The sequence below is a fragment of the Elephas maximus genome, chromosome 27, assembly GCF_024166365.1.
Source record: "Elephas maximus indicus isolate mEleMax1 chromosome 27, mEleMax1 primary haplotype, whole genome shotgun sequence".
Classification (NCBI taxonomy): domain Eukaryota; kingdom Metazoa; phylum Chordata; class Mammalia; order Proboscidea; family Elephantidae; genus Elephas; species Elephas maximus.
This window is the reverse complement of record NC_064845.1, coordinates 9,581,544-10,734,976: the sequence shown is the minus strand read 5'-3', so window position 1 is coordinate 10,734,976 and position 1,153,433 is coordinate 9,581,544. Positions and strand designations below refer to the sequence as shown.

Sequence of the window (1,153,433 nt, the reverse complement as noted above, 5' to 3'; positions counted from 1 at the left end):
GGTTTTAATAGGCTTCAGGTCTTAGAAAACTTCATTAGAATGCCCCACATGCCTTGGTTGAACTATCTCCTAGGACTGAGACACTCCTGAATGGGTGCATTGTGGTTTGTTTTTCACAACCTCTCAGCTGAGCTATTTGCAGTGTTTTGAACAGCGACAGTGGCTGTTAAGCAGGTATCATGGATTGAATTATGTCCCCCCAAAAATGTGTGTATAAACTTGGTTAGGCCATGATTCCCAGTATCGTATGGTTGTCCTCCATTGTGTGACTGTAATTTTATGTTGAGAGGATTAGGGTGGGGTTGTAACACCACCCTTACTTAGGTCACCTCCCTGATCCAATGTAAAAGAAGTTTCCCTGGGGTGTGGCCTGCACCACCTCTTATCTCTCAAGAGATAAAAGGAAAGGAAGCAATCAGAGAGTTGGGGACCTCATACCACCAAGAAAGGAGCACCAGGAGCAGAGCACGTCCTTTGGACATGGAGTCCCTGCACCTGAGAAGCTCCTCGACCAGGGAAAGATTGATGGCAAGGACCTTCCTCCAGAGCAGACAGAGAGAGAAAGGCTTTCCATGGAGCTGATGCCCTGAATTTAGACTTGTAACCTAATAGACTGTGAGAAAATAAATTTCTTTGTTAAAGCCATCCACTTGTGGTATTTCTGTTATAGCAGGACTAGATGACTAAGACAGCAGGCCTATGTCGGCCTGTCCTTATTCCCTCTCTCCCTGACTGGAATTAGCTAGAGCCATTAATTTAAAAAGGAACCCTGGTCGCGTAATAGTTAAGAACTCTGGTTCTAACCGAACAGCCGGCAGTTCAAACCCACCTGGGGCTTCATGGGAGAAAAAACCTGACGATCTCTTCCAATAAAGATTAAACCAAACCAAACCCATTGCCACTGGGTCAATTCTGACTCATAGCGACCCTATAGGACAGAGTAGAACTTCCCCATAGATTTTCCAAGGAGCACCTGGTGGATTTGAACTGCCGACCTTTTTGATTAGCAGCCATAGTTCTTCTTCTTCTTCTTTTTTAATAATTTTTGTTGTGCTTTAAGTGAAAGTTTATAAATCAAGTCAGTCTCTCACACAAAAACCCATATACACCTTGCTACACACTCTCCCCCTAATGAGACAGCCTGCTCTCTCCCTCCGCTCTCTTTTTGTGTCCTTTTCACCAGCTTCTAACCCCCTCCACCCTCTCATCTCCCCTCCAGGCAGGAGATGCCAACATAGACTCAAGTGTCCACCTGATCCAAGAAGCTCACTCCTCACCAGCATCCCTCTCCAACCCATTGTCCAGTCCAATCCATGTCTGAAGAGCTGGCTTTGGGAATGCTTCCTGTCCTGGGCCAACAGAAGGTCTGGGGGCCATGACCACCGGGGTCCTTCTAATCTCAGTCAGACCATTAAGTCTGGTCTTATAAGAATTTGGGGTCTGCCTCCCACTGCTCACCTGCTCCCTCAGGGGTTCTCTGTTGTGTTCCTTGTCAGGGCAGTCATCGGTTGTAGCCGAGCACCATCTAGTTCTTCCGGTCTCAGGATGATATAGTCACTGGTTCATGTGGCCCTTTCTGTCTCTTGGGCTCGTAATTACCTTGTGTCCTTGGTGTTCATCATTCTCCTTTGATCCAGGTGAGTTGAGACCAATTGATGCATCTTAGATGGCTGCTTGCTAGCGTTTAAGACCCCAGACACCACTCTTCAAAGTGGGATGCAGAATGATTTGTTAATAGATTTTATCATGCCAATTGACTTAGATGTCCCCTGAAACCATGGTCCCCAGACCCCTGCCCCTGCTACGCTGGCCTTCGAAGCATTCAGTTTATTCAGGAAACTTCTTTCCTTTTGGTTTAGTCCAATTGTGCCGACCTCCCCTGTACTGTGTGCTGTCTTTCCCTTCACCTAAAGTACTTCTTATCTACTATCTAATTAGTGAGTACCCCTCTCCCACTCTCCCTCCATCCCCCCTCTGGTAACCACAAAAGAATGTTTTCTTCTCAGTTTAAACTATTTCTCAAGTTCTTATAATAGTGGTCTTATGCAATATTTGTCCTTTTGCAACTGACTAATTTCTCTCAGCATAATGCCTTCCAGGTTCCTCCATGTTATGAAATGTTTCACAGATTCCCCACTGTTCTTTATCAATGCGTAGTATTCCATTGTGTGAATATAACATAATTTATCCATTCATCCATTGATGGGCACCTTGGTTGCTTCCATGTTTTTACTATTGTACACAGTGCTGCAATAAACATGGGTGTGCATATATCTGTTCGTGTAAAGGCTCTTATTTCTCTAGGATATATTCCAAGGAGTGGGATTGCTGGATCGTATGGTAGTCCTATTTCTAGCTTTTTAAGGAAGTGCCAAATCGATTTCCAAAGTGGTTGTACCATTTTACATTCCCACCAGCAGTGCAGAAGTGTTCCAATCTCTCCACAGCCTCTCCAACATTTATTATTTTGTGTTTTTTGGATTAATGCCAGGCTTGTTGGAATGAGATGAAATCTCATTGTAGTTTTGATGTGCATTAGGGGGAGAGTAATTGGGAGTGTGTAGCAAGGTGTATATGGGTTTTTGTGTGAGAGACTGACTTGATTTATAAACTTTCACTTAAAGCACAATAAAAATTATTAAAAAAAAAAAGAAGAACTATGGCTGCTAATCAAAAAGGTCGGCTCTCTCCATTTAGGGTGATATTGGCTGTTGGCTTTGTATAAATGCCCTTTATTATGTTGAGAAATTTTCCTTCTATTCCTATTTTGCTGAGAGTTTTTATCATGAATGAGTGTTGAACTTTGTCAAATGCCTTTTCTGCATCAATTGATAAAATCATGTGATTCTTGTCTTTTATTTATGTGGTGGATTACATTAATTGTTTTTCTAATGTTGAACCGTCCCTGCATACCTGGTATGAATCCCACTTGGTCATGGTGAATTATTTTTTTGATATGTTGTTGAATTCTATTGGCTAGAATTTTGTTGAGGATTTTTGCATCTATATTCATGAGGGATATAGGTCTATAATTTTCTTTTCTTGTGGTGTCTTTACCTGGTTTTGGCATCAGGGATATGGTGGCATCATAGAATGAATTTGGTAGTATTCCATCCTTTTCTATGCTCTGAAATACCTTTAGTAGTAGTGGTGTTAACTCTTCTCTGAAGTTTTTGTAGAGCTCTGCAGTGAAGCCGTCCGGACCAGGGCTTTTTTTTGTTGGGAGTTTTTTGATTACGTTTTCGATCTCTTCTTTTATTATGGGTCTATTTAGTTGTTCTACCTCTGTTTGTGTTCGTTTAGGTAGGTAGTATGTTCGTAGGAATTCATCCATTTCTTCTAGGTTTTCAAATTTGTTTGAGTATAGTTTTTCATAGTAATCTGATATGATTCTTTTAATTTCAGTTGGGTCTGTTGTAATATCGCCCATCTCATTTCTTATTCGGGTTATTTGCTTCCTCTCCTGTTTTTCTTTAGTCAGTTTGGCCAATGGTTTATCAATTTTGTTGAGTTTTTTAAAAAAACAGCTTTTGGTCTTGTTAATTCTTTCAATTGTTTTTCTGTTTTCTATTTCATTTAGTTCAGCTCTAATTTTTATTATTTGTTTTCTTCTGGTGCCTACCGGTTTCTTTTGTTGCTCTCTTTCTATTTTTTCAAGTTGTAGGGATAGTTCTTTGATTTTCGCCCTTTCTTTTTGGATGTGTGCATTTATTGATATAAATTGGCCTCTGTACACCCCTTTTGCTGTGTCCCAAAGGTTCTGATAGGAAGTGTTTTCATTCTCATTGGATTGTATGAATTTCTTTATTCCATCCTTAATATCTTATATAATCCAGTCTTTTTTGAGCAGGATATTGTTCAGTTTCTAAGTGTTTGATTTCTTTTCCCTGCTTTTCCTGTTATGGAGTTCCACTTTTACGGCCTTATGGTCAGAGAAGATGCTTCGTAATATTTCAGTGTTTTGGATTCTGCTAAGGCTTGCTTTATGACCTAATATGTGGTCTATTCTAGAGAATGTTCCATGTGTACTAGAAAAGAAAGTATAGTTGGTTCTGTTGGGTGGAGTGTTCTGTATATGTCTACGAGGTCAAGTTGGTTGATTGTGGCATTTAGATCTTCTGTGTCTTTATCGAGCTTCTTTATTGAGCTCTGGATGTCCTGTCCTTCACCGAAAGTGGTGTGTTGAAGTCTCCTACTATTATTGTGGAGCTGTCTATCTCACTTTTCAATGCTGATAGAGTTTGTTTTATGTATCTTGCAGCCCTGTCATTGGGTGCATAAATATTTAATATGGTTATATCTTCTTGGTGTATTACCCCTTTAATCATTATATAGTGTCCTTCCTTATCCTTTCTGATGGATTTAACTTTAAGGTCTATTTTGTCAGAAATTAATATTGCCACTCTTGCTCTTTTTTGATTGCTGTTTGCTTGATATATCTTTTTCCATCCTTTGAGTTTTAGTTTGTTTGTGTCTCTAAGTCTAAGGTGTGTCTCTTGTAGGCAGCATATGGACAGATCTTGTTTTTTAATCCATTCTGCCACTCTGTCTCTTTATTGGTGCATTTAGTCCATTTACATTCAGGGTAATTATGGATAGGTATGAATTTAGTGCTATCATTTTGATGTCTTTTGTTGTGTGTTGACAGCTTCTTTTTCCCACTTGATTTTATGTGCTGAGTAGATTTCCTTTATATATTATCCTTTCCTCATATTTGTTGTTGTTGATTTTGTTTCTGTTGAGTCTGTATTTTTCTCTTGTATTTTATTTTGAGGAGTAGGATAGTTTTTCTCGTTTGTGCTTACCTTATTATTTACCCTTATTTTTCTAAATTTATAACTAACTTTTATTTCTTTGTATCACCGTATCTTCCTTTACATATGGAAGGTGTATGATTACATTCCTTAGTCCGTCTTTATTATTTTAATGTTGTCTTCTTTTATGTAATAACATCACCATTACCGTGTTGGGCTTTTTTTTTTTTTTTTTTTAATCTTGCTTTTTTTGGATTTCTCTGTCTGGGTTGACTTTTGGTTGCTCTGCCCAGTGTTCTAGTCTTGGGTTGATACCTGATATTATTGATTTTCTAACCAAAGAACTCCCTTTAGTATTTCTTGTAGTTTTGGTTTGGTTTTTATGAATTCCCTCAACTTGTGTTTATCTGGAAATGTCTTAATTTCACCTTCATATTTAAGAGACAGTTTTGATGGATATATGATTCTTGGCAGGCAATTTTTTTCCTTCAGTTTTTTAAATATATCATCCCATTGCCTTCTTGCGTGCATGGTTTCTGCTGAGTAGTCCGAGCTTAGTCTTATTGGCTCTCCCTTGTAGGTGACTTTTCTTTTATCCCTCGCTGCTCTTATAATTGTCTCATTATCTTTGGTTTTGGCAAGCTTGATTATAATATGTCTTGGTGACTTTCTTTTAAGATCTACCTTATGTGGAGTTCGATGAGCATCTTGGATAGATATCTTCTCATCTTTCACAATATCAGGGAAGTTTTCTGCCAACAAATCCTCAACAATTTTCTCTGTGTTTTCTGTTATCCTTCCCTGTTCTGGTACTCCAATCACTCACAGGTTATTTCTCTTGATAGAGTCCCACATGATTTTTAAGGTTTCTTCATTTTTTTTTAATTCTTTTATCTGATTTCTCTTCAAATATATTAGTGCCAAGTGATTTATCTTTGAGTTCAGAAGTTCTAGCTTCTACTTGCTCAATTCTGCTCCTCTGACTTTCTATTGAGTTATCTAATTCTGTAATTTTATTGTTAATCTTCTGAATTTCTGATTGCTGTCTGTCTGTGGATTTTTCCAGCTTATTAAACTTTTCATTATGTTCCTGAATAATCTTTCTGATTTCTTCAGTTGCTTTATCCATGTGTTCCTTGGCTTGTTCTGCATATTGCCTCATTTCCTTCCTGATGTCTTGAAGGGTTCTGTATATTAAACTTTTGTATTCTGCATCTGGTAATTCTAGGAATGCAGTTTCGTCTAAAAGATCCCTGGATTCTTTGTTTTGAGAGCCTGTTGAGGTGATCATGGTCTGTTTCTTTATGTGACTTGATGTTGACTGTTGTCTCCGAGCCATCTATAAGTTAGTGTATTAGTTTATGCTTGCTTACTGTGTCGTGGCTGCTTGCTTTGTTTTGTTTTGCTATACCCCTACGGGCTGGTTGAGTGAGCTAGCTTATTTTCACCTTTGGGGCTCTGGTGTCCTGTCCCTAGCTGGCTAGAGCTGTTATCAGGTATATCCGTCTAGGAGTCCATTCAGTTTTCTTGTATGAATTCAGCTCAGGTTTCCAGGTAGCTGATCATCAAGTGTGTGGTACAGGCTCTGTCCTACAGTCTTAGAGGGGCAGGGGTGATTGGTGTATATACCCGTATCTGATTGCAGCAGGAGGCATACTCTGAACAAGGCAGGGGGCTGAGAACTGACCCCCAAGTGTCTCTGAGGAAAACACGTCTCTGTTCCCTAGAGCGTGCTGGTGGGTGAGATCTGCAGAGGGACCATGGGCACCCAAAGATTTTGTTGTAAGGACTGGGAGGTACCAGTTATCCCTGGGCCCCTGTTGCAGGTGGCTGGGCGACCCAAGTGGAGCCACCAGTCCTTAGGTCCCTGTTGTGGGTATGTGAGGACCTGGTTTAATAAGCAAAGCAATGTCAAACATCAAACACCGGCCTCTCCACTGCACCACTGAAATGGTTGGAGTTTGCCAACAAGGGCCTATTCTCACGAAATAGGTCTATGCAGAAGGGAAAGGTGCTCAAGGTCCACGGACGGTTTACACCTGGACAGGAGCCGCTTCTCTCCTGAGCTCCCCCCCATTAATGGAGCTAGCAAATTATCTTTTCCCCCCAGTTGGAAATTTTTTCCTTCCCCAAGGCTGGAAGGACGGCTCCAGGTGCTCACCAGGGTCTATCTCAGGCCTAGGGATTCAGCCGCTGAAGCTGGCTTGGGGGTGTGGGGGTGGGGGGTCGTGGTAAAATATATGCAAGTACTTAGCTTTTGCCAAGAGCGCCCTTCTGCTCAGGTTCCGGAGGTGTGAGTGGGCTGTGTGGCTGCTGCTTCTCCCTGAGGAAATTGCAGCCGAACGCTAGGACCAGCCCGCCGCCACCGCTGCAGCCACTCTGGGAATGGTGCCTGAGGGCTCCCCGCGATTCAAGTCCCGCAACTCCTCTCCGCTTCTGAATGGTTTCTTCCTTCCCCTGCCCCTCAGTTCATTGTCTAAGCTTGCCTTTTACACTCAGGGCTCCCACCTTGTCACAAATATACTTGTTTCATGTGTTTTTTCGGGTCTTTGTTGTAAGGAGGGCTTGACGGAAGCGTCGGTCTAATCCGCCATCTTGGCTCTGCCTCCAGCAGCCGTAGTTCTTAACCACTACGCCACCAGGGTTTCCCCCATGAAGATTACAGCCTAGAAAACCCTATGGAGCAGTTCTCCTCTGTCCTGTAGAGTCACTGTGAGTCGAAATCAACTCAATGGCATACAACAATGCAACATTATCAAAATGGCAGGTGTGGAAAATCAGGTAATGATAATGTTGGTGTAGCTTGTAATTTGATAACCACCCAAGATTACATTGAAAACATATTTTTCAGGTGGCAACCCTGCAAGTCTGTCATTCCAAACCCTCCCTCCCCTGGGAATCAGTGGGACATGGCCCACCAATGGGTAAAAAAGCATCAATCCATTTTCTCTTCCTAGCACTCTAGTTGGAGCCAAAGGTATGAGGTTATAATTCTAATTTAGTCATGTTGCCTCCATAAGTAAACTCTTTAGGACTGTATCTTGGAAAGGATGGGAAAAGTAATATGTAGGTGGTCCTTGAGTCTCTGTGTATGTCTGCTTTATGTATTCTTCCTGGAAGAGCTGAGAGATTTTAATCAATAATTGGGAATTAAATAGAAACATCATCTAATAAACATGATATGTGCTGTCACTGTTGACTCAAATGTAATGAACGGAATAATAATGGTTGCGTACAGAGCTCTATCATATGCTCGTTCTGTATGACTGTTGCAAGATGCCTCCCTAAGTATGGATGCCACAAGCCAGCCAACAGCACTCCAGTTAATCAGGTTTTCTGCTGCTTTCAGACTCTCATAGGAATTTCAACTTTTTCAATTAGTTGAGTCATAAAAACGAAATCAGATCCTAAAGGGTTTTATAGAAGTGTATGCAGTGGCGGAGACTGAAGGAAGGGGAGAGGAGGAGAAAAGGAGAACACAGAAGAGGGAAAGAAATAAAAACCTAGTGCTGTTCCCCCATTGTACAAGTACCTCTGAATTAGAGGAGCCCTGGTGGTTCAGTGGTTAAGAGCTATGGCTGCTAACCAAAAGGTTAGCAGTTCGAATCCACCAGCCGCTCCTAGGAAACCCTATTGTGGCAGTTCTACTAGGGTTGCTATAAATCGACTCAACGGCAACAGGTTTCTGAATTAGAAACCGTCTGTTTACCACCCTTCCTTCCCCCATGCAAAGATAAATTAACTTCTGCTTTACATAACACTGGCACACTTCTCATGAAGGAGCCCTGGTGGTGCAATGGTTAAGAGCTTGGCTGCTAACTGAAAGGTTGTCGTTTCAAACCCACCAGTAGCTTCCTGGGAGAAAAGACCAGGTGATCTGCTCTGGTAAAGATTACAGACTAGGAAACCCTATGGGGAAGTTCTACCCTGTCCACTACGGCGACTGTGAGTGAGAATTGACTTGATGGCAGTGGGTTTTTGGTTTTTGGTATATGTAGTATATTCTTTTTAGTATATTTAAGCAGACATTTCTTTATAACATTCAGCATTCCAATGTCTAATTAAAATCTAATTACAATGTAGGCTAATATATAAATAAAGCCAAATTGATGTATTTACCACATAAATGGACTAAATAATACTAGTTAGAACAAACTGATGGACAACCCAATGTGTTGTGATTTGCTCCGAAAGTCTCACCTGGGGGGAGTGTACGGAGGAAATCCCTCTTTGGCAGTAGAAATTAGACTTGTGTCAAATTATATGGGATGGCATGTCAACTTGATTACCCATGGCCTTGAACAAGATCAGTTAAGTTCTCAGAAACGTATTTCTCCTTCCTTGTTGATATGGTCAGGGTATGGTGAGAATTAATATGAATCATTCAAGTTAAAGCAGTTCGTGAACTATAAGGTACTACTGGATCCTTGCTGCTTAAAGTGTGATCCATGGACTAAGGAGAATTGGCACCACCTGGGAGCTTGTGAGAAATGCAGATTCTTGGGCCCAGCCCTGGGCCTACTGAGTCAGAATTTGAGTTTTAACAGGATCAGAGGTGATTCATATGTGTGTTAGAATAAGAAAATTACATCACTATGTAAATATTCACTTTGATTATCGTTATATGTTATAGTAAATGTTTGAATGACCTGAAGTATCTGAATATCATCTTTAGTGAGCAGAGATTAATGGCAAGCAAACAAGCCCCTTCCAAGATGGGGGAGAAAAAAGCCTGAGCCAAAAACAAAGCAAAAAATAAAATAAATAAATGAACAAAAATCAAGAAAAGATACTTAAATATCTCTCAAAGATATGTCCTAGGATACGGACACAGTAGATCTAAACACGTCTGCTTTTTATTTTAACCTTTCTGTAGCATGAACATTGCTGATTAGTATGATACCCATTTAATTTCACAAGTCTCAAAGGTTTGGTTATATTACTGTTATAATAGTAAAGAAGAAAGTACATTTCTCGATGTATAAAGAGACTTTCATCTGCAAGTGCGGAGATACAAAGATATTCTTTCATTATACTCAATAAGCAGAAGATTTAAGCCTTAATCCTTGTAAATTCTGGTAATTCATACCTTATATTTTGCTTTCTTTTTATTGCAAAGCAGCAGCATCTTATTCTGGTGCAGTATGATTGAAGGGTCGTGGAAAATTTCAATTCCAAACAGAAATAGATGCTGAAGTTCTGATTCACTTTTCAGAGGAGACTTTGTTGATTTAGAGGAAAGAAATATGGAGAAAATGATCTTTGATCGAGTTTATTAATTGAGACGTTTCAGGGAAACATAACCTGTTTACTTATCACGTCACTACGACACCTACTACTTATTAACTGAAATTCTGTTTTTTAGCAAGCCTTAGGAGTTAGAAATGTATAACAGCAATGCACCATCTGAAGTATAGTTTGAAAGTCACCTGGTTAACAAAAGAATAGCAGAGCTTGTCATTTTTAATTGCTGATTTAGATAAGCCGTTTTTTAATCCAGACCTAAAGCTGACGTGTGACTCACATTCTATAACTATGAAACCAAAGTAAATTACAGACTCACCAGCCATCAAGTTCATATCTTTATGGGAAAAAAGGGCACACACACCCAAAATCCTTTGAGATCTAAAACAACTGGTTTAAATGAAGTCTACAGTATGACTAAACATTTCTTGAGTTCTTTCAGAGTTTTGAATATCCTGTTTGTATCCTATTTATGAACTTTCTATACATCGTGTGATAGATAATGCTATCCTGTTTGAAAATGGTATTTCTTTTGTTAGGTTAATAAGGCCGTAATGGAGAAGGGTGGGTCCTAAACCTTATCCCTTAGGAGTGGTGTCTTATAAAGAGGAGAACAGGCACAGAAAGACACACACACACACAAGGGAAAGACCCCATGTGACAACACAGGCAGACACATCTGCAAACCCAGGAATGTCAAGGATTGCTAGGATAAAAGCTTGATGAGACAAAGAAGGACTTCCCTGAGGAGCTGATGACCTGAATTTGTCTTTCTAGCCTCCTAAACTGTGAGAAAATTAATTTGTGTTCTTTAAAGCTACCCGCCTTTTTTTTTTTTTTTTAATGGAGGCACCAGGAAACTAAGATACGTGGACTAGTCAGTTCTCTCACTCTTGTTCTGCCGCAAACACTCTGCCGTCCGCAAGAGCCATTAGGAATGATTTCAGCTGCAAGTAGTGGAACAGTGACTTAAACAAAAGGACATTTAATTATCTGGCAAATCACAGGAAGTTTGAAGGTAGGCAGTTTGGTTGGTCCAGTGGCTCAGTGATGTCATTAAAGGTCCAGGCTCTAACACTCCCTTCTGCCGTTGTTAGTGTTTTGGGGATGTTTTCTTTGGTTAGTCACAAAATGGCTGTCCCATTTTTGAGCATTGTATCTTCATGATAGGAATCCTAGCAGGAAGGGTGTCAGCAGATGGAGGAAAGGCCCTCTCCGTACTTTTTTAGAGAGGAAATTCTTCTGATTGTCTGATGGTCCTCTGACTGGTTATTGCTCTTCTTATCTGCGAGGGAGGGAAGGAAAGTGAATGTCTGGCTTTTGGGGTCTTAGGAATGACTGGTGACTGGGTCACTGACAATGTCTGACACCATCCAACGGAGCAAATAAATGGACTTCAGATGCTTCATATGTATTGTCCAATTTGGCATATATTCTGTATCAGTGCTTCTAATATTTTAATGTAAAAAATGTACATATTAATTATTTGGCGATCTGGTTAAACAAAGATTATAATTCAGTAGGTCTGGAGCAGGGCCTGAGAATATGCATTTCCAATAAGCTCCCAAGTCATGGCAATGCTGCTGTTCCCTAGGCTACACTTTGAGTACTAATGTTTGGTATCATGCCTGGCCCATCATCTCTCTCTTTTTTTCTTTTCTTTTTGGTGTCTGGGCAATCGTGCCTACGTGTAATCTCATCCTTTAATTTTTTTTTTTTCTGTCATTTTCTGTCTACATCTCAAGTTGTTCTTTATTTTATTTTCTTACTTGGGTCCATAGTCACTTTTAATGAGATAATACATATAAGGAGTTTTGCACAAACAAATGTTAGTTGAAAACCACTTTATCCTCTTTTTTACCCTTGTTTCATTTATTAAAGATTGCCTAGTTCCTCATATCTCCCTCTAAAAATTCTATTTTGAGGGAAATATAAATTTCTAAATGTGGCAGTGACATCTTTTTGCCCAGGAGCAGAAAAAAACTCTTTGTTGTCCTGTAAAAACAAATCATAATACAGAATGACTTGTTACTTACCTAGTCTAATATCAATGGAAAGGGTGAGAATATATTTAACCAATTATCGCAGCATTCCCCATCCAGATGTACATTTGTTAATTAAACCTGCTTTTCCTTAACTGTAGGGCTCACAGGAAATAAAGCACTATTTCTCAGGCAATGTCATTGTTTTTCTGTTTTGTTTAATTATAAGAGTATAATAGCATTGTTTATAAGTATGATGTATTGTCAATTTGCAGAATTTCAGTTATACTGAAAGCTAAGTAGGCTTTTTATGGACTCATCTAGGCACCATTTATAACCATGATTTTATTGAAAAATACATTTTGACATCTAGTTAACCAGCTTACACACACACTGCCTTCCCATTGGTCAAAGACAACTTATACTCTGTCCCATACCAATGCCCATAAAGCTTATACCAATGTCCCATAAAGCTTTCTGCCATGATGGAAGTACTTTATATCTGCACTCTGCTACTAGCCATTTATGGCTACTGAGGCTTTAGAACAATGTTAGTGCTACCGAAGAACTGATTTTTAAAAAATTTTACTTAATTTGTATTTAAATTTAACTAGTCACTATGGGTAACCCCAGTTGGCACTGGGGTTAGCCATTACTGACTAGTGGCTGGTCGTATTAGACAGACATCTCTAGAAGCACTAAAAGGTTGTTAGTTTTATTTGACCCTCCTTAAGGACTGACACCTGCCGCCTGTCTGTCAGCTTGTCGTACCGTGGTGCCTTGGTTGCTCATGTGAGGTTGGAAGCTGTGCCACTGGTATTTCAAATACCAGCAGGGCCACCCATGGTGGATGGATTTCAGCAGAGCTTCCAGACTGAGACAGACCAGGAAGAAAGGCCTGGTGATATACTTTAAAAAATTAGCCACTGAAAATCTTAATGATCACAACAGAATATTGCCCAACTCACTTTGCTTTGGACACGCCATCAGGAGGGATCAGTCACTGGAGGAGAATATCATGTTAGTTAAGCAGAGGGCCAGTGAAGGTGAGGGAGTCCCTCAGTGAGATAGGGTGGCACAATGGCTGCAATGATTACTCCAGCATGCAAACGATCATGAGGCTGACGCAGGACCAGGCAGCGTTTTATTCTCTTATACACACTGTCACCATTAGTCAGGGTCGACTTGATGACACCTGTCTATCCATTCATCCATCTGCCCATCCATCCATCTAACAACTGGTTCAGAAAGTCCATCCTCTCCTTGTATGTAAGTATTATCTAGGAGTCCACTTTACTTTTTAGAAATGGAATTGTGCAGTATAAATGAGAATGAATGAGTTAATTTTAGATGTATATAAGAAAATGCATAGTGAATATGTTGGCTTCAGAAAGATAAAGATGTTAATTGAAATTCATGTGACAGGAAAAATCAGAAGAATAGGAGATTGCAATAATATTTGACTAGTAATTCTCCTTTTGGACCTTATTGGACTTCAGGGTTTGATGCCCATCTGAGTGAAAGATGTTCTCATTTTACTAATAGACTCATTATCTAATTCTTCATGTCTGTGTCATGGATTATCGACCTGACTTTTCATTACTGTCATTAATTCACTCATTTCTTATGCATACTACACTAGCTTTCAAAAGAAATTGGAGATGATTCATTCATTTCATGACTTGGCTTAATCAAGTATCTGTCTGGTGCTGTAAAGCACCTTGAATATGGCCTTTTACACAGTAAACAATGCTCAGCTGTAAAGAACCTCACAGTGTTTATATCTTAACATCACACCTGTCCTCATCTTCTTTTTCTGACCCTTTGTTCCCATTTGATCAGATTTTATCATGTTGTTTACTTTCCTGATCTTGTTATATGGTTTCCCAAGCTATCTTAAGTCGGAATCGACTCAATGGCAACGGGTTTGGGTCTTCTTTTTTTTTGGTTTTAAGTTCTTTTGGAATAAGGAGGGGGTAAAACTTCACCGTTATAAGTAAATAAATATATTTGAAAATAAATGCTTGATAGAGTTTATCTGGGGGATGAAAAAGTATGTATTTATAATCTTCTGGAATGGATTTTCGGCATATGTATCAAAAATAATTTAAAACGTGCATAATTAGACCTAGCAATTTCACTTCTATTTTTCCTAAGAAGATAATCAAGTAATTGAGAAAGATACAGGTAAAAGCATGGGCATTATATTTTTATTGATAATAACTGTGTATAAAGTTTTCTAAATATCAACTATTTGCCATTGTCATGTTGGATAAGTAACTGTGCATCCAAAAATTGAATATTATTAGTTATTAAAATGACACCATTGATTTATATTTATTTACACTGAGAAATGCCAGTAGTATCTTAATAAAAAAGCTGGTTACAAAATAGTAGTCTGTGTAGAATAATCTTTTTCAGTTCAAAATAGAGTGTGTTTATATTTGTGTATTAGATATATGGCAACCTTGAACAGCGGTTATCTCTGACTGATGGAATTAAGCGGGATTTCAAATTCCTTTCTGATTTATTTTTCTCTTAAGCATTTATTAGCAATGGTTATATACAGGGCTAGTCTTTAGCTAGTATGTTCTTTTATAGCCACACAAGTGGCTAAAATATTGTAATCTTTCATAGTCTTTGAAAAATAGCCAATATTCTTAGGCCTTCCTCAGCAAGCCCAACCCATTTCTGCTGCCCCGAGTGCTTAGCACCCTCCTCCCAGATCTCCAGTATCTCCCTATGACTTATTTAGCAACTAAAGTAATCCACGCCACAAAGACCTTTGAGAACTTTCTCTAGTTTTGACCTCTGTCTGCTAACTGCTTGGCGCCCATGAAGCGTTAGTTGAGAAATAGTTTGAAAACCATCCCTATCTACGTATACCTCTCATAGTACAAAAATAAGGCTTTTTTTTTTTTTTTTTTGGAAACAAAAGCAAACATAATACAGCTCATCAGCTCCAGAGGGAGGCTGTGTTGCAAGCTGAAGCCTGCCTAGCTCTTCGACAATTGAGTAAAGAGAGGTTTAAGATGAAATCCTAGCTTTACTTTAGTCCATTTCAGCCAAAAGATAAGCCAGACGAAATGTATCACAGATCGAAGAGAGTCAGAATAAGACAGGCTAGAGTTTTCCCAGCATCTGCAGAGTTGGCCTTTACAGAGTAGAGATTTAATGTTATTTTTGAACTAGTTTGAAATTCCAAAACATCACCAACACCTTTATTTAAATATAGGTACAATAGCTCCTCACTCTTCTAAATCATCCACCTTATAATTTAATCTTTGGGGGAGAAAAGCAAAAACTGGGAAGGAAGGATAGAAGACTTGTGTGCAGTCACAGGTGGGGTTGTGAGTCTAAAGTTGGCAGTTGTAGGAACACAAAGTCAGGATGCCACTCCAAGGAGATCGCTCAGCCGCTCTGGGTGGACCTCTTGTTTTAGGCTAAATTCTAATAAGCCTCGCTGCATGGTTTTGCTACTCACCCAGATTTAAAGCAGGCAGGACTCCCAGGCAGCCAGGCAGAACATCTATGGCCATACCAATTATTGCTTGGGCAGCGCCTTGTGGTGCCAGTTATTTATTTTGATGACTACAATTTCACACCCGGAAATATCCAAAAAGAAGCTGGGCAAAGGAAGGAAGCAGTGACATCAAATCTTATGGTACCCAATTCACTCACTTTTATATGATGATGATGATATATATACATATATATATATATATTTTGCTTTAGATCGTGTGTGTGTGAACTTTCTAATAACAAGAAGAATAAATGACGTCTAAGTAATGAAGTAGATTAAAAAAACAAAACTGTTAAAAACTAATGGAAAAACTCAGGCAAAGTTGCCCATGGCCACAGCGTGCTTCAGAAGATCCAACTTATAGTCAGAACTTGGACACTATCAACTTATGTGATCTTGGCCAAGTCATTTTGCCTTGCCATTATTGCTCTCATTTATGAAAGAAAGAGTTGACTAGGTCAGTGGTTCTCACGCTGTACTGTGCATCAAAATTACTTGGAGGACTTGTTCAAACCCAGGTTACTGGGCCTTACGGCCAGACTTTGTGCTTCAGTAAGTCTGGGTTCAGACCAAGGAATATAAGCTCTAAAAAGTTCCTAGGTGATGGTGGTATTTCTGGTCTTTGGGACCACACTTCATAAACCAATGGATGGGTGATCTCTACAGCGCCTACTAACTTTAACAGTTGTTTCAGTGTGTTCCCTGGACCAGCAGCACCAGCTCTTGGGCAAGTGGACCTACTGAATCAGAAACTGGGGGTGGGCCTCGGCAATCTGTGTTTTAGCAAGTCCTTCAGGCAATTTTAACGCATACTCAAGTTTGGGAACCGCTGATGTAATGAAAGTCAAATCCCACAACTCATAATCTTCTCCCTTAAAGCATGGCTGTATTATTACACACTAACTTGAGTTATAGACAATGACCCTAAATAATGAAAATGGGTTAAATTTTAGAAAGTATTCCTCTCAAATGAATAAAACATTTTTAAAAAAGGTGCTGTGTTATTTCTATTGTATTGGATTGGAGGTAACAGGACCTGGCTCCAACAGGAAAATTTATAAGCTCATATAACTTGAAGTCCAGTTGGATGATAGATTCAGGGATAATTGGCCACTCAATAATACCTTTAAGGACAAAGAACTTCCCACCTTGAGGCTCTGCCGAATTAGTGCTGGTTTCCCTCATGGTTCCAAGAGGATGGCTGATGACCTGTTAGAGTACTTAATTTCTTATTCATTTCCAGCAGGAAAAGGGGGAGGGATAAGCAGTCTTTCCCAAGCATGGCATGTAACACTTTCCCCCAGTCTGACTGTATCTCTTATGTCACTTTCCTTTGCCTAGAATGCTATCAGCAGAATGCATGCACTGATTGGCTGAGAGAAATCAGGATCTACCCTGTATGTGGGGATGGAGTGTCCATTCTGAGTCACATGGGGGAGTGGTAGATACCTGAAACAACTGAGTTTCATATTATAAAGGAAGAAAGTATGGAATTGATGCTGGGTAGGCAAACAGCAGGGTCCACTTTAGGTTTATAAATAAATTGGATTTTCTGGAGATTTCACTCTGTTGGGACCTATTATTCCTTTATAGGGTATGCGTACACAGACACACACACTCTCGTTCTTACAAAATATAAAGCAAAAAAGTCATTATATAAAAATGAATGGATTGTACTTTCTTTCCAGTAAATATTATGAGTTGAAATGTATTTATTTGACCAATATTGCACCTTCATTACTGTGAGCCTAGGATCATGATGCCAGTGGGATCATACTCACGTGCATACACACACAGTCTAAGTTTGGGTTCCCCCAAAAGTGGATCCTGAGACAAGCATTTGTGTGCAAGCAGTATTTACCAGGTGGGGGGGCGGGATTTGCAATCTGACGGGAACGCAAAATAATTACAGCAAAGTAAAGACAGCCCATGCGTGAGTTATTAAGCAAATTGCCATTAGAGGCATTTGGAGTGAGGAGACACTGAAAAATATGTAAAAGATGATGCCTCAGCAGTATCCCACCTGGGGTGGGAGCTGGGGAGTTTATACATCAACTCTCACCATTTATTTGTTGACGACTTGTTCCGAGGAGTGTTAATTCCCTGGCACTTCTTGTTGCTGTGTGCACAGGCAGAGGGACCCTCTGAGATTCTGGAAAGGAAAAAACATCCTTGGCAGTTGTAAGAGCATACCGACATGGTGGGATATAGGTGGGACACTCTTATAAACATGCATGCGTGTATTCATATGACATACATGTATATTTGTGATATATATGTGTGTGTGTATGATACCAAACCAAAAACCAAACCTGTTGCTGTTAGGTCAATCCTGACTTATAGTGATCCTACAGGACAGAGTAGAATTGCCCCATAGGGTTTCCAAGGAGTGGCTGGTGGATTTGAACTGCCAACCTTTTGGTTAGCAGCCGTAGCTCGCTGTAGCTCTTAACCACTGCGGCACCATGGCTTCGTGTGTATGATAGTTACTATTATAATGCCCATTTTGAAAAGGAGGAAACTGAGGCACAGAGAAGTTAAGTAACTTGCCAACTGTTGCACAGCTAGAAATTGGCACAATGGAAACGCAACTTCGGGTTACTGATGCTCGGATCCTGGCTCTTAACCACCATACTGTTGAAGTTAAGGTGGTTTTATTTTTGCCCTGAGAAACTGTTCCATGACATTGGATATTGGAAGAGACCTTGTTACCACTCTTTTCCCTTTCTTGTATGTCACCCTAGGCCTCAGGGCCCATGTCACACTGTCCTCTGGGACAGGCCAACCTATACAGAATCCAGGTCTTTGATGGCCTCATGTTTACATTGAATTAGAATTTTCATTAGTTGATAACCTTTAAAGGACAGCATCTCTTTGAGCCGATGCAACCAGGAAATTAATTTCAAATGGTTGCAGTACTGTGTCACCGAGGCCATGGTGGCCTAACAAAGGTTAGCCAATGCCAACTGTGGCTCTCAGCGTGACTTGCCTTGCACAGCAAACATGTAAAAATTCAGAGACCCAGTCAAGCACATGCTGTTTATTTCAGCTTTAATGTATATTCTCCTATGAACAAGCCAGGCATCTGGGAGCATCTGCCTTGTTTTACCATTGTATATTTTTTGTTTGACACTTGGATATTGCCTTTAGTATTGTTGTCTAATACAGTTCATTATCTTAAAGTGTATAATTTCCTGCATTCTGACAGCATATTTGGCACCATACGATATGTAGGAAAGGCAGCCCCATTCTGCATACTGGCACTTGTTGTCTTTCAGCTTCATTCGGGTGTACTGGGAGCAACCACTGCTAAGCAAGAAGGGGCATGGATGGGTTCCATGAATGGAGCTGGAGGGATCCTGTGTCTTGTCTTTTAAGTACCTTTACCGACATTCTACTTGAACATCACAGAAGTCTTATAAAGATCTCTTCCCTCTCCAGTATCTATCTCATCCTCCTTTGTCCTCATCCTCCCCTCTTGTTCCTCACCGTGATTATCCTTAGCGTGTAGAGGGAGTAATTCAGAGTGGGCTCTGGATCCTAACATCTTATGTTCAAATCCAAACTGCATCACTTATTTGTTTTATATGTATATCAAGGTACATGTGCTGGAGCCCTGGTGGTACAGTGGTTAAGGGCTCAGGCTACTAATGAGTATTGGAAACACTATAAGCAGGTCTACTTTCCTGTAAGGTTTCTATGAGTCAGAAGCAACTTGACAGCAAAGGGTTGGTGCTGGAACTGGCTTGCACTGGCTTATTAGAGTGATTTTATATGTGTCTTTTCAAATTTAATGTTCAACGATGTCATGTTAGTAGCTTGAGATTGGCTATGGTAGGAATATTTATACCTTGGAAACTGGCAAATGGTACAAATCTGGACCTTTTTCTTTTCATGGAGTGCCATCTTACCAGCATATCACTGGGTATAACACATGTCCCAGTTAATTGTATAAAGCGTGTTCCTCTTAATTGTACAGCTTGATGAATTTTTACTTCTGCATACACTGCTACCCAGGTCAAGACAGAATATTTCCCAAATTGTTCCCTCGTGCCTTTTCCTGGTCAAAACTATTGCCATCCCGAGGTAGCTATTATTTTAATTTCTATGATCATATTCTTGAACTTTATGTAATGGAATCATCAACATGGCATTTTTTGAATCTGCTTTTGTTCGAGAGTAAATCTACAAGAGTCATGAATATTTCTGTATACATCTATGCTTCTCTTTCTCTCTTGCTATAGAGCTCTACTGTCCAATATGTTATAAGGTGGCCCATGGCTACATGTGGTCGTGGAATGGCTAGTATGATGGAAAAATTGAATTTTTAATTGAATTGAGATGTGCTGTAGCTTGTAAAATCCACACTAGATATTGAAGAGTTTTTATGTAAAAAAGAATGTAAAATATCCTAGTGTTTTTATATTAACCACATTAAAGTGATAATATTTTGGATATATTGTCTTAAAACATATTATTAAAAATAGTTTCACCTTGTATTAATTTCTAAGAGCTGCCTCAGAGTTTACCGCAAGCTGGATGGCTTAAAACAATAGAAATTTATTCTCTCACAGCTCTGGAGGCTGGAAGTCCGAACTTAAGGTGTCGGCAGGGTTGGTTCCCTCTAGAAGCTGTGAGGGAGAATCGCTTCTGTGCCTGTCTCCTGTCTTTTGGTGGCTGCTCAGAATCCTTGCCATTCATGCTTGTGTATACATCATTCCAGTCGCCGTCTCCGTCTTCAATGGCATTCCCCTCTGTGCCTCTATGCCTTCTCCTTTTCTGTTTCCTTTGTATGACACTCGTCCCTGGATTTAGGAATCCGCACTAATCCAGCATACCATCTTCAGATCCTTACCTTAATTATACTTGCAAACCAAAACCAAACCGGTTGCCATCTTGTTGGTTCTGACTCACGGTGGCCCCGTGTGTTGCAGAGTAGAACTGCAGTCTGTAGGGTTTTCAAGGCTGTGACCTTTCAGAAGCAGATCACTGGGTCTTTCTTCTGAGGTGCCCCTGGGTGGGTTTGAACCACCAGCCTTTCAGTTAATGGTCGAATGCTTAACTGTTTACACCCCCAATTGGCCTTGTTCTAAACAAACTCACATTCCAAGGATCCAGGTGGACACATCTTTCTGCCTAGTAATCTTATGGGATACAGTAGAACTTTCTAGGAGCGGCTAATAGATTTGAACTGCTGGCCTTTTGGTTAGCAGCCAAATGCTTAACCACTGTGCCACCAGGGCTCCCAAGGTAGCTATTAGAAGTTTAATATTACATGTGTGGCTTTCATTATATTTCTATTAAATAGTGCTGCTCTATAATATACCATCATATAACTATACCTTAATTAGTTTTAAATGAGTACCTACTCATCAGTTTTTTAAAGAGTTCTCAGTTGCCATTTCTTCAACTATTCCCTCTCTCCTTTCATTCTTGAGCTCCACTCACATGCTTGCTAATACCTTTCAGTGCCCCCACATGTTTCTTTTTCTCTTTCTTTTACTTTCGTTTTTTTTTTTCTCTCCATGCTATTTCCTGCAGACCTATCATCCAGTTTAATAAGCTTCTCTTCAGTTGCTTCTAATTTGCAGGTAAAGTCATTTATTGATTTCTTAATTCCAGTTATTTGACTTTCCATGTTTAGAATTTATTTGGCACTCTTCTATAGATTCCACTTCTCTACTGAAATTTTGTCCTTATATCAGTTTTCTTCCTATGTTAATCAGTTAATTTATTGCTCATGTCTCGGTCTTCTGTGAATCCATTTCTGTTGTGCTTTTATTTTTCTTGAGGTCCTTTTGTACCATTGGTGATGGTTTATTGAATGCTTGGCATCATGTTTGAAACACTGTAGAGGCTCAGGATGATGTTATCCTCCACCTAAGTGATACTTTTGATAGGTGGCAAACGGATGTCAACTTATTCTAGCCAGCAGCTCAGCAAACTCAAAGCTAGGGTGCAGTTTTTATGATTCATCTGCTTTTTGTTTCAAACCCTCATATCTTGTAGTCCTTTGGGCATTATACCTTAGAACCTGAGGATTTACTCGAGCCTCTTTCCTTTGGAAATTTTTAAATTCAAGTTTTAAATTTCCCAGTACCATATGACTACTAATAACTCTTCTGTGCTTTTCAGTCCCTTTTTACTTCTTAGAATTTTGTCCAGCACCACTTACTCAGTAAATACCTTAAAGGGAAATCTTACAATGAGAGTAGAGATCACTTCTCTGTTTCTCTTCTCTTTAGACATTTGGTCCCTCAACTTCTTGCTAATTTGGCAGCTCTGAATTGCATTTTTGTCTCTGCAGCACCATGAGATTGTCAAAAGCTCTGTTGGCTTCTCTGCCATTTAGTGCCTGCCATCTGCTGGGCTTATTAGCTTCTCATTTTCCACTAAGAATTGGCAAATGGCTCAAGGGGAAAAGCAGTGTGCAGAAAGTTGGGCTCAGCTCAAGGAGCTTTTTTTTTTTTTTTTTGCGTTACCTTGGCCTCTGAAGTTTTGGCTTCCTTGGTAGTCCTACTACTTCAAACAGATGTTTTGTTTTGTTTTATCTGCCTTTTCTAGTTGTTCTCACTAGGAGTTTTGTTATTCTTCAGCCTACTTCGTTGTAATCAGAAGCAGGCATTGCACCTTAGTATTTTAAGCAGAATTCAGAAAGACAGAGTTTTCTTAAACTTTAATTCGAGTCACAGGGAGCATATCCTATTTTTTCCCTCACCCAACCCCCTAAATTCTATGATTAGAAATATAAATGATAGGCCCCACTCCTGCCTCGAGCCATAGGTCCAGCAATGACTATTAATAGAATACAGTGTCATAGAAACAAATCTCCAACCCAAGCTTTATGAGAAACTGAACCTGTGTTCTAAGTTAAGCCGGTCATTTTTCTTGGCTCTCGGATGCATTCATTTATACCCAGGCTTCCCTTTCTAGCTGGGTTCAATGACCCAAGTTGGGCCATAGAGTCCTTAACCTAGCTCTAACTATTATCTCTAATCTTAACTGGTCAAATACCTTGTCACTAATCTCAACTTTATTGTCTGATAGTAACACGTTATTGTTGTTAGTTGCTGTCTAAACCCGTTGCCGACAAGTAGATTCCAACTCATAGCAACACAATAGGACAGTGTAGAACTGCCCCACAGGGTTTCCAAGGAGCGCTTGATGGATTTGAACTGCTGACCTTTGGCTAGCAGCTGTATCTTTCGGCCACTACGCCACCAGGGTTTCCAGTTGCTGTCTAACCAGCTCCAACTCGTGGTGACCCCGTGTACAATAGAAGGAAATACTCCCAGTCCCATGCCATCCTCATGATCGCTGGTACGTTTGAGTTCATTGTTGCCTTCCAGTCAGAGGGACTCATCTTCCAGCAGTGTGTGGACAATATTCGGTTGTGATCTATAGGGTTTTATTTGGCTAATTTTCAGAAGAAGATCAACAGACCTTTTCTTCCTAGTCTATATTAATCTGGAAGTTCTGCTGAAACCTGTCCACCATGGGTGACCCAGGTGGTATGTGAAATACCCATGGCATAGCTTCCAACATCACAGCAACATACAAGTTACCACACAGTACACCAAGGTCTAGCAAACTGACAGATGGAATGTTACTATCCCATCCCCAAATCTTCTCTCCTTTTGCAGCACCAACTGGACAGATTAAGACATACATTTTTAACTTATCACAGGATTCTCCCAATATTGTTCTATTAACTGGTGTAGTCTAGATTCAGAACTACCTTTTCTGCCGTTGGCAAGTTTGGGCCAATAGAGTAAGCTTTTGAAAGGTGCATTTCATACTGTTTTGCAGGTGGCAAATAAGTTTCAGCCTATGTGCCAACTCAAATCCATTGAAAGTAGCTACCTCGTGTGCTGAAAGAGTGCCGTGGCTGATGGGTTATGTCTGTCTTCAATATGGAAAAGACTATATGTACTATACTCGTGTGAAATTTTAGATGTGAAATGTTCCTTTCATATCCCATTTAATAAAAGGAGGAGGAAAAAAGTTATGTTGACTATCTGTTATGTGTTAGGTGTTTCTATGTATATTTCACCCCACTGCTTTCAGGTGGAAGCCCTGGTGGCTCAATGGTTAAGAGCTACGGCGAGCTATGGCTGCTAACCAAAAGGTCAGCAGTTCAAATCTACCAGCCATTCCTTGGAAACCCCATGGGGTAGCTCTACTCTGTCCTCTAGGGTCGATATGAGTTGGAATCAACTCCATGGCAACAGGTTTGGTTTTATAGTTTTGGGCTTTCGGGTTATGAAATATCCAAGGGTGTTTGATACCTTAGCAGCAGAAGAATTTAATTATGATATATTCTACTCAGCATGTACCCTAAAAAGAATTTATAGCAAATGAATATTTATATTACTATTGTCAATTTACATAAATCCTGCTGATTTTCAGTCATGCATAAATGCTTTTTATACCCAAATGTTAAGTTCATTGAGGCATAATTTACATATGGTATGTGCCCATATATTAAGTACGCAATTTTGACAAATGAATATGCACGTTACCCCATCTCTGTCAAGATGAAGAGCATTCCCATCACACCAGAAAGTTTCCTTATACCCCTTCCCAGTGAAGTCCCTGCCGAAACAAACACTGATCTTATTTCCATGATAGATTAGTTTTGTGTATTCTAGAATTTTATATGAATAGAATTATATAGTATGTGCTATTTAGTGTCTGGATTCTTTCTCTCAAAATGTCATTGAGATTCCTTCGTGTTGTATATACCCAGCACTGGGTACTATGTATATACAACATGAAGGAATCTCAATGACATTTTGAGAGAAAGAATCCAGACACTAAATAGCAGTAGTTTATTCCATTTTATTACTAAGTATTCCACTGTATGGCTATACTATTGCTTGTTATTCCCCTTTATTGGGTGTCTGGGCTTTTCCAGATTTGGGCTATTATGAAGCTTCTCTAAAAATTTGTGTATAGGTCTTTATTGTGAGTTCTTATTTCTCTTGAATAAGTATCTAAGGGTGGAATTCCTGGGTTATTGAAATGTATATTTAACTTTTTAAGAAATGCCTATGCTGATAATACACTATATCTTGAAGTCTGTTTTGTCTATTATTTATGTAAACTAATTTTTTTTTTTTTAATATCCATACAGTGATTGCATGGTGTGTCTTTTTCCTTTTAGTTTGAACTTGTCAATGTGATTATATTTAAAGGGTGTTTCTTATAAACACCATGTACTTAGGTCTTGTGTTTTAATCCACTCTGACAATCTCTGTTTTTTGGATAGGGGTATTTAGGCCATTTAAATTCAATCTAAGCATTCGTATGTTTGGGTTTACCATCTTAATATTTGCGTTATACTTGTCCCATTTGATTTTTATTACTTTCCTGCTCTTTGGCTGAATCTAGTAACTTTTAGTACTCCATTTTATCTTCTTTACTCACCTTTTAGTTATCCCCCCCCCCCCATTGTTCTCTTTTTAGTGGATGTTCTAGAGAAAGGGTCAGCAAACAGAGGCCTGGGGGCCAAATTTGACCGTGTTTTTGAAATTAAGTTTTATTGAAGCACAGCCATGTCCATTCATTTACATATATTTACGGCTGCTTTTACACTACAGTAGAAGAATTGAATAGTTGCAACAGAGGCTACATGGCCTGCAAAGCCTAAAATACTTATTACTTGGTCTTTTACAAAAAACGGTTTGCCAATTGCTGCTCTAAAGATATTAAAAAAAAGAAAAAAAAAAGCACCTTTTACTTATCACAGTCTACCTTCAAAAAACAAACCACTATTCCACAAAATATATAAAGCCTTATAATAACATATGTCCAATTACCATGGTATCCTTCTCTTTGTACTCTTGTTGCCACATATTATACTTCAGTATATGTTATAAAGCTTTCAATACATTTTTAATAGTTTTACATTAGTCTAATGTAGTGAAAGCCCATAGTCTGTTTAAAAATTAAAAGCTAAAAGTCTTTTTAATCTAGTAATGCAAATTTACTGGTGATGAATTCTTTCAGCTTTTGTCTGTTTGAAAATGTTTTAATTTTTCCTTCATTTTGAAGATAGCTTCACTGGATGTAGAATTCTAAGTTGATAGTTTTTTTTTTTTTTCTCTAATGAGAAGCCAGCCATTACTTTTATCTCTGTTTCCTGTCTTTACTTCTCTGGCTGCTTTCTAGATTTTCGTTAATCTTGGTTTTCATCAAAGTATGATATGCCTTGGTGTGATTTACTTAGATGTAGCCTGCTTACGGCTCACTGAGGTCTTTGGATCTGTGGGTTCATTGCTTTCATTAATTTTGGAAAATTATCAGTATCTTTTCAAATACTTCTTCTGCCCCTTACTCTCTCTTTTCTCCTTCTGGGATTCCATTCATAGATCTTAAACATTTTGATATTGTCCTGCAGATCTTATGTACTCCATTTTTTTTTTTCCAATTCCTATTTCTCCTTGTATTTCGGTTTGGATAATTCCTGTTGACCAGTCTTCAAATTCACAAACCTTTTTTCTTCTACTGTGTCCAGTCTGTTGCTAATGCCATGAAATTATTTTTTTAGGTTTTTTATTATATTTTTTGTTTGTAACGTTTACATAGGCTTTTTTTTTTTTTGTAGTTTTCATGTCTCTTCTTAAATTCATCATCTGCTCAAGCATGTTGTCTGTTTATCTATGTACTTTTACATCAGTGTCTTAATCATCTAGGGCTGCTATAACAGAAATACCACAGGTGGGTGGCTTTAACAAAGAGAAGATTATTCTCTCACAGTCTGGTAGGCTAGAAGTCCGAATTCAGGGCACTGGCTCCAGGGGAAGGCTTTCTCCATCTGTCAGCTCTGGAGGAAGGTCCTTGTAATTGGTCTTCTCTTGGTCTGGGAGCATCTCAGCACAGGAATCTCAGGTCCAAAGGAAGCGCTGTGCTCTTGCTGCTTCTTTCTTCGTGATATGTGGTCCCCAACTCTCTGCTTACTTCCCTTTCCTTTTATCTCTTGATAGATAAAAGATGGTGCAGACCATACCCCAGGGAAACTCCCTGTATATTGGATGAGGGATATGACTTGGTAAAGCTGCTACAATACCATCCCAATCCTCTTTAACATAAAATTACAATCACAAAATGGAGGACAACCACAAAATACGGGGAATCATGGCCTAACCAAGTTAATACACACATTTTTTGGGGGGGACATAATTCAATCCATGACAGTAAGTATTATAGTTGTTTCCATAGTTAGTTCCTATTCGATAATTCTAACATATATGGCATCTCATGGTGTGGTTCTGTTGATTGTTTTCTATTTATGATGGTCACATTTTCTAGCTTTTTCATGGATCTCATAATTTTTTATTGAATTCTGAATGTTGTCTATAACAGAAAAAATAGAAACTGCAGAAAGTAGTATTTATACCCAGAAAAAAGTCATACTTACTTTCTTGGGCTGTATAGTGCATATGTGTGCATGTGTGAGATGGGTAGGGTGATAAGTCAGTCTAGTCTGTAGTTGAGCTGTGTCTGAGCTTTGTTGTTCAATATGGATTTGACTCAGTTCTTCTGTCCTACTCTCAGACTTTAGCAGTCCCTGTGTCTCTACTTGGTGAAGAGAGTCTCTGTTTTGTGTTCCTCTCCCAGTAAGTTATGCCTCTCAAACCTGAACTGGTTGTGGGGGATTTCTCAGTTCTCTCAGCTACTCTTAGACTTTAGCAGGCCCCCACGTTTCTGCACCTGAAGTAATTCTCTGTTAGCTCTCTTGCCTCTCCTCCAGCAGTGGATAGCTACTACCTGGTACTCAGTGTAAAGTCCAGCATCCCTGTGGGTTTTTTTTTTTTTTTATCCCCTACTCACAGCCTCAGACTAAATAAGTACTGGTGGGCGTTTGCCCAGCAAGGGGCTGTCCTGCTCCAGTAATAGAATGCTGCTGTGCTGGGTGTTAGGTACAACTTGACTGAGTATTCATCGCACTTCTACTGCTCTGACCTAAAACTTCACAACTGGTCTGTCCTCTGGCCCTGCCCTGGTCTTTCTCATGAATATTTATGAAGGCCTATGGAAAATATTTAACAGAGAGGTGAAGACTCCCTTTCATCTGGGGCTCCCAGGCTAAACTATGATCGTGCCAGTCCACAGGTGGCCTTAAAATATGTTCAAAGTTTAACAGTTTTCTTTTTAGTTGCGTTTAGGGCGGCTTCTTTTTATCCCATTATTCTGCTAAGGAAGAAGGCAGACATGATTCTCTTCTCTAAGAGAGACTTGTTGCATTTTGAATTTTAGTAGACATGATTATCTTCTCGAAGAGAAAGACTTGTTGAATTTTAGTTTAATAGTTTTTTTTTTTTATTTTTTGTGAGTGTGGAAGGCTGCAACCTTAACTCTCTTATGGGCTTTGAAAATAACCTTGATTTTTGTATATTATCTGGCTTCTTATTTTGTTAAAGTGGGAGCACATTTATCTTGTGATTTTCTGTTTTCAACAGAAGTGGAAGTTGATGGTGCTTTTTATGTCTGTACCTCAGAAGCTCAGAGTAAAGTCCTTTGGAAGTTAATCGAGGCAACCATTATCATCTTCATTTGGACAATAAGTGAAATCAGATTCACAGGGCAGTATAGGTCAAGACCTAGATTCTTTTCCCTGTGTCCTTTCTCTTGTCCTCACCACTTGTGCACTGCGTAGCCAGTTACAGGCCATAGCTCATCTGAACCTATCACCTTGTAGCCCTGACAGGACAACTGAATTGTGTGAGGTAGTGGAGAAGCAGGAACAAAGGTTGCTGATAGAAAAGCTGCCCTACTCTTGAGGAGAGAAGGACTATTTTCATAGTCCCAGCCTTGGATATAATATTGGCTTTTGTTCATGAGGTGTTTTCCACTGTCTCACCCGTGGCATTTAGCTGGAACAACTTTAAAGAGTGGAATGGATGAGTTAGAGCCTCATTGCAATTTGAGCATGTGGTTCTAGAATTGCCAAAGCTGGCTGTTGAGACCATTATATTTTATGAGAACAACGATGCAGGGTCACTAAAGGAACTTCATGTTTTCGCTGATACTTGACTTAAATGCTTGGTTTACACAGAATAATATAGCTCCTTGCCATAAGAATATAGATGCTGATATAATTTCCATACCATTGCATTTTTTTGCACCTAAGTTTAGAATCACATTATAATAGCAAATGTCTTGAAATATTCTTGTACTGAGCTTCCTGTTGTTTGTCCAGCCAGTGACATATTTGTTCAGTTGCACACATAATTTTACAAAATTACATTTGCTTTTAGTCTTGACTTAAAAGGCCTGGTCACACTGAAAGAAGAATTTTGTCAAGCACAGCAATAGCAGTTGGTTAGTAGAAACCACAAATGATGGCTGGCAATATAACTTTTGATATACTGAATAGAATCTTATTAGTGTATGCAGGACTATCCTTGGTAGTCCTCAAAGCCACGTTAAGGTCACTGGACAAAGATCTGATGGTGTTCTATATAGAAGCTGTGGCCTGAACTGTTTTTCAGGGCATCAAATTAGGAGTCATCCTTAAGAAGATAAAAATGAGTTTATGTAGAAGAGAGATTCTGGAGGCTTACATGGAGGGTAGATATCACAGCTTGCTTTCTTTGCTCACATGATCAGTTTGTGGCCATAGATAGGAGACGCAAGTATAACTGAGTTGCTCTGAGGTTTCGAGGGCTTCAACTTGTGGTCAGCTCTCAGTACTGCATACTAGAGCATAGCCCCTATCCCTAAACCCTTTGTTCCTCTCTGTGCTGATTTGTATATATCAGTGGGGGCTGAATTTTAAAAGAAACCAACGGATGGATCATAAAAGAAACATGATAGAACTGGATCTTAAAAAAAAAAAAAAAAAGGTGGTTTAAAGAAGGGGAAGAAATTCAGTCAGTAAGAATGAACCACAAAATTTCCCACCCCATCCCCCAAATAATTAAATCCTAAATTGATCAGCTGTCACCTTGTATTACTTTTGGTGACTTCATATGAACTGAAACTTTACAGAATGGGGAAGGTATGAGCTTATTTTATTTAGAGATCATGTTTTCCTGATTTAAAGACAAAACTGTAGCTTATTTCCAGCCAACGTAGCAATTTCCAGCCTCTTTTCCTAATATTCCCTAAATTAAAAATCTCTATTATTTCAGTACTAAAAATCCTATACCCATTACCATCAAGTCAATTCCGACTCATAGTGACCCTAAATATAGGGAATAAATTAAAACTAATGGAAGCTTCAACTGTGTACTACTGTCTGTTACGTTAATCCTTATTTTTTAGTTATACTTGGGAAGTTACTCTCAGAAATGGACCAAGTGTAGAATAACTAGCTTTCTTTTTATTTTTAAGGTGCCAAAACCAAACCCATTGCCACTGAGCCAATTCCAACTCATAGTGACCCTACAGGACAGAGTAGAACTGCTCCATAGGGCTTCCAAGGAGCTGCTGGTAGATTCCAACTGCTGACCTCTTAGCAACTGTAGCTTTTAACCACTATGCCACTTCAGTCTTGGCAGAGTTGGAATCACCCCTCAAACTCTGAAAAAATCCCCAAGGCAGGGTTGACCACAAATTTATTTACATCAGAATCACAGAATCCAGGTGATTGATTCCAAGGTGCAGCATGAAGGTGGAACAATTGCTCTCTCCCTAATCCCTAAAGCAGTAGTGCTAAAAGTGTGATCCTCAGGCCAACTACATTAAGGCCATCTGGGAACTGGTTAGAAATGCATATTGCTTGGCTGAATTCAGCTGACCAAATCAGAAAGTCTGGGGATAGGGCCCAGGGATATGTGTTTTGACAAACCCTCCAGTTGATTCTGATGTACAAGTTTGAGAACCCCTGCTCCTAGAGAAAACTAGATCCGAATTCATTGGCAGTGCTTCCGTGATTTCAACTTTTCTCTAACCTTGTGAGTTCCGATATTTTGTGTTCCTCCGTAGGTCCCCTGAGCTAATCGTCACATTTCGTCTCTGTCTCAGAACTTCTTCCTGGCTATTCCTTCCAATATGTTTAGATGTTTGAAAGAAAAGACTCAAGATGAGGTTGTGGCACACTCAGAGGAAGCTTGGTGGTCTGGGTAAAAAAAAAAAAGAAAACTCTGGGTAGCTTCCAAGAAATAGGGTGGCATCACTTTTGTGAAGTCACCATAGTTCATGAATCTTGCCCTCTGTCTTCACAGTTTAGAAATCCAAACGTGTTATTTTCTCAGAATTAAAGCGATCCAAGGATACTGTCAATTCATTCCTTTAAAATGAGTGCTTGAAAAGACCACATATACATGTCCTCTGGTTAGTAGATTCTCTCTGCAGGAAAACGACACAGGCCTCTTATTTGTAACCAGAAGGTAGAAAGCATGGAATCAGAATCATTTAGCTTTATAATGCCAAATAAATATTTAATGAGATCAGACCATGATGATCAGAGATGACAAAGGACCAGCCTATTTTCAAGAGTGGCTTTTGGAAAGCCTTGGGTCAAAGTGCCCTTAAGGTTTGCTTTCCCCTGCCTTGCAAAGATTCAGGCGGTCACTGCTAACATTTGTTTCACTAACTCATTCTTTTTTTTAGTTCTGTAATTCCGTGTGAACAATCTTCCTTTGGATTAATAAATGGATTCCTGAGATGGAGCTAAAGCTTCGGCTCTAGCTTTAGTCAGTACTTACTCATCTGGGTACCAGAGTCTCTTTAAGGTGAGTTTGAAAATCTCTGTGGAAATGAAACCCTGGTGGCAAAGTGGTTGAGAGCTATGGTTGCTAACCAAACGGTTGGCAATTTGAATCCACCAGGGCCTCCTTGGAAACTCTATGGGGCAGTTCTACTCTGTGCTATAGGGCCAATGAGTTGGAATCAACTCGACAGTGACAGGTTTAGTTTTCTGGTTATCTAGTCCAAAATCTTGAGTATCTAATTACTACATTTTTTTATTAACAGATTTATTGAGGATAATTAACATAATACACGCCATACATATTCAAAGTATAAAATTTGGTAAGTTTTAGGGTATGTATACTTCTAAGAAACCCATCATTACAATCAAAATAGTGAACACATATTCATTAAAAACTCCCCCAAATTTTCTGGTGTTACTGGGTAATCCCTACCTCCCTTTTGCTCATCACCTGACAACCACTGATGAGCTTTCTGTTACCTGGTTTATACATGTTCTAAAATTTTATACAAATGGAATCATATAGTATCTACTGTTTTTTGACGGGCTTCTTTCACCAAGAAAAATTATTTTTTGAGTTATCCATGTTGCATCTATTAATAGCTCATTTATTTTTACTGATGAGCACTATTCCATTGTATGGGTATACCGTAATTTGTTTATCACTTCATTTGTGAATGGCCATTTGGGTTGTCTCCAGTTTTTGACTGTTACAAACAATGCTGCTATGACATTCATGTGCAAGTTTCTGTATGGACACATGCTTTCATTTCTCTTGTGTGAAGACATAGAGGAGGAATGGCTGAGTAATATGGTAGATGTATATTTAAATTTTAAAGAAACTACCAACTGTTTTTCCAAAGTGATTATACCATTTCACATTCTTCCTAACAAGGTGAGCATTCCAATTCCTCCACTTCCTTATTCATAGTCATTTGGAAGAGCCAGTCCTCTTAATGTTTGTCATTTCAAATAGATGTACGATACATGGTTTTGAGTACTGTAGCTTTATAATAAGTCATGAGATAGGTAATATAAGCCATCAAATTTTATTCTTCTTTTTCAGCATTTAGAGGGAGAGTAGAAATTGATATGAAAAGGTAAAAACAGTTCTGATTTTCTGTCTTTTTTTTAAAATCTAAAATAGCAGTCCTAAAAATGTGCTATAGACATCTACGGGTTCCTGGGTCCTTTGTGGGGGTTCAAAAGGTCAAAAGTATTTTGATAACAATACCCAGATGCTTTTTGGCTTTTTTACTTTTATTGTGTGCAGTGGATTTTCCCAGAGGCTACATGATAAGTGTTGGTGTAGTTTCTCTGACAGCTGATAGAATATGCGCTTATACATACCATTTTAAAAATATCTTGGTTATAATTTCAGAGGTAGTAGATATCAATGCATGCAAGCATCCACATATGCTGAAGTGCTTTAGGATTCTCAATAATTTTTAAAAATGTAAAATTTTCTGAGACCTAAACCTGGAGAAAAGTGAAAGCAAGAAAAACGATATAATAAAATGTGGAAAAATTATAGAACTTGAGACAAAGAAAGCAAATATTTTAAAGTAGAAGAAAAGGAATACCTTGAAGCTTCAAAGTTTACTGTATATTTTCCTTCAGACTGGGAAGGGAAGGTGATAGGACAATATAAACTCATTTCTACATGCTGTTAATCTCCCTAGAGGTGTGGCTTTTATTCTGATGTTGGGAAAACTCTGACTTCTATAATGCTAGACTTGCTGTCTCATTGCTTTATCCCAAGGTCATATTTAACCTGCAGCCTTTTTCCAGTGTGCCTGGTCAAACGGGGCATTTTTTCAGAATTTATGAGGAAGCTGTCACCACATGGCTTGTTCCCAACATGAAAAGATCACTGCAGAGACTGAGAGAAGCTGTGGTTTGCGATTGAAGCCCACTTCTCTAAGAGCTTCAATGACTGCCGGCATTCTGCCACCCCAGGAAGACTTCAGTGTTAACAGAAAAGAAGCAGAGACAATAAAGAGAATACAGTGGTTTCCATTTTTCTGTGCCTGTTGTATGTATTATTTGTTAATATGTAGATGGTTTAACATGAATAAAGAGAGGGTTTCTAGAGAAAGTAATCAAAATTTGTAATCTCTGGTTTGGTTTCTTGAATAGTGATGTGGTTAGTGGAAATCCAAAATTAAAATTTGCTGCTTCTAATTCGTACTTTGGCTCTAACATGCTACCTCACTAAGTTTGTGACACGATTGGGATTTATAAAGTCAATGGTGGGGTATAAGTGGTGTCAAAATTTGGCATAATTCTGCTAACACAAATCATTGTAATTAATTCTTTGTTAAATAATGTTAGTTAACGTTTTTTTTTGTGTGTGTGCCACATCAGTTTCTTCTGCTATGTATAATAACTCTTTTAGTTTTAGAAATCTTCCCAAATCCTCAAAAAGTTAACCAGAATTACCATTAAAAAAATCTGTTGCCGTTGAGTCAATTCCAACTCATAGTGACCCTATAGGACAGAGTAGAACTGCCCCATAGAGTTTCCAAGGGGAGCCTGGTAGATTTGAACTGCCAACCTTTTGGTTAGCAGCCATAGCTCTTAACCACTATGTCACCAGTGTTTCCTAGAATTATCATATGGCCCAGAAATTCAACTCCTAGGTATATACCTAGAAAACTTGAATGCAGGGACTCAAACAGATACTTATACACCAATGTTCATTTTAGCTTTATTCACAGTAGCTAAAAGGTGGAAACAGCTCAAGTGTCCATCAAGAGATGAATGGATAAAGAAAGTGTGGTATATCCATACAATGGAATATTATTCTGCCATAAAGAGACATGAAGTTATGACACATGACAAACTGAATGAACAGATGAACAGTGGCCAGGCCATACATATACAAATAGAACTCTGATCCACCGTCTGCAACGTCCAGCCCAGGGAGTCAAACCACTGCCTGTAATGACCAGTTCAAGAAGCCAAACAACAATCTCTGTAACACTAGGCCCCAAATGGCCAGGGCTTGATTAATAACTGACAGCTTCTTCATTTTTATCCCTGCTTCCAATTTAGGACCAACCAGAGAAAACAAATAGGCTTCACTAACCAATCACATGAAGGAGCCTTTGTGGTGCAACATTTAAACACTCAGCTGTTAAACAAAAGGTTGGTGGTTCAGACCCACCCAGTGGCTCTGCAGGACAGAGACCTGGCAATTTGCCTCCTTGAAGATTATAGCCACAGAAACCCTATGTGGCAGTTCTACTCTGTCACATGAGGTCACCATGAGTCGAAATCAACTCAATGGCACCTAACAACAGCAACAAACTGATCACATAAAACGCACTGCTTCTAGGCAGCCCACTTCCAGCTTCCTTGTGCCAACAGCTTCCAATCAGAGCATACCCGAAACCTTCCCTTTCTTCCATTATAAAGCTTTCCCACTCTCCTGCCTGCCTTTGAGTCTCTGCCAAACAAAAGTGAAGGTGGCTGACTCCCTTACGATAGCAAACTGTGAATAAATACTCTTTGTTCTTACTTAGATATTCTATATCTGTGCTATGACATGGATGAACCTTAAAAATATTATGCTAAGTGAAATAAGTCAGACACGAAAGAATATTGTATGATCCCACTTATATGAAATATCTAGAATAAGAAATGCATAGAGATGAAAGTTTATTAGTTCTTTCTTAAGGAGTACTGATAAAGGAAGTGGTGGTTCAGTGGTAGAATACTCGTCTTCCATGCAGGAGACTCAGGTTCGATTCCCAGCCAAGGTACCGTATGTGACGCCATCACTTATCCGTCAGTGGAGAACTGCGTGTTGCTTTGATGCTGCGCAGTTTTCAGGGAAGCTTTCGGACTAAGACAGACTAGGAAGAAAGGCCTGGCAATCTACTTCAGAAGATCAGCCAATGAAAAAACTAGGAATCACTACAGTCTGATTTCATTGTGCATGGGGTTGCCATGAGTTGGGCCTGACTGGAAGGGAGAACTGAGTGTCTCTTAGGGGTGATGAAAACCTTCTGAAAATAGTTTTGATGGTTGCACAAAACGGTGAATGCAAGTATATAATGTCACTCAATTATACACTTAAAAATAATTAAACTGGCAAATGTCTTATATGGTATTAAAAAAAAAAAAAATCCATTGCAATGGAGTCAATTCCAACTCCTAGTGGCCCTAAAGGACACAGTAGAACTGTCCCATAGGGTTTCCAAGGAGTGGCTGGTAGACTCGAATACCTGCCCACAATTAAAAAAAAAGCTCCCTAGAGTATAAGTCTAAAATATAAAACATTTAGGTAAGTGAAATTAAGTCATATTTTTTTGAGATCATAATTGACAGTTTTTCATGCTCCTTTGTAGGCTTCTAGCTTATTTTTACTCCATCGGTTGCAATGTTCATTCTTCTTCGTGTTTTATATCTACAATGTATTTTTTTCCTCCTGAGGTTAATTTTAGGTATTCAAATTAAAACAACCGAATGAGAATTTTAAAAGGCTTCCTTCAAAATAAATTAACCATACATAAAATATAATTTTGGGTTGTATATATTTATATAGATGTTTGATTTGGTTATAGTACAATAATATGATATTAAATCTCACTATTTTACAGAAAAATATATTCCTTTGTTCAGAGGTTAATTTTAAGCATTCAGATTTAAATGCCTACCTGGACCGTTCCCAAGTGTTCTTTAAAATATATTAAACAAATGCTTATAAATCTTCAAATTACTTTAATTCTACCATAACATAGAGATTTATAGTAAATAAGTGAGAGATAGGGGAGTATGAGAGAATATTTAGGATTTTGAGAGGTAAGATTTAAGGTGGCGATGTTAAGTACTTTTTTTCATTTCTACTAAGGTGTAATACTGATACAGAGTAGCCTACTGGACAATGCCATCAGCCGGTGCTGAGTATTCGTACGTCATCAGTGGCGAAACCATGGCCTTCTCTATTCTAGATGCAATGGCCACTTTGTTTATTCAGGAAACATTTTTGAACTACTTTCTATATGCATGATTATCTTATTAAGATAATTGTATTTTCCTGTTCTGTGCCCAGACCACAACTACAATTAGAGTTTTACAGAAGCTTTGAATCTGTGGGAATGACTTTAAAGTTATACTCTCAGACAAATTGCTTTTTGAGTATTAATATGTGTTTACATAGGTTTTTTTTTCCTTCATGAGATTATCTGATTAGCATACGGGGCTTGGAAATACATTTTTTTCCCATGAAATACAATAAATTGGCTGTATGTTCTTACTTAGTTTTACAAAATAAACAAAATTGCCGAATTTTGTAGAAGTTAACATTTTTTTTATTTTTCTCAAACTAACAAACACTATACACAAGACTTTATCAATATATAGCAAAGCAAAAAAATTTGTTGTGGTTGCCATTACTATCATTGTTATATACCAAAACAAACCAAACCCAGTGTCGTCGAGTCAATTCCGACTCATAGCGACCCTATAGGACAGAGTAGAATTGCCCCATAGAGTTTCCAAGGAGCACCTGGCAGATTTCAACTTCCGACCCTTTGGTTAGCAGCCCTAACACTTTAACCACTACCCCACCAGGGTTTCCCATTGTTATATAGAACAGACTTATTCTTGGAGAAGAAATTGAGGGATAAGAAGTAAAGGAAAAAATAAACTAACATGTTAAGATACATGGGACTTAAATTTGAAGTTTCTGACCCTGGTGACGGAGTAGTTAAGTGCTGCTAATCAAAATCTCGGCAGTTCGAACGCCCCTTGGAAACTCTATGGGGCAGTTCTACTCTGTCCTACTCTGCTATGAATCAGAATCAACTCGATGGCAGTGGGTTTGGTTTTTTGTTTTTTGAACCGTGTTTTGAGGGTACTATGATCAACAGTGCAGTGGGCTTCCTTGATTTGGGTCTAATTTCATGTTTTTCCTGTGGCTAAAGTTGTCCAATTCTTATCTTCAGTGCATAGAAACAAAGTCCAGAGGTAACCTGATGTAAGAATACGTAACTTTTTAGACAGCTTTTGGGGGAATAAGTACAGGCACCTCCTGGGATTGCCATTCTCAGGGACGGTCTTTCCAAGTTACACCTGTCTGAGGCTGTTGTTATTATTAGCTGCCTTGGGTGGATTCAGACTTAGGGCCCCCCCCCATGCACAAGGAAAGACTGGCTGTCCTGCCCAACCGCCATGATTGGTTACTGATCAGGCCATTGTGATCCATAGGGTTTTCATTGGCTGATTTTTGGCAGTAGATCACCAGGCCTTTCTAGCTAGTCTTCTCTCAGCCTGGAAGCTCTACTGAAACCTGTTCAGCATTATAGCAGCATGCAAGCCTCCACCAAAAGATGGAAGGTGACAGTGCATGAAGTGCAGTGGCTGGGAATAGAACTCTGGTCTCCCTCATGGAAGGCGAGAATTCTACTACGTGAACTACCAATGCCTCATCGCCTGAGGCTAGTCATCCTAAAAATCTTCTCTCAAAGCCTGGGCCAGTTTTTTGTTGATTAGCTGTCACCATTATAAAGGAGGAATTCCTAAAGAAAACAAGTTTGAGGGTCAGCTTCAGGTACATTGCCCTCCTCCATAAGGGACAGTAACATTATGGGGCTGGAGCGAGGAGGCTGGGATGGGAGCATGTGCACTTAGGAGACTGGAGACCAGGGTCCCAGTAACAGAGCAGAAGGCTTTCCCACCCTCCCTGGGCCCCCACTTCACGGGCTAAACTCACCAACAATATACCTCTGAGCTTTCAGCATCCCACGAGCTAGTCAGCATCCTTTCTCCTTTTCAGGAAATTATTACAGTGCTAAAATCTTCAGTAAATACTTGCAGAATAGATCTTGAATGAAATTATAAATTATTTTATGCAGAAAGGGAAGTCCTTCGTGAACTTTTCTACTTTATTGTGAGTTTAAAATAATTTCGAGCCGGACACTTTGGATTCTGACCAACGTCGGTCAGTTACAGGGGCATAGTTCAGGGTCACTGGTGTAGAATCGGGCATATCAGAAGGATGTTCTTGTCAGAAAGTGGATCAAGACAGCCAGTTTAAAGACGAGCCAGGCGGGGCAGGGTGAACAGATGTTAGAATCAAAGAAAGAGATTGCAAGACGAAAACAAAAGCTGTTCTCAGCTTTGTTGTTTGAATTTCCTAGTGTTGTCTTGAAGTAGGGTTTGCAACTGTGTTCTGAAACCCTGGGGTTTGGGGAGAGCTTTGGGGCCAACTCTGCATGCGTGTGTGTCTGTGTGTGTGTGTGTGTCAGCGGAAGCCAGTGATGTGCTGGACCTACCTCATACTGGCTAGTGAGAGCTGGTTGCTTGTGTATATCTTTTCCCAAATCCAAGTTCAGAGACCTCACGATAGTGGCTTTTGAAATTGCCTGTGGTGGGACTGTTCACACCAGAAATCTCCAAATGCTTCCAATCATAGCTACACCCTTCAGTGGAGAGCCAGTTGTTAACCACGTACCAGCACACCACTGGATCAAGTTTTAGGCAACCCAGCAGTCAAAGGTTACGTTTCATAACAGAAAGTGGCAAAAGTACCTTGGTATATGAATGAGCTATTTTTTATTGATTATTATGGAGTTTGTCAATATCTCATGAGAAATGTGTCTGCCATCAGCCATTCTAAGTGACATTAAAACAAGAGAGCTCCCTTTTAGAAGCTTATAAACTCATTCAGATGAATGTTTGTCAAAGAACTAAAGGACTAATGATACAAAAGTAAGAAGATGTAGATATTTGTTTCTTGACCAATTTCATGTGAGTTTTGTTTAGCTCGGTGCTTCTCAACTTTCAGTGTGTATATAGATCAACTAAAACTGAAAAAAAAAAAACCAAACCCATTGAGGTTGAGTCAATCCTGACTCATAGCGACCCTATAGGATAGAGTAGAACTGCCCTGTTGGGTTTCCAGGGAGGGGCTGGTGGATTCCAACTGCCGACCTTTTGGTTAGCAGCCTGTGCTCTCAACCACTGTGCCGCCAGAGCTCCGTAGGTCATCGAGGGGTCTGTTAAACGCAGATTCTGATTTAGGAGGTCTGGGGTTAGCCTGAGAGTCTGCATTTCTCACAGGTTCCTAAGTGATGCTGATGTGGCTGGTCTATGGACCATATTTTGACTAGAAAGATTTAGCTATCAATGGCAATTAGGGAAAAGCAAATAAATGAAAAGTCCACAAATGCATTAAAAAAAAAAATCTAGTTTCTAAGAAAGTCAAAATTATATGTTTTATCTTTGAGGTTCTTTGAACGGGCTGTTGCACTTTTTTTTTTTTTTTTGCAGATGTTTGTTGAGTTCATATAATACAGTAAAAGACTAAATGAGCTGGAAACATTAGAGATCCCAATTATACAATTCACTGACTACCCATAAGCCTGAACAAAGCGAAACATTCTATGTGCTTTACTCATTTAACTTCATTTAAACCCTTCTTGGCATCTGAGTTGCAGTAATGTGATAACTCTTGTGTAGCAATTAACAAACTGTGGTGATTGTGAACACTTCTGGATTTTGTCATGTCGAATGGGAGCAGGCTCCAGGCATTTAATTTTTACTTTAATTTTCTGGGGTTGATGTGCCTTAATAGATGATATTATATGTAGATAATGACAGCCCTGGTGGCTCAGTGGTAGCCAGGGGTTAAGAGCTATGGCTGCTAACCGGAAGGTCAGCAGTTCAAATCCACCAGCCACTCCTTGGAAACCCTGTGGGGCAGTTCTATTCAGTCCTATAGGGTCTCTATGAGTTGGAATCGACTGGACAGCAGTAGGTTTGGTTTCATATACATACATATACATATATACACATATACACATATGTATATATATATTTTTTCTCCGTTTGCATTTACCACAGAAATCAAAATTTCCGCACGTGAGTTATGGCTTCATCTTTCTAGCAGACGTTTAGGTTCAGAAGTCATTTCTAATGGATGCCTTTCAAGGAGTTTCCTTCTTTGTACTCTCTTCATTAAAAAACACTTTGACTCTTCAAGAAGAGAATCACAGGGTACCCACACAAATGCACACCCAGCACTTCTGTGAAGCTTTCAAAAGCTGAGCGTTCTCCATTGCCTGAAGCCATGTAAGCACAAGCATATTGACAGGCGAATTGAGAGCATCTTCTGCACAATACAGTATCCAGTGCCAACAATACGGTATATTGTGTCTGTTCCAGGGCCTTAGAATTAACTGTGTGGCTGGAAGAAGGCTTGGGGAAGAGAATAAAGCTTCTTTTCCAAACCAGGAGGATGGAGGCTATGGTACCCAGAGTAATAGAATGACTTCCTTTGCTTTATACAAGTGAGTATAGCAGTGTTCTGCAAAGATTAAGGTTATCCCTTCACAGTGAACCAATTGTAGGAACACAGTGGTGTTGTTGACTGTGTGGGTGCGACCAGAGCATGAATTTAAGAATAGTGATCCTGTAAAGCAGCTTGACCTTACACTGCAAATGGGTTGGATCTGGTGAACTCTCAAAGCAAGTATCCTTTTATTACGGCAAAATAGGGGCCTCTGCTGCAAGCTTTGTGTCCTTTTTGATCCCTTATGGCTACAATTTTGCTGCTCAGCATTTCACCGTTTTTCATCATGATATGCTAAAACCATTAGGGTGTTGTTACTGTTTTTTAACATCACTCTTGTTTTCTTGTCAGGATGAATTATTGGCCTGTGGAGCCCTGGCGGTGTAGTGGTTAAGAGCTTAGCTGCTAACCAAAAGGTCGGCAGTTCGAATCCACCAGCGTTCCTTGGAAACCTCATGGGGCAGTTCTTCTCTGTCCTATAAGGTTGCCATGAGTTGGAATCTACTCGACAGCAATGGGTTTGGGTTTTTTTTTTTTTTTTAATGCATAATCACAAGAATTTTGAGCAGAGTAATTTCCAAAGCATGTATAAAGAAGCCACAAAAATATTCCTTAAGAAAGTGTAGCAAGCAGGAAGGAAGGAAAAGAGGGGCAGGGGAGAGAAGGAGGGAAAAAAGGAAGGAAGGGAAGAATGGAGAGACAGTTCAGAGAAAGAAAACTGCAATGGTGTTACATACAGTGTGAGAGGGATCCACAGAAGGATCCGGTCAAGTCTGGGCTCTCATATCCCATCGTTATATTAAACATTGCCATTTCATTGGTGCTTCCCCGAGAGGAAGTTCAGCTTTGTGACTTCGTGAGTAATCAGCCTCATAGATCAGACACCACTTCAAGATGTATGTTGAGTTTGCCCAAGCATCCTATGCTTGCACTTGCTTCAAGTTCAGACTGGTTTAAAAAAAAAAAAACAAGTGTAAATTTTACAGAAACAAAGGAAATCAATTGATTCCAGAAAACCTCTAGGGATTGTCCAGCTTAGAGCCAGATTGTTTTCCACATAACTGAGACATCATTTTACCACAAATCACTCTAATGGCTCTCATGGTAAATTTTAGCTCAGCAACCTCTTTTGTAATAGCTTTGAGCATCAACTTTGCTATATTACTGGAAAATTGAAATAATTACTGTTAGTAAGCATAGATAAAAAATAAACATACTTTGCCTTGGTATTTATGAATGTGCCATTGGGAACTTAAAGGTTAGTAAATAAATCAGAACAATGTTTGGGGATTGTATGGTTAGAACATTGGTTTATGCGAAGCTACCTGAGGCTGTGTTTTTGTTTTTTTTTTTTAGTTTTTAGTTGTGCTTTAAGTGAAAGTTTGTGGTTGTATCTTAAGTGGTAAGTGGCTCTTCCTGCGTCCAGGACAAGAAAATAATTGAGCATGAACACTTCGTTTAACGGTTTAGATGGCTAGTTGGGGCAAAACCTCAGTATACAGAAGCCTGTTTGTCGTAGTCACCTAGTGCTGCTACAACAGAGATACCACAAGTGGGTGGCTTTAACAAAGAGAAGTTTATTCTCTCACAGCCTAGGAGGCTGGCTAGAAGTCTGAATTCAGGGTGCCAGCTCCAGGGGAAGACTTCTTCTCTGTCGACTCTGGAGGAAGGTCCATGTCATCAATCTTCCCCTGCTCTAGGAGCTTCTCAGAGCAGGAAACCTGGGTCCAAAGGACATGTGCTCCTGGCTCTACTTTCTTGGTGGTATGAGGTCCCCCATATTCCTCTGCTTCCTACTCTCTAGTATAAGAATCTATTCAAGTCACAATGAAATCTTTACAATTTATAATTTCTCATACAATTTCTTTCTGTCTTATGATAGAAAAAAGAGTCAATTTTTACCTCTTATTACCCACATTTTCAAGAGAACACAAATAAGGGTAAATGAGCTTTGTTTACTTACCAACGATAGCAAAATATGTCAACCTTTTAGTTTCAGTTCTAAGAAAGTGTTACACTCAGCTTGAGTCCCTCTGCTGGCTGTGAGCAAAGGAATAAAAAAAAAAAAAAAAAACACTAGTGCCGCAAAGGAATAGACCCTTGGAAAAAAACTTTTTTTTTTTTTTACACTCAGCTTGAGTCCCTCTGCTGGCTGTGAGCAAAGGAATAGACCTCTGCTAGCCCCCAGTAATTGACGGCAGTGGGTTAGTCCCCAGTGTCATTCAGGCCCACCGTAATAGCCAAAGGCAATTTTTAAAAGATAAACTTTTTGTTTTAGAATGTGCTTAAATTTACAGAAAAGTTGTGAATACGCCTTATGCCCAACGTCCTTTACTGTTAACGTCTTACATTGGTATGCTAAGTCTGTCACAGCTAATTAACCAATATGAATGCATTATTATTAATTAAAGTCCATAGTTTATTCATATTTCCTTTGCTTTTGCCTAATGTGCTTTTTTCTGGTCCAAGATCCCATTCAGGATATTCCATTATATTTGGTAGTCATGCATCTTTAGCCTCCTCTGGCCTCTGACTGTTTCTGAGACTTTCCTTGTTTTTGATGGTCTTGACAGTTTTGAGGAATACTGGTCAGGTGTTTTGTAGAATGTCCCTCAGTTGGCGTTTGTCTGATGTTTTTCTCCTGATCGAACTGAGATTACCATATGTGTTTTTGGGAGGAAGACATAGATGTAAAGTGTTTTCATGAAGAAGACATCGTTTCAAGGGTATTCACTAACAATGTGACATTTCGCCAGTGATGTTATCCCCAACATCGTGGCTGAGGTTGTGTTTCTCAGGCTTCTCTACTCTGAGTCGTTCTTTTTCCCCTTTTTTATAGGCTGCTCTTTGGAAAGAAGTCACTATGTACTGGGTTAATATAGGCTGCTCTTTGGAACGAAGTCACTATGTACAGCCCATATTCAGGAGTGGAGAGGCACGCTCACTTCCTTGAGGGCAGATTATCTACATAAATTATTTGAAATTCTTCTCCACAGGAGATGTGTCTATTCGCGCCCCCCCTTTTATTTGCTTATTCAATCATGCATTTATGTCAGTGTGAACTCATGTCATTGACTTTATACTTCGGGTTATAATCCAATACTACATCATTAATTTTGTTGCTCAATTGTTTTATGCTTTTCTATAGTCCTGCGGTGGTGGGTACGTGAATCTAGAAATGTGATAAAATTGCATAGAACTGAACACACACACACGACTACACGTATAACTAGGGAAATCTGAATAAGATCCAGAGATCGTGTCAATGTCAATATCCTGGTTGCAATATTATAGGACAGTTTTTGAGATGCAATTATTGGGGAGAACTGATAAAGGGAACGAGAGGCCTCTTTAGTTATTTTTTATAAACACATGTGAATCTACAATTATCTCAAAGTAAAATTTAAAAAAATGAAAAAATGCCAACCCTGATTTTTGAGGAAATGTGCTATGCAGAATCTTATTCTTAAAATACTTCATTGATGGTTTTCTAGATTTTTAAAAAATTGTTGGAAAAATCAAGGTGTAATATGCTATATACATTAAGATACCATTAATGTTGAAATAAAAAAAAATTCATGTATTGTGTGTAGAGATGTAAGTTGGGAAAGTATCCAGATATAAGTGAGAATGATACATACCAGCTTTGGTACAGTTCCTACTTTTTAAGGAAAGCCAGCGAGAAGGGAAATAGGTGTTATTCCAATCATGCTTATTAGGACTACATATATGAAACATTTTGCTTTTTAAAAGTTATTTTACTTTAAAAACAAATTTCATCCCATTTATACTACATGAAACAATGGCATTGAAAAAGTATTTTAGATAGGATTATGTGAAGCATCTTGGGGGGTATAACATTTTCCTTTATTATAATGGCAGTAGGTTAGTTAAAAGAAAATTAATTCTAAAGAAATGTAAAACTAAGGAACTTGAATCAGTACCTCATTTACCAGGTATATTTAACTTCCTAGCAGAATCTGAGGCAAATTTAGGTTAAACAAAACAACCCACAAAACAGTACAGCTGGGATGAAAAGCAAACAAATGTGGGAAAGAAAGAGATTAAGAGGCAACCATGTATCTGTAAAAAGTAATTACTTTTATTGAGCACTGTATTTGGATCTGAGTTTCTAGATGGCTAAGCTAAAAATCAGTTGGATTGCATAGTTTTTATCTGTTTCTAAAATGAGATTGGGGTTACTGCGTTGGTTGGTACAATTTATCCTTGAATCTTAACTCATGTGGGTTCACAGCATACAAGGTAGGAGTTTCAGCTCAGAACATGCCCTTTATTTTTCTCCCTAAATCATACTTAACCTGCTCCAAACTATCCCCTGCCTTCCTGGTTGGAAATTCAATCTCAGCTGTTTTGGGGGTTCCCTTCCAGCCTATACATTATTTTAAATCTTCTGGTCTCTTAGGAAACCCTCGTGGCACAGTGGTTAATAGCTATGGCTGCTAACCAAAAAGGTTGGCCAGTTCAAATCCACTAGGTGCTCCTTGGAAACTCTATGGGGCAGTTGTACTCTGTCCTATAGGGTCGCTTTGAGTCAGAATTGACTCAATGGCAGTGGGCAGTGGGCTGGTCTTAGGCGCTAGAAAACCTGGGAAGGGACTAGGTGTTTTGTCAATGACGTCCACTAGATTTATCGTAGGGGTCTCCTCCTTTAGAACTTGATAGCCATCAGCATTTGTATCCTGAGTCTTACCGCTTATTGTCCTCAATAGTCTGCAGCTCACAGTCCACACCCACACCTTCCAATGACAGTCCTTTGTGCAAGGGGACACTTGCCCTTTGTCATGACTTTCACCCAGATACACGCTCAAACTGCCTGTCCAGCTGAGCCGCTTCTACCTCCATCATTTACAGCATCTCCTTTATGTCCTTTTCTGCAAGCAAAACCTCACATTAATGGCCTTGGTGATTCTTTCTTTTCTGGAGTGAGAATAAAGAAAGGATATTCTAGCAACCTTTTTTTCCCCCTTAACACAATTACAAAATTAATTTACCAACCCAACCCAAGCAAAGTTTAAAAGAGTGAGGAAAGAACACTGATATGGATGCTATCTGAAATTCTCCACGGTACTAGTACACCTAGTTACAGTTCCGTTAAAAGGAGACAGCTAGTATTGCAGTGGTCCATGGTAAACAAATCCCAAACTTAAATGTGTATCTTGAAATGAAGGATTACTTGAGGGCAGCCAAATGGATTGATTTTAACTTGGTGGTATTAAAAAATGTAAAAAAAAAGAAAAGGAAGAAAAAAAAGATTTTTCTTTCCATATGTAGGAGGAAAGACAAGCTAGGAGAAAGCATGTCCATTAATAAGGGAAAGAAAGACTAGATTAATTTAATTCTGAAGTAGATGTATGAGAGTACTTTAGAAGAAAAATGAGGACACTCGGTATTGGCAGCTGGAAAGTGATAAAGAGCAAACTACAAGAGTGGAGGGAAAAAAATCAACTAGAAAAGGGCATAGCCATGACATTGAAACTCTGATTTTCAACTTGGGGTGGGAGAAAATAAATTCATTGTAATCTGATTTTCTTGAATAATGATATTTCTCTTTGCAATAAGGAGAGCGTAGGCATGAGTTTAAAGGCAAGCATGTTTCACAGAAGGCTTCCTTTGGACAGAATGGGAGACCTCTAATAAGGTTGTCCACCCCCCGTTGCCAGTTTTTCATATTGTGGTGACTTGTGCGTTGCCATGATGCCGAAAGCTATGCCCCCAGTATTTCAAATACCAGCAGAGTCACCCATGGTGGACAGGTTTCAGTGGAGCTTCCAGACTAAGACAGACTAGGAAGAAAGGTCCTTGATCTACTTCCGAAAATCAGCCAATGAAAGCCTTATGCATCACAGCAGAATATTGTCTGATATAATGTTGGAACGTGAGCCCCGTAGGCTAAAAGACATTCACATACACAGTGGCCACAATAATGAACTTGAGCATACCAACAATCACAAAGATGGTGCAGGATCAGGCCGTGTTTCATTCTGTTATACGTAAGGTTTCCATGAGTCAGAGCTGATTCATCGGAACTAACAACAAACAATAAGGTTGTGCTCTTGCCTTGGTAGAACCTCATTCCTTTTTCCAGAAAACAGGTAGGACAAGCTCAATCCCAAAGGAGGGTAACTTCACATTTACCAAACAATATCATAAAAATGAATCTTCTGCATGTCCATATATGGCCAAGTTAACACAAACGTTTCAACAAAATTGTTTTGTGATTGGATTTGTCTGCCAAGGGGAAAAAAACATCAGTTTAGGGCATGTGCTATAATCTGTGACAGGGCTGGCAAATCTTTACATGGCCAGATAATATATACTTCAGGGTTTTTGCAGGCCGTACAGTCTCTGTCTTAACAACTCTGCTGTAGTATCATGAAAGCAGCCATAAACAGTACATAGGCAAATAAGTGTGGCTACTGTCCAGTAAAGCTTTATTGACAAAAACAAATGTCTGCTGAATTTTGCCTGTGGGCCATAGTTTGGCGATAACTGGTCTACAATATGTTGGAGGCTGGGATATTAACCAAAACCCGCTCCTGTCAAGTCAATTCCAACTCATAGTGACCCTATAGGACAGAGTAGAACTGTCTCATAGAGTTTCCAAGGAGCACCTTGAAGATTCAAACTGCCGAGCTTTTGGTTAGCAGCCATAGCACTTAACCACTACGCCACCAGAGTTTCCGTTGGGATATTAGCCCATTGTTATTTTTCTAGAAGCAATTCTACCAGGGATGCTAAGATAATAACATAGGTTAAGAAATTTAAAAGGAAACCCTGGCGGCATAGTGGTTAAGTGCTATGGCTGCTAACCAAAGGGTGGGCAGTTCAAATCCACCAGGTGCTCCTCGGAAACTCTATGGGACAGTTCTACTCTGTCCTATAGGGTCACTATGAGTCGGGATCGGCTCGATGGCAGTGGTTTTTTTTTTAAGCTGGTGAATGAATTAGTTAACAAAAAAGGATAGTTGTTGATCTATTTACAAGCATACTTCTAAATAAGTACAGTTCTTCGAGATTACAAATACTTTCTTTTAAAACAAAATTCTTGTACTTAACGGTATGTACTTTTTCTACTATGTAGAGAGCATGCATTTTTTAGTAATAGTGTATTAAAAATAACACCTCTTACATTTATTTCTTTTCCCTTTCTGCCCTCAAATTCTACAGTGTATTTATTCATTTTTCCTTTTCATAAAAGATCTTTTAAATTCATTAAAAGACTCAATGGAAATTGAATTGGAAAGTGAGGAAATGAAATAGACTCAAAAGTAGAACTAAGAAATTCAACAGAGAAGAGTTAGAATGAGGAACTGTCTAAGGGTCAAAACTTAAAATGATTAGATTTATTCATGCATATATGCATGATTTATTAAAGCTGTACTGTGTGCTAGGTTTTGTGTCAGGTATAAAATATATAAAGAAAACGAAGTACAAAAATAAGTCAGGATTCTCTACCCTGACAGGGAACATGAACAAAATTGCCTTGCCTTTAGGTGAAACTGATAGTTTTAAAGCAACATTTCAAAAAGTTAGTTTCTCTTTATATAATGCTGGGCATTCAGCTATTGGCATAGGGAGCTTAGCCTAAAAGAACTTAACCAAACTCCAGTTTTCAGGAAGTAGCTGAGTAATGCACGTCTTTCCCAATTACTGAGAAATCTTATTGGTGGGTGTTATAATAAAGCCCTGAAACTCTTCCTCTCTCCCCAGTGCCTCCTCTTTTAATAGGTGACAGCATTCAGGTTCTGCTTCAGTTCAGTCCTACACTCAGTCTTGTTAACTCTAGACTTTTTTTTTTTTCTCTGCTGAAACAAAAATAGTGGGATTCAAGGCCAAAGAAAATTAGCTTGTCTCTGATAGTTTTCTTTTTTTTTTTTAATGGGGGTAATTGTGTAGTCAGTGGATTCTATTTGACATGTTGGAAAATCTTAATAAGTGTGAGGACTCCAAATCTACCCATTTTTCTCTTTTAAATGATTTTCAGGAGGCAGAAAATGATACTGTGGAAGGATTACGCCAGCCGTTTGACTTGGGAATATTGGACATGACTTAGAAAAATAATAAAAATGTCACACTTAATATTTCAGCTTTTTCATTACCAAGGAATGGATTAAATTGATGAGTTCACATACCTCTGATGTGAAAACCAGGAGTAAAGTGGCCATGAGGATTGGGTGAAAGTGAGGTATGATACAGGAATGTGGAATGGAAGAGAGGTCTGAGAGGATGTATGGGCCAAGGATGGGTGTTAAGGATGGGTGTTAGTGTGCATAATGCTCTATAATTATTTATTTTTTTAAAATCATGGTGTCACATTTAACAAGACAATGGGGTTTGTTTCTAAATTCCAAGGAACCACTTTGTACCTCAGAGACAAGGAAGAAGGAGCGAATCTCATTTTAGGTTCACATCTGTCCGTTTTGATCCTGACTGAGGTGAGCATGATCCCATCCCAGTATTCTGTCTTGATCATTGATCTCTGCAGTCTTGTTCGGTGTTGCTTCTTCTTATAACAAGACCTGTGCAGGCCCAGAACTCTGCCAGTAACTTTCATTTTCTTCTGGGTTGCAGAGAATAGTTACATGGTTATGTTCTCCAGTGTACTTTGGGGTTACAGGCAACTTATTAAGCCTGTCCAAAATCCTTCCCCATCTCATCTGAAGTATGAAGATGCACGGGCCATCATTAAAATGTCAAGTGCAAAAAACTTGCTCACATAGGAAATCTGGGAGACTGTTGAAGGCCATTTCCTAGACTCATCAGCTGGCCATTTTTGTTCTACTGCTTTGTCAGTAATTTTGTCTTTGCACTTAGGAGTGGAATTCTATAGTCATAACTGCTTCATTGAGCTCTACTTGGTCTTAAACCTATAGGAGGTTTCTGGATTCTCTATACTACCTGTACAACATTCTTGTTCTTGGAATTTGGGGATTTGATTCAGCCAGTGGGGAGGGTCTGCAGGTTTTAGAGAAGAGGGTCGTTTTGTGGGTGTAGGGTTTGGTTGACCATTACATCACTTTTTAGCTTCCCCATTGACTCACTAATACCAGGAATAAAGCACTAATAGGTTAAACATTAGGGAAAGGTTGACAGAGTAATTTGGACCAATTCGCCTGCTGAGAACAACCAACATGCTAGGTCAAATATTTACAAAAATTCTTAAAAGCATCAAAGAACTACCAATATAGTACGAAAACACCCCAAATCTTGGAAAAGACAAAGACTCAGATTAGCCCAGCACATAAAGGTTCTTTTAAACTAAGGGTATTTTTTAATCCAGAAAAACAGCTGTAAAACTAAATTGTGTTTGATCAGTCTTATGAAGTCAGCAGGAGCCCTGGTGGTGCAGTGGTTAAGAACTCAGGCTGCTAACCAAAAGGCTGGCAGTTTGAATCCACCTGCTGCTCCTTGGAAGCCCTATGGGGCAGTTCTACTCCTATAGGATTGCAGTGAGTTGAAATCAACTCAATGGCAGGAGGTTGCTTGGTTTTAGCAGGTTAGTAGGGATTGAAAGTCAATGCCTGTGGCCCATCAAGGATGGAGACACCTATAAAACCACTTCACTTGAAGCAGGGACCCCAAAGTCTTTACTCATAGGGTATGGGTGAACCTTGGAAATAGACTTATAGCCTGTCTTAACATTATTCAGGTGGTCCAGAGCATCTCAGTTGATTAAAATGGTTTCAGACTGGTAACATCTTGCAAAACCAAAACAGAACAAACACAAATTTTAAAAATTGGAGAAAGTTCTCATCATCTTAGACCTCAAATAATTCCTACAAATATTTTTTTATATTAAAATGCCAGGACAAAGTAAACAGTAATAAGGGACTCCAAGGAAAAAGAAACCATAAATAATAACCAGCAGAAACCAGAGAGAATGCAAAAGTTTTGCAAAGACTTTAGATGTTGAAAAATCAGGCTCTGATTGCCTATATATTCAAAGAAACAAAAGTTATAAATAAAACGGGAAACTGGAACTGGAGAAAATAAAAGACTTGAATAGGCACCAAATAAGAATCTGACACCTGGACAATGCAATAACTGAAATAATTCAGTGGGCATGTTTTAAGTCAGATTGGGCATAGTTGAAAAGAAAAATAGGAAATAAAAAAGATTATTCAGGAAAAACCTAAGTAGATTGCCGCGTGGAAGGCAAGATGATAGAAAATACAGATGAGAGACTGAAAGGCAGAGAGAATAGAGTGAGACGGTCTGTCCTACTTCTATTTAGAGTCCCAGACATAAGAGTGAAGTTTATGTAATGAAGCTGTATTATATAGCCTCAAAATATATACAGTGTATTTGACAAAAAGTAGAAATACTCAATTTTACTTGGCAACGTTTTCCAAAGGTTCTGTATGAATTTGCACTCCCAACCCAGTATATGAGAGATTCCGCTGCTCCATAACCTCTCTGAAACATGGAATCTGCCAACCTTATCATTTTAGTCAAAATGATAGATTTCTGGTGGTATCTCATTTTGGTTTTAATTTACATGTCCTGAGCATCTCTTCATTTATTTTCTGCGCATGGCTCTGTTAATCACCTGTTTAAGTCTTTACCTTTTTTCTTTTGGATAGTTTGCTTTTTGTTTATTAATTTGTAAGCCTATTTTATATATCATGGTGGATATGAGCTTTATGCCTTTTGTATGTGGGGCAAAACATCTTACTCTGTGGCCTGACTTTTTCCCATGTCTGTCAATTCTTTCAATGGATAGAAATTTGAAATTATAATGTAGTTATGTTTGTCAGGATTTTCCTTTATGGCTCTTATTTTTTGAGTATTTTTAAGAAATATTTGCCACTCAGATGTTATAAGAATATTAATCTCTATTAACTTCTAAAGCTTTATAGTTTTCTTTCTCACATCTAGGTTTATAATGCACTTGGAATTGATTTTTTTGTGTCTGGTCAAAGATAAGGATTCAAGTACATTTTTTTCCCAGTTGGACATTCAGTTGTCCTAACACCATTTGTTGAAAGAATGTGGTACCTCCACCGCTCTGAGGGCCTATATATTTGTCATAACTGAGTGACATTTTACTGATCACACTAGGATAGGTTTTGAATATGTCTAATACTGGGGTGCCTGATAATTATCATTTAAATCTTCTACCTTTTTTGTTAGAAATCTACTGAATTCCTCACTTCTTCAAATTTTAGGTGCTACTGCAATGTTCTATATTTTAAATGTATATAAATGTATGATTGTTGCCAGTATATAAAATATAACTTTAATAACTCCGTTATATCCCTTAGTCTAGTAAAATCTGTTATTTGTACAGAGCCTTTAGAAAATGTTATCAAGTAAAATCAAGAATACCTTCCCTTCTGAAGCATCTGTTCTCTCTATACAGTGCTAACTGTATAGCATGTGTATCAGAACGTGCCCACGTACAAGCATCATTTCTCATGATAGCCAAAATAGAAACTGACCGAAGTATCTACCAATGGTAACGTGGATAAATAAAATGTGTTAAGTTCATACAGTGGAATACAACACAGCAATGAATGTTGTTGCTGTTAGGCGCTGTTGAGTATAGCATCATCCTGACAATCGTTGTTATGCTTAAGCCCATCGTTGCAGCCATTATGTCAGTCCATCTCATTGAGGGTCTTCCTCTTTTTCACTGATCCTCTACTTTACTAAGCATGATATCCTTCTCCAGGGACTGATCCCTCCTGACAACATGTCTGACGTATGTGAGATGTAGTCTTACCATCCTTGCTTCTAAGGAGCATTCTCGTCGTACTTCTTCCAAGACAGTTTTGTTCATTCTTTTGGCAGTCTATGATGTTCAATATTCTTCTCCAACACCGCAGTTCAAAGGCGTCAATTCCTCTTTGGTCTTCTTTATTCATCGTCCAGCTTTCACATGCATAAGAGGTGATTGAAAACACCATGCATAGGTGCGTTTGGGTCAGGCGAACCTTAGTCGTCAGTGTGACATCTTTGTTTTTCAACACTTTAAAGCAATGAATAAGAACAAAAAATAGAGCGAGAGGCAACAATGTAATGAACAAATGTTGAATAAAGGAAGCTGAACACAAAGAATACATACAGTGTGACTGTATGTAATTTTTTTAAACCAAAACACTGAATTATATTTTTAGTATGCATTTATAAGTGGTAAAATATATGAAACTTTAAGACTTGAATATCATTAAATTCAGGTAAAATATTTTCTCTAAGGGAGCCAGAGGAGAATAGAACCAAGAGGGATGTATAAGAGCTGCTGGCAATGTTATGTTATTTTGAGTAGCATGTGATTTTAGGATTATTTCCCTTAAAAATTATCCATTATTGTTTTATACATTATCCACTTTTTGTATTTGCTATATTTCACACCTAAAAACCCAGTGCCCACAAAAAGATTGTTAAAGCACAATAGGAAAAATAATTACATTGATTTATGTAGCAAAATATTATCCATTAAGAATAAACTTTATTATGTATTTATAAACATGTTAATATAATATTGAGGTAAATTCCTGGAAACAAAGCTGCTGGATTAAAATTTCAAATTAAAAATGTTGATACCTCACCCACTGCTGTCGAGTCGATTCCGACTCATAGTGACCCTATAAGACAGAGTAGAACTGCCCAATAGAGTTTCCAAGGAGCGCCTGGTGTATTTGAACTGCTGACCTCTTGGTTAGCAGTTGTAGCACTTAACCACTGTGCCACCAGGGTTTCCAAAAATGTTGATAGATATTGTTAAATGCTTTCAATGTTTTTACATTTTCTATTCCTACCAAAAGCATAGGAGTTCCTTTCTCTCCAAATGTTTACAAAAAATTTTAAATCTTTGCATTTTATTACAGTGTCACAAACAGAATGCTTTAAATTTGAATTCCTTTAGTTATTATGAAAAATCGAATATCTTTTTATGTATTTATTGGCCATTTAAAAAAAAATTTATTTCTGACATTGTCTCTTCATATATGTGTTCATTTTTTTCTATCTTTTTGCTTTCCTATATTTTATTAAGGTTATAAAAACTCTTGGTACATTTTGAAAATTAGACTTATGATTTTTAAATACTTTTCTCAGATTCTTAATTGTTTTTGACTTAATTATGATTTTTTTATCATACAGGTTCTTTTTTCTATTCTTCATTTCTTTTCCTTATTTCTTAATTCTTCTCTTTAAACTACCTGGAGTTGTATCATATTTTGAAAAGACTTTCCATCCTCTGTGGAGGATGGTCCTAATATTTTCTTTTTCCTATACTTCTAGTCATATTTAAACTCCTGTTACTTTAGTTGTTTCATGTTTGTCTTATAATTTCCATATACTTTTGTTTTTCCCAGAATTTCTAGTTGCTTTTGTTTTTTGTTGTTAACGAAAAAAGAGTTAGTATACTCTCGAGTTTATCTGGAGTCTCAGTTGTATTTTCTGTTCTTGAACTCCTTGTTTCCTAAGAGTCATTGCTTCAAAAACACTTTGTTCTGCTTCATTCAGGACTAGGTGTCCTCTAGGCCTGCTCTATAGCTGTCATCTTGAGAATTTTCTTTACTGTCCCCCTGGGTTATACCCCTGTTTCTTGAAGCTGTATCCTTTTTCTTTGTATGAGGTAAATTTCTTGAGTTCTTATATGTTTAAAACAGATTTTGTTCTGATATCACATTTATTGATAGTTTTGTATAGAATTCTAGGATTCAAATACTATGTCTTGCCACTTTGAAGGCATTTCTCCATTTTCTTCTGGCATGAAGAAAGTCAGATGGAAAATTCTGGTGTGTGTCTGATTCTTTCATAGGCAACTTTTTCATTTCCTTGGATTTTTTTTTTTTTCTTTATAGACATTTTTAGGGTTTCCTCGTTACCCTTGAAGTTACAAGCTAATGAGAGTTTCTCCAAGTCTAGGGCATTTTTATTCACTCTTAGAACTTTTTAGGCCCTTAAAACCTGTAAATACATTTCCTTTTACACCTGAGGGAAATATTCTTTATTTTTGTGACAATTCTTCCTCACCTCCCTTTTGCTATTCTTGCTTGAATAGCTTCCTAGTGGCTTAGTACTGGGCCTCCTGATTGTTTCTCTGTGTCTCATATATTGTCTCCCATGTATTTTACCTTTTGAGGATAGTAGTTAAGAGCAAGGATTCTGTACTAGACTCTATTTTGAATCTGCAATGTGCCTATTTCTATGCCTTAACGCACTAGGTGGCTGTTTTCTTACCTGTAAATTGGAAATAACAATAGAATCTACCTCATAGATGTGGCGTGAGAATTAAATGAGATAATATTATTATATATTATATAATATAATAAATAGATAACATGGTTATAATAGTGCCTGGTATTCAACAACATTAGCTATTATCATTTCTGCTTTTCTGACATAGCTATTTGATTTTATCTTCTTGCCACTCTATTGAAATTTTTTTTAATCTTGAAAGACTCTTTCATATCCAGTGACATTTGTTTTATTTTCTGCTTCAATTTCTTTTTTTTTTTTTAATGTATAATATCTTCTCAAATCTGTATACTGACTGCTTTTTTTTCTTAAGTTATCTTTAATTTCCTCTATGATCTTTTTACTTAGAAATTGGTTTGGTCTTTCTCTTTTATACTATTGGATTTTCTCACATGTCTGATGATTCTTGCTTGCTTCTTCATATTTAATAATGATGGTTAGGGTCGGGTAGTCTGTTTCATGATGAGCCTCTCCAATATATGGGAAGTTTGATCATACTGGTGAACAAAAAGAGAAAAAAACAACTGTTGCCATCATATCCATTCCAAACTCATGACGACTCCATGAGTTATAGGGTAGAATGGAGTTCCGTGGGGTTTTCTTGGCTGTAATTTTTACAGAAGCAGATCACCAGGCCTTTGTTCTTCTTCTTTCTGCTTATTTTTCTGTTACTGTCCATAGTTATTGGCTGTATTTATCTCTTTCTCTCTCTGCTTTTACTTTTACGAATCCTTGCTTTTTTTTTTTTCAAACTCATTCTCTCCTTTGGAGCTATGGTTTTCCTTAATAAAATATTTATTAATTCATTTCTATATGCTTACATCTATTGTTTTCATAGTGGTCATTTGAAGCAAATCATCATGTTTAATATAAAATTAGTTACTGTACAGTGGATGGACTCCTGTCACCGCCATGTGTGTCTCAATAGAAGTGTGCATCATAGGGCTTTTCAGTGGTTGATTTTTCTGAAGTAGATTGCAGGCCTTTCGAGACACATCTGGGTGGACTCCAATCTCCAACTTTTTAGTTAGTAGCCAGGGGTTTTAAACATTTGCACTACCCAGGAACTTCAATGTAAAATTAGGAAAAATGAAATTCACCCAGCTTAAACCTAACACCTGCTTGTACCTTCTGGAGGAAATATTCTATCAACTATCTTACTATTTTTAACACTGAATCCTGCTAAAGAAATCAGTATAGCTAGTTATTTAGGAAATAACCAGCTATTGGAACAGATTCAAATTTGTGAATTTTTTTTTCCTTACCAACTAGTTTTGTATGTATGAGATCTGTATATCAGCCAACTGTAGAAAATTTCTGGTGGAGCAGTCATTGAATATAAGTAAGGTTTGAGGGTTAACTGTGGGTTTCAGCGCTCTTTCTCTTTGTCTCATTTACTCTATGGTTAATTAAGAACCTCTCTACTCAACACCTTCCTATCATGGATAAAGATGAATGGGGAAGGTATTTGTAACATACTTTTAGGAAATCAAAAGGATGTCCTTTTGTATTATACTTATGTCTTAAGAAGCAGTCTGTCTTTGTTTCTTGCTTCCTTTAGCTCAACCGTATAAATAGGAGTAGGGATCCTTTTCTCATCTCTGTCCTTCAGGCCTGCTTGGGACTTACAACAAGCCCATATTTAGCAGAGACTTAGAACTCCTGAATTAACCAATACTTACACGAGAGCTTTGGGAGCAGAGCTGTTGAAATTCAGGTGACAAGCAGTGAGGAATCGTTGGTTGACTTGGGGTGCATAAAAAGTGGAAATAAGGTTGCTGTCATCACAGGAATAATAAATACTCAATTTGAGATTTTATATAAATCAATCATTGCTTCTTCTAATAATAATTTCGGAAGCCATCAGTTCCTAAGAGAATGAAATGAGAATAAATGGGAAAAGAAAAACCTGACTTACTAGACCAGGCCTAGTTATGATTTAGGCTGGAAGTTTTTGCAAAAATTAAAATCCTACACCATCCCACTCTGCTTCTGGGTAGATGTGGTCCACAATTTATCTTTCAGTTTTAATTTCAATAACTGCATCTTCTTTTCACTTGGAAGAATTTGCGTGTGAGTGTGTCAGTTCACATATGTGTGGGCAGATATAATTAACTCTAGTTCTGAGAAAAAATTAGTGGTGTATAAAAAGTTTTATTATTTTGGTGCAATGTAGGTATTTACATAATTTAATCACATAAACTAATTAAATGTCAGGCCATCTGTAATACAAAAATCAAGCTATACCATAGGTCATCAGAAGTAGTAATTAGATATGCATGTATAATCATATTAGAATCGTATTAAGAAAAAAGTGACATCAAGTTAGGTAATTTCTTTGTTCCTAATTACTTTTTTTATAGCATTGAGTTGATTTATTGGCACCATTAGGAGCTGCAAAAATGTGTAAGTGTGTGTATGTATCTGTGTCTGTGTTATTTTATTTGGGTTTATTCTACGTGAAGTCGTGGTTGTCAAATGGATTGTTTCAATGTTTGTAGGAGATTAGTTAAAGGATTAATGAGAAGGACAAACAAATAGTATATTTTCACCCTTTGCTGAGAACGCTACATTTGATCCTCCAGGAGTTTTAGTTTCCAATATGTTGCCCAGGTTTGAAACAAAAATAAGACAGATGCTTCTCAGCAAATAATAATGCACAACTTTTCTTTTGTTTCATTAATTTAAAATTCTTTTAGTAATCTTAAATAAAAAATGTGTTGCATTGAATTTTGGGGGGGATGAGATTTGATAGAAGTGTAATTAATGTTAATAAATTAATGTTAATACACAGCAAAAATATTTGTTTTGTAAGATCAGGCAAAAAACCCTACAATACTTTATTAAAATTAATCATTTGTCCTAAGAATATATAAGGTATAACTGATAACTTATTCCTTATATCCCTTACATAATAGAGAGACGTGCAATGCTTTTTATTTTTAAAACACAGCGTTTCTCTTACTTAAACTTATTAAATGATTTGCTTTGGTTGAAATTCAGAAAAAATTTTGTGTTTGCTTTTTGTTGTGCAATAAGGGTATGATGAAAACAGCCAAAGGTAATGGAACTCTCAAGGAGAGAGCTGATTTCAATAAGCTGGCTGAGTTCTGTAACAGTAGGAGACTGTTATTAAATTGGTTTTGAGGGACAAGGATGACACCTTCATTTTAAGCTTTCCACATTTAAGTAGAGCGAGCCTCTTTTTATTATGGGAGCTAGATTTGACTGGCAGTTACTATATGACCAAAACTGCATTCTAGCAAGATGGATCATAAAGATTTATTAAACATTTTAGACTGATGATTTTAAAAAAAAAGAAAACTGAAAGAAAAGATATCAGTAATAGATTTTCAAAATCAGTATCTAGGCAAGCATAACCAGAAGTTCAAATAAAACAGAAGCATGTTAGAATAGCTAAAAACAAAACAAAACAAAAAACATTTCTGAAAGGTAGAGATTAGTCACAAATATTAAAATATATTTTAAACCTATAATATTTCATTTATATCCATGCATGGATAGATGGTGCAATGTAATAGATGAATTAGAATAGAATTTCTAGGGATAGATTCAAACATTTATGGGAATTTAGCATTTATTAAGGTGGCATTATAGATCACGGGGAAATAAATTTTTAAATAAATTATTTTGGTAAATTAGGTGGACATAAGGCAAAGAATAAGATGGAAACTTATTTAATACCTTGGCGTTGACTGGCGTCTTTGAGTTGATTTCGATCATAGCAACCCTATATGCAACAGACTGAAAAACACTGCCTGGTTCTGCACCATCCTTCCAGTCATTGATATGTTTGAGCCCATTGTTGCAGCCACTGTGCCAATCCATCTCTTTGAAGGTCTTCCACTTTTTCACTGGCCATCTACTTTACCTAGTATGGTGTCCTTTTCCAGGGACTGGCTTCTTCTGATAACATGTCCAAAGTACACGAGACTAAGTCTCGCCACCTTGCTTCTAAGGAGCACTCTTGCTGTACTTCTTCCAAGACAGATTTATTCATGCTTCTGGCAGTCCATGGTATATTCAATATTCTTTGCCAACACCATAATTCAAATGCATCAATTCTTTGGTCTTTCTTATGCATTGTCCAGCTTGCACATGCATATGAGGGCATTAAAAACATCATGGTTTGGGTCAGGCGCACTTTAGTCATTAAGGTGACATCTGTGCTTTTCAACACTTTAAAGAGGTACCTTGCAGCAGATTTGCCCAGTGCAATGTGTCTTTTGATTTTTTGACTGCTGCTTCCATGGCTGTTGACTGTGGATCCAAGTAAAATGAAATCCTTGACAACTTCAATCTTTCCTCCGTTTATCATGATGTTGCTCGTTGGTCCAGTTGTGAGGATTTTTGTTTTCTTTATGTTGAGGTATAATGCATACTGAAGGCTGTAGACTCTGATCTTCATCAGTAAGTGCCTCAAGTCCTCTTCGCTTTCAGCAAACAAGGTAGTGTCACTTGCATATCGCAGATTGTTAATGAGTCTTCCCCCATCCTGATGCCACATTCTTCATATTGTCCAACTTCTTAGAGTATTTGCTCAGCATATAGATTGAATAAGTATGGTGAAAGGATATAACCCTAACATATACCTTTCTTGATTTTAAATCTGCAGTATCTCTTTGTTCTGTTCTTGGTCTATGTACAGGTTTCTCATGAGAACACTTAAGTATTCTGGAATTCTTGTTCTTCACAATGTTATGCATAGTTTTTTATGAACCAAATATTTAAATACCAATGCATAGTCAGTAAAACAGAGGTAAACATCTTTCTGGTATTCTCTGTTTTCGGCCAAGATCCATCTGATACCATTAATGATATCCCTTGTTCCAGGTCCTCTTCTGAATCTGGCTTGAATTTCTGACAGTTCTCTGTTGATGTATTGCTGCAACTGTTTTTGAATGATCTTCAGCAACATTTTACTTGTGTATGATATTAACGATATTGTTCGATAATTTTCACATTCTGTTGGATCACCTTTCTTTGGAATGGGCACAAATATGAATCTCTTCTGGTCGGTTGGCTGATTTATTGACATGGAGGAGTGTCTTAGTTATCTGGTGCTGCTGTAACAGAAATACCACAAGCGAATGCCTTTAACAGAGAGAAATTTATTTTCTCACAGTCCAAATTCAGGGTGTCAGCTCCAGGGGAAGGCCTCCTCTTTCTGTCGGCTCTGGAGGAAGGTCCTTCTCATCAATCTTCCCCTGGACTAGGAGGCTTTCCGAGCAACAACCCCCGGTCCAAAGGATGTGCTCTTCTTCTGGCACTGCTTTCTTGGTGGTTTGATGTCCCCAGCTCTCTGCTTTTATCTTTTTATCTCTTGTAAGATAAAAGATGGTACAGGCCACACCCCAAGGAAACTCCCTTTACATTGGATCAGGGATGTGACCTTAATAAGGGTGTTACAATCCCACCCTAATTCTCTTTAACCACAGGCCGAGATTATGATTTATAACACACAGGAAACTCTCAAAATGGAGAACAACCACACAATACTGGGAATCATGGCTTAACCAAGTTGACAAGGTGACACAATTCAATCCATGACAAGGAGTGAATGCTTCCAGTGCTGCATCTATTTGTTGAAACATCTCAATTGGTATTCTGTCAATTCCTGGAGCCTTCTTTTTTTGCCAATTCTTTCGATGGACTTCCTTCAATACTATTGATTCCTGATCATAGGCTACCTCCTGAAATGGTTGCACATCAACCAATTCTTTTTGGTGTAGTGACTATTTCTTCCATCTTCTTTTCATGCGTTCTGTGTTGTTTAATATTTTCCACATAGAATCCTTCAATATTGCAACTTGAGGCTTGAATATTTTCTTCAGTTCTTTCAGTTTGAGAAATGCTGGGTGTGTTCTTCCCTTTTGGTTTTCCAACTCCGGGTCTTTGCACATGTCATTATGATACTTTGTCTTCTGGAGCTGCCCTTTGAAATCTTCTGTTTGGCATTTTTACTTCATCATTTCTTCACTTTACTTTAGCTACTTAATGTTCAGGAGCAAGTTTCAGGGTCTCTTCTGACATCCATTTTGGTCCTTTCTCTATTTTCTGTCTTTTTAATGACTTCTTGAGTTCTTCATGTATGATGTCGTGATGTCATCCCACAACTCATCCAGTCTTCGGTTCAATGCATCAGATCTGTTCTTCAGATGGTCTCCAAATTCAGATGGGATGTATGCCTTTAGTTGTCTGTTTATATTCAAAGCTGAAGCATAGCTCATGTTTCTTCTGCAAACAGAGAAGTCCTTTTTTTTTTTTTTTTTTAATCAAAAGAACTTCTATAAAGGTGATTGGAAACTGGGTAGAAAATGAAGGCAACCACTAGCCATGGCAAAAGGGGTAGGTACAGAGATGTAAAGAGTGTATCTTTGTTGAGGAAGATCTTGAGAAAATTGAGTCACTACTTTTCTGAATTCTTGTGTAGGGGCAGATCCAGATTTTGTGGGGACTGGAGCTTATACAGTTTGAAGGGCTTTCTTTAAAAAAAAAAAAAAATTACAAAATTACATACACAAAATTAGTTACAAAAGTGAATATGTGGATGTTCCTGTGCAGGTGAGGGGCCCTGATGTGTAAGCTTCGTTACGCTCATGCTAAGTCCACCTCTGCTCCTGTGGTAATTATTATCTGATCCATTGTATACCATTCATTCTGACACTTAATTGTACAGTGTCTAATTTTGCTCCTTTACTCTCCATGCCTGGAATTTAAATTCCTGGAGAGTATTTTTCAAAATTCATTCTCTTCTAGCATAGCTTTCCCTTCTCAGTTTTACCTCTGTGCTCATTGCAGAGCTTAAATCTAGTGATCAGAGTGGGTACTTAATAAATATTTGTTGAATGATTCTTTGAACGAAAGGCGATGGATAACTGTTTCCTCTGAAATGGGCATCTATCCTTTGAAATAGGTAGATAAAAAATAACTAGGCTAAATGTTTTAATAGAAGATGTTTTAATAGTAACCTGGATATGGTCGAATCATTGAAAGTGGGTGACAGCAATCTAAGAGTTTATTAATGTAAAGAATCATTATTTTTCAGAATGAACTCTTAATACAATCAACCAAAGCTTGAGATCTTTGAGGGACAATTGAATTAATTCAACAAAGTGACTTTCTGTACAAGACACGGTGAAATGTCTTCCTCAGCAGTCTAGGTAATGCCAAGCTTATATTATCATCTTTGTCTGCTGTGATTTCGATAATCAGAGGGGTTGTGTCACTGCTGACTGTTTTTTTGCACCATCATTTTGTGTCAGATATTATTTAGATATGGGTGCAGTCCTCTTGATTCCTTCATCTGTCCTTGCCTTCTTCCTTATTAAAAAATTACCCATGTGGAAAATTAAAAAGAAAGCAAACTAACTATGAAATCACAACTTACAAGCACTCCAATGATTCATAATTTTCGTAACTGTTAACAATATACTCCCTAAGGACTACGGCAGAGATGAGATAGGCTGTTGGTTATGCAGAAGTTCCAACTTAATCCTTCCCTCCCACTCAAGACATAACAAAAGCAAGTAAGGGGAAATGACAATGGGACAACCTTAGATTAGTTTTTATTATTATTTTAAAGAAAACAATTAATTATTATTTTTTTTTTAATAGTAAAACAAATTACTTCCAACACCAGATGCATTTTTTTAAGCAAAGTTGAGAAAATACAGACTTGAAATTGTTACTTCTTTGTCCAGCAGTATTGACATCTCTTGTCTTCTTATTACTGTTGCCCAACTAAATTCTATTAGCATTTAAAGAAACACAAATAAAGGGAAACAGAATCGGTATGAAAATATGTAAGGGGGTCAATGATCTTACGTAGATAGATATGCACTGCATTGTGTAACTGGAGCACAAGAAATGTTCCCAGAAAGTTTTAAGGGATATTGTTAATGGCCCCGTCTTCTGCTACTGAAGTAGGGACGGTACATTGTATTGTCTAAATAAATGGAACCCTAGTCTCAAGACCTCATTTGCCACAGTTTTGCTTATGGATAGAATGACCAAAGACTGCTTATTGACCAAATAACAATTTGAGGAATAACAGTTGTGAAATAATACTTTCTGTTTACTGAGTATAGTGGTTATACACGGCCAGAGATCAAGCAGAGATCAAATTAATAATTGAAGGAAAAATTAGCCTTTAGAGGCAAGTATAAAATGGAGCGAGAATGAGGTTCACACACAATGAGACCATGGGGAATAGTGTACATATTCTGAGTTTGGACTGTGGAGCAGACTACTGGAGTGTGAATCTTGTCCCCACCAATCACTTACTTTGTGACATTGGGCAAGCTTTTTGATCTCTCTGAGCCTCATTTGACTCTTTATCTCACAGACTTATCGTGAGGACTAAACACGTTAATCCAAGCACTCTGCATAGTAATGCCTGACATATATAGGTAATTACTGTATGAGCTCTTAGAGTAACTATTTTCAGATAAAATGCCAAACCCCAAAACTGTCTGTAATTCGAACGTTAGTAACTGAGAGACTGCCTGTATATTAAAAACCCACTGCCATCGAGTCGAACATTAAAAAAAAAAAAAAAAAAAAAGTTGCCATTGAGTCAATTCCGACTCATAAGGACCCTATAGGACAGAATAGAACTGCCCCATAGGGTTTCCAAGGCTGTAAGCCTTTACGGAAGCAGACTGCCCCTCTTTTCTCTTGTGAAGCAGCTGGTGAGTTCAACTGCGGACTTTTCGATTAGCAGCAGAGAGCTTTAACCACTGTACCACGAGGGCTCTGTAGATTAAAATATAGGAAAGGAACATTTTAGAGTAATTCCGAGGTTCCATTTTGTTTCTCTTTTGTGAGCCCACTTCCAACCTCTAGAAAAAGTGTCAAAGAGACAAGAGGAGAAATAAAAATTTAACATGTCACCAGAATAAGGAATCTGAGTTGAGCTTCAGGTCCATTTGGTCCTAGATGCCAAACCTGTGACACTCCCATTTGGAGGCTACCATTATTGTATTAAGGAAACCCTGGTGGTGTAGCGGTTAAGAACTATGGCTCCTAACCTAAAGGTCGACAGTTAAAATCCACCAGGCGCTCCTTGGAAACCCTATGGAGCAGTTCTACTCTGTCCTTTAGGGTCACTATGAGTCAGAATTGACTCCATGGCAATGGGTTTTTTTAAGTATGTATTAATGTACAGGCAGTCTCCTGGTTACTAATGTCTGAATTACAGACAATTCATACTTGCCCTTTGATGTCATGTCAATTTGCCCTCACTTCAAAACGGCCGAACCACCCCTACTTACAACAAATTCTGCATTACGTTCACCTTCTCTTGCAGCACGTGCAGCTTCTAAATCATTGAAAAGGCTTTGAGTATTTTTTTTTTTTTTAGCACTAACTAAATTAAGGCAAATAAAAACAATATGTGCTTGTTCCAACTTACCTACAAATTTTTAAAGACAGACTCAGGAATGGATCTCATTGATAACCCAGGGATGCCTGTATTTGATAAGCTACTATTATGCTGATGTTAGAAAGGCCCTGGATTCTTCTCCAGTTGACATCTGTGGCAAAAACACAAATCCTGGTGCTGGAGGATTTAAATACTCAGATATATGGTGCTCCGAAATGAGCCTGTGTTAATCTACTCTTTCAGATATTTAAAATGGACTGACATTGCCCTAATACTCTCACTCTGCTGAGTTTCAGCGTCTTTAAAAATGGACTAGGTAGTGAAGCTAAAAGTTTTCAGTAAGTTCACTTATGTCTGAAGAAAGCAAGTATTGAAATCCACTTCTTCAGCAGAAAAAGAATGTATGTTCTGTGATGGTGGAAACTTGGTCTTGCGCATGGCTGTATCTTTACTCTTAGACTATTCCATGGTGTATACATTAAATAGACTTTCAATATGCTTTCATTTGTTTTGATTTTGAATGAATGCATGGGTGGAAGGATGACTATTTCAATGAAAGGATAGGTTGTATATTTCTGGATATATGTAGACATGAAGATAAAAAAAACTAATTTAATGCCCTTTTTGCAGTTTTACAGCTAGAAAAAATGTAACTACAAAAACTCCAGAATTTCTTGGGGGACTATGGGAGCTTGTAAATCAGTGAATCCTCTGCTCTAATTTATAGACATGTAGGTTTTCAGTGAGGAAACACAGTGCTGACAGCTGTTGTAACACATGATTGAAATTAAACCTAACTCGCATTCTGGTTTTTTTAATTAAGGTTTTTATTTTGAGATAATTGCAGGTACCCAGGCATTTGTAACAAATAATACAGAAAGATCCCAGGTACATTTTACCTAGTTTCTCCCAGTGGTACATCTTGTAAAACTGTAGTATAATGTCACAACCAAGATTTTGACATTGGTACAGACAAGATACAGAACATTTCCATTACAAGAATTCTTCGTATTGCCCTTTATAGATATATACACCTCCCTCCCACACCTTAACCATTGGCAACCACTCATCTGATCTCCATCTCTGACGTTATGTCATTTCAAGAATGTTCTATAAATGGAATCCTGTGTTACCTTTTGTGATTACCTTTTTGTCACTGAGCATGATTCTTTGGAGATGTATGCAAGGCATTGTGTGTTATCAATAGTTTGTTTCTTTTGTTGATGAGTATTGGTCCATGAACTGGATATACCATAGTTTGTTTAACCATTCACCCACTGAAGGGCATCTGGCTTGTTCCCAGTTTCTGGCTATTATGCTACATGAACATAAGTCTTCATTTCTCCTGCATAAATGCCCATAAGTGCAACTTCTGAATTATGTAGTAGTTGTATGTTTAGGTTTTTTTTTCCAGGTACCTGAAAAACTGTTTTCCAAATTGTACGATTTTACATCCTCACCAGCAATGTATGAGTTTCTCCATATACTCACCATCATTTGATGTTTTCACTATTTTTTATTTTATCCTTTCTGATTGGTATATAGTGTTATTTTACTGTGATTTTAATTTGCATTGCCCTAATGGCTAATGGGAGCCCTGGTGGTATGGTGGTTAAGAGCTACAGTTGCTAACCGAAAGGTCGTCAGTTCAAATCCACCAACTGCTCTTTGGATACTCTACGGAGTGGCTATACTCTGCCCTATAGGGTCACTATGAGCCGGAATGGACTCATCAGCAATGGGTTTGGTTTTGGAATGGCTAATGATGTTGAACTTCTTTTCAAATACTTATTTGTCATATGTATATCCTTTTCCAGTGAATTTTCTGTTTGTCTTTTGTTCATTTTCTAATTGGTTGTTTGGTTTTTCATTCTTGGGTTTTGAGAGTTTTTATATAGTCTACATGCTAATCTTCTGTAAGATATGAGGCTTGAAAATATGTCCTCGTGTGTAGCTTGTCTCTTCATCTTCTTCACTGGATCTTTTGCAGAGCAAAAGTTTTAAATTTTAATGAAGTACAATTTATCATATTTCTTTTTATTTTGGTGTTAAGACTAAGAACTCTTTGCTCTACCCCAGATTCTAAAGACTTTCTCCTGTTTTTTCCAAATAGTTTTAGATTTTCCATTTAAGTAATGATCCATTTAGAGGTTTTCTTTTTTGTAAATAAATCATGAGATTTAGATCTGAGTTCTCTTTTTTTGGCCAGTGTTGTCCAATTGCTTCAGCAACATTTATTGAAAAAGCTATTATTCCTTCATGAATTGCTTTAGCACCTTTGTAAAAAATTAAGGATATTTGTGTGGGTCTATTTCTGGATTCTCTATTAAATCTTTACCAATGATTTATGTGTCTACCCCACACTGGTACCACACGGTCTTGATTACTAGAGCTATATAATAATCTTAAAATTGGGCAGGCTGATTCCTCCCACTTTATTCATCTTGAAAATTGTTCTAGCTATTCTAGTTTCTTTGCCTTTCCATATACGTTGAAAAAAAATCTTATTTATATCTACAAAAATCATATATATTAAAATTTGCTCTAAACCTCTATATTATTCGTAAGCAATTGATATCTTTATTATGTAGAATATTCCCATCCATAAACATGGTGCATCTCTTCATTTATTTAGATCTTTTTTTAAAATTTTTTTGTCAGCATTGTTCAGTTTTCGGCATACAAGTCGCATATATGTTTTGCTATATTTACTCCTAAGTATTATATCCTACCGGAATTTAGAGACCATTTCAAGAGTAGATTTGATGCATTGAACACTAATGATGGAAGACCAGTCAGGTTGTGGAATGACACCAAGGACATCATATGCAAAGGAAACAAGAGGTCATTAAAAAGACAGGAAAGAAAGAAAAGACTAAAATGGATGCCAGAAGAGACTCTGAAATTTGCTTTTGAATGTGAGTGTAGCTAAAGCGAAAGGAAGAAATGATGAAGTAAAAAGAGCTGAACAGAAGATTTCAAAGGGCAGCTTGAGAAGGCAAAATAAAGCGTTATAATAACAAGTGCAAAGACCCGGAGATAGAAAACCAAAAGGGAAGAACACACTTGACATTTCTCAAACTGAAAAAAGTGAGGAAAAAATTCAAACCTTGAGTTGCAATATTGAAGGATTCTGTGGGGAAAACATTAAATGATGCAGGAAGCATCAATAGAAGATGGAAGGAATACACAGAGTCACTATACCGAAAAGAACTGGTCAAGGTTCAGCCATTTCAGGAGGTAGCATATGAGCAGGAACCAATGGTGCCAAAGGATGAGGTCCAGCTGCACTGACAGCATTGGTGAAAACAAGACTCCAAGAATTGACGGGATACCAACTGAGATGCTTCAGCGAACAGATGCAGTGCTAGAAGTGCTTATTCATCTATGCCAGGAACCGTGGAAGACAGCTACCTGGCCAGCATACTGAAAGAGATCCGGATTTATGCCTGTTCCCGAGAAGGGTGGTCTAACCAAATGTGGAAATTATTGAAAAATATCATTAATATCACGCACGAGTAAAATTTTGCTGAAGATTATTCAAAGGCAGCTGCAGCACTACATTGACAGGAAACTGCCAGAAATTCAAGCTGGATTCAGAAGAGGATGTGGAACGAGGGATATCATTGCTGATGCCAGATGGATCTTGGCTGAAAGGAGATACTACCAGAAAGATATTTACCTGTGTTTTATCGACTATGAAAAGGCATTGGATTGTGTGGATCACAACGAATTATGGATAACTTTGCAAAGAATGAGAATTCCAGAACACTTAATTGGGCTCATGAGAAACCTGTACATAAATCAAGAGGCAATCTTTTGAATAGACAAGGGAGAACTGCAGGGTTTAAAGTCAGTAAAATTGTGCTTCAGGGTTGTATCCTTTCACCATACCTATTCACTCTGTATGCAGAGCACGTAATCCGAGAAGCCTAACTATATGAATAACAACAGGACATCAGGGTTGGAGGAAAACTCATTAACAACCTGCGATATGCAGATAATACAACCTTACTTGCTGAAAGTGAAGAAGACTTGAAGCACTTACTGATGAAGATGAAAGGCTATAGCCTTCAGTATGGATTACATCTCAACATAAAGAAAACAAAAACCCTCACAACTCTATCAGTAAGCAACATCATGGTAAATGGAGAAAAGATTGACGTCAAGAATTTCATTTTACTTGGATCCACAGTCAACTCTCATGGAAGCAGCAGTCAAGAAATCAAAAGATGCATTGCATTGAGCAAATCTGCTGCAAGAGACCTCTTTCAAAGTGTTGAAAAGCAAAGATGTCACGTTGAAGACTAAAGTGCTCCTTACCCAAGCAATGGGTGCTTTCAGCTGCTTCACATGCATGCAAAAGCTGGACGATGAATAAGCAAGATCGAAGAAGAATTGACGCCTTTGAATTGTGGTGTTGGCAAAGTATATTGAATATACCATGGACTGGCAAAAAAACAAACAAATCTGTCTTGGAAGAAGTACAGCTGAAATCTTCTTAGAAGCAAGGATGGTGAGACTTCATCTCACATACTTTGGACATGCTATCAGGAGTAATCAGTCCCTGGAGAAGGACATCATGCTTGTAAAGTGGAGGGTCAGGGAGAAAGAAGAAGACCCTCAATGAGATGGATTGACATAGTGGCTGCAACAATGGGCTCAGACATAACAATGATTGTGAGGATGGCACAGGACCAGGCAGTGTTTCGTTCTCATGTACATAGGATCACTATGAGTTGGAGCCCACTCCACCACACCTAACAACAACAACAACGACAGGGCCTGTAATCATATGCCCTGCTTCTTTCCTGATATGAGTAATTTTTGCCTCGTCTTCCCCCCACCTCGCCCCACACCTTTGGCAGTCTTGTTAGAGGCTTGTCAGTTTTTTCTTATCATTTCCAAAAGAAAAAAAAAGCTGTATTTTCTTGATTTTTTTCCTGTTGCTTTTTTTTCCCCCAATTTCATTGTTTTCTGCCCTTATGTTTATTATTTCCTTCTTCTCCTTGCTTTGGGTTTATTTGCCCTTCTTTTTCTTGATTCTTGAGGTAGTAGCTCAGATTATTGACTTGATACTTTTCTCGTTTTTCAATGCGTGTACGTGGTGCTATCAGTATCATTTTCAGCACTAGTTTAGTTCTGTGTTTCACAAATTTTGGTATGTTGTATTTTCATTTTTATTCAATGCAGTGTATTTTTTATTTATGTTTTTAATTTCCCTTGAGACGTCTCCTTTGACCCATGGATTGTTTATAAGTCTGTTTTTTAGTTTTCAAGTGCTTGGAGATTTTCCTATATTTGACTTCTAGGTTGATTCCATTGGAGTAAGGGAATGCACTCTATATTATTTCACTTTTAAATTTGCTGAGGTTTGTTTTAGATCCCTGATATACTCTAAATGAGCCCTGGTGGTGCAGTGGTTAAAGCACTTGACTGCCAACCGAAAGGACAATCATTCAAAACCACTAGCGGTTCCACAGGAGAAAGACGTGGCAGTCTGCTTCTGTAAAGATTAAACTACAGCCTTGGCAACCTGATGGGGTTGCTATGAGTGGGAATCAACTCAGTGGCGGTGGGTTTGGTTTGGGATACAGTCTGTGTTGGTATATGTTTCATAGGTACTTGAAAAGAATGTGTATTCTGCTCTGGTTGGGTCGAGTGTTCTGAAAATGTGAATTAGATCCTATTGGTTGATGATATTGTTGAGTTTTCCTATATCCTTGCTGATTTTCTATCCATTTACTCTTATTGATTGGTGACAGGGATGTTGAAGTTTCCTATTGTGATTGTGGGTATGTCTACTTGCTTATTCTGTTCTCTAAGTATTTGTTTCACCTACTTTGTAGTTCTGTTGGTTAGGATTCTTATGTCTTCTTGAAGGATTGTCCCTTTTATAATTAATTATGTGATGTCTCTCTACATATCTGATAATTTTCTTTGTTCCGAAGTCTAATTCATCTAATATTTAAGTAGCAATATCTGCTTTTTTGATTAATGTTTGTGTAATTTATCTTTTTTGCATCCTTTTTCTTTTCACCTATCCATATCATATTTGAAATGAATTTCTTATAGATAGCATACAGTTGGTCATATATTTTAACCCACTCTGCTAATCTCTGCCTTTTGATTGGTTTATTTAGACTACCATTAAATATAATTATTGATATATTAGGGCTTAAGTTTGTAACTTTAAATTTTTTTCATTGCCTTCCTATGCATTACTTGGACATTTTTTAGAATGCCATTTTGATTTTTCTGTAGTGTTTTTCAATTCGTGTATAATTTTTGTATTTGTTACTCTGTATTACATTATATACATTGTCTACTGGTGTCAACATTTTACTAGATTGTGTACAGTGTAGAAACTTTATTACCTCCCTTTGCATCCATTTGCTCTCCCCATCGTACCATGTAATTGCCTTGAATATTTCCTCCATATACATATATAACTGTTGTTATAGTTTTTACTTCAAGCATCAAACAGAATATGGAAAACTCAAGAGAAAAAGAAATATGTATTTTATTTACCCGTATTTTTACTGTTTGTATTATTCTTGCTTTCATCTTGATATTTCAAGATTCCTTTTATCATTTCCTTTCTGTTTAGAGAACTTCCATTAGCCGTTCTTTTGAGTAGGTTTGCTGATGATAAATTCTCTATTTTCCTTTATCTGAGAATGTCTTGAATTCCTGTCATTCCTGAAGTATATTTTCACTAGATATAGGATTATGAGCTCACAGTTCTTTTCTTTCAGCACTGAAAACATATGTGCCAATTCCTACTGGCCTTCATTGTTTTTGATTAAAAAGAAAAAATCTGCTGTCATTCTGTTTTCCTGCTATAGGTAAGATGTTGTTTCTCTCTTGCTGCTTTCAAGGTTTTTTCTTTGTCTTCGATTTTCGGAATTTTGACTGTGATTTGTCTTGGCATAGATTTCTTTGGACTTATCCTTCTTCCTCATGGATCTGTAGGTTTATGCTTTTTTTTTTTTTTAACCATATTTAGAGAGTTTTCAGCCATTATATTTGAGTACTTTTTCAACCCCACCTACTGTCACCTTTCCTTCCAGGACTCCAGTGACACAACTATTAGGTCCTATGTTATAATTCCGTATAGTCCTTGAGACACTTTCTCTTGGAACAATAGTCCTGTTATTGAAATTGGATAATTTGTTATCCAATTGTTCTATCTCCAAATTCAGTAATTCTTTCATCTGTCTTATTCATTCAGTTGTTGGACCTAACCATTGAGATTTTTACTTCAGTTATTGCGTTTTTCAGTTCTGATATTTTGTAGCTCTATTGATTAGGATTGTTGTGTCTTCTTAACCCTTGAAGGATTGACCCTTTTATAAAAGTATTTCTTTGTTGAAACTTTATATTTTTTATTTTTTGCGAGCATGTTCAAAAGTGTCTGTTGAAGTATTTTTATGATGATTTTTTCAAAATCTTTGGCAGATAAATGAAACATTTCTGACATCTAACATTTCCAGTATCTTGGTTTTGGTGTATTTTAATTGTCTTTTTTCATGAAAATGAGGTTTTCATAATTCTCAGTATAATAAGTGATTTTCTTTAGAAACCTGGATATTTTGTGCATTGTGTTATGAGATTCTGGATCTTAATATACTTAGAGTTACTTTTCTGTGACGCTAGTCTGGCACGGAAGGGATGGCACTGCCTCATTACTGGTCGTTGGGATTAGAAGTCTAGGTTCTCCACTTAGTCTGTGTTTGTACCTGATGGGAGGATGGGCTTCTCATTAATATTGGATGAGGGTGGAATTTCTGGTTGCCCACTAGGCTTCTGATGCTATCACCCTGACAGTGAGGTTTTGTTGTTTTGTTGTGTGCTGTTGAGTTGATTCTGACTCTTAGCAACCCTATAGGGAAGAGTAGAACTGCCCTCATAGGGTTTCCTAGGCTGTAATCTTTATGGAAGCAGATTGCTTTATCTTTGTCCTGTGGGGTGGATGGTGGGTTTGAACTGACCTTTTGGTTAGCAGTCAATTGATTTAACCACTGTGCCACGAGGGATACCGATACCATATCATACCTGTTGCCGTCAAGTCATTTCTAACCCATGGTGACCCTATAGGACAGAGCAGAGCCAACCCACAGGGTTGCCAAGGAGCTGCTGGTGGATCCGAACTGCCAACCTTTTGATTAGCAGCCTAGCTCTTAACCACTGTGCCATCACAGAAATGCCTTTTTACTACTTCCCAAGTGGCCTCCAATGATGCAATGGAAAGAGAGTGGCCTTGCTCTTGGTGGGTGGGGGTGAAACTCCTGACTCTACTTGACCTCCTGTAACAGTGCTTCAGTAAGGACTTGGGGTACCTCATTACTGCTGTAGGAGTAGAAGTCCATATGTTCCACATAGTGTCAACTCACACTTTGGGAGGTGGTCTTATTGACACCTGGCAAGAATGAACATCTCAGCTCCCTACTCAGCCTTGCCTGAGACTACCAGGGAAGGGTGTCAGTCACGTCTTCACAGCCTGGTGAGGGTAGAAGCCTAGGCCCCCCAAACAGCCTTTGCTAGTGGATGAAATGTCAGGACCACAGTTCTTTTTTTGGTGTTTGGCTGGTATAGAATGGTTATCATCTAAAAGATTTTTCTTGCTAGGATGCTGCTTTCCTGATTCTTTGGCTAGAGAGAGCAGACTTTCATTAGGGCTTTTTTCATCTATGCCCATTGATATTTCCGGGTTGCTGGCTTCTTCAGCTCCAACTCTGGGATTTATGAGGCAGAAAGTAAACTTTAGGAACCCAAGCACTCTGTAGTGTCTTAGGTCCTCAAGTCCCTAGCTAGTCTGCCTTCTTCTCTCCACTTCTCAGAGTCTCATTATATTTGTTTTATATATAATACCCAGTCAGAATCAACTCAATAGGAATCAGTTTGATTTTGTTTGGTTTAGTGGAAAGTTGGGAAGATTATGTCTGTTCTGTCTTCTCTTCCCAATAGTGGAAGTCCATGTTAATCATTTTTTCTTCAATATTTAGACTTTTTTTCCTGAGGGAATGGAACAAAAAAAAAAGTTTTTTTTCTAACAGGTTCTCTGTAACCCCATGCCTCCCCTCTACCCTGACAAAAGATAGCTCTGATTTATGACAGTATTTCCATCTACCATGTTGAATTTTTATCATTGTAATAACGTATAAAAAGGGAGTATTCAATATGTGTCTGAGTGGGTTGTCTCCTATAATTTAAATTAAGAAGTGATTTCCAATATTGATAATTTTCAATTAAGTATGCTGAACCTATGAGTTGTTATTCAATACAGGAAAGAGCTAGAGAAGAGATATTTCAACAATTTGGAGAAAAAATACAAACACAGCTTGAGTCCTAAATTTTGGTATAGGTTCAACTGTTTTCATTATCATGCTCAGTGAACAAGTTTATACGTTTAAACCAAATCTATAATATTCATATCAATGCTCTGGAATAGTGTCTTCAAATTAAGTTGACTTTAAACATACTGAAAATGAAAGCTTATTGTTTTGTATTGTGATATTTCATTTGCTTTTATCCAACAGGTGAAATAATATAACATAGAACAGTGCCACTCAGTGTTGTTCATAAACATCGCCAAGGAGGTTGTTAGAAATGTAAATTCTTGGGCCCTCCCCTAGACATGATAAATCAAAATTTCTGGGCATGGGGCCAAGAGTGTGTGTTTTTAACAATTCCCAGAATCCATAGATGATTCTTATATACACCTTTGGTGAGGTGAGCAGAATCCTTTGGTCTCCAGACCACATTGCACATTCCAGCTTTACTACTTCCTAGCTGTCTCATCATTATTCATTGGGTGCCTCATTTTCTTTACCTAGAAAATGGGATAATAATAGGATACGTCACCTGAAGGTTCTTTCCAAAATTAAATAAATTTACTAGATAAAAGTGCCCAATGCCTATTTAAATCATAGTTAACATAAAAAAACCAGTGCCGTTAACATTAGCTATTATCATTAAGGAGCCCTGGTGGTGCAGTGGTTAAGAGCTCGGCTGCTAACCAAAAGGTTGGCAGTTCAAATCCACCAGCCACTCCTTGGAAATTGTATGGGGCAGCTGTACTCTTAGTGACCAGTAGGGTCACTATGAGTTGGAATCAACTCCATGGCAATGGGTTTATTATTATTAAAATGTATACTACCATAATAACTAGAAAATAGACCTTTCATTTTCATATGTTTTTTTCTTCTTTTACATTTTCAATTTCACTGGAATTTATATGGTGTGGAAATATTTGACTTGTACACCATTGCCAAGACAGTAGTTAGGTAAATGTGAAGCTGCTTTATATTAATTTTGTATTTTGTATTGTATATATATTTTTTTATATAATTACATAGACAATACAATTTTGTATTACAGATATAAATTTATATTCCCTGAGGGACAAGAATTTGATGTACAGAAGATGACAATGTGCATGCATGAGCGTGCATGTACACACACAGAATATTAGTTGGCTTAGACTATATCTGTAGGGAACAACTCATGATACTCAATCAAGATGGAGCACTGGAAGCATCTCATAACTACTCCCTTACTCTGGTGGCTCCCTGACCAGTCTAACCGCCATATATCCCTGCCAAGTTAATAGTTCTAGCATACCGTATTGACTTCTTCCTTCTTCCTCACCTTCTTCCTGCTCCAGGAGCCTCTAAACTTCGGGACCTCCTGACTACTTGTAAAAATTATTGAACTCTTGTTATTTTTTAGGCCCACTAAAATCTGCTTCTTTTCTAACTTCCCCAAACTCATTTTCTGCTGCTTTTCTACAGTAGCACTCCCTTTGATCCAGTCCATTCTATCAGCCTCTGATCTTGTTGCCATGTACACTCCTACCCCACCCTCATCTCACCTCCTGAAACATGGATTTCTTAGAAGGACCGATTTCACCCATAGGCTGTACTTGAGTCTTGGTATTTTTTACTTGTATATGATTATATTTGGTCTTATCTTCCATTTATACATTATTTTTAGTGCAGGGACAAGTGTATGTCTTTTATATGCTTATGTATTCAGCATTTGGTTGTTCCATGTCTCCCGTAAAATAACTTAAAAAAAGCTGAAATTTTGATAGCACTTTTCATTTTGTGAAGTATTTTCATGGGTAGTTTCATAATAACAACATGATTTATGGAGCTCTTACCACTTTTCTCCTTTATCTCAGGTATTGAGATACCTGAGCTGACGTGTTTAATTATCATCACATTTTCCAGAGGAAGCAACTGACACCAGTGACTTCCCAAGCTTACACTGATAGTACGTGATGGTGACTGATTGGGGATTCAGGCAATCTGACTCCAAGAACCCTCATTTTCCACCACCTCACTCTGTTACCTCTTCTTTAATGTTACCAAAAAGGACACAACCGTTGAGAGGTTAAATAAACTTGTCCTGGGAAAATTACTGAGGTTTTCTGGCTTCAAGTTATGTATTCTTTCCATTCTATCACAGGAACAAACAAATGGTTGTTATTGGAAATTAAACCTTGGGAAGACCTCTATGGATTATATTTTTTCTACTTCTGACTTCCCAGATCTTACCCCAGTAATGCAAATTGCTTATTGAATATAATAGAGAAAGAAAGTGACAATGGGAGGCAGGGAAAGGAAAGAGGGAAGAATGAAGGCTGGAAGAGAGGCATATGTCATTGAGGGAGTGGGGATTTGTAATTTCCTATAAAACACCCGTGTTGTGTTTCTATTTTATTAGTCGTAATACAAGTGTTCTCATATTTGTTGTCAGCATTCAGTTATAAATGAAGATCTATCTGGAAAGGCTTTAAAAGAGCTGCCTTTTTTATACAGAGGAGTAAGAAGAAAGCAGAAAGTATTAACAGAAACAAATAGCCTTACCCATGTTGATGTTGGCAATTACCAACCACTAAGCCTGGTTTCAAATTCTATTAAAGTAATGGAGTGAAATTGAGAGAAAAAAAACTGTACATATTCAGGGACTAACAAAACATTAGCAAGAAACAGCTTGGTTTATAAAAATGCAAATTGGGCTAGACAGATTTGGTCACACTTTTCCCACTAAATCAGTGAGTTAGTGAATGAAAAGAAAGAAGTATAACATATTTGGCCCATGAGCTAAGGACAAATGGCTGTGTATCTGTCCTTAAATTCCAACCCCGGGAGAAGGAAGTTGAGGGAAAACCAGCCAAATCAGAAACAATGAGGAGGAATCAGAAAGCAATGAAACTTAGCTTTTGTATAATGGAAACATTGCACAGTAACAGATGGCTACTCCATAGCTGCGTTCAGTCAATGCATTTGTTGGAGCTCTAGCTCTTTCCCAGTTTATACTGAAAACTCAAAGGCAGAAGTCATAATCTACTATCATCTTCCACGTACCAAGTGGTCTTGTGGCTCATCTGTACCTGTGAATTCTAGGCACCTGTTACCTGTACGTGGACTCTGGTCTTCTGGGGGCTATCATTGTGGTCACTTTAATTTGTGATATCCTGGACTGAGGAACACTTTTTCATGTCCATGGAGCTTGTTTTCCAGGTACTAGATTTTGAGCCGAGAGGATAGCTCGTCTTCCTTCTAATTTCCCAGAAGCTCAGAGCTTTTCCCTGTCTTCCTTTGTTGTCTATAAAAGCATTCTTTCTCAGATCATTGAACTGCTGGGCTAAATACAAGCACGTTGGCAATTTCATAGTTTTGTTTTATTCCTTTACAGTTTTCCTGGATAGAGTGGACTTAGCCCACTGACTCCCTGATATGCAGCAAGTCAGTTCCTTTTCCATCAAAGGAACAGAACTTCCCCTCTGTTTACAGCTAGCCACTTTCTTGTAAGTCAGGACATTATAATTCAGCATTTTCTTTCTCTTGAAAACTCTTGCTATATGTAAAAATGGCTTGGGGCAGCGTCTGACATCCTTCTACCCCAAAAGGGGGAAGGAGAATCAAGATCAACAGCCTAAGGCTGATTCCAATGAGGCAGAGGTCAGACATGCCTCTTCTTTCTGCCTTCTTTAGTAGTTCTGTCAGTAACTGTCCCTCACACAGCACTCTCTACTTCTCCTCTGGGTTTGATAATTCATTACAATGGCCACACAGAGCTCACATATCATAGTGACAATTATGGGTATATTAGGGAAGTACCACTTACAATTCAGGCTCAAGAACATTCAGGATACAATGTTTTCATCAGGACAGACTCTTCCCAACCATGCTCGAAGGCCTCTCCCTGGCCCTAGGCCTCTCCCCAAAGGCACTCAGCTTTCTCTCTCCATGGGCCAGGAAGCCCACCATGCTATCGCCTGCTGCCAGGTCTCTGCTGCTGGGTCTCTCCTTCCTTGGTGGTGAGCTCCTCTTCTCTGCTCTGAATTGACTGTCTTTAAGGCAAAACTGAGCAATCCCCTTGGTAGACCACAGTCACCACTATCACACATTCGGCTTGGTGGGAGTTACAAGACCATAGCTAGAAAGGCCACATACAAAAGTAATTAAGCACACTGCGCTATATATGGAAACAAGAATCATGAATAGAGCCAAGAAGACTAAACAATGTTCTAGAGCAGGCTATTTCAAAACAAGGCCTGTCTTAGAAGTCATAAATTCTATTGTTTGATTAACTATATGGTTTTCCTAAATAACTTTAGTATTATAAACATTGCTTTTTCTTTTCTTTTCCAAAAGAACAATTGACCTTTTTTTTCCATATGTGCAAGCGGTAGATCTCCTTAATGATGCTTAAGAAGATTGTGATAGGGGAAAGAAATTTAAAGTATGACCTGTTCTTCCTTGCTACAGCCTGGCTTTTTCTAAGTCTAGTCCTACCTTGCCCAAACCGTTAATTACAATTCTTTCTTTTCACACCTGTCTTTGGACACTGTGTTTGGCATGTTGACCATTCTTCTCCAAGCACGTTAGTTTACAAAACTGAGGCCAAGTCCGTGGATGTTTCTTCCTTTGCTGCAGTAACACTGAGGTCTCCTTGCTCACAGACGTGAGTGTAAAAATGAATTTCCTATGGTGTTAATACATGAAAAAAATAAAATTGTGTTTTTTTTTTTTTTTTCCTATCCTGAAATGGTTTCTCATGTTAGTGAATTGAATAAGCTAAATAGAAGGAATAAAGTCACAACGGAACTTATGTTTGTTGACCGTCAGCTATATACCAAGCCTTGTTCTAGGTGTTTTACCTGGTATTTTTCCCCTTTCATTTAATCTTTCCAATAAAGCTACAAGCAAAGTATTTGTATTTCCATTTCACAGATGGGAAAATCAAGTCTTAGAGAGAGTTGAAGCTTCTAGCCCAAGATCACAGAGATAGTGAGACATGGAGCAAAGTTGAAAACTAGGGACTGCCCATTTTCCAGTAGGAAGTGTGCCCTTGGCCAACATTTCCAGAACTGGTTGGGTCCCCTCTTTCATAGACATCTTCTGCTACTGTCTCCCATTTTTATTGCCCACTCTCCTCCCTCCACCTGTGACATTTATTGATAATCTTTTACAAAAATAAACTTATTTATTGAAGGATAACTTAAATATGTAAAGTCCACAAATGACATGGATAGATCAACATATTTTCACAAAATGAGTATCAGCATGTAACCACAACCCAAATCAAGAACTAGCAACAGAAGCCCCCATCATTCTCGTGTCCCTTTTCAGTAACTATCCCCAGGGTTATCACTGTATTGACCTCTAACGACATAGATTAGTTTTGCCTGTTTCTGATCCTTAAACAAGTCAAATCATAGATAATGTACTCATCTGTATCTTGATTTTGTTCCCTATTTTGTTTATGAGATTTATCCATTCATAAAGCACCGGGTCATTCATTTTCAATGCTGTATAGTATTCTATGGAATGCTAGAGTTTATTTATATCTTTTATTTTTGATGGCTGTTTGGTCTTTGTACAGTTTTTGGCTATTGCAAATAATGGTGGTCTGCACATTCTTGAACAAGTCTCTTTACATGTCCATGCATATTCAATTCTGGTGATTACACACCCGAGAATGAAGTTGCTGAGTATATATGTATGTGTTTATTCGTCTACAATGACTGTTGCCAAGCAATATTTCAAATTGGTTTTACACCAGTGTATGAAAAAGCACCTGTTCTTCAACATCTTTAACACCACTTGGTATTGTCAGTCTTTTTAATTATAGCTACTTAGTAGGTGGGTTTAGATATATGTTGTGGTTTTAATTTACATGAGTTAATTTGCATAGGTACCTTTTCAGATGTTCATTAAAGGGATAATCTTTTGTTCTGATCTCTCTAGCCTGAGTCATGGGCTCTCCTGCAGAATATGACCTTTGCTATTAGCATTGTGACTCAAGAACCTCAGATGTGTAAAGGAACTGCACACCCTCAGGCCTTCCTCTGGGGTTTTGGTCTTGTGCTGTCATCTCTGTAAACCAGGGTCAACACTCTGAGTCACTCTGGCAGTAACTGTCTGACCACCAGCCCACCTCACTTTCCAGAGTCTTGCAGTGCCTCTTCCTTCCAATCTGTTTATTCTCTACATTGTAAATAAAGATGCTGAAGGCATAGTTTTTCTTGACCTGGATGTAAGTCCGGGTTACTCTACTCTGTGGAGATGTCTGGCCCCAAGCAAAGGCTTCCATGGCTGTTTTCCTTTCCCCTATCTCTTGCTTTGATTCATGGCTTTGTTGACAGTTCTCTTTATGACTCTTGTTTGCCCAGGATCATCCTTCCCTTGGTCTTCAGTCTGATCCATCCTGGATCTATCCAGGTCAGAGGGAGGACTGGCATTCAGGGCCTGCTCCTGTTGTGAGTGAGGTTTGGGAAGGATCCAGAGTGGTTTTGAAAATGATCCCTGTTCAGTAGAAACTGCAATCTCTACTTCTTCATAGCCATTAACTTTTAGTGTCTCTCCCCCACCCTGCGACCGCCCATGTTGACCAAAGAAAAAGCAGAGGGGCAGTTTTCTTTCCTAAATATATCAATTCAGGAAGAAAAATTAGTCTTGGTTTATGCTCAGTAATTTAGCATAAAGGAAAATCATTACTTGTGGAATCTAAATTACAGCCTTGCTGTCGTGGGAAAATGATTTAAAAAAATATTCCACTCTTCGGTAAAAATCACTTCTTCAATATGATAAGGGATCAGACGTGGAAGTCACTTAGTTTCACTATGATGAATAAAGGAGCATACTCGGAGTAGGATATTTAGGATGTCAAACTGGAAATTAGCTTTGTCTTCAGCACTTAACTAAAGCAGTGTGTTTCTTGAGTCCTTGGTACTAGTCAGTGAGAAACAGTATTTTTTTTTCCAAATATTACTCACTTATCTGTACGTCATTAGATTTTTTTTTTCACTAAAAAAATGAACCAACCAACCAACCAAACGAACATAAAGAAGAGAATTCTCACATGTATACATACGATAACCCATGGAATGTTATTAGACTCTTTCTGACAAGTAATTGAGGATTTCTCTTTACTTCCAACTTTCAGTGCAACACAGCATGGATCCCATTGACCTTGAGATAAGAATAATATCTTGGAGATTGACAAGAAGTTTACGTGGGGTTATGTTAACAGGCTATGAGATTTTTTAAACATTAAAAATTTTAATTAGCTGTTTATTGAATGACTAGCCACTTTAAAAATAAATACAACTTTTAAAAAATCCTTTAAATTGAAATCTGTTCATAAGATTGGCATGTCTTTATTGTTACCTAAAATATAAGAAACATTAAGTTAATAATGGCTGAAGATTTAGTCCCAGATGATGATATTTGTTTGGGCACTGATAAAACAATTCATTACAGAACATTTTCCAAGCTCGTCAAATAAAGACCTAGATTTAGAAACTCAGGAAAAGACCATGTCTAGAAAGCATGTATGGCAAAATAATGACTCTGGAAACATAACACTGTACATCTTTATACTTTAGCTTCCTATTCATTGCAAACATGAGTTTCCAAAAAGCTTTTTTTTTTTTAATGGTAACCATTTGCAAAGTCCCATCCTCTGATTACAGGTCCAGCCCCTCTTGGCAAATGGTAGGTAGTGACCACATAGACACAGCACCGGAAACCTACATTGCAAAGAGGGAGCATATACACTTGCCTCAATCCTCATGACAGCTGATACTCTCTTGGTTGTTTTCAGTTGCATTTCCAGCTTGGCACCCCAAAATTAATGGGATATGCATTTTCTAGAGTGCCCATTGTTTACATGATCCTCTGAATTTATTCGCCATTTCAACTCTGGCAAACATCCTGTAGAGCAGAAAAATTAAAAGAAGTGCTTTAAGATCCCTGTCTGCCACTTATTTTCTCTGTGAATTTGGGTTCCTTGTACACAGAGAGAAACAGAGAAAATAAGCAAAGAAAAGGAATCTTGGAGGCATGAAGGTCTTTGGTTCTAGTTGTCCTCAAAGCCATTTGGATGTCTTCTCTCATGGGTTTGGTTGTTCAGTCCCTCCTTTGAATCCATGAGCCAGTATATTATTCTCTTCCTTTCAGGGTTAAGGGTGAATTTCTTGTGCCTACAACCATGGGTACTGACTCATATGAGTTACTTATTTATTATGAAAATATATATTTATGTTTGTCAGTGTCTTTGATTTCCCTTTTGTATTTTTTTATTATTTTACTTTACATTTCAGAACTGTGTGTAGTTTGTCATATAACAGGGAAAGTTGAAGAGCTGAATTTTGAAGTTTCTTTAACATTCTGAAATAATAACGAATAATAGTCTTAGAAACCATAGGATAAGTATAATAAATTGGGTATAGGGCTAGGCAGCTACACTACTCATCAATTTGAGAGATATTTTAAAAACATATATTCTCATTGTATATGAGTTATATTGAAGACTATGAAAATGCCTAGTGTTGCAAGTATGAATTAACTTTATCATCATCTTCATTATCATTTTATGGTCTTTATTTGCTTCCCTCCACACGTTTGTCAGTTTGTCATACTGTGGGGGCTTGTATGTTGCTGTGATGCTAGAAGCTATGCCACTGGTGTTCAAATATTAGCAGGGTCACCCACAGTGAAAGGTTTCAGCTGAGCTTCCAGACTAAGACAGACTAGGAAGATGGAGGCTGTCTATTTCTGGGGAAAAAAAAAAAAAATAGCCAGTGAAAATCTAAGGAATAGCAGCAGAACATTGTCTGATATAGTGCTGGAAGATGAGTGCCTTAGGTTGGAAGGCACTCAAAATATGATGGGGGAAGAGTTGCCTCCTCAAAATGGAGTCGACCTTAATGACAATAGATGGAGTCAAGCTTTGGGACCTTCATTTGCTGATGTAGGATAACTCAAAATGAGAAGAAACAGTTGCAAACATTCATTAGTAATTGGAACGTGGCATGTAGAAAGTATGAATCTAGGAAAACTTGGAAATTGTCAAAAATTAAATGGTATGCATAAATATTGATATCCTAGGCATTATTGAGATGAAATGGACTGGTGTTGCCTATTTTGAATTGGACAATCACGTGGTCTACTATGCCAGGAATGACAAATTGAAGAGGAATGCCGTTGAATTCATTGTGAAAAAGAGCGTTTCAAGATCTTTCCTGAAGTACAATGCTGTCAGTGATAGGAATAATATCCATATGCCTACAAGAAACACCAGTTAATAGAATATTATTCAAATTTACAAACCAATTGCTAAGGCCAAAGATGAAGAAAATGAAGATTTTTACCAACTTTTGCAGCCTGAAGTTGATCAAATGTGCAGTCAGGATGCATTGATAATCACTGGTGACTGGAATGCAAAAGTTGGCAACAAAGAAGGATCAGTAGTTGGAAAATACGGCCTTGGTGATAGAAACAATCCCAGAGATCGCATGATAGAATTTTGCAAGACCAGTGACTTCTTCATTGCAAGTACTTTTTTTTCCAACAACATAAATAGTGACTATACATGTGGACCTTGCCAGATGGAATACACAGGAATCAAATCAACTTCCTCTGTGGAAGGAGACAATGGAGAAGCTCAATATCATCAGTCAGAACAAGGCCAGGGGCCGACTGTGGGACAGACCATCAATTCCTCATATGCAAGTTCAAGTTGAAGCTGATGAAAATAAAAACAAGTCCATGAGAGCCATAGCTATGACCTTGAGTATATCCTACCTGAATTTAGAGACCATCTCAAGAATAGATTTTACACGTTGAACATTAATTACCAAAGACCAGATGAGTTGTGGAATGACATCAAGGATGTCAATCATACAGGAAGAAAGCAAGAGGCCATTAAAAAGACAGGAAAGAAAGAAAAGATCAAAATGGATGTCAGAAGAGATTCTGAAAATTGTTCTTGAATGTCGAGTAGCTAAAGCAAAAGCAAGAAATGATGAAGTAAAAGAGCTGAACAGAAGGTTTCAAAGGGTGGCTTGAGAAGAGAGAGTAAAGTGTTATAGTGACTTGTGTGAAGACCTCAAATTAGAAAACTAAAAGGAATGAACATGCTTGGCATTTCTCAGGCTGAAAGAACTGAAGAAAAAATTCAAACCTTGAGTTGCAGTAACGAAAGTTTCTGTGGGAAAAATGCTGAATGCCGCAGGAAGCACCAAAAGAAGATGGAAGGAATACACAGAGTCACAGTATAAAAATGGTTGGTCAACATTCTGTCATTTCAGGAAGTAGCCATGTGGTCAAAAGCCAGTGGTACTGAAGGAAGAAGTCCAAGCTGCACTGAAAAACAAGCTTCAGGAATTAACAGAATACCAATTGAGAGGTTTCAACAAATGGATGCAGCACTGGAAGTGCTCACTCGTCTATGCCAAGAAATTTTGAAGACAGCTACCTGGCCAACCAACTGGAAGAGAGCCATATTTATGCCTATTCCCAAGAAAGGTGATCCAACCAAATGCAGAAATTATCAAACAATATCATTAATATCAGGTGCAAGTAAAATTTTGGTGAAGATCATTCAAAAGTGATTGCAGCAGTACTTTGACAGGGAACTGCCAGAAATTCAAGCCAGAAGAGGGCGTGGAACCAGGGATATCATTGCTGATGTCAGATGGATTGTTTTATTGACAGTGCAGAGGTCTTCGACTGTGTGGATCATAACAAATGATGGATAACATTGTGAAGAATGGGAATTCTAGAACACTTAATTGTGCTCATGAGGAACCTGTGATAGATAGATCAAGAGGCAGTTGTTGGAAGAACAAGGGGATACTATGTGATTTAAAGTCAGAAAATGTGTGTGTGGAGATTGAATCCTTTCACCATACTTCTTCAGTCTGTATGCTGAGCAAAGAATCTGAGAAGCTAGAAGAAGAATGGAGCACCAGGGTTGGAGGAACCTGCATTACGCAGATGACACAACCTTGCTTGCTGAAAGTGAAGGGGACTTGAAGCACTTACTGATGAAAATCAAAGTCCGCAGCCTTCAGTATGGATTACATCCCAACATGTTGTTGTTGTTGTTACGTGCCATTGAATCGGTTCTGATTAATAGCGACCCTATGGGACTGAGTAGAACCACCCCATAAGGTTTCCAAGGAGCGGCTGGTGGATTTGAACTGCTGACCTTTTTTGGTTAGCAGCCAAGCTCTTAACCACTATACCACCAGACATCCACACCACAACATAAAGAAAACAAAAATCCTCACAACTGGACCAATAAGCAACATGATGATTGATGGGGAGGAGATTGAAGTTGTCACAGATTTCGTTTTAATTGGATCCACAATCAACACCCATGGAAGCTGCAGTCAAGAAATCAAAAGACACATTGCATTGGGCCAATCCCTTGCAAAAGACCTCTTTAAAGTGTTAAAAGGCAAAGATGTCATTTTGTGGACTAAGGTGTGCCTGACCCAAGCTGTGGTGTTTTCAGTCGCCTCATATGCATGCAAAAGCTGGGCAATGAATAAGGAGGACTGAAGGAGAATTTCTAATGTCTTTGAGTTACGGTGTTGGCAAAGAATATTGAATATATCATGGACTCCCAAAACAACAAACAAATCTCTATTGGAACAAATGCAGCCAGAATGCTCCTTAGAAGCAAGGATGGTGAGACTTCATTTCATATTCTTTGGACATGTTACCAGGAGAGATCAGTCCCTGAAAAAGGACATCATGCTTGGTAAAGTAGAGGGTCAGCCAAAAAGAGGAAGACTCTCAACAAGATGGATTGACACAGTGGCTGCAACAATGGGCTCGAGCATAACAACAATTGTGAGGATGGCGCAGGACTGGGCAGTGTTTTGTTCTGTTGTACGTTGGGTTGCCATGAGTCAGAACTGGCTCGATGGCACCTAACAACAACAATATTTGCTTCATGATATTTTTCTCTTCCTGAAAGAAATTCACATAACATAAAGGTTAAAAAGAAAGAATAACTGTACTGAGGATTAGAAGTAGCAGAAAATAGGGAGAAATTAATAAATTGGTATTGTAATTAATCAAAAAAATAAATTATTGGACAACAACAAGTCTGCGTATGGCTTTTGTAGACCCTATGTATGTTTTGGACCCAGGGTAGTTTTGCCTTCACAGGCCCCTTCATCCATTAAATATATATATATATATATATATGTGTGTGTGTGTGTGTGTGTGTGTGTGTTAAAAATTATATTTTAGGACTGTTTTGTAAAAAGATGAACATATTAATATGATATGATAAAATATCTTCTGTTGCCTAGAGTTTTTTTTTTTCCCCCTTCTTCTAGTTAAAACAATCAAAAGCATTTCATAGGTTTCTAAAAGTACTATGGTCATAGGCACTGTGCCTACTCTGCCTATCAGATATGTCAACCCTGAACAGCAAGTCAGCCAATATACTGTCACTTGTTAATATATATTTAGATTAGATTATCATAGAATTGGACACCTTAGATAATTCAGGGCAAATCTCTGAAGGAATGAAATGTAGGACAGGTAACGTTTAATAGAAAGATAAAGATGGTAGAACCATGACCTTGAGAGAGAAGACTTCAGCCTGGTTTCAAGGGTTGGGGATGGAGGTGGCAGTAGGAGTGAAATTCTCAAAACTGGAAAAATATTAGAAAATGGAACAGATAGGAGGGTGTGTCCAACAAAGAAACAAAGTCCCCAAATCCTGATTTCAAACATCTCCATGGTTATTGATAAAATCATACATGTTGGAAATCACTCTTGTTTTCCTAGCTCTTATTGGAAGAAATTCCTTTTTTTATATAAACTAAATAACTTGTGATAAAATGGTTATACATTTTCTTTCTGCTGTATCTCAATGGAGGACAGTTATTCTCCATGCACTTGCAACTCTGCAAGAAAATTGCTATTTTTTGCCTTCCTGTGTTTTTTCCCAGCATACCTTTTAAGTTAACTGACTTCATAAGCTTTTTACTTGCAAATCTTTTAATTGAAGGAATGTTGAAGCCTAATGTGCCAGCGGAGACTTGCAATCTTAATGTCCTATTTGCTGGTGAAAAGTTAAAATCGCGGCCCTTGTTGAACATTCTCATTCATTCATGTTGAAAACAACTCTAAAATGTGAAAGGTGTGTGTGTTTTGATGGGGTGGGAGGTGCTGTTGTGGTGGTGTGTTAGTTTTGAAAAGGTTTACCAAGATGCCTTTGAGGACTGCTTTGTGAAAATTAGACAAATACCATCCAAAAAACCCAAAACCAAACCCACTGCCATCGAGTCCATTCCAATTCATAGTGACCTGGTAGGACAGACTAGAACTTCCCCATAGGGTTTCCAAGGCCGTAAATCTCTCCAGAAGCAGACTGCCACATCTTTCTCCTGCAGAGTGGCTGGTAGGTTCCAACAGCTGAGCTTTGGGTTAGCAACTGAGCACTTTACCCACTGTGCCACCTCTTGACTAGTGCAACGGTACATGTAAATAGGTTATGGTTGAATGCAATTTGAATTGTTTGTGCCACAGTATGAAAACATAATTTTTATTCTGTACTCTTTAGGAAAAGCACAGCTACATTTATTGCAAGGCATGTCCTTTGACTTAAAATAAAAATTGATTTCCTTTCAGTATACTGGGTTGTTGTTAACGCCCTGGTAAAATTTTCTGATATTACTGCCATTTGCCATGGACATGTATACGAAGGAAAATACATGCTACCTTTTCCTGTGGGTTATAGAAAGAGATGGTTTGGATAAATTACTATGCCAAGACAGGCTCCTACAGTTTCTTGTGTCATTCATCAGGCAGGGAGAATAGGGGATCAAACAGAAATGAGCGATTCTAATGTAACTAACACACCGGCCACAAGCTGTCATAAATAGTATTACCATGGTTCATATCAACTCTAATAACCGTATAGTTTCTTTGCAACCTCAGCAGGTTGAATTTCTATAGCGATAAAAGGACCATGTAAAAGCCATGCCCAGTGGGTCATGGTGAGGACTGTGAAAAAAACACTAGTGTTTGATACACATGTGGTGGTGATGGGGTGAGACCATGCAGTGTTCTCAAAACTTCAAAAACAAAGCCTCGACATGAGCCTTAGGTGAACTACTTCGGATGGGTTTATCAGGGGCACACAGAGGCCCGTTTAGCAAGATTCCCAAGGGAGTTTATCCCCAGAAGAGAGAAGAAAAGAGACCATAAAGTTCACAATAGTCAGTGTTGTCTGACAGAGTGAGTGGGTTAAGTGCAGAAGCAGGGAATCTTTAGTTATTTCTACTTTCATAAGAGGCAGAAAGAAAAGTTTCAACTCGCAAACTTTTTCTTTCATTTTCTCTTCCTGTTGGATGGCCGCTTTGCACAGACCTCACCCTAATGATCTGAATTACAGACGCGTTTTCCTACATAGTGTTTGTGCTGGGATACAAACACATGGAAAACTTGGGTTTCCTTAAGTGCATACTGTACACAGGTAATTTACTTTCTAAACAAACCCCAGGTGATTTATATTCTAACAGTGTACAGGTTTCTGATGCTCTCTCAGGAAATTCTGAAGCTATATGCACTTGCCTGCACTTTCCTCTCACCAACTTTGACTCATTTCAGGTTTTTATCATCCCTTCTGACAAAATACCTTGATTTTGATGTTTATCGTAGAAAGTGCTCCAAACTCCGAGTAGTGGATACAATCTGAGGTCGTTCAGCATGCTCAAGGCAACTCTGATTCAGCTTGACTTCCAAAATTAAAAACCAAATATCTGAGGCTTGGTATTTTATATTTCACGTGTGCAAGTAAAATAAAGCGATGGACCATTTTTTCCATAAAATATAAGTTGACTAAATTGCATTTGTTTTCACCAAGGCAACACTGAGAATAAATTCTTTGTCCATTGTGTCACTTTTCTTCCTCATGGCCCTTTTTTCAAGCAAACAGATTTTGCCATCGGATGACTACTAGCTGGTTGTTCATGAGCTGTGATGGATTACTTTAAATAGGTGCTATTTTCCTACTTTATTAGCTGCTGTTTCTTTGGGCAAGTTAGAGAAGAAACAATGGCTTACCCATTTACCCGAATAGGCAAAGGTGCTAAGCGTATTTTAGAGAAGTTGATTGTGGGCACACAAGGATATGTTTATTTTGGGAGCATGTGTAAGAGCTTGCGTGTGTGTGCTTCTTTCAACTTAAAACTCTCTCTTTGACTGTCAGACTGCCATCCTCATGCCAGTCTCCATGGCAACTTCCTCAAGGATAAAGTAACAGAATTGAGAGAAGACCACCTGCCCACACACAAAGCTGCCATAGCTCTGCCAGAGGCCAGAAAGCTGCACATTCCATGAGACTTGTGCAGGTTACTGCAGCTGGCTATGTTGGAAGGTGCAGCTCCTCCAATCCTGTGAGGAAAGTGACCAGTAACCCCACATAGTAGAACGTGGATGCAACACTCGCATGTCTTGCCATTGTTTTTCCCTTCCTGGAAATCCTGGTGGCATAGTGGTTAAGAGCTCTGGCTGCTAACCATAAAGGTCAGTGGTTCAAATTCACCAGGCGTTCCTTGGAAACTCTATGGGGCAGTTTTACTCTGTCCTATAGGGATGCTGTGAGTGAATCCACTCGACAGCAATGTGTTTGGTTTTGTTCAGTTTGAATAGTTTCAATATTTGATATCTACCATATTTATTTGTGAGTGGTATTTGCAACATTGCTTGACAGAAGACCATTGGCTGATACATTATGTTGAAAACCCCATCAGGACATGATTTTAGTACCTTTAAGCCACGTGCATAAAGTGGTAACTAGGTGAAGCCTTTAGTATTTTATTCTAGCCTGCTTTCATGAGAAAAATGTATTTGGTTTTTAATGAATCATAATGGATTTATGCAAGTTTTCCTGAGAATTTAATTATATAATAATATTATTCATTAAGAGATGTATACATATATAATAAATGTATATATCAGTGGTTCTCAGTTGGAGACAGTTTTCTCCAGAGGACACTTGGCAATGATTAGAGATATCTTTGGTTGTCACAACTGGGGCGATGTTCCTCGCATCTAGTGTGTAGAGTCCAAGGATGCTTCTAACTATTCCTACAATGCCCTCACAGCTCCTACAACAAAGGATTATCTGCACCCAGGATGTCAATAAATCTGGAGTTGAATAACCCCAGTTTCTAGGCACCAGGCCCTGGAGAAGAACATCATGCTTGGTAAAGTAGAGGGTCAGCGAAAAAGAGGAAGACCTTCAACGAGATGGATTGACAAAGTGGCTATAACAATGGGCTCAAACACAGCAATGATCATGGGGATGGCGTAGGACTAGGCAGTGTTTCTTCTGTTGTACGTGGGGTCACTATGAGTCAGAACTGGCTCAACGGCACTTAGCAACAACAACTTACACAAACATGTAATAGGTGTGTGGAGCCCTTGGCTCGTGCAAATGGGTAAGTGCTTGAGTAGTAGCTGAAAGATTATTGGTTCAAATTCACCCAGAAGCCCCTGGGAAGACAGGCCTGGAGATCTGCTTTCAAGAGGTCACAGCCTTGAAAACCCTAAGGAACAGTTCTACTCTACATACATGGAGTTGCCATGAGTTGGAAATGACTTGACAGCAACTAACAGTATATGTACACGCACACACACATGCACACATGCATACACACATATTTTAAAATAAATGCCACAATGTGTAGGATAATGTGTAGTTCGGACAGGAATAAACTATGTTGAGGTACTTTTCTATCTCAGTTATTTCTGCTCTGTCTGCTCAGTCTGGGTACCAGAATTTCATGACAGTTTTCAGTTCTGGGTCTTCTGTTTAGGTTTGCCTGTACAATACGTTTAGCACACTTGTAACGGCAGTTGTTTTTTTATGACCACAAAAAGATTCCCTGAGAATACCAACCCTACCCCAGGGAGTGAAAACTATATATAGTTTACCTCTAAGAGTGATTTCTATGCAGCGAACTATAAATAATATGCAAAGTGTTTTTGACATTAGTAGTTTTCCGTTAAGAATTAGTAAAACCCCTAGTAAATATGGCTAAGGAGAAATACTTATTTTTATTCTGCTTTAGGTGAAAGTTTACGGAGCAAACGAGTTTCTTATTAAACAGATAATACACAAATTGTTTTGTGACATTGGTTGCCAACCCTGTGATGCGTCAATGCTCCCCTTCTCCACCCTGGGCTCCCCGTTTCCATTCGTCTAGTTCTCCTGTCCCTTCCTGCCTTCTCGTGTTTGCTTTTGGACTGGTGCGCCCATTTAGTCCTGTATACATGATTGAACTACGAAGCATGTTCCTCAAGTGTGTCATTGTTTGCCCTGTAGACCTGCCAGTCTTTGGCTGAAGGGTGAACTTTGGGAGTGACTTCAGTACTGATTTAAAAGGGTGTCTGGGGGCCATACTCTTGGGGTATCTCCAGTCTCTGTCAGACTGCTAAGTCTTGGTCATTTTTTGTGAATTAGAATTTTGTTTTACATTTTTCTCCAATTCTGTCTGGACCCACTCTTGTGATTCCTGTCAGAGCAGTCAGCGGTGGTAGCTGGGCACCATCTAGTTGTTCTGGGCTCAGTCTGATGGAGGCTGTGATAGTTGAGGTACATTAGTCCTTTGGACTAATCTTTCCCTTGTATGTTTGGTTTTCTTCGTTCTCCCTTGCTCCAGCCAGGATGGGGCCAGTAGGTGCATCTTAAAGGACGAAGGGGAAATATGTATGATCTGCAGCATCCTGTTGCCCATTTCCATCATCCAAGTTCTGCTGATGCTCTCAAGGGTGTTCATGGTATTTTCATCCCATACTATTCAGCACAGCTTCCTTATGTCAGTATTGTTTTTTTTTTTAAACCAATTATGAAAAATTCTGAGTCTATTTGTGCAAATTCAGAGAAAAACCAAGGAAGTTTTGCTATGTAAAGCAGGACAACACAAAATGTGGTTATCTAAACTGGTGAAGGACACTTGATTACTAGTTTGCAACATAGTTGGTACAGAAATTGGAAGTAAGATTTTAGAAACTTTTATAGCAAATTGACATTGCCACAACATCTGGGGACGTCTCATTGAACAGTCTTTGTGTTTTGAATTGTCATGGTGACTCACGGGCACAATCTATGTGCTCACTTTCAACTAATAAGCTAGATCACTGGAATTCACATGGTGAGTCACAAGTAGGATCATATATTGATTTGTGATAAGCTGGAAATTGAAGACAAAATACCCGAAACTTCACCACTAATTATATGAGAAACACTGTCCTAAAGTATCCTTGCAACATCATGTTACTAATTTTTTGTTGTTGTTGTTACCTGGAAATGACTTCTTATTTTATTCGCTCATAGATCGATTTTGCTTGTACCTGGACACGTCTGGTTAAGTTACTGTGGTGTTTTGTTTCAATGCTGAGCTTAGTGGGTTACTCCTTATACGTTATGTATGTATGGGCTTGGTGTAACCTATGAAGTGTCTTCTCTTGAAAACAATGCACGCCGTGTGTACAGGCAGCCCCCAGGTTATGAACAAGATCCATTCCTCAGCATGTCTTTAAGTCAAATTTTTAGGTAAGTCAGAGCAGGTATGTATGGTTCTTAGTCTTACGTTAGTGCAAGAAAAGGCTGGAAACCTTTTCAGTGATTCCAAAGCTGTGTGTGCAGCAGGTGAAGGTGATTGTGGTGAAGAATTTGTTCTGGGTGGGGGTTGGTCTAGTTGTTTCAAAGTGAGGGCAAATTTATACAGCAGTAAAGGGCAAGTTGGTAAGTTGGACGTTCGTAATCTGGGGACTTACTGTATTGGCAAGGATAAGCTGACGTAATCAACAACCCCCAAGTCTCAGAGGCTTCAATCAGCAGCGATTTATTTCTCACCCACATTACCTGTTTATCATGGGTATGCAGGGACTGTCTAGTTGCTCTCATTGTAGTCACTCAGGAAGCCAGGCTGATGGAGGATCCGCCATGTTTAACATTTCTGATTGCTGTCCAGAGAGACAAGAAGATGGTTCTTCTAACAGATTATTAAATTCTGTGGCTCAGAAGTGACTCACATGTCTCTTTTCTGAACTCAGTGGCTACATTTTGTCACTTGTCCCCATCCAAACATCAGAGAAAAGGATTGCAAATCTACCGTATGCCCAGGAGGTGAAGATCCAGGGAGATTTTGTAAACCCCATTAATAACTATGATATTAGAGAACTATTAGATACTACTTCAGCACATACCTTTGGCTTTCATATCCCTGGGTTTTAATATTTAGCGTAACACATCTACTTTTTGTAGGCATAGGAGACTATATAAGCAAGCAGAAAAGAATACTTCCTTTGATTTCAGATAGAATCCCAGCCCTATAATTTAATAGTGGTATGACCATCCATAAATTACTTAATCACTCTGAAGTGGGACAATAGGCCCACCTCAAAGGCTGTCATGTATATTAAACCGGGAAACTTTTGTTAAAGTGCCCTGCACATTGCTTGTTAAATGCAGTCAAACAAAAATGTGCTTCATGAGGCCATAATACCTTCATTTCACTTAAAAAAAAAAAAAAAAAAAAAAGTTTTTTGGTTTAAAAAAGTCTAAATGATATTGGAATCAATTTAGGTGAAAACTCAGCCACCAAACCATGATGTATATTTAGACATATTTATAATCTTGTTTTCTGTTGTTAAGCTAGCCAACACATTATGCATTCTTTATGAAATCATGGTGGGCTGAGGCGGATATGAGTTACCAGTTTTTTCCATTGAATAAAAACGTTTCCAGTCTTTCACCCATTTCCCTTGTAAGGTATTTTGTAGTGCCGCTCAGGTCCTTATTGTTCTAGATGACTGTGTAATGTTGTTTCTAGGAAATTAAAAATGTGATATTGTGGGTCTTATTTCAAATCCCTGTTCAATTTCAGCTGACTTTCAGGCTAATTACATACATGTATATTTCTGTTTAAGAAGTGATTATATTGTTAATTCTTTTTAAAAGAGAGATTATTTAATCAGCTCAAGCTAAACATAATAATATGTCAGAAGATTATTTCTGCAAACAGCACGTGATATTGATAATTAGAGCAACTTTCCATTTATGAGAAGCAGAAAGCCATCTCTGCAGTAGTAACACACGCATCAATGATTGAGTCCCAGTGTAATGATTATGACACTCAACCTTTGCATTTTTCCTCCTTGCTCTGGCACCCATAAGCAGTTTGATTATACCACTGACTCACCCGCTTGCTTTCTCTTTCTGCCTCCTTCTCCCTGGCTTTCTGGACACTAAACACCTGCCTATTAGTTGAATGACTTGTGAAAACTGATATTTTGCGTGTATAGCTGGGTTCCTGGGCTTAACTTTCCTTCTAGGAGTTGTTGTGGATTGAATTGTGTCCCTCAAAAAGCTATGTTGAATTCCTAACTCCTGTGCCTGTGAATGTGACCTTGTTGGAAATAGGGTTTTTCTTTGAAGATATTATCAGTTAAGTTAACCTGGTCCTACTGGAGTAGGGTGGGTCCTAATCCCTTCCCATAGGCGTATTATAAGGGAACAGACATAGAGGCAGAGTTACTCAGGGGGAGGACAGGTGCCACATGAAGATGGATGCATTCAAAAGCCAAGAAATGCCTGGGGTACCGTAAGCTGAAAGAGACAAGGAGGGATTTTTCCCCAATATGGGCAGAAAGCACATTATCCTGCAGGTGCCCTGAATTCAGATTTCTAGCCTTCAGAACTGTGAGACAATACATTTCTACGATTTAAAGCCACCTACTTTTTGGTATTTTTTACGGTAACCCTTGGAAACTAAGACAGGAGTCATTACTGTTTTTGTCATGAGCTTTGTGGTAGATGGATGCAAAAATGTTGCCATTTTGTTTTTCACTCTTCCTTGTAACCATGCCTACTGTAATGGGGCTCTGAAATTCCTCTCTTTAGCAGGTGGAGTCTATTCCCCTACCTGTTTAATTTAGGCAGCTGAGAAACTTGCTTTGGTCAAGAGAAGTTACGGTATATCAGTTCAGAGCTGTGGCCTCAAGAGTCCTTGTACCCATTGTTTTCTTTCCTGTAACCCTGCCTCTGCCTAAGAACAAGCCCAAGACGAGATACCATGTGTTAAAGTGAATTCATCTCAGCTGAGGCCATCCTGGACCATCCAGTACCCACCTGACCTAGTAGCTAAGTGCAGACACTGGAGTGGGCCCATCAGAACTGCCCAGCTAACCCTGAGACTTATGAGAAATAGTACCAGGTTTTGAGGTGGTTTGTGAATGCTGCAGCTGATATGCACATGATCATTGTATTGATTCTTTCTGTGCCCAAATGAAGACTGCAACAGTGGTGCGTGTCAGACTCTGGGAGATTCACCAACTGAATCTTAAATCTCAGAGGCTGACCTCCCAAATTAAACACATTTTTGTTTACCTTTACCTCCTCATTTTGACCACTGCATTATTTTTCTGTTGTTGCTGCAACCAATTAATGCAGATCTTGTGACTTCCACAATGAAAAATTTATTGCGTTGCAGTTCTGGATGTCAGAGTCCTAAAGTCAAGCAAGTTTTGACATTTGGATAGGTGGAGAATTTTCCAAATCATTAAGTCCTGGTTATTTTTTGCTTAAGAGTTCTTTACTCAATTTATCTCTTTATTCTATCATAAAAAGAAGAAACCCAGTCCTCAGCTAAATATCCAGGTTTATCACTTACAGGTTCTGCTTTCAACATAACTGAAGGACACAGTTCAGCTAAGATTTCTGCCACTATATAACAAGGATCCCTTTTCCTCCCTTTTTCAAAAACATATTTCTCAATTCCTTTTGAGTCATTACCAGCAACACCTTCAAAGTCCAGATTTCTACCAATATTTTGTTTATGATGATTTAAATATTCTCTAAGAAAATGTAGAGTTTTTTCCCCACAATGATCCTTACTTCCTTCTAAGTTCTCATTGGCAGAGTCATTAACATTCATATTTTCATCTTTTTACAAGCAGTCTGTTCAAGGCAGTCTAGGCCTTTTCTATCATGGTCTCCAAAATTTCTCCCAACCTCTGCCTATTGCCCAATTCCAAAGCCGCTGCAACATTTTTAGGTATTTGCTACAGCAGCACCCTACTTCTAGTGCCCAAAGTCTACGTTAGTTTCCTATTGCTGCAGTAGGAAATTACCGCAAAGTTAAAACCAAAAATGAAACACATTGCTGTTGACTCGATTCCTGCTCATAGCGACCCTATAGGACAGAGGAGAACTGCCCCATAGGGCTTCCAAGGAGCAGCTAGCAGATTAGAACTGCTGATCTTTTGGTTAGCAGCTGAGCTCTTAACCACTGCGCCACCAGGGCACCACCACAAAGTTAGTAGTTTTAAATAACACAAATTTAGTATTTTATAGTTATGGATGTCAGAAATCCTAAAACCAACTGTCGGCAGGGCAACATTCCTTCTAGAGACTCTAGGGTATTATTGGTTTCTTTACTTTTTTCAGCTTCTAGAGGCCTCCTGCCTTCCTTGAGTCATGGCCCCTTCCTCCGACTTCTAAGCTACCAGGGCGGCATCTTTAAATCTCTTTCTCTCTGACCTCTGCTTCTGTCATCACATCTCCTTCTCTGTCTCTGACACTCCCGCCTCCTGTTGACGATGATCCTTGTGATTATATACAGTCATCTCAGATAATCTAAAATAATCTTCCATCTCAGGATCTTTATTTTAGAAACATCTACAAAGTCCCTTTTGCCATATACGTAGGTTTTGGGAATTAGGGCATGGAGATCTTTGAGGGCCCATTATTCTATCTACCACGACCATCTTTCCAGATAGTTTTCTTTTAATATCAAAACCCAGATCTGTAGCAAATAGCATTCTTTCTGGGTATTAAAAATGGGATATGTGGATCAAAACTAAGACTCTAAAATAGTCAGAAATATTACTAGGAATTAATCTGCAGTGAGAAGTAAAGCAAGCCCTACAAGAAAAGTCCCTTCAAAGTCTAAGCTACCCCTGAATAATTCATGATTCATGTGGTTTTAACTAGTATTAATGAAGAACAATGCAGCATCAGGATTGGAGGAAGACTCATTAACAACCTGCAATATGTATAAGACACAACTGTGCTTGCGGAAATGAAGATGGTTTGATGTAATTAATGATAAAGGTCAAAGACTACAAAAATCCCCAATACTGGACTGATAAACAATATCATGATAAAAGGAGAAACAATTGAAATTGTCAAGGATTTCATGCTACTTGGGTCAACAGCCAATGTTCCTGGAAAGCAGCAGTCAAGAAATCAAGCCATGTATTACACTGAACACAACTGCTGTAAAAGTCCTCTTTAAAGTTTAAAAAAAAAAAAAACAAAGGTGTTATTTGATGACTAAGGTGTTACTGACCCAAACCATGGTATTTTCAGTTGCCTGAAGTGTATGTGAAAACTGAACAATGAAAAAGAAAGAAGAAGAATTTGTGCATTCAAATTGTGGTGCTGGAGAAAAATATTGAATATACTGTGAACTGCCGGAAGAATAAATAAATCGGTCTTAGAAGAAATACAACTAGAAGGCTCCTCAGAAGGCAGGATGGTGAGACTTCATCTTGCTTACTTGGTACACATCATCAGGAAAGACCAATCACCTGAAAAGGACATCACCTTTGGTAAAGTTGGGGATTAGCAAAAAGGAGAGAAACCCTTAATGAGATGGATTGACACAGCAGCTTCAACAATGGACTCAAACATACCAGTGATCATGAAGATGGCACAGGACCAGGTGACATATTGTTCTGTTATACATGAGGTCACTATGAGTCAGAGCCAACTCGACAGCAACAACAACAATTTTTACTGTTAAGACCATTCTTAATAGAAATCTGTCAGCAAAAAGCAAAGAATATTTGCTTGAATAGGATAATGGAAACTCCCCACACTATGTCTGTTCTTCAGTGCTTAAATTGATATAATCTGCCTTCAAACCTGGTGATGAAGGCAGGGCGGGCAGTGCCTATGGCTTAGTCAGATGTCTGGTTTATGGATAAGACCTGGAGGCTAACCCCAAATTTTTCAAGACTTCTGAGATTATTTGTCCATATCTTGGCTTGGGGTTTGGTCACCCCTCACTTAGCCACACCGTTGTCGTTGTTACTCAACTTCTCATTAACTCCATCCACAATATTTGACAGTCTAACCTTTTGCAGCTTTGAGTGCCACAAGGTAATTATATCCTGAAGACATGAAAACATTCTTTTTATGTATTTTGTTTACTTTTCATTTCCTCCCTGTGACCCTAGTTCTTGCTTTGTAAAATTGCATAAACAGAAAACAGGTTTTTATTTTTTGGACTATTGATCACGATAGTATTAAAACAGTACTTCTTGGTGTCTTCCATTAGCTGAAATGAAAATGCTAGTTATTTTTGTCATCTCAAGTAATCCAAATATATGGCCCTGTTTCCCACTGTACTTCTTAGAAGGCCCTCTCAATATTGTTCTTTATATAGAAAAAGAGTATTTACCTTTATCCTAGGACTGTTTCACTTCTGGTTTGAAGGCAAAGTCACCGAAATCAAATGTAATTCTTCAGACGATGTTAGATTCTCTCTCGTTTCACATTCCACCAAGCATCCTGTTTGCTTTTTGAAAATTGGATTTTCACGGTGAAGAACATCGTGAAAGTAACTCCGAAATAACTCCAAACTATTTTCTCCAGAGAACATTTGGTCAGTTTTAGAGCCCAGCCGTTGACAGATGCAAGTTGCAAGGGAAAAGTTCTCGTTCTGTGATATTTACTCTCTTGCATTCACACGTTATGCGCCGGTGACAGTAAAATGCTGTGAACTGACTTTTTATATTAAGGTTTAAAAAAAAAAAAAAAAATACAGAGTGCCGCACCTGAAAGCCGATTTGATGCTTTGCCTACACGAATGATTTCTTTCCGGAGCAATTTTCCTCTCCCGTCAATCTGTCTCCTCAGTCCATACCTTGTAGTCCATCTGGAGTTCCCTTAGATCACCTGTTTGTGGGTTTCCCCCTCCTATCAAATCAAGGCAAGTTAGCATCTGCAGAAACCTTCCCAGTTACCATCTGCTACCTTTCTTCAGTTTTTGAGATGCCTACAGAATTCACAAGACTTGAAACTAGTCGGTTGCCTCAAATACCTTTCCTACTACAATCCTTAATATTGTCATTATGTAAGGATTTATTTTCTAGGATTTGATTTGTGTGTGTGTGTAGGTATTTATTTTAAGGCACGATTTGACCTAAAATAAAATTTGAGTTCCAAATGGAATATTCTAAAGAAGGCAGTGTGACTTAGTGGTTGAGTGTAGGACTAGAGGATCAGAGCATATAGGCATATGTTATGCTCCACTGTTTACTAATTTTGACTCCTTAAGCAAGTTACCTTTTCTTTTAAAGCTCAATTTCCCATTCTTTAAAATGGTGATAGTGAGAGAACCTTCTGTATAGGGTTTTTGAGAAGATTTAATGAGATCCTGCAAATAAAGTTCTTAGCACAGTGCTTGGCAGGTATGAAGTGTTCAGTAAATTCCACCTCTTATTTGTTATCTTGGTAAAGATGTATAAATGTTCAGGAAATTTCCACCTGAGATAGGAACATGATTATATTGTTAAAAAGATAACAGAGATTTATTTATTGAGTATACATTTATTAAATACGTATTACATGGCTGGCACTATGGATGGAAATTCAAGGTCTCTGCCTCTAAGGGATGCAAATATAGGGGGAAAACAGACAGTAAGAACAAAGAATGATAACACAACTCTAATGTATGTTATGATGGAGGCATGCCCAAGGCAATAGGAGTAAAAGTGGGTACTTACCTTGAGTAATGATGAGAAGATGGCAAGAAGAAGGCTTCTTGGAGGAAGGAAGATCTAGACTGAGTCCTGAATGGTGAACAAATAGAAGTTCACCAAGTGAAGAGAAAGTTATTCTAGGCACAGGAGTAAGAAAAATGACATGATGTATAAATATGAATTTAAGCAGATTATGAAAAAGAAACTGAACTTTATTCCTGGTATAAATTTGTATGGCATCAAAAGATGATTAAGGAAGCAAACAACTAATTGGGCGGGTCTCAAAACCAGTTTCAGTTGCCATGGAGTTGATTCCGACTTCTGGCGATCCCACGTGTTTCAGAGTAGAGCTGCATTCCATAGGGTCTTCAATGGCTACAATCTTTTGGAAGCAGATCTCCAGGCCATTTTTTGAGGCACCTCTGGGTAGATTTGAATCTTCAACCTTTTGGTAAGGAGTCAAGTGCTTTACCATTTGTGCTAGCCACAGACTCCTCGGTGTCACTTAAGCAGTGTTATAAATACCTGGGTTAACTTTGGCCATTGCACGAAGGTTAATAATAACTAAAAAAAGGACTACTATTTATTGGGTATCTATCATATGCTATCCCCACGTGTCTGTCAGTTTGTTGTACTGTGGGGGCTTGCGTGTTGCTGTGATGCTGGAAGCTATGCCACCGGTATTCAGACACCAGCAGGGTCATCCATGGAGGACAGGTTTCAGCTGAGTTTCCAGACTAAGACAGACTAGGAAGAAGACCCGACAGTCTACTTCTGAAAAGCATTAGCCAGTGAAAACCTTACGAATAGCAGTGGAACATTGTCTGATATAGTGCTAGAAGATGAGCCCCCCAGGTTGGAAGGCACTCAAAAGATGACTGGGAAAGAGCTGCCTGCTCAAAGTAGAGTCGACTTTAATGACGTGGTTGGAGTAAAGCTTTCGGGACCTTCATTTGCTGATGTGGCAGGACTCAAAGTGAGAAGAAACAGCTGCAAACATCCATTAATAATCGGAACCTGGAATGTATGAAGTATGAATCTAGGAAAATTGGAAATAATCAAAAATGAAATGGAATGCATAAATATCGATATCCTAGGCATTAGTGAGCTGAAATGGACTGGTATTGGCCATTTTGAATTGGACAATCATATAGTCTACTATGCTGGGAAGGACAACTCGAAGAGGAATGGTGTTGCATTCATCGTCAAAAAGAACGTTTCAAGATGTGTCCTGAAGTACAATGTTGTCAGTGATAGGATAATATCCATACGCCTAAAAGGGAGACCAGTTAATACGACTCTTATTCAAATTTACGCACCAACCACTAGGGCCAAAGATGAAGAAATAGAAGATTTTTATCAGCTGCTGCAGTCTGAAATTGATCGAACATGCAATCAAGATGCATTGATAATTACTGGCAATTGGAATGTGAAAGTTGGAAACAAAGAAGAAGGATCGGTAGTTGGAAAATATGGCCTTGGTGATAGAAACAATGCTGGAGATCGAAAAATAGAATTTTGCAAGACCAATGACTCCTTCGTTGCAAATACCTTCTTTCACCAACATAAATGGCGGCTATACACGGGGACCTCGCGAGATGGAACACACAGAAATCAAATTGACTACATCTGTGGAAAGAGACAATGGAAAAGCTCAATATCATCAGTCAGAACAAGGCCAGGGGCCGACTGTGGAACAGACCATCAATTGCTCATATGCAAGTTCCAGCTGAAAATGAAGAAAATCAGAGCAAGTCCAGGAAAGCCAAAATATGACCTTGAGTATACCCCACCTGAATTTAGAGACCATCTCAAGAATAGATTTGACGCATTGAACACTAGTGACCACAGACCAGACAAGTTGTGGAATGACATCAAGGACATCACACACGAAGAAAGCAAGAGGTCATTGAAAAGACAGGAAAGAAAGAAAAGACCAAGATGGATGTCAGAGGAGGTGCTGAAACTTGCTCTCGAATGCCAAGCAGCTAAAGCAAAAGGAAGAATTGATGAAGTAAAAGAACTGAACAGAAGATCTCAAAGGGCGTCTCGAGCAGACAAAGTATTATAATGACATATGCAAAGAGCTGGAGATAGAAAACCAAAAGGGAAGAACACGCTTGGCGTTTCTCAAGCTGAAAGAACTGAAGAAAAAATTCAAGCCTTGAGTTCTAATAGTGAAGGATTCCATGGGGAAAATATTAAACGACATAGGAAGCATCAAAAGAAGATGGAAAGAATACACAGTCATTATACAAAAAAGAATTAGTCGATGTTAAACCATTTCAAGAGGTGGCCTATGATCAGGATTCGATGGTACTGAAGGAAGAAGTCCAAGCTGCTCTGAAAGCATTGGTGAAAAGCAAGGCCCCAGGAAGTGATGGACTATCAATTGAGATGCTTCCGTAAACAGTTGCAGCACTGGAGGTACTCACTCGTCTATGCCAAGAAATATGGAAGACAGCTTCCTGGCCAACTGACTGGAAGAGATCCATATTTATGCCTATTCCCAAGAAAGGTAATCCAACCAAATGTGGAAATTATAGAACAATATCATTAATATCACATGCAAGCAAAATTTTGCTGAAGATCATTCAAAAATGGCTGCAGCAGTATATCGACAGGGAACTGCCAGAAATTCAGACCGGTTTCAGAAGAGGATGTGAAACCAGGGATATCATTGCTGATATCAAATAGATCATGGCTGAAAGCAGAGAATACCAGAAGGATGTATGCCTGTGTTTTATTGACCATGCAAAGGCATTCACCTGTGTGGATCATAACAAACTATAGATACCATTGTGAAGAATGGGAATTCCAGAACACTTAATTGTGCTCATGAGGAATCTTTACAAAGATCGAGAGGCAGTTGTTTGGAGAGAACAAGGGGATACTGATTGGTGTAAAGTCAGGAAAGGTATGCATCAGGGTTGTATTCTTTCACAATACATATTCAATCTGTGTGCTGAGCAGATAATCCAAGAAGCTGGACTATATGAAGAAGAACAGGGCAACAGGATTGGAGGAAAACTCATTAACGACCTGTGTTATGCAGACAACACAACCTTGGTTGCTGAAGGTGAAGAGGATTTGAAGCACTTACTGATGAAGATCAAAGACCACACCCTTCAGTTTGGATTGCACCTCAACATAAAGAAAACAAAAATCCTCACACCTGGACCAATGAGCAACATCATGATAAACGGAGAAAAGATTGAAGTCGTCAAGGATTTCATTTTACTTGGATCCACAATCAACAGCCATGGAAGCAGCAGTCAAGAAATCAAAAGATGCATTGCATTGGGTAAATCTGCTCCAAAGGACCTCTCTAAAGTGTTGAAGAGCAAAGATGTCACCTTGAGGACTAACATGCGCCTGATCCAAGGCATGGTATTTTCAATCGCATCATATGCATGTGAAAGCTGGACAATGAATAAGGAAGACCAAAGAAGAATTGACACCTTTGAATTGTGGTGTTGGCGAAGAATATTAAATATACCGTGGACTGCCAAAAGAACGAACAAATCTGTCTTAGAAGTACAACCAGAATGCTCCTTAGAAGCAAGGATGGCGAGATTGCGTCTTACATACTTTGGACATGTTGTCAGGAGGGATCAGTCCCTGGAGAAGGACATTATGCTTGGCAGAGTACAGGGTCAGCAGAAAAGAGGAAGACCCTCAACGAGGTGGATTGACACAGTGGCTGCAACAATGAGCTCAAGCATAACAACGATTGTAAGGATGGCTCAGGACGGGGCAGTGTTTCGTTCTGTTGTGCATATGGTCGCTATGAGAACCAACTCAACAGCACCTAACAACAACAAAAATTGTATGCTAGGAGCCCTGTGACGTAGTGGTTAAGAGCTCAACTGCTAACCAAAATGTCAGCAGTTTGAATCCACCATCTGCTCCTTGGAAACCCTGTGGGGCAGTTCTACTGTGTCCTGTAGGGTTGCTATGAGTCAGAATTGACTTGACAGCAATGGGTTTGGCTTTTCATGGATTTTATGCTTATTGCTGAAGTTGTTTGTTTAAAAACTATTGTCCTCTCAAAACACAGGATGTTATTTTATCGGTTTTAAAGCTAAGTGTGTTGAAGCGTACCATCACTGCAAAGACCCTTGTGCAGAGATTTTAAGGGATATTATACAGAGTTGGGAAGTCAACTTTCTTTACTCTGTCCTGGTCATCTTTGTTATGAGGATCAGAGCTGCATATCCAAAGAATTCCCTCCCTGATGTTGCCAAACAGTTGTCTCGATATGATGATGTTCAATAGCTTTAAGATTCAAAATCAAATTAAGAATCTGTAAATTTCTTAGCTGCCAACAACCAATGTTACAACTTTTGAACCACTGATAATTTTACTATGCAGTTATCAAATTACAAAACTTGAAATGTTACACACCTTCCTCCCTAATTGTCATTCATTCCTTTTCAGGGAACAGTGTAGACAGTTAACCTTCTATCAGAACTTCTGGACATGGGTGGTGTTATGGATGGAACTGTGTCCCCCCAGAATATATGTCAACATGGCTAGGCTATGATTCCCAGTATTGTGTGGTTGTCCTCCATTTTGTGATTTGATGTGATTATCCTATGTGTTATAAATCCTAACCTTTATGATGTTAAGGAGGTAGGATTAGAGGTAGTTATGTTAATGAGGCAGGACTCAATATACAGGATTAGGTATATCTTGAGTTAGTCTCTTTTGAGATATAAAAGAGAGAATTAAGCAGACAGGAGTGGGACCTCATTCCACCAAGAAAGAAATGTCAGAGGCTGAGTATGTCCTTTGGACCTGGGTCCTTGTGCTGAGAAACTCCTAGATCAGGGGAAGATTGATGACAAAGACCTTCCCCCAGAACCGACGGAGAGAGAAAGTCTTTCTGGGAGCTTGTGCCCTGAATTTGGACTGCTAGCCTCCTAGACTGTGAGAGAATAAATTTCTGTTTGTTAAAGCCATCCACTTGTGGTATTTTTGTTATAGCAGCACTAGATGACTAAGACAGGTGGCCTCCAGAGGGAGTTATAAAAGTTTGTTTAGCCTTCCACATGGAGTCCCTGGCTGGCACAAATGGTAAATGCCTGGCCACTAACTGAAATGCTGATGGTTCAAAGCTACCCAGAAGTACCTCAGAAGAAAGGCCTGGCAATCTACTTCCAATAGATCATAGCTGTTGAAAAATCCTGTGGAGCACAGTTCTACTCTGAAACATATGTGGTCGCCATGAGTCAGAATCAACTCTATGGCAACAGGTTAGTTAGCTAGCCTTCCACATGGGGGCCCCTAGGGAGCATTAGAAAAATCATACAAGGCAGTGGAGAGACCCTTTCCCTTCCTCTAATGATGGACCAAACCTGTTGCCGTTGAGTCCACTCTGTAGGGTTTCCAAGGTGTGGGGCAGACTGCCAACCTTCATGGTTAACAGCCAAGCTGTTACTCACTGCACCACCAGGGCTCCTTAGTGGTGGACAGTCATTTGGATTGTGTAAGGTGCTGCATCCTTGAAGTTGGTCCTCTTTTGTGAGAGTGTAGGCTCTGTAGGAAATGTAAAGAGCCCGGCTGACTGTGCCGATCCCTTGTTGGAGTTGCTTCCTTGGAATGCTAAAGCTCTTGTCACTTTTGGAGGCAGTTCCCGGATGCATGGTCTGCTGTAAGCGGAAGTGAAGCCTCTTTGTGAGGGTTGACCCCCTTACGTGTGGGTGCTTCCAGGGGTCACAGTGGTCCTAAGTGTTTGTGACCTGTCTCAAAGGTTTAATTGTGATGAATGGAGCTAATGAAATATTTAACCAGGTGATGGAATTATAGATTCGGATGTCTTAACAGGATGTTCCTGCATGTCCCCACTCTCCACTGCCTTATTCTACACACCAAATACACCCACAGGACCAACCAGTCCATTTTGGTTAGTTGCCAGCTTTTCTTCTGAAGCCTGTATTTTGCCATGTCTCTTAAAAAAAAAAAAAAAAAAGAAAGTCTAGAAAGATACTGTCTGAAACGGGAATAACAAATACCTAGCTACCCATCTTTTACTGATAGAAGCTGTCACCAGTTGAATATCCTGCTCTTGTCTGCCAAAGTGAGACTTGGCCTCAGAATTGTCTGTCTCTACATCCAGACAGCCACTAACAGGAGAAGAGAGTTGGCGGATGAGGTGAACCTGTCGGTCATTTTCCCCAGTGCCATGTTTTATGTGCCTGAAATTGGGGATCAAGTGAAAGCGGGTAGGTAGATGGGCTTAAATTCTTCCAAGGTTGTGAGAAGAAAAAGATTTATGTTTGTATATGTGTATTCATGTGTGTATCTACCTATACGTTTGAGAGGGAGCTCTGGTGGTGTAGAGGTTAGACTCTCAGCTGCTAACTGAAGGGTTGGCTATTAAAACCCACCAGCTGCTCCACAGGAGAAAGATGTGACAGTCTGCTCCTGTAAAGATTACAGCTTTGGAAACCCGGTGGCTCAGGTCTACTCTGTCCTATAGGGTCATTATGAGCCGGAATTGACTGGACGGCAATGGGTTAAATGTATGGGATGGAGAAAGAGAGGGATGTTAGTTGATTACATACAGGCAAACAGATATAACTAGGGGTGTGTGTGTATGTGTATACAAGTTTCATAATCTATAATAATAAGTTCAATTAGTAAATTTTGGAAAGTAATAAGTTGGTAATATTTTCCTCGTTATCCATATTTATCATTTGTAGCTAAGTAATGCTGTTTTCTTGCAAAGGTAAAGAAACATTTTCTGTCTCTGTGAAAAAATCAGCCTGAGCGTACCTTCACAGGTTTCTGGCTGGGAGCTATAAGCCTTTCATGGAGTTTAAACCTGGAGAAGGTCTCACGTTGATTTGGCCGTCACACCAAAGCTTGAGAACGCTTAGCGCTTTTCTTCACTTTATGGGAAATGATGAAAAGGTGGGTTAGGGGGCAAGTTGTTCTATCCTGGTAGCCCATTACTGAGTAGAAGTGGGTGGGTCCCCCTCCTTTGCTTTGTGTATCATCTAAAGAGTGGAGTAGAAAGCTTTTACATCACTTCAGGTCGTTTCACTCTGCTGAGCATTTTTAAAGTGTGTTTCTATGTAGCCCTAGGTTGGTTAAGCATCTCGTGTCTAGTAAAGGTTTTCTATGCCCCCTGTATTAGATTTACTTACCACCCACTCAGCATGTTTTCAGACAGGAGCATCTAAACTCTTTGTCTAAGTTTTGAGTTAATTCAACCACAGTCCAGCAGATGAAAAATGATAAAGACTATTTTGTTTCTTCTTCCTCATGGGAAGATAATTTCCTTATTTTGAGAAGGTCCTGTTACTTCAGTGTATCTTTTTAAAAAGTTCTGAACAGTTCCAGGAGCTTCCACCTCCTTCTTAACATACTATGTAGATAGAATTGAGATCGGTGAAATAGGTCATTTCTGTGATACAGATTTTTTTTTTTTCTTTTTTTGGTCTTTGGCTTTCTTTTTCATTGTTCAGACTGTATCATGTGAATGTATGGCATTAGCCAAAAGATGATTTCGCCAAAATGTTGAGTAAGAGATGCCTGAATTCCAGTAGAGCTTGGTAAACTCTCTTGGGAGAGCCAGATTCTCCTTGGGGGAAAAAAACAAAGATATTTGCCAATGTCGTACATTGGACAGTAGTTTTCTATCTGACCTGTTGTCATCTCTACTGATGAAAATTATAGTCATCTGGAAAAGCATGTTGTTGGTTGGCCTCCTAGAAATTTTTAGTTGAGTACACTGTGATTCTGTGTGAATTCCTAAATGTCAAAAGTATTAGCTTGGAAGTTTAGGACCAAGAGGCAACCATTAATATCCTTTTGTCAGGCTATGAAAAGCAGTTCTTTCAAAAGGCAATCTGAAAGTAACCACACGTTTAAACACGTCTTCCCAGACAAGTTTAATAATCTCAGAAAAAAAATTTAACTCCCGTCCTTACCCTACAACATCTGGAATGCTGACAGCACATTGACTTGGGGGAGGCAGAGAAGGAAATGGTATTTAGGAAATCCAACCAGCTTTTATTCTTGCCCTTTGAATATGTCAGAGAATTTAGAATATACAAAGTAAGGGGTTGGGAGGAAGACAAGCAGGGTGAAAGAAAAGGAACGTAAGAATTTGAATTTTTCTCTGATTGGGAAACATGTGGAGCCAATCACAGACCTTGCCATCAAAACACCCCAAACCAAACCCAGTGCCACCGATTCCATTCCGACTCATAGCCACCCACAGGGACTAAAAATTAGCATTCGTGTCAGACAACTGTGGGATTTTCTTTTCTCTCTCTCTCCTTTTTTTTTAAATTATGAAAGGATTGTATGTGGTGTTTCCCTGTCCCTTCAGTTTTTTTAATCTAAGTCTGAAAAGAGGGTTAACAATACAAGATACTTTTTCTCATGTTTTTCTTTCCCCCCTTTTCAGTTCTCTGAAAAAGTACATTTCGTTGGATTAGAAAGTGAAGTTAATGGTGGCAGTGGCATGAACAAAATCCTGATTGCTAAAATATCCCCTCAAAAAGCAACCCGTATAATATTTATGAAAATAAAGTTTTCATTCTAAGGAAAATCACGTGGAATTTTAGAACGCTTTGTTGGTAACTACCTTTGGGAGGTTGATTTCATAATAGAATTAGATTTTATACAGGCATCCTAAAATCAGGGTGTAAGCAAAAAACCTCACACCAACAACATTCCTTTTTGAAAGATCCCCCATGTTTCAACTCTCAGGCTCTGAATGGCACTTGCCCGCTGAAATGAGCTCAGAAACAGAAGATCCATGTCTTCCACCTAACCTGATTCTGAGTCATACTCATTGAATGGATTATGAAGTGAACCAGCCACTGCTATTTTTTTAAAAAAGATTGTCTCTCAGCATGTACTGTTGAACTCTTCATTAAATTTACATATGATAGTCTGCACACCTCTTTTTAAGTGTACAAATAGTGACACTGAAGTATCATACTTAGGTAACAGGAATAATTACTGCTTGTTAAGAATGTCATAGAGACTCTGCTGTCCAGCAGTTATTCAGATTCCTTAACCCACTCATCCTGACTTGTGTCTGACCTCCAGTTCATGGGAGATTTTATCTGCCCTTCTTCCGTTGTTGGAAACCCTGGTGGCATAGTGGTTAAGTACTATGGCTGCTAACCAAAAGGTCAGCAGTTCAAATCTGCCAGGCACTCCTTGGAAACTCTGTGAGGCAGTTCTACTCTATCCTGTAGGGTCACTATGAGTCGGAATTGACTCAATGGCAATGGGTTTGGTTTGGTTTTGGTCCTCTATTGTTACCCCACCCCAGCTGTCTGTAATGGGTTGTTAGTTATCAGCAGGCAGCTCAGAACTGCTTATGAAACCAAGAAGGCAGTTAGTAACTGTACCAGCCATTGGGTTTGCTCCGCTTTTGCATATGTCAGCCACATTATCTAACAGTAGAATAGATGAATATGCACCCATTTCATAGAGATGTATGAGAACATAAAAATTGAAATACCAAGGATTATTCAGATTAAGGAAGATAGGTTATCAGTGATTTGAGGCCAAAAGATTTAGTATGTTGTACTCATTCAGCATGTTGGCTTAAAATCTACTAGCAATGCTAAGGATGAGAATAACATGGTAGATGATTAGAGTAAAGGCTCCCAGTGAATCATGCCTCCCTGTCTTTACACTCTTGTGTAGTAATTCCCACAGTGAATCTAAGCTTCGCCATGTTACTTGTTTTGGCCAATCTGACATTAGAAAATGTGATATACACACACACACACACACACACACACAAAAAACCAAACGTGTTGTTGGAGAGTCAATTCCAACTCACAGTGACTCCACAGGACAGAGTAGAGTTGCTCCACATAGGGTTTCCAAGGAGGGCTTGGTGGATTTGAACTGTCAACCTTTTGGTTAGCAGCTGAACTCTTAACCACTACACCTCCAAGGTTTCCAAATACAAGTGGAGGCTCAAACAGGACTTGTATTTGGAGACTAGCTTTGTAATGTTTCCACCACATGAAGAAGTCTGGGCTAAACTATTGGAGACACATGACCTAACTGACAGCTGCCATCAACCACCAGACAAGGAAGTTCATTTCACCCATGGAGGACAGCTACATGAATGATGCAAGGTGAAACCAGCAACAATAACAATAAGTAAATTATAGTGAGTAATAATAAGGAAATATGGCTTAATTTTTTTTTTTAAGCTGCAGTTGACAATAAGTTTGAGCGTAGGTGTTCCAGAGCTGGTACAGGGGATGGAGGACGTCACCAAGAAGTTTTCTATCTATAATGCCTTAATTTGCTTTCATGGTAAGATGACTGCCCTACCCTCAGGCATCACTTCCACACTCAGGGCAGAAAGAAGGAAAAATGGCTTTAGTGCTGCTCCTGTCCCACTAATTAGGAAAGCAGATTTTCTTACATATCCCTAGAAGATTTCTAACTATGTTTCCTTGGGCAAGAATGTGTCATCGGACCACTTAGAGTTGCGGGGGTGGCTGGGAAGAAAGTATTCAGCTTTTTTCAGCCCCTTTAGTGGAGGCCATGTGGGAGAAAGATGTGGCAGTCTGTTCCCATAAAGATTTACAGCCTTGGAAACGCAATGGGGGCAGTTCTACCCTGTCCTGAAGAGTTGCTATGAGTCAGAATTGACTCTATGGCAATGGGCTTGGTTTTTTTTTTTTTTTTTTTTTGGTTAGTGAAGGCAGAGACATAGTTTTGGGAATGGCTGCTGTGTTAGCTAGCCAACAGTATCAGATATGTGTCCTTTCTTGTCTCATTGCTTTTATATCAGTTGCAAGAAACCCTGTAACCAGATAAACTTGAATTTGAATGTATTCACTGGTTAGGTAACACTTCTGGAGCCTTACTTACTTTATCTGTAAAAGGTGAAACAATACTGTATACGTCAACAGTGAGTTTTGAATATTAAATTATAATACCAGTAATCATATAGAGACATGATATTCACTTTAAATAGGTCTGAGAATTTAGGAAAATTTGCTTTCTGCCAATTTCGTGATATATATGGCCCTCTGGCTTCGGATATTCAAACAGGTACACATTAGCTTTCTTTTGATCTTGGCTTCCTAGGTCATTAGAGTTAAAATATCTGTGACAAACAAATTAGATTCTCGATCCTAAACCTGTTCTAAGGTATTGTCAAAATAGTTTAGAGATGGGAAAGATAAAGAATGTCTTTTCCCCCTTCCCCCCAATTTGGTGTATAAATTTAGGTTCTAAGTTTATAATGGAGAGATAAGAGTTGTGGTTATGAGTAATTTAGAATACAAATTATGAGATAAGACTTGAGAGAAGATGGAAACAGGAAACTGCCCTGACAGATATCTATTTTTCCTGATCAGTTTCTTTTCAACACCCTACTCCCTTCCTTTGGCCAGTTGATATTTCTAGACTCTTTTGGCATTAGAGATGACAGATCACCAATAAAATCCGTGAAACTAAACATCTTGGATCTTAATTTACATTACTTTACAACTTCAGGAATCATGACTATGAAGGAGGAAGTTGTATTACTCAGGGTTTGCTGTAGTAACACCTAAAGTCAGAAATCTCAGTGGCCTGACATAATTCATATCTTTTCTCACTCCTGTAAAGGACTAGGCAGATCCATTGATTCCCCAGGGAAGTGCTCTTGTTCCATGCAGCTCCAGGCAGCTTCCATCTTGTAGAAGAACCACCTCAGCATGGTCGTAGTAAATCAGTGGTAAGAGATAGAGGAGACACGTTGGCTTTCATGATCTTGGCCTAGAAGTGACACTTCTTACTTCTGATCTCTACCTCCTGTACAGAGCTGTCACACAGCCCAACATAACTGCAAGAGGAAACGGGTCTGGGAAACATGTGGACTTTTGGGAGAAAGATGTGGCAGTCTGTTCGCATAAAGATTTATAGCCTTGGAAATGCTATGGGGGCAGTTCTACCCTGTCCTGAAGGGTTCATTAATTGTCTTTGTCACGGAAAAAACTGGCTGCTTGGTAATCATAACTTTGAGGATTAAATTAGATGAGGCAATATTTGTATAATATCCAGTAGAATATCTGGCTCTGTCAGGGCTAGAAGCTTGTATGTTTTTTGTTCATTTCTATATGCTCAACACTGGGCAGAGTGTTTGGCAAATAGGAGGGACTATAAAATTAATGAATGAATGATAGAATGACTGACTGAATAAATGAAAGAACAAACAGTGCTGACGTCCTTTATTTCAACAATATTGTGTTATCTTTGAGTGAGAAAATAAAACTTGTATTTCCGTGTCTTCATAGTTGAGCAAAATGTTCCACACATAGTATGTGTTCAGTAAATATTTGTCAATGATGAGGTTGATGATAAACAAGGCTAACAGTTGACAGTCTAACTGTGACTGTCCTGAGTAGTTTCCTTGTCCTTCTACCAGAAGGGTTAAATCTTTAAATAGAAAAAATTGCGTCCTCCCATGGCGGTTTGATTTATGTATATTTTAGAAGTAGAATCTTGAAAAACATCCTTCACCATGTGCCGTACGAAGCTTAAGGCATTTAATATAACCGTACTGTCTTTAGCACATTGCTTTTCTTTTTTAAACAACATAAATTTGCTGAGCTGGGCCTTCGAGAGCTATGATTTGTTGACGTGAATTCAACATGATCCCAACTTGCATAGTAAGAATGTTTTCATTCTTGCGCCAACTTTGATTCCTTCGCCAACTTTCAGGGAACATGCTCTTTGGTATTGGCAATCTCTGCATATTAGCTATCCCATTTCCTTTCATTTCCAGGGAGAGACGTTAATTATTTTTCTTTGCACTCATGAGAGTCATACACATGAAATTACTAGAGAACAGCAGTAGATTGTTTCCCTGAGGCATTTTAAATTGGGGTGGTACCAAGGATTTCTGAAAGTGGGAGCGTGGATCTGAGTGGTTCTGTCTCTGTTTGGCAGAACTTTGATGTTTCACCCAGTCACAGCAAATGTAAGTAGAGTGAAGTGCTCAATTTCCATGAAGACGTGCCAGACACTTTTCCATTTTTACTCACAAGGAGTGCTGCGTTAGATGGAAACTCTAGGTAGTTGTGGAAATCTGCATGTTTGGATTTGCAACACTGAGAACATGAACTGGAGAAAGTATCAGAATATAAGCACTTGATACAGATGCCAGAGAGTCTGACCCTCTACCCAGGCAGATGAAGAAGTTATAAGGGCTGTATCAACAAAGAGTTCTCAGTGTTGCCACAAAATTGTGTTGCAAAGTTTGGGAATTGTTTGTTGATTTTTGATGCAGAAAACAATGAAATGTGAATCAAGAATTAGTATTTACGTGAAAGATGTCCTCTCTCCTTCCACTCTAGTTGTGTCACAATAGAAGTAACTGAGTATTTTCCTAGTCCTAAGTTACTTATAAGGAGCCCAAGTGGTGCAAATGGTTAAGTGCTTTGGTGCTAACTGAAAGGTTAACAGTTCGAACCTATCAGGGGTTTCAAGAGAGAAGAGCCCCGGCAATCTACTCTTTTAAAGATTACAGCCTAGAAAACCCTATAGGGGCAGTTCTACTCTGTCACCTGGGGTTGCTCTGAGTCACGGCCGACTCAGCAGTGCCCAACAACATCAATAAGAAGAAGTAATTTGTGCATTATTTCAACAAGTCATTATAGCTCTCCCCTGGCATGTGTTGTTGGGTGCTCAAATAGAGTGATGAGTAGATTGACATGGTTCTAATCCTTATAGAGTTTATAGTAGTGTGTGCACCCTGACATATATAATATAAAAATAAACATAATTACAAAATTAAGCAATTTTAAAATGTAATAATAGGGACCATAGTGTTAGCTTGGGCATTAATGAAAGTCCTGTCTGAGGCAGTCATATTTGAGCGTCACCTGAAGGATGAATGAAAGTTAACCTTGCAAAGAGAAGAAGAAAGGGTATTTCAGGGAAGGGGAACAAAATATATACAGTTAACAAGGAGGCAAAAAATGTGGAGTTTTCGAAATATAAAGGAGCCGAGTTGGTAAAGGAAGTGGAAAATGACTGGCCTGAGAGATAGGAGAACAGCCAGGAGAATTTGTTGTCAGAAAAGTCAAGAGAAAGTGTGGTCACGTAAGGTCAAGCAGGTTTAAGATTAGAAAAATAAATCAGTAAAAGTCTGTTGGTTTGAGACTGTTAGTGACCTTTCATTTTTGATATCAGCGTTAACACAAGGGTTGTTTTAAATCATTTGTTTTTAACATTTCAGGTGCATGCTTTCGTATCGAGAGGAAAGTCCTGAAGGTTGTGTGTAAAGAAATGACTTGGTAGTGGGTTGGTTAATTAATAGACAATGAGGAAGTAGTCATTGTGTGTAGACGTAATAGCTTATGAGGAGCTTTCCTGTGTACAGGAAGAGAGAGAACAGCAGCTAGAAAGGGAGGTGGCTGAGGATACCTTTGGGGTTTTTAGTTTTTTTTTAAGTCGAGACCTATTAAAACAAGTTAAAGTGCTGACTTCAGAGAGCTAGTAGAGCGAGCCCTGCTTTTTGGAAACCCTATAGGGCAGTTCTACTCTGTCCTATAGGGTTGCTCTGGGTCAGAATTGACTCAACAGCAATGGGTTTGTTTTTTTCTTTTTAGTAAAAAGAGACCAAAAAAACCAAAGCAAACCCTGTTGGGAGCAGATAACTGAGGTGGCAAAAGAGATAGAAATTGGGCCCGGTAGACCAATTGGCCTTTTCTAGAATGGGCTTAACTTTCTCCAAGATTTAGGAAAAGATGGGTAGTAAGGCAGTAGGTTAGCTTATAGATTTGATAGCAATATTAATTATATTATTTAAGAAGTATGAAGCAATACATTAGTGTGGAGCTGAGGGAAGATGTGTGTGGTGGGGGAAGAGAAAGTTAAAATAGGCCGTGGAAGATGGTTGTGGAAAGTGGGATAGTGAACTTATTAGAGAAAGGGTGTTAGAATGCCAAGCAGTTGGATGGCCATTTTACCTGGCCATTTGAGTTTATAGTGATATCAACGACTTAGAATCGAGTTTCAGTGAGCCTAGGCTCAAATGATAGTAGCATCCATAGAGTTTCTCTCTCAAATTTCTTAGTATTAAGTTCAAACCAGTAAACTAGTTGCCATCTTGTCAACTCCAACTAATGGCATACCCTATGTGTGTCAGAGTAGCACTGTGCTCCCTGGGGTTTTCAGTGGCTGATATTCAGAAATAGATTACCAGGCCTTTCTTTTGAAGCGCCTCTGTGTGGACTTAACCTCTAACCTTTTAGTTATCATCTGAATGTATTAACCATTTGGGCCACCCAGGTATTAAGTCTAGGGTTGGTAAGATGTCTCTGCAATCATCATGGACACAGACTCCTTCTCTTTGGGTACTCTGCCTTCTCCATGCCTGGACTTCCATTTCATAGTCCAAAATGGTGTTCCATCCCAACCAGCAGGAAGGGGAAAAGGAATAAAAGGGATACACCTATTCCCCATTTGTGATGGTTGTCACAGAGTGGGAGGATTAGATTAGTGACTTTGGAGGCTGAGCAGTTCCAGGTCTTGACAAAGTCCAGGATCTTATTGTGGGAATGGGTGGCTGCTGAGGTGACATGAGAGCAGGTCATTTGAGATGTGGAAGTCAAAGATCAAAAGAAGCTGTGTTAAATCTCAGTTTGTTTTCTGTAGAAAGCTGTACGGATACGTGTGTTCCTTACGTGTTTGTCTGAATGAGCTGTCCCCAGGGATTCAGTGTTTTGCTCACTGTATTTCCCTAGCTACCAATAAGAGGTTTGGCCCAGAGTAGATGCTCTGTGAATATCTGCTTACTGACTAACCATTGAATGTATAGAGAAAAGGGTCCAGAATGGAAAACACCCAAATGTTTCAGTGTGTGGCCTTTGGGAAGTGGGGTGGGGAGGGAGGCATGTTTTTTTTTTTTTTTGTCCTTTACAGTAAACAATACATTCAAGTCTTTTTTGTTTAAAAAAAAAAAAAAAAAAGCTATATTAGATGGGTCATTTTCATGGATGCTAGTATCCAAATTGGTGGCATGATTTGAGGACTAGAGAGAGTTAAACAGTGCCTACCTTGTTGATGAATGAAGGGGAAGAACCATGAAGACAGTAGAAACGATCAGGGGGATTAGGAATACTTGCAGGATAGTGAATATAGCAATTGTCTATGGATGCTAATCTGGGTAAGGAGGCAAATGATGGTAGGAGGAGCTTGATGGTTGAGAAGAACGATGAGTGGTATGAGTGGAAAGCGGGTATTGATGAGCTGGTGTACAAGAGCAAATGACTTTGAAAACACCAAGTCCTGGTCCCTTTTCAAAGAAGCATAGCTTTCGATGTAAACAAACGGGAGATGGTTATTATCTAACAAGGTACCCCTGTAATTATTCCCTCATACTCAGCTTATCAACTTTCTGAATGCTTTCCTTAGAAAAAAATGTATAATAAAACATTATTTTGACATACCTGCATAAACATATGTTCGCAGATCAAACAGCAAAATTAGATTTTTTTTTAATTTATAATCATAAGTCCTAATAATTTTTTTTTTTGGTGATTTTTTAAAATATGCATAGCTAAATCTACTTCTTGTTATTCTCACAAATATGGCCTTTATTTTACTTTAGTGTATTATTGAAATTATAAAATAATATATGCACCAAGTATAAAAATATAACATAAAAATTTATATAATGAAAAAGTAAAAAATTGGTTCTCTCCTTGTGCCTTCCACTCCAGGTGTCACTCCTTAGAGACAATTGCATTAAAAATTTTCCAGAGTCTACTTGGTGGTTAATCCAATAATTTTAAAAGAAGATTCTAATTCCTATGTTTTTTTTATTTAATTGATCATCTTTATATAGTATCTGTTGGATAAATTAGAAACTTATCACAGTTGTAATTCTGACGTGCTTCTTTACTTCCTCTATCTACTTATTTTATTAGTAATGTTACTATTATTATTTTTATTATTTATATCAACATTTGTCCACAATCTTTGGACAGTGTTACTAAGTAACATAAGGAAGTTAGTCTAAGTCTCTGACTCTATTTAGCACCTCCTGTATTTTCCATCTTATTCTATAATTTTAATTAGCTTTAAAATGTTTTATTCATAAGTTGATACTAAACTTTGAAAATTCTATAAATAGAATTTACAATATTATGATTATATTAAGACCATTCGCTTCAGAATCAAAATAAAAAACAGAATGTCTCTAAACCCATGCTGAACTCAGAAGACCTTATGAAAGGCATCAGTATACTCTTTTTCTTACACTCTTATCTATCAAAAAAAAAAAAATTATCAGCTACTCAAAATTATGATCCTTTATTTTTTCTTTCTTCATATTTGGAATAGACTGACCTTTACAGATTTTTGCTCAGTTTCTAATAATCTAAGAATCTTGTTTTCATAGTTGGTAGAGAACACGGCCTTAATCTTATTCTCACATCATCCATACAGTGAAGTTTTTGTTCTTCTTGAAGACATTTTTACACAATCCTCCAATTTCTGGGTCTGTTTCAGTGCTTACTTTTAAGGGCTATAACTTGCCTGCCTTCTTTGATTTTTGTTGTTGCTTTTCATTTCATTCCTAAAATCACTCCATGGTTTCTAAGTACCGTGGTTTCTCTCTCTTAGATACCTCTCTGTTTGCTGGAGTAGATACACTAGTGGTTTTTATTTATTTATTTTTAGAAAGGAGGCCTGGAAAGTGAATTTTTACAATTCCTTCAGGTTGTTCTTGATAGGTACTTGTTGTTGCTCCAATTTTTTTTTCCTACCATGCAGTTTTTCTTTTAATAATTTTTATTGAGCTTTAAGTGAACATTTACAAATCAAGTCAGTCTCTCACATATAAGCTTATATACACCTTACTCCATACTCCCACTTACTCTCCCCCTAATGAGTCAGCCCGCTCCCTCCTTCCAGTCTCTCCTTTCGTGACAGTTTTGCCCATTTCTAACCCTCTCTACCCTCCCATCATCCCTCCAGACAGGAGATGCCAACACAGTCTCAAGTGTCCACTTGATACAAGTAGCTCACTCTTCATCAGCATCTCTCTCCAACCCATTGTCCAGTCCCTTCCATGTCTGGCGAGTTGTCTTCGGAAATGGTTCCTGTCCTAGGCCAACAGAAGTTTTGGGGACCATGACTGTCGGGATTCCTCTAGTCTCAATGAGACCATTAAGTCTGGTCTTTTTATGAGAATTTGGGGTCTGCATCCCACTGATCTCCTGCTCCCTCAGGGGTTCTCTGTTGTGCTCCCTGTCAGGGCAGTCATTGGTTGTGGCCGGGCACCATCTAGTTCTTCTGGTCTCGGATGATGTAAGTCTCTGGCTCATGTGGCCCTTTCTGTTTCTTGGGCTCATAGTTATCGTGTGACCTTGGTGTTCTTCATTCTCCTTTGTTCCAGGTGGGTTGAGACCAATTGATGCATCTTAGATGGCCGCTTGTTAGCATTTAAGACCCCAGACGCCACATTTCAAAGTGGGATGCAGAATGTTTTCATAACAGAATTATTTTCCAGTTGACTTAGAAGTCTCCTTAAGCCATAGTCCCCAAACCCCCGCCCTTGCTCCGCTGACCTTCGAAGCATTCATTTTATCCCGGAAACTTCTTTGCTTTTGGTCCAGTCCAGTTGAGTTGACCTTCCCTGTATTGAGTATTGTCCTTCCCTTCAGGTAAAGTAGTTCTTATCTACTAACTAATCAGTAAATAACCCTCTCCCACCCTCCCTCCCTACCCCCATGGTAACACAAAAGTATGTGTTCTTCTCAGTTTATACTATTTCTCAAGATCTTATAATAGTGGTCTTATACAATATTTGTCCTTTTGCCTCTGACTAATTTCATTCAGCATAATGCCTTCCAGGTTCCTCCATGTTATGAAATGTTTCACAGATTCCTCACTGTTCTTTATGGATGCGTAGTATTCCGTTGTGTGAATATACCACAATTTATTTAATCATTCATCCGTTGATGGACACCTTGGTTGCTTCCAGCTTTTTGCTATTGTAAACAGAGCTGCAATAAACATGGGTGTGCATATATCTGTTCGTGTAAAAGCTCTTATTTCTCTAGGGTGTATTCTGAGGAGTGGGATTTTTGGGTTGTATGGTAGTTCTATTTCTAACTTTTTAAGAAAACGCCAGATAGATTTCCAAAGTGGTTGTACCATTTTACATTCCCACCAGCAGTGTATAAGAGTTCCAATCTCTCCGCAGCCTCTCCAACATTTATTCTTTTGTGTTTTTTGGATTAATGCCAGCCTTCTTGGAGTGAGATGGAATCTCATCGTAGTTTTAATTTGCATTTCTCTAATGGCTAATGATCGAGAGCATTTTCTCATGTATCTGTTAGCTGCCTGAATGTGTTCTTTAGTGAAGTGCGTGTTCATGTCCTTTGCCCACTTCTTGATTGGGTTGTTTGTCTTTTTGTGGTTGAGTTTTAACAGAATCATGTAGATTTTAGAGATCAGGCGCTGGTCGGAGATGTCATAGCTGAAAATTCTTTCCCAATCTGTAGGTGGTCTTTTCACTCTTTTGGTGAAGTCTTTAGATGAGCATAGGTGTTTGATTTTTAGGAGAACCCAGTTGTCTGGTTTCTCTTCGTCATTTTTGGTAATGTTTTGTATTCTGTTTATGCCTTGTATTAGGGCTCCTAATGTTGTCCCTATTTTTTCTTCCATGATCTTTATCGTTTTAGTCTTTATGTTTAGGTCTTTGATCCACTTGGAGTTAGTTTTTGTGCGTGGTGTGAGGTATGGGTCCTGTTTCATTTTTTTTGCAAATGGATATCCAGTTATGCCAGCACCATTTGTTAAAAAGACTATCTTTTCCCCAATTCACTGACATTGGGCCTTTGTCAAATATCAGCTGCTCATATGTGGATGGATTTATATCTGGGTTCTCAATTCTGTTCCACTGGTCTATGTCTGTTGTTGTACCAGTACCAGGCTGTTTTGACTACTGCGGCTGTATAATATGTTCTAAAATCAGGTAGAGTGAGGCCTCCCACTTTCTTCTTCTTTTTCAGTAATGCTTTACTTATCCGGGGTTTCTTTCCCTTCCATATGAAGTTGGTGATTTGTTTCTCCATCATATTAAAAAATGTCATTGGAATTTGGATCGGAAGTGCATTGTATGTATAGATGGCTTTTGGTAGAATAGACATTTTTATTATGTTAAGTCTTCCTATCCATGAGCAAGGTATGTTTTTCCACTTGTAGGTCCTTTTTAGTTTCTTGTAGTAGTACTTTGTAGTTTTCTTTGTATGGGTCTTTTACATCTTTGGTAAGATTTATTCCTAAGTGTTTCATCTTCTTGGGGGCTACTGTGAATGGTATTGATTTCGTGATTTCCTCTTCGATGTTGTTTTTGTTGATGTAGAGGAATCCAAGTGATTTTTGTATGTTTATCTTATAACCTGAGACTCTGCCAAACTCTTTTATTAGTTTCAGTAGTTTTCTGGAGGATTCCTTAGGGTTTTCTGTCTATAAGATCATGTCATCTGCAAATAGAGATAATTTTACTTCCTCCTCACCAATCCGGAAGCCCTTTATTTCTTTGTCTAGCCTAATTGCTCTGGCTAGGACCTTTAGCACAATGTTGAATAAGAGCGGTGATAAAGGGCATCCTTGTCTGGTTCGCATTCTCAAGGGAAATGCTTTCAGGCTCTCTCCATTTAGAGTGATGTTGGCTGTTGGCTTTGTATTGATGCCCTTTATTATATTCAGGAATTTTCCTTCAATTCCTATTTTGCTGAGAGTTTTTATCATGAATGGGTGTTGGACTTTGTCAAATGCCTTTTCTGCATCAATTGATAAGATCATGTGGTTTTTGTCTTATGTTTTATTTATATGGTGGATTACATTAATGGTTTTTCTAATTTTAAACCAGCCTTGCATATCTGGTATAAATCCCACTTGGTCGTGGTGGATTATTTTTTTGATATGTTGTTGAATTCTATTGGCTAGAATTTTGTTGAGGATTTTTGCATCTATGTTCATGAGGGATATAGGTCTGTAATTTTCTTTTCTTGTGGTGTCTTTACCTGGTGTTGGTATCAGGGATATGGTGGCTCCATAGAATGAGTTGGTAGTATTCTGTCATTTTCTATGCTTTGAAATACCTTTAGTAGTAGTGGTGTTAACTCTTCCGTGAAAGTTTGGTAGATCTCTGCAGTGAAGCCGTCCGGGCCAGGGCTTTTTTTTTGTTGGGAGTTTTTGGATTACCGTTTCAATCTCTTTTTTTGTTATGGGTCAATTTAGTTGTTCTACTTCTGATTGTGTTAGTTTAGGTAGGTAGTGTTTTTCTAGGAATTCATCCATTTCTTCTGGGTTTGCAAATTTGTTTGAGTACAATTTTTCATAATAATCTGATTTGATTCTTTTAATTTCAGTTGGGTCTGTTGTGATGTGGCCCATCTCGTTTCTTATTCGAGTTATTTGTTTCCTTTCCTGTATTGATTTAGTCAGTCTGGCCAATGGTTTATCAATTTTGTTGATTTTTTCAAAGAACCAGCTTTTGGCTTTGTTAATTCTTTCAATTGTTTTTCTGTTCTCTAATTCATTTAGTTCAGCTCTAATTTTTATTATTTGTTTTCTTCTGGTGCTTGGTGGATTCTTTTGTTGCTCACTTTCTATTTGTTCAAGTTGTAGGGACAGTTCTCTGATTTTGGCTCTTCTTTTTGTATGTGTGCATTTATCAATATAAATTGGCCTCTGAGCACTGCTTTTGCTGTGTCCCAGAGGTTTTGATAGGAAGTGTTTTCATTCTCGTTGCATTCTATGAATTTCTTTATTCCCTCCTTAATGTCTTCTATAACCTAGTCTTTTTTCAGGAGGGTATTGTTCATTTTCCAAGTATTTGATTTCTTTTCCCTAATTTTTCTGTTATTGATTTCCACTTTTATTGCCTTGTGGTCTGAGAAGATGCTTTGTAATGTTTCAATGTTTTGGATTCTGCAAAGGTTTGTTTTATGACCTAATATGTGGTCTGTTCTAGAGAATGTTCCATGTGCGCTAGAAAAAAAAGTATACTTTGTAGCAGTTGGGTGGAGTGTTCTGTTTAAGTCTATGAGGTCAAGCTGGTTGATTGTAGCAATTAGATCTTCCGTGTCTCTATTGAGCTTCTTACTGGAAGTCCTGTCCTTCTCTGAAAGTGGTGTGTTGAAGTCTCCTACTATAATTGTGGAGATGTCTATCTCACTGTTCAGTTCTGTTAAAGTTTGTTTTATGTATCTTTCAGCCCTGTCATTGGGTGCATAAATATTTAATACGGTTATATCTTTCTGGTAAATTGTCCCTTTAATCATTATGTAGTGTCCTTCTTTATCCTTTGTGGTGGATTTAACTTTAAAGTCTATTTTGTCAGAAATTAATATTGCTACTCCTGCTCTTTTTTGCTTGTTGTTTGCTTGATATATTTTTTTCCATCCTTTGAGTTTTAGTTTGTTTGTGTCTCTAAGTCTAAGGTGTGTCTCTTGTAGGCATTATATAGACGGATCGTGTTTCTTTATCCAGTCTGAGACTCTCTGTCTCTTTATTGATGCATTTAGTCCATTTACATTCAGCATAATTATAGATACGTGTGTGTTTAGTGTTGTCGTTTTGATGCCTTTTTGTGTGTGTTGTTGACAATTTCATTTTTCCACTTACTTTTTTGTGTTGAGACGTTTTTCTTTGTAAGTTGTGTGTTCCTCATTTTCATAGTATTTGACTTTATGTTTGCTGAGTCATTATGTTTTTCTTGGTTTTTATTTTGAGTTCTGGAGTTGTTATACCTCTTTGTGGTTACCTTAATATTTACCCCTATTTTTCTAAGTAAAAACCTAACTTGTATTGTCCTATATCGCCTTGTATCCTTCTCCATATAGCAGTTCTATGCCACCTGTATTTAGTCCCTGTTTTTGATTTTTGTGATGTTTTACGTATTGACTTCAATGATTCCCTGATTTGAGCATTTTTTTTCTTTTTAAAATTAATCTTAATTTGTTTTTGTGATTTCCTTATTTGAGTTGGTATCAGGATGTTCTGTTCTGTGACCTTGTGTTGTGCTGGTATCTGATATTATTGGTTTTCTGACCAAAAAATTTCCTTTAGTATTTCTTGTATCATTGGTTTGGTTTTTGCATATTCTCTAAGCTTGTGTTTATCTGTAAATGTTTTAATTTTGCTTTCATATTTTAGAGAGAGTTTTGCTGGATATATGATCCTTGGCTGGCAGTTTTTCTCCTTCAGTGCTCTATATATGTCATCCCATTGCCTTCTTGCCTGCATGATTTCTGCTGCGTAGTCTGAACTTATACTTATTGATTCTCCTTTGTAGGAGACCTTTCTTTTCTCCCTGGCTGCTTTTAAAATTTTCTCTTTATCTTTCGTTTTGGCAAGTTTAATGATAATATGTCTTGGTGATTTTCTTTTTGGATCAGTCTTAAATGGGGTTCGATGAGCATCTTGGATAGAAATCCTTTCGTCTCTCATGATGTCAGGGAGGTTTTCTACCAACAGATCTTCAACTATTCTCTCTGTATTTTCTGTTATCTCTCCCTGTTCTGTGACTGCAATCACACGCAAGTTATTCTTCTTGAGAGAGTCCCACATGATTCTTAGGGTTTCTTCATTTTTTTTTAATTCTTTTATCTGATTTTTTTTCAGCTATCTTGGTGTCAATTCCCTGGTCCTCCAGATTCCCCACCCTGCATTCCAATTGCTCGAGTCTGCTCCTCTGACTTCCTATTGAATTGTCTAATTCTGTAATTTTCTGTTAATCTTTTGGATTTCTGAATGCTGTCTCTCTATGGATTCTTGCAGCTTATTAATTTTTCCACTACGTTCTTGAACAATCTTTTTGAGTTCTTCAACTGCTTTATCAGTGTGTTCCTTGGCTTTTTCTGTAGATTGCCTTATTTCATTTGTGAGGTCATCCCTGGTGTCTTGAAGCATTCTGTAAATTAGTTTTTTATATTCTGCATCTGGCAATTCCAGGATTGTATCTTCATTTGGGAAAGATTTTGATTCTTTAGTTTGGGGAGTTGTAGAAGCAATCATGGTCGGCTTCTTTATGTGGTTTGATATCGACTGCTGTCTCCAAGCCTTCTCTAAGATATTGTAGTGATTTATTCTATATTTGCTCACCGAGTCTTATCTTGTTTTGATTTCTTTCAATATACGTAGATGGGCTACTAGATTGCGCTGTCTTGATTGTTGTAACCCTTGACTCACTTATGTCCTATTACCAGCTGGTTTGGGCTGTTACCAGATATATAAGCCTAAGAGTCCATTCACTATTCTTGAGTAGAATCTGATTTTGGGTCACCAAGTGTGTGGTGCAGGCTGTCACGTATCCACCTAGAGAAGCAGTGGTGATAGCTGTGTGCACCGGATTCTAGTAGCAGCAGGGGGTCACACTGCAGGGGTGGCAGGATGCTGACAGGCTTCCCCCAAGTGCCAGTGAGGTAGGTGTGTCTCTATTCCTAAAGCACTTTGCTGGGTGGGCTCTGCAGCTGTACCTTAGGCCCCCAATGCAAGTACCTCTACAGATCGGTAGGTGTTACCCTCCTTAGACCCCTAAGGCAGGAGGCTAGGTGGTCTGGGGGGAGCTTCAGCCCTCAGTTCCCTGTTGTGGGTCAGTGAGGGCTCTGTTGAATACGCAGAGATATCAGACCTGGGAAACTTGTCTTTCCACTAAATCCGCTAAAACAATTACAGTCAGATCCCTATCAGAATTGCCTTTGCATTATAATAGCCACCTTGTTCCCTGTAGGGATAAAAGCCCAAGACTGTGGATCACGTATGTTTGGCTGGAGCTGGTTCTGTGTTTTTAGTCCAATTAGGGAAGGATTTTTGGTCCCTGGGTTTTTTGTAGCTGCTTCTCTCAGGCCAGGAGAATGGGTTAGGAAAAGACCAAAAAAAAAAAAGAAAAAGAAAAACCGCAGCGCACTTCACTCTCTGGCTCAGGAAATTCCAATGTTAATGAAGCCGCCTGGGAACGGGAGGAGAGGGATCAGATAGATAGGAGAGAGTAACATCCTGGAATATAGACAAAGTTACTTATCTTGCTTGGGATGACTGTTTTATTTGAGATTCCCAAGGGGCATTTTGACTGTGTGCGCTGGCTGGGTAGAGATTGCCCCTGAGGGTCAGGCCCCCGTCCCGTGCTTTTGCTGTCTCAGAAGCTGTGGTCAGTTCCTCTGCTCCCAGTCCAAAGCCCAGTGCCAAGGTTCCCCAGCTGGGACGCCGCACTGCAGGCTCCAAAACCAGTAGCTGCCTCTCGGTGACTTCTCCTCCTGTCAGCCGCGTTGCTGCGCTGCCTGCGTGCACTGGCTAGGCTTCCCCTGAGGTCAGTTCTGGGGGCTAGGGCTGTGTCCCATGTTTGTACCATCTCAGGATGCCGTGTTCAGCTCCCCCATGCCCAGTCCAAAGCCCGGCGCCAAGGTTTCCTGACTGGGACGCTGGCTCCAGGCTCTGAAAACAGTCGCTGCTTCCTTGTGGTTGTTCTTTCTCAGTCTCTGTTGCTCAGGTTAACTCTTTAGATCTGTGTTTGATGGTCAGGGTTCGTAGATTGTCATGTATGTGATCGATTCACTTGTTTTTCCGAGTCTTTGTTGCAAGAGGGATCCGAGGTAGCTTCTACCTAGTCAGCCATCTTGGCCCCGCCTCCTACCATGCAGTTTTGATGATGTCAATTTTGATACCATTTTGATTCTTATTCCTTTGTAGATAACACGCTTTTGTTTCTGGGAAGGTTTAGGGTATTGTTTTAGTGAAGTGCTGAAATCTTAACAAGATGAATATGTGTGAGTATTTTTTCATTGGCTCTGAAGACCTGAGTCGTTCTTTAGCTTAAATTAAGTTTTCTTATGTTTGTCCTCTTTCTCTCCCCCTTGTCTTTGTTCTCTCTGCCTATAACAATTTTTCAGGTTTTTTTTTGTTTGTTTGTTTTGGACATTCTGAATCTATCCTCTATGTCTCTTAACTTTCCTCTAATAGTTGTCATTCTTTATCTTTTTGCACCATGCTCTAGGAGCTTTTCTTTAACTTATCTTATCTCTGATTAATATGTCCTTTATCTGTGTGAGTTCTGTTGTTCACTTTCTCTGTATAACATTTTATTTTGCAATAATTTTATTAATTTCCAAGATCTCTTTCCATAGCTGCCTGTCTTTTTAAGGATCCTCTTCTCAAATTTCTCTGAGGAAAATAAATAGCATATCTTAAATTTTTTTCTATTTTCTACATTATTTTTGTATCCTCTGGGCAGTTGTTTCTTTTGTCCATGTTGGTCTTTCTCTTTGAAGTTGTAAATATTCTCAAAAACTAAAAGTACCTTGGTTGACTATTCATAATTACAAATGAAGAACTGTATTGAAAAGTGTAGGTAGCTGGCTTGGATTTCTTTTATGGTTGTGGAGCTGTTGTCCCAAAGGTTTTATGTTCTGAAAGGGAAAGCTGATTCTGTTTAAGGATAAGAACCCTGTCAGTGCTTAGAAATCCATTTAGAGAATGTGGCAGAGATTATATACACAGGTCTAGGGCCACCACAATGACCAAACTAAAGAATCTTTTATATTAGTTGCAGAAGAAAGAATCTACTCCAAGTAGTTTAATCAGGAAGAAATTTATTAAGAGATATTAATCACTCAGTTGTTGATGGAGCTAGAGGATTAATCTCTAGAAGAAACTGCGAGAAAAAGCAGTTGCCATCACCTCATTGAGAACTGACCTAATTAGACAGCTGATCCTTTCTTATGTAGCTCATGTCCAGATGAAAGTCTTGTATGGATACAACTGATAGGGGCAACAGAAGTCACATATTTGCATTGTAGTTGCAAGGGAGGTTGGGAAATTATGGCTTTAAAAATTCTCTCTTGGGAGGCAGTATTCACAATATGGCAGATCATCAAAAGAAGAGAGACTGATTCAAAGATTCAGAGGAGTCACATTCAAATATCCCCTCTCTGAGGAAACGTACTTTAGTCTATTTCCATCCCCTGGTCCAGCTGCCTTTCCTTTTTACCTAATGATTCAGTGACTTTACAGTTTCCTCACACATCTCTCTAGTCCCAAAATGCACACTAATAGTCCTTTTGCAGAGAAATCTTTCTCATTAGAAAGGCCTGCATGAAGTTCAAGATGGAATTCATTGTAGCAGCCAACCAAACAGAATATGAAATTGAAGGGGATGACCAGCCCCAGGTGTGTACTGTAAATCCTTTAATTACTTAATTCCCACCCGCAGCCGACCTGTACTTACTGAACCTGCTGACTCTAAACTTAGAGCCTCTGGAAGTTCCACCAGCAAACAATGTGCCCATGTTCATTGCAGTCTCTGCTGAATATTTTCTCTAAACTGGTTTATGCATCAGTAAGACCCATCTATCTGCTATCTTGTAGAAATTAGGCAAAATGTCTGGTTTACTCATGACATACTTCTTTCTTTTTTCTGTGCTATTATGGATAGATTACTTTTGCATGTCTTTGCTGTCATTTTATTGGGACCTTGGAAGGCACTGGAGGTAAATGTGGGTGTTGAAGCAATTGTTTTGTTATAAAATTTGGCCATTATTTTAGGAAAAACAAAGCACATTTCCTACCTAATACTCCTCTCTGCCCTCTTCCTCATGTTTGCCTCTACATTGTCTACAGCAGGGGTTGCCAAACTTTTTCTATAAAAGGTCAGATAGTAAATATTTTAGGTTTTATGGGCCTAAAGTGGTCTCTGTTGCAACTATCCAGTTCTGCTGTTGTAGTTCTGAAGTAGTCATAGACAATATGTAAAGCAATAGGCATGGGTGTGTCTCAGTAAAACGTTATTTACAAAAATAGGTCATGGGACAGATTTCGCCAGCACACCAGAGTTGTCTACCCTGGTCTACGTGAAAAGTCTTAAGGGAAAATACATTGATAGTCTCAGCACTAGGAAAGGAATGAAGTATTTGGGGATGCACCTAACTCATATTGGGTAGCTTGTTGAAGCTCTCAAACTCTTACTGTCCATTGGTATTAAAGAGATTTTAATGGGCAAAATATAGGCTTAAGAACACACCGTCTCACCCAGAAATTATTTTGCTTTACTCTTTCCTCGTGTCAACCAATGAAATAATTTCTAACAGGTGCCTTTGTGACTTTGCACTTATGCAAAAGCAGCAATTAAAAATAATTTTCTCTGGTGTATAACCCCCAGAAATCAGAAATATTTCCTCAGAAATTGGCATGTTTACATGCAAAAGAGGAGAAAAGTAAAATCTACAAATTAATTTTAGAAAACAGGAGTTAGAATGTTGCACACATACCTAGCAAATTAGCGTATGTGGTGAGCACAACAAGAAAAGGCTAATCTTTCATTTTCATCTGAGTTTCCACTCCAATGGGAAACATATTACAGTTTGGAGGCAGGGAGATGGCATAAATGGGGAGGGTATTTACAATAAAAAGTATTTTGAAGTCTAAATGGATCCGAAAGTTGCTGAAAACAGACTTTCCTCGCACATTTTCTAAGGTGGATTTGTGGCCGAAGCAGATTATATTTCCCTCTTCGTTTAATCCATGCAATACTTCAACACCAATAAAAATCCCTTTAACTCAGATGTTCAGCTTGACATTTGTGTATGCAAACTGGAGAGAGAAAATTCAACCCTGACGTTGTCCTGGAAAGAACAGTGAACCTTAAGGTGCAGAGCACTACTCCTCCAAGCGAGGGTGGAAGTTCCTGAGGGCTGATTCTCCATGCTTTGTCAGTCACTGCTGCTGCTGCTGAGGTGGTGGTAGTTGGTGTTGGGTGCTACGGGGCCGATTTTGACTCATAGCTGCTGAGGAGGGTGGCTCTCCTTGGGTGCTGTTTTTAGGTCTGCACTTAACCTCTTCCATTGTGGTGCACTCCCTTGCTTCCAATGCTTTGTCCTCTCACCTTCATCCTTCTTGCAAACATCACTAAATAACTTCCTAACCCGCAATTCCAACGGACTAAATGATGTCATCTTTCTTCACTGCCCTGTGGCATGTAAACTTTTTCTTTGTAAACTAAAATCTCTGATTTCTAAATTCTTCTGTTTCTTGGTTTTCTTCCTAAATCTTTCCTTACTTTCTTCATCATTTAGAATTCTTTCTCTACTACTACTATTTTGTAAATTTTAGGGTTTTTGCCAAAATTCACTGTTAATTGAGGGTTAGGGTTACATCGTGGTTTATGAGCACAGATTCTCAAGTTGAATAGCATGGCATCAGACTCTTGCTCTGACACTTACTTGCTGTATAACCTTGGGCAAGTCCCTTAACCTCTGTGTGTCTCAGTTTTCTCATCTTTAAAATGGGGCCAATAATAATGTTTACTTTATTGAGTTTTATGAAGATTTACTGACTAAAATGTGTAAAGCAATGTTCCTCAAACTTTAGTGTGTATGTAGATGAAATAGGAATTTTGATAAAATGCAAATTCTGGTTTAGTAGTTCAGGGGTGGGGCATAGAAATCTCTGTTTCTAACAAGCTTCCAGGTGGTATGGATGCTGCTGGTCTGGGGACGACATGTAAGTAGCAAGGAAGAAAAGTGCTTCGAACCATGTCTGACGCTATGGAAGTGTTAGGATCATCATTGTCATCATTTTAGAGTCATATTTTTCTTTCCTTGAAATATTCCCTCCTGTCTGTGATCTCACCCATGTCCTTAGCATTACCCTACAAGAAGGAAGACTTTGTGAGTGTAGGGATCTTGTTTTGTTATACCTAGGTGTTCAATAAATATTTGTTGTAAAGGAGGAGAAAAAAGAGGGAGAGAGATAAGGAGAGAAGATAGAATACTATTTCATGTGGGTGACTCCCCATTTTTCTCACCAGCTCTAACTGCTCTCCAGAATCCACTCCCATGGCACCAGCTGCTGCACGTCTCCATCTGGATGTCCCCAGGGAATCTCACATGCAACTCTTACAAAAGTGAGATAATATCTGTTCTAGCCTTTCCCCTTTCTATCCCTCTTTTCTCCAAATTTGTGACTGTCTTCTATGTTCTCTTTCTCTTCATGATGCTCTCACTTTTTTTTTCTTTCTTTTGTTCTTGCCATTGTTTCTAAAAGGAAATCTCTCAGTCAATTTCTGTGTGTCAAAACTATAACTATTTGTGATGGCTCATCTCACACCTTACTTCCCTCAAGAAACCTTCCAGTAGGTCCCAGTTAGATATATATTCTCAATATTCTGATGCCAATAGTATTGTAGGTGGCACCTCTTTTATGGCCCAGGCTATAGCAGTGCCACCCGACTTTAGTCATTCGCACACCATCTTTATGATTTTTAAACATATCCCTGTATCACCTTTGTTATTATTACATGCCACTTTTATTTTCTCAAAAATATATATGCATGCAGTTCAAAGAGACAAAAGTTCTAAACATCTATAGATAGTCCGTGAAACTGAGAAAGAAAAGCAGCAATAGTCCTTTCCTATCCTGCCCGTGTCACACAGGGACCCACTTTTTCTCTCGCCAATATAGATACATCATGATTTGGATTAGATCTATATTTAGTGTTTACATTATTTTGACAGATGAGCCAATAACATACTTTTCTTTTTATGCAGTAATTTGTGTTTTCCACAGGGTTAATCATTGTGAATCCCCGCCCCCCCCCCCCCCCCACTTCCTGAATGATCTATGTATCTGTCACTGAATGAATCCGAAAAGTCACCAAGTTACTCTCTTCTCGGTATGTTAAGCCCATTGGGCTGTACATCAATTTCACCTTGTTAAAGACATCTCTCCCAGAAATTGCCTACTGCTTCCTTCTATACTGGTTGGTTTTTACTGAGAGCTATTATGAGATCTTCCTTCACCAGCATTTTGAGGATTTCCTTTCAGTCTCTCTATTGTTGGGCCTTCTGTTTCTGGACTCAGGGGCCTTTCCCTTTTCTGGATTACTTCCTGGTTTTTGTGGAATAAAATGTCTACTATCTTTGTGATAAAGGGTACAGGTGAGGTAAATTATTTGCAAGCATGCATAGCTGAATTTTTTTTTTTCTACATCACAGTTGATAGTTTGGTTAGATATAAAATTCTAGGTTGCAGATAATTTATCTTTAGAATTTTGAAGGCATTGCTCTGTTGTATTCTGGCTTCCAATACATCCATTAAAAAACCTGGTACTATTTTGATTCTTGATATTTTAAATGATTTTTCCTCTGTGTCAGATTTTAGGATTTTAATTTTTTTTCTTTTTACATTATTATTAAATGGTGTAGTGCTTAAGAGTTTGGCTGCTAACCAAAAGGCGGGCAGTTCAAATCCACCAGGTGCTCCTTGGAAACCCTAGGGAGCAGTTCTACTCTGTCCGGTAGGGTCATTGTGAGTCTGAATCGACTTGACAGCAACAGGTTTGGTTTTTTTGGTTTATTGAATGTTGTCTTGATGAAGATTTGTTTCCCTGTGTTGTTCTGGAAAATTAGTGGGCCTTTGAATTTGGAGATTCTGAGTTTTTTATTCCTGAATATATTTCTGTGTTTTGTTGTTGTTGATATTTCCCTTCTGTCCTATTTTAACTCAGTTTTTTTTTTTCCTTTGGAATGTCTATTATTCAGATGTTCAGTCTTTTGGATTAATTCCCTAAAATGTCTTATATTGTCTTTCCTATTTTCATTTTTTTTCATCTTTGCTCAATTTTCTGAGACATTTCCTAATCTTTATCTTTTAACTTTTCTATTGAAGTTTTAATTTCTACTAACATATCTTTTAATTTTCAAGAACTCCTCTTTGTTCTTTGAATGTTCTTTTTATATGATGATCGTCTTGATTCATGAATAAAATATTTCCTGTTCTCTCTTTGAAAATATTAATGATACTTTTGGTACTTCTCCATGCACCATTTGTATTCCCCCCAAATTTCTTTTTTCTGTGTGGTTTCCACAGTAGATTTTTTCCCCCCAGTATATCTACCAATCCTTCCCTACTGCTCAACTTAACAGTGTGATAGTACAAAGTCGACAGGAAATTCTTGTACGCAGACAGCGGTTTTCAAATGTGGATTAGCTGGCCTGTTTTACTAGTGTTAAAAAAAAAAGTCATCTTAAGCTAATAATAGAAATTGATTGAAGTTTATTGAATATATGATTTGTAAATTGGGGAAACATTTCGACTAGAGAGTAAAAAATGTTCCAAAGATGAAAGAACCTCTAGAGATTCTTATACCACCTCTTAGGGCATTGCAAGGGAAGTGACTGGGGAGCTTTGTTTACATAAAAACATAAAACACAACTTCCTGTCTGACCCTGGAGTCATTTCTGAAACTGACTGAATTCTTCCAAAGATCACAATGCCCCAGGCAAAACGATGTTACTAATTAGCAAGATTATTGTTAGACTTAAAGATGACCTCAGGAAACCAGTTTTCTCCAGGCTCAAAGTTCAAAAGACCTCAAAGGCAATGGCCTGGGTTGGTCACTCCAACTCCATGGACTTCAGATTCTAGGAGAATTAAAACTTTCTCATTGGGTAATTCCCCAAATCTTTACCTTTAAATCTTATCTCCTGGAATGGTCAGAATCACCAGAGGAGAATTTTCCAGTCTTCTGCAGTCTCTACATTTGTATGTAAGTTTTCCCTGGTTTTGCTAACATACCTCTGCTCCTAGCTCTGCCTTTTTCTTCACTTGCTTGTAGACCAGTTTTCAGACAAAAACTTTCAGTCTTTTTCAGTGGGTGGGCGGTGGCTGTTGTCTGACAATGCAAAGTGGAAAAAGGAATCTGGGCATCATCAGAAGTTAGTCTTAAAAAAACTCAAAATTAACTCTGTAGTTTTTCTCCACCATCACTCCCTCTTCTGTTGTTGCTGTTAGGTGCCGTCAAGTTGGTTCCAACTAATAATGACCCTATGTACAACATAAGAAAACACTGCTCAGTCCTGCACCAACCTCACAATCATTGCTATGTCTGAGCCCATTTTTGCAGCCACTGTGTCAGTCTATCTCATTGAGGGTCTTCTTTTTCGCTTACCTTCTACTTTCCCAAGTGTGATGTCCTTCTCCAGGGCCTAGTCCCTCCTGATAACATGCCCAGAGTAAGTGAGAGGAAGTCTCACCACCCTTGCCTCAGCAAAAGACTTCTTTAAAGTGTTAAAAAGTGAAGATGTCACTTTGAGGACTAAGGTGCGCCTGCCCAAGCCGTGGTGTTTTCAATTGCTTCATGTGCAGAGAAAAGCTGGACAATACATAAGGAATACCGAAGAATTGATGACTTTGAATTATGGTGTTGGCAAAGAATATTGAATATACCATGGACTGCCAGAAGAACAAACAAGCCTGTCTCCTTCTTCTAGAAATTCCCATATTACGAGTACATAAGACTGTGAGAATTCTGTAGTAAGTTGTTTCATAGCTTTTCGAATGCTCCTTTCAGATTCAGGATTTCCAAGACTGGACGAACAACTTTCTCTTAGTCATTCTGACTTCAGGCTATCAAAACTATGTTGCTCTTGTCTCCTCTTCATTTCCTTTTGTCCGTGTAGCTTTATGTCTTTTAAAATATCTCTGAAAGGAATTCATCTAAATAAATTTGTCTAATTGTCCCCTTAAGCCCAAAACCCACTGCCATCAAGCTGATCCTGAGTCATAGCCCCCCATAGGATTTCTGAGTCTGTAAATCTCTATAGAAGCTGACCCCCGCATCTTTCTCCTGAGGAGCTGCTGGTGGTTTCAAATTACCACACTTTCAGTTAGCATTTGATCACTCTAGCCACTGCACCACCCGTGCTCCCTAATTCTGCCCTTGGTCATTAGAAAAAAAAAAAAAAAAAACTTAAATGTCTACTTTGGTTTTATCTTAAGCAGTATTTGCAAAATACTGTATGCCGTTATGGGTGTTTGTTTTTTGCCCAGCAAAAAAAAATACACTACTACTTTTTAATTGCTCACCTAATGCCCAAGATTATTTTAAGAACTGCTAAGTTCAAACATAACATAGTTTGAGAAGTACTATGCAATATTAGTCAGGATGAACTTGACACTCCTTGGACATTTATTGACTTGAAGAGTTAATCGTTCCTGGCCATTTCTTGCAATGCATGTATTTATTTAATTCTGCATTTTACACACATATGTTCTTGCATACAGCTGTGCATATGTGTGTGAGTGTGTGTACGTGCATGTCTGCATGTGCCTGTGTAGCTAATCACCCAGCCACTTAATAGAAGAACACTGCAGATCGTTTGTGTAACCCCCAGGAATGATTCTCCTTTGCTGTGTTGCCATATCACGCAGCAGGGTTGAGACCCTGGCAGTGGCGTAAGTATTATCATTATTTTCCAGAATATTACCATCTGCTCATTTGATCCATTAACCTCCTATTGTACCTCATAAAAGAAATTTCCAGGCATGGAAGCAGATATACTATACACTAAAAAAAAAAAAGGGGGAAAATATGTTAGACACTCACTTGGCTTTGAAAATAGAGGTCAGTGCTTCTCTTGTTTTCATTCTCTTTCTGAAGGGAGGTTGTAGATTGTCCACATAAATGAAATGATGTTAGTCCAGCATGTTTATTTATTACTGCTAACAAGTTAAAACAAATCAATTAGACTTTTATTTAGTTGTTTTGTTCTGTCCAACAAGGGCAGAGAAAAGAAATGAGCTGGTCGCTGGTTAAATTAATATACGGGTGTTTTTCCCCTCCCAAGTTGGCTTTCTTAACCAATTGTTATAACACATTGTAATTTGTATTTCTGTTGGTCGTATTGACATTTACCTGAGGTTGTAGAGTCTGAAAAATTCTGATTCGGTGTTTTACCTGGATTACTTATGTGGATACTTTTTCATGTACTTCTGTCTCTTAATAATATATCTTGTAATATATGCTATGTGACAGCCGCTGTTTTAAGAAGTAACCTTCCAGAGGAGCCCTGGTGGCGCAGTGCTTAAGCGCTTGGCTGCTAAGCTAAAGGTCAGCAGTTTAAATCCACCAGCTGCTCTGCGGGAGAAAGATGTGGCAGACTGCTTTCATAAAGATCACTGCCTTGGAAGCCCTATGGGGCAGTTCTACTCTGCCCTATACGGTCCCTATGAGTTGGAATCGACTCAGCGATAACTGGTTTATTATTATTATTATTTTCTGTTTAACTTCTAAGATAATGGAAGTTCAGTTTGACTGAACCGTGAACAAAAAAAAATTTTTTTTCTGACTCAAAGTTATGTTTATGATCCCGGTTGTACAGGAATCTAGGGACTAAAAAAGGCATTCAGCATAAGCCCACTGCTTCTTCTAGATTAAATAATGGCTTCTGTTAACCTAGTGCTGTTGAGCTGATTCCAAATTTATTTAAATTAAAAGAGCGTGAATCCAGTGGACTACTAGACCTTTTGGGTAGTAGCCGTGGCATAGTGGCTAAAAGCTATGGCTGCTAACCAAAAGGTCAGCAGTTCGAATCCAGCAGGCACTCTTTAGAAACCCTATGGGGCAGTTCTACTCTATCCTATAGGGTTGCTATGAGTCAGAATAGACTTAGTGGCAACAGGGTTTAGTAACTATAGCAACTGTTAAACACCCTTTGGTGTGGAAGAAGAAAAGGGAAAACCCTGTTACCCAGAATCCATGATTGCTATGCTGTTGAGTCTGCTGGTGAGGCTCCCATTGGTGATGGGCAAGCCATGGGTCCTGCCGTTTTGCAAGAAGTCTGCACTCCCAGTGCAGTGCTAGTTTTATATTTATTTTTTAGAATTTTATTTACTAATTGTTTATTGGTGATGTAGAGAAATGCAGTTAATGTTTTACTGATTAAGTATCCAGAGAAATTGGTAAACCCTCTTATCACTAATCTAATCATTAATTTGGATTTTCTTCATAAATAATTATATCATCTGCGTATAATTACAAGTCTTCCATTCTGTAGACATCTAGTTCTTTTTTTCCTTCTAGGAATTTGTCCCTTTTGTATAAAAACAAACAAAAAAAAAAAACCCTAAACCATTGTCATCAAGTCCATTCTGACTCATAGTGACCCTATAGGACAGAGTAGACCTGCCCCATAGGGTTTCCAAGGAGCAGCTGGTGGACTTGAACTGCTGGCCTTTTGGTTAGCAGCTGTAGCTCTCAACCACTGCATCACCAGGGCTCTCCTTTTGTATAGGTTTTAAAATTTATTGGCTTAAAATTGTTCGTAATATCCTCATATAGTAATCCAGCAAATATCTACAGTAGCTGTATAGTTACATCTCCATTTTATTCCTAGTGTTTTTTTCTCTATCTCCTTCTTTTCTTATCAGCTGTACTAGAGATGTGTCCATTTTAGCACTTTTCCAAAAAACAATTTTTCTGCAATGTTGAATATTTTTTTTTTCATTTTGTCACTAAATTCTGTTCTTGTTTTTATTATCACTCTTCTACTTTATTTGGTATTTATCTCTTCATATCCTCGCTTCTTGAAATATGAATGTTTATCTCAATATTTTTCAGCCTTTCTTCTTTCCAGTGTAATTGGTTATGACCACACACATGTTGTTGTTGCTAAGTGACGTCAAGTCAGTTTACAACTCATAGTGACCCCATAGGACAGAGTAGAACTGTCTCCAGGGTTTTCTTGGCTGTGATCCTTAGGGGAGCAGATTGCCAGGTCTTTCTCTGTAGAGCCACTGGGTGGGTTTTAACTGCCAACCTTTCAGTTAGCAGTAAGGCGCTTAAGTGTTTGAGCTACCAGGGATCTCTCTCTCTCTATATACAAAGTTTGGAAACACTGGTGGTGTAGTGGTTAAGAGCTACAGCTGTTAACCAAAAGGTTGGCAGTTCAGATCCACCAGGCGCACCTTGGAAACCCTGTGAGGCAGTTCTGCTCTGTCAGTTATGGATGCTATGAGTCAGAATCGACTTGACGGCAATGGGTTTCATTTTGTTTTTTATGTGAAGTTTACTGTTTCATCTGACCTTCCACACCACTAGGACTGTTACCTCCTCCTCTCTTTTACAAAGTTTCTGCCCAACACTCATTTCTTCTGTGTGCGCCAGAGTTCTTCTTAGGGTGTTCATTTCACTATGAACACAGAATTTAAATTCTGAAGTTGTGCCTTTCACCGTTATAGATGACGGTTGCTGATATTTTCATTTTCCTCATTGATCTGCATTTTTTAAAGGCTCTGTTGAAAGATTGAGACTGATGTGGCTTCCATTTTCTGAGAAGATGAAACGCCTCTCGTTTTTCTTGTATCCTATGAAACATACACTTTTATGTTCTCTATCTAAAAACTGAAATATCTGAATCTTCTATGGGCCTGATTCTGCTATCTGCTGTTTCTTCTTGCCATTTTTTATGAGCAGACTTGTGTGTTTAGTAAATTTTTGCTGCATGATATTCATTTTTCTTTAAAACTGTATTGTGGGTTTTTAAAAAATTATCCCAGGATAAAAATTGGTCTTTCCAGAAAGAAATTTTGTTTGATTCTGTATCTGCCTGGGGGCACCAGCTCACCTTTATGAATAAGAGTATGCCTTTAGGATTCTAGCTTTATGTAGCATCTCACCTAGAAAAGACCCTCAATTTTGACTTTTGTAGCCTGGGTTCCATGAGTCTATTAAAAGTGATGCCCAAATTTACAACTTGGTAAAGCTCTGTTAAGGTAAAAGCTAGATTAATCTGTTTCTGTCTTCAGTATTGTCATGGATTGAATTTTGTCCCCCCAAAAATACCTCCAGCATAGAGATACACCGGAAAGCGAATGATAGAATTTTGCAAGACCAACGACTTCTTCATTGCAAATACCTTCTTTCACCCACAAAAATGGTGGCTATACACATGGACCTCGCCAGATGGAGCGCACAGAAATCAAATAGACTACATCTGTGGAAAGAGACAATGGAAAAGCTTAATATTATCAGTCAGAACAAGGCCAGGGGCCAACTGTGGAACAGACCATCAAATTGCTCATTTGCAAGTTCAAGCTGAAACTGAAGAAAATCAGAGCAAGTCCACAAGAGCCAAAATATGACCTTGAGTATATCCCATCTGAAGTTAGAGACCATCTCAAGAATAGATTTGACGCATTGAACACTAGTGACCAAAGACCAGACAAGTTGTGGAATGACATCAAGGACATCACACACGAAGAAAGCAAGAGGTCATTGAAAAGACAGGAAAGAAAGAAAAGACCAAGATGGATGTCAGAGGAGGTGCTGAAACTTGCTCTCGAATGCCAAGCAGCTAAAGCAAAAGGAAGAATTGATGAAGTAAAAGAACTGAAGAGAAGATTTCAAAGGGTGTCTTGAGCAGACAAAGTAAAGTATAATAATGACATGTGCAAAGAGCTGGAAATGGAAAACCAAAAGAGAAGAACATGCTTGGCATTTCTCAAGCTGAAAGAGGTGAAGAAAAAATTCAAGCCGTGAGTTGCAATAGTGAAGGATTCCATGGAGAAAATATTAAATGACATAGGAAGCATCAAAAGATGGAAGGAATACACAGAGTCATTATACCAAAAAGAATTAGTTGATGCTCAACCATTTCAAGAGGTGGCATATGATCAGGAGCCAATGGTACTGAAAGAAGAAGTCCAAGCTGCTCTGCAGGCACTGGTGAAAAACAAGGGTCCAGGAATTGATGGACTATCAATTGAGATGTTTCAACAAATGGATACAGCGCTGAAGGTGCTCACTCGTCTATGCCAAAAAATATGGAAGACAGCTTCCTGGCTAACTGACTGGAAGAGATCCATATTTATGCCTATTCTCAAGAAAGGTAATCTAACCAAATGTGGAAATTATAGAACAATATCATTAATATCACACTCAAACAAAATTTTGCTGAAGATCATTCAAAAATGGCTGCAGCAGTATATCGACAGGGAACTGCCAGAAATTCAGGCCGGTTTCAGAAGAGGATGTGGAACCAGGGATATCATTGCTGATGTCAGATGGATCCTGGCTGAAAGCAGAGAATACCAGAAGGATGTATGCCTGTGTTTTATTGACTATGCAAAGGCATTCGACTGTGTGGATCATAACAAATTATGTATAACTTCTTCTTCTTTTTTTTTTTTTTTTGTGAAGAATGGGAATCCCAGAACACTTAATTGTGCTCATGAGGAACCTTTACATAGATCAAGAGGCAGTTGTTTGGATAGAACAAGGGGAGACTGATTGGTTTAAAGTCAGGAAAGTGTGCACCAGGGTTGTATTCTTTTACCATACCTATTCAATCTGTATGCTGAGCAAATAATCCAAGAAGCTGGACTGTATGAAGAAGAACGGGGCATCAGGATTGGAGGAAGACTCATTAACAACCTGCGTTATGCAGATGACACAACCTTGGTTGCTGAAAGTGAAGAGGACTTGAAGCACTTACTAATGAAGATCAAAGACCACTGCCTTCAGTATGGATTGCACCTCAACATAAAGAAAATAAAAATCCTCACAACTGGACCAATAAGCAACATCATGATAAATGGAGAAAAGATATTGAAGTTGTCAAGGATTTCATTTCAACAGCCATGGAAGCGGCAGTCAAGAAATCAAAAGACGCATTGCATTGGGTAAATCTGCTGCAAAGGACCTCTTTAAAGTGATGAAGAGCAAAGATGTCACCTTGAAGACTAAGGTGCGCCTGACCCAAGCCATGGTATTTTCAATTGCATCATATGCATGTGAAAGCTGGACTATGAATAAGGAAGACCAAAGAAGAATTGATGCCTTTGAATTGTGGTGTTGGCAAAGAATATCGAATATACCATGGACTGCCAGAAGAACGAATAAATCTGTCTTGGAAGAAGTACAACCAGAATGCTCCTTAGAAGCAAGGATGGCAAGACTGCCTCTTACATACTTTGGACATGTTGTCAGGAGGGATCAGTCCCTGTAGAAGGACATCATGCTTGGCAGAGTACAAGGTCAGCGGAAAAGAGGAAGACCCTCAGTGAGGTGGATTGACACAGTGGCAGCAACAATGCGCTCAAACATAACAAAGATTGTAAGGATGGCGCAGGACTGGGCAGTGTTTCGTTCTCATAGCATAGGGTTGTTATGAGTAGGAGGTGACATGACGGCACCTAACAAAAGCAACAACAACAAAAATATCTGTCAACTTGGCTAGACCATGATTCCCAGAATTGTGTGATTGTCCACCATTTTGTTATCTGATATGATTTTCCTATGTGTGGTAAATCCTATCTCTATGAAGTTAAAAGAGATGGGATTTGCGGCAGTTACATTTATGAGGCAGAACTCAATCCTTTAGGTTGTGTTTTAAGCCAATCTCTTTTTTGGAGATATGAAAGAGAGAAGCCAGCAAAGAGACATGGAAACCATATACCACTAAGAGAACAGCGCCAGGAGCAGAGCTTGTCCTTTGGACCCGGGATACCTGCGTGGAGAAGCACCTAGGCCAGGGAAAGATTGATGACAAGGACCTTCCCCGAGAGCTGACAGAGAGAGAAGACCTTCCCCTGGAGCTGGCACCCTGAATTTGAACTTCTAGTCTCCTAGACTGTGAGAGAATAAATTTCTCTTTGTTAAAGCCATCCACTTGTATTTCTGTTATAGCAACATTAGGTAACTAAGATAAGTATTAATTTCTTAAATTATTGGCAGCTCGTTGATGTATTCATTAAATCTATTAAATGTTTCTCTGGGAAAACCATTTGTTTTGCACACATGTTAGGGGATAAAATACACCCCTGCTCCCAACAGTATAAAATAGGAAATATGCTAAGTTACCACAAATAGATGAATGTTAAGTAAATGGATATGGACCGTGCCATTCATGCTGTGGGACATGGAATACTCAGAAGATCTTTAAACTGGTTTATAGTATCTATATATTTTTTTTATATATGCTGAACAAGGAGCCCTGGTAGTGTAGTGGTCAAGCTTTTGGCTGCTAACTAAAAGTTACCAATCAACAGATTTCTCTGTCGGAGAAAGATGTGGCAGTCTGCTTCCATAGATTTACAGCCTCGGAAACCCTGTGGGGACAGTTCTGTCCTGTAGGGTTGCTATGAGTTGTAGTCCACTCAATGGCAATGGATTTAGTTTGGTTTATGTGTATACGTGCTGACCACCACCTGTCTGTCAGTTTGTCTTAATGTGATGGCTTGCATGTTGCTGTGATGCTGGAAGCTATGACGCTGGTATTTCACATACCAGCAGGGTCACCCATGGTAGACAGGTTTGAGCAGAGTCCCCTGACTAAGACGGGTTAGGAAAAAAGGCCTGGTCATCTCCTTCACAAAATTAGACAGTGAAAACCTCATGGATCAGAACAGAATATTATCTGATATAGTGCTAGAAGATGAACCCCGAAGTTGGAACGCAACTAAAATAGTCCTCACAACAGTAGATTCAAGCATGCCAAGGATTGTGAAAATGGCACAGAATCTGACAATGTTTCATTCTGTTGTACATGGGATCACCATTAATCAGAGTCAAGTAGGCAGCTAACAATAACAATATATGCTGAATGTGAAATTCTTTCACAGTTTTGAGATAGAAGCAGGTTACAGAATAACAGGAGAGAAACATATGCACAGAGACCCAGCTGTGTATGTACAGATATAAATACCTTAAGTAGTTCTACAAGGATGCATTCAAAGCATTACCAGAAATTACTTGGAGAGAGGGGAGTAAGATCCTTAGTAAAACTGGAAGTTGAGGAAACAGTTGTACTTCTCAGTTAGTTACCTTCCAAATTATTCCTACTTGAGGAGAGTACATGTTCTGTGTTAATTTTTTAATAGAATTTTCAGGAGTCTTGATAGAAGATTCTATCACCGGCACGTCCTTTATATGAACAAACTTAGTTCCCTAAATATAACAAATACAATTTACTTTGCCATTCATATGTATGTATTGAATTAGCAATTTAATAAAACTTTTTGGTGAAGCAAAAAGCTTCTAAAAAAGTAAACTTTATAACTTAAATCTAAAACCAAAAGAAATTCTATTAAATCCAGATAATACTCCTTTGATATAATTTTTATTTTGAAATCTAGTCTTTCCTTCACGTTAATAGGGCATTGTTTGAATCATCAGTACACTTGGCAATTTCTGTCTTTTTAGACTGCTGGAATTTCCATTCTGTTAGGGCCAGTTCTATTAAATATTGTATCTTAGATTTGTTCTTTAAAGAAGTTTAAATTAGTTTTAATTCAGAGAAGGAATTTTCTTCTGTAGGCATAGGTGTAGGATTTGTTGAAAATAAAATTACCAATCAACAAATTCCAGAAGGTTTATTCCTGTCTTGGTAGTTTGTGATAACTACTTTAGCAGTCTCACAGGTAATTACTTTTTTCAATTAAACATTTTACTGATTTTGCTTGAAGTAGCAATAACATCGATAACAATTTTGTGGAGATTCAAAATTTCCTTTAACACCATCTCTATTTTTCACACAATGCAGTTTTTCACCATTGGAATTATTGGACTGAAAGATAAATATGTGAAGATATTTATGGATTTTTATTTACATTATCTTCCTGGAGACCCCACACCAAAATAAATTATGTACATCAGAACCATAAATCTGCAGCCCCAGTCTTCAAAAAATACATTCAGTGTTTTACTTTAGTCCTCAGCACTTTTCTTTTCAGAAGCACTAACATCTTTAACGTGTGCCAATTACTCCTGTAAACCCTGACGCACATGATAGCCCTCCCAGCACAGTGGCCTTGTATTAAAATATTGACTAAGTTGCTACTCTTGTTAGTTGCTGTAGGGTCAATTCCAACCCAAGTGTCCAGAGCGGAACTGCACTCCGTAGGGTTTCAAAGCTGTGATCTTTCACAAGCAGATTGCCAGGCCTGTCTTCCAAGGCGTCTCTGAGTGGGTACAAACCACCAACATTTTGGTTAGTAGTCTAGGCCTTAACCATTTGTGCCAGCCAGGAGCTCCCGCATTGACTATAAACCAGTTGCCGTCAAGTGGATTCCGACTCATAGCGACCCTATAGGACAGAGTAGAACACCCCGTAGAGTTTTCAAGGAGTGCCTAGTGGATTTGAACTGCCAACATTTTGGTTAGTAGCCGTAGCACTTAACCACTGTGCCACCAGGGTTTCTACGTTGACTATAGTGCCTTCCTTTGATCAGTCAATGATGTTCATAGCAGAAAGAAGGGATTGGCAACTGGAGAAAAGGCATTCCAGGTGGAGGAAGGAGCACAGATAAAGGGTTCAAGTTATGAAATAGTGATTGCATTTGTTGACAGCAAATAGTTCAGCATGGCTAGGAGCCAGGCTGCTGTATGGCTGGAGCCTAGGGTCCAAGAAGCAAAAGAGACTTAGGTACCGGGAGTCTCTTAGGAATGGGCTCAAGGCATGTAGAAGCTTTTGGACCACTCTGTGATTTTCTAGATAGGTAGATATAAAGAAAGAGAGAAACAGATGAAGAGATATAAGTATATAAATAAAAAGGTAGGAGTATATTACGCATTACACAAATAAGGTATATATCACACGTTGACTTAAGAAAATATAATAAGGTCAACATATTAAATTAGATTTGTATTTTGTCCTTTAATTAAAGTTATCAATTCCCTTTCCTTATTAGATATCTTATGTCTACACATTTGAATATCTTTTGAAATGCTGTAGAATTGTTTGCCAGAAGAAAATTAAAATTTTGCAAAATTTAAATTCTGAACAAAGTGTTCAGAAAATATTTGAACAAATTTCTACTGAGGATTTGGGTTATTAGTTATGTTCGCTAACATTTATGAAGGAAGGGCCCTCAATGTAAATTCATCTTCCCGACCTCATCCTTCATTTATTCTTGCACATACCCAGTAAGGTCCTGCGATATTAATATGATGGACTATATCATTAAGTCTTATTATCAGTGACGAAGGAATTTAAAGGTGGTAGAGCTGTCGCCCTTGAGATAGTTTAAAGGTTTTAAACATGTGGAATTCTCTGTATTCCATTATTCACTTAGTACATGTATCAGATAAATATAATAAGTGTATTGTTAATGGGCAAAGAAACTTACTAGAATGCTCTTTGTCCATATTCTGGTATGTACCTTATAATTTAAGCGCAGGATAAGTACCTAATGCAAGTTAATTTTGACCAGCTTATCAAATTGTGTATTATTAAAATTACAAAGAGATCTTCCTTCTACAAATTCTGTATGGTGTCGCCTGGGGACTTTTGTCTCTTTGTTCTTCTTATTGTTGTTTTCCATCGAATCAATTTAGACTCAGGGCGACCCCATGTGTGCAGAGAGAGCTGCTCCATAGGATTTTCAAGGCTATGACCTTTCAGATGCAGATTGCCAGGACTGTCTTCTGAGACACCTCTGGGTGGGCTCAAACTGCCAACCTTTTAGCTAGTACTTGAGTGCTTAACTGTTGTCTTTTTTTAGCAAATTAAAAAAGGAGGGAAATATCTCTTTCGTAGGAATTTGCAAAAATGGAACGAAACTTCTCTCTTTCCTAAATCCCTAGTTTATTCCATTTTTATTGACTTTTTCCAATTCAAAGGTTTTCAGAGTTTTTAAAGGTCAAGAATGGGGGGAGAGAGACTTCTCTTAGGCTCTGTTTTACTTGCCTTTAATATTATGTATTCATGTCATGTTAAAGTCAGATATTCTTTATAAGTAATTCTTGCTTGACCCCTTAGAAAGCACACCATTGTTGCCCTGTTTTGGTACATAATAACAAACCCTACAACTCAAAGTTTTGTTAACATATAAAGTATTTGGTGATGCATTATTGTGTTATAATTCATATACAAATTACAGAAATAGTAAGAGTCAGAGAAATGTACTAAATGTACTAAAATCACTTTATTTGGGGGTTAGTATATTTCATTAATTCTCAGATGCACACCATCATATCAGAACATCTCCAGTATTGGTTCTGTACAAGCCATGACTGTCTTACAGCCTCTCTGTCAGGTAACTGTCTCAGCAAAAATGTCACTGCTTCCTCATATGCTGACTTGGTTGTGGTCTATGGAGGCATGTCAAGACAACTTCAACTCTCAGTGTTTCATTTGACCCACCATGTAAGGACCATTTGAAGAGGGAATATGGATCCTGCTCGTTGCCTCAAGACCTTCCAATAATACCTACTGTTCAGATTTATAGCCAACATCAAGATTGGCTGAATGGGTGTAAGAAACTTAGAAGAACACCTCAGAGACACCAGTGGCGCATCCTTTTAATAAAAGCTACATCACCAATGCTCTTGTTGGCCCGAGTGGTATTTGTACAGAAAAACTTCATAGTAACATCTGTGAGTCAAAAAGTGATACAGAGGCTCTGTTAGCCCAGAACTGAAACCATTCCCAAAACCAACTCTTCAGACATAGACTGGACTGTAAGACGTAAAATGATACTTGTGAAGAGAGTGCTTCTTAGCTCAAGACAATAGTTAAGCACTCGAGTACTAGCCAAAAGGTTGGCAGTTTGAGCCCACCCAGAGGTGTCTCAGAAGACAGTCCTGGCAATCTGCATCTGAAAGGTCATAGCCTTGAAAATCCTATGGAGCAGCTCTCTCTGCACACATGGGGTCGCCCTGAGTCTAAATTGATTCGATGGAAAACAACAATAAGAAGAACAAAGAGACAAAAGTCCCCAGGCGACACCATACAGAATTTGTAGAAGGAAGATCTCTTTGTAATTTTAATAATACACAATTTGATAAGTTGGTCAAATGATGCTAAATGGGCAGCTCCTGCCTGGAGGCAAGACAAGAAGGCAAAAAGGGATAGGAGCTGGTTAAATGGACACGAGAAATCTGGGGTGGAGAGGAGGAGCGTGCAGTCACGTTATAGGGAGAGCAACTATGTCAGTATAAAATAAATAATCTAAGCGATAAGACTTTGTATAAATTTTTAATTGGCAGTTGTTTTTACTCTTTCATAGAATGCATAAAATAATGATGTGTGACGCCATTAATAGCATCTTAGAATTGGTAGAAAAGTGTAATTTGCTTTTTTATTGTAAATACAGTACATATTATTAAAACTTTGTTGGAGGTTTCGTAGTACTGTCCTTATAAAGATAACTCTGGCTATGCATACTGCCTATTAAGATGTGAAGAATAAAGAACATAGGACTAAATATAAAGTAACATTAAGCCAAAAAATGGTTCTCGTTATGTCCCTGATTAAAAAAAAAGAGCGCTTAATTACTTTTGGCCTGACATTTAATTTTAGGGGAAAACACAACCCAAACAACCCCAAACCTTTATTGATTAGACTATTATTTTAATCAGAAATTTATTAGTTCACTTTTTCTAAACACTTATGTTTCATAAAGTATTTAGAGACTTACCATAGACAACATTTGACCTCCTATTCTTGTGTGGTTAAGAGCTCGACTGCTAACCAACAAGTTGGCAGTTCAGATCCACCAACTGCTCCTTGGAAACCTTATGGAGAAGTTCTACTCTATCCTATAGGGTTGCTGTGAGTCAGAATCGACTCATTGGCAATGGGTATTCTTGTGATATGCTTTAATTATTTATAGGAAATTCATGGGCTCCAAGAAAAACAATGCAGATCAGTAGGGGACTGCTGAATATCTACTGTATTTTTACGTAAATAATGCATGCCTTCTCTGTATGTTCACCATCTTCATCCTCCCTCCAAGAGGTATTTTCATAAGCACTGCTATCCCTTTTTTTTTTTTTTTTACATGTTGCTGTAAAACAAAATTAGCATAGTGCACTTATGAAAATACCTTGCAGGAGGTGGGGCGAGGTTAGCAACAAACGTAGGAGTGTGTTACTTATGTAACATTCGGTAAGTCTTATTACCTTAACATCTCATAAACCTTATTCTTTTTTTTTTAATTGTGCTTTAAGTGTTTAAGTGTACAATTCAAGTCGGTTTCTCATACAAAAACTCACACACACATTGTTATGTGACCCTAGTTGCTCTCCCTATGATGTGACAGCACACTCTTCCTCTCCACCCTGTATTTCCTGTGTCCATTCAGTCAGCTCCTGTCCCCCTCTGCCTTCTCATCTCACCTCCAGACAGGAGCTGCCCACTTAATCTCATGTGTCTACTTGAGCTAAGAAGCACAGTCCTCACCAGCATCATATTATGTCTTATAGTCCAGTCTAATCTTTGTATGAAGAGTTGGCTTCAGGAATGGTTTTAGTTTTGGGCTAACAGAGAATCCAGGGGCCATGTCCTCGGGGTTTCCTCCAGTCTCAGTCAGACCATTAAGTGCAGTCTTTTTACTAGAATATGAGTTCTGCACCCCACTTTTCTTCTGCTTCATCAGGGACTCTCTGTAGTGTTCCCTGTCAGGGCAGTCATTGGTGGTAGCTGGGCACCATCTAGTTCTTCTGGCCTCAGGCTGATAGAGTCTCTGGTTTCATAAACCTTATTCTTTATTTAAACCAGCATAAATACTTGTAATGGGAAATAACACTTCTTTATGACAGCCTAAGTGTGATCACTTATATGCACTTTAAAAATATATTCCATCAGAGTAGAGAAGAGAAAATGGGGTTATTATGCAGTAATTTTTGCTTTCTGTGTTTAAAATTGTTGATTTTAGTTTACCAGAGTATCTGTTTCCCCACCTCATAAATTCAACAGCTAACTAAGACCTAACAACTACAATATTTCTTTGAGATATTAGAAATGTAGGAGGGGTAATGCACTGTTTCCATTATCTAGATAATTAGGAAGCACTTTGTATGAACAACTGTTAGCATTTATCTCATCCTAGTGTTATTATCTATGTGCAAGTCTGTTGACTCAACCTCACCATGCACTTTTTGGAAGCAGAAATCTTAACTGTTGCATCTTTAAATCCACGGTATCTCGTGCCTGTGTAGCTCAGAGCATATTTTAAGTGCTCAATAAAGTGTAGTGAATGGAATGTAAGCTATGTGAGGTTATGGTCCTTACCCACCCCGTCTCTTTTACCCAATAGGTGTCCACTAAATAGCAAATAAATTAACTAAATAAGAAAAAGAAAAGTTAGTGAGCTTTCTCCCAAATCTGAGCATTCGTGAAACAGATGACAATACAGACAGAAGAGGAACATTTTTAGCTACATTTGTGCACCTGACCTTCGAGGGGCTGCCAAGTCACCCTTCCCACCACAGATCTCCCTTCAAAGCCCTCCTGTCCCGCTCAGCTGCAGACAAAGCTGGCAAACAGGAAGGAAGGCGTGCCTCCCTGACCTGGCTTCCCACGGTCTCCAGGCCAGCTGCAGGTCTGGGACAATCAGGTTTTCAGTAGGTCTGCCAAGAGGGTTCATCGGGTTTCAATGAATATTTATATACATATCATTAAAAAGGCTCTAATACAACCTTGAATAATATTTTCTCTCTGATTGATGCCGCTCTGATGTTAGGATTCTAGGGTATGTTGGGAATGATGTGTAAATGAAAAAGGGTTTTGGGTGGCTATTCATATCCTAAGGAGGCAGCTTTCTAAGGTTGACGACATTTAGTGTCCTGCAGTTGCTATTTAGAACCATATTCCTTGCTGAAATTCTGCCTAGAATTATGAGTTCAAGGGCTGAACGTAAGTTGTGTCTGCATGATATCAGAAGCTCACAGTTGAGTAAAGGAACTTGCAGGTCTGCACTTGGAGCAGGAATTATTTTATAGAGGATGAAATTTATTTTTAAACCTGGGCCCCTGACTCCGCACTCTTGTACTTCTGTAAATTTATCTCTTTTATATCAGGTTCCAGGACCTACCCCTGCCTTTTTGCATGTTTCTCTCTCTCTGCAAGTCCTAAGATCTTTCTTTCATCCTTTACAGCTCAACAGTGTGAATTTTAAAATGATTTCTATTCCAGGGGTTTGAGGAACTGATTATTTTAAGAAAGAAAGAGCTTGGGAAATTTAGCCATTTCCATGGAGCTGAGCTATGTAAAAAAAAAAAAAAAGTAAGTTCCTGAAAAACAATCCTTTTTGGGAGGGTATTCTCTGGATGACAATCTCACACCAACTCCTGTCAACAACAAGACTCAAGTCAGTTATCCTGACAGATGTCTCTGTAGATTGTCAGTGAAAAAGTACTCTCTGTGCTCAACGGGCACTTCAGATAGCAATGTGTATCATGAGAACAGAGTAAAGCGTGTATACCTTAGGCAAAAATTGAATGAGACAGGATGAAATAAAAGAGGAAAAATGAGAAAAACCCATTGACAGCCAAATTGTTCACTCTTGCTTTTTCTGTCTCCCTCCCTCTCTTTTCCTCTTTAAAGACTCAGGGAACTAGGAAAATGCTCCAAGGTGAAATTTAGCAAATCAAAACCAAAGAAGCAGTAAGAGGTTTTCTGAATAAAGGAAAAGGGCAAATGGGGAGAAATGATGGCAGCTGAATGTGGACTGCAGCGGAATACGGTGGATATTAAACTGAACATCCAGACCAAGGAGAAAAAGAAAAGTCAGATTTTTGAACACGTGTTGTTCTAATCAATGAAGTCTGTATCTTATCTAGGTTTAATTCTCACAACAACCCTATAGGGTGGACATTATTATGCCCATTCTTACAAATGAGAAGGTAGGCTCAGAAAATTAAGTCAATGGTCCAAGTTCTTAGAGTTTGAAAGTAGCGTTGATGAGCTGGGGAGACAGGTATGGTACTCCCAACGATAGGAGGGGTTGGAGAATGCAGAAAGAGTTCAAGAGGTTGAATTATCAGTCTTGAAACATGAAAATGATGATGGCAGTGATGATGAAGATTCACATATGTGAGAGTCTGGAGTAGAGAAGAAGGCGGGGACAGAGCCTGAGCCCCTAAAGAAAAGGCAAATAAACATGTCCTTTTATGTACTTGCCATTTCAGTTGTTTCCCAAAATTGTTCTATAGTGGAAAAATAATGTATGCAACTGGAAATCTAATCTACTTTCCCATCATCCTGACTTCATAAATTCCATCCAAGAGACATTGAATGGAAGCAGGATTCTAGGTTCCATGAGGTGGGTAGTGAGGTGGGAAGCTACTTCATAGGTGAGTTTGAATATCTGGATTCAGAGTTTACCTCTGTTACTTCTCACTTCGGCTCCCAGGGCCTTGGTTTCCTCACCTGTATCGGAAGGAATTTGACAAGATGACTTTAAAATCCTCTTTTTCTCTGTGATTCCAGGATCCTGGATGTAGTGTACAATTAAAAGCCTTGGATATTGTGCCTGGCTCAGTGTGACTTTTGATCTCCTAGTTGTTCTTTGCTAATTTACTAAGCTGTGAAATTTTTGTTGAGGAGTTTTATTCCTTATCGACCCATTCTTCAGCCTTTAAAGAATAACGTGCACAAGCTCTGAATTATTAATCTGTGTCCTGAAAAAATATTCAACCTCCATGTACCTTTTTTTTTTAATGTACCTTGGTTTTCTCATCTTTCAAATGGGAATAATACAGTGATATTATCTAACTCTTAGACTTGGTAGACAATTGAGATAATTTAATAAGGTTCTTAGCATACTGCTTGTCACACCATAAATTCTCAGAAAATGATAGCTCTTCTTACTTTTCCAAACTAAATATTGATTACTTGCTTTTTCAGAGCCTGGAGGCTCTCTCCCCAGAAATTAATTATAACATCATCTACTTCATTTTCTGGAAAAGCCATTCTCCTTCCCATGGCTTCAAAAATTGTAGCTCCAGAAATTGTGCCACATAATAACCCTTCATACTAACTTGAATGAACACTTTTATTTTACTTATGTTCAGATTCAGCCATTGATCTTTGCAAATCTAATGCTCGTTTATAGAAAGATTAATAATTCATGACTCTGTGGATTGACTGATGGGTAACATTTTGCATTTAGCCAAAAAATGCACTAATGTACTCAAATATAATTGAAAAATAAAATCAATGTGGTCACTTTACTGATATCTTTGACTGTTACACTTTTTCTAACAACCATAAATCTGTTTCTTGGCTATTTTATAAACTTTTTAAAATTTTGCTTTGTCATTTAACATGTGTCATATACAAGTCCTGTCTCTCTAAAGACAGAATTAACTATTTTCAAAAATTAATGGTCATAGGAATCACCCAGGGAGCTTGGTAACAATTCTGATTTCTTGGCCCTACCCCTAGAAGTTCTGATTCCATGGGTTTACAGTAGAGTTCAGCAATCTCATTTTTAAAAAGCACCTCAAGAGACTCTGAACAGAAGGAGCAAGACATACATTGTTTATTATAACACAGAGATGGATTTAAAACTTTGATTCATATTTCCTATGGAACACACACGTAGCAGCTGCTCAGTAAAGTCTTAAATGAATGAACGACTCACTGAACAAGTGAATGTATCTCTATCATCTCATGGGTGGATACTCTACCATCTGATTATGACTTAATATCACTTTTGACTACTGGCAGATATGGAAGTAGACATATTTTGATTTTTGAGAGACTACTTTAATTCACGGGGCCTATATCACACTTGGAAGTCCTGGTGGCATAGTGGTTAAGTGCTACAGCTGCTAACCAAGAGTCTGGCAGTTCAGATCCACCAGGTGCTCTTTGGAAATTCTATGGGGCAGTTCTACTCTGTCCTATAGGGTTCCTATGAGTCGAAATCAACTCGACAGCAGTGGGTTTGATTTTTTTTTTTTTTTTATATCACACTTGATGATTCCTGACTGACCTAGGCTTGAATTCCTGTTTTGTACCTTCTCTCCTTGGAACAATACCAAATTCTTGGCACATACTTCGTAAAATACTTTATACAACAAAGCGGATATAAAGTAAATGCTTTATCATATAATAGTATATCCCTATCTCCCATAGTTTTCTCTTCCCAGCATTTTTACCAGCAATTTTTGAGAATCTCAGCCACAAGCTGGTCACTATTCCACACCATCTAATCAGCCCACTGCATTTTAGAAGATGGAACTTGCAACAAAAGGGCATCTGTGAAAACTTGCAATCAGTCATTCACGTTATGCATCCCAAGCTTATAGAATTGGCTTGCTGTCTGTTTGGATGGTTTATTTACATTACTTTTCATGTACCTGGAAGTTAAAAGCTAACAATGAGTGGGGGAGTTTGGTGCGACTCAATAGATGCCAGAATTGCGCTATCAGGACTGTACATTATAACGTAGACGATCTGTTCAAATGAACAAAATCTGAAATTTCTAACCTTATGGCAGTTAGAAATTGGTGAAAATTAAAGGAAGACCTAATCGTTCTGATTACATATAACCAAAAGCTCTACTTTGAGCACTATATTAGAAATTATTTTTCTTCTAACTGTAGGTAATATTTATCTGTTGGAAAATTTGGGGAAATTAAAAAGTGTATAACGAAAAAAAGCACCAGCATATTATCCATAATCTCATTGCTTAACTACTTAACTACTACAGTGAATCTTTTTGTGTAATATCTTTTATTCTAAGAACCTTAAATGTATTTGAATCATATGATTTTGTGTTTTTCCACTTACTATTCTATTGCCAGCAATTTTTATTAAATATTATTAGAAAAATTTCCAATTACTGTCTATTACTCTGTTATACGAAAGTACTGTAACTTATTCAGCTGCATCCTATTATTATACATTTAGGTTATTTTTACTTTTTTTTCTAATAGAAAGACAAGACATCCTCACATATGAATTAGTGGGTATGCCTCTTATTATATGCTTAAGATAAATCCTAAGAAGTGGAATTCTAGGTCATATTGTCAAATTGCTCTTTCTAAAAGGTTTATCCGTTTATATCATCGTCCGTATTGTTGGGGAGCATTCATCTTTCCATAGCATCATCAACTTAGGACAGGTACAAAATAATATCCCATGGATTTTCTTTTCTTTGATGAGAAATAAAGTTGGTGTGAATGCAAACTTTAAGTTCCTCCTTCGATGTTATTTTTTCAGCTGTTCGGAGGGCTGGGAAAGAAACATTGATGGAAATTTCTACCTCAAGTACGCTTCGTGTTAGGTGTATAAGTCAGTGACTTAGCAGTGGAGGGCCTGAAGAACTTGAGATGTTCCAATGCGGTTAATCACCTGATCCTCTTGATATTGATCAGAGAGTACCCAGAAAAACAAAGAAGGATTTTAGAAGACAAGAATGAGTTTATAATAATTAGCTTAAAAGTTTAAAGTATTTGTCATCGTCAGATAGCAGACCACTTGGTTAGGAGCATGAGTTTTTGAATCCTGCAACCCTGACTTGAAATTCCAACCCTATCATTTATTAGCTGGGCAATTTTGACCAAGTTATGTATCTTCACCATAAAATGAGAATAACTCAGGCAAGTTAATAGGGTTGTCTTGAGTATGAGATAAAACTATTATAAATTTATACACAACTCTTTGAAGAGAAAGGACATTTAATAAATGGTACTATGAGCAATAGTAGTAAAAGCCAAAACAAACAAAAAAAAACCACTGCTGTCAAGTCAATTCCCACTCAGCGACCCTACAGGAAAGAGAAGAACTGCCCCATAGGGTTTCCAAGGCTGTCGATCTCCATGGAAGCAGACTGCCACATCTTTCTCCCGCAGAGCAGCTGGTGGTTTCAAACCACCGACCTTTCGGTTAGCAGTTGATAACTTTAACCATGGTGTCACCAGGGCTCCTTAATAGCAGGAAAAGTTATTAATGTATTGTGATTGCTCTTACTCTTATGCAAGGCAGGCTGACAAGAAGCAAGGCCAACAGTGACTATGAGAATCTGTGAGCCCTGGTTGGGACAACTCCGTGAAGGTATCCCCTAAAAACATCAGCCTCCCTCATCCCACCCCGAGCAGCTCACCACTGCCACTGTTGCCTGAAATCTACCTTTAGAGATTTGCTCATTTATCTTGAACTTTATCTACAGGTTTCCCCCACTATCCGAAAGTACAGCATGCCTATGAAACTTTTCGTACGCAGAAATGGTGTAAAGCGAAGAAGCACTCACCATTAATTTACATGAGAAAATATTTTCAGCATTCCCAGACCCCCCAAAATAAGCTACCAAATAACACATAAAACCTAAAATAACACTGACATGTAGTAAAACTAGGGATAATGTGATAAATATGCAGCCCGTTCCGGTGCGCACTGCCTCTTCAATGGCTTCCTGCAAAACAAACACTGAAGGCTATTTCTGCTTTTTGACTTTTTTTTGTAAAAGCAAAAATCCTCTTCGGATTTCTTTCTGTTAGCGAAAACAGGTGCTAACGTAGGTCTTTCGTAAAAGCAAAGTGGCGTAAAGTGAATTTTTGAAAAGTGGGGGGTATTTGTATTTTAAAATGGAAAAATCTGGAAAGGTGGGACCTTTTTTCTTTGTTTACACAAATCACTTACTCATTTATCCTTCAATTTAAGTTAGTTGATTAGATTCTGAGTGCAAATTTTGATAATGAAAAACTTGAGGGCTTTGCCTGTCTGAGGGAGCAGAGAAAAATTACGTATCTTGGGGAATCACTAACTTGGGAAAAGAACAGACAAATGGTAGTGATGCATACAAATGGTTAGGAAGAAAACTTAATGTATTAGTACAGGAATTTGTCAGCTAAGAGTTGGGTTCAGAGAATGCATTTGGTAAAATTATTTGCAGAGGGAGATACATATAATGCGTCATGTATTCAGTTGTTGTTGTTCTTAGGTACCTATGTACAACATAACAGATCACTGCCCAGTCCTGTGTCATCCTCACAATCATTGTTATGCTTGAGCCCATTGTTGCAGCCACTGGGTCAATCCATCTTCTTGAGGGTCTTCCTCTTTTTCGCTATTCTCCACCAAGCAGGATATTCTTCTCCAGGAACCAGTCCCTCCTGAAAACATGTCCAAAGTATGAGACAAAGCCTCGCCGTCCTCGCTTCCAAGGAGTACTGTTGGCTGTACTTCTTCCAAGACAGATTTATTCATTCTTTAGGCAGTCCATTGTATATTCAATATTCTTCATCAGTAATTCAAAGGCATCAATTCTTCTTTGATCTTCCTTATTCATTGCATTGCCCAACTTTCGCATGCATATGAGGCGATGAAAAATACCATGGCTTGGGTCAGGTGCGCCTTAGTCCTCGGAATGACGTCTTTGTTTTTAACACTTGAAAGAGGTCTTTTTTGACAGATTTGCCCAATGCAATATGTATTCAACATGTATTCAGTTAGTGGGAATAAAATAGTTTCTCTAAATCCGTGAATTCAGGAGAACAAGATAATATGGGAACCACTAAATCTCAAGAAAATGAACCAGAACGATTAGCTGTGTCTAGACATGTTTTACTCTAGTCACGGGTCCTGGGGCTCCTTCCTGTTGATAATGCTGTCTTAGGAGTCCCAACAACCTGCCATTTGGGAAGCAATCCAAGATCATAGGAGTGTGTGATATTGGATTGTAATAAAATAAATTATCATGTGAGGGAAAGGTCTAGAACTTCTGGGAGATGTTGCAGACAAGTTGTCCTTTCCACCTTCATAGTCAAAGTCAATGAAAATAAATTAGGTGCTGTGTGTCCCCCTGTCCTACTGGCAGCATTCTTCAGAATCCCTGAAACTAGAGACAGCAGAGCTCCTTCTTCTGGTGGCTTGAGTGGAGTGGCTTCTGACGCCAGGTTTGTGTTTTCAACCATGTGACATCTTGTGTCAATGCTTGTTTCCTGTTTACTTGCAACCACCCGGGAAGAAGGAGCACATTCATAGGGACTAGGATTTTCAGAAATGGAGACCACAGCAAAAGTAGCTCCATAATGATGGAGAATTCAGGGATTTTTTTTTTTTTTCACTTTAGCCAGCTACCCCTATAGGCACTGAGGATATTATTTTACTCTCTCAGGAGTATATTGTTCAATGGTTGCTGAAGTTGAATTTAGAAGATTAAGTTGGTGAGTATGCAAATGACTAATTAGACCGACTGCCTCTATTTATATTAGTAGGTTGTGAAAATAGAAATATCAAGTAAAGTATGGTGCTTTGAGGAATCAGGTCCCAGTTTGATCTGCTGTAAGGCTGACACTGGTCTACCCATGTTCTGTTCCACAATGAATAATTATGACCCAATTAGTCTACTGTTATTCAGACTTCTTCCCTTAACGGTAGATTTTAGAAATCCAAAACTAAAGTCTGAAGATTTGTTATTAGTGAAACAGTTCAGTCTTAAAACTTAGCCACCTCTTAATAATCCAAGAACTCATTAACTGTGCTTTCTTACTGGCTTTTCCCAACCCTCTGCTTCCCCACCCCTGTCCCTCAGACCACTTGTCTCCGGCTATTTCATTCCTGATTTGCACTTTCACTAGAAGATGGATCTGTAGAGAAATTGAATTCAAATAATTCATTTTTATTGCCTATAGAGGAGAGTTGATAGAAAGGAAGTTGAAATGAGAGAAATGAGATTTTAAACCTCTTGTATAGATTTCATTTATTCCACCCATGTTTATCGATCGCCTACTGTGTAATAGGTACAGTGGGGGATATAGATAGCAGAAAGTGAAAGCATGGGCTTTGTCCTCCAAGATTTTAATTTCAAAAATAATAATACAAATAAGTTCTATGTCTAAATTATGCTATCTTAAATCCCCTGCTGAACAAGGCTGATATAAAATGAATACATACTCATTGAAAATTAGCTCCATCACCAGGAAGTTAAGTGTCATATAAATAGCTTAGACAATAAGTGATGGAAGAATTTGGTTTAGAGAGTGACAAGTTTAGAGGGTGTGTTATCAGGAGAAGATTTACTGAAGAATTGACAATCATCATGTTAAGATTTGCAGGATAATAATACCTGAACTTTTTTTCAAATTCTGAAAGTATTATATATTGATTCCACAAAATACAGAAAAGCATAAGGAGAAAAATCAAAATTCCTCAGAATCCCACCACCTAGTGAGAGGTCCATTGTTGGTTTTTTCACTGTATATTGTTTTTGTTCCCCTCCCCCTTTTGCATACATGTGTATGTATTTGTATTGTATCAGACAGGCTCCTGATTAGAAACAGATGGGATACTCTAATTACATACTTGTGAGTTAAATGCAGTGGAGCCACAGGAGTGGGGAGTAACCTAGAGCTAGTAAAGGAGCTATTATCAACTCTAGGATATTGATGAAGGGATGAGAGGAGGGTATGCTTACTTGGAACCTGGAAGCAGGGATGGTAGAGAAACAGGAACTTAAGAAAAGCAAAGACGTTCATTCAAGGGATTCAGTCAGCCCAAACAACCTCAAAGGTAGAGAACCAAGAGAATACTCAGATCGCTTTTTCTTCCCCTTGACTCAGATCTCCTGTTGGGGCTTTCCACTGGCCAAACACAACTGGAAGACACAGGTCAGGATGGCCCATGGAGTAGTCTATACAGGCCAGTTTCCTGGGGCAGAGACCAAGATAGAGAAAAGTCATGAATAGCTCTGGAAGGGCCAATTAACACATCTTCCACCCGTATATACTGTTTTTATAACCTACACTGTGAATGTTAAACATGTTATTAAATATTCTCCTTTGATGTTATTTTTAACTATTATATATCATTCCATTAAATGGATATACTATACATTATTCAATGAATATACTACCATAGAACATTTAAGATACTTAGGATGTTTTCAGTGTTTTTCACTACTAAAATTAATGTTACATGAATACGTATATATATATGCGTACACATATATACATTTATACACACACATATGTATATATAAATGCATACTCTCCTTGGGTGGTGCAAACGGCTGAGCACACAACTGCTAGCTGCAAGGTTGGCAGTTTGAACACACCTACAGGTGCCATGGAAAACAGGCCTGGCGATTTGCTTCTGAAAGGTTACAGCCTTGAAAACCCTGTGGAGCAGTTGTACTCTGCACACGTGGAGTCGCCATGCATCAGAATCGATTCAATGGCATCTAACAACAGCATGTATATATATGAGTGTGTGTGTATATATACATATATATACATGTATACGTATATGCATACACACACACATATGCACCCTCCACTTGTCTGTTAGTTTGTTGTCATTTGGTGGCTTATGTGTTGCTGTGATGCTGGAAGCTATGCCACTGATATTTCAAATATCATTAGGGTCACTCATGGTGGACAGGTTTCAGTTGAGCTTCCGGACTAAGACAGACTAGGAAGAATGACCTGGTAGTCTACTTCTAAAACAACTGGCTAGTGAAAACCTTATGCATAGCAGTGGAACATTGTCTGATAAAATAAGGAAGACCAAAGAAGAATTGATGCCTTTGGATTATGTGTTGGCGAAGAATATTGACTATACCGTGGACTGCCAAAACAAACCTGTCTTGGAAGAAGTTCAACCAGAATGCTCCTTAGAAGCAAGGATGGTGAGACTGTATCTTACATACTTTGGACATGTTGTCAGGAGGGATCAGTCCCAGGAGAACAACATCATGCTTGGTAGAGGGTCAGTGCAAAAGAGGAAGACCCTCAATGAGGTGGAATGACACAGTGGCTGCCACAATGGGCTTAAACATAGCAATGATTGTGAGGATGGCGCAGGACTGGGCATTGTTTTGTTCTGTTGTACATAGGGTCACTATCATTCAGAACCAACCTGGTGGCATTTAAAAACAACAACATACATATATACATGTATATACATATACACATACAGATATATACATATTGTCATGGATTGAATTATGTCCCCCGAAAAATGTGTGTGTCAGTTGGGCTGGGCCACTATTCCTGGTATTGTGTTATTTTCTTATATGTTGTAAATCCTGCTTCTATGATGTTAATGAGGGAGGATGGGCCACAGTTGTGTTAGTGAGGCAGGACTCAACCTACAAGATCAAATCATATCTTGAGGCAATCTCTTGAGATATAAAGACAGAAGCGAACAGAGAGACAGGAGGACCTCATACCACCAAGAAAGCAGCACCAGGAGCAGAGCACATACTTTGGACCCAGGGTCCCTGCACCTGAGAAGCTCAACGGGGAAAGGCAAGGACCTTCCTCCAGAGCCAACACAGAGAGAAAGCCTGCCCCTTTAGCTGACATCCTGAATTTGGACTTTTAGCCTACTTTACTGTGAGGAAATAAACTTCTCTTTGTTAAAGCAATCCACTTGTGGTATGTCTGTTATAGCAACACTAGATAACTAAGACGAAATTAGGTACCGGGAGTGGGGTGCTACTCTAACAGATACCTAAAATGTCAAAGTGGTTTTGAAACTGTGAATGGATAGAGGAGCAACAGCAGCAGAGGACCAGCAGCAGAGAACCTGCAGCAGCAGAGAAGCAGCAGCAACAGAGTACCAGCAGTGACAGAATCAGGGGACCAGTGCCAGACAGGGCTGGAGCCGACCTATTGAGTGAGAAAGCTGAGTGCCTGTGCGCAGGAGGCTTTCTGGTGGAGTGGGGTGCCTCTGGGCACTTATCAGTGGAGCTACTGAGCTTTAGAACACTGGCCCCAGCAGGGCTGATGTGGGCGTGAGGCCTGAGGGCTGAGAGGCCGCGAAACAGGGAAGCAGAAGCTGAAGAGACAAGAAACACAAGAAGCCGAACTGCCTTAGTCTCAAAAGGTATGGCTGTGACCTCAAGGGCTTCAAAGAGTGGAGCCATAGACCCTGGTGTTTCTGAGGGTGGAGTCCCCACTCAGAGGAACTAAGAGAATAGGACACCTAAAGCTGAGGAAGCGGAGTTGCTGTCCCAGTGGGTCTGAAAGGTGGAGCTGAAGCCCAGGGCCGAGGGGCCTCCATTCAGAATCCACCTGGGAAGCTCCTCAACCAGGGGAAGATTGAGGACAAGGATCTTCCTCTAGAGCCGACAGAGAGAAAAAGCCTTCCCATCGAGGTAACACCCTGAATTTGAACTTTTAGCCTATTTTACTGTAAGGAAATAAACTTCTCTTTGTTAAAGCCATCCACTTGCGGTATTTCTGTTATAGCAGCAGTAGATATCTAAGACACTTATGTACGCATATGTAGATAGATGTATGTGTATATATATGCATGCATATATACATGCATATATATATGCATATATACATATGCTCATGTATGTACATATATATTTTGTGTGTATATGTGTCTATGTGTATCCAGTTCTGTACCTGTGTATATAGATATATAGAGAGACAGATTTGTCTATGAATATATGGATATCTCTATGTATCTATCCTTATTTTCTTAAGACCATGTCCAACAAATGGGATTGCTTGGTTAAAGGTTATACTTATATGTAAGACTTTTGATTTATATTGCCAAATTATCTTCCAGAAGCTTATCAATATATTAAAGTAAGTTTTTAGTGAGTAAGATTTTGATATACAGTGCTAGTTGGACTATTGATACACGGGAATTTGAAGGAACTTCCACATGAGCACTATGAAAAAAGGAATGGACCTGAAAAGGCACATGTATATTCCGCAATTGATCACTCAAGGGCATGTTTGACAAATTTTGGTTCAGAATGTGACTCCACCTCATACTTGCTGTGTAACTGTGGACAAGGCTCTTTGTATGAGGGTTGGCGGTTTTCTGTTGAGAAGTGTTTGGTTCAGCATCTGGCACATCATAATAGCTCCATAGCTGGTCACTACTAAGGACTGAGTCGAGGAGCGTAAATAGTGACACCATCTTGGACTTCTGTTTCATTGGCTGTTGGCCCACCTGGTTGAAGAAGGGCAGTGTATCAATACGCTGGTATCGTAGGCATTAAGCTGTTGAGTAACATTTATGCTTAATGTTTAACGAACTGGATGGAAGTGTTCAGCTCATAAAAGAAAATAATAGCAGATTTCTCTAAGATAAATCTACAAAAAATTGAATTTTATCAATTATGTATTTTATCTCATAACTTTTTAAAAACCCTTTGGAGCCTGTTGCCACTTATTTGCCTTTAGGCACTAATAAACAGTCAACAAAAAAATGATGAATAAAAAGACCAAACCAAACCCACTGCCGATGAGTCAATTCTGACTCATAGCGACCTGTAGGACAGAGCAGAACTGCCCCATAGAGCTGCCTTGTTTCCAGGGCTGTAACTTTTATGGAGACATACTGCTACCTCTTCCTCCTGAAATGATGAACAGCACCCACATACCAGCGTTCTTTGTTTCCTGTTGCTAACAACTTGATTATGTCTCATGATGATCCCTTGTATGGCAGAATAGAACTGCTCCATAGGGTTTTCTTGCCCATAATCTTTATGGAAGCAAATCACAAGGCGTTTCTTCTGTAGTGCCACTGGGTGGGTTTAAGCTGCCAGCCGTTAGGTTAGTCACCAGTTTCAAAGAGCTTGCTCCATCCAGTAAATCTCTGAAATATTCCCTAGATAGTCCCCGACTTATGATGTATTCGAGTTACTAAGAACTACACTTATGACCATCCTTATCATTAGTGGTATGTACTACATAAAATGTTGCAGCATGTAATTTGCTGATGTTATCATTCTCAGATGTTCACTCCTGGATGTTCAATTTTATGATTTACTATTCAAAACACTGCTGTATTTGTAAAGACACTGATAGTAAAAGACAATAGTAATGAAAACTAAAAAGAAAATTTACTTAACGTCAGAACTGACTTACGACACAGTTGTTGGAAGGGAACCCTGTCGTAAGTTGGGGACTACCTGTATTACGCACTGACTTACGACACAGTGGTTGGAAGGGAACCCTATCGTAAGTTGGGGACTACCTGTATTATGCTTTAGTATGTGTCCTTTGTTTTATGTGTCCTTTGTTTTGTCTGCACAGATTCCAACTAACCTCCCTTGGGTAACATCATCATAATTTCCATCTGCAAGTCGTTCGAATTTTCAGTCCATGAGGTTTGAGTGGACCTCTGAGAAGGGAACCTGTAATTTAGGCCAGCCCATTTAGTGACCAGGACTTCCCTAATCTCAGTGATCAGTTCAGGAGTGAGCACATGACCCAAGTCAATTCAATCAAGGTGAAACCTGGTATTTTATGGGGCTTTTGATGAGACCTTGCTCTTTTTTCACTGGATATAGGAGTATAAGGGTGAAAGCTCGAATTGCCGTTAGTCATTTTGCCATGGTTAGGTTGCCGAGAGAGAAGCCAATGTGGACATGGGCTGAAGAGAGCTGAGTTGAGGGATGGAGAGAGAAAAATCAGCTCCTGTCACTCCCTTGATAACCTGGATCAAGCTGTACCTGAAGCTAGACAAAAGGCGATAATTTCTCTTTTTCAGCCTCAGTAAGTTTGATTTAGGATTTTCTGTAATTTTCAACTAAGATGGAGGTAGCTAATACATACAGTTGGTTCGGTAGTTTATTTTTCATGGAATGTGAGGTAATGGCTAGGTCCCTTCTTCTTCATAGTTCCCATGATGAAACTTAAAATTGAGTTTCATGCTATTCAACAGAGTTTGAGAACTATTAAGCTAGAATGTGCTGGAGGTCAACACAGCACCTCTTTGGACTTGAGGACATCTTTTTGTGTCTTTTAAGCAAGAGGACCTTAGCAGAAAGCCCTCTCCTTTCAGGCATACTGTTCTTTTTTAAATATATATGTAAGCCAAACATGTGGGAACATGGAAGAATCTCTCCATTTCATCAAAATAAAACCTTCTGAGAAGAGAGAAACTTGAGTTTGTTGGGCTTTTTCTTTTTGAAAGGCAGGATCATCTGGTTTCAGTGTACAATAAATCTTTTGTATCTTTCTCTGTAGTCTTTTCCTTCAGGATAAAAGCGACACATATAACTGCCAGCTCCAATCCACTCGCTGCAGACTGATTTTCCCACTGCTTTTATCGCAGCAGTTGCTCATGTCACAGATAGGCAGACTGTGAAGTCTGAGGGAGAGGGCAAGAACAGCACAACTCCTTACTGTACAGCCACCAGGAAACTTCTCTGGAAACAGTTCCAGCATCCAATTCGCAGTTAGGGAGCTCTTGCTTGAAGACGGTAGAGGTAATCATTGACAACTGAGATGTAAGACTGTTTCCTTCCTACTTCCATTAGCCTGGTGACGTAGTAGTTAAGTGCTATGGCTGCTAACCAAAAGGTTGGCAGTTCGAATCCACTAGTGCTCCTTGGAAACCCTATGGGACAGTTCTACTCTGTCCCATAGGGTCGCTATGAGTCAGAATCGACTTGACAGCAATTGGGGATGGGTTCCCTTAGCCTTAGAGTCTCTGAGTGTGCAAACAGTTAACACACTCAGTACTAAGACAGAGGTTGGTGGTTCAAGCCCGCTACCCAGAGGCATCGCAAAAGAAAACCCTGGTGATCTACTTCCAAAACATTAGCCACTGAAAACCCTGTGGCGCACAGTTCTCTTCTGCCACACATGGGGTCATCATGTGTCGGAACTGACTTGTTGGAAACCGGTTTGGTTTTCTTAGCCTCTGGTTTGAGTAGAAACCATTGGTCAATGTATTCTTGGGATGAAGCAGGAGAGAAAGAGGGATAGAGAATATGGACCCCCTGGAGAATTCCTGCCCAGTGCCACAGATATTTTCAGTGTGTTCCTTTTGTGTTGTTTTAGGGAAGGGATAAAGGTGAAAGCCAAGTGCTATTTGAAATACAAATTTTTGCCCTCTTCTTCTCTGTCCTTGCTTTTCCATTTATATCCTGCTTTAGGTCTTGCAGGGATCCTTGGGTGGTGCAAATGGTTAACAAGCTTGGCTACAAACTGAAAGGTTGGAGGTTTGAGTCCTCCCAGAGGCACCTTGGAAGAAAGGTCTGGCAATTTACTTCTGAAAAATCAGCCACTGAAAACCATATGGGAACGGTTATACTCTGGCATGCATGGAGTTGCCATGAGCCAAGATCGACTTAACAGCGTCGGGTTTAGATATTGCAGCCTGAGCAGATATTCACAAGAGACGTTTGAATTATTTGTGGATTGCTTTGAACTCTTTGGATAAACTGTGGCAGTGCAAGTCTCCGGTGTCTTTGTTGATTTCCTCTGTACTGGGTAGATGGGAATGTACCCTAAATTAAATGAGTAGGTAGGTAGAAGTCTTAAAAAGTTCATTTTCTTAGGCCTTTCTCTTTTTTTCTCCCCTTCTCTCTCTTCCATCCTTGTTTTACTTTCCACCTTAGAAGAGGAGGTGTGGAGAATTTCTTCTAGAAAGTGTGTTGTCCACGTTCATCAAGAAAACTTCACTGCGTGAAATCTGATTCCATCGTCCATAGTTTTCCTCCTTTGCTTTCCTGTCTCCCAGCTGTATGCTTTTATTTTCCACCTGCCTCTCTTGCGTCTCTGTTTCTCTCATTCTCTCTCCTTCCTGTTTTGATGTAGCCTTTTCAAGTTTACCCCCACACAACTTTATATAGTCCCTTTCCTTGCTGCGCTCCCCCACCCCCACCATATATTCACTTTCTGCTTCTCTCTCTATAAATGTTCCTTTTCTGAAGTACTCCTGACTCCCAAGGCTCTGGGCAGCAACTACCCTCAGGGTGCCTTAAAAGGCCTTGGAAACTTTAATGGGACAGTAACTTTCCAAGCTCGGCATGAATGGTCGAGAATCCACAGTCCTCCCTGGCGTGAGATTTTTCCAGAGGCCCTGTCCGTAATCTATAATGCTTTCACACCAGAATTTGGGATTTCCAGATGTGGTATTGGGATTATGGCCAGTCAGTTTGTCTACAAAAGCAAATCCAAAGCTTAGCCTCTCTTAGTTATTGAAAAAAAGCTGTTTCCATGACTTTCTTCCTTTGTTTAAATGTATTTTTGTGTGCTTTTATACAAATGCATGGCTTGGAGCGCTCACATGTAGGCTAGAAATATTAAGGTGCTGTGGGTATAATTATTTCACAGGTGTTAATGTGATGGGTTCCATAAACTTACATCCCAGCATCCTTTCCTCTCTGACAGAGGCTCGCATTTCCTCTTAATGTGTGTTTTAAATATGTAGGTATCATTGAAATCTTATTTGCATATTCATGAGAAAAGCTCTTTCCTATCTTCTAATTCCTACCTCGGTTGGGTGTAATCTGACACATTTTCACAGTCCTGGTAAGGGTCAATTTCTGGAGGTAAGAAATATTCAAGAAAAAAAAAAAAAAAAAAACTGTTAGGAAGAGAAACTCCAATATAGAGACTGTTGCCAGATGGGCTTCTGGAATGAGGCACTGCCCATCACCCCGTGAACTGGCTGTGCTGTGATAGAGGGTGCGACTCCAACTCCAATTCTGCCATCTCCTGGCTCTGTGCTCCTTGGGAAGTCACAGAGGGAACGTATGCCTCAGTGCCTCATCTTTAAAATGTAATCTGGGAATAATAATGGTTATCTGTTGTTGTTGTTGTTGTTGTTAGGTGCCGTTGAGTCGGTTCCGACTCATAGTGACCCTATATACAACAGAACGAAACGCTGCCCGGTCCTGCGCCATCCTTACAATCGTTGTTATGCTTGAGCCCATTGTTGCAGCCACTGTGTCAATCCACCTCACTGAGGGTCTTCCTCTTTTCCGCTGACCCTGTACTTTGCCAAGCATGATGTCCTTCTCCAAGGACTGATACCTCCTGACAACATGTCCAAAGTATGTAAGACACAGTCTCGCCATCCTTGCTTCTAAGGAGCATTCTGGTTGTACTTCTTCCAAGACAGATTTATTCGTTCTTCTGGCAGTCCATGGTATATTCAATATTCTTTGCCAACACCACAATTCAAAGGCATCAATTCTTCTTTGGTCTTCCTTATTCATTGTCCAGCTTTCACATGCATGTGATGCGATTGAAAATACCATGGCTTGGGTCAGGCGCACCTTAGTCTTCAAGGTGACATCTTTGCTCTTCAACACTTTAAAGAGGTCCTTTGCAGCAAATTTACCCAATGCAACGTGTCTTTTGATTTCTTGACTGCTGCTTCCATGGCTGTTGATTGTGGATCCAAGGAAAATGAAATCCTTGACAACTTCAATCTTTTCTCCATTTATCACGTTATTACTCATTGGTCCATTTGTGAGGATTTTTGTTTTCTTTATGTTGAGGTGCAATCCAGACTGAGGGCTGTGGTCTTCGATCTTCATAAGTAAGTGCTTCAAGTCCTCTTCACTTTCAGCAAACAAGGTTGTGTCATTTGCATGATGCAGGTTGTTAATGAGTCTTCCTCCAATCCTTATGCCCCGTTCTTCTTCATATAGTCTGGCTTCTTGGATTATTTGCTCATCATACGGATTGAATAGGTATGGTGAAAGAATACAACGCTGATGCACACCTTTCCTGACTTTAAACCAATCAGCCTCCCCTTGTTCTGTCCGAACAACTGCCTCTTGATCCATGTAAAGGTTCCTCATGCGCACAATTAAGTGTTCTGGAATTCCTAGAAATGTATTTATAGGATTGGATAAAATAATATTTGTAAAGTATGCAGCACATTGGTACTTACCACTTGCCAGCCCAGATTCTGAGTCCTCTGCGGATCCTTTTCCATTCCTTGTAATTCCCTGGTGAGACTGTAACTATTCTCATTACCACTCCCATTTTACATAGATGGGGATTAACTACTGAGGGTGAGGCCACAGAACTAGCGACAGGATTTCCAATGCAGGCGTCTGACACCCAAGACCCTCACTTAACCACAGAGTGGTACCTTCCACACACTGCATTACTCCATGAATGTCAACACCCATTCCCATTGTTTTTTCATGATTCTCTGTGCTGAATATTATGATTTTACCTCTAATGTGACTGTTGTCTTAATATTTGACTTCCTCTTTTAATGTTATTATTTTCTTAACTTGTTCCTTTCCCATATCCCCTTCCTTTTGTCTAAACTTAAACTTTCCAGTCCCCCAACAACTTTCTACCTTCTGAAGCCAATGCATACTTTGCAATGGTGTATGGTTCATCTTGGCATTTCCTTGTTGTTTATTGAGAGCTCTTAAGCAGAACTCAATAAATTGTCAGAAAATAATTAGAGCCCACATCAAATACAGAAGAATTTGTATTTGGTTTTCAATGCCTTATTTTCTACAGCTCCATTCTCAGCTAATAAATGAAAGTCCTGATCTGTTGTAAGATTTGTCTTGGCTTGATCTTCAAGGCAGGTAATCCCACTCGACCAGACCTTGTCCTTAGCATGAGCCTCCTTATTTGCTTGGTACAGTGCTTATGGCTGGAAGGTAATATGATAGGTAAACTCAGCTTCCAGAATGTGGTGTCATACGTCTTTAAAAATTGAATGAGACCCCCTCTGTCTAGGGTTGTCCACAGGTCCAGCCCTTCCCTGTTGTGTAACTTTCCACCACTGAATTCCTGCCATTAATTTACCAGCCTGGCCTTGCAATCCTCTGAGTTTGTGATGAATGTCTGAGCATTTGATTTCTTGACATCCCAAGGTAATAGTGATGCCCCTTGCCTGGTTTCTAACTTTGCTTTTTGCTTGCATTCCATCTTGTTTTGTCTCTGACATCAATCCATTCCCAGACCCCAAGATGATTCTGGCTTTTCCCTACTTCTTGTGTGATTCCTGTCCCATTGCCTTCGTTGTTCTGCCACCACTGGGTCTTGGCTCTTCCGTTTCCATTGGTCCCTCACTTGGGCCCAGTGCCTGTTGGATCCCCATGCCCTATTCTGGGCTAGCCCTACATGGCAGCTGCAGTGTCTATTTCTTCTTTAAACTACCTGCTAACTCAGGGGCTTCCAATACACTCAGCTTCTATATTGTTGGCACTTGAAGGACTGTTCCTTCTGTTCAGCCTGGTCAGCCTTTTGTGGCATTTGAACCAATCTTTAGAAACTGCACAAGCAAAATCATGCGAAGTCCCCTACTTCATGTTGCTCTTATCACCTTCTTTGTGCTTCAGAATAGATTATGTGCACACTCCCTCTTACCAAGCGTTGAATGTATTTTATTCCCAGAGTGCTATTTACGGTGTGTAGTAGAAGCACCAAGGAGACCTGGTAGTATAATGGTTATATGCTCGCCTGCTAACTGAAAGGTTGATAGTTCTAACCCACCCATATGCACCATGGCAACCTGGCAATCTGCTCCCATAAAGATTACAGCATAGGAAGCCCTATGGGGAAGTTCTGCTCTATTACATGGGGTCACTGTGAGTTGGAATCGACTGAACAGCACATAACAACAGCAAGTAGAAGCACTAGTGTCTCCTTCTTTGGTCAGTTTACTGCATATACGGGGAAGCTAACCAAATTGCCTATGTAGGAGCTTTTAGCTGGGCCCTAACAGATACAACTTATACAAAAGAAACTGCTAGAGTAGCCCCTGACCCACACCCAAGAATCCTCTGGGGAAAGTATATAAATTAGATCCAAAAAGAAACTCTGGATCTCCTACACTAATGTAATAACTTTGCATAGCAATTCTGACAAAGAGCACCCTATAAGTCTCATTAACTCTTTAGTATCTAACCTGACATCTTCTAGGTTAATTCACACAATTTCAAAAACCCAATCCCCCAATAAATGCAGGATGTTCTCTGTCGATAGCACATAATGTTTAGCAAAGATGTTTTCCACCAGTGCCCCAAAGACAGGCCTTTATTGGCTGCCACTTCTGTTTCAAGCTGCAGACAGTAGGGGTAGACAGAGCACACATCTGAAAGACAGCAAAAGGTTTCTTCCCTGTACCACAGGCTTCACTCCTGGAAGAGAGCCAGATTGGAGCTGTCTGGAATCTCTGTGAGTCGCTCCAAACTAACATATTTTTTATCAAGGAGGAAACCTTGTTTGATTTTAGATTGCTGATGTTTGCCTTGCACTGTTTTCTTGCAAAAAATTGCAAGACAGTAATTGAAACAAGTTTGGCCAGGGAACTAAAGAGAAATCTACATTTTCCAAGGGCAAAGTCTTGAAAATATCCTAACAGGTAAGGGAAACTGGTTATTTACTTATTACTCTGTTTTTATAAGATAAATGATGCAGCTGAAAAAATAAGGAGTGACACTATATGAGGGGCCGGTTATATTTATTACTGTTTTGAAATTTCTTGGTCATAAGCAGGGGAATTTATTTTTAAATTACTTTTTGGCCCTACCCTCGTAAATATCTGCATTCTGTTGGTACAACACACGAATTTCTTGTGGTGGTTTTGAGAAAACCCCAGACTTTCCAAGTGTGGGAACAGATGGAACTCTAAACGCAACTGCGTTTCACAAGAGGGACATGTGTTACTATCTGCCAGTCTGCTTTCACGTTATGTAAGATGTTCCATGCTGCAGTCTGCAGAGTTATTAAACATCTATGAGTTCACAAGCTTTTGAAAAGGATGTGGTATAAGGTAATAAAATTTAAGGAAAGGGGGCCAAGTTAGGACTTTTAACAGTTCCTGGTAATGAAGAAGACTTTTGGAAAGTGTAACAATTTAAATATATTTTAAAAATGTGCTCTGTAGCATTTTTGCCACAAGGTATTAATACCCATGAGCCTACAAGAACCTGACGTTAGATGCTTTGAAAATGTCTGGATAATTCATTTAAATCCTAAAATTCCCCATTCTCTTATTTAAAAATGAAAAAATTGCCATCGATTCAATTCCAAATCATAGCAACGCTGTGGGACAGAGTAGAACTGCCCCATACAGTTTTCAAGGAGCAGCTGGTGGATTCAAAGTGCTGACCTTTTAGTTAGCAGCCAGGCTCTTAACCGCTGTGCTACCAAGGGTCCCATTCCCTTATAAAAAAATTATAGTTGGGTAAAATCCATTGAATGACAACTAGTTGGTCGTACATGTGGAGCACTGTAGATATTGTACACTTTTTACAACTTTAAGTTTAGTGTGTATTCATGAGCTTCCCAGCATTTGATCATGAAAGATTCACAGAACTATCCCAGGGTAGCTCCCATTTAAAGACAGAAATACATATATATATATGCACATATATACATATATAATATATATAAAAAATATATACACACACATATATATGTCATTGCTGTGTGCCGTTGAATAGATTCCAATTTGTAGGGACCCTATAGGAAAGAGTAGAAGTGCCCCATAGAGTTTCATAGGCTCTTACCTTTTTGAGAACGCCTCACCAGGTCTTTTCTCACAGTGAGGTTGGTAGGTTAGAACTGTCAACTTTTTCTTTAGCAGGTGAAGACTTAACTCTTGCACCACCACAAAAAAAACCCCAAACCCATTGCTGTCAAGTCAACTCTGACTCATAGTGATCCTATAGGGCGTAGGGCTTCCAAGGAACAGCTGGTGGATTCGAACCGCTGACCTTTTGGTTAGCTGCCGAGCTCTTAACCACTGTGCCACCAGAGGTCCTTATATATGCATATCTATCTATCTACCTCCCTCCCTTCCTATTTTACTTCAAGTGATATAACAATATGGAGGCAACTTTCATGTAAGTAAGGGTTCTTTCAGCAATGAGCACATATAAAATTGTTGTGTCTCAGTTTCGCATATACCAAGTTTGCTACATCAAACCTAAAATGCATTAACTGTTACATCAGGAGTCAAATAATTTAACTTCAAAAAAATGCAGCACTCAATTAAATGATTCTTTTTCAGTCCACTTTGACTTGCAAAGACCCTTACTGCATTTAAAATGATTCAACTTTCTGAATATATCTTTTCTGTAAAAGTATGCTTGCTGTTGTTGTGTTGTTAGGTGCCGTTGAGTCTGTTCCGACTTATAGGGACCCTGTGTGCAAGAGAACGAAACACTGCCTGGTCCTGTGTGCTCCTCACTATCGTTGTTATGCGTGAGCCCATTGTTGCAGCCACTGTGTCAATTCCTCTCGTTGAGGGTCTTCCTCTTTCTCACTCACCCTCTACTTTACCCAGCATGATGTCCTTCTCCAGGGACTGGTCCCTCCTGATAACGTGTCCAAGGTATGTGAGATGAAGTCTCACCATCCTTGCTTCTAAGGAGCATTCTGGTTATAGTTCTTCCTGGACAGATTTGTTTGTTCTTCTGGCAGTCCCTGGTATATTCAATATTCTTCACCAACACCATAATTCAAAGGCATCAATTCTTCTTGGGTCTTCTTTATTCACTGTCCAGCTTTCGAATGCATGTGAAGCAATTGAAAACACCATGGCTTGGGTCAGGGGCACCTTAGTCCTCAAATGACGTCTTTGCTTTTTAACACTTTCAAGAGGTCTTTTGCGGTGGATTTGCCCAACGCAATGCATCCTTTGATTTCTTGGCTGCTGCTTCCATGGGTGTTGATTGTGGATCCAAGTAAAATGAAATCCTTCACAAAGTCAATCTTTTCTCCCTTATCATGATGCTACGTATTGATCCAGTTGTGAGAATTTTTTGCTGAGGTATAATCCATACTGACGGCTGTGGTCTTTGATCTTCATCAGTAAGTGCTCCAAGTCCTCTTCACTTTCAGCAAGCAAGGTTGTGTCATCTGCATAACTCAGGTGGTTGATGAGTCTTCCTCCAATCCTGATGCCCAGTTCTTCTTCATATAGTCCAGCTTCTGGAATTATTTGCTCAGTATACAGATTGAATAAGTATGGTGAAAGGGTGCCACCCTGATGTACACCTTTCTTGATGCTTCCTAGCTGGCCCTAAAATATTGACTGGGTGCATTCATCAGTCTTAGAGATGGTACTTTGTACAGGTTTAACTACACCAGCGTAAATCATTGTTAGCCTAGGATGAATTTGTAACGTCTGAACCCTGGAGAAAATAACATTTGAAATAGGGAGACATTGGCATAAATATTTTGGTGGGTTTAAGGTCTTAATGAGTCCCTTGCATTTCTCATTTTCAAGGTTATAGTCTCTGAGATTGGGCCTCTTAGTTGCTTGTATCATTACATCTCTGCTTTCCTTTGCATTGCCCTCAGAAGGCTCTGAAATCCCAGTTGGGATTTGAAATAGCTGGATTTGCTTGTGTGTTTGTTTTCTTGTTGAATCTGTGAAACTGGAATAAACAGGGAAGCCTAGGTGAAGTCTTAGATTTTAGTCCTTACCCAAATGGGTATTCCCCTTCCTGTAATGTTTCTCAAACCAAAAAACAAACAGATCCATTGCTGTTGAGTTGATTCCAACTGAGAGCGATTCTATAGGACTGATTCTACAGGACAGAGTAGAACTGCCCCATAGGATTTCCAAGGAGCAGCTGGTAGATTTGAACTGCTGACTGCTTGGTTGGCAGCCTGAGCTCTTAACCACTGCTCCACCAGGGCTCCAAGTTTCTCAGGGCTTGGAAAAAATGCTTGCTTTATGTTTTCTTTTAATAGAAAGGGCCATGACTAAACTTGATTGCATAGTAAGTGACTAATTAGATATAAGTCTTACAGAAAGTACCAATTAAGCGCGATGTAAAAATTTCATGTTTAGGGGTGGCAGATGAGGAGATGGTTTAGACAGTTGGGTTTTTGGTGTTTTTCCTCTATTTTGTGTGCAACGAAAAAAGAGATGTCTTTTAACTAGTGGTTCTCAAGGTGAAGTCTCTGGGAAGAGCACTGTGAGCTACACCAGAAATGCAAATTTTCGGGTGCCTCCCTGACTGATCCTAATGGTGAAGGGTCAGGAATTTGAGGGAGTAGGCTTCAGCCAAGTTGTCCTTTAGATAACCTGTAAATCACAGAGCACAGGGAGCCATCTGGTCGACCTACTCATCAGATTGTCTGGGATTGGAAGGAATCTTGTGAAATTTTCTCTCTGCCTCTTGCCCGATATGGAAGAACTGTACTTGCATGCATCTATTTCCGTTGAAAATAATCCTATTTTAAAAGATGCCACATCTTTTAAAATAATCTACCCAAAATTTAACACCCCTCTTCATCTGAAAATTCCTCCTACCGTTTAATTAAGGCAAACCATTTTCTTAAAATTGTATTCTTTTAATAAAAAAATGTAAATTAACCACTTACTTATCTTTGTTATTGTTGTTGCTAAGTACCGTGGAGTTGATTCTGACTCATAGGGACCCTATAGGACATAGTAGGACTGCCCCCTAGGGTTCCCAAGGAGCAGCTGGTAGATTTGAACTGCTGACCTTCTGGTTAGCAGCCAAGCTCTCAACCACTGAGCCACCAGGGCTCCTACTTACTCTTAAAAAAAAAAAAAAAATTTTTTTTTACTCTTAGACACTTCAAAATCATAATAAAAAGATGATTTACTTCTTTGGAGCTCTGGTGGCATGGTGGTTAAGAGCTATGGCCATCTATGGCTGCTATCCAAAAGGTCGGCGGTTCAAATCCACTGGCTGCTCCTTGGAAATCATATGGGACAATGATTTTTCTTTTAGACTTCAGGCTTTTTCATGCATTCCTTATTTTTCCAAGTTTATCTTTCCAAGACTTATTTCCCAACACTGTCAGAATGAACCTGGTTTTCCAATTGAATGCGAGTTGAAGCAAAGTTCTCCTTTTGCATAAGGATAAAAACTGACAGTCCTTTGGGTACAAAATTAGTTCCTTTTAATCCTCCCCCAAGGTGTACTATTTTATGCTCCTAGTTGTATGTCCTATAAACCTTGAGGAATTTTATTGTCTTTGAACATTATCCAGCAAATCTTCTCTAATTAATTTAATCCTTACAGACATATGCTTGTTGATCAGTACAAATCAAGACCAAAAATATTAGTCCTGCTTGGAAAGCTCCACTTTTGACAGGAAGAATCATGATCTGAGTTGTTGAGAAGTTACATAGCGAAGATATTCAGGGAGGTTTGTGTCCCCCAACCCACTCCCTACCCCATTTTATGGTGTCAACTGGCAGATGCACTGGTCTTCCTGTGTGTGCCAGTCCTTTCTGACTTCCTTCTCCAACTTAGTAGTGGAAGTTGCTAGCATTTTCACTTTTGCAGAAATAGACTTTGTATCATCAGAAGGCTAAGTTCCAGAGAAGTCACTTGATACAAATTTTTTTTCTTTTTTTTGCGTAAATCAATTTTCCTTTAAATGATAGTGGATAGGTGTCTTTTTGTTGCTGTTGTTTGTTTTCCAGGACCTCCAGACTTGAAGAACCAATTGTCTTTCTAGATAGCGCAGTTCCATGATTAATAACACACTTTGTCAGAAAAGTCTCCTAAAGCCTAAGCTCAGTGGCTTCAACTATAGTTCAAAGTCATTGTCTCTGCCTTGCCTTCTTGGTGCCTGAAATCCCGCTAGTAAATCATGCCGGGGCTTTCTTCTCTCTTCACTAAATTATCCTGATCCCCTTTATCCTTTTCCATCTATCTTAGTTTCTAGCTTCCTGCCTTTCTCTTAATTTTTTCTAAACTCTTCATATAAATCAGACTTAGTATTTTAGTAGGATCAAGGCAGTACTGACCTGAGTAGAAGAATTACCTAATAATTCTTGGTATATTTTCATTCTTATACCTCAGAATCACACTATAAAATTATAGATTATGGTGATTCCTTTATTCCTTCTTCAAATACTTGTATGTGGATTTAAATATAGCATGTCTTTTCCTGCCTATTTTATATGTTGATAGACGAATAGAAAACCCTCTTATTGTTTTTAAAAGCACAGAACTTGAATCTACAATGTTTACACATAATACTTTTCTCAGCCACGCTACATCAGTGGTTGATAAATCTTTAAAGGGCTGGGTAGTACTGGATATAGTCTTTATTGCAACTACTTAACTCTGCTATGATTGCAAAATAACCATAGAGAACATATGAACAAATGGGCATGGCTGTGTTTCCATAAAATTTTATTTTTGGACACTGAAATATGAGTTTATATAATTTTTATGTGTCACAAATATTATCTTGATTTTTGTCTAACCATTTATAACTGTAAAAACCATTCTTAGCTTGTAGGCCATGTCAGAACAAATGGTGGGCTAGATTTGGTCCACGGGCTATAGGCTATTGACTACTGAGCTAAATGAAAAGAATAATTTTAATACGATATTGAAAGCATTTGTTAGGCTGTAATATGTCTCTTGGATTACTTTGATCTCTCTCACACTTATTTACTGGCATAATATTTTACAAATCAGACCAATTATCACTGTTTTCCAGTGTCCTTTCTGGCATCATTTTAGAGAAACCTAGTCTATTACATTCCTCCTAATAAGAATGTTTGGCAAACGTTCAGATTATGTTGATTGAGTGACTGAATGAATAACAAGGGAGGAAGAGACAAAGAGATTACTTAAAATGGAGATAATTTCATACTTGGTAAAAAGGAAAAATATAATTGTCTTAGTCATCTAGGGCTGCTATGACAGAAATACTACAAGTGGATGGCTTTAACAAAGAGAACTTTATTCTCTCACAGCCTAGGAGGCTACAAGTCCAAATTCAGGGCATCGGCTCCAGGAGAAGGCTTTCTCTCTCTGTCAGCTCTGGAGGAAGGTCCTTGTCATCAGCCTTCCCTTGGTCTGGGAGCATCTCAACACACAAACCTCAGGTCCAAAGGACGTGCTCTGCTCCTGGCACTGCTTTCTTGGGGGGTATGAGGTCCCCATGTCTCTCTGCTCGCTTCTCTCTCAAAAGGGGTTGGCTTAAGACACTATCTAATCTTGTAGACCTCATCAGTATAACTGCCACTAATCCATTGTATTGCATCATAGCGATAGGATTTACAAGACTTAGGGAAATCACGTCAGAAGATAAAATCATAGACAATCATACAAGAGAATCATGACCTAGCCAAGCTGACAGATACTTTGGGGGGACACGATTCAATCCGTGACAGTAATCTCTTTGAAAGAAGGGATTCTCTGTTTGCTCTTATCTCAATACTTTTGTATTTTGACCAAAGGAAAACATTTTAGTTAAATTGAATATAATTTTTTTGCTTTTCCTACTTTTAGGTTTACCCAAGATGTGTAGGCAACTTTTAATTTTTGCAGCCAGGTTAAGATAGAAACTCTTCTGCTATTAAAAAAAAAAAAAAGATGCAGCCCAGTATAACAAAGCTATACTCCTATATATGTCTGCTTCACTCAGTCAATAAGAATTTTGTATTAAATAAAGCAAGTTATTGGTTCAGCGCTAACACGGAGCAATTATTTCCACAGACCTAACTTCTCAATGTGAACAACAGTCTAGTAAATGCTTACTCTTGAGAAGAAGATCTAGAGAAAAGAATGGAACAAACCAGAATAAATCCTTCCCTGTAACTGAAAATGCATATCTTTTGTTCTGTGGCTTAACATGTGACGTAAAATCCATCCTGGTCAATGAAAATCCTTTTAAAAAAAAATGAATTAGTCCTTTTTGAACACTGAAAGTCTGTATTATTATTATTGTACCTATATTTACACTTTCCTATGCATGTGTTTATGTAAACCTCGCTGAACTTTTTGATTTTGGAAAAACAGTGCTGTTTTGAAAGTTAAGATAACATATTTCCTTGTGCTTTCTGTGGCTTCACGCCTTTCAGTATATAATAAGCAATACACTGGGAAAGTTTCTTTAAACAAGAAGGAAAATAGGAAACTCACTTGCTCAGAGGCGTGTACTGTGCTTTGTATTCTATAGAATGTGACCACTTGGTTCTGGAAGAGTTTAGGCTCTTAAAGAGTGAAAGGACAATCCATATCCATTAGAACAAGCTGATGAACTGCATTTCCACAGGCTTGACTTGGTCCTGTTAAATGAGAGACAAGCTAGCTAATAGATCAGTCAGATAAGCTAGCTAAGGCCACTGCTTTTATTCCACATGGAGGGACTATCTGTTGAGAGGAGGCCAAAATTACCATTGCAGTGCTTTCCACATATGCTCTCTGAACTCCAGATCCATAAAATGCAACCAAATGAAGGATTCTTTAGTGAAATTAATTTAGGAGATTCTCTGGGATATGAACTCTCACTGGAGAGTCATAGGGCACATTAACATCTTAAGGAACCTGAGTGGTTCTGCAGTAGATACCTGACATATGGTTTGCTGATCTTTTGCTTCCCTTGATGCACCCGCTCCTCACTTATCGACATGGTTAGGTTCCAAAGCCCCAAGTCATTATACGGAAATTGCCGTTATGTGAAGATGGAGGATGACTGCATCAGATCACAAAATGGAAGATGACTACATCATTACATAACTGCCAAACCACTGAGAATCATGGCCCAGCCAAGGTGACACATAACCTTAACCATCGCGGCCAACTTTACTCTCAGCTCGTACCTCAGTGTTTGTTAACTGCCAGATGTATATCGTTAATGCACAAAATAGTTGGATAGTGGATTTTTTCTATTGTCATAAATGCCAAACTTCAGATAACAAGATGGTCAATAAGTGAGAAGTAGGTGTACTTTATGAGGCTAAAACTAAGTAGCACTTTGTTAACCTAATATGTCACTTCAACCCCTGACTTTTGGACATGAAAAATTCCCCAACAAGATAAGATCAAAAATCAAATAACTTTTTTTCTCCTCTAAAATGCTCTTTCTCCGCTTAGAGGTGAAAAACTATATAGCGTTTCTGTTTTTAAGTGATTGGGATCTTGTATATTCTAAACTTGAATTTTTTAAGGCTTTTGACGAGCTGGCAGTAAAATGAGAAATAAAATCCTACCCTTCCAAATTCTTTGAGAAGTGCCAAAGTGTCTCCATTTAACTGGGTCAGCTCCGAGCTAGGGTCACCAATCCACAGTACTAGTTTTGCAACACCCGGTGGTACCTTCAGTTATATTAAGGGATGTTGCAGAAATACTAAAAATAAATTTTAATTTTTGTTTACTTCCATATAAATGGTGAACATGCCACACGGTATGTTTAGAAGACACGTGTTTTGAAATGATAGGGTTTGGCAGCTTCCAAAAGATCATGGCTCATGGATCTAGCGCAAGCTTTCTCAGGCTCGACACTATTGACCTTTTTAGACAGATTATTCTTTGGTGTGGGGGGGCTCTCCTGTGCATTGTAGGGTGTTTAGCAGCATCCCTGGCCTCTACCAACTAGATGCCAGTAGCACTACTACTCCAAGCTGGGACACCACAAATATCTCTGGACATTGTCATTTGTCCCTTGAAGGCAAATTCAGTGTTGGTTGAAAATCACTTGGCTTGCAGCTCTGCTGTGCATCTCCTTGGTTAGGTCTTTGCCAGGTTGCCTTTTCTTGCCTGCAGACTTCACAATTTGAGCTTTCACTGCTCTTACGGTGTGCCCAATTCATTCATCTGGGGATAGGCTCCAAAATACAGCCTTTTAGTTATGAGCTTGCTGCTCAGATTATTAATACATTATTTTAAAATAAATTCATGTTTGGTAGAGCTAATTTCATTATTATAAAATTCATATTGTTTATAAGGCCCCAGCTTTTCCTAGTCACAGGGCAGAGCTTGAAGCAAGGATAGTTTAGGTGAAATAACTTCTAAATGTAGTCACTAAATGATAGAGTAATACACTTTAGACTCAGATTCAATGTCCAGTGGTGTGAAATATGGGGGAAAAAAAATTGGGGGGAGGCTGCTGAGTAACCTAAAAGTGCGATTTTTGTAAGTGAACACTTTATTTGGGTGAGGATAAATAAATAAATATAATTCAGTCTTTTCATAAAGCAAATTCTTTTTCAGATTGAAGAAAATCAATCTCTAAGCACAGTAAGAGCAGTGACAGATGAGGTATTTTCAGTGATGAACTTTTCACCCTCGATCCTTGAGTCCACATCTTTATTTTCCACTGAAAGAGATTCAGAGAACTAAAAAAAAATTTTAAATGTGGAGTAGAAGGAGCAGGTTATGAAATTAATTCTGTGAACTATGAGCTTGGAGGGATTGTAGATTTTTTAAAAAGTATGCTAAAGGAGAGCCTTGTCAGCAATGCAGGTGCCTGAGTTTCCTGTAAGAATGTCCTTTAGCATAATTTAAAAAAATTATCAAATGTCTGCCATCTTAACAACAGTCTAAGTAACATTTAGATGGGCTTTGTTTATATTTTAAAATTTTACTCTTTTCCTCTCCTGATTATCTTCACTTTTCAATTTTACCCCATTTTTCAGATGAAAAGACTAAGAGAACTATCTGCTTAAAAATAAATCCACTGAGCAGTAGCTGGTTTTTTTTTTTTCACAGGAATGTGCACATGTGCACACACATCAAAATCAAGAAAAGGCAACAGAGAGAGAGGGAGAGAAGGAAAGAAAGGGAAGGGAGAAAGAAAAGAAAAAGAAAAAACTAAGGTGTTACTAAACATACAGTGTCCCTATCTCATTAAAGCAAGCTAAGAAAAGACAACACTGACCTTTAGAGAGAGAAGATGCAAGGAACTGAAATCCAGTGTCTTCCCTTGGTCCAGATGCTGGAATGACCCTGTGGCAAGCAGCTCCTGGCTCTTTGCAGGCTTCAGTGGCAGCAGCGTGGAGAGGGTTTCTTCTTTCCACATGGGAGGCCAAGCAAGATGAAACAGAGCTGCTTCATGGGCATGAGTGTTCAGATATGTGGGCACAGGACACCGTGGTTTGGATCTGGTTAGTCTTCTAAAGCGCCAGGATGAGCCCTAAGGATAATACATTGAAAAGTCTTGAGTTCTCAGAAGGGGACCCTCATTTCCCTTGTTAATTCACTTTGGGACCTTGGGTGTCTCCTTTGTTCATTCACCATTTGTGTAAGGTGCTGTGGGAAGTGCAGAGATATATAACATTTTGTCCGTGTCCTTTCCCCAAAAATCCCTGTCCTTTAGGAGCCTTTAATCCATTAGACCTTCTAGGAAAATAGGTCAAGGGAGAGTCATCTTTTCTTGAAAGTTATGCTCATGAGTGAATATTTGTTCCTTTTAGCATTTGGAGCCACCACCCATCTGTCAGCTTGTCATATTGTAGTGGCTTATGTGTTGTTCTGATTCTGGAAGCTGGGTCACCAGTATTTCAAATACTAGCAGGGTCAGCCATGGTGGACAGGTCTTAGTAAATCTTCCAGACTCAGGCAGACTAGGAAGAGAAATCTGACCATCTGCTTCCAAAAATCAGCCAATGAAAACTTTATGCCTCACAACAGAATACAGTCCACCTCATTTGCTTTGGGCAAGTTGTCAGGAGGAATTAAACACTAGAGGATTGTAACTGGGCAATGTTCTGTTGTATATAAGCTCGCCATGAATCCAAGTCAAATTGATGGCATCTGTCTGTCTATCTGTCATCTGTCTGTCATCTATCTATCATCCGTCTAACATTTGGAGCCCTGGTGGTACAGTGGTTAAGAGCCTCAGCTATTAACCAGACATCAGCAGTTCAAATCCACCAACCGCTCCTTGGAAACCTGATGGGGCAGTTCTGCTCCGTCCAATAGAATCACTATGAATCGGAATGGACTTGGCAGGAACGGGGTTATCTAACATTTAGAGTTTCTGGTCTTGCTTGTGCGGAGAACAAAGAATAGCTAAAAGCATTGTTTTGATGTATATCTTTGTTTTGTATACCTTCTTTCTAGTTAGTGAAGAAAATTATTAAAGACAAGATTATAATTTATAAGCCTTTTCTTAGCGCTTAATATATTATTTTGAAGTGATCTGAGAAATATATATTCAATAATCTAGAATGTCTGTTTTTCCCTCAGCTTTGAATTTTTTATTATTATTATTATTCAGCTATGAACTTATCAAGGGCAAGTTCTGTGTCTTATTCGTCTTTACACCATAGCTTGTTAATTATATGCCTAATATATAGCAAAAAAGAAAACAAAACAAACACATTGCTATCCAGTGGATTCCAACTCATAGCAATCTTATTGGACAGAGTAGAGCTGCCCTAGAGTTTCCAAGGTCATCGTCTGTACGGAAGCAGGTTGCCGCATCTGTTTCTTGAGGAATGGCTGGTAGGTTCAAACCGCTGATCTTTCAGTTAGCAGCTGAGCACCCAACCGCTCCACTACCAGGGCTCTTATGAGCTTAATAAATGTTAAACTGAGTCAAGCTGAGAAATGTGATATGGGATCTTAAGATCAGTGGACTGTAGGATATCTGTTTATATTTAAAGAAAAGTGGCATCTAGTTCAGTAAGTTTACTATTAATAAAAAGTCCTATTCCCACTGTCCACGAGATGACTGAAGTTGTTCTTGTCAGATTATCTAAGCAGTTAGCTATCTAGAAGTGTAAAAGACCAAATATTCTTTTGTTACCGTGAACACTTCCTTTTTGCCTGCAGAGGGTGGGGTTGGCTTACCCAGTCACTCCTGTCCCTTTTCATTCTGCCATGCAAGAAAATTCCATATGTACAGTGATTCCCAGTTTTCCTATTTGTTTCTATCTCATCTTATCTGAGTTGAAAAACACCCGTGAGAGTTACATGCCCAGTGATCAAGCAGGTCTGAGTTTTCTGGTCCCCTTTCCTGGTCTTTTCTTAAGAAGTTATGCTCTGAGCTGGTCTCCAACTCTAGTTGCTAACAACATGTCAGATAAATAATAAATGAAGCAACATATGTATTTCTCATGTGCCATGGAAGACTTACTCTGAATAAATAATAAAGCACTCAGAGGCTAGTGAGAGGTTATGAAGGATTGTTTCCATCAAGCTTTCCAACCCATCTGGTATATAACAAACAGATTTAACCCAAATAATGTCTTCTGTCACCAAGAATTGTTTTTCCTCACCTCTTTTGGGTGGAAGGAATCATGAGAGTAAAAACGTGGTTTCTACTAATAAGTTCAGAAAATGCTGACGAATGGCAAGAAATTCAGGGAGAGAGGCTCAGAAACGCTGTTACTCAGGAATGGTTCCATTACACTGCTGAAATACCTTCTTCCGATTGTGTCTTTTTATACAAAGCAGGTTGTACAAAAACTCTATTTTGCTGAATTTTGGATTCTTTTCCATCTTAAGTCATCAATTTCACCTTCCTAATACTATGTAAACAGAGCCCTGGTGGCGCAATGGTTAAGAGCTTGGCTGCTGACCAAAAAGGTCGGCAGTTGGAATCTACCGGCCACTCCTTGGAAACCGTATGGGGCAGTTCTACTCTGTTCTATGGGATCACTATGTGTCGGAATTGACTCGATGGCAACTGGTTTTTGGTTAATACTATGTATAAGGAGCCCTAGTGGCACAGTTATTAAGCACTTGGCTGTTAACCAAAAGGTTGGCAGTTTGAACCCACCAGCTGCTACACTGGAGAAAGGTGTGGCAGTCTGCTTCCAAAGCCTTGGAAACCCTATGGGGCAATTGTACTCTGTCCTACAGGGTTGCTATGAGTCAGAATCAACTCGATGGCAGTGAGTGTATACACACACGAGTGCGCGCACACGCACAGACACACAGCATACAGAGGCAGTCTCCAGATTACAAGTAGTCCCATTCCCAAATTGAATTTGTACGTAAGTTGGGACAGTTAGGTGTGGTTGGCATCTAATGTTAGTCAGTCAAGTGTTGGTCTTCTTATATAGTATATAGTGTACCTTTCTATACATTAAAGAAACACTTCTGGGTACACTAAAATGTCGTTGATATAATACAGTGACAACGATAGTAATGGTTTGATGTGCATTACAAAGTACCTCCCATTTGTCATTACAAACCATTGTACGTTCCTCGAATTTTTAATAGGCTTTATGGAGCTTGGTTTGTAACTACAGGTTTGTATGTAAGTTGGATGTTCGTAACCTGGGGATTACTGGTACGTGTGCATGGATGTGTGTATATCTAATTAATATGTTTCAGTACCGTGGGGCCACATAGGGCTTGGTTCAAGTATGAATTTAAACTTTGCATATAACCTCGATATCTTCCTAAACCTGGGGTCAGCAAACTTTTGCTGTAAAGGGCCCAATAGTAAACATTTTCAACTGTGTGGGCCACAGGGTCTCAGTGACAGCTACTCTGCCTTTATTATAAATAATACTAAATGAGTGGCTGTGGCTGTGCTCCAATAAACCTTTATTTACAAAAACAGGTGGCGGGCAGAATGTGGCCTCTGGACTATAGTTTCTGAATCCTTATTCTAAAAAAATTCGGACTAGCTAATAGTCAAGAAAGAAACCACCTATCTGTATAGCAGCCAGTTATCTTTGTGTAAACACATTTATAAGCAAGTTCAGCTTCAAGCAATGGTTAAATTCCTTGAGTACTAGACCTTTTTTTTTCTTCCCAGGCTACTTATGAATTGTTACCGTCAAATACAAGGAGACTTGGTGGCTACAGCTGCTAACCAAAAGATTGGCACTTCAAATCCACCAGCAGCTCCTTAGAAACACCATGGGGCAGCTCTACTCTGTCCTATAGGGTTGTTATGAGTTGGAATTGACTCTATGGCAGCGAGGTTTTTATCAAATACAAAAATAATGCCTTCATCAGTATCAAACATTGCCCTCTGCCTTTATGTGGTCCCTGTTAGCATAGTCTTCTCTTTCACTTAACTGCTTGGTGATAAACCTCACAGGCAAGAAGGGACAGAGGTTTCCTGCCAGAATGACTTAGCATCCTCAAGCCCCTGCCTGCAGCTCTTGAAAATGCTCCCAAGCTCAGCTGGCCGCCTGGGCTGGCACTCTGTTACCGTGGGTTAGAGTGGATATCACATTTCTAATGGATTAGCTGACTACTGGGAACGCAGAAGGGTTTTTAAAGTCTCTTAACTTCTAAATGCAGCACGTAAATGGAGTTCTATGAATATTTAATTTGAGTGCAAGACCTGAAGTTCTTTGCAATTAGTTTAACTGTTGCTTTCAGGAGAGATAGAGCGTTTCCTTTGAGTGGTTTCGGATTCATAGCATACCCTTTGTTTTCCTCATTTGGGAGCTTTCCTTGAATTGGGTCACAGCCATTTTTATAAAATGGGCAGAATCCATTTTTCCTTTGCTAGGTCTAGCACGGGTCTGCTCTCAGTCGTTAGTATAGAGATGGAATTTTCAGGTAGGGTATCTCGTACATCTTCAGTTCAACCTTCCCTGTGGAGCTTGACAGAGCCCAGGAGACTCAAGTTTGCCTAATGGACGAGCAGCCTCTACTGCAAAATTCATCTGCTAACCTTTCTGATGAAATGAGAATCTATCGTCAGCACAACCTGGCTTAAAAGTCCAAATGATCTTCTTATGCCTTTTAAATATACAAAAAAAAAAAAAAAATGCAATAACAGTTTCGTACACAGTATGCTCTCAAAAAATGCTCATTGAGTGAATAAATTCCAAGGTTCTACCCTTAGGTCCTTCTCTAACAGCATCATCTCAAGCAATGCCCTTAATATTTCTAAATAAGAGTTTCCTCACTTGTAATGGGGGAGATTTTTATAAGGTGGCTTTATGTTGTTGTTATTGTTGTATGCCGTCGAGTTGACTCTCGCTCAGAGTGACCCCCCTGTGACAGAGTAGAACTGCCTCATAGTGTTTTCCTGGCTATAATCTTAATGGAGGCAGATTGCCAGCTCTTTCTCCTGCACAGCAACTGGCCGGGTTCTAACGCTGACGTTAGCAGCCCAGTGGTTTACCGTTGTACCACCAGGGCTCCTTACTGCTCTTAAATTTGATGTGTTTCTGGGCTCAACACTTTGCTGGGCACTGAAATGCCTTCAAAATATTGCACATCCCTGATATCTAGGAAGCACAGCTTAATTGTATAATGGAAACATGTAAAACAGCTAGAAAAAATAAAATGCATCATATAATCAAGAATGCCTGTTGCTGTCGTCAGAAGACAGGTCATTGTGAAGGTGGGAAGAATTGATAGAAAAGGAGAATTTTAAGTGCATCACTGTTGGGGGGTTACTTGTGTCCCTCAAGATGTGTTGAAGTTCTAAACCCCAGTCCTGTGTCTGTAACTTTATTCGGAAGTATGGTGTTTGCAGATATAATTAGTTAAATTAATATGTACTCGTACTAGGGAGGAGTGGGCCCTAATCACATTGGACTGATGTTATAAAAAGAAGGGAAGAGGCACAGAAAGAAGTGTGCACAAAGGGAAGAAGGCCATGTGAAGACAGAGGCAGAGATTGGAGCTAATGCTGCCACCAAGCCACGGAATACCCAGGACTGCCGGAAGCTGGGACAGAGAACAAATCTTCCTCTAAAGCGTTTGGAGAGAGAATGGCCCTGATGACACCCTGAGTTTGGACATCTAGCCTGCAGAACTGTGATATAATAAATGTGTGTTGTCTTAAGCCAAATAGTTTGTGGTAATTTATTATAGCAGCCCAAGGAAACAAATGCAGCCACTGATAAAGAAATAAGATTGCTAAAGAGAAGAAAGGGAAAGTTTCTAGGAGAGATAGTAATCAAGGAAAAGTATTAAAAGAACATGGAAACCAGGGAAGAAGATGGTGTGTATTGTGCAAAGTTGGGGATGGGGGCACCTGTAGATAAGGTGCAATCCCAAATCTTAACCCTTCATTAACCTTGGAAATGCTATGCCAAAGATGAGCTTGTTTCCCTTTCTTCGTGACTTCCTTCCTTCCTTTCTTCTCTGCTTCCTTCCATCTTCTTTCCTTAATTAAAAATGAACACAGTAGATATGAGCCCAAGAGACAGAAAGGGCCACATGAACCAGAGACTTACATCATCCTGAGACCAGAAGAACTAGATGGTGCCCGGCCACAACCGACGACTGCCCTGACAGGGAGCACAACAGAGAACCCCTGAGGGAGCAGGAGAACAGTGGGACGCAGACCCCAAATTCTCATAAAAAGACCAGACTTAATGGTCTGACTGAGACTAGAAGAATCCCGGTGGTCATGGTCCCCAAACCTTCTGTTGGCCCAGGACAGGAACCATTCCCGAAGACAACTCATCAGACATAGAAGGGACTGGACAATGGGTTGGAGAGAGATGCTGATGAAGAGTGAGCTACTTGTATCAGGTGGACACTTGAGACTGTGTTGGCATCTCCTGTCTGGAGGGGAGATAGGAAGGTAGAGAGGGTTAGAAACTGGCAAAGGAAACTGGAAGGAGGGAGCGGGCTGACTCATTAGGGGGAAGGTAAGTGGGAGTATGGAGTAAGGTGTATATAAGCTTATATGTGACAGACTGACTTGATTTGTAAACTTTCACTTAAAGCACAATAAAAATTATTTAAAAAAAAATGAACACAGTAGAAATATCTCTCAGGTTCTTTTAGTCTCATGTTTGTTGAACTTTTAATGTATGCGTTAATTCAAGCCGTCGTTGCTTGCTTAGACTATTGCAATATGTTCTTTACTGGTCTCTCTGTCTCTACCTTGCCCCTCCTCAGTTCTTCTACTCCACCAATGCCAGAGGAGCATGGAAGTCTAGAACATCCAAAAGGCAAGTCTTGCCAGGTCATCTGCCTCCAATTGTTTGAGGACACAAGACAAGCACTTTTTATTAGCAATCAGCCCTTCGGACTTGGCTCCAGCCACCCTCTAGCATCCGGCCTTGTGATGCCTCCATCTCACCTTTGCTTCAGTAAGGCTGGAGTTATCTCAATTTCCTAAAGATGCCTGATTGCTCCCCACCCTACCCACCCCCAGCTAAGGCAAACAGCAAATTCCTATCAGGGCCAGTTCCTCCACCTTGCTTGTTTCTCTAACGTTCTTTTCATTATACTCTACTGTTATTTGGTTGTAGGAACTAGATGGCGTTTCCATGAGGTTCCATGAAAGGAAGGCTCGTAGCATTTCATCTTTGAATTTAAAATACTCAGCACAATCTTTGGCACATAGCAAGTGTGTAATGACTATTCAATAAATGTCAAGCCCTCAATAAAAACAAAACAAAACAAAACAAAAAACAAACTCGTTGCCATCGACTCGATTCCCACTCATAGTGACCCTATGGTACTGGGGTACAAAGCTCACATTTTTTCCTTTATAAACCAGAATTTCTTATGTTTTCCCAAAGTTGTTGTCCAGCTTTGCTGATTACGTTATCTGACTTGCTGTCTCATTGGAATCTCGTTTTTAAACATATCCATTTCTCTTTGTTAATGTCGTTCTAGCTCCATTATTAATATTGTAAATAAATGTTCTAATGCATTCGACTTATGATGTCTTAGCAATTTTCTGTAATTTGTACCATTGCCATCTGCTCTCTTTGGTGGTGGATTCTGGAAAGTATTATGAACTGCCATTTGTGGGAGAGTCTTTATGGATTAAAGCGATGCTGTACTTCTCTTTCACAACGTACGCGTCACAACAACAGGGCAACGTAAGACCTTCCATAGCAACATCTGTGGAGAAATAAATCCTTTTGTGTGGGGAAGCATCTGTTTCCCATATATCTCTAAATGGTTAGGACATGCATTTCCCAGTGTCTTTTTCTGTTTAGTACGAATACATCTATTTTGCACAGGATAGTTGAAGATCTATGAATATACCATATATGCCTATAACGCCAACCCCAACACACTTTAAATAGGAATCATACTAAAAACATTCTGTGTTAATGACTTATTCTCAATTTATGACCATTATATGATTTATTCCATGTTTATGGACATTTGATGAACTTTTGGACTTTGAAAACATTGACAACCAAAAAAAAAAAAAAATGCGTATTTTGCTTCTTCACCATTTATTCATTTTAAATTATTTACTTTTAGCTGTAAAATTATAATTACGTGAATGATCTCCATTTTTGCCTTTATCTCCAACTTGATCCACCCCTTCAGATGCTGCTTGAATCAGCTCTCAGTGTGGTATTTGTGTTTTCAGATCAATTTCTAAGCATTGATTTAGATATCTACTCATAAATGTTTTTTATGAAATATATATGCATATATAGATAATTTTGAACCTTGCTTTTAACAGTTAACAATATACCGTAGAGATTTTTCAATATCAGTCAGTACAGATTTGTCTGACTCTCTTCCTTAGTCTGTATAACGAGAGGCATTTGGCTTCAAGTAAGGAAAACCCTTCTAACAGTGGTAAGACAGGGACCAGAGGCCCTGAGATCGGAAGGTGCCTGTTTGAGAAACAGCGAAGAGACTAGTGTGGTTAGAGGAGAAACAAATAAAAGAGAAATAGACTATACTATCAGAGAGAGGTAATAGGGGTTTGAGTGTGGAAACAAAAGGGCCCCCAAATCTGCAAACAAAATAACAAGAAATGGGCCAGGGTGCAGAAACAAAGCCATTTCCCAGAACAATGGGGCAGGGTATCTAAAAATAGCCCGCAAACTTCTTTAAAATTGCCTTTCAGGAACAGTTGGAGAAGACCAAGCCCAGGGACATGCGCAGAACATTCACCTGTGACCGCTGTGTGACCTTCCACCAGGGGCAGTGAGGGGCTACAGCCCCAGCCAGGGAATCACACCCGGGGAGCGGGAAACTGCGCAGGTTTGATACCCCATAAGTCCTGCTATGAATCCCAGAGGACTCCATGACAGGAGCCATGTTGGAAAGCTGCTGCACCGGCACCTGAGTTAACATAGCCCTACCTGTGTCTATGAATAAACGTGAATCTTTTCCCATCCAAGAACTTAACAACTCAGGCCCGTCTTTTGTTCTGTGAGATGAGGGTGTGCATTGCTCTAGGCCCTCCTCATCTCCGCTTGCAAGCCTCTTCAATAAAGCTTTGCTCGTGTGGAAAACTACATGCCTTACCTGCTCATTCTTGACCAGTGAGAGGCAAGAACCTTATTCCGTTAACAGTGGCTTTAACAATACAGACATTTTTTATTTCACTTACAGGATGACTGAAGGTAGGTATTGCCAGGACTCGGTCAGTGGCTCAACAGTATCATCCAAGGACCCCAGTTCTTTTCATGTTTCTCAACCCTCCTCATATGTCAGCTTTTTCCCTCATGCTTTTTGACTGCCTCAGCTCTACACATCTGTTCATTCTGTGTTGAAAAGCAGGAACAAGAGAAAAAAAAGAGCTGGGACAAAATAGCTTTCCTTTCATTTATCAGGAAGCCCAGTGCCCTTCAACATACTTCCTGTTGCATCTTGTTGACCAGAACTGGGTCACATGCCTATACCAACTGCAATGTGGGGTGGGAACCTGAGTGTCCAGCAAAGGGGTAAGAGATGCCATCACTGGTTTAGACCAATGGTGGTGATATTGCAACTTCACATATTGCTGCAAATGAAACTGCTCTGATTAGAAGAAGGAAGGAAGGGATGGCTGATGGCTAGGCAACAAGCACAACCTGCCACGGAAGGTACGTTCCGTTTGTGGAGCACAGAGGATTGTCAGTGTGTGTGAATGTCTCTCGGTGTATCCAGCCCCATAATTATTATATTCAAATCCTCTATAGAATTGCTATTTTTTTTCTTTGCTTATTCAACCTGTCAGTTTTTTTAGGAAAATAAGTTAAAATTTCCTATAGCCATATATTTGTCTTCTCTTGCATTTCTCTTCTTTTGCTATATAAAATTCATTTTAGTTATACTGTGCGCTTAAGTTGTCTACGGGTCCATCTTTTCAGTGAAGGGTTCCCTTGTTAATATGAAATACCTATCTTTTCTCCCATTTCATTGGGTTTAGCCTTGAGTGCTATATCAACATTGATTCTTTGGATGTAGATTCTTCTATGTCTTGAGTTTTATGTCAATCACTGAAGCTGCTTGCTTGAAAAACAAACTTAGTGATTTATGGTTGGGAGTCCGTTTTCTTCTCGAGATTTCCTACGAGTGTCTCCCTGAAGGCAGCATCTGTCCACCAGCACCTGCTCTAGAGCTAGAGGTCAGTCTCACTGCTGGGAAGTGTGTGCTGCTTCAGTTTGTCTCCAAGGACGGTGGAAGAGGAGGCTAGATGCTGACAAATGTAGCGGGACAGTAGCCAACCCTGGAATCAGGTTCTCCCATTTTTTCCCGCATATCACTAGTCATGAGGGATCCTTGCCTGTGTTTTTCTCTTTTAATTGTGGTGAAAATATGCATAACAAAACACACTCCATCTCAACAATTTCTACACGTCCAGTTCAGGGACGATCACATTCTTCAAGTTGTGCAACCATTCTCGCTATCCTTTTTGCCCTGTCTTTTTGAAGCATGTCACCGCCGTCTTCAAATGCAAAGTTTCCTTCCTCTTTTGATAAATGTTCAAGGAGAGCCCGCTAGGTTGCAGACACTGTTTTAGGAGGTAGAAATACCATAGTGAACAAAACAGATAAAACCCCTGCCTTTCTGGGGCTTACATTCTAATGAAAAGTAAAAAAAAAAAAAAAGCCATTGCCCTTGAGTCAATTCTGACTCACAGCCACCCTGTAGGACAGAGTAGAACTTCCCCATAGGGTTTCCAGAAAGCGGCTGGTGGATTCGAAGAGCTGACCTTGGTTAGCAGCCGCAGCTCTTAACCACTGAGCTACCAGGGCTCTTCATTCTAGTGGAGGGAGACAGATTAAAAAATAAGCAAATATATGCCAGGTAGAGATAAGTGCTTTAGAGAAAAATTAAAGCAGAATATGTTAGTTTCTATATCGCTGTGTAACAAACGACTTCCAAATTTAGCAGCTTATAATGATACACATTTATTAGCTAAGAGGTTCTGTGGGTTAGGAGTCCAGCAAGGAATAATCGGATTCTTTGCTCAAGATCTCACAGGGCTGAAATGAAGGAGTTGGCCAGGGCTGCCATCTCATCTGAGGCTCGGGATCTTCTAAGCATATTCAGGTTGTTAACAGAATTCAATTCCTTGCAAAGGTAGATCTTTAGTTCCTATTTTCTACTGGCTGTTGACCAGGGGTTGCTCTCAGCTCCTAGACCCACCCACCATTCCATGCTATGTGGCCCTCTCTACAACATGGCAGTTGCTCCTTCCAGAGCTGCAGGAGGATATCTCTGCAGGAGAATAATCTCTGCTGCTTTGAAGCTCTGACTCCCTGTATCTCAGACTTTTAGATCCAGATTTAAGGAAGTCATGTGGTTAGGTCAGGCCCATCCAGATAACCTTCCTTTCTTAATAGCTACTGTGCCATATAACCACCCTAGGGATTATGCAAGGTGTGTAAACCAAGGGTTGGGATCCTGGGGGCCATCCTAGAGGGGTCCTTACCGTACAGGATCAGGGAATTGATGTTAAAAGAGGGGGATAAGTGGCATTTTATGTATGATGATGAGGAGCAGCTGATCTGGCAAGTGACATTTGAACACAGCTAGGAGATTTCTGGAGGAAGAGTGCCCGAGGATGAAGGAAGTGAACAAGTGTCAAGTCCCCAAGGTATGAGTATTCTGAGTGTGTGTATAAGACAGCAAGGAGGCCCCTGTGGCTGCAAAGAGTGATTGACAGGAAGAATGGGAATAAAAAAGATCATCATGGAAGTTTCAGATCAGGTAGGACCTTGAAGGCCATCATGAGAATATTGGCTTTACTCCAAACTATTGCTTCTTTATGTAAACTCACAGCTTAAATCCTGATTCTATTAAAAAAAAAAAAAAAAAGATTTTTATAAAGGGTATTGAGATGCATTTTAAAAAATATTATGTGAAAACTAAACTTATATTACTGGTTCATAGCCTGGGAACGCTGAGGTCTGCAGTTGTTGAATCCGGTAATGGGGTGGGGGTAGGAGGCGAGGAAGTTTATAAGCCGTATTCAATGCTTAGAAACAATTAACAAAAACTTTATTTTCCTGTGGTGAAGCTTTTAGAGGAAATAAAAATGTCAAAACTCACACACACACATACATATACACACTTACAATGTTCCCCCTACTTAGTGATGTTTTAAGGAGCCATGGCATAGTGGTTAAGAGCTATGGCTGCTAACCAACAGGTCAACAGTTCAAATCCACCAGGTGCTCCTTGGAAACTCTATGGGGTAGTTCTATTCTGTCCTATACGGTTGCTATGAGTCAGAATTGACTCAAGGGCAACAGGTTTGGTTTGGTTTTGGTTTGGTGAAACAATGGTTAAAGCAATTGACTGCTAACCAAAAGGTTGGTGGTTTGAAACCAGCAGTGGCTCACCAGGGAAAAAATGTGGCAGTCTGCTTCTGCTTCTGTAGAGATTTACAGCCTTGGAAACTCAATGGGGTCACTATAAGTTGGAATCAACTTGATGGTAGTGGGCTTTTTTTTTTTTTTTTAATGATGTTTATGGTGCTGGCGAAGAATAGTGAATATACCATGGACTGCCAAATCTGTCTGCTTTTCTTGGACAGCCAGAATGCTTCTTAGAAGCAAAGATGGCGAGAATTTATCTCACATACTTTGGACATGTTATCAGGAGGGACCAGTCCTTGGGGAAGGACATCGTGCTTGAGGATCATCAAAAAAAGAGGAAGACCCTCAGCAAGATGGATTGACACAGTGGCTGCAACAATGGCCTTAAATAATAGCAACAATCGTGAGGATGGCACAGGACTGGGCAAGGTTTCATTTGGTTGTTCATAGTGTTGCTGTGAGTTGGAACCAGCTCGACAGCACTTAACAACAACAGTAATATTTTGAGTCAGACTAAATATATGGTGCTTTTTAAAGACTGTTTCAGTTTCAACTTATACAAACAAACTTGCATGCCCAGCCTAATCTTAACCATGATTTACTGTGCATTTTTTGATTTTTTTTTTTAATTTATGGATTAGATTGTGCAAAGTTGAGATTTCCGATGTGACAGGAAATGCAAGATTAGCTTCTTTAATTGGGCCACATATATTTCCTCTTACAACTGCAAAACCCACTCTGCTGTATTTACTTAGACATCCTAAGGAAAAAGAAAAAAGGAAAAAAATTCAAAATCAATTTAGCAGACAAAGCTTCTGCCAGAAAGGGTTACTGATGTGTAACTTGGTAAGCTTTTTTGCGAAATTGGCAGTTCTCTGACTCTAGAGGTGCGGATAATCCCCATCCATCTTCCTTACTCACACAGCAACTTTAAAAGTAATGTGATGAATTTCTAGGCATTTCTCAGACACTTTACATGGATTTTTTTTTTTTTTTACCTGGATGTCTCAATCCTTGCCCAGGATCTGACAATTGCCTTTTCTCTTAGTTTCTTTTCTGCCAAATTCACTGCTTGCTGATGGAGACACCATCTGCTACGTGTGCAATCACTGAGACATCACAGGAACTCCACTGTCAGATTTATCCCTACATCCAAACGGTTACTAGTTGGTTTTTGAAGCAGATTCCCACTCTAAAGCCCCACATTTATGCTCTAGTCATCCCTCATGTTAATACCTGCAACCTCAAGGCCGAGGTGCTAGAAGAACATTTTCATTGACTTGTCTTCCGTTGGCTTGCAGAGGTTGAATACCCTTCAGGCCAGATACCTGGTGAGAGTAGGTAGGTGAACGGTCTAAGAACTAGAAAACTGTGATTACTCAACCAGTTAACCCAGAACATCACCAAAGGAGCAACCGTGATGGCTTCTCTGTTATCTTTCCTGTCCCATTACAGATAGCAGCTATGTATACATATATATGCACACACACATATACATACATATATATATGTATACACATACACATAAAAACCAAAAAGAAACAAACCCATTGCTGTCGAGTTGATTCTGACTTATAGCAACCCTATAGGACAGAGTGGAACTGCCCCATAGAGTTTCCAAAGAGTGCCTGGTGGATTTGAACTGCTGACCTTCTGGTTAGCAGTTGTAGCTCTTAACCACTCTGCCACCAGGGTTTCCGTATATATATATGTGTATATATATATATACGCACACACACACGCACATATAAACTGTGCTTCTATTGTAAATTTATTGAATTATTTTATTTATAATACTCTCTTCTAAAAGCCCACTCAAGTTTCCTTTATTTCCTGGAAGCTGGAAGCTTCATAGACTGCTGAGCAAAGTCTCACTGGATCATATCTAAAGGAAGAGATGAGATGAAAAAAAAAAATCATCATTATCCACAGCTATGATTCTGACTCCTAGTGACCTTATAGGACAGAGTGGAACTGCCTTACAGGGTTTTCCAAAGGCTGTAATCCTTGTAAAAGCTGACCATCACATCTTTCTCCCAAGGAGAGCTGGTGGGTTTAAACCATTAACTTATGGTTAGCATGCAAGCTCTTAACCACTGCGTCACCAGGGCTCCTATGTATACACATGTAGTATATTGTCTATTTTTACACATGTATATGAATTTACATATATACACCTAAACCCTTTACACCACATTTCCCATATTTGCAAATGTTGTATCTCTAGAACTAACTAGATTAGGGAAGCACTGAAGAAAAAGAACCCAAAAAACCTAGGAAGTTCTTATTCTTTGTTTAGGACTGTAGAATGAGATACAGTTGCCAAACACTTGTGAAGATGAGCTTACACTTAATTTGTGTGATGCCCTTCAAATAGGATTCACCTGTTCGTATTGAGTAACCAACTTTCTTCTTTGCCTCAATACTTGAAAGTTTACTTCTCTGTGTAGATGACCCAAGGTCTTTGTTCTTAGCTTTCTGATCTTCCCCCCCCCCCCTTTGGATTGCTTCCTTGGGGACATAGTCTTCTAAAATAATTTCTGTTGTTTTGCTTTTTTTTTTTCTGTCCATTATCAAAAATAGGCTTCTCTAACCTACAATTCTATAACTTTATGTTTAGATGCATTCATGTTTGTTTCTGTGGGACATTTCCACCTGGATATCTTGTAGATATATGGCCCAAAACACAGATCTGTATGTTAACGTTTCCACTAAAACATCGTCCTTCTTCCCGATCACTTTCATTAATACTGCTATTCATCCTCTTTCACAGAGCTACCATCTTGGAAATCTTTTTTTTTTTTTCTGAATTTCAAAATCAGTTGTTTTCTGCAGAAAGATAAAGAAATTTACAAATTGATTCAAAGCCTTTTCTTACAGCGCCTTCTATTTCAAAGCATTATGGTAGTGGTGGAGGAAAGTGCAATAATAAATTTAAAAGTTGGCAGTCTAGACCAGGATTTGGCAAACTACCACGAACCAAATCTAGCCCGCCACCTCTTTTTGTAAATAAAGTTTTATTGGAACACAGCCACGTCCACTGTTTTACAGATTTTTCTATAACTGCCTTTGCCCTATAATGGCAGAGTTGTATATTTGCTACTGAGACCAAATGGCCCACGAGGCCTAAAATATATTTTTCTAACCCTTTGCAGAAAAAGTTTGCCAGCTCCTGGTCTAGAAGATTATAGAATACATATGTGTGTGTTTATATGTGTGTATGTATCATAGTGGAAGACCTATATGTATGTATAAACACTTTCTAATATTTTTGCACTTAGATTTACAGTGAAAAACAAGTGATCCAAATTTCAGAGTGATGTGGTAATAAATAAGAATGCAGAATTAATAACTACTGAAGGGCTAGAAAATGGGTACGATTTCACAGAACAGCTCATATTTCAGTAATACATTTGAAATTTAGTATAATTTTGATAATGAAGTGAGAAGCAGTTTTTTTCTTTTTTATTTTAATATTTACTGAGTACTGTCATATAAGTGGAAACGCTGGTGGCATAGTGGTTAAGAGCTATGGCTGCTAACCAAAAGGTCAGCAGTTTGAATCCACCAACTGTTCCTTGGAAACCCTATAGGGCAGTTCTGTTGTATCCTACAAGGTCACTATGAGTCGGAATCGACTCCACGGCCACGAGTGGAGTCCTGGTGATGCAGTGGTTAAGAGCTATGGTTGCTAACCAAAAGGCCGGCAGTTTGAATCCATTAGCCGTTCCTTGGAGACCCTATGGGGCAGTTCTACTCTGTTCTCTAGGGCTGATATGAGTCGAAATCCACTCAACGGGAATGGGTTTAAGGGTCATGTAAGTGGAGCCCTGGTGGTGCAGTGTTTAAGAGCTATGGCTGCTAACCAAAAAGTTGGCAGTTTGAATCTACCAGCCACTCCTTGGAAACCCTATGGGACACTTCTACTCTGTCTTTTAGGGTCACTGTGAGTCAGAATTGACAGCAATGTGTTTGGTTTTTGGTTTTGTCATATAAGTGAGTCAAAAATGGCCTCTGTATGTTTTCTTCTTCAAGTTGTTTACTTCTTCATGGCAAGCTGAGGACTGTTAACCCAAAGAAGCCTACCAGCACCACACTCAAATTTGTACACATCCAGTTATTTTAAAAATAAGTGGATTTTTTTAGCCACTTAGAGCCTGCCTTCTGTACATACTCTGCAAAACTGTACTCAACATCTGCTCTCCCTAGATCCTATAGTTAAAAGGATCCTAAGGAGCTGCTGCCTTTGGGGCTCTCTGACTCAAAGACTTCCCACCTTGTACAGGAAGACCTCAGCAACGGTGTGTGAAAACTTTCCCCAGTCCCTTCTTTTCCATTGGAGTTTCCAGGCCCTCTTCCCCTGGCAAGCTTCTTGTGCCTCTTGCCTCTAGAAGACCTCCTTCTGTGGGCGATCACCTCCACATGTGTCTATCAATGCGTTGGCCTCAGTAAATAGCTTGTTCTGCAACGCTGCTATCTCATGGTCATATACACACACATATATAGAGAGAGAGAGAATTTTTTTTCCCCCCTTGATCAGCCCGATCTCTTTAAAACTTAGTACAAGTACCTACTGGTACATGAAAGTTTGCTCAGAAGAACCTTTCACTTCCTTGTGTATATGACAGGGTCTACCCTAGTGCCTTGCATATAGTGGAGTAAGTTGATGAAAAATACCTGTTATTTAATTAGCTGATGTGTCACAAATGCATAATCAAATTTTGTAGTGTTAATGTTGAGGAGGCATAGCTTTTGACAGGGTTTCTTGGAGAAGATACATTGGAGGGTCATTGTGACTGATGTTTTGTGGTAGGTAGGATAGCAGTGAGGATGATGATTACCATTATTTATCAGGATTCATTTGTTGCTCTGCCTGAGTTCTCTGACAACAGTCCTGTTTTGCAGTCTGTGATAATTTTCATGGCTGGTAGAGCGTACATTGTTTGCTTTAGAATGAAAATGCCAGATTGTGCCCTTTGAAGTAGGAACTCAATAAGTGGTACTGGTATTAGAATGAGCTTGAGGCTAAAGACAAGTTATTCCTAGTACTTTGCCATACTTTGCGGCATGGAAACAGTAATTTTATAAAGTTTTCCACTAATAAGCCAATTCTTATGTCTTTGGCCTATGGGAATTAATTTTTTGCATACTGGGCCCAGCTGAAGTAGCTCATCACCTTAAGCTTATACTATTAACTTTGGTGATAGCCTTGAGTTTTCTGCCTTCTCAACTCAGCTCATTTGAATATTTTTAGTTACTGATGACTTTTAAAGTTCCAGCTAAGAGCTTTCTGCTGAACTCCAGATCCACAAAATTCTACTTGGTAGATACATGGACGTTTCAATGTCAATTGTGTTCAAAATTGAATTTATTAATATTTATGTTACCTCCCAATCATGATCACCTTTCTTCGCTTCCTTGTTATGGGTTGAATTTTTTTCCCCAAAATATGTGTTGGAATCCTAACCCCTGTACCTGTGGATGTGATCCTATTTGAAAATAGGGTTGTTTGTCACTCTAATGAGGACATACCCATGTTGCGTGTGACCTAAATCTAATTACTTTTAAGTTATAAAAAGAGCAGATGAGACACAGAGGCACAGACACGTGGGGGAAGACAGATGCCATGTGAGGACTGTCTACAAGCCAAGGAACTCCAAGGAACCAAAGAATGCTGGAGTCTTTGCAAGGAAGGAATCCACACAGCTGAGGGCCCGATTTGGACTTTCAGCCTTCAGAACTGGGAGAAAATACATTTTTGTTCTGTAAAGCCACCCCCTTGTGGTATTTCTGATACGGCAGCATTAGGTAACTAAGATATCCCCGTATCAGTGAATGCCATCATCTGCCACCCTGGAGTCATCCTTGATTCCTCATGCCTTCCCTTCTTCCCATTCCAGCAAGTCCTAATGACACCTTCTCTTAAATGTATCTCCGATGTGTCCACTTGAACTAATCCTGATTCAGACCAAACCACCTCTTGTCTGTACCACTGAATGATCATTCTAAGGAGACCCCCATCCGTTGACCTGGGCCTTTCCCCATCTGTTTTCCAGAGGGCTTCCAGAGTGATTATTGCTAAATGACAGTCCAGCTGTGTCACTCACCTGGTTAATTATTTCACTGTTTTCTCCTAGCCCTTGGGCTAAAATTTAAACCAGTAAAACTTTTCTGGACTTGTGCTCTCCCTGCCTTTTCATGCTCGTATTTCACCCTTCCTCCCTTTTAAGCCTTGACTTAACTGAAGTTCACACATTAACCCCATTATCTCTTGCCTCTGGGACTTCACACAATCAGGGCCATTCTTCCAGTACCCCCACTCCTCACTTATCAACATGGTTATGTTCCAAAGGCCAGGTCGTTATGCAAAAATCAGTGGCATGTGAAAATGGAGGACGATAACATCAAATCACAAGACGGAGGATGACTACATCATTACATAACTGCCAAATTACATCATTATGTAACTCCAAATTATATCATTACATAACTGCCAAACCACTTTGAATAATGGTCCAGCTAAGTTGAGAACATAACCTTAATCATCATAACCAGTGTTACTCCTTGGACCTTGGTGTTCATTACTGCCAGACGTACGTTATTAATATGCAAAATAATTGAATAGTAGATTTTTTGCTATTGTCATAAATGTGAAATGTCAGATAAGGAGATAGTCAATAAGTGAGGAGTGAGTGTATTTCCATACTCTCCTCTTCGAGGTCCTATTATACATATCACTTCTTTTGGGTTACACCCAGCAGTACATAAATCCTCCCTTGCAGGCTCCTTCCCCGGTGCCCCTGCTATCTATTCTCATTTCACTGAGTTCTTCCCCTTTAAAATAATTATATCACTATTTTTTTTGTTGTTTATTCAAAACACTGCCTTCCTTGGGACTTATTAATCTGTATGAAAGCAGGGTCTGTGTCTCTCATTCCCATGGTTATTGTCCCTGCCTATAAACCATATTGGCCCACAGTAGGCCCTCATTAAATTAACATTTAATAAATTGATGGATGACTCATATGGAGTACCTACTGTGTACTAGACATGGTGTCTGGTTGTGGGGATAAAAAGATTATTAATTTCTGCCCCAGCTTTACTTGAGTCTAGCATTTAAATTTCTCTTAAAACAGATAAACTAGCTCACCTCTTGACGTTACACTATTAAAAGACATATAAGAATCTTGTTCCATTTATCTTGGTGTTGTTTTTATAGGCTAATTTATTTTCGGGGAATCAGCCCTTCCAGTCACAGTCGCTCTGGGGCTGTGGGGCTGTCCTACAGGGATGTTCTCTGTGACTTTAACTTCCGGCACACTGATGCACAAACAGTAGTGTGCTTGGGCTCATTGAATGTGCACTGAGCCAGGAATCAGCTGTAAAGCGATTTTTAGAATGGAAAAAGAAAATAAGGATTAGAATCAATTACTCAGATGTGAAGAAATTACCTATTGCTGGGTTTTTTTTTTTTTTTTTCCATTTAGGGGGAAAGAGAAGGATGTAAGAAGGAAGGAAAGATGGAAGGAATGCAAGAAGGAAGGGATGAAGAAAGAAAGGATCAAAGGAGGGAAGGAGAAAGGGAAAGAGAGAAGGGAAGAAGACTTAGAGAAATTCTAGTTCCCACATATGGTTATGTGTGTCCTGTTTTAAAAGTCAAAAATAAGTAGTAACATTTTAAGTCAATAATAATAATATCTAAAGAGTGTTTTTTTTTTAAAGAGTGTAAGACCAAAAAAAAAAAAAAAAATCCAAAACCCGTTGTTGTCGAGTCGATTCTGACTCATAGCGACCCTATAGGACAGAGTAGAACTGCCCCATTCAGTTTCCGAGGAGTGCCTGGTGGATTCAAACTGCTGACCTTTTGGTTAGTAGCCGTAGCTCTTAACCACTGCACCACCAGGGTTTTCCAAGAGTGTAAAACCCTCTATTAAATGTTTCATTAACCTATGTCATTCCAGTGACAGTCTTAGGAAGTAGGTTCTCTTATTTGTCCAACTTTACAGATGAGGAAACTGAGGCACATGGAAGGCCTTTACCAAAGGGACTTTACCCCAGATTTTATAAACCTGGGGTGGGTATCAGAACCCAACTTTGATCATGTCAGTCAGCCCTACAGCCTGTGCTCTCAACCAGTTGTTCCTGCTGTTTCTCTTTCTTCGTTGTGTCTTTATGGAGTATCACCTCTGTGCCAGACACTCTTGAATACCTCATCTCATTGTAACCTTCAAAATAACCCAGGCTGCCTACGTTTTCAGCTGAGGTAAGAGTACAGAATTATGTAGTGACTTGCTCAAGATGACAGAAGGAGAAAGAGGCAGAGTCAAAATCTATGCTTAGGTGTTATTTGCATTCCCATCATAAGTATCTGAACGGTTCTCCAGAAGCGGATGTGAAAGTGAGATAATTGGAAATTTCCTCTCTATTCGCATGGATGCCACAACCCCCCTTTCCAATCTCCAAAGCCCTATTATTGTAATAATTAGTGCCAAGTAGTGGGAAAATTCTTCTTTTTTTAATCCGAATAGAGATTTACTCGTCACTAAGTGTTGTTGTTGTTAGGTGCCAACCAGTCAATTTCGACTCGTAGCAACCCCATGTGACAGAGTACAACTGCCCCATAGGATTTTCTAGGCTGTAATCTTTACAGAAGCAGATTGCTAGGTCCTTCTCCTACAGAGTTGCTGAGTTGATTAGAACCACCAATCTTTCGGTTAGCAGCTGAGTGCTTAACTGCTGCGCCACCAGGGCTCCTTAGTCACTAAGTATACCCCATTGCTCTCAAGTCAGTTGTGACTCACAGCGACCCTACAGGCAGAGTAAAACTGCCCCATAGGGTCTCCAAGGCCGTAATCTCTATGGAAGTAGATTACCACATTTTTTTCCTGCAGAGTGGCTGGTGGGTTAGAAGTGTTAACCTTTCAGTTACCAGCTGAGCTCCTAATCACTACGCCACCAGGGCGCCTTGGTCATTAAGTAAAAAAATAAATAAATAAAATAAATAGCAGTTCCCAATTTCTAGGAGAGAGTAGTACAGTCAGGGTGGGCGAAATGCCTGTCTAGTCCAGGAAGATACAAATGGGGTAGTGTCACCTGGTACAGCCTTATCAGCCTTGGGGTGTTCTTCATAGGGAGCTGTGAGAGCACCGGCCTGGCTGGCAAGGGCAGAAAATATGTCTGCTGGAGCATACTGAATGTTCTGTGACATTCCACCCTTTGAAGTTTTGAAGGTCAACGATAGCCATCAAGTGCCAGAAAGCACCAGGTTTTATGATTATTTTGTAAAAAGGGATCCCGATGAGCAAAGCACTTACGTGCTTTATGTTTACAAGTCACTGAAAAAGCCATGTTGGAAAAATAAAGACAACCCCTATGTTAAGAGAGCAACAATAACAACAACAACAAAAAAAAGCCTCTTTTTCCTCAGAGAGGCAAATCTGCTGAGACAAGGCAAGAGACTCTTCTTTGAGGAAGGTTATAAAAGATAATCTGTCAAAGAAGAGAAGACAACGTTTTCTGTTCCTCCAGGGTGATGGGGGGTGAGAACAGCTTAAAAGTTTCTACCCATTTCATTGTGGAGCCTCCTTCCTTTTGAGTGTCATGATTTAGATTCATTTTAAAAAGATTTATTTGAAAGAAGATTCTTATACCATAGGGTCAGTGTGTGTGTCTCTCTCAGGCCTTTGTAAATGAACAAAGTAACCACTTGTCCCACACATGGGGCAAAGAGAGGTTTGGTGTGGGTTTTGTTGTCCATTCAGGCTCTATTCAGCCCCTTGTAAGTGAAATCTTTTAGAAACCACACAGCGGGAATCCTTTGCTTGGGGCAGGGGGTGGGAAGGGAGCTTTGAAAAACCTATTGAAACTTTGAGAGTCGTTGGGTAGAAACTGTTCTTTTTGGACTTCCTCTTTTTTTTCTTTGGTAGTAGGGGAAATAAACACACGCAGGAAGTCATTTAGCCTTTCTGTGAACCTCATGTTGACGTTTGTTCACCAAAAAGTCAGTCCATTGTGGGTACTTAAAAAATATATGTAGGAGTGTGTATGTATGCAAGTATGCATGTATATATGCATGTATGTGCATATATGTTTGTGCGTGCATTTATATGTGTGTATAAATATTTTCTAATTCCCCCATATCACAATATAAGTAACCATTGCCCCTAAAAATAAAACTAACAGGGAAAAAAGAATAACACAAAACGTAGCTGTGTACGCCCTTTGCAATGCTGTGTTTTTAGGAGTAGAACCTAGACACATATTTTTGAACGCAGAATATTTAGCAGCAGGCTGGTTGGCCTTCCGCAGATGTACCTTGTAATGTCTTAAACTAATTCGGCTTGTCCCACAGTGCTATTATTTATGTATATAAAGTTTGCAGAATGCTTTTTATCTTGAGTTATATAATTCTTGGTTTAGAACTGAGGCAACTTTCATATATTAAGCGACGGATCTCTGAATCCCTAATGTATAAGAGGTTCAGAGTTCTGGGTCAACTGGAAATGCTGATTTAAAAGTCAAGGTAGGAGGGCAATAAATACATTTTACAGGAGGAAGTGAAGGTTCATGAACAAAGGGAATGCATGCCCGTGTCCAAAATGTAACTGCAAATGAGATTGTCATATGGGCCATTGGGTTGTTTGGAGAAGAAATCTGCTCAAATGAATGAAGGCAAAGGGGAGTCACTGGTAAAAAAAAAAAAAAAAAAAGCCACGGAACTCCTTTGACACATGTTACAGGCGTTATGGGAACCAGACCCAAAAAACCATCGAGTCTGACTCATAGCGACCCTATAGTACAGAGTAGAACTGCCCCATAAGGTTTCTAAGGAATGGCTGGCTGTTGGATTCCAACTGCCGACCTTTTGGTTAAGAGACGTTATCTCTTAACCGCTGTGCTATCAGGTCTCCGGGAAGGAGACAATCCCTGGTTTCTCTCTCCACCTGAGCCACCTGGTATCTCAAATCTGTGCATATCTGCACCTTTAACTGCCTTGTCAATGGCCATTTCATTGCCATTTCTACTCAAAATCACTTAAGCAGAAAGGAGGAATTGAGTAGGTACAGGAATATCTTACGGAATTCAGAATCAGGAGTGCACTCAGGTGTTGCAAGAAACTGGAGCCAAAAAGACTAAAAAGGCATCCAGAACTGAAGTTTTCCTTCCATATCCTTTGAAAAAGATCGTCTCTTCTTTCTGTTAGTATCTCTTTCTCCCTCTCTCCCCCACCTTGCTTACTCTCCCTCCTCTTCTGCCAGATATTTGTTTCTCCACTCACATAAACAACCCCCAGATCTTCCCTTATGTCTCTTCTTAGTTCAGGTACCTAATGGAGACTTATGATTCATAGAATGGCTATTCCATATTTCCGAGAGAAGTCATCTGATTGAGTCAGGTTGGCTCAGAGTCAGAATCAAGCTGGGGAAGTCACCTGAAACAACCAGGTCTGTAGGGTCAATATGAGTCAGATTTGACTTGACAATGGGTTTTGGGTTTTATATAGGAATATGAAGGTCCCTGGGTGGTACAAATGGCTTGCAGTAGGTTACTAACCCAAAAGTTCCAATACACCCAGTGGTGCCATGGAAGAAAATCTTGGCAACCTACTTTCATAAGATTATAGCCATTGAAAACCTTATGGAATGCAATTCTGCTCTGACACATTTGGGGTTGCCATGAGCTGGAAGCAACTTGAGGGCAGTGGGTGTATAGGGATATGGGGGCAGTGATGGTTCAGTGGTAGAATTCTTACCTTCCATGTGGGAGAACCAGGTGTGATTCCTACCTAATGCATCCCATGCACAGCCATCACCTGTCTGTCACTGGAGGCTTGTGGGTTGCTATGATGCTGAGAAGGTTTCAGGAGAGCTTCCAGACTAAAAGGGACTAGAAAGAAAGGCCTGGCAATCTACTTCCGAAAATCAGCCCATGAAAACCTTAAAGATCACAACTCTCCAATCTGCAAATGATTATAGGAATGGTACAGGACCGGGCAGCATTTCATTCTGTTGTGCATGGGGTCACCATGAGTAGGGAGTGACTCAGTGACAGCTGGCAACAACAATGAATGTAGAGGTATGCTTCAGCAGGAGCTGTGGGTAGGCTAGCTGGGATCCTATTGCAATAATTATAGGACTTTGCTCTGTAGGAGCCCTGGTGGCTCAGTGGTTAAAGCACTTGGCTGCTAACCAAAAGGCTGGTGGTTTAAACCCATCAGCCGCTCTGTAGGAGAAAGGTGTGGCAATCTGCTACCATAAAGATTTACAATCTTGGAAACCCTATGGGCAGTTTTACTTGGTCCTCCTACAGGGTCGCTGTGAATCAGAATTCAGCTCCACAGTGGTGGGTTTTGGTTTTGCTTGTTACTTCTTGTTGTTGTTACTAGGTGCTGTTGAGTCAGTTCCGACTCATAGTGACCCTACACACAACAGAACGAAATGCTGCCCGATCCTGCGCCATCCTTACAATCGTTGTTATGCTTGAGCTCGTTGTTGCAGCCACTGTGTCAATCCACCTCACTGAGGGTCTTCCTCTTTTCTGCTGACCCTGTTCTCTGCCAAGCATGATGTCCTTCTCCAGGGACTGATCCCCCCGACAACGTGTCCAAAGTATGTAATGCGCAGTCTCACCATCCTTGCCTCTAAGGAGCATTCTGGCCACACTTCTTCTAAGACAGATTTGTTCGTTCTTTTGGCAGTCCATGGTATATTCAATGTTCTTCACCAACACCACAATTCAAAGGCGTCAACTCTTCTTCGGTCTTCCTTATTCATTGTCCAACTTTCATGTGCATATGATGTGATTGAAAATACCATGGCTTGGGTCAGGCACACCTTAGTCTTCAGGGTGACATCTTTGCTCTTCAACACTTTGAAGAGGTCCTTTGCAGCAGATTTGCCCTATGCAATGCGTCTTTTGATTTCTTGACTGCTGCTTCCATGGCTGTTGATTGTGGATCCAAGTAAAATGAAATCCTTGACAACTTCAATCTTTTCTCCGTTTATCATGGTGTTGCTCATTGATCCAGTTGTGAGGATTTTTGTTTTCTTTCTGTTGAGGTGTCATTCATACTGAAGGCTGTGGTCTTTGATCTTCATTAGTAAGTGCTTCAAGTCCTCTTCACTTTCAGCAAACAAGGTTGTGCCATCTGCATAATGCAGGTTGTTAATGAGTCTTCCTCCAATCCTGATGCCCCATTCTTCTTCATATAGTCCAGCTTCTCGGATTATTTGTTCAACATACAGATAAAATAGGTATGGTGAAAGAATACAACCCTGACCCAAACCTTTCCTGACTTTAAACCAATGAGTATCCCCTTGTTCTGTCCGAACAACTGCCTCTCGATCTTTGTAAAGGTTCCTCAAGAACACAATTAAGCGTTCCGGAATTCCCATTCTTCGAAATGTTATCTATAGTTTGTTATGATCCACACAGTGAAATGCCTTTGCATAGTCAATAAAACACAGGTAAACATCCTTCTGGTATTCTCTGCTTTCAGCCAGGATCCATCTGACATCAGCAATGATATCCCTGGTTCCACGTCCTCTTCTGAAACCAGCCTGAATTTCTGGCAGTTCCCTGTTGATATACTGCTGCAGCTGTTTTTGAATGATCTTCAGCAAAATTTTGCTTGCATGTGGGAGCTTGTGTGTTGCTGTGATGCTGGAAGCTATGCCACCAGTATCCAGATACCAGCAGGGTCACCCATGGAGGAGAGGTTTCAGCTGACCTTCTAGACTAAGACAGACTAGGAAGAAGGACCCGGCAGTCTACTTCTGAAAACCATTAGCCAGTGAAAGCCTTACAAATAGCAGCGGAACATTGCCTGATATAGTGCTGGAAGATGAGTCCCCCAGGTTGGAAGGCACTCAAAAGATGACTGGGGAAGAGCTGCCTCCTCAAAGTAAAGTCAGCCTTGCTTGTTAGTACCTCAGCATATTCCATAGATTTTAATATTATTTATTACAAAGACATACATTCTCTCTCAGAGTAACTTTTGCAAAAAATAAAGAATAACTTTTGCAGTATTGTTAGGTTGCCATTGGAATAACCTTAAAGTAAATTTTTAAACTGTATTTCTAGAATTATCTCACAATTTCTTCCTGCCAAGGAAGAATTCACTGATGGAGACTGAGCACCTTTTGAAGGTGACAGATGTAGGCAGCGTGAATTGGCTATCGTGTCATCACTGATAATTAAACGTGGGTTAACTGTAACATTAAAGATATTACCAACAGGGAGAGATGATATTTTATGAAAGAGTTGTTCTCATACCTCCATCTCAAACGATCTTAAGCCCTTTTTAGATCATCAACTTTGTTTCTGTTTACATTAACACATACCTGTCATAGTGTCTGTTTTCATCTCTTTCAGAGTAGACCATGTGGTTTAGTCCTAAATTTTATTCTTTGGCGATGGTAAGTTGCTAATAAAATAATCAATTCTAATTTTGTCATCTCTGAATTCATAATCTTAGCCCTGAATCCTTACTAGCTGTGTTTCCTTAGGCAAGTTGCCTAACCTCTGTAAGTCTCATCTCCTTTGGCAGTAAAAGGTGATTAATAGCACCTATGTCACTAGAATTATTCTGAGAATACAGAGAGACAGTGCATGAGAGACATATAGCAGCATAAGTGTGCAGTTGCCATTGCTGTTACGATTATCATCATTGCACTCATTAGTCTCAGAGAGGTGGTTGTAGCAGCTGCGTCTTGGCGGCTGCATCAGGTTCCCCCTCCCCATCTCTGGCTTCTCTCTGATTTCAGCTGTGACTGTGATGGAGGCGGTAGTCCTTTTAAGGGAAACCCTTACCCAGTGAGGAACAGAACAAAGCTACTTGACAAACTCCCCACTCTCCCACCTTTCAGTGGACAATTCTGAGAGCCATTTTGAACGTTCTCAGAGGTCCCAGCAGAATCCAGAGCCTTATACCTTACGGCATAGATCTCAGTAACGCACATTTACACAGGTTTTTCTTCCTTTTCTGTCCTACTCTCTCTGTTCCTTTTCTCTTATATTTTGTGAATCTGCTTTAGGAAGGACCCAATTAAGACAGTGCTATATATATATATATTTTTTATAGTAGAGTAGTTGAAACAGTTTCTGCAGTCACCTGCCTGAGTTTGAATTCCAACTCAGTTACTTAGTATCGATGTAACATTACATGGTTAACTTATCTCATTTCTTTGTGCCTCAATATTCTCCCTATAAAATGCAGACAGTAATAGTCACTGCCTCATAATATTGTATTGTTATGACACATATATGAGTTAATCGAGCCTAGATATAAAGCAATTAGACCAGTGTCTGACAGGTCGTAAGTTGCATGTATGTGTTAGCTAGAACATCAGCCCCCTGTAGCACTCATTCCATTGCGTCTAGTAATCTTACTGGGTTGATTATTCCCTTCTCCCTCATTTCTTTCTTTCTTTTTTTTAGTTGAAGTTTCCTCCTGCTCCTCTTTTTATATTCCTTTTGTTTGCTAATGCCGACTGAGTAGAGAAATCAGCAAGTGTTCCCTGGAGCTTTGTAATTTCTGGAAGCGTGTAAGAGGGCTTTTGTACTGTGCTCCATTTTTCTTGCTCCAGCAGCCCTGACCCCTGATCTGCTGGCAGATACTGGATAATGCTGCCAGCTTTTGGTTATTCAGGGGCTTTTTATCCAGACTCTGCTCTCCTCTCTGGCTGCCTGCCTTTTGCCTGTTAGGTGCTCTCTGGCGTTGTTCTCACAGGGTGCGCGCCAGGGAGGGAAAAGGCAGTGAAACTTAGATTAGCCAATTATGGGGTCTAGAAAATTAAAATTTTTGGACCATTGGGTTTCAGTTTCCTTAGCCATCTCTATCCTTTGTTACCATGGAAAGTTCAGAGTCAGTCTTTTACAATGCAGCGTAGTTTTCTTTGATTGAGATACAATTAAGACATAGTAAAATGCTCAGATCTTCAGTGTTCAGTTTGATGTGTTTTGGCAAATGAGTCCATTTGGGTAATGACCACTCAAAATGAGATAACAAGCATTTCTATCATCCCAGAAAATTACCTGATTCCCGTTTGTAATGAATGCCTCTCACCTTGCCCAGCAACCACTTTCTGATTTCTAGTACTATTGTGGTTTTCCTCTTTCTGGGTTCCAGTGAATGAAATCATACCTCCAAACCCATTGGTGCTGAGTCAATCTCAACTCATGGCGACCCCATAGGACAGAGTAGAACTGCCCCATAGGGTTCTCAAGGAGTAGCTGGTGGATTTGAACTGATGACCTTTTGTTTAGCAGCCTATCTATTAACCACTGTGCCTCCAGGGCTCTGGAATCAGACATACCTATTCTTTTTTGCCTGTCTTCTTTCACTTCGCATATTTTTGAGATTCACTCATTTGTTAAATGTATCAGAAGTTTGTCCTTTTTTATTTCTGATTAGCAAGTCATAATATGTATATACTTCATTTCTTTTATCCTTTCTTCTATTGATGGACATTTGAATAATTTCCAATTTGGGGGCTATTATGAACATGGCTGGTAGGCACATTCCTGTAAAAGTTCTTTTGTGTACATATATTTTTTCAGTTCTTTTGGGAAAATAGGGGAAGAATTGCTGGGTCATAAGGTAAAAGTATGTTTAGTTTTATAAGAAATTACCAAACAGTTCTCTGAAGTAGTTGTACTATTTCACCCTGCCAGCAGAAATGCGTGGAGGTTTCAGGTCCTCAAATCTCACCAATACTTAGTATTGTTAGTCTTTTTTAATTTTATCCGTTCTTGTAGGTGTGGAATGCTATTTTATTGTAGCTAAATTTATTTTTCCGTAAGGACTAATGATTTTCAGATCTTTTTCACATGCTTACTGGCCATCCCAGTATGTTCTTTTGTGAGTTGTCTTTTTGAGCCTTTAATGGTACTATAGTCAAGTCAATTTGACCAATATTTTTGAGTTTCTCTTCTCAATCACTCAAAAGGAAAATATGAATGTCTGGGATCCTATGGGAGATGCAAAGATATTCAAGGAATAATGCCAGCAGTGGCAGATGCTCTCGTTGCTCTGCCCCTACGTTCTTGGCACTTAGTTTCCCAGGGCGTACCAATGGTGTTTCGGGACTCTCTACTTGAGACCTTTCTTTTGGCCTACGTGCCAGGCAGAAGTGCCAAGGAATTAATGCCCCCAGGGCAGCCCTCAGCCAATGATGGATAGAAATTGGAGGACAAATATCCCACATTCCTTGCACTTTGGTTAGAATAACTCTGAGACATCTATACAATCTCCCAGAGTACCCCATTGGAAATGAGCCTCAACTCAATAATTGAGTTGTCCATAGTAATAACTTATTCAGTAATGAAAATGTACTGGACCACTTTTCTTCCTTTCTCTGTCACATTTACCATTCACCTGCTGATTACCCCGGGATCACTTTAAAAATGAACTACTTATACTCGCGTTCTTGTATTGTGATCACAACCTGAGGCATCTCTCCCAAAGGATGTGAGTTGGAAGATAAGAGTTGTGTGTGAAGGACAAATTAAGAATTTTGATCAGCATATGAGTTATGCTAGTGAAGTTATGAAAATGATTTCCTGGATGGCCATGCAAATAAAAGGAATTGATGAACATGGAAGAAAATCAGTAACGTCATTTCCAAGTAGAAGGAAAAATCTCTATGGTCTGGTGGTTGGGGCTGTTGGAACAGGTTTTGCAGAAAAGGTGGAGTCTGGCAGAGTCGTTGAAATATGATTTGAGGGGGGGAGAATATTCTAGGAATTGATGGGTTGTGGCAATGATATAGACATACTTGCCATATTTCAAGCAACAATGTACCTGAAGCTCGAGATTATATGGAAAGGAACAAAATATAAGCCTTGCAATGTTGGCTAGGATAAAATTTGAGAAAATCTTAAATGAGAGACTAAGAAGTTTGACCTTCGTCTTGGAGGTTTTTAGAAAGGCTAACCTAAAGTTGGAACCCTGTTGGTACAGTGATAAGAGCTTGGCTGCTAACCAAAAGGTTGGCAGTTTAAATCTCCCAGCCGCTCGTTGGAAACCCTATGGGGCAGTTTTATTCCATCCTGTAGAGTTGCTATCGGTTGGAATCAACTCTACAGCAATGTTTTTTTTTTTTTTTTTTTTAATTAACCTGAAGTCATTGTTCAGGGTCAATTAAGGCTTAAGGTAGAAAGTTTCCATGCAGTTTCAGTGGCCCTGACATAAACTAATAAAATCCTAAAAATGGATATTAGTAAAGGAGGAAAAAAAGAAAACATGAAGTCAAGAGCTATTAAAAAGATTCAATAGAATTTGGTGACACTTGTAATAAAAGTTGGGGAAAAGATAAATGAGTCAAAGTTGTTCTAAGGCTTCAGTGCAGTTGGCTTAGAAATATGATTATAAGATTAACAAAAATAAATTATGAGGGAAGTAAAACTTTAGAGTAAGACAACTAATTCATTTAATTTTATGCATGGTAATTTCAACTTTGGTTCCCCTTATGGTGATAGTTATGCATCTATAACCAGAAGATATTTTAAGATTTAGGGCTGGGATTGAGAGAGTTTGGACTGTTAAATTATATCTGTGAGTCACCCACGAATATGGAGAAAAAAAGAAAAAGAGAAGCTAGTAGGTGATACAGGAGGGAACTAGTGAGAAGGATCATAGTGTCAAAGGGAAAGACAATTTCAATAAGTGGGGATAAACAATACTAGAGGTTTCCAAGGTCAAAGAAGGTGAAGACTCCTTAGAACTGTGGAAGAAGGTAATACATGATCTTGACTTCAGCAGGTTCAGCTTGGTTGGAGAGCTGTGATTTACATATACAGAGAACAGTACAAAACACTATAATCACATGGAAAAGTTTGGGGATCACTGTGAGGGCTACCTGAGAGTAGGAAGGCAAGGGGTCAGCATAAGCCAGAAGCATCAGGAATGGGCCCAAGGAGGAGGTCAAATTTGAGCGCGAGCATTGCAGAAGAGGAAGAGAATGGGATTTTCGGGGGGAGACCACCATGAATAAATCACAAAGGAGACACTGATGCCACTTGGGGTGATAATTAAACTATGAGGTAAGGGTATTTACAAGCTTACTTATGGATACCATACCTGCTTTTCCAAGAATTTTAAGGCATCTAAGCTAATCTCAATGTGACGTTAGATAAGGGCTGACTAACCATGTTGACTTCAAGGCCTTGTCTTGAAGTAGTTACTTACAGAGTTCACTGAGTTGGTAAGAGAGATTGATTTTAATAACCATAGACATAGAGAGGAAACCAAGACACTTCCAGGGCCAAAGGTAAGATTTGTGGTGGATTCATTTAGTTTTTGAAGTGATTGCGTGCATGGTACAAAAAAACAGAAGTCATTATGTAAATACAGAGCTTCAGTACTTAAAACCACCCAAATGTCCTATTTTTATAAAAGTCCACAGCTACTTCTCCAGCTCATGTTTGTCCTGGGGAGATAGGCAGTAATAATGACCTTTTTATTACCACATCAGCACATCTCTTTAAACTCTTGAACAGTTGGGTAGCATGCTTGGTTACGGAGATGATAGCAATGGGGGTGAGGGAAAACAGGCAGCCAGATAAATTTGCTACTTTAACAAGGCTGCATTCTTCCCATTTTGGAGTTAAATATTTTAGGTTGGTAACTACCACCAAAACACAGATTTCAATTTTCTTTCCCTTTTCCAAACACTTTGAGGCAATTGTAAGAGAGTTGGCTCTGCCTCGTGTGTTTGAATTGTTGACGTTCTTACTTTCATTTAGTGACCCCAGGATGCCCAAACTTGACTTCAGAAAACTGTCCTTCTAAGTGTCTAGTGGTATCAGAATCTAACCCAACGGGAAACACGATCTGGGGTAAAAATTTCTTCCCCACTGGGTTTCCTGAAAATAATGGCCATGAGATTAGCACATTTTCCCAGTGATTAAGTTGGCATGTGCCCATAGATTTATAAATAGAATTTATTGTGAAAGTTACTCTGCTACTTGGGTAAGTGGCTATTGCAATTTGATGATAGAAAGCACTCTCTGAAAAGAAGCTATTATGTGCTTTATATGCCATGGCCGTCTGAGGACAAGGCAGGACAGAAGATACAAGTGAGTTTTGTTTTCAGCTAATTTTACCCTATATGCAGTTATGAATACCCAGATATGTTTGACATTTGACAAATTGACTGATATTTTCCTACTCCTCTACTGACCTATTTTTAATTACAATGGTAGGGTAGGTTGGGGGTAAATGCTGATTTCAAAGGCTTCACCATTTTGCTGTGGAACGGTGACATGTTGGAATGTCTCCAGACTTCTGCTGGTCTCTTCTGCGAAAGAGAAATAGATTCATGGAATTTGAAGACCATTTAGAGTCAGGCATCAGTCTGTGCCTCAATCCAACCCTCATAAACTAAGATTTGTGTTTACTGCATTCAGATGAAGCTAATGGTGAATTTCTACAATGAATGCTGGATGAAAGGACATTTATGTAATTGAAAATGTCACCTTTACTGTTACCATTGAAACATACCTCATTTCTGAAGGACGAAGTTGCATATTGCAACTAGTAAAAGAAAAAAAAAAAGTGTTTTCAATAAGATCAATTTCATTTAGCCTTTGTGCTTTTTATCTATTGAAATTCTAATAGTGAGAAAACACTTTTATCCTGGTGGCACAGTGGTTAAGGGCTAGGATTGCTAATCAAAAGTTGGCAGTTGAAATCCACTAGTTGCTCCTTGGAAACTTTATGGGGGCAGTTCTACTCTGTCCTTTCCTAGTCAGAACAGTATTTAGCGTGTCCTCTTATGACACCAGCCATTTCCCTTTACCAGCTGAGCCCTGTGCTGTGATTGTATATGCTGTGATAGCTGGCTTGGGTCTTATGCAGAGCTGTCTTTACATTGCATTTCTTTCTTCTTGATAGTCTAGCTCCACAGTGAGAGCCTATCCACCTAGTAAGTCACGAGTGACCATGAGCCCTGGCTTCAGCTCCCAGTGGAATAGCAGCCAACCAGCTTGGAATACATATTCCTTCCCAAGAGCAAGCTTGCACTACCAGTCCCATGCCAGCTACACCTACTGTACTGGACACCCAGCTGTAAGTACTCTACTTTCCTGCGTTTAGCAAATTGCATGACTTTATTAGTCTCTTCTGAATGCAGAGGAAGTAGCTTTCCATTAATTGGGCTGTTTTTGCAATGCTATGACTCTCCTAAGGCAAGAGTACGCTGCTCTTGAGTAAAAGAAATGAGCAATGGAGAATGTGTTAAGTGCTTAAATGACATATGTCTGAATGATTTTTGCTGAAAATTGATGTTTCATTTGAAGTTATTTCAAGAGGATGTAGGTTGGTAGAATTTTTGGAATGGTGTTGGTATGGCAACTGATGTATGTGTGTCTCTGGTTTTATGACTGTGGCTTCTTCCTTGTGAATTTAATTTGTTGAGTTTTCTCCGGCAAAGGGTGGCTTTCAAAATGGCACAGAGTAGGCACTGAAACCTGAATGTCCCCAACTTTATGGGTGGCCTTGTTGATAGAGTAATACAGGTGAAGATATATAGATATAAATTTATCAACAGATTCCTACTATAAAGGACTCTGAGGGTGTTGGCACAGATGACTTGAATGGTGAAAGAAATAAACCTTCAGTAGAGGAGACATGAACTCATGAAATTTGAGGACCTTTTAGAAGACAGCACCTGTTTCCATCAGTATGTTTTTCCGTGTTTCAACCCAGTCCTCAAAAACTAAGCTTTTTGTGTTATGGCAAATTACATTTTGAACAGTTCGTCATGAATATTACATAGAATGAGCTCTACTTATTGCTGAAAATCCAAGCACAAGGTAGTAAGAGACCTCCCTTAGGCAACTTGTGTGCCACTAATAGTAACTCCTACAACTCGTCAGTAAGCGTAGACGTAAATTCTTCAGCCTTTTAGGAGGCCCATGTGGACCTCTGAATTTGGGCTGTCTTGTTTGCATTTGAAGGTTATGAAATTATATATGTCTGGCGCTCCTAAATTGAGAGAATGTGTCTCAAATATCATGCCATAGAGTCACTTAAAAGAAGATCCAAGGAATCCACTCAAAATGTAAATGAGTGTAACTTTGTTAAAAGGCAATTTGGAATAGCTATTAAAATTTAAATTGCACATACCTTTTGACTCACTAATTAAACTTTTTGGAATTTAACTGGACGTGTACAGGGGTGTGTGCACCAGGACGGTTTAAAACAAGATTTCTGAAATGACTTGCAAAAGAACCTAAATAACCATCATTCATTTTCATCCACCCATCTTTACATCAATTTTCATCCACCTATCCTTTCTTTATCCTTACATCAAACGTTTATGAAGCATTGATTGTAAGCACTTACTCTGTTCCAGCATTCTTCTAGAGGAAAGAGGCATAGGAATAAATAAGACCAATTCTCTGCTTTCAAGGAACTTCCATTCTAAATAATGGAGAAGAGAGTAGTTACATAAATATGCGTATTAGTAAGTAAAAGAAGCAAGCAAACAAGAAAAATATACAGTAGCTGTCAATGCTTTGCAGAAACTTAAAATAGGTTGAGGTGACAGAGCATGACTAGGTGGCTACTTGAGAGTATGTGGTCAGCCCAGTACTCACCTCTGAGCCCAGGTTTTATCTGAGATTTGAAAGAAGAGAGGATCCAATCATGCAGAGTTAAGGAGGAAGAGCATTGCAAGAAGGAGAGGAAACAGCATGGAGGACTTAAGGCAGGATGAGCACAGATGTGTACAGGACAGGAAGAAAGCTCGTGTGCCTGGAGCTTAGTTGGGGGAGAATGGACTGAGATGAAGCCAGAAAGAAAGGCTGGGGCCAGAACATGCAGAGCTTTGTAATCCAAAGTCAGGCTTCTGGATCTTATTTAAAAGTGATGGAAAGCCATCGGAGTATTTTAAGCAAGTAAATGATATGACATAATTTAAATCTATTTAGGAATCACTGTGGCTACTGGATGGAGAATTTCTGGTAGAGGATCAAGGAAGAAGGCAGGAAGTCATGTTAAGAGGATATTACCCACACATACATGCTTCCACTGGTCTTAGTACAGGGCTGAGAGATGTTGAGTGCTCAATAAATGTCAGCTACTTTCAGATGACCTTCAAGCAAATAAGAGAAAGTACCTGTGTGTGTGTGTGTGTGTGTGTGTGTGTGTGTGTGTGTGTAGTTCTGAATAGTGGAATTAAAATTCTGCAGTGAGAGGAAGACTCTTCCTTGTATATCCTTTGAGCTGCTTGCTGCAACTTGTTGTCATAATAATAGAAAGAGACAAACTTTTCTTTTGTAAACAATTCCATATCAAAACTGTCTCATTAGCTTTTTCCTTCAAGTCATTATTTGTCAAGCCAGCCAATGACAAATTACACTTAATGAAGTGTTACAGTTTATATCCTTATTGGCTTCAAGGTCATCTAAAAGTAGCTGACGTTTATTGAGCACTTAATATTTCTAAGCACTGCACTGAGCACCTTTACGTGCATTATTTATCTTTTTTATTTTCACAGTAGCCCTAGGAGGTAGGTACTATTATTATCATCATTTTAGAGATTGGTGTAATAAAGCTCAGAAAAATTAAGGGCTTGCCCCAGGTTACACAGCTAGCAGGGGAGCCTGAGATCCAAACGCTGGCTGTCTCACCTACAGTGATCTTATTCATTTTATTGTATTGCTCCCTTGACGATGACTCTCTGTCTTTATTTACACACTGAGGACAATTCCATGATTGTACCCAAGATAGAACTCTTTGTAATTTCACTGAATTTAGATATGCATGTTACTTCTTAGAGAAGTGTTGGTTTCTAACATATGTGATCTAAGGTCTAAGGGTAAGGATGAGAAATAGATGCTGTCTTGTCTTAGAAACCATTGGGTTAATTACAGAATGGTTAGCCCCTTTTGGGCTTCAGAGGAGGCCTCGTAGTGCAGTGGTTACGTGTTGGGCTGCTAACCAAAAGGTCGACAGTTCAAGTCCACCAGCTGCTCCTTGGAAGCACTATGGGGCAGTTCTACTCTGTCCTGTAGGATCGCTATGAGTCAGAATCGACCCGGCATCAATGGCTTTAGGTGCTTCGATACCCAGCAACTGATGCTTTCATTTGTCACCTGCGAGTAAAGCAAATCAAATATGGGAAATAGAAGAAAAAAAGGGAAGATGCTTAGAAAATACCTACCGTGTTGCACTTCTGATTTGCCTTCTTCTATTATTTCAACATTTCAACTTTTCTTCTCTTTCATATTTCTTTCCGTACCTCATGAGATGAGGGCAAATTCTTGACTCCAAGATCAGTGTTCATTTAGCTCTACGGCAGCTTTGTAAAAAGAATTATATCATCTGAAAACAAGACAGAGTGTCAGTCTAGGGAGACTTGAGAGGCGAGTTAGGATGACAGCAACCAAAAACGTTGCCTAGTTCATGATTTTTACTTGCATCCATCCTGCCCCTCAAAGTACTGTGGAAGTGTTTGGAGTTCCAAGATATGAGAGTGGTCTGTGGTCACCATGCACTGTTAGGTTCTCAGAGGTTTTGTGGTTAAAACCACAGAAACGGAATTCTTGTCTGCATAGATGCCCAGTGATTTTCTGGAGTCATATAATTTAGTAGCCTTTAATGAAGCTACAAAAGCGCTGCCTGCCTCATGAGCCTGGGCCCTTTTCTCCCAGTGACTACTTTTGATTGAAGGTTTTCAGCTCTTTAACTCATTTCCTGGGATTACAAGGGAGTCAGCCAAGGTGGTATTTGTATAGGGAGGAGATGTGACTTAAAGGACCCCCCTTTGCCTCCATTCCCAGGCTGCTAAGGAATCCCAATACATTACAAGTATCTGTTAGTTAACTTGAACTTGATAAAAAACTGAATCAAACCCGTTGCTGTCAAATTGATTCTGACTCATAGCGATCCTATAGGAGAGAGTAGAACTGCCTCATGGGATTTCCAAGGAGAAGTTGGTGGATTCGTACTGCTGACCTTTTGGTTAGCAGCCAAATGCTTAACCACTGTGCCACTGGTGCTCCTTGAACTTGACAACTTTGTGAAAACTTCAGAATACAGTTAAGCCTCTACCTGGCCAAATCAGGATTTTTTCAGAGCCCTTTTGTACATCACTGTATTAGTTTCCTCTGGCTGCTATAACAAATGACCACAAACTTGGCTGTTTAAAGCAACATACATTTATTCTCCTACAGTTCTGGAGGTCAGAAGTCCAAAACAGGTTTCACTGGGCCGAAAGCAAGGTGTCAGCCAGTCTGTATTCCCTCCAGACGTTCAAGGGGAGAGTCGGTTTCCTCATTTTTTTCAGCGTCTAGAGCCCCATTTCTTGGCTTATGGCCCCTTCCTCCATCTTGAATCCCAACAGCATAGTATCTTCAAATCCTACTCTGCCCTATCTTCACATGATCTGTTCCTCTGTCTGTAGCCTACCCTGCATCTGCTTCCATGTTATAAGGACATTCATGATTACATTTAAGGCCCACCTGGATAATCCAGAATCATCTCCTGGATTTAATCATATCTGCAAAGTTCCTACTGCCATGTAAGGTAACACTTACAGGTCCTGAAGTCAATGAGGCTTATCTCACTGAGAGAAAGAATGTGAGAGGGTTTCCTGCACTGATGGTGGACTAAAATAGATACCTCCTGGCAATTCAGAATTATGGAAACTCACTCACTCAGGTCTGATTTCTCCAAAACCATTTTTTTTTTCTTTTTCACTTCTAAAATGAGGTAGATGGTAACTATCCTTTTGGTAACAATTCAACACATATCTATAAAAACATGAGAAGACAAGTTATTAAAGGTCTACCGATGTTTATCCGCTACAAGAGACCTCTTTAAAGTGTTAGAAAGCAAAGATGTCACCACGAAGACTAAGGTTCACCTAACCTGGTGTTTTCGTGTGCTTCATAGGCATGCTAAAGCTGGACAATGAATTTAGGAAGACTGAAGAAGAATTGATGCCTTTGAATTATGGTGTTGGTGAAGAATATTGAATGTACATTCCATGGACTGCCAAAAGAATGGAAACCCTGGTGGTGTAGTGGCTGAGAGCTATGGCTGCTAACCAAAAGGTCAGCAGTTGGAATCCACTAGGTGCTCCTTGGAAACCCTATGGAGCAGTTCTACTCTGTCCTATAGGGTTGCTATGAGTTGGAATCAACTCAATGGCAATGAGTTTTGGGGTTTTTTTTTTTTGGCTAAAAGAATGAACAAATCTGTCTTGGAAGAAGTATAGCCAGAATGCTCCTTAGAAGCAAGAATGGTGAGACTATGTCTCACATACTTTGCACATGTTATCAGGAGGGACTAGTCCCTGGAGAAGGATATCATGATTGGTAAAGTAGAGGGTCAGCAAAAAAGAGGAAGACCCTCAAGGAGATGGATTGACACAGAGGCTGTAACAGTGGACTCAAGCATAACAATGATTGTGAGGATGGTGCAGGACTGGGCAGTGTTTTTTTCTGTTGTGCATAGGTTAGCTATGAGTTGGAACCGATTTGACGACACCTAACAACAATTGTTGTTTAATTCACTGCACTACTAAATGAAGAAGCAAGGTTTTCCATACACCTCAGGTGGCCTCTTTAACTTACAATATGAAACAGCAAAAAGTCATATTAAAAAAAGTGTTATACCTGAGTATATAGGTCAGATATTAAATATCTCATACTCTCTTTTATTGACTGAGGAGGCTAAATGATGTATAATGGAAATTTCTTACCTAGTAATATTATGTAGCACATTTTCTTTATAAAATCGTTCTAACAGTTTCTAGATAGCACACTGCATAGTGTGTTGGTGTGATTTTTTGACACTTCTCTCTCCAGCTAAGTGATACCCCTGTCTGCATCATGACTTGACATAGGGAACTATGTCAAATTTGCCAACCATTTCCTATTAAATTGGTAGTTGTTAAGTGGCTGAGAAATCCTTGGATGGTACAGACGGTTAATGCACTCAGCTGCTAACCAAAATATTGATGGTTCAAGTCCACCCAGAGACACCACGGAAGAAAGTTCTAGCAATCTACTTCTGCAAAATAAGCCATTGAAAACTCTGCGTAGCACAGTTCTACTCGGATAAACATAGGGTTGCCATGAATTGGAGTTGACACAATGGCAACTGTTTTTTTAGTGACTGAGGGTCATAGTAAGTGTCTTAGTCATCTACTGCTGCTATAACAAAAGTACAAGTGGATGGCTTTAACAAAGGGAAGTTTATTTTCTTGTAGTCCAGTAGGCTAGAAGTCCAAATTCAGGGCACTGGCTCCGGAGGAACGCTTTCTTTCTCTGTCAGATCTGGAGGGAGGTCCTTGTCATTGGTTGTCCCTTGGTCTGGGAGCATCTCAGTGTAGGAACCTCAGGTCCAAAGGATGTGCTCTGCTCCTCGCACTGCTTTCTTGGTGGTATGAGGTCCCCAAGTCTCTACTTGCTTCCCTTTCCGTTTTTATCTCTTGAGAGATAAAAGGTGGTGCAGGCTACACCCCAGGGAAACTCCCTTTACATTGGATCAGGGATGTGGCCTGAGCAAGGGTGTTACATCCCACCCTAATCTTTTTTTTAACCACAGGCAGATATTATAATGTATAACACATAGGAAAATCAAAAAATGGAGGACAACCACACATGGACTAATCAAGTTGATGTGTATTTTGGGGGGATACAATTCAGTCCGTTACAGTAAGTTCAAGAGGAGGAAGTTCATTGTACTGCCCCTCATACTAGCTTTCTACTCTCTCTACGCCTGCTCCTAGCTTGTCACCTTTTCTCTTCCCATGCTGGAAATGATGTTATCATTTGAGTGATGCCAGGGAGATGGAGAAGAGAGGAGAGGGGAAGGGGCAGGGGGCATGATAAAATGTAGGTGGGGTTTATCTGATTCTAGCTGCTGAGGCCAGGAGCCTGGACATTTTTTCCTGTTTCTCTAGTGAGGAAGCACAAGATGACTTTGTACCCTACTTTTAAGACAAATCAGGAGACAGCTGGTGCCAACACCATGAGACATTGACCAGGTGGAGGGAGCCTAGTTAATACGGGACACAAGGCAGAAAGGGGTAAAGAAAAGAAGAGGGAAAGAAAATTAAAAAATGCAATAAGAGTGTTCTCAGAGGTTCACACTGCCCAGAGGTAGTGGACGTTTCTGCTAATGTCCTGTCTGTCCTTCACAAGAAGAACAGACAAGTAAGGAAGGAAGAATGGGCAGCCTGTCACTAGATTCCCCTTTCCATAAACCATTTGCAGTGGAAAAGGTGAAGACATAGCATTGTCTTGCTAAAGTGCTCTTTTTTAGTCATTGAGTAGGTTTCCAGGAGATTCTTCCCTCTCTAGAAACTTGTTTACAAACTGCAGAGACACCTCCCCCCCACCAGAAGTTTTGAAATAAAACAAGAGTTCTCCAAAATTCCCAGAGGGGACATCACCCCACAATAAGGGCATTTGCTTGACACAGTAACTTTATAAATGCATGGGAGCCCAGACCCTACTATTCCCCATGGGCAAAGGCAAGTATTTCTTCTGGAGATCTGTAGAGGAGATTGGAAGAGTTTGCCAATTTTCTTTCTCCTGCATAAGGATTTTTATGCTTCAAGCCTACCCACCTACTTTAGAAATGAATAGCAAGTCCTCTGTAAGAGATCCCCTAGCTCTGATATCGAATACCCAAGCTAGATAGATGTCTTGGAATCACGGCTTATGTGTCTGTGGTTTCTGAAATGAAACAATGGTGGTGGCATTTAAATTATTAGTATTATTTTTTACTGGCTATCCCAGTTATTGTTGTTCTGTTTACTAACAAGTGTGGAAGTGCTTCAATACTTTAGTGACCAGTGTGCCTGAATACTAGCTTAATAATTGATCTGTGCCCATTCTCATGGCTATGAACAACTTTGTACAGAAAATGGACAGTGTTCAGAGAAATAATGACCAGCTCTTCAGCTTCCCTGAGTTCTAATTGTGAACTGATTTGCCTGATAACTTACCAGTATTCCAAAGGCTAGGGTCATCATACAACCCAGCTTGCCTGGATTATGCTTATTTCCTAGCATAGTTATTAACAGTATCAATTTCACTCTCAAAAGTGTTCAGGTTTGGAAGATATATTGTACGTTCTTCCTGTCATAGCTCTTCACAAAAGGCATACATATTCCTTGCACATAACTCTTACTTTGGCCCTTTGCTACAGGGTGTAAAAAATCCCAAGGGGGCACCAACAAAGGTGATTTCTCATGTGATGATTAACCAGGCACCATAAACCAATAGCACTTTCAGTCTTTTCTAGCTGTCTGTCCACCCATCCACACATCCACCCATCTACCCACCCACCCATCCACCCATCCACCCATCCACCCCCCCACCTACCCCCCCCACCCATCCATCCATCCATCCATCCATCCACAACCACGCACACACAGACACACACAGAAAGGGTGAAGAAAAGTGTTACTACTATGTGATCTGGAACTTAACATTCTTTGCATTTATTGAAATTTATAATGAAAATATTAGATAATGCAAAAATGGGAAATGGAGTATGTAATTTTTAAAAATTCTTCTTGGGGTATGTGAACAGAGAGCTTGAAAACAACTAGCCAATGATAATTTTTCTTAAAGTTTTTTTTTTTTTTTTGGTTCCACATCATGGATGCTGCTCACAGTAAAGAGGGTCTATTCTGGAACTCTGGCTGCACAGCTTCTCCAAAGGCCAAGAGATTAAACATCTTAGCACTCCTGTCTTTCATATTACCCCATGTGTAAAGCTGTCACTCCTTCCTCCAAGGAAACATTCTACAATACTTAATATCTAAAGTAAATATTTATTTCCCTACCCCAACTTCATTAGTAGGGAAATAAATCATTAGGATTCCTTTGCTGCTTGCAACAGAATGTACAACTGACAATGGATTCAAAAAGATAGCTGCATATTAATTCTCTTAGTCTCTGCATGTAGAGGTGAACGTTTATATTTGCAAAGATGGCTATAACAATACCACTTATCCCATATGCTTTACTGCAATGTGACATTGCCATCCCCCACCAAGAAGTAGACTCTATATGCCTTCTCTGTGAACCTAGGCTGGCCTTTTTGATTCGCTGCTGCAGGGTAGAATGTGGTAGAAGTGCTGTTCCATGACTTCTGGATCTAGGTCAGAAAAGATCAAGTAGCTTCTATCTGGTTCTCTTGAAAAGCTTAGTTGCTGAATGCTCTCCAGATGCTTCTTTTCCGGGTTCACCATTTTGTAAGGAAGCCCAAGCCCCATGGAGAGGCCATGTGTGTTAGTCAGTTGTCTCAGCTGAGCCTAGCCTTTGAGTCTTCTCGTCCTAGGTGTTGGACATATGAGTGAAGAAGTCTTCAGATGATTCCAGCCTCTAGTTTGAGCCATTTCCTGATGTTTGTATCTTTCCATGTAAAGCCCCAGACATGAAAGAGCAAGGACAATCATTATGTCCTGTCCAAATTCCCAACCTTCAGAAACTGTGAATGTAGTCAAATATTTGTAGTTTTAAGCCACTAAACCTTAGATAGTTACTCAGCAGTAGCAACTGGAACAATAGATATTTCCAAGGTTGGTATAGCAGCTAATCAATGTCATCAAGGACACAGGTTCTTTCTATCTTCCCTCTCTGCCATCTTTGTCGTATTGGTGATGTCAGCCTTCCTTGGCTCAAGATGAAGCCCACAATTATAAACATTTCTTTTGAATACAATAGTGCCCCAGGAAGAAAGGAACAGGGCAGCTGATTTTTTACTTTGCACCACCCTGTCTTATTGAGGAGGAGAAACCTTCCCAGATTCACCCTGGTAGCCTTCCCTTATATCTGATTGATAAGAACTGGTTTACATAATCAACCCTAGATCAATAACGGGAAAAAGAAAATAGAATCGCCAAAAATATGCCAAACCTATTGTTCTCAACCCCAGATGTACTTTAAGATCATTTGGGGATCTAAAACAGCAACAATGAAGAATCCCAAGCTTAACCAAAGACTAATAAAAGAATCCACTCGTGGTTCTACTGTGTAATCACAGTTATGAAAGACTGGTTTAGAGCCTTGCAACTCACATCTGGTCTCTTGAACACAGGTATCAGCATCACCTGGGACCTTGTTAGAAACGTTTCAGTTTAGACCCATTGAATCAGAATCAACATTTTAACAGTATCCACAGACTATTTGTATGCACGTTGGAGACTGAAAAACGCTGGTTTAATCCAATCAGAATTTATTCCTTGGGGTTGGGCGTATTGTTACCTAAACAAATTAAGGGTTCTGTTAGCATGGGAGGAGCCCTGGTGGCACAGCAGTTAAGAGCTTGGCTGCTAACCAAAAGGTTGGCAGTTCAAATCCACTAGCCGCTCCTTGGAAACCCTATGGCGGCAGTTCTACTCTGTCTTATAGGGTTGCCATGAGTCAGGATGGACCGGACAGCAACAAGTTTTATTAGCATTGAGAAGGGGGGATTACTGTTAGAAAGACAATTGATAGTATCTGCTCCAGGTGCTCAGTCCTGTGCTATTTTGCCTATCTCAGCATGACTTGTGGTGCCTCCCTGAAAGATTGTTTCTTGGAACAGTTTTAAAATCGCACATTAAATGTTAATTCCTGCTATATCACAATATATAGAACCAACCTTAAATCACGTCAGTGGCTGGTTGTCTCCACTCATATGCTCATACGTACTTAGCTCAAACCGTCTGCTCCTGGTCTTGCTGCCCTTAACATTTCCGCTTCTTTTCCATAATCCGCCCGTGGCACGGCTTGTTTCACTAAAGTGTGCTTACTTCCTGACTACTTCTTTTCTGTTGTCTAGTATTTGTACATCTTTTCTAGAGCAGCTGGGTCTCAACCATGACTCCTAAACTGTCTGAAGCTTTGAATGAGGTTATGTCTTCTATTCAACAAGTACATGCTATGTGCTGGACACTGTGCTGTATGGCCACATTGGTAGGTGTGAGAATGGTGAAATATACTAACGTCCATATCTCCAAATTGCTTAAAAGCTAGTGAGAAAGAGACTATTAACAGACTGGTAATAGATAATAACTCAAAAACCAAACCTATTGCCATCAAGTCATTCCAACTCATAATGATCCTATAGGACAGAGTAGAACTGTTTCATAGGGTTTCCAAAGAGCAGCTGGTGAATTTGAATTGCTGACCTTTGGGTTAGCAGCCTTACAACTTAACCACTGTATCACCAGGGCTCCAATAGATGATAACAGAAGAGTCTAAAACAATGGTTCTTAAATGCTAAATGTGGGCTCTTGAAACACTGTAGCTTGAGGAAATTACAACATTAATGTTTAAGTATTGGGACTCTGGAGTCATACTGACCTGAGTTCATATCCCAGATTTATCTCTTCCCAGCTGTGTGACCTTGGGCAAAGTCATTGAGCCTCTCAGTCTATTACTCTATAAAACACAAAAGTAATAACCTTCTTCTTGAGGTCTTTGTAAGAATTTGATGAGATTATACATGTAAAGCTGTTTGACACAGAGTTTATCCCTTATAGAACACTTTGTAGACAGAATTTGTATTAAAATAGTAAAGAAATCAAGTTGAATTTGGGTACAGAGAAGGCTTAGAGGCTTCACTTTGAACTTCTAGGGTTGAGTCTTCATTAAGACCCCATGACTCAGGTCCATGAAGACTTATTAGTGTGTGCCTGAGAATGTTAACCTTTCTCCTTCATCAGACATTGAATATCCATGCTTCAGTAGACCAAGACCTAGAAGTCATCATGACTAGGTCCAGATTGGTCATTTTTAGTGAGGCCAAAATTCTAAATGCCATTTGTTTCATTGGGTTTCATCTCAAAGGCATTGTTTTCCAGATAAAATGGAGAATCCTGATCTACCTCTCCCTCCTTATCTTGATTTTTCCACACAATTTTGAAGACTGGGGTTTTGTCTCTTGTATTCCATGCCATTTGTTTAGTTTTCATTGGTAGTGGTCTCCTTTCCCATGCTTTTTCCTTTCTTTTAATAGTTCCTTACTCCAGCTCGGTAATGCATGACTGGATACTACTTAATTCTGAATATCCAAAACATATGTTCTGAAGAATGGATTCAGCCATCCAGCCAACCTTGATCCATACCTCCTGTGGCAGGAGCTTGGATTTCATGAGCTGTTCTTGGAGCTCTAGGATGCAATCTCTCTTGTTGCTCTACTCTAACTTCAAAGGCTCTCAGTGTTGCACTTTGATTTTTTAAAAAATTTCCTATCATGGTAATTTTTAAAAATGAACATTAAAATTGATTAATGCAATAAAGCATTACATTAAACAGTAAATTCTAAAATCATCAGGAAACTATCACATTATAGAAGTTAACTATTTTCAGAGACTTTACTTGGGAGCATGGCATCTGGTAAAAATTTGTTATGACCATTGGGTGAGATTAGTTACCTTTATAAGGAGGAATCTGAAACACAAGGAGAATTTAAAGATGGGGGTGGGAGGTTGGGGGAGAAAGTAGCACCACTATTAACAAAAAGACGTGCAATGAAAAAGTTTTGGTTTATGATAATTGCTGCTCTAAATGCTAGGGCATATATAAATTATTGGGTTTTTATGTTATCTTTATCTCTGTCTTAGCATCCATCTATCTGTTGGTCATACTGTGGTGGTGTATGTGCTGTTATGATGCTGGAAGCTATGTCACCAGTATTTCAAATACCAGCAGGGTCACCCATGGTGGACAGGTTTCAGTGGAGCTTCTACACTAAGACAGACTAGATGGAAATACCTGGCAAACTACTTCTGAAAATTATCCATTGAAAACCCTAAGGATCACAACAGAATATTGTACAATATTGCATAAGCCCTAGGTTGAAAGGCACTCAAAATACACAGCGACCACAACAATGAACTTGGACACACCAATGATAATGAAGGTGACGCAGGACTGGGCAATGTGTTATTTTGTTGTACGTGCGGGTTGCCATGAATTGAAGTCAACTGGACAGCAGCTAACAACAGCAACAAACATCTATGTGTGTGAAGCCTCCTAAACACAATATCATTAACTTGAGTGTTTGAAAGGAACAGCGGTTTACACGCTTACATTGCCATGGGTCCCTTTTGAAAATAATTAATAATTCAAGTTTAAAAACAATGATGGTTCTACTAGGATCCCCTTGTATCAGTCGCTTCTCCGAAGGAAACATTGAATACTGTCTCTTAAGGCCAAGCTTTCTCAGTAGCCATCATACAGTGAATTTGGACATCATCAGCTTACCAGCTAAGCTCATTGGAGCCTCAGAAATCATTCACATATGAACACTTTTTAAGCCTGGGTCAGGCCTTTGGTTTATTTTAAAATTGTTTTTTTTAATTTGCAAAACTAGTGCAGGTTCTTTTGGGACAAACGTTCAAACTTTTCAAATATACATTAAAGTTAAAGTGAGAAGTCCTACTTTCTCCCTCCCTTGCTATGGAGAACAGTTGCTTATGCTTCCAGACATTTTGAGGTTGTGGATATCATTCTCCTTTAATAGTCTTTTAAACTTAGATTTGTGTCTAAATATTGATAATAGAGGAAATAATAACAAAAATATAACAAAACATGTACCTCTAAATCTAACAACTAGTTTCCACAACAGAACATTATCAATACTTTTTTAAGAAGTTTGTTGTGGTTGTTGAGAATATACACAGCAAGACATACACTAATTCAACCATTTCTACGTGTACAATTCAGTGACGCCGATTACATTCTTTGAGTTGTGCAACCATTCTCACCCTCCTTTTTTGAGTTATTCCTCCCCCATTAACATAAACTCACTGCTCCCTAAGTTTCCTATCTAAACTTTTGAGTTACTGTTGTTAATTTGATCCCATATACATCGATCTTAAAAGAGCACAATACTTAAGGCAGACATCCTTTACTACTTAAGCTATTATTTGGTTTTATGAAGACTTCAGGGGATATTTTTGGCTTAAAGTTTAAGATTTAAAGATTATATCAGGGCAAGAGTTCAGGGGTTCATCCAGCCTTCCATAACGTATGAATTCCATGAGAATTTAAAATTCTGTTCTATACATTTCCCCCTTTTGATCAGGATTCTTCTATAGACTCTTTGATTGAAATATTCAGTAATGGTAGCTGGGCACCATCCAATTCTTCTGGTCCCATGGCAAAGAAGGCAATTGTTCATGGAGGTAATTAGCCACACATTCCATTTTCTCCTCATATTGCTGACTCTCCTTCTTCCTCTGTTGCTCCAGGCGAATAGAGGCCAATCGTTTTACCTTGGAAGGCCCTTTTCAAGCTTTTAAGACCCCAGGCACTACACAGAAAACTAGGAGGTAAAACAGAAGCACTAAACACATTATTAGGAGCTAAAGCGGTGGACTGCTAATGGAAAGGTCAGCAGTTTGAAACCACCAGTGGCTCTACGGGAGAAAGATGTGGCAGTCTGCTTCCATAGAGAGTTACAGCCTTGAAAACCGTATGGGGTAGCTATGACTCAGAATCAAGTTGATGGCAGTGGGTTTGGTTTAAACACATTATTAGACCAATTAACTGCGATGTTCCTTGAAACCATGACCCTAAACCTCCAAATCAAGGAACCAAGTCCCATGAGGTTTTGAGGTACGCATAAGCAGACTTGCTCCCAGATTCTTCTTCTTTGCTGCATCCCCTTCCTAGTCCCTGGAGGTAACCACAATCCGGAATTTTGTATAAGCATTTCCTTCCCTATCTTCATAGTTTTGTCACATATAGGTACCTAAACATAATACTGTCAAGTTGTGAATTTATATAAATGTACTATATATTGGGCAGTTCTACTCTGTCCTATAGGGTCGCTATGAGTCCGAATCGACTCGATGGCAGTGGGTGGTTGTTGGTGGGTTTTATAAGTAATTTTGCATTTTTTTTGTTCTGTTTTGCTCAGTGCTATATTTTATAGAGCCATCCATTGTGATGTGATTGTTGTTGTGGTTAGTTGACATGGAGATGATTCTGACTCATGGTGACCACATGTGTGCAGAGTAGAATTTCTCCATAGACTTTTCAAGGTTCTGACCTTTCTGAAACAGATTGCCAAGCTGTCTTCCAAAGAGTCTCTGGGTGGTTTCAAACCACCAACCTTTCAGCTCAGTGAGCGCTTAACCGTATGTGTCACCCAGGAACTCCTATGAAGTGGTTAAACCAAAACCAAACCCACTGCCGTCGAGTCACTTCTGACTCATAGCGACCCTATGGGACAGAGTAGAACTGCTCCGTAGAGTTTCCAAGGAGCAGCTGGCGGATTTGAACTGCTGACCTTTTGGTTAGCAGCCACAGCACTTAACCCCTACACCACCAGAGTTTCCATGAAGTGGTTAGGTGTAGTTCATTCGATTTCACTCCTGGATATATTTCATAGTATAAATATACCACAAGCGATGTATCCCTTTTATTTTTGATGGACATGTGGGCTGTTTAGTATTTTTAGTATTATGGGCAATTCTGCCTCATTTCTGTCTCCTGGTATATATGCTACCAAGGAGCGGAATAGTTGGGATGTAGGGGGTGCTGTGTTCACAGTATGTAGCCAATGCCCGATGTGACTGTACTACAACTAATGATTGAGCATAAGCCTTTCCTATTTTCTCTGTGTGAAATGCTTGCAGTGTCTTTTCTTAATTTTTCTTCTGGGCTATTTGTCTTTTTCTCTGATGATGTATAAGGTTTCTTTATAAAAGTGGATAATCATCTTTTGTCAGTTATGTATATAGCAAATACCTTCTCTCAGTTTATCCCCTATATTTCATTCTTTGTGTTGTCTTTGGATGAACAATGTTCTTAATTTGAATGTAGTAAGATTAATCAGCCTTTTCTTTTTTTTTTCATGGTTAGTGTTTATGTTTTCTGAGCGATTCTTCTTTACCCCAGGCAGGTGACAGCTGTGTCTTTACCCTCCCCTGTTCCTTTTTAGGATAACCTGAACTTTTTGTTTCCATAAGAAATCCACCCTCAGCAAGTCTTTGTGATTATTGTATTGGGAATTTGAGGGGTGGCTAAGAGAGCTCACACATTCAGTCACAGTTGCGTCATCTACTGTGCTCTGTCTCCTTGTCTCTTCTCTCTTTCTCTGCACTCTCTCTCAGACCCAAGACGTTCCCTGGGGTAGAACAATGATGTCTTTACTCAGGCCCCCTTAGGACCTCAGATTCTATCCCAGAAAAGATTATCCAGGAATTTCTTTAGAGCAAATGCAGTGCTATCCCTGTAAAAAATCTGGTGAGTTGGAAATAAGACTTAACAAAGATGGAAGCCCGGTATTATTACTATTCTGGAACTCCCATTTCTTCACTCAACAGGGAACCATGAACATCTTGTTAAAAATATGGAGTCTATTGTGTAATACATAATAATATGGCTTTATAATAAAGCATTTAGATATTTCCCTTTTAATGAGCATTTAAGTGGTCTCCAAATTATTCTTTATTCTCATGTTAGAATGAATATATATGTTCACATAACATATTACGTAACATATGTTGTATATATGTTCACACATATATAATTCACATATACATACACACATAAAGGTGTAAAGGTGTAAGTATGTGTATATGTGTGTGTTTATCCATACATATTTGTGAGACTGTATCTTCAGGATTGTTCCTGAGAAGTGAAATTGGTATGACACCTTGGTTTCAGATCTTTATGGTAGCTTGGTTTCAGATCTTTATGGTAGCTTCTACCTTGCCTTCCCACCAGTGCTGACGAGGGCACCCACTTCACCGCACTCTAGTCTACACTGGCTAATTTAGTCAAGTAGATTTTTGTTAATCTGGTATTCTATTGCTTTAATTTTCATTTCTCTTATCACTATCTTTTCAAATATTTATCAACCATTTAAAGTTCTTCAAGACTTTAGCTTTTTCCTTGAATGAAAGTAAAGAGTGAAAATATAGAGCCATGAATCTTAAAGACATTTGCCATTTTACTGTGTTGTATTTCATTATAAAAGCAATTGAATCAAATTCATACAACTTGCAAATTGGTGTTTTTGAAGGTATTTTTACTTAAATTAAAAAGTCACCAACCTAACAGAGCTAAAACAGGCCGTGTGGGTTCGTTGCCTGAAATTTTTGATGTTTTAAAATAGGATGAAAAAAAATAACAATAGGTTTTCAAAACCCTTTCACAAATGGTACCCTGGGTGATCCCTTACATGTTGGTAAGATATTTCTAAATAAACAAATCTCAAATTAAAGCACAATTAAAAAAACAAAACAACAAAGCGATTATCTATTTCTCACTGCACAGGATCTTAAATTGACACTATTCAAGATTCTAAGCCAGATCCCAGACAACAAGCTTTCAATGAAAATATTTTAAAATGTTAATGACAGAATGTAGTAAAAGCATAAAGAAAAAGCAAGGAAAATTGCAAGATTCAGAATAAGAGGCAGCAATTGGGAGGGTACCCAGGTGCTTCAACTCTCTTTGTAATGTTCTGTTTCTGAAGTGGGAAGAATGGATACAGATATTTGCATATATGTTTTATACTTTCCCATATTTGTAAAATATTTCTTAAAATATAAAGCCTTAGTGCTTGCTTTTTTCATTTCTACAGTGGCACATGAAAAAGACTACTCTAAAGCTTAATGATCGATCACATCTGAAAGGTTCAAACACCAGTATGATAGGCAGCGATACCGTGCAGGGATGTTGGAGCCAACTCAGCAATTCCAAGCATCCTGAGTGCCTGTACATAGTCTGGCAGAGGTGAACACTGCAACGATAGCCGTTACTCTAATTCTTTTAGTTCGCTTGGCGCCATAAGTAATGAACATCCTTAAAGGCACCTGCAGCAAAGGATAAAAAACAGGGATAGTACATGACTCAATGAGTCTACTCCAAAGCACTCTTGTAGAACATTAAAAAAAAAATTTTTTTTGACCAGCTGGTCTTTTTTATTAATCCCATTTTTATTAATAGCTTGCCTATAATATAGAGCTGATGAGTTTATCAATGACTCATTGATGTTTTCTTAAATCTCCCGAAATATGTTTGTTATCAAGGACTACGGAAAATTGTGACTGACTTCACGTGGTCACCTATTTGGCCATCTGGCTCATTTGAAAAGGTTAGTAAACGGAAAGGCTAGTAATTGTCACTTTGGAACTTAATAATTAAAATGCTTATGAAGTTATTTTAGGGGACAACTGCTTCAGGAGATCTAACTTCTTTAAATAGATAGAACATTTGTTGACAAAGATCTTTAATGAGGAATGTGAATAAAAATGTACCCTCAGTTGGGGGAACATATTTAATGGACGTCCTTTTGGAGCCGTCATTGGCTTTGCTTTTATCCTCAGGTACCATAGCATATCCTGGAACGGTGTTACACTGGAATTGATGATGTTCAACACTGCTATCAGTGGCAGTTAACATTTATGGCACGATTCATTTAGGTTGTTATGAGTCCTTTGCATTCCCTTAATGATCCCAAACAGGAAATGTCAGTGTAGGTAATGAGTCATACTGTACACCAAAATTTCTTTGATTTTCTTTTTTATGTTAATATTCACTAAACCTTGAAACTCAAAAGATGATTTTCCTCAACCTCAGGCATTGTATGTATCTTGGAGGTCGTCGAGTATCATCGGGATGGAATTCCTTACGGCAGAATGATAATGACTTTTTGACCGACTTTGACAGGGCATAGTTTAGGGACAAAGACTTCATGTATTGTGGGTACAGAATGCCATTAATTCAAATACATTGCTTATTTAACCAATACTTGTTGCCTACTTATAGAGGACCCACTATGTGCCAGTCAGTTTTCTAGGGCCTGTAGTGTATTTGTTTGGCTATTCATACAGCTGGCTGCTGTAACAGTTCCCCAAATTTCACGTAGTAGCAGCGAGAAACTGCTTAATGGGTAAAGAGATTTACTTTGGAGTGATAGAAATGATTTGAACTAGATAGAGGCTGTATTGACACAACATTGCAAATGTACTAAATGTCCCTGCATTGTTCACTTTAAGATAGTTAATTTTATGTTATGCAAATTTAACCTCAATAAATTATTTTTAAAATTCAGGAGCTATACAAAATAGAAGCTTATTTTTAACTCACATGAAGGTGAATCAGGGCTTCAGAGGTTTTCCACACAGTGATTTCGGTCTTAGTTACAGTCTACCTGTGACTGTCCAATCCCCTAGGGCCTTGGAGTCATTCCCAGGATCCCCTGCATCCAACCTGCAAAGGATGCGTGGATGATAGCAATTGGGAAGTCTTTGTGGATTGGGCATTTTCAAGGGCCACGCATCTCTTCCACCTACATCTCATTTGTGGTCATGCTGACTGCAAGGAAGGCTGGGAAATGTGGCACAACCATGTTTCTAGGAAAATCAGAGACAAGTTGGATGAAGCTGGTGTCTGCAATGTATGCTACAACAGTAGAGGTTCCTATTTGTATATGACCTTCCATTCTGGTATAGCAAGGTAGATAGTAAACATGTCAAAAAACACATAAATAAGAATTGCATTTAATGATGAATGCAGTAAAGAAAACAATAGAGATAGGGTTATGGGAAACAGGGAGTGGGGGCAATGAATGTGTAAACACACACATAAATAAGAATTGAATGTAGTCATGAGTTCGGTAAAGAAAACAATATAGGGTAATGGGGTACAGGGATGACCAGTAAAGGGCCGAGAGATCCTTTAAGTAACATGATCAGAAAAGGAGACACTGTTGAGATGATATTATCTGAGACCTGAATGTGCAGAAGGAGTCAACAAAAGCCTACAGAGAAGTTTTCTAGACAAAGTCAGAACAGGTTTCATTGTCTCAGAGGACAGAAAGAAGGCGAGTCTAAGTCTGGCTGGAATTTATTGACTGAGTCTGGAAGTAAGATGGATGGGCAGCCGAGGAAGCTGGGGCCACATTGTGCAGGTCCAGAGGGTCTTCACAGATGCTGTGTAAAGGGCTTTTCCCTAAGCATTTGGGTGCATTACCTTATTTTATCTTTTCAGCAAATCTGAGAGGTGGGTATTACTCTTCCTCCTTTTAGAGATGACAAAATGGAGACTGAGAGAGTTCAACTACCTTGTCCAAGGTCACGCAGCTGATGAAGAAGCAGAATCAGGCTTACACCTGAGTCAGTCCAAGCATGAGTCGGAATTGACTCAACAACAGTGGGTTTGGTTTTTGGTTGTTTGACTCCAAGTCCCTTGTTTTTCACCATGATGCCACCGTACTTTTACCACAGTTCTTTGTCAACATCGGGAACTTGTTTTTGATTCCACACATAAGATGATACAAAAGGATATGCACACTTTTGCACATCTATCTTAACATTTCTAATGACTCAAAACCAGTGAGACTCTTCCTAAGCCATTGTATACTTAACAAGAGATTTCAATTTTTTTTTTTCATTTTTTGAATCTTCTACAGGGAACATGCTTCACTCTCACATTAAGAATTTCAGTCGTATTTATCATTGTCAACGATGCGATTATTGTGACGGAAGGAAAATTGTGAAACAATCTAAATCATTTCATACAGAAATACTACTTGCCAATACTCCTCTCTCCTAAAATGTATAGCAACCTTACTCCAAATTCAACTCATAGGAATATCCAAAGCATTCCTCTTTTACCCTCATCTGGTCTGTTGTTTTCAGGGTTTATATTTGTTGAAAGTAGCCCTGCCATCATTCCCATCTCCTCTTCCCTGGTGTCTAAGTTTCCTTCAGTGTAGCTGTTTAATTTTGAATTTATTCTGAAGCATAGATTAATAGATTAAACTACCATCAGTCTGTTTTCTTTGAAAATCTAGACCTGTGGAAATATTCAGCCAATTAATGCTGAAAGCTAGCATGGAATCCCTGCCTAACACTATCAACTGATTTTTCTCTCAATATCTTCCCTTTCCTTTCATTGTGCCTTTTACTCATGACATCCTTTGTCTGCCTAAGGAAGACAGGTACGAGCTCACTCTTGAACTCCAGGATGCAAAAGTAATTCAACATGAGACAAGTTACATGAGAGAGCAGTCCATTGCTTTATTTTCCACGGATGATGTAGGATTGCCAGAGAACAGTATGTGGAAAGTATCTACCCTGGCAACCTGGTTGGTAAAACCTTGAAATTGTTACGTAATATGTAAACCTCAGCATAGGAAGTCTTCCTTCTGTTCTTCCTCGTACTAATATGAAAGATTCAAAGCTTCGATAGATTAAAAAAAAAATACATTTTTCTCTCTTAAGACAGGTAGAACTCTGTATTTGTTTTCAGGGGTCATTGAACAGATACACACACTTCATAGTGGGTAGAAGAAATCAAGTAATGTTTTTTAGGAAAATATCTAAAGACCTTTAGACCAGGTCATATACACTGACATTCCAGCCATCTCCTCTTTCCCATCCTCCTTTCCTGTTGTCTCTTGTAAGATGACATTATGCAACAGGCAGAGAATTTAGGGTCAGAAAACCCAAATTTGAGTCCTGACTCTGCCATTTATTAGTTCTGTGATACTGGGAAAATCATTTGTAGTTCTGTACTTGGTTTTCTTCTCTGTAAAGTATGATAACATTGATGAGAACAATTAGTAAGCATGCATTGTTATATTAATAAAAAAATTTGCATTATTAGAATCAGACTTTTTTGATTCATTCTAGTCCCCCAACTACTAAGTTCCTCTCATTCTCATTGTAGAATCTCTTTCTTCCCCAGGCTTTCCATCACACCTAGACTCTCCTGTCTCCTAAGTTGTTCCTTATTTGGTTTCATCAAAAGCTTTTCCTATCACCTTCCTAGGATCAAGGAAGCATTTTTTTTTTTTTTATTAAGTGGGTATAGATTCGTAGATTAATTCCTGAATTCCTACATCATTCAACAATTGTCATTCCTCCTCTACCATCTCTACCCTGTCTCCTCCTTTCTTGCTCATTCTGCTGTTTTCTACTTCCAGGAGAATGGATCCTTAATATTTCTTTGGACTTGATGAGTTTTCCATTTCCCTGGGTAACTTTGTGCTCCCATTGCAAAGAATGAAGAAGGTCATTTAAAGTTCCCTTAGTTTTGAACTTAGTGGAGGCATCACTTCTTCCAGGAAGTCCTTCCTGATCCCACCCTCCTTCCTCTGCATGGCAACACTGCTACCTGTTTGTGGGTATACAACATACTATTTCACAAACTTGTATAAATTTGTTTCTGTGGAAAATGTGTTTTGAATTACAAAGTACTTTTGATATTCTTTTAAAACACAGGTTGTTTCTAAATTGAGAATGGCTTATATATTCACCCATTTATTCATTCTTTTGACAAGTATCTATTGAGCGTCTGCTGTGTACCACGTGTTGGCCTAAGTGTTTGGGATGCAGAAAGGAATAAGATGTAATCACTCCAGAAGCTGATAGTTTAAAGAAGTAGGAGATACATACAGATCATTAGAATTGCAAGAAAAGGTAAAGCAAAGTATGTGGCAAGTGCCACAGAAGCGTTAAATATGGGATGGCTGCCTTAGCTTTATAATCAAGGATGACTTTACAGAAAAAAGTACACTTCAGTGGAGTCTTAGAAAGTAAGAGTTAGCCAAGTGTGGGGGAAGGCAGTCATTAAAAACAGACAAAACAGCAAGTGCAAAGATGTATTTTTTTCATGCATCATCAAGCTCTCCGGACCTAAATTCATCTACAACATGAGAGAATTGGATTAAATTAGTTTTTATGTCTCTCTCCAAGTTCCATGCCTTATGGTCTTAAGATTCTATCGTAGTGTGGCTATCCAGTATAAGCAATGTAATACTCTGAGCCATGTGGGGGAAATGTTAGTGATGTCCTCAAGGAACTTTCTGGTAAGACATAGCAAAGATGATTTCTCCTCTTCAGCTAGCCAATTGATAGCAGCTGCTTAAAGTGCTGTGTTGAAAAGAATTACAAGAGCACATCCAGGCTCGTCAAGAATGGGAGCTGTGATTGATTACTGATGCCTGTTTTGGTAGGGAGGGAGCAGGGAACACATGCATAACACACACTTTCCTTCCTTGTTCTAATCTCGAAGGTAAAATTTAGTCAGTTACCCAAAACCATATGAAAATAAAAACGTGAATATATTAATTCAGCAAGCAAGCAAACAAACAAAAAAACCCTGAAAGCCAGTGTGACTTTTCTGGGCATTTACCTTATAAAACACAAAATTTTCAATTTTAAGGATTTTTTTTTTTTTTTTAAACAACTGCCCCAAAGTCTGTAGCCAGTAAAGTGTTCATGCATTTTGGGAATGCCAAGGATAAACTAAGTGTAAATGGCAGAGGATACATTAGATTTCACAGGCTGTCCACTACAACACCCTCACATATTCCCCCCACCCCATGTTCTATACACTCTGGTAGGTCAGGGGCCACTGGGTCAGTTGGTTGACCCCCCCATCTCCCCAGCGTTGGTGCAGCACCTTTACACAGGAGGTGTTCAATAGGTACCTGCTGCCTAGGTGTCGAGTAAAAAAATGAGGCGTTTTCTGGGATAGTTTGTGTAACTTTTCCAGCTGTTAACGTAGATGCAGAAAGTTCACGTCTGCAGATGATGAACAAGGTGTGGGAGAATGTCAGCTATTCATCGGGAGCCAGCAGTGCACGAGGAAGGGAAGTTTAGAAGTCATGTTTGTTCAAATAAAAGTTTATTATGCTTCTTGCATGTAACCAAATAAGAATCCTGGCTTTTCATTTGCACAATGGAACTGAATATTAAAGTATTCATAAAGACTGGTGAGAAACATGAAGTTATTCTGATGGTGGAAAGTTTTAAATGCAAAGAAGGAATACATTTGATAGACTTATCTCAGCACGTAACACATTTTGCTGAATGCAGTGTAAACCACGGATATAGAATTCATTTATGCAGATTCTTATGGCACAGACCATTAGAATTCTTGAAATACATTTAGCCCATGTTTAATAAAAACTCCAAAAAATGTAGAATTTCTTCTGTGCCTCTGTCTTTCCATTTTCCTCTTAGCCTATTAATACAAGACAGGTGACTCCTATTGTGGGGTATGACTTTGAGAGAATTTTTTTTTTTTTATTCATTAAATTGTTTAGAGAAATCTTTCAATTCTACCTTCCAGCTAAACCTCATAATTTTTAAAGTTAGAGACCCATTTCTGCCCCTACTGTGGTAGCAAAACTCCTATTTAAGCTAACACCATAGATTGAAATGTTGATTATGAAAACACTGAGTGTGAAAACTTCAGTTTAAGTACTTATTAATTATAAATTCGGCCCCTTTGTCTTCAAAATATAGCATATTATTTCAAATCCTCTTTGCAATTGCTTTTCAGGAAGTCTTCTCTCATTTTCTTTTTCTACAACAAGTATAGTATTTCACAGGGACACAATATGTGACTTTGTAAGGAAGCAATCTTTGAACCTCACGCCATAGGATAGAGTTCTAATGGTGATTATTACTCTCAGGTGTGAACACCTTTGGGTGTGTTCAAGGTAGACTAGCCTCAAGTTGTACTTGAATGTGGAACTTTTTTGGTATTTGAGTAATTCTCAGACACCCAAATCTCTCTATTAGAAAAATAGCCCCCCGACCTAATGACGAATTCAAGTTACAACAACCTGCACTTAGGACGGTCTGTGTTTTGTGTGTGTATATGTGTATGTGTGTGTACATCTTATCATTGGTAATATGTTCTACATACAATCTTAAAATATATCTGTAAGTTTATATGTAATGTTTCCAACCCGCAAAAGACAAATAAAGACCAGATTTCTAAAGATTTCTAAAGATACTGATAATAAAAAAAAAAAAAAATTTTTTTGTTTGATAATAAAAGGCAATAATTAATGAAAACTTTAAAAAAAATGCGGTTTTTGACTTCACGTCATAGCTGACTTAAGACAAAGCTCCCAGAACAGAGCCCTGTTATAAGTCAGGGGCTACCTATATATATATATATATATATTTGTAATTGGATTAAAACAAAATAATTACACACCCCACAGTGTCTTCTCACGTGGTGCTTTGCATATTCTTCTTTAGCCAACAAGATTGCAAGAGAGAAAGAATTGAAAAGATGTGAAGAAATCATTTTCTAGCACTCTCTTCCAGAGTTTAAATCCTGACCATTACTGGATAGAGATAACAGGTTTCTGAGCTTGGCTCATTTTGAGGAGTTTAATTGACATTGAATTGAATGCATTTCTTTCTTCTTCTGCCTTTTTTTTTTTTTTTTTGAGTGTATTTCTTTAAGATGAAAACTGTAGGTGTGTACGTGTGTGTTTTAATATAAAAATGGTCTAGGAGTCTACTTGCCCGTGAAATTCATGTGATTAACTATAAGGAGGGCTTTTCCTCCACAGGGTAAATAACGTCCTTCCCATGTGTATATTGATATAAACTCTCAGTGCGTTTGTTTTATGATTTCTCACAGATGGTTTCTCCCTTGTTTGAGGCTGAAAAATGGATTTCCTTTTGGCTCTCCTGGAGTTCTTTACTTTTGATGGTTAAAGAGTAGGTGTTAGCTTTTCTTGAAAATCATACTTAAAGAAAATTATTTTTATGCCTTAAAAAATGTTTTTTAAATTTGTGTACTCGAAAAAAGAAACACACAATTGTATCTATTATTAGCACACATTAGAATTTATGTTCTCGTGATGGGAATAATTCCCAAAGAGCCTTAAGAAAGCCAGATGAGTTTAAGGAAAAACACATTAAAATATAGTATAGTGTTGGCATAAGGTTTAAAGGCATATTATTTTACCTGTTTATCACATTTAGATACAGATAATAAAATTAATCAAAATAAGTAGGCTATAATCTGAAGATCTTTAGCAGTGTGGCGAAAAAGATTTAAATAATTTTTTTATTTATAATTGCTGATTATGTTTCTAGGTCACTATCAGTCTGGCATAAGTACTTGGTATTGTCTAAACCATTTAAAGCTGTTACTTCATAGTTATCAGAACAATACCATGAAGTACCTGGTGCTGTGTTCCCAAACGTCACAGATACTAAGAAACAGAAGGCTTAAGTGGCTTACTTTCGGTGACCCAGGATTTGGGGGAAAGGGATTCAGTAAATATTAGTCCATAGTTTTTTGTGGGAATAGTCCTGTCTTCTGAGGCATGGCCTTTGAACAGATCTCATCTTTATACTGCATAGTCTCAAAGGGGAACATTCTCTCCTTGGGTACATCGTGTCTGAAAGGAGCGTTATGATAATAGTAGTAGTACTAACACTACTAGTAGTAGTAAACAGTTAAATGAGCCCTAGTTGTGCATGGTTAAATACTCAACTGCTAGCCAGAAGGTCAGAGGTTGAACCCACCTGCAACTCCCCAGGGAAAAAGATCTGGGGGTCTGTTCCTGTAAAGATTATAGCCTAGGGAACCCTATGGGGCAGTCTACTCTGTTATGTAGGGTCCCTATGAGTGGGAATTGAGTTTATGGGCCACACAACAGTAACAGCAATTATACATGATTACCCATGAGATAGAAGTTGTTATCACCGCTTTACAAATGAGGAAATCTAGGTTTAAAAACTAGAAACTGAACCAGTATCATGAAACTGGATAAATAGTACAGTCGAACACCAGATGTTCTGCTTTTCACTAATACACTGGGTCGTGAGAAGAATTTGGATGCACAGGAAAAGCAAGTCTAAGCCCATCATTAATAAGAATATTGCAAAAGTCCTGGGCCAATTCTTTAAACTACTGTTGGACAAATATAATTAAGCCTCAAAAGCAACTCATCAGATTAAGATCCTACACTACAATGTAATCCTTTGGGTTTTGGCATTGCTAGAGCTACAGAGCTGTTTAAAAAAAGAAAAAAAAAGTGTGGCTTCACAAATAAATGAATTAGCATTTCTACTTTGGTAACAGTTTATCTACTAAAGTCAGCAAAGCAAACAAAGAATTCGCCTTTTGTATACGGCTCTTGCTCAAACTCTTTTATCCTTTGTGTCATTGCTTTTTCAGATGTTCTTTGGGCGTGACCTGGGCTAGTTCTCCTTCTTGCTTTTACAACATGTTCCCTCCAATCCTGCCTGGGGTGGATCCTTTTCGCTGCGTTAGATACCACTATTCATGCTTTATTATTATTATCTTTCTGTTGTGGTAAAGTACATGCAACATAAATTTTGCCATTTTAACCACTCAAGTACGCAGTTCAGTGACATTAATCACACTTACAAAGTTGTGCAACCATCACCACTGTGTGGTTTCCAAAATTTTTCATCATCCCTAAGAGAAACTCTATACTCATTAAGCAATAATCCTCCGCTCCCTGCTCCCCTCAGCTTTTGGTCACCACTAATCTACTTTCTGTCTCTTTGCATTCGTCTGTGTATTTCATAGAAACGGGATTATGCAATATTTGTCCTTTTGTGTCTGGCTTCGTTCAATTAGCACGAGGTTTTAAAGACCCATCCATGTTGTAGCAGGTATTAGAACTTAATTCCTTTTAATGGTGGAATAATGTGTAGTGGGGTCTGTGTGTGTATATACACTGTGTGCCCATTCATTTGTTGATGGACATGTGGGTCATGTCCACCTTTTGGCTTTTGCGAATACTGCTGTAGTGAACCTTGGTGTACATGTTTGAGTCTTATTCATGGTTTTAAAAGCCAGTTCACTGTCCCTGAAATACCTTGCAAATTTTTAAAGATTCCAAATGTAGCTGAAATGTGATTGGGGCAGGGTCTATGGGATCAATAAGAATTTTAAAGCCAACTTTAGAAGGGCTGTAATTCAGGGGCAGTGGTGAACGAGATGGTATCAATGAAAAGCCATGCTGCACATTGAAACTAAATCAATATATGCTAAATGATTGGGTGTCTTTGTTCTTCATGCAGCTTTGTCAACCTCCTTCGTCCTTTGGGTGGTATTTCTTGTACTTAAGAAGTCTACCTAAATATTCCATGTGTTTACTGTGCACTCAGCTAAGTCTTTTTCCCTACCACCTTAAAATTTTGGATTTTCAGTACTTTGGCTCATTTTGTTAAGGAGCAAAACAGCTTTGCCATGAAACACCATCCATCAATAGAAAGTAATGAGATTTTTCTGAGCATGATACACTGGGGCTTTCTTTTTTCCACCATAAGCTGCTCATAAACCACACATACTGTCCTTTCCAAGTTGGGTTGGATTTTATTTGCATTTAGTTTGCCACAGATGAATTCTATCAGATTTTAAGATCAAAAGCTCCAAATGGACTCCCTGTGTGAAAGTATATTAAAACTCAAGAAAAAAAACTTTATTCTTCAAAATGAGAATAATGAGAAAAATCATGTTTAATGCATTTAACAATTATTGAATTAACAGTCTCCATTGGTTCCACATGGAGCTGGCAGGGACAGGGGAACAGCAAGTCAAAAGAAATAGTTTCATTCATAGGACTACTCACAGCCCTGAAATTCTTTTATATTTGTATTTCCTGTTGTTTTCTTGTGAAAATCCAGCCACCCACATGTAAACTAATGGGTTAATCTGCATATAATTACACGGAATCACTATAAAGGAGGAAATATAAACATAAACCAGACTCTCCAATCTCCAAATCCCATTCCCTTGGAATAAGGCCATGTTGTCAATATTGCTGAAGGGTTGGTGTTCTCATCACTACGTATCCTTTAAAGTTTTCCCATGAATGTCTCCTGCCACTCTCCCTGCTCCCAAATAACTAGCATATGTTCCTGTATTAAAAAAAGAAAAAAAGCAAGATTAAAAAAAAAAAAAAAAAAAAACTTTAAAAAACTGATCTAAAAAAACAAAAACTAAATAAATCAAAAGAGCCTGGAAAGATGATGGAAGTCGAAGGAAGCTCATAGTCTATAGTGGATGACATAGCATAGAAACGAAGGATCCCCCCTCATTGGGATTCTAAGATTTTTAATGTTCTTCTATTGATTAGTACAATGAAAGATGGCATAACTACATGAACAGTAGATATTTTGAATACGTTTTTTGGCCTTTGTACCAAACTAAGACTGCCTTTGAAAAGCTGTTACTGTTGTTGTTGTTTTTGGGTGCCATTGAGTTGATTCTGACTCATAGCAGCCCTGCGTGGCAAAGTGGAACTACTTCGTAGAGTTTCTAGGCTATAATCTTTATGAGAGCACATCACGAAATCTTTCTTCAGTGGAACCACTGGGTGAGTTCTAATGGCCGGTCTTTTGGTTAGAAGCCAAGTGCTCAACTCTTGCACCACCAGGGCTCCCTGAAAAAATGACTATCCCTTGACGGTTTTGGTTGGCAGAATATAATACATTAGACCAGTTATCATGGCCATCATAATAGGCACATGAGAGAATAATTGCAGTTTTTCTCTCTTTCAATATCATCACCCATCATAGATGGCTGTACACACCACTCTCTTCTGTTTATTTATCCCATCTCCTCTTCACACCATCACTTTTAAGACAGTATGAGTGGGAATCAGGACATTACTTGATCTCATTCATCCAACAAGAACTTAAGTTATTTATAAGATGTAGGAGTATAGAAAAAAAAAATTTTTTTTTTTTTTTTTTTTAGGAGTATAGAGATAAGTAAAACACAATTTCTACCACTAGGAACTCACATTCCAGTAAGAAGAAAGGTAGCAACGCTCAATGTAACATAATATTAAGCCAATAAAGAGAGTTACGAACACGATAAAATGGAAAAACAGGAAGAATGTGGTGAACTTCTCTGGGAAAGGGGTGGATATGTGCAAGCAGAGATATAGCTGAGGTTGACTTCCAGCACTAAGATGACCTCAAGACCTACCCATGATTACTTCTTTTAATGAATTTCTAAGGTTTTTTATATCCTCAAGGTTACTTTCATCTTCAACTGTGCTCCTGTTTGCACAGGTTCTGTTTCACCCTCTGACAAATAGAAAGGAAACATCAACTGTCATTGATATCCTCAAAAATGTTCCATCATGCTAAGCTTCTCTGACCTTGAGTAAGTTTACTGAGTAGTTCATGATCCCAGAAAGAGGATAAGGAATGTCACACAGCTTTCCACTATCTCCCTGACTTGCCCCCTCTTGCTTTTGTTTCTTTTAGCACCCGTGGTAACAAAGAAATCTCTCTTCTGGCTCTCTTCAGAGTAATCAGACCTCCTTTTTGAAACTTTTGGCAACAGCCTATACTCATGCCCTAACAGACTTCACTTAGTCCACCTGGGCTTATCAGAAACTTTTCTCAGCAAAGGCAGCTCTCCCCCAAGCAAGAATTGTCATACCAGCTGTTGAGAGAATAAACTTTTATGACACAAAGAAAGCTTTACTGAGACAATGAAAACTTTGCTGAATGAATGAATGGCCTTGGGTCATTTCTAAATAAATAAAACTGGGTAATGCTCATGAGTGCTTACTATATGCCAGGTTCTGTTCTAAGCATGTCAAGGATAATAGCTCATCACATTTAGCAGCAAGCCTATCTGGTATTGCTAGTAATGTCCTGATTTAACTGACTGCACAGACACGTAAAGTCACTTGACCAAGGTTCCGTAGCTAATAAATGGGGAACTCAGATTCAAAAAAGAGCCCTAGTGGTACAAACGGTTAAGAGCTTGGCTGCTAACTGAAAGGTTGGTGGGTTGAACTCACCCCATGGCTTCGAGGGTAAAAGACCTGGTGATCTGCTCCCATAAATATTACAGCCAAGAAAACCCTTGTGGGGCAGTTCTACTATATCACATGGGGTCACTATGAGTGGAGAACAACCAAAGGATTGCTATTGATACTAACAACAACAGGATTCAAACCCAGACAGATTGACTCAAGCTTGTGGCCCTAAAGATTATGTTTATTCCACAGGAGATGGGCATTGAGTGGCAACTAAAGTCTGTCAAAATATTCTACATGTATTAGATACCAGATTGGAAGTTGTAAGAGAGACCCAAAATAATAGCAATCTTAAAAAATTATGACCAGAGGAACCCCCGAGTCCTTGAAACAGTTGTCCTGAGATTATCTTTAAACCTTAAACCAGAAATATACCCTGAAGTCTTCTTAAAACCAAACAATATTTTAGCTTAAGTAGTAAATAATGTCTGCCTTGAGCATTATGCACTTTTAAGATCTATGTATATGGGATCAAATTGACAACAGCAACTGAAAGATTAGGTAGGAAGCTCAGGGAACAGTGAGTTTATGTTAATGGGAAGGAAAAATTCAGATGGGAATGGTTGCATGACTCAAAGAATGTAATCAGTGTCACTGCATCGTACATGAAGAAATTGTTGAATTGGTATAAGTTATGAATGTATTCCCATTGTGTATAAAAGTCCCAAGAACTAATCAGAAATTGACACATCACATCTCATTTCATATCCATTGGCTAGTACTTAGTCACATGGTGATGCATTTTTACAAAGAGAGACTGATAAATCAAGTTATTACCTTGATGTTCGTGTCCTAATTAATTTGTGATACTAAGTAAAAAGAGAACAGATATTGAGGACAACCAGCAATCTGTGCTGAAGTGTGTGAACTCATCTTTCATATCTATCTTCAAATTCTTTCAAGAACTATTCCTTCTCTGAACGTAGAGGGTAATCATATATAATAAATCCATCCTCATTTTGTCTCTCTATATTTTTATTCCCATATCTCTGCAGAACATGGACATGTGACATCATTAGGATGGGTTATTGAAGGACATATAGGCATCTTTTGTGTCTACGATGACATTACAAGAGAACAGTTGTGCCTACAGTGCCCACAAGCACCAGCTAGGTCTGTAACATGGAGTTAACCTGTGGTTTTGCTCAAGTCAGAAACAGAAGTGCGGGCTGCCATATGTTTTCTGAGTGAGGAAAAACACAGGCTAGAGGCTGAGAACTTGATGTTGAGAGGAAGACCTTGGCCTTTTCATATTAATGGAACAATAATTGTTCATTCCTTCTCATTGGATTGTGATACAAGAATTGGCAAGTAAATACTCTGAAAAGGGCAGACAAATCTCGTCAAGGGATGAAGTTGGCACTGTGGGAGGGGCATTAACTTTAGAGTTGTATGTCATATATTAACTGATGAAGCCAGAGCTGTAATTGAGATTATGCTCATTTAACAAGGTCAAACATATTGAGGAGTGAAACATATGACAACAGTGAATCCTTTAATTGCTTCAAAAGTGAGCATAGGGTGGATGGGTAGCATTAGATAAAAAGGTATTCTGGGGTATTTAGTAGTATACTGATTCCGTTATTGTATACCAGACGTTGTTGTTGTTGGGTGCCGTGGAGTCAATTTCGACTTAGAGGTACTTTGTGTGACAGAGTAGAGCTGCCCCGTAGGGTTTTCTTGACTGTGATCTTCATTGAAGCAGATCGTCTGATCTTTCTCCCACGGAGCCACTGAGTGGGTTCAAACTGCCCACCTTTCTGTGAGTAGCCAAGCGCTTAAGTGTTTGCATCACCAGGATCCTTTTTAGACATTGTATCTTTGTTGTTGTTGTTGTGTGCTGTCAAGTCAATTATGACTCATGGTGACCCTGTATGACAGAGTAAATCCACCCCATAGGGTTTCCTAGACTGTAAAGTTTACAGAAGCAGATCGCTAGATCTCTTCTCCCATGGAACTACCTACCTTTCGGTTAGTAGCCAAGCACTTAACCATTGTGCCACCAGGGCTCCTTAGACGTTGCCTTGGGCAGTGGGAATACAGCAGTGAACAAAAATAACATCTGCCTTTGTAGATCTTATATGGTGGGTGAAAATATGGTGGGTAGGGGAAAAGAACAACAAAGAAATAAATGAATTAATAAAAAGTGGGTCAGCCATGTCTTGTTATATGCTGAGAAGAAAAACATAGGAGAGTAAAAGCTATAGAGAAATGACAAGGGCAGTTTTAGATAGGGTAGTCTGGGAAAGGCTCTCCAATGAGGTGACATTTGGACAGAGATCTGATTGCAATGCGGAGTGAGCGAAGAAGTGGTCACAGCAAGTGCAATGGCCCTGAGTCAGGAGCAGGCTGTGGTGTTCCAGGAATATTAAGGAGACGAGTGGGAATGGAACAGAGCAAGCATGAGGGAGAGTGGCGAAAGATAAGCCTGAAATGTTTCTGCTGAACAGGTGTTGTAGAGACTTGTAAACGAAGGTAGAGCCTCTACGTTATATTCCAAGTGAGATAGGGAACTGTTGGACGATTTTTAGCATGTTTTCTCCTATTCTTTATGTAACAAAGACACTCTGTCTTTTCCTCAAGAAGGAAGAGACAAGCTCAACAGTCATTTTTGTCTATGCGTGATTTATTCCTGCTCTAATTTATTTGCAATCTCACCTGAATATTCTCTAACTTAAAGATCATTATATAATAGAGGAAAGGAGGGAGAGAAAATAAAGTGTTATTAATAAACAAGATGATAAGAAAGGCAATGTGAATATCTATTATAGTCCTCATTTCCATAATTGGCCATGAGATTGCTGTTGATATTTATAACTCTCTCCTGCCATTATCCATTTCATATTCCGTGTACCATTAGCCAGCGCCCTAGTGGCACAGTGGTTAACCTGTCAGCTGCTAACTAAAAGGTCGGCAATTCGAGTTCTCCAGCTGCTCCTTAGAAACCCTATGGGGCAGTTCTCCTCTGTCCTATAGGATTGCTATGAGTCGGCATCGACTCTACCACGAGTTTGATTTGAGTACACCATCAGCCAGCTCTTCACCTGGTGGGTTAAATTAAGCCTTCATTAGTGAAAATCCTGAAAGACTTGAATTCTCAGTGTTCATGTCTTCCTATTTTCCTGTAGCTTTCCAATAAGTTATGCTATTGGACATAAAAATAGCAAGAGGTATCTCAGAGAATCTCCTGGGTTCCAGACGTATTCCTCCCTGGACCCATTGCATAACAGCAACCTGATTTCCTCTTGGCAAGTGGGATAAATTCCTCAACCTGTATGTTAACTTATGTTAATTACTTTATCTCCCCAATTCTCCAGTAGGAAAAAGGAGCCCCAAATGGTGATGATGTCAGCTTCCAATTCAGTGGAATGGTGTTGTGTCACCTGATTGAATTATTTTTCCCCTGGAAACTAAGACAACTAAATTAGCAGCGCTCAAAAGCAAAAAAGTTCTATAAGTGCTCTATTAGCTGTAATATTCAGAGGTATCGCTTTCACCAGGGTACTTCGCTTATGGCAGAAACAGCGTTGTATATTGATCCCTTGTTCACAGGCTAACATACACCACATCCTAGAGTCTTCAGTAGCCCATTCACTGTTCTGTTGGACCAGACGCTTCTGGGCAATGGCATGCATGGTAACACCAGTGAATTCCAGGGCATGGATCCATTTCTGGGCTTTTTGCTGATGATGCTGGCAGAAGCATTGCAGAAGGGCCAACATGCACTGAGTATCTAGAATAGGTGTTTACGCCCGTGAAGACAAAGCACTGCTCCCTTGGTGATAGATGGGCCAAGTGTAGTTGGCTTGAAACCAGGTGGCTGATTGGTCCTCTGGAATTAATGTCACATAGGGGCTCTGCTTTGGTCTCTAAAGTTTTCAGGTTAGCAATGGTGACAACCTGATCGGCTTTGGTGAGGGAAGTTCATGCTTTTGAACACGTGCATACCCTCAATCCCTGCTGCCTTGGGCTCTCACAGATATTCTACACTTGACTGTGGGCCATCAAGTGACCCTGCATCCTGAGCTGCCTACCATGTTATCTGACCTACAAATCCGGAAGGCTGAGCATTGGCAGCAGCAATCTACCAAGTTGAAATGGGAAATAAGAGATGAATGAACACATTTCACAAGCACTGGGATGTTTAGAGAAAGAGGCTGACTGACATCCACTGAGTGTGCCTTCTTGTTCTCTCGATTATTGAAAACCTCCTCTGTAGTGGATGGCATTTGGTTATAATTCATATGGCACAAAAATGTCTTTACCTTTGCCCATCCTGAGAAATCCATTCACATACCTTCTCCTCCAATTGTGTTCCTTACAAATCCCTGACCATTTAGCCACACTGTTATCCACTTCCCATGAATCAGCATAGACCCTATGGTAATCTCAGAATCTTGAGAAAGGGACAACAGAATATACTGCTCAAAGTTCCATCTGGCAGGATGTTTTCTCTTCATTTCTGTCTTTTAGGACTTCTCTTGACTGGAGTAGTGACGCGTACCATGCTATAAACCAACTCCAGGTTTCTCTGCGTGATAAAACCGTTCATAAGAACTTCACATGCAGCCTTAAGCTCATACTGAGGGAGAGGCAGCAATGCATCAGGAGTAGATGCTGCACGAGTCACGTGATCAGACAACTTACTTCTGCCTTCAGGGTCTACTCCAAGTAAATTCCTTATTTCTCATATCTATTTGGTAGATTGTTGGTGCCTATGCCCAACTTCCTGGATTACTAGGTCAAATAACATGGTAGGCAGCTCAGGATACATGGTTACTTAATGGCCCACAATCAAGAGTCCAGTAGAAATCTGGGAGCTATTTCTCATAATCTATTTCTCATAAAGAGAATTGGATAGGCTTTGATCCAAAATGTTACAGGTCTACTCTGTGATTGCCCTATTGAAGTTCACTAGCAGGTCTACGAAATACCCCTGTTTGCCACCCATTCCAACCATTGCCATCGAGTCCAAACCCAACTCACAGTGACCCTGTAGGACAAAGTAGAACTGCCCCATAGAGTTTCCAAGGCTGTAATCTTTATGCAAGCAGACTGCCACATCTTTCTCCCATGGAGCTGCTGGTGGCTTCCAACTGCCAGCCTTCAGTTAGCACCTAAATGCTTAACCACTTCACCGCCAGGGATCCTTTTCTATTCACCATAAATACTTTAAGTTCCATCGGATCTGCAGGGTCATAAAGCCCAAATGTCAGAGCAGTTATCATTGCAACCTAGACCTGCAGCAGAATCTTATCTTACTTTGGACCCCACTCAAAATCAGTGGCTTTAAGGTTACTCTTTACACAATTCGGTTCTGGGTTTACGATTCAGAGGAACACACTCAAATGTCATATATTTTGCCTCTAAAATCCAGAGACCAAACTAACACTATGCCTCTTTCTTAATTCCACAAAATGCAAGTTGCCACAGCTTGTCTTTCACTTTGGAGGAAGTATCTGAACTTACCCCAGATCATTGGAGTCGTAGAAACTTCATAGAGGTCGTGGGCCTCTGAACTGTGTTTGAGTGTATGTGTTCTTTTACCCTCTGACTTTCATGTGTCCTTGTAAGGCATTCAGGCTTCATGCTATTTCCTGTTCACCAGGTCCAATCAACACAATTTCATCAGCGTGGTGAATCAGTGTGGTTATCTACGGAATGTGCAGATAAACAAGATCCTGGTTGACTAGATTATGACAAATGAAAGGAGAACTGACATAGCCCTGAGGCAAGACAATGAAGGTATACTGTTTCCCATGTCAGGTGAAAGCTAATAACCAGTGCAGGGGTTACTCAGTAAATCAGTATAACAATAGTATTTTAAATAACAAGAGTGGATAAGCATACCTAAAAAGTAAGTGTAAAAAAAGAGACCTGGTCTGGTGAATAAACCTAGGGTCGCAGTAATGTTTAGAGATTAGAGAAACAAGGTTGAACCAGTCAGAGTGATTGAGAAGGAATGTCCAGGTAGCTAGGAAGAAAACCAGAAGAGGTTAGTATTCCAGAAGCCAGGAGCAGAAAGTGTTTAAGAAGAAGGTATTGGTAGACATTCCTAAGTTTTGCTGAAGGTGTTGATAGACATTCCTAAGCTTTGCTGAAAAGTCAAGTAAAACAAGAATTGAGAACAGAATGCAGGATTTTGCAATGGGGGATCTTTAAACCAAAAAAACCAAACCCATTGCTGTCAAGTTGATTCTGACTCGTAGTGACCCTACAGGGCAGAGTAGAATTGTCCCATAGGGTTTCCGAAGGGTGGCTGATGGATTCGAACTGCCGACCTTTTTGTTAGTAGCAGAGCTCTTAACCACTGTGCAACCACAGCTCCACGGGGTCTTCAGTGATCTAAAAAGCACAGTTGCAGTGGAGTAGGGAGTTAACAGTGGAGGGAGTTAACATAGCATGGTAGTGCGCTGATGGAAAAGCTCTAGGAGAAAAGGGGGGAAATTACATGAATGAAGACAGTGAGTACAAAAGATCAGAAGAAGTTGCTACAGTTAGGGTCCAAAGATGCCCACAATAGCTTGAGGAATGTGGTGACTTACAGTCAGGGCTCATAAAAAGGAGGTAGGAGGGCAACAGTTTGAGCTTTGCATATTTAATTATTTTGCGAAAGATTGGCTCAGAATTGCTTCTGCCTTCTTCCCGCAACCTTTCCAACACATGTACACAGACACAGACACACACACACCTTACCATGCAGACACAAGTATATTAGCAACCAAGCATGGCAGTCTTGAAGGCCAGGTAAATGTGCTCATGAATATTCACAAAGAATATCCTGTTGGTGTTTCCTGGCATTCTGTCCACAAATATCACTTTATTGTTTCAGGACCATGTATTTTTTTTTAATATATATAATTTTTATTGTGCTTTAAGTGAAAGTTTACAAATCAAGTCAGTCTCTCACATGAAAACTTATATACACCTTGCTACATACTCCCAGTTACTCTCCCCCTAATGAGACAGCCCCCTCTCTCCCTCCACACTCTCTTTTTTTGTGTCCATTTCACCAGCTTCTAACCCCCTCCACCCTCTCATCTCCCTTCCAGGCAGGAGATGCCGACATAGTCTCAAGTGTCCACCTGATCCAAGAAGCTCACTCCTCACCAGCATCCCTCTCCAACCCATTGTCCAGTCCAATCCATGTCTGAAGAGTTGGCTTCGGGAATGGTTCCTGTCCTGGGGCAACAGAAGGTCTGGGGGCCATGACCACTGGGGTCCTTCCAGTCTCAGTCAGACCATTAAGTCTGGTCTTTTTATGAGAATTTGGGGTCTGCATCCCACTGCTCTCCTGCTCCCTCAGGGGTTCTCTGTTGTGTTCCCTGTCAGGGCAGTCATCGGTTGTAGCCAGGCACCATCTAGCTCTTCTGGTCTCAGGATGATGTAGTCACTGGTTCATGTGGCCCTTTCTGTCTCTTGGGCTCATAATCACCTTGTGTCCTTGGTGTTCTTCATGCTCCTTTGATCCAGGTGGCTTAAGACAAATTGATAATCTTAGATGGCTGCTTGCTAGCATTTAAGACCCCAGACGCCACTCTTCAAAGTGGGATGCAGAATATTTTCTTAATAGATTTTATTATGCCAATTGACTTAGATGTCCCCTGAAATCATGGTCCCCAAACCCCTGCCTCTGCTACATTGGCCTTCGAAGCATTCAGTTTTTTCAGGAAACTTCTTTGCTTTTGTTTTAGTCCAGCTGTGCTGACCTCTCCTGTATTGTGTATTGTCTTTCCCTTCACCTAAAGTAGTTCTTTTTTTTTTTTTAATAATTTTTATTGAGCTTTAAGTGAACGTTTACAAATCAAGTCCGTCTGTCACATATAAGCTTATATACACCTTACTCCATACTCCCACTTACTCTCCCCCTAATGAGTCAGCCCTTCCAGTCTCTCCTTTCATGACAATTTTGCCAGTTTCTAACCCTCTCTACCCTCCCATCTCCCCTCCAGACAGGAGATGCCAACACAGTCTCAAGTGTCCACCTGATACAAGTAGCTCACTCTTCATCAGCATCTTTCTCCAACCCATTGTCCAGTCCCTTCCATGTCTGATGAGTTGTCTTCGGGGATGGTTCCTGTCCTGGGCCAACAGAAGGTTTGGGGACCATGACCGTCGGGATTCCTCTAGTCCAGTCAGACCATTAAGTCTGGTCTTTTTATGAGAATTTGGGGTCTGCATCCCACTGATCTCCTGCTCCCTCAGGGGTTCTCCGTTGTGCTCCCTGTCAGGGCAGTCATCGGTTGTGGCCGGGCACAATCTAGTTCTTCTGGTCTCAGGATGATGTAAGTTCAGGACCATGTATTTTTGCTGCTAGATTACAAATTACTCCAGGACCCAGAAAAGCTTCTGCACAGTTTTAAAATAACAATGTACATCTCATAATTTAACAACAAAAACAATTATCATTTAAAAACACAGATACCACTGGTTGCCTGAAGGGACAGCTGTTGTAACATCAAGTCAGGAAAAGGTGAATCTGGCTTTTCTATATTACAGGGTTAGACATTTTCTTCTTTAGTTATATATATATAAACCAGAAAACCAAACCCGCTCCCGTCAAGTCAATTCCAACTCATAGCGACCCTATAGGACAGAATAGAGCTGCACCACAAGGTTTCCAAGGCTTTAACCTTTACAGATGCAGGCGTGCACATCTTTTCCCCACAGAGCGAATAGTGGGTTTGAACTGCTGTCCTTTCAGTTAGCAGCCAAGTGCTTTAACCACTGTACTACCAGAACTTCTTCGAGTCATAGGTATTGTTTGCCTATATCGTTGACATAAGGGTGTGCAAAAGTTTTTATAAAGGGCCAGATAGAAAATATTTTAGGTTTGTGAGCTTATGATCTCTGCTGCATCTACCCTATTCTGCTGTTGTAGTGCAAAAAACCCACTGCCGTGTAGTGCAAAAGCAGTCATAAAAAACCAAAAACCAAACTCATTGCTCTCGAGTCGATTCTGACTCATGGTGACCCTATAGGATGGAGTAGAACTGCCCCATAGGGTTTCCAAGGAGCACCTGGTTGATTCGAACTGCCGACCTTTTGGTTAGCAGCTGTAGCACTTAAGCACTATGCTACCAGAGTTTCCAAAAGCAGTCATAGACAATGCATAAATAAATGGATGTGACTACGTTACAATAATACTTTGTTTATAAAAACAGCTGGTGGACCACATTTGGCTCACTGGCCATAGTTCACCAAACCTTGGCCAACGTAAATTCGGAAACTAAAATCATCTTTATTCATCACTGTTCTTAATTTTGAAGCTTTCTAATATCCAACACAAAAAAGTAATAGAATATATGTGTCGAAAATATTTTGTCATGTTGCGTTCAACCACCCTAAAAGCCCTTTGCAGCCTTGTGAATTATTGGCTCTTCTGCACATTCTTGGTTCATTAAAGTATGGTTAGGAGGAAGGCAGTTCTTAAGAATTAAGAAAATCTTGTTATAAAGCAAGAGTAACACTAATCCCAGATTATCTAAGGGTCCTGACATTTAGCTGGGATAAAATGTTGCATCCTATACATATGTGTATGTCTCTAAGTGGAACAGAGGGTTTTCTGTCAACTGCTGATTGAAAGGTTGGTGGTTCAAACCCACCCAGTGGCAAAAGAAAGGCCTGCACTCTGCTTTCATAAAGATTACAACCAAGAAAAACCTATGGAGCCTGGTTCTGCTCTGTAACACGTGGTGTTGCCATGAGTTGGAATCGAATCAACAGCAACACTTTTTTATGTGTATATGTGTGTGTGTGTGTGTGTGTGTGTGTGTGTGTAAAAAAACCCATTGCCATTGAGTTGATTCCAACTCATAGCAACCCTATAGGACAGAGTAGAACTGGCCTATAGAGTTTCTAATGAGCGGCTGGTGGATTTGAACTGCCGACCTGCTGGTTAGAAGCCAAGTTCTTAACCACTCTGCCACCAGGCCTCCGTGTGTGTGTGTGTGTGTGTGTATGCATCTATGTGTGTGTGTGCATCCCAATGATTTTTATACATAAGAAAAGGAAAAAAAAAGTAGAAGTAGGTATATTTACTCCTAAAATATTTAGCTTATTTAACCTGGTCAAAATGAAGTATTTTTCATATTATAAAATAACATTACTATAAATCATATGATTACCAACTGTTACTATTCATACTCTTAGCATTTTGGGAAATCTTAGTGTTGCCTCAGTCCTATCTTGAGGCCTAACCTATTGGCATCAGTTCATCTTCACAGGAAGGATTTGAATAGTTCTATAATGTCCCCCTCGTTTATGAATTATTGTAAGGTAAATGTTTACTTTCGGTGATATTTACTGCTCTGTTTACGGAGCACCCGTTCCTTTTCTTTAAATGCCCCCGCTTTGGGCAACCTTCACTTATTTTAGTGTCTGTATATAGGGTCACTATGAGTCGGAATCGACTCGATGGCACTGGGTTTGGTTTTTTTTTTTTTTTTTTTGGAGTTTAAGGTAGAATTTTACCAGTCCTTGTTCTCATCTAGGCTTGGCCAGTCAATCTCAGCACCACACATCATATGACCATCGATTCAGAAATAGGCACACCACACAAACAGAACCAGTCAGACTCAGTGAGTGATATTTCCAGGACTTCCTGAGCACCTGGCAAGTGGGGCATCTCCTTTGCTTCTGTAGTGGGTGATGAAGTAGAATACAGTCCGGGAGCCTTTGGCAGACGTCTTGCCTCCATGAGGGTCGAGCCAGCCTGAAAATGCAGGTACTTCTGAAGGAAGCAGAGCTGAAGGGTAGTGAGAGACCAGACCATGATGACTTTGTTTCAGCCACTGCTTAAAGCAGGGCTTTGAACTGGTTCTGTCCAGTTCAAACCCCTGCTGAGAATTGGCATTTCTAACAAGTTCCTTGCTAAGAATTTGTATTTCTAAGGAGTTCCCAGGAAGTTATACCTAAGAATCACCTGGGGTCTTGTTAAACTGTAGATTCTGATTCAGAATATCTGGGATGGAAATGTAAATTCTCAGCGGGAACTTGTTGGCAATGCAGATTTTCAGCAGGGGTTTGAACCAAATGAATTGGTTGGAAGCCCTGGCTTGAAGCCATAGTCATAGAAGCCAATAAATTGCCTTTTGTCAAGGCACTTTAGTTAGATTGTACCTTACTAGCAATTACAGATGTCCTGAAAAATAACATATATTCACCATCTTTTGGGTTGGCAGTCACCGTTAAGACCGTTTTCCACGATACCTTGGTTTTTACATTTCAGTAAGTTTCTGAGGTAGGTTTCGTAATTCCTATTTTACAAATGAAGGAACCAAGACTTAATCATAGAGCCTCAGTTTCCTCATTTATGAAAAAGTTGCCCAGTAGCATCTAGAAATCAAATTCATACCTTTAAGCTCCCCTTGCTTTTAACCTCTATGCTTTTCTGTATCTCAAAAAGGAAGGTGACATCATAGGAGGGGCAAAGCTTCCTTACTTTCCTTTCATCTTATTCAGCTTCTGCCATTCACTGCTTTCCCTCCAGAAACCAATCTGTTGTGGAGGGAAACATAAGGAAGTCTAAACTTGAAAAAATGGAATTGGTTCTTCTGGAAAATGCCTATATACTATAAGTATACTCGACAGCACTGGGTTGTTTTTTGGGTATACCTGGAGTCCATGGGTGGTATAAACAGTTCATTCACTTGGTTACTAAGCACAAAGGTTGGAGGTTTGTGTCTACCAGGGGTGCCTCAGAAGAGGGCATGACAGTCAACTTCCAAAAAATCAGCCATTGAAAACCCTCTGGAGCACAGTTCTACTCTGACACACATGGGTTCCCCATGAGTTGTAATCAACTTGATGGCAACTGGTTACCAGTTTATATCTATATGTGTTTTATAGTTAACCACATCAGTGTGTCGTTTTCTCATATGAAGAGGTGAATTCTTCCAGACATTGACAAGGCAATGTAGCCAGGTTGATAAGAACACATTCTCTGAAGTCAGCCTTCTTAGACAAATTCCAGCTCTGTTACTAGCTATGTGAACTTGGCCGAGCTCTATACTACTCAGTGTCCCAATCTTCTCATCCCTAAAAAAGAAAGGGAAACCCTGGTGGCGTAGTGGTTAAGTGCTATGGCTGCTAACCAAAAGGTCGGCAGTTCAAATCCACTAGGCGCTCCTTGGAAACTCTATGGGCAGTTCTACTCTGTCCTGTAGGGTCACTATGAGTTGGAATCTACTCGACAGCAGTAGGTTTTGGTTTGGAAGAAAGAAAGAGAATGTTAGTAACCACCTGATAGAATTGTGGGGTAAATTAAATAAGTTAACATGTACAAAATGCATAGAACTGGATCCGGTATAAAAAAAGCTCTTAACCATTATTAACTCTTATTATTTTCATTATTGGTAAGTTTTATAGAGTCTGCCACATTCTTTCAGAGGATTTTTTTATTTTTTAAGCAGTAGGTCTAGGACAGTCTTTACCTAAGCTTCCTCATGCTTTAACACATGGAACCTTGTCAAGTTATCATCAAGACGTAACCTTATAGAATAGATGGATCCAGACAGGCTTTATTGAGAATCCAAAATAATTTATTTTTCCTTCCTCCCTCCCTTCTCTCCCTCCCTTTCTCCCTCTTTCCCTTCCTTCCTTTCTTTTTTTCTTTCAGACAAGCTTTATCGAGCCTCCAGAAGAACTTCCTTTCTTTCTTTCTCCTTCCCTATCTCCTTCCTTCCATGGCCCCTCCCTCATTCTTACCCTTTTTGGAGGGGTTGGCAGTGTTAATGTTGGAGGAATATTAGGATAAGTTGGGTTTTACTATGCTGTTGTTATTAGGTGCCACTGAGTTGGGTCCAACTCATAGTGACCTAAACATTAGCCAGTCCATCGCCATCCTCATAATCTTTGCTATGCTTGAGCCCACTGTTGCAGCCACTGTGTCAATCCATCTCATTCAGGGTCTTCCCCTTTTCACTGAGCCTCTACTTTACCAGGCATGATGTCCAAAGTACGAGAGAGAAAGTCTCACTACTCTTGCTTCAAAGGAGCATTCTGGCTGTACTTCTTCTAAGACGGATTTGTTTGTTCTCTAGCAGTCCACGGTATGTATATTCAATATTCTTCACCAACACCATAATTCAAAGGCATCAATTCTTCTTTGGTCTTTCTTATTCATTGTCCAGCTTTCACGTGCATATGAGATGATTGAAAATCCATGTCTTCGGTCAAGCAAAACTTAGTCCTCAAAGTTACAACTCTGCTTTTTAACAGCTTAAAGAGATCTTTTGCATCAGATTTTCCCAGTGCAAATTGAGCTTTACTATAGTGACAAAATATCCCTGAAATCTCAGTGGCTTAATACAGCAAAGTTTTTTCTTCCTTGTAATCCTGCTTGTCCGCATTGTCAGGGAAGCCCGCTCCAAAATGTGTCTTAGGAAATTTTGCTCATAGAAGTCCTACCATTTCAATATGTGGCATCAGTGTTTACATACAGCAGCCGAAGAAAGATCATTAGTAATTTTTTTTCCTCTAATTTTTCCATATTTTCCTAAATTAAAAATTTTGGTAAATGTTTTTAAATTAAAAAAAAATGATTTCATTAAAAAAGAAATAGGCCTCCATTATAGTGAACTCTTAGAGCCTTGCTGTGCAGTGGTTAAAAGCTCAGCTGCTAACTTAAAGGCTGACAGTTTGAATCCACCAGCAGCTCTTGGGAAACCCTATGGGGCAGTCCTACGTTGTCCTATGGGGTTGCTATGAGTCAGAATTGACTCAACGGCAGTAGGTTTTGTTTTGGTTATGGTGAACTGTGCACCAAAATGAAACAAACAAAAAACCCATAATATCTCAGAGAGAAGGTAAGTTAGTAATTAAAAAAAAATTGTAATACTGTAATATTGAATCTAAAATTTTGAGTTTATAGGTATTTAAATAAAATTTTCTCATAAAATTGCGCTGATCACTAATACCGTTTGCACAAGTAAAATAATGGTAGTATGTACTACCAGGGAAACTCAAGTTTAAGTTTAGTAGCAATGCTTGTGAACTTAGAAATTTTCGAAAGTCTCATTTTACTGCAGGCAGTAAAAATGCTGCAAAATGATCTCTTTAATGTTATTATTTTTAGTAACGTTACGTGACTATTAAGAATTACTTTTAATTCAGCAGTAATTCCTTAGTACTTGATGAAATGTTCTTCCCACGCTCTTTTTACTAAGTACTGCCTGGCTTACAGAGGAATATATTATCCTTTGCTTACAATCCAATAAAAAAGCTACCATTAATTTTAGTGGAAGCTCCTGTCTAGCGATGAAAGATGAATTGGAAAACTGCTATGAAGAATGGATAAACTCTTGATCTTTTTCTCTGAAGAGTGTTAATTGTACGTCTTAGCAGATACTTTACTAATTTTGTATCATTCTCAGGATGCCAAAGAGGTAAGGTCTTTGAGTTTGTCTTTTCTCTCTCCACAACTATTACAGAGACTTAGTTATTGACTAATATTTTTTACTTCAAGCTCAGATGTTGAGGACTTCTTTTTTTTCATTTCCTTCTTTCAATTTTTATTATAGTTTTCCATATTCATAGTTAATCTAATATTTCTAAAAGGAAAACCAGGAAAAATAGCTGTCCGCTGCTCTTCCCTTGCTTTCTGCTCCCCAGGGGCAACTACTTGGAACTCCTCGTGGTTTCCTTGACTATTCATCTCCGTAGTTCTCAGTAACGTGCTTATACCTCTGGTTCTTGATATTTCTATTTTAGATATTATCTACTATGTTCCCATTATAAAAGCTGAAGCTTTAACTCTTTTTCTTACACACACATACACATCCTTCTCTATCATTATTGTTTTTAGGTGCCGTCCAGTAGTTTCAACTCGTATAATGTGGCAGATTTTGACTCCACGTGACAGAGGAGAACTGCCTCATAAGTTTTCTAGGCTGTAGTCTTTACGGGAGCAGATCACTAGGTCTTTCTCCCATGGAGGCGGCACATGGGTTTGAACTACCAATGTGTCAGATGGCAGAATGAGCACTTAACCACTGAGCCACCAGGGACTCCTTTTTCTTATCATACATCTCTCACTATAATTATATCTTACTATTTACTTAGATGATTGTTCAGTGTTGATATTGGTATAGCATAGTTGAGACTTTTTTTTATATTAAATTACACCTTTTTTTGTATAATTTTTTGTGTTGCCTGAAACACAAAGGTTTCCTTGGAAACCCTATGGGGCAGTTCTACTCTGTCCTATAGGGTTGCTGTGAGCTGGAATCGAATTGATGGCAAAAGGTGTTTTTTGGGTTTTGAAGTTAAAAAAAAAAAAACCTCACTTTTGTTGTTTTTGCTGAGTTTTCCTGTTTCTAGTCTGGATGGTAGCTCTCTAGACCTTCTACAGAGATGGCTTCCTGGGTTTTCCCTCCTCACTTGTCTTGGGAATTCCTTTTCTCCCTCTTGTGTGTTGAATCCTCTGCCTTCTGGCCCTGCTGACTTTCCTTTTACTTGCCCAATCCCTCATTTTAGTGGTGTATATCTTACAATAACTTCCTAATAAGGTGTATGTGGGAGGTTAATTTTGAAGTCCCGTGCACATCTTTATTCTTGGTTCACATTTGATTGATAGTTTGGTTGGGTATAGAATTCTTAGTTGGAAATACTTTTTTTCTTACAGTGTGGAATGCATTTCTCCACTGAGTCTTAGCTTTAAAAGTTGATGTTCAGAAATCAGATGGCTGTCAAAAACCCACTGTTGTCATGTGGATTTCAACTCCTAGTGACTCCACAGAACAGGGTAGAACTGCCCTGTAGGGTTTCCAAGGCTGTAATCTTTTTGGGAGCAGACTGCACATCTTTCTCCCATGGAGCGGCTGGTGAGTTAAAATCACTGGCCTTTTGTTTAGCAGCTGCGTGTGTTAACCACCGTGTCACCAGGAATCCTTCAATGCTGTATATGTGACATGAAATTCCACAAAAATCTGACCAGGTGTGAGTGTTTTTTCATCAATTTTCCTAAGAACTCAGTAAGCCCTTTCAACTGGGGGAAATCATGTTGTCAATTCTGGAGAAATTCTTGAATTTTTTTTGATAAATTTCTTTCCAGGTATAGCCATGTAGGCTTTGATAAGGAGTTGGGTTTTATTTTGGTTTGAAGAGGAAGCTGTTGGAAAAGTTATAGGGAGTGGTGTGGTTGAGCAAACATGTAAATCAAACCATAATATTAATAATGTCTCAATATTTTTTAAATTTATAAGTTCATCATAGTAAATCTATAAGGCAACATTGAAAACTTAATTTCTGAATATTTATCACAATCCCATAGCATGGTTAAAAATCAAACAGTATGTAAATGTGCACTGTAATCAGTCACACTTTTACCCCTTTCCTCTGTCTTTCCAGTTTCCAACACCCACCAACCTCAGGCAATCACTTTGGTTGTTTGTATGTACACATGCCCTTTATGGTAAAAAAAAAAAAAAATAGAAATAAATACTCTCATTTTCCCTCATTTTTATACAAAACTGTATACTTTCAGCTTACTTTTTTTTTATAACTTAACAGTATATCTCGAACATCTTTCTATATTAATGATAAGAAAGCTTCTATAATTCTTTTATACAACTGCATAGTATTCCATTTTATCCTTGTAACATCATGTAACAATCTATTTGTTTATGTCCTCTATTTATGGGCATCTTGTTTATTGCCAAACATTTACTATTAACAAGGACTAATCTTGTACATATGCCATTTTTGCAGGTACGCAAGTATACCTATAGCGTAAATATTCAAGACTGAAATTGCTAGGGCAAATGGCTAATGCTTCTGTGATTTGGATAGATGTAGGTGTTTTTCTTTGTTTGTTTTTGACATTGTCTTACTTATTGGTTAAGATATTAGGTTCTAAAATCAAACCGATAGGGGCTCGAATTCAACTTCGCACTCTTACCTCTGTAAACTAGATAGTTTAACCTAACTCAGTGTCCCAGCTAGATCTGTTTCAATTAAGATGGGGTTAGAATCCAGTATGACTGAAGGTATGCACATACTATGTGGGGGCAACTATTTCAAAATGTTTGTCTGTGACATGAAATAGAGAATGTAAAGAGCTTGGGACAATAGGTGAAGGGACTTTTTCAAAGTGGGGGAGACTTGAGCATGGGGAAACATTGGTAGGCACGATCTGGTTGAAAAGAGCTGTTTGGATATACAGGAGAAAGAAAAACGTAAAGATTACTGAAGACGAAGATGATAGAAAGTGAGGAAGAAATAATGGTATTTATTGGGCTTAGATAGTCGGAAAGGTGGCCTTTTCTCCTAACAAGAGGGATCATGAGGGTCAAAGAAAAGGGAAGTCCTGGTAGAAAGGAGCTACGGTGGACATTTCCACACAACGGCTTCAACTATTTACACTAAAGTAGAAGGCAGGACCACCTTCTGCGATTGAGAACAGAAGAGTAGAAGGGCCAGGAGTTGGATCTTGGAAAACACCCATTGCTGCAGACCGTGAGAAATTGAGTTGGACCAAAAAAAAAATGGAGCGTGATTACCAGCCAACACTATGAGCCCATTCTAGTTTGGTAATTATAGCTTCACAGTTTCCAGCCACCCTGCTGTGGGACTTCAGTGGAGCTCACCTACTAGAGTGTAGAATTTGTTTCGCTGGGTTTATCCCTGAATAAGAAATGAAGTGAAGAAAACAATAGATTGGGAGAAAGTAGAGGGTTTTGTTGGATAAGAGCAATCTAATAGGTCAACAGGAAGAATATGCTGTTATGGTAGTTTTCAGTATTAAGGTCATGAACGCAAATTATTGAGAACCATCCCTAGCACATAGTTAACACTCAATAAATGTTAGCCACTGTCATCACCATAAGTAGAATTGTTTTATACATTTATCCTACCTAGCATGTCTCTTTCTGTTGAAAAAGTACAAGATCCTTTAAACAGAGAGAATAGAAAAGATAGCCTTCAAGCCAGCTTCTTATTTCAAAGGTATAAAATCAATCCCCTTTTTTAATCTAACAAGCCGCCTGGGCAGTTCATTTTTGTTTTCCTGATTTCTATTGCAAACATGTTGAACTAGCTTTGAGAGTGATGAAAGTACCAGCCCAATGAAATCTGACCTGGTCAAATTGAGCATTTCTGTGATAGCTTTCCGAAGCTGCCACAAATTAGGTATCTGATTTAAAGAAGGCATGATTCCCTTCCTTTCACCTCCCCATCTTTGATGAGGTTGGGTTGTGGAATTGGACATAGTGAAGGTGGAAAAGGGTGAACCCATCTAGGTCATTTGATGTTGCTGGAACTAGGGTGTGTATTGATTCATTTTGGTTATTCAACCCTCTTGTAATTCTATTTTTCTAACACAATAAGAGTATGAGTCTCTGACAGCAAGTTGTTTTGCTAGGTGTTCTCTTGTTTACTGAAGAGTAGTTGGGGGGTGGGGGGTGGGTGGAAGAACAAATATGCAAAGCTGAATCCAAACAACAAAAATAGGTAACAGGGTGGAAATCATCTAATTTGTTATCTATATGAATGTGAGGCACAGAAGAGAGCAGAATTTTTAGTAGCCTTGGATGAAAGATTAAAATAATTCAGAGTGATTTGTTGCAAGCTATGCGACAGGTCAGCACATTTGAATCTCATTTGAATTCAACAGCGAGCATGGGAAGTGTAAGCAGAATGTCTTTGGTTAGCTGTTCCTGTCTTTTACTGGCAATGTGACAAATAAAACTCTTTTGCTGTACCTGGGTAAACCCAAAACCAAACCAAAAAGAACTTAAATTTGGCCATCATTTGTTGCTCTAATCTTTCCAGTAGACATATATCTTCCCCATTGATTTTTTTAAAGTTTTGTTTGTTTGTTTTGTTCTTTATTTTCAGTCTCCCCTGTTAGAGAGCACGGCCTATGTTTCATTTGCTGTAGTTCCTAGAACGGTGCCTGGAAGAAATTGTTAAGGGCTCAATAAGTATTAGTTGAATGAATTAATTAGCAAATGACAGATGAATGTCTAAATTGTGCTTTTTTCATGAAAACATTTGATTGGAACTAGGTATGAAAACCTCGTATTTTTTAATTGTCTTCACAGAGTACCAATTTAAGGAGATTCAGTGGGTAGGTCCAATATGTGTGGGACAGAGGGCTTGAACCACTATCAGGGATGTAAAATGTCTACCATCTGTGCTGGTGCTAACCAACACAGTGGCATTTCATGGGGGAATTTGCACTTTGCTTGATCAGAGTGAAGGGTGATGCTGTGTTGGAAACATCTTCAAGTAAAAGTTTGGAAGAAAAATATTCCAAAGTGTATTTATGAAAATTTTCCATCAATTGAATGTGAATTGAAAATCATCCAGGTTTTTTTCCTTTAAATAGAGAACTTATAGCAAATTGTTATTTCAGTCTTCACGGTGACACAATATGCAAGACTCTTTTAAGATCATTACAAATAATGTGGCTTAGAAAGGAGAACACTTCGATTTTTTTTTCTCCATCATTCTTTTTCCTTTTCAAGTGAATTCTTGACTCTATAAAATATCGCATCCTGATCTCCTAATATGAGAAGCAAATATATTCTTGGATCTTGGTTTTTATTTATGTCTGAGTCACATTTATTGTACACAGAGTATAGCCCTTTATGCATTATTCTTAAAAAAAATTCTGAATAATCTATACTCACAAATGACTTGAGAAATCTAATAAAAGTAGGAGAGAATTGCAGAGTAATGGCCACCTTACCAGCAGAGAGGAAGCTTTTTGATTACACAGAGTTTCCTTTCTCTATTTAAGAATGTGTTGTCCTTTATCCTTGGCGATTCACCTCTGTTTGCAGGGGTCCTGTAGATAATGAGGTGTGGGGTGCAAGGTGCCAGAGAAAGGTCCAGATAAGGGAAAGAGCATGATCAGATAGTTCTTGTCTAACACACAGTATTTCTCTCCGTTACCCTTATCTTCTACACTGTACTTCTGTTACTCTACTTCGTCCAGTTTCAAAACCAGCATGCAACTCTGTAGCATTTATACAGTGATAACATATTTCAACCACAGGGTTTACAGATGTTAATTTATTATCTATTAGTGTGTGTGTGTGCATGAATTAAAGAACAGAGCCCTTTTTTTGAATTATCCAAAGAAATGCACAAGGTTCAAAAAAAATTATTTGTAATGGGCCTTTGCCTTCATATTTTATGTGGCTTTCAAGGTCTAGTTCTTACTATAGTTTACTTTTGTATCATTTTTTTTCATCTTTCCAAATTCCCTAGCATCAGTTTCCTTCATTTTACTTTTAGAATTACTCGAGTTATTTTAAAAGCCCTGCTTCTGTGTTTAGGGAAATAATTTTTCTAGTATATTTGTTGCATTCCTAGGTTTGAACAAATTCATGGAAAAGCTAAGAATGAAAAAATAGCTAATACTTTATTTCAGTTTTTTTTTATTAAGGTGTCATTTATATAAAGTAAAATTTACTGTATATAGTATAGTTCTGTGAGTTCTTTTAAAAATTTTTTCAGATAATATTTTATTGTGTTTTAGGTGACAGTTTACACAGCAAATTAAGTTCCCCTTTAACAATTGTTATACAAATTGTTCCATGCCATTGTTTACAATTTTTACAGTGTGTCAACATTCTTATCTTCATTCCCTTTTTCTGTTTCCATTAATCTAGCTTCCCTTCCCCTCCTTGCCTTTTCTTCTTTGCTTTTGGGTAAATGTTGACTGTTTGGTCTCATATAGATAATTTTTTAAGGGAGCATATTGCTTACCAGTGAAATTGTTTATCAGCCAATCTACTATCAGATGAAAGGTGACCTGCAGAAATAGTTTCAATTCCAAGTTCACAGGGTATCCTAGGGCAATAGTCTCAGGGATTGCTTTAGTCTCTATCCATCTAGTAGGCCTGACATTTTTTAGGAATTTGAGTTTTATTCTACATTTGCCTACCATTCTATCCAGGACCTTCTATTGTGTCCCTGGTCAGAGTAGTCAGTAGTGGTAGCCAATAACCATCTAGTTCTGGTTTCTGGTTAAGAGAGGCTGTGGTTCATGTCAGCTATTTAGTCTGGTGGACTGGTTTCTCCTTTGAGCCTCTGATTTCCTTCTGCTCCATGCCGGTAGAGACAAATACTAGTATCTTATATTGCCTCCTGCAAGCTATTAAGACCCCAGATACTATTCATCAAACTAGGATGTAGAACATTGTCTTTGTGAACTATGTTATGCTAATTGAGGTATCCCCCGAGACTATGGACCCAAGCCTTTTAACCCAGTAAACCATTTACACAAGTTCTTTGGATATGTCTAAGAAGCCTCCAAAACTGTGCCCCCTATGTGGTTTGCTATATATGTGGCTATATATGCAGCATTGAAAATTACAGATGATTGAAAGTTGAAACAAAGAAGGAACAGTAGTTGGAAAATACGGCCTTGGTGATAGAAATGATGCCAGAGATCAGATGATAGAATTTTGAAAGACCAATGACTTCATTGCCAATACCTTTTTTCAACAACATAAATGGCAACAATACATGTGGACCTTGTCAGGTAAAATACACAGAAATCAAATTGACTACATCTGCAGAAAAAAATGATGAGCAAGCTCAATATCATCAGTCAGAACAAAGCCAGGGACTGACTCTGGAACAGACCATCAATTGCTCACATGCAGGTTCAAGTTGAAGCTGAAGAAAATTAGAACAAGTCCATTAGAGCCAAAATATAACCTTCGGTATATCCCACTTAAATTTAGAGACCATCTCAAGAATAGATTTGACACATTGAACACTAATGACCGAAGACCGGACAAGTTGTAGAATGACATCAAGGACATCAGTCATACATGAAGAAAGCAAGAGGTCATTAAAAAGACAGGAACGCAAGGAAAGACCAAAAGAGACATCAGAGAGACTCTGAAAGTTGCTCTTGAATGTAAAGTAGCTAAAGTGAAAGAAAGACATGATGAAGCAATAGAGCTGAACAGAAGATTTCAACGGGCAGCTCTAGAAGACAAAGTAAAGTATTACAATGAAATATGCAAAGACTTAGAGTTAGAAAACCAAAAGAGAAGAACACTGTCAGCATTTCTTAAGCTGAAAGAAGTGTAGAAAAAATTCAAGCCTTGTGTTGCAATATTGAAGGATTCTATGGGCAAAATATTGAATGACGCAGGAAGCATCAAAAGAAAATGGAAGAAGTATACATGGTCATTGTACCAAAAAGAATTGCTTGACCTTCAACCATTTCAGAAGGTAGCATATGATTAAGGACTGATGGCATTAAAGGAAGAAGTCCAAGCTGCTCCGAAGGCATTGACGAAAAACAAAGCTCCAGGAATTGACATAATATCAATTGAGATGTTTCAGTAAACGGATGCAACACTGTAAGTCCTTACTCGTGTATACCAAGTGGAGGGTCAGCGAAAAAGAGAAGACTCTCAATGAGATGGCTGCAACAGTGGGCTCAAGCGTAACAGCTATTGTGAGGCTGGCACTGGACTGGTGTTTCGTTCTGTTGTATATGAGGTTGCTATGAGTTGGAGCCAACTGGATGGCACCTAACAACAACAACAACAACATGCAGCACACACAAACATGTATATACATATGCCTACAGATACACCTATCCATCCATGTGCATTTATTCACACATGCCTTCTTGTACACATGTATGCATCATATCTATCTAGGTAAGTACATACATATTTTTCGGTTGTTTTTATTGTTGCAAAATTGTATATGTTATAGCATTAACCGAAATAGTCCCTTTTTCTCCTGTACTTCTTAATGTCTTATTTACTTTGGTCAAGTTGTGCTGACTTCACCCTACTTGGGATTGCTTTTCTCATCACCAAAAGTAACAAGTGGCTGCTATCTAGAAAGTGATTCACCCTCCTTTTCGCTTCCATTCCTGGTAACCATCAAAGAACTTTGCTTTCTGTGTATATATCTATCCTTGACTTTTTATAATAGTTGGACCATGTATTTGTCTTTTTGTGACTGACTTATTTCACTTAATATAATGTCCTCCAGATTCATCCATGTTGAGATGTTTTGCAGACTTCTCATTAATTCTTTTTAGTTGCGTAGTGTTCTATTGTATGTATGTACCACAGTTTATTTATCCATTTATCCATTGGTGGACACTTATGTGGTTTCCATCTTTTTTGCTATTGTAAATAATGCTGCAATGAGCATAGGTGTTGTGGTGGATTAATTACTTTTGTGTGTGGCCTTTTATAGCCATTGTCTTGGAGCTCCCACCTGGGTGATTGTGTGATAGGGTAATTGTGGCCTACCAAGAAGGTTAGTCAGTTTTGCCTTAAAAAAGAGCCAGTTCCAGAGCAAAGAGGAGAGCCCACCACCACCCAAGAAGGAGAGACTGCAGCAGAAACTGGCAGCAGAGACTGGCAGAAGATGGTGCAGCGGGCGTCCTGGCCCATGGAACGAGAAAACTGAGTGCCTTTGGGGGAGTGACTGAGGGCCAGGGAGAAGTCTACGCCTGACCCATGCATGTGGGACTTGCCAGCCTCTAAAACCCACACATTTGGGACTTGCCAGCCTCTAAAACCCACACATTTGGGACTTGCCAGCCTCTAAAACCTCGTAAACCATTCCCTAAATATGGTCCATGAGCTCTGTGAGATGTTGCAGAGAATTAAGGAACCTAAAGACAAGAGGGAGAGTACTGAGGTGAGAGGGAGTAGTTGATGTTAGAGATGATGGAGTGGTACAGCAGCTTGGAAAAGTCAGACATTTGGGATGTATTTAACCTCCGCCTCACAGGAACAGGCTTTGTACTGATCCTTATAAAAGAAATTTTTCGTTTAGTGGTGTGCATATGTATATTCATGTCACTGCTCTTTTATCTCTAGGACATATACCTAGGAAGAAGATTGCTGGATCATAATGTATTTCTATTTCTAGCTTTTTGAGGGTGTACTATACTGTTTTCCATAGTGGGTGTACCATTTTACATTCCCACCAGTAGTGTATAAGTTCCAGTCCCCCCACAACCTCACCATCATTTGTTGTTTTCTGTTTTTTCCATCATTGCTATTTTTGCAGAGGTGAGATGGTATGACATTGTAGTTTTGATTTGCATCTTTCTAATGGCTAATGATCGTGGGCATCATTTCATGTGTTTGTTGGCTGCCTGAATGTCCTCGTTGCTGAAGTTCATGTTCTTTGCCCATTTTTTGATTGAATTGTTTATCTTTTTGTTGTAGAGTTGTTGAAGTTTTCTACATATTTTAGAGATTAGATGTTTACCAGATATGTAATTGCCAAATAGTTTTTCCCAGACTATAGGCTATCTTTTTACTGTCTTGGTAAAGTCTTTTGATGAGCATAAGTATTTAATTCTTAGGGGGTTCCAGTTATCTAATTTATCTTCTGTCGTTTGTGTATTTGTAGTTGTGTTTGCTAGGCTATTTATGCCGAAAATCAAATCCTGTAGTTTTAACCCCGTGTTATCTTCCAGAAATTTTATAGTTTTAGCTTTAACGTTTAGGTCTTTGATCCATTTTGAATTCATTTTTGCACTTGGTGTAAGGTATGGTTCCTGTTTCATTTTTCTGCATATGGATATCCAGTTTTGCCAGCACCATTTTTTAGAGACTGTTTCTTCCCCATTGAATGGACATTGACCTTTTGTCGAAGATCAGCTGTCCACAGACGGATGGATTTACTTCTGGGTTCTCAAATCTATGCCATTGGTCTGTGTGTCGGGCATTGAACCAGTACCAGGCTGTTTCGATTACCATGGCTGTATATACTAAGTTTGGAGGCCAGGAAGCGTGAGGCCTCCTAATTTCTTCTTCTTTTTCCATATTGCTTTAGCTATTCGGGACCTCCTTCCTGCCCACGTAAAGTTGGAGATTAGTTTTTCCATTTCATTAAAGAATGTTGTCGGGATTTGGATCTGGATTGCTTTGTTTTATAGATCACTTTTGGTAGTATTGACATTTTCACAATGCAAAGTCTTTCAATCCATGAGCATGGAACATATTTTTCCATTTATGTAGAGTCTTCTAGTTTCTTGCAGTAATGTTTTATAGTTTTTCTTGTATAAGTCTTTTATGTCCCTGATTAGGTTTATTCCTAGATATTTCATTATTTTGGGGGCTATTATAAATGGTATTGTTTTCTTGATTTCCTTTTCGGAGTTCTTCTTGTTAGAGGAACCCAGCTGATTTTCCTGTGTTAATCTTGTACCCTGACACTTTGCCAAAGGCTTCTGTTAATTCCAGTAACTTTCTTGTGGAGTCTCTGGGCTTTTGTATGTATAGGATCATGTCATCTATACATAAGAATAGTTTCGCTTCTTCTTTTCCAATTTGGATACCTTTATTTCCCTTTCTTGCCTTATTGCTCTAGCTAGGACTGCCAATGAATATTGAATAAGAGTGGTGATAAAGGGCATCTTTGTCTCGTTCCCATTCTCAAGGGGAATGCTCTCAATTTTTCTTCCTTGAGAATGTTGGCTGTTGGTATTGCATATATGCCTTAATTATGTTGAGGAATTTCCCTTCTATTCTTATTTTGCTGAGAGTTTTTATCAGGACAGGATGTTGGATTTTATCAAATGCCTTTTTTGTGATGGTCGAGATGATCATGTGATTGTTTTGTTTTATTTATTTGGTGAATTATGTTGATTATATGGGGATTTTTTAATGTTGAACCATCCTTGCATTTCTGGTATGAATCTCGCTTGATTATGATGTATTATTTTTTTGATATGGTGTTGAATTCTGTTGAGAATTTTTGCACATGTGTTCATTAGGGATATTGGTCTGTAATTTTCTTTTTTTAGTGTTGTCTTTGCCTGACTTTGTTATCAAAGTTATGCTGGCTTCATAGAATGAATTAGGGAATATTCCTTTCTTTTCTATGTTCTACAATAGTTTGTGTAGAATTGGTATCAACTCTTCTTTGAATGTTTGTGAATGTTTGGTAGAATTTTCTGGGCCAGGGCTTTTTTTTTTCTTGGAATCTTTGGAATTTTTTTTTTTTTAAGTAATATCTTCAATTTCTTGTTTTGTTATGGGTCTTTTCAAACTTTCTATCTCTATTTGTGTTAGTTTATGTGGGTAGTGTGTTTCTAGAAATTTGTCCATTTTTCTAGGATTTCAAATTTGAGTACAGTTTTTCACACTCTGTTATGATCTTTTTTATTTCAGTTGGTTCTTTTGTAATGTTGCTTATCTTATTTCTTATTTTGTTTACTTGCATCTTCTCATTTTTTTCCTTTTTCAGTTTGGCCAGTGGTTTGTCAGTTTTACTGATCCTCTCAAAGAACCAAGTTCAGTCTTGTTGATTCTTTCTATTGTTTTTCTGTTTTCAGTTTCATTTATTTCTGCTCTGATCTTTATTATTTTCTTTCTTCTGGTAACTGTGGTCTTCTTTTGCTGCTCCTTTTCTATTTGTTTGAGTTGTCAGATTAAGGTATTGATTTTGGCCCTTCTTTTTTTCATGTGTGCATTTATTGCTGTCAATTCTCCTGTAAGCACTGCTTTTGCTGTGTCCCAAAGGTTTTGGTATGTTTTGTTTTCATTCTCATTTGATTTTAAGAATGTTTTAGTTTCATTTTAAATTCCTCCTATTATAATAGTTTTTAAGTAAGATGTTATTCAGTTTCCATGTATCTAATTTTTCCTTGTTTTTTCTGTTATCGATTTCTATTTTTATAGCATTATGATCAGAGACAATGCTTTCTGTTATTCTGATGTTTTTGAATTTATTGAGGCTTGCTCTGTGGTGTAATATATTTTCTATTCTGGAGAATGACCTATGTGCATTGGAAAAGTATGTGTACTGTTTTGCTATTGGTGGTGTGTTCTGTCTATGAGGTTGAGTTGATCGGTTGTGTTGTTTAGATCTTCTATATCTTTCTTTGTTGAGTTTCTTTCTAGTTCTGTCCATCATCAAAAGTGATGTGTTAAAGTCTCCTGCTATTATTGTAGAACCGTCTATTTCTCTTTTTAATTCTGTTAGAGTTTATTTTATGTATTTTGGAACTCTGTCATTGAGTGTGTAAATTTTTATTATGATTATGTCCTCTTAATGGAGTTTTGCGAGTTTTAACAAATGCACACGGTTTTATAAGCACCACCCCTCAAAATTTTTCATGCCACTTTATATTCAACTCCTCTTCTAAGTCTAGTCCCTGGCAACCTGAATTTTTTTTTTTAATCCCTATAGTTTTGCCTGTAGCATATAAATGAAATCATACAGTATATAGAACTTTGAATCTGTGTATTTAATTTACTATAATGTGTTTGAAATTTATCCACTTATAGACCATGTTGTTGCATGTATCATTAGCTCATCCCTTTTTATTGTTGACTAATATTCCATTGCATGGATATATCACGGTGTCATTTATTTTCCAGTTGAGGAGCATTTGAGTTCTTTCCAGTTTTTGGCAGTTACCAATAAGCTGCTGTACATGTTCTTACTGGCTTTTGTAGGAAAATAATTTTTTATTTCCCTTGGGTAAATATCTAGGAGTGGAGGGTGCTGGATCATATGGTTAAGAGTGTATTTAACTTTACAAGAAGCCTCTAAAATATTTTCCAGAGTAGCCATACCATTTTTGGCTCTACCAGCAGCCTATAAGAGTTCCAGGTGCTCTGCATTGTCACCAGTAATTGGCACTGTCACTTGTTTTTCTTCTTTTTTTTGGATCCTGTAACAGACATGTAATGGTTTTATATTGTGGGTTTTTTTTTTTAACTAGTGTTTCCCTAATGACTAAAATTGTTTAAATTCTTTGCCCATTTTTATTAGGTTGTTTATTTATTTATTGTCAAATTTTTAGAATGCTTTATACATTCTGAATATAACTCTTTTACTAGATATATGATTTGTAAATATTTTCTCCCAGTCTGTTACTTGTTTTTTCATTCTCCTATTTGCATCTTTTAAAAAATAGAAGTACTTAGTTTTGAGGAAGAACAATTTCCAGTTTTTTTATTTTATGGGTCATAGTTTTGATGTTGTAACTAAGATATTTTTATCAAAGGATATCTTCTATGTTTTCCTGTAGAAACTTTGTAGATTTAGGTTTTACATTTGGAGTTAAATTTTGGATAGGGTGGAAGTTAATGGTTAAGGTTCATTTTCTGCATGCATATATCCAACTATTCCAGCACTATTTCCTTTAACTCCTTTTTGTATTCATTTGCCTTTGCACCTTAATAAAAAATCAATTGAATATATATGTGTGGGTCTATTCCTAGACTGTCTATTATGCAATTATCTGTGTTTTTTCTTTTATAGTGTATTGTCTTGATAGTTGCAACTTTATAGTAAGTTTTAAAATCAGGTAGCACAAGTCATCTAAGTTTGTTCTTTTTCAGAATTTGTGTTTTCTGGTTCTGTTGCATTTCCACATACATTTTAGGATCAGTTTGTCAATTTCTATTTTAAAAAAATCGCTGGGAGGATTTTAACTAAACTTGGGCCTTTTTTTTTTTGGGCCTAGTGGTGCAGTAGCTAAGAGCTATGGCTGCTAGCCCAAAGGTTGGGAGTTTGAATCTACCAGCTGCTCCTTGGAAATCCTGTGAGGCAGTTCTACTCTGTCTTCTAGGGTCAGTATGAGTTGGAATTGACTCGACAGCAATGGGTTTGTGTTGACCTACAGATCAATTTGGGATTAAATAGCATTTTTAAAATGTTGATTCATAATCCATGAACATGGTATGTTTTCCCATTTATTTAGCTCTTTCATGATTTTTTCCCATCAGTGTTTTCTGACTAGTAACTTTTAATTATTTCATTATGGTTTTGCTTTTCTTGTTTTTACATTAATTTTTTTGAATACCAGTATCCCTGGTGAGTCTGGCTGTCCCTGGAAAGCTGTCAATAAATTTTACATATGCTTTTCCTGTATCCTCCTCAACATTTATCCCCAAACTCCTTTCCTTGAGCCACTAATGATGTGCTATTTTAACAGGAATTTTGTGCAGAAAAGAGGGTCTGTGATCAGTAATTCTGAGAATTTTAGTTTAAGCAAAAAATAAAATAAAATACACAGATTCTTAATAGAGGAGTTCTCGGAACATCTAATAGTCATAGTCTAGGAAATTGGGCATTATTCTAGGGGTCTGAAATGTAGCAGTAGAGAAAACAAAGATTTCTGCCTTCATGGAATTTACATTATAATAGCAGGAAACAGATACTAAAACATAGTAAATACACTATGTGGTAAATTAAAAAGTGATAACTGCTACAGAAAAAAGAAAAAGTAGACTAGGATAAGGGAATTGGCCAAGGATGGAGTTAAGAAGGATGTGAATTTAAATATCCCAAATGAGGTTAGGCCTCATAGAGAATATGACACTTGATCAAGACTTGGAGGTTTAAGGAAATTAGTCATAAGAATATAAGGGAAAAACTTTCCAGGCAAAGAAAACTGCCAGTGCAAAGGCACTGAGGCAGAAGCATGCCTGGCATGTTGGGAAAACAGCATGGAAATATGTTGGGTTTTCTATAAATGAAATGGGAAGGCAGTAGAGGTTTTAGACAGAAAAGTAAGATAATCTAACTTTTTTGGGAAGGCTTCTCTGACTGCTGTTTAGAGAATAGATTTTATGGAAGCAATGGTGGAAATAAGGGAGATTATTTTGAGGTCAATGTAGCAGTGCAGGCAGAGAGGAATGTAGCTCAGTACAAAGGGGTAGCGGCAGAGGCAATGAGAAATGGCCAGTTATTGGGTCATTTTGAAGATAGACGGGGCATAATTTCTTGATCTATTGAATGTGCTGTGTGAAAGAAAGAGAAATGTGAAAAATCTATGACCTGAGTGACTGGAAGGATGGAGTTACCATATACTCCAGTAACGGTGAGGACTGGTGGTGGAACAAGTTTTGGGGAAAAAGTCAGTAGTTTAGTTTTAGTCATGTTTAAATGGGGATGTCAATTAGGCATCTGAATGGAGTTATCAAGAACCTGGGTATATAGGAGAGGCATTGCAGCATAGTGGTTCAGAACATGAAATCTTGAGCCAACCTGCCTGGGTTCAAATCTCACCTCTAAATCTTACTGGAAGTGCTACTTTACTTCTTTGTGCTTCCAATTGCCAGCTTTAAAATGATGATAATAATTGTATGTACCTCATAAACCAAAAACAACAAAAACTTGTTGCCATCGAGTCAATTCTGACTCATAGCCACCCTATAAGATAAAGTAGAACTGCCCCATAGAGTTTCCAAGGAATGGCTGGTAGATTCAAACTGCCAACCTTTTGGTTAGCAGTCAAGCTCTTAACCACTGAGCCACCAGTGCTCCTCATACCTCATGGGGTTCTTAAAATTATTAGATGAGTTGATATATATAAGGAGCCTCAAATATGATAAGCACTCAATATTTTCAGCTATTATCATCATAGTTGTCATCATCATTTTAGCCAATCTGGGAGACAGGTCTGAGCTGGAGATTAAAAATTCAGAACTCATCTACATAATATTTAAAGCCATTGGACTGAATCCTGTCATTATGGAAGGATATGGATGAAGGTAGATACTGTAAATAGTGTATACATCATTTTCTAAACTTTCTTAGACCCAATGCTTTTTTTTCTCAAAGGAATTCTTAAGTCTAATATTTTATAAAAAGAATGTTATAGAAGGCCCCAAGTGGATGTTCCATGAAAACATTTTGATTAGAAAATGTCACCTCAAAAAACTTGGAAATAAATTTCATAATCTTCCTTAGAAGGTCAGTTAAATGTCTTGGAAAAAGGACAAGAGGTCTATATGTCAGGGGACAAAGGCAATGGGTAGAAATCAGTGGACTTGTTGGAAGATATAGTAGCTGCCCAGTAGATATACCTATTTTCTCCAGTTATTCCTGTCTGTCACAGACACATGCAGGATATAAAGCACATTTATACTGTCTCCACTAGATGGAAAACTATGCAAACGAATTCCGTGCTATCAGCAATTACAAGGAGCTCTCTTACTGGTCACTGGCCAAATGCTTAAATATAAAAGAACAGCTCAGTTGGGCAATCCAAATACAGTCCTGAGCTATTTCCTTGCCTGTCAAACCTTTCCCAGCAGCCAGTTCTACAGTCTGCTGCATTTTTCCTGGGCACATTTTTTCCTGTTCTTTATGCCTGGTGATGTAACTGACCCATGGTAAGCAGGTCATAACTTGAATTATTTCTCTGGTATTGGTAGATAGGTTTGCAGTGGTCTTTTTATTTGCTCACATCTGTTCTCACTTGTGGCCAGATACTAGAATTAACAGAGGATTGCCTGGAGCTAAGGGTTTGGCCATTTACCATGGACCAAAGTGAAACTGACTGACTCCTGTGAGTTTCCATCAAATCCCATAGTCTTGTCAGAGCTATGTTCTAACCAGCATCGTGTAGTGCTTGAGCTATAATACTAGCTCTTCGTGGAATCCATGATTTTCCAAAAAAGCCTTGTGGAATTGATAAGAGATAATTAACCCTCCGTTCCTTTCATAGAATTTATAAAAATGAAAATTCCAAGGTTTTACTGATTTTTCTTCTCTCTGCCAGCATTTTACTAAGCGTTTCATGTATGTTATCTCACTTGATCCTCACAAAATGTCGTGATGCAATCCCATTTTCCCAAGGAAGCAACTGAACACCTCGGAGGTCAACACCATCACACAGGGCCATATAGCTAGGTAGAGATTGGTATGAGATTGCCACATTTCCATGTCCATCCCACCTCAGAGCCTGTGATCTTTTTTTCTTGGTTATAGCAACTCCTACAACATAACATTTTTGGTCAAGGACCCAGTGATACTGCACTCATTCAAGTAGACACATTTGATTGTTGAAATTTTTTTTTTTTTAAACTTCTTTGTCACTTATAGACATGATTTGAAGCATCAGTGAGCAGCATTCTCTTTTTAGATGGATTTTCCTACTCTGAGGTGTCTTGCTGGTGTTTTCATGTATCTGCTGTAAAACAGTCCCTGTTATCACAAGAGTCCCTTGAGTATTTGTCTATCCTGTTAGGAAGTCAGTCTATTCTGCTGTATAAAAATCAGCCAGAAAGATAAGACGCTGCAGAGTTAATTTGGAGGCTTATCACTGAGGGATTTATTTGCAAAGCAAACATTTACCTTAATTTATACACACACACATACACACACATGCAGTTATATCATATGTGTGTGTATATATATATACACATATTCATATGCATACTTATATTTCATTTGGGGAAATACAGAATTCTTAAATATACAACATGATGCTACCACTACTCACATCAAGATATGGAATACTTTTATCTCCCTAAGAAGTTCTTTCTTGCCTTTTTCAGTCAAGAGCACCCCTGTCCCTTGCCATGTACAGACACATACATACATACACACTCAGTGGTAACCAAATTTTTAAATTTCTATCACCATACATTAGTTTTCTCTGATATTAAGCTTCATATAAATAGAATCATAAATGCATTCTTTGATATCTGGCTTCTTTTAATCAACATGAGATGGAGATTCATCCATGCATTTTTTCATTTAGCATTAGTTTTTCTTTTTTCTTCTTCTTCCATTTTCATAGCCTCTGTCCATTGTTAGAAACCCTGGTGGGATAGTGGTTAAGAGCTATGACCGCTAACCAAAAGGACAGCAGTTCAAATCCACCAGGCAGTCCTTGGAAACTCTATGAGGCAATTCTACTCTGTCTTATAGGGTCACTGTGAGTCGGAATCGACTTGATGGCAGTGGGTTTGGTTTTTTGGGTTTTCTGTCCGTTATCCGAATATCTTACAATTTGATTACCCATTTTTCTTTTGCGGATACTTGTGTTAAAGTTGCTATGAGCATTCTTGTCACAAGTTTCTGTAAGAACATAGCACTCATTTCTTTTGGTTATTTGCATGTGAGTGGAATTGCTGGGTCATAGGCTTGGGTGTCTGTGTTCAAAAATCGATTTGAAATGCTGTTCAGAGTGAAGGAAGGCAAATCAAATGATTAAAGTGAGGTAAAGTACTACTTATGACTGGAGAAAGAGGAATTGGGGTTACTCAGTCTGGAAGATACAGCTAAGAGGTGATTTCCTAATTCTCTTCAAGTATATAAAGGCCAATTTTAAGGAAGAAAGGAACACACTATCAATTTATACAAAGTACAATACGAGAGAAAATGGGATTAAATTTCAACAAAAGAGTGCTTAGGCAGAGTATTATCATAATTAACATAGAAATAGGTTACTGTCCCCAGGGTGTCTTCAAGCATATAATGCTCTCTCCTTGGATAAAAGGTAGATAGGTATGGAAGCAAAAATTTCTTGCTATCTCATGAGCCCTTCTTATTTTCGATTTGTCTTCTGGAAGATACAATTTTCTTGCTAATAGATCTTAGGTCTATAGAGTGACTATATATATACATACATACATATATTTTTATTGTCCAAGCCAGAATACTTTCGTTCACTACAAATGCTAAATTGAACGGTATGCCAGGACAAAAGCTTAAATGTGGAATATACAAGGAACCCTGTAGTACACAGTCACATTATGTATGCTCAACACTTCTGGGGCAAACTGGTGACCTGTGAACACATTTGATAAAAGTAAAGCTAGTGATGAGTTGGGCTCCCGGTATGGGACCAAAAAAAAAAAAACAAAAAACAAAAAACCATTGCCATCGAGTTGGTTCCAACTCATAGCGACCCTATAGGACATAGTATTACTGCCCCATAGAGTTTCCAAGGAGCAGCTGGTGGATTTAAACTGCTGGCCTTTTGGTTAGCAGCCGAACATAACCACTGCGCCACCAGGGCTCCTAGTAGACCAACACTTCCACGTGTAACTTATCACAGCTACCAACTCTGGACAAAATATAAAATACAACTAACTGAAAGCACTAGAAAGACACCCAAAGCAGGCAGATTCTGGAGGAGAATCAGTACGTAGAGGCAGGGAATTGTTGCGGTTGAATTTTTCATTTTCATGGCTTCTAGTCTTTTTTTTCTAGTCTGAGAAAAAGTAGATGGCTAAAACGTCTGGAATTATCTTCAGCTTTTATTTGTTGTTACAGTGACATAACCTCATAGAGTTTTGTTAGAGTGGGGTGCAGAGACCACTTTCATTTGCCCCTATAACATTGGCAAACCCTCATCTTAGTTCCCATTTTTCATTTTCTGTACCTGGCTGTGGGCTACCTTGTGTTATAAATAACAGATAGAGTCAATTTGCATGCCCCCGTATTGGGTGGAACCAGAGCCACGGTTAGCATGTGTGACACCATTGTGAGAATTAAAAATCACCACCCTTTTTGGGAAAGCAGCTAATTAGAGAATTTGTTGACATGCAATTTAGAAAAATGAGTAGGACCACTGCTTAGCAGACCTTCAGGGGTGATGTTCTCACAGCAGTCTATATGCGTGACACCTTCTGAAGTCATGCTGGGCTTAACCTGTTTAGCCCTAAGGTGTTGCTATGAAGGGATCCCTTCCTCTAAGATGTCTCGGACTCATTCCAGAGCACCTGGCTTTGTGAGCAGAATGTGGACTGGGTTTTAGCCACAACGTGTTTGTTATGCAGTGAACGATCTCCACAGAGGTAATGGAAGACTTGGACCAACTTGTTCTTTCATGGCTAAAGACATTTCCTGTTTAATGTACATACTTCAGCTTCCTTACCTCCAAAGTGCTGATCTTGGACTACTGTTTGTGGACCATTCACTGTAATTCAGAACTCTGGCTCATGTCAAAATTAGTCTTCAAGGGTGTCGAAATTAAAAAAAAAAAAAAAAAAACGTTCCAAAGGCTACAAATTGATAGCTTTTTCATAGTGCAACTTGAATAAATCACTAATTCTCATTATCTAATCACATACCAGCATCTTGAAAGAAGGTTTTATCTGAATTACTACTGAAGAATCCTTTGTTTTCTCCTTAAAAAAATGTAGCTAATTTTCAACCTGTGCATGTCCTTGTTTGGAAAATATAGATGTTGTGTGTTTGGAATTTCAAGGATAGCCGTTTTCCTTTTTGGTGTTGGGAACCCATGGCAGAGATTTATGTATTTATTCTTTTCTTCCCTGCTGGAGCACAGTTTCACTCAGGCACATGTGGGATCGCCATAAGTTGGAATCATCTCCACAGCAACAATTAATTTTACAGAAGATAGGGAACCTTTATATGACTATTTCTTATGCAGATCATCAATTAAAGTTGAGAGGTTAATATATACAAGTAGTTTTTAGTCATTAAAGTAGAATATGTATATAAGAAAGTTTAAAATCCTTAATTGCTCTTTCTCGTATAAAATCATTATCCTCTTTCAGAATGTATATTTATGAATATATTTTTTTATGTGTATACACACACGTATTTGTCTTATGGCCTGATTTTTCACTTTAAAATATTTGGAAACATCTTTCTATGTCAGTAAATACAACTACATTATAGTTTTTGATGGTCGCATAGTAGTCTGGTAAATGGATGTAGCATAAATAACTGAACCAATGACTACTTCTATAGACTTTTTTTTTTTCTTTTTGCTATTTCGACCAGTGCTGCAATGAATAACCTCATGAAATAATGGAATTACAAGTTGTCCCCGACTTAGGACATATTCAAGTTACGATGAACCACACTTAAGATTGTTCTTTGTAAACATTCATGAACAAAATAAACAGAATCCAGACCCTTGTAAAGATTACATTCTTATGGGGCATTTTTATTCCATAATTGAATGATTGAACGAACAAACATATGAATGAGGTTGAAAACATAAATTGGTGACAGAATATGAGAGATTTTGTATACCTTTTTAGGTTGTATGGATCGTTATCTGATAAGCTGTGAGGAACGGGAGAAGGCTCTTAAGCAGAATTGAGTTGACGAGCCCTAGTTCTGGAAATGCCTGGAGGAAGAGTAGAGGATGGATGGATTAAGAGGGGGTAATGATTGGCCAAAGGCTTGAACTAAGACAATGACGGTTGGAAAGGAGAGGTGAAGATAGGCCCAAGACATATTTATGGGGCTGAATTGTGGAGAAGGGAAAAGGGTTAGGAAAACTGGTCTGGCATATGGGATGTAGTAACAACAAAGGTCTTACATTTATAATCTATTTCAGTATACCAAAAAAAAAAAGTAAAAAAGAAAAAAAAAAACAAACTTGTTGACGTAGAGTCAATTCTGACTTAAAGCAAACCTAGAGGACAGAGTAGAACTGCCCCATAGAGTTTCCAAGGAGAGCCTGGTGGATTTGAACTGCCGATGTTTTGGTTAGCAGCCGAACACTTAACCACTATGCCACCCAGTTGCCATCGAATCACTTCTGACTCGCCCACGTGTGTCAGGGTAGAAATGTGCTCCATAGGGTTTTCAATGGCTGATTTTTTAGAAGTAGATCATCAGGGTTTTCTTCAGAGGTGCCTCTGGGTGGACTCGAACTTCCATCCTTTCAGTTAGCAACTGAGCACGTTAACCATTTGTACTACCCAAGGACTCTCTCTTTCAATTACATAGACACTTGCTTAATGAGATTTTTTTTTTTTTATTTAACATATTACTATGTGCACACACAGCAATACCTCCAAGTAAAATATTCTGTCATTTCGTATCATGCTGGTAACTGCCAACATTCCACTGAGCATGAGTCAAACATACAGCATCCTTCAACATTCAAACAGGGAATTTAGATAATTATTCTTTTTGAAAGCGGTATACTTTATGTGCAGAGCCATCAGAAATGAAAGCTTGACATGGGAAATTTAGCAGCCGAGAAGCAACCAGGAACACATCAGAGGTGACCTACATAAAGAAACTTAGTACGAATGATTCCTCCTTTGGGGAATCTACTTTTGTTCTTTCTTGTTCAGCTGAGGAGAAGAAAGAAATCTTGCCTGTAAAAATGCTGAGAAAGAAACTGGGATGTAGAACTGTTTTAGAGAGCCCGTTTATATTGAATTTGTGAAAATTTCCAATAGTTAGGGGTTAGAATTTACTCGGACCCTCCCAATATGCTTCTTTTCTTCATGGATTTTTAATGACAGCCCTCTTAGGACTGTCTGGGTAGTGTCCTGCAGCTGTATAACAATTGATCGGGAAATTTTTCTGTAGAAGAAAGGATCCAGAGGTATCCAGCAGGTCCACCGGAATCTTTGAAATAGCAGCCTGTCTCCTGACCCTTCCACTCAAGTTTGAAATCTTTTCACACTTAAATAGAGCACCCATTGTAAACCACAACAAGAAAGGAAGCAGCCCTCTTTGACTTTGTAATAGCTGAGATAAATACACACACACACACACACACACACACACACACACACATTCAGAAGGATTAGTAAAATCCCAGCATAGCACTATGAATGGGGACCAAAAATTCAAACCCGTGAAATGTTTGTTCATATTATGAGAGCTTAATGAGATGCTTAGGGTAAACTAGCTCAGTCAGATGCCTGGGAGTTTTAGGCTTCAAAAAATCTATCACCAATAGTGTGAATTCCAAATTAACTGTATTTCAGGGTGGGAGATGTGAGGATTTTACTGTTTTCCATATAATGTATTCATACATGCATGCATGTACATGTATCTGATAAAAAAAAAAAACATGGAAAAAAAACCTAGATATCATTTTGAAAATTATAAAGCTGTATCAGATCATCTCAAATTCTCTCTAGTTCATAAAGATGCTCTATACCCAGTACCTTGTGCAGTGGGTTACTAGAAAGCCAATTCTGTAAACTTTAAGTCATGGAACTCTAAAACTTTAGAACTGGAAAGGGGTTAGTCCAGTCCTCTGACTGAGAGAGACATGTCGATTATCTGAGAATTTTCATAAAACCGAACCCATTGCCATTGAGTAAATGCCAACTCATAGCGACCCTATAGGACAGACTAGAACTACCCCATAGGGTTTCCAAGGAGCACCTAGTGGATTCAAACTGCTGACCTTTTGGTTAGCAGCCGTAGCTCTTAACCACTACGTCACCACAGTTTCCTCCAAGTTCATAGAGCTAGATAGTTGCAGAGCCGAACCAGGACCCAAATATCTTATCCGATTTTGATGGATTTCCATTCAATGCTCTTGTACTTATTCATTTGCTGATGAGTCATAATGTTTATAAGGGATTAGGAGGAGTGGAATCCCAGTAATTTAAGGTCCAGAATGAAGGGGATTCAGGAGTACATCTGTCTTCTTCTCTCTTTTTCCTGCTCCCAATCACTCTGGTGTTCTACTGTGTCACTCTGGGAGGCTTTATTCAAATAGTCTGCATTTCTAAGTTTCATTCCTCTTGAATATCAAAACCCCTGGCATTTTACTTATCAAACGTGATGATATTCTGATTACTGGAAAACCAGTGTTTTGAAGACTTGGAGATCCTTGAGGGAACATTCCTGTGATTTAAAATTGAATATTAAAGATTTTATAAATGCTTTGTCTATTGCCTGATCTTAGTGCTTTCAGGAAGATAAAGAGTCAAAATCAGCAAAATCAAAGGACTGAAAAGCAGACAATGTCCTCAAACTGAAAGGTCAGGGAACTCCAAGTGCGAGGGTCATTTTTTTTTGTTCCGTAAAACTGGTATTGATATTGCATTAATTGTGCAGTCATAATATTTCTAAGTTGTTAGGAGCTGACTAAAAAAAAGAACAAAAAAACTTGATTGCACTAAGATAATAATTTATTTGTCCTGTTTCTGTATTCCAAGACTTCCACTTTGTCCACTTGCTTTAAAGATTTCTTTTTTTAAAGACATAGTTCCTAAGAAAGTTGAGAATGATTGATGAAATTGCATTACATGACAAATTGAGGGAATTTTTAGTCCCAACATAAAGTGCTGAAAATAAATGTGTTAAAATATTTCTGGCTATTTTTTTCTCAGATCAAAAAGTTAAGGGCTAAATAGATTATAAACCACTCAAGGATAGGAGCCATGCCTTATTCAATTCTCTTCCCTCTCAAGACTTTTACGTAGAACACTCAATGGATACTATTACCCTGAACTGTAATTGGCCTATAGTTCAATTGTGATATTTGGGAAGAATGTTTACCTACTATTCCTGCCAATTTTTCCATTACCCTCAATTGTATGGACCAATTTTCTACAGACAGTTTCACTAGGAAATCGGTCCATATTTGGATTTAAGTATACTAAGCCATTAAAGATGTTTAAAAATACCAACCTGCCTTCAAGAATGGCTTCCATGAAGGTTAAGTGTTATAGGAAGGAATCTTACAGAACGGGCTATGAAAATTAAAAAAAAAAAAAGAGGGGGTACTTGAACTTATTAAATTACTTAATTTACATTAAGGCTTTCTTTACACAGAGTATTGCATTTCCATTTGTCACTGATTACTTATTATTTTCAGTGTGTATTAGAGTTGAAAGGAAAGAGGAAGAAATACTTCTTGCCCCTTCTTTCCTCAAAGGATGGGAGGAAAACAAAGTGGTTGTGTATTCTCAATTTCTTAATGTGTTCCCATTCCCTTTCATGCTGATAATCAAGGAAAAGTGTGCTGACTTGAAAACTTGTCACTGAAGATTAGGTTCTAGAAAGCAGCACAACATGGCTGGAAAGTACCTGGATTTTAGAATGACACAGATGTAGAGTCAAAATGGCACCTATTGTCTCTGAGAGTTAGTGAAGCTCATAGAACTTTTCTGAGCCTCCATTACTCTGTCTGAAGAAACATGGTATTTTTGAGAATTACTTGAGAAAACCAGTACAAGGATATCTAGCATATGGTCTGGCATGAAATATTTGCTCAATGCGTAGGAGTTTCCTTTCCTCTGTATTAGCTGGTGGTACTTATTTCAAGCAAATGATCAGCAATATGCAGGGAAGAAAACACTTTATGTGATCATTTAAATATTGATCTGCATGTTATTCTATACTCATACTATGTTCTGGCTTCTCTCCCAAGAGTCATTGCCAATGGAAACTAGCTACAGTTGCCTGTTTAAGATGAATGATATGCGTGTTTCCTTCTTTCACTATCAATGCTATTCCTTTCCCTCTATTTCTAGTAAGCTATCTGCCGTAAGTATAATGTTTTTAAAGGCAGTGGGCATTTCCTATGTATATTCTGTGCAGTGACTACTCTCATGTTTTAATGGTAAATAGAAATGTCTCTAAAGTGTTGGTTAAGGATGATGACAGCTGGCAAAGGCTCTTAAGCATTGTCTTGGTTAAAATCAAATGCCACCATCTTAACCAAGTGATCAAATTTAACATCACCTATAACTGGATCCAAATAATAACATGTGCTTCCTGATGTGCTAAGACAGACACAACCTCACTTATGTAGTGATTCTGCCAAATAAAGTTTGCCGTGAAATGTGGCCTAGAATGATTTTTCACTTATGTATTCGTCTCATGGCTCAACCAAAAATCACAGTTATCTTCATTATTTCTTACCCTTACTCTGGCATTACATCTATCAACAATCCCGTCTCCTCTACCTTCAAAACATGTCTGACTTCTGTTAAACTGCCTGCCTCTCTGCCATTACCTTCGTAGCCCAGTCACCACCATCACAGCCAACTGGCAAAAATCGATGACTCATCTTCCACCTTCTACTCCTGCCCTCTTATTAATCCATTCTCCAAAAAGCAGCCAAAGAAATCTTCTGAAACTGTAAATTACGTCATGCACCCCTTCTTATGCTTAAAATTCTTCAGTGATTTCTGTCACACTTAGAAGAATAAAGTCCATGCTCCTCACCTCCGTTATCAGGCTCCCACCTCCAGCCCTGACCTCTGCCTTCTCCTCTGAGCTTTTTCTTCTTCCTGTTTCTTAACAACTGAACTCATCCCCGGTGGAGTTTCTGTCTCTGCCTGAATACGCCTTCTCCTCTTCTTCACGTAACTGGTCCCTCCGTGTCCTTCATATCTCAGCTCAAATGGCAACTTCTCAGTCAGGCTTTCCCTGATTCCCCAGTCTAAAGTAGCGCTACGTCTCTCATGCTCACATCACCTAACTCATTTCCTACATTCTTCCTATCGCTGTCAGTCACTTTACACTTTCGTTTATTACCTGTCTTCCCCCATCTGGTGACATTCCTCAAGAACAGAGGTACTGTTTGTCTTATTTACAGCGGTGTCTCTAGCAACACAAATGGTCCCTGCTATGTGTAGGTGCTTAGTAAATGTTGAATCAATTAAAGAAAGAATGAATAGTTTATTGATTACCGTGGAGGAGTCCCTGGGTTGCAAAAGCAGTTTAGTGCTCAGCTGCTCACTGAAAGGCTGGAGGATCAAGTCCACCCAGAGGCACCTTGGAAGAAAGATCTGATGATCTGCTTCCCAGAAATCAGCTATTGAAAACCTGTGGAGCACAGTTCTACTCTGACACACGTGGGGTTACCATGAGTCAGGATCCACTGGATAGATTAACTTGGAGTTGTATCAGTCAGGGTCCAAGGAGACACATAAAATCCTTGTTAATTATTTAGACAAAAGGAACTTGGTGCAGAGAATTGGTTATACAGGTGATCAAAGAGCCGAGAAGCCAAACAGGGCACCATGTGCAACTGAGGGGCTATCAATAGCGAAAAGCCCCCGTCAACCCTAGGCTGGAGGGCAAATGGAAAAAATTATTGTACTGGAGCTCCAGACCAGGTCCCCTGGTAGAAGCTGAAACTATGGAGAAGCTTCTTGCTGACGGCGAAGGCTCCGAAGGCATGAAGGAGGTGAAAATGACTTTTTTCTACTCCCTGCTCTCTGGTCTTAGCCGTGGAACCCAAGCAGCTCTCAACAGAGACAGGAAATGAGGCTGCATAGCGAATCACTTCTCTAATGGGGGATTGGGAGCAGCAAGGGATGGCTGTGAGTGCACCTGACCAGGGACTTACCTGCACAGGAACCTTTGATGGTAGGAGAAGAATACAAATTTATTCTGAAGCATTCGTTCTTCATCACTGCCAGCTGTGCTTATACTTAGGAGGCCGAAAACACCTGAGAAAATCCCAAAAGACTGAAAACTAAGGGAATGTCATGTATTTATTATGCTTTTTTCCAGGTGAACAATTGAACCCATTGTTTTAAATTTGGACCCGAAAAGGTCTCTGAAGGTTAATTTTTCATATTATTTGGAAATGTGACTCCAATTTTTTTATCTTACGTTTCCTAACTTGGAGGCTATCTTGTCGTATCCTGGTCCACATGTCTCTAATTTGTAAGTGTGGCCACCACTTGAGATTGTGTATCACCAAATGAGCATCATGGTAAAAAAAAAAAAAATAATAATGTTTAAGCACTTGAACTCAGGATTTTTTGCTTTTTTCCTATAATCTGCAAAGACAGAAATCAGCATTTAGAGGAGGCCACATTGATCCTTTCAGCTCCATAGCCTTGAAGCCACTGCCGCAACCACAAGATGGCGAAGGGGCTGGCTAACCAGATGTGTGGACCCCCAGCTCCTCCTAGCAGTTTCACACCGACTCTCGTCTTCTGTCCTTCCTCTGCCACACCTTTCCTCCCCTTCTCCCTCCACTCCTTCACATGCCAGAGCAAACAGCGAGCGCAGTGTCTCATACCTTCCAGTGCCACTTTTTCCTGACACTACTCTCATGCCTCTCAAATATCATATATGAAAGAAAGCACAAGGCAGAGCACAACCCGGATAGCAGCTCTCCCGAGGGAGGGTACACTTCCACAAAATGAAAATAAATGAGTTGATATTTTGGTAGCCCGTGATGTTATGCAGAACAGACACGGATTCTTCTTAGGCTTTCAATCCCCTTAAGCCCGTTGCATAGAGAGGCGGGCGGTTAAGAGGAGACACCATTAAAACAGGACATTAATGTACTTTTAAAAGTGATGGGTTGGACGTATAAATCACGGGAGGGCTGTAGTACAAAACAGTGAATGAAATATTTATACATTCCATTGAAGCTGAGCAGACATACCAGAGGGAGAAGTTCTAGAGAGATGGGTCTTCCCCTTTGTGCTGAATCTATTTTTCCAATTGCTCTGACACAGCTGCTGGCCTCACAATCATTCCGAAGTTGATTAGATCAGAAAGCTGAGGTTTGCCTGCCCAGCATGACCAATGGCAAACACAAGGTTCGCGTGTATTCCAGGCGTGGAACCTGTATATTGAAGTTGTTTTTGGTGTTCTGCGAGTCTCGGAATGGTTTCTAAATTTAAGAGCTGCTGTATGTGTAAGTTGTTTGTGTCCTAAACAGTGCCCCAGAATCCACAGTGCGTAAACAAGCATAAACTCTCCCGATTGAGTTTGCAAAAGGCTGTCAGATTTATGGAGCCTGGCTCTAATCACACTCACAAGGATGCTGAGCTGAAAGAAGCCACGGAGCCTTATTACCCTTGTTTTGCTTGTTCTGATACAGGAAAACACTTGACTTGAACTTTCAGGGAGTAAATGGTTACCTATTGAGAAATCCTTTTGACTTGCTGTTGGATTGATTTAGTGTTTCTAAGACATAGGGTTTAAAAAAAAAAAGCAGATTCTTTTCTGTCTGAAGGTCAGCGAGAGTTATATAGAACTGCTAAACATAATAAAAGATTTTATGCCAAGTGCTTTTCAACCATGATTTCATTTAACCTTTGCAAAAATCCAAGGAGAGAGAAATCGTTTCCAGTGCCCATTTTACAGATGTGGAGATTGAGGTTTACAGAAGTCTGGCCCAGTCCGCACTCAGCACAGGTTCTAATCCCAGGTCTGTAGGTGCCTTTTAATAAAGCATTGTTCTCCCTCAAGAATTCTTCTAAGAGAATATCAGCCTCTGGGTCTCTGCGACTGTGACCATGGCCATGGTCTGGGGCCTCTTCTGTGGAAAACCATAAGAGGTTCTGCCAGTAACAGCAGCATTTCCACTTGCCTTGCTCAGGTTCCATTGTACCTAAAAAGTATCATCTTGCCAAAAACTATCTGGTTTCTAAATACAGGATCCAAAGCCAGTGTCATTTTAACTGTGCCATCAGGAGTGGTCAGCTGAATTACTGAATTCATGCTACAGTTGGAAATGACTTTAAAGTTCACCTGGTACAAACCCCTTATTCTGTAGGTGAGGAGGCTGCCTCCAGGGAGGTGAAGGGATTTACCTAAGTATAGTGGCACGGTCATTAAGCGCTCAGCTGCTAACCGAAAGGTTGGTGATTCAAACTCACCAGCTGCTCAGTGAGAGAAAGATGTGGCAGTCTGCTTCTGTAAAGAATGCAGTCTTAGAAACCCTATGGGGCAGTTCTACTCTGTCCTATAGAGTCACTGTAAGTTGGAATCCATTTGACAGCAATAGGGTTGATCTGGGTTCTGCACACAAGTTGGGAGGAGGCAGTCTTGGGTTTGGATACTCTATATATGAACTCCCAGTCTTGAACTTTTTCAACCACACTGCATAGCCCGGACACACCATGTAATTTCCCTACTGTATTATACTATGTTGCCTAAATATTGAGTAGCCAGGATATAGTAGACGATTTTTTTAAAAATCTCCACAGAAAAGAGTTAGTTTTCCTTTTTCATGTTAAAACTCACAGCTGAAGAAATATTTATCATCTCACCTCAAAAGGAGAAACAGGAAACAAAATTCTTGTCTTAGAATATCTTACACTAAAGATAAGCTCCGTCTTTATAGGAATTTTGGCCAGGATTCCAGAGGCCAAATCTAGATGCATAATTCCTTCGAACTGATGTAGTTACAGCAAACACAGGGAGAAGCACTGAGGGGGGCTATCATATCCTAGGTATTGACGTTTCAAATTACAATACTTTCTTTACAAGTGAATGAGATTCCTAACCCTTAATGGTTTCTGGGAATTTGGCATTGGATTTTTTTTATAGCTCTAAAAAACTCGATTTAGAACAACAACAACAAAAAAGAGTTCAGAAAACACTATATTTTTTTTAATCTGATGATGCTCAGAGGCTGCACTGTACCCATATTTTTTCGTTTAAAGAGGCATCCAAACTGAATACTATACGTACGAGCCCTTCTCGTGTACCGGGGGAAATCCTCGGACAATTTCATAAATGCTTGAATGTACATGTCCTCTCTATTACGTTCACCTTTGAAAAGCTGGTTATTAAATTTGTTTTCTACATAGGAAAATGTTATTTCGGATAAGCGATGTGTCTAAAGCACTTAAAAAAAATAAAGTGCTGTGCCTGTGTTTGGAAATAGTTCAAGTGGAGTTGGGGAAAAGCAGTGAGTATCTTCAAGGGACTGAATTCCAAGGAAGGAGCCAGAATAGGAAATACCATACAAACGAAATTCAGCCTTGGAAGTCATTCTCTGGAGATGCGGTTTGGAGAAGGGAATGGAGAAAGAGCGGGTGGAACATTTCCGCCAATTTGTAATATTGGATCAGGCCCATTTTGAACTGTGCTAATTTATTCTTCATTGAACCACGGAGATTAATTAATCCTTTGTTTTGCTGGATTAATGAGTCATCAGTATGCCAAAGCGGAGGGGGAGAGAATGATTTCTTCTCGAGGGACAAAGCATTCAAGTAGCCAAGTCATTTTATCTTTTATGTTCACAAAGTATAAGGCAAAGCATGAGACAAAATGTATGGCATTCAAGATTGGAGCTTCTTTTTTTTTTTTTTTTTAAACTAAAATATCCTGTGTTTGTGAAGTCCCTGGGTGCAGCTAACAGTCAACAAGCGAAAGGTTGGAGGTTTGAGTCCACCTAGAGGTGCCTCAGAAGAAAGGCCTGGTGACCTATTTCTGAAGAAAAAAAACCAGCCATTGAAAACCCTATGGAGCACAGTTCTACTTTGAAATGCGTGGGGCCGCCATGAGTCAGAGTTGACTCAACACCAGCTGGCTTGTTTTTGGTTATTCTAGATCGCTGGGACACATGGACAAAACAACCAGTGCAGTGTGAATGGGTTTTGTTGGCCTCTGCTCCTCCCCTAAAATTTAAGTCAGTTTCTACAGTTCTTTGACACTCTCATAGGATGAGAAGGTCACCTCGCCTCAGAGGCACTCCCTGACCATCAAAAGTAAATTTGACTATCCTCTTTCCCCACCAAACCAGTCCCTTCATCCAATTCACTTATTTTCATCTAGTGCTAATCACTGTGTGAAATTATTCAGTTAGGTTATTTATTTACCTGCTGTTGTCCATTCTAACCTCCAAATATAAAAGCAGGGATTTTGTCAGTTTTGTTCACCCTTGTATTCCTTCAGTCTATGAGGGAGCTTTGCACATAGCAACCAAGTCATAAATATTTGTTCAATGAATGAATGAGTTTACAATGGAATGGACTTGACCTGAGGCAGCGTCTCTGAGAGAGACAGAGTGATGTGAGGGACTGGATGTGGAGAAGAGAGTACTTAATTGTTTAAAACAAGGTAAGATATGTTGGGATTATCACAGCACCTTAGGAACCTGCACTTGGTCTCTAGAATACCATGGGCCTTCTACATTTTCCTGGGTCAGGAACTTTCCTCAGTTACTATGCTGAGTTTTCCATTGAGGCCCTGGTCTCCTCTTTGCCTGTCTAGTCTAAGCAAACTTATATGTAGTCCAGGGGTGGAATAGCATGTTGGTGTCATGGGTGGGATGGATGGAGGGCATGTCTGAACAGGATGCTCTTCTTAACTGAGAATTATCCTGTTACTACATAGCATCTCCTGCCGCCATCTTAATTCCTGTTTGGCAGATTTAATAACAAATACAAGCCCACACCCTGTGGAATAATACATTGTTAGTTTCAAAGGAATTCATTTGTAGTCCGAAGTTCTGGGACATATTCTTATGTCCTATCATGACTTTGTTATGATTAGGCAATCTCATTAATAATTACGTTTCCAAGCTTTAAACGGTAGGGACACTATTGTCTGTGGTATATTTATTTTTGGTTTGAACAAGGACTTACGCTATCAAACACTTAAATATGAAAGTGGCAAAAATGGTCCCTGAAATTTTTTAACGTGTGTAATGTATTGCTAGTGTTTTAAAAAAAAAAAAAAAAATTAAGATGTGTAATATGTTGACTTCAGAACTGGCAAGTGATCCAGTACATCAGACAAGCATTTTTATAAATAATTGTGATATAAATCCCTTCAAATAAAATTAAGAATGCTCTTTTCTTATGCCATTCTACTTTACAATGGGAAGACAAATGTCTAATTTTAAGAGTTTATTTTTTTTTTAATTACTGAATATTTTATTTAAGAGTCATATGTAGAGCCCATTATTGACAGGCAAGAGAAACTAACTCTGGCTATAAGCGCCAAAGGTACTTATTGAAATATGTGGATTGGACAATCAAATTCCTCTCAAAGAAGAGCTAAATTCAGGACATCAAGGGAGGTGGAACTACCAAGGGCTATTTTTAGGACATCACTGTTATGACGAAGAAAACAAAGCAAAATAAAAAAAAAAAAAGTTGCCTTTAAGTTGGTCCCGATTCATGACGACCCCATGTATGTCAGAGTAGAACTGTGATCCATACGGTTTTCAGTGGCTGATTTTCTGGAAGTAGATTGCCAGGCTTTTCTTCCACAGTACCTCTGGTGGACTCAAACTGCCAATCTTTCCATTAGCAGTTGAGTGTGTTACCTGTTTGGACTCCTTATGATGAAGAATCATCAACCGTCTTCCATACTGAGGTCATTCTGCTCAAGAAACATTTTCCAGGAAATGAATCTGCTTGGTGCTATTGAGTCAGGTGACCACCCCTTGTTATGGGTAGGAGGCATCTTGTGATAGGGCTTCAGAAATACATACAGGCTACTCTCTAGAAGAAAATTAGCACACTAAAACCATGGATGTCTACAATAACTGAATTATTCTCATCAGTTCTTCATCTTTTGTTTGCAGAAGGCTGAGGAATAGTCACTCTTACTAATCACGTCACCTTGAGCAATGATAAAAGAATAAACTTAGATTAAATCTTAGTGTTGATTAAAGTACAATGCAGCTAGTACTTTAAACAGACATATTAATTGATGGTGACAAGGTAGGAAAATGGAAGGAAATTAATATTTAGAGAGAGCCAAGTGGTATGCTAATTGCTTTACTTGAGTCTCTCATTTAATATTCATGATGATTATAGGAAGTGGACATCCTTAAACTCGTTTTTCTGATAGGGAAACTGAGGAACAGAGAGAAGACGTAAGTAACTTTTTCTCAAGGTCACATGCTTAGTAACATACAAATATAATGATGTGTAACAACTCTTACATTACTGCCAATACAGTTTCAAAGGAAAACACATGTCATTGTTAGTCTGCCTTGTTGGTGTGATGTTGTACTTGTCACAGATAATTACTACATTCTCATCTCTGTTGGGCCATCACATTAAATTCAGACCTAATAAAATACAAGCATCCCTTTTTCTGTCAGTATCGTTAGGATTGTGAATGTTATCACTGAGCAGCGTTCTCTTTTCTTGCTAACAGTCTCAGTCGTGAGTTTCTATTGGGAAATGGCTATATTGTGTCTCACCCTTTAGTCTTAGATCCTAGGTTTCCTAGAAGCAGATCCCGAGATAGGGACTTAGGTGACTGTGATTTATTGCAGGAAACCCTGGTGGTGTAGTGGTTAAGCGCTACAGCTGCTAACCAAAAGATCAGCAGTTCAAATCCACCAGGCACTCCTTGGAAACTCTATGGGGGCAGTTCTACTCTGTCCTAAACGGTAGCTAGGAGACGGAATCGACTTGACGGCAATGGGTTTGGTTTTTGGCTTTTTGATTTATGGCGCTTTTCAGGAAAGAAACAACAAACAAACACCTTAAAGGAAGTGAGGGACGCAGAATGGGAAAGAATCAAGTAAGGATGTGCTCTCAGGTAAAGACTAGCCTCGCCCTGGCCCACAGAGAACTCTGGAGCATAAGCTGTACTACCATGTATTTCTCCCTTGAGAGTGAGGTAGAAAGCAATTATCCAGGGAGGGGTGACTGTGGCCCTTAGCAGATGGTGCTCACATGATCTGGGGGATGGTGCGTATCAGCTCTGATCAGATCAGAGGGGATCTGGGCCAGTTATGAGCAGAGTCTACTGTCATTTGACATCCAGGTTTGTATCTTTGCCAGACACACATCCCTGTGATCAAAGGCAGAGCAGGTCTTTGCTTCCCTTTTCCCCTCTCTCTACAAGAAATGTTTCTACTCTCAGCAAGCCCCCTCTCTAACGGGAAGATAAAATTCACAGATGACTGCTAGTTCTTAGGAGCAGGGACTGTATCCTTGAATGCCTAAGACGATGCCAAACCAATGCCTAGGGCGTGAATCTACTGTGGCAACTCTGATGATACAGTGGCCTCATCAGCAGCCATGCTGTTGAGCTGTGGTGGTTCCTGACGGCAGCCGTGCTCCTGTGTTCTAATGATAAAATCTTGTAATAGAAGAAATAGTGCCTTTTTTATTTGCTTGTTTTCTTACCTTATAGATCTAGCCTAATGCTCATATCTTAGTTTTATGGTTTAGGTAGATAGCTTTTATGTATGTCCCTATTTCCCTTTTCCTTATCTGCCCCTCTTGAATTGAGTTTTGTGAACTGAGGCACTTTTGTGGTTTAATAATATCAGGCTATTTAATATTGTTCGAGTGTGCTAACACTGTAGCATTTCTAAGCATAAGTGTTTTTAAAAGTGGCATAAATAGGTATTTAATATCTTCTTCTTACCTTTTTTTCTTACTTCTTACCTTTTTTTCTTACCTTACCTTCAAATGATAGCCAAGGTGTATTTATTTTTAAGTTTTATTTTGTTGTTGAGAATATACACGGCAAAAAACCAAACCAAACTCATTGCTGTTGAGATGATTCTGACTCACAGTGACCCTATAGGAGAGAGTAGAACTGCCCCACAGAGTTTCCAAGGAGCACCTAGTGGATTCAAACTGCCGACCTTTTGGTTAGCAGCCATAGTTCTTAACAACTATGCCACCAGAGTTTCCTTACACAGCAAAGTATACACCAATTCAACAGTTTTTACGGGTACAACGTAATGACGTTAATTATACTCTTGCAGTTGTGTAACCATTCTCACCCTCCTTTTCTGGGTCCCTCCCCCGTTATTAACATAAGCTTGCTGCCCCCTAAGGTCCCTGTCTAATCTTTTGTGTTGCTGTTATCTCTTTGATCCCATACAGATAGTTCTTAAGGAAGCAGAATGCTCAAGGCAGACATTTTTTTACTAGTTAAGCTAAGCTATTGTATGGTTTTAAGAAGGCTTCAGGGGATATTTTTGCTTTAAGGTTTAAAGATTACCTCAGGGCAGTAGTTTCAGGGGATTCATCCAACCCCCTTGGCTCCAGAAAGTCTGAAGGCCATCAGAATATGAAATTCTGTTCTTCACTTTTCCCCTCATGATCAGGATTCTTCCATAGAATCTTTGATCAAAATGTTCAGTAATGGTAGCCTGGCACCATCCAGTTGCTCTGGACTCATGGCAAAGGAGGCAATTGTTCATGGAGGCAGTTAGCCACAGTTTCCATATTTTCCTCCTGTTTTTGGCTCTCCTTTTTTTTTTTTTTTCCATGTATACGTATATGTATATGTGTGTGTGTATATATATATTTACCAACTCAATCTCTCAATGTTAATCTCTTCCTTCTCCTTTAGACCATTGTCTTATCCTGATCACTTCTTCCCTGGGATATTGTAATAGATTGCTATGTGCTTGTCAATAGTGTAAGAGAGTTTTACAAAGAAATTAAAAACATATGTGTCCCTTTAATACAAATAAAAGATGCAAAATATCAACTGCATGAAGATGGCTGTACACAGCCAGAGATTCAGAAGTATTTGCCCCAGTGAGAGGGACACATAGCCTTGTCTTCACAGAGGGACCCCTCTGTTGATAATAGGGCCTGATGGAAGAGTAAGTCCATCACTTCCTCAGTAATTTATCCTTGCCTTTTTCACATGGGGTTTTATATTTCCTATCTTCTTCCAAATGTCTTAGAGGATCTAGATATATGCCTGCTTACCTACTAAGTGAAAGATACAGGGCATGTTTTACTGGTTCTCCATTATGTAACTGGTCATAAACAGTAATTATGTGTGTAAGTGTGTATGCAGAGAAGGAACCCTAGTGGTACAAAGATTTAAGTGCTTGACTGCTAACTGAAAGGTTGGCAGTTTTAACCTACTCAGCAGCTCCGTGGGAGAAAGAACTGGCCATCTGCTTCCATAAAGATTAACAACAACAACACAGTGCATATATAGAGAAAACCAAAAACCAAACCCATTGCCGTTGAGTTGATTCCAACTCACAGTGACCCTACAATACAAAGTAGAACTGCCCCATAGGGTTTCCAAGGAGTGGCTGGTAGATTTGCACTGCCAACCTTTTGATTAGCTGCCGAGATCTTAACTACTACACCACCAGGGCTCCATATGTAGAGGGACACACTGTATATACAGCCATACCTCAGTGATATTGCAAGTTCATTTCCAGACCACTGCAGTAATGCAAGTCACACAAATATTTTGGTTTCCCAGTGCATACAAAAGTTATCTTTACACTATACTGTAGTCTATTAAGTGTGAAATAGCACTGTCCCTTAAAAAACAATGTACATACCTAAATTAATAAATTCTTTATTGCCAAAACATGGGTGCCATCATTTGAGCCTCCAGTGAGTCAAATTTTTTTGCTGGAGTAGGGTGTTGCTTCAATGTTAATGGCATCTGACCGATCAGGTTGGTGGTTGCTGAAGATTGAAGTGATTTTTGTAATTTCTTAAAATCAGACAACAATGAAGTTTGCCACATCAATTTACCCTTCCTTTCAAGAAAGATTTCTCTGTAGTATGCAATGCTGTTTGATAGCATTTTACCCACATAGAACTTCTTTCAAAATTGAAGTCAATCCTCTCAAACTCTGTTGCTGCTTTCTCAACTAAGTTTATATAATATTCTAAATCCTTTGTTGTCATTTCAACAATGTTCACAGCATCTTCACTTAGAGTAGATCCTATTTCTTTGCTCATCCATAAGAAGCAACTCTTCATCCATTAAAGTTTTATCATGAGATTGCAACCACTCAGTCACATCTTCAGGCTCCACTTCTAATTCCAGTGCTCTTGCTATTTCTACCACATCTGCAGTTACTTCCTCCACTGAAGCCTTGAAACTTTCAAAGTCATCCATGAGGGCTGGAATCAACTTCTTCCAAACTCCTGTTAACATTGATATTTTGACCTCCTCCCATGAATCAGAGATGTTCTTAATGGCATCTAGAGTGGCGAATCATTTCCAGAAGGTTTTCAATATACTTTGCCCAGATTCATCAGAGGAATCACTGTCTATGACAGCAACAGCCTTACGAAATGTATTTCTTAAATAAGACTTGAAAGTTGAAATTACTCCTTGATCCATGGCTGCAGAATGGATGTTCTGTTAGTAGACAGACATGTAAATAACATTAATCTCCTGTATATCTCCATCAGAGACCTTGGGTGACAAAGTGCATTGTCAATGAACAGTAATATTTTGAAAGGGATCTTTGAGCAGTAGGTCTCAACAGTGGGCTGAAAATAGTAAACCACGTTGTAAACAGATGTGCTGTCATCCAGGCTTTGTTGTTCCATTTATAGAGCACAGGCAGAGTAGATTTAACGTAATTCTTAAGGGTCTTAGGATATTTGGTATGGTAAATCAGCGTTGGTTTCAACTTAGTCACCAGCCACATTAGCTCCTAACAAGAGAGTCAGCCTGTCCTTTGAAGCTTTCAGGCCAGGCATTGACTCCTCCTCTCTAGCTACGAAAGTCCTAGATGGCATCTTCTTCCAATATAAGGCTGTTCCGTCTAAACTGGAAATCTGTTTCTAGTGTAGTCAACCTTCATCAATTATCTTAGCTAGATCTTCTGGATAAGTTGCTGCAGCTTCTACATCAGCACTGGCTACTACAACTTGCACTTTTATGTTATGAAGACAGCTTCTTCCCTTAAACCTCATGAGCCAATCTATGCTAGCTTCAAACTTTTCTTCTGTAGCTTCCTCAACTCTCTCAGCCTTCATAGAATTGAAAAAAGTTGTGCTCTTGCTCTGGATTAGGCTTTGGCTTAAGGGAATATTGTGGCTGGTTTGATCTTCTGTCCAGACCATAAAATTTCCTCTACATTAGCAATAAAGCTGTTTTGCTTTCTTATCATTCATGTGTTCACTGGAGTAGCACTTTTAATTTCCTTCAAGAACTTTTCCTTTGCATTCACAGCTTGACTAACTGGTACAAAAGGCCTAGCTTTCAGCCCTTCCCAGCTTTTGACATGCCTTCTTCACTAAGCTTAATTATTTCTAGCTTTTGATTTAAAGTGAGGGATGTGTAACTCTTCCTTTCCCTTGGACACTTAGAGTCTGTTGTAGGGTTATTAATTGGCCTAATTTCAGTACTGTTGTGTCTCAGGGAATAAGGAGGCCTGAGAAGAGGGAGAGAGACAGGGAAATGGTTGGCAGAGCAATCAGAACGTACATGACACTTATTGATAAAGTTCACCATCTTATATGGGCAAGGTTCGTGGTACCCCAAAACAATTACAATAGTAACATCAATGGTCAGTGATCACAGATCACCATAACAGATATAATAATAATGAAAAAGTTAGGAATACTGCAAGAATTACCAAAACGTGACACAGAGACATGAAGTGAGCACATGCTGTTGGAAAAAATGGGGTGCCGATGAACTTGCTTGATGCAGGGTTGCCGCAAACTTTCAATTTGTAAAAAAATGCAAAAGCTGCAAAGTGTAATAAAACGAAGTATGTCTGTATACATCTTCATACTTACCTTGTGCCCTGTACACCAAACCACTTGCAGAATTGTGGGCAGTTGAATGATTCAACTCGAATCTCTTCTCCTCAATGAAGCTTCCAGTGAATTTCACAGGCGGTGTTAATTGTTCACTCTTTCTACTGTATTTTTATACCTTTTATATATATATGTGCATTTTATCAATTTGTAATTGTCTATTTACATGTCTATTTCTCTTCTGAGACCCTGAGGGCAAACATTTAAACACATAGGTATGGCTCCCTGAGCTTCACCTGGTTGTTGTCTTGACATGATTATGCTGACCCAAAACCTTGTAGAAACTGTTGAAAACTTTAATACTACGCCCAGCTGAAACCTGAGGAAACATAGTGTCTTAGGTAAGACCGCCTACAAGCAAAACCAGAGATAGTTACTCTTTGTGGAATTGATTTATGGAGGGAGTGCTTTCGGGAGAAACCTGTATGTCAGTGAGGGCGGCAGAGTACCACAATGGTTTAAGAGTTAGGCAAAGGTGTGGTTTCAGAAACTAGCTTTAGACAGACCTATAGACAAAATGAGACTAAAGGGGCACACCAGCCCTGGGGCAAAGACTAGAAGGTAGGAGGGGACAGGAAGACTAGTAGTGGGGGACCCAATGTCAAAAAGGGAGAGTACTGACATGTCATGGTAGTTAACCAATTTCGTAAAACAACATATGTATTAACTGTTTAATAAGAAGCTAGTTTTTTCTGTAAACCTTTCTCTAAAGTACAATTAAAAAAAAAAGGGAAACTAGCTTCAGCCCAATCCCACTTGGAGTGGAGGGGCCTCTGGTGCATGAGGTTTGCCTGCTTTTAGGCAGCAGGGCTGGGTTTTATATCTCTTGGTCACTGGTCTTGAGACACCTTCCTGGCATGGTGGTGGTGTAACCTACCAGGCATCTCTGGGTGAGGTGGCTCCTGCAGTCTAAAGGTAAACCTCCAAAGAAAGGGATGGAGATGCAGGCTTGGTAAAGTAGATCTGGGAAGGACAGAAACAGTATTTGCTACACATACCTAAAATGTTATATATATTTTCCTTTCCCTTATCTGTCCCTCTTATCTTCCTTTCACATATATATATACGAAGCTTGTTGCTGTTTGCTGTAGTCCAGTTGGCCCTTACTCATGGCTACTCTGTGCACAAGGGACCAAAGCTCTGTCTGGTCCTGTGCCCATGATGGGTTATAGATATGACCATTGTGATCCATAAGGTTTTCATTGACGGATTTTTGGAAATAGATCACAACTTCTTTTTTCCTGCTCTGTCTTAGTCTGGAAGCTCCTTGAAGCCTGTTCAGCATTGCAGGAAGATACAAATCTCTATTGGCAGATGGATGGTAAAAAAAAAAAAAAATTCCATTGAGTGGATCCCAACTCATAGCGACCCTATAGTGGTTGCACAGTAATGTATTGATCAGGAACCAAACCATGGTCTCCCACATGGAAGGCAAGAATTCTTCCACTGAACAACCAATGCCTCTCCTATGAAATAAGGTAATAATAGCTCTCGTTTGTTGAGAGCTCACTTTTTGCCAAGTGCTTCCATCTGTTGCTTGGGCCCTTCATTGCTCTTTCCTGGACCAGTCTACCTATACTTATGTATGTTTGACCAGCTTTCAGGCAAGTGTGAATGCCATAAACCAATCTAGTCAATGACCCAGGGAAACAATATCTATGTCTGTATTTCATTGAATTTAAGAAGCTCTAAATGCAAGACATGTTATTTTATGTTCTACTAGGAAAAAAAATTTTTTTCTGTTAATATATAGTACTTCCGTATTGTCCACTAAATGATATAACTTGTTTTCAGAGACGCTGAAAATACAAAAACATAAATTAATTAACTAAAATGTGTGCATGGAATTTGGAAATTTATAAATATTGACAGCAAAATGACAAGTAGGAAGAATTTTATATTTAGAACTATACAAGATTTAGATTATTAATCAAGTTAACCTCTTTGAAATTAATTCTACAATGTGTCATGTCCAATGATTATTGCATGCTTTAAAAATAATACAGTAAACAAGTGTTTGTAGGAATTACATGCACGTCTATGTAAATCACAGGGAGAGATTCTTGATAGAATCTGTATATACTTTCTGTGACTTATATTTGAACAATATTTGAACAATATTTGGTTGTCTCACATGATCATTGGATATATTATGCTTTATATCTGAGAAGAGATTATTAATTACATTTATCAGTAGTTTAACATAACTATTACTGTACATGCATCATTGGAAATAATCTTTTTTTTTCATATTTCTAAAATCTCCAGTATAAAGCACGAAACCAGTGAGACTATTTATAATTTTCAAAGATTTTTTAAATAAATAGGGCCAAATTATGCTTAGTCTTGTATGCTCTAAAAAAAAAAAAAAAAAATGCTCTACCATCTTCAAATTTCCACCTATTGTTTCCCTGGCACCTGTCAAATTTCAAGAGGTAAAAAGCCAAGAACACAGCATCAGCTGGATGAAATCAATATTTCTGAGTTGGGAAAATGGGCCATTCCATTATAAACTGGTGTTTTCCTAATTCTCAAACATTAGTGTGAACATTATAACATTAATTATAATATTATTGTGAACATTATAAGTATTAACAAGGAAACATTTTTTCCCCCAGTGAACATTCTTTGAGCAGCAGCCAAATGAAATGAAACAGCTATACTCGTTATGATTTGGTTCAGTTAGTTAATTGAAATACGAGAGATTTCTTTATTTAGTCTATGTTAAAAAGTGCTTATTGCCTTAGCCAGCTAGTTGCTATTACCAAAATGAAAAACTATATAAATTATATAAAGCTGTCCACAGATGGTAGCATAAAAATTACTACTGCCCCCGCTGAGGACAAAATGATGTCTTTGGTTAAATTGTCAGATAACAAAATAATAGCAAGAGATACATTATTAAAGGATTAAAGGTGGGTCCCAAATCTCTGTTGACCAAACTCATTTTCTTCTCTATGACTGGTGTGACTTTGCTTGGTTTTGAGTTATTAAAAAAGAAGTTTCTGTGATGTTAAGTAAGGTTGAGAGTTGCAAAGAAAATGAATCTCATTTAGTGTTTTTGTTCGTTGGTTTGGTTTTATCTGCTGTTATCAGAGAGTCGACTGTAAACATACTCTCTAAATCATCAAAATTCCCCATTGGCTTGATGCCTAAGTGGATAAAAATGCATAAAAGCAAACTACTGATAGGATTCAAGTCATTTTGCAATCATTAGTTTTTTTTTAGAGCTGGAGGTCCAGTTCTTCAGAATTGTTTCTCCCTTGTGTGGGGGTAGGAAGCTGGGTAACAGAAAAAGTTTTCATTACATAGTTTTGTCTTTAGATATAAGCTTCAATTTTTCTCCCGCCTAAGAAGCAATATCTCAAGAGAAAGCCAAAAGGAAAAGCTTTTTAAGAGAATGTGAGAGCATCTCTCTGCTGGACCATTCGATTTGGCCCATGATGGAATTGTATCATAGAAAAATTGAATAGCTTCAGATGTTATGAAATTGGGTCATCTCCCACCACTGTGATTGATCAGAAACTACACGAAATCTGGGAGAGTGGGAAAACTCATGGAAACTACTGCAGAGCTTAGGTACCTTTTGGGAGGGTTCAATTCAACAATAAGTCAAACAGATATTCTTCTTTAGTTATTCTTTAGTTTGAAAAGAGAAGAGATTTATTTTCCAGGCTAAGAATAAAAACTAAAACCAAAAAACTAAACCCACTGCCCTTGAGTTGATTCTGACTTATAGAGACCCTGCAGGACAGAGTAGAACTGCCCCATAAGGTTTCCAAGGCTGTAAATCTTTACGGAATTGAACTGCCACGTCTTTCTCCCCCAGAGCTGGTGGTGAGTTCAAGCTGCCGGTCTTTTGGTTACCAGCTGAAGGCTTAACAACTACATTGTAAGAGCAGTGAAATGAGTAGTGTTATACATTTGTCCCTTTTGTATGTTTTTATGATTTTAAAACTAATAGGGAAATTTTTGGTTTAAAATCAGGAGAGGTATGCTTCAGGGTTATATCCTTTCACCATACTTATTCAATCTGTATGCTGAGCAAATAATCTGAGAAGCTGGACTGTATGAAGAAGAATGGGGCGTTGGGATTGGAGGAAGATTCATTAACAGTCTGTAATATACAGGCGACACAACCTTGCTTGCTGAAAGTGAAGAGAACTTGAAGTACTTACTGATGAAGACCAATGACTACAACCTTCAGTATGGATTATACCTCAACATTAAAGAAAACAAAAATCCTCACAACTGGACCAATAAGCAAGATCATGGTAAACGGAGAAAAGATTGAAGCTGTCAAAGATTTCATTTTACTTGGATCCACAATCAATGCCAATGAAAGCAGCAGTCAAGAACTCAAATGACGTATTGCATTGGGCAAATCTGCAAAGACCACTTTAAAGTGTTCAAAAGCAAAAATGTCACTTTAAGGACTAAGGGGCACCTGATCCAAGCCATGGTATTTTCAGTTGCCTCATATGCATGTGAAAGCTGGACAGTGATTAAGGAAGACTGCAGAAGAATCGATGCCTTTGAATTATGATGTTGGCGAAGAATATTGAATATACCATGGACTGTCAGAAGAATGAATAAATCTGTCTTGGAAGAAGTACAGCCAGAATGCTCCTTATAGTAAGGATGGTGAGACTTCATCTTACATACTTTAGAGGTGTTATTAACCAGTCCCTGGAGAAGGACATCATGCTTAGTAGAGGGTCAGCGAAAAAGAGGAAGACTCTCAATATGATGGAATGAGACAATGGCTGCAACAATGGGTCCCAACATAGCAATGATTGTGAGGATGGCATAGGACCAGGCAGTGTTTCGTTCTGTTGTACATAGGGTCACTATGAGTTGGAACTGATTGCATGGTACCTAACAACATCATCAACGCATAGTGTATTAGAAGGTGATAACACACACACACACACACACACACACACACACACACACACACAAAAGGTTCCTGTCCAGTCAATTCCAACTCAGCGTGACCCTCTAGGACAGAGTGGAACTGCATCATAGTGTTTTCAAGGAGTGGCTGGTGGATTCGAACTGTAGACCTTTTGGTTAACAGTTGAGCTCTTAACCACTGTGCCACCAGGGCTCCTGGAAGGTGATAAGAGCTATAAAAAATAAAGTGAGGTCTTTACATTGCACCCAATTTCATAGCGCACCATTCAGAGTATGTTTTATGAGAATCTCATCCCCTGGGGCTGTGTAACAGGAAGGAGGGGGTGTAGGGTTGCTTGAGAAGGTGACATTAAAGACTTGAAGGTAGGGCTACTTAAATGGAGAGTGTTCTAGGCAGTGAAAACAGCCAGTAAGAATGATTGGGATGCTTGAGGACTAGCAAGGAGTCAGGCGTGGCTGGATGAGAGTGATTTACAGGGAGATTAGCAGGAGATAAAGTCTGAGAAGTAGCTGAGAGATGTGTGCGGTGAGTTTTGAGTAAAGAAACAAATGACATGATCTGACAGCTTTTTAGAAGAATAGACTGTGGACATGGAAGTAGGCAAGAATGGAATCCAGGAGATGTATTTTGAAGCTAATGCCATGATTTAGGTGAAAAAACGATGGTGACTCAGACCAGGATCATAGCAGTGTTGGGTAGTCTTTAGATTTTGGATATATTTTGAATAAAGGGCCAATTAAATTTCTTGGCATGTAGCACATGAAATAAAAAGAAGGAATGGAAAGAAAGGATAAAAATGACTTCAAGTTTTTGGCACTGTTAATGTGGATTATATGTGTCTAATACAGTTGTATGAATTTCTATGTGTGTGTTTATGTATACAAAATATTTTGAGGTTGTAATTCTATACCACCTGCTAGTGTATGCATTTTTTCACTTGATGTAACTTATGTATCACGAAATGAGGATATTCTGTATTCTTACATATTATTTGAGAATATGATTTTTAAAATGAAGTTATATAGCATTCCACAAATCAGACATCCCGAATACACAGAATTGGGACAGGTCCTGTCATGAGTGGGTGGCAGCCTAGAGAAGTCTTTCAAGAAGACAAATGTTTGTTTGCATTTGCCTTGCTTTTACCATACTACCTCAGAACTATTGGAATTTAGGAGATTTACCCGAAAGGGTTTATTCTCTGAGTTTAGGGAAGAGGCAAAGAGCCAGGTGGCCAGAGAACTGTTCTTTGTCCAGCAAGGTGCCCTGTTTTAAGCTAGATGTAACCCTAATCCTCCTCCTATGTTGACCAGCCTATTCTCACCTAATGTAGGCCTGGGCAGGCCGTTGATGGTCTCCAATGATAGTGGTGGACCAGATATGCATCTCCCACTACCGTCCCTGCACAGACAGTGGGTGCTACCAGGTTATGCTGGAAATTCTTTCATTGAGATCCCGGATAGGTTGCTCCCTCACATGCCTGCCCTTGTGATCTGTTTGTCTTCCTTTCAATTTGGTATATTGACTAACAGAAATCACTCCTGCTTTCTGGTTCATGTGTGTCGTTCCTAGTGTGTCCTTTTCTAGTGCAAGTTTTTTCATATTTTCTGTTGGCAATTATGTACAGTCGCTCATATCACTGTTTTGTCTGGAAGTCTCCGAAACTTTTTTTTTTTTTAATAGCTCAAGTGCAATGTTCAATGGAAACCCTAAGCCATTCTAAGTTTACTTGTCAGGTTACTTTTGAATAATTATGTTACCTTGTTTGCTCCTGGCTTTGAGATATGTTTGTATGAGTATTTCTGACATGCAAAATACATTTTTACCAGTATTGAAACTTATTTTGTAATCAGAGAGCATTGTATATTGTATGATATGTCTCACTTACTACTCTACGTTAGGATTTGCCTTTTACTTCTTTTTAGGAAAAATAGGGGCTGACCAGCTTTCAACATACATAGCAGAGCTGGAATGTGCTGTACCTTACCTAGAGAAAATTAGATGAAAGAAGAAAAATACAGACTTAACTGTGGGGATCACTGATTATTATAAAGTTCTCTATACATGACTAGGCTCCATTTGACTTTTGTTGTGGTCTAGTTTAAGCAAGATGAAGAGGGTCATCTAAGTTTCCCGTTGCCAGAATATTTACCCATTCTTCAATTCATTCTCCACATGTTTATTGAATCCCAATAACACACCAGGCACTGTTCTAGGCTCCAGGGAACCAACAGTGAACAAAGCATAGACACTAGTCCCATGAGATTCACTCTCTGTGTAGGACACAGACAATAAACAAGTACATACTATGTCCGGTAGTTCTAAGTGCCATAAAGTAGTGTAAAGTGGGGGTAAGGAGATGAAGTTTGTAGTGAAGGGGTTATGTTTTATACAATGGCCAGGAAAAACCTCTTTAATAAGGTGGCATTTGAGCAGAGATCCTATGAGAAGTGAGGAAATAAGTGATATGTTATGTGAAGAAAGCTTGTTTCAGACTTAGGAAGGAAAACGTGTAAAGGCTCTAAGGTGAAAGTAGTCTGGACTGCTGGAGGGACAGGAAGAAGCCCAGTGTGGCTGTAACAGTGACTAAGAGGAGCATGGTAGGAGATAGGTAGTCGGATCATGAGGAGCATAGTAGGAGATGAGGTGGGAGATGGTCAGATCATACTGGATTTTGAATTCCCCATTGCCTGCCATTCCACCATTATTGCTTCATTTGTGTAGAGCTTGAAGATGTTTATGTCTTCCAGAGTTCCCTTTTAGGATAGAAACTCTCCCAAGGAAAGGCAAGACTTTAAGCTGAATATTACTGTAATGTTGATTTTCAGTTAACTTCTTGAAAAATTAGATTCAGAATAAGTGTCTAGGTTTTGAATTAAGGAGGGCAGTGTTATCAGGAAAAAGTGTGATAAAGTAGATGGGAGGGTTACAAAATAAGTTTGTTTGATTTTGGAGACAACGATGTTTTTCTTACTCAAATGAATTCTTTTTTAATTCCTCCTTTTTCTTGCCTCGTGAGCTCTGATTTTAGCCTACAGTTCATGCTCCTTTCTTCATATAACATATGAAATTAAAGAACAATCTGCAGCCATATGCTGTGAGAAAGTGATTTTTGTCTCCCCGGCTCAGAAGGTGGGTTTTGTGTTGTCTTAGCCAATCATGATAATTCTCTCTATAGTGATTGGCTTAGAAAATTGAAGGTGACCGATTATGTCCAATGAAACATGAAGGGAACTCTGCTGTGGGGCGGGAGGCTTCTGGTAAAGGTGTCTTAAAACTTTTAAAGATATAGGAGGAAAAGGTAGCTACCTCCAGATTTTGGTGGATGAAGATATCCTGGCTGAAATTATTGCAACCGTCTTGTCACTAGGAGTGCTGGTATCAACAGTTACCTTGGCACATCATCTGCTCAGAGGTACTTGTCTCTTGCTGCAGAAAGGAGTTCCAGAATCTACACCAATGAGGGAAAAACCCAAAAACACATACAAAGGCATATATACATAAACTGTTTGCCATGGAGTTGATTCTGACTCATGGCAACCACATGTGTGTCAGAGTAGAACTTTGCTCCAAAGGATTTCCAATGGCTGATTTTTCAAAGGTAGATTGCTGTGCCTTACTTCCAGTGCACCTCTGGGTGGAATCGAAACTCCAGCCTTTTAGCATGTTAACCATTTGAACCACCAGGGACTCCCATATGTGTGTGAAAGACAAATATAAATAAAGATTTTATCTGGATTTCATATATATGGAAAGAGAGAAAGAGAAACAGAGAGAGAGAAATATGTTCATATATTCATGGGGGAAACAAACAACAACAAAAAAAAACAAAAGCAAATAGACTAAATAATAATAGCAATTACCTCTGGGTGATGGGATCACATGTTGAATTTTGGTGTTTGTTTTTGTATGACTTTGCATTTCAACATTTTACAGTGAAAATGTAACGCTTTTATAGTCAAGTGAAAAGTTATTAATTTTGCAAATAAATAAATGAAGAATGTCCCACATGCCTTCCCTAATATAACTTTTTAAGTCTTGGAGTTCTTCCCATGGAACTGAACTAGAACTGTCAATCCACATTTGTTTCAATCCATCCCTGGCCTCCTATTTGAATACTTCATGTAACTCAGCGGTCCAGACTCTAGTGGTTTAGAATGAACATTCTTTGCAGTCTGTGCAGTCCTCTGCATTTCTCTATCTCATGGAGCCAACAGGTTAGCCCTGCAGTGAGTGTGAGGATGTCACCTCAAGGCTAGGCTGGCCCTCTTCTGTGGCAGCTTGCCTTTAATTTCAGGAACCATGTCAGTATAACATGGCGGACTCTGGCCCTACTCCTAGGTCATGGCACTATCCACGATGACCTGTGCTCGACAGGGATGGTGGTGATGCATTCTATCACATAAATCTTTTTTCCACCCCAAGGGCCAAGGCAGCGTGAGACTTAAGCTTTGCAGATGGCCTTGCCAAGATTGCTGTATAGTACAAATTAGGATTCAAGTCAGCTTGAGTCATGCAGAGGCTTGGGGCCTCCAAGCTAATTTATGGGGACTAAAATGAGGCAGAATCTGGACTTTTTCACTAGTTAGGAGAATCTGGGAATGACTCCTGAGTGATTGGTAAGATACAGCATTTGGAGCTAAAATATTTAATGTTTCAGAGTCCACCAAGGCACAGTCGTATTTTTCCTCACAATTTCCTGTTATAAACAGCATATACTTTGTCAGTCTGTACTGACAGATGGGGGCGGGGCGCCCTTGGTGTATTGCTTATCTGGTGCATGATGGGGGAAGGAAAATGGGGTGATGGAGGATCAGGCCTACGTTTATATGAATAGGCCGCTGATGTGACTGTCAGTGTGGTGATGTTCCATGTTGTCAGAGCTTGGGTTCCTCCAAAAGTGGAGTCTGAGACAAGGACTCGGGTGCAGGCAGTTTGTTCTGTGGGTGGTTTCCTGAAGCAGGAGTGAGGGAGTGGAGAGAATGAGCCAAAGAAGGAGGAAAATTCAACGTAATGGTGTTATGAAGGTCACTGCTGGTTAACGGGGCTCAGTCTCATCAAGACTTCCTGAGAAGATCCAGACGGACTTCCAGAATTGCCTGCCCGAAGGCTAGGAGGCAGAAACATTTCTCTACCAGCTTCTGCCCACCACTGGCTTAGAGTGCCTGGGTGCGATAACCTCGCGCTCGCAGGCTGGTTGGCACACCAGTGGTGCCACCTCTGGCAGCACTGTGGGAGAAGGTCCTGTGCAGAAAGAGAAAAGCTCTGTGGAACTTGCTTGAGGTGGGCCATTCTATGCAAGACAGATCTGTGCTTGCATGGATTGCCCTTTAAAGCTGTGAATCCTTCAGAGGTTGCTGAGGGGATGTGATGTGAGCCGCCAGAAGTCCTGGGGTTTTGTCCAGAGACTGTATGTGTCTCAAAAAAAAAAAAAAAAAAACTTCACTCGCAGCCCTTGGAAATAGCATTTTTAGGCTCAGGGCTTGAGACTAATTAGGCTTGGCCTATATAGTCCGTATTTTAATTTATTTGTTGAGTATCTATTACATTCCTAAGTGCTGGGCATTCAGAAATGGATAGGATACCTTTTAAGATTCCAGTTTGGCACAGGAGATAATAAGTTCATTTCAATTAAATATGTTACCTGCTTGAATGGTATCCCTAATGCGGTTTCGTGGGGAGAGCCATCCCTGTTTCTGATTGAGGATTTAGGATCAAGGAAGACTCTCTAGATAATGTTAAGAGCTGGAACACATGACACACACACACTCTCTTACATACATAACTGTACATATATATTTATGTGTGTGTATGTATGCATACACATATGTGTATACATGTATATATACATATATATGTGTGTGTGTGTATGTATACACAAATTCTTTTGGAAGGATAATGGCCGCCTGCTTCATGTCAAGTATTTATCCTTTTTGTCAAAATTTAAATCTAGAAGCACTTTACGATTTATGGAGTGCAAAGACTAGTTTTAGTGAACGTGTATTTTCATATTTCTGCTTTTCATACTTCTATCCACCTTATTTTCTAGTTGTTATTTATGTTCATTGCAAAATAAAAAGCATCCATGAAGCTTATTCCTAGGTTAGAATTTCTATTTGGCAGAAGAAAGTGCTTACACCTGCCACTAAATACAGCCACTTCTAGGGTAGAAAGCACCCAGCTGTTCCCCGGTCTCCAAAGGCATACCAGGCAGTTCAGGACAAGAATAAGGAACCATATCCCAGGCAGATGAAACTGGCGGGGGAAATTTCAAGTTGACAGAACGCAATTACCCAAATTGAAATTAGACCAGGGGTGTATCAGGAGGCCCTTCCCATCTGCTGGGGAAAAGTTATCACCAGAAATTTAATGAGGGCAAGTGGTCAGGATCTTAGTTCTAAGAGTCATTCAAAAGGCAAGCACTCAAAAATAACAAAACTAAAGGGAAGCTATAGCTGGCATAAAAATCATATCCCTTCACTGGAAAATAAATAACATGAAGGCCTTGAGAAGCTCAGGCCTTCCTGCTCTGGGAGAAAAGCAATGTTTACGGATGGGGAGGTTAAATATTTCCACATCAGCTTCTCTTAGCAAAGACATGGCATAATGGACAATTGGTTATACCAGAACTGACAAAAAGAGATTTCCCAAACCAAATGTATTGAAGCCAATACATTTATCTCTGGTTATAATGGATAGATCCTTCTATTACTAGCTTATGGAATGGCCCCATGCAATTTTTCTAGGGGCCTTGACACAGCAATGTTTCTTTACCAAGAAAATAAACTAATTTTTAGAATTTGCGAAGGGGAAAAAAAAAAAAAAATCTGGTGGCGTACATCCGGCTTCTACAGCTACTGTCTGACAGTCTCACGGTAGAACCATAGAACCCGCAGGTCTGTTTCTGAGCCAGGAATCCCCTGCCTTCTCCCCCGCCCCTGGTAACCTGGGTCTGTTTCTCCTGGAAAGGTGCCTTTTAGTGAGGGACAGAAGATTCTATGTTAGTCTCCACACCAGTATAAACCAGACACTGGCACAAGTGTCCTACACTCAGAGAGAGGCAAGAAAACAATGCATCTCAGATCATGGCTTGGGGAAGTCCCTTGCGCTGGGCAACCAGACTACCTTCCCAAAGTTCCCTTCAATAATGTTCTCTCTTTCATGGACTAAGAACTTAGCTGTTCCAGCCTGAGGAAGAGATATCGAAGAGGCCAGATGCCTCATTTTCCAACTGCTGCTCTCTGGGAGATGGGCTTTGCCTGGGGTTCACACAGCCACACCCCAAAGGAAAGCACCAGGGAGTCTTCTCCATACCCCGCTGCCTGGCGATGTTCGCTGTTACGTAGGTCATCCTGGAAAGCTCTGACTTCTTTTTCCCAGTGAGATGTAGAGATAAAGGAAGAGAAATAAGCATGTAGGAAGTCTTATCCAGCACTTAATTTTTTTTTTTTCCTCTGTTGAGGTGATTCACTTTTAGCTCCCCTTGCTTGCCAAAATGCAGCATGCTGGGGAATGTGAGAGAATGGCTAAGGCTGGAGTAGGTGAGACACGGTGGACTGTCAGATTTAATGCAGCTGCTTACAGTGGGTGGGAAGAAGCTGCAGGAAGCCACCTCCATGCTGCGTCACTTTGTAGCATCTCTGTCACCCCCAGCACAGGTATAATACCTTTAATTACCACTTACCTGTCACTATGGCAGGGAAGGTGGGAGACCATGGGTCACAAAGTCCCAGGGGCTTTGCCCAGATTTCTCTACTGTACTGTGCCAAGAAATCTCCAAAATGGGGCTCAGTCCAACCAATGGCCCATCCGAGCCCTAAGTGGACGCTGGTTGTAACTCTGAAGAGGTGTAAACACTTACTCTTACCGGGAGAGAGAGTGCTTTGTTACCCTCTTACTAATTAGTCTGGACGGATTTCTTAACATCTGTGTTTTTGGTTTCTTTCTTGATAATGTGTGAGTAACAAAGTTCTCCTCCCCCAGAGGAATGTAGAGACCATATTAGTTCATGTTGACCCAGAGCTCTACAAATGTTCAGAAGTTGGCATTATTATTTAGAGGTTTAGCTGGTACTAATTACCTCTGAGATTTACTAGCCCTGTATAACAAGCTACCTTCGGCACCTTTTAGGTGGAAGCTGATTTTCTGAAAGGAGGAAAGTTGTCAGAGCAGGGAATGAAATAGGCGCCCAGTTTTATTTCCTACTAAATAATCCTCCTTGAGGCGGGTAAACTTTTAGTAGTTAAATTGCAAAAATTGAAGATTCTACACTGTGAGAACAAATCTCTCAGTGACAATTATTTGTCTGTGTTCTTAGCATTTATGAGTCTCAGTAAACAGTACATTTAAGTTCCTCCTGTTACCTTCGGCCATAAACTTCTTTAAAGAAAAATGTATGAGTGTGTTTCCCGACTGCATAATAAGTAGCAACGTTCAGAATACGGAACCCCCACCCCCCACCACCGGCCCAGTGGGCTGGGTGGTGCACCTACACTGGCAACCATTGAACTGTTTTCCAGGCCCTGGCAAATGTGTCAGGCTGACTATACAGCCCCGGTTTAGTGCCATTCGTGGAGATGTAATTTCTAGAAGGCAAATCATAATTTTTGGGGCTATTTTTGGAATTGGGCCTCCCAGCCAGTGTACAGCTGGTGAGAATGGCGGGGAGTCACACAGAGTCCCTGGTTCAAGTGTGTTACTTTCATGCTTTCAGTGGGTGTGGGCCTTGCCTCCGCCCTCTGGGGGCTTTCAATGTACTCCGTGGCAAAAAGACACCAGTCTCATCTTACTTTAAGAACAATTGCGTCCTAACAAAGTAGAATATTGGTATTGAAATGACCTTCAATGATCTAATAAGGCCTGCATTTTACAAAGGAAGTAACTGAGACCCCAACTGGGAATCCACCTGACCAAAGTCAGTCACTCGCAGCTAGGAAGCCCCACCCACATCTTTAGACTTTGGGTTTGGTGCTCTGAAATGTCTTCCTTGGGGTCAGGAAGGCGGCACAGAGTAGAGACAAAAAAAAAAAAAAGTGTGTTTGGAAAACAAGAAAAGCAAATGAAGGGAATTAAGTTTTTACTTCGTAGCTCATGTGGTTTTAATGACTCTTGGTACTGCAATCAGAAAATAAACCCATGCATGTTTTTACCACTAGAAGTGTACAAACGGAAATGAAGGGAAATAAGACAACTTTTCATCTTCTAGAGTAGCACTTCTCAAATTTTTTGTGGTGAAAGGATAGTGTTTGCTTTTTTTTTTCCCTAATAATTGACTCCAACTGATATTTTGTAAAAATAAAGTAAAAATTACTAGAAAAATTAAAAAATGCAGACACACAAATACGAGCCCAAACTTTTATTACTTAGAGACAAAAAGACACAAAATTCTTCTGACAAACTGTTGTAAAGTTGCTAGATACTTACACTCTCCATCCCTGTACCAGCTGGTTCTGGACACACAGAGTTTGACCTCCAGCAGCTCCCGCTCTGTGGACTCCACTTTGAGTGCCACTGCCCTAATTCTTTTTTTATATTTCTTGTTCTCTTGTGTTTTGCACCTTTGTCTGGCCCCCCTGTATTGGACCTTGCTGCTGTCAAGGACAGGACCCTGAGTATCTGTCACTCTTGACAGGCACTTTATTTATTGTGCTGAATAACAATTTCAGTAAAAATTAAAATTTTCCCTCATGCTAAAGAGAAAAACACCAGTTTTGAAATGCAGCAAAAAATGAAGCTTCTAGAACACCCTATGGATTCATACCCGGTACACAACTGTGGTTTAAGTCTCTTAAGGATGACTTGATGTTGGGACATCTTTGGTTTACCCAGTGTCTTAGTTATCCAGTACTGCTATAAAACAGAAATGCCATGAGCAGACGGCATTAACAAACACATTTATTCTCTCACAGTCTAGGAGGCTAGAAGTCAGAATTCAGGGCACCAGCTCCAGGGGAAGGCTTTCTCTCTCTGTAGGTCTGGGAGAAGGCCCTTGTCATCAGTCCTCCCAGGTGGAGGAGCTTCTCAGCTCAGGCACCCCAGGTCCAAAGGCTTGCTGTTGTCCTGGCTCTTGTTTTTTGGTGGTATGAGGTCCCCATGTCTCTCTCTTTGCTTCTCTCTTTTATATCTCAAAAGGGACTGGTTTAAAATACATTCTAATCTTAATAGATTGAGTCCTGCCTCATTAACATAACTGCTGCTACTTCCACCTCATTAACATCATAGAGTAGGATTTACAGCATATAGGAAAACCATATCAGAGGACAAAATGGTGGACAGTCACATAATACTGGGAATCATGGACTAGCCAAGTTGACACATATTTTGGGGGGACACAGTTCAGCCCGTGATGCCCAGTGAGAGTGTAAAGAGGTTTGAGAATGTTAACCAGTGCCAGTTATCATTACATATGGACTCTGGCAAACCTTCTGTGCTCTCTGGAAGGCCTGTAAGCTGTCTCAGTGCATCAGTTAGCAGTAAGGTTACCAGGTCTAGCAAAGAAAAATGCAGCATGCCCAAGAAAATTTGAATTTCCAGCAATGAATTTTTTTTTTTATTATAAGTATATCCCAAATATTGCACAGATCATACCATATGCAATATTTGGGACATGCTTATACTGAAAATGCGTTCATCATTTGTCTGAAATTCAAATTTAGCTGGGTATTCTGTATTTTATCTGGACACTCTAATGAAGAGCCTTTCAGCCTGTGCTTCTGCCGCTCTGGATTTTTTCTGAGGGGAAACAGCAGCCCAGCCACATCAAATCTAGCCACATGGACCCAAATTGTATAGCTATTGGCAGTTGGAAGGCAGATGTCATTAAAAAGTGATGCTATTCCTTTCAGAAAAAAGTGTTTCCTGTGTGTCAAAGCAGGTGCTCACCTTTCGCTCCTTTGAGACTTTCCATTTGTATCCAGTGTGCTGGTTCACTGGGGGCCCAAATCACGGAAAAGGTGTTTGGTAAGGAAGCAAAAGTCAAATCGATTTTGACCAAGGGAGACCCCTTGTGTGTCAGAGTAGAACTGTGGTCCCTAGTGTTTTCAGTGACTGACTTTTCAGAAGTAGATGGCCAAGTTTTTCTTCCAAGGTGCCTCAGGGTGGACTTGAACCTTCAACCTTATAGTTAGCAGCTGAGCAAGTTAACTGTTTGAGCCACATAGCTTGTGAGAAGGGCGGCTGGACTCTGCCAGCTGCATCCAGACAATTGGCTCAATGGACAGCCGAATAGTGGAATTTTTTTGTATGGAAATTTAGTGATAGACTGAAAAAGAAATCCTATCCCTATAATACATGGTGGCTGAAAAATGGGCTCAGGCATAACGATTGTGAGATGGCACAAGGCTGGACAGCGTTTCATTCTGTCCTACGTGGGGTCGCTATGAGTTAGAACCAATGTGACCACACCTAACAAGAACGTAGCAACTTGTAAACGAGCCAACAGAGATGCATAAACAGTTTTAAAAATAAATTTAGTGAGAAACTTGGAAGTATGAAGGCAGAATTAGTTGATGTAAACAAAAAGATTGTTGATAATTATCAGTGCTTATTTTAATCCTTGTAAAAGCATGCTTCATGTTTTGTTTTTTTTTTTTGTTATGGGTAGCCTTGTTGTTTTCATTAAAAGAGAAAATTTTCTTTCAGTCTTAAATGAGAGTTTTGACATTATTTTGAAGTAGAGTTAATGCTCCCAGACTTTAAAGACACTTGTCATGAATTGATGCTTGATAACAAGTAGGGTTACGCATTTAATTTATTTTGACGTTATCACCTTCTTAAAATTTCCTCTCTGCTAATCATAAAAACTGCACTTACGTACTTATGATGTAATATAAAATGCAACATAGCAGACTTTAAAAAATATGATTGATTTTAAATAATGCAATACATGCTTATTTTAAGACAAATTGGTAAATGCCAAAATTTATTGTAAAGTAAAAGCACCAGTAATTCCACCACAGAAGAAAAATTTCACTATTGACGTTTTGGTGTCGTTCTTCTATTCTCTCTCTGCGCTTATTTCATAGTTAGAAATACACTGCATATACAACGTTGTACTCTGATTTTTTTTTTTTTCCATTAGCTATTCAATGGAAGTGTTTTGCTTATTCTTAAAATGTTTTCTAAGCATCATCTTAGTGGTCGAATTATAGTCTATGCTGTGATTTATTTGACCCACCTGCTAGCATTGGACATTTCATTTTCTCCAATTATTTCATCTTAAAATGCTAATCTGATCATCTGTTTAAAACTCTTAGGTAAAAAAGGATGACGATTTTTAGGACTATGCATTTTTTTTAACTCTATTAGAAAGCATAGGCATTTACTCGGGATGTGTAAGAATGCCCATCGCTCTCAACTGCCATAGCTACCCTGTATTTTCTTTCATTTCAGTAACCTGTCATGCAAATAGAGTTAGGCTATATGACAGAAGAGTATGCTTATTCTCTCCAGTTTTCTCTATGTTCCATACCATGTTCTCTTTGACGAAAAAACTAATTTGCCGTCTTTTTGCACAAATAACACATGTTAAATGCTTTTTGCGCATTGCACATCCCTTCCATGCATTATATTTGTAATCATTACATGTGCAGGCGTGTTGTTTACATGCGTGTGTTATTTGTGAAAAAAATATGATATTCAGGGCTTTTATTTATACTATGACTTTTTAATTTCAAACACAAAGCATAGTCTCATCCAATTTTGTAATAAAGCATTTAAGACCCCTAACAAATGATGCTGAGGAAAAAGCCTGAATTTGGGTCCATACAGACCTGAATCAGGAATATTCTTCTACCAATATATAAATGGGTGAACTTGGATAACATACTTAGTATCATCTTAATATCTCTCACTTAGTATTATCAACTGTAAAGTATGAAAAACCATATTCATGTCCCAAGTGCTGGTGAGTTTTAACGAAGAAAACATTTATAATCTTCTAGTTCAGTGTCTGGAATCCCTGTGTGATGGAAATGGTTACTGTGCTTGGCAGCTAACCTAAAGGTCGGAGGTTAAAAGCTACCCAGAGGAACCTCAAGAGAAATGCCTGGTGATTTACTTCTGAAGAATCAGCCACTGAAAAGCCTGTGGAGCACAGTTCTGCTCTGACGCACATGGAATCGCCAGGAGTTAGAATCACTATGAGTCAGAGTCAACTCAATGGCAGCTGGTTAACTAGTTTAGTACATTGTCTAGAATGTAGTGTTGTTGTTGTTAGGTGCCGTCCAGTTGGTTCTGACTCATAGCGACCCTACGCACAACAGAACGAAACACTACCCGGTCCTGCACCATCGTTACAATCATTGTTATGCTTGAGCTCATCGTTGCAGCCACTGTGTCAATCCACCTCGTTGAGGGTCTTCCTCTTTTCTGCTGACCCTGTACTTTGCCAAGCACGATGTCCTTCTCCAGGGACTGATCCCTCCTGACAACATGTCCAAAGTATGTAAGACGTAATCTCGCCATTCTTCCTTCTAAGCATTCTGGTAGTACTTCTTCTAAGACAGATTTGTTCATTCTCTTGGCAGTTCATGGTATGTATATTCAATATTCTTCGCCAACACCACAATTCAAAGGGATCAGTTCTTCTTCAGTCTTCCCATTGTCCAGCTTTCACATGCATATGATGTGATTGAAAATACATGGCTTGGATCAGGCGCACCTTAGTCTTCAAAGTGAATCTTTGCTCTTCAACACTTTAAAGAGGTCCTTTGCAGGAGATTTACCAGTGCGATGCGCCTTTTGATTTCTTGACTGCTGCTTCCATGGCTGTTAATTGTGGATCTAAGTAAAACGAAATCCTTGACAACTTCAATCTTTTCTCCATTTATCAGGATGGTGCTCCTTGGTCCAGTTGTGAGGATTTTTGTTTTCTTTATGTTGGGGTGCAATCCATACTGAAGGCTGTGGTCTTTGATCTTCATTAGTAAGTGCTTCAAGTCCTCCTCACATTCAGTAAGCAAGGTTGTGTCATCTGCATAACGCAGGTTGTTAATGAGCCTTCCTCCAATCCTGATGCCCCGTTCTTCTTCATATAGTCCAACCTCTCGTATTATTTGCTCAGCATGTAGATTGAATAGGTATGGTGAAAGAATACAACCCTGACGCATACCTTTCCTGACTTTAAACCAATCAGTATCCCCTTGTTCTGTCCGAACAACTGCCTCTTGATCTATGTAAAGATTCCTCATGAGCACAATTAAGTGTTCTGGAATTCCCATTCTTTGCAATGTTATCCATAACTTGTTATGATCCACACAGTCGAATGCCTTTGCATAGTCAATAAAACACAGGTAAACATCCTTCTGGTATTCTCTGCTTTCAGCCAGGATCCATCTGACATCAGCAGTGATATCCCTGGTTCCACATCCTCTTCTGAAACCAGCCTGAATTTCTGGCAGTTCCCTGTTGATATACTGCTGCAGCCATTTTTGAATGATCTTCAGCAAAATTTTGCTTGCTTGTGGTATTAATGATATTGTTCTATAATTTCCACATTCGGTTGGATCACCTTTCTTGGGAATAGCCATAAATATAGATCTCTTCCAGTCAGTTAGCCAGGAAGCTGTCTTCCATATTTCTTGGCATAGACGAGTGAGCACCTCCAGTGCTGCATCCGTTTGTTGAAACATCTCAATTGATATTCCATCAATTCCAGGAATTTTGTTTTTGCCAATGCCTTCAGAGCAACTTGGACTTCTTCCTTCAGTACCATCGGTTTCCGATCATATGCCACCTCTTGAAATGGTTGAACATCGACTAATTCTTTGGGCATAATGACTCTGTGTATTCCTTCCATCTTCTTTTCATTCTTCCTGTGTCGTTTAATATTTTTCCCATAGAATCCTTTGCTATTGCAACTCGAGGCTTGAATTTTTTCTTCAGTTCTTTCAGCTTGAGAAATGCTGAGCATGTTCTTCCCTTTTGGTTTTCCATCTCCAGCTCTTTGCACATGTCATTATAATACTTTGTCTTCTAGAACTGCCCTTTGAAATCTTCTGTTCGGTTCTTCATCAATTCTTCCTTTTGCTTTAGCCGCTCAAAGTTCAAGAGCAAGTTTCAGAGTCTCCTCTGCCAGCCATCTTGATCTTTTCTTTCTTTCCTGTCTTTTAAATGACCTCTTGCTTTCTTCATGGATGATGTCCTTGATGTCATTCCACAACTCGTCTGGTCTTCGGTTGCTAGTGCTTAGTGCGTCAAATCTATTCTTCAGATGTTCTCTAAATTCAAGTGGGATATACTCAAAGTCATATTTTGGGTTTCATGGACTTGCTCTGATTTTCCTCAGTTTCAGCTTGAACTTGCAAATGAGAAGTTGATGATCTGTTCCACAGTCAACCGCTGGCCTTGTTCTGAGTGATGATATTGAGCTTTTCCATTGTTTCTTTCCACCGATGTAGTCAATTTGATTTCTGTGTGTTCCATCTGGTGAGGTCCATGTGTATAGTCGCCATTTATGTTGGTGAAAGAAGGTATTTGCAATGAAGAAGTTATTGGTCTTACAGAATTCTATCATTCGATCTCCGGCATTGTTTCTATCACCAAGGTCATATTTTCCAACTACTGATCCTTCTTCTTTGTTTCTAACTTTCACATTCCAATGACCAGTAATGCCCCTTGATTGCGTGTTCAATCAATTTCAGACTGTAGCAGCTGATAAAAATCTTCTATTTCTTCATCTTTGGCCCTAGTGCCAAAGATGTTGTTGTGTAAATTTGAATAATAGTTGTATTAACTGGTCTTCCTTATAAAAAAAAAAAAAAAATAGGCGTATGGATATTATCCTGTCACTGACAGCATTGTACTTCAGGATAGATCTTGAAATGTTCTTTTTGATGATGAATGCAACACCAACCCTCTTCAAGTTGTTCCCAGCATAGTAGGCTATATGATTGTCCGAATCAAAATGGCCAATATCAGTCCATTTCAGCTCTCTAATGCCTAGGATATTGATGTTTACGCATTCCATTTCACTTTTGATGATTTCCAATTTTCCTAGATTCATACTGTCTACATTCCAGGTCTCAGTTTTTAATGATGTTTGCAGCTGTTTCTTCTCATTTTGAGTTGTGCCACATCAGTTAATGAAGGTCCCAAAAACTTTACTCCCCCCATGTCATTAAGGTCGACTCTGCCTTGAGGAGGCAGCTCTTCCCCAGTCATCTTTTGAGTGCCTTCCAACCTGGGGGGCTCACCTTCCGGCACTATATCAGACAGTGTTCCGCTGCTATTTGTAAGGTTTTCACTGGGTAATGCTTTTCAGAAGTAGACTGCAGGGTCCTTCTTCCTAGTCTATCTTAGTCTGGAAGCTCAGCTGAAAGTAGACTGCAGGGTCCTTCTTCCTAGTCTATCTTAGTCTGGAAGCTCAGCTCCTCCATAGGTGACCCTGCTGGTATCTGAATACTGGTGGCACAGCTTCCAGCATCACAGCAACACTGAAGCCCCCCACAGTATGACAAACTGACAGATACATGGTAGTAGGCTACCTATATTTTAGTTAATTTCCTCCACCACTGTCTTTCTTTTTTTACTGGTTGGCCCCGTACTCCAGCACCTATACCAAATAGTCAATGCAGAAAAACCTTTCCTCTCACTGAATGCTCATTACTTTACTAGCTTTTCTCCCAGAAAGTTTAACATACTTTTTTACCTTTTAGGAAACCCTGGTGGCATAGTGGTTTAGAGCTACAGCTGCTAACCAAAAGGTCAGCAGTTCAAATCCACCAGGTATTCCTTGGAAACTCTATAAGGCAGTTCTACTCCGTCCTATAGGGTCGCTATGAGTTGGAATCGACTTGATGGCAATGCGGTTTTTTACCTTTTGGGTATATGTCTCATTTCCCTTTCTATTCTTTCCGAAAGTCTAGCATATTGACCACTGGTAAATAAATGAGGTGATTTTAGATGGAACAGTTTATTCATTCATTGATTTAACAGACATTTATTATGTGTATATTAAATCCTAATGATTGTTCTAGATGTTGGGCATATATCCATGAACATGACAGATAAATTATCTGCCTTTATGGAGCTTGGATAGTGATGGAGATATACTCAAACAAAGAAGCCAAAAAATATAATAACAATAGTCGAACTATAAGTAATATTGTATTAAACCCTCGAGTAGGGAAGGCTAAGTAATATTTGTTTGGTGGATGTGGTAACAGTTATCAAATCTCAATAGTTTAGTGTTACAAAGGTTTATTTCTCACTCATGATAAGTCAATGGCTGGTCCAGGCAGCTAACCAAGATAGCTGTCTGCAGCCTTCCAAGATTCTGCCTTTTATGGCTTCTCCACATCACCTCATGCTTCCACCAGAGAAGAATGGGCCAGAGAATTAAACATCAGAAGTTAAAAATTTTTACACATGCCACTCTTGCTTTAGATTTTATTGATCACAGCATGTCATGTGGCCATGCCTACTTTTGACAGAATGGGGAAGCAGGAGTCTTTGTAATCCTAGTGATAGAGGACAACTACATAGGCCTACCAGAAATATGAGGTGTTATGAAAAATGTATACATAGAGAATATAATGTATATATTTTCTGCAAAGATAATAGAAGCAAAATCAACATGAGATTTCCTGTATATTATTTCTGATAATTATTTCAAAGTATACATTCCTGGGGTGGGGGGAAGTTAAAATTATTTACTAACTGCTGTTTCAGTTGGTGAAGCCCTGGTGGCACAGTAGTTAAGGGTGTGACTACTACCCAAAACGTTGTCAGTTTGAATCCACCAGCCGCTTCTTGGAAACCCTATGGGGCAGTTCTGCTATGTCCTGGAGGGTCACTATGAGTCGGAATCAACTCGATGGCAATGGGGTTGGTTTGGGTTTTTGTTGGTACTCAGGTATAGGAAACAGGATGAAAGTCTTTACTGAATGACTAGTTTGGTAAATACTGAGTTTTTAAATCTATTTGAGGACAAATCAGCGATATTTATACTGGTATCCTTAGTTATCTAGGCACACAGTAGGTGCTCAATGAGATTTTGTTGGAGTTAAAAGTGTTCCTTGTTTGAAATTATTTTTGCTTTTCTACTTGATTAACTGTATCAGATTATATTCTTTTATTATAATTTTGTCCTGAGGCTTAAGATTTTCTTCCAAAGGTCCAATTTTACTGTCTTTATCTACATGAAATTTTTAACATCCAATTACACTTTACTTTTGGAACACACATTCTGACATCACTTGTCTCTCTTTCTCCAAATTTGTCTCAAGTGTTTGCCTGAACCAGTAGTAAGAATTTACTAGGAGAAAAGACAGCTATAACACTACCTTAATGCTGAAATTTGTGATCTACCATCTTGTACTGGTAAAAAAAAATTTTATTACAAACAACTTTTATGTTTAGCCCCTTTGGCAAACTGTTACTTTAGGGATTCCACAGATTTGAACAAAGAAGGAGGAAGATGCTTTGTCCATTTGTTTGTTTTTGACTTTATTCATGGTCATGGATGTCCTTCTTGAAGATAGAATATTAGCTTTTGAAGGTGGAGTTATGTTTTCTGTTTATATATCTACTGTTTTCTTTTCCTTTTAACTACTGTTATCTGTTGCGGTGGAGTGAATTCCTACTCATTGCCACCCCGTGTGATAGGTTTATAATCTTTATGACAGCAGATCACCAGGCCTTTTTTCCATGGAGCCAATGGGTGGGTTTGAACTGCTGACCTTTATGGTTAGTAGCCAATCACAAACTGCTTGCACCATCCAAGGGCCTTTCTTTTGATTAAGTATAGTTTAAAATATAAACTACCAAAAAAGAGGACCCAGTTATTCTCTGAGTGGATAGGTCAAGGGCAGACCAGAAGAAAATCTCCACCTCTATACAGTTTGGCCCTTATATCAGTACTGTCACTCCCCCACAACTGGATGGCATACCTGGACCACTGTCTCTGTCCCGTTAGCCAAGAGCTTGTCTTAACCGAGTGCCTCTCCAGTCCGGACTGTGATTCATGTGAATCTGTAAGAATCCATACCCTTTGATGCAGTTTACTGCTCTTGGATTTGAGCAAAATTTGGTGGCTAGTTGGTAAATGGGACACAGCTGGCTTTTGATTTAAAGCGTGCCTTACACCAGTGACCTCCTATCTTAACTTGATCATTTAAATGGGCAGCACTATTGCTCCAAGAGTGCAGGAATGATATAAAAGCTATTTCTGACATGAGTATCTTGACTTTCGAATTGCCATGAAAGATCCTGGTATCTCTGAGGGAAAAATAAAATAAATAAAAACAGAGGCTTTGCAATCCTCAAAAGTGGTAAGCCCTCTCTGCATTATTTCAGTGAAGCTTTAAATGTGCAATGAGTGTTAAGCTAATGACAGTTGGTGCCCAGAACATAACAATAAGCCAATGAAATAGAATAGCATTTTGGAAAGTGGCAATTTTCGTAGAAGTTGCTGATAGCACCAACACATGCTGAGAACTTTACATGTAAGTGAACTAAAGCTTGGGTTGAGCAGTTATTTATTTGGTCTTTCATTTGTAAATGAGACATTCTTCCTATCTCTTCCAGGAGCATCGGGATAGTTGTTTAACTATGAAGCGAGCCATGACATTTGACAGATGAGGGCATAGCAGAGGGAGGACTGGAACTGAAGCATTCTGGGTCAGAACCAATGTTGTAAATGCTAAGTACCCTCTCAGGGCCCAGGACGTGTTCATGCCCTTGACACTTGGGTTTCTTCCTCGAAGAGCATCTCCCAACCATCCTACTAAAGTAGAATCCTTGCTACTCTGTTTGTCTCTACTAGGCTTATATTTATGGTGCTAAACACCACCTAACATTGTGTTTACCTGTTTATTCCCTTGTTTATCTCCCCCACTATGATATATGATCCGTGAGGGAAGGGTCTCGTTCTGTTCCGTGCATTACTATATCCCCTGTACCTGAAACAGCAGCTGACCTGTGGCAAGCTCTAAAATGTACTGACAGAAAGATATGAGTTGGCTTAGAATTATTATCAAGTTTAAAACGTTTTATTCTTCAAGCATTGACCAAGCACCCATTTTGAACCAGATTCCATGCTGGTGTTGGGAAATAGGAAGGTAAATTAGAATAATGTAGCTTCCTGATCTCTCCGGGTGGAGACCATCATAGAAGAAAAAGCAAATACACTGTTATAAGCATTCTATTAGGACCTTCAGGGAGATGATATCCATGTTGAAACCTGAAGAATGGGATGGAGCATAAAAGAGGTGGGGGTACCCGAAAACCCACTGCCATTGAGTCAACAGTGACTCATAGCAACCCTTCAGGACAGAGTAGAACCACCCCATAGGGTTTTCAAGGAGTGGCTGGTGGATCTGAACTGCCGATCTTTTGGTTAGCAACAGAGCTCTTAAAACCACTGCACCATCAGGGCTCCGGGCCTACATGTGTACCCAAGAGACTTGAAAGCAGTGACTCAAACCAACACGTATACACCAATGTTCTTTGGAGCGTTTTTCACAATAGCTGAAAGGTGGAAACAACCTAAATGTCCATCAGCAGATGAATGGATAAACAAAATGGGGTATGTTCATATAATGGAATATTATATTGTCGTAAAGAGAAGCAAAGTCCTGATACATCCTGTAACATGGCTGAACCTTGAAAACAGTCTGCTGAGTAAGACAAGTCAGTCACAAGAGGACAAATGTATGATCCCACTTACATGAAATAATCTAGAATAGGCAATGGTATAGAGACCAAAGTTTATGAGTGGTTACCAGAGATAGAAGGGAAGGGAAAGGCAGTCATGTTCAGGAAGCACTGAGTGTTGTCGGTGATGGAAAATTTGGCAATGGATACTGGTGAAGGTTGGCCATGATTAAGGTAATTGGTGTCGCTGAATTATACATGTAAAAAATGTTGAATTGGCGAATGTTGCATTATGTATATATTTTTTTTACCACACTTAAAAAAAAAAAAGGTGAAAGTTGGGTTGGGGGGGTGCTTTGGACAGAAGGAATGGCAGAGGGCCCCAAAAGAGCGTGTTTCAGGTCTGAAAACACTTCAGTGTGACTTAAGGATAGAATGTGCAAGGCAGAGTACAAGATCTGAGACTGGAGAAAGAAGTAGGGGCCAGGCCACCAGGTGTCTGGAAAACTATTCCCAGGAGTCAGGACTTTATTGTCTGAGCAATGTGATGTCACTGAAGGATTTTAATTCAATGTGATTTTTAGTATCTGAATTCATTTACTGCTGTCAGCCGGGTAAGTTGGCAGTATTTCCATTTTACAGGTGGGACAACTGAGGCCCAGAAAAACACAATTTAAAACTTCACTGGAGTCGATTTAATTTTTCCAATTATAATATTGTCGGGGCTCCTAATTCCTCCCCTTCCACCCTCCCTCCCTCCCTCCTTCCTTCCTTCTGATTGTTATTCTTGTCAACAGTAAAACATCCGACTATCCACCACCCTCATCTTTCTCCATGGAACACACGTAACACTCACACAGCTTCCAGAAACCAGTTGCCCTGAGTTGCCTCAGGGGGGATGGGACATGTACTTGGATGGGCATCATGTTACGTCATCAGTCATCATCCTTGCGTGCCGTCCAGTCCATTCTGACTCATAGTGACCTTGTAGGACAGAGCAGAACTGCCCCATAGGGCTTCCAAGGCAGTGATGTTCACGAAGCAGACTGCCACATCTTTCTCCCACGGAGCTACTGGTGGGTTTGAACCACTGGCCTTTGGGTGAGCAGCTGAACACTTAACCACTGCACCACCAGGGCTCCTTCACCGTGTGTGCAGTTGGCTAGAATTCTCCATTCTTACTGACAAGGACCCAGGATTTGTACCAGGAACTTTTATCTGAAAGGACAACTCTCTCTTCAGGAGAACAGAGCCGACTTGACAAAGTAGAAAGGAGCTCAATATTGGTCTGCCCACGCTTTGGGCATGCGTGAACACTCACAGCAAAACACAGCTGGCGCATCTAATTTTAGCTTTGCCCGCCTTGAAAAGGGACCCTTTAAGGAAATATATTTTCTCTGAAACAATTTGTATTACAATGTAGCAGCTGATAGACATGTCAGACTATTCCTTATTATTGGTGGGGGACAAAACTCTGCCAAGTTATTATTTTTTTTAATATTGAAATGATACCAATAAAGTGATTAAAATACCCATGAATTAAAAGAATCATAAAGGGATTTACATGGGGAGAAGCTTAGTGATTTTATTTATAAAGAAGCTGACAAGCCTACGGAGGTCACTTCATTTGATTTTTACAAATGAGTGCAATGATAAGAATTATTATTTCTGCTATGCTAAGGTGATCTTTGCTAACTGATGCTGCATGGCTTGTTAATGTTGTTCTGGAATAGACTCTAAAATTTCTTCAATACTTTGCATCCTTCATATCCTCCAGGAAGTAAAAGGTTAGTTTCCAACCCAGGTCTTTGGATTCATGCAGCTTTAGTGTGTGAACAGGTTTTGAAAGCATTCGGGACACTCTTTTTCCATTTTAAGCAGCAAGGTTAGTCTCTCTGCCTTTTTTTTTTTTTTTTTCCTCCTTCCTTTCTTCCTTCTCTCTTCCATCCCATAGTCTTCTGTGTTTTGTTCATCCTTGTGGCTTACCTTGGAACTTGGCAAGAAAAGAAAGGAAGGCAGCTCTTGTGTAGGGTAGACGGAGCGAGGGTTAGGGAATAATCCACTGCCTGCATTCGAGTTCCCCAGGTTCAGTTCCAGCGGCAGCAGCCTTGCTGCAAAAATCACTTTGCTATTCGAGATAGCCAGCAGAGGGAATCGGAACTTTGCTTGCAGCAGGGGTTGAAGCGGCTTTTTTTTTTTTTTCTTGGAGGAAATACTGCAGCCTTCTGGACTGCGTACGCCGCTCCCTGGAGAGGCTCTCTCGGTTCCACCCACCGGCTGGAAGGAGGGGAAGTGAATGAAAGGACAGGAGAAGCCCCGAACACCATGTCACTCTGGGAGGGAGACAGCAGCAACTAAGCTGTGCAAGATTTTTTTTTCCTTTTTTTTTTTTCTTTTTCCTTTTCCCCTTTCTTTTTCTTTCTTTCTTTTTTTTTTTGTTTTTCTTTCCTTTCATTCTTTCTCTTTCTTTCATTTTTTTTTTCCTACTTCTTTTTTTCTTTTTCTTTAAGGTGGGTAAAGAGAGAAACGGGAGACAGGAAGCTGAGCTGCAAGGATTCGGAGTTGTGCTAAAAGGACTTTGATTTTTTTTTCCCTTTACAAACGCTGGCAATTGACATCACTCCAGGCAGCCTGGTTAGAGAACAAACTGCTTCATCCCAAGTGGACCCCAGCAGCTGGGAGAAGCCAGGAAGATTTGGGACGTCTGTGTGTGGGTTTCTTTTTTCCCTACTGATCCCACCCCCACCTTTTTTTCTTTCTTTTTTGGTGCGTTTTCTTTTTTAAATTCTTGCTGTGTTGGAACTAGCGAGTGGTGGAAGACGAGGAGTCTACGAAGCCTCATCAGTCATCCGGACTGTCAGGAATAGTGGTTTAAGAGGAAGCTCGGCCTAGGGCACTATCCCTGTCATCCAGTTCCCTGCCTCGGAGATAAAGATTCCAGCTACATGGGCAAACGCCTGGATCAGCCACAAATGTACCCCCAGTACACGTACTACTATCCTCATTATCTCCAAACCAAGGTATGGCTCACCCCACAGTCTGTCAGGCAGTGTGGCATCTGTCTGCAGTTGGATGGGAAACATAGGCATGTGAATTATCATTTCATCCCTCCCCGGTCCCCTGTCCCTGCCTCTTTGAAATTAGTAACATACCAGTGGAGTTAATGAGGCAGAGGAGGATAGAGGAAGAAAGCAGCAAACCCGGAATTGTGGCTTTCTCTTTAAGGGGAGATAATAGTTTTTGCTCCTGTTCCTTTGTTGTTATTTGGGAAAATAAATGTTCCGGCTCTCCCTGAAGTCCTTTGCAGATAGGCAAGGTTGTTAGAAAGGACATCACAACAGTGATTATCAGGCACGAGAATACAATCTCAGGGGCTTTTCTGGTGAGCTATTCTTTGTTTGTGGCTCTCTAAGGGTTTTTTTCCCACTGGCTAGGACTTACCAGGGGGGTGGGGGGGGGCGACTCAAACTTTTGATGGCTGAGTATAGAGTGAAAGAAGGGTGTGAGAAGCCATAGGGGTGCTCGCCAAAGTCTCTTAGAGTTTGTCTGGGTGCATTTTTATTTTCTATTTGCCTTGTGTATTTTATTTTCTGTTTATGATGATCAGGGTGCTAGAAGCTCACTTGAGAGGCTTTGCAAAAGATATTACTTTTAGAGGCTTTATTTTTCTGTGTCCGCTGCCATGAGGAGGCCTGGGTTTTGCAGAGGGCAGGAATGTAACTGATGGTAATTGGCCTTGAATTGGTTAAATACTTTCGGCTTTCAGTGTCTGAGCTCAAACGATCATTAGGGGCTCCGAGGCAAGCCCACAAAACTAAGCAGTGGGCAGTGCTAACCCTGAACTTCATCCTGCAGTTAAGATATTGAAAGACCCTCAGGTGTGAAATCATAGCTCCAATTTGTCAATTCAGTTGGACTTTATGTGGGGGGAGGGGGGTGTTGGTAGAGTGACCCCTTCGAATGCCTGGATTGTATTTCTTTATAGATGATATTACTTTGTATTATATTAGCCAGACTCCGCTGTCCTCTTAATAAATAAATATGCTGAAAGTGAGCTAGGCATGCCAGAGGAATCTGTGCTGTCACCGGGAGTCGTTGATATGATTAGGTTTGGTAATTCATGCTGTAGTTATCTCTCATTTATTCTGTCTCATCAAACAATGCCTGTTTGTAAACCAGATCGAGCAGCAGACTTTCAGTGTTATATTAAAGACTGTTGGATTTTTTTTTTTTCCTCTCTTTCTATTTCAGTTGCTGGGTGTTCTGCCTTGCCCCTCCAAGGTCGTCTCACATTGCTTTTTGCCTTTGTGAACATTTAGTTTGTGCTGCTGCCGAAATAGACCAGCCCTCCCATACCAGCACCTTGAGTTTTAACTCTTTGGGGGATTGAGTAGAGAAGGCTGCCTGCCATTCTTCCAGGAAATGGCAAAGCCAGGACAAGTTAAAAAGGGGGAAATTGATGGTCATTTCTCATCCCCCAAAAGAAACGAAAACAATAACCTCAAGGGTTGGATGAAAAATATTGGACATTCCATCCCTTTTACTCATTTGGCTAAATTTTTCCAAATGTTTCAAACATCACGCTTTCTGTTTGGTACTTGTTTTCTACTGTAGAGTAGATTCGGAAAGGAAACTTTAGCTCAATATGAATGAACTAATTGCTTTTCTGCTTGAGATTTCTTTTAACCTCTCACTGGCAGGAGATAATACATGCTGGGCGGATTGTATTGAAGACACAGGGATGAGTTACACTGGTGGAAAAGGTGTGTGTGTGTGTGTTACGGGGTAAAGAGGAAGAGTGATGTGGTGAGGGAAAAGAGGAGAGCCTGAAAATATACAGAGCAATATTTTAATCTGCTTGGGCTCCTATATAGTTTAGTGCTGTGTAGGCAGGCAGCATCTGGATCTTGTTACTTTCAAGCGAGCCAAAGCCATCAACTTCTGGGACATCTTTAAAGTAGTTAGACTCATTAGGCATCTTAAGCTGATATTTGGGTAATCGGATATCAGGGTGGTAGGGCATATAAGACCTGCTGTCTCGGTAGTCCTGATAGTTCATATCGATTATCATGCTGTAAAATTTCGACAGTGCTGTGAAGTTGTCGAATATTGTTATGGCGACTCTGAAATGACAGACATTTGAAAACATTCCTGGAAGCTGAAGCTGTGAAAACATGCCCTTTTCTGAAACTGGGGTGCAGAGGGAATGGGATGAAGGGTCAGTATGTCATCATGTTTTAAATGTGAGGACTTTCTCACAGGTTTAATAATATGCAATGAAATACCATAATGCCCTACTGTAACGGGAAGACAACTGGGGTGTGTCAGTATCACTTTTGATGCTTTGTATACTTGTTTCTCAAGTGTAACTTATAGTAATTTGAAATACATGCTGCTTATATTTATGGGGTAAGGCTAGGTGCAACTCAGAAAATCCAGTGTCCTTTTAAGCCTTGTTATCCACTTATCCAAGCGATTTAAAAGGATGCTGATACTTTTTTTTGTGTGTGTGATACATAAAGAATTCATATTGTTGGTAAACAAAAATCATATTCTGGTGATAGCATAGCTTAAATTGTTGTATAAACTCAGGTTTTCCAGTCCCCAACCCCCACCCCAATCCACAGAAGCTATTTTCTGACATTAGATTTTGGGGGAAGATGTTCATGAGCTTTTAAAGAACTGAAAATGTTATTTTTGCATTCATTCCGAAAATGCAGAGTACTGAGCTTTCTCTTTCTACTTAAATATGAGTATTGTTAGACACAGCTGCTATTTTCTTAGAATAAAACAAAATGAAAATAAGAATTTTTTAAAAAAGGCAAATGTTTTCTATTCCCTCAAATGCATATGAAAGTTTTCGAGAAACTTGTACGACCTCCCTGCCTTCTCTGTTGCTGTAAGTTTTCAGTCTTTTAGATCCAATCTCTTAACTTAGCTTCTTCAAAAAAAAGACAATATATTTATGCTTCTTGCCCTTTGAAGAACTTCCCAAGTGCTTCACATGAGTGATCAAATTAGAAAAGTGTATATGTAAGTTAAAAAAAAAAAAAGATGAAACTAAGAAAAAGGTGCCTCACTTGAAACTTGACTTTGTAGCCAAGTTGTTACAGCGTGCTCATGCTCCTAGATTTTACATCTTAAAATTCATCATTTTCTTTCTTTTCCACCTATTTTTTCTCCCAAAAAAAGCATTTTCAAGAAGAAACATTGCTTTTGGTTCTGGAGGAATGAAAAATCTTGGTGGCGTATCGTAATATTTAAGTAAGAGACGTGATTGGATTAAAACTAAAAAAAAAAAAAGTTTTATCAAAGCAAATTTAGTGTTAGGAGGACCACCCAGTACACCCAGCAAATTTTAGAGAGAGAGAACAACAACAAAAAAAAGAGTTAATTTGACTTAGGAATAAAATATATAATGATATTTGAGCTACAGCTTACATTTTTTTTCAAGTATTTTGTTACAGTCTTTTCAATACAGCGTATTACTATTGCATTATGGGACTCAAGGTGAATGTCTTCCCGAACTTGAGGTACTTTACAGGGGGTGGCAGTGGCTCTTGGAAAAACAAATTAGTTGAACTAGGAAAGCCAAAAAGGATAAAACATGGTCACAGCCTTCGGAGTTGACATTTTGCACTTGAGAAATAGCTATCCCTCTCAGATGTGATATTTGGAAAGTTTTAGTCATCTTCATAAAGCTTAAAGCCTTTACTTAAGCACACAGAGTGAAGTTTGTCCTTTCTTCCTTTGCCACATTCTTACCAGTTTACTGTGATTTTACTCTGACCCGTTTACTCTTTTAACCAATCCACTGCACAGTTTCCAACCACATTGCTCTTACACACATTTACTGCATTCCCTTCTTTGGCCATCTGGTTCCCCAGAAGGTCTAGAAGAAAGGGGTTCAAACGATGGGACTCTGACAGGGTTTCTCTGGCTGGTGGTTCTCAGATTGTATTCAGTGCCTGGTGTGAAGTCGGGGTCAGGTGTAAGGAGTCGTTTATCAAATGCACTCTGATTTCAGACTGAGTTTCCAACCATCTGCAGCCTGGACTGCCGCCCATCTCTAAGAGTCTAGCTGGGGCCCAGTTGATTGTGCCATAGAAAGCACAAACACTTGAAAACAGGGGCTGAGGAGGATGCGAAAAGAGAGAGGCTCCTAAAGGGCAAAACAAAAAAACAAACAAAGAAAAAACCCAAGGGGCAAAGCATATCCTTAAAGACAGGAATAGACGGGCCCTCCAAGAGCAAAACAAATCAACCCCTCAGCACACTTCTTACACGTAAAAATGCAAGAAGTCTTGTGGAGGGAGGGAACGCGTTTAGAATTTCCTTAGAACTTCCTGACTCAGATTCTCATTGATAGCTGGAGTTGGTGACTTGCCAGCTGTTTTAAAACAGCCTTGAAAACTCCCAAGTTCTGTTTTCCTTTGAAAGCCTGAAACATACAAAACTGGTTTTCTAAAAATCTTCCCGCAAGAGAATTTTTAGGTACAACTCAAAAATATGTCTTTTGCTTCCGGAGGGGTGTAATATGATAGCATGAAACTATGATAAGTCTTGTGGGTCTCATTTTTGAATGTATAGACCTTTAATTTGTTTTAAATAAGAGGAAAATAGACACCAGGGGCCACCCTCCCTTTTTAGTTTATTTTTTTCTTTCTTACTTTCTCCAGTCTTTATTATCAGTGGAATGGTTACACAGTTCTGAAGCATATTTTGCATTCTTTCAATAAAGTAATCATATTTTAGCAACACTAAGTGTGGTGCCTACTTAAAGGAAGTAGAAATGTAAGAAGCCCATGTTATTTTTTCCAGAAGAATTCCAGAGCTGAGGGAAACACCGTGTATATTTCTGTTAACGGGATCTTTCTAAGCGTTTTCCTTTTACGTTCTCTCACTTTGGAGAAAAAGAAAAAGATTATAACTCAGAATGATTTCCATAAAGTCATAAAATCTATTTGGGGATGGGGGGTGGAAGTGATTCCCAGGGAGGGACTCAAGGAAGAAGAAGGGGAGGATATGAGTTCATTCCAGGTCTTTCTGGCCCCAGGAATTCTAGAAAGCTTCCCTTTTGCACGAGTATGATTTTACATGGTCCTTTTTGACATCATCAGTCTTTTTTGACAGAGAGAGGGCACCGTCACAACTATGCCCATACCGAACTCTAAGACAACCAGCCTTCTCCTTCACAAAAAAACTTTTTTCATGTCGAACTTTTTTTGAGAGAAAATGGTTGATGTTTATCCAGAATTGGCTTCGAGTACTACATTAAAATTGTGTTTTGTAACAGTCTCATAAGCCACAGCTGTATGTGATTAAATAGAGTAATATCAAAAGCATGTGAAAATAGGCATTTTTATACTATAGCCATTGCACAGCAAGAGTGCAGATGGAGCTGAAGGGCGCCTAAGAGCAGAACTGTCTAATGCGTGTGTTGAGGATATGTGTGGCTATCTGTTGCGAGAGTGGGGAAAAGACTGAACTATTTTTGAGGTGCTTAAAAGAGAGATCCTTTCCAAAAATGGCCACAGGCGCATAATACCAATTTTTTCCAAAAAGATGTAGCGTAAATGTCATTTTATTAGAAAAGGCATAAGTACTGCATGTATGTTGAACACTAATGCACATGGAAAAATAAAAAATTACTCCTCAGGAGCCCAAAGGCAAAAGGCAAAAGCCAATTTTTCATTTGTTTTTTTGAAATGACAAACTTCCTCTTTGTTTTCTGCCGCTTTTACCTGTGGAACGGTAGTAAGGAAAGGTACAGGTCACTTATTCTTATAGAAAAGAGGGCTAGGTAATAAGGACCTGCAACTTACTGTGGGAAAAATAGGTGGCTGTGGGTTTCTTTTGTAAGATATTTGAAAATATGATATTCAGCTTTTGTTGCCACTGTTAAAATTTCCGAGTTACACAGGCGGCACTGGTTTTACTTCCATTTCCTTATCAGAGATGCTACAGAAAAGAGCTTTCTCTTCTCTCGGTGTTGCTTTAACTGTGGTGTTTTTAAAAGAGTATTAGTTCATGAAAACGATCTCTAAAAGGTAGAATATATTGACAAGAGATTGTTTCAAGGGCCTTGAAAAAGGCTACAAAGTTGGCTATTAGTGATTAGATTTCAGATTTTCTACACTAAAAAAGTATTTCTAAGAAGGAACAAAGAAAAAGTCGATGCAGGAGAGTTGGATTTCGTTCGTTTTTGTTTTTTATTTTTCTGTCTTTCAAGTTGATGGCAGCAGAGAATTGGCTCACATATTAACAATTTGTTTTTGCACTCCACGCAGGTTTGTTTGGTCAGGAACGAGACACCATGTAAATTCGGACGTATAGTAAAGCTTTGGTAATTCAGAACATCAACGTCTAATATATGTTCCAATTTTGAGGGTATGGGTAATAAAAGATAAGATGTGGACTTCTCTTTTTCTTTGGGGAAGTTCTCTGATTTGTGTGCCAGTGTCCTGGTTTCTAGGTCAGGTTCTCTAAGGTTCCTTCCAGGTTTAACATTCCTGACTCCTGGTTGATGACAGATGAGCCAGCTTTGATATATTAGGGGTATTGGAAGATGACCTCGGTTTTGTAGCATTCATGAGTTTTTGTTCGGTTACCCAGTGCTTTCTACACAGCAGGTCAAACGCTGCTTTGCCAACTCTCTAGTGATTTGACAAATGTCCCCGTCTGCATCCTTCCCTACGTCTAAATCCAGTGCATCGTAAGAAACACATCCATCACTTGGGAGTGGGTGGAGAGCAGCTCCCAAGGGTGGAGCAGAATGACAGGCGTCATTTAATCATTATCACCGCTGGCTTTGTTGTTGCCATTCAAGTTTTCTCCTTTGAGTGGGGGAAACGAGAGCTCATCCAAAGACTTAATGTGGCAGTGCCATGCTTTACTTTTCCTTATTTAACGTCCTCCCTACAAGTATGTAAGAGCAGAATGGTTATTATGCCCATGTTTGGCTAAACCAGTGGAGGTAATGACAGAAACTAGGATTACCACGTGAAGATACTGACAGCCCTTGTTTCATGAATAAATATAGGAGCCAGTGTAAATATGGAAATAACAATTTATAGATGAAATGCTAGTTCAATTGGAGTTTCCAAAGCCTGCAAATCTCTTAAACCCTGAATAATAGCCTTTAAAACATAGGAAAGGCATACAAGAGTTGCTATGCTATGTGGTATTGTAGGAGAGACATAAAACCTTCTCCAGGACATGTAAAGAAGAAAATGCTGTTTTCCACTTTTTCTTGCCAGATACCCTGTTGTTTCCCCCAAAAGCCTCCTGTTAACAATTAATGAAAGAGAATAGACCCCTGAAGCTGTTCCCTAGAATTTTGTTTCATGAATGAGAAGCAAATAGAAAAACAAGGCTACATACAGGGTCAAGGTAATTCTAGAAATGTCCTTTCCTATTCTGTGGAAAGTTAGGTATAATAGAAGAAGAAGAAATTTTGCAATACTCTAAAAATTGGTAGTTATCATTTTAGGAATTAAGTTTTCACTTATTCTAGAATTACCTTTCTCATAATCGTATTGTGCAGCTAAGAAATTGGTAGATATTACACTTAACGTAAGGAGCCCTGCTAGTACATTGGTTAGGCACTTGACTGCTAACCCAAGGTTGGTGGTTTGAACCCACCAGATGCTCCCTGGGAGAAAATTGTGGCAGTGTACTTCCTTTAGCATTGCAGCCTTGGAAACCCTATGGGGAAGTTCTCCTCTGTCCTGTAGGGTCACTATGAGCTGAAATCGACTCGATAGCAGCAGGTTTAGGTTTTGGGGTACTTTATGTGCTAGATGAAGATGACCTTTTAGCTTTCTCATTCTTAGCTGACAGTTTTCAAGCTGTATGTAGATGATGTGTAAAATTTAATGAGGATTTTTTAGAAGTCTTCTGTGTTTTAAAATCTAGTGTACCGCTGTCTATTTAACATAGTCGTACTGCTGATTGATGGCACGTGAATGAAAAGGAATATGAAAAATAGAATGCTAACTACCTGGTTTTCTGGAACTGGTTAAGATATCTTAAAAGCTTTTCTTATTTATTTGAGTCAGTTGAAGCTATTGTTGATGTCGGTACACTCTCATGTTGAGAGTGTTGTTGAGTTGGTTCCAACTCATAGTGACCCTATGCACAACAAAACCAAACACTCCTTGGCCCTGCACCATCCTCACAGTTGTTGCTACGCGTGAGCCCACGGTTGTAGCCACTGTGTCAATCCATGTTGTTGAGTGTCTTCCTCTTTTTTGCTGACCCTCTACTTTACCAAGCATAACGTCCTTTTTCAGGGAGCAATCCTTCCTGATAATATGTCCAAAGTATGTTAGACAAAATCACGCCATCTTTGCTTCCAAGGAGCGTTCTGGCTGTACTTCTTCCAAGACAGATTCGTTCGTTCTTCTGGCAGTCCATTGTATATTCAAAATTCTTCACTAACACCATAATTCAAAGGCATCAATTCTTCTTTGGCTTCCCTTATCCATTGTCCAGCTTTCGTATGCAGATGAGGCAATCAAAAATACCATGGCTTGGGTCAGGTGCACCTTGGTTCACAAAGTGACATCTTTGCCTTTTAACACTTGAAAGAGGTCTTTTTTCAGCCAATTTTTGCAATGCAATACGTTGTTTGATTTCTTGACTTCTGCTTCCGTGGGCTTTGATTATCAACTACTAAGACTGAACAGTGACACCCTGAATATAACTTAAAACTAAGGTAAGTTAGTATTCATCCAAATATACTTTCCAACTACCCGGTGGTTTTGAGTAAATGAAGTAATTGGAGAAGTGTGTGCCATGCTTGGGATGATTTTAGTAACATCACTGCTGATAATCCATCTCATCTCCATATTTATTTAAAACTTCAGAGATTGTTTTCCTGGATACCACATAAAAAAACATATGGTATACCTGTGATGTTAAATTTCTTCTCGAGTGAGGAGAACAGCACATTTTATTTTCTTTGACTCGGTGTTAATCCCTCAAAGGCCTGTGACAGCTCCAAGATCAGCCTTGGTTTTGGCTCTGTTTCCCTAGGTCTCTTGTCCATTGCAGAACACACAATTCAAACCACGTCTTCATAAATAAGAATGTTATATTTTTCATCTGAGATAGACAGGAAATTCTGGAAGGAAGAAAAGTATGATGTTTACTTTTCACTTTATTCCAAAATGTTAAGAGCCACCTTTATGCTTCATTGTTTCACTGTTTAGGACCATCTCATTTCATCATAGAAATAGAAAGTTTTTTGCTCCTATCTTGCTGTGTTTAACTTTGTTGATAAACTGAAAAAAAAAAAGAGAAGGAAAAAGTCAGAGGGAACAGCTCAATGAACATGGAAGAATTTTTTCTCCTAATTAGTGACTTCCTTTAACAATGGGAGAAGTTCAGGGTCATTTTAAAACCTTCATGTTTTTCCTAGATCCTCTTAATTTTGGAGGCCTCATCCCACATCCCAACAAACATAGTAAAGCGTGCCCATATCCCACATAAAATATAACTTCTTTGCAATAAATTACTAAGAGAGCTTTTATAATTTTGCAGCTGGAACTCTCTGAGTGTGAGTAGATTATCTTGAATATGGGCTGTTCTTACAAAATGAAAAAAATCTAGTCTACAAATCTTTTTGAGGTATAAAGAGATTATTAGAAGACAAAGTAGGACAATTGATGAAGTTGGCCATGTTCCATTTTGTAGGTTGGCAAAGAAATGTTTATTAATTTTAACTTGGGAGTTTTCAAAGTTTCTTATCTCTCCGGTACTTTGGTGGATCCCTCAAATGCTGGCTACACCTCCCGTTATTGTGGCCTTTTTGTATTCAAGAAATTGTTGCATTTCTGTAATCCCAAATTTCCAGGAAGGAACACGAGATAGAAGAACACAGTATATCAGAAAATGTCATTAGCATTCGTTGGCTAAAATAATCCCAAAAGCAGACACATTGGATTGACCTTTGGCAGAGAGAGCCACTGGGAGCTCCAGATCTGGGTGCCGGGTTCACAGAATTATTTTATTGCACAATTGGTGGAATTGTTTACTAGAGAAAGGGCTTAAATATAACAGGTGTTTCCCTGGGCCACCAGTTCAGGGATCCAGGCAAGAAGCAAATCAATACCACAATATTTACTACATAGCATAACCTTTCTAAATTCTTTCATCTCAGAATAAAGTCATAGATATTTTTACGTGTACTAAATCTGCCGCCACCTTCTTTACCCAAGTTTCCATGGTTATTCACCTAGGTTAACCTCTCTTTTTACCCAGAAGTTCCTCTCAGCCTTAGAGCATTCAAGTGCCTTTTACAGAGCACAAGTCTCTACAAGTATACACACTTCCTACCATACCTGCCATTGCTGTCACTAGGGGTTGAGCACTCTGAAGAAGCTGCCTCTCCAGCCCTAAGCCAAGCATCATGGCTTCCTTCATTTTCATTCTTTATCCCAGTATTACAAGAAAATCAGAGTCCCAGGCTCAGAGTATGGCCATATCTTCCCATATTAATCAGGAAAAAGGATTTTCTCTTTCCAGATCCATGAAAGCTTTTAGACCTGAAAATTCACTCCCTCCCCAAATCCTGGAGAAAGCATTCTCCTTTAATCACTCTAGGCTTTGATTCTTTGTCTAAATTACTCAATTTTTCTCCCCAGCCCTCTTTTTAGATCTCACCGAATTTCATCTGCAGATTCAATGAATCAGCTTTGATCGATCCATCTCTCACACATCACACATGCACACATTCCCAGAAATTTTAAGGGTTATTCCAATTGTTCTGATTTTCTTTGAGACTAAATGATCACAGAGAAACATGGAATGGTCTTGAGAAGTTTATCTGCCCTTTCCAGGTCTAAGTTTTTTTTTTTTGCTTCTAGTTGGTAGGTAAATGGTTCACTCTCACCAAAATGTAGGTGACTAATATTTTTCACCTTTTTTCAAGAGTAGTACCTTCCATTGATCTGAGGTATACTTACAGCATATTATGCAAGTAAAAGATATACTTTAAAAAAAAATTATGCTTTTGTTGTTGTTGAGAATATACGCAGCAGAACATACACCAGTTCATCTGTTTCTACATGTACAATGCAGTGTCATTGATTACGTTCTTTGAGTTGTACAACCATGCACACCCTCCTTCTCTGAGTTGCTTCTCCTCCATTAACGGGAACTCATTGCCTCCTGAGGTTCCCCATATAGATAGATTTTAAAAGAGTATAATGCTCAAGGCAGACATTCTTTACTAGTTAAGCTAAACTATTGTTTGGTTTTAAGAAGACTTCAGGGGATATTTTGGGTTTAAAGATTATCTCAGGGCAATAGTTTCTAGGGTATCCTTTCTTTCGCGTGTTATTCTTGGTAGCATTTTTCAGAATCTTATTGATTGATTCTAATTTTCCCAAAATAATTTCATAATAGTTGTTTATACTGTGGTGAATCTAATGATCCTCAAAGCTTTTACTGATGAGGCTGTCACTAGCATGGTAGAAAAACAATGAAAAGATCCAGGTCTACAACTTTAATCAACGATGTGTAAGAAGCACCAAGAAGGATAAAAGAAGAAACAGAAACTAGAAAGCCTATGGGTACCACATTTGATCTGCTTTGAAAAATTTTTGGAAGATCACTATTTTCCTTTCCAAATGCAAGGATAAGATTTGACGGGCAAGGAAAAAGTAGTTTACAAACAGAAAAAACCAAAAACTACTGGGGAAGAACTTTAAACTGAATACAGGGCTTGATATGTAGGGGTCATGTAGTTGAGACTTTTGATGTCTTCTGAAAAAAAAAAAAGCTTATTCTGACAACTTGATGCTTTGTTTTGGTTTTGCACGTATTGCAGAATTCAGTAACTTTCAGAACTTGCTTTGTTGTTTTGACTTACTATCAATAGGTCTTAGGAAGGATCTGGATAAAAGCTTTACTGACAGCTTTGATTGGAAACAGGACTGTTTTTCAGAAAACACCTTTGGAATCAAATGTAACGTGTAACATGGAAATTTTTCATACATAAAATCCTTATATGCTCAAAAAAAAAAAAAAAAAATTGTGCTTGATGCTGGTGGTATTCCGTGCGGAAAGGATCTGGTCTTAATAGGGGAAAATGACAACAACAAGAACTATATTAATTAAGAAACCCGCAAATGCATATGGGCATGAGAATCACACAATGCAAACTGTTAACCAGAGAGCTGTTGTATTTGGGACCACTAAGGCACTTGGGGAGCCGAAGGGCAGGTGTATTGAGGATCTGTGTGCAATGATGCTTACAATCTGTGAGCTCTCAGCACAAGCATGTCAGAAGGATGGAGCCTGATGGAAGAGTATCTAGATTCCCACATGGTTGTGGAGAAGTTTTAGTCAACAGGGGTCCAAGAAAGGAGAGCTTTTATTATTCATAGTCCATCTTTTCTGCCAAGTTCATTTTACTCACTGTTCCATCCTTACTCTATTGAAGGTGGCCGTCTACAGGAACCTTGCTTTTACATTGTGTTTTCTACATCTCCCTGCTTGTCCCAGGTTGTCCTTCCTGGGAATCAAGTTCTTCTATTCCTGTATTACATAGCTTCTATTATCCTTGCCCTTTTCTTTGCACCCCCTTACTCTTATCTTCAAGTTTTTTACTATGGATTTTCCTATTTTGCTTCCTTGCCCTCTGATCCTAAACTTCTGCTTCCTCCTTTCTAGTTTCTCAGTTTTCAGTCTCCTTCTGTCTTATGTGTAACCATTGTCTTTTGTTTTTTCCATTCCTTTCCAAGGCAGAGTGGGATTGGGTTTCAACTTCTTTTTTCTCTTGGTTATGAATTTGTTTTTAGGTTTTTTGAACATGCCTTTACTCTTCAGGATCATATATGTGTTAGAGTTAGGACTTGGACCACGTGGTCGTCATCTTTGCATGTCCCTGCATTATCTAGTATAGCACCTGACATAAATGAGCATGTAATAAGTTTTCAGAATGAATGTCTCTCGTTCATATGTCTCTTGTATTACTCTGTTGTTGAAGGCAGTGATTGTTCAAAACCAGAGTTGCCTGGTGTCCTCTTCACTTCTATGATGCTTTACATCAAAAGGAAGGCCTGTGTCCCAGAAATAGTGAAGTATCTTTCTTTACATATCCAGACCCGTGCTGCCTGTCCCCAACCATTTCCCTCAACCCTATCCCTCAACTCTCCTTTCCGCTCTGCAACATATTGTAGACCACTAATTTAGGTACCCTTGGGCTTTGACTAGAGTTGGGTTACATCCCCATGTAATGGGACTCAATATGACAACAGAAGGTGATCTAAGTAACTGCAATAGAAGAGAGAGAGAAAAAAAAAAAAAAAGAAAGAAACCACCACAATGCTGCATTCCCAGGTGTTGGCAAGGGAGATGGGCAGAAATGGATTCTAAAACAGCCTAAGTAGCCGTGTTTGGAACTTGGGAATGAGCGTGAGCAGTAGGGAAGCACTAACTGGTAGTGGTTTGGAGGGGTTGGAGAGGCAATTCCTGAGCAATTGCCAAGAATATCAGCTTCTGTATGTGGCTTCTTTTCATGGGTTGGCAGAGTGGGACACATCAAAAAGTCAACTTAGCTTAAAGAGGTAGGAGGTGAGTGAAGTGTTAGAAGAACCTTCTTGTCTATTTTGCTTATTCAGGACAAAGGATCTTGAGTATAATAGTTACATGTCATCCACCCATGCCAGATACCTATCCAGAACAGTGCCCAAATGGGTTTTTTAAGTCAGAATTTTGAGAAGACAGTTTCAAGGATCATATGAGGATGACAGAATCCACGATTTAGAAAGAGATTCCCAATACTGTTAACTAAGTTCCCCTATACAATACAGTTTCCCTATACAATTAAGTAAGCGGGTATCAAAACATGTCTAAAGTAATGATAGATGATATAAGATGGAATTCTGATAGACACTTCAAAGCCTTACTCACTAAGGAATATTTGAAAACAGTAACTCAGTTGTGGTTAAGAGAACAAACTGTATTTTTGGTTTGGACGTCTCTTGATTTTTCCAAGTCATACTGACTCTCTTATGTTTGTTCTGCAATTTTTTTTTTCATCTCTCTATCATGTTCTCCTTTTGCATTGTGGTTCTCATTGCATTTTGTAGAAAATACAGTGTACATAATTCCTCAACATGTAGTAATTTTTTCTCTTACAAAGTAATTCATACCCATTGAATCTAGTGAAAAAATTCAAGATATATAATGAAAAGGCTGATAATCCCTTAACACACCATGCCACACCATTCTGTCAAGAACTTGCTGAAATAGGCAGTATTAATTGCTGGATGTGTGTCTATCCACAGCTTTCTCTATACTTCTACAAATATACAATCATACTGATGATATATGACGTCATACTGAATACATTATTGTACTACTTTAAAAAATAAAATAAAATAGATACTTCGTGCATTCTCACCAGGACATTGGACATATTTTTGTTGTTGTTGTTGGTGTTGCCAAGGTGATTCTTCCTAGTATGCTTGTACCACATTTTATTCAAGTGTTCCCCATGGGTGGACCCACATTTTTATTGACAATGTTTTGCCACTGGGAGTCATGCTATAATATATATTCGAGGTACTCTTTTAAATACTGAAAATGGAATCAATGACCTTCTAAGCAGGTTTGCTTCTTTTAACAACTGAAAAATGCCTGGATGAGTTTCTTATTTCACAAGGAATGACATCTCTGCTGGGTGTCCTAACCTGAAGATTCTGTGTCCTGCATGATTGGCTTGCCCCTTAGTGTTTTGGTGATGAGGGCTATGGTCTGCTTTTTTGGTGAGAAGGTCAACTTCCTGTTTCATGCTGAAAGGGCACCGTCATCTTTGCAGAAGCAGGAATGCCTCATTTCCTTTGTGACAACATCATGGATCCCAGCAGGTGCTTGGGGCCAGCAATGCTACCATTTTGTTGTATTTCAGCCATTTCAGGTGGGCTGCTCCTATGTTCCAGGTCAATGTCCTTAGTTTGACAGCTTGCTACCAAGTTGAAAGGGCAGCAATGGGCAGGGACAACTTAAAGGAACCCAAACCTTCCTGATAGACTAGAGTTCCACTGAAACATTTTGTCCTAGAGCAAATGTTTTTTTCCAAAGGCTTGGACATGGGAATTTTCCTTTTTGCATTAGTATCTTACAAATACTGCACAACTGTACTTTGTGATAGCCTCCATCTGTTGAACTTGTTTGGTGCTACTTGACCATAGGGGAAAATGTCATAGTAAAGCAACTGAGCTGGAAAAACTGACTCTGATAAATCATGTGAACCTAAGCTAAATCTGATTTTATTTCTTCTTTTTTTTTTTTTTCCTTGTCCTGTTTTGTCACATTCAATATCAGTTTTAATTAAGATCAGAACATGGCAATGAAAAGAATCAAATGAAAGTTTACCTACTGGAGACACTACATGGATATTATATCGATGTATTTACTACCTAAAATCTTCCTAGAAGTCAGTAGATCATAAAACAGCAATTGTTTTTCTTCCTGAGTAAATTTAGACCAAGCGCATGTGTTTCTAAACACTTAATTCACTTCACATATGTACATTACACAGAACTTAACCCCACCTACCAAAGTTGAACGGCCAAGTCTTATGTACTTCTTTGTAAACTCATGAAGTTTTCCTAAGAAAGAATATGGAAAACTGATTTCTTTTTCCTTTGATGTATATGAAGTGGAGGCAGGGAGTTTAGTTCAACATACTACGGAGACAAATATACATTTTTGTCTTTTTAAAACTGGGAGCCTATAACCATCTTTTACTCATGCTTAAACACCAGTAACATTTGTTGCTGTTGTCAGTTGCCAAAGAATTGTTGCCGATTCATGGTGACCCCATGTGTGCAGTTGAACAGCCCTGTAGGGTTCTCAAGGCTGTGACCTTTTGGAAGCAGATCGCCAGGCCTGTCTTCCTAGGAGCCTCTGTGTGGTTTCAAATGGCCAACTTTTACTTCACGTATATTTAGTACATGTACATTTTGTACAAATATAAACATTTTAATAAAGTCTGAGAAAGAAATTAAATAATCAGAAATGAAAACAGCAGTTTGCTCAGATGAAAGGATTCCCAGTATGCTAAAAATGGCTCAGGGAGATTCGATTTTTTTCTTTTTTTGTACTTTAGATGAAGTTACAGAGCTAATTAGTTTCTCATTAAACAATTAATACACCTATTATTTTGTGACACTGGTTGCCAACCCCACAACATGTCCAGACTGTCCCTTTCTCAACCATGGGTTCCCCATTACCAGTTTTCCTGTCACCTCCTGCCTTCTTGTCCTTGCCCCTGGACTGGTGTGCCCCTTTGGTCTCATTTTGTTTTATGGGCCTGTCTAATCTTTGGCTGAAGGGTGAACCTCAGGAGTGACATCAGTACTGAGTTAAAAGGAAGCCTGGGGGCCATACTCTTGGGGTTTCTCCAGTCTTTGTCTGGTCTGCTTTTTTTTAATGAGTTAGTATTTTGTTCTACATTTTTCTCCAGGGAACTGGGTTTGCTGGGTGGTGGGTCTGGGACCCTCTATTGTGATCCCCGTCAGAGCAGTTGCTATGTGGTGGTAACTGGGCACCAAGAGACTTGATTTCTTGATTCTAAAATTCACTTCAATATCATTTCCCCTGGGTCCCCTTACCTTTGTATATTTCAGCTTCCTGCCATTTCTTCCCATCACCAGAATATTTAGCTATTTGATAAGAATGTCGTGAGGATCAATATTGGACTAGTAGTAATATGCTTCAAGGTTCTGCAAAGAATGACAATGTATTAACATATTATGAAGGTGATAAAATATAAATAAGAACCATTAACTCCAAGAGATTGTTATTAGTGATAACAGTAAGGAGAGGGTGACTGAAGGGCCCGAGAATTGACTTGATATACGAATATAATGGAGCACGAATCCTTATGATGGCTCAGATCAATGCCGTTCATTGGAAGTGTTTCTTTACACTTCCATTGTGTTTCCCTAGCATCCATCTCTGCAATCAGCTACGCAGAAATCACACAGAGAGATTTGCTTTCAATATTTCTCATATTTTCTACATGAATTTTTTTTTAAATTGTTGTTTGCTTTTGGAAAGCAAAGAAAGTCTGTCTCAGAGCTCCATAGAAAAGTCACCTTGCAGTCTGGGATGAATATATTGGGACGTTGCCTGGGTTTTATGTCGCTATATTTCACAGTCGTTATACTTTCCTCACCTAAGTTCTCAGGATTCCTTTTGTCCCTGAAAGTAACTAAATTAGAGAGGAAAATGGGTGTTTTTTTTTTTTGTTTGTTTTTTTGCAGCCAGCTTATAGAATGTCAGCTCTTGCTTATTTAGAGCTTAATCTCAATATTTAAAATTGCTGTCGGTGGGTGTGTTATTGGGTTTTAACTAGAAGGTTCTCTAGACCATTCATTGGGGAATGGAGGAATTGATTTTGTTTCAGTTTTTCCAGCTTAGCATTGAGCTTTCACATGTCCTCCAAACTTTCTCACATTTAGCGTTGCTAAACTTTAATTTTACCCTTTTGTTAATCTTCCTCCAGCTACCCTTGCTCCCCTCACCAAGCTCTTCATGGTCATAATCCAAGGGCCATCTTAAATTTCTACAAGCTGTATGATCCCCTGGTAGTGTAGTGGTTGAGTGCTATGGCTGTTAACCAAGAAGAGGTTGGCAGTTCAAATCTGCCAGGTGCTCCTTGGAAACCCTGTGGGGCAGTTCTACTCTGTCCTATAGGGTCGCTATGAGTCAGAATTGACTCGACTGCAGTGGGTTTTATGATCCCCTAACCCTGGCACATACCAAACCCATTGCTGTTGAGTCAATTTTAATTCATAACAACTGTATGGGACAGGGTAAAACTGTCCCATATGATTTCCAAGGAGTGCCTGGTAGATTCCAACTGCCAACCTTTTGGTTAGCAGCCAAACTCTTAACCACTATGCCACCAGGGTTTCCCTGGCACATAGTAAGTGCTTTAAAAATGTTATTTGACTGAATGATGTGTCTACATGAATATTGTTCTTACTTTAATGATTCTTACCAGTAGATTTTTTTTTTGTCTGTTAACCATTTCCTCTCTTCAGTGTATCTATCCTATTAGCTCCCAGGGAAGAAAATCCTTGTGTGCTTCATGTTCATAGTGCTCTCAGATCTACAGCATCAGCTTGGACATCATCCATGCTAGTCAATATCTCCTGAATGAAGAATGGATGGTGTCACTCTCTAGACACCCTTTAATTGATTTTATAAGCTTTAGGAAAGTTTAAAAGAGCCCTAGTGAAGCAACTGCTAAGTTCCTCTATTGCTCACTGAAAGACTGGCAGCTCCACAGGAGAAAAGACCTGGCAATCTGCTCCCATAAAGATTACAGCCTAGAAAACCCTACAGGGCAGTTCTACTCTGTTACATGGGTAGCAATGAGCCAAAAATTAACTTGATGGCACCTAACAACAAGAAAGTTTAGTGAAACCTATACCACACTTATCTGTGCTTCCTCTATAGTTTGATTTATTCCTTTTAATTCCAAATAATATTTCGCTTCCAATTCCTACAGTACTCATGTAAAGCTAGGAAAAAATGCTATGGTGAAATTCTCCTCAAGGTAATTTGGCATTTTTTCCTATAAAGCATTTGTTTTCTTCCAGCTTACTCACATGCTTACTCCCAAGTCAATGTTGGCTTAACAAAAAATGGGTGTCTGAGTGCAACTGCCTTCTTCTACACCTTTGTATGTGTTTGGCCTGGAAACATGCACACACACACACACACAAAAAAAAAAAAAAAACACATGATAAATAAGCTTATTCTGTGTTTGTGCAATATTGAATTATAATAGTATCTTTCAGCCTAGTAGAGTGTCCGTTCATTTTGTATTCCATAGTTATGATTCTACATTTATTATTATATTTTAGAAAGTGGAAGAAAACATACCAATCAGTACATGTTTATGGAGTTCTTCCTTTGGATCAGCCCTCTATGGGGTGTTTTCAGGGACACAGAAAAAGGTTATAACAGGACTCTTGCCCTTCAAAAGCTGATAGTTTATTTGAGGGGTCTGAGATGGTACATGGAACTAAGAACAGTAATTAAATTCTGGATTGTGTGATGTTGATGGAAACCCTGGTGGTGTAGTGGTTAAGTGCTACAGCTGCTAACCAAAGGGTCGGCAGTTTGAATCTGCCAGGTGCTCCTTGGAAACTGTATAGGGCAGTTCTACTCTGTCCTCTAGGGTCTCTATGAGTCGGAGTTGGCTCGATGAAACTGGGTTTGGTTTTTGTTTTGGTTTGTGATATTGATTAAAGTCAAGAGAAAGGGTGAGGGCTATGCGGACAAGAAGAGTCAGAAGGAAGGACAGTGTTCAGTTGGCCTCAAAGTGGGGGAAGGATTTGGATATTTGGAGCACTGGTTAAGTCAAGGAAGTAAGGGTATTCCTGCTGGGCTATGTGTACAAGAAGCGCCAGGAGGAAGAACAGTCTGGAATTGGCCTTAAAGTGGGGGAGGATTTGGGTATTTGGAAGATTGGTTAAGTCAAGTAAGGAAGGGTATTCTGCTGGAACAAGAATACGAACACAACGCAGACATGAGGTTGGAATGGAGGACAATGAGGGAACACGCTTAGCTAGAACAGAGAATCAATTGAAGAGAGACTAGACTGAACAGCCAGAGCTCAGCAATGACAGAAAGGGCTTGAAAGGTAAAAACAGTAAAAAGGTGAATACTTGTTTAAGCTTCATGCAGGGAGTGGTTTTATAAGCATCATTCCAAAGGCATAAACCACAAATGAGAAGAATTACAGATTTAAAATTCTTTATTATTTATGTAAAAATCTTATATTTTGATGAAAAACTTTATAACTATGTATGAGAAAGCCACCATAATGAAAAGAAAAAGCAAAGAAACAAACTTATAAAAGAGGTTTGCAACAAAAAAAACCAAACTCATTACTGTTGAGTCAATTCCAACTCATAGGGATCCTATAGGACAGAGCAGTCCTCTCCCAGAGGATTTTCAAGGAATGGCTGGTGGCTTTGAACTGCTGACCTTTTGGTTAGCAACTGAGCTCTTAAGCACTGCACCACCAGGGCTCAACTATTTGACGTCTTAGATATGCAATAAGCCCCTACAACTCAGTAGGAAAAAGTAAAGGGGGCGGGAACCCAAGAATAAAACGTACAACAATTTATGAAGAAATAGAAATAGTTAAAAAAGACTTAAAAGTACGAGTCTCTAATAAAGAAATGATAACAAAAACAACGAGATATTATTTTCTCCTGTGACGTTTTTGAAGAGTTAAACATTTTCTAAAAATCAGGGTTGGTTGAGATACTGGAAGACAGCCACTCCAGCACACTGCTTATACTCAGGGGAATATTACTGGGTAGGTGGATTTTGAATCCAAATCTGAACAAACGTATCAGGGCTTAAAAATGTGTATATTCTGTAACACAGCAAGTCCTATTCTAGAAATTTCTGCTGAGTGGTTAGAGGATATGTCCACAAAAATGCTTCTTGCAGCACTTTTTTTATTAGGGAAGATTGGGAGCAATCTAAATGTCCATCAATAGGGAGTAGATTAAAGAAATGATTCTATGCCTATACAAACTGTTATATTACAGCATTGCAATTAATGGATGTGGGTATACTGAGTGCAGAAAATGCCTTATTGTTAGGTTAAAAAAAGTAGAGAACTGTTATATTAACCCAAATCTGTCTGTGTATGTATATGTGTATACATATACGTGCTTGTGTCTGTGTGTATATGTTCCTAGGAAGACATATGGAAGGTTTTTGTTTGAGCTTTTGTAGTTACAGGGCTTTTAAAAATTTGTTCGAGTATGAATTGATGACTGTTACAATTAACATTTGAAAAACAAGTTATTTCTAAAAAAATAATAATAACAAATTAATAGGTGGTCAAGCAAGATCTTGATGCATTTAGTAGAAGGAAACCATTGCAGCTTGTTTAGTTCAAATAGAAGTACCGTATTTTTACTCGCATAACACACGTTTTCTGTGTTTGTTTGCCAACTGTGCCCTTCTGCCGTGAGGTGTTTATATAAGTGCTCCTATGCCAATTTTTTAAAAAATATGTTGCTGGAAAAAAATCAGTAGAGCACACTTACAGAAATACCTCATGGGGTGGGGAGAGTGTGGTTGGCAAACAAACATAAGAAGGTGTGCGTTATTTGAGTAAAATGGGGTAACATACGTGAGAAAGGAGTGCTTCAAATTGATTATTAATATTTTGCAAGATGGAGTGGAGCAGAAAGGTCATTTAGGAAGTGGTTTAGTAATTCGGGCTAAACCTAAATCTGCATAGAAAGGAAAGCACAAAATAGGGGACCAGAGAAAGATCAGTGTGACAGATAATGGTAAGATGAGGGAAACTGTCCTTACAGCTTAGCTGAAGAAAAGAAAAAAAGGATCCAGGTTTAAACGTTAACTTTGAGGTGAAACTGGGACTCCCAGAGGAGGATGTGCCATAGGCAAGTTGACAAAGAGGGCTGAACCGTGTTCTGAACCCAGTGCCGACAATAGAGATGAAGGTGTCATCTACGTGGGGCCGCATTAGAAGTAATGAGTGTGAATGAGCAAACGAGTGTGGCTATAGCAATAATCCTAGAGGGGGATTAGATTAGCTGAGAACTGTGAGAAGAGAACTTTATCCTCCTTCCGTTCTGTGACCTGTTTCTTTAGTTATGGTTTAAGAAGATTGTCCTCAGTATGGACAGGCTCTTTGAAATGTTAACATGAGAATTACTATATAGCAAGAGTATTGAAGTGATAAACCTCAGAGAGTTTAGAAAACTTTTCTAGCAGAAGGTTTCCAAAATCAACACTAAACCCGTTGCTATTAAGTCAATTCCGACACATAGCAACCCTATAGGACAGAGTAGAACTGCTCTGTAGGGTTTCCAAGTCGGTAATCTTTACGGAAGCAGACTGCCACATCTTTCTCTCATGGAGTGGCTGGTGGGTTCAAACTGCCGACCTTTTGGTTAGGAGTCGAACACTTAACCTTTGTACCACCAGGGCTCCTTTAACAGAAACTTAACCCAAAAAAAAAAAAAAAAAAAAATTTTTTTTTTTTTAACCCAGGCTAAAGTCTGAAATATTCCTTTCCAGCTTTAAATTTTATCCTGACATGAAATTGTCCCTGCCATTCCCTTCCTATTTTGCTCCAATGATTCTTTTGTGTATCTACCTATTTTTGAAAAAAAAAAAAAGAGAGTAATACAGTTATATATGTTTCATTTTTTGTGTGCTTATCTGAATGTTTGGTTGGTTTGTTTGCGTGACCTATTAGGTGTTTCATGCGAGATTTCTTTCTTGAGTTGTATTTTAGGGCGCTGGTTCCCAAATTTTGGCACACAGAAGAATCTTCTGGAGAGCTTATTAAAATGTGGATTTATGCTTCTTTCCTCCTAAGAGCTCCTACTCTGTAGGTCCGGGGTGGGGCCTGAGCATTTACACTTCTCATAATCTGCTAAGTGATGCTTTACTGCTGAGCTTCAAACCGCAGCTTGAACTGCCCTGGTCTGGGAAATGTGATTTAAAAGCCCACTTTCATTTTCAATTAGCCTCTTTTCGCAAAGACACATCCAATTGCATCACCAAGTACGCCGTTGAAATTTATTGATGGTGGCACTTTTTGATTATTTGTGTGTACTAGTATATAGCCGGAGCCCTGGTGGCGGAGTGGTTAAGAGCTTGGCTGATTACCAAAAGGTCAGCGGTTCAAATCCACCAGCCATTCCTCGGAAACTTTATGGGGCAGTTCTAATCTATCCTATAGGGTTGCTATGAATTGGAATTGACTTGATGGCAATGGGTTTTTAGTATATAGTCCGATGGCACAGGACCAGGCAGTGTTTCATTCTGTTGTACATAGGGTGGCTATGAGTTAGAACTGACTCGATGGCACCTAACAACAACAACAACATGTAGCCATTTGGGGTCCCTTGGTGATATAAATGGGTTAACTTGCTAGGTTGATAACCAAAAGGTTGGAGGTTTAATTCCACCCAAAGGGCCATATGAAGAAAAGCCTAGCAATCTACTTAAAAAAAAAAAAAAATCAGCCATTGAAAATCTGGTAGAGCACAGTTCTACTCTGACACACATGGGGTCACCATTAGTCAGAATTAATTCGATGGCAACTGGTGGATATAGCCATTTATGCAGATTATAATTGGCCTGTAATTTAAATCATTAAAATTGTTATGGCTTGCCTTCTGACTTTCCTAATATGATTGGGAAGAGATGTCAAAGGGATCACACTGATTTGTCCTCTGGATCTGGGAAAAACAAGAAATCACTTTGTCTTCTAAGACTTTAAATGATTTTATTAGTGCGTGATGAAAAACAATATTTATTCCAGGCTCATTTGAATATCTCCATAGTTAATCAGTGATTTTTTTAAGACATCTGAAGAAGGAATATGTCACAGAAGGGACTGGCAAATCCAGAAAGGCTACATTGTGTAGAAGTGTGCTGCCGTGTCCAAGGGAGAGGGGCTCTGAATCCTGAGATCCGATAGAAAGGGCTTCTCCGCCAGGATGCTTCATTAGGCTGCAACCTGTCCATTTCAATGTCTTGTAATTGCAATTTGTCAGCAGCCTTCATATGCTGTTATTTCTACAAAATGTGACTATGCAGGTCATAAAGGGGTATCTCCTGTTGTGCATTGATAAATGGGCCTTCTGGTTTATATATTAGTCTTGTGTGAACTGATTTAGAGGGAGTCCATCTCCAGGATTCTGCTCATCTCAGTGTGTGCTGAAACGTCCAATTCCTGAATCTGTAAGACTGAGAGAACAAACCATGGACCACCATAAATACACTAAGATAGCCACTTGGTGAGTCCTCTAAACAGCCAACGGCCAAGCTACCACGGAGACTCATCTGTTTTTCTGAGCACTTTACCTGCTGCTGTTCATTAGTCCATTCACTCAGAAGCAGAACGCCAGAGCATTTTCTAAAACTGAAAGGAACTTTGAAGTAATCAAGGCCAGCCCTTTCATTGTGCAGTTGAGGCCATCACCTTCCATTGGAGTCTAATTATTTCTCCCATTTAGCAATTGACATGATTCCAAAGCTAGGTTCACTGATGAGAAATATTCCACAGTGTTGTGGAGTGCTTCACTATTGTAAGATCTTAGTCTGAAGTGTGGTGCTTAGCGCAGGGTACAGGTGCTAATGATAGAGTGAGAATCCATCAAACCTTAGCCCCTAGGCCCTTTTCTTGGCTTCATTTAAGAATTGCATAGCTTAACACCTGTCTGTACGGTTTCCCGTGAAAAGCAAACTTTTCTTTCATTGAATCTCCCTTTTTAACCTTTGTAGCACAGGATGACATGTCTTGATAAAATGTGCGAAGTACAAAGCTGGTTGATATGAATACCTTCTTAAGGGCATATCAGAGGGAAAAATAAATATCAGAGCACCAAGTCTAAGGCTGGAAGGATTGTACCCTTAGTCCATGAATAAAAACAAACCATACCTTCAAATGTCCATTAATTAAGGGGAATAGGGAAACTTTTTCTTTTCAGAGTGAAAACTTAATATTTATTTGCTTTTCTGTGTGATCTGTTCTAATGGAAGAAAGTGATCGTGAAAACTTGATTTTGTTCATTTGCTACCTGTTTGGGGTTTCAGCTTGTTCTTCTCTGAAAGAGTCGTTACAGAGGTTAGGAATAATGCCTGTAATTTACCTGGGACGTGACATTGATAGGTACTTACATAGTGGTAGTTACACGTATGGAATGAATATATTCAAATTAAACTCTTACTTGGGATAGGTGGTAAAACTCTGAGCAGAGATGGATTTAAAAGCACTGAGAGAACACATCTGGACTCAGCCCTTCTCAGCCCTGCCTCTGCCTTCTCCAGCTTTTCATAGTTGGATCCACGGGTATCAGATAGCTGTCACCTTAGGCCTGCCCAATCTTGATTGACGTGAGAGGCTATTATAGTTCTCTCCACTACTTGGAAGGTCCCAGAAATAAATTACCTGCTCCAGTATGGAATCTGATAACCCAAACATGAATACCGACAATGCCTGTATTCCCCACAGGCCACCTTTAGGTAGCCATACTGCCCCTGAGTCTTGGTACAACTGTTCTTTTTCCTTGGTCCCCCTACTCGTTATGTAGTTATTTCACCTGATATGTCTGTCCTGTTTATGCCTTGTGCTCTGTTTCACGGTGGGGTCCTGGTTCCCGAGCATTGTTCATATCCATCCTCCTCCTTGTAATTGAAATCTAGTCCCTGCCACAGCCCAGTGGCCTGAGCCTTCCGTCAGCACTCATCCTAATTCCCAGATTATGGCTCTTTATTGACTTCACCATCCATCTTTTTTATCTTCTTGGCTTCTGTAGCATCCTAATGTATATCCATAATGACTACTTCATGAAACATTATCTGTGTTTGTCCTTTAGAAACCACTATTACCAGCCACCTTCCTGGCCCCTGCCCAACTTATCACCTCATCTCCTACCACCCTGCCTCTCATCCTCTACTACTCCAGCCACAATGGCCTGTCTTTCTGTTGCTCAAACATGCCAAGGATTTTTCAGCTTCATCCAGAACCTTGGCAAGAGCTGTCCCTGCTGCTTAGGTCTCCTCAGCCCACCCAACCTTAACTCGATGTACCAAACAACCCATTGCCGTTGAGTTGATTCTGACTCACTGCAACCACGAAGAGCACAGTAGAACTGCCCCATAGGGTTTCCAAGGAGCAGCTGGTGGATTTGAACTGCTGACCTTTTGGTTACCAGCCATAGCTCTTAACCACTGTGCCACCAGCACTAGATTCTTATTTTCCACATCCCAGCTTAAATGCCTTTGGTGCTACCCAGTTTAAAAGAAGCCCCCAGTCAAACACCATTGCTTGGCCCTATTTTGATGGTTTGATTCTTTGCCATGCACGGAACCTTTCTCATTACTTGTTTTCTTATTTACTTACTTTCTGTTCTCTCAATTAAAATGTGAACTCTATGAGAGCAAGGATCCGGTCCATCATGCTCTCTGCTGTATCTCCAGAGCTCAGAAGAATGGCTGGCACATAGCTTTCTTGGTGTGTGCTGTCCAGTTGATTCCAACTCGTAGCCACCCGATATGACAGAATATAACTGCCCTTTTATAGGGTTTCCTAGGCTGAAATCTTTATGGGAGCAGATCACCAAGTCTTTTCTTCCATGGAGATGCTGATGGCTTTGAACCACTGACCTTTTGGTTAGCAACCAAGTGCTTAACCATTGAGCCATATTTGTTGAGTGAGTAGCCAGCTGCCCCTCAGGTTTGCATCTGTATTTGGCTTTGTTCTCCTAGCCCCTGTGCCAGGTGGTATACCAGGATAGTACTTTGTCTTTGATTTAAAAAAAAAAAAAAGAGCCTATGTACCTTGGAAACCCTGGTGGCATAGTGATTAAGAGCTAGAGCTGGGAAACAAAAGGTTGGCAGTTCCAATCTACCAGGTGCACCTTGGAAACCTGATGGGACAGTTCTACTCTGACCTTTAGGATCGTTATGAGTCTGAATCAACTTGAGGGCCAAGGATTTGGTTTTGGTGTTTTATCTACCTCAGAAACATCGGCCAATTTCACCCACCCGCCACTCCTAGCCAGAGAGACATGATACTTGACATCTGTGCCTGGCACTGGTTCAGGATCCTCGAAGCGCTCTAGGCAGCATCGCCAGTTTGCCTGATCATGAAATCAAACAACTTGTCTGTCTTTGATTCTTAGAGATGTTTCCAGATTTTCACTCTACCGTAATTGGATTGGTGACGCCTGCAGTGAGTTATCCACATCCTCTTTAAGCGTAGTGACTTTCCCAGAGAAAATTGTTTAGGAAAAGTTTGCTCTTCATTTTGGAAACCTCTAAAGGAGGTTATCAAAATAGTAAATTGTAGAGATCCAGAGTTTGGGTTCCACTAAACTCCGTGGGCCCCACAGGGAGAGGCAATCAAAAAGAACATGAACTTCAATAGACCAAGGTCCATTCATCAGTTTTTCTGAAACCACTCATGTGCACACATTTGAAGAATCAATGGCCATGTGTGTGCATGTGCGCACTGCCAGGCCCATTTGTTGTTTGACAAGGCTTTTTCTTTCTCTTCCTTTAGACCTTTAGAAAACCTCTGTTCGGAAAATTGCATGGCGTGGACATCTGATTTTGCTTGTCTAGCATCCACTCTCCCATGTTTGCATAATTGCACCCCAGTTTTCTTATTGGGGAGCTAATCACCCGTTGAATATGGTTTAATTCAATTACTTATAAAGGGCCGAACTAAAGACAAAATTCAAGCCTCAAGCTGCAATACTGAAGGGTTCTACAGGGAAAATATTAAATGACACAGGAAGCATCAAAAGAAGATGGAAGGAATACACAGAGTCATTATACCAAAAACAATTGGTTGATGTTCAGTCATTTCAAGAGGTAGCACACGATGAGGAAGCAATGGTACTGAAGGAAGAAGTCCAAGCTGTACTGAAGGCATTGGCAAAAAACAAGGCTCCGGGAATTGACAGAATACCAAGTGAGACGTTTCAACAAACAGATGCAGCGCTGGAAGTGCCCACTCATCTATGCCAAGAAATTCAGAAGACAGCTACCTGGCCAACCGACTGGAAGAGATCTATAGTTATGCCTATTCCCAAGAGAGGTGATCCAACCAAATATGGAAATTATCAAACAATATCATTAATATCACATGCAAGCAAAATTTTGCTGAAGATCATTCAAAAGTGGCTGCAGCAGTGTATCAACAGGGAACTGCCAGAAATTCAAGCCGGGTTTAGAAGAGGACACGGAACCAGAGATATCATTGCTGATGTAGGATATCATTACTGATGTAGGATGGATCCTGGCTGAAAGCAGACAATACCAGAAAGATGATTGTCTGTGTTTTATTGCCTATACAAAGACATTCGACTGTGTGGACCATAACAAATTATGGATTACATTGCAAAGAATGGAAATTCCAGAACACTTAATTGTTCTCATGAAGAATCTGTACACGGATCAAGAGGCAGTGATCGGAACAGAACAAGAAGATACTGCATGGTTTAAAGCCAGGAAAGGTGTGTGTCAGGGTTGTGTCCTTTCACCATACCTATTCAGTCTGTATGCTGAGCAAATAATATGAGAAGCTGGACTGTATGAAGAAGAACAGAGCATCAGGACTGGAAGAAGACTCATAAACAACCTGCATTATGCAGATGACACAATCTTGCTTGCTGAAAGTGAAGAGGACTTCAAGCACTTACTGATGAAGCTCAAAGACCACAGCCTTCAGTATGAATTACACCTCAACATAAAGAAAACAAAAATCCTCACAACTGGACCAGTAAGTAACATCATGATGAATGGAGAAAAGATTGAGGTTGTCAAGGATTTCATCTTACTTGGATCCACAATCAACACCTATGAAAGCAGCAGTTCAGAAATCAAATGACACATTGCATTGGGCAAATCTACTGCAAAAGACCTCTTTAAAGTGTTGAAAAGCAAAGACGTCATCTTGAGGACTAAGATGGGCCTGACCCAAGACATGATGTTTTCAGTCGCCTCACATCATGCAAAAGCTGGACAATGAATAAGGAAGACCGGAGAAGAAGAAGAATTGATGCCTTTGAATTGTGGTGTTGGCAAATAATATTGAATATACCATGGACTGTTAAAAGAACAAACAAATCTGTCTTGGAAGAAGTATAACCAGAATGCTCCTTGGACGCAAGGATGACGAGACTATGTCTAACATACTTTGGTTATCAGGAGGGATCAGTCCCTGGAGAAGGCCATCATGCTTGGTAAAGTACAGGGTCATCAAAAAAGAGGAAGATCCTCTATAAGATGGAGTGACACAGTGGCTGCAACAATGGGCTCAAGCATAGCAACAATTGTGAGGATGGCACAGGCCCTGGCAGTGTTTTCTTCCATTGTGCATAGGGTCGCTATGAGTCAGCATCAACTCGACAGCACCTGATACCACCACCATGAAGGGCTGGGGCACCTGGGCACGAGGTGGACTCCATCCGATCTAGAAAAAGCACATGGTCTTTCCTAAGAAGGTGTATCTTGATTTTTACCGTTTTTGTAAATTTTCTTGTTTTGGGTGAAAGTTTGCAGTGCAAATTAATTTCTCATTCAAAAATTTATGCACAAATTGTTTTTGTGACTTTGGTTGCAGTCACTGCAATGTGTCAGTATTCTCCCCCTTTCCCTTTCTACTCTGGGTTCTTTGTGTCCATTCATCTACTTTTCTTGTCCCTTCCTTCCTTGATTTTTAACATCTTGTTAAAAAAAAAAAAAAAACCCAAAAACTGTCTATTAGCATCTTAAGCTTTGCTACACAGAGTATCTCTGATTCCTTTGTTTCCAGGGCCTTAGTTCTTCAGATTTCCCTTTACTTTAGTTAGTCAGGAAACCCTGGTGGCTTAGTGGCTAAGAGTTCAGCTGCTGATCAAAAAGTCTGAAGTTCAAATCTACCAGGCACCCTTTGGAAACCCTGTGGGACAGTTCTGCTTTGTCCTATAGGGTCGCGATGAGTCGAATCGACTCAATGACAATGGGTTTGATTTTTTTTTTTTTTTCATTTTTAATCAGTCAGATTTTTGTTTCTTTGGTTGACCAAAATCAGTTACTGTCACTTGCAACCATGGAATCTTAACTCGTTCAGAGTAAGTGTTTAATAAATGTTGCACAATAATAAGACAAATTGCCATTTAGTATAATGGGGAAGTTCAGCAGAGCCCCAGATTTTCTCTCACTTCCCTCTGTTCTTCCTGCGTTACTGCCAGAACAAGAGCTGTCTGATATACGTGTAAATACGAGGAAGAAGCCTGTGCTGCTTCCAAGGAATGCCGAGTTGCCCTTCCCGGAAGACTCCCTTCAGTTGACCAAGCTGAGCCTCTATGTGAGGGAGTGTATGCTTGCTTTCCACGTGCTGTCTCCTTTGTTTGGAGTCCTCTTCAGGTCTTCCTGCTCCAGCCCCATCTTCCTTGTCTTGCTCACATCCTACCTCCTCTGATACATAATGTCAGAGGTGAAAATGAAACTGTGTCCTGCCCTGTCTTTCCCTTGTCCTTCATGGAGTCTTGTTCATTGAGTGGCCCTCAGAACACACAGCCTAGGGCTTTGCATCCTTGGCTGAACTTTAAAAAGTCACATTGTTAATTTAATCTGTTAAGTGAAGGAAAAAAAAGACACACCTCAGAGGAAACTTTAAGCTTAAAAAAAAAAAAAAAATATGTTCACTGCTAAATTTGTTGACCTGGTTTAAAATAGCTGCTGGTTCCGCTGCCACTCTTTCCATGACATTCATCAAACCCGGGCAGCCTTAGAACAAAGCCTGCCTTCTGGGTTCACTCCCTTCTTACCAAACATCTCTACCTGCATTGGTGCTTCCACACCTGGTTATAGAGGTAACCAATGCCATTGCGCTTTATCTAAAGAAATTGTAAATGGAAGCTTGGGGGAGGTCAGGCTTTCTGTAATGTAAATATTGTTGTATAGCTTATAAGCAATTATGTGTGTTAGTCCTATTTTGAGTAACTCATTTACAGCTGGCGTTGCCATGAGTAGGCGTGTGATTCTCTATTTATAAAGCGTATCCTGCGCCCTTCCCATGCTAGCCTGGCTGGAAGTGGTGGTCTCTGTTGGAGAGGGGTTTTCTGGAGGTCATGATTGTGCTGGGAAGGAATATGGAAACCCGGAGGGGTTGGGGGGACTCATTGCAGTGCGCTGTTTGTGTTTCATCGGGACCAGGATGTCCTTCAGTGCAAAGCTGAAACCCGAGAAGGACAGATGAGAAACCTCATTTAGAGCACTCAGCAGTAGGAAGTGGCCAATCCTGAGTGGTGGGATTTCAAGAGAAAATAAAAGAAGGGCGTGCAACCTGTGGAAGTGGAATAATATTACAACTGCTGTTGAGTTCGTTCCAACTCATAGTGACCCTATAGGACAGAGTAGAACTTCTCCAAAGGGTTTCCAAGGCTGTAAATCTTATGGAAGCAGACTACCACATCTTTCTCCTGCAGAGCAGCTGGGGGGTACAAACTGCCGATCTTTTGGTTAACAGCGGAACACTTTAACCACTGCACTACTGAGCTCCTACAATAATCCAAAGGTTGTTTCATTTTAGCAATGGGGAAAATGAAAATCTTTATGAATTATTTAGTCATCCATGATTTGAGGGTTGCAGAATGAGAGCTGAGGGCAGTGTGGTTCAGTGGTAGAATTCTCACCTTCCATGTTTGAGACCCAGGTTTGATTCTCAGCCAATGCAACTCATATGCCACCACTACCCATCTGTCAGTGGAGGCCGCCATGTTGGTATGATACTGAACAGGCTTCAGTGGAGCTTCCAGACTAAGATGAACTAGGAAAAAAGACCTGGCAATCTACTCCCGAAATTCAGCCAATGGAAACCCTATGGATCACAATGGTTCAGTGTGTAACCAATCATGGGAATCGTGCAGGACTGGGCAGTGTTTTACTTTGTCATGCATGGAGTTGCCATGAGTCGGGAGCTGACTCAACAGTAGCTAGCAATAGTAATAACAAGAGCTATTTTTATTGACTGTATAGCTGTTGTGGAGCCCTGGTGGCACAGTGGTTAAGAGCTATGGCTGCTAACCAAAAGGTTGCCAGTTCAAATCCACCAGCTGCTCCTTGGAAACTCTATGGGGGCAGTTTTACTCTGTCCTGAGGGGTCGCTATGAGTCAGAATGGACTCAGTGGCAATGGGCTTACTGCATATAAATCATCTTTTGGTTGATTTGATATAAGATATTTGATTTTACATTTTAAATATATTTTGTTAAATCAATCAATCAATGAATAAAAATGTAAATTATATAAATCAAGAAACTTAAAACTCTCACTTTGCTTTTGAGTTAAATGAACTAAAAATATACTAGATTCTTCACTTCTTAAAAAAAATTAAGCCTATATACAGAGAAAGAAGTCTCTGGGTGGTGCAATGGTTAAGTGCTCAACTACTAGCTGAAAGACTGGCAGTTGGAACCCACCAAGAGGTGCCTCGGAAGACAGGCCTGGCAATCTGCTTCTGAAAGATCACAGCCTTGAAAACCCTATGGAGAAGTTCTGCTTTGCACACATGGGGGTCCCACAAGTCAGAATCAGCCTGACAGCAGCTAACAACAGAATATAGAGAAAAACCCAAGTTTTTGTGCGTTAGCATTATATAAACCTGTAAAGTAGTATAAAAGCTTTTTTTTTTCCTCCAAGTTGCAGGAAGGTATAGCCTTGACAGTTGGAAAGCATACTTAAAACTGAAAAATGCTGAGTTAAAACTGGTCCTAGAGTTACTGGCTCGTCATAGAGATTTGAAGTGTTTACATTAGCGATGTGGCTGCTTCACTTGTATCACTTCACTTAGGGACAGTTTCATTCTACGAATATTTGTTCAGCATCTACCATGTCCTAGCCAACGCTGAATTAATAAGGGAGGTAAATTACTACATTATTGCTGTTGCTAGGTGCCATCGAGTCAATTTTTGACTCATAGCAACATCATGTGACAGAATAGAACTGCCCCCTAGGACTTTCCCCTTTATGGGAGCAGATCACCAAGTCTTTCTCCCACGGAGCTGCTTGGTGGGTTCAAACCTCCAATTTTTCGGTTAGCAGCCGAGAGCTTACTTGTTTCGCCACCAGGGCTCCTTAAATTGCTAAATAAGACACCAGTATGTAATTTAGGAAAGGATTTAAGACAGGAACATGCATTCCTGATGGATGACACAGGATACATTTAGTCTCATAGGAGGTGCAGAAACAGAGCTGAGAGATTACATCCATCTGGAATCAATGGTGGAAACTTCATGAAGGTTGTGCCACTTGAGATGGATTTTAAAGAACGTGTAGAATTGTGTATGATTATATGAAGCGGTCTGGAGTTGGAAGGAAACCCTGGTGGCGTAGTGGTTAAGTGCTATGGCTGCTAACCAAAGGGTCAGCAGTTCAAATCCACCAGGCGCTCCTTGGAAACTCTATGGGGCAGTTCTACTCTGTCCTATACGGTCGCTATGAGTCGGAATCGACTTGATGGCACTGGGTTTGGTTTTTTTGGTCTGGAGTTGGAAAGGTATGCCTTGAGAGGGATATAGGACAGTGGTGGAAAACAGAATGATAAAACACAGAAAGGAAGTTTGGTCAGGAGTAGGGAATACCTTGCATGCCATGGTCATACTGATAAGTGTTCTCTGGAAGATAATGGTAGGTAACCTTTTTCTAAGATGGGGTGATAATGGACAAAGATTTGGGGTAGTTATTCCAGGATCAGTTAGGATGGATTAGCCAAAGAGAGAGGTTGAAGGCAGCAAGTCAGGTTAGAGGTTAAAGAAATAATCCGCGATCCTGCCGAACAGCTCTTCAAAACTTTGAGAAAAACCTTTAAAAAAGGTTTCACGTGCCACCTCAAACTTACAAATTTAACATTAACATTCCTAAAAGATCTCTAGAAAGAAACGACAATTAAGAAGCAAAGAAACTATTTCAGAGAGTTTTTTTTTTTTTTTAAAGCAATCCTTCCTACACAGTAAGGTAATGTTATTAAATAATCCAATCTATTTACAAAATGGCTCTCTGCATCTGCTCTCATGCCTTCTGCATATCACTGCATATTTACGGGTGACTGGTGGGTCTGGGAGTTAAGGGTTTCCTTAATGTTGTTATTTTAATAACCTGAAGCTGTTCTCAAACCACGCCTCTGACTCTGTAGGTGAATAGTGCTGCAGAGCATGGGACTGGTTGATAAACAGAACTAATAAGCAAAGCCAGACATTATCTTTTATGTGCAAACAGATTTGAGGTGGGTTTGTTTGTTAGCTTCTTTTATTACCTCTATAGAGCCTGGCAGGAGAATATTGTTCTGTAGTCTTCTGAACTGAAATGGCCAGCTCTGATCAGCCTGGGTTTAAAGAATGTAATAAGGGTCTCCACAGGCTGCTTCATGCTCCATAGGCAGGCCCCAAGGATGGAAGGACACAGGAGGGTACGAAATTGGAATGAGATCTGAGCATGATGGGCAATGACTGCCAGGCTGGATGGGGGCATAAGTGCTTGATATTCTACATGATATCGTCTTCCTATCACAATAGGAAACCACCAAAGGAAGTTAATATTACGCCAGTGGTTGTGAATCCAAAGAGGAAATATGGCATATGTTCCTGGGTGGAGGATTAATTCAGATACTTGGGAAACATTTGGGATTTACTGTTGTAGAAAATTTGAAGTTGCTATAGATTAATAAGCATGGGTACAATGTGATGAAATCTGCATTTAGGCAAATTTGCTTGATTATGGTCTATGTATACCTGGCTAATAGAAGGCAAGAATAGGGGAACTGGCTGTTTTAGTGATCTAGAGGTGAAAGAATCGGAAAGAATCAGAGCCTGTCCATGTCAATCATTAAGTCACTTGCCATTCACTATTTTGCAGCATTTGATTGCCAGGTATGTGCCGCTAGATGGGCCTCAGCTTCCCTAGTTGCAAATGAGAGGGCTTGAATTGGATCAAAAATTCCCAGAGTGTGTCTCACAATGCACTTGACCTATGACATGTACTGTGAAAAAGAAAGTGGTGGAAAAAGAAAGTAAGTTTGGGAAATGCTGAGTAGTCCATCTCTATTGTGAAATGTCCCAAAGCCCACTCGTATATTAGAGGTTCTGAGAAGGTCTGAAGGTAAGAAAAACCAAAAATCAAACTCGTTGCCACTGAGTCGATTCTGACCCACAGTGACCCTGTAGGACAGAATGGAGCTGCTCCGTCGGGTTTCTAAGGAGTGGCTGGTGGATTCGAACTGCTGACCTTTTGGTTTGCAGCCGTATTACTCAACCACCGCGTCACCAGGCCTCTCCTGAAGTTAAGAAACATGTTCAAATCTGATGACCCCACCATTTCCCAAACTTTTTCGTCACATAATTTATGGTTATATTCTAACACTGAGGTTACATTCTAAGTTATAAGGCAATTACTGGGAATTTAAAATTCAACACCGAAAAAACAAAAACCAAACCCACTGCCATCAAGTTGATTCCAACTCATAGTGACCCTGTAGGACAGAGTAGGACTTCCCCCATAGGGTTTCCAAGGCTATAAATCTTTAAGGAAGCAGATTCATCTTTCTGCCTCGTGGGTTTGAACTGCTGTCCTTCTGGTTAGCAGCTGAGTACTTAACCACTGTACTACCAGGGCTCCTTAAAAATTCAATACAGCTAGTTATTTTGGTTCATAATTTTTTTCTAATGTAATCAGCTTGTATTTAGGGGCTATACTTTTGAAGACTATATGTTCTTTTTTTTTAATGAACTACTTTTCACTTGGCAAGAAATTTGCTTATATAGTCATAAGGGAACCAAGACTGACCAAGGGAAGAAAAATTCCTCTTTCAGGTCCTGAGCGTACTCTCTGTTAAAAATCATGATGGCAGTTGTAAGTGACCAGACATTTAAACCATGAATTCCTTCTCATTCCCACTCTTTCTGCCAAACTATGTCTCTCTGTATGTGTGTGTATATCTGTATCTCTATTTCTGTCTCTTTCACTGTGTCTCAGTGTCTGTCTGTCTCTGCCCCTTTCATCTCTGTCTCTCTCCTACATTCTCTCTTCGCACTTGTTTTTGCCTTCCACTCCCTTCTCTTTTTCTTTCCCCTCAACTAGAATATTTACATACATAGAGTTGAACTCCCATAAATTAAATGTGCATGCGCTGTGATTCCCTCTGTTGGCCTTTAGCCAAATCACTATTTCCCTGGAAACATGGACGCTCTATGTAATCCCAAGATTCCCGGCCTTTGGTCTGCTTGCTCTCCTCTTCCTGCTCTTATAGGTCCAGGTCTGCTTTCCCCTTTAACCTCACTGCACCCACAGCGCCATTCTCATGTACCCCATCCTTTCAAGACAGAGGCATGGCTAGGGATGATAGAGGTCGCCCTTGCTCTAACCCCTAAGGACAAAGTCGCTGCATTTCTCAGTGCCAAGCTGGAAGGTGTTTTGTGCAGTCCATGGATCATATAATTAATTCCTTTTTTGAAGGAATGTTCACCTTTCTTATCTCACTTGTTACGCACATCATTTTTCAAACCTTGGAACGATGAGCTGGCATTTCAAGTAAGGGTGGTCCCACAAATCAAATGCAGTGTGACTCTGGTTTCATTTCTTTGTTGAAACATCTGTTTTTGTTTAATGTGTGACAAGAAAGAGGTAGGAAACACGTAAAAGCCCCACTGCCCGCAGCCCTGATGGCTTTCTCTTTGTGCCATTGTATTATGAAAACTCTTGCCTCCAGTAGAGAAAGGAAGTTAACTCCACAGCAGCTCGATTTGCCAAGACACATTTCCATGACCATGGGTGTGAACGCTCTGCATGGCCAGCTCTTCCAGATTCCAGTCTGGAACTCCTGCCTTGAACAGGGAAGGTTGAGGTACAGATTACTGGTGGCAGTGGTGACATGATTTACTTGCAACACTGTCAAGTTAAATGTTGAGGCATTAATAAGGATTATGGGAATCGCCGCCATCTTTCAAATTCACTTGGCACAAAGCAGTACTTTTTGCCCATAGGAATCCTAAAACTTCCTCGTAGGAATACTATTCTGTAGCTTATGGTACATAAACTTCAGGTTGGCCATGCTTTGTGAAAATGGTGTGAAGCCCACTGGAAGGACAGCTCAGGTCTCCAGAACAAGCAGCATGTGCCAAGCAGGTGATGGGTTTGTAGATGGGCACCCTGCTTGACAGACATCCAATCTCTTTTGCAGAGTGTCTCTTGAATGCCAGCCTCAACTCTTGGCCATGTTCCCTCCCAGAGTTTATTTGTTGACAGTTTCGGCAAAAGGGAAGTACAGGATGAGCGAAGAGGTAGTCAGTAGACTTAGAGGGATTACCCTTCAACAATATGTGGAAATCTCCTTGCTGTTACTTCTTATCCTCTTGCTGCTTTTTCACTGGCAAATTATTTTCCTTTGTTTTCGTCTTCTTCATGATGGAGGGGTAGCGGAAGTATGGCTGCGATGGTAGTGATGGAAGCAGTCATAATAATAATATTGCTGTTACGTGGCACAGAGCTGATTTCAACTCATCGCAACCCCATGTGACAGAGTAGAACTGCCCCATAGGGTTTTCTTGACTAATTTTTACCAGGTTTGCTGATCACCAGGTCTTTCTCGCATGGAGCCACCAGGTGGGTTCAAGTTGCCAACCTTTCGGTTAGCAGCTGAGAGCTTAAGCATTTGTATCATCCACAACTTACATTACATATACCATCGACTCTATAACGAGCTGTATTCTAGGATCACTAGGTGTTACAAACGGTTTGCTGTCAACAACTAACTGAAAGGTTGGTGATTTGAATCCACCCAGTGGTGCTACAGAAGAAAGATCTGTCATTCTACTCCTGTATAGATGATAGCCAAGAAAACCCTGTGGAGCAGATCCACTCCTTAACACACGAGGTTGCCATGAATCATAATGGATTCAATAACAGTGGGTTGGGTTTGGTTTATTTAGGTATTTTGCGTATTAATTCATCCCACATAGCACACTTGTGGTAAAATACCATGACACTGTACCTTAGAAATTTTGACAATTGGTTTCAGGATTCCTTGAACTCTCAGCCAGCTAGCTAACTCTGGTCATTTCATTGCCCCCACATTAATGCATTCTCACATTTTATGGGATCGAATATTTAAATCTCATTTGTGGATGTTGTTGTTGGGTGCTGTCGATTCAGTTCTGACTCGTAGCGACCCTGTGTACAACAGAATGAAACACTGGCCAGTCCTGTGCCATCTCAGAATCGTTTTTATGCTTGAGCCCGTTGTTACAACCGCTATGTCAATCCATCTTGTTGAGGGTCTTCTTCTTTTTCACTGACTTCACTGACCTTCTACTTTACCAAGCATGATGTCCTTCTCCAGGGACTGATCCCTCCTGATAACCTGTCCAAAGTATGTGAGATGTAGTCTTGCCATCCTTGCTTCTAAGGAGCATTCTGGCAGACAGATTTGTTTGTTCTTCTGGCAGTACGTGGTATATTCCGTATTCTTCGCCAATACCATAATTCAAAGCCGTCAATTCTCCTTTCGTCTTCCTTATTCCTTGTCCAGCTTTCGCATGCATATGAGGCGATTGAAAACACTGTGGCTTGTGTCAGGCACACCTTAGTCTTCAAGGTGGCGTCTTTGCTTTTTAACACTTTAAAGAGGTCTTTTGCAGCAGATTCGCCCAATGCAATGCGTTGTTTGATTTCTTGACTGCTGCTTCCATGGGTGTTCGTTGTGGATCTAAGTAAGATGAAATCCCTGACAACTTCAATCTTTTCTCCGTTTATCATGGTGTTTGCTTATTGGTCCAGTTGTGAGGATTTTTGTTTTCTTTATGTTGAAGTGTAATCTGTACTGAAGACTGTAGTCTTTGATCTTTATCAAGTCCTCTTCACTTTCAGCAAGCAAGGTTGTGTCATCTGCAAAGTGTAGGTTGTAAATGAGCCTCCCTCCAATCCTATATATATATACATATGTATATATAGTCTAGCTTCTCAGACTATTTGCTCAGCATACAGATTGACTATCTTTTCTAAAGATATGGCAGAGTTTATTATCTCATTAGTATCCTCATTTTACAGATGAGGAAACTGAGGCACAGAAGGTTTAAGTAACTTTTCCAAGTTCGCACAGCTAGAAGGCAGCAGGTTTAGATTCATATTGAATCAGTGTGGCTTCAGAATCCATGCTTTCTCCTCCTACAGTGTAGATCGAGCTTTATGGAAAGACATCTGGGAGATAAAGTTGTTGTTAAGAGCCAGAAGGCCATAGCCCTGCCCCAGGGTTACTTGCAGGTACCCTGCATTTTGCATTGCATTCTAAGCCTGCCTGATGATCCCCTCCGCAGCCCTCAGGTGTGTGGGGGTGGAGGGAACCAGATGTGATTTGTACAGGGCCTGCTGGGGAACTGACACTGGGGAATTGATTTGTCAGGAGGCGTTGACTTTGAATTAATGTTTTATCTCTTAGTGGGTTTCATGATCTGGAGGACTTATTTTAAATCTAACTTCGTGTAACTAAAACTGTGCCTTCCTGAATCAGAGTTGCTCTTTCCTAAAGTGCCACCAAAAGGCATGTGTCTTTGATTGGTAAGGTGATGCCAGAGCTGGCATATGACATCAGTAGCAAACATGCCCAAAGAGCATTGGATCTTCTATTTGAATTTGGCTTTGGGAAATTCACGACTGGAAAACATTTAAAATGTCTACAGCTAGAAATACAGAGCTCAAATGTTCACAGCCTAAAGCTTTTAGGCCTAGGAGCATGGCCATCCCTGGTCTAACGCACATCCCTTTCTTCTACCTCTGTTTAAAATGTAACTCGTAAAAGAAAACATATAAACTAGACACTATTTGGACTATTGAAAAGCTTTGCGGCAGTGTACATGAAAACCCTAAAAATGGTCATAAGATTTTATCTAATACCCCATTGATGTTCAGAGATGTTCTTTGCAGTGTTATTTACATATTTAACTAGCGAATAATATTCTGGCTGAATAGTATAAAATAAGAAATAAATAGAATAAAATATGAAAGTGCTTCTCACTCCAAATTCACTATGTGAAGTTTAACTGCCGTTAATGGTTTAGTGTATCCTTCTAAGCCTTATCCTCATTCCATTCCTAACCCTCTTCCCCACATACATACGCGGACTTATTGATTTATGTACATGCACACATTCACTTACACTTTTACGTAAATATTAAGAAAATTATGATTAGGCTATAGGTATTACTAAACAACTTATTTTTCCCACCAAATTATGGATACCCTTTGTTGTCAGAGGATATGTATGTATATAATTATTATTGTCAGCTGCATAATATTTTAGAGTCAGGATGTTCTGTTATGCATTTAAAGATGTCCCTCTTAGTGAACACTAAAATTGTTTTCGATTTTGTTTCTACCTTTTGGTACATGAATAAAAGCATGTCCATTGGAATCAAATTGTAGAAGTAGAATTGCTTAGTCAAAAGAACATTTAAAATTTTATAGATCAGCCTAAATGTGCCATTTGCCACCATCACTGCTAAAGCTCTACCAATTGCCTTCCCATAAACAATGTATGGGAACACATAGGCTTATTGTTTTTCTTTTTCTAGCTTCTTAAGATGAATGCTATTTCTTTTATTTCATGTTTTATAATAAATTGATTAAGGCTGTACATTTTCCTCCAAATGCTCTCTTGGCTGCCCCTCATCAGTGTTGATATGTACTTTGTTGTTGTCGTTAGTTGCCATCAAGTTGGCTCCCACTCAGGGCAACCTTATGTATAACAGAGCGAAGTGTTGCCTAGTCCTATACCACCAGAGATGCTATCCAGAATATTTGAGAACTGGTTACAGCTGGTCAGAAGAAGTGTCATGGCCACAGACACCAACCATAAACAACCAGCATAGCTGTACTGGTGTGAATCAGCAAGACACCAGACATGTCACAGTCACTGCCATCTACTTCCTACAGCCCATTACCCAACCAAACCGTACCAACTGATATTTTCTAAATATTTCAATGTATCTTGCTTGTATACCTTTGATCTGACTCTTTTCTTCACTGGGATTACTACTCTGAATGATTCTGTTGGTCAAAACCCTCACCCATCATTCAGGGCTCATCTAAATGGCATCTTCCTGGTAAACAGGAAGTAGTCTTTCTATGAATTATTTTGTCATTTAGCCTGAACTTCTGTTTTAGCACTTTTTGGAGCCCTGATGGTGCAGTGGTTAAGAGCATGGCTGCTAACCAAAAGGTGGGGAGTTTGAATCCAGCAGCCACTCCTTGGAAACCCTTTGGGGCAGTTCTACACGGATCTATAATCAGCATCCACTCAATGGCAATGGGTTTGGTTTGGTTTTTTGATATCCTCTTCACCAGGGGTCAGCGAATTTTTCTGTGAAAGGCCAGGTAATGAATATTTTGGGCTTGCTGTGCATACATTCTCTACTGTACCCCAGTCTGCTCTTGAAATGTGAAAGAGCCATAAACAAGGCCTAACCGAGTGGGGGTTCCAATAAAATTTGATTTACAAAAACAGTTGGCCTACTCACAAGCTGTATTTTTCTGACCACAGATCCGCATTATTTAATAGCTATTGTGAACTTATCTAAGATTCTAATTTGGTGTATAATTTTGTGCTTAAGTTGCTCCCTTGCTCACGTGCTAGATTTAGTTTATTCTTTGAGATTCACTCTTTGTCAAATGTTTTTAGGGATAAAAGGAGTTCAGAAAAAAAAGAAACAAAACAGAAATTCTGTCTAATATTTGAAAAACATGCCAAATCAAAATATGATAGATCTAAAAGAAAACCTATCCAAATTGAATTCTATGGCATTTATTCCTGTCTAGAATGATATATGTGGGTTGCTAATTTGTTTTTAGTTTAGGTGAACTAAGCTATGATAGATCTAAACAATGATACAATTACAAAGCAAACAGTATTTTGAATGAGATTATTTTATCTTTTTCCCCTTATAGTTCATTACGTGTCCTGATTGGGGTGTTCTTTAGGAGAACACATTGAGTTTTTTTCAGTATGTCTCTCTGGTTTTAGGCTTTACAGGAACCTAAAAGCTTTACATTGTCTGAAGAATGAAAGTCTTACATATTCCGTCCTTAATGTGATGAGCTAAGGAATGTGTAAAGAATTTGCATCCATTCAGAAGTCACAGATGCAAATACATATATGCTATTATTAAGTGGATAGAAAAAGACAAGAATCAATGAATACCTGTAATGCAGAAGGAGTGAGAATGTGACAGAGAAAGAGATAAAAATAAAGAGACCTAGGCATAAATAACAAATGTTAGAGATTATAAAATACGAAAGGGATTGCCTATTTTTAAGTACTAAATATTTGAGAAGAAATACTTCTCGTTTCTAAGCATAAAAAGAAAAAATATATAGTAATATATCATCTAAACTGCGTAGTTCACCTTCCAGAGGTAGTGGGAGTAGTTTTTTTATTTACCCTTAGTTTTCTCCTTACAAGACTATACTTGTTCCATCCGCTCATGGAAAGAACAACTCGTCTTATTACCCTCCAGTGGAAATGAGTTATGAGCCTTTTATCTGGAGTTTACAGGACAGCTTTAACCTTTTTATAGTTGAATTCCAGTTATGAATGCAATATCTTATTTCATCTTAATTTTTTTTTTTCAAGAATTCCTTTTCCTGTTCTGATTTGTAGGGACATACAAGATCATAATTGGAAAAATCGAATTATCTCTTTTGGGATCACGCTAAACACTCTTCTGTTGTCCTGCAAGTCTTCAATGTTAATTTCCTGTTTCTTCTTCTGTTTGTGTCTATGCAAATGGACAAACCAGGCATTTATGACATTAATAACAATTTGGTTCCTTCACCCTACTTCCAAGGAAAGCTTGGATTTTTCAGCTGTCCATCTTAAAAGAACACTATGTTAACTTGGCTAATTTTTTAGGTTTATGAGCAAGGCTCTCAAGTATCATGTGAACTAGAAATGTAAGGACTGAGGTCTCTTGGGTCTTGGTTGCAAGTCTAGATATTTGATCACTCACAACGTGCAGAAGGCCTACCCTGGGCACTGTAAACAATAACAGGAAGAATGAGATGCAATGTCTAAAGTGAAGAGACTTTCTCAAGTGGCAGCTGGCCCAGATCTCACTTCTCTAAAGCCTTCAAAGTGCAAGGTCCAAATTACTTTTACTCATCAAAACAAGAGCCCATTCCCATGAAGCACGTTGTCCCCTAACACTGATTAACAATTTGCTCTGAGTGATCACTTCTGGAAGGTCAGATAGAGCCTGCGATTTGCCCAAAGTCGCATCCGGTGTAGGAAATCCTGGACTGTTTCCTTTCTTTGGAGATTTTATTAATTCATTCACACATTCATCATTCATCGAGTGCAAACTGTGGGCTGGGTATCATGCTTCGTGCTGGAGATACAAAGTTGAATGAGACAACATCCTAAACTTTGAGAGGCTTACCACAGTCATAAATATGCAAATCAATGATTATATTATCATTTTTATCAGTATTACAATAGAAGCATGAACAGTCTATGAGGGAAACATTATGGTGGGGGGAAACATGAAGATCAGATTCAGGGAATAACCTGGAGGAACTTATATTTCAACTGAATTTTGAAGAACAAGTAGGACTACTAGTTACAGAAGAAACGAGGCATCACTGTAGCCTGTAAAACATCAAGGAGAAAGAAAAACAGCACCAGATGTTTGAGTAATGACAAATACTTCAGTGTGCCTTGTACAATGGGTAGGTGGTAGAGGTTGAGGCTAAGGATAAAGCCAGAAGCCACACTCCAAAAGGTTGAGATGTTAAGCTAGTGAAAGTGACTCCATTCTTAGAACAAGGTGATATAGGTTAAAGGCGGGATTCATTTTGCGCATGCTATGTAGCATGCTGACATCAGGCCACCTCCATGTCATAGAGCACAAGCCCAGGGCATGTCCATGGGCTTGGGGTCTGAAATTCAAATCCTAGGTATTTTCTGGTAAAGACAGGCCTCTTCTCCTTAAGTGGAATTCACAAACCAGCTACTAAGAGAATATATAAAAATTCTGTATCCTCTTTGAGTTGTATTTCCCCTCTTACGCTCTGGGAACCTGCTTAGCCTGCCTATTTCTTGTGTGCTATTTTCTCTTTATTTACATGAGCTTTCCTGTATATGAATAGGGGGAAGAGATACCTTCATGGGGGACATATAGGGTGATACGACTTGCCGAGTACCTGCTGTGGGCCAGGCACTATGCCAGACCATTTAGATGATTCTTATCTTATTCGTCACTATGTCTTTTGAAAAGGAGCCTTGGTGGTACAATGCTTAAGCACTCAGCTACTAACCAAAAGGTCAGTGGTGCCAGACCACTAGCAGCTCTGCAGGAGAAAAGACCTAGCGATCTGTTCCTGTAATAAACCCTATGTGGCAGTTTTACTGACATGTTAAATTGCTATGAGTCGGCAGTGACTCCACAGCACACAATGACAACAACAACAACATATCTATTGATATTGTTCTCTTCTCCATCTTACAGATAAGGAAAGTAAATAACTTTGTGGAGTGTATAGGAAATCTAATTTTTGAAATGTGGTTGGTTGTTTTCCATACACCATTCTTTGCTCTTGCCTTCCCAAGTCTTCTTGCAAATATGTAGACCACTGATCAAGCCATGGCCTGCATCTGTTCTTATTTATGTTGGCCATGTCAGCAAATGTCAAAGCTGTTGGGGATATAGTCAGTGAGCACCCTCTTCCCAGAACACCGTGCCCTCTTGAACCTCTTGCACAGATATTTTGGCAGGCACACTGTGGCACAGAAGAAAGAATGAGTTTTGAGATTCTGGAGCCCTAGGTTTTAAGCCTGGTGGTGTACACTGCAACAATCTTTGAGGTTGGGCTCAAATCAGTTGACCTCTCTGGGCTTCAGTCTTTGCTCTGTAAAAGGAGGCATCTGACTCATTCCGTCTAGATGGGTATGGCTTTTGTTTTCCCAGTGAGGTATTCATTAAATAGGCTATCTAGATCACCTTTGTACAAGCTGCTGGGTTATTTTTAGGTAACAAGGAGTTAATTTCACCCTCAGGTTAGACCATGGTTGAGCTATAGATGGGAAGGAACAGAAGGCTGTACAAAATTGGAGCGCCTTTGTAAATTCAGAGTTCTCTGCAAGGTTCAGAATACCTCTTCTTGTTTTAACTCTTAGCTATCATTTTTATCAAAATCTTTGAGAATATTCTGAAGGAATTTCACGAAAATAATCTCTCCAAAGATGAGAGGAGCCGTTCATTATTTAATAAACTAAATTATCTTCTATGGCGTCACAGAGAAAAATTTACAAACATGCCACATCACTTGGAGATTGTTGATCAAAGAGAATTTTATTCACTGACAGAAAAACATTTTTAAAAGACTAATTTACTAGCAGGCATATTTTCTGTTTTGTGTTAGGCATTTATTAGTAGGGGCCCTGGTGGCACAGTGGTTAAGAGCTCAGCTACTGACCAAAAAGTCAGTAGTTTGAATCCACTAGCCATTCCTTGGAAACCCTATGAGGCAGTTCTACTCTGTCTTATAGGGTCATTGTTAGTTGGAATTAACTCGAGGTCAGTGGATATTTATTAGTAACATTGTAGATTTGCTATTCAGGCACACTGAAGTCATCAAACATGCACTGAAGAAAGGATATTATTTTTAGTTATGAACTAGGAGTTGAAATAAAAAACTAATTTTATTAGGAGGTACTGAAATACCAGATAAAAATATTCCTCAACAAAAGGTAATAAATGTAATGTGACATATCACAAAGAATAGACTTTGAAGCCAGAGAGGACAGAATTTCAACCATGACTCCAGTGCTTTGTGGTTCTAAATTTTGGGAGCTTTGTTCCTCTGTCCTGCAAAACCAGTGTGCTTTGAGGAATAAATTGAGTTAACATGTATTTACTCTGTGAAGGTACCAAATGACTCTTGGCTCTCCTACTCATGTCATGGGCAGGAATAAGAAGATGAAATCCCTGCAGCTATTTATTTCATTTACACCCTAAACTACAAACCAAACCCACTGCCGTAAAGTCCATTCTGACTCATATTGACACCATAGAACAGAGTAGAACTGCCCCATAGAGTTTCCAAGGCTGTAAATCTTGACAGAAGCCGACCGCCACATCTTTCTCCTGTGGAGCAGCTGGTGGGTTCAAACCACCGACGTTTAGGTTAGCAGCCAAACGTGTCAACCACTGCGACACCAGGGCTTCTTTCACATCTAAATAGCTTCCAAAAAATTGCCTTGCATTGATGGTTTTGTACCAGATAAGTGTTTTATCAAAGCTTTTATGATGTAGTAACCCATTTCGTTGAAATATATAATCCTAGAAAATTCCTTAGGAATTAAAAAAAAAAAAATCATTTTGACATTATTACCAGATATAAAATAAAGTGAGGTAACGTGACAAATTTTTACCATTTCTCATTTCACAAATGATGCACCTTTAATTTACTCAAAGTTAAGTTTGTAAGAAAATACAATAATTTGACCATATTTACTTGTGGTCACTGTTTTGATTCTGACTCATAGCGACCCTATAGGACAGAGCAGAACTACCCCATAGGGTTTCCAACGAGTGGCTAGTGAATTCGAACTGCTGACCTTCTGGATAGCAGCTGAGCTCTTAACCACTGTACCAACAGGGCTTGTGTATATGTGTGTATATATATATATATATATATGTATATAAATGTATTATGTATGTGTATATATGTCTATATATCCTGTATATGTGTGTATATATAAATATATCCTGTATATATAAATATCTTCTCTGTATATATATACGTGTGTGTGTATATATATATATATATATATACTAGATTGAAATGTATTTTGTGAGCTAAGTTCTATTATTTTCATAAGTTGTTTCTAAATGACGAGATAAGGGACAAATTTCAGGTTGTGAGCTTTCTCCACCTGTTACGTATTGCTGGTGTGTATAGCTTTTTATCCCCATGAGTGAAGACCCAAATTAGAAATGTATTGCCGTACATTTTTTCTTCTACTGTTGATTATCAAATACTAGGTTCATCTTGATGTACTTTGTAAGATGAATGCAAATCGTATGTCAGCACCGATGTTCCTTATGCCCCCTGCCATTTAACCAGAGCTCCGTTATAGACACGGTCAGCTACCATGACTAATAATGAAAGCACTCCATACACTTGTAATGCTCAAAGCCACTAGGCTGGCTAGAGATACTTAGCGGAGGGCTACACCTACTGAGTGTCTGACTCATGGGCACACTCACTTCTGTTCCTTTAACTGCTGTGCATGCTCATTCAGTAAATAGTTGTGTTATTAGGTGCCATCAAGTTGATTGTGACTCATAGCGACCCCATGTGACAAAGAACTTCCCCTGCAGGGTTTTCTAGGCTGTAAATCTTTATAGGAGCAGATCACCAGGTCTTTCTCCCACAGAGGTGCTGGGTGAGTTCCAACTGCCAACATTTTCTGGTTACCAGCTGAGCTCTTAACCATTGTGGCCAAGACTCCTTAAGTAAACACTAAGTGATTCTAAATTGTTTCCTTTTAAGAGGAAAAACATGTTTAATGTATTATTTTACTTATTGATATTTCAAAATTAGATATTATAATGGATTCCATTAGTGGCTTTAATGAGAAGAATATCTAGGAACTTGATGAGTGGAAAAATAATTAACAGTACAACTCAGTCAATTGGCATCACAAAGTTCATGTTTTACATCCTAGTGAAGTGAGTGAGTAGCATCTGGGGTCTTATAAGCTTGCAAGCAGCCATCTAAGATACAACTATTCTTATGTACTAATTAGAAGCAAAAGAGAAAGAAGGAAACCAAGTCTCAGAGAAGAAACTTATCTGCAGGGTTAATAGCCTACACGAGCCACAGCCTCATCTACCCTGAGACCAGAACTAGATGGTTCCCGGCTATCCCTATTGACCTTTCTGATTAGGGCTACAATAGATGGACTATGATAGGATGGGAGAAAAATGTGGAACAGAACCCACGTTCTTAAAAAGTCCAGACTTACTGAACCAGTAGAGACTAGAGGACTCCTGCAGCTATCATCCTGAGATACCCTTTAAACCTTGAAACAAAACTATTCCCTGGGGTCACCTTTTAGCGAAATAACAGGTTGGCACACAAAATAAAGTATACTACCCAAGAGTTCAGAGCACGATAAAAAAAGAAAAAACCATTTATATGAGAACAAAAGGTCAACAATTACTCCAAAGGAAAGATGAGAAGATAAGGGGGCAGGGAAACCAGAATACAGGAAATGGAACAACCAGAATGCAATTAAGGAGACTGTTGACACATTGTGAAAAATGTAACTCATGTCACTGAACAATTTGTGTAGAAATTGTCATAATGTTAATTTGCTGTATAAACTTCACCGAAAACACAATAAAATATTATTTAGAAGAAAAGAAAGAATTAGTAGGGATTTTGCCAGGCACAGCGGTTAATGTTTTGTAGAACTTTCTACAGGACTTTCCCTCTGCGAAGAGTGCCTCTTCACCTTCTTTTCTTCCTTTCCTCCCTACCTTCCCTTTCATTCCTTTCCTTTCTTTCCTACCTCCTTTCTGTGAGTCAGTCAACATTTTCTGTATATCAACCATGAGCCAAACATCATGTGTGACACTAGGGATATGATAAATTAAAGGGTTTATAATCTAGTGAAAATGTTACCTGTTTCTTTGCTTTTAATTTACCCAGAAATTATATATATGTGTGTAATATATATATTAAAAATTGTTTATATACGTATATATCTTAGAATTTGTATGTATACACATATACAAATATATGAATTATAATCATTTTTGATGCTTCAAAATACAGTAATATTCTGGAACCTATATCATCTAATATAAGTCTCCGTATTCTATAGATATTATTAAAAAGTTTGTCCTTTAATATTCAGATAGGTCTGGTGAATATAGGGTGTGCATTTCATAATAGATAATCTTAGTCTTGCTGTTCTTGACTTCAACCAAAAAAACCAAACCTATTGCGTTCAAGTCAATTCTGACTCATAGTCAACTCAGAGCGACCCTATAGGACAGAGTAGAACTGCCCCATAGGGTTTCCAAGGAGCACCTGGTGAACTCGAGCTGTTGACCTTTTGGTTAACAGCCATGCTCTTAACCACTATGCCACCAGGGTTTCATTCTTGATTTCAGTTCTCTTAAACTACCTATCTAGATCAAGTCAGTCGTCAGGCTAATGATGTTTATTTGTGGGGTAAAAATGGTCACAGTCCCGCAACTAGTATTCCTATTTCAGCAAACATATCATATAAGTAAACCCCACTATAAGCAAAGGATTTGCAGATGGTTCCTTGGAGTTTATTTTCATGGTCTTTTGAAGGTACTGAAATTCCAAGACATGAAGGGTTTGTAAATGATTGCTACAATCTCTTTATCTACTTAAGTTAAATAGGGTAGTGCCCTTTGCACGTTGAATGAATAAAAATGAATACTATGGAAAATTTGCGGGGCTATTTAGTACTCCGGAGCAGCCTGTTGTTTGAAGATTGTTTTTGATGTTTCTTGTAGAAGTCATTCATTCGTCTAATAATTGTTATTTAAGGGCATACCGTGTGCCAAGAACTGGACTTGGCATTGCTATAAAACAACCAAACCTCTTGCTGTGAGTCAGTTACGACTCATATCTGTCCTACGGGACAAGGGACAAGTAGAACCGTCCTATAGGGTTTTCAAGGAGCAGCTGGTGGATTTGAACTGCCAACGTTTTGGTTAGCAGCAGAAAGCTTAACCACTGTGCCAGCAAGCATGCCGTGGAGACCAGAGATTTCTAGCTTCATCTATCAGAATCTGACAGAAGTTGGTGCTATTCATGCCCAGGGCAAGTCAAGCAAGACAGAGACTCAGAACACCACTCATGAAGGTCCTGCCCTGATATCAAAACTTTTACATATCTCAGTGATTGTCAAGATAATACACATATAACTTATACATAAATTCTTTTTCTAAATAAAAATAGCAATGTACTTTCATTTGCTTTTTAACAGAGTTGCTTTTTTTATGATAGGCATGCAAACACATTGGAATTTGTGATAACTGTGGAATTATTTACAGCGACCACAGTAAAAACAGAGCCATCAATTAGCTCTAATCTGTTTGATCAGAGCAATGTTTTCCTTTAATAATCTGGCAAACTTGTGTTTGGGGTAACTGGAAATTGGAAAGAGCTGAGATTCAGCTCTTCTGTTTTATGTATGTTTTTCTGATTTTTACATGGCCTACAAACATGCTTAACTCAGGCACAGACTGAGAGACAGAAATCAGAGGTCGCATATAACATGGCTGTTTTGCTTTGGTTCGTTTCTTCCTCCATTTTCTTCTTAAATGTGTACCTCTTCTGATAATTTAGATGCAAGATTTGTGCATGTATATATGTTATATATGTGTGTGTGTGTGTGTATATACACACACACACATATACATATGTATGTTGTGGGCTCAGCCGATTTGGATTCATAATGATTCTATATTTAAGTGTATGTATAATACACTTAAATAGTGTTCTACATGAAATTTTTAAAAAATCAACTATTTAATACCTTTTAGCCTCATCCACACCCTTTCTTATCATTTCCCCCATGATTTCCATCTAAGCATAGCAACCATTTCAGGTAAAAAATAAGCTTTTTAAGGCATTATGTTGTTTCAGGGATTTTTGGAAACTGCTAATGAAGTGAGTAAAATAGCGAACCCAGTTGGATATTACCCTTGTTCAAACAGAGTTCTGAAACGGAGCCTGTTTTCTTGGGTTTTCCTGCTCTGTGTGCACAAGAAAAAAGAAAATACTGGGAGCTAAATCACTATTTTTAACAATGCCCAGAGTATTTTTTGTTTGTTTGCTTTTATTTTTAACCCTGAAATATTTGAAGAGGACAAAGGAGCTCACTGGAATGGGAATAATGTAGGTTTTACTGTGCAATAAGCTTAAGTGAAATTCTATAAAGCAAGTCATGAGCACTGACATGAACCTTTCATTTTCATCATGAGGGACCCAGTTGGAACCGTCAGCCAGTGTGGCTCAGGGGAGACACTGCGTCTGGGTCTGATCTCTAGGTTCTTCTTTCCTTCTTTGTCCCTTTCTGTTTGCAATGCTTTTGTGAACTTCTTGTAGTTGTTGGTGTGGCTAGTGAGTTGATTCTGATTCATAGTGACCAGATTCTAACTCATAGTACAGGCAGAAATCTTTATGGGAGCAAATTGCCAGGTCTTTTCTCCTATGGAGCTGCTGGTAGGTTTTAACGGCCAACCTTTTGGTTAACAGCTGAGTGCTTAACCATTGCACCAACAGGGCACCTTCTTATAGTTAGGGCCTCATAACTGCTTGTATCTTATGCTCAGCTTTGGCTAATACTATTAACGTCTTCCTCAAGAGCCCGGTATTTATATGTAGCTGGCTCTTTTTCCAGATACGTGGCCTCAGTCTGTATGGCCCTGCGTGGGTCATCAGTTCTGAAATGGCTGCCTCTGTGTGCTGTGTTTTGGCCTTGGAATTTAATTTTTCTGTGCTGCCATAGTGGATAGGGTTGCTTGGGCAGGAAGAGTCACTTCCTTGCTATGCCCTCTCAGCATTCTACAGCCCCATGATGGTCCCATGTGCCTTTCCATGAAGCCTCCCACCCCCCATACAGTTTAGCCACCTCCCTCCTCATATTGCGTAAAAGACAAGAACTTTCCTCTCTTTGAAATCTTTTCTTCTCTCCTTTTTTCCCCTGTTCTCCTACCCCTTTTTCTCTTCCTTTGCTAGTATTCCTTCCTTCTTTTCTTTCTTTCCTCCTGACTTCCTTCCTCCCTCCCTCCTTCCCTCTCTCTCATTATTTCTTTTGTTTTCTCCCTGACTGTGTTTACCTCTGTCTTTGACATTATCTTTGTTCTCCTTTTATTTATTTTTGTTGTTATGAAAAATAGATCCCAACTTGTGGGGATTTATCTTACAAATCTATTTACATACAGATCAAAGGGCATAAGTAGATGGTAATTGCTGTGTTGTTTGTGATAAGAAAAGATAGGGGACAACCCAAATGACTACCAACAGGGGACAAGTTGAATAAACTATAACCCAAACCCAATGCCGTCGAGTCGATTCCAACTCATAGCGACCCTATTATAGCAGGCCCATATAACACAATGGAGCCCTGGTGAGCCAGTGGAACTTTGGTGGCACAGTGGTTAAGAGCTTGGTCAGCAGTTCGAATCCACCAGCTGCTTCTTGGAAACCCTACTGGACAGTTCTACTCTGTCCTATAGGGTCACTATGAGTCTGAATTGACTAAATGGCAATGGGTTTGGTTAAGGGGTATGCAACTTTAGAAAAGAATCAGGAAGCACTCTATGTATTGATTTGGAAATATCTTCAAGATGTTTTCCCATGTAAAAAAAAAAAAAAGTACAGAATAATGGGTATTATACGCTTCTTTTTGTGAAAGAAAAGGGTGGGGATAAGATTCTATTTTTGGATTTAATTGGGGCTGGTAAATGCACACAAAAAAATTTGTAAATACAGAAAAAAAAATTGTATAGGAAACACAATAGACTATCCATGGGTATCAGGGGACAACGGGCTGAGGAATAGTGGGACGAGAGTTTCCACTGTTACATATTTTTGTATTTATCAGATTTTTAAAGCATGTTAATGTAATATCTATTACAAACAAATACGGTAATGTAAAACCCCCCAACCAGAGTAAGATTCTGTTGAAAGAAAACTACTGAACCATTAAGTGCTAAATAAAAGAATAAATGAACAAACGAATAAACAAACAAATATATAAATAAATGGTATATTTGTTTAAATTCATGGGTTCAGTCTTAGTATGTAGTTGTCTATGGTTTGAACCATGTGAAATTGTCATTTATATAGACAAAAAGCTACTGAATGTCTGTAATTTTATACAACTTAATCTTTCGTTATCTTATTTAAGGCATCAAAATTCCATCACCTGGCTGCTTGAGCTATAACGCCCTTGAATTTTACTTCATTCCTCTTCTGTGCTATAGAAACCCTGGAGCCTTATTTCATTCCTTTTTCTGTACCCCCTGGGGAGCACTGTGGAGTGTGCCATTTCCTTCTACTCTTGAATCATCTTTTCTTCCAAGCTTTATTAACTTTGCACATAGCCATAGATGAAACCCTCATTTTCTACCACTGGGATTTACAGCGTTCTTCTCCTGAGAGGTCACTCTGAGTTCCAGGTTTTCATTGCTGATCTAACCTCTTCATTGCCACCAATGTTATCTTTCTGCAATACAGCTTGGACCATGTCACTCCTGTCTGAATGTACCCCGTATGTCTTTACTGTTTACACAATAAATGTGGACTGAACTCCTTGGGGCAAGGTATACAATTCAGCCCCAGCCTGAAGCTCCAGCTGCAGGTTCTTTGCATAGATATTCTATGCCTGTTTTCTCCCCAAAGTGTATTCCCTAATAGATCTCCCTGGCTTTGCTAATCACTTTGTATATACCAAGAAGGACCTTCTCCACTTTCTGTATCTTTCAGATGTCTTCTTAATCATTTGAAGCTCCACATAAACAAGCCTTCTCTCTGTAGCATTCTCTGACCCTCAAACATTCAATATTAATTTCTGTCTCATTTATGTCTCCATAGTTCCATACATATACTCCTATTTTAAATGTATTTATTATGGTGTATTCTAGATACTTGCTTATACAGTGTCTTCCCTACTAACTAGTGAGTACTTGACATCAGAGATGAAGGTCTTGTTCACTCTTGTATCACCTGTGCTTAGCTCAGGGTTTGGTATATAGTTTTGTGCTTAGTAAATATTGGTGGATTGAATAATGTTTCGATCTTACTATTGGACTCCTTTTTATATATGGGTGCATTTAAGTATATATATACCTATTTGTTTTTAAAGGTGTGGGGCTCATGTTAAGGAAGGTCTTGAGAGAGAAAAAAAATGCCTTAAAATTTAGAACAATTCAGTTGAAAGTTGAAAGCAAACTCTCTGGTTTCTTCATTATTTGCCATGAGGACAAGATTTAATTTTGCGTGTATTCTACCAGGTTCTCTTTGATTATCTTCTCTGCTTCCTGTTTATGTTTATTGTGATGATGTTTAAGGCATATGCTGGTAGTAATTGTGTTAAGTCATTTTTGTTAACCATTCCTTAATAAAGCTTGCCGCTTCCTTGTGCCTTGAAGTCCTGTGTTCATATGTCCTTGTAGAAGTTCAGGCTACCTCTGTGCCGTGGACAGAATTGAATATTCTCCCTAGAATTAGATCTGAAAATTCTGTGTGGAGGAGAGAAAGGTTTACTTTTCCTACTTCTTTCCCTCCTTCTTCTCTTGTAACTTCATTATATTATCACTATAGCCCTGGTGGTACAGTGGTTAAGATCTTGGCTGCTAACTAAAGGGTCAGCAGTTCAAATCCACCAGCCACTTCTTGGAAACCCTATGGGGCAGTTCTACTCTGTCCTACAGGGTCACTATGAGTTGGAATCAGCTCAATGGCAATGGGTTCGGCTTTTGGTGAGAATCTGGAAGAATAACAGCCTAGTAGCCTAGCCTGTCTAAATTGGACTTGTACCTTTGTTGATAATTATTACTTTATCACTGTAGAGTGAATCCTCATCTTGGAATGTAAATTCTTCAATGATATGGGGTCCTTTTGATTTCAAGGATACATTACTAGGTGGCTTTAAGGGTTGGAGTTACTCTTATCACAAAGGGGTCTTTAAGTCATCATGTTTTTATGTTATCAAAGAATAAGGCTCCCCATTTTGTAGCTTCGCATAAAAGTTAGCCTTTATACATAACTTCATACCTTTTTACTTAATGAAAATCAGTGCCAAAGATATTGTTTATCATTTTGGAGTGTTAACGCTAGTGGAGGAGCCCTGGTAGTGCAGTGGTTAAGAGCTCGGCTGCTAACCAAAAGGTTGGCAGTTTGAATCCACCAGCTGCTCCTTGGGAACCCTATGGGGTGGTTCTACTCTGTCCCAGAGGGCCACTATGAGTTGGACACAAGTTTTAGAGTATGAAAAAAAGCAATCCTGGGTCCTGAATCTGAGTGATTGGATTTTTTCTCTTTTCTTTTATCAATAAATTATTATTACCTTTTTTTTTTTTTTTATGACCAAAGAAAGAAAATGGCATCCATTTAGCAGTGCGTTCACTTAAATGGGACCAACTCTGGTCTAGTCTATTAGAACATTAGTATGTCTTGCTAATGGTACTGTGGAGTACATTGCCCTTCAACTATTTTCAGAATGTACCTCCATTTAAACAATGTAGCACATTGAAATGGTTTAAGTGGACTATAACATTTTTTGCTCATTCTTCATTACATTTAAAAAAAAAGAAAAAAAGCAAATTTTGTATTCAGACAAGGAGTATATAATAGTGGTTATGAAGGAAATGTTGAAATGGAAAGACATTGAGAATGGTTCAATGGTGTCATGGATTGAATTGTGTCCCCCCAAAATATGAATTGTAAATTCTAACCCCTGTAACTCCCCTTGTGGAGGAAACCCTGGTGGCGTACTGGTTAAGAGCTACAGCTGCTAACCAAAAGGTTGGCAGTTCGAATCCACCAGGTGCTCCTTGGAAACCCTATGGGGCAGTTCTACTCTGTCCTTTAGGGTCACTACGAGTTGAAATCGACTTGACAGCAACAGGTTACAGGTATACTTACAGATATAATCCCATTTGGAATAGGGCTTTCTTTATATGTTAATAAGGCCATATCAGTGTAGGGTGTGTTCTAAGCCAATCACCTTCAAGATATAAAACTAGCAGATTAGGCACAGAGAAGCAAACAGAGATAAGAGAAGATAGATGCCAGGCCACATGGATGCCAAGGAACTGAGGAACAGAAGCTGAAAAGAGCCACAAGAGAGAGAAAGCCTTCTCACAGAGTCAGTACCCTGAATTCAAACTTCTGGACTCCTAAATAGTTAGAAAATAAATTTCTGTTTGTGAAAGCCACCCACTTGTGGTATTTCTGTTATAGCAGCACTACATAGCTAAAGGCAGGTGGTGACTGTTAAAAATTATATATATATATATATTTTTTTGTGAACGTGAATAAGCGGAAATAACATTTTAAACCTTGCAGAGTTAAAAAAAAAAATTAAAAAAGATATTTAGTATTTGTCTTAGTTTTCTGTGGCTGCCATAGCAAAATACCACAAAATGGATGGCTTTAAAGAAAAGCAATTTATTTCCTCACCGAAGGCTAACAGTTGAAAGAAATCAGGTTATGAGCCATGTTACCCAAGGCTAACAGTTGAAAGAAATCAGGTTATGAGCCATGTTACCCAAGGCTAACAGTTGAAAGAAATCAGGTTATGAGCCTTGTTGATTCCTTCAGAGGGCTTTGAGAGAGGGGCTGTTCCATGCCTCTTCCTAGATTCTGGTAGCCCTGGGCGTTTATTGGCATTCCTTGGCTGGCAGCTGCCTTTTCACCGGACTTCTATCTTACCTCTGTGTGTGACTGCGTCTGTTCTCCCCTGTTATAAGACACCACTCAAAAGGACCCACTCTACTGCCATTTGACCTTGTTAATGTAACTGATGATATCTGGAAAGATGATGTCTGGAAACCGTATTTCCCCAAGCATGGTCACATTCACAGGTGCAGAGGTTAGGATTTCAGTGTATCTTTGGGAAGACAAAATTCAATCTGTAACAGTATTATCCAATATCTTTTAAATCCTCCTGTCCCCACCACCCAGAAGTACAGTTGTTTTGTCACATTCCACAGGTTCACTGCAGTAGTTAGATGACTTAAGAACTCTGGAATTTGAAAGTCCTTTCCCCCAACCTCCAGGTGAGTTTATCAGCAGCTAATGCTGGTTAGTATTTTAATGATCTAGAAAGTGTTCCCTCCTTTCTTCACTTAATTAACTTCTGTTTATCCTTCTAATTTCAATTCAGGTCTCTCGTCCTCATGAAACCCTCACCCCCTAGGTTGGGCTAATGGCCCTCATGAAAGCCTCACCTCCTAGGTTGGGTCAACACCCCTCATGAAAGCCTCACCTCCTAGGTTGGGTCAACGCCCCTCACAAAAGCCTTACCTCCTAGGTTGGGTCAACGCCCCTCACAAAAGCCTCACCTTCTAGGTTGGGTCAATGCCCTTCATGAAAGCCTCATCTCCTAGGTTGGGTCAACACCCCTCATGAAAGCCCCACCTCCTAGTTGGGTCAACGCCCATCATGACAGCCTCACCACCTAAGTTGGGTCAATGCCCCTCCTGAAAGCCTCACATCCTAGGTTGGGTTAGCACCTCTCATGAAAGCCTTGCCTCCTAGGTTGGGGTACTCAGAGCACTGCTTACTTTCTAGCACTTGTCACAATTGCAACTGTACATTTATTTACATGATTATTTTATTAGTCTTTCTTCCCAACTAGCTCAAAAGCCCCCAAAAGGTGAGAACAGTGTTAAACTCACCATTGTATTGGCAGTTCCTAATATAATGTTTTGCATGTAATAGGCCCTGAGTAAACATTTTTGAATAAACTAATGGCTGTCTGGATCTAAAATTATTCATTTTTGGCTATAGTTTATCATTTAGGAAATCCCTATCAAATGTGTACATAGTTATGATTTCATTATTTTTGCAATTTTATGAAATTCGAATAGTATCATTTCTTTATTCTAAATAGTACATTTACGGTGAGTTTTCAGTGTCAGTATATAGATAACATAAGGTAGCCTAAGGGTTTTTTTTTTTTAATTCCACAGCGTATTATGTCTTTTTTCTTCTGTAATTCAGTGAAAAGTTCTCCAGCTTTTCTGAAGATAACTTTCTTGGTTTCAGTACATAGCCTCATCCACATTTTCAAAACCAGTTATAAGGGTAAGCATATGGACTTTAAAATGTATATAGAACTCTCCAGAGCTCATGATGTAATTAAAATTTGGAAAGGCAGGTGGTTGAGAGGTTCCAGTAATTGATTATGGTGTTCGAAGATCCAAAAAACACCAAACCCACTGCAGTCAAGTCAATTCAGACTCATAGCGACCCTATGAGAGAACTGCACAGAGAACTGCCCCATTAGGTTTCCAAGGCTGTAAATCTTTAGGGAAGCAAACTGCCACGTCTTTGTCCTGTAGAGTGGCTGGTAGTTTGAATTGCGGACCTTTTGGTTCACAGCCAAGCACTTAACCACTACGCCCCCTGTGCTCCTTGTTCGAAGATCAGAATCCAAAATTTAAAAATCCCAGTAGGTTCTAGAGTTAGCATGTGTCCAATGGATACACAACAAAAGCCATAGAATTGGTTCCCCCAAGAGAGGATTTATTAAAAGGCCCAGGATGAAATCAAAGAAAATAATCTATTAAGGGTTGAATCACAGAATAGCATCATAGAAAACTGGATAAAGTTTAGAGCAATCTTTTATTCTGTGCCTTCTCCATAGGCCACTATGAAGCATTAACTAGATAAACTTACCACTGTCTGAAAAATAAGTGTCTCAGTGTGCCATGCACTGAGCTAGGTATAAAATATAAGCAACCACAGATGCAGCATCTGAGTGATGAGTTGGTTTTTGACTAATGTAATTTTGCAGTTTTATTTCTTGTCTCAAGAGGCCATGCTCAGTCTGGAAAATTTGAACCCCTTGTCACATTCACAGCATGCTTTCCAATTTTATACATTCCCCCAACTTCTAGAAAAAAATTGTCCTATGCCATTTTTCAAATCTTTGTGAAATTAACATCATATTCTATGACAGTCACTGGGCTCTATTGCCAGAATAGCCTAGGTCTTTGGAGCTCTACGTTTCCACACCGTAGATATCAGAGAGTGTTTGGACAAAGCACAAACCCAAACATGTGCCACTGCTCTCATACCTGAGTTTCAAATATACTACTCTAGGGTATTTTGGTCTCTATTTCTGCACACTACAAAAATCTGTCTTCCTGGATTCCCATTGCCCTGTTTTCAGAGTGGGTGTTTGTTTATAGATGCTAACCTTGGTTTATAATTCCATTTTTTTTTTTAACCTTGGTTTATAATTCCAGTTATATTTGTCACTCAAGAGCTACTGCATCCAACCAGTCCTGTGCTGATATAGTTTGGAGTAAATAATATTTAATGAGTAATATTAAACTGAACTGCTTTGTCTAATTTATGAAATCATTTGAGCTGGAAGAGACCTACAGCGAAACACATAGCTCATCCCCTTTTCCAGAATAGTGGGATAGATTTTCACTGTCCATAAAATCCATTCTGGGTGGGTATCTATTCTCAGCCTTCATTATCTCCAGCGATAGCAACTCCACGGCCTCCCTTGGCGGCCTTCCCGATTGCTGAGCTAGCCTTGCTTATTAATTCTATAATAACACCTTATGTTCTCTAAATATTGAAGTCGTGCTTAAGTTTCCCCTGCTAACTCATTCCTCCCTGCCCACCTTGTGAAATCCTTCTAGAGGGGGGAATAATTATTTAACCACACAGCGCCATATGATGTGTCGTGCAGCCTTGTCCTGAGGCATTCTGCAACGGACTTGTTAGGATGGACGTTGTCAGTCTATAGAAAATTAAGCTATTAAATCTGCAGCACCAGGGTGAGGATTGAATGGCTTGTGCCACTGGGATGAAATTACTTTGCAGATACATGAATTTCACAGCCAGTGGTGTTCTTTCCTTCCTGTGTGTTCTAAGTGCACTGTTAGATTAATGCAATGATTTAGGGGCTGTCCTGGGATGTTTGTGCTGATGTTGGGGAAAAGGGCATTGTCTGGCACCTGCCCTAGGAGGGTGTGGTCCAGGCACTGTCCCAGGAAAAGAACTGATGGTGAGTAGATAAAAACATCGTCTTCCGTTTTTCATCAGTCTGTGCACCATGCATTGTTGGTGCTCTACCCGTTATCTCCTTGCAACCCTCATATCATTCCTGTACTCCCATCTTCACAGCTTCTCTATTTTTTGCTTCTGCTGGCCAGCACTTGTGAACTTCTTTGGAGGACTACCCCAGGACTGCTGAAGAGCAGAGGTGCCAGGAGTTCAGCTCCTGGTGTTTATAAAAGCTCAGCTCCCTTACTTTCGTTTAGGACCAGCCCTGTATCTTAGTTACCTAGGGCTGCTGTAACACAAAAACCACAAATGGGTGGGCTTAAAAAACAAAAATTTATTTTATCACAGTCCTGGAGGCTGAAAATCCAAATCAGGGTCTAAGCCATGTAGATTCCTTTCTTATTGTTAGACCCTCTTGGCGTTCTTTGGTTTGTAGAAGATACATGACTTCTGTCTTCCCTTATGTGTGTCTATTCTGGACTTTTTATGTCTCAGAAGTAATAAGGTTTGAGATCTACCCTACACTGGTATGACCTCATTAGCATGACAAAGGAAAAACAGATTATCATGATAACCAAAGACCAATGGCAAGGTATGAAAGAATAAATACATACATATTTGGGGGCAAAACAATAGAGACCAGCTACGAGCATTTTCTCACCTGCTTTGCTCTTTTCTGTGGGTCTTTTCCAGGAGTCTCTCTCTTTCTTCCTTGCTCTCCCTAGCAAATTTTTTAGTCATATTAACTGGGAAGCATATACTGTATGTTAGAAATAAATTTCTTTCCAAGAATGAAAGTTGACCTGAAGGTAATGTCATATTAGCCTGGGGACACTAAGGGTAACTTGCCTGGTCATGAATGTTCTAGAAGCTACTACTGAAATTTAGAACAACACATTCACTGTGCTATCAATGCCTCCTTCCTTTTTAAACTCTTTAAGTAACGACTTGAAGCACCAAGGTATGTGCTCTCTTTTTAACAGTGCCTTGAACACAGTTGGTGCCCCAAAACTATTTTTCAAATTGATTTTGAATCAATAAAAATAAGGATCAGATGAACTTGGCAGCAAGTCCACATTACTTGTGAGCACAAGAAGCTGTTTTCCTAAGTCCTGCCCCAAATGCATAGTTGATAACATTGAAAAATAAACAAGGAAATTGTATTTATGTTGCATGTTCTTACAATCATTAGCAGACTGACTTTGGAATGAGAATTCGAAGCATAATTAAATAATGAAACTGTTCTAGGATGACTTCATACCATTGTTGTAGACTAGTGTATGATTTGGCTGGTTATTATTTTCTCTGCTATTTTTTTTTAAATATTGAAAAATTTCAATGACATGAAAACCTAACCTGTTACTCAGTAACCTTGTAATTTTTTTTTTTTTCCATTCAGTTGGTATCTTCTTAGATTTGTATACATATGTGAGTATCTAGGGGTTCTGGTGACACAATGGTCAGTTGCTGGGCTGCTAATTAAAAGGTCAGTGGTTGGAACCTTACCAGAGACTCCAAGGAAGAAAATATCTGGCAATCTGCTCCCATAAAGATTAAGCCAAAACCAAACCCATTGCTGTCAAGTCAATTCTGACTCATAGAGACTCTACAGGACAGAGTAGACCTGCCCCATAGGGTTTCCAAGGAGCAGCTGGTGGATTCAACTGCTGACCTTTTGGTTAGCACCCCTATCTCGTAACCACTTTACCAGGAAACCCTATGGGGAGGTTCTACCCTGTCCGATAGGGTCACTATGACTCGAATTTGACTCAACGACACACAACAACAACAATAACAACAACATGAGTGTATAGTCTAAGTATTGCAATGTATGTATATGCCACTCGTATATCAGAAAGAAATTGGAGAAGAAGGTTCTGGCAAAATCTGAAACTATAAATTAGTCCATCCTCAAATTAGTTGTCTGCATCTTTCATGGCATACCAGTAGCTGGTAGATGATATTCCCAGCATTCTTATCACCAGTGGTGAGATCATTGACATCCAGGGCTCTCTGGAGATTTTCTGCCTAATTAGAGACAGTGGTGCTATTATGGCGTGTCAATACTGGTAATATTCCATCCTGGGAAAGTGCCTTAAAGAAATCAGGGGACCACATAAAAAAGTATATATTAAAAATAAATAAATCTATTACATAAACCCATTCTCCTTCTTTAACCCCAGACCATGTTGTGGGGGGAAAATCAAACAGAACTACTTTCAATCGATTGGACAATTTAACTTTTAAATTTATAATGTAACTACACTTAAGGCAATCTGGCAATAGCCTCTGTCTTCAGTTGACAATTTCCCCTTGTAATCATGGTGGGTGAGTCTTGAAATATTCAACAGAGCCTGATGCATGGGAGTAAACTGTCTCCTTTGCATAGTTGTTGCATAAACAGAGAAAGGCAGAGTTGTCTTTGGTATTTTAGTATGACTGGAGTATAGTCTTTAATGTAACTAACTGACAGCTCTTTATAAGATAGTCTGACAACCCTATTTAGTTTTCGTTTATGTGTGAAAACTTCCCCCCTTGATACCGTAGAACAAGGAAATACAGTCAAACAGAATGGTTAAGGGCTCAGTGCTTCTGCAATGAGAGCGATCAGGCTTTGAATCTAACCCCATCAACTTTTAGGCAAGTTGTGTAATTCTAAGTTTGATTTTCCTCATTTGTACAATGGGACTCTGCTTAGAGGGTTGATGTGAGAATGAATATAATAGCGAATATGTTTAAGATGCTTAGCATAATAGCTGACACTTAAGTGCTTTATAAAGAGTGGTGCTAATAATAATATTAATAATATAGCCATAGTTGTGGTATTATCCTTTGGTTTTTATTATACTTGGTCATTATCCAAGCTTTTCTCAATTCCTGTTTGCAATGCTAGGGGAAGTGCTGGTTCAGTGGTAGAATTCTTGCCTTCCATGTGGGAAACCTGGGTTTGATTCCCAGCCAGTGCATGTCATGTACAGCCACTACCCACCTGTCAACGTTGTTATGATGCTGAACAGGGTTTAGAGTAGCTTCCAAACTTAGATGGACTCAGGAGAAAGGCCTGGTGACCTACTTTCAAAAATCAGCCAACGAAAACCCTGTGGAATACAACGGTACAATCTGCAATCAGTCATGGGGGTGATGCGGGACTGGGTGGCAGTATGTTCCGTTATGCGTGGCGTCACCATGAGTTGGGAGCTGAACTGAAGGTAGCTGACAACCATAGAATTTATAATACCAATATAACTTAGCGTTTCTAGTTTATTCCAAGATTGAGAGTAAAGATATCTTCAAGAATATGAAGAATTAAGAAGCCGGTCTGTTTGAATTACTTCTTATTCCTAATGTTATGAACTATATATTAAAAAATTTTTATTTTCATGAAATATATATAACAAAACATTTATCAATTCAGCCACTTTTACGTGTACAATTCAGTGACATCGATTACATTCACCATGTTATACAACCATCAACACTGTCCATTTCCAAATTTTTTTTATCACCCTTAACAGAAATGCAATACCCCTTAAGCAATACCTCTTTGTTTCCCCCTCTCATTCACCCCTGGTAACCACTAAGGAACTTTGGTCTTTATGCATTTGCCTATGCTGGGTATTTCAGATAAGTGAGGTCACACAATATTTGTCCTTTTGTGGCTGAACTTTTTCACTCAGCCTTATGTTTTCAGTGTTCACCCATGTCATAGCATATATGAGAACTTCTTTTCTCTTTGTGGCTGAATAATATTCCATTGTCTGTATATGCTACACTTTGTTTACCCATTTATCTACCGATGGACATTTAAGCTGTTTCCATGTTTTGGCTGTTGTGAATAGTGGTGTTTCAACGGACATGGGTATGCAAATATCTGAATCCCTGCTTTCAGTTCTTTTGGGTGTATACCTAGGAGTGGAATTGTTGCATCATGTGCTAATTCTGTATTTAATTTTTTGAGGAACTGCCACACTGTTTTCCATAGTGGTTGCACCATTTTTTAATTCCACGAATGGGTGAGTGTTTCCTTATCTTAGTATCTTTGCCTATACTTGTTAGTTCTAGTGTTTGTTTTTTTTCCTTTTCTGATAATAGTCACCCAATCAGGGTGAAATGGCAGCTCATTGTGGTTTTGATTTGCATTCCCGTAACGACTAAGGACTTTGGGCATCTTTTCATGTCCTTCTTGCCTATTTGTATATCTCCTGTGGTGAAGTATCAATTCAAGTCCTTTGCCCTTTTTTTAAAACTTTTCTTTTTTTTGGTCTTTTTGTTGTTGATAAGTATTTTATTCAAGTGGTCTTGTGTTATTTAATAGTTTGGTTTTTCCCTTCACACAAGAATGTCTGTAAAGACTCATATGCCTCCATGTTTTTTAAGAAACAAACGGTGCTCTGTTTTTCTATTCAGTTTAATAATAGTTGCTTTGCAATTGTGAGACAGCAGATGAGACATCAAAAACTAATATATTCAACTCCCTCAAAAAATAAAAGTCAGAGACAGACTAAATACGGGCTAACTGAGGCTCATTGATATTTTGTTCTAATTAGATAAAAATAGAAGGTAAATATTCTGCCACTGTGGCTTTTAGTAAAGTTAGAGCATGTGGTTGTCCAGGCTTTCCTGCAGTGCCCTTTAAAAAATCATTTGAAAATATTTTGGGTCTGCTCTCCTTGAGACAATATAGTTTGGCAGTGTATTGGTAACTTAATAAGCTCGCCATATTTGTCATGCAGAAACTGTTCTTATTATGCAAAGCTGTCAGACAGATTGAGTGTATAATTCTTCTTTGCATGAAATAATGTGATAAAACTCCAGTATCAAATTGAATGCCGTACCAGCATTTGGAATCTTTCAGGCACAGGTTGGAATTGTTTTACAATGGAAGCATTGTTTGATGACAAATACTCTTTCTGTAACGTTCATCACTTATGTTTTAGTAGTAGACATTATCCTCCGACTCCAGGCCTGCCTTTTTTGTTCTTAACATCCTGGAAAATTAAGCCTGCTTCTCAGTTATGTTTGGCATTTTTTAAATGGTTAACTGCTACGATTGTATTACATTGTCAGGGTGGTAGGTGTTTTTATTCTTCCTACAAAAGTGTAACGTATTGAATTTTGCCAGGTTCGTGACACAGCAGGCAATGTGTACCTCCTTGCACCGTGGTAGAGAGAGTCTCAGCTCAGAGGAGAATTGCATGCAGTACGGGCCAATGTAATGCATGTTGACATGAGCAGTGGGAGAATCATCGAGCAGAAGTGTGGACAGAGCCCATGGAGCAAATTCCAGATGGTCTGGCATTCATGTTTTGCCCAGTGGTGGACATCCTCAGAGAACTGGCCCTGCCATGTTAGTTTCTTCAGGTTAAAAGGGAAAGAGATGGCTACAAATAAGCATACAGCAAATGTGCTTAAAGCTGGTCTTTGCCAAGCAAGTTCCTGTTACAGAGTGGCCCTGTGCCAGAGTCCTTCCAAGCACTCCACTGCTACTTAATGTATTTGGTATGTGGGAGAAACTCGTAACTCTGGGACTGCCCACTGCACAACGTCTGTCAGGTCTGAAGTGTGAGCATTCCAAAGACACACAGCCACCCAACTCTGGGCTCAACAGGGAGGTGTTTTAACTGTGGGAGGGCTTCAACAAAGGAGGAAGAGGGACGAGACCAAAAAGTGTATTTGTGAAGTTTCTCCCTCTCTCCCCTCTTTCCTTCTCTGCTTTCCTTCCTCCCTTTTTGCCTCTCTTGCTCCCTCCCTTCCTCTCCCTACCCCACTTTCTCTCTCTGTCTTCTCCTGCCTTCCTCCCCCTCCCTCATTCCTTCCTCCCTTTCTCCCTCCCTCTTCTGTCTTTTTTCCCTTCCTCTCTTCCTTTGTATTCTTCTCTCCCTCCCTTGATCCCTTTGATTTTGTTTTAATTCAGTTTCGCTTTTGAATGGAGCTCTGTTCTAATTGTATTAAAAAAGGAGGAAAACATATTCATGGAGCCCATAGACCAGGATTTGGCAAACCTTAATTTCTCAGCTGTTCAGCCTTTCCGTTTTTTTTTTTGTAACAAAAGAAAACTCTGGTTTCGCGTCTCCTAACTTCGTAGAGATGTCTCCATCTGGAATGAATTCGGCGTCTTTCACAAATATTTGTTCTCTATTCAAAACTCATCTAAAAATAGTCCTCAAACAAGTAAAAAAGAAAAAAATATTTTGACATTTTCTTTGTGTTTTGTGTGGTAACCACAGTTTGAGACAGTCCGTTAATTTTCACAGGCTTAAGAGCCTTTGTACTCTCCTATACATGTACAGCGTACTTTGCTCAAGGATGACTTTCTGATCCAAAATACAATACAGCAATCGTGCTGGTTAGTAAGTCACTACTCTTATCACAAGCCACCCTTCACGTAATACAACCATCCAAAGCGAAACGTTCAATAAAGGTCTACTGACACGTGCTAAAAATGACTTTTCTCACGTAGTTTAATCCAAAGGAAAACACCAGCTGAAGTTAAGGTGGATACACAGCCTGATCCACAAACAATCCTGGATGGCAGTGAAGAGTAGTGAACCAAAGGATTACCTTCTAGGAAAGCTGGGTCCTTCTAAGGACAATAATTACTCCTGTAATTGACTGGGAGCCCTGGTGGTACAGTGGTTCAGTGTTATGGCTGCTAACCAAAAGGTCAGCAGTGTGAATCCTCCAGCTGCTCACTGGAAACCCTATGGGGCAGTTCTTTTCTTCCTTTGCCATCATTTCCCCCTTTGAGAGGAAGAAATGGCAATTTATTGATCTTTTTGGTCAAATCTATGTTTAAATAATTTAAAAATATTATGCTCAAATTCTGTACACTTTCTTCCTTTTCCTAGCCTTTTAATACTAGTTGATGTTTTAAAGGATAAGGCTTTATAAAACCTGAAGCTGTGCTTTGAAAAGTTCTCTATCATTATAGGAGCCCTGGTGGTGCAGTGATCGAGTGTTTGGCTGCTAACCAAAAGTTGGGCAGTTTGAATCTACCAACTGCTCCTTGGAAACCCCTTGGGGCAGTTCTACTCTGTCCTTTAGGGTTGCTATGAGTCGGAATTGACAGCAATGGTTTGGGTTTTTGGTTTTCTGTCAATGTAACTTTATTGTAATGTGTTTAAAATGATAAAACTGACCCTGGATCAACAATGAATATAGTAACTTTGTTGTTCTTAACCCCCGAAGCTTATCCTTTTTGTTATTTTGTGGAGATGATGAAGAGAAATTCTCCAGTTTCAAGTTGGTTGACATTTATAAAGATGTTTATAAATTAATGGATACATAGCTATCACAGGTTTAATTTGTAGTAAATCAACATATTATCCTAGGAATACCTGAAGTGAAATATTAAAAATTCTCCCGACAATCAAAACTACTTCTCCTATTAGAGAAATGGAGCTCTGGTGGCACAGTGTTTAAGAGATCAGCTGCTAACCAAAAGGTTAGCAATTCGAATCCACCAGTCGCTCCTTGGAAATCCTGTGGAGACAGTTCTATTCTGTTCTATAGGGTTGCTACAATTCAGAATCGACTCAAGAAGTGGTTAACTGTGTGGCTCAAGTGATCCATAAGGTTTAGGAAAGTAGAAGGGAAAATTGTGTTTCAGATTTGCATGTGTGTTCTAATGTTATATGAGAGCTGAGGGCCAGAGTAATGGGCAAACCATCTTATAAACCTAAGACATAAATAGGAAACAACCTCACAACACTAGTTGTCTCTACTAGTGCTAAGTGTCCCTAGACGTGGAGTTAAGGGAGGTGTTTGGCAAATTGGTCTTCCTAAATCACGTTTATGGTACAAGACAGTATCCCATAATTGTGTTTCAGAAGAGAGGAGGTGGTTTGAAAAACAACCAATCAGCTCCATTTATCCTCTGACAACCTGGATTAGAATAAGTCACCCAGGAGGGATTTAGGTCTTCTATTCTGGCCTCCTCATTTTAGAGATGAGAAAACTGAGGCTCAGCAGTATCAAGTGACAGACCCAAGAACCAAAGCCAGTTAAAGGTGCAGGGAACTGGGGACAAAACCTACACCCCGGTCCGTGTTCTTTCCTCCCCCTATCATCAGCCTTCCTTAAGCTCCTCTGGACAAGCTCCACATCCATTTTATGTTTGATTTGCATTTGTTTTATTTGCAAGCTGTAAAATATCAATCCCAGCATCTTAAATATCATAAATGGGGCTTAGAATGTATTTTTTATACTTCATCTGTGAGTTACATAAAGGCAAATAAAATGGTTCCATACTTTACAGATTGATGTCAGCTGAGGCACACACAAAAAAGGGTCATTGCTTGCCTTCCACCCGACAATAAGTTCTTTGTAAGCTACAGAATAGAATCTCTTCTGTAAAGGTTTAGATCCCTGAGGCAGGAACATCATCCACATCACCTAGGAGTTAGAAATGCAACCTAACCAACTCCTTCTCAGATTTATGGAATCAGAATCTCCGGGATTTGGGCTCAGCAGTCTGTGATTTAAAAGCTCTCCAGATAATTCTGATGCAAGCTAATGTTTAAAAACTACTTACCCGTTGATTTCTATTACACTTATCCCTGACTTACAACAGGGTTCCGTTCCAACGACTCCTTTGTAAGTCAGGGGCTGCCTGTATACTGGTCTAGGTTTCTTGCCTTCCTCTCCCCTCCCCATTTCTCCTTCCTTCCCTTCCTTATTACATAAATGCTTGAGTTTTTGTTTGTTTTGTTTTTGCATAATTAATGCCTTTTAAATAAATAGTTATTTAGTACTCACGATATCAGCCATTATTCTAGCCTTGTAATATGGTTTACAACCAATTCCATCACCCCTTTACGGGTGAGTGACCCAGCATCATCAATTTTGATGAGATTCTTGGCGGGTGTTTTCTTGGCTAATTCCAAATGATTGCCTTTCCTGTTTGTCTCATTCCTCACTTGCTACTAATTGGCATCTTTGTTGGCTGACCCCACTGAGAGGTCAGCCACAGAATGCTGGAAGACTTAACGTTCCTGTCTCTTGGGTTGCCCTCTTACCCCTGCCCATGGTCTCTCCTGGTCAGGGCAGTGGAACGGGATGCCTTAGCTGGGGAAGCCTGCTTTCTCCAGGGTTCACGCCATAATTCTTCTGGAAATAAGTAGAAAAGCCTCATTCCTCAAGCTCTAGCCCTGAATTCCCTTTTCTCTGACACTAAATTCACTTCATTATCCTTGTCTGGCTGCAGAAAGACCAAGATTAATGGCATTTGCAAATGAAAAGAATCTTGAGGGCAAGGGCTTTGGCGTATGCCTGATAAGAAATCAGTTGTTGTCTCTGTCAGTGCTTCACCTACTGCTGGGAACTCTAGGAAGTGGCTGCTGTTCCTTCTAGATGGAGACTTTCTGATCTTTTGTTGTCCAAAAATGGTTGCAGAGTATTGCAGAGAAGTCATTAATCATGATTATTAAGCAAGGGGATAGACACACTTCACGACAGCTTGATATTTCACTCTACCAGCACTGTGGAGTGGATAGACCTCATCACTTTAAAAAAAAGAAGATCAGAACGCTGTTGTAAGGAAAGTCACATCTCTATGGTAAGGGGGCCAATTGTATTAAGTCAGCAGTTGCCAAACAAATACAATCTCAAGTGTTCTAGCAAGAACTACATCTAAAATAATATGTTCCTGACAAATTGCAGACACCAGAAATTCTTTTAATAGAGAGGAAAACTTGGAGGAGATTCAAGGAAGACATGAAGTTGAAATGCCTTGTGAACACAGAAACTAGTTGACTTAAAAATACAAGATTGTACGGAGTTCTGATGTCTGATAATGGGGTGGAATGAGGGCACGTTTTGTTGGATGTAAGGTAGGAAGAAACTGATAGCAGAAGTGTCCTTTGGACCAAAGAGAATGACCATCAAGGGAAAAAGTGGTGAGGCCTTTGACATACACGTGCCTTGAATTTTTGCTGACGTCTGTACTGACAAATTTTCTTCTGTCGAAGTAGTATTTTCCAAGTGACAAAGTCATGTAGGGAGAGATTCGTATGTCTTCTAGGAGTCCCTAGTTGGCACAAATTGTTAAGCACTCAGCTACTAACCAAAAGGCTGGCAATTCGAACCCATCCAGCAGCACCTTAAAGGAAAGACTTGGAAATTTGCTTCTGAAGGGTTACGAACCAAAAACCAAACTCGCTGCCATCAAGTCAATTCCGACTCATAGCAACCCTATAGTGCAGAGTAGAACTGCCCCATAGAGTTTCCAAGGACCTTGCACCTGGCGGATTCAAACTGCTGACCTTTTGGTTAGCAGCTGTAGTACCTAACCACTATGCCACCAGTGTTTCCCGTTTACAGCCTTGAAAATCCTGTGGAACACAGTTCTACTTTGACGCATACGGGATCACCGTGCATGGGAATCATGTCTGACAGTAGCTGGGTTTTTTTTGTTGTTTGTTTGTTTTTGGTATGTCTACCCTCAAATAAAATTTGAGACCCCTTCTTTAAAAATTATCAAGAATTTCAAGATAGTAACCGCAGAGTATTAAACCAGGAGTGATGTCTTTCTAAGTATGGAGCAGGGTACACAGGTCTCATGTCAACAAAGCTGGCTTTGTCTTCCCTTATTGCTTTTTCAGGATGTTTTCTCCCATTTCTGCCCAACGTGCATCACCCTTGGAGTGCTACCTAATGACAGAGTGCAATTTTGTAAAGTTTTATTCTGACATCGTATTTTAAAAATTCTCTCTAGAGTTGTTTTGAGAACAGAGGAAAACCTTCTCAAGTAGCCAAAAAAAATGAAAGTTGAACATGTCATAAAATCTTAGGCATGTACCTCTTCATCATATGCTTTACAGTGTGAGTCCCAAGCTCCTTCTGCTCAAAAATCAAGTGCCCTGGGGAGAGAGAATGCCTGTTGCTTGATCTCATTATATCAAAAGCAAAGTTGACCTTGTCATAAACTCACCTAAATTCAGTTCTGTTTATGGAAGGTGTTAAATACCTCAGTTTACTCTATTTGCTTTGTGTTTTATTTATTTATTTTTTTGGATTTACAAGATACTCATGTCAGTGTTGCAGTGGTTTATCAGAAATGATAGCATATAAAATGTACTTCATGTTTTCTATCACCCATTCCCATTGTATTTCCTCTTTTAAGAAAATACATTTTTTTTTATTGTGGAATAAAATAAATCCTTTTTAGAATTGATAAAAGGTTATCTTTATTTGAATAATTTTTAATGATACTCTTACTTTTTTTGTTTTTTTTTTGTTTTTCAACCTGTGAAATATCCTTGGCATGATCTCTATGTAACCTTTCCAGTGAATAAGAATAGCTAACCACTATCAACAATCCTTTTGACTTGTTAGATGAAAATAATTCCCTACATATATATAAAATGCTGTTATATATTGTTATTGTTGTGTGCCACCAAGTTGGTTCCGACTCACACCTGCTTATAGTGAACTGCCCCATAGAGTTTCCAAGGAGCAGGTGGTGGATTTGAACTGACGACCTTTTGGTTAGCAGCCAAGCTCTTAACCACTGTGCGACCAGGGCTCCATTGTTATATATATATATAAAGTAAAGAAATAAGCTGTGAAATCTTTCATATATAATACATTCAATTAATTTATAATGATAGTTGCATAATATTAAGAAATGTTAAAGAATGAAAATATTATATATATGTTTCCTGATGTAATTCTCAGCAGCTTTATGAAGTAGGTGTTATCACCGTCTTTTCAGAGGAAGAAAGAGACCCAGGGATATTAAGTAAGTTATTCATTGTCAGGCATTAAGAGTTTTGAACGTGGATCTGTATTAATTCCAAAAAGCATGCTTTCCTTGTACTCCCCTACAGTCATGAGCAAAACATTTTAAAATTTTTCTGTGTATTTTTATTCCCTTATCTCTCTTTCCCCCTATTCTATTACATGAAGTCAGCCAGGTAACAAATGTTTAATTTGACCAGCAAGCTCAAGGAGGTAAGGTGGCTTGCCTCAGCTTGCTGAGCTCTTTACTAGCAGAGCAGATACAGATGATTGCAGTAGTGATCCCCAGTGCTGGGCGCTTACCCCTAGACCAATGCCATCTCCACCTGGCTTCTCGTCATGTTACTGCTCTTAGCTAACAGCATGCACTTATTGTCAACCATTTATGATCCTTTATGAGAGGCTTTGCCTGTTTCACATGAAGAATTACTATCATTTTCCTTCTCCTGCCATCTAAAAGAACAATTACCCTCCAACGAGGCATGCAAACCATCATCATTTTCATTCTGAGAACGTAAAACTGAGCTCTTCATTTTAGGGTCCGCGCCATACACTGCTAATTGGATCTTCTTTAATTGAATTAGAACCAGAGAGGCACATTTTCTCTTGTCTGTGTAACCTCACGCCTCTTGTTTAATCTTCACAAAACATCATGTGTTGGTAAGATCACATCCCTGGGGACACAACTGGGGTAGCTGGTGACGCCAGAGATTTCTGAAAGTAAGAAAGTAATTCCTGGCACAATAGGGAGAGGAATTTTCTCAGTAATAATGTGAAAGAAATTGAGAAGAAACTGTGATGAATGAACAGAAAATAGATACTTGGCTTCCTCACCAAACTAAAGTAGTGGATCACCCATAGGGACTTGAGACCTAGTTCTCTCTACCACTCATAGGTGTACTGAAGAACTAACCAGTCAGAAAGTCCAATTTATAAGTTTATTTTAAATGGATAGAAAATGGGGAATTTCTTATTGGTTCGAATACATATTTTAGCTGGGTGCTTTTCTGAATTTGGAATACGCTGAAAATTTGTTTACTAGTGCCTTCCCCATTGTTTTCCATTATCCATACCTCTGTCTTATTTTTATTTGTATAAGGTATTTGAAAGTTAAGAATCACTGAAAATAAAAAGCAGCTTTGAAATACATCCCTGAGTATCACAGAACAATAAACAGCTAACTTAGCTCTTCAATCACAGAATCACAACAGGTCAATTAGCTGTATGCCTGGGATACCATCAAGTGAGTGAAGATTCTATTTCCATGGTTTCCAAATATAGGATCATCTTTCACCTTATATTCTGTGCCTATTTTGACCAACTATATGATCAGGGGTGCCCTAGTGGCCCAGTGGTTGAGAGCTCAGCTGCTAGCCAAAAGGTCAGCAGTTCAGATCCACCAGCTGCTCCTTAGAAACCCTAGGGGCAGTTCTACTCTGTCTTACAGGGTCGTTATGAGTGGGAACCAACTCAGTGGCACCTAACAACAACAACAATGTAGTCAAGTAAGTGTAAGTTAAAAATCTGCAAATCGTGACTTAGTCATACAATTTTGCAAACTTATGGAAATAGTCCATACAGTCGAGGACAAATTGGAGAGGATTCCCCCAGCCCCTTCTCCCTGTAAAATTCTATAATTCTGAGTGTGTAAAATAAAGGCAGTGTTGAAGGTCCAGACAAGAATTTTTATAGGAGTAATTTACCGATGGAAAAAAAAAAAAAAATGGATTTACTGGCTCATGTTAAAGTGGAGACTGAAATTCTAATCAGACAAATATTGCGTATTATATAGGTTTAAGCCATTTAAAATTTGCCCTATTAGGAAAGAATTTCAGTGCAACTGGTTTCTTACAGAGTTGCTACTCAGTAGAAGAATGATTTCTGAAATGGTGCAGAGTTTGTGTCTATATATATGTGTGTGTGTGTGTCTATATATATATATATGTATATATGTCTATGTGCGTGTATATATATATATTATATAAAACTAGATTTGGTAATATGTTTATATCCATGTTTTTCATCTAATCAAGTAAGATATGTTAAAACAACCTAAGAAAATCCATGAATCCAGTGGAAGTTATGATTTCTGGGTTGATTGAACTACTTTTGGGGAAAGGTTTATAACAAATAAATGTGCACAGAAGTGATGCTGTATTAAGGCTTCCTTTTCCCTGAAGACATAACCAATTCCCTGAGAAAACCATGTATTTTCTACTGAAGTCTAGTCCTACCAACACTGATAATGTTGCTAAAGCTAAATAAACCACCTTAATAGACAAAGAAGAACAATGTGGTTTAAAATTAAATATTTTAATCCTAATGAATAATTTTAGAAACTTTCAAAATAAACTTTTTCCCCTTGAAAAGTTATTTTACATATCCTTGTAATTTTTTGGTGCCACAGGGGTTAAGAGCTCAGTTACTAACCAAAAGGTCAGCAGTTCAAATCCACCAGCCACTCCTTGAGAACCCTATGGGACAGTTCTACTCTGTCCTATAGGGTTGCTATGAGTTGGAATTGGCTTGACAGCAACAAATTTGCATTTTTTTTTTTTTTGGTTATCTAATTAATATCTCATAGTTTCTATGAGTTGGAATCGACTCGACGGCACTGGGTTTCGGGTTTTTTTAGTTTAAGTGGCTGGTTACTATTTTCCATTTATTTATGAGAGACCTTTTCTTTTGTATGTAGTATCAAACCACAGAGCAGTTCTTCTAACTTCAAAGGCAGATGAAATGTTGCCCGCAGGAATGCCACCTAGTTCTTGGTAGGAATGTTGGTGAACTGAAGCAACAGGGAAGCTGGTTCTGACTCACTGCCCCTCAAAAACACCTAAAAAACAATGACTCAGTGGCATAAATTTAATTTCCCTGCTGTCTTTGACCCTGAGGTCACTGCTTATAAGTGGTGGAGCCAGGATTTGAACTGAGGCTACCTCTTCCCTTCCTCACGGTGCTATACGACATGGTGCAGTGGGGTTTACACAGGTCCGCTTGTCCCGCTGTGCTTGTTCTTTACCACAGTGATGACCGCCTCAGAACAGCACTGCAGACAAAAGTAGTGAGTTCCTGTTTCGTCGATTACCAGATGGAGGGGATGTGGTGTTACGGTTCTTGCCAGAGGTCTACAGTTAGGTGGCAAAGCTGAAATCTGAACCTAGATTGCCTTCCGTAAGTATAAACTATTGCTTGTATTCAGCCTGGAATCCCTCGGGGGGTGTGAATGGTTAATAAGCTTGTTTGCTAACCAAATGATTGGAGGTTTGAGTTCACCCAGAGGCACCTTGGAAGAAAGGCCCGGTGATCTGCATCTAAAAAATCAGCCATTGGAAACCCTATGAAGCACAATTCTACTCTGACACACATGCGGTTGCCGTGAATTGTAATCAACTCAGTAGCAACTGGTTGGCTGGTTATACTGACCCCAGACAGTGGAAATCCACCCTTCCTGCCTTCCTTCCTGCCTGCCTGCCTGCCTTCCTTCCTGCCTTCCTGCCTGCCTGCCCTGCCTGCCCTGCCTGCCTGCCTGCCTGCCCTGCCTGCCTGCCCTGCTTGCCTGCCCTGTCTGCCTGCCCTGCCTGCCTGCCTGCCCTGTCTGCCTGCCCTGCCTGCCTGCCCTGTCTGCCTGCCCTGCCTGCCTGCCTGCCTGCCTTCCTTCCACCCTTCCTGCCTGCCTGCCTGCCTTCCTTCCTTCCTGCCTGCCTGCCTGCCTGCCTTCCTTCCTTCCTGCCTTCCTTCCTTCCTTCCACCCTTCCTGCCTGCCCTGCCTGCCTGCCTGCCTGCCTGCCTGCCTGCCTGCCTGCCTGCCTGCCTGCCTGCCTGCCTGCCTGCCTTCCTTCCTTCCTTCCTTCCTTCCTTCCTTCCTTCCTTCCTTCCTTCCTTCCTTCCTTCCTTCCTTCCTTCCTTCCTTCCTTCCTTCCTTCCTTCCTTCCACCCTGCCTTCCACCCTGCCTTCCACCCTGCCTTCCACCCTGCCTTCCTGCCTGCCTGCCTGCCTTCCTTCCTGCCTTCCTCCCTCCCTCCCTCCTTCCCTCCCTGCCTCCTTCCTTCCCTCCCTCCTTCCTTCCCTCCCTCCTTCCTTCCCTCCCTCCTTCCCTCCCTGCCTCCTTTTCTTCCTTCCTTCCTCCCTCCTTTCCTTCCTTCCTTCTTTCTTTCCTTCCTTTCTCCCTCCCTACTTTCCTTCCTTGCTCCCTCCCTTCCATTAAAACAAAGGCACTAAGCCCTCTCAGTTGTAAAGGAAAGCCTTTTTCTTATAATATTTATCCATTATTTTTGTAGGGATGCTATAGGGACAGGTCTGTGCTAGACACCATGGAATGCTGAAAATTTTTGAATACTGTGACAATCCAAAGTTTTCTATAGAATTTTAGTACACGATAGTGACAGGTTGGTTCCTATCGTCTCCTAAAAACTTCTATTTCCCTTAAGTAAACAATGGCAAATTGAAATTGTCCTTGGTTCTGCTTCCCTTCTCCAGTTCTGAATCTTCTTTTGGGAATTGCTGGGAGAGAGCAAGTTCCCCATCATCGCTACTATTTTTAGTTTCACGAAGAGTCTTGTGTCTATAAATGGTATTCCCTTTGTTGAGGCTAATGTCTTAAATGCAGTTCAAAATCAATTAGCTGTTATGTGCAACAAGGCTACCCATTAGACAGGTAACTTTTCTCTGTTGTGCGTGCTCACCAGTGTGTGGCTGGGAAACCAGAGGGTAGGGAATTGAGATGCTCGCTGTTGCTTTTCTGGGAGTGGTTTAAACCAATAGTTTTCATGTTCTTATTTCTTTGTCTGTCTTTCCAAAAAGGATCCTTTAAATTTTCCAACATTTTATCACAGAGGAAATTAATAAAATAGATGATGGTGTAATTTCTCCGTAAGGAAATTCTCCATAAAAAAGAGAATACAGATACCCCCAGTGACTGTCATCTCCAGCTCCTAGTACAGCACCTGCGGATTTCCCTGTGGGAACTTCAGCCTCAACAAGATGTCTTTTCACAAAAGGCTGTACCGTTCGTAGATATGAAATGTCAAATTCCAACCATCCTGCAGACACCATTTAGCCAACTAAATGATGACAGCCATATTTGTCTTGTTAAAGACCCTGAAGTGGAATGACTGCTACACTATTTTCCTTCAAGGACATCTTGTTAAATTATAGTGGAAGTGAGCTATTGACGAAGTTCTCCTCATTCATCTACACTTCTTTTATAATTTTAAATGATCTCATAAGCTAAAGGGCAGCCATTTGCATTCCTTTTTCAACGAATTCTACCTTATGTACTGGTCTAAAATTGTTCTTGTGAAGGGAACCGAAAGATCAAGAATGAATAAATTGTTTCTTGAAAACTCATGGCCGCAGCAACTTCTGTCACAGAAAGGCTATAGATTTAAATTTTCTAGACTGAGGAATAGTTAGTAACAGGAAGACCTACATTCTAACAATTTTGGAAAAGAAAAAGTAATGGCTAAAACAGGGATTTTTTTTTTCCTCTCATTCTTTCTTGCTTTCAGCTATTCTTCCACAAAATTTTGTTTTCCCCTGTTGCTTTCATGGGGATTCCTCTGAAAGACACAAAATGCCTTTCTCCGTAAGAAGTCCTTTCATTGGAGACGGTTCCTCCCATCCGTACCTTTGACTTGAGTTGCATGTGGTTTTTTCATTCAAAGTAAAGCACACTGTGCTCTACTGCAACTTACTAGAAGCCTCTATGAAGATGCATGTGTTATTCATTGAATTGTGCCCGCCAAAATGTGTCAGCTTTTCTAGGCTGTGATTCAAGTATCGTGTGGTTGTCCACCATTTTGTGATCTGATGTGATTATCTTATGAGTTGTAAATCCTAACCTATATGACGTTAATGAGGCAGGAAAAAAAACGGCTATGTTAATGAGGCAGAACACAGTCTACAAGATTAGGTTGTATCTTGAGTCAATCTCATTTGAGATACAAAACAGAGTAGCCAGCAGAGAGGAGAAGGACTTCATACCACTAAGCAAGAAGAGCCAGGAACACACGCATCCTTTGGACCTGGGTTCCTGGTGCAGAGAAGCTCCTAAACCAGGGAAAGAGTGATGACAAGGACTTTCTCTCAGAGCTTACAGAGAGAGAAAGCCTTCCCTGGGAGCTGGCACCCTGAATTTGGGCTTCTAACTTCCTAAACTGTGAAAGAATAAACTTCTGTTTGTTAAAGCCATCCACTGGTGGTATTTCTGTTCTAGCAGCACTAGATAACTAAGACAGCATGTTAATAGGCTTATTCGTGGATCTGATATGTTAAGGCCCAGCTAATAGTCTATGGCCAGAGGAGACCATTAAGGAAACAAGTTTGATTGAAGTCCTGACAAAGATGTTGACAGCACAATTAAAATGATTAATTCAGAGTCAGGGACTGTTTCAAACTGATTAGAAAAATAGCTTGATCATACCCCAAATTGTCCACGTGGCTAGGAGTAGCCACCTTTTTGATATAGTGATGGGAAAAGTGAAGATACACCTTAAAACAATGTCATGCTTCTTTTATTGAAAGGATACTGCAAAGTTAAAAAGTACCAAGCTGACTTGGTATGAATGGTTCCTCAGTGAGTCACTGGATCTCTTACCCCAGGCCTTTCTGCAGGGTTGCTGATTGGGATTAGAGGATACAGTCACGTTCAAGGAACGGATTAGCACAGTGCTGTAATAAACAAAGAGAATATTCGCACACACTCAGGGTTGGCCGATGCTGATATATTAATTCTCAGTTAAGAGAACTACTTATTTACCTGCTTGCTGCTGCTGTAGGGACGATGCAAATATACAGCAACGCCAGCAAAAACCAAAAAAAAACCACCCAAACCCAGTGCCATCGAGTTGATTCCAACTCATAGTGACCCTATAGGAAAGAGTAGAACTGCCCCACAGAACAACGCCAGCAGACACGCGTAATAGTTGCTCAGTATTTTTTGCATGTGCCGGGGCAGCCGAAACAATGCTTTTGAGTATTGCAAAATGATAGCAATGTATAGTTTGCTTCCAGTTCATGCTATTTTGTTGATGATTTCTGATATCCTGTGAATTCCAGTGAAGGCAGTTAACCAAGTCTTAGAGGTTCAGAACCCGTGAATTATCAGGAAATAATAAGTTGGTAGATTATTAATGAACATTACCGTTTGCTGTTGAGTCTATTCTGACTTATAGTGACCCTATATAGGATAGAGTAGAGCAGCCCCATAGGGTTTCCAAGGAGCGCCTGGTGGATTCGAACTGCTGACCTTTTGGTTAGCAGCCATAGCTCTTAACCACTATGCCGTGAAGGTTTCCTAATGAACACTAGAAGGGCATAGTTCCTGGCCTCTGTGCATACACAACTTACTTTAAAATTCTCTTAGCTTCTGTAAAAGCTAATTACATATTGTGGTATTAGCGCAGATAGTGCACAAAGAAAAATATAAAAGAACTCCTTTGACTTACAAATATAACATCCCAAGAGCAGTTGACTGGAACTTTCTAACTAAAAGCGATATGAAAAAGACGTTCTTGTCAGACTTCCTGCTTTCCTTCTTTTTGTGTTCTGTAAAGTCTGCTGATGGGAATTTCAGTTAGTGCCTTTGGCTAAATGAAAGAGGAGTTTCACCAAGAATGTTGGGAATTCCTTTGGTGCTGAGGAGCAAAATCTGAAGGCTCTGGAGACTGATGAGAGAGACGAAAATGTGGATGCCGTAAACCCCATTCTAATTCCTGCAATTTATTTCATTTTCTTCTTAAAATAATAACTGAAACTGCTTAAGAGAATTTTAAGAGAGAGTCAAATTAACTGTCTAGCACTTTCAAGTTTAATGCAAGTCAGTGTTTTTCAGGTAACCCACAGTTATGGGTAAGTAAGTGCCTTTCTAGGTCTATAATTTTTAAAGGTATTTAAAAAATAGGTTCCATTCATTGCATAAAGGATATAGACTAAAATTGATGGGGGTAAGGGTGGCATAGGGATCTCTCTGTTTTAATTTATTTTTAAAAATGAAATGCACTCATAGTCCTGTTAAACTATAGCCTGTTTTATGTATTCTTGATAAAGTTATTATCTATAGTGTGTGTGTATGTGTCCGTGTGTGTGCAGGCCTGTGTTTGTGTGTGTGTGTGTATGTGTTTATGATGGGAGGAAAATGGCCTTCTTGGAAAGAAGGGCGTTTTGACGGATCACAGAAGTAGTAAGTTATGTGGATCCCGCTGAGTTCCCCAGGTTATGACAACGATTTTACCCTTGAAGTTCATGAACCAAGGTCCTAAAGGAGCGAGGATAGAAATAAAACTCTAGTTTGGTTTACTTTGAGAGAAATACAGGGTGGGGACCTAATTAAACATTCAGTTTATTTTTCCAAACAAAACCTGTTGCGACAGCCACTCTTGAGGACGAGAGAATGCAAACTGTTCCTTGTGCACTAAAAATGTCTAGCAATGTAAAACACTGAAGTATGCAAGATGATACTGGCCTTAAAAAAAGTGTAGGTTGGTGATTATAATAACCAATTCCAAACAGTTTGGGAAAGAACACAACAGCACTGAATAAGGTTTACAATACACACAAAGTGACAACGAAGGGAAAGACAACGTACGAGTTTTTATAAGCCAGTGCTTCCTGGCAATACACTTTTAGGGTCTCTTCACAAATAAAGTTGGGAACCTTATTTTCTTCTCAGAATTCTGCTTTGCTCTCATCTCAAGTCTCCTGGCTGCCTTGTCAATTAAGTTCATTAAGGTTGAAAATAATTCCCCAAAGGGGTTATTGAACTAAAACATTTCAGGCAAAATCCTTCCCAAGATTTTTAATCTAGTCAGGAAATATTAATAATATGCAAGCGGGGTTATGCATAAAAGGAATGCTATGAAATGCTACATTGTTCGTGATGCACACAGTCAAACAAAACACTGCATTTACTGTCTCCAGAAAATGAAAGTTAATTTATGTAGTTCATCCACAGGCTTTATTATAGCGCCACATATTTGTGGTGGACCTAAGGCCATGGGAACTTTTCATTCTTGATTCTACTTCTTAAAAAAAAAAAAAAAATCAAATCACTCTATGTTTTTTAAAAAGGGGTACAGTACACTGACGGAAATGCGGTTTATAATCTCAGTTTTTCACTAAGTAGTTGGGCAGCAGTGGCAAAAAATAATAAAACAAACAAACAAACAAAACTTAAACCTCTGAGCCCTGATTTCCTTGTTAATTGAGAGTGGTTCCAAGGATCCATGATCAACTTTAAGTAGCAAATAGAATCTCAATTCAGAAATTAGAATGTGCAGTTTGCATCCAATAATCCATCTTCAATAAAAGTGTGGTTTAACATTAAATGGTGTCTCTTCTTTCAGTTCTGGTCTGCTGCAGAATGGACTCTTGAAAGGAGCGAGGGGGGCACGGTGTTGCTTCTGTCAATCCCCCCCAGCAGTTCTCTTCCCCACTTAGCCTTGTTGTTGATGTGTGCCATCAAGTCAATTCTGACTGAGATTGACCCTATAGCACAGAGTAGAACTGCCCTATAGGGTTTCCTAGGCTGTAATTTTTATGGGAGCAGGTCGCCAGTTCTTTTCTCCTGTGGAGCAGCTGGTGGGTTTGAACCACTGACCTTTCGGTTAGCAGCCGAGTGCTTAACCATTGGGCTATCAGGGCTTCTTATCCTTAGCCTGCAGCCTCTCATTTCTGACCCCTCCACTTATTCCCTAGTATCAAAGAGAGGGAGGAAGGGGAGAGCTGAAGAACACAGGGAAGTTCCTACTTGACTACACTGTGTAAGATGGTGTCTTAGTCATCTAGTGCTGCTATAACAGAAATACCACAAGTGGATGGCTTTAATAGAGAGAAGTTTATTCTCTTACAGTCCAGTAGGCTGGAAGTCCAAATTCAGGGTGCTGGCCCCAAGGGAAGGCTCTCTGTTGGCTCTGAAGAAAGGTCATTGTCATCAGTCTTCCCTTGGTCTAAGGGCATCTTAGGGCAGGAACCTCAGGTCCAAAGGACATGCTCTACTCCTGGCACTGGTTCTTGGTGGTATGAGGTCCCCAACTCTCTCCTTGCTTCCTTTTCCTATTATCTCTTGAGAGAGAAAAGGTGGTGCAGGCCACACCCCAGGGAAACTCCCTTTACATTGGTTCAGGGAGGTGACCTGAGTAAGGGTGGTGGTACAACCCCACCCTCCCTGATCCTCCCAACATAAAATGGAGGACCACCACACAATACTGAGAATCGTGGCCTAACCAAGTTGATACACACATTTTTGGGGGGACATAATTCAATTCATGACAGATGGCTTTCCATACTCTGTCCTAACATCTTTCCTGAGAACTTTCTTAGGCTCTTCAGGGACTGCCACTGCAAATGTTTGAAGGCATGTCTATGACATGGCTGATAACATTTTCTCCAGCTGTCTCATTCTTCCTGGAAGTCCACTCTGCAAGTTATCTTTGTAAGAGTCTCATTAATTTCCCAGTGGTTCTCCTGGACAGGAAACACAAAAGCTTCAGCCTAGAGCTTATGTTTCTCTCACGCTCTCTGTCTGCTTTGTAACCAACATCTTTTTCACATATCTTTGTCCTTAACATACTCCTAGAGAGTGGTCTGTTCCCAATACAGTGACATCATTTTACTTTGTCTCCAAAGCAACTCATCAGCTGCTCACTTTGTCCTCTGTAAGCACTGCATGACCCGTTGTTATCAAGTTGATTCCAACTCATAGCAACCCTATGGGACACAGTAGAACTCCGCATAGGTTTCCCAGTAGCAGCTGGTGGATCGAACTGCTGACCTTTTGGTTAGCAGCCAAACACTTAACCGCTGTCCCACCAGGGCCCCTCAAGTCCTGAATTGGAGGAACTGATCACAGAACATTATACCATATTAATTTAGGGGAAACACATTAACTTTTGAAGGCCCGTTGGAAGCTCCTCTCTCTAGACTTGAGTTGAGTGGGAAGCCAAGAACAAGATCCCCTAACAGATTTTTTTCATAAATTCTCTATCCATCTCTGTTCTTGTGGCTCCCACCATTTTTAAATGATCAATGTAGGTTTAAGGCCACCTAGGCAGTTCTGTGTCATCCTATTCTGACATTATGCAAACTCTATTGTGTGGCATGACTTACACCTTTCTTTGGTATCTGCTATCTATTTAATCTTAGTGCCTCAGTTAAAAATCCAATTTAACATAAAGTAAAAAAAATATATGATTTAAATTCTAATAAACTTTTCAATTTCTTCTTATTTCTGTGTCTCTTTATGAATCTATTCAATGAATTCCTGTTTATTCCTACAGTTTTAGCTTTTCATTTGGGACATTTTTGTAAGTAATGGATTTTCTTAAATTGTCTTTATAAAAGAATGACTGAAAATTAAAGGATGACTGTTGCTTTAGTTAACACTGTTGGTTATTTGGAAACCCTGGTGGCATAGTGGTTAAGAGCTATGGCTGCTAACAAAAAGGTCAGCAGTTCGAATTCCCCAGGTGTTCCTTAGAAGCGCTATGGGGCATTCTACTCTGTCCTATGGGGCCGCTATGAGTCGGAATGGATTCGACAACAGTGGGTTTTGGTTGGGTTGGTTATTTGCTTTGTTTTTACAAATTGAGTGATCAGTTAAGGTAGAATTAGTTCTTTTATAGATTACCGATTTATTTACAAGTAATTCTTGGTCTGGATTCATGGACATGGAACATGAAATTCTTTAGGTAAAATACAACCAACTTGCTGTGTGTGGAGTGAAAACTCAATTTAATCTTAATAGTTCTTCATTTGACCAACTTGTACAGAATATCTTATCTGTGCAAGGTGCTGCAGTACATAGTACAGAGGCAGTGAAAATCATTAGAATTAAGATTCTCCCTTCCTAAAAGAGAGCTTATGGTGATGGTTTAGTATGGACTTTAATCAACATTGTGTATTTGGGGTGACTTAGTTTCTCTGGCATGGTGATTAATAATGTGGAGAAATAATTTAAAACATAGCATCAATAGCGTGTTTTCTTTTTAATAAATAGGGATACATATAATAAACAAACAAACAAAAAATAGTCTGTAAACCACTACCCAGATAGTCTTCTGACATAAAAACTAACAACAATCCATGTGCATGATAAAAAACTTTTAATTATATGGAAAAGTATGAAAGGGAAAGTGAACATCATCTATCTTGTGTCCTGTTCCTTCTTTCCAAGCCTATCTATTAATAGTTCCTGCCGGTTCATACATACATATCATGCTTATAAATATATCATTTCAGATACGCATATACCAGCTTACTTACTTGGTTTCTTCCTTCCTTCTCTCAGTTCTTCACCTTGCTTTTTTCTCTTTCGGCTCTACCTCATTGTTACACTGAGGGTATATTCCTTACTATAGCAGAAACATTATCGATAGAGATTTACAGGCTGATTCTAAGAAAGGACGCATAAATTTATAACCTAACTAGTATAATTGAGTCTGGGTTTTACCATAGCATCTCTAGTGTTATGATCTTTGAATTTCTAAATTTTTTTCACTGCAATCTGTGAAATATGCAGTCTCATTGTTTTGCTACACATTTCTTTCATTATGAAAGACGTTAAAATATGCTTATTTGTAATTTGTGTATCTTCTCGGATTGTCCTTTACAGACTTTTATTTTGGACTCTTTGTCTTTTTATTAACTTGCTTAAATTCTTTGCAAGTTACAGGCATCAGCTCTATATCTAACATAGAATTTTATGTAATTCCCCAATTTCTTTTCTGCATTTTGATTTCAGTTATGATATTTTTACCATGTAGAAGTTTTAAATATCTGCCTTGTCAAACCTAACTTTTTTTTTCCTTCTGAGACTTTTAGGATTTGAGCCCTACTTAAAACAGCTCTCTTACTCAAAGATTATGAATAAATTCGACCATATTTTCTTCTAGAATTTTTTGCATTTTGATGTAAGGAAACACACATGTAGACACATGCTCTTGTATATATACATAACATGTATAAATTTATATATACATATATGTATAATTTTAAAATAATATGCAATTAAAAAAATTAAATCAGGTGGACCTATAACCTCAACATTATTATGTAATTCTTCTTAAAATACTGATTTGAAATTCAGTTTTAACTAGGTTTTAATTTCCTGTATATTGGGTATATTTCTGAATTCTTCTATTTTGTTCCATTCACTGTGCATCAATTCTCCCACAAAAAGAGTTTTAATAATTACAATTTTATAATTAGATACAGGGTTTGTTAAAGCTAGAATCTCTTTTTTAATCTTCACTTGGAAATATTTTCTGCAAGTCCTTATGTCCATTTTTGGAGAAAAACATAAACATTGTATTTTGTGGGTGTATTAATTAGGACTACATTGTACTTATGAATGAATTTTGAACAATCTGTCCTATTTATACTATCATTGTCTTCCTATTCTAATGCTTGGTATACCTATTAATTTACTAAAATAATCCATGTTAAAAAAAAAAACAAACCAAACCCAGTGCCGTCAAGTTGATGCTGACTCATAGTGACCCTATAGGACAGAGTAGAACTGCCCCATAGAGTTTCCAAGGAGTGCCTGGTGGATTTGAACTGCCAGCCCTTTGGTTAGCAGCCGTAACACTTAACCACTACGCCACCAGGGTTTCCAATCCGTGTGTAGTAGAATATTACATATGTGCCTGTGCCGCATAAGTCATGTGTATTTATTTTATATTTATACCTAGCATTTTAGACTTTTTGCTTGATGTTGAAAATTGGTTGATCTCTTGCTTTATATATTTTTTTACATTTTAATGATAATTTTGTATATCACTTCTTTATAGAATTATGTTAGCGCGTGGAGTATGTTTGTAATTAGATATTCCTGGGTTTTTCTCAGACGTAATCACATAATCATATCATATAAGATCAATGATGTTTATGTCTCCTGCTATCTTATTTTTATGGCTATTTTCTGTCTCTTACTGCATTTTGTAGCACCTCCAGAGTTGTATAAAATTTATGAGAATGGGAATGCCTCTTCTGTTTCATCATTAACCATGATGTTGGCTTTAAAAATAGGTATTTCTATTATCACGGGTTATTTTAATATCAATATTGGACTTGAACTCTGCCATTTTGACATAAATTAAGGAGTAGAGATTCACAGGAACGTTAATTTTTTTGAAACGGCCTCCAGCTCCTTTCTTTGCTTGATTGCAGCTGGGTGTTTTTGCTGTTCTTTTACTTACTTCTAATTAGGTTTGTGGGAAGGAAGATTTCGAGATCATGCTTCATTCTGCCATCTGAAACCAGAAGTCCTGGTGGGAATGTTTTAATTATTCATCATGCAATTTCTGTGTAGCAAATCAAATAGAGATATGTATTTTTCACTTGATGATTTTACTAACAGGATTCCAATATTCATAACTTAAGAAACTGAAAACAGCCAATAATGTTTTTAAACAACATAATTAATTATTGCTTGGAAGTTTCTACCACCGAATGTATGGACTTCCGTAAGACGAAATTATAAACCAGAAAAAGAGATCAGCGCTCATATTTTAATACTTAAGTAGTTTTTCCTAAGAAAATCTTGTTGCTAAACATATGTAGAGTTATTTTAGGTATAAACCAAGAGCCCTTTAGAAGTAGGCTCTTTCTACATCTGTGGACTCTACATGTTTTGAAATCACGTCAGTTGACACTGATTAGTATTAGGTCTGGATGCTTTGCCAGAAGTTCTTGCAGTCACAGTAAAAGTCAGAGGGCTTTTCATTTGTTTGTTTTTGGTTTCTAATTTTATTATTTGGTTGCTTTTAGTGTTTTAGTGAAATACTCCTTAAAACCTTTCTTTCAATTTATTATTATAAGTTTTATTTTTCTACTTCATGTTTTTATCCAAACTAAAATTAGAAATGCCTATATATTTGAACATTTGCATTCTCTCTTTCCACGCACACACACACATACATACCACACATACATATGTGTGTATGTAAGGTATGTATGTATGTGTTTATATATGTTTGTATGTTAACTTCTACAAATATTTGATAATCATAAATATTCATTCCATGATAAGCTCTTGTTCATATGTGATGTGAAATAGAACTATCAATCATATCCTTGCACACACAGTAGTATCATCTGTCTGTCTATCTATCTACATCTATCTATCTATCTATCATCTATAATGTATCTAATCATTCTACCCGTCCACCCATCCACCCATCCACCCATCCACCCATCCACCCACCCACCCACCCACCCACCCACCCATCCATCCATCCATCCATCCATCCATCCATCCATCCATCCATCCATCCATCCACCCACCCACCCACCCACCCATCCATCAGCAAAGTACGTAGTAAGGCACGTTTTCAGAGACTTCCATGAAGTTAAAACAAGAAGAAATGTATGATACTTAAAAGAAGCAGGCTCTGCAAACATGATGGATTCATTTGCAACATAAGGGGTGTGTACCTAGCATACTGGATGCTGACCAAGAGGAAGTCCTCTTGCCCAGGTAGTGCTTATTTGAGCAATGCCAGAGTTCTTCCATGGTGCCTTCCCATGTAGGCCAGGTGTCTCCCCAGGACTTATTTAAGCACTCGCTCTGCCAGGCTGTGTTCTAAGAGCTTTCATGTATTAACTTACTTAATCCTTACGGAACTTTATGGGATAGATACTATTTATCGATCCTGTATTCCCTTTTCACATGGGAAATTGAGGTGCAAGGCACTGAAGAAACTCTCCAGGGTCACACAATTAATAAGTGTAAACCAGGCCTGGAACCAGGTAATTTGGTTCTAAAACCCACACTTTTAACCACTATAGCACTATCTCACTGTCTCATCCATTTTTCATGCTCTGTTAGATTCACCCTAATGACATGAGTACCTCTGCTGGATGGCATGTTCTCTGAATCAGGGGCCATGCCAATCTTGCTGGCGTATCTATTCCCAGTGTCATCACAGTGCATGTAATAGGGAATGCATAACTTGTTTTCTTTGTTAATGGAATTAAAGTAAAAGTTTTCTTCACGATTCCCATTTTCCCATGGCTCACTGACAAACAGCCTTTGTAATAAACTTTGAAAAGATGAGGCCTGATTAAGAAAAAGTAATGCAGAGAAAGAACCCCATCGTTCTCTAACATATGCCTCATCTAGCCTGTTGCCTCATTTACATTTGTCATCAATACACTTTAGAATTTTTATGACAAGTGGCCAGTTTTATGAGAAGTGGCCATTTTTATTATCTTGGAGCATCTTTTAGCCAAATAGGGTAACTCTGAAAATCTGAGCAGTGGGGGAAAAAAGCTAGAAAATCCCATCATCTTCTATGACACTTGTTAATTAGGAAACATGGTTGTATGTTCGTTACATTCCAGAAAAACCGTACTTAGTGTTACAACAACATTGAGTTGTCCCAAATACCAATGATTCCACAATGTGCTCCTTTGTTTTTGAAATCAAAGAGAAAACATTCAGTGTATGATGATTCCATTTTTCCCCCCGAAAGAAATCATAATGGGAATGACTTTTGAAGAAAAATTACAAAAGGAAGCACAAATCTTAAGTGTACAGTTTAATAACTTTTGATGAAGGTCTGCCTCCACGCAACCACCACCCAGTTAAGATATACAACAGTTTTATCCAGATGTTTCCCACATTTCCCCTTCCAGGTAATACTCACTACTTTCAGTTCTAAGCAACCATTGATCTGATTTCTATCACCATAACTTAATTTTCACTTGTTCTAGAATTTTGGTAATTACAGGACCATCATTCTTTTTAGTAAACTTTGTAAGGCCTAGTAGTTGGCTACATCATAAATACATCATATAGAGAAGAAGTGCTGTCAAAGCACAACCCGTGTTGAATTCACAAAGCAAAATGTCTGTTGAACACAGACATTTAAGGGTGTTTCCCGATTATTCCTGAAAAGCAGGTCTCACGCGATTAGTTTTTCTCACCTCGGTTGCATTGTCTCTTTCTGTTGAATGACTACTGTGTGGTGTGGTGTGGTTTTACAGCCCTCTCAGTAAAGTGGTGATGGGAAAATACTTTCACTCTGTTTTATTGTCCTGGTGGTGGATTTGGTAACACCCAGATGTACAGTAATTAGATCACTGTAATCGCGCAAGAGAATGTTTTCTGAAGGCAATTTATTGAGTCAACAGACTCACCGGAGGAATACTAGTATCGTAATTTCAGAGAGTTTGGTTAACCTTTCACTTGTCAAGACTAGCCAATATGTGACCTTAGTGATTTTCAATTTCTTAAATAAGTATTCAAGATTGTCCAGACCATTGTTTTTGAGTTTTCATATGAAAATATCATGGCCACTGTAATTGTTAAATGAGTCACCTTTTTCCAAGTTGGTAATTTTTACATATTTCTATGATTGGTTGGTTGGAAGTTTATTTAGTGAATAATCACTGGAAAAGATATGCATATTTGTCACTGAATGTGTGCATGTGCTCAGAGACCTAATACCTCTTTTCTGACCACAGAGTCCCCATGGAGTTAATAATAGCGCTATTGCATCAAGCTACTGGGAGGACCAAGTGAGGTATTGTGTTCCAGAAATGTTGGCTGTTACTTGGTTAGGGAATTTATAAAAAAAAAAAAAAAAAAAAGGCAGATCCTTTGTAAGGTCTTATACATGAGTGATGGCATATAAATATCCAGTTGAGAAAGGAGAAAAGTAGTGGGTAAGGTAACACTTTGAACTTGTGTAGCTTCTCCTCTGGATTGAACCATGTATAGAGTACTGCAAAAATGGGTTAAGGTATCTTTAAATGTAATATCTACTATACTTGAGCTTGATCTGGTTTTAGAATTGATTCCCAGGCAAGAGGCAACTTCAATGTATTGCAGTTCTTTAGCCCTTTGGATAGAGTCCCATTTGGAATGACATTCCATCCTCAATATTTTTTAGCAAGTCTATTTTCTGAAAAGAAGTAAATAAGTGGTTCCCTTGCTTTTGACATTTCAGACCACGTGGGGACTCCCCCTCCCTCTCATCTGTCTTCAAGGCTGGCCTTACCTAGATACAAGTCTGTCTTTAACATCTGAAAGTGCCTTTAGTGTCTAAATCTGATTTATGTCCTTGCCTCTAAGATGTTTTGGTTAAAGCTGGCCTTCCTCAAGATCTGGCCTAAATCTTGGGAATCCCTTATTATAATCTTGGAGAAGACATACTTATATAATTGAGAAGGAATGGGGCACAGTATATTTTATATATATAACATTTGAACTGAAATAAGACATGTGTCTGTCAGCTTGTTGTACTGTGGGGGCTTGTGTGTTGCTGTGATGCTAGAAGCTATGTCACTGGTATTCAGATACCAGCAGGGTCACCCATGGAGGACAAGTTTCAGCTCAGCTTCCAAACTAAGACAGACTAGAAAGAAGGACCTGGCAGTCTACTTCTGAAAAGAATCAGCCAGTGAAAACTTTATGAATAGCAGCAGAAAAAAAAAAAAAAAATAGGAACAAAATATTCCTTCCTTGAATTTACCTACTTCGGGCAGCATCATCTTTACTGCAGTAATCAAGAAGAATTCATCAAGCCCTGATTACTATAGAATGCAATACCTGCAGTACCTGTAGAGGTTCTCTAACTCAGGGCTTTATGAAACATCAGACTGGAAAAAGAATGATGGAGGATGCATTATGTCATGAAAACACTTACACTTTACTACAAAAATTAACTTAAGTTCAAATTAAAAACAGCAGTGAGAACTTTTATTTTTTGCCATTCAATTGATAAAAATATAAAATATCTATCATCCAGTGTGGTCAAGGATAGGTAGAAAAGGTTACTGTCATAGTTGGCTAAGTTTAAATTTAAAAACGTTTTAGAGAACTATTTGGAACTATCCATCAAAATTGAAATTTCATATATCCTCGGCTCAGTACTTCCACTTCGGGGAATTATGTGCACATGTCCAAAATGATGACTGTACAAGAATTTCCCTTGCAGACATGTTGGAAATCACCTAAATGTTCAGGAGAGGCGGGGAGAGGAGGAGGGACCGGGTTATACGTGGTAGAGCTACAGACACTGACATCAAAAAATCTCAGGCCCACTATAACCTAACAAAGCCTGCAGAACAAGTCACTTAGGACACTTACATTATGTAAATGAGTAGATTTATGGATACATGTCCACAAACATTTACCATTGTGTGGAAACATTAGCAGTAACCTAATGAGAGGAATTAAGATTAGGGGAAGGGTGAAATCAAATAAGAAAGGCACATTTTTAGGGACCTGCTGGTATTTGTTGTCAATCCCAATTATAGAAGACAGAGCATTACAGAGACTTTTCACTAAACACAGTGCTTCTTATCTACAGTTCCTTATGCTTCAGGAGCAAAAGATGAATAACTATTTAGCGAAAACAACCAAAATATTTGGATTTGAGCTTGGTGGCCCAGATTGGCTTCATCTCTTACGAGCATTGGTGAAGGCAGCTAGCAGCAAAACACTGCAGATAGTATCAGTCTTGAGTCTTTTTCACGTCCTTTATATTTTTCCGTCTAGAGATGCTTTGGAAACAGCCACAAGAGTCCTTCAGGAATAGCCCAATCTCTGCCGCCTGAGAAGATGCATAGACACGTATCTCCTAGGGAGAGTGTCATGCTGAGACAGTCATTAGAATAATAAATTAAACTTCTCTGTACACAGGCTTTTTAAGCTTCAGGTGCCTATTCTTTTTATGCTTTATTCCATTTTCCTGTAACTTGAAGTATTGGGACTGTTGACCTATTCTTTCTTCCAAAGTTTTACCAGTATAATGAGTTCATGGGGTCACTGATGCCTAAGGTAATTTGTGGACTTTGGATTCCGATGGCTCTATGCAGTCCTCCTTTTTCTACATTTCTAGGAGCTCAGTGAAAAGATGAGACCTAATTAAGGAAAATAGACTTTGCAAGAAGGAGGGAAAAGGAAGATCACATAAAATCATGTTTGATATTTTGTATTAGCATCTGACACCGACTTCCGTTAATATCAAGATCATCGAATAGCACCTATTTATATGTCTGGAAATTATCACACTAAGTTAAAATTTTCAAACAGAAATTTTGGAAAAGGCCTTGGGCCTGCCTAATGGAAATTCCCCTAAGGGGAGCAATATTTGTGAGGAAGGCTTTAGAAAGCAATAACATGTAAATGTAACCTTAAGCTTTGCCTTTAAAAAAATAAGAATATCAAAAAGATTTCAGGGAGGTATGTATCATATATATTCTTTTTGACAATTTAAGAAATTGGCATTCAAAGTACGGAATTTAGTGCCATAGATCATTTTCTCAGAATCCAGATACTGTCAGGATGGGTCATTCCTTCCCTCCATATCAAAGGGAAGAAAGAAAACAATGCTTTCTTATAAACAGTAATTTACATCTGAATTTTCGAAAATAATTCTAGGCTAAAGTTGTAGGGAAAATATTACACCTAAGTGCAATAAACATGAAATAAAAAGACGTAGTATTTTGGGGATTGAATCTTTTTGTTCTCCCCTCCTAGCCTATAATCTTCGAAGAGATATACTTTCTTTCTTATACCTACACCCCATTCTCTGTGCCATTCCTGTCCTTCCCTGTGTTGGTATGTTTATTGCCCTGTGCTTCCTTTCAAAACTTTCTCCGTAACGTCTGCCTTTAAATAGACGCAACTTTGTCTACTTTATTTCCTCTGTTTCTGAATGGAACAAAAACTTAGCTGTGAACTTTCCCACTTGTTTGTTCCCCATACTTCGTATCTAAACCTCCTGAACCCTTCATTTCCATAGGTTTTTCTTCAGTTCTTGGACATTGTCTTGTGAACTGGGCATGGTTCTCACCAGTTTACCGACAACTGTGTTGGAACCTCACATTTGGCTTCAGCGCAAAAAAAAAAAAATCACAGATTATAAAAGAGGATGTGAAATAAGATCCAACCCACTTTCAGTTTTAAGAATATTCCGTGGTGTAGTATGCACATAAATTTGGGACAGATGAAGAAACTACTCTTTGTAGAAATGTAACGGATGTCAGGTTTATATTCTTTAAAATAAGAATCATTTAAAAACAGGATTAGTTAGGTAACAATTCTATTATCAGTACCATGCAAGCACTGCCCAATCACATAGGTCTATGTTGATCTATTTGAGAAATATAAACTCAGGATACTGATGAAGGGTGCCTTCAAATCAGTGCTTCTGAACTCAACTGTATTAAGAACTAGAGGGGATGTGAAATCCCTGGGGCCAAAAGTCCCTTAAACACCCCAAGAACAAAGCACTGCTTTGAAGCAAGTAAAGTTAGCTTCATCTCTCTGCATTCTTTTATGCTTCTTGCTGTGGCTAGGCTAGGCCACTGTTGTTTTTTTTTTTTTTTTTTGCTTCATGTTTGTTTTTAATTTCTCACTCAAAATTTTATGCACGCATTGTTTTGTGATATTGGTTGCAACCCCACAGGTTCCCTGTGCCTATTCATCCAGTTCTTGTGCCTTCCTGCCTTCTTGTTCTGCTTTTGAACAAGACCTGCTGGTTTAGTCTTGTGTATTTGATCGAACTAAGAAACACATTTCTCACGTGTGTTCTTTTTTGTTTTATAGGCTGGTCTAATCTTTGTCGGAAAAATGGGCTTTGGGAATGGTTTCAGTTCTGGGCTAGCGGAGTGTCTGGGGGCAATAGTTTTAGGGTTTCCTGTAGCCTCTGTCAGACCAGTAAGTCTGGTCTTTTTATGTGAATTTGAATTTTGTTCTAGATTTTTCTCCTGCTCTGTCTGGGACTCTCTGTTGTGATCCTTGTCAGTGTGGTCGTTGGTGGTAGCCAGGCACCATCTAGTTCTGTTCTTGGGTTGGTGGAGGCTCTGGTTCATGTGGCCCTTAAGTCCTTTGGGCTAATGTTTTCCTTGTATCTTCGGTTTTCTTCATCCTCCTTTGCTCGAGATGGAACGGAACCAATAGATGTATCTTAGATGGTCACTCACAAGCTTTTAAGACCCCAGATGCTACCCATCGTGGTGGAATGTAGAACATTTTCTTTATGAACTATGTTATGCCAATTGACCTAGATGTCCTCCAAGACTATGGTCCCCAGGCCCCATGGGCTATGCCACTTTTTGATGACTTCTTTGCCATTGTTTCTATATCTACAACTTTGAAAATGAAAGTCAGTTCCTACTAGAAAAACATTTTGATCCTTTGTCAAGTAATCAAAATAATTATAGATTGGTAACACAGATTTCTAAAATGGGGGAAATACTATACATGAGGATATTTTAAGAAATAAATGAAATCAAAAGGTAAAAAAAAAAGACTACAAATTTGTATATATTCTCTGTGAAAAATTATTTATAGATAGATTTTAGGTGGTCTTCAACTTGCTTTTAAAATTTGATGTGGTATTCTATTTCATTAACACATTTAGAAATGTAAATTTTAAGAAAAATTGCTGTTCATCCCAGCATTAATTACCAAAAGTCTAAACCAAATCCATTGCCATCTAGTCAATTCTGACTCACAGTGACCCTACAGGACAGAGTAGAACTGCCCGATAGGGTTTCCGAGGCCATAATCTTTATGGAAACTGACTGTCACATCACTCACCTACAGAGCAGCTGGTGGGTTCGAACCACTGACCTTTCATTTTGTACCTGAGTGCTTTAGCCACTGTGCCACAAGGACTCCTCAGCATTCGTTATAACAGAAAAATTGTTTTATCTATTTCTAATAATCTGCAAACATTTAGTTTATATATCTGTGACAAGATATCATATTGCTATTAAAACTTATGTGTTAGAAGAATATTTAAAGACCAAAAAATGATTGGGATATGTCTGTGACAAAGAGAGAGAGAAAACAAGACAGAGAACATTGAAGATGATGCTGAGCAGGAGTGTGCCAACATAGTAGTAGTGATGGTGGAATCATAGATGACTCATTTTCTTTTATAGAGTTCTGTATTTTCCAGAATGTCTGTATCGACATGTATCACCTTTATAATCAGCAAAACATCATAAATGTTATTTATCAACAAACAAAAAAAACATAAAAAACTCAAAGGATAGACCCTTCTTTAGAAACATGGCTGTATTTGCTGATGGAAATATAATCGCTCATTCTTTTTTTCTGACTTCCTATATTTTTCATTTTTCCCCAGAAAGAACGTAGAAGATCTTCGAAGAAAAGATAAACTTAATTTTTAAAAAGGGGCAAACAGAACATTCTCTCATACTTAATCATATATTTTCATGTAATGAGAAAAAATAAAGACAGCAATGTACTTTCTCTCCAAGCAGATTATTGCTAATCAGGAAGGACAATAGTGCTCTTTATTTTATTATGCTTTCTTCCTCTGTTCTAAGCCAATAAAGAAAAGGAAATACTGAGGACAGAAGGTTCAAATGGTCATAAAAGAACGATCAAGATTTCCATTTTGATGGCTAGAGAATCATTGCTGTATCTTTCTGTTAGGCACAGAGACCACTTTGCACATGGAACTCACTGAAACTATAACAGGTTGTTTAAACCCTGCGTTAGTCAGAGAATTGCAAAATGTCTCTTTGTATATGGATTTCGGGTACTTATGTGACCATCAATTTATTTGATTTTCTTTCAAAATAGTTGTCTTTTAGCCTGAACTAGCAGGATATTAGAAGTTAGAAACTAGTCTAACATTGCATCATTTCGTGAAAAAGACTACTGAGGTCTGTGTACCCCTGCTTGGGGCAAAGCTAATACCACTATGTGTACTAAGCAAATCCTATTGGTGCATGACCTGATCACCCAGAATGATGGAACTGTCGTCACTGAGATGTGGAAGGCTACAAGTGCAGCAGGTTGATCTGTGTTTACTGGAGTTAGGGCTGGGGAGCAAATTTGCCATCACTCTATCTCCAGTGCTTCATACATTGCCTGGCACTTAATAGGTGCTCAGTAAACATTTGTGGAATGAATTTACGCATTCTAAAGGTTTCAATCTGAGCTATCTTTCCTGTTAGTACTGGAAAATGGGAGTTCAGGAGGGACTGTTAAAAAAAAAGGAGAGGAAAAAAAAAGAAACCTTCATTTTAAATTTAAATAGAACAAAGGGAAATACTTCTAAGAACTGTTTTTAGATTTCTTAAATCTGTGATATTCCCAATTTTTACTGTTTTTTTTTTTAATCTTATGAATGTTTCCAGTAGTTTAGATGTAAAACTCTTAAACTACTGTTCACAACACTTGAAAAAAGAACACACACACATGCATGCACACACACATACACACACACACACGTTGAGAATGGGGAAGAGAGAAATTAAGAAAATAAAGTTGGGTTAATCAAGGGAACTGTTGAAGCTTCCATTCTGCTTGTCTTGATGACGGTTGGGTAGCATCAAGGAAGGAGGGAATATAGGGGTAACTGGTGGAAAAAGTGTTTCAGATTTCAGAGATGAATGGCAAGAAAGAAAAAAGAAGTGTAGGGAACTGGCGAGGAATGGAGAAGTAGACCCGGAAATGAATGTAGATGAAATTCTTTCTGTCCAGTAAAGAGGTCTCAAAATGGTGACAGTCAAGATGTTTAAAGGTAGCCATTTAGGTCACATTCTCCAGTCCCGACCCTGAATTGCAGAGATCAGTTTTTCTCAGTAAAACAGCAGCTCTGTCTGAAATTTTAATTCTAAACCTCCAAGGTTCTCACTTAATTAATCTGAAGGTACAGTGTAGTCATAGGCTTTTTTTTTTTTACAGGTGTTGTTTTCTTGAAGCCTAAAATTATGTTTCTCTAACAAATAGCTTAGAGAAATGCCTTTGTGGTTTTCCTTTCATACATTCAGGGATGATGGACGGACAGGCCTTATGAGAGGTGGTTCTCATGAGTCTCTCTAATTGACATGTCCACAGCCTTCAAGAATGCAAACAGCCAAGACGTCTGTGAGTTCTTCTCTCCCCTTCCTGATGATTTCTCTCATGAGAAGACATGTAGATTAATGTAGATTAGACATAAGTTTGGTTTAACTTGGGTCTAGTTAAGTCAGTGGACCTGTCTGGAGAATAGTCATAACTGACCATGCCTCTAGTGTCTTAAATTAACATTATGTGAACAATTTTTCAGAAAGTGCTCTTCAGGTTGGACATCCATCTTCACGTTGGGCATCCATCTTCATGTTAGACAACCTGTTTGGCGTTCCTGTCTCCTGGTGAATATATTGCTTTTGATGATTTGTTGGACTTTAAATTTCTGTATTTTTGCTCTCTTTTGGACTCAATATACATGTTCCTCAGATTTTAGTGCTTGACTTTTAAGGCATATTCAGCCCAGATCCTTTCTGTTGGTTAATAGTGATGTAAACCTGCTCTTCCACTCATGTGACTCCTCACTTCAGAGTGTCTAATAAATCACCAGAGGAGGAATAATTAAAAGCTTTTTTCAGTTCTATTATTAAATCACCAGGAATGCCTGGCCTCTGCTTCTAGATGTGCTATAATTTATACTATTAGTGTGGATTGTTTTGGTTTTCTGAAAATAATAAACGACCCAGTGCATAGCATTTGGCCAGAGGCATACAAGAAACAATCCATAGTATATAGATTTGTTCAATGGCATTTAAAAGACCTTGATTAGAATTCAGTCTGGGCTGGAGTGATGAGAATGCTGTTTACTGAGGGCTGTTTGAAGTCCTCCTACGTGGCAGTGGCTAGAAGGATTCACAAATAGAAACATTTCTTACCTCCAGTGGCTGAATCCAGCTGTCAGGAGGAGCTGACATTTTAAAAGAGAGGTAGAAAAATGTCAATGTCATGATTGCTGATGCCGTTTTCATGTTTTGTTTTTATGCTACCTTTGTTAGCTCAGAGCTCCAGCAGTGAGCCTCGTCAACATTACCAGGATGCTGTATCCTTATATTTCCTTGTGAAAATGCTGGAGATTTTGTACATGAAGTACTGTCTCTGACATATCTGTTCACTCACACCTGTGTTCTTGTCAACCAACCTAAGAATCCTTTCAACATACTTAGTAGTCTAGGTTTGGTAGGCTTTTTTGGATAGTGGGGCATGGAGGAGATAGGCTGGTACAAGATTATAAGTTTACATAGTTCATCTTTGAAACAGAAACAGGGACATTTGATTGGTTTTTCCAATTAATTGGAGCGATCCCTGGTGTGGATAAAACAGAAGTGTGTACTTGATGGGCCAGGCAAGCATATTCTCCCAGATCGGATCTACATATCTGTCTGCAAAGTAATGTTGGGAGCACAAACACATGCTTTACTGAGTGAGCAAATGTGGGTCATGCTTTCAGGGAACTGCACAAATAATTATAATTATAATTAAACATGAAAGTGATGTTATTATTTGTTTCTGTGGATGTGGGTGAGAGGATGCGAGAGTGTGTATGAATGTGTGTTTGTGTGAATAATGGTAGAGGGAGGCGGACAATGGCACAGATACACTTGTCATGGCTGGATCAAGGAAGGTACGCGTTTGACCTGAATCATTTAGAAAGGCTCCAGAATGAAGGGGGAGATGATACCCTGAAGAGAGTGAAAGATAAACCAGCAAACCTGACTAAACCAGCACTTGGAGAACGAGACAGAGTTTCAAACAATTCCACGTAGAAAGAGATTTTGTTTGGGAATTATTACTCCATACCTTTATCTCCTTTGAAAAGATTCCTCTATCCATTAATTTAATGATTCATTTAACTGTTTTTTCTTTTAGCAGTGGCCTATTAGGTGCTAGAAAGTCAAAGATAATTATTCTAGATCACAGAATAATAAACATAGCTAAAGATCACTCAGTAAGGGCGAAAAAGCCATAAGCACATTTAAGCTTTCAGTAATTACTGGTAAGTATGCATTTATGCATATATATGCATAAAAAGAAAATTTTTTTTCTTTTTTTGCATATATAAATGTACCAAAGAGTTAAAATAGAAGAGTTTACCAAAACGTTGCTTTCATTTGGAGAGAAAGGAATTAAGTATGTTGTTTAAAAACAAAACAAAACAAAAAACAACTTAGTAATTCTTGATTTTATCTAGTTTGTAATGAGATAAGCTAGCTAAAGTCTCATTATTTCCTCTTCTGATGGACCCAACTATTATCTAGTGAATAATCAAACAGGAATATTTCAGAAATTTCTGTTAGAAACTACTCTAAGAAAACAACAACAAAAAAAACTAGCTTTGTTTGGAGCCCAAAATCCCAATGTGTTTCTTAGCTGAGAAGCAATTAAAAAAAAAAAAAAAAATCCACTTTTTTTTTAAATTATAGTATTGCCCAAATATTGCTTTTCTGTTTCTCAGTCTTAATTTTACTGTAGTTCCTTTAATAATAACTGACTCTGGAAGACCAAGCAAACCTTTGTTCTGAGGTGGGAAAAAAGATACAATTAATTGAGGTGTCATCTCCATGTGGAATTGTCATTGCAGAAAAGAAAATAGGTTTGTTTTCAAGTTTACCCACCTATAAAATGGAAACGATAATACAACCTAACTCATAGCTTAATTGTGATGTTTCAGTGAGAAAAATGCACACGAAGTCCTTAGAACAGTGCCTAGAATATAGCGTCTGCTCAGGTGTGCTAAAAAAGTGTGCTAGCTTTTTTATTTCATGTTTATGCTTTAATAAACCTAGATACAAAATTTGAGATCTAGCAGGAAAAATTTGAAAACACTGGCCCACACTTCCTCGCATCATAGCTTTTATCTGAATTTTTAATTCCATAAAAGGGAGTGCTTGGGATTTATATTATGGATTAGCATATGGGTTGCTCATATCAGAGCACCTATAAGGGGAGCCCTGGTGGCACAGTGGTTAAGAGCTTGACTGCTGACTAAAAGCTCTGCAGTTCGAATCTACCAGTTACTCCTTGGAAACGTTATGGGGCAGTTCTACTCTGTCCTTTAGGGTTGCTGTGTGTTGGGATGGACTTAATGGCAAAGGTTTTTTTTTTTTTTTTTGCATGGGTGACGTCATGGTGCCTCTGTGTTGGTCTTGAATTCCGTCTGTTGGTTTCCTCCAGAACCTACTGGTCATGTGCAATCCAGTGAATCCTCATAACTATTACTCTGGGTGGAGTCAGCTTATGAAACTGGGCAAAAAAAAAAAAGGGGGGAGGGGACAATACTGGGTCACGCCGAGGATTTTTTCTTCCCTTAAAAGAAAGCCTGGCTTCTCGATAATACCAGCTGGGTATTCTCCCTAACCTCCTGGCTGCACATATGTGATGAATAATTGTAATTTATAAAAAGAAAGTGAATGGAAATGGAACAAATTGAAGCAATTAACTCAGAGATGTAAAGGGGAAACAAGAGTCAGACTTGGCCCCAAGACCTTGTGGGAAGGAAACCCTGAGTGTTGGTTGAAGAAATGGTAATGATCACTTTCCTTGTTTGCAGACTGTTACCAGTGGTTAAGGTCCTTATGATTTGTGCTGGAGACTGAGAAGGAGTGCTAACATATGAAACCAAGCAAAGAAGTGGCAAGTAATTGAGCCTTGAGGGATCTGTTTGGAAGGCGTCTTGTCATTTAGAGGAATGCACTTTTGATATTCATCTAGCTGGTTTCTGAGTACCTGTTTGCAGGAAATGAAATTCTAGGTTTTGCTGTTTACAAAGGGTAGGGTAGGGGTGGGTAGTGTTCTCAGAAGTAATCAAAGCCTTTTTAGCATTAAAGATGACAGTGGAATGTTAGGAGCTGTAGGCGCAATGATGCAAATCAAATGGTGTGTTTGTATGTTGCCTACAGAGTGTGGAAGCTTTAAGAATTTTGCTTGTGGTTGAGTGGTCAGCATCAGACACAATGCAGGCAGGCAGAGAAACCCAGGAAGCTGTGCATGTTAGCTGAGGGAGAGTGGTTGGTTAAGGGGCTGGGGACACCATGGGCTTGCAGGAAAGGAAAATTGTATGAGCCAGGGGACTATGATTATTTTGACTTTCCTACATCCTGAGTGTAACAAGCAATCCAAAATGGCAGAGGTCAGAAAGAACAACATACCAAAATTTTGTGAGTCATTCAAAACCTAGATAAAACAGCCTTTCCATAAATGTGAGTTGATTAATAATGAAAATACATCTATTAAATTGAAGAACGTATCAGTGGTACAGATAGCTCATACCAGCTTGCTAGAGACTTTTTTTTTTTTTAATTTCCAGGAATTAAACAGTCATTATTTAAAATTTCATTATGAAAACTTACAATTAAATAAATTACATTAAAAAGACAAATGTAATAAATATCCAAAATTTATCACTTCATAATGCCTTTACTGCATTTTACCACTTGTTCTTGAGGTTTATTTTCATATATTGTATCTGCGTGGTAAAAATACTGGGTAATGGTGTGCTGCTGTACAGTTCTCCCCATCTCTATGCTCTGTGCTGTTGGTAGTTTGAAATCAGCCTTCCACTCACCATGTCAATTGACCCTACGCCTACCCACATAAAGTAGTGGCAGGGCGGTGATTCCAAAGGTTTCCCAGGAGCAGTTAAAAAGACACGATCTGTTCAACCTAATACTGTTTGCTAAGATCAGCCTCTTTATCAGTCCTCCTGGGCTTCTTTTAAGTGGCTCCATTTTTATCAGTAATGATGAACTCCTGGCTACAGCAAGAGAGCCCTACCCAAACCAGAGGACCTCAATGCACCAGTGGTGGTCAGACATACATGAACTTTGGAATCATTTGGGGAGCTTTATAAACTACTGAAGACTGGGTTCCACCCCCCAGAAGTTCTGATTTAATTGGTCTGGGCTGAGATTTCTAAAGGCTTCCTAGTGACACTATTAGGGAGCCAAGGCTGAACACCGCTGCCCCACGCAAAACTAAGAGTTGTTTTGCCTTCTACCTCCCTATCGAAGTCATCTTCCCTTTGTTCCCTTTTGCCTACACAACTCACCTGTGTTCACTTTCCTAGTGATTCTCCGCTCCCCTCCTGATAAAACTTCCAAAGTACAAGAGAGAGATCAAGTCTCAAGTCTCACCATCCCTGCTTCCTAGGAGCACTCTGGTTGTACTTTTTCGAAGACAGAACTATTCGTTCTTCTGGCAGTCCGTGGTATATTTATTATTCTTTGCCAACACCGTAATTCAAAGGCATCGATTCTTCTTCAGTCCTCCTTATTCATTGTCCAGCTTTTGCATGCATATGAGGTGATTGAAAATACCACAGCTTGGGACAGGCCCACCTTAGCTCTCAAAAGTGATAGTAGTCTTCAATTTAGGAACCTATGTTATTTAAAGTCTGGTTTTTCAGCAAGGGTGTTATCAGAAGGAAAATGAATCTTCTGTCACCTGCATTTTTATTTAGCAGCTGTATACTGAACCCATTCCAAATATCGTGACTTCAACATTCAACAGCTCTGATTCTTCTCATTGGACGTTGGTTGCCGGAGAAGGCCAGGTGCTATAGTGGAAAACTACTGATGTCGATCTCTAATCTGTTGCTAACTAGCTTTTCAGCCTTGAATGAGTCCCTTAACATTTCTCTATCAGCTGTCTTCTCTGTGAAATGCAGATAAAAATACCTGTGTTTATCTCACTGAGGTACTGTGAGGATGAAATGAGATAATGTGGATGAGATAAGTTTTGAAAAGTGTATCAACCTACAGCTGTAAAGTATTATCCATACTTTACTGGCTAAGCAAGTGGTATTAGCTGTTACAAGTAAAGATAATACACATGCAAATAGATATGTTCAGATGACTATTTTTAACACGAGATAAGTTTTGTCCTGATAAACATTCTCTTAGTTGCAGATCTGAATTGGTTGCAGATTGTCTTTGCTAAGACAGAATCTTATCGAGACTCTTAAAATGACTTCTTTCTGGTCTGATCATTGTTTACCATTCGGTATGGCATCAGAATTAAAAGAAAAAGGTGTTTCTATAGGAATACACATACTTCATTTTCCAAATAAGCTTAATTGGGATTTGGGATAAGATTCCTCATTTTATTTTATAATTTCTTTGCAACAGGCTTGCTGGTTTAACTCTCTTACCCTCAGAGTATCGTCTTTCTCTTGTCTACCTAGAGACTTTCTTTCAAGGTCAAACTCAGATGTATAGCCTTCTTTGAATCCACCATGATAAAATTCTTTTTGCAATTCTCTGTTTTCCACTGCGTCACACACATACACACACACACACACAGTAACACACACACACTCAGACACTCACAGAGATAATATAACACATATCACATTTTATAAGGGTTATTTGTTCTTGTTTTACTCTCAGATTCTTGAAAGTAGTGACCCGGTGTATCATTATATCTCCTTCCACCTAAAAGTACTGGTATGTGCTTGTCACCCACTAAATGTTGGATGAATGATTAAATCAGAAAATTAATTTATGAAGGAGATGAGAAGGAAAAAGGTCAAAAGAAAATCAGCAAACTTTATTTTAGAGTAATACAGAAATCTATTTAATTGATTCAACAGTATTTATTGAATATTTGCTATATGCCAGCTATTGCGCTGGATATGGGATTTAATAATGAAGACCGTAAGTCCTGTCTTGATACCCACAGAGATAGACAATGTGTAAAAAAATGATTTCTAATTCTCACCAGAGTTATAAAGGAAGTACTCAAGGATCAGGAGTAGATGATGAAAGGGGCGACTGAATTTAGTTAGTGTTGTCAAAGAGGGACATTTTGAAGAGGTGGCCTTTTGTCTGAGCCTTGAAGAAATATGAGTTAGTTTCGCAAAGACCTTGAGGAGGGCTTTTCTGGTAGAAGGAATGAGCAAAAAAGCATGAGGGCCTGAAAGGAGACCAAAGGGAAGGAATGTGATGAGCAAGAGACCCACAATGAAGAGTGGTTTCCATATCTCTCAGAGCCTTTCAAAGAGGCTAGAGAGTAAAGAATGCTGGGAAGCTACTGGCATAATAAAAATAGGATCTGACACATAGTGGTTACTCTGTGCTAAGTATTGCTTTAACGGGTGTAGTCGTTTTGCTTATGTTAACTCATTCAAACCTCATAGCAACCCTATGAGCTAAGAGTTTTTTGTCACTATTTTACAGATGAGAAAACTGAGGCATAGAGAAATTAAGTTGCCCAAGTTCACACATTTTTGCTGTCTGGGTGGTTGCATCAATTCGAATCATAGCAACCCTGTAGGACAGAGTAGAACTGCCCCATTTGGTTTTCTAGGCTGAAATCTTTATGGAAACAGATCACTGGGTCTTTTCTCCTGTGGACCAGCTGGTGGGTTCAACCTGCTGACCTTTCCGTTAGCAGCTGAGTGCCTAAACATTGCACCACCAGCAGGGATGGGTTATCCAATAGGCAAGGTAAGCACAGTGCTTACCGTGCTTACCCGGGGGCAGATTAACCAGTAAGCAAGGTACGCACGGGCTTACTTGTGCTTACTTACTAATCTGAAGTGCAAAATTTCACATAGGTTTCACCAAAATTGTGTACTACAGATTAGTAAGTAAGCACGAGTAAGCATGTGCATACCTTGCTTACTGGATCATCCACCCCGTCAGGGATTATAAATTTGAAAAGAGGCTTTGATTCTGTAGGAACGTGCTGTAGGGTTGGGTGACAGATGAATGCCAGCCATACCTAGAAGCAGAATCTTTGATGTGGTGAAAAAATGTGAAATTGTTCACTACAGATGATCTGGTAAGCAAGGTGAGCACTGTGCTTACCTTGCCTATTGGATAATGTGCCCCTGGCTGCCAGGGCTCCTTTCACACACATTAGTAAGTAACGGAGGACGCTCAGATGGGGCAATAAGTTGATTCTGTACTCTAAACCGATGCCTGTCTGTGAACTGTTTACCGTTGGTCTGTGACAAGATAAGTACAGAAATTGAGAGTAAATGTGTGATCTGTGGTCTTGTTTCATTGCATAAAGCATGGGCTGGTTTAGGTATTGTCAAAGTAGTGTGGGACTGCATGTGACATGAGCTGAATATGAGTCATGGACTGTAGTACCACATATCAGCCCATGATGGATTGAGAGAAATATGGTCCTGCCCCTCAGAGAGTTAAAAAGCCTTGCTCTAAGCCATGTGCTGTGCTTCCATAGATGAAATAAGGCGCCGAAGCTCTTCTCCTGTGTCTTTTGATAGTCCGCATAGTACATCATGTGCAAAAAGTGTCCTGTCATTTGTAATTTGCCTCGTAGAAGCTCAATTTATTTTATTTTATTTTTTGCCTCTTGGGTCTATAAGGAAGTACCCCCCCCCCCCAAAAAAAAACCCACCGCCTTCAAGTCAATTCTGACTCATGGTGACCCTATAGGACAGAGTAGAACTGCCCCATAGGGTTTCCAAGGAGCGCCTGGTGGATTTGAACTACTGAACTTTATGGTTAGCGGCTGTAGCTCTTAACTACTGTGCCACCAGGGTTTCCATAAGGAAGTAAATGGGAGATAAAGGTCCAGAAAGGGAAGCGGTCACATGACCCACTGCTTTCCATTGACACTGCCATGTAGTAGTTTGGGTTCCATGGTGGAATTGTCACACCTTCCTGGAACCATCCTGCAGTACTTCTGGGATTGTGAGCCTGTGGGAAAAAGCAAGATAGTCTAAGTGCTAAGTATTTATCATCGTCTCCAGTGAAGCGGTTCAAAAGATTTGAACATGGAGTTAATTGGACCAACAGTATGTGCTACCTTTTATCTCTATTAAGCCAATACTTTATCCTCTAGCTGCAACATACCAGCCTGAAGAAGTAAATTGCTTATGAGGTTTGGGTGGGCTCCTGTAATGTCATCAGCATGGTTAGTCTGGGGTGGTTAGGCTTGTGGGGGGTTGTTCACAGTGCCATCTATGCATATGATGGGGTGGTTAGGCTTGTGGGGGGTTGTTCACAGTGCCGTCTATGCACATGAAGAATGGAGTAATTATTCCCAAGTAAAGAAAATAATATAAAAGTAACTGAAGTGGTGGCAATCTTAACATTACACAGAAATTCAGTGCCAGGAGTACATTTTCTAAAAATCTTTTGGTTTTAATCCAGTACGATAATCCTGAAATCATATCTCCTTCCTCTGCTTTCGCTGGACAGGTTTGTTCTGTGCTCTTAGCTAATGACTCTTGCTATGGGTCAGATATCAGATCTGTGTTACCTGGGTGGAAACGCTTTGTTCATTTTTGTCTTTATGGTTGTTGTTATTGTCACCTTGTGTGTTTGGTATTCTACCTTGGCTGTGGAACCTGGTTCTTCTCTCTTTTCTGAACGAAGTTAACAGTTCTCGCATCCTCGTGGAGGGCCAGTGGTATGCCTGTCGTTTTTACTTTTGTTTTTTTTTTTTAAGTGGAGAATTAGGAAAGCTTCTGATAAAAAAATCATGTCACCAAGTAAATGTTACTGCTAGATTGACTTTTCATTATGGCTTCAAATAATTGAGGCCTGGCCCTGATGAAGGCGTTCTGGAGGCTTACAGTTCACAAAATCCAGATGCTTCCTCAAGCAAGTCACGCAGAGGAAAATTATGGACTTCTGGGAAGACTTTTTGTTCGCATGTTGTCTTAGTTGAAAACAGTGAAAATTTTATTTTCAAATGCACCACCAACTATCTCTAATAGAAGACAGACTTTTGTCTTAGGTAGGTTGCCTCATGGGTAGGAAATGGGGACAGAGAAGTAATTCCCCTGCTGCACACAAGGACATGAGTGGTCTCATATATGTAATAATTTATCTGTCAAAGTCATGGCTTTGTACTTCATCAATTTCTTCCTTTATACTTACTACTTCCTGTGTCTTCAAGGTTATAAGGCCTTGCCATGTTGCTGTATTATCTAAATTGCCTCAGTTAAGAAATTTGTCCACTGTGTGTGGGGAAGGGAAGAGATAGATAAAAACTGATTCTTTGAAGTTTTTGAAGCTCTTTCATTAACTCTCAGGAACATCAAGAATCAAATAACATTTGTGGGATGACGACTATGTTTATTGAGGTCCTGGAAGCAACATGTTTTGACCTGAAGAGGCAAATACCTAAATTATAATGTGATCTAGTAAAACACCTTTTCCAGATTTAATATAGAATCTAGATACGTGGTAAGGTAGGAATTGATTTTCTTTTCTTTTATGTCTCTTTTTCTCTACCCTCATTTAAACAAACTAACACAAACATCCTTTATAATTTTAATGTAGAGTCTAGATACATAGCATTCTAGATTGTATTACTGTTATTTTTCTCCTTTTTCTTTTACTAATCCTTTTTACACAAAACAAAACTCTGCACCTTCTCACCCACACACCTATCCACATACATTGTTAATGACCCCTCCAGTGAGAAAACAAACAAAGCAAAATGAAGAAACGTGTCCTCTTCTTCAAGGTATAAAGTGTGAATGTCAAAGACAGTGGCTTAGTGGATAGTACTCTCACCTGTATGCAGGCCTTTCAGGCCCCATGAGCAGCCGCCAGGGCAGCAATGTCATACATGATCTATTCTGTGAAAATAATGATACCTTTTAAGGATGATACTTATAATGGGGAAACCATGGTAACGTAGTGGTTAAGTGCTATCATTGCCAACCAAAAGGTTGGCAGTTTGAATTCACCAGCTGCTCTTTGAAACCCATATGGGGCAGTTCTACTCTGTCCTATAGGGTTGCTATGGGTCGAAATCGACTAGATGGCAATGGATTTTTTGGGTTTACTTATAATGGAAAGCGGACCTTTGCCAAGGTAGTTATGACCACTTTGATTCCATAAATAAATGAAAGTTGCTTTTCTAGATCGTAAAGATTGAAGTTTAAATGGAAATATTCATTTTTCGAGAATAACTCAACTTCAAAGTGGGATGAGTTATAACGTATACCTTCCGCCTCTTGTACTGATGCACAACTTCGGGTTATCAGAGTTTTCTGATGCTACTTACTCTTTTAAGATGGGAAAAGGCTTTGGAAAGTTTTTTTTTTTTTTTTTGGAAAGTTATTTTTGTAATGCTAATCTTTCTTCCATGAAACTTGTGAATTTATTTGCCAAGAAGAGTTCCTCTCAGTCTACAAGCATGCTTTAAAAATCAATGCAGATTGCTAGTTTAATTTATTATGGTACCGACTCAAACTCTTGTGTGTGAGTGTGTACTTTGGAGTCAAGGGATAGGAAGATACTGTTACCATGAAATATCTAATTCTACCCTGGACTTTGAACTCCTTTCAGTCAGTTGTCATATTAACTTCATTCTGTAGGACCCAAACCGGTACCAGGCAGTATATCGTCATAGCTAAGAATATGTGTGCTCTGGAAATCCAACTAAACCAGTTGCCATCAGATCAACTGTGACTCATGGCAACCTCATTAGTGTCAGAGTAGAACTGTGCTCCATAGGGTTTTCAGTGGCTAGTTTTTTGGGAAGTAGATTGCCAGACCTTTCTTCCAAGGCTCCTTTGGGTAGATTCTAACCTTTCATTTAGCAGCTGAGCTCATTAACTGTTTGCGCCACCACCCAGGGACTCTGGAATCTGATTACTCAAGTTCAAATCCTGGCTCTGCTACTTACTCATCATACGATCCTGAGGTTATAAGTTTTCTCATGTTTGCAGTGTTTCAGTGGTTTTAACTTAAAATGGGGACAGTATTATTACTTACCTCATAAAATTGTTATGTTTAAATAAGATAACACATGTGTTTAGCTCATAATAAACAACTAATATGTTACCTATATACTAAGTGGAGCCCTCGTGGTGCAGTGGTTAAGAGCTCGGCTGCTAACCAAAGGGTCAACAGTTCAAATCCACCAGGCACTCCTTGGAAACCCTATGGGGCAGTTCTACTCTGTCCTATAGGTTCGCTGTGAATCAGGATCAACTCAGTGGCAACAGGTTTGGTTTTTTAATACATACACAAGTATCATACTCAGTGTCTTAGTTTCTTGGTGCTGCTTTAACAGAAATCACAAATGGGTGCCTTTAGAAAACAGCAACTTATTTTCTCATAGTTTAGGAGGCTAGAGGTTCGGCACTAGGGGAAGGCTCTCTGTTGAGTCTGGAGTGGTGGTAGGGGGAGGTGCAGATGGATGGGAAATCCTTGTCTCAGCTAGCTGTCCTTAGAGTTCCTGGCCTTGTAAACTAGCCTGCCTCCATTAGTGTTCTCCTCGTGTCTGCTTGCTTCTCTGCGTCATCTGCTCTTCTTGTATCTCAAAAGGGGTTAGTTTAAAACACACCCAACATTGCTATGGCTCATTAACATAACAAAGAAAACCCTATTCCCAATGGAATTACATCCACAGGGTTAAGATTTACAAGACATATTTTTGGGGGACACAATTCAACCCATAATACCCATCAAGGTTTGTATTAAACCATTACCCTGAGGTGGTTGGCAACTATGAAATTAGAATGGAAAAGAACCTAAATGTGCAGATGCAATTTTAACTTTGCTTGGAAAAACAAAACAAAACGAAACAAGGCGCATCCTAAAATAAGCCAGAGAGACCCTGGATGTATTAAATAACATCTGACAGACAAGATTTGAAGGAGAATAAGAACAACAACACAATGCCCACTGAGTGGCTTTCAACTCATAGCGACCCTATACAACAGAGTAGAACTGCCCCAAAGGGCATCCAAGGAGCAGCTGGTGGATTTGAACTGTCGATCTTTCGGTTAGCAGCCGAGCTCTTAACCACTGCGCCACCAGGGCCCCTGAAGGAGGATAGTGAAGCAGAAGAGAGGCCCAGAGCTACTGTTTTCTGGTCTGAAATCCTTTACTACAGTACCTGCGTTGTAAAATGGAGACAAGTTTTGCTACTGATGGCGATGATTCGATGCCTTAACCATATGCAAGTGTGATTTTGTCTCTGTGTCTGGAGTCTAAGTGATAAAGTCTGAAAGGAGACATGGACCTTTCAGAGGCTTAGAGCTGTGAAACCAACAGACAGCTTTCTGCTTCCCAGGCCACTTTGCCGAAAGCATCCTGGCTCCTGAGGGCCTCTGACATTCCTCAGTGTTGTGAGCAGGGAGGAGAGAATGCTTTTTAGTTGGCTCAGATTACCTTGCTCTGGTTAAAAGAAAAAGTATTAGCATACGTTCCTTGTCACCACAATTCCAGCTGTCCAAGCCAGTACTCTGGAACAGAGATACACGCTCTTTTAACTCCTGAGGTTAAAAACCAATGCGTCGGTGAACAAAATCTCCCCCCCACCCCGACACCCTGCTTCCTGCCACTTGTGTGCTTCCAGGAGGTAAAGTCCAAATAATAAATACTCTTCAGTGAGTGTTTAGACCAACGTTAGCTGCTGGTAAATAGTGTTTGCCATTCAGAATGACGCTGATCAAAAAACATACTCCTTCAGAAGAAAAATAAGCCAGATATTTTTGGAGTGCTGTTCCCAAGTAGGAAACTCTGGTGGCCCAGTGGTTGAAACCTACGGCTGCTAACCAGAAGGTTGGCAGTTCAAATCTACCAGCTGCTCCTTGGAAACTCTATGGGGCAGTTCTACTCTGTCCTGTAGGGTCACTATGAGTCGGAATCGACTCGATGGCAACAGGTTTGGATTTTTTTAGGTTGGTTTCCTAATAAGTGTTAAGAAGACCTCAGCTGTTTTAAGGTCCACCTGTCAGACCTTCAGTGGCAATCCACTGAATTACCACAAGATGCCTATAACTGTCGAGTCAACACTCTGACCCTAATCCCCCACAGGTTTGCCCACCTCCTTTTGACTTCCTCTTCCCCCTGGGCCCTCTGGAATGCCAAGAAAGTCATACTCAAAATCTCTTTTATCTCCAAACTTTTCTTGGACTGTCTTCTTTTTTTCCACTTTCTAGCTCAAATTGAAACTCGGATATCCTGGAAGGCAGTACTTCCCCAAAAGCCACCCAAGCAAGGACGGATGACCCAGTAAGCGAGGTATGCACGGGCTTACTTGTGTTTAGTTACTAATCTTTAATGCTAAATTTGACATGGATTTCACCACATCAGGATGTGAAATTGTGCACTACAGATTAGTAAGTAAACACAAGTAAGCCCATGTGTACCTTGCTCACTGTAAGCACGTGTGTACCTTGCTCATTATAAGCCTGTGTGTCCCTTGGTCCGTGTAAGCCCATGTGTACCTTGCTTGCTGTAGGCCCACGCATACATTGCTCACTGGTTAGTCCTTCCCTGAAGTCATCTCAAATTGGGGGACTGCTCACTGCTGGTGGCAGTGGACCTTCCTCATTGTCAAGAATTTCATTTTACTTGGATCCACAGTCAACACCCATGGAAGCAGCAGTCAAGAAATCAAATGACATATTACATTGGACAAATCCACTGCAAAAGACCTCTTTTAAAGTGTTCAAAAGCTAAGATGTCACTTTGAGGACTCATGTGCACCTGACACAAAATATGGTGTTTTCAATCACCGCATATGTGTGCAAAAACTGAACAATGAATCAGGAAGACCAAAGAAGAATTCAAGCCTTTGAATTCTGGTGTTGGTGAAGAATATTGAATATACCATGGGCTGCCAAAAGAATGAAATTCTTAGAAGAAGCATAGACAGAATGCTCCTTAGAAGCAAGGATGGCAAGACTTCGTCTCATGTACTTTAGACATGTTGTCAGGAGAAATCAGTCCCTGGAGAAGAACATCGTGCTTGGTAAAGTAAAGGGTCAGTGAAAAAAAGGAAGACCCTCAACAAGATGATTGACACAGTGGCTGCAACAATGGGCTCAGACGTGGCAACCATTTTGTAGATGGCCCAGGACCAAGTAGTGTTTTTTTCTCTTCAGCATAGGGTTGCTATGAATCAGAAGCGACTCAGTGGCACCTAACAACAACAACAACTTTGTGTAAACATCCATATTTGAATCTCATGTACCCTCAAATCGTCTTATCCACTGACTCTGCATACTTCGGTTACTCCTCTTCATTTTTGGTGTGTCCTATACTAATCTTGCCATATTCTTTTTGATTTTAATACTCTGACCTCTCAATTCCTTGAACTCTTCTGCTCCAATGAGTCTAATCTAATCTACATCAGCCACCCAGGCAATGGCCATATCCTGGATTTTGTTATTACCTATTACTAGAAATCCTCTATAATCTCAAATTTACCCATCCTACACTTGGGCTATCTCTTCCTATTTTTCCAGCTCACTCCGGTGGGTATCTAGATTCACACTTTTTTTTTTTTTTTTTAATCTTGTTGGGACCTGTGAGCCATTGCATCTAAAATCTTTTCTTTTTCCTTTTTTTTCCTCACATTCCCATGTCCCTTCATACTCTGATTAGATTTCATGGAAAGCCACTATTACTCTCTTATGTATACTTATATAAACTTCTTGCCCCCCACCTTTGCTCTTCTTGGAACTGCTCTGTAAAAATCTTAATCCTGGTTGTATCCAACTCTCTTTCCCATACCTGCATGGACATGCCTGAAATGGTTGGAGAAAGACACTCTACCATGCTGACTGATCCCACTTTAAATACATGAGCACTAGCCAAATGGGAGCCCTCGTGGTATAGTGCTTAAGCATTTGGCTGCTAACCAAAAAGTTGGTAGTTTGAATCCACAGCCACTCTTTGGAACCTTATGAGGTAGTTCTACTCTGTCTTACAGAGTTGCTGTGAGTTGGAATCAATTCAGTGGAAATGGGTTTGGTTTGGTCTGATAACCTCAAGTGGGCTCTTATTACAGCCACGCAACCTATTATGTTTTCTGGGAATATTCATTCTTCCGCTAATTTGCATGCTTCCAGTCCTATTTCCTCCTAAATATTTACTACATCTAATGACCTTTCTTGGTATTTCACTGAGGACATAGAAGCAGTTAGAAGAAAACTTCAAAATAGTCCTACCACAACTTCCAAACTTTCCAAACATCCAACATCCGTACTCTTATACACTTCTTTCCTTCCTTCCTGTTGTTATGGGTAAATCAATGATGTCCTACAAAAGGTCAACACCTCTACTAGTGTGCTGGATCCCATACGTTCTCAATGGGTATGACTGTGACTCTAGCAATTGTCCCCCTGCATCAACAATTAATTTTTCCCTTCTAAATAAGTTATTCCCTTAAACATACAAAGATGCTGTAATGTCTCTCTATCTTAAAGATAAAGGAAAAAAAAAATTACTCTCAACTCCATTTCCTATTCAGTGTCTGCCAGCACCCCTGCTCCTTTTTAACCAAAACTCCTGAACAAAGAAGTTTCTACTCACCGTTTCTGCTTCCTCTCTTCCCATTCTGAATTGAACCCACTCCAGTCAGGTTTTCATCCTCACCATTCCCCCAAAATACTTCTTGTTAATGTCACCAAAGATCTTCATGCTGCCCAATCCAATGGATCTTTCCATTGTTCATTTTTCCTTAACTTTTGGCAGCATTTGACACAGTTGATTGCTTCTTCTTTCTTAAAGCTAAGCTTCTGTGACACCATTCTCTTGTGTCCCCTTCTAACTTACTAGCTGCTGCTTCACAGTCTCCCTTTATCTCAGTGTTGGAGGCCCCCAGTGCTCAATCCTTGGATTTCTGCATGTCTTCTCTATCTACTTCCATTCCTTTAGTGAGCTCACCTCTTTAAATATCTGCCATATCCTGATGATTATGAAATTTGTATCTCCAAACCTGACTTCTTGCCTAAACTTCAGACCTTACAGAAAACCCAAAACTAGCATCTCCACTTTGGACGTTAAATAGGAATGCTTAAGTTACCGTGCTCAAAACGAGTCATTATTCCTCTTCCCAAAACCTTCTTTAGCCTAAATCTCAATAAAGGTCCAGTGTATCCTTCTAGTTGCTCGGCTAAAATGTCTCTTTTCTCTCTTACATGTTGTAAAAATACAGCATGGAGGTGTCTGACCTCCTCTAACCTCAGGAGGAGGAGAGAGAGTCATTATCAGCATCAACAACCCAAGACTGATTCCTGTGAGGTATTCAGATCCAAAGGACACACTCCACTCTTGTCTCTTATTCTTAGCAGTCATCAGGTCCCCCTTTCCACGTCTGGGTTGTCTCATTTTAAGCCTGTTGGAATGGCAAAACTGATCAATCCTCTTGTTGGGGTTCCATACACCTTATTTACATGGCCCTACCACAAGGGTTTCATGCACCTTATTTGCATTATTAGCAAGCTGTCCAATCCCCTTGGTGGACCACAAGTACCTTATTTACATAGTCCCACTCAATCATTTGGTGGAGTTACAAGACCATGGCGAGAAAGGCCATGTAAAAGTGATCCATTGCAGTGCACGTGTCACATAGAATTTATCAGCAAATATCAGTGACTTTACCTGACCACTTCTCACCATTTCCATTGTTACAACAACAGTCCAAGTCCAATGAGTATAAGCCTAGACTTGACTGATTTGTCTTTCTTCACTGCAGCATTTACCCCAAATTTCCTGTTTTCCAGGAAGGCCAAGTTTAAGAAACATGTAATTAGAGAATTTGGGATTGAGAATTTTTCTGCTGCAACAAGACACCATTTTTTCCCCACAGAAAGAGCTTGAAGACTAGGCGTCTCCCTCCCTTTAATGCAGATACATCATTAGACAGAGTTCCCAGTGTTGGTCTGAGCATGGATTTGAGAGGAATTGGGTAGAGGCGGATAGCACTTTACTAAATATTAAATCTTCTCTCGATATATATTTTTTAAATTAAAATGTCATTGAATCGAATCATTTTGGAGAATTATTCTACCTCAGGGAAAATGGAAATGTGCTAATAGCAGGATCACTTTGAGCCTCCCTCCAGGCAAAAAAAAAACTAATTAAAAAATCTGCATAAAGATCTCACTCTCACTGTCTTTTCTCCCTCCTCTGATTGTCCAGGTATGTTTTCTAGACACAGGTTCTCATTTTTGTTCTTTGCCATTAGCTTAGCTTTTTTATCCCTTGTGCTAAAATGTCTTACCCTTGGGATTGCTCTAATAATGATTCCAATCTCCAATAAGACAAGTTTACAAATTTAATGAGGATAAAAGAATGGGGAGAGAGGCCAGTCATTACCTCACAGAGCTGCACGTGGCTCGGCCTTTGCTGCCATGCGTTTGTGTTTAAGCACCTAAATGAATGTCTTCTCAGACATACTGAACAGTTGAGGGACACGCATGCCACTGAATGTCCTCAGGTATAATGTATTTGTGGACTGGATCCCCTTAAATAGGTTCTGACTCCAAGGCCAGACTACCAGGGGTTGCATGTCCTACTTCCTGTCTTGGCCTAGCACCTTGCATCTAGCCAATTTATGAGTTCTACATTGAGTTGGAGGTGATGGATATGCTTAACTAAGTGTTTTCCTTGCATCTGAAGTTCTCTATGGTGATAGACACCGGCTGGGACTTGGTAAGTGGGTCACAGGTAAAATATGAGCAGTCAAACTCAGCCTTATTTTGGTGGCTGTGGCCTCTTCTTTCATCCACTAAATGAAGATTGTGGTTTAGTTTTTGTTTCTCAGTCAGGGTTTGCTATTTTGGGGCCCCATCCTGAGGAGTCATGCTCAGACCAACACTGAGAGCTGTGTCTGAAGATGTGTCTGTATTAAAGGGAGGGAGACACCCAGTCTGTACTAGTAATAGCTCCAGAATTGCTCCATGGGGGAGGGTGGAGATCAGAGGCTGCTAATGGCCTGATGAGGGATTGGGGCACTGCTATTGGAAGTGGCCAGCTCATTCTTTTTGCTTAGGCTGTGTATTTGTTTGTGATGGCTTGGGAGGGGATTGATGGGGCAAGTTGCTGATAGATGGGATCAATAGGGCAGATTTTAAAGAACCCCTCGGAACAAACTCTGCTAAAAAACAAAAAAAAACAGGGTTTCGGTTTTTGTTTGAATGGCTTAAGTCACATTCCATGCTTCATGTGTAGTTAAGATATGGAGATTTTTAAAATTATTTTGAAAATTGAAGATTTCAGGAATCCTCCCCTGCCTTTGTAGATACCTTGGGGGTTTCCAAATTCAGGATAAACTCTCACTATTCCAAAATAAATAGATTTGGGAAATGTGGTTATGACACAATATTTTCCCAAAATATGTTCTGTTACAACTTATTCAAAGAGTTATTTTGTTAATATATTGTGATTAAATAAAAAGTTTCATGGCCAGTGAAATAAGCTGTGTGAGACAAACCAAACCCACAGCTGTCTAGTCAATTATGACTCATAGAAGCCCTGTAGGACAGAGCAGAGCTGCCCCATAGGGTTTCCAGAAAACGGCCACATTTTGTCTCCTGCAGAGCGGCTGGTGAGTTCAAACCACCAACCTTTCAGTTAGCAGCCAAGCACTTAACCAGTGCACCACTAGGGCTCCTTCCATGTGACACACTGTCTACTAAAGTATTTCTTTAAATCTAACGTGACGTAGATTGTAATATGTACAATTTTAATATATTAATACAAGAGAAGAAAGCTGCCAATTAAATATGATCAGGTTATAAAATATGTCTCTGTATCAGAGATTATTTGTAGGGAAACGAAAAAATGCATCTTTGGATCTATTAAATACAAGGTATATAACGTTTTTAGAGAGCCACAGAGTACATTTGTCTATCATGTTGTTGTTGTTAGGTGCTGTTGAGTGGGTTCCAACTTATAGCAAGTATATCATTGATTCGGAGAACTACTGCAGTAAAAAACTCCGCTAATATTTTCTTGAAATCAGCATCTCCTAAACTACATCAACCATCTGAGTAACTCTCATGCTACCCCACCTCATAATAGTTGATAAAAATTCTTTAGGAAAAAATGAGTGCAATACTATCCAACACAAGCATGGTGAAAAATGATGGAGCCATTGAAAGGTTGAAGAAATAGTGAGAAAGAGAAGAGGAGATATGAAGGACAACCTTGAAAGGGAATAGATGTGACAATAGGGTGAGCAACTGTTAAGAATCCAGCAAAAAAAAATCAAAGAAAATATTCTGACGAGGTACTGAGTTTGTGCAAGAAACTGTCTGTGACTTTACCAAGAGGAGTTCAACTCGAAGAAGGGTAGAACGGAGATTGCCTGATTGTGACTGGTGAGCCTTCATGGGGAGAGAGACAATAACAAAATCTATTATTATCTGGATATAATTTTAGGTAGGATCGTAGAATTTTTCTTGGAAGGTTTGTTAAACCTGACATCAGGTGGTGACCAAATGGCATTTGTGAAAGTTATACGGAACAGGTACGGAGGAGAGGTAGGTTTCAGATTCGTGGAAAAAAGATGTTCACCTTGACATGACATTGCATTTGTTCCTTCTTCATACGTAAAGTAGGATGAACAAAATCTAGTAATTACGGTCTAAGGGCCCGTAAAAGTTCAGTGACTTTGAATCTAAGAAGGTCAGATTCTGACAGGGGAGATGGGAGAATGGGATTAAAGGAGACACTCCCAGAAGTTACTTCCTTAATGCAGTTTTTACAAAAACCTATTTGTGATAAAGGAATAAATAGAAAATGATACCATATATATATATATATGGAGTCAATTCTGACTCATAATGACCCTATAGGACAAAGTGGAACTGCCCCACAGGGTTTCCAAGGAGCAGCTGGTGGATTTGAACAGCTGATCTTTTGGTTAGCAGCAGAGCTCTTAACCACTATGTCACATATGTATGTATGTATATATACATATATATATATATAATTAAAGCGATGACATTATGCAGGTTGTTGACAACTAAATGAAATGTATAACAATGACAGCTGTATTTACCGTAATAGATGAGCTGCAACCACGATAATAGAATTAAGTTAAATTCAAATAGACATGTGCATTGCAGCATATGAAATTATCTTTTGCTTATTTGCTTATTTGCTGTCTCATCTATTTGGAAAGTATCACTCATGAGAGTTGATTTTTTTTTTTTTTTCTTAACTGTCTTCCAGCTCTATGTTAAACCAAAACCCATTGCCACTGAGTCGATTCTAACTCATAGTGACCCTATAGGACAAAGTAGAACTTCCCCTTAGAGTTTCCAAGGAGTGACTGGTGGATTGGAACTGCCAACCTTTTGGTTAGCAGCTGAGCTCTTAGCCACTGTGCCACAGGGCTCTTATGTTAGTGCCTGGAATATAGGAGTCACTCAGAAAATATTTGCAAAACGATCAAATAAATGAAACATTTGAATTTAATGCATACCATTTACTACTTATCCTGATTTTGATAATGCATTCTCCTTACCACTTTCCAACCTTTGCCTAGTATATAATATTTTTTCTGAGGAATTTATTGAAATTACTGATAAGAAAATATTTGACATGACAAATCATGACATCACAGTGGGGAAATGTTACACATTTCTATTAATCTCCTTAATATGACCAGTCATAATTACACTTGTAGGATCGCGAGAGTAACAGAAGAAAACCTGCTGTGTCCTTTACCCAGCCAGAAGGAGGTCACGCCACGCATCACGCTGCTGCAGCCGCCGTTGTGGCTTTGCAAAATGCATGGTGTTTGCAGAGGAAACAGAAAGCAGAGCCTTCTCTTTTCCCTATTATAATTTTTGTTCCAAAGCTAAGGGCCAAATTTACCCTTCTGGATTTTTCTTTTTTAATATTTTATTGCGTTTTGGGTGAAAGTTTACACAGCAAATTAGATTCCTATGTCACGATTTTTATACAAAGTATTCCATGACATGGGTTACAGTTTTCACAATGTGACAACGTTCTCATTACTTCCATTCTATTTGCTGTGTGTCCATTGATTTAGCTTCCCTTGCCCTTGTGCCTTTTGGTCTTTGTTTCTGAGTAAGTCTTGACCATTTGGTTTCATATAGTTGTTTGTTCAAGGGAGCACGTTACCCACGGGTGATTTCGTTTATTTTATAAGCCAATCTGTAATCTGACTGAAAGGTGGCCTCCAGGAGTAGCTTCAGTTCCAAATTCAAAAGGTATCTTAGGGCAATAGTCTCAGGGGTTCCTCTTGCCTCTATCGGTATGGTAAGTCTTGCCTTTTTTAGGAATTTGAATTTTGTTTTACATTTTTTTACAATTCTATCCAGGACCTTCTATTGTATCCTTGGTCCGAACAGTCAGTGGTGGTAGCTGGGCACCATCTAGTTCTTCTGGTCTCAGGCTGGAAGAGGCTGGGCTATTAGTTCGTGTGGGCTATTAGTCCTATGGACTAGTTTCTTCTTTGAGTCTTTGGTTTCCTTCATTCTGTTTTGCTCCAGATGAGTAGAGACCAATAGTTATATCTTAGATGGCCATTCACAACCTCTTAAGACCCCTATGCTACTCACCAAACTAGGATGTAGAAAATTGTCTTTAAGAACTATGTTATGCCAGTTGACTGAGTTATCTGGCTAGACTATAGTCCTAAAATTTTTAATCCAGTAAGCTAATCCCATGAGATGTTTGGGCATGTCTAGGAAGTCTCTGTACCTATGGCCCCTATGTACTTTATTATTTATGTATATACAGCACATAAAAACATGTATATGTATATGTGCATGTACATATATATATATATATATATATATAAACCAAAGCAAAAACCCGTTGCCATCGAGTCAATTCCAACTTACAGCAACCTGATAGGAGAGGGTAGAACTGCCCCATAGAGTTTCTAAGGAGCGCCTGGTGGATTTGAACTGCTGACCTTTTGGTCATCAGCCGTAGCTCTTAACCACTACGCCTCCAGGTTTTCCATATATATATGCTTACAGATACACCTATACATGAATGCACATGCCCTCACATATGCCTTCCTATACTCACATATGCATACATATGTACCTCTGTAACTTCGCACATATTTTTTGGTTGTTATTACTGTTGTTGCAAAAGTGTATGTGTTATAGCATTTACTGAAATGTTCCTTTTCTTGTGTACTTCTCAGTATCTTCATTTACCTCAGTCAAGTTGTACAGACTCCACCCATACTTGGTATTGTGTTTCCCATCACCAGAAACAAGGGTCTGCTATCTAGAAGGTGATTCCTCCTTCCTCTCCCTCCTATCTGGTAACCATCAAAGAGTATTGCTTTCTGTGTGTATACCCCTTCTTGACTTTTTAGAATGGTGGGATCATAACACTTGTTCTTTTGTGACTGACTGATTTTACTCAGCATAATATCCTCCAGATTCATCCATGTTATGAGCTGCTTCATGGACTCCTCATTGTTCTTTTTAATTGTATAGTATTCCGTTGTGTGTATGTACCACAATTTGTGTATTAATTCATCTACTGATGGATGCTTAGGTTGTTTCCTTCTTTTTCCAGTTGTGAACGATGCTGCAGTAAACATGGGTGTGCAACCCCTCCTGGGTTTTTCTTTTACATTTGTACAAGAGAGCCACCATTCCCATCTTCCTTTAACAATAAGTAAACTTTTGCAGTTTTACATGTGAAAATCACACCACAAAGGTAAAGTTACATCTTTGTAAGTCAGTATGGAGTTGGGGATGAACCGGAGACTCGACATCTAGAGACTATAAGCCAGTTTTTTTTTTTTTTTTTTTTAAATCAGGAGACTTTGAATTGTAAACTTCCAAACTATATTTCTGTGAGAATATGTACAAGGAGATATATTAAGTTCTCTGTCACTTTGTATTCTAATGCTGCCTCAGAAAAGGTGAGCCTTGCAACATTCTCATTTGAGAGTTTTCCCTTCACTTCTACATAACCTTAATGTTGATTCAAAATTTAGCATTTTTCAGTGACAGTCCGTAAGGCAATCTGGCTTGCTTTTTTTTTGGTAACTTTGGTGTATTTTTCTGTAACTCTTAGAAGACTAGAATCTTTTCATGGCATGTAATATAAATATACTGTGTGGGCATGCGCCTAGATCTACACCATCTCTATATATAGTTGTTTATCAACACTGCAACCCAGAAACTACTTTGAATTCTGGAAATTAAAAGATGCATAATATTCAATATCTACCCTCAAGGAACTTATAATCCAGGATATGATACCAATTTGTAAGTAAAGAATTACAGGATAATGTAGTAAAGATAAGGAGTGGGCTTTCTAACATCATTATGAGTAAACAGAGGAGAAAGTTGAAGAATTTCAGGCAGAGTAAGTTTAAAAGACACATATTCCAAAATTTATACATGCACACACACACACAATTAGATTAGTTTCCTTATGAAATGCAAAACCTCAGTATAAGTAGTGAATAAGATAGGCTAGTGATGGGAGCCCTGGTGGCACAGTGGTTAAAAAGCTCAGCTGCTAACCAAAAGGTGGGCAGTTCCAATCCAGCAGCCACTCCTTGGAAACCCTATGGGGCAGTTTTACTCTGTCCTATAGGGTCCTTATGAGTCGGGATTGACTTGACAGCAACAGATTTGGTAGTGGGTGATGAACTACACAGATACCTAGTTGATATCATATTTTGCAGAAGCAGACTTACCTTCTAGAACTAAAACATCTTACTGATCCTATTAAAATGTAAGTCAGAGCATGAATATCTGTGCCCAAAACCCTTTAATGTCTTCCCATTGTCCTCACATTCGCCTATAAGGTTCTCCATAATCTTTTCACCAAATCCACCTCTTTGGATGACTCTTCTGGTACTTTCCTACATTGTCCACTCTGCTCCAGCCACAGCGGCCGCAGCATCTTCCTTACTGCTTCTCGAACATGGCCTTGTCTCAGGCCTTTTGCTGTTCATTCTGCCTGAAGTCTCTCTTAGATAGCTACTCCTCCAAGACTTTGCTTAAATGTCACCTTTTCAGTAAAGCCTACCCTGACCGCTATTTAATTTTTCTAACTGTCCTTCTTGCCCTCCTCCCTATCCCTATCTCCCAATTTCCCAACCTTATGCTGTTTAGCTGTATGTTGGGTTGGAGGTCAATCTGTAAAGAAGAATGTCTAATATTTTAAAATCCTCATTACCATTTTCTAATTCAAATGTGAAAAGCATAAGGAGCCAGTTATCATAGGACCCTACTCCTCTCTGTTGCTGGCCGTAATCTACCATAAGTTTTTCTACCATTGGATCTGTCCCACTCCAAAATTCTGGAATTAGGTACCAGCTTGTGTAATTGACATTAAAAGCATGGATGTATACCTGAATGCGTGTACTTGTATAAAGGCACATAAGGTATTAAAAACATGGGGTCAGCAGTCACAAGAAATTCCTATGGTTCAATTCCTATATGGAAAACGGGGCTAATACCTGTCCTACCTAACTCCCACATTCTCATTAGGTGAAAATAAGTTAAAACATGTCAAAGTGCTTTTGAAATTGGAGGGTGCTATGCCATTTCCCATTATTTTTATAGCAGTGGCACACTAACATTTAAGTGCATGTTTGCATTTAATGACACCATGTTATTTGTGTATAGCTTCCTACTTTCAAAAGTGCATTCATGTGCTATTGTATTCATTCTCTCAAAAGATATTACCAACATTATTTAAATGGTAAAAACTTAAATTCAGAGGTCAGTGACTTGTTTATGATCAAATTACTACTAAGTGATAAAGTTTTCTTTCTCAGTGTTGAGTGTCGTTTCCTCTACAGCATTTTGTTTTTCACACAAATTATGAGACACTACCATGGGTGGCACAGGACCGGGCAGTGTTTCATTCTGTTGTACTTAGGGTCGCTATGAGTTAGAACCAACTTGATGGCTCCTAACAACAACAACGCAACAACTATGGGTAAAGGGAGCCTTTGTGGTGCAGTGGTTAAATGCTTGGCTGCTAACCAAAGTGTCAGAGATTCAAAGTCACCAACTCCTCTGCAGGAGAAAGATGTGGCAGTCTGTTTCTGTAAAGATTACAGCCTTGAAAACTCTGTGGGGCCGTTTTACTCTGCCCTGTAGGGTTGCAATGAGTCAGAATCAACTTGATGGCATTGCTTTTTTTTTAAAACCATGAGTAAATATTGAAATCGCAGTAAAAGAATCATCAATGGGTACTCAATCTAGGAAGGACATTTTGATTAGCAATAGGGTATTTGTGTGTTCTTAATGTACCTCTTTACAGATTGCTTAATACGTGTGAGCTAAATAATAGCAACCATACAGTGGAGAGGAGCCCTGCTGGTGCAGTGGTTAAGTGCTTGGCTGCTAACTGAAAGGTTGGTGGTTGGAACCCACCAGCCACTCTGCGGGAAAAACATGTGACGTTCTGCTTCTGTAAATATTACAGCCTTGGAAGCCCTGTGAGGCAGTTCTACTCTGTCCTGTATGGTTGCTATGAGTCAGGATCGACTCAACAGCAGTGGGTTTTTTTTTTTTTTAATACAGTGAAGAAACTGGGCAACACTTGGGTGATCAAAATCAGCATCACTAAGGAGTACAAGTGCATGTCATATACCTATAGATGGAATACCCTGAGAAAGACCCAGTATCTTTTTTTTTTTTAATAATTTTTATTGTGCTTGAAGTGAAAGTTTACAAATCAAGTCATTCTCTCACACAAAAACCCATATACACCTTGCTACACACTCCCAATTACTCTCCGCCTAATGAAACAGCCCACTGTCTCCCTCCACTCTCTCTTTTCGAAGACACGGTATCTTTATGTAGTATCCTAGCCAGGTATGAAAAACTTAAATGTAATCACAAGGAAACATTATGAAAAAACAAAACAAAACATTGTTGTGGAGTCAATTCCGACTCATAGTGACTCTATAGGGCCGAATAGAACTACCTTATGAGGTTTCCAAGAAGCAGTTGGTGGATTTGAACTGCTGACCTTTGTGGTTAGCAGATGAACTCTTAACCACTGTGCCACAGGGTAGATGACCAAAATACAGGTAGTCCCTGACTGACAACATATTCAAGTTACGGCGGACCGTACTTACGACCATCAAGACTCTGCTGCTACTTGATAATATCCCAGGACATCCCCCTCACGTAGATGACATAAATCAGATTGAATGTGGTATTTCAGCCTCCTAATATGACAGCTGTGATTCAGCCTACAGATCAAGGTGAAGTCACCCTTTCGAGACATGCTACCTACCGAATATGTTTCCTCAGGCGTTAGCGCAACAGATGGAGGTATGGTAACATCGTGTGATTTCATTGTCTCTGGACCATTGCATCTTCATGGGAGGAATACAGGAAAACACATGCAGGGTAGTTGGATAAAAAATGCTGTTACGTGAACACGCTTCAAGCATTAGATCAGGATAATACGACGGAAGAGATCAGTGGAAAAATCGTCCATATGGCAAGAACCCTGAGTTTATAAATTGACATTCCTGATGTGGAACAGCTCGTGGATCACAAAAGTGGAGAAGTGACAGATCAGGACTTAATGGATTTCAAAGAGAAAAGAAATGCTGAAGAAGAAGAAAAGAATGAGGAAGGAGAGAAGTTGTCAAGATATTTTACAGCGAAAGAATTAACTGCAGGTTTTTTTTCTTAAACTAAATCAGTGGTTTCAGTTGCTTGACAACATGGGCCCAAACATTGATTGCTTTGCTAAAGTCGATAGGCATACTTGGACAGCAGTGAGATGTTACTGCAAGATATAAAAAAAAAGAAAGAAAAGGGCCATTCAGACAACTCCCACTAATTTTCTGACTAGAAATGCTGTCTCTGTTCCCAGGGATAGTCCAGATGATCCAGAATCTTCCACAAGTGGAGTTATCACCACAGCTGACAAAATTCCAATGTTGTCTAACACTTCTTCATCATTGGAGTAGATTTTTATGTGTTCCTATGTGTTTTTTATGTATGAAAATATATCTGTAAGTTTATATATAATGTTTACGACTCTCAAAGACAAAGATCAGATTTATGAAGACACTTATAATAAAATGCAATAATAATGAAAACTAAAAAAAAAAAAAAAAAAGGTTTTGACTTACATCAGTACCAACTTACAATGGAGTCATTGGAATAGAACCCTGTCAAAGTTGGGACTACCTGTAAAAAACATTCTTAAAAAGCAAAAACTATTCTAAAAGAATGTTATTGTCATGAAAGAGAAAGGCCAAAGAACTGTGTCAGATTAAAGGAGACTATAGAGACATGACAAATGTATGCACAGTGACTACGTCCTGTAAAAACAAACAAATGGAAAAACCAAATCTGTTGCCATTGAGCAGATTCTGATGCATAGTGACTCTTGGGGACAGAGTAGAACTGCCCCATAGGGTTTCTGAGGAGTGGCTGGTGGATCCAAACCGCCGGCCTTTTGATTAGCAGACGAGCTCTTAACCACTGAGCAACCAGGGATCCTGTGAAGGAGGAGAAAAATGCTATTAAAGCCATTATTGTGATAAATGGCAAAATTGGAATATGGATGCTAGATTAAAGTATTGCAACAATGTTAAATTTACTGCAGTTGATAACCGTACTATACTCATATAAGAAACTGTGCTTATTCTCAGGAAATTCACACTGATGTTTTCAGGAGTAAAGGACTGTGATATACCAACTTACTCTGAGGAAAAAAAAATGTATTTAAATAAATGTATAGATGCACAGATAGTTTTAGATCTAACAGGACCCCAAAGGGGAGAAAATGTAATAAATGAATCTGGAAAAAGGCTATAAAGGTATTCTTGGATCTTCTGTGTGCTTTTCTTGCAACTTTTATTTTCAAATTAAAGATTTAAAAAAATAAGAAATTAGGTTATCATTTAGCGTAGGGTCAGAGGCTTCCGTTTATTTGACTCATCTGAAAGAGTTTATTTTCTTTACTAAATACCTAACTTACAATTCGGCAGGGACTTACTCTCTTGGGAAGATGAGATGTTTTGTACATAAAAATAGCAATATGGAGGTGTTTGATATGTTAATATTTTACTGCCTTTTCATTTTTTACTATTTATTATTAATGAAATGCAGTTGTCTTTGAAGCCTGCTGAGTGTTTAATAATGAGATTGTGCATCACTCATTCTCAAACGTCTGTTCCCCATATGTTGTTAGGAGCACACATTCAATATGCGCGTCAAATCATTTCATAATATGAGAACTACAGACAGAGTTAACCAACTGACGCTCTTTAAATGGGTGTTTATATACGCAATTGTCAGAGTTATTCGGCAGATTTTGAGCTTGTGTTTGTATGCGAAATGTCTGTTCACTAAGCTTTTGGCTTCATGGTCTTAGACCTCTACTTAAACAAACAATCAATCAAACAAACAAACAAACAAACAAACAAACAAACAAGTTGCAGTCAAGTGGATTTCCGACTCCTGGAGACTCCATGTGTGTCATAGTAGAACTGCACTCCATAGGGTTTTCGTGGTTGTGATCTTTTGGAAGGAGACCCCCTGGCCTTTCTTCCAGGTTCCTCTGTGTGGATTCAAACCACTAACATTTCAGTTGTAGCTGAGTGCTTGACTGTTTGCCCTACCCAGGGGCTCCTGATAATACCACATGGTTTAGAAAAATATTTCCTGTGGTCCACAGTTGCCTTTATTCATGTTTCAGGACCAATGATATGCTTTCTTAAGATCCCTGGATTCTTTTTGTGAATTGGTGTGGTTCTGAACTTGCGACTATGCTGTCCTTAAGACTGTCCTGGTCTTGAATTCCTGTGTTACTTTGTGGAATGGTTCTCCCCAGCTTCCGCCATTTATACTCAGCATGCTTAGCACAATACCTGCCCTTGGCTGGTTCAGAGTGAGGCAGTGAGATTAGTTTTAGTGCTCAGGAAGGGCAACAAATCACCTAAGACAGCCATGCCCCAATGTACTTCGCCTTCACATCTGTCCTTTTCTAGTCTCATTTCTCTATTTGCTCCTCAATCCGCGTTCCCATCTCTTCTCCTCCAAGCTTCCTCTTCATTTTAGCCACAAGTGAGCTGCAAACAGGCAACCCCATAACCACAAGGTCTTGGTCTGGGATCAGTAACAGAATAAATAAAAGAAATGCTTCCATGATGACCAAGTGTTCAATCTGTGGTGAAGAAGGAAGGATGTGGGAGAGACTGCCTTTAAATCTCATCACAGCCTTTGGAGAAGGATGTACACAGCTGCTCTCAGGGCCATTAATGCGGGTGAAAAGTCTCTACATTCAAATGGCCCTGAGTTTAAGTCCCTTCTCCACCACTTAGTAGTTCTGTGAGCATCATCAGTCAGTCTCTCTGAACCGCAGACTCCTTGTGCATCAAATGGAGGTAATGATAGTAGCGATCCAGAGGGTTCTTACGGGGATAAAATTAGATAACACAAATAAAATAACTCCTGCAACGGCTGGGCTGGTGTGTTGCCTCAAATGCTATGTAGATTGTTGTTTTTGTCAATAACCTCTTTTCTTTAACAACACTTTTTGGAGAGTTTACCTCTTGAACTCTAAGACAGTCTTTCCAGATCTTCTCTGGGTAATAAACAGGATGGATAGAATTTGTGTGAAGGTGCTCACGGAGGAGCAATGCAAACCCCTCTCCCTTCATCTCTCTAATTCTCAAGAAGCAGCCCAGTGAGGTCTCAGCGGCTAGTAATCTCACAAACTACACTTCCTAGAACTATGTGCCGGCTATCAAAGTGAAGAAAATAGTGATTTCACTGATAATAGCCAGATCTCTTATGGGCAAAGCTGGAATTATTTTTAGGGGGGATTTGAGCATTCTTATGTCTTAGAGATGAAAAGATCCTTCTCGGTTCTTCCCTGCTGGCAGGATTTCTGCCAGAGCACGTAGCCATGGTCCATGATGACAGTTTGTGACTGGGACTTCTGGGAATGCCGTCAAGATGGCTCTGCAGTGAAGTAGTGTCTTAGTGTTTAAAAGACCCCCGCCTCACAAGAATTTCATGCACTGTGAGTGTCAAGTGACCCAAAAAAAAAAAAAATTTACGTGGCATGAATTAAGCCAAAAACTGTGAATCTCACCCAGCCTGATTTTTTATGGTGTGTCAACACGTGGCAGGATGCTTACAAAGGGAAGAGTGTGACTTAGCCTCTTGGAACTCAGCTTTGAAGAGGGTGGTTTTGGTGTTTTTCTGACAGTTCTCTGCTGTACATCTGGGAGATGCCTGTTGAGAGTGTGAATCACTTTTTAGGTCTCCTCAGAAAAGCTTTTCCTTTTCCCATGCTCCTAGTGCTAGGCAGTGTGACTGGCTAAATGCCAGCCTTGGGAAACCACTTCTTCCTCCTGTATCGAGCCTGCTCTCTCCTTCTAGCCCTGTCTCACCAATTTTTAATTACCAATGGGCAAAGCTGGAATTATTCTTGTTCCCCCAAATTTTACTTCCGTCTCCTAAATAGCAAGGCAAAATCATTTAGAACAAATATCCAAACAAACCTAAGTTCCTACTTTCATACACACACATACGCGCACACACACATGCACACAGCTATATACGTCTTCATCTCATAGGCTGATGCCAGCCAACAATAGTTTGGTAATGAAGAACTTGAATCTGAAGGTGGTTTTAACGAATATCACTGTTTATTGCATCTGTGGGCTTAGGTACAATTTAATCAAGCGTTGTGATTAAGAAATAAATGCACTCGGATACAAGTAAGAAAAAGTACCTATCTATCGGGAACCTGAAAAATTGAGGTTTTTCTGTCTTTTATAAAAGATGGCTGAGAGAGGCACTCCAGGGCTGAGAAGCTGCTCAAAAATTTCAGATACTCATAACACATTGGATTTAACCTCATGATCTCAAAATAGCTGCAGAACATCCAGGCATCATGTCCTGATTCCATCAATATCATGCACTGTGCCCAATTTTAAGAACTCACTAAGGCTAGGGGGAAGGCACAAAAGGCAAAGATGTGTGCCAGCTGAGCCTATTACTTTTATTTACAAAGTTTTTTTTTTTTTTGAAAACCACCTCAACTGACTTGCTATTATGCCTCGCTGGCCAGAACTGTTCCAAGGCCACTTTTAGATGCAAAGTGGCTAGCCAGGGAGAAAACTAGGATGATGGATGGTGTCTGAATCATTTAACCAACTGTGTTTGCCATAACTCCCAAGAGATTATTGAAGAAACATGATTTTTTATTTTTTTTCAGATTAGTCAGGTGACTGGTGGAGTCCGGGGGAGTCCAACTGTATTTATGTCCTAAGTTGTTGTATTCAGATTTTAAAGAGATGCCACAAAAACGTATTGAAGGTTTTATTGATTCAGGAGTAGAAAGGTTGTTGCACCAAGCAGCATAATCAGCTAGCTCAAACCTGTTGCCCTGGAGTCGATTCTGACTCATAGCAACCCTATAGACAGAGTAGAATGGCCCCATAGGGTTTCCAAGGAGCGGCTGGTGGATTTGAACTGCCAACCTTTTGGTTAACAGCCAAACTCTTAACCACTGCACCACCAGGGCTCCATAATCAGCTAGAGCAATAATTAATTTTTATGTGATTGAAAATATACATAAAAATAATTAGCCATTTCAACCTTTTTTAGGTGTACAATTCAGTGACATTAATTATTTTTACCGTGTTGTACAGCTGTCACCTCTATCCATTTCCAAATTTGTTAATCACACGTAACAGAAACTCAGTGCCCTTTACACAATAACGCCCTACTCCCTCTCCACCCACCGCTGGTAAACACTGAAAATCTTTGGTCTCAATGCGTTTGGCTCTTCTAGATATTTCGTATAAGTGAGATCATACAATATTTGCCTTTTTCTATCTGACTGACTTCACTCAACATAATGTTTTCAAGGTTCATCCATGTAGTAGTATACATAAGAACTTCACTTCTCTCTTTGGCTGAACAATATTCCATTATGTGGGTATACCACATTTTGTTTATCCATTCAAATGTTGGTGGACATATGGCTTGTTTTCACCTTTTGGCTATTGTGGATAATATTGCAATGAACACTGATGTACAATTATCCTGCTTTTAATTCTTTCTGGTACATACGTAGGAGTGGAATCTCTGGCTCAGATAGTAGTTCTATGATTAAGTTTCTGAGGAACCACCAATCCGTTTTCCATAGCAGCTGCAAAATTTTCCATTCCCACCAGGAATACATGTGGGACCCAGTTTCTCTACATTGTCGTCAACACTTGTTGTTTTCAGTTTTTCTGCTAGTAGTCATCCTAGTGGGAGTGAAGTAGATCTCGTGGTGGTTTTGATAGGCATTTCCCTAATGACTAGTGACTCTGAGCATCTTTTCATGTGCTTATTGGCCATTCGTGTATCTTTTTTGGTGAAATGTCTTTTCAGGTCCTTTGCCCATTTTTCAAATGGGTCGTCTTTTTCTTGTTGAGTTGTAGGTGTTCTTTATATGTTCTGGATATTAAACTCTTATCAGATACACGGCTCCCACATATTTTCTTTGAGTCTGTAGGTTGTCTCTTCACTTTGTTGATAAAGTCCTTTGATGCACAAACATTTTTAGTTTTGATGAAGTCCAATTTATTTATTAGCTTTTGTTGCTCATGCTTTTGTTGCCATATTTAAAAATCTGTTGTTGAAAACTAGGTGCTGAAGCATTACTCCTATTTTTTTTTTTTTTAATAAGAGTTTGTTTTATTTTTTACATTTAGGTCACTGTTTTGAAATAATTTTCTTATATCATGTGAGGTACGAGTCCAGCATCATTTTTTTGCATGCAAAAATCCAGTTGTCCCAGCATTATTTATTGAAAAACGTTTTCTTTCCCCCATTATCACCCTCCTTGTGAATCAATTAACCATAGATATACAGGTTTATTTCTGGACTCTCTATTCCATTGGTATATATGTCTATCATTATATCAGTGCCAGACTGTTTTAATTACTGTGACTTCATAGTATGTTTTGAAGTCAAGAAGTATGAGTCCCGCTACTTTATTATTTAAGATTACTTTAGCTATTCAGGGCCTCTTGTAGTTCCATACAAATGTGAGAAGTGGCTTTTACATTTCTGAAAAAGAAGGCTGTTGAAATTGTGTTTGGGGTTACCTTGAATCTCTAGATTGCTTTTGGCAGTATTGACATCTTAACAATACTAAGATGTCTATAAACACTTAACAACTAACCCTGGTGGCATAGTTGTTAAGTGCTATGGCTGCTAACCAAGAGGTCGACAGTTCAAATCCCCCAGGCGCTCCTTGGAAACTCTATGGGGCAGTTCTACTCTGTCCTATAGCATCGCTATGAGTCGGAATCGACTCAGTGGCAGTAGGTTTGGTTTTTTGGGGTATAAACACTAGTTTTTTTTTTTTAAACATCTTAACAATATTAAGCCTATAAACATGAAAAGTTTTTCCATTCATTTACAGCTTCTTTAATTTCTCTCGGCAATGTTTTATAGTTTTCCTTGAACAACTCTTTTACTCTGGTTAGATGTATTTCCAGGTAATTTATTCTTTTAGATATCATTGTAAATATTTTCTCAGTTTCCCTTTTAGGTTGCTGATTTCTGGCATATAGAAACCCAACTGATGTTTGTATGCTGATCTTGTACCCTGCCACTTTGCTGAATTCATCTATTAGTTCTAGTAGCTTTCTGTGGATTCATTGGGGGTTTTCTATACATAAGATCATGTCATTTGCAAAAAAGGATAGTTTTAGTTTTTCCTTCCTGCTTTCCTTTTCATTCCTAATTACTCAGGCCAGAACTTCCAGGACAGTTTTGAATAGCAGTTGTGAGAGTGGGCATGCAATCTTAAGAGGAAAGCTCTGCCTTTCTTCATTGAGCATGTTATTAGCTGTGGGTTTAGGAAACAAAAATGCCCCTTTTCATATTGAGGAGTTTCCCTTCTATTCCTAGTTTGTTGTATGTTTTTATTATGAAAGAGTTTGGGATTTTGTCAAATGCTTTTTCATTGTCTATCTTGATGATCATATGGTTCTTTTCCTTTGATCTATTAATGCGGTGCATTACACTGATTACTTTTCTAATGTTGAACCACCCTGCGTTCCTGGGATGACTCTTATTTAATCATAGTGTATAATGCTTTTAATATTGCTTTTGGATCTGGTATGCTGGTAATTTGTTGAGAATTTTTGCATCTATATTCATCAGGTATACTAGTCTGTAGTTTTCTTGTGGCTTACATTTTCTGGCTTTGGTATCAGGGTAATGCTAGCTTCATAAAATGAGTTAGGAACTGCTACCACCTCCCCACTGCCAGAGTAAAAATAAGCGAGAAAGGATAATAGAAGAAATAAAAGATATTTCAAGAAAGGATGATAATTTTCATTACTCAGTCTTCCAGTACTCATGCATGACACACTCTGTCTTTTCCTTAAATGTAAGGGGAGGTAAATGTCCTCAGTGTTTTAAGTGCTGCATGAATTACAGTTGAAGAAAACCTTCGAAACGGCAATAAGGAATGGCCCCCCATAAATAAAAGATCCGTAGTGGAAAACTAATTAAAAAACTTAAAACAAACCAAACAAATAAAATATAAGAGTTTTCAGTCTACCAGTTATTGTAAAAAAAAAATCCTATATTAATTACATATCAGTAAAACATTGTGTTCTATCATTTAATGTTGGTACAAAATATATTTTAGTGAAATTGCATCGAATCATCAATAAAATGAGATTACAAGCAGTCCCCTGGTTACCACAGTCTGATTTAAGGACAACTCAGACAACCCTTACTTGCCCTTTAATGTTATGTAAATTTGCCCTCAATTTGAAAAGATCAAACCAAGCTCCTACTATCAACAAATTCTTCATTACATTCACCTTCACTTGCTGTACTTGAAGCTTTTAAATCACCGAATAGGCTTCAAGCCTTTTCTTGCACTAAACCAAAATCCAAACCAAACCCGTTGTGGTCAAGTCCATTCCAACCCCCCAAAAATTTTTTTTTTAGCAAGGCTAAATATGAGCCATATGCACCTGTTCTGACATACCTACAAATTCTTAAAGACAAACTCAGGAATGGATCTCATTTATAACCCAGAGGCTGCCAGTAAAAACTGTTATGTGTACCTGTACCAAAAAAAAAACAAAAAACCTGTTGTCATCGAGTCAAGTTGACTCACAGAGGCCCTATAGGACAGAATAGAACTGCCCTCACAGGGTTTCCAAGGAGCGCCTGGTGGATTTGAACTGCCAACCTTTTGGTTAGCAGCCATAGCTCTTAACCACTATACTACCAGGGTCCTATACCTGTACTAAAACCGAAAAACCAAACCAAACCCACTGCTGTCAAGTCGATTCCAACTCATAGCAACCCTATAGGACAGAATACTAAAGAAACATGAAATCTAAATAGTTACGGCCTCCTGGTCTTCGCATTTTGGGGGCAACCTTTTGTCAGAAGGGTGGAGTGTTTCAGACCAATGTGACTTAAATCTTGAGAAGATATTTAATGCCCTCATTGGTACAGAGCTCCATAAATGAATATTACTTGTACTTACTACTGCTGATTTATACCCAGGGCTTGCTTTAATAAGAGGAGATATTGTAAGACCAGGTAGTTTTTAATTAATTTATAAAGTGATAATCACTTCAGGGTCATAATGGAGCATAGATATGCAGGACGACATCAGTGGGAACTTCCCAATGAAAATTATGGATAGAAATCTGCCTTCCTTTCAGATAAGGCTTATAAGTAAAACTGAACTTGAATTTAATTTCCTTTCAACTTTGTTACACAGAGAAGCTGTCTTTATAGAAAAACTTTAGTGCCGAGTTTTTCTCCTTCTCAGCATTCAGACAGCTACCACAATTTTTTTCTATCTCATGGTCACAGATACAGCAGTTAATTTTTTTTTTTAAACTGGAAAAGAGGAAATTGCCTCCAATTAAAGAAAGACAGGTTTGATCAAGTTACCCTGGAGTTGAACGTTTAAAATGTCAAGAACCTTAGTGAAGCTGCCTATACCATAATTTAGATAATAGCAGAGACTCCAAGTTGGGTGCCTGTTCGTTGTTGAGATGTGGTGATTGTGATATTCAGTGGTCTTTATTTTATGTCACAGTGTTGGCTTTTTACATTGGCAGTAACAAAAGTAGTCCCTAGTGATATATCGAAGACTAGGCTTTTGGATAGATGCCTGAAAAAAATACTAAATGCTATGGTTTTCAGATTGTAAGCAGCAGGCACATAGGAAAACTTATTCTAATGAAAAAGAGCTTATCCGAAGTATCTTTAACCGAGAATTCAAAGTAGTCCTGAAAGCTCCAGCAGAATCCTGTATTAAGCCAAATACATGACACACTCAATCACCGCTTTTAGAAATCAGTTGAAATATTTCAAGGTTACATCTTATTTGTTTTTACATTCCCTGCAGACAGTTTGTGTTCAATAAATGTTCCTTGGAGGAATGGATTAAATAGCGATGTAGGTTTTATAAAACCTAAACCCAAAAACTGTGAGTAAAATTAAATAGCCGTTGTGAGATGTGTTTCCACTGCCTTTTTTTCTAATAGGAATGGCAGTGAGTTAGCTCTGTTGATCTTTTCAGGGAGATCTTGCAAATATTTTCCCATGTAATTCTAAAGTATTCTTGAACAAAGGCATAATTGGTTAAAAATCCACCTATTTTGGAAACTCCTCTAGTATAAAACACGGCATCTTTAGTGATTCGGATCTTGTATTAGATTTGAGATTTCTCAAGATGAGGGACTTTGCTCTGCATGGTATTTGCAGTCTGTGGCACAGAAGTTTATACCAAAGACTACTAAAGCTGGGTTGAGAAAAGAAAAACTTAAATTCAGGGCTAGCCTAAGAAACTGGAGCTATTGGCACACAGCAACTCAGCAGTTCAAACAGAAGGAAGCAAAGACACTATGATCTCATACAACAGTTATCTGCTGTTTATACTTCTTTTACTGAGCATTTAATTTGTTCAATGCCCTGCAGTGAGACAGCAAAGCATAAGAGGATTCTTGAACGTTTTAAGGTAGGAGAGAAAAAGGAAGACAAGGTTGAGCTTTTGGTGATAAATGAATCAGACATGACCTGTTCTCAAGACAAATAAGAAAGCTACAAAGTTAGCAATTAAAAAAAAAAAAATACGGATGTATGTCCTACTTTCCTATCATTCTTAGAAAATAGTGGCTATAGCAGATGATATTTTTCCTTATCCTGTCGAGAAAGGCCTGGACATGCCTAAGCTGAGGTACAGGAGAAGGGTCGAAAGAAAATAAGCGTACCTGACATAGGTGGATGCATTTCTTTGCCCAAGAGCTAAGGTCTCGTCTTATATAGAGAGGTTGTTTAAAGCAGGACACATGGATCATCTGCTGTCACTTGAAGTTCAGGTGTGACTGAAGGAAGCAATATTGTGTACTATCCAAACTAGACCAGCTCTGGGTAGAAGAACTGGAACCACACGGGTAGCCAGCTTCATCATCTTCCTATCCTCCTGATTTCCTGAGGTGGGGAAAAGCTAATCTAGGACCTGTAAGAATTGAACCTCCAACTTGGAGCCCAATCCATTGTGGGGTTCACAGGGAAGGTAAGAATTGGGGAAGCAATGGGATTTCTGGAAGGAAGTTCCAGAGCTGTTGAAAACGCTGGGCCAGGATAGTGTGATGGCCACGGGGAACTCTCTGGAGAGAGGATGATAAACCAGATAGAACGAAGAATTGCAACTAAAATTTGGGGGAAAAAAGTATTTTTAGTTCCCGCTTTTCTTTGTTACTCTTAAAATGATTGCAGACATGAAATTAAAGATCTTTATTAACAAAGAAACAAGTTCTCTATCCCTGCTTCTAACCTGAGAAAATAATAAATAATGAAGCAACGTTTAAAAAGATATACAAACCTGACCCAAAGACAGAGAGCGTTATAATAGTTCCCAAACTGCTCGGTGATTTTCCTCTTCTCCCGTATAAAACTTTTCTGTAACAGAAATGCGGGTTCGTTTTATGTTCCTTTTCTATTGATTAGCACAAAAATCTCTATGTGACGTCATCATTCCTTTCTGTGGGTTCGGCAGTATCATCATCTATTACCACCCTGGAGTTCAAAGGGAGTGATTTCCTGCATGTTTTCAGCCTACCAGACATGCCAGTCAAGCTTTTATTTCAAAACCATTGCAGACCGATGCTTGATTATAAAGTATACATTCAGACACTTGGATGTCACGGCAATGTCAAATCAACATAAAAGCTTCTAAGTCCTTGCTCTCAATTTCTGTAATTGATCCTGTTGCAGACTTGTCAATAGTTTGCTGATGGGTGCTAGTCTGGGGACCATACTTGAGTAAGACCGAGTTAGAGTTCAGACTCTCCTCTTTGTTTCTGGGACAGTGACTTCACCTAAAGGAGATTCTATTCCTCATTTATAAAATGGAGTAGGAACACGGTAGGTGATTTTTGAAATTCCGTGATGCCATCATTATTTTGAGAGTATTTTCTTTTCATTGATTAGGAAATACTTGTTATATGTACAGCCCACTATCTAAGTGGTCTCTCTGTTAGATCCCACTTCTACAAAAGAGTGAAGAGCGTGCTTTAGCTGAGAACTTACAGGCTACGATTTTGCAGAGTTGCCACTGAATTGCAGTACAATTTTCAGAGTTGGAACTACTTTTTACCAGCTATTTGGAGCAAAGCCATAGCTGCCTGGGTAGCTTTGGGTTTTCTGGGGACCCTCTCCCTCCCTCCTAATGCCTCACGCTGTCCCCTAAGTGCTCTGGATAGTATAATAACATTGATCAATCTTCAATTTACTTCACTAACAGAGTTGTGAGTATTCAGTTACAAGTAGGTCAGTTCTAAGGGCCCTGGTGGGTGCAAATGGCTAAGTACTCAGCTGCTAAGCAAAAAGTTGGAGGTTTGAACCTACCCAGTGACTTCAGAGGAGAAAGAGCTGGTGATCTGCTCCCATAAAGATTATAGCCAAGAAAACCCTATGGGGCAGCTCTCACGTGGGGTCACCATGAGTCAACGGCAACTTGCAATTCCTTGCTCTAATGTAGAAATACCAAAATGTTATTGTTGCTTTGAAATTCCACCTGATGGCGTCCAACAGGTCAATCCTGAAGGTGACAAAGTACCTGCAAGCTGAACACTTTAGCTTCCTTTTCTCTCCGCAAACCTGTGCTGAAGAAAGAGTTATACTTAAAAGTTGGAAAAAAAAAGTAACTGTAAAAATTGTTAAATAATATGGTCTCATGTAGGTGTTTAACTATGGAAAGATTATCGAGTTAGCGATGCTAGACTGTTCTCTTACCCCCTCTGCATATTAATAGAAAAAAAAAAAAAAACCCGTTGCCATCCAATCGATTCTGACTCATAGTGACCCTATAGGACAGGGTAGAACTGCCCTGTAGAGTTTCCAAGGTGTGCCTGGTAGATTTGAACTGCTGACCATTTGTTTAGAAGCCTTAGCACTTAACCATTATGCCACCAAGGTTCCCACATATTAATGAGTGATAATAAAACTAGAAACGGAAAACGAAAACATTTATCTAGAGTTAAGAGCCACAATACCCATGGGCAATGGATTGCTTTTTGTTGGTTTGTGCTTAGGGTTTATGTTTGTAGAATGTGTTTTAAATTCTAGGACTAAAACCTGCATTTTCACGGATTTTAAAAAAGTTCTTCTCAACAGAAAGTTAGACCTTATTGGGGAGGTCAGTTGTTTTGAAATTATTTGGAAGCCTCTGTCCTTCTCTGAGAATTCAAGATTGTCAAAACTTCCTCTGGGGCATTATTCATGCTTAAGGGTCTCCAAGGGAAAAAAAAAAAAAAATGTTCTTTTTCCACCAATATTCTGAAACCATAAATATTTATATCCATTTTCTTTCTTGGTTTTGAGACAAATCAGAGTATATTATTTTCATAGTGACGTTGACTGATCTTTGATATTGTGTCGCTGGCCATAGCTGTGGTGGTAACATGAGGTTGACTGATCTTTGATATCGTGTCGCTTGCCATACCTGTAGTGGTAATGTATCTTGGATCAGGTGAGATGGATAAGGACTGTACTAATTAGGGGAATGAGTTATGATAAATGTAAACACACACACACACACGCACACACAGGCTTGTGTCAACATATCTTGGTTAACTCAATTTGTAAGTTGTGTGGCTCCTTTTCAGCTATCTGCTTGACTTTTCACCTACAGCTGAGGAGAAAGTTCAATCATTTTAGATGTATTTGGCAGTCACTTAAAGGGTTTTGATTTTTTAAAGGGTACCTGGTGATCAACAGATTGATGAGAACACTAGGTTGTTTAGGCTTTTTGACTTGTCACTGTTAGAGAGGGGTGAAGATACCGCACAGCTTTTGAACTTAGTCTGCCATCTTGAAAGAGGTGTATTAGACTAGATAGATGAAAAAAATCGTTGGATATCCCCACCAAAATTCTACCTCAAACCAGACATGATTTTTTTTCCTGCTTCATATCTACATTGGTAAAAAAAAAAAAAAAAAAGAATGTATTTCTTAAACTATCTTCTAGGAAAATGCAAATAAACACCCACAGTTATGTTTAACAAACCTTCAAGTTAGGGTGTCAGCCATGGTGATGTTGCCTAGAGCTAAATTAAAGTTGCTGTGTTTGGTGCATTTCCGAAGGAGACGTTCATTCAGCATTACGACCGGCCCTTGATGTATTAAACGGTTGCCGCTCGCAGTCATACTGTCTCCACGTTCATTCTTTTGCGCCTGACCTTAAGATAATATAAAAAAGCAATTAGCTGGAAATAGTAGGAGTGCCATCAGTGTGAAAGAAACAAATTACACGGTGGGGTGATATTTTTAGTGATTTTTAAGGAGATCATTAAAAATGAAAGCTGCCCTAAAAGCTGTGATTGTAATCTTTAAAACTGATACAGAGCAATGCACCCATTTCAAACTGATACAGCTCCCTAAATGACAGCCCAAGCCCCTTTCTGCGTCCTAATGAAAGTGGGCTAGCTCATTAACCCACATCACAATTCCCCCTGAATAATCAAGCCAAATATTCCTTACACGATTTGTTATGTTACCCTCTGCCTCGTCATTCTGTTTTTCAGCAATTATTTTCTGTACACGTACCTGGAGCCGGAATGGGGCTTGGCATTAGAAGCAATTCGAGCAGGTTTTAAAATCACAAATGTGTGCCCTCCACACATATACACATACTTTTATAGTTTAACAATCTTCTTTATTAAACTAAATTTTTACCTTTTGTAGCCAGAAACCCTGGTGGCGTAGTGATTAAGAGCTATGGCTGCTAACCAAAAGGTTAGCAGTTCAAATCCACCAGGTGCTCCTTGGAAACCCTATGGGCAGTTCTACTCTGTCCTATAGGGTCTCTATGAGTCAGAATTGACTCGATAGCAATGGATAGACTTGGTACTTTTGGTTAGAAATACCAAGACATTATTCTGTTGTTTTCAGATTCCACTTGTATTCATTTACGTAGTAAAGTCATAGCTAAAATTGTCAGAATTTGTTTTAAATTCACAAATCAAATTTGCTGCCTGGATTACAGTTGCTTACCTATATCCAGGTTTATATTAGCAAGAAAGGAATGGCCTTCATCTAAGTTAAATCACCATTTAAAAACTGTATTTGTTAAACTTGCACACATGCCAATCTTATAGACAATGCCTCCAGGTTGAATCTCTGAAAATGCAGACGTGGTCTGGTATATTTTGTAGAATCAATGGAGATTCTAATGTACTTCCATAATAAATTTTAAGACAATAAATACAAATGATAACTCTGACTAACTCTGTACACTTGCTTGGTACCAGGACTGGTCTAAACGACTTACATCTATTCATTCAGTTGGTCATCACAACGAAGTGGGTTGGGACTATTATCATTCTCAGGTTCAGACAGAGAACTGAGGCTCAGAGAAGTTAAATAACTTCCCCAAGGTCATGTGTCTAGCGTGGATGGTGCATGTGTGCAACCCGAGGCAGTCTCCAGAGTCCCCATTCTACGTTCTACCTTCCATCTGTAGTCTATGCTCCGTTCTGTATGCAACGGCTGAACAGTAGGTGTACTTTTGTTCATCGGTTATAGCTATCATAAATTGATTAAAATATGCAGAGTCAAAGAATCTTAGTAGAGGCAGATATAGTATATTTAGGGTCGTTATGAGTCAGAACCGACCCGATGGCACGTATAACGACAATAATTTGACTTAAATCTGCAGAGCCAAGGAATTTTAATGTGACACAGTAGAACTGTCCCATAGGATTTTCTAGGTTGTAATCTTTTTCTGTTTGAATCTTCCCTGGAGCAGACTACCAGGATTTTCTCCCATGGAGTTGCTGGATGGGTTCCAACTGACAACCTATTGGTTACCAGCTGAGTGCTTAACTGTTGTACTACCAGGACTCCTTGGAAATAAAATTAAGGATATTGAAGAGTAATACCTTTAAGAGACATTGCACAACTTGGAAGAATGAAAATAGATCTAACCGGTGACTTTAAAAAAAAACTGAGTAAATAAAACATTTCTGTTTATTGTGTATGGGAATTACATATTTGTTTTAACTTAAGTCAGCCTTTGATTTTTCTTTTAGTGATAACTTCATACCTCTAAACAATTCCTTGTGTAATTATTTAGCTCCTGTAATTATTTGATAATGGTATTTCAATTACCCTGTAACCTTAGGAGACTTCAAGGTCTAAATAGGTACAGACCTCAGGCTCCTTATATATTAAATTTGGTAATACGGTGTGTTTTTTAGATATCTTTCTAAATCATAGAATGAGCTTACAGCAGCAGGTCCCAGCTCTTTTGAAAAGCGTTCATCCTATTATGTTGTGTAATGACTATACCAAACAATTCCCCTTTTTTTTTTTCTTCGGAATATACACAATACAGAGCTAAAGAATCTGCATCAAAGTGCTCAGCTATGATGAGGCTGAGCTGGAAGCCTTTTACAAAAAGAATCTTTTGTTTTCTGGTGGATTCATGTTACACTGTGGCTGCCAACTAAGATCCCTTTCCTTTACGGATGCGATGTTGAGTAATTAGTTTGTTGCTGAAGTCAAGTCGCTAGCGACTTGTATTCTAATCCCATTATAAAATGAAACAGACTCTCTGGGCTGGAAGGGACCTTTGAGGTTAGCTAGTTCAACTTCTTCACGTTAGAGATGAGAAAACAGCCCTTGGCTGTTGGTTACAGCTCAAGTTAATTTCTCATATAAAAATTTATACACACATTGTTATGTGACCCTACTTGCATCCCCCATAATGAGACAGCACTCTCCACCTTTCCAGCCCGGGTTTCCCGTGTCCATTCAACCAGCTACTATCCATTTCTGCCTTCTCATCTGGCCTCTGTTTATAGTCCAGTCTAATCTTTGTCTGAAGAGTTGGCTTTGGGAATGGTTTTAGTTCTGGGTTAACAGAGTCCAAGGGTCATGTCTTCAGGAGGAAAAAAGTTACATTTTTAAGTGACTGTTTCACTTATCTCTTCCTGCATAACAAGTAGCAAGAGATAAAGTGGTTGAAAATAATAATTTGATATTCTTATGACATAGCAGGCCCTCTGCTCCAAGTTGTGCTAGTTGAGGTCACACATACAACACCATTCATGTGGGATCTCGGCTAGGAAGCCTTGGTTCTCCTGCATATGGCCTCTTTGTTGACATGGTATGGTGTCTCATCCTTCAGGGCTTCCCAACGTGGCCTCTCTCTCCAGCAGGATACCTTGCAATTCCTTGCAGCATGGTGGCTGAGTCCCAAGAGGGAAATGCAAGTGGTATCGAGCCTCTGCCCTGTTTCATACTTGCAGATATCTTTTGGTCAAAGCAAGTTATATGACTAAACCCAGAGTCAATGTGGTAGGGCACTATACTAAGAGACATGGTTCATTTGGAATCATCAGTGTGTCTGTACACTACAGCGATAGGTAATTTACATGGTCAAGGTTGAAAGAGCAGATTAGAATTAAAAAAAAAAAACATGATATAAATGACGCTTAATGTTATGCTATCTAAATTATTCTTTTTTTTTTTTTGCATTGCTTTGGTATTCATTGCACAGTCACGGGTCAGTTTTGTGATCGGAAGATCGCTGAAACTTTCCGGAATAAGATGAGTATTGGGAATGTTGACACTGATCTTGGCAGCCATTGTTACTTTATTTCAATAAGTGAGGTTGTGATAGAGCCAGCCATTTTCAACATCTACATTTTTAACCAAAAGGCCAAAAAAGAGCCAACATTGTCAATGCATCTGAAATGAAAGTGAAGGCATGCGAATGCTATTTTGGATATGATTTACCGATCGGAAGATAAAGTCTTAAATATTAATCTTTTATGACAATGACGACTATTCTGTCCTGAACTTGCTCTGAACTGCTGCAGCCTATAACTAAGAAAGGAAAAAAGTATAAACAAATACAAACATGAATCCATCATGAATCTCTATCCTGTGTTAGGTCATCTCTTAACCTCTCTCACGTCCTTGGCCCCCACCTGAGTCACTCAGACAGTGAGTATGCAGATTGTCTGAAGGCTCCAGTAGGCTCGTCTAGACAAGAGAAACCCATCCGGCAGTTGCTGTGACACTTCTCCTCTTGAATCCACACGTGGAAATATGTCCTGGAGATACCCAGATGGATGAATTTACGCCAGTATCTGGTGCCACCAACATCTGAGCAAGTTGTCACTTCTGCTTCTTGTGTTAACTTTCATAGTCGAGCCCTTCTGTACCTTGCTCCCAAAGAATAAAGTATGAAGACTAAAAATTTAAATGCGTGATCACACTTTTTTTTATCCTCAGTGAAAAGGACTCATTACTTTTTTAGTGCAAAAAGCAGGAACATAACGAGCCCTCTGTTTGGGAAATCACAGTATTCACTGGAAGTTTTTTAGCACTGTGTGTGTATGGACTGATGTTGACCGTTCAGGGAAAGATGGTGGCATGGAGTTCTTTTAGCAGGCCTGCCTATTAAGGACATTTATTGGAAATGACTTCATGATTCCTATCTTTCTTTTTTTTTTTTTCCAAAAAAGACAATGCAACAATTGCAAAAAGACCATTGGAAAAGAAGTCCAACCCCCCTTTCTGCAGTGGTTTTAAGGGTAGATGAGATACGAGCCTGTTTCCTGTGTCAGGTTGAAATCCCCAGAGAAAAGTTAGAAGTGGCAACAACAGGTTCAGAAGAGATGCCATTCCACAGATAATTTGTATGTTATCTATGGAATGTTCATCACAAAGAGGATGTTTTCATCCATCTGACCTAGCAGAAAGGTCCACACATACTTCATTATAAATGAGGGTAAGGGGGCATGAAAGTAATGGTAACCTCACCACGTGGGGATGGCAAACATTAAGAATCAGAGAATAATTAATGAAAATGTGCTATGGATTTTAACCTAGCACCAGAAAATTAAAGTATTTTCTCATTAGAGAAAAAAAGAAAATGCTCAAGTCTCTGGCAAACAATGTATGCAGGTACGTGTAAGGTTTAAGACAGGACAGGATTGATGCCTTTGATCATTTTGACACGTACATGGTTCATCATTTCATCAGATTAGAATCCACTTGCCATTTTTCAGGAAATGCTCCGAAAGACATACTCTTGCTGTTGATAGGATGTCCAAACTACTGATTTTATTTGGTAATAACGTGTTAAAAGCTGAGCAGAGTGTCTTGCCAGAGAGAGAGTGAAACTTTTGTGCCCAACGGTGTTTGGATGAGCAAGATAATTATACCCTTGTCCACCACAGATGCTCTGTTCTTGGCTTTGGCAATTCCCCTCTTCAGTATGCAAATAATTTTCTCTACTAAAGTTGGTGCTAATTTGCCGCAAATACGTTTCTGCTCCAGCGAAGAAGGGGTTTTTCCCATCACCACTTGCAAGTAGCAGCTGAATTGATTGGAGTTTTTATTGTTTCAAACACAAGCAGAAATTTGATGAGAAGCAAAAAGAAACACGTATGAAAGCCTCCATGTCCATCAAATGATGTGATACCTAGAGAGAAACTATTTACTAAAATAGTTGGAAAACCAGTTATAGCAGCTATCTCGATTTATTAACACTGATTTTTTTTTAATTGTTAAGTTTCAATGTGGATGGTCAAAGAAATCTTTAATTCAAATGCATATAAGATCAGTTTATGTTTGCATGTATCTGCAAAATCTTACGCACTCTCTCTGCCTCTGTAGTTCCGTAACTAGCAAAATTCACGATATCTAGTGATGCCCAAAATAGAGAGTTAACTTCCTTCATTCTTTGGACAGATATGTATGACTGTCTTATATTTGAAAAAATGAGTGTTTTCTCTCTGGCCAATAATGAGCACATGTATTTCCTTTAGCCACTCTCCTTTCTTCTTTTGGGGTGGCCCAGCTGCTGTGGTTCTGTCTGTAAACAGTAGGGTAGCAGGTGTTTGGCAGGGAACTGTGGAAAGATAAAAATGGAGGAGAAGGGTTTTCTGTAGCTCCCTTTTCCCGTTCTTAGCACAGCCTGGGTAGCAGACCTCAGTATACAAAGGCAAGCAGAAACGCTCCTCAGATTGCCATGTTTTCCCAACCACATGCGGCAACCTACATTTATCTAATAAAACTAATGATATAATTGGACGTTAGGCTTCTGGAGTATCCCCACACTCCCCCAAGAATAATCATTGTTGACAAGAGTCTTTGGGTAGAATTCAAGGTCCAGCTAATGACTATTAAATGCCAAAAGAAAGATTTGTCTGAAGTATAGACGAGTGCTGTGGATCAAAGGTGAGCCTGGCCATCCACCCTGTTCCTCCATGCTCCAGCACACCGGCCATCCACCCTGTTCCTCCATGCTCCAGCACACCGGCCATCCACCCTGTTCCTCCATGCTCCAGCACACCGGCCATCCACCCTGTTCCTCCATGCTCCAGCACACCGGCCATCCACCCTGTTCCTCCATGCTCCAGCACACCGGCCATCCACCCTGTTCCTCCATGCTCCAGCACACCGGCGGTGAAATAGCTACTAAAGGAGAGAATGGTGCACAAAATACTTATCACATCACAGCCTTGAGGAAATGGTGCCAGTTGAGGTCACACGTGGGATCTCCATTAGGGAGCCTTGGTTCTCCTCCATGTGGCCCCTTTGTTCATATGGTGTCTCATCCTTCAGGGCTTTCCAACATGGCCTCTCTCTCTAGCAAAAGATGCTCTGTTAAGCAGGAAGGGAATAAATCTGATAAATGTTTCTCAAATCCAAAAAACCAAACCCATTCCAACTCATAGTGACCCTATAGGATAGACTAGAACTGCCCATGGAGTTTCCAAGGAGTGGCTGGTGGATTCGAACTGCTGACCTTTTGGTTAGCAGCCATAGCACTTAACCACTACCCCACAGTTTCTCAGAGAGGGTGAAATTTGAGTCAGGCCTTCAGGATGAATAGTTTTTGCTACTGGGGAGCCAGCAAGAGGACATCCCACTTACAGCGACAATATGGATCTGGGGAGGCAGCCGATTCTGGTTTTATCACAAGGCTTTATCAGAACAAGCTTAAATACCTCTATTTGGTTGTTGTCATTATTCGTTGTCGTCAAGTCAGCTCTGACTCCTGCCTACCCCAAGTACAGTAGAACAAAATGGCGCCTCATTGTGCACCACCCTCATGATCCTTGGTATGCTGGAGATCATTGTTGTAGCCACTGTACATGTTGAGTGCCTTCCAGCCTACGGGGCTCCTCTTTTGGCTCTACATTAGACAATATTCTGTTGTGATCCACAGGGTTTTCAGTGGCTAATTTTTGGAAGTACATCACTACACCTTTCTTTCTAGCCTGTCTTAGTCTGGAAGCGCCACTGAAATCACCATGAGTGACCCTGCTGGTATTCGAAATAATAGTGGCATAGCTTTCAGCATTGTTGTAACGTGCAAGCTACCACAGTACAGCTAACCTGTAAACCTGTTGACCTGTTGCTGTCGAGTCGATTCGACTCATAGCAACCGTATAGGACAGAGTAGAACTGCCCCATAGAGTTTTCAAGGAGCACCTGGTGGATTCAAACTGGCGACCTTTTGGTTTGCAGCCATAGCACTTAACAACTATGCCACCAGGGTTTCCACAACTAACCTAATAGAGGACTATTAGGTTACATGGCATAAAAATGATAGCTGGCCCTGTTGGAACATTCGTGTTATGTTATTTCTATCCTCATGTTTTAGAAAGAATTCCAGCCAAAAAAAAAAAAAAAACAGAAGAAACTCAGTATAATTTTGATAAGAATTTCAAAGCATGCTGTGTGTTCGTATCTTAATAAAGCCTTAATAGCTGAAGTATTTATAAACATCTGTAATTCTGGTTGAATTTAGTAGTCAGTCACCTTGGAGTTATTTGATATATTACAAAAAATGGTAGTATAAGTAACAGTAGAATAGGAATCTGGGTACATCTGGGTAAATGAAATTAACGATATGTTTTAATCACAGAGTGCTTAGCAGGACCTCCAGGTCACTTTTATTTTGTTTCCTCAATGTTGAATTTGCATTCCTGGTTCCAGATGAAGAAAACAGGGTGTGTAAGGGCTAGCTACAGAACTAAATCTCTGCCTAAAACATCTCATCCCAAACGCTAAATAGCTGAATAGGTCCTGTTTAAATTTGGAAACTTCCTTTCCTGTAGAACAATCAGTGTCTTATTTAGTGAGATGTTCTTTGTTCTTTTTATTTAACCTTTCTCTACTGTAACTGCTATTCCATCTCCTCTCCTCCAGTCGCACACACCTAGACGAGTCTATACCTGCATGCCCTTTTCCCCTTGGGAAAGTACAGGCATTAAAAACCAGCAATTTGGGGTATTATATTCTCCTTGTGGAGAAATCTTCTAGGATTTAAGAAACAGGCACTGTTGACTGGCAACCAGTGTACACTTCTAATCATGGTTGAATCATCCCTGCAGTTTCAAAGTTTATCCTTGTGCCTGGTCATAGCAGATAATGAGCTTTGCAATAATACAAATATGTAATCATGTAATGAGTTATTACCTGGTTAGGCAACTTGCACAAAATATTTAGAGAAAAATATCCTTGCCAGAAGATAGACCAGCCGAAAGGCCTCCTCCACCACCCCCTTACTTTCCCATCGAAGTGTGGATAACTGGATCTGCTTCTCCCTGCTCTTTCTGTTCTCTAGGGATCACCATCAAGGTCTTTGTGGAAAAAAAAATGAGTTAGAACCAAAAACAAAGGAGCATCATTCTGTCCCCAGTAATTTAATTACTCAAAAATGCTTTTTGGCAAAACATGGTGTCTAGCGTCTTCCATCTTCCTGCTATTTATCTGTACTCCAGATTAGCTCATTCATTAGTTCTGACAGGGACTGTATTTGTATCATTGCCTGACAGATGTGTTACATGTTTCAGTTCTAAAATATTCGACTCTGAGCTCAGTGCTGCATACTTGGGAGATGACGTTAAATCAGCCTCGGCGACGCACTGCTGTCATCGTGCCAAATAACTTAGGGGAAAAATGATAAGGCTATAAAGAGATCAATAAGTCAAGAGAGCCCATGCTTTCAAAAGTTAGGCAAAGTATAAGTAAAACTATCAGTCAAGCTTTGGGGTGTAAAGAAAGAAAGAATATACCATGTTTGGGACAGTCTGTCGCTGCAGTGAGCCATTATCCTATGAGTAGTAAATCTCTCTTATGTTTGCCTAACCCCTTTAATACAGGTCATTCTGAAATACAGCTGTAGGATTCACTGGCACATTGATCAGGCTGGAGTTGCTCTTACTTCTCTCGTGATAAAATGAGCATGTGGCTTAGGGATGATGAGAAGGCCAACTCCCAAACCATTTTGAGGTGAACGGTCACACTGGAGTATATTCCATTCTTGAGGAAGCTCTGTCTAACTTGCGTCTTTGTACACATGAATTGTACAAATACAGGTCTGCCCTTCGGGATGGGATTATTCAACAGGGCCCTCAGAAGTGTCCAGCTGCATTGGATTTTTAGAAAGGAAACAGACAAATTGTAGACATTTGTAGTTTGGAAAATAAATCCTTTATTGAGTAATAGGTACTAAGATGTGCATCAGAAAGTGAGTTTTCTTTTTCAGCAAAAAGCATTACACTATTCTAAACTGGCAAAAATAAATAGGAATAGCTTGCAGACCCGAAACAGTAAATTTATTAACATCTGAACGTAGCAGTTCATTTTTATCTGCTAATGGTCAAGGAGAATTTGTGAAAGTGGTCCGACCAAAACCAAATCCACGGCCGTCGAGTTGATTCCTACTCACAGCAACCCTACGGGACTGAGTAGAACTGCCTCACAAGGTTTCCAAGGAGCAAATGCTAGATTCAAACTGCTGCATTTTTGGTTAACAGCCAAGCTCTTAACCACCGTGCTACGGGGGCTTCATGCGAAAATGGTCCAGAGCCCTTGAATGTCAGGCTAAAGAAGGCAATCTTTAGACTGCGAAGAGCCTTTTGTTTTCGGAGGACAAAGCTTAAGGTTGCATGGAGGATTAGAGTATTCAGAGCAGGGGAACAGGAAACATAACTTGGAGACAGTTAACAATAATCTGTACGTGAAGTGAAGTGCGCCTAGACAAGAATACGAGCAGTAGAAACGGATGGAACAGACAGATGTGAGAGACACTGAGAAGGAAGCGCAGGCAGGACTTGGTGTCTAAATGATACATAGCTACGAAAATAAAAAGCAGATGTATCCAAATGTGAAGTCACCAATACATGGCTGATCTATAGAAAATGATTGCCAAGTTCAAGTTGAAAATTCATTCAAGTAATGAAAATTTATCTATGACATAATAACATAGGATGAATTGTTTATGCTATAATGTGGGCAACATGCAGCAAGAGGGAGCCTTCAGGAGGAATCCAGAAAAGGGCACCGAGGGACAACATGCTAAAAGGACATTGTGGGCAGAATGAACAGCCAGTGGAAAAACAGAGTACAAATGATCACAGGAAATACTTATGTCTGATAATGGGAGATGATGTAGTGGGATGGGGAAGAGGTAGGACAGTGGTTGGAAAGTAGACTGAGAACTCAGTGGAGGCAGGTTTGTAAGCAGCTGACGACGCTGAAGATTCAGTCCCTTACCTTCACTTGGGGCCCTTCTGTGTTCCTCTATCTGATGTATCATCATTATGGGTTTTCCTCTTCAAAAGGGTGATTCGAATTGTATAAACTTTAGGCCCCAAAAAAGCTGCATTGTTCCATTGTCGACAATGTGTTCACATGGTGATATGTTTTTTAGAAGCAAGCATTGTAATCAAAACTGGTTAAGACTCGTCTCTTTCCACTCCAACTTACCCAATTATACTTTCCTTTCAGTCAATGGTGGTGGATATTTTAAAATTTACCTAAGGGGAAATTAGAAGGAAGATACATTTAGTTTGGATTTAACAGAAGATATTTGTGTTGACATTAGCTGTTCAGTGGTAGAAAGGGTTTCTAAGAATATTCATACCACCCACTGTGCCAGTGTCCTGGACATTTGTGGCAGGAAGGGAAAAGAAAGGTTTTTAAGGTCTTAAGCCAGGAGACTGATCAACTCCTAGCAACCCTATAGGACAGAGTAGAGCTGCTCCATAGGGTTTCCAAGGAGCTACTGATGGCTTTGAACTGCCGACTTTTTGGTTAGCAGCTGTAGCTCTAAACCACTGCACCGCCAGGGTTGCAACGAGTAGGAATCAACTTGACAGCAACGGGTTTCGTTTCTTTTGTGTAAGCCAGAAGATGTTGTTGTTGTTGTTAGGTGCCGTCGAATCGGTTCTGACTCATAGTGACCCTATGCACAACAGAATGAAACGCTGCCGGGTCCTGTGTCATCATTACAATTGTTGTTATGCATGAGCTCATCGTTGCAGCCCCTGTATCAGTCCACCTCACTGAGGATCTTCCTCTTTTCCACTGACCCTGTACTCTGCCAAGTGTGATATCCTTCTGCAGGGACTGATCCCTCCTGACAACATGTCCAAAGTATATGTAAGACTCAGTCTCGCCATCCTTGCTTCTAAGGAGCGTTCTGGTTGTACTTCTTCTAAGACAGATTTCTTTGTTCTTTTGGCAGTCCATGGTATATTCAATATTCTTCGCCAACACCACAGTTCAAAGGCGTCAATTCTTTTTTGGTCTTCCTTATTCATTGTCCAGCTTTCACATGCATATGATGCGATTGAAAATACCATGGCTTGGGTCAGGCACACCTTAGTCTTCAATGTGACATTTTTGCTCTTCAACACTTTAAAGAGGTCCTTTGCAGGAGATTTACCCAATGCAATCCGTCGTTTGATTTCTTGACTGCTTCTTCCATGGCTGTTGATTGCGAATCCAGGTAAAATGAAATCCTTGACAACTTCAATCCTTTCTCCATTTATCGTGATGTTGCTCTTTGGTCCAGTTGTGAGGATTTTTGTTTCTTTATGTTGAGGTGCAATCCATACTGAAGGCTGTGGTCTTTAATCTTCATTAGTAAGTGCTTCAAGTCCTCTTACTTTCAGCAAGCAAGGCTGTGTCATCTGCATAATGCAGGTTGTTAATGAGTCTTCCTCCAATCCTGATTCCCCGTTCTTCTTCATATAGTCCAGCTTCTCGGATTATTTGCTCAGCATACAGATTAAATAGGTATGGTGAAAGGATACAACCCTGAAGCACACCTTTCCTGACTTTAAACCAAACAGTATCCCTTTGTTCTGTCCGAATGACTGCCTCTTGATCTATGTAAAGGTTCCTCATGAGCACAATTAAGTGTTCTGGAATTCCCATTCTTTGCAATGTTATCCATAATTTGTTACAATCCACACAGTCGAATGCCTTTGCATAGTCAATAAAACACAGGTAAACATCCTTCTGGTATTCTCTGCTTTCAGCCAGGATCCATCTGACATCAGCAATGATATCCCTGGTTCCACGTCCTCTTCTGAAACTGGCCTGAATTTCTGGCAGTTCCCCGTTGATATACTGCTGCAGCCATTTTTGAATGATCTTCAGCAAAATTTTGCTTGCTTATGATATTAATGATATTGTTCTATAATTTCCACATTTGGGTGGATCACTTTTCTTGGGAATAGCCATAAGTATAGATCTCTTCCAGTCAGTTGGCCAGGAAGCTGTCTTCCATATTTCTTAGCATACACAAGTGAGCACCCCCAGCACTGCATCCGTTTGTTGAAACATCTCAATTGATATTCCATCAATTCCTGGAGCCTTGTTTTCCACCAATGCCTTCAGAGCAGCTTGGACTTTTTCCTTTAGTACCATCAGCTCCAGAGCATATGTTACCTCTTGAAATGGTTTAACATCAACTAATTCTTTTTGGTATAATGACTCTGTATTCCTTCTATCTTCTTTTGATGCTTCCTGTGTCATTTAATATTTTCCCCCGTAGAATCCTTCGCTATTGCAACTCGAGGCTTGAATTTTTTCTTCAGTTCTTCCAGCTTGAGAAATGCTGAGCGTGTTCTTCCCTTTTGGTTTTCCATCTGGAGCCCTTTGCACATGTCATTATAATACTTCGTCTTCTCGAGAGGCCCTTTGAAATCTTCTGTTTGGTTCTTTTACGTCATCATTTCTTCCTTTTGCTTTAGCTGCTCGACATTCGTGAGCAAGTTTCAGAGTCTCCTCTGACATCCATCTTTGCCTTTTCTTTCTTTCCTATCTTTTCAGTGACCTCTTGCTTTCTTCATGGATGATGTCCTTGATGTCATTCCACAACTCGTCTGGTCTTTGGTCACTAGTGCTCAGTACATCAAATCTATTCTTCAGATGGTCCATAAATTCAGGTGGGATATACTGAAGGTCATATTTTGGCTCTCGTGGACTTGCTCTGATTTTCTTCAGTTTCAGCTTGAACTTGCGTATGAGCAATTGACGGTCTGTTCCACAGTCGGCCCCTGGCCTTGTTCTGTCTGATGATATTGAGCTTTTCTATCATCTCTTTCCACAGATGTAGTCAATTTGATTCCTGTATGTTTCATCTGGCGAGTTCCATGTGTATAGCCGCCGTTTTTGTTGCTGAAAGAAAGTATTTTCAGTGAAGAAGTCGTTGGTCTTGCAAAATTCTATCATTCAGTCTCTGGCATTGTTTCTGCCACCAAGGCCATATTTTCCAGCTACCGATCCTTCTGCTTTGTTTCCAGCTTTCGCATTCCAATCACCAGTAATTATCAATGCATCTTGATTGCGTGTTCAATCAATTTCAGACTGTAGCAGCTGATCAAAATCTTCTGTTTCTTCACCTTTGGCCTTAGTGGTTGGTGCATAAATTTGAATAATAGTTGTATTAACTGGTCTTCCTTTTAGGCATATGGATATTATCCTATCACTGACAGCATTGTACTTCAGTATAGATCTTGAAATGTTCTTTTTGACGATGAACGCAACATCATTCCTGTCCAAGTTGTCATTCCCAGCATAGTAGACTATATGATTGTCTGATTCAAAATGGCCAATACCAGTCCATTTTTTTTTTTTTTTTTTAATGCCTAGGATATCTGTCAGTTTGTCATATTGTGGGGCTTGTATGTTGCTGTGATACTGTAAGCTATGCCACAGGTATTCAAATACCAGCAGGGTCTCCCATGGAGGACAGGTTTCAGCGGAGCTTCCAGACTAAAACAGACTAGGAAGAAGGACCCAGCAGTCTACTTCTGAAAAGCATTAGCCTGTGAAAACCTTATGAATAGCAGTGGAACACTTTCTGATATAGTGCTGGAAGATGAGCCCCCCAGGTTGGAAGGCACTCAGAAGATGACTGGGGAGAGCTGCCTCCTCAAAGTAGAGTCAACCTTAATGACGTGGGTGGAGTAAAGCTTTTGGGACCTTCATTTGCTGATGTGGCACGACTCAAAATGAGAAGAAACAGCTGCAAACATCCATTAATAAGAACCTGGAATGTATGAAGTACAAATCTAGGAAAATTGGAAACCATCCAAAATGAAATAGACCGCATAAACATCGATATCCTAGGCCTTAGTGAGCCAGAAGGTAGTCTATACAAAATTCACAAAAGTTTTTGTCCTGAATGTTACCATCCTAACACTTTGAATGCCATCGCATTAGTGAATTATGAAGTTTAAGGAAAACCTCTATTCAAGTATAAATAAAAAAGCTAATTTCTATCAACAACTAGAAGATAGATGAAATTGTCTTTTTATTCTCTCTGTAGAAAATATGGAAACAGTGGTGGCATAGTTTTTAAGCCCTATGGCTGCTAACCAAAAGGTCTGTAGTTCGAATCCACCAGGTGCTCCTTGGAAACTCTGTGGGGCAGTTCTCCTCTGTCCTATAGGTTCATTATGAGTTGGAATGGACTTGTCAGCAACATTTTTCTTCTGCATTTGTTGATGTTTGTGTTATCAGTGTTTTAACAGTGGTAAATTGCTGTGGCTTCTTTTTTATTTTAAATAATATTCATTTTGTAAGCTGATTTTGTAATCGTAAAATTTATTCTTTTTTTCAGGGACCACCAAAATTGTATAAGCTTTAGGCACAACAAAACATGAGTTCATCCCTTTGTTAGGGGTGGGGGGGGTCATAATTATGATCAAGCATAACTTTGATTTTCATTCCATTCATAAACAATTCTTATCTTTACCTTGGGGTGTGGCTGGGGTGTGATAAGTAGTTCAGAGTAAATGGAACACATTGGATCGTGCCATTCTCAATCTTCTAATCAAAGGAAAACACGTGTAAAATATGCTTCTTGTTTATCATTGTCTGTGTCACCACACAAGTTTATAAAGCCTGTCCACAGTGGAAACTGATGGCCAAGATTAGGGGTGTGTCTGTCTGTCTGTCTCCCCCTTAAATTCTTAGTATGTCACTAACTGACCTTGTCAGAAGCCTAATCACTAGTTGAAATTAATGACTAGTGGAATCCAAGTAAATGAAAGGAAATGTGCCTTCACACATAGCATAGGCAGCTTCAGGATGAACGTTGTAGGATATTTTACTATGTCAAACAGAACTTCTTGGTCAGTGGTAGTTGTGATAGAATCTAACACTTCTACATACCCAATCCAAGACGCTTTAGTCATTAAGAAGGAGTTGGTCACTGATTCAACTGAGAGTCTGTACGTTCCTCTGTTGAATTCAGGCTGTAATACCAGTGGATACCTTTTGCTACTGGATAAAACATATTCCTGTGCCAAAAAAAAAGGCTTAAATATCAGTCTACTAATAGATCATGACTCCTTGGAGTAAAAGTCACCATGCTTGTAGAGAAAGCTCTATGCTGTTAGTTCCTTCTCTCTTATTTTTACCTCTCATATAGCTAAAAGTCATTTTCTCCGATTCCTGCAAACCACATGAAAGGGCAGTTCAGATTAATTCCATTTATTGTCTTTGAAAACCCTAGCTATAAAACTAGAACATTCCACAATTCTATTCATTCTAATACTTAAAAAAGATCCCTCTGCGTAGTAAAATCTGTTCTTTATTATGAAGAGTATAACTTACAGTAGAAGAAATGGACACTCTCATAAGAATTAGCGTTAGGCACAAAGCACACTTTACTCTTACAATCTAATAGAGATAAATATAGACCACATTTTGGTATATATCAAGTTTCTCTCTTTCATTTTCTTTCTGTGCTGTGATTATACGTGCTGAGAACTGTATGCTAACTTCACCTGCCTAAACTGCCTCTATTTTTGTTTCCTTCTTGCTTAAAGGATTAATTGTTGCTAGTTATATTTGATCTGTTTAAAATATTTTCTCAAAATAACATTTATTTTTATAATGTTGGATTTACATGAATAAATTCTAAGCATATGTTCTTTTTTTCAATGTTATTTCCAATTTTTACTGTGCATACACATAACTTATTGTACAGGTAGACTTTATAGTATATACAGTTTTATCACCTGGTTTATTGTGAACATTTTACCTTGTCTTCAACGGTAGGAGCCCTGGTGGCATAGTGATTAAGAGCTTGGCTCCTAACCAAAAGGTCAGCAGTTGGGGTTGCTCTACTTGGTCCTATAGGGTCGCTATGAGTCGGAATCGACTGGATGGCAACAAGCTTGGATTTTTTTGCTTGTTTGTTTTTACAACAGTCAAGATACTTGCATAAGAAAGAGAAAACATAAATTAACAAATCTTGTTGGGGAAATTTAGATCTAATTTTTTTTCCAAGAAAGTTTCCTTCTTACAATGCCTTGAGAAAAAAAGAAGCATTCTCTTATGTAGCTTGTCTTATATCACTTTCTATGGATGATAGAAACTTACCCTTCAGTTTAGCTTTTGATACCTGTCTCATCATCAAGTAATGTATTCTATTTTTTCCCTTGCTTCTCTCCCATTTGCTTCGTCTTTTCTACCCATCTTTCTATCACTCTAGCACTTCTGTCTTTTCCCTCCCATTAAAGATGTTTTCTTTCTTTTTCTTTTAAAGATACTCTATTGATATTGATCAACTCTATTAAATAGTTCATCCTCAGTTCCACATTAGGTTAGCCTTCAATAATCTGAAGATAGAATTCATATGTTTAAAGGAAAACACTGATATGAATGAACCCCTTTGCAGAGCTAGATGTATCAAGAAACACAGGGATTGGGCCCAAAGTAGATATGATTGACTTTTTTTTTAAGTAGGTTTTTGAGGAGGGAGGACAAGGCAGAGGAAAGAAGTAGTTGGAACATTAAGGAAGTGTTAGGGCCCATTAGTGAAATGTATTAATTATTTCAAGGCAACTAACAAATGATTATCTTTCAGTTACAACATTAGAGTGGCAGCCCTTGGTGACCATGAAATTACCGTGACATCTAAACTTGTAGTTCCAGAAAAAGGCAAGTGACAATTAATAGAACAGTGTAGAAAGGCAAATGCCAGCTAGCATAAGAGTGGTGCATACAAATGGCATTAATACTGGATTCCTGAAGCTGCTAGGTGCTCAGCCATCACATGGCCATCACAGACAGGCAGATGGAGGAAAGCAGTGAAGCCAGCCACTCCATCATTACACATGGAACAGGGGCAGCCAGGTGTCATGGGGCGCAGACCTACAGTTCTCTTTGTGAACATCATGCTCACGGGTCCATCTGTAGAAATAAGGAGGGTGGGCACAAAACGATCCCTGCATGCCGGCTCCCTCATTCAGACAGCAGGCCTTGTTTAGTTAACTCTTTACTGTCCTGGATGCCCATGAACGACAAACTGGAAAGGCTGATGATGAACTGGCAGGCTCCCCCTAGAACTGAATGTCTGCATCTCCCTATGAAGGACATGCAAGTTCAAGGTGGTCCAAACCAGCAACTAATCCCAGTTCTAGCGCTTTGGAAAAGGTCATGATGAAAAACATGCTGGAAGACAGGGACTCCATCTTCCTGAGGTCCATAGATAGCTCTTAACAATTTAGGGGGAAAAATATTCACATGGCTGTTCTGTTGCCAAAACACCCAAAGGACAAATATCCCAAATAAGAAATATGGCTTCTCCAGAAGGAGTCAGGGTGTCCAAGGAAACCTGGGCTTATCACTTTACAGTTGCAGTGAAAGCTCTGTGTTCTGTTTTATACCCAAATGTAGGTACTGAATAAAACATCCAAATGACATGTACCTCAGAGCCTAGATTATTGGATATTAACTAGATGTGTTGGCACAGAAGAGAGGAGAAAATAAATTTTGTTGAAGAAAAAAAGTATTTTCATAATTAGCATCCATACAGAGAGCAATAACTTTAAGGTAATTTAACCTTAAACCATCCCTGAGGATGTAGGGGAGGCAGGATAACACTTTTCTCCTCAAACTCCATTTACTGATTAATTTATTCATTCAACATCACGTATTTATTGAGCATTTAGCATGTGCAAATGTTACGCTAGGCACCACAGATAAATACCAGCCCCTGCACTCTCAGATCTCACAGTCTAGAACAGGATCCTAATTTCTTGGAAAAGGATCAGCAGAATGTGCCAAGAGAGCAGAGGGGTAGTCTCACTCTGGCGAGAAGAGAGGTTGGTGGTTGTTGGAATCTGCGTATAGAATATGATTCCCCAGCCAGGAAAGGGCGACAGAGGAAGTAAGTAGAGATGGTAGGCGTGGGCAGGAGAATAAGAGTGTTCAAGGCACAGGAAAAAGAGTCTTGTTGGTGCAACAGTTAAATGCTTGGCTGCTAATTGAAAAGTTATTGGTTTGAACCCACTACCCACTCCGTAGGAGAAAGAGCTGGAGATCTCTTTCTGTAAAGATTACAGCCTAGAAAACTATATGGGGCAGTTCTACTTTGCCACAGAGGGTCTCTATGAGTTGAAATTGACTCGCAGCACCTAACAAAAACAACTGACAGAAGAAAGGAGCCCTGGGGGAGCCGTGGTTAAGTGCTCGGATGCTCACTGAAAGGTTGGCAGTTTGAATCCACCCAGGAGCTCTGTAGGAGAAAGACCTGGTGATCTGCTTCTGTAAAGGTTATAGTCAGGAAATCCCTATGAGGCAGTTCTAGTCTGTCCTATAGGGTTGCTAAGAATTGGAATTGACTGGTCAACTCGCAGCAGCCACACGCAGAGGTGACGGAGGTGGTATAAAGCATGTGGAATGGGAGTGAGAGGCAACTCATCGATGCTGGCACGTCAGCGGATGCAGGTAGCTGGGTGCAGAGCCCCTGGTGCATCCCGTTTGCCTCTAACACTAACACGTTAAGCAGGGCTTTTCAAAGTTATCGTGCACAAGAGTCACCTTGCGAGCCTGTTAAGTCATAGATTCCTGGCCCCAAGCCAGAGAGTCAGCTTCAGTAGGTCTGGGGTGAGGCCCCCAAGGTAGCGCTTCTCACTAGCTGGCAGGCAAATCCAACGCAGCTGGCCTGCTTTCAGGAAGACTTCTTCGGAGTTTGGGGGCAAAATTTGTTAAATACTAGATAGGAAAGAATACAGACATTGATGAAGGTGATGGTGATGGTGATTGATGATGATGGAAAAGGAGGAAATGATTATGGTTTGACGATGATGCTGGATAACATAATTAAAGGAGAATTGGCACATTTCAAGACAGTTGTGTGGATAAAGAGTGTCCAGGTATTTTCATAAAGGGGGGAAATATGTGTTCAGTGCAACGGTCATAAAATTGTACACTATTACAGTTTATAATACATCTATCATGTCGTCATTTCTCAAACTTCAGTTCCTTTGTGTTTGCCTTCATGATTTTGAGTACATACATGTGCAACTTGTACTCTTCTTTAACTTAGTGTTTTTCTGCAAGTCACTTTAAATTTAATCACTTTTTAATATCACTTAATCTTGATGTGGCCAAATCCTGACTTTACTGAGATAATTTGATGTAGATTTCTAATATGTATTTAAATATCTAGCCATTAAAATAAGAACGGAAAAAAAAAAGTTCTCGTAGAGTCGATTTCCCATAGGACACAGTAGAAGTGCCCCATAGAGTTCCCAAGGAGTGTCTGATGGGTTCAACTACCAACATCTTGGTTAGCAGCCGAGCTCTGAACCGCGGTGCCAGCCTCTCTTTATATTTGTTGGGATCATTTCTCCTGAACCTTTGGCTTGTGTTCCGTTATCTAGACAACATTCTGCAAACCTTCAATTCACAGAACATGGATTATGCCAAGGAATATAAAACAGAGGGGGTGGTACTTTTACACTTTGGGCAGAACTAGTAAAATGAACAGTTTTATTGGTTAATTTCTCTAGAATTATAGCAAACGCACCATGACTTAATTCTAGGCGGTTGATCTCCTTAGATGGTTAAACTTTGGAGACCCACTGAAAACAAAAGCCTGACAGGACTTAAAAAGGCCTTTAGGTTTTATGTCCTTTTGTTTTCTTACTCTGATCACCATAAAAAAAAAAAAAAAACCACCATAGCACCCTGTTATAAGCCCCAAGCTTTAACAAATGAATATTGCATTCGAGTAAGAAAGCCCAGCAGGAGTGTGAGGACTTTAGGTTCTCTGGTAGTTTGGATTGAGGGATTCTTTTCTTGGCCCCGTCACACCTCTAGCTGGGCTGAAGGAAAGCAGCTCCGCAGCATTTGTTCTATGGAGGAGCTGAGTGATCTTCCTAATTTCGAGCAAACAAATTATCCTGTCATTTAAAACTGGCAGCGTTTTTAGAGGAGAGTATGTATCACTGGCCAGTAGAGCCACTCCTGTGATGTAACAAGAAAACAGTGAAGGAATACTTTTATGTTGTAATGTGGGCTAATTTTTTTTTTTTAATCCATTTTCTGAGAATTAGAAGTCTTTGGTCCTTCTGTAAGGAGCCCTGGTGGCTCAGTGGTTAAGTGCTCAGGTGCTAGCCCAAAGGACGGCAGTTTGAACCCACCAGCTGCTGTGACGGACAAAGATGTGGTTGTCTGCTTTCGTAAAGATTTACAGCCTTGGAAACCCTATGGGGTGGTTCTACTCTGTCCTATAGGGTCCCTGTGAGTCGGAATTGAATAGATGGTAATGGATTTTGTCTTTCTGTGGCCTAACATAATAACTTCTATCTAAGTAGATCCCTCTTTCGCATCAAAATTCTGGATAGAAACTATTGAAGTATCACAGCAACCTTAGGAAGTCCATCTGTAGAAAAGAAACTATCTGCAAAACTATAATTAGCTGTCATTCTAGGCTGCTTTGCGTATTGTACGCGCTTTGTGACTAGACCAGGTTGCTTACCTGTGCTCTGCCACAGTTTTGGGTTCCATGTAACGTTGGGTATACGTGGAAGTGGTGATGTGCTATACGGGTGTTTTTTAATATGCGTGTAGGTTAATATATAAAGTCATCATATGAAAATGTTTAACCCCACAAGCTGTTACATAGACCCATTTCCTGAATTAACCAATACTCAGCACTACTGACATTATGATTTAAGGAGCAGATTTACCATATTTTTACGCAAATAACATGCACGTCATACTGCTTTTTTGCCAGCCTCGCCCCCCCGCCCCCAGGTATTTTCCTAAGCATGCTGTGCTAATTTTTTTAAAGCAGTATGTGTATCTTTACTACAGTAGTTAAGGCTATACCCTTTGCTTTGGTGATAGATGCTGTCTCAATTTAGGGTATTATGTTTGGATGTCTCTGTTATGATTCTGCTTAAGATGTGATCAGATTCATAGTGTTAGTGGTCAGTCATCAAAGAGGTTAAAGTAGACCTTGAGTATTTACATGGCAAGGGATAATGTCAGAAAAGAGTCTTTCTTTTCACGGAGATTGCCGTTGGCTAATGAACAGAGAGGTTCTCCTTGAGCCTCATCTTTCTTCATGGAATTCTTATGTTTTTTCTGTTGGATCATGGAGATTTACTTAGTCACACTGCACATCTGCCCCCGCACTCTGCCATGGCCCCTTCTGGTCCCCAGCATCTGAGGCAGGGCCACCAAGAACATATTCTGTCCTCCCAGGTTACTTCTACTTGCTTCTTTGCTACTTCACCATGTAAGCCCTTTCATTTTGTTTATACCTTCTAAGACTTTGGGTCATCGAATAGCATTTCACCTATAGTAACATCCATTGTGCGGTGCACTGCTGGGGCTGGCTTGTACCTCTTGCTACAAATCATGGCTTTTTCCCTCATTGTTGTTTCTTGCTGTCAAATTGACTCCGACTCATGGTCAAAACATGTACAACAGGATGAAATGTTGCCTGGTCTTGCGTGCCATCTTCACAATTGTTGCTATGCTCTAGTCCATTGTTGCAGCCACTGTGTACTCTGAGTGTCTTCCAACCTAGGGGCCAGGTCTTCCAGCACTGTATTGGACTGTATTCTGTTGTGATTCATAGGGTTTTCACTGGATAATTTTTGGAAGTAGATTGCCAGGCCATACCTCCTAGTCTGTCTTAGTCTGGAAGCACCACTGAAATCCGTCCACCAAGGGTGACCCTGCCGGTATTTGAAATGCCAGTGGCATAGCTTCCAGCATCATAGCAACATGTAAGCCACCGCAGTGCAACAGACTGACAGACGGGTTGTGGTTCCCCTCCACTGAAACCCAGAATACCAGCATACCATGAATTCTGAATTAATTTTATGTTTTGATCCCCCACTTCTGTCAATTTGTCTTCCACGGCACAGAGTAAGCACTGAGCCTTATTTTGGAGAAGGAAAGGAATGGTCACTCATAGAAAATTCTTTTTTTTTTTTTTTTTCAGCCTTTGCACTTCAGAAAAAGGCCAAATTCCACATAGTATTCTCCAGAGCCAAACAAAACAGAGCAAAATCAAATCACAGTCCTCTGGAATACTGGAGATGTGTAGTAGCCCTTTGGAATCTATAAATGTATGACTGTCCCGTTTTTAAACTATAAACGAATTGCTTCAGCCACCCTAGAGCACAGAGTTACAACTTGTTAAAGAGTGAATTAAACTGAAATAAGCAATTTAAACCATTGTTTGCTCACAAAATATTCTTGTAGGGCAACAATTTTTAAAAACCTAATTATTTTTAGTATTAGAAACTATGACATTGGTATAGTTTGTTTCTATAAATAAAACACCCTTTAATTAAGTACATGAACATGTAGTAATTGGTGCCTTATTTAACCGATAAGCTTTTCCGCTGACAATGATATATCTTAGTTTAATGAGGACTTTTACAATTTATGAAAATTTTCCCAGAACTGTATATTCTAAGAATGACCGCCCTTGTGAGAGTTTACACGTATCTTAAAACAATTCTTCTCAGGTTCTTGTCATCCATTTATCTGAAGGCAGCTAGTAAGAAATTAGGATAGCATAAACTGAAGCTGATGTGCTATTAAGGAATGATATATATATTTTAATTTCTAATGTATAAAACTTCAGTTTGATCAGCGTCAATGAACTTGGTACTGTTTATTGTAAGATTTTAAATCAGGCAAACCAGAATTTGACAGATCATTCCCTGAAACAATATACCTCTTATTCAAGAGAATATTTTCATTCATGGTAACAACCAGTGTCGTGAAAAGACTTTAGAATGTATGTGATAGTGATAGCTAGCACCTGTAAAGTACTGACTGTGTGCCAGGAATTATGCTCAGTGTTCTACACGTGATCACTCATTTCAAACGTTTAACCATCTTGTTACAAAAGAGGAGAATGGGGCAAAGAAAGGCTAAGTGATTTACCCGTGGTCCCTGATAGCGAATGCTAATGCATGATTTCAACCTGGGTGGGGTGATTTCAGGGTCTCTGCTTTTCCTCACTATGCAGTAATGCCCACTCTTCATGAGCCTTTGGAGTAAAAGGCCAGCGGCAGTACCGGTACCCGTTGCTGTCACTCAGCTCAGACTCATGTGACCCCATGCGTGTCAGAGTAGAGCAGTGCTCTGTAGGGTTTTCAATGTCTGATTTTTTGGAAGTAGATCACCTGGCCTTTCTTCTGAGGTGGCTCTGGGGGACTCCCAATAAAGGGCACAGGCCCTTTATTTGCTGATCAATCACCCCTTAATTACTCCAAGAGCAATTTGGAGAAGAGAAAGCAGGATTGTCCTATTATTGGGGATTGTTTATTCTTTTGATCATGAGAATATTATTGGGCAAAAAGAATGTTCCAATGTTTACTGAACAAAGAGAAGATACATTAGAAATTGGATGTGTCTATATTATTTTCAAAAATTCTCTAAGGTACAAGATAGATTACCTTAAAATATGCTGAAAAAAGCAGTCCTAATAGAGGTTTTTGGAACCCTGGTGGCCCAGTGGTTAAGTGCTATGGCTGTTTACTAAAAGGTTGGCAGTTTGAATCCACCAGCTCTTTCCTTGGAAACCCTATGGGGCAGTTCTCTGTCCTGTGGGGTCACTATGAGTCGGCATCGATTTGATGGCAGCAGGTTTTAATAGAGGTTTATAATTCTGAGAAATAGAAGTTTGAATATGTAAATATTTCATAAGTTCCTGATTATAAAACTTATAATAAATTTGGTAACAATAAAAAGTGCCGAATATGACTGTTTATCATCAGATCATTTTTTCTTGAACTTGAGCACTGATTTATTCTCATAGTTAACATCTCATGGCCCAAAATACAATAAATGTTGAAAATATATTCACAGAAAATTATCTGTGCAATAGCGCCTTCCAATTTTTATAATGAAGCAATTACTTTGCATATATTAATTGTCGCATTTTTGAATCTGTGTTCTGAGGTAGTCTTCTTGAGGAAATTATTGTGTTTTACAGTCCAAATTTCTTAGATTTAGAACTTTAAAAGCCTAGTTTCTGTTCCCATTTAATTTTGCTACATCAATAAAATATGAATGAATTGGCTAATAAAACAACAAAACTATTTTATGTCATGGAATATAGGTTATTGTTTATGAATTTGCTGAACTGCCAAGGTAGTGTACTGTGGGAAAGCTTTCTTCTTTTTTGCTTTGGTTACTGTATAGAAAGAAATAAGATTGGTAGCATAGGATGTCATGCGAGGTAGGCAGGGCTCTCTTCTTCTGGGATAAACCAGTAACGTGGATGAGGTAGTATTGGAAACACAGAGACCGAGGCAGGAATCTTGTCTGTCAAAGAGAGAGACATTTATTTTGTAACATCACTTGATCTCAATTGCTCCCTTTTCTTCATATTTAGCAATTTCATAATACAGATGAAATTTTGGTTATCAGTTAAAAACAAACAAGCAAATAAAATATATCTGGCTCTTTCCATTAGCTGCTTAGTAGCTTATCAATCTTGGAACAGTCATTTAACCTCCTGAATCTCAGTATCCTTATCTTCCATGTGGATATAAGAATGGTACCTACCTTCGTTGTTCTGTGCATCAAGTCAGTTCTGATACAGAGCCTTGGTGGCACAATGGTTAAGCACCCAACCGATAACCAAAAGGCCATTGGTTCAAAGCCACCCAGCAGTTTTGTGGGAGAAAAGACCTGGTTATCTGCTCCTGTGAAGACTGTAGCCTAGGAGACCCTATGGAACCGTTCTACTCTTTCATACGGGGTTGCTATAAGTCAATAAACATCAGCCCTTTGCTGTTCTTAATATTTTATAATCTTTTGTAGATTTTAATGATATAAGAACTCAAAAGAGAAGGACATGAAATAGCTCTAAGTAATAAAATGAAAATGTCATGAGATGGGGTAGAATTTTATGTGATTTTAGAACAATGTGTGAGATTTAGGTAAAAATAGTATAGGATAACCATATATCCCAGTCTTCCTCAACCAGTCCCAACTTACTCCATGTGCCTCCAAATAAGCATTATTAGCTCCCCCTTGTGCTCTCAAGGGACCCTGATGGCAAAGTGGTTAAAGGTCTGCAGTTCAAATCTACCAGCTGTTCCTTGGAAACCCTATGGGGCAGTCCTGCTCTGTCCTATAGGGCTGCTATGAGTTGGAATCGACTCGATGGCAATGGGTTTGGTTTGGGGTTTGTGCTCTCAAAAGTGCCCTAGTTTGTGAGATAAATTTTACAGGCGCCCTAGAATCCATGCAGCCCAGGCCTTCCAGGTAGAGGGAAGAAGGCAAGATAAGGTATAGAAGCAAGTGTGTCAGGAATGGTGAGCATGAGTGCTGGGAAGTAGAAGGAAAATAGGGTTAGGCAGAGCCTGGAAACACATTATGGAGGTGGAATGAAAGCCTGGGTAAGGAAATTGAATTGAATTGTACATGCTATTTATGCTATTATTACATTGCTGCTGAGTTAACATAGATTCACAGTCAGAAAAACAGTAATTCAAATTGAACTGGAGAAAAGCATTCAGCATATCAAAAAGCCTTATACCATTTGTACCATTTGTGTTTCGATTGGCTTGCCATTATTGATAGTGATTTTTGTTATACACGGTTGGGAATAAAACGTTTTATTTCAGTGACCCATTAGCTACCAGTAACCACATCAGGGATATGATTGGTTAATGTATTACTTACTCAAATGAGGGGGAAAATGGCTCATTACATCTGTTTTTATGACTGAAGGAGGAAATTTGAAAGAGTTCATTTAGTTGCAATAAAGGTTTTATCAACATATCTTATGGTAGTGATCTTTAAACTACATTTCCTGGTCCCCAGTCTATTTAGGAAGGCATACGTAATGGATCTAGGGGAGTTCATTGTTTTCAATGTTACCAGTTGTAATTTTGGACAAACAGAGAGAGTATTGGACTATGAAACATGGAATAGTGTGGGTAAAATATAGAGCGTATGAAAAGACCAGACTTGAGGGTCTGAATGAGACTGGAAGAACCCCAGAGGCCATGGTCCCCAGACTTTCTTTTAGCCCAAAACTAAAACCATTCCCGAAGCCAACTCTTCAGACAGAGATTCGACTGGACTATAAGACATAAAATGGTACTGGTGGGAGTGTGCTTTTTAGCTCAAGTAGATACATGAGACTAAGTGGGCAGCTCCTGTCTGGAGGCGAGATGGGAAGGCAGAGGGGGCAGGAGCTGGTTTGAATGGACACGGGGAATACAGGGTAGAGAGAAGGAGTGTGCTGTCTCATTAGCGGAAGAGCAACTAGGATCACATAACAGTGCTTGTATAAGCTTTTGTATGAGAAACTGACTTAATTGTAAACTTTCACATAAAGCACAATAAAAAATAAATAAGTAAAACGTTAAAGAATATAAGGAAAGAGTATGGAGAAAAAGAACCCACGATATTAGGCAAATATATCTTCTGAGTTACAAGAATGTGACCCTAGGGTAATTGATTTACTCTTTACAGGACCTGTTTATCTCTAATTGCATTCTGAGTTGAGATACTGACCACCGGATATCCCAGGGGTTCCCTGTGAACAGTTGCTGGTGGCTAGTTTTTGGTTTTCACACTTCCCAAGTGATATTCTAGCCCATCAGGAAAGGAGGCATTTTGGGTGACCTCCGAACAGATGAAACAGAAGTCCCTTTCAGGATCACGGTCACTTCCAGTATCTCTGGCAAATGCCCTGACTCTACTAATTCTTGTTCGTAGTGTAGTCAACATTGTAACCTCTACCTCGGTAGCCAACCATGGCCAGTTTTTCCACAAGGAACCAGTGATTATTAGTATTGGAGTTATGAGCTTTTTGGGTTATTTTCAAAGTTTAAATCTGACTGTTTAAACTAATGCCATAAGCACCTCAAGTTTTGAAGGTGTTTTTGTTTATTTTTCTGTGAAGAGATCAAGAGCTAGACAGTTATAAAGAGATGTTGGGGCAAAGGCTAAATGTCATGGGCTTATGGAGAATTGGACAATGTTTCTAAAAGCCCGTTGCATTATTTATAGCAGTCACTTTTCTCTAGCTCGTAAATTAATTAATGAAATTCTTTTGTAGGTACTTGAAATGAACAATAACTAGTTGACTGTATTCTCAAGCACCATGAATTTTAAAATGTCATTTAATATCTAAACCTCTGAATGGAATTCAACAACTTCTATTAAGCCTATTTGTAAATAACACAGAACAATGTGTGATTATGCAATCCGATGAGGTTTTGAAAAACTAATAGAGCAAAAGTGAAGCTCATCCTAATAGAAAACTGCATGGTGATTTGTAAATACCTTGAAACTAATTAGCCATTCTATTCACAGTGATAATTTCTTCACTGCTTAGATACTATTTTGGGTTCTTGATGAAAATGGCAAACCACTGTTCTAAGGACGTAATTCGGTCCCAAGCATAGTGGCTCTCATGCTTAGAATAAACGATTAATTCTTATAACACCCTCTTATCGGTAAAATTTCCCCAACCAGGACTGAAAGAGTCATGCAATTTTTAAGGATCTGCCCAGCATAATGATGTTGATGCAAATGATAGAAATAAAAAAGCATTTGTTGAGTATTGACTAGGTGGTAGTCAACTGTGCTAAATATCTTCAGGAAATTTTTATATTTAAGCCTTGCTCCTGTGAGGTGAGACTGTCATAATTCCACTTTTACTCTTGCCAAGAGGTCTAAGTGCCTAGTTAGTGGAAGAGCAGGATTCACAGCAGACATTCTGGGGGCTCTTAACCACCAGGTTACCACTGTTGACAGCAGCTATTACCTTGGCCAGTTGACGGAGAGTGTTCAAATGATTGCCTTCTGTGCAGAGTGTCGTCCTTTATTGCTCATTTCCATATCCGAGCTGTGGGTTGGAAAAGAGAAGTATGGCCAGTTTTCACCAAACTCTATTAGAAAGGGCATAATGGAAACAATGATTTTCTAGAGTCAGATTCCAGATTGTGGAAAGATAATCGCCTAGCATAAAATGCAGAGCCTTAATGTATGTGGTTCATGAAACTATGGCTAAAATCGCCTGGCTTGCCTTGGGTATTTCCTTAGCCCACAATTGTTATTTCTTGCATGGGAGGTATCCTTATTCACCTTCATTTGAGGCTGTTATAGACAGACCAGTAACTGCCACAGTTCTTGCCATGTCCCACTCTCTCATTTTGTGTTCACACTTGAGCAGAGGTGTGTGGAAATGACAGTCTGGGAGGGGAGTCCAACAGCCAGCAGCGGCACCCCCCACCCAGCAACGGATTGCATGTGTACATGCAGGCTGAATAATGCATGATTTAAGGCAGGAATGTAGTTGGTATTCATTTTTGGATAGTAAAAGAGTTGGCGTGTTGGTCTCGTGGGAGATTTTATCCAAGGTTTTACCCTTGAGTGGATAAAAATGTACAAATTCTTTTGCACTGGAGATGAATAAAATCAAATTGGGAAGGCCATCAGCAGAACAGACTGCTGTGTGATAAAGTCCGAGGCTCTCCAAAACCACCAAACCAACTGCCTTCTGACCCTGCCAGCAACCAGATGCTGGGAATAGAATTGACGGCAGTTTGGCAACGGTGTCTTGTGATTTCCATCCAAGGGAAGTTGCGTGCAAAAAATATTTAAAATTGTCTCTGTAAAAGAATGATGTTTTCAATCACAGAAATAAGTATGTCTCAGACCTAGTCTGCTGTAAACGACACGTGGCATACCAGCGTCTTGGTTACAGAGGGTGGAGTTACATGTAGGAGGGTTTAAGAAGACCAACTTTGGTTTGGTGATGGACATTTTCAGTAAAGTGGTTTTAGGTCAGTGGGTTAGTTAGGGTCACTAGTTGATAAGAGGTACTATCGTGGCCCTTCAAGTAAAGGGGCTGGGTCTCTTTAAATCTGATTCTCAACCAGAGCCAGTTTTGCTCCCCAGTGTACATTTGGCAGCATCTGGAGACTTTGGTTGTTGTAACTTTTTGGGGGGAGAGTACAAATGGCATCTACTGGATAGAGGCCGGGGAGCTGCTACATATCCTACAATGCACAACCCAGTCCCCTACAATTAAAAAAAGTAATAAAAAATCTTGTCTATAATGTCAGTGCTGCCAAGGTGGAGAATCCTGGTTTAAAATAATCTGGATTAAAATAGAATATAATCTGGATAGTGTACCTATATTACAATCATGCTTGCAGACATGTAGTCATTGAATATAGTTTGATATTGACATGATAGGATTCGTGATGATTTCCTTTAACCTCTTGATGTGTGAGTAACATTATTGGATGCACCAAATACTTTCTGTTAAAACAAGCAAGCAGAAACAACAACAACTACTACTTAGATCCATTTGCAACCTGCCTCCAGAATACAAAGGCGGGGGCACAAACTCACAACAGCTAGCCTGCTTCCAAACCTCACACACACACACCACGGGTTTTGTAGGAATGTAGCAGGACCGGGCTGATTCACTTTTCAAACTGAAAAATGAGGTATATTAACAAAGCCCACTAAAATGAATCAGCTGTTTAGGATGATCTACAAGCCAGTTCATCTTCCTGTTATAAAATAACAAACCATGAATCTTGACAAATGAACCCACTTGTTTGACATTATTTGAAAAACTCGTAACACGCTTGGCTCCGATGGTCACCTCCCCTTTGCGATTAAAATTTGAGGTGGACTTCATTTAAATGCTGATAGAGGGCAAGGGCTTGTGAACCTTCAGTCTGATTGCATGCTATTATTTATCATCATCACTCTTTTCCTCGCACTTACACTGGGATGCACCAGGATTCCTGCCAGAGTTTGGTTCGGAAAAGCTCTTTTTGTTGAGTTGTGCCCATATCATTAATAGAGTTAGTTGTGCAGTGCTGTTGGAGACCGTGTGGCTTTGGTAGCCAGATTTTCTGGGTTCCAATGGAAATTGTAGCTGGATGACCTTGGGAAGGTCGTTTCCCCTCCTCTGTGCCTCAGTTGCCTCATCCGTTGCAGGATAACATATAAAATTTAGTAAACACTTAATAAATGATACCTAAAATTGTTGTTGTTGTTAGGTGCCGTCGAGTCGGTTCCAACTCATAGCAACCCTACGTACAGCAGAACGAAACGCTGCGAGGTCCTGTGCCATCCTCACAATCATTGTTATTCATGAGCCCATTGTTACAGCCACCGTGTCAATCCATCTTGTTGAGGGTCTTGCTCTTTTTCCTTGATCTTCTACTTTAACGACATTTTCCAACATGGATGCCCAGTCATTTAATTTCCTAAAGAGCTCACTCTTACATCAGCAGATCTAGCAGCCTCAACATGTGGTGATTGTTCTTAGGTGCCATCGAGTTTATTTCAACTCATAGTGACCCCATGTGACAGAATGGGACTACTCTATAGGGTTTCCTAGGGTGTAATCTTTGTCTCACATTCTTTGGACATGTTATCAGGAGGGACAAGTCCCTTGAGAAGGACATCATGCTTGGTAAAGTGGAGGATCAGCAAAAAAGAGGAAGACCCTCGATGAAATGGATTGACACAGTGGCTGCAACAATGGGCTCAAACATGGCAACTATTATTAGGATGGTGCAGGACCGAGCAGTGTTTTGTTCCATTGTACATAGGGTTGCTATGAGTTGGAACCGCCTCGATGGCACCCAACAACAACAGCAATCTTTATGAAAGCAGATCACCAGGTCATTATCCCGCTTAGCTGCTGGGCGTGTTCCCAGTGCCAGCTTTTCAGGTTGCAGCTGAGCACTTAACTGTTGCACCAGGGCTCCTTAACATGTGATTAAAAAACTGAAACAAACAAATGAACAAACAAAACAAACCTGCTGTTCTAGAGTTGATTCCGACTCATAATGACCCTATAGGACAGAGTAAAACTGCCCCATAGGGTTTCCAAGGCTGTAATCTTTAGCAAGCTGACTACCACATCTTTCTTTAGCAAAATGAGGGAACTTTTCTTTAGAAAGAAAACCCAAACCAAACCTGTTGTCTTCAAGTTGATTCTGACTCGTAGCAACCCTATAAACAAAACCAGTTGCCGTCAAGTCGATTCCGACTCATAGTAACCCTATAGGACAGAGTAGAACTGCCCCATAGGGTTTCCAAGGAGCACCTGGTGGATTTAAATTGCCGAGCTTTTGGTTAGCAGCTGTAGCCCTTAACCACTATGCCACCAGGGATTTCTAATGACCGTATAGAGCAGAGTAGAACAGCCCCATCGGGTTTCCAAGGAATGGCTGGTGGATTTGAACTGCCAACTTCTTGGTGAGCAGCCTACCTCTTAACCACTGTACCACCAGGGCTTCTAAGACAAGTAAATATCTAAGAAAAACCCATGTAGCTGCCAACTCTATGCAGCTTCAAGAGCAGTCCTCTTATCTCCCTCCTCTAATCAGAGTGCCATCCAAAGCCCAAACTAAACCCACTGCCATCAAGTCGATTCTGACTCATAGCGATCCTATAGGACAGGGTAGAACTGCCTGATAGAGTTTCCAAGGAATGCCTGGTAGATTCGAACTGCCGACCTCTTGGTTAGCAGCTGTAGCACTTAACCACTGTGCCACCAGGGTTTCCATCCGAAGCCTGTCTTCTGAAAATCTGCCATTTCTACTGGGGCTAACCTGCTGACTCTACAAATTCACGGCAAGCCCTTGCCCTGTTCCAGCACAGTGTTACAGAACTTAGTAACCCCAGACCATACGTCCTCCCTACTCCTAAATAAGATTTATAAACTCTGCCTTTGAGCTATATGGGAAAGTCAATTTTATTTTATTTTACTAACATTTTAAAATTTCTTCCTTAGTGTCTCAAAGTGATTGAAAAGCTAATTGATAGTAAAATTCCAAACCCATCTGCAGACAAAGAATTGGGACAGGAACAGAGCCACTTGTCATCAGGAAAGTGGCTGCAGTGACCCATTAACGCCTAAAGAGTATTGATACTCTTTTTTTTTTTTTCTTCCTAAGATGCGATTGTTTGGTCATCTGTCTTTGGCAGGAGAGCATACAAAATCACCTTTGCTTTTCACAGATTAATTCATTTGGGCCTGTGCATTCATTAGGCATTCCAGGAATCTTCTGCCAACTTTTTGTTGATTCAAGGACGTGTACTTTCAAAACGGAAAACCTGGTGGCATAGTGGTTAAGTGCTACGGCTGCTAACCAACAGGTCGGCAGTTCAAATCTGCCAGGCGCTCCTTGGAAACCCTATGGGGCAGTTCTGCTTTGTCCTATCAAATAGGGTATCTGAAAATAGATGGAGAGGAAGGAATTTATAATTCTTAAAACCAGAGGAGGATCTACAATGCCACCTGCCACCTGAATCATTAGGTAAATCATCAACAGATAAGTGAAATATTAAGCCTGAGGGAGAGTCCCCCCACTGGGTCTTAAAATCCATGATGTGATTGAGTCAATAACACAAAGTCTCCTTTTTTCAGCAGGATTTCTAGAATTCACAAACAAGAATCTGATATAGAAAACAACCTTTAATTGCATATTTCTTTCAAAGGGCTTTTGAAATACATCCATTCTCTACAATAATTTGATGCCTTGACACTTATTTGTAAATCACGTACCCCATCTCCACGCACACAATTTCTTTATTTTCATCCCAGCTTTGGTTTGCTCCTGGCTGTTTTGTTTAATTTTTTTTTTTTTCTCAGTGAATACCTTGGGCCCTTTGGAAGGCACATTTATTGTTTTAGACACCATGCAATTTACTAAATGGTGTTCCAGTTATGTAATTGTGCACAAAGAATGCTGAGGAAAAAATGAGAATTAGGTAAACACGTATTGATCATGGTGTAGTTGCTGTTTCCATATGTGATCAATCAAGGGCTCCGTAGAACTGGTCCATCTGATCTGTGATAAATAAAGCTGCAGTCGTTTCTTTTTGACTCCCTGGTGGTTTTAAAGACTATGCAATGGGAAAACTGCTTTAAACAAAGCCTTATTTTAAAAGAAGCCTAAGTACTGAATGGAATTCGAAGAATTTGGAACTAGGGGAGGTGAAAGTGGTAGCGAATCCCTTTAAAAAGGCCCTGGGAATTTTAAGAGAATAAGCACACAAAGGAAGTAAAAGGTAAATCAAGTCTGTCCCATTTTGAGATACAGAGGCCAGGAGGCTACTTCAGCAAGAGTGTATTAAACACTCACTATATATTTTTTTTATATGTTATATGCACTATATATGTATTTTTATATGCAGGGGTTTTGGTTTGGTTATATGCAGGGTTGGTGGTTAAGGTGCAATTGTTAAGAGCTCGGCTGCTAACCAAAAGGTCACCAGTTCGAATCCACTAGCCGCTCCTTGGAAACACTGTGGAGCAGTTCTCCTCTGTCCTGTAGAGTTGCTGTGAGTCAGAATCAACTAGACAGCAGTGGGTTTGGTTTGGGTTTATGTGTAGGGCTTGTAATGGAGGTAAAGATGAAGTTTTATGGGAAGTCCAAGGAGAACAGACTACTTTAGATCAGGAAAGAAGGAATAGTTTTTCATGCTGGAAGAGAAACTTATCCTTTATGTAGATATTTGTAAAAATGGTGTGGGGGTGGTGTCTGACCTCCTCTAACTTCACAAGGGGGAAGGAAAATCAAGATCCACAACCCAAGGCTGATTCCTATGAGGAGGAGGCTAGACAAGCCTCCCCTCTCTGCCATCTTTACCACCTTTGACAGCAAGTGTCCTCCCAAGGCACTCTCTACTTCTCTGCTGGACTCAATAATTGATTGCAACGGCCACACAGAACTCAAACCATACTCACGTTTATGGGATTTATTACGGAAGCAACAGGTTATAATTCAGTCTCAGGAACACTCAAGAATATAGTTCTTCCATCAGGACAGCCTCTTCCCAGCAGTGCTCATAGCCACGCCTCTTCCTGGCCTTCAGTCTTTACCCAAAGGCGCTCAGCTTTCCCGCTGTGTGGGCCAGGAAGCCCACCACACTATCTCCTGCCCATCTCTCCTGCCAGTCTCTCCTTCCTTGGTGGTGGTGGGCTCTTCTCTCTCCTGCCCCTGGATGACTCGCCTCAAGCCCAGCAGGATGGCAAAACTGACCAATCCCTTTGGTAAGCCACAATTACCATATCACAGAGTCCAGCCCAGTCACTAGAATGGGAGTTACAAGACCATGGTGAGAAAGGACACACAAAAGCAATCCATTGCACTGCAATATTAAATTGCAAAAGGCAATGGATATATGCAATTTTACTCAAATATTGGGGAAGGGGATACCCTTCTGTGTTATTCATTTTAAAATTTTGCTTTTAAAAATGTTGATATTAAATTAATCCTAAAGAAACGGTTGAGAAACATGTACATTTCAAAGAAGGGAGTCGGGGGCTCTGGATTTGGCTCCTGTCATATCTGGTCTCTCATCTCTCAGCTCCTTAAAAAAAAATAAATAACTGCCCAACATACTCTTGATCAGCTTGGCCAGTTTACGTTTGCATTTGACTATTCTGTTTTATTAAACTGGGAAGCCTGAAGTCAAGTAGACCGGATGTGAAGCTTGAAGCCCTTTACATATGAGATGGTTCAGACCCAGGTCTAGGGAAACAACGGGACTTCAGATGAAAAAATTATTCTGCCAGGGGTTTTGGTGGCTGACTATGTTCTGGGAGGTAGGATTAGGGAATAACATAAGCCAACAACAAGGTTTCTGCCACAGAGGCTGAAAGAATGACAGTGACATTGAGAGAAATGGGTGACGGGTGGCTGGTATGGGGACTTGGGAGATGAGAGAGCAGATGTAATGGGTAGCCTTTTGACAAACTGAATATAATAGCTGTTGTCTTATACCTAGTTGGGAATATGGACCTGGGCAAATCTGAATTCCCAGAAAGGTTAAAACAGATTCTTCCAGCAAGCAACAAGACAGAGTACTGTGAAAACTTGGCCCCCATCTCTAAGGGCTAAGTGCTGTGTTTATTCTATCTTTATTGTACTTGATGTAACCTAAATATTTTGGGAGTCAGTGAAAAAAGATGAAGACCCTCAACGAGATAAATTGACACAGTGGCTGCAACAATTGACACAGTGAGGATGGCACAGGACTAGGCAGTGTTTCATTTTGTTGTACACAGGGTTCGATATGAGCCGGAACTGACTCGGCAGCATCTAACAACTATAGCAAGTGTTTATTAAGCACTTATGAGGTACGAGGCTAGGCTATTGATATAAAGGTTGACAGTCTCTCCCATCAGGGAATATATAGATTAGTGCTATAGACAGACGCTAAATCAGTGACTGAACACACATTAGATAATGCTAACTGCTTTGAAGGAAAATAACAGAGAGCTGTAGGGTACAACTGATTCTGAGATAGGAAGGCTATGTAAGAGTCAGCTGAGCAGATTTAGACTGAGAGTGAGAAGGGTGCAGAGGTGGGAGTGGAACTCAATCTGGTCCAAGATGTGATTGAAGAAATAGCCAGAGAACGATTCATATGGGGATTTGAGGCCTTTTTATTAAGTGTAGGTTTATCCTCAGTTCAGTGGAAAGCCACTCTGGAACCCTGCAAAAAGAGATCAGCTGTCTTTGATCAAGGCCATGGTCAGCTCCTTTTCCAGGGCATCTCATCATCTTCCTGAGCCCAAAAGGCTATTGACTCAGGCTTCAACACAGTTTTGGAATGAAAAGCCTGCACTATTTATCTGCCGATTGTGTGTGCGTTTTTTAGAATGAGACTGTAGAGACACAAAGTGCATTTTTTTTTCTTCATTTTCTTCCTTCAAATCCTCATTTAGCTTTCCCCCTTGGCACAAAGGTTCTTAACAGTGTGACCATAGGTGAATAAATGCTTTTTTGCTCTTGTGTCTAAACTTGTCGTTTGGTAAATCCTGACCCCCTAAAAAAAAAAAAAAAAACCTAGCCGTGATTAAACAGCTAATAAGTCTTCGAGTCAGACCCAGCCAATAGTTTCCCCACTGGAATCTTGATGAATGTGCTCATTGTGTCTTTGGCAACCTTCTGGGTTATGGTTGACAAAACCTGGGATAGTTATATAGACTAGTAGCACTGGCAAGAAAGATATGATCCATAAATATTATCATTATTATTATTACTTCCACAACCTTCATTGTTAACATTTATTATACATTTACTAATTTTCAGGTACCATATTGTTTGCATTAGCTCACTAAGTCCTTGTAAAGACACTGTGATATAAGAAAATACTGTTATTACCCTCCTTGTATTAATGACAATGCTGAGTCTCAGGAAGTAAAGGAACCACCCAAAGGTCACACAAGCAATTAGAGACCCAGCAGGGACTCAAATTCGAAGAGTATGATTTGAGAATTTAGGCCTGTATTAAATAATAACAATAATAAAGTAAAATGAGTATATGTATTTATAATGGCCCAGCGGCCTATATAATTATAAACATCCTCATATTTTATATTACAAGTTGTTGAGGGTCATTTTATCATTTCTATTTTGTCATAAAATGGCGTGACAGATTAGAGTCGTAGTTGTAGACTGGAGAGACATCTATTCCCCAGGGGACATTTGGCAGTGTCTGAATATGTTTCCTGTTGTCACAACTGGGGGCAAGTGCTACTAGCATCTGGTGGAAAATGGCCAAGGATGCCACTCAGCATCCTATAATGCATAGGACAGGCCTTAACCAAGAATGTTCCTGTCCAAAGTGGCAATAATGCTGAAGTTCAGAAACCCTCTATTAGAGTAGTTTAAAGGGGATCTTGAGTCCAAGGAGAGAAAGGTGGCTCAGTCTTGCAAACAAGGGGCATTCCACATAAAGAAACATTTTTGGAACTGGGGAAAGAGCTAAGATAGATTCATTCATTGATCAGTGGAATCAGTATTTATAGAGTGCTGGATAATTATGGTGAGGGAAACAATAGAGATAAACCAAAGGGGCTTAGCTATTAAATATATGTTAGGGGTATAGTTTTGGTGCCAAGAGCGAGCCACTTTCTTTCATTAAGGAGGGAGATAGTGTCTTACTTTACAGGTCTAAGGAAAATTAGAGTGTGGTCAGGGACCAACTTAGAAGCCATATGCTACTTACAGGAGTACATGGTAACTTTCTGTACCATTTATGACTGACTTACGCTGATCCGAAGGTAGGTCCAGAAGGGAAAAAAGCAAATGATATTCTCAGAGGCAACATCTGGTAGCAATCTAAGTATGTGTGTGTGCATATGGAATGGAGAGGCCGAGAAGCTTGCATTGCTTTCAAATTGCTCTGCTGGCCTGTGAACAGGTGCTGGCTTTGTTTTTCCAGTAACAGCTTTTTCTGTTTCCAGCAGTCCTATGCACCAGCTCCCCACCCCATGGCTCCTCCCAGCCCCAGCACAAACAGCAGCAGCAACAACAGCAGCAGCAACAGCAGCGGGGAACAATTGAGTAAAACCAACCTGTACATTCGAGGTCTTCCACCAGGCACCACTGACCAGGACCTAATCAAGCTGTGCCAACCGTAAGTGCCCCTCTGCTCTTTGCACCATTTCTACCCCACGTACTTGCCCATGAGGGCTCAGTCCACAGAGGACTTGTTATGGTGCCCAATGTACCCACTTGTTGGTGTCTTGGGCAGGAAGACTCCTCTGTATAAGCAGAACTTAAACTTGGCATTTGAGTTCAGCTTATTTTAGGGATTAGGACTTATTTGGTTTTTGTTGTGAAGGTGGATATTCTTGAGCACATATATGTGGGAATGCTGATTGACACGCCGGCATTGACCCGAAAAATGGTGAGCAAGTATTGAGTTGCACTCTCAAGCCATGTGGCTCATGGAACCAATGAGAAATGAAAGATGCTGCTTTACTTGTTGGTGAGGGAAATCTCACAACTCAGAAGTGGTAATTCAGGTTGCTTATCTCCTGTTTTGCAGAACATTTCTGGCCAGTGCTTGGTAAATGTTGGCATAACCCAAAAAACCCACCAAACCCACTGCTGTCAAGTCCATTCTGACTCATAGCGACCCTGCGGGACAGAGTAGAACTTTGCCATAGGGTTTCCACATCTTTCTCTCCTGGAGCTGCCAGTGGGTTTGAACCACCAACGTTTTGGTTAGCAGCTGAGCGCTTTAACCACCGTGCCACCAGGGCTCCCGTAGGTCCAACTAGAGCCAGGTAGTTGGAGAATCATAAGGCTTATTCTCCAGTTTCCTGGCGAATGTGTACTGCCAAGTCCAGTGGAGCCATCTCCCCCCAAGGCCAAGAACTGTAGTCACCAAGTAGTTTTGTCTTTGTTCGGAAATGCTGTATTCATTAAATCACCATCCAAAAGAGTTCATTAATCTCTTATCTACCAACACTTATTTTATCAACTCTTTTATTTCTATCCAAATAAACTAGATATATTTAAACTTACCCTCTGAATAACATAGTGGATAATGAATTAAGAATCATAGAACTGTGTTTTTATATTGCTGTCTGATTACTTTCAAAATACTATCAGTCCAGTGGATTTGTCCTTTGATTATGTCTTAGCTGGGTGTTTTTAAAAATTGGGAAACTATTACTCAATTGTCCTTTCTTTTGCAATACTTTTACAAGAACGTTGAGAGGATATTTATTTTGTAAAATTTCCAACCTCTAAAATATTAAAAGAGTAAAACAATAAGCAGACGGTATTTATTTGCCTTTGCTCTGGATTTTAAGACGGAGAGTAAATATCAAAACAACAGGAAGTGGCAGATACACCAAAACACAAGTACGTAACTGTATAATCAGCTGCCAAGAAAATATGTGGATTAGGGTGAAGGCGCCCTTTTGTTAATGATTGCCTTCATTTGTGAAGGAGGTAAGGCAGAACCTCGAAAAGTAAATATTTATGTAAAATCAGTTATTAAAAAAAAAGAATGTGAAAAATTACAGGCCTAAGAGACTAAGACGTACAAGTATGTATCGGATTTTGTTCCAAGATGATTACAAAGTCTAAGGTTGGGTCTTGGAAGGTAAATAATACAAGTTTTTCTGGTTATTGTTAGAAAAATCTCAGCTCTTTTGGAAAGTTGGTTCTTGAAAAATGTGAAAGATTATAGGCTGTGTGTTAGAAACATCAGAAGACGTATCTTGTTTAAAGGGCACTGATATGAAAAGAAAGAGTATCTGTTATCCTTGATTTGTATATGAATCTCATTCGTTAGAAAACATTGGTGGGTATCAAGGAAAGGTTTTTTTTTTTCCCCACTTCCTTATACTCCCTGGAAAGTTTGTTGAAATACACATTCCTGGGCCCAAGTTATTATGATTCACTTGGTCTGGGCTGGACCCCAAGAATACACATTTCTCAGAGGCTCCTGGTGCTGTTGATGCTGCTTGGCTATGGATCACATTTTGAGAAGCACTCTATCTACTGTACTGTAGTATGAAGACTCTCGACTCTTCATCATGCATAAAGCTGTACCTAATATATTGAGGGTGGCTGAAGTGGAATCCTGTATATTAGAAATTGCTCAGCCACTATGTGATCTTGAGGCTCTTTGAGACTCAATTTCCACTTTATAAAAGGGTGGGTTGCATTTGATTATTTCTCAGTTTACTTGATGTATCAGTGGTGTGATGGAGCTACGTCTGACTGGTTCACTAGAGTTAATCGTTAAATATCAAGAAATTTTGTGTGCTAGTTGTTACTGACTTGGTGGCTTAAAATCGGTGGTGGTGAGAGTATTTATACCATAGAAATCATCAAGCCTGACAAATCAGGCCTTTTTTTCCTTCTTTTTTTGGAGAGCTGGTTTATGAATACACTGCCAGCATAGTATGCTACTATTAATTTCATAACAGTGTCTGAGTCTACACAAAACGTGGTCATAAATTTACGTATGGAAGGTATCACCAGGAAGTCTGTATTAGTGTTTTTATCCCAGGAAAGAGCTCTGGTGACACAGAAAGATTGTTATAGAGGAAAGAAGCTTTGTGAATATTTCTCATGTGGCCTTCGAGAAATTTAAAGAATGTTAAGTGAACAAAGGGGAAGAGTTACTTGTTCCTATTAGTTTTTGCTTGCTAATAGGATCTGGCCTGGGCTATTGTTATTTAAAAAATGTTTCTTGGCCATGCAATTACTGAAGATGTCTGGACCTGGGATGTATCCCTGGATTCTTTTTTCTAGAGACTCTTAGAGAACTGGTGTGACCAGGCAACACAGCGTTGCGGACATGGCTGAGTGCTAGGAGACTGGGTTTCAATCCTGGCTGTACCGTCAACTGGGTCTGTGGCTTGCGACAAATTACTCATCCCCTCCTACCTTTGGTTTCCTGCAGGTACAAAATTGTGATCTTTGAAGGAAGTGAAATTCTGATCATTATTTAGCAGTGACACCTTCTCTGGGTCACCTTTTGCATCTTTTCACCAGTCCTTTTTTGTAGCTGTTGGCAGGGTCACAGCCTGAATTGATTCCATTGCATGAGTTTGACCTGATAGCGGGTGAAACCTTTGGTAAGAGACCAATGCGGGTCATCTGCAAAGTCAGGTTCCCTCATTTGTACTTCGTTCTCTTACAGTGGCCATGACTGTTTTTCATTAGTGTCTTCTAAAAACTCAAATCATTTTGCCTTGCTGTATTACTTGTCTAACACTTTAAAATGATTTCACCTTAAAAACTGATAATATTTGTAGGTTTAAATGAGCTGGCTATCAGGATGCATTTTCCACGTGTATTGCTATAAAATTACAAGTACTTTTAGATTTCATGTTTTCTTATATTGTAGGAAATGCAATATTTGCTAACATCCCTAGTAATAAAATGATAGAAAACAGAGATATACAGAAGAGCATAGACATATCAAATTATCTGGTATTAGTATACCATATTCATATTAATACTAATGAACAGGAAGAAAATTACATTAGAGAAAAAGAAATTACATTATTTCTCTCTATAGAATCTGAGAGGAAATACTTATTGAGCAATTTGATTCACATTCATCATCAGAGCTCCTATGTTAGGATTGCAAGTACAAGCAAAAAAAGACCAAGGAATAATAAATATGAAGAATGATTTTACTCTATGGGAAATCTCTCTAACTATATCTATGTTTGGAGTGAATGAATGCATTACGATCGTGTGTCTTGTAGGAGATGCCATAGTTAAAGACCTTGTAATGTCTTCGGCTTGAGAAATATGAAAGAATTTTACAGTATTTACTCTGTAAATAGACAAAAAAAAAAAACAAACCCACTGCCATCGAGTCGATTTCGACTCATAGCAACCCTATAGGACAGAGTAGAACTGCCCCACAGAGTTTCCAAGGAGTGCCTGGTGGATTTGAACTGCCGACCTCTTGGTTAGCAGCTATAGCACTTAACCACTACGCCATCAGGGTTTCCCACTCTGTAAATATCAACAAATATTTACAGAGAACTCGATGCATGCCAGGAGGCATGGCCTGAGGATTCAGTTTTAAGTGCGTTTCAACAAAAGAATTGCCTTAGCAGAGCTTACATTCCATCAGAGAAAAGGGACATCAAATAATCATATGATTTAACATAAAATTGCCACTTTAAGCACAAAACAAGACAAGGACCTGGTACTAAGAGAGTCTGTCACATGGAATTAGACCTAGTTAGGGTGATTAGGAAAGTGTCTTTGACAAAGTCACAATTGGGATCAATAGAATGAATAGGTTTAACTAAGTGAGGAGTGAAGGGAAGAGTATTTCAGGGAACAGTATGTGTGTGGCCCCAATGGATGGAAGGAGCTTGATGAGGATGAGGGGCTGAAGGAAAGGCCAGTGTCACTGTAGCAGAGAGAGGGAGGTAGAATATGGAGACATGGAAAGGGATAAGGTGATCCCTTTGTAGATTATGTTAAGAACTTTGTTTTATTTAAAGAGCAATGGAGGAAACCATTAGATTGTTATAAAAAAGAAGGTAACATAATCAGATTTTTCTTCAGAGTGGAGAGAAGGAATCCCATGAGAGCCAGGATCAGTCAGAATGTGGATGGCTGAAAAGCAAGTGAGAAGAAGAATTTGTGGTCAGAGAAGAGGGTGTTTGAATTAATAATTTGAGCAGTGGAACAATTATGTGCGGTGACCGATGTCTTTATCAACGTATTCATTTTTCCATTAAAAAAACAACCTGAGAGACAGCCAAATAAACCCCAAAAGAAACAGTGATGTAAAACTGAATAGATCTAAAACGTTTGATTTTCAGTTAATCACTTTTTCTTACCCTGTCATAAATGGGTCAGCAATGTACTATTAAACATGTAGTAGCTGTAATGTTAAAAACATTAAAAGCAAATACAATGAAAACCAAAGCTGCAATTGACTAACAGATACATTCATGGGGTAGAACACTTGGATTATATACATCCTATGGACTCGACTGCTAACCAAAAGGTCGGCAGTTAGACTCCACCAGCCGCTCCTTGGAAACCCTATAGGACAGTTCTACTTTGCCCTTTAGGGTCACTATAAGTCAGAATAGACTCAATGGCAACAGTTTAGGGTTTTTTTTGTTTTGTTTTGTTTTGTTTTATACTTATTTCAGAGCCCTGGAGGCACAGTGGTTAAGAGCTTGGCTGCTAACTGAAAGGTCAGCAGTTTGAATCCACTAGTGGCTCCTTGGAAACCCTATGGGGCAGTTCTGCTCTGTCCTTTAGTATTGCTACGAGTCAGAATTGACTCGACGGCAACGGGTATGGTATACTTATCTCAGGAGCCCTGGTGGCACAATGGTTGAAGTGCTCAGCTGTTAACCAAAAGATCTGCTGCTGTGGGAGAAAGATGTGGCAGTCTGCTTGTGTAAACATTTACAGCCTTGGAAACCCTATGGGGCAGTTCTACTCTGTCCTATAGGGTTGCTATAAGTTGGAATCAACTCAATGGCAATGAGTTTGGTTTGGACTGGGATACTTATCTCAAGAGGAACAGTTGGAAATGGGGAAAGATAGATTTGGTTTAATGACGAGAGAGAGTATGTGTATTGCAATTTTTATGGACCAAATAAAATTTTTGTACGGATTTTTTTCAAATATTTAGCTGTACTTCTTCCTCCTGAAAAATTGGTAACCTATATGTTTTTAGGTGGTTAAGAGCTTGGCTTCTAACCAAAAGGTTGGCAGTTTCAATTTACCAGCTGCTCCTTGGAAACCCGGTGGGACAGTTTTACCCTGTCCTATAGGGTTGCTGTAAGTCGGAAATCACCTTGATGGTAGTTGGTTTGGTTTTGGTTTATTATATGTTTGTAAACATGGCCTTGAAACACACTGAAATTGCTTCAAAAAGAAAAAAACCAAACATTTAACATAATGGACAGAATTTAAAATGGAATAAATGATTAATATGTTTATATATTCCACATCTATAATACCTTTTATCTGAGAGTCTTCATGGTTGATAAATTTTATTCAGTACAATGCTCTTGAAAAGCCCTGGAAGTTGCCCCCACTTGTACTTGAGTAACTAATCCAGAGTTAATTGCAATATTGTCCAAGACAGAGTGAATCATTCTTCTGTCATAAAGTGGATGTGCTGTTTCTAAGGCCACTTGAAGGAAAAGGGAGAGAACCACTTGGGCAAGTGCTCACATATTTCCAATCATCACCAGAAGAGCAAGAAAGTCAGCTGGGTGGCCCTTCATTTTTCTGTTTAAATGCCCTCACTGCTTAAGCTATGCCACCCTAGCATTGCTCTTTTAAAAGGAAGCTGTGAATATCACTTTCATGTTTAACAAGAGAGGAGAAACGCCTACGATGAAAAGCCAGGGAAACAAAATGGGAGCGTTGTGCTTGAGAGCTACAGGGTCTGCCCAAGCTGACCTCCCAGACTTTTACCCAAGCCTGTTGGATGTCTTGGTGTGTTGTGCGCTGAACGCTAAATAGTAAGAGCAGATTTGAGTGCCATCCGGGCTCCGAGTGCAGAGTTCATTATACAGGGTGTCAGACAGTTTTGACAAATGCGCCGACACAATCAAACCTTCTATCAATTTATAAGTAACCTTGTCACAGTAATCTGTCAAACTGTTCAGATACAACTAAAGAAAAACAAGTCATCACGTGCTCCGGGGTAACAATACCGGCAGCCCCTGGGTTATGAACGAGATCCATTCCTAAGTCTGTCTTTAAGTCGAATTTGTGGGTAAGTCGGAACAGATACATATGGTTCTCATTTAGCTTCAGTTGGTCAAATGTTTCTCTTAATAGATAGCATATATTTTACCATTCTATGTGTGTATAACGCTTAAAAAACACTTCCAAACCACTCAGTGTTTTCATTAGTGTCACAAAGCAGTGCGTGCATTTATCATGAACCATCGTATGTATTCAACTCAAATTTTTAACGTAATAGGCTTTTTTGGCAATCCATTCTTAAGTACGGGTTGTCCATAAGTCAGACGTTCATAACTCGGAAACTGCCTGTAAATAAAAATGTGACTGGAAACTTTTGAGTTCTTTCTTACTGTGTCATTGAAGATTTAAAATTTCCCTCTAATAGAGCCTGAGAAAATTTATTAGTAACTTTCTTCTCCAAGTCAGAATCAAATTACACAGCTGCTTTTGAGGTGTCATAAATCTGTAGAGGCAGGTGTGAACAAGAAGTGAATTCAAAAATCTTTGAACCTTGCTTTTGTGTAATTTAAATGAGAGAGTGCCTTAGAGACTCAAATTGGATGTCTGACACTTGAGCACGTATATTAATTCAGCTATATCTCAACTATATTTGCCAAGTATCTACTGTAAACCAGATACAATATATATTTTCTAATTAATAGTAGTTATAATTAATAATAGATTGTTATATGCATACATTATTAATAAAACCCACTGCATTAATAGTATTTATTATTACATACCTTGTACTCTGTGAAGCATTTATAATATTTAATAAGCAAAACAACTCTGTGAAGTATGAACAACTAAGTATTAAATTACTTAGTAACATTTGAGTAAACTGAGACTCAAATTGGTTAAGGGGCTTGTCCAAGTTTACACAACCACCGAGATTGAAAACCTGGCTCTGACTTCAAAGCCCTCGTTCATATCCACAAAAAGTATTCATTTAATGGGAACAAGGATACCTTAGGTCATGAATTCTGCAACTTGGGTGCCTATGAAGATCCCTTGGGGGAGTTTTAAAAGTTACTAATGCCTGGATCTTATACTCAGGGATTCTCCTTTAGCAACCATGAGATTTAGCCTGGATATCAAAATTTTTTTAAAGCCCTCCAGAGGTCAATGACACCTGCATTAACTGGAAAACAATTTAATTCTCTGTTTTAACTTTCTTACTCTGACTTTCATTAAAAAAAAAAAAAAAAAAAAAAAACCAGTGCCATAGCTCTTAACCATTATGCCCCCAGACTTTCATAGGAACTAACAATTTCATAGGATCTACCAATTTTCTTTAAATTAACCAGAAGACTTACAGATAATTTCTATTAAGAAATTTGGGGATGCATTGAATTTTCTGATCACAAAATTGGATTTTTAGACCAGGCATGTGGAAAATCAAGCCCTGGAGTACGTCTCTAAATATGCTTTAAATAATGTAATTGGAAGGATCTCACTCTCCTTCACATAATTTTCACATGTTAAGCATGTTTTCCAACATCTTGTTTTTGACAATGTTTGTATTTAGGTGATGGCTAAGCAAGAGATCCTTCCTATTTTGACTCATATTAATAAAATTCTGGAAACCTTGGTGGCGTAGTGGTTAAGAGCTATGGCGCTCGCTATCCAAAAGGTCGGCAGTTCGAATCCACCAGGTGCTCCTTGGAAACCCTAGGGGCAGTTCTCCTCTGTCCATTAGGGTTGCTATGAGTTGGAATCGACTCAACAGCAATGGGTCTGTTTTTCTTTTTTTTAAATTAAAGTTCTAAAGATTGTTTTTTTTTATTGTGGAACCATAGTCCCATCAATGTTAGCCTAGTGAATTTTTAAAAATAATCAGCATCTACCAGCATCTTTGGGGGCATCTTGAGAAATTTGTTTGCATTGACCTTTGACCATTCATTATTGTTTTCATTACACTGAATAAAGAAAATTGTGCCGAATGTTTACTTGTCACATGATTTATCCAAAATATATTTAAATTGCCTGATAACTGATATTGATTTTCTCCTATTATCCTAGAAATAGAGAACAATAAAAATGAAATCATTGAGAATGACAGTTGACTCAGGTTTTGTTGTTGCCTTGCTGGTGGTAGCATGAAAAATCTGGAGACAGAAAAGGTTGTCGTCAACTCTTTCTGCATCGGTAAGGCAAGGTCCTTGAGCTGGAGAAGAGGTGGAATTTCAGCTACACATCATACAAAGTACATGGAAATTTAAGGGACTTGGGGTTCAAGAGCAGGCCTTGACAAATTCACATGGCATCCTGGGTTCCAATTTGCCCAGTGATTTTCTTATTACCAAGTATAGCTGATTCTATTTTAGCTGTCATTTTGTTTGATCTCTCTGTTACCTGGTCTTGTTGACCCCTCCTTGTTCTCACAACTCTCTTTCCTTGATTGTCATACTTCTCTTTCCTGTCTCTCCTATATTTTTGAGATGCTTCTTTTCAGCTTCTCTTCCTCCAACTGCCTCTTGAGTATTTTGATGTTAGCCAGAGGTGGTACCTTTTCTCTTCTGGCTCTACACACTGTCTTCTCTCCTTTATTTAAATAACTTCAGCTATTCAGTGATTATTCAATCTATATCTGCAGCCCGTGGACTTGTGTTTTAGTCCTAGATCCATATGTGGTTATTCCCTGGATAATTCTGACTTTGTATCCCAAGAATTATTTAACTCATTGTCCCTAAAGGATTATCCCTAGACTCTTTCCTTCTTTGATGTCCTGCTTCTCAGTGAATGCCACCATCAACCACCCAGTCATCCAAAAAAAAAAAAAAAAAAAAATCTTGAGATCACTCTTTTCCTCAGCCTCCAGTCAGTTCCCAAGATCTATAGGTTTACCTGTTTTGTGTTTATGATATCCAGAATCTCTTCTGCTTCTTTACTGCTATAGTTCATTTACTGAGTTATTCAATAGTAATTGTTGGATGTCATCTATGTACCTAGCACTGCAGATACCCTAAAGAATGTTACATTTCTGCTGTCACAGAGCTTCTAAAAGGGAGAGACAATACACAAATAAATAAGTAAAGAGAAAACTACACTATATAAATGCCATGAAAAGTAGGTGGTAAGTAGTGATAGAGTGGTTATTATAGACTGATGAGGTCTTTAAGGTGATATCTCAATTTCGAGAATCCAGACATACAGTAGTCAGGAGGAAGGGAATTACAGAAAGTTAACAGTTTGTACAAAAGCCCAGAGGTAGAAATGAGCTTGTTGGATTTAAGGAACATGAAGAAGGTCAGAGTAGTTTAAGGATAGTGAGTAAGGGGGTGGGCAAGGTGTGGATGGTAAGAGATGAAGTCAAAAAGGTAAATCAGGGCCAAATCAAAGGGTTTTGTATGTCAGTGTAAGGAGATAGGATTTTATCGTAATTTATTCATTTTATTAAGAAAAAATATTCTAGTTACTTTGTAAAGAATGGATTTTAGGGGAGCATGGGAGGAGGAGCAAGAGAGTGATCAAGGAAGCCATTTGTAAGTTCAAGAAGGAGGTGATTTTGAGCATCATAATGGTGGTGGTTTAATGTGATCGATTTGGGATATAGTTTGGAGGTAGTCCTGGTAGAAGTTATTGATGAATTGGATATGGCAGGAGGGTTAAGGGAAAGAGAAATTAGAGATATCTCCTCAGTTTTCAGCTTTGGCATCTAGAGCGGGGTGCAGAACCATTTAATAAAATGAGAAGGATTGTGGAGTAGCAGCTTTGGGTGGGGAGAAATCAAGAGGTCTCCTCAGTCTTGTTATTTTTGAGATCTTATTAGATGTGTAAAATGACATGTAAGTTGGCAGTTTGATATGACTCTAGTTTTCAAAGCAGAGGTTACACTAAAAGATAAAATGGGAGACATAAGCATTGAAAATGGCATTGAAATGCATTGTGCTGATGACATAATAATATAGTGCTTGTGTATGATAGACATATTTCTAAGTACTTTACATGTAAGTGCTTCATGTTATATATTTAACTCATTTATATCTCACAGCAATTATCATTTTATAAGTGAAAGAGAAAATGACGCAAAGAAGTTAAGTGACTTTTCATGGTCACACAGCTGGTAATTGGCAGGTCCAGGGTTTGGAGCAAAAATTGTCACTTTGATGACTAATGTGCACCTGGCCCAAACCATGCTCTTTTCATTGGCCTCATATACATGTGAAGGCTTGACAATGAAAAAGGAAGACAGAAAAATAATCGATGCTTTTAAACTGTGGTGTTGGTGAAGAATGTTGAATATACCGTGGACTGCCAGAAGAACAAACAGATCAGTCTTGGAAGAAATATAGCCAAAACGCTTCTTAGAAACAAGGATGGCAAAACTGCAGCTCACTTTGGATACATCATCAGGAAAGACCAGTCGCTAGGAAAGGGCATCATGTTTGTTAAAGGATCAGCAAAAAAAGGGAAACTCTCAGTGAGGTGGATTGACATCATAGCAGCAACAACAGACTGAAACATACGAGAAGATGGCACAAGACTAGGCAACACTTTGTTCTGTTATGCGTAAAGCCTCCATGGGTGGGAGCCAACTCAATGGCAGTTAACATCAACAGCAGCAGAAGTAACAACAACAGCAGTGCCTAGCACAGTACCAGATATTTAAGTGATATTTAACTGATAAATATTTAATGACTGGAGAAAGCCTGAATTCATCAGTAATGTAAAAGTGATTTGATTGGATGTCACCATGACACTTGTTCCAGGGTGGGCTTTGACTTTATAATGGATAATACAGGAAAAACCCGTTGCTGTCGAGTCATTTCCAACTCACAGCGACCCGATAGGACAGAGCAGAACTGCCCCATTAAATGAATACTTTTTGTGGATATGAACAAGGGCTTTGAAGTCAGAGCCAGGTTTTCAATCTTGGTGGTTGTGTAAACTTGGACAAGCCCCTTAACCAATTTGAGTCTCAGTTTACTCAAATGTTACTAAGTAATAGTTAGTTGTTCATACTTCACAGAGTTGTTTTGCTTATTAAATATATTATAAATGCTTCACAGAGTACAAGCTATGTAATAATAAATACTATTAATGCAGTGGGTTTTATGAATAATGTATGCATATAACAATTAATTATAACTACTATTAATTAGAAAATATATATTATATCTGGTTTACAGTAGATACTTGGCAAATATAGTTGAGATATAGCTGAATTAATATATGTGCTCAAGTGTCAGACATCCAATTTGAGTCTCTAAGGCACTCTCTCATTTAAATTACACAAAAGCAAGGTTCAAAGATTTTTGAATTCACTTCTTCCTAGTGGATTTGAACTGCCAACCTTTTGGTTGGCAGCCATAGCTCTTAATCACTACACCACCAGGGTTTCCATAATACAGGAAAGAGGGTTTTATCTTAGACACTATATCCAAAGAGGCACAAAAGGTTTTTAATGTAAAGATCTTTTACTGTGTAGATCGCAAGGAGACGTTTGGAGGGAAGTCTAAAAAATGTTTAACATGAGTCACCTGTATTTAAGGAACCAAATAAGGATTAATACTTTGCTTATACATACAGTGTTTCTTCTGAGACAGGAAATAGCCATTTACTCTTGACGGAGCCATCAGATTTTGATCTGTCAAACAAATCGGAGTGTCCCACTGAATCTGCTAATTCCATACCTATTGTGAAGTAATTCAGACTCTGAATAGTGTTTGCTAATTTTGGGGGCGGGTGGGTGGAACTCTGGAATTTTTCCACAGATTTCTCTTTGTAACTAATGACTTTTTGGGGCACAGAATAAGAGACTTAATGAAAATCACAGAAAGAAAATTTGTGTATTTGTCATATGAAAAATGATAGCCTTTTATTTGAACACAGAAAGTAGTAAGATTGTAATAAATTGTTTAATTGTGTGATTGAGAAGAAGCTATACTTACATCTTTATCTTAAAAAAAATTTAAAACCCCTTTTTTGCATTACTTTCTGTTATCATACTCACATCACATTTCTTTAAATCTGTGGCATCCCTTGACAAGTGAGTACCTTATTTTACACAATAAATATGTCCCTGATTTTTTCTTTTTTAAGATAGACCTGTTGTTTTTAAATTAACATTGTTGAGGAGTAAAATTAAATGGACTCATTTTAAGTGTATGGTTCTATGAGTTTTGACAAATATATGCATCTGTGTAACCACGAGAACGATCAAAATATAAAACATTTTCATCACTTCAAAAAGTTTTTTAAAAAGCAATCATATGCTAAGAAGTTTACGAGGTAAAGTTATCCTACTAGGAATTACTTAAGAAAGCAAGGCGGCAGAAGGACACCATGAGAACAGCATGGGATTTTGAATCAGTTTTAAGTTCTAATTAGTCATTTCCTAGTTGTGAGACCTTGGCCAAGTCGTTTAGCTCTTCTGAACCTAATAATGCCTAGTTACATATTAAATGCTTAACAAATGCTAGTTATTTTTCACTTATGCAGTGGACAACTATTATTATTCATGTTGTTTTATAGCGGGATTAATTAAGTGGAAGCTCATCTGTAGTTTAAGGGTTTTCTGTTCAAATAAAGTACTTACTTTGGTTTGTACGTTATTCCTGTCTTATTTATCTCTGTGTGGCTAGCTGAGGTTATGCACATGAGGTAACTGTGAACGGTTACATGTACTGTTATTGTTATTCATTGTGTAGTGGTATGTTTTCTACCATAAACATTCAAGGTATCAGGATAAATACCTTCAATTTAAGCTGTATTTGAAATATGAAAATAAAATATACTACAAAACCAATTTTAAAACATTCGGTTATAGCACACAAGTTTGTTATAATAATATGCTTCTAAAAAATGAAATATAAGCTTTTGAGCCAATGGGATGCCAAACATTTCAGCTCTTGAATATAATAAAGCTACATATTTGGTAGAAACCCTGGTGGCGTCGTGGTTAAGTGCTGTGGCTGCTAACCAAGAGGTCGGCAGTTTGAATCCGCCAGGCGCTCCTTGGAAACTCTATGAGGCAGTTCTACTCTGTCCTATAGGGTCACTATGAGTCAGAATTGATGGCAGTGGGTTTGGTTTTTGGTTACGATATTTGGTAATGTTAGTTAATGTGTGAAGTTAATGATACATTGATATCATTTAAACATTATTGCTAACTCAATAGGTTGAGTTTGATTTTTGGTTGAATCAGTTCTTATCACCTAAGCTTTGTTAGAAAGTATATCTTTTAAAGAGTGTTTCTTTAATGCTTCCCATAAACAACCTTTTTTTAAAAATTATTTTTTGTTTGCTAGAGACCGCTAGTATAATTATCTACTTATTTAGATGATTATACTAGATTTAGAATCAGGGAGGAAGAGGCTTAAATTGTCTCAATTATTGAAATATTCTTTCATAAATATTTAAATTCAGATGCATCTCGAGCTTGCTTTATTTTGACTGCTTTCTAGGAAAATACAGACAGCCAGTTGTTTCTATGCTCCGTATAAGTAGTCTATCATTATAAGGGCCACCTTGAACCAGAATCCCTGGGTTCAATCCCAGATGTATCACTCATTAGCTGTGTCTCCTTGAACAAGTTACACAACTTCTCCATGCCTCAGTTTTCCATTCTGTAAAATGGCTATACTAAGGTTGTCATTGTCAGCTGCTGCTCATGGTGACCCATGTGTACAGAGTAGAACTGCTCCATAGGGTTTTCAAAGGCTGTGATCTTTTGGAAGCAAGATTGCCAGGCCTTTCTTCCATAGTGCTGCTGGGTAGATTTAAACCTCCAACTTTTTAGGTACTAGTCAGGGGCTTAACTGTTTTTGCCACCCAGGAACTGCAGATATACTAAGAGTTCCTCCCTTATGGTGCTGGTAAAAGAATGAAATGGTTTACATGTAAAGCACTTAAAATAGGGCCTGGCGTGGAATGAGCACCTAGTATTATGCCCATGAGAATTTTCCCAATATAAACTGCAGTTAATTTGCCCCATCTTGAACATTCTGTTTGAAGAGAATCATCATTTTTTCAAATGATTTCTACCTAAGTATCAAAACTCTGCGTATCACAGCATATTATCCACAGTCCTTTCCAGCTCTGATATTCTGTGAGTCTTTAATTCCAGGCCATGACCATGTAAACACAATTGCTTTCATTGTTCAGGACATAGATCTTGGTGTTTGGTAATTGCAGCCCTCTGCACCTGAGTTTTCAAAGGCACTGAGCCTAACGTTAGTTCGTTACCTTCACAATTGAACCTTGCTGATTCTTGCACAGGAATCTTGGGAAGCCAACCAAGTTTAAGATAAAGAGCTGACCTGTTTCACCGACTCATGACTTCAGCATCACAGGGCAAGCCAGAGACATAATCTGTAGACGACCTGCGTGTCTCAACACAGACAGATGGTGCAATCGCATAGTGAACTCGCTGTTCGCTAAACTCACCTGTGTAGTTTATTGGCTATTAAGTGTCCTTAGGACACTTTCATTTCACTACAACAAACCAGAAAAAGGCTGTAAGCGGTTCAAGTAGGAACAAGAAATGAGGTTATCAGAGTGCCGTAAGAGGTTCCTTGATTTCAGAATTTAAAAGAGGAGTCAGCTCACACTAATAATGAATGACACCCCCGAGAAAGGCAAGAGAGGCATATTTCCAGGGATCTCTCACGTCAGCATCGTTTTGTCTGAGCGGAAAGCAATTTGCTGCGGGCCTTGTAATAAACAGCCAGCACTTGGCCCTCTGCTTCTATATATGACTGTTTTCTTGAACTCTAAAGCAAAAAGGTAGTATTTATTAGGTTACGTCACGCTAATTTTGTGGAAGATTAATGCATTCAGACGCGTTGCCAGTTTGAAGAGGACAATGATAGTGAGAGCTGACATTTTAGTGCGTGTTTGTAAGTATCAAGTGCTGTTACAGGAACTTTATAGGTAGTGTGACCAACTTGTCCTGGTTTGCCCAGAACTTTCCCAGATTCAGTATGAAAACCTCATATACGGGGAACCCCTCAGTCCTGGGCAAGCCAGGATGTTTGGTTCCTCTATTTAAAAGTATTATTTCATTTCTTTATGAATTTCCTTCCTCCCCAGTAAAGCACTATTATTCTCTTTTTCAGCAAAGGGAACTGAGGCACAGAGATGTTCAGTAACTTTCTGAAGGTCACACAGCTATTGACCATTCCTCAAAGTGGCTGAATGGGAACTCAAATCCATGCATTATATCTACTCTATCAAGTTCTACCTGGGTTTAGCTATTGAAATAAACACATAAGGAATCAAACCAGGCTCTAGTCATCAAAATGAAAAGGGGGGAAAAATTAATCATATAGTGAGTGTTCTAAGGGATATTTCGGGCAAACAAAGAGTAATTGGGCCAAGGATCTTTCAGAACAGATGGTGCTGAATCCAAATGTGTTCACTATGTTTACAGGATGTCAAGTTATGCGTTTAGGAATGACATCAGTTATAGGGAGTTTCCTTTGTAAGGAGATCATAGCCTTCATTTGTCATATGCATAATATTGAACTCCCTTGTAGGAAATGTCTCTCTCAGCTGAGTCTCAGCTTATTTACCACTCTTTATACCTCTTGTGTACAAAAACTCTCAAGCTATTTGGTCAGACCTAAACAGACAAAGCACAGGCATGCTTTCTTACAGCCTAGGCCAGTGGGAACAAAATAAAATGAGATAGGCCAATAACTTATTAGCTATCTCTTGTTCTTGGGGCCTTTACCACGGTTCTAATTTTGGACATCCTCATAATATATTTACCCTGGGATCTAGAACTGACCATTTCTGCTAAATCTATAACAAAGACCAGAATTCTTGAAACAGTTGGAAAAAGAGAACTCTAGGATTTTGAATGTCAACATGATGAACCATTAGTCATTCTGTCACCTAGAATGCCCATCAGCCTCTATCAGTCACATGATGGACAGGTAAACCTCACGTGTTGTCCAGTATTGTGCAAAGAATTAAAACCAGTTCAGAAGAGCTAGAGACAATAAATTGTTTCGGCTGTGGCGTCAAGTAGATTCTCACCATCAGTGTCCCATTAATTGATTCAGCCTTTGTGTGCTTGACTTTATGTAGAGGACCTGGGTTCAGGTTTCTGAAAACCCAAAAAAAAAAAAAAAAAAAAAACCTGTTGCTTTTGGGTCAATTCTGACTCATAGCAACCCTATAGGACAGAGTAGAAGTGCCCCGTAGGGTTTCCAAGAAGCAGCTGGTGGATTCAAACTGCCTACCTTTTGGTTAGCAGCAGTAAAAATGTGATGAAATTGGGAGAAATATGTATCAATTCTAGCCTTCTCAAGTGGCCCAAACCAGGAATTTTGTATTAAACAGAAGACGTTTAGGTAAAGTCAGGGTTCTTAACTCAGGTTCCAAGGAACCCCTAAAATAATATGCAGAATTTTGCAAGTTTCCTCCAATGTCCATTTCTCTGGCTAAAGTTTAGATAGCCTGAAACTGCTTTCATAAATTTTAATGTGTTCTTGGTATACAGCAACTCAATACATGTAACCTTGCTATTAATGAGTTTATAAAGTCTAGAAAATCTACACATTCACTGAGTTTACATTGCAAACTCTGAATGCCTACTGCTTCCCTTGCTTGCTACGACAGAAGTCACGGGGGTGGCAACAGCTGTTTCAGGGACCCCAAGTCGAGCATATCTCAAATATTTCCCTTTTAACCCATTTTGAGGTTATGTTTTTGTGTGTAGCATTTGCTTTTCAACTCTTTTCTCTGAAATGTTCCGATTCCACTTAGGCAAAAAACAAAATCAAAATCAAAACAAACAAAAACCTTCAGACTTAAGATTTCCAAAGGAAGGAGATACCACTGGGCTGGATTTTAGACAGGCAAGTGCTCTGTATATCCAGTTTGGCACAGTCTGGTGAAAATTGTTGAACTGCAGCATTTCAGTTCTGGTGCCAGCCCTGTGGCCAGATGCCAGGATTGCTATTTGGCAGCAAGTTTAACCAGACAAGCAGCTGGTTATTGCAGCAGATCCGAGCAGCGTGCTTGGGGCCATGTCTTTGGAGCCAGATCCTCCAACCCTGTTAGCAACTGGAACTCTTGAGGCTTTGGCTGGCTCTGTTCCCTTCCTGCCTTGTGGTGGGCTTTGCCCTGGCAAGGGTGGTCTCCAGCAGGTTGTCCTGCCTGGGTCCTGAGCTCTGGCGTATGGCTGGAATAGGATGCTTATGGACCACCTAAAGCTGAAAGGACACTTGGCAGCTATGATTGAGTCTGTAGGGGCACCAGCCAGAGCATGCTTTCACTAGAGGCTAGCTGGAAGCAGGCAGAATCCATATGAGCTGCCCGCGCTCCACTCTAGCCAGGGGCGAAGAAGTGACAGCCTGCTGGCATCTGCCTTTGGCCCTGCTGGCAGCTATTTCATGCTGCTCTTTGTGAAAAGTACTAAGGCTGAGGGACCTGGTGAGCAAACTTGTCAAAAGGAAATGAGCAAGAAGAGGTGAGGGACCAGAAACTGGCCCATGGGACATAGCCCCAGTCAACAAGCATAATGACATTAGCGGTGGGTGAGCCAGGTCTTCTTAAATTTTCTCTGTGTTTCCAAAGGGCAGAAAATTCCTTCCCTGGGCTCTTTAACTTTCTTTTTCAGCCAGAACTTCTGGACCTTGAGAATCGTTTGGTGTTAGGCTTTTGGAAGGGAGAAAGTACAGCTTTTCAGGGGGCCTGGTCACCCTGTAGGTGTCCTCTCCTGGGGTCTGGCACCATCTGTAAGTTTCCGCAGCTGCTGGTGAATTTAAACTGAGTTAGCAAGAGTTAGACATAACATATCTGGAAAGCCCCTCATCTGTCTTCTTTTGTTGGGGTGGGAGTGAGGAGAAAGGACTCTGGCGAGATGATTTTCCCACTGTTCTCTGACAGACACCATAATACACTTTTCAATACTGTGTCCCTCCCTCCATGCTGACTCCCTAGAACTTAGAAAGCTATTCAGAATGGTTCAAAATGAAGCCAGGCTGACTATTTGAACATAGCCCTTGGGTAATTCTCAGCATCTTTCAAAGGATGCCTGTAATTTCTCCCGGGGAAAGTTGAAGTATATTACAATGGGGGATCTATTAAAAAATATTGGCACGGAAGAACAAGGACTCCATTGTGTTTAATTGCTGGGATTCCCACTTCACCACACAGGACAAGTACCAACAGGACGCTTTCTATGAAGTATGTCTTTTATTCTTAACACTTGATCACTTTCAGGAACTAGGCATTGTCTATCACTTCATGTAGATGAAATAAATAGAACGGGACTATCGTTTCGCCATTGCGCTGCAACTGTGATAGCTTCTTCTTCTGATAAAACACACCACTGACTTTTTTTTTTTTCTTTTTTTTTGGTCCTTCATCCAAGACACATTATTGTTTTACTCCACCATGCATAATAATACTCAGGGCTGTGTGAGTCACATAACAGATTTACCTAAATATAACGTCAGGTAAAAAAATCTAGTGTTCATTTAGATAATCAATATTTCATTCAAAACAATTTTGCAATATTAAGCCTGAGGAGTTTTCTGATTTTGAAGGGTGCACTTCAATTGTTAAAATCACACATTGGCTTTTTTTCCCACAAAGTCATAGTTGGATATTTTGTGTTTCAGCTTTCTGTGATTCTCTTTCCATACTCTACCTGCTGAACCACTATACATACCTAAGAAACTAACTCAAATATATTGCATCGAGCACTACCTGTTCCTTCTCCGATTATGGCAGAATCATCTCCCTATGCTTGTATGCTCCCATCCCACCTTATCTGTCAGTTATCACACTGACCACCCTGAGTCCTACTTCCTTTTCACCCATTCATATCTCCTGCTGGGAACCTTGGTGGCATAGTGGTTAAGAGCTATGGCAGCTAACCAGAAGGTTGGTAGTTCAAATCCTTGGAAACCGTATGGGGCAGTTCTACTCTGCCCTATAGGGTTGCTATGAGTCAAAATCAACTTGATGGCAACGGGTTTGGTTTTGGTTAGGGTATCTCCTGCTAGATAGACTGAGTGCTCTGCAGGCAGGAACATACATTTGTATGAATTTTAATCTCAGTGAGAGTGAATTTTTATAACCATTTGTTGCCAGAGCTGTGTAGTTTCCAGATATACAGATCTTATGTATTATTAATATTTTAATAGGATTGTTACCATTTTGGGTGTGTGGCAGAATACAGAATTAGAAAACTTAACTCTGCTAGAGATAAAACAAGTTATAGGGAGTTGCAGGGGAAAGTAGAGTTTTGTAAAAATAGTACTAGGGCATTTTCACCTGAGGTAATTTTAAAATTATATGATATCCAAAGTATTCTTTATCTTGAGTACTTAATTCAGGGGAAAAAAAATGAGAATTTTAAAACATATTTTTTTCCTGAAAACACTCCATCCTCATAGTTTTCTCTATTATAGAAATTAATAAAGTATTCTACTAAAAATAAAGTATAGAACGCATAAAGGCACATCCTGACTAGCAATATCTGCACAATAGATTTACAGTAGCAGCAATGAGCATGACTCAGAATAGAATATAGATACCCATGTATTATTGATGGTAATTCACTCTGGGGAACATCCCTCCACAGTTTATGCAATGCACTCTGTATCTATTATGGGATATATTCTGTGTATCTTTGTATTCAACCTATGTGGGATTACGAACAATACCAGAAGAGTGTTTTCATTAAGACTCGTAGGAAAGTAATGACCATTTTCGCACTTAATGATTTTTCCTGAAAGAAAAAAAAAGGGGTATTGTACTTCCAAAGCATCATTCAAATATGTGTGCGTGCACAAGGATTTGAGGCAACTCAAAAAGGCAACTACTTCATCTTTAAGTAAATATATCCAGTTATAGAATCGAGTGTTTGTGTGTGGAAGGTGATATAAGAAGCTTACGGTAAGAGGCATTAAGTCCTGACCCAGCCCTGACAAGACAGGGATAAAGGGAGGCATAGCCCACATATAACATTCATACAACGCTGATGGACAAAAAAATACTGCGATGAAGATGTAATCAGTGCAGTGGGAAGACCTGGAGAGTATCGTTTGAGATGACCGTGTAAGACAGGTTACATAACGATGAGGCAGAAGGAAATGTTATGAATGGCACAGCATTACTGCATGTTCAGAGCCACACTTCAGCCTGGTCACAATTCAGCCATTGAATAGTGTGTGTGGAACATATGGAATGAGTTGGCAAAGAGCTGGGTTTGACTCATTCAAACCATTTGTCTGAAAGACATCCTTGACCACTCCCTCTTTCTCCACTTCCTAGTGTGTCTGTCTCCTGGATTTCTCCTGCGTTTGTTCATTCTCTGCTCTTCATTCTCCTTACCGCAGCCTTCTTCCAGGTCCCTGCTTTCTATTACTGCAAAGGTTGCTTGACTGTTCACCTCATAAAGGCCCTTCAGTGTCTTCTCCGCACTGCAACTAGAGCCAGCTTCTCAGAATATCAGCCAGATAATACCATTTCTAAGCCCAGAGCCCTTCAAGGATTCCCACAGTGCTTGCATGTCAAAAAGTGCACCCAAGATCAGATAAGCGCTCCACTTCTTTCTCAAACACGTCTCTTACCACTTCTCACCTTAAACTATTTCGGCATTAATAAACTTTCATCTCGAGGCCCCATGGATACCGTCTTGTGTTTTACGTCCAGGTATTTGTACGTGCTTTCCCTTTGCCTGGAATACCCTCCGCTCCCCATAACCTAGGTACTTCAACCTCATATCTTCAGGTGTCAACTTATATGCTAATTTCTCTAGGAAGCCCTTCCTAACTCCTAGATTGGACCAGTTGTCCTTCTGAATTTCTTACAGCAGCACTCAGTGCTTAGTCCGTATAGAGCTGGTCCACAGTTGAATTGTTGGCCTCCCCTGCAACTAGACTCTAAGCTCCTTGAAGACAAGGACTACATTCTTATTTACTACTGTGTATTTCCAAGTATAAATGGAACTAGCACGACTGGAACATAGGCTGGTCAAGAGTTTTGGCATCAGGATAGTACTAAAATTAGAGATAAAGCCAAAGATAAACATTATTTATCTGTGTATTACGCATCTACACACAGGGACACACACAGACACACATTTATGGTTAATTATTTAAATAACATAGAAATTGCATAAAAGGCCTATAAAAATCTTGACAAGACAAATGGCAGAAGAGCTATTGTTTAAATTGTTTTACAAAATACATGGATTGTTATATGGCAAATTGCCTGTCTTTGTGGAGAAATTGAATGAAAGGAGGCTAAGCAGGATGAACGTTATCAACAAGCTCTCAGCTAAGTATCATTTATAAGTTTTCATTAACATTTAGGGCTATGTCTGTCTTTATTCAAATTACACGAATTTTTTCCTTGTAACTAATTTTTTTTTTCTTTTTAAGTACATCGAGATATGAGCGGGAGCCTGTATGGCACAGCAAACAATGAAACAGCCATCAGGAGATTTTGTTTTGATTCTGTCATAGTGGGCATATTGTTTTGACTCTCTTGGCCTTGGGCTTCTCCTCTGCCACAAGAACTATTGGGATGTGATGGACAGAACATGCAATGCATTTTTTTGTTTGTTTCCCTCAGACAAAGGTACTATTGACACTAATATGTATACAGCACTTTCCAAATTCCATTGATTAACACACATTATCATTTCTTATAATTGTCTTTAAGAAGTAAGTTGACATATTCAGTTTTCTTAGTTTAAGATTTTGTGCCCCCCCCATGATTTTATAGCCCAATAGCATGCAGTATCATGTAATACTGTTTTGTGATGAGAGCACCTCATCAGTAATGTCATTAGACAGAGCTTGACTAGAATTTTAAAACTTGATTTATATGCATAGAGAGAGAGAGAGCCCTAGTGGTGTAATAGTTAAGAGCTATGGCTGCTAGCCAAAAGGTTGGCAGTTCAAATCTACCATCCGCTCCTTGGAAACCCTATGGAGCAGTTTTACTCTGTCCCGTAGGGTCACTGTGAGTTAGAATCAACTCTAGAGCAATGGGTTAGGGTTATATATTTGTGTGTATGTGTGTGTGTGTATATATATATATACATATTTTTAAACCTGTTGTTGTCAATCTATTCTGACTCATAGTGACCCTATAGGACAGAGAAGAACTGCCCCATAGGGTTTCCAAGAAGCGGTTGGTGGATTCGAACTGCCGATCTTTTGGTTAGCAGCCATAGCTCTTAACTACTATGCTACCAGGGTTTCCATATATATACATATACATATATATATATATATAGTCTCACCACCAGCTGAACAATTATTTAAGAAAATAACATTCGTCTAAAAAAACAAGTCAAAGTATTGATTCTCTACCTGTTTAGGCTGCCATGACAACAAATTATGCTTTTCTTATAAACTGTCCTCTGCTTCATGACACGGGTGCTTAACATAATGAAAAAATTCATTCATTTGGGTTTTCACTTACTTAACTAATGACCAGCTAAAGCTACATTTAAGTTTCTGTGATAAGTTCTGGGAATAAAAAGTGATTAGAGCCAAGACCCAGCCCAAGAGGACCTTAGAGAAGAAAGGAGGAGAAAGGGAAGGAAATAATCACAGCATCGTTCTAACTGCCAAGTCCCTGATGTCTAACTTAAAATATTTCTGCATTAGGTGCATTACTTTAATGCAGGCCTTTTGGAAAAACGCAATTGAAAACTTAGATCAGAAATAAGCTAACGCAAAGCAAGAATCCAGAATTCAGAGAACCGTAGACTCACAGGGTTAGAAAGACACTAAAGAGCATTTACTCAAAACCATTTTCTCAAGACGGAATTCCACTTAAAACCAAGGTGTGGAATGGCCTGCTGGCTTAGGTTGAACGCTTTTAATAGTGACGTACTCCTCACCTTCTGATGATTCCGTGTCATCGTTGATCAACTCTCATGGTTTATGAAGTTTTTTCTTGTAGTGAATCTAAATCTGTCTTGCTGTACACAGCAAAGCTAATTCTGGTTCAGCACAACAGCCTTGCAAACATAAGAAGTTCATTGTCAGTACCCTTGGATCGTCTTTTCTTCAGGCTAGATAAAACCAATATATCATTGGTAGAAGCCCACTCGCCATCCCAAGCACTCATTTCTGAATACAGGCAGTTGTGTTTTTTCAACAGGCCAGTTGCAATCAGTGAGACCAGTCCATTAAGAATTAGAATAAAATACAGAATGTCAAAGTGTTTTACACTAAGTAAGCATAGTATTGTTTCCTGAAATGTCTGTTTCAGGTGTGTGCTTGCATGTCTCTCTGTGTGTGTTATCTCTGTGTGTGTATTTGTGTGTATATGTTTGTATACTGACTCCCAAGGTAAAATTTACTTCTTAATGTGGATCACAATAAATATTATAAAATACGGTAGCACTGAGATATCCCCACAGGAGACCTCACCTCCCTAATCAGTGGTCCTTGATCTTCAGTGTGCGTAAGAATCACCTGACAAATTTATTTATTTATTTTTTAAAGATTCTTGTGTCTCATGCTCTCCGCCTAGATTCTGATTCAACGTGTCTGATGTGAGGTGCAGGAATTGCATTTTAACAAGTCCCCAGGTGGTGCTGCTGGCGTTCTCTGAAGCTCCCTCTAAGCACCACTGCCCTAAATGGCCCTTGAGCAGCTACGTAAGAACGGAGCAACACCATGGGTGTCCATCTGTATGGTAAATGCTTAGTGATGCCTATTTTAGATGGTAATTCTCAATGTCTTCTTTTAAAATAAACTAAATGTAAATAGAAGTAGAAGGACTTATCCTGACACCCCACTTTGGAGACAGATAAATACTTGGGAATAGTGCTTGAAGAGGAGAGCAGTTTAGTGCAAGAAGGCCTCAGAGAACAGTGCTTGGTTCCCCAGAGTTAATGCATTTATACTTGTGGACCTCAGAGAGAGTCTAACATATCTGAATTTCCCCATATGTGCTCCCTTAACTGCCCTTAATTTGTTTTGGGGAGAATTTATACTCATTTGTCTCAAGTTTCCTTTAGGATCTCAACATCAGTGAGACAGATCTAAATCCTTCAGTCTAAAGTTGATTTTCCTAAACAGAAAACTTAGGTGCAAATGAGTTCAAATGTTGAGCTCCCTCTTTGTGGCTTTCTAACTTGACACTTCAAGTCCTATGCAGATGTCCTTGATTTTTTGTTTGTTTGCTTGTTTTTACATTTTTAACATTCTATTTTCTCCTCCTTGCTCCTTCCTTGCACCCCTAGTTTTAAATTGGAATCATCCAGAGGTTTCTTTTGAGAAAACTCATGCTGCTTACCATTTTGAGGGATTTCCCCAACCTCTACAGCTGTCTTCCCTTTCAGAGACTCATGCCTTGGCTCAATAGCTCGTTCTTTTTCTTCTTCCCATCTCTCTTCTTGAACCCCAGATGCTGACCTTATTTGGCTTTACCTTTCCAAGTCTTCATGACCCTTTCTATGCCATTCCCCCTCTCCTGCACTCTTTTATTGTGCAGATGACAAGAACAACGACAACAACAACAAAACGATGTCTGTAGTTTCACACAATTTTAAATACTATTCAAAAACTGTGACAATTACAGAAAGAAGCTTTGATACACCTGATTGGAAAGGCACACATTCTGGTAAAACTGCAACATCATAGAGGACTGAGTGCCTGAAATATGGACATACGACTGTTGTTGTTACGAGCTGTCAAGTCAGTTCTTACTCATAGTGACCCTATAGGACAGAGTAGAACTGCCCTATAGGCGTAGATTCAAAGTGGCTTTCTACATTTTGAGATTTTTTTTGGTAAACCTTTAATATTTTGGGGTGTAGTGAAAGGAAGCGTGAACGTAGAAAGGAATTCTAATCTTTGGGGTTAGAATCTGACACTTCTTAGCCTTGTAACTTTGGGCAAGTGGCTTAATTCCCTTAAGTAGAGTGATAATATATCATGAGACTGAGCAATTTAAGTGTGTGATAAAATATAAAGAATTACACTCATGGAAGGTTCTGGTCTAATCGCCACTGTTAATCTGATTCCTGGTTAACAATTACAGCTTCATTTGTTAGGCTAAACCCCACTTCTCTGCAAACTCTTCCAGAATGGTGTGAACATCGGCTTCAGGTCGCGTGCCTCCTCTTAGGAGAGGCTGCCTTCAATCTCTGCCATTTGTTCATTTAATTTTGTTGTCAGTTCCAGATATTTAATGACAAATCACTGGCTTTCTTGCCTGTATACTGTTTTACATCACCTCCTAATTGGGTTGCGTATCATATTCTCACTTCTGTTGTCCATTTAATAAGCTTTCTGGACAGTGTAGGCTAAATTGTTGACAGCTGTCTGGCCTCAGGCTTAGAGCTGATCCATCTCGGTTTTCTTGGTTGCTTCTTACATGACTTGTGCTTCCTAATTCAGGGATAATGCCTACTCTCTGCTTTTCCCAATGCTACTCAACCCTTAGAATTATTAGCACACTGACAGTACCCCTGCTTCTTCTCCTTCAGGATTAGCAATAAAGAGATTTCTGGTGCTCTGCCAAAATATATATTCATAGATAGCCACCATAGCTAGGTTGTTGAAAATGATAACTCCATAAACTAGGAGGTTGGATTTTGCCAATTAGAGTGTTTTACTTATTGCTTGTGGCTTAGAAACACAAAATGACTTCAGGAAACACTTGAATTGCAAAATTAAACCTACTTTTTAGAAAATTTTTTTTTTTTTTTTAGATACACACCTCAGCCATACAGTCTAAGGTTTTTATTAGCTGTTTATTATGTGACTTGTGCCGTGCTAAGCACTGGGGATAGAGAGGACGACAATATATATAAGGTGCTGTCCTTATGAATTTCCAAGTCTGATGAAGGCAGATGGACATGAAACGACGAAAAATTATGAAAGAAAAGTATGATATTATAAGAGTATATGCTAAAAGGATCTGATTGAAATTGGAGAGAAGCAGAACCTTGAGGAAAAGGCTTTCATGTCAAAATGACATTTCGGCAATATATATCTCAAACTTCCACGTCCAATCACATATTTTATGCTTTTATAATAATTTTTATAATTTTATAATAATTACTTCTAAATAAATATTTAGCTGTTACTGGTGTTCAGATTAAAAACATTAGCACATGTATTTCTCTCTTATCTATAAAATAAAACATAACTATTTTTATTTTTTATTGTACTGTGGATGAAGATTTACAGAGCAAATTAGTTTCTCATTAAATGGTTAATACACATATTGTTTTGTGACATTGGTTGCCAACCCCACGACATGTCAATATTCTCCCCTTCTCCACTTCGGGTTCACCATTACCAGCTTCCCTGTCCCCTCCTACTTTCTTGTCCTTGCCCCTGGGCTGGTGTGCCCATTTAGTCTCCTTTTGTTTTATGGACCTGTCCAACCTTTGGCTGAGGGATGAACCTTGGAAGCGACTTCAATACTGAGTTTAAAGGGTGTCGGGGGCCATATTCTTGGGATTTCTCCAGTCTGTGTCAGACCAGTAAGTCAGGTCTTTTTTTTTTCTTCTTTTCTTTTTTGTCATAAAACATAACTTTAGACCAGCAAAGAAAAATGAATGATGTATTTGTCACGTCTCCACAGTCCTGCTTTGCTGGGAAATACCATCCAAATATATGGCTTAGCATATTTACCCCAATAATCTTTGAGATGTTGGGGTAAATGTGTTGAAAATCAGAGCCACTGTGTTGTGTGGTTCTTGAGTCATTCTTTGTAGTCAGTTTCTCTCTCCTTCCAGGCCTGGAATCTCACCATTGCTCTTCTTTCCAGAAACGACCAGTCCCTTTAACACTTTTGCTACAGAAAGATAATTTGCGCTCTTTGTTACTAAAAGGTTTCAAGGCCTCTGTCAAAATATCAAAACTCCAAGGCTGTATGTTTGTGGTTAGTTAAAACCGTGCGAAAGTAGAAACACTCTTCATTCATAGAGGGTGTTTATGACACTACTTTGGCTCTTAGCAGCTGAAACGCTTAACCTCTGAAGTTTGCGTGAGGACCCTGTATTTCTCCCTGCCTATTCCCTCAAATATTCTCTTATGTACAAGTTAGATTAAACTATTTTGTGGAATTAAGTTAAACAAAATAAGAAATGACAGTGTTATTCAGTTGCCTTATCTATTCTCAGGTGACTATATGTTGCCCTTTCTTCTATTTCATATGTCATTGTTCTTTTTAGGTGCCCTCAAGTAGATTCTGACTTATAGTGACCCCATGTACTACATAAGGAAACTGCCCGGTCCCGTACCATCCTCACAATCGTTGCTATGTTTGAACCCATTGTTGCAGCCCCTGTGTCAATCCATCTCGTCCAGGGTTATTCTGTTTTTCACTGACCCTCTACCTTACCAAACATATCCTTCTCAAGGGACTGGTCTCTCCTAAAAACGTATCCAAAGTACCTGAAACAAAGTCTCGCCATCCTTGCTTCCAGGGAGCACTCTGGCTATAGTTCTTCCATGACATACTTGTTTGTTCTCCTGGAAGTCTATGGTATATTCAATATTCTTTGCCAACACCATGATCCAAAGGCATCAATTTTTCTTTGATCTTTCTTATTCATTGTCCAACTTTAACATGCATATGAGTTGATTAAAAATACTATGGCTTGGAGCCCTGGTGGCACAGTGGCTAAGCGTTCCACTGCTGGCCAGAAGGTTGGCTGTTCAAATCTACCAGCCGCTCCTTGGAGACAGTATGTGGTCGTTTTCAGTCGGAATTTACTTGATGGCATCGGGGTTGGTTTTTTTATGGGTGTCAGGTGCACCCCTTGGTCCTCAAAGTAACATATATCAAAGTGCAATTCAGAACTGATGGCCAGCTAGGTCTCCTCATTGACCAATGAAACATTTTCTACCTAGTAAATAATTATGGTCTTTGAGACCCTCAGGATCTACTGTGACCTTGTCTGTTCATACACAGCTGTAGCCCTTAAATAAAGTGTGAAAAACTCACCGCAGTTAAGTACCAAGTCACCCAGGGCTTTAAGGTTTCTAAAATATCACTGGAAATGTAAGAAAATTGTGAGTGAGTCTATGGTTGCCACCAGTGAAGATGGGGGGTGAGACCCCAGATGAGCAGGAGAAACAATTTATGATTTCTGAGCCACCTTCTAAAGTGCGTGACTGGCCAACTATTGGGTATATGTTTTGTTCAAGATGGTTGACAGAGTTGCTTGCTAAAGACAATAGAGGTCAGGTTGAGAATTGTTCCCCTTTTCTGACTCCCAGCACCCCCAGCCTCTCCTTTAAAATATCAAATTTGAGTTCGATAGGCACCAGTTTGATAATCAGCCTGATTAACCCATTACCATCAAATGGATTCCAATTCATAGCAACCCTATAGGACAGGATAGAACTGCCCCATAGAGTTTCCAAGGAGTGGCTGGTGGATTTGAACTGCGAACCTTTTGATTAGCAGCCTCTCTCTTCTTAGCCACTGTGCTACCAGGGCTTTTAGATATGTTATTCAAGCCATGGCTACTCTCAGCTAAACTAGACACAATCTAAAGTTATGGCCTTGCCTTTTTAATTTTTTTATATCTTCTATGGCACTAAAACAAAACAAAACCCATCACTGTTGTTTATTCTGACTCATAGCGACCCTGTAGGACAGAGTAGAGCTGCCCCATAGGGTTTCCAAAGAGCAGCTGGTGAATTCAAACTGTTAACCTTTTGGTAAACAGCCAAGCTCTTAACCACTGCTCCACTTAACAGTGACCAAAGAAATACTTGGCTGATGGATTGAGTTCTTTATGGCTGCCAGGGACCACAAGGCTATTAATAAACATTACTTATCAGGAAAAAAAAAAAAAAACCCATTTCAAAGATTCATTTCAAGTGTTACTTCCTTTGGAAAACCTTGGAGGCTTGTCTTCCTCCATTCACCCCTGCCTTGTCCCTAGCTCTGAGTATAGGTTTATCCATGCCTGCCCTTGTTTTCTCATGGCGTCTCATTCCATGTACGTACACCACATCAGCTCTGTACCACTAACCCTGTTTTGTTCTGATTCATTTTCATGTCTGTGTCCCTGCATTAGTCGGTAAGTACCTTGGGGGCAGAACTCTTATCTGATTCATCTCTGCATTCCCAGGACAACTGGAACTTAGAAGGTGCCTGATATATAGTTACAAAACACATGAAGGAATAGTAAACAATGAACCTATCAGTGATACTGGAAACCCTGGTGGTGTAAGGGTTGGCGGTTTGAATCCTCCAGATGCTCCTTGTATACTCTATGGGGCAGTTCTACTCTGTCCTGTAGGGTCGCTCTGAGTCAGAATCGACTCAACGGGAGTGGGTTTGGGTTATCAGTGATAAACAGCTTCCTTTACCTTTCTAGCTCACCATCTATCTAAAGGGGAGTGCAGGGTCCACAAAGAAGGAGGATGATAACATAAGGGGTTTTGAAGATAGGGAGTGGAAAGTGTAAATCAGGAAGCTTCTTCCTGCTACATTCTGAGAATCCACAGCAGAGCTCACATGAATAAGACAGAAATGTTGGCAAATGAATTTATTGTTGTTAACCACCAGCTTTTTGGTGTAATGCTTGAACGTTAGTAATTAGACAATATGTTTTAATGACTGTTTCAAACCTACAAGTGTTTATTTAGGGATGCGAACACTGTAGCCCTTAAATAGTTAACAATAAATAATTAATATGTTCCTCCAGAAAAATGGCTTCAATTATCTCTGACCTATTGGATGGTCTCCATTTATCATTTTATAAGGTTTTATGATTTGGTGATACTGGAGAGGAGTGTGCCTCTTAGTTCAAGTAGATACATGAGACTATGTGGGCAGCTCCTGTCTGGAAACAAGATAAGAAGGCAGAGGGGGACAGAAGCTGGTTGAATGGACGTGGGAAATACAGGGTGGAGAGGAGGAGTGTGCTGTCATATTGCAGGGATAGCAACTAGGGTCACATAACAGTGTGTGTATAAGTTTTTGTGTGAGAAACTGACTTGAATTGTAAACTTTCACTTAAAGCACAATAAAAAAGATTTTATGATTTGGATCAAAATAGGGGGGAATGTTCATTTCCTTTGAAAAAAAAAATTTTTTTTTTTGTATGTCTATTAAGCTCCCTGAGCCTGGAGGCCTTTCAGAAACATATACTTTGTATTTTTAGGTTCAGAAATCTATTTGGTGAAAAAACCCATTGCCGTTGAGTTGATTCTGACTCATAGTGAGCCTATAGGACAGAGTAGAACTGCCCCATAGGGTTTCCAAGGAGTGGCTGGTGGATTTGAACTGCTGACCTCTTGGTTAGCAGCCAAGTTCTTAGCCACTATGCCACCAGGGCTCCAAAACAAAGCCATTTCAGTCTTTAATTGGAATACTTTGTGTAAAGCCTTAAATATGGCGTTTTCATAAACAGAAAGCATTGCCATTGAGAAGATTTAGGTATCCAAAGCAACTACCCACATCAATGACTTTCAAAAGTCAACTTTCATTAAGTGTCCTTTTTGCCACGCAGATTCTGACCTCACTTGAAAGGTATCTTGAATCTGTGCGTTGTTATTTTATTTCCTTAAACACCATCATAATTTGGGTCTGGACATGTGGTGGTGGAACTGTCAAGGAGAGAAAGCTTTGGTCATTCTGGCTTGCCCTGGGCCATCCAAACAGCTGTGTAAGCAGCAGGGCCTGGAAACACGGGGCTCACGACTTTTGGACATGATTCAGGTATCAGCGTGGCTCCACTGCGGGACCTCCACTCGCTCCCTGTAGCTGTTCCTTTGTGGTCATTCTGGAAGTCAAAATTCAATATGAATGCCTCTTGAGAAATGCTTTTAAGGAACAATAAAAATCAGCCATCTGAAGAGCAGGCCATTTCTGATGCGGTGACGGTATTCATTTCTGCACACTGATGCCAATTAGCAGCCGTGGACAGGGAGCAAGCAGGAGACGCACCACACTGCAACCACAGCTGAACTATGGCAGCTGACAACGCACATACCTGGAAGCTGGTGCTTGCTCTCTGAAAAGCAGAGCTCGGCCTCGTGAACGATTCACACTTTCCCGTTCAAGTGCTGTCTTCATGCACTCTCCGAGATGCTTTTGTTTTAAATATAATCACCCTGCATTCACCGGCCTTAGAGATCGTCTTTTTTTGGAAGGGGGAGGAGGTTGTTTTTGGACGATGAAAACTATAAGACTTTTTTTCTTTTTCTTTTAGATCATGCGTTTGCATAGCTTTTGAATTCTTTTGAAACACATTTGCTTTTAATGAAATATCTGAAAACATGAGCAAACACTGAACGAGCAGGGCTCTCCAGAATAAAGATGCTGTTGTTAAGTGATTGAATACTTGGGAGATTAATATCATGGTGTACTGGCATGTTGGTTGTTTCCAGCCGTAATTTAACAGTAAAACCTACTTAAGAAGGCAGGAGGCTGAGCGGCATGTCAGACACAAGGCATACACGCATGGAGCTCAACACAATAACAAATGAAGCACTGTTTATATACAGACGTGGTCGGGCTGATTTTTGTCTTCATCTGTGATTTAGGTAATAATTCACTGTAATTTTAACTCTCTCTGTAGTTTGAATGCTTGCTTAATTGTTTTATTACCATCGTATTTGTGGATGCTGATACAGGGTGCCAGCGAAACTTGACTGCGTGTCCCTAGGTCTTTATTTACATAAGGCTGGCCTTGATTTAGACTTGATAACCCATATCCTATTTCCACTAGATGACTCCAAAATTGTTTGACCAAAGGCTACGGGGAAATTTTAGGCTAAGTAAAACTTATAATTCAATTTGCCATGAGTTCTCACATTTTTCTAAGCTAGGTTTCCTTTCCTTTGCGTGTATTAGAGAATTCCTCAGATGAGAACAAAGTGCCTTTTGCTTCAATTTTGGCATACCATGAGTGTCCACATGCATCAGCTACGCTACTAGGGGAACATGTCGGCTGAAAAGCTATACACATGAAGAAGAAAGCAACAGCCTCACGTAAAGTTCAAATCTACCTTTCACCTATATTAAAAAAAAAAAATATTAGCATTGGCAAATGTAGAGTTTTACTAACAGGAAAGTTGTGTGGACTCTGAATACAGAATTAATTTCTTTAAGTCCCTAAGTTGAACCAAAAAATGCGTGGAATTACATGACTTTTGTTTGTGTGTCATAAAATGGTGTGTTTCTGAAAGTAACATGCCTGTGAAATCCTTGGGGATCTTGTTAAAATGCAGATACTGAATAAGGAGGTCTGGGGTAGGGTCTTAAGTTTTACATTTTTAAGAAAATCAAAGTGATGCTCCCTCTGTTGTTCCACAGACCACACTTTGAATCACAAGGTCATAAAACACAGGAATTAGAAAATTTTGGCATGTTTTGTAGGTAAATGTACATATTCTTAGGCTTTCTAAAAAATATGTACAGGTATGTTAATATTAGGAGTCTCTGGGTGCCTCAAAGGAGCCCTGGTGGTGCAGTGGTTAAGAGCTGGGCTGGTAACCAAAAAGGTTGAGAGTCCGAATCCACCAGCTTCTCCTTGGAAACCCTATGAGACAGCTCTACTGTGTCCTATACAGTCACTAGGAGTTGGAATCGACTTGACAGTAATGGGTTTTTGGTGCCACAAAAGGTTGAGTGCTTGGCTGCTAACCAAAAAGGTGGTGCTTCACTTCCACCCAGAGGCACCATGGAAGAAGGGCCTGGTGATCTACTTCCAAAAGGTCAGCCATTGAAAATCCTGTGTGCACTTCTACTCTGAAACACATGGGGCTGCCATGAGTAGAAATTACCTCGACAGCAACTGATTGCTTTTTTATTGTTCTTGTTTATGGTACTATTAACTTGAAATACTGAGGGCCTATTAGGACTTTTTTTCAGGGTAGAGTACTAAATAATGGTTAGCCTTTGCCTGTTTAACCTTTTGAGGAATGCTATTGATAAGCCGTATTTTTTCTCTACGTCTCCGTGCAATACAGAAATATTTATGACGGTGGATATGACTTCAAGGTCATAAGAGAGCCCATAAATTGGGCTGCTTTTGTTGATTTTATGCTTTTCAAATGAACTTCAGAGTCTTTCTGCAGTCTTCATGCTAAATTGTTGATCTTCTTGAAATGTTACCTCCTTCGGACAGAAAGAACACACCAAAGATCTGCATGTCCTCTAGCTTTTGTGGAGGAAGATCCTCCAGAAGGCTTGTGGCTTCAGGGAACTTAAGTTTGTTTAGATAACCGTGTACAATACACATGAGTTACCTCCGGAAGGGCTTAGCTTTTTATGTAACCATTACACTTGGAAGAAACATCTTACAGAGTTAACGTAATTTGGGATAAGTTAAGTGGGTGATCCTGAGTACTTAGTGGAGTACAGTAACTCATAGGACTTTGGCATATAGAAAGTACTTTCCCGTATAGAAAGCACTACAATATCTTAAGTGCTGTATGGGAAATCACTTCAACTATGATGAACATTGATCTCAACTCTTAAGTTTGTCTCTACGGTAACACCAGAAAAACATAGTTTTATTTCCCCCATCAATGCCTATTATTTGAATTACATTAAAAAAAACTGTTTAAATAATTTATCTGGTATGAAATCGGTCTTCTAAACTAAAGGAATATTCTCTACACCTAATGTAAACTGTGTCAACCTCTTGTGGAGACAGAACCTTCTAAGGTAAGTGTTTGGAAACATGGCTGCTCTCTAGATAATGTTATTTGAAGTCGCTATCTTTGCCTGTGTTATACCCAAAGACATACACATACACATGCACACAAAGACTCAAAATTCCACTTTAAAGCATGATCAGCTATAGGAAAATGATGGGACATGAATCACAGAGTATGTCCTTTCCGAAAATCAGACCATATATTGCAACTAGCTCATGACTCAATAAAGTGATAGTTGAATTTTCTCGTAAATAGCTGGACTATCTGGTGACTCTGCCTAATTCAGATTTGTCCATCCAATTTCATCATTCCACTATTTATTAGTCTGTAAAACCAAAAAATGTTACTGACAAAGATAACTCTAAGTTTTATTGACGTATATAATTCGTGTACCATATAACTTACCCATCTAAAGTGTGTAGTCCAATGGTTTTTAGTATTATTTACAGAGTTCTGCTATTATCACAAGCAATTTCAGAATATGTTTCATCACCCCAAAAGGAAAATGAAGTCTCATACCCATTCACAGCCACTACCAGCCTCCCTCACCAGTTTTCTCCCCACTGCCAGCCCTAGGCAACCACTAATCTACTTTCTGTCTCTGTAGATTTGCCTATCCTGGCCAGCTCATAGACATGGAATCATGCAATATGGGGCCCTTTGGGTCTGACTTCTTTCATTTAGTGTAATGTTTTCAAGATTCTTGCATGTCGTAGTATATATCAGTACTTCGTTTCTTTTTATGGCTGAATGATATCCCATTGCATGGGTAGACCACACGTTATTTATCCATTCCTCAGTTGCTGAACATTTAAGTTGTGTGTATTTTTTGGCTGTTAAGAATGATGCTAATGAGGACATTCATGTATAAGTTCTTATGTGGGTATAGAATGATAACATATTCAGTCACTGGAGGAATATTAGAGAAGTCTACAACATTAAACATTGGTATGTGGAGGAACTAGTATCCTGCAGGTGGTGCAACCACTTTGGGCAACCATGTGTGCTCTGCATGGCTCAGTCACCCAGACCTTGAACATATGCCCTCGTAAAAGTCTTGTACATTTGTACCAGTGGATAGATAGGATAATGGTTATAGGAGCAATGTTTAAAATAGAAAGAAAGAGAGAAAGAGAAAGGAAGGAGGGAGGGAAGGGGAGGGGAGGAGAGGGGAGGGGAGAGGAGGGAAGGGAAGGGAAGGGAACAGAAGGGAAGGGAAGAAAACCCAAGAGGAGCAACCTAAATGTAAATTGACAAGGAATCTGATAAACAACAATTGTGAATTATTGATTCGATGGAACACTGTGACCCAGTGAAAATAAAAGAATCCCAGCTCTTTGTATCAACATGATTGAATTCATGATTTGAAATATTAAGTAAAAATAGTAGGGCGAAGTAAAAGATGAAAGGTATGATTCCATTCCAATGAAGTGCCAGCATAAGCAAAGCTAAAAATTATATTTCATATATTACATATGATAAAACAAGAAAGAAAATCAAGGGGCATTCTATTCCAAAATACAGGAGAGGGATTATCTATGGGGGAAGAGCAGAAGATGTGGTTATAGAGAGGTAAGCAAGATTGCTTTACAAGTGCAGCTAAGAATCGATGTCTTAAGCTTTGTGATGAGTGTTCAATTCGTCTCTTTTTTTTTTGCACCTTTTACATATGTTATAAACAATCTTTCATGTATTCAACGTTCAAGACAATACAACTAAAACAGGAAATTTTCTCGCTATGAATAAATTAAACTAAAAAAATCCACAACTTTAAACTATTGTCTACTGAGTGTAATATAGAGAATGATGTGAAACGTTATGCATCTTTTAGGGTAAAAAAAAAAGGTTTTATTTTTTAAAAAATGCAGCTTGATGGTACAAAACAAACAAACAAAAACAATTGCCGTGGAGCCGATTTCGACTCATGGCGACCCCATGTGTGCAGAGTAGAACTGCTCCATAGGATTTTTGTTTTTTTTAGCCAGACAGTAACTGTGAATTGAATTTTTTAATAATAATTTTAAATTAAATATTTAATTATAAAATTTAATTACATATTTATATCATATTTAATACTAAATACAGATATTTTAATAATAACTTGAAATAATATTTTATTGTGTTTTTCGTGAAAATTTTCACAGCAAGTTAGATTCCCATTTGGCAATTTCCACACAAATTGTTTTGACATTAGTTAACATTATTCACAGTGTGTCAACATTCTCTTTAGTTGTGTTCTAATTGTTCCCTTTCCAGTATTCTAGTTTGCCTGCCCTTTTTTTCTCATTTTGCTTTGGAGTAAATGCTGACCTTTTGGGTTTTTTTTTCAGTGGAGTACCATTATTATAGGTAGTATCCTTTATTTTGTGTGCCACACCTTTATGCTTTTGAAATCTCTTCTTGATTTGCTAAGATGCCCTGGAATGATGATTTATTCAAAATAAAAAAAGCTGGCAGAAATGGGTTGAATTGCCATCTTTATATTCCTGAGGACATTCTTTGGAATATAGTAGCTAGTCACTAAAAATAAACAAATAAACAAACAAAAATAAAATAAAGTCCTTAAAAGTATTACCGCTGGATTTAAAATTTTACATTTGGTATGAATTCAACCATATAAATAAGAAAAAAAAAATGTGTAGAGAAGGAAATAAACAGTGAGTCTTTGGGTGATGAAATTATGAATAATCTCTGCTTTTCTTTTTTTTCCTACATTTAACAAATCTTGAGTTCACAAGCTTTATTCCATCTATAATGAAAAAAACAATTATCAGCTTACTAAAATGTTACTACTCAGGTGAGAAGTGGGCTGAAGACGTTAAGGGGTTTTCAATTTCATGGACATGAAATGTAGCTTTGGATTACATTTTATGTTAAGGAGAGTGGAATGAATTATGTTCTGATGACATATGAAAAGTAAGTATCATCTAAACACATCAACTTGTAGTCAAGAGTTGAACAAGCATGTGGCTTACCAGTGCTTGACCATAAAGACAAGTGAGTAAGAGGCCACCTCTTGAGCAGAATGCATTATAATTTGTTTGTAGGTGAATTCCCATTGTTCTACACATCTGTGACCACAATGAAAACCATTCTAATCCAATTGGAAAAATTATGCAGCTTCAAAGGGTATCTGCATGGCATTGAATCAAGGTTTTTTAAAAGAACTAAATATAGAGATACAGGGCATACTTAGTTCACTTCTCAAAAGTACTATTTTCATTTGCTGGAATTATTTTATATCACAGGACCTTAGTTATTGGTGTTTTTTTGTTTTTCTCCTTAATTATTGTCCTTCAATATGGCTAAAAGATCCTTGGGTGGTCCAAACTGTGCTAGACTACTAACGAAAACATCGACAGTTTAAACTCACCCTGCTGCACCATGGAAGAAAGTGATTTACTTTTATATGGTGATTTACTTCTGTAGGAGATCATAGCCAAGAAAACCCTATGGAGCAATTCTACACCGTAACACATGGGGGTCGCCATGAATTGGAATTGGCTTGAAGACCATGTTTTTGTCGTCCTTTTTAATGGCTAAAAGTCTTTACATAATAAAAACTGGTGTGTGGGCTGACAACTCATTCTTATCTCTAATTTTAATTTTGTTTTTCTATCTTTTTTTTAGTCTATGATAAATGGTTCTAAATTAAATTTCTAAGGGACATTAAAAATAACAGAGTAAAAATTTTCTGAGTGAATATAGATGGGAAGCATTTTTGCCACTCCATGACCCTGTGGCTTCTCTTCCCTGGAAACCATTGTCAGCTGTATTAACTACTGTCACCAGCAGTATCATTTTCTAAATATTTTTGCTAAGAATATCATACATAGAGAAAAATACATGCACCCTAAGTGTACAGGTGGCTGTATGTTCACAAAATGAGCGCATTCATGTAACCAGCATCCAAATGATGACACCGAATGTGACCAGCACCACTCAGCCCCTTCGTTCCCCTTCTAGTTTCTACCCACCTTAATTTAAAGAGTAACCACTATTCTGACTTACAATACATGAATTAATTTATACAAATAAAATCACATAATAAGGACTTTTATCTGTCATCTTTTGCTCGACACTGAATTCATCCACATTGTTGCACGTAGCTATCGTTTGTTGTTCTTAACATATGACAGTATTCCGTTGTTTAAATAAACTCAATATATGTATCCATTCCATTATTGGTGGGTATTCGAGGAATGCTCAGTTTTAAGCTGCGGATGAACATTCTTATGTTAATAAACAATGCTTTTAATGCAAGACATAATAAAAAGAAAAAGAAACACAACCTTCCTGATAGTTTTAAATGGTGTAGGTTATACAGAAAAAAAAAAGTTTCAAGTTTGAGCTTTTTTCTAAACTATTTACATGGAAACGCTGGTGATAGAATTAACATCTTTATCATCATCTATTCAGTAATTTTTATTGAGCACCTACTATGTGCTGGTCCTGTACAGTAGCTGGGCGAGAGGAATCAGGAAGACACAGTTATTCCAAGGAGCTCCTAGAAATAAGCTTCTGCTTACTTAACAGCTAGGGGGAAGAGTACTATGATGGACATGGCACTGGGCATCCCGAGAAAGAATGAGAAACTCCTAATTCAGCTAAAAGAAAGATGGTGATGCAGACTCTCTAGAAACAACCGAACAAATATTAGGCACAGGAAGTTGTAGATGGAGGCAGGAAGAAGGGAAGAAAATTCTTGTCCAATGGCATTGAACTATAGCAGGGGACATTCTGGAAACTTCCAGTAATCAAGTTTGGTTGGATATGTTCACTCTCATTGAAAAGTGATTGGAATAGAAAATAGAGAAACTGAGCTTAGTATCTCCCCTGACAAATCATATAAAGCATTTTGTAGAGTCTAAAGTGTGTTAAAAATAAAATATTGATGGATTTTGCATTGATATGATATTCTAATCCAGGAAAGCGGTGTTATACATATGATAGAGAATTTAATTATGGTGTTAATAGTGTCTATAATGGACTCTTAAGGCACAAGCAAATATGTGAAATAAGAATAATTAATCAACAACAATGTATTTGTCGGTAACTTATGGTTTAGTAAGTTTCTCCTTTTCTTATTTATACTGCAGTCCAGAACGGCTGGTCTTATCTTTCCTGGAGAAACATCACCACATCATCAAATGTTCACTATGTCTTTACTAGATATAGGTACCCTTTGCACTTTAAATAGGTATAAACCATGGACCATCCCCTTAAGTATTGTGGGACATAATCTATGCGTAAATGCAAGAAACATAGTCGTAGATGTTACAAGAAAGTATGAAAACAGAGCTTTGGGTTGTGAGAGTGCAAATGTTATGTCATACTAAGAACATAATTCAGGGCCTTGTGGTGGAAGTTGTTGTCATTGTTAGGTGCTCTCCAGTCGGTTCCAACTCATAGAGACCCTGTCTATGTACAACAGGACGAAACACTGCCTGGTCCTGCACCATCCTCATAATTGTCATGTGTGGGCCCATTGTTGTAGCCACTGTGGTAATCCATCTCATTGAGGGTCTTCCTCTTTTTCACTGACCCTCTACTTTACCGAGCATGAAGTCCTCCAGGGACTGGTGCCTCCTGATAACATGTCAAAATAAGTGAAATGAAGTCTTATCGTCATCGCTTTTAAGGAACATTCTGGCTGTACTTTTTTGAAGACAAATTTGTTCATTCTTCTGGCCAAACCAAATAAACCCAGTGCCGTCGAGTCGATTCCGACTCATAGCGACCCTATATTCAACATTTTTTGTCAAAACCCTAACTCAAAAGCATCAATTCTTCAGCCTTCTTTATTCATTATCCAGCTTTTGCATGCATGTGAGGTGATTGAAAATACCATGGCTTGGGTCAGGTGCACATTAGTCCTCAAAGTGACATCTTTGCTTTTCAACACTTTAAAGAGGTCTTTTGCAGCATATTTGCCCAGTGCAATACATCGCTGATTGCAGATCCAAGGAAAATGAAATTCTTGACAACTTCAGTTTTTTTTTTTTTTTTTTTCAGTATTTTCTGCCTTTGTCATGATGTTGCTAGTTGGTCCACTTGTGAGGACTTTTGTTTTCTTTATGTTGAGGAGTAATTCATACTGACGGCTGTAGTCTTTGATCTTTATTAGCAAGTACTTCAAGTCCTCTTTGCTTTCAGAAAGCACGGTTGTGTCATCTGTATATTGCAGGTTGTTAACGATTCATAATCTTGATGCCCAGTTCTTCTTCATATAATCCAGCTTCTCGGGTATTTGCTCAGTGCACAGATTGAATAAATATAGTGATAGGATACAACCCTGATGCACACCTTTCCTGATTTTAAACCATGCAGCATACCCTTATTGTGTTTGAATGACTGCCTCTTGATCTGTGTACAGGTTGAGCATGAGCACAAGGAAGTGTTCTAGAATTTCCGCTCTTCGCAATGCTATCCATAATTTGTTATGATCCACACAGTTGAATGCCTTTGCATGTTTACCTCTGTGGTAGAAGTTAGAGATTATAGATTTAAACTTTATTAAATAAGAGTTGATCATTTAAAAAAAATCCATAAGACCATATTACAATCTTACGGGCATGTGGGGAGCAGCTGAGTTTTTCTTGCATTTTCCCTTTAGCTCATGACCTCTCAGGTGTCACAGGTGAGCATCAAAAGTGTGATCTTTGTCATGCAGAACATTTTCCCTGGTGAAATGAAAGGAATGCACTCAGGTGTGGGTGTGTGTGCACCTGCAGTAATAGCAGGAAGAGTTAAGGCAAGTAACCAGAAGTCTCTAACACTTGAATCGAGACAGCATTGCATGATTTTTATCTTGCCATGTACTCACTTTCTTAATTATGTTTTATTAAATCTAATTATAACATCAGACTGTCTTTTCTGACCATTAGGCACTTGGGAGTTTGAGTACTACTCCCAGCAACTACTATTTTAAGCCCTGACGATGCAATGATTAAGTGTTTGGCTGCTAACTGATAGACTGATGGTTCAAATCCACCAGCAGCTTAGCAGGAGAAAAGATGTAACCTAAGAAGCCTAATGGAGCAGTTCTGCTGCGTCCTATAGGGTCGCAGTGAGTTGGCATCAACTCACTGGTATATCACAACAACTATAGGCCTGTCATTGAGTTAGAATGCTTGACATGTATCCTTTTATTAAGTCATCTCACCTACCCTTTGAGGTAGTTACATACATTTCACATATAATTTTTTTTCAAGATTAACTCACAGTGCTTTATTTGAACAGCACATTCTCGCCTTTCTTCCCAGTTCATATTAGCTTCTTGCTTTGATTTCTAAGACCATAAGCTCTTGTGATTGAACTCGGGTACTTTCTTACTGCTTTTGTTTGTTTGTCTTTGGTGAAAACATACACAGGAAATGATACATCATTTCCACAAATTGACCACCACATACGATTTGACAAGCTCTGTGGATAATACGGAGGGCCTATAAAGCAGGTAGACTCCATGTAGGCACCCAGACTGTATATTGATTTGTTATCATGAGTTATTGGAATATCCATTGGACAAGGCTTCCTGCTGTAGTTCACACAGAGTGTGGATCTTTTGGGGGTAACACAGAGCAGCTTTATCCAATGTGGTTCTCAAAGCTTAAAGCAAAGACATTAACTCATTGACAAAAATTGCTCTGTGTTCTCATCCACTTGCATGCTTTGTTTTATAAGTTTCAAGAGGTGAGGATAAGGTGATTATTTTTCATTAAAATTGGGATAGTTTTTCAATCTTCCTGCCTTTTTTTTAGAATTTTTGCATGCATGAGCTTTAAAAACAAGAAAGCGAAAATTGCTTTCATGAGGCTACTTCTTTCTACGGGCTATAGCTTTGTCTGTTTTTCCCTTTGTGGGTTCTGTTTCTTTTAAATGAAGCAGCAGCATTCTTGTATTATTTAATCATAGAAGTGCATTTTTAAATGTTCTAAAGCTCAGAATAATTCCATAGACGGCTCAAGACTATCATTATTTTACAGACAACTCTCCCCGGGAAATATGTCTGTGAGTTCTTTACATTAGGCCCTTACTCATGCCAACAGTAAAAATGGCATATCCGTTAAAATGCTTAGAGCAGCTGCTAAACTATGGAACATTCCTCTTTCAGTAGTTTCCCTCATTCTTTTCCCCCTTATTGTCTTTGTAGATTTAAAATAATACAATGCCATAAACCATTTACAATGAAGAATTTAATCCAATTTCTCAGTTGGCCTTTGAGCGATGTAATAACCCACTCTGCTTTTGAATGGTAAGGCTAAGGAGTCCTGGTGGTGCTATGGTTAAGCACTTGGCTGCTAACCAAAAAGTCAGCAGTTCAAACCCACCAGTGGCTCCTCAGGAGAAAAGACCAGTCAATCTGCTGCCATAAAGATTACAACCTAGGAAACCTAGGAAACCCTATGGGGCAGTTCTACTCTGTCCATGGTATCTGAGATTTCATTTCTTTCCCAAATGTTGCTATTGGGTGCCATTGAGTTGATTTTGACTCCTAGGGAACCCATTTGACAGAGTAGAGCTGCCCATAAGGTTTTCTAGGCTGTAATCTTACAGAAGCAGACTGCCTGGTATTCTTTCACAGAGCCACTGGGTGGGTTCAAACCACCAACCTTTCAGTTAGAAGCCAAGCACTTAACTGTTTATGCCACCAGGCTGCCTTGTCTTTCCCAAATAGCAAATGTAAATTCTACTGGGAAGCTATGTTTCTCATTATTCATGTGACTGATGTTAAGAGTCACATTTCTACTGGAATATGCTCCATATTATGAAACCGGGAGCTTCTTTAAGGAGGAGGGTTCTGTAGAAGTGAGTTCTGAGCATCAGTGGTGAATGTCCAGCTATGTTATTTCCAGTGAATGTTGGTCGCTGTTCTGTTTTGGGGGGGGATAAATTATGTCCAGCATTTCCAAAGACCTACAGATGGTTTGTGGCTCCTTGGCTGGCCAGAGACCTGAGTTTTATCTGGGCTTGCTCACTATGGCCTAGGAACAGAGAAGGGAAATTGCACCAGATGACCTGAGTTTAAGTCTAAACAGCATAACTTAATAGCTGTGTGACCTTGGAAAGTAACTTAACATATTAAGCTTTAATATCTTCATCTTGAAAAAATTGAGAATAATAAGATCAACTCATTAGGTTGTTTGAGAATTTGAAATAAAATATCTAGTGCAATCCGTGTACTGCTTGGCACATTAAAAAAAAAATTGCCCTCGATTCAATTCCAGCTCATAGTGACCCTGTAGGACAGAGTAGAGCTGCCACAAAGGGTTTCCAAGGAGTGGCTGGTAGATTTGAACTGCTGACCTTTTAGTTAGCAGCTGAACTCTTAACCACTGCACCCTAGCAGGTGTTTAAGTAATGGTGCTGTGGGTGTGTGTGTATCCATGTACTCCAACCATTGGAAGGTGTTTCTAATCTGGAAAAAAGTTGTGAAGCTCATAAAAATTACTTAAAAATCAACACATTGTTGTGGAGGTTTATTTTGTATGAAGGTCTATGCTGGATATTTTAGGGGTGACTACAAGAGCATAAAACATTATCTGAGTCACTGAGAAAATCACAGTATGGTTGGAGAGCCATTTTCATGGGGAAAAAACAGACAATATCATAAAATGGTAAAAAAAAGAATAAAGTGCTAGGAGATTTTACACAGAATGTGAGCACAATAGCTATTCGGATTTGGGATTAATGACTGGCCATCAAAGAAGGGAGACATGCAGTTTACCCTTGAAGAATCTATTATTTAGAAAGCAAAACGGAGACTGGCTGGAAGACATCAGTGCTCAGGTCACAGACTGTCAGCACTTAGGCTAGATCCTCCTGGAAGGTCTGTTTCATTTGGCCTTCACATTAGTTTATAAAACTCTCTGAGCCAACTCTTAAAACTCCAGGTTTCTTTTGAAAAAATCAGAAGGCCTGACAACCATGGGGTGACATTCCTTCATGGAAACAAGAGGCTAGGGCTAAAAAGCAGTTGCCCCTTCAGCTGGTTCTCTAGCTTATCGTTGTTGTTGTTGTTACGTGCCATTGAGCCCATTCTGACTCATAGTGACCCCATGTACAACAGAATGAAACACTGCCTATTCCTGTATCATAGTTTTCACCTTATAAACATTTCACTACCTGACTGACTTTTGCCCTAGAAATATTTTCAGAGATGGTAGAAAGGAGAATACAGTGAACAAAACTTTGTTATGTTGTATTTAGATGACCATTCGGCATTCAAGTAGAAATATCTAATAATTCTAACTGGGGGTTCAGGAGTCAGGGTTGAAGGAGAAGTCAGATCCTGGGGAGGAACTGTGAGAGTGTAACACAAAGAAATTGAAATTGAAAACATGGTAATGACAGAGATATCTGGGTCCCTAAAAGCTTGTGAGTGGCCATCTAAGATACTATTGGCTTCTACTCATCTGGAGCAAAAAAAAAAATGAAGAAAACCAAAGTCTCAAAGAAAAAACTAGTCCACAGGACTAATAGCTCGCTTGAACTATGGCCTCTTCTAACCTGGGACCAGAGGAACTAGATGGTGCTGACCATTCTGACCAGAGACACAGTAGAAGGGCCCAGATAGAAATGGTAGAACAAAATTCCAATTCCTATAAAGCCAGACCTACTGGACCAATGGAGACTGAAAGAGCCCCTGAGACTATTACTCTAAGATACTGTTTGAAGCTTAGAACTGAAGGTGTTTATGGAGTTCACCATTCAGCCAAATAATAAATTGTTTTATAAAACAAACAACATCACCCTTGAGTAATGTATTTGCTTAAACAATCTACTATATGAGACTAAATGGTCAACATTTACCTAAAAGCAAAGATGAAAAGGCAAGGAGGGCAACGGAAGCTAAATCAATGGAAACAGAGCAAACAGAATGGAAATAATAAGAATACTGACACATTGTAACCAATGTCAAAGAACAGTTTGTATAAAAATTGTTAAAGGGGAACCTAATTTGCTGTGTCAACTTTCACCTAAAACACAATAAAATGTTTAAAAAAAAAATAAAAACAAAATAAAAGTTGAGCATTATGAATTACCACTGTAGTAGATACGGTAGCGCTAAAGCACAAAGGTTTTTAGGATCAAAATTGAGGAACACCCATGGTCAGAAACCTGAAGAGAAGGAGCAAGTGATAGAGATAAAGGAAGAACTGTCAGCAAGGAAGGAAGATAGGAACCAGGTCAGTGTAATGCGTGGATCCCAAGGAAAAACTGTTTCACGAGGAAGGCCTTCAAGAAGGCCAAAGACTAGTGAGAAGGCAAGGATGATGATAACTAATTATTTTACTTGTTAAGAAGTTACTGGTGACTATTCTAATAGATATTGAGCCCTGGTGGCACAGTGGTTAAAAGGCTCATCTGCCAACTAAAAGGTCAGTGTTCAAACCCACCAGCTGCTCTGTGGGAGAAAGATGTGGCCGTCAGCTTCTGTGAAGTTCAGTCTTGAAAACCCTATGGGGCAATTCTGTACCATCCTATACTGTCCTATGAGTCAGAATCAACATGATGGCAGTGGGTTTGGTTTTGGTATTTTAACAGATAATATTATTCAGCAGATAGAAGCCAGTGTTTAGGAGTTAAGCAGAAATTTGACAACCAGAAGTAAGAAGTAGCGTGAGCAGATCGATCATTCCCGAAAGGTCTTAAACGGAATGAAAAGAAAGAAACCTGTTGATAGCCAGGGTCTGGAAGGGAAAAGGAAAGAGTCCTCATAATAAGGATAAAGTTTAAGTTTCAGAAAAACGTAGGTTACATACAGGGAAACAAAGGCACATCATGGGAGTTGGAAGAGACAAAAAAGGAAGCCGTAGCTTTTTTTGTTTTTGTTTTTTTTGAGCTAGCAGGGAATCAGGAGGCACAGGGGGCTAAGGCCAGCATATTGAAATGGTGGCAGAGCCTGGGCTTTGAAAACAGACTGCTGGGTTTGTATCTGGCTTTTGCTCCTTCCTAGTTGTGCGACTTCGAGAAAGTTCCTTAAGCGGTCTCTGTCTCCTTGTCCTCATCTGTAAAACGCAGCTGTGACAGTACCCACCTCATAAAGTTGTAATAATGATTAACATAAGTTGATATATTGGAGAGCTTAGAACCGAGGCCGACCCGTTGTTGTCATTAGTTGCCTTCGAGTAGCCTCCAACTCATGTTAACCTCACGTTAAACAAGACGAAACATTGCCAAGCCCTGCGCCATCTTCCTGATTGTTGGTATAGTTGAGTCGATGGTTGTGGCTATCGTGTCAATCCATCCATGGAGGGTTTGCTTCTCTTTTGCTGACCCTCCACTTTACCAAACATGATGTACTTTTCTAGCAATTAGTCTTTCCTGATGCCCCTAGGAAGTTTTATAACAGTGGGTGTTAACTAAATTGAACATATTTGGATGCAGGTAAGAGGGGTCTTAATGGAGCCCTGGTGGTGTAGGGGTTAAGAGCTTGGCTGCTAACCAAAAGGTCGGCAGTTTGAATCTGCCAGCTGCTCCTTGGAAACCCTATGGGGGAGTTCTACTCTGTCCTCTAGGGTCACTGTGAGTTGGAATCAACTCAACGGCAATGGTTTTTTTTTTTTTTTTTTGGAGTAAGAGAGGTCTTAAAGGGGAGAGTCTTAAGATCCCGACAGGACAGCTTTTCTTCCAATAAGGGAAGCATTAAAAACTTCTCACATCTAAAAGCCACTTCCAGAAGACCTTGAAAATTGATAATACGGAATTGAGCACTTGAAGACAAAATGCCCTGGGGGTGAGTTATTGTTCACACTCAACCATGTGTGAATAAACACGTTGATAGCAGTGAGCACCCAGGGATGCCTGGGTCGTGGTGTGGTCAACCAAGAACAATAACTTTCTTGGCTGATGGCCAGGAGAGGTGAAAATAAGAGTGAGGTGAACCTGAGGTATTGACCTAGAGCATTGGCTACTGGTGGGAAGTTAAGGAGGCGAAAGCAGTGGAGACAGAGTTGAAGTAGCTGAACATGGAGAACAAACTGAGCAGGTAGTTAAGTATCACCCAAAGAAGTCTAAGTGAATTAAGAGGAAAACTGTGACATGACTTGTAATATGAACGAGATGTCCTAATAGCGGTGAAGTAACGTGGAGGAGCTGTTAGCGCTAAGGGTGCCTCAGTAAGCATTTGAACTGGGACAGGCTGGATCTACCAAATAACTAAGAGATACTGATACCTGAGTTAGCATTTTTATGCTATGCAGTAAATGCAGGGGTGATAAAGAGAGATTTAGTAAGAGAATGGAAGGAATTTTAACATGGCGCACATTGGCAGGAGTTTCAACACACACAATTGTATTTCATCTTTACAGTCACTGTAGAAACCATGTCTCAGTAATAACAGTAGCTGGATCACAGATCAGGAAACAAGTGCCTAGGGATTGAGTAAATTGTCCCAGATCACATGGTGGTAGTGCTCAGATTCAAGCCCATATTAACTGAGTCTAAGGTCCATTCGGCTGACCAAGTATTAAAGGATGTGAAACATACTGGGGTGTGCTTTGACGGCTAATTGAAAATGCTCAGAAAGATGTGGTTGGAGACCATGTTTGCCTGGAAACCTCTTTCTCACAAGTTTTTGCTGAAGAGGGCAGGCTATATCCCCAAACTCTATAACCCACGTATAGAACCTAAAGTATAACCTAAAGTTGCTAACTCTAAGAACCAGTCATTTAGCGATTTTTTTTTAAAGAATTTGAAAGTATACGTTTCTTGTTCAGGTATAGTGTTCAGATTTACATCCATTGTTCCTTAAATCATCAGTAGATTCTAACTAGGTACCAGTCATTATCTCCTAAGCAGCTTTCTCACTGGGTTGGCATGCCAATGCAAACTACCAATTAGCAAGTAATTATTTCAGGTGAAGCAAGGGAAGTATGTGGCCAATGCCCACGTGTTTCCTTTGGACTTATAAAATGTGTCTAAAAAATAATGTCAGAACTGCTTACACTTGAGTTGTAAATTGTCACTGTATTGACTCAGTGTATTGTCTGAACAAAAGCAGATGTTGTCTGGAGTTTTTAAAGTCGTTTTCCATGTCTGTAGAGAGCCCCCTCATTCTCTGGAGTCTTTCAAATAACAAGCCATGCGCTGTTTGTGTGCAGTTCTCTTAAAGCACTGAGTGGTTCTTGGATAGGTCTTCCAACTGGTTGTTTTCAGTTCGACCTCCTGCCTAGAAGTTCCCTTTCCACCCCAGATGTGCTGAGTCAGAAGCTGTAGTTTAACAAGATTCCCCCAGGTGATTTTTATGTGAAATGCAAATTCTTAGCAGGGGGCCGAACCAGAAAATAACAGGTTTGAAGCCCTGTCCTCAAACCTAGTCCTGGGATCACCAATATCAGCGACACCTGGGAACTTGCTGGAAAGGCAAATTCTCTGGGCCCGCCTCATATCTACTGAGTCAGAATCTCCGTTTTAACAAGCCCACCGAGAAATTCTGATTAACATTAAGAACCACTGTCATAGACTAGGTCAGGTTTAAATGCGACATTACAGCTCTAGGAACCTGGTGAACCTATTTGTAGCGTGAAAATAAGAGTTTACTAGGTAGTAATACACTGGCCTGAGAGAAGACACCTATTTTTTGGAATTGTTTTGCTCCTTCCTAAAAAGTACAAAGAGCATTTCTGATTGTCAAAAGTATTGTCCTTCCTTCAAATCTACCTTTTTCAAGAAGTTTTCTTCAATTCTCCCAGCTAAAACCTTTTTCTTTTCTTGTTGTTTTAATATTGTGGTGAAATGTGCATAACAAAACATTTGCCACTTCAACTGTTTCCACGTGTACCACTTCGAGATGATAATTACATTTGCCATGTTGTGCGGCCATCATCACTGGTTCCGGGTTTTTTCATCATTCATAACAGGAACTCAGTACCCCTTAAGCAATAACACCCCTTTTCCCCATCCCACCCATGCCTGGTAACCATTAATGAACTTTGATCCCTATGCATTTGCCTAATCAAGGAACTTATGTAAGTGGGATCATACAATATTTGTCCTTTTGTGCCTGACTTACTTCACTCAGAGTGTTTTCAGAGTTCATCCAGGCTGTACCAAGTATCAGAACTTTTTTTCTCTTCATGGCTGAGTAATAGTCCATTGTATGCATGTACCACATTTTGTTTATCCATTTGTCTCTTGATAAACATTTGAGTTTTTTCCACCTTGTGGCTATTGTGAGTAGTGCTGAAATGAACATGGGTGTACAAGTCTCTGCTTGCATCCCTGCTTTCAGTTCTGTTGGGTATATCCAAAGCCAAACCCACTGCCATCAAGTCAATTCTGACTCATAGCGACCCTGTAGGACAGAGTAGAACTGCCCCATAGAGTTTCCAAGGTTGTAAATCTTTATAGAAGCAGATGGCCACTTCTTTCTCCCTTGGAGCAGCTGGTAGGTTTGAACCACTGACCTTTCAGTTCGCAGATGAGCGCTTTAACCATTGTACCACCAGGGCTTCTCTTTGGGTATATACCTAGGAGTAAAATTGCTGAGTTATATGTTAACTGTATGTTTAACTTTCTGAGGCAGCACCAAACTGTTTTCCACAATGGCTGTACCATTTTACAGTGCTACCAGCAATGGAGGAGGATTCCAGTTTCTCCACATCCTCACTAACACCTATCATTTCTCATTTTTCTGATAACAGTCATCCTAAAGGGGCAAATTGGTATCTCACCGTGGTTTTGATTTACAGTCTTCTAATGACTTTTTTTTTTTTTAAAAAAAAAATGACTTTTAGGGTCACTATGAGGCGGAATTGACTCGGCAGCAATGAGAATGACTAAAAACTTTGAGAATCTTTTTATGTGCCTATTGACTATTTGTATAGTGTCTTTGGTGAAATGCCTATTCCAGTTCTTGGCTCATTTTTGGTTGGATCGTTTGTCTTTTTGTTTTGAGTTGTATACACAGTTTTCTTTTAGTCTGGGCTCTTTGTAATGCTCTATCCCCAAGCTGTATGTTCGTAAATTATAGTTTGTTTTGTACAATAGGCTTGTGAAATTTACTTGGTGTAAAGCCATGACTTAAAAAGTTGATCATCTCTGAAGAAACCCTGGTGGTGTAGTGGTTAAGTGCTATGGCTGCTAACCAAAGGGTCAGCAGTTCAAATCCACCAGGTGCTCCTTGAAAAGTCTATGGGGCAGTTCTACTCTGTCCTATAGGGTCACTATGAGTCAGAATCGACTCAACTGGGTTTGGGTTTGGTTTTGTGCTGGGGAAACAAAAAATGCCCTGACCACAAGGCCAATAACCAGGCTCTGGATTACCTAGTTGTCTGCATAATCTCAGTGACTCTGTGATACTTCTTGGCTTCTTGGATGATAAAGAGCTTGGAAATCTTAGGTGGTGGTTTGGAGTGGCTAAGGGCAAGATAACTGATGAAAGCATTTAAAGGGGGAATGTTGTCTACTGGATCCTCTCACCTCTTTTCTCTTCTACAGAGCCCTCCAGACCTTGGAAAAGAGGCTATGCATGACTTTGACCACTTGTTTGTAGATTGAATTTATTAATGCTTCAGATTATTAATGGGTTGTGGACTTCTCTTGTAGAGGAAACCTGGATGATACAGTTCATCACAGTGATGGTCCCACCACATTACAGCTCTGTCCCTAAAGCTATAGATAAACTCCATTAGCATCCCAAAATGCCAAAGAATAAATGAGCCATCTAAAAATAAGCAAAAAACACACATTTTCTAAAAGGATAATGTCTCATCCATTAAATGATTGTAATACCTTTTTCTAGTCTGGTATCAATATAGAAGGCATGTGAAAAATGTGTTAGCTGAGAGTTAATTGACTATGGAGGCTTTATTTTCAGTCTCTGCCTATTTTTTCTGAATTACTATACACAGTGGGTGATTCAGCAAAAGGGTTTAAAAATAAATTCTTTATAGAAAGATCCCACCAATTTGATGTCTTCATAATTCATGAAGAGTAGACCCATAATAGCTCTATTTTCTCTTCAACTTATGAAAATAAAAGATGCCATTAGTTTAAATTAGGCTTATATATAGATTAATCAAGTGTATCAACAAAGATAGTTTGATTCAGATACTGTTTAGGAATAAGAATAAAGGCCAGATAGAAGTGGCTCTTCCTTTTAAGTGTTAAATATAAAATGTGGATTAGCAAGTTAGGCTCGAAGTGTTTCAAGGAGCTGATAGACAACATGTGAAAAACTCGGTTATGAAAATTCAAAATATAATCAGTAGGTACTAGAACAAAAGTTATTATTGTTTTACAGAGTACTATTATATATGTATATATACATATAGGTATACATATAGGTATATAGATATATAACATTATTTGTAGACCAGGCTTAATTTTGAGTATGTATTTGCACTCAAGTTAAGGTGGTTGGTGAATGTATGGTTACGATATGAAGTTGCGTATTTGTACGCCAAGCAGACAGAGCTTCCAGGAGCCCTGGTAGTAATTATAATGTATAATGGGCTTCTCTGGCTAGAAAAAGTACTGAGTACCTGCCAGGAAAAAAATTACGGTATAAAGTATGTTCACTTCATTTATTTGTCTCCCCCAAAATTCTAACCCTTAGGGATAGAATAACCATGGGTAGTATTTTACCTTTTCTAGAAGCAGGAAATGAAAGCATAAAGAAGTGAATTGGGTTTGTCTACAATCTTCTGGAGCCAGGAGGCACGTGGGACCTGTGCTCAGGTGTTTATTTCCAGGCGTCATTTGAGAAATTTGGTCACGTATTTGTAATAGAAGATTTGGTTTTCCACTCATGGGTGGCATCATTGAAAAAAGACTAGGAAGACTTACACAGCCTTGATGTAACCCATAAGAAGGGGAAGAGTAAGCACTTGAGGTAATATCTTTTATCTAAAATCTTTTTTCTTTTTCCTTCAGAATGCATAAAAGAATGTCCTTTTAGTCTGTATTGTATTTGTTTTTACGCTATTAGATTGCTTTGACAAAATATCAGGGAAGAGAGATTTAATATAATTCTTCACAGGTATATTATATAGGTTTTTATTCTTATGGTAGTTTGGGACATTAAAAAAAAAGAAGTCTAAATTGTGTTTAACATCAGTTGTTGACTTTGCAGAGCGTGGCAAATACAGCAGCAGTCATGCAGAAATTACCTGTTTGTCACCGGGAGAGTTCAGACATGAACTGTGACCAGTGGTCCATTAAGTCCCTTCCCTTGTTGTTGAAAGCGTATTCTATCTTTGCGGAATGATCGTTAATGCAGAATCTTGTAGCCAAGCCAAGGAATGAAATTCCTGTGACTCTAGTCAGAGTCGAGGCTGTGTCAAGTACTCTGAGTTATGTTCTATTGTTTTGTGATTTTGTACTATTGGAAAAGCCTTATTTAGAGTGTAACCGTTTGACTGCTAACCAAGAGGTCAGCAGTTTGAATCCACCAGCCACTCCTTGAAAACCCTATGGGGTGGTTCTACTCTGTCCTATAGGGTCTCTATGAGTTGGAATCAACTTGATGGCAACTTTTTTTTTTTTTTTTTTTGCAGCGTAATTAGGAATAAGGAAGTCAAGAAATAGCATAATTTTGCTTTTTGGTGTGTGTCTGTGTATGATTTTCTATTTATAGTAGTATTGTAATATTGTTATTGTCGTGTGCCGTCAAGTCGATTTCAACTCATAGCGACCCCATAGGACAGAGTAGAACTGCCCCATAGGGTTTCCAAAGAGCAGCTAGTGTATTTGAACTGTTGACGTTTTGGTTAGAAGCTAAGCTCTTAACCACTGTGCCACCAGGGCTCCAGTATTGTAATACTTTCTGGTAAGTAAAATTCTTTTTTTATTTTCCAAGAAAGGTACTCTTTTCCATAAGAAAGCATTTGACTTCTTTTAGCTGTAAAAACAAAAAGGATAGCCATTTTGTACATAGACTAATTTTAATAAAGGAGATGACGTCTTTTTAATATTCATATATTAGGGTAACGTGCACACCATAGGTTAAAAGTTCAATTGTGACATGTAATTCACTATGAAATGTAGTAATTGTTTAATTTCCTCTCTAAAAGACACCCACCCCAGTGCCGTCGTAAATTTTAATTTTGAAGGCGCTTGTATAAAATTTCAGGAGTAGCTTTTGAAACCAATTAAGAAGGATTTTTGTCTTAAGGGTTCGTACGCCTGATGTGAGGTAGTAATAAATGTTCTGAATTCTTTCTTTCTCTGGTGTTTACCTCTCACATACTCTATTAACGGTGCCTTGTGTGAAAAGAAAGGTTCAGCAAAAGGTCTTTTTCTTCTTTTTGTTTCTACCCTGTTTTATGCCCATGGGCTGCCCAAACAAAACACTGCAAAGTGGGTGGCTTTAAAGAAAAGAAACTTATTTTCTTACAATTCTGGGGGCTAGAAATTCAAATCAGGTTATTGGTGTGTCAGTTCCCTCTGAGGGCTTTGAGAGAGGACTGTTCCACGCCTGTCTGCTAGTTCTGATGGCTGCAGGCAAACCTTGGTATTTCTTTGCTGCTTATAGCTACATCCACCTCCGTCTTCACATGGTGGCTGCCTTCCCTCTGTACTCTTTGCCATCAAGTCAGTTCTGACTCATAATGACCCTGTACAACAGAGTAGAGCCGCCCATAGGGTTTCTTAGAAGCAACTGGTGGATTCGAAATGCCGACCTTTTGGTTAGTAGCTGAGTTCTTAACCACTGAGCCACCAGGTGTGCCTCACTTTTTATAAGACCATTCAGAAGGGATTAGCAGCCACCCTATTCTAGTATGACACGGGCAACTTAACTGATAACATCTGCAAAGAAAAACCCCATTGCCCAAAACAAAGTCATATTTATAAACACATATCTTTTTGGGGAAATTCAAAGCCCATAACATTCTCTAAAATACATACAATATTACAAATGTTTCCTTGCCTGAAAAGCCCAAACTTAGTGAACTTCACTGCTGGTTAGTGGGTATAGTGGTATGTACTTTGAGCCAGTGTCTACCGAAGAGACTGTTAAAATATTGTTCTGTTTCTCTGTTTATTTTACCAAAAGAGAAACCTTTAGGATGAAAGAGAGACGTGTATGTGTGTGTGTGTAGAGAGGGAGATAGAGATTTGGGCGGTTGTGGACTTGTGTGGTAAAGGCGTGAGGTAATAAACAATTTTGTAATACAAAACAAAAAAGGCTTTGAACCTACTAGCATTTGTGTGATTAGGTATAGGGAAAATATAGTTAACAAATTCCCTAACAGTAAAAATAACAATGTAAACTGTAAATGTAAACCTTTAGGAATTAGTTTTGCTTGCCAAATGTCTTAGTGGGAAATCTTGACAAAGTAATTTTTTAAGTTGTCATTTGGAACAGAACCCTTACCCCCTTTTCATAGCATTCTTACTGACCTTGGGGAAGGTCAAGGGCTGGAGACGTTTTGAAATAGCAGATTGCAGGAAGAAAGTAATTGGAAGAAGAGCTAGCTTTTAATGAGCACTTAATCTTGCCAGCCACTGTGCAGGGAACTTTAAATAAACCCCATTTAACCCTTACAACTCTATGAGGTGCACACACACACACACAATAATTGCCATGTTATAGGTGAAAAAACGATTCGAAGAACAGATACAACTTAAGCCACTGTGCAGGGAACTTTAAATAAACCCCATTTAACACTTACAACTCTATGAGGTGCACACACACACACACACACACACACACACAATAATTGCCATGTTATAGGTGAAAAAACGATTCAAAGAACAGATACAACTTAGCCTGAACAAATATACCCAGGCAGAGTGGGGAGTTGAACCATGGAACTCTAGCACCACAGCATGTGCTTTTAACCACTGTACTACATTGTCCCTGGAGTCCAATATCTGAATTCCAAAATACTTGAAAGCTAATTGATTCAGAAGATTTGATATATGTAACTTCTCTTTGGTAAAGACAACATGTAATAGTCAAGTCTTTTACAGAACTCAAGAATCCCATATTCAAATCCCTGCTATAACTTTAACAAATTATGGGATTTCCATCAAGTTACTGATTTTTTTTTTTTTAGATCACGCTCTCTTCATATGCAACGAAGTAATGAAAAAATTCAGCCCTAGCGTTTTTTGATTTAGTTGACTGTAGAGTTACAATGCATGCAAACGCTGGACCAGAATGCTCCTTAGAAGCAAGGATGGCAAGACTCTGCCTCACATACTTCTGACATCTTATCAGAAGGGACCAGTCCCTGGAGGAGGACATCATGCTTAGTAAAGTAGAGGGTCAGCGAAAAAGAGGAAGGCCCTCAATGAGATGGGTTGAAATAATGACTGCAACAATGGGCTCAAGCATAATAACGATTGTGAGGATAGCGCAGAACAGGGCAGTGTTTCGCTCTGTTGTATGTAGGGTCACTACGAGTTAGAACTGACTCCACCATACCCAGTAACACCAAGAGCAGAGTTATAATAGCACAGGAAAGGCAGTGATAAAAGGAATGAAATTCCCGGAAATGTCGGAGTTATCCTCACAATATCTGCTCAATTCGGTGTTGGAAATCTCCATCCCTGGTGGTACAGTGGTTAAGAGCTCAGCTGGTAACCAAAAGGCCAGCAGTTCGAGTCTACCAGCCATTCCATGGAAACCTTATGAGGCAGTTTTTCTCTGTCCTGTAGCGTGGCTATGAGTCAGAATTGACTGGATGGCAACGGGTTTGATTTGGTTTTTCAACAGTTCAAAAGAGCTTTAGTGATGTATTAAAAGACGATTAAAAATGCTAAAGAAGAATTGGCAATAGGAAGCTTGGCTCATTAAAAAAATGGAATTTTCAGTATTTGTCATATGTTCTTATACTTACTTTGGAACACAGAATTTTTTTTTTTTTTAATGCTAAATATTTTGTGAGCATGGCTGATACCTTTAACATAATATGACTTGTTAAAACTTGGTACTTGGATTTGCATCATAACTTTGGCATTCAGAAACATTGCAGAGTCCTAAAGAATGGATTTTCGAGAACATCGTCTTCAGTCCTATAATTTTATACGTAAGAAAGCTAGAGATTAAAGGTATTGAGTGCCTTCCCCAAATTACCCGTCATTTTAAAATGAAAGCCTAAACTAAGTTTTCTGCAAGAGATAATAAAATAAATGAGTATATAGGTACGGTGTATGTAGGTAATTATAGTAGAGACTTTGTTGTAATGCAAAGTACCTTTGGATAAACTGTAGCATTCATTTATGTATTTAGTAAATTTATTAAGCTCCTGTAGTGTCATATATAGGAGCCCTAGTGGTACAATTGTTAAATGCTCAGCTGCTAATCCGAAGGCCAGAGACTCGAGCCTACTAGCTGCTCTGCTAGCGAAGATACCTGTGATCTGCTCCTGTGAAGATTATAGCCTAGGAAACCCTATCGAGCAGTTCTACTCTGTCCTATACATTGCTATGAGTTGGAATCGACTTGTCAGCACACAACAACCAGACAACACAGTGTCAGACGTTGATAATACAAGACTCAGGCGTTATTCTTAGTTAACTTATCATCTGTTTTTAATAGCAAAAAGATGTCCATTTTGTCCTGGGAGCACTACTAGGAAATCTCATCATCTTGCTTAACCTTCCTTCAAATCCTGATGTATGAATAGTACAGTTTCCATGTTCACAGGTGAAAAAACTGTGGTTTGGAGAAGTTAGGTAGGCTGTCCAGGGTTACAACAGTAGATAAGACCAGAGCTGGATGTAAACCCAGGTCAGCCTGGCACCAAGGTCTGTGCTTTCTTTCTTGAATCCACGGGGTGCACAGGCATTCCCCTTTCAGCCAGCTATGACAGCCTGATGGGTTTGTTTTTTAAGGCTCACCCCAGTGCTTAGGTAGGAAAGCACGTTCCTGAGTTAGCAAGAAGAACTGGTGAAGAGAGATCATCCGGGTATGACTTGGGAATGCAGAAGGTGTTTTCTGGGTTTATTCCTGCTCAATTGTATGTGCACCCATGTTCATGAAGCTGTTTTAAGTGTCTGGGAGTTATAATAACATGGATTTTTTTCCCGCTCTCTCTCTTTTAGGTATGGAAAAATTGTATCTACAAAGGCAATTCTGGACAAAAACACAAATCAGTGCAAAGGTATGTGTAAGGGCATTTTCCCCTGAGCTCCCATCGGTGTCGTTTGGTTGACATCTTCTCCGTTACAGAGGTCCAGGCGTTGGCTGCCCCATGAACGTAACGTACGGTATATGGCCAACCTCTCTAATAACGCCTATGCTTTAATGAGTTGTATTTCCAGTAACACTGCTCATTAATTTTTTTCATTAACAAACAAAATGAAAATCACAAATCAGAACAAGTATCAAATTGTTTCAGTGTAAAACTAAATTGCCTTCTAACAACTTGGGGTTGTCTGACTTGAATGATATCATCAGTGATGCAAATTGATTTCCTATATAAAAATGAGGAACTCTTGGGAAACATTTGCCATGCAAAACATGTTTTAATTTCTCTGTTCTTTAAAGCTTTAGCAACACTGGTTGACTAGGAATGAGTTTACTGATAGGTCTATTGTGTCTGAGCCTTGGCTACAAGCACCTCATGGGACCTCCGAGTTGCTATCTTATTCAGTCAGACTTTTCTTTCCCCTCGGAAAATATTTCTGAAGTCATTTGACTGTATCTGTGGCTCATGTGTCTTTGTGTCTGGGAATTTCATACTCTTTTATGGGTTGCATTAAATAATTTGTGAAATCTATATGGCCTGTCTTCCATGGCTTAGTTCTTAGTGGAAAATTGGAATGCCTCTTGTAACATATGTTGTTTTTCCTCTAATTCAGCTTTTGTGGTAATACTGGAATCAAGATCTATGTCAAAGCCAAAATAATTCTAAATATGGGCAATTCCCCTATTTCACATACAAATATAATGTACACAAGTATTAGAGAAGAATATCCCTAAATTGCAAATATATCCTAGCTTACTTAGGGGATGGTAGTAAGATTCAATTCAGCATTAAAAAAAAAAAAAAAAGTTTTCTGTATCTCCTATAAAATTAGAAATGCATTAAATACTAGGAGACGAAGAATACTAATGTGTAGTTTCTAGCATCTAACATTTCAATTTCTCCCTGAAAAGGAAACCACGTGCATAATCATCCTCGTATACCTGGGAGCGTAACAGAGGTAACTGTAACAGGTACACACAGAATACCGTGAGGGAGGAATATGGAGATGCCTTTTGGGACATGAAGTTGATGTACCCAGGCAAGACAGAATGGATGAACTTGGGAAAGGGTGATGTTCAGGAGAAAGAATGTCTTTCAGGAACAGTTATTAGACCCATGTAACTGGAGTTAAAAAAAAAAATGCTTAGGAAAGGATATTGATAGAAAGTTGGAAAGGGTCAAGATTTTGGAGTCTTCTGTCATCCTTGATATCTTGAATGTAATTTGTGACGCGACATGGACCTCTCAATAGTTTTTGGAGCTGACATGATGTGATCGTTATCTGTTTTAAAAAGTTATTTTAGCAAAAGTGAGTGAAATTGATTTATAAGTGGAAAAACTGGAGGCAGAAAAACAGTGTAGACTTTATAGTCGTAGTTCAGGAGGAAAATGATGGAGTCACACAGGCTCCATTATGAGAGTTGTCAAAGGTAAAATTGTTAGACTTGCTAATTTTGTTGCTCTCAGACATGTCCAACACATTTCCAAAGTCTTTTGGTTAAAAATCTCTATAGGAATGACCAGACAAAATTGAGACCCCCAAGTCAGGCAGTCAATAATATTATTTGAGTGCCAATCAGAGGCACAAATGCTTTCGTGGGCAAGTGACACCTGTAAACCTTAGCAGATTTCATTATGTGTCTGATAATTGGAGTGGTCAGTATGAAGGTGTCCTTGTCTAGGCAAAGTTTTGCTCAAGAACCCAGATATCTCATTACTGGACAATAGTGGAGAGTACAAAGTGTAGATGTCAGCTTGGAAAAATTGTTCTTTTACATAACTGTGATGGTTTAGAGAGGGATGTAACTGAAAAAGAGTGGTCATGGTTTCCTAAGCACGTTACGTCTGGCAGTGAAGTGCCGATCTGAACAGAGCATACTGTGCGTATTCCTGTCTCAGCTCCTAGCACCTCTACCCACATTTTCTTATAACTGCTTATTTAATTCTCTCTCCCCAAAGAGACTTTTAAACTCCACAAAGGTGGCCTCTGTAATCTGAATTACTTATCTCCAACATGGGGTGTGTACAGAGCAGTGCTCGGCTGTCTCTTAGGGGTGCTAGAAGAAAATACAGTAAAAGCTGCAAAAGCCGGAACCTGTGGAAGGTGGAAACCTGTCAGAGAAGGAAAACTCAAAATATTTCCCACGAAAACGAGTGATAGAAAAGTGGTAAGACTGTACCTTGTCCAAAGTGGAAGACTTGCAATACCTGGAAAAACAAGACAGTTCCATTGAATTACCGCTCTCTCAGGTTTCACTGTAGTAGAACTCGTATCCCTGTTTTTGTATCAATCTTTCTGTGTATTTCTTGTACTGTATATATTGGTATAATTTTGCAAATACATATGTTTTCAATAAAAATAATTGGACTTGCCACTATGAAATATTTTGCATTCATGGGATTTAAAAATAAATTGGAGGCCACTGGAGTCGAACATAACATGAAAGAGGAAAAGAAGGAGAGAGAGAAGGAGAGAAGAAAGGGATACAGAAAGGGAGGAAGGAACAAGGGAAAGAACCATGCAAACACAAAGGGCAATCATTTCAAAGAAGGAGAGCTAAAATATGATTTTAAGGAAGGGCATAGGGCCTGTTCAGGTGCCTTGGTTGTGCAATGGTTAGGCACACAGCTGTGAACCAAGAAGTTGGCAGTTCAAGCCCACCCACAGCTCCATAGCAGAAAAGACCTGATAATCTGCTTCCACAAAAGTTAAAGCCTAGATAGAAAACCCTATGCAGTAATTCTGCTCTGTCACTTTGTCACTAAGCTTTGAAATCAACTCGATGGCACCTAACAACAGCAACAGCAACACAGAGCCTGCTAGAACTTTTGCCTTGAGGGCAATGTGAAGAAGGCAGTCTGATTCTGTGGCCATTATACACACATAAACGCCTCTGGATACCTTTTTGGCCCCAGCATTTGGGGCCTGTGCTTAGCAGTAGTAATGCTGAATCAACACCACAATTCAAAGGCGGCAACTCTTCTTCGGTCTTCCTTATTCATTGTCCAGCTTTCACATGCGTATGATGTGAATGAAAATACCATGGCTTGGGTCAGGCGCACCTTAGTCCTCAAGGTGACATCTTTGCTCTTCAACACTTTGAAGAGGTCCTTTGCAGCAGATTTGCCCAATGCAATGCATCTTTTGATTTCTTGACTTCTGCTTCCATGGCTATTGATTGTAGATCCAAGTAAAATGAAATCCTGAATTGTGGTGTTGGCGAAGAATATTGAATATACCATGGACTGCCAAAAGAACAAACAAGCCTGTCTTGGAAGAAGTGCGGCCGGAATGCTCCTTAGAGGCAAGGATGGCGAGACTGTACCTTACATACTTTGGACATGTTGTCAGGAGGGATCAGTCCCTGGAGAAGGACATCATGCTTGGCAGAGTACAGGGTCAGTGGAAAAGAGGAAGACCCTCAACGAGGTGGATTGACACAGTGACTGCAGCAATGAGCTCAAGCATAACAACGATTGTAGGGATGGCTCAGGCTGGGGCAGTGTTTTGTTCTGTTGTGCATAGGGTCGCTATGAGTCAGAACCCACTCGACGGCACCTAACAACAACAACAACAATGGTTACAAGAAGAAATGCAATACAATTAGGAAGAGATAGCAGCTACACATATGGAAAAATGTTATACATTAAAACTTGGGAAAACTGGAAACTGTGTAAAGCAGAAACCTGTCAGAGAAGGAAAACTCAAATATTTTTCAGTAATAGAGAGCAGTAGCTAAGTGTTAAGACTGCACCTTGTCAAAGGTGGAAAACTTGAGAGACTTGGAAAAGCAGGGTAGTCCTGTTGAGTTCTGGCTCTCACTGGTTTCGCTGTAGTTGTTAATGATAACCATGGGATCAATGGGCTGAGGTTGGGAGGAAGATACAAGGCCATCCAGCGGTTCAAGGAACTGCTGGGACAGGGTATCGAGATGATCATCTAAGTGTTTATTGAAATAGCCAAGAATTGAAACAGGTGTAGTATCAGAAAAAGTGAGTGATCCACAAAGCATGGTGGAGAAATAACAGTAATGATACCAAGGATCAATACATAATGGAGAGTAACCAAGACTGGTTGGTTATAAAATATGATGACATGAAGTTTTAATTTGGAGATTTTAGGTAGGATTGGAACCATACTAAGGTAAAGCAATGAAGACTCATTCTAATGAGAGGAGGGATGTGAGAAGAAAAAAAAAATTGAGTGGGCTACAGGGGAAGTAGTATTCTCAAGGAAAGTTAGGTTATGATTTGAAAAATGCAAATTAAAGCATTTGCAGGGATAATTTATACCTATTCAAGTCATAAACCATATAAAATAAAGACCATCTAGTGCCGGTGACTGTGTGGCTGGTTCATCTGCTCTTCATTAGTACCATGCTCAACTGGTAGAGCAGTTAAAAAAAGTCAGGAGGGAAAGAGCAATAAGAGACATACCATAGATGCTAGTAATTCTCCTGAGGACATTCCCCGAATATTTTATGCAAACATTAAAAAATACCCCGGTGGCATAGTGGTTAAGTGCTATGGCTGCTAACCAAAGGGTCGGCAGTTCGAATCTGCCAGGTGCTCCTTGGAAGCTCTATGGGGCAGTTCTACTCTGTGCTATAGGGTCGCTATGAGTCAGAATCAACTTGACGGTACTGGGTTTTTATTAAAAAATAAGTATGAGTATCCTTTTATCCTCTATACAAAAAAAAAAAAGGAAACATCCAAAATCTAGCTTTAGAAAAATAATTCAGTAACTTATGGAGCATATATAACTATATGTAGTCCCTAAAATTATAGTCATGAGGACAAAAGACCATGTGAAACCCTGGCAAATGATTACTGTCTGGATTTAAATAGATATAAAACCAAAAAAAAAAAAAACCTCTTGCCCTCAAGTCGCTTCCAACTCATAGCAACCCTATAGGACAGAGTAGAACTGCCCCATAGAGTTTCCAAGGAGTGCCTGGTGGATTCAAACTGCTGACCTTTTGGTTAATAGCCATAGCACTTAACCACTATGCCACCAGGGTTTCCAAATGAGTATAGAAGAGTATGAAATAATATGTGCAATAAATACAGAACTGTGTGAATTAGTTGAGAGTCAGTTTCGTCCATGATTATAACTGTGGTGGAGTCAGATTACCCGGTTTGAATACTACTTTTTTACTTGGTAGCTGCATAAACTGATGGAAATGACTCAGTCTTGCCACATCTCTGTTTTCTCAGCTATAAAATGGGGGTAACAATAGAACGTAACTCATATGGTTGTGATGATTAAATGAGTTAATACGGGGGGAATACTTGACAATACCTTGTGTTAGTTGTTATATAAAATGTCTGCAGTGTTCAGCAAAACAAAAATATCTGTGTAAAGGTGTTGGAATTGCGAGTGTCATTGTTATCTATACATTTCTCCAAATCTGTTATGTTGTCTTTTCAGTCAAAACAAAAAAAAAGAGGCAAAAAAATTACTTGAAAAAGTTGAGCTAGTTTCAACTACATTTTAGTTGTTCTTTCTATGAAACCTGAGTGGCACATGGCTATATGTTTTCTTTGCTTTTGTAAAATGATGTCAGGTGAAAATGCGATGAATTCAGAAAAATGGCAGGTATTACATCTTTAAATAATGGATTATGTTCTTCTTGACCGATTTTGTTTTTTAATTTTAATTTTATTGTACATTAGGTGAAAGCTTACAGTACAAATTAGTTTCCCATTCAAAAATTTACACACAAGTTGTTTTGTGACATTGGTTGCAACCCTCACACTGTGTCAGCGCTCTCCCCTTTTTGCTTTCCATCCCAGGCTCGCCTTGTCCCTTTGTCCAGTTTTCTTGTCCCTTCCTGCCTTTTCGTCTTTGCTCTTAGGCAGGTGTTGCCCATTTGGTCTTATATACTTGATTGACCTAAGAACCAAGTTCCTCACATATGTTATTGTTTATCTTGTAGGCCTGTGTAAACTTTGAGCCCTGGTAGCGCAATGCTTAAGAGCTTGACTGCTAACCAAAAGGTCGGCAGTTCGAATCTACCAGCCTGCTCCTTGGAAACCCTGTGGGGCAGTTCTACTCTGTCCTATTGGGTCACTATGAGTTAGAACTGACTCAACAACAATGGGTTTTTTAATCTTTGGCTGAAAGATGGACTTCAGTGGTGGTTTCAGTTCTGAGTTAAAAGGGTAGCCTGGGGCCATAGTCTCGGGTTCCTCCAGTCTCTGTTAGACCAGGAAGCCTGTTTGTGTGTGTGTGTGTGTGTGAGAGAGAGAGAGATTTTGAATTTTGCTCTACATTTTTCCCCTGTTCTGTCAGAGACTCTCCATTGTGATCCCTGTCAGAGTGGCCGGTGGTGGTAGCTGGGCACTGTCTAGTTGTACCAGGCTCAGGCTGGTGGAGGTTGTGGTTCATGTGATCCACTAGCCTTTTGGACTAATATTTTCCCCATGTCTTTGGTTTTCTTCATTCTCGTTTGCTCTGGACAGGATGGGACCAACAGATGTATCTTATATGACCACTTGCAAGTTTTTAAGACACTAGACGCTACTCATCAAAGTAGGATGTAGAACATTTTCTTTATGAACTATGTGATGCCATTTGACCTAGATGTCCTCCACGACCATAGTCCCCAGCCCTCACCCCCAGTAACTTGGTCCCTCAAGGTGTTTGGATGTGTCTAGGAAGCTTCTATGACTTTGCCTTGGTCAAGTTGTGCTGACTTTCCCTATATTGTATGTTGTCTTTCCCTTCACCAAAGTTAACACTTGTCTGCTATCTAGTTAGTGATTTCCCCTCCCCACCCCTCCCATACCTTGTAACCGTTGAAGATTATTTTTTTCTTTGTGTAAACGTTTTCTTGTGTTTTGTAATAGTGGTCTCATACAATATTCATCCTTTTGTGATTGACTTATCTCACTCAGCATAATGCCCTCCAGATTCACCCATGTTGTGAGATGCTTTGAGGATTCATCATTGTTCTTTATCATTGTATACTATGCCATTGTGTGTATGTACCATAATTTGTTTATCCATTCATCTGTTGATGGGCATTTAGGTTGTTTCTATCTTTTTTCTATTGTGAATAATGGTGCAATGAACATAGATGTGCATATGTCTATTCATGTCACAGCTTTTATTTCTCTAGGATATATTCCTAAGAGTGGGATTGCTGAGTCATCAGGTATTTCTATATCTAGCTTTTTAGGGAGGCTCCATATCGTTTTCCATAGTGGTTGTACCAATTTACATTCCCACCAGCAGTGCACAATAGTTCCAATCTCCCTGCACCTCTCCAACAGTTGTTATTTTCTGTTTTTTTGATTCCTGCCAGTAATGTTGTGGTGAGATGGTATCTCATTGTAGTTTTGATTTGCATTTCTCTAGTGGCCAATGGAAGCCATCGTGGCAAAGTGGTTAAGAGCTTGGCTTCTCACCAAAGGGCTGGCAGTTCAAATCCACCAGCTGCTCCTTGGAAACCCCATGGGGCAGTTCTACTGTGTCCTATGGAGTTGCTATGAGTCAGAATCTAATCGATGGCTAGTAATTGTGAGCGTTTCCTCATGTGTCTGTTATAAGCCTAAATTTTTTCTTTGGTGAAGTGTCTGTTCATATCCTTCACCCATTTTTTAATCTTAACTGGATTATTTGTCTTTTTCTTGTTGTACTGTTGAAATATTGTCTATGTTTTAGAGATTAGACCCTTGTTGGATATGTCATAGCCAAAAAGTTTTTCCCAGTCTGTAGGTTTTCTTTTTGTGAATTCTTTTGATGAGCATAAATATTTAATTTTTACAAGCTGCCTGTTATCTAGTTTATCTTCTGGTGTTTGTGCATTGTTAGTTATGGTTTGTAATGTATTTATGCCATGTATTAGTGCCCCTAGTGTTGTTCCTGTTTTTCCTTCTATGATCTTAATTGTTTTAGGTTTTATATTTAGGTCTTTGATCTATTTAGAGTTTGTTTTTGTGTATGGTATAAGGTATGGGCCCTGTTTTTTTTTTTTTTTTTTTTTAATAGATGGACATCCAGTTTTGCCAGCACCATTTGTTAAAGAGACTGTCTTTTTCACATTTAGTAGACTTTGGTCCTTTGTCAAAGATCAGCTGACCATAGGTGAATGAATTTATGTCTGGGTCCTCAGTTCTGCTCCTGACCAATGCTTTCTTAAGAAAAGAAATGGAAAAGATGTCAGAGGTGGATTTTTCAAAGACCAGTACGAGAGCAATGAGCCTGTCATTAGAGAAAACAAATCGGATTTAGTCTTTTCAGAGACACTTGCTTCTGAATCATTTGCAACTTTGCCTCCAGACTAAGGCTATAAAATTAAAATGAAATATTATGAAGAGAGGGACTTATTTATTTTTCTTTTTAAAGTATGATATTAATCTACCTTTTCTGACCTGTTGTTCATGCAGCGTATTATATGCAAGATAGTGTTTAGTGAAGAAGAGAAGCTACACATACTAGTGTCTAAATTTAGAGACTTTTTAAAAAAAAGGCATGAAAATTAACCTTGATGTATTAATCTAACTTAACATCTAAAAGAAAGGCTTTTGTTCCCTCCTGCATCCATCCCCTTCACCCCCTATAAGTTTACAGTAGTCTGACCCAGATAAACATTTATACTCACTTCTTGATTCCAGAGGGGGTCACTGGGGACTCTTTCAACATAACCTCTCGTTTTTAAGGTTGTTCTTTCTTGGGTGGTGGCTGCGGCAGCTTTCATTCTGTATAATATGGGAACATAAAACAAAACAGTCACTGCCAGGCCAAAATGGCCAGAAATTACTGAACAAAGCGGGCAACAGCTCCAGATGGAGAGTAATGAAAAACAGACCGCAATTCGTTCAGATATTAAAACACAAGGACTAAATCAGAGCTATTGTACAAGTCACAGAGATTTGCACTGCTTTGTTCCCCCCCCCTGCATGTGTTTTCTTCCTGGGTCCACTATATTTGCTAACTTAAAAATTAAGGAAAAGTAAATGATAGAAGCATTGAAAACAAGGTGTGAATTTACTTGTCTCTGCCTTTTCAGGCTTCTTATATTTGGTTTCCTTTTTTTTTTTTTTTGTCCTCCCTCCCACCCCCCCCTTTTCTATTTCTGACATGCTGTGAGTAATAAGTATACCATAGAAAGATTCCATGCCTAATAGCCATAGGATATAAGAGTAGTTAGTGTGTGCCAAGCATACCAGCTCACTTCTAAGAGGCTGAAATACTCCCTTCTGCCTTTGTTGTCACAGGCTGGTTGAATTGTATTTATGGACGTTTACATTACCCTTAACATTTCACTGGGCCCTTAAAATCAACGTTGAAGACAAGTATCCACAAGTTCTGAAATCATCCGCGAGGGATATCCTTCCTCCTTGATCAAGTAAAATCAGAAATTGTTTTTTTTCTTCTGCATACTACACTCGTTTTATAGGGAAGCATAGAACCAGCCTAGGTTGCTTCAGGGAGGGGAGTAACTTTGATATTGGACCGAATCCATTTAGCAGTTCTGTATTCATCCTGGGAAACCCTGGTGGCATAGTGGTTAAGTGCTACAGCTGCTAACCAAAGGGTCAGGTGCTCCTTGGAAACGCTATGGTGCAGTTCTACTCTGTCCTGTCCGGTCGCTATGAGTCGGAATCGACTCAACGGCACTGGGTTGTTTTTTTTTTGGTTTGGTATACTCATCCTGTACACATTTCTGGGTGAATAAATATGAGACCATGTAGCTGGATAAACTTGAAATTAATCAATTCTTTTTTCTTCTGTCCTGACTGATAGAGTGTTTACATAACAAGGGAGGGAATGTGAATTTCGCTGTTAATCGCCATGTGTCGGGGGAGGGCCGGATATTATATTTTGTCATACTCTTAGGTAGGTTCATTACAGGGTATGAAGTAGCACCTACCTGTGGGTCATTTCTGACAAGTGTCACTGACATACTCCTGGAGTGGAATGTATATATGTAAGTGGGACATACAGCCTACCTACTGTGAACTAGCCCACAGGGAAACAAACGCCAGTAAAGGAAGAAACTAAACACCAGGGGAAGCTCCTTTCTTCGTACCGTTTATTTTCTGAAATCAGTGCCAACTAAAAGAAACGTTCTGTGAAATTTATGGGTCTGAGGAATTACATTGTGAGGAGAGTGGGTACCTCCCACAGGTGGACGCACAGCCTGTTGAGCAAGAAGCCTATGAAGCAAAATGATCTGAAAAACACGTTTATTTAACTTTCCAATAATGAGATTAGGCTACCTACCCCCCCAACCAAAAAAAAAAAAAAAACAAAACAGGAAACAGTTCTATTTCTGACAACTGCATTTCCTTTCCTTTTGAAATTGGAGGTGTGTATGATATTTCCCTGAACTTCTTATGTGAATTTTACTTTATTCCAGTATTAATTTTACAACTAGTCACAACCAATCAATATATAAACTTCTATATTTGCTTCATTTGGTATTGATATTGGCCTCACTTTCATTTCAGAAAATGTTAGCTTGTGTAGGGACTTTGGTAACCTCAGTCAATGCATCCTTTACTCAGAATTGACCTGTAAACCAAAACCAAACCCATTGCCTTCCAGTCGATTCTGACTCCTAGCGACCCTATAGGACAGAGTAGAACTGCCCCATGGGATTTCTAAGACTGTAATCTTTATGGAAGCAGACTGCCATATCTTTCTCCCGAGGAATGACTGGTGGGATTGAACTGCCAATCTTTCTGTTAACATCTGAGTGCTTAAGTTCTGTGCCACCAGAGCTCCAAATTGGACTTTATGTACCTTTTATATGGGATTTTCATCCTGGGCCTCTTTTGAGAAAATGCCAGTTTTTATGAGCTTATAACTAGAATTGAAGGAGCCCTGGTGGTGCAGTGGTTAAATGCTCGACTGCTAACCAAAAGGTCAGTGGCTGAAACCCGTTAGCCACTCCGGGGGAGGAAGATGTGGTAGTCTGCCTCCTTAAAGATTTACAGCCTTAGAAACCCAATGGGGCAGTTCTACTCTGTCCTGTAGGGTCACTAGGAATTGTAATTGACTCAATGGGTTTTGGTTTTAACCAGAATTAGGAAAAAATAGCCATCTTGAAGGTAGTGGTCTCTTTGTTATCTTCAACTGAATCAGACAACTACAATCAAAGGCATTTTTCTACCAGAAATAATCTATTGATTCCTATATCAGGATATTAAAAACTTTAAGACTATTCTCTCATTACTATTATTATGATTATACTCTGTTAACTTTGATCGGTCTTTGAAATAAGTATAAAATAAAATCCATAGTTGTAAGATGTTTTGGGAGTCATTTTACTTCAAAAGTATTTTATAGCTATATACTCAGCATTTGCTTGTCATCACTGTTAATATACATATTAGACAAAATGAAAACAATCTGCCAACATTAAATGTAACAGGTGACGTTACTGCGTTAGGTGTAAATTTGTGTTTGGCAGTGTTTAATACCGTAACCTGCCTCTCTAACTCATTTGCACCTGCAGAAAGGATATGTTTTTATTGGGAAATAATGTCATGCTTTTTGTGGAGTTTCAAATGGCTTCACCAAATCGTGGCATTATATTGCTTTCGCCTATAATCTGAACATTAATTTTACTAATCCCTGTCTACCGATGGAACAGAAATTCTCCTGTCCAAGTGTTCTATTTGGTCTCCTGCTCCTGTCTTTAAATTTCTTCTTGTTAGGATTTAGCTTGTGTCAGTGCACCACAGTGCTCTTTCTCTTTGTCTCTTAGTCCGTGTCTGTTTTTCCTGCGAAAATTCACCTTCTCAAGAAATTATCAGTTGACTCGTCCCATCCTATCTAAATGTTTTGCCACATCACCACCTCCTTGGAGCACCATTTGGGAGCAAAGATCTTACGCTACCCTCTCTCTCATGCTTTTGTGAGTATTTTGTGCCCTTCATCTGGACTTTGAAATCCTGAGCATCAGAGTGGGATATGTCTTGTATTTTCAAGGTGTTGAGGACACAGAACAGTTCAGGGTGGTTACTTAGGTTCCAAAGGGTTTACCTTTCTGTTTTGGAACTTTAAATGTCACATCTATGGAAAGCACAAACATGGCCTAACAGATGTTCTTTGGGTCAGTAAAAACACCAGGAATGTCAAAAATAATGCAGCGCACATGTTTCCCGTATTTATTCTTTAAAAGTGAGGCTTTCTAACTCTAACTGAGAATATTTATTCCGTTAGTGTGGAATTATCTCTTATACCTGTTGTAAGTTCTCTACTTTCAGTCGTTGATGTTTTCATAAATATAAGGTAAATGATATATAGTAATTTGTATTTAAAATAATATGTAACATAAATATATAGAGATGTGTGTGTTCAGTTCATTAAAATTCACATGAGCTTGTGATACCATATAAATAAATACCCTTTCAAATACAAGAAGAAGACACTTAGCCCTTCAGGGATTTTTCAGTTGAAGTCTATACCAGAAAAATGTCTAAATAGTAATATTAATTTCTTTGGACGAGTTACATGACATCTCTAAATAGCTCTTTCCTCACCTATCTGATGAGGTTATTTATATCTACAATGGGAAAAGTATTTTCAAAATCACATGGAGCCATGTCTGTAATATGCCTGGCAATTCATCAGGTAAATGTTCTAAGACCTTGAACTTGGATTTCTTCTCACAGGAGCCATATTGTCTAGAGCTTGTGCATAACTGATGTAATTGAATGTAGTTCTGAGTACATTTTAAGGGTTCAAGGAATGTGTGTTACATATACCGACCAGTGCTTATTAAGACTGGCTTTGTTAATAGCAAAGAGTCTAGGTACTTTAAAAACATTTCTTTCATACAGCTTGGTGTCGTTTATATGACAGCCCTGAGTATTTTTCAGGGCCTGTAACCCCATGGTCTTTGAGGAAAGTGCGTTCTGCCACAGTGGCAGGTGGTGGAATTCATTTCAGTTGAGTTGGAGAGGTTCTGGGGGGGAAAAAAGTCTCTTTGCCCACCTTTGCTATGCTGTACACTCTGTAATGATGTTTTATAAGTCAAAAAAAAAAAAAGCCTAAGCATTCTCCTTTCCTTAGTGTTTGAAACCAGAGTAAAGACATATTTTGTTTAATGTATGGTTAATAGGCATTTAATTTGATGCTTGCCATTGTTGCTATTGACTTATTGGTTAATGATATTGCTGTTAAAATAGCTATTTTTTTTCTTTCCTTTGGTAAAGAAATAAGAAAGGAACCTGGTGTATGAAAAAGAAAAGTCATGCGAATGGTTAAAAAAAAAACCATAAAAACATAAATAGAATATGGAAGATGAATGTGTCGCTTGCTATGGTGCTGAAAGTCATTATAAGAGGGCTCCAGTGTCTCTTTATCCATAAAATATTGGTGCTATAAAGTCTTTATTTCATATAGCCATTTTAAAATTGGCATGGTTTTCTTTGTTGAGACTGAGAAAATTGCAAGGTTTTAGTTTAATTTCTGTCGTTTCTCTTAAAAAAAAAAGGCTGTTTATTTTAATTGCTAGGCATCTACATAGATCTATCAGCTGTTTATCTTACATCAGCCCTGAGTTGGAAGAAACTTGTATTCTTGAAGCATCTTTGGAGCACCTTCTCTTTGCTACCTTTAAAGATATCGTTTGTCTCCATAAGAAATAGAGGATTGAAATGCAGATATCACCACTATGGGAACATCAAGAGCTGAAACAAAAGATTTTAGGGAAGTAGCTGTTAAAGAATGCACTGATTGGGCTTTGGGTTTAATGTTGCGAAAAATAATCATATTTGAGGTGTACTGAATGAAACCAAGGTGCAAAATTACATGAGAAATATATTGTAAGACACCTTGGAATTTCTTTCTTTACAGGCACTCTTACTTCAATAGAGTACGTAAAGTGAAAACTGTAACTTTTCATTGAAAACCCCAAAACGCGGGAATTTGTACAAGAAAAGAGTTCTTTTTCTGAAAAGGAGATTTATGTGAAGTGTTATTTAGAGCTTCATTTTAAAAAATACTATTAAAAAACCGATTATAAAGTTTTTCCAGAGTTTCCTTTAAGATTTTTTCAGTGATGAGGGGCTAGAGATCACAAAATTCCTAATTTTGTATATGTCAGGAAATTATGGCTAATATAATATCTTTTCATAGAGAAGCAGATGACGAGTTTGAGAGTGATTTGACAAGCCAAAGATCCCCAGATCTTCATATGAAAAGTGAAATTTTCCCTAATCTGTCTCTCAATTTCTAACCGTTGTTTTGAACCAAATGAGAGTAATTCCAAATAAAAGCCAGCATGGTACACGACACGGTGAAAACATCAGGCATTGTGACAAACCAGAGGATAATTTATCCACTGGGGGAAGACAATGTATGGTACCTGTATTAACCCACGGTTTTTTGCCATATCAATGGTCAGGCCTATCAGTAGTCACTAACATTTTACCATGTATTTCCCATCTGAATTCCCTTAAACATAGGTCAGTTCTTCAGCCTATTGCCCGCCAACCAACCAACCAACCAACCAACCAACCAACCAACCAACCAACCAACCAACCAACCAACCAACCAACCAACCAACCTACCACCAACCTACCAACCAACCAACCAGTTAGCCAAATAAACACAAATTAACTAATTAAGCAAACTAACTAATGAATCCAAGAAAAGGAACTAAATCCCAAGAGTAGGGATCAGGTGTAATGCCCTTAGTTTGTTTGCCCAAGAGACAATACCTGCTTAACAGATGGAGCCAGGAAATGAGTTGATAAGGAATAGTGGAGTTCTCAGAAACATGCAAAATCATGATTATAGTGTCAGGTGAGGTACTTATACTAAATCGCCATGCAGCTCCGCCTCCATCAAAGAGTTGTTCAGCATATTGGAATCTAGAAGTCACTTAGAATATTCCTGTAATTCATGAGAAGGGCGTATTTTTTCTAGCGGAGGAATATTGTTTGGCTACGCTGCTTAAAATATTTAGATGGTGAATGCTTTTTAGTGGAGCTTAAACTACTCCCTACTGTCCTAAAACCAGCCCTCTTTGCACACTTCTGTACCTGTTTGGTCACTAAAGGCATGTACATCTTCAACACTCAATAGCCTATACCATCACTTAGATGGACATCAAGTGACCAAGAGAGTCATTATTATCCTCATTTTACTAATAAGAAAAGAAACCTGGTAATACTGAATAGCTTGTCCAACATCATATATCCAGCATCCAAGCACAAGTGTGTCTAACTCCTAAGCCCTAAGTAGTGGTAACATTCCCACTAGTAACTCTGCCTCTCTCAAAATAACCCTTATAAGTAAAATAGCAGAATTGATCCTGGGTGTTATTAATGGTAACCAGACACAAGCACAATGTTTTGAGTTGATATAAAGGTGGACAGCTTGAAAGAAGTATGCAGATGTTCCTACCCACCCACTTCCATTCCACTATAGGCAGTATTGATTTGGGGTTCCAATTCCATTTTGTAACTTAATGTAGATATAGGAAACATGGAGTCTATGCCTGGAAAGCACAGGCATCTTTTGAAAATATTTTAATCAGGTTGTTTCATGTAGAGACTTTTTTTCCCCATTTCTTAAAATATTTTGAGCAGTTTCCTGTTAGCTTAGATTTTGAACTACCGTTATATTGAGAAATGTCTAGCCTTCTTTCTGTGTTAACTTAAAAGTGAGAAACAGTTTAAGCAATTTTAAGTGGGAAATTAGCCACAAAATTATGGGTGGTCATAAGAAGACAAAGTGAGGTTGGTAATTTCTTTTACTCTCAGGACTCAGAAGGAAGCATGTGCGTCCTGAAAGGACCTACGAGGAAGAGTTTCACAAGAAATGCTCTCTTTCATCTTATTTAAGTTCTGTTTGGCTTGCCTCCCATGTTTGCTCAGAGGGGATAAGGTTAAGACCTCTGAAGAGGCTACTCTACCCCAATTACTTACCCAGACTCCCCCTCTTTCCTTTAAATAGCTTTTACTTAGTTGTGGAGAGTGTTTGGGGTCATTATCTTCTTGATGGATGAAACTGAGGGTAAATGATTATTTTCTACTTAGATTCTAAAGATGTGATAAAGCTTAATCCAAAAGATTTTTAATATTTTGAATTTATCCAGAAACCACTTCCTGCAGGAAACCTTTCAAATGCCTGTTAAGGCCAATTTTCTTTCTTCAGTCTGGTTTTTCTCAAAAGGTTCTTCTTGTATCCAGGTAATTTCCTATTGTCTCAAATCTTCCTTCATTTTCTAACTCTAACCAAAAGCCGTCCTTGTCGCGCATTCCCTATGTGTTATAGAGAAACGTTGAGTGTCTGTGTTCGATTTTCTCTGACAGATATTTTCAACTCCATTCCGTGTCCTCCCTCTGAACTCCACCCTCACGTTTTCAGTTAGATGTTTTATAACATTTGGCGCTGTGACTGCATTGGTCTCTTGTCTAGTCCCCAGAATGCATCTCTCTCAGGCCTGGTATTCTAATTCCATACGTTGATGTTCCTACTTACTGGAACTGTTAAGGGAATTACTTCACCAATACCATCATGTACATTCCATCTGTTTTGTTAATGGGATTTTTGTAGGAAGTAACATAGCAGCAAGGCAGTCATTTCATATTTGTAACCAAAATCAAATCACACTCAGGGCAGAGCATGGATGTATTTTGTCCTGTGTCTTGTCAATCTGAAGGTTGTTATCCATAGGTAACTATGAAGTACCTCAGCTTTGGAACCAGTAACACCCTTTGTGGCATGGTGTCCGTGTTTCTCTATGGGAACCAGTAAGTTTTGACATGACCAGAGATCTTTGAATTTTTTGGACAAACAATGGGAAAACATGTAAAGGCTTTCACATTTAGATTGAACTCAAGAGCTAAATCATTACCTGAAGCTCTGTGCTACAAATGGTTTCAGTGGGCTTTGTTCTCTAAACAATTTGTAGATGGTGGTATTCAAAATTCCCAGCCCTCATTAGCTAACTGCACACATGTGGGAACACAGAGAGGCTATGACCTTCAGATCCTCTCCAGAAATACAAGCTTGGTCTCCAAATTTAGAGAGGAAATGCTTCCCCTTCTCTAGCCAAGAACCCGGACTGATGTTTTGCCCAGGTCACACACACATCTCAGCTGTCCCAGCCAGTAGGAGGGAAAAAAAAAAAAAGATCTGGGTAATATGTGAGTCAGGAAGACTTGACTATGCCCTTGGCCAAGTGAGAAGTGGCTCATCTGAATTGCATTGACCTTTATTGTAATTGTTTTAAGCCACAAACATGGACCCAAATAACATGGAAATTATTGATAATTGGGCCCCAAGAAAAACGGGTATTTAGTAGAGACTCCTCTTTTCTATCAGCTTTATTTAAAAACAAGAGTTTTTTTTTTATGACTACATTGTAAGAGTTTCTGAACTTTCCATATCTTTTGAGCAAACAAACCCAATTAAATATTTTTCTAAAGAAATTGTATTTTAGAAATGGGAAAGCTATAGATGAGTGTAATATTTGCATCGTATTACTGAAAACATCGAAATAACCTAAATATGTAAAAATGGGCGAATGACTAAACTCTGGTTTAAAGCAATGAAACATTTTAAAACCATTTAAAAAGATAATTGTTAATACTTCGAGACAGCGTGGAAAGCTAGCTGTAGTATGGTGTGAAGTAGGAAAAAGAAAAGATTAAAAATCTATGGATAGTCTGTTAATTATTAGGTCAAACATGATGTATGACTATTACTGAAGTTTGTTTTTGTTTTTTTGCTTTCTACATGTAATTATTGGTTGGCATGTCTCTCTCCCCCTCTGAACTGTGAATTTGTTGAGGGAGGGACCATATTTTAACATACCTGTAAAACCAAGACGTAGTACATGATAAGGGCCTATAAGTATTCCGCAATTAATTCATTAAAAGATAATGAATAGCAAATTACAAATTTCTATCTACAATCTGACTATGATTCTGTAAAAATAATGTATTCAAAGGGGTTAGGAATTGAAGGCATCATGGAGCAGTGACTATAAGGATTCTGAATTTCCATTATATATATTTTTAATCATTGTGCTATTTAGAAAACCAACTATCGTGTAGAGTAGTGTCAGCATGATTTAACAGTGTTGAAATGCAGCAAGAAGAAAACACTTATCTATTTGATAATTAGAAAATTTAAAGACATGTATTTTCACTAAAATTCAGCTGTATGTGTAAATTCGTAAATCTCTATCATTTGGAATGAGATATCAAAAATGATAAACTTTTAACTACTTATCATAACACATAAAGCCTTTCATGATCTGGATGGTCCTCTGTTCTCTAATACCAGGGCTACAGCGCTTTCTGTACAACGCGAGCGCTGCTAGGGAGTGTTCACGTAATCCACATGAGTAGCACAACAGGAGTTGTACAGTGTGCAACCCATGTGGCCATAATGATGGCTCTGCTCAAGCCTCATCTCTTAACATATTTCCTACCATTCCCAACTATTTGCACATCACGTGTGAAAGCACTTTGGTGCCTATTCCCATTGCCTGAAACATCATACCCTCCATTTAATAATAAATACTAGTATTTATTGAGCACTTAACATGTACAGAAATTACGCTAAGAACTATATACACCTACTCCTCACTTATCAGCTCTCTCGTTATCTGACATTTCCCATTTACGACAATAGTAAAAAATCCACTATTTGATTTTTTTGCACATTAATAACATATGTCTGGCAGTAGCAAATGGCAAGGTGTGAGGCGAGAGTAATGCTGGCTGTGATGGTTAAGGTTATGTGTCATCTTGGCTGGGCCATGATTCTCAGTGGCTTGGCAGTTATGTAATGATGTAATTTGGAAGTTATATAATGATGTACTCATCCTCCATTTTTGTGATCTGATGTGGTCATCCTCCATTTTTGCATAACTCCGATTTTTCCATAATGACCTGGTCTTCTTTGGAACCCAACCATGTGGATGAGTGAGGAGTGGGTTTATATAGATCTGAAATACAAATTCAGGCCTGCTTTGTTCTGAAGCCTGACCACTAAATCTCTTGTATGACATCCCCCTCCTATGCCGCCTCTGTGCTCGTATGTGTTCTACGAGTCTCAGCTCATGAGCACCAGGTCTTCAGTGCTTTTTCTTTCCCCTCTGCCTCAGCCCAAGCTCATTTAGCTTTCCTTCCTGCGTATTGCTTACTAAGGTTCTTTGTTCTCACAAAAGTATATCTAGCACTTAGCATACTGGATATAATCAGTAATTTTTCTTTTTCATATTCTTCTGTAGACCATGGACTTATGACGAACAAGAATTGCACATTTCTTCTTCAAAAAAAGACTATGTCTTGTTCATTTCTTATTCACTTGTGCTTAGCACATGCTTGACACATGAGGTAGTTATCCAGTGAATGTCTGGAAGAATAGAATGATGAATGGCCTAACCACATCTTAAGTTCTCAGTACATGCATGTAACAGCAAGAAATCATCATGCGTGTGATTTTGGTTGTGTTTAGAAATTGGGATAAAATTGTAGCCATTTATCACAGAGCTGTAGTAGGCCCAAGCTCTTGTTAAGAACATTTGGACTCAGGGTACTTCTATAGATACATTGCCTTCTTTAAACAGTGTTTTAATCATAACCCCGTACCTGCTTAAAACCTCTCTTTGACTTGTTATTTCATTCCTTATCAAGTCTGAATTCCTTGGTATGGCTTGAAAGGGCCTCCATAGCCTAGATCCACCCAGAACATTTTCCAGTCCGTGCAAACATTTACTTTTAACTCTAAGCAGTCCAGTCATTTCACTCTCCTGACACATCATAATTATACCACCCTTGGGTCTTCGCTTAGCTCCTTCCCCTTCTCCAGAATGCCCTTCTCTACCCTTCTTCCTTTCTAAACCTCGCTTATCTTACTGGACATTTGTGGAGGCTTCCTTCTCTGTTTTAGCTCTTGGTAGCCTCTCTTTTCTGTGAAATCTTATTGCCTACGCCAGATAATTTACCACTTAACAATATTGTCGACTATTTCTCCAATGCTTTAGTTGTGTAATATTGTTCTCTCTGCAAAATCATTAACAGACACCAATGCATTTCTTATATTGCTTAAAACTACTAGGCACTGAGTTACCACTATTTGCTAGAATCTAGTCTGGATGTTTTACAAACACATTATTATAAAATATATATATATATGTATATATATATATTTTCCTTTGATTAATGACAAAAGAGAACATCTTTCAATAGAGACAGGGAGAAGAATTGATTAAAGGTCAGATTTTATTTCTAAAAATAAGCTTGACTGTCAACTTTCACAGTGACCCTAATGCACTCTATGTGGAAAGATGACAACATAAAACTAGTTTTGTGCTTGAGTGTTTTGGCCATGTTTGATATTCAGGAGTTATATGCGAAGAGCAGTTTTTTTTCCTCTCTTCTGATAGTTCTTGGTATTGGTGAGTCACTATGTTTGATCTCCTGACGCTACTCTACGTCAAAAGACCTCAAGCCTATATTTAGTCCAGCACTTTACCAACGTCTGCTGTTGGTTATAAAGGGGAAACGGGTAAGACAGCTTGAATTGCTTAGCATTACAAATAAACAAATAAATAAAAATATGGGCTTTCCTCATAGGCCCTTCATATATAAAGAATAACACCCTTTTTACCTTTATTTGAAGAATATTAATCATTTCACCATTTAAAAGAATAATAACCAAATGAGATTTTCATGTTTTGGCTTTAAAGTTGAGGGGTCCCACTGTCTTAGGAAAGAAACATAAGCATATGTGTTACAAGACTAACTAAAAACAGAAATTTCATTTCTGTTCAAGTTCAGCGTCACTTTGCTGACAGTGTGCTCCTGGGTTTGGAATTCCTTGTAGAGCAGAAGTTGGAAAGTAAGAGGCAAGCCTCTCCAGTAACATTTGGTTTAAATTTACAGGCAATTAAAACTCTCATGTTATGGTAGTAATATATATATTTTTTCCTTTCTGGTTTCAGAAACATTAGATGTTTCCAATACATTTAACAAAAGTCTCCCTTATCTTATCATTTCTAATTATTCATTCAGTTTTACTAAAAATAAAAGGCAAGAGAAAGAAAAAAAAAAAAAAGGAAAAGTGGACATCCTGGAAAAAAATTCCCTTTCTTATCTCTCATCGGATAGTTGTTAGGATCGTTCAGAAGTAGAAGATTGCCTGTCATATTTTCATGCTATGCTGGAAGGTGAAAAAATATATCACAAATTTCTAAGTTTTAGATCTGGGTATTCAAAAAGGATTTTTATAAAGCAATTTATTCTTAAGTCGCAGCATGTGAAGAATGCAACATGCAAGTTATAAATTCGTCTGACATTACAGTTTATATTAAATTATAGTCTAGAGAGTGTAAATGTAACATGAACCCTCCTTAAATTAAAAAATTTTTATTTATATATATATAAATACATATATATATATATGGAGCCCTGGTGGCACAGTGGTTAAGAGCTCGGCTGTTAACCAAAAGGTCAGCAGTTCAAATCCACCAGCTGCTCCTTGGACCCTATGGGGCAGTTCTACTCTGTCCTATAGGGTCGCTAGTAGTCAGGATCGACTTGACTGCAACAAGTTTTTGGTTTATATATGAGATTGTTCACGAGTATTCCTGGAATAAGTAACTTAAATAGCTCCAAAACTATAAGATTTGATATCAAGATATAAATGTCATTCGATTCATTTACATTGGCCATTTGATATTTGACCCAGCCTGCTTTATGGTCCCCTTTTAACCAAGAAACGTACCCAGAGACTTGAGAATGAGCACCAAGGACCTTTAAGGGAAAATAGAAATGGAAACAGCTAAACAAAAAGCAGTAGTGGGTATAGCTATAACACTTCTTGCTCCTTGTCCATCAGTCTAGGACAAAGGCTGTGCAATATTACAAATTTGCTTGTGACATACGGGTGATACTGTGTGTATTGGACTTGCAGCTTTGGTGTTTAGAATGCGTATATACGCTGAGAAGGGTGCTCCAACAATCGGTCTTTTCTTTATAATCTTTTCAGCAGTTCCAAAAGTCCTTAGCTGCAGGATATATTTGGAAAGTGGCTGCTTTCCACTCCCTCCACTTTCAGGTAACTGTTCTAAAGCTGTTAAGGTTCCACTTGAGAGGTAACTTGCTATTACCATTTGTGCCGTGTGTCATAAATGGGCCCTGTTATTTTCAGCGAGATCCCTTAACAGCAGTGAAGGGAGTGGCTAGAGATTTGATCATACAGGCCTCTCTCCTGAGCACATCCTTTCACATTGGACATTTACCCTGGTGCTGGATTTGTATGTAACTCGTTAGAGTGCAGTCTGAACCTTAAAAAGGTGTTCGTCTTCTTAGAACCCTGTGGCCAAGAAAAGCCTTTTATGGGACTTAAATGTTTTGAGTTGAAACCATAGCTGTCTGATTGGAAAATGTTTTAGGGAGTAGATTTTGTTATTTTTCTAAGCGAGGCTGCAGGAATTGAGTTGGAGATATCACTGACCAAAAGGATTTTTTTTTTTTCCCCCTCAAAGAGCTGAGAACTAGAGGAAATGACTGCAATGTTTGAAATCCTTTTATTTCCTCTGTGGACGATATCTGTGCAGCTGAGAGAAATCATTCCAATTGGCCCCTGGCCAGACTTTATGAGAACTGAGATTGGGAAGTTGTATGGTCAAAATAGTCATTGTACAAATTGGTTCCAGTTTAAAAACCTCAAAGTTCTTGACAAAGCCATAATTTCTTGCCACATTTTATTTTTCATATGGTGACTGACCTGTCACTCATTCATTACCCTGCCAGGATGTCTTCAGTTCTTTTAGCAACTTCTGCAGTTTTCCCCCATTTCTTTTGGGAAGAGGAAACAGAATTTGAGTAAAAAATGCAGGGTCCCTGTAAAATTTCTTTGTGAGGTACCATATATTTTGCCCCATTTCCGTTGCCTTCCATCTGAAATAAAATCTCACTGGGCCATAGTCAAGCTTATAAAAATGTGATTTCTTCCTTTTCTAATTTCATTCTACACTTTCCTTCCTGGCTTGTTTTTGATATCTGAGGAGAATAAAAGGCTTGATGTGTTCCTGAAATTCAACACCCATAACTCCCTTGGACACAATCGTGCCCTGGGGAAACAGAATGGTATTCATCACTCTATGAAACATTCTATATCCTCTGCTTCCCTCCCCTATCCTTAGGATATTATGCATCTTTGTACTCCTGGTGCTTAGCATAGAGCTCGGTAAGTTCAGTAGCCTGGATATATATTTAAAGGGTAAAGTAGGCTAGAATAGAGTAGGTATATACAGTTGGGATGCATAGAGTAAGCAGGAAAGGGGTGTATTATAAACCTTAAAAAGACAAGTCAAGAAGTATTCTCCGAATTAAAAACTGTGTTGAGGACGGAGCAATAATAAAATTCTTTGTTTTTCGAAAAATATGAGTCCATTCCTCTTCTCATCAACCTCACTGGAAGTTATGTGGCAGAAAGCACATTTGCCATTCTTGACTTCATTCTATACCAACCTAAAGTTACTTAGACTTCCTTGGAATTAGTCGCTCTTCTATTTCACCAGTTATCTTTCTAAGAATATTTTGGTTTTCATGGAGATGGGTAGAAGGTCTCTCATTTAACATACATAACAGTTTAAAATGAACCTCAGCAGCCTAATGTTTAGCATTGAACAAGATTTGCCTATGACAGGTGCTCAGTCTAATTTAGTTTGATTTAACATTTGTCAAATATGTATTTTGTAAGTGACACTATGCTTGGTACTGGGAGTAAAAAACAGGAGAACGTATATTCCCTAGCCCCAAGTGTTCAAGTATTCAGATAGGAGGATTAAAATTAAAAAAAAAACTAAAAAACAGTCGCCATGGAGCCAGTTCCAACTCATGGCTACCCGATGTGTGTCAGAGGAGAAATGCTGTACTCTGTAAGGTTTTTTCTTTTTTTTCCCTAAATTTTACTTTTTGTTGTTGTTGTTGAGAATATACACGGCAAAACATACATCAGTTCGACAGTGTATTCATGTACCGTTTAGTGACATTAATTACATTCTTCAAGTTGTGCACCCATTCTCACCCTCCTTTTCTGAGCTGTTCTTCCCTCATTAATGTGAACTCGCTGCCCCCTAAGGTTCCTATCTAATCTTCTGAGTTGCTGTTGTCAATTGTTTCCATATAGATAGTTCTTGAAAGAGCATAACACTCAAGGCAAACATTTTTTACTAGTTAAGCTAAACCATTGTTTGGTTTTAAGAAGACTTCAGGGGATATTTTTGGTTTATGGTTTAAAGATTATCTCAGGGCAGTAATTTCAGGGGTTCATCTCACCGTCATGGCTGCAGGAAGTCTGGATTCCATGAGAATTTGAAATTTTGTTTTGCATTTTCCAAGGAATCTTTGATCAAAACGTTCAGTGATGATAGCGGGACACCATCAGTTCTTCTGATCTCATGGCAAAGGAGCCAGTTTCTCATGGAGGCAATTAGCTGCACATTCCATATCCTCCTCTTCTTCATGATCCTCCTTCTTCCTTTGTTGTTCCAGGTGAATAGAGACCCATTGAGACCCCAGGTATTACACAAGGAGCTAGGAGGTAGAACAAAAGCACTAAACATGTTATTAGGCCAACTAACTGGGATGTTCTATGAAACCATGATACTAAACCTCCAAACTAAGAAACCAAATCCCATGAGGTCTTTAGTTTACATGAGCAGCCTCAGCAGCTACTTTTTTTTTGGTCATTGTTGTAAATATATGTTATCATACAACTTTTGCCAGTTCAACTCTTTAGAGGCGTACAGCTCATTGACAGCAGTTACAGTAATTGGCTGTGCAACCCTACTGTTAATGCAATATTTCCATCACCATTAACCCCCTCACTCCCCCTCCCTCCCACCCCTGGGAACCACCGATAAACTTTGCTCTCTATACATTTGCTTTTTCTTGTCTTTTTATATAAGCGAAGTCATACAATATTTGTCTTTTTTATGATTGACTTATTTCACTCAACATCTTCTCTCCACCCATATTGTAGCATGTATCAAGACTTCATTTCCCCTACTGGCTGAGCAGTATTACACTGTATGTATGTACCACATTTTGTCATCCATTCCTCCATTGTTGGGCATTTAGGCTGTTTCCACCTTTTGGCTATCGTGAATTGTGCTGCAGTGAACATTGGTGTATGAGTCCCTGAGTCTCTGCTTCCAGTTCTTTTAGGTGTATACCTAGGAATGGAATTCCTGGGTCATATGGCAGTTCAATTTTCAGGTTTTTTTCAAAACCACCACGCAGTTTTCCACAATGACTGTACCATTTTGCATTCCCACTAGCAATGGGTTAGGGTTCCAATTTTCCCACATCCTTGCTAACATTTGTTGTTTTCTTTTTTTAATCTTAGCCATCCTAGCTCATTGCCATTGAGTTGGTTCCGTCTCATAGCGGCATTGCAGTTAAGAGCTCAGGCTGCCAGCCAAAAGGTCGGCAGTTCAAATCTACCAGCCACTCCTTGGAAACCATATGAGGCAGTTCTACTCTGTCCTATGGGTCACTATGAGTCAGTATGAGTAGCCATCCTAGTAGTGAAATGGTATCTCATTGTGGGTTTGATTTGCATCTCTCTGATGGCTAATAACATTGAGCATCTTTTTGGGTATTTGGTGTCCATTTAAATGTCTTCTTTGGTGAAATGTCCATTCAAGTCCTTTGCCCATTTTATGATTGGGTTATCTGTCTTTTTGTTGTTAAGTTGTTGAAGTTTCATATATATTTTGGTTATTAGATCTTGTTGGATATATGGTTTCCAAAGATATTCTCCCAGATGGTAGCTTGTTTTTTCACTATTTTGGTAAAGTCTTTTTATGAACAAAAGTTTTTCATTTTTATGAGGTCCCATTTATTTTGTCTTTTGCTTGTTTTTGTTTTGTTATTATATTAGATAATCCATTGTTGAAAGCTAGACCCGACACTGTTGCCCCTTCTTTCTCTTCTAAGAATTTTATGTTTTTAGTTTTCACATTTAGGTCCTTAATCCATTTTGAATTTGTTTATGTGTATGATGTGAGGCATAGGTCCTGTTTCATTTTTCTGCATGTGGAAATCCAATTTTCCCATCACCATTTAATGAAGAGACTCTTCTTTCCGCATCAAATTGACTTAGCACCCTTGTTAAAAATGAGTTGACCAGATATGTGTGGGTTTATTTCTGGACTGTCAATTCTGTTCCCTTGTTCTATGTGTCTATCATTATACCAGTACCAGGCTGTTTTGATTACTGTAGTTGTATAAAAAAAAAAAAAAAATTGTATAGTATGTTCTAAAATCAGGAAGTGTGAGTCCTCCTACTTTGTTCTTCTCTTTCAACATTGCTTTAGCTGTTCTGGCCCTCTTGCTGTTCCATATGAAATTGAGGATTTTTTTTTTATTTCTGTAAAGAAGGCTGTTGGGATTTTGATCGGGATTGCATTGACTCTATAGATCACTTTGGGTAGTATTGACATCTTAACAATATTAAATTTTTCAATCTATAATTATAGAACATCTTTCCATTTATTTAAGTCTTCTTTAACTTCTTTCAACAGTGTTTTATAGCTTTCATTGTGTAAGTCCTTCAACTTCCTGTTAGATTTATTCTTAGGTATTTTATTCTCGTAGATGCTATTATAAATGGAATATTTCCCTAACTTCCCTTTCATATTTCCCATTGCTGGTGTATAGAAACCCACTGGTTTTTGTTTGTTGACCTCATACCCTACAACTAATCCAACAGCATATTAAAAGGTTCATACACAGTGACCAAGTGGGCTTTATTCTAGGAATGCAGGGATGGTTGAACTTTAGAAAACCAACCAATTTAATACATCACATCAATAGAACAAAGGAAAAGAACCACATGATCATCTCTATGGATGCAGAAAAAGCATTTGATAAAATCCGACACCTTTTTTTGATGAAAACCTTAAAGAAGATTGGAATAGAAGGAAAATTCCTCAGTATGATTCAGGACATATATGAAAAACCAATAGCCAACATTATACTTCATGAAAAAAAACTGAAATCTGGAACAAGACAAGGGTGCCCATTCTCACCACTTCTGATTAATATTGTGTTAGAAGTCCTACCCAAAACAATAAGAAAAGAAAAAGGAAAAAAAAAAAAAGGCATCCAGATTAGAAAAGAAGTAAAATTATCTGTATTCATGAATGATGTGATCCTATATATAGGGTTTTTAATGATGGATTTTTTAAGTAGGTCACCAGGCTTTTCTTCTGAGGTGCCTCTAAGTGAATTTGCACCTTCAACTGTTCAGTTAGCTGCAGAGCATGTTACCATTTGCACCACCTAGGGACTCTTTAATAAAGGATTATGTTACCATAACTAATGATAATATCTAATGGCCAGTGAGCACTGTATACGTGTCATATCCTCTTCTAATGGTTCTACCTGTCTTAACTCATTTAACCTAGTCAATGACTCTATGAGGTAAGCATTAAAATTCTCAGTACTTCACAGACGAGGATACTGAAGCATTGTGTTCAATATCACAAAGCCCCCAACCCACCAAGCCCAAATCCAGCTAGTCCAGGTCCAAAATACGTAAGTTTAACTGGTAAACGGTAAGGCTAAAAATAAAGTGCCCTTAGACAAAGACGATGAAGCAGTTAAATTTTCCCAAAGTTTGGAACTGCACAGAGGAAAGTTTCAGAGAGGAAGTGATATTTGAGCTTGACTCTGAAGGATGGAAGCTTATCTAGCAGAGCTGGCAGAGAAAGGCTTACCTCACACAGAAAGAACGTGGCAATAGCAGAAAGCTATAAAAATGCACAGCGTGTTCTGTGGCTAAAAGATACGATGCTTACATATATGTGAACAGTGAGCGATATGACCTGAAATGCTGGCTGGGGTCTTATTGTGAAGGATTTCACATAAAATCCTGCCCAAAGAGCTTGTTCCAAAGTCAGTGGGAACCAAAGAGAGGTTTTTAAAGAAAGGAAAGATGACCAGAGGTATATTTTGGAAAGTCAAAATATTGGAACTTACCAAACCCATTGCTGTCAACTCAGTTCTGACTCAAGGTGACCCCATGTGTGTCAGAGTAGAACTGTGCTCCACAGGGTTTTCAATGGCTGTTTTTTTGAAAGTAGATCACCTGACCTTTCTTCCAAGGTGCCTCTGGGTGGACTTGAACCTCCAGTCTTTTGGTTAGCAGCTGAAGGCGTTAACCGCTCGTACCACCTAGGAATCCCTCCCTAATGCATAAAAAATATAGAGATTATTATTTCACTTTTTACAAATGAAGAAACTGAGGTGCAGTGGGGTGAAGTGAGCTTGTCCCATTTCACAGAACCCAGGACTTCTGAATCCCAGTTCTTTGTTCATCTTATATTCATCATATAGGCCATAACCATTTCCTTTAAGGTACTCCCTTGGCTGCAACAATCTCTGAAAAATCTCTACCCATTGCCGTTGAGTCTATTCTGATTCTTGGTGACCCCAAGTGTTACAGAGTAGAACTGTTCCGTAGGGCTTTAGTGACTGTAATTTTTGCAGAGTCAGATTGCCAGGAGGAGTGAAGCTAGATTCAGGGAAAAGTCCTAGGAGGATGTACAGTTGAGTCTTGTTATTCGCAGTAGTTATGTTCCATAAAGTTGTTGTCAACACTTAATTAGCAAATGGTGAACCACTGATCCTAGGGGAAATATGGGGTTAGGTTTCTACGAGCCTCTGGTCATAACATTTTTGTCAACTGATCAATACATAGTCTTGCTTTATGTTTCTGTTTGAAATCACCTTATTTAATATGTATTGTTGATTCATTAACATTGAACTCAAGCCAACAGCAGAATAACTCATGCCTGAATGAAGCTCAGCTAACACTCCTATTTTCTCCGTAAGGCACATCACAGCCTTCTTGCACTTAGGAACACTAAAGAACATTTCAGCACTCTGCATGGGGGTCATTTTAAACGTGCTATTGCCAATAAAAAGGATGAAAATGTGAAAAATATGGCGCTAAATTGACCACGAAAAGGACTCTAGCTTAGAGCATAGGACCTGAACCAGAAGGCCAATCATGGCCTCATTTGACCTCAGCTGGGAACATGTGCTTTGGCAGACTCAGATTTTTTGACAGTCTGTGCAAGTCCACAAAGGATGGCAAAAGCATCGCGAGTATTGCTTTTGAGGTTACAGATAAATTTTAGCAACTACATAGATTTGCAAATAAAGGACCCATGAATAGTGTGGATCAACTATATCCTTTAACTTCCATTCATGTGCTAGTAACAGAAAAAATAACAACTAAACAGTGAGTTAAGCTATTTCCACCTCAAGAATAGAGCCAATTTAGTGGCTCCGTCATTGAGGACGTGTCACTCAGCTATCCTAGGTGGTTGCCTTTTAACTGCATGCCTTGGCTTTGTGGTCGCAGATGGCTGCTCCACTTTGAGCATTATATCTGCATCCCAGGTGGGAAGAAGGGGAAAAGTGAAGGGCAGAAGACAAGTGTCAGCTGAGTGAGTCCTCGTTCAAGAGCTTTTAACTTATATGTCATCAGCTCCAAACGGTAACATGGTCATGTGTTACATGATACTCAGGTGAGGCTGGAAATTGTTTATAGCTGGGCACATTGCCAACCATCAGTAAAATTAGAGGGCTGGTGGGAAGAGAATTCTGTTAGAGTGGATATTGTACTCTAATGCGAGAGTTAGCGAGGACCTGGACAAGTGGCCTGGAGAGTAGAACAGGTAAAGTGGAGATGAAAATCAGAAAGACCTCGGACTAGTAAGGCGAGAAAAGCTAGGAAGGTGTTGAATCAAGGGTGATGCCGTAGCTTCTGTCTTTGTCAACCAAGTCAGCTCTAGCGCTTTTAACTGAGGTGGGGAGAATAAAGAAATATTACTTTTTATAGACAAAGTAATGCATTTGGTTCAGGATATATTGAGTTTGAGGTATCTTTGGGACGTTCCATGTAAGCAATCCCGTAGGTGCTATAAACGGGCCTAAAAGTCAGGGAATAATGATCTGAGCATCGGGGTAATCTAAACCTCAGTAAGCGATGAAATCACCCAAGGAGAACATAGAGAGTGGCGGATAGCAGAAGACCAAGGAGGGGAACTGTTTAAGGGCAAGCAGATTAAGTCAGAGGAAGGGACAGGGAACAATGTCATAAAAGCCAGGGGAAGCATTTCTCCAACAAAATGGCCAACCATGTGGAGTATCTTAGAGGGTTTAAGACTGCAAAGACGATGTTGTTAGCCACTAGATCAGTATTAGTGCTCAGGAGATTTTGAAACAATGAGTGATTGACAGATGATATTCTTAACTATGTGTGTAGCTTAATTTCATATCCTTGCTGAAACTAAATGTGTTCAGATCAGAGATGACATAGAAGTCAAGGCAACTCCAAAAATCTGTTGAAAGACAAAAATGGTAGTTGTGGAAAAGAAACATCAAGGAAATACTGGGGACACATGCCATAACCAAAGCTCTAAGTGAAGGCATTGAATTTTACATGCTATTTTTGGTTCCTGAAGTCCTTCTGTATTCCTGAGTTTTTTGTTTTTTTTTTTTCTCAACTATCCATTCTCATAAAAAATAGCTTTTGAAAACCTGTGTTTTGTAGAACATCTTGATATACTTAAAAGGACCAAAAGAAGGCCTGTTGTGCATATATGTGCAAGTAACTTGTAGCGCCTACATTTTTCAGACAGTCCTTTTCTCCGTGTTTCTTTCTGAGTGCAGGGAATTCATTCAAGGTGAACCCATAAGTGTACACTGAGTGACCATTACTGGGCACAGACCACTGGATGTAGCTACTACCAGCATTACTAGAAAGGAGTCGGTCAGATTTATGGTGGTTAACTTTGGAGAAATACTAAACATATACCCAGTTTTTGTATGTGAACCCTCAACCACTGAGAAATAAATTTGCCTTTGAATTTTAAAGATAGAATAGCTATTGTTTTATGAGTTATCACATAATGGCGTCGGGTATGTCAGAGATCACCTGTGGATACCAAATTGCTGCTTCTGCATTCATGGACACACACAAACGTTGAAAATAATGCAAGAAAAATGCAGAAAGATTCCATTGTTAATACCTGAATATGGATATCACCTCCTTTCCCTTTCCATAACTAGAAAAGCAAAAGAATATGAAAACATCGATAGTTTTCAGGATCAATTAGCAACTCTCTTTTTGCCTTGACAGGATATGACTAGAGTTGAAGTGACCATTTTCATTTTGTCAACACACTTCATACCACTTCCTTTGTTCATCTTTGAAACTTGGTAAAAGATAACTTAGTTCATTCACAGTTTGTAATTTGCTGAAGATAGGGGCCCACTGACACACTGAGTGTCCTTAAGATGACATTTTATATTTCGTGTGTCATCTAATGAAGTATTTACTTCAACCCATAAGGAATTCACTGTGATGTGAATCACAAATTTCACTGAGGATGATAGGGATATATATGTGAGAAAGGCTGATGGGGGACTGAGATAGATGGATGGGAAGGGAACAATTGGAAGAGGATATTTTGTATTAGTAAGATTACATTGACCCATGTGAAAGAAAGTAGAATACGAACGTCGAAATTTCATGCCTTACATCTCTTTCTATGCTCTAAAAATGGTAATAGCCTGAGGAACTGGCAATATTGCAGCAAAATTGTCATATCTTCTATTGATGGTTGCAATGTAAAGTGGAAGAACACTACTGGAAACCAATCTGTCTTTATGTTTCAAGACCTATAGATATATTACCTCAGCATATACACTAAAACCCACCCCTAAAAAAAACAATTACCTCAGCATACACACTACCAGCAGCTAATCTTGGACAGAAACTAACCCAAGAGAAGAAGAAAGTCATCTGCAGAACCATAAGTGAGAAATTCAGAGGGATGAGTAAGGCAGAAGCCATGAGAATGGAGATGATTTAAGGGATTCAAGAAGTGTTAGGAGGCCAAATTGACCAGGTTAAGTGTTAGAAAGGATAGGTAGTGGATAAAGAAAAGGAGAGAGCCTAGGATGACCCCCAGGTTCATGGCCCTGACAACCATCTTGTCCAATTCACCGAGAAACAAAATGCCCCAAAACAAACAAAAATACTAGAAAAATCACAAAAGGTTCAGTCCGAGAACCATTGCATTTGAGAAGTCCGAGTGACAAAGTGGAGGTGTTAAGCTAACAATCAAAAAACCCAGTGCCATCTGAAATCAGAAGATAACCAGGCTAGAGATAATAGACTTGGGAGTCATAAGTATGGGGCAACCCAAAGAGAGAAATTAAAAATATATTTATTGAATGGAATATTAGTTGACAGTGATATTGTGAGGGCTACATTGCATTGCATCTTGGGAAAATTCTCATGAAACAATATTAAATGAAAAATGAGAGTAAAATTGATCTCTGCTGTGATTATAATTTATACCCATGAGAAAAAGGACTAGATGATGAAAAAAAAAAAAAAAAAAGGAAAGAAATCGACCTGGGAGGATATTAAAAAAAAAAAAATGATGTTGAAAATAAAACTTTATTTAATTTTTATTATATTTGTTCAAGAAAAACAACTTGAAATCATGTGTATGTGCCTACTCTTCTTTTTTTTTTTTTTTACTCTTCCTACATGTTGCTATTAAAAAAAAAAAAAAAAAAAACCCATTGCCATTGAGTTAGTTCTGACTCCAGTGACCCTACAGGACAGAGTAGAACTGTCCCATAGAGTTTCCAAGAAGCGCCTGGTAGATTCAAACTGCTGACCTTTGGTTAGCAGCCGTAGCTCTTAACAACTATGCCACCAGGGTTTCCCATGTTGCTATAGAATTATGAAATTGAGGAATGTTAGCTCAGAAAGAATTCTTACAAGCCAGTGATTTGTAAACTTCCTTACTGGATAAAATACAATTTTATGTGGATACAACATGTATGAAAACGATTCCAATGGAACACCCTTGCTTGAAGTTTTGCTGAGGAAATTGTAGTTGTCTTGTTTTTCAGCCCGTCAGGCACTTCTGCCAACACTTAAATGAGGACCGCAGTTTGAAAACCTACCCACCATTCTCTCCAGATGAAACTCCAAAGCCAACCAACAGAACTCAAATCTGGTTCAGCTGTGTTATTGACAGTTTGGGTGCTGCTTGGTTTTTATCTGAAAACGTCCTGCTTTACCTTCGCACTTGCTGTCAACCAGACCAGTTAGGATGGCTTTACGGGGTAGAGTTCTTCTGCTGAGTTCTCAGACTTGGACCTCCCCTTTCTCCCAAAATTCTGTCAAACTGCTGTATTGCTATTAAAATCGAGCTTCACACTGACATTTAAGGTATGCTTATTGTTTTGTATCTCATAATCAATGTTAATACAATTTATTGAGGACTTGGCCAGAAGCCTCGTCCTTCTGTACCAGTTAGAGTTGCCAGATAAAATGCAGGAACCCCAGCTAATTTGAATTCCAGATGAATAACAAATACATTTTTAGTGTATATATGTTCTCTATAAGTATTTTTTTAGTATGAGTATTTCCCATATAAATATTCTCTCTCTCTCTCTTTTTTTTTTTTTACCTGAAATTAAAATTTAACTGGGCACTTCTTGTTTTTATTTGCTAATTCTGGCAACCTAGCCCCAGTATTGGAGTTCCCTGCAGTTCAAATCTACCAGGAGCTCCTTGGAAACCCTATGGGGCAGTTCTACTCTGTTGCTGTGAGTTGGAATTGACTCAACAGCAACAGGTTTGGTTTGGGGTTTTTTTTAGGGAGTGCAAATGGTTAAGCACTCTACTACTAGGTGAAAGGTTGGCAGTTCGAACCCACCCAGGGGTGCCTCAGAAGACAGGGCCTGGTGGTTGCTTCAGAAAGGTGCCAACATTGGAAACCCCATGGAACAGTTCTACTCTGCACACAGTGGGTCTCCATGAGTCAGAATTGACTCGACAGCAACTAACAAAAGGAACAGCCCCAATATTGGAGACTCTGGGTGGTATAAACGGTTAATGTGCTTGGTTGTAAACCAAAAAGTTGGAGGTTCTCATCCACCCAGAGATTCCTCAGAAGAAAGGCCTGGCAATCTACTTCCAATAAATGAGCCACTGAAAACCCTGTGGAGCACAGTGCTACTCTAATACACATGGGATCACCATGAGTCAAAATCAACCAGACAGAAACTGGTTCGATTTAGTTTTTAGTCCCATTATTGAGAAAGTTGTTGTCATGTTGTTAGTTGCCGTCATGTTGTTAGTTGCCATTGATTCGGTTCCAACTCATAGTGACCCTGTGTACAACAGAAGGAAACGCTGCCCAAACCTGCGCCATCCTCACAGTCATGGTTATGCTTGAGCCCGTTGTTGAAGCCACTGTGTCAATCCATCTGGCTGAGGATCTTGCTCTTTTTTCGCTGACCCTCTACCAAGTATGATGCCCTTCTCCAGGGACTGATCCCTCCTGATAACATGTCCAAAGTAGGTGAGATGAAGTCTCACCATCCTTACTTCTAATGAGCATTCAGGCTATACTTCCAGGGCGGATTTGTTTGTTCTTCTGGCAGTCCATGGTATAATTGATATTCTTCTCCAACACCATAATTTGAAGGCATCAGTTCTTTGGTCTTACGTATTCATTGTCCAGCTTATGAAGCAATTGAAAACACCATGGCTTAGGTCAGGCTCACTGAGTGCACAAAGGAAGTGCACTCATTCTATTGATCTGGACCGAGCGACAGTGACCAAGAGGCAAGTGTGGCAACTGAGCACTTGAAATTTGGCTCGTCCAGATCGAGATGTATCGTGAGTATAAAATATACCCCAGGTTTTGAAGACTTAGTATAAGAAAGAATGTAAAATATCTCATTATAATCTCATATATATTCGTATATATTGACTACATGTTGAAACGATAACATTTGGGATACATTAGGTAAAATAAAATATAAAATTAAGTTCACCTGTTTCTTTTCTTTTTTAAAATATGACTACTAGAAAATTTTAAGGTCTGTTTGTGACTTGCATCATATTTCTGTTAGACATCACTGGTTCTCCAGACCTTGGAGAAAACTGATTTTTAGCTATATTTTCTTGTAGAAGATATTTCCAAGAAGGCAAGCCTATACCATCAGCACAGTAGACTAGATAAAAGTTGCAGAAAAACTTAGACGAAACGAATTAGCTGACCTAAACAGGGAGACATAAGAATATATCTTCATGTTGGTGAAAGTAGTTTAATCTGATAAACGCTTTTGTGGAAAGAAAGGGTTAGTTCTTCCAGATCAAAGAATGCATATGCTGTATGAACGAAATAATATAAAGTGCTACTTATGCTTTATTACTGTTTCTCAGCCCAAACACTGAAAATGCTGATTTCTTTGTGGTCTCAAAATACCTGTAATATTTCCTCCATGAAATTCTATTATAACTTATTGGTGTTTAATTCTATTCAGTGAGGTTAAAAGAGGTTTGTATCATGGACACCTAAATTTGAAAGGAATCACAATATATTACCTGCTGAGGTCCAGGTTCATGTCAGATCCAATATTAACCGTTCCCTCTGCCTGTAATGCTCTTTCCCCAGCGAGTCCCGAGGGTCATTCCGTTACTGTGTTCGGGTCTCTGCTCAAATGTCATCCCTTCAAGAGGCACTTCCTGACCCTCTTATCTAAAATAGCATCCTGTCACTCTCTAATTCTTTCCCTTCTTTATTATTTTTCATAACACTGACATTCTCTTCTCTTCCATTCCATCCTTTATTATACTACATAGTTTACATTATATTAAGTAATATATGTTATTTTCTGTCTTGTTCGCTAGTATAAGGCTCCTTAATGGCAACACCGTTCACTACAGTGTCCCCAGAACCTGGAACAGCGCCTGTTTCCTAGATTGATTTTGTTGTTAGTTGTTGTCAAGTCGATTCCAATTCACGGTGACCCTGTGTGTGGAACTACTCCACAGGGTTTTCAAGGCTGTGAAGCGGATTGCCAGGCCTGTCTTCTGAGGCATGTCTGGATGGGTTCAAACTACTAACCTTTCAGGTAGTGATGGAACTCCTAACTGCTCCACCTAGGGACTCCGTTTCATCGGTAGCTGCTCAATAAGTAATTACTGGTTGTGGTTTCATAAATTTTCTGATATTTCCTAGGGTCTTTTTTTTTTTTTTTTTAATCCTTTCTTGTTACCTGATACTTTGTTTATGTCTCAAAAATCAAGTTCATGTTGGCGCTTTGCATTTTGGAAGTCAGCAAAATGTAGCTCTTAGAAGTCTGCTTTTTTTCATGTTGGGATCCTACTGTGAGTAGGTGTTGGGGCTGCAGCCGTAAGCAGTACAGCCAGGGCTTCAGATCTCAGCGAGATTGCATTCCTCTGAGTGATTTTACTCTTCCTGGCTTTAAACTTCTTTTCTGAAGTGCCAGACCACCGGGTTCACGGTGTACACAACTGTGCTGAAAAATGTCTTTACTGCTTTTTGAATGGACGAAAATAATGATGCGGAATTACAATAACTAATAGTTTTAAGAACTTACTTAAACCCCCTCACAGCTCGTTGTGTAGATTAACTCATTCCCCTCACCATCAGATCTGTGTTGTCATTTCCTCCATTTCTCAGACAAGGAAACTGAGATACAGGGAGGCATGCTTGTTCAGGTCATACAGCCAATTATGTGACAGAGACAGATTCAAACACAGATTGTCTGCCTCCAGAAACTGTCAACAACCCGAGTATATAAGTTTGTACAGCCAACCTGTGTCTTTGCCAAAAGAAAACTCCTGGTGACCTTTTTCTGGAAAGTTTAAGGTTATGAGTTATTTAATCTGGCTTGGGCATGCAGTCAGTTTGGAATGTTCTTGATCTGCATCTTAGCATGACCCAGTGCTACCCGTTTTACAAGACTCAGCATGCTTTAAAATCCGGGTCCAGTCAGGAAAACAAAGACGCCTTTCAGGGGTTCATAATAAAAAAAAAAAGATTGTAGTAGAGATGGAAGAGCTGAGAAGCTAAGCACAGGCCAGAGGGGCAACCCAAAAATTAGGACAGCAGGTAGCTGCTAGTACGTCTAGACCTAGAAGGACAATGAAAGGAGGTTGGGTTAGCATAGCCTAGAGTTGGGATGATGTGGTGAGAACAAGAACCACAGCAGGGGCTGTCTGGTGGGACCCAGGACCAGAGGAGACATTGCAGAAGAAGGAAATACCTTGGCTTCTCCTCTGCTCTTGTCCATCATTCATTTGCCAGTGCCTGCAATTGGTCCAGCCTATTGCAGTCTAGTTGGCAAGGGAGCCTGCGCCATGTATTTTCCAAAGATAAGGAGCAGAGGAGTGGTTATTTGCACAGACAAATAATTGACCAGCCCTCATGATTTCTCTTCTGAACTCTGAACTCCCATCGTCCTTTCTTGGTTCCTATCCTCTCTTATGGCATTGTGTGTGTTAGAATAGGACCAGCCACACAGTCACTGCACTTATTAAGTACAAGCACTGCTGTGAGTACTGTCCATATATTAACTTCTCTAATCCTCACAAGCGCCAAAGTAGTAAAAGTATTCTCCCCATTTTCCAGATGGAAAAACTGAGACAGATGGAGGAAAAGTGACTTGCTTATGCATCTAGTACAGGGTACTACCTGTAGCAGGTGCTCATTAAATACTCATTTGAAAAAAAAAAAGGATTTATGGATTTTAATACTGTGTCTCTTAGGTTCTTAAACTTTTATAATCACTTGGGTTTATTTGTTTTCCAAACTTTTTTTTTTTTTTTAATGTTTCAGTAGTCTCATCCCCCATATTCTGCCTGTTTACTTCAATGCTTTTTCACGTCCATAGGCAGTCTTCACAGGGTCAACCAACCAAAGATACCTACTCTTTATAGGTCTCCAATGTCACCTAGGCAAGTACTCTTGTAATAAAAACCAGCCCTCATTCTTTAGAACAGAATCAGTTTGGTTGCTAGAAAAGTTAACTTGAATGAGGTAAACAGCCTTACAAATGGTGCTTTATAGGTAATATCAGTCTACCATTGATAGCTTGCTACACATCAGAAGTTTTACATATGTGATCTCTTGTAATCCACATGCCAACTCTATGAGCTTTCTGATAAAAATTTTCTAGGCACTTACTTTGTGTCCTTTTTTGTTTCCTCATTATTCTTCAACTAGCATCCTGTCCAGTTTCTAGATGAGGAAACTCAGGCTCATATGACCTTAATGACACCCAGTAAGCGACAGGAAGAGGACTTGAACCTGTATCTGTGTAGTTACAAAACTGAACAAGTATTCCAGTGACCCAGAAGGCCTTGCAACATGAACACATACAGACAGGGAGGAAATGTGGCCACTCCTGCAGAATGTGCCTGCGGAATGATGATGTCCCTTTATGCACACACATCGTGTGCTGATGGGACAGTACAACTTGGCCTGGAAGACGAGTGGCTTTCTCTAAATTCTTAGAATGATCTCTTGTGACCACAAAGAGCAAAAGAAAAGCATCTCAAGAATGAGTATATTTTTAATGAGCACAACATTAATAAGCATGTATTTAAATCTAACTGGGAAAGACATTTTAGTGCAGTCCACGTCCCTCTGTTTCACGGGCTTTTCCTCCAGTTGGGTTTCTGCATTTGACAGTGTTACCAGAGACGGTGCCTTAAAAAAAAAAAAAAAAAACCCATAGTTAGCCTATGAGGACATTTTTATCCTGATCTTGCCTCTTGCCTCAAGAACTGAGTTTGACTAGGCTCTGTATCAAAATAAAATCCCGAAAGGCCTTCCTAAACTTGGACCTTTTGTCCACTCTCACTTCCTGTTGACCTAGTGATGGCCCTTCAGCTGGCCCGCGGTCAAGCTGTTCGCACAGAATAGGGAGCAGGGTTTCTGAGGACAGAAAAGTCTTGGAGCTGATTAGAAGTAGCATGGGACGCAACTAAGATGTCAGTTCTCTTTCCTTTCGGGTTTTCCTGAGTCCAAAGGTCAAAAGGAAGATGGCGCCGTTCAGTGCATTGGTTTGTACGTCGTCTCCCTCTATGGCTCACAGGTACAACATATTCCAGTTCTCGTCTCATTCAGTTCTTCAGTCTTCAATCTTGTCCCCTAAACACAGGCTTGTGTGAACGTGCTATTTGCTGGCAGGATCCAATTTCAATATTAGCAGTTACATTCGGTTTCAAGCTCCTCACAGTTGTCTAAGCTGGGTATGAATCTGGAACTCCTGCCAATTTTCTTTGAGGGCATTTTAGTATCATTATCCCAGCCCTTATGCTATTATCTCTGAAGTGTTGTTTTCCAGCTATTTTCTGCCTCTCAAAAGACAGGGTAGTTTCGCTGTTTTATCAGTGACGTTTGAGCATGCAATGTTGCTGACTCTTGACTTCTGATTTTCCTTTTTTTCTTTTTATTCCACTGCCTAGCCAAGAGAACACTCAATATTTACAGTTGGGAGGCACCTTAAAGATCACGTCGCTCCTTGCTGCTCAGAGTGTGGTCTCTGGAGGAACAGCATGTGGGTCACCTGGGAGATCATTAGAAATGGGCAATCTCAGGCACAACCCTGGACCTACTGAGTCAGAATACGCATTTTAATAAGCCTCCCAGGTGATGTGTGTGCGTATTAACGTTTGAGAAGCAGTGATCTGGCCCACATCCATACCTGCAAATGGGTCCTCCAAGCAGTCCTAACAGGGGTATTCTAGCCTCTTTTTGGATGCTTCCAATGACAGGGAGCTCACTTTTGCAAGACTTGTAGGACAACTGAATTCTGAACACTGAGACCCTTTTTTCTTCTTTTCAGAGCAAAACAAAGTCTAATATAACCATTCTGATATTTCAAAGTAGCTAACACATGTTATAAATATCCTTTATTATCTCTCTCTCTCCCCTAATATCCTACCACTGGCCTTACCTCCGTGCTTTTGTCTCTCTCATTCTCCTTTCTTTCTATGCTAAACACTTTTCTCAGCTGTGCCTCACCTTGCCCTGTTTCCAAACTTTTCAACATAATGGTTAATATTTTACTAATGGGCCCTAATGATCAGCCTCCTTAATGTGCAACGCCCAACAGGGAATGTAGTATCCCATGAGATTTATCAGTACGTGTATTTTATCCTCTGTGTTTGTATGGAAGTTCCAGGGACTTTTTAGAACTGTGTAACAGAGACAGAGCTGCTGCTTCAGGCTATGAAATACTTAAAAGCATCCTCCCAGAGGGCCCTCTACAGGATCCAGTGAATGAACCTGTTTATTTCAGGTTGCCATCAATTGGTAGGGTAGAAGTGATAGGAAGTAGCTACTTAAATGAGAGCTAGGTGAAGTTGTACTAAAGCTGCAATGAAATTACATGCTTTCCTTCCATTGACCATACTCACTACCTAAACCCATTTAAACAAAGCCCTAATGCAGAATTGAGACCACTCTTTCCAGACCTTGTACATTGTCATTGTGTGGGTAAATTAAGCAAAAGAAGCAGAAAACAGTGAGTCCTGACTCACATACTTGCAGTGTATCTGGGTGCGAAATCTTCCCCAGCCCAGTCAACACCAACCAGGTAACTGGGGGTTCAGTGATAACCTCAATTTGGTATAATACAGAGACATTACCTGATTTATAACTCAAACTAAAACCAAACTCAGTGCCATCGAGTCGATTCTGACTCGTAGCGACCCTATAGGACAGAGCAGAACTGCCCCATAGAGTTTCCAAGGAGCGCCTGAAGTGCCGACCCTTTAGTTAGCAGCCGTAGCACTTAACCACTACGCCGCAAGGGTTTCCGATTTATAACTAGAACATTCATATTGTAATACCATGTATAGTCTTCCTGTTAAATCTTTTATGTTTTTCTTTTTTCAAATACACAAGCACGGCTGATTGTCTTCAGAATGGCAATTAGAAAGAAGTGTAAACAGATTAGAACAAGTAATTAAGAAATGCTAACCGTGTCTGAAACATTTAAAAATGCAAATAAGTTTAACAAGTACCTTTCCTTTAGGTGGTATCAAAAAACCAAAAAACCAAACCCAGTGCCGTCGAGTCGATTCCAACTCATAGCGACCCTATAGGACAGAGCACAACTGCCCCGTAGAGTTTCCAAGGAGCACCTGGTGGACTTGAACTGCTGACCCTTTGGTTAGCAGCCATAGCACTTAACCACTACGCTACCAGGGTTTCATTTAGGTGGTATATATGGTACTAAATCATCGAAAAATTATCAACCATATCAACACATTAATGTCTGTAACATACAAGAGGTTAATTATTCAGACTATCCCTGACCCCCAGCACGTTATCAGTTACATTTTCATATAATCATTTGATCCTTTTCATTTTCATAAGCATTTTCTGCTTGCTCCGGAATTTTTTTCTGACTCAAATGCCTTTTGGTTTAGCGAAATATCATCAGGCTTCTGATGGAGTACCGCACTGAAAATGTGTGAATACTTTGGAAAATTGCTTGCTAGAAAGAGTGTGGGGGTAGACTAGTCATTTGGTCTCATGTTGTCTTTGAGAAAATTAGAAGAATCTGGCATTGGTTTGCTGTTCATAGTCTAGGATTGATAGAGAGGAAAAGAAAAAGTGAGCTTATGGGATGGAAGACCCTGAAATCATACCACGCTTGCAACTATTCTCATACACAGGACCTAATCTTCTAACAGATGAGAGTCGTTGTTAGAAATAACACAAACGTAGAGTTTGATCACGTGGGTGAAGAGGGACAGAGAGATGTCAGCTTTTTAGGGAGAAAGGAGGAAACAGGTGACCACCAATGTGCATACATACGGTTTTGTAATGAGCTCAGCAAAATTGTTTTTGAAAATGCAAGGAGCCAGGAATAAAACTGTTCATCATGTTTAACATCCTTATTTAAATCTAAATCTGAAAAAGACTTTCCGGTTATGAAGAAAGCATAAGCAGAAATCAGGATTACACAAAGAAAGTGTACAAGCTCCATAGTCGTTCTGATGTTTTAAAAATGAAAATACAGCCAGGATTGATCTCTTTTGAAAGTGCTTATAATACACTGTTATGGGTCATTTTTCCAGGTATGTCGAAGCCCTTTTTCTGGTACCTGTGAATGTGACTATGTTTGGAAGTAGATTCTTTGCAGATGTAATTAGTTAAGCCAACATGAGGTCATACTTGTGTGGGGTAGACCCTAATGCAATGTGATTAACCTGCTTGTTAAAAGAAGGGAAGGGACTCGGAGATAAAGAGATACACAGGGAAGATGGCCATGTAACAACAGAGGCAGAGACGGAGTGATGCAGCTACAGACCAAGGAATGCCAAGGGCTGCAGACAGATACCGGAAGCTAGGAGAGACACAAGGGACAGACGTTCTCTCAGAACCTCCAGAAGGAATACCCTTGTTGACAAGTTAATTTCAGACTTTTGGCCTCCATAACGGTGAGAGAACAAATTTCTGTTGTTTAAGGCACCCTGTTTGTGGTACTTGGTTATAGCAGCATTCGGAAACTAATACATGCTAATATGGTAAGACCTGTGGAAAACAGAACCTGTGTAAGGTGGAAACCTATCAGAGAAGGAAAACTCAAATGTTTTCCACTAAAATGAGTGGTAGAAAAGTGGTAAGACTGCATCCTGTCAAAGGCAGAAAACTTGTGGGACCCGGAAGAATAAGGCAGTCCTATTAAGTTCCAGCTGCCACAGGTTTCACTGTACATGCCCCATTCGCCTGGGAACATCAGTCAAATAAAACAAAATGATCACTACAGATGTGGGTGCTTAAGTGCCGTCCAAGGATTCATTCTCTAATTGTATTTCTGTTGAAGAATGGAGACTGCAAGGTGTATTTTCTGTTTTATGGACTGGATCCACAACTCACAAATATGGTACTGTGGAAGTATGGGATTTTGCAAGTAAATGGGATATGTGGCAGTGTTCATGAAATTCCATTAGCCCTTCATAAATCCAGGTAGGCAATCATTGGAAATGAAACATCTGAAAAGAAGCTGTACGCTATAGGATGAGAATTTATTTTACTTGCCAGCATTCCAAGTAGGGTGGATGGTATATTTTGTTGGATTGTAGGTAACTGTTTTCTTCATCCCCACATATTTCATTTTCTTCTGACATTTCTTTCTCCTCTGCTAGGTTTCTCCTGCACTTCATACTTTTGGAACTTATTCTTTTATCTCAAAACTCTCCCTTCACCAAAACCTATCCAAGTTGCCACTATTATGTTCCTAAATTCAGTGCCTCTGCCATTCTTAGGCCATATGTCCTGAGAAATAACTGCTAGCTTATATACAATTTACAACGAATAATCTTATAGAAATTAGTCAACTCAAAATAAACCCTGACAATAGCTAAAACAGCACATAGTAAACTTCCCAGAAGAATCTCATAATATAGATCCAATGTACAATTGTACAATTCTTCACCCCAGAAACTTAGATGTGTTGAAATAAAAACCAAAAAAGGAAAACTCACAATGATAAAATCTGACAGGACTTAAAAATTACAATTTGTAAAATTCACATGGAGAATAATTGACCTAGAAAATAATTTCAGTGGAGCTACAATTGAGATGGAAATTCTTTGAGGGCGTATACAGAAAAGTGTTAAAGATATTCAGCTGGCTAAATGCAGTTGATTTTTTGAGAAATACTTTGTGAAAATTATTTACTGCTGATGTAATGGGATCTAAATTATTATATCCATAAATATGAAATAAAAATGTCTTGTGGGTCAAGAAATGAAGTCTAAATGGTGGGATCGGTATGTCCCTTAATCTCAAGAGCTTGATGGGTTATTCTTCCTAAGGATACTTATATTTTTGCATTTTGGCAGAACTCAAAGTATTAAGGAAAGGATGAAAATCAACTGTGCTATTTCAGACATTAGCCTCTGAGGGATGGAGGCAGATATTTTGGGGCCGTTACCCTGGGTGGCGGTCTAGTCCACCGCTGTTCCAAGTGTGGTCTACAAAACAGCAACGTTAGCATCCTCTAGGAGCCAACCAGAAATGCAGAATCTCAGCCCCAAGCTTAAACCTGCTGAATATGCATTTAGACAAGATCCCTCAATGACATTGCATAAACACGTTAAAATTTGAGAAGTTCTCTTCTAGTCTACCTCCGTGTAGGGCTGGCCTCATCCATAAGATTCCCTGGATGGTTTTCATTTCAGTTTGTGTCAACTACAACTGCCTGGTGCTCCTTCTATAAAAGGATATGTCTTTTGCTCGTTATTTGTTCTGTATTTCCACTTCATTTATGAGGAGACATAAACAATGTCATTGGAAAAGAGACTCTTGTGATCTGTTTCAGAGCAGCGTTTTGTAGCTAGAATATTTATAGAATAAGAGATGCCGGTGTTCTAAGTGTCCTTTGTTGTGGCTTCTGATACGTTTGTTGTTAAGCACCCTCCCCTTGGTGTTTTAGCATCTCGGGTGTTCTTGCTGAGGCAGCAAGGAGAAAGCAATTGTCTGCTTGTGCAGAATGGTGTCATGGTAATGAATCTAGTGCTCAACTTCCCTCCCTCTCAACATTTATCAAATCTGGACATTAACATTAGGAACAAAAATAGAACTTGGACTATGAGAGTCTGAACTGCACTTGGTGAGCCCTTTTGGGGGTCAGTGTAAACTGCCTTTTGTCACGTACCAATTTCCTAGTATTTTCCCTCTTTTTCCATTATTTGTACAGTCTTCTAGAAGCCTGATCAACTGACTGTTTTGATCTCCAGTCCGTTTACTCTGTTCCTTGGAACAGCAGAAAGAGTATAATTCTGAATCTTACAGGACCTAAATTTGCACAGTGCCTGCTAGACACTCAATAAATGTTAGTTCCTTTAATCTTATTGATAACTAGATATGTGACTTTGAACTTAGTGCTTAAACTTTCTAGCTTTCGTTTTTCTCATCTGTCAAATGGGAATTAGACTGAGACGCCATGTGTACGTATGTATATATATACACACGTATATATACTAGGATCCAATAGGTCTTAGGTGCCATTTTGAGTTGGCAGAAACTGCCGAGTGGACTGTGCTCCAGACTCCATGCTTCCCAATGCTAACGCCCCTACAACTACTGTACATATTAGGATATTGCATAAAATTCTTATTGAGAAAAAGTTTTCAGAGTCTTAAAAATAAGAGAGCTGATTTTCTAAGATATAAAAATAATCCATAGTGCAAAGAGTATCAAAATCACTCTCACAGGAAGCAATAAAACACAGCCCTGGTGGTGTAGTGGTTTCAGTGTTTGGGTGTTACCCAAAAGGTTGGCAGCTCAAATCCACCAGCTGCTTCTTGGAAATCCTATGGGGCAGTTCTTCTCTGTCCTATAGGGCCACTATGAGTTGGAATCCACTCCATGGCAATTGGCTTTGGTTTATGTGTGTGGCCTTCTAGCTTTCAGTTTGTGCAGGGACAAAAATTAGAGAAAAACGGCTGAAAAATATGGTGAATGAATTAAGCCTCTGGATACCTATATAAGTTTACTATCTGGCTTTTGGGACTTCAACTTCATTCTTTTAAAAAATGACTACCTGAAAGGCTTATGGTGATTACTTGTCCCTTAGGTGACTTTTTCTTACTTTGAATTTTTACATGGTTAGGTTTTATACCAACCCATCATGAAGCCATCACAGATCAGAAGCATTTAGGACCATATGGTCAGTTCAGATAGCCTCATGCCAGTTTCATTTTAATGCAGTTATTTTTATCTGTTATTATGTATTAAATATCCCTTTTGGAATTTATACTTCTGCTCAGTTTTTACTACAAAGGTTAAGAAAATCTATTTCCAATCTCTTTGTTCTGCCAAGCATTACATGGCGTGTAATGTAAAAAAAAAAAAAAAAAAAGCCAACAAAGTATTTACCGAGTGTTTCTTGATCAACATTTTGAGTTATTTCTTAAGTCACTCCTAAAGCTGTTATATTTTCCTGTCCATTTTATTGATGGGGATGTAAAGGCAAGAGTAATTAAATGCAGTGGCTTAGATTAAGAAAGGAGACCAGGCTGATGTCTTTGGAGCTTCATAAATTTAGTTCCCTGTTTATCCAACACGTTATGTTCCACCTTCACGTAATAGCACCATCCACCTATAGATAGTAGTCTGGGGACAAATGTCACATGCCAGCAACATCCCGCCCAACCTTTTACTTCCAAGGGCATTCTACTTTGAGACCTAGTCAGGTATCCTTAAATAGAAATCTGAAGTTTCTGTAGAAGGACAGGAAAGACTAGCTGGATACCTTACCCCAAAGAAGTAGCTTCTCCCTCACACATCTTGGTTGTGCAAAACAAGGTAACGGTTTAACTCATTCTTTTAAGAAGTATCTTATTTTCTAATTGTATCCAACTAAATTCGTATTCAGTAATAAGGAGAAAATGATACAAACGTCTTTCTTACAGACATGTCATAGGTGAGAAATCACCTACATTGGTTCGGTGTGGCAGATTTTCTTTCTAAATGTTCTTAGCACCTTGAGCTAACGTTAAGAGATTCAAGGTGGCCAATGTCAGATTTTTCAATATTGTTGAAATTGGTTCAACCTCTTGGATCATAAAATTATTTAAAAGAATTTATAGCAGAACTTCTGGATGGTGATGAATTAATTACACTTTAAACAAGCCTTGATTATCTATCAGCCTTCAAGTACAGTGACACAGAGTTCAGCAGCCCAGCTGTCATGTTATCCACTGATACCGGATGTCATCATACAAACTTGGTAACAAATTACAACTGTAATACATGTTAATTAGTTTAAAATTTTTCAATGGGAACAACTATTGATTAAATGGAGGCATTTGAAGAAGAGAAAGCCCAGCATGCACTGAGAAAATAAAAATGCAGTCAACAGGCTGATGTATGTTGACAGCTGGCTTTATGGAAAATGCCAAACTAAATACTGAAGGTGTAGTTTACTTCTGTGAATGCAACTGACTGTAAATAATGGAGCAATTTAGCATACACTTTTACCTTGGTACCTGTGGGCCTCTATTAAGGGTATGACACTGTCGAGAATGGGTTTATGTTTTTGCTAACTTTCCTTAGTGATATTCGGACCAATTCTGAATTGGAACAATTAAACACACTTTGTATGATAAATATATTTGTGTTAGAGATGGTGATGACAATATCATGATAGAGATTTTAAAAGTGTAACATAATGACTGTTTTACTGTTACACTTTGAGTGATATTGTAATGCGTCATTCTGGTATCTCATTTGCTGGGTGTATGTCAGATCACTTCCAATAAAAGTTTTTTATTACATGGCAACTGTTAAAATCCTTTGACGATGGCTAACTAGGAGATAACTGTCTGCCCTTCAAGCGTGGCAATTATCCTGTTGAGCTTTTTTTCAACCTGTAGAGATCTCTGAAGTCTCAAGATAATAGATTTTGTTTGTTTGTTTGTTTGTTTTTTGATCTGGAGTTTGACAAAGGCTGGTCTACACCACAGTCTCTCTGAGGCTGGTAAAATAGATGTCTGTTTCATAAGGCATTTAAGTATGAGATTAATGGTTGACGTCATTACTTCCCTTTTATTGTCGGTAAGTAGCTGGGGAATCGCAACTGATCAGGAGGTGTTCAGAATGACGGATTGGGACTGCCTGGCTCACCTCATGGGCTGGTTTTATAATTTAATCAGGGATTCCATTGGAGTCATTTCCCACTTACTACTGGCCTATACATATTCTATTGACTTGACATATCAACAAAACTTGATCATGTATTTTTGAAATTGAGTTGTCCTACAGTTTCCAAAATGTATTAAGTCTTATTTCTCTTTAATTCTCACCTGAAGCTTTGAATCTTTACAGAATGAGCTAAACGTATATATTCCTGTCAAGGAATGACTTCTGAAATTCTTGATGAGGCGGAATAAAGGACCTGGAAAGTTTGCATAGTGTGTAGTCTCAAATTTCTTTCTGATTTGCATGACTTTCCCAAATAGCAAATATCTAAGAAGAATCTCTGGGTAGGCATGCACGGTCCACACACACCCAGCGGGAGCCAAAGCGTCATTAGCTGGAAGCTTGACATTCAAGGGAAAGGAGTTTTGTATGTGTGTATGTGTCTGGTTTTCAATAACCAAGTGACACTGGCATGCAGGATAGGCCAGATCAGCACATTTTTATTTTCTCAGACTAGCCAGAAGAAAAAGAAAAAAATCCACAAAATTCCTTCCAAAATTACTGAATGGCAGTTCGTAGCACTTGTTGCATTAGTTTTGCGTTAGCTCGGTGTTCTGTTCTGATGGTGGCTGATTTAGAACACATGTTGTTATAACTGCACCATGGTCTCCATCGTATTTCACAACCAGAGCCCTGCAAAGGGTTAGGAGGACTTGGAGACATGTCAGAAGAGCTTACTGACCTCATTCATTAGCCACGCTGTACAACAGTGCTGTGGGAATCAGCTACAAACTCCAGGCAGCATATTGAGTGTGCGATTTATTTGTTCTCTGTGCAGGCCAGTTAATTATTTCATGGGACGCCACCCTAAATTGCAAGTAGGAAGACAGAGAATGAATTGTCACATTCTACGCCTGTCTCTGTTCCCACTTAGGATGACAAAAGCCATTTCTTATCCGACTGCAAGGGCTGAAAACCTGAAATATGAGGATCAGGTTGGACTTAGAGATGTCGGTCAGTTTGTCTCAGAGATGCAGTTTGGAATAACTTTTAAATTGTACTAATTCTTTCATGGCATTTAGGCTCCTGAAGGAGGATTAAGGGAAAGGAAAACAATAATTCTTATGTGATACTTGCTGTCACATGGACTTCTTTTCTGAAAACAGAGGGAATGACCCATCAAAAAACCTGTTGCCGTCGAGTCGATTCCGACTCATAGTGACCCAATAGGATAGAGTAGAACTGCCCCATAGGGTTTCCAAGGAGCGCCTGATAGATTCAAACTGCTGACCTTTTGATTAGCAGCCATAGCTCTATGCCACTATGCCACCAGGGTTTCTATAGGGAATGACAGTTCCCTCAAATTTCTAAGCTGCTTTTTCCAAATAGATTTGGTTGGTTAGTGTATTAATAAAGTAATGCTTCTAGGTATTTTGTTGGAATGGAGAAGTAATGAGGGAATAGGAATGAAAGACAAAAGTAGCACATGAGATAGTGACTAAAAGATAGCTTTTGCAGTGAAAAGTGAGGCAGCTAGATTACTCATCACTGAATGGCTACCTCTAAAACCTTTGCAAAAAACTCTTTTTTCCCAAGTTGAAAATATATTTGTTTTGGCAGAACGGATCACTGGCGAGTTTTCATCAACACAAGTAGATTCTGAAATGGTTTGTCAGGGCCTAACTTTGGCCCTGATGGCTCTTCACTAGGTGAAATGTTTCTTTACTTGACAAAAGAAGAAATGCTTTCATAGAAGGACTTTCTGTCTTCCAAATCCCTCCCCTTTACAATAGCAGTTTGAGGTCAGTGTATGCTAGTGAATAACACGAACTCCTAAGATACTACCGAAGTAACTGCGAGCTAACTTGCTTGGGTGAAAGTTGCTTCCAGAAGCCATTGTGCCAACTTCACAAGAACCACCATGGATGCCCTCCTAAAAACAAATTCTAACTCTAAAATCATAACTATGAATGTCTCTAATTTCATTTTCACCCTGTGAGTCATGACTGAGTATGGATGCTTTACACTGGCGGATTCTTCAAGTCTCCTTTTTGGGGTGTGTGTGTATCAGTATGTTATCTAAGTATTGCAAAAGTTGGAGAGCAAGGAGCAGATCCTTTTACAATACCTGGTGAAATAAGCTATACCCATCATATTAATCCATTGTAATGCTTGGCCTTGAGTATAACATCTCATTCACGTTCTTGGGCAGTTTATCACACACCATAGAAAAGTACTGTAGACTTACACTGGGTTTCCCGTAAGGAACATGAATAAATAGTAGATAGCCAACAAAATAATGGTGCCTTTATGTTGCTATCTAGCACACACACAACCATTTATAAAATATCTTGGCCTCTGTTCTATTTATCCTGGCTTTTTCCACAAAAGATTTGAGATGACTTACAAAAGAATGAACTTGAAACGAACATCGTAAATTAGAGCTGGAAATAGAAAATCAGGAATACAGACGGGAAGAGGAAGGAAATATATACTATTGTTGAGTACTAAGCTTCCTGGTAACCCAAACAGAAAGGGACCCAAATAAGAAACATTTTTATCCTTATTTTAACTGAGGAAGTTCTTCAGCAGAAGCCAAAGTTTTCCCTGGAAGAAATTTCTGAAGGAAATGTTTTTAATTTATTTAAGTAAGAGTTGCTTACAAACCAGTGAGTATGAATTTGCCTGGTGCTTAGCAACAGTCTTATGGGTAGATTTATATTTCCAAATTATACACAGTGGATTTTTTTCAGTATTACTTTCAGAAATTCCTTTGTGTTCTAAAGAGAGGATGACCAGCATCAAGGAGTTTGCTCTGTAGACTTCGTCCTTGGGGTCTGTAAAGGTACATGGTGTCCGGGGAGGCAGTACCATGTTGAGTCAACCTAGATTCACATCCCAGCTGTGACCTTCAAGATTTTTCATCTGTAAAATAAGAATGTTAAATTCCATGCATGGTTATTGAGATTACATGAGAAGATATATGTAAAATATGTAAGGTTCATATAGTACTGTTTCAAAGATTGCTAACTTAAAATTGAAAAAAAAAAAAGTTTTCCTGATTTTTTGTGCTTACACTTTTTATTGATCACTAATTTCAGTGTATATAGTAGAGGAATAAGACGCATAGTATAAATAGCAGATATCATAACTGAAGTCTGGATTTCTAACTCAGGGAGTTCCATTAGGGCCCTCAACACTATCATTACTTGGGACTTGCAAGATTTGGGTCATTATGGATATGGACGCTTCCAAAGCTAGGGATATACATTTGAGAAACAAAACACACTGGTTTTTCAAAAACTAAAAGAAACGATTTATAATGGAATTCTTTCTCACATTGTATTGTAGTCTTTCTTGCCTTTAAAGATGAATATACAGAAAAAAAAATAAACTCTTTGGTGATAATTCAAGATCATCAGATTTTATTTGACTTTAATACAATGCTTCTTCCAGGGCATTTCACAGTATTTGGGGTGTTTGTCTTAAACAAGTAGCTCCAGCCCCCTGTGCATTTTGTATTTGGGGTCACACTGTTTCTATGTGCCAACCTTTGTGGCCCCTTTACCATTTGTTAGCTCTAATCTGCTGTGGGAAATCCTGGTGGCATAGTGCTTAAGAACTCGGCTGCTCACCAAAATGTTGGCAGTTCAAATCCACTAGGCAGTCCTTGTAAACTCTACGGGGCAGTTCTACTCTGACCTATAGGGTCGCAATGAGTTGGAATTGACTTGATGTCAATGGGTTTGGTTTTATTTATTTTTTTAAATCTGCTCTGGATTTGACAGTTAACGAAGCTAATTTTAGCTGTGAGTAAAATAAGAATAAACAGAATCTGGTCATTTAGGTACCAAGTAACTGGGTTGTTATGCATGAACTCTGTGACTTTTCTTTTAGCTTTTTAGGAGTTCCTTTTGACTTAATTGCTGGTTTTCACTATGTTCTGAAAAGGTGAATCGTTATTCTGTTTTCTCCAGGAGTTATTAAAGACTGACAAGGCATTGGGCGTGCTCTGCAGGCACAGAGTTCAAACTCATTAAAATGTTTGAATGCTTAAATTTTCAGTTGTGTTCACTAATAGAGAACCACAGCTCTTTTTGTCTAAGTTTCTTCTGGAATTATTCACAAGAGGCAACTGTGTGTTCCTTAAAGAATCTGAGAAAAGAAAACTTTCATCTTTTCTGTGGGTTTGGTCAAAAGTTTAGCAACCTTTATTATTCATACACTCTTCCTGATGTCTCAACCATATGCCTCGTAGGAATATGTTGTCCCTTTTCTTTGGGTTTCATTCAAAGTGAAAATGAAAGAAATTCTCAAACAACTCTTCACATATTTTAAGTTAACTATTAAATATCTCTAAAGTTTTATTTTTTCCTTTCAAATAAATTACATTTTAGCCTTTCTTTGCACATAAGCCATACTTCCAGGCCTATTGTAAAGGAAATCTTTTTATCCCCATCCAAAAAGGCTCAAATGGAAAGCCTAGTGGCATAGTGGTTAAGTGCTACAGCTGCTGACCAAAAGGCCGGCAGTTTGAATCCACCAGGCGCTCCTTGGAAACTCTATGGGGCAGTTCTACTCTGCCCTACAGGGTAGCTATGAGTGGGAATTGACTCGATGGCAATAAGTTTTTGGGTTTTAAAGTGATACAAGGCAAAACTTTTTTCTTTAAGGAGTAAGTGCTTTCCAGATGACAAGCATAGTTCTTATCCTTCCCTGATATATTTGACACCAGATGTCTCTCTTTTTCTTGTTTGTTTATATATAACAGGGCTTTGGACCAGTTCGTTCCGGTTTGAACCTCTGCTGAGAATTTGCATTTCTAACAAGTTCGCAGGAAGTCATACTTAAGAATAACCGGGGGATCTTGTTAAAATGTAGATTCTGATTCAGTCTATCTGGGGTAGAAATGCAGATTCTCAGCAGGGTTCCAACCAGAATGAACCCATTTGAAGTCCTGATTTATACATTTATTGAAGTGTCATTTAGGCAGTTAATTCACTTCTTTTCACCTGACTTTGACGCACTGGGGGGTGGGGAGGGGGGCTATGTATTAGACACTGTATGTGTACAGTACAACATTTGCCCATTAACAGGTAGTACTCTCACCTAACATTTCTGGTGTGTTTGTGAAGCTCTAGTAACATATAGAGGAGTACCTAGAATGCTTCTACCCGTCCTTCTACTAGTTAACATTTATCTGTGCTGAGCTCCAGCCTTTACATACATGATTTCATTATATCTCCAGACTAAGTCTCCAAATGGGTAATGTTATAATTTCCACATTACCAATGAGGTCATTGAGGTCTGAGAGATTAAGTAACTTGCCTCTGCTAGCGAGTAGCTGTGTGAGCCGGAATTGTGCCTAGGCAGAGCCAACATAGCTCTTGATGTCCGTCCTCTGAGTGATGCCCCTGATACATGGTCATTGGTCTGGGCTGGTGCCTGGATCAGAAGGCTGTGATACATGTCTGTGCCCAACCATTCTATCCCTTCCAGAAGGAGTGAACATGCAGCCTTCAGCACATCTTCCCTTGACCTAGAGATCCATTTCTTCATGGAAGTTATGCATAACCTCTGACATTTCTCACAAGAGTTTCTTGACTCTGCTAAATTGCATTATAATTTCATGCAACTAATCTTCACTCAAAGGAGCCCTGGTAGTTCGATGGTTAAAGTGCTCAGCTGCTAACTGAAAGGTTGGCAGTTCGAACCCACCAGCTGCTCCACGGTAGAAAAGACCTGGCTATCTGCTCCTATAACGAGTACAGCCTGGGAAACCCTATGGGGCAGTACTCCCCTGCCATACAGGGTTACTATGAGTTGGAATCGACTTGATAGCACACAGCAACAACAATCTTTACTCAAGTGCTTGTACTTGATCTAAGGGTAATGAGCTGAAAAATAGACAGCTGAAAGACTGCTTAGCCATTGTGTGGCCTACAGGGACATGAATGTGGCCTGACCACTTTTGTCCTCAGTGACACTGGGGCCTCATTTTACACATTAAGCACTAAATGAATATAAAACATGACTTTAAATACCATCTGGGAGCATTGGTGGTTCAATGGTAGAACCACCTACCTTCCATTCAGGCTCTGGGTTTGATTCATGGCCAGCGAACCTCATATGCAGCTACCACCTGTCTCTCAGTGGTGGTTTACCTGTTGCTATGACACTGAACAGGTTTCAGCAGAGCCTCCAGAGTAAGAGAGACTAGGAAGAAAGGCCTGGAGATTTACTTCTGAGAATCAGCCAGTGAAAACTTACGGATCACATTGGTCTGATCCTCACCTGATCATGGGGATGGGACAAGACCTGGCAGCATGAGGCTATCATGGGTTGGGGGCCGACTTAGTGGGTAACAACAACAAAAAATACCATCTATATGTGAAAAGCTCCCACATATGTATTCCCAGCTCAGACCTCCCCCAAAGTCCAGCTCTGTGTACCCTACGGCCTAGTCACCTGTCCACTTAGATGATGAATAGATGTCTCAAACCAAGGGGCCAAGACCAAACTCCTGCTTTCGTCTTCCAATCCTGCCCCTCCAGGAGGATTCTCCATCTCAGTAAATGGCCACCATGTCCTTCCAGTTGCTCAGGCCACAAGGCTCAAGTCAGCCTTGACTCTGCTCTTTCTCACCACCACCTCTCTGACCACAGTTAGTACATCAGCAAAGCCTATTTGCCTCACTTTCAAAATATAAGCCGAATAACAAAATGTATTAAGAAAGCATTCTGCATCCCACTTTGGTGAGTGGCGTCTGAGGTCTTAAATGCTAGCAAGCAGCCATCTAAGATATATCAATTAGTCTCAAGCCACCTGGAGCAAAGGAGAATGAAGAACACCAAAAGCACAAGGTAATCATGAGCCCAAGAGACAGAAATGGCCACATAAACCAGAGACTACATCACCCTGAGACCAGAAGAACTAGATGGTGCCCAGCTACAGCCAATCACTGTCCTGACAGGGAACACAACAGAGAATCCCTTATGGAGCAGGAGAGCAGTGGGATGCAGACCTCAAATTCTCATAAAAAGACTAGACTTAATGGTCTGACTGAAACTAGAAGGACTCTGGAGGTCATGGTCCTGGATTCTCTGTTAGCCCAAGACTGGAACCTTTCCTGAAGCCAACTTTTCAGACAGGGATTGGACTGGACTATAACACAGAAAATGATATTGGTGAGGAGTGAGCTTCTTGGCTCAAGTAGATACATGAGACTACATGGGCAGCAACCTGTCCTGTCTGAAGGCAAGATGAGAAGGTTGGGGGGGGGGGACAGGAGCTGGTAGTATGGACATGGGAAGTACAGGATAGAAAGGAGGAGTATGCTGTCTCATTAGGGGGAGAGCAGCTAGGAGTGCATAGCAAGGTATATGTAAGTTTTTGTATGAGAGACTGACTTGATTTGTAAACTTTCACTTAAACGCAATATATATATATACACACATATATATATACATATATATATATATATATATATGTATATATATATGGTGAATCTCACCTCATCTCAACACCTCCACAGCCATGCCCTGGCCCAAGCACAGGTATCACTCACCTGGGAAGTAGAAGTAGCCTCCTGTCTTGGCTCCTAGCTTCTGTTCTTGCCCCACTCCATTCTCTCTGCACTATGAGCCTGAGTGATACCATCAAAATGTAAATCAGGTCACAACATTCCTCAGAACTATACCAGTGGCTTTCTATGTTACATAAAATAAAATGCAGGGTCCTTAGCTATAAAGCCTGGCATCTGCCCACACCTCCCTGCTCCTCTCACCCCCTCTCTTTATCTCTCCCTTATTCACCTGCCCTAGCCACTTACTGCCTCCACTCTGGGAGAAGGTTGTCCCTCAGGGCCTCAGCACTGACTGCTGTTCCCTCTCCTAGGATGCTCTTCCCTGAGGTGGACACATTTACGCCCTCACACCTACTGTGTTTTTACGCAAATAACGTGCATGTTCTACATTTTGTTTTGCCAACCATGCCCTGCCCTCTCACCCCAATGAGATATTTTCATAAGCACACTATGCCAATTTTTTTTAACATGTTGACATAAAAAATATTAACATAGCGTGATTATGAAAAATACCTGGAGTGGAGGGGGAGGATTTGGTTGGCAAACAAAAGTTGAATGAGTGCATTTTTTGCATAAAAATACAGTATAGGTGGTTACTCAAATGTTTTCCCTCATGGCGAGCCCTTCCCTGACCACCGCCACCACACCTAAAATGGTAAGTGCTGTTCCCTTTCCTACTTTGTTTTTTTTTTGAAATTTCCACAAACATGTATGTTCTACTTATTTCATTTGTTGATCAACTGACTCCTTCTTAGTATATAAGGCCCAAGCCAAAAAAAAAAAAAAAATTAAACCCCTTGGCATCAAGTCAATGTCAGCACACAGAGACCCTAAAGGTCAGAGTAGAACTGCCCTGCTGGGTTTCCAAGGCCATAATCTTTAGGGAAGCAAATCCTGAGGTCTGTCTCACGTGGAGTGGCTGGTGGATTTGAACCACTGACGTTTTGGTTAGCAGTTGAGCACTTAACCATTGTGCGATCAGAGCTACATACATAAGGGTTCTGTCGGGTTCAGCTGTATTTCCATGATCTCAAAGCATACTGAGACTTGGTGAGCTCTCAATAAGTATCTGTTGAATGAATGAATGATTACTGGGTGTGGTTTAACCTAAGTCAGAAAAGGAACCCCACTCCCTTTTTTGCTTAAAACATAAGATGTCTTTCCATTTTAATAGTTTGTCCTTTTTCCTGTTGTTTATTCTAACAAGCAGGTGGTATTCTTTCCCCCAAATCGTGAGTTAACATCCCAAATTTTTGAATAGCAGAGGAGGTGAGTTTTCTCCCTGCTAAATACCCTGTCCCCTTTAGTAAGTGTTGAACCATTTTGAGATTGGCTGATAGTTGTAAGGATTGAATAGTTCTTCCTTTTTTTTTTGGTCATTTGTCAGGGGACTTTATGACAAAGACTCGCATCTTTTCTTGCCTTTTGTAAAAAGATCAGAGAACCTCTTAAGTAATCTATAAAACACTGCTCACCATCCCTGGTGAACGTAAAATTTAATAGTCCATGAGAGTTTTCAGAAATGATAAAAATTATTTGAGAAATGATAAAGCCTCGGTACATTCACCACAGACAAGAGTCCTCTGCGGTGCGCCCTCTTAGAATGAGGGAGACTTTCCAGAAGGCTGACAGAGGAGAGAGACCAGCATGGGTGGGGGTGGGGGTTACAGCTGTGAAAGCCCTGTACATCCTTAACCTTAACTGGCAGGTCTGGCAAGTATGGGGACTAGAGGTGAGCTTTACTAACAAAAGATAAGCCCAAGCATTGCTACACGTACCAGGCAAAGGTTTACGTTTTCTGAACCTATGAACACAATTTGAAATAAAGCCAGAAAAAAATATTATGAAGCAAAAAAAAATAGCCACCAAAAATTGTAATCCCCAATAGTCCGATAAACAGGTTAGATCATTTTTTTAGAAAAAAATGCTTTAAAAAAAATCACATATGATATGATAACTCATATTCACCAAATAAATAAAAGGACTAATTAATAAGTTAGCTTATTCCCTGTGTTGCCATGCATTATTTAATATGCATCCTGTAATCTGTTTTTGGAAACCCTGGTGGCATCATGGTTAACAGCTACAGCTGCTAACCAAAAAGTTGGCAGTTCGAATCCACCTTGGAAACCCTATGGGGCAGTTCTACTCTGTCCTGTAGGGTTGCTAGGAGTTAGAATTGACTAGACAGCAATGGGTTTGGTTTTTGGGGGGTTTAACCTGTTTTTGAAGCAACAGCTGTAAAATAGAGTACTTTAATACTCTATTTTATAGGACTCTTGAAATATTCTTTTTAAAAAGAATATACGTAATTTCCAGTAAAGGGACTGGAAGGATATTGGTGTTAAGTAGCCATTCACCATCCTATTGATTTTTTTTTATTATTATTTTTATGGGCCTGTTTTTTTTTTTATTAACTTTTATTGAGCTTCAAGTGAACGTTTATAAATCAAGTCAAACTGTCACATATAAGTTTATATACACCTTACTCCGTACTCCCACTTGCTCTCCCCCTAATGAGTCAGCCCTTCCAGTCTCTCCTTTCGTGACAATTTTGCCAGCTTCCAACTCTCTCTATCCTCCCATCCCCCCTCCAGACAGGAGATGCCAACACAGTCTCAAGTGTCCACCTGATACAAATAGCTCACTCTTCATCAACATCTCTCTCCTACCCACTGTCCAGTCCCTTCCATGTCTGATGAGTTTTCTTCGGGAATGGTTCCTGTCCTGGGCCAACAGAAGGTTTGGGGACCATGACCGCCGGGATTCCTCTAGTCTCAGTCATACCATTAAGTCTGGTCTTTTTGTGAGAATTTGGGGTCTGCATCCCACTGATCTCCTGCTCCCTCAGGGGTTCTCTGTTGTGCTCCCTGTCAGGGCAGTCATCGGTTGTGGCCGGGCACCAACTAGTTCTTCTGGTCTCAGGATGATGTAGGTCTCTGGGTCATGTGGCCCTTTCTGTCTCTTGGGCCTATTGATTTTTTATAGTTTATTTTTAATGATTATGGAGAGAGTGAATGCTTTTTTAAAAAGATAATTTTTATAATGCTAAGAGAATTATCAGGAAAGTTGCCATGGCACCCTGACACATTGTATAAAGGAAGAAGAGAAAATAAATGCCTTCTGATATTGTGACCTTAATACCAACCCAGTTGCAAAAGACACAAGGTTAAAGGTAATTTATTGATTCAGTTTTATTTTTACCAGAGTTTAATATCACTTAAAGAAGGAATAAATTAATGAACAGAACAGAAAATAGAGGAAATAAGAGCAATAAGATCTTGGAGATCATTTTTTAATTTGTTTAATTTTTAGAATTTTTTTGAACTGATGATGAAATTGAGTTGGTTCATACTCTTGAGAAATCTTAAAATTTTGGCTTTTTAACAGCTGTGGAGCAAAAAAATCACTGGATTAGTTTTTATATACCAAGTCTTTTCCTTGGAAATGGACCCCTGGTGATGCAATGATTAAGAGTTTGTCTGCTAACCAAAAGGTTGGCAGTTCAAATCTACCGGCCACTCCTTGGAAACCCTATAGGGCAGTTCTATGCTGTCCTATGGGGTCATTGTGGGTCGGAATCAACTAGACAGCAACAGGTGGTTTCTGGTTTCCTTGGAAACATTCAAGTGTATCAGAAAGATCACTGAGCCTAGCGTACAAACACCTGAGTTAATTTCACCGGTGATTGCTAGATATTACTTAGCCCAGTCATATTCTCCAGATTTCAATGGCTAGTTTGTGCAACAAGGCAGTTAGGTTAAGTTTCATGATTCTGTATAAGATTTTCAGTGCTCTCCAATCACTAGGAATTCCACTGAACCGAATATTCTTAGACTAGAAACAAGATGGCGGAGAGGGGGACTCTGTGTGTGTGTGTGTGTGTGTGTTTGATGATAGCCCAAGATGACAAGAGAATGGTTTAAATTGATGCAAACCTGTTCTGTAAAGGATCATGCCGTCTTTGTCACAACTCTTCAACTCTGCTATTATAGCAAGCAAACAGCCACAGGTAATACGTATAATAAAGAGTGTGGTTGCATCCCAATTAAATTTTATTTACAAAGAGGCACGAAGATAGATTCAGCCCATGGCTGTAGTGTGCTGACCCCTGCTCTAAAAAAATACAAGATTGTATATGCGGTGAAAGGGTGTTAACTATTACAACTCTTTAGGTAGGTCATTTTGAGGTTACTGTATATCAAAAGGAAACCCTGATGGTGTAGTGGTTAAGTACTGCGGCTGCTAACCAAAAGGTCGGCAGTTCAAATCCACCAGGCGCTCCTTGGAAACTCTATGGGGCAGTTCTACTCTGTCCTATGGGGTCGCTATGAGTCGGAATCCACTCAACAACAGCGGGTTTGGTTTTGTTTTTTGTATATCAGAAGACTTTATAGAAGTGCTTGGAATCCCTGGATGGTATAAATGGTTAAGGCGCTCAACTGCTAACTGAAAGGTTGTAGGTTCAAGTTTATCCAGAAGCACCTTGGAAGAAAGGCCTGGCTATCTACTTCCAGAAACTCACCCATTGAAAACCCTATGGAGCTCAGTTCTACTCTGACACACATGGGATCACCATGAGTCGGAACCAACTCAACAGCTACTGGTTCTGGTTATAAATAAAAGTTGACTTGATGGTAGCGGGTTTGGTTTTGGTTTGGGAGCCTTTGATACTTCAGTCTTATTTCTAATAACTTATCCTAAGGAAACATTTGGATGAACATATAAAGATACATGTACAAAGATGTTCATTGTATTATAATTTATAACAACAGCAAAAGGGAAACAAACTAAAAGACTTTCAGTAAGAAATAAATTACATGTGCATTATAGTTTATGCATACAATGAGATACTTTATATCTACTTGTCTATATGGACTGACATGGTATAATATTTGTGATACATTGTTAAATGGAAAAGAACAAACTGTAAAACATCAAGTATGATATGCTTGATAAAGTAAAGGGTCAGTGAAAGAGAGGAACACCCTCAACAAGATGGATTGACACAGTGGCTGCAACGATGGGCTCAAGCATAGCAATGATTGTGAGGATGGTACAGGACCAGGCAGTGTTTCATTCCGTGGTACATAGGGTCACTATGAGTTGGAATCAGCTTGATGGCATCTAACAACAGCATGATATATTTGCATATACTATATGTCTTTTGGAAAGTCTGATGGCGTAGTAGTTAAGCGTTGGGCTGCTAACCAAAAGGTCAGCAGTTTGAATCGATCAGCCACTGCCTGGAAACCCTATGCGGGAGTTCTACTCTGCCATATAGGGTTGTTATGAGTCGGAATCGATTCAATGGCAATGTTTTTTTTTTTTTTTTTTGTATATGTCATTTGGAGTCCTGGTAGCACAGTGGTTAAGAACTTGGCTGCCAACCAAAAAGTCGGCAGTTCGAATCTACCAGCTGCTCCTTGGAAACCCTAGGGGACAGCTCTGCTCTGTCCTGTAGGGTCACTAGGAGTCAGAATTAACTCAATGACAATGGGCTTGGTTTTTTTCATATACGTCTTTTATAACCAGAATAAAAAAAAAAAAAAGTTTTTTGATTTGGAAAGGAAATGTGTAAGACTAAAAAGATGATTGAATTATGATGGAACAGATATTTTCAGTAAAATCTTAAAATATTTTATAGCTCTATAAATACTCTTATGCAGTTAATTTAGTATTTGCCAGTGGGATGCAACTGCTACAGCCTTAGGAAGAAAGAGAGAGGGAGAGAGAGAGAGAAAGAAAAACAAAAAATGGCAAATTCTAATCTGAAGAGTTTTGCTGTGCAAACTCTTCTATAAAGAGGTTGTGGTAGCTCACTGGATTTGTTCAACATTACAGCTCAGACTCCTCTCAGCTTGTCTGAAATGAAAAATAGCCTCCCCTTCTCTCATTAGACCATTGTGGCCACATTCTTTGCTCTTTCTCAGAGAAGGATGTATTTCTCAAGTTTGTTGATCCAAGATTGTATGATAGCTTAGGGATTGAGTTCTTTAGGAATATTGAGAAAGCTTGGACAGCTGTCCAAAAGCCCCAGGTCTGGGCATCTCTCTAGTATTTCTTTTTAAATTATAAAATAAGATGACTAGGAGCTCACAATATGAAATCTCATCACTTCTTCCATCTACCCTGAAATGTCAGTTTCCCTAAAGAAAACTTTTTTCCCATTGGTTAGCTGCACATTCTGTAAGAATAAAACATGCTGACAAACAGTAACAGCTGTTTTGAAAGGCTTTATGTAGTGCTTAATAGATTGCAGGCACTGTTCGATGATAAGTATCCAAACCAAAACCAAACCCACAGCCATCTAGTCAATTCCCACTCATAGTGACCCCAAAGGACAGAGTAGAACTGCCCCATAGGGTTTCCAAGGCTGTAAATCTTCGTGGAAGTTGATCGCCACATCTGTTCTTCCATGGAGCTTCTGGTGAACTGGGACCACTGGCCTTTCGTTTAGCAGCTCAGTGCTTACTCACTGTACCACCAGGGCTCTTTGATGATAAGTATACACATATAGGTTAGCTCTTTTAATCCTCATGGTAACCCCAATCTCATTTTATGGCAGAAGAAAATGAGGCACAGAGAGGTTAAATAAATTACCAAAGGGTGCATGGGTAGTGTAAGACAAAGCTAGGATTTGAGCCCAAGTAGCCTATACTATTTACTTTTTTGGGTTATGTAGCCTGCATGGCTATTTGACACCCATTTATGAGGTATGTGTACATGAAAAGTTTTAAAGAGGCAGTACACAATAAAAGTTCATGGAGGACAACTTTTTATATGCATCTAAAACAAAGTACCTAAAATACTTACCTTAAACTTGAAATTTTATGCCAGTTCTGGGAAAAAATGGGTTTTCACAGTGCTGAACTAAATTTTTGACCACAGTGTAAATATCTGTTTGAGGGCTTGAAGTACTTACTGATGAAGAACCCACAAAACCAAGCCCACTGCCGTTGAGTCAATTCCAACTCCTAGCGACCCTGTAGGACAGAGTAGAACTGCCCTATAGAGTTTCCAAGCAGCACCTGGTGGATTCGAATTGCCAGCCTCTTGGTTAGCAGCTGTAGCACTTAACCACTACACCACCAGGGTTTTCTGATGAAGAACAGACCAGAGCTTTCGGTAGGTATTACACCTCAGCATAAAGAAAACAAAAATCCTCACAACTGGACCAATAAGCAACATCATGATAAACACAGAAAAGTCTGAGGTTGTCAAAGATTTCATTTTACTTGACTCTACAATCAACACCAATGGAAGCAGCGGTCAAGAAATCAAATGACATATTGCATTGGACAAATTTGACGCAAAAGACTTCTTTAAAGTGTTAAAAAGCAAGATGTCACTTTAAGGTTTAAGGCACACCTGACCCAAGCTGTGCTGTTTTCAGTCGCCTCATATGCATGCGAAAGCTGGACAATGAATAAGGAAGACCAAAGAAGAATTGATTCCTTTGAATTAGGGTGTTGGCGAAGAATATTGAATATGCCATGGACTACCAGGAGAATGAACAAGTCTGTCTTGGAAGTAGTACAGCCAGAATGCTCCTTAGAAGTAAAGATGGCAAGATTTCGTCTTAACATACTTTGAACATGTTATCAGGAGGAACCAGTCCCTGGAGAAGGACATCACGCTTGGTGAGGTAGAAGGTCAGTGAAAAAGAGGAAGACCCCCAATGAAATTGATTGACACAGTGGCTGCAACAATGGGCTCAAGCATAACAATGATTATGAGGATGGCGCAGGACCAGGCAGTATTTCATTCTTTTGTACGTAGGGTCACTATAGTCAGAACCGACTCTATGGCTCCTAAAAAACAACAACAAATGTATGTCCGGGCTAGTAACACATTGGCAGTGCCTCCCAGGTAGGTGTTTTGTTTAGCGAGTCCAGAATTGCACCAGGCTCAGATACAGGCAATACTTTGCTTAGGAACCCAGGCAATGAACCTTCTTTCTCTCGAGTACCCTCTTTCCACCTGGGAAGTGAAGGTGTTCTAGAAGACTGTCACCTATTTCCAGCATGAATCAAGGAGAATTGATGGCAGAACACCTGAAGGCAATGACTACATCTGGAAAACTTAGGAAATATCCATAAGGGAAAACAAATTGTACTCTGTTTTGACGTTAACACTTTATTAAGCTTTATCTTTATGAGATGAATTGACACAGTGGCTGCAACAGTGAGCTCAAACATAGGACAATTATGAGGATGGCACAGGACCAGGCGATGTTTCATCCTGTTGTGTACATAGTGTGTCTATGTGTCAGAACTGACTCAAAGGTACAGAACAACAAAAACATTTTTGTAAGACTCTTCCCTCTTTAAGTTTTACAGAGAATTTGCCCCTTTTCATTTTAGATGCCATTCAGAGAGTTATAAATTATTGTGGGTGACAATTTTTATTGCACTATCTGTCAATCTCATATGAATCAGAATCCACTCAGTTGCAGCAGGTTTGGCTTTTTTTGGATCGACCAATACAATGTACGTAGGGACTTGATTCTTATTTTCAACAAGATCTTAAACTGATGGTCTAGCACCCCTTTTTCATCAGTCAATTGCAAAAGCAGTTGGAAAGTAAACAAAACTGCCCCTCGTTCTCGTAAGTTCCATTAGCAATGAAAAGGAAAAAAAAAACTGCCCAAACCTTGATGGCTGTTATCTGTACTTAAATACTTCATGATGCTGAGCTGTCTTTAAAAAAAAAAAAAAATTTTTTTTTTTCCAGTGAAGAGGTTTCACTGGAATTGAAATTGAATTCATGGAACAAAATGCCTAAACAGATTGCAAAAATAAAAAAATAAAATAAAAAACAAAAAGTAATACATATTTTCAGAAAGTCGCATGCCATTTTTTGAGCCCAAGCCCCTTCAGGGAGCAGTTTCTATGGATCTGCCAGAAAAGGCAGGTCCTTCACTCATGATTCCTCCGTAAGCTTGTTTGTGGACTGAAACGTTTCTTAGCCAAGAAGTTCAGCCATAAAACGCTAATGAAAGAGCTAAGGAGGAGTGAGGAGGCACAGCTTTATAAGCAAAAGAAAAGATTGTATCAGGCCAGAAAACCAACCAGGCTTTTATAAATTAAATGTCAGATGTCATCCTTTGGCTTCCAAAGTAGCCATCTAGTATTAGAACTACAAGTCATTTTGAATTGTCTCTGAGAGCCGATGCAGGTGACCTCGCTCCGGTCCTCAGCATCTGACTCTCCTTTCTGGAACCACTCCACAAAGATAAAGAAGTCCTGTCAGTTCACCAAGGAAGCTCTCTGCCCAATGTTTCCACCAGAAAGAACAAAGAAAAGACAAAATGCCAGGCTCAAGAATATTAGATGCTTGTTGAGATGCAGAATCTTGGCCAGTATGTGTTGTTATTTTCATGGTAAGCCTAAGGCTCACACACAAAATCTGCTGAAAGAGTGTGAAAATCACATCAAATCCAGGAAAATCTTTTCTAATGAACTTATTGTTGCTGTTAGGTGTTGTAGAGTCAGTTTTGACTCGTGGTGACCCTATATATATACCAGAATGAAACAGCGCCCCGTCCTGCACCATCCTCACAGTTATTGCTACACTTGAGCCCATTGTTGTAGCCACTGTGTCAATCCATCCCATTGAGGGTCTTCCCATTTTTTCACAGACTCACCAAGCATGATGTCCTTCTCTAGGGACTGGTCCCTCCTGATAAGATGTCCAAAGTACGTGAGACAAAATCTCACTGTCCTCGCTTCCAAGGAGCACTCTGGCTGTACTTCTGCCAAGACGGACTTGTTTGTTCTTCTGACTATCCATGGCATATTCAGTGTTCTTTGCCAACACCATAATTCAAAGGCATCAATTTTTCTTTGCTCTTCCTTATTCATAGTCCAGTTTTCACACGCATATGAAGCAATTGAAAATACCAGGGTTTGGGTTAGGTGCGCCTTAGTCCTGAAAGTGACATCTTTCCTTTTCAATACTTTAAAGAGGTCCTTTGCAGCAGATTTGTCCGATGCAATATGTCACTTAATTTCTTGACTGCTGCTTCCATGGATGTTGATTGTAGATCCAGGTAAAATAAAACCCTTGACAACTTTAATCTTTTTATCATTTATCATGATATTGCAGTCCAGTTGTGGAGATTTTTGTTTTCTTTATGTTGAGGTATAATCCATACTGAAAGCTGTGGTCTTTGATCTTCATCAGTAAATGCTTCAAGTCTTCTTAGCTTTCAGTAAGCAAGGTTGTGTCATCCGCATATTGCAGGTTGTTAATGAGTCTCCCACCAATCCTGATGCTGCATTCTTCTTCATATAGTCCAGCTTCTCAGATTATTTGCTCAGCATACAGATTGAATGGGTATGGTGAAAGGATACAATCCTGACACACACCTTTCCTGATTTTGAACCACGCAGTATTCTTTTCGAATGACTGCCTCTTGTTCTTTGTCCAGGTTCCACATGAGCTCACTTAAGTGTTCTGGAATTCCCATTCTCCACAATGTTATCCATAATTTGTATGATTCACACAGTAGAATGCCTCTGAATAGTCAATAAAATACAAGTAAGCATCTTTCTGGTATTCTCTGCTTTTGGCCAAGATCCATCTGACATCAGAAGTGGTATCCCTTGTTCTACATCCTTTCCTGAATCCAGCTTGCACTTCTGGCAGTTCCCTGTTGATATATACTGCTGCAATCACTTTTGAATGATCTTCAGCAAATTTTTTCTTGCATGTGATATTAATGATATTGTTCAATAATTTCTGCATTCTGTTGGATAACCTCTCTTTGGAATAGGCACAAATATGAATCTCTCCTGGTTGGTTGGCCAGGTAGTAGTCTTCTAAGTTTCTTGGCATAGATGAGTGAGCACCTTTGTGGCTGTGTACTTTCATTGAAACGTCTTAATTGTTATTCCGTCAGTTCCTGGAGCCTTGTTTTTTTTTTTTTTTTTACCAAAATGTGTCTACTGAATTACAAATCGCCAAATGGGTGATCAGGAAAACAGGGGTAGGCACTGGAGTCACCTCTTTTCTGCTCTGTTCTTTTTTTCTCCATCCTTCCTTACCTCTTTATCTCTGCTTTTGTCTTCTCTTTGGCTCATATTTCCTTTCCATCCCTTTATGGTTTTTTTTCTTCCTCATTTCTTCCTAGTTCTTTCTTCCTACTGTTAATATTTGTACCTTTTTTTTTAATAATTTTTATTGAGCTTTAAGTGAATGTTTACAGATCAAGTCAGTCTGTCACATATAAGTTTATATACACCTTACTCCATACTCCCACTTACTCTCCCCCTGATGAGTCAGCCCTTCCAGTCTCTCCTTTCATGACAATTTTGCCAGTTTCTAACCCTCTCTACCCTCCCATCTCCCCTCCAGACAGGAGAGGCCAACACAGTCTCAAGTGTCCACCTGATACAAGTAGCTCACTCTTCATCAGCATCTCTCTCCTATCCATTGTCCAGTCCCTTTCATGTCTGATGAGTTGTCTTCGGGAATAGTTCCTGTCCTGGGCCAACAGAAGGTTTGGGGACCCTGACCGCCGGGATTCCTCTAGTCTCAGTCAGACCATTAAGTCCGGTCTTTTTATGAGAATTTGGGGTCTGCATCCCACTCATCTCCTGCTCCCTCAGGGGTTCTCTGTTGTGCTCCCTGTCAGGGCAGTCATCGGTTGTGGCCAGGCACCATCTAGTTCTTCTGGTCTCAGGATGATGTAAGTCTCTGGTTCATGTGGCCCTTTCTGTCTCTTGGGCTCATAGTTATCGTGTGACTTTGGTGTTCTTCATTCTCCTTTGATCCAGGTGGATTGAGACCAATTGATGCATCTTTGATGGCCGCTTGTTAGCATTTAAGACCCCAGATGCCACATTTCAAAGTGGGATGCAGAATGTTTTCATAATAGAATTATTTTGCCAATTGACTTAGAAGTCCCCTTAAGCCATAGTCCCCAAACCCCCACCCTTGCTCCGCTGACCTTTGAAGCATTCATTTTATCCCGGAAACTTCTTTGCTTTTGGTCCAGTCCAGTTGAGCTGACCTTCCATGTATTGAGTATTGTCCTTCCCTTCACCTAAAGTAGTTCTTATCTACTAACTAATCAGTAAATAACCCTCTCCCACCCTCCCTCCCTCCCCGCCTCATAACCACAAAAGTATATGTTCTTCTCAGTTTATGCTATTTCTCAAGATCTTATAATAGTGGTCTTATACAATATTTGTCCTTTTGCCTCTGACTAATTTCACTCCGCATAATGCCTTCCAGGTTCCTCCATGTTATGAAATGTTTCACAGATTTGTCACTGTTCTTTACCGATGCGTAGTATTCCATTGTGTGAATATACCACAATTTATTTACCCATTCATCCGTTGATGGATACCTTGGTTGCTTCCAGCTTTTTGCTATTGTAAACAGAGCTGCAATAAACATGGGTGTGCATATATCTGTTTGTGTGAAGGCTCTTATTTCTCTAGGGTATATTCCAAGGAGTGGGATTTCTGGGTCGTATGGTAGTTCTATTTCTAACTGTTTAAGATAACGCCAGATAGATTTCCATAGTGGATGTACCATTTTACATTCCCACCAGGAGTGTATAAGAGTTCCAATCTCTCCGCAGCCTCTCCAACATTTATTATTTTGTGTTTTTTGGATTAATGCCAGCCTTGTTGGAGTGAGATGGAATCTCATCGTAGTTTTAATTTGCATTTCTCTAATGGCTAATGATCGAGAGCATTTTTTCATGTATCTGTTAGCTGCCTGAATGTCTTCTTTAGTGAAGTGTGTATTCATATCCTTTGCCCACTTCTTGATTGGTTTGTTTGTCTTTTTGTGGTTGAGTTTTAACAGAATCATATAGATTTTAGAGATCAGGTGCTGGTCAGAGATGTTATAGCTGAAAATTCTTTCCCAGTCTGTAGGTGGTCTTTTTATTCTTTTGGTGAAGTCTTTAGGTGAGCATAGGTGTTTGATTTTTAGGAGCTCCCAGTTATCTGGTTTCTCTTCGTCATTTTTTGTAATATTTTGTATTCTGTTTATGCCTTGTATTAGGGCTCCTAGGGTTGTTCCTATTTTTTCTTCCATGATCTTTATCGTTTTAGTCTTTATGTTTAGGTGTTTGATCCACTTGGAGTTAGTTTCTGTGCATCGTGTGAGGTATGGGTCCTGTTTCATTTTTTTGCAAGTGGATATCCAGTTATGCCAGCACCAGTTGTTAAAAAGACTATCTTTTCCCCGATTAACTGACACTGGGCCTTTGTCAAATATCAGCTGCTCATATATGGATGGATTTATATCTGGGTTCTCAATTCTGTTCCACTGGTCTGTGTGCCTGTTGTTGTACCAGTACCAGGCTGTTTTGACTACTGTGGCTGTATAATAGGTTCTAAAATCAGGTAGAGTGAGACCTCCCACTTTCTTCTTCTTTTTCAGTAATGCTTTACTTATCCGAGGCTTCTTTCCCTTCTGTATGAAGTTGGTGATTTGTTTCTCCATCACATTAAAAAATGACATTGGAATTTGGATGTACCATCTTTTGATGGCTCTCAGTGTCATCTTGAATATTTTTGGTGTCAGCAACAATATTTGGGGTAAAGAAGATATTGGCCCTCGTTTACAGGAGAAGATGAAGGTAGCTAGCGTAGGAGACTGCTTTTGATCCTCAATTCCTGATCACTTTGGGTCACAGAAAAATGGAAGGGAAGTAATACAATTGGGTTAAACTTTAAGAACTCTAACCAGTAGAAGTATTTCAAGTTAGCAAGGTGCATGGAGTGCTTACCAAGCCTGGAAGTTGTGCTAGGCCAAAGAGAAAAATCTAATCAAGTTTCATCCCCCATTTCCAAATTTATGTTCCATTGGTGCTGTATTAGTCAGGATAGCACAGGCTTTGCAGCAGTAACATTGAAACCCTTAATCACAGTGAAATTAATCTAAAGGATCATTTTTTTCCCTACCAACACAGTCTGATACAGGCCAGTGGACACTCTCTGTCATCTAGTAAGCCAGAATTTGAAGTTCCCTCTATTTCCTGATGCTGCATTTCATAGCAGATTTAGCAAATAAAATTCAGGATATCCAGTTAAATTTGAATGTCAGGTAAGCACTTCTTTTTCTTTAGTTTAAGTATATCCCACGCAATACTTAGGATATACTTATACTGGAAAAGTATTTGTTGTTTTTCTTGAAATTCAATATTTTAGAACAACGATTTTAGTATAATAATAATGTATCAAGTTTTCAATATTCAAATAATATAATCATATGATTGTTTAGTATATAGTGTGTAATATTTATATAAGGTATTATAGTATACTTGCATATAGTATATTGTGCATAATAGCATAATTATTTAGTACAATTATTTTTAGCTTAAATATGTCCCATGAAATATTTTGGACATGCTTACACCAAAAACTTATTTGCTATCAGAAATTCAAATTTAACTGAGAGCCACATGTTTTATCTGGTACCCCTACACATTTCAACAAGTAGTTTCCAAGATTAAACTACTCAGAAGAAGAAAGAGATAGCAAATAGCACCGTTACTTTATCTTCCCTGACCTGGAAGTGACACACATCCATTCTGCTCACTGTCCATTGGTCAAAACCAGGCATGTGACCTCAGTCTAACTAAAGGGAGACTGGGAGTTGAGAGGAGTTCATGGTGACCTCTAAGGTCTCTGCTACATTCACCCTATGACACCTGTACATCAATAAAGGGAAGAAAGTGCTTAGGTGGCAGGAAGCGCTAAGACACCAGGAAGCGCTAAGGGTGTTTGAGGGAAGGAACAATCCCTTCTGCCTGGAAAATGGAATCTAAACTGAGTGTTTAAGGACAGGTGGAGAGAGGAAGTAAAAGAGCACCCATGGGCAAAACAGCACAAACATTATCATGGGGGTAGGAAAGGGGAAGAGAGAAGAGAGGCCAGCATGATTTGGATCACATTTTCATAAGCATAGAGATCTCTTAAAATTTCTCCATCGTCATTATGCTTGCTGTATTAAAAAGAGGATTGAACTTTGAATTGACACCTGATATCCTGTGAAGATGATTTGGAGACTGGTGGAAAGAGGATTGCGGATTATAGATAATTGGTCAAGAGAGTACTTATATAAAACACGTAAAATTAGATGGCAAGTTCCCAATTGATAGGAATTAGGTTGTACTTTTAGTTTTTTTTTTTTTTTTCAGTTAACAAGAACAAGAGGGATCTTGTCAGATTAACTTAACCAATCTGAAACTTAAACGTAAGGAAGTTTGGAATAGATGCTTTAGAAATTACAAAGCTACTGTAGATATAATGAATACAATCAGGCTTAATTGTATTTAAGTTTTTACCTTGTGTATCTGTTGTGGATCTGTGGTTTGTAAGTGGTGAGTTTTATTTGTAGGAAATATGTCAGATATTTATTGGAACAGGAGAGAGAGAATTCATGAGATGTTGGAAAAGGAAGAAACAGCTTTTACGTTGTCAAAATTTTTAAAAAGTTATCCGAGATGTTAAATTTGAAGATGGATCCAAATCAGTTTCTTTCTTTTCTGGAAGCATCCAGTGTGTCAACAGGAAATAAATAGGAATTTTCATCACAAACATGAGATGCGCACATCTCCTTATCATGACCTTTATTACGTAGAGGATACAGTGATATCTTTATCATTTGACCTTTGCTCCTAGAAAAGATGGAGAACTTTAGCTTCCCATTTGTTACTGCAGACTCAGTACCTGCTGCTCAAACGTTGGTTTGTTTTAATAAGATACATCTGAAAGTAAAAGATAAAGGTTTCAAGCCCATAAACGATTAAAAAAAAAAAAATGGAACAGTATGTGACAAATCTCATTCTAGCCTTGAATGTCAAATTTAGGTGGGGGTGTGTGTCAGGGCCTTCTTGGTGAAATTCTGAATTTCAGGCTTGACAGTGGAAACCCTAACTGACACACCATGGCTTTTGGGGATGAAAGGAATGTTTACTCTTCTTGGGACTGGTGGGCAAGTTGCATCAGAACATCACAAAGAAAATGTATTTCAGTTCTCAGGACTGCGTTATCTCAGTGTTTTCACATTCTTGCCCTTTTTGGAAGCTGTTGTCATCCTTCCAAAGTTGCAAGAGTTGGGCTACAAGAGCTCAATTGCTGCCCTCACCCTTTCTAAACTAGGCAACTATAGGACACGCATTCCAAATAATAATAATAACCTTTAATAAAAACAGTCTTTGCACTCTAGAATCTTCCCCACAGCATGACTTTGAAAATGGCCTGGTCTTCTCTTCACTTGATTTCTGCAATCCCTGAGGTGTGCACGGGAAGCATTTTATTTCTCTTTAAAGCCCACGGAGAATAAAGTTAGTTGGTAACAAAATGCAACAGCCGGCATCTCTATGTAAGAAGTGAGTAGCAGTATTATTCTGATGGTTTTTCTTCGAACCTTTTCTTCTCAGAACGTTTATTGGTATTTGACTGAAGAAAAAATGATCACAATTTTCAACACCTCAGAACTGAAGGGTTTTGTTTATTCCTGGGTTGTCAAAGCTCCATGTGGGAATGCAAAATAAACATGTTTACCGTGCATGTTCAAGTTTCTTAGGGTATTGTGTTCTGTAGACAGATAGCATATGGTAGACACTCATTGCTTCCTTGAGTTCCAAACCTGGTTCCATTTCCTAGTTTTGTAACCTTGGGAAGGTCAACATACTATGCTAAGTCAATTTCTCAGCTGCAGATGGGGCCGATAAGGAATAATATCAACCTGACAGGTCTGTTAACAATATTAAATACATTCATATCTGTTAAGTGCTATGAGAGAATAATGTTTTATTTCCAAGTTACCAAACCATACCTCAGAACATATATACTTTTTCTCTGATATCTGATCATTTCCCACTTTCTCAGTTTTAGGCAGACTTGATTATACATGTTGCCTTAGATCAGGTTCTCTGGGAAATAGGCTAAGGGGATATTTGCAGGCACAGGTTTATTGGGAGCACCCGTGGGGTCAACACAGGTGGGGAAGCGTAGGAAGTAGCAACAAGCAGAGGAGAAGTTGGGTGGTGGTCACAACAAGACCTCACCAACCCCTTGATCTCATGGGAAGCTCTAGAACTGGGATGGCTCTTCAGGGTTGTCCCAGTTTGGGAGGAAGGAACCACCAGCCCCTTATGCATTTGGTACATCAGTGAGTCCTGAAGTGCAAGCTGCTGCCTCTCAGGGAAAGCGCATAATCTTGGCTCCGGCAGCTTTCTTGAGGGCACTGCCCAGAGAGTTATTCCTCTGTAGCTGGCAGCTACCAATGTCAACAGCAACGGGGGAATGAGCACCTCAGTCCTCGTGGGTGGGGAGAGGAGAGGGTATATGGTAAAGCATCACACCCACTGCGTGGGTGTTTGTAACATTATTTTCATTTATCATGAATATCTTGGTTTGTGTTCACATAGGTCTTGCATGCCTAGGTAGGGAACAATGCCAAGTGATTTTCTTATAATACCAAAATGAACCATCTAATTTAGCGAACAATAACATCTCCCCTAGGGCAGTTTTCTCCTTTTAACCTGAGAGATCCACCCTGCGAATTTGCAAGTTTTAGTTTGTTGTATTATAATAATAGTATAATAGTGTAGACACAGGCTCTGAGTTTGTGAGCGAGTAATGCTGGAACATGAGTTTCGTAGTTATTGTAAACTTCGTCCAAGCTTAGCTCACTAGGAGCATTTTTTTTTTTCCATTTCTATGGCATAAGCAACACTATAAGAAAAATAAAGGAGATTTTAAATAAACACACCATTGTTATATACCAAGACATAAACTGTATATATATTTTTAAATTTCCTTATTATCCTCCCTAATATGCATATGTATTTTACATAGGCATGTTTATGGTATGTACGGTTTTTCCATTATCTTTTTTTCTTTAACTTAACATTGTATCATAAAACTTTCCACGTTGCTACTAGTTGTTATAATTATAATTTTGATGAAAGCACCAGATTCCAAATAAGTTGCTGTACTATAAATTGCTTAACCAAGAAATCAATCCCATTGCCATTGACTTGATTCCAACTCCTGGCGACCCCACATGTTACAGAGTAGAACTTCTCCATAGGATTCTCGTGCTGTTATCTTCATGGAAGCAGACTTCCAGGCCTTTCTTTGGCAGCACCACTGGGTGAGTTCAAACTTCTTATAGGTTAGCAGAGAACACAAGTGTTCTTCATGAAGTGAGATCCCACACATGAGATTATACAATCCCTTCAAATGACCTTTCGTCCTGATGCCTCTCTTGGATGGACCAGCTGTGTTCTGTTATGTTTTCCCCTTTATCTACAAACAGAGCAGCCAAGTCCAAATCTGGAAATCCGAACCCAAATGGAACAGTAAGCATGTCAGGTCATTTGGCTGCTTGGGGATCAGGAGAGATTAGAATACCTTGAAATCTTTTATGTTCCTTTATTGAGACATTCTAACTCCTGTGAGACATGAAGTGCTTTGAGATGCCAGTCAACATTTTTAAGGTTGCTACTCCTCATCTAAGATGACATCTGCTCCTGTGTGCTGCCCCTCCTCTCTGTGGGTTGGCCTCACCCTTGCTCTCATTTGTGCATATATTAGGACACAGGGCTGTTTTCACTCCCTCATTTAGGTTTGTATTTATGGGTGACCCACTGCTCTGAAGAGAAATATTTTGTGTAAAAGAATGAGACATAACTAACATAATAGTAGTAATTCCTTCTTATACACTCCTCGGAACAGCCAAATCAAGTGCCTGATGAAATATGAGCTATAACCAGATCACCTCCAAAATACACCATAGGTGAAGACGTGTTTTAATTTGAAGACATTTGGAAAGTGATCAGCTGCATTAGACATTTCAAAATATGTATTTTTATTACTCAGATGCAATTGGAAATAGTCTACCAGCTAGCATAAAAAAAATAAAAAATAGCCCCTCACCAGGTAAAATGTCTTCTGCTTTCAGGGGACGAAGTTATACGTCTGCACCAGTTTTTAAACAATGCAATTTTACTGGCTCAGTGAGACAGGAGTTAGCGACTTTTCTTTTGGTAGAAGTATCCCATGCCCTGGAGGGGCTGGGTGTGGGGACGGGAGTAAACCGTAATGGGCAAGGCGCTAGATGGGGGACTCTCAGCACAATGCCAGATCCCCTTGGATCCTGCTTATCCGTTCTGTGAGTCCCTCCCCACAGCTGGGTGTGCTTTTGCTTCCAACTTCTCACACCTGTGACTCTTTCTCCTGGGAAGAGTATTCCCTATCAAATTATAATGTAAATTATGATTTATATTGTGGCGCAGGCTACTAGAACTGTTTTGCCTGCAGGTACACAGAGCCAGAAATACCTGGAAGGTTAAGCCATCCGTTGCCCATCACCACTGCTCAGGACTCATATCCACGGACTGTCTGCTGCCTGAATTTGAAAGCCAAACTCCCTTTCTTTGGGTTGGGACAAACTCTGAGGTGTGACACTCCAGAGCTCCCTGGGGGCTTGGCTAAAGCCAGCCTTCGTGAAACTTTGTCTGAAATCACACCATTACTTGGCTTCTCCTTCCCTGTCTGCTCCTGCCCTTCCAGCAGAGGTTTTCCTGGGAGCACTTCCTTAATAAACCAATTCCGCATACATACTCTCTCATATAGTATGCTTCTAGGGAACCTGACCTAAGACAGTGCTTCTGCTTAAAAACTTCTGCTTGAAAACATCTCTTTCCTGTAGTCCGCCTTTTAGAGATATATTCTGGGCTAATAAATCTTCTAATCTCTGCAAATATGCCCTGAGAGGGATAAAAATAATGAAACGGAATATCCCTAGCAACCTGAAATGACATACAGATCCAGTCAGCAGAATTTATATGAACAGGAAAGCCAGGCTGCCTGTACAAATGATGTTTTTAAGGTAGCTTTTTTTTTTTTTTAAGGCACGGCGAACATCCCTACCATCCTGGTCCTTTCTACATCAATGCCAAACCCCAAAACCAAACCCATTGCTATGGAGTCAATTCTGACTCCTAGTGGCCCTGTAGGACAGAGTAGAACTGCCCCCATAGGGTTTCCGAAGCTGTAGTCTTTACCAGAAACAGACTGCCACATCTTCCTCCCACAGAGCGGCTGGTGAGTTTGAACCACCAGTCTTTCAAGCGCTTAACCACTGTGCCACCAACACAGAGACTACAATCTAAAGAGCTCCAAGCTCTGGCTGAAGGTATATTTCCCCCAAGTGAGATGCTATAGGCAGGCAGACAGACAGGGAGACCTAGTAGCAAAGCATGCTGGGGAGTGAAGATTTTAATGTGTTTGATTGGTTCAAAGACTCAGATAAACAGCACAGGGTAGAAGAGCCACCCCCGCCCCCCGGCCAGTATCTCCGCAGGAAGCAGCATTTGACAGACACTGGAGCTGGTCTAGCTGCAGTCCAATCATAGACCTGATCGGGATTTTAACCCAGGTAGTTAAAAAAAAAAAACCAAGGGAAAGCCAGAAACTGTTTATAAACACCTCGTCTGGATAATTTTCTCCTTAGTTTCAAGAAGCGGGCGGGGGGGGGGGGGGCGGGGACAAGTAACCTATGAAAACCATCCTTTGGCAAAATGAAAGGGAACGACATCCTGAAGACAACAGGAAGAGCAGACCTCTGCGTGTTATTTATAATGGGAACCAGAAAAAAATTAGAGGACTATTTATCATACTTAATCTGATTTAAGGAGACATTGCCTTTGGTAAACAGGAAATGAAAGCCACAAAATAGAACAAACTGAGATGAAGGGACAAGGGGTCGAGATGAAAAGAGGACAGGATGTGGGACCAAGGCAACAAGCCGAGATGAAAAGGGAACTCGGCGAGATAAGGAAGGGTGCAAGGAGGCCAAAGGAACAATCTCAAAGTTAAAACCGTGTTGGAGCCACACACACATTCCAAAATAGCACACAGAAGAACAGAATGAAGTGACATTACAGGAAATGGAAGCTATAGAAAACAAAAGAATGAGATAACCAAAAACCAAACCAGTTGCCATCAAAGGTCAACTCCAAGTCATGACGACCCCGTGTGTGTCAGAGCAGAACTGTACTCCATAGGGTTTTCAGTGGCTAATTTTTCAGAAGTAGATCTCCAAGCCTTTCTTCTGAGGTGCCTCTGGGTGGCGTCGAACCACCAGCCTTTTGGGTAGTACCTGGGTATGTTAACCATCTGCGCCTCCCCAGGACTCCAGGAATGAGATATAAACTGAGAATTTTAAGTGTTCAAGAAGGAAACTAGATTAATTGGAACAGACACAATTGAAGGAAACTGCACAATCTGAGGATCCAGAGAAAATAGAGGGGAATTAAAAATGCAGATCACAGAGGCTTTCCATGATCTAGGCAGAATTATTTAAAAGGGAGCTAGACACATATCCGATAATACTTTTAAATTATAAAGAAAAAGACTGACAAACATCCAAGAAGCAAAACACAGGCTACACATTACCCATTGCTGTCGAGTCAATTCCGACTCATAGTGACCCTACAGGACAGAGTAGAACTGCCCCATAGAGTTTCCAAGGAGCACCTGGTGGATTTGAACTACAAACCATTTGGTTAACAGCTGTAGCACTTAACCACTACGCCACCAGGGTTTCCTAAAACACAGGCTATCTCTAAAGAAATTAATATTAATTCAGCCCCATAGAATCATTTGAAAAAACTAATGATAGAAGGCAATGAGACGAGTTTAGAGAAGCATCCATTCATTCAACAAATAACCTCCTAGTTGGTACCTGGAAACCCTGGTGGCCTAGTGGTTAAGAGTTTTCCTGCTAACCAAAAGGAGGGCAGTTTGAATCCATCAGGCGCTCTTGAAAACTCTATTGGGGCAATTCTACTCTGTCCTGTAGGGTCACTGTGAGTCGGAATCTGTTCGGCAGCAATGGGTTTTTGGGTTTTTTTTTTTTTAGTAGGTACCTGAGTCCCTGGGAGGCGCAAACAGTTAAGGGCTCAATTACTAACAGAAAGGTTGGGAGTTCAAACCCACCATGAGGCTCTTCAGAAGAAAGGCCTGGCAGTCTGCTTTTGAAAGGTCACAGCCATGAAAACCCTGTGGAGTACAGCTCTGCTTTACAGGACATGGAGTTGCCATGAGTTGGAATCGACTTGAGGGCAACTGGTTCATTTTCTTTGTTTTGTATTAGCACTATATTGAAAACCCTGATGGCTTAGTGGCTAACAGCTACGGCTGCTAAACAAAAGGTCGGCAGTTTGAGTCCACCAGGCACTCCTTGGAAACCCTGTGGGGCAGTTCTACCCTGTCCTATACGGTTGCTGTGAGTTGGAATTGACTCAATTACAACGGGTTTTGTTTTTTGTTTTTAAAGCTCTATGTTGAAACCCTGGTGGCAATGTGGTTAAGCATTTGGCTGCTAACCAAAAGGTCGGCACCTCAAATCCACCAGCCATTCCTTGGAAGCCCTATGGGGCAGTTCTACTCTGGCCTAGTGGGTCGTTATAAGTCAAAATCCCCTCAACGGCAGTGGGTTTAGCACTATGTTAAAAAAAAAAACAAACCAAACCCAGTGCCGTTGAGTCGATTCCGACTCATAGCGACCCTACAGGACAGAGTAGAACTGCCCCATAGAGTTTCCAAGGAATGCCCAGTGGATTCGAACTGCCGACACTTCGGTTGGCAGCCATAGCACTTAACCACTGCGCCACCAGGGTTTCCTAGCACTATGTGAGGTATTGAAAATGAATCAGTAAACTGTTAAAACTTTGGATGATCTGTGTATGGAATTAAAAGAAAAATCATTTATCATAACTGCATCCAGAGTCTGATGTAATGCTATAATTACTATCAATTGTTTATGTGCTGCCCTTCTAACCCCAGAGTTTCTGGTTCAGTAGGTCTAGGGTGAGTCCCAAGAATTCACCTTTCTAAGACGTTCCTAGGTAATGCTGACGCTGCTGGTCCTGGACCACACATTGAGAGGCACTGATTTCTATTTTCACAAATTCGGGAGTGAGAACAACTGAGATGTTCAGCTGCCTTGGGATAATGAAATAATTGTAGCTACTTAAGTAATATTTTTGAAGATTTTTTTTATGCTGTAGAGAAATCCCGGTAGTACAATGTTGCAGAGATAAGTCAGCATATAAGGTTTTATGTATCATGCTCTTTCACCTCATAAAAGATGTGATTAAAAAGGGAAACCTCGAAGTCAGATAAACACTGTCAGAAACACAAAAATTGTTCGTAGTAATTGTCTCTAGGCCAGGTCCTTAGCGTTAATTTCTATTTTCATCTTCATCCTTTCTGTATTTTCTAAATGAGAATGCATGAATTTTGTATTGAGAAAAAGGAAGATATTCCCCAAAAGGCCCAGTTCAAACCATGTCTCTTTGGTGAAGCTCCTACTGGTCTCCCATACCATTAAGCGAAATGCCATCTGTGAATTTCCTGTCACTACCCCATGGAAACCTTGGTCATGTTTTATATCTCTCATTAAAAATTAACTATGCACATTTGAATTTGAAAGGCTCTAAGAAGTGTGCTTTTTTAAAAAAATAAGTATTTAATATTGCTTATTCCAGCATTTTCTACAGAAACATACAGAACAGCTATGAGTGTTCTGCAAAATAAATGTTCCACAGTGTTATTTGCCATCTTCTGGCACATATTGAAAGAATGAATTGAATCAATGAATTACTGGTTAAAAATGTTGTCTATTTATTTATTAATATTGCCCTAGTAGTAAACCTAAACCCAGAGTTTCCATTCAAAGGCCATTAACACTTTTCTTTACATATACTTTTACTTCCCGTTGCGTAAGTAACTCTGCATAACAAACTGTATGAAGTGCCTACTGGCCTGCGTGTGGTGGTATTTTATTTTGTGTGGTCAGATTTCAGCCCAGTGTTAACTATTCACTACTTCCTCACTTATCCCAGCTTCAAAAATATTTAAAACACTTGTCACAGACCATGACAAATCCACGTGATTATCATTTAAATTGGACCAAGAGTGAGCATGTCCTTCTCTATGGGTAAGAAATGGCAGCGGGAGAATCCAGGCATTCTCTCGCAGAAACGTACAAATACCAGATGGAGTTTCCTGCCTTGTGGAAGTTGATGACACTGTATTTCCAAACAAAGATTGCACGCCAAAAATAAGAGCCCATCTGGAATTTTATAATTAATTATTTTCTCTGCCAAAGAATCTTTTTTCCACTGTAATGGCTGCTTTCCATCCCATTACTACTGCCGATCAGGGGATTTCTCATGGCCCTTTATATTTTGCAACTATATGAGTTATGAAAAAAATGCCTGGAAATAACTTGGTAACTCCACAATGAAAATCTTATGGACTGTCCTAAGGTGTATAAACAGCGAGCCTCCCATCCGTCACACGCACGCATACACACACACCACCAGTGAAGACGAATTGAAATGGAAGTCCCCGAATAAGCAGAACATTATATAATCAGATTTCAGTGCAATGTGATTTTCCTGTGAGGAGCACAAGTTGCCCTCCCTGAACACTGGTTATATAGCAAGTGCCACAAAAGAGTTTATTCAGGAGCTCCCAATAGAATAAGTGGATGTGGTGATTTTGAAAAACAAGAAGAATCTAGAGGCGACTGGAATTAAAGATGGTTATTTTGTTAGAGAAATTCTGTTTTTGAAATATCTTAATGTGTACAAATAGTTTCCCCTTAATGAGATGAGGAAAACCAAATATTTTAATAGGGAATGCCTTTTTTTTTTTTTTTTTGCAAAATCAGAAAACTTTTAAAATCTTCCTCTAATAAACATAGAAAATGAAACGGCCCAGTTGGATTTAAAGGTGAAGATCGTTCAGTGAATAAGAATAGAAAGGAAATAACCATTTTTTTCTATGCATTAAAGTACTGGTCTTGATCTCTTGAAGTCAATTGACAGGCAAAACTTGACGCATTTGTGGGCCACTAAAAAAAACTAAACTCATTGCGCTGAGTTCATTCTGACTCACAGCAACCTCACAGGACAGAGTAGAACTGCCCCGTAGGGTTTCCAAGGCTGCAAAGCTTTACGAAAGCAGACTGCCACATCTTTCTCCTGCGGAGCTGCTGGTGAGTTCGAACCGCCGACCTTTTGGTTAGCAGCTGAGCGCTCACCAAGTTTTAGTTTATAAAATAATTACATATACAGTTTTAAATCACATGGCATTTGAGGTCTTTAGTGACAGAAAAATAATAATAGCTTTACTTATTTATAGTTATGAATAAGATGTGCCAGGCACTGTTTTAAATTATTTACGTATATTAACTCATTTAACCTTCACAACAACCCTATACATTATGAATAAGTACTGTGATGATTTCCAGCTTACTAATGCAGAAACTGGAGTTAATAATGAAGAAATGACAACAGATAGCCTGGTTTGAGTTGAAGTGGTTACCCATGGTAGTCTGCTGGCTCTTTCTAAAACAATGATACATGTTTGGGCGAGACATCGAAATACACATTTCTGTATTCTTATAAAGTGAACTGACCCAGTGTATGGAAAAGATGGTATAGTATTAACTGATAACAAAGGGCAGCCCGTGTCAAGTGACTTTACTTCTTGAACATGATTCTGCTGGTGAACTACAGCATCCTGTAGTTCTCAATTTGCGGAGCTTAGTTTTTAGACTATCAGAAATACAACTTGTTGACTAATCTTGTTGGTTGGCATTGTCCGGGGAGTGTGCCAGGCAAGAAATGACAGTGAGTGTGACTCAGTGCCCTGGTGGCACAGTGGTGTAGAGCTTGGCCGCTAACCAAAAGGTCAGCAGTTCTAATCCACCAGTCGCTCCTTGGAAACCTTATGGGGTAATTCTACTCTGTCCTATAGGATTGCCATGAGTTGGAATCGTCTTGATGGCAATGGGTTTTTGTTTTTTTTTTTTGGTTTTGGTGGCTTGGTGGGGATGATGGAAAACTGATGCAATAAAGATCCAGCTAAAGACAGCAGGCCCTAATCAGTGCTTGTCACACAGGCCCACTGATGGCCTATCTCCTGATTATGAAAGAGAAGCTGATAATCTGATTCATGTGTGATATTTCTCAATTTGGAAAATATGTTGCAGTGAATTAAATAAATTAAAAAAAGAAAAATTAAACATAGTATAGCCCAGAGAGATCACATCCCTGGACCAGCGCGAGTACATGGGCCGCTAGTTGGCAACATCTGATCGGGGACATGGTAGCATATAGAACGGTCAGTCCCGTCCTTGGCTTTGCATTGAAATCACCTGGGTACTTTGAAAAATGTGAATTTATTTGTGCTGGGGTATGACTTGTGCATTGGGATTTTAAACGTTTCCCCAGGGGATCCTGATATGCAGGCAGGGCTGGGAACTACTGGCAAAGAGGGCAAAAGGTCCCAGGGCTCCTCTACAGCCTATCAAGAGAAGTCCCAGTCAGGATGTTGATCGTAGAGTCACCTGTACAAAGTGATGGTGCCCTGCCTCTGGGGGAACCATCAATTTACATCAGCAGCTCACCTGGATAACCTGCTCTGTCCTTTTTTCTAGTCAGACAACCAAGGAACTATCTTTCCACTTCAAACCATTTTGTACTACTTGGTATAATGTTGACCTGGATATAGAATTTGAAATATACTGTTAGACCTTTTGAGGGTCTACTTTGTTGTTAATTGCTTGCAAAGAGGATCTGCTGTCTCTACTGTTCCTCCTTCTCTATAGATTTTCCTTTATGCATATCCTAGCTCAGCTGTATCCTCCTCTAACCAATTGTCACCTCTCACGAGCACAGGCCACCAACGAACAAAACACCAAATCAATCTCTACTCACAGTCATCGCATGTTACAAATCGGGTCCCTTGAGGGGAACCCACTCTTGAGATATCAACAACCCACCTAGATGGCTTCATTTGTGTTTTGGATGTAAAGATGGGACTTAAGGTGCTGAAGGATGGAGATATATCTGGAAGACAAGCCTAGGATGAAAAGAGAGAGAGAGTCAAGCGGTTTGTATGTTTGGCCAGCACAAGACCAGGTTTCATGTGATCCTGACCTGTGAAAGGAAACCCTGGTGGTATAGTGGTTAAGAACTATGGCTGCTAACCAAAAGATTGGCAGTTTGAATTCACCAGGTGCTCCTTGGAAACCCTATGAGGCAGTTCTACTCTTTCCTGCAGGGGCGCTATGAGTTGGAATTGACTGGACAGCAATGGGTTTTGGTTTGGTTTTGATCTGTGAAGTGAAAATCAAATAAACTTATGGAAAAATAGATCATCTCAGAGGACTGCCTTTTTCCCTACTTCGTCTCTCTTCCATTCCCAGGAGCCTTCTGGAAAGGAGCCTACAGGCCCGCCGGAAGTAGAAGTATGTCATTTCATACTTCTGAGTCAGGGCTTTTTCTCACAGTTTGAAAGATGTAGGGAAGGAAAGATGCATATTAACTGATAAAATACCCTCCTAAAACTCTCAGAGTTGTCATGCTTTAACCCGAGTATCTGTTACCCAAACTGATGACTAGGCTGAGTCTGTCCTTTACTCCTTCAGAGGTCATCATTAATCCATTTATTCAACCAGTATTTCTTGAGTGCCCTTAACCATTGTGCCACCAGGGCTCCTTGAGAGTAGGTTACCTGTCTGCAAAATGGGAGCAATAATAATTCTTGAGGTTGTTATGAGATTTAAATGAGATCGATTATCAGAAGCAGTATAGTGCCCAGCACAAAGTATCCAGCTTTTATCCTTACTATTATGTACATTTCAATATGTATACTTTGGACATAGAGGATATTGTGTACTTGAAATCGGGGAGTTTAAACTACCGTGCAGAAATTGCTGGAAGAAGAGTTGGAAACTGCTCTCCAGCACCACCACCACGGCCTCTCTCATTTTTTTCAGTTTGAAGTTCACTCCACACTAATGTTGTAGCAGCTTGGGAAGGGCAGCTTCGCTAAAGACAATGCCGTCAGTCTGATGTGGATGGCAACCGGTCAACTCTGTCATTTCCAAGAAAAGAGTATCTTAAATAAAAAAAACAACCAACTCAAAATAGCTGATGATCCTGAAGTGTTCCTCACATTGGCTCCCTAGAAGAGGATGCTTGGAGCAGCAGGAGTTTCCTTTTGTCTTATGTTTTTCATCTTTTCCTTCCTTAGAAGGACAGGAACAAGCTCTCAGACTGACTGTTTTTTCCCCCATGTGTATTTCAAGCCCAGAGGGAATTCCAGGCTTCCTCTTCATCAGCAGGAGAAACTGACATAAAAATGAAGATGAAGGAAATGTGTTCTCACCGCAGCCTGAGGAAAGAAACTTAATTTATGTTCCAAACATGTATTTATCTTGTATGTGGTTTTTGTTAAATGGCGAAAGGACCTGAGTGTGCGTGGAAAAGACAGTCTTCAGGAACTTATAGGGAGTAAGTTACTGACATGGTGTAAATATGTTGGAAAAGAAAAAAAGAATTCTATTTCTGGCTCTTGCTGCTGTTGGTGAATTTTTTGTGTGTTTGAAAACATTTCCAAGGTCACGTTTCTAAGGGCAGGATTTGAAAACAGTGATTGTTCTGCCTTTGAAATTATCCAGCTGCACCACAGCATTGTGGCATTAACTAACCAGCCCCTCTTTGTGTACATCGTGTTCATCCTCCCTTGAGGAAGAGCCATCGGTTCACTAACTTCTTTTTCTGCTGAGCAATATTGTCCCTGGGCTCTTTTGTTGGGTAACAGTAAACTTGGCAAGCAACCTGTGGGCCCTTGACATTGTCCTTTATTGATCTGAAAACCACGCTGTGCTAACCTCACCTTAAAACACTATAGCCTACAATGCCGGCTCCTCAAAACCAGCCGAAGCATTAATACCAAAAACAGCCGAAGCTTTAACACCAAAATGCTTGACGTCTTTGTTGCCAGTGCAAGCCTTCCATGTATAGAACAGATAACTCTGCTTTGTTAGGATAATCATTACTGTGTTTTTTAGTCATGGGGACTTTTACATTCAACATATTGCACGTGTCTCTTAAAGTTAAATACGTTGCTCTGTTGTGCCCCAAAAGGCATAAATATAGATCGGACCAATGTTCTGATTTTAGGGTTGGTATTACAGATTCTGGAAACCCTGGTGGTATAGTGGTTAAGTGCTACGGCTGCTAACCAAAGGGTCGGCAGTTCGAATCCACCAGGTGCTCCTTGGAAAGTCTATGGGGCAGTTCTACCCTGTCCTATAGGGTCTCTATGAGTTGGAATCGACTCGACAGCGCTGGGTTTGGTTTGGTTTTATTACAGATTCTATTTGGTAAATAAAAATAAAGGTCAGTGAAAATAAGGGAAACCCTCAATGAGATGAACAGGCACAATAGCTAGAACAATGGCCCCTAACATACCAGTGATCATGAAATGGGAGGCGTCCGGGCAACGTTTTCCTCTGTTCCATGTAAGGTCACCAGGAGTCAGAGCTGGCTGTGAGGTGGCTAACAACTGCATCTTCACGGAGGGCGATGGCTGTTCAGTGGGAGAATTCTCTCCTTCCATGCAGGAGACCTGGGTTCATGTCCCAGCCAGCGAACCTTCTGCACAGCCACCGTTTATCTTGTCAGTGGAGGTTTGCATGTTGCTATAAGGTTGAATAGCTTTCAGTGTAGCTTCCAGAATAAGACTGGCTAAGAAGAAAGGCTTGGCAATCTACTTCCAAAAATCAGTCCGTGAAAACCCCATGGATCACAACGGTCAGATCCCATTGTGCACGGGGCCGCCATAAGTCGGGAGCCAACTCAACAGCAGCCGACAGTACTGCAAATTCCTACGACTGCGTTGTCCCTTAAACTATAACAAGAGAGCACATTAGAAGGGGAGAGATAAAGAATGGTTTGTCAAAGACAGTTGTGTGAGAGTTATAATGCCTGGAGATATGTATATGTCTGAATAAAAGTTAAAAGTTTTCATTTTTTAATGAATTTACTCATTCATTCACTCACTCACTAATTCTTGCAGTGACAAATACGAGACAGAAAGGGTGGGAAGTTCTGATGTTGCACTCCTGAGTAAAACCCCCCAGTTCTCTCTTATCATGGCCATTGCAGCCTATTAGGGTAAAATATCATCCTGCGAGATAACCCACAGATTGTGTTCGGTGCAATGAAGGACATAAACAGCATGCGGTCATCAGTGCTAATGGTGGAGAGGAAGAATCCAGCTTGTCTACAATCTGGAAGATGAGCCTTGTAAGCAGAGGGAACAGCAGGTACAATAGCCCTGAGGCAGCGTGGCCAGAGAATAGTGAGTAAGCAGGAGGGAAACAGGCCATTTGGTGTAAAAGTTTTTTCGAAGTTCTACATGGTCAGAAAATATTATCTGTTCTGTATGGTTTCATGGGACACCTTCCCCAACCCCTGTACTTTGGTCTGTTATCATATACCCCCTGTGAAGTTCTTGAACCCACCTCTAACTTATCTGTCCCCAAATCTTTGCTTAAGCTAGAATACTATTTCCCTCTCATCTCTAAGTGTTATCATTATGCTTCACAAAAGGAAAAATAGAAACAAAAACAAAATGAGGAACAATGGGAAATTTGGGTGATCCCATTTCCATGAAATTCTAAGATAGATATGATTAGTCTATAAGGATAGAAAGTGGATCAGCTGCTCCGTGGCACCAAGAAGTGGAGGGGTGAGTAGATGGTTGACTACAACGGACCCCAAGGGATTTTTTTTTTGCATGGTAAAATGTTCTGTATCTTGATTGTGACGGCAGTTACACGGGTGGTTGTATTTGTCAAAACTCCTCAAACTGTACATGAAAATGGGGCATTTATTATATGTAAATTATACTTCAGTGAAGCTGATTAAAAAGTAAGAAAATAAAAAAATAATCCCCACCAAAAAAAAAAAAAAAATCCCACAAATTCATCTTCTCCATTATCGCTGCCCTAGTCAGAAATAAGCTCTCCTTCCACCATCTCGCTAAGTGCTCTGGGTGTTTGTACTTGTGACAAGCATGTCGCATACAGCCTTTCACGAATATCACCGCGTCCAACTGTGTGTCCGTAGCATTCGCGTATACCCTTGGGAGGGAATCCAGGCCTCGTTTTTCATTTTCTTCCCTCATAGCACCTAGCCCAGGGCCCATAGAAGAAACTCACTGAGCTTTTGTTAAGTCAGTAGTAATATATTTAAATGTACCTCCTGCACAGTTCCCGAAAAGGATGAACAGGAAACAGAATTGATTTCCAGAGACGGAAGAATGAATGGACTGCTCTCGGCACTGGCACCCACATCCTGGCTCCATGTGTAAAAATTAGGGGCAGAATGTGTTTCGACCTACCTTCTTCCCCACCTGTGCTAGCTTATTGATTTCAGGAAATGCTTGTGACGGTTTCTCTGTTCTCCGATAGGTAAATGCTGTACAGACCCCTCTGCGTTATCCTTTCTAATGGTCCATTATTTCTCTGTAGAGAGTCTGGTGGTAGAATCGGTTGGCAAGCCACAAAGAGGTGGACACGACGGTGCAATAGGAAGGAGGCTATTAGGAGCCATTATTACATCCAATGAAAGAAAATCGAAGGAGCATAGTGGTCTATTGCAGAACTGCCACTCTCCGGTTGGTACTGGGGAGAGCCCTGTAAGTCAGCCCTCCCGAGCTTGTTCTTGAGAAACCCTTCTCCCCCTTTCTGCCTTCCTTCTCCCTATGCAATTTTTGGCATTCTCCACTGGCCGATTACCTGGAGTATTAGCTGTTCAAAACATGACACCGAAGTTCACCAATTTTTTCCAACTCATAACACTTCAAAATTTCAACGCCAAATTATACCTGTAAAAACAGCTGATCTTTATGACTCCCAGGGGATTTCTTCTTTTAATCTGGAACCTTCAGAAATGGTTCTGTTTTGTGAAAATGATGGAGAAGGTCTGCTGTGAGTGGTTTTTGTGTTCAAGGGCAAATCAACCTCTGTGCTTGCTAACTCTAATTTTCCAAGGGTTATGAGAATTTGATTTGATTCTTTATCCAGTGTACGTAAAACGTGCCATTGAATTTGCATAACACATTTATTGTATAATCACTTTTCACGTTGGCTGCCTGCCTCCTCAAATGAGCATTGCTTTTTAAGGAGATATGTTAATGTCAGACCAATGTGAACTTTGTAACAAAACAGAATTAGGTATATCTCTGAAGGACGAACAGAAGACGGAGAAGGGAAAAGGGCACGTAGTTGTTCTGAAAATTGGCAATTATGTAAAAATAGCCCCAATCCTGTAGTCTCAAATACTGGTTTTGCAAATAGAAGCTGGGGGAGGGTTACTGTCCTTAAAAATGTGAAAATATGTTATGTGAAGAAAGCAATATGCTTGTTTTGCTTGTCTCTTAAAATGTATTTAAGACAGGTAGATTAAAATTAGGGACTAGATTTCGGTACAGTTTAAGAAGGTGAGGGACTGGGAAAGAGGATGCCTTTGGCAGTAGGCCAAGTGCTTTAAATGAATGTAAACTCATTCAATACCCAGGACCAACATACAAGTTAGGTCATTTTATTAATATCCTTATTTTTGGTCGAGTGTCCTGTTCCTAAGGAGCCCTGGTGGTACAGTGGTTAAGCACTTGGCTGCTAACTGAAAGGTCAGCGATTCAAACCCACGAACCTCTCCTTGGGAGGAAGGTGTGGCAGTCTGCTTCCTTAGAGATTTATAGCCTTGGAAGCCCTATGGGCTGTTCTACTCTGTCCTATAGGGTCACTATGAGTCTGACTTGACTACAGCGATGGGTTTTGTTTCTGTTCCTACAGACTCATTGCTAACAAATAGCTAGGATTTGAACCTAGACTGTATGCTCAACAACTAGGCAGTTTTCCAGCACTCTGGTCTAGTGTGGGTTGCCTTGGGAGACTATGTATTCCCAAACATTCCCTAACATCTCCCGGTGGAGCCTGGATGAGAGTTTGGTACGGAGACTGATGGGAGGTTCGAAGATAAGAAAGAGGTTGGTTGGATGAGATGACGTTGGAGCTCCTTGTTTTCCAACTTTATGAGAGTAGGAGATACAGCCCTGACCTTAATGGTGGCTTGTTGTAGACCAGGGTGTCTCAATCTTTCATGTGAATACAGATTACCTGGGGATCTTGTTCAAATGTAGAGTCTGACTCAGCAGTTCTGGGGTGGACCTGATATTGTATAGTTCTAAGAAGCCTTCAGTTGATGCCCATGGTGCTGGACTGTTGACTACACTTACAGGGGCAGAGTAGCCAGCCTCCCAGGTAAGCGCCTCCTGTCTCTCCTCACAGACCCAGTTCTCTAAAGTTGCAGGTACAGAGTCTAGTAAGGACAACTTTACTTAAACATCTTGGTCATGGTTCCCTAAACCACACCTCAGTGAGCATGTCCTGGGACAGTAAAGTCCTTTTTTCTTTCCACAACTAGGATTCCTTGAGCAAACTCTGCTTATAAAAGACAAGACCTCAGCTGTAAGTCAAGGCTCTGTATGGTTAGGGAAAAAGTAAGATTACAAAATGGAGCCTATAATCCAACAGAATTTTGATTAAAAAAAGAAAAATTTAACAAATTTTAACAGTTTATTAATTTTTGGGTGATGGCACCATGGCAATTTTCCCTTGTTTTTCTAGATATCATTCTACTTTGGCTGAAATTTCTTCAATAAAATGTATCACCTTTAAAATTAGAAGAAAACAACACCATGACTTACTTTGTAGGGAAAAATAGACAAATGTTGAGCTATTTATGAAATCTTAACAACAACTGGTTTTCATTTTTTTTGAAATCTTAACAACTGGTTTTCATTTTTTTTTTTTTTTGAAATCTCAACAACAACTGGTTTTCATTTTTTTTTGAGGTCAGAATTATATTTTTATTACTCCAGTCCACCCAGGGGTGCCTCAGAAGAAAGGCCTGGCAATGTACTTCTGAAAAACCAGCCCCTGAAAGCCCTGTAGAGCATGCTTCTACTCTGACACACATAGGGTCACCCTGCATCTGAATCAGCTGGATAGCAACTGTGTTTTGTTAAATAAATCCCCAAGGGCTTCTAGTAGACACAATAATGAGAGCTCAAGAAGTAATTCTAGTCACCTTTTCAAGTCAAAACATCAGAATGACTCACAGGACAGTTTTTAGGGAAGGAGGACCAGAAGAGCAAGGTTGTGAAAGGGTGGAGGAGTTACATTTTATTGAATACGGTATTGTTTGGCTTGAATTTTTTTTTTTTCCCCCATGGTGTGCATGTTACTTTCAATTGCCCATATATCACTTGTGTTTTTGGATCTACTATAATATTATGGAAACCCTGGTGGCGTAGTGGTTAAAGTGCTACGGCTGCTAACCAAAAGGTCAGCAGTTCGAATCACCAGGTGCTCCTTGGAAACTCTATCAGGAGGTTCTACTCTGTCCTGTAGGGTCACTGTGAGTCGGAATCAACTCGACGGGAGTGGGTTTAGTGGGACTATAATATTAGAATTGTACTTGATATGTTGTATAGGGTAGAGAGAATAGTTTGGGGTCTAAGAAGATGTGAAAGCTACCACCACTCATACTGATGGGGGCAATACTTGGGTACATTTGGAATTAGGCCAATAAACAGGTGACTGGCAACAGTAATCAGTAAAAAACAAACAAACAAAAAAAACAAACCCAGTGCCATCAAGTTGATTCTGACTCATAGAGACCCTATAAAAAAATGGGTATAAAATACGAAATGCTTGACTGTATTTAAACAAATCTTCCCCGGGATTTAGAAGAGAGCTTTATCAAAGGTTTGTAATGAGGGAGTACTAGATGGATCCTCTTCCCAGGAAAATACTGGTGGCTAAAGGCACGAAGGGCTTTGTATGGAAACTCAGATGAAATGGCACATCAGTGGAGGAAATATCTAGAAAGTAGGATGGAACAAGAGCAGAGGCTCACAGATAACGTGCACTTCTTAAGAGGCTTGACTTGTCTGTAGGATTAGCTTCCTCATCTTTCGGTTCTGCGCAGAGCTGCTTACTGCATCCTTCCGGGTGGTTGGTGGGTTTTACTACAATGTCCGTCGTCCTTCAGAGGCGATGGATGGAAGGTGGGGAGGTAGATGGATCGCTGCTGAGAAGGAGCTTGTCTTTGCTGCAGGAGGATAAGTCAGACAACAAACTTGCTTCCTATGCCATTTTCTGGGTGCATTGAGTGTGAATGGGGATTAAAATAGTGGTGCTGAGTGGGATTGCTGTGGTCAGAGTCGGCTTGATGGCAACGAGCTTGTTTTGTTTTGTTTTTTGGTTTGGTGGGTGGGGAAACTACCCTCCCCTTGATTCTTACACATTGTGGCTTGGGCTTTGCTCCTCTGATGGAAGAATACTCTACTTTTTTGTAAGACCTGTCGGAAGACCAGAGCAAGGAGAGAGGACAAGACGGGGCAGCTGGAAAGAAAATCAGTGGTTAGGTTTGCCTACCCTCCTGTGGCCTGGGAATTGTAGAACTATAATTAAAGTGTTCAAGTATAGCTTTATTCCATCATAGTAACGAACTCAATGGAATTGTTTTATAGATACCCTGCACTGTTCTGGAGTTGCCATTATACCCTTGTACCTCCTGCTGTAATTGATGGCAGAGACACATAGGACCAACCGTTCACACAGGGCATGTATTTTATTTGTATCCCTAAACACTGCCTGTTAGCAAAAGAAAGCTTTGCCAGTTGGTTCACAGAGGTTAATCTGCCATTTACAGCCAAGCAGACTTCTCCCTTAATTTCCACAGTATTATACTAAAATAATGGTTGGAATAGATGAGGACCTTGGCAAATCAGTGAGGGTCTTTAATCTCAATAAAGCATAGTGATCGTACTAAGCCCGTAAATAATGACTCTGTTCCTAATTTTGACTTCATTCAGTCTAAAGGAGCAATTTCTCTCATTTAAAAATCAATTGAACGGGGTGAGGAGGGAAGCGAGTTTGGGGATTTGAATTTGTGTTTGGTTTAATAAGACTTTTTGTGCAACATAAATGGAATGAGAAAGTGTCCCATTTTCAAGTGGCATACTACTAAGTGCTTCGCTTCCTAAATTTGTCTGCCTTTGTAATTGTTTTATTCTTCTGGGAAATGCCTTTGGAGACTTAATTTCTTTTCCCCAGTCTGTGCTTTTGTCATTTGCACACAAAGTGTACTGAGTTTGCCACCACCTGGATGAAATATTTGCTATTTTGGAATCTAGCACTTTCCACCCTTCATGTGGTACAAATTCCACTCTACCTTGTATTTAACATAAATGACTTCAGCTGTGCACACCAACTGAATGAGAGACGATAGAAAGACAGAAAAACACATACATGCATAGCATTTAGAAGGTGGATAATGTCACTGTTTTTCTAGTTACCGAAGAGGGCCTTGGCTCAACTTGAACACCAATGCATGCACAAAACCATGCGCACTGTATTGTTTTTGTTGTGCGATGTCACGTCGATTCCAACTCGTAACAACTCTAAATGGCAGAGTAGACTGTAAATCTTTATGGGACCAGTTCACCAGGCCTTTTCTCCCTCATAGCCACTGGTGGGTTCTAAGCACCGACCTTTTGGTTGCACAGCGAGAACTCCTTACACACACTATACCGAGTAAAATTAGTTCAATAATAGGTAGAGAATTTCCACTCTATGCCATTTTGCACACGTGTAAAAAAAAAATATATATGAATTGAGTCGTGTCTCCCAAAATATGTATGTGTTGTAAATCCTAACCCCTGTACGAGGCTGGCAGTTCTAATCCAGCAGGCGCTTCTTGGAAACTCTGTGGGGCATTTCTACTCTGTCCTATAGGGTCGCTATGAGTCGGAATCGACTCTATGGCAGTGGGTAGTGGATATACCTGTGAATGTGATCCCTTTGGGAATAGGGTTTTCTTTTTTATGTTAATGAGGCCATTATCAGTTTAAGGTATGACTTAAAGCCAACCACTTTTGAGATATAAAAGGTGCAGATTAGCACAGAAACAAGGGCAAAGGGGGAAGATAGATGCCACATGAAGATAGCCAAGGAACAAAATAAGGACCTTCCCCCAGAGCCTACAGAGAAAGAAAGCCTTCCCCTGGAGCTGGTGCCCTGAATTTGGTCTTCCGGCCTCCTAAACTGTGAGAAAATAAATTTCTGTTCATTAAAGCCACCCACTTGTGGTATTTCTGTTATAGCAGCACTTAGAAACCAAGACCCGTCTATATACTTAAATTTATTTAAAAAAAAAAAAAAAATTTTTTTTTTTTTTTTTTTTTTTTTACCCTACTAAACCATAAGCTCTTTGACAGGAAGGACTGTGCTGGAGTCGTCTTTGTTTTCCCTCAGGATCTAGCATACTATCTTCCTTAGACATAGTAATTGCACAGTAAGTTAAATAATGATCATAGTCAGAGAGCCGCATCATGTCTCAAAAGTGTCCCTAACAACAGTCAAATCCTAGTCCAAAAGCTGAAATCTTGTTTCGGTGAATCTGGCACTATTACACCAGAATGTTAAGGCAATTAAGCCTAAACATCAGGGGAATATGGTGGAATGATTTGTTTGCCATATGATGGGTGTTGTCATCATTTTATTTAACTCCATTTGCCAAGTGTCTGAGGGTGGCAGCCCTTGGCACAGGAAGTACATATGCTGTTTCTTTTCTGCATAAAATCTTTGGGTCCTATTTTCCAAAGACGTTTCAAAGCATGATTTGGGATTTTAATGGTATAGGATTTTTTTTCCCCCTCAAAATAAGCACTCTTGTCTCTGGGTTCTGCATTCTAGCAAGACCTGTCTTTTGCTTTTCTTTTTGCACACATCTCATTTAGGACGTATGGCTATTGCATGGTCCCTCAGCAGTGCCCTTGCTTCGCTGTAATGGTCACATACTGGAAATGAATGATACTGGCGAAATGACTCTGGGTCTTCTTGCTAGTTTGTTTTTGTAAGCAGAACAGTAAAGAAAAAGCAGAACAGTAGCAATGAAATTATCAGTGCTGCCCTCAGACACCTTCTCTGATCACATAACGCAGAGAACTAGGAAATCCAATAGTAAGAAGATAAATTTGGCAAATTCTCAAAGTTTAAAGACGCTTAGCTCTGCCAGAGAAATCTAGCAGGAATAGACAGTCATGGAGGCAGCCCTAACCCCACAGGACTTCCAGGAACCCTGCAACTCACTCCTCCCTCCTTGCAACTCGCTTTGAGCCTCATAACAACTACAAAATATTGTTAAGCATAAATAGAAAATAAACAAAACAAAAAAACAGGTGCCGTCTAGTTGATCCTGAATCATGGCAACCCCGTCTGTCCTCACTTAGAACTGCTCTCCATAGGGTTTTTTTCAGTGGCTGATTTTCCAGAAGTAGACCACCAAAAAAAAAAAGTTTTTTTTTTTTTAGACCACCAGGCCTTTCTTCCAAGGAACTTCTCGGTGAACTTGAACCTCCAGCGTCTTGGTTAGAAGCCAAGCACTTAACCACTGAACTCTTTGCACCACCCAGAGACTCCAAACCTAAATAGATGGAGGAGGTATTTTTGGAAGAACGACTCATAAACATCTTTAACTGTTAACGTTTGAGTAGAATTTCAGTTGAAAGTATAATTCCTTAGACAAAGTGTTCACTTACTCTGTTTAGAAATCACATTTGACTCACAGCTGGAACGTCTTTGGAAGAAGGTGGATGTTACACCAGCCATCTGTGTTTCAAACAGGCTTTTATGACAGTCATTCCAAAGACAAGAGACAATGCAAATGTTGTGAAATTGAGTGTTCAGTTATGCTTCGAGAACAAGTCTCCCTTGGCTAACTCTAGATGCCACCACAAATTTTTGAAGCGGGAGTCCTGGTTTTATCCTTGCTTTCGCCCCCACATAAAGAGCAATCTCAGCGTTGATAAATCAGTAAGCAGTTTAGATAGAGAATTTCAGGGGCTAGCAGCAACAAAGAGTATAAACTAAGCTGCTGAAGAGATTCAAGAGATTTTTCATGGAATCCCAAATGGACTGTCGGCATGGAGTCCAGTTGACTGGCAAAGGTCACAGGGAAGATTTGTGTCCAAATGCGTTAGTGAAACAAAACAAGGACCCTCTGGGCAATAACCTGTGTATGCAGAATTCTGTTACAATTTATAAATTTATATAAAATTCTAAACATAGTTAAATATGTATATATACAATTTCTAAAATAGAAGTATTTTCTTTTTTTTTTTTTCTTAAAGTCAGGAGGCTCATCGGGGAATAAAAATAGCAAAACTTGAACACAAGGTTTAAAGCGTTTCAGGAAAGCATTGATTATATCTGCCAATAGAATGAGTGTGTTTGGCCAATGACCTAATTAGTGTAGAGTTGGTTCTTTCTCACTGCTCTGCTTCCCGCTAATTGCAGAACTGCTGGCCTTCTCCCCCTGACAAGAAAGAAAAACAAGGACAGGGAAGTGTGGAGAAAACAGTGACATTCAGTTTTAATTCATTTGAGCCTGCTGCCAAGCTTAATTATGTAATTGAGAGAGTGAGCTGGGTGGGCTTACAGCTCCTTGAGCTAGAGTTTCAGATGGTTAGCAGTCACCGGGGATTTGTAGAGGATTTTAGCAGTTACCATAAAGCATGTTTGACCAATCCTTCTACCCTTCCCCTCACTAAGTTTAGGTACACAGGGTCCTGTTCCCAGACTTGACTATTTGTCATTAAGAAAAGCAAATGGAAACCAAATTGCAGTTACTTTGTTCTTTAGTAAATACATCATTATTCTTGAGGGGCAGCTTCATATTTCATTTGGTGTGGTGTATGTTGTCACGTAAAACTCACAAATGCAACGTTTATTTCCAGAACGGGAGTATTTTTCAGGGTTTCTTGAGACATGTTGACCTCTGAACTTTCCATTTGAACTAGTGGTAGTGAATATGTATGAAAAACACAAAGCGCAGTGAAATATTTCACTGATGGCTTATCCTTCGTTTATTTGTTTGTTTGTTGTTTTTTAAGGATTCTTAGCCCCCACCACCACCATTGGCTTGGGACCGCCAATGTAGAAGATGTTCTGACTGAAGGTACCACTGTCTCTCCTTGCTGCCAAGGGGGTTCTTCAGAACTGTACTTTTCTCAAAGTTCACACATAACTTTCCAATTCAGAGAAAGCTCAGGGCATCTCATGCCCTCACAGAGATTTGTTCTGTTTAGATTGGAGTGCAGCCCTGGAGGTCAGCATAGCGATGTTGTAATATCCTGTGTAATGTGCGGGCATGGAGGGGAAGGGAGAAAGCCAGAGAGAAGAGTCAGCACTAGAGACAAGGCTGAAAACCAAAACCAAATCCAGTGCCGTTGAGTGGATTCCAACTCACAGCGACCCTGTAAGACAGAGTAGAACTGCACCATAGAGTTTCCAAGGAATGCCTGGTGGATTTGAACTGCCAACCTCTTGGTTAGCAGTCGTAGCACTTAACCACTACACCACCAGGGTTTCCATAGACAAGGCTGAGAGTCCTGAAAATCCAGGGAAGCCATGCTGGGTGGAGGCGTGGCTGACCACCACTGCTTAACGTTTATATTGCTCTGGAGAGTCAAAAAGTGATAATAGACTTGTTTATCAGTTAATCCCTACTATAGTTCGGTGAGGTAAATTAGCAACTTCTAAACATGTTCTCAATTTATAATGACAAATATTTATTAAGCAAGGGCTAAGTATTAGGCAGGAAACCCTGGTGGTATAGTGGTTAAGAGTTACAGCTGCTAACCAAAAAGGTCAGGAGTTCCAATCCACCAGGCGCTCCTTGGAAACCCTGTGGGGCAGTTCTACTCTGTCCTTCAGGGTCGCTATAAGTCGGGATCAACTTGATGGCAACAGGTTTGGTTTTTTTAAGTGTTAGGCACAGTCCTAGTAACTGGGAATGTTAAAAAAAAAAAAAAACTAACATATGATAACTAAGAGTGCTCTTTTTTTCTTCCTTCCAGTTACAGTGAATGAAGGGGAGAGCCCTTCTTTTAGCAAAGTCCAGCACTTCCTTATATGTAATAGGTCCCATCCCCTCCACCCTCTCAGGCACCTTATTGTATAAGTTATCTCTCTGCCCTTCTGTAGCTTCAATCTCTTGCCTTCTGTTCCATTTTTCTTACCAATATGCAGGAAAAAAAAGTGCCAAGAGCAGCATAGTAGGTACTCAGTAAATATTTCCTGAATGACGTGAACGAATCCTCAGTAATTTTCTACCCCAGCTTCACATGGGAATCAATTTGGGGATTTATATATACATATGTGTGTATGTGTGTGTATGTAAGATACCTAGGCCCTACTCCCCAAGATACTGATTTAATTGTCCTCAGCTTGGGTTCTGGCATTGATATTTTTTAAGCTTCTGAAAGTAGTCTAGTGTGCAGCTAAGACTGAAAGTCACAGTATCTCCTGTCTGAAAACAAACAAACAAAAATAATTCATTTAACTTCATATCCCCCTCTAGCTAAACGAAAAACCAAACCAAACCCCTTGCCATTGAATCAATTCCGACTCAGAGTGACCCAAAAGGACCGAGTAGAACTGCTCTATAGGGTTTCCAAGGAGGGTCTGGTAGATTTGAACTGCCAACTTTCTGGATAGCAGCCATGGCTGTTAACCACTACGCCACCAGGGTTTCCCCTCTAGCTAAAGCAGTCTCTTAATTCTCTTTTCCAGCCAAGACAACTGTGGAGGGGCCAGTATTCACTCCCTCTACCTCCTCCTCTTTCTTTTGCTCTTCAATTGCTTGAGCAGACTTCAGTCCCCCACCCAACCACCCACCACTTGCCTGAAGCAAATCTTGATAATGATGTCCTTGTTCCCAAGCACACAGGCCACTGCCAGCTCTCATCTTGCTCACTCTCAGCAGCATTTGACACAGCTGACCTCTTGCTTTTTCTTGGAAGGCTTTCTGCCCTTGGCGATGGAGGTATCCTATTCCTTTCTTATTTCCTTCTTCCTCTCCCACTCTCCTTCAGCCTCCTTGCAATCTCATTTTCTTATCTGACTCCTAAGAGCTGAAATTGTCCAGCCCCCAAACCTGGACCCCTCTTCTTTTTACTCTAGCCATATTCATCTTTGTATCTCTGTAAATAATACCTTTATGCTGTTGACCTCCTAATTTGTATTTCCCATCCCGTCCCCTTTTCTGAGAGCCAGGCTAATATATCCAGCTGCCACTTGTCATTTCTACTTAGATGTCTCTCAGGCATTTCTAACTCAGTATGTCCCAAACTGACATTCTAACTTTCCCTCTCCCAAGTGGGATCCTCCACCAGTCTCCCCATTTCAGTGAATCTCACCTCCACCCATCCAATGGCTCATGCCAACAAGGGAATAGCAATTCTTGACCCCTATATCTCCCTACTCCAAGCCCAATCCATCACCATGTTCTGTTTCATCTATCTCCAGAATGGAACTCAAGTCATCCATTTCACTCCACTCATCTCAGTGCCAAGGTGCCATTTTCTGGATTGTGCAGTAGCCTCTAATTGGTCTCCCTTATTCCACTCTCACCTCCCCCGCAAAGCAATTCATTCTCCCAGCAAAGGCCAGCTGGAGTGATCTTAAAACAAAACAAAGAAAAACAACAACACAATTTTCTATCACTCGCTTCCTAAAAACTTCCAATAATGAACACTCAATTGTTATATTGTATATGATATTCTCTCATTTCTTTCAAGGAAAGAATGCTATTTCAAATTATAGATTTGTTTGTATAGTTATTTGTTTAATGTTCACTTTCCAAATCAACCAAGGGTTGGGACTGAGACTGTTTCATTTGCCATTGTCCCTACTCTAGGAGCCCTGGTGGCACAGTGGTTAAGTACTTGGCTGATAATTGAGAGGTCAGTGGTTTGAACTCACCAGCCACTATGAGAAAAAGTTGTGGCAATCTACTTCTGTAAAGATTTAGAGTCTTAGAAACCCTATGGGGCAGTTCTGCTCTGTCCTATAGGGCCACCATGAGTCGGAGTCGACTCGACAGCACACAACAACCACGTACCCTGTATCTGACAATGAAATTCTACCTGGGCTAGAATTTCATTGTTGAATGAAAGAATGGGCATATGGACGGATGAGGAAGGTTGACCAAAGTTTGAGGTGGAAGGGTGCCTTGCCAAAGCTCACTTAGGAAGTTGTACTGAGAACTCAGTAATTGTTCCGACCCGATGAATGGGCTGAATTATTTTCTGAAATTGTTTAATTCCGTTGCCTGACTTCAGAATCCAAGGAATTTGCCAGAACTGTGTTCTCTCCCTGGTGGGCTTTAGAGTCCACTAGATCTTTGAAAACAGCATTTGCAGATTAGGCTTCAAATCCTGGATCTGTCAGTTAAGTAGCTTATGATGTTGGGCCAGTCACATCACCTCACCTGAGCCTGTAAAATGAACAGGAGGCTGATAGTATGTAAGGTTGTTATAGTTTTACCAGGTGTTAACGTGTCAACCGCCTAGAACAGCATCCTGCACAGAGGAGGTAATATCTAAATTTAAGTTTTGTTTTCCCCTCCGCCTACCTCCATTCCTTGACTTCTTTTGTTCTTTTTTTTTTTCCTTTTTTACACTTGTCCTTTCAGCTTTTTAAAAAATCTTACCTTAGTGAGAGCTGCTATCATAGTACCTACATACTTTGAATTTGGTTGGAAGAACTAGTAGGACTTATAGAGCAAACTTCCTTTTGGATTAGAAATACAAAGTTCCCAGCTTCTCAGGCCAGCTTTCCAAGAGCATTTTACAGTGCACTGCTGTGTCATGAGTTCATTTTAGGATAACATGCTGGGAGGGAGAAAAGGAAGACGGGATCGGAGGGGAGAAAATGAAAATGTTAAAAGAAACAACTTGGCAATTGGGTTCTCTTGCACTCTCCTTTGGCTATTTGGAGGTCGGCACCTCACAACTTCTCAATGAGAGAAATATGAGAGTGTAGAGCAAATCTCTGACTGGCAGATGAGACAATGCGTAGGGTATACTTGGTAGGCTTTTTAGGCATGCCCCACAGAGCTGCCCGAAACCCTGGTGACGTAGTGGTTAAGTACTATGGCTGCTAACCAAAGGGTTGGCAGTTCGAACCCGCCAGGCACTCCTTGGAAACTCTGTGGGGCAGTTCTACTCTGTCCTGTAGGGTCACTATGAGTCGGAGTTGACTCGATGGCACTGGTTTTGGTTTTGTTTTTAACAGAGCTGCCCTCATATACACTCTTGAGCATTTTTATTTTGAAATATTCTTGGCAGTTGACATTGCAGTTTGGCTAAGCCCTGGGGACTGATATCAGCTATGCTTAAAAGCATGCAAAATTCCCCTTTCATTGACTCTGTTTTGTTAGCCTTTACTTTGCCCTTCCCATGTGTACATACCCACAGGGGCACACAACTGCAGAACACTATAGGCAATTCTTACGCCCTTTTCAGATTGTGCTCTAATAACAAATATGTGATATGGGTCTTTGTTTCTTATTTTTAAAAGAAGCTTGAGGGTTTATCTGTTTAATCATTCTTTATCATAGATCACCTAAGCGTCGTCAACATAGTTTATTTGAGACAGTTTATCATTGAGAGAGACAAAGTTCTATTTGGACTTAAGAGTCAAGTGGAACTAGGTTCAAACCTTCACTGTGCCATTCACAGCCTTTATTCATTCATGGAGTCAACATGTATATTGAACACGTATGTATGCCAGACACCATTGAGGTTGCTGGTGATAACCTTATGCAAGTTCTCCTATGGCTTTTATTAACATCAGTTTTTTTAAGCTCTGAAAATTAACTTCAGTGGTAGACTTTTTTCAGGCAATTCTTTCTCCACACTCTTGAGGCAAATTCATTGAAGAAAGAAGCACGTGGTTAAACCATGAATTACTTTATTCATCCAGTTAGCTTAAATCAGATGGCTGATCATGTACCCAATCTCCAAGTCAACTTCTAGAAAATAATAGATTTACTACTTTACATCTGAAGACATTCTGGTAACTTTTCCAAAGTGTTAAGGACCCTTGCTTCAAGAAACTTCATGTTGAACCAGTGTCATGTGTCCAAAGAAAAAAATGCAGATACACAATTCATAAGCATGATAAAAACGCAGCTGTTTGTGAGTACTAACAAGGGGCTTTGTGTTTTCACAGGTTATGGTTTTGTAGATTTTGACAGTCCCGCAGCCGCACAGAAAGCAGTAGCATCTCTCAAGGCCAATGGCGTGCAGGCGCAGATGGCCAAGGTAAGAGCGGTGTTTAGAGTCTGTATTTTTTTGTTTCCTTTTGGATCGGATATTTCTCTTTTGCTCTGAGATGACTCTGAAATTGAGTTTGCAACAATTCGAACTATATTTTTACTTGCTAGGAAAAAAAAAAAAGAAATCCCATAATAGGTTTGGCTTGGAAGAATCTGGTATATTTCATTGTTTCTTTGTGCGTTTATTGAGTTCTTTTGTTATGCTACCCTTTTTAGTAATTGAAGGGCACTTATGAAATGTTTTGTCTGAAAATGGAGTATATTGTGTGTGTGTGTGTGTATGTGTGTGTGTGCGCAGGTGTAACCAGGGTTTTCACCAATAAACAGTTTTGGAGTGGTCCAAGTTGTCTTTGATGAAATGTGCTAGACAGTAGCTCACTCTCATGTTGATGAGGCCTACTTGTTGAATGATAGGACTGTCTGATCTGTGTAGGAAAATGAGTTTCACCATAGTGTGCCCTATCCATGTTGCTAAAATTCTACTTTGGACTTTGTACATAGCCTTTCCTAGATAATAATGTTACAATGCTCATTTATTAAAAATTACAGAAGAAATGTCTCATTTTGAGAAAAAAGTTTTTGAAGAGGATATTTGTAGTCTATTTGGCAGCCTGTGATATAGTCTAGAACTTTTCTCTGAAGTTATCACACATTTTTTATAGCCAAGAAAATGAATAAACTCACTTATAATTGTTCTGTATCCTGTGGCCAGTGGTTACAGGAATCGACATGTGTAATACAATGACATAGAACTATGTACGCACCTTCTGCCAAGGTCAATTTTCTGGTTTTGATATTTTACTATAAGTATGTCAGATGTAACTATGAGGGAGAACTGTAACTATGTAAGATGTAACTTAGGGGAAACTTGATGAGGGGTACATTGGCTATCTCTGTACCATCCGTGCAACTTCCTATAGACATATAATTTTTTTCTTAAGTTAAAAACCATTATAACATATGAATGCTTGATAGATATTTGTTTTACGATAATGGTTATGTGGGAATGGTTCACATACAACTTATTTTTAAAATACTCTTCTTGATCACTCAATTTGCTATCTCCAGATTCTCAAGATTTTAGGTCAAATATCAACAGATCTTGAAATCCTGACCTAATGCATTTATGTCTTATGAATGTATAAAATTATCCTTAACTACTCTTCGACAGCAACGAGTTTGGTTTTTGGTTTATTCCCATAAAACCTGAGTGATAAAAAGTAAATGATGACGTCAAATTTACAGACATTTGAACTTTGGTGTGATTACTAGCATTCTCTGATAACATTTTCTAATTTCAACTACAGATTACTAGAGGTGGGATATTTGGTTTCCTCCAGTAACTTCAGTTGTCTTACAGCAAGGCAGTACTTCCCATATCTGTTATTCTTTTGCTCTGGGTCACTTCCCATATAGGTTACTTTGGTGGAATCATTGTCCTTTATGACACATTGATTGTTTTTCAAGGTGGTATAAATTAGAATTTGAACTCAGTGGGCTGCGCCATGTCTTCCTCATCAGAATTATGCCCGGAAGCTTTGGATTTGTTTAAGAACTCAGATGGATGGCGTTAATATTTTTAATTAATAAGATAATTACATAAATGCCTTAGTTAAAAGATTGCTTGGCAAAGATGAATTGACAAGATTATCAAATAGCAACTTTTGTATGCAAGGAACACATGATAAAATATAGTTGTTTAGGTATATGCAAAATTTAAACCTTGAATATAAACCGAAAGGTAACATATATTGATAAGAAAATTATTATAAAAATACTCAATTAAAAAAAAAGTTATTGGAACATCTTTGATCTTTTCTATTGGTAAGTTCTCAAACTTAAGAAATAGCTAGATTGCAGTAACATAGGAGTAATGAATACGGTGTGCATTATCTCCACTGTTGCACATATTCTCGGATTTATATGTGTTCACAGGCGCGCACACATGCACGCATCAATCAGTGACCCCCCCCCCCACCTACTCAGTAGGCTATCAAAGGGAAATATTTTAAATAGCTTACTAAAATGGATAGTCACTTCAGCCAGCATTTTGGCCCTTGGCACATGCCCAAGATACAGAGTAAGGCGATTCGAGTTGGAATGTTTAAGACTTATTTTATGCCTGTAATTGCTCAAAGATTTTATGTTTATCAATTCTGCTGTCGGTGAAGTAAATTCTTCTCCTCCCTTTTCTTGCAAACTTGGAATCTAAAACTCAGAGCTTTTAGTTCACATCTGCCTGCTGGAAAACTTTCGGCAGTCAATGGCACTGTAATTTAACTACCCAGAAGCAAATAAATAGCCTCCCTTTGACGATGAAATAGAATAAGCTTTACCACCTATATTAGCAGATTTCTGACTGAGCGATTGGATTTCATGGCATTTTTTTCCCCCTTTGTTCTGGTGATAACTATGATTTATTATCATATAAACCTGCAGCCTGCAGGGTGTGTGAAACTTGCACCGTATTTTTGGCCATTTAAGTATTTCCTGAATCACCTCCTTCATCCTCGTTTTCATCAATAGCCTACCACGCAGGTTGTGGTGCCACATTTTAACAACTTCAGGATTTTAAGTCTAAAATGCTACAAATAACCTAGGTCCCTAATAGCAGCCTGGAGTGAATACAAAACCCTCCAAGAGAAACCTTTTGTCCAGCTGGCGTTCCTGTATGCACGTATGAAAAAGTCAGCTGATTTGTCAACTAAGAGTAATTTAACAATAAATCATCTAGTAAGTGGTAATTGATTAATAATGACTAACCATTAACACAGACTCACATTTGCTATATCCTTACTGCTCTACCAAAAAGATTTTTGGGAATCAAAGGATACGTTTCTTTTAAGAGAGCAGATGTAGAATACTTTAGTAATATGTAGTGGTTAAGAGCTTATATTTAGAAGATAACCTAAGCCTGCAATGCTGGCTCTGTTACTACCTGCCTGTGCGACCCTGGCTAAGTTATTTAAACGTCTCTGACACTTACTAGTAATAATACCTAGGTTACAATATTGTTGTGAGAATTAATAAAACAGTGCACAAAGAGCTCAGCATAATTCCTGACTTATCATAAAATTTCAAAAATGGTTGATGACTCTTGTTAGTTGTTGTTATGCATTAAGTTCAAATATGCTCCTGAGCCTTCTATAAATTCTAATGTATATTTTAATTGTTATTTTATTGCAAAATAGTTTCTTGAGGAATATAATAAATAGTATCAGCCAACAAACATTTTTATATGCCTACTATGTGCCAGGCATTGTTCTACGTGTTAGAGAAACACTATTGGATAAAAAGTCTTTATAATTCTGAAATTTTCACATTTATTCTATCACACGGGGTTGTTACAGGTCTGGATTCAGTATTTTGGCTGTTCCTGCTTCTTCTTGCTAATCCCAAGGTGGCTAGAAGAAAGTCATTGACTAAGGAGTATTAGAACGAAGAAAAGAAAAACCAGCTAACAATAGGTTTTTAACCTTATAGTTGCTTATTTTACTCAAGCAATAAGAAGGAAGCCATAGGTAGGCAACAAAGGGCAAATGCTTAGGAGTGTCATCAAGGAACAAGGCTCCATTCATCCTCTTGATTTACTATCTTTAATGAATGGTTTTCATCCATACATTCACGTGTTGGCTTCTAAAGCTCCAGTTATTATATCCACGTTCAAGCCATGAAAAAAAGAAAAGGGAAAAAGGCTGAAGAAGCATAATGGCTGGCTCTGTTCTTTTAAAGGCTTTTGCCAAATTCTAACCCAACGACTTGTACATCTATCTCAATGGCCAAAACTGAGTCAAGTGGTTTCCCCCTTAGCTGCAAGAGAGTCTGGGATGATGAGTATTTTAGCTTCTTTGCCTCTGTAATAGGGAAAATTAAGCATAGTTGATCCTTTTGGTCACCCAACATCCATGACACCATTCTTCCCATACATATATTTTGGGTGGCATGCAATCATTCCTTCCCCAAGGGAGCCCACCTCAAAGCCTCATCCTGTTTTCACATCCAGTGATGTGGTCATCTCTAGTAGGTGCAGACATGGACAGCTGCCCCTAATGGTTCAGCAGCCTGTAATGTTAAAAGACAAGTTATCTGCCCCAAGACCCTGGATATAGAATGATAGAGAAGCAACAGGATATGTACACTTAAAGGAATACTACAATTTAGGAAAGGAGAAAATAGGAACCAAGCAGAAATCATTGGTCCTTAACACATGTAAATTCCCGATGGGTGGAAATAGATTTCCCGCTTTGTTAGTATATTACGTCCTTGGTTAACCAATTGCATAAACCCTGCATCTGGCTTATAGAGGGATCTTTCCCATTATTCCCCATGACCTCATTGAGGCCTCATTTAAGGGCTACACAGCTTTATCAACCAACTTTTTTAGTGTAAATTTAGGAGGCTCTGGTATTGCCCCACTCATTGAACTAAAACCTGTTGTTGTTGAGTTGATTCTGTCTCGTAGCGACCCTATAAGACAGAGTAGAACTGCCCCATAGGGTTTCTAAGGAGCACTTGGTAGATTCAAACTGCTGACCTTTTGGTTTGCAGCCATAGCTCTTAACCACTGCGCCACCAGGGCTCCATTCACTGAATGGTCAACAATTATTTCTTGCCAATAACATCAATAAAGTTACCTCATACACTTAGTAGGCCTCCTTCTTATTTGCTTTCTGGTTGGTCATCCACATGAGTAAACACAATGCCACTTTCTATCTGAAAGTTCCACAAAGAAGGAATGTCCTCACTCCTCAGTGTCTTTAGCTGAAGTCTCATCATACCCACAATCACACCTGACATTCCAGTTCGCAAAGGTGATTCACTCAACTGTGGGATATGTAGAGTAAATCAAAGTTAACTAAAGGGACAATGTGTCTAAGGTGATGTCAAACACTTTGACAGAGATAATGTCAGAAATGTCCTTCCAACCATGACTAAGAACTAGACTGGGACCAGAGGAAAGGAATTGTCTCATATAAATCAATGACCTTGATGGCAGTGCTCATGGGAAAAAACAAAATGATTGACCAGTTTTTACACTTGAGCTCTGAGAATACAAAAAGTCAAAATCTGTGAATATGAGCAAATAAATGCTTTACATTCAAACATCTTATTTCACAGTATTAAATTAATTTAAAAAAACACGTATATCACCTCAGTGGAACCCTAAGAATTATATTCCAGTAGGAGAATTTTAGTTAATGAAGAAAGGGCTATTTCATAGAATTTTTTTTTTTTAGTGCAACCATTGACCTCATGATGTGGTTTATTGTATTCCTTTCTGAGTGAGAGGACACATGCCAGGCTGGGCCAGTCAGACTCTTCTGGTCTAAAGCAGCATTAGTAGTCTTTGCTATTACCATTTCTAAGTATAGCAGAATAAATAGGCTGTTTGTTGTATATGGGTCAGCACACTGGACCGGGCCTACAGGTAAACCAGCCAAACAGGGAGGCTTCTCAAAGACTCTAACGTGAGAAAGGAAGAGGCATTATTCAAGGTAAGTTGAGTAGGTTTGGGGGAAGATATTGATTCCTGAAGCTCACTGGGAAACTCAATCAATACTTTGTGTTATGATGGGGCAGGGACTTTCTGGATATTCTAATATCCCCAAAATAATGTTCAGGACTTTTTTGCAACAAAGTCAAAGGATCAAAGAAACCCATATACTATCATTTGCCTATATCCCAAGCCCCCCACCCCCATCCCAAGGGGAAACCAAGGATCATAGCCTAGAATCGATGAAAGAATTTTTTTAAATTCTCCTAGTTTCTCAGCACATTTTTATTGAATACCTATTATACACCCATTTTCCAGATTCTGAAGACATAGCAATGAACCAGACAAAGTCTCATGAAGATCAGATTCTACATAAAACAAAGAGAGATATGATATGTTAGGCAGTATGAAGTGGCTTGAAGACAATTAGAAGAGGCTAGGGATACAAAATCGATAGGATAGGGAAAGGGAAATGGTGGTAGAAGATATTCCTTTTAGATAGAGGGGTTCAGAAAGGCTCTGTAATGAGGTGACATCTGAGCAGAGTCCTGAAAGAAATTAGGGAGCAAATCATGTAGTATATTTAAGAAATGATGAAATTTTCAAAAATTCCTGAAATAGAGCAGTTTTTTTTTTTTTTTATTAGCTTTGTGTTTGGAATTTCTTGTCTCTACTCTGTACCTTTTACTTAACAATACAAGCATTGTATACACACAACCATCATGACTGCTTTGTTTTTGTGGAGGTTCTCTGGTTTCAGATCCTCCTTATGGAATATTTCTCAGAAGGTTTTTCTTATATGCACCCAATTCTAACTGAGTCAGTGTTTTCCTTCAGTACATTACGTTTTCAACTCATGCTCTTCTGTTGTACCAGTGGATGTCAATATTTGATAAAGTCACCCGTATCCCTGCCATGGAATGCACGTTACCTAACTGCGATTCCAAAGACTGGCAGTTTGATGCTAGGTTTTACATAGTCCATCACTCCTGGATGACAGATACCATGTAATGAAAACCTTGCACTATCTCATTTCCTAAAATGAATGTTTCAGATGTGAGTCATATGTTCCTGCCTGTGGAAGACATTTCCAATATGAAAAAATCTCTCCCAAGGTCAAGAAGGGGAGAGTGTTGGCATGTTGTGGGGTCGGCAACCAATGTCACCAAACAATATGTGTATTAATTATTTAAAGTGAAACTACTTTGCTCTGTAAACCTTCATCTAAAGTACAATAAAAAAAAAAGTTGGAAAAAAAAAAAAGGAATCATCTTTAACAAACATGCACCAAGTATTATTTTCCCCCATGGTTGAACTTTTTGAAGTTGTCAGTCAAATAAATACTGAGTGGTTGCTTTTTTGCATATCTGTAAAATATTTGCAAATGACTGCTTTGTTGGCTATGTTAACTTGGCTCAATTTATTATTATTATTTTCTTCCTGATCCTAATGCTGAATGTAGGGATTCAAAATCAAGTATTGAAATTAGCAGGGTTGATCTTAATCCTATTTGTTAATTATTTGAAATTTTGAAGCAGAATCTCCTGAAGCTAAATATTTGTCTTAGCTTGTACCAAATGATTTACATAGTCGTTTTGACTCTACTGCAGCCTCTTAAGTGGAAATGGTGGGCTTATGATGTAATAGAATTGCCTGCTTTTGTAGCAGCTGAAAATGAATGAATAAATGAACAAATGAATGAATAAAGGAATCTTAGTGACCTAAGTTGGGATATCTGCCACTTGACCGGGCCCTTCCTTACTTCAGCATGTGTGTGGAATACAAGCTGTCTTCAACTTGAAAGAAATATCAACCCTTCATCCTGCCTTTCTAAAGAGAATATGTCCACAGGCTGATCTCAATCAATAACTCATTTCTCAATATACTGTTGAGAAACCCAGTAATGAACAGTCTTCTTTCATGGCTTTAATAATTTGTCCTTCCAGTTGAAAGGAAAAGATCTTTTCTCTAGTCACTATTGTTGTGGGTTAAGGGGACCAAATTAAAAGCATTTCTTTATCCCATGTAGATTCTGAGCCAATTGAAAGAGACTAAGAAGTAGGTCAAAATAAGAAAACCATCAGCTGAATTACTGATAGGACTTTATTAGGAAAATATGGCCTAGATTTACGGGAGAAAATGAGTCTTCTAATACTGAGTGCCAAAATTCATTTTATTCATTTGATTATAAGCCTATTGGTGAGCCATGGGCCTCCCTGCAAAGGCATAAGATCTTATCACCAGAATTTAGAAGAAAATAGAAAGAATGTGGCTCTCTGTAGATGCCAAGGTGAAGGGACAGAGCAAATTACCCACACTTGCTCCTCTCATTTGGGAATAGGAAGTTGACAAGTAAGAGAAGGGCTAGATGTGTTACACCAAAATCCTTCCCTATGGAAATACAAAGAGAAGACATAGAAGATTCCTGACCCCTACTGCTAACTAACTGTATTGTTTTCAGCGTCTTACTTTGTTTGCACTGTACCCTAGAGAAAGCGATTGGAAGAATTAAAATGTTCGAATTATATATCATATATATTATGCTTCATGGTTTAATGTTTCAGCATGGGAAAACCTGCTGAAGGCGAGGTAGGTGGTTAGCATTCTGTTCCTGCTTTTATCACTGGTTTGCTCTGTGACTCTCGAAATCTCTTCACTATATTCTAAAACACTTGAGCAGAAAAGAGGATGCGGGGGTAAAGGAGATAATATTTTGCACACCTACTATATGCACTAATGAGTAGGTTAGATGCTTTCATAGTTATTATCTTATTTAATCCTTGTTAGGGCCCTGTGAAATAGGCGTCATCATCTCCGTTTTATAGATGAAGGAACAGGAGATGGCCCAAGTTCACAAAGGTAGTCAGTGGGGAAGCCTAGATTTGAACCCAAACCTAACTGGTTCCAAAACTTTGTTCTTTCCAAGAAAATCGTCAGGCTGTTAATGCTTCTCTCTGGTCTTTTCAATGGTGCTTGGCTTTTTGATTTATACAGTGAAAGCCTAGACTGTACAAAATTATTAATACTGTGGATAGCCAAATCTGTCAGAGCACTTGGTAAAAAAAAAAAAAACAAAAACCCTCTGCCGTGGAATCGATTCCGACTCATAGGGACTTTATATTTGTTGAGTGAATGAATGGAATACAACCAGTGTTGGCTATGTTGCAGTGTTTTTTTAATTTGATAAATCATTGTGACTTAACTTAATTCACACACGGATATTCCTCTTGACTCATCATCCTCACCAGTTACCCTGGAAGGTATAACTCCTGAGTCTACAAACAAGAGTTCAATGATCAATAATTCTACTTATTGTGGGGGGTGGTGAGTTGAGTGTCTTTGTTTTTTCATACATTTGGAAATTAAGGCCAATAACACTTGCATTTTAGAAGCTTTAAATAAATTGGGTATACAATTGCATATGGTACACATGCACCCACACATACATATCCACGACATAGATTTAGAATCAGACGCTTAATTATGTTGAGTTGCCATGATTTTTCCATGCATTTACATAATAAATACAAAAATGTTTTACAGCTCCACAACATGTCTGCTTTTTGCTTGAAAATAGAGCGTAAAGTTAACTCATAACGACACTTGATAGGCCCTGTGATCTCTGGTTTTCTGGGGATCGTATATTCATTACACTGTGATCTGTTTCACTTAGACACTTGGGGCAGCTATTGACAAATTGATTAGGATGGAGGGAAACAACAGCAACAACAGAAATTTGTGTACTGTGAATGCAGTAGGCCCACACTCAGATTGATTCTTTTTTCCAACCAACACCAGGATGTACTTTTTTCCTGGTACTTGGATGACTCAACCAAGCCACCAAACTCAGAGCCTACTGGCCAGATCACTGGGGGTTGACATTCCAACCTTTGTAAGCACTTGTACCCCTTCTCCATATCTAAGAAGTATTCCAAACATAAAGAAAAATAGGCAACTTCAAAAAAATGGCGAAATCCAAAACAAATGCAGACTTCCTTTTTCTACTGAAGTTCCTTTTTTGACTTCCATGGGCAAGTGACGTAAGCGATTCTGCCTTTCTGTAAAGGAAATAAAGCTTTGAGTTGAAGCAATACTAAAGGCTTGTTTCCTCCTGCTAATTAATGACTTTTAGCCCTACAGATTCATTGGGGTTTCATGGTTGCATATCAAACATCAACTGTCTTCCCTGGTGTTCACATTTAAGGTAACTGAACAGGGCTGCTTGATAAGCTGAATGCAAAATGAATTTTACATAAAGATACTTTCTCATTCAAAGGTAAATTGCTGGGAAGGCAATAACAGTACTGAAATCATTATCATTCAAAAACATAATTCACCTATCATGAGAAAACCGACATGTTGCTGAAGGTGCCAATACGCACAAATGTATGCTTAGGAATCAGGGTTCAGAAGCAGCCATGGTTAGATAATTATGTAAGAGATGTTACCACTTCATAAGGATATAAAACAAAGCCTGTTGCAGTCAAGTCGGTTCCGACTCGTAGTGACCCTTTAGGACGGAGTAGAATTGCCCCATAGGGTTTCCAAGGAGCAGCTGGTGGATTCGAGCTGCCGATCTTTGGGTTAGCAGACAAGCTTTTAACCACTTCACCACCAGGGCTGCAAGGATTCAATATCAAACAAAATCTTATTCACTTGAAGAATACTTTGGTGAATATAACACATAAAAGCCTATTTGCTAAACTCCCAGAAAATAAGGTATTGAGTTACTAACATAAAAATCATTAAAAGTGTCCCCCAGCCTCTGGTTTCACATGTCCCTGATTAAGCCACTCCTGTTTTTCACATGAAATATGCAAAGATACAGAAGAAACGAATCAACACCTAACTTGGAAAACCAAGATTAACAGATAACAGATTTCCAGAAATATTCAAGGATTGGGCAATTTTCAAGTCCAATTTTCACATCCTTTCATCCCTTCACTTCTGGAAGAAAAAAACTACACATACACAATATTGCCAAATATTGGCATCTTCTGTTGTGGTTGTTCCTGTCAAGTATCAGAGTCATCTGAAGAGTTTTGTTTTCTTTTTTTTATTTTCAGCAAATATTTCTCTCTTCCAGGAACTAATAGGTCAGAACTCTAAAAGCAGAATCTGGAATGTGTATTTTTAAAATATGTCACTGGTGATGCTAATTGTTAAGTTTGTTTATGAACAACTTTCATAGAAGATGCAAGATGTGTGGTAACACAGGAACAAAAATCTACAATGAAAGAATAAGCTTGAGGGCAAATTCAATAGGAAAACATGCAACAAACATTAAGCCAAAGGGAATAGGGAACTGAGTGAGATGAAGAAAGATTACAAAGAATAAAGAAAAGCATATTAACAGTACAAGCCTACATATTAGTAGTAGTTAGAGGCAGAAATGACACTACAAAAACACCAAATCAGGGTCTTGAAGCACCGATGAAAGCAGCTCTCCCAGTGTGCAGAAAGAAAATGGTCAGATTATAATAACAATGAGAGAGAATATGTTAGACATGGAGGACAGAGAGTGGAGATCCAACAAACAACTGGATCTCACATCCTGAAGAAGAAATAAGGATAGCTGAAACAGAAGCAGTAAGAAATACACAAACCGAAGTTACCCTTCCAGAGCTGATAAAACATCTGGCTCTGGAGACTGAAAGGACTGACCATATTCCAAGCAAAATGAAAAGGCACACATCTAGAGATACTTGAACATTTAAAAAAAATAGAAACGTATCAACATTCATGCCGGGAGTAAAAAAAAAAAAAAAAAAACCTGTTACTCTCGAGTCAATTCCAACTCGTAGGGCTCTACAGGACAGAGTAGAACTGCCTCATAGGGTTTCCAAGGAGCTGCTGGTGGATTTGAACTGCTGACCTTTTGGTTAGCAGTCAAGTTCTTAACCAATGTGCCACCAGGGATCAATGCAGGGGGTAAAAAAAAAAAAAAAAAAAAAAACCTAGTCAATTGAAAAGGAATCCAAATTGGCCCTTTTATGTATTTACTATAAGGTTAAACCCTGGTGGCATAGTGGTTAAGTGCTACGGCTGCTAACCGAGAGGTCGGCAGTTCAAATCTGCCAGGCGCTCCTTGGAAACTCTATGGGACAGTTCTACTCTGTCCTATGGGGTTGCTATGAGTCGAAATCGACTCGATGGCACTGGGTTTGGATTTTTGGATAAGGTTAAATATCAGAAGAATGGAATAACAATTATTGATGGCGGAAGGGAAATTGCTGTGTCCCCAGAATAGCACACTCAGCCTTACAAGTGAAGCCACAGAAAGACTATATCCATTTGAAGTGCCAGAGGCTCATCTTAACATATAAAGTGCTACACCACTCAGTAAATATATTAAAATCCAAACATAAAAAATAAGAACAGGCATGAACAGATAACTCACAGACAAAGAAATATATATGGCCAATAAAATTATAAATCATCATAAGTATTACTAGTAATAAATGAAGTATGAGCCAAAAACAAGGTATTCTCTTTTTCATAATCAAATTTGCATTGATCAAAGCAAATAAAAATGTAATATTGTGGCAAAGTTAAACTGTTGAAATGAGAATTGGGTTCACTTTTCCGGAATCACTTTTTTGAGTTTGAACTATTAATTTCCTTCTAAAAATCTAACAAAAAATTATCTAAGGTGAAGGGGAAGGGCTATTGTGGCATGAATTACAAGTGTGAAAATTTTGAATTACATCAATTTGCCAAGAATACTTCAAGTAGACATGGTCTCTGTAGAGTAAGAGTTTGATAAGTTATGACAAAGCCATAAGATGCAGCCATGAAATGGTATTTGTTGAAACATATGAGAACTTAAGGGAAAAAATGATTATAGTAGAATATGAAGTAGAAAACAGGGTAAAAAATAATAACTAATATTATCCTATTTAAAAAATAATTTGCATTGAAAAGCACCTAAAAGGATACATACTGAAATCCTAAACATGGTTTTTTGTAGGTAGAGAAGTGTTGGTGATTTTTATTTTCTTCAATGAGCATAACTGTGTTTTCCAATTATCTACAATGAATATTGGCTACTTTATAATAAAAAGATTACATCATAATAAAAAGATAAATGCTATTTATAAAAATCCACCTAGCTGATTATTCAGAGAGCCAACCTGTCACATATGGCACGTGCTGGTTAATGGATTGTCAGACCATGCATAATGATCACAGCTATCTTGATTAAATGCTCAGTCTAATTAAACCTCTTCAACTATGGACAGTTTCTGACATTTGAGTTCACCCTGATAACATGATTAATATAATATCTATTTATTATATATTATATGCAATAAATCCATATAAATATGTAAACCCAGTGCCCTTGAGTCTATTCCGACTCATAGGGACCCTATAGGACGGAGTAGAACTGCCGACCCATTGGTTAGCAGCCGTAGCACTTAACCACTGCGCCAGTAAATATGTAAAGTCGTGTAAATATATAAAGATTATTTTTGCACAATGCTATGTTTTTTAACCATATAGCACTTAGGAAATTTAATTCTGATGTTTGCTAATAACCATCATGAGATTTAACTATGAAAGGAAAATAATTCTATATATACTGATTCCACATGATAAAAGTATATAGGGCATTTTGGAAATTATGAAGTTGAGGTCTCTCCTGCTACAGTATAATCAATAAGCTCTTAGGTTCGACAAGAATGTCTAAGGTTAAATGAACGGCATTATTCATCACAGCTGGGAACTTGTTGAATGACCTCCATGTAGAACTATCGAGTTGGCAGGAGGCGTAAAGAGAGGACTAATGGACCACATCTATCACAGCCTCTGCCAGACTGAGTCCAGAACAACTATATGGTGCCCAGCTACCACAACTAACTGCTCTGACAGGGATCACAATAGAGGGTCCCCGACAGAGCTGGAGAAAAACACAGAACAAAATTCTAACACACAAAAAAAGACCAGACTTACTAGCCTGACAGACTGGAGAAACCCTGAGAGTATGGCCCCCGGTCACCTTTTTAGCCCAGTAATGAAGTCACTCCTGAGGTTCACCCTTCAGACAAAGATTAAAAAAGCCCATAAAACAAAACAAGACTAAAGGAGCGCACTAGCCTACCAGCAAGGACCAGAAGGCAGGAGGGGACAGGAAAGCTGGTAATAGGGAACCCAAGGTTGAGAAGGGAGAGAGTTGACATGTCGTGGGGTTGTTAACCAATGTCATAAAACAATATGTGTACTAACCGTTTAATGAGAAGCTAGTTTGTTCTATAAACCTTCATCTAAAGTACAATAAAAAAAAAAAGATGGCAGCAACATGACTTACTGGCGAACACAGGCAATGAAGTCCTGAGTTGCAGGTAAGAGGAAACAGGTGTGTTGCTTCCCCACCTTGGGCAGTCTAACTTGCTAAAGAGCAACACTTGTAACTGAGGAAGGAAAGAAATAATATTACTTATTTGGACACACTCTGAGCCCTAATAAATTTCTAGATGCTGTGTGGGACCTTCCTTGTGATTCGTCCTGTTCCATACTGCTCTCGGTGTAGACAAGAAAGTTCCCACGACTTTAGTAACGGGTTTTACCAGCATAATGACTAGTTTCCGACTTGGAGCCCTGGTGGTGCAGTGGCTGAGAACTCGGTTGGCTGCTAACCTGAAGGTCAGCAGTTCGAATCCACCAGCTGCTCCTTGGAAACCCTATGGGACAGTTCTACTCTGTCCCATAGGGTCGCAATGAGTATGATGAATTGCTAGTAGACTGCTATCTTTTCTTTTTTACACGTTTTCCTTCACTTGAAATTGCTGGCCTTTTCTCATATGTATTCAACAAAGGAACTACAGATAGAGTCTTATAAAATCTTAGATGGAGGAAGTGGCCCATGGACTAATGTCTGAAGTGTTCAGTGTTAGCAATCAAGGCTCACCTCAGCATTTGCTGGGACACAGGAAACCAGCTAATGGTTGATAATGTCCAGGAAATTAGTAACTCGTGCATATGTTAAATGCTGTGTTCCCAGCCACATGATTTGTTTAGCTGAAGCCTAGCGTTCTCATAGGGACCATTAGCACAGTGGAATAGAAGGAGTTTATTAACTGGACTATGTGCTGATCCTTGGTGTCCCTAGCTTAAAAATTTAGCCATAATAAACAATACAGTGGGAAATTGTCTATCCAGAAGGCTATAATGTTAAAGGCACCAGAATTCTATACTCCAGAAGGGCCTTTTTATTCGACCCTGTTATTGTCATAGTTTTCTCATAACACTGTTATCTAAATTAGTTTAGAATTCTATAAAAAGAATAGTGAATACCTTAGTTATGAGAAAGATATTAAATCCAATGTTATTTTGCTTAATATCCTCTCCTATCTGTTTGTCAGTGATGTTGTTGATTTTTTATATCTGTCATTGGCACTCATCAATTATTGCTTGTGCTGAGTACTTTCACATATGGTCTCATTGGTCTCCCCACCATTTTCCTGCTCCCCTTTCATAGTTAACTTTTACTTATCCCTCAAATGCTGGCTCAAGTGTCAGTCTCCGTGGGAAATCTGAGTGGCATCCCAGCCTAGGTCGTGCTCTTCTGTGTTATCTAGGTCATGATTCTAGGTCTAGGTCATGTTTCTGTAAGTTCTCATAGAGCCTTGTTCAACTTCACAGAATCTGTGTTCACAGTTGGTTACTTGATTTTTTACTTGGGAGACTATTGGATTATTGTCCTTCTCCCATTCTAGAGTGTGAAATTCCTGAGTGCAGAGACCATGCCTGCTCCTGCCGTCCTTGTATACCTCCTGAGCCAAGCACAGTGCCTGTCCAACATGTAGCAAGTAATAATAACTACTTGGCAAATGAAGGAATGATATGATAGTTATTATCATCCTAGTTTTACAAATGAGGATATTAAAGCTCAGGAAGCTTATCTCATTTATCTAAAGTCACACAGCCAGCTGGGGGGTCAACATACCACTTTAGATCTGACTCCAAACCATTACTATATTTGAGATTTTTTAATTAAGACAAAGAAGGCACTGTAAAAGTTACGCTTCTTTTTATAACAGGACTGGAATCTTACTAAACATTTGCCATCTCTCTTTACAATCTCATAGAGCAGTGGTTCTCAACCATGGGCAATTTTGCCTCCCTCTCACCCCAAGGGAACATTGGCAATGTCAGGGGTAATTTGTGGTTTTTTTTATACCTGGGGCGAAGGTGTGCTACTGGCATCTAGTGGATAGAGGCCAGAGATGCTGCTAGCATCCTACTGTGCACAGCACAGCCCCTCCCCCACAACAAAGAAGTATTAACTCCAAAATGTCAATAATGTCGAGATTGAGAAACCCTGTTTTAGAAAGATAAAGCCAAGTCATTGTGATGTCTTCATTGCATTTTAAAATCCAACTTTTCTTACTCTCAATTACTATTTACATGGATCATAATAGACAGTGAAATAGTATATTCACGTAATATATATGGGATTTTATCTTACAAGTGGTGAGAAACTATGATTACTTATTGGAAACAAATTACATTTCTAATACGTTTAACTATCATATCATACTTAACAGTAGTTATTTATTGCACCTCTTTCCTTTTGAACTTCTATCATGTTCCAGTCTTAAGCCTCTATGGTACTTCCAGTTTTTTAGTATAATCCTATGATTATTCCCTTCTTCAGGGCAGACTCCATGCCTGATTCATTTTTATAATCCCTGAGTTCCGACTCGATGGCAATGGGTTTTAATGGGTTTGGGAGGAGCCCCGGTGGTGTAATGGTTAAGAGCTTGGCTGCTAACCAAAAGGCTGGCAGTTTGAATCCACCAGGCGCTCCTTGGAAACTCTATGGGGCAGTTCTACTCTGTCCTATAGGGTCACTTGGAAACCCTGGTGGTGTAGTGGTTAAGTGCTACAGCTGCTAACCAAAAGGTCAACAGTTTGAATCCACCAGGTGCTCCTTGGAGATTCTATGGGGCAGTTCTACTCTGTTCTGTAAAGTTTCTATGAGTCGGAATCGACTCGACGGCAACGGGTTTGGTTTTTTATAGGGTCACTATGAGTCAGAATCAACCTGATGGCAACGGGTTTGGTTTTTGTTGGCTTCTACAGATTTTTGCTGCTCAGATTTTTGTTGGATGAATCAAAGCAAGCTAATTCTTTTTCAGAGACTTGGCAATTAAATGTCTACTGAAACTGATTCACTGAAATACTTGCATTGCTGTACCTTCAAATGGGCCCAGATATTAAATTCTTAATCACTTAACATTCCTCCAATTACAGTTCTGAAATCATATATGATGAAGCTTCTGGATAATTTGCTGTAAATATTTGAGTATTTTCAGGAAATGACTCTGGTTTTTTTTTGTTTTTTTTTTTTAGTGTTCATCACTCAGTGGATATTAGGAGTTAGTGATAATTAGCTTTCCTTCAGGGGTAAACCATCAGAGTAGTGGAAATTTGATTGGCATTTGTCTACCAGCATGTCTTTTTAAAAGGAAAAGAAAATGATGATAAATTGGATCTTAGGTGCGTGCAGATACCTTTTGGTATATTGGCTATACTGACAACTTTTCCCCACCAGGAAAGCAAAAATAAACCTTATAATGGCTTTCTTTCTTTTTTGCTTTCACGTGGGTGACTTCGTTCTGAGTTCTTTTCTCTCTGCGCATACATCACAACTTGCATATAGCTGGTTTGTGTAACTTGCACCGAAGATTATGGTTCTCTTCTTTCTCTAAACATTTTAAGGGTGACATTTATATTGTTTTTATTATTATAAATTGTTTATCCTCATTGACTTTTTCCTTCTGTAAAATGCAATCTGAAAACAGCTTATGGAATAAGTGGTGCAGCCTGTCCAGATCGGGAATTTTCAAGCAGAAGGAAACAAAAAGCACTACAAATATTGACCTGTTGTTGTCATTGTTCTGATTGTAAAAAGGTCAGTGCATCCATGTAAGCATGTACAGTGTTTTTAATACAGACTAATCTTCACCTCCAGACTGTTATTCTCTTCAATCTACAAAATAATATTTTGTGTAGTTCTATAGGAATTTCTTTGGGTTTTCCAGAATTCTGACTAAAGTGGATTCATAAAAGCTCTGTGTCCCTCTTCACAGTGATGATGCAGATGAGTGTGGGAACCACGTATGAACTTCATGGCAGACCCACTTAGAAAAGAGAATGGTGTTGAGATTGGATGGAGGTAACAACCTGGGTTATCCAAGAAGGATATAGAGAGAGTAGAAATGGGAGGTAATAGAACATTGCTTCAGAAGTTGATAAATGAGTGAGGATAAAACGAGAACCTCTATTATACTTGGGTCTTGGCAGTTTGGATTCTACAGGGCAAGAAAGTGCAGCTTTTTTTCTGGCTTCTTTTCAGAGTTTTCCTTAATTCAGCTTTTAATGGGTGGAGATGGTATACCATGTTCAGTGTGCAGGCACCAATGCTTGAGTCCTTCTACACTAATGCTGCTAATACTCCCACAACACTCTCAAAGATACCGTAAAAACTAGTTAGGAGCTGGTCTGATGTAACAGTTGTGTTATATGGACTTCCTTCTCTTTTTCCTTCTTTATGGCTTTAAGACATGAAACAAGCCAGGGTTCCCTTTTTGCTGCTTGGCAATCTGTAGCTATGTTAGGAGATACTTTCTGGATTCCCATTAATATTCCATCTGTCACCCCAGCTTTGGTGAAACTCACAGCTTGTAGGGTTTGGCCTTTCTTAGTAAGTAGGAGTTGTGTTGAATTCCTTACAGTTGAATCATGCATCTGTACTGAGTTTGTGGATTATCTGTCCCAGATGTCTCTGGGTTGTTTAATGATAAATTAGATCAGGGTTGACTGCCTTTTCTCACTCCTAGTTTTTATTCAAGATACACTCAGTGGTGTTATAGCACTCTCTTAGGATGGCCACGTGATTGGTGGTTTGGAATTCGTTTCATATCTTAGTATATGCAAATGATATGGATCAGTGCTTGGCTGATAGACTTTCTGGTCAGGTCATTTGCACACCAAAGAATTTTGTTATCAAGGGTTTTTAAGTGCATTTGACTCCTTTTGAACATCAACATAAAACTTACTAGATTCCAGCAGGTTTTAGTAACACCTCTAACCTTGCATCAGAGCTGAAGTTAGAGATGGTTTGCTTATATCATAGGAATCGCTGTTCATATTCTCAAAGCACAGAGCATCCATGAGAAGCTGCCATGTGCAATTTCTTATATAACTTGAGTTGATTTTATGAGCTGAACATATGACTCTATTTTATGTATCCAATCTAAAATCACAGCCAGGCATAAGTGGACATGAGAAAAACCAGGAGCCAAATTAAACATCTCCATCTGTTTCTGAGTTTTTCTGTACTATCCCTTTACTATTTGTTTACTTATTCTTTCATCTTCTAGTGCTCTCTTGCTGACAAATGTTAGAGATGCCAGGGTTTGAAGAAAAGGATATGGAAGAAAGCAGAAAAAATGCTATCTATCTAGGTACTAGTTTTTTGTTTAAATGAGAGTGGAGGGGAATCCCCACTGTCTTGTCTTAGGGCAGAATCATTTCACAGGAAACACAGCTGTTCTATCCTAGGCAATCCACTTTTCTGTTACACAGCAATAGGCAAATGATACAAAAGAAATTAATAAAACGACCTGAAAGAGAAAAAAAATACCATTCCTTTCAGAGCCTGGCTCAATGTAAATAGTCTGATAAAGTCAGTGTGCTCAGGTATGTTGAAAAATGGCAAAATCCTGTTTGTTATACCATAATTGCCTCATTGGGTACATTTCTAAGATAGTGTTAATTTAGTTTGTCAAATTATTACAGAGTTTACCTATTTACCAGTTGAGAAAGACAAATGGCAAGCCAGTAAAATTTAAATTTGTAACTAACTTTTAAGTCCTCCTTCTATTTGCTGTGCAGTGGGCCAAAAGGTTTGCCCATTTTCCGTTTTCTGGCTTTTGAATATTTTTTCCAGCCATCTTTACTAGAAAGAAAATTTCTCCCTGTTACAGTTTTATTTCACTTTCAGAAGATCCAGACCCATATTTTGCTCTGTTGCATTTTTCACAGTGTGTTTTTTGTCCGAATTTAGCAATCACAGTATTTTAAAACCGAAATGAATAAAAAATGACCAGGTAGTTTTCAATGTATTTATGTATAAGTGTTAGCGTCGTTATTCGTTTATAATGTTATTTTCTGGTTGCTGGTTTTATGGGCAAAAATAAGTTTTGCTGAAAAAGATGTGCAACACATATTTTATGTATGTTTTACGTTTATTATAGAACTTTCAAACATGCACAGAAGCAGAGTAAATAATATAAGAGTGTAGTGTAAGAACCTCAGGGTGCCTCTCAGCTAGCTTCAGTATTGATTCTACCATCAATCTTGTTTCATTCAAGCCTTCTCTCAGTTCCCTCCAATGCCTGTCTACTAGAACACATCGAGACATCGTATTATTTTAACTAAGTATTTCAACATTTGCCTCTAACAGATAAGGAATTTTAATTCAGCTTTTTATATTTTTTTAGTATTTTTACATTGAGATTTAATGTAATACAGTGAAGGACCCAGATCTTAAATGCATAGATCTGTAAATTTTTATATACGTATTGGTTTGGTATGTATGGTACTGGGATATAGGGATATAGCACCGAACAAAACAGACAAAAATTTTTACCCCTGTGGAGCTTACTTTCTTGTGTGGTGGATGGAGGAAAGAAAGACGGATGATACAAAAATAAAATTTATGTCCTTTGGTGAGAAGTGCAGTGGAGAAGAATGAAGCAGGAATGGGGACAATGATCCTAAAGTTTCGCCTGAAGGTTTGGTTGGCCACTGTTATAAACTGGTCAGCCCGTAGAAATCAAGCAGCTTGCAGACATGTTTTGTTCAGATCACACAGTTGTTTAAAAATAAAGCAAAAGTGAATTTGTTCCCAACATTTTAAAGCCTTGGCATTTCACATAAAAGCTCTGATTTCTGGCTTTCTGAAAAACCAGAAGATACGACAGTCCTCAGCATCTGCTAAAATTTGGTAATGGCTGCTCCTGTTAAACATGGTATCATAGAGCTGTATAGTAACACTTCCGTGGTATAGTACTAGTGGGTTGCAGTCGTTAAAGAGTTTGGCTGCTAACCGGAAGGTCGGCAGTCAGACCAACCAACTATTCCATGGGAAGAAGATTTGGCAGTCTGCTTCCCTAAAGATTTACAGACTTGGGAACCCTAAAAAAAAAAAAAAATTTTTTTTTTTTTTTTTTTATAGTCATGTAACCACCACCAAGACCAAGGATTCGTTTTGTAAGTGATTTAAATAGGTATGGAAATATTTAACAAGTTTGATTGAGCACCCTTAGCCAAAAATCAAATTTAAATCTTCCTGGTCAAATAATTAAGAACTACCTGAAAAAAAAATAACTTAGACCCAGAGTAATGATGTTAATGAGATATGGAAGGGTATGTCATGGCCTTTTTCTCTGTCCGTTCTTAGTTTCACTGTTTCTGAGTTATATTCCTTCTAATGTCAAGACTGTGCAATTTCACAGACAGCTCCCCAGGCGAATTGCCTTGGGGTTGGTTTCTGGGTCTGTTACACCGTCATCTGGATGTTCAAAGGTGCCAGAATGTCCACTTCCACTTACCTGCATCACTCATCTAACTTTTATGCTTTTTTTTTTATTTTATTTTTATTAAACTGCATGAAACAGCTAGTTTCATGGGAAGTGGGAGAAGAATATGGGTAGGGCAAGACCAGCAGCTGGATACAGTCACCAAAATAGCTCAGGGAAACTACCACTTAATTAACACTTTAACCAGAATAGCTGAGAGGGCAAGAGTTTCCAGATGTCCCCTAAACCTGTGTAGAGTTTCAGTGTGCATAATGGCATATTTCTGTGTGTATATGTCTCTCTTTGATGTTCCTGCCTCGGGTTGGGGAAAGTCTTAGAAGATGGCCAGGAGTCTTATGATTATGAAGCCCTTCCTCCCCTCCCCCCCTCCCCTCCCCCTCATGCCCTCTTCCCTCCCCTCCGATCTCCCATGTCCTCCTCTCAAGTCCAAATCAGGGGAGGGCCCCTTGTTTTCAGTAGCCCCAGCATTCCTGGGCTGTGGCGGTTCCTCACATGGTCTCCTCCCCTTTGTGTGTATCTGTGTCTATTCTACTCTTTTGATAAGATATCCGTCAGAAAGGGTTAGGTTTAGGACCCACCCTGCTGTGGTATGGCCTCATTAATATAACAGAAGAAAAACTCTGTTTTTTAACAGGGTCATATTTACAGTTATAAACAAACAAACAAACAAACAAACAAAAAACATGGCTGTTGATTCAATTCCAGCTCATAGCAACCCTATAAAAAAGGACAGAGAAACTACATCATAGGGTTTCCAAAGCCATAAACCTTTACAGACGCAGACTGTCACATCTTTGTCCTGCAGAGTGGCTGGTGGGTTCAAACCACCAACCTTTTGGTTAGCAGCCAAACAATTAACTACTGTGCTACTAACCCATTCCCATTGCTGTGCTACTAGGGCTCCTTATTTATAGATATAAAGAAAACCGAACCTGTTGCTGTTCTGACCCATAGTGACCCTATACAACAGAATAGTACTGCCCTGTAGGGTTTCCAAGACTATAAATCTTTGCAGAAGCTGGCTGCCACATCTTTTACTCTCAAAGTGGCTGGTGGGTTTGAACGGCCAACCTTTCCGACAGCAGCCTACTACTTAACCACTGTGCTGTGCTACCAGGGCTCCTTATAAGGGTTAGGAATCCAACGTAACTTTTTGGCAGACATATTCAATCTATAGCAGTTGTAGCCATTCAGAGTGACTGAAATGAGGTGCACGTATGTCAGCGTCAGGATGCACAGAGCTTCCTTTCTAATGATATGTGAGCGGACATGAGCACAAAAAAGGAAAACGAATTGTTCTTGAATTCGTGTTCATATCACAGGATTGTTAGTGCATGTTTGCTATGAGCTGCTTGTGGGACTTTTCTATTTGACCTAATCCTTCTAGCATGTTTGTAGCTATGAAGAATTGGCTTTCTCCTCATAAGCAGAAATGTTATTAAAATATATATATATATCAATTTTACTTTGTATCAAGGCTTATTTTTTAAAAAAGAAAGTTAATTTAAAATTTTATTCCCAATACTTTTAACATGATGATTTATTTCCTTTATCTGAGGATAAGCACTCAGGTGGAAATGGAGTGTCTGGTGATGAAAGAGAATAAAAGATACATGTGGGTCCTGCTATTATTAGTAAATGTACTGTCTAGTTTGGATATGACAGATTAATACATACATATCAGCTAGAAAAACAGGAACAAACTAATATAGGCTAAATGCCCACGAGAAATAAATAAATTTTATACAGAAACCACTACAATTTGTCATGTTTTTTCCAAGACTTATGCATAAGACTTGCTCTCACTACCCACTCTCACTCCCTCTTTATAAAGGAACACAGCTAGATATTTACTTAGATGCTGCTTCTTTCAGGGCCATTTTGAAGGACAGTTCCTCTACCCACATTCAATTATGTGTTCTTCCTTTAGGTTTTCCCAGCCTCCTGGAATTATCAAAGGTCATAAGTCATGCTGACATTGGCTCTTTACTTCCGGTCTCTCTCATAGCATTAGCCTCATGCCTGGCATATACAGGCTTGCTATGGATTAAATTATGCCCCCCCCAAAAAATATGTGTTGAAGTTCTAACCTATTTACTTGTAAATCTGACGCTATTGAGAAATAGTGGTTTTTGTTTTGTTATATTTAGTGAAGTCATCTCAGAGTACGATGGGTCCTAAACCTAATCACTTCTCAGAGGTGTCTTATATAAAGAGCAGAATAGACCAAGAGACATCCATAAGGGAAAGACAGATGCCAAGGAATGCCAACAGACACCAAGGAACTCCAGGGGTTACTGACAAGGAAGTACCCTCCCCTAGAGTTGATGCCCCGATTTGAACATCTAGCCTCCAAAACTTGGAGGCAATAAATTCCTGTTCTTTAAAGCCACCCACTTACCGTAATTATTGTTACAGCAGCACCAGGAAACCAAGACAGGGCTCAAATAATATATATGTATATAGACAGAAACATAAAACAAATAGTATATTTTGGACCTATTAATGACCCTTCAGAAACCATGTGACCTTATTTTAATTTCCTAGAAAACCCTCCCACTTCTGCCTCGAGTCTTGCTGGGCACAGACGTATACAGTGTATGATGTCCTGTTTTGGAAGGGAAAATAGTCCTGGAAAAGATCCATGCGTTCTGATGGAATTCTATACATTCTTTCCAAAACTATACCAGAACTAATGTTTCCACACACATATTTTTTACCCCACAACCCTGACCCCTTCTGTCTTTCTTTGGGAAACAGATCTCATCCTGCTTTTGGTATATTTCACGGGATTTCTCAAGTCTTTGGTGCAGACATGTTTTATTTCCTGAGTAATGAGATATTTCCGTTTGTGGTGGGGCATCTTGCCCTGCCTCGAATGAGATATATCAAGCCAAACATGAATTGGAAGGGCAAACATAATGTCTTACGTGTTTGTCAGGTGCGTGATCTATTTCCTAAAACCCAAATGCAGCTCAATGGCCTCTTTTACTATTTCTGAACTTTACCTTCCGTGAATATGATTGAAGCAACTGGAAATGGAAATCGTCAGGGTAATTTAACAAAAAAGCCTTGTAAAACTTATTATAGTCCAGCTAATAAAAATCAGTTGAGAAGGCATATTTTTCAAACCTGAGTTTTATTTGGTAAAACACGTTGGTGCCTGACCTTTCAAAAAGCATACCAAAAAGGAGTCATTTAGAGGTCCCTGTCTTAAATTATAAACAGCAGCCTGATTGGATTTGGCTGTGTTCTGCTCCCAGTATATGACAGAATACGTAAGTACCTCAAACAGACAGCTAAATGACTGGCCATTTGGATGAGTTTGATGTGTGTTTTATGTAATTGCTTTCTCTACAAAGCAGTAAAAAGTCATCTTTGTGTACCGGAAGTGTGTTACCATTGAGTCAATCAAAGAATCTTTGTAATTCAAGTTAATTGAGCAACAGGTAAAACCATAGGGCAGGAACTCCCTACTCCTAGATGACTTTCTAGTTTCTATAGTCGAGGTTTCAGGAAAGAAAACTAGAAATGTTGCACATTAAAACATTTTTTGGGAAGTGCATTTTAATATTAAAAAAATGACAAGTTTCATGGAGTATAAAATCCAAGGTAAACCCTGGTGCCCCACCCCATCTGTCCCCAGAGATGAGCATCTAACAAGTCCTGTCTGTACAACTAGACATTTTCTGAGCATATCCAGACACACCTGCATCCTCCCCAGGGTACACTCAGGAGTTGGTGCAGCATCACGGTTATTAACATGAGGTCTGGAATCCAGTTGGTGGCCCTCCCCTGCCATCCACGCGACCTTGAATCTTGCTGAGTGTCTCTGCTTCTCAGTTCCCTCCTCCAAAATTGAGAACAACTATAGTATCTACATTATAGATTAACTGTAATTTTAAGCTTAGAAGAGACCTATCTTAGTGAAGGAGGATTCCATCAAAGTTACCTGTTGATTTTTTTATTATTATTGTCTATAACAAGAGTACCCATTTAAATAGGAAGAATGGACATATATGTATGTAAATGGATAACTGTATGTATGTGTACTTTTTCGTGTTAATACAAATGTGTACTTGTAGGTACTGGTCTACAACTTGTTCTTTAGCATATATCTTAGACACATTGTCATGTGAGTATATATATAGTTTCTTTGTAATCAGTGCATAGATTTTCTATTTCATGGATATACCATACTTTATGAGTCCTCAGTTGATGGACATTCAATTTCTCCCATCTTACGCTGTAATGAAAATGTTATAATAGCATCTTTGTATATAATTGTGCTCTTATAAAATTTTTTTAAAAAAAATTATATGTATATGATAAAGGCATAGTAGAAGTTACCAGAGCACAAGCATTTAAAAATTTTAAATTTAATAGGCATTTAAAATTTTAGTAGTTAATGGCAATCTTTCTACCATGGAAGTTGCTGTATAAGGGAGATGTATTGTAGACTGGTTATGCAGGACCTAACCTTTGAAAGAAAGCAGATGAGAATAGCTCAGAGATAGAAGAGGCCACGAGAGAGGTCACAAATTGGTTTAATTGGTAGCATTCGACTGCATTTGCTTTTTGACCAGTAGTCACACTTTATAAACCAAAGCTGAGTGGAGAATTACATTCCAAACATTCAACTTCACTGAAGTCTAAAAAAGAAACCACAAAAAACAACTTTGGCAAGCTTGATATATTATTTTAGAATTGTACAGTTATGTCATAGGACTAGTTTTAGAACACAATGATGGCAATTACTTTCTTTTAAGGACATGAAATAGAGAATTTAGTTCAATCCTATTTCATGCTCTCCTCACCTCACCTCGTTAGCATCAGGGCTGGCTTCCTGGGCATGTGACCTGTGAAGTCACACAGGACTCCACATTCCAAACGGCCCCCCATACGTAGTCACCTCTTTACCATCTTTAAATTCTTAATAATTTTTGAACAAGGGATCCCTAATTTTCACCCACCCTGATTAGCAATATAAATTTCCTGCTAATTAGCCTGGTTCAGCTGAAACAAAATCAGGATTTTGTTTCTTTTCATTTGTTTGGAAATGGTTGTGGCCATGCCTTGTTTGTGAGAAGATGGCGTGATTTATGTATCTACACAGGATATCAGCAAATGTATAATTATCAGCCACGTGTTTGATACAGAGCACTGAGAAAATAATTGCGAGTGAGACTTTGATATAGGTCTATTTCAAAGGGATTCTGTTTTCTGAACAATTAAACAGCTTGCATTTATATAAATGTTTATTCTGCAGGGTTGTGGTAGAAAGTCACCGTATGTGCGAAGAATACTTTCCCACCCAAAGTGTTAGGCCAAACGAAAGGTTACTCATTTTGGGCTGATGATGTATACTTTAGAGGTCTAAACCCAAAATCCCAATTTGAAAAACAAAACTGAAGCCCAGGGAGTTTTAATGATTTGTGTCCGGTGATGTTGTAGGTTAATAGCGGTTCTTGAACTTGAACTTTGCCACTTTCCCCTTTTTCCTCAGTCCAGATTGCTCACATTGTGCTGATTGAGTTTGATTTTTGATAAGTATATAACTGTTTTGATAATTGGTTCTCGTTCAGGTCAATTGCCACAGTAATATTTTATATCTGGGTTCACCTACCTGATAATGAAATTAAAAGCAATTGAAGGCAGGTTTTTCTGGCAGCTGTGGAAGATGAGAGCTGCTCAGAAGCTGAAATAAGACAATTTGATTTCAAGGCCTGATTCCTGTAACCTGGAGCCAGTGAGAGCTTTAATTTCCTGAGTTTAAAATGAGGATAATAATAATACCTGTGCCATAGAAAGGTGTTTTCGATTAAATGAGATATTTTCCGTGAAAGGCCTGATCAGGCTTAGCATTCAAAAAAACACAAAAGCAAGCAAGCAAACAAACAAAAATGATTATTTTAAAACAAGGAAACCCTATATATATATATATACGTGTGTGTTTTACATAAATGGGTTTTTGTATGTGTCATGTATATAATATACTAAGACGTATTTTCAATCAAATATTACATTTTTTATAATCTATTCAGAGTCTATACTCGACTCGACAGCAATGGGTTATGGGGTCTTTTATTCAGAGTCTAGGGTGAGCAGCAATGAAAATTGCTCATCACAGTGTATCTGTAGTGTGCACGCATTTGGATTGAGTGTTGAAATATTGTAAAGAAGTATGTAGTTTGGAGCACCGTTACATTAGCATATGTGGTTGTCACTTTTAGAATTACGTAACGTATTAACTCCTCTAGGCTGCCTATCATGTTGATTCAACAGAATCTTAGTCACTTCATGTCACTTTATTTAATTGGTTGACATAGACTGTATTTGCAGGTCGTAGCATTTTCTGTAGGAGATTTTTTTTTTTTTTTGTATTGCAATGAAAGGCATTATAGATCATTTCGTATAGACTCTGCATTTACAGGTGAGAACACTGAGTCCCAGAAAGGTTGTTCAGTGTTCGATATTGGATCACACATCACGGCAATGACAGTTTGTATTCTAAAACTGCAGCATTATGGGAAATTAAGTTTATAGACTAGATATGGCTCGTCATTGTCATCTTTAGCAAAATGAACACAGTGTGCTGTCATTCTGGATTCTGTTTCCGAATTGACCCAGGGATCTTCCACAGGATATGGCAAAGCACATGGGAACTGAAATCTCTTTTTATTTTCCTTTATCAGTTCTTCGTATGAATGAAAAGCCTCCTTTATGCATTTGCTTTTGGTGTCTTTTAACAGCCATAAAGGGATGGGAGGAAATCATAATTTTCAAAATGAACAGTAGATGTATTCGCTTTGGAGAATTTTAAGTTTAGTGTTTAGGGAACTGTACCAACTCTGGTTGAGGAAAAGATAGATGGTGCTGTGCAAGCCACTAGTTCCTGGTGGAGCTCCCTCAAGGTTCGTATGCCAGAAAGACTGACAATGTTTGCAGAAAAGCAGAGGTGGTTATGGGGGGAGAAGGTAGGAGATTTGAGCCAGCTATCTTCTTTCCCAATTTTTTTCTTCATAATTAACTTTGGTGTTAGGTGCCATTGAGTCAGTTCCGACTCATAGTGACCCTGTGCACAACAGAACAAAACACTGCCCGGTCCTGAGCCATTCTTACAATCGTTGTTATGCTTGAGCTCATTGTTGCAGCCACTGTGTCAGTCTACCTCCTTAACTTTACTGATGCATGTATTCTGTACAACAAACTGCATCCCTTGAAAATTTACAATTCCGTGTGTTTTGATAGATACATACAACTGTGAGGAGCCCTGGCGATACAGTGGTTAAATGCTCGGCTGCTAACTAAAAGGTCAGCAGTTCAAATCTACCAGCTGCTCCTTAGAAACCATATGGGCAGTTCTACTCTGTCCTGTAGGGTCAGTATGAGTCACAATCCACTCAATGGCAATGTTTGTCAGTCTGTTTGTTTAAACAACTGTGAAGGAGCCCTGAAGGCACTGCGGTTAAGCCCTGGGCTGCTAACTGAAAAGTTGGCAGTTCAAACCCACCAGCCTCTCCACAGGAGAGAGATGTGGCATCTGCTTCCATACTCGATAGCAATGGGTTTGGTTTTTGGTTGGTTATACAGCTGTGAGACCAGGACCACAATCAAGCTGCAGAACGTTTCTATCATTCTCAGTGTTCCCTGGGCTTCTTCGCAGCCTCTTCTTCCCTCTCTGAAGCAGTACAGCTGCAGATCAGGAACTGGGCCTTGCAGCCTAATAGCCTCTCTCCCCTAATCCCAAAATAAGCTGATCTGTCCTAAGTGTCCCTAGGGATATTTTTTTTTTAAAATAAGTATGTTCTCTATATTCCTGGGAAAATAAACAGAATAGACTTCATAGTTAATGGGCCAACTCGATTGAATGATTGGAAACGATTTGATACTAGAAGCCATATTTAAAATGTGCAATAGTAAAGCCAAAATGCCAGCTTAACTATTAAAAATACAAGATGATATATGGGGAAAATAGACAGGCGGAAGGCTCCCAGGAAGACCAGTGTTTGGGAAATACAATGCCTGGGTCCCTGGAGATGTGTCAGGAGTAAAAAGTCGTGTCCATTCTCAATGCAGTGCCCAGGAATGGGAATCATGGAATAAAGGGAAAGATGGAAAGATGAAGGAAGGAAGATAGAAAGGAATGAAAGAGAGAAGATCACATCAAGGTCACTCATGAGAGTAACTCCAAAAATTGAGGGGCTGGAATAGAAAAAATGTTTCTGTAGGACTGTGTCTCCTGGTGGAAAACTCATAGGTCTCATGTTGGAGAGACCCAAGTTTGAATCCCAGGACCAACGCTAGTGTTAGGACACAGACTATCTCTCAACTTTGCTGAACTTCGTTTTCGTGATCTCTAAAATGGGGGTGATACTACCAACATTGCAGGGTTGATTTAATGATTAAATGAGACCACGCATGTTAAGAAGTTAGTACGAGAAGCCAGACGCAGGAAAGAACATACCCTATGATTTTGTTTATGTAAAGCTCAGGCCTGTCAAAACTAAGCTATGATGATGAAAGTCAGACTAGACATTACCTTTGGGTGGAGGATAATTACTGGGAGAAAGTACACGCGAGGCTTCTGGGTTGCTGATAAAGTTCTATTGTTTTATCTGGGTGGTAGTTATTTGGGGGGTGTGTGTACATACATACATATGTAAACTATAGAAAAAATTTACTTAAATAATGCAAGCCACCTTTTTGTGTTAAAAAAAAGGGAGTATATAATCTTTTTTTTTTTTTTTTGCACAATGTTTTAAAATTTCCCCAGATATTTAAAAATGTAGTTTAGGGTAGGGACATGGAAGAGAGGCATGGGTGGCTTCTCACAGAATACCTCTGAATAATTCTTGATGTTTGAAGTAATATAAATGCATTACCTATTTAGGGAATTGAATAAAAATTTTAAAAGTTAGTACAGAGCCAAGCCCAAGTTCCAACTCCCTGGTCCTTCCTCATTAGCCCTATCCCTTGGTTACTAGATGTTAGACAATGCTATAAAGATAAGGCTTCTAAGGTACTCTAGTCCAAAAAAAGTGAACTTGTGGACAGAAAATAAACTTCCTTTCCCTATGGCCTATGGTTAAGAGGGAAACCCTGGTGGCATAGTGGTTAAGTGCTATGGCTGCTAACCAAAAAATTGGCAGTTCAAATCCACCAGGCACTCCTTGGAAACTCTATGGGGCAGTTCCACTCTGACCTATAGGATTGCTATGAGTCGGAATTGACTCTATGGCAGTGGGTTGGTTGGTTGGTTGATGGTTAAGAGCTCGGCTGCTAACCAAAAGGTCAGCAGTTCAAATCCACCAGACACTCCTTGGAAACGCTCTGGGACAGTTCTGTAGGGTCCTATAGGGTCACTGTGAGTCAGAATTGACTTGACAAAAACGGGTTTACTTTGTTTTTGGTATATATTACCAGGAAGATTCTGGTTTCCAGCAACTGCAGTTAGGCGTTTCAGATGACTCAACAACCATTTTTAAATAGTGCAAAAATTTGAGCAGATACCTACCATTGCAGGCCCCTAGCAAGCAGCTGGATGCTGCTTCAATTTGCCCTTTTTTTTTCTCTATCCCAGCAAGAACAACGGTAACAACAAAAATTAACTTGGAGAAGCATCTGCAGGAAGGAATAGTAATTCTTTCCAAGCCAAAACAAAATTAGATAGGGAAAGAATTATGCAGACAGAACATTTTTCAAGATCTCCTTGTAAAGTGTGTGGAAGCCCAGGAGAAAAGGCAAAGGCACATGTAAATAAACTTTTTGCATTATACTTAGAAAATGATAGTGAAGTGAGAGTCTGAAAACACAGTTTTTAGCTAAAAAAAAGAAAAGAAAAACCTCCATAAAATTGTGATTTTTTACAAGAATCAAGGCTAGCGCTAAAATGCTTAAAATCAAAATGGTAGACATGTGATGTTGCAAGCTTTTCTGTGGTGAGGACCATGTTCGTAGATTTTTTTTGTGCCTCTCCTAACATGGATATAGGTAGGAGGCAGGAGATATTTAGAGTAGTTTGGGGTGGACCATGTGCCAAGGGGAAAAACAGTAGATAGAGAAGGAGCCTGTCTGCTCTCTACTGACTTTAGACAAGTCTTTTACCTCACCAGGCCTCAGTGTATCCACCTATACAATGGATGCATTGCACTACTTGACACTGGAAACCCTCGTGGCGGGGTGGTTAGGAGCTAAGGCTGCTAACCAAAAGGTCGGCAGTTTGAATCCACCAGGTGCTCCTTGAAAACCCTGTGGGGCAGTTCCACCCTGTCCTATAGGGTCACTGTGAGTAGGAAATTGACTCGATGGCAACAGGTTTTTTTTTTTTTAAGGTATAAAACATGACTTACTTGATTTAGCTGAACACTCCAAAATTTCTGTGCTACAGGATTTGGGCACAGGGAATCGTTGCTTGCTGAACCGTGTTATTAATGAAAGAGTTTAAACTTTTGGCATCACCTCTACCAGACCCTTTTGGTTAGAATCTAAGTTACACGTATCTTATATTAAATTGTTGAATGTAGCATATGCTGATACAGGAAGTTTGTTGTTATTGTTTGTTTTTTTTGCACATGAGGCTATTTTATTCTTATCTAAGTATTTTCTCTTGAACGTTTTATGCTCCTAAGGAACTGTGATATGCTGACTGTTTACTAAAAGCCGGTGAACACTTTATCTTAGAAAATAAAAAGCAAGGGACAGGAGAACAAACACATAAATGCCTTGATCCTTGAGAAAATTTGGTGGTCAGTTAAAAGAAGGCAAACAATGGTGAGAAATTTAAAAGTCCTGGAAAACAAATGAAAAATTTTGGCAACACCAATGGCAAGGGTGAATTTAATAACCTTTATTGGTTGCAATGAAATTTCTTTTCTTGGGCTTGACTCTTTAATGATTAGATTTGTGTGTTATAGTTCTTATTTTTATTGACATCTGTGCATCTGTGCCTTACTAAGAATTCCAAAGTGCTAAAGCATGTTTTTTTTTTGCATACCTTTCAGATTGCATATTCCACGTGAATGGCTACTTTTCAATGACTGTGATTTTTGGAAGGGTCTTCCTTTTTGCCTCTGCTATGATTTCTCTCTCGTATGCTCAGTGTTACAGCTTCTATCTCGCTTCCTCTTAAAACCATGTATCTGTCACCAGTGACCTTAATTGTAACACACCTAAAAAAATCCCTGTAGCTATAACGAAGATAAAGCTCATGGGACACAGGTTGCTGGTTCTTTAACTGAAGTGGGCTACCTACTCTAAAAATACTGTCAACAAACGAACAAACAAAAACAAAACAAAACAAACCTCAACAGAATAATGTTTTTAAGAGTATTGTCTTTGTGGGTATATTTTCACATGGTATTTGCGAACTAATAAAATCTGGCCATAAGATATGGTAGCATGTACTTGATTCCCATGGTATATGCCTTTAAAACAGTATGTTATAGCTAAAATTTTATTTGGCAAATTTCATTGATTGATAAATTTCTGGCATTCATTCAAGGACTTTTATATAGGGGTAAAAAGTGCTTAAATAACTTTTTTTTTTTTTTTTTCCATTAGGGATACTTGCTAACAAGCTCACTTAGAAACCAGTCCCTGACTATTTTGAATTTCCTTTTTTGGTAATCTAAAGTTAATGGTTTAGCTTTTTTAAAAAAGATCTTCTTTTTAGGGAATTGGGTAGTTTTATTTATAATTGAAATACTGTGATTAATTATTGTAAGACCTAAACCTCTCTATTAAGGCTAAGAAGTCAAACATTCCTCGTTTTTAAAGGAAGTGCTATCTCCGTGCCCCTTGAACATACCCGGGAGACACATAGCTGATACGGGCTGCTGGGACCCGCTGGCTAACGTGAGAATTAATCCAATAGAACGTCCCCCAAGCTCTGCTCCTTACCTTGGAATGTCCTCTTGGGTTGTTAACTCATGTCTCCTGGCTCCAAATAGATGGTTCTTTTCTTTATGCATCTGTTGGGTGGAAGAGAGCGTGATGATGCTATTAATGAAATGCAACTGTTATAATCAATAACGAGATAGCACCTTCAACTCTTACCCACTCTGAAAACATGGGAAAGGCCAGAACAGGAACAATAACCTGCAGCAGTGCTGAAGGCACTCATGTGGTTATAAATGTCGAACTTCAGAACCTCTAAATAGTCTTCATCTCAGCATGCTCAGTGATTAGTGGGCAAGGTAGACTTGGAACGCGGGCTCCTGATTGTCACCGACTCTGCAGATGTTTTTTTAAAGGTCTGTCTGTCATGGTTAAAATAATAAACACAAAATATAGGGGTCATGTCTATAGAGAATGACTACAGTGTTACCTCCATTAGTTGTGAAAGAAAAACTACATCCTATCAGAAAAGTCTCCTGACAACTTAATAGCAGCTTCTGGAATGAAAATAAGAGTGACTACACCCTACTTGGTTTAGCCAAGATTAAGGTGGCATTACACTTTGTGAAGGCGGTAGAAGGGATGCTCTGTGCCGTTTGGAAATAAAGGCTCTTAGAGAACAGAGGAAATTCTGATGGAAAAGACACCATAGACCTGTGAAAAAATAGAAAACTCACTTCATGGAATCAGCTTCAATCTTGAAATTGGGATGCTGTAGGGGCCCTGATGGCACAGTGTTTAAGAGCTCAGTTGCTAACCAAAGGGTTGGCAGTTGAATCCACCAGCTCCTCCTTGGAAACCCTGTGGGGCAGTTCTACTCTGTCCTATAGGGTTGCTATGAGTCGGACTTGACTAGACAGCAGTGGGTTTGGCCCTAGCCTTGCCTTTGCATAGTCAGAGTGTTTACAGAATATGTACTAAGGATCAGGCACAGTGCAAGGTCCCAGGGAAACAAGGAAAAATATCATTTGACTTTTCATGTTCTTCAGTTATAAGTCCTCGGTTCCTTCATTTATGGAATGAAAGAATCTAACGATCTCTAAACTCTTCCAGCTTTGATATTTTATGAAGAAAATCAATGAACATATGTATTCTTTCAACAAATATTTACTATGATTAAAAAACTGTGCTGAAAGTATTGGTGATGGAGTGAACATGATAGAGAATATTCCTGCCCTTATCTGGTTTCCATTTGAGTAGGGGGAGATAGGTCCTAAAATAATTAACAAATCAGTGATAAAATATAATTCCACTCAGTAATAAATTCAGTGAACAAAAGGAAGGTGGTGTGATAGTGTTTGGGAGAACCAAGCATGTAATCAGACTAAGCTCAGAGGCCAAGGCGTTGTTGTTGAGAGTGTACATATGTGATTTATATACAGATTATTTCAGCTTTTGCAATATGAGTCTAAATTTAGTTCCTAAAATAAATGCATTAAGACGTCTCCAGAGACAGCTTTAAATAATGGGGCCAGAAATATTTTCCAGTAGAACAGTCTCCTATTAGATGAAATAACCCACTAAGCTAGCTATTACGTATAGTAGAAACCTCCAAGGTATAAAAAATTAACAAGGGCATATGAGGGCACCTGAAGTTTGTATAAATAGTAAGTACCACCAAAATAATACTAACCGTGGAGAAACAATGAGTAGTGCTTTAGAGCCCAGGTTATGGAGCCAGGCTACCCACATTCACACTCCAGCTCTACCGTTTACTGTGAAACCTTATACAACTTGACTTCATTTCCATGTGCCTCAGTCTTCTCATCTGTAAAATGGGGTTAAAAAGTAGTCCTTACTTCATAGGGTTGTTGTGAGGATTAAATGAGATCATCTACTTCTTAAGTGGTCTAAATTACTTTGAATATTCTATTTTAATATATTTGGCAGCCTGGGTGGCACAAATAGTGAAGCACCCAGCAGTTAACGAAAAAATTGGAGATTCAAATCCACCCTGAAGCACCTTAGAAGAAAGGCCTGGTGATTTCCTTGTAAAAAATCATCCTTCGAAAACCCTATGGGGCACAGCTCTACTTGATGCGTATGAGGTCACCATGACTTGGAACCGACTCCATGGCGGCTGGTTTTTATTTTAATGTATGTAATTTTAAGATGATCCTAATGCAATGAAAACACTACCACTAAACATGCAATGAATACCAGAAAATGAATAAACATTTTTAAAGTCATTTTTCCTCCCACTGCCTCCCGCCAATGACTTCTTGTGTTACACAAACAAGTCATTTTTTTAAAGGCTATATTCTAATGATGTGAGTTGTGTCGGAGGCATAATGGAAGCTTTACCTGGAGGACAAATAACCCAGACACCCTTCATCACCTTATGGGAAAACAGAATACTTCCTTGATTACAGGTATCAGAGAGCACTAGCTACGCAATATCAACGAAGCTCAAATTTTACAGGATGTTATTGCAACATTTTCCCAAATTGCCTGCTGGAGCCAGTAGATTTTTCTATATGATGTGTCTGGTAAGTTAATTCTTCAAAGTGTAGTTCACTTCAGTTATGAAAAGAGCAGATAGCCAGTATGGCTATTATTACAGACTGTTTTACTTTAACCTTAAAATCCCAGGAGTTACATTGGTGTCTGTCTTAGTCATCTAGTGCTGCTGTAACAGAAGTACCACAAGTGTATGGCTTTAACAAAGAGAAGTTTGTTTTCTCACAGTAAAGTAGGCTAAAGTCCAAATTCAGGGTGTCAGCTCCAGGGGAAGGCTTATCTCTGTCTGTTGGCCTTCTCATCAATCGTCCCCTGGACTAGGAGCTTCTCTGCGCATGAACCCTGGGTCCAAAGGATGCTCTCTGCTCCTGGCACTGCTTTCTTGGTTGTAGGAGGTCCCCCGTCTCTCCACACTTCTCTCTTTTATCTTAAGAGATTGCCTCAAGACACAATCCAATCCTGTAGGTTGAGTCCTGCCTCACTAACACAACTGCTGCCCATCTTCCCTCATTAACATCATAGAGGCAGGATTTACAAAATACAGGAAAATCACATAATACTGGGAAACCTGGCCCAGCCAGATTGATACACACCTTTTTGGGGGGACACAATTCAATCCATGACAGCGTCTAACTTAGACTCTAAGACCCCACATTTTTAAAAAGGCTTCCAAAACGTACCCCAAAGTTACTTGTAAACATACTCAGCTAAGCATGTGTTCATGAGCTGTAATGTAACTTCACCCACAATGTGAATAGCAGTCATTTCAGATAAGGGTTTTTTAAAAAAAGCACTTTTTTAAGTTCTTTTCTAATATAACTAGAAATGACAGTTATTCACTATTTCATTCCCTAGGCCAGTGATATATAAGTGGTGTCCCCTAAAAATTAAAAAAAAAGTCCCAGAATTTTATAAGGCAATAAAATTAGGCAACTTGACTGCTTCAAAGTGTGGCCTCAGAGAGTTAAAGATAAAGGTCTTTGCTATTCCCATTACAGTCGGTTTGGAAATGACTTTTGAATACCCTGAAGATAGGGCCCATAAACAGCTATATATTAGCCTTTGATTGACCAGATTATTTCTCTACTTCTTTCTATGTTTTTGTATTATTTTCTGAATTTTATCTCTGATTACTGGGAAGTAGAGGGAGCTAAGAGGAAAGGACCATATAACAAGTTGATAGACACAAAGTATTACAGTCTGTTATCAGTTCCTGATAACTATGTATCTCTTGTCTTCATTTCAAAACTTCAAAAAGGACACATACATAAGCATGCATAAATATGAACATATTCTTTTTATTCCCAAAGGATGTTCAGCATGTAATGGTATCTTTTAAAGGAAAGGAATATATCTCGTGATCCCATCAGGCCTTCCCTTGGCTTAGAATATTGACTACAAGTTATTTAAATTGAACAGTGAAGAATACAGTCTGTGCCATGGAAGGCAAACTGTGGCATTGCCCAACACAGTTGTTTTAATTGTTTTATTTCTAGGGAGCGTTTGTGTAACAGGCCCCGTGGAACCAACTTAAAACCAGCATAAGCAAAACCTTTGATCCTTGGGGAAGACGTTTTGATCTGAGAAGTCTTTCTTGGTGAAGCCTCTGTAGACCCCACCATTCATCAGCTTTGATGGTTTTCTGTGATCTATAGCCAATAATCTCTGCTTAATCTACAAAATGTAAACTCCTCCTGAACTGCAAATGTCCTACCCAGGTTTTAAAAAGGTCACCAAACCAGTTCATGTGCTGAGATGTAAGAAAACAGCCATTGTTGTGGGGATATGCACCTCCCCTGATGTCATGGGTAAAAGAACAGTTCCCGAATATTGACCTCAGTACTAATTTTAGGGAGAACAACAACAACGAGCTCTTTGAAAATATAATAGCATGTGTGTATTGGATGTCTGGAGTCCCTAAGTAGTGCAGATGGTTAACACACTCAGTTGCTAACTGAAAGGTTGGAGGTTCTAGTACACCCAGACGTGCCTTGGAAGAAAGGCTTAGTGATCTACTTCCAAAAAATTAGCCACTGAAAATCCTATGGAGCAGAGTTCTTCTTTGACACACATACGGTTGCCATGAGCCAAAATCAAGTTCTCAAAACTGGGTTTTATTTTTTTATTGGGTGCCTATGCAGGCCTGTAAGGAGCCCTAGTGTGCAGTGGTTAAAGCCATCTACTGCTAACCAAAAGGTTGGTGGCTCAAAACCACCAGTGTGGCTCCGAGGGAGAAAGATGTGGCAGTCTGCTTCCACAAAGGTTACAGGCTTGGAAACCCTGTGGGGTCACTATGAGTCAGAATCAACTCGACAGCAGTGGGTTTGGTTTGATTTTGGATGCAGGCCTCTGCTTAATCACATGTATATTTGATTATAATGATGAAAGAATGGCTCCTATTTTCCTAATCTAGAAACAAAGTTGAACATTTTGGAATAGTCCAAGGTAAACTAGGTTGGACAGCTCTGATATCAGCTAGTCCCTTAAACTCTCTGAGTCTCAGCATCACTGGCAAAATAGAAGACGAATATTTGGCCCACTACCTCTTCAGATTTACTGTGGGATTCAAATAAGATAGACTATGTGGAAAAAATCACAAGACTGTATAATGTATAAATATCTGCTTGAAAAATAAAACTAAAACCAAACCAAACCAAACCATTGCTATCAAGTCCATTCTGGCTCATAGTGACCCTATAGGACAGAGTAGAGTTGCCCCAGAGAGTTTCCAAGGAGCGCTGGTGGATTTGAACTGCCAGCCTTTTGGTGAGCAGGCGAGCTCTTAACCACTGTGCCACCAGGGCTCCTGAAAGTAGAAAGCCTATGAATTTTGGCAATACGTGATCAACCTCTCTTAATTCTGAGGTTGTTATTAGGTTCCATTGAGCCGATTCCAAGTTGTAACAACCCTATAGGACAGCGTAGAACTGCCACATAGGGTTTCCTATGCTGTAAATTTTTATGGGAGCAGATCATCAGGTCTTTTCTCCTATGGAGACACTAGTGGGTTTGAACCTCTGACCTTTCGGTTAACAGTTGAGTACTCAGCCATTACACCACTGGTGGTTTTTTTCTGTTAATTCTAGACTTCAATATCATCCATTCTAGACTGCAGGTGATACAATTTAAGAATGAACATTGCAGTGTAGGAAACCCTGGTGGCATAATAGTTAAGTGCTACAGCAGCTAACCAAAAGGTGGGCAGTTCGAATCCACCAGCTGCTCCTTGGAATCCTTGTGGGACAGTTCTACTCTGTCCTCTAGGGTCACTATGAGTCAGAATAGACTCAATGGCCACAGGTTTGGTTTTTTTGGTTTTTATTGGAGTGTGAGTGGGTGAAGGCTAAGTGAGTGACCCACGTCTTGAAAATTAGGAAATAATATTTATCCAGAGTAGTGGCCAAGCTAAGATTTGTCTGAGCATATGGATGATATTTTGACCATTCTGGTTCTGATAATCACTGAGCAGTTAGGAGGGAATATGCACACAGCAGACTGGTAACAATGGAGTAAATAATACGAGTTAAAGTGCACACAGTATCAGTAACAAGGAGCCCTGGTGCTCCAATATCAGTGGATTTGGATGTCAGTGCCGATGTTTAATAAATATCGCCAAGTACAATACAGTGAATAGAGCAAATGTATAGAGTTGAGATTAAGGGATTGAACCCTGGAACCAGAGATCCCAAAATCCCATTTTATTACTAACTGAGTAAATGGTCACAAGTTACTGATCATTCAGTACCTCAGTTTGTTTATATGCCCAAATGGGAACTTTAACAGGATTAAATGTTAATGAATATGAAGTGTCTCGAACTTCCTAACGCACAAGAAAGAATTGGTAATCGTTGCTGTTATTACGTAAAATAATTAAGTCTGGGTTGCTTTTCTAATTGTGCTGCATCGTCTCTGAGTCTCAGCTTCCTTATCTGTAAATTCTTAGTAAGACTATCTACCTTCTTCCTTGCTGAAAGATTTAATGGGATTATGTATACTTATTTGCGTTGTAGCTTTCAAGAATGATCCAAATGTTGGTTTTGCTAATGTTTGTGGCAGTAGATTGTCAGCCACCTTGCCTCATGTTTGCACATTCTACCTACTTCTCTCTCTCTCTCTCTTTTTCTCTCACCCACTCTGTGTCTGGCTAACTGTAGAGTTTCTCTACTTGAACACTGTTGGCATTCTTGGCTGGATAACTCTGCTGTGGGGGACTGTCATGTGCTCTGTAGGATGTTTAACAGCATCCTTGGCCTCCACCCACTAGATGCCATACTACCACACCCAGTCATGACCATCAAAAATGTCTCCAGACATTGCCAAATGTCCCCTGCAAGACAAAATCACCCCGGTTGAGAACGCTGCTCTAAAATGGTAGCTTAGGTGTCACTTTCTCCAGGAAAGCACTCCCTGAAGCATCCCAGATGGAATCTGTTATCTCTCCTATGTGCTCCTGTGTGTATACTTCCAGATAATTGCTTACCTTGTGTTAAAATTACTTGCTTACTTATCTGTATCCCCCCATAGACTGTAAGTTTATGTCGATCAGGAATTGTGTCTTACTCACTAAGGATTTTCACATAGTAAGTATTCTATGCTTATTTGCTGAATGAAATCAATGAAGAAAGGAAGGGAAAAAAGGATGATCCTTAGCTGACCTGGCCATGTCACTAATCATTTAGTCTTCCTGAGCCTGTCTTCTCTCAAATGGAAAATGGGAGGTTGGCTTCAGTATTGTCTAATAACTCATTTTTTTCCTCTGTCGGGAAAAATAGAGGAGTAACTAGGTTTCTACGGAGTTAATGTGCACAGGCTAACACTTACTTCCAGGAAGAGGCCTAACTTTCGCAAGATACCTGGTAGATTGTTATTTATGTAGGATCAACTCTGTGGTTAGGAGGCACCTTATATCTCTGGATTGAAGCCCAAGAGCTTCTTCATTCAGACATAGGACAGAATCAGGGACTAGTCCTTTTTTTTTCAGAGGGATGTTGAGTGTCTAATACAAATTTCATGAGCAGGAATTCCCAGATAGGTCAACTGTAGTTGGTTAAATAACACTTAGTAGCAAAGTAAAACAGAGGGGTGGACTCAGCTGTTCCATGACGTCATGTTTTTGTTGAGACAATAAGAACAAAACTAAACAAACAAAATGGCTGAGGCCCACATTTAATGTTAATGCAACTGGAATATTTTCACCCTAGAGAAAAGAAGGGATAGATATTTTCTACTCAAGAAACTAAGTATGTCAGTGATTCTCTCCTCAGACATCTATTCCACCCAGCCCTGGGAATAGAGTTCAATGGGAATGAAGTTGTGAGGGGCCATGTCGTCTTCCCATCAGAGGATGGTGCTTGCTACATCCCAACCATGAGAGGCTAATAAGACCTAAACAGTGCTCTGGTATCTCACCCTAAGTTCCTTGTTTTAGGTTTAAAGCGTCTTGTCATTGCATTTTTTTCGGAGTCCCTTGGTGGTGCAAACAGTTGAATGCTTGGCAACTAACCCAAAGTTTGGTGGTTCAAATCTACCCAAGAGGCTCCTCGGAAAAAAGGCTTGGCAATCTTGGGGTTACCATGAGTCAGAATCGACACAACAGCAACTGGTTTGGTTTTTTGGTATTATTGGGTTTTCTCTTGTTTAACATCATCACCTAACAGGGAGTCCATCCCTGACTGTGTTGTGAACTATTTTTTATCTCTCCTACTAAGAATTTTGAATTTTGGCTAAGGCCAAATGGCGAATCAGCAGGTCAGATCATTGATTCTATGCTTTCCCTTCTACCCTTTTCCATTCTAACTTTTAAACAAATGTTAACTCAGAGACTAAGTCAAGGCTCAAAACACAGTTGACCTGACAAGGCTGTTATTAATTTTAAACTAGCATATATCCTTCTGTGCAAACACTAATAACCTCTAGTACAAGTGTTAAAAACTCAAATCAAAGGATTAGCATTATCATTTTTGGTGCTAATTCTGTAATGAATTCATAGTAGGTTGCAGGAAATCCATCAGAAACTCCTCATTGCATGATAAAGAAATAGATAGGAAGACAGGAAGTAAAAGCCAGTTCATGGCTTCTCCCAGAAGGTGATGGTGACTTGTTAGGCACTGGATACCTCTGGTAGCATTTTGTTGTTGTTGTTGTTGTTGTTTCCATCTTGCCAACTCCTGAAGAATCTGGGGAAAAAAGCATCTCATATTTCATAGAGTAGGAAACAGATTCTAGTCCTTGTCATAAAACGTGGGGTAGGATTTCCATTGAGTGCCACTTTGGTTTGTTTTTTAGTGTTGTTATTGTTGTGGTTTGTTTTCTTTTTTGGTCTCTTAGGACAGGCAAACCGGTGAAAGACACTGTCACAGTCACTAACAGCTACTATCCAAGTTAGGAGAATTTTAGAGAAATGGATATTATCATCATTGATTCGCATACATTTTATTGTATTAGAAATATTTATTCCAATAAGAGACAATGAGCATTCTGGAAGCAAGAGTTGGGGACTAACTCATTGTAAATTCTTCAGTGCCTAGTACAAAAGCCAAAAATCCATTGCCGTCACGTCGGGTTGATTCCAACTCATGGTGACCCTACAGAACAGAGTAGAACTGCCCCATAGAGTTTCCAAGAAGCTGCTGATGGATTTGAACTGCCGAACTTTTGGTTAGCAGCCAAGCTCTTAACCACTGTGCCAAAAGGGCTCCAGTTGCCTAGTACAGTGCCTGGCACTTAGATGGCATTCAGTAAATTTTTGTCAATTGTCATGAAAATGAGAAAGAATAGGAGAAAGGAAGAGAAGGGAAATTAGCTCTACAGAGATTTATTGAATTCTTTCTGAACCACACCAAGAAGGCAACTGGAATAATCATGTGTATCATCACCTGCATTTATGATTCGAAATATAATTCCTGAGTCCCACCCCCAAACCCACTGAATCCAAATGCTCAAGGATAAAGCTTGAAAATTGAGACTTATAATTCTCTCTCTGGGTGATTCTTATGCTCAGGCAAATTTGTTAAAAAAAAAAAAAAAAAAAACCCACTGGGGGACATGAGTGCTTTAAAAAGAAAGATGTTTAAATTAATAAAACTTGTTGTGATTCATTTCAAACCAATTTAGCAATGAGAATACTAAAATGCGGCGCTAGGAAGCAAAATGATTGAGTGGGAAGTCTTTGTGGCATGCTTCCAACACCACCATTTCATTCTTCTTCGCGAGCTCTTTGTCGTTTATAATTGAGGAGCTGAAGCACCTTCAATTTTACTCTGATTTCAGTTCCTAAAATTCCACAGTGCTCAGAAATTTTGAGTTTTCTTTTTTTAAAGAATTAAGTTGATATTGAGTCAGAGAAGGGGCAACCCAGAAGGTAAAAGGCTTTTTCTATCTCTGTGAATTGCATTATATGCAGTACTGTAAACATAATAAACAATAAGAGAGCAGTTTTCAATAATGTAACTACGTAAGATCACATAAAAATCAGGCCATTTCTTCTGGCTTTACTTTTTCTCAGCTTTCCATTGCAGTATTCTAAAGAGATGCATTATAATCTTGTTAAGCTCTATTTGTAAAAAATTTTCTGTCTCTGGACATATAAAATGTCAGTATCATTATTTTGGCTCTAACAACTTCTTTTTGCTATCTTATGGATCTGAATCCACCAAAAACAAAACAAAACAAAAACCATTGCCATCGAATCGATTCCAACTCATAGTGACCCTATAGGACAGAGTAGAACCGCCTCATAGCGTTCCCATGGTGCAGCTCATAGATTTGAATTGCCAACCATTTCGTTAGCAGCCAAATGCTTAACCACTGTGCCACCAGGGCCCCAACGCCACTAAGGCGTTATGAATATTACTGAGTTATCTGATTGGGAACTCTGTGGCTGAGTAGTTAAGTGCTAATAACCAAAAGGTCGGCAGTTCAAATCCGCCAGATCCTCTGGAAGCTTACTGGTGCAGTTCCACTCTGTGCCACCAGGGCCCTCAGTGTGCCACCAGGGCCACTAAGTCATTATAAATATTACTGAGTTATCTGATAGTTCAATCCCAGAGGAAATAAGAGGTTCACATTTCCATGTAAGATTTTATTAACATTCGTATAAATAAATGCATAAGTAAAGTTTTTTCTCCAACAGTTTTAGCATATTGTTTATTACTTTCCTTCAGTAAGATATGTTGATACACCATAGGTCAAACAGCAGATTCCCACTAGAATAAATGTTGGCCATAACCAAAGTAACCACACATGTCCCGAAACACTGGCAGTTTATCAATTTGTTTATAATGAGATTTTTCTGCAACGAATAGCACCGTCTAAGCATGTTTTTTCTCGTCTTTGTAAATCACTATTTGTCTGTCTGAAAACCGTTTCTGTTCAATTTGCAAAGTAACTTTCACTTGCTAATGATCTGTGCAAATTAAACAGGAAAGGGGAGGAGAGGAAGGGCAGCTTTATCCAAACTTCTTTGCTCTGGGTGAATGGTAAGCAAGAAGCAATTATCTTCTGGCTTTCCTGGCTCTCCACCACCAACCTTCCCACTGCCTGCTTCCAGCCACCAAGCAGAGCAGGGAATGCCTGCAGATACCTGCACAGTCCACCCAGAAAAGCCAGCTGGAAGAAGGGATAGCTCACCCCTCTTTACAAAGGAATAGCAGTTAAATGAGTTGCTTTCTTGATTCTGTCTAGTCCAGTTTTTATTGTATTTTTTGGCCGAGTCACCTCAGTTCAGAGCCTGGGCGTGGACTTTGATGAGATTTTTCCCAAGGTGATTTTCCTTAGAGTGAAATTCCAGCTCAACCAAATTTTGTGTAGGTGTAGGCCCTGAGGGTCCCATGAATTAGCAACCTTTTCAAGACCTCTGATCATTTAAATACCTAGTGTGAGAAACTAAAGTTTGATTTTTCCTGGGATTGTCTTTGTTCTGTATTAAGTCTCCTGTTATCTGCCAACTCCGTTAAGAGTCTTGGTGGGAGGGGAGGTAAAAGAAATGGGGCAGGATTTGGTCAGTGTTTGTAACTGAATATGTTTATAGTTATTTAAAAGGTATTGGTTGGTAATGACAAGTTAAGGAGCCCTGGTGGAGCAGTGTTAAAGCAATCAACTGCTAACCAAAAGGTCAGCAGTTTGAAACCACCAGCCGCTCCAAGGAAAAAAGATGTTTCAGCCAGCTTCCATAGAGATTTAGAGCCTTGGAAATCCTACGGGATTGCTATAAGTCAGGATTGACTTGATGGCAGAGGTTTGTTTGTTTTTTTGGTTAATGATAAGTTACTTATTTTTTAATTGACATGCTAAAACCCTGTTGCCCTTCTGTTGATTCCAGCTCATGTGTTACGGGGTAGGACTGTGTTTCACAGGGTAGTCTTTATGGAAGCAGATATCCAGGACTTCCTTCCATGACAGGACTGGGTGGATTTGAACTGACAACCTTTAGATTAGTAGCCAAATGCAAACCGTTTGTGCCACCCAGGACCTTAATGGACATACTAGAAAGTTTAAAATTCTACTTTTCACTTTAAAGAGCTGCTAAATATTTGGGCACTTAGTATTTTGGGATTTGACAATACTATTCCTCCCTTGGAAACCCTGGTGGTGTCGTGGTTAAGTGCTACGGCTGCTAACCAAAGGGTCGGCAGTTCGAATCCACCAGGCACTCCTTGATAACTCTATGGGGCAGTTCTACTCTGTCCTATAGGGCCGCTATGAGTCGGAATCGACTCGACGGCACTGGGTTTGGTTTTTTTGGTTTTATCAGAGACCAACCATCGTGACCCCAGTTAGTGGTGGTAGGCGGGTGCCATCTAGTTCTGGTCTCAGAGTAGAGGAGGTTGTGGCTTGTGTAGACTTGTTTCTTCTCGGAGCTTTTGGCTACCTTCTTACCGTTTTGCTCCTGGCGAGTAGAGACCCATAGTTGTGTCTTAGATGGACACTCACAAGCTTTTAAGACCCCATATACCACTCACTTCAATAGGATGCAGATCATGACTTTTGTGAAGTGTGTTATGCCAGCTGACTGAGTTGTTCCATGAGACTATGGTCCTGAGCTTTCAAACCTAGAAAGCCAACCTTGGAAGGTGTTTGGTTATGTCTGAGGGGTATCTGTATTTGTGTCTTCAACAAATATATGTGCCTATACCCACATGTTTGTATTTACATGTATCTATAGATACTTCTATCTCTTCTCACCTATGTACACACCTGTACCTGCCTGTATACCAATTTGTCTATACCCATCCATATGTGCTCAAACACTTGTTTTTCCTTTGGTTGTGCTGTGCTCACTACATCCCCCCCATTCAGTTCCAGTTTTCCCATCACCAAAAATAATAATTCTGTACTATCTAAAGTGTACTTTCCCCTCCACCCCTCCTCCTGCTGGTAACCACTAATGAACATTGGTCTCTCCATAAATATCTATTCTTGTCTTCTTATAGAAGAGGGATCATACAATATCTGTCCTTATATGCTTGACTTAGTTCATTTAGCATTATACCCTCCAAGTCCTCAAAGTCCAACCTCACACGGGCTCATCATTGTTATTTTTATTACATAGTGTTCCATTGTATGTATGTATCACAATTTACTTATCCATTCATCCATTGATGGGCACTTCAGTTGTTTCTATTTATTTGCTATTGTGAGTAAAGCAGCAATGAACATAGATGTGCACACGTTTGTTTGTGTCATTGTTTTTAGGTCGTTTTTTTTTAGGGTATATAGCTAGGAGTAGGATTACTGGAGCATAGGGTAATTCTATTTCTAGTTTTTTTGAGAAAGTGCATACCATCTTCCATAGTGGTTGTGCCATTTTATAGCTCCACCAGCAGTGGATAAGTGTTTCAATCTCCCCACATCCTCACCAACATTTGTTGTTACACTTTTTTTTTCATCAGTGCCAATTTAGCTGGGTAAGATGGTAGGTATCTCACTGTAGTTTTGATTTGCATCTCTGTGATGATCTTGAACATCTTTTCATTTGTTTGTTGGCTGCTTGAATGTCCTCTTTGGTGAAGTTTCTGTCCATGTCCTTTGCCCATTTTGTGGTTGATTGTTTGTCTTTTTGTTGTTGAGTTGTTGCAGTTTTCTATAGATTTTAGAGATTAGACCCTTATCAGATAAGTTGTTTGCAAAGATGTTTTCCTAGTTAGTAGGTTGTCTAGTAAATACTCTTTTGATAAAGTGTTTTGATTAGCATGTTTTTAATTTTTATGAGGTCCCATTTACCTGTTTTGTCTTCCTCTATTGGTATATTTGTTGTTATGTATCTATAAAGATACAAGTAAATACAAACATGTGGGTACAGGCACATTATAAAATATCACGTCCCATAGTTTTCTCACAGCAATTTTATGGTTTTAGGTTTAATATTTAGGTCTTTGATCCATTTTGAGTTAGTTTTTGCGTATGGTGTGAAATATGGGCCCTGTTTCATTTTTCTGCAGGTGGCTATCCAGTTTTGCCAGCACCATTTATTAAAGAGACTGTTTCTGCCCCACTGAATGGACTTTGACCTCTTTTCGAAAATATGGCTGGGCTTAATTCTGAGTTCTCAATTCTGTTCCACTGGTCATTGTGTCTATCATTGAATCAGGCTGTGTTGGTTACAGTGGCTGTCTGGTATGTTTTGATATTGGCGAGTGTAAGGCCTCCTGCTTTGTTCTTTTCTTCAATATTGCTTTGGCTATTTGGGGTTTCTTTTCCTTTCCATATAAAGTTGGTCATTAGTTTTTCCATTTCATTAAAAAATGTTGTTGGGATTTGCATCTGTAGATTGCTTTAGGTAGAATTGACATTTTCACTACATTAAGTTTTAAATCCACGAGCAAGAGATGTCTTTTCACTTTTATAAGTCTCTTTCAGTCTCTTGAAGTATTGTTTTGTGATTTTCATTGTATAAATATTTTATGTCCCTAGTTATATTAATTCCAAGGTATTTTATTGATTTGGGGCCTAATGTCAGTACTATCATTTTCTTGATTTCTTTTTCAGAGTAGTCTTTAACAAAGTCTTTAAAAAAGACTTTAAAAAAGACTCTACTTTAAAAAAATAGTGGCACCCAACTGGTTTTTGTGTGTTGATTTTGTACGCTGCAAAGTTGCTAAATTCCTCTACTAGTACTAGCAGTTTTCTTGTGGAACCTTTAGGATCTTCTATGTATAGGTTCATGTAATCTGCAGATAGAGATAGTTTTACTTCTTCCTTTCCAATTGATTACCTTTTATTTCTCTTTCTTCTCTTATTGCTCTGGCCAGGACTTCCCATTCTCAAAGGGAAGACTGTCAGCCTTACACCACTGAGTAGAATTTTGGGTGTTGGTTTTGCATATATGCCCTTAATTGTGTTGAGAAATTTTCCTTTCTTTCCTATTTTGCTGGAAGTTTTTATCAGGAAAGGGTGTTGACTTATATCGAATCCCTTTTCTGCATCAATCGATATGATCATATGGTTCTTTTTCTTTTATTTATGTGGTAGGTTATATAGATTGATTTTCTAATGTTGAGCCACCCTTGTAACCCAGATATGAATCCCACTTGATCATGGTAAATGATTTTTTTTGATATGTTAAAGTCTGTTTGTTAGAATTTTGTTGAAAAATTTTTGCTTCTCTGTTCATAAAGAATATTGTTCTTTAATTTTCTTTTTTTGTGGTGACTTTGCCTGGTTTAGGTATCAGGGTCATGCTGGCTTCATAGAAAGAATTCAGTAATGTTCTTTCCTCTTCTATGTTTATGAGGAGATTGGGTAGGATTGGTGTCAACTCTTCTCTGAATATTTGGTAGAATTCTTCAGTGTAGCCATCTGTACCTGGTTTTATTTTGTTTTGGGGGGAGTTTTTGATGACATCTTCAATTTCTTCTTTTGTAATAGGTCTGTTTAAAAATTCTACTTTTGTTTGCATTAGTTTGAGTATGTAGTGTGTTTCTAAGAATTTGTCCATTTCATCTAGGTTTTCCCAAATTTGTTGGAGTACGATTTTTCTTAGTAATCAGTTATGACTTTATCTCTATTGGATCGGTTTTAATGTTACCAATTCCATTTCTTAATTTGGTTATTTGTCTCTTCTAGTTTTTTTCTTTTGTTAACTTAGCCAATGGTTTGTCTATTTTATTGATCCTTTCAAAGAACCAACTTCTGCTTTTGTTGATTCTTTCTATTATTTTTCTATTTCATCATTTCTCCCCTGGTATTTATTATTTCCTTTTCTCTGGTAGTTTTTGACTTCTTTTCTCTTCCTTTTCTATTTTTTCAATTTGTCAGTTTAAGTTAATGATTTTGGCTCTTTCTTGTTTTTTAATGTAGGCATTTATTGCTACAAATTTCCCTCTAAATACTGCTTTTCTGTGTCCCAAAGTCTTTGACATATTTTGTTTTCATTTCCATTCAATTCTAGGATTTTTTTAAGTTTCACTTTTGATTTCTTCTCTTAAGAGTTTTTTCGTAGTGCATTATTTAGTTTCCATGTCCCCCCCCCCACCCCCCCCGCCCTTAGTTTTCGTGATGTTGATTTCTAGCTTCATACTCTTCTGGTGAGAGAAGATGCTTTGTGTGAGTTCAATCTTCTAAAATTTGTTGAGACTTATTTTGTTTTCTCTTCTGGAAAATGATCCATGTATACTAGAGAAGAATGTGTATTGTTCTGATGTTGGGTGGAGTGTACTATATATGTCCATCACGTCTAGTTGACTTACAGTTTTAAGCTCTCAGCGTGCTTAACGATCTTCTTTTTAGTTGTTCTGTCTATATTTGAAAGTGGTGTGTTGAAATCCCCTGCTATTATTGTGGAGTTGTCTGTTTCTCCTTTCATAGTAGTCAGTATTTGTTTCATGTATTTTGATGTATTGTTGTTAGGTGCATATTTATTTACAATTGTTGTCTTCTTGCTGGATTGATCCTTTGATTATTACGTAATCTCCTTTATCTCATATAATAGACTTCGATTTAAAGTCTACTTTATCTGATACCAGTATGGCCAGCCCTGCTCTTTTTTTGTTTACTGGTTGCATGGAATATTTTTCTCCAGCCTTTTATTTTCAGTCTGTTTGTGTCCTTATGTCTAAGGTGTGTTTCTTGTAGACAGCAAAAGGATTACTCTTTTCTTTTTTTTTTTTTCCATTCTGCCATTCTCTGCCGTTTGCATGGGGACACTTAGACGATTTACATTTAAGGTTATTATTGAAGTGCCTACGTCATTCATTTTGCTATTTGTTTTTGAGTGTTTCATATCTTCTTTGTTTTCTTATTCTGGTTTTTTCTGTTTCTGTTTGTATTTGGCTGCTTTCTTGTGATGAGCCTTTTTGCAGCCTTCCTTCTTCGCTTCTGAATGTTTCTTCTTGGTGACTTCTTAGGGGTTACCGCATATTTTACATTCCACAATTTACAATGGCAACAACAGTTGACATATGAACAACAGTCAATATACAACCTTAAGATAATAAATCTATTCCTTGCATGCTCCTCCCTCCCTCATTTTTGTTGATGCGTCTCCATTAAAATCAATACACAACCTGTATGCAATAAGTTTACTTTGTACTTACTTCTTACGAACTCTATGTTGTATTGTTTGCGGGATTTAATTATTGAGTTTATTTCTTGAAAATATCATGTACTTGGTCCTTATGATTGCCTGTATTGTTGTATTTTTGGGGTCTCTCTCTTATTTTTTATTTATTTTATATTTTTCCAGTGTATGTATATGAGTAATTATTTGATGTTCTTTCCTTTCCATCTGGAATACTCCCTTGAGTAATACTTGCAGAGTTGGTCTGGTAGTGGCAAATCCCCAGTTTCTGTTTGTCTGGGAATGTCTTCATTCCCGCCTCATTTTTGAATGACATCTTTTCTAGGTAAGAATTCTCGGTTGACAGTTGTTTTCATTCCGTATTTTATATATGCCACTCCAGTGTCTTCTAGAGTTTCTGGGGAGAAATCCACTTTGATTATTTTGAAAGCCCTTTCATTTGTTGTATTGCATTTTTCTCTTGCAGCTTTCAGAATTCTCTCCTGGCCTTTGGTTTTCAAGAATTTTATTAGAGTATAGCATGGAGTTGATCTTTTTGTGTCTTTTCTAATTGGGATTTGTGATAGTTCCTGTATTTGCACACTTGGTTCTCTGTTCAGATCTGGGAAATTCTCTATGGTTACCTCTTAGAAAGTTGTTTCTATGCCTTTATTGTTGTCATGGTGCTCTGGGATTCCAATAATTCTAATGTTAGATTTCTTAATTGAATCTAGTATTTCCTTTTGGGTTTCTTTGTTCTTTTGTTTTTCTTGAGACTTGATAAGTTTAGTTATTTTGTCTTCTAGTTTGTTTCTTCTACCTCTGTCTGTTCGACTCTGTTGTTGAGTGTTTCCCTTGCTTTTAATAATTCAGTTGCTTTACTCTTTAGTTCCAGAAGTTCTCTTTTTTTTTTTTTGAAGTTTTTAATTTCTTCGTTGTGCCTCTCATTTTCTTCCTCTGTTTGTTTCCTGATCTCCACTAGTTTGTTTTCTGTGTTCTTTTCACTTTCTTTAAACTTGTTTAGCACCATAGTCTAAAAATTATCAAGTCTTTGCATTAGCCTGGCCTCCATAGGAGAAATTTCTTCTTCTTCATGTTTTCCTTTTGATTGGTCCTTCTTCTCTTGTGATTTTGTGTGTTTTAGTATTTTTTGTTGAACTTGGGCCATTTTGTTATTTATTTGTTACTTTCAATTTTGCATCCTAGTTTTTGTGGGAAAATTTTATGATTGGGCTCTCTGGTGGCACAGCAGCCAAGCTCCTTGCCGCCAGCTGCAAGGCTGGGGCCCACATCCACCAGCCACTCCGTGGGAGAAAGATGCATCAGTCTGCCTCCACTAAGACTCACAGCCCTGGGAGCCCCACAGGTCAGCTCCACTCAGTCCCACAGGGTCATTACAAGTCAGAGTCCACCCAGCTGCTTAGTATCTTCTCCTGAGAACCATTAGAGGCACTCTTATCCTTAGGTCTTTTTCAGTGCTGATTCAGGAGTTCTGGATGCTTGACCTCTAGAATTCAGTTCTCATCTGTGGGAAGGGAGGGTTTAGCTTGTCGAGGACTCTGAAGTACGTGGTGGGGCTCACCTTTCCTGAAGTGAAGGTCGGGTGTTCTCTATATCTTTCCCATATGGACACCCCTTCACAGGCTCTCCCCTGGTATCCTGCTGTGGTTAGGGCACTAGCTGTTTGCTCTGTGTTGCTGTCTATTTGAAATATTCCCCTCACCCTGCTGCCCTTGCAGCTCTCCCTGGTGCTTGTGCCCATCCATCTTGGGCCTCAGCATGAGTCAACAGCAACCTCTTGCAGCATCCTGGTCTCCCTTCACTCCACCCCAATTGGACAGCCCGTGACTCCTAAGGCCAGTCTGCATCACCTTAAAAAGTCAGGCTACAGCTTCCTCAGATTAGCTCCCTTTCTGTGTTCTCTGTTTGGGTGTTGCTCAGCCCTGTCTCAAAAGACTGCAGTGAGCCAGGGCTCATGATGTTACTGGGTAGGTTCTCCCAGCTTCTGTGCCATCCCTGCTACTCCTGTCTCCCACTTCTGGACTCACTCCAACTCTCCACTGCCTCAGCTGCCATCCAGAGTTCTGAAATCTCAGTCTGTGCTTGTTTTTATTGTTATTCAGTGGGTTAATTACTAAGGGAGTAAATGGGAGTGCCCACTCACTTTACCACCTTCCTCCACCTCCTCAGTGCAGCTAGTGCTTTTAATAATAATTACAAAGAGGTTTTTGTGGTGACTTTGAAAATGTTCAGTGTTGTAAATAGCATTTTGCTATCCAAAAACCAGTGGAAATGACTAAATGTATCTTTGTGACATTTTAAAGCCATTAAAAGGTAGCTTCTCTGAGCTGAGATTTATGAGTGTATAAAACTTAATAAGCAAAGAAGAGATCTCTATGTGCGTTCTTTCCAGCATTCAATTTGAGAATTTGTCTTTCAACATTAGAAGAACAAGGCCCTGTGTAGTTCTTCTCTGCTTATTTCCAAACACCCTATATATTATCTAATGGCACTTTTTATTTCTTCTGAAAAACTGGCACAACTACATGTTTTTACTTTTGTTCCAATGAGGTTTACTGTGTGCTAAAAGCAGTTTTATAAAAATCTCCAAGCAAATTCACTGCTATATTTCTATAAATCATACTTGAGAACGGTCTATGGAAATAAGTTATAGGTTTTCTCAATAATCAACCTACTGAGTCACAATCTCTGCCTGTGCTTCTTTTTCCAAGTATGTAATACCCACTTATCCATATCCACTTTTATTCCTGTATATCAATACTCAAGAATGAAATGGACATTTTTGAATGGCTGTCTGAAAATTTGATCATTCATATAGAGGGAACAAATGTGTCAGCTTTGTGCTTGATTCTTGTGGCCAAATTGAGAAATATACCTTAAGTCTAATTGCCCACTTAACCTACTAATAATCTTCTCAAAAGAGTTATTTGTTCTAGGGGGAAAATGCAGTTGGTCAATAGCAGGAAAATAAATAGAGTAGGCATATGGCATTATATCTTCATATATCCTCTAGGGGTTGGATAGTCTTATTTATGTTGTCCATCCAGTTTAAACTGTATAATTTGCCATACATTTTTTTATTAAGGACGCTTGTGCAGCAAGAACATGAAGAGATGAGAGAAGGGTTGTGGAGTATCAAATTATTTTTGCATAATGTTACTGTTTCCCTCTCAGTGTCTTGTATTTTGAAGTCCAGAGTCAAAGTTAGTGTTAAAATGCAAGCCTACTAGTATTGTGAGCATCTAGATCCCATCTTGCTATTTGTGCTCAATCCTGTAACCCACCAAAGGGTTTCTTTTGGCTTCTGAATGGTACATTCTTGGGCAGTTTCTGGTTGGGCCCATGGCAGAAAACTCGTTCTGCTCTGAAAACTGCCTTGAGCCATAGGTCCAGATCCAAGGTTCAGATAGACAACAATTCTTTATTTGCCTGGATTCTCAGGAGTAGAGTGAGAGAGATGAATCCCCAGATGAGTACCTGAAATCCCTGCTATGTTGGTAAAATCCAATAAAAGATCCAATTTGCACTTTTGGCTGATTTCCTGTCTGGATTAAGACTGGACTGACTCCCATTCCATATTTTATCTGCTGAATATTAATGGTGTTGAGTATGCAAAAGCTCCATTTAAATAACTCCATTCAAAAATTTAGTTTCTGTATAGATCGTTGACTGAGGTTATTTGAATGGAAATGGAAATAACCTGCAAAAGCCAGAAACTCTGTAAGGCAGAAACCTGTCAGAGAAGGAAAACTCAAATATTTTCCACTAAAACAAGTGACAGAGAAGTGGTAAGACTGCACCCTGTCAGAGGTGGAAAACTTGAGAGACCCAGAAAAATGAGGCAGTCTCATCAATTTCCGGTTCTCACAGGTTTCTCTATCTATCTATCTAAAGCCCTGGTGGCATAGTGGTTAAGAGCTACAGCTACTAGCCAAAAGGTCAATAGTTTGAATCCACCAGGCACTCCTTGGAAACCGTATGGGGCAGTTTTGCTCCGTCCTATAGGGTCGCTATGAGTCGGAATTGACTCGATGGCAATAGGTTTGGTTTTTGGTATATATACGTGTGTGTGTGTGTATGTATGTGGGTATATATTCGTACATATATAGATAAGGTCATTTTGTACAATGGAGACTAGTAACCTGCCAATATATCATGAATAAACTTCATAGCAATCTCTTAACAGCTGTAGTACTAATTGCTGCCTCTGGCCAAGGAAGATGTTTATATTAGCAGAATAACTAAAATTAAATTATCTAATAGGTATTTATTGATTACCAGCAGTGTTTCAGCATTGTGGGAAAATGCTGTGTTCTTTCCTTGGTGCTGCTGTTCCTTGACGTGGCTTATTACTACTTGGCATTTGGGTGATATAGCATTTTTCCCATTATTGGAATTACTTTAATATGCATAAATGTGCAATTTCCTAGTAATACAGGTACATTTCTCATCTAAAAGAGAGCTATGGACCTATTTTCATAAACCAAGTATGCCTTTTTCACCTACAGTTTAGTAACTTAGCAACCTCTGTTGGTTCCTCAGTCATGCCTCCTTGTCTTTTGTCTCTGTACCTGAGCTCCTTGTCTCTTATCTCTGTACCAGAGCTACTTGCTGCAAACACCTGGGACTCTCTACCTCCAGGCTGTTTTCTGGAAGTGACAGCTCTCAGTCATTAACAAATGTGGAGTAGGTAAACAAATACCACAGCCTCCTCACCCCCTTTTTTGGATAATTTCGAGGCATATGCCTTATACCATCTCTCAGAGGTCCCCAGGGACGTTAAGCTCTAGTTTCCCATAATGGTAACTTCCTTCATAATGACTTTAATTTGCTTCCTTTCATTCCCTGACTTACTTTCCCCACCCTTCTCCTAGGTATTTCCTGAGATCACCCCCCAAATAAACTGCTTGTACTTGAATCCTTGCCTCAGAGTTTATTTCTGGGGCAACCCTAACTCGTATAATAACCTTTTCCAATATCTCCTATTCATTTAAGTTAGAAAAATTGAGATTCTTCTAAGGAATGGCCATTTCCTTCCCCAGGCTGGATATTCAGCTTGTCACCAACACTCACCCATGGAGCTCCACCTTTCTGTGGAACACTGGTTCTGGTCTTCCTCAACTCAGGTCTGGACTGTGGCAACAGTTCTCTAGCCATCGTTTCTACTTCTGGCTTCTGTACCTTTCAGGCAATCCTGTCAATCACTGTCAGCCAAGTTTTACTAATCATCTACTGCTTCCCTGTTCACAGCATTTCAGACTCCTCAGAGGTTCCTACATTCACTACCTTGGTAAATACATCATCTGGTTTCATGCATTAAATATTATCTTTATGTCCCTGGGAAACCCTGGTGGCATAATGGTTAAGAGCTATGACTGCTAACCAAAAGGTCGGCAGTGGAATCCACCAGGCACTCCTTGGAAACTCTATGGGACAGTTCTACTCCATCCTGTAGTGTCCCTGTGAGTTGGAATCAACTTGACGGCAACAGGTTTGGTTTATGTCACTGACTTGCAATAGTTATATTTCTATATCAAACCTTTTTCTCAAATTCCAGTCTTTTAGGTCCCACTGCTTACTCGACATCTGTACTTGTACGTCTACTAAAATCAAAACCAAACCCACTGCTGTGGAATCAATTCCTACTCATTGCAACCCCGCAGGACAGAGTAGAACTGCCCCATAAGGTTTCCAATGCTGTAAATCTTTACCAAAGCAGACTGCCACATATTTCTCCTATGGAGAGGCTGGTGGGTTTCAACCACTGGCCTTTTGGTTAGCAGGGCTCCTGTGTATGTCTACTACACATCTCAGATTCAAGATGTAAAGGCTGAGCTCCTGATCATTACACCTTGGTAGCATAATGGCTAAAGCACTCGGATTGCTAATCAAAATGTGACAGTTCAAACCCACCAGCCACTCCATGGAAGTAGAGACATAGCAACCTGCTTCTGCAAAGATTACAGCCTAGGAAACTCTATGGGGCAGTTCTACTCTGTCCTATAGGGTCACTATGAGTCAAAATCGACTCAATGGCACACAACAACAACAGCAACGGGTTTCTGGTTGCCAGGTAGAACATTAGAAGCAGAGATATTTTGTGTGACCATTTGTGTTGGAACTACTTAAAAATGTGTCACCTCCAGCATAAATGTAGTCGCACAGGAGGCCCTCGGAGGGTAAATAACTGCACAGTTACTTGCTTTAGTCTCTTTTGCTGTGGGATGCAATTTTCTGCCTAGGTATATGGAGCTTCATTTTAATTAGTTTTTTTTTTTTTTCTTTAACTTTAATGAGTAAAGTAACAGGCTGAACCAAGAATAAAGGCTTTATCAATATATAAATAGCAGGCAACTGTTTACCTAAGTTATGTAAAGTAGCAAATGGGTCATTTCAAGGGAGCATCAGGTGATATATTTCATATATGTGTGAACAGTAAGTGTTCTTAATTTTGGTTCCAAGTTATTAGCGGTGTGGAAGCTCCTAATGAGGCCGGAGGAAGTTTCTCGCGTAGGAACAGCCCAGCCTTTCATTTACAACGATGCCACTCAAAGTTTGCTTCAGCAGGAAGGAGCACTTTTGATTTTTTTCTTGTCGCTCATTTGTGGGTTTATTTCTACTTAATTTGCTGATCCAAAGAGATGCCAGATTGGCATCCCCAGGGATTGCAGTCTCCTGTTGGCATCTGTGCAAATGAAGGCAGCAAGCAGGAACTCGCTGTCTGCTGGAGCTCTGGGGACATTAGGTTTTCAGAGGCAGAACCTGAAAACTTGGTTGATATTCTCTGCCCCCGCCCCTACCACCCCCTTCCCCCCAAACACAGCAGCAGTCAAGTTAATTTGGTTAAGGTTGGTTTAGGAGAAACTAAAGGATGCTTTCTCATGATGCCTTTCTCAAATATAACCTTTTCAGAACCTCAAATCTTTGCTGTAATTCATTGTTTTTAAAATTGCCTGATGATAAGAGATACCTACTTATTAAACATGTAGATTCTAAGAATCTCCCCTTAGAGGTTTTGTTCATTAAGGCCTGGGTGAAGCCTCAGGTTCTGTATTTTTAACAAGCATCTCAGATGGTTTTCATCATCAGGCAAGTTTAAGGGGTGCGCTTCGTGTAGGAAAGGTCAGCGTGATGGATCTTGGACTAAAGCACCAAGTGTAGTAGTATATTTGAAAGCCTCTCGTTTCCTCATTATTACCAGGATACATTTACGAAGCCTTTAGTTCCCATAACAACATAGGCATTGAAGTAGACCATTCCTCTCTTCATAAAATGGGAGTAGTAGCTTTTAGAGCAATAAAGAAACATGCCAAAATATAGCATTCAAGCTCTGCCAGGAGTTAAAGGCTCCAAAGAAGGCCCTGATTGTACCTAGATGCTACCTTCTTTGTGTTTTGCACTAGGGGGTGAAAAAAGAGCTCTGTTCATTTTTTCTTGAACTTTCGTACCATTTGGAGGAATTGTCCTTTGTGAATTGATACCTTCGCTTCGAGAACTAGGTTTATTTTAACAGGAAATGTAGGCTAAGGCACATCTGTGGGTTAAATGGTGTTGGAAAGTGTTCTTAGAAAGCACAGGCAAAAACAATATACAGGAAGATAAAGGAGCTACCCGCCCCCCTCCACACACACACACAAACCCATCAAACAAGAAGACACCGGAGCCTAAAAGCCAATTTTTTGTTTGCTTCTCAATAATATGCTGATGAGTTTCAGAGTAGTGATTTTCTGTGTGTTGTAACTGTTTTGAAAAACATGCCAGGACAGGAGGCAGGAGGCACATGATACTTCTGGGGTGAGAATGTGTATTAAAACCCAATCCAAGTCAGCAATGGATTGTGAACCTGTATTATAGTAGGTGATGATTATATATTTAAAATCATTAATCTACCAAGGCTATAACTCATAACTTTTGATACTCTGATATTATCCTGAGAATTCCATTTAATCTACCTGGATCATATGGCTTACAAGGTTTTCCCTCATAGTTGCAAAATTACTTGATAGTGTGTTAACCCAGCACAGCTCAAAAGTCGTTCATGGGGTCTTATAGCCGCTACTAAAGTATAATTCCCAGTTCTTGCCTCATCCTGGAACTAATAAAAGATGGCATCTATCATGAAATATTCAGTTGCCTTTTAAGTGGATGATTTGTGAAGCATTTGAAGTTTGCAAAGATCTGTAAGGAAGAGACAGGCCAAGACATTCCACTGTTTATCGTGCACTAAAATATTATCATCAACATTTCTTGAATTATAGTAGGAAAGGTTGCAAAGTGCACTGTTATTAGACATTACCAAATCTGGTCTATTTTGAGTGCTACATTTTTTGGTTATTTGTGTCTCATGTTGCAAATAGAGCCCAAATTTGTTATTCACCAGACATTACTTCAAACTTAGAAAATTTTTTAATGTATATCAGTATAAAATAAGACTAGAATTTTTATTTAAAAAATTGAAAAATTCATTCCTGTAAGGAGCTCTGGTGGTGCAATGTTTAAATGCTCAGCTGTTAACTGAAAGTTTATTGGTTCGAACGTACCCAGTGGCTCCATGAGAGAAAGACTTGATCTGCTCCTGTAGAGATTACAGTCTAGAAAACCCTCTGGGGCAATTCTACTCTGTTCCATGGGGTCACTATGAGTCAAAATTGACTGGACAGCACCTAACAACAACATGTTCGTATATCTGTATCTTCTAAAAATATGAATAAAAAAAAAGCCCATTCCCCACCAAAGAGTTAAAGGCATTTCCTTTTATTTTCTTTTATTATAAAAGATATTTTATAAAGGTGCAAAAATGTCATTGTAAAGAACAGTCCAATTGGATTTTTGGGGAAAGGAGCCTCAATGGGCCTGCTGGCATGTCTAGATCATCTACTTTGTCTGAATTTCAAAGTAATTTAACTTAATTTTTGTATGATAGGCAGCAGAGTTGATATATCTACTTTTGCAAAAAAGTTGGAAATGCCTTCATGTCCAAGAGAAAGAAAATGGTCATGTACAAGAAAGATAATTTAGAGGCACTAATTAAAATGTACAGATTTCTAGGTGCTATCACAAATGTACCGAATCAAAATATTCAAGGAAAAGAGTCTGGAAGTTGTATTTTTAATGAATATCCCTGCTGATTCTTATCATTCTCCAAACTTTGAAAATATCACATCGTTACATCTGTAAGATAGAATTTGAATTGACCATTATATTCTGCTGTCAAAGAATTTGTACTAAGATGAAGAAAATTCACAAAAAAGTAATTAATGACAACTCAAAAATAACATAAAACTATGTATATAGTATGATCACAGTGAAGCACAGAGTAAAAAACGTGTCATTGTAGAATTTGGCCTGAAAATCCTCTTTTTTTAAGGAAAATACCTGGAGGTGAATGGAGAAGCCCAGTGTAGGCCTGAGAGAAGAGCTAGTATAAAACAAAGAATAACTGAAAGAATTGTGAGACAGTGGCAGAAATTTTTAGTTCCCTGGGGTATCCTGGCTTGTGATGAGGACAGATATGATTAGAAGGAAAGGGGAGAGAAACTAAGCAAGAAATTAAAGCTTGAGGACAAGGATGAGAAATTATGAAATGGAATAATCCAGATGGTGGGCATTACCAAGAGATGTACAATCAGAGATGTCCAATATTAAGAGGTAAATATTTGCTACGCAGTGTTGTCCTGAGCTCTGAAATAATCCCCACTGGTACCTGATGTTCAGTACACATGTTCTGGAAAGGCATGAGAGAAAAGCAGGGCTCCAGACCAGTTTGAACTGGGTCAATCATGACTGATGACGTGAAACTGGAAGAGAACCTAGTTTTAAAACTGGCTAATCTGGAACCATAACAAGAATGGGAAAAATTACAGGTTGAAGCCCTGGAATGAGAGACAGAGAAGAGGCGTAGCGAGCCATTTCAGGAGCCTGATGCATGAGAATGGATTATCGCCAGCACAGAGAAGAATGACACACATTCAAATCAGCATGATCCGCCACTACCTTTGAGCCAGGCACTGCTGTTTCCAACTCTGCACAAAATCTGAAGGGCAAGAAACTTGGTTGCTATGCAACATGTATGCTGCCCTTGTTTTCTAAGACAGAAGTTAAGTTTCTAGCAGGGCTTTGACGCATAATTTTTCCCATTCCAATTATGGTCCCAGTTCACACAAATTTAAAAATTCGAGTTTGTTCTGATATTGGTTCCTTGGCCATGATTGAACAGGGAAGAACTAGTTTGAAGCCGTGGAGAAAAGGCACTGCTGCATTCTATGTACATGTTGACAGAAGACAGAGAGAAGGGAACACTGCAAATTAGACAGTTGATGAAATGCACATGTCTGGTCATCTTAATTATTTCCCCAAATATATTAAAGGTGACTCCAGAAACCTGGAAGATCCAGATAGTTCCATGCAGTTCACACTTTGGTTACAAATACATACACACACACAAACACACACACACACACACAGAGAAGCTGAAAGAACAACAAAAGGTAGAAGGATTATCTCTGGATGTTAAGATTAATAGTGATTCATATCTTGCCCTGTTACTTTCTTCCGTTGAAAATATATTATCTAAATAACAAAAGGGAAAAACATTATTAAACTTTTAGGGCAAAAAAGATCATGTTCAGGTTTTTTTTTAACAAAAAGAAATTCAAATCTAATAAATCCGATAAGGGATAAGCCAAGTCTAATGTTCAGTTTAAAATCCTACAGTACTGAGAGCTATGCTACACTAGTTAACATTTTAGAAGGACATTGATTTGTCCGTCTATTGTAAACAAAACAAAACCCCTGGGTTTTCAAAAGCCAATAAGCTACACAAAATAACTTATACCAAACTATTGGATCATGCGTAGATTCCACTGGTTCAAAGTAGGGAAAAACATTTTAATGATTTTACATTCATCTGTACAATTCTTTTTGCTATCAATCATACAGTGACTTGTGGTTTCTTTCCCTTATTTTACATATAACTTTTCTCCTATTTAATAATACTTATGAGACAGAATTTTTTATGAGACAGAATTTTATATAGTCCATAAGCATTCAGTTTCTACTGTCAGATAAACTGAGAGTTTGAAGCCCACCTATACCCCTTATTCCTGGATGACGTTGTGTAAGTTACTTATGCATCTCCAACTGTGTTTCTCCATCTGTAAATGACTTCATAGGGTTTTGTGAGGATTATGTGAGTTGATATATTTATAGCATAGTCCTTGGCCAATTAGGCAGAATAAATCAGCTGTGATTAGTATTTGTTCATAATAGAAAGTTTAGAAAATAAAAAAGCAACAAGAAAGAAAGAAAAATAATCTATATTCTTACCTCCAATGTAAGCAGGAGTATCATTTTGGCATCTTTAATCTTCCTTCTTTGTTTAAAAACAAAATACAAAAATGGATCCTCTCATAAATATTGTATTGTAATCTTCTTTTTGAAATTTATATAAACTAAATAATTTTCTCTGTTATTAAACCTTCTTCTAAAATATCATTCTTGGTGGCCATGTGTTTTTCCATTTGTAAGGAGGCACCATAATTTATTTAAACAATATCATACTGTTGAGCATAAAGTTTATTTGCAAATCATCAATATTTTAAAGGCTGTACTAACTATCCTTATAACTGAATATTTTTACATATCCATGATTATTACCTTACAATCAGTTGCTAGAATTGGAATTATTGGACCAAAGGGTATATTTTAAATATTTATTTCACATACTTTTTAATATGTATTGCTAATGCCTTCCAGAAAGCTTGTACCAATTTTCACTTCTACCGATAGTATATAAAATATTCTTTAAATAATAGGTAACTCTTTGTCTTTGCTTGCCAAAAATAAATGGCAATGACCTTTAATTTTTTAGTTTACTCTATCGAGACTAATATGGATTACACCTCAACATAAAGAAATCAAAAATCCTCATAACTGGATATAAGCAACATCATGATAAACAGAGAAAAGAAATTGTAAAGAATTTCATTTTACTTGTATTCACAATTAATGCCCGTATAGAAGTAGCAGTCAAGAAATCAAAAGATGTATTGCATTGGGCAAATGTGCTGCAAAAGACCTTTTTAAAGCGTTAAAAAACAAAGATGTTACTTTGAGGACTAAGGTGCAAGTGACCTAAGCCATGATATTTTCAACAGCGTCAAATGCGTGTGAAAGCTGGACAATGAGTAAGGAAGACGGAAGAATTGATACATTTGAATTATGGTGCTGGTGAAGATTATTGAATATGCCATGGACTTCCAGAAGACTGAACAAATCTATCTTGGACAGAGTACAGCCAGAATGCTCCTTAGAAGTGAGGGTGGCTAGACTTTATCTCACGTACTTTGGACATGTTATCAGGAGGGACCAGTCCCTGGAGGACATCATGCTTGGTAATGTAGAGGGTCAGTGAAGAAGAGGAAGACCCTCACAGAGATGGATCGACACAGTGGCTGCAACAGTGGGTTTAAACATAGGAATGATTGTGAAGATGGCTCAGGACCAAGCAGCATTTTGTTCTGTGGTCACCAACTCAACGGCACCTAACAATAAATAACAAAAATAATACTGAGACTAAAGATAATTTTGTCATTTTTTTCTATTGTATATTACATGAACATCTGGATATTTTAAAGAATATTTGATTTCTTCTAAAATTGTCACATTCACTCAACATTTGTTGAGTGCCTACAGAGGGCAAGCTTTGCTTTGGGTGAAGGGTACAAGACTATGACACTAATGCTAACGTGGGTGGTTTTGTCCTTCCAGAAAAGGCCAAGTGAAATTTGCATGGTTTCCTTGGGGGCCTCAAAGATGCATATTAATCATTAAAGAAAGGATAAGGAATCCCTCTGGAGGTCCATTGAGAGAAAAGAAATTCCCAAGTACAGCCTTCTTCCCCCGAATAAGAGGGAACGAAAAAATGGAATTTTGACAAGTGCCGCCCAAAGGGAACTGATATTTCTTGAGCATTTTACAGAGAGATAACACCGATTTCAGTTATTAAAAAATCACTGCTTTCATTAATGGAACCTGCCTGTCATGACATATCAGCTTACGCTGAGGTTTTACTACGATCTGTAATCCGAATGTATATTGGTGTAGGTATGCCAATGAAGCAGATCCTGAGCACATGTGAAGCCAACTAACTTGACTAGGAGCGTCCACTTAGAAGTGGAGATACTGGGATTCACCATCAACTCGATCATCAAGCCCTCCCTCCACTCCTTTACACAGGGGTTTGTCTACTTCCGGTCTTTGTTACCTTGGTGATGTTTGGCCATATCTGCATGCTACTTTTCCTTAAATTGATTTCCCTTTTTTTTTTTTTAGTTTCTTTTAAAAGGAAACTTTATGTTTCACAATAAAAGGAAAATCAGTAATCTTTGCCATATATAAATAAAATAAAAATATATGCTTCTGTGTATATCACCTAAAGTTATTTTATCCCTCTGCATTGTCCTCCCATTTCCTGCCAGAGGCCAGAGAATCACATTTGGGGAACACAGTCCCCGCCACCACCACCCCGTGCTTCTCTAATAGAAAAAACAAAACAGTCACTAGGGGCAGCAGAGTAAGACTATAAAAAAAAATGAGAACCTTGTAAAAGCCTGGGTTCTTTGTACCATTCTCTTAATGGATTCTTTGTTCTCTTTCTCTTCTGTATGGTTCCCAGGAGTAACTGGGGAGACAGTTTATACAGTGTAGAGAGTGCGCGTGTCTGTCTTGGGGGGGGAAACACGGAAGAGCTCTCTAGGATCAGCTAATCCTCAGAGAAGGTGCACAACGCATGTCTTGTTTTAACTTGATTTGAGCTGCAAAGGGCTAGAGTCAGAGCATTAAACAAAAGCAGCTGCTTTATTCTCGGGGTACTTCAAAGCTGCCTTTCCATCAATAGATCCCAGAGATGACTAGTCAAGCCTGGTGATTGCCATTTACCAACACAAATTAAGCATGTCTGGCCAGACTTTGTCTAGTAGTGTTTTTCTAATCAAATATAATGCCAATTTGAATAAACACTTAGGTCGGTGGAACATTTTTCATATTTTTTTTTATTGAGGAAAAATAAGCACTTTGTTTCTTTGAACACTTAAAAAAAAAAAAAAAAAAACTGCTTTCCTCACTGTAGTCAGTCTTTGTTTGTTATTGTGGGACATGACAGTTATCTGAAGAGAACCAGCCAGATTTAATCTGACAGCCACAGTCAGTGAAGAGTGCTACCAATCTAATTATCCAGTAATCTAGTCAGAATGAGAGTACTGTAATTCTAGGCCTTTCTCAAGCAGCTAATCACATTTCCTATGCATTAGCAGCCACATATGGGGAGCTTTTAGGACGGGGAGGGCTTTCCCACATGCGCTTTGTGGGCCGCAAAGTGGTGTAATTTCTTTGTTGACTTTTCCCGAAGTGAGTTCTTCAGGTTTTCTTTTTTTTTCTTTTTTTGTCTTTCCTACTCTTGGCCTTCATTGCTGAGGTCATCTTAGTTCAGCTTCAACTTCTAAGTTTGACAAGCTTCTGACCTTCCTTTCAGAGTGCAGCAGAAGAGGGCGACTGGATTCTTGGCTCCCTCTGCCTATTTTCTTGTGCGGGGACAAATGAAGGAGTGCAAAGCGATCTGCAGGCAGAAAGAAAGAAAAAAGAGAAATGAGGAAGTTATTTTCTTCAAGGAAATCACTGTTGTTTGTGAACAGTTTTGCATGTCATTTCTCTTTTGATGGGGGTGATTCTAGAGAGACGATTTATAGTGAAAAGGCAAAAAAAAAAAAAGACAATTAACAGATATTTAGTCTGTCAGTGTCTGAATGTCAAGCTCTAGGCAATATCGATCATGTCTGATTTCCGTAATTACAGTTTTAATATGGAAGTATAAAAGCTGACAAAAATGGGAATGGGGGTGGGGGGTGGGAGTACAGCCAGCCAGCAGAGAGCTTCTGTTACTATGTTAATTAATACCCACCATTTTCTTTCTCTATAAACCCCCATTTAGGATAATTTTATATATATTCCTGTAAAGCAGAATGTATTTCAAGTGTGTTGGTTTCTGACACTCCAAAATTAAGGTGTCTCTGAAAAGGTATACTAACAGCAGGTCTCTTTTTTCTACTCCTATATTTTGAACATTTCTCCAACTTGTAGTGATCACTGCTTGGTCAGTCTGAATCTAAACATTTCAATCTAGTAGGGGGGAATTCCAGTCCCTAATAGGTTTATAAAGTAGTCATTTCTCCCCAAGTTGTTCACAGTGAATGGGCTTCCCAAATAGCCTCTGGCCACCATAGCATGTTTGGTGCACCATTATAAGAAGAGGAATATGTGAAATACCTTTTTAAATTGTGCTGTTGTGATTTTGAATAGGTGTCAACCACAATTTGCACCCCCCCAACTGAAATTTTTTGTGGCCTTAAAAATGGCTTTATCCCTGTAACCAAGGAAGGTATACACCCCCAGGGGCTACATTGTTTGGCTGTGCCTCTAAGCACACTCAGTGACTGTTGCTGAATCATAAGTGTGTTTGGGCCTGGAGTCTGAAGTGACTTGGCTGGTGTGTCTCCGATAGAACCTGTAGACTGGTCTCAATGCTCATTGTTTTGCTTCTAGTTGTGTAGCCTCCTGATTTGTTCTAGATTCAAATTCCACAGGACTTTGTATAAGGGGTTTACTAAAACTATAGATAAGGCTTCGTTTTGAACTGGAGACAGCGGTGGTTCAATGGTAGAATTCTCACCTTCCATTTGGGAGACCTAACTGCTATTCCAGGCCAGTGCACTTCAAGCACAGCTACCACCCAACTGTCATTGTTGGCTTGAGTGTTGGTATGAAGCTGAAGACGATTCAGCAGAGCTTCTAGACTAAGACAAACTAGAAAGAAAGCCCTGGCAATCAATCTACTTCTGAAAGTCAGCCAATGAAAACCCAATGGAGTGTAATAGTCTAATCCACAACCAATCATAGGGATGGGCACAGGACCAAACAGCATTTCATTCCATTGCTCATGGGGTCACCATGAGTCCGGGGCTGACTGGACAGCAGCTAACAGCAAGTGTTGAGTTATTAGCCAATGTAATGTTATAGAATTTTGTCTCTTACGGTAGTTATTATAACTGCTTGACTCTCAAGGGAAGATAAAAGAGTAATTCCTTTCAGATATTTTTAACGATGCTTCCATGAGCCTGAATGTGTATTTCAATCCAGGCGAAATGTATTCTCTAGGTCACTAATTGAAACGTTTCCCAGATAAAATTATATTTAAACATGTCAGTATTACATCACTTCATACAGGATCTTTCATCTGGGAATATGAAAGCATGCATAGGAAATTAATGTCGAGGTGGCTGATCCCTACAGAAAAGTTGCTTAACCACAGCTCGCTTCTTGTCGCATCCAAACGAGAAAAAAAAATTATGTTATGGCGATGACTTGTAATGATTCCAGCATCTCTTATATATAATTGGCACACATGAAAAGAACATGGGTTCTTACATCTCTCAAGGCTCTTTCTCAGCACAAGTTAAAATGATTCAGCAATGTGTTGGATGCACAAATGAGGCTGCGTATTAAGAGCTTATCTGAGCAATGGAACCTCTAGGTATTTACAAACGCGGCACTCTTTCCTCTGCTTTAAATCCTAGATCTTCAATTACTCGAGTGATTGTGATCTGCAGATACACCTTGTTGATTCCTCTGTTCAAATTAATATCTGCCGAATGAGCTGAGCTTTGTAAAAGTTCAGCTTTGCATCTTATTCATCCTCTGCCAGGGTGTTTGGTGTTGTCCAAGAAATGTCCGAGGACAAAAGGGTCTTTGTATAAAGAACGATAATAAATTTCATTATTGCCGTGCATGAGTTCCCAGCCTGCCTTCCATCAAGTTAGTTTCTGTACAAAGGGCACAATCAACTTTGAATTTTAGTTAAATCATGATGAGGCAATCATTTCATGTTTGGATCTAATGAATCAGGGACCTTCCATTTCTGTGTCATTTTTAATACTGTTTATTTCCCATCATTTTTTCATTTTGTTTTTGAAGTCAATTCATGCTATATATTTTAGTTCTGAGGCAGAGTCTACTTCTGCCTCTTGATCTTTTTCCTTTCTTAGACAATTAGGAATTTCTAAGGGGGCCTTTCGTGTTTTGCAACAAGGATGGCATACCTCCCATAAGCATTTTCAACTGATAATGTTAAAAAGAATTGGTAGTTCAGATGAATTACTGCTGACCATGATCTGGGATGGATTACCCAATAAGCAAAGTACACATGGGCTTGTTGGTGCTTACTTACTAATCTGTAGTGCACAGTTTCACCTGTTTGATGTGGTGAAACCCATGTGAAATTGTGCATTACAGATGAGTCAGTAAACACAATTAAGCCTGTGGGTACCTTGCTTACTAATCCGTCCCTGACCATGATCCCGATTCCTCTCTGTATATAGCCTTTAAATTTAGACGGTCTGTGAACCTACTTCTTCGTCATGGCCTACCTTCTGGAACTCTTGTGAAATCCAACATTACCTCTAATCTGTTTAGGCAATTCTGCTGGTCATACATTTAAATTTTCTATTGGCAACATACAGTCCTGCTGCCCTTCAGGATGTTCCCTGAAATCTATGCTGCCTAATATAGTGACTATTTGCACCATGTGTTTGTTTAAATTGAAGTTATTTTAGTTACGTTAAACTAAACGTTCAGTTCCTCAGTCACGCCAGTCACAGTTCAAGTGCCCAATAGCTACTTATATTAGTGGCTTCCAGTTTGGATAGTGCAGATATAGAAGATTCTATCATTGCAGAAAGTTATGTGGGAAAGGGCTGCCTTAAATGCCTGATAAACTTACAGAGGGTCTACATTGACTTCGAGGCAGAGAGCAATCGTGGCCATACAACCCCAGGTTCAATACCAGGAACAGCAAAGTCAGGAAGAGTAGCTGAGACTCTCAAAATGTACACTTATAATTACACCTCATCATAAATCTCACTGCAATTCAATGAAATCATTTCAGTGTTGGTTTTATTAATTCTTGAAAAGTAACAGGGCAAATGGCCACTAGACAGCTCTGCCTTTGCCTCTCACTGCTGTTAACAGGTCACCCAGTGATTCTTACAAATATGTCCACCTTTAAATACTGGCTTATGTTCCTTAGCAATTTTTCTCTTTTCTTTTCATACGAAAGTATTTCAATGCCATGCCAGCCAAACCCCCCTATTTTCTTCTTCTTTTTTTTTTTTTTTTGGTTTTCTCAATCCTGCCTACAGTCTTCTCTTCCTTCCTTTTCTTTCCTTCCTTTCCCTCTCCTGTTCCTAAAATCCTGTCTTGATGATATATCATTGTTGGAGGGAACAGAGAGAGTAAAGTATGTCTTTTTAAGTAGATTCTGTTTTATTTATTTATTTATTTTGTCTCCCACATTGTATCCTCTTTGTGCTCAACTACTAACTGAAAGGTTGGCAGTTCAAACTCAGCCAGCAGCGTCATGAAAGAAAGAACTGGCAACCTGCTTCCATAAGTACTACAGCCAAGAAAACCCTATGGGGTGGTTCTACTTTGTAATACATGGGGTCACCATGAGTTGGAATGGACTCACCATGGTTTGGAGTAAGTGGAAGAGCCTTTAGGGCAGGGCAGCTATCTCGTACCTTTCTCTTGCTCCCCTTGAATGTGTGTACATGTATATGTGTATCTGTAGCACAGACCAGGCTTCTAAAGCATCCTTTCCCCCTTTTCCTTTCAACCAAGTGCTGGAACCTGAGTGCCCGTGGATGTTGGTGCTGCTTACCCGGAAGTGTCCTAGCTCTCTGTGGATACTGCTGCTTCTTGTTCTTTCAAAGTTGGTACTCACAAAACTGCCAAAAAAAAAAAAAAAAAACTTAGCCATGATTCAGAGTTTCCACATGTGACAATCCCATGGCAGAAGCCTAAATGTTCCATTATCAGGTTGTTAGATAAAGAGGAAATCTCATATTAACTAAAAATATACTAGCCTAATCCAGTATGGAAACAAATGCACAAACTAAAAGTTGTGTTACTCCCTATTGTTTGTAAAAGCGTAGAAGTTTCAAGAATTTGCAATGATCAGGACTGTATTACAAAGCTTCCAGGCTGTGTATTTCAGAGCTGGGGCTAATCTTTTCCAAAAACATGTTTAGACAACCCTGGAAGTTAATTGCGAATTGGGGGTTTCATAGCACTGTGTTATAAACATAGAATTCTTGCTGTGATTTTTTTTTTTAACAGACTGCAAACATGTCTTTGAATATATAGATACTAAAACCAGAAAAACCAAACTTGCTGCCATCGAGTCAATTCTGACTCATAGCAACCCTATAGGACAGAGTAGAACTGCCCCATAGGGTTTCCAGGGAGCAGTTGGTGGGTTCAAACTGCCGATCTTTTGCCAGCAGCCTTAGCTCATAACCACTGCACCACCAGGTCTCCAAAATATCAATAAAGGCTATTAAATATACTGAAAATTTTTTTCAAACCTTTTGTGAATGTCCTGCTGCTTGCCTTTACTACTTTGTCTGCCATTACTCCCCACAAGCACCCCATTTTAGCTATCCCTAACCCATGGCAGTGCCCCAGAGCGTGCTGTGCGTAAGCTTTCTCTATGGCTGGAATCCACTCCTTCCCACTCACTATTTTGAGAACTTGTACTCGCTATTCAGCTTTGTTCAGTTGTTTCATTTATAGTGGGATGTCCCCCAAGCCCATATTAACTATCTGTAGCTGTGTAACAAATTACCACAAAACTTCTTGGGTGTCATTGAGTCCATTTTGACTCACGTGACAGAGTAGAATTGTGCCACTGGGTTTTCTAGGCTGTAATCTTTACAGGACCTGTTGTCTTCGAGTCAATTTCAACTCATAGTGACCCTGCAGGACAGAGTAGAACTGCTCCATAGGGTTTCCAAGCCGGTAATCTTTACAGAAGCATACTGACACATCTTTCTTCCACAAAGTTATTTTCAAACTTCCAACCTTTTGGTTAGCAGCCAAGGAAGGTGCAATGATTAAGTGCTCATCTGCTAACAAAAAGGTCAGCAGTTCAAACCCACTAGCCGCTCCATAGGAGAAAGATGTGGCAATCTACTTCTGTAAAGATTTACAGCCTTGGAGACCCTATGGGGAAGTTTTACTCTGTCCTATAGGGTCGCTATGAGTCGGTATTGACTCGATGGCAACAGGTTAATCTTTATAGCAGCATATCTTCAGGACTTTGTCCCTCAGAGCCACTTTGGGGGGGGGTGGTTCTAGCTGCCAACCTTTCGGTTAGCAGCCAAGTGCTTAACCATTGAGCCACTAGGGCTCCTACCCCAAAATTTACTGTCTTAAAACAATATTTCACAGTGTCTGCGAGTCAGTCATCCAGGAGTGCATTACTTGGGTCCTTCGGCTCAGAATCCCTCAGAAGGCTGCTCTCTGAGTGTGGGAAGGGCTGCACCTGCAGGAGGATCTGCTTCCAAGCTCACTACATGGTTGGTGGCAGGATTTAGTTTCTCACTGGATGCTGGACTAAAAGTTCAGTTCCTTGCCGGCTCTTGGCTGCTGGCCACCATCAGTTCCTTGCTACATGGGAGTCTTTATAGGGCAGCTCATAACATGGCAGAAAAAGAAAAAGCAACACAGACAGCAAGTACAAAAGTGAGCAAACCAGATGGAAATCACTGTATCTTATAACCTAATCTTGGAAATGTTATCCTATCATGTTTGATGTATTCCATTTGTTAGAAACAAGTCACTAGGTCCAGCCCACACTCAAAAAGAGGAGGTTACAAAGGAATGTGAATACCAGCAGGTCGGGACCTAAGGGAGCCATGTGAAGTTTCCTACCATGCCCTGTTGCCCATCCATCCTAGAGGTACCAAGCATTGGATCCTTATACTACCCTGTTACAACACCACTCTATTGAATTAAAATTATTGACTTCCATGTCTTATCAGTCTTCATATCCTCAGCGTTGGAGTCCTTGGGTGGCACAAACCCTTAAATGCTTGACTGCTAACCAAAAGGTTGGTTGTTTGAACCCACTAAGAGGCACCTTGAATCTGCTTCTGAAAGGCCATAGTCACGAAAACCTTATGGAGCACAATTCTAAAACACACAGTGTTGCCATGAGTTGAAATTGACTTGACAGCAACTGCGTTAGTTTTGGTTTGGTTTATTCTCAGCACAGTGACTACATGGGTGGTTGTTGTTGTTGTCAGGTGCCATCGAGTTGGTTCTGACTCATAGAGATCCTTTGTACAACAGAACAAAACACTACCCGGTCCTGGGCTATCCTCACAATCATAGCTATGCTTTTTTGAGCCCATTGTTTCAGCCACTGTGTCAGTCCATCTCGTTCAGGGCCTTCCTCTTTTTCACTGACCTTCTACCTTACTGTGCATGATGTCCTTTTCCTGGGACTAGTCCTTCCTGATAACATATCCTAAGTACGTGAGACAAAGTCTCACCATCCTCGCTTCCAAGGAGCACTCTGGCTGTACTTCTTCTAAGACAGTGTTACCTAAATGTTAGTTGTAGAACTAAGTAAATGAATCAACCTCAGTTATCAGGATTTCCATAAGGAGTATCAAGGCCTGTTGGATCTACTTAATGGAAAATCGTGCAGTGGTGTTTCTACTGTAAGATATCATATGAGTTCCTGAAAGACCTTGTATTCTGCAAAATCATGCACTAAAAATAATGAAGCTTATGGGCAAATAGGGACAGGGAAAACCATGCAAAGTGTATAGAACTCTTTAGTTACAACATTTAGAAAAACATTAGCAATCCTAGTAAAAATAGCAGCACAGAGAAAATGCTATTGGCATTTGCATTTGTACTCAGTGTCGCAGCCAATCCTTTACAGCCTCAACCCTGAGGCTTGTGCTTGCTCCTTCCAGATACAGGGGTTTGAATGCATTCAGTTCTCTTGGAGTCTTTTTACAAGAGTTTTTTAAAAAATCAGATCCAGTTTCTTCTTCCTTAATCGATTGCTTCAACACGGGGGAAATGTCTTTACTACTTCTTGACCTGTGCTCACAGCTTTACCAGATGAGTTAACATAGTGGAAAGCAGACAAGATCTTGAAGCTTCTAAACCACCTTGCATTAAAGGAAGGCAATTCTGTAGAATTCTTAGCTTTATTCCTAAACATCTCTAAGTGACTAAGTTTTTTAATTGCAAAGAATTAAATGAAGTGTTCAGTCACTTCAAAACATTAATATGCTTGAAAGAAACTCAGAGGAACCAACAAGACTTCCATGCTTGTCTTTCTCTTATCTTTCAGTTGCTATTTAACATCACTGAAACACCCAATACAGGAGAATTAAATGTCTCATTCTCCCCAGAATTGGAAAATCCCCAAGAACCAACACAGCTTCACCACCTGTGTTGAGAATACAGAAGGTACCCTTATGCCTTTTGGACTAACTAACATGGTGACTTTGTCCTCATTCCCTACTTCAAAAGCAGTATGATTTTTAATTAACTTAATTTCTTTGGTCCAAGGCTTTCCAAATCTGTTATTCACTGTTTTACTTTCTCCCTTCTTATAAATACTATGTGTTACCATGTTACTTTTTCTTTACTTTTAATTAATTTATAATTTATTTACTTATTTAATGAAGGTCTCTGGGTGGTACAAATGGTTTGTACTCACCTACTTCCCAGTGACACTGCCAAAGAAAGACCTAGTGATCTGCTCCCATAAAGATTACAACCAAGAAAACCCTCTGGAACAGTTCTATTCAGTGTCATGTGAGGTCTCCATGAGTCGGGTTACTTTTTGAATAGGCAATATATTCCCATGGTATTAAAGAATATTCTCCTTCTTAACCTCTGCCCCTCATTAGGTCAGTCTCCCTCCTGGAGTCCAAGGACCCTTGTCACACAACTCTGGTGGCACAATTTCTATATGATGGAGTTGTGCAAATGCCGTGTGAATTTATCCTCACATTTTAGACTGTCATCAAATTCTAATGTGATATTTTTTAACTCATACAAGCACCGTCTTACTTTAGCTAACTAGGCAAGTTAAGGGAGTGAAATAAATACATGATCTGTGGCCTGGGAAGGTGTGCATGACTTGGGCTCTTACAAGTTGTAAGGAAAAAATGCTGGCATGTGTGATGGCTGTTTATTATAAGCATATGTGGGAACGGAGGAAATACAAAGCGCCTTCTCATAGCTGCCAGGTCCCTCTGGATGTCGGAGGTCTGTAGTCAGAGTATTTATCAAACAGCTGGAGAGATGGGTGATCCATTGTCATTTATGATACAAGGGCAAGTCTACTCACCACATTTTCTCCCAAAAAGTTTTTTTTTTTTCCTGCTTTTGTGTGTGTGTTCATACACTCCCCAAAGATAAGTTCTGAGTGTATCAGTCAATGTCCAATGTAGAGATCCTCTGTAGAGTGGTCTCTAACCCTGACCCATGATTACATAGATGCCCTCCATATGGGCTCCATATGGATGGGTGCTGTGGACTCCTACTTGAACTCTGGAACAGACCATTGTGATCAAGGTGGTAGGTTCTCGAGGCACAAGACCAGGCACCTTTATTCAGAAAGACTGATTCCCCATTGGCCACTCCCCTCAGAATGAAATCCTGGTGGGCAAGACAGGCACGCAATTGTTTCCGAGAATATCCAGAGGACAGCGGTTTATTTTGTGTTCAATTTGACATTCTCACATGGATGTTATTTGATTTTATTTTAAAAGCATTACCTGAGAGAGAAAGAAGGAACGAGTGTTTTCTCATTTTATTGGTAGGAAAACCAACACCCCAGAAAGTTAAGTAATGTATTTGAACTCTTTCTATGAGATTCCTAGCCCCGTAAGTCAGCTAGTTCCTTTGCTTTTCTACTTGAAAAGATGGTTTCATTATGGCAGACAAAGTGTCACTTACGTGTTATGTTTCACAAGGTCAAATGAATAGAATTAGACAAGGCAATTTTCCTGGGTAAGAAATTGCTTAAGTTATTAGAAAAAACAAAAAAAGTTAAGCCCAAAAACTGTCTTTCAGGTGTGGTGGCTACAAGTGCCCATTTCAGTAAAGCTGTACTGTTGTAAGACTTTCTAATGCTCCAACCATGTATTTATTGGGAAATCTAGTGGTCTTAACCATATTTCAGGGATTTATTAAATATCATACTGTGTTTAGGAATGCTGTTTTATTCACCAGCACGTCAATGTAATTTCTTTTGTAAATCCCAAAGTCTTGATAGGGTTCTGTACCCCAGGATAAATCCCAACTACCTTAGGTGTTGATTTCTTTTGGTACTACCTTTAAAAAAAAAAAGCAAAACTATGTTTATTACTTTACCAAATCAATAGGCCATCAATCTGTCACATGAAATGCTATGAGACTCAGTAACAGCCAGCCCGGATCAAAAACAAATGTTTTCCTAGCTACAGAGATTACTCATTTCAGGACATGGAAATCGGAATAGGGACCTTGCTTGGGCCTACACCTGGCCTAAGCAGATTAATACATGTAAATCATGATGAATGTGCTAACTTTTCTGTTTCAAAAGAGCGTCTACATTTTGCAATTCAAAAATTGAAGGAAACTCAGAGTACGTTTTTACTTGCTTTATTGTGGACTGGGAACTAGGAATGTTGACTATGATTGTTATTCTTTGAGCATTCAAAATGGTAGATATTAGCGCAACTGAAGAAAACCTTTCTCAGTCTCATGCCATGATAAAGTTAAAGTTGAAGGGTCTCCTATGTTGTGTATTTGAAAGTTCTGAAATTAAGCAAAAAATCCCTTTTGGTTTGTATCCACTTTCAAAACTAAGAGAGTACGTGCATATACACGGATATTGTTTTTCAGGTGAAAGTTGGTTAGTTTTCAGAAACTGTCCTGAAATAAAAATCTCTTGCCCAGTCTTAAATAACAACCTCTTTCTACATATTTCCACCCAATACTTCAGAGATATGAATCCTATTACAAGTACTTAGTTTCTCTCTTTCAAAGCAAAGAGTTGAATGATAACAACAGTTGGCAAGTGGGGATGGTTGGTAGCTTGGCAAGACCCGAATTAACTCAGCCATCAAAACAAGTTACCATATCTCATGCCATAGTTTTGAAAACATTCTAGAAATAAACAATGTAACTCTACTTATATTACTTATTTTTTCATCCTTTTCAAAAGCAAATGACAATATTTGATCTGTTAAATACTGACTCAACCACACTCCTGCTCCAAACAAAAACCAAACCTGTTGCCACTGAGTTGATTCAGAGTCATAGCAACTACACAGGACAGAGTAGAACTGCCCCATACAGTTTCCAGGGAGTGGCTGGTGAACTTGAACTACCAACCTTTTGATTAGCAGCAGAGCTCTTAATCACTACGGCACCTGGGCCCCACATTCCTGCTTACGCATACACAGATACGTAACTGTATTCTCTTCCTTTTTCTTGGGTTATTGCTGAGCATAAACTTCTGCAGTAGACAGTTCCCTTTGTTGTTAATGATGGTGATCATAGGATGTCTTTGATTTCAAACAATCAATAAATGTAGAAAGCTTAATGTGTGGACAGATTGCCAAGCTTCCTGAACCTGTAAAACACACGAAGATGAATGTGGTCGTAATTTCCTCAGCTGTGATTTCATCCTGTTTGGTTTTAATAAATATAAATTTTCTTGTTAATAAAAAAGTTCCACAAAACCTAAATTTTATCAAAACCTTATATCCTTTTAGGGAGATGGGAGATAAAGTAAAGGGAAAGCCAAATACTCAGATAAATGGCAGCCGTTCAGTATTTATCACAAATCAATGGTTTTAGGCTCCCCTCATAAACCAAAAAACCAAACCAGTTGTCATCAAGTCGATTCCAGCTCACGATAACCCTCATGTGTTATAGAGCAGAGCTGCTCTCCACAGGGTTTTCATGGCTGTGGTCTTCCAGAAGCATATCAACAGGACTATCTTCTAAGGTGCATCTGAGTGGATTCTAACTGCCAACCTTTTGGTTAGTAGCCCGACCTTTAACCATTTGTCCTCCCAGAGAGACTCTCCTACTAGTGATGTTACAATCACGTACCTGGCATGCACCTGTAAGAGGAGGTGGCTAAGAGGCTGTGGCGGAATTGTTATTACTAACATATATAGAATAAGAGACAAAACAAAATCCTCCCAAAGGAAGTTCTGTTTGGAAAGGTCTAGATTAACTCTTGGGGTGGGGGGCGGGAGGCGGGGAAGACTGACGGTGTTTGAGCAAGCCAAACTATTTGGAATTGTGTTTCTCAGAAGTCTCTAAGGCTTGACTTGCAACTGAAGCCCTCTAATTTTGTTTCTCACCTAAGAAATCCCAAGAGAATCTCTTAACCAAGCCACGTGCTCTCTCGTGATTTTCTGAACTCTACAGAAATACAGACATCACTAGTCTTCCTTTTCTGCTTCTGGAAGCGTGAGGCTGACCTCTGAAGTTCAAAGTCTGTTTTATTCTCTTTGAACTATCCATACGATAAAGTTAGAAGAGAAATAATGGGTGGAGGGCAAGCAAATAGGTATCAGATGATTTTATGTAGGTGGAAATGTGGAATAGAAAACAACTTCTATACTCAAAGTCCATATGAGGGAGGGGATTACAAAGATGACAAAAGTTTGGAGATATTGACAGGATAATAGTCATTACTGGAAAATAAAATGAAAAGGTTTCATAAAGTATTGCTTTAGTCATTAAGATCTGTTTGGTGGCATCATGCTGAAACTTTATATCCGTACAGACCTAGCGTGTGATACCAGATTCGCTGCTTACTAACTATGACCTTAGATAAACCACTTACGCTCTCTGAGTTAAATTTCCTCGTATGTAAAATTGGAATAAATATATGTATTAATATTGCATGATTCCTTTTGAAGACTACAGGTGATGAGTAGAAAGTTTGCATGTAGAAGCTGGCAAAGAGGAAGTTACAACTACCACAATTACTTCCTTTCTGTGCTCATGATCGTCATCTTCACTGGCTGTTTAAAGTCTAAAGATGAGATAGAGCTACAGGCAAATATCTCTGAACCGTGATTAACTGCCCGAGGCCAGGTAAATGGTAATTTCAGGATTAATATTGTTTCCGTGCAGCTGATGCATTCTAAGCCATGCACCAGCGTGAGCATATGTTTTTATGGGCTTCAAGGTGATAATACTTCTCGTGCCTACACCTTAATTAACGTAATTACCTTCTCATACTAATAACACTTTCACTGTGGTGTTGGCCCATACCAGTGGGGTTTTTTTTTTATTTTTATTTTTTTACTAATTAACGCAGCAGCTACTCCTCAAACCATCAGTAGTAAACACCATAATGCATCTCTTGTAACCATCCTGTCACAATTCTGCCTTTCCTGACTTTGCCGTAAGTCAAGTTTCTTGACCAAACTGTCATGCTTGGGAAGGCCTAATGTTTTCTATAGAACAGAAATCGTTCAGTCCTAAATCCATGATCCGCATTGTCAAGTCACATTTTCAAAGTCTGGGTAAACCTTATGCATTCACTTATTCATATATTTACCCTTCTGTGCTCCAGGATTCATAAAGATGTTATAAATCTTGTCCCTTCTGAGTGGATTTTATTGTACCTTCATTTCCGCAAGGAAGGATGCCAGTGAATCACTTTACTGGTACCATATCTGAGCTGTTCTTCTGACTGCCTCCCTTTTTAACAGCTGCCCCTGTAGACACAATGTTGGAAGGAGAGCGTAGAGAAGAATGGCAGAAAAGATACTGCATGTAGTCCCAATTCTGATAGTTTTAAAACCATGTAACAAATGATAAGACTGATGTAGTAAGCAGAGGATTTGAGGATAGAAGAAACTAGATTTCTTAACTCTATAGTGACATATAGGGCCACAAACTTCTGTGCCTTCAAGGTCACAATAATTATTGGCCATGAGGTTCCCAAGTACACCTTGTGGCAAATTGAAGAATGCAAGCCTGGAGGGTAGGGAGGCATCACTACTCATCTACAACTGTAAGGTGCCCTGAACTGCAAGAGTATGGGTGGGGTGTGACCATATCTTCTGACTTTTCAAGAGCAGCCAAAGAACATGCATTTGTGTGTGTGTGTGTGATTTTTAAACGTTAATAACTACTTTTAAAGACACCACTAGACAATAGCCACTGGCCTATTGAGCTGGTGGCCTCAGAAGATTAGGGTTTTGCCTTTATATCCATATGCTTTACTTCATGGAGCATTGTAACTACTGCCCTGTTGTTTTATTCTGTAGCTTGCCCCTCACACCCTTTCTTCCTCAGTGTCTTCATCTGTAAAATAGGAATAAGACCTTGTGTCTTACTTTCTTTTTTTGCCTCCAGAAGACCAAGGATCATGGCGCCTGTGAAGATTAATGAGGTCATTTGGTTAAGTGCTTCTTGCTGGGTGGAAGAGCGATGGCTCGTGAATACTAAGCAGCCTTTGAGTCATGTGTGCTTTCATGGAAAGAGAGCTGGACCATTTAGCTCCCCCTCCACAGGGAGTTATAAACGAGGAAACTAGGGAGGAGGAGGCTGAAAATATTTCTTCATGACTATATCCTGTGGTGAACTATGAAGTGGAATTAGGAATTCTGGGAGTTTGTTTGTATGGAAATATGGTCTCTGTATGCAATGTAACCTGAAAAAAGCAACGACCTCACAGTGTGAGATTTTCAGTTCGTATCTGTTGGAGTAGGGTGAGCAAGCCCACATGAGAAATAACGTGTGACCTATCTGCCTGAGGCTCTTCCCAAAATCCTTTTTTATGTTCTAATTAAATTGTTTTTCTTATCCCTGGGCTCTTATTCTCCTCTGGTACATTCATGAGCCTGACTAACTGCTGAAATACACGCCAAATTTTCATTAGATTAACCCAATATCAGCTCATTTCTTCCCCAGGTATTCGTGGTTGGTGGGTGGCATTCCACATTATGATCCAGGAAACCAAACCTCTTCTATCCTGTGGCTCCCTCATCCTCTAGGCCTCCTCACTGGCTGGAGGATAGGATAAGAATGCAGTGAATTACATGGGGCAGATTATCGTAGGCCAAGCCTGTAAATGGCACATGTAACTTTAGCTCATATTCGACTGGTTAGAACTCAGTCATGTGGCCACACAAAGGCAGCTGGGAAATTTAGTCAGCCTCTACCCCAAAGAAAAGGAAGTCATTTTGATCAGTCCACAGTCAGTAGCAAGCCTGAAATGTTGGCAGTCATTCTTGTCTTTCCAATTTACCATCTGCCAGCTATTTGACTGATCTGTTTAAGAAACTGGAGATACAGTTTGGTGTGCCCTTACTCTGCTGCAACTTTGCAGCTAGCAAACTGGTTCTTGATTTTCTGGTAAACATTGCTGCACGCTATTTGGAACGGCTCTCTCTCAACATACTAACTGCATTCTTCATTTTATTACTGAGAAGAGAGGTTTCTTCACCACTGAATGCTGAGAGTGTTTAGCTTTTCAGACCTTTGATGTCCGTGTCTTTGACAGTGACTAGCATGACCTGTTACTGTCTGTGATTTCCTTAGCTGTGGCTCCTGATGGACATTGTTGATTCCTGGGTAGAAATCCAAAAATATATCTGATACATTTAGTGATTTCTTTTTTTTTTTTTTAAATCTGAAGCTGTCATGTGGGGCATGACTCTTTGGAGCGATGTGTTGTATAAAAGTAAAATGATAGAATATTGTGGAACAATACAGTACAATACTTTGATTAGTGTAGACAGTCAGTACTAATCAACGCACACAAATCAATACAAATATTCTTGCTTTTTTAGCACAGTGTTTTATATGGTGTGGTTGTTGTTGGTTGGTACATGGTAAGAGACAAGAAGATAGATACATATCCACCCAAGCCAGAGCTTGTCATAAAGATTGGCAACAGGAGGCTCTATCAAAGAAACATAGGTTTAATGAAGCTTCGCCAAAGCTTCTGTTACAGTAACCCTGGTGGCATAGTGGTTAAGAGCTATAGCTGCTAACCAAAAGGTCAGCGGGTCGAATCCACCAGACGCTCCTTGCAAACTCCACGGGGCGGTTCTACTCTGTCCTATAGGGTTGCTATGAGTCAGAATCAACTCGACAGCAATTTTTTTTTTTAAAGCTTCTGTTAAAGGATCCATGAAATTACACTCAAGTGTAAATAAGCGACAAAATAAAACCCTCCGAGAATCGCCCACCTCTCGGTAGTGAAGGGTTGCGGTTAAGAGCTCTGTATGTGAAACACAAACGGCAGAAACCAGTTGTCGTGGACTCAGTTCGACTCATGGCAACTCCATGTGGTTTAGAGTAGAGCTGTGCTTTGTTGAGCTTTTAGCGGCTGATTTTTCAGAAGTAGTTTTCCAGATCTTTCTTGCTCTAACCAAAAGGTCAGCAGTTTGAATCCACCAGTCGCGCCTTGAGAACCCTATGGGGCAGTTCTACTCTGTCGTATAGAGTCACTATGAGTCAGAATTGTCTCAACACCAACAGGTTTGATTTTGGTCCTTCCAGGTCACCTCTGGGTGGACTTGAACCTCCAATCGTTTGGTTAGCAGCCAAGCACGTTAACCATTTGTACCACCCAGGGACTCCAAAAGAGGACTTCCCAGGTTTAAATGTTGGGTCCACCAAACACTATCTGTAATTCTAGAAAATTAATACTGAGATTTAGCTTCCCCTTCTTTAAGGTGAGGACGATAACAAAAATGTCAGCTGCTGTTGAACTGGCTCCGACTCATGGCAACCCTACGCATAATAGAACAAAACATAACCCAGTCCTGTGCAATCTTCACGACCTTGGTACGGTTGGGTTTCTTTCGGCTATTGATAACAAAAATAAAACTCATGACGTTTTAGTGTGGATTGCTAAGATCATGTTTGTAAAGAGCTTGTAACAATGCAAGTAAAAAGCACTTGATAAATGTACTTGAGATAATGATGAATAGGAGACAACCTTTTTTTTTTTTTTTTTAACATAACAAAATGGTTTCATCCAAGCTCCTCAAAACATTACGGGCATAGCTGTCACCTGAGAATGCTAATGGAGAGATTCTTTATCTGAGAGTGTGGCATGAGAGTCTATTTCTTATAAACTTCCAGATGACACTGCTTTTGCTGGTCTGTAGCTCATACTTTGAATACCCAAAAAAAAAAAAAAAAGAAAAAAACCCAGTGCCATCAGCCAAAGTTTAAACTTTAGTTGTGGTTATACTCTTATCTAAATCTTGGGTTATCTGTTGTCTATGAAGGTGATAATTTGATTCCTGGAGGGTGATGAACAATTGCTCTTTGTGTTGTAAAATATCTGAGCACCTTCCATAAGTAAGCAAGAGACACTGTAAGCTAAATGCCTGACAAACAAAATAAGTCTTACAGATTTCCATTCAGGTCATAATTTGATGTTGAGAATTGTTATAGCCTATAAAAGAAGTGTAGTTTTAAGGGCCAATGACACCAGGTTGGTAGGCATCAGTGTTAATGGGACTTTTTGATTTTCTGATTTTGTTTTATTTTTATTTGCTGACTTTTTTACACAACCTGTTTGAACTGTTTGCCTGCCATTGGCTGTTCTGGCATTACTATCTCCTCAATATGCTGAACAAAAGGCTGCAAATTTAATTGGGTGATTATAACTGATTTTTAACGTCTTCTAGTCTTTTTGGTTTCTAACCCTCAGAGAGCTTTTGCATCTATTTTTCAGAGCAGTGTCTTGGGATACCTTCTAGATTACTTAATTTAGGTCATTACTTTTTCCATTAATATCATCTATCTTTTTCTCTTAATTATCTATCTGGTAATGTGTTATCTTGTTTAACATTAGTGCTTAACATTAATTAGTATGTCATTGTTGAGGATCCTCTAATATTCAGATTTTGAATGCTTTCATATCTGTTGGTCATCCTTTTTCTATGCGTTCATTATTTCCTCTCTTCCTTCAAAGTGAGCCAGTCTTTATCCTAACAGAATTCTGGAGCTGAATCTAGGCTTTGGCTAATGTTGGCAGTGGCCTGTTGGTGGGCTTTAAAGACCCTGTGAATGGTTGGATTCCCACTTTTTCTTTATCATGCCTATCCTGCTGCCATATTTCCATAGTGAATAGTACAATGCTTATAACTCAGGGAAATGGTTGATGAAACTTCCAGAGGCTGGAATCCCAGGCCACCCACTTGATCAAATTCTCAATCCCTACTTAAGGTCACAGTGGACTGTGGCCACAGTGCATCTTCAACAACAAAAATGACCTATCGCCATCAAGTCAATTCTGACTCGTAGCAACACTATAGGACAGAGGAGAGCTGCCCCATTGGGTTTCCAACACTGTAAATCTTTACAGAAGCAGGCTGCCATACCTTTCTCACACAGGGTCACTGGTGGGTTCCAACCATTGACCTGTCAGTTAGCAGCCAAGTGCTTAACCACTGTGCCACCAGGGCTCCTTTGTACATAGTTTCAGTGTTTGCAACTAACAGACCTATTTGTTAGTTTGCATATTCATCAGCTAAGTGGTCTACATATATTTTAATTGCATTTACTTTTACTTTTTTAGGAAAAATTCTATACTTAAGGGTTCATTGCATGAGGTTGTTTTATTCAAAATATAGAGGAAGATGAAGAAAAGAGAAAAAAATGTGAAAACTGTATATATATATGTGTGTGTATATATATATACACATATATATATATACCAAAAACAAACAAACTCATTGCCATTGAGTCAATTCCAACTCACAGCGACCCTATAGGACAGAATAGAACTGAACTGCCTCATAGGGTTTCCAAGGAGAGGCTGCCTTTTTGGTTAGAGGCTAAGCTCTTAACCGTGGTGCCACCAGCGCTTCATATATTTATATATTCATTGTTAGGTGCTGTTGAGTTGGTTCCAAGTCAAAGCAACCCTATGTACAGCAGAATGAAATGCGGCCCAGTCCTGTGCCATCCTCGTAATTGTTATGTTTGAGCCCATTATTGCAGCCACTATGTCAGTTCATCTTGATGAGACTCTTCTTCATTTTCTCTGACCCTTACCTTACCAAGCATGATGTTCTTCTCCAGGGACTGATCTCTCCTGATAACATGTCCAAAGTACGTTAGACTATATATATATATATATATGTGTGTATGTGTGTGTGTACTCTGTACACACATATATATATATGTAATATATAAATTTATGCAGTCCCGCCACTCTTAAAATGAAAACATTGGAAGACAGTCCAATTCCCCATTGCCATCTCCTACCTAGTGTTTTCAACAGGAGTACAATTTATAGTACCTATTTCTAAATACATGCAGGAGGGAGGGAGCATTCAGATTAATTGACAATAAATAAATAATAGTTTGTTTTATATTTTGTGGGGGAAAAAAAGACAATTCCTTGTAGATATTAACTCAGCTCATTTCAAATTTATGCAGTGGAAAAAACTCAGATCCTTGTGGTACCGAGGCTGACGGTGAAAAGCAAGCAGGCTTTGATGCATACCTAAAGTGACTGAAAGCTAGTGAAAGAGTCAAGCTGTCAACACAAACTGCAAACACACTGAATTCACACCCTAGGAGAAAATTTGGTTTGAAAGTGAATGTTTCACACAGAAAATTCTCCGACTTCTTTGATTTGTTTCATGGGTCTGTCCTTCTCCAGATAATTATTATCTTTGAATTCTGCCCATGTGATCCTTCTCTCTTCTTAAACTGCCCCTTTAGAGATCTCCTCACCATGGGAAGGAGCCCTAGTAGCACAGTGGTTAAAGTACTTGGCTGCTAACTGAAAGATTGGTGGTTTGAACCAACTAGCTGCTCTGTGAGAGAAAGATGTGCCAGTCTGCCTCCATAAGGATTACAGCCTTGGAAACCTGATGTGGCAGTTCTACTCTGTTCTACAGGGTCACCACGAGCTGGAATCGACTCAATGGCAGTGGGCTTTGGGGCGGTGGGTTTGCCATGGGAACTCAATAATGAGAGAAATGGAAAATAAAAGGTATTTTAGGATGATGAGGAGGTCCACCAATGGGTTGTTCATAGAGAGCTTGTGCTGCTAATGCACCATCTTTGTATTTTATGACTCTAGCTGTGAATATAAATCTGAACTAGTTTTAATAAATTTCTGGTGTTCTTATCGGTATAAGTGTTATCCACCAAGATGGGAGATAATAAGATCCTTAGATGCAGAGGGTCCTGTCTGATGGAAAGTTCTCTGGAGATAAAAGCTAGGCCTTAATTTCTTAACAACCTTGGTTATACAATAGCTTTCTAAGAGTAGGCACCAAAAAAATGTGTGCTGAATTAACGTTCTCTCTCCACACTTTCCCCCTGTGATTTCTAATGGAATAAATCAAGGATGGTGTATAGTTTCAAACCACCTCCATAACTATTTCCTGAGGCAGACATTTAATACCCATCACCTCCTAGAAGGGCCCAAATGGCCAATAATGCCTAAAATTCCTTAGTAGCCAATGTTAACATATTCCAACAATTGAAATTAATTTCTTGCACATTGAAGACTTCAACATTGGATTTTAAGGATGCTTGTTACTATATATCAAGAAAAAGTCATTTTCCAGAGTTTGGGCTAATAAAATGTTCATGATGATATTGTCATGGCCCTTAATGAAACTTTTTTCTGACTCTTCTGATAATTTGGTCACATTCTTCCAAAATGTACAGAGAAGTTCCTCTTTGAGCCTGGGATTATGCAACACGATCTGAGGAGTCAATGGATGAGCTGAGGATAAGGTAGCCACCGGAGGCGGTTTGGGGAGATATAAAGCATCCAGGCCTCAGAAGGCCTATCCCATTGCCACAGAGTCAATGCCAACTCCTAGTGACCCCATAGGGTTTCCAAGGCTGTACATCTCTAAGGAAGCAGACTGCTACATCTTTCCCCAGTGGAGCCGCTGGTGGTTTCAAACCACCAACTTTTCAGTTAGCAGTCGATCACTTTAACCCGGGAGGCCTATACTAAGAAATTTTGCAATTAGTCTGAACACATCATGGTGTCAGTGGGAGACTCCTCACAATTCATTATCATCAGTGATATTCATAGGTTCTTTACCAAAAAAAAAAAAAAAAATAGTATTTCAGCTAGAGAGCGTTACAGTTACTCACTCATATGTTTCTTAAGAGCAAAAGTTTTGTCGTTCATTCACAGCTGTGTTCCCTGCTTCTAGATTACTGCCTGAAGGGACAGGAGCTCAGTAAATATTTTAGGTGAATGAATGAACTAATTGGATAATTTCTGTGTGTTCAAATTCCTTTTTTTTTAAATAAACTTTTAGAAACAGAAGCTGTTGAAATTTTTTTTTTAACTAAATACTGCAATTAGATTGATCTGTAAGTATGAACCACGAGCAAAATGGTGAAATTATCTTGTACTCACTTCTGACCACAATTTTTTTTTTTAAGACAGAAAGAATACACTGTCTCTAAATAGGATCTGGAAAATTTAAGATGCTGAATTTAAGGGGATTGAATATCAACTGCATTTGATGATCAAGGCTATTCTTAGCCATTATATTTGCAATGACTTGTCATTGTTTTCCTAAGCTGATGGTGTGATTCTTTATAAATATGTTAGATGATACAACATTATCCAGGGAAATAGAGTCAAAGCAGGGAAATCTCTCTTATCAAACCCCAACTGATAATAGGCTTGATGTGGAGAAACTATTTGATGGTTCTTTGGAGCAATACACATTGAACAAGAAGAGTCTATAGGAGATACTTAAAATACTTCGAACGTGAACCCTGTTAGCTGAAGCCCAGTTGTATATGTGGATTGACGCCTGATTTAGAATACATATAAGTTGTCGTTGTTAGGTGCCATTGAGTTGGTTCCGACTCATAGCAACCCTGTGTATAACAGAACAAAACACTGCCCAGTACTGCGCCATCCTCACAATTGTTGCTGTGCTTAAGCTTATTGTTGCAGCCACTGTGTCAATCCATTTCCTTGAAGGTCTTCTTTTTTGCTGAACTGCTGCTTTACCAAGCATGATGTCCTCCAGGAACTGTACCCTCCTGATAACATGTCCGAAGTGTATGAGATGCAGTCTCGCCATCCTTGCTTCTAAGGAGCATTCTGGTCGTATCTCTTCCAAGACAGATTTGTTTATTCTCCTGGCAGTCCATTCAGTATTACTCACCAACACCACAGTTCCAGCATGTCAACTCTTCTTTGATCTTCCTTATTCATCGTCCAGCGTCCCATGCATATGAGGTGATTGAAAACACCATAGCTTGGGTCAGGTGCACCTTAGTCTTCAAGGTGACATCATTACTTTTCAATACTTTAAAGAGGTCTTTTGCAGCAGATTTGCCCAATGCAATGAGTCTTTTGATTTCTTGACTGCTCCTTCCCTGGATGTTGATAAAGATCAAAGACCACAGCCTTCGGTATGAATCACAGCTCGCCATAAAGAAAACAAAAATCCTCACAACTGGACCAATAAGTAACATCATGATAAACAGAGGAAAGATTGAAGTTGTCAAGGATTTCACTTTACTTGGATCCACAAGCAACAGTTATATAAGTTAACAGGGTTTATTTCTGAACACCAAATGGTAGATAGTTAATGCCCAATGCATTGGGGGGAATAAAAGAAAAATTGCTTGAGTTGACAAGGAGAAAAAAAAGAAAAGGAAGAATATTTAAAGCCTAACTATAAGTAGAAAGAGTAGAATTGTGAAGAATAATGTTCAGTGAAAATACTATTTTGGATCTCTAGGTAGTATTAGCTAAAAGAAACACATATGATAAGAAATAAAGATGCTAGTTACTAGAATTAGATGTATCCAGTTTTTTGAAACCAGTTTCTATCCCATTACTGGAAGATAAATATTTAGCTAGTTATTCTATATGTGATGGTAGATTGAACCCCTTCCTTACTATTTTTCTGGTATTCTGTAACATGAGACCACGAAAGAATAAATTCTACATTGCCCCAAGGAAAATACAACTTATTGTATATAAGTGCATCCTGTAATAATTGAATTCTGTCATTTTTTTCCTCAATAAAACATCAACATATTTAAAGAGAAACAGTTTACTTATTTTAGCCTTAACTGGATTTAATGATTCTATTATGTTTCATCAAGAAACTATTTCAATAGTTTATAGTTCTTTCCCTCCTCTCCCTTCTCACTGCCTGTTCCTCTTTTCCCCTGCCAGCCTAACCTACTCCATTGGTCAGGAATGACATCGTGAATGTACGCATTCTGATAATAGCCACTCTTCTCTGCAAACAGAACTGATGACAATATAAACAGTTGTTCTAAATAAGTATTTAAGCTCTCCAGTGTTTCTGTTTGGCGTTTTACAACCTACTCAGAACCCATTTCAATTTGTGAACAACTTGTTGGTAACCAGTTAAAAACTGTTGGATCTCTTTCATTTTAAATGTTTTTTGTGCTCAAAGAACAACCACCAAAAAAAAATAATTATTTATCACTCATATCTGGTACTGTGGTTGGGATTCTATGTGAAACTTTCCAACTGTGCAGTGTAGATAAAGTTTCTAATCTTAATTGAATACCGGTGCCTTTACCTGAAAGTACCAATTCACATCTAATGTTTAATAAAAGTCCCTTCAATGGCTCCCCATCTAAAGCAGAGTAAAAACCAGTCCTTAGGATAATCCACGAGGCTCTAAAATATTGTTGGATTTCAATTAACCCTCTCTTCATTTCTGACATTCTCTCCCCCTTGCTTACGCTGTTCAATTCACTATGATTTCTCTGCTGTTTTTGGAGGTTCACAGGTATGCTCTCATATCACCCTGTGTACATGACATTGCCTCTGTGTGGATTGGTATTCCCCCAAATATCCCTTGCAAATAGCCTTTTCATGTCTTTGCTCAAATGTTACCTTCTCGATAAGGCCTTCGTTGGCCAACTTGTTGAAAATTATGTCACACCTGCTCCAGTAACTCCTATCTTCTCATTTACTCTATTTCTCTTCATAGCACTTGCAACTTTCTAACAGAGTATATAATTTGCTTATTTAATTGTCTATTCCCACCCACTAGAATGAAAGCTGTATGAGGGGAGAATCTTTGTCAGCAATGGTTACTGTCATATGCCTGTGGCACAAAGCAGTGTTTGACAGCTAGTCGGCACTCAATTTTTGTTTAGATATTTGTTTAATGAATGAATGAATGAGTATTTGTTGCATGCTGTGGTTTGAATTGTGTCCCCCAATAGTATGCATTGGAATCCTAACCCCTATATCTTCAGATGCAATCCCACTTGGGAATAGGACTATTGTTGTTACGTTAAAGAGGCCATGTTGGTGTAGGGTGTGTCCTAAACCTAATCACGTCTGAGTTATAAAAAGAGCAGATTAGACACAGATATAAGACCATACTGGGGAACATAGATGCAATGTGAGGATGGACATGAACCAAGACAAGCACAAGTGTGGGATGTTGAACAAGGAAGGAATCAGCTGAGACCCTGATTTAGACTTCTAACCTCCAGAACTATAAGAAAACAAATTTCTGTTCTTCAAAGCCAACCACTTATGCTGTTTCTCATTACAGGAGCACTAGGAAACTAAGACATTGTATTTTGTATTTTCACAGGACTCTTTAATTTTTTTTACTACATCAGTAAAAACTAAAATAAACAAAGAAATGGAGATAAAAAAATGTTGCTGTCAAGTCAGTGTTGACTCATGGCCATCCTATTACCTTACATGGCATTTAGATGGGCTAGGGGAAAAAGTAACTCCTTTTTTTACTAAAATGGATGGGAATGGCACATAATCAATTACATGATTATGTAAAATCAATACTGTAGTTTAATCATTCTATTAGTGAAATATTAATTAATGAACATAGTGGTATTTTGCATAGCTGGCCTTGGTGATACAAACAACGCCAGAGATCACATGATAGAATTTTGCAAGACCAATGATTTCTTCATTGCAAATACCTTTTTTTCAACAACATGATCGGCCACTGTACATGTGGATCTCACTGGATAGAAAACACAGGAATCAAATCAACTACATCTGTGGAAAGAGACTATGGAGTAGCTCAATATCAGCAGTCAGAACAAGGTCAGGGGCCAACTGCAGAACAGACCTTCAGTTGCTCCTATGCTAGTTTAAGTTGAAGCTGAAGAAAATTAAAACAAGTCCACGAGAGCCAAAATACGACCTTGAGTATATCCCACCTGAATTTGGAGACAATCTGAAGAATAGATTTGATTTGATGCATTGAATACGATAACTGAAGACCAGACGAGTCATGGGAAGACATTAAGGATATCAAATAAGAAAAAACCAAAAGGTCATTAAAAAGACAGGAAAGAAAGTAAAGACCAAAATGGATGTCAGAAGAGATTCTGAAAATTGCTGTTCAACACAGAGTAGCTAAAGCAAATGGAAGAAATGATGAAATAAAAGAGCTGAACAGAAGATTTCAAAGGGCAGCTTGAGAAAACAAAGTAAAGTATTATAGTGAAATGTGCAAAGACCTGGAGGTAGAAAGCCAAAAGGGAGAAACACATTCGACATTTCTCAAACTGAAAGAACTGAAGAAAAAATTCAAACTTTGAGCTGCAATTTTGAAGAACTCTATGGGAACATATTTAATGACGTAGGGAGCATCAAAAGCAGATGGAAGGACTGCGCAGTCACTGTACCGAAAAGAATTGGTCGACATTCAGTCATTTCAGGAGGTAGCATATGATCAAAAAACAATGGTACTAAAGAAAGAAGTCCAAGCTCCACTGAAGGCATTGGTGAAAAACAATGCTGCAGGAATTGATGGAATACCAATTGAGAAGTTTCAACAAACAAATGCAGCTCTGGAGGTGCTCACCCGTCTATTCCAAGAAATTTGGAAGACAGCTACCTGGCCAACCAACTGGAAGAGATCCATATTTGTGCCCATTCCAAAGAAAGGTGATCCAACAGAATGCAAAAATTATCGAACAACATCATTAATGTCACACACAAGTAAAATTTTGCTGACGATCATTCAAAAACGGGGAACTGCCAGGAATTCAAGCCAGATTCAGAAGTGGATATAGAATAAGGGATATCATTGCTGATGTCAGATGGATCATGACTGAAAGCAGAGAATACCAGAAAGATGTTTACCTGTGTTTTATTGATCATGTAAAGGTATTCAACTGTGTGGATCATGAGAGATTATGGATAACATTGTGAAGAATGGGAATTCTTAGTTGTGCTCATGCGGAACCTTCCAAGAGGAAGTTGTTCAAAAAGAGCGATGAGATACTGCAGTTTAAAATCAAGACAAATGTGTGTCGGAGTTGCATCCTTTCAGCCTGTAGGCTGAGCAAATAATCCAAGAAGCCATATTATATGAAGAAGAATGTGTCATCATTAACAACCTGAGATATGCAGATGACACAACCTTGCTTACTGAAAACGAAGAGGTGTTAAAGCACTTTCTGATGAAGACCAAAGACTACAGCCTTCTGTATGGATTATACCTCAACATAAAGAAAACAGGAAATCCTCACAACTGGGCCAATAAGCAACATCATGATAAGTGGAGAAAAGATTGACTTGTCAAAGATTTCATTTTACTTGGATACACAACCAACACCCATGGAAGCAGCAGTCAGGAAGTCAAAGGACATATTGCATTGGGCAGATCTGCTGCAAAAGACCTCTTTAAAGTATTAAAAAGCAAAGATGTCACCTCAAGGACTAAGGGGCACCTGACCCAAGCTATGGTGTTTTCAATTGCCTCATATGCATGTGAAGGGTGGACAGTAAATAAGGAAGGCCAAAGGTAAATTGATGCCTTTGAATTATGGTGTTGATAAAGAGTATCGAATATACCATGGACTGCCAGAAAAATGAACAAGTCTATCTTGGAGGAGGTGCAGCCAGAGTGCTCCTTGGAAGCAAGGATGGTGAGATTTCATCTCATGTATTTTGGACATGTTATCAGGAGGAACCAGTCCCTGGAGAAGGACATCATGCTTGATAAAGTAGAGGGTCAGTGAAAATGAGGAAGACCCTCAATGAGATGGATTGACATAGTGGCTGCAACAATGAGCACAAAAGTAACAATTGCGCAGACAGTGCAGGACAGGGCAGTGTTTCATTCTGTTGTACATAGGGTTGAATAAGTGGGAACTGACGTGAACGGCACTTAACAATGACAACATATAAGTCTTCCAGGAGACCATAGTTTTAACAAATTGGTTACTTTGTATAGAAATTGTTTAATATTTAGCATATAGGCACAAACAGGAGTTAGTCATCATAATTATCAAAATATCCTTTAGCTTTGAAGTTCACTCATCTACCCACGCCCTACTGACCTGTCCAGTTTAATCATCTGCTAAGGTCAGCGATTATCCTGCTAGCACTGAACAGGGTAAAAAAATAAAGAAGAACAAGGGAGGTTTTACTGCCATGTTTTTTACTCATTAAGCCAATTGTTCGGATTATCTGAAAGTGTAAATTATTTAATATTTAGTGAAAGTCCCTGCTTCAAAAAAACCTTGGAACTAACGTGCGTGTACTTCTCGCCTTCCCTGAAAACTAGGACAATAACAAGTGGAAGACATTGCTGATAACTGGAAGAGGTCTGGGGTCTGTATCTGATGAAATATAATCCTGAAAATTAAAGCTCCTTTCCTCCTCCAGGTAGACACTGACATCAGCTGGAAAATATCCATTTTTCTTGTGTAAGGATCGATCAGTTGGTGGCCTTTAACTCTCAGAGGCCTCCATAATCTGTCTCAGTGGTTCTTTAAGCAGGTTTGCTGGGTTGACCACATCAGCATCCCCTGGGGACTCGTTAGAAAATATAAATACTCGGGCCCTATCCTAGACCTATGGAGTCAGAAACTTCCAGGGTGGGGACCCAGAAATCTGTGTTTTAACAAGTCTTCCAGGCGATTCTGATGCAGCTAGCTTGAGAAATACTGATTTATCTCATTCAGTAAATACAAACACATCTCTAACTGCACATATAAGATACTATACTTGTAGGGAAAACAAATATGCAAAATACATGTTCTCTGTCACAGAAGAAATTATTTCGAAGATGACTCAACATAAGATTCTGAAGAAAAGTCCATTCACTCAGACTTCAGAAGTGACACTCTGCTAGCACACATTCACGTTATTTGTCAGTGCTATGCGGCATCGACATAGCCTTTCCTTGACTTCTGGTTTCATTTTTAGCTAGGGAAATCTATACATCCAAATCTGTAAATTAAAATTTGTAATAAAAACTAGAAAAGAAAAAGTGTAGATTAAATAGAATAGCTTCTATCATCCTCTAAGGAAAGCAAGTCCTATCCGTGAATAATTGTAATAAAAACCCAGATGAGTGTTCTCTTTTCTCACACTTCTTAAATTTGACTCAGGAAATAGGGTAAAGGGTAATCAATCAGAATAAGGGTAGCAGAAGCCCCCAAGATACTTCCTTTACTGTTTTTGAGCTATAATATTAACCACTGATTGAATCTCTTCGATGTCATTCTCATTGTATACCCCATCAGCTTCGTCATGGATAAGGAATGTTTGATGTATCGGTCAGTGTCCAGAACAAAAAAAAAAAAAAGCCATCCAGAAACCATTCTAGGTACTTCAGACTAAGGGCTTTTAATACAGGGGATTGTTCATAGTAAGATATTAGAAGGGCTGGAAGAACTAAGAGTGAAGAATGAAGTAACCCAGCGGTTAATAACAGTCCTACCCCTAGGACTGGCTAAACAAGACTGAGGAGATGGTCTTAGCAGATCACAAGGATTCACTCGTCCCTGACACTGCCGTAGGACTCTGTAACTGTTGGAATTCCCCACTACCTACTGCAAGAGCTGCCCAGTGCTACTGGTAGCTAAGCTGGCCCTGCCATTTTGTTCAATACTGCTAGAGCTGGCCCTAAAGTACAACTGCCAATGGTTGCTGGAACCTATAGCTGGGCACCAATGCTAGTGACACTTCCAGAAGCAAAGCAAAAAAAAAAAAAAATCCCCTTCTCCTACCTTCCAATCTCCTATTAGTGCCTCCCATTGGGAAATCTAACCAGAAGTCATCTGGGAAGTCTGGGAAATATAGATTGCAGGGTCCTAGCTCCTGTGATACGGAACACTGCACAGAGGGTGGAGAAATTTATTACAAAATGTAAAAAGGCAAAGCTCTGACAGGAACTGATGTTGGAAGATTAGATTCCTGTCAGTAGTGGATGCCCTTGTACCCCATGTAGGTCCACTTCGCCAGATTAGTGACCTCTCCCCCAGTTGCGCATGTCTTCCAACTGCCCTTTTCTCTGGAGAAATTCCCTAGGCTGAAGAGAGTTGCCTCACACACTCTGGGGGAATTCACTGCACTGACTGATTGATACTGGTTTACAAAAAGCCAGTCCGCTTGTCTCAAGGCAGGACAAGTCTATTTTGAGGACTATTTCAGAGCCCTACATGGATGAGGCCAAGGCTAGTCTTTGCCTGAACACACATTTTTGCCTAGCTCTTCCTTCTTCCCCCATCTTATTTCACCTCCCTTGCAGGTTTTTTTTTTTTCCCCCAAGAGTACTCTTTCAATAAATCACATACACCTGAATCCTTGTCTCATTTCTAGGGACTCCACCTAAGACATTACCGGGGCGGATTATCTGATAGGCAAAGTAAGCACCGTGCTTAGCTTGCTTACCAGATTATCTGTTGTGAACAATTTCACATGGGTGTCACCACATCAGTGGGTGAAGCTCATGTGGAATTGTTCATGACAGATTAGTAAGCACAAGTAAGCCCATGCTTACCTTGCTTACTGGATCATCTGTCCCTGTAAGGGACTGTAAATTTGAAAAGAGGCTTTCATTTTGTAGGAAGGTGGATTTTGGGGTTGGGAGAGAGAAAGGTGCCAGCCATATTTAGAAGCAGGATCTCTGAAGTGGTGAAAAAATGTGAAATTGTTCACTACAGAGGATCTGGTAAGCAAGGTAAACACTGTGCTTACCATGCCTATCTGCCCCTGGACTTTACCTATACTCTTTCCTCTTACCCCTCAGCCCTGAGCCTCACACAAGTCACCTCATTGTAGACTTGATGAAACTGAGTTTCAGAAAGACATCTAAGCGCCTTATCTAGGATCATGTTGCTTGTTGGGAATAAACTTAGCGTTCTGATCTTAGAGTCACTATACAGCACTCTTACTGCCTTCGGTAAAAAAAAAAAAAAAAGAAATTCAGGACCACTTTTAGTACCTTTGTAATTTCCCTCAAGACCCACTAAAATGGGAGTCCAGAGTGGCTGGTAGATAAAAATGAGCAATTTAAGAACAGAGATTTCTCTAGGCTATTGGATGACTGACTCCCAGGAGCATTTTCAGGGTTCCACATGTGATTTTTAAGCCTGGAATGATGATTCTGGATTCTTCCTTTATTCTGTTTTCTCCCACCTTTCCATCTCCTACCCATGCTCAGTGCTAGCTTTTGTTTTTGTGTTTGAACCACCTGTGCCAAAGGAAAAAGGACATTGGCTTCTTACTGGAGCAGACTAAACATAGTCATATCCATCCAGCATTGTTTAACTTTGACTCATTTGGCAAGTGCTTTTTCAGAGCAGCAAGCCTAGCCCTCGCTGTTTTCGGAAGACGTTCTACATCGGAGTCCTTTGCCAAGCTTCAGATTACTGGGTCTTATCTAAGGCCTTTCAACCTGAGGTTTGTCAGGTTTCTTTCCCCTCCAGCTTCTAAGCTTGTCTAACACAGAATGGGCATACAGTCATCCTCTGTCATTGATTGGTCAAAAATTTTCGTATACATACCTGTTGCCATTGAGTCAATTCTGGCAAACGTAACCCAACGTATGCAGAGTAGAACTGCTCCATAGGGTTTTCAAGGCTGTGATATTTCAGTAGCAGACTCCACGGTCTTTCTTCCAAGGCGCCTGTATGTGGGTTCTAATTGCTGACCTTTCAGTTGGTAGCCAACTGTTCACCTGTTTGCGCCACCCAAGTAAATAGTGCTTAATGTATTTCCACTTGTGTAAAAGACTGTAAAATCATAAGGAGGCCTGAATCCATATCTCTTGCTACCTATGTTATAAATGGGACTCATGTAACCCAACAAAGTTTTACTCCAGGGAGTTGTTGTTCAGTAGAACATCTCAATTTTTACGTAAATGGAATCATGCTCCTGTATCCTGTTTTCAGATGCTCATTTTGTTTTATTTATTTTGTTTTTTGTATTACTATGTATTTTGTTGATTTGGAAGGTGTTTAATGTTCTGATGATTTGGAAAATGTTTAATATTTATTTTAGCTCTTCCATGGGCTACTTTTTAAAATTAAAATATGTAGATACATCTGTTCTAGGCAGTTATGAAAGACAAAGAAATTAGTAAACTTACTTTTCCTTTTGTTATCTCTGTTCTCCAGTTTCCAAATCTAATGATTCATATTATTGTTTTTACATCATCAGGTTGCATAATGTTCACATTGTGTTCTACAACCATCTTAACCAAAAAGCTCAGCTTTAGTTCTGCATTTAATTAAAGTCAGTGTTGACGCTGAATCATTTTATATAATGGCTATGAACTTCTTAAATTCTTATTTTTATTTATGTTACAATTTTCTGTATGTCATCAGCTAGCTGCCTTTTAGAGAAAACATCATGGGTGCAAACTTCCAATGCCTGTGCATATTTCAGAATGCATTTCTTATACATTTGTACATGAATGATAGCTTTACTGGATATAAAATTCTTGAATCATTTTTTTTTCCTTTAAAACTCTTTGTAGTACAGGTTTTTTGTTTGTTTCTTTGCTTGCTTGCCTTGTTGTTTGTTCTGACATTGAGCATTTCTGAGGTGATTATGGTTTTTCTTCCTGATGGTGAAATTCCTTTTTCAGGATGAATGGCTCAAAGATTTTATCTCTATCCTTGAAATTCAATAGTTATGGCTTGTTTTGTGTATTTTTTCCCCAGAAATACCGTATTACATTTTGTTCTACAGATTTATGAAAGTCTTCCTAATTTTTTTTAAGACCCAAATATTTGAATTTTTGTTTTGTTTTGTTTGGTATGATTCTTCTCAAGCCTGTCATCAGATCTGTATCTTCATTTTCCTGAGTATCCGTTCCACTTACCGTTCGAAATTTCTCTGCATTTGGCAGATAGACTTGAACATCTGCTATCTGGAGTTATAGCCATCTTCTTAGTTTTCTTGTGGATAGCCCCAATTTTTATGTTCTTTATTTTATTGGGTTTTCCAGAATACATGACCCTTTTCTCCACGGGCATTCTAGGATAGCTTTCTTGAAAATTAGATACAGTGAAGGATAACTTAATAAGAGTTTTTAAACTCTTGGAAATCTTGTGATGTAATAGAAAATCCCCATAATGAGAGTCAGACAGGCTGAACTATGTCAGATACCAGCTCTGTGATCTTGGTTAGACTACCAAAGTTCTCCAAGCCTCAGTTTCTTTACAAGGTTGAGGATTAAATAAATAACCTACCTGAAACTGTGGGTTAGTTATATATGAACTATAAAAGGAAGTGTTAGCTCATATGATGTTATTTATTTAAAAGCAACCATAGGGCTAAGGAAAGCAAGATTAATGTATGTAGGAACTGGAAAGCAATCCTTCTATTATTCTCTGCTCTGGGTAGACTCATGTTAAGAATTTCTTTTCCCAATTTTCAGCCCTGTCAACACATGATCCTTTGAGTCTTTGTTGATATAAAATATTCTTTTGGATTGGGTGTGATAGGAGAAATGCAAAAACTAGAGAGGGCTTTAAAATGTATTAAATAGGAACTTAGTTTGTAAGTACTTACATGTATTCAATCTGGAAATACTTCAAAGGAGATTTATAAATATTGTTGGGGGTAGGAAGTAGTCCCTATACCAAACACTAAAGGAACGGATAATGTTTTGCATGGAGAAGTCAGCAGAGAGATGTAAGACTACTTCTTATGACACAGAGGAAATTAATAACCAGCTGAGGTTCTTTGTCTCCAGTGATTCTAGGGCAAATGAAAATTGGCTTTAGCTGTGTCGATAATGACCTCCAGATAGTGAGAGCAGGGATGGGCTTCCTGGTAGGGAGGGGCCTCCTACTTGTCATGATATCAGGGGATGGGGAAGGGCTACTTTATCCCTTAAATGCTTCCCACGTCTCAGGGACTGAAGCTATAATATCCATAATTAAACTCTTATTGCACTGGTTAGGCAACAAAAGTATTTGTCACCCACGAAGAGGCAACCACCCCAGAGAGAGGTAGTATAACAATTCTAAGTTTGAGAGAATGAGTTCGCTGGTAGTTTCCTGAAACAAAGGATACTGGGTTCCTGATGTGGGAATAAGCTTATATCACCTTAGAGTAGAAAAGTGCTGGATGGGGATTCTGGAGGCCTGCCTACCGACTCACAATAGGTGCTATTAACCCCTGACTATTTTTTTATTGAGCAAGATGACAGAATCATCTTTCTGGACATCTTTAAAAGCTGGATCAATTATTTAATTTATCCTGCATTATTTTCCGAACTTTTGGACAACCATTTTATTGTGGTTGTGTGCATCAGAAAGGTTCGGACTGGTGTTGCTCCAAGTGGGCCCCGGATCACAGCATCGACACCACCTTGGAGCTTGTTAGAAATGCAGATTAATGGCCACCCCCCAGGACTGTTCAATCAGTGTCTTTGAGAGGAATGTGTGTTTTAACAAGCCCACAGATGACATTTATACCTGATAAAGTTGGAGAACCACGGACATTGATTCTTTACTGTCTTAAGAACATTCATGAGCTTCTTGTATTTCTTTATTTATTTACCTCTTGGCAACATATGCTCATGTGCAAACAACTTAAAATAGGGTAAAATATGTCTTTGAAGCATCCTTCAATTTTTCCGCTTGTCAGCCAAACTCCTGATGGTATTTATTAGGGTCCGTTTTGCTATACAATAGGTTGCCAAGATCATGATTAAGAAGCGTATTCAAATGAATTTAAAATATTTAAATGGGAAGACCTGGAGATGTGATAGCCAAGATTTAATCAAGGATTTAATTTGTAACTCAGACCCACCAAATAGATCTTCTCATTTTTCAGTTTGCTGTTTGTACAAGGAGATTAAAAAGTATGGAATCACGGCTGAGCAGTGAACCCTTGAAGCATATTGCAATGTGCCCACTTATTCTCATTAGCCATATTATATCATGCACGCTCCGTGGGACTTGTAGTTACCAAAGCCAGGTGAGAGTGAGCAGGGAACAAAAAGATAGCAATGTATTCTCTTTTTACTCAAGTGTTACAGAGCGTATTAGCTCACACATTGCTTTGAACGTGAATAGCATAGGGTAAATATCCTGTTTTTAAGGCTGCTGCTTAAAAAATGCCCTTGTTTTAGCATGCTGTGCTGAGCTGCCCTCAAGCCACTAAACTGGGGAGAAAGCACAATTTAGAATTGGAACACAGTTCCTGTGAATTTGATGATGGCCACTGCTGGTGAAATACCATCGCATTGCCTCTTCTGTTCTACCGGTGATAATAGGTTTTCACTGAGCCTTTTGCACTTGTTTTACAAAAGCCCAAGCTCTGAATACTCTGTGCACCACAGTGTCGATCATTTAGACTCTCAAATCCCCAGTGGAATTGACAGAGCAATAGTTTATGAGCCATGATTTGCCAAGTCAGCATCAGCATCTATGTGCCCAGAGAAAAACAAACCTGTAAGGCTGGTGATGTTCTAATTACGGTGGGGCAGAGGTGGTTTTATATTTGCATTTGAGTGATGCCTTGCCTAATAAAAGTGCTCGGTTAAGATACAGCGTAGTGGTTAAGGTCTGCACTGCTAAATGAAATGTTGGCGGTTCAAACCCACTCATTGGCCCTGTGGGAGAAACACCTGGCGATCTATTCCCATAAAAATTATAGAAATCCCTATGGGGTGGTTCTTCTCTGTCACACAGGGGTGCTATGAATTGAATTCGACTCAATGACACCTAACAACAACAGTGTGGACCACTTCCATTGCTCTGGGGAAAATGATAGTTAAAATAGTGTGTCTTTTTCTTCCCTGGCTAGAGTTGTATAAGTACATCTCAACACTTCTTTGTTAAGACGAAAATCAAGACATTTCAGTAACAAGTCATTCCATGAGTTTTAGTTTTCACCTGGTACAAATGGTGGCTGAAAGATTTCTTTCTCCCAATCAGAAGGAAGCAGGAAAAAGGACAGCTAGATCCTGACTTCCATAAGATTAGGTATTGTAGGTTTTCCCTAGTATTTTATTATGAAAATTTCAAGCATACAGAAAAGTGGAAAGAATGTCACAGTGAAGTCACCACCTAGATTCTGGAATTAACTTTTTCCCATACTTAACTTTGGAGCCCTGGTGGCACAGTGGTTAAGAGCTCAGGTGCTAACCAAAAGGTCAGCAGTTCAAATCCACCAGCTGCTCCTTGGAAACCCTGTGTCGCAGTTCTACTCTGTCCTATAGGGTTGCCAAAAGTCAGAATCTACTCGACAGCAACAAGTATTCTTGCTTTATTATGTATCTATCCATGTATCATCCATCAATCCATCTTATTTCTTTAATTGGACATCAGTTGCAGACATCTGTGCACTTCACCTCTAAATACTTCAGCATGCGTATCATTAAATAGAGTTCAATATTAACTTATTATTATTTTTTCTTTTGGGATAAAATTTCCCTGTAATGAAATACACAAATCCTGAGTATACTGTTCTATGAGTTTTTTTCTAAGCATGCCCACCTGTGTAGCACAAAGCCTTATCCAGATATAGAACACTGCCACCCCAGTAGACATGAATGAGTGTATACATGTCTAAATTAGTGTGTACATACTCCTGGACTTTGATACATAATTTAATTATGAGGGTCACATAAGATTTTACATAGCTACTGTTGGGGCTAACATGTTTATCTTCTCTCTGCTAGCTTTCTCTACTCCCTTACCTAATAAAAATGACATTTTTACTCAGCCTACATATCCTACGCTTAGCTCATCCTTCATCAAAATTAGTAGAACAATGCACAGATGTATAAAGAGAAAGGAAATCAGCCTTCTCCCCCCATCACCACCTCCAATCAAAGTGAATAGCCTCATGCCACGGCTTTCTGCACACTCATTCATCTTAAGGAAGGATGGTAGATCAAGGAAGGCAATTAGATGCTATTAAAAAAAAAAAAAGCTCTAGTTCATTGATGTTGGCTGATGACTGCTTGAAGTGCTGTGTTGAGAAGGAATCTGAGGCTGTGTCAGGACTCAGTGGGAAAGTACCAAGATTGTTTAGCGATGTCTGCCATGAGTAGGAGCTGGGCCTGGGAACCAACAGCATGGAACCATTTGTTTTCCTTTCTGTATTTGGAAACTAAACTGCCGGACTTTCCCATGTGGTCATCCCAGAATGCTTCTGGGTTGAACCAGGCAACTGAAAAAGCAGAAGGGCACTGGGTACCACTCAAGCATGTCTTTCCTAGTTCCTATCTGTACCTTATTAAAGTAATCAGTTTTTCTCATGCAACAACCTTACCCACAAAAGAAATGGCTAAATGGGGTTTTAAAAATGCAAGTAGGAGACAAAGAGAGGGAGAGGTAGACACTGGTGTCTTTTGCCATTCTAAGACTGAAGAAGTGTCACTATTTGCCTTATTGCTGATATTCTCCAGGAATTACCCTTCCTATGCAATGTGTAAAATTCTAAGTGATTAAATATTTGGCTCACTGCTTCTGTGGGATAAGAATGCCCAGTTCAGCTTTTCTGCTTTTCTCTAAGAAGCAGACAGACACTAGGTCAGTCAAGATTATTCTTAGCTTGGGGGAGGGGGGCAGGATGGTGGGTTGGGGAGTCAAGCTTTGCTTTCATCTGCTACTCATCTGCTACTACTCGGCATTATTTATAACACTTCGGCAGATGTCAAGGCAATTTGTTTTGTTCCATGTGGCCTCTGTGTGATCTTTCTCTTCGCCGCAGTCTTCCCCACTTGGCTTGGGGATCATTTTCAAAGACTCAATTTTCAAAGCAAATACACACACACAATCTGTAGTTTTTTTGAAAACAGGTTATCACATTTTTCCAACAGGGATAGACGAGAGAAGGGAGGATGCTGAGAATAGAGTGTGAGTTTATTTCACATGGCAGCTCTCATAAAGATTGTATCCGTAAATGCACTGTCAAACTGAACAACGGCAGAGGGGAAGAGAGAGGGGCAGCTGGGACTCAGATGAGAGCAAACAGGCGAAAGGAACAACTTCAGAAAAGTGCGAAGTTTAAGAAGACATGCCTGTAGGGTAGCTTTTCCCACCAAGCTTCCAGTTAACTCTTGACCAGAAATACACAGGGGGAGAAAAACATATGTGCACACGTGCACACACACACACACATACACTCCACCTCCTAGAAGGAAGCGTAGTTTTATTTCATCAGGATTCCTGAGGGATGCTGCCACTGACAAGGCTACAGAAAGTATTTCTGGGAGTGCATTTTCAGAATTAGGCACCGAGACAGTCTGTCTAAGCCCAGCTCAACTTTTCTTTCTTCTCACTTTTTAAAAGTGTGTTATCTTTAAGAGCCAAATGAACATTTCATGATACAGTTTCTCCACAGCCGATCCTTGAGCATCCAAAGGCTGGACAGGAATGACTAAGCAGTTTTTAACAATCCATATCCCCAGGCTGCCTGCCTTGAGCGTTTTGGTGTCGATCATGTATTTAAGCTCCTTGGTTCCTTTCTAGATTTATGGAGCCTTGTAAGCATAGACCTGCTTGTTCCAGGAAGGTGTGAATAGTGTAATAAACAAAAGGAACCACAGAATATATTCTCGGGAGAAGCCAAGTAATTATTCACACTGATACATGTTAAAAGCATGGTTCATTTTCTGTTTCAAGTATAACCTTACAGAGAATTTTCTCAGTGCATTTAGAAATAGACTTAGTAATACACTGGGCGGCAATTTTAATAGTTCTGGTACTGTGCTGGGATGTCTCCCAATTAAAACTCAAAAACAATAAAATACATACAATTCCTACTCTTAGAACGATGTGTGTTCCAATATTTAAGTTTTGACTTTTGACACCCTGCTGTTATTCTTCAACACTCTGAAAAACATCAAAAGCCATACATATTATAATACACTTTTTTTGGTGGGTTAGTGTTTAAAATAGGTGAGATTTTCAGAAAAATACAGTTCTGTAAAGTCAGGTAAATAAATCTATTTCTGCGGGTAGCGATAGGACAACATGTCTTGCCACGTGGTTATGACATTTAGATCATCAAACATAACTGTGACTGATAAAAATCATACCTGGTGGATGTATTTACCTGTGCATAGAATTGTATTTATGGTGTTATAGAAAGACCATTTTTCACACACACACACACAAAAAACATTGTTTTGTTCATTTGTTTTCTGTTGGTTTGCTAAAGATACTTTGAATAATAATTTTCCTCATGAATTCCAGGATACTGTATTTTTCACATATGATTGCTTCATTCAATTTATTTTAGGAAAACCAATATTTTAACATTACATATTATCCAAAATTTGAATATCGCTATCCTTCCTGGCTTCTGATGTCAAAGACGTCAGACAATATTTAAAAAAAAAAATTTAGAGTGGTATAGCTGTGGACCAAAACCCAAAGAGCAGAAATTAAAATTCATCATGCCTGTGCACACACACACACACACACACACACACACATGCACACACAAAGTAATTATGAGGTAAGAAGGCTTCTGTGTACTTTAAGAAGTAATACTCCCTCTTATTTCTATTGGTTATGCTTCTTGATAAATCCATACAGAATTATTTTTTGGTTTATGTTGCATGTTTAATTGTTTTATTTTCTTGAGTTTTAATTTTTCTCTGATTTTAGGTATATGTGTGTCTGGGTGTGTATACATACATACATATATATATGTATATGTATATATTCCAACCCCCAAATCAAACCCATTGCCATCAAGTCAATCCGACTCATAGCAACCCTACAGGACAGAATAGAACTGCCCCATAGGGTTTCCAAGGAGCAGCTGGTAGATTCGAGCCACCGAGCTCTTAACCACTGTGTATATACATATACATATATATGTATATACACACACACATATGTAAACATATATATGAAATCATATATATATATATATGAATATACCATGGACTGTCAGAAGAATGAACAAGTCTGTCTTGGAAGAAATACAGACAGAGTGCTCCTTGGAAGTGAGGTTGGCAAGACTTGTCTCAGACATTTTAGACATGTTATCAGGAGGGACCAGTCCCTAGAGGAGGACATCATGCTTGGTAAAGCAGAGGGTCAGTAAAAAGAGGAAGACCCTCAACAAGATGGATTGACACAGTGGCTGGAACAGTGGGCTGAAGCATAACAATTGTGAGGATAGGGCTTCCTAGGCAGATTGCCATGTCTTTGCTCCCATGGAGCCAAGTGCTTAACCACTGTGCCACCAGAGCTCCTTAAAAGGGGTTTAAAAACAAAAAACTAAATGAAGACCAGTGACGTTGAGTAGACCCAAATTTGAAATGCATAGCATTGCTGTCCTTGTCTGGAACTTCATTATTGGAGGTGGAGGCAAACCCATCTCCATGGCAGGCACTTTGACCTTGGACAATTGAGTTCCAACTGGTACTTAGTACATACTCAGGAGGGCTCCTCTCACAAGTCTTTCTCTGACTACTCTGGGTAGAAAATGGAGATTTTTCTTTGATCTCTCACTTGTTCAATCTTGACCATAGGTCTATTCCTTTAATGACCACATTTTAACCTGATTGTTTGCATGTCTTCCAATGAAAATGTGCTCTCCTTGAGTTCCTCGATAGCAGGAACTATATAATTCCATTTTTGCAAGCCCTGTGTGTCTGTGAAGGGCCAGAGTGTATATTTGTTGTTGAACAGAATATCACAGACAGCTCTAATATTTTAATTCAAAAGGAATCCAAGAAGAGTAGAGAATAAATTAAATGTAAGAACCAATGGTTGCATATGTTGATACTCATGCCTGCCTTTTATGTTATACAGCTATCATGGTATATGTGAACTCCAAAATCATATAACTTTAAACAATTTAATTTTTTTTTTCCTTCGCTTCCTGCTTGCACAACAAAATTTTGGGTTTCTGGGGAAATGGATTTATTCTTTTTTTAAGGCGCTAGGGGCTGCCATCCCCAGTAAATATGGTTTTTGTCTTTCCTTCTGTGAGATAAAATGGAAGGCACTGGTTAGATGTTTCATTCTACAAAATATACATTATTGGTTATGTTTTACATTGAAACTAGTGCCAGGAAGGAATGAGATCAGGCATTTTGAAACTACAACACATTTTATAGGTTTTCTTTATGCATTAGATTTGAGTTAGATTTTTTTTTCCTCCCACTTTAGGTCTCACTTACTCCTTTATGCCAAATCTTGTAAATTGTGTCAGCTGAATACATATCTACAGATAGTAGACATGATTTTAAAAGCCACCAAACAAACAGATTTTTCTGAGTCTCCAGAACAGCCAGGTTTCTTTAATCCATTCCTTTCAAAATGTTTACAACCAGGTGATCATCAGCAAATAGTCAAAAAGAGAGAGACTTCAAAGAATTCAGACTACTGGCAACATATATAATGTTATTTAGCTAGTTTTGAAAAAGGCATCTAGGCATTTAAATATTATTACCCATAGGACTTTTCTCTCCTTCAACATAAAACATTTAGTTCAGATTTGTCAAGCAAAGAATGTCTGTTTCATATTTGACATGAAGTGTCTCAATTTAATCCCCATTTTCTTTCATTAGACAGGCACTGAGCTAATTATTTTTTTGGTAAATAAATGATAAATAACAACTGTTAATTAGACACTGAGGCTTTTGGGGTATGCTGTGTTGGCACACGTGGGGAAATGTTTCTTCTTTTTTTAAACATAACATATTATATCATAAAAAGCATTGGTTCGAAGGAAAATTTGGGGGCCATCAAACTTTATATTCTCATATTCCAGAAGAAGATACTAATATTTTCATAACTGATAATAGATAATAAAGCGATATGCTGTCTATTAATTGTGGTGACAACTAGCATCAAAGTGATTATTAGCCCCATGAACTGAATTCAGGTGTATAGATGATAGAGTAATAATTAGATATATTGGAGTATTTTCAGATTACAGATATTTTAATATTTTCTTGCCACAAAAGACAACAAAGTCACATTCTTAGTTAATAGCACTTAAGGAAGCTGGAGCAGAAAAAACAATTACTGTTAGTTCTATGGAGCATCCAAATTGATTTTGTTTTCACTCATCCACACCCTGATTGTTCAGTGTTTTTCCCAGAGCAAGGGCCAGATTTCTTCTCATCTGTTTGATAAGAGGGATTCTTCATCTTCACTTCTTTTTTTAATCATCTCTCACCTCCTATTATACGTAGGCAGTACCACAACCTCAAGCATGGATAGTCTTCCAACAATGTCATGTGTATTAATTTCATTTTCCTATTTTCTTGAGGGCAGAGAGATCATTTTCTTCTTCAGTGGCTCCCCAAATTTTTAGTGCAATGTGAAGGGTTTAATGTATTTTTGTATACAGGAATTCTTTTGTTAGTTTAGAAGAGGACAAAGGGGACACTTTTCTGTCCACAAGTGTAATGCTTTCAAAGGCTGCACATGTTGCCATCTGCATCTTTCTGGAGGAGTACAGATTGTCACATTTTAAATTTAATCTTTAATACTTTAAAAATTTTCCACCTTGGTTAATGGAGATAATCAAGTCAGGCACAGAAAATCACCAGATGTTTCTTGATGTAGAATGGTGGAGAGATTTGTTCTTAAAAGGGAAACTGGCAAAGTGGGAATTTGTGAAGAGGAGATCTTTTACATGGGATAGCATCACAGCTCTGTTACCTATTAATCCTGTTCCAAAATTCCTAGACATAACATTTCTGTTTTAATCATATTGATTCCCTGCCTCCCTTTGGGTTTATGGATTTGGTCAAAGTATTTTTATTTTTTAAGCATGAATTGCTTTATGAATTTAAACTTATTAGAATGCCCTTGGATATTCTTTTTGCCTTTAAACACAGCAACGTGCATATTTTAAAAAGAGGATCTGCATCTTGTTCCTGTCATTCCTTCTGTTCTCCATTGCCTATAGGGAAGGATTCAGATGGAAATTATTTAGGATCCTTTTTCTCTAAAATTCTTTCAAAATACACAAATTAACTTATGACAAAATGTGGCCTTCAGCTTAATTTTATGGCCCATACATTTTGAATATTTAAGATTGGGCAAATAGAAACATAGCAGTACATATTCTCAGGAGTTTAATTTTACTTGTATGAGAAGAGTTAATGGTTTGTGAGTTTTATAACGTTTCATTAAGGAGATTTTACAAGGGAACTGGAGTAGAATATATACAAAATCGTATCTAAAATTGGCAAAACAGAGTCCTCAGTAGAGTTTGTGATGAACTTGAATGCTTACCTTGTGAGGAAGCACTATGTAATTAATTTTATTTTCTTGATTATTAGAGCAAGAAAGAGACAGAAAATAACATTATTATAGATAAATCTTTGTATTAGCAACTGTATTTTACATTTTTATATGGATGTCTTGGAAGAGAGGTACTATAAGACGATTACCTCTTTGATAATGTAGCCACTGGCCACCCAAAAGAAAAGGCACATTGCTGAAGATACTGATTTTCTGCTGCATTTTGGGAGAATAAGTTTTGTTTTTAACTTCCCTGACAATACATAGACGATTATAAAAAAAAAAAAAAATTATGAATAAATAGAGATCTTTGAGATAAAGTATAGTGACACAAAGCCTTTTTGTTGTTGTTTTGCTTTTGTAACTGATTCAAATTGTCCTTCACCTTCTAGGAACTTTACTCAATTTATGTATTTTCTTTTTTTTTTTTTTTGCTATATCTTTGATTTAGTTATATATTTGTATGGTTCTCTTTTGACAATATTCAAGTGCTAAATAATCTCTATATTTACATTGTCAAAAGAGTTTTGGAAGTAATTTTCACTAGTTAGTTCTATACTGTATGATCCAAAATTTTAGAAGACCAGAACGTTCTTTCGAGTTCTGGGCTTGCCCTAAGAGTATTTCAGTTTTGTATTTTTGTTTTATCCAAACAGTTTGACCTTTATGCTCTGTCTTTAACTCTTACATTTATTTTACTGCTTTTTGCTACAGTTTTTCTATTTGAATTGATTTTAATATATCAGCACTGGCTAGAAAATAATGTTCTTTTATGGATTTTTATGTTAGTATTACTTATTGAACTGAAAAGGTTTCATGTCTCAATCTGAAAGACTGGGAATATACTTTCGATTTCATAATTAACATCTGCGTAAAAGGGGTTTATACTTCCTTATGTGCAATATTTCAGAAGGTTTATAAATGTGTAGAGGATTAGACATACCTAGAAAAACAGCTTTGAAATGGAATTCTGTTATCTTGTGGTATGAAAGGCAAATTTAACTCCTCTAAACTACAGGCAGGAAAGCATATACAAAAATGCCAATCACATTTTTGACATCATAGCTTGTATAGATGCTTCCATGAAAATATGGGGGAATAAAGCATTCATCTTGAGGCATAAGATCTTATAAATAATGTCTATTGCAAAAATTTTCTCCTGTATTTATACTGTTGTAGGCCATAAAAGTAGCAAGAAAAAAACTAACTAAATGGTTCAGGGGCCTGTACTTCCTCCCCCAAATGCTTGCTTTTGACCTGAGGAATAACTTTCTTATCTGAAAAGACTGACCTAAAATATAGCTAGAAAGTAACCCTTTTCTCTGCTCTCCTGCTGAGAAAGTTTAGAACAAGCTCTGGTAACTTCTGTTTTCGTGGTTTATTTGTGGGGTTCTGACCACACAAATCAAGAAGTTCTTTATAATAGCCAATCATTTGTTTAGTGGATTCTTTATTCCCACTCACCAGGGAAGAAAATTCAAGAAATCTCACAGAAATACCCCAGGGGGTGGGGGGAACTTTTGATTCCAGACTTTTGTGATTTACTGAGTCCCCTTTCATCTGTCATTTGAGAGCTACACACACCAGGTTAAATTTTTGGTTTTGGTTTGGTTTCTCTGACAGAGAGTCAATTTTGCCCTAAAGTTAAGTTTAATGGAAAGGCACTTGTTGAAAGTAAATGACAAGTTATTATCTATAGATACTGTATCTTCCCCAGCACCAAACAATGGAATTTTCTCCTAGTAGTTTCTTTAGATGTCTATCAAACCTGACACTGATACCAATCAAACAAATAAGCGGAATTCATATTTATGTGTAACCGCTTTGTTATATTCTTTAAAATACCTTATGTTTCCATTTCAACTTGATCTCGTGTATCCAACAGTTTAGCCAAGCTTGCTAAGACTTAAAGAAAGAGTTCAATTTTTAGCTCCCTGGTACCATTTACTAGTGTTCATTGTCTGGGGCCTTGTTAACAATGAGTTATAGTGATAAGCAATAGCGGGCTTTAGTGATCTGAATCTGAATATGCTTCAGTGACCTAATGTGCTGACATTAAAAATAAAACAGGAGAACCAAAAAAAAAAAAAAAAAAACCAAAAAACCCATAGCCTTGGAGTCAATTGCAACTCATCATGATGTTAAAAATAGAACAGGAGAACCAGGGGAAAAAATAAAACCTTCTTAGGATAGTTCTTGTAAGTTCCTTACACTAAGAGACCTTATTTGATAGCCCAACCAAAGAAGTGACCATTTGTATTCTCTTCCCATCACTTTTCAGATGTTGATCAATGTGATCCATAGCCTCCTTTTTAGGCCTCTCTTCAATGGAAAAACAGGAGGAGAGGAGAAGGAGGGATATGACAGAATCATACATCCAACCCTCTACAGAGACCAAACAATAATATTGTTGTAAAGCATATTGCAAATGCAAATAGCTGTATTGCTTCTGCGTAATGGTAATTAATATACTGGTAACTCCAAAGGACTGGATAGTTAAAATAGACCTTTTACAAAGGAAGCAACATAATATCATATTGGATGTAATTATGCTGTCTGGTCTTTAGGATAAGGGATTCGTGTTCACGTCCACTGCTTATATTTGCTTTGTGAAAAGTGCAGTATGCTCATTTATTGTATTTTATTTATTTATTTTGGGGCTGGAAGGATGCTTTGTAAGATCAGTTCAATCCATATTTTTTATATTACAGATTAGAAATCATAATTTACATGTATGTATTTTCATAAACATACCGCCTTAGTCATCTAGTGCTGCTATAACAGGAATACCACAAGTGGATGGCTTTAACAAAGAAAAATTTATTCTTTCACAGTCTAGTAGGCTACAAGTCCAAATTCAGGGCATCAGTTCCAGGGGAAGGCTTTCTCTCTTTCTGTCAGCTCTGAAAGGAGGTCCTTGTCATCAATCTCCCCCTGGACTAGGAGCTTCACTGCACAGGGACCCCTGGTCCAAAGGACACAATCTCCTCCCGAGATGCTGCTTTCTCGATGGTGTGAGATCCCCCTGTTTCTCTCCTTGCTTCTCTATTTTATATCTCAAAAGATATTGGTTTAAGACACAACCTAATCCTGTCAGATCTCATCAATATAACTGCCCTTAATGTATCTCATTAACCTCACAGTGATAGGATTTACAAAACACAGGAAAATCACACCAGATGACAAAAAGGTAGGCAGTCATACAATACTGGGAATCAAGACCTAGCCAAGTTGACAGATATTTTGGTGGGACACAATTTAATCCATGACACATACCATAACTCATTCTTTTAAAGGCTAAGATACTTCTGCATGAAGTGTCTTAAAGACTAAAGTGGCCTTTGCCAAGATACTCTCCTCTACCACAAACATTATAGTGTCCAATGAAAAAAAAATTTTTTTTCTCCCCAAATTTTAGAATGGATGAAAAACATCCATGTGCCTGAAAACGCACATTAAGAAAGCATGTTTTAAATGTTTAATGCTATACAGGGCAACTTCAGACCAACATATACATCTTAGATTCATGAGTCATTTTCTCTGAATAGTTAAAATATATTTTTCATATGGTTAATGCCTTCCTTGAGTAATAATGGCATGTGTCAATTGCATATACACATACATACTTTCTTGACTGCCTCAATAAAAAAAATAGGGATGCATATATATATGTGTGTGTGTAGCTTTACAGATATGAGCTTTATAGGTATTGGCTAAGATTGTTGAAACTATTATAGGTGTTTGATATGGAGAGGTCCAATCATATTTTTTTTTTTGTTGTTCCAAAAGCATACCCTGGAGTGTGTAGGTCAAAAAAGCATTGGTAGTCACCTCATCCACATACCCCAAATAATTGAATACTTGGTCCTTTTTCCATATTCATGTTGTATATACCATCATTTGCTTTATCTAATCACAGCCCAAGCCTTGAGCAAAAAGGTATCCAATAATGAGGGGGGAGGAGCCCTAGTGGCACAGTGGTTAAGCACTCAGCTGGTAACCAGAAGGTCAGTGGTTCTAACCTACCATACACTCCACGGGAGAGAGATGTAGCTGTCAGCTTTCATAAAGATTACAGCCTTGGAAATCCTATGGGGCAGTTCTGCTCTATCCTATAGAGTCACTATGAGTCAGAATTGACCCAATGGTAATGGGTTTGGTTTGGGTGGTTTAATGAGGGAGGGGCATGGGAGAAGCATGCTAGTTTATTTCAACTGAGCTTAAGTATACTGAACACGTTCATTTATGGGCTGAACATGTATGAATGACTTACTCTCGAGTCTTTATTTCCTTTTTTGTAAAATAGACCATGTTACCTCATGAGATTTTTTTTGTAAGGATTAGCTAATATTAACATATATGGAAGCCTGAAGTGCTTCATTTGTACGTTCACTTACCAATTTTTGTCAATCTACCTTTCTTGGTAGAGAAAAGAGTGAAGTCAGTGAACCAGATTGAGTCTGAAACAGCACGTAATGATGATTTCAATGATTTGAACGATGATTTCAAATTGATTTTTGAATTTTTTTTTTTCAGTTTTTCCACTCTTGTATAGATTGGAAGTACTGTTATTATCCTGCAAAAAAATTTACCGATTCTTTTTCAAACACTGATTACTGTTGTCAGTATCAACATGGTCAGTGTTTGAGTTATAAAGCAGTAGTTGGCCTCGGGCATGCCACTTCATAGTGGCTTCTTCAAACACTCTAGAAAGACCAGAGCTATAGTCTTATGCTGTGTCACATGTATTTGCTTATTGAAACATGTTTGGAATAAATCCTCCACAACAGCCGAGTTTCCTTCTAGGGAGAGAAGCAGGGAGTAGGGGGAGGGTTGTCGTGGCCATCCTAGTGACCTCTTTTGATTTCTGGTTTCCACTAAATTTTAACTAATTATATCATCTCTTTGTCAGCTACATTTCAACCCAACATGGAACTTGGTTTTCTCTTTTATTTCTAACTCCTACTCTCAAAAATCATTAATCATAGCCTTTGTATTTATAGCAAACCTCACTACAATTTTAGGAAAACAATTTTATATCATTAAAAAAATCAACCTTCTTATCACTGTTAATTCATGAGGAAAAAAATGTTTAAAAAATTTTAAAGGACTGCTTTTGTCTTCCTGAATGGGTTATTACTCTAGAACTAATTAGAAGAGAGGCCTTCTGTTCTGGGTTAATTGGGACCCATTGTTAAAAAAAAAAAAAAAAACATTGTTAGGAGAGGCTAAAGATTAGTTTGGAAATTAATATATAAATGTGTGTGCTCACAATATTTTCCTGCTTGAGATTTTGAATTCTAATCAACGTAGGAGGTTATTAGATCTCTTGGTAATGAAGGATTTCCAGAAGGTTAGAATTCAATTATGTCTCAAACACATTTTCTATATAAGACACTAGATGTGGCTGAAGAGAAGGGAGCATTGAAAAAAAAAAAAAGAAAAAGTTCCTGTTTCCAAGCAGTTTAAAATTTAGCAAAGTAAAAAGGATGCATATTAAAAAAAAAAAAAGAAGAAGAAGAAGAAAGAGAAACAAAGACAACAAAGGAGATGATTTCATACTCCTTGAACAATTGTCAGGCACAGGGTGTGCATGTAGAAATCTTCCTGGTATGGTTGTTTGTAATCTAAGCATGCCTATTTTTTAATTACTGTTGCTTCAGGCTGTTGCGAGCCTATCAATGTCTACCTTGACTGGAGTCACCCACTTTTCATTTAGAGAGCAAATTGGGCAATTTTTTGTTTGTTTGAAATAGAATTTTTGTTGAAACTGAAAATTCCAACTTCCTTTTTTGCATTTACTGTTATAACTACAATAGCCAGATTTGTTCATATTAATGTATGGATTTCATGGATTGTAGAGGAGGAATGAATTCTTATTCCTGTTTGGCAAAAGTTTAGTATAAGAAAGAGTGAGAAAAAAAAAAAAACTACAAAACGGCTTCAGGTCTTGTCTCTGTGACTTTCTCCTTTTATTAAATTAAAAAATAGAGTTAATATTGACTTTATTGGATTAAATGGGTTAAATGAAATGATGTGGGTAATTGGATGGACACAGAGTAGGCACTCAACACATGTTAGTTCTCGTCCTCTTCTAAAGTTCTGATTCTGCTAGATTTCCTTTCTTTTTTCCCGCAATGTGAAATTATAGGTGGAATCCCAGGCAGCCCTCAGGTAACAACTTCATGTGAAAAATTTACCGTAATGTAATGAATTGGTTATCAGAGGAGTAATTCCAGGAAGTTATGAAACTTTGTAAACTTTTATTGAGAGATATGATTTTTTTTTTTCTTTTTTTTATGGTTAGGAGTCTGTATATAAGCAGCACCGGAGGACAAACCAGGGCTTTGAACCAGTTCTAAATGCTTCACTCCTGGGCAGTGGAAACAAGAAAGGGCTTTGAACCGGTTCAGAGCAGTTCAGTCATGGCTGACAGAAACAAGGGCAGCATATGTGTTGCATAGCAACCAAATCTCTTGCTGAGTGGCTTTTGACTCAAGTAGGAATCACGCAGTGGTGCCCTGCTCAAAGACAATGGCCAACCATGTCACTTTGAATGTGTGTTGGTCTTCACGGTCCTGCCAATCCAATCTCCCACATAGGACACTTTCAGGAGCCTGATGTGGAAGATTGGATTATTGGCAGGACTGTGGAGAGTAACACACATTCAAAGTGGTATCTCTGAGCAGAGTACTGCTGCCTGTTTTCTACTCGGTTCAAAAGCCTATGCGCAAGAGATTTGGCTGGTATGCAATGTGTATGCTGCTTATGGGTGAGCCATTAAAACCAGTTCAAAGCCCTGGAACAAACTCTTGTTGTATACATTGCCAACTCTTGCTTAATTTATTTTCACAAACAACTGCAAGCTTAATTTTAGCCAAAAATGTAAATCAGTTCTCACAGCAAAAGTTTTACTTATTTCTGATTTTATTTTCATTTCTTTTTCATTCCTCTGTCAACTCTTCAGATTGAGAAATGAGGTGGCTAAGGGGCAAATGGTAGGGTCCAAGGGTCACTGGCTGCTGGGTTTCCTGTAAGCCAAGTCAGATCAGGCTCTAGGATATCAATGTTTCCTTCCTCCTATGTACCTTTAAAGGAGCCCTGATGGCATAATTGTTAAACCTTGGCTGCTAACCAAAAGGTTCAAGCCCACCAGTGGCTATGGGCGAGAAAGACCTGGCAATCTGCTCACCTACAGATTACAGCCTAGGGAACTCTATGGTGCAGTTCTACTCTGTCATATAGGGTCACTATGAGTCAGAATCAACTTGTGGCACACAACAACACCAACATGTGCCTTAGATGAAGATCCCTTAGACACTGAAGTTATAAAAATTCTCCTTGTTTTCTGCTAAACAACCCCTTAGGATCCTGATCCTTACAACAATGATGGATTAGGAAAATTAATTATGGAAGTTCCCATTCAAGTAGTCCTGGCTTCCAAGCCCAGCTCTGCCCCTGACTAGCTGTGTGACTTCATGTGAATTAGACTCGCAGTTTTTTCATCTTTAAAAAGGGGATTATAATAGTACCTGTCTTAAAGGTAAGATAAATATACTTACTTAGTACACAGCATGGAACGTAACTGCTAGATAAATGGTACTGCCATTATCATTGCAAGCTAATTAAGGGTGATCCTGTAAACTCACTTGCTACCTTACTGAGAGAATACAATGCTATCCCTCAGGAACTAAACGTTTGTTGAAGAATGCAATGTTGGACCCTACATAAGAACTAGGAAGGGGGCTTCTTTTGTTATATCAGCTGCATTGTCTCAGGGGTGGCTGCCAGCGCATCCTTTCTGAACAGAGGTCACAACAGGATGGTAAGTTACTTCATTTATAACATTTGAGAGTTGGTGATAATTATTGTATTAGCTTGGGTTCCCCAAGAAGCAGACAGTGAGGTGAAGATTTGAGAACAAATCGTTCATTTGGGATGTGAAGGAAGCACCGGTCGTGGAGAGGGCAAGTGAAACAAGGAAGGGTAATTTACCAACCCAGCCACCACTGTGGATAGTTGGAGTGTAATCCTGCTAGGGCTACTCTAAGAGACAATGCAGGACACACACCTCAGGATTATCACAGGCAACTCCTGACCGTCACTAGATAAGAGCCTCCCCTAGTAGGTTTTTAGTTCTCTAGCACTTCTAAAAAAAAGTTGGTATTGAGTCGGTTCTACCCCATAGGGTTTCTAAAGAGCAGCAGGTAGCAGCCAATGCTTAACCACTGTGCCACCAGATCTCCAGCACTTCAGGTTTGCAACAAAGGAAACCAAAGTGGATCTAGTCAGCTAGAGAAGCTCTTACATAAAGAAATGCAGGACCCGTGTCCCCTGAAACATCAAGGATAAGGGAATATAAGTGCATACCAAAGGCGTCTTTGCCTTATGATTATCTTATACCGTAATTTCGATATGAATTTGCAGAGGTCTTAATGAGGATCTCTCTGAATATCCATTCTTGAAGATAAAATTGAAATATTGAACTTTGATATTGAAACAAATGTGGTTTTGGTAAATAAATGTTATAAACACACCTATGGAATTTTAGACAGCTCCATCCAAAACTCAGCCCACTGCGCAGTCGTATGGATCTGTTTTACCCCACCTGCTTGTCTGGAATTTTAGGTAGGAAATGAGCAGAGCTTCACCCAGATTCGCTTTTGTTTTAATTAATTTACCCATCTGTCTGATCTACTTTGCGTATCAATACCTTATCCGTGAACTGCCAGGATAGCACTCATTTTAACTTAATGTTCAGCTTCACAAAGAAAGGAACTTTTTCTGTCATAATGTTGATAACGACTCTGTTTCCTGACCTGCTTAGTAGTGCTTTCATCTGCAGATTGTACCAGCTTCTGTCTTGTTGTTATATTGCAGATAATTGTTTTTCTTCCAGTACGTTCCATGTGAATGCCAGTCTTGGTAACGAAGGTGGAAAAGCAACACAGAAATCATCATACCTGGTGTTTCATTTTTTGTGAGCTCCCTAAAGGGACAGGTGGTGGCTGTGCCTACATTCCTGTGAAATTACTGCACCTTCGTCACATGCCTGTTATATTATTTATAGCCACCGGCCTTCAGTTTGCTAAGTGTCCAGAAAGTTCTGAGTAATGCACAGAATTCCACAAACACAGCAAATGCAACCTTGGCAAAAAGCAGTCCCTGGTGAGAGAGGAAACCAGAGAATCAACAAGCCTTTGCTTTTATTGGAATAATAAAACTGGAGCAGTTGTTTGTATCTGAAAGCGTGATAAACCAAATTTTGTGTGTGTGTGTGTCATGTAAGTCCTGTAGCCGGGATACAGTGGACATTGTCATGAATGTGCTAAATGAAGAATTATAGTGTTTGGAGAACATTCGACTTCTTAACCCTCCTTGTTTTGTGATTTCCTCATTAAATGTGCCTGTTTTTGTGGATGGCTAGTCAAAATATGGGCTTCAATGAAAAAGGATTTCATGTCAGCATGAGGAGAATTGGAGTGTGTCTACCAAAACATTAAAAAAAAAAAAACCAAACCCATTGCCATTGAGTCGATTCTAGCTCATAGTGACCCTATAGGACAGAGCAGAACTGCCCCATAAAGTCTCCAAGGAGCGCCTAGTGGATTCGAACTTTGGATCTTTGGGTTAGCAGCTGTAGCACTTAACCACTACGCCACCAGGGTTTCCAAAACATTAGGAACAAGTCAATCCAACCATTTACTTTCACCACCTCCCAGGACTTCTCCTTCATCATCAGTTCCATCTCATTCATTTTTTTCAATGTATTAAATATTTCAGAAGAATTCCCTGTGATCTGCACTATACCTACTTTTTGTTCAACATATAAAGGGGGCATTTTATTCAACATATACAGCCTACTCTTAAGGAATTGTTTTGACCCTTTGAATAAAATTATACATTTCTTTTCCAATAAAAAATGTGTATATATATATATAATTAATATCACTATATTAAAGAATATGGTAAAATGCCTATCTTGAAATGCTGGTGTATTTGGCTTAGGGATAAAAGGAGTGAAAGTGTTATACTGTGAGATGGAGTGGAGCCTAATATACTGGAATGAAATGATTTCAACATACCTATGGATACAACGAACCAAAGGAAAAATTCCGTTTTTCAAAAGAATGGATGAAATTCTTTGAATCTCCATGGGTCCATAGGTCCATAGCTAGGTTCTTTGTGCTCCTGATAACTCCAGCTTTCTCTCCATCTCTCTCTCTGTCTCTTCCTATCTCTCAGTTTCCTTGTGCTGTCTCCATTATAGTGGTACAGATGGCTCACACTTCTCTTCCTTATATTATCTTATAATCCATTCAGAATCAACTGGTTCCTACTGAAACAACAAAAGAAAAATATCCCATTTTTCAGTAAATTTCATTTAAAGCTGATAATTATGTAAGGTAATACTTAAAAAAGAAGATCACAGAGAGGGGCCTAGGTGGTCATTTAAGGACTAGCATTTGTGAAGGCAGGGACATTTGCTCTAAGCCACAGTCAAGGTTCTCACTATTCCACCTCTAACTGGGCCTCCACTGCTTCACTTAGAAGCCCTTTGCTAAGGCAAATACATCATCAAAGATGCTGAGCTTTTGTTTGCCTCCATCTATAATTCCTCTCAGCCCCTTTCTTCCCAGATTATTTTGAAGCAAATTGTAGATACATTAGTACATCTACAGATGTTTTTAAAATAAAACCAAGATTACCAAACCCATTGCTGTTGGGTCAGTTCTGATTTATAGCGATCCTATAGGACAGAGTAGAACTGCTCCATAGAGTCTCCAAGGAGTGCCCAGTGGATCTGAACTGCCGACCTTTTAGTTAGCATATGTAGCACTTAACTGCTACACCACCAGGGTTTCCAAAGACTGCTTTAAAAACCATAATCACAATGCCAAAAATACACCTACAAAAAAAAAAAAAACAGTTTGTAATAATCCATTTATATCAGTATATGGTTAGTCAATGTTCAGATTTTCTCTTAAAAGTTTTCAACACTTTGCCTGAATCAGGATTCAAGTAATTTCTATACATGTGACTGGGTGAAATATCTCTTAAATCTTGTTTTGTTTATAGGCCATTCCTTCATGTTTCTTTTTTCCCCATTGCAATTTGTTTGTGAAAGAATCCAAATTATTTGTCCTGTAGAATTTGCTCCGGTTTGAATTTTACAAAAGCATTCCCACAGTGTCATTTAATATGCTCCTCTGACCCTGTACATCTTGTGAGTTGATAATTAGACTTGGAGGTTTGGCAAGATTAATGCATCGGTGGTGTTGTGTGCTTCCATCAGGAGAGATGCAATGTCTGGTTGTCTCATTTTTGTGTGTGATGCAACAGCTTTTGGTGATCATTGCCAAGATCCATGATTCCATTAGGCTTGGCAAAATGACGACATTCTAATTGTATCCTTTCTTCCTTATTTATTAGGCCGGATAGCTGTACACAGTGGAATAGCTACTTTTCAACTATTTGGTGACATGTAGCATAGTTTGCATAGGAAAGGTAGGACACATGTTTGATTCCTTCCCTTTCTAATCAAACAAATATCAAGATTTGCTTCCTTAGCATTTTGCAGCTGTGACCAATGAAGGTTCTTTGTGTTACGCTTTGTGTTGACTATTATTTATTATTTCATTGATGCTTAAATTGTCCCGCTGGAGAAGGTCAGTGGGAACGTGTTCACATTGGCTTCTGAGTCATTACGGCACAATTCTAGTAGTCTCAGATATCTTCTTTGCTGTCAGGTAAAATAAAGATATTTCAAGCTCATTTTATACTTTTCCTATCCCAGCACTACAGTCAGCTAATTTTTCAAAGGAGCTCTGGTTCCTTTTAGTGGAAAATGATAATTAGACACCAAAATCTGGGCACTAAGAGTGTTTATACCATTGGACTGATCATTGTTTCTAGACGTGTCTAGTGGGCTTTTTTTCCCCCCTCCCTAAGATAAAATCTATCATGAATTCATGATATAATACTTCCAATTCAATTCAGGACCACAAGCTTTTTATTTGACCTCATTGATCTTACATTTGTATTTCCTATTTTACATCAAAACTCTTGGTCCTTAAAGAAATCATTTGCTAGTTACTTGTTTTTAAAATAGTCAGTCTTAGAATAACCATACATTCCAACCACCAGCAATATGATACTGAAAGTTTAAAATATTTTATCGTTACTTTTTTCCTTAGGGGATACCCCACTAGAGATTTATAGCCAAATTACTATGTGTTAAAATCACTTTATATAGATCTACTCTAGGTGCTTATGCCACCAACTGCATCCTCTTTTGACCTTGTTTGTTTTATTTTATTTTTTATTGTTTGGGACCACTTAATTCAATTTTGTGTTTTAATTATGTAAAATATGTGTATGGTTCCAAAGTAAAACTATAAAACAAAGTATATTCAAATAAGCCTAGTTTTTATCCTTCTCTCCTCCGCCATGTTGATAACATCCACAAATAATTTCTAGAAATTAGTTTATACTTTAATTTTGTACTATAAGTAAATGCATGTGTAAATATTAATATACCCCTCATTTTTTAGATAAATAATAGCATGTTCCTCATAGTTTTTTCCATCCAGTTTTCTTCGTTCAACAACGTATCCTAATGCTCCAATCATAACAGCATATAGAAACATTCTTCACTCATTTTTGACAGATACATGAAGTTCTATTTTGGGAATATACCACAGTTTAATAAATCAGTTGCCTGTAAATAAACAATTGAACTGTTCCCAGATTTTGTTATTAATATACTGCCCCAATGAATAGCCTTCAGCATATGCAAATAATTTTATATAAGTACATTTTGGTTCCAAATGTAGAGCCATTTTCTAATGATTAACATTCAGAACGTGCAAAGATGAAAATGAAAACCACCTGCCATGTTAAATAATTACAATTAATTATTATTATTGTTGTCCTTCCAACTTTTGTGAGACTTCCTTCCTAATATGATTCAGAAGGTTGAATGGGACCCAAGATTATGCATTTCTAACAAATACCCCAGTGAGCCAATGTTGCTGATCCTGAGACAGCAATTCAAGTAACGAGGGTATGGAGGATAGTGTTGGCCCAGTATTTTATTTTACTGCCTCTGAGACTAAACAAGGCAACTGGACTTGGTTTGAGTATTTAGATAAATGCATGGACACCCTAGCAGTTATGTTTATTGAACTTTCTATGAGACCTTCTAAGTTAAATACTCTGTCAGGGCTATTTTAGCCACATTCTAAATAAAGTCCTACTACTGCACCGAATGACCTCTGGGTATTCTTTCCTCCCTCTATGCCCTTTGATCTCAGAGACACTTTTCTCTGTCTTTTCAGTGTCTGCCTTTAGGCCTACTATAGATGAGTTGGAAACTCTGGTGGTGTAGTGGTTAAGTGCTACGGCTGGTAACCAAAGGGTTGGCAATTCAAATCCACCAGGTGCTCCTTGGAAACTCTATGGGGCAGTTCTACTCTGTCCTATAGGGTTGCTGTTAGTCAGAATCAACTCGACGGTGATGGGTTATGGCTTTCTGGGTTAAAGATGAGTGGCAGTTAAACATCAAAATATGGAGATTCTTTGCTATAATAAGGTAGAAAGCACTTTTTTAATAAAGACAGTTACAGTAAGGAATTCTTTCTCATTTTATTCCATGTGTTTCTGAATCAGCACCAAATAACACCGTGTTTGAAGCCCTTCCAGTGAGGCAGTTCTTAGAAAATGACCTGATGAAGCCCTGGAATCTCTCTGGAGTACATCCTTCCTACATCTCTTGCGAGGCTCGCGTTCCCAAATTATTCATTGTACAAAAACTCGACTGACTGGCTCTAGGGATAAAACTGCAAATAGGAAATTATATCCGCTCTCAAGGACCTTAGAGTTTAGAATGGTAGACAGGCAAGTGAATTGGTAATTATTGAATTTTATTGTATAGTTAATGCTAGAGTAGTGTATGAGTAGGCAGAGAGGAGAGAATCCTAACACAATACTTCAGGAAATTTTTTTCCAGGTAAAGTGAAGAAGGAAGATGGGGGATTCTGAGAGAAGAAAATAGCTCATAGGCAGGTTTATGTGTATAAGAAAGAAAGAAGAAGAAAGCAAAGCAAATTGGGGGACTGTAAATAATTTGTCTAGAGAGCACAGGGGGAGATTATGAGTGTGTGTGTGTGTCTGTGTTTGTTGTGGGGAGGGTAGAGCATTGTGTTTTTTGAGAAAGTTGAGGCTGGAGAGATAAGCCAGGTTTAGATCTTGAACCTAGCTAAACTTTTTGAAAATAATTCTAAGCATAAGTTTTAAATAGGAAGTACCTCTCTCTCTCTTCTCACACACACACACACACACACACACACACACACACACAATGTCAACAAAAGCCCAGTCACTGCAACTTGGAGAATGAATTGCTGGTTGGCACACCTAGAGGCTAAAATTACTAGTTAAGAGCCCTAGAGAGGTTACTAATGACTAAGTTTGTGAATGTGTATGCCAATGATAGATGCCAATACGAGATACAGGTGCTATTTTGAGATACTTCAAAGATATTATTTAACCCTCTCAGCAACCTCTTTAGGTGTTTATGATTCTTATAATCATCTCATGTACATTAAAGTACACAGAGGCAAAAACATGCTTGAATTACACTTCTAAAGTCATAAAACTAGGCAATTGTAGAAGCGTGACCTAAACTCATGTAGTTTGCTTCCAGTGTCTATTCACTTCACTACTGGGCTGTCCTTTCTTCCCGTGGAGACTATGATGAAGCAATAGTGCAGAACTCTTTTGACTGTAATTGGTTAATATATGTACATATTACTTTAATTTGGTGGGGAAAAAATTGACTCTAAAAAAAAAAGAAATTATACAAAACATAGTCTATAGTAAACATTTTGAAGAGACTAGTTACCAGACACTTCTTAACAGATGCTATTTAAGAGGGGCATCTGAATATCAGCTAGGAAATACTATGGGTAGACACTCTCTATCTGAGTGCATGTAGGTTCATGCGTGCAAACATTTTCACAATGCAGAAATGTTTTTACCAGTGATTGGCTTAAAGTCCAATCCTGGTTAGGGAATATTATTAAAAAAAAAAAAAATAGTGAAGCCAAATTGATTAAAAACTCAGACATTAAACCATGAAAAGAATAAATGAGTTTTTAATCAATCTGGCTTCACTACAATATTCCCTAACCAGAACTGGACTTTAAGCCAATCACCATTAAAGTAGATTAAAAACTCACTTCATTAGGATGGTTTTAGAAGATTAAAAGTCAAGATCCAGATTCCCAGTTTTATTCCGAAAGACCTGTATATAATAACCTCAAAATATTTCCTTAACTTTTGATTCTGTTTCAATGTTAAAAATTCATATGTATATTCCAGAAAATTATTGGTGGATATAGAATTTTTTGTTAGATAAGTATTCCCAGTGTAGAAATACAAGTACATCTTTACCCTCACCTCATTTTTTTTACTTTTTCAATGCCTCCTAATTTTTTTTTAAAGCTCTGAGGGCAACAGAAGCATTGTATCTTAGAAAGACTTTGGAACCAGACAGTGGTAGGTTCAGATCAACTTCTGCCAACCTGAACAAATGGCTTTGCCTCTCAGAGCTACAGTTGTCTCTACTGTAATTGGTGTAATAATACTATTTTACGTTATTATAGTGAGAAAAGACATGTAAAGCAGTGGAGACTCAACCAATTTTAGTTTGCTTATTTCTTTTGTCTTTCCTGTCACTGTAGTTGTGTTGTCATTATTTAAAATGCTGATGTCACTTTCTAAACTGCTGTGTTCAAGATTTCCAATTGAAATAATTACTAAAAAAAAAAAGCGATCAAAATGAAAAATATAGATTTCTTAAGAAAAATATTTTATAGGAAAAAACAAAACTATACCACTAACCTTTAATTCTACCCAAAGGTTAGCAGAATTTACCCATAAAAGTGAAATATTTTTCAGAAAAAAAATATCAGTTCTCTCAACATGGCATTTAATAATGTTGGCCGTTGTTTGGCAAGGTTAGGTATCAATTATAAAATATCGAAATTAGAAAGACTTGTTTGTCACTGGACCATGGTTTAAAATGAGGCCCCATGGTTTTACATGAGTACATGATTCTTGGTGTCAATTTCCTCGTACTTGTAACGAGACACTAGCTTTCAGCTCAGGGATGTTTGACTCACTAAATGAAGCACAAACCTTCTCAGTCATGTTCAAAGTGAACGATAATTCCGCTGTACTTGGCCAATCATTTGAATCACGTTGCAGGCCAAGAAGTTGAAACGTTTTCTAGCAGCTAAGGTCCACAAGTGACTGTCATTTAGATCTAAACCCACCCGAACCAAACCCACCGCCGTCGAGTCGATTCCGACTCAGAGCAACCCTAAAGGACAGAGTAGAACTGCCCCATAGAGTTTCCAAGGAGTGCCTGGCGGATTTGAACTGCCGACCGCTTGGTTAGCAGCTGTGGCGCTTAACCACTACGCCACCAAGGTTTCCTCATTTAGATCTAGTATCATATATACAGTTTAAAAAGTCATTTTCATGCAGAAAAGAATATATGGGCCAAACCCTCCCACTCTTAACCTTTGGATCAGGACATGGTCCTTAAAAGTGGCACATTACGCAGATGAAGCTTACTTTCTTCTTCCTTTTGCTTTTGTAACAGAGAGAGTCACATATCGGAGGAGCTCTTTATTTTCTTTGAACCCAGAGTCAGACAAGTCACTCCAGTGCACACAAGCATGTTTTAAGTATAGTAGTTTACCACAAAGAATTAAAGCGTAATGAAATTGGAAGTGATAAGTGTTAAAAATAGAATTTAATTAATATAAATTTCATTTTTCTTGACGCGCATGATTATAGTCTGTTTTACCCTTTGTGTTTTCTTTAGTTATCCCCTACTTGGACTCACAGCCACATTCTTTGATGCATCTCCTCCTTTCACTTATATCCTCCTGTTGTTGTTGTTGTTGTTAGGTTGGTTCCGACTCAGAGCAACTCTGTGTACAACAGAACCAAACACTGCCCAGTCCTGCACCATCCTCACAATCCTTATGCTTGAGCCCATTGTTACAACCACTGTGTCAATCCATCTCTTGAGGGTCTTCCTCTTTTTCACTGACCTTTTACTTTACCAAGCATGATGTCCTTCTCCAGGGACTGGTCCCTCCTGATAACAGGTTTAAAGTACATGAGACGTAGTCTCGACATCCTTGCTTCTGAGGAGCATTCTGGTTGTACTTTTTCCAAGACAGATTTGTTCACTCTTTTGTCAGTCCATGGTATATTCAATATTCTTCACCAGCACCACAATTCGAAGACATCAAATATTAGTCTTTTGTATTCATTGTCCCACTTTTGCATGCATATGAGGAGATTGAAAACACCATGGCTTCGGTCAGGTACACGTCAGTCTTCAAGGTGATGTCTTTGCTTTTCAACACTTTAAAGAGGTCTTTTGCAGCAGATTTGCTCAATGCAATGTGTCTTTTGATTTCTTGACTGCTGCTTCCATGGCCGTTGATTGTGGATCCAAGTAAAATGAAATCCTTGACAACTTCAACCTTTTCTCCATTTATCATGATGTTGCTTATTGGTCCAGTTGTGAGGATTTTTGTTTTCTTTATGTTGAGGCATAATCTATACTGAAAGCTCTGGTCTTTGATCTTCATTAGTAAGTGCTTCAAGTCCTCTTCACTTTCAGCAACCAAGATTGTGTTATCTGCATAACGCAGGTTGTTAATGCATTTTCCTCCAATCTTGATGCCCCGTTTTTCTTCATAAAGTTCAGCTTCTCAGATTATTTGCTCAGCATACAGATTGAATAGGTATGGTGAAAGGATACAATCCTGACGCACACCTTTCCTGACTTTAAACCACGCAGTATTCCCTTGTTTTGTTTGAACAACTGCCTCTTGATCTGTGTTCAGGTTCCTCATGAGCACAATTAAGTGTTCTGGAATTCCCATTCTTCACAATGTTATCCATAATTTGTTGTGATCCACACAGGTGAATGCTTTTGCGTAGTCAATAAAACACAGGTAAGCATCTTTCTGGTATTCTCTGCTTTCAGCCAGGATCTGCCTGACATCAGCAATGACATCCCTGGTTCCACGTCTTCTTCTGAATCTGGCTTGAATTTCTGGCAGTTTCCTGTCAATTATACTGCTACAGCCGCTTTCAAATGATCTTCAGCAAATTTTACTTGCACAGGATATTAATGATATTGTTTGATAATTTCTGCATTCAGTTTGAATCACCTTTCTTGGGAATGGGCATAAATATGGATCTCTTCCAATTGGTTGGCCAGGTAGCTGTCTTCCAAATTTCTTGGCATAGACGAGTGAGCACCTCCAGCGCTTCATCCATTTGTTGAAACATCTCAGTTGACATCCCATTAATTCCTGGAGCCTTGTTTTTCACCAATGCCTTCAGTGCAGCTTGGACTTCTTCCTTCAGTACCATTGGTTCCTGCTCATAGGTCCCTCCTGAAATGGTTGAATGTCGACCAATTCTTTTTGATATAATGATTCTGTGTGTTCCTTCCATCTTCTTTTGATGCTCCCTTCATTGTTTAATATTTTCCCTGTAGATTCCTTCACTATGGCCACTCAAGCCTTGAATTTTTTCTTCAGTTCTTTCATTTTGAGAAAGGCCAAGTGTGTTCTTCCCTTTTGGTTTTCTGTCTCTAGCTCTTTGCCCATGTCATTATAATACTTTACTTTGTCTTCTCAAGCTGTGTCTATATCCACCTATGCAAACCTAAATTCACAGAGAAGCATCATCATGGCGTTATCAAAGCATTAGGAAATCTAGTGGCACAGTGGTTAGGAACTCAGCTTCTAACCTGAACGTCAACAATTCCACACATCCATCGGCTCCTGTAATGATTACAGCCTAGAAAACCCTATGGGGAGCTCTACTCTGTCACATGGGGTCGCTATGAGTCGAAAATCAACTTGGAGGCACCTAACAACAACATCATGGCATTATCACAAATCACAGTGTTGTAATGAGGATGAACTGAGATGACACATAGAATATGTGTACAGATGTCAGGAATAGTGTTGACCTTCCTTTGTCAGAGTTTGGAACTAGGGTGAAAGGAACCTCATTACAGTTGATATTACTGTTCACGTAGCTGATTGTGGTGATTTCAGGCTTGTTTACTGTCTGAAAATGAGAGAGTAAGGGGTAGGACCTGAGTTTTGCTTTATTCTTCAACAAAGCAGCAGGTGTACCAGCAAGGGCTCTGCCTTCCCCTCCGTGACTGTCATTCACATCAAGCTGGTTTTAGCAATTGTGAGCCAGTGAAGCTCCAAGGACATGATGTCACCTGCTGAAGCTTCCAGTCTGTTGTGACAGAATAATTGGTGCCTAGTACAGAGGAAGCATATGCCAGTGATTGCGAGAATCCTGCCAGTTGATGTCAGGAGGAGAAATCCTAAACAGTGGCGAATCAACCACATGCCTGAAATTGTCATGAAAATCCCTCACACAGAAACACTCCAGTCCTAACCTTGCTAATTACCTCCTTTCTGCAGCATAATCCCAGGGCTGTGTTTTCCTGCGTTGATACCTGCTGTTCCCCCACCACTAATAAAATCTCTGAAAATGCTGACGAATGGCTAACCCTGATTTGCTCTGTTCTACACAGGGTGCTATGATGTTGTCATGACATCAATCAAGAGTGACACATAATCAAGACTCCCAGGGCTGAGCAGGCTCTGTGGCTCTGCTTCATTGTTTATCTCACTGGCAGCCCCAGGGAGGAATGTGTGTGTGAGGGATAGGGTTGAAGGGGAGAAAAGAAAGGAGAAATCTGTCTACAAAAGACATCTCCAAGGATGCCTTTGAGTGAAGCTTAGACTCAGGATTTGGCAGAACTCATCAAGTATGAAAACATGGACCCCACCACACTGCACTCCCATAAGAAACCAATGACATCTTGGAACATTCTACAGATCTTCAGGGATGGAGCCATGAACAGAAAGGCGGTTCGTAAGCTTAATCACCATCATTTAAAAACGCTGTATCTGACAGAGGGGCTCCTTAACGAAATCACAGTGGCTCATGTTTTTTTCCCAGAAACCTTTTGTACAGAACATTGTCATTACTGCTTTTCTAAATTGCTCTAAGAATCATGGATGGTGCAAAGGGAGTCGAAATCTCCAGAGTTATCTCTCATCCACTTCTCGGAGTGGAAAGGAAGGAAATGCAGACTTTTCCATAGATAGTTTGCAATTCATCTGTTCTGGATATATTCCTGAGGCCACAGAAAAGTCAGTGCTGTATCCCTTTAAATTGATAAAGGACTGGTGAGGTGGAGTGCTTTGTATACTTTTCAAATTCAAGTTGGATATATTATATGAATTGGCTCTGCCTTTGTTTGGGTACAGAAATCTAAATCTATTGTGGGCTGTGGAGATGATTCGGAATCATAGTGACTTTATGGGGCAGAGTAGAACTGCTCCATATTGGCTTCCAAGGGTTTAATCTTTATGGGAGCAGATTGCCAGGTCTTTTCTCCCCCTGAGCAGCTGGTGGGTTCTGACCGACCTTTCAGTTAGCAGTTGAGCACTTAATCATTGCACCACCATGGCTCCTCCAAGAGCTACTAGGGAATGGCTTAAATGCATACCACCCTCCTCCATGAAAGGTGGCTTTTTCATATCTGAAAATTTTCTTTTCTCTATACTTTAATGTTTCTGTCCCCAAATAACAAGTAGATATAAAGTTTTCTCACGTACATTTAAAGGGGTTGTGACAATGCCTATTTGGATTCCTTTTTAAAGATCATTATTCCAAGAGGAGAAATACATTGTGCTAAATAAACCTGAATCTACTTTTATGCTGACTTCTGTTGATTGGATTAATAAATATACTCGTCCTCATAGCTAGAAAATTTCTGGGAAAAATCAGGATTAGCAGCCACATTTCCATAATGTTTCTATAAAGGAATCATCTTTTTAGGACCTGTTGATTTTACAAACACAGTTTGGTGTTAACATGATTGTTCCTAAGTTTGACAATGGGTTAATTATCACCATCTCAACTGTACAAACAAAAGAAATGTCTGACAAGAAAAACCACTAAATAACACTTTTGTAAAAATAAGTTGACTGTTTTTCACATGAAAGGTATGCTTTGCTTTTTCTTTGTCTATCCCTTCAAGCCCATGTAAGGCTGAGCTAGACACAACTCATGTTTGTAGGAATCAAAGCCACTTTTATTTTTGGATCCCCTGCCATTTCTCCCTGCCACAGGACAATTTCTTACTGTGTTTCTTGCCAGACAAGCAGAGGAATGCAAAGACTGTCAAGTGCCAGTAAGCCCATCTGAAAAAAGACAGGTCAAGGTTTTTCATTTTAGAAAACCTACGAAATACAGAACAGGTCATAGTTATATGCTGCGGTGCTTTCAGTAGACATTTTTATTGTGGTGTGTTTTATTGTTAACTTACATTGAACATTAAGTGATTGCCCTCGCCTGTGGGATGGCCCTCAAGTGTGACAATGTCAAATGTTCCTGGTAACAGGCCTGACATGGGCTGATTGCTCCTTCTATTTAGAGAGCATTATGCCTTTTGCAACCAAGAGCAAAGCAAAGCCCCTTCTGATTGACATCTATGTATGCTGCTTTTGTTTTTAATTCTTAGACACTTGACACTCTCAGGCAGCACTTTATATAACAAGATGGAGGCTAATTTCCAAAGAAACATTACTTTAGAATTCAAGAGGCAAAAGAATAGATTGAAGATGACCTTCAGTACTGGCTATCTCTAGTTTTCAATTAAATATCAGTTGGAAAGTTTTGAAGAAACCCGATTATGTTATTAAATAGTTACAAACCTAAGCCTTGAGAGAGAAAGTAGTCACTACTTTGGAGCCAACATTATTTTTGTCTCTAAATGTAGACAAAAATATTAAGAATCCTCCAAACAGTTGACTGCAAGGGGTGTTCTATCTGAGAAACTAAAATAATAAATAGTATGAGCCCTACGGAGTTTGAGTTAGGTCTTGTGGGAAATGAGTAATATGGAGTCCTGGCGGCGCAGTGGTTAAGAGCTCTGCTGCTAACCAAGAGGTCGGCAGTTCAAATCCACCAGTCACTACTTGGAAGCCCTATGGGGCAGTTCTGTTCTGTCGTATAGGGTAGCTATAAGTCGAAATCAACTCGATGACAAGCTTGATTTTTTTTTTTTAAGACGTTAAATGTTGTGCGAATTTAATTTCTTTGATGTTGTCGTTATCTGGATCTGATACTCTCACTGAGATGGTGGGAGAAAGTTCAGGGCATTTGGGTGGTTCTAGAAGCAGCAAAAAAAAAAATCTTTTTTTTTTTTTTAGGAGCAGCAGCTGCTGCTCCATCAGTGGAGGGATGGACTTAGGCAATCCAGGTACCATGATGGGAGAGTCTATGGTAGGGGTCTCGCACCTATTTCTTCTAGATCTCTCCAGAATCACAGTGAGAGAGCTGACTAAACTTTGGAAGTACTGAAGGACGTGGTGAACTGGGGTATGTCACCCACATCCCCCTCAGTGAAGAACTTGTCACCCCAGCTGCTGGGAGAGCTGTTGATAGACAGCCTTCAGCTGTCAGCTCCTTTAGGGATTGTCTCAGCTTCAGAGAGCCACTTGGCCCAAGGTCACATCTGTTTTGGGGCGAGCCACATCCAATAACTGATTAGTGTGGCACAGTGCTAAGACCTGGCCATCTCGGCCCAACTCAGAACAAGGACTTCCACCGGGGCCAGCCAATGTCTGGCGAATCACAGCTCCAGTTCTCCCTCTGCCCACACCTGCTTCCTTTCCTTCCCTTTCACAGGTGATGATCCCAAAGGCTCTCCTTAACACACACCATGCACTCTGAACTCCATCTCAGGGTCTGCTTCCCAGGGAACACCAGCTGTGGCAAAGAGTAAATTCAAAGAGTAGAATTCTTCTACTCGATCGTTTGTACATTCTAATGACATTGTAGGATTGTGACCCCATTTTATGTTTGATAGGTCTTGTTAGCAATGTCAACAACTTCACAGCTAACATTAAAAGTATAGAAATGTTATGTGAATTAGGCTAAGAAAAGTCCCAAGCCTTTGTCTTTCCTTCTAGGATCAAGTGTCAGCTCCTGACTGGGTTGGAGAAAATCAAGACTATATTTTATCTGATGAGAAGTATATCGGCTTTAGGGTACTGCAGAAGTTTTTACAGTTTTTTGAGTTATATCCATGGCACCTATGAATGTTTGCCTTGAAAAAAAAAACTTCGACTTTTCTGATTTAGGATTTTAAAGAATTATTGCCTTCATTATCAGTACTCGTTGACGCTGCCAATTCAATTATCTACAGTGGAAGGCAGTAGTGGCCAAGATAAACTAAAACAATGAATTCTCCAGAATCATTTGTCTTTGAAGTACTTTTTTTTTCCTCTTATGTTTAAATATAAATTTCTTATATACTGCACATTTCAAAATATAACTTTTAAATAAACTGCCTGTGGATAATTGAAAAAAAAAGACTATATATTTGATTCCTTCTCTACAAAAACTATAATTATATACAATCATCAAGTGAAAGCCTTATCTTGCATAAGAATCATATTTTTGTTCTTGTATCAGTCACAAAGCATATTAAAAGGTATTAAAACGAATATGGGGTCAATTGAGTGAAGGGATAATTGATAGACATTCAAGGGAAAAATAAGTTGCTGGTTGTCAGACTGCATCCATAATTTCCTCAGCAATTGCAAATAAAATGAAAGGAGATGATTTACATGAGAAATTGCATTTTTCAAACTCATTCATAAAATGCATAAGCATTTTAAACGAATACATCCTTTAATTCCTTTGGATTTTAAAAGTTCACTCTCAGCTTTTGGAAGTTTTCTTTATTTGCCTTTTCAGACTTGTGAATGAGAAAAACTCAGGACTTATGAATTTAAAAGGCCATTTTCCCCCATTGAAGGAGGATATTCATTAGGAAAGCTAGTTTTAAACATCCTTTTTTGTCTCTCTGTCGGTGGTAAAGAGTAATAGGTCAGTGACAATAAAAACTAAAATTCATTGCATGTATTCTCTGTCCCGGCACTATACAAACACTTCTAATGCTAGATCCCAAGACATTTCTCCAGAAGTCTTGCAAGAACCTCAATTAAGCCAGCGAGAAGCTAAGACTCAGAACGTTTAGTTCACCTAACAACACACGGCTAAAAGATAGCACTTATCATTTAGGGTCAGTCAGCTGCCTCTGGCAGCCACATCCTTTCCAGAATACACAGCAGCTCTGTGTCATCCAAAGGAATAGACTCAGCTTTGAGTGGAAATGTAGTATGCTAGCTCAGAGATGGAAAACCATCATCTGTTCCATTTTACTAAATTCTCTTCATCCAGTTATCACACCATGTCTAGTGTGTTGCCTCTTCTTTTAGACCTTCTGAGATTGACTGTCAGGGGTTCCTGTTCTCTCAGAAGGCTTCCAAAAGGTATCAGGCTGCCCCCTTGATGTGTTTTATTACTTGGCACTGATTTATTGCTATGCCTCATGGGAATGCTTTACTTTCTACATTTTTCAGTGTATACAGTTGTTTATACATTCATGCTGCCAAAAGAAATTCATTCGTTATCATAAAATATATGATCACCTACTATGTATTAGGCAACATGCCACCCACTGAGTATTGAATAGGAGGAAAATAGGCACCCTGCCTACTTCCATGGTGTTTATTTTTTAGTGGGGAAAGAGGCAAGCATTATGAGTTCTAAGGGCCAATTTATTGACCAAGAAAGTCATATTATAATCTGTTCTAATGAATTCATCCATGAGCTGTTAACATTCTTAGCCTGAGGACGTTGTGAAATAAAAAGGATTTACTTCTCCTAAAGAAAATATTTTTCTCATCGTTCTTTGAAAACAATCAAATGTTATCAAAAATGCATGGGTCCAATATACAGTGGTGTCTGAAAAGCAGGATTTGAAGCATGTGTTTGCCAATTAACATGACTTTAAATCTTTACATTTATTATAAACAGTTGTTGTTGTTAGGTGCCATCCGGTCAGTTCTGACCCATAGTGACCCCATGCACAACAAGCACCACCCAGGCGTGAGCCATCCTCATGGCCTTTGTTGTGCTTGAGCCCATTGTTGAAGCCACTGTGTCAGGCCACCTCACTGAGGGTCTTCCTCTTTTTCACTGACCCGCTACTTTACCAAGTATGATGTCCTTCTCCAGGGAATGATCTCTTCTGATAACATGTCCGAAGTACATGAGACGAAGTCTTGCCATGCTTGCTTCTAAGGAACATTCTGGCTGTACTTCTAAGACAGATTTGTTCATTTGTTATAAATACTTGTGATTATTATGTGTTTTATATAATTAAAATGTTTTTAATGTGTTCCAAAATATACAAATGAATATCTTGCCCTTTTGTTTCAAATCCTCTTTTCCCAAAGGTTATACCTCAGCATGTTTAACTCGATTGATGCAGCTAAGATACACAAAAACCTAGAAGCCCTAAGCTTTTCCATAACTGTTCCCAAACATTGGGTCATCGTCCTCAGCACACTAGCTCGGACAGCAGCCAGTTCTGCAAACAGCTAATCCTCGTTGTAACTCTGTCCAAAGCTTAGTGTCATCTTCCTATTTATTGGAACTGGATGTGATTCATGACCCCACCTCTACCAACGTGACGTGTAATGTTGGCCTGTTCTTGAATGTATCTCTTAGACTATTCCTGGAAATGATTTTCTCCACATTTGCTGGCTCGCTGTCTGAGCTGTCCTGAATATGTTTGGGAAGAGAGTTTTGATGTTTGGGGTCTGTGGACTGCCCGAGTGTAAATAACTGGGTCGTGTTCCTGGCCTCTAAGGAAGCTGGAACATGGCCTAAGAGGTTGCCTGATGGACACAGTCATGGAATTTGGAACCGGAAGGGACCTTAGAGACCACCTAATCCCAACCATTTCGAACAGATGCAGAAACTTCAGAGCCAAGAGGGGTCAAGTGGCTAACCCAGGGTCTCAGAGTGAGCTCGTGGCAAAACCCAGGCCAAAATCTAGTTCCCTCCTCCAAGGGTCACATTCTTCCCATGGCTCCGTGCACTCTTTCTAATCTTTGGCACACTCGCCCTGGTTTTAACCTAATAAAGAGGATGGACGATTCTCGATTCTAAGCTTTGGACAGGGTTTTAATGAGGATTAGCTATTGTTCTTTGTGATTGAGCAAACATGTGGCTCAACTCTAGTATCTGAAGAAAAGAAAAATAAAATAAAGCAAAACCAACTATATTAATTGTCAATGTAAAAGTGAGTACTGATGTAAATTAAATATTGGAAAGGATAAAAATGTAACATATGACAGCTGCTCGTATATCTTTGGGTAGCTTATAAATAGTCACTGTGTTCTTGGGTCATCGCTTTGCTGTTCCTCTTTATGTGATTAATTATGATAAAAAAAAAAAAAACCCATTGCTGTCAAGTCGATTCTGACTCATAGCGACACTACAGGACAGAGCAGAACTGCCCCATAGGGTTTCCAAGAAGAGACTGCGGGATTCAAACTGCCAACCTTTTAGTTAGCAGCCATAGTTCTTAACCGTTATGCCACCAGGGTTTCTGTTTATGTGATTAATTATGATAGAAGTACATATTTCCCCAAGCCCAGGGCTTGGAGAATTAGAACTGTCCCCTTAATTTCTTTCTTTTTTTTTTTAATCTGAGGGGGAGGGGGTGTTTTCTGTCATTGAAAAGGGAGATGTAAAGATGTGATTTGGGCAATATTTATTACCTCCCTAATGATTTTTTTTTTAATGATAAATTTTTATTGCAAATATCTATTAGATTATATTGAGCTTGTTTTAAATAGCAAACCCGTTTGTAGCACAGATTACATAATCCATATAAAAGCAGGCTTTAGATAAGTTACCAGTTCCATGATGTTTCTTCTCCTTCCTTCTCTTTCACTAATACTCACTTCCATGACTTGATAGATTCCTGTTACCTTCTTCATGGTTTTGAATGTCTTCCTTCTGACCCCATATAAGGATAGTTAAAACCCTTTAAAAGAAATTACAATAAATAACTTCACACTGAAGAGAAACGTAAGGTATAAAGTGCTGTTTTCCTGGGCTGTTTGAATTTTACCCATCCTAGAACCAAAGAAAGGAATCTGTAAAGGAAGCTGTCTTAGTTATCTAGTGCTGCTGTATCAGAAATACCACAAGTGGATGGCTCTAACAAAGAGAAATTTATTCTCTCACAGGCCAGGAGGCTAGAAGTCCAAATTCAGGGTGCCAGCTCCAGGGGAAGGCTTTCTCTCTCTCTTGGCTCTGGGGGAAGGTCCTCGTCATCAACCTTCCCCTGGACTAAAAACTTCTCAGGGCAGGGACCCCACATCCAAAGGACACGCATGCTTCTGGCTCTTCTTGCTTGGTGATAGGAGGTCCCCCTCCTCTCTTTCTTTTATATCTCAAAAGAGATTGATTTAAGACAGCACCTAATCTTGTAGATTGAGCCCTGCCTCATTAACATAACTGCCTCTAATCCTGCCTCATTAACATCATAGAGGCAGGATTTACAACACAGAGGATAATCACATCAGATGCAAAATGGTGGACAATCACACAATACTGAGAATCGTGGCCTAGCCAAATTGACACACATTCTGGGGGAACACAACTCAATCTATTAACAGAAGCCTATGGCAGCCTTCTGCCTAGAGGAAATTAGCTTGTTTCCTGGTTCTATGAGTATGCCCATACCTGACTGGCCACATCTTATGCTGGGTCCTCTGTAGAAACTACACTGGCCCTTTCTATAGCATAAGCAAAGAAATATTATCTTTATTCTTGTGCCTTTTGACGGCACTGGGTTTTTGGCCTAACAACTTTCTCTAGTTCCTGCCTCCCCACTTCACATTCTCTTTAAACCACACTAGTCACAAAAAAAAAAAAAAAAAAAACCGAAAATGCTTTCTACCTTAATGCATTCATATACATCGTATCTCTCCTTCCTCCAAGCTTGTACACTGTCTTGAGAGCAGCAGAACCAGCCAGTGCTCCCAAATTTTGCTTAAAGCTCTCTTATTTCTTTCCACAAATATTTATTGAGCTCCTACTATGCACCAGGATCTCTTCTAAGAACAAGAGCCAGATCAGTCAACAAAATATGCAAATAGCCTTGTGCAGTAAGTCATATCGTGCCATACTACCCTGAAGAAAGACAAGGCAGGTAAGGGAAATGTGGTGAGTGCATGCGTGTGTACGTAAATTTCAATAAAGTGGTAAAAGAAGGCCTCCCTAAGAAGGAGACTAAGAAGGAGTGCTGCAATAACAGCAATACTACGAGTGAGTGGTTTTAACAAACAAATATATTTTCTCACAGTTTAAGAGGTGAGAAATGAAAATTCAGGGCACCAGCTCTAGAGGAAGACTTTCTCTCTGTGTTGTCTCTGGGAAAATGTCCTTGTCTCTTTTCAGCTTCTGTTTCTTGGTTCCTTGGAGATCTCCATGTGGCATGGCTTCTTTTGCTGTTTGCTTAATCTGCTCTTTTATATCTCAAAAGAGGTTGATTTAAGACACACCAGGTACTAATACTCCCTCATTAACATAACAAAGAAAAACATATTCCCAAATGAGATTACAACCACTGGTATAATGTATTTTTATGCAAATTACATGTGCCTTCTGCATCTGTTTGCTGGATACACCCTCCCCTCATGAGGTTTTCATAAGCATGCTGTGCTGATTTTTTTCTTTTTTTTTTACATCAACATTTGACTTGGCAGTGCTTGTGAGGGTGCCTCATGGCGGGGAGGGCACAGACAACAAGCAAACGCAGATGGGGCACATTATTTGCAGATGGTGGTAGGATTTACAACACATATTTTGGGGAGATACAACTCAATCCAATCCATAACAGGTACACCTGTCCAAAGATCTGAAGGAGGTGAAAGAGTATGAGCGCCATGCGGTTTTCTGGGGAAAGATGATTCTAAGCAGAGAAAAAAGCAGAGAGATGTGCTCAAATGCAGAAACCCTGAGGCAGACGCATGCTATTTGAAGAACAGCAAGATGGTGCCACTTCCCAGAGCAGAGTGAGCGAAGGGAAACTAATAGATGATAAAGTCAAAGAGGAAACAGAGCCAGACAGGGTAGGGCCTCATAGGCCATTTTATGGATGTTTGCTTTTGTTATGAGTGAGAGCGGAAGCCATTGTAGATATTGAGCAGGAGACTGACATTTGTAGGTTGAAACTATCACCCAACCTGATGAGCTGAGAAACAGCCATAGGTGGGAAAGGGTCAAAACGGGAAGAACAGTTAGGAGGCTATTGTGATAATCCAGGCCAGAGATTATGGTGGCCTGGACTGGGGGGGGGGGGGGCAGCAGAGATATGAAGAAGTGGTTGAATTCTGGATGATTTTGAAGGTGGAACTAACAGAATTTAGCAACAGACTGAATTTGGAATACTAACAGAGAGGAATCAAGAATAGCTACAAGTTTTGTGGCCTGAGCAACTGAAGATTTAAGGTTACCATTTATAGGAAGGGGGAAGATTTGGGGAGGAGCCAGTTGGGATGAAGGACAGTGTCTATGAAGCATCCAAGAAATGGAAATATTGAGTAGGCAGTTAGGTATATGAATCTAGCAATAAAGGGAAAGGACAAGGCAAGAGATACAACATATAGATGGAATTTAAAGACATGAGACTAGATAAGATAGCCTCCTACGGATCAAGTGTAGGGTAGAAAAGGCAAGAAGTACATAAGACTGGATAGTCATCTTTTCATGGCTTTCTTCTTCCTAGAAACACAAAGTTGTTGTTGTCAGTTACCTTTGAATTGATTCTGACTCATGTCAACCCTTTGTGACTCAAAAAGAGCAGACGTATTAAATTAATTTCTTTCCATTTAACACGTAAGGTAGGATTAGCTTGTGAAAAGTAATTTTAGACATGTAGGTGGGTGGACACGCACACTCACATAATAGCTCTGAAGAAACAGAGGCAACGTTGAAGGGTCTGTTTCTGAAACTTGGCCCGTGATGAATATAACAGCCGTTACAGGCCTTGAGGCAAATCTTTCTTCTTGGGCCCAAGTCTGATTATTTGAGTGTGTGCTATGTATTTCCACGCTACAGAGCACAAGGAAATCTTGTGTAGTTTCATCACCCAGAGATAATAGATGACTGTTCTGATTTTTTGGAAAAAGTAAGAACAGCAAATTCTTGAAGATAATTCCATTCCCCCGCCCCTGCCCAATTCGTGGCTTTGTTTGAAACTTCGGTTTTAGGAATACCTTCCAGAAGGTGATTTCCTTTTCCTTTGTGAATTGTAAAATAACGTACTCCAGTCAAGAAAGATTTACTTCTTTAATGAGCCTCTGTGAAACCCAGGGGTTGCTTGAGGGGGACCCTTTTGTACCAAGCACTGTGCTGGGCATTTCACAAATGTCCTCATCTAATACTAATACCGAAATACTGGTATAGGGAATTTTTCCGTGTGTATGTGTCTGAGAAAGCGAGATTCAGAGAGGCTGAGTAAGTGGTCAAGTTATTAAAATAGGTCTTTGTTACTCAAATCCTGTGTTCTTTTCTCTGTTTACCGCACTGTGTATTTTTTTACAACTCTACCTTCCCATATTTCTTCAAAGATTCTATCTATGGTTAAGCCCAGCAGATCTTCCTGAAGTTGTAAGTCCCCCTGCTGTCTGTTTCTTCCCTGGAATCACCCAGATGACTAAGCATACATTTTAACACTAAATTGGGTGTTCTTGGGTGGTAGAAATGGTTTGCACTGGGCTGATAACCAAAAGGTTGAAAGTTCGAATCTATCCAGTGTTAGCTCAAGAGAAAAGCCTAGTACTCTACTTTTTTAAGGCCATAGCCATTGGAAACCCTATAGCATGCAGTTCTGCTGTGCCACATGAGGTTTCCATAAGTTGGAATTGGCCCCACGTTAAGAGGTTTTTAGGTTTTTGTGTTGACAGCATCTTCCCTTGGCAAACTCTCCTGTGCGTTCAATGTGCAACGTGATCAATGTGCAACAACGTAATCCTCATTGCTCTGGAATCACTGTTTGTTATCATTGCACAGACCTGGCATCTGAGGCACAGAAAAGTGAAAAAATGTTCTCAAAAAATCAGAGGCCAAAACATGGGTCCAGATTCTGTTCCCCAGTGACAATACCTGTCTTTCGGCATATCCTACCTGGTTGGGCTTTGTAGACGTTTAGTGAAAGGATTGTGCAATTTAGTGAATCAGATGACTTCTTGTATTTGTGCACATTTCTCTGCCATTTGCTTCCTTGGCCTCCAGAAACCCCAGACTCATTTGATTACCCTTTAGTGTTTTTTTTTGTTGTTGTTGATCCACCTTATTATTCCTAGGCAATGAAGAAAAACTGTCTTAAGACATGAGGTTTTAATTTTGATGACTCTAAAACCAGAAGACGTAGCAGCACCTAAATTCGCGCCTTTCAGCAAATATAGATTGGCAAAGATTAAAAAGATGGCTCACACTTACGTGCTGTTGGTAGAAGTGTAAATTGGTACAAAAGTTTGGCAATACCTAAAACATATTAAATTTGTGTTCCCTTTCATCTAGTAATTCCACTTATGGAAAGCTACGCTCCAGATATGGTCACATAGCTATGAAATCAGGATATCTGGGCAGGGTTATTTGGACCAGAATATTTGTTTATCGTAGCATTGTTGAAAGAGCGTTCTTACATGGCTTTCTAAAAGAAAAAGAGTTAGCTCTGAATTTATTATTTTAACTAATGCTACAAGTTTTGTTCTCTCTATGTGAAAAAATTTGAAACCATAGTTAAGTGAGAAAGAATGAAAAAAAGTGTGTATTCTCGATGCTACAACCTGTAGAAGGAGCCCTGGTTGCACAATGGTTAAGCACTTGGCTGCTAAACAAAAGGTCCGCGATTCAAACCAACCAGTGGCTGCACGGGAAAAAGACCTAGTGACCTGCACCCATAAAGGTTACAGCCTAGGAAACCCTATGGGGCAGTTCTACTTGTCATATACGGTCACTATGAATTGGAATCAACTCAGTGACGCCCAACAACCCCCCCATAGATAAACATTATTAATTTGATGTGTTTCCTTTTAGTTCTTTCCTGTACACGTTGTGTACCAACATGATTTTTTTCTGCTTTTCCCGTATAACTTTATAATGTTAGCATTTTCCTTTTATTTAAACTTACTGTAAGAATTATTTTTAATAACTGCAAGTTTCCCTATTATATGGGGAGATACAATAAATTCAGCTTAACTGTCATGTAAGATATTTAGTTGTTTCCAATTTTGCTTTGAAGTACTCTGATGGCGACTGGCCAAAAAGTGCCTACACTTTCCTTTTTAAAATTAATTTCTGTCCCATGTATCCTGAAGGATAAGTGTCAAGTCAGTTCCCTCTAATTTGTTTCTGTCTTGGTGAATCACCTTTATGGTTGGAAGAATAAGTCAAGAAGTTACTATCGTTACAGGAAATGCACATTTTTCTTTTTATTTCAGCAAAGCATCTGGTTTCAAGGTATAATTTTAGAGTGGCACATATTATATTATTGGAATCTTTTACCAATACGTAGTATGGTATCTTGTACGACCTTAGACTCTGGAGTCACCAAGCCTAGGTTTGAACCTTGACTCCAGTAGCTGTGTAGTTTTACATAGATTTTTTATCCACTCAGAGCTTCCGTTTTCTCATCTACAAAACAGTGATGACAAAAATACATACCTTAAAGTCTAGATATAAATATTAGAGATGATGCAAGGCACAGAACTCAACGCATAAACCAGTTGCCCTCAAGTTGGTTCCGACTCATGGCAACTCCATGTGTGTAGAGTAGAACTGCGCTCAATAGGGTTTCCAGTGGGTGATTTTTCAGTAGATTTCTGGGACTTTCTTCCCAGGTGCTTTTGAGTGGACTCAAACCTCCAGCCTTTTGGTTAGTAGCTATTCACTAAACTGTACCACCCGTGGACTAAATTCAACACGTCATTGTCGTGTGCTATCAAGTCAATTCCAACTCATAGAGACCCTATAGGACAGAGTAGAATTGCCCTGTAGGGTTTCCGAGGCTGTAATCTTTACAGGAACAAATCACCAGATCTTTTTTTCCCATGAAGCTGCTGGTGTATTCAAACCACCGACCTTTTGGTTGGCAGTAGAATGTTTAGCCATTGCACCATCAGGGCTCCTTGTTCAACACATACCAAAACCCAAAAACCTGTTGCCATTGAGTCGATTCCAACTCATAGTGACCCTATAGGACAGAGTAGAACTGCCCTTAGAACTTCCAAGGAGTGGCTGGTGAATTCAAACTGCTGACATTTTGGTTGGCAGCTGAGCTCTTAACCACTGCGCCACAAGGGTTCCAACATAAAAAAAAAAAGGTGCTTAATAACAGATAGTCATCATTATTATTGTTACTTGTTGTTCATTATTCACACTCTTCTTCGATATTATTGCAGTTTTTGTTTTGTTTTCGCCACACTTTCTTCACTTCTAGCCAAGAATATTTTCCTCTGTTATAGACTGTATCAAATTTACATGTTTATTTTCTATAACTAAATCCTCCCTTCTCCTCCTCTTTCTCTTTTCTCCCCTTTCCCACCCCAAATATTGCTAAAATTTTAATTATGTGTTATCAAAATTAAAGTAAAAATGATGACAGATTCATGAGTTGCCAATTATCTTTCATATCTATACAGACTACCCATACCAACTGCATTTGAATTGATTCTGATTCATGGCGACCCCATGTGTGTCAGTAAAACTGTGCTCCCTGGGGTTTTCAATGACTGATTTTTTATAAGTAGATCACCAGGCCTTTCTTTTAAGGCACCTCTAGGTGAACTCAAACCTTTTAATTAACAGCCGAATGCATTAACTGATTTGCACCATCCAGAGACTCTCTGTATGGGTTAAAACCAAAAACTAAACCCGTTGCGGTTGAATTGATTCCAACTCATAGCGACCCTATATGGGTTGGTACTTTTTAAATTGGAACTACTAAATTACTAATTTATTTTTTATCTTTCAACATTTCAGTAAAATTTAGCACAGTTCTTCCATGCGTACAGTAACAAGGGCCTTGATCCATTAAGACTGAGTAGAAGTGTGGGGCATATAACCCTTCTAATTCTCTGGCTCACCTCATGAACAGAAACTTTAGTCTCAGTTTGAAAGTTCAGTGCAGACTTCAGAATGGAGAGGAGGGGAAGGAGAAAATTGATTTAACCACATCATAAGTTAATAATACCTGTTTAGATCTCTTTATTATACCCTGTGGTTTTCTGGATCCCTGACTTTGGGTTTTGCTTGAAAGCACTTTGTTTTTCTCAGGGAAAATACTCAAAAGATCATGAAAGGGCCACCCGTTATGAAGAGGCCTATTGTCATTATGAGGAGCCCTGGTGGCACAGTGGTTAAGTGCTCAGCTACTAGCTGAAAGGTCAACAGTTCAAACCCACCAGCCACTGTCTGAGAGAAAGACTTGACAGTCTGCTTCCATAAAGATTACAGCCTTGGAAACCCTATAGGGCATCAGTTCTACTCTGTCCCCTAGCGTCACTATGAGTTGGAATCAACTTGACGGCAACGGGTTTGGTTTGGTTTAGTTTATTTGGGAGGTGATCCTGGAAAATAGGAGTAAAGGAGTAGAAAAGGTGAGCTAGGGATGGTTGAAAAGCTTTGGAAAAGATGATCTAATAAGCAGTTTTTGGCTGTGGGCAATGGAAGCTCATCCCTGCTGGGGACCCAGTAAGGAACCATGTAGAACGTACCTCAGAGAAGGAGGCGGAATCATTCGCTGTCTAACTTTCATATCCCATTGGTCGAAGGTTGCCCCCAGGGTATCAGCTATTCTGCGCTTTGGGTTGTCCCTGTGTACAGCTGAGTGACATTCTGTAGATTTGGAAAAAAGCAGAGCAGAGAGACACCCAGCACCTGTGTGATAGGGGACTGGCGGGGGGTGCTGTAAGTGTCCACCATGGTTGTGTTATAATCACCTGGGCCAAGGAGATGTCCTGTGGTGCTCCAAAGCAGGTTCTACAATCCTGTCCTGCAGCTCTTCTTCAACTACCTGGTAAAAAAAATTCAACGATGCATCTTGGATACATTTCCAAGTGGGTACATGCACATGGGAGATATATATATAAACAACCAAAACCCACTGCCGTAGAATCAATTCCAACTCATAATGACCCTATAAGGCAGAATAGAATTGCCCCATTAGGTTTACAAGGAGCAGCTGGTGGATTCTAACTGCCAAACTTTTGGTCAGCAGCCAAGCTCTTAACCACTGTGCCACCAGGGCTCCATATATATATACACATACACACACACACATATATATATATAATTTTTGTTGTTGTTGAGAATAGACACAGCAAAACATACACCAATTCAACTGTTTCTACCTGTGCAGTTACTGACCTGATTACATTCTTTGAGTCGTGCAACATTCTCACTCTCCTTTTCTGAGTTGTTCCTTCCCCATTAACATAAACTCACTGCCCCGTAAGGCTCCTATCTAGTCTTTCCAGTTGCTGTTTTCAGTTTGATCCCATATAAATAGATCTTAAAAAAGCATAATGTTTAAGGCAGACATACTTTACTAGTTAAGCTAAACTGTTGTTTGGTTTTAGAGCCCTGGTTGCACAGTGGTTAAGAGCTATGGCTGCCAACCAAAAGGTTGACAGTTTGAATCCACCAGCCACTCCTTGGAAACCTTATGAGGCAGTTCTACTCTGTTCTATAAGGTCACTATGAGTTGGAATTGACTTGAGGCAATGGGTTTGGTTTTGGTCTATTGTTTGGTTTTAAGAAGACTTCAGGGGACATTTTTGGTTTAAGTTTTAAGAATGATCTCAGAGCAGTAGTTTTCGGGTTCATCCAGCCTCCATGTCACCATAAAGTCTAGAATCCATGAGAATTTGAAATACTGTTCTACATTTTCCCCCTTTTACACAGGATTTTCTATAGAATCTTTTATTAAAATGTAATGGTAGCTGGGCACCATCCAATTCTTCTGGTCTCATGGCAAAGGAGGCAGTTGTTTATGGCCACAATTAGCCACACATCCATATCTTCCTTCAATTCCTGACTCTTCTTCTTTCTATGTTTCTCCAGCTGAATAGAGACCAATTGTTGTGTTAGGTAGCTGGTGCTTTTTGTTTTTAATGGCATTAAATGAATATTAATGAATATTAGATGGAGCTAGCTAATCATTTGAGGCATACAATGCCAGCTTTTGTCTTCATTTTACTATGTGAAGGAACATACTGGTATGCTCAATAAACCTCCATAAAACCAAGTGTGATTATCTTCCTGTAAAGCACTGCTTCTCAAAATCTTATGTACACATGAATCACCCACAGATCTTGCAAAAATGCAGATCTGACTTAGCACGTCTTGGGTGGGACCTGAAATTCTACATTTCCAACAATTTCCTAGGTGATGCTGGTCCACAAACTGTGCTTTTGAATACAGGGCTCTAAAACCAAATAGCCAGAAGGAAACTTGTACATTGTGCAAGTAGTTTTTATAAGATTCTGGAACATTTTCTTAAAAATAGATGTATTTAACTGAGATTCAAGAGTATCTAGATTCCAGATACAAACTTGCTTTGGGACCGTTGTTGCTGTTGTTGTTAGGTGCCATTGAGTCAGTTCCAACTCATAGTGACTCCATGCAGAACAGAATGAAATTCTGCCCAGTCTTGCACCATCCTCACAATTGTTGTTATGCTTGAGCCCATTGTTGCAACCACTGTGCCAATCCATCTCATTGAGGGTCTTCCTCTTTTTCACTGACCCTCTGCTTTACCAAACATGATGTCCTTTTCCAGGGACTGAGCCCTCCTGATACCATGTCCAAAGTATGTGAGACATATTCTCATCATCCTTGCTTCTAAGGAGCATTCTGGTTGTACTTCTTCCAAAACAGATTTGTTCGTTCCTTTGGCAGTCCATGGTATATTCAGAATTCTTCACCAACACCACAATTCAAAGACATTAACTCCTCTTCAGCCTTCCTATTCATTGTCCAGATTTTTCATGCATATAAGGCAACTGAAAATGCCATGACTTGGGTCAGGCACACCTTAGTCTTCAAGATGACATCTTTGCTTTTCAACACATTAAAAAGAGGTCTTTTGCAGCAGATTTGCCCAATGTAACACATCTTTTGATTTCTTGACTGCGGCTCCATGGGTGTTGATTGTAGATAAGTCTTTCCAGTTCTCTGAGAACATTTTAGACATGATTCTTGTTCAGATTGCTTCCATCTTAGTATTTTATGACCCAATGTGTTCATTCTTCTGCTTTCAAAGAGAATATGCCTCCTGTCTCCTGAGTTGTATGCACATACGGGGGCAGGCTAGCATATAAAACTGAATTTAGGATATTCCAGGATCCCTGAGTGTTTACACTGTCCTCACTACTCTTATTAGTTGAAACTAGATGAATTAGATTAGAAACCTAGATGTCAGATAGATATCTCAGACTTAATGGATCCAAAAGAGAATTCTTGATTTCCCACTCAAATCTGGTCCTGCATGTCTTTGATCACAATAAACAGTAACTGTGTGGGAGAACAGGCAAATGTGAAAACACTGAGATCATCTTTGAACCTTCCTTTGTCAAATCCTTCACATTCTACCCGTCAGAATCTACCAGCAAAACAGGTCTTTTGTGTCTCCACTTTTCTGTGTAACACCATCTCCACTATTATGTTCATATTCGTTTCCCTCATCTATTGCAACAGCTTTCCAGCTAATGGGAACCCTGCCCCTTCTCTTAGCCCTCCGTTCTCTTACAATTTTATTTTTTCTTTATTGTTTTGTATCCAAAATATGCTTATTGGGATGGTTTCTCACATATCTTCATTCACGGTACTTTTATTATTGCTTCCATCTGAAGGAGCACCCTTCAGTAGACCTTACTTTTCCTCCTGAAGCCTAGCAGAGGACCACGAGGCAGCCAACGCACAGAACTACTGTTTGTACATGGCTAAAGGCCATGGTGATTTTATGGCATCCTGGGCATTTCACATCCAGGAAGTAGGAATCAGGGCTGTATGTGCATCAGATGCTTCTTCTTGTGTTTCTTCTTCTCCTCTGGACAGGAATGAAGAAGATCCTTTGCGAGAGGCATGGTTTTGTGAGGAGGTCATCACCACTGGAAAGGCCAAATTTATTTAAGAAATCACATTATGTCTTTCCTTCACTTAAGTCTTTAATACCTTCCAGTGCAATTTAGAATATAATAACAATTCCCGGCATGTAGGCCCAGCATGGTCTATAAGGAAGGCCATGTGATCTGGCCCCTGCCTACCTCTCCACTGCCTCCTAGCTCACTCTGCCCAACCACAGTGGCTGTTCTTCTTTACCTTGTACACAGGGAGCTAGTTCCTGCCTAAGAAGCTTGGCCTTTCCACCTGGCCTGAAAATGTTTTGATTCTATGGATTTTATAGTGGTTTTCTTTTTAGCTCATCTGAAATTCATCAATATTTTCTTTTGCAAACTATATCATATATACAGCCATTATAAGTCTTAATCTGGCACATAGAAAAAAAAAAAGACTTATGAGAAAATAGAAAGAAAAAACTAAAAAAGAAGCCATGATTTCAGTCCTTTCTATGCTTTCTGTCTGTCCTTCATGATTTCCAATTTGCTGTATTTTTTTTTTTTTTTTTTGTATGCTAAGGCAGGTTTCTTTCTTTTTTTTTTTAAGGCAGGTAGGTAGGGAAACCCTGGTGGCCTAGTGGTTAAGTGCTACAGCTGCTAACCAAAAGGTTAGCAATTTGAATCCACCAGGCACTGCTTCGAAACTCTGTAGGGCAGTTCTACTCTGTCCTATAGGGTCGCTGTAAGTCAGAATCAACTCAGTGGCAATGGGTTGTTTTTTTTTTTTTTTTTTTGGAAGGCAAGTAGAGTTTATACAGACTACCTAATAAGTGAAAACCATTACCTGCGAAGAGATACATTTTGATTTAGTGCTTCCTTTAATGTAAGCTTCTGAAATGGATGCACTCATTCTCTCAAGTTCTTAATTGTATTTTGTTTCTCATTTACTTGAGAAGAATATATAGGCAGGCACCCAATGAATGTGTGGAGGAGATTAACACAGGGAGAAGAGAAAGATGTTAACATCTATAAAATGCCCATTTAATCTTCACAGCAGCTCTGCGTTATCATTATCCCTGCCTTAGACATCTAGTGCTGCTGTCACAGAAACGTCACAAGTGGGTGGCTTTAAGCAGCAGAAATTTATTTTCTCACAGTTCAGAAGGCTAGAAGTGTTAGTTCAGCGCACCAGCTCTAGGGGAAGGCTCCCTCTGTCGGCTTTGAGGGAAGATACTTGTCCTTTTCAGCTTCTGTATCCCCGGCTTTCCTTGTTTCCTTGGAGATTTTTATGTGGTATCTATCTCCGTTGGGATCTATGTCCCCCAGTTTTGTACTTGCTCTGATGTTGAATCTGCTCTTTATATAACTCAGAAGGGATTAGGTTTTAGGATACACCCCACAGTGATATGGCTTCATTAACATAACAAATCAAAACCTGTTTCCACGAATTCCAACACATATTTTGAGGGGACACAATTCAATCCATAACAATCCCGCTTTTCAAGGATGAGGAGACAAAGCCTTCAGGAGGTGACTTCACTAGTCGGGCAGCTAATACATAGCTTATGTTGTTGTGTGCCATTGAGCTGATTCCGACTCTCGTAACTGGTGGGTTGGAACTGCGACTTTTTGGTTAGCAGCCGAGCTCTTAACTACTGTGCAAGCAGGGCTCCTTGGAAACCCTGTGAAGCAGTTTTACTCTGTCCTATAGGGTCACTATGAGTGGGCATTGACTGGACAGCAATGGGTTTGGTTTTATGGAATCCTCACAGAAGCAGATCCCTGGGTCTTCTCTCCCACGGAGCTGCTGGTAGGTTCAAACAGCAGACCTATCAGTTAGCAGCCAAGTATTTAACTACTGTGCCACTAAAGCCCCTCACATAACTAATATGTATACGGATTTGAAACCAGATCAGCCATGGAAATTTCTAGTGAGATTTCATTGTATTGGCATCTTTCACTCTGAGACCGATGGAAATAAGTTTTAAGAATCTTGAGTTCCCCCAGGAGAATGTTTAATTTGGGGGCTTTCCATTTCATGATAATCTTCAAAAAATTATGAAAGCGTCTTTGAGATCATCTGGATGACCAGTTAATGTCACTGCTTGTGTCTGCACTTACGTCTATAATCACATGATGCCAAGGACTCCTGTTGTCATTGTCTGGGGCTAATGAGGGAAGAAAGAGATAAGCTTAATAAGCAATGATGCTTTTAAGCCGAGCCAAAGCTCATTAGCCTGGCAAGCTACACTCACATGAAGGTTTCATAGTAATTGAAATAGAGAAAAGTGGTGAAAGGTTTAGGATGCCACATGGTACAAAGAATCCAGCCCATGGGTCTCAAACGTTCAGCATTATGGCTGTGAGCATATTCACATCGCAAGCAGCAATTTAGATTTGGCAAATGGCATCATTTATAATATTAAATTAATGCTTTTAATTCTGAATGTGTTGACTATTCAGGTTGGCTTTCATGCAATTTTAAAGTATGGTTTAATAGTTGCATTAGAGCTGTAAACAGAGGTACTTACGCTTCATTATGTTTTTACATATTTAAGACTCTTTAATAAAAATAACCAAATCTAGACTAGGGAGGCTATTATGTGTATTTATGTATATGGGTTTTTTTGGTGGTATAATAAATAATGATATATTAATTATACGATGTATAATGATAGATATATAGTGTGTGTGTGTATATATATATATATATATACACACATACATGCATATAACCAGTTGCCACTGAGTCAATTCTGACTCATAGTGACCCTACAGGACAATAGGACAGAGTAGAATTGCCTCATAGGATTTCCAAGGAGCAGCCAGTGGATTCAAACTGCCAAAATTTTGGTTAGCAGCTGAGCTCTTAAACACTGCATCACCAGGGCTTCATATATATATATATATACAAATATATACACACACACACACACATATACATATATACTACATACCTATATCTACAGACGTAGATATACATACATATAGATATATATAAACAAACAAAAAACCCAAACCCATTGCTGTCAGTCGATTCCAACTCATGGCGACCCTATAAGACAAGGTAGAACTGCCACACAGGGTTTTCAAGGAGTGGCTGATGGATTCAAAGTGCAGACCTTTTGGTTAGCAACCAAGCTCCCCGTAGATATAGATTTATACATATATATATTGTTTTCCTCCTTAAAGGGTTCTATATCAAAGTATCTTCGAGTATGTTAATCTCAGAAAAATTGACTCTTTGAGCCTCATTCTTTATTGAGGGCTCGTTCATCCCTGGCCCCTACTCACTAGATGGCCAGTAGCACTCACCTCACCTCAGGCGTGACAATGAAATGGATCTCCTGATAATGCCAAGTGTGTCTTGGGGGGCAACATTGCCCCCATTTCAGAATAACTGCTGTATACATTACTCACATATAGGAAACATGCCTTATTCCATACTGTGTATGGGGTCGTGATTGAGAAAAAGAAAAAAAATCAAATTCCTCTTCTCACACCAAGCTGTAAGGATCAAATGAATTCTTTTCCACTTTTGTTCTGAAACCAGCATGCAGCCCTCCTTGTTCTGTCCCTAACCACCCAGAGCTACGTCAGACTCCACAAGTTATGGTCAGAGTCGTCCAAACTGCAAAGTCTGCCCAAGACCACAGATGCCAACCACAAGCTTGGGAGTCCCCATGTCACCCTCATTTTTGACTTGCTGGCTACAAATTAGGGGTTTTCACACTTCCCCTTCAGGATGCCAGCCATAAGCTCGGGAGTCTCCAGGGTCCCCCTCACTTCTGGCCTGCTGACTACAAATTTTGAGGTTCTTTCTATCCCTCAGGGTACCAGCCATAATCTTAGGGTTTCTACCCCCTCACATCTTACTGGCTCCCGCTACTCCCTTGGGTTTGATAATTCACTAGAATGACTCTCAGATTTTAGGAGAACACTATACTTACGAGTATAATTTTATTATACCGAAAAGTTCACAAATGAAAAGACACATAAGGCAAGATCTGGAAGAGTTCCCAACATGGGCCTTCCGTGTCCCAAAAAAGGATGGGCTTACTCCCATATGTATCAGAGTCTTTTACCAACCAGGAAGCCCATGGAGCTTTGGTGTCCAGAGCCTTTATTGAGGCCTCATTGTGTAGGCATGATTGATTGAATCAGCCCACCTCCTCTGAGATCAGCCGATATCATAAGATGGTCTTTCCGTCCTGGCCAGTGCCTACCTGAGACACTTCATTAGTGTAAACTCTCAGGTGTAGCCTATAGATAACAAAGACATCTCATATCCAAGTGTTTAGAGTAATCTCTGTAGAATCAAGGACAAAAAACCAAATTAGGTAAATTTATATAAACATCACAGGTTGGAAACTCACAAAAGCATCAACTGCCTTCTTGTTCACTAATGAGTAAATGATCCTGAGAATCCATATGTATGCTGTATTATGAGGAGGGCATTGATAATAGTTCAGCTGTAAACTTCTTTCCTTAAATGCAGAAGGCCCAGATTTATTCCAGGCAGTGCATATGAATCACAGCTTCCAGTGGAAGCTTATATGCTGCTATGATGCTGAACAGGTTTCCGCAGAGCTTCCAGACTAAGGGGGACTAGAAAGAAGGGTCTGGTGGTCTACTTCCAAAAATCAACCAATGGAAACCCTATGGATTATAATAGCCCAATCCACAATCTATCACGTGGGTGATACAGGAGTGGGCAGTGTTCCTTTCCCTTGCTCACGGTCACTGTGAGATGGGGGCTGATTTGATGGCAGCTAACAACAGTATCACATCAGGAAAAAATCTGGCAATGGTGCGGGGGGCATGGAAATGGTGGAGGATAGTTGTCTACATTTAAAATGAAGATACCTGGCTTTCCTTTATGCACCGTTGTATAGATACCTGGGACTCAGTATGTGAGTCTCCATCTTCATTTTCTGTGTAATCAGTTGGGGAGAAATGTTACCTAGAGCCTTTAGTGGAGACCAGGAAATGGTAGTGTACAAATAAACAAAAGAATAGACACTGTTCGAGATGTTGTTGAGTACGAGAATCAAGGTGTGTTAGTGGAGGCAGATGCTGACTTTCGTATTTTTTGTCCATTCTGACTTGAGGGCATGCAGCTTGAATGCAAGTCAAAGAATGTATACTGTGCATACTATCTTAAGTTTCTTTTGTAAAGTGAACTACTTATGATGAATGAAATTGTTTTGGGAGGTATTTCATGTGTGTGTTTGTGTGTATTTTAACTCTCAAGACTAATAGCTGGTTTCTTTTAGTTTTGCTTTTGTTTTAACTTATATTTTCAAATAATTTCAGACTTTAAAAAAGTTGCAAAAATATCTCCTCTGAAGAGTTATTGTTTTTCCCTTCAAAATTAATAAATACGTTTTGGAGAGGTTTATTGAAATTGTGCAAATTCCTTAGTTCTCATCAAACTTTCCCCAACTGGTTTTGTCATCATCTGCTCATCCTTGCCGGAATAAATTATGACTGTCTTGATAGCCAAGCAGTTATTTTCTGATTCCAACATTTCTTCTACATTTATTAGTTTGCGTTCTATTTCAAGGAATAGCTTTCTCTTCTCCCTCATTTATTTGTATCACTATGGATTCTTTTTTTATTTTCTGGGATATGATATTTTGATGCTCAAATGTTTTAAATAGATCTCTCTAACAAGATAAGGATTAATGATTAGTATTAACTACTTACTCTTCTCTCCCTCTTGGCCAAGTGCTCAACTACTAGACTAAAGAAAGGTTGGCAACTCAAACCCACCCAGCGGCAGCTCAGAAGAGAGGCCTGGTGGTCTGCTTCTGAAACATCATAGCCTTGAAACCCCTATGGAGCACAGTTCTACTCTGACATATGGGGTAACCATGAGTCAGAATAGATTTGATGGCAACTAACAATGCCAACAACAGTGTAGCATATTAGTTAATTTGGCAGTCCTTCGGTGGCACAAATGGTTAACTTGCTCAGCTGCAATTGGTTTGCGTGTTTTGGTTTGGTTTCTCAGGTATCAGGGTAATCTGGCAGAAGCTGTGGTTGCTTCCAGGGTTGAGTGCCAGTTGTGCTTCACTGGCTCACTGGAGTGGAGCTGAAGGAGCAGAGATCACTCTCCTCTTGGATGCTGGGAACATTTTATTGTCTTTAACTAGGCTGACAATTCCAAAGAAAGGTGGTCCAATGGAATACAGAAATTATCAAACAATATCGTTAATATCACATGCAAATAAAATTATGCTGAAGATCATTCAAAGGTGGCTGCAGCGGTACACCAACAGGGAACTGCCAGAAATTCAATCCAGATTCAGAAGAGAACATGGAACAAGGGATATCATTGCTGATGTCAGATGGATCTTGGCTGAATACAGAGAATACCAGAAAAATGTTTACCTGTATTTTATTGACTATGCAAAGACATTTGACTCGTGCATCATAACAAATTATGGAAAACATTGCTAAGAATGGGAATTCCAGAACGCTTAATTGTGCTCATGCGGAAGCTGTACATAGATCAAGAGGCAGCCTTTGGAACAGAACAAGAGAATAATGCACGGTTTAAAATCAGAAAAGGTGTTTGTCAGGGTGGTATCCTTTCACCATATTTTTTCAATCTGTGTGCTGAGCAGTTAATCCAAGAAGCTGAACTATATGAAGAACAGGGCATCAGGACTGGAGGAAGACAAATTAACAATCTGCGATATGCAGGTGACACAGCCTTGATTGTTGAAAGTGACGAGAACTTGAAGCACTTGCTGATGAAGATCAAAGGCTACAGCCTTCAGTATGGATTACACCCTAACATAAAGAAAACAAAAATCCTCACAACTGGACCAATAAACAAGATCATGATAAATGGAGAAAATACTGAAGTTGTCAAGGATTTAATTTACTTGGATCCACAATCAACAGTCATGGAAGCAGCAGTCAAGAAATCAAATGACACATTGCATTGGGCAAATCTGCTGCAAAAGACCTCTTCAAAGTATTAAAAAAAGATGTCATCTTGAAGACTAAGGTGCGCCTGACCCAAGCTATGGTGTTTTCAATCACCTTATGTGCATGCAAAAGCTGGACAAAGAATAAGGAAGATTGAAGAATTGATGCCTTTGAATTACGGTGTTGGTGAAGAATATTGAATATGCCATGGACTGCCAGAAGAATGAACAAATTTGTCTTGGAAGAAGTACAGCCAGAATGCTCTTTAGAAGTGAGGATGGCAAGACTTTGTCTTACTTACTTTGGACATGTTATTTGGAGGGACCAATCCCTGGAGAAGGACATTATGCTTGGTAAAGTAGAGGGTGAGTAAAAAAAGAGCAAGACCCTCAATGAGATGGATTGACACAGTGGCTGCAGCCATGGGCTCAAACACAGCAACAATTGTGAAGATGGCACAGGACCTGACAATGTTTCAGTCGTTCTGTTGTACGTAGGGTTGCCGTGAGTTAGAACTGACTCAATGGCACCTAACAACACCACATGTTGGGAAAGCCAATGACACTGAAGCTGAGGGGCGAAAAGGCTTTTAATGAGTTTCAGCATTTTAATGTACCACGGGTTCCCAATAGTATGAATTTAAGAAGCTTAGCACTTCGGTATCTTCTGAATAATGGCATTTATCTTATACTCTAAATACTCCCAGAGAAATCTGAATAACATTGCCGTTTCTTTGCTGTAATGGCTTTCGTGGGCTAATTGACTTGAACGGTGGAATTGTTCCTTAAGAAAAAAAGAGCCACACAGTTTTGATTAATGAGCCCAGTAATAAATCATTAATCTTTTTAGCTCATAAATGATAGGAATAGTGTTCTGTTCCCCCCTCTCTGATATATTTCTAGATTCTTTTGCTGATACAATGGTGATATTTTAAGGACGTCATCATCAATTTAATATGCCCACCTCCACACAATTAAATACACTATGTAGTAAGTTTACACCCATGAGGAAAGTAATGGGGCAAATTAGAAACAGAAATATTTATTCTTTTATGAAAATGACTTATGCTTAGTAGCTACACTTTTGCAATGTCCTAAACATCCTAGTAATAATTATGAAAATACCTATGTACTGGGCACTTAAGTAAATTTTTGGTTTATTAAATCTTTGCATTCTCACAGCAGCCCTCTGAGGTTATTAGTCTTATTACCTCCATTTGGAAGTCAGAAAATTCACTGAAAAATGTTAAGAACAAGATAATGTCACTATCTGTTCATGGATCATTCCTACCCAAAGTTTCCTGGGGTTTATGAACAAAATCACTTTTTGTTGAATTGGAAATCTATAAATACAGGCAGTCCCTGACTTACGACAGGGTTCCATTCCAATCACCCTGTTGTAAGTCATTTCTGACTTAAAGACAAGTATCTCATTTTTTGTTTGTGTTTAATTGTTATTGCCTTTTATTACCAGTATTTTAATAAATTCAATCTTAATTTGTGTTTAGGGGTTGAAAACATTACATATAAACTTATAGCTATATTTTAATACATAAAAAAAAATAATACATACATACATAAAAAATACACAAATCATAAAAATTTATCCGACGATGAAGAAGAGCTGGGTGATACTGGCATTTTCTCAGGTGTGGTGATAACTCCACTTGTGGAAGATTCTGGATCATCTGGATTATCCCTGGGAATGGGGATGGTGTTTCTAGACAGAAAAGAAGTGAGAGTTGTCTATATGGTCCTTTTCTTTTTTTCTTCATGTGATTCGCAGTAACATCTCACTGTTTTGTTCAGCTCATCCTTGAGAATTTTGGGCAGCTTCAGCACAGTCGCTCATGCTTCTCCAGTTATACGTATGTTATGTAAGCCAAACCTGCATTTGAGGTGATGAAACCAGCCCTTGCTGGCATTAAAATACTTGCAGTAGTCTTCTCTTTGCTGTCCGTTCAGGTTTTCAAAAAGGCTGCAAGCTTTTGTTTGAATTGTCAGTAAACTCATAGGAATCCTCTTCTGGATTTGGTCCTTCTATGCAAACCATCAATAGCTTCTCCATCTCAGGGATTGACCCTTGCCTCTTCTTTGTTAAATTTGTCAATTTTATACCAATCGCTTCCTTAAAAGCCTCCAAAATCCTATTCTGATTATCAAAACATGCTATTTGACCAACTCTCTTTCCATTATCATAGGCTTTAATGATCTTCACCTTTATATCCATGTCTAGAGCCTTCCTCACCTTTTCTGGATTAGAACTTTCAGTGGCATGACTTCTTTTGCTGCACGTACTGCTGGAGGTATAAGCAGTGCAGGTGCTACAGTGTGAGCAACTTAAACAGCTCAGCTTCAAAGTAACACCTGTGCTTCTTATGGTACGAAATGCTGGGTGCTAACTAAAAGGTCAGCAGTTTGAATTTACCAGCTGCCCTTTAGAAACCCTATGGGGCAGTTCTACTCTGTCCTATAGGGTCGCTGTGAGTCAGAATCAACTTGATGGCAACGGGTTTTTGGATTTTGGATAGACCTGGTCTACAGTGAAGTTGGCGTCAGTGTCATCACAATGAAGTTGGAGTCCTAACGGTTGCTGGTCATGTGTGCAGTTCAGTTGTCCCACGTCCCTAGAGTTGAACGTTGCCCAGCTTTCCATCTGTTATGACTCCTGACACTGACACTGACTTCACTGTAGACCAGGCCATAGCCTGCTATACAGCAATGTTTTGAACAGTAAATCACAAAATTGAAAACTGAACATCTTCAAGTAAACACCTGAGAATGGTAGCATCAGCAAATGACAGTCTGCAATGCTGTACGTAGTGCGTATTGCTAACGATAAGATGTACAAAAACAAAAATGAAGTGTTGTAAGTCAGGTTCCTTGGACCTTGAATATGTCATAAGTCAGGGGCTACCTATAGTTAAACAGACAGCCCAAACTAGAATTCATGGTTTTTTTTAAGACTTAACATATCCCATAGGTTTTTATATTTCAAGCATTAATTTTCATGTTCTTCACGTAACTGAAACACCATTTGGAAATAGTCTAGCTCTTCTGATCACCAGCTTAAGGAACTTAGAAGTTCAAGTTGCGGTATTGTGTGACTGTAGGTGGTGAATATCTATATTCTTGACTGCCTTAATGTGTTAGGTAACAACAAGTAGCACTTTATTATTGAAATTTAGTGGTAAACTATCCACTAGACTCTATAAGACAGGCAAGGAGCGTGGTCCATCACGTTGGTGTCCAGTGCCCTCAGAATTTAACTCAATAGCTGGCTTACACTAGAAGATTAAAGAAATGTTGAATGGTCAAAAATAAGTGGATGATCCATTTAATAAAGTATCCTGAGTCAAGATCTTTAAATCAGTAAGTGACTTTGGCTTGGATTAATTTTGTAACCATAACCGTTAGCCTACAAAGCTACAGGTCTCCTGTCTATAGAAAATCCATGAATGACAGGAAAACTGAAAGGATATGTCCATTCCTCTTTCAATGACCTTCTAGGCAACCAAACACCAAACCAGTTGCCATCAAGTTGATTCTGACTCATGGCAACACCATTCAAGGCAGAATAGAACTGTACTCCCCCTAGCGTTTTCAGTGGCTAGTTTTTAGGAAGTAGATTGGAGTCCCTGGGGGGCATACATGGTTAAGTGCTGGACCACTCCCTGAAAGACTGGTGGTTTGAACCCTCCAAGAGGTACCTCAGAAGACAGGCCTAGGCAACCTGCTTCTGAAAGGCCATAGCCATAAAAACCCGATGGAACAGTTCTGCTCTGCACACATGAGGCTGCCGTGAGTCGGAATCAGCAACTAACAACACAAATCGCCGGGCCTTTCTTTTGAGACACCTCTGAGTGGATTTGGACCACCAACCTTTCGCTTAACAGCCAAGTGTTTAACTGTTTGTACTGCCCACTCCACAGTCCCAGTGAAATCATCTAACTCTGTTGAGCTATATGAAGAATAGGATTTATTTCTTTCCCACTAACGAGTTTTAAGGAAATTACTCTTAATACATGTGATGGAAGCTGCTCTTATAAAAGGCAAAGTAGTTTCTTTCATTTGAATACCTTCAACCCCTTTATTGCACCTTGCTTTTGCTGCTTCTCTCAATCAAACCAAAAAACCAAGCGAGCCTGTTGCTCTCAAGTCAATTCTGACTCATGGCAACCTTATAGGACGGAGTAGAACTGCCCCATAGGGTTTCCAAGGAGTGGCTGGTGGATTCGAACTGCCTGTCCTTTTGGTTGGTAGCCGAACTCTTAAACACCGTGCCACCCGGGTTCCCTTGCTTTTTCTCTACGAAGGTCAGAATGTTAACTGGCAGCTTAAAAAATGGAAGCAAGATATGAACACCTGTTTAACCTCCTGCCCCCACCTCACCCTGCATTGATAAACCTGTCTTCATTGAGTAAGAAGCTCAGACACACACAGGCACACCCCAACACCACATACACATTTTCCCCAAGCTATTGTTATTGTTAGGGATCCCAGGCTAGCAAATGTTTTGCAGTCTGTTCAGACTTTTTGGAAAAGCTAGGATTAAGCAAATCTAGAATATGCCCCCTTCACTGAAGCTAACGGAATTTTAGTGGGTATCTAATTTTTTTTTTTTTTTTAAGTGCCAGTGTACAGCCAACTGCCTCCTCTATAGCATGTGAAATGTGGATAGCTTGACAGAGCCGGTTTCCTGTGAAATCAACTTTGGACAATTTTGGGATAAAAGTAGATTCAAGCGAAACAGTTACCACACCAACAACATTTTGTATACAACACAGTGGCTTTTCACTCTCTGAAATATTAAACATATTTAAACTTTTATTCTTATGTAATAGAAGTTAAAAGGATCCCTGGTGGTGCAGTGGTTAAGAGCTCAGCTGTTAATCAAAAGGTTGGCAGTTCGAATCCACCACCCACTCCTTGGAAACCCTATGGGGCAGTTCTACTCTGTCCTATAGGGTTGCTATGAGTTGGAATCAGCTAGACAGCAATGAGTTTGGTTCTGGTTTACAGTAAACATGACTATAGTCACACCATTTCCATAATTCCGTAGTTGTTCAAAGGAAGATCATGACCATTATGAATAAATCAGGTGACACCTTTCTGTCTCAGAGGTCACAGCATGCAGCCACCTGTAAAATAGAGAAGAAAAGAGCCCCTTCAGGGTGGTGATTTAGACTTCAAGAAAATGTGGTGTGATGTCTTTACAATATTGAGTAGTTCTCTATGGTTTTGTTTCCTGTTCTCATTTTTGGCCGCCAGGACCCTGAGTGCAAAACCATACACATCTGTGATATTGTAACCTATTACAATAAAACTATAGAGAGATCTCAATATTGTAAAATGTTAATTTAGCATTTTCTCACAGGAGAAACCATCACATCAGGGCTGATAACTGGTGATACTGAGCCCGAGTTCATGAGGTGCATGTGGAGGGAGAAGTCAAGGAAAGCCAGGAATCCAATTTGGCCACCTGTTCCAGGACCACAGGTAATTCACATTCAGTCATAAAGACTCAAGAGGTGTATGTAATCGTTCACTGCACATCTCGACTTGAGGCTGCTCAGATCAATCTGGAAAGAAAAGCTGGCCCCAGCCTTGAAGACTAGCACAATGACTGGTGGCCAGGTGGTCAGGAACTCTGAGTGTTGTTTCACGTTCAGCCCTCTTTGAAGTTTTTTTTTTTTTTTTTAACCAGAATTAAACTCGCCAGTTGAACTTGAGGACGTGAGCGCCAATTGCCAATGTGGGGCTTAAATTAAATCTATAATAATCAGATCGTTCCTTTTTAAAATGTTTTTTCCTTAGGGAAATTGTTCTTATTGGTGCCTTGCAAGGAACAATTGGTATCATCTTCCTCTAACTCCATCAGCACACACAACTTGTCGTTATTGTTGGGTGCCTTAGAGCCGATTTTCAACTCACAGCAACCCAATGTGACAGAGTAGAGCTGCCCCTGTAGGGTTTTCTAGGCTGTAATCTTTAGTAGATTGCCAAGTCTTTTTTCCTGCGGAGCTGCTGGGTGTGTTCGAACTGCCAACATTTTGGTTAGCAGCTGAGTGCTTAACAATTGCGCCACCAGGCTGCTTCTTCACACAGAACTAGGGGAAGAGAAATCACCAGCTCTCTTTTCATGCAGAGCCCCTTTTACCACTGAGCAAAGATGACAAATGTCACCTATATAGGGCACCATTTAGGGTTGAAAGCTGACTCCTTGGCAGTCCTTCCTTACTTTTCCCTTTTGTTTTGAACCTTGCAGGTATGCTTCTGGAGCTCCTTTCTTGAAGTTGCTCTTCTTGTTGGTTACCATTGAGTTGCACCTGACTCATGCGGACCCCATATGGGGTCAGACCATTGTGCTCTCTAGGGTTTTCATTGACTGATTCTTCAGAAATAGATTGCGAGGTCTTTCTTTCTAGTCTGTCTTAGTCTGGAAGCTCCACTGAAACCTGTTCAGCTTCATATCAACACACAGATCTCCACTAACAAATGGGTGGTGGCTGCATTTGAGAAGCTTTGGCAAGGAATTGAATAGCAGCCTCCTCCATGGAAGGTTCCCATTCTCCATGTGAATTCCATCACTGAACCACAAGGCTGTGCATATCTCTTGACCTGGTCAAAGGCAGTAGCCTTTGTGACCAGGGAATGCTGAAGCCATATTGTGATGGTCAGAGCTGCCAGAGAACTTATTTTTTTCATAACAGTACAAATTTGAAAAAATCCACATATGTAGGATACTGAAGCAAATATGACCAAAACAGTAGGCTTCGTCTGAGTCTCAATCAGAGGTTCTCTACTTCTTATAGCCAGGCACCAAACATGCTGATAAAATCACCAGAAAAGGGAGAATATCTCTGTAAAAATCAATGTTAAACTCATTCAGAAATAACCTGATGCCTCTGGGGCAGCTTGTTAACGTGGGAGGCGCTGATTCTCTGCTTCCGTTTTCAGGGTGAGAGAAAGCATTTCTTTTTTTTATTATTATTACTCATTTTTAAATTGCTGCAGCATTTAAAATAGGCTCTTCCATTAGAAAACAGTTGCTCCTTTGTCTCCCATTGCTTTTCCTTTCTGCAGGTGAGATACAGTGAATAGCAATATTTATAAGTAATCTCCAGAGTCAGTGGAGTGTAGGAGAGAGAGGACTGGATCAAGTGTCAAAAAGTAGCATTTATGATGTCAGTGAATTCACTTACCAGCCAGGTGACCTTGGTAAACTTCTTAAGATATCAGAACCCGTTTTCTTTTCGATACAATGGGAATAATAAATCTCGCCGTCTCTACCTCGTAGGGTTGTTATAAAAGACCAGATGAAATAAAATAACCTTGAAGCACTTTGGATACTATAAAACACAGCTCTTTATAAATTAATAATAATTGTCTTCAGTCTATATGAACTTCACTCTCAGTGTGTTTTTAAATAGATATGCTTGCTTTGGAGTTATTTCACCTCTTAAGGGAATTTCTGGATGTTTTGTCACCACTGGTCAGGAGAATTCATTTTGAGACAGCAAAACGACTGTAATCATAAAATCCGTTATACACAATTTTGTGATTAAAAAAAGGACTAGGTAATATATAAAGAAAGAAGAGTCAATAGTCTACTGTGACCCACAGACATTATGTTATGGGAAAAAAAAACAGGAAAGCAGTCCCCTAAAACAGTGCTATGCGAAGTTCCATCCACAAACTGTTTACTTGTCTGTAACAAAATGAGGACAGAAGTTAGTGTAAGCATTGAAAACCTTTTATAATAATTTGACATTAACATGGCATCGAGTCCAAAATGTAATTTTGTGTCTGTTGAATGTAATAATAAAAAGTCGAGATTTACATTTTGCAAATCTTCTTATCTTATTTTCTATTAATTCATTCTTACCATCTTTTACAAGATACTGGTCCATAAACCCGCTGTCGAGTCGATTCTGACTCATAGCGATGCTATAGGACAGAGTAGAACTGCTCCGTAGGGTTTCCAAGGAGTGCCTGGTAGATTTGAACTGCAGACCTTTTGGTTAGCAGCCTTAGCACTTAACCACTACGCCACCAGGGTTTCCACTGGTCCATGGCAGATTGGAAATAAAAAATGGTCCTTACCCCAGGTAACTTGAAAAACACTGCTCTAACATCTCTATTTAATGCCAGTAACTATTTCCTGGATATTTAGGTATGTTTTCCTGAATTATAATTATCATCAGATTGTTGTTAAGCTGCAAAGTAGTGTTCTCCTAACAGCCTTTTTCAGAGTCACGTTCCGATAAAAGTCATAATGCATGCCCGCGAAACACAAACCCAGACGTAACCTTCCCTCTAGCTGTGGGCCACTGTTTTGTCCTCTGTATACGCTCATTTACTTAACCATCTTGAAGTGCTCTGAAGCTCTGGAGTTGTCTTAAATTTCTTAAAAAAGCAAATGGGTGACAGTAAATCTTAATTTGGCAGTTTACACATACCAAGGAACCCAACGAAAGGGAAGCCATTCCAGGGGAAATAAAATTATTTACATATCCTTGAGTGAAATGATAGGCTTCTGCTTCCATTAACCATGGAGGAGACCCTTATCTCTTCTAATTTTTTCCTGAGCTTTTGACAAAACTAAATAATAAATCAAGAAAACCTACAGATGAAAAAATGGAGAAACAGATCAAAATGGGTGATTTGCTTATGGTGACACAGTCAATTAAACGTAATAGTATGTATGAATTGTAGCTGTGTACTTTTATAAACTAGGGTATGCCACAGTGTGTTCATTCCGTAGCTCTGTGTAGGATGCTGATTAGGGCTAGGAGCTCTTTCTCATAGCTTTACATCTGTAGCTAAAGCTAATTGATGGATGGGTAAAAGTGAATAGAACGAGGAATTCAGAGAACGTTTATTTTTGTCAGTACAGACATTCCTTTAAACCACAGCCTGTTATCTTATTAAAGACAGTGTCATGAATTGGAAAGAATACCGGACCAGGTATAAAAGCATGTGCGCTCTATTTCTGGCCTTTTGCTAATTGGTTGGGTGGCCTTGGGCAAGTCGTTCTCCATTGTATAGCTTCCGTATTTTTCTTCTGTTAAATGATCAGATTGGACAAGATGCTTCCTTAGGTCCATTCTGGAGCTAAGTGTTTGTGAATATTTAACTTAAAAAAGGATTTTAAAAAGGGTTTTGGATTGTAGTTATCGCATGAGAAATTTTCCTGAAACATTGGAAGGAAAGAGCTCTTAGGTTCAATGAACCTTTTGAAAGTGACCATCCACTTCCATAAATCTGCTAAGTAAATACAATTAAAAAAGAAAAATATAGATATATATACTATTTTAGGAAACCCTGGTGGTGTAGTGATAAAGTGCTACGGTTGCTAACCAAGAGGTTGGCAGTTTGAATCCACCAGGAGCTCCTTGGAAACTCTATGGGGCAGTTCTACTCTGTCCCATAGGGTCCTTATGAGTCAGAATCGACTCTACAGCAGTGGGTTTATACTATTTTAAGGTTTATTCTATACAGAAGTTATATTCTTTTGTCAAGACAACAAATACATTCAGGAGTAATTCTGTTTTTCCAAGGAGAGAATTACTTAAATAACACGACCTGACAGACATAGTGTTGTGAGGTGACACAGGACCAGGCAGTGTTTCGTTCTGTTGTCATACAGTCACTGTGAGTCAGAACTGACTTAACGGCACCTAACAACAACAGCAACCAGCACCCAACTCTATATTCTCTCTGCAAATACAGATTATGGAGTACCACCCAATGCTACATTGTCACTGTGAGTACAAATTCAGGAGTTGGCCTTGCTGTTTACATTTAGATTTAGAGATGAATATAGTTTACTGGACAATCCCTTGTTTACTAAGCTCTCTGTGATTATTGAACATCATTTGGAGAAACTGCCCTGCCTTCCACACTTAGGGACTTTGGAAATGGATTTGAATCAGGATTCACTAGTACACTGCTGCCCAGGGAAAATGGTAAGATCTGTACGGTACTAGTGGTAATGAGGAAGGTCCCATGTGGTGGTTTAGCCTGACTAAGGGCTGAGGGTTGCAGAATGCTGGGCCATTTGTGACCCACTTATGGGACTGCCATGTGATGTGGTTCATTCATTGGGAAGCTCAGGGTTACGGCAGGCTGTGAGACATGTATCGCTCATGAAACCTGAGTAGATCTACGTGTATAGAACCTGGCAATCACCAACATAAGAAAGTTATTCCTTTCTCAGTTGTCTTGTCCTGATTTCTTCCCAGAAGAAAAACTCAGGGCAGTGCTAGTGTGCTTCTAAGCCCTTTCCTAATTACAGGTCCCTTTTGTAACAAAGAGAAAGTCAACTGCGAGACTCAAAGCCCTCTGCAGAAAAAGGAAAAAAAAACTCAACCATATGTACCTATACTTTAAAACATTGATTTGTTCACTGTTTTTGCAACCATCATCTACTTATGACAAGCAACACTGGCTTTTCAGTAATGGTGGCAACTTAATGTTATCTTTTAAAATGGATTTATTTAAAGAAATCTTATTTAATAAGTCAAAGTACATAGCTGGCAAGGATTTCTAAGATGATATGCAAATAAGTGAAGCATGGCAAACATTGGGCTGGTGGAAAATATACTTAACTAGACAAGACTATTTGTTGCTAAATTGAATTCTAACCCTGTCGGGAATTTTTGGATTATTTTTGGGTAAGGTGATGAATCAACCATGCCTCTGTTTCCTCATTATCCAGCAAGTATGATAATATTTGCCAAGCTACCTTTCACGTGACAACGTGGAGATTAAACTTAAATGATGGATAGTAAAGTACTATGAAAGTTAAAAAAGGTACATGCCTAAGTTTCCTTATTATGTATCTGAAAGTTCACTTTTTTATGTTTTGTCCACTATCCCAGCCAAAAACCAAGACTATAATCATTTAGGAAGGGCGATATTATATCTGTTGTCTCACTAGGGTCATACCATCATGGAATATGTACGTGTGTGTGTGTGAAGAGAGAAACTGGCTTCTGCTTTACTGTTTCTACTTCTATGTTATTCCCGAATACAAAAGCTGTAGTTATATTTTTCAGATTGATTATATCTGTTTATTTTTTGCTATTTTCCATGGTGATTAAAAAAACAAAGCTTTAAGACTAAGTTGTGTTTAAAAAATGAACCTAATTACATAATTTATTCATCTCAGAGCTTGATAAAAAAAATATTATGACCTGCCTAAATACTTACCAAACCAAAAACAAAAACAAACCCAGTGCTGTCAAGTTGATTCCGACTCATAGTGCCCCTGTAGGACAGAGTAGAACTGCCTCATAGAGTTTCCAAGGAGCACCTGGCAGATTCGAACTGCCGACTCTTTGCTTAGCAGCCGTAACACTTAGCCACTATGCCACCAGGGTACAGGTGTTAAAAATAATGGAATTTAGTTGCGTACCAGAATTGATTCTTAACCTGAGTTAATATTTCAGATCTCGCTTACTGTGTATTTTTATTGTGTCTAAAACCTTTAATGTTCTACATAATAGAATACAACTCTTCAGAAAAGATATCTTACTATTACATATTGTAATTTCCCATAGACTTCGGAATGTCTTTTTCTAATTTAATCTATTTTCTTTGAAGTTAAGTTTGCTATTTTGGTTAAGACATAATGGTTCAGTTAAGTATCTTGATATATTTTAATATCAGCTGATTAATCATATCAAGTTTATGGCTGTATTTTATTCTGAGGCAAACATACAGCTAATTTTTGACTTACCAAGTCACTGTATAAAATAGAGAACATCCATACACTTAGATGTAATGTCCGCAATTGTGGTTTCATTCCCATTCTATTAAGCAAAGCCTACTTAGACACTATTGCTGCTGAGTTAGGAAATCTAGACACCTTAGTCTTATTCCTATGTAATATTCACGTATGGTCTATGGCAGTGATCCTCAAACTTAAGCAGTCATCAGCATCATCTCTGGAGAACTTGTCAAAACAAATCTCTGGGCCCCACCTACAGAGTTCCTGACTCTATAGGTCTGGGATTGGGCCAGAGAACTTCCATTTCTAACAATTTCCCAGTGATGCTGATGGTGCTGTTCTGGGGACCACACTCTGAGAACCATTGGTCTACTGGAAGGCAAGTAGAGCGGAGTGGCGAAGACCCTGAACTTGGGCAATAGGCCTAGCGTTCAGCCCCTGGTTTTGACACTTAGTAGCTGTGTAACTTGGACAAGTTAGGAATCAACTTTGCCATCTCTAAAATAAGAACTAATATTTATTAGGAATATTGAATGAATTAAGTGCTTAGAACAATGCCTGGCATGTCATGTGCATGCAGTAAAGAACACTAGTAACTAGGGCTGATTGTAATTAAGAGTGTTAGTAGAAGAAATAGTATTTAGTGTTAATAGAGAATACATTTACCTTAGTTCTAATGCAGCAAGTTTATCAGTCTTTGCTACAAAGGCTGGAGAGAGCTTGGCTTTCACGGAAGATATTCTCTCTATGAGAAATGTTTTGAGCTAGAAGAATATCTGGGGAAAAGAATTGCCCCTAGTGAAAGCGCTTTTGAGAACGTGTTGGAGAATGGAATCTGGATTACAGTTTAAACAAAAGTTTATCCAATTGTGAAATAAATTTCTCAATGTTCATAACTTACTGCATTTGTTTCTTTCCTTCCCATAGCAACAAGAGCAAGACCCAACCAACCTATACATCTCAAATCTCCCCATTTCTATGGACGAGCAGGAACTTGAGAATATGCTGAAACCCTTCGGACATGTCATTTCCACAAGAATACTAAGAGACGCTAATGGCGTCAGCAGAGGAGTTGGCTTTGCCAGGTAAACCACTTGCTCTGTTTATATCCCCTTCTCATTGTTCCCTTTTAATTCCATTTGTTTCTAGTATTAGGGCCCAAAGTGAGAGAATATGCAAAACAAAAGAAAAATGAACTTTATCAAAGTATCTCTGTTTGTATCTTTGATTCCAGCCAAAGAATTCCAACGTGATTATAAATACATTGTGCTTGCTAAAATGTGTACGTAGAATGTTCATGTGTCTTGAGTCATAACAATATGCATACTCCATTCCCGGGCCTCTGTGTAGATCAACACACTCAGACGCTGCCCATTGTTGTGGGGGCTAATGTCCAGAACCCCAAAGCAAAACACCCCAGGTGGTGGACAAAGCATCCAAATGTTTTTGCACTGCGTTACCAGAGAGATGGTAGAATTTCTCAGCAAGGAGAAGAGGGGAAAGGTTTAGAGAAACACGAATTGTTGGGAAGTCCCAAGGAACCCAGAAATATAAGGGGAGGTCAAGGGGGTATTTGCATTTAAGAGGCCCTGGCTGTGTGTTTTTGATGTTTTAAGCACGACAGGAAAAAAGCAAATTGCTCTTCTTTCATTGTTGGAAAAGGAAGAGTAGTTTTCATGTTAACTTTAAGGGATTGTTTACAAAAGAGGGTCACAGCCAGGAATGAAGTTAAAACGTTTGTACCTGCTGTGCTTTCCTGAAAAACAGAGCTAAAAGAATCACAGAGAAAAAGCAACTGCTCCATAAGAAAGATGCAAAGCAAAGCCTTGTCTCGATGGTGTGGTGCCTTTATGTGTGTCTCCAGCTAACTTAACACAGATGGGTGGAAGGACTTTATGTGCCACATCTGAAGTCAGCCCACTGCAGACAGGTCGTCCACCTAGGATGAACCCTGCTATGATATGGAAAACCATTCCAAACCACCTTGGAAGATAACAAATTGTATTGTAAGTGGAAACTGATCTCTAACTTGACTTCCTGGAGGTCAAGGGCCGTGTCTTAAATTTTTTTTTTTTTTATTCCCCACAATAGTTTACACTTGGCAGAGCAGTAGACATATATGCAAGGTACTTGCTTGATGATTTGACTAGAAATAAGCAGAACGAAGCAAATCTCCCTGACTTGAATGTACATATGAGACATTCTGGCTTTGGAACATTGATGACTTGATTTTCACGGTCATGCAGAGCTAATATATGGCCTGGGTCTCTGAATTTTGCCAGTCAGGTAATTCCCTGAGTGAATACAGCCTGCTGTTGGAGGTTTGACCAGGGCGGGAGTTCACTGAAATGACTGATATGTTTCATTTTACACAACATGCAACTTCCTTTAGATTTTCTTCTCCCCAACCTCAGCCCTCAAAAAGAAAACTCTTCCGTAACGAATCAGTTCCTCCCTTATTTGTCCTCCTGCTGAGAAATGAACATATTTCAGATTCATCAAGAGAACATATTTTCTAAGACAACGTGTAGTGCTGTTTTTAAAACATGGGACTTTTTTTTGTGCTACAAAGATTGGGTTATTCATTTCTTTTCCATTTATCTTTTCTGGACACAGTTTGCTCAAAATGAATCATGTTCTTCTTAAGTGCAGAGCCAAGTAGTGTACATTGTAAAAGGCAAAACTGTAATCATAGCATAGGGTGTCATGAAAAGATAAAGCGTAACAAGGTTATTGTCTTTAGAATGGAAAGGTTGGGGATTTGAAATTATTGTATGCCTTTCCCTCCTCCAGTGCCTTTTATATATAGCGGCAATAACGATCCCTTAAATATGCAAATAAGATTGTGTCAGGAGTCTGCTTACAACTCTTCCATGCAGCCTCAATGATTTGACTTGCCTCCCTCTCCACTGGAAACCCTGGTGGTGTAGTGGTTAAGTGCTACGGCTGCTAACCAAAGGGTCGGCAGTTCGAATCTGCCAGGTGCTCCTTGGAAACTCTATGGGACAGTTCTACTCTGTCCTGTAAGGTCAGAATTGACTCAACGGCATTGGGTTTGGTTTGATTATGCACCTCTGCATCATCCCTGACTTTTCTCCTCTTCCTGGCGTGGCCTCTTCCTACTTTGTGTCTAAGGGCACAAGCCAGGGAACTGTTCTTGCCCTAGCTTCTTCCTCATCCCCCAGCTGTGGGCTTATATGTCCTTTCTTCAGAGAAGCCTTCACTAACCTCTAACCCCAGCCTTCAGACAATGTTAGGTGTTCTCGTTTCAGCTCCTATAAAAGTTATTTTTGTTGTTTTCATATTTTTTTAAATATAATTTACCACAATTGTAATCAATTAGTTCTTTATATGTTTGCTTAATGCCTATGATCATCCACTAGATTGCACTTGCCATTAACTTAGGGATCATGCCTGCCTTTTTCATTTTGGGGTGGATTGTTGGGTGGTTGGTTGATTTCGCAGTTACCGTCCTATGAAATCCCTGAGTGTCTAAATTCAAAGCAAACTTTGAGGTTTAGACATGAACTATTGTAGTCACAGTCCAATACTGAAACTTAGGTCTCGGTACTCAAAACCATGTATTTTCTAATTTCACAAGGTGACATATTATTGGAAAAGGAAATCAGAGTTTAAAGTCAAGACATTGATTTCTTGTGCCTAAGAAATTCAAAAGGAAATAGCGTCTATCTCAATTGTGTAAGAAGCCAGAAACCTATACACGATAAGTATTTCATTCTCCAAGTATCTTAGACCTTAAGTTGTGATGTACCTAATTTGGTGGGGCAAGTTTTATTCATTGAATTTTAGCTATGCCATAAGTAAGTAGATCTGCCTCAATCCTTCTTGACCTTTCTACAGATTGATCATTCACACCTTAAGACGTTTACAACATGTGTGTCCCTCTCTTTCAAATACCATCCTCTCCCTCTCTCATTTAGCCTTTCTTAATAGGAGCGTCTTCTCTGAACTACAAAACAGAGATGATTTGAGTAACTATTTTCTCAATTTGTTGAAGGATGGTACATAGCTAGTGAGAGAAGTTAATGGATTATATGCCCCGGAAACCTCAGGACAGTGGTTCTCAAAGTACAGTTCCCAGATTAGCAGCATCAGCATCACCTGGGAACTTGCTAGAAATGGGAATTATTGGGCCCCATCTCAGCTGTAGTGAATGGGCAGTCTGGAAGGTGGGGCCTAGGAATCTGGGTATTAACAAACACTTTAGACTGTTGATCTCTAGAGTTTGGGAACCATTGCCTTAGGGCATTAGGGCTGGTTCTCAGAATTATCTGGAAGGCCTATAAAAATGCTTACTGCTCTTCCCACTCCTAGAGTTTCTGATTTAATAGGTCTGGGGTGGGACTCAATAATTTGCATTTCTAACAAGTTCCCAGGAAATGCTGACACTGCCGCTCCCAGAACACAATTTGAGTGCCACTACTCTAAAGCTACCTCTAAATTTTCCAGGTGGAATTAATTTTTGTTGGTACCTCTATCACACTGTACCACTTTCTCGAAATGTACTAATGATGAATCTATCTCCGTTCCTGTCCCTCAAGAGTAGAGACTGTTTCTTCTTCCTCATACACATTCCAGAACTTAGAACGTTGTCTGACATGTAATTGACCTTCAGTAAATTTTTAATGATGAATGAATGAAATCACTTTGCTATGTTTTGACTACAGCAACATGCAGAAAGACAGCATTTGTGATAATGATAAGGCAAATTCTGATATAGGGTATCCTGGAACATTAGAGCAAACTGCAGTAGCATCAGCCCAAGTATTTCCGGTTCACAAATTGTTTCTTCCTCTGAGAGTTCACAGTGCCACAGGCATGTTTACAATAATATTGTTTTGATCGAGAGAATAGCCAGCCTATAATTGTGCCTGGTAAATTTTTGTACATATCTCTTGAAGTTATGACTATCTGGAGTCATGAAACCTGAATAACTCAGTGGGCTTCACTTTGAATATTACCATGGGTCACTCCTCACTGCCAGATGTGGCCCCTGATCTACGCACAGGGAATCTGAAAATTCCTCTGACAGGAAAGAAAACTCCCCGTTATTATTTTACTTGGAAACTATACATTCATCGTCTTTGATAACCATCACTTCAAAGTCAAAGTAGGATCTTCATTTTATATTTAAAACGCTGAACTTCAAAGCGTCGATTTGAATGCCAGTAGGGCGCATATAGAGCGCAATTGCAGGCTTTTCAAAGTTCCAGAAGCAGTAGGTAGTGTCTGAAATCACAGACATTTTATTTTTCGCTGTTATTTATTTATTTTCTTCCTCTCTTAGTCTCTTGTAACTTAAAACAGTTTTGTAAGATCCACTCCCCTCCAGGCAGCATTTTATAGCCAAGTCATAAACCTCTAAAAACAGAAGTTTATGGTGGGAATGCTGACAGTCAGACGCACTACTGCAGAGCTGGTGGTGCCAACAGACTACCTGGCCTGCGAGGGTGAGGATCAGAGCATAAATCAGCTGGAGTCTAGAGGGACAGAGCTGTGTGTTCATGCTATCCATTTCCAGTTCCCAGAAACCTGAGACCGTTTGTCCAACAAAAATCACATGGAGGGAATGGTATAAGAGGCCGGTAAAGAATGACCCCAAGTGAAGAAGGAAGTGGGGGAGAAGCATTCCCAATTAATCCAGCTTCAACATCTGGGAACATAGACCCTCTTTGAGAAATGTATTTAGTGTCCCCTGGTGAGTTAAAGAGCGTGAGAGACTGATGAGAGGAGAGACCTTTATGTGTTGCAGGGTTTTTCACCCCTCTTCAGTCCTCTTTAATTTGATTCTCATGGAGCTTTGTTTGAATGACTTTTAACATATGGCTAGCTCTGTGTTCCATCTCTCTCTACTGAATTAGAAAGAAATAGTTGAAGTTCTCTGTTCTTTCACTACGTTAAAACAAAAGTAATTACGGTTTTTAGGCAGGCAAATATTAGCCTGATTTTTAAATATTGGTATAAAAAGGCAGCTCAAAGTATTTTTTGTATGTTTTCCATTAATAACTTTGAATAACTTTGAATATTCTTAGCGTTTTATAGATTCACTACGTACTGCTTGATACTTCTTCTTGCTCCCTCTTCTCTCCCACCTTCTGAAATGCAATGCAAACACTGATTCTGAATAAACATAATGAACACAGAAATTACCAAAAAAAAATTATGTTCTTTGTAGGCAAATATACCAGAATCCAAAGCCAAACCCATTGCTGTTGAGTCAATTCCAACTCATAGCGACCCTATAGGACAGAGTAGAACTGCCCCACAGGGTTTCCAAGGAGCAGCTGGTAGATTCAAACTGCTGACCTTTTGGTTAGCAGCTGAGCTTGCCTTTAAAACCACCATTATGTCTATCAAAATTTGTTTTTTTTTGTTGTTTGGAATTTGTTTTTACTATATTTTATATCTACCTTGAGTTCATCTTTTTATTAATGCTTTTTCCCTTACCTTTTTTGGCGATTCTCTTGTCATGTCTCTTACTATCTCAAATGCACAGAACCAGGAAATCAAATGTGACCAAAGAAAATCTCTAAAATATAAACTTAGTGACTAGTAATCACCAAACCACAGCTGTGTTTGCACAGAAACAGGTTACAGTTGTGTTTGCTGAGTTTGAGGGAAATAAGGGCCGTTATATTTTATTCCTTTTGGTAATTTTAATTCCTCTCCCAATTGCTGACAGGTGTGATCCTGTGCAGCGTCTACTCCTGGCCCACCCTCCAACTTCTTCGTCTTTATTCTTGTTTTGTGTGCGTGCCTTCTCTTACCCTCATCTGTTTCTTATCATTCCCTTTTTGTCTTTCTTTTACCCTCAGCAAGTGGAAAGTTCATGATCACAGCTGGAGGAGGCAGAACATTCTGCTTTCTTTCTCCGTATATTCTGAGCCCTGGGTTCTAGGACCACAACTTACCAATCGATCAAACAAACAGACTAATTAAACTGCCTCAAATAATCTATTATTCTGAAATTTCCTGGACCCAATTCTTGCTCTATGCATGCTTTTGTAAAAATTTAGAGAAGGGGAACATACATTGTATTCCTTCATTATTATAAAGTTAAAATGACTAGATTCCAGAGCCTTCCCTCTGCAGGAGAGTCTGGAAAAGGAAATCTGAGAAACTGAAGTTGGAAAACTTTCTTAACTCAAGACTGGAAATAGTGGCCAGTCAATGTGCTCGGAGCCAAGAAGATCTCTCTGCTCTATCCCTACTGTAAGCACAAACCGTCATGAAGACTCTGGGCATTCAGAAGGCTATGGGGATTTGAGGCATGCTGTCTGCTTCTAGTCAAGAGAGAAGAAAGCCTTGGAAAGCTAGCGCAATATACTCTGGACTAGAAGTTTGATTCTCTTTTATTTAGTACCTTGTTGTTGTTGTCAGGTGCCATCAAGTCGGTTCTGACTCATAGTGACCCTATGTATAAAATAATGAAACACTGCCTGGTCTTGAGCCTTCTTCACAATTGTCGTTATGCTTGAGCCCATTGTTGCAGTCACTGTATCAGTCTATCTCATTGAGGGTCTTCTCCTTTTTCACTGACCCTCCACTTTACCAAGCATGGTGTCCCTTTCCAGGGCCTGGTCCCTCCTAATAACATGTCCAAAGTATGTGAGACAAAGTCTTGCCATCCTTGCTTCAAAGAACCATTTTGGCTGTATTTCTTCCAATACAGATATGTTCGTTCTTCTGGCAGTCCATGGTGTATTCAATATCCTTCACCAACACCATAATTCAAAGGTATGAAATAGGGGACCAGCATTCTGTGAGTTGGACCAATCCATCACTTTTCTATATCCCCTTGGTTATAAACCTGGCTTTAGCTTACATCTCAGTTTTGCACCTTCTAGCTGTGTGTTTTGGGGCCAGTTACTTAAACACTCTGTGCCTCCTTTCCTGATAGGTAAAATTTATTCATTCATTCAATTCATCAGTAAACATACTATGGGTCCTATTAGTGTGCAAGTCATTATTCCTCATGAAGTAATTTAAAGATGTATCATAAAAGGAACTATCTGCTTTCCTGGCACTTACATTCTACTGGGTGGGAGTTGCAATCACACAAATCATCAAATATCAAATAGTTAATGTCATAAAATATAAAGTGTTTTAAAAAGAAAACGAGTGGATGTGACAAAGTATGGGAGCGTGAGAAGTGGGAGGACAAGGATAGGAAGGCCTTCTAAGGAGGTCACATTTAAACTGAGATGTGAATGATAAGACGAAACCAGTCTTGAGAATCTCTTGATCGGGGGTGGGAAGGGGAGAATCTCTTGTCCAAGGGAAAGGAAGTAAAAGATCTAAGGTGGGACCAAGTTTGGCGTGTTTGGGAAACAGAAATAAGGCAAAGTTGTTAGACCACAGAGCATGGGAAAGACATGCAGTAGATAATGATATCCAGGAATGAAATATGGCTATAGCTCAAAGACATGGATTAAAAGGTCTAATGCATTCCAGCGGCACTGAATGACAGGCCTTATCTGAACCTGCCCATACTATGCTTATTAATTCCTTCTTTACCTCATTTTTAGCTTTTTAATTTAATTTCCTTTCATTTCATTATCATAAGTCCTTTCGATCCAGACATAAGTCCATCCACATATGAGTAGTTGATATTTGACAAAGGCCCCAAAACAGTTAAATGGGGAAAAGACAGTCTTTTTAACAAACGGTGCTGGCATAACTGGATATCCATCTGCAAAAAGAAAAAAAGAAACAAGACCCATACCTCACTCCATGCACAAAAACAAGCTCAAAATGGATCAAAGACCTAAATATAAAATCTAAAACAATACAGATCATGGAAGAAAAAATAGGGACAACATTAGGAGCCCTCATACAAGGCGTAAACAGTATAGAAAACATTTTAAAGAATGTAGAAGAAAAACTGGATAACTGGGAGCTCCTAAAACTCAAACACTTATGCTCATCCAAAGACTTCACCAAAACAGTAAAAAGACTACCTACAGACTGGGAAAAAGTTTTTAGCTATGACATTTCCGATCAGCACCTGATCTCTAAAATCTACATGCTACTGCAAAAACTCAACTACAAAAAGACAAATAACCCAATTAAAAAATGGGCAAAAGATATGAATAGACATTCAGGTAGCTAACAGATACATGAGGAAATGTTCACAATCATTAGCCATTAGAGAAATGCAGATCAAAACTACAATGAGATTTCATCTCCAACAAGGCTGGCATTAATCCAAAAAACACAAAATGATAAATGTTGGAGAGGCTGTGGAGAGATTGGAACACTTATACACTGCTGGTGGGAATGTCAAATGGTACAAGCACTTTGGAAATCAATTTGGCCCTTCCTTAAAAAGCTAGAAATAGAACTACCATATGATCCAGCAATTGTACTCCTCGGAATACATCCTAGAGAAATAAGAGCCTTTACACGAACAGATATATGCACACCCATGTTTATTGCAGCACTGTTTGCAACAGTAAGAAGATGGAAGCAACCACGGTGCCCATCAATGGATGAATGGGTAAATAAATTATGGTATATTCACACAATGGAATACTAACTACCACCCAGTGCCGTCAAGTCAATTCCGACTCATAGCGATACTACGCATTGATAAAGAACAGTGAGGAATCAGTGAAACATTTCATAACATGGAGGAACCTGGAAGGCATTATGCTGAGTGAAATTGGTCAGTTGCAAAAGCACAAATATTGTATAAGACCACTATTATAAGAAAACTGAGAAGAAAACATTCTTTTGTGGTTACAAGAGGGGTGAAAGAGGGAGGGTGGGAGAGGGGTATTCACTAGTTAGATAGTAGATAAGAACTATTTTGGGTGAAGGAAAAGACAGCACACAGTACAGGGGAGGTCAGCGCAATTGGACTAAACCAAGAGCAAAGAAGTTTCCTGAATAAATTGAATGCTTTGAAGGCCAGTGTAGCAGGGGCAGGGGTCTGGGGACCATGGTTCCAGGGGACATCTAAGTCACTTGGCATAATAAAATCTATTAAGAAAACATTCTGCATCCCACTTTGAAGGGTGCTGCCTGGGGTCTTAAATGCTAGCATGCAGCCATCTAAGATGTATCAATTGGTCTCAACCCACCTGGATCAAAGGAGAATGAAGAACACCAAGGGCACAAGGCAATTACGAGCCCAAGAGACAGAAAGGGCCACATGAACCAGAGACTACATCATCCTGAGACCAGAAGAACTAGACGGTGCCCAGCTACAACTGATGACTGCCCTGACAGGGAACACAACAGAGAATCCCTGAGGAAGCAGGAGAGCAGTGGGATGCAGACCCCAAATTCTTAAAAAAAAGACCAGACTTAATGGTCTGACTGAGACTAGAGGGACCCTGGTGGTCATGGCCCCCAGGCCCTCTGTAGGCCCAGGACAGGAACCATTCCTGAAGCCAACTCTTCAGACATGGATTGGACTGGACAATGTGTTGGAGAGGGATGCTGGTGAGGAGTGAGCTTCTTGGATCAGGTGAACACTTGAGACTACGTTGGCATCTCCTGCCTGGAGGGGAGATGAGAGGGTAGAAGGGGTTAGAAGCTGGCAAAATGGACCTGAAAAGAGAGAATGGAGGGAGAGAGCAGACTATCTCATTAGGGGGAGAGTAATTGGGAGTATGTAGCAAGGTGTATATAAGTTTTTGTGTGATAGACTGACTCAATTTGTAAACTTTCACTTAAAGCACAATAAAAATTATATGAAAAAAATAAGCCCTTTTGAAAACACCAATGTAGGGTTAAAAGATAGATTTTGAATAGTATGCGTCTGGACAAGGGTTCACACTGGAGTTAGACACATAATTTAGTGAGAGAAACAGTTTATAGATCGAGTATTAAGACAAAAAAAATTTTTTTTCCGCTTACATTTTTCTTGAAACATACAGCCTCTGGGATACCCTTTGGTTTCTCTGTGTTTGATAGTTTTATGGTGTATCTGTCAGGGTACTGGCTGGAAGCAGAATTTTACCTCAGGTGATTGAACTGAGGAGTGAGAATGAAGGATTATTTCCAGAAATGTGGGCACAGTTAAAGAAACTGATGAAGAGATGTTGAGACACTCAGAGACCAGCAAGAGAGGGAAGCCCTTACCATACCTAGGGGTGAAGGATCAAGTGGAGAGACATGGAGGAGGGGCTGCCCGGCAAGAGTTATAGTTAGGGAGGGATGAGACCACTGTTAGACCCCAGTGAGAGATGTGGCAGCAAAGCAGGAAGGGATGAGGAAAAACCTCTCTGATCTCTCTCTACTCCTGCCTTCAGAAGTCCCACCAGCCCTAATTAAAGCCAGCAAATAAGGGAGACATGGTGATACAGTCCATAGAAAGGTCATTTCTTAGGGGCATAGAGCAGGACAACGAAGATATATGTTGCCATTGTTGTTGGTAGATGCCATTGAGTCAGTTCCAACTCCTGGCAACCCCATGTACAAGACAAGGAAGCACTGCCCTGACCTGCACCATCCTCACAATTGTTGCTATGTTTGAGCCCATTGTTGCAGCCATTGTGTTGACCCATTTCATTGAGAATCTTTGTCTTTTTCACTCACCCTCTACTTTACCAAGCATGATGTCCTTCTCCAGGGTTTGGTCCCTCTTGATAATGTATCCAAAGTAAGCAAGGAAAAGTCTTGCCACCCTCACTTCTGGTTGTACTTCTTCCAAAACAGATTTGTTTGTTCTTCTGGCAGTCCACGATATAGGGTATATTCGATATTCTTCACCAACACCAAAATTCATATCCAACAATTCTTCGGTCTTCCTTATTCACTGTCCAGCTTTCCGACACATTGATAATATCATGGCTTGCATCAGACGCACCTTAGTCCTCAAGGTGACGTCTTTGCTTTTTAGCACTTTAAAGAGGTCTTTTGCAGCACATTTGTCTAATGCAATACGTTGTTTGATTTCCTGGCTGCTGCTTCCATGGTTGTTGATTGTGAATCCAAGTAAAATGAAATCCTTGACAACTCCAATCTTTTCTCCATTTATCATGATGTTGCTTATTGGTCCTGTTGTGAGGATTTTTGTTTTCTTTATGTTGAGGTGTAATCCATACTGAAGGCTGAAGTCTTTAATTTCCATCAGTAAGTGCTTCAAGTCCTCTTGCCTTTCAGCAAGCAATGTTGTATCCTCTGCATATCGCAGTTTGTTAATGAGGCTTGCTCCAATCCTGATGCCCCGTGCTTCTTCACATAGTTCAGATTCTCAGACTATTTGCACAGCATACAGATTGAATAAGCATGGTGAGAGGATATAACCCGGATGCACATCTTTTCTGATTGTAAACCACGCAGTACCCTTTGTTCTCTTCGAAGGATTGCATCTTGATCTATGTACATATGGGGGAGGGCCAAGCAGAAAAACATGCAGATAGATTTTTTGTCCTCTCTTGACTCCACTATTTAGAAGAAAAAAAAGTAAAATCAGTGATAATAGTGTCTGATACTTCATCTTAGGACTGACAATGGATAGGGGCTGGTAGGGAGATGGCAAATTGGCTCTGGGTAAAGAAAGCAACTACTCTTTAACTCCAGCCCAGGGGTGCCATGCAGAAAATCTGCCTTAGACCATCCCATGTTTAAGAAGAGTCAGAAACTGAAATTTTCATGTGAAGTCTTCCAATTTTTCAGTGTTGACAACTATTTCAATTTTTCTGAAAATCTGTAGTTCAAACAAAACTCACCCGTTGGTCTGTAGTTTGGGGCACCTGACACAGAACTCCAGAACAGTATTTGTCAACCCTCGTTGCATACTGGAATCACCTGGGCATCTTTTAAAACTATGTGTCTGGGCCTCATGCCAAATCAATTAACTCAGAATCTCCTAGGTTGGGGCCCAGGCTCTGGCTTCTTTTCTAAATAGTTTCCTGGTAACTTTAACGTGTAGTACTATTTAGTAAGCTTTTAATTTTGAAAAAATTTTGAATTTCGATTAAGAAAAGTTGCAACACTAATACTGAGTCCCCATATACCCATACCCCGTTTCCCCCATTGTTAACCCTTGCAATACCATGGCACATTTTCAAAATTAGGAAGCTGACCTGGATACATTGCTATTAACTCTAGCCTGTATTTTTATTTTGCCAATTTCTCCATTAAGAGTCTTTCATCTGTTCCAGGATCCAGTCCAGGGTATCTTACTGCATTTAGCTGTCATGCCTCACTACTCTGCTCTGGTCTGTGATAGTTTCCCCATTTCTCCTGAGTAATACTGGCCAGCATCCTGGAGACTAGCCCCCAGTCTGGGTTTGTCTGATATTTTTCTCATGATTAGACTGGAATTATGGGTTTTAGGAAAGAATGCTATGAAGGTGAAATGCCCTTGTTGTCACATCATGTCAGGGGTATAGCACCATGGTTGACTGGGTAGAGTGGAGATAGCAGGACCCATCCAGCTTCCGAGCAGATTGAAGTTTATCAACGTGGGTCTAGAAGGCCAGCTATGGAGCACCATCTCTTCCAAATAAGCCATATGAATTGAGAGTTGAAACGCAGGTTCTATTCCAGGCTCTTTCACTAACTAGTCTTTAGGGAAGCCAACCACAATCTCCCAGTGTTAGTTTCTTTCATCTGTACAATGTAGACATTAATACCTCAGGCCATTTCCAGTCCTGAAATTATGCAATACTAAAACTGTGGGATGGGTTTTCATTAGGCAAATAGTGTCCACCTTTACATTTCCTAAGAGGAGTGAGTTGTTGTGCTGAGCAAGGTACAGCCAAAATACCTGGGTTTCTGCAAAGCCAAGGAGGCCACTCGGCTTTACTCTTTGTCATTTATGACACTTGTGTCCTAAGAATGTCAGGCACCTGGCAGGAAGAACAAAGAATGCAAAAACTAAGAAGAGAATTCAACTCATTCATTCACTCGTTTTTGTCCCTGGGACGCATGATTAATCCTTCCGTTACACAGATTAAGAAGTAAATGACATCATTGTTTTTGAAATATCAGAAGGAGTGCTTGCACATTTTAATATTTAAAAAAAATTTTTTTTTTATGTTGACGCTTTTCTTAAATCTTACCGGATATGAGGATGAGTGGCTCTAAAGCTGGATGCTCTCCGTTGCCAATAATTCGTACAGGCCTGTGATTGCAAAACCTCAAAAATTTCACAATAGTGGAAACCTCTAATTAACCAAAATAAATGAGAGTGGACTCGTTTTTGATCCGTGGTTAATAATGTTTATTTCTTTAAGAACATGAATGGAGAGATTCTCTATTGAAATAAGTGTGTTCTAGGTGGGTTGAAAATGGCTTTACAAAAGATTTTCCACTACTGCGTGTTAAGTCTGACCCAGAACATTCTACTTATATTGGATCAGCTCTTATCTGATGTCATTTGCCTGTGGGAATTGTATTGGCTATGAACCTAGCTCCTCTTAGTAACACAATTCTCTGGTGCTTTTCAAGTGACTGAAGCCAGGTTTCTAGGCACTGAGACAAGAAAGAATGTCAAACAGGACCTTTAATGTGTGTTTATATTTAAACATCAGACCTAACAGAAAACCCTGAAGCTTTATACTGTGGTTGGAGCTTGTAAGAGCCTAATTAACATACTGTCAGGTGAATGGTTGGCCTGGCACACGAGTTGTTCCGAGGGACATGAGGGGGTTCAGGTACCACCAAGGAAGAATATATGCAGTTGTACTGAGTCAGTGATTCTGAAAGCGACTTGTAAAGACAGCTTTGTTTGATGTACCGTCTTTTCAGACCCACTGGATAATGCTCGTGTCAATTTCAGCGGAAGGTGTGCCAGATTTCTGATAGCTTGAGCTGGCATTTCAGCGTGGTTAATTGTGAAACTTGAGAAGAGAATGGGCATGACTTTGCCAAGATGGCTATTCAAAGCCCACCCCTTTCCTCGCAGAGCTCCGGGGGTCTCACTTTGGTTCTTTTCCCACATAAAATGCATGAGGAAGACTGAGCCTTTCTCCTTGGCAGCTCCTTCATTGCCATCTTTGCTGGGACAGCTTTGCCTTGTTAAAATGTGCCCCGTGTATTAAAATGAAATTGTCACTGCTGGATGGTACAGCATTACATGGTTTGACAGTAAACGCCAGCAGCTACAGAAAACAGACTTTTATTGCATTTATTCTTTCAGAGACCAGTGTCTCTAAAGGCTCACTGCAGACATTCACTTAAACGTGAGCGAAGCCACAATGAACAATCTAAGGCGCCATCTTTGTGCTCATGGAAACAGTCCCCATCTGGCTTGCAAGGGCTATAAAACACCAGTAAGATGACCATACATAGAATCCAGAAGGGATGACTTGAGGCTCTCAGGCCAGGAAAAAATATTTTAGATGTGGGGATGGGGTTAGCCACCTGATTCTCTTGCTTAGCTTCCTCCCGTGTTCTCTAAAACACACTATGTAGGATCAACAACACACACACACACACACACACACACACAAACTAACCCCCATCTAGTTTTGGCCTTCATTTAAGAATTCCATCTCATTTTCAGACAAAGAGAAAGGATTTGATTTATAGGACTCTTTGCAAGCAAGCTTCAGATTTTTAACTGGCTTTTATCTAGATGAGTACCCAGAGAGGGATTGGGCGCGGAGGGGGCTCTGGGGCATACGCTTTTCATTCTGTAGCTCTTCTGGAATAAAAATTCCATAAAGTAACATCTGCAGTAATTAAGGGCTTACATTTCCTCTCCCATTCATGTTTCTGCTAGGAGGAAAGGTTATTTTCCCTAAGAGACAATGCATAGTAGATCCTGTGGGAAGAGAGAAAGAGCGGAATTAGAATGCTTTTGTTCCTGGAAATGGAAGTTTCCTATCTCGGAAAAAAAAAAAAAAAAAATCATAATAAGCTGGAAGACTTACTGTAAAAGCTTCCACTGAAAATAAAACAAGAAAGTTAGAAAATTGTCCTTAGCAGCGCCTAAATATTTGGAACAGGGAAAGAATATTCTTGCCTTCCTAATCCAAATACCTTCTATATGGGGGGAATTTGTGATTAAGTAGTGAAAACACTAAATGTTATCTTTGTTTTTATTTTTATTTCTTACACATCACATAATACTAAGCTTAAAGTCCCCGCCCTCCCTTGTTTGGACAAAAACTTGATTCTTTTTTAAGACTTTCCTCAGAATAACACTTCTGTGGATCCAGTGTCCCCAGGGATAAAAAGAATGGTGATCTGTTCATATCTGGTTAGTTATGCTAATAGCAAGACCAGCTACATGATTTGTGGGCCCAGGGAAAGACCAAACTATGGGGTCCTTGTTAAAAAATTATTGAGAATTTCAAGATGGTGGCAGCAGAGAGTTAGACCAAGTGGGGGGTTGTTCTAAACACACGGCTCTGTGTAACCACGCAGGTCTCACGTCCATGGGGTCATTCCTGCTTTGCAGGTAGAGATTTTCCATTCGTATTGATGTAGAAAGATGTGGATCCATCTTATGCCTCATAGGAGTACTCATCTGAGAGCAAATTTTTTTTTTAATTAGAGTCAGAAAATAATTTGTTGTTGCTGTATGCTGTTAAGTCAGTTCCAACTCCAAGCGACCCCATCTGACAGAGTGGAACTGCCCCATGGAGTTTCCTAGGCTATCATCTTTACAGGAGCAGATCACCAGGTCTTTCTCTAGCAGATCCTGGAATTGCTAACCTTTTCAGTTAGTAGCCGCACATGAGCTTGACCATTGTGCCACCAGGGCTCCTTTCAGAAAATAATTATAACTGCTCAAGTGGATACTGTATCTGACATCACCTTCGAATTCCTTAACCTGATAATTCAGGTGCACTTATCTGTGTGTGAGCTTATTTCCAAGAATTTCCCCAGTGAGATTTCCGCCCCACCCACAGTCATCTGCTCACTCTCCCTCATTGTACAAAAGACACAGGCCCTCTCATCTGTCCAGCCCACCCCGTGCCCTAATTCCCGCAAGAGGTTTCTCCTGCACTTCTTAGGCACTGGCTGGGTTGGGTGCCTACTTAGTGTCCCCCTGGCTTCTGGGATTCCTTCAACTTTTGGTATCGTGTGGCTATAACGGAAGCCCAGGTGGCATAGTGGTTAAGAGCGTGGCTGCTAACCAAAAGGTTGGCAGTTCGAATCTACCGGCACTCCTTGGAAACCATATGGGACACTTCTACCCTGTCCTATAGAGTCGTTATGAGTCAGAATCAACTTGATGCCAAAAGGTTTGATTTTGGTTTTTATAGCTGTAAATGTAATTATAACTCATTTGGCATTTGTTAACATATTTTTTCCTTATCTTGCTTCCTTGTGCATGTAACACACATGAAATTCAAATATAAGAAAGCTTTACAACTTGTGTCTAAGGGCTCCATTCCAAGAAAGTACATATTAATAACAGCAGAAAATCCAAAGTCATACTTTGCCTTTTAGACACATTTCATATACATTCTTTCATGTGTATATGTGATGTTCTAAAAATCTACTTTTATCTTCAGTGTAGCGTTTATGGAACTTAATTTCCTTTCATCAAAATCAACTCTTTAATTTTTATCTTCCCGACCCAGTTTTCCACCACTCGTCTGTCAGTGTGTCGTACTGTGGTATCTTGGATGTTGCTTTGATGCTGGAAGCTATGCTGCTGATATTTCAAATGCCAGAAGGGTCAACCATGGTGGACAAGTTTCAGCGGAGCTTCTAGACTAAGGCAGACTAGGAAGAAGGACCTGGCGATCTACTTCTGAAAAAATTGGCCAGTGAAAACCTCATGAATAGCAGCAGAACATTGTCTAATATAGTACAGAAAAATGAGCCTCTCAGGTTGGAAGGCACTCAAAATATGACTGGGGAAGAGCTGCCTCCTCAGAGTAGAGTCAACCTTAATGACATGGATGGAGTCAAGCTTTAGGGACATTCATTTGTTGATGTGACATGACACAAAATGAGAAGAAAGAGCTGCAGATATCCATTAGCAATGAAAACTTGGAATGTACAAAGTATGAATCTAGGAAAATCGGAAGTTGTCAAAAATTAAATGGAATGCTCGAAGATCGATAACCTAGGCATCAATGAGCTGAAATGGACTGGTTTTGGCCATTTTGAATCAGACAATAATATGGTCTGCTAGGCCAGAAATGACAAATTGAAAAGGAATGGCGTCACATTCATTGTCAAAAAGAACATTTGAAGATCTATTCTGAAGTACAACACTGTCAGCGATAGGATAATATCCATACACCTACAATGAAGACTAGTTAATACAACTATTATTCAAATTTACACACCAATTTCTAATGCCAAAGAAAAAGAAATTGAAGATTTTTATCAGCTTCTGCAATCTGAAATTGATCAAATGTGCAATCAAGATGCATTGATAATTACTGGTGATTGGAATGCAAAAGTTGGAAATGAAGAAGGATCTGTAGTTGAAAAATATGGCCTTGGTGATAGAAACAGTGCGGGGTATCACACGGTACAATATTCCAACACAAGCCACATATTCATTACAAATGCCTTTTTTAAAAAAATGTAAATGACGACTATACACATGAACCTTGCCAGATGAAATACAGAGAAATTAAATGGATGACATCTGTGGAAATGGGAGATGTCATTACTGATGTCAGATTGATCTGGGCTCAAAGCAGAGAATACCAGAAAGATGTTTACCTGTGTTTTATTGGCTATTTGAAGGCATTTGAATATGTGCATCATAAGAAATTATGGATAACATTGTGAAGAATGGGAATTCCAGAACACTTAATTTTTGTCTGTAGAACCTGTACATAGACCAAGAGGTAATCTTTAGAACAGAACTAGAGGATAGTGCTTGGTTTAAAATCAGGAAAGGTATGTGTCAGGGTGTCAGAGTTGTATCCTTTCACCATTCTCTCTACTGCTGAGAAAGTAATCCAAAGTAAATAAAGAAAAACAAGGCATCAGGATTGGAGGAAGATTCATTAACAGCCTGCCGTATGCAGGGGACACAACCTTGCTTGCCAAAAGTGAAGGAAATTTGAAGCACTTACAGATGAAGATCAAAGACTACAGCCTTCTGTATGGATGATACCTCAACATAAAGAAAACAAAAATTCTCACAACTAAACCAAAAAACACCATCACGATAATTGGAGAAAATATTGAAGTTGTCAAGAATTTTATTTTACTTCACTCCATAATCACCATCCATGGAAGCACCAGCCAGGAAATCAAACAATGTATTGCTTTGGACAAATCTGCTACAAAAGACCTCTTTAAAGTGTTAAAAAGCAAAGATGTCACCTTGAGAACTAAGGTGTGTCTGACACAAGCCATGATATTTTTATTTTTAAATAATTTTTATTGTGCTTTATGTGAAAGTTTACAAATCAAGTCAGTCTCTCACACAAAAACCCATATACACCTTGCTACACACTCCCAATTTTTTTTTTTTTTTTAATGAGACAGCCTGCCCTCTCCTTCCGCTCTCTCTTTTCGTGTCCTTTTCACCAGCTTCTAACCCCCTCCACCCTCTCATCTCCCCACCAGGCAGGAGATGCCAACATAGTCTCAAGTGTCCACCTGATCCAAGAAGCTCACTCCTCACCAGCATCCCTCTCCAACACATTGTCCAGTCCAATCCATGTCTGAAGAGTTGGCTTCAGGAGTGGTTCCTGTCCTGGGGCAACAGAAGGTCTGGGGGCCATGACCACCAGGATCCTTCCAGTCTCAGTCAGACCATTAAGTCTGGTCGTATGAGAATTTGGGGTCTGCCTCCCACTGTTCTCCTGCTCCCTCAGGGGTTCTCTGTTGTGTTCCCTATCAGGGCAGTCATCGGTTGTAGCCGGGCACCATCTAGTTCTTCTGGCCTCAGGATGATGTAGTCACTGGTTCATGTGGCCCTTTCTGTCTCTTGGGCTCGTAATTGCCTTGTGTCCTTGGTGTTCTTCATTCTCCTTTGATCCAGGTGGGTTGAGACCAATTGATGCATCTTAGATGGCTGCTTGCTAGCGTTTAAGACCCCAGACACCACTCTTCAAAGTGGGATGCAGAATGCTTTCTTAATAGATTTTATTATGCCAATTAACTTAGTTGTCCCCTGAAACCATGGTCCCCAGACCCCTGCCCCTGCTACGCTGGCCTTCGAAGCATTCAGTTTATTCAGGAAACTTCTTTGCTTTTGGTTTAGTCCAATTGTGCTGACCTCCCCTGTACTGTGTGCTGTCTTTCCCTTCACCCAAAATAGTTCTTATCTACTATCTAATTAGTGAGTACCCCTCTCCTACCCTCCCTCCTTCACCCCTCTCGTAACCACAAAAGAATGTTTTTTTCTCAGTTTAAACTATTTCTCAAGTTTTTATAATAGTGTTCTTCTACAATATTTGGTCTTTTGCAACTGACTAATTTCACTCAGCATAATGCCTTCCGGGCTCCTCCATGTTATGAAATGTTTCAGAGATTCGTCACTGTTCTTTATCGATGCGTAGTATTCCATTGTGTGAATATACCATAATTTATTTATCTATTCATCCGTTGATGGGCACCTTGGTTGCTTCCAGCTTTTTGCTGTTGCAAACAGTGCTGCAATAAACATGGGTGTGCATATATCTGTTCGTGTAAAGGCACTTATTTCTCTAGGATATATTTCGAGGAGTGGGATTGCTGGATCGTATGGTAGTTCTATTTCTAGCTTTTTAAGGAAGGGCCAAATTGATTTCCAAAGTGCTTGTACCATTTGACATTCCCACCAGCAGTGTATAAGTGTTCCAATCTCTCCACAGCCTCTCCAACATTTATCATTTTGCATTTTCTGGATTAATGCCAGCCTTGTTGGAGTGAGATGAAATCTCATTGTAGTTTTGATCTGCATTTCTCTAATGGCTAATGATCTTGAACATTTCCCCATATATCTGTTAGCTACCTGAATGTCTTCTTTAGTGAAGTGTCTATTCATATCTTTTGCCCATTTTTTCATTGGGTTATCTGTCGTTTAGCAGTTGAGTTTTTGCGGTATTATGTAGATTTTAGAGATCAGGCTCGGATCAGAAATGTCATAGCTAAAAACTTTTTCCCAGTCTGTAGGTAGTCTTTTTACTGTTTTGGTGAAGTCTTTGGATGAGCATAGTGTTTGATTTTTAGGAGCTCCCAGTTATCTAGTTTTTCTTCTACGTTCTTTATAATGTTTTCTATGCTCTTTATGCCATGTATTAGGGCTCCTAACGTTGTCCCTATTTTTTCTTCCATGATCTTTAATGTTTTAGATTTTATGTTTAGGCCTTTGATCCATTTTGAGTTAGTTTTTGTGCATGGAGTGAGGTATGGGTCTTGTTTCATTTTTTTGCAGATGAATATCCAGCTATGCCAGCACCATTTGTTAAAAAGACTGTCTTTTCCCCCATTTAACTGTTTTGGGGCCTTTGTCAAATATCAACTGCTCATATGTGGGTGGATTTATGTCTGGATTCTCAATTCTGTTCCATTGGTCCATGTATCTGTTGTTGTACCAGTACCAGGCTGTTTTGATTACTGTGGCAGTATAATAGGTTCTAAAATCAAGTAAAGTAAGACCTCCTACTTTGTTCTTCTTTTTCAGTAATGCCTTATTTATCCGGGGCCTCTTTCCTTTCCATAGGAAATTGGTGATTTGTTTCTCCATCTCATTAAAGAATGTCATTGGGATTTGGATCGGAATTGCATTAAATGTATAGATCGCTTTTGGTAGGATAGACATTTTTATAATGTTAAGTCTTCCTATCCATGAGCAAGGTATAGTCTTCCACTTATGTAAGTCTCTTTGGGTTTCTTGCAGAAGTGTACCGTAGTTTTCTTTGTATAAGGCTTTTACATCTCTGGTAAGATTTATTCCTAAGTATTTTATCTTCTTGGTGTCTACTGTAAATGCCATTGATTTGGTGATTTCCTCTTCGATGTTCTTTTTGTTGGTATAGAGGAATCCAACTGATTTTTTATGTTTATCTTGTATCCTGATACTCTGCTGAACTCTTCTATTAGTTTCAGTAGTTTTCTGGAGGATTCCTTAGGGTTTTCTGTGTATAAGATCATGTCATCTACAAATAGAGATACTTTGACTTCTTCCTTGCCAACCTGGATGCCCTTTATTTCTTCATCTAACCGAATTGCTCTGGTTAGGACTTCCAGCACAATGTTGAACAAGAGCGGTGATAAAGGGCATCCTTGTCTGGTTCCCGATCTCAATGGGAATGTTTTCAGGCTCTCTCCATCTAGGGTGATGTTGGCTGTTGGCTTTGTATAAATGCCCTTTATTATGTTGAGGAATTTTCCTTCTATTCCTATTTTGCTGAGAGTTTTTATCATGAATGAGTGTTGAATTTTGTCAAATGCCTTTTCTGCATCAATTGATAAAATCATGTGATTCTTATCTTTTGTTTTATTTATATGGTGCATTACATTAATTGTTTTTCTAATGTGAACCATCCCTACATACCTGGTATGAATCCCTCTTGGTCATGGTGAATTATCTTTTTGATATGTTGTTGAATTCTACTGGCTAACATTTTGTTGAGGATTTTTGCATCTACATTCATGAGGGATATAGGTCTATAATTTTCTTTTCTTGTGGTGTCTTTACCTGGTTTTGGTATCAGGGATATGGTAAGCCATGATATTTTTAATCACCTTACATGTATGGAAAAGCTGGACAATGAATAAGGAAGACCAAAGAAGAATCGATGGATTTGAATTGTGGTGTTGGTGAAGAATATTGACTATACCATGGACTGCCAGAAGAGCAAACAAATCTGTCTTGGAAGTAGTACTGCCAGAATGTTCCATAGAATGGAGGATGGCAAGACGTCATCTCACATACTTTGGGCATGTTATCAGGAGTGACCAGTCCCTGGAGAAGGACAGCATGTTTGGTAGAAATTCAGGAAAAAAAGAGGAAAACTTTCAATGAGATGAATTGACACAGTGGCTGAACAATGAGGTCAAACATTGTAATGATTGTGAGGATGGCACAGGACCTGGCAGTGTCTTGTTCCGCTGTGCATGAGGTTGCTATGAGTTGGAATCGATTCAATGGCACCTAACAACAACCACCACCACCCAGTTTTATTAAATGATAATAGACAGATACAATTTATAGTTTGGATAATGTTTCATTTACTACTGTATTTCAGAGATGACAATACTGCTAAAATGGGCATTGTGATGGTATGGATCAAAAAGCCCAATCATTAGCTTGTATGTGAGATGCCATAATTTGGCATAAGAAACTCAATTTAAGAATACAATATGCAGTATAAAAAATAGAAAGTTGTGTAAAATTCAAAATTAACACAAGCTTCTGTAAGACTGGAACCATTCCAATCAAGGATCGGACTGGACTATAAGACAAAAAAAAAAAAAAAAATTTTTTTTTTTTATAAGACAGTAAATGACACCGATGAGGAGTGAGCTTCTTGGCTCAGATAGATACATGAGACTATGTGGGCAGCTCCTGTCTGGTGGTGAGATGAGAAGGCAGAGGGGGACAGGAGCTGATTGAATGGACACAGGGAGTACAGGGTAGAAAGAAGGAGTGTGCTGTCTTATTAGGGGGAAAGCAGCTAGGAGTACATAGCAAGGCGTGTATAAGTTTTTTTATGAGATACTGACTTGATTTGTAAACTTTCACTTAAAGCACGATAAATAAATAAATAAGAAAAGTTTGTATATATTTTTCCTCCTCTCACATTTGGGAACCCAAATCTTTCTGTTTAGGTACCCTTCTCCCAGTGGGTTTCCAGTGTAAGTGTCTTAATGCTGCTGCCAACGTTACTGTATCACCCACTCCTTTAGGCCGCAAGCTGTTCAACTAAAACACATCTTGTCAACTTTTTTTGTGAAGTCTCTCGGCAACGAGCTTCATAGTTACATTACAGACTTTGGTGTTTGACAGGCCTGTGTTCAAATTCCGACTCCACCACTTTTTAGCAAAGTAGTTCATCTCTCTAAGCCTCAGTGCCCTTATTGGTATGAAGAACAATAGCAAGTCCCTCTTTCACATTTGCCAAGGAGCCTTGGTGGAGCAATCGGTTAAGCACTCAGCTGCTAACCGAAAGGTTTGCTGTTCAAACCTACCCAGGGGCTTCATGGAAGATCTGCTTCTGAAATGATTACAGTCTAGAAAACTGAATGGGGCAGTTCTTCTCTGTCATGTGGGGTCACTATAAGTCTAATCACCTCTATGGTCCCTAACAACAAAATTCAATCAGTCAATAGATACTTATCAAGCACTTCCAATTGTCAGACTTCTTTGTGTGAACAAATGAGATAGTGCCTCAATGTTATCTCTGGAGAGGACTCATCAGAAAGCCATTACATAGGCAGCTTTCAATAGAGAGTGAACATTACTCCAGGCAATGATGAATTTGTGATGTTCTCCTGCCTGTTATGGTGGTTGTTGAGACAGTTGACATTTCTGGCAAAATTCTCAAAACAAGCTTGTCCATGCTTTCTTAATTTCCTTTTTTTTTTTTTCTTTTCCTTTTTATTATTTTTCCCTGGGTGTACACAATGCCACAAAAGTCAGTGATACTCTGTTTTGTCTTCTTTTCCCAGAATGGAATCTACTGAAAAGTGTGAAGTGGTAATTCAACATTTTAATGGAAAATATCTGAAAACACCACCAGGCATCCCAGGTAAGAAGTGCCATTAAATAGTCAGTAAATTGTGCCTAGGTGTATTGCTTCTATGCAAATCAGTGCACAACAAGATCCTTGACTGGTCCCTGGAAGGAAAAAGATTGCTTTTATAAATTTTTTTTTTTTTTAATCCTAAGTCACCGCTCATCTTTCTCAACACTACTGAAAACGTTTTGGTTATTCTTCTGTTATAAATTGAATTGTGTCCCCCCAAAATAAAAAAAACTGACTCATAGCAACCCTATGAGTTGTAAATATGTGTTGTAAATCCTAACCTCTATGCCTGTGGTTATAATCCCATTTGGGAATGGGTTGTCTTTGTTGTGTTGATGAGACAGGATTAGTATAGGGTGTGTTTAAAATCAATCTCTTTTGAGATATAAAAAATATTAAACAAGCAAACAAGAGAAGCAGAGATGGGGTCAGATAGATGCCAAGACACATGGAGATTTCCAAGGAACCAGGAAGCAGAAGCTAAAGAGACAAGGACCTTCCTCCAGAGTCAACAGAGAGAGAAAGCCTTCCCCTAAAGCTGGCGCTCTGAATTTGGACTTCTAGCCTCCTAAACTGTGAGAAAATAAATTTCACTTGTGGTATTTCTGTTATAGCAGCACTAGATACTAAGACATCTTCTTCGATGTTTCTTTTCAACGTCTGTTGCTGATTCCCTAAAGTGAGCTAGAAGGAAAACATAGCAAAGAATAGTTCAGAATGCGCACGAGGTGGAGGAAGTTTTTGACTCTTACTAATGTTGGTATCCTGATCTCTAGTTTACAAAATATCTAAACAGAGATACTCACGGTTTGATGCCAGTTCCCAAATGGTTTCTTACCAACCTGCAACAAGAAGAATACAGAAAGTGAGAGTAAACATTTAGAAACTTTTAATAGCAATTTGACATTGTCATAACATCTGAGTGCATAATATTATATTTCACAAAAATATCAATCATTGACAGATTAGAAATTAAACAAACAAAAAAAAAAAAACTGGACATTCATCACAGATAGTTTGCAAAGTCCTAATCTACCCTATCCCAGGGCATTTTATTTAGATTCTTAATGTTTTACACACCTCACAAAATGACATAGATTTATGTTATTAAGAATTATACTCAACATAATCGGATCAAATATACCATGTTTATCAGGGCCCAATCGCACAATGGTTAAGAGCTCAGCTGCTAACCAGGAGGTCAGCAGTTCGAATCCACCAGCTGCTCCTTGGAAATCCTACAGGGTAGTTCTACTCTGTCCTACAGGGTTGCTATGAGTCAAAATCCACTCAATGGCAAGAGGTTTGTTTTTTTAAAGCTGGAAATATCTCAACTTGCTATTTATATTAGCAAGTTTATAGTGGTGTATGTTCGTTGTTGTTAGGTGCTGCCAATTCGATTCCATCTCATCGGGATCCCATTTGACAGAGTAGAACTGCCCTGTAGGGTTTTCTAGGCTGTAGTCATTACAGCACCAGATTGCCAAGTTTTTGTCCCTCAGAGCTGCTGGGTGGATTTGAACCACCAGTCTTTTGGTTAGCAACAGAGTGCTTAACCGTTGTGCCACCAGGGCTCCTAGTAGTATATAGGGAAGGTACTTATTATTAGGTGGGAAAGTCTTGAAATGGATCTTACTTATGGTGTTAAAAAATAAATAAAGATTGAATGGAACACTAAAGTAAGAAGAATTACAACCAGCAGGTAAGAAAAAAAAAAAAAATAATAAACCTGACTACTGCATGCTGGTTCATTTGTTGTTCTGTTTTCGGTGCTTCTCCGGGGAAAAAAGAAATAGTGATTTCTTCAATCCTACAATATTGTGCCTTTTGATCTCTAAATGCTGGATTTTAATCCCATTTGAAATACCTCTATTTAAACCCCTTCGTTGAGGCGTTCAAGGGTAAGGCATTTCAACCCGTTGCCATGGAGTTCCACCCTAGCAACCCTATAGGACAGAGTAGAGCTGCCCCACAGGGTTTCCAAGGAGCAGCTGATGGATTTGAACTGCCAGCCTTTTGTTAGCAGCCCAGCTCTCAGCCACTGTGCCACCTTAAAATATATTGAGGTTATGTAGAAGAGGAAGTGTGAACAAAAAGAGGAATATTTTTGTGGAGGGGTCAAGGGTCCTTCTTACTCTTGGTTGGTTTTTGGAGGATGTCGGGAAAGCAGAAAGTCCCTTCGGGTCAACGTTTTGGAGGAAGAACTGGAAAATACAAAAGCGCTGATCACTGGTTAACGAGTGAGTCAATATACAGTGAAGACTGCTCCTTAATTTGATTAGCTTCCATGTGTAAGATTCCCTTGAGAACTGAATGTATTATGATCCGGTTGGAGACATATGGTGTTGTTAAGAAAAGAGTTAGCAGTTTTCATCTCAGCATGTAAGCGGCCCTTGTATTTTTGGAGAAATACTTTTTTCCCTCCTTTTTAGCTTAAACAGTGAGCTCTGTGGCACAGTGGTTAAGCACTCGCCTGCTAATCAAAGGTCAGCAGTTTCAACCCACCAGCTGTTCCACTGGAGAAAGATGTGGCAGCCTGCTTCTATAAAGATTACAGCCTTGGAAACCCTACAGGGCAGTTCTATTCTGCCCCATAGGGTTGCTTTGTGCCACAACTGACTCGGTGTTAACAGGTTTGTTTTAGCATAAACAGGCAATTTCAAGATACTCTGTTCAGCCCTATCGTTGAATAAAAGAGTTGAATTGTTAGTGGCTTTTTTTCCCCTTACTTATCTTTTTTTTTTATCTAAAAGATGCCTATTTATATAGAAGGCACTCAAAGTAATATAAAAAAAATAAAGAATAAGCAAGCTGTGTAGAAATTAGTGTTGATTCACGTTTCAATACAGGTCTCACGTTTTTTTGTTTTTGTTTTTTGATTTTCTCCTTTTTGGAAAAAGACATTGAAATCTTTCTTGGCCTGATTAATTTGAAAGGATTTTATTTGGTTCTTTCCATAGAACAGACAACTAACTAATAGAATTGAAAGCTAAAGACGAAAAAAGTCACTACAATCCCCAAATATTTGGATATACTTCCTGAACACTCTGCTGCAATACTGACCTATCTAATATCATAGCTACACCCAATGGAAACATTGTGAATAGCAAGAACTTAGGAGTTTCTCACTCACTTTTATCTCGAGGGAGCATGAGAGGCAAACTAATTACACTCCGTGATAAAACTCTTAAGAGATATAACTTTATGCTTCTGAGATTTGAACTCAACATAATAGAATTAAATATATGATATCGATTATCATCAGTTCTTGAATTTGCTCATTTATGCATTACTTGGGAAGCTAAATAGAGTTTAATAAGTGTTTCAAATACTAACTGAAGATATTTAATCTTTGATATTTAAATTTAATGAGGAATAAAAAAAGACATAAGGCAAGGTGTGGGTATTTTGGAAGGTACAGTAGTAAAATGTCCTCATTGGGGTGCATTTGCGGAGTCATGAGACCAAAACTCAGTGCATTTACTGAGTCATAGTGACCCTATAGCACAGATTAGAACTGCCCTATAGGAGTTTCCAAAGAGCAGCTGGTAGATTTGAACCTTTCGGTTAGTAGCCATAGCTCTCAACCACTTAACCACTGGGCCACCAGGACTCCTAGTCATGAAAAGTCATGAGAGGTGTATAATCAAATTTGCCTGTATGTGGGGAGTCCAAGGCAACTGGTTTTGGTTGTTGTGTGAGTTTATTGGCTCTCATCGTTTTTTTGTCAGAACTAACTCGACGGCACCTGACAACAACAACAGTTGAAATAATACTTTGAGAAACTTGTATGTTAATCTAATTTTCTATTCTATTTGGTGGTGGATCCTAAAGATTGAGACTGAGATGTCACCTTGAGCCCTGATGTGACACTGAAACCCATTCATCTGATATTTTAAAAAAAAACTGCCTAGTTGCCTAACATTTTTTAATACTACTGTATCTTTGGAGAGATTGTCCTTGCTTGTAGGTATGGTAATTAAAACCAGTTCTTTATAGTTGGACTGACCCACCTGCAACTAAAGTAGAATTCAAAAACTTATAAAAATCTCAAGGTTCTGCATTATCAAGGTTAGCATCTTTGAATTCAGAGATCGGTAGCTTTGTAAAGTTGCCTATTGATGGTTTCAATATAATGATTTAAGGTTGTGTGGATGAGGGAACCTCAATGATCCAGTAGGTACCTGAGATCCTCAGGCCCTAGGAAAGATGTTAACAAGGTTGCATATTAAATCAATTACCTTCTTCTCACACTAGAGCCTTGCTTTCCACTCTGCTGGAAGCAAGTAGAGAGCAAATGGTGCCATGTTCACATTGCTTCCTTCTCCATTTAGGGACAACTTGGGAAAACATGTATGTGTCATGGGTAAATGTAGTACCATTTTGATTTCTGTCATTCTTGACAATAACAATTGCTCTTAAAAGAGATACAAAGCCAATTATTTTTCTTGAGAATGATTGTTGAGTTTCCAAATTACCTACTGTGGCATTTCTACAAAAGGGTAAGGGAAAAAAAAACCTACTCCAACCCCATACTTTGACACTGCTCTGAATTTCAAATTCTAAAACCATGATGGTGTTAGGTGCCTCTGAGTCAATTTCGACTCCTAGTGACCCAGTGTGATAGAGTAGAACTTCCCCATAGGGTTTTCTTGTCTGTAGTCTTTATGGAAGTAGGTCTTTCTCCCACGGAACTGCTTGGTGGATTTGAACCATCAACCTTTTAGTTAGCAGTGAGCGCTAACAATTTGTACCACCAGTGCCGTAGTTAGGGATATTTGAAAGGACATGTAACATTGGCCATATTTATTTTGCTGAGCTCCTTTTTATTTGAGTCGTTCTAGGAACTATTTACTCATTAAATATGATTCAATTCCTGTTAGACTGTGAGCTGGAAGGGAACTTTGTAGATATCTTCATTTGGACCATACTTCCTCTCCCTGGGTCTAAAATTAATGAATACATCATGGATCATAGATGCCTATTAGAACCAGAGTTGGTGTTCCCTGTACACCTTGGTTTATAATATTATTCCCCAGATTTTGGTTCCCTGGATCAACGAAGCTCAGTATGCATGCCATAAATCAAATTATCTGAGTTCTGGTATATATGGAACAGGAAGTTAATAAGATCAGGCATCTGTGTTGTTACTGGTAGGTGGGAAGGACTTAAAGAAGAGGCCAAAAGGTGTGTGTTAAACAGTGTAATCATTCGAATGCTGAAGCTATCAGCTGAAAGAGAGCATCCAGTATATTCTCCCTCCCCTACAGGGAAAAGAAGACACGGTGTACCATAAATGTTGCATGTCCTACACATCAATCCTGATGTTTCTGGACAAAATGGAGGATGATTAGTTGCTTGCCTGTCTAACCCCAGACATTTCTTTGTCCCATAATAAATTGCTTAGCAACACTGTGCAGCCCCAAAGCGTTCCATCTTTAAACCTCTGACAAAAGCAAAGGGAAAGTTCGCAGACACTTCAGGAATCTGTTGAGCAGAAGCTTGAAAGGCTCGCTCTCAGAGAGCCCCAGTGCAGAGCCATGGACCATGTGGAAAGGCCTCCACGTGTAAGGACGTGTATTGATGAACAGAACGTGCAGGCTGGTTTGTGGAAAAGTCAGTCACATGTTGCTCCCAAACTAGATTTGTGCTGTTAGCACCTGTGCTTATCAGTGGGGCAGTCTTTGCAGAAGAAAATGGAATAACCCACTTTTGATATTATTTTCTTACTCTTTCTAATCCCAATTGAACTCCACGAAGTAGGGGAAGGTTGAAAGGGAGCTCACCACATTATGGGACCTTTTAAATTTTAAGAACTGTGACCAAGAGAAATTTGGACAAGTAACTAAGCACTTAAAGGAATCATGTTTTTCTAAAAAATAAAATAAAACTTGTGTGCCTCCTTGATATTTTGGCATATAGCTTACTGTATGTGTTTATGTAAATAAAAATGTGTATGATTGTGGGTGTATATGTATAACTCCTGGGAACTTGTGAAGAAAAATATTTATAATCTGATAATGTTTTATTTTTTTCATTTAATCTGATAATAAATAAAATAAATATTGTTTGTTTAAGTTTAAAACTTCTCCCAAGATAGAGTATCAACAATGTACTTAAATGAAATTTATACTAAAGACAGGATTCCAAAATATGGGTATGTGAGCAAAAATTTTAAAATTTTTATCAATGGAAAGTGTTGCAGAGTACCATTGTTTCCTCAGTGGTAAACGATTTGCCACCAAGTAGACTCTGACTCATGGTGATCCTATGTGTGTCAGAGTGAAACTGTGCTCCATAGGGTTTTTCAATGACTAATTTTCTTGGAAGTAGATTACCAGGCCTTTCTTCTCAGGTACCTCTAGATGGCCTTGAACCTCCGGCCTTTCGGTTAGCATCCTAGAGCATTACCATCTGTACTATCCAGGGATTCCTCCTCTAGGGTACCAGTCTGTTAAGTCCATAAATGCAACTGGAGTTGCAAAAAAGGCAACGAATAGGAAAATACTATGATGTACAGTTTGGCAAAAATATATTTTTTGTCTAGCTTGGGTGAGGCATTGTCCAAATCTGTGTTTTGTTTTGTTTTGTTTTTTCCGTTTTTGTGAAACTAAACCAACATTTAAATAACAAGTCTTGTCAACACTACAGGCCTCAACTGGGTATCAGTTTAGATTTCTCTTTAGTAATCGGTCTTTTGCAATACTTAGAAGCTGCTTTCTATGAAGCCTCTCATTTGTAACATTAGTAATGCCTTTTAGATCATTTCTGTGTATGAAACATGGAGCTAGTTGTTTCATGATGAAGCAACCTTAGAATATTGTTACTGAACTTCACAACTTCATGGTCAACACAGCCTAAGAATCTGTGTCAATCCTATAGAAATGGACTTGGTCAGTCATTTCTCAAACTTTTTATGGTGCTATACCTGCTATTGTGAAGGTAAACACAGCATGAGTTAGATATGGGAGAAAGGAGGCTGAGAGGATTCAATTTCTAAATCTGAATAATGAGAAGCTAGATAAAGAAGGCACAGAGGGTCATTTTCAGGTGAGTGGAAATGGTTGGAGTGAGTTTTGTGCCTTGTATCAGGTCCCCTCTACACACCTGTGATTTCAGCTGCAGCTGAGGTGGCCAGTCTCTCTGCGCCCTGGAAGCATCTCCCGTCATCTACCTTGTTTCTCCAATTTTCCACCTTGGGACAAAATCCATAAAATCTTACTCATTCTGACGGAGGCCATCTGCAAACTTTGGGACAGTTATCGCACCTTGGGACAACCCTCAATCAGTGGGTTATGGGGGTCAGTTGATTAGGTTCCAGCCTCTGACCTTTGGAGGGACAATTCTGAGGCATGTTCTGTAGGGCTTGTTGGGGGGATGCCACAATGGTAACAAGCTCTACAAGGCACCCTTTATTGGCATTTTTTTTCTTCCCGTCTTCCTTCCCTTCTGAATCGTATCTACTTCTTGGGATCACCTCCCCATTAAACTACCTTGTCCAGGACTCTGATTTTAGGGAATTCAAATTAAGATGGGTGCTTTAGGGGTTGTGGTGGGAAACTACTTTTTGATTTAAAACTGATGGTCATACAAGAAGGTAGACCCAGCTAAAGTAGTCAACTGAATTTCATGGGCCAAATATACTGTTTTCATTATTATTTTAACAGCAGAGATTCCGAACCACATAGTAGGGGTGATGAAGGTAAGTACCGGTGGTAGGAAGCAGTTGGTAAGCCAGGTGTGAAATTTAGCAAGAAAGGGATGACGGAAGATAGGGACAAAGTGCTGTCAGGGCAGGGCTGACCTCAGAACAAGTGAGGGCATAAAGGGATGGATAATTGATGAAAACAGTGAGGGACTGAGAGGCTGAAAAGCAATCACTGTGCTAGCAAAGTGAAGATGAGGTACAGACATAGAAAATTTAGGTCACAGAGAAGAGACTTTTTGAGTTTTGGGTAGTGGATAAATGTAGAGTGATGGCATTGATAATGAGGTCTTAATGTTTTGGAGCCCTGGTGGGATTGTGGTTAAGAGCTCAGCTGGTAACCTTGGAAACCCTATGGGGCAGTTCTACTCTGTCCTATAGAGTTGCTATGAGTCAGAATCAACGCAACCACAATGAGGTTTTTTTAATGTGTTGGCTGAGGTGACATGGAAACCATCTTATGCTGAGCAAAAACCCGAAAAACCAAACCCACTGCCTTCAAGTCGATTCTGACTCATAGCAACCCTATAGGACAGAGTAGAACTGTCTTATAGAGCTTCCAAGGAGCACCTGGTGGATTTGAACTGCCGACTTTTTGGTTAGCAGCCGTAGCACTTAACCACTATGCGACCGGGGTTTCCTATGCTGGGCAAGTGGAGTGGTTAGAGTGTTGGAAGGCTTACAACAGTCCAGATTTACTTACTTAATCCCACACTGCCCTTGACTTTCTCCTGAACCTCTAAGAGCGAGTTAAGTCGGAGCAGGTTTGGTGGGTGCCGGTTTGATAGGAGCAGGGTAAGAGGCACCAACAGTGGTGAAGTAATAATTGTTCTATTTTTTTTTATTCTGAGTTTTCCAACTCAGGGTCTTTTTCATCTTTGTACCTTCAAGGGCTGTGCACTGAGCTCAGTGTAGGTTTTCAGTAAGTGTTCTTTTGAGTTGATGAGTAATTCCGTAAATTGAGTAACCAGCATACTTTGTTTTTTGTTTTGTTATATTGTGCTTTGATGAAAGTTTACAAAGCAAACTAATTTTCCGTTCAACAATTTGTACACAGAATGTTCCAAGACATTTGTCACAGCCCCCTCAATGTGTCAACACTCATTCCATTTCCACCCTGGGTTCCCCGTTACCTTTCATTAGGTTTTCCTACCCCTTTCTGCCTTTTCATTTTTGCCTTTGGGCAGATTTTGCCCTTTTGGTTTCATCTAATTAACTGTTCTAAGGAGCTCAGTCTTCTTAGGTGTTTTTGTTTATTCTGTAGGCCTGTCTACTGTGTGGCTAAAAGGTGGTTTCCAGTGGTGGCTTCGGTTCCATGTTAGCAGGGTGTCTTAGGACCATAGTCTTAGGGGTTCCTCCAGTCTTTATCAGACTAGTAAGTCTGGTCTTTTTTATGGATTTGATTTTTCTTCTACACAGGGCTCTTTATTGTGATCCTGGTCAAAGTGGTCACTAGTGGTAGCCGGGCATCATCTGGTTCTTCTGGTCTTGGGTTCGTGCAGCCTGTGGTTCCTGTGATCCATTAGTCTTTTAGCCTAATTGCTCTCTTGAGTCTTTGGTGTTGTCCATTCTCTTTTGCCCCAGCTTGGATGAGACCAATAGTTGTATCTTAGATGGCCACTTGCAAGCTTTTAAGACTCCAAATGCTACGCACTAAAGTCAGATACAGAACCTTGTGTTTGTGAACTATGTTATACCAATTGACATAGATGTTCCCTGAGTCTATGGTCCTTAGTCTTCAAATCTAGCAACTTCGTGCTGTGAGGTGTTTGGTTGTGTCTGGGAAGTTTCCATGACTGTGCCCCTTGTGTGCTCTAGTGTTTGTATTAATATGCATGCAGCATCTACTAATGGCTATGTAATAATATCCTCAACCCAACAAATATCTGCAGGTGGGTGTGCCCCCTTGGACCCTCCTACTCCTCTTTAGCATACCTGTCCACCTATATCCCTTCATAGATTATTGTTTGTTAATACTAGTTTTGCAGGGTTGTCTATGTTATGGTAATTACTGTGATTATCCTTTATTCTTGCATTCACCTCAGTGCCTTTCTTTGCCTTGGTCCTGTTATGCTGACTTACCCCTTATTGTGTAATGCCTTTCCCTTCACCAATATTAGCATGTGTCTTCTTTCTAGTCACTGATTTTCCCTCCCTCCCCCTCCCATCCCTGGTAATGATCAAAGAATGTGTGTGTATGTGTGTGTGTAACCCTTTTCTTGAGTTTTATAGCAGTTAAAAAAAAGTTGCCATCAATTCGATTTTGACTCATAGCGACCCTATAAAACAGAGTAGAACTACCCCATAGGATTTCCAAGGAGTGGCTGGTAAATTCAAACTGCCAACCTTTTGGTTAGCAGCCATAGCTCTTAACTACTGTGCCAACCAGGGCTCCTTTTGTCATAGTAGTCTCATGCAATATTTGTCATTTCGTGATTGACTTATTTCTCTCAGCATAATGTCCTCCAAGTGCATCCATGTTGTGAGATGGTTCACGGATTCATTGTTATTCTTCATCATTACATAGTATTCCATTGTGTGTAATGTGCCACACTTTGTTTATCCATTCATCTGTTGATGGGCACATAGGTTGCTTCCATCTTCTTGCTATTGTGACTAGTGCTGTAATAAGCACATGAGTGCATATGTCTATTAGTGTCATGGTTCTTATTTCCCTGGGTTTTATATACCTAGGAATAGGATTGCTGGATCATATGGTATTTTTATTTCTAGCTTTTTAAGGAAGTGCCACACCATTTTCCATAGTGGTTGTACTATTTTACATTCCCACCAGAAATGTATAAGAGTTCCAATTTCCCCACAACCTCACCAGCATTTGTTGTCTTCTGTTTTTTTTTTTTTTTTTTTTGATTAGTGCCATTATTGTTGGGATGAGATGGTATCTCATTGTAGTTTTCATTTGCATCTCTCTGGTGGCTAACGATGGCAAGCATTTCTTCATGTGTTTGCTTGCCACCTGAATGTCTTCTTTGATGAAATGCATATTCATATCTTTTGCTGATTTTTTAATCGGAGCATCAGTTTGTTGTTGAGATGTTGAAGGTTTCTATAACTTTTAGAGATTAGTCCCTTGTTGGATATGCTGTAGCCAAAATTTTTTTCCCCAGTCTGTAGGTTCTCTTTACTTTTTTGGAGAAACCTTTTGTTGAACATAGGTGTTTAATTTTTGGAGGTCCCATTTATCTAGTATATCTTCTGCTGTTTGTGCATTTTTAATTATGTTTGGTATGCTATTTATGCCATGCATTAGGGCTCCTAGCTTAGTCCCCATTTTTTCTTCCATGATCTTTATAGTTTTAGGTTTTATATTGAGATCTTTAATCCATTTTGAGTTGATTTTTGTGTATGGGGTGAGGTATGGTTCTTGTTTCATTTTTCTAAGGTAGATACCCAGTTTTGCCAGCACCTTTTGTTAAAGAGACTCTGCCTTCCCCATTTAACGGACTCTGGCCCTTTATTGAAGATCAGCTGTCTGTAGGTGGATGGATTTACTTCTGGGTTCTCAATTCTGGTCCATTGGTCTGTGTGTCCATCATTGTACATACTTTGCTTTTAACGAACTTCCTGAGGGAGTATGAAGGAGGCATAGCCCTTGATGAACAATCATGAAAGCAACTTGGAGGAAAGCTTTGAGGAAAATCTTCAAATAAATGTTCAAAAGAGTCAGAAACTTATTCTATTGAGAAAGATTCCAGTTGCTTTTTGAAAAACCTCATTTTTCCAGTGCTGCTTTTCAAGGTATTCTGCAGGCAGCCTTATTGTTATTTCTTTGAAGAACTCAATCTTCGACAGAACAATGATGAATTTTGTTTTCTGACATGGCAAATTGCCTTCCCTAATTTATATTGAATAATGTCAAGATCTTAATTTTTTGCCATTGGAACTAGTTAAGCACTGTTATTATTAAGCTGCAGTTTTTTTTCCCCCTACAGAAAAATGTAAATATCTCAAAAATAAACAAGAGCGTTTTTTGATCTATGGTTTTGCTCCCTTTGGCGTAAATTCACATCCCTCCCTGCCTAGTGGAAATAACACATTCCTCTTATAATAATATAATGTAATATAATCTATATTTTTATCAGTAAAAAAAAAGTAGGATATGGTTTTATCAATAGAATATGGTAAATATGTTCTACTGTCCATATCTTTTGTTATACTTAGATATAAAGTACCAATGAGTACTGACAGAATTTGTTTGGAGACTGTGTTTGGCCCCAGGATCCAGTTGTTGAACGCAGTGGTAATTTCACGGGCTAGAAAAGAGGGTTGAGGATATTTTCTATATATCTCCAGAATCATGAGCCTTCTTTATCGATTATTTCTAAAATAGAAATTCCATTCAGATCTGCACAAAGTTTCTACATTGAAGATTTCAATATAAAAACTTAGAAAACAAATAATAAAACCTTTCATTTTATTTCTGAAATGATGTTGGGATTTGCCTTCTGTCAGTATCACTAATTAGTAGTTAAGGCATTGAGTGTCTGTCCGAATGAGTCCTATTAGCAAGCCACGAGGGTTGAGGGGCTTAAGTCCAATTACGACACAAGCCAGGGAAACAAAACACTGAATAATTAAGTAATTAGTGCATTTCCAAATGTATAATCTCATTTAATAGCATTGACTTAGAAACAAATTCTAACCATGTTTGAATGAATGGATAGTATATTAAATTAAATCCTTATTACTCTCTCCCAGTAACCATTGGAAACCTGTCATACTAACAATGCATTATTTAGTAACTAATTTTTTAGAGTAAGTCTAAAAACTTTAAGAAAATATTTTCAGGGGAATAAGAATGAGGACACTCATCAGGCAAGCTCTGAGCCAGCCAGCATTTGTTTGTCGCATTAGCTATTTGCTCTGATTTCTTACCTCTTTAAGTCCATGAATAATGAATCAGTTAGTTTACTATTACTTTAGTCATTTTTCAGTATAAAAAGTCTAATTTTTCATAGGAAATTGACATGCTTTTGGTCTTTTTTTAGACTTCATGCATTTCAAAGACACATTTATCCCATTGGATTATGAATTTTTCTAGGGAAGAACTTTAATGTTTATCTTCCTCTTTATCTTCAACAATTAGTCCAAAAGTCCTACAGAGCAGCTTGTGGGTTCAAATCTCCAACTTTTTGGTTAGCAGCTGAGCACTTAACCACTGTGCCTCCAGGGCTCCTTTTGTAGGTAGAATAGTCCATGCCCTAATCCCTGGAACCTATGAATATATTATGTTACATGGGAAGAGGGTATTAAGGGTACAGATGAAATTAAGGTTGCTCATCAGCTGACCTTAAAATAGGGAAACTATCCTGAATTATCTGGCTGTGCCCAATGTATTCATTAAACCAAACCCGTTGCCGTCGAGTCAGTTCCGGCTCATAGCAACCATATAGGACAGAGTAGAACTGCCCCATAGGGTTTCCAAAGTTGGAATCTTTACAGAAGGAGACTGCCACATCATCCTACCGTGGAGCCACTGGTGGGCTCACACCACTTACTTTTCAGTTAACAATTGAGTGCTTAACCACTGCACCACCTGGACTCCACCAATGTAATCAGAAGCCTCTTTAATAGTGGACATGGAGGCAGAGGAGGAGGTCAGAGCAATGTGATGTGAGAAGGACTTGACCCACCACTGATGACCTTGAAGATAGAAGGATGGAGCCACAAGCTAAGGAATGTGGATGGCCTCTAGAAGATGAAAAAGGCAAGGAATTAGATTCTCCCCGAGCACCTTCAGAAAGGGACTCAGACATATCCACACTAATTTTAGCTCAGTGGGATCAGTGTCAGGCTTCTGAACTACAGAACAGCAGGTTAATAAATTTTAATAAATTTGTGCTGTTTTAAACCTCTAAATGTGTGTTAATTTGTTATAGCAGAAATAGGAATCTAATACACTAGCATAAAACTTGTTTCACTAAACTTGTTATTCCAAACTCTTCCTATATTACATTATGAAGTGGCCTCTGAAGAACTTTTAGTTCCTTTTTTTTTTTTTTTTAATGCCTTCTTTGTGAGTATCATTTGGGTTGCTTGTATGATAAACTGGAAAGGAATATCTTGTTAATTATTTTGACTTTATAGCATCCTCGGAGCCCTGGTGGTACAGTGGTTAAGAACTTGGCTGCTAACCAAAAGATCAGCAGTTCAAATCCACCAGCCGCTCCTTGGAAACCCTATGGGGCAGTTCTACTCTGAGTCAGAATCAACTCAACGGCAGTGGGTTAGTTTTTTTAGTTAGCATCCTTACACCTTCTTGTAAAAATGTATTAGAACAGAAGACTGTTAAACATCCAAAAAGAGAGGCTTTGAGGAATATATCTTTATATCTCAGAGCACATCAGTTTTGACCCAAAGAAATAAAATATTAATTTATACCACCTGGTATCATAAAATATGCCAGGAAAAGTATACCAACTGCAGATCTAAATCCATGCAAATGTGATTCTCTTAGGTCTCAACCTCAATATTTGTTTCAAGGATTCCTGACAATGAAAATTATTAGGGCTTAGAAAGCAAAATGGAGCTGGTTGAGGTTATATAGCTAATATCAACTTTAAATTTTACATGATAATATCTAAAGCATAGGTGGTGCTCCCACCCCAACTCACTGCCCCATGAAATAACCCTGGTGGTGTAGTGGTTAAGAGTTCAGCTGCTAACCAAAATGTTGGCAGTTCGAATCCACCAGGCGCTTCTTGGAAACCCTATAGGGCAGTTCTACTCTGTCCTATAGGGTCATTATGAGTTGGAATCAACTTGACGGCAACGGGTTTGGTTTTTAAAATTTTAAATGGTTGAGCCCCATATGGAAGCCTGAGTTTGAGATACAAATTAAAAATCCAGAAAAGGTAAATGTGGATAGATATTATACATTAAAAAAATAGCGCTAATGACTCAAGTGATTAAAAGATAAGCCTTTCAGTGATTTTAGAAAAATGTGTTTCTCAGACAAAGCTATATTATCCCTGTAGCAATAAATGTATGTGGGACTTATTTTGGACCAGGGGTTTATATCAAATAGTACACTAGTTGGGTCACTAAAATGACCTGAGGTAAACCAACTCAATAATTTAAGGTGACTTCTAAACAAACAGTGGATTCCAACTCATAGAATGGGGTAAAACTGCCCCATAGGGTTTCCAAGGAGCAGCTGATAGATTTGAACTGCCAAGCCTTTGGTTAGCAGCCAAACACTTAAACACTGTGCCACCAGGGCCCTGACGTGATTTCCAGCCGCTTGATATTAGAGCACACATTGTTAGCATTCCCTCCATGCTTGCTTGTCTTTCAACTGCCAAGCACCAGCACCTCTCTTTCTAGGTGGACTGCCCTCAGGCTTAGGGAGTCAGTGGTGCCTGGGAATTTGCATCACCCTGGCGGCAGCTGTTAAACAGTGCATAGGCTTTGATGCTTTGGCATGTCAATACCCTAGTTCTTTTGCTCCTATGAAGACAACCCTGAGAGTGACCTATACTATCTCCAGAATTTCCCTCCAAGATCCAACAGTTATGCTTTGTAGGATTTTGCTTAAGAGCACACTCCTGTTTGGCTCCTTCGCTTCCTGGTTACAATTCCCAACCCCTCTACTGGCTTTTCCTGGGAACCTGTTGCTGTTGAATCAATATCGACTTACAGCGACCCTATCGCAGGCATCTTTGTTCCAAGGTCTGCTTCTGGGAACTTAAAGACAAGTATTAAATTCATATAGTCTTACCCTGATCTATTATTTTAGTTTGCATTTTCAGCTTTAAACGTCTCATCCATAAAATAGACTCTTGAGTAAACTGAAATCTTCAGGGTAGTTTGAAGGAGAATTTGAAAGTAAATATAAAATTCATCAAACACGCTGACTTCACTGGAGATAGAGATACATACCAGACACACCCTAAGTAAGGTAGCAGTTGTTGATGGGTAGCAGGTTTTTTTTCAAAAAGGCATAGACAGTTTAACTATTGATAAGACGTTTGTAATGGTGGTGGAAATGGTTAGTGCTCTGGGTTGCTAACACAAAGGTCGGAGGTTCAAGTACATTCGCAGGCATGTTGGAAGAAAGACTTGGCTATCTACCTCTGCAAAATCAACCTCTGAAAACCCTGTGGAACATAGTTTTACCCTGACACACATGGGGTTGCCATGAGTTGCATGCGAACTGGCTTTTGGTTTCATGGTAGGTAGGACTGTAATCATGTACTCTGTTGGGTGAATAGATCACTGGTTGGTCGTATGATTTAGGGAACAGTCATTAAGAGCTGCAGCTGCTAACCTAAAGGCTGGCAGTTCGAATCTACCAGGTGCTCCTTGGAAATCCTATAAGGCAGTTCTACTCTGTCCTATAGGGTTGCTATGAGTTGGAATCGACTCAGTGACAAAGGTTAATATGTCTTGATAAAGGTCAATTCAAAAAAATCGAAACTGAACCAATATATAAGATAATAAATGGCTTTAAAACAAAACAAAACAAAAAATCTTAACTAAGTACAAAGGCATTGAAGTCAAATATTGAAACTAACATATATTTATGTACAACTACTTTAAGTGGTGAGGTTCAGACAGATGGCGTGGTCCAGAGCAGCCATTCTCCAGTGCGGTTCAGAGATCCCTAAGAGTGGTTCAGGTGGTCTCAAGGTCGAAAATACTCTCATAATACTACTAACAAATTATGTGCCTTTTTCACTCTTTTTCTCGTGCGTGTGGAATGGAGCTTTCCAGAGACCAGGTGATGTGTGATATGATAAAAGGTGGAATGCAGACGCAGATAGAAGAATCCAGCTGACTTCTATTAAGCCAGGCATTAAAGAGATTTGCAAAAATATAAAACAAGGCCACTTTTAGTTTATTTTTTTGAGAATACTTTTCTTTTTTTCCCCATAAAATATGTACCATTTATTTGAATAGGTAATGGGCTGGTTATTATCATTTTAAAATAAGTTAATGAGGAAATATCTAAACAAGTCCCAGTTTTAATTTTTTTTTTTTTAATGGTAAATATCAATAGATATAACCTATATAAAGAAAAGCTCTTTGGGATCCTCGATGATTTTTAAGAATGTAAAGAGGCCTGAGGCAAAAAAAAAAAAAAAAACTTCGAGAACACCTGAGAATTGTATAAAATCCAAGCCTTTTCACCTTCCAAGAACTCAGAAAGACTAGGGAAGGTAGCCAAGATAAAAATAAAGTTTAAAATGTCTTCTCATTTTTCTGATCTTATTTTGAATATCCAGATGGGTTTTTGAAAGCTGTTTTAAGTGGAGGCGTTAGGAAATCATTTTAAAAATTAAATGAGGGATACTGCCCTTTGTCTGGAAACAAGTACGCAGGTGCCTTAATCTATAGTGACAAGTTTGTTTTTTAAAATGCAGAAGCAATGCTTATTCCTCTGAATATCTACGTTATGATTCGTACCGGCGAACAGCATATTGTTTCGCAGAGTACGTGGATGGTTTACTAAAACAAAGCACACACACAGCACGATTGGAATCGTAGCAACGGACCTGTGTGAATTCGTGAGTGGCATGTGAGTCCTGCAGAATCCAGAGGGGGTTTCAGACTAATACCTAAGACCCAGAAAGCTAGCCACACAGCTGTTATCATCGATGATTAAGACCTATCCTGTGTTGTTTCCTTTGGTCACTGATAATTTCGTAGCATGCTGATCTCACAGTGGGCTGCACCCCTCAACTGCTAGTCACCTTGTAGAGCACTTATGAAATACAGGCTTCCAAGTTTGTTAGGTGTAGCAAATAATAATCTCCCTGATGCCGTCAAGTTGATTCCAACTCTTGGCGACCCTATAGAATAGAGTAGAACTGCCCCATAGAGTTTCCAAGGAGTGCCTGGTGGATTCAAACTGCCGACTTTTTGGTTAGCAGCCATAGCTCTTAACCACTACACTGCCAGGGTTTCCGCAAATAATAATACCAATATAATAATAATAATGTAAACATTGGTGTATAACTAATTGAACACTGTATCTTATTAGTGTTCAGATGAAATATTTTCTCATTATTTTTTGAAATTGTAAATTCCTTTATTGCGGAGTCCCATACTCATGATTTCTTTAAGCTTATTGCATTGTAACCTCGTTTGAACACTCTCTAAGGAAAGAAGTTGCCTGGGTATCCTTAGTAACTAGCTTATAATTTTAACCAAATGGATCCATCTAATAGATGGAAGATTGTAAAATAAAATTTTCTACTGTAATTTATTTTGAAAAGACTTAATTTGATATCTGTTTATACCTTTTGACAGTCTTTCATTTCTCTCATCCTGATGAAAAGTGTTTTGCATCCTTGCTACCTCTGTATGATATTAAAGAAAAGAGCAACATCCGTCTGGTTTATGATATGCTTTCTATAACAGCCCCATGGCTGGGATCCTCTTTTCCCTCTGTGAATTGTTGGTGGGAGAACAGAGAGAGAGAGAGACTTTGGAGGCAGATAGATCTTGGTTTGAGTTTTGACTGTCTGTTCTAAACTTTTCAACTTGTGCATCTTGTTTAGACTCTTTGTGTGGCAGATTCTGCATGGTGAGATGTTTATAATTGCTCCTTCACAGAGGGGCTGTTAGAATGAACTGAGAATTTAGGTACAGCTCCAGAAAGCGTTCTGACAAGAAATGGGTGGTTTTACCAATATTAATAGCATCTATTAGCATCATAGAGCCCTGGTGGTTTAGTGGCTAAGAGCTATGGCTGCTAACCAAAAGGCTGACAGGTCAAATCCACTAGCCACTCTTTGGAAACTCTATAGGGCAGTTATACTCTGTCCTGTAGGGTTGCTACGAATCAGGATTGACCCGACGGCAACCGGTTTGGTTTCTCGGTTTATTAGCATCGTGAGAAACATTTAATCAACATCCAACCTCTAGGCTAGAAATATAATTTTACAAGTGAAGCCTATAAATGACAATCATAGATGGACATTATCTGGTACTTGGAAAATTCAAAACCTGTAAATAGGTGTGGACTACCCATAAATTTTGAGCATATGCACAGCTGTCATGGCTTAGCCTAGGATGCTATCCAATAAACTCTAAGTGTCAATTTTGGAATTTGACAGTTTTCCAGGATGATTTGAAAGAGCATAGCATCAGCTAAATACTTATCTAGAATTTCTCTGGTGACCCCCAGATTAGTAAACACTGGTCACATTTCTTCTTACAGGACCAAGATGGCCATGTTAACGCAGAAGGTCATTATCTTAGTTATCTAGTGCTGCTATAAAAGAAATACCACTAGTGAATAGCTCTACCAAATAGAAATTTATTTTCTCACAATTTAGGAGGCTGGAAGTCTGAATTCAGGTTGCTGGCTCTAGGGGGAGTCTTCCTCTGTCAGCTCTGGAGGAAGGTCCTTGTCTCTGAGCATCTGATCCTGGGTGATCTTCATGTGCGTTGGCATCTCTCTTTTCCTATCTCTGCTGGCGTCGCTTGTTTGTTTAATCTCTTTTATAGCTCACAAGAGATTGACTTAAGACACACCCCATTCTAATCCTGCCTCATTAACATAAAAAGACAATCCATTCCCAAATGGGATTATAACCGTAGGCATAGAGGTTAGAATTTACAACATGTATTTTGGGAGAACACAATTCGATCTATAACATTCCACCCTTTGGCCCCCAAAATTCATGTCCTTGCCACATGCAAAACACAATTCACCCCATCACATCGTCCCAAATGTCTTAAATCAACTTCAAGTCCAAAATCTCACCTTCTTAATCATCTAAATCAAATATGGGTGAGACTTTAGGTATATTTCATCTTGGGACAAATTTCTTCCTCATCTGCGAACCTGTGAAATCTAGACTACAAGTTATCTGTTTCCAAAGTACTATTGTAGCACAGGCACAAGGTAGACATTTCCATTACAAATGGGAGAAATTGGAGGGAAAGAAGGTATAACAGTCACCAAGCAAGTCTAAAGCCCAGCAGAACAAATTACATTAGGTCTCAAGGCTTGGAAATAATCCTCTGTTCTCTGAGACCATCTGGGCAATGGCCCTGCCCTCCAGACTCTGGGTGTTGGCCATGCCTTCTGGATTCTGAGTGAAGACCCCTCAGCCCTAGGCTTCAGCTCTGCCTTTCAGGTCCTCTGCGATAGCAACTCTACTCCCTCTGCTTTATATGGTGACCTCACCCCTTCATCCCAGCAAGCCCCATTCTTCTGCCCTTTAGGCATGGCAGCCCTACCCGCTCAGCTTTGGGCAGCAGCCCCATCACCCTGGCACACCTTAATGGCAGCCCCACATGCCAGAACCAAGTTGGTGAAGATCCCACTCTTTGAAACCTAGAAGGCTGTGGCCCTAGCCTTTGAGGTCCAGGAGACTGTAGCCCCATACTTTGAGACTCTGAAGGCCCCGCTTGCCATGCTCCTTCCAACAGTTCTGCTGGTCTCTGAGCTGCTCCAGGAACGATCCTTTTCTTTTCTTGGAGGACAAGAGACATAGGTCCTTTGGCCTGTTTTTTGCCTGTAGAATTCTAAGAGGCAGACAGTGTTCTTTTCTTTTGTTCTTTCTCTGTCCCCTTCAGTCTAAGCTGATGGGTTTCCTGCTGTGGTAGTTGGTTAGACCCATCAGTCACAGGCTTGATCTCTTTAACAAAACATCTGTAGCCACATCCTTGGTGAACAATCTAGGACACATGTCCTTGGTTTATACAACAGAATTTTCCAAATCTTTAAGTTGTTTTCATTTTGCCCAGTTCCTATTTGATCATCATATGGCTTGACATCTCTTTCCCCCACCTCTGCTTCTTTTGCTTTCTTGTTTAGTCTCCTTTATATCTCAAAAGAGAATGATTTAAGGCATACCCTACACTAGTCTTGTCTCATTAACATAAAGAGACAACCCATTCCCAAATGGGATTATAACCACAGACATAGAGGTTAGGATTTACAACGTGTGTTCTTGGGGGAAAACAATACAATTCATAAGTCATTATTCTAGTAAAACAACAGCAGCAAATGTGTAGCACCTCAGACTTATTGTAATGATTTCTCAGGATATCTTTGGACCTCCAGTTCCCAGGGCCTAGAATCCTCTTTTATTCTTATTTCCCAAAGAAATCCTGTTGTTCTTAGGTGCCGGCGAATCAATTCCGACTCATAGCTACCCCATGTGACAGAGTAGAACTGCCCCATATTGTTTTCTAGGCCATAATCTTTATGGAAGCAGATTACTAGGTCTTTCTGCCCCAGAGCTACTGGGGTGGGTTCAAACTGCCAGTCTTTGGTTAGAGTTGAGCACTTAACCTTTGCACCACAGAAAAGTCATTTCTGTGGAGTCGATTCCGACTCAGAGTGAGCTATAGGACAGAGTACAACTGCCCCATAGGGTTTCCAAGGCTGTAAATCTTGAGGAAGCAGATTGCTGGACTCTCCCTCAGAGCAACTAGTGGGTTTGAACCACAGACCTTCCGGTTGGCAGCGGAGTACTTAATCTCTGCACCACCAGAGCTCCTTAAAGAAGTCCTGCTTAAATATAAATGCAACATTTCTATGGAGATTTTTCTGATTTCCGTCTCCCTTCCCCTTAACTCTCACTACACCCCATTGAATTGTTTTCTCCCACACTGGGTATCCATTTATGATACGTAGCTTCAGATGACGATTGCTATATACTTATCCCACTGGATGGCAGAATAATGCCTTTTTTTTTAATCTTTGTATCCCTTCCAATGCCTAGCATTAAACATGCTTAATCTAAACCCAGTCCCAGTGCCGTCGAGTCGATTCTGACTCAAAACGACCCTATAGGAGCCTATAGGACACACTGAATTTAATTAAAAATAGATAAGCACATTATTCCAGTGTGATTTCTTAATACTGTCTTAATTCTGTCTTCATAATGCATTTGATTAGCAAATGCTTGTAAACTGGGTGCAGAAACCTTTGACTATGACAAATCCGCACAGAAATATTTTGTGTAAAATGTTCCTCTTCGTAAATTTTAAAATATTTAAATCTCAAAAGCTTTCTTTGGGATAGAGGACAGTGTCCAAAACACAAGAATGCTTTTTCTTCTCATGAAAGGTTAAATAATCTTTCTATTTTGTATCCTACTTTCCATTGCTCCTTCTCTAGATTTAAAAAAAAAAAAAAGTAATGGCCTATGGAGATGAATAGAAGCTAAAGGAATATAAAATAAACGTATTGGAACACCAAACATTCTGTTGGTTGTTACGATTAATTCTACGACTAGCAATTAGACATTTTTTTTTTTTTTCTAATTAAAATCTTTGAGAACACAGCTCAAGTCTTCTCAAAGGTTTCTCTTTTCCTAAAGTTTCCTGCAGGAGCATCTGTCCTTGTAGGGCGTGGAGGCTATAGTACCCAGTGCCATCAACAAAATGGGCTCAGGAACCTTTTCATTTATTTGAACTGCCTTCAAATAAACATTTATACCCCTTTCCCCTGAAGGCTTAATGAAGTCCTTTATCAGAGATCTTCTCTCCTTGACCTTTGCCACCTGTTAGCTCAGAAAATTTTCATCAAGCTGTTTTATTTACATTTTTAATCACTTGCTGCCTCCGTCAGGTCAAGTTTGTCACAGATATGCATTCTTCTTGCATTCAGCAGAATTATTTTACATTTTTAGGGCTTCTGCAGAGAAGACAATTTCAATTTTTCAATTTTGTTTTATCTTCAGAATATAAGTATCACCTAGTTTCTACATATTTGTCTTTTTGTTTTTTTTATCTGTATTGGGCAAATCTGCTGCAAAAGACCTCTCTAAAGTGTTGAAAAGCAAAGACATCACTTTGAGGACTAAGGTGCCCCTGACCCAAGCCATGGTGTTCTCAATTGCCTCATATGCATATGAAAGCTAGACAGTGAATAAGGAAGACCCAAGAAGAATCGATGCCTTTGAATTACGGTGTTGGTAAAGAATATTGAATATACCATGGACTGCCAGAAGAACAAACAACTCAGTCTTGGAAGAAGTACACCCAGACTGCTCCTTAGAATTAGGACGGTGAGACTTTGTTGCATGTACTTTGGACACGTTATCAGGAGGGACCGGTCCCTGGAGGAGGGCATCATGCTTGGTGAGATAGAGGGTCAGTGAAAAAGAAGACTCTCAACTAAATGGACTGTCAGAGTGGCTGAAGCAATGCGCTCAAACATAGCAACAATTGTGAGGGTGGTGCAGGACTGGGCCGTGTTTCATTCTGTTGTACGGAGGGTCGCTATGAATTGGAACTGACTCATTGGCACCTAACAACAACAATGCAGAGAATTTCCCTTATTACTCCTTGTGTGTGCAAAGTTCACTTTTTGATACCAATATTTCCCTGGGGGCACAGTGGTTAAGAGCTTAGGATGCTTACCAAAAGGTTGGCAGTTTGAATCCACCAGCCACTCCTTGGAAACCCTAGGAGTTCTGCTCTGTCCTATAGGGTCACTATGAGTTGGAATTGACTAGAAGGCAACAGATAACAGGTAGCTCCTAAAAGATACAGTTAGAACCATGGAATGTCTCTGCTTTCCGTTCCCACATCCTAACAATGAACATTTGTGTCTGTGTATGTGTGAGAAAGAGACAGAGAGGGTGAATTAGTTTACTAAATGTCAATACATTGTACTTAGTGCTTTACAGATTATTCTATAGAATTCCTCAAAGTACTCCTAGGGAAAAAAAAAGGCACTATTAATCTGTTTTGCAGATAAGGAGCCTGAGGCATACAGATGTTATGTAAATTGCTGACATACTCAGATCAAGTAGTGGGCTGGTTGATTCTAAGACCTAGTTATAGCGCTTACTAGATGTATAACTTTGAGCAAGTCACTTAACCTCTCTGTGCCTCATCTCTTCATCAGTAAAATGGGAATAATCATAGCGTGTTTCTGTCTTAGTATTGTGAGGGTAACTGTGAAGATTAAATAAATTGAAGCATATAGAGCTCTTGAAACGTTCGTGGTAAATGTTATTATTGTTGTTAGCGGCTATCAAGTTGGCCCCTGGTTCATGGTGACCCCACACAAAACTAAAGAAATGCTCTCTATCCTGCCCTATCCTCATGATCGGTTGAGGATGGGACGTTTGTGATCCATAGGTTTTCATTGGCTGATTTTTGGAAGTTGATCATCAGGATTTTCTTCCCAGTCCTTCTTACCCTGGAAAGTCTGCTGAAACCTGGTCAACATCATAGCGACACATAAGCCATTACCGACAAGTTAGCGGTGGCTACGCATGAGGTGTTTAGGCCAGGAATTAAACCCAGGTCTCCCACATGGAAGGCAAGAATTCTACCGTGAACCACCACTGCCCCCATTCATGGTAAATACTAACTGCTATTTAGATATTAGCTTTATTATTAAAACTGCTAAGCTCTAATGTCTTTTCTTAGAAGTAATAGGGGAATATTATAGGGGACAAAACCAGCAACGTTTATAAAATCTACTGACCCTTCCCCTTATGCATATTTTCCCTCCATTCCCAAAATCAGAGGACCAAGTTTCTTCCTTATTTGCTAAATAGAATGGTTATTAATATATTGTATTGGGGTCAGTGTTTCATTTCTCTAATCCATCCAAAGCCTTCTTCCTTGAGATTCAGTTACTCGTTTCAATACTCATTCGAGTTTTCAGAAGAAAGGAAGTATTAGAGCATCATGTTCAGCAAAGCACAAACTTGGGTTTTATATGTTAAAACAAAAATCTTATTAAGCCAATAATAGAACTGATTGAAGTTTATTGAATATACAATTTACAAATTGGGGTAGCATTTCAACTAAAAAAAAAAAACTGGAGAGTCAAAAATGTTCCGAAAATGAAAGAACCTCGAAACACCCTTATACCAAATCTTATTTGCATTGCCATGGAAAAAAAGGATTGGAACAGAACAGAAAAACAAATTTGTGGTCAGGAAGGATTTTCATAGAGCATTGTCTTGAAGAACAATTAAAATAATTACTGATTTACTCTAAATGTAACTCCCAGCCTGACCCTTGGATTCTGTTTCCCAAAACTGACTCAATTCTTCAAAATAGCAAATGCCCAAGGCAAAATGGTCTTTCTAGTTTACCTAGACCATTGTTTGACTCAGAGGCAACCCCTAGGAACCAGTTTCTCCAAGCTAAAGGTTCAAAAGGATACCCAAAAACAAATGAACTGGGTCAGTTCCCTGAACCCCATGGACCCAGAAATCTGGATTCTAGGACAAATAAAACGGTTTCTCATATAAAAAAGAAAAAAAACAAACCAGTTGCCGTCAAGTTGATTCTGACTCATAGCGACCCTATAGGACAGAGTAGAAGCGCCCCATAGGGTTTCCAAGCAGCCGCCAAGCAGTCAGCCACTGTGCAATCAAGGCTCCTTCTCTAAAGGAAATTTCTGTAAATCGGTTACCTTTTCTTATAACCAAAGACCCACTTATAAAACACTAGTATATAAGACATCGGGCCCTAGAGGTGCAGTGGATTTGAATTACCAACCTTTTGGTTAGCAGCCAAGCTCTTAACCACTGCACCAGTGGATTCGAATTGCCAACCTTTTAGTTAGCAGCCAAGCTCTTAACCACTGCACCACCAGGGCCCGATGTCTCATATACTAATGTTTTATAAGTGGGCCTTTGGTTATAAGACAAGGTAACCTATTTACAGAAATTTCCTTTAGAGAAGGAGCGTTGATTGCACAGTGGTTAAGTGCTTGGCTGCTAACTGAAATGCTTGCAGTTTGAACCCACCAGCTGCTCTGTGGGAAAAAGATGTGGCAGCCTGCTCCAGTAAAGATTTACAGCCTTGGAAACCCTGTTGGGCAGTTTGACTCCGTCTTGGTCATTAGGAGTCGGAATTGCTTTGACAACAGTGGGTTTGGGTTTGGTGGTCCTTTAGAGAGAAGAACTTCCTTTGAAAAGTATGCAGTAGACTGGTGTTCATTGTGCTGTTTTCAATTACGTATGAAGTCTGAGAGCTGGGACCAGAAGAACATGGCATTACTAAAAACCCGAATTAGAAGGATGACATCCATGTTTTCGCCATCTCTATGGTCCTTTAGGAAACCCTGGTGGTGTAGTGGTTAAGTGCTACAGTTGCTAACCAAAAGGTTGGCAGTTCAAATTTACCAGGCCCTCCTTGGAAACTCTAAGGGGCAGTTCTACTCTGTCCTATAGGGTCGCTATGAGTCAGAATCGACTCAACGGCAACAGGTTTGTTTTGTTCTTTTGGTATGGTCCTTCAATTTGATGGACTGAAAGAAACCATGGCAACCTGATAAAGATTTTTTTTTTCCTTGCATTCCTGAGATGTGACAGAAAATACGTTGTTATCAGTAGGGTTTGTGGGGCTGAAAAGTACCACTTAGTAAAACAATTACAAGTACCTAATTCAAAAGCAGGTCTTCCAACTCCAGTTCATTCCAGTTGGAACCCCTGCTGAGGGTTTGCATTTCTAACAAGTTCCCTACTGAGAATTTGCACTTCTACCACAGATATACTGAATCAAAATCTACATTTTAGTAAGATCTCCAGGTGATTCTTATGTATAACTTCCTGGGACCCTGTTAGAATCCCTCAGCAGGGATTCAAACCAGAACAAATCTGTTCAGAAGAATTGAACGGAGTTCCTTCTGTTGTTACAAAAATTCTTCAAATTTCAAAATCATAAAAATAAAGTAAAATCTACTGAGGTGAAAACAATCCCAGCAATCCTAGGTAAAGACAAAACTTAATAACAGGTTAGAGAATCCATAGAGTTCAATGATTGAAAACATGATAAAAGTGAGTACTTTAGGACCTAGTTAATCTGCTTTTCTTATGGTATTTCATGCCTATTCCCAAGAAAGGTGATCCAACCAAATGTGGAAATTATAGAACAATATCATTAATATCACAGGCAAGCAAAATTTTGCTGAAGATCATTCAAAAATGGCTGCAGCAGTATATCGACAGGGAACTGCCAGAAATTCAGGCTGGTTTCAGAAGAGGACGTGGAACCAGGGATATCATTGCTGATGTCAGATGGATCCTGGCTGAAAGCAGAGAATACCAGAAGGATGTTTACCTGTGTTTTATTGACTATGCAAAGGCATTCAACTGTGTGGACCATAACAAACTATGGGTAACACTGCAAAGAATGGGAATTCCAGAACACTTAATTGTGCTCATGAGGAACCTTTACACAGACCAAGAGGCAGTTGTTCGGACAGAACAAGGGGATACTGATTGGTTTAAAGTCGGGAAAGGTGTGCTTCAGGGTTGTATTCTTTCACCATACCTATTTAATCTGTATGCTGAACAAATAATCGAGAAGGTGGACTATATGAAGAAGAACGGGGCATCAGGATTGGAGGAAGACTCGTTAACAACCTGCGTTATGCAGATGATACAACCTTGCTTGCTGAAAGTGAAGAGGACTTGAAGCTCTTACTGATGAAGATCAAAGACCACAGCCTTCAGTATGGATGACACCTCAACATAAAAAAAAAGGAAAGAAAACAAAAATCCTCACAACTGGACCAATGAGCAACATCATGATAAACGGAGAAAAGATTGAAGTTGTCAAGGATTTCATTTTACTTGGATCCACAATCAAGAGCCATGGAAGCAGCAGTCAAGAAATCAAAAGACACATTGCATTGGGTAAATCTGCTGCAAAGGACTTCTTCAAAGTGTTGAAGAGCAAAGATGTCACCCCAAAGGCTAAGGTGCGCCTGACCCAAGCCATGGTATTTTCAATCACTTCATATGCACGTGAAAGCTGGACAATGAATAAGGAAGACCGAAGAAGAGGTGACGCCTTTGAATTGTGGTGTTGGCGAAGAATATTGAATATACCATGGACTGCTAAAAGAATGAACAAATCTGTCTTAGAAGAAGTACAACCAGAATGCTCCATAGAGGCAAGAATGGCGAGACTGCGTCTTACATACTTTGGACATGTCAGGAGGGATCAGTCCCTGGAGAAGGACATCATGCTTGGCAGAGTACAGGGTCAGCAGAAAAGAGGAAGACCCTCAACGAGGTGGATTGACTCAGTGGCTGCAACGATGAGCTCAAGCATAACAACGATTGTAAGGATGGCGCAGGACCAGGCAATGTTTCGTTCTGTTGTGCATAGGGTTGCTATGAGTTGGAACCGACTCGATGGCACCTAATAACAACAACAACAACATGGTATTTCAGTATCCTTTACACTAGTAGATATTTGAATTTTTTTTTTTAATCTTTAGTAAGCACATAATTTTTAATTTGAGTGTAAGGTATAGAAATAAGATGTTTTCAGTAGTAAGGATGAACACGTAGAGAAATGTAATAAAGGGGCCGGAGAATGGGAATAAAAAAATGGAACTGGTCAACCCTACATACAGCATAGAGATCAAGAAATATTCCAGGGGACCACCAATTATTTTCTTTAAAGATAAGGATGGAAGATGTTTGCCAAGCAGAACCAGGCTGATGCTTTTGAAACTTCCTTTATTCTTGACAACTTTGAACCTATGTGCTTGAGTTTAAGTTGATGAGAGCCAGTTTGTGCTGGTTAGAACCAAGTTGAAATGGTCAGATCTGACCCTGAGCCCTTTGAATTGGTTAGATGGAGTTGGCTTGGTCTGATGGAGTTTTATTTGAAACTACTTGGGTTCTGTTTTATCCTCTTAGAGGTTTGTGCCTCTAAGAACAAATTTAATCTAATTGTATTGGTTGAACTGAATGTTTTCTATATTAAAGATGTTAACCATTTGTCCGTCACATTTAATCCTTTAAAATATTTACGTGAATTAAGTATCCGAATTGGTTATTTTTCCAAAAAAATTAAATCAGGTATCTTAGCAGTGTTTATAATTTAATCCATTCCCTTTCACACTATTTGATGATGTCACCTTTTCTATAATAAATTCTTATATTGGCTTAATTACCTGTGATATATAAGCTTGTTTTGAGCAAGAATCATATTAGTATATTTATCAAATCTTTATAATGTATTTTATCTCACAGAACTAGCCCCTTCTTCTAGATTTAACTTTTAATTTTTTATGTTTTAGCTACTGGCTTTTTCCACTTTCCAGATCTACTTTAAAATCATTTTGTCACATTTTCTGCAAATTTTAAATGATAAATTCTTAGGGATTCTGCTGACATAATTTGTGTAAAGTACCTTTTACTCATTGTGGTGTTTATTTCTAAGATTTTTTACAAATGCGTAGAGTTGTGTAACTGCTACCACAATCAAGATACAAAACTGTTCTTAAAATATTCTATTATGGTGCCCTTTTGTGGCCAAACCCTACCTTCCACTTTTGATCCCTGGAAATCACCCCTCTATTATCCATTCCTTTTATAGTTTTACCCTTTCTAGAATGTCATTTAAACAAAATCATACATGGTGTAGCTTCAGAGTCTGGCTTCTTTCACTTAGTGTAATGCATTTAAACCATATCCATGTAGCTGCATGTATCATTACTTTGTTCCGTTTCATTGCTGATTGGTATTCCACTGAATGGGTGTACTATAATTTATCTATTCTCCATTCAGAGTGCATTTGTGTTTTTATTAGTTTTGGGAAACTGCCTATGATAGAGTCCCCATTTTTAATGTTGAATAAGTGTCTTTTTTAATTACTAATTTGGAACGGATCCTGAATTTTATTTAGTACTCGAGATAATCGTTATCTAACACTTGACTTGCTAAAGCTGTATCTAAATAAATTTTAAAATATTAAGCTATTTATTTGTCCTGGGAGACTCTTTACTTGATTATGATGGATTCTTCTAATGTATACTTGATTTGTTTTATATTTTGAGTCAGTAATATGTACAATGGAAACTCTGGTGGCCTAGTGGTTAAGTGCTACAGCTGCTAAATAAAAGATCGGCAGTTCAGGTCTACCAGGTGCTCCTTGGAAACTCTACAGGGCAGTTCTACCCTGTCCTATAGGGTCACCATGAGTTGGAATCAACTCTATGGCAACAGGTTTGTTTTTTGGTTAATATGTACAAGTAGCTTCACAGTGAAAAGTAGTTTTTCTCCCTTTTTTGTGATACAACTGCCCTATTTTTCATCCTAGAGGAACTATTGTCAACAGTTTCTTATGTTTCCAGAAACAGTTCCTGCTTTCCAAATGTATATATTTATATTTTCATGCCAACTATGCCAATTTATACACTGTTCTGAATCTTGATTTTTTTTTTTCCACCTAACAGCGTACCTCAGAATTTATTCCTAAAAGTACAAGGAGAGCTATCTTGTTATTTTGATGGTTTTATAGTATTCTGTTGTTTAGATGTACAATAAAAATTTTCAAACATTTTCTTACTGATGAATATTTATTTTAGTTCTAATCCCTTTTGATTACAAATAACACTAAAATGAAAATTGAAGCTCGTACCTTTTTGTCACATAGATGTGAGCCTATCTGCAGGAAAAATATATAAAGTGGACTTGCCAGATGACATAGTAAATGCTTATTTAATTTTGATTAATTTTTCTAAATTATTCCCCCTATCAGTTATCCAGGAGCCCTGGTGGTGCAGTGGTTGACAGCTTGGCTGCTAACCAAAAGGTTGGCAGTTCAAATCCACCAGGCGCTCCTTGGAAACCCTATGGGGCAGTTCTACCCTGTCCTATAGGGTTGCTATGAGTTGGAACTGACTCCACGGCAGTGGGTTTGGTTTGGTTTATCAGTTAGCCAATGTCTCATTGACACCAGCTGGTATGAGAATGTCTTCTGACACCCTCACTGATACAGTGGATGTGGATTTTTTTTTTTTTCTTGTAAATCTCAAAGGTGAAAATTTTACTATATTTTATCTTAATAGGGGAAATACAAACTAAGATTGAGCATCTTTTCATCTGTTTAAGAGCTTTGATATTTCCTTTTTGGTGAAGTGTTCCTTGGTATCCTTTGCCAATTTATCAACCAACTAGTGACATTTTTCTTGTTAATTTGTAGGAAATTTTTTACAATAAAAATATTTGGCCTTTGTCAGTCATTTATCTTTTGACTTTATTCATGGTGATCTTTTCCATAAAGATTTTTAAAAGAATATTTTTATAATTGAAATCACTTTTTTGAGAATTCTCACTCTGAGAATATTAAAAGTCAACCATTTCTTTTTCTCTAGTAATTTTTTATCATTTCATTTATAAAAATTTAATCTTTCATTAATCTAGGAGTTTACTTTTACATAAATTGTGAGGTAGAGAAAACAGCTTTATTATAATTTCCCGAGCCCCGGTGATGCCGTGGTTAAATGCCCAGCCACTAACCGAAAGGTGGGGGGTTCGAAGCTACCGGCCACTGTGCAGGAGAAAGATGTGGCAGTCTGCTTCCATGAAGATTGACAGCCTTTAAAACCCTATGAAGCAGTTCAACTCTGTCCTATAGGGTGGCTATGAGTCAGAATTGACTTTATGGCAATGGGTTTTTGTGTTTTGGGAATCAGCTGCCTCAACACCATTTGTCATTGAATTTAAGTGCTATATATTTCACCTGGAAACCTTGGTGGTATAGTGGTTAATTGCTATGGCTACCAAAAACCCAGTGCCGTCGAATTGCTATGGCTACTAACCAAAAAGTCAGCTGTTCAAGTCTACCAGGTGCTCTTTGGAAACTCAGTGGGGGCAGTTCTACTCTGCCCTGTAGTATCGCTGTGAGTCGGAATCAACTTGACAGCAACAGGTTTTTGGTTTAATATTTTATCTATTAAATTCTCATGTATATATTTTATGTTTCTGAAGTTTCTATTTTCTGTCAATGTATGTGATCTTATTTATGATGAGTATATTATACTACGTTTTAATAATTGGGAGAGCTGTGCCCACCACCACCCACCCTGCCATTCATCTTATTTTTAATAATAATCCTGACTCTTTGCTTATCCATTTTTGTCACAGTAACTTTAGAATTCATTTTTCACCATTCTCCCCCAGATATATGATCATTTTATGATTTGTGCGTCTGTCGTTTTAAGTGAAACCAACCTATCATTTTCTGGATGAGATTTTTCAACTTCTAGTGTTTGTTTTTTGTCTTTTTTTTTTTTTAGTGTTTGTTACTAAAGGAAAACTGTGACATTATCAAAACATTGCCAGATGTTCCAGAATCGTTTCTTGCAACCTAGATGGTGAGACTTAAATCCTTTTCCACTCTGGAGGCAATGTCATTCATTCTCTTCTTTAACTCTTTGAACAGTTACAGGTGATTGTAACTGAGAAAAACCAACTGCGTGGAGATCCTTTCCCCCCCTTTTTTTTGACTGGGAACATACTTTCACTGAAATGATTCTCTCTTCTGAATTGATATAAAGAAAATGTTTCTTGCCCAATATTTCAAATACTACTTAGAGAATCCATTACGGAGAGGGAAAAAAAAAAGTTTGGAGAGAAGCCATACATGAAATTTAAATCACTGTATCAAAACAAAGCACAATTGTGCAGTCAAGGTTAGATCTCACATTTAAGGAAGGAAAACGCTCTGTGATAGCTCTTAATTTTGTGACGCTTCTTGTGTAAAGTCTAGTGGGCCATTATGAGCACTCTAACATAGTTTTGTACTTTGTGGGTTTCGACTCAATGAATTTTCAAAGAGCATGTTTCATTTATGAGTAACCTGTAGCCCACACTCCTTGTATAGCCATTAGAAAAATCCTGCCTTGATGATTTCCCGTTGAACATCAAAGATCTCAGAAGCACACCATTGAGAATAAGCTTCTACACAGATGTCAGATATTCCCCAACATGGCCCAGTCGATACTTCCTCCACCTTTTATTTCTCTGGTATTGTGATTTACCAGGTGTTTTACAGGAATGGGTTAAGCAGTTGGGAGAATGACTTAATTTTTGGAAGAACTTTTTTTTTTTTTTTTGCCTGTCCCCATTTTCTTGCTTTTTGAGTGAGTTTTAGTGGATGTGAAATTTATAACACTGGGAAATTTTAGAGCTTCTGTGGTAAAATATTTATACTTTGATATGGAATAAATCTCCTGGTATGCATGATCTTTGAAATACAGATTTGATTTACATTTACTTTTCAAAGCTTTTCATTCTTTTTGGTGAAGGTCCCCTGATACTGCACTCCACCGACCCATTCTGTCTGGTAGCTTAGCTTTGGGTCCTCCCTTGACCTGGATCTTAGACTTGGCTGGAGACTGGCAAGGAAAGCATAGGGAACCTCACACCCTGGCCAGTGATAGCGGATGTCCTTTATTCCTCTGCTCCAGTATGTTTGTGAAATCTTGTAAGAAATCCTGCTTTTAGAGGTCCTCCTATTTTTTGTTGTTTTTCAAGAGCCTCTCATACATAAATGGGGTGAAGAGGTGAATCACATTGATTTCCTTCAAAGAAGGGTGTTATGTAAATGTCGCCGGGTAGAATTTCATTTCCATTTCCTGCACTGATCTCATCTGAAAGCCTTGCAGTCAAGCCTATGTTGTTGTTGTTTTTTAATGTATTGCTGTTTTAACAGAAATTCCATGTTACAAAATGAAAGTGACTGACCGAAGATGTTGAAATGATGCTTAAAAGCCTTTTGTCTGTCATCTTTGGAGCATCAGGATGTCATTAAGTAAAAAAAAAAAAAAGATAAAAAGAACAAAGTGTGTACTTTCGCTGACATGATTATTCAAATAGCTTCTCGGTGTTATTTTTTTTTTTTTTTCCTTTTGTCCTAGAAAAAAAATTTTTGGAAGATGGCTTGGAACTATAAGGGATAGATTTTACTGTTTAGCATTACAAGTAGAGGACTTTCTTACCTCAAGGGTACTACTGTTGAACCCATCATTAACTTGCTAAAACTCTTCTCCAGCTCCAAACTCTAGCTATTCTGCTAGGAAAACAAAGATAGAACCTTCTCCTCTACTAAGACGTTCTGGCGGGGTCCACTAAATGCTAGTGTGTGGATCCCCCACCCCACTGCCGTCAAGTCAATTCTGACTCGTAGCAAGCCTATAGGACAGAGCAGAACTGCCCAATAGAGTTTCCAAGGAGTGCCTAGTGGATTTGAACTGCCAACCTCTTGGTTAGCAGCTGTAGCACTTAACCACTACGCCACCAGGGTTTCCAGTGTGTGGATGGATATCCCAGGAGAGATTTCCACCAACCAAGCACAGACAGATGTGCCAATGACTTTTGCATTTGTATTGCAATGTCTTGGGCATACAGCAGGAAGCCTGAGCTGGCACTGGCATATAATACATATTCCTGCACTTCACCATTACTACTGATTTATCTCCTCTCCTAAAATGACCGGGTTCTAGATTTGTATCATTGAAAATTATGATAAACGGTAATCTTGAGATTTGCTTTAACTCCCCTTGTGGTTTAACAGATGTGTTTTCAGTTTATCAGATACATCTTTCATCTCTACCTTTTACTCAGATTTATTAAAATAGAAAAGTATGAGGTGCGTGGACCAGAATTAATAACACCACGGTGCACCGTATAATACTATGATTTCTTCTCTGTGCTTTCTGCTATTTTCAGTCTAAGCATGAGAGGTTAAAGAGGAGAGAAGATGGATTTAGACTGATATCTGAACCTTAGTTTCTTGCTTTGGCCCATAATCGTCATTCATTTTTCACTGTCTCACCCACCGTTATCAAAAGAGCGGGACTCAATTCAAGTTGCATTTCAACTTTTGGGAAAGAATTTATATATGTATCTTATTATTCTCGATATTTTATTTGAAATTCAGAATCCTTCATGGTCTGGCACTTAATGAGTTTTTTCTAGCCTGGTCTTCTTCCACCACGTGCGCGTACCTTTGTATCTCTGGCTGCTCTTAGACAAGGAAACGTTGAATCTGGAGCCAGACTGCCTGATTGGAACACCAGCTCTACCACATACAAGTTATACGAACTTGAGCAAGTTACTTAAGCCCTCTGTGACTCAGTTTTCTCATCTGTATAATGAGAACAATAAAGCACATACCATGTAGCATTATTAAGAGGAATGAAGTTACATAGGTAAAGGTCTTAAAAACTGAATTGCCGCATAGTAATTGTCCAGTAAATATTTGCTACGGTAGTAATTTTATCATCATTCACAAATAGATGTCCTTTTTCATTTATTTATTTTCTCCTTGCTTTAGCACATCGTAAGCTCTGCAGTTAATCCATTTGGAGTGGGGAATTGCTATTCTTGTTAGCAGCTCAATTTTTTCCTAGAGTAAGGCAAGACCAAAAAAAAAAGATAGTATTTAGGGAAATCACTTGAGTAAACTGTCTATGCTGAAATTTATTCCCTTACTCATCAGTACAATGAATCCTTACAATGAACCAGGCATAGTGCAAGACCCTGGAAATATGGTGACAAACAAAATAGTTATGGTCCCTAAACTCTTAAAGTTTAATGTCTGTGTGAGAGATATTCAATAGTCAAATAACCCCAAAAATATAATTATACATTTAGAGAATTCTATAAGGGAAAAGGACAAGATACAATCAGAAAGAGTAAGATATGATCTACTTTAGATTGAGTAATCAAAAATGGCTTTCTTGGAGATGACATCTAAGTCGAGACCTGAAATGTACATGGCAGGCATCACGAGTTGGAGGGAGAGGCATTTGAGGCAGAAGGAGCACAAGTGCAAAGGTCCTGAGGTAGGAAAGGATGGAGGTGTTTGAGCCATTGAAAGAGAATCAATGCTCCTGGAGTACTGGGAGCAGAGCACAGGGCTGAAAGGTGGGCTACGTCCATCGCTTGAGGCCTCAAAGACCTCAGTAAAGGTCTGAACTGGATTCTAAGTGCAGCAGGAAGTTTTTAAGCAAAGGAGTGATGTAGCCCAATATGTATCTTAAAAATGTGTGGAAACTGGAAACTTAAGTAGAATCGGGGAGACCATGAAGAGGCTATTGCTGTGTACAAGAGACAATGCTGATGATGGCTTGACTTAGGAGGGCACTGGATATGAGAAAAACAGATACATCCCAAATGAATTTCAGACTAGAAGAGGCAGGACCTGGTAAGAGATTGCATGTTGGTGTCAGGAGAAGGGAGATATCCAGAATGACTCTGTGGTGCCTCTCAATTAATGATGTAGTAACATCATAGATAAGGAGTCCTGGTGGTGCAGTGGTTAAGTGCTCACTGTTAACCAAAAGGTTAGAGGTTCAAACTCACCAGCAGCTCTGCTGGAGAAAGATGTGACATAAAGATGATAGCCTTGGAGGCACTATGGGCCGTTCTACTCTGTCCTATAGGGTCGCTGCAGGTTGGAATTGACCTGATGGCAACTTTTTTGTTTTTTTTCTTAAACAGTATCGATGTTGCTTACCACTCTCCATGTTAACAAATGGTGTTCACCATCTTTTAAGGTAGAAAATCTGGAGAAGCCTTTTAGAGTGGCTGAAGAGTCGTGTTTACATTTCTGACTGGAAGTTGTTGTAGACACATGTTTATGATTAAATAAAATAATTCACATGAACAACCACCAAAATACCTGCGTATAGCAAGTGCTTGGCAAAAATTAACTATTTCCCAGTAAGGTTTATGTTTGGGGCTCACATCTTTGGTAGGAGACAAAGAGGAACCTGTATCATCTATCAGAGACCCTCATCCACTGTTTTTGGAGGCTTTTGGGTGTGTGTGTGTGTGTGTGTGTGTGTGTGTGTGATGGAGTCACTTTGTTTCCCTGGCAGAGATGGATGCGCCTTGTTTGTTGTGAACATAGTTAACAAGAGTGACTGTACTTGGTTGCATTGCTCTGCTGATTTACACTACACTCAGATCAAAAAGAAGTGATACGGGAAATGCCAGCCTGCAAGTTGATGTTGGACGCTGAACTCCTCTCTTTCCCCCCCTCTAGAGACATGCGAGCAAGCTCTTCTCTCATTCGGTCAGCAGCTACTTGTTGGAGCCCCAAGTTCACTCCAGGCAGTGTGCTAAGCCCCAGATGCAGACAGTAGGTGCTCACTTTGACCATTTGTCTGTCCTATTGGTCACTGAGGGAATTTCAAAATATTGGAAAGGTTTTCTCTGAGAAAAGCTTCTACTGCCACAAGGAAAAAAAACTGTTTCTTAACTCCCTCAAGCGTACTTTTTGAGGGGAAAAAAAAAATGAGAAAGAATTATGTGGAGAAAATATTTTCTCCTTAAAATGATGAGAGAATGTTTGAGAGGATTTAAAAAATCCATTATTTTGATTTATTTCAGTTGGGGGAACGGTGATGCAGTGGGAAAACACAAACTGCCATCTCCAAAGATGGTGATAACGTACTGTGTGAGGAAGAACTTTCTAGAAACCAATAATTAATGAATAAATAAAGTAGCGCACCCTCCCCCAGGCACTCCTCAGGGTGGCAATACTAGACTTATGAGCATTCAGTCAGTGGGTATGTATTAGACATTTGTCTCAAACAGAATACAGTTTACCAAAATGTGTCTGGAAACTCTGATAAAGTTCCTTGATGGGCTCTGTGTCCATAATGCTTGCACTGACTCTTAAGCCAGGATTCTCACGGGTAAAACTGACCTTCATGTGATATGTAGGCATCTAGGGTGGGTTCTAGCTTTGAGAAAGACCTGTGTGAGTTTAAGTGTAGCTGAAACTCCCAGATACAGCTGTGATTGTGTTTCTGCTTCCTTTATCTTGAACCTAACCCAGATGGGCAACATCTTTGTCAAGAGCATGAACACAATTTAATACCCCCCCGCCCCAGTTGATGTGCTACTAGTCAGTGACTAAGAGAAAGCAAACACTGGCATCCAACCATGGTTTCAGAACATGTTGCCATCACACATCCAGCTGTGTGACCCTGGGCAAAGCACCTTCTTTGCATCATGGGAATAATAATGGCCGCCTCAGAGGATTCTCCTGAGTACCCAGTGAAGCAAGGCATGTAAACCCCAGAGCTGCTAGCTCCTTGTAAGTGCTCAGTAAATGCAACAGACATGCACTATGTGCTTAGGTTAAGACCAGTTAAAGAGTATATTTACAATTATGGAAAGGCACGGGTAAGCTGCTACATTAAATTGTGGGGTTAGAGATTCTATATGTTATGACTTACATTATCTTCAGCCTGCTTAAAGGCTACCTCGTAGCTCTATTGTAAAAGAAAGGTCACTTTGGCTTGCTTTGTGTGGGCATTATTGCCTGTTTCCCTGCCCCCTTTGGCATGAACTGTTGTTCAATAAAATACAATAGAGAACAAACCAAACCCGTTGCCACGGAGTCAATTCCAACTTATAGTGACCCTATAGGACAGAATAGAACGGCCCTGTATGGTTTCCAAGGCTGTAATCTGTACAGAAGCAGACTGCTACATCTTTCTCCTGCAAAGCTGCTGGTGGGTTCAAACTGCTGATCTTTCAGTTAGCAGCCAAGCTCTTACACCCTGCGCTTCCAGGGCTCCTTTTTGCCATCATAAACAAAACCATTGCTGTGGAGTGAATCCCAACTCATGGTGACCCTATGTCATCTTCAACTTAGCAATGTGAAGAAATGTAGCTAGAGCATTATCAACACCCACAGCCTAACAACTTTATGGAAGCAGGCTGCCACATCTTTCTCCCAGCGGAGCGGCTGGTGGGTTTGAACCACCAGCCTTTTGGTCAACTGCTGAGTGCTTTATTACTGCGCCACCAGCACTCCCTGCAATAGCGAAAGGAAGAGGTAAAATTGAATTTGTATGTATAAAACACCTACAATGCCAATCACTCTTCTGAGTGTTTGTGAAACATTACATCTCGTCCCCCGCAAAAAACCTCTACCTTAACTTCTGTTGGAAACCCTGGTGGCCTAGTGGTTAAGTGCTACAGCTGCTAACCAAAAGGTCGGCAGTTCGGATCCACCAGGCGCTCCTGGGAAACTCTATGGGGCAGTTCTACTGTGTCCTTAAGGGTTGCTATGAGTTGGAATTGACTCGACGGCAGTGGTTTTGGTTTGGTTTAATTTCTGTTATTTCTGGTTAAAAATTTACTAAAGGGTAGAGAAAAATAATCTGTTAAAATCATTTTTCTTCTCACAGGGCTCCCCTTAAAAAGCAAGCATATTACAGTAACGTAGCTCTGTGGTTCCCATCCTCAACTCAGATGCTGTTTGTTCCTAGCTGAGGGTAGTTTTTTTGACGTGGACATTTTTAATTTTATTACTGGACCCCATCGGATCCCCCCAGGCTGCGTGTGTGTTGTCAAAGGGATCATTTCTCTGCTTGCTTCTTCTACCATTTTAACTGTTATTTAATAAGGCGTAGGAAAGGGCAGAAGAAGGATGGTGAACAAAATAGCATTTGCTGGTACTTTTCTCCATCTTTTGCCACGACTGTGAGTGCTTTTCACCATCCAGGATTTCCCGGGAGGAGACAAAAGAACACAGACACGTCCGTGAGCGCTCACAGGAAGTGGGCGCCGGTATCCCCGTGAAATTCATACTGTACCGAAGTACATCGGAGACTTGCTCCACCTCTGTAAACCTCGAGGCTGAGTACAATTTGAGATTTATCTTTGTATTTTTTCTGATTAACTACATACATGACAGGCAAGAGGAAGTCATGCTATTTGTTTTCTTCTTATCACGTAATTGTCATCTTTCAATTGTGTATGCGGTGAGTTTGTTTACTAATTAATTCCTGTCCCCCTGCACTACAGCATCAACTCTTCAAGATCAGGAACCTTGTCAGTGTTGTTCACCATTACATCCCTATATGTAGTATAAGCTCCACAAATGTTTGCTGAGTTAATTAATAGATACATGATAGTGGAATTAGATTGCAATCCATGATATGCCCCTAGGAAGTTATATAACCTTGGTACAATTTAAAATCACTCCTACTCCTTTTTTTCCTCCATAAATTTGGGGGTCAAGGGCAACAACTAGATGAGCTGCAAAGGTTCCTTCCAACTGTAGCATTTTATGCATTGTTAGCCAGAAAGGATAGTGTGCTGACCCATGGCTTCACTGATTCATGGATTCACTAGAAGAATTCAATAGAATAGAATGAAATTGCATTTAGTACCTTCAGCACATGTGCCAGTCAAATTACAGCTCCCATGCTGGTAGAGCCCAGAGGGGTGGAAATGCATATGACTCCCTAGATTATCGTCCAGCTCTGTGTGATATGAGAGATAACCAAAATGCTGTGGAAACCTTAGGCAGTCATAGCTTATAAATGACATATAGGCACTTTCTTGAAGGTCGAGTAGGAGTTTTCTAGCTTGAGAAGGAATAAAGCGTGGAGGAAATGATCCCATCCGGAGGGAATATGGAAGTAGGAAGTAGCATGTGAGATTGGAGAATGGCTGAAATTTCAGCAAGGCTGGAATTGTTTTACCACTATCTGTGGTCGGACAATTTGACATAAACCCAGAGAGGCAAGATCGGGTCAGATGTGCACATAAAAACATACATTAAGAACCACATACATTAATAACCACACACATTAAACAACGGTTTGGATTTTGTCTTCTAGGGTATAATCATCTAATATAATACTATAGTTTTACTGGTGATGAAATGGAATCTAAGAAAATTACAGTGACCTCGCCAAAGCCACACAAGTCTTAAATGTCCAAGCTAGAGTTGGAATAGAATCCTTTGGTCCTAAAATCAATGGTTCTATTGCATTGTGTTTCAACCTCAGCCCAGTGGACTAGCTGCACAGATGGATTGTACAGAATCTAAAGAAAGTCTAAATTCCACAGTTAATAGTTCATATTGGTTAAATCTTGGACCAGCTCTTAGATGGAACTTTTTTTTTTTTTTTTTAATAAAAAGAGATGCAGAACAGGGTGTGCATAGCTGGGCAAGAGAAACAGATGAGGCAACATTTTGTGCAAATGAAATTTTTCAAAGAAAAAAAACCTGGTTATTTGGCCACAGAGGTATATAAATAAAGTGTCTAACTTAGATTCCAGACTTTATCTGCATTTCGTTTTTAGGTACAAGAAGATACACACATGAAGAGAGGGAGAGAAACTAGAGAAAGCCATGTGTCAAAGTTGTCCAGGAATCGATTGTGTCTCTTCTTTTGCTTCACTGGCAACAGAAAATTCCATAACATACACAAAGCTGGAACATGAAGTATATCCCTGAAATTGGAGATTTGCTAACACAGTTGCTAGCTGCCAACATTCTGTACTGTTCCCCAAACCATTTAAAGAAACACTAAAGATGTAACTTTATAGAAGAGAGCAGTAGTGGTTGAGTGGTAGAACCACCTTCCAGGCAGGATACTTGAGTTTGATCCCCAGCTAGTTAACTCCCATGCTTAGCCACCACCCATCTGTCAGTGGAGGTTTTCTGTTGCTTTGATGCTGAACAGGTTTTAGTGGAGCTTCTAGCCTAAGACAGGCCCGAAAGAAAGGCCTCACGATCTACTTGTGAAAATCCTGTAGATCACAACAGTCCAATCCCCTTTTGCATGATTTGGGGACTGACTTGACAACTGGAAAACAAGCCCCTTGCTGTCAAGTGGATTCTGACTCAGAGACCCTATAGGGCAGAGTAGAACTGCCCCATAGGGTTTCCAAGGAGTAGCTGGTGTATTCAAACTGCTCACATTTTGGTTAGCCGCCATAGCTCTAGAACCCTCATCTTAGCCTATTTGCAAGCAATTAGACCAAAGGGCATAGAGATGCAGATGGACACACCATTACAACCAAGCGCTAACAAGTATTGTTGCGGTGGTGGAATTTTTGGTGACTCTGTAGAATTGGGTGGAGCCCTGGTGGTGTGGTAGTTAAGAGCTCAGCTGCTAACCCAAAGGTCAGCAGTTCAAAAACACCAGCCACACCTTGGAAACTCTATGAGGCAGTTCAACTCTGTCCTATAGGGTCGCTATGAGTCGGCAGCACCTAACAACAACAATGTAGAATTGGGTAGTTCATCGCCTGGGTCTTTAAAATCATTTCTTATGTACAGATTCCGTTGAAACATTAACTGTAATGCTATGTACCCTTTGTTTTGTTTGTTCTGTTTTCCTGTCACTTAGAATTGTATGATTCTTAAAGTCAAGGACCTGATTGTCATCTTCTTCTGTAACTTTAAGTATTCAGCAAATATTTCAGTCTTTCCTTTCCTAAGAAATGCCATTGATTTACCAATAAGAACAGTCAATGCCCCTTAATGAAATAACAGTGAATGCCTCTCAACTATTCATAAATGGAGTTGGCTTCATGCTAAACTACACTTCCAGAAAAGAAGGTCATTGAAGACGTTTCCAACACAGATGGTCAGAGTTATTAAAATGTTATATAATCCTCTATCGTCCTCTGCCAAATAACCACGTTTCCAAATTATCAGGGCCTTGATTTTTTCTGAGTTATCTGAGTGACAGGATATGCCTGAATCCCCTACATTTCAGTATTTGCCTTTAAATGTAATGCGTCTGTGCAGGATGTGTAATCGTACATCTATGCCTTATAAATATCCCCTACAACTTTCTTAGCACATCAGGACAAACTGTGTTAATAACATTGTACTTAATGCCAATGGCACTTAAAAAAAAAAAAAATTCCTGGAAGGAAAGACCCTTTCTCCAAGTCAATTTAAAACTTTCTTATTCATCTTAAATATTTCATTGTATTAATTTTTCAAAGCAATAAAACAAACATTCATCAAGCGAAACTAAGCATGACCCTCTTAGATGGGTACATCTGTTGCTTTTCTGCTGTGTCCCTGAATAATTCATTTTAATACATTTAAAGTGTACACTTTGTTAAAATGGGTTCTACTCATTTACGTATAAAATTTGCATTGGTAGAAACTAAACACAAGATGTTAGAAAGCTGACCCTGGAGTTGGGTTATGCTTTGTGACTTATATCTAGCTGCCTCTTTCTGTTTGCCTCTGCAAGAAAGGTATATAGGCATCTCTGCGACCACTGGCCCATTGACAGTGAGCATTAGTTATATTAGCAGACATGTTTAAAACGTTAGTGAGGTTATTTTGATATCTGTCTCCCACAGCCTTTGTTTCTCATGAACACCTTTAACAAGCTTTGTAGTCATTGCCTGTCTTTTTTAGCTTCCTCTGCTCACACTGCATAATAGATGTTCCATGGATACTGGATGACATTGAGGCACCAAAGTCAACGCAGAGAACACTGATCAGTTTAAACTTCTTGGAAGTTTACCTCCATGAAGTCATCAGATAGAATGCAGGAGAAATCTTCAGTTTCATTCACTCCCCACCCTTTTGAACTCTGTTAACTCATGATCTCCATCACTTGTCTGTCAGTTTGTCATACTGTGATGGCCTGTGTGTTGCAGTGATGCTGAAACTTATGCCACCGGTATTTCAAATACCAAAAGGGTCACCTATGGTGGACAGGTTTCAGCAGAGCTTCCAGACTAAGAAAGACTAGAAAGAAAGGTCTGGTGATCTACTTCTGAAAATAAGCCAGTGAAAACCTTATGGATCACAACAGAACATTGTCCAACTCACTTGCTTTGGATACGTTATCAGGAGGAATCAATTGCTATAAGGGGACATCATGTTTGACGAAGATGAGGGCCAACAAGGGTAAGGGAGACCTTTGGTCAGATGGATTAGTACAATAGTCAGAAGAATGGACTCAAAGTTGAGGGTAACTGTGAGGATGACACAGGACCAGGCAACATTTTATTCTGTTGTATATCATGAATCAGAGTTGACGCAAAGGCAGATATCTATCTATCTAGCTGAAGATCTGAATGGTTTTTGGGGAAGGGATTAGTATTTGTCACCATTTTAGACTTCCCTCCATGCTGTGGTTATATCTTAAGCCTAGAAATGTTAGAAAGAAAGTGAAGGTAAAGAAGGAATGAGAAGAGTTTCACAGTTAAAGACAGTGTTGAATCTTCTCTTTCAAGGAAGTTGTTTTCTATACACTTTTAATTTAAGAAACAAAATAAAATATAAAAACCCAGCTATTTCCATATAAATGTGGCATATAAGTTTTCACTGAAGCAGAATCAAAATGGTCGAATCATTTCTGGTACATTTTCTTTTCAGTTCTCTTATAATTTTTGACAATTGCCTTTATCCCTATTCATTTGAAAAAAAGACTCAACATCCAAAAGGTCATGAGATCTCAAGAGTTCTGTACAAAAACTGTAGAGCTACAAAGATCTTTTCTATTAAGCACTACTCATAACAATTCAATTTTAAAATATTGTAATATAAAAAAATATATGTCATGTAATGTTATTTTCTGAGAAGATAATTTGCCTGTATTAAATGCTGCCCATTTCTTTTATTAAACGTAAAGAAAAATTAAAAAAAAAAACAAAGCACAACTTTTTTTTAGTAGTGAGTGATTGACACCTTACTTTTAGGAAATTAGTCTTTGGAAACATGCATTTTTTTTCCACCTCAAAATATTTTGACCTATTACAATTTTTATTAAACTTTCCCTTGCCATAGGACCTTTTTGTCGGGGAGAAAAAAAATGCCCTGCAACTACCTACCTTACATCTCCCTGCTTGCTCATTCACTCCCCCACCCCTAATCACAGACATACACACATACACACACATTTATAACCAGGTTAAAGAAATAAATGGGGTGTAGTAGTCTTGTGGTAATATGCTAAGGAAGAATATAAGCAAGGTTTACGTTATTAAGCAGAATCAAAAGTCAAAGCCTTAATATTCCTTACCCACTCCAAGACCCACTGCCGTCGAGTCGATTCCGACTCATAGCGACCCTATAGGACAGAGTAGAACTGCCCCCATAGAGTTTCCAAGGAGCGCCTGGCAGATTCGAACTACTGACCTTTTGGTTAGCAGCTACATGGAAACAGCAATGGAGGTCAGTGCCCAGTCACTTGGGGGACCCCATTGCTCTTCAGTAGTGTTATACATACCACACTTGAAGCGTCATTGCTCTTTATCTAGCTTCCTAGCTTGTTATGGAAAATGTCATATAGCCAAGTCCAGATATTTCACTTCTGTTGTTTCTTCCTCATTTCTAAGATGTGTTCCTTGCTGTAGAAGAAAAGCATGTCCTAGGGCAAATTCCTACTCACAGCTTGGGTTTTATCACACACTCTACCTTATGGCTTTCCAGGAATTGTTGGGTGAAATGTCTGCTTTTTTCATGCCTTGTAATGCATGAGTGGAAAGATCCAACTTTTAAAGTCAGACTGATACAAGTTCAAATTCTGCCTCTTTCTTGTACCAGCTCTATCATCTTCATTTCCTCACCCATAAAATCCTTTTTGGGTTTTTGTGAGGAGTAGAGTATATAATGTATGTTCAATAAATGATAGTTGCTGTGATTTTTTATTGCTGTTTTAAGCTGTCTTCACTTTTCAATGTCTCTGTCATTTTCTGTCTCCCATAGTCCCAGGCTGTCTGTCATTCAGCCTCAAACACAACAATGTACACTTTGGAAAATATACACCAGTACTAGCTGCCCCTTCTGACTCGTGGTGACCCCAGGTGTGTCAGAGTAGAACTGTGCTCCATAGGCTTTTCCAGGACTGATTTTTCAAAAGTAGATCAACTGCTTCTTCTGAGGCACCTCTAGGTGGACTCGAACCTCCAACCTTTCAGTGACCAGGCAAGAGCATTAACCATTTGCGCCACCCAGGGACTCCTCAGGGAAAAACAAAGAAACAGCAGCATCAAAAAAAAAAAAAAAAATAGTTGCCATCGAGTCAGCTCTGACACTTGGTGAATCCATGTGTGTCGGGGTAGACCTGCTCCATGGTCTTATTAAGGCTAGTGACCTTCTGGCATCAGATAACTAGGCCTGTCATCTGAAGCGCCTCTGGGTGGGTTTGAATGACCGACCTTTTGGTTAGTAGTTGAGCACTTAACCGGTTACGCCACCCGGGGACTTCAGTGGAAAATATAAAGCATCATATATACGTGGAATAATCAGGATCAGGAATGGTCAGGCCTGTGAAAGGCTTTGTTGGTTTTATCTGGGGTCTTTCCATCCATCACACTTTTATTCTACTCTCAAAACCCGAGAGGAAGCAGAGGTGTAAGCCAGGAACTTTTAGGAAATCTCTAAGGAAGCATCAGCAGATGAGTTTATAGGATATTTGATACCCAGCTGTCGTTCATCTGTCTGACTGGGGTGTCCCGAAGTCAATATCGTCAACCATGGGCTTTATATACGGATTCTTAGAAGGCATTTTGCTGTTCTCCTCTTAATACATTAGCAGTAAAAATGTTCTTTAGATAAAGGGTATTAGGTAAATATACTGTTGTTTTTTATACAACATATTTCAATTCTCATCGTAGCAAGAAAAAGTATGTTCAATTATTTGATTCATTTGATAATGGTCTTTTAAAAATTCTAGACTAACCCAGTGCTTGCCTAAATATATCCTATTATAACATGCATTATCTGAAGAACATTGTTTGCCTCTGACGAATACTATTTGCCGCATATAGCGACCCTATAGGACAGAGTCTAACTGCCCCATAGAGTTTCCAAGGAGCGCCTGGTGGATTCCAACTGCCGACCTTTTTTGGTTAGCACCCGTAGCACTTAATCACTATGCCACCAGAGTTTCCAAATGATTTTAGTTTATAGTCTTCGTTCAATATGCTACTTATTTTACTTTTAATCCTATGCTTTGTACATCAGTTTCTGAGTTAGAAGTAAGGTTGGCTGAAGGTCAAACCCAAGCAGAGAAGGGAGGCGTTTGACTGGCTGGCCTGGTAGAGTTAGGACAGTGTGATAGAGCAGAAAGAATAATAACTAGTGTTCAGTATGGTTTCATCATTTACAGAGTGGGGCTGTTCGTGTTAATATATTTTATCCTTATAATAGAGAATTTTCTACCTTTAAGCCCAGCATTCTAAATGACTACTGAAGGACAAATGCTCTTGATTGATGTGAGGTAGTAGAAAAGGCCGACAAGACAGTAGTCGCTCTGGCAATATTAAACCAGTTGCCATCAAGTCAATTCCAACTCATGGTGACCCCATGTGTTGCAGAGGAGAACTGTCTTCCATAGTGCTTTCAAGTCTATGACCTATTGGAAACAGATTGCCAAATCTTTCTTCCAAGGCACCTCTGGGTGATTTTGAACTGCAGTACTTGCAGTGAGTGGTTGAGAGCTTAACCATTTGCACCAAGCAGGAACTCTTTGAAAATATTACCTAGAGTTTCATCTGAAAGACCTAGTATTGTAGCACTGTTGTACCATCCCATTAGATCTTCACAACTCTTCGAGGTAGACAAGATCAATAACCCTGCTGTACAGATAAAAAAAACTCAGGCCGAGAGTGAATAAGTGACATATTCAAGATCCAGCCAGATCTTTATCCTTTTCACTAGGTATATGGAATCTGGAAATTCATGTTGGAGTTTGACTCTGACACTTTGTATTTTAGAGACTTGAGCAAACCAGTATTTTCATCTGTTTAATGAATAATAATAATCCAATGCCATGCCTGTATTTCTGGAGCCCTGGTGGTGTGGTGGCTAAGAGCTACAGCTGCTAACCAAAAGGTTGGCAGTTTAAATCCATTAGCCACTCCCTGGAAACCCAATGGGGGCAGTTCTATGCTGTCCTTATAGGGCTGCTGTGAGTCAAAATCGACTTCACGGCAACAGATTTGTTTTTGGTTACTCCTGTAATTGCAGGTGGTTTTTAGATTTAAGTTAAATGTTGATTGTGAATGTGGTTAACGAGAAACTCAAAGATTTAAAAGTACTGAATATATATATAAAACATTACCTTTAATGGCAACATAGAATACCCTGCCTCTGCCCACCCCATCTGTACTGATCTGTGAATGTTCCTATTGAGAGGAAGTTTGTGGGCAAAGGAGTGCTGAAGATGAAAGCTAGAATTGATTGAAGCATATTTCACCTTAATATATGCTTTACAGTTTCCAAACTGATTGGCTCTTGTGTTTCTGAAAATAGAGCCAGAAAATACACTTCATTGACACGTTGGCAAAATTTCTGATATACAAATATATATATATATATGTACATACACATATATATTTGTATTTACATTGGGTAAATCTGCTGCAAAGGACCTCTTCAAAGTGTTGAAGAGCAAAGATGTCTCCTTGAAGACTAAGGTGTGCCTGACCCAACCCATGGTATTTTTGATCACATGATATGCATGTGAAAGCTGGACAATGAGTAAGGAAGACTGAAGAAGAGTTGACACCTTTGAATTGTGGTGTTGGCGAAGAATATTGAGTATACCACGGACTGCCAAAAGAACGAATAAATCTGTCTTAGAAGAAGTACAACCAGAATGCTCCTTAGAGGCAAGGATGACGAGACTGCGTCTTACATACTTTGAACATGTTGTCAGGAGGGATCAGTTCCTGGAGGAGGACATCGTGCTTGGCAAAGCATAGGGTCAAGAGAAAAGAGGAAGACCCTCAATGAGGTGGATTGACACAGTGGCTGCAACAATGAGCTCAAGCATAACAATGATTGTAAAGATGGCGCAGGACCGGGCAGTGTTTCATTCTGTTGTCCGTAGGGTTGCTATGAGTCAGAACTGACTTGACGGCACCTAACAACAACAAAATATATATGTGTGTGTATTCAACAATCTCAAGCTTACAGAAAATTTGCAAGTACAGCACAAAGAACATATTTTTAAGCCACTTGAGAGTAAGTTGCTGACATATTCTCAATAAATGGGTAGTTAAAATTGTTGCAATTGTTACCAAATGATTATGATTAATAGTAGAACCACATTTAATTTGGCAATATTCCTATGCATACAGAATAGACAGTTATTTTATTCTTATAAGTATGTTTTCCCTCTAAATCGTTTATGATTTTTTTTTTTTTTTTTTGTAAACAACATAGAAGATTCATTAGGGAACACTTAACCCAAATCCATTAGCACAGCTAAGGACATTGATGCCAGGTTAAGGCATTTGCCCAGGACCACCAGGTTGCATGTAATTCAGTTCATATCAAATATGACAAAACTTGGCCTTTTCACCACTACTCTCAGAAAAAAGAAGACTGAAATTCTTGATTTGTCCTTGTTATTCAAGTGGTCTTGTGGTGTTCATGTGTGATATAAAACTAATTGAGAAGAAAAATCTGATGGATAAGAGGCATACATAGATGTCAATATGGAACCCATGGGTTTACAATCTGTTTCTGATTTGATTAGGAAAATTAGCAAGGGAAAAGAGGACCATGAAACAGGCCAAATAATTTACAATTAGCGTCACAATATATAGATATATTCTGTTTGATTTAATGTTCTTTTAATATATGCCAAGTAATTCAAAGGCAATCCAGAGCTTGGTAAATGGCAGAAGAGAAGCCTGCCTGTGTTTTAAGATCGATCACAGAAACTCTAGAAATTAAATAAATTATATGCCAGTAACTGAGACTCAACTCCCCTGTTTTATTGCTCTTAAGAAATGGTAAAAACTGGTTTTGTGATACAAAGGCTATACCTCTAACACTCAGGGTTTTGTATTTTTTTAATTTTTTTTTTCTCTTACTATTTATTTCTGGAAACCCTGGTGGTGTAGTGGTTAAGTGCTACGGCTGCTAACCAAGGGGTCAGCAGTTCGAATCCGCCAGGTGCTCCTTGGAAATTCTATGGGGCAGTTCTATCCTGTCCTATAGGGTCGCTATGAGTCGGAATCAACTCCTCGGCACTGGGTTTGGGTTTGATTTTGGTACTATTTATTTCTAGAAACTAAAGATAGGCCATTTTTCATGGATATTCTCAATGTTCTAAATTTCTTCCTTGTCAAAAAGCCGTTTTATTCACTTTCAAAACATGGAATAGAACCTCAATTTGCATAATGCCTTAAAGAAATGAATAAATGAATCCGTGATGCTTTTATCTGATATATAAAAGAGGATGCTAGTTGGTTTGAGTGGCCTAATTAATAACATACCTTAATACGGTTAACCACGTGTTCTGGGCAAAGACTTGTATGTGTGTGTGTGTGTGTGTTAATATAAGAATGGAATGAGTACTCAAAGCATAACCAAAAAAAAAAAAACCACTGCCATCGAGTGTATTCCCACTCATAGCGACCCTATAGGACAGAGTAGAACTGCCCCATAGAGTTTCCGAGGAGCGCCTGGCAGATTTGAACTGCTGACCCTCTTGGTTAGCAGCCATAGCACTTAGCCACTACACCACCAGGGTTTCCACTCAAAGCATAACTAAGTAGCAAAATACTGTTGAAATTTCCCAGGGATACCTGTTGAATCAGTTTAATTGTCTGTTCTGACACTAGTAATGTTAAACCCTTTTTGTTTATTATCTGTTCTGTGACTGGATTGCTGAATTTCTAAGTAGATTACAAACGGATAAATATAAAATGATTACTGTTCTCTCATGTGTATTCCAAGTTTGCTGAAAATTCTCTACTCACCTTAACTGCTCTCTCATACCTGCTCTCAGCAGTAATTTATCTCCAAAACATATGCAAAGTAAGAGTGACTTTGAGAAGTTGCCTGGTCTTTTTCACTCCAGAGTTGAATAGATATTTTTAAATCAAGACTTTGAGTTGTGAGTCAACCCTCTTTTCTCATACAGAGCCAGAAACCCATACACAGAACCAGAGCCTGCACCACCACCAAAAAAAAAAAAAAAAAAGCAAAGAATAGCACAGTAAACTTAAAAGAGCAGAATACGTTTTTTTTTTTAACTGCTGTTGTATTTTCTGTCATTTTGATATCACCATGTCACCGTGCAAGTATTTCCCATGGCCAAATGACAAAATGCTTCATCTTCCCACTCTCCCCTTTATGATATAAGTCAGTGAAAGACAGTTTAGACAGAGGTTGTACATTGCGAAAAACACTCCGAAAGTCACACACAAAAGTGTGTTTTTAGAATGTAGCATATTTTTGGAAGAATTGAGCTGCAAATTTAGTATTATTTTGCATTCCCTGTTGACCATACCAGGAGCCCTGGTGGTGTAGTATTTAAGCGCTTGGCTGCTAACCAAAAAGGTCAGCAGCTCGAATCTACCAGTCACTCTGTAGAAACCTTATGGGGGCAGTTATACTCTGTTGCTATGAGTTGGAATTGACTTGGTGGCAACAGGTTTTTTGGTTTTGTTGACCATACCACCTGGTAGAGTTTTGATGGCTAATAAAGGAAACCAGCAAAATTTTTAAACCTGCTTTGGTATTTCTCACACTCAAAGACTTAATGTGAAGTCCATAGGTAAAATGTAAAACTGGTGGAGCAAGGTAGACTAGAGGGATGGTGATTGTTGTTTCACTGTGGCTCTTCGTTCAATACAGCCCAGTTTCTTATGGCTCATTAATAATTATTATAAGGTGCTATCAGATTTATGGGCCACCGTGGAGTCTCTCTCACTTTATCCAGGTACACCATGAATTCTATTTCTTGTAGCAACTGTTGGCTATTCTACATTGGGCCCTGAATGTCAATCAAGGATCTGTGCTTCTATTATCAATTGCTTTGGAAGAATTAACTATTTGCAGTAACTTTTTCAAAGAAGGATTTGTATCCTCTTTGCAATGCAAATGGAGTAATCAAGAGTTGAGATGTGTGAATTTTTTCCCCCAATTTTATAAATATTTGAGTCCAGAACATCAACATTGATTTTCAAATGTCAAAATCCACCCATGTTGATTATATGCATTTACTAGGCTGTAAACTGGGCTTGTGTGAAAAGAGCTGCTTTAATTTACAAATGAACAATGAAACAAGAAAACCTTTAGGAGCAAAGAAACAAATATCTTACTTCCCTACCAGTACAGGGTTGTAGAGGCTTCAAAGGGGGGCGGGAAAATCTATAAGCACCTGTAATAAAGCAGTAAGGACATAAAACTGTCAGCATCAAGATTGCTTTTTCATATCACAACATGACAAGAATCCCCTGCCTTACTAACTAAGCCACTGTCTTTTTCTGCTCTGCATAAATCTAGCCTCTAAGCTTATCCAAATCATTTTCAGAATGTGGCAGGGATTCTAATACATTAATAAACAAAATGAAAGGAAATAAAATATTTTATATGATCTTGCCAAGACATAAAATCTTATTGGAAAGTGATTTTTGCACTATTAAAATGTAAAGTATTTTTAACCTATTGACCCTACAGTTTTATGTATAGGGCCCTGTCCCACAGACATCCTGGCACCTGTGCTTACAGATGTCTATACAAAGATGTTCACTGTAGCAATGTTACGAATATCAAAACTTGGTATCGCCACTCAAATGTCTCAATAGGAAAATGACGTTTAAAAACCCATAGTTCACTCTTATAATGGCATACCGTGAAGATACATTAAAAAAAAAAAGACATGTCACTTTGTTGACCTACAAAGATATTCCACATGATATTATTACATGAAACAAGCAGGTTATAGATTACTAGATAGAGCTCAACAGCACTGTAGAAATAAAATATTATGTGAAGTGTGTGTCTGTGTAATACCTAAATACATCTGCATTAGTACTGGAAAAAAATATCTTCTAACTAACATTCTGCATCCCACTTTGAAATGTGGCGTCTGGGGTCTTAAATGCTAACAAGCGGCCATCTAAGATGCATCAATTGGTCTCAACCCACCTAGATCAAAGGAGAATGAAGAACAGCAAGGTCACACAATAACTAAGAGCCCAAGAGACAGAAAGGGCCACATGAACCAGAGACCTACATCATCCTGAGACCAGAAGAACTAGTTGGTGCCCGGCCACAACCGATGACGGTCCTGACAGGGAGCACAACAGAGAACCCCTGAGGGAGCAGAAGATCAGTGGGATGCAGACCCCAAATTCTCACAAAAAGACCGTACTTAATGGTCTGACTGAGACTAGAGGAATCCCAGCGGTCAGGGTCCCCAAACCTTCTGTTGGCCCAGGACAGGAACCATTCCCGAAGACAACTCATCAGACATGAAAGGGACTGGACAGTGGGTAGGAGAGAGATGCTGATGAAGAGTGAGCTATTTCTATCAGGTGGACCCTTGAGACTGTGTTGGCATCTCTTGTCTGGAGGGGGGATGGGAGGATAGAGAGAGTTCGAAGCTGGCAAAATTGTCACGAAAGGAGAGACTGGAAGGGCTGACTCATTGGGGGAGAGCAAGTGGGAGTATGGAGTAAGGTGTATATAAACTTACATGTGACGGTTTGACTTAATTTGTAAATGTTCACTTGAAGCTCAATAAAAGTTAATTAAAAAAAAAAAACTTCTAACTTCCAAATTCTAATCCTGTTCCCCCCTCTCTCTCCTACAGTATGATCGATCCCAAATTTCAGTCCTTACCCTTGCTAAGTGAAATTGGCTCTTTAGCTGTAAAACCCACTGCAGTTTTGCCAAATTCACGTCACCAAAATTTGAGTTGAAGCTCAACCCACATACCACAACTGGTTTGATTTTTAAATATTGGCAGATAAGTTCCCCCAACACCAGATTTACTCTCCAGGATGGGAACCCATGGTTTTTGGCACCTCATCTGCATTTTTTACTTATAGTGCAATTAACAGGTCGCCACTTGGTTATCACCAAGCTTCAGGACCTCAGGCTTGTTGCAACCATATTTCGTGGTTAATTCCTTTTATTAGCTATGTCAGCAGATAATATTCATATTTTAATACCTCTGTGGCTACGCAGCAAAGTCCCATAACTTCTTCAGCCTTTCTCGTCCCTGCTCACTGACCTTCACAAATTTAATTATTTCTACCCAATTTGGCTTCTTTTTCTTTCTGCCTGCTAATATATCGAATGTAGAATTGATGTCAACCACACAATGGAATGGACTCCAGGAAATCTCTTGCCTTCTAAAGCCAAGTGACAAATGAAAAGGAAAATGCTAAAGGATTTTACAGTTTGAAACAGAGGGTGGTAAAATAAGAATGCAGTGCTGAGGTTCTGGTGTAACACACTCATTTCCCCCTTGCAGGGAGGAAATTTTACGCAGTATCTGGAGAAGATCTTCTGATCAGTTATTCAGTGAAGGACTCAAGCTTGATGCTGATCCCATAATCAAACAATAGCAGAAGAATGGATTACATAACTTAGTGTCGGCTCCACCCTGACTTCTTACACTCAGACATCACAGCACAGCTCCTCCTGTTACCTGTCTGGAAAGGTTGGCAGTTTGAATCCACCAGGTGCTTCTTGAGAACCCTACGGGGCATCTCTACTGTGTCCTGTGTGGTCCCAATGACTCAAGGACAATGGTTTTTTTTTTTTTAATTCTTGTGTTTTGAGGAGAATTACATCATAAAGAGGGAAGAGAAAGAGGCTTTAGAAATGGGTAGCCTCAGCGCATTGGATAACATGGTTTGAAAATCATTATCATGAGAATAACAGTCCTGATATTTTAATGGAGTTAAGACTCTAAAAGATCTTTCAGGAACCCCTGCTGAGTTCTGTTCCATTCCCAACCAGTGCCATCAATGATTTTAAAGAAAATAATGTAAGAAATCATTGATCCCAAATGTGATTTGTTACAGTGATGGAAAGGTGTAGTGGTTAAGAGCTATGTCTGCTAACCAAAAGGTCAGCAGTTCGAATCCACCAGGCGCTCCTTGGAAACTCTATGGGGCACTATGAGTTGAATCAACTCAAGGGCAACAGATTATGCCTGTAGATGTTTTTAAAAAATGTTTTTTTCTACCATCCATAGTCCTTTCAGTGAAAATCAAACCTAGTCTGGAGGCTTGACTGAAAACTGTCCACTCTGGGTGACCCCGCTAGTATTTGAACCAATGGTAGCATAACTTCCAGCAACATGCAAGCCGTCACAGTACGAAAAACTTGACAGATGGATGATGGAGTTTGACTAAAGAGGGGTACAATTGTGGCATGTGATCCTGGGATACCATTCTGGTTTTTTAAGCCTAAATTGTGTGGGACTGGGCTTAGGGTGAGAAGGAGGTGAAAGGGGCAAACATTTTCAATCCCTAGGAACATAGGTGATTTCTGCTCTCTTGGTTGGTTCAGCTCTTCAGATAATGACTGAGAGTTGGCACTCTGTAGGACTCTCTCATGTGATCCTTTGGGGCTGCTCTGCTTCATGTTCCCTGACCTCCAAGTACCATACCTGCATCAACCTCTACCTGCCCCAGCAACCATCCTGTGGTACCTCTGAAAACCTGTAACCTTTGGCAGCTAGTGTCTCCAAGTCTAGTAAACCAAAAAAAAAAAAAAAAAAAAATCCAAACCCATTGCCATTGAGTCGATTCTGACTCATAGCTACCCTATAGCACGCAGCCCTTTTAACTGATATATCAGCAGGGAAGCTCAAACAGGCTATTTCTGTGTGCCTACTTTTTTTTTTTTTTTTTACTGCATTTGGTCTACAAATATTTATTGAGCACCGTCTGTGAGCTTGGTGCTATTCTAAGTTCTTGAGAGTCGTCAGTGAAAAAACCCACCCCAAACCCCTGTCCTTGTATAGCTTACATTTCAAGGACCTCTAGGAAACTCTTGTATCTTTACCATGCCAAAGAGAGGCCATGAGGCTGCTTCAAAATTTTCCCTCTCTCTGTCTTATTGTTCCATCCAGTTTCCTTCTCCCCAGCTCAGCTAAGCACAGTGCAGGTAGACAAATGCCCATGCTAAGTAGACGTTCAACCAGGGAATGAACATCTTCTATGTTCATTCTAACATCCAATGCCTACTTCTTAAAAGTATCCCCAATCTCTTGTCCACTAAAATAAGAACTTAAGACTCCAAAGCTTTTCTCTCCTCCTCACCATCCAGCCTTCTTATATTGGCTTGGGATGGGATGGAAGTGCTAATCATGGTTGCTCTTGGTGGCTGGCAGAGCTTGATCTGCGATTCTTAGGAATTAGAAGAGGTGTATGGTCTTTTTATGAAAGTAGAGAACTCTTTATCCCCAGCCTTGAGTCTTATGTGTTAATTCCTGTGGAATGGAAAATACCATGCTCTATAACTTATTGTATGTCCATACTTTACAACAGACATAAGATATTAGAGTAGAACTTCTCCGACTTCAGCTTCCACTAAGGTACCAAATGATAGGTATCAGGATGCAAAGTGAATGTGAGCCACTTCCTCCACATGTGGGATTACACAGAAAATGGTTCCAAGGACATAATACAGTTCTTGAATACAAGCCCACCCCTGCCTTTGAGAAAATAATAGAGTCCTGTCTTCTGGCCCCAAGCTTAGTGAGGGAGGCTTTAAGGAAATCCCCAACGAAAGCTTTGAGATGTGCTGCTGTTGGAAGACTGAGTATTGGTGCTTGACTTAGATGCGAAAAAGCTAAAACAAACCCTGGGCTGGGCTCGAAGTCTCTCCCTAGTTCTCAGAAATCTGGAGTGCAGGAAAAGGACTGACCAACTGCTTCAGTAGCAGAGCCAGGAGCTTGCTGTTGTGTTGGGATTCTGTCTGTCCTTCTAAAACTTGAAGTGGGAGGCTAGGTCAAGTTCAAAGTTGGGACTGTTATTTGGGTTTTGACATTCGAAATATTGAAATTAATTTTTTTTTTTATTATTAAAAGTGAGAAAAGGATTTTTTTTTTTTTTTTAACGTGCTAAGAGTGACCAGGAAAGCATGAAGCTTAGATCACCTACGCTTTTTTTCTGTGAGCAGGGAAGACTATGGCGCCACCCTGTGAATGAAGTTTAAAGGGATGGTGAGAAACATAATGTTGCACTTTCATTATGCCTGGACTCCTGCTTGTTCAACTTATCAATTATATGTGTGTGTATCATATATGCACATACGTATGCATACATAAATATATAAATTATTGTAAATAGTATATATTTTTATGGAAACGCTGGTGGCATAGTGGTTAAGAGCTTGGCTGCTAACCAAAAGGTTGGCAGTTCGAGTCCACCAGGCACTCCTTGGAAACCATATGGGGCAATTCTACTCTGTCCTATAGGGTCGCCATGAGTTGGAATCAACTCAGTGGCAACGGGCTTATGTATTATTGTATTACATGAACTCCTTTACATATAAATATGCATCTTAATAGTTACATTTGCCATAATGTCTAACTAATCTCTTATCGGACATGAATGGTGCTTCCAGTTTTTCAATATTATGAGTAATTTTGTGATGAGTATACTTGTGACTACACCTTCCCTTAAGTCCTTAATTATTTACTAAAGACAAATTTCTTTAAAAGTCATTCTTTGTTTCTGGGTTACTAGAGATTAAGCACTCGGCTGCTAACCAAAAGGTTGACGGTTCGAACTCACTAGCCATTCTGTATATATACACGATTATATATTTTTACTACTTTGATCAGAAAGATTCCAAAAAGTTGGATTGCAAGGTTGTAGAGTAAGTTCATTTAACATGTAGTTAGATCATGCTGATTTGACCTTCCAATTTAGAGAAACTTTAAAATTGGAATACACAGTTTCAGAGAAGTTCTTTATCTTACGGATGAACACAGACATGACTGTTTCAGCGTTTTCCCACCATCAGAAACTCCTTCCAGAAGAACCTTTTAGCTTTGATGGTTCCAGAATGAACAAGGATAAAATAACCTCCTGGCATTGGTGGTATTTGGGAGCTTGATCGGGTGTTATTCATAACACTAAAAACTCTTTATCTTTTATTGATTGCTGTTACTCACCACCTGGTACCAGAGAATGTCTTTTTGAAAAGATTTTAAAAGCATCGGATTCATCTCTTGATAAGAACTAATGTTTGGTGAAAGACATCATGAGCAGTGTAGTAATGGCAAAGATTGCCCAGGCACAGTGGATCGAACATTAGCTCATCTTCACTCCCCACCTCCCTGGCACTTTCCAGAAGGGTCTGGTGTCCCATCAATCTGCAACACGAGCTTAGAGATGATTTAATTGTTGCTTTGCTTTACTTTGGATGCAGGAATGAGCATCAACGTGGCCATATGTGACAATTCACAGATCTCTGAATTTCTCCCACCTGTGCTCTATGTCCCATACACACCTAAGCCCTTAGATAGTGCCCAGTTCAACTCTTGTGCAACAGTGATTATTTATAGTTTTCTGTTGCACAGCTTGAAACATTTAAAACCACACTTGTATCTCTGTTTTTATTTCTTCTAGCCTCCCCATTTTCTGTGTGAGGCAACATAGTGTAGTGTTTAAGAGCCAGGACTTTAGAGTGATGCCTAGGTTAGATGTTGAAGGCAATTTATTTAACTCCTCTAAGCCTCAGTTTTCTCCTGTTATAATAGCATTAAAATTAAAAACAGGGTTTTGTGAAGATTAAACGAGATGGTGTATTAGCTACCGCTGTAGCTATTATGGCTTCCTGGAATAACTCAGTAAGAAAATATCTTCAGCCTTGTCATAATGCAATGCAGCTGAGGTAGAGGGAATGTGGATTCTAATCCATGCAGACATTCAGGAACCCAGACCTATTCCATCACATGGCTGGACCACTTTTAGGGCTTCTGAGCCCTCTACTGATTTCTCTTCCTTCCATTTAGCAGGCAAAGGGTGAGAGAAAACACGGAAAGCTGCCTGAATGGTGAAGCGTACACATCATGCACGTCACTTCCACACACATCCATTTGGACAGAACTACATAACGGGACACTCCCCAAATGCAGGAAAGCTAGAAAATGTAATCTGCTTGTGTGCTCAGGAGAAAGAGCATAGATGTTGGTGAACAGTTTAGCAAGATACTGTTGTGATTATCGTTTGGATATAAAACCAACATGTTTTTGCTAATTGGCACAGGATTAATCTCTAAGCATTCCTTTGATTATTTGCTTTTAAAATTTAATGCAGCCAAGCTCAGAGATCAAAGGTTCTTGCAGTGTTTGGAAACAAAGATATTATGAATTTCCATAATTGGGAGTTCTTTTCATTTTCACACCAAAATTCACCTTTTAAAAATAGTTGCTTCCACATACAGAAAATTTTTGTGAACCATAATAATTGGCACAGGGCACCAAGGCATGTTTGGTCCTAATTGGCATATACATGGATGGAAGGATGGATAGACAGACAGATAAAAAAATAGGTAAAAATAGGTAAATAGAATATGAACTAGATATTAAATATCTACTTATTAGCTATCCCTTTTATTACTCTTTTAAATTTTTTTAATTAAAATGGATTGTCTTTCTCACCAAATCTTTTGAAAGACACAAATTGAGTTCAGTAATTGTGCGTTCTCTTAAATTTTCATTACTTCTGATTGAACCTGACGGTAGAAGTCAGTATGCATTTAGGAAACAAAACATCAGAAAGAAGAAATTCTTTTGGTTGGCATACTTAATAGAGAAATGTAGGTTTATGGATATAATGTCATCATCATTTTGGAGTATCATATTCCTCTTGAGAACTATGTCTATGTGGGCTGATGGGGAAAAAGAACAAACCAGTTTGAACAATTTTTTAAAAGAATTAGAATATTTTAAAAAAAATAGAAAGAGCCATTGTGGTGTCAACAGTCTATTTCAGTATCACTCTTAGAATCAATGTTTTATTGAGGTTCCCTCACAGGAATCCACCCATTCATCCATCCACCCACCTAGCAAAGATTTATTACGCACAAGCTCTACGCCATGTAGCATATAGCTACACCTGACCTCTGTGTTAGGTCAGGTCTTTCATAGAAAATTGTGCTTAATCTTATGTTCAGCTTTTCATGAAACCTTCTTTTAGGTTTATGTATATATTCACTTCTGTAAAACATGAGGTTGTCAGTTCTGACTCATGGCAACCTTGTATGTTACGGAGTATATAACAAAAACCAGCCAACCAACCAGTCAGTTCTGACTCATGGTAATCTCACGTGGTACATAGTAGAACTGCTCCATAGGATTTTATTGACTATAAGCTTTATAGAAGCGAATTGACAGGCCTTTCTTTTTCGACATCTGTGGGTGGGGTGTTGGGACCGCCAGACTTAAAATTAGTAGTTAAGTGCAAATCATTTGTGCCACCCAGGGACACACACACACATACGTATATATATATATGGATTAAAAAAAAAAAAAAAGCCAAGCCTGTTGCCATTGAGTCGATTCTGACTCATAGTGACACTATAGGACAGAGTAGAACTGCCCCATAGGGTTTCCAAGGAGCACCTGGTGGATTTGAACTGCTGACTTTTGGGTCAGCAGTCGTAGCTCTTAACCACTATGCCACCAGAGTTTCCTTCTGACTCATAGCAACACTGTGGGACAGACTAGAACTGCCCTGTAGGGTTTCCAAGGAGTGGCTGGTGGATACAAACTGCCGACATTTTGGTTAGCAGCCTTAGCTCTTAAGCACTGCACCACCAGGGCTCTTGAATATGGATGTACATATAAATAGGAAGAAAAATATAGAATCAGTGTCACAGTAGATATTGTGCTATACAAGTATGAGAAGGTCATTGTAAGAGTCAAGCTCGATATTTTTCTCTGAAAATCATAACTTCTATTAATAATTGCTCAACTACTCCCCCCAAATTTTGTATCGATCTTCTATACCAATAACAAGGTACAGGAAACCCTGGTGGCGTAGTGGTTAAGAGCTACTAACCAAAAGGTCAGCAGTTCAAATCCACCAGGAGCTCCTTGGAAGCCCTGTGGGATAGTTTTACTCTGTCCTTTAGGGTTGCTATGAGCCAGAATTGACTCGACGGCAGTGGGTTTGGTTTTTGGTTTAACAAGGAAAGGTATTATTTCTCACATCCTTTTCTGTACTTGTCAATTTAAAATTTTTGTCCATTAAAAAAATTCCAATTTTTTTATAACTGTTACTTGTAGGTTTTTTCACATCTTTCGTCTATGAGTATTTTCATTTCTGTGAGTTCCCTTATAAAAAATCTGGCCCATTTTTCTAGTGGGCCTTGATACTGCTTCAACCCCACTGATAGAATTTCTCCGTAATTCAGGCTTTTGTTCTGAAATCAACCCTTGGTGTGTCCATGCGCTTAAAAAAGTTTTTTTGTTGACAATGATAATCCATAAGCATGGACGACATGAAAAGTGTAAAGAATGTTCAACCTACAATGCCACCTTGCTTTTCTCCATGGAAACTGGACTGGGATAAGCAAAGTGACTATTTATTATGCTGCAACCCAACAAACAGACTATGTTTCTGAAAGCAGGGAATTTCAGCAAAATAAAAAATAAATGCATTCCATTACACATCAACAAAATAAAAATGGTCTCAGTGATTTGTGCTATGTTCCTAGGTTAATGATGGTAGGTCGCATATCAGGTGTTCTAGTTTTATCTCTTTCTCCAGAGGCAACCAGCCACTCTCCAAAGTAGTGTGTATCCTGATCCTGCTCTTACTGGTTATCCTTTACCACAGGCCCATAATAGCAGGAATTGGCACATTTTTTCTTAAAGGGCCAAGTAGTAAATATTTTATGCTTTATGGGTCATACGGTCTCCGTTGCAATTATTCATCTCTCTTCTTGTAGCACAAAAGCAGATATAGACAATATGGAAATGGGTAGAGATGGCTGTGTTCCAGTAAAACATATTTACATAAACAGGTGGCAGGTTAGATTTTGCCCGTAGACCATAGTTTGCCAACCCCTGATGTATAGTATTGACTGGTATATTTTTAAAATTTTTTGAACAACATCATAGTATATTTTGGCAATTCTTTCTACAGTGAACATCATGGTGTTGAGATTTATACTTACTGGCAGGTATGGATTTACTTCATTCATTTAACATACTATATACAATTACTTATCTAGTCTTCTAATGATGTCTCCAGATTTTCAGGGTTACCAGTGATGCGGCAATGATCAACTTTTCTCTCTGTGTATGTGCGGAAGATTCTCAACAGTACTGAGTTGCTGTTCAGAAGACATATGAGTCTCTACGTGTCTAAGTTAGCAGCTCAAAAGACATTTTCTTGTAGATGGAAATTGTAGACAGGAGGATCAGCTTAAATTTTCTGGTGAATCTTGACAGAATCAAAGAGTTAAAGCCGTCCTTTTTATCTCCACTATTCTTATATAAAATATTCAGTGAAGGAAATGGTGAATTTAAGCACTGTGGTCTATATGTTTAACTGGCATATTAAACACAATGACTTTATTTTTAAAAGTAGAAATTTGAATCCTTTCTGATGGAAAAGCATAGGCCTTTGCTACAATAGGAGTTTGATTTCCATTTTTGTTTTACTGGCGGCTCAATCAAGCGCCATTTAATTTTTTTCAACTATGATTTTTCTTCCAGCTTGGGTTTAAACCAGCTAATTGAAAAGGATTGCATTTTATTCAAATTGTAGATATTTGTAAACTCAGAGTGTGTATTTTCCCTTTCTTCCTAGGACATTTTCTGTCACCAACTAGACATTGATCTTCAAGCCTATATCATTCAAGGTTCACTGCCTATAATTCAGATAAACTACCACTGGACAGGCAGTGGAATGTATTGTTTTTTAAACTAATCAATGCATATGGTACTCTCAAGAGTACAAGAGAGTATAGAGTGGAAAGTAAGTCGTCTTCCAACGAGTTCTCTTCCCTGGAGGCAGCCAATGTTAGGTTTGTCAATCTTCTTCAAGGATTATCAATGCCTAGAATAGTGGTGTTCTGTGATTGGAATAGATTGGCTTCCTATAGAAGCTCAAGTTAAAAATGCATGCTATCTTAGTTATCTTTTTTTTATCTTAGTTATCTAGTGCTGCTATGACAGAAATACTACAAATGGATGGCTTTAACAATGAGAAATTTATTCCCTCACAGTCTAGGAGGCTAGAAGACCAAATTTAGAACGCCAGCTCCAGGGGAAGGCTTTGTTTTTCTCTGTCAGCTCTGGGGGAAGGTCCTTGTCATTAATTTTCCCCAGGTCTAGGAGCTTCTCAGAACAGGGACCCTGGGTCCAAAGGACGCACTCCCCTCCTGGTTCTTCATTCTTGGTGAAAGGAGGTCCCTCCCTTTTCTACTCCTTTCTCTCTTTCATATCTCAAAGGAGATTGACTGAAGGTACAACCTAATCCTGTAGATTGAGCCCTGCCTCATTAACATAACCTCCTCTAATCCTGCCTCATTAACATCATAGAGGTAGGATTTACAACACACAGAAAAATCACATCAGATGGCAAAATGGTGAACAATCACACAATACTGGGAATCATGGCCTAGCCAAGTTGACACACATTTCGGGGGGACAAAATTCAGTCCATAACGCATGGTCATCTACTCCCTTGTGGATTTTTTTTGCCAAAATAAAATCTGTTATCCAAACATCCAAGTATACATGTTAACCAGCATTACCATATAGTCATTTGTGATCATTGATAGGCATTTTTAGACTAAGTTTTTATGGAATATAAGCATCTAGGCATAATTTTGGGCTGAAACAGTGGGCTCAAACATAACAACAATTGTGAGGATGGTGAAGGACCAGGCACTGTTTCATTCTGTTATACATAGGGTTGCTATGAGTCAGAACTGACTTGAAGACACCTAAGGACAATTACAGGTATAATTGGATTTTCCCCTCATTTATCTAAAACTTTGCTTAGATTATGAGGCATTTCTAGAGTCCTTTTTTGCACATCTTTTGCCACTTTCACTTTCAATTGTCCTCGAGTTTTGTATGTATCTCTTTAATACATAACCATGAACCGTATCTTGAGTAAGCTCCTAAGTCTCCTGGTTATTTTAATCCATATTTCATGTTTTTTTTTCTATGCTGGGAAATGGTCCATAATGATATTGGAAAGGAATCAGGATTGTTTAAATGATTCCAGCACAAGTTAGGGCAGTATTCACTTAATAGCTAAATATGCAGAGCAAAGCTAACAAGCAACAACTAATAAAGAAGGCATGCAAATTTAGGAACTGCCTATGCTTTCAACTAGCTCATGTTTTAGTAATCATATGATAGGCAAACAATCTGTAAGAGACATCATCATTTTTTATATGTTGTGGAGCCAGAATATCAGAATGGCTTCCTATTGAATTGAGAGCCGGAAAGTATAGCAGAACAATTTCAACAGAAGTTCTGAATGGTAAGAACACTTGACAACTTAGAAAAAGCTGGAAAGTAGGCTAGCAACTAACTGACTAAGTTTTAGTATCAGAGTAATGGATAGAAAGATGTCTGAATATGTTCACAGTTATCAAGCTCTTGCCTTTTTTTTTTTTTTTTTTTTTACCATTTACTGGGCAAATCAGATTTTGGTAGAAAGTGCATCCCTTTTTATTGCCATTGGAAAATGGAAATCTGAAAACAAGAGATTAGGAATGCCCCCATTGCATGTTCATTCATTAGGTCATTAATGAAGATTCAAACACCTGGTTGCCATTTTGTATACCACACAAGGATGATAATCCTTAAGACACTGGGTTTCAGGCTCCTTGTGTGCTTTTTAGTCAGGCTGGTTGTTGCTCCTCTCCTTTTCACCCTTGCTCAGACACACGTCAGTTTTCAGGGTTCTCTGTGCCATTTGGCCCTTCCTGAGTCTCAATGTGTGAATCCAAGTGATGGAGAGCTTTATTCCCCTCCCTTCAAACCAGTGCATCCCTCATTTTAAATGGACTCTTGTTGACATTTTCCCAGTTTAATCCCTGTTGCTGTGATTAAGTAGTCCAAAACATTCTTCAATGACATCTGAGGCTTTGGAATTAAAAGCAAATTGCTTGCAGAGAAAAACAAATCAAATTTGCATTGCAGACCTACAGAAAGTGCATTAAAAGATATTACGCTGCACTTTCTCGGTGGAATAAATTGAGGGTCTCAGGAATGTTTCTTTTTGCAAGGTCAGAATCTGAGACACTTCGATTAATTTTGGTTTTAGATTGAGTTTCTCTCCAACACTCCACTTTCTATTTGATGTGTCTACCTTTTCCAATGTATCCAATGACAATTTATGCCATAAATTATTGGCTTTGGGGCTGAAAACCCAAGCTAGATAGGTAAAGCAATATACAGGAGAGAGTTCATGGAAAAGAGATGGATTCAATTTGATTTTCCATTACTGATTTGCTACGTGACATTGGGCAAACTATACAAACTTAGCAGGTCTTCATTAATATCACCATTCATGCCTACCTATAATGGCATCGTGGGGCTGCTGAATTATATTTGAGGTATATATTCTGGTAGAAGGTGATGGGGTTGGCCATGAGGAATATTCTAAAATTCTGTAGTGTTTCCTAAGTACACTGCGTGCCACATTAGAGAAAGTTTAAAAGGACTGCTTAGTAAAGCATGATACTTAGAGGAATTCATGGTGTTTTGTTGCTTAATTCAGGAAATTGAATAATTCACTTTTTCTAGCAATGAGGAGTAAATGAATATTCACTTTTGTGGTGTAGCTTAACTTTGGTCCTTTGCATTAAAGTATAACATGTAGAGAAAAATGTACATATCATAAATGCATAGCTTGATAATTTTTCATGAACTGAACACACCCATATAATCAATACCCACATCAAGAAGCAAAGTATTACCAAACAAAAAAAAAAATGTTGCCATCAAGTCGATCACTACTCATAGCAATCCTAGAGGACGGAGTAGAATTGCCCCTATAGGGTTTCCAAGGAGTGGCTGATGGATTCAAACCGCCAACCTTTGGGTAGCAGCAGAGCTCTTAACCACGGCACCACCAGAGCTCCATAAAGCCCCCCCTCATGCTCTCTTCTAATCACTACCCTCTTGCCCACCAAGGATAATCCCTATCCTAACTTTTAACTGCATGGATGAGTTTTTACCTGTTCTTGTACTTTATATAAATGGGATCTTACAGTCTGTACTCTTTCATGTGTGAATTTTTCTTTCACCCATATTGTTCCACGTAGCTATAGATTATTCATTTTCATTTCTGCATAGTATCTTTTTGTGAAAATATACTACAATTTATCTGCTCTAATGTTAATGAACATTGGGTGGTTTCTAATTTTTTGTCCATTATTAACAGTGCTGCTGTGAACACTCTAGAATAGCATAGTCCAACAGAACTTTCTACAGTAATGGAAATGCCACATCTCTAAAGGTCAGTCTTCTCTGGATACAATACACTCCAGAAGAAAATAATACTTTAGGGAAAAACAAGTGAAACCAAAGGAATTCTAGAAGAAACCACTATGGTAGCTGCTTTGCATCTGGGTGGGAGCCCTGGTGGCACGGTGGTTAAGAGCTACGGTTGTTAACCAAAAGGATGGCAGTTCAAGTCTACTAGGTGTTCACTGGAAACCCTATGGGGCAGTTCTGCTCTGTTCTCTAGGGTCACTAGGAGTTGGAATCCACTCAACAGCAATGGGTTTACATCTGGATATCTGAAGACTGAAGATTAAATGAGGGGAATTGGATTTCTGGTCTCCTGACATCTTGTCCAGCCCTTTTTCCTGAGTTTACTCACTGCCTCTTTGTTCATTGTTACTAGGACTTAGTACGATTGAATAGCTTACTAGGTAAAATTGTTGACATAGTGAGAAAGGGAACATTGCTAAACTATTCCCAGGCCATCACAACAAGTTTACAGAAACCATAAAGTCCTTTCCTGTAAACACTGAGGCCAGTATGAGACTGATATTGTTCATAATCAGAATTATGTTATGACAGTATGCCTTTTTTCTTCAAGGAGGTGCATTCGCCAGAGTAAAAGAGAAAAGATACAGCCTTCTCTTGAATGAATGCATAAATGAATGAAGGGGTGAGTTTATAAGAGGGTGGATAAATGAGTGAATGAACCAGCGAGTGAATGAGTAAGTTCCTTGAGGAGTAAGCTCTTCACTTCTGCTCTTCAGCCATAAAGAGATGTTACTAAGAATATATCTAAAAACATAGGAAACAAAGGCAAATTAGTATGTCTTCCTCTTCCTCTTCACTCTCCCTTTTCTTTCATACGGTCTTATAATAGTAACAGGAACTGTGAGCTACTCAGGGAATCTATTAAGGAAAATATTATGCTAGGGCTCATTCTCTTCTCAAGATGCCAGTAATTCTCTGTTAAAGGGATTCACAGCAGTTTTTTTCCAATATAAGGTTTCTATTCCTTGGAAGATACAGTGTTTTAGAAATTTAGGAAGTTTGAGAAGGGAACTTTTTCAGTTTCCGAGAAATATGTTTAAGAGGTATATTTATAAAAATGTAGTATAACTTAAAAGTGTTCAGTTCTTTATATGTAAGTTTATGGCTATATTTATGTATAGCCATAAACAATAAAAAATGTGTATGTTAACATATGAAGCTTTAAAACCATATTTGAAGTAGTTGATTAGCATATTTAAGAAATCAATGGTTAAAACTTTTTTTAATTTTTTTTACTTTTGAAGAGCTATTATAAAGTGAATCAAAGATTAAACTAAGGCAAAGTTCATCCATAGAAGAAACACATGTTGAGGCAAGTGTCGCCTTAAGTTTTATAGAATACGTAAAACCATGTCCTTCTTCTAAACCCCATACTAGGGAAAGTTCATAAAAATTGTCTTTGGAAAGCCTCAAATGAAAGTAAATATAGAGCTATTTTTGTTTTTGTTTTGCTTTTCTACCTGTCCCTATCATTACTTAAAAGACAGGGTTACTGCACTGTTTTTTATTCTTAAAATTCCCTAGTGCTTCCATGTCACCCCTGGAATGTCACAGACTTTTACCCTATAATTTTTAAATTGCTAGTGTCAAGAGCTAGGGGAGTGTCTGATCACCATCTGACTCTGCAACGTCACTAAGGCAACATGATTTAAATAGAAAGCAAACAAAAGGTATAGAAAAAATTTAGAACATTATGGAAAATGGCTTCAATTAAAATATACACTTTTGTATAACATTTCCTTATAAACATGCTCCTTGTGGTTACTTTTGGCAAGGTAATTAAATGTGATTTAAAATTATATATATATATATATATATATATATATATATATATATATATATATCCCTTCCATTTGACTTAATGTTATGTATCCTAGAGAAGTATGATAAAGACATGGAACTATCCCTTCCATTTGACTTAATGTTATGTATCCTAGAGAAGTATGATAAAGACATGGAATTATTTCAAAATTGTAGTGACATGAAAATAAGTTGTAACAAAAATGACAAGGGTAAGTATGTAGCACTGATTCACAGAATGGTATAGCTCCCATGAGTTTTCAAGGCACGCCAAGGTCCAGTGAAACACCAGACCTTCTTATGTGAGCCCACAGGGGGCCCTTCAACTCATTTATGTTGTCATTCTCTTCCTATCATTAGAATGAAATACCCAGATTTTAATGACCTACTTCCTTGGCAACAATAATAAAAATAAACTACCTCAGTCTGACCTTTCCATTTATCTCTAATTTGAATCACTGCTTTAGGATGGTTACCAATTTTATCCCTGACAAACAATGAGAAAGGGTCAGAATGAGCAGTCATTCAAACAATGAAGACTAAAGATGTACAGATACCTTATTCTCAGGATACCTATTATAATGAGAATAGCAGGTGCTGTGGAAACGTATTGATATGAGAATGATCAGACTAGGGAAATGGAAAATGCAAGTGTGTTTGGTGCACTACCATAATGAATTTCAGAAAAATCTAAGTGATAATAACAATGATCTGTGTAGAATTGTGGAGCCCTGGTGGTCCAGTGGTTAAGAGTTCAGCTGCTAACCAAAAGGCTGGCAGTTTAAACCCACCAGCCACTCCTGGGAAATCCTATGGGGCAGTTTTATTCTGTCCTATAGGGTTGCTATGAATCGAAATTGATTCGATGGCAATTGGTATGGTATAGAATGAATCGCATCTTCTTTGATGTGAATTTTTAGTTTCTTGGTTTATCAGGAATCAGATTTATCTAAAAAAAAACAAATAGATCATTCTCTTCGAAGTAGCAAGTTTTCATCCTGATTGGTCTCTGCGCTAGATTTCTTTGAAATTTGTTACATACAGTTACAATTTCAAATTAATTTCCAAGTTTCTCCATGTATATCCCTCACCACCAGTAGATGTACTGATAACAACTCCAACCAGGAATAAAGTTTCTGCTGCTAAAATTGGCAAGGAGTTGTTATGATAAATGAAGAAAGGGAGGAGTTGATGTATTTCTCATTTGGAACACCTCCATGTTGCCCGTGTTGGGTATTGTTGCGGGCGGGGGCAGATTAACCAGTAAGCAAGGTACAGCACCAGTTTACATTAACCAAGGTACACACGGGCTGAATTGTCTTTACATACTAATCTGTAGTGAATAATTTCACATGAGCTTCACCATATCTTTGATATGGCAAAAAACAGGTGAAATATTCACTACAGTTTAGTAAGTATGCACAAGTAAGCCCATGCATACCTTGCTTATTGGGTAGTCTGGCCCTGGTTGTGGGTTGAATTATGTCACCCAAAAATATGTATTGAAGTCCTGATCCCTGTACCTATAGGGAAATGGTTTTTTTTTTGCTATGTTAATGAGATCATTCCATAATAGGGTGGTTTCTAAACTTAATCACCTCTGTATTATAAAAGCAGCAGAAGAGATACAAACACACACACAGGCAGAAGACAGATCCTGTGTGAAGGCCTGTCTGCAAGTAGAGAACACCAAGATTGCTAGCAGACACCAAAAACTAGAGCAGAGAACCACAGAAAGAATTGACACAACTGAGACCCTGATTTGCACCTTTAGGCTCCAAAACTACAAGAAAATCATTTCTGTTCTTTGAAGTCACCCACTTGTGGTATTTCTGGTAGGGCCGCAGACAGGCATCTTTAAACCTTCACAATTTATCTGAGTGTGCAATCACTGCACTTCTCTAAGATTCAATGAACAATGAATCCTGTGCCATAGAACAATCACGAAGAGTAGAAATTTGTATGTGTGTTGGGGAGGGAGATAATTGATAATGCATGCTAAAATGACATGTTTTTCTGGAGTACCAAGTTGGTTAATGCCAGCGGCCTGGTGGCTCAGTAGGTAAGAGCTTAGCTGCTAACTGGAAGGTTGGCAGTTCAAACCCAGGAGCCACTCCTTGGAAACCCTAGGGGATAGTTCTACTCTGTTCTATAGGGTCGCTATGAATCAGAATTGACTTGACAGCAATGGGTTTGGTTTTGTTTTTTTAAGTTCGTTAACACATCTTTACCAAGTTGTGAAGTAATAACAAAGCTTAAAAGAGACACAAGAGGGAAATTGAGTGGTCTAAGAATCATAGAGTTTAAAATGAGAATGGGCCTCTGGTATAACCCTCTACATTTGAGAGGGAAAGGAACTGTGTTCATTCCCAGGGAGTGAAGTATCTGATCTAGGATGATGCCTCTGTTAGATGGTCATGGAGGCTAGAACCTAAATCTGCTTTCATAATTGCTAGAGCAGCTTCCATGAAGTCACAGATCTCATAAGCCTCTTTCACTGCCTTCTGAAGATTCTTGTAGCTGTGCCCTAACTTGATCTATCATCAGTTAAGTTCAGCAGGGACAATTTACTTCGAAAACAAGAAAATAGCTAGTGTCTTAGTTTCTGAGAGGTGCCATAACAAGATACCATGAAGGCGATGGCTTTAAAGAACTGAAATTAATTTTCTTCCAGTTCTGGAGGCCAAAAGTCCAAATCAGTGTACCGACTATATTGATTCCTTCTGAAGAGACTGAGAGAGAAAATGTATCATGTCTCTCTCCTAGTTTCAGATAACTCCCGGCAATCCTTGCTGTTCCTTTGTTGTTTATAGATACATCTGCTTCTGTGGTCGCATGGCATCTGTCTTCCCCCTGTGGGTAACCCAGTTTCTGTGTCTGTTCTGCCCTTTTATCAACTACCACTCAAAAGAAATTAGGATTGGGACCAACCCTCCTCTACTCTGGTATGATTTAACTGATAACATCTGCAAAGAAAGACTTTCACATTCACGGGTACAGGGGTTAGGACTTCAACGTATCTCTTGGGGGTAGGGGGAGTACAACTCAATCCATAATAAAGCCCTTCGTTTCAGTGATTCTTTTAAGACCATATATGGCTGTCAGGATGGCAATCCCAATGTATTGGTCAATGGCTTCCTTGTGACAATGATCGTGTTGCTTTCTCTAGCACATAAATCATTTTTAATAAATATTTTGGAATCATAGAAATTCTAGTTATGCAGGATTCCTTTGTTTTGTTTATCTTTCACCTTTATTTTATAAATAGGCATACCAATGCCCAGCAGAGTTAACTAAGGTGCCCCAGATCACAAGGCTCCTTGGTTGGTGACTGAGTCAAGGCTAGAACTCTTAACTCTTGACTTGCATCAGAGCCTTTCCCTCAGCACCATGCTGTGTGGTCTCTGTTAGAGTAACCTGAGTACGCTTCTTAGAATCAAAGCACAGGTGAAATATTTGAACGTTACACTGCATCTTGTGCACATAGCAGGAACAAGATATGTTGTTGCCTCAGAAAAATAGCGAATGAATCCAAACAGCCCATTCACTAGGTAATCTATAGAACTGACACTTGGCAAGATGGCAGGCTGGAAGAAACAGTCCAAAAAGATGATACAGAAAGACATATGGAAATGGAACATCAGAATGAATCCCTGTTGAATCTTTTGTGTCGTAGTAAACGCTTTACCTGATGGTAGCTTCACAGCGTCCAGCAACTCTGAGCCATTTCTCTCCTTTCCCCTTGCTCTTACCCTTGACTTCCCAAGGGCACCTCTGTTCCCAATTTTTTGCTCCAGCAAAAAGATCCTTGACTTTATTTTTTTCCATAGGATGTAATGGAGAAGCAGCATAACACAGAACTGTTCAGCTCCCAATCCGAAACTATTAGCCACACTCTCCTGGAAATCACTTCCCAGGCACATGAAATTTCACTGGTCTCATACCCCAAAGAGCCCTCACCTGCCACTATCATCTTTTCCTCTAAAAACTCTTTCTCTCCCTCTCTTGCATATGTCTTCAGCTCTACCTGTTTGGTTTTGGTTGTTGTTGGTGTTTTACATTGTTTGTTTTGTTTTGATGCAAACAAACCACTTGAAAATATTTGGTTGAACCGCTTATGTATGCTGGTAGGTCAGTATGCACACCTTATTCTTCTGAAAGGAGTTTAGCACTAAGTAACTTGGAACATAATAAATAATGTGTCAAATACACTGTCTTCTATTATTTTTTTCCCCAAAACAACCCAAGCAGTATGGGAGGACAGACCATATGTCTTTTCTTCAAGTGGATTACCAACACTGTCCCCAACGTGACCTGGTTCTTTAAATAAGAAATGTGTACCTACAAAATTATATAACATTCCAAGAATTAAAGTTATAAATTTCACACTTTTCTAGACAAGCTTTAAAAAGAACAATCTCTGGCAGATCACAGTCTAACAAAGGTAACAGATGTTGGATTGGAAACTGCACAGTCTGGAGAAGGAAAATGAATTTGTGAAAAAGTAGTTGTGTTTTTATTTTTTCCCCTCTGTATGTTTTTAATGGCCTTAGCAAAACAGAATGGAAATATTTACATTCTCTGCAATCAATTTATATGCTTAAACATTTGTTTTTCTTTCTACCCTAAACATAGCTGTCTGGTCAGTAATAACCCATATAGTAGAAAGAAGGGTCAAGAGATGGTTTGTGTCTTTGGCATTCAGCCTGCTGTTGGCAAGAAAGTTCCATAGTCTACAACGCTAACTCGGAGCTTCTTGTCTTTTTTAGCGAGGCACAACTTGCAGAACATCCTGCTAAGATAAGGTAGATATGTTTCCCATCTCTCTGGTGGAATTTCTTCTCTCTCTGCCATCTGACTTAACTCTTCCATCTCACTTAACCAAAACCAAACCAAATCCAGTGCCGTCGAGTCAATTCCGACTCATAGCGACCCTATAGGACAGAGTAGAACTGCCCGATAGACTTTCCAAGGAGCGCCTGGCGGATTCGAACTGCTGACCTCTTGGTTAGCAGCCGTAGCGCTTAACCACTACGCTACCAGGATTTCCTGACTTCTCCAAAGCTACCACCAAAACGGTCTTCTTTTTCTCTTCAATATGTTTTGGAAGATTGTGAAAATAGCCAAAGCAGAGCACGGGTGAAGACAGTGGGGAAATGAGGGGAAACATCTTTAATTTTCCATTGCGCATGTTGCAGCTTGTATTTTCTTTTTTTAAATATTCATCATGTGCTTAGAGTTGATGTGACGAAATCTTGCGGATTGGCAAAGCACTTGTGATTCAGCCATTTACAGCAGATTCTGTGAAAATCCCTACCACTTCCCCTTCTGTAGCATCAGACATTAGGAAGGAATGTAGGTATGAGCATGGTCTCCAAGGGACTCTTAGCTGAAGACAGGCTAGAGAAGGACAGCAGGAAGAACATGCCTCTGCTGAGGGCATTTGTCTACTTATCCTACATACCAAGCTCATCTTGTGCCCAGATCTTCTAGGGTACCTGGTTAGAACATGCAGAATTGAGATGGGGCTTCCTGTCCCTCTAAGGGGCCCTGGTGGCGCAATGGGTAAGTGCTTAGCTGCTAACTGAAAAGTCCGCAGTTCAAACCCATCAGGCGCTCGGTGGGAGAAAAGACCTGGCAATCTACCCCCATAAAGGTTTCAGCCTGGGAAACCCTATGGGGCAGTTCTACTCTGTCCTATAGTGTCACTACGAGTCAGGATCGACTTGACGGCGCACAACAACCACCTAACCACAACCTGTTCCCCTGTCCCTCATGTTACTTCAGTCAAGGAGATTAATCACCCCCAAATTACGTTTTTCTGGAATTGCTTAAGAAACTCTTATTTCAGTTGAATAGAAAGCTGCCCTGTTAGCCTGTTGTGTTGTTTCTTTGGGCTACGTTTATATATGCCCATCAACTAATTATACAATGCTGATCACTTTAGTAGGCGACAATCCCTTTTTCTCCACTTGCTTCTTTTCTCTTGGGGCATTTTTGAGCAGGTTTTGGGGAGGCATATTAAGAAGGATTGTTTTTCCCTATTAAAAATGTTAAGCCATTTGACTAGATGCAGTGGTGTACGTAAAGCTTAAGTTAAGGGTTAATTTATGAATGGAACATTTTAACTCTTTCATAGAAACACTTTGTTGTGGAGCAGGTTCATGCAAAATTTTCTGTGATCACCTGCTATGCTTTTAACCCAAAAGCTTACCTCACAAATAAACTCAAGTCGGTCTTAATGGTAGTGAAGAAGCAAAACAGCCTATTACCAATACTGGAAAAAAAAAAAGCAGCAAAAATTTGAAACATAAATCTTTCTAATTGTGGTCAATAGGCCACTTTGTTCATAAAGTTTTGACAAAGTATAATACAAAGGGTGGGTGTATATGTAATAGATACAGGCCCCAAAAGCCCCCCTGGACATTTTCTGTTGATGAGCATTTTGGTCCTTAACTGAAAATTACGGCTTTTGGACTCCTTTTTTTTTTTTTTCCTGGTGTGTGCATCCAATACAGAAGCAACTTGTTTAACTCTGAATTTGCAGCTCAGACCCTCTTCCACTTGTATATTCATTTTCAGGAATGTTTGCTATACCACTTGATCTTAAACACCTAATGGAAAGGGGAGGCTCTGTGAGCTTGCACATTACCTCAGTAAGTATAGACAGCAAGACTTAAATTGACCTTCAACTTCAGATTTCTGTGTCCTTCCTTAGAGAAGGGATATTCAGAGGTGCTAAGTTGATTTATGTTAAGTTGGAGCTATTTCAGTAAAGCAATGGCCTTGTACCAATGAATGTTTAAAGTACCTAGTTCTTCAGGGATCAGTAGAAAAAAATACCATTCTTAAAATAACGCAGATCTTCTGTGAAAGCTTTTGACTGCCTGAGAATTTACTCAGAGTGGATTTTAAACAACCTTCATATACAAAAGAACTGAAACATGCCTACTATATGCTTTTACTCTTACTTACAGGTCAAATGGTGTCACAGATGAGTGAAAACAGAAGCACTAGAGAGCAAGATACATTTGTTTGCTCATAATATGCTGATCAAACTCTTCTCATGAGGACTGAGTAGGAGTCATGGATATGCGTTCTGGCCCCATTTTTTATTCTTAAAGTAACCTTAATCAATGTCCCTCATGGTGGGACCTTTGGTTACAGAATAAAAGTGGAGGAAAACATAATGTGCAAAGTCTTTTCAAGCTGTAAAAATTCTGGATTTGTTCCTCAAAAAAAAAAAAAAATTATCCATGATTCAAGATGTACATACAATCAAACCCAACCCACTGCCGTCGAGTCGATTCTGACTCATACTGACTCAGAGTAGAGCTGCCCCCATAGAGTTTCCAAGGAGCACCTGGTGGCTTTGAACCGCCAACCTTTTGGTTAGCAGCCATATCTCTTAACCTCTATGCCACCAGGGTTTCCATACGTACAATAAGACATCTAAAATAGAAAATTTCAACTGTAGAGAGGGAGTATAAAATAAATGTATGAGATATACAGACTCATATTCCAATGATTGCGAAGATGGCCTAGGACCAGGCAATGTTTCCTTCTGTTGTACGGTGGGTCCCCGTGAGTCCTAGCTGACTTAACAGGAAGTAACAAGAACAACAGTTTTAGATAGCTCCTGTAATTAATGATTATAATTACCTCAAGAAACTTGACACTGAAGATAAAATAAATATTTCAAAATCTTGCAAATACTTTTACTTAGAAAAAGCAAACTTTTAGCAAATCTTTTAGAGGTGTTTTTCCCTTGAAAATTCTGTATAAGGTTCTGATTTACCAAAGGCTGCTGGATTGAATTTTCCTCTTGTTTTTTCTGGGAGGTAAGTTGATATGGAGTTTGCTAAGAGCATCAATACCTTTTTGATTCATCCTAAATCCTTCAGAGTGAATGGTCACCTTAATTAATAAAATGGAGGGAGGGAATTGGTAGGATGGGATGTAGTATTTCATCAATAGCGAAGGTTCTCCAAATCAGCTTTGATTTTGTTGTTAAGGAATTTCAGGACTGAATATAATTAGACCACGTAAAGCCAAAACCATTGCCATCCGGTCAATTCTGGATCATAGCTACCCTATAGAACAGAGTAGACCTGCCACATAGAATTTTCATAACAATGCAATCAACATTAGGTCTCTAGGAAGTGCAAAATGTGAAACACCAAAGCTACATAATAATGATTTTAGACACCAAAGATCAAAGTAACATTCTTGTGAAACTTGCAGAGGAATGTGATATGGTTGGCTGGTTTTGTGTGCCAATAGTCATATGTTCCTAATGGCTATATTTGGTGAACCATTTTCGTTTACGTGATGTCTTCCTGCATTCCTTCACATTGTCAGAAGTCTTTCAAGTTATAAACATAGGAAAATATTACAGAGCTCCAATGGATGTGCTGTTGCCCAGAGATTTTCCTGTGATGTATAAAAAGTGCAAAATTATCATATTCTAAGCTAATGTCAGGAGTCCTGGTGGTACAGTGGTCAGTGCTCAGCTGCTAGCCGAATGGTCATGGGTTTGAACCTACCAGCTGCTCTGCAGGAGAAAGATGTGGCAATCTGCTTCCATGAAGATTACAGCCTTGACCATCCTATGGGGCAGTTCTGTTCTGTCCTGTAGAGTCACTATGAGTTGGAATCCACCCGATGGCAATAGGTTTGGTTTGGTTTGGAAGTTAATGTCACAGAGTAGGTTTTTGATAACCCTTAGTCTAATCCTTCCTTCTGAATACTTGCATATTAAATAGCCCATTAAAAGAAATAGAACAGTTTCTACTACAAATTGTATATCCATTATTCATTGATAACACTTTGATTGTGGTGAGACTACTTGAGTCTTAAGTAATGATATGCTCTTCAATATTATATTGATTTTGGCCCTCCTTAACTAGGACATGTCAAATAAATGCAAAACCTTCAAAGAAGTTAAGTGATAATGGTAAGAACAATATTATATTGTGAATTTCCCACTTTCTAATAGTGTTTTGATTTATCTTATGCCATAAACCCATTTTTTTTAACCTAAGACATTTTAATCCACCTTAATTTTGGAGGATTTTAAATGCTAGATGTTTGCTGAATCTAGTATAGTCAATTATTTTTTAGTTCAAACTGATAATTGATTAGTCTTAGCTTTTATGCAGTAATTGAATCAATTGACCAGAAAGACCAAATAATGGCCCCCATGAGTGTCAAGTTTATATTTCTATTGTCAACTAGAGTTTCTTTGTTGATAAAGCCATCTAAAAAAACAGGCTCATAAATTCTGCAATATTGAGTCCCATTGGGCATCTTTTAGAATATAGGTATAATCAAGAAGAGTATTTGAAATTCACTAATTTACATTAACCAACATTCTTATAATGGCTGCCAGGGAGGCAGTTTTTACTGGAATTATCTTTTGTGAGTGCTGCTCATTAAGGGGTTATGGTCTTACTAAAGTGAGTAATTCTTCTTCATTCCGAAACTACAGTGTCAAACATCATGAGTGGATCTGTTAACACCTCCTTCCAGGTAGCCCAAGTCCTTCATCTGTAGCCATTAATTCGATGACTGCCAATAATTGTTCTAACTGTCCACTGGCACTGGAATGCATAGATGACATTTGTCCTGTGTGGTGCAGGGTGAACTTTTAAAATTTCTGAGAGGTTTCTGTTACTCGTCAAAGAATTTCCTGACAGCAATGACATTTGGCCTTATCGTTGATTCTCTCAGTTACAAGGCCTCCCTGGAGCGGCCCCCATAGTCAGGAAATCTATTGCCTTAGAGCCACCCATCAACATCTGCTGCCAATATTTTGCTTCAAGTGTCTGGACTTAAAGAATAAGACCTCGTCGTTTTACGCTTTTAGATTATTTTCTTGCAAAAAGTGTCATAATGTTATAAAGTTTTACAGGGGGTTGTTGTTCTTCTTCTTAGGTGCCCTTGAGTCAGTTTCAACTCAGAGTGACACTATGTACAACAGAATGAAACACTGTCCAGTCCTGTGCCATCTTCACAATGGGCTGTGTTTCAGCCCACTGTTGCAGCCACTGTGTCACTCCATCTCATCAAAGATCTTCCTCTTTCTTGCTGACCCTCTGCCTTACCAAGCATGATGTCCTTCTCCAGGGACTAGTCCATCCTGATAACATGTCCAAAGTACATGAGTTGAAGTTTCCCCATCTTTGCTTCCAAGGAGCACTCTGGCTGTATTTGTTCCAAGACAGACTTGATCGTTCTCCTGGCAGTCCATAGTATAGTCAGTATTCTTTGCCAACGCCATAATTCAAAGGCATCAGTTCTTCAGTCTTCCTTATTCATTGTCCAGCTTTCGCGTGCATATGAGGCAATTGAAAACACCATGGCCTGAATCAGGTGCACCTTAGACATCAAAGTGACATCTTTGCTTTTTAACACTTTAAAGAGTTTTTTTTGCAGCAGATTTGCCCAATGTAATGTGTTTTTTTGATTTCTTGACTGCTGCTTCCATGGGTGGTGATTGTGGATCCAAGTAAAGTGAAATCCTTGAAAAGTTCAACATTTTCTCTGTTTATCATGACATTGCTTATTGGCCCAGTTGTGAGGATTTTTGTTTTGTTTTTGTTGAGGTGTAATCCCCACTGAAGGCTGTAATCTTTGATCTTCATCAGTAAGCGCTTCAAGTCCTCTTCACTTTCAGCAAGGAAGGTTGTGTCATCTGCATATCACAGGTTGTCAATGAGTCTTTCTCCAATCCTGATGCCACATTCTTCTTTGTATAATCCAGTTTCTCAAATTATCTGCTCAGAATGAAGACTGAATAGGTATGGTGAAAGGATACAACACCGACACACTTTTTCCTGATTTTAAACCATACAGTATCCCTTTGTTCTGTTTGAACAACTGCCTCTTGGTCTATGTACAGGTTCTACATCAGCACAATTAAGTGTTCAGGAATTCCCATTCTTTGCAATGTCATCCATAATTTATGTGATCTACACAGTCAAATCCCTTTGCATAGCCAATAAAACACAGGTAAACATCTTTTTGATATTCTCTGCTTTCAGCCAAGATCCATCTGACACCAACAACGATGTCTCTCATTCCACATCCTCTTCTGAATCCAGCTTGAGTTTCTGGCAGTTCCCTGTCAATGTAAGGCTGCAACAATTTTTTAATTATCTTCAGCAAAATTTTACTTGTGTGTGATATGTTTTTTTTAATTATATTTTAGATGAAGGTTTACAGAACAAACTAGCTTCTCATTAAATAGTACACATATTCCTTTTTGACATATGTCATGTCAACACGACATGTCAACACTCTCCTGTTCTCAACCTTGGGTCCCTATTACCTGCTTTCCTATCTCCTTCTGCCTTCTAGTCCTTGCCCCTGGGCTTGTGTACCCCCTTTACTCTCTTTTTGTTTTATGGGCCTGTTTAATCTTTGGTTGAAGGGTGAACCTCAGGTGTGACTTTATTACTGAGCTAAAAGGGTGTCTAGAGGCCATACTCTCAGGGTTTCTCCAGTCTCTGTCAGGCCAGTGAAGTCTGGTCTTTTTTTGTGAGTTAGAATTTTGTTCTACATTTTTCTCCAGCTCTGTCTAGGATCCCTATTGTGATTCCTGTCAGAGCAGTCAGTGGTGGTAGCTGGGCACCATCTAGTTGTGCTGGACTCAGTCTGGTGCAGGCCATGGTAGTTGTGGTCCATTGGTCCTTTGGATGAATCTTTCCCTTTTATCTTTGGTTTTCTTCATTCTCTCTTGCTGTAGATGGGGTGAGACCAGTAGAGTATCTTAGATGGCTGTTCACAGGCTTTTAAGACCTCAGATGCTATTCACCAAAGTAGAATGTACAACATTTTCTTTATAAACTACGTTAGGCCAATTAAGCTAGATGTTCCTCGAGACCATGGTCCCCACAGCCCTCAGCCCAGTAATTCGGTTCCTCAGGGAGTTTGGATGTGTCTGTGGAGCTTCCATGACCTTGCCTTGGACAAGTTGTGCTGGCTTCCCCGGCATTTGTGTACTGTCTTACACTTCTTATCTCTTGTGTAGTTAGTGTTTTTCCATCCCCATCCCTCCCTTCCTTCTTAAACATCAAAATTGTGTCTTTTTGTATGTAAACCTTTTCATGAGGTTTTGTAGTAATGGTCTCATACAATATTTGTGCTTTTATGATTGACTTAATTCACTCAGCATAATGCCCTCCAGGTTCATCCATGTTGTGAGATGCTTCGCAGACTCATCATTGTTCTTTATTTTTGCGTAGTATTCCATTGTGTGTATGTACCATAGTTTGTTTATCCATGCATCTGTAGGTAGGCATGTTGGTTGTTCCCATCTTTTTGCTATTGTGAGCAATGCTGCAGTGAACATAGGTGTGCATGTGTCTATTCATATGAGAGCTCTTATTTCTCCAGGATATATTCCTAGGAATGGAATTGCTAGATCATATGATATTTTATTTCCAGCTTTCTGAGGAAGCACCATATTGTTTTCCAAAATGGTTGTACCATTTTGCATTCCTACCAGCAGTGCATAAGAGTTCTAGTCTCACTGCACCCTCTCCAACATTTGTTATTTTCTTTCTTTCTTTTTTTTTTTTTTTTTTTTATTTGTGCCAGTAATGCTGGGGTGAGATGGTATCTCGTTGTGGTTTTGATTTGTTCCATGTGATATTAATGATATTGTTTGATAATTTCTGCATTCAGTTGGATTACCTTTGCTTGCAATGAGCACAAATATGGATTTCTTTCAGTCAGTTGGCCAGGTTACTGTATGCCAAATTTCTTTGCGTAGATGAGTGAGCACCTCTGGTGCTGCCTCCATTTGTTGAAACATCTCAGTTGGTATTCCATCAATTCCTGGAGCCCTGATTTTCTCCAATGCCTTCAGGGCAGCTTGGATTTCTTCCTTCAATACCATCAGTTCTCGGTCATATGCTACATCCTGAAATGGCTGAATGTCAATTATTCTTTTTGGTACATTGATTCCATGTATTCTTTCCATCTTCTTTTGATGCTTCCTCTGTAGTTCAATATTTTGCCCATAGAATTCTTCAAAATTGCAACTCAAGGCTTGAATTTTTTCTTCCATTCTTTTAGCTTGAGAAATGCTGAGCGTGTTCTCCCCTTTTGGTTTTCTAACTCCAGGTCTTTGCACATGTCATTATAATACTTTACTTTGTCTTCTTGAGCTGCCCTTTGAAATCTTCTGTTCAGCTCTTTTACTTCATCGTTTCTTCCATTCGCTTTAGCTACTCTACATTTAAGAGCAAGTTTCAGAGTCTCTTTTGGCATCCATTGTGGTCTTTTCTTCCTTTCCTGTCTTTTTAATGATCTTCGGCTTTCTTCATGTATGATATCCTTGATGTCATCACACAATCGTCTTGTCTTCAGTTATTAGTGCTCAATGCATCCAATCTGTTCTTGAGATGGTCTCTAAATTCTGGTGGGATATACTCAAGGTCCTATTTTGGTTCCCTTGGACTTGTTTTAATTTTTTTCAACTTCAACTTACACTGGCATATGAGCAATTAATGGTCTGCTCTGCAGTCAGCCCCTGGCATTTTTCTACCTGATGATATTGAGCTTCTCCATTGTCTTTTTCCACAAATGTAGTCAATTTGAATCCTGTGTTTTCCATCCAGTGATGTGCACATTCCATCCAGTGATGTGCACATGTATAGTCACCATTTATGTTGTTGAAAAAAGGTATTTGCAATGGATAAATCATTGGTCTTTCAAAATTCTATCATGTGATCTCTGGTGTCTTTCTGTCACGAAGGCCATATTTTCCAACTACCAATCCTTCTTTGTTTCCTACTTTCTCATTCTATTCCCCAGTAATTACTAATTTATCTTGATTGCATGTTTCATCAATTTCAGACTGCATAAGTTGGTAAAGATCTTCAATTTCCTCATTTTGACATTAGTGGTTGGTGTGTAAATTTGAATAATGGTACTATTAACTGGTCTTCCATGTAGGTGTATTGATATTATCCTATCACTGACAACATCGTACTTCAGGATATATCTTGAAATGTTCTTTTCGATAATGAATGTAACACCATTCCTCTTGAATTTTTTCTTCCCAGCGTAGTGGACTATATGACTGTCTGATTCAAAATGGCCAGTACCAGCCCATGTCAGCTCACTAATGCCTACGAAATTGATCTTTATGTGTTCCATTTTATTTTTGATGAGTTCCAGTTTTCCTAGATTCGTACTTTGTACATTCCACGTTCTGATTATTAATGGTTGTTTGCAGCTGTGTCTTCTCATTTTGAGTTGTGCCACGTTAGCAAATGAAGGTCCCAAAAAGTTGACTCCATTCGCGTCATTAAGGTTGACTCTACTTTGAGGAGGCAGCTCTTCCCCAGTTATGTTTCGAGTGCCTTCCAACCTGAAGGGCTCATCTTCTGACACTATATCAGACAATGTTCTGCTGCTATTCTTAAGGTTTTCACTGGCCAATTTTTTCAGAAGTAGACCACCAAGTTCTTCCTAGTGTGCCTTAATCTAGAAGCTCCACCAAAACCTGTCCACCATGGATGACCCTGCTGGTTTTTGAAATACCAGTGGCATAGCTTCCAGCATCACAGCAATATTCAAGCCACCACAGTAGGACAAACTGATAGACACATGGTAGTTTACAGGGGTACTCTTTTCAAAATTATTAATAGGGAATACTTTTAAAGATATAATTGAGGTAACATTGAAAATATGTATAAAATGTTACCTCAAAAAGCAAGTAATAGAAATGAACACATTTTTATTTCATATATCATTTAATTATAATGAAAAATTCTCAGAGAAAATATAGCTAAATAATAACAATCACTTGTCTCAGCAGATGAGTTATAGATTTTTTATGTGTATTTTTATAAACATAAGATAATTATTAATTTTAAAAATGTTTAAAATACTAAAATCATAATTATATAGATGATCATTAATATGAAGGAAAATACTATAAAAAAGAATATCTTTCAAAGATTTTTGCTGTATGATCTTAGTCTAAGTTTTTGTCTATGACGCTTATCCCAGTTACTTTTCACAGTTCAAAATACTTTGAAAAAAAAAACACAGAAGCACTTTTAATTCTTTCTAGCTTGCATTCTTTTCTTTTTTTCCTTATTTATATCCTTCTTCCTTTCTGCTCTTCTTACATTGCTGCATTTTTAGTATGTAGCTGTAAGTGAAAGAAGAGTATATTGGTAATCTCTATTGGGAAACAGTTCATTGGTCTAGGCTAATGCTTCGCAAACATTTTTGTGCAGGACCCCTTAACACTCTTAAAAATTATCAAAGACTCCAAAAAACTTTTGTTTATATTGGGTATGCATACCAACACTCACCATATTTGAAACTGTCAATTAAAAAATATTCATTAATTTAATTGAAATAGTAAAACTAATATTAATAAAAATAACATTTTATTAAAGTTACCATTCTTCCAAACACACTCACACATAATTAGCTAGAAGTATGGAATTGTTTTATGTATTTGCAAATCACTTCAATATTTGACTTAATAGAACGCAACTAGATTTTCGTACGTGCTTCAGTATTCAATATTTTGCCATATCATACTTTATGTAGTCTCTTAAAAACTCACTGTGTCTGTAAAGAATGAGGTCAAAAAACAGTGAAAAAAGAAAAATAACATATTATTATTAGTGTTAATACTAAGTAAATATTAATAGTATTATTTTTTTCCTTACAAGCGCACTTTCAATTAATATCCTTTTTAAGACATATTTGTTCACATGTGTGGATATATGTAAATGTTAGACATTTAAAAGCAAATTACAGGGTTAAAAGGTATGCATATTTTAAACTATAGTGTGTTCCCCCACCTAAAAAAAAAAAGGTTTGTAAATGTTTAATTCAACTAAAATAATAGAAGCTGCTGTTTCCCAGCTCTTGAAATACTGGGCAAGAACAAATTTTAAATTTCTACCCATTTTAATAGCTTTAAAATGTTATGTTTTGGTTTTGGTTTTGATTTCACTCTTTAAAAGTGAGTTTGAGCATCTTTGCATGTATTTATTGTTCAGTTATCTATCTAATTCTTTGTTAATTGTTCTATTGGGTTGTTCATTTTTACATTATTGATTTGTCAGAGCTCTCTGCATGTTGACTTAATTAACCCATGATTTGTTACAAGTTCCACAAATATTTTCCCCATTCAGTACATTCACTATTTTTTATACACCTTCCTCAATTTGATGATTTAGAATTTCAGTACTGTCCAAGTTCCACAGGGTATTCCACTACCCCCATGATTTTTATTACTTCAGGAGCGTCTAGTGGTGACCTTAATTAAATACCCCCTTTCTCTGCACCCATTTACTGGACACTCCCAATATAATGCATTTAGATATCAAAATTTAGACTCTAGTTTTAAAAAATTCATCAGGAAATGATGGTTTCTGTAATTGGAGTAATGCATCAAAATAGATGAGTTCCAAAATGATAATAATTGCTGAAATTGACAAGAGGCAAAATGTGCTCTACTTTCATAAGGGTTTCTATTGTTAGGAAGAAGAGACACAATCTGAAATCCAAGTTTAATTTTTCACTAGGCATAGAAGAGAAGACCTCAGTAATTGCTTGTCTTTTTCACCCAACCACTTAGTGTCGTCTTTTCCTAGTTTTGCCAGTGATTGCAAAAAAGTGAGGATCCCATAAGGAGAAAATATTCTCCTCTTAGAAGGCTTTTCTTACACCTTCAGTTATACTTTTACCTTCAACTCATTCTTTGGTATATTTCACGAATTTTCACAGTAAAAAATACTCCTCACTTAACACTGTTTTGAACACATTATTTTGAATTTGCTTTTTTTTTTTCTTTGCACTATCCATGCTATGTCATTATTAAATGCATACTGGAAAACAAATCTTTTTAAAAATATTTTTGTTGCATCTTGAAGGCACTAAATAAACAAAGCTACTTTTGAAACTTTTCCTTGAAGCTTTGTTCAGAATATGATTTATTTCTCAATATTAACTCTAAACATCAAGATACAGACATGCCATAAGCACTGGAATACAGTGTTGCCAATTTAGGCTCATCTTTTTTAAAGTGTTTCTACCACGTCCAAGATCTTATTTGAGATGACTTCATGGCTCAGTAGACATTTGTTGAATCAATGAATGAACGAATAATAATAATAACTATATGTATAAAAAAAAACCCCATTGCTGAACAATTCTGACTCATAGGATCCATATAAGATAGAGGAGAACAGGTTCACAGGGTTTCCAAGGCTGTAAATCTTTACAGAAGCAGATTGCTACGTCTTTCTCCCTCAGAGCAGCTGTTGGGTTCCAGCCACTGACTTTCTGGTTAACAGCTGAGCTCTTTAACCACTATGCCACCAGGGCTCCTTAATTACTATATAATTACTGTAATTACTGTTACCGTTAGACCAGTACTTGCGGGTCCTCTACTTTTTTGCCTTCTCTTCCATTTCCTTTCCTCCTGTGATTGGCTGAATAATAACATCTGAGAGATACATATGTCTTAATGCCCAAAACCCATTGCCATCGAGTTGATTCTGACTCATACTGACCCTATAGGACAGAGGAGAACTGCCCCCCAAGGTTTCCAAGGCTGTAAATCTTCACAGAAGCAGACTGCTACATCTTTCTCCCTTGGAGCAACTGATGGGTTGGCAGCTGAGCGCTTTAACCACTGTGCCACCAGGGCTCCATCCTGATGCCCAGAACCTGTGAATATGTTGCCTTACATGATAAAGGAGACTTTGAAGATGTGATTAAGATAAGGATCTCGAGATGAGAAGATTATCCTGGATTTTCTCAGTGGACTAGATGTAATCACCAAGGTATTATTGGATGTGACTACAGAAGAAAGAGGTTGGAATGATGTGAGAAACCGGGCCATGAGCCAAGAAATGCATATGGTTCTAGAAGCTAAAAGGCAAGGAAACAGATGCCTCCCTGAAGCCCCCAGAAAGAATGCATCCCTGCTGATCCCTCAATTTTAGAATTCTGACCTCCAGAGCTATAAGGGAATAAACCTGTATTGTGCTAAATTGCTAAGCTTTTGGTAATTTGTTACAGCAACAATAAGAAACTAATACACCTACTTTACCCCCATTTCTTTCTATAGTCCATGCATTAGATACTGCCTCTAGAACCAAGCATCTGTGGTAGTGCTTACCACTTAGGTTGCGTGACATACGGAGTCCATGTTTAAGTTCAACACCCTTGCTGTAATGAACTAGCTAGCACAGTTTGCATAGTGATTGTACTGTGAGCTTCTATCAGATCAAACATAAATGTAGGTAAAGCCAATGATAAAATGCTGCACTTTTTCAGAAGCAGTAGGTTGTCCTTGCAGAAGAAAACCCCATCTCTGTATTTATAATATTAAATTTAGCTTAAAAGTTAAGGGTACAGGGCCACATAGATAAAGAAGGCAGGACTCTAATGTTTTATGTTACCAGCATAGATTGATTTGAAAATACTGAAATTACTAGAACTGCGTTCATAGTTATAAACTTATATTTGTTTATTCCAATAGCCACGGAGTTATATTTCTATCTTTACCATCTATAACCAAAGCCCTTTTGCTATAATACACAAAGAATTTATCAAATCCATGGACGTTATCTAGGGTTTTTTTTTCCCCCCACATTTGTTAATGGAAAAGAAATTGCACCTGCTATTGTTTATATTGCACATGTGGAAGTGTAAGGAACCAAATGTTAAAAATTGGTCTCAATTAGTCTGTTCACAGAAAGTTCAATTTATGCCTCTGAGGGAGAAGCTATTGACAAAAACACTTGCCTGCCTTCTTCCTTTGCTTCCTATTAAAAAATACATATATAGTTTTGCTTTTTCTGTTCTTGGTAGTAGTTCTGTCTATATCAGGAAGAATGCAAATAGATGTACGAATTCTTGGGTTATATAAATATTACTTAAGTTGTAAAATAACTGATCATTTTTACTGAGATGGGCTGAGAAGGCTCTTTCCATTTCTTTCCCTATAATTGGTTCCCAGGGGGACCTACACAATCTATAATTTCTGATAAAATGGAGACCAATGGGAGAGTTAGAAATTATAAAGCAATTATAACCGAACTAGTGGATCAAATTTCACAATCAGTTATTAGAGTGTTGTATTTAACCTGTGTTAGTGCAGAGTGCAGAAATGTCGCCATTAGCTAATGTGTAATTTGGTTGTGTTTCTTGGTAAGATAGTAACACTATTAGTTGACTTATAATTCAGGCTTTGTCTAGCAGATTATGCAGCATGAGGCAATATGATTAATATCACCATTGAATAATTTAAAATTATTTCCTCCAAATTAATGCATCCATTAATGGGACTGAAGATAAACCTTAATGGAAGGTTCAGGCTTTGGATTCACTTACTAATCATGTGATTTTGAGTAAGTTATTTAATATTATGTTGTTGTTGCTGCTAGTTGCCATTGAGTCGATTCTAATTCACGGAACCCCACGTGTGCAGAGTAGAACTGCCCCATAGGGTTTTCCAGGCTGTGACCTTTTGGAAGCAGATCACCAGGCCTGTCTTCCAGGCTGTCTTTGGGTAGATTTGAACCACTAACCTTTTGGCTAGTAGTTGAGCGCTTAACCATTTGTGCCACGCAGGGACTTAATGTCTCTAAGACTTATTTATATAATCCATAAATGGAGGTAATAATGTATCTCACTGAAGAGTTTTAGGAATTAAATGAGATTTAGTATTTGAATTAGTTAGAGTGGGATATGTCATATTGTAGTAACTAATCTCAACTCTCAGTGGCTTAACTCCCAAGAAGTATTATTTCTTGTTCATGTTTCAGAATTAGCTTGTTGGGGGCTTTGCTGCACACAGTCCCTCAGAGAGCCACGCTAAAGGAAGCCCTGCCATCTTGTATCTGAACCATCTAAAACACGTGGACTTTAAGGAAATGACGGCAGGGGATTAGATACTGAAGAAGCACATCAGTGTTCAAGGCTTGGCTCAGAAGTGACATGTGTCACTTTTGTAAGTTTATAGCCCAGGGAGGTTTAGAAACAAGGGAAGATATGGAAGCATGGCTATCTGATAAGCATGTCTTTGCCACACGCCTAAAATGCTTTGCAGGATGCCTGGCACACAGTTAGAATAGCTCAAAAAATGTCAGTTGTCGTTGTTTTTATTGCCATCATCATCATCATCACTGTGATTAGTTTAGAGACAGTGTGGTTTATATTTAAGAAGCTGCCACTATTAACACTATGACGTTGGGCAAGCTTTTAAAACACTTCAAGTCTCCGTTTCTTCAGTTATAAACTAGGTTTTGCCTCATCAGATTGTTACAGGGGCTAAACGAAACAAAGGGTTATTATGTTATACATCCTCTTAAAAGATGGTGATATTTTTTGTTGTTACTGCACATTTTTCCTGGCAATTTTATCTTTCGGTTGATTAAAATCAACCAAATGACTGTATGTGTGTGCTTTTAAACCAATGGTATCAAGCATTTATAAACTAATAAAATGTTGATTTTTCTACTTGTTGACAGATATATGCAATTATTAATCATTTAGTCAACAGGCATTTATTAAGTGCCTGCTGTGTTCCAGATGGAAACCCTGTGACTCAGTGGTTAAGAGCTACAGCTGGTAACCAAAATGTTGGCGGTTCGAGTCCACCAGCCACTCCTTGGAAACTCTATGGGGCGATTTTACTCTGCCCTATAGAGTCGCTATGAGTCGGAATTGACTCCATGGCAACGGGTTTGCATTCTTTTTTTTTTTAAACCTGTGTTCCAGAGGCTGAGGATAAGTAATAGTCAAGATAGACAAGGTCTCTGCTCTCATGGAGCTTGTATGAAGAGGGAAAGAGGAATTGAAAAAGCAACAACAAAAAAAAAAATGTACAATGTACTTTCAGATCAAGGAACCCTGGTGGTCTAATATTTAAATGCTAGAATGCTAATGGAAAGGTCATTGGTTTGAACCCACCAGCCTCTCTGTGGGAGAAAAGGCTTGGCGATCTGCTCCCATAAAGATTTCAGCCTAGGAAGCTCCATGGGACAGTTCTACTCTGTTCTGCAGGGTTACTATGATTTGGAATCAACTCGCCAGCACATAACAAGAATAAAAATTTCAGATCATAATAATTTTTATGAATATACTAAAACAATGATTTGATAAAAACTGACTGGGGAATATTATATTTTGGGTAGTTGGGAATGGTGTTTCTGAAGAGACATTTCAGCTGAGGTTTGAATGACATAAAGATGTTTGGAGGCAAAGTCTTTTTGGCAGGGGAAATTCCAAGTGTAAAGGCCCCAAAGAGGAGCTACCTTGACTGTTCAGTTGTGATTAGACCTGAGTGAACAAGAGATTGAATTGTGAGAAATGAGGCCATGGAGATGAGTAGGGGCCTTTTTGTGTCTGAAAAAAGTTGGATTTTTTTATTTTTCCTAAATTTGATGAGAAACTATTTGAGGTAGAGGGATATGACCTGATTTTTGCTTTAGAAAGGTCACTCTGACGAGTGTGTAGGAAATTGATAATAGGAGCTATTGCAGAATCTTGGAAAGAGATGGTGGTACTTTTCAATGAATTAAGTGGGTTGGAGATGGACAGAAGGAAAAAGATTTGGGATGATTTTTGAAGATAGAGTCAAAAGATAGTTAAGAGTGTGGAGGTGTGGCCATCCAAGGCACAGCAATTGGTCACCATTCATCTGGAGCAACAGAGGAAGAAAGGTACTCGGGAACAGGAGGAGGATATGGAATGTGTGGATAATTGCCTACATGAACAACTGCCTCCTTTCCCATGAGACCAGAAGAGCTGAATGGTGCCCAGCTACCATTACTGTACATTTTGATCAAGTGTTCTACAGAGGAGTCTTGATCAAAGAGGTGGGGAGGAGGGGATGCAGAATAGAATTTCAAATTCTCATTATAGACTCCAGACTTTCTGGAGCCACGAAGGCTGGATGAACTCCTGGAACTATTGCTCTGAGACAAGATTTAAACCTTAAACCAAAAATATTCCTTGAAGCCTTCTTAAAACAAAACAATACCAAACAAACAAGCAAACAAGAAACCTGTTGCTGTTGAGTCAATCCTGACTCACAGAGACCCTATAGGACAGAGTAGAACTGCCCCACAGGGTTTCTAAGATTGTAATCTTTATGGAAGCAGACTGTTACATCTTTCTCCCACAGCTTGTGGGTTCGAACCACTAACCTTTTGGTTAGCAGTGGAGTGCTTAGCCACTGCACCACCAGAGCTCCTTGAACCAAACAATAGTTTAGCTTAACTAGTAAAGAATGTCTGCCTCAAGTATTATGCTATTTTAAAAACTTTCTATATGAGATCAAATTGACAACAACAACTTGAGAGATGAGATAGGAACCTTAGAGGGCAGTGAGTTTATGTTAATAGGGGAGGAACAACTCAGAAAAGGAGGGTGAGAATAGTTGCACAACTCAAAGAGTGTAATCAATGTCACTGAATTGTACATGTAGAAACTTGAATTAGTGTATGTTTTGTTGTGTATATTCTCAGCAACAGCAATAAAACAAACAACAAAGAACGTGAAGGTAAAGAAAGGAATATGCCTAGATTTAGGACTTGAGTGACTGGGTGGATGGTACTGAGTTGAAGAAGGCTAAGGAAAGAAGGAGTTGTATAGAAGACAGCAAGAGTTATACTTTGGACCTGTAACATTTGAGATGACTCTGAGACATCTAACTGGCTGTTGTTCGTGTGCAGATCTTTCTGCCTTTCAAATAATACAACAATGTTTGCTTAAGATGGTATCTGTTTTGGATGACTGCTTATTATGCATGCAATTCAGTAATGTGATGGCTCAATACCTTTCCTTTTAGGTGCCTTTTTGCAAGAAAGTTTAGAATTTAACTTAGTCTGAAAGTTCATAGATATCCTCTAAGTAAACACTTGATTGAATTTATCAAGGTAGGCTTATAAGTCCAGGCAAACAAATTCTACTTGAGAGTCAAAAAAGGAAAGCTTGTCTTCAGTTTGAGGATTCATCCAGGGTCCAAATGAATTGATTAGCCAGGAAGAAAGAATACTTTTTAATCATAATAGGTTTTTATAAAAACAAAAGCACACAAACTCCTGGCTGTTGAGTCAATTCCAACTCATGGCGACCCTATAAGGCAGAGTAGAACTGACCCATAGGGTTTCTGAGAAGTGGCTGGTGGATTCAAACTGCCGACCTTTTGGTAGTAGCCAAGTTCTTAATAGCTTCCTTGTTTTAAAGAGTCTGCTCTTTTTGTTTTGTTTTTCCTGAAGACATACAATATTAGAGTTGAATTTTGAGTCAAGCCTACCACTTCCATGCCCTGGAAGAAGTGAACAATACAAGAGACCATACTGCAAGGCATACATGCTAACAAGGTAGCATAGGGTTAATACATTTTTCATTTGGGGAGGTCCTTACATGACACAGCCTTGGGAAAGCCTGTTCTGGAAAGATAAATGAATGATGTCACTTAGAATGACAGATTTGGCCCACTGTTTGTCTTTTTAATTATGTCTAATAAAATAATTTATTTTAAACAGGGTACCCTACCTTCACTGATCTAAGATACAGTATTGTACAAATACACATTGTGTCGATAGATAACCTGATCCATGTTTGTTTATATACAGCTCCCGCAAGGAGATATTAGCTCTCAAGTTCTGGAATCTTACTCTGTGTTTACTAGTTATAACTTTGTATCTCAGGGTCAGAGTTCCAATTTCAGCATACCAAACTTTTGCTTTTGGCAGCTGAAGGACTTTTATTCTGGGCAGAGATTAAAATTAGCCTGGGCCAAGATCTATAATTTTCTATATTAAGTCTTGGATCAGTGCCATAGTGCTACTAAAGTGAAATATCAGTGACTCAATTTAAAATTCTTTTTCTCATGAAGCAATCAAAATAGTAATTCTGTTAAGTCCAGTAGGGAGATAAATCTGGGCTACTCTAGTTTTGTTTTTTAAATAAAACACCATGAGTGCATGCAGTGGGGGGTGGCTTTTCTCTTCATATTTTGTAGCGTGCCAGGACACGCATTCTCAATATGGAACAAAACCAACTCTTTGTTCCCATTTTACTACAAGTTCTCTATGGCTCTGAATGAAGGAACCGTTGTTTCATTACTTCGCAGCTGCTGATGGCCATGTAAAGCTCACTCAAGTCCTTTCCTCCAAAGACAGGCTACGAGAGGTCTCGCACAGAAGCCAGCGGGTACAGTGCTGATGGGCGTAAATTACAGCATTGTTTCTCCAGTCTGCCCAAGATCACCTTTCTTCATTTGCCTGGGTTCTAGAACTATGCCGTTGAACATGGCTCTTGTGCTAACGTACTATGTCATAATTCATATTTAGCTGCAACCAGGAGGTTTCTAATTTGTCTTTTCTTTCACTTGAAGTTTATGCTTATAGTTATAATATGCTTTAGATTTTGTTCAGGGAAAGCTGAACAAAACTCTAGACATTAGAGTAACTCTCGCAAGGGAAGTCCAAAAAAAAAAAAAAAAAAAACCAAGCCAAACCCACTACCATCGAGTCAATTCCAACTCATAGAGATCCTATGGGACAGAGTAAAACTGGCCCCATAGGGTTTCCAAGGCTATAAATCTTTACAGAAGCCGACTGCCTCATCTTTCTCCCATGGAGCAGGCTGGTAGGTTTGAACTGCCAGCCTTCTTTCTAAGGAAAGTTCAGGGGTTTAAAAAATAATCTACGGCTTTTATTTGGAAGCCTTCGTATTTTCTGTAAGTTGCTTTAAAATACTTTAGCCAAAAAAAAAAAAAGGTTGAGGTTACATGAAACAAGATAGGCAAAGTATGAATAATTGTATAATTGTTGAAATCGAGTGACTCTTTTTACTCTTCTCTCTATTTCTGCAAGTGTTTCAACATTTCCGTAGAGAAGTTATTAAATTAGAAAAAAAAAATGAAAACAGATATGTGAGGATGATCAAACAGTTTCTGGTGCTATTTTCTGGTTCTTTTTTTTTTTTTTCTTGTAATTTTTTAAACACATTTTTGAGAGGTTTTGGTGTCATTGAACACTCAGGTTCAAAAATATATGGGGACAAAGTAAAGCTTTGGTGGAAAGTTGAATTGGAAAGTGTTATAATTCTAAGACATCATTCAATTTCACATTTGTGGGTGATGTAATTTAATCTTTTGAGTGTAATTGGGGTCATTTTTATTTAAACAAGAAAACCCAAAATATATTTTTGCATTTGTTAATATACTTACAACCTCATAGAGACCATCTGGAATTCTTTAGTAATACAAGACTATATAGGTGCGATGAGAAATGCACTCAAATCTATTGCTGTTTTTGAATATTCTCTTTGAGACACACACACACATACATAGACTCACACACATAGTTCCTAGAATGCCTTCTACTCCTGCCACCGAAGACATCTATGCATATGTGTCTGTGTATTTCACATTTAAAAGTAGGTCAAGTAAAGAGTTGTTGGATAATATAAGCATAGCATAAGTATACCAAACCAGAAACAAACCTGTTGCCATGGAGTCGAATCCGACACAACCCTATAGGACAGAGTAGAACTGCCCCATCGGGTTTCCAGGGATCAGCTGGTGAATTCCAACTGCCAACGTTCCTGTTAGCAGCAGTTGAGCTCCTAATCACTATGCCATCAGGGCTCCAGCATAAGCAGGTTAGTTATGCAGTCGTTTTATAATACACATTTTGTAAATTAGTATTTGGATTAAACAGGTGATTCATGAAATCTCTTTCAAATTCAGATTTGGTATATATAGTGGCCCCATCATAAAATAAGTTGAGGAGGTCCAATAGTATTAAAAGAAGAAAATAAACAACAACAACAAAAAACCTTGCAGGAAGCAATTTATAATGACTTTTTATTTTGACGAGTGTTGCGATAAGGATGAGTTAGAGTGAATCCCACCTTTGTAATAGAAAATTCCTTGATTCTATTTCATTTAAGAATTTAGAAGCAACAGCTCAGACTCTGAAGGGATCATCAGTAAACAGACCAATTATTTTAGGGAGAAAAAATAAGTTTCTGTGAATTTGTAGCATTTATTCTTTCTCTGTTTTCCAAGAATATTCTACGGCTTCCTTTTTTTTTTTTTTTTCCTGATAAAGATAATGGGTAAGCAGAGCTGTAAATTTGGGAGGATCTGGGGCAGACTGGCAGCATTCCCTTTTGGAATACTACTAGCAAGAGATAAGACTAAATCCAAGACCACAAGGCAAGGGGTGCGAAGACAAGAAGAGTCTGTGAAGTCTGAGAAAGTAAAATTGCTGGGGGAGATGGAATGTCAAAGAAAGTGGAAAGAAACATACAAACATGGAGAGAGAGGTTTCTTAATGCTGTCTCCTTTGCCGTTTCATTTTGTTTTTAAGGTGCTAGGGTAGATTTGTTTTTAATTTCTCTTATTTTTCTTTATACCTGATACCTGGTTATACAGCAGGTGAGTATTTTTCTCGATATCAACATGTGACCAGTCAGGTGATTGATTATAGATATGAGTGCCCTGCTCAGAAGCAAATTTCCATGTAAACATTCTAGATATGGAGCCCTGGTGTCACAGTGGTTAAGAGATCGCTGCTAACCAAAAGGTTGGCAGTTCAAATCCACCTTGGAATCATTGGAAGCCCTATGGGGCAGTTCTTTCTGTCCTATAAGGTCAATAGGATTCTGAATCGACTCGACAGCAATAGGTTTGGTTCAGTATTCTAGGTATGAGATCTATATGAGAGATGAGAACCATGCTGAGACAGGACCATTAAAGGAGGCCAGCTTTCATTCAGGTTACATAATCATTCACAAATATTTGATCTACTTTCTTGGTTACTGTTCGCTGATTATAAGAGGGTGAATACCCACAAAGAAAACTATCTTCTTGTTTTCTGCTTTCATCCTCTCTTCTGCTAAAACTAGAGCTCCTTTAAAATTATTCTGTTTCTACTTTTCTGGAATCCTTTGGGCCTCATTGAAGGAAATTCCTGTCTTATTCTCCATTGTCATTGGGAAATTGGGAGCCACATGGAGAAAGGAGGACTATCAATGATTTTTAGAATGAAGGACTTTAGACAGCCTTTCCTCCAGCATCCTTATTTAAATGTGAAAAAACTCATGGCCTGGTGGGATTTGCTGTCTTTAGAAACAAAGCCCAAATCTTTAGGTTTGGCAATGGAAGAATCTCCATCTAATTAGAGACACCTACACCTTTTATCGATTCGACGGCGCTGGTTTTTTTTTTACACCTTGAAGGGAGCCCTGGTGGCACAGTGGTTAAGAGCTTTGCTGCTAACCAAAAGGTCAGCAGTTCAAATTCACCAGTTACTCCTTGGAAGCCCTATGGGGCAGTTCTATTCTGTCCTATAGGGTCGCCATGAGTTGGAATTGACTCGAGGGCAAAAGGTTTGTTTTTCTTGGTGGTAGTGGTGTTGTTTAGACCTTGAAACCATATTTTTATCCCCTGAGATGTACCTTCCTCCTGAGACTCCTTGATGCCACCCTCATCCCCCATCATCCTCCCTCCCCTCGCTAACTTCCAAGGTACCAGTGCATTTTAACTCAAAAGGGGCCAAGATCTGACCACTAGTAGCTCTCTGATCTCTTCACCCACAGCCTTCCCCTTTTTCAGTCTAGTCAGTCCTGCACTTCATTGCTGTATTCCAAAGGGTCTAGCACACACCAGCCTCAGAACACTTGCCTAGAATACCTGGCTCCAAATATCTCCAAAACTTATGCCCTCCTTTCATTTAAGTCTCTGCCGAGACCTTCCCTGATTCTTTATCTAAAATATCACCTCCTGCTCTATCACTTTCTGCTCCTTACCTTGACTTGCCTCTTTTTCTTTTTGGTACCCCTGACCAACAAAGTCATATTTATGGGTTACTTGTTTATTGACTGTCTCTCTTTCCTACAAGATCAGGTCTGTGATGGCAGGAATTTGCTAGTTTAGTTCTTTCCAGCCTATAATAAGCATGACACATAGTGAGTGTTCAGTAAATAATTGTTGAATAAATAAATGTTCTTCCTTTACTGTTGAGAAAAGCCTGGAATTGATCAAGATCCTGCTAAGGAGTAAGGAAGTATCCGTGATACAAGGAACAATATGAAATAAACTGTGGACTAACAAAGGGAGTGAATCCTGGTTCTGTTTCTTATTAGCTATGGATACTTGCTCAATTTACCTAATCTCTCTGGTGTTTAATTTTTTTTTTTTCTTAAAATGAGTTTTGACTAAAACAAAGGTTGTTATGGGAAATAAATGTGATAATGCATTAAAGCCTCCAGCACAATGCTTGACACATAAAAAGTTTCATCTCAAATATAGTAGCTTTGTAATTTACCTTACAAAAGTTTATCTGTTCTTTAGAACTGACAATTCACGTTAAATCTTAAATTCCAATTTACTTTCTTGCCATCTTAATATCTACCAGCCCGGAGCACATTCTGGTATGTCTATTTTTTATTATATTTTGAAAAAGGCGGGAGATCCTCCCTTCTAGTCATCTAAAATTAATCTTCTTAGAAGCTCCTTCTCAGGGGACAATGGGGTGATTGATTCTAGATATGAGCATCCTGCTTAGAACCAATTTCCCAGGCAAGCAAGCAGAGGATCAATTCTGGATGTAAGCCCCCTTCAGAAGATGTCTTACCTGCTTCTGGACTCTTGAATGCCTCAGGGTAGTAGCTAAATAAGGTTATACCATGACAGTTCCCAGTGTCAAAACAAGAGCAGCTCACCAGTTCTGGTAGGAAGATTATTTCATTTCCTTTCCATAGAGAGAGGAAGACAAATGTTGGCTCTTTGGAAGCTAACTGGGTTTGAGAGTATCCAAAATGAAAAAAGTAAAGAATGGTTTTACTTTCTCATTTCTATTATCTGGCTAATTTGACAAGGTCTCTCATGGGCTATGTCTTCAGGAGTGAAACAAAATAGTGTTTTGTGGTAATGTAGCACATTTAGGTCCTTTCACAAAGTCAACCCTGCTAAGTCAGTCACAATCCATGTGAGAAGAAAGCACTCCTTCTCGCCACTTTAAGATTTTTTAGTGTAAGATAGAACCTTTGAACTCTAATCACTTCTGAAATTCATCACGGTGATGCCCATAGGGTTTTAGGTAGGTTTTGAATTGACTGTTCTATTCCTGTAATGGGAATGACATAAGAGACATGGCTCCAAGAAAATGTCCCTAAAAGTAATGTTCTTATACATGCCCCATAATATTCATAACAGTTAACATTTGATTTGTGTGCGTCATGGCTCATAAGTTATTCCTCTGCCTATCTTACATAATGTTCATATAATTACCACCACTCTTTCATCCATTCAACCAATATTTACTGCGTGCTACTTTTACCATGTCCTACGTTTGGGGTTATGTGCTGAATGAGCATAGAGTCATCTAATCCTGTGAGTTAGAGAGTCAGCCCCATTTTATAAATAAGTTCCAGAAATTGTAAGTGGCTGGTCCAAGTTTTTACAACCAATAACAGGCAAACCTGGGACATGAAAATAGAATCTATTATCAGCTATCATACCCTCAACCATCCTCAGTTTGTGAGAACTGCATCAAACAAAACTTTTTTATTTAAGTACAACTTTGATAAATTCCTGGATGGTTAAGTGTGGTCACTTCTACATGTTTTGTATCTGATAATGTGCCTCTTGTTATACTGCATAGAAAAATGTATGTCTAGGCTATGCTTGCTGAGTTCAATACAAAATATTTACTTCTTTGATTATGATTATTTTTTAAGTAAAAATGGACATATTCCCAAACTACAGTTACTCAGAGTGTGTTTGACACATTGGATTTTTAGGAAACAGAAAATTTTATGATTTTTAGGAAACAGACAAGCTTCCCAGTGCCTGCTTTAGATAGGAAAACCTTCTTGACAGAATTATTAAGCACTAAATGTGTTATCTGGAAATATAGAGACTTTTTCCAGAGGGTTTTAAAAATCTGACAAATACACCCACTGCGCCATTGGATTTAGAGCAGCTGGGTGTATTTGTCAGGTTTGTTGGGCTGGGTGGGGTACAGAGGAACAATCAAAGTATGCTCTGCTACTGACAAGTCACAGCAGGACAGTTTGAGGGCGTCTTCTGCCCTGAAAGAATAGATGGGCTTGCTAAAGTTGTGTGTATGAGTGTGTGTGTGTGTGCACATGTGTGTGAGCATGTGGGTGTAATCCATGTCGTCACAGGAACTGCGTTACATTATACTTTGGGAATGCAGAAACAAATAAAGCAGAGGCCCCACTCCCAAGAGGCTTTTAAATGAGTAGGGGAAGACATGTAGACAAATCAGTGAGCTGAAGTGTTTTACGGATGCTGTTTGAAGTCTGAATGGTGGACACGTAAACTGTGATTTTTTAATTACGTGTTTTATGTCTGCTTTGCTAGCAGAAAAAAAAAAAAGTTCTTTAAAGACCAGGACTGTCTATTTGTTCACTGCTTATTCCTCATGGAATTCCTCATGGGGACAGGATGGAGATGCTGGGCCCCCTAGTGCCCAGGCTCAGGGCTGGCCCAGGGGCCATGAGGAGGAGGGGGTGCCTCACCTGAGCGGCCCTACTGTGAGCATTGCTCCTGCCTCTGTGTTGGGAGGAAAATACAGGCGGCCCATTGCTGCTGGGCCCACACCCTTTCTCCCTCCTTTTGCCTGGCACCTTCTGTTGTATTCACCAGACTTAGGGGAGGACCTGCCAGGTGGGAGGGCAGCGAGAGCTTTGCAAATGAACGTGAACCTACAGGATGTTAGTGCTCTGCTGTGGAGTCCTAGCTAAGGCATGGCAGGTATGGCTTGTGTCCTGGGAGCCACTTGAAGGGGTGGGAGTGGACGGCTCCACTGAGCAGTTTCTATTAAGCTGGTAGGGTCCAATGTCCTTCCTGAACCAGGGTAGACAAAGAGGTGTGGCAAGGGGAAGGGACAGGGACAGAAGGGGGCACTTACCTGGGCACAAGTCCAAGGGGGTGCCAGACAAGGCATGGAATGACATTCCCAGGCACCACAAATATGAAAGGGGCCCATGGAGACAGACAAGAGAGGGTAAGGTGTTTCTGCTGAAGCACTGCCACTATCAACACCTCTTCATCTTGAAATTGGGAGGGGGCGCAGTATAGAGATGGCCCTTGGGCCGCTGGGTATGGGCCTGCAGGGAGGGAATCTCAGTGCTTGCCATAGGTGGCTATTTTCCATAAATATGTCATTGCAAAGGATCATCTAGTCCAGGAATTTTTGTTTTTTCTGGAATTTTTAAACTTTGGAACTTGTTTTTCAAACAACTCTTGACATGTGAAATGGATCAAAATAAAAAAGCAAGAAAACAAAAAAGGCTATGTTTATATGTATATATCATGAAAAACGAAAAGATAGAAGTTGTCAAGGATTTCATTTTACTTGGATCCACAATTGACGTGTGTGGAAGCAGCAGTCAGGAAAACAAATGACACATTGCATTGGGCAGATCTGCTGCAAAAGACCTCTTTAAAGTGTTGAAAAGCAAAGATGTCACTTTGAGGACTAAGGTGCCCCTGACCCAGGCCATGGTGTTTTCAGACATCTCATGTGTTGTGAAAGCTGGACAATGAATAAGGAAGAGCAAAGAGGAATTGATCCCTTTGAATTATGGTGTTGGCGAAGAATATTGAATATGTCATGGACTGCTAGAATGAACAAGTCTGTCTTGAAAGAAGTACAGCCAGAATGTTCCTTAGAAGCAATAAGGATGACAAAACTTCGTCTCACTTACTTTCAACATGTCATCAGGAGAGATCAGTTCCTGGAGAAGGACATGCTTGGTAAAGTAGAGGACCAATGAAAAAGAGGAAGACCCTCAATGAGATGGATTGACACAGTGGCTGCAATAATAGGCTCAAGCATAACATTAATTATGTGGATGGAGCAGGACTGGACAGTGTTTAGTTCTGTTGTACATGGGGTCATTACAAGTCAGAACTGACTCAATGGCACCTAACAACACACATATATATATGTATACATACATATGTTGTTAGGTGCCATTGAGTCAATTCTGACTTGCGTATATGGTATGATGTGTCTATGGGAATTTGGGAGATGAGCAAAGTTGTCAGGACAGGTTCTATGAAGGTGATGGGTGAAAAAAGAAAAAAAAAAAGGAAGCCAGTCCAGACAGAAGGAACAGCATAAAGAAATCTAGAATGGCGTGAAACACCTCAACCTTTTTGAAGTCGTTCTGTGAGGTGAAGATGGAGATGTATATATTTGAATGGGTTGAGTGATGATGTTGGAGGACCTTTTGTGCGAGGGAGCTTGGGCTTTATCCTGTAGGTGGACATGCAGTGGATTAGCATGATAAAATTTCTACTTTTGATAGATCTACAGACAATTGAAATCTATGCCAAGATACCTTTTGGCTCAGTCTCACTGGAAACATTGGTATCTGTCTAAGAAAAATGGATTTCTAGGCAGTTACTCAACCTTCCCCTGGGGTAGTCTAGTCCTAAGCTATTTTATCACTTTGTTTCTATGGTAAAAACAACGAATGTTTTATTTTAGAGCAATTTGTATGCCTTGTTTTTACACTGAACTCCTCCATAGGTGGACGCCATGTTTCAATTTTTTTTTCTTTTTTTTTTTTATGGCTCCTTAGATTGATTTATCCAGAGAGGTTTAAAGCAAATATAGTCTTCAACACCCTTTTGGAAAATAAAACTGTGTTTCTAGGATCTAGGCTAAATTTCTATTGTATCGATTAGTAAGTGATTCAGGCCACATGAAAAATCCTCTTCAAATTGTCACAATTTCAGTACCATGACTCTTGAATTAGAAAGGGCTCAGTCCCAAGTCACTGCTTCTGTAAATCCTTCACCTGCTGGAAGTGAGGCGTGCATCCCCGCTAATGCCTCTAGCTTTGTTAACTGATACCTACGGTGTAATACACAGCTTTCAGTTTGAAACTGGAGTTATATTTATTTCTATTAACTTACTTCACTGCACCTTAGAAACTCCTTCAGCCTCCAGTACATAAAATGTATGCTTGGGAACAGTGTGTGAGAAATTGAGGTATGTTTTCTTGGCCTGAGTTTGAGCCCAGTTGGAGGGTGCATATGTGTTTTCTTCCTTGGTGGAAGATTATAAGTGGATACTACAAAGAATCTCAGTGTATTTCATTATAGGATTCCTCTCTAGCTTTTCCCCTTTCATTTGTTTTTATTTTTCCTGAGTCAGTTAGCATGAACATGAAATTAGTGTTACACCTGGGTCTAGAACTTGGAATTCTTTCTTGTTGCCATTTTGTTTTGGGGTTTTTCCTAAGTAGACTGGTTAGTAATATTTAAATATGGAAATGAAGGCACTATATGCTCCGTTGTAAGAGGAAAAGATTCCACTCAACTCTCCAACCCCTTAAAATTTCATTAACTGACGTCATCTTAAGAAGCTGTTTTGTCTATCTGTCTGCACTTACTTAGTAACTTGGTCCACAGAGAATGAAATATGCATTGCCGTCGGCCACTTTTTGAGGCCACTGGGGTGGATGCCAGGCAAAGGTGAAGTGGGTGCTGCTCCTGACAGTAATCCAGTCAAATTCTCATAACAGTGTAGAAGAACATGGAAATGCATTACGGAAATTTAATGAGATTTAGCTGGTCCCCTATTGATGGACGTCTATAAATTATGGTACATCATGATTACACTGCAACACGCTGCAGCCTGTAGAAAGGGTAATACGGGCTCATATGGAAAGTTCTTCATATATAATTAAGCTAAAGAAGCAAACAAAATTAACATGCAATTAACGTTGCCCTCTCTGGAGTTAAAAAAAAAAAAGCCTAAAATCAGTAGATATTTATTTATATATTTTTGCCCGGAAGGAATAATAAGAAAGGGGGGATGGTAAAGAGGGATCTTTTACTTTTTATTTTTATATGCCCTCTGGGTAGGTTCAAACTGCCAACCTTTCAGTTTACAGTCGAGTGCTTAACCATTACCTACTTCCGAAAGGTCCCAGCCTTGGAAATCTTATGGAGCAGTTCTACTCTGCACACAGAGGTTCCACATGAGTCAGAATTGGTTCGATGGCAACTAACGACAACAGCATGCATGTCCTAGGTCCCTGGGTGTTGGCAGTGGTTAATGCGCTCAGCTGCTAACTGCAAAGTTGAAGGTTCTAATCCCCAGAGGCACCTCAGAGCAAAGGCCTGGCAGTCTACTTTCTAAATATCAGCCACTGAAAACCCTGTGGAGCACAGTTCTACTGTGGCACGTGGGGTCACCTTGAGTTGGAGTGGACTCGTTGGCACGTGATCTGCTACTAGTATAATGTCCTTTTTCCATTTATTTGTGTATTCATTTTGCCTCTCAAAGGAGTATCTGCACTGTGTAATTAAAGCTATAGTTTTTTCGTTTTGTACCTCTTTCTAATCAAAAGGCCATATTATACACAGTATATAATAATCTATAAGTATTACATATGGTATGCAAAGTGCTCTAATAGAGGTCAATGCACAGCTCTGTGGAAATAGAAGGGAGAAATGAGGTGGAACCAGATATACCCCATCTTGGTCAATATTATGGGTTGAATTGTGTCCCCCAAAAAGATATGTTGAAGCCCTGGCCCCCAGTACCTATGAACATAACCTTGTATAGTAACAGGGTCTGAGGATATTATCAATTAGCATAAAGTCATGCAGGAGTAAGGTGGATCCTAATCCAATATGAGTGGTTTCCTATAAAAAGGGCGGAGATACAGACACAGACACACACGCAGAGGGGAGCCCCATGTGAAGACAAAGGCAGCGATGGGAATGATGCATCTACAAACCAAGGAATGCCGAGAATTGCCCAGCACCATTAGAAGCTAGGAGGAGGCAAAGAAGCATCTCCCTCTAAAGCCTTCAGTGAGATAAGAGCCCTGATGACACCTTGAATTCAGACTTGTGGACTCCAGCACTGTGAGATAATAAATTTCCGTTGTTTTAAGCCACCCACTTTGTGGTACTCGGTGACGCCAACGCTAGGAAATTAATATAGTCAATATTTAAGATTCTTCTATTGTTTAAAGACTCTCCATCTTAGAAACCTTTTTCTTGACCTTTTGCCTTCCAACTGATAGAGGTTCCCCAATCTGTCACACAGGTAGATAGGTGATAAGCTAATTTCTTCTTGGAAGTGCTGGTACTTTCCATTTTCTTAGGGTCAAAATGTTGTCTCCATCCAGCAAAGAAAATGTCTTGGTCGTTTTTTCCTGATGAAATAAACTAATTTAACCTTCAGTGAATGGTTTGCATCTCATCTATTTGAGACATTAACTTCCTCTGTTATGTTAGTTATTCCCTATGGGGCTTAGTTTTTCCTCAAAACTGTATTTTCCTATATGAAAAGAATTGTTACAAAAAAAGAAAAAAATGGTGTTTTAATCCTTCAGATAGAGGGAGGAGCTTGAAATAATTACTTAGGCCATAATATGATTTATCAAAAAGCAATTTGCTCTGTCTTGTTTTTAGACAAACAGCTGCTCTCTGCTTTTATTATCACTTTGGGGCATTTTCCTTTACTGTAAGGCTGTTTCCCATAGTAGAGAATCATGTATGAAACTAAATATAAGCGTTGGTCCATTACTGAGGGCAGAAAGTGGGAATGTAGGTGCAAATTATGCCTTCTTTGCAGTGTATTGTTAACTTTTTATTTATTTCCACTTTTTGGTTTATATTCCTTTGCTGACTTTGGCTTAAATAAAGGGGATAAACATCTATCTGAGACTTGTTAAATATAGGCCAAGTTATTTGCTTATTCTCTTAAACCAAAATGTTATTCGACTGGCAGAATAGATCATTTTCAAATATCTCATTAGTCGCTTAGTTTTTCATTCTAATCATAACCTGTGGCCAGAGAACCACTGTAATCGTATTTTAATGAATACTGAATCTTTTGCCCCAACCCAAAATAACAAAGTCAATCACAAGAACAGCTTTGAATTCGTTTTCTTTTACTTATGATCATAAATGAGGTTCAAGGTAAGCAGTTGGAGATAACATTCGTTGACTTAGAAATCAGGAGGACATAGTTCTGGGTGTGATTTGCCACCACGTACCAAGCATTCACTGGTAATTCATTAAACCTTTATTTCCCTCATTAACAAAGTAAAGACTTTGAATTAGATAAGCTTCAGGATCATATAACAGACAGAGGCTCTATGCCTTCCAGTATGAAATCTTATTACAGCTAAGAACTATCCAAAATAACTATACCTCATAAAACATAATTAAGTCGCAAACAAGATTCTAGGAGTCAAAAGGAAATATAGCTAAATAGCTTCTTTTCCCATATGCAAAAGGCTTTCTAACTCTAAAATATGTAATAATTCTGTGTAATAAGATTCAGGTAATTTCTGGCGTGTAAATTATGGTTTAAATTTGGGGCTTGCTAGCTCTGCATCTGGAAATACATACATGACAGCCTTGGTGGCCCAAATGATTAATCACTCAGCTACGCACCAGCTATTCCAAGGGAAAGAGATGTGGCGGTCTGCTTCCATAAAGATGTAGAGCCTTGGAAACCCTATGGTGCAGTTCTAGTCTGTCCCATGGGGTCGCTATGAGTCCGAATCGCCTCAAGAGCAGTGGGTTTGAGTATTCCTAGTCATAAAATGGAAGACCGAGTGGCCGTCATTCAAACGGAACAAGGGGATACTAACCCAGAAACCAATCCCACTGCCATCGAGTGGATTCCGACTCATAGCGACCCTATAGGACAGAGTAGAGCTGCCCCATAGAGTTTCCAAGGAGCGCCTGGTGGATTTGAACTGCCCACCCTTTGGTTAGCAGCCATAGCACTTAACCACTATCCCACAAGTGTTTCCAAGGGGATACTGCGTGGTTTAAAATCAGGAAAGGTGTGCATAGTGTTGTATCCTCTAACCATACTTATTCAGTCTGTGTGCTGAGCAAATAATCTGAGAAGCTGGACTACGTAAAGAATATGGCATCAAGACTGGAGGAAGACTCATTAACAATCTTTGATATGCAGATGACACAACTTTGCTTGCTGAAAGTGAAGAGGACTTGAAGCACTTACTGACAAAGATCAAAGACCACAGTCTGCGGTATGAATTATACCTCAATATAAAGACAACAAGAATCCTCACAACCAGACCAATAAGCAGCATCATGGATCCACAGTCAACACCCATGGAAGCAGCAGTCAAGAAATCAAAGAATATATTACATTGGGCAAATCTGCTGCAAAGACCTCTTTAAAGTGTTAAAAAAAAAAAAAAAAAAAAGCAAAGATGCCACTTTGTGAACTAAGGTGTGCCTGACCCAAGCCCTGGCGTTTCCAATCACCTCATATACATGGGAAAGCTGGACAATGAATAAGGAAGACTGAAGAAAAATTGATATCTTTGAATTATGGTGTTGGCAAAAAATTATTGAATGTACCATAGTCTGCAAAAAGAATGAACTAATCTGTGTTGAAAGAAGTATAGCCAGGATGCTCCTTAAAAGCTAGGATGGGGAGACTTCATCTTATATACTTTGGACATGTTATCGAGAGGGACTAGTCCCTAGAGAAGGACAACATTTTTGGTAGAGTCAGCAAAAAAGAGAAAGTCCTTCAAAGAGATAGATTGACACAGTGGCTGCAACAATGGGCTCAAACACAGCAACAATTGTGAGGACGGTGCAGGATGAGGCAGTGTTTCATCTTGTTATACGTGGGGTCGCAATGATTCAAAACTGCCTCAACTGGACCTAAAAACATCCCTAGTCCAGGGTAGTTCCAGCACAAATTAGGTACTGAATAGGCCTTGAGTTTTTGTTTTGTTTTGTTTTAAATGAATGAATATGTTGAAAATGTTACTGAGTTTGATTAACGTTCTTAAATTAATATAATTTTTTTAGTCAATTAGGATGAAGAGATTTTTAATGTGTAAGTTACCCAGAATCTCAAAGGAGTAGTTTTGGGTTTTTTATTTGTTATAATTGAAAACTAATTCAAGTCCACACATTAAAACAAAACAAAAGGTAGTTTCTGGATCAAAATTTTATCACATTTTAACTTCAGCTCCTTGGTATTCTTGTTTGTATATTTTTAACTCTTTAACCTTCTCCTCTACCCTCAGTCCAAAATCTTATAAGCTCATCTCCAGTGGTTAAGGGCTGTGCTGTTAACTGAAAGCTTGGCCTTTCAAACCCACTAGCCGCTCCTAGGGAGAAAGATGTGGCAGTCTGCTTCCATAAAGATTTAGAGCCTTGGAAACCCTATGGAGCAGTTCTACCCAGTCCTATAGGGTTGCTGTGAGTCGGAATCAACTTGATGGCAACGGGGTTTTTTCTTTTTTTTTTTTTTTGGTTTATTGCCATTATCTCATCCTCTCGATCCAACCCTCTCACCTTATCTTTTTTTTTTTTTTCCTGAAGTAAGATTTATAATCTATCTGAGATGAGGAATTTGTATATTAAATCTTTAAAGGACCAGACCAGCTAGTTACAGTAAGACAGCTTTAATGAAGAGATATCAGGAAGTCGTCACCACGATCCCGATAAATACTCGATGAATTTCAATGAATGAAATGGTAAAAATAAGAAATGTTCAGCATCTCTAAGGAACAGCAGGGACTCTGCTATTGATATAAAAAAAAAAAAATTTTTTTTTTATTGATATAGATGAGCTAAAACCCATGTCACTACTACTTGTATAATTTGATGTTAGAGAACATTCTTAAGAAAACAAACCAAACCCATTGCTGTCCAGTCTATTCTGACTCGTAGCGGCCCTATAGAACAGAGTAGAACTGCCCCATAGGATTTCCAAGGAGCAGCTGGTAGATTCAAATTGCTGACCTTTTGGTTGGCAGGCAAGCTCTTAGCCACTGTGCCACCAGGGCTTATAAAACTGAAGATGCATTAAGTTTTAAACACAAAGTCAAAATAAAATTTTTTACATTAAATTTCCTACTACAAATATTTGTTGTTGTTTTGTTTGCCGCTATATGCCCCAGCACCATATGCCACTGGATAATAGAATAAGTCTATGCATTGGATGTTTCATGATTAAAACAAAGTTCAGAAGAGCAGCAAAACTCCACCAAGCAAGCAAACAGTAATTAACTTATTCACAATCCCTGTGCAACTTTATCGCCATGCATTGTTATAATTATGTTTTAAATACTCCCCGTTTACATGATAGACCATAATGTCTCTTAACACATTACAGTCTGTAGCTTATAATAGCATCTCACTTCCGCAAAGTCCTCGTCTTCATTTAGTCTCTATCTTAACTGCTGTTAAAAGGGACTAAACAAAATTAACTGGCACCAGAATCCTGTGATAACGGGAACTGTAGGCAGTATAATATTTCTGTGCTACTGAAATCATATTATTCAGAAGATTTCGTGTTTACCATCTAAAATGTATTCCTCCTTCAGCTAAGGAGCCAGTCGTAATCAGAGTAGTGATTCTTGAATTTTAATGTACAAACATATTACCTGGGGACCTTGTGAAAATGCAGATTCTGATTCAGTCAGTCTGAGGAGGGGCCCAAAAGTCTGTATTTCCTACAAGATCCTGTATTTGTTACTGGTCTGTGGACCATACGGTACCCTGAATATCATCAATTTCAAGTATTATATATACCTATGTACAGAATTGGAAACCCCGATGGCATAGTGTCTTAAGTGCTACAACTGCTAACCAAAAGGTCCGCAGTTTGCACCCATCATGTGCTCCTTGGAAACTCTATGGGGCAGTTCTATCCTGTTCGATAGGGTCTCTATGAGTTGGAATCGACTCGACAGCAATGGTTTTTTTTTTTTTTTTAAATGTACAGAATTATGGTATTGGCAAAAATATCGAGTATATCCTAGACTGTGAGGTTGTTGTAGGACCGGCTAGTGTTTCATTCCGTTGTATATAGGGTTGCTATGAGTAGGAATGGACTCAACGGCACCTAACAGCACGTGCAGAATGCTGTTAATGGTATGCACACACATGTGCGCAGGCAGACACACACGCACAAGCTTCACCCTGATGTCTGCTGTAATCACTTTGTATCCTCAAGCCTAGAAGTTAATTGCTACCCTCAAAGAACTTATTTCACACAAACAGAAAGCGTTGAAACCGTGCAAGTCTACCGAGATAGTTTCACCCCAGGTAAGCAGGGGAAGGGTCAAAGAAGACTTCTCAAAGAAGGTGACGTTTGAGTTGCATTCTGAAGGATGATTACTAGCTTGCCACGCGGAGGGCGGAGGGCGGAGGGCGGAGGGCGGAGGGCGTGTGTGGGGGAAAGCTGAGAAAGGAAATTGCAGGCAGGAGGGAAGGACCTGCAAGCCAGTCATGGGGTGGGAGGAGACTGATGAAAGACAGGATTGAGGGGAGGGACCCTTAATGCTCTTGATTAAGAATTTCAATTTTTATCTTGCAGGTGTTTAGGAATCACCCAAAAAACTAGATATTATTATTCATATTATTTCACCTAATTTACTAGTGTCCTATCTTCTCCTTTCCATGAAATATTCTCCTTTGGGGAACTAACAATCAGAATTACAGACCTGGAATTCAAGGATAATATTATGGATATATACCCATCTTTTTATTATTGTTATTATTATTATTTTGTAATGGCACAGTTGAAAATTTGTTCCTGGGTTTTTTTTTTTTTTTTTTTAATGCATTTAGTAAAACATTGTTCTCCTACCTGCTTTGCCATCATAACCCAACTCCAACCCAAATCTGTTGCCGTCGAGTCAATTCCAACTCATAGCAACCCTATAGGACAGAGTGGAACTGCCCCTTATCCCTGTTTCCTCCGCAGTATAGTCGAAAGTTCTGTGGCCAAACTTCCATGGAGTTAAGGTGGAACAGATCTGATGAAAATAAAGTCTAACTGACTAAACACTGTGAAGCTTGACACCGACTGACAAGTGGTTAGGTTTCACAGCTGATAACAGGGCAGTGACAGGCAGTGGTTAATAGAGAGGTTAAGCAATAATGACAATTGTAGCTATAGGCTTTTAGTACTTATGTGCCATCTTCTCTTTTAATCCCTTTATATACACTAATTTATTTAATCCTTGTAACAACTCTATGAGGTAGTTAACATTGTTATTCCCATCTTATATATGATGAATGGAATTCCTGGGTGATGCAAAAGTTAAACATGTTTGGCTGTTAACCAAAAGGTTGGATGTTCAAGTCCACCCAGAGATACCTCAGTAGAAAGAACTGGGTGATCTACTTCTGAAAAATTAGCCATTAAAAACCCTGTGGAGCACAGTTCTAATCTGACACAGGTGGGGTCATCATGAGTTGGCGTTAACTTGATGGTAACTGGTTTACTGGTTTCTGTATGAGGACAATGAGTCACTGAAATGGTAAATAATTTTCCTGGTGTCTTGCAGCTAGTAAGCCAGGAAGCCAGACATTAAACCTAGATAGCGGACACTAGAGATGGCATGCCTGATGATTCAGTGCACCCCCACATATGTGGTAAAGTTTATAGAAACATGAACTACAAAAGGGGGAGGCAAGGGGGCAGAGATAGATGGCAAAGTGAGTAGACAGTCCCATTTACTGCCCCAGCAACTAACCCACTGAACAATGAATAAACACAAGCACACTGAGATCTCAGAACTCTGGGTGGCACCTGAGGTGTTGGAGAGTTGAGGTAAGTCTAGAAGCAGGAGAGAGGAGGAACAGGGGCAGCACAGAAGCTGGAAGAGCCTACCCGCTAACATCGGGAACACTTGCTAATCACAGCCACTTTGGGACAGGGACTAGGCAGCACCTCAAACAGGGAACACAGAAAGGAAGCTAATCTGAGGAAGCTACAGCTCGATTTTTTTTAAGATGGTGCAAATTGGCCATGGGAGTTCATGGACCTCACAACTGGAGAAAGTGAAGGGAGACCAAGGCACTGCAAGAGAGTGCTGTTGAACCTCACAGAGGCCTGAGATGAATGGGCGCTGGGACAAGGGGAACTGCAAGGGCAGCAGGGCAATGGAATACTTCAGACAGACAGCAATACAAAGGGAAACCATTGGGTCCTGGCCCACAGGATGACACCTTGGAAGAGCCTATGAAGGGCCCCTGTGAAGAAAGTTGAGCCCCACTGTTTACATCAGAGTCTGCAACCAGCTAAACCCCCATCTCTTCCCATGCATGTTTATTGAATTCCAGAGATCAAGCATCCAGAACTCCTGAATCAACACTGAAAAAGCCTAAAGACAAGAGAGCCCTCTACTGGTTCTGAGGAGAAGGTACCAAGCACACTGTGACTGGGTCTATTCTGACTCAAAGGGACCCTGTGGGGCAGATTGGAGATGCCTCTTGGGGTTCACAGGGCTGTGAGTTTTTGTGGAGATGGGCTGCCACAACTTTCTCCCATGGAGCAGGTGGTTGATGCAGGCCTCGGCCTTTTGATTGGCATCCAGGCACTTGGCTGCTGTGCCACCAGGGCACTCAATCAGAAACTTTTCCAACAAAAACCAGAGTACAAAATTTAAAGTAAAAACAAAGCAGCAACCAAAAAAAAAAAAAAAAAACAAGAACAAAAGGGCCCAAGTTCAACAAAAATATTAAAACACACAAAATCACAACAGAAGGAGCAATCAAAAGCAAAACATGAAGAAGAGGAAATTTCTCCTGTGGAGGCCAGACTAATGCAAAGAGTTGATAATTATTCAGACTATGGTGTTAAATATGTTTAAAGAAAGCAAAAAGCACACAGGAAATGATCTGGTGGACATTAGGAAACAAATGGAGGGATAAAACGAGACAGTCAAGTAGAAATTTGTAAACATAAAAAAAAAAAAAACAGAATTACGCATTGGAACTGAAGAATAAAGCAACCGAATTAAAAAAAGTAAGATAAACACTCAATAATATCAACAATAGAGTCAAACAAATAAAAGACAAAATAAATGAACTAGAAGACAAAATAACTGAACCTTATGAAGTCTCAAGAGAAAATAACAATGAAAAACAAACAAACCCAAAAGGAAATATGGGGTTCAATTAAGAAATTTAACATTAGAATTATTGGAATCCCAGAGTACCATGACAACAATAAAGGAATAGAAATAATTTTCCAAGAGGTAATCAGAGAGAATTTCTCAGAATTGAAAAGAGAACCAAGCCTGCAAATACAGGAAGCTACACATATCCTAATCAGAAAAGACATAAATAGATCAACACTGTGTCATATGCTAATAAAATTCTTGAAAACAAAAGGCAAGGAGAGAATTCTGAAAACAACAAGAGAAACATGCAGCATAACATACCAAGGGTCTGTCATAAGAATTAGTGCAGATTTCTCCCCAGAAACTCTTGAGGCCAGCAGACAATGGAATGACATATATAAAATACTGAATGAAAACAATTGCCAACCAGGAATCCTTTACCCAGCAAAGTTGTCATTCAAAAATGAGGGGGAAATCAAGACATTCCCAAACAAACATAAGTTCTGGGAATTTGCCACTCCTGAATCAGGTTTGCAAGTATTGTTCAAGGGAGTATCCAGATGGAAAGGCAAGGGCATTAAGTAAATACCCATATCCATACCTGGAAAAAAAAAAAGATAATAAAAAACAAGAGAGAGATCCCCAAAAAACACAACAACATGGCCAATCATAAGGACTAAATATATGATATTTTCAAGAAATAAACTCAAAAATTGAATCCCACTAGCAATACAACATCAGGTTTGTAAGAAATAAGCACACAGTAAACTTATCAAATATAGGTTGTATATTTTTATTGATGTTAATGGAGATGCATCAGCAGAAATGGGGCAGGGAGGAACATATAAGGTATAGGTTTATTATGTTAATGTTATATACTAACTGTTAATCATAAGTTAAACATTATGGCAATTGTAAATTGTGTAATGTAATATATTTGGTAACCACTAAGAAATCACCAAGAAAAAACATACAGAAGAAGGAAGAAAGCAAAAAGACTTTCACAAGAAAACAGCCAAATATAAAGAAAAACAGAAAAATCAGAAAACACTCAGAGAAGAGTTGATACCAATCGTACTCAATCTCTTCAAAAACATAGAAGAGGAAGGAACACTACCAGACTCTTTCTTTGAAGCCAGCATAACCCCGATTCCTAAACCAGGCAAAGATCTTCACAAGAAAAAAAAAAAAATTACAAACCAATATCTCTTATGAACATAGATGCAAAAATTTCCAACAAAATTCTAGCCAACAGGCTATAGTAACATACCATAAAGATCGTACACCATGATCAAGTGGGATTCATACCAGGATTACAAGGATGGTTCAACGTTAGAAAATCAATCAGTATAATCCACCACGTAAACAGAACAAAGGAAAAGAACCATATGATTCTATCAATTGATGCAGAAAAGATATTCAATAAAATTCACCACCCTTTCCTCATAAAAAATCTCGGCAAAATAGGAATAGAAGGGAAATTTCTCAACATAATTAAGGACATATACGCAAAACCTACAGCCAACATTATGCCCAACAGAGAAAGTCTGAAAGCTGCGCCTTTGAGAATGGGAATAGGACAAGGATGCCCATTATCACCAGGCTTATTTAACATTGTACTGGAAGTCTTAGCCAGAGCAATAAGACAAAAAAAAAAAAAAAGAGAGAGAGAGAGAGAAAAAAAAATATCCGAATCAGAAAGGAAGAAGTAAAACTAAGTCTCTATTTACAGATGATATGGTTATGGTCCTATACATAAAAATAAAACAAACAAACAAAAAACTCGTTGTCGTCAAGTAGATACTGATTCACAGAGACTCGCTAGAATGGTGTAGAATTGTCCCATAGGATTTCCAAAGACTGGCTAGTGGATTCGAGCTGCTGACCATTTGGTTAGCAACCAAGCTCTTAACCACTGCACCATCAGGGCTTCCATCCTATACACAGAGGACTCTACATATTCCACAAGAAAACTACTGGAACTAACAGAAGAATTTAGCAATGCCAGGGTATAGGATCAACACACAAAAATCTTTTGGGTTCCTCTACACTAACGGAATACTCTGAAAAGGAAATCAAGAAAACAAAACCATTTACAATAACCTCCAGATCAATAAAATATCTAGGAATTAACCTAATCAGAGACATAAAATTCTTATACAATGAGAATTAGAAAACACTACTCTAAGAGACTAAAAGAGACCTACAAAAATGAAAGACATCCTTTGCTCATGGATTGGAAGACATAATACAGCAAAAACGTCAATTCTACCTAAAACTATCTACAGATACAATGTAATCCTGATACAAATGCCAACAACCTTCTTTACTGAAATGGAAAACTAATGACCAGCTTCATAAGAAAGGAAAGAAAGCCTGAATAGCCAAAGCAGTATTGAAGAAAAAACAAAGCAGGAGGCCTCACACTTCTGACATCAAAACATACTATACAGCCATGGTAATCAAAACTTCCTGGTATTGGTTCAATGATAGACACATAGACCTGTGGAATAGAATTGAGAACTCAGAATTACAGCCATGTATGGACAAATAATTTGGGATGCGGGGGGTCAAAGTCCATTCAGAGTGTCAGAAACAATCTCTTTAATAAGTGGTGCTGATAAAACTGGATAGCAACCTGCAGAAAACTGAGACAGGACCCATAACTCACACCATACACACACACACACACGCACACACATACACAAACTTATAAGAATCAAAGACCTAAGTGTTCAATGTAAAACTATAAAATTCCTAGGAGAAAACTATGGGGCCTAATCTTTTGTAAAAATAGGATAACAAACATAACAAAAAATGCATGACTAGAAGAAGACAAAATAGATAAATGAGACCACATAAGAATTAAAAACTTATGCTCATCGAAAGATTTTATCAAAAGAGTAAATAGACAACCTACAGACTGGGAAAAAATCTTCAGAAATGACTTACCTGATAAAGGTCCAATCTCTAAAATTGATAGAAAACTGCAACAACTCAAAAACAAAAAGACAAACATCTCAATCACAAAATGAGCAAAGGACGTGAATAGGACCTTCACTGAAGAGGACATCTACGCAACCGACACTCGTGTGAAACAATGTTCACAACCGTTATCCGTTAGAGAAATGTAGATCAAAACTACAACGAGAGGCTGAGGGCTGGAGACCATGGTTTCTGGACATGTAGCTCAATTGGCATAAAATATTTTATAAAGAAAATGTTCTACATCCTACTTTGATGAGTAGGGTCTGGGGTCTTAAAAGCTTGTGAACAGCCATTTAGGATACTCCACTGGTCTCACACCATCTGAAGCAAGGAAGAATGAAGAAAACCAAAGACACAAGGGGGAGATTAGTCCAAAGGACTAACAGACCACAACTACCACAGCCACTACCAGACTGAGTCCAGCACAACTAGGTGGTGCCCAGCTACCACCACCAACTGTTCTGATAAGGATCACAATCGAGGGTCTCAGACAGAGCTAGAGAAAAGTGTAGAACAAAATTCTAACTCACAAAAAAAGATCAGACTTAATGGCCTGACAGAGACTAGAAAAACAACAAGAATAGTGCCCCCCAGGCACCCTTTTAACTCAGTACTAAAGTCACTCCTGAGGTTCACCCTTCAGCCAAAGATTAGACAGGCACATAAAGCAAATAATAATACACATAGTTCAACTACATATACAAGTCTAAATGGGCACACCATACCAGGAATAAGGACAAGAAGGCAAGAAGGGATAGGAAAGCTGCAGGAGTGGAAATGGAGAACACGAGGTCGAGAAGGGGAGAGTGTTGGCCTGTCGTGGGGTTGCCAACCAAGGTTCCAAAACAATATGTCTATTAATTGTTTAATGAGAAACTAATTTGTTTTATTAACCTTCGTATAAAGCATAATAAAAAAAGAAAGAAAATGACAATGAGATATCATTTTCTCCTGGCTAAAATGGTAGTGATTAAAAACAAACAATAAAAACAAAAGTTGGAGAGAATGTAGGGAGTTTGGAACACTTATCCATTGCTGGTGTGACCGTAAAATGATACAACCACTATGGAAAACCATATGGTGCTTTCTCAAAACACCAGAAATAGAACTACCCTGTGATCCAGCAATCCCACTCCTTTTTTTTTTTTTTTTAATAGGCCTAAAAAAAACTAAAGGACATCAGCAGACACATGTACACCTATGTTCATTGCTGCTTTATTCATGATAGCAGCAGAATGGATAAGCAAATTGTGGTACATACATACAAAGAAATGCTATGCAACCATAAAGACCAATGATGAGTCTGCAAAACATAACCATGGATTGACCTGGAGGGCATAACGTTAAGTGAAATAAGTCAAGCATATAAGGACAAATATTGTATGATTCCTGTTTTATAAGAAGATAAGAATAGATGCATAGAGACCAGTATTTGTTAGTGGTTACCAGGGAGAAGAGGGGTGGAGGGGTGGAGGGGAAAGTACACTTTAGATCATAGAGAATTGTGATTTTTCATGATGGGAAAACTGCCGCCAAATGTAGATGTAGTGAACACAGCACAACCAAGGTAAAAACAAGTGTTTGAGCACATATGGATGGATAGAGTCATACTGGTATTTCAGTAGGTACAGGTGTATACATAGGTGAGTGCAGGCCCATGTATTCATTGAAAGCACAAATACAGATATTACTCATATATAACCAAACACATTCCAAAATTGGTTTTCAGAGTTTAAAAGCTAGGACCATAGTCTCATGGGACAACTCAGTCTATTTGCATAAAACACTTCATGAAAATCACAGTCTGCATTCTAGTAAAGTCAGTAGTATCTGGGGTCTTTAAAGCTTGTCGGGGGCCATCTTAGATACAACTACTGGCTTCCACACACTAGGAGCAAAACAGTAAGCAGGTAATCAAAATCTCAGAAGAGAAACAAGTCTACACGAGCCACAATCTCATGTATCCTGAGACCAGAAGAACTAGATGGTACCTGGCTAGCACCATTGACCATTCTCACCATGGTCACAATTGGTAGCCCCAGATAGAATGGGAGAAAAATGAGGAGCAGAACTCAAATTCTTTAAAAAAAAAAAAAGCCAGACAAACTGGAATAGTAGAGAACAGAAGACTCCCTGAGACTGTTGCCCTGAGACACTCTTTAAACCTAGGACCAATCTTATCCCCTGTGATCACCTTTTAGTGAACTTATAGTGAAATAGCAGAGTGACACACAAAACAAAGGATATTACCTGTAAGATCGGTGCACTACTTAAAAATCATCTGTATGAGACCAAAAGGTCAACAATTACTCAAAATCAAAGATGAGAAGATAAGGGGGCAGGGAAACTACAGTACTGGAAACAAAAAAAAAAAAAAAAACAGAACACAAGAGAATGTTGGCACATCATAACAGATGTAACTTATGTCACTGAACAATAAAATAGGAACCTAACTTGCTGTGTAAACTTTCACCAAAAGTTCAATAAAATATTATTTATAAGAAAAGGGGGTAAGCCAATATTACTTTATTTTTACACAAATATCGCACGCTGTCTGCGTTTGTTTGCCAGCTGCGCCTGCACCACGATGCACCCTCCCAAGCACCGCCATGCCAGTCCTCTTCCCCATGTTGTGGAAAAATTACCATAGGGTGCTTCTAGAAATACCTTGGGGGCCTCAGGCAGGGATGGGGGGAGAGCCCGACCAGCAAACAATTGGAGATGGAACACATAATTTGCATACAATACGGTATATTCTAGACTATTAGAACCAGAGAGTATCTTATGTACCTTAAATGAAGCAGCTTCAGGGAACAACAAAGAGAACCCTACTTCATACAGTTGAAGGTACACTCATGCAAGTCATTACCCCCAAAAGTATAAAAGATAGGCTTTAAATAATTTTGTAAAAATTAACATTTACAACTTATAAAAAGAACCCAGGATTTTTTGTAAACACTGATCAATGTGGTGTTGTAGCTGAAGAGTAGAATAAAGGTCTAGGAATTATCTGTAAAGATTTTAGAAGCAAAAGAAGCAAGTTTTTTTTTTTAAATAAAAATATATAAGCTTAATAATAGAAGCCTTTTTTTTTTTTTATGATATCAAGGGAAAATAGGTGATCTTTTTCCATAGAGATGACAGCCAAGAAAACATAGTGCAGTTCTACTGTGTCACATGGATCGCTTTGAGGCGGAATTGACTAGACAGCACCCAACAACAACGTGTGTGTGTGTGTGTGTATACATATATATTTGAATAGACGTAAGCTGCTGACTTTTGAGGGTGATAGGTGTGTTCATTATCTTGATCGTGGTGGTGGTTACATCAGGGTGTATATATATGTCAAAACTTACCATCAAATTGTATGCTATGAATATGTGCAGTTTATCGTACGTCAGTGATACCTCCATAAAACTGATAAATAAAACATAACAAATCTTGTGCAAATATACGTGTGAATTTAGTAGCTAGAAAAATCATTTTACAGAGTCACACAAGGTTCACACCCCTCCTCATAAGAAATTTGAACCAATTTCTTTACAACAGGAAATGTGAGGTGTTTCTAGATTTGTCTGTCCTTTGTGGGAAATCTGCACTACTGCCTGCCGTAAATTCACGTGTTTAAAAAAGACCAGACTTACTGGTCTGATGGAGACTGAAGAAACCCCAAGAGTTTGGCCTCCAGATACCCTTTTAACTCAGTACTGAAGTCATTCCTGAGGTTCACCCTTCAGCCAAAGATTAGACAGGCCCATGAAACAAAATGAGACTAAACGGGCACACCAGCCCAGGGGCAAGGAAGAGAAAACAAGAGGGGACAGGGGAACTGGTAACAGGGAACCCAGGGTCAAGAAGGGGATAGTGTTGACCAGTCATGGTGTTAGTAACCAATGTCAGAAAACAATATGTGTACTAACTGTTAAATGAGAAACTCATTTTCTCTGTAAACCTTCATCTAAAGCCTAGTTCTTAAAGAAAGAAAGAAAATACAAGGAGCCCTGGTGGTGCAAATAAATAAATAAAATAAACTCACATGTTAGCATGACCACCCTATTTTAATGGATGGATGTTCCTTGAATATTTAAAATGGCAGGAGAGAAAATGCCCTATAGTGAATAAACATTGTGTGTGTGTGTGTTCGTGTGTGCGTGTGTGTGTGTGTGTATACTTACATTCATATACACACACACATATATATGTATAGTTTTGAAATCACATACAGGAAATTTTCTCACACATGGTATGTTGAGGTGCAGTAATTACATTTAGCCTTTATGTTTTCATCTGGAGTAAGAGTTTAGATAACTTCTAATGTGAGAGCACCAACTGTCTTCAGGCATTCCGAGTTGCAGGCTTTCCCGTTTGTGATTTTGGTAGCATCATCAAATCACCAGAGTCTGCATTCGTTAGAGCAGACAGATAACCTGCGCCTTCTGTGTTCGTTCGCCAACCATGCCCTCCCCGCCCCCCAGGTATTTTTGTTAACAGCTATGCTCTTTTTCTTTTACAACACATAAAAAAATTGGCATAGCAACACTTATGAAAATACCTCCTGGGGGGAGGGTGTGGTTGGCAAACAAACATAGAAAACACACATTTGCATAAAAATATAATACAGAGCACATGCCAGGATGACTTACACGTTCCTACATGCTATCTTTACAAGGCGGGAAAGACATTTTATTTTTCATTTATCTTGGTCAATGGTGACCCCTCTTTCCCTTTGAGCCGTTTCCTCCAGTACTGATGAACAGAGTTGTGCTGTTAATACAAACAATTGGTGGAAGTGGTAGGTGAAATATCATTACCTTTTAGAACCAAATGACTTTAAAATATTTTTCGTAAATATGCCTGTATTTTTCCATTATTGATTTCGAAACAATTGGAAGTCCCATGATTTTATGATGCTATTTAGCTTCATTCATTAGGAAATTCAAGCAGAATGGCTGGGAGAGGGGAATGGGAAGGAATGGGAATTAGGGGGAAATGTGTCAGTTATCTGTTAAGACAACAATGCCACATATTAATTACAAAATCTTAATGAAATGAAACAATACAAATTTATTTAGCACATGTGTTTGTGGGGTGGACTTGGTAGACCTCACCTAGGCTCATACATTTTTATGCCATCAACTGCAGGTTAAAATAAACACCCTTGCTAATCTTGGTTGATCTTACATGTCTGGATGGTGGCTGATCTAGGTGTTGGATGATCTAGTATGGCCTTGGCTGGGATGTTTTGCATGACTTACCTTCATTCATGTCTCATCCTCCAGCAGACTGGCATGGTAATGATCACACGGGAGAGGAGCGAAATAAGGGAGACCCAATGCCTCAACTCTTTTCACACCTCTGTTTGAGACCATTGCTAACAGTCCATTGGCCAAAGAAGTCACATGGGGTCAGTCCAAGAGTCAGAATGAAAGTGCTGGATAAAATCACATGGTAAAGGGTGAGGATGCAGGAAGGAGTGAAGAATTAGGGACATTAGCACAGTTACTGTATAATAGAATGCATTTTCCAGCAGGAGGGATGGGAAGAGAGTAGGGAGGGATTGCCATTCTGGTTTTCAGACTGTAAGCTTAAAATGAATATTTGGTTTAGTCACGCAAATAAACCAACAACGACAACAGTGAAAGCCCTCCCAGCCATATTAATTTACTGATCATGTTTGTTAGGCCAATATGAGTTTCCCTTTTTAATTCATTTTTAAATATACTGGTCACAGTAACAAGTAGCAACCTTCCCAAACAACAAGGGCTATGGAAGGAACTTTCAATTCTGAAAGAATATACTTTTTGCCCTGTTGTGTCTTAAAAATAATCATTTTGCAATATCATTGTTGAAAGAAGAGTTCTGACATACTTCAGTTTTGGTCAGTTCTTTTGGGAAATAAATTTACATAAACCATCCAGGACCACTTCATTTTCCCCAGTACCCAATCCACCAGCTACACCCACATCCTTTGTATCATATGGGTTTACTTAGTAGTCTAATGATTGTTCTCCCTGGAATTTCTAGCTAGGTTTTTACTGGGAAAATGGAGTAACAGTGGTTGGGTGGATGATCAACTTCTAGCCTGTCTGAAATAGCAAAGGATTAATGAGAAAACAAAGCTAATTTAGTTGTATTTAGCAAAATCACTCCCTTTTTAGAAAGAAACTCCTAAGTATCTCCTTCCAGAGGACAATTCTACCATTTCCACGGTTACTTTGAAGTGTGACTATTTATCCACGCACAAATACCAGTTATGAATATGTTCCTAACATAACTGGGAGGAGTTTGCCTCTTTACTTCTAAGGCGAGTTCACATTCCACTTCATTTGATTATTTTTCAACAATATTTGTTATGTTCTTTTATGGTGTGCCAGTGCATTTTTGAAGTCCAGTTATTTAGAAGGGCAGCGGCCAACAGAGCTGAGACTAAAAGGGGGCCAAATATCTCTCCAGAAGCAAGATGTTACTTCAAAAGTTATGCATTACAAAGCGCTACTGTGACTCCAATAATCCCTTGTTTTTAAGGGGGGGTTTGCTAATGTGGAATTGGTTTCTTATCTTCACAGCCCCTAGTGAGCCTTTACTGTGCAAATTCGCTGATGGAGGACAAAAGAAGAGACAGAATCAAAGCAAATACACCCAGAATGGGAGGCCTTGGCCCAGGGAAGGAGAGGTGAGTCCTGAGTGATAACTTTTGCTCAGAAATTTGGAAACAGGCACCCCTTAGAAGGGCATCAAAGCTGATTTTGGGGACCATGGTGAAATTGGGTCCCGTGGAAACTAAATGGCTTCAAAGAGGGTGATGAGCAGGCTTATGTAAATGTGTTCAGAAACTCTGGTGGCATAGTGGTTAACTGCTACGGCTGCTAACCGAAAGGTCAGCAGTTCAGATCCACCAGGTGTTCCTTGGAAACTATCTGGCAGTTCTACTCTGTCCTATAGGGTCGCTATGAGTTGGAATTGGCTCCATGGCAATGGATTTGGCTTTGGTTTTGGTTTGTATAAACGTGTTCGGGATAAAATGAATCTAGAAGGATTTTAGGACTTCAAAATCAGTCTCAGTTCTACGCTTCATCAAGTTTTCTGTCTTTAAGAAGCCCGGAACCCAAAAGGCACTCACAGAAAGACTTATTTGCAAATAATTGGTCTGTAATTGTGTAATGGTTATAAAATGAGGGTATCATTACTTAAGAACACATTTTCAGTGAAATCAACAGAGAGAGTTAAATGCACTTTGAAAAATGCAAACTAAAAATTTAGATCTATTTCATTCTACCATTGAGATGATCTGGCTACTTGCACATCTATGTGTATTTATGCATGTGACCACACATTAATAATGTGTTGATGTATGTTATATGTACGCATATATAATACTGATATATGTTATATATATGCATATATAAGTATGTTTATACATATATTGGGAGCCCTGGTGGAGTACTGGTTAACAGCTTGGCTGCTAATCAAAAGGTTGGCAGTTCAACTGACTCAGTGGCACCTAACAACAACATATACATATATATATATAGGGTACGACATTTTCTGTTAGTCAAGAAGGAGAAAGAAAAGGTGATACACGTGGGGTTTTGCTTTCTACATTGGGGTGAAGGAAAATTATTTAACAGTTGCTCATCCGTTTATCCCTCTAATACAGGAGAGTAGAAAAGCAAGCATATAGATCCAATGCCACTTGGGAATAGATTCCGTTTGTTTTTTTTTTTTAATGTAAGAAGACAAGAAAAAAAATGCCTGGGCTTCTGTGTGTCTTTTCATTCTTAGTGAAATGAAAAGAAGTTGTTTGAAGTACTTGAATAAATGCCATTTTGTACCAAGGCCATAATTTCAGCAGAGAAGCTTTATTTAGTATTTCTATTCAAAGCACCTACTTCATCCGTTTACCATTTAAGAGGCATCCTACTTAACGCAGCTTTTTATATTTTCAACACTGAGAGAGCAGTTGCAAGGAAATAAAGAAGGCTGGAATTTCTCGCAGCAAAACCTGTAGCCATTCTTCAGTTCTAAGACTGCTGTCTATTTGGAGTGTTTTCAGGCAGGTCTCAGAACCCATGAAAAAGTTCATAGCTGTGTTCAAGCACTGTATAATCTACAACTCATGGCCTTCAGACATGAAAAAGAGAGTCATCGTTGAACATCTAAAGCTAAAAAAAAGATGAGCATTTCAATATTCTCATCTTTAAAGAAGCAGTTTATGTTATGTTCAAAAGAGAAGGGGTCGGGGGTGACCTAGACATGTAAATTTTATCATGTAGATTAGAGCATCCCTGGGCAGTTCCATTGCCCCCAGAAGACAGCTGATGACTGATAACACATTACCACACCATCCTATTCCAAACATCTGTGGTCCAGAAAGACACACTTGGTTTTCTTCCAATTTAATTGGGTCAAATACTTACTGATTAGAGATATCTCTGGATCTTAGGCCATAACCAGAAAACCCCGAGACTCCATTATGCAACTTAGCACTAACGACTAAGACCTCACTTCCTGTCTCCTTAAGAGCCTGCAATATTACTTTCACATGATAGATGCCAAATGCCACAAGATTCCTCAACCTAAGCCTACATTTCTTGGAAACTAAATCAGTATACATGAAGGAAATGCAGAATTAGAGCTGCCACCCTGCCACTGTATAGAGAATCCAGGTTTTTTTTTCAGAACATGATAAGTACCACGTGTTCTACGGCGTGGAAGCTATTAAGAAGTCAAGTTTAGAGCCCAGAACACCTGACAATGTAAATGTTTTGAAGGTGTATTTCCAATCTTTGCTTTCAAAACTTGCAGTTTAAGAGCTATAGATTTTCCTATTGAATATGAAAATCAAGAGGCCATAGTAATTTATCTGTGGTTGGTAAAATATATATTCTAAACATGTAGACACAGACAAAAGAAATCATTCAAAAAAGAAATGGCATTCACTAGAAGTATGCTTATAAAATACCTTGTTTTGGAGATGAATGTGTTACTTTGTATACTTTGATTGTAGTTTTAGAAGTAGACACATCAAGAACGTTGGATAACTTTGCATGCCCATCATTACACATTTTTTCTTCTATTTTCCCTGACATTGTACTTGCTAGAGTAATTTAAAGTGTGCTAGCATGGTCGATAAAGCATATGATACAGCTTAATCCTATATAGGTAATATTTAATTTTTATGTACCAGTAAATTCTAACTACCATATTTCATTGATTCTATGACACTTTTTTTGGTGGTGGTGGTGTATTTTTTCCCCACATTTTAACGCTTTTGAAAATTATTCTTCTCTTATATGAATCAATGGCATCTTACAAGACGATTGTATTTGCTTCTCCCAGTCGGAATCTACTGGAAGGCAACAGGTTTGGTTCGGTTTGGTTGTTGACCACCCTTGTTACATGAATTGAAACACTAGTCAAAGTGAGGACTATGGGTCAAATTTTCAGGGGAGTCTTTTTTTTTTTTAATCCCCTTCCTTCATCCAGTGTCAAGATGGAGACGTGCAACTTTCCTTAGTGTCCATGTCGGTTGGTTGGTTTTGATTCTCATTTACCTTTACATTCAGGTATAGCCCTTTGGCCTCCTAGATGCATCAGGAGAACCTCCTTGGTGGTGTTTTTGCTTCTTTGTTTTTTTTGGTACATGAAACAATGGTGCACCTTTCAATCCTTGTTGTCTTAGATAAGGTGAAAGTTGGTAACTTTGCTTGGGCTGGTTCAGAATTTGAGATAATGGAACAGACTAAAGCTAATGTTGGGGCCCTGGTGGCACAGTGGTTAAAGCGCTCAGCTGCTAACCAAAAGGTTAGTAGTTCCAATCCACCACCACTCCTTGGAAACCCTATGGGGCAGTACTGCCTTATCCTGTAGGGTTGCTATGAGTCGGAATCCACTCAAGAGCAAAGGGAAGGCTAATGTTTACCTTTCTTTTCTCATAAAAGTGAAGTTAAAAATGATGATGTGAAAAGGACTTCTGAGGAAATGCTTAAGATACAAAACCAGTAGATTGCAAGTATTTTAGAAGTACCACAAAAATAATGATTGATAGGCTAATTATCATTTTAATCTATTACTTAAAGCTCTTTTCTTCTGAGTGACATTTTGATAATTTTATTAGCACAGTTTTGGTGAAACACATGTCCTTGTAATAAACTAACCCTGGAAAATTTATATACATAAGTAAATTAGCAAAGGATTGGAGTATAAATATATGCTGGTAGATATATTTTTGCATAAGTGAAAAACACGGAATATTCTAAAGAGATACTATAAAGTTATTAATCAGTCTTTTAAGTGGCAACCAGGACTCTCTTAATCAAGAATCTTCAGGGGATTAGGGCTCTTAGGCCCCTCTTTTCTGATGCTCTAGAGTTCTTATTTTATTTCCTGAAGCAGCCGTTTTCAAACTCTTTAATCTCTGGATCCCCTTATACTCTTAAAAATTATTATTTATTGATTTATTAAAATAAGCAGTGATAAACTCATCACATATTAACAAAAAATATATATTTCAAAGCAAAGATACATTTTTTTGACAGGATTGGCACTGCTTTACATTTTTGCAAATCACTGTGACGTGTGCTTCACCATTTTAATCTGTTGCTGTATGTTGTTTTGGTGTCAAGTGTGTGAATAAAATCTGACTTCACAGAGATTTATTGTTGGAAAAGGGTGAACTTTCTGGATCTCCTGAATGGATCTTGGGGACCTTAAGGTATTTTTTGTCCATACTTGGAGAACCATTATCCTTGAGAAGTTTGAGCCAAGGACAGGACCGATAGCTTCTATAAACCAGAAGCGCCATGCTGTTTTTTTAATTTATTTATCATGCTTCACATGAAAGTTTACAAATCAAGTCAGTCTCTCATACAAAAAGTCATACACACCCCACCATCCACTCCCAGCTGCTCTCCCCTTAATGAGACAGCACATTCCTCCTCTCCACCCTGCATTCCCTGTGTCCATTCAACCAGTTCCTGTCCCTGTTTCCCTTCTTATCTCACCACCAGACAGGAGTCACCTGCATAGTCTCATGTGTCTGTATGAGCCATGAAGTTCACTCCTCACGAGCATCATTGTCTATCTTATAGTCCAGGCCAATCCCTGTCTATAGAGTTGGTTTTGGGATTGGTTCCAATCTTGGGCTATCAAAGGGTCCGGGAACCATGACCGTCAGGGTCCTTCCGGTCTCAGTCAAACCATTAAGCCTGGTCTTTTTACAAGAATTTGAGATCTGCATCCCACTGTTCTGCTCCATCAGGGATTCTCTGTAGTGTTCCCTGTCAGGGCAGTGATCAGTGGTAGCCAGGCACCATCTAGTTCTTCCAGTCTCAGGCTGATGGAGTCTCTGGTTTATGTGGCCCTTTCTGTCTCTTGGGCTCATATTTACCCTATACCTTTGGTGTTCTTCATTCTCCTTTGTTCCAGGTGGGTCGAGACCAATTTATGCGTCTTAGACGGCTGCTTGCTAGTGTTTAAGACCCCAGATGCCTCTCACCAAAGTGGAATGCAGACCGTTTTCTTAACACATTTCATTATGCCAATGACCTAGATGTCCCGTGAAACCGTGGGCCCCAGACCCCCGTCCCTGTGACTCTGGCTTTTGAAGCTTTTGGTTGTATTCAGGAAACTTCTTTGCCAAGCTGGTTTTTAAAGTATTAAAATATGTTTGTATCATTTGGTAAATAGCCTCTTCCCCTATTTTACCAATGTGATTCCACCCTCCCTACCACCCTGGGGACCCCTCCAGAAACTCCCAGAACACACCATCCAGCAAGAATGGGGTGTTGGCTAGCACACTAGAAGTTTCCCGAGGATCTTCCTTCAGTGTTTACATCCTGATTGGCCAGTGTTTCTTCTATACAGTGGTGAAATATTTTTAATATTACCCCCAGATCAGAGGTAGTCTGACTTTATTATCACTGTAACCCCTACAACGTTGCATCTAAGGCCGTATTTGCCGTCCTTCCAAAAACTCAAACTCAGTGCTGTCGAGCCGATTCTGATCATAACGACCCTACAGCACAGAGTAGAACTGCCCCATAGGGAAACCAAACATGTTGCCATCAAGTCGATTCCGACTCATAGCAACCTTATAAGACAGAGAGAACTGCCCTACAGGGTTTCCAAGGAGTGGCTGGTGGATTCGAACAGCTGACCTTTTGATTAGCAGCCAAGCTGTTAACCACCGCGCCACCAGGGCTCCACTTGCAGTCTTTACTTCAGGTAAAATGCTGCAGAGAATGACTTTGTTAGTTTTGTCCCAAAAGACCGACTTGGGAACAGGACTGTTTGAAAGCAGCTCAAAAATATATCAGGAATATGAAGCCACAGGAACTCTCATTGCTTCCTTCTGTGTTCCCAGTGGATGTGTTTACAGTGACTACAAAGAAACCATTAGATTGATTTGAACTCTGTATCCCCAAATAATAAGAAAAGCCAATCAAAAACCAAATTGGTATAAGAATTTCCCAGATGATCAGAGACTTCCTGGCTCGGTAAAGATAATAATAAATTAAGATGTTCATTCAATGACATACACGTAGACACATGTACTAACTTGTGGTATACATCTTTTTTCACCCTTTAGTCAAATATGTTTTAAAGACAATTGGATCAAATGAAAGAAGGAGTAACTTCCCATTACAATGAGGAGAGTCACTCAAATTTGAAATTATTTCTATAACTAGGTTAGTCGTGTTAACTTTTAGTGTGACTAGTATTTGGGTTTCCTTTAGGATTTTCAAATATAAGTAAATGCTAAGTTTTAAATCACAAATGATAGTGCTTTTTCATCTGTTCTTTATGCTGGGTGTTTATCATTAAATGTTGCGAATGTAAATGAATCAGATCTCACTGGCTTCAAAACTCTAATCTAGCTCTCATAAAATCTTCCCGAGCCCTATACTAAATGAGTCAGTAAATGTCATTGATAACGATTACTTTGAGGATTGTGCTTTTCATATTTTGTCCATAGACACAAATAAGAGACCTGGCAATAGAACAAGAAATTACCCAACTAAGTACTCAGAGGTCTAGTGGAAAGATGCCAAAATTTTATTATAAAAACAAAAATCGATAAAACAACATTTCTTGCCTTTATCTTGTTTACAGTCCTCTGCTACAGTTGATTTAAAAGCAATGAAAAATAAATATTTTCTCTCCAAAGATTTCCTTCACATTCTGGATATGAATATGGACTAATGGAACTAATATAGTATTGTTAACAATCAACACTCAGGTTCCCAGGAATAGTTTTCATGTACGTTGGAAAGGAAATCAACTAAGTTTTTTGAGGAGGAATGCTAGAGTTACTGAGGTTTGAAAGTCCTTAACCAATAACCAGCTGCTGTTGAGTCGGCTCCAGTTCATGTGTGTCAGAGTAGAAATGTGCTCCATATAGTTTTCAACAGCTGATTTTTCAGAAGTAGATCGCCAGGCCTTTTCCAAGGCGTCTCTGGGTGGGCCTGAACTTCCAACATTTTGGTTACCAGTTGGGCACCTTAGCCATTTGTACCACCCAAGAATTTCTGAAATTTCTTAGCTATTCCCAACTAAAGGGTAAGTTTTAGGTGAGGCATGATGATGTATTATTTCTTGAAGACATTTTATGGAAGTGCATTTTTATTTGCCCAAGACACTGGTCTCTGAGTACAGGTAGAATATGCACTACACTGCTCCAGGGGGTGCCATTCACATAAACTAGAAGAGAATGGCACCCCTGGGATAGTGCAATGCTATGGCCCTGCATGGGCTGGTAGTATGAAAAACTTGAAGGGATGTAATATACTGACATGATGTACTTTAAATTTTCTTAAATGACTAAGTCAGAAAATCTACTATTAGTGAGCGACAGCGCCATCGGTACGTACTAAGGTTATCAGTTTTAACACAGCCAATTTGACCTAAGTGATTTGTTATGACCTCTAACCCAGATCATATGTTATATGTTTTCAGACCCCAAAGCAACTTGTTTTCAGTGATGGATGAAAACTTACTCTGTGCTATAAAGTTTTAGAACTCTTCTCCATTCAGAGCTACTATTAATAAAAATTCTCTTCAGTGCCGGAATGAAAGCCTGCAGAGGTCATGTGGGAAAATGGGATTTCTCAGGCTATTAGGAAGTCCATGGCCAAGTGTAAGCAAAGTTGATAAACCTGATTCCAAACACCCAGCTTCCTCTGTGCTGAGCCTGAAGGCATTGGGAGCAATTATTCATTCTGACTAAACCCTTTTATGGTTGAGACAGAGATGCCTTTTTAGATTTCTGAGTAGGCAGATAGCCACACTCCATTACATAATGGTTCATCCTATATTCAGATCCCAGATTAAGAAACATTTTCTTTAAGGGATTATTTCCTTTTTGTTGTTGTTGTTGTTAGTTTTTGTATATTTAAATGAAGGTGAATACACATGGATTTGACATCATAGTTATCAATTTCACCAATGTGTGTATCACCATCAGCATGAGTATTGTTATAAAACATGTGTTCCTTCCACAACTAATACTTTATCCTACAACTCTGAGGAAGCAAGGAGATATAAGCAGCTACCCTGACCTTAAAGGAAAACCCCTTCAATTCCCTCTTGTTTCCTATTTGATTTCATACTTTTCTAAATGTATGATAACTTTTTGCAGACAAATGTCTTATAAAATAATCCAGAATTCTTTTACAAGAGAATTCTGTCAGAAATAAACATTTTTTAAAGGCAATATTGAAGAGTAGCTTCAATGAAAAGCATTCAGTCAGCATTTTAGTGCATACCAGCGATTTGTGAGGCACAGTGTTGATGCTACGGACAAGATTGTAAACACCCCCTTGAAACCTACAACTGCAACGCTCTCCTCTGTCTCTACAGTAGGAGATTAAAAGTGGAATATAATATCATCTAGTGTTGTAGGAATAAAATCACCAACTGTCACTGGCTACAAATCTACGTGACGGTGAAAGAAATCGAAGCCCAAATAATAATGATAAAAATAACAAGAATTGCAGCCACAGAGCATCCGTTTACATTTGTCTAAGCACTAAGCTTTGTGTGTGTGTCTTTCAGGGTGGGTAACTTAAAAAGAATTGGTCTGTATGCATTTGCAAACCAGAAATACCGCCCGTACTTGGAAATCCCTACTTTGTCACTTGGCCAGTAGAAGCTTCGCTGCCCTTGAGTTGCTGAGTGGCACAGACAGTGAAGATAATGTTTCAAGAAGCAACTTAAACTTTGGGTATAAATATTTCATAACTCTTCAGTCCTCTGATACACTCTCTGTGAATAATAATTTTAAGGAATTGTGTGTGTCACTATCTGTGATGTGCTTGAGGGAATTTTCTTTTCTCCATAATTTTCCAGGGACTCTGCTTTAGTGGAGAAGGGGACAAGTTCTAGAGGCTAAGCCAAAATTCCACAGCATTCAAACTGAGTGATACCGGGCAAATTCTCCAGTCTCCTGAAATTTCAGTTTCCTCATCAGTAGAATGAGAATGATACATGGGAAGGATTAAATGAGGTGCAGAGGTTAAAGCACTGTGCTGGCAAGCTATTGAGAAGTGTTAGCTATTATTATAGCTATCACGATAATCGCATCAATACCACTCAGAACTTTTTAACCTGAAAACCAGCTTTGCTATGTGTTATAACTAGAATGGCAGCCTGGTGGCACAGTGGTTAAGAGCTTGGCTGCTAACCAAAAGGTCAGCAGTTCAAATCTACCAGCTGCTCCTTGGAAGCCCAAGGGGGAGTTCTACTCTGTCCTTTAGGGTCGCTTTGAGTGGGAATTGACTCGATGGCAACAAATTTTATGAATAGAATATTTTGATCCTTCGTTTCCAATTTTATGTCTACATTATTTTCCAAATTGCAGTTGTTTTTAATGGTGTAGCATTTATTTAAAAGAAAATTTACTGTCAATATAATTTTCCTGCTGAATGTTTTTATTTTTTATAAAACATATTACAAAACAAGTAGAAATTAATGTATTTTAACTTTGACCCACATTATATTAATATTTTTAGGATATCACATTTCAAATCATAAAGCACTATATAGAACTACAACGGTATGTGGTTTTCAAGCCTTTAACCAGTTTGTCCCTTGAAGGTCATGTGCTCATTGTTCAAAAGGCAAGAGCTGATAGGAGGAGGGGGGTTTGCATGAAGAAAAGAAATAAAAAAGAAAAACATGAAGTATTGCTAGAATTCAAGAAGATTGAGCTACTACCAAGACCAATAAATTATATGGTTGGTGTTTTTAAAGGGAATGAAGATGAATTATTAACCTACTTATTCTGACAAATAATGGCAATTAATTTTGAATACCAAAGATGCTTATTCAACTTGGTGGCTATGAGAAGCCTGTATAAAAAGCTCCTCATGATCAAGTACTTCCCAGTAGCCTTCAAAGCAATTAATTTTGACAGAAGAAGCATTCTAATGCCACAGTGTCTGTCTTACTGGATTTTACAAAGCATTGGGAAACAGGAATTCTCTTGCATATCCTATGACTGAAGCTGAATGTGAGTAATCTTTATGCTTCCCCTTCCTTACCTATATACTGGAGGTGATGTTACCAAATTCTACTGCGTATAGAATTTTTAGAGTCCTTACGAAAGTGGTATTAATGATATTTACAAAATTTCTTTTTTTTTTTTTTGCTGAAAGACTCATGAAGTTATTGGTTCAAAATTGTCTTACAATGTTCGTTATTTAGTGGGATATAGTCTATTGTTTATGTTTTTGCCCCTCCTATTTACACAAAAAAGCCCTAGTGGCTCAGTGGTTAAGAGCTCAGCTGCTAATCAAAAGGTCAGCAGTTCAAATCTACCAGGTGCTCCTTGGAAACTCTATGGAACAATTCTACTCTGTCCTATAGGGTCTCTTGGAGTCAGAATCGACTCAACGGCAACGTTTTACATTTATACACACACACACACACACATATATAAATAAATAATTTGCTTGAGTATCAAAAGTTATAGTATACCAATGCATGAGTAAATTTTTCTTAATTTGAAGAGTTTTGTTGGCACCAATTACCAATTTGTATGAATTTAAACCAATAGAGTTCTTACTATACTCAACCAAGAAGTCAAAACTTTCTAAGGAGTTTGGAAAAAGCCCTGATTCTATTCTCATCAGTGTAATGACTGCTGTGAGTAACCACCTGACTTGCAATCAACATTTCTTAAAATCACTAAAAATTTGGCCCAATAAAAAGATTTGCCTACCTTCCTTATCTAGAAAAGCCTTCAACCTAGCACACTGAATTATTGCTACTGTCATTGATAAAATTGTTCTTTACTCATATATCTGCATGTGATGCAGGAACCACAGTGGGTCACATTGATATGAAAAAGATTGATGTTTAAGGACCCAAGGATGGCTGTGGAAGTAGAGGCAAATATGCTTCAAACATGCTACATAGAATCTGGAGAGAAAAAGGTTATCTGTAAAGTTACCATTCAAGCAAGCACAATTTCCTATTAAATAGTATATCTAAAAAATTATTTGGAAAGCTTTGTAACAGCATACAGACTCAGGATGTCTTAGACCATAATCTGTGAAGGTAGTGATAGTGTCTATAGAGTTCACTACTTTTTCTTTTGTGCATATCACAGTGCTTGGCAATTAGTAGCCCAATTATTTTCTTTAACAAGACTTTGGGCAAAAAAGGAAGACACATCTGCCAACATGGCCAGGTTCTGCAAATTTTCCTTTCAACTAAAGGATAATCTTTACATATGCGATCTTGAAAAGAGTAGTTGACTGTTACAATGCTTGCCAGCATTACAAGTTTGGGTTGGTAAGCTAGTTTACCAGATGTGATTTTATTTATTATCATATGCTTTGTCTGCAATTTAGAGAGCAGGTTCAAGATAAATGACCTCACAACTGGACCAATGAGCAACATCATGATAAACAGAGAAAAGATTGAAGTCATCAAGAATTTCATTTTACTTGGATCCACAATCAACAGCCATGAAAGCAGCAGTCAAGAAATCAAAAGACGCGTTGCATTGGGCAAATCTGCTGCAAAGGACCTCTTCAAAGTGTTGAAGAGCAAAGATGTCACCCTGAAGACTAAGGTGCACCTGATCCAAGCCATGGAATTTTCAATCACATCATATGCGTGTGAAAGCTGGACAGTGAATAAGGAAGACCGAAGAAGAGTTGATGCCTTTGAATTGTGGTGTTGGCGAAGAACATTGAATATACCATGGACTGCCAAAAGAACGAACAAATCTGTCTTGGAAGAAGTGTGGCCAGAATGCTCCTTAAAGGCAAGGATGTTGAGACTGCGTCTTACATCTTTGGACATGTTGTCAGGAGGGATCAGTCTCTCGAGAAGGACATCATGCTTGGCAGAGTACAGGGTCAGCAGAAAAAGGAAGATCCTCAACGAGGTACATTGACACAGTGGCTGCAACAATGAGCTCAAGCATAACAACGATTTTAAGGATGGCGCAGGACCAGGCAGTGTTCCGTTCTGTTGTGCATAGGGTCACTATGAGTTGAAACTGACTCGACGCCACCTAACAACAACAACAATAATCATAAAATAAATCTTCCCATTGCTACAAGAATTTGAATTCTCAGTAATCCAACATGATAACAGTTTCATTAAGCCTTGTCTTATTTTAAGATAGCTAGGTATGATATCTACTAACCAATGGTCACTAAAAATAAAAAGTAAGTCCAGTAAATCTCTGTAATAATGTAGTTTTGTATATAATGTATTTGGTGATACACTTCTTTACCTAGCCTCCATTTGCAAGGAAGAAGATGGACTAGCGTATATATGTTCTCGGGGTGGGATAGAAGTCGGGGCACAGGAGAAGATTGAGGCTAGGGAAGATCATAGGAAACAATGACAAGAGGAAAATCTCACGGTTATCTCCATGTCCCCAGTACTCCTCTGGCCCAGTCTCTATGGATGAGGAAAAATAAATGGAGCATCAAACAACTGGGAGATTTCTGGAGTTGTGGGCACTGGCCTGGCAGTCCCAGCCCACCACAAGACTCAGAATCAGCCCCATCAATATTGAAGCCATAGTTTGTAACCTCCACGTGACAACAAACAGCAGCTGGGGCATAGCAAAATATGGATCAATTAGCCAGACACCTGGAAGTTTCACCTATCTAACTGCACAGAATCACACTGGAAGTCACCCCAGAATTTTATATTTTTGAACTCTACTTATTATGGCATGGTCAGTTTTAACTGTATTTATACTATGTTTTTTATATACTATGTTCATGACACTAAGACATATCTCATTTAAAGATGAGATATTACTTTAAATACCACTTAAAAAAAAAAGAGTAGAAACTGGGCCCCTATTTCACACCATGTACAAAAATTTACTCAGAATGGATCAATGACCTAAGTAATGAGCTAAAGCGTTAAACTCTTAAAGATAACATAGGGGTAAATCTTCAAGACCTTGTATCTGACAGTGGATTCTTAGATATTATACCAAAAGCACAAGCAACAATATGTCTAAGGACATTATCATATCAAACATTTGAGCAACAAAAGGCAGAAGAGATAAATTGGACTTCCAAATTAAAAACATTTGCATATCAAAAGACTTAATCGAGAAAGTAAAGAGACAACCCACAGAATGGGAGGAATATTTGGTAACTATAAATCTGATAAGGGTTTAATATCCAAAATATATAAGGGACTCCTACAAATTAACAGCAAAAAATACAAAGAACCCAATTAAAAAATAGGCAAAGGACTTTAACATTTCTCCAGAGAAGGTAAACAAATGGCCAATGAATACATGAAAAGACATTCAACATCATCAATCATTGGGGAAAGGCAAATCGAAACCACAGTGAGTTCCACTTCACCCCGACTAGGATGACTATAAAAAAAAAAAGGGAAAATAACAAGTGTTGGTAAGGGTATAAGAAATTGGAACACTTGTCCATTGCTGCTGAGAATATAAAATGATACAGCTGCTGTGGAGAACATTTGACAGTTTCTATAAAAGTTAAGCATAGAATAACCATGTGAGCCAGTAATTCTACTCCCGGGCATACACCCAAAAGAACTCCAAGCAGGGAGTTAAATAAATACTGATATCAATGTTCCTTGCAGATTTATTCCCAATAGCCAGAAGGTGGAACTATCCAAAGTCCATCAACAGATGAATGGATGAATAAAATGTGTTATAAGCATAAAATGGAATATTGTTTCAGCCACATAAAGGAATGAAGTTCTAATAACTGCTATGACATGGATGAACCTTGAAAGCATTGTAGTCAGTGCCGTAAGCCAGACAAAAAGGAACAATGCTGTACGACCGCTCATATAAGATACCAAAGTAGGCAAACACATTGGGACAGGAAGTACGTTAGTGGTTACCATGGGCTGGTGGGAGGGGAGAATGGAGAGTTGATGGTTACTGGGTACAGAGTTTCGATTTGGGGTGATGAAAAAGTTCTGGAAACAGATGATGGTGATGGTTGCACAACACTGCAAATACAATTAATGCCACAGAGTTGTATGCTTAAAAATGGTTAAAATAGCACATTTTCTTTTATATGTGTATATAGGAGCCATGGTGGTGAACTGGTTAAGAGCTCAGGCTGCTAATCAAAAGGTCAGCAGTTCAAATACAGCTGCTCCTTGGAAAACTTACAGGGCAGTTCTACTCTGTCCTGTAGGGTAGCTATGAATCAGAATAGACTCGAATGCAACGTGTTTTATATATATTTTAAACAATGAGAAAAAATTGAAAAAGAACAGAAACTTGCCAAACTGTGAAATACTATCCAATATCATCTGAATCCCAATTCCAAAGATATTAAAATGTGGGAAAGAATGGTGTCTTGGAATCTACGAAATTCAGTCATTAGATTGAGATAAAAACAGAAGCACCTACATAAAAAATTATAACATCCCTGGGTCTCTTTTATGGTTATCAATCAAGGCTCAGTGTAACTTTGCATTTGATGACAAAATCAGACTAGAACTTTATTTTTTCCCCCAAGAGTTTGAGATCTTTAGCCAGCTACCTCCTATAAAGCTGTCATACCTTTTCATCTGTTTCCCTTTTAATCAAGAGTTTTCTCTGAAACCAAGACATTCTCAGACATCTAGTCTTAGTTGTGTCTGTATCTTTCTATCTTGTTGCTCTCCATTACTATATAAGGGAGACATTTGTGTGTGTGCGTGACAAGAATGCTTTAGCAAAAGCCAAAAAAGAGAACTATTGAAAGCACAGAGTACAGAAACAACATGACACACCTTTCCCAAACATAAAGAGGTTCATTTTCTCTGTTCTGTGAGTAATTTGGCAATTTTTTTTTTTTCTTTAAAGCAATAAATCCCCTGCAGGTCATTTGCTGGATTCCTGACAAACCCCTGAATATGTCAAGATGACTTTTAACAGTCCCTTTTTCTTCCCCACTCTGGGTTAGTAACTTAGACAAGAGGAGCCTCCAGCTTTCACAACTGCCTCTAATCCCCTCTAGGTCCCTGCCCATGATTTGGCCCCGGTACACTGGCTTCCCACTGTCTGACATCAGCAAGGCCTCACAAGCAACCCTCATGATCATCTTGCTTTCCCCTGTCTCTACTGACCAATCAGCAGTGAAAACATTTTCTTTAGAAGTTCATCTCAGTCCAGCTGACCTTTTTCCACAAGGAAATTTTACTAATAAAAAAGGGAAAATTGAAAACACATTCAAATTCCATTTTTCAGATAAAAATTTAATTAAAGTTCGTATTCATACTTCTTAAGTCTTTAATAAACATTTAATGAACTCCTACTTGGAGCTCTGGTAGCACAGTGGTTAAGAGCTATGGCTGCTAACCAAAAGGTCGGCAGTTCAAATCTACAAGCCGCTCCTTGGAAACCCTATGGGGCAGTTCTGTTCTGTCCTGTAGGGTCACTATGAGTCAGAATCCACTCGACAGTAATGAGGTGTTTTTTTTTCTTTTTAATGGGAGCTCCTATTATGTTCCAAACACTGGGCTAGAAATAGGAGGTACCAAGACGGATACAACCCAGAATCTGGTTAGGAGAAACGCGTGGAAAAGCAAAGTAATAAGAGCTGTCACCCTCTGCCACAGGGGCAGAGCAAAGACAGTAGTTAATGCTGCATGCAGACTCAGGGAAGGCTTTATGAGGTCGTGGCATTTAGTCTGTCACTGGTAGAACAGAATTGCAATGTTCCCACAGACAAGGGTGAAGCAGGGAATTTTCAGCAAAGGAACTACAACTTCAAAGAGCCAGAGGTCATGTTCAAGTCAGGATGTATCTGAATATGGTGAGGGGTAGGGGCCCAGAGCTGCAGAAGACGTTTGTGGAAATTGATAGTTACGTAGGGACTTGATCAGGAAGGGTTCTATGAGCCATGTTTTATCTCAAAGGGCACATGACGCCGTGGAAATGAAGGACCATACTGAAGTTAGATATGCATCTCTTGAGATCAGTCCTTACAACAGAAATAGCATGGCTGATGTATTGGAAGGGAGTTGTGAGTGAAGTGGGAAGAAGAGATTATTACGAAAGGATAGTAGTAAATACTCAAGCAAGAAATGCTGGCAGCTTTAAAGAAGGCAATGACCATGCATGTGTGGAATCCAAGATAGATGCTCCGGTTTGAGACTAAGATTTGGGATTCACTGTAGCATAAATAACAGGTGGGATCAGAAAAGGACTGACATCACCTGGTATCCATGTACAGAGAGAGAGGGAAGGGCAAATCTTGGCCCTGAGCACTGGCATCTCAAAGGCAGCTGGAGCAAGTAATGCTAAAGAAAAAATTGCTCTTCGAGAGATCAGGAGAAAACTAGGGGAAGGGGTCACAGAAGCCAAAGGAAAGAACTTTGGGGGAAAAAAAAAATTCACTGGCCAAATGATACTTATCAAATATGATTTGGAATAAAAATATTTCTTGGTCTCAGAAATGATGACAATTAGGGACTGTAGTATGAGCCATTCCACAGGTTGGTTGGCATCGTTCATAGGGCAATTAACCAGGATTTTCCTGTTTTATCTCAGGACTATATACCATAAGGAGCCCTGGTAGTGCAGTTGTTAAGAGCTACAGCTGCTAACCAAAAGGTCGGCAGTTCAAATCCACCAGGCGCTCCTTGGAAACCCTATGGGGCAGTTCTACTCTATTCTACAGGGTTGCCATGAATCGGAATTGAGTCAACAGCAGCAGGTTTGGTTTTGGTTTTATGTTGTTGTTGTTGTTAGGTGCTGCCAAGTTGGTTCCGACTCATAGCGACCTTGTGTACAACAGAACAAAACATTGCCCGATCCTGAGCCATCCTCACAATCGTTGACATGCTTGAGCCCATTGTTGCAGCCACTGTGTCACTCCATCTCGTTGAGGGTCTTCCTCTTTTTCTCTGACCCTCCACTTTACCAGACATGATGTTTTTCTCCAGTGACTGATCCCTCCTGATAACATGACCAAAGTATGTAAGATGTAGTCTCACCATCCTTGCTTCCCAGGAGTATTCTGGTTGTACTTCTTCTAAGACAGATTTGTTTGTTCTTCTGCCAGTCCATAGTATAGTCAACATTCTTTGGCAACATCACAATTCAGAGGCATCGGTTCTTCTTTGGTCTTCCTTATTCATTGTCTGGCTTCCTCATGCACATGAGATGATTGAAAACACCATGGCTTGGGTTAGGCACACCTTAGTCTTCAAGGTGACATATTTGCTTTTCCACACTTTAAAGAGGTCTTTTGCAGCAGATTTGCCCAATGCAGTGCATCCTTTGATTTCTTGACTGCTTCTTCCATGGGTGTTGATTGTGGATCCAAGTAAAATGAAATCCTTGACAACTTCAATCTCTTCTCCATTTATCATGATTTTGCTCATTGGTCCAGTTGTGAGGATTTTTGTTTCCTTTATATTGAGGTGTAATCCATATTGAAGTCTGTGGTCTTTGATCTTCTTCAGTAAGTGCTTCAAGTCCTCTACACTTTCAGCAAGCAAGATTGTATCATCTGCAGAAAGCAGATTGTTAATAAGTCTTCCTCCAATCTTGATGTCCCATCCTTCTTCATAGAGTTCAGCTTCTCAGATTATTTGCTCAGCATACAGATTGAATAGGTATGGTGAAAGGATACAGCCCTGATGCATACCTTTCCTGACTTTAAACCATAAACCCCCTTTTATAGACCATGAGAATTTCTTTGTCTACTGCCCCATCTGCCCCTCATCTTCCCTTCGAGAGAGAGGCTGGTTGCACAGTAGCTCAGGGAGCATGTCTGCTGCAGATAAGAGCAGAAACTTGCCTGTGTGGCAAACTGACGGCCTCTGCCCCACCAGGAGAAACAAACATCCAGTACTCACCTGACCATGCCAGAGCCATTGCTGGTAAAGTCCTAACACCTGCCTGTTACGAAGGCCAGCTGTTTATTCTCTCATGTCCCCTTTCAGCAAGTGCACCAATAGTCTACCCTCAATTTTGTCCAGAGCATCATGTTTTCTAGGATTAGTTCTTCCCATAACAGGAAAGATTGACTTAGTATTAGGTCATATTATGGTTTTCTGATCACTATTTGTTTTTATGAAGCCCTGGTGGTGCAGTGGTTAAGAGCTATGGCTGCTAACCAAAAGGTTGGCAGTTCCAATCCACCAGCCTGTCCTTGGAAACCCTATGGGGCAGTTCTATCCAGTCGCTATGAGTTGGAATGGACTTGAGGGTAATGGATTTTTTTTTTTTTTTTGGCTTGGTGGTTTTTATGGATTCCTTACAATATCTTGAATTTCCACCCACCTGGAATCACATATGAAACCCTCCGTTTTCAGCTAGTATGATCATTTAGAGTTCAGAATTCTTACTGGAAACACTGTGCCATTAGCCTAGAACTTTCAGCCTTTATTCTTGACCTCTTGCCCATTTTAACCTTGACCCTCCTGGCGGTAACAACCTCATTCCTTCTCACCTCTTCTGTCTTCTACTGACCCAGCAAGGCTTAAGACTTATTGACATTGTCAATTTTCTTCTGAATTAGGCCTCTGATTTATATTACTTTTATAAATAATATGCCCTTTTTTCTCCCCAAGTTTAAAACTTTAGAAGAAATCATAGAGGATGTAAGTGTAGGTTTTTCCCCCGTTATAAAAGAAATTCTCATTATACAAAATATGAAAGAGTCAGAAAAAAAAAATAAGGAAGAAAAAAAGCCATCTATGAGTCAGAATCGACTTGATGGCAACAGGTTTGGTTTTGGGCTCTTATAGTTATACCACCCCAACATTTTAACATCTTTAAATGTAATTTATAATTTTATTTCTAAGCAAATATTTTTTAATATTTGTTTTTTGACAAAATTGTGATCTTATTGAGCACATAACTTTGCATCGTGATTTGTTGACTAAAGAATGTGTTCTAAAGAGAAATACTGGTAAGTAAATATAAAGAAAAATAGGTGAGTTTTCTCTAAAATAGCAAAACCTAGCCATTATAATTTTCAAGCCACTTTTATACTCATCTTTTGAGTCATCTAATTTTATCCACTGAAGTTTTTTAAGCACATGCATCAAGCATTTATTATTACTCTGAATGCTTTATATTATATCATTATCTTTAATTCTTACAACTCTCTTTTTTTTAATTGTGCTGTAAGTGAAGGTTTGCAGAGCAAATTTGTTTCCCATTTTATAGTTTATACACAAATTCTTCCATGGCGTAGATTTTACTCCCCACAATGTATCAACACTCTCCCCCATTACAACTCTGAGTTCCCCATTTCCATTTGTCAGGTTTTTCTGCCGCTTCCTGTCTTTTCCTCTTTAATTTTGGGCATATGTTGTCCTTTTGGTCTCATGTAGATGATTGTTCTAAGGAGCACCTTCGTCATGTGTGTTATTGTTTATTTACTGGCCTATCTATTGTTTGGCTGAAATGGGATCTCTGGGAATGGCTTCAGTTCCCAGTTAGCAGGGTGTCTAAGGGGTATATAGTCTCAGGGGTTCCTCCAGTCTCTCTCAGACCAATAAAGCTGGTCTTTTTTAGGAATTTGAGTTTTGTTCTACAGTTTTTTTTCCCCACTCTAACCGGGATATTCTATTATGATCCTGGACAGTGCGGTTGCTAGTGGTTTCCAGGCACCATCTAGTTCTTCGGTCTTAGGCTGGTGGAGGCTGTGGTTCCTGTGGTTTATTAGTCCTTTGGACTAACTGTGTCCTGGTGTCTTTTGCTTTTTTCACTCTCTTTTGCTTCCGATGGGAAGAGACCAATAGTTGTATCTCAGATGGCTACTCACAAGCTTTTAAGACCCCAGACACTACTCACTAAAGTAGGATGTAGAATGTCTTCTTGATGATCTATCCTATGCCAGTTGACCCAGTTGTCCCTGGGACAATGGTCGTTAGCCTTCAAGCCCTGTAACTCAGTCCCACGAGGCATTTGGTTGTGTCTAGGTTGTTTCTGGAAACCCTGGTAGCGTAGTGGTTAAGTGCTACAGCTGCTAACCAAAGGGTCAGCTGTTTGAATCTGCCAGGCGCTCCCTGGAAACTCTATGGGGCAGTTCTACTCTATCCTATAGGGTCGCTATGAGTCGGAATCGACTTGAGGGCAATGGGTTTGGTTTTTTGGTTTAGGTTGTTTCCATGACTGCACCCCCTGTGTGCTCTATTTATACGAATGTAAATGCCACACATACAAATATGTATGCAGAAATATCCACAGCCAATATAGCCACACCTATATATGCATGTGGGTGTACTCCCATATGCCCTCCCACACCTATTCAACATGCATATCTACCTATGTATCCACTGATAAATTAGTGTTTGTTATTATTGTCGTTGTAGGATTGTATATGTTATAGTATTTGCCTTCATTGCCTTTTATTCTTATGTACCTCTCAGTGTTTTCCCTGGCCTTGGTTGTGTTGTGTTGACTTCTCCCATACTGTGTACTGCGTTTCCTGTCACCAAAGTCTAAACGTGTCTACTCTCTAATTGGTGATTTTCCCTCTCTCTGTCTCCCATCCCTGGTAACCATCAAAAAATGTTTCTTTCTATGTGTAAACCTTTCCTTGACTATTTATAATAGTGGTCTTATACAATATTTGTCCTGTTGTAATTGACTTATTTCACTCAGCATAATATCCTTCAAATTCACCCATATTATGAAATGTTTTGTGGATTCATCATTATTCTTTGTTGTTGCTTAGTATTCCACTGTATGTATGTGCCACATTTTATTTATCCATTCATCCATTGATGGGCTCTTAGGTTGTTTCCATCATTTTGATATTATGAATAATAATGCAAACAATATGGTGTCCGTATGTTTATTCTTGTCATGGCTCTTAATTCTCTAGGATATGTATGTAGGAATACGATTACTGGCTCATATGGTATTTCTATTTCTAGCTTTTTAAGGATGTGCCTTACCAATTTCCATAGTGATTGTACCATTTTACATTCCCACCAACAGTATAAGAGTTCCAGCATTTGCTGTTTTCTGTTTTTTTGATCAGTGCCATTATTGCTGGACTGAGATGGCATCTCATTGTAGTTTTTATTTGCATTTCTTTAATGGCTAATGATCATGAGCATCTCTTCATGTGTTTGTTAGCTGCCCGAATGTCTTCTTTGAAGTGTCTGTTCATGTTCCTTTCCCATTTTTTAATTGGGTTGTCTTTTTGTTGTCGAAGTATTGAAATTTTCTATAAATTTTAGAGATTAAACCCTTGTCAGATGTGTCACAGCTGAAGATTTTTTCCCAGTCTGTAGGCTCTTTTTTTTACACTTTTGGTGATGTCTTTTGATGAGTATAAGTGTGTAATTTTTACAAGATACTAGTTTCTACTTTATCCTCTGCTGTTTGTGCATTTTTAGTTATGTTTGGTATTCTATTTATGCTACATATTAGGGCCCTAACATTGTTCCTGTTTTCCTTCTATGATATTTACAGTTCTAGGTTTTACATTTAGGTCTTTGATTCATTTTGAATTAGTTTTCTGTATGGTGTGAGGTGTGGATCTTGTTTCATTTTTCTGCAAATGGATATCCAGTTTTGCCAGCAACTTTAGTAAAGAGACTATCTCTTCCCTGTTTAATGGACTTTGACCCTTTGTCAAAGATCAGTTGTCCACAGGTGGATGGATTTACTTCTGAGTTTTCAGGTCTGCTCCATTGTTTAATGTGACTGTCTTTGTGCCAGTACCAGGCAGTTTTGACTACCATGACTGTATAGTAGGTTCTGAAATTGGAGAGTGGGAAGTTTCCTCCTACTTTGTTTTTCTTCAGTAATGCTTTGCTTATCCAGGGCCTCTTTCCTTTCCATATTAAGTTGGTGATTAGTTTTTCCATCTCATTAAAAAATAATGTTGGGATTTAAATTGGGATTGGGATTGCCAGTAGTTTATCAATTTTATTAATATTTTCAAAGAACCAACTAGAACCAACTAGTCTTGTTGATTCTTTCAACTGTTCTTCTGTTTTCTGATTCATTTATTTCTGCTCTAATCTTTGTTTTTTCCTTTTTTGGAGTGGCTGTTGGCTTCCTTTGATGTTCTTTTTCTATTTGTCCAAGTTTTAGGGTTAACGTATTGATTTTGTCTCTTCTCTTTTGATGTGTGTATTTCTTACTATAAATTGTCCTCTGAGCACTGCTTTTGCTGTGTCTCAGACGTTTTGGTATGTTGTGTTTTCATTCTTGTTTGATTCTAAGAATTTTTTATTTCCTTTTTAATTTCTTCTATTCCTCAATGGTTTTTAAGCAAGTTGTTATTCGGTTTCCATATTTTTTTCTTTTCATCTTCTTCCTACTATTGATTTTTAATTTTATAGCATTGTCATCTGAGAAAATGCTTTGTATTATTCTGATATTTTTTAATTTAATGAGGCTTGCTTTGTGGTCTAGAATATGGTTTATTCTGGAAAATAAGCCATTGGAAAAGAGTGTGTACTATGCATTGGCAAAGAGTGTGTAATGTGCTGTCCACTAAATTTTTAGCCATACACAGCTGGCAGTTGTAAATATTGTTAAAATCGGTTGCAAGAAATAAACTCTTTAAAGATGCCATCCAGGCAATTATGTTATCTTCATCTTCTTTGGCTTTCTGAACTCATCTTGTGTTGATATGCACAGCATTTTCTAAAATACATAGTATTTACTACATATTTAGCCAAAGGCTGGAAATTTTTTTAATCATTTATTTGTAATTCATCCAATTCTAGTACATCATATATCAAGGCAGAACTTAGCAAAAAAGAAATGTTGGGGTGAAACATACTGTTTCAGGTTTCCAGGAATTTTTGGCTGTGTCCACAGAACATTTGTTGCCTCAAACTTTTTGACCCCACCCACGTTACAGTGTAAAAATATTTTCAAAGGTGATAAAACAATTCTGTCTGCTCATCTTTCCAGCTGGCTTTGTTGAAGTCAATGCTCCTTTATTCCTCAGATAAGAACAAGCTGCACACATAGTACAGACAATCTTTCCAAAGTGTCTATGCCTACTCCCCAATGTGTATGTTTTAAACAGTATTTCTATAATTATTACCTCCTCTAGCTTCCATGTCAAACTGTTCCTTTTTTCTCAATGAATCCCCTATATTTATTGAAAATAACTAAGATACTCTAATTATCCTAATAAACCATTTTTTAAGTTTCTTCTAAAATATTTAACTCTCATGGTATGTTATGGATTGGAAACTCTGGTGGTGTAGTGGTTAAGAGCTATGGCTGCTAGCCAAAAGTTCAGTAGTTCAAACTACCAGGCGCTCCTTGGAAACCCTATGGGGCAGTTCTACTCTGTCCTACAGGGTCACTATGAGCCAGAATCAACTCGACAGCAATAGGTTTTTTTTGGGGGGGGGGTTGGTATGGATTTTGTTTGAGAAGCTTAGAAATATTCCCTTTTATGGTTGAAATACTAAGCCAAAACTCAGCAGCTACTGAGAAATGACAAAAATAGTCTTTGTATTTTAAATAAATTGTACATGCCTTCAATATACAAATAACATGAACTTGAAAAATGGAAAATACTTGTGAATTTAGTATTTATGGAGAGAAGTCTTTTTTTGAAAGAAAGCAACATTATTAAACATCACTTTTCTACTTATGTGGTGGGACATTTTCATTTTGTTCCGAGCTCTTTTACTTTTGGTGTGACTCTGGAGCTTGTAAACATGCCTTAATACATGGTAATTACATAATGATGATTTCATGCGTCTAGCTTAGTATAAATGGTGGCTAGAAAGAGCAGCAAAATCACTTTTTTTTTAATTTTGTCAAAAGAAATGAAAGAAAAGAATTCAAAATCTGCATTAAGACCATATTAGAATTATACCTCAACAGCCTGTTACACGTGAAGTAGAAACTGGGTGTAGCAGAGTATTAGTCATTGTGCTATGGTATTCAGCCAGCTGGTAAGTTTTCAAAACACCCTTTGTTTTAACTCATGCCTTGTTTTGTTTCCCAGAAGATTCCAAGTGCGTATGACCTGACACTATTCCTTGTTGTCTCCTCTTGCCAAAAGTACTCAGAGGCAGGCCTACCCCTAGACAAAATGATGAAGTAGGTGGAACATGGATTCATCCTCTACCCTTTTGCAATGATAATCGTACCTTAGATTCTCTCCACTGCGCAGTCTCCAGTTGTCTTCTCCAGTTGCCCATTGCTGGAGATTTACCCTCTGTGTTCCGGGATGCTCCTTGCCCAATCCCTCTTTGATTATATAGCTTACCTGCTCAAAAATGTTCACTGGCTCCCCAAAAAGGAGCCTGCCAATCAAAAGCCTCCCTCCATACCTTTTGGATCTTATTTCCCACTGTCCCTCCCTACATGTTCTACTGCAGGAGGATCACCCACCTTGCTCTTTTTATTTACACACATTTTCCCATGCTATCCCTTTTGCCTGAACTGGCCTTCATCTCTTATCTTCATCTATGGAAACCCTACTTATTTTTCAAAGCTGTTCAGTTGAACCTCCTCTGTGTGCCTTTCCTGATCACCCCCAGCCTCCTTTCTCCACACTTCATGCATACCACTCGTATGGCACTTACCGCATGCTTTGTATTATAATTTATGTATGTGTCTTATCTCAAGGCACTGTCCTGGGTGCTTTACAAATGTAATCTCATTTAAATTTCACAACAATCCAATGAGGTAGATATTGTCATGCTTTTTAACAGTTGAGGAAACTGAGGCTCAAATAGGTTAAATAATTTGCCCAAGGACACATTTCTAAGAAGTAACAGAGCTAGGTCTTGAACCCAGGTCTGTCTGACTCCAAAACATATATTCTTTCCATTCTACATATTGCTTCCTACGCAGTTATTACCTATCCGTCAAAAGAGGTGGTGAGGGTTTAGATGGAGAAAGAGACCAACTTAGGTTTTTATGATTATCAAATACATATTCAACAAAGAGCTAGAGTTTATTGATCATTACTCTATTTTCTTAGCTAGAAGTGACTGGTTAACTAGAATCCATCAAGAATTCAAATAAAATATGAGGAAAAAAAATTCTTACCTAAAAGTTGCCAAAACAAGCATGACAGAAGAAGAGACTGTTCAAGACAGTGTATAATTCAAGAAGGGCTAGATAGCATTGGTTTCTGAGCACTGCAGGAAAGTAAGTACAGAGAAATGAAGTAATAGTGGAAAAGTTTCCTATAAGTTCCTCATGAATTAAACAATTTGGAGTAGTTAGGAGGCTGAAGATGTGACTATCATCCTAAATCCCTCAAGATCTAACAATATCTCTGCTAACATTAGCATGCTTCTGCTTCTGGTGTGGCATCTTGGACAAATAGAGGGGAGAAGCTCAGTGCTCCTAAAAGGTAATCTCATCTCAGATAAACAGCTTTTACAACTGCCCTCTCCAATACCCAGGACCATGGAGTTCCAATTAAGTCCTAGACGGTTCCATTCTGGGGAATTTTCAGTAGGTCCAGGAGTCACATGGCAGAAGCTTCCTCCCAGGGAAGAATTTAGACTTTGTGTCTCAGCGTGTTTTGACACCACTACCTGTGTCTCTCTCAAGATAAAAAGCAAAAACCTTTCTTCATTGTTTCCCAGTCCCTCAGCTTATATAACCAGTTGCATATTTCTATAACATGAGTGAGATCGTTAAGTTTAGAGAGGTCATACCGTTATCATTAAACATGTGTTCCCAGTGCAGCTTTGTTGTCTTCTGACAGCCTTCTCAACATTATTAGCCAACTCCATTTACAATTATGTATGCTACCCTTATGCCAATTTCCATTTATATATGGTTATACGCTTTTGTTCCTCATGCCAATCTTTATGATATATATATTTCATTGCTACTTAGGGAAAATAATGCATGCAAATCTAAATGTGAATGTAACCAGCCACACTGGACTTTAGCCCCTAAGTTAGGAAGCCTGCAAATTTTTATGTCATTTATACGTTACATCTGAAGAATTCACCTGGCCCAATAGGACAGCTGCCTTCAACCACACTGGAAAAACTCAAACTTGAAAGCTCTCTTACTTTTCATTAAAATTGTTATAGTGTTTCTTTTCCTCTGTAAATGTCCTCAGAGCTGATCCTGTGTTTTGTTTTGTTTTTTACTTTTATTTTTATATTATTTATTTATTTTTTATTATGCTTTAAGTGAAAGTTTACAGCTCAGTTTCTTACTCAAAAATTTATACACATATTGTTTTGTGACATTCATTGCCATCCCCACAATGTGACAGCACACTCACTCTTTCCACTCCGGGTTCCCTGTGTCCATTTGACCAGTTCCTGTCCCTTCCTGCCTTCTCATCCTGCTTTTGGACAGGAGCTGCCCATTTGGTCTAGTATATCTGATTGAACTAAGAAACACATTCCTCATGTGTATTATTTTTTGTTTTGTAGTCCTGTATAATCTTTGTCTGAGGAGCAGGCTTTGGGAATGGTTTCAGTTCTGGGCTAACAGTGTGTTGAAGGCCCATAGTTATAGTTTCAGGGGTTCCTCCAGTCTCTGTCAGACCAGTAAGTCTGGTCTTTTTGCATGAATTTATGTTCTACTCTACATTTTTCTCCTGCTCTGTCTGGGACTGTCTGTTGCAATCCTGTCAGGGGGTCATTTGTGGTAGACGGCGTGGGTTTTTTGGGCACCATTTATTTCTTTTGGTCTCAGCCTGGTGGAATCTCTGGTTCATTTAGTCCTTTAGTCCTTTGGGCTATTATTTTTCTTGTGTCTTTGGTTTTCTTCATTCTGCTTTGCTTCAAGTGGGATGGAACCAACTGATGGCTGCTTGCAAGATTTTAGTACTTTTTATTTTTAGGCATATGATCTATTTTAAAATAAATATTTCTTAATATTTTCTTCTAAACAGTGTAATAAATTTTAAGTGGCTTTTGTTTTTATCCTGACTGCAGGATTCATTTTTTTTTTTTTTTCATGTCATGAGTTGTACGATAGGTGCTCTTGAGAGCAGTGAGAAATTATAAGGATACCATATTACAGTGGATGGTTTATGAAGTAGGAATGGAACTCATCCAAGCTGCATTGTTCCTTGGTTTGTCTAGGTATACAATATAAACTCCTCAGCTCACTGGTGGGCCTGGTTCATGAGTAGTAAAAATGCTAGCCTTGGCAGTAAGAGTAGAGAAAATAAACTTAAATCATGGTAGGTAAAGATAAGAGTCTTTGTGTATACTGAATGTTTTGGACACCACAATAAAAATGTTAAGATCTGTTTTCTTCCATCTCCCCACTCTATACAGGCTGGCATGGCTCTGACCTATGACCCCACAGCTGCCATACAGAATGGGTAAGTAGACCACATTTTCTTTATTCTAATTCATAAGATATCTTGGTGCTCTTCAATTAATACTGAAGAAAAAACTTCCAAATCTGTCTTGCTTTTGTTTTACATCTTTGAACAAAAACTATAAACCAAACATTTCTTACCACTGTACTTTTCTTTCTTCCCATAAGTGACCCTGACTTCATAGCATCCATGTCTCTCGTTTTTACACACATTAAGCTTCTCTCTCTGTGTCTGTCTGTCTGTCTCTCTCTCTCCATCTCTTTTTCTCTCACTTTTGCTCTCTCTGTCTTTTTCACTCTCTCTGGAAAGAGTAAGGAATAAGTTGTGAAGAGGGAGTAAAGTTAGAGAGAGCTAGGCTGGGAGATTTATCTGTGTGTCTCTAAGACAAATGTGTAGGCCCTGCTAATAACTCTGTTGTCTAGCTTGCAACAATTTTTAGAGTGTGCCCAAGTTCATGTCTACATCAGTAATGCTTTTACGTTTTCATTCTGGAGGTCAGGTTAGTAACTCGAATGGTTGTATCTTAATTCTTTAAACATCAAGAAATCTGTGCTTTTTACTTAGAACGAGTCATATAGCTTCAAATTTTTCTTTTGAAAAATAAAATTGTTAAACTACATCACCTGGCTTCCCTAAAATTCTATGATTCTTACTATCTTTATTTGAAGCTGTCTTCTCACTTTCCAATCCTTTTTCTTTGCTTTGGCTACCCTGTAATAGACAGAATCAGTCTTTGGTTAGTTGGTTGTTTTTATTTTCCTTAGATTTGTCCATGGGTTTCAGCTGACTATCTTTTATTTAAGAATTGACCAACATGAAGGCCTTATTGAAGATGTCAGCATAGGAAGTAGAAGGAATTAAACTCTATTTTCTACTTTGTCAGTGGCATTTAATGAAAACCTGTGAGATGTTGGAAGTGTTTAAATAATACCATTTATTCTTATAATCATTCATTCAGGAATTCAGTAAACGTCCAATGAGTGTACCAGGCACAGCATTATGCTCTATAGATTTATAAAACAATGTACATGAAAAGACCCTATCCCTCAAGAAGTTCACAGGCTGCCATTACATTAAAAAAAAAAAAAAAATTATCAGTAGGCTAGGGATAGGCATGAGGTCCTTTGTTGTTTTTGGTTGATTAAAACTTCCCGCTAGGAATGAATATTATGGATACTTTTTTATTTACGCAGTAGACATTTATTTATTTCCAAGCAAGATGCTCTAAACTTTGGTGAGTGGAAAGAAGGAAACACACGGAAAAGAGAGTCCATTAGAATTCATTGCTTATTTGGAGAGATAATGTCAAGTCACAGTAACAGAAAAAAGGTGCTATAATGAAAGGGAATGGCAATTATTTAACACCTACTTTTTTTTTTTTTATTTGTAAGGCTTTTTGTACTTTTAATTTATTAGTACCTGGTTTCTGAGTCAAATGAATGCATATCATTACAATTAGAGATTTATTTAGAAAATTTTCACACACACAGGAAAGTAGAAATAATAGTTGAGTGAATATTTATATGCCCACTGATTAGATTCAGCAAGTGTTAATATTTTAGGATATTTTCTTCCATTTATATCTATTCATTAGTTTTAAATTCATTATAAGCACCTTCTTGCTGAAGGCTACATACCAAGGACTGGAGAGGTAGTGGTGACCTAGGCAGACCTAGTCATTATACTCATAGACCTTACATTGTCCAAGTAGAACCATAAATAAAATAAATTTTTCTTTTTTGTTGTTGTTGAAAATATACACAGCAGAATATACACCCATTCAACAATTTCTGTATGTAAAACCCAGTGATATTGATTGCATTCTTGAAGTTGTGTAACCATTCTCGCTCTCCTTTTCCAAATCCTCCCTCTCCCATTAACGTAAACTCACTGCCCCACAAACATCCTATCTAACCAAATAAAATAACTTTTAATTTTTATACATAGTTATTTGTTTAATTTCATGATTAATTATTTAATTGCAATTGTTTTAAGCACTAATTAGATAGATATGTTTTTACTGGACTATAGTGGTGCAGTGGTTAAGAAGGGTTAAGAGTTCGGCTGCTAATCAAAAGATCGGCACTTTGAATCCACCAACTGCTCTTTGGAAACCCTATGAGACAGTTTTACTCTGTCCTATGGGTCACTGTGGGTCGGAATCAACTCAACGGCATGAGCTTGTTTTTTTGTTTTTTGTTTTAGCGAAGTAAATTTTAGACATCATAACATTTCACCCCTAAATTCTTCAACATACATCTCCAAAAATTAGGAAATTATCCCGCATTATGATAGTATCAGACAAAATGCAATTTGTACTAATTCCAAAATATCACCTATTTTCCACATTATGTTCAACTTGATCAGTGTCCCCAAATTATATTTCATAGCTGGTTGCTTTTGAAGCAAGATAAAGAGATCATGTCAGAATACCTTACATGAGTTATTTAATTTACTGATGATTTCCCTTTTGGGTGATTGTTAATATTCTTATATTACAGATAAGAAAAATGAGGTCACCCAGTCAGAGGTAGAATTGGGAGACAAATGCCGATCTCTCTGACTCTAATACCCACTTAAAAGCATGATGTTTTGATCCAGCTGGGGTAAAAGGAAGACTATATGGAAGCAATGGGATTTGACATGACATATCAAGGATAATTATGTTTAGCAAGGATACACAAAGAAAAAGATGCTTTCTGAGTAGGTAGAGTGATATGCATGGATGTGACCTTTTAGAGATTAGCAAATCAACCAGTTTGACTGGAGTAGAAGTTTCATGTGAAGGATCTTTGCAGGTTTCAAAAATCTGTTGATTACAGATTTCTAAGGCATTGTAACCACAAATTCAAGGGTTTTGACTTTACTTCCTAATCAAGAAGAACAATTTATAGTTTTTTTTTTTTTAGCAAGACTGATATGATATAAATAGTGAAGAATAAAGTGGATCAGAAACATGTTCTAAGTAAGAAACAATTAATAGGATATTTAAAAAAAAATAGTCAAGGTATAAAATGGTAAGAGTTTGTCCTACACTGGTTGAAGTATGAAAGGAAAATGGGAACAGGTATAAGGATAATCTAAACAAACCATTCATTCATTCAACAAATGTCCACCATCTTTGAAAGTATCAGTAAAAGAGACAAACGATTAGCTAGATTGATAAAAGAAAAAAACAGAAGATGTAGCTAACCAAATTAAGAAATGAAATGGTGACATTAAAAATGACCCAACAGGAGAGCAGAGCCAAGATGGCGAACTAGGCAGACGCTACCTCGGAGCCCTCTTACAGCAAAGACACGGAAAAACAAGTGAATCAATCACATACATAACAATCTACGAACCCTGAACAACAAACACAGATTTAGAGACGGAGAACGAACTAATACGGTGAAGCAGCGATTGTTTTCAGAGCCTGGAGCCAGCGTACCAGTCAGGTACGGCACAAGCACAGAGAGCTGCTCCACCCCCCTGAACTAACCCCAGGAGGGGGACCAGCCAGTTCCGCGGGCGGCGAGGGACACAGCCGGTAGGAGAAGTCCCCAGGAGGCAGTGACTGGTCTTGGAACGGGGAGAGCAGCGTCCCAGCCAGGGAACCATCCCACCGGGATTTGGACTGGATGCAGCGGATTTTCTGGAAAAACTAGTTTCCCAGTGATGGCTCGGAGACAACAATCCATATCAAACCACTTAAAGAAGCAGACCATGACAGCTTCTCCAACCCCCCAAACAAAAGAATCAAAATCTTTCCCAAATGAAGATACAATCCTGGAATTATCAGATACAGAATATAAAAAACTAATTTACAGAATGCTTAAAGATATCACAAATGAAATTAGGATAACTGCAGAAAAAGCCAAGGAACACACCGATAAAACTGTTGAAGAACTCAAAAAGATTATTCAAGAACATAGTGGAAAAATTAATAAGTTGCAAGAATCCATGGAGAGACAACATGTAGAAATCCAAAAGATTAACAATAAAATTACAGAATTAGACAGCGCAACAGGAAGTCAGAGGAGCAGACTCGAGCAATTAGAATGAAGACTGGGACATCTGGAGGACCAGGGAATCAACACCAACATAGCTGAAAAAAAATCAGATAAAAGAATTAAAAAAAATGAAGAAACCCTAAGAATTATGTGGGACTCTATCAAGAAGGATAACCTGCAGATGATTGGAGTCCCAGAACAGGGAGGGTGGACAGAAAACACAGAGAAAATAGTTGAAGAACTCCTGACACAAAACTTCCCTGACATCAGGAAAGACGAAAGGATATCTATCCAAGACGCTCATCGAACCCCATTTAAGATTGATCCAAAAAGAAAAACACCAAGACATATTATCATCAAACTCACCAAAACCAAAGATAAACAGAAAATTTTAAAAGCAGCCAGGGAGAAAAGAAAGGTTTCCTTCAAGGGAGAATCAATAAGAATAAGTTCAGGCTACTCAGCAGAAACCATGCAGGCAAGAAGAGAATGGGACGACATATACAGAACACTGAAGGAGAAAAACGGCCAGCCAAGGATCATATATCCAGCAAAACTCTCTCTGAAATATGAAGGCGAAATTAAGATATTTACAGACAAACACTAGTTTAGAGAATTTGCAAAAACCAAACCAAAGCTACAAGAAATACTAAAGGATATTGTTTGGTCAGAGAACCAGTAATATCAGATATCAGCACAACACAAGGTCACAAAACAGAACGTCCTGATATCAACTCAAATAGGGAAATCACAAAAACAAACAAATTAAGATTAATTAAAAAAAAAATACACATAACAGGGAATCATGGAAGTCAATAGGTAAAAGATCACAATAATCAAAAAGAGGGACTAAATACAGGAGGCATTGAACTGCCATATGGAGAGTGATACAAGGCGATATAGAACAATACAAGTTAGGTTTTTACTTAGAAAAATAGGGGTAAATAATAAGGTAACCACAAAAAGGTATAACAACTCTATAACTCAAGATAAAAGCCAAGAAAAACGTAACGACTCAACTAACATAAAGTCAAACACTATGAAAATGAGGATCTCACAATTTACTAAGAAAAACGCCTCAGCACAAAAAAGTATGCAGAAAAATGAAATTGTCAACAACACACATAAAAAGTCATCAAAATGACAGCACTAAAAACTTATTTATCTATAATTACCCTGAATGTAAATGGACTAAATGCACCAATAAAGAGACAGAGAGTCACAGACTGGATAAAGAAACACGATCCATCTATATGCTGCCTACAAGAGACACACCTTAGACTTAGAGACACAAACAAACTAAAACTCAAAGGATGGAAAAAAGTATATCAAGCAAACAATAAGCAAAAAAGAAGAGGAGTAGCAATATTAATTTCTGACAAAATAGACTTTAGACTTAAATCCACCACAAAGGATAAAGGACACTATATAATGATGAAAGGGACAATTGATCAGGAAGACATAACCATATTAAATATTTATGCACCCAATGACAGGGCTGCAAGATACATAAATCAAATTTTAACAGAATTGAAAAGTGAGATAGATACCTCCACAATTATAGTAGGAGACTTCAACACACCACTTTCGGAGAAGGACAGGACATCCAGTAAGAAGCTCAATAGAGACATGGAAGATCTAATTACAACAATCAACCAATTTGACCTCATTGACTTATACAGAACTCTCCACCCAACTGCTGCAAAATATACTTTTTTTTCTAGCGCACATGGAACATTCTCTAGAATAGACCACATATTAGGTCATAAAACAAACCTTTGCAGAGTCCAAAACATCGAAATATTACAAAGCATCTTCTCAGACCACAAGGCAATAAAACTAGAGATCAATAACAGAAAAACTAGGGAAAAGAAATCAAATACTTGGAAAATGAACAATACCCTCCTGAAAAAAGACTGGGTTATAGAAGACATCAAGGAGGGAATAAGGAAATTCATAGAAAGCAACGAGAATGAAAATACTTCCTATCAAAACCTCTGGGACACAGCAAAAGCAGTGCTCAGAGGCCAATTTATATCGATAAATGCACACATACAAAAAGAAGAAAGAGCCAAAATCAGAGAACTGTCCCTACAACTTGAACAAATAGAAAGTGAGCAACAAAAGAATCCATCAGGCACCAGAAGAAGACAAATAATAAAAATTAGAGCTGAACTAAATGAATTAGAGAACAGAAAAACAACTGAAAGAATTAACAAAGCCAAAAGCTGGTTCTTTGAAAAAATTAACAAAATTGATAAACCATTGGCCAGACTGACTAAAGAAATTCACGAAAGGAAACAAATAACCCGAATAAGAAACGAGAAGGACCACATCACAACAGAACCAAATGAAATTAAAAGAATCATTTCAGATTATTATGAAAAATTGTACTCTAACAAATTTGAAAACCTAGAAGAAATGGATGAATTCCTGGAAAAACACTACCTACCTAAACTAACACATTCAGAAGTAGAACAACTAAATAGACCCATAACAAAAAAAGAGATTGAAACGGTAATCAAAAAACTCCCAACAAAAAAAAGCCCTGGCCCGGACGGCTTCATTGCAGAGTTCTACCAAACTTTCAGAGAAGAGTTAACACCACTACTTCTGAAGGTATTCCAAAGCATAGAAAATGACGGAATACTACTCAACTCATTCTATGAAGCCACCATCTCCCTGATACCAAACCCAGGTAAAGACATTACAAAAAAAGATAATTATAGACCTATATCCCTCATGAACATAGATGCAAAAATCCTCAACAAAATTCTAGCCAATAGAATCCAACAACACATCAAAAAAATAATTCACCATGATCAAGTGGGATTTATACCAGGTATGCAAGGCTGGTTTAGTATCAGAAAAACCATTAATGTAATCCATCACATAAATAAAACAAAAGACAAAAACCACATGATCTTATCAATTGATGCAGAAAAGGCATTTGACAAAGTCCAACACCCATTTATGATAAAAACTCTTACCAAAATAGGAATTGAAGGAAAATTCCTCAACATAATAAAGGGCATCTATGCAAAGCCAACAGCCAATATCACTCTAAATGGAGAGAACCTGAAAGCATTTCCCTTGAGAACGGGAACCAGACAAGGATGCCCTTTATCACCGCTCTTATTCAACATCGTGCTGGAAGTCCTAGCCAGGGCAATTAGGCTAGACAAAGAAATAAAAGGTATCCGGATTGGCAAGGAAGAAGTAAAGTTATCACTATTTGCAGATGACATGATTATATACACAGAAAACCCTAAGGAATCCTCCAGAAAACTACTGAAACTAATAGAAGAGTTTGGCAGAGTCTCAGGTTATAAAATAAACATACAAAAATCACTTGGATTCCTCTACATCATCAAAAAGTACACCAAAGAGGAAATCACAAAATCAATACCATTCACAGTAGCCCCCAAGAAGATAAGATACTTAGGAATGAATCTTACCAAGGATGTAAAAGACCTATACAAAGAAAACTACAAAGCTCTACTACAAGAAATTCAAAAGGACGTACTTAAGTGGAAAAACATACCTTGCTCATGGATAGGAAGACTTAACATAGTAAAAATGTCTATTCTACCAAAAGCCATCTATACATTTAACGCACTTCCGATCCAAATTCCAATGTCATATTTTAAGAGGATAGAGAAACAAATCACCAATTTCATATGGAAGGGAAAGAAGCCCCAGATAAGCAAAGCACTACTGAAAAAGAAGAAGAAAGTGGGAGGCCTCACTTTACCTGATTTCAGAACTTATCATACAGCCAGAGTAGTCAAAACAGCCTGGTACTGGTACAACAACAGGCACATAGACCAATGGAACAGAATTGAGAACCCAGACATAGATCCATCCACGTATGAGCAGCTGATGTTTGACAAAGGACCAGTGTCAATTAATTGGGGAAAAGAAAGCCTTTTTAACAAATGGTGCTGGCATAACTGGATATTCATTTGCAAAAAAATGAAACAGGACCCATACCTTACACCATGCACAAAAACTAACTCCAAGTGGATCAAAGACCTAAACATAAAGACTAAAATGATAAAGATCATGGAAGAAAAAATTGGGACAACCCTAGGAGCCCTAATACAGGGCATAAACAGAATACAAAACATTACCAAAAATGATGAAGAGAAACCAGATAACTGGGAGCTCCTAAAAATCAAACACCTATGCTCATCTAAAGACTTCACCAAAAGAGTAAAAAGACCACCTACAGACTGGGAAAGAATTTTCAGCTATGACATCTCAGACCAGCGCCTGATCTCTAAAATCTACATGATTCTGTCAAAACTCAACCACAAAAAGACAAACAACCCAATCAAAAAGTGGGCAAAGGATATGAACACACATTTCACTAAAGAAGATATTCAGGCAGCCAACAGACACATGAGAAAATGCTCCCCATCATTAGCCATTAGAGAAATGCAAATTAAAACTACGATGAGATTCCATCTCACACCAGCAAGGCTGGCATTAATCCAAAAAACACGAAATAATAAATGTTGGAGAGGTTGCGGAGAGATTGGAACTCTTATACACTGCTGGTGGGAATGTAAAATGGTACAACCACTTTGGAAATCTATATCTTAAACAGTTAGAAATAGAACTACCATACAACCCAGAAATCCCACTCCTGGGAATATAGCCTTCATACAAACAGATATATGCACACCCGTGTTTATTGCAGCTCTGTTTACAATAGCAAAAAGTTGGAAGCAACCAAGGTGTCCATCAACGGATGAATGGGTAAATAAATTGTGGTATATTCACACAATGGAATACTACGCATCGATAAAGAACAGTGACGAATCTGTGAAACATTTCATAACATGGAGGAACCTGGAAGGCATTATGCTGAGCGAAATTAGTCAGAGGCAAAAGGACAAATATTGTATAAGACCACTATTGTAAGATCTTGAGTAATAGCAAACCTGAGAAGAACACATACTTTCGTGGTTACGAGGCGGGGAGGGAGGGAGGGTGGGAGAGGGTTTTTTATTGATTAATCAGTAGATAAGAAATGCTTTAGGTGAAGGGAAAGACAACACTCAATACATGGAAGGTCAGCTCAATTGGACTTGACCAAAAGCAAGGAAGTTGCCGGGATAAAATGAATGCTTCAAAGGTCAGCGGAGCAAGGGCGGGGGTCTGGGGAACATGGTTTGCGGGGACTTCTAAGTCAATTGGCAAAATAATTCTATTATGAAATCATTCTGCATCGCACTTTGAAATGTGGCATCTGGGGTCTTAAATGCTAACAAGCGGCCATCTAAGATGCATCAATTGGTCTCAACCCACCTGGAGCAAAGGAAACTGAAGAACACCAAGGCCACACGACAACTAAGAGCCCAAGAGACAGAAAGGGCCACATGAACCAGAGACCTACATCATCCTGAGACCAGAAGAACTAGTTGGTGCCCGGCCACAATCGATGACTGCCCTGACAGGGAGCACAGCAGAGGACCCCTGAGGGAGCAGGAGATCAGTGGGATACAGACCCCAAATTCTCATAAAAAGACCAAACTTAATGATCTGACTGAGACTAGAGGAATCCCGGCAGCCATGGTCCCCAGACCTTCTGTTGGCACAGGACAGGAACCATCCCCAAAGACAACTCATCAGACATGAAAGGGACTGGTCAGTGGGTGGGAGAGAGACGCTGATGAAGAGTGAGCTAATTATATCAGGCGGACACTTGAGATTGTGTTGGCAACTCTTGTCTGGAGGGAGGATGGGAGGATAGAGAGAGAGAGAAGCCGGCAAAATTGTCATGAAAGGAGAGACTGAAAGGGCTGACTCAAGAAGGGGAGAGCAAGTGGGAGTAGGGAGTGAGATGTATGTAAACTTATATGTGACAGACTGATTGGATTTGTAAACGTTCACTTGAAGCTTGATAAAAGTTAATAAAAAAAAAAAAGTTTAAAAAAAAAAATGACCCAACAGAGAGAAAGAAGATCATAATATATTACTATAAAAAATTATACTCTAACAAATTTGAAAACCGAAGTGAAATGGACAAATTCGTAGAAACACACTATCTACCCAAACTAACACAAACAGAGGTAGAAAATTTAAACAGACCCATTACAAAAGAAGAGATTGAAAGTGTCACCAAAAAAAGTGCCAACAACAACAACAAAAAAAGTGCCAACAACAACAAAAAAAAAGCCCAGGAAGCTATGCTGGAGAATTCTACCAAACATTCAGAGAAGAGCTGACACCAATCCTACTGAATCTCTTCAAAAAACAGAAGAGGAAAGAACACTACTGAACTCTTTCTATGAATCCAGCATAACCCTGATACTAAAACCAGGCAACAGCATCAATCAAAAAAGAAAATTACAGACCAATATTCCTTATGAACACAAAGGCAAAATTTTTCAACAAAATTCTAGCCAACAGACTGCAGCAACATATCAAAAAAAAAAAAAAAAATCATATGACATGATCAAGTGGAATTCATACCAGGATTACAAGGGCAGCTCAACATTAGAAAATCAGTGAATGCAATCCACCACATAAGTAAAACAAAGGAAAAAAACTATACGATCATATCAATTGGTACAGAAAAAGGCATTCGATAAAATTCAACATATTTCCTGATAACAACTCTCGGCAAAACAGGAATAGAAATTTAGCAACATTATTAAGGTCATACCATATTTTTTTGCAAATAATGTGCCCACATAAATAACACCTACACATACAATGCTCGGCATAGTTTGCTTACAAAAATAGCAAGCGAGGATTACGCGGTTGGCAAAAAATATATAACGTGTGTTATATGTGTATAAATACAGTATATATAAAATTAACAGCCAATATTATACTCAACAGAAAAGACTGAGAACCTTTCCTTTGAAAATGGGAATGAGACAAGGATGCCCATTATCACCACTCTTATTCAACATTGTACTGGAAGTCCTAGAGAGATCAATAAGACAAGAAAGAAATAAAATCAGAAAGGAAGAAGTAAAATTATATTTGCAGATGGCATGATCCTAGACATAGAAGAACCTATACATTCCACAAGAAAACTGCTAAAACTACTAGAAGAATTTAGCAACGCTGCTAAATGTTGCTTAGTGGAGCTGGCAAATTATCTTTTCCCCCAGTTGTGAATTTATTCCTTCTCCAAGGCCAGGAGAATTGCTCAGAGTACTTAGCAGGACCTATCTCAGGACGAGGAAAATTGACAGCCACTGAAGCTGGCTTGGGGGCTGGGGGGCCATTAAAATATACACAAGTACTTAGCTTTTGCTGAGAGCGCTGTTCTCCTCTGGTTCCGGAAGTGTGAGTAGGTTGTGAGGCTGGCTGTTTCTCCCTGAGGAAACTACAGCCGAACCATACCACCAGCTCACCGCAGCCTGAGGGTTCCCGGCGATTCAGGTCTGGCAACTCCTCTCTGCTTCTAAACTGTCTCTCCCTCCCCCTGCTGCTCAGTCCATTTTCTAACTTTGCCTTTGATGTTCAGGGCTCCTAGCTTGTCATAAATATAATTGTGTCACTTGTTTTTTCGGGTCTTTGTTGTAAGAGGGATCTCCAGAAGTCTGATTACTCTGCCATCTTGGCCCAGCCTCCGGTATGGCACATTCTGAAAAAACTAGAAATAAACCCTATGATCCAGCAATCCTAGGTATATACCCTACCAAAACCCAAATCCCAGTGCCACTGAGTCGATTCCAACTCATAGCGACCCTAAAGGACAGAGTAGAATTGCCCCATAGAGTTTCCAAGGAGCGCCTGGCAGATTCAAACTGCCAACCCTTTGGTTAGTAGCCATAGCACTTAACCACTACGCCACTGGTATATACCCTATACCCTAGTGACCTAAAAATAATGACATGAACAGACATAAGCACACGTGTTCATTTTTGCTTTATTCACAATAGTATAAACAGAAACAACTGAAGTGCCATCAACAGATAAATGGATAAGCAAATTGTGGTACATACATACAGTGGAATACTAATGCAATCCTAAAGAACAATGATGAGTCTGCGAAACATTTTATAACATGAATGAACCTGGAAGGGATAATGCTAAGTGAAATAAGTCAATCACACTAGGATAAATATTGTATGATCCCTCTTTTATAAGGCAAGAATAGATATATGTAGAGAGATACCGACGTTCATTAGTGGTCAGTGAGAGGGAGGGGAAAGTAGGCTTTAGATCATAGCGAATTGTTATTTTTGGTGATAGAAAAAGTGACACCGAATGTGAATATACTGGGCATAACACAACCAAAGTAAAAATGACTGTGTGAGCACATATGCATGGGTACAGGCATACTGTTATACAGGTAGGTACAGATGTATACATAGGCGAAAACAGAGAGAAGTATCTATAAAACCAAACCCAAAGTCATTGCTGTCAAGTTGAATCTGACTCATAGTCACCCTATAGGATGAAGTAGAGCTGCCCCATAGGGTCTCCAAGGAGTGGCTGGTGGATCCAAACTGCCATCCTTTTGTTTATCAGCTAGCTCTCAACTACTGCACCACCAGGGCCCCAGAGATATCTGTAAAAAACGGAAGTCAATTCTGACTCATAGCAACCTTATAGGACAGAGTAGAGCTGCCCCGTGGGATTTCCAACTACTGCACCACCAGGGCCCCAGAGATATCTATACAAAACCGAAGTCAATTCTGACTCGTAGCAACCTCATAGGACAGAGTAGAGCTGCCCCGAGGGATTTCCGAGGAGCGACTGGTGGATTTGAACTGCTGACCTTTTGGTTAGCAGCTGATCTCTTAACCACCGTGCCACCAGGGCTCGGAAGTATCTATAAAAATAACTATAGGTACATATAAAAACAAATAATGTGAGTACGGGCACATATATTCATTGAACACACAAATATGGATACTCCTCAGACATAACCAAACACCTTTCAAGACTGGTTTCCTGACTGGAAAGCTTAGGACCATAGTCTCATGGGACTACTCAGTCAGTTGGCATAACATAATCATGATCTGTATTCTAGTGAAGTGAGTAACATCTGAGATGTTAAAAACTTGCAATCACCCGTCAAAGATACAACTACTGGTTTCTACTTACCAGGAGCAAAACAGTAAAAAGGTTTAACTGTTATGGATTGGGTTGTGTCTCCCAAAAATTCATGGGTCAACTTGGTTAGGCCATGATTCCCAGTATTGTGTGGTTGTCCTCCATTTTATGATTGATGTAATTGTCCTATGTGTTGTAAATCCTAATTTCTGCCTGTGGTTAATGAGGCAAAATTAGATTATGTTAAAGAGGATTAGGGTGGGATATAACACCCTTGCTCAGGTTGCATCCCTGATCCAATGTAAACAGAGTTTGCCTCGGGTGTGGGCTGTATCACCTTTTATCTTACAAGAGATAAAAGGAAAGGGAAGTAAGTAGAGAGTGGAGGAACCTCACACCAGCACAACAGCAGCACCAGGAGCAGAGCACATCCTTTAGACCCAGGGTCCCTGTGCCTGAGATTCCCCTAGACTAGGGGAAGATTGATGACAAGGACTGTCCTCCAGATCTGGCAGAGAGAAAGCCTTCCCCTGGAGCTGATGCCCTGAATTTGGACTTCTAGCCTACTAGAATGTGAGAATGTGTTTGTTGAAACCATCCACTTGTAGTATTTCTGTTATCGCAGCACTAGATGACTAAGACAGTAACCAAAAGCTCAAAGAAGAAACAAATTTACATGAGCTACAACCTCATCTACACTGAGACCAGAAGAACTAGATGGTACCCTGCTACCACCACTGACTGTTCTGACCGTGATCACAATAGATGGTCCAAGACAGAATGGAAGAAAAACTCAAAATTCTTAAAATAAATAAATGTCAGACAAACTGGAACAGTAGAGAACGGAAGATTCCCTGAGACTATCACCCTAAAACGTTCTTTAAACCTAGAGCCAAGCCTATCCCCTGAGACCACCTTTTAGCTAAATAGCAGAGTGGCACACAAAATAAAGGATATTACCTGTAAGACCAGCACACTACTTAAAAGCCATTAGTATGAGACCAAAAGGTCAACAGCTACTCAAAAGCAAAGATGAGAAGATAAGGGGGCAGGGAATCTAGAGTAAAAAAGTACTGGAAATGAAACAAACAGAACACAATTAAAGAAAATGTTGATGCATTGTGATAAATGTAACTAATGTCCCTGGAAAATTTACATAGAAATTGTCAAATGGGAACCTAATTTGCTGTGTAAACATTCACTAAAAACTCAATCAAATATTACAAATAAAAATAAAAAAGAAACTAATGTCCATCAAGCACTTCTATGAGCAGATCTCCCCATCAAGGATTGAGGACACACTGATGAACAAACAACACAGACTCTTTGCTTTCCCACATTGTAGCAACAGAAGTAGATATTAGCAACTTTTTATTATTTATATATAATAATCACATAATGCTGAATAGCAGGATATTGTGAAAAGCTTGGCCTCACTTTGGATTGCTACCCAAGACTTCTCTGAACAGGGATGCTTGAGCTGAGATCTGATGGGGCTTAATGAGTAACTAGATGTTATATCACCAAGACCGTATTTTCCAACTACCAATCTTTCTTTGAATTATCTTCAGCAAAATTTTATTTGCATGTGATGTTTATGATATTGTTTAATAATTTCTGCATTCCATTGGATAACCTTTGTTTGGAATGGGCACAAATACGGATCTCTTCCAATGAATTGGCCAGGTAACTGTCTTCCAAATTTCTTGGCACAGACAAGTGAGCGCTTCCACTGTTGCATCAGTTTGTGGAAACATCTCAATTGGCATTCTGTCAATTCCTAGAGGCTTGATTTTTTGCCAATACCTTCAGCATAGCTTAGACTTCTTTCTTCAGTACCATTGGTCCTTGGTCACATGCTACCTACTGAAATGGTTGAACATCAACCAATTCTTTTTGGTACATTGACTCTGTGTATTCCTTCCGTCTCCTTTTGATGCTTCCTGCGTAGTTCAATGTTTTGCCCATAAAAAAAACCAAAACCAAACCCACTGCCATCAAGTCAATTCTTACTCATAGCGACCCTACAGGACAGAGTAGAACTGCCCCACAGGGTTTCCAAGGAGCGTATTTCAACTCGAGGTTTGAATTTGTTCTTCAGTTCCTTCAGCTTGAGAAATGCCAAGCGTGTTCTTCCCTTTTGATTTGCTAACTCCAGATCTTTGCATATTTCATTATAATACTTTAGTTTGTCTTCTCGAGCTGCCCTTTGAAATCTTCTGTTCAGCTCTTTTACTCCATCATTTCTTCCTTTCGTTTTAGTTACCTGAATGTTCAGTAGCTTTAGGTATTGCTATCTGGATGTTTTTAAATGTCCCAAATTAAGCTTATTATTCTCATCAACCCTTTGTAATACAAATCGAACCATTGCTGAGGAAAAATAAATATCTAATAACTTCTTCTTTTGAATACCCTATATAGTTACTTAGGATAGAAACTCCAGTCTCCTGGAGTATTCCTTCTCCTACGATCTTCACAAACTAATTGGTCTTTGTTGTTGTTAGCTGCCATCAAGTTGACTCTAACTCTGTAACTTTTGGGGACTTTATGTACAACAGGACAAAACGTTGCCCAGTCCTGTGTCATCCTTAAAACTGCCAGCATGTTTGAGTCTATCATTTCAACTATTGTGCCAATCCACCTCACCAAGGGTCTCCCATGCCCTTGTCCTTCCACTGCACCAAACATGTTGTCCTTCTCTAGTGATTAATTCCTCCAGATGATGTGTCCAAAGCAAGCAAATCAGATAGTGTTCTGTTGTGATCCATAAGGTTTTCATAGGCTAATTTTCAGTAGTAGAGAGCCAGTCCTTTCTTCCGAGTTGGTCTTAAATCTGAAAGCTCTGCTGAAATGTGTCTACCGTGGGTGACCATGCTAGTGTTTGAAATATCAATGACATTGCTTCCAGCATCGTAGCAATATGCAAGCCACCACAGTATGACCGACAGATGAGTCATTGGTCATTAAGACTTGCTAAATCCATCTCAAAAAATATCTTCAGTCCAGCCCTTCTTCCCTGCCATCATCATTCCTACCTGCACTAGGTTTTCTTCTACTTGCCTTCTGTCTAACTTTCCTCCAAACCATTTTCATATAGCTTTTTGAATAATATTTAAAGCAAATATAGTCATAGCAATCACCTAGCTATTTGGTTTAAAGTATTAAATGGCCTTTAGTAGCTACAGAATATAACTCAAACTTGCTAGAATGGGCCAAAAAGAACTGATTCTAGTTCTCAGAGCATCCATATGGTATATTTCACTTCTGTGTCTTGTTGTACATGGCATTATTTCTACTAACAGGTTCAGGTATGGTGTTTTCTTTTTTTAAACACTGCTCTCATCTCAAAAACATGATACAATCATAAAACCCAGGCAGAGTTAGTCATGAGAGAAGCAGTTAAGAGCTGACTCCTGAGCTATACTGCTCAGATGTCATTCACCAGGCGTGTGACCATTGACCTTAGTATCCTCCTCTGTGCAATGAAGATGATAGTAATAGTACTATTACTAATACTGCTAGTACTTCTTCCTAAACTGTTGTAAGAATTAAAGAGCCCTGCATGGTACAATGTAATCATCAATGTAAATATTAGCTTTTATTGTTGCATTATATTTTATGTTCCCATGTTGTGTTTGACACTTAGTCTTTTATCAGGTAGCTATTGATACCCATAAGGAACTCTGGTGGTGCACCAGTTAAGCTCTTGGCTGCTAATTGAAAGTCTGGCTGTTCAAACTCACCCAGTGATTTGCTACCTTAAAGATTACAGCCTAGGAAACCCTATGGGGCAGTTCAGCTCTTTCATTTGGGGTTTTATGAGTCAAAATTGACTCAACAGTACCTGATAACAACAACGACATTGATATCCATATCTATTTCCCTGCTGGTCTATCAATTCAATGAATGTAGGTCTATGTCTTACTCATCTTTATATCCTGTTTAACACAGTATTGAGAAAGCCAAATCAAAAAGAACAAATGTGACAGATGACATCTACTTGGCTCCAGCAAGTTGGCATTAGGGTTCCCTTCCCCATCAACCTGGTCTGTTCCCATCAATTCTTTAACTTGATTCTCCTTAAATATGGCCACTAGTTTCACCCAAAGCAGCCAAACTGTCCATAAATTTCTCGTATCCTGGCTTAAGAAAACAATTTTGGAAGCCTTAGACTATATCCATTGTATTGTTGGTGACTAAAAGGTAGAAATTTTATATACTAAAATAGAAAGAAATAGAAAAATGGCTGCTAATTAATCTCATTTAGATGATTTTAAACATTTTTGTTCAGTTTTTTTTTTTTTCATTGCCTTCTATGGTTAACATTCTAATAAAGGGGAAGCAGTAAAACAACTATTTCTATGCATGTAAGATATCAAAATAACCACAAACATTTTTAATCTCACCATATTGTCCCTTGGGTTAACATTAGCAGGCATCTCTTAGAGGCAAAGAAGTTGATTTAGATGTCTTACTCAGCATAACATGGAGTCTAACATGAATATCTAGAATAAACCTATTCACGTTGCTGTATTCAATCTAGCAGTCAGATATAATTTCAAGAGATGTTGTACATGGTTTTTTTTTTTGTACATGTTACTGCAGGGAGGATACAGGTCCCATTTTACACAGAACAAATGATACCTAAAAATATAATTCCACTATACCTTTAATGCAATTCCAATCCAAATCCCAACAACATTCTTTAATGAGATGGAGAAACAAATCACCAACTTCATATGGAAGGGAAAGAGGCCCCAGATAAATAAGGCATTACTGAAAAAGAAGAACAAAGTGGGAGGCCCTACTTTACCTGATTTTAGAACCTATTATACCGCCACAGTAGTCAAAACAGCCTGGTCCTGGTATAACAACAGATACATGGACCAGAATTGAGAATCCAGACATAAATCCATCCACATATGAGCAGTTGATATTTGACAAAGGCCCCAAAACAGTTAAACGGGGGAAAAGACAGCCTTTTTAACAAATGGTGCTGGCATAACTGGATATCTATCTGCAAAAAAATGAAATAAGACCCATACCTCACTCCATGCACAAAAACTAACTCAAAATGGTTCAAAGACCTAAATCTAAAACATTAAAGATCATGGAAGAAAAAATAGGGACAATGTTAGGAGCCCTAATACATGGCATAAACAATATGCAAAACATTATAAAGAATGTAGAAGAAAAACTAGATAACTGGGAGCTCCTAAAAATCAAACACTTATGCTCATCCAAAGACTTCACCAAAAGAGTAAAAAGGCTACCTACAGACTGGGAAAAAGTTTTTAGCTATGACATTTCTGATCAGCCCCTGATCTCTAAAATCTACATGATACTGCAAAAACTCAACTGCAAAAAGACAAATAACCCAATGAAAAAATGGGCAAAAGATATGAATAGACACTTCGCTAAAGAAGACATTCAGGTAGCTAACAGATATATGAGGAAATGTTCACGATCATTAGCCATTAGAGAAATGCAAATCAAAACTACAATGAGATTTCATTTCACTCCAACAAGGCTGGCATTAATCCAAAAAACACAACATAATAAATGTTGGAGAGGCTGTGGAGAGATTGGAACACTTCTACACTGCAGTGGGAATGTAAAATGGTACAACCACTTTGGAAATTGATTTGGTGCTTCCTTAAAAAGCTAGAAATAGGACTACCATACGATCCAGCAATCCCACTCCTTGACATATATCCTAGAGAAATAAGAGCCTTTATACGAACAGTTATATGCACACCCATGTTTATTGCAGCACTGTTTACAATAGCAAAAGGATGGAAGCAACCAAGGTGCCCATCAAGAGATGAATGGATAAATGGAATACTATGTGTCGATAAAGAACAGTGAGGAATCTGTGAAACATTTCATAACATGGAGGAACCTGGAAGGCATTATGCTGAGTGAAATTAGTCAGCTGCAAAAGGACAAATATTGTATAAGACCACTATTATAAGAACTTGAAAAATAGTTTAAACTGAGAAGAAAACATTCTTTTGTGGTTATAAGAGGGGGGAGGGAGGGAGGATGGAAGAGGGGCATTCACTAATTAGATAGTAGATAAGAACTACTTTAGGTGAAGGAAAAGACAGCACACAGTACAGGGGAGGTCAGCACAATTGGACTAAACCAAAAGCAAAGAAGTCTCCTGAATAAACTGAATGCTTCGAAGGCCAGCGTAGCAGGGGCAGGGGTCTGGGGACCATAGTTTCAGGGGACATCTAAGTCAAATGGCATAGTAAAATCTATTAAGAAAACATTCTGCATCCCACTTTGAAGAGTGGTGTCTAGGGTCTTAAATGCTAGCAAGCAGCCATCTAAGATGCATGAATTGGTCTCAACCCACCTGGATCAAAGCAGAATGATGAACACCAAGGACACAAGGCAATTAGGAGCCCAAGAGACAGAAAGGGCCACATGAACCAGCAACTGCATCATCCTGAGACCAGCAGAACTAGATGTTGCCCGGCTATAACCGATGACTGCCCTGACAGGGAACACAACAGAGAACCTCTGAGGGAGCAGGAGAGCAGTGGGATACAGACCTCAAATTCTCATAAGGCCAGACTTACTGGTCTTACTGAGGCTAGAAGGTCCCTGGTGGTCATGGCCCCCAGACCTTCTGTTGGCCCAGGACAGGAACCATTCCCGAAGCCAACTCTTCAGACATGAATTGGACTGGACAATGGGATGGAGAGGGATGCTGGTGAGGAGTGAGCTTCTTGGATCAGATGGACACTTGAGACTATGTTGGCACTTCCTGCCTGGAGGGGAGATGAGAGGGTGGAGGGGGTTAGAAACTGGCAAAATGGACACAAAAAGAGAGAGTGGAGGGAGAGAGCAGGCTGTCTCATTAGCGGGAGAGTAATTGGGAGTGTGTAGCAAGGTGTATATGGGTTTTTGTGTGAGAGACTGACTTGATTTGTAAACTTTCACTTAAAGCACAATAAAAATTATAGTTCCAACTCGCCCAAATTTAGTTAATATTTTTAAACCTTGCTTAGTGCTGAATCAACTCAAGCCTTTTTGAACTGTCTATAGGGTTGGTATGAGTTGGAATCGACTCCACAGCGCTGGGTATTATGCGTATGTGGCCCTAGTGGCACAGTGGTTAAGAGCTTGGCTGCTAACCAAAAGGTCAGCAGTTCAAATTCACCAGCCTCTCCTTGGAAACCCTATAGGGTAGTTATACTCTGTCTTATAGGGTCACTAACGGTCGGAAGTGGCTCAAGAGCAATGAGTATATTATGTATATTGTAAGAAAGCCCTGGCAATCTACTTCCAAAAGCTCTGCTGATAAAAACTCTATGGATCTCAACAGTCCACTTCCATTGTGCATGGGGTTGCCATGAGTTGGGAGCCAACAACAACAACAACAATATATATATTGCACTGTTTAAAGTCATTTTGGATGGGCATAGTGGCTGCAACAATGGGCTCAAACATAGCAATGATTGTGAGGATGGTCCAGGACTGGGTAGTATTTTGTTCTGTCATACATAAGGTCACTATGAGTCAGAGCTGACTCAAGAGCACCTAAGAACAACAACAAAGTCATTTTGGTAATAAAGATTTGAAAAAGGAAATCTTCTCATTATTTACTGAGGGATGATGGGCATGTATATAATTCTAATACAAGATAGAGGCAAATAGTATTGGAAGATAAGCACAAAGTTCTATGAGATTGATGTATGTACTCGTTTTTTGTAGATAGTATTTCTGGAAGACAACACAAAACATTGGAGACAGTGGATCTCTGGATAGAACCCATGGAGCGCTGGGAAACAGGGGTGGGAGGGAGGCTCATTTTTTACTGCATATCTTTTTGTGTTCGTTTCAAAAAAAAAAGAAAATCAGTGCTCTAAGACCACAGAAAAAAGGCAGTTGAGTTTCAGTGAGGTGTTGGAAAAGCTTTATGATGGAGGACTGACATGAGTTTTCCTCTTAGAGATGTCCCACGTCTTAACTAAAGAACATATTTTTTATCCTGTGGTATCCTTCTTCTGTGTACTAAACTAGAAGTTTTTATAAGTAAGCAAAATACATAACTGGGTTTGTAAGCCAGCACCTCAAACTGTGTAAAGAGTTTAACTTTCTAAATCCCAAGAAATCCACGTTAATATAGCAGCATGAAAGTGAAATACAGAAAGACCCCCCAATTTAACTTAATTTATTGGCTACTGAAGAACAAACGTTGTATAGCCATGGGCCATGGTGATTTGTGCTGTTTGTTTTGCTTCTGGCCAGTAGGTAACATTGGTTGTGCCATCCTCCTGGATCTACCCAAATGATCATGTTTAGAAATCACTTCAATGTCATTTCCATCTAAGGCTTTGAAGAATAGAATGAAGTATGTGTATCACAAAAGAAGAGTAAAAAGGCTTGATATTTCTTACTATCGGCTAACTTCTGAGACTAAAAATGCCCGTTCTTCTCTCAGGTCTATCTGGCAGAGCTCTGAAATTTGTTATTACTGTTGCCTTCTTGCTTTTTTTAGCAGTTCAGTATGAAATTCCATCACTCTCAGATATGAGTGTTGGAGGCAGAAAATAATTTCCCTCTGCCCCCCCACCCCCACCTCACACTCATATTCATATTCTCATCTTTCCTCTACCCTTTTCACTGGGGCTGCAGTATAAAAAGCCTGTTGGATAAAGACAGTGTTTTTCTATAGCATTATGTTGCCAGCTGTTTTACACAGGCTTTTGATATTAAATGACACAGAAGCCTTATCTTATACGAGGAAAGGAATCAAATGTGAAGGAGACCTTGATATTACCATAGAAATGACCAATAATTTACTAACCCTGTGCTATTGTGTTACCCTGAGGACGGCATTTGTGGGCCTGATTCTAACAATATTGCCTGTGGATATGAAACACAAGCCAGTATTGTTGATTTCCATGTACAAATAGTATTTTGGGTGGTTTCTCTAGAGCACAAAACATTCTACCCTGGGGTTATTGATAGATTCACGGTAACTTTTATTGTCAGTAAAATGAGATTTCACCATATTACTTCTGACTACCAAATCCCCTGAAGATGATTTTTCTGCAGGCAACATCATGTTCTATTAGTGGCCTAGCCTTGAATTTTCTGGATTTCTGAGAGACACTTGGCTTAAATCCCAGAGAATCAGGTGACTCTTCGCAGTCTGTAAAAATATTAAGCCTTTCAAAGGCCAGCTTATAGTTTGGTAGATCAAGCTTAGTTAACTTCTCTTAACCACGCTGGCGTTTGGTATCTTGTACAGGTGGAAGCTCCCCAGATGTAACTAGTTCACATGCCTAAGGCAAGGTTTCTCAAAATGACACTGACATGCGCCAGATAATTCTTTGCTGTGAGCGGCTGTCCTGTCGTAGAATACTTAGCAGCGTCCTTGTCCTCCACACACAAGATGCCAGTAGCACATCCCCTCATGTGGTGACAACCAAAAATGTCTCCTAGCATTGCCAAATGTCACCTGGGCAGAAAGGGTCAAAACCACCTCTGATTTACCACCACTTGGCTAAGTATAAAAGGGGCACCCATACACACAAGTTATGTGACTCTTGGCAAAGAAACATTCTCTTTGGAGACTGAACTATTCCCGGGAAAGTAGTTTAACAGACTTCACCCCCAATTCTCCGTAATAGCATTTGCAAGGTATAAAGCATTTATTAGCAGATACAAAAAGATAAAGCCACAAGTTTAAAAGTACCTTAGCTTTGGTGTTATGGCTAAAATGTTCTATCACTTTTCTCTTTCCTTTTCCCAGTAACATAGCAGCAGTGCTTGAAGTATCTATTTGGATGGTCTGATTTTTCTTCTTTTTTTTTTTTTAACATGATGCCCATGAGACAGTGTTTTCACACCATGACAGACATATGGTATGGGCTGAGAAAAACCTAAGAGATTGGGAAATGCATTTTGGAGTTCTGTCATTGGAGTCTGGTCCTGTGGATTTTCTTCGAATCCGATACTTCTAAGCCTCACATGCAAGAGCAGGTTCTCCTGTTATGGTTTAAGTAAAGGGTTTCCTGTTAATTCATCCAGTTTACGTTGGACTTGGGAAGAGCTTATTTCAGAATACGGGAATTAGAGGATCAAGACACTGGGCTGAATCTGTTCTTCCCAGTACATTTTCCATTCTAAGTGACTCTCTGACTTGAGTGGCAGTATTGGAACTCGCTGGAAAGTATGAAATAATCATTCTTGTTTGATGGATAGGATTAGAGCAGAGAGAACAAAAATGCATTAAATTTCCCCTAAGGGTTCCCTTTGCTGTATCCGTTTACTTGGCTGATTTCTTTATGTTTATGCTTTCTCTTTTCCCCACAGAATTCCCTGTAAACTCTGCCTGTCGATCCCACACTTATTGCTTTCATTTTCAATACTCTAATTGGTGTCTTTTACAAAACAGCCTAGCCACGCTAAAATCTGATGTGCAACTCATTCTGGTTAGTATGGGAGGCTGAGCCTGGGTTTCTAACAGAAGTTAAACCACCAAATGGTGAGTGAGAAGGTCTGTCAGGGATGCTTGTCATATCATTAGGAGACTCAAAGTAAATCTGTCAACGATAAGACCTAAGTGCAATTTCAATTTGCAGATCTTAAATGGAAACCATAATTTTCCTAGAAAATAACTGTTTTCTTTAGTTACAGATATCCCTGCATGCTTAGAAAATAGATACTAATTAAGCTTTCCCACTAATTAAGCATCTACAAAGGTCTCCGGATGGTGCAAGCAGTTTGCGATTGACTACTAACCTATAGGTTGGCTGTTCAAACCCACACAGCACACCGTGGAAGATAGGCCTGGTGATCTGTTTCCATAAAGAATATAGCCAACAAAACCCTATGGAGCAGTTCTACTGTGTAACACATGGGGTCTCCATGAGTCAGAATAGACTTGACAGCATTGGGTTTGATCATCTACAGATATGTGACCATGGACTCTCTGCTTGGAATCTCACCCACAGATTCCTACCCATTTTAGAGACCCATTGTCATGGATTGAATTAAATCCCCCCAAAAATGTGTGTATCAACTTGGTTAGGCTATGATTCCCAGTATTATGTGGTTATCCTCCATTTTGTGATTGTAATTTTACGTTAAGAGGATTAGGGTGAGATTGTAACATCACCCTTATTCAAGTCACCTCCCCGATCCAATGTAAAGGGAGTTTCCCTGGGATGTGGCCTGTACCACCTTTTATCTCTCAGGAGATAAAAAGAAAGGGATGCAAGCAGAGAGCTGGGGACCTCGTACCACCAAGAAAGCAACACCAGGAGCAGAGCATGTTCTTTGGACACAGGATCCCTACACCTGAGAAGCTCCTTGACCAGGGGAAGATTGAAGATAAGGACCTTCCTCCAGAGCCAACAGAGAGAGAAAGCCTTCCCCTGGAGCCGATGCCCTGAATTTGGACTTGTAACCTACTAGACTGTGAGGAAATAAATTTCTCTTTGTTAAAGCCATCCACTTGTGGTGTTACGGCAGCACTAGATGACTAAGACACCCATCTTCTATGCTCCCAACATCTTCACATTGAACACTCTGTACTGTATTCAATACTTACTTCCCTAAGCTGCTCTGCCTTCATTTATTTAGTCATTCATTAATTTAGCATATAGTTATTAAGTATCTACTATGTTCCTGGCTCTGTTCTGGACAACAAGGCCAATGTGTCCTCAGCCCTCTTGGAACTGACATTCTAGAGGGAGAAACAGTCAATGCATACATAAAGAAAAAAAATTTTTAAATACTACTTCAGTTAGTGATAAGAGAAATGAAGAAAATAAATTAGGGCAAAGTGATAGGGGGCAATTGGGAAACACGTGGTGGTTGCTACTTTAGCTGTAGGCTTCTCTGGAGAAGGGACAGTTTAGTAAGACCAAATGACGAGAAAGATGTAGCCGTATGGAGACTTGGGGAAATGAGCATTCTAGGCAGAGAGAACTACAAGTTGAGTGGCCCAAGATGGGAGTGAAAGTGATCAGATCATGTGACCAAAAGAAGGTCAGCCTGGTTGGGTCTTAGGGGGAGAGAGGTAGGAGAAGTTATCAGAGAGGTAGGCAGGGGCCAGATTGGGCTGGCCAATACAAAGTGTTGAAATTTTGTTCTCATTGCAATGAGAAGTATACAGATAAAATATGATTTAAGTAGCTAAATAGAAAAATTCAGAGTTATGGTAGAGTCTTGCCCCTCTTTGGAGCACAAAGTAAATGCACAATAAATTTTTTAAATGGAAAGGTGGTTGTTTGTTTCTTACCCAGTATCTTAGTTATCTAGTGCTGCTATAACAGAAATCCCACAGTAGATGGCTCTAACAAAGAGAAATTTATTCTCTCACAGTCTTGAAGGCTAGAAGTCTGAATTCAAGGTGCCAGCTCCCAGGTAAGGCTTTCTCTCTCTTTTGGTTCTGGGGGAAGGTCTTTGTCTTCAATCTTCTCTGGTCTAGGAGCTTCTTAGAGCAGGGACTTCGGGCCCAAAGGAAGTACTCCACTCCTGGCCCTTCTTTCTTATGGCATGAAGTCCTTCTCCTCTCTGCCCAGTTCTCTCCTACATATCTCAAAAGAGATTGACTCAAGATACAGCCTAACCCTGTAGATTGAGTCCAGCTTCATTAACATAACTGCCTCTAATCCTGCCTCATTAACATCATAGAGGTTAGGATTTACAGCACATAGGAGAATCACATCAGATCACAAATATTGGGAAGCACACGATACTGGGAATCATGACCTAGCCAAGCTGATACACATTTTGAGGGGACACAATTCAGTTAGTAACACCTAATAATCGAGTTTCTTTTAAACAGTCAGGTTTATTAGGCATAATTTATGTAGAGAGATGCACCCATTTTATTGTACAATTCTATAAATTCTTACAAACTCATGCATTGTCTAACTACTACAACAATTACATCAGCTCCTAAAATTCCCTCATGCCATTTTGTAAAGGACCCCTTCTCCAACCCCCAGACCTTGGCATCTACTGACATATTTTCTGTCTGTTCATATTGTCATAGAAATGGGATTGTATAATATATAACCTTTTGAGTCTCAATTCTTTCACTTAGCGTAGTGCATGTGAGAGTCATCCTCATGGTTGTATGTATCAGTAGCTCTTTCCTTTTGATTGCTGAGTAGTATTTCGCACAGTTTGTTTATTCATTCAGTTGGAAGATACTTGGATTGTTTTGAAATTTTTGGTGATTATGAATAAAGCTGCCGTACACATTTACATTAAGGCTTTTGTTTAAACATGTATTTTCATTTATCTGGAGCAAATATTTATCAGTGGATCTTCTGGGTCATATGGTATGTGTATATTTAACTTTATAAGAAACTGTCAATCTGTTTCCCCAAATGACTATACCATTTTGCGTTCCCACCAGCAGTGAATGAGAGTTCATTGTCTCTGCATCTTTTCCAGCATTTCATATTGCTCTGTTTTTGTTTTTAATTTTAACCATTCAAATAGGTGTATAGTCAACATCTTTTTTTAAACTTAACGATAAATTTAGGCCTCTGCTGGGTACAGATTGTAAGAAGTAATGTGTAAGGGAATAATCTTTCAGCTACTTTTTCTTTTTTTTACCAAAAGAGTATGACCTTGTATAATCTTTGTTCAGAGCCAGATAAAACAAAACCAAGATTATAGATCCCCAATCTTAGATTGAAGACTTTTATAGGAATCTAAGTTTGAAGAATTTACTCCTTGAATGATGGTAACTTTTATTTCCAGCTCTCCCATGTTCAATGGGTTTCTCCTAGAACTGCTTTCCTTAAAGGTAATCCTTGAGATCCTCTATTCAAAATAGCAGTGACTCCACCAATGTAATGAAGTCTTGTCCCCAAAACTACAACCTCAGTTATAATCTTAAAAAATACATATACTGAATATAGTGATTAACTTTCGCTTAGAATCTGGCAAAGTGAAATCTTGACTCCCTTATCCCTGAGACACATTTTCGGATCTAGTCTTCACATCAGTGAAATCTTCCCTCTCAAGCAACTTGCTTCTGTCTGTTCTGTGTCTGGCCACTCTAGCCTTTCACTTACCAGTGAAGCACAACGGAAAAAAATGATTCAAAATTCTGTTGGAGAATATGAGCATTAGATAATTGGTAGACTCTAAGGAATGGGCTGAGCAGAGACAGACGTGTCACTGATTTCCATACCTAGAGGTTTCCTTTTATTGGGTTTCCAGAAGTATCATCCTTCATCTGATTTATTCCATGAAGAGCCTTAGAGGACTAGGAAACTCTGAGCTTTTCGTAGAATCTATGGGAGTATACCACATAGGATCAGAATCTCCACCAGTTCCTTGATTGCGTACCAAAAAAATACACATATCCCCACCTCGACACAAAACGTCCTCTTTTTTATCTTTTCATGGAGAAAGTATTTAGCTAACTTTCTGCATAAAGGCATGGACCTATGACCAGCACAAAATATCCAGCGCTTTCTAGGAGTGGATACTTATTTCCTGAATAAAGAGGTGGGGTACAATTCATGTGTATGCCACAGCAGTCACCTTTATGAAGCTTAGTGTTTTCATTTTGCCTTTCCTCAAAGAACTTTAGAATGGCGTTTCCTTTTCCTGAAGGCAGTGCACAATGGCTTGTCTCCCCGTTGGTTAGATGCTGTTACACTCACCTGGCATGAGAGAGATTTTGTGAGGCCAATTTTTAGAAGATGACTCGAAGTTGTCATTTTGTTCCAAATGATATATTTCCCTTAGTGGAATTGGGTGCTATAAATCTAACAGTTGGTAGGAAGACATGAGGGGAAACTCTGTCTTTCCCAGAGGTACTTGGTAGCATTTGCTTAGCAGCCAGGCATGCAGCGGCTTCATGAATCTTCTTTTTTGTTTTCTGTTTGCAGATTTTATTCTTCACCGTACAGTATTGCAACCAACCGCATGATTCCACAGACATCTATCACGCCATTCATTGCTGCTTCCCCTGTCTCCACATACCAGGTATGTCCAGTTTACCTGCACCTCAGGAGAGATCTCCCTTGCCAGTAATAGCCTATACAGAGCCAGTAGGAAACAAGTGAAAGAAAAGCTGACCTCATACACTTTAGGTACATTTTAATGTGATAATTCTCAAGTTATGAATTAGCCTATACTTTCAAGGGCCTGTTTGCTTCTATTTCAGTAAATGACAAAATCCACCACACCTTTCGCTCTTCCTGCTGAGTGTTTATGACTGTGCCACTTTCCGGCCCGCATCAGTACAGCTTTCTTACCACTGAGAGATGATTTTGTTTGTTTCCTGCTATTTGGGTTCTTCCCGTTCCCCACTGTCTTTTCTAAAAGCACATTTCTAGGATTCCCCTCACTCACTCCAGCATATTGTCTCATCGTCATCTCATTTTTGTCACGGTTGTCCTGGCAAAGCTACATGGAGAGATGTTAAATCCTATTTCCCAAGAAACAGAGAGGACTATCTAAGTGGTGAATTGGTATTCCTAATCCCTGCTCTGACTTCGTTCTCAGTTCACGAGAGGCCACAAGAGACCTCAGGGTTCTATATGTTGAAAAGCTAGAAAATCTCAGATTCAATATGTCTCCTAAACCAGACGTTGCAGCCAATTCATTCGAAGCTCACAGGTGAAGTCGTCACCCTTTTCCTTCCAAAAAATACTTCTCATTTTATGTCTCCAAGTTATCAGATATGATACACTCCCTGCTCCTCTTTATCTAATATGGTTCTTGAAACAACTGTTCTGTTCTAAGAAAAAAATGCCTAGAAACGCTGCCTACAGGAAGACACTGTCTAGTGTCATTTTGTAAAAGTGTGGAGAGAGAAGGAGAACGAGAGAGAGAGTGTGTGTGCAAGTGTGTGCATGCAGGTACTTCTAGATATTTTGCAGACCGTGGGGGTGGATGTTTTACAGTGGGTAACACTGTCATGTTGCTGACTGCTACGAATTCAGTGAAGTTTTACCTTATCCAGGCACGACATACTATTTTTCAGGATATCCCAGCTGTCAGAGCATGCAACTTGAGACCACAAGCATTTTTCCTTAACTGAACCCCCCACCCTGAAGCAGCTCATTTTCATTCTTTTCCTGCACTCAGACTCTTGATACATGTCGGTAGGTGAATGGAGTAGACTTTCATTGGAATTGCATTCAAAGGTCTCACAAGAGCTGATGTCTTAATTGCCTTTCCTTGGGGCCTCTGGGGCTCGGTGCAGGTGCTGTTCAGTTTTTGTTCTTCCTGCAGGCCTGCCTCGTTGTAATGTGTATTTTTTTTTTTTCCTTTTTTTTCATCTTGGCCTCTGTTTCAGCCAAGACCACCCATTGAGCCCCAGTGTAGAGCACTTTGGTGACGTGAAAAAAAATACCCACAGAAAAGTGATTTTACTTGGGAGGGCTCATGAGTGAAATTCAACCCCAGCTCCCTTTTCTCGAAAAGGGAATTCGAGCGATTTCTTATGTTGTTGATTCTCGCCTCTCACCCACTTCTTCGTCTTTCATTTATTTATTTTTTTGAATCTAAATGGCACTGGCAATTCCACTGGTATGAATATATTGAAAACCAAATTCTTCAGGGTTCTCCTTGTGACAGTCAGCTCTTACAAGCTGACTTTCTCATCTGGCTGACACGTGGCACATCTCTGAACAGTTGGCTGGTTCAAATATTCATTTTTTGTTTGCCATACAAATTACTACAAGGGAAAAAGTTACGAAGTTACTTAACTTGGGTTGAACTCAAAGCATTCCCCAAAACTTCTAGAGTTCTTTTTAGTTCTTATCCCAACTTTTACTGCTTGAACATACTTCCAAGAAGGGATAACTTGAGACTTTGAGGTTAGAACCAATGATAGAAAAAGAAATCTTAACAGTCAACTCTTGCCTTTTTCACGACTTGCCAGGACATCTCTGGGACTTGACCGCCATATAGTTTCTGAGGCCTCCTGAGACTTTAATCTCCATCACTAACCCCAAAATATGCCCCAAGACCCAACCTGGACCATGTGGGCATTGCAGCCAGCTCCAGTGAAATGGGAAATTAGTACATTTTTGCCACGTTTCAGAGATCAAATTAATCAGGCCCAAGAATTTCCTTTTTGTCCTTGGTTTTGAGTACTAGTTAGCTATAAAGTCAGATGGACTCCACTTTCTTATATCCTAGTGTGACTCCACTGAACGCAAGAACCAAGTTCTCTCTGTGATTGCTTTGTGCTAATAAATGCTGTTTGATGCATAGGTCCAGAGTACTTCATGGATGCCTCATCCGCCATACGTTATGCAACCAACAGTAAGTGTTCTCAGTCACCTGAGGCTAAATATTTCTATTATCCTAGTGCAAGCTTTTGTAATGCATAGAAGCTTTGGGGTAAAGCTTTTGTTATATTCCATACCTCTTTCAGGCAGCCATATTTTCCAGTTAAAATGCTGTTCCTGAATGTCTAACAAAAGCATGTAAAGAGAGGGAGATAGAGGGAGAGTGAGAGAAGGAGAGAGAAAGGGAGAGAGGAAGAGAAAGAATATGAACAAACTTTATTGGAGGACATAGCAGTCAATCTCCCAAGCTGATGTCTACAGTCTGTTATGAGTGGGATATTTCTGCTTCATGCAGGAACTTGGAACTCTGGGCACTTAAACCCATTGTAGAAGGAAAGCCTTTTTGTTTTCCTTCTCTTTCTGGTATGCTTTGCTTTCTTTGAATGCAATTTGATATGCTTTGGGGAAATTTTTGATTATCACAGCCAAGCATTGACTGTAAAGCAGTATATTTGAAATTTGGACGGAGTTATCTGCTAGTAAGTAGAGATACAAAGATAGATAGCAAACTGGATAGGTATTTTTAAGTTTACTATCGCCATTATCTTCTTTAAAGAAAAATTTCTTCCAAAAAAAAAAAAATTAAAACTCTACTTTCAACTTGTTAGATTTCCCATTGAGTGATGAAATATTACATTAGTCCAAAGTTTAAAAATATTACATGTTTAATTAGAACATCGATTGAAGGATAGTGATTCCATCTGTCTTTGTCTAGGTCTTCCAGGTTTTCTAGCTCTGTAGAGGTATATGATAGCGAGATTTCAATAGCAGCACCCTCAAGAACGTAGCAGGAACAAGAGCCCTAGACTGGAAGTTCTGTGACAAGGTCTTTGGTGCACCCTCCTGGGTATGCTTACATCTGTGTCTTTGTTTGCTTTTCTGTCACTATACCTAATGGGCTTTTGGGAGGACCTATACCTAATTGCCTTTGGGAGGACCAAATGAAAGAGTATACGTAAAAACAGCTTTAAAAGTAGGACATGCTATCATCAGTATTGTTGATTTGGTCATTTATACAAAGAGGCAGCATTACACATTAACCCTTTCAGAAGCTGTCTTTAGAGAAGTAAACCAAAACCCATTGCCATCAAGTCAATTCCAACTCGTAGCAATCCCATTGGACAGACTAGAACTGCCCCACAGGGCTTCCAAGGCTGGAATCTTTATGAAGCAGACTCCCACATTTTTCTCCCTCTAAGCAGCTGGTGGGTTTGAACCACTGACCTTTAATTTAGCAGCTGAGTGCTTTAACCGCTGTGCCGCCAGGGCTCCTTTTAAATAATATAACACATATTAAAGACCAGGAAGCTAAATACACAGGCTTCCATTTTCTGGACTCAAAGGATCAATCCCAGCACCTGGTTTTCATATTTGAGCTTTGTCCACTTACTGTTTTTTTTTTTTTTTAATACATAAGGAACATTCCATGTTTCTCCTAATATTTCAATATTTTGTTTTTATTTAAAAATTAAAATGTATGTAGCTTACCACAGCAGACCTTAGGGTCCTGTTTTATAAATCCCGCTATTTACTATTATTTACATATCTTTGGGGTGTCCTGAGTTCATTTAGTCTATATTTGTAGATCATATCGATTTGTGACAAATACAGGCTACACTTTTCTCTCCAAGTCATGAGATAGAATTAAGCTGGGCTGCTAAACCAATGTATTGCACTGACTGGGTCAACACAGGAAAAGGGAAGAAGTCCTGCCAAGTTTTAAACAGGAAGACTTTCTAGAAGGAAACAACTTCCTTCTAAAAATAATAATAATAATATGTTCACCTGTAGAGCAGCAGTGCTAGTTTAATCCTCACACTGAGGTTAAGCATCATCTCTTTGTGGCCAAAAGGAAGGCGTATCTGGAAAAATCTGAAGAGTTTACCAGATGTCAAAGTATGTAAGATTCTCCAGTACTTCTCTAGCTGTCAGAAGAAGGGAAGATGGTTGTATAGATCCTTAGTTCACCAGTCACTCAGGACCTTGGCAACATTTTTCATGTACACTTCCCTCCACCCAAACACAACCTCAGCCCCATTTCTCACGAATCTTCCTGGAGCACTAGCTCTGTGTGTGTGTGTGTGTGTGTGTGTGTTTTAATTTGTCCCCACGGATCTTCCTTGCTTTAGCTACAGCTCACTGATACCATAGTACTTGCCATGACTAGACCATGCATCACACTTGAGCTTAGACCACTCATTTAAACATGTTATATTTGTGGCCAGGGTGATTCCTGGCAAAAGGAGTGGCTGGGCCACCCACTACTTTGTTGTTTTTAATGTGGGACATTTGCTGAACAAAGTCATGGAAACAAATTTGTCTTACCCTGTAGCGGTCTTGCTGGTTTTATATCATGCAGATAATCTTATCAAACAGGCCTTAGTGTCTTCATCATTAATGTGGTGTTAAACATTCTGTGATGCTAAAATATGAAAGTATTTAAGCCATCTGAAGCCCAGAAACAAAATACCTGGATCTGAACAGAATCTCTGAATATCACTTCCATGAAAATGCCCAATGGTATAACCAAAAACACCAAACCCACTAACATTGAGTAGATTCTGACTCTGAGCAGCCCTATAGGACAGAGTAGAACTGCCCCATAGAGTTTACAAGGAGTGCCTGGTGGATTCGAACTGCTGACCTCTTCATTGGCAGCTGTAGCACTTAACCACTACACCACCAAAGTTACACCCGATGGTATAATGCGCCATAAAATCCATATAATTGAATGCACCTAGAATTACACGTGGCATAATAAATATTGCATGAATGAATAAGTGAATGAATGACTTGATTGTTAATAGCATGGATTCTTGGTTAGGCTTCTGGGATGGAAATCTTTATTAGCTTTAGGACCTTGGACAAGATACTTAAACTTTCTGAGTCACTGTTTCATTATCTGTAAGATGGGCATAATAATACCTACTAATTATGTGTTTGGAAACCCTGGTGACGTAGTGGTTAAGTGCTATGGCTGCTAACCAAGAGGTCGGCAGTTCAAATCCACTAGGTGCTCTTTGGAAACTCTATGGGGCAGTTCTACTCTGTCCTATAGGGTTGCTTTGAGTCGGAATCGACTCAACGGCAGTGGGGTTAATTATGTTTTGGTCGTTAAATGAAATAAAGTATTAAAGCTTTTAAAATCATCCCTGGCCAATGGAAAACCCTTGAAAATTATTATTATTATTTAGTTATATGGATACACCTCACATTATACTTTAGGCAGATTACATAAAATGAATATTGATATAGAAAGAAGATTGAGAATAAGCAAAAACCAGTTATTTCTACCACATTCATATTGCTTATTTAATGTGTGCTGCCAAAAAGTTTGCTGCAGGTAGCCTCTGTAGCTATACGTAAAACAAATCACCTTGATTAGTACTTATTTTCTTACTAATCCATTCAATACCTAACACTAAAGTTAAAATGTCTATGAGGTACCCACTTTCTGTTAGAAACTAGAACCTACTTTACAAATAAATTCCATGTGTCTCAAATACATTGCCCATAATTCCTATTAGCTTGCAACTTTTCTCACATTTTCCCTACCCCAACTTTGAGAAAATCTAAGGTAAAACTCTCACTGCGTAGTCATATTCCACTCCATCACCATGGCTCACACTGACTCCTGTGTTAGAGAAAGAAGCTTTGTCTCCACAGAAGGCCAGCAGGTTCTCTCTCAGGCTTGACTCCATCGGCTCTAAGCTCTCAATTAGGTTTGTATCAAAAGAGAACACAGTGCTTCAAGGGAACAGCCTTAGAGTAAAGCAGAGTGCCCTTGGTCTCTAGCAGGGTAGATGAATGGTAAACTGGAGGGGCGACAATTAGTATAAGAGAAACGAAGTGACACAGACCAGGGAAGGGAACAGTGGAGGGACAAAAGAAGGACAGAAAACATAAGCACATAGCTTGCTGAAGTTTGCCATTGAAGTTTGCTTTTCTGGAGATGTAATTTTCTAAGTTGTGTGCAGTCTGCTTTTCTGTAGATTTAGAAATAAGATCAAAGAGGCTCTTAGCTTTTCAAGAGGAGGTGGTAATAGTCTCCTTGTCCAGGTTATAACTCACCCATCATTCTGGTGTTTGTGCAAGACAACATCTCTCAGTTATCGGACCCTGGAAAGTTGTCAAGCCCACTCAGGGCAACAAGCACATTTCTGTTTGCACTTTGTCATCATTCTGAGACTGGGGAGAGGGCACTTTAAGACTAAATTCACGTGCTTTGCGGCGAAGAAGCAAAAAGGCTGGCTTTGTTGATGCAATTGGTTGTTTGTTTCTGCTTCTCAGTACAGGACTCTGTACTATACTCTGAAATCTCACCACTACACTGACAGAATTTTAATAGGTGACAGATTGCACCGAATATCCTCTCTGCATAGCAGCATAATGTCACATTGCAGTCTCATATGGGTGCACACTTGCAATTCGCGTGGTGCAATACATTGGCCATTTTGTTGAGTTTGTGCTACTGACAAGGAGAAAAGATGATAGCTCTTAAAAAGAAGCATAATGCTATCCCCTTAAATTATATTTAGGCTTATTCGAATCATAAATCTTCTGTCGTTCATGTAGTTGGTATTATTTCATCCCAAGGAGAAAGGTCAGCTTTCATTTTTACTTTGTTACAAACTGGTTATCTAATTACAGCTTCCTAAGAAACGTCCTGGTTCACTGACTGGTGTGTTGGGAGGCAAGGCTGAATTATGATTTTCGTGATTAATGAACCCCAAGTTTATAGCTGAGAGATAAATATAAACTTCCCCTGTACAGCAAGACTCTTCAGGAAAGCTGTAGAATACTTGATTTGCCATTGTTTGCTGCAAACGCTTTGTAAGAAATTAGTTTTAGAGGTTGTGTCCGTCCAAATGGCAGGTGTGTCTTCTATGAAGGCACGTCACTAAATTTGGAAAGGTATTATAAAGCATTAGAATTCTGCTCCTGAGAACGCATGGTTTTCAGATACCTTCTTTTTACTCTAACACCCGAGTTGAGCAAAAATCATAACCCTTATGGTTTCATTATCAAAGTACCAAGTGCAAAATGCTTTTGCTATCTAACAAGTCAAGCTGGTAAATGCATATGCCTATGGGCCAAATCTTTTTTTAAGTAAACAGCAAAAACAACGGTGCTACAGCGGTGTTAACCCATATGTATTTCTTCTACTGAAGGAGAATCCCAATATGTAAGAATAACCTCGGAGGGGAGGAGGCATCTACCTTTGAGTGCCACCTCCTTTCAAATATACTGCTAGATAAAGTAAACCTGCCTTGGAAGCAGTAAAACCAGAATGCTCCTTAGAAGCAAGGATGGGGAGACTTTGTCTCACTTACTTTGGACATGTTATCAGGAGGGACCAGTCCCTGAAGAAGGACATCAGTCTTGGTAAAGTAGAGGGTTAATGAAAGAGAGGAAGATGCTCAACTAGATGGGCTGACACAGTGGCTGCAACAATGGGCTCAAGCATAACAACAATTGTGAGGATGGTGCAAGACCGGGCTTGTGTTTCGTTCTGTTGTGTAGAGGATTTCTGTGAGTTGGAATCAGCTCCACAGTACCTAACGACAACAACAAAGTAAATATGAAAAAATAATTTCTATGCAACTGTAGCAAATCTCTTGGACACCTAAACTACTTTGAAAAACACTACTGGCTTTGCTATCAAATGTAACTTCAAAACTCTACCGTAATTTTTCAAAAGTAATCTTAGGTGACTTTAGAAAAGAACTTTAAATAATGAAATTAATACAGGCTTATAATTCAGGGGGGGCATAAAATAAAAAAGTCTTCCCACCAAGGATCCCTCCCTCATCAATTCTATTCCCCAGGATTAAGCTTATTAAAAAAAAAATTCATATATCACCATCCAGACATTTTCACTGTATGCGTATGTGTGTAGATTATTCTACAAACATTGTATTGTAGCTTGCTTTCTTTTCCCCACAATAATAGAATGTCCTGAATGTCATAATATATGGGTCACATATAGATCTATACCACTTTTTTAACAGCTTCATGATACGCTTTTGTGTGGATGCACCAAAATATATTTAACCAATTTCCTATTCATAGCCCTTAAGTTGCTACTAGTATTTGCTCATGAACTCAATATTGTAATATTGAGCACTAGTAGGAAAATATCTACAGGACAAATTGCTGGTTCAGAGGGTATGAGTGTTTTACATTTGACGTGTATTATTATCAAATTGCACTTTAAAGTTTTTATTTCCCCACAGCCTCTGTTAGCATGACCTCGCGTTTTAAATATTTTGTTAATATGATAACTAGTGAACGGTATCTTACTGATGGTTTACTTTTCTTTCAGTGAGTCCTAGAGGTGTCGAGTTGCCTATCATATGTTTATTGACCAATTTTATTGCTGTTTCCTCTGAATTCTATGTTTATTTGCTTTGCATGTTTTTTCTTTTGGGGTATAGATCTTTTCTTATTTATAAAATGATCTTATTACAATAAGTTAACACTGTCATAGATATTTTAAATATTTTCTCAGCTTACTTTGATTTTTAATTTTGTGGTCTTTGCCATGCAGAATCTTAGTATTTATGTGTTTAGATTTATGAGTCTTTCCCTTTAGAGCAAGGATCAGTAAACTTTTTCTATAAAAACTGGACAGTTCATATTTTTGGCTTCATGAGCCATGTGATTTCTGTCACAACTACTAAGTTTTGCCATTGTAGTGTGAAAGCAGATAGAGACTATCAGTAAATGAATGGGAATTGCTGAGTTCCAATAAAACTTTATTTATGGAAGTAGATAAAAAAAAAAAAAAACCAGTGCTGTCGAGTCGATTCCGACTCATAGTAACCCTATAGGACAGGGTAGAACTGTCCCATAGAGTTTTCAAGGAGCGCCTGGCAGATTTGAACTGCTGACCCTTTGGTTAGCAGTCGTAGCACTTAACCACTACTGCACCAGGGTTTCCACAGAAGGAGATAAGTGCCCACATTTAGCTTGTAGGCTGTATTTTGCCGACCCTTGCTTTGGAGCATGTGGGCTTCATGTGAAATACCTTATCCACTATAACACTTTAAATACCATATCTTCTCTTATTGTGTTTACAGTACTTCTAAAAAGTATTTGTTCCTTTTGGAGTTTATTTTGTAATATGGGACGAGATTGTGATCCAGCTTTTTATTATTTTTCTCCAAATGGATAACTAATTACCATAACAACTTCAGCTTTTTAAGCCATCTATATTTTCACCGTTGATATAAAAATTTATGCCAGTTTTTATCAGAGAATAAATCTCTTTGTATCTTTGGTCTATTTTTGAGCTCTATTCTGTTGTATTGATCTGTCTGTATTTGGGCCATTGGTCTACTATCTGAATTACTATAACTTTATAATACCTTATACCTGGTAGCACTTGCCCCCAACATTATTCATTTCATAGTTCTCATTTTTCTAGCTGTTTTACATTTCTATATAAACTTTAGTATTATTTTGTCGAGTTAAAACATCAGCTAAAATTTTGATTGGGATCACTTTGATTTCATATATTAATTTGTGGGAAATTTAACAATATGATGTTTATATTATTGAATTTTTCTATCTAAGAAAAAAGGATGTCTTTCCATTTACTCAAGAATTTCTTTTTGCCCTTAAGGTTTTTTCATAGAGTGTTAACATTTTCTCCATGTATGTCCTGTACATTTCTCCAGTATTTCATATGGCATGTTAATATTTTTACAGTAGTTAGGATTTTCTTAAATTGTATTTTCTCATTGGTCGTTTTGGTATACAGAAAAATTGTATTTATTTTAAATTAAAAGTATCCTTTAATTCTTCAAAAGAGTAGTCAACACTTCAGAAATATACATACATGACAATATGAATATTAAAAACATCAGTTTCATCTTTTCTAAAGATTTCTCCAGTTAACATCTAATAGTATATCTTTCCAGACCTTTATCTATCTAAATCTCTCTACCTGTTTACATCTGTACACACTGACATGTCAGCAAAGGGATGAGAAGAGAGCAGGAAACAAGTGTATATTTTGTGTGTGTGTATATGTGTACAGAGAGACAGATAGGTATAAATATATTTTTCGCCAAAATTAAATCACACTGCACACACTATTGTGAAACTGTTATCAGCTAGTAATATTCACTTTGCCATATTAATACATTTTTATCTTCTTTAGTATTCAAATTTTGAGAAATTAAAAAAATTCATTATAGCTCTTTTCCCCAAATCAGGATCCAATCCTGAGCTACATATTGCATCTGGCTGTTCTGTCTTTTAAGTCTCTTTTAATCTAGCATAGTCTTTTTTTTTTTCCCCCTCGTGTTACGGAATTGTTGGACAGACTAGGCTCACTGCCCTGCAGAGTGTCTCACTTTTTGATATGTCTGGCTGATTCTTCATGGTGTTGTTTAGTCTGTTCTTCTAGCCTACATATGAAAAAAATAAAAAAATTTATAACCAGCTTTCTTTCTGACCCTTATTGTTTCCAATAGAGTGTTCCGTTTATTCTCTTGGGTTTTGCAGGTCATCAAAAATAATATAATTTTCCACCTCATTTCATGTATCTATATTTCATATTCAGTTTTCTCATCCAATTGTTTTGGAGTATATTCTTTATACTCTATATATTCCTTACCATATGAGAATGCTACTATGAAGTGTTTTTTAAATCAGCAGTAGATGTTGAATTTAACTAATGGTCTTTCGAGAAACTATCGAGATTCTTTTTTTCCTTTTACTTGTTTTATTTTATGAATGTATTTTTATCATTTACTTTATAATTAATATTATGAATATATTTCTTAAGGTGGCACCACTCTATAATGAACTCCGTTTTGTCCTACTGTATGCTTTTTTAAAAAAAGTGTGCTCTTGGATTACACTTATTATTTTATTTATGACTTGAGCATCAGTATTCATGAACTATACTGTTGTGTTTTCTTTTTAGTGTCCTATTTTTGCCAGGTTTGAATCATAAAAATATTTTGGAAGCATTCTTATTTCTCTTAATCTTGGAACTATTTTAAATAGCTTTTGACACGTATTATTATAAAATTTTTTTTATTATTATTATCACATAGGAAGCTGTTTTGGCTTTTGGGACAAAATGCATTTATTCCACCAAAAAAAAAAAAAAAACACATTGCCATTGGATTTATTCTGACTCATAGTGACCTCATTTATTACTTCTGTGAGATAAATGATTTCAGGAGAATGGAACTGTATATTCCCTCTAGGGGGTTGTAAACATCACATCTGATATCCATTTAGGGATTTGTGAACATCATGTCCGCTCATCATGTCTCTATTCAATTGTTGCAGAGTTGACAGTGTAGTTGCTAAAATGATCAAGACAGTTGGGTTGTGAAATGTTATGGTCTTAGCCAGATTGGCATTATTAGTTGCTCAGTGATTAGTTGTTGATCTTCAGGTCATATAGATCTTAAATTAAATCTATTGTAAATAAAAAATAGTCATCAGTCATTTAATAAGAAATTGTTGGATATCAGCAATGGTAGATCAATAACTTGCAATTTGGTCAAATTTGAGAAATAATTCCCTCAAATGTTTACTTGATTCTGTCTTTCTTTTCCCGAGCCCTTAGCTATACCAGTCACTGGCTGTTTATATTAGGATACAGAGAATCTTGGTTTCAATGAAAAAAAACCAACAAATAATCGTCAGGTATATACAGAATATTCTTCTAGGTGTTTTTGGTAAAGGGGGAGAGGAAGCAAGAAACAATCTCTTCTCAAGTCATATGATCTAATTATAGGGATAATTCTTATATACGTAGGAAAATTTAATTAAAAGTATACAAGAAAAGTGTGCTAATTGTTTAGCAATTACGTAATATTAAAAAAGGAAGTATCTATGAACACTAAAGGACAGAGAAGAACAAACAAATGAATATGAACTTAAAGGATGGGTTATGTTTATGCGTTAAAGAGAAAGAAAGAATATACATTACGTGAAAAATACAAGAGAAGCATGAGATCTTAATTTTTCAGGGGTTAGAGAGGCAAATAGCTTGCATTAAGTGGAAATGTGCTAGGAAAAAAGGGAAAGATCTGGTTGAAAAGGTGAATTGTGGTCTACTGGAGTGCAGCTTTTTTTTAGTTAAATCTGGCAGACTTTCCTACACATTTTTTTATTATTTTGACAGTTCCAAAGCCATTGTCTAGAATTTGGGTTGACTTTGGAAAATGTAACACAGAAAGTGCTAAATTATTTCACTTATATGTGTGAAACGGTCATAAGTTCCACTGCAGAAGTGGATGAATCAATCACAAAAGGAAAAAATGTGTAATTATGCTGCCTTATAAAAATGCTCGTGCAGGTATAGGGTTGCTATGAGTCAGACTGACTCCATGACACACAATAACAACAACTATGAAAAGCCCATGTAACAAAAATCTTTTTGCATCCACAGAAGTGTTTTTTGGAAGCAATTTTCTGCCTCCAAGTAGGTCTTCTGAAAGCTACGTGGAGGGAATGTTTCCTGATGTCTAAGATCCTTGCCTCCTAAGCACAGGCATGGCTTGAAGCAGCAGGGATTCCAGAATCCTTTGAAATCCAAAAATGTGCTTTAATTTTTTTTTTTTTAATTTTGAGATATTGGTAGTTGGAAGTTACCAAGTGCTAGGCACCCAACATATCTCCATACCATCTAGACGGCTACTCCTTCTATATCCAGTAACGTAAAAATTGGCACCAATTGGAATACTCCAGCTTCTGTACTGTGGGAATGTGTGAGAATATATGTCTGTGTGTATGGTGTGTGTGCATATGGCACATCTTTCTGCATATGTTTTTAAGTTGTTTTACCATAGACTTTTAGAAAAGAAAGAATAACCCAAGGAGTAATGTATTGCTTTTTAGGACTTTAGACGGTCTTGAATAAAAGACTGACAGCTGCTAAAGAGACAAGATTTCAATTGTACATGACTTCCAATGCGTCCTTGGATAAACCAAACCAAACCAAACCCATTGCTGTCGAGTCCATTCCAAATCATAGTGACTCTATTTCTGTCCTTGGATAGTACTTACAATTTTTCATCACTACATCATCAGTAAACCATAGTATCACTACCTAGCCAGTTCCTTCATGAAAACATTGACAACATTTCTTCCTCAGTAGCTATTTAACATACTAAATATAATCATATAAAAACACAATGTAAGTACTCAATCTATTAAATCCATATTTCCTTAGAGAGAGCAAATACACAGCTAAGAGAAAATCTAAGTCAGATTTTATAGAAAAGAGTAAGTTGCCAAGGCAACACAATCATATAGAGATAGGGTAGATCATTTATTTTATAAATGTTGCCAGGGCAACACAAACTACTTACGAAATCACTGAAGGATTGAGAGTGAGGGTACAGAAAGTCTATGGAATTATGTGTTACTTTTCTAGCACACTGGAGCAAAATGCCCATACATAACTAAAACCCTAGCAGTTACATGAAGTATATGAGTCCTCATTAAACAGATCGTCATGAATGGGTTCAAAATTTGGAATATTCCTAAATACCAAAAGATATTATTCTCTGTTTCTTGCCTCCAGAAATGTTACGGGGACACTTCACTTTGCTTTAAAGATTGCCCTTTACTAGGTTAGCCCTGGAGATCTTAGCTAGTTCTACTAAGGTGCTATGTCTGCAATTCAGGTATATATGTATGTGTGTACACACACACACACACACACACACACACACAAGTTCAGCTGATTTTGAAGGCTGCGTTTGAGAAGTGACAGCAAAACCCATCAGCACCGGAGAAGAGAAAACTTGCCTTCCTGCTGACTTCAGGAAGACATGCAAATAGATCAGTTGGGACCACCCTGTGTATGTACAATATTTTTAAAACTTGGAGTGGTGCTTGTCCCTTTTTACATCACTTCAGTATAAATTCATTGCACATACGGAAGAAAAATATTAGAAGCAAGCCAACAAAACAGCAGCAAATTTCAAGGAAAAGGATTAATTCTTATCTGTGTTAAAAAGAACATTGTGTTCCTGGCTTTTTCATTCTCATTTAGCACAGAAGAAATCAACCTAATTATCAACTTGTGGTCTGAATAATAACCTTAAAACTTCTATTCAGAAGAGAGACCTTTTATCAAAGAGATATTCTTAAAGGGTTTTTAATCAATACGCATTAGAACCATTTCTGCATAACAATGTTGTGTAGTAGAAATCAATTCTTACTTTCCTATAAAGCCTTTTAGCTCCTTAGTCTTGTATCTCTAAGTATTTTCAGTCAATACTGAAAAACCATTATGAGGCCAAGTTTGTGTTACACACTACGTGTATAAATCTTTGTGTTTTAATGTCACTCTTCAAAATTGTTTCACTCTTTCTGATATATATATGTATACATGCATGTATATATATGTATATACATGCATATATGGAAGTTATTTCAGAAGAATAGTTTATACTCTATGTTCATGGAGAGACGAATGGATGGATAGATACAATGTATACACTCATGTTCACATATGCTGATCTCCACAGTAGATATTCCAAACCCATTGCCATCGAGTCAATTCTGACTCATAGCGACCCTATAGGACAGAGTAGAACTGCGCCAGAGAGTTTCCAAGGAGCACCTGGCCAATTCAAACTGCTGGCCCTTTGGTTAGCAGCCATAGCACTTAGCCACTACGCCACCAGGGTTTCCACAGTAGATACTAAGTAGCTGAAACACGGACCAATACGTATAACACCAATTTTTGTTTTTACGAATATGTTCAGAGTCATATTTATATGATAAAAAATAAAGGTGAGTAGTGTTGTGATTCATGGTATAAATTAGAATAAGAGAAGAAAGAACAAAAGATATGAAGGGTAAGTAAGTCAAGATTGACTGTAGCCAATTTCAGCCCTAGGTAACTAGGTAGAAGGTGATGTTCTTAAACTGAATCAGTAGGTGGAATTAGTATGTAAATTAGTAAGTGTAAGAGAAGTTCAAGATCAAGAACATGGAATTCTTTTTGGCGTGTTGAGTTTCTGGGGCCAGAAAAAGATTTTCAGTATGTGGCTTAAAATACAGGTTTGATACTCAAAATTGGCAGTGATAGACTTGGGGGTCTTTCATTCTCACGAGAGTGAAAAGATGAGATTTCTATCAATCCATTTACTTTGCACTTACGTTTACTATTCTTGATCTGTGCGATAGCTCTTCAACTCAGAAATATATTACACATATTGTTGTTGTTAGGTGCCTTTGAGTCAGTGCTAACTCACAGTGGCCCTACAGGACCGAGTAGAACTGCCCCACAGCGTTTCCAAGGAGTGGCTGGTGGATTTAAACTGCCAACCTTTTAGTTAGCAGCTGAGCTCTTAACCACTATGCCAAGAGGGCTCCAATGTACATATAGTGACGTCATATTAAGTACATTAGTCTTATGTGTATTAAATCAAATGCTTGCTTATACTTTTTGCAAGCAAGATTATTTAGCAACCTAATTAACTAGCATACCCCTATATATTTAAAGCTGGTTATGTATTGCATTACAGTATCGACCAAATGCACAGGTACCTGGTGCTTCTACTTAGGGCACTAACCTCAGTGACAAGTCAGAAAATAGAGATACATGCTTCAAATTGGAATGAATCTTAGAGGCCATTTAATCCAACCGCCACTGAAGTACAGTAAGTCCAGGGTTACAAATGTCCAGTTTATGGACAACCGTACTTGCCCTTTAATGTTACACAAATTTGCCCCCACTTTGAAACTATCACCTCAACCCCTGCTCTCTACGAATTCTTCATCACGATCACCTTCACCTGCTGCACGTGCAGCTTTTAAATCAACTGAAATATCTTCTAGCCTTTTTTGGCACTAAAGCAATGCTAAGTAAGAACCATATGAATCTATTGCCTACAAATTCTTAAAGACACACTTAGAAGTGGATCTCGTTCACAACCAGAAGGCTGCCTGTGTAAGAACTGAGATTAACGTTTCAGAAATTGTCATGTGGATCCATACATAAATGTTTCGTTCAATCTTGGGTAGCATTTCAGGAGACATGTTTTTCGTTAGATCACCTCTCCACTCTTGCCACAAATCCAGCAAGAAGAAGAAAAACAAAATGAGAAGAGAATAGCAGCAACCCTCTGCTGAGTACAAACCAAGAAGGCAATCAGCTCCTTTGTCAAACCTGTAAGAAAATCCTAGATCTGTTATTATCACTTTTAAAAAAGGTAGAGGCTTCAATACATTTAGATTTACCTATTTCATTGTTAGGTCTCTGGGTGGTACATACAGTGTGTGCTCGACTACTAACTGAAAGGTTGGCGGTTTCAAATCCACCCAGCAGTGCTATGGACGAAAGACCTGTAAGATCACAGCCCTTAAAACCCAACGGGGCAGTTCTACTCTGAAACACGTGGGGTTGCCATGCATTAGAACCGACTGGAAGCAACAGGATCTCGTTGTCAGTAATCGTGATCTAGGAACTCTATAAATTCTAGACTGTTACCAATGAAGGTTTCCTACCCTTTGTAGCATAGAGGGATCTGTTCTTCAAGCTCTGGACATATTTTCATTTCTTTTGCTTTATTGACAGGATAGATTATTATTTCAGGCTTTGCTGGCTAATTTCATCCTTGGCACCAGGGACTTTAAACTGTATTTTGCTCTAATGTTAAGGTCGATGCTGGTAATAAGAAACACTTTTACTGATCATAAAAGTATGAGCTCAGAGTGACTCAATAATTCCAGTGTTTCAAATGGCCAACTTGAAAGAGCCGCATAGGGAATATGAGAGCTGAATTATTGAAGAACATCACGTTTCCCTGTGGGATTTTTCCATGCACTCAGTACTTCAGACATGCTGTTCCTTGGTGTTTTCCCTCTGTCCTATTTGACATTAAAAAAAGAAAAAAACAAAGTTTAAAGGAAGTTTCTTAAGAATCCCTAACAGTGTGTCTATATCTTGAGACAAGTGTTTTCAAATTGGACTGTGGCTCAAAAATTTAACTCTCCTTCATGTCTTTTTCAAAAAATAAGTTGAGTATGAAATCGGGGAGGGTGATGATTCTTTGACAATCAGCAGGAGGGTATTTGGTGGCATATTAGATGGCATACAACAGGATTCAATGTTTCAAAAATAAAACTTTAATCCCTACCATCTGATTTCTGATATCTGAACCAGTATCAAAGAATTTGTCTTTTAAATTTTTTTTTATTACTTTTCAATTCTAACCAAAAAAAAAAATAGCTCTTTTAATTCTTCACCTGGAACAAATTTTTAATGCAAACATATGCAGGTTTAGTCTTCTCTGTTGAGATGGACTGTGATGTGTTCCCAGTATTTCATGATGCTGATTTGCCATGGTTTACCAAGGCAGCCCTGTTAGCAGCAATCACCCCTGCTTATAAAGTCATGTAGACAAAACAGGCCCATGTAAATCAGAATGATGTGATCATTTGGTCTTCTCTGCTTCTATGACACATGACTGGGCAGATGATGGGAAGTGTTCTGGCTGACACAATTTCATCTTACAACTGCCCTAGAGAAATGAAATAAATTGTTACAGCACTGATTTCCTAGCAGAGTCAAATTATACAAGAAGAAAGTAGTACTGTCTAGTAAATCTATTTCTCTAGTTTGCTTTCTCCTTTTACTTTTAGTTTTACAGAAACTAAATTCTTTAAGAAATGACTGTATTTCACCATAATATTGTTTAAAGTATAATCTTCTCTTCTTGAATTTAAGTTTAATAATTTACAGTGAAAGTCCATCAGAGAGCACATACTTTTTTTTTTTATATTGAGTTGTTAACTTTTTAAGAACTCCGAATTTTGAACCTATCAGTAAGTAGTTAAGATATTTCTTTTATTGCTTTCATTAGAAACCCTGCTTATTAGTTGTTCAGGAGAAACAAATGTTTGTCTTTTAAATATCACATTAATCTAATCAAAATTGTGATGGACCACTGCAAGTGTAAATGAATCAGAAGCATATGGGTTATTGTAAAAATGGTGTGGCAGAGATGTCTAACCTCCTCTAACTTTGCAGTGGGGAAGGAGAATCAAGATCAATACTCCAAGGCTGATTCCTGTGAGGTGGAGGTCAGACATGCCTCCTCTCTCCAACCTTTTTACCAATTCTGACACCAGCCGTCCCTCCCACGGCACTCTACTTCTCTTCTGGGTTTGATAATTCATTGCAATGGCCACACAGAACCCACAACACTCATGATTATGTGGTTTTTTAGGGAAGTAACAGGCCACAATTCAGGATACAGTTTTACGATCAGAACAGTCTATTCTCAGCCATGTCCACAGGCAGGCCTCTCTCTGGCTCTTGACCCCTAGGTACCTCAGGCTCTAGGCCCCTCAGCCCCTTGACCTAGCCTCTGCCCTGCTCAGACAAGTGTTACAAAGCTCTGTAGCTCTGTCAGTAAGTGCCCAGAGGCACCCCACTCCTCCAGTAATCCTTGGGCCAAAGGCGCTCAACTCTTTCTCGCTTCATGAGTCTGCAAGCCTAGCTCCATTGACAAATACCCGGAGGCACCCCACTCTTGCCAGGAAGCCTCCCGCCGAAGGCACTCAGCTATATTGCTCCATGGAGTCTCGTGCCGGTCTCCTGGTTCTGCTGCTGCCAGCTCTCTGCCACTTCTCATTGTCTTGTGTTGTCTTTGGTTTTACAGCTCTCTGTCTCCTAGATCTAAGAGGTTCTAAGCACAGGAGTCCTGGGTCCAAAGGACACGTTCCACTCCTGGGCCTTCTTCTTGATGATGGGGGGTCTCTCCTTCACCACTTCCTTATCTCTTCTTTTTTTCTCTTGTTTTTTAAGATAAAAGGTTTGATTCAAGTAAGGGCATGACTTGAATCAGGGTGGTAAGTGTGGTGACTGGGGTAAGGATGGGGACTTGAGTCACACCCTCTAGTAAGGTGATGACTCAAGATACTTCCCACCCTAATCCTGTCTCATTAACATAACAGACAACTCACTCCCAAATGGAACCATAACCACAGGCATAGAGGCTAGGATTTACAACATATGACAAAATGAAACATTAATACATCTGATCACAAAATGGAGGATGACTACATCATTATATAACTGCCAGATTACACCATTACATAACTGCCAAACCTTTGACAATCATGGCCCAGCCAAGTTGACACTTAACAATCACAGGTTCATATACCTTATTTGCATAGTCCCACCCAATCATTGTGTGGGTCTCACAAAGACTGTGGCTAAAAGGGCCATATTAAGTAATTCACTCCACTGCAGTTTTGTTTCCAGAAAAAAGTATGTGCATATGAAAATTAAGAAGATTCCTCAGGGGTGGAAAATGTTTTAGATTTTATCAATCTCAAGGTATTTAACAATACTCCCAATGGAGGTTCAAAAGCTTCAAATTACAACTATTGAGCAATCAATTAACTTCTGGAATATTTCCAGTAGAATCAAGGGTATTTCTTTTGCTGCACCTTAGAAGAATGACAACCATTAAAAAGTAGATCATTTATTCAGTTTTTCTTTTTCCTGAAACTAAAAATATTGCTATTAAGGCAACTTATTGGAATAATGGAACCAGAGTCATTCATTCACTTATTCATTTATTAGATGTTTACGATGTGCCACACACTGTTCTAGACACTTGGGATGTAAAACCAAACCAAACAGAGATCCCTTTTCTTGTGAAACTTACATCCTAGCGGGGGCGGGGGGGGGACTAATAAAATAACAAGGAATATGCTAACACACCATGCTAAATATTTAAGGCCACATTTTGCTAAAACTGTCAAGTGGACATAATTTATCTTTGTGAATCTCAGCCATTACTTTCAACTTCCTTTTCTTGAACTTGGTGGTGCCCTTTCTTCAAGACACTCATGTTCTTGTTTTTCTCATCTTTGCTTTTTTAATTTAGACAATATTTACAGAGAAATCAATTTGTGCCTGACACCGTGGGCTGGACCTGGTTTAGGAGTACAGGGGACAGGAAATAAAATGTAGTCACTGCCCTTATGAAATTTACAGTCTATTGGGGAAGAAAGATTAATCAAATGAGTATATTAAAGAGTATAAAATTAAACTGGCAAAAATTCTAATAAAGAACGATACACGAGACTCTGATTGCGTGTTTTAGAGGGCCTTGACTTTTTGTGTGTGTGTGTGTGTGTGTGTGTTTGGTGGGAGCTTGGAGAGGAATGATAAGGAATCGAAAACAACCATCCAGTCCAGCTAAGCTAACAGTGTGTGTACTTCTCTCGAAATCACTCTCGAAGACTTTGATCTGGTCATTGGTATCTAGGTTTGAATGAGATTGTCATTGGGCTTGGTATTTTATTTATTTTTCCTCTTACTATGTAACGAAAAGTATGTTACTCCCTAGAGAACTCCCAGGAGACCTTGGGTGGTGCAAACAGTTAAGCACTAGACTACTGACCAAAAGGTTGGTGGTTCAAACCCACCCACCCAGAGGTGCCTCCAAAGTAGGCCTTGTGATCAGCTTCCAAAAGGTCACAGCCTTGAAAACCCTATGGAGCAGTTCTACCCTGCATACATGAGGCCCTCTATGAGTTGGCATCGTCTTGATGGCAACCAACAACAACAACGACAGAGAATTCCAGACATCAACAAGCAGGTGCACGCACCTTTCGGGTTTGGATCTTTCTATACCCTTTGGGAAAATGCCCTGCCTTTTCAGATTACACAGACATCTTTCCCTCTGTCTTCATAGGAAGTTCTTGACGATATTGTATATACCCAGCCGTCGAGTCGATTCCGACTCATAACAACCCTGTAGGACAAAGTAGAACTGCTCCATAGAGTTTCCAAGGAGCGCCTGGCGATTTGAACTGCCAACCCTTTGGTTAGCAGCCGTAGCACTTAACCACTACGCCACCAGGGTTTCCAATATCGTATATGCGATCATAAAGTATAAACCAGAATAGTATATAATAATAGTTTTACAAATGAGGGAAGTAAGGCTCAGAGAGGTTAATTGACTTTTCAGATATTGAGCAAGTTGGTGGCAAAGCTGGGACAGGTATATTTCAGTCCAGATTAACCCCAGTTCTATTTCATTATGACTGGCTGATTTTTCAGTACATTTTTATAATTTTATATTTAGGATTATGTAATTTAACCCAAGGAAATCAAGTTGACAGATAAAAAAGAAGTATTATGTTTGGGTCCTTTTGCACAGAGAATACAAAATATTAATAAATCAGTTATGTGCATTAAAACTGATTAAACTAGCATAAGAATGTAAGATATTTTAATGTTTTAGTAATCCCATCATTATACTTTAAGTGGAAAGGAGTTAATAAGATTTAGTTCAAAGTTTTGATTTTTGATATACACATTTATTCAAATAATATAATTCTGTCTCAAAATCATATCAGGCTAGATGCTATGTCTAAGGTAAATATGCTTCATTTTTATTCTGCATTGTCATTGGAAATGAACCATATTAATACTATAAATATTCTAGAGATTTCATAGCTGCCTACTTAAAACACTTTTTGCGTTTTAAAGTGGGTATATCTGATAAAGCACATAAGACATAACTGAGAAAATTCTAGGGTATTTTATGGTATAAAATGGGTGTCACTGCATTTTCTTCAGGTCTGTGTTAACTAGAGCACTGTTTGAAAATTATATGCTAAAGTCCATTATGAGTTTCCACACAGGGTAGTTTTTATTGTAGCAAGTGGGTAATTTTGAGCCTTGTGTAATAATTTTGATTAATTTTTAAGGAGCAGACTCTTATTTTTTTCCAAAACCCCACAAATTAAGCCGTAAAGATCAAGCAATTGTGAATTAAGCCCAAAAGGAATAATTTCTTCTAAAATAATATGTTGTCACTTTCCTTACTTTAGGTATTATCTATTTTGTAAAGTGAAAATATAGTCATTAAAAATAAAACCAAAAGAAGAGTTTGCAGGGTTTTTTTTTTCTTTTCTTTTCATTTAGACTCATTCTTTTTTAAGTGAGAAAACAAACATTAATAAAGATGAAATACTTCCTACTTGTTTTTTAGGGTTTTTAAAATCACTTTTTAAATGTTTTAGGAGATTTTGCTTAAACCCTGTATGATATAACCACATAGTTATGTTAAAGGATTTTCCAAAGGCAGGAATTGCAGTACTACAGAAGCAATTTCAGCAGCACTGGGTTACATTTGCCTTCAGCAGTTGCCTGACCCACTTAAGTGAAAAGACAAAGCGGGGCATCACCCACTCCCTTCGAGAGGATAGATTAATATCAGATTGCCAACCACAGCATGGGGCGTTGCGGCATCTCTTCCAAGAAGTCATAGATGATCTGGTAAAATAAATGGCCAGAGAAAGATGGAATTTCTCAGAGAAGGAAGAAGGAATGATGCTTCTTACATAGGGGAAGATGCAAGTGTCAGAACTGTACAATCTTGGTTCAAGTCACGCAGTCTTAGCTACCTTGTATGTAGGTGTGTGTAACAACTGCAGAACACACAGCTTGCCAAGTTAATAATTGCTACCAAAAAACAAAACCAAAGCCATTGCAGTTGAGTTGATTCCAACTCACAGCAACCCTACGGGACAGAGTAGAACTGCCCAATAGGGTTTCCAAGGACCAGCTGGTGGATTCAAACTGCTGACCTTTTTGGTTAGCAGCTGTAGCTCTTAGCCATTGAGCACCAGGGCTCCACAATTGCTATAGTTATTGACTAATCTGTAATGATGATTTTTGTTAAGTGCTAATCTCAGTCATAATTTTTGTTAACTGTCCCTCTGCGTGCCCATTGTAATGTCCCCGTCTCCTAGTAGTTATAAAGTGCAGGTCCTTGACAACTTCTGCGTGTTGGACAATTTTGTTTTAACACTTCAGATGCCTCCAGAGAGTGGGCTTTAGGGAGTCCCTCCCAGAACTAGGTTTAGGTGCCAGGAATTCTAGATACCTGTGGGTTATACCTCCCTAGGAAATAGAGCCCAGCTCCTAATGCTGAGGCCTTTGGCTGAGGCAGCTGCACTTGCTTCTCTAAACTCTACTTTTCTGCCATTTTATTCACAAACTTTGCTCCCACGTTGTTAGCCCAGCGTCTCCCCCTGCTCCTCCACGCTTACAGGCTGTAGGAAGAAAATTCCTAGAATAATTTGGTTGGCTTCATAGGATTGTAGAGCATTAGCCCCCTCTTTTTTAGGATATATATTTTTTAACTATACCTGGATTAAAAAAAAAAAAAATCCTCACCACCTCAGGAGGCCGGATTCAAGTTAGCTCATAGAAGGCAATAATAAATCACACGGGATTGAAATCCAGCTGACCAAAAAAAGGTGAATGAAATTTGGACAGTTTCTCAATTTTTCCTGATAAAGTTTAAAATGGATCAGCAGCTTTCGTACTCCTCACGTGTCCCTAAGCACAAATTACGAATTTGAGAGACTTGTTTATACTTTGGCTTTTGAAAGGTTCGCAGGGTATGAGTCAAGTGGCAAGTATGTTACTGGTGTTCACAATTCAGAGGTTAAAGAGAATGGGTTTTTGCATATAACATTTTGTTATATGCAAAAACCCATTCTCTATCATTTTTTGAAATTCCTGCACACTACTGCCTTCATCCAAAAAAAAAAAAATCCCAATATTTTAAAAAGATTCTTTTCCCCATCTGAGTTGACATTAGATCCATACCAAGTAGACTGGGATGAAATCATCATTTCTTATATGCATATTTTCTTGGAATGTAATTTTTATTCTTAACTTTAGCAATTGCTTTTCTGATTCACAGAATCCCCCATGAATATATGTAAAAGAAATGGTCACTATTAAAAATCACAGGAACAATTATAAACTAATTAATTTTCATTATGCTAATAAAGTTCTGAATTTTCTGCAGTTGGTGGCCATGTACAGAAATAATTGCTTCAAAGGGCCTTTATAAGAACATCACTGGATATCAATACTTATTAGGTCTGTACTACGAGGAAACCGTGGAATTGTAACTCAAGTTTTTGAGGTTTCCATCTTCCATAACACCCACTATAGTCAGCCTAGTCACTTACAATGTGTAGATTAGCTATGTTTGCCATCCCATTGCCACACAAATACCTAAAAAGCTATCAATTGAGAGGTTGTTTTTAAGGTGCTGGCAATATCTTTTAGGAAGAATGACACAATAAAGTATTCCCAGTCAATTAACAGGTGGTTGACAACTGGCAGTGATCAAAGGGCTAAGGAGAGAGCTATGATTGGCAACAGAAATTAATGTACCTGGAATTATTGCCAACTCTTCAGAGATGAGCCATTCATCCCTTGAAGCTCCAAGGCTCGGCCCCATCAAGGCATTTTTTATTCTAATAATTAAGGTAACTACTGAGTCTGAGTCATTTGTAGACACAGTCCGGGGTGTCTACAGTTTTGCCTCATCTTTGAGAACTATTCCCTTCTGGCGTTCTATTCTTCACCCCGGTGCTTGGTAACCTCAGGCTGTTTCCTGGGTACCCACAAGCTCCTGCCGCAGTACAATATCCAGGCTTGCTCAAACTAGATAAGTCCTTAATTTACAGGGGGAGACACACATCAGGGGCCTCACCCGTGACTTCAGGAGTTGTCTTTTAGCAATCAGCCATTAGCAGCCATGCCAATGAAGACAAAAATGGACATAGTGTAACCAGTGATATTTATTTCTATGGAAATTTTGAATCTCCCCTGTCACCTTGCCTGTATTATATTTTTGAAACTCGTTTTTTTAATATCTCATATTAAAGTTATTTAACTACTAAACTATAAGTTTTCTGAAGGCAGGACATAGTCAGTGGTCGGTAACTATTCACGAATGAATGAATGTTCTTGATCTTAAACTCTAACTATCACCTAAACATCTTTAAAGAAGTTATTATAGCTGTAACACTGCAGTTCCCCATATAAACTGTAATTTGGGCAGCTCTCTCAATATCTGAAAGTGATGTAATTCTTAAGACTAAAAGTTTTTCTTTGTCAATTCCAAGCAAGCCAAGATAGACTTGTTAAAAAAGCAGATTAGTTTTTGTTCCTAAAAATTTATTCTAATGGCAGGGTATAATTCCACCACTGAGCAATTCATGTTAGTTCTCTGTCGGTTTACAAAGTGACTTATAGTCTCTTCACAGTATTTGAAACAGTTGGATGTGTTGGTGGTATAAACATTTCCTCGTGGGAACTTTGTACAATCAAAAGAAAAGAAATGATTGACTAATGTATACCCCAGCTAATTGAAGTGGCGCTGAGTCAACCAGATGTTTTCAGTTGCATCATTCCCACGGAGGTGATTGCTCTGTTTTTCCTTAATCTAGGGATTACCCCAATTGGCTAGTTAGGTGATATTTGAACATTCCAAATGAGCTTGAATAACCTTTGGTACATACTTTGTAAAGAGCTTTTGTCTAACGTGGGCCCACCTCCTGCCCTGGAATCATTGTAAAGGAAGTTATCAGGCTGTTTGTTTTTCCTGTACTTGGACGTGGTCTTCAGTGAGGTCAGAAGGATGGAATGAGAGTGTCCACAGATGACACCGGAGCTATTTCCACAGCTGGCTGCAAAGAGTGGGTGTCCCTTACAGATGAACTAGCTTGTTGAGGTAGACGATAGAAAACATCTGTCACAACGGAATAAGCAAAAACAATGTACCTTTGAAGATAGGCTTTTAATGATGACATAGTGGGACTTATGAGTCCATAATGGAAACGAAGAATGTAGGTGCTGGAGGGCAGATGGTTTCAGGCTTTCTTTCACATGAAATAAAGTGAAAGTATATGTTGAAAGCCTCTGATGCTAGTCAAACCACCTGATTTTGCTGAACATCCATTTCCCCACCTACTTCACTTATAATCTATGAGAAAGAGAAGGGCAGGCTAAGAGAAAACGGTGGGAGAACGAATGGCTCAGAATATTTTTCTCTTGGCTATCTTTAAAACAACACAGTGATTTCAGCTGGGTGGCTGAGAGGTCAGAAAAACATTTGTGCCATAAGTTTACTTTCATGTGTTTGCAGCTCCACGTTATTTTTCCTGGAACTTTTGAAAGGTAATATAAAAAGGGTATGCCATCAAAGCACATGATGATAAAAAATACTGCTAAATTTGAATACTGGTTAGTGGACATAAAGTCATATTTGTTTCCCTTCAAGAAACAGTAGGCAATATTCAGGATACCTTAGTGAATTATTTTTGGTAGAATAATACTACCTTGGTTTCTCTCTCATCCCATCTACCTTCAAAAAGAAATTAAAAACAATAAAATTAGCATGTACTTCATAAATATAGCTACTATAGAAAGAAAACTCTTGGTAAAAGCTTAATCTGCTAGCCAGTAAATGCTAAATATTCTCATACAATTCTAGATAATTCTGCTACATGGCCTGAAGGGCATCATTTATACTGTTGACCCCAAAACCACACTGCTGAGCTCTGGTAAGAAAATGGCCACCCTGGCTGCTGCAAACCATGGAATCACCCTACGTCTGCAACCACCAGGCCAGAAAAATAGATGCCCGGGGCCCTGCTCAGCTCTTATTCTAACCTGTCTTGCAGCTCTAAATGCTTTGGAGGTGCTTCTGATCACCGGAAGTTACATATCTACACCCAGCTGCAAGAGAGCCTAGGAAATGTAGGTTTTTGCAGTTCTGTGTTGAGAAGGCAGGATTCACACCGTAAGAGGTAATAATGAATGGCCCCGGACACTATAGGAAGTAGTTGGATTGAGCTCAGTAAAAGACGGTGAAGTCCTCAACGTAGCCAGTAGCGGTTGGGAGGAAACGAGAGCAGATTTGGAGATATTTATGGTGTAGCATTCACAAGACTTGACTAAAACAAAAACCATAGGCATCGAGTCAATTCCAACTTACAGAAACCCTATAAGGACAGAGTAGAACTGCCCCATAGTGTTTGCAAGGCTGCCATCTTTATGGCAGAAGACTGCCACATCTTCTCCTGTGAAACAGTTGGTGGGTTCTATCTGCCACCCTTTGGGTTACCAGCTGACCACTTAACCACTACACCACCAAGGCTCCAAGATTTGACTACTGTGTTCTTCTTGGTGGTAAGGGAGAAGGAGAAGGGAAAAACAACCTAGAAGTTTCTACATTATTCCTAGAATCAAACAGAAGAGAAAGAATATACTCTGAGTGTGGAAATAGGAAAAAAATATATAGCTATAGATACACACACACATATAGGCAGTCCCCTGGTTATGAATGAGATCTGTTCTGAAGTGTGTCTTTAAGTCTTTAAGTCAGATTTGTAAGAAAGTAGAAACCGGTGCATACAGTTCTTATTTAGCCTTACTTTAGTGCTAGAGGGAGCCCTGGTGGCATGGTGGTTAAGAGCACGGCTGCTAACCAGAAACTTGGCAGTTTGAATCCATCAGCCACTCCTTGGAAACCCTATGGAGCAGTTCTGCTCAGTCCTATAAGGTCTCTATAAGTTGAAATCAACTCAACGGCAATGTGTTTGGTTAGTCCAAGAGAGGAGCCCTTAGTGGTGCAGTGGTTAAAGTGCTCTGCTGCTAACGCAAAGGTCAGTGGTGCAAACCTGTCAGCTGCTCCACGGGAGAAAGACGTGGGAGTTGACTTCCATAAGAATTTACAACTTTGGAAACCCTATGGGGGAGTTCGACTCTGGGCTGTGAGTCAGAATCCACTTGACAGCAGTGGGTTTGGTTGGTTTAGTGCAAGAAAGGCTTGAAGCTTTTCAATGATTTAAAAGCTGCACTTGCAGTAAGTGAAGGTGATAGTAATGAAGGATCTGTTGCAAGCAGGGGTTGGTTCAATCACTTCAGGGTGAGGGCGAATTTACAGAACATTAAAGGGCAAGTACATGCTGTCCATAAGTCAGGCGTTCATAACCCGGGGACTGCCTGTATATATGTATATTCAGAAAGGGGCATGGTTGTTTTGAGGTGCCTAAGATTCTAGATTTAGTGAGCAGTTGGAAATTTGGATCAGGAGTTCAGGAAAAAGGTCAAGGCACAAAAGAGATACTAAAAACTTTAATTTTGAATGAGTTGGAGCAGTTTTGATTAATTTCATCTGTGTATAACAAATTTTTTTTATAACAAAGTAGCAATATATTTGAACTTGGCTTTTAATACCATATATACATATATATTTTAATACCATATATATACATATTTTTTATATATATGTGACTAACCAAAGTATTTAGGTGCTGAATCTCATTATTTTACAAGGTATGTAGTAGCCCTTCTCATACTTGGCTATAATACCTGTTGCCATTGAGTCAATTCTGACTGATAACAACACTGTAGGACAGAGTAGAACTGCCCCATAAGGTTTCCAAGGCAGTAAATCTTTACAGAAGCAGACTACCACATCTTTCTCTCACAGACCAGCTGGTGGGTTCAAACTGCCAAACTTTTAGGTAACAGCCAAGTGCTTAACCACTGCACCACCAGGGCTCTTTTTGGTTGTATTAGCTATTTCTAACTTATCGGTGAAGCAAATGTTGTTTGGAAAGAATGGCGGTTTTATTTTGAAGGTTGCCATGAAAATACATCATAGATACTGTAAAGAAATTTTATGGATAAAGGCAGAAACCCTATGGAAATTGTCAAGGAACCGAATTAAATGTTAACTGGCTGTATGTGGTTATGTCAAGGAGGCATCTTTATGTTACTAAGATTATTTGAAGCTACCTAACCCTACCTTGCTTGGTGAAAGTGAAGAGGGCTTGAAGCACTTACTAATGAAGATCAAAGACCACAGCCTTCAGTATGGATTACACCTCAACATAAAGAAAACAAAAATCCTCACAACTGGACCAATGAGCAGCATCATGATAAATGGAGAAAAGACTGAAGTTGTCAAGGACTTCATTTTCCTTGGATCCACAATCAACACTCATGGAAGCAGCAGTCAAGAAATCAAAAGACGCATTGCATTGGGCAAATCTGCTGCAAAGGACCTCTTCAAAGTGTTGAACAGCAAAGATGTCACCCTGAAGACTAAGGTGTGCCTGACCCAAGCCATGATATTTTCAATTGCATCATATGCATGTGAAAGCTGGACAATGAATAAGGAAGACCGAAGAAGAATCGACTCCTTCAAATTGTGGTGCTGGCGAAGAACATTGAATATACCATGGACTGCCAAAAGAACGAACAAATCTGTCTTGGACGAAGTGCGGCCAGAATGCTCCTTAGAGGCAAGGAAGGTGAGACCGCGTCTTACATACTTTGGACATGTTGTCAGGAAGGATCAGTCCCTGGAGAAGGACATCATGCTTGGCAAAGTACAGGGTCAGCGGAAAAGAGGAAGACCCTCAACGAGGTGGATTGACACAGTGGCTGCAACGATGAGCTCAAGCATAACAACGATTGAAAGGATCGCGCAGGACCAGTGCATGGGGTCACCATGAGTCGGAACTGACTCTACGGCACCTAACAACAACAACAACACCTAGCCCTCAAATAAGAACTGATAAAGACATTAACAAAATGGTTACAACTAAAACCGAGTCTTTTTCAAAGCAGTGCAATACAAGATTGACTTAAAGCCATGGGAGACCTTAAAGAAAAAAGCCCTAACAGTGCTTCTCAAACTGTAACGTGCCTAGGGGTCCCCTGGGGGTCTTACTGAGATGAGGTTTTGAGTCAGTGGGTCTATGAAGTAAGCTGAGATTCTGCATTAAGCCTCCATAAGATGCTATCTTGAGACCGGACCACACTTAGAGAGAAACAAGGTACTCGTGAGTGTAATACCGTTCAGGTCTGAGTGCTGCAAGCGGTTACGTGCTGACCGCTAACCAAGAGGTCAGAGGTTCCAGTCCACCCAGAGATGCCTTGGAAGAAAGTCCTGCTGATCCACTTCCAAGACACCAGCTGTTGAAAACTCTATGGCTGTGGCGCACAGTTCTACTGTGACACACGTGAGGCCACCGTGAGTCAGACTCAACTCGATGGTAACCGGTATTTAAGAAAAGGGTAAAATTACTGTATTACTGTTTAGGAGAAATGACTATAGAACTTAAGTGGAAGAAAACATGTAACTAAGTAACTGACAAACCCTACAACAAATAGCACACAGATGAATAGAAACATAATGCTGGCTTTCATCTCATCTACTTGACCACTTCCTGTATGTTTGCCGAACATCTTGCAGGCTTCAGAATGTATGCTGGTTGATGATAATATGTAAGTTGTGGCCTTAGAATATGGCCATTCCACCAGGACATATTTTATCCCATCATTAGATCACAAAGAGCCCTGGTGATCTAGTGGTTATAACCAAAAGGTTGGCAGTTCGAATCCATCAGCTGCTCCTTGGAAACCCTGTGGGGCAGTTCTATTCTGTCCTGTAGGGTCCCTATGGGTTGGAATCGACTTGATGGCAACGGTTTTTTTTTTTTTTCTTTTCGTTTATTAGATTATAAAACGCTTCATCAGGAGTGTATATACTCAATTTAGACATATTGGTAACAATAATACTAAAAAAGCATACTTTAAAGGGGGCGATTAGTTCTTAATAGGGTTATGACTTCGCACCTGTATCCTTTAGTCGAGTTGAGTTGCTAGCTCTAACCAAGCAAATTCCTCAAAATGTCTTAAAGGAGGAAAAAAAAATCCCAGAAATGTCCTCTGAGGGGCCACAAAATAAAGTACATTTTGTAGCAAATTGCAGGACAAGGAATAGCTGCTTTCCTAGTCATAGCGGGAATCGAGGTGCCTTGTTAACATATTTAGGCAATTTGCACTATAAACAATGGCCGTAAGTAAGAGAACAGGTAGCTCTTCCTCTCGGTCACCACTGTGGTTTGAGAAACGATTTCCCAGCCCCATTTGCCAGTAGGATCCTGCAAGACCTTGAAAACGATCTACAGCTGGGTCTTTTGGCTGATTTGTCAGAAAGGGGTTTTTAATGAGAAGCCGTGTGATGGCTCACAGTCCTGAGTGCTAATTAAAGCCAAATAAACATTTGACCAGACAAAAGATGAGGCCATAAATATTCAGATATCTGCTGGGCACGGTGTTTGCCTTACCATTTGGAAGGAGACTGGCCTGGAATACTGCTTCTGGCATGCATTTTAAACGTTGTGTACGTTGAAAATCTACTTAGAGGTTTGTAGAGTGTACAAGTGAAGAAATCATTTCTTATTGCATGGCAAGATTTGACAAGAATCTTGGGCAGATACATGGCTATTAAAGCACTTGGTAGCACAGGAAATGCGTACTAATAACATATGTGGCAATGCACGTTGGCTGTGATATATAAAGGAAATGTTGCAGCATTTAACCTGGTGTACGTTATTCTTGCATAGCGTGGAAATCATGCAGTGAGCTCCAACATTAACCTGGGAAAGCCCGGGAATCCCCATACTAAACGCCAAGAGGGTCAAGCTAGCAGTGCCGACTTGATGGCAGTCTGTTTGGTTTTCTTGGTTTCTTGGAAGGAAAAAGAAGAAAACATTTTTAAAGGGATGCTATATATATTATATCCGTCACCATCTAGTTGATTCCAACTCATAGCAAACCTAGAGAACAGAGTAGAACTGCCCCATAGGGTTTCCAAGGAATGCCTGGTAGATTTGAACTGCTGACCTTTTGGTTAGCAGTTGTAGCTCTTAACCACTACATCACCAGGGTTGTGTATATATATATATATATATATATATATATATATATATACGCATACACACACACAGACACATATATATGTGTATATATGTATATATGGAAACCCTGGTGGGTTTGGTTTTGGTTTTCATATGTGTGTGTGTATATATATATATATACATATATAAACCAAACCAAACCTGTTGGTGTCAGCTCGATTCTGACTCATAGTGACCCTATAGGACAGAGTAGAACTGCCCCATAGGGTTTCCAAGAAGCAGCTGTTGGATTCAAACTGCTGACCTTTTGGTTAGCAGGGGAACTCTTAACCACTGTGCCACCAGGGCTATGCATACATATATGGAAACCCTGGTGGAGTAGTGGTTAAGAGCTATGGCTGCTAACCAAAAGGTCGGCAGTTTAAATCCACCAGGCACTCCTTGGAAACTCTATGAGGCAGTTCTACTCTGTCCTATAGAGTTTCTATGAGTTGGAATTGACTTGACGGCACCAGGTGTCTGTGTGGTGTATGTGTGTGTGTATACATACATACATATATATATATTTGTTTGTTTAATGTTGTTAAAGTAGCAAAATGGTTAGGATCTATTATCCATCAGGCTAACAAAATTTTTTATTATGTAATAGATTTGGTGGGTAGAGATCTGAGGTTCCCTTTGTATACTTAAAAGTATGAAACAAAACCCAAACTCAGTGCCATCGAGTTGATTCCGACTCATAATGACCCTATAGGACAGAGTAGAACTGCCCCATAGAGTTTCCAAGGAGCACCTGGCAGATTCTAACTGCCAACCCTTTGGTTAGCAGCCATAGCACTTAACCACTACGCCACCAGGGTTTCCAAAAGTATGGAAGGTGCTGAAAAATATTGTGATTAATCCATTCATTTGATAAGCATCCTATCTTAATGGCTTTTAATCTTTATTGGTTTTTTTCAAATCCCTTTAAGCTGATTTGGGAACTGCATGATACATCTGTGTGGGGAAGGCATAGACATACTGCTGGGAGCTGGCAAAGTGAAGCCGAAGTACTTGGAGTGAAACACCACTCTTTTCCATACAAATAGTCTAACTCCTTCATGTCATCTACACCACACCACATTGGTTTTTATGGTGTACATGTTTGTGGGTGGTAGACCCCCCAGCTGAGAACCGCCTTCTGGTTTTGTAATTGGAATGAGAGGCTGATGAACATGAGTTTACCCTTTGTGGCTGAAGCTGCCAAAAGCTCAATAAAGAGAATTTGTAATCCTTGTGTGCACAATTCATATTTCTACTGGCTCACCAACTATGATCTCTTCAATTAGAAATATGAAAGGAAAAGAATGCAGTAATCTAGCTGCAAAATGGAATTCCTTTCACAATTTTAATAGGATCAGTTTTTATAATCAGTGTACAAGTCGAATGATAAAAGAACTAATTGTTTTGCACATTAGTTGAGATTCAGTCAACAAAACCATTTGGCCAATGGGTTCCAGAGTCTTCAAGCTTTCAACTCTCTCCCAATAAGGTAATATACTTAAAAACCGCTTTCTCTATTAGAAATCTAAGGAAGCTTGTTGACAATATGAAAAGTCACTGTTAAACGAGTTTCTTTAGTTTTAGGCATAAGATGCTAAATGATACAAGAAAGCACTGTTAGCAATCCTGATTATCTGTGTACCTGCTTCGGTAAGAAATACTTAAATGTGACATATTTACTTTATAGTCTCATTCAAAATGCTATAATTGTATAAATAGATATTTAACCAATAAGTGAAGCCCTTATTCGCAGTTGAATAGGCATGGTATATAATTAGGATTCTTTTACAGCAAACTCCATGGTTAAAACTAATCTGTTTTTAGTGTCTCTAATATTACATATTTAAAAAAAAAACTTCTAATTAATAGAAATGGAATCAAAAAACAACCTGAAATTAAGCATATTTGATTTAGAAATAAACAACAAAAAACACCAAACCCGTTGCCTTTGAGTCGATTCCGACTCACAGCGACCCTGTAGGACAGAGTAGAACCGCACCATACAGTTTCCAGGGAGTGCCTGGTGGATTCAAACTACCCACCTCTTAGTTAGTAGCCCTAGTTCTTAACTGCTATGCTACCAGGGTTTCTGATTTAGAAATAGAAGATGAAAAAAAATATTTTTTTAACTAATAAATATTCTCTCCTTAGACAAACGAAGTACATAACTCTTCTAAATTTATCATATAAAATCAAACCAAACCTGTTGCTGTCGAGCTGATTCCAACTCATAGTGACCCTACAGGCCTTATAGGACAGAGTAAAACTGCCCCGGAGGTTTTCCAAGGAGTGCCTGGTGGATTTGAACTGCCGACCTTTAAGTTAGCAGCTGTAGCTCTTAACCACTACACCACCAGGGTTTCCAGATTTAGCATATAGCTATAGAAAATGTCTTACTTCTAAATATACTCCTAGCCCATAACCTGTTAGCTACACATGTATAGGTAGCAATCCAAATATTATGCCATCTGAATCTAAGCCTGTCCAAGGACAGGAAAGAACAGCCCAGATCTCAAATCAAAATCAAACTCGTTGCCATCAAATCAATTCCAGCTCATAGGACAGAGTAGAACTGCTGCATAGGGTTTCAAGAAACAGCTGGTGGATTTGAACTGCTGACTTAACCACTGTACCACCAGGGCTCCCCCCCAACTCTAAAAAAAAAAAATTACAAAACAATAGCAAAATAAATTTGAAGTCGAAAATAATCATATCCATTGAAGTCACATATGAGTCTTGCTTCTTTGCTCAATTATAGGATTCAGGAAATTGATTTAGATGTCAGGGCTGTAAGAAACTGGTTTATATCAGTAATATCTCAGCACAGAGTCTAAGATTTACTGCTTGTTTGTGGAGCAGAGGGTAAATGAATGCTGTATGCCATTTCTAATTACTATGGTATCAAATTCATTCTTGTTTTGTAAATATGAAGCTTATAAATATATGGGTATGCTATGGGGAAACCCTGGTGGCATAGTGATTAAGAGCTATGGCTGCTAACCAAATGGTTGGCAGTTCAGATCCACCAAATGCTCCTTGGAAACGATGGGGCAGTTCTACTTTTTCCTATAGGGTCACTATGAGTCGGAATTGACTGGACAGCAATGGGTTTGGGTTTTTTTTTTATGCTATGGACATGGTTTCCAAACCTCAGCACCAATGGTACTTTGGGCCAGTTTTCTTTGTTGTGGGGGCTATCCTGTGTGTTATAGATGATGAGTAGCATCCCTGGCTTCTACTCACTAGATGCCAATAGTAACCCTCCCTCAGTTATGGCAACCAAAATGCCTCTAGAAATTGCCAGTGTTCCCCTCCAGACATTGCAATTTGACTCCAGTTCAGAATCACTGCACACACACAAAAAAATTTACTTCAATAATTTCTATAGATTTCCTATGATTTCATTTGTAGAACATCTTCAAATGAATTTCATATTTCATCTTTTAAGGTATGGTGTTTGGAGATATGAATCAATACATGTATACTTGAGCTGAACAACCATGGTTATAAAACTAAATTGCTCCTTGAGAAGAACAAGCTTCCTCAAAACTTTTGGAATGCTTCAGTTGACGAGTAATCTCAAAATAACATTTCTAAATACTTTTTGATTTGGGGTTTTGTCCTTTCATCATTCTTCCAAGAAGTACTTTTGAAGCTATAGTCATGACTTATGCTATAGACATTACTGCACATACTGTAGGTAGACAGTGGTGAACAAAACAGGTGTGATTTCTGCCCTCTTAGAACCAACAGTCTAAATCGGAAGTGTTGGTAAATGTTAACTATTTTCAGTGTAACTGATCAATTAGTGTACTGATATACAATAGTAACGCACAAAGAATTTCTGAGTACCTATTGTATGCAATTCCTATTTATAATTATTATAAAAGACATGCAAACCTTGCCTTCTTGGACAGTATAATCTAGAAAAAGCAATTAGAGAATAATAAAGTAGAGGAAGGGATTAAATGCTAAAATAGAGTCATAGGAGCGATGTGGCTTCCAGCTTAGCATGGTTATATATCATTCTCCCATACCTTCGGCATTTGTGAGCCGCCATCCCAAAAGGCTTCCAAAGTTGAAGTTATAGCTACCACCTTTGCCATCACCGTCTTGACTGCAATCATAATTTTTTTAAAGTCAGACGCCCCCTCCAAGTTTAGTGGACATTTATCAAGGTAGCTGAGAATTAATAAGTGTGTGTAAGGATGGGAGGCTTTTTCTACTATTTTTCTTTTTTTTTCATTTCCCACAGCAACCATTTTTAACCCCTGTCCCTATCCACCCCCCTGCCACCAAAAAAAAAAAAAAAAATCACACCAACATCAACAAATGAAAAAAGGTGAAGTATTGAGGCCATGTGCAAATAGCTGGCGATCCCTTCAAGAGTCGTGTTCAGGTGATGCGATTTGTCTCTACGTACACCACAAGCCAAGGGATGTGTCACACCTGTATGGCAGGACACTGCATATGGAGACCTTTTTCCCAAATTAAATGAAAACCTGTTTTTCATATTATGAAGTCATTGTTGCTATTGAAAAATCATTTATGCTAACCAGTTTTCTTGTAGATTCATATCATTCTGTGCACTCGATTTAAAAAAAAAAAAAAAGTAGCTTGGTGAGCACAAATCCAGTTAGATATTTGTTCTAGAAATCTTAAAAACTGGTAAAGAGGTAGAAACATCCAGATGAGAAAGAAAAAAGAAATGGCTTTAAACCACATTTTTTAAAGCCATGAACCCAGTCATTGTATAAGAAACCCATAGGGTTTTGCATAAAGCACTATAAAAAAAAAAGTATAATATGGAGTCATGAGCATTTTGACCTGTGGTATCTAGATAATAAAAAAAAAAAAAAAAAAGAGGGGAAAAAAATGTGACAGCTCTTTTTTTTTTTCTCTTATGTTATCCAAATAATTTTCTTACCATTTATTTTGTATTCTGCTTTCTATTCTTATAATTTCAACTACAAGACTTACTGAAATTGTAAATTGGGAGGATTCTGAAACATGGATTACACAAGCCAAACCGATCAAATAGAAATGTGTGAGGCCATCAGGCTTAGGCCTGAATTATTCAGATAATAACCCCAGTTCAGCTCACCACACACTCAAGCTTGGCCTCTCGGCATTTTTTAACAAGATGTAATGTGATTGTTATGTAAAGGCCCATGCCCTATAAAGAGACTGCTTTAAAACAAATAATTGAAAAACCGTATAAATAAAATAAAACCAATTCTTTGCATCTGAGAGCGGTAACAATGGGTATACAATTTATAGACAAATCACACTTCCCAAACTTTAGCCTACATCAGAGTACCAGGATAGCTCATTAAAAGACAGATTCTTCCTTCTGGGCCCATTCCTGCTGCTCTTCAACGGATCATACTTGGAATGGCACTGGCCTAGAATACAGACCAAAACAGGAATATTATGTTAATACAAGTAATTTCTTCTTCTTGTAGTCCGTGTTCTGGCATTGGTATGTTTTAAGCCAACTCGGTGCACTCTTGATAGGAGAAAGCCTAGTTGTGTCTCCCTGATTCTGCCATTGGCCCTATATTTCAGTCGGGAAACCAAATATTGATGAATTATCAAAGACCTGAAATTTCTTATGAGAATTGGCAGAAGGTTAACAACACAGATGCTTTTTCTGGCCCGAGATCAAACCTGCTTACTCCACACATGATGATATTTGGAAACGCTTCCCAAATTGCTGTTGGAATTGTTTATTTCCGAGCTAGGCTGCTCAGATCTGCCCTATGGCTCTTGAATGTGAGCAGCTTTGTTTTGCGGAGGTAGTGGTTAAAGATGGGCCAGACGTTCCCATCAGCTGTTGGGTCACTGTGCTTTTTATTGGAATTACAGCATGTTACAGTCTTTTTCCTTGCAGCTGAAACGTTGAGCAAACCCAGACATCCGGAGATGCTAAAATGGAAAATCTGTTTCCTCTCGCTTTGCCACTTGCCAAGTGAACTCTGTCAGACAGCACATTCTATACATTTCAAGTAAACTAAATCACCCTTAATGTGTTGGCGACATCTGTCACAAAACACTCTTAGGACTATCCCTGAAATCTGTTAGGTGGGAATGGATCTGACATTGTATTTAATGAGGTCGTCATTATTGAGGGCATTGGTTTTGCCTTAACAACAATAGGTTTTCCTTTAATTTCATTTTTCTGTTGTTGTTCTATACAATATAAAGGTGATTGTGTGAATGTCATGATCAAAGTGGCTGGCAAGCACCATTCTTTGTTCTAGGTAACCACCTCTTCAGACTCTAACTTGTCTATCTCCAATAAAGTGTCATCAAGAAAATTAGTTTCTCCAAGAGGTTCCTGCCCATTGCTTCCCACGTATTCACTGATTGCAAACTTCTTTGATCTCTTGAGACTGTTAAGAGAATTTACGTTCATAATATTTTTGTGGGAATTCTTTATTCAGGAAACCTTTTTTACAGAATGTGAACTTTTTAGAAAGAATGGTCTCGTATGTTCTTCTCTAAAGAATCCTTATTGTATCATTCGAGTATTTGCAATAACTGGTGGGAAAAGGATGTTTATTTTACATTGTTTTCCACTCTGGGGCTAGCGCTGCTATTTACAATTCCAAATGATGACAAATCCTTTCCCACCCTTCCCTGTGATTGTCACGTTTCTGGTTGACACACAGAAGCAGCACTCACTCTGTGGCGGCATCTGTAATCACAGAGTCTTCAAACGCTGCTTTCCACGAAAGGATTCTCTAAGAGACCAGAGAGTCCTTTCTAAATTAATTCCAAGTGCAGGCATTCGCTCCTTCTATTCTTATCGTGCATAAATTTCGATTGATCTGTCATATGCTCACATACCTCATTTGCATATTGCCTCTCAGACAGAGACTAAAGTCTACCACGGGCCCCATGAGGAAGGAGGCCACCTCTAGGACATTCAGAAGAAGGTGTCCTTACCAAACACAATGCTGTGCTTACCTGTGACTGTTGATCAAGAATCCTTGCTATGGCTAAAACAGGCAGATTAGAACTGAGGGTTTTCCAGGCATGTGGCCGTTCAGCTTCATGTTGGAATCTCTAGGGGACCATATTCTAAGAAAACGTCTAAAGTCTCAAGTTCAAGAATAGTATTGAAGTCCTGCACCCGCTGAGGATTAGATTATTATGAATATGCCACGTTGTGGTTGAAATAAAATGTGCTGCAGGACTTCCGTCTGAACTCTGAGGTTACTCTACCGTTTATGCTCAGGTAATTCAAACTCTCGGTTTTCTTAAAGTGTTTACTTCCAGTCTAAAATAAAAGCCAGTAAACTTAGGAAATAAATAATGGAAAAAGCCAAAAATGCTTTTGTTAAAGAGATTTAGGCAGCAAAATAAAAGAGTGATCTGTCTCTGAATTATAATTCCGTAAAAGCTTATCTGATCGTGTCTCTCATTTAAGAAGCATCCTGATAAATGGCAATTCCCAGAAGCATTGAGAAATTCAAACCACACAAATGCACATTTATGTATATATATGCACTACAGGCCTATAAAATAACCTGTATGCTTTCTGACTGGGTCTACCTCAAAAGGCCTAAAGTCTTTGCAAGCAAAGCTAGCTCTGTAAATCCAACTTTTCCAAGTATTTGGCTCAAGATTTCTATTCTCCCCCCATATTGAATGGAGAGAAGCCCACAGGGAAGACAGGAGGGTAGCCTGGTCCTTTGACAGACACAGTCAAGAGTTTGGGTTTTAAGAACGTCTTGAAAAATCAATCATCCTTAGCAAACTCGTTTTAGGAAACATTTCCTTGTGGGGAGTTTGGGTGCTGAGACCCTTCCGTCTTCACACATCCGTTCTAGTTTTATTTCTGTGAAATGTTTACTTAAGTGGGAAAAAAATGTCATACAGCAAGAAAAAAAAACGTTTAGGAAAAAAAAAACATTGATTTATTCAGATCACAATCATTTTATTTTCACTGGATATTTAAATGGGTTGTTATGTTACAAGATTCAGTCTTTATCATCATCTTTAAAATAAAATATTTAATTTATATGACTTCAATGATTCCATCCAACCTTAGCTTTATAATTTTGCTTTTTTAAAAACTGGTTCATTCTCCAAGGTGTTCAATTAAAGGGAGAGAAAGAGAGCGGATGGGAAGGAGGGTGAGGGTACCATGGCCAGGCTCAGTGCTTTGCTAGCCATGTGACGCTTTGATTATGAATGGAGGTTTTAAAAATATCCACTATTTCTTGTACTACCCACAGTTATAATAAATCAAAAAGCATATTCTAGAAGAAAGCCTTTCATAACACCTGGAAAGCTTGACTCTATTTTTTTTTTTTAAGTGTTGCATTTAACTAGCACTTACCAGAGCTCAGTATTTCACTCTCTCATGTCAAAGGCAAGGTAGAAAGGAAGTCGGTCAAAAGAGTAGGAAAAAGACATGAAAAGTAGTAACTTGGATTTTAGATTTTTTATGTTAGATTTTAGTATGTCCTTCAAAGAGATCCGGTCAGGAAGCCCATCTGGGCCAGCATTGTTCCCCAATCCAAAACCAAAAACCCACTGCCATCGAGTTGATTCCAACTCATAGGACCCTACAGAACAGAGCAGAACTGCCCCATAGGGTTTCTAAGGAGCGCTTGTTAGGTTCAAACTGCTGACCTTTTGGTTAGCAGCTGTAGCTCTTAACCACTATGCCAACAGAGTTTCCAATAGATAGATCATATTGTGCTCATCAAGTATTATTCATATTAACCCATTGCCATCGAGTCCATTTGGACTCATAGCAATCCTGTAGGATGGAGTATAACTGCCCCATAGGGTTTCCAAGGCTGTAATCTTTATGGAAGCAGACTGCCACATTTTTCTCCCATGAAGTTGCTGGTGGATTTGAACTGCCAACCTTTCCTTTCGCAGCCAAGCACTTTAACCACTGTGCCATCCAGGATCCTTATTAATCATGGATAACTGGCCTAAACCAGGAGTTCTCTTTGATATTGAAAAACATTAAATACTTTATATTAGTGTTGATACTTTCCAGTCAAAGAAGTTTGTATGTATTTAGAGCAACAGGAGAAGGGATCTATATGATATCTTAGAATTCATTCTGCATAGACTGTTGGAAACGGAAGTGGCAGGCATTTTTAGATGCATCACAGATAAGCCAGCTTAGAGGAAAGGAAGTTGGTAATGCCATATATTTAGACGACCACAAAATGGCAGGGAGAGAAGTAAAAATTACACTTGGTCGAATTTAGCCTCTTCGGGAAAAAGTACACACGTTTGATGTTAACACAGTTTACTAGGTTTATGTTTTAAAAAACGTTTCCTTCCTTGTGGAGCATGTTTTCAGACGGACTTTGTGTGCACTTCGCAGGGTGCTGTGATTACGCCAACAATGGACCACCCTATATCAATGCAGCCGGCAAACATGATGGGCCCCCTGACACAGCAGATGAATCACCTTTCGTTGGGTACCACAGGAACGGTGAGTTGAAGAGTTTGTTTTCTTGGGCTTCCTTACTAAAGAAGGAATACCCTCTGTTTTTACTGGCGTCATTGGTGAAACTGGCTCTCTCATTTCCAGCCTGGACTAACATGCCTTCCAGATTCCAGTACAAATAAGCTGCATTCTGCATGTGTTCCATTCCAGGGCACGTTTACTCACATTGACAAGGCGGAGGGCTCTGCTGTGTTGCATTTAAATTCCATGTACTTCCTGTCCCTCTGACACAATGCACCAGATAAATGTCTGTTTTTGGAAAGGTATCTTTTTGCATGCACTTGCGAGTCTTGACCTTGTGGCTTAATACATTTGAGCTTGATTTTCTTTTCCCAGCTGCTTACTACTTGAGTTAATACATGATTCCTAGTTCATTCACAAGTGAGGATCAACCTTGACTATGACGGATGGGCAGGGATTTTTATTTACTTTCAATGTTTAAATCAATAAAAAGTAATTGGGAACCTGCCGTATCTGAGCTCTTTTAATCTTTCTTTGGATACGTATACGTAGACGATGTCAAAGAGAAGCAAGGGAATCTAACGTATTTGATCTGTTCTTGTAGTTGGGATATTTTGGACTAATCATACTTCTCCTTAGGGAACAAAAGTAGGTTGCAATATGCCTATTCCAGCCTTGATTTTATATCATCGAGGCATTTGAAGCCATGAGTAAAACTCTATGTTGTAAAGCAAAACAAAACAAATCTCTTCAAAAAGAATACTTCAAATGTTCCAGAGGACAGATGGCTAATACAACCTAGCATACTGCAAATTTGTTAATTACCGTTACAGAGAACAATGACAAACATTAACAACACCATCCGCAACAGTTTTATTTTTTATAAATGTTAGTACAGATAATCTTGTCAGTTTTAAAGATGTAGAAACAAAAAAATAGTTTTCTTCTGACTGAGGAAGCTTAAATAGTGCAGAAAGCAGTGGACTAAAAGTTGGAATCCTAGATTTGAACCTTGATTGATCCCTATGGCTTCTATCTGTCCTCGGGAAAATAACTTACTATCTTTGGGCCTCAATTTCCCTCTCTCTCATTCCAGTAATGAGCTTGTTGCTATTTGAGGGCACCTTCGCATATATGACTCTGTGTCATACATGTTATAGTCACTACCTCTGTGTGGAGTTACTCTTCAGGATTATGCTGACATCATCTCCAAATATTTTCACTGCTGTGTTTGGGGAATTTTACCTTATAGCAGTGCCTTGCTAATGCCACCTAGATGTTGTTGACTTATAGGCTTCTTGGAATATACGAAGTTGCTGACATGCCCACTGATGCCTCACCAATCTGCCCTAAATAGGACTAAAGTCCATATAACTTAATGAAAAGTGTCACATTGCCTCAATAAAGAAATTTAGTTTTATTAACAGAAGCAAAGTACCTATCTCCAAGGCCTCAGTTGCTGAACCTGTAAAAAATAGATGATAACTTACCTGCCTAAAGACTTGGGCAGATCAAATGCTTTCTTAGGTCTCCAACCTAGACTTTTAGAAGTCATGTCTAAGACTTCATTTAATTCTATACCATAAAAAAAAAAACTGATTTTCATAGGGGAGATAGAGTTTGAAGATGAGACTTTTTTACAACTCTTAGCAATGTGTAAGGATTATTTCCATTGCAAATGGGAGAAATTGGAGGGAAAGGAGGGATAACAGGCACCAAGCAAGTCAGCAGAACACATTACATTAGTTCTCAAAGCTTGAAAATAATCCTCTGTTCTCTGAGACAATTTAGGCAATGGCTCTGCCCTCCAGACTCTGGGTATTGGCCACACCTTCTGGATCCTGGGTGGAGGGCCCTCACCCTGGGCTTCAGCTCCACCTTCCAGGCCCTCTGAAACAGCAACTCTTCTCCCTAGGCTGTGGGTGGCCCCATTTTTAACAACATATTTCCTCTAGCTTTGGTTTTTTTTTTTTTTTTTTCATTCTTCTCCCCCTTCACATTGGTAATAAATAGTGCTTAGATAAATTATAAGTTCCGTGTAGCATGCTGCTTTGCAAGGATTTAAAAGTTTATAAGGTTCTGGAGAAACAGAGAGGACAGTATTAACTGTGTCGATTCATTCAACAAAATATCATTGAGTGTTTTAGTGTCTAGAATACTGTGCACAGTGTTGTACTTTTTTGTTAAACCATCTCTCTTACACTTACACTTTGATATGCCATCATGGATTCATATATCTGAATTTTTGATTGGCATTTGGAGTAGCTATTTATGCAGTTGAGGATTTTTTCTAAATAAAACTTTTCCACCTTATTGCTTCTTTCCAAAGTACTTTATCCATCTCTGGGAAGTCAGCGTGGTGTCATGAAAGAGCAGCGGGCTCTGAAATCAAACTTGAGTTCAAAGCCTGGCTCAGCCCCTTATTAGCTATGCATGTTTAAGCGGGTTACTTAACCTCTTCAAATTTTAATTTCCTCTTTTATAAAGTAGGGAAAATAATATTTACATCCCAGGGGTGTTGTGTTAAATGAAATGATGTATCTATAACATACCTAATACAGTGTATAACACCCAGTAAATGATTATCAAACAAGGAACCCTTATTTTTTTTTTTGAATGGCTTCTAACTGGTGAGATTCTAGTCCAGATGGCCAGATGGGATGAAACACCCTATCAAGTCCACAGCACTGGCCTGCTGTATTTCATTTAATGCAACTTGTTTCTTTAAAGTCTACACTTTCTTAGCTCCTAATATACCGTTTCAGGGTTGCAAACCAAAAAGTCTATGGAGCCAAGCCAAGTAACATTAATGAATAAAGTTGGTTGAGTTCAAGAAAAAAAACCGGGAAAAATAAACTCAAATTTGCTCTGTATTTACTTACCTAAGTCATAAGTATAGTCATACAATACAAATATACATGCTATTAGAGATTATTTTTTAAATTAGAGATATTTTTAATGCAGTAGTAATGGCATCTCTGCCTGAGTATTAGGTGAACAATAGGAAAAGGTAGTGCCTTTGGCAGCCTGGAACATAGATGCCTCATCTAGAAAGGGCAGTCACCACTCACCTCCAGCCAATTATTACCAAAAAATAAATTTATTTATTTTTAGGCACATAGACTCAGGGTGCCCTTATCTTCCAACTTTTCAAGATAAGCTGAATATTTGGCTTATAATATGAAGTTTCCCTAAGTTTAAATGTTGGGCATAGTCTGACCCAAGAGCTCCCAGTTTGTGGTCCCTGCCCAAGGTTTTCCTGGTTCTTCTCTGACCATCTGGCCGTTCCTTCCTCCTTTAATCACAGACTCTTCCTTTTCCTTTTGCTCACTCCCTTCGTAAAAGCTGGGCTTCTAATTTTAAACTTACTTCTCATTCCACATGGTTTCTCTAAGCAATCTCACTTTCATGGTTTTAACCTCTGTCTTCCATACAAAAGATGCCTGCGTTTGAGTCTTCAACCCTAACCATGTCTTAGAATTTTAGACTCATTTATCTAACTACCTGCCAAGTGTCTCCATGCAAATCTCCCTTGAAACTGGCAAAGTCACTCCCACCCAAGCTAATCTCATGATCTTCCTGAGCTCTCTCCCCACTAATCTCCTTCCTCTGAAACGTTCCTTCTCTGTATTTCATCGTGGGCTAATCACATGACCATTCACCCAGGTACCCAAACCTAGGACTCAATCTAGACTCCTTTTCTGTCACCACCATATGCAATTATTTTTTAAGTCCCACCAATTTTGGCTCATAGGCATTTTTCCCATTCATCTTTTTCTCTGTATTTCTATGGCCTCTGCCCTGGACCTGGCAACATTCCTCCCTTGATTAATTGTGATACTCTCCTAACTGGTCCTCCTACTTCCAGTCTCAACTTGCTTCAGTCTGCCCTCCACAGTGTTGCTGCAGCCAATCAATCTGAAATTATCTGACCATGCCTCTCCCCTACCTGGAAGTTTTCAGAGGCTTTTGGATGTCTGAAGTCGCTGAAATTCTGCAGAGTGAGGTGTAAGCATTGACAAGTCTGGATTAAGATAGGAATTACAACACCAGAAACAGATGGGCTCAAAGGATGGAGCGGAAGAAATTACAGTGAATAATCTAAAGTAGGCAGTAACTAGGGCTGATGGGAGTTAGCGCTAGTTTAATACTTTCCATTTTTAGAAGGAGGACCTTGGCCATAGGCTATGTCCCACTTTGTTTTTTAAGATCCCTAACTAAAAGGGGGAGGGAACTGTTCAAAGAAAGAGGATGTATTTGTTCCCACATAACCTCAGATTTTAAAATGGATGCCGTGTAGTTTAATTAACCTTTCTCTACACTTTGCCACCTCGAATGTTTCTTATTCAATTATCTACCTATTTTTAAACTGGACAGAGTCTGCAAGCCTTAAAAAAAAATGACTTTTATGAAAGCAGTATCCTTGTTTTATTTCAGGGCTCAGCTGACCTTGAAGAATTTTCTGGCTATTTTGCTTTTGTTTGTTTTTTTTTGTTACCAGGATTCCCTCGATGGCTCCAAAGCCCTGTTATCCATAATTTCTTATCACTTTACTATAAGCTCCAGCAGAAGCCACTGGGGGTTTGTCTGTGTCATGGGAACCTCCAAATTGCATGCCAGCCTTGTTTTACAAGCTTCTTATCACCTTTTCCTTTGTTCAGTTGGTGGTTATTAGTGGCTTACAATGTCACCAGAATCTGTTGAAAGACATAAAAAAGTTTTTATTCTGCAGGATTCTTATCTACACTTCTGTTTGGGTTCTCCAAGCCACTGGTGATTTGTGGTGTCATTGGATTCCCATGACGTAACCGCAGCCACTTTCAAAGATAATCTTGCCGTTGTGCTCCATGTGTTCACCATATGGACAGCATTTTTCAATCATGCCATTCCTCCCTTACACGCTAAAATTCTGATGGTATCAGGTGAAAATCCTGAACTATTCATGTTGCTTAGAAATTGGCTTTCTCTTTCAATAATTTTGTATGAATAGAAGTCTTAAGACTGAAAGTGATTAAAAAAGCAATACAGCAGGTTAAATAGACTTATGATTCAGGAAATAGTATCATAAATGGTAATGAGTACATCTCCTTGAATGGTTTTTCAGGGAAAAAAATTATCAATTAAAAAAAATCAAATACAAGAAATAATATATGATAAAAATGGAATCATTTAAAAATATGTTTAGTCTATTGTAAGATATAAAATATCTTGTTGGGTATTGTAGGATGAATAAAAAAGAAACTTTGAAAGTAGTCTTGCAATATAAACAATAAGTAGGCTTTAAGTGGTACTCTTGTATTATGAAAGTTCATTTTCAGGTATTAAGCTATTGCTGTTTAAAAAATGAACTTTGAGTACAAATAAATTAACTAAATATAAACCCCCAATAGACAAAATGCCAAACAGCATGAACATATGGTTGAGAAAAGAATATAATGCCAAAGAACAACCAGAAAAAAAAAAAAGAAAGCAATCGAAAAACAGTAATTTAGTCAAATACATATATCTCCCAACAAATAAGAAAAAATCATCAAAGGAATACACATTGCTGACAAAGGTATGGAAAACCTAGCATTCTCATAGACTGATCAGGTGATGATAGGAGCCCAAATTTGTTCAAGTGTCAGCTGGAGAGTAAGGTAGTCATTCAAGGCTGTTGGTTAATATTGAATGACCAAGCAGTTGTGGTTAGAGAAACTAGTCTATGGAAATATTCGAAATAACAGGAAAAATTTTATACCTCAGAAATGCCCCACACATTGTTCTTTGTTATCTCTAATAAATATGATTAAATAAATCGTAGTCCGTCCATAAACCAGAATATAATGCAGCGTTAAGTTATATTGTAAGAGTTTAAAGTAATTAGAAAGTGGATTATTTTTAATGTTGAATCAAAAAAAAGCATGATATAAATTTGCCTCTGTGGAGTAGAATATCAATCGTGAAAAAATGTTCATGAAATAAGGCCACAGAGAAGTACAGATGTTGTTATTTCTAGGTGAGGGACTAGGGGCAATTTGTATTTTAATCCTACTTTTCGACATTCTCCAATTCCTCAATAACGAGGCATGATTTAATTTTATAACTTTAAAAATGTTATAAATATATTCTTGGAAAATCACTAATGGCATGATCCCAAAATTAACTCTTTTATAGAATTAACTTTTGAGGGAGGTGGTTTGGAGCGGTAAGCTGTGATTGCAGTTTTTTAAAAGGTCCTACGAATTACTACCACTTGAGTAAACCTTTTGGAGACTCTTTAAAACGTGTTTTACTTATGCTAGATTCTGGGATTACAACCAACTCTTGAGTTCATGTATGTGTGGCGAGAAACAAAATCACGTATGACTATCTCGTGTATTCGCTTTTTAATCTTTTGATCGATGTTCGCTTTTGCTGATCAAAGGGCTTCACAGTGTTCAAGTCCTAATCTATCTTCTCACATGCCACTTACTCATGAAAGGCTGATTAACAGTGCCCTTTGTGACAAGGAGATGGCATTGAGAAATTTGCGATAGCCTGAAAGTTATCAAATGGGCGGAAAAGTAAAGTTTGAGGTTTCAGGTTTTAAAGTGGAATAAAGATCATGTGAATGCAATGAGAGTTGCAGAATTGCATCTATCTGACCATTTATTGGCAGTTTATTTGAAGATGAACAATGCCTGGTTCCTCTCCCACAACTTACCCCTCCAAGGGAGAATTTATGATGCTTTGGGAAAAGGCAATGGTTATCTCTCAAACAGATCCTATTCTATCACCTACGCTTCCTCAATTCCAACAAGTACAGTTCCTTGGCCTTGATTCAAGAACACCCTTCTCTCTGCCTCACCTGTACCCGCTGGGATCAGAGCTGGGCCCAGTGAATAATAACGAAACTTGAGCTTCAAAATGTGTCAGCCTCTATAGATTATGAAAATTTACTAATTTTTCATTTTTCTCTTTTAAAATGTAGTTCCTTCCTTTTTTCTCCAGGACTCTGTTTCAGACTGTGCTCTGGGCTCCCACCAGATGGGCTGCCCTGTAGAAGTCTTTTGTCAGCCAGAGAGGGTGAAAAATATCACATTGATTCCCCAAGGGAGGAACCAAAATTGTGACAGACTGAGGAAGATGACCATGTTCTGGGACAGACTGTACTGTCCTAGCAGGTCAGCATGGTCCTAACGATATGTGCAGTTGTGGTGATAATGGGGACCGTGATGACATCAGCTGTAAACGGGGGGCCATAGAGCCTTGCCTGTTTCAAGCCAGAGGGGTTAGGCCGCCATATGACATACAGTTGGCCCTTCCCATTTTTAGAGAGCTAAGATTCTATTTTATTTTCTTTTGTCCTTCATTGCATTCTTTCTCATGCTCTTTTCATTCAAAGATTCAGTCCCAAGACAGGATTATGATACTGCACCAGCTGTTGTGTCAGGTAGGAAAATTCTAATTCCTTTAAGACATGATTGGAGGGGAGAGATGGAGGTTGCCTGCTTTCCTCCAAAACTCTTCAAAGCAGTGATTCTCAACAGGGTTGGGTGCACGAAATTTGACATTCTGTTTGGATGATGGGGTGGGACAGGGGAGGGAATATATGGTACAAAAAAGCATATTTAATATGGCAACCCAGTTTTCTGTCTGGAAAATAAATACGCTGCCCTAGAAATAAAAAATAAAAACTAACGTTTTGTCAAGGCTAGGCAAAAGATAAGAGTCTCTCCTGTGTCTCAGTGATTCTCAGCGTTAGGAGGGGTCATCGGAATTTCTGGGAAGTGGGAGAAAGGATTTTATGGTTATCAAAAGGAGGCACAGATTAATAAACATGGTTTGAGAAGCACTGCTTTAGCGCCCAGAGAATCAGAGAATTTTCTGAAATCAGAGAATCATCCCATTTTGCTTGCTCAGCATTCGGCATAGTATCTGACACATAGTAGGTGCTCAATAGAATTGTTTGTTGAATGAATCAAAACTTCAAATTTGTTTCAAAAATGGTATTTTTTGGATCTGAAAAGATAAGCTGCCAGTGTTTGACTTGACAACAAAGTGAAAAGGTTGATTTGAGAATCCTTTAGTGTCTTGAGGATTTTAATTAGCAATATTTAAGTTCTTTTATGAAATCCAGTGGTGCCATTTGTAATAAGGTATGTGTATATGAAAAGGTGTGTCTTTATTTTGAATGGCACAAATCGTCTTGTGCATTCCCAGTAATTCTGACCTTTGGTTTTATGCAAAGAGTAAAAGGGGCAAAATTCCTTGTTTTTTGTTGCTTTTCTTTAATTAAACAAAATACTGTAGTGCAAAGAACTTTGAATTCGTTGATTCTTTAATGTGCCAGATGGCAAGGACATAGTGTTCAAACCAAGAAGGGCATCAGAGAAACAGAGTAAACAATCAAAGCCAGAAATAGATGAAAGAGCCCATGAGGCAGTTGAGTCTGGCAACTGGACTGTGGTTTTCAAGTAGAGAACATCTTGTTCTTGGTTACCCTGTTTGCTTGACCCAACATCCAAAGGATAATCCTTTTCTCATGTCTTGTGGATTTGTTTAGTTATGCTTAAGACTCAACACTCATCTTAGAACTTCAGTTAAGAAGGCACCAATCGAGGGACAAAAAGTTAGCTTTCTGCTGTGACGTACAGGAAGTCCCCGTCTTACAAACGAGATGTCTCTGTGTCTTTAAAAGTCGAATTCGTAGGTAAGTTGGAACAGGTGCATACAGTTCTCATTCAGCCTTACTTTATTGCAAGAAAGGTGCTCGGCTGCTAACTGAAAGGTCAGAAGTTCTAACCCACCAGCCGCTCTGTGGAAGAAAGATGTGACAGTCTGCTTCCATAAAGATCTACATCTTTGGAAACCCCATGGGGCAGTTCTGCTCTGTTCTATAGGGTTGCTATGAGTTGGAATCCACGCGGCAGCAATAGGTTTGGTTTGGTTAGTGCAAGAAAAGGCTCGAAGTCCTCACAATGATTTAAAAGCTGCGTGTGCAGCAAACGAAGGTGATTTTGATGAATTTTTTGTGGGTAGGAGTTGGTTCAATCAGTTCAAAGTGAGGGCAAATTTACGGAACACTAAAGGGCAAGAATGAGTTGTCTGTAAGTCGGATGTTCATAACCTGGGGCCTGCCTGCAACTTTGGTCTTGGATATGTGTATAAATTGCCATTAATTAAAAGATCACTTCTATTTTTCCTAAGTGTATCACCTGTCATATCTTAATGGGCTTGTTTTATTTAGACTCTGAGACCCCTGAGAAGTAACTTTGTGTAACGTATGTAGCGCCTACTTTATATAGCATGACCTCTATTCTTGATAATTCACCAATATTAACAGTAATGAGAGACACAAACAAAATCAGAACTTTCCTTAAACTAGGTTTCCTGGTCTCACTTTCGAGAACATGATGGAAAAACAATCCAAGCATCAAAAGCACTTAGTAGATAATCAACCACGCATCAGACTCTGTGCACGTCAGTTGGGGCACAACATCTGACTGCAAATCTAGGTTCAGGGGTTTCTACCTGATTCCATAGGTAGAAGCCACTGAAGGTTCTTGATCAAACAAACAACTTGGTCAGAGTAGATACTTCAGAAACTTACTCTGACAGCTTCATATGTACTTGAGGAAGGAGAAACAGAAATCATGGAGAAGAATTAGAAAGCTGAGATATGATAAAATTAGAATAAAAAAATATGCTAGAGTTTCAGCAGTGGGATACAAACGAGGGGATCAATATAGAGATGAATTGAAAAATAATTGTGTGGGGGATTTTACAGGGCTTTTTCCCCTTATAATTTTTGATTGGTGGTTTGACATCTTATAAATGTGCGCAGGCTTTTTTGGTCTACCTCTAAATCAAAGTAGACTTGCCTTCTGAAAATGTTAACCAACATTTAACAAATTACCTGGTGGAAACAGCTTACATGGCTTTTGAAAATGATATATCTTTTGTCCAACCCCTGACCACACAAGAAAGTGAAAAGGCAAGGGTGTTGTACCATCTCCCTTCCGTATTTCCCAATATGCCACCATTAGACAATTCAAATAATAGTGAATTCTTTGCCAGTGTAGTGGTCAATTAAACTGACAATTTGTTGGAGTTCAAGGTATCTGCTTGTTAAACTATAGAGCCACAACTGAACCCAATTTCCTTCTATCAATATGTAAAACATTTTTTGAACACCTTCTGAGTGCTAAACATTGTACTCAACTGTTGGGGATACAGAAATGCTGGTGGTGTAGTGGTTAAGTGCTATGGCTGCTATCCAAAAGGTTAACAGTTCAAATCCACCAGTCACTCCTTGGAAACCCTATGGGGCAGTTCTACTCTGTCCTATAGGATCGCTAGGAGTCGGAAACGACTCACAGGCACCTAACAACACAACAATAGGAAGTTAAGTAATTTCCCCCAGGCTTCACAACTAGTAAGGGACACAAGTAGATTCTGAACTCAAGAATCTGACTGAAAAGTTTATAAACTTAAATGTATTTGTTTGCATTACAGCACATACGACAGTGTTTAATAACTTGTTTACACCTGACTTCCTAACTAGACTCTAAGTTCTCAGAGAGAAGATGCATCCCTAGCACCGAGCCTAATAATTGCCACATAGTATGCTCCCAATAAATATTTCTGAATAAATAAAAGAACATGGTGACATGCGACTCAAAGAAAGGGTCCTTGCCTAAAATCACGTCTACCCTGACCCAGCCTTAGTGTCTGCCATAGTGATCATTTATTTGCCCCAACGATTCTAAATGACTTGGTGTCATCTCATCACCCCATATTGTTCCCTGCCACCAAGCGTGTCCACATCCTGTCCCATCCACCTAATGCAACTTTCCCACTCCTCTCTAACTGGTGAACTCTTATTCATCCTTACAAATCTAGCTCAGAATTCATTTTATTCCTGAGGACTTCTAATCTTTCTGGATTGTTTCCATACTTTATACCTTTAACGTCACAAATAACAGCAGCAGCAACAACAACATTAAATTAGAACACATTTTAAAAAAAAAAAAAAACTGAACTGTCAACCTTTTGGTTAGTAGCTAAGCTCTTAACCACTACACCATTGGTTTACTCATTGGCGATAATAGTAATAATTATCTCCTAAGGTTGTTATGAGCATTAAATGAATTAAAATATATAACCTTCTTAGTACAGATTTTTGGCATAAAATAATTGCTCAAATATTATCAGCCACCACTACACTAATCATTATTGCTCCTAGGGACTACAATGATGTAGAGAGAAAAACAACTAGCATTGTAAAAAAGCATTGTAGGGCAGGTCAAAAAAAGTTCCAGTAGAAGACATGTCTAAACAGAGACATAAGGACAAACAGGAATTAACCCGTGAGCATTGAGTCAATTTTGACTCATAGTGACCCTATAGGACAGAGCAGTACTGTCCCATAAGGTTTCCCAGGCTGTGTCTTTATGGAAGCAGACTGTCACATCTTTTCTCCTGTGGAGCAGCTGGTAAGTTTGAACCACTGACCTTTGGGAATTAACCAAGTACAAAACAAATTGGAGATGAAAGTTTCAGACCAAGGAGGCAACATGTACAAGGCTCATGGTCAGTATGGAATGGCAAAATCAGGGAACTGCAGATGGCTAAATAGGCTAGGGATACCACTAAAGAGATAGGGAGTAGAGCAACAAGTCTGGAGAAATAAGCTGGAGTAATATCACTAGGTATGGTAACTTGAACTCTATCCTGATGGCAACAGAAATACATCAAAGGATTTTCAGTTGAAGAGCAACATGACCACTCTGGCTATAGGGTGTAAATGCATTGAAGAGAAGCAAAACTAGGAAAAGAGAAATAGAACTCAATAATTGAGTCAAGAAATCATGATGGTAGCTCAATCAGATATACAAGACCAAATGGGCAGCTCCTGTTCAAAAGCAGAATGAGAAGGCAGGAAGGGACAGGAACTGGTCAAATGGACACGGGAAACCCAAAGTGGAAAGGGAGAGGGTGCTGTCACATTGTGAAGACTGCAACTAATGTCGCAAAACAGTATGTGTATAAATTTTTGACTGAGAAACTAATTTGACCTGTAAACTTTCACCTTAAGAAAATTAAAACAAACAAACAAAAATCATGATGGAATGTACTTAGGTTGTGGAAATGAGAATGGAGAGAAGTCGGCAGATTTGTGACGTATTAAGGAGATAGAACACACAGGACTTGTTCTCTGAATTAATGTCAGGATAAAAGGAGAGAGAAGACTCAAAGCAAGTTCTCTGGTTCATGGCAAAGCAATGGCCCGAGGTGCCATTTGCTGGGGACTGAACCATTGGAAGTAGGATCAGGTTTGGCAGGAAGGAGGCCAAAATCAGTGTTGTACATACTGAGTTTGAGATGTCTATAAGACATCCGAGAAACCCTGGTGGCACAGTAGTTAAGCACTCAACTGCTAACCAAAAAGTCAGTGGTTTGAAACCATTAGCAGCTCTGTGGGAGAAAGATGTGGAAGTCTGCTTCCATAAAGATTTACAGCCGTGGAAACCCTATGGGGCAGTTCTGTTCTGTCCTGTAGCGTCACTATGAGTCTGAATCGACTCAACAGCAACAGTTTTTTGTTTGCTTGTCTTGTTTTTTGTTTTTAATGAGCCATCCAAGTGGAGCTGTTCAGTAGATGTTTGGATGTGTGTGTGTGGAGCTCCGAAGACAGCTCTTAGCAAGAAATGGATTTTGGAGTTGTTAGCATGAAATTAAATCATGTCACCCAGAGAATGTGCTTAAAATGAAGTAGGCAGAACCTTGAAAATAAAGAATGGGAAGAGAAGACTAAAATATAGATTGAAAAGAGCAACTAAATACATAGAAGGGAAACCAAGAGTCTGAGGTTTCAAAGAAACCAAAAGGAAGAGAACATTTCTAAGGAGAAGCCTGTGCGGTAAGATGCGCCCTGGAAAGAATCCATTCTCTTTTGTTACACTGGGTTTAGTTAGCGAATTTGATGGGACAGTTTTAGGGAGAAGAACAAACACAGTGAATGTCACATCTTGTAAGGAAGTGAAAATACCAAGTGTAGGAAATGCAACAATTTGGCTTTGAAAGGGAGCAGGGAAGATAACAGGAAATAAATTGAGAATGGAACTGATTCATCGATTGATTTTTTAAAGATTAGAAACAGTTAATCATGATGGATAGAAGCCAGGAGAGAGTTCTAAAGGTTGAAGATGTCACTTCTAAAGGGAAAGACTGATAGAGCAAGGTCCTCGAGGAAGCCAGACATCTCCTCCAGGAGAGTGGGGGGACAGGAAGAAGAAGGGAAGACATGTGCACGTAAGTTTGTAAATGTACTGGTAGTAAGTCAAAAGATTTCCTACGTGAAAAATACCATTTCTTTTTATGTGAAGTATTAAGTGGCATCTTCTGAGAATAAGTGGGCAATGCTACGGTAAGAAATTTAAAGAGAATGAAGAACTGAAAATTTGTGAAGTGAGAAAGCCGACTAGCAAAATATAGGTTTGAGGGGCGTTACAGGGGTCCATTTGAAGCCTTAGATGACGGATCTTTGTGACACTGGTCAGTGAAGATGTTTGATTTTGCACAGTGGTGCTCAGAAGCTGAGACGGCAGACAGGTGGATTAACCCAGCATTAAGGTTTTACTGAGTGGGGTGAAAAGAAGGACAATGTGCAGGACCAGATTACCCAATGAGCAAGCTGTGGACAGGCTGACTTGTGCATACTTACTAATCTGTAGTGAACAATTTCACCTGTTTTCAAGGTTGTGGTGAAACCCATGTGAAATTGTTCACTACAGATTAGTAAATAAACACAAGTAAGTTTAAGCCCGTGCATAGCTTGCTTAACGTAAACCGATGTGTACCGTGCTTACTGGTTAATACGCCCTTGGCAATGTCCACTGATGAAGTTGGGAAGAGAAGGACTTAGTGATAGACTGTAGTTTCCAGCAATAGGAAAAGAAAAGGCAGCAATGGGGAGTGGGAGCTAGGAAGAATGCAGAGAATAGAATCTAGCGGCTTCAATGAGATGTGCGAATACAGTGGTCAGAAGTGGAATACTTGGATTTAAGGTCTTGGAAAAGTCCAGATCATGGGAGCAAGTGGCCAAAGTGAACTTGGCAAGAAGGTAACAGAGGTTAAGGAAATCACGCAATATAAACATAAGAAACTACTATTTAGGGAGGGGTATTTTGAGTCAGAATCCACTCCACAGCATGAGTTTTTTGGCTTATGTTTGCATGTTTGGGTTTGGTTTGGTTTTTGCCATTGATAAGATACGGACTGATTATCAGGGAAAATATCCCAAAGTAGAGGGATGACTGATAGCTCTTATTTCTGGAATATATTGCAAAGGCAATGAAGACTTTCCCTCCGAGAATTTTTAGGAATGAAGTTCTTTGCAGAATACATGGGTTGATTAAGGACAGGAAATTGTCCTAGATCTCTGTTCCCAGGGCACGGTTTATGTGTTGCCAAGGATACTTAAAATGATTTTAGGGATGAAGCAACCCAAACTTTATTTTTACTACAGCAGTTGTATGGTTATTTTAATGTGTTCAATAAGTTTATCAAATGCATGATGTAAGGAATATTTTTGTTTAGGAAGAATCTACTGGAAATAGTTAAGATGAAAGAGTGAATATATTTAAAAAAAATAATCATTCATTGCCAATTTGATTATACAGGCTTAGGCAAAAATACAGAGTTGCTACAAACGGGTTCTGGAATTAGATCACTTGGGTTCAAATCCTTATCTTCATCCTGTAATAACTGGGCATCTTTGAGGAGATTACTTGACCTCTTTGTGCCTCAGTTTTCTCATCTCCTAAATGAGAATGACAATCATAAGTGTTTAATATGATTATTGAGTGGATTCCATGAAATAGTGCATGTGGAACAGCAGAGTACCTGGTGTCCGTGGTCAGTAAATGTTCGCCGTTTTTGTAAAAGTAATCATCATCATTCAGAAAAAGTAAAGCTAAGGCAAGAGTCATATCCAGAAGAAAGTGGCAGAAGTTAGGGGAAAAAGGGAGTGTCTGATTTATTTCACTGGAATCCTCTCTCCTGCCTACATCTCTGCTACACCTTGTTCAGCTCGTTACAAGAACAGAGAATAGAAAAGGCTGGAATCACCTTACAACTTCTCGTGCAAAATCAGGAATCTGTTTTCTTTTTAGTGTTCGTTCCTTTTCCATAGCAATTGTAACTTCTTAAAGATCCTCTTATTTTAAGAAAAATTTAATTAAAAAATACATGTGGAAATGAAGAGTAAAACACCATTTTTCAAATATGTATATGGTTGGATTTTATGAGGCACATATGAAAGCAATAGCTATTTTATAGTCAAATATTTATCTCGTTGCCTTGAGCCTAATTTCCTGGAAGAGCTTCAGCATGAAAACAAGAAGAAGACTTGCCTCGACAGATAACAGCTTAGAATCAAAAGTCATCCTCCTTTACTCAAGCTTAGACTCAGAATTTGAACCTGGTCTTGGAAAAATGAAAAACAGGGCCAAAGAAATGCATTGAAAAGAACCTACAGAACTTGGAACAGATATGCATTCTCTGCCATGTATTTTCTATGTTGTTGTTGTTGTTAGGTGTCGTTGAGTCGGTTCCGACTCTTAGCGACCCTTTGCACAACAGAACGAAACACTACCCGGTCCTGCGCCATCCTTACAATCGTTGTTATGCTTGAGCTCATTGTTGCAGCCAGTGTGTCAATCCACCTCGTTGAGGGTCTTCCTGTTTTCCACTGACCCTGTACTCTGCCAAGCATGATGTCCTTTTCCAGGGACTGATCCCTCCTGACAACATGTCCAAAGTATGTGAGACCCAGTCTCACCATCCTCGCTTCTAAGGAGCATTCTGGTTATACTCCTTCCAAGACAGTTTGTTCGTTCTTTTGGCAGTCCATGGTATATTCAATATTCTTCGGCAACACCACAATTCAAAGGCGTCGATTCTTCTTCAGTCTTCCTTATTCATTGTCCAGCTTTCACATGCATATGATGCGATTGAAAATACCATGGCTTGGGTCAGGCGCACCTTAGTCTTCAAGGTGACATCTTTGCTCTTCAATAGTATTTTCTATACACCAGGTAAAATAGGTTGAAAATAGTAAATGTCAGTATAAGGACACAACGAGATGTCACAGAAAGAGTATAAATAAATCACAACAAAGCTTACTCAGTGTAGTTGTAGATTAAGTCCTTAAGTGTTACATTTCTATCTAGGGTGTTACACTCTAAGAATGAAATCCATCACAAAGTAATTTACATTGGAGTATTAAGGCAAAATTCACTGTTTAAAGAGAATAAACTTTTGTTTCTTCCTTATTATTTTTGCTTGTCAATAATATAAGTTTGCATTGGAAAGCCTCATTAATTTGAAATGGATAATCCTCAACCAAAGATGTAGTTGAAGACTACCTTTATACTGCCTTTTCTTGGGTGAGAATGACTTGATAAACCTGTCCCATTTGGGCAGCGGGTGGGGGAATGTTTGAGCTATTTCAGAGAACAAAACCATTTTTTCAAGCTCTAAGCAACATTTGTTTTCACAGGGACCATGAGCTAATTACAAATGATTTCCATCTGGTAATTAAAAATTAGGTCCAATAATTCCTCTAATTAGCACCAATTAGCCATTAAATTGTATTTCCTGTAACTGACCTGACACAGAGTTGTATGTTCACACAAGCCTAACAGGAACGTCGGTTTCATTTCTTTGCTGGATGCTGTGATCTACTTTGGTTACAAAATTGCATTTCTTTAAATGTACTAATTAATTGATATTTTGTTTCTCTTCAAGGAGTTCTAATTAGGGAGAGTTTATTTATCATTCATTCAACTAATATTTATTGAGCTCCCTGCACAGTGCTACAAGGAACCAGGTGAAGTGGTGTAGGATAGTATATGTATTCCCTGCCCTCAAAGAGCACAGAATCTAATGGCAGAGGACAGGACAATAAAAAATGGCTCATAGCACAGAACGAGACAGATGTACACAGAGCACTCTGTAGAACACACTTTGTCCATATTGTTTTGTGAGGGGACAAATAGGCACGTGCACGTTGAGTCATTGTGTTCTTCTGGTGTGTTTGTATTGTTCACTAAATGAAGTCTTAAAGACCTTTCCTGTAAGACCCCATTTTTTATTGCTCTATTCAAGTAACAGATCCTAAATGGAGCTTAAACAAATAAACTATATCCAAACCAAACCAAGTGCCGTCGAGTCGATTCTGACTCATAGCAACCCTATAGGACAGAGTAGAACTGCCCCAGAGAGTTTACAAGGAGTGCCTGGTGGATTCGAACTGCCGACCCTTTGGTTAGTAGCCATAGCACTTAACCACTACACCACCAGGGTTTCCAATAGACTATATATGTATGTATATATATATATATATATATAAATATACATATATATGTGTGTTATATATATATAAACCCTGATGTCACAGTAGTTAGGTGCTAAGGCTGCTAACCAAAAAGGTGGCAGTTCGAATCCACCGGGTGATCCTTGGAAACTATGAGGCAGGTCTACCCTGTCCTATAGAGTCGCTATGAGTTGGAATCGAGTCCGTGGAAAAGGGTTTTTGTTTTTGTATAAACATCACTGTTACTTAGCTCAGTTGTTTTTTGAGGGCGGGGGATATTGTAGGGAGCCGAAAAATTATCTCTCCTGATCTTCTAATCCAGGGTCAGCAAGCCTTTTCCGTAAAGGTCCATATAGGAAATATTTTAGGTTTTGCAGGGTATAGGGCCTATGTAAAGGGACCCTGGTGGCGCAGTGGTTAAGCACTCATCTGCTAACCTAAATGTCAGTGGTTTGAACCCACCAGCAGCCACACAGGAGAAAGAAGTGGGAGTCTGCTTCCATAAAGATTTACAGCCTGGTTCTATTCTGCCCTTTAGAATCGACTCAAAGGGAACGCCATTATGCAGGGTCTATGTCACAGCTACTGAACTCTGTCCTTATATTTCAAAAACAGTCACAGAGAGTATGTAAACAAATAAGCATGGCTATGTTCCAAAAACATTTTATTTACAAAAAAAAAAAAAACTTTATTACAAAAGCATGTATTTCCAAAACATTATTTCAGGCAGGGAGCCGAATTTGGCCTATGGGCTATAGTTTGCCTGTTCTAATTAATTTATTTTCAGAAATATTCCAAATTAATTCTATCACTAGCATTCTTTATAATAAACAGGAGGTGCCTTTCCTTTACAATGAGCATTTTTATGCTTTTTGCTTCATCAAACATAAGAAACATAGAGATGAGAGAGACTAAGATGGAAATTGAGAGACATATTTCTTTTTTTTAATTAATTTTTATTATGCTTTAAGTGAAAGTTTACAAATCAGATCAGTTTCTCATACCAAAATTTACGTACACCTTGCTATACGCTCCTCACTGCTCTCCCCCAATGAGACAGCACAGTCCTTCCCTCCACTCTCTCTCTCCTTGTGTCCATTCAGGCAGCTTCTGGTCCCCTCTGCCCTCTCATCTTCCCTCCAGACAGGAAAGAGACGTATTTCTTATTGTGACAGTTTGCACAGCATAATTGATGGTTGTACTAAAGTATGAAAACACATTAAGTGCATTTTTATTTTTCATATTCTCATATATGTCTTCTGAGGATTATTCGTACGTATTAGCCACAGAACATCACCAACCAGGAGAAACAAATGTACGTTGGGTTTAATCTTTTCTTGTCAACATTTAGAATTTTGCACTGATAGAAATTCAGAGTAAAGGTAAGAAATTTATCGTTCCAGTGGATTTTGGAGTAAAAATATCTCTTACATCTTCTTCGCACCACCTGTGCTGGTTTTGTGGTGCCTGTTGTTAACTAGCGTCCACTGAAGTTACTCTTGTTCTCTCAGCACCGTTGTTGTACGCCATCAAGTAGATTCTGACTCTCAGTGACCCGATTTGACAGAGAAGAACTGGTATGTAGGGTTTCCTAGGATGTAATTTTTATGGGAACAGGTAGCCAGGGGAGCAGCTGGTGCGTTCAAATTGCCGACCTTTTGGTTAGCGCCACCAGTACACCTTCTATCAGTATTAGCTAGTCTATTTTTCTCTGGGTAACTGCTTCTGTGAGTATTGTATTCTGCTTTGCACTCTGGTGGCGAAAGTTTTTCTGGCCTTGTCTAAAGACTAAACAATGCGTAGGGCAGGCCTGGGATGGCTGGAGATGCGATTGCCCTTCTGAGGCATGAGTGGAATCTCTGGGTGGGGCGAATGTGCTCAGCTGCTAACCGAAAGGTTGGCAGTTTGAATCTACCCAGAAGTGTCTTAGAAGAAAGCCCTCGTGCTCTACTGCGGAAAAATCAGCCACTGAAAACCCTATGAAGCACAGTTCTACTCTGACACACACGGGGTCGCTGTAAGTTGGAGTCATCTCAGTGGTCATTGGTTTCTGAGGCAAGGTCAAAGCCGGATGCCATGTGACTGTGCGGCACGCATATCAAACGGCAAGTTAGCATCCCCGAAAGAGTGAGGCAGTCTCTTTGTAGAAGCATCCTTCAGTTAGTGGCAGCAACAGGCTTTGAGGCCACCACAGCAGCAACGCAGTGTCCCTTAGTACCTCGATCATCTACAAAAAGGCGGAGCCTGTATAACAGGCAACAGAGGAAGAGAGCACTTTCAAGACAATAGATTTTGAACTAATTCCTTACACCCAAGTCAGTACATCGGGTACTGAAAGCACGTGGCTCCTTTTTTATCAAAGGTACTTGAGGTTCCCGTCAGAGAAACTACCAAAAATTGACTGATTCACCATTTGCCAAGGCAAACTTGAGACATCCAAGACTGGAAAGATGGTGCCTGATAGACATGCAACGTTTCTCTAGACTCTACGTTATATTCGTTTATCAGAAAGCACAGTACCTGAACCATCTGATGGCACGTCCCTATAGAAATGCTTTCTCTAAGGTGTAATATATTTTAACCGCTTTCTCTCTTAGAGGGGTGATATATGACACTTAAATTTAAACAATGGTTACTCACTTTTTGAAACACCACAGTTGAAGTAACTGTCCATTATTTTACCCAATGCCCTTTATAAAAAGAGGCAAATGATAAATTGCTTCTTGAGTTCAGTGCCTCGGCAAGTAGCTCTCTCCAGATGAACAGATACACTTCTTCTTAACTGACAATGTGAAATACATAATTTAATCTAGTTCCCTCTTGGCCTTGGTTATCAGGATAGTTGGAGTTAGATGCAGTACATTCTAAAGATTCCTGGTAACATGTTTTTGTTGTTGTTGTTGTTGCTCTTAACTATTTCTTGATAATGGTAATTTTTTTTAATTTTATTATTATTGCTGGTGTCTTTAATTGTGTTTTTTAATACAGCGCTGAATTTTGTAAACCCTCTGCAAATTCAGCTTGGGAGTACAAAGACTCTTATTCCTGTAGTAACAAGTAAATGAAGAAATGGATCCAGGGAAGTTTGAGTGCCATAAAATCTCAGTAGAGAGAGAAAATGAGGGCTGATCGTGATTGTGTGTTGACCTTATCTGAAAAGTCACCAGCAGGCACTGTTTCCACTCATTCACACTCATAAAGCTCAGAATAGGAAAAAGGGTAGTGTAAGGAATAGAAATGGCTTTCAGAGTCAAGAGGGCATATGTGACTCCTGGTATCATTAAAAAAAAAAATTATCATTATTTAGTAATTATTTGATAACAAAAGTTACTTAAATTTTCTGAAGCTTATTTTCCCTGTCCTTAAGTACAGATAATAGTGTAATAGCAATTCTTTATGCATACCCAATAAGATGAGGATGATTGAGATAACATAGCTATAATACCTAATAGAGTGCCTGACTCAAATATTAAATAATTGAGGCTTCCTTTTCTTCTTTCTTTCCTACATTCAGGGAAGTGTTTTAAGACTTTTATAAGCAACACTACCCTCACGTTTGCCATTACAGATTGGCAGAATCAAATTAGTGTTTAAAAACAGTTTCCAGGCCTGATATCCAAAAATAGGACAAATGTTAAGGGTATTCATTACATTTCTTCCCTAGTGGCTGAATTATTACAATAATATCAGCTGAACTAATATATAGTAAATACATTATAAAGATTTTATAAAAAGCTTTTATAGCAACATAAAAATAGTATTTATAGTAAAACTCACAGCCATCGAGTCAATTCTGACTCACAGCGACCCCACAGGGTTCCCAAGACTGAAAATTCTATGGAAGTAGATTGCCGTACCTTTCTCCCTTGGAGCCACTGGTGATTTCGAACCACTGACCTTTTGGTTAGTAGTCAGTCGCTTTAACCACAGTGACACCAGGGCTGTACAGTAAAAAAAAGGTGACAAAATTGAAGAATGATTGTAATTTTGAATCCTACAGTGGGCACATGAAAATAAGCTAGAAGGGAAGGCACAGAGTGATCATATGTGGTTTAAATTTCTGGTTTTGAAACCCTTTGAAATGTTGCTTTGCCACTTACAAATTTACTAAGGTTTTAGTATCGCAGACTTAGAATATGTACCAGGAAATAGGACTTTATTCAGCTGAAGATGGAAACAAAGGTGATGATGACGATCATGGTGGTGGTGACTTTGGTGGTAGACGTGACCTCTAAAATTTCCCTTAAGGCCAGTCATCGCATCTTAACACTGTGGCATTCAAAGTGGAATTTGAGGAAATATATCTTCCTAGATAAGTATCACAGAATCTGGAGTCATTCTCTAAGTCTAAAGCCATTGCCAAATTTTACGTCAATATACCATCCATCCACTAGAAAGTCAGTATCTCTGCAACCAACTGACTGCTGCTTTTAATGGTTTTTGTATTGAAATCACGTTTCAAATGATATATCCTTGCACGCAGTACTGAGAGCAGCCTACACTCTTCCCAATGTATTTAATAGGAGGCTTCCAGTCCCTTGTGGTTTGTGGAATTGATATAACACATTTGAAATTGGTCACATGTATAATATACTTTCATTACATATTGAAATTAAATCTAACTTTCAGAAGATATACGTATATATATAAAGCTATTACCGTATATGTAACTTTTCATTTTCCTGATTAAAATAAATTTTTTTCCTAATGGAGGTATTTTTTCCCCAAGCTATAGATCACAAATATTTATACCTACCAAAACCAAGGCAATGTGATTTCAAAGTTGGTTTGCCACCCAAAATATTGCTTGTTTTTCTTCTTTTCTATCACTAAGTTTTGCTCATTTTGGTAACGTGGAATATCTCACAAGCAGCGCGTTGATTCTTATTAGGTCAGTCCTCCTTTTACACTCGAATGAGTCACCCACTTTAGTGCATTTACAGTGATTTAGCTTGGATAGAATATTGATTGAAATACCATTAGCTAACTGGACCCGATACTGCATATCAAAACTCTTGTCACTTCACATCATTTTCCTAAAAATGGAAGGCAAAAAGCTGAAAAGAGTTTAAACCAATTGTGTCCTCTGATTTACAAGGGCTCAAAATATTTCAGTGGACAGCACAGTCATGTTGGTTTCAGAGTGACGAGTTGCAGGCTCCTATTGAGCATCAATGTAATTAGTTAATGTGCTTGCTCTGAGTTCAGCAATCTGCCCAATGGATTCAAATCTTGTGAAACACAGGACTCCAGTTTCAGGAAATGTGAATTTTGTTCATACCTGAGCAGTTACTATAGCAAATCAAATATGCAAGGGTGGTTAAAATCATTGAGATTCTGAAATACTTTCTCTGGAAGAATAGTATCTACCAACCCAAAAAGACCAGGGACCAACTATAGTCAAACAAAGTATCTTAGTTATCTAGCACTGCTGTAACAGAAATACCACAAGCAAATGGCTTTAACAAACAGAAATTTATTCTCTCACAGTCTACGAGGCTAGAAGTCTGAATTCAGGGTGCCAGTTCCAGGAGGAGGCTTCCTCTCTGTTGGCTTTGGGGGAAGGTCCTTGTCATCAATCTTTCCCTACTCCAGGAGCTTCTCAGTGCAGGAGCCCTGGGTCCAAAAGATGTACTCTGCTCCTGGCTCTTCTTGCTTGGTGTTAATGAGGTCCCTCTCCTCTCTGCAGGCTTCTCTCTTTTATCTCAGAAGAAATTGACTCAAGATATAACCTAATCCTGTAGATTGTGTCCTGCCTCATTAACATAACTGTCTCTAATCCTGTCTCATTGATACCATAGAGCTTAGAATTTACAACGCATAGGATAACTGAATTAGATCATAAAGTGAAGGAGAGCCACACAATACTGGGAATCATGGCCTAGCCAAGCTGACACATATTTTGGGAGGACACAATTCAACCCATGACACAAAGTTAGATTTACCAGCTCCCTAAAACAAAGGAGAATGTATACTAGATGAACAATGGGGAATCATAGAAGATGATGTTTGGAGGGGCTTATTATGGATTTGGGCTGGTGCAGTGTGACTGTGGGAAGTGCTGAAGGGAATTAAAGTTTGTTCTATATTGGGTCCTGCCAGAAAATGTAGGGCAATTCAATGATTGGGTGTCTTAGTAAGTGTTATCCAGTAAATGAGAGGAACAAAGTGGGGATAGAGTTATCATTGGTCAAGAAATAGTAGTTACTCACACGAGACAGAAAAGGGAGATGTTTAATTGTTTTTAGTTTTGGAGAATGTCCTTGTCTTTGTCTTTTTTCTACCACAGTCATGGAGTGGCTTAGTCTGACAATTGTTGATAATCTTTGAAAACTGTTTATGTTTAATTGTAAATTTTATGATCTCACAAATAGCTGCCAGTTAATGGTCATTTGAAAAATTTCCATAATGATTTACTTATCTCAAGAGCAATTATAATGTTCTCTGACAAAAATATAGTAGGACATTGAATGACCTTGAGAAAGTGTCAGTGCAAACATGAAATAAGCCAAAATGGCATTTCATTCATCACATGTATTGAGTGTATGCAGAAGGTGCTGGAAATGTAAGGATAAATTTGCACACAAAGGAATACATAGACACTAGCTCTAGAGGCTGAGATGAGTGCTTTATGTAGATTGTTTGTTACTCACATTTGATAGTCACAATTCTCCTGTAAGGAAGGTTCTGTGTCCTCTAAACAAATTGATTCTTTATGAACTGAGTTGGTCCTATTGATGCTCCTTTTATTCATCTTACTGATTCCCCAGAGCAGACGTTGTAAATGTTTTCTTCTTCTCCCATTGCAAACACCAGACTGCCGTTTGTTCAGGAAACGGCTGCCTCCTCCGTTATAACAAGATGGGTAACACATTTGATGCGATCTTCCTCAAATGTTCCCTCTTCACTGCAAATGCCCATTTCTTCCTTCTCCATCTCTTCCTATCCTCCTGTTTTTTTTAAGTCGTGACCTTCTTTTTCGTCAATGTTAACTCTTCCTTCTGTGTTCTTGATTGCATCGATCTTGCCTTTGTAAGGGTCTTACACCACTAATTACCCTTTATCCCACATGTACCTTGCTCGATATATACTTACCCACTGGTAGCTTTTCTTCTGCCCAATGAAATGTTTAGTTAGATCTTTTTTATCTTGTTTCTGAGGATGCTGGGCTTAGAGTACTTTGTTTTCTCCATTCTCTTCTTCAGTAAAATCTTCTACTTCCTCAGCTTTCACTCTCATATGTATGACTTTCAAATCTATATTGCCAACCCTGTCCTCTTTGATTTTTAAGTGAGAAAAATGAGGTAAAGGGAAGAAGAGTAAGATAAAGTTAGCCTCCACGCATTGTTGTTGAGTCGATTCTGAGTTATTGTGACCTTACAGGACAGAGTAGAACTGCCTTATAGGGTTTCCAAGTCTGTAATCTTTACAGAAGCAGACCGCCGTATCTTTCTCCCATGGAGTGACTAGTGAGTTCAAACTGCTAACCTTTTGGTTAGCAGCCAAGTGCGTAACCACTGTGCCACTAGGGCTCCTTGAAGTTGGTGGGAGGCTAATAAAATAAATGTCATTAAAACTTATCAGAATTAGGCAGCAATGAATTAATTCACTGTGTTCATTAGGTAAGAAAATGAGCTATCATCAGTGATCATCTAACTACTTCTTAGGTGTCCCTCATCTACTCCCACTACTCTTGGGTGACTCATTAGAAGTTTAAACTTAATATTCATAATTTCAGTCAGCCTCATAATCTTTTTTCCCAATCCAGTTTCTTTTGTAGAATTCACTAGGACTCAAGCAAGCCTATATAAATAAAATTTCTCTGAGCCAAGGTTTTGAAAGTTATGTGTAGCTATGAGTTTGGTACTGTTATTGTCCTTGACAGTGGCTTGGAGTATATCTGTTATTTTTGTGTTATAACCATATGTTAATATTCAGCTAAAATTTGAGTAAGATAGACAATCTCTTTTATAAATTGACAAGTCATTTTTCTTCCAGCCAGACACCTCAGAGACATTTTGGCTCACTCTACCCCACATGAAGTCATCATTTTTTCATGTAGATTATACTTTCACAGTATATTTTGAGTCTGTTCTATCCATTTCATCCTGTCACCACTGGCCCTGGGCGGGTCTTTGATAACTTTTAATATTATTATTGTAATATTCTCCTGGTGTCAACACCTGGTCCTTCCTCTCCTTATTTAGCCTTCACAACAACTGCATGTATTTTTAGGTTAAGCTTTTTTTTTTTTTTAATCTTATCTGCAAGGTTGTAGTCTTAATATCATAAAAAGAAGATTTACCTTAGTAGACTATCCCTGCAGTCTGAGTAATTCCAAAAAGTACAGATTAGATTCCTTAATCTAAAGCAGTATTTTCTGATAGTAACCCTTGAACTTGTAACCAGAAATGCTACTCTACTCAAAGCTATGGGGTGGTTTACAGAGGTTGTTCTACAATGAGGTGAACGGTAAGATATAGAGGGATATGTGTATTGGGAGGGCAGAGTGAATGGGTTTTTTTTTAATTCTTCTTAGCTTCTTCAATTTAAGGATATCCATTCAATGCCAAGTTCAGCTGATTGTTAAAACATATGGCCCTACGTGTAACCAGCAACAAAGAAAGCTACGTTCCAAATACTTGTCAAGAAGTATGACAATTCCAAAGTCACTGCCACTCATATCTTTCAGAAGCTTGGCTAAGAGAAATCATATTTTTCAGAGGAATATTTGGATATTATGAAGTTTACCCATTCTCCTTGGCTATTCTAAATTATAACCCTGGATTAAGTGGAGAAATCTGTTTTACCTGGATGACTGCTTCTCACTGGCTTCCTGAAAAATAGCTTTTTCCCCAAGTATGCATTGGCATAATGCCATTTACCTAAGTTTGAAGGACACTATAATAAATAGCCCTTGGAAACTGGCTTTACTTAAGTCTGTTGTTCATTGGACTACACAGTGTCTGCTCCATTCAAACCCATGGGAAAAATTTCTCTCTTACCTCCGTATTGGAAATAGTTCTTCTGCACTTTTGGTTTATGTTCTTATGCAATGGACACAGTGAACTGCATAATTCATTGCTGCCTGTCTTAGCCATCCAGTGCTGCCATAACAGAAATACCACAAGTGGATGGCTTTAACAAAGAGAAATTTGTTTTCTCACAGTCTAGTAGGTTACAAGTCCAAATTCAGGGCATCGGCTCCAGGGGAAGGCTCTCTGTCTCTGTTGGCTCTGGAGGAAGGTCCTTATCCTCAATCGTCCCCTGGTGGAAGAGCTTCTCAGGCACAGGGGCCCCATGTCCAAAGGACACACTCTGCTCCTGGTGCTGCTTTCTTGGTGGTATGAGATCCCCCGTCTCTCTGCTTGCTTCCATCTTTTATATCTCAAGAGATTGCCTCAAGACACAATCTAATCCTGTAGGTTGAGTCCTGCCTCACTAACACAACTGCTGCCCATCATGACCTCATTAACATCATAGAGGCAGGATTTACAGCATATAGGAAAATCACACAATATCAGAAATCATGGCCCAGCCAAACTGATACACACATTTTGGGGGGGACGTAATTCAATCCGTGTCACTGCCTAACTTTGATAAGGTTTTAATGGCATTTACTTTATTAGCTTCCATGCTGTCTTCATCTTACTTTTCTCCCCTTTGCCTCATTTTTTACACTTACTTAATGCTACTATATTCTATGGAAACCCTGGTGGCGTAGTGGTTAAGTGCTATGGCTGCTAACCAAGAGGTTGGCAGTTCGAATCCTCCAGGTGGTCCTTGGAAACTCTATCAGGTAGTTCTACTCTGTCCTATTGGGTCGCTATGAGTCGGAATTGACTCAACGGCAGTGGGTACTATGTTTTATACAACTTTGGAAGCTGCCTTAAGTTCGCTTGGGGAACAGGTCAGGCTATAATTAATCAAATTCTGTAAATGGAGACTCCTAGTATATTGTTTCCCCAGTTCGGAGTCACAAATCACAGGCTGCAAGAATGAAGAAAGACTCATCAGCTTTATGTTCAAGACCTGCCATGATAGAGCTATTTTTCCAACTATTTTTCTTACTGTCCTTCTCTATAACCACAAACTTTCACTGCTCATGATTGTAGGAAATGAGTCATCAACACTTTCTCTCTCACGTTTCATGCTGACCCTCTACCAGAATTACTTCCCTGCCATACCTGCAGTCTCCACCAGTCAAATTTGATCCATCTCTACGTGTCCGTTTCTTCCATGAATCTCTTTTTGATTTTCATAGCCAGATATGATATCACGTTAATTTGAAAATTCTCACAATTCCCTGTTAGCCCCTATTGTACAACACCTGATATTATAGAGACTTGTACATACCTTACCACTTCTCTGTCTACCTCAACTTATATCGTAGGTCCCCTGGAGGGTTGAAGATCAAGGATGGCATCATTTCTTTTATCCCTTATTGTACTTAAGCTCAAATTTTGATCAAAGTAAGTCTTTGAGTAAGGGCTCACTCTCAGTTAAATGGTTCAACATTGACACTCCAAATAATGTGGAGGACAAAGTGTAGAGGCAAAGCTAGACTCTGAATTTTCTCTAAAAGACCTAAAATTTAGGCCCTCTTTTCTTTTTTACCCTTCCTCCTCCCCTCAAAAGTTACTCCAGGTAGCTTTCTTGCCGTGGCAGAATTAGAGTGACATGCTTCTAACTGGTCTTGCTGATTCAAGTCTTATCACACCGCAGTTCACCAGAGCCATCTTTCTGAAATAAACATGACCTGTTTAAAATCTTTCCACAGCCTTCAAGATACAATCCTTACTTGCTAGCCTGTGCAAGGGTCTTCATGATCTTGATGCCTACATCTCCAGACTCATCTCTTACTACTTCTGTGCTCTGGGCAAAATAAAGCACCTTCAGTTCCCAAGATGGGCCCAGCCTCCGGATCTTGGCATAAGTAGGAAAAAAAGAAATACAAACACAGCCTCTATCTAGAATGCTTTTCCTCCACTCTTTAACTTGCTGATGCTGGCTTGCTTTTCAGGGCTTGTCTCAGATACTTCCCTCTCCTTGGAAGTCTCTCTCACTCTTCTGTCTTGTCTTGTTGTTGTTTGGCACCATTGAGTGGGTTCCAACTCATAGTGACCTTATGTACAACAGAACAAAACACTGCCTGGCCCTGGGCCATCCTCACAATCGTTGCTGTGTTTGAGCCCATTGTTGCTGCCGCTGTGTCAATACATCTCATTGAGGATCTTCCTCTTTTTTGCTGACCCTTTGCTTTACCAAGCGTGATATCCTTCTCCAGGGACTGGTATCTCCTGTTAACGTGTACAAAGTATGTGAGACCAAGTCTTGCCATTCTTGCTTCTAAGGAGCATTCTGGCAGTACTTCTTCCAAGAGAGATTTGTTCATTCTTTTGGCAGCCCATGGTATATTCAATATTCTTTGTCAATACCCAAACCTACTGAATCTGAAACTAGGGGAAGGCCCAGAAATAGCTTCTTTAACAAGTCCTTCAGGTGATTTTGACGCACATTTAAGATTGAGAACCACTGCTCTAACCAGTCAGTCTCAGGCATGTGTGTGAATGGGGGAAGGTTAAAATAATTAAGAGAATGGGAGAGAATTAAACTGATGGTGGAATAAAAGCAGAATGTTAATTATCTGCTATTATTCAAACTCTATTCTTCCTTCCAGATTTCTATTATATCTTGTTGCTTTCTTTTACTATATCCTTCCTTTTGCATTTTTTTTTTTTAAACCAATAGAGGTTAACTTAGGTTGGAATATGACTATGTTAGGTCCTTTGGGGAAAAATAGATAAATCCCTATTTGAATGTGTGCAGTACTATCAGAATTCATGGTCTAAATGAGATAGTCATGAGCTAAAGTGATATATTTAGCCATTTCCAGGACAATGTCATCAAACCGATCAGCACATTGGCAAAGTGTGTGCATCCAATTATGGAATGGTTAGTTGCCAAGAGATACTTTTAGGACTTTAGAGACCCAAAACCAGAATTTTAGATCACAGCCCTGCCTCTTGGACTGGAGAGGAGGGAACCACAGATGTTTACAAACATAATAGCTATAATTTGTATGTCTGGTGAATCCTTCTGGTCTCCTTTTTACATGGTTACTTCAGGGAAGTTTGACTAATGCATGAGTTAAGCCTTTATTTTTTAAAAGGGATTGTCTTAGTTATTTAGCGCTGCTATGACAGAAATACCACAAGTGGATGGCTTTAACAAACAAATTTATAGTCTCACAGTCTAGGAGGTTAAAAGTCCGAATTCAGGGTGCCAACACCCAGGGAAGGCTTTCTTTCTCTGTCGTTTCTGGGGGAAGGTCCTTGTCATCAATCTATCCCTGGTCTAGAAGCTTCTCAGCACAGGAACCCCAGTCCAGAGGATGTGCTTTGTTCCTGGTGCTGCTCCCTTGTTGGTATGTGGTCCCCCAGTCTCTCTGCTTGATTCTCTCTTTTATATCTCAAAAGAGATTGACTCAAAACACAACCTAATCTTGTAGATTGAGTCCTGCCTCATTAACATAACTGCCTCTAATCTTGCCTCATTAACATCATAGACGTAGGACTTGTGACACATAGAAAAATCTCATCAGATAACAAAATGGTGGACAGTTGCACAATACTGGTAATCGTGGCCTAGCCAAGTTGACACACATTTTGGGGGGACACAATCCAATCCATAACAGGGCTATGACCCATAAAAAAAAAAAAAAAAAAACATAGGATACATATATTGAAGCAATCACACCGTGTCAACAAGTCTCTGCCTCACACATCCTTTTAAGCCTCCAGTAATTAGAACAGTAACTATATTGGTCCTTTTTATTTTCCACTGATGTCAATACCAACTAAGAGGATTACACTGTACTTGAATATTAAGGCTCTTTTCCTAACTGGCAGAATCTAATCCTGATTATTCACTGTTTGTATTGCTAAAATGTTTAACACTAGAAACAAAGCTCTCAACTGAATCCCCAATTTCATACCAGGTTGACCTTCATTGTCTACAGATTCACTGTGTCTCATTGCTAATGAGGACAGTTGTAGTTTTTGTCTTTTTTTCTGTCAGTGCCTGCAGAAAGAATTCTGTGTAGAATTGGGAAGGAATTCTATTGTGTACATATTTATTTATCTCCTGTACCCTTCACAATTGCTTTCAGTTCCTTTGGGGATTATTTAGTTATTTTCTGTTTTACTTCCCTGTTGTTTATGCAAAATACAACTCCATGGAGGAATGACAGACATTCAGAGTACCCAACACAAATTTATCACTTAAACTTTGTTAATCTTTCGGTCATTTGTACAAAATATAGATTTCCTGGTGGAACATACTTAAACACCATTTCCCAAACAATTCCCTAGTGTAGGAGATCTCAAATTTAAAGCTCACCAGGGGAGCTTTAAATATCCCAATACACAAACCACCCTTCAGACCAATTAAATCACAATATCTTCAGGTGAGGTGAGGCATCAGGATTTTGGTAAATCTTCCCAGGTAATTCCCAGGTAAAGCCCAGTTCAAAAACCAGGGTCCTACAGAATGCAACTCATTATCTCATGAGATGTTAATGAGATACTTAAAAATGAAAGAAGCTCTGTGACCCTGTTTCTGTTTCTAGTTTGGGAAATCCACCAAACTGTATAAGTCTTCATAGAGACCCACAATATACATTTGCATATTAAAGACTTTGAGTAGTCCTGTAGGAAAGGAAAAAGTGATCACAGTAATCCACCCTTATCCACGGGGGATAGGTATGTTCCAAGACGCTGAGTGAATGCCTGAAACTTCAGATAGTACCGGATCCTATATACACTATGTTTTTTCCTATACATACATACCTGTGATAAAGTTTAATTTATAAATTAGGCACAGTAAGAAATTAACGACAATAGCTAATAATAAAACAATTATAGTAAAAGTTATATGAATATAGTGTCTCTCTCACTCAAAATATTAAGTCAAGAACTTTCACCTTTTCATTTAAAGGAAGCACTTTACGACTTTTCTTTGGCATATCTGAATTGCCGGCATCACTACTCTTGTGTTCTGGGGCCATTATTAAGCAAAAATAAGGGTTACTTGAACACAAGCACTGCAATACTGCAATAGTCGATCTGATTACCAAGAAGGCTACTAAGTGACTAACAGGTGGGTAGCGTATACAGCATGTATATGCTGGACAATGGGATGATTCACATCCCTGGTGGGGTGGGATGAGATAACAAGAAAGCGGTGAGATTTCATCAAACTACTCAGAATGGTACACAATTTAAAACTTATAAATTGTTTATTTCTGGAATTTTCCATTTAATATTTCCTGGCTGAAGTTGACCACAGGTAACTGAAACTGTGGAAAGCAAAATCAGGAATAAGGGTGGACTACTGTGTAAAGAAAGAAGGAGGAGAGAGAGAAGGAACCCTCACGTCTAAGAAAAAAAAGACCTGCCTAGATTTGGTTTATTCCATCATTTTTCAAATTTATTTACTCAGAGATGTCTTTCTAGATGGGACACTTGTAAAAAATTCCTTGGAACACTCCTTCCAAGGAATATAATTTGGAAAATAATTTGATTAAAAGCAATCCACAGCCAAATTTTTATTAGAATGCATATGAAAACCCAGTTATGACTAGATTCAGCTCCACTGTCACATAGCATTTGATACCTAAGATAACTTTTAAGTTTACCATAAGGCTTGAGAAATTATCCAAAGCGTAGACAGAAATAGGGTGTTTGGATCACAAGCACGATCCAAGAATAAGAACACGTACTCTACTAAAGCAAAAGCAGAGAGATTTATTGAAGACTTGACACAGTTCAAATCGGGGACACCCCGGACCTCACAAAGTGAAGCTAGCACTCCGAGGTGGTGAGGTTACTAAGATATACTTATATACTCAAATCAGAAAGTAACAATGTAAAATTTATAATTGGTGCTAAGTAATTTAGGGAAGTGGAAGGCAGGGCAACTCCAAGTGGGAGCTTGAGGAAGATTGGTGCAAGGCGTATGTGTGTGCTTCTTAGATTGGTTACCTTAGATAATTGCAGAAATTTGTGACTAAAGAGGGCCTTACAAGGGAGTCACAGGACAAGTACAGGACGTTATTTTCTAAGAACATTCTGATAAGATAGTATCTTTAGCAAACATTTTCTGAGAGTTACTTGTGAAGGAAATTTCTGATGAGAGGCATCCGTCAAGACCCTTCCTTCAGAAACATTGTTTCTGTATCTTTAGCTTAACCATAGAGAAAAACATTTCCTTAGTTACAGGATTAAGCCAGTACGAAGGTCAGTGGCTTTTAAAGAAACAGGTGAGCCCTAAAATGGTATCCAAACCCCACTCTAGGCCAGCTATTTTATTCAGGTCAAGTGCCTCAATTTTGGTGTTCTCACACAGCACTGTATGAGATCTAGTTCATTTTCCCAAAATTAGCAGAACAAAAGAGTTACAGTAAAATGGACATGGAGAAACCCAACATTTAGCAACACTGGGAAGGTATGAGAAATCCAATCAGGTAAGAAGGTGGAATGGTATCTAGCAGCAGTGGAGTGGTACAGTAGCTGTTTAATCTAGTGTTTAATAGCATATGAAGGATCATCACAAACTGGTTAGTTTGGGACTAGCCAATGTATCCCTTTTCTATTGCACCCGCTCTTTATATTAAATTCTCTTGTCTCAAGCTTGAAAACTTTATCTCAGAACTTTATATTTCTGGGGTCTGTCTAAGCAGCCCTAGCCTTATAGTTCCTTCTTTTCTCCATCAAAACCAACCTTGCTTCCTTTTTTCAGAATTCTTACAGTTGTTTCTTGGGGGTGATTATATGATAAAAAACTAATTTCAAAATGTGTTAACATTTATCTCTAGTGATGAAATTTGTAGCACTCTAATGAATTGTTTCCATGAGACAGAACTGCAGAATGATGGTGGCCATTCTCCATGTGGGTTTCCTACGAGGTCTCAAAAAATTCTCCTAATTATGAAAAGTTTTTGAGTTGCCATAAATAGTGATGAAAATATTTAAAGTAAATAGGCAAATTGGAGTTGAATAGAATTTTCAAATGGACAACCAGCTATCAATGTTAGAGAAGGTTCTATTGGCAGTTGAATAGTATTTACAGGTGAAAAGAGAATCAAATGCTTACGAGACATGGCTCAGAGGCTGGTGTTATCCCTGGTCTGGTACTTTTTTGGCCAACTCTATCAGAGATGATAATGTATATATATTTTTTAACTCATTTTCTCCCTGGCCTGGTTTCATCTTCCAGTTCCATGTGACTTCCACAACCACAAGAAGCTGTGCTCTTTGTTGCAAGTGACAAAATACCCAGCTCAAAAGAGTTTAATTTAAAAAGAAATTTATTGATTCAATGTATTTGAAAAAACCATAGGAAGAGCTGGCTCAAATGCTCTCAGTAAAGGTTTGTTTTCTTTATAGTTCTCTGCCATGTCATCTTCACATTTCATGGACTCACATCTGACAATCCCAGCCCCTGCCTGTCGTGGTAGCCAAGTGTCTGTCATAGTTAGGACCTTACATGCTCACAGATTGCACCATGCAAGGGAAGAGAAAAGTCATTTCTGAAGGACTCCAGAAAAGGGAGAGAATGATTTAATTTCCCAGAAGACCCAGAAAACACCTTTTCAAGTCTCATTGGCTCTGGTAGGGTTATTTTCACCCAAGTTTTGAATGAACCATTGTGGACAAGGGATCAGTATACAATAAGTACAGTGGAGTCAATCATATTCAAACTGTGTGTTTGGGAAAGGAAGACATAAGGAATCCCAAAGGAAATATGGGTTACCATTGAGGAGGGAAAATGGAGGCTGAGTGGGTGAAGGAAAAAAAAAAAAATACAGAGAAGTTCATTACACCTGTCCTTCCTTATTATTCCTCATTTATCTCTAGAACATATACTTATTTTTACTTTTGATTAATTTTTGCTTTTGACCTTGAGTCATGGTTTAGTAATTGATCTCTGTTTTTAAATCTTTTTTCTTGTTTTATCATTATCCTTTAGATACCTAGACGTTTTCAAAGCAATTCAGTTTCATATATTTTTATTTTCTTTAAGAAGTATGAAATATATTCAGAGATTGTATCGTACGAGTCACAATATACTCATAGCATTGTAAACATATTTGGCTCTCAATAAATATTTTTGAATAATAGATAGGAAACACAAAGCTATTGGGCAACAGAAAGAGAAAAATGGGACCAAAACTCTAGAAAAATCTGCAGTTAACTTTCTTGGAAGAGAGTGTCCACAATACCCTGTGAGTTAGTGAAGGAGTATTTCAAGGCCAAAATAGAAACGAAAGGTTTCTAGGAGAAAGTCAAGAATAATGAACTAGATGGGACTGGACTGAGCCAAGGAAGATCAGAACGTGAGTATTAAGAGTAATGCTGATAAAGTGTACACACACACACACACACACACGCACACACACATTTCATCTCTCTGTTTGCTTCTGGCTGCCTCACTGCTTCTATGGCACCACCCAGATAAGTGCACTCTTGGTGCACTTGTTTGTTTTTTAAATCCATTAGTTTTATTTATTCATGGAGCTGTTTCTTACATGCTTCTCCAAATGATCAAACCCTCTATTTCCTCTTTCCAGTGGATGGGAAATATTAAGATTTCAGGCCACCTTCAGCCCTTTTGAGTTGACTGTATCAAATGTTCCTTTAAGAATGTAACCTAGGAGGCGGAGCCAAGATGGCGGACTAGGCAGACGCTACCTCGGATCCCTTTTACAACAAAGACACGGAAAAACAAGTGAATCGATCACATACATAACAATCTACGAACCCTGAACAACAAACACAGATTTAGAGACGGAGAACAAACTAATACGGGGAAGCAGTGATTGTTTCCAGAGCCTGGAGCCAGTGTACCAGTCAGGTACGGCACAAGCACAGAGACCTGCTCCACCCCCCTGAACTAACCCCGGGAGGGGGACCAGCCGGTTCCACGGGCAGCGTGGGATGCAGCCGGTAGGAGAAGTCCCCGGGAGGCAGTGACTGATCTTGGAGCAGAAAGAGCAGCATCCGAGCCGGGGAACCGTCCCGCAGGGATTTGGACTGGACGCAGCGGATTTTCTGGAAAAACTAGTTTCCCAGTGATGGCTCGGAGACAACAATCCATATCAAACCACTTAACGAAGCAGACCGTGACAGCTTCTCCAACCCCCCAAACAAAAGAATCAAAATCTTTCCCAAATGAAGATACAATCTTGGAATTATCAGATACAGAATATAAAAAACTAATTTACAGAATGCTTAATGATATCACAAATGAAATTAGGATATCTGCAGAAAAATCCAAGGAACACACTGATAAAACTGTTGAAGAACTCAAAAAGATTATTCAAGAACATACTGGAAAAATTAATAAGTTGCAAGAATCCATAGAGAGACAACATGTAGAAATCCAAAAGATTAACAATAAAATAACAGAATTAGACAACGCACTAGGAAGTCAGAGGAGCAGACTCGAGCAATTAGAATGCAGACTGGGACATCTGGAGGACCAGGGAATCAACACCAACATAGCTGAAAAAAAAATCAGATAAAAGAATTTAAAAAAATGAAGAAACCCTAAGAATCATGTGGGACTCTATCAAGAAGGATAACCTGCGGGTGATTGGAGTCCCAGAACAGGGACGGGGGACAGAAAACACAGAGAAAATAGTTGAAGAACTCCTGACAGAAAACTTCCCTGACATCATGAAAAACGAAAGGATAGCTATCCAAGATGCTCATCGAACCCCATTTAAGATTGATACAAAAAGAAAAACACCAAGACATATTATCATCAAACTCACCAAAACCAAAGATAAAGAGAAAATTTTAAAAGCAGCCAGGGAGAAAAGAAAGGTTTCCTTCAAGGGAGAATCAATAAGAATATATTCTGACTACTCAGCAGAAACCATGCAGGCAAGAAGGGAATGGGACAACACATACAGAACACTGAAGGAGAAAAACTGCCAACCAAGGATCATATATCCAGCAAAACTCTCTCTGAAATATGAAGGCGAAATTAAGATATTTACAGACAAACACAAGTTTAGAGAATTTGCAAAAACCAAACCAAAGCTACAAGAAATACTAAAGGATATTATTTGGTCAGAGAACCAATAATATCAGATATCAGCACAACACAAGGTCACAAAACAGATCGTCCTGATATCAACTCAAATAGGGAAATCACAAAAACAAACAAATTAAGATTAATTAAAAAAAAAATACACATAACAGGGAATCATGGAAGTCAACAGGTAAAAGATCACAATAATCAAAAAGAGGGACTAAATACAGGAGGCATTGAACTGCCATATGGAGAGTGATACAAGGCGATATAGAACAATACAAGTTAGGTTTTTACTTAGAAAAATAGGGGTAAATAATAAGGTAACCACAAAAAGGTATAACAACTCTATAACTCAAGATAAAAACCAAGAAAAACGTAACGACTCAACTAACATAAAGTCAAGCACTATGAAAATGAGGATCTCACAATTTACTAAGAAAAACGCCTCAGCACAAAAAAGTATGTGGAAAAATGAAATTGTCAACAACACACATAAAAAGGCATCAAAATGACAGCACTAAAAACCTATTTATCTATAATTACCCTGAATGTAAATGGACTAAATGCACCAATAAAGAGACAGAGAGTCACAGACTGGATAAAGAAACACGATCCATCTGTATGCTGCCTACAAGAGACACACCTTAGACTTAGAGACACAAACAAACTAAAATTCAAAGGATGGAAAAAAGTATATCAAGCAAACAATAAGCAAAAAAGAAGAGGAGTAGCAATATTAATTTCTGACAAAATAGACTTTAGACTTAAATCCACCACAAAGGATAAAGAAGGACACTATATAATGATAAAAGGGACAATTGATCAGGAAGACATAACCATATTAAATATTTACGCACCCAATGACAGGGCTGCAAGATACATAAATCAAATTTTAACAGAATTGAAAAGTGAGATAGATACCTCCACAATTATAGTAGGAGACTTCAACACACCCCTTTCGGAGAAGGACAGGACATCCAGTAAGAAGCTCAATAGAGACACGGAAGACCTAATTACAGCAATCAACCAACTTGACCTCATTGACTTATACAGAACTCTCCACCCAACTGCTGCAAAATATACTTTTTTTTCTAGCGCACATGGAACATTCTCTAGAATAGACCACATATTAGGTCATAAAACAAACCTTTGCAGAGTCCAAAACATCGAAATATTACAAAGCATCTTCTCAGACCACAAGGCAATAAAACTAGAGATCAATAACAGAAAAACGAGGGAAAAGAAATCAATTACTTGGAAAATGAACAATACCCTCCTGAAAAAAGACTGGGTTATAGAAGACATCAAGGAGGGAATAAGGAAATTCATAGAAAGCAACGAGAATGAAAACACTTCCTATCAAAAGCTCTGGGACACAGCAAAAGCAGTGCTCAGAGGCCAATTTATATCGATAAATGCACACATACAAAAAGAAGAAAGAGCCAAAATCAGAGAACGGTCCCTACAACTTGAACAAATAGAAAGTAAGCAACAAAAGAATCCATCAGGCACCAGAAGAAAACAAATAATAAAAATTAGAGCTGAACTAAATGAATTAGAGAACAGAAAAACAATCGAAAGAATTAACAAAGCCAAAAGCTGGTTCTTTGAAAAAATTGATAAACCATTGGCTAGACTGACTAAAGAAATACAGGAAAGGAAACAAATAACCCGAATAAGAAACGAGAAGGACCACATCACAACAGAACCAAATGAAATTAAAAGAATCATTTCAGATTACTACGAAAAATTGTACTCTAACAAATTTGAAAACCTAGAAGAAATGGATGAATTCCTGGAAAAACACTACCTACCTAAACTAACACATTCAGAAGTAGAACAACTAAATAGACCCATAACAAAAAAAGAGATTGAAACGGTAATCAAAAAACTCCCAACAAAAAAAAGCCCTGGCCCGGACGGCTTCACTGCAGAGTTCTACCAAACTTTCAGAGAAGAGTTAACACCACTACTACTAAAGGTATTCCAAAGCATAGAAAATGACGGAATACTACCCAACTCATTCTATGAAGCCACCATCTCCCTGATACCAAAACCAGGTAAAGACATTACAAAAAAAGAAAATTATAGACCTATATCCCTCATGAACATAGATGCAAAAATCCTCAACAAAATTCTAGCCAATAGAATCCAACAACACATCAAAAAAATAATTCACCCTGATCAAGTGGGATTTATACCAGGTATGCAAAGGCTGGTTTAATATCAGAAAAACCATTAATGTAATCCATCACATAAATAAAACAAAAGATAAAAACCACATGATCTTATCAATTGATGCAGAAAAGACATTTGACAAAGTCCAACACCCATTCATGATAAAAACTCTTACCAAAATAGGAATTGAAGGAAAATTCCTCAACATAATAAAGGGCATCTATGCAAAGCCAACAGCCAATATCACTCTAAATGGAGAGAACCTGAAAGCATTTTCCTTGAGAACGGGAACCAGACAAGGATGCCCTTTATCACCGCTCTTATTCAACACCGTGTTGGAAGTCTTAGCCAGGGCAATTAGGCTAGACAAAGAAATAAAAGGTATCCGGATTGGCAAGGAAGAAGTAAAGTTATCACTATTTGCAGATGACATGATTATATACACAGAAAACCCTAAGGAATCCTCCAAAAAACTACTGAAACTAATAGAAGAGTTTGGCAGAGTCTCAGGTTATAAAATAAACATACAAAAATCACTTGGATTCCTCTACATCAACAAAAAGAACACCGAAGAGGAAATCACCAAATCAATACCATTCACAGTAGCCCGCAAGAAGATAAGATACTTAGGAATAAATCTTACCAAGGATGTAAAAGACCTATACAAAGAAAACTACAAAGCTCTACTACAAGAAATTCAAAAGGACATACTTAAGTGGAAAAACATACCCTGCTCATGGATAGGAAGACTTAACATAGTAAAAATGTCTATTCTACCAAAAGCCATCTATACATTTAACGCACTTCCGATCCAAATTCCAATGTCATATTTTAAGGGGATAGAGAAACAAATCACCAATTTCATATGGAAGGGAAAGAAGCCCCGGATAAGCAAAGCACTACTGAAAAAGAAGAAGAAAGTGGGAGGCCTCACCTTACCTGACTTCAGAACCTATTATACAGCCACAGTAGTCAAAACAGCCTGGTACTGGTACAACAACAGACACATAGACCAATGGAACAGAATTGAGAACCCAGACATAGATCCATCCACGTATGAGCAGCTGATATTTGACAAAGGACCAATGTCAATTAACTGGGGAAAAGATAGCCTTTTTAACAAATGGTGCTGGCATAACTGGATATCCATTTGCAAAAAAATGAAACAGGACCCATACCTCACACCATGCACAAAAACTAACTCCAAGTGGATCAAAGACCTAAACATAAAGACTAAAACGATAAAGATCATGGAAGAAAAAAATGGGACAACCCTAGGAGCCCTAATACAAGGTATAAACAGAATACAAAACATTACCAAAAATGATGAAGAGAAACCCGATAACTGGGAGCTCCTAAAAATCAAACACCTATGCTCATCTAAAGACTTCACCAAAAGAGTAAAAAGACCACCTACAGATTGGGAAAGAATTTTCAGCTATGACATCTCCGACCAGCGCCTGATCTCTAAAATCTACATGATTCTGTCAAAACTCAACCACAAAAAGACAAACAACCCAATCAAGAAGTGGGCAAAGGATATGAACACACATTTCACTAAAGAAGATATTCAGGCAGCCAACAGATACATGAGAAAATGCTCTCGATCATTAGCCATTAGAGAAATGCAAATTAAAACTACGATGAGATTCCATCTCACACCAGCAAGGCTGGCATTAATCCAAAAAACACAAAATAATAAATGTTGGAGAGGCTGCGGAGAGATTGGAACTCTCATACACTGCTGGTGGGAATGTAAAATGGTACAACCACTTTGGAAATCTATCTGGCGTTATCTTAAACAGTTAGAAATAGAACTACCATACAACCCAGAAATCCCACTCCTAGGAATATACCCTAGAGATACAAGAGCCTTCATACAAACAGATATATGCACACCCATGTTTATTGCAGCTCTGTTTACAATAGCAAAAAGTTGGAAGCAACCAAGGTGTCCATCAACGGATGAATGGGTAAATAAATTGTGGTATATTCACACAATGGAATACTACGCATCCATAAAGAACAGTGACGAATCTCTGAAACATTTCATAACATGGAGGAACCTGGAAGGCATTATGCTGAGCGAAATTAGTCAGAGGCAAAAGGACAAATATTGTATAAGACCACTATTATAAGACCTTGAGAAATAGTAAACCTGAGAAGAACACATACTTTTGTGGTTACGAGGCGGGTAGGGAGGGAGGGTGGGAGAGGGTTTTTTATTGATTAATCAGTAGATAAGAACTGCTTTAGGTGAAGGGAAAGACAACACTCAATACATGGAAGGTCAGCTCAATTGGACTGGACCAAAAGCAAAGAAGTTTCCGGGATAAAATGAATGCTTCAAAGGTCAGCGGAGCAAGCGTGGTGGTCTGGGGAACATGGTTTGCGGGGACTTCTAAGTCAATTGGCAAAATAATTCTATTATGAAATCATTCTGCATCTCACTTTGAAATGTGGCGTCTGGGGTCTTAAATGCTAACAAGCGGCCATCTAAGATGCAGCAATTGGTCTCAACCCACCTGGAGCAAAGGAAAATGAAGAACACCAAGCCCACACGGCAACTAAGAGCCCAAGAGACAGAAAGGGCCACATGAACCAGAGACCTACATCATCCTGAGACCAGAAGAACTAGTTGGTGCCCGGCCACAATCGATGACTGTCCTGACAGGGAACACAGCAGAGGACCCCTGAGGGAGCAGGAGATCAGTGGGATGCAGACCCCAAATTCTCATAAAAAGACCAAACTTAATGGTCTGACTGAGACTAGAGGAATCCCGGCGGCCATGCTCTCCAGACCTTCTGTTGACACAGGACAGGAACAATCCCCGAAGACAACTCATCAGACATGAAAGGGACTGGTCAGCGGGTGGGAGAGAGACGCTGATGAAGAGTGAGCTAATTATATCAGGTGGACACTTGAGAGTGTGTCGGCAACTCTTGTCTGGAGGGGGGATGGGAGGATAGAGAGAGAGGGAAGCCGGCAAAATTGTCAAGAAAGGAGAGACGGAAAGGGCTGACTCAAGACGGGGAGAGTAAGTGGGAGTAGGGAGTGAGATGTATGTAAACTTATATGTGACAGACTGATTGGATTTGTAAACGTTCACTTGAAGCTTAATAAAAGTTATTAAAAAAAAAAAAGAATGTAACCTAGATGTCACTCGATTGCCAGTCTTTTGAAGCCAGATAAATTAACTGGAAGCCCAATTCCATACCCTTTGATAGTCCGAAGCTTCCTGTAATACTTATGTATATATTTTGAGGGCATTGTGGTCACTTCTGTCTGCTCCTCCCATTCTTTTGCCTTTATAACTATCTCCTCCCATTGATTTAATGTCTGTCACCCTTGCCTTTAAGGCCCTACTGGCCACTCCCAAGTGCCTTATCTATATTATTTCCAGGAAAAATAAATTACCATTTCCTACCTAAGTTGAATTCTGATCGTGCTAAACTACTAAGATAATGAATTTTTCATCTTGTAGTAATAAAAATAAAATCAATAATAATGACAGCTTCCATCTATTAGGTTTTTAGTATGAACCTCGCCCTATGCTGAGAACTTTGTATGCATTATTGTGTTAATATTTCTCAAAACTCCTTTCAAGTATGAATGTTTGACTCCATTTTACAAGAGAACTGAGATTTTATACATACAAACCCAGGTCTGTCTTAACTATCATTGTGTTGTTGTTGTTAGGTGCCATTATGTTGGTTCTGACCCACCAGGACCCCATGTACAACAGAACAAAACACTGCCCAATCCTGTGCTATCTTCACAATTGTTTCTGTATTTGAGCCCATTGTTGCAGCTACTGTGTCAATCCGTCTCATCAAGGGTCTTCCTCTTTTTTGCTGACCTTCTATTTTACCAAGCGTGACGTCCTTCCCCAGGGGCTGAAGCCTCCTGATAACATATCCAAAGTATATGAGACATAGTCTTGTCATCCTTGCTTCTAAGGAGCATTCTGGTCGTACTTCGCCCAAGACAGATTTGTTCGTTCTTTTGGCAATCCATGGTACATTCAATATTCTTCTCCGACACCACAGTTCAAAGGCATCGATTCATCTTTGGTCTTCGTTATTTATCGTCCAGCTTTCACATATGAGGTGATCGAAACACCATGGCTTGGGTCAGGCGCACGTTAGTCCTCAAGTCCTTCATGTACAACCATCATTGTACACCACTCAAAATGACATATTTCCCTAAATTTTATTGGCTGATATTTTTTCTAAATCTAGAGATACTCTAACTTTATTTTACATTGCCTTTTTGAAAAATGTAAATGGGAAACGAATTCTAAGCCCGTGTTGTTAAATAAGTAATGTCTGTGTAATCTTTATACTTCTTCATGTGGGTTTCCTATGAAGTCTTATACCAATATCAACCTTATACCAATGCTAGAATTATTACAATATGTATCAGCAATTCCCCCCAAAATGGAGCTTCCATTTTTCAGCTTTTTTCCCCCCAGAATATGTGGCTCTTTACCATAAATGTCATAATCTTCTTCATTAATATGCTTTAATTTGAAGTATAGCATTGGACTAGTTTATTTTTTAAGTGTTCCTTAAACTAAAATAGTAGACTCTGAGAGTCAATCCCACGTTAGTTTTTTGTCAAGCAACTAAATACTTGAAAATAAAAGAAACAGAATGATTTCATAAGATGAGGGTATTTCCTATGTGTTAAATTAGAAAGCAGCAGAAATACTATGTTAATATATCAGTATTTCCAAAGGCATAATAAGTCATATGCTCAAGAAAACAATAACAACAACAAAAACAAAGAACAAAAAGCAGCACCAGAGGAGAACAAGCTCAGCCGTGCTGCTAGATTTTTCTGTGGTTGGAAGGTTTGGCTCCCTTCCAGTGAAGCTTCTCTGATCGATACCAGCCATAAGGAGAGTTATTGTTAGGTATCCCTCCTCCCTGCCCATTAAGGAATTGTGAAAGCACTAGTGAGTCAGAATATTAATACCTAAGTTGGTTTCAAACTGGCAGTTTCCAAGATTTATTCATTGGAATTCATTCTGCAATTCAGCAGAGAGAACATCTGCTTAGATTTAGACTGAACTTGAATTCAAATGTGCAGGCTTTCTTTCGACCCTCAAGAGAGAAAGGCCTCTAGGAATGAGAAGGTGGGGAAAAAGAAGAAAGAATATTTACAGACTAAATCAGTAGTAGTTTTAGCATTGCCCGTAGACATTTACATATCAGGCTTTTGAAAACCATCTGAAGTCTTACCTGGCCTGGCTAGAACAACAGGCCTCTTGCCCTGTCAATTGCTTCACTATCCTAAGTCAGCTCTGCGGGGGCTTTTACTTTTATTCAGTCTTTCTGCCCAAAGCACTCTGTACTCCTTGCCCAATGGATCGTCAGTTTCCCCTTGACTTCACTCCTCATCCTTTCCTCTGTGGCCTCTGAAAACTACTTTTAAACCCAAATATAAATTGCCCTATATTCTCATGCTTTGCGCAGAAAGTTCTCTTCCTCATGTCTTACTTGAAATCTGGTTTTTCCTAAGAACATGTCTTCCCCAATCGTCTTCTCAGATGGAAACTGCACTTTCTCCTGTGACCAGTGGAGGTGGAAGGAGGTATTAGCAGTCTTTGAGATCACCATGGCCTCTCATAGACTCTGCAAATTCCTTCCTCTTTTAAGGATGACACTGTCCCAGGATGCTGTCTTCTTTCCCTCCTTGTTGCTGTCATCTTTGCCAAGCCTCACGTTGATCTCCTTGTGAACCCCCACATTCCATTTGAGCTTTTTGCCCTTCATCTTCTCTTCTCTCCCGCTCCTACCATGTTAATACCACAGTGTCAGTGTCCCTTAACCTCCTTGTTTCCAGTGAACTTCACCTCATGTTGCTGAGGACATTCACCCCAAAGACTACATTTTGGACCTAAACATATCAGCTCTGTCTCTTAAATTTTAAAACCCTCCTACTTGCTTTATAATCATTTACTCTTGTATCTCTCTTTTCTACTGTGTTCACTGCCCCTGCCCACCCTATTTCTTTCCCCCTCTAGTCTAGAAAGCTTTGTGTATCACTTCACCTGCTCTCTTGCCAGCACCCTCACTACAACTGTTAATAATAATGATGGGGTTTGAAATCCTTTCACTTATCCCGTGTCAGATCCCTTTCTAATTTTCCAATGAAATAATTCCAGATATTTGATTTCATATGTGCACCTTACTTCACCATTTATGATTCACAATATTGAATCAGCACTCTTTGCCAGTGAACTTGACACTCTTTTTACAGAGAAAATCAAGGTTATCTGGTGTGAATTCTTTCAGCTTCCTGATCCTTTAATTGATTCTGGTAACCAGCCTCACCTTCTTCTCTCAAAGGAAAAGGTGAGCTTCCTATTTTAGGCTCACTTCTGTATCCTGACCCAATACTCATTTCCTCCCACCTCCTCAGGTGTCTCATTCCAAACCTGCATTATTTCATTACCGTTGATCCCGGCCTCAGCCTCACCTTCACCTTCAGAATGCTTCCCAACCAGCACTCCACAGCTTCTACCAATGTGTTTGTCATCCCTGTGCTGATGATACTGCTTTATATATGACGGAAGACCTTATTTCTACATTTAGTATCCTGCTTCTTTTTGTTCGTGATATAGTTTTATTGTTGTTGTTTTTAATTTTAAATTGCAATTAGATTCAGTTTCTTTTCAAATATATGTAGAATACAGGCCAACATTCTTTCCTTTTCTCTTAAATTTAATTTTCTTTACTTTATTCCTGCTTTTAACTATACAGAAGAAGAAGAAGGCTGCTTTGTTAGTGTATTCTCTCTGAGTTTCTGTTATTTTCTTTGCAAAGTGTAGTGGCTTTCCACTCATATACCAAATTCCTGCTTAATGCAGTTGAGATGTTACTCAACAGGCCTAAAATGGTCCTTGCATTTTAAATCCCTAAATGAACCTGCTTACAACCCTTTCATGCTAACCTAAGGTGCCCAACACTTGAAGGGCCTAATCAAGAGTCTCAGGAAATGTCAGACGTTTTTACCAAAGTATTTTGTGAGTCTTGGGAAATGCTCATCTCTTACCTCCATAATGATCTTCATAAACTTTCTTTTGTGGCATAATTGTGTTTCTAAACTAGTACCAAACACACTACAGTCATATTTTGTCCACTAATTTTCTTATGGCATAGGCATCAAGATGAAAACAAAGGATTAAGATTTTTGTGTTCTTCCCAGAACCACTAACTGTATAGCTCCTGTGACCTTGAATTCTTCATCCAGAGTGTTTAATTATTCATTCATGTTTTTTATTCATTCATTCACTCAAATGCATATTAAGTGCCACCCACGATGAATCAGGCATGGAGCTTGCATGGTTGGACTGCTAAGAGCTATAGCCGAGATACAGATAAAGGGCCATTGGATATCATAGGAGAGAGTTATCACTTCCTATGGGAAACCAAAACAAATCTTCGTGCAAAAACTTCGCATTTGGATTCTGAGATTGAGAGACAGATTTTGGATGTGCGTTGCAGATGGATAAAAAGAGACTTGAACACAGTGGAAACGAAAAAGGCAGGAAGTTACCAGGAGAGTCCTCTTAACTGTGAGCAATTGTACTTGGGTACAATCCAACATGGGAGGATGATGTAAGTCACAATGATTAGAAGAATTCAGTGGGAGTGGGTTGAAATTTACCCTAGGATAACATCCTTTGGCTCTGCATTGTTTAACAGCTGTCATCAAGTAAACTACTTCTCCATTCCTGTGGCAAGAAGAGACATCTGGACTCTGACACCAGAGAGTGAATTTCTTCCCCATCCTCCTTTCCATCCTTTTGCCCTTGTTTCTTTACTTTGAGCTCCTCATATCCTTGGACACAAGGACAATAGTTTCTGGTGCCTGATGGAAACTCCTCCATAGTATTTTTGTATTGCTATCATTGCATATGCTCACATGCGTAGAGTAATACCATTTAGATCAGCGTTGCTCTTTTTCCCCGTAAGCAAGTACGGCCCTTACTGTCCCTAGGAATATTTTGGTCAAATAGCTTTATGCCCTATTTTTGCAGTTTCCAACTTGTAGTCTCTTTCTATTTTCCTTCCTTGTTTAGAACATTACTCCCTCCTTGCTTCTTCTCCCCACTCCTGTCCTACTCACTTTCATTTGTTCCCCACCCTTCTTGGATCAGGTTCTAATATAAATATTCTAAATAGTTGAGTAGGTCAAGTTCCCTCTCTGGAAGTTTCTAGACTGAAAAACAAACTCACTAAAAAAGAATGTTTGTTGACTCTTGCAGTGACTTAACTCTGTTTCCAAGGATATTTTAGGGGCACCCTCCACATTACCTCTTATTGAGTTTTATTATTTTTTTGTATACACTGGGATGTTGGGTGTTCACCATGTGTGGGCCCAAGACCATTAAGAGGATATGTTTCATGTGGAAATGGAATTTGCTGTGTGTGTGGCAGTCTGGATGAGTTCCCTTTCACTTTGGCTGAAGTATCTTTACCCAGCCCAGTTGAATGCTTTAGCCTTAGAGCTTACATAGGAAAATGACAAAGATTCTTGGTAAATGGAGGACTTCTTAGTTTACCTGTCTTGATAAAGTCCCCCGAAGTCTTTCGTTTACAAAATAAAGAAACAAACCTAAGCCTCCTAGAGAAAAGGATAAATGTGCCTGTTGAGGCTGAGGACATTAGGTGTTGAACTGTGTGTTCATATAATTTTCTGAAAGAACTACCCAGATATTGATCATCCAGGTCATTTGTTACAGTGATTTCTTCTTGATGCTTTCAAATTTAGAGAATGATTTAAATAAATGTTGATTTGACCTCAGTATTTCTCTCATTTGAAGAGATCAATGCTTTACAGAGAATTGTTATTCGTTACCACTGATAAACCTTACTAATTTGGCAAATATAATAGAGGATGTTAAGAAATACCAAGGAGGCTAAAAGCAGACAGGAAAGTAAAACTCAAAATGGGAATACTAACAGAAGAAAGCAGTAATAATAGAAAAGGCCAACCTAGAAGACTTTGATTAACTACTCTGTTTCTGGGTACTGTGTTGAACTTGAGATTGGCAGCAATGAATAATACATAAAATTAAATAACTTTGTTAGATCAGAAAGGAAAAATGAACTAACCAACACACCCAGTAGGTTAGTAACAAAACCAGTTTCTTCTGGGCTCCACTGGATCCTCTTTCACACAACAGTGTATGCTTACTGGAGAATCCCTGAGTGGTTCAAATGGTTTACACTGAACTACTAAGCTAAAGGTTGGCAGTTTGAGCCCACCTAGCAGCACCGTAGAAGACAGGCCTTGTGATCAACTTCTGTAAAGATTAAAACCAACAAAACACCATGGAGCAGCTCTACTCTGTAACACATAGTGTTGCCATGAGTTGGAATCAACTCAACAGGAATGGTTTTGTTTTTATTGAAAATATTCACAACAGATTATAACCCATTAAACAATTTCAACACATCTAATTCACTGACATTGGTTCCATTCTTCATGTTGTGTCACCATTCTTGTTATCAGTCCCCATATTATTTCACCACATTAATTTACCCTCACTGTTCTGTAAATTACTCAGCTATGCTTTAGAGTTACTATTGTCAGTTTGATCTCGAATAGATAATTCTTTAAAAGAGTGCAATGCTCAAAATGAACATTTGTTACTAATTCAGCTAAATTGTGTTTAATTTGAAGATGACTTCAGGTGATTGTTTCAGTTCAAGGTTCAAAATTTTTCTCAGGGCAAGAGATTTGGAGGTTCCTTCAGCCTCAATGGATCCAGTAAGTCTGGATTCTTTAAGAAATTTGAAATTCTGTTCCACATCCCCACCCCTTTTGATCAGCAGTCATCTACTGAGTCCTTGATAAAAACATTCAGTAATGGCAGCCAGGCACTGTCCACTTCTGCTCTCATGGCAAAGGAGGCAGTAGTTCATGGAGGTAACTAGACCTGCAATCCAGCTTCTTCTCTCAGTGGCAACAGGTTTTGTTATGCTTACTTGACACAATACTTGGCACATAGTAGGAGCTCAATAAATTTTTACTGCATGTTGCTGAAAAGTATTGGGATTTTACTTGGCACATAGTAGGAGCTCAATAAATTTTTACTGCATGTTGCTGAAAAGTATTGGGATTTAACAAAAAACACCTTGGGGTGTCAGTTCCCTGAGCTCCTCGCTTCTGGTGATCTTTTACTCTAGAGCAATTCCTAGAATTTGTCATTACTAATCGCTGTGCCAGCTCTAAATCTCAGTTTCAAACGTGTCACTCTCTGACCACCATCTCATTCCTTTCCAGCACACTTTTTCTATGACCCTTATTGCAATAATTCTTTGAGCATTAAGCCTTCTGACCATGTTTTCGCTGTCAGTTTTCCTGTTCCTTTCTTCACAGATTTGCCTGGCTTATATTCCATGGTAAAACCCTCACCTCCCTTGGTCCACTCTTCCTTCATAGTACTTTCCTGGTAAAACCTCCATCCTGCTTGTATCTAATTCTAAGTCTGCTCTATTCTTTTGAATACCTGAATGGGGCTTCAGTAAAACATGCCACCAGGCTGATGGGTTTCACAATAACTTTGTGACCACACAAGTTATATAGGCCCTCAGCATTGCCCAGAAATCTTCTTCCATAACCCTGTGCCATTCACCGTCCTACTGTCCATGACAAGCACTTCAAACCTTTTCTCAGAGTCCCAAACCCACCACCAATCACTTTCACCTTGCATCTAAAAACCATCCCACTGCCATCGAGTCAATTCTGACTCATAGGGAGCCTACAGAATTTCCAAAGCTGTAAATCTCTGCAGAAACAAACCACCACGTATTTCTCCCATGGAGCCACTGGTGGTTTCAAACCACCAGCCTTTCACTTAGCAGTTGACCTCTTTAACCCCTGCACCACCAGGGCCCCTTTCACTTTGCATACTACCTGAAAAATAGAAATGATGAGAAGATAACTTAGGTATCTTATCAAACCATCCAGTCTTCCTGCATCTGAATCCATAGTCTCTTTCCTTCTATTTGAATGGATAAATTGTTCTTGCTCTCATCTTAAGATCAACACTTCCTTTTTTCTGTCTGTCTGTTTTTTCGTAAGCTCTTTTATTGACTTATAACATACCTATGTACAGAAAAGGACACAATTCATGAGTGTACAGCTCAATAAGTTTTACCAAGAGTAAACACTCATGTATCCACCACCCAGATCAAGACATAAAATGGTCCTATCATCACCGAAGCCTCCTTCGTGTCCCTATCCTTTTATTATCACCACAAAAGTACCTACAATCCTGACTTCTAATACTGTAGATTTGTTTTTGAACTTTATGTAAATGGAATCATATAGTATGAAGTCTTTTATGTCTGTCTGCTTTAATTCAGCATTACATCTGTGAAATTCATCCATATTTGTAGAACATTTTGTTTTTAAATTATTTATATCATCATGCCATATATATAATTGATTCATTTTACTGTTGATGAATATTTAGGTTAATTTTGGGACTATTTGAAATAATGCTACTCGTAAATATTTTTGTATATATCTATTGTTATACATATGTAAGAATTTCTGGTGTGTATGTACCTTTTTTTTTTTTTTTATGTACCTAGGGAAGGAATTAAATGGTCGTAGGTTCTTTTTAGGTTCTGCAACGTTCTGCTTCACCGGCACTGCCAAACAGCTGTATAGAGTAGATGTACCAATTAACCTTTCACTACCACTATATGAGAGTTCCTGTGGTCCACATGCTCACCAACATTTGGTATTGTCAGTCTTCCATTTTGCCATCCTGGAGGAGTGAAGTGTTATATCATAATACTTTTAACCTACATTTCCCTGGTATCCAACGAGTGAGGTTGATCATCTTTTCACATGCTTGTTGGCCGTTTAGACATTTAGATATCCTCTTTCCAGACACCTCTGTTCAACCCCATTTGTGTGTGCGTTTACGAATCTGTACATTCGTGTATGTGTATGTGTATGTGTGTATTATATATATATATACACACACATATATGAGTTTTTAATTTTGTTTTCTTAATTGAGATTTTTATTAATAGATTCACATGCAGTCAAAAGGCATAACATAGAGAGATTCCTGAGCACATGGCCAAACTCTACCCGGTAGTAACATTTTTCAAAACTGTAGTATAATATCATAGCCAGGATATTGACATTGATACAATTCACAGATGTTACTCGGTTGTCCCCAGTTTTACTTGTATTCATCTGTGTGTGTATGTTACATTCTATGCAATTGTATTACATGTCTAGGTTCTTTTACTCAGCCCCACAGTTAAGTTACTGAACAGCATCAGCACCACAAGTATCCCTTCCGTTGTATCTTTGTGACCATACTCACCTCCCTCTCACTCCCTCTTCTCCATCCCTAACCCCTGGCAACCACTAGTCTGTCCTGCATGTCTAAAAGTTTATCATATCAAAAATGTTATATAAATGGAGTCATGTTGTTGTTGTTGTTAGGTGCCGTCGAGTCAGTTCCAATTCATAGTGACCCTACGCACAACAGAACGAAACACTGCCCAGTCCTGCGCCATCCTTACAATCATTGTTATGCTTGAGCTCATTGTTGCAGCCACTGTGTCAGTCCACCTCATTGAGGGTCTTCCTCTTTTCCACTGACCCTGTACTCTGCCAAGCATGATATCCTTCTCCAGGGACTGATCCCTCCTGACAACATGTCCAAAGTATGTAAGATGCAGTCTTGCCATCCTTGCCTCTAAGGGGCATTCTGGTTATACTCCTTCCAAGACAGTTTGTTTGTTCTTTTGGCAGTCAGTGGTATATTCAATATTCTTTGCCAATACCACAATTCAAAAGTGTCAATTCTTCTTCGGTCTTCCTTATTCATTGTCCAGCTTTCACATGCATATGATGCGATTGAAAATACCGTGGCTTGGGTCAGGCACACCTTAGTCTTCAAGGTGACATCTTTGCTCCTCAACACTTTAAAGAGGTCCTTTGCAGCAGATTTACCCAATGCAATGCGTCTTACAGTATGTAATCTTTCGGAATTGGATTTTTGTCGTTGTTCAGCGTAATTCCCTGGAGATGCATCCAAGCTGTGCATCTATGAATAGTCCATTCAAATCCATTAAAATTTGTTTTTCTTTTCCTAACTGATTCGTAGAAGTTTTTTAAAAATATGTATACAAGATTTTTTCTGTGACATATGTATTTATTATAAATATCTTCCCTCAATCACTTGAAAATGAGTTCTTAGTTTTAATGAAATCAATTTATCAATCTTTTCTTTTTTCAGGGAAACTTTGGTGGCGTAATGGTTAAGAGCTATGGCTGCTAACCAAAAGGTCAGCAGTTCAAATCCACCAGACACACCTTGGAAACCCTAAGAGGCAGTTCTACTCTGTCCAATAGGGTTGCTGTGAGTCAGAATTGACTTGATGGCAATAGGTTTTTGTTTTGTTTTCTTACATAGTTAGTTCTTTTTGAGTCACATTTAAGAAATATTTGCTTTTTCCAAGATTCTATAGCCATTCTTCTGTTTTCTTCTAAAATCTATACTATTATACTTTTTATGTTAATATTTATGATCTATCTCAAATTAATGTGGTATATTTGTGAGTTAAGGAGCACTTGTGGCTCAGTGGTTAAGCGCTCAGCTGCTAACCGAAAGGTTGGGAGTTCAAACCCAACAGCCACTTCACAGGGGAAAGATGTGGTAGTTGGCTTCCATAAAGATTACAATCTTGGAAACCCAAGGGGGAAGTTCTCCTCTGTCCTATAGAGTTGCGCTGATTTGGAAGCAATTAAATGGCAGCAGGTTTTTTTTTTTTTTTTTTAGTGGTGTGAAGTAAGGGTCGGGGTCATTTTTTTCTCATAGAGATATCCAGCTGATCCAGTATCATTTATTGAAAAGATCATTCTTTGCCTCACTGAATTGCAGTGGTGCCCTGGTCATCAATCAGGTGCTTCTGGATATATTTTTTTCTGGTCTCTCTCTTCTGCTTCATTACTCTGTTTGCCTATCCTTGCAACAATACCACACTGTCCTAATTACTGTGGATTTCAGTAAGTCTTCATATCTGGTAGTGTACGTCCTCCAATGATTGTCTTGGATATTCTAGGTCCTTTACATTTCAACATATATTTTATAATGAGCTTGTCAGTTTCTACCAGGAAATTAGGATTGCATTGAACATATAGATCTCTTTGAGGAGAATTAACATTTTAACAATATTGAGTCTTCTAAACCATAAATGTGATATACCTCTCCATTTATTTAGGTCTTATTTAATTTCTCTCAGCAAATGCTCTCTGCTTTTGAGTAAGACGTCATTCATGTATTAGACATATTTGTAGATATTTGGGACAATTACTTCATCATTCACAACTTTTTTTTTCTGTAATGGTGCATTGAAAAGTAAATAGCCTGCTTGGTAAGTTAATTCTAACAAAAATCATTATGAAAGCACACACTATTACTACTCTGTATGGCAATCCACTTCATTCTACAAAATTTCATTGCCAGAAATAGAAAGGCTGTAGAAAGACCTGACCGGTAGTGGTCCAAGGAGGAGTTCAGCCTTACCATGCCCTATTGGGGACGCTCTTTTCTTTAGGGAAAATGCCTCCAGTGCTGTCCCTCTCTGTGGAGGATCTCCCAGCCCTTGGGTGACATGGATGCTTGAAAAGCATTCTTGAAATTACCCTCCAGGCAGCCATGACTAATTAGTCAGAGCAAAGCATGTGAGATGATACCAATTTGCCATCCCAGGTCCAGGCACTACTCCCAAACTCTGAGATGATAGTATTATACAAATCAAAAAAATATGGCCTTCAAAACCCCAGAATACCTCTACCTCGGAGAACACTGTACCACTCTCACAGTCCTTCCACCAACCGTGAGGAACCATGACTCAGGTTTTTCCCTGTATCCTCAAGCTCCCTTTATTAGAAGAAACTTTGTACCAGATGATTTTTGAAAGTAATTCACACTGCATGCTGTTAGCACCACCTTCCACGGTTGCTGCTTTCTGCTGCTCAACTTCTTTTCTAAGTTGCATTTTTAGAACTCTTCCTGTATCCTTCTAATTAACGTCCTGGGCTTGGTAGGACCTGGGCAATTCCTCTTTCTGCAGTGAGTTAAGCAACTTTAAGAATTTTATAGCTAGGACTGGAACCACCGATTTAAAATCTAAACAGTATAATAAGTCAAAACGTGCCCATTTTGATACATTATTTTAGGAAATTTCAAAAATTAAAATATGGGAACTTCTTTGCCACTCCCTCGCTCCATAAATAATTAAAATAAAAAATTTTTGCGTAGGAAATATGTAAAACATTTTTGTTGTGTTTTGTTTTGCTGGAGGAAGGGAGAGTAAATTCAGAACTAATAATCTGGGCTTTCCTTCTCTGTTTCCACAGAAATAATCAATGATTCCATAGTAACAGAAACAGTTTATTTGTTTCCACTTAAATAGGCAAAAACACAGTTCTTTTCTAATCTTGCCATTTTTTTTTCCCTCTATGTAACTATATTGGTGATGCAGCGTCTAGACTTTTTGGAACAAGTGATGGAATCTGGAGCTTATTTTGTGGGTTTGAAAATGGTTGTTTAGGGCTCCTACATACTCAGATGTGAAAACCCGGTGCGTTCAGAATACGTAAAAATTATCAAGCTGCTTACCCCCCAAAATGTATCCATTATTGCTATATATAACTTCAAGCTGCTACTGAAAAAAATCGTATAAGTTCATCCATTGCCCCTGCATCAGCTCACTGTAAGGTGGTTCACATCAGCTATGGTATTGAAATGATTAAAAATAACTAAATGATTTGTACTCGTGAAAGAATCTTAGCAGGTATTGTCTCGTCAGGTATTTTCTAACTTGTGAGAGATACCGGTAAAGAAATTAGCTTAAGGGACAGACATCTGTTCTTGTTATGGTTTTCATAAGTAATCCATGGGAAGTGATCTCATCAAAGGGGCAGACTTTTGCTATCACAGTCATTCCCGTAGTCCTTTGTCAGTTGTTAGGTGGATAAAGTGAAAGCCGTCTTTGAGGCACATGGATCTAAACAGTGTTTGTGCAGCCTGGATCCTTAAATCTGACTGTAGTTTATCTGTGCCCTTAAGGAAATCAAACTGTGCTTGCAGAGAAAGTTCAGAATCATTTGTCATCAATTACCCCAGGTGAGAGTTGACATTACACATAGCTGTAGATATTTCCTCTAAGTACTTGCTCCTAATTTTATAAGGCTGTCACTTCGTGAGCCTTTACCTTCGAAAATGTGTGTCTACTGCAGGAGAGCTGTGCTGCAAAAGTTTATACAGAGATAATAGTTTCAAGGGGTATAAAGCTCTGTAGATTTGACATGCTTAAAGAAATGCTGTCTTTAATTTTCAAACAACTTGCTCAAGCTGTCTATTAGATTTTCTGTGACAAAAGAAAAGCAACCAGAAAGAATTTTTTCTTTTTTTTTTATTGAAAGATAGACATACATACGCACACGCAGCATCTGACCTGAGCTGACCTCATTTATACCATAAGATCTGCATTCGTTCCGTTCAAAAGAGCAGCATAGAATTAAGGTACGAAGTATGCACGGTAGCCCTCCTAGAAGAATGTCAAGCATCCGGAATATGAAGTGAAAATAAAAACATATATTCGGAATCAACTCGACGGCACTGGGCTTTTTGTCTGGGTCATAGGAAAGAAATAACAATGAAGATGTGGATCAAAGCATGTTCTTCTTCATCTTGGCTTATCTTACGTGGGACACCAGTCATTAACAAAACAAAACAAAAAACCAAACCAGTTGCCTTTGAGTGGATTGTGACTCATGGCAATCTCATGTGTTTCAGAGTAGAACTGTTCTCCATAAGATTTTCAGTAGATTACCAGGCTTTTCTCCTGAAGCACCTCCTGGTGAATTTGAACTGGCAACCTTCTGGTTAGTAGCTGAGTGCTTATTAACCATTTGTGCCACCCAAAGCCAAAACCAAACCCATTGCCATGGAGTTGATAGCGACTCATAGCAACCCTATAAGACAGAGTAGAACTGCACCATAGGGCTTCCAAGGAGCAGCTGGTGGATTCAAACAGCCGAACTTTTGGTTAGCAGGCATAGCTCTTAACCACAGCGTCACGGGGGCTCCCCCCAATTATAAAAACCCGTAGCAAGAACAAGCTGCTATCTCTATCACACGGCAGTGATCAGAGGAAGCTCTCAGAATCTCATGTTATTAACTTCTAAGCTAATGAAGTAGACTGAAGTGTGCTGAACTGTGGATCAGAAGAACTGGGTTCGTTCCCATTTTATCCATGGGCCTCAGTTCCTCCATTTGGAAAATACATGAACCATCCTGACTAACTCACTGTATTGTTCGAAGAGAGAGTGAGTAGGAATTTACTTCATAGGCAGTTCCGTTTTAGGTACATTCACAGCTTCATTGTGAGTCATGGGAGGAGCCAAGGGTTATTGATTCAATTTTACTGAAGTGGAACACAGATGAGATTTCAAATAACTCAGAGTTATTTGAAGAAGCTTAGCTAAGAATCACATAAATGCTTCTCATTAACTATCCTTCCTGGGAAAATTAACTTGGCAAAAGAAGTCTAAATAATGGGGTAGATTCTATTGTGAACTCGTGAACATCACTGTATGTGACCACAGCCATGTCCTCCACTCTGGTTCACGGAAGTAGGGGTGGATCAGAATATAATATAGGTGCTGGTGACATCATCTTCTTATGAAAAGGCACACATACTTAAAAAAAAAAAAAAAGTGGGTTTTTTGCTGGGTAGTTGCAAAGTTTGAATCACTAACTCTGGAAAAGAAAACACACAAATTATTGAGGAATTATCTTTTAGCTGTTCTTGTTCGGTGCTGTCAAGTCGGTTCCAACTCATAGAGACAGTATGTACGACGGAATGAAACACAGACGGGTCCTGCTCCATCCTCACAATCGTTGTTATGTTTGAGCCCATTGTTGCAGCCACTGTGTCAGTCCATCTCATTGAGGGTCTTCCTCTTTTTCACTGACCCTCTACCGCACCAAGCATGAATCTTTCACCAGGGACTGGCCCCTCCTGATAACATGCCCAAAGTACATGGGATGAAGTCTCGCCATCCTCACTTCTAAGGAGCATTCTGGCTGTACTTCTTCCAAGACTTATTTGTTTGTTTTTTCTGGCAGACCATGGTATATTCCATATTCGTTGACAACATCGCAATTCAAATATATCAATTCTTCTTTGGTCTTCCTTTTTCATTGTCCAGCCTTTGCATGCATATGAGATGATTGAAAATACTGTGACTTGGGTGAGGCACACCTTACTCCTCAAAGTGTTGAAATCCTTTAGCTAGTATATAGTAAATTTTGAAAAACCATGATCAAAGGTGAGAACAGAGCCAAAACAGTATGAATTCTGTGCATAGGTAAATTCATAGTTGGTAAAAATGTATTTACTCTTGCTACAAATCTACTAGGATTTGTGAGATTTAATTAAAGAAACATTTCCTAAATATGTTCCCTAGACCACTAATTCTGATAGGTGTTACCTCCCACCCCCCCAAAAAAGGGAATGCTGGTTTAATCATCCTTAAACAGATTTCTATAAAACATGATCTGTTGGAGTTTTTTTTATTATAAGTCAACATTAAAGAAGAGAATATATTATGCAGCATTGCTCAAATACATTGGAACATAGAAAGCTTTTTTTTTTTTTTCTCCCAGCAGTTGGATTAGTGTTCCTGAAATACATTGTAGGGAATTCTAAGTCAAAGAATATGTAAAACCTATAGAAAAGAGGCAAATCATCTGTCTGAAATGGCCAGAAAACCATGATTCCCAACATATTTGTTCTATTGTGCATAGGGTCCCTAGGAGTCAGAATTGACCCGACAGCACCTAACAACAACCACCTCTACAGAAGTTTTCTGGTCGAGGCACATACCTGTCATAGGGTTCTTGATGTGAAATAATATTTGCTGAACTGTGACTCTAGACAGGCCTACATATTTAAAGAATTGACAGCCATCACTTAACTGAATACTTACTGTCTGCTTAAGGGAACAAGAACAGTGAGAAGAGTTGGCTAAGATATTTGTTTAAAGATTACGCAGACATATATGGGGTGGTGACATTAATATCTATAATGAGCTCAGAATTATCAACGGCCAGGGAGCATGGAAGATTTGTAACCATCAGGTATGGAAGAGTTATGTCTATCTCCTTTCATTCAGACATAGAACAATTATTTACTGAGTACCAAGCATTGGACTGGGTGTTGGGAGATGCAAAGACAATGAAAACTCAGCCCATGCCCTTAAGGAGATGACAGTGTGGACAATTTTAATAGAAGGGTGGTGAGTGCCAGGAGAGCAAAGACAACAGGACACAGAAATCTTCTCTGATAATCTTCAAACGTAAAGCTAAATTACTAATATCACCAGGCTTCTCAATAATTGCTCTTGGTCCCAGTTACACAGTAGTTTTTTGCATAGATACAAATTGCACTCAGTTGTCTTTAGTAGCAACACATGGATTACAGACAGCAGTTTGGGGGTTGTTCAATTTAGTGTTGTTTCATTAAGGCCATCTCTATTTGTAGCAGATAGATACAGTAGAACTGTACCTAATTAAGATGGCGATGCATTTATTCCAAAGGTGATTTATTGCCAAAATTCTCATGAATATCAAACAACAGCAACAACTGATGAGCTAGTCTCCATCTTGATAGTTCTCTTAATTCAGAATCATACGTCCCATGGATACAGAAAGTACCAAGATATGAAAAATGTACTGATTTAGAATTTATTTATACATGGACTTAATATTTAAACTCAGCAAATTAATATTTAAACTCAGAATACAGCTCAAAAACCTTGCAATTTTCTCATCAAAATCATTCCTCGACCTTTATGAAAAGAGAAACATTGTTCATTAGATGGTCCTGGTTCCAAAGTTTTGTGATGTCAGTCAAGCTTAGAACCTCAGAAACAGTAGATTCTGTAAGAAAATTCAGTTCTCAAAGAGTATGATTTTTAATTAATTGGGGGGAAAGTGTATTAAAAATAGGGATAGGGATCATATTTCGTGCTTATGTAGATAAGCATATAATTTCTGTGGGCATCCCTTTCTTCTTTGCAAAAATACACGTTAACCCCAGTACGTATTTTACTGAAAAGTACAACTTAATGAAACACAATTTGACTGTTTCATAATTCATCTCAATGATTAGGATTTTGAGGGTTGAAGAAGTTAAACAGGAAATATTGACAGGGCCATGACAATGGAATAGGGGAAGGGAATAAAGGTGACTTCAGTGTTTCCTACAATGCTGTATTTTAAGATGCAAAAATGACAAAATAATAACAGTCAATTCTGAGTGTTGATATGTATGTATTTCTTACATCATTCCTCTATTTTCATTTGTGTCTTAGTTAGAAGAGAGTTTATTATCAACAATTAACCTGATGATTCATTCATTCAACAAATATTTGTTGAGAGCCTACTATGAGATCAATGCTAGCCATAAAATGAAGGAAAAAACAGACATCATCCCTCATGGAGTTATGTTTTAGATGTGATCTCTGGAATTGAAATCTGACACAGGGTGTTTAAGAACAGGGACAGCATGGGGTGAATTAACTTGTAACGAAACTTTCGAGGTGAGACTGCTATTGGTATTTAATCTGGAAGCGAAGGTCATTCTATACTGATAGGAACTGCCTTATTTTTGGTCAAAATAGAATCTGACTTTAATCCTTCACTAGCCCTGGGCCACACAGCTAATTCAGACTTGTGCAGCATCTACTTTTGATACTGTAATTAACCCCAAGTTCACATGCATTTTTCTTTGATTCCCTCTAGTATATGACTGCTGCCGCTCCTATGCAAGGGACCTACATTCCCCAGTACACGCCTGTGCCTCCGACAGCTGTCTCTATTGAGGTAAGTCTATCTTTGTCTTACAGGAAGAAGTGAAGGAAGATATATGTCAGGTACATAGAATATGGTCCCCCATAACCCAAAGAATTCTTGTGTGTGATTTTTGCGGTGCTCTAACATTTGAAATTGCAAACTCAGCATTTGAAAGTATGTTCATTGATTCCAATATGCCTGTGTTTTTCTTTCCATATAAAATAAGGTAGTCTGGTATAAAGATATAAAGGGAGTTTGATTTTTCATATTTGGAGAAAAGACCAGAGACCAAATCACTACGCTATCAAATGTTAACCACACTCATAAACAGGGAGGGGGGAAAAAAAGTTTGCAGCTATTTGACTGAGCTAGCTCTCTAAAAAAAAAAAAAAAATTTTTTTTTTTTTTAGGGCCTTTTTATTCGAAGAGTAGTCTCTGGGCCACCATCATTGGCATCACCTGGGAGCTTGTTGAAGGCCCCTGGGTGGCACAAAATGTTTACACTTGACTACTAACCTAAAGGTTGACAGTTTGAACCCCCCCAGCAGTGCCACGGGAGAAAGGCCTGGTGATCTTCCATAAGAATTCCAAGAATACCCAGTGGAACAGTTCTACTCTGTAATACATAAGGTTGCCATGAGTCAGAATCAACTCAATGGCATCGGGGTTTTTTTGAGGGGGGTTTTGGAGCTCCTTAGAATTGCAGACCCTAAGACATCACCCAGACCTGCTAAATCCTAATCTGCATTTTAACAAGACCCCTCAGGGATCCAAATGCATATTAAGATGTAAGAGACACTGGACTAGTGTGCTAGTTCTCAGCCTCTTCTTGCACACTCCCATTATTTCGGGAACTTGAAAAAATATTGATGTCTGAGTCCTGTTCCCAGAGATTCTGATTTATTTGTCTGGGGTATGACCTGGGCATCACGACTTTTAAAAGCTCCTCAGGTGTTTCTAATATGTACCAGAAGCAGGAACCACTGCTCTCATGAATAAACCTTAACAATTTTGTGGCTTCCTCCAGGTAAGAAAGAAAAAGTTGGTTCATTCTTATTTCTGTGGACGCCATGAATCATGAAGACATGTTGTCCGTAATGGAAGCTTTGGCCCTTTCCTCTTCTCTTTCCATTGGGCTGCATCCTTCTCCTCCACACGTCATTTTTCTGGACAGAACCATCAGGCTACATAGAAAAGGAGGGAGCGTAGGGCTGGGCAAGTGGTGGTGAAACGCTTTAATGTATATTCTTCTCTCTGGTCCTGATGCTCATCTTCCCCTGTCCTGATACACATATGCTGTCAAGGTCACAGTTCCTTCCTTTCCTTCACTGGGGACTCCTCTGCAGTTGATGTCATTGATACTTCATGGATGGCGAGCTGGTGTTTTGGCACCACTCCACTTGAAAGTCCATTATGATTCTCCCGACCTCAAAAGCCCCAGAGATTGGAAATTCCAAAGCATCTCCCACATTGTAGGACAGTCATGCTTCGCTAGCCTTATTTAACCCTGTAAGAGTGACCCTTACAGACTAAACTGAATCTTATGTTTGTTAATTGATTAGTATAAAGCTCTGCCACATATCTGCATTTCTCTGTCTCTATTAAAGGCAAATGCTTCTATACAAAACTTGAGTACTTTGATGACTATGAAATAATAAGGCACATTTGGTGGTGTGGCTAACTAGAAGCAGTCTGATAGTTAAATCTGAGATGAAAGAAGGTTTGTCACTGAGAGAAATGTAAGTACATATTGATGTATGTTTTGAATTTAAGAGGAAAAGCAGCGATTCATCTTCTATGTGAAAACACTCACTGAAAAGTCACCAGTATCCACGCAAGAAAATGCAGGTAGGAAGTTCAGAAAAATGTACAATACTAAGTGGTATATTAGGATGGGAAGGCTGAATTAATACAGTGCGGTTTTTCAGATTCAAAGGAACAATCAGAAGAATTCTTTTTTTCAAGGATCTTTAGTTAGTGGCCAAGAATTGACCAGGAACATTTGAAACCCAAAATCACTTCAGGTGTCCAAGGCTATAAATGAAACCAGAAAAATTGGTTCAGACGGATGCCTTCTTCATGCCCACCCCGTAACCTGTTGCCGTTGAGTCAATCCAACTCATAACGGCCCTATAGGACACAGTAGAACTGCCCCATAGGGTTTCCAAGGCTGTAAATCTTTATAGAAGCAGACTGCCACATCTTTCTCCCACAGAGCGGCTGGTGGGTTTGAACCGCTGATCTTTTGTTTGACAGCCAAGTGCTTAAACCACTGCACCACCAGGGCTTCGCTCTTCCCTTATAATGACCAAATAAAACCACCTACGCCTCTTTCAGAATGAAACATACACGCCTGGTGATGACCACCTCCAGAAATTCATTCTTGCTGACATCTACAAGAAACAAGAAATAGAAAGGGTACCGGGCAAAACCAACCAAAATTAAGGACAAGTTTTTTTCTTTTAGGAAACCTCTAAATGAATTCCAGCTCATGCTATGCAAAACAAAACAAAACAAATCAAATCACTGAAGGAAAAACCTGTTTAACTGTGTCCTTTAAAAAAGAAACCCAAGCTTCAATATAGATTTTTATTAAAGGCCACATTTCCACTGTTCTGCCAAGTCATATAGACATAGTAGAGTGCGTGACTCCAGGCAAATGTTTGAACATACAGTTCTTTAGAGGAACCCTGCATAAATTCTCTAATTCATAAATTATTATTTAATGTGACTATATGCCACCATGGTTTAAAAGTACCAAGTATGGGCAAAATAGTTTTCTGCAATTCGGCGGGTCCAAGGACTTCTGGTGGTAAGGCTTCTTGGTGACACATTGGACTGAATTCCTCAGTCTTTATCTAAATATGCTGTGTGGTTTGCCTCTACATACTTACTGTAGTTATTTCTTGTCACTGAGAGCAACAACTCTACTCAGGCCCAGGAGATGAAGGCTGTTCTCCCCAATCCACTGGAAGAGAGCCCTTTGCTAAAACCAATAAGTCCTCTGTGTTCTTCTTTACTTCCTTAGGGTGTTGTTGCTGATACCTCTCCCCAGACGGTGGCACCTTCATCCCAGGACACCAGTGGTCAGCAGCAACAGATAGCAGTGGACACATCCAACGAGCATGCACCTGCATATTCTTATCAACAGTCTAAGTAAGTGCAGGCTATGCTGAGTTCTTTCCCTGAAGATCAGCCATCTTGACATCTGTCTCTCATGCTGTATCTGCTAGCTTTTACCGTGTAACATATAGTAAATCACCCCCAAACCTAATGACAAGCATTTATTTGGCTCGTGATTATGTGGGTTGGCAATCTGTGCTGACCTCAGGTGGATGGCTCTTCTGGACTCACGCATCTGCAGACAGCTACTAGTCACCTATGCAGCTCAACTGCTGGGTGTTGTCTCACTGTCCGCTGGCTGATCTGGGTGCCTGGGCCACGAGTTTCTCTTCCTCCAGCAGGCTTATTCACATGGCAGTTTCAAAAGACCAGAAAGAGGAAGAATGCAAGCTCCAAGGCACAAACACTTGCCATACTCCACTTGTGACTCATTTGCCCAGACTCATTGACCAAAGCAAATCACACAGCCAAGCCCAGAGCCAATGTGGAGGGTACTGTCAAAAAGCTTGGATACATGAGAGACATTGCAGCTATTTTCACAAAAATCCCACCATACATATGTTTGGGAAAACTCCAGAATTCCCAGCTAAAAGTAGATAGTCTGCGTTTTGGTCTCAGTTTCTTCATTCTTAGATGAGGAGAGTAGCAGCCACCTTGCAGGGTAGCTTTGAATACTTAGTCAACTAATTCACGGAAAAGGGTAAAATGTAAAGCAACATAAAAACAAAAACAAAAACCCAGGCCAGTTGCTGTTGACTCAGTTTCGAATCATAATGACCCAATGTGTGTGGAGTAGGACTACACTCCATAGGGTTTTTAAGGCTTTCAGAAGCAGATTGTCAGGCCTTTCTTTGAGGTGCCCCTGGATGGGTTTAAACCACCAACCTTTCAGCTAGTAACCCGCTGCCGTTGAGTGGATTCTGTTTTATAGCAACCCTGTAGGACACAGTAGAGCTTCCCCATAGGGTTTCCAAGGAGCACCTGGTGGATTCAAACTGCCAACCTTTTGGTTAACACCCATAGCCCTTAATCAGTGTGCCATCAGGGCTCCAGTTTCAGTTAGCAGTAGAGCATTTAACTCATAACGACCCTACAGGACAGAGCGGAACTGCCCCATAGAGTTTCCAGGGAGTGTTTGGTGGATTCGAACCATTGTCCTTTTCGGTCAGCAGCCAAGCTCTTAGCCACTGAGCCACCAGGATTCCTAAAGCAAAATGGAATAGGTCCTATTCAGGAATTAAGTGGTAAAGAAAAAATCAGATAATCAGACTTAACTCTTGAAAATCCTGAAATCACTTGTAAAGCAAAGTATTGTTTACTTTGTGTTGAGTAATTATGTAGACTAACATTTGAGAGCTTCTGACTGAAACCAGAGCAAGGAACAAAAGGAAATACAGAGGTCTTGGCATGCAAACCATTCTACTTCGTAGATAAAAATCAAATCCCTGGTGAATAGAGAATTCCCAAATGATCCTGCCTTCTGCATAGTGTTGCTCTGTTTCTTTGTCATCATTTCTCTTTAACCTCAAGGTATATTAAGAGATTTGTTTGTTGTTGAAAGATTAATCAAGCTAATGGGTCTTCCATCTGTGGTTTAGCTTCCAAAGTCAGCTCTGTAAATTCAATGTGCTCTGGATGTGACTTCATCATGCAGATAGAAAGTGTTATTATTGTTGTTGACGTTATTATTATCACATAACTTTTAGGCGAGGTCATTAGTGAATGAGACGGTATTTTTGTTAGTTTCTTGGGATTTTTTTTTGTTTTGTTAATATACCTATGTTGTTGTGTTGTTACGTGCCTTCAGATCCCTTCTGACTTACAGTGACCCTATGTACAACAGAACAAAATAGTTCCCGGTCCTGCGCCATCCTCACAATCATTGCCACGTTTGAGCCCACTGTTGCAGCCTGTGTGTCAAACCATCTCACTGAGGGTCTTCCTCTTTTTTGCTGACCTATAGCCTGTATGAATCACTTTTACGTACACCACAGGTTATGGGAGGCTCTAGCATTCTGCTCAGAGTCCCTGGGTTGTACAACTGTTTAACACTCAGCTGCTAACCTGAAAGGTAGATGGTCCTCACCCACACAGAGGTGTTTTGGAAGAAAAGGCTGGCAATCTGCTTCTGAAAGGGCACAGTGTTGAAAACCCTATGAAGTGCAGTTCTCTTCTGCACACATGGGGTTGCCATAAGTCAGAATCAACTGGACGGCAGCTGGTTTTGGTAGTAAGGGCACCTACAGAGACACTTATTAGAAAGCAGGCACAAAACAATTTATACGGTTTGCTCCATAAGCTTGATGAAGCCCAACTCTGCACGTGAAAAACCCACTCATGTAGACTAGACAATTTCTACAGGTTATCCTTCTAGACGTCACCAGAAATCTTCTACTCCAAGACAGTCCCATTTTGAGCTCAAGCCTCAAGCAATATCCTGAAAGTTACAGGCTACAGATTTCCCTACATTTTTATTATAGGTTGTTTGTGTAAAGTGGAGAGTATCTCTAAATGTTGTAGCCAATCCGTGTATCTTGAATACTCCAAATTCCACAAATGGAGGTTCATTTCTAGCATCCATTTAGCTAATTAACCAGCTACTACTTTCATCAGGCACCCATTTCTAACAATCACTATGCTAATTGAGGTATGGATAGCTTCAAGTACTTGTACAAACCTCTGGCCTTTCTCATTAAACACTAGCTGACCTTCCATGGGGTGTGGACTTCTGATTAGGACAGCTGAATGTCCCCTAAAAAGTAGCTAGGCCCCATCACACATACCTTTAACACCACAATGTCTATAGTGATGGTATTTGAACATAAACTACAACAGAAGATTGTAGGAGAAAAGTTTGACAAAGATACATGATGTACCTCTGAATAAAGGAGTTATGTCTGGGATCTCTGTCTGCAAATATTTTAATATTTCACATTCCGCTTTCCAAGCTAAAAAACCCATTCTTACGTTTTATATTCATGCTTTTCTTTTCCTTCATTGTTAAAAGAGGCTAATAATGCAAAGGACACTCTGAGCACTTATACGAAAAAGGCAGAACTGATAACTGTGTTCTGTTTTGGAAATTCCAATTTCCATCCTAGTAATTATGTTTTACCTTATGTTATTAAGAAAACCTTAAGGTAAGCAGAAATAAGTCTTCAAGCGAAGTGAAATTCTAATAGACAGAATCAGAACTTCTTGGTTCATTTTCCACCTTTGTCCCTTCCTAGTTGTCACTCAGCCTTTCTGAGCCTCATTTTCCTCTTCTGTAAAGTGAGAGGATTAGATTAGGGTTCTCTATGAGTCGAAATTGACTTCACGGCAAGGGGTGTGGTTTTGGTTTAAAGGGTGTAAGGGGGAACCCTGGTGGTGCGGTGGTTAAGAGCTGACTGCTGACCAAAAGGTTGGCAGTTCAAAGCCACCAGTCATTCCTTGGAAACCCTGTGGTGTGATTCTGCTCTGTCCTTTATGTTTGCTATGAGTTGGAATCAACTCGATGGCAACGGGTTTTTCGGTGTAAAAGGAGCTCTGGCTGCACAGCAGTCAAGCACTCCCTGCTAACTGAAAGGTCAGTGGTTCAAACCCACTAGCCACTCCACAGGAGAAATATGTGGCAGTCTGCTCCCATAAAGATTAGAGCCTCGCATAAACAGTATACAAAACACTACTAACAGTGCAGAAGAAAAAGTAGATAAGTGGGAGCTCCTAAAAATCAAACACCTACACTCATCCAAAGACTTCACCAAAAGGGTAAAAAGGTTACCTACAGACTGGGAAAAAGTTTCAGATATGACATTTCCCATCAGCACCTGATCTCTAAAATCTACGTGATACTGCAAAAACTCAACTACAAAAAGACAAATAACCCAATTAAAAAATGGGCAAAAGATATGAACAGACACTTCACTAAAGAAGACATTCAGGTAGCTAACAGATACATGAGGAAATGCTCACGATCATTAGCCTTTAGAGAAATGCAAATCAAAACTACAACGAGATTTCATCTCACTCCAACAAGGCTGGCATTAATCGAAAAAACACAAAATAATAAATGTTGGAGAGGTTGTGGAGAGACTGGAACACTTAGACACTGCTGGTGGGAATGTCAAATGGTACAACCACTTTGGAAATCGATTTGGCCCTTCCTTAAAAAGCTAGAAATAGAACTACCATAGGATCCAGCAATTCCATTCCTTGGGATATATCCTAGAGGAATAAGGGCCTTGACACGAACAGATATATGTACACCCATGTTCACTGCAGCATTGTTTACAATAGCAAAAAGATGGAAGCAACCAAGGTGCCCATCAACAGATGAATGGATAAATAAATTATGGTATATTCACACAGTGGAATACTACGCATCGATAAAGAATAGTGAGGAATCTGTGAAACATTTCATAACGTGGAGGAACCTGGAAGGCATTATGCTGAGTGAAATTAGTCAGTTGCAAAAGGACAAATATTGTATAAGACCACTATTATAAGAACTTGAGAAATAGTTTAAACAGAGAAGAAAATACTCTTTGATGGGTACGAGGTGGGGGAGGGAGGGAGGGTGGGAGAGGAGTATTCACTAATTAGATAGTAGATAAGAACTACTTTAGGTGAAGGGAAAGACAACACAATACAGGCAAGGTCAGCACAACTGGACTAAACCAAAAGCAAAGAAGTTTCCTGAATAAACTGAATACTTTGAGGACCAGCGTAGCAGGGGCAGGGGTTTGGGGACCATGGTTTCAGGGGACACCTAAGTTGATTGGCATAATAAAATCTATTAAGAAAACATTCTGCATCCCACTTTGGAGAGAGTCGTCTGGGGTCTTAAACACTAGCAAGCAGCCATCTAAGATGCATCAATTGGTCTCAACCCACCTGGATCAAAGGAGAATGAAGAACACCAAGGACACAAGGTAATTACGAGCCCAAGAGACAGAAAGGGCCACATGAACCAGCAACTACATCAGCCTGAGACCAGAAGAACTAGATGGTTCCCAGCTACAACCGATGACTGCCCTGACAGGGAACACAACAGAGAACCCCTGAGGGAGCAGGAGAGCAGTGGGATGCAGACCCCAAATTCTCGTAATAAGACCAGACTTAATGGTCTGACTGAGACTAGAAGGACCCTGGAGGTCATGGCCCCCAGACCTTCTGTTGGCCCAGGACAGGAACCATTCCCAAAGCCAACTCTTCAGATAGGGATTGGACTGGACAATGGGTTGGAGAGGGATGCTGGTGAGGAGTAAGCTTCTTGGATCAGGTGGACTCTTGAGACTATGTTGGCATCTCCTGTCTGGAGGGGAGATGGGAGGGTAGAGGGGGTTAGAAGCTGGTGGAATGGACACGAAAAGAGAGAGTGGAGGGAGGGAGCAGGCTGTCTCATTAGCGGGAGAGCAACTGTGAGTATGTAGCAAGGTGTGTATAAGTTTTTGTGTGAGAGACTGACTTGATTTGTAAACTTTCACTTAAAGCACAATAAAAATTTAAAAAAATAAAAAAGATTAGAGCCTTGGAAACCCTATTGGGCAGCTCTGCTCTGTGTTACAGGGTAGCTATGAGTCTGAATCTACTCAACAGCAATCAGTTTGGCTTAAAGGATGTAAAGGAACCCTGGTGGCACAGTGGTAAAGTGCTCAGCTGCTAACTAAAATGTTGGAAGTTGGAACCCACCAGTCACTCTCACAGGAGAAAGATGTGGCAGTCTGCTTCCATAAAGATTTAGGGCCTTGGAAACCCTATGGGACAGTTCTACTCTGTCCTACAGGGTCACCACGAGTCCAAACGATCTCAAGGCCAGTGGGTTTGGTTTTGGTTTAAATTAGACCTCTAGTGCTGAGGGCTGTTTTACTTCCGTGCCCTGAAGTTGGATAGGGTTAGAGGGAAGCATCCCTGGTTAAATTAAATTGGGAAACACTACTTTAAACTCTGTGAAATGCATTTCTTAATTGCAGTTCCCCTCAAAGATATTAAAATGCTAATGGACAAGACCTCCTAGAGGGCCAGATAAATACTTCAGATGCTTTACTGCTAAAGGATTAGGGTGCATTCTGCCTTCCTCCTGTGGAATTCAAAGAGTTTTTTTTTTTTAACATAAGTCTAACGAATTCTGATTGTGTGCATGATGACTATTTTGATACTAATTTAAAAGACTGCATTCTTTCAAAAGCATTTTTTATATTGGTAGCCACCTTTGTTGATACTCAACCACAGGTATAGTAGATGTGGAGGTAAACAAGTAGTGAGACAGTACCGTTTGCCATGGAGTTGATGCTAACTGATGGCAACCCTGACTCATGGTGACCTCATGTGTGTCAGAGTAGAACTGTGCTCCACAGGATTTTTAATGGTGTGACCTTTTGGAAGGACACTGCCAGGCTTTTCTTCCTGTAGTGCCTCTAGATGCCTCTAGGTGGACCCAAACCTCCAACCTTTTGGTTAGCAGCCAAGCGCATTACTTTTTACACCACACAGGGACTCCAATAGGAATATAGTGCACAGTATTTCCCAGACCCTGGACTGCAGAACCTTCTTTGCACGTAGCATCACATGAAGCTGGCACATCAGAAAACCAAAACCAAACCCGTTGCCGTCGAGTTGATTCTGACTCATAGTGACCCTATAGGACAGAGTAGAACTGCCCATTAAGACACCAGGAAATAGTATTTCATTCAATGAGCTCTAAGACTTCTTCTAGCTCTCAAAGTCTAGGATTCTGGAGGGTAGTTTGCTACTTCCCAACCTGTTCCCTCTGTTTCTGGGGGGAGACAAATACCTAGTTTTCCAACGTTCTTACTGACCTTGGAAGACCCTCGTGTCATCCCCAGCATTGCCAAGTCTTTTTATTCTTCAGTCTTCTCTAACGGCAGGAGGTCCACGTGAACTACCTCGAACACCGATGTCTTATACGTTGCCAGTGTATTAATGACGTGCAGATACGTCCTTAATTAGCTCTCTGATTTGTCTTCCGAGCTTGTGAATTAGAATGCATTGTATTTGCACAGGGCTTTACAGCTTGCTAACTGCTTCATACACATTATATTATTCATATGAATTTCTCTTTTCAAGTTGCAACCCGTTTTGTTTCCAAAGTAGTCTCACTGCCCCACTGAGGATGTTTTTGTTGCTAATGATCACGAATCTGAAAATTTAGAAGCCTTCTATTTTTACGTATATCAGTGCAATCCATAAATATTATGTAAATATGCACTTTCACGTTTCGTATAGGACAGAGAAGGTGGGCAGGAGTGAATTCAGTTCTATTAGGTAGCAACACCTTTTTCCTTCAGACTTCAGCTAGCAACTATGAAAATGTGAAGAGCAACCATTTATTTTTCCTCATTTGTTTTCATGTAGCAGTGAGGCCACATTAAGGGCCAAGCAAGCGATGGGAGAGGGTTATTGAAAACATTTGTGTAAAGTTATAAACCCTGAAAGTAGCTACAGCCTAGCTCATAAATATGGATGGTACCGAAAGCAGTGCGTATAAAGCCACTGAACAGTGACGCTCTTCTCTGTCAGTGTAGTCTGCTGAGTAAGATGCCATTCATGAAGCAGCTATTATAGAAATTCATGATGTTTTAGGCATTTTCTGCTCAATGAGTGTGGAAGATGGGGGTGGGGGAAAAAGAACAGAACAAAGAGCAAATAAAAACAAAAACCGTTTTTTTTTTTTCACCCAAGAAGAGGCTAGACTTTTAGAAATAAATGGAGGAAGTCTACAGTTTGCAAAGTTATAGAAACACTGTTAAAATGTAGACCATGATTCCCATGACGACTACCAATAAATTTCCCTTATTGTTGCTGCTGTGACGAAAATTGTCATTGCATTCCTTCTTAGAAGAAACTCTACTTTCTCCTGCAACATGGGAAGATATATAGATTTATTGCTAGTGACCTAAACTATTGGTTAAAAACTGAAGTATTCAGTCTATCAACTAGTCACTTTCCTTCACGATGCTCCTAACAAGTTAAACAGATTCACAACAGCTACAGCTGGCTAATAGGATGGGTGTATTTTTTTTTTTTTTTTTTTTGTAAATTAGGAAAAGGAGCCCCTTTTGGGCAAGTCCCAGGCTCAATGTTGTACAGTTCAAAGCACTGGGGTTGAGAGGGAGGCATTTTGCAAATTTGAATAAAACCTCCTTGCTCAGGTGAGATGCTGAGACATAGCTTGGGGAGGAGACTGTGAACTGGAACTTAGCCTTTACTCACTGGCTCAGCCCTGAGTTTTGTACAGTGAACAACCTGTACAACCATACCAGTGGCCCTGAGGCTTCTTAAGTAAATTGAGCCATTAGGTATCGGGAGAAACAACAGTGCTTTTTCCTGTCATCCTATGCCAGGAAGGAAGAGGTGTTCATGTAAATGTGACCTACAGATAGTTTAAAGATCCTTCTTAACACGTCCCTGCTTGCATTTAGCAAAATCCTAATCTGTTGGCAAAAGAGCTAAGAGTAAAGCCCAACCCACTAGAAGCTCATCCCTGCAATACAGATGGGGCAGCGGCAGCAGATGTTATTTGGGCTGGACTGGGCAAAGTGGCACACAGTAAAAATGACGTATGTCTAGTTAAACACCTATTACGTGCATACAACTCTGCGATACTCTAGAAGAATAAAAAATATAGTCCCTGATCTCAAGAATTTCAAATCTTGGTGGGGAAAGGGGGTAGAAAGGGAGAAGAGAAGGGGAGAAGGAAAGAGAACAAAACATCGTTAACCTCTTAACTGCCTTACTTACTGGGCCAATAAGGCTTAGGAGAACACACATAATGCACATGGGCAATGCTACAAGGTTTCATATATTCCAGGGCTGTATCTTGAGTACATAGTAGGAACTCCGTATTGGTTGACTGAGTTAGCAGTGAATCTCAGTGGGGTTCTGAAGGTATAGAATTACTCAAACTATCTGTGGGAAAGCCAAACCAGGCCTTGAAAAATAAGTTCTGTGCCTATTGGGAGTATTACGTAACTGAGTATATTTATATTATCTTATTGTTTTAGAACGGAAAGATATTCTTGACCTATTAGCCTTGATTTTTAACTTGAATAAACTCTCTGGCCTGAATAAATATTCATGTGAAGGCAGAACTTGGCATCCCCAGAGGCCCAGTGTGTTTTGATAGCTTCCATGAGGAAGGTACTATACTGAAAGAGCTTGGTATCTTTCAAAGAGACCTCACCAGAAAAGAGCACAGAGGAGGATTCTGAGGTTACTTTAACATAATAACCACTCTCATTCAATTGTTTTCACAGACCATAAACAGGACTGAAGAATGTCCGTCCGAAACTTTGCCTTGAATGAAGAAACTTCATTGGACAAGAAGTTGACTTCCAGTTTGCACAGGCGTCAACTAAATGCTTTTTTTTTTTTTTCCTTCTTTACCCAATGGAAGCAAAGTGTTTTTATGTGCTGTGCAAATGGTTCCTTCATGTGGTCTGACAGTTTTATTTTTGCCATCGTATCTATTTTTTTTTTTAATTAAAGAAAAAAATCCCAGAAGAGGAGGAAAAAAAAAAAAAAAAAACCTACAAAACAAACATCGAAGGTTGACATTTTATCTGGAAGAGCATTCAAATTCAGAATTTACCTGAATGTGTAGATAGTTTTTTTTGTTTTTTGTTTTTTTACATCAAACCTGATGTCAAGAGGTGGGCAAGCAGAAATGGAAAGAAACTGTCTTCCTTAGTAATTAAGCTATTCCTCCTCTCTTTTCCTTCTTGTTTAAGTCTAGTACGCTCGGGTTTTTTTTTTTTTATTATTGTTTTGTTTTTTTTTTCTGCTGTTGTTATTTTTCTGTAAAAATTTTGGTAAGATTTATCTTGAATCTTAATTGCCTTAATTTTAAGGACATCAAAGCTCTCAAGGCAAACTGTCAACGTCTTGTTAAAATATCAAGGAAGAATTGAAATATTGTGCCGGCTTGAACTGGTACAGAAGTTTAAGACTATGAGTTTTTAGGGTGAAAAAAAAAAAAAAAACTGTACAGTTTAAGAGAAAATGTTTTTCTTCATTTGAAGAAAATTTGTGGATAAAAGAAACCATGGCAACTGCAAGAATTGGGAAAATGCTGGGAGTTTTCGTGAACTTTGTCTTAACTGTTGACACGAATCATTCTAGAAGGCTAAAACGTTTTACGGTAAAGTTATTAACGTTGGTTTTAAAACAACTGCATTAGAAATAATGCGTGTTTGGGGGCAGAATGCAGATTTTTTTTATTTACAAAGCGTGATCGCTAGCAAAAGCATTAGTGCTTTTTATCTGCAGTCTTTTTTATGAGCTTTACAAAGTTTTTAGTCAGCTTTGCTTGTCACATTGCAAAACTTAGCTTCAGAGCATTAAAAAAAAAAACTTAAGTAGATAGGAGCTTATGGTCAAAAAGTGAAAAAAAACAAAAAACAAAAAAAAGCAATAGTTAGAGAAATTGTTGACAATTTCTGTAGTCTTTCCTAGTTGTGATCAAATTCAGCCTATGGATGGCCTATTTTATACCAAAGATGAAGTGACACCCTGTTGCAGTCCAGAAGATAGAGGTTGTTTTTCTTTTCTTAAAAAAAAAAAAAAAAATTTTATTTGACCTACTTGGCCGGACCAGTTCTTACTTTGTCGTTTGTTTAAACTATCTTCCACTGGTGTTTTACATAATGCCAAAAAAAAAAAAATTTTTTTTTTCGATGTCTATTTGTTGATAACAGAAGCTTGCACCAAGGATATTCAGTGGTCTCAGATGCAGAGTTAGGGATAACAACTGATAGGGCTAAAAGGCTTTAAATTCCATGGGCATTTCTGGTTCTTGAGTAGTGAGGCCTGTACTGATCGCCACCAATAAGCCAAGATACTTGTTTAGCAGGTTGAATTTTCTTTATATAAATTTTAAACTAAAGACACTTCCTGAACCTGGTCTGAAAGGTCACTTGTCAAAGAAGTTTAGTGATATTCTGTGCAATGGTGAGTGGTCTCCTGAAAAAGGTCTCACAGGGCTTGTAATGATAGTCTTCCTTTAAATTCTGACACCTCTGGGTTTTGTCTCCTCACCTCTGTCTTTGTCATCATCTAGCATGGATAGTCACTTTGATTCTGCTATGGGGGTGGGGGGAATCTTCTTTTTTGCCTCTTTTCATTATATTTCCATATCCTGGTGTTGCCAGAAAGAAACACAAAAGAGACCTTTTTTATTTCAATTTATCTCTCTGAGGCAAGTAGGACCAATAAGATTGAGTATTATTTTAGTGGAATTTAGATAAGCTCTTAAAATGCTAGTTGACAATCAAGAAATTATCTAATTTATATCAATAAGAACCAAAAGAATTAGGTTTAATGAATCGTTAAAGCCAAAGGAGATATATTTGCATTTAGACTGATGCAAAATTTTGTCTAAAATGAGTTCAATTGACTTCCCTGGAAGACATCTCTGCATATTTGATTTAAGAAACCCATGTACAGTCTGTACCGTTCTACCTGAAATTAAGGATAATATAATTTTGTTAGCTGAATCATTCAATAGAATTGCGTTCTGAATGAATCATGAAAATCAAATGGATGAAACTCTTCACAAAGTATGTAAGTCACAGAAACCTGTCTTAATCCAGAAATGGGAAAGTGTATTAAGCGCACTGTGAAAGAAAACAGGGTAGACTTTAAAAAACTAACAAATTTAAAACATAAATCATATACTTATGATTTGATATGAGTCAACATGAGTAATGGGGTTGACTTACAATGACAATTACAATTGTCAGTGGATGGCCTGTGGAACAGTAGCCTAGCCTTAAAATAAACTCTGGTTCTTTTATTTGCAACCCCATGAAATGAAAGCTCAAATCTAGAGAATTCATCCATATCTTTCAAATTAGAAATGAAAATGTATCCAGGAAAATGTAACATGTGCTACAAGAAACTCCACTGGTCACAACCATCCTTACGGTTTTCCATGTTTTAGAGAGAATTGTAGATTTATACTTTCTTCTGTTCCATCCTTCACCTCCTCATGTATTCTAAGGGTGGTGCTTAACTTTTATCTTTGAAAAGTGGGCCCCCAAGTTAGAGGGGGACAAGGGAACATGTATGGGAACCTTGTATTCTGTTCCTCTTTGCACTCTCTGAGCTCTTTGTATAAATAAGGATTATCCTGGGCATGACTCATTTGAATATGAAACCAACACGTTTTCATTTGTTTCTGTAAAAAAAAAAAAAAAATTAACATGATACAAAGAAAAGTCTCGTTTACACAATTAACAATGAGGCTAAGAGTTAGCTACCATGTGGCTGATGAATGTGCCTAGGTAACTTCCTGTTTCTAATCAGAGCTGCTGCTTTATCTATACATTCAGAAGCATTTTTTTCCACTATGGAATTTTCATAGTCACCATTTTGTTAAGCCACTTCAGGCAGAAGGAAATGACCTGTCATTTTACGTGTTCATGGTCGTTTTGCGTTTGGATTGTTATATCATGCCATGCTGCAGAATGTCTTATTTCAAACCGAAAAGAACAACAAGAACAAAAAAAGGAAAAATGGCACATGTTCAAAATTGCTCCCCTTTATCTGTCATCTTGTAAGAGTCAAGTCTGGGGGAAAAAAAAATATCAATAGGTAAGCAACATTACTCCGTGTTTCACTTAAATCAATGTAGCAGATCTGGTACAGTTGACCGCGTGTAAGACTCACTCCTACCCCTCTCTAAGGAAAAACCACATGGTGTTAAAAGGACTCACATTTAAAAGTGTGAAAAGGAAGGGTGAGAACAGAAAAGATTGGATGCCAAGGAAGTTCACGTAACTTCACTATAGCTACAGAGGAAACCCTGGTGGTGTAGTGGTTAAGCTCACATAACTTCACTATAGCTACAGAGGAAACCCTGGTGGTGTAGTGGTTAAGAGTTTGGCTACTAAACAAAAGGTTGGCAGTTCAAATCCACCAGGTGCTCCTTGAAAATCCTATGGGACAGTTCTACCCTGTCCTTTAGGGTCACTGTGAGTCAGAATCGATTGGACAGCAATGGTTTTTTTTTTTTTTAAATAGCTACAGAATGCATGCTTACCCCTTGCCAAACTGCTTTGAAAGTCACTTTCAATCAAGTATGATCCCCCAAAAGTATTTGATTGTTTCCTGCTCCAATTTTATTTGAATAATTGGGATGTCTATTCTATACCTGTGTATTTTTTACAATGGTTTAATTTAAAAATGTCCATTAATGGGAAGTGAAACTTGATCTAAATCGGACCCTTGCAATCTTTTTCATGCTTGAGGAGATGTTTCCATAGGCTGGCTACCCAGATTATATTAACAGGAGACTAAAAATACGTCTGACAGCCTAGTCTCATTCTTAATTTGAGCGTGGGGGGAGCTGCTGCACTGCCGATGAGCTGATAAGTAGAGAGAAATCCTTCGGTGGGTTTCAGTGTTAAATGTTTTTTATATGATTTAACATCAGACAAAGGGATGATATTTATGTGTGTATCTAACAACATTCAGCACAGTTGAGGAATCAGACATCGTAATAAAAGTTCACTTTGAACACGCCATGGAAACTTGATCTGTATTGTCCTGTCCACAAAACAGCAGGGGATAAAAGGTGAGCTTTTGTTCTTTACTGTGGCTGGCAGGCTTCAGAGTTTTGACTTCACTGGGACTGACAGCCTCTCACTCTGATCTAAGGGACTGACAGAATTTAAATGGGCTTATTATTGATTCAGTGGATTGTACCCTTCCTGTAACAGAGTGATAATGGGATTTCATTAATGAATCAATTTGTTTTACAAATGACATCCACTGTGGCGTCAGAAGACAGTTGGTTCTGGCTCAAGTTTACCATTTCTTACCAAATGTGTTTAAATATTTAAACTGGTCCCTTAATCCAAGTGCTCTTGGTTATGGTTGCCCTTTGTGGATTACACAGAGTTCAGAAAAGTATAAAAGCTAAATACTAAATCCCTGAGTGACCCCAAAGATATTTTATGATGTGGGGAAGGGAAATCACCCCAGATTAGTGATATATCTTTGATCTCATACCCCAACACATAAACGCTCACTGCGTCACAATAGAAAGATGGATGGCTTCTCAACATTCATTTCTTTTTATTTCTGGGAAGGAAAATTATCTAAAAAGTTACATCCACTCAGGAAGCTTTAAAGGTGCAACTGAGGTAGAATCAAGCTTGGAATTTGAGGAAGAAACACTAGGTCACAGAGTCACATCCAAGTTTTACTTCCATTTTATTCACTCCAGTTAGTAACTGCCCAGATTTCTGAGTCTTGCAGGAATACAATCACTCTCAATTTTGGAAGGGCTAATTATCTACTTTGTGAGTTTGTTCTTTTTTTTTTCTTTCTTTCTTTTTTTCAACTATTAGGATTTGGGCTCTGTTTCCCTTTATTAGCATTTCACCCTGAAGGCGGAAAAAGAAAACAATTGGAGATAAAATTCAAATCAGTCTATTTTGTCTCTTATTAAGTAAAGATTTATGGAGAGAGTTTGCTCACTGGTAAAATTGTCAGTGCTTCGTATACTGCAGATTTCGGTTATTCATCATGTCCTTTCCCACCCACCACAAAAAACTGAGAGTTGGCTGTATTTTTGCAGAATATAAAGGAAAAATTATAGCAAAGAATTTGGCTTCCCTCAAAAAGGAAATGGTTATGATTTCATTTACTCTACTGAATTTTGAACCAGTACTAAAGGAGGTGAATTCAGACTCTGTTATGAGAATATAATAGCAGTTCTTGATTAAATATATATGCTCCTATCCCTGTTTTAAATCTTTGACAAACAACATTGTTTTTGTTATTTTTTGACTTTGCATTACTGTATTAAGACTAAATTATTTGGACACTCCAGTGGATATTTCATGATCACTTCCAATTTAAATAATGTTCAAAGTATAACTTCAGTGTTATGCTTTGTATTTTCAACCCACTGGTCTTAGATTATAATAAAGATGCCCTGTGGGCTCCCCCAAATGTTGTATCTTCATATAGAAAACAAGTTATCCATACTTTTCAGTAACTGTAAAAATTATTTCAAAAAGGCACTTGAAAAAGTTGTCTCCATTCTGGAAAATAATGACTTCCATTTACTTAACAAAGAAGAAGAAGTTAAATGAAATTTTAATTAAATATATACATATATATGTAAAAGTGTACTTGCTATGAGCTATTCATTCAGTTTCAAAAACTAATGGGACGCAGCTTCTTTGAAATCCCTTGTTTCAGGCCGTATTCAATCAAAATTTTTGAAACGTCATCCAATTGGAACTTTATTTAAGAGCATTTTTGTACTGCTGTTGCTGACTGTCATGGAAAGTTCTGTAATTCTATGATGTTTCTGGTTTTATTTTTTATTTTTTCATCTGTACCACAGTCAAATTAGCTACCATTTCCCCCATTCCCTGGGTTTTCTGTAGATCAGTGGATGTTAGGTTTAAACTTCTGTTTTCTTTGATGAAGCTTTCAATAAAAAAAGAAAATAAAATCAACCAAGTAGGGCCGTTGTGTTTTTCTGCCCTTTCCAGAGGGAATGTGTTGGGAGAGAGGAACAGGGCAAGTGGGAGGGAGTGGTGGTTTGGGTTTTATCAGGTAAAGTGCTGGCTTCCTACAGAGTTCCTCAAAGAAAGGATTATCCCTGGTGTTGTGGATGGAATTGTGTCCTCCCAAAGCATGTGTTGGGATCCTAACTCTTATACTGATAGATGAAATCCCATTTGGGAATAGGGTCTGTTATGTCAATGAGGCCATATCAGTGGAGTGTGTGTCCTAAACCTCATTATGTCTGAGTTATGAGGAGCAGTGTAGACACAGAGAGAAGGAAGCACAAACAGGAGAAGATAGGTGTCATGTGAAGATCACCAAGGAATCTAGAAACAGAAGCTCAAAGACACAAGAATCTTCCCACCAAGCCAAAAGAGAGCCTTCCCCGGAAATTAGTTCTTCCAGCCTCCTAAATGGAGAGAAATACATTTCTGTTCTTTAAAGCCACCCGCTTGTGATATTTGTGTTACAGCAACACCAGGAAACAAAGACACCTACTAAGGAAAAGTGAGTGAGAAAAGGGTATTCTATTCATGCAAGGAGACCCAAGAAACCCACTATTTGGGTTGGAGGGGAGTAGGCCACTTAGGTCTTCCCAAGGCCTCTCAGAGTCTACCTGCTCTTATGCCAGCTGCTGTCTCCAAACATCCCTAACATCCACACACTGCTTGATGCACCTTGTGTGAAGGCCAGAAGGCGTAGATTTATAAATAAAGAAATTTCATCTGATATCTGTGGTTTGTATCCCTGTAAAGATTAAACTCTAGGTCTAGCAAAACAAGAAGAGGTGTCTGCTCCTCCAGCTACGGATATCTGTGCTAAGCAAATAAGAAGAAATTATCTTTCTCATCCAGAATCATCCAAGCTGGCTTGGAACTTACGAATATGAGCAACAAATGTTCCCTTCTGTGATACATATTTTCTGTATTGTTTGAGCATATTCAACTTTACTATAGATGATCAGAAGAAAAATGGAATGGATAAAACTCATACCAAAGTAAGCAAACTTTAAGGCAGAAAAAATACGTACAGCATATTGAGTGTGAACAAAAACAGGAAGAGACGAAAAGACTGAGAAAACACTATGTATTTATAATACACTAAATATACACAGAAAATCATGTATTCGTGATACACTAAATATACCTGAGAAATATGAAGCACTAACTATTCACGGGTCTTAATTTGACCAGCCTTTGATGAAACCCATTCTGGTACTCATAAGCAGCTCATCAGGCCAATTGGCGAACTTCAACCACTTGTCCCTACTCCTCGTGAATGGAGCATGCGCGTTTCATTGGCTCCTATCTTCTGTTGACTCACTTACTCAAACCACAGATCCGATTCTTACAGCACACCATCAGTAGGAAAGGATGCTGTGGCAGAGAGAGAGGGAGGATTATAAACATCGCAGAACAATCTAGTGTGACCCTTCCATCCCTTCTATACCCCAATTGAGTTAGCCATGTTTTTCAACTTTGTTTTTAATGTGTATACTAAATTGATTTAATAAACCCAGTAATCTGAGCATCTTGATTCGGTCTGTGAGTCTTTCTGTTCCATGACCACTGGTATAACCTGCATGGGAATATACTTCGAGGCTGACATTGCCTCAGGGTAACCCCTCACATGGCACCTTCATTCTTCAGAATACAAGTGTGCAAGGGAGGGTGTTTAGAGAACAGAGCAACCAAGGCCCAGGCTCTACAAGTGGGTTGTATATATATCACCTTTCCCTATTTGAGCATCAGTTCATGTTGCACATTTTGGCAAAATAAAAAGCTGGAAGAATGGAGTTGTTGTAAGTGTGATGGTTAGTGTGACTCTGACTCATGGCACCATATGTGTGTCAGAGTAGAACTGTGCTCCTTGAGTTTTCAGTGGTCGATTTTTTGAAAGTAGATTGCCAGGACTTTCTTCCAAGGCACATCTGGGTGGACTCAAACCTCCAACCTCTTTGTTAGCAGCTGAGTTTGTTAATTGTTTGCACCACCCAGGAACTCCAGGCTAGGCTATAAACTCATTGCTGTTGAGCTGATTCCAACTCATAGTGACCCTATATAGTACCCAGTTATTCAAACACTAATCTAGGTGTTGCTGTGAAAGTATTTTTTAGATTTGGTTGACATCTACAATCAACTGACTTTAAATAAAGATTATCCTTGATAATATAGGTGGGCCTCATCTAGTCAGTTGAAAAGCTGTAAGAGCAAATTTGAAGTTTTCCTGAGAAAGAAGGAATTCCTCCTGTGGACTGCAGCATCAGCTCCCATCCAAGAGTTTTCAGCCTCATAGCCTGCCCTGAGGATCTTGTATTTGCCAAGCCAGACCTCGCAGTTGTATAAGCCAATTCCTCAATTCCTTGAAATCTTTCTCTCTCTGTAGATATTCAGTATATACATATATTTACTTATTACTGGTTTTATTTCTCTAGTAGAAACCTGACTGACAAAGAAGTTATAAGAAAATATGACTGAAGGAAGAATCTGAGCTTAATTGTACCCATATTGCATCAGAGTTTATTTAGAGCGATGTCTCTCTCCTTCCTTCCTTCCCTCTTTTTTTCTTCCCTCCTCCCTCCCTGTTTTCTCTTTCTTTCCTTCCTTCCCCCCTCCCTCTTTTCTTTCTTTCTCTCTCTCTTTCTTTCTTCCACTTTATAGACTCTTTCAAGAAGATAATACCACCGCAAAATTTTTTCTTCAAATTTGGGAACTTTCTGAAATGCATTCACAGGCTTATGGTGAAGAACCCTTGGTTTCAAGATGTAAAGAGAGGAGAAAGAAGACTAGAGAATGAAGAAGCAAGTTAGATTTATAATGGTGCCCCTTGTATAGGGAATAACTGTGATTTCTTGATCTTATATTTATGCATTTGCATCATGAATTTTTTATAATTTATTTTCTCCAAGAAGAAAGGAGTGCTTTATCAACTCCTAATAGTTCCAATAAAGCTCATGTTCCATAAATCTTTTCCTTAGGAATACTGATGAAGATAACTTTTTTAGCTGCTTTTCAGGGGTAGTGAGGTGAAAAATAATATAGCTCTAACTTAATCTCAGAGGGTTCGATTATTTCAGGGTTTTCTGTAAAGGAGTCTCATTTACATTAACGATGAAATAGTCTCTATAATATATCAATGGCTGTGTTTTCACTTAAGTCCTTGGAAACAGCGAGCAGCAACTTTCTGCTCTCAGGATCCTGCCCTTAGGAAACTGTAGGTTACTTTTGTGGTAAGGAGGTCAGCAGGGGGCACTGTTGTATTAGTCACCAGTGGATTTCACCCAAACCTCGATAATGAGAGATAGGACTATAAGAGCAGGGATCCTCATTAACTGAGCCCTCATGATGTGCCAGGTACTGTGCTGAGTGCCCCATTTACTTGAGTTCATACAACATTCACAAGAATGCTCTGAGGTAAGAATTAGCATTGTTCCCATTTCCCAGATGAGGCTTGGAGAGTTGAGCAACCTGCCCATAAGGACCTACACTTATAAAGGAGGAGAATATACTTTTGAAGAGAGGTTCAAACTCTTAGCCTTTGGGTTCTAAGGTTTCCCCTTCTGTAATAACTTTGGGAAATGCCAGTATGAAAGACACATTTTTCCCCCCATCAGCCATTAGTTTTTTCAAACAGCTCATCTCACTTGACCAGAGATTTTGTGGTTTCTGTAAAAGAGGGTGTTGTATAGGATTTTATCTTAGAAAATTAATAGAGAAGTGCTCTCATTTGATATGTATAAACTAGTTAATTGCAAGGTAGTCAAGGCAAGGCACACAAGTAAGACCTCCCAACATTCATTTAGAACCAAGAGTCAGAATTAACAATTACAGTGTTAGTTCAATGGTTAGAGTCCAAATCTTTAGACTTCAGGCTTTTTCTTTAACAAGAGGTCTCAGGAAGAAGGCTTAGCCACAGCTTGAACTCAGCAGAGGTCCCTCATAGCTAGGGTCTGAGATTGTCTGCACTGGACAGAGAGTTTCAGCAGGTTCTTGGTGTTTGCCTCTGTCATCTTTCAGTGAAGAAACAGAAATTCAGGGTTCATATATGAATTTGTCATCTTGGCTCCACAGAACAAAGACCAGTATGTCTTTTCTCCAGGGTTAGAAACTAGCCGAATGATGCAATTTTTTTTCAAGTTTAGAGATTAGGGAGGTTGTTTGGATATATGTCTCAAGGCTAGTTTAAAAAGATTATGTTATGTCTTCTTTCATCACAGCATGTCAGGTCAAAGTCAACTTAAAGGTTGTTTACCACATACTTCACATATTTCTATGTTTCTATGTACAAGTTTAGGGTCGCTATGAGTCGGAATTGACTCAACGGCACTGGGTTTGGTATGTATAAGTTTATAAATTTTCTAAATAACTTTCTTATGACTTACAGGTTTCTAATGACTTACAGATAAAATTAGAGAGCCTCACAAAGGTAGACATATTTCTACGTTTATATTATCAGTGCTTCTATATATGTATTTTGAAAGCATAATAGTGACTTATACCTTATCAGATTTGAGATCATTATAGAAACATACAAAATAAAAGGTGTTGGACATTCACTTAGTCACTTTGGTCACCCAACCCATACCCTCACAGAAGCCTAATATAGCTCACATTTCCTATCACATAAGTAATTTGCTGTTCCAATCTCCTTTTGACTTAAACTTATCTTTAATTTCTTCTGGAAGGGACCAAATTATTACCAGATAGGTAGGTACAATATTTAGTGATTCATTCATCCAATCATGGGCATTTGATAAATATTTTAATGATGGAGCCACATGGTTCTTGTTTTCAAGGATGTCATATTCTAGTAAGGGCTGGTTTATTACAACATTTTTGGCATAAAATAAGATCAGGAAATTTTGTGAGCAGTGTATGTAACTTTTTCATGGCTCCTTTAGCATGAAATAGTGACTATACACACACACGTGCACACACAGTGTGTGCACGTGTGTGTGTGTATGGCTCTTGGTTTCCATGGTCCCTCTCCTACTCCCACTCCCATTTCATGATCAGATTTTTTTATGTTTTTTTTACACCCATATAAGTGATCAGCAGAAAGGTTTTCACAAACTGAATACGAGTGTGACGAGCCCTCAGGTCAAGAAACAAACGGTTGTCAGCATCCAAACAGACACCCCCTTTCCATGTTCCCTTCTTAGTCTCTATGTAATCCCCACCCACGCACCCAAGGGTAATTCTGTCTTTAATTCTAACGACCTAAAATTGTTTTGCATGATTTGTACTTTATATAATGCTAATTGGTTGGCTTTTAAGAGAATGTGGGTGTTATCTATGGAAAGAAACACAACTATTTTGCTTGCGTTTGAAGCCTCAAGATACCTATTGATCTTCTGAAAACTACTGTCATTGAGTAATCGCCTGTACTCTGATTAAGGTAAAACGGGGGGATTTATTGAAACAAAAGAGACAGCTCGAGCTAGGAACAGATTGAACTCCATGTGGTGGAATCCACTAATTCAAAATGGCAACTCAGTAGTAATGTTTTTTAGGCGGGAAAGCAATGGATATGAACCACATTACTTGATTGGTATTTACAAGCTTAGATCACAAAAAGGCATTACTTGATTGGTAGATCATTTTAAGGCAGGGCTTCCGGTGGCGGGAACTCATGAAGCATGGATTCCGGTAGCCGGAACTTGTAAGGAGGACTTCCTGTCCCCAGCTCTGAGAGGCGATTGGCTTAAAAGGGTATATATCGCTGACGGTGCGTGGGGGGGAGGTGGGTCGCAGTGTAGTTACGTCATCATTACTAGACATTCTTGTCTTAGAAACAGTACGGAAGATGGCTGTCGCTGGGGTGAAAACGGAACCACCAAACAAGGAATTGCACGCAATCCTCAAACGGGCCATTTCAGATCTTACTAGGTACCTCAGTTTTTTTCTATTTCCCTTACACACTATGCATATGGCTATATTTTCCAAATTTTAACCATCTCTTGTTTCAGAGGTCACACAAATTCTCTTTGCAGCCTCTCAATGTTTAGCATCCTTTATAGCGAGGGAACACAGCAACAGTCCTAAACCAAATGTCCTTGAGAGAGTGGTAGCCTCATTCTTAAGGCAATGGCTGAGTCCCAAAGAACAGCTGGTTGTAAATCTTCATTTAAGTCTTGGCAACATGTCAGTCATTGTCTGCTTATTCATACAATGAGTGACAGGGGGCAGCTGATGCCAGACTTCATTGGGAGACCACCCAGAGCCAGAAGTTGCCAACACACCACTATTTACACAAAAGCGCGGCATATGGAGTATATTAAACTCATGCCCACCAACTGAAATGACAGCCTCTTTGGCTTCTGAGTATAATTTTAAAATGCCTGGGGCTTTCTTACATTGAAGCGTTTACACTCTCCTTCTTTCCTCCTTCCTGCCTCTGCATTGTTGATGCCAGTGGAGATCTCTTGTTATGATCCTGCCCAGGTGTGTACTTCGGGGTTTATAGAACATTTAGGTGGAGAGATTACCGTAGGTAGCCTTCTTTTACCACTGTGGTCTTGGATGTGGAAATCAAAGCCTATATATATATACAACCTACTTCTTTGGTGAACCATTGGCAGACTTTCTATTAAAAATGTGCATTGTGCTTGAAATACTTTGCGAGGGGCATTCTCTGATGTTCTGGGTAAGCCTCAGTCTGGGTGTCCGGGTATGGCCTTCCAAAGTGTTCCTGCCCTCTTTCCTGCTCTAGTGCCGGTCTCAAGCATGGAGTCCTGCCTCTTCCCCAGGTTTTGTTTTGGTTTTTGTTATTGTTCCTTTCTCCTGGCTACAAAGGGCTTCCACAAATGCCTTAAGGCAATGGTTTTTGTTTTGCCTTTCTCTTCTGTAGATTAAGGCATTGACTTTTTACCTCCCCTGGCATTGGTGGTTGTTTGGAGGGAGCTGGGTCTTGGTGGCATTTCTGGCCTGAGTTGCTTTTCTTTCTCCCAGCCAGGACAGGGAAAGCTTTCTTAGGTTCTCCTTTACTCCTCTGTTTGGTTCCTGGAGAAAAAGCCTGTGGTGCATACTGCATTATACATGCAGCCCCTAGGGGATTCACAGTCTTATGCTAGCCCACGTTTGGCCTTTAGAAACTTATTAAGAATGTTTAGTTGAACCTATTCCCAGTTTATAGGACATCTGGAGGTTTTGACTCAAGTAAGCAAAGGATATCATGCTTAGTAGAGTGTCAGCGAAAAAGAGGAAGACCCACAATCAGATGGATTGACACAGTAGCTGGGCTTAAGCATAACAATTGTGAGGATGGTGCAGAACCAGGCAGTGTTTCATTCTGTTGTACACAGGGTCGCTATGAGTCAGAACCAACTCAACAGCATGTAACAACAACAACAAGCAAAGGCTCAGGTCTTGTTTTTCCCAACAAGTACCTGTTCTCCCAGATTTTAGATTAGTGGGTTACCCTGTGATGTCAGAGTTCCAGATGGGTTTGAGAAAAGTCATTAATTTGCAGTCTGCTCAACATTTTCCATGTTGTAAGTGTGGGAGAGATGCTGTTTCCAGCTTTCTACATCTCTGAGCTAAACTGGAATTCTTGATTATATTAGTTTTTAATTTCAAAAACCTAAAGAAGTTTCTTTAAATGAGAGTTTACTCCAAGGCTAGTTAGGAACATAGGAAAAAAAAAATGAGGGCTTTTGGCTTCTCTAATTAGCAGTTTCTCTGTGTCTATACTGTTCTCCAGTCTTTCCAGGCCTAGAAAACAAAAGGGAAGATGGGAACAAGGGGGACAAAGAGTTTCAGGTTGCCCAGCTCGCCATGAATTTCCTTGGACATTGGTAAAGTGAGGGGTCCCTGTGAGAGGGACAGGTCTGGGAAGATCTGTGCTAATAGTGATGGGAAATGAATCATCTTGAGATGATTTTCTTGCAACTCTTAACCTCTGCACTGGGAGTCATCATGACAAGGAAAATAAAGTAAAAGTCAGAAGTCTGTTAACTAAAGGAGGTTCTTCTCAACTGTAATTGGGCTCACCCTACCATCTCTTTACTCTAGACTCTGCCTTAACCAATAGCTTACACCTAATATTGCAGAAGAAATTTTTTTTCTCTAAGACTTTTGATATTTTTAACTTACTCCTTTTTCTGATATTCAATTAGGTTATTACAAAGGTAAGTTTATCTTATGTAGTCTGACAAATTCAAATAACTTTCAATTTAATAATCACACACAGCCATCCATATTCATGAACAGTATTTCCACTACACTTCACAACAGAAAGTACACCTAAAAATTATTAAATTTAATAAAGCATGGGGTTTCTAGTGAGTGAGAATTCCCAGGGCCCTCGCTACCTCAACAGAAAAGGTAGAGACTAACAGCTGAAAGTACAGGCTTTCAAGTCAGGTGACCTATGTTTGAATCTCACACTTCTTTTTTCCAGCCACGTGGCCTTGGACAAGTTGTTATTTCAATTTTCTAAACCTTGTTTTCTTCATCTGTAAAATAAATAAAATAATAGTACCTACCCCCTATGCGTTTTATGAAGGTTAAATGCATTAATACAGGTACAACACATAAAAGGGCAACTGGCCAATGGTAAATGTTTAGTCAGCATTGGACGCTATTATTTTATTGAAAGATTTCATTGAAATGAAGAACAAAGGATACTCAATTAATATGCAGTGGTTCAGGTCAGAAATCATTTTAAGTCCCTAGTAGTAGGACCCATCTGAGATGCCAAATAGACCTTGGTTGAATGTTTACCATTGAGTCAAGGTCAATGTCTTATTGCCTGACCCACAGCAGGCTGAGTTGTCCCAGGAACTCCTTTCATCCTAATCTGTTCAGTGTGTTCTGGTTAGACTAAGCCTTGGTTATCCCATTGCAGTTAATTATGAAGGAAGAGAACAGGGAACAAGGGAGCTGTTTCAGTACCTGGCAAAGAAGTCAAAACCCACCTATGAAGAAAGAGAACGTGGTTCTGCTCTGTGACATGAATAAGAATTATGGCAGGTGGCCAGGTGCTCAGGAATAGGGCCACCTCTGAGTGAGCTGGATCCCGTGGAGCAAATAAACAATATGTCCTTCTGCTTTTCCCATTGGTATACAATGGGGATAAAAATTAATAATCCTTTTGAGTAGCACTCAGCAGTTCCCAAAACTGTCACGGATGCTACTTCTTTCATTTTCTGTAGTACATACAGTTATCAGGTCAGAGATTCATCCCCCTCTTTTGTTCAGATTGAAACATTGAGGCTCAGAGAGGTTAAATGACTTGCCCAGACTCAGTTGCAGTCATTACTGTTAAATTCTTCCAGGAATTCATCCACAGTGGAGAATGGAAAGAATGTCCATATCTGAATTAAAACCAGCCGTGAGAGTAGTAGTCAATGCAGTTCTTCCGAAGAAGTATCTCACAGGATGTCTGTAACATCTCTCCTATACTGAGTTATTACTCTTCTATTTGTTACTTATTTCAAACAAAAACCCAAATCCTTGGTGTCCTTTGATGTCTCTGTTCCTTCCATTCTCCTCTTTGCAAACTCTGACCTCCAGCTCCCCTCCCTGCTTTGTTTGGAGGTCACCCAGGCCATAAACGCTGAAGCTGACCGTGTGTGCACTGTCTCCCAGACGCTGTTTTCTCCCTGGTTGGCTGTAGGAGTGCATTCTTCACTTGGAAATCTGTCTGCAGCCGTGGTGAACCCGTTCCCTACACGTTGCAGACCCTGGCTGTTGAATCCATGTCTGTATTAGACGTACTGATACACGCACGATGCTCACCTACTGGTGTATATGTCCCTCAAAGGATGTCTTTTCCGTTAACATGTCTCTCTGTTTTATTTAGGGTGCTGGATCCAGCCTCAGCTGCTAGAAAAGTCTGCTTTTAAAATAAGCTTCTTTTATGTCAGTCTGTATTTAGTTATTTCACAAAGCCTCTATTTCATTTTTCCCTGGTTTCTTGCTTGTCTTTCATACTCTCAATTGGGATTTTTGTTTATTCATTTAGTTTTTTTTCCTGATTAAAAAAATCTGTTCATGATTATTACAGAGAATTTGGAAAAAAATGTAAAGTGATTTAAAGAAGACAATGTCTACCATCATTTCACAGCAGAGAATCTGATTTTTGTTCACTTTTTTTTTCTATACGCAATTTAAAAAATACCAATTTAGGGCTGTGCTGTGTGATTCTGAATCAATTTTTCATTTGTGTTATGAGCGCTGTCACTAAACTATTTTCAACTGTACCACTTTAAACATTGTATTACATTCCCTCGGATAGACATACTGTAATCTATCTCTGGCTTTGATTAATAAAAAGAGAAAAATACCATAAAACGTAGTATTGAGCAATGATGGGCAATTTACTTTTGAGAAGCTGAACTTAAAATACTTAAGTAAAAAGTCAGTTTCCATTAGCAATACCCAGAAGACTGCCTCATTTTATTTACTCTGAGCTGCTTACATTGATTGCCATTGCACTTAGATCCATGTTGAAGATCTCAGGCTTAACAAAGACAAAAATATATGTATGTTTGACATGGTGTATGGTGAAGTCTAGCTAGTTGATTTTTTTGTTTATTGTACTTTAGATAAAGGTTTACAGAACAAAGTAGTTTCACATTAAACAGTTCACATATTGTTTTATGATGTTGGTTAGTAACCCCATGACATGTCAACACTCTCCCTTCTCAACCCTGGGTTCCCTATTGCCAGCTTTCCTGCCCTCTCCTGCATTCTAGTCCTTGCCCCTGGGCTGGTGTGTCCCTTTAGTATCGTTTTGTTTTATGGGCCTGTGTGATCTTTGGCTGAAGGGTGAACCTCGGGAGTGACTTCATTACTGGGCTAAAAGGGTGTCCGGGGGCCATACTCTCGAGTTTCTCCAGTCTCTGTCAGACCAGTAAGTCTGATCTTTTTTTGTGAGTTAGAATTTTGTTCTGCATTTTTCTCCAGCTCTGTCCAGGACCCTCTATTGTAATCCCTGCCAGAGCAGTCAGTGGTGGTATCCAGGCACCACCTAGTTTCGGTGGAATCAGTCTGGTGAAGGCCACGGTAGTTGTGGTCCATTAGTCCTTTGGACTAATCTTTCCCTTGTGTCTTTAGTTTTCTTCATTCTCCCTTGTTCCTGAAGGGTGAGACCAGTGGAGTATCTTAGATGGCGGCTCACAGGCTTTTAAGACCCCAGATGCTACTCACCGAAGTAGAATGTAGAACATTTTCTTTAGAAACTATATTAGGCCAATTGAGCTAGATGTTCTCCGAGACCAAGGTCCCCACAGCCCTCAGCCCAGCAATTCGGTCCCTCAGGGAGTTTGGATGTGTCAGTGGAGCTTCTATAACCTTGCCTTGTGTAAGTTGTAGTATAGCTAGTTTTTGATTATTTTATTTTCTTTAAATGTGGGGCAAATAAGTATAGTTGAATGTCAGGGAGTTCTCATTTTGATTTCTGACAGTAATTTTGAATTAGTAAGAGAGAAGGCTATTAAGGAAGGAGCAGAATAACGTGTGGTGTACCACCAGCAGAGTTTCAAAAACAATTTATATAGGTAAACGTGTTTGTGTGTGTGTTTTGATACATTTTAGCAGTGCTCCCCTTTCATTTATACAGTCACACGCACAGACACACATGATCTGCTTGTATTGGGGTAGAATATCTCTGGAATCATTCACAAGAAACTGATCACATTGATTAATTCCAGGGTGGAAACTGAGGTAGCAAAGGGGATTTTTAACTAAGTACTCTTTGTACCTTTTGGATTTTTAGTCTGTGAATAGAATAACTCTTGCTATTGTTGCTGGATGTAGTCCAGTCAATATTCGACTCTTAGTGACCCCACGTGACAGAGTAGAACTTCCCCATCTGATTTTTCTAGGCTGCAGTCTTTACAGAAGAAGATTGCCAGGTCCTTCTCCCATGGAGCCGCTGGCTGGGCTCAAACTACAAACTTTTGGTTAGCAATCAAGTGATTAATCATTGTATCACCAGTGCTCCTGATGTTACCTTTCATAAATAAACAAAATTTAAAAAAGAGGTGAATACTTTTGACAAAGACAGACATCTAGATTTTGAAATTTCTATACCCCTTGCAGTGAAATTGTCAAACTTCTAAGAGAGAAGCGTTCTTCAGGGTTCTTAATGTTCTGTGTGCCAGAAACATCTTTATGGTAATGGTTTCTCAGAATATGTTTTTAAAGGCAAATAAAATACATATGGAAGAAAATAGCTATACAGTCTAGTGTCACTTAACATCCACCGTAGGGTCTGTGAAATAGGACATTATGTAATCTGGACGTTGTGCGAACAGCGTATTACATACACTGCCCCCCCAAAGGTGCTGCTGAGATTGCCTGGGACGGGGAACGTGCCCATCCTCTAGCAGCAGCCGTGCCTCCACGTCCTGCTCTCCTTTGCCAGCCGCGGCCTCCTCCAGCTTCCACACTGCCAGGGTGACCTGCAGGCCTGTGCAGTGCTTGGAACCTGTGTCCCTGCTGTGGTTGCTGCCCAGCATGGAGGGGATGAGCAACAGCACCAGTGTGCAGAGCACCAACAGCAGCACAAACTTGCACTACTCTTGGCATTGCCACCGCCTGCTCTTCATCATTCACCGAGCCCCCCAGAGTGGGCTGCGCACCTGTCCTTTGTCTCAGAAATCTCTTCCCAGGCCACACCTCCCATCTCTTCCAGCTCCTCTTCAGCTGGAGGAGTGGAACAGCCGGGTCTGTGCATCCATGAGGGAAATGGGAGACGGCAGGGACCATGGGCATACATGCAGCTGGAGGTTGCCCGAACAGACATTATGCGGTTCATGGTATATTGAAAAGCAATTACCAAATTGTTTAAGAATTTTTGATATAGTAAATCTGTGCTTTTTTATTAGTGCCATAAATAAGATCTAATGTCAGGGCTAGGAGTCCTGGCTGGGGTAAATAGTTATGTGCTCGACTACTAGCTGAAAAGTTGGCGGTTCGAACTCATGTAGAGATTCCTCAGGAGGTAGGCCTGGTGATCTGCTTCTGAAAGGTCACAGGTTTGAAAACACTATGGAGCAGTTCTGCTCGCACATGGGGTCACCGTGAGTCAGAATGGACTCAACGGCAACTAACGAAAACAACGTCAGGTCTAACGATTTCTGGAATTTTGAATTATCAGGAACAATTGTAGTCTGATATGAAATTATTTGTCATTGTGCTGTTGTAACAGAAATACCACAAGTGGGTGGCTTTAACAAACAAAAATTTATTTTCTTACAGTTCAGGGGGCTAGAAGTTCCAATTCAGGGTGCTAGAACTAGGGCAAGGTTTTCTCTGTCTGCTTTGGGGGAAAATCCTGTCTCAGTTTCTCTAGTGCTCTTCTCGGCATTCTGAGAGATCTCCACATGACATCTATCTTTCGCCCATTCCTGCTTGCTTGTTTCTATGCCTAATATGCTCTTTCATATCTCAGAAGTGATTGGTTTAAGGCATACCCTACACTGATATGAACTCATGAACAAGGAAAGCCCTATTCCCAAGTGGCATTATATCCACAGACATAGAGTTTAGGATTTACAACATGTATTTTTGGAGGACACAATTCAATCCATAAGAGTTACCAAGCACTGTGGTTTGTTACGTCGTTTGTAGTTAAAGAAAATGCTAAATTTCTATTGGATGTTAAGGGCTATATATATATATTTTCATCCAAGTTCAGAGACTCCCTAAATTTTATTCTTAAACTCCTCAAGCAGTGTGTTAACTTCAGGATAAGAGACCTTGTTGGTGGAAAAGAAATAACTTTGGGTAAACCCACTGATTAAAACATAGCAAGTGCTGTAATGAGGCTCCAACCCAATCTGAGGGAATTTGAAGACTCACTTCAGAAGTGATACCTGAGCTAGGTCTTCACTACACTGACTACAGAAGTGATACCTGAGCTAGGTCTTCACTACACTGACTACAGAAGTGATACCTGAGCTAGGTCTTCACTACACTCACTTCAGAAGTGATACCTGAGCTAGGTCTTCACTACACTGACTACAGAAGTGATACCTGAGCTAGGTCTTCACTACACTCACTACAGAAGTGATATCTGAGCTAGGTCTTCACTACACTCACTTCAGAAGTTATAACTGAGCTAGGTCTTCACTACACTCACTACAGAAGTGATATTTGAGCTAGGTCTTCACTACACTGACTATAGA

At 39.1% G+C, this 1,153,433-nt stretch overlaps 2 protein-coding genes and 1 pseudogene across 10 annotated transcripts in view; 2 read left to right on the top strand and 1 right to left on the bottom strand.

Annotated features, from left to right (window-relative positions):
• LOC126068238 (protein enabled homolog) overlaps window positions 1–231,697 on the top strand; it is a 684,181-nt gene extending 452,484 nt beyond the window's left edge. The window contains exons 4-5 of the mRNA XM_049870691.1: window positions 211,463–211,636; window positions 231,579–231,697. Of these exons, the coding sequence (XP_049726648.1) occupies window positions 211,463–211,636; window positions 231,579–231,584 (180 nt within the window). The 3' untranslated portion in view covers window positions 231,585–231,697. The remainder of the gene's footprint in view (window positions 1–211,462; window positions 211,637–231,578) is intronic.
• A 91,784-nt stretch (window positions 231,698–323,481) lies between these two features.
• Window positions 323,482–1,140,810, top strand: RBMS3 (RNA binding motif single stranded interacting protein 3). 9 transcript variants are annotated; one of them, XM_049870948.1, is made up of 15 exons: window positions 323,483–324,306; window positions 499,272–499,441; window positions 556,614–556,672; window positions 656,891–656,982; window positions 821,115–821,272; window positions 844,701–844,780; window positions 964,554–964,660; window positions 991,678–991,724; window positions 1,019,638–1,019,734; window positions 1,021,976–1,022,026; window positions 1,061,009–1,061,119; window positions 1,068,462–1,068,509; window positions 1,120,595–1,120,675; window positions 1,123,674–1,123,801; window positions 1,133,026–1,140,810. In XM_049870948.1, the coding sequence occupies exons 1-15, from the start codon at window positions 324,232–324,234 to the stop codon at window positions 1,133,030–1,133,032; spliced, it is 1,311 nt and encodes a 436-aa protein (XP_049726905.1). In that variant the 5' UTR covers window positions 323,483–324,231; the 3' UTR covers window positions 1,133,033–1,140,810. The 9 variants fall into 9 exon arrangements, with proteins under 9 accessions (XP_049726908.1, XP_049726912.1, XP_049726905.1 ...); XM_049870947.1 differs by having other exon boundaries at window positions 323,484–324,306; window positions 499,269–499,441; window positions 1,133,026–1,140,809; XM_049870956.1 differs by lacking the exon at window positions 323,483–324,306 and adding an exon at window positions 324,313–354,699 and having other exon boundaries at window positions 499,269–499,441.
• On the bottom strand, window positions 801,284–801,536 carry LOC126068441 (40S ribosomal protein S27-like; annotated as a pseudogene).
• Window positions 1,140,811–1,153,433: the final 12,623 nt, after the last annotated feature.

Excerpts from the sequence above, each read along its gene's own strand:
- RBMS3 (XM_049870947.1), top strand. The coding sequence starts at position 324,232 with ATGGGCAAACGCCTGGATCAGCCACAAATGTACCCCCAGTACACGTAC. Across the intron at positions 499,442-556,613 it reads CTAATCAAGCTGTGCCAACC|GTATGGAAAAATTGTATCTA; the intron begins GTAAGTGCCCCT and ends TCTCTCTTTTAG. Across the intron at positions 1,061,120-1,068,461 it reads CGTTGGGTACCACAGGAACG|ATTCAGTCCCAAGACAGGAT; the intron begins GTGAGTTGAAGA and ends TTTCATTCAAAG.